Raw genomic sequence first — 1,153,433 nt, 5'->3', positions numbered from 1 at the left:
TTCTCATGTCCTGACTCTGCACTTCTCCCTGGCCACTGGCATTGTTGTTCACTGCTGTTCTGGCCTTGCCTGTGCAGCTTCTCATGTCCTGACTCTGCACTTCTCCCTGGCCACTGGCATTGTTGTTCACTGCTGCTCTCCCCTTGCCTGTGCAGCTTCTCATGTCCTGACTTTGCCCTTTGCCATGCCCACTGGCCTTGTCATTCACTGCTGTTCTGGCTTTGCCTCTGCAGCTTCTCATGTCCTGACTCTGCACGTTGCCATGCCCACTGGCCTTGTCATTCACTGATGTTCTTGCCTTGCCTGTGCAGCTTCTCATGCCCTGACTCTGCACTTCTTCGTGGCCACTTGTCTTGTTGTTCACTGTTGCTCTCCCCTTGCCTGTGCAGCTTCTCATGTCCTGACTCTGCACTTTTGCCATGCCCACTGGCCTTGTCATTCACCGCTGTTCTGGCCTTGCCTGTGTAGCCTCTCATGTACTTGCTGGGCCACCTGCCCTGGACACTGGCCCTGTTGCTCTGCTGTGTTGTACTCTCCACTGTGCCATGGACACTGGCCCTGTTGCTCTGCTGTGTTGTACTCTCACCTGTGCAGCCTCTCATATACTTGCTGGGCCACCTGCCCTGGACACTGGCCCTGTTGCTCTGCTGTGTTGTACTCTCCGCTGTGTCATGGACACTGGTTCTGTTGCTCTGCTGTGTTGTACTCTCACCTGTGCAGCCTCTCATGTACTTGCTGGGCCACCTGCCATGGACACTGGCCCTGTTGCTCTGCTGTGTTGTACTCTCCCCTGTGCCATGGACACTGGCCCTGTTGCTCTGCTGCGTTGTACTCTCCCCTGTGCCATGGACACTGGCCCTGTTGCTCTGCTGTGTTGTACTCTCACCTGTGCCATGGACACTGGCCCTGTTGCTCTGCTGTGTTGTACTCTCACCTGTGCAGCCTCTCATATACTTGCTGGGCCACCTGCCCTGGACACTGGCCCTGTTGCTCTGCTGTGTTGTACTCTCCCCTGTGTCATGGACACTGGCCATGTTGCTCTGCTGTGTTGTACTCTCACCTGTACAGCCTCTCATGTACTTGCCGGGCCACCTGCCCTGGACACTGGCCCTGTTGCTCTGCTGTGTTGTACTCTCCCCTGTGCCATGGACACTGGCCCTGTTGCTCTGCTGTGTTGTACTCTCACCTGTGCCATGGACACTGGCCCTGTTGCTCTGCTGTGTTGTACTCTCACCTGTACAGCCTCTCATGTACTTGCTGGGCCACCTGCCCTGGACACTGGCCCTGTTGCTCTGCTGTGTTGTACTCTCCCCTGTGCCATGGACACTGGCCCTGTTGCTCTGCTGTGTTGTACTCTCACCTGTGCCATGGACACTAGCCCTGTTTCTCTGCTGTGTTGTACTCTCACCTGTGCAGTCTCTCATGTACTTGCTGGGCCACCTGCCATGGACACTGGCCCTGTTGCTCTGCTGTGTTGTACTCTCACCTGTGCAGCCTCTCATGTACTTGCTGGGCCACCTGCCCTGGACACTGGCCCTGTTGCTCTGCTGTGTTGGAGTCTCCCCTGTGCCATGGACACTGACCTTCCTGTTTGTACTTTGCTTGTGCAGGATATCTTGCTTTTGATCAGCATTTTGTACCTTGATCTTGTGTACAGTTGGTATACTTTCACATCTGTGCAATATGTGAATAAAGACAGTTACTCCTGATTAAAGCTCTTTTTGTGTGTGCATTTGGTTGCCTGTGCCCCATGCTTTATGTGTCACTTCAACATTGCCAAGCTCTTTCTTTGCGTCACATTTTTTGACCGGGGTGACAGGGTCTTCAGTCCATTCAGACACTGATACTTGTGTTATCTGTGTTTGCTCTTTTAGCTGTCATGCAGTTATCTTTTGAGTGGTTTTCTGTTGTTGTCTACGTTGTTGCCATGTCAGGTTGGGGTACACTGCCAGCCCAGGGTGTGATGCTGTGCACAGGTTTGCATGCAGGCTGGGCACTGTCACGATGTATGTGTGTTATTCCTGTATATATGCCCAGCTGTGTATGTGTATGGTCATCCTGTGTTGGCCCTTAGTCCTGGTCCCCTGGCATACATGAGATGTGTGCTCTTGGGTGGTGCGGAGGTGTGCAGTGTGAAGGGTGTGGTTTTGTAGTTGGTGTGGATGTGTGTGTGCCCTTGGATTGTGATAGACACACATGTGTCAGCCAGGATTTGTGTGCCTGTTGTTTTGATTGTCCTGCCCTGTGTAAATGATGTAATGCTTTTGTGTGAGTTGTCTGTTGTGCACTGTGCACTGTGCAGTGTGTTGGTGTGTCCATGCAGTTCAGTGTGACTCATCCTTGTTGTTTTGGTCATTTATAAGTGTGCAAAGTGTGTGACTTGCACATCAGTGTTGTGTTTGTTTGATCATCAATGTGTGTTGTGTGTGTTTGTGTAGACAGTGTGGCCCTGCTGCTCCTCACTGGCATTGTGTGTGACTTTCTCTAGCACTGCAGGCACATGGTGACTTTGCTCCTCCTGTAAAGCATCGTGTGCGGTGTGATGCCATCCCCTATGTGTGCCACTTGTGCCTAGCCATTGTGGGTCTGCATTCACTCTATTTGTGTATTGAACACACCTCACATGGCTGATATTGACATGCAAATCAGTTGATTTTGATGTCAGCTGTCCCATGTGTATGTGGCTCCCCATCCCTTCATTTATGAGACTGTACCTTGTGGTGCAGTTTTTGGGACAAGAGTGCTGTTCCACTCTGGACATGGCCCCATTGTTTTATGTGTGATGTGGCATTCATCAGTGTTGATTGCCCTTGTGCAGTTGTGCTGTGTGTGCTGCCCAGTGCTCTGGTGTAGCTGGTTGTGCTGTTGTATCCCAGAGTGGTGCATCCTGTTGTTGTGTTGGGTGTCTGTGTGCTGGCTGTGGTGTAGCTTCACTTCCTGGGTGTGCTGTTGTTTTTGTGCTGTGCTGATTTGTGGTGTGTGCGTTGTGGTTGTGTCAGTCATGTCTGTGTGTAGCTGTTGGGCTTGTTGTGCACACACTGCCTGTTGTGCATACAGTGCTGTGTGTCTGTGGGCTTGGCATTGCCTAATGTGTATCCCTTGATGTCCTGTAGTGTTTGTGTATAGTTTTGTGCAGGCATCTGTTCAGGCTACCCACTGTGTGTGTTATGTTTGTGGATACACTCAGGGTGTGTGTAGGTGCTGGGAAGTATTGTCAGCCTTGAGTGTGTGTGGTACTGTTGTTGTGTGTTCCTTGTCAGCTACTCCTGCAGTGGCTGTCTCCCTGGTTGTCTGTTGTGTGGTGCAGGGTGTGTATGGTGCTTGCTTGTTCCTGTGCTTGTTGCTGTGCATGGGGGTACACAGGATGGGCAGCTGGCCTGTGACTTGCTGGTGTGTGTTGATGTGTGGTTGGGGTGGTATGTCCCTGTGGTCTGTGTGCCCTGCCCATGTCTTGTAGTGGCCCTGCCTTCTGCATTGTGTGCATGTGTTGACCGCGGCGGTGACGTGACCGGGAGCGGGACGGTGCTGCTACGGTGTATGTGTGTCCCGGATGCAGAGGGGTGACTTGTTGGCAGGTGGGTGATATAGGGGTGCCCTTGTGGATGTGTTGTGACCCCCAACAGGGTGCCTGTGGTGGACGTGGACCCTGTGTCGGCCCGTTTGTTGTGTGTTGTATTTGTGTATTGGCGTACCTGCGGCGTCGTCTGCGGTGGCCCTGTTGATGGTAGTGCAGTAGCAGGTACATGACCGGATGCATATGTAGGGCTGGGTCCATGGCGTTCATGACCGGGTGGTGACGACCAGGTCTCTGTCAAAGTCAAAGTCAAATGATCTTCATTCGGATTATCAATACATCCATAAAAGTACATACAGGTAAAAATGCATTAAGACAATTTAAAAACATATATAAATAAGCTAATTTATCAAGATAGTATTTAAGCAGCATATATCATAAAGTGCGGAGAGCATAGTATACAGTACAAAAAAGATAGTAAAGGGAGAAACATTATTCTATAAGCAACTTAGACATAAGATTCAGGTTATGTACTCCCAAAATAATCATTTATATCAAAATAGATATACAACTAAATCAATGGGCAATTAGGATAAAATAATTAAATGCAAAAAGTGCAACAATGCCATAGTGCTGTTAGCAATTATCCAAACTCCATACATGACCTCGATTTCACACATCTTTTTATAAAGCAGCTTACAGTATATATAATTTCATCGGTATGCAGCATTTGGAGAAATTTTAAAGCAAAATTAAAATCTCTGAGGTTATATTTACAAAGGGTCGGCCTTAGATATTGACAGGTATACAGTTTATAAAAGCCACAGAAGAAGAAATAGTGCAATAGACTTTGTTTCCCGCCCTGAGAACAGGGACAGTCCAATTCTTCCAATTTTTTATTGTAGCCTAGGGGGAAGCTGAGCAAATTTACTATGCTTCCATCCCGAAACCTGAACAAAAGGCTCCGATTCCACTTTCCTATGGGTATTGACAAGTATCTATAAAAATTATTCAGATTAATCAAATTATCACAACTTAGGTCAATAATGAGGTGATATCTAATAACACCAGGTTTAATAGACTCAGATCTCAAGCGATCCTCTTTATATAAGTCAAGTAAAGCCCGTTTAATACTGTGCTTATGGGCGGGTACAATAGAATTCGGGGAACTAAACAAGGAGCCCTGACCCACGCTCTGCAGGCTATCCTTGACTGCATTAAACCAAGGTATGTGGTGAAAACTATCACTTAACAAACAGTCAGATATTATACTGCGCGTTAAGGACGCTGCTGGATTTAACCATACCTTGATCCAAAAGAGAGCAGGCCTAGACCTAATGAAGTCAACAATATAAGACAGTCTCAGTTCGTTATGACAAATAAGTGTACAGGCGCAGGGGACTCCCCCCAGCACCCTCCTACAGAATCTATTTTCCTCAGACTGAAGACCCGTGCTTTTGCAGTATCCCCACACTTCTGCTCCATATGTCCCAGTTGGTCGACATTGAGTGCGGTATATGTTAAGTAGGGGTGTTACCACATCTGCCAGTTTCGGTTGTCGGAGGGATAAGATTGAATTAATTGACTTGCCAATTTTATTTCTCGCATAAGCGGCATGCGGCTGCCAAGAACCTGAGTTAGAGAAGAGTAACCCTAAATAGGGAAAAGTGCTAGTGCATTTTAAAATATTGTTACCAGATTTAATTGATGTAATATTGTACTTTTTTGGTCCGCAGTTCATGATAAAGGATTTTTTAAAATTGGTATTTAAACCAAGATCGGACATAAACGCAACAAACCCCGAAATTAAAATGCGTAAAGCATTCGGGGTTCGCCCCATTAGTACTGCGTCATCCGCATAAAGTAGGGTAGTAATGGGGACGCCATTTATGATCGGAACGTCCTTAATAATTTTACTCAAAGTGCTGCTCAACCCATTGATATATAAAATAAAAAGCAGGGGGGCGAGTACGCAGCCCTGTCTGACTCCTCTGCTGATAAGAACATCATTGGACAGATCGCCGTCATTATTTATCCGTACTCTTGCTTTTAAGTCCCTATGTAACTCAGATAAAAAATACACCAGAGAGTCATTCAAACCATAATCAAGCAAAAGAGACCACAACCTAGAACGATTAACAAAATCAAATGCGGAACTCAGGTCCATGAAACCTAAATAAAGAGGGGATTTTTTAACGATAATGTATTTAGCCATAATCAGGTTTAAATTTAGACACTGTTCAACTGTGCCTACGTGGCTTCTAAATCCCAGTTGACTACAATGAAGAACATTGTTGTCCTCAGCCCAGTTCCTTATCCGTTTAAAGATTACCCTACCAAGGACCTTTAACGTGTTATCGATCAGTGAGATCGGACGGTAGCAGGCAGGATCCGACCTGTCACCTTTTTTAAAGATTGGTACGATAACACTGTTCGACCAGAATTCAGGAATTGAGTTTTCACACAGGTTATTAAATAGGTTGCATAGAAGAGGGGCCCAAAAATTAATTTCTGATTTAATCTGGTCGATAGAGAGACCATCGGGGCCAGGTGCTTTGTTACTTGCACTATCAATTATAGCTTCCTCGACCTCCGTTAATGAAAAGGTCAAATGTTCAGCACTATTGGGTAGGGGGGCAATAACTAGAGAGGTAGCTGATATAGCATAAATTTGAGAAAAGTGCTCAACCCAGGCCTCACCGGTTATGTTGCAGTTAATTGGGTTGAAGCTAGAGCCAAAAGATCTTAAGGACTTCACTTCTCTCCAGAAGCCAGCTGTATCCTTTAGCGTGGCAGTGCGTGTAAGAGATTCCCAATGGTTAATCACCAGAGCCTCAGATCTGGTGTGTAGGGCAATTTTATATTTTGATCTTAAATCTCTTACCAATGGGACATCCCTAGGGTTGGTTTTTAGGGCAGCCCTCAGGTCCCTATTGGCCTTGGAGCAGGAAGAGTCAAACCAGCGTGGACCTTGAACTATATTCTGCCTAGCTGGTTTAGAAGATTCTTTTTTAATGGCTCCACATAAATTGCCAAAGGCCTCAACCACAACATCACAGGGGCTCGAGTGTGACAAGCAAGTCTCTACTACCACAGGATGTTTTCTAATTACTCTAGCTAGAATATCTTTATTGTCTACCCCTTTCCACACTAGTCTTAGTCTATCGGTAGATAAAGACAGATTTTTTGGCCCACTCTCTAATTTTGCTGCAACCTTCATGGTCTGCGGATTATGTAAATATATTCTAATTGGATAGTGGTCGCTATAAGCGGAACAGATGACTTCTGCTTTTAAAATGATGTCACTTAATGATGGGCATGTAAATATGTAATCTATTGTGGATGCACAACCTGACCCACAAAGGTAGGGGTTGTTATGCTATCAATACTTGAACCCACGATTTCCATTGCATTTAATAAGTCACGGGAGGCTAAAAGGTTTTTCAACTCTTCACCGTTTTTACATGGTGGGCTGCTGCGATATATATGGGCATTAAAATCCCCTCCGATGCAAATACCATCAAAAGGCCCATACTTATGCCCTTCCATAATGTCATCAATAAATGCGAACAAGGAAATAAAATTATCATTAGGATGAGTTACAAAATCATTATTATAAAAGTTAATAATGCACAATTTCATTCTATTAAAATACTTAATAGCCATAAAACAGTTACCTAAAGTAGGGATCAATTTAGTTTGTACCCCAGGTTTTATTTTGGACCAAATGGATAGACCCCCACTAGGCCTACCCATATGAGAGGGAGTGGCTTTTAAATTGTAACAACAGAAGCCCTCCATTGATGGTGACATTATACACCAAGTTTCTTGCAGCATCAATATATCGCAATTATTGTCAACCCAATTTAGCCATTCTGGAATTTTTAATTTCGATTTTAGACCTGCTATATTCCAACTTACAACTGATAATTCGGAATCCAGGATCTTTCGTTTTGAAATCAAAAATGTTTGACTCGTAACCGGTCGAGGCAAAGGTTGAGGCAAATATTGGGGAACAACCTGAGATTCAGAAGTTGGCGACAGAGATGGTACAACAGAGTTAGGCAAAGATGGTCAATCTTGCAAGTCTAAGTCCGACAAAGGTGCAAATCTATTGAACATATTAAGAGGAAATGGGGCCGGTTGGAATTGCATAGACGGTGGCTGAAAGTACATAGATGAAGGATGAAAGTGCATTGGTTGAGGTAGTGGTTGTGGTAAAAATTGCACAGGAGGAGGCCGTGGGTGTCTTGCCATTTGTCTGTAGAAATAACTCAGAGGTAGCATGGTTACAACAGTAGAAATGGCAGAGCAATTACTGTTTCTATTAAGAAGGTTTCTCACAGTCCCTGGGTTCTGAAAATTAAGAACTATGCAGTCGCCTTCTTTATCTTTAGTTAAGGGGCCAATCCACGACACCCTACGTGCCGATAAAATCTCTCTAGAGATATCATAACCAACGCCTTTATGTTTAGTCAGCCAATCTATGCATTTGTTTCTTAATTGCACCCAAGATTCCCCCTGGCTCTCCCTCAGTTGTGGTACACCTGCAAGAACCAAAACAAAGGGACAAGCATCTGGAGGCAGGTGTAATGCCGGCCCTTGATGCTTAAACGATTTGTTTGTAAGTATCAATGGGGGCTAGCTAGCTTTTGAAGGGAAGGTAAAGGGTGACTCAGGTACGTCAGACAATACAAGGAAAAAAGCAATATTTTCCTTTGAAAGCCCTCACCACGATTTGTTTGACCCTTGTTTACCAATACCCTCAGTATTACTTACAACAGTCGATCTCAACGCTGTCGCCGGTTGGGTAGAACCATTCTTACAATTCGGAACAGTGTTGGTATAATTGGTAATGAGGGAGGTTGTAGTTTTTCTGGGAGCAGGTGTAGGGGTAGGCCTAGTAGTCAAATCTGATTTTGTTAAATGTGGCCCTCCATCAATGGGTCTTAGTGGAACTGTAGGTAACACAGTAGGCAGCGGTAAAGTTCCGGGGTTACTCAGAACCCCGCCCAGGAGAATAGAAGTTTCCTGTTTCTTTGCAGACAGAGTGTTATTTACAGATTCCAGTTCTTTTATAAGACGATCGGCCCTAATTTGGTCCAAAACAACAGACCCCTTCTTTTTTGTTTCTCCGTTTTTGACCAAATTGTCAAGTCTATCAAGTCTTTTAAAAACATTATTAAACTGACTGATCATTTGCTTTTCTATCCGATTAAAAATAGTATCCACTATAGTTTCTATAAGGTTCACATTCTGTCTTGAAAGATTGTAGTTATCTCCCATTAGTGTTGTTTGGGTCCAGACAGTGTTAGAACTCTCACTCGAGTGAATAGTAGATGCGACGATAGTACTGCCCATATCTGCTTGATCTTCATCCTCCATAGGAACAATTTGCGTCCCTGTCTATTTCTGTTTATTCCACAAACTTTGGGGTGTGGGCTGATTCTTATGGGTTGACGGTTGTTTCCTTTTATTGGCACTTTGCTTAGTGGTGCCTCTTTTGCGTTTTTCACCTCCCGGTTTATTGCTACTAAGTTCTAAACTGTCCAAGGTATGAACCTCGTCAGATGAAGCTATTGTGATAGTTGGAACATTTTCATTTAGCGGGGCTACAGTAGGTGTAGATATATGTGCCGGTTTTAAGGCGACAACTGCCGGTGAAGAAGAGGCAGAGTCCTGTGCTATATAAGTGATGGTATCTTCATCATCTAGGACAGTGGGCACATCGACAGGAAGATGTGACGGCTTAACAACAATAACTGCAGGGGTTATATGCGTATTCCCATAAGTACTACTTGTACTGTTTATTGTTACACTCGAATTAAAATTAGTGGAGAACGGACCCATAGAAAACCTCCTCTCAGTCTCCACAATCTCATTGAAGGCTGTATCTATCAATGTCTCAAAAGATGTGATGAGAGAGACGGAGGTATCAACACCCTGGGTGGAAACATCATTGTTATTAACAGCAGGCGTATGGTCGCCCATTTTCTTATCCAAGTACAGTGCTCACCTTAAAAGGGTACAACTTAGGGACGTGGCCCGCCCGGCCACTGCAGACCACTGACGGCCACAGACGGCCCGCCCTCTGCCCGGGCTCAGCCCGGCGACGCCCACGCGCGTCCCGCGACGCGGAGGGAGCGTCCAGTTTAAGTAGCGCCTCCGGGCGTAGAGGGTCAGGCAGCAGGAAGTGAGGAAGGTGGTCGCAAGGCTCCCTGGGAGCTGTAGTCTCTAGCCGCCTGCCGCGCGATGGAAGTATGCGGCGCGGCGAGACCACAGCGTCAGGACCCCAGGAGTGAGCGTGCGGCTGTGCTGCAGGTACGTGCTCCTCTCACGGAATTGAAGAATGCCCCCGCTCCACCGAGGGAGCGTCCAGTTTAAGTAGCGCCTCCGGGCGTAGAGCGTCAGGCAGCAGGAAGTGAGGAAGGTGGTCGCAAGGCTCCCTGGGAGCTGTAGTCTCTAGCCGCCTGCCGCGCGATGGAAGTATGCGGCGCGGCGAGACCACAGCGTCAGGACCCCAGGAGTGAGCGTGCGGCTGTGCTGCAGGTACGTGCTCCTCTCACGGAATTGAAGAATGCCCCCCAGGTCTCTGCTATCACGCTCTGCGATCGCGTTTCCGCCGTGTCTGGTTGAGCGGCGTCTCCACTGCGGTGCGTCTGCCTGTTTGGGCCATCCTAATTTATGAAGTGATGCAGACGTCATTCCGCACGGCGGTGAGTCTCCATTGGCTCCCACCGCGGCGGTAGCGGGCGCACCTTGATGGCGGTGCGCGTCGCTCCGCGGCGGAAGGGAAATGACCTATATTTTGCTATACTAATATGGCGGACGTGAGTTCCGCTGCTCGCGGGCGGAAAAAGGTGTTTTTCCGCCCTGCTAGCACCGCGGTGGTGCCACCGTCTGACATACTAATGGACCCCATGGTTTTGAGAGGGAACCCCCTGCACTTTTTGTCCTGGGATTGACGGCATCTAGGAAAACCTATCAAACCCAGACATTTCTGAAAACTAGACATCCGGGGGAGTCCAGTGAGGTGTGGCTTGCGTGGATCCCCCAACATCTTCTTACCCAGAATCCCCAGCAAACCTCAAATTTCGATAAAAACAAAATTACACATTTCGGTGTGGGAAAGTTGTGTGATCACTGGGCCGACACAAATTTCCTACCACCCACTGTTCCTCCAAGTATCCCGATAAAATGGTACCTCACTTGTATGGGTGGGCCAAGTGCCCTCAACAGGGAGGGGCGCAAAACGTATTGTTGAGACATCAAAATTATCTATCACAAAAAACCTGTTTTTGCAATGGGGCCACCTGAGTTTTTGTTCCTGAGCTCGGCGGCCATCTGGAGAAACAATACCAAACCCAGACATTCCTGAAAACTAGACATTAGAGGAAGTGCATGGAGGTGGGGCTTGCGTGGATTCCCTGATCTTTTCTTACCTCAAACCTCCTGCAAACCTCGAATATTGCTTTAAAAAATCTAATTTTCCTCACAATCCTGTGTTGGAAAGCTGTGGGATCACCAAAGCCCCGCGACAGGAAATAGCCCCATACGGGCATCTGCCCCCATCCACACCCTAGGGGAGGCAGAGAGACTGTGCCAATATTTGAGAGGGGTGGAGGCATTAAAAAGCCCATTTAGGGCAGCCCCAACTCTAAATTTGCACCAGAAAAAACCCTTGTGTCTCATGTGCTTTCTGCCCCCCACCGGTAGGGGGGCAGATTGGGTGCTATTGCCCCCATTTGTGCACCGGGGGGACAGAAAAACTGTGTCAATATTTGGAAGGGGTGGGGGCATCATAGTGCCCATTTAGGGCAGTCCCCACATCTAAATTTGTGCACAAAAAAATCCCTAGTGTCTTGTGTGCTTTTTGCCCCTCCCGGAGGGCAGATTGGGGGCTACTCCCCCATCTGTACCCTGGCAGCAGAAAGACTGTGCCAATATTTGGGAGGGATGGAGGCATTATAATGCCATTTAGGGCAGCCCCCACCCCTAGCTTTACCCACAAAAAAAACCTGGTGTCTAGTGTGCTTTCTGCCCCCCACAGGGTCAGATTGGTGGTTATTGACTCATCTGCGCCCCAGGGGGGCAGAAAGACTGTGGATTGTGCCAGTATTTTGGAGGGGTAATGGCATTATAATGCCCATTTAGGGCAGCCTCCATCCCTAAGTTTGAGCACAAAAAAATTCCCTGGTGTCTTGTGTGCTTCCTCCCATATGTAACCCAGGGGGGCACAAAGACTAATCATTGCCAAATTTTAATAAAGGGAGAAAATGCCCTTGCCGAAGGGCCTGCTCCACCCTCCCTGGTGCCTACTGGGTGGATCCCTGCTTGTTGATGACCCTCCTGCAGTGATCCCCAAGCAGGGATCCACTAGGGCAGCCCCCACCACTAAGTCTGTGCACACAAAAAAAATCCCTGGTGTCTAGTGCGCTTTCTGCCCCCCACAGGGTCAGATTGGTGGTTATTGACTCATCTGCGCCCCAGGGGGGCAGAAAGACTGTGGATTGTGCCAGTATTTTGGAGGGGTAATGACATTATAATGCCCATTTAGGGCAGCCTCCATCCCTAAGTTTGAGCACAAAAAAATTCCCTGGTGTCTTGTGTGCTTCCTCCCATATGTAACCCAGGGGGGCACAAAGACTAATCATTGCCAAATTTTAATAAAGGGAGAAAATGCCCTTGCCGAAGGGCCTGCTCCACCCTCCCTGGTGCCTACTGGGTGGATCCCTGCTTGTTGATGACCCTCCTGCAGTGATCCCCAAGCAGGGATCCACTAGGGCAGCCCCCACCACTAAGTCTGTGCACACAAAAAAAATCCCTGGTGTCTAGTGTGCTTTCTGCCCCGGGGGGGCAAATTGGTGGCTATTTATCCCATGTGTACCCCAGGGGGGTAGAAAGACTGGTCTTTGCCAAATTTTAATCAAGGGAGCAAATGCCCTTGTCCAAGGGGCCACTCCACCCTCCCTGGGGCCTAGTGGGTGGATCCCTGCTTGGAGATAGCCCTCCTGCGGCTTAGATAGCCCCATCAGCACATAGACAGTGAAAATTAAATGAGCTGATCGGCTCATTTCACTTTAATATTCAGTGTAATGACATAGGCGCTCCATGCGTGCTGATAGTCACGAAAAAAAAAATGCCTCAGGCAGCTGGGGAAGCTCTTCCCCAGCTCCTGAAGCTGAAAGAAAAACAGCAGATGGATTTCTGACTGCTGTGCCGAGGACATAATGGTTACGTCCTTGGCACAACAGCACTGCATCCGAGGGCTTAATCATTATGTCCTCGGCATGCAACGGGTTAAAAACATAGTAAACAAAACAGTAAAGCTGGCATTGTGTGTGCAGGACAAGCATGAATTATGTAAACAAATCTTATGCTTGTACTGTTAAGTTAACTTGCATGACACTTATCACAGCAACCTGATTTCAATAAATGTCCTGTATAAAGTTTATGAACTTTCGAATGGGCAGATTCCCAAACAAAGACTCTACTCCTTCATGGAAAGAGTTTACTAAAACTTAGAATGTAGGCTCTGCAACTATAAGCATGAATCCTCTTTGTAAATATCATGCACTAATCCTAACCTAACCAAGGCCATGAAAAGACTCCTCTAACCCTGTTTGTTTTATCTGAATAGTAGAACTTGCAGACCAGGTTTATTTCAATGTCTCAAATGATTGCATCCACAGCTAAATATTCGATATGCAGGATTTATGTTCCTTTTTTTATATGATTAGCTATAAGCTGAATTATTCAGGAATCAATTCAAAGCTTCTTTAAGCATTGAGATCCAGGTGTGCACTGGTCTCTGAACTTTCCAATGTATTTTATTAAGTTAGAGACTGTAAGAAATTGGGATTTTAATTGATGGGGATGAAAACCCTTCTCAAGCAACAACCACAACCCTTGTCATGGGTAAACCACAAAAATCACTAAATTAACCAGTGCTTAACCTTCTGGTAGCTTGGCACAAAAGCAGTCAGGCTTAACTTAGAGGCAATGAGTTAAGTATTTGTACCTCTCACAAACCGTAATAAAGTCAAAACACAGCACAAGAAAATTCTCAAAGCAATATAAGTTAAATAGAGAAAAATGTAATAAATAAAATGAGACCAAAACAACAAACATCCAATCAGGAGAACCACAGATATGCAATTTTAAAGGTATAAGTAAAAATCGTGCCAAGAAGCAGAAAGTGCTAACTATGGGTAGCTGGTACTTTAGACTGGGACAAAGTCACCAGTTCAGGCAGATTGATATTGGAGTGCGGAATGAATACAAGGACCACTGAAAAAGTTACCTTCTTAAAGTCCAGTGTGCAGAGTTCAAAACTTCAGGACTTCAGAGGAGGAGATCATCTGATGCCAGCCAAGGGTCCAGGACCTGGGGAGGCACATTTTGGGAATTAGGCACTCACCCCAGCAGAGGCCAGCAGGCGTAGGCAGGTACAGGTGCAGCAGACCAGCTGGACAGTTGTAGGGATACTTCTGGAGCTTGTTGTGTCCTGTAGCTCAGAAGAGAAAGTCAGACAACAACAGGAGGTCCAAAATATATACCTGGTGACACCTTCTGAAGTAGGGGAAAAATCTAGTCCACCCCCAAATCTGGTTCTGGAAAGTGCCTTCTTTCCCTGTTCTGCCCCCGTGTCATGGTTCTTCCACAGGAGCAGAATGACAAATATATCCCAATACCCTCCTCGCAATCACTCGAGCCTCCACTGTATATTACTAGCGACTCGAAGGTCTCCTAGAGGGGGAAAGGGGATGGAGGATAAAAGAAGTGACTGCTTTACCCTATCTTCTAGGTTCTTCTCAAGCTCATCCTTCTGTACTTTGCTTCTGGTGTTGTGAAATTGTTGAGAATTGTCAAACTGAAAATTAAATATATGAATCAACCGTAATCTATACAACTTTAACGAGTGTCAATAGATGTGAATAAGTATACACATAATATCCTAATTAAACAGTAATATACCCTATAGGACTAAATCCTTAGTGCCTCTTTTATACTTTTTCAACGCTGAGTTTGTTTTACTTAATAGATTTTGGTGAAGATTCTAATTGGTAGCCAGATTTGTACTTCACAGCATTTGCTGTTTTTAAACATCTCTCAATTCCTATTTTCTAAAATGTGTTGACCAGACTGAGGAAGTGGCAGGAACTCTATTCATAGTTAGAGCATAGCAGAGACCCTACTCCACTCAATTCTTGGCAGGTGCATTAGAAGAACTCTATACTACTGAGTGTGTTAATGAAATTAATTCACTGAGACGCTTCCTATTTTAACTTCCTAAAACGCATAACGAGAGACTGAGCCTGCTTGTCTCTGAAACACCTCCCACCTATTCTTGACGTGGAGCAAATGCTATAACACCATCTGAAACGGTTATCTCCTGACTAAATCTAGAATGAATTTACAGTGACGGTGAAAAGCTCTTTACATGGTGAGACTCTCTAGTGAAGTGCGCAGTTCTGAGGCTAGCACACCCTCAAGGTTCTAATCACAGATGTCCTGACCTTTCTAGAGAGATATGGCCCAGCAACTAGTATGTGCGCTTTATGTGCACTTCAGCGGCCATCTTTAAGTTCCTTTTCTAAACTACTAAGGACCAAGTAGATTGTGTTGTGCCAGCAATGTGATGTGCCTTATTAGTGTGCAACCTGGAGGTTCTAACACTCTGCCCAGGCTGCAAGAGGTCTAGGGTGGCAAAAGGCTGGTGTCAAGTTCTCTTGTGAGTGTGCTGGAGGCAGCCCTCTGAAATGAAAGTGGGGCAGGGAACAGCCCTGCCCCTCCTATTCTGGAAGGATGGCCATATACCAGCGACATCCAGTTCATAATGTTCACTGTCTGGGCCCACTACACATTCATGATGGGGGGCAATTAACAGGCCCAGGCAGCTGGAAACTTCTAGAAGGCCTCAGAAAGTTTAGAGCAGGAAAATGCCAAAATTGTAATCTAAATTTGGTCTTTATATTTAAAGTTGATTTAAAATTACAATTCATTTGAGTCCAAACATGACATTTCTACCTGCTCCCAATCAAAATGTAGCACTTATTAAATGTAATATGTAACCCAATATTATCCTTTGTGGTAGGTATGCCTTAAGGTAGTGAAAAATGAATTTTGGAGTTTTTCACTACAAAGACATGTAAAACCTAAAAACACATGTCTGTCTTTTTAAATAAATGTCACCCTTCCCTATTGACTGTTTACGGCCTCTTTATGGGTGGCTTATATGTATTAAAAAGGAAGGTTTAGGTGTGGCAAAATATTTATTTGTTAAAACTGCACTACAGGTTATAATGGCAGGCAGGTGACATGTTTTAAAATGCTACTTTTAGTAGGTGGCACAATGATTGCTGCTGCTAACTAGCAGCATTTAATTTACAGGTCTTGGGTACCCAATGTACCACATATAAGGAACTTACTAGTAAATTAAAGGTACCAATCAGCCGATTGTGCAATGTTTTAGGAGGAGACCACAACCACTTTAGAATAGGTTAGCAGTGGTAAAGTGCACAAAGTCCTAAAAGCTAGCAAAAACGGTTTCAGAAAACAGGTGGGATGAAGGCAAAACATTTGGAGGTAACCTAGCAGAGAGGGCCAAATCAGACAAAGACTAATTAAATTAGTAAGAGAATCAAAATCATGCTTTAATGTACTTTATTTAGTAAAACAACAGTTAATCAAGCAAAATCGATTGTTACCAACCTCTCTGCCGCCCATGTGGAAAATAGATTTGTTTTTATAGTATTATAAAAACATTAATTTTAAGCTAGTTTTGGCATTTTTTATTGAATTTTAATTGCTATTTGTCTAATTTTGTTGTACATGCTTTCTATAATTGAAATGGTTTTTATTAACTTTGCAAAAAAAAACATTTGACATGTGTTGGTTTGATGCAGCTCCTGGATGGTCTCAATGTAATATTTGTAGTTTCACAGTGCCTTCAATAGGCCACTCCTCATTCATTCCTGGGTACACCTCCTATAATACTCATTAGTGCGATAACTGTTCCTCCAGTATGTTATTCCTCTATTGCTTCTGGGTAGACTCCATATAATAAGCCTTGGTGGTTTAACAGTACTTCCAACGGGGTGGCCCTCTGTAGCTCCTGTGTTTATTTCATATATTGTTTCTGGGCCCGTAATACGGATAGAGTGCACTTTCCTTGTTTGAGTCACGACGCACCTTAAAGCTGGTGCGCTGGGTGCAAACATTGAAAGTGCGCCTTATCAGGAAGAATGTGCGGAAATATGGAACAACTGTTTTAAATCTGTTTTGTGTTTCTCTGTGCAGATGGCAACCTGCCTCCACTTTTAAAAGGGATTAGAGATCCCCTTGCAGGCAGGTGCAGTGAGTGACTGAGAGGGGATGTCTGGAGGGTCCATCAGACCCCATTTCATCCCTTTGGAGGGCTGTATTTAGAAGGCACACTGAAATTGTGCCCCCTTTTTGTGACACACTTTTAGTGTGCCTTTTAAAGGCATGTTTTCCCCTGTGCCCACTACAAAAACAATAATTGATGGACATAATGCAGAACAATGGCATACATTCACCCCAGTACAGAGATCTGGGCCTAAAGCCATCATTTTTTTGCTCACCATGCCATTCCATTTTAAACCCAGCCATATGCAAATCAGTCTTGACCCTGTGCCCAATGGGAACAGTCCAGCCCGAACTGCCAGGCCAGGTCTTCCCTGGACTGGAAACAAGCAACCTAAGACCGGTTTCGGGGTTTCACCCCTCTTCATCCGGGATAGTTTGACTCCAGTGGCATGGAGAGCACAGGACCCACGTCTGGGCATACCTGTCCCACTGGGGGTGACAAATGCAAAAACAACAATTGAAGGACAGAATGCAGAACAATGTCATACATTCACCCCAGTACAGAGATCTGAGTGTAAATCCATATTTGTTTTGCTCACCATGCCATTCCAGTTTGAACCCAGCCATATGCAAATCAGTCTTAACCCTGTGCCCAATGGGAACAGTCCAACCCGAACTGCCCGTGCGGACTGCACCATCAAACCTCACGCACCTCATCAACATGCCCCATATAGATCAAATCACAAGCAGCAGCCTTTCAACCATGCACCCTGAGGGCATCCAGGAACGCTGAGTGCTTTACATAACGTTGCTGGCGTTATCCTTTCAATCCACTTTTTGCTGCTGTACTGTCCCTCACATTTTAGCAAATTAAGGTGTTATGTGGGGCTGTTAGGGCAGGACTATGGTAGGTGGTATTGCAAGTTATTTTACCCTTCACCCCCTCTCAACCCATTGTAACCTCCTTCAGCGTTGTGCACCCCTTCACACACTCGCACATAGCTGACCATCGCTGTGTGCTCTCTTCAGAGAGGCCAGGTATTTGATGGGCGTACATCAACTGTGTGATGTGACTACAGGCCAGGTAATTTCCCCCAAGTGACTTGTGTTCCCACTATCTTTCCGCAGCTTGCGCCTGTTTAGTCCCCCCATGCACCCAAATGTGCTGCATTATACCGTATAATTTGGCCTCTTTTTTTACCACATACTATAGCCCAAGCCATCGTTGCTGCTTATTTATCTTATGCAACTAACAACCACTGACAAACTCAATTTGGAACACTTGGAAACACAACTAACATCCAGTACAAATTTGGAAAGCATAAATTCTGTTCGAAATCTGTATGAGTGGCTACATCCTGATACCACTCAAAACCACACAACAGAACAAAAGAAAAAAAGCGCCTTCGAGAAACATAGAAATAAAAGACATAAAACAACAAATTAGAAAGCTGCAACGTACCTGGCTCAAAACAAACGCAAAACAAGACAAACGTCACCTACAGAAAATTAACAGATTTTACAAGTCTGCTATCAAAAAAGCTAAGAAAAGGGGGCGTGGCTTCGAGGGCGAAGATGGTGGACGTGGCTTGCTAGAGCTCCCACCGGCCCGTTACTGATCCGTCGTTTTATCCTGGCCCCCGAGTCCGACTCCCGACCCACACTTGCAGCGGAGGTAGAGACTGGCGAGGGGTACTCTCCGGTGCAGGAACCGGGGCGCTCGCAGCATTGGTGGCAGAGGTAGCGGCGGCGACGGCCTGGGGCCTACACTCTGCGAGTGAAGCCGGGGCCTCGATTTTGGCGGTCTCCAGCCGGGAGCTCCCGGTGTCGGCGGGCGGTGCCTGCGGTGGGCCCGCGACCAGGGGCTTGAATTTGCCACGGAGCAGAGGTGACGGAGGTGGCCATATCCTGCAACTGGGGGGGCGAGTGCAGCCTCCCGGACCCTGAGGGTGGACCGTGGCCGAGGTGGGGCCCGGAGACCGGGGCCTCGATTTTGGCGACTCGCGTGAGGCAGCGCGAGGGAGGCCGGTGCTGCGGCCCCCCCGGAGTGTGACCCTGTCTGCTCCTTGGTCTGTGGGCTTTCGCGTTTGTCTGCCCTTCTGGTTGGCTGGGGGCCCCCTGCCCCGGATTTACCTGGAGGTGGTGCCCGACATCGGGGTTTCTGGCAGTCACTGGTGGAGGCGATGAGGTGGGCATTCGGCCCGGTGGGAGCTGTGACCCTGACTGGACAGAGTCCTGCGTGTGCCCCCCCCCCGGAGGCGGACTGAGGCGGTCTGCTGGTTCAGGACTGTGTGACACCCTTGGTAGTGCCTTGCAGCGCGGACCGCCTAGCTGAGAGGACCGGTGCCCGCCCGGAGAGCCGGGGTACCTGAAGAGAGCCTCACCATGACCAGAGGGGGGGGAGGGGCCGCCAAACAAGGCCCCATCGACAAATTTACCGGCCCGAGTGGGGGTCAGGGGGCGTCTGGTGGCCAGGGATCGGGCCCGGACAACGCGGCGCTCATGGCGGCGATCACCCAGTCTAGGGACATGCTCGATGCCAAGATTGGGGCAGTTGGAGCAGACGTGACCCTGTTGCGCCAAGATCTGCGCAACGCTGTGGCTCGGATTACCGAAACCGAATCGAGGATCTCGGTGGTGGAGGACGATGTTGGGACCCTGAAGCGGAAAATGGCGGCGATGGAAAACATTCAACGGGGCCTGGCGCTTCGAGTCGAGGATGCCGAAGGGCGGGCACGCAGAAACAACCTACGCTTTGTGGGCTTTCCGGAGGGGTGTGAGAAGGGCAATATGGAACAGTTCCTGACTCAGTGGCTGGAGAGTTGGCTCCCCCCGGAGGCCCTGTCCCGCTGTTTCGTGATCGAACGCGCCCACAGAGCCCTGACGCAGAAGCCGCCGGCGGGAGAGAGGCCCAGACCCGTGATTGCCAAGCTCTTGAACTTTCATGACAAAGACACCATTCTGCGGGAAGCGAGGGCCAAAGACTCTCTTCTGCTCGAAAATCAGAAAATTATGATCTTCCCGGACTACACTAGACTTGTGCAACAGCAGCGGCACTCCTTCATAGCCGCCAAGGCGAAACTCCGGGGCTTGAAGATCCAGTACTCATTGCTTTATCCAGCTCGCCTACGGGTGATCCCGTACTCATTTTTTTGATACCCCAGAGGCCGTTTTCAAATGGACTGATGAGACGGTGAGAATCAGGCCGAACGATCAGCCTGGATTGAACCCGGGACGTTCACGAGAGCCGTCGCAGGATCGGGAAGACCAGGCTGCCAGGCCCAGGAGGGAGAGGAAGTCACGATCGCGGAAACGGTCCGCTTCTCGCGGTGGATCTCCTTCTGCTGCGCCTACTGACTCTGATCACTCTGGAAGAGGCCGCTGACAGCCGGTGGGGGCATATGCCGGTCTACGTCTACCATGAACCCCGGCCGGGGAGAGTTGCTCCAAGGTGTTCCACTGTGCTGCTCATTGACTGTTGAGTATACTGCTGAGACTGGATTTTAGTTATGCTATGTGTGGGGTGGTGGGGAAGGGTTCGGGGTGCTCCTGCATAGGGGCTACCTGCCTCCTACGTAAGTGGGGGTTGTTTAGGTGAGGGGGGGGTTTTCTATAGTTCACAGGGGTAGTTGGGATCCATTGGTATGGTTGTCCTTGGGCACTCTGTTTTGGGCCCGAGGTTGCCCATGCCGCGACAGATACTTCTGAGTTCCATGAGGTATAGGGGTGGGGGGCAGGGGGCTGAAAGGGGGTGGGGGGGTGCAGTTGGGGGCACGTTGGACAGTGGTGTTGTTGTTGTTTTGGGGGGGTTTGGGGGAGGACGGGGGGGATTGCACGTGATTTCTGATGTTTTGCCATTGATGGTGCTGTGTACCTGGGGGGGGGTGCCAGGGTCCTGCCGCGTTTGCTACCCTTGACTATGGCTGACGCGCCGCTCCAGGGGCTCCCCAGGGAGTCCATGCGTGTGATTACCTGGAATGTCAGGGGTATGCTTGACAAGATCAAACGGGGGGCGATTTTGAGATGGGGGAAGAGGGAGGTAGCGGATGTGTTATTGTTGCAGGAAACGCACATGCTGGGAACGAAAGTACTGAGCCTGCAGAGGTTTGGTTACCAACAAGTCTATCACGCAGGGTTCTCCAGGGGGTCCAGGGGAGTTGCTGTTTTGGTGCATCGTAGATTGGCCTATGTCCACGATAAACAATGGATAGATCCACAGGGTCGATACGTGTTCATCAAAGGGTTGGTGGGTGCTGAACCTGTGGTTTTTGGGAGTGTCTACGCCCCTCCGCCATTGCAGTGGTCCCTGTCCGAGAAATTGTTTGCGGTATGGGCCGAGATCCCCGAGTCCTTGGCGGTGCTGGGAGGTGATTGGAATGAGGTGATGGATGTTTGTATGGATCGTAGACGAATGCAAGGGGTACTTGCGGCTGCTGCCCCTACCCGGTTGAATGCGATGGCGGAGGGGATGGGATGGGTGGATGTGTGGCGTCATATGCATCCCAAGGCCCGTGAATACACCTATGTGTCGGCTGTACATGGCTCCTTTTCGCGCCTGATTACGTTTTTGTGCCCCATGCGTCCCTGGACAGAGTGCGGGAGGCTGGGATCTTGCCTAGAGGGCTGTCGGACCACTCCCCTGTGGCCGTCAGGATAGAACTGCTTTCGAAGCGTCAGCCATTCCGGTGGAGAATGTCTTCGTGGCACCTTCAGCAGGCCGGCTTCGTCCAACACTTGCGGAGCGCGATTGCACAATATTGGCAGGAAAATGTAGTGGAAGACGTCGACGCTATAGTGGTCTGGGAGGCCATGAAGCCCACGATTAGAGGTATAGATATTGCATGGTGTGCGGCGGCCCGTCGGGAGCGTAGAGGGGCCATCACTGCGGAGGCCACACAGGTGGAAACTCTAGAAGAACGATGCCGGGGAGGGGGTGATGACGTAGCATTGCGATTGCTCCTGCAGGCACAGCGGTCGTATGCCTCGGTGCTGATGGACGAGGCTCGGCAGGCCTGGCTGGCCACGCGCAGTAGAGTCTATCAGTGGGGGGACAAGTCTTGTACCATGCTTCATAGGCTGTGTCAATATGCGGTCCAGCCGCGCTCGCTGCCGGGTCTCACAGATGGGGAAGGCGTAGCGATCATGGACCCGGCGGTGCTGGCGGCAAACTTCGCCCAGTATTATATGGACCTCTATGCCCCGCGGGACTGCCTGTCAGCGGACGCAATTGACAAATTTATTGGAGACCTGCCACCGAAGACGGTCTCCGATGAGACCAGGGCGGCGCTGGACCTCCCCCTGACGGCGGAAGAGCTGGGAGAGGCGTTGGGACAGCTCAATGCAGGGAAGGCGCCGGGGCCAAGTGGGTTCCCGTGTGAATTTTATAAACGTTTCCACCTTCAATTGGGTCCCCATTACATGCGTGCACTGGAGGCGGCGCGATCGCGGTGCAGCCTGCCAGCTGACTGGCGACATGCCGAAGTTGTGGTTTTCCAAAAACCCGGCAGGCCCCCGGACAGGCGGGACTCCTATCGCCCGATATCCTTGCTCAACATTGAGGCTGAGCTGCTGGCTAAGGCCTTGGCGAACCGCCTTCTCCCCTATGTGACTGACTTGGTCCATCCGGATCAGGCCGGTTTCATGCCACATAGGGCGACGCGGCACAATATCAGGCGGGCACAGGCGGCGATTGATGCAGTGAGGGACACGGGGCAGAGGGCAGCACTGCTACTAGCGGATATTGACAGGGCATTTGACTCGGTCAGCTGGACATACCTGTTCGCCCTCCTGCCTCGCCTCAACTTGGGCCCGGTGTTTATTTCCTACGTCAGACTATTATACACGGACATCACGGCTTCGGTGCGGGTCTCCGGTGCGATATCTGAGAAATTTCCCATCGGCAGGGGGACCCGGCAGGGGTGCCCACTCTCCCCGTATTTATTTGCGCTCGCCATGGAGCCTCTGGCTTCCTGGGTGCGTATTGACGCACAGATGTGGGGCTTTGACTGGGGTGATACACTCACTGATAGAATTGCTCTGTATGCAGACGATGTCCTCTTCTTCCTTACAAATTTGGACAGATCGGGCCCTCGAGTCTTAGAGATTATGCGTGTCTTCGGGGAGGTTTCGGGCCTCTATCTCAACCTGCGTAAATCCACCTTGTGGGTGTTGGGTGGCGGCAGTGTGGCGGAATCCTGGGCGTCGGAGCTACAGATGGCAGTAGGGGGCTTGAAGTATCTGGGAGTGTTCCTATCTGACTCCGCGGCTGTTGCTTGGGAACGTAACGTGGTCCCGGTGTGGGAGAGGGTCCAGACGGATGTTAAAACGTGGTCCCGGATGCCCCTCACTATCTTCGGTCGATCCGCCATTTTCAAAATGGTCGCGCTCCCGCGCCTTCTCTACCAACTGCAGAACCATCCACACCCTATTGCTCCTCAGTGGTTTCGGCAGGTTAATTCGGTCTTGGGCCGCTTTCTGTGGGCTGGGGGTGCTGCCAGGGTGGCACTGCGGACTTGCTTCCTGTCCACGTATTGTGGGGGCTTGGCCACGTCGGACCTCTTGTCTTATTATCAGGCCTCACACCTGCTTATACTCAATGAGTGGTGGTATGGGGACAGGGGTGACCCGGCATATGCACTGGAGCGCTCATTGATGGGCGACAGCGCTCTGCACACGATTCTGTACTCGGCCAAACTACGGAAAAAACTTCCGAGCGTTACGCATGTGGTGTTTGTTATATGGCGACAGGCGCTGCGTCGCATGGGCTGGTGGGGTAGACTTACGGCGGAGACTCCACTGTGGCAGAATGGACGTTTTCCTGGACTGGCCTCCTTGACCGGGTTCGGTGGATGGAATGCCATCGGAATCTCGTCGCTGGGACATGTACTGTCCGGGGTCACCCTGAAGTCGTTCCAGGAGCTCCAGACCGAGTTCCATATGCCCACGACCCAATTCTATCGCTATCTTCAATTTCGCCACGCGCTGGCACCTAACATTGCTGGCTTGGAGTCACTGCCGGACTTCAGTCCAGTGGAAGCGAAGGTCTTTATGGGGGACCTCGGCGATAAGAAGGTATCCCGCATCTATCAAACCCTGGTCACTCATTGTTCCTCCTCCTCCCTGCTTCCCCTTAAGGACGCATGGGAGAAAGACATTGGACCCCTGGATGAAGACGATTGGAGGGAGGCTCTGGAGTCCCCGCGAGGGACAGCCATTGCAATGCGTCTGCGTCTCATCCAATTCAAATACCTGCACAGAGCCTACTACACCCGGGAGCGATTGTGGAAGGCGGGTCTGATTGTGTCCCCTGAGTGCCTACGTTGTGGTGTTGAAAGGGGTACGTTGTTGCATACGGTGTGGTCCTGTGCGCGCCTTACCAGCTTTTGGAATGGTGTCTGGGCTTGTTTGTCTGAGGTGTTGGGATGGGATCTGCCCCGCACCCCCCAATTAGGGATTCTTCATATACTGGAGTGTGTAGGGGGGAATATCTATAAGCGTCATCTCCTACTGCTGGGACTGGTGGTGGCCAAGAGGGACCTGGCACGGGCATGGAAGGGAGTGCGAGCCCCCCCGCTGTGTGCATGGAAGGCTGGCTTAGACTACTTTATGGGGCTGGAGCGCCCGGTGTTTGAGGCCAGAGGATGCCCCCGTAAGCATTATAAGATCTGGAAGAGGTGGGCGGAGTATAGGGGACTGCTCCTGGACCCTCCGATAGAACTGGAGGATGAATGGCAGGAGGCGGTTGGCCCACAGACCTAGGGAGATACACGATACCGGGCACGTTAAGTCCAGGTGATGGAGGTTTCATATGATCACGTGCAATGGGTTAGGGCGGGATAAGGGGTGGGTAGTTGGGAAGTTGGGTTGTTGGGGATGGGGGTGGAGGGTAGGGGAGGGAGGGACTTGCTTGATCCGTATCATTGTCTGCGATTTGTGATGATGCAAAACATGTCTTGATATTTGGTGGCACTCTCCTGCTTGTGGGGAGCCACATGTCTGCTTCTCTTTGACCCATCAATAAAATTTTGTTGTGAAAAAAAAAAGCTAAGAAAAGGTACTATTCAGACAGAATTCAAAACGCTAAATGTGCAAATAAAGAATTCTATAAAATACTCAATGAATTTCGCAAACCAAATTGCCTGGAAGGAACTCATCCTGTTACTCAAGATTTCACAGGACAAACTGGCAAATCATTACACGGACAAAGCAGACAAATTGGAATCATTCTTAAAACAGAAACAAAGCATCAGCACTAACAACAATCCAAGAATGCTCTAATCAAGCCTCTCCGTTCCTTCCAACACATCTCACACGATGAATTTATGGACCTGGTCAAAGCAAGCAGGCCTGCCGGCAGCCCTTCTGACCCCTGTCCGCCACAAACTTTCAAGACAATTCTTTTAACAACCTCTGCTGTCACTCCAGTAAGAAGAATCATCAACGATTCCTTAACTACTGGAATATTTCCAGAAGAACTCAAAAAGTCATACATACGGCCTTTACTGAAGAAAACAAACTTGGACCCGCTGAACCCTGACAACTACAGACCCATTACAAATGGACCGTTCCTGGGCAAACTGATAGAAAGAGCAGCGTTTGCCCTGATGTCACAATTCATTGAAGAGAATGACATACTTCCAAACAGGATTCCATCCTGGAAGAGGCACTGAATCTGCCCTCCTTGCCATCTGGGATGACATAAAGAATACAGTTGACCGCAACGGGTTGCTGCGCTACTCCTCTTGGACCTCTCAGCTGCCTTTGACACGGTTGACCATGGCACTCTGAAACAAAGACTCTATGAAGCCGGCATTAAGGGAACTGCTTTAGACTGGATGTCATCCATACCCCGCCTTTCTCGTCCAAACCATACTCCACAAAAGCAGGGGTCTCTCAAGGTTCTATCATCTCGCCCATGCTTTTCAACATCTACATGAAGTCATTACCAGTACTGATCAATACATTTCATCTCACGTGCTATAACTATGCAGATGACATGCAAATACTCCTTCATCTGGAATGCCCCAAAGACATTGGAAAATCACAAGTTTCAACTGTCTCAGAGCCATGGATCAGTGGATGACCTGGAGCCATCTTAAATTGAATGCTTCAAAAACTGAAATACTCACGTGTGGCAATTGGAAACATTACAACCCGCTTGCCGCATGGCCTGATGAACTGGGATCACTGCCTAAAGTATCGAAGGAAGGAAGAAACCTCGGAATGACCATGGACTCCAAGCTGTCGATGAATGCCCAAGTGGATAAACTAGCAAGATCAAGCTTTGCTTCTATAAAAACGCTGCGACGAATTTTCCCTCATTTGGGATTTCCACACAGGGTCCAAGCTACCATCTCCCTTGTTCTGTCCAAACTCAATTACGCCAATCACCTTTAACGACCATGAGAAGACTACAACGGATTCAGAACTCGGCTGCCAGCTTACTCTTGCATATCAAACCGCGAGACCACATCTCCCCTGCCTTGAAAGCCCTGCATTGGTTACCGGTTGCCAGAAGATCCACGTTCAAGCTGCTTTGTATCACCCACAAAGCAATCCATGGAATGGGACTGCTCTCCATCAGGAATAAAATCACCAAACACATTCAACAAAGAAACCTCCGCTCTAAAGGAGCATCTCACCTCAAAATCCCACCATACAAGAACATGAGTGGCACATCCTTCTCTGTTCAAGCAGCCAAGCCACAGAACTCTTTACCCACAACATAAGGTCCACCGACAACCACCTTATCTTCAGAAAACTACTCAAGATTTGGCTCTTCCCCACATAAGCACCATACGCAAACAGAAATTTACAGCATATCCCTCTGTATACAAGCATTTTTTTCACTATAGATAAGTACCTATCTTTGTGTATTACTTTGCATAAACATGTAAGATAATTATGTTGTTGAGAGAAAAAATAATAATAATAAATAAATAAAAATCATCTTTGGTCTACGTGTACATACTTCCATTGTGCATCTATGTACCTTCCATGTACTTGGATCTGTGGGTCTGTTACTTTTCTCCTGAAAAAGCATACCCAATGCACTACCCTATTTCTCATCCTGTGCCTTTATCAATATCTTTAATCTACATATACTTACCTCCTTTATGTATCTATATACTTTCAATGTACTTATGGATCTATATATTTATCACTTTCTTCTAATTTAGCATTTCCAATGCACTACCCTATTTCTCAGCCTATGCTTCGCTCAATATATCTTCTAGCCCAACCTTCTGACTCATCTCAAACTTCTTCTACTACTCCTTCCAATGCACTACCCTATCTCTCATCCTATACATCTATCAATATATCCTCTACATCCACTCTCTCATTTATCCCAAACCCCATACCACTACTATGAATGCCAAAATAACCCTTTCTAGACTTTCTCCTACTTTACCCCTCCTTGCATCATCTGACACCTTTTTTACTATACCGATCCCCTAAAACAAACCTTTCTAAACTCTTTCCTCTGAGTCCTCCCCATCAAAACTCCTTTTTACTCATCCAAAAGCCTCCTCCTGTTGCTAAAAAAAATCTTTCACTCTTATCCCTCCACTATGCTTTTCGATCGAAATTAACAGACTAACATGTTCACTTCTCAAATTCCATATTAAACTATATTAATATACTACCCAAATAACTGAATAACATATTCACTACTCAAATTACTTCATTTTTTTTTACTATACTAAATTTCAACAGTAATCCTTTATGAGTTCCGGAGTGGCGTGCTACTCGCCAGAAAAGCGATTCAACACCCATCAGGGGTAACAAGTGCTATATGAATGCAAATCTTTCTTTCCCTTTTATCCCTCCGCTATCCTTCTCACTCCAAGTAACTGACTAATATCCACCACTGAAACTACTTCATATTTCACCATATTAATTCACCACTAATCCTTTGTAGGCTTCCTGAATAGCGTGCGTCAACAAGCGCTATATAAATACAAACCTTTGTCCTCCTCTATCCTTCTGCTATCATTCCAAATCCAAATAACTGACTAACCTATCCACCACTCAAAATGCACTTGCATGTTTCACTATACTAATTCAACACTAATCCTCTATGGGTCCCGGAGTAGCGTGCTACTCGCCGAAAAAGCGCATTGACGCCTCGTCAGGGGTAGTAAGCGCTATATAAATGCAAATACAATACAATACAATACTCAGGAAAGTTCTTTAGGCCTCTCAAATGCTATGGAAAGCGCTATACTATTACAAATACAATGTAACACAACACATATTTAGGGTCGGAATTGCCTACTAACCCGTGCAGAGAATCAGAACTAGGGCTACAACTAGTGTGTGTCAAGCCACGCCTGAAGATATCAGAGACATGATCTGGTTTCATATTTCAATTAAGCATGCCAGCAGGACGCAGCCGGGCAGATACCATTGCACATTATGACAGCTGTAGGTGAAAAAAATGTATGCCTCATGCACATATCTGTATGATTACTTTCCAATTTAAAACGTTTCCCTGTCTTTGAAGACACATTTTGCGTGTCTGTAAAAGGGCCCTTATCTCAAATTAGCCAAACCTACTGTCCCCTTAAGGCTTCTGAGTTAGGCCAGTATCTCTGTAATCACCTAGGCAAGCTTTGTTTTTTGCCTATGTAAGGGAAATTATTTCATATGTCCTTAGGCTAAAAATTATTGCTATGCTTTGTGAGACTGTTGTTAATATTGGAAAGAAATAGTGTGTTAATGTTAACATTTGCATGTTTCTGTTTTTACAAATAAATACAGATAGAAAACACCCTTTCTCTGTGTATATTGTGCAAAACGGAAAATACATACTTTGATATTCTTTTGAGCGTCTCTCCATGCTGTCTCTCGTGACCTCCAGGCCAATGACAAAAGTAATTGAAAGCTTAAGGAGGTGAAAAACAAATATTCTTATAATCTGGAAATACTTGCAAATAGGCACATATTCTAGTACTACAATGGTAAGTAACATTTTCACATGAATATATTACATTATCGTATATCACTACTTAGCACAATAAACTCCTACGAACATCAAAATGTAACTATACATTTATCGTTAATGTGGAAATATGGTTGGAATGTATTTTTTTTTCCGCAGATCAAAAAATAAATCTGGATAAATACTATTAAAGAGGAAACACATCAAACAAATAGAGACAGGTCGAAATGAAAAAAAAAACGTAAAACAGGGAGGCATATTTATTTGCAAAGCAAATATCAATCTCTACTGAGAGCTTCATTGAAAAGTATAGCTCATGTATTTCGTATCAGTAGACTGATGTCAGTACGGGTAGAGCTTGAAAACTCGTTCAACATCTATATAGCTACTTCCACACTAGGGGCCAGATGTTGGTGTCCAAATACCGGTCGGAAACGGCCGAAAATACCGATTTTCGGCCGTTTCCGACCGGTATTTGGACATTGGTATGTAGGGGTTTGAAAAACCTACAGATTCGGTAATTTTACCGAATCGGTAACATTACAGAATCGGTAAATTAACCAATTCTGTAAATTTTACCGATTCGGTAAAATTACCGATCGGTAAAAATACCGAATCTGTAATTTGCTATGTAGGTAGCACTGTTAACAGTGCTACAGGCCATTCAGGATTCGGTATTTACCATGTAATAATATTACAGGGTGTCAAAGTGACACCCTGTCCCCCTTGTAAAATCAGTAAATTTACAGATTCGGTAATTACCGATTCAGTATTTGCTATGGAATCCTATGGGCTTCAAGGCCCATAGGATTGCATAGCAAATACCGAATTTTTTACCTACATAGCAATTACCGAATAGTAAATACCGAATCGGTAAAATTCGGTATTTACCATTCGGTAATTTGCTATTACCTACATCTGGGCCTAGGTCAGTACAGGATATGGAGACTTATCTCTCCATTTTAACCAGGGCCCATGATAGATTTTTAATTACCCGTTTTAGACTAAATATGTTACATCAACTGTTGTGTTAGAAATGTGATCTCTGGTTGGCTAAGGCTTGCACCAAGGCCAGGCAGAGACCACCACTCTAGTCAGGGCAAGGGAGTTACATGCCTAAGATAACCCCTGCTCATCCCCTTGGTAGTTTGGCACGAGCAGTCAGGCTTATCCCGGAGGCCATGTGTACAGCATTTGCACACGCACACAGCAACAACATCCCAGGCACACTACAAAAGGAACTCCACACAAGGTTATATCAAAAATAGCCTTTGTATTCTCAAAACACATTAGAATAGTAAACACATAATATACATGGTGCCACCTGACACTGGGTCATATCTGTAAGGGAATTATTTACACATGACAGGGCCCACTGGACCACTGTCAGAACCATCACAAAGCAAACTTAGCAAAAGTAAAACATAAACGTACAACCAGTAACCACTGGTAATCACTGTACTTAGCATCAGCCTGTAACATAAATTACATTATGCACAGTATCACATCAGGCGTGAATTACATTCTGCGCCAACCTCACCAGCATAACACATTATGCAATCCTCTCATAAGTCTAAACACATTAGACCCTAACCTCCTAAACATAACTCACATTAGGGGCATAAATCACACAGTGAAGCATAATCTCACTAGCATAAACCATAATATGCAAAACAACCTCTTAATCATAAAACACATTTAGAGGTATAAAACAGAGTGCATAAAACATACTACATACATTACATTTCCTAGCACCACAATCACATTAGGGTATAGCGCCCTATGAATCTAACCGTCCACCTGGCCAACTGGCCATCTAAAAAGGGTCTCAAATGCCCTATGTCCCAAAAGTGAGGGCGCGCTGCCTAGGCAGCGAAATTCAAGGGTGCGCAATCTGCACAGGCCTAAACGTGGCAGCTGCCCACTACTTGCTGGGCAGCTGGGAAAGTATGGAGCAAAGGAGTGCATCTCACTCCTATCTTCACAAGACATGCCCCCCAAGAACTGTGCGCCTAAACAGTGCAGCTGCCCACTACTTGCTGGGTAGCTGTAAATAATGGTGAAGGCCTGGCACCTCTGTGCCACTTCTGTCCCCCTCAGGGACTCTCTCAAATAGCTGCGCAAAAAGCGTTGCAGCGGCCTGTGCTGGTGCGGCATAGATGGGAATAGAACATATGGGCCCCGGCACAACTGTGCCCTCTGGGCCTTGCTGGGGCTCTTAACACAATATTGCCCTGTTGGAGCCACACATGGCTCTAAAATATTTATGCCCAAGCGGTGGAGCCTCGTATGGGCTCTGAAAATAATCATGTCCCATTGTTGCAGCTGACCCCTGCATAGTGGGGCAGCGGGAGAATAATGACCAATATGGGGCAGCACAGGCCCACAGGACCTCGGGACCCCCACGGGGGCCCTCTAAACAAATATCGCCATGTTGGAGAAGCCGGCTGCAATAACGGGGCCCCTCTGACCGGGTGCCTCTGCCAGGCACCATTTAACGCGAGCCCCACTCACCTGGGCTCTTCTATGGCGAGGATCTCCGGCGTCTGGGGAAGGCCTGCGGGACTTCCCTACTCTTTAGGGAGCCCCGCTCAGTCTCTGCTACCTTCCCTCTTCACCCGGGGCTCCCAGCATCTCAAGGGAGCCCAGCTGGGGCCTGAGCTGACCACTTCTCCTCTCGGCAGCTCCGTGGGCACGGGCTTCCGGCGAAAGGCGGAAGTCCCACCCCACGACAGGCATGATGCTGCCGGGCCGCGGCGTTGATTCACAGCAGCCAAACGCCGGGTGGGCACCCGCTCCATCAAACAAAAGGTGCCAGTATGCGGGGTGGGCACCCGCCTCCACAGTAAAAGCATCAGTGGAACACGGGGTCGGCACCCGCAAATCTGCATAGTGACAAGAAAAAGCGGGGTAGGCTCCCGCTATCACAGGCAGCATCATGGGGGAATCCCTATCCCTTCAGGCAGCACGGCGCTGCAAGGGAACAGCAGGGGCACTCCCCCCTCAAAACAAAGTGCTCTTCCAAGCAAAACGCTCCTGGGGTAATGAAAGTAAAGCACTCAGAAGGAGCTACAGCTCCAGTAGTAGGCAAAGATCCAGGAGAGGCTCCAGGGACGGAGCTGGGCCCAGGGGCCAGCACACAGGGCCCTCCAGCAGGGAGGCAGCCCCAATGGCGGTCCCCCCTGGGCCCCAGCAGCAGCAAGCTCCTCCTCCATCAGGATCAGGAACAGAACTGAACAATATCATGGGGACACAGCCCCTATATTTATATTACATTTTCCCTTTGTGACACAGCACAGGGCTGAGAAAAAAACCAGACGCAACTGGTTTGGGGGAGCTTTGGAGCACTTTATTGTGCTCAGCTCCTCTCACAATTGTCAGGTGGGGGCTAGGTGCTCAGACGCACCACAGGGCGCAGAGCCAGCATTGCGGAGGGATTGCACAGCCCTTTTCAGGTCCCAGGTGCAACTCCTCCGTCCCATCTACATGCAGATCTCCCTATTCACCACAGGGCAGACTCATCCTGGCTCCTGCAGCCAACCACACCATTCAGCCCCTGTCGATCACAAGCCAGACATGCAATTCACATCAGGCAGGCAGACACACAGTACACAGAAATGCCAACTTCTAAAAGTGGCATTTCTCCACCAGTCACCATAAATCTGTGCACACCATTGAACAGCATTTATTCTCATGAGTTCGCACATACTAAACTCCCCCCTGCACTCCTCTCATTTCAGGAATTACCATGGACACACATATCCCCCATTCATTCCTATGGGAGGGCAGGCCAATCTCACTACACGCACTCAGAGAGCGCACGCATTTTACACTGGGCCACAGTGCTAAAGTGTGCAGAGGCCAAAATACACTACCATCATGTCAGAGCTCAAGGTAAAAAGTTCAGGGGTGAACCTGCCAAAAGGGCCAAGTCCAACATGTTGGCATCCCCTACAGGTTTTGTTTTGCATATAGAAGATAGAGCACCCTGTGGCTGCGAAAATAGGTCTCTACAGGATACCCTATATTTTGTATTTGTATGCATATATTGTACCTATCCTAGGCGTTTGGAACTCAAATCTTACCTAAAAGAAATAAGAAACAGCCACTACAACACGGCCGTTTATACGCATACACTTAACCACGCATGCTTTACAATGCATACGTGGTTACCACGTATAGCCTTTACCACGCATTCCTTTACTAAGAGATAAGTAGCAAAGGAATGTGAGTTAAAGGTAGAATTAAAAAAGGGGGCTTGGGAGGGGGGCTTGGGGTGGTCTCCCCCCCAAAAAACCCAAAAACAAGTGGGTTTAAAAAAATACGAAAACTCTTACCTAAAAAACGCTCTTCTGTGCTTCTTGTACTTCGTTTGATGAGCCTCCCTAACAACGTAATTACGTCCATGCTTCTACGTACTGCATTTTAAAAAAAATAGAAAAAGGACCACTTAACACAGAGTTAGAAGGAGAAGTCCTTCCATAGAAAGCTAAGAAAAACTGTGAATATATATTTTTTTATTATAGTAATTTTTATGTTAGGCATAATTAAAAATATATTCATAGTTATAATCTAATTATTCAGCCGACTGTAAGGGTGTGGTATAATTGGGGGCTGGGGGGCATTGGGTTGCACAGGGGTACAGGGAAGGGGTATTATACAAAAGGAGGGCGCAAGGGAACATGTAAGGAATTGGGGCAGGGATCGGAGAAAGCATTTACCATGAAAATGCCATTATCATACATAGTTATACAACGAAAATCGCTGTAAATGTATGCGTGGTAAAGGCATTTTCGTGGTAAAGCATATGCATGGTAATGGCATTCGCGTTGTAACACATGCGTGGAAAAGGCATGCGTTGCAACGGAATGCGTTGTAACGTCATACAACCAAAAGTAATGGGGTTTAAACAGGCACGTGTTGCACTTTTACACTTGCAATGAATGTCAAATGTTTGAACTCTTTTTATTATTACAAATTTCTTAGAAGTATTTAAATCAAGGAACTCAAGATATGATTGAGTTTCAAAGGGACTTCTGCATCTTTGCACATTTTATTTTAATGGATTTGTAATAGTTTTTACTTTTTGCATGTGTATTTTTATGGACCCATTTTAACAGAATTGTACTGAGGGCAAAGACAATGTAAGATTCTGTACACCTGGATGACTTGCTGCTAACAAAATGTACTTGAGGCTGTTTTTAACTGTGGTGTCTTTGATGGCTGTGATTACTGCTGAATAAAGATTATTATATATACTTCCACACTAGGTCATTTCACATGCCCTAAACATCTATCCAGGTGTTTCCCATGGGTTCCATCGTATTTATTGGCTCTTTTTTCCATACCATTTGGTAATTCATGGGTCGTTTTGACTATGATGACTTGGATAATCTGTGGGATCATGTTGGGCGTGCCAATGATTTCTAATGCGCTGTCAGAGTGAAGGCCAAGCTCTTCCATTTTGGAGATTAAATAACAGCCATTATCATCTTAAACGCTCTTGGAATTCTCTGAAATTTCAGTCTTTTTTCAGTCGCATGGTACAGTCAAGGAAGACGTGATCAGTTGTATAATCAGGAGCAACTTCCACCATATACAGGAAAGTTTGAAATACATGTAATGCATCCACTTCTGTTTGGAAAACAGCAAAGTAGGCACCAGCAGTGCCTCATGGAAAAATACCCATTTTTTCCTCCTGTTTTTAACACAGTATATTAGGTGATGTCATTTTATCTTCTGCTCCACTCCGCCATGTGATGATATATTAAGACATTTCATAGACCACTGACATGCTATTGATGTGGCTTGTGTACACTACAACCACTGAGAAGGGGTGTAGCTTCGGGGAGGATGTTTGAGGTGTTACATCCCCCTAGTAAATATATTTTCTGATAAATAGTTGGGTAAGGTGCTCTCAGCCGGGTATGGAGAGGTGCCTGTCTTATTTCACCAGAGATCTTTACATGCACACTCTCTCCCTCTTTGTTTTGAAAGTCTTCAAAAACGTGGGTTATTTTTACACCCAGTGCCTCAAAGTACCTCTGCACCCACGCCACACAGCCCAAGTCCAAGGGAGGTAACAGTGCCAATGGGGTCCACAGGCCCACAAGAGCCAAACCTTTCCTTGGGTCTGGCCAGAAAGGGACTCCCGGTCAGTGATTGCCGTCCTGGCCTTAAAACCCCCCTTTTCCCTGTTTTGTTCCCCTTTCAAACAGCGGACACAGAGATCACTTGGCCGATGCCCGGTGGAGTCGCTTGGTTCGGCTAAAGAGGAGGCTGGCCCAGGTTTCTCCCATGGCCGTCTCCTACCCAGCCGGACATCGGGGCAGGGCTTACCTCATCCCGCTGATACTGCTTCTCCTTCTGCCTTTACCGCCTCCCTCTGAACTATTTGTCCTCCGGATGTTCTCCCAGCCTCGGTTCAGTTCCGCATCCTTCGGAGGGCTCTGGATGCGGTCGGACTGCTCGAGGACGTGATTCCAATCGCTCCGGGACTTCGAGGTGATTTAGCCTATGCCCAGTGGATCCACCTGGTTCAGCTTTTGAGGAGTCCGGCCCAGGTTCCCCCATCTCCTACCCAGCTGGACATCGGGGCATGTAATTCCTCATCCCGCCACCACCACTGCTGTTCTTTCCCCCTGCTCCCTTCCTCGGATCAAGTCGCCGCTGATGTTGAGGCCAGCCATGGCGCAGCTCTGCGTTCCTCTGCTGCCTGCCAGCGCTCGCTGCTGCCTCCCCATACTGAAGGCCCGTCAGGATGTGCTCAACTGAACCACAAGACCTCCTCCAGGTATGAAGGTGCCTGAGCCACGACCGGAGGATTGCCGCTACCAATGCCCCAGTGGTCTGGAACCAGCACGCCCGTCTCCATTCCACCCACCTTTGTGACCAGTGAATCCTTTTCTTGATTGTGGGTATGGGTGACAAGACCAGCAGACTGCCTTTGTATTGATGCCCCAGTGGTCCCGAGCCTGCACACCTCTTATACCTTTCACCAGCTTCTGTTTTTGGAACTGCATCCCCCCCCTTTTTGTGGCTTTGACTTTCCTTGTTCTTTCAGCCTGCTCCCTGGCGTCGCATACATGGACTGTTTGACTCTTTGAATTTTGGTCTGCCCGCCATTTTGTTACTGGCCACTGTCGATTCCCAGGACCCTGACCCACCATCTTGTTTTTGACCTTTGTCCTTTCCCCCTTGCCTCCATTCTCCCCCTGACGATCCTCTATCGTTTTTTCTCCCGCCTTCGAGTGACTGAATCGTTTTCTCTTTTCACCCGACTGCCTTTACTCATTCCCCCTTAGATTCCCTTCTCCCCCACCTATTCCTTTACTCCTATTCCTGACCCCTTTCACTCTCTGCCTCTTATGAATTGTCATTTATGTTATATTTTCTGTGAAAAATGTTTATCTGTTTTTCATGTTACTCGCGGTTGCTCTGTTTTCATTGACATCTTTGATGCCTTTTCTTTATGGTTTCCCTCTTTCCTCCCTGTCCTTACCTGCTTCCCTCACCCTTTCCTCTCTGCATTCCTTCTCTTTTTTCCCCTGCCCTCGGGCTGTTTCTTGCCCCTGCTTAAACCTATACTTTACTGTTATTCCTCTTGTTGCCTCTTTATCAGTCATCTTTTTGCCATCCTAGAGTATTCCCAGATCCTTAACACGTTTCTGCTTCTTTTTTATGTAATACTAGCTTACCCGTCGCGCGTTGCTGCGATCTCCGAAGAAAGGAAATTCAAGGAAACATGTTATGATAACATTCAATTTACATTGTGTCATTTTTATTGAAACTTATTCATTTTAATATGGAAAACATTTCAAAGTGTTGTTTTAATTCTATTTATTTATTCGAGTGCTTGTGGATACATGATTTTTTGTTTTTCCGTCTTATGCGTACATCAGTATTCGAAAGATTATGAGGGCCCTGGGGGGCCGATATTTAAAAAAAAATGTATGCCAGAAACCTTCGCGGGAGTGTACTCAACAACTTCCCAAAGTTTCCTGGCGATCAGATGAATGCTGTTTTAATTCTATTTATTTATTCGAGTGCTTGTGGATACATGATTTTTTGTTTTTCCGTCTTGTACGTACATCAGTATTCGAAAGATTATGAGGGCCCTGGGGGGCCAATATTTTAACATTTTATCAGCCAGAAACCTTCGCAGGATTGTACTCAACAACTTCCCAAAGTTTCATGGCGATCGGATGAATGGTGTTTTAATTCTATTTATTTATTCGAGTGCTTGTGGATACTCGATTTGTTGTTTTTCCGTCTGGTGCAAACATTAGTATTGAAAATATTATGAGGGCCCTGGGGGCCGATATTTAAAAAAATGTTATGCCAGAAACCTTCGCGGGAGTGTACTTAACAACTTCCCAAAGTTTCCTGGCGATCGGATGAATGCTCTAGTAATGCATTAAGGACAAACAGACAGACATACATTCGTTTTTATATATATAGATTATGTCGTTGTTTTGTAATTTGTCGTACTGATACTCTGTAAAGCGCTCTGATACCTCTGGGTCTGGCCAACGCTATATAAAACTCTTAATAAATAATAAACAAATAAATAAATGCCCGAATGCAGAACATGTTTTTCCCACACAGAATAACATTATCACTCCCAAACATTGCACTGTCAGCTTTTGAAAACTGTAAAAATTCATAACTTAAAAAGTACTTACCTTCATCCAATGATCTTGATATCGAAATTCATATAAAAGCATGTGTTCTTTTTATAAATTGATTTCTTTATTGAATGTTTCACACTTACTGCCTTTCTGAGTGCAATAAATGCTTAGCACTTCCCTCTGGTATGTCTAATTGATCGACTGTTTGTGCCTCTGCAAGTCCTTTGGGTTTGCCTGGACTCTCTACACAGTGTACCTCTTTTTGATCCACTATATAAAGAGCCAACTTCCTACATTGCTGGTACAGCAGTGGGATAGGTGTGGTTGCATTTACAGTAAGACTCTGTCAGTATTGTGATTCCACAGAGGAATCCACAATTTACTTTAGTCACCAAAAATATTTTTTATATATTTGATTTTTTTTGTGCAAATTTTTTATCTAGTCTGTTGGAGCCTTGGTTAAGTCTCCCAGTCTTTGTTGTTTAGAAATGTAAAAAGTACACTAGACAGTTATGCCTTTAAAAGTAGTCTAGTAGGTTTTTTACCATAACTTTCTAATAAGGTCCCAACTGTTCTAAAACACCATGTCTGATTCAAAGGGAAGTACCCGGGTGCGCACCCTTGCTCCCTACAAGAAACTTAAGTTGGTGCAACTTAAGGGCCTCTGCACAACTTGAAACCTTGCCATGGGGCCTAAACCTAAAAAGTCTCACCTACAGAACCTGCTTGCTGACCACTTTAGGACCATGGCTAGAGAAGAGCATCCAGGTAGTACAGAATAGGGAAATGTCAGTGAGGATGATGAGGAAGTCTCTAATTCACCTACTGACAGTACCTCTACTGGGACTACTTCTGGTAGTGTTCCAGATGAAGTAGATAAAGAAGATGCATTTATTAAAAAATGAGCTAGGAGACTAAATCTAGAGGCCAAACTCTTGGCCATAGAAAAAGAAGGAACTGAGATGGGCCTAGGTCCCATCTCTGATGGTTAAATTGGAAGAGAGAGGAAGCTTTTGACACTAAAGGGATTGTCCCCAAATATGTTGATGGTGATGATATAACAAAGCGGTTCACAGCCTTTAAGAGGGTTTTTAGAATGGGGAGGTTACACTAGAAACACTAGGGCTCTCTACTCTGGGAGCTGCTCTCAGGTAAGAGCACGGCTAGACTCCTGGCACTGAATGAGACAGAGGATGAGTCCTACGACCCCGTGAAGCATACCCTGTTGAGGGCTTTGAACTTTCAACTGTGGAGTACAGGATTAGGTTCAGGGAGACTGACAAAACCTTGAGTCAGACTGCAGTAGATTTTGTGGACTTCTCAGTTAATACATTAGGAGGGTGGCTACAAGGTAACACGGTGTAGGACTATGAATTGCTCTACAATTTGTTTATGAAGTAGCACATATTAGCAAACTATACATCAGAAAAATGATATCAGCATCTAGTAGACACGTCACTTTCTAGTCCCAGTGAGCTGGCTAAGAAAGCTGATGAATGGGTTAGGACTAGGATTCCCAAAAAGCAACAGGGGGAAATTCCAAGAAAGGGGGGGTCAGGCCCACAGAAGGGAAAATGAGGTGGTAAGTCCTCCAAAGAAGTTCCTTCAGAGAGTTAGGCCCCTAAAAAGATGGATAGTACATCCCACCCCACCTCTAGTGGTAAATACAGTAGTGAGGACCCTAAGGTTAAAAAAAGTCATGGACTGCAGGCTATGCTTTCTTAGCTTTTTGGGCTCTACACCAGGGACAAGGCTTGTTCCAAGCAAAAGGTAGGCACTGGGGTTCTCAGTGTAGCCTTTGAGATTTGCTCCTCAGATGATGAATGAATGAATGAATGAAAAGCAATTTATATTGCGCGACTAAAACCCGAAGGCATCAAGGCGCCTACCAAAACAGATCAGGAAAAATAAGGCAAAGCACAACTACAAATATGTCCGCACAAAAAGACGAGTTTTCAGGGCATTTCTAAATAACTGAAGGGTGGGAAGAGACCTTAGTTCCAGTGGGAGGGCATTCCACCACTTAGGTGCCAGGATGGAAAAGGCTTTACCACCCCATTTGATTCTCCGAATGCGAGGGACTGATAGAAGGAGTCTGTTAGAGGAACGAAGGTTCCTAGAGGGACTATAACGGGACAGAATGGATCCAATTCCTGTAGGGCTACTTTTTGCTAAGGCCCTGTAGGTCATGCACATGGTCTTAAAAAGTATGCGGTCCTCTATGGGAAGCCAGTGAAGCAATTTTCTGGCAGAGGTAGCCGAAGTGCGCCTGGGTAGATCCAAAACAAACCTGGCCGCTGCGTTCTGGACCACCTGCAAGCGCTGCAGCAGACTTTTATTCAGTCCCGCATACAGCGCATTGCAGTAGTCCAGACGGGAGCCAATGAGGGCAACGGCAAGTTATTTCCTTGCCTGCTGAGGAAGATAATGCCTAATCTTCCTCAGTATGTGAATAATACCCCAACAGGTAGATACAGTTCTGTTAACCTGTTGACACATACTGAGGGTGGAATCGATCACGACCCCAAGATTTTTGGCAGAAGGGGCAGGAACAGGACAAGCTCCCAATGAGTCCGGCCACCAATCGGCTGACCATACCTCCTCCTTTCCTCCAAACACCATCACCTCCGTCTTCTCCCCATTCAGTTTCAATGAATTATAGATCATCCATTGACCGACTGCCTCCATACAAGATCTGAAATTGGGCGCAGTCGAAGTAACTGACTGGGAGAGAGAGACGAGGATCTGCGTGTCTTCCGCATAGGAGACTACCTCCATCCCAAAAGATCTAATCAGTCTGGCAAGTGGGGTCACATATATGTTAAACAGGGTCGGGCTTAACGCCGACCCCTGAGGGACCCCACATTGCACAGACAGGGATGGAGATAGGAATTTACCCAGCTTCACTCTTTGCTCTCGTTGATCGAGGAAAGAGGTGAGTAGCCCCAGAGCCACCCCGATCTCCCTCAGACGAGATGTTAAAACCGAGGGAGAAAGGGTGTCGAAGGCAGCCGTAAGGTCTAAAAGGATCAGGAGGTCCCCCATCAACTCGCGTGCGGATATTATCCAGCACTATGGTGAGGGCCGACTCGGTGCTATGTTCCCTCCTGAAACCATGCTGGGAGTGGTCCAGACAGCCCGAGCTTTCTACGAAGGCAGCGAGATGTTTATTCAAGTGTGTTTCTAACACCTTCGCAGGAGCCGGGAGCAGTGAGATGGGGCGGAAGTTCTTTAATACCCCAGGGTCAAGAGAGGATTTCTTGAGTAGAGGTTTTACTATTGCATTTTTCCATTGAGGAGAAAAAATACCCTCCCTCATGGCCCTGTTCATGATATCAACAAGGGGGGGCAGGAGGGATTCTCTACACTGCTTAAGGATCTTGAGCGGGCAGGCATCCAGAGGGGAGCCGGATTTGGTCGAGTCAAGGAGAATCTCCAAATCCTGCAAGGAGAGAGGAGGGAAGGACTCCAAACATCCTGGCAAGAATTTCTCCATAAGAACGGGATCCAAATCCACAGGGACTGGGGGCTCACTGGTGAGAGATCTCTGCAACTCCAAGGCGGAATAAATATCCGAGATTTTTGTCTGAAAAAAGGAGTCTATACCATTACAGAGCTCCTGTGAGGCAATGACAGGGTCTGGAGGTTTATAAGGGAATCCACTATCCTGAAAAGCTCTTTTGGAGAGAAGAGTGAGGTGGTGAGGGCCGTGAAATATTCTTGTTTAACCCTTATTACTTCCATCTTATATTTCCTTATCAAGATCTTGTGGGCTTCCTTGTCCCTTAGATCCCAGCTGGTATGCCATAGACGCTCCCGTCTTCAAACTTCCTGTCTAAGGAGTCTTAGATGCTCCGAGAACCACGGGACTGATGGCCTTTTCCTAGCTGAATAGCACGACCGAATGGGAGCCAGTTCTTCCAGTGCCTCGGTAACGGTCTTTTCGTACTGTAAGACCGCCTGCTGGACGCTGTCCTCCTGGGAGATGGACAAGCTAGATGTCCAGGGGACGAAGGAACTTTTCGTGATATTCTTAAAATTCCTACGTAATTCTATGTTACTCAAAATTTTTTCAGTCCTATCAAAGGTCGGAAAGGACACATCGAATGGAACGGCCAAGTGATCTGACCATGAGAGGAAAAAAGGATCTTTTACCAACAGCCTCTCGTCATTAGAAAAGATCCCATCGAGCGTATGACCCGCTCGATGGGTGGCCCCTCTCACCAATTAAGTAAGTCCGCATGCTGACATTACCTCCAGCAAGGAGAGAGTATCATTGGCCTCCAGCAACTCCAGATGATAATTAAAATGATAATGAAATACTCATAGCTTTTAACTGGGAAAAATTGGGCCAGAAGGTAAGTTTGTGATTCCAGAGGGAAGCAGAGACTTCTACCACCTACTGCTGAATGGAATCCCAGCCACTGCCTTGAGAGATACCTGTGCCAGTCACACTACTGTGCATGACAGGATGGTACTCTCAAACCAGTATATCCCAGGTGAGACTAGAAAGTAAGGACTATCCTAGGGGAGGTTAATGATAGGCCTGTGGCTTTAGTACCCCTAGAAATAGCTGGATCCCTTAGTTGGAGAAGGGTGGTTGTCAATAAAGATCTCCCCCTTGATTGTCTCCTTGGAAATGACCTCCCGGAGGTTGGGCGAGACCCAAAAGAGGTACTGTTCCAGTGCCAGCCCTCTCCCAAGGATTCTGTGGGTGCTGAGCATACTGTTAGTACAAGTAGGCCCCAAAGGAAGAGAAAAGGGAAAAGGTGATGGAAAGGGGGCCAACTTTTAGCCAACATTCCAGTGAGCCAAGGAGATCCTGCTCCTGCTGGAAAGGCCTCCACAGTTGGCCCTGTTGAAGCCCTGCCTGTTCCACAAGAAGTCCTGACTAGTCAGGCAGCTGTTGAGCATGAGATGGTGGCTCCTAAGCTAACAGGAGATAGAGTGGAAGGAGGGTGTTTGCTACAGCATGTATTAAATCCCAATATAAAACACCAGTAGGACCCCTGAACACAAAGAAGCATGTGTGTTACCCATCCTCTTGTCAGTGGAGAGCTAAAGGTGTTGCTCTGGGTACAGACAGATGTGTTGTCAGTAGCCTCTGCTGGGTGCTAGTCTTTATAGCTGCACTACCCTTGGCATGGTGGTCTTCCCCCATGTCAAATAGCAAGTTGGGCCCCCTAACCCTAGGGCCATGGAGGAGTTACTGCAGCTGTAGATAACCTCTTTGGGTAAGCTGGGAGTTGCCTTGGCAAAATTAGAGCTGTAAGAGATAGCTACCTCTAACCCCAAGGAAAGGATAAAAGGTGAAACAGATCAAGTGCATTGTTAAATGGGTCCTGTTACTGTTGGGATAGGTCAGCTGCAGAGAGGCAGTGACCTGGACAGGAAAATGTGAGGCAGAGAAGGCCCTGCAATGGTGCAGTCTGTTTCCTAAATCTCTTCCTCACCTGACAGACTAGAAACAGTAGTGTAATGCTTGTTGGTGATTTTGTGCACAAACAATATGATACATTGCAAAACATTACATCCATTTAAAATACTTTAAAAAAGAAAAGCAAACCCACTTACCTTGCGACACGTCCGCACTCCCGTCTGGTGTCCTTCACTCCTCCAGCGCAGGCCCAGGCAACTCCCCGAACCAATCCTGGCGCTGCTCTCAACCAACATGAGAGCAGTGACAGGATTGGATAGAGCAGGCCCTCTCAGCGCTCCAAAGAATACTGGAGGCCTTTGCTCGGTCTCAACCTACAGGTCCAAGACAGCTGTGTTGAGAGGTTTAAAATACGCATGTCTAGCTGGCCGGCGCAAGACTGCCGGCCAAAGCGGCATGCACACTTTAAACCTAAGTACCCTACCCATAACTTCATTCAGCTGCTGCCAGTCAGCAGTTGCCCCTCTCTCATTCTGACGCTCGGCTCCAGATAGGGTTATTGAAAAATAAAATGGTAAAACGTGAACTGTATTACCATTTTATTTTTCATCTCTGGGGGTGAGGGGGGCTTTTCAATAGGTGGGGGCGACGCTCCTCCACCATAATGTAGTAGCCGCCCCAGCCTTTGCTCCTAATGCAAAGTCTGCGCATGACGTTTGGACTCCCCTGAATCCCCTCTTCTGAGCGAGAGCCACTAACAGACAGTAAATAGGGCCCTCTTCAGATTTTGTCCGGGTGCTGTACCTGCAAACTCTGAAGCAAGCGGTTGCATCGACATGGACAGGGGTAGCAAGAGGCAAGTCAGGGGTAGCAACTCAGTAGCCGCTGGTGTCAGGAAAACGTAGTAGTGCAGCCCTGGGGGTCAATAATAAAACAAGCAACAACAAAATAATTTACCTGCTGTTCTTCTGCTGTGCACAGGCTGAGGCTCCCAGACTCCACTATGGCCAATCCAGGGGCTGCTCTCATGCTGGTAATACCCATGAGAGAAGCATCAAGATTGGTCGGAATGGGCTGGTTTTGCTCTCCAACGAGTATTGACAGCCTGTGCCTGCTACTGTTCTCCACCCAGCATCGCAGCTGGGTTGCAGAGATGTCAGTGCACATGTCAGCTTGGCCGTCCTACGACGGCCGGCCAAACCAACATGTGCACTGACAGCAGTGCCCACCACTCGTGCACCATTCTTCGTATGGCTCGCTCTCAAGACTCTGCTCCTGACACAAATAAAATGATAATAAAGCTATTACTATCATTTTATGCAGTCGCGGTTCGCCTGACTCGCGTTTGAAGGGTCACGCGGGTGTTCGCGTGGGAGGAATGTAAAAATAAATGAAAAAAACGTAACTTACCGGGTACCGCGCCGCCTCCACTCCTGGCCGGGTCCCGTGACAGGAAGCAAGTATCCTCCCTCCCCTCCCCTAAGCCAATCACAATGCTGCAATGGCAGCATTGTAATTGGTACAGACAGCGCACATATGGGTGACTGTAGGGATGCCACTTTCTCAATGTAACGATTCAAAAGGGGGTGGTGATGGACAGAGTATCTGAATTAAGCAGAACACTCCTACCCAGTCAAAAGATCAGGGCTTGATCCATGACCGTTTTTTAGCTCACTGCACCATCCCAGTTCAGAACCTGGCTACATGCAAATTAGTCTGACCCTGGCCCAGTGCATCATGGGAACAGGGCAGACCAAACTACCAAGCCAATTCTTTACTGGAAAGGAAACAAGCTTCCGGGGACCGGTTTCTGGCATTACAGCAGTCTTCGGCCGGGCTTGCTTGAATCATGATGGTGCAGTGAGCAAGGGACTCACATCTGAGCATACCCTTCCACACTTGTGGTGGCCAAAACGATTCAAAAGGGGGTGGTGATGGACAGAGTATCTGAATTAAGCAGAACACTCCTACCCAGTCAAAAGATCAGGGCTTGATCAATCACCGTTTTTTAGCTCACTGCACCATCCCAGTTCAGAACCTGGCTACATGCAAATTAGTCTGACCCTGGCCCAGTGCATCATGGGAACAGGGCAGTTTTCCCTGCAGCCTACATAGAGAAAATGCAGAATGCGCATGACTGGTTTAGTTGGCCCCAGAGGGCCGACCAAACAGTCAGGGCCTACAGCTTTGGGCAAGCCACTCCTTCCCAACCCGCCAACCTGCCCGCCCTCAACCAGGCATACCATTCTGCTTTCTCGCAGCACGAGAAGCAGAAACATAAAATGGCATTTAAAATACCATTTTATGTTTCTGCTTCTCACACTGCGAGAAAGCAGTGGGGCAACGCTCCCCCGCCTTAATGGAGGAGCCTCCCCTGATTTTATGTTTTGTTTGCCTTTGCTGTCATATCTGCTGCTACCCAAGTGAGCTTTAAATGAAGTCCATGACTGCCCAACATTACCGCAGCCAATACAAAAGGACATCTCCAGCAAGAGAGGCACACTATCTTATGGTTTCTAGATTTAACTCCAGAAGCAGTAAAGAAAAGGAAATATTTCAAACTTATTTTTTTTTAATGCTTCCCATTTAAGACATAAAGTGGGCCTACATTTGTAAGTAACGTTTTGTGACACATATGATGAGACGGAATGTATTTCTTGGATTGTGGAGAATCTGGACAGCAGTATGAGGAGGTCAAATAAACTGAGAGTGGGGTAGAGATTGTGTTGCATTAAATGGTATGTTATGTGTCTGTTTTTTCTTCGCTAGTGTAATGTAACTAAGGTTTTTTCTGGAGTGCCCTTAAGCAGCGTTTTAATGAAAAGGGTAGTCTACATGGTATGGTGGAGAGCGTAAAATGGAAACCTTATCAATTCTGATCACTGTTACATGAAATCAGGCTCAAAGAGCTGCCTTTGTAACAGTAAACCAATGGTTTTTCTCTGTTCGTATTCGATTTGCACTCACACTACCGAACCTTAATTTAAGAGGGCTTTCGCAGAGGGTGCCTCCACGAAGGGGGGGCTCGAGAGCCGGCGCCATAACGGTCGCCATGCCCTCTCCTCCCCCCCAGGGACAAACAAGGTAGCACGCCAGTTTTTGGCGCGCTACCTGCCAAGGGCGGGAACCTAGCCCGGGAACATCCCCCCCCCCCCTTCTTTTGCATACAGGTCCTGCCGGGGCCAATGGGGGGGGAGGCGTGATACAAACCCCCCAATGAGGGGGGTCCTAGACAAAGGGACAAAGGAGAAGAAGGGGATATAAGGCTTCTCCCCCAGGTGAGCTCCATGTCCACGGTCGGAGCAGGGGGAGCAGCACCAGAAGCGAAATTTCCCACCCACCCACACCGAAGGGACAGCAATGTCGCAGGCTGTATCCTAGGTACAGGCAGGGCGGAGAACTACGCGGATTAGGGTTGGTAATCATGTACATCGGAGGTCGGTGTGCCAGGAAAAGACCACTAACCTTGGGATGCCTCACGGCTGGGAGAGCTGGCTAGAAGGGCAGAGGGTAAGACCACTCCCCTTCAGATGCCTCACGGCTGGGTGAAGTGGCTTACCGGAAAAGGGGGGTAGCAAAACGGAGACGGCGCTCGCAGCCCAGCCCCTGCCGGATGGCAGGGCACAATCGGAACCAGAAGGTAGCGAGTCATGGCCTAACTCCGGGGGACTGACGCTACCCCTCTCCCCCGCAGAAGGGGAGCCCAAATCCAACCGAAGGAAAGGAAAGAAACGACCCGCAAGGGCAAAAGAGACTGAAACAGCAAACACTAACGTTATGTCTATTATCTTTGTATCCCATAATAAAATCTGCGGCCAACAAATAACCACAACAAGAGAAAAAGTGTGCCTTGGTTATTTTATGGTTGACATGAGGGGAGCGCAGTGTGATGTGGTATTTGGTTACAAAGAGGGGTGGTGGGGGCAAGTGCGAGGGTTATGTATGTGAGTTTAGAGCATTGAAGACATTGGCTGGTGTCGGCTTTTCGAGGTTTCGTTTTGGCCAAATAAAGCGATTTAAAAAATAAATAGCCTGACTACATCATGCACACAGTGACCTCAAATTAATGTTCTTTCCCACGCACTGCAGGTACAGCCTTTCCTGTCTCTAATGGACACATTTTTCCTGGAGGAGTTTGGGCGAAGGCAAGGTAGTCCTCCCAGTGACATCCTTTCCTGGAGCAGAGTGCTGTAGGTTTCAAGAGGGCCATATGTTTCACAATAAATCCCATTCTTCAGTTTGTGGATTGCATCAACTCGCCGAGCCACCCCCATGGGCTGACAAAGGTCCTCAGGAACTGACTTCAGCATTGTAGAAGGAGACCCTCTTGAATCAGTCCAACTCACCCCACCTTGGATGGCAGAGACCCGTTTTTGGTCAAAAATATTTTGTTTGTTTGCATCAGATAAAACATTTTCATTCCTTCTCCCCCACGCCCTTACCCCCACCACATCAATTCCCATAAAGAAAGAGAAAGATGATTGTATTTCTGACCACATATATCTCTCTCCCACTACTGCCCCCTGCTGGGTTCTGGCTGGTGAGTTAAGCTGCCTAAGGCCTTGTAGGGCCAGTGGATAATGTGACCATCCAGCAGAAATGGGGGGCAGTGGCGGGAGCCTCTGCAAACTCTACACCAGGCCCAGAGGTGCCCAAGGGGCTAATCTGCCCGTCTTCTTGCTTTTTACCCCTTCCTTTATGAATCTGCAGTAGCTATTGAACCCCGTGCCATGATGGCGTGTGAAAACCATGCACATAATAAACATTGCATCCGTGGACATGCATATTTTGTACCTTCATTAAAGAAATGGCAGCACAAAGTTTACACCCTCGTTGAGACCAGCAGCACCCTGACGTTTTTTTAAAGTATCCCATGATTCCCATCCTGCTTTCTTGGACTTTGTAAATCTCTTTCCACCTCCTTAGATAACTACACTGCAATTTGAAAATATCTTGTGCAGCTGAAAGCTGAGATTTAATGCTCACGGCAGGCTATCAGGAGGCAGGCAACTGATCACTGTAATTAGACTGCAGCACTTCTCAGATCTCCTGTAACCAAGACAGGCCTTCTTCCTTCACTCTCCTTCCACTTGGCACGCCTGCCCGCTCTCTGTGGGTGGTGCTGCTCCTGATGCAGCAATGCGTCCCTGGAGTGCCTGCATTACTTTCGGTATCTCCACTGCACTTTCTTATTATTACATTTTTTGCCGCTTTTAATAGTGCGAACCAAAGGCAAAGAGCCCTTTACAACATAAAAAGATTATGGGCCATATGTATCAATGCCAAATGGGTTTGCAAACGCCGAAATTCACAGAATTTCGGCGTTTGCGAACCCATTTTCGCAAAATGGTATGTATGAAAGAATTTGGGTGCAAAATAAGGAATCGCAAAATTTGCCATTCCTTATTTTGCGATTGCATTTAAGGAATCCCAAATTTTGCGATTCCTTAAATGCAATGTATTAAGCAAAAAAAAAAATCCAAAATGCCCTTAAGGAATCGCAAATTACCACCAACTTGTAGTTGGTGGTATTTTGGGATTTCTTTTACAAATGCACTTTATGCAATTTGTAAAGGTGCTATGTGACGCTCATACATGCCCTTAGGGCATGTATGTGCGCCATATGCGCACACATGTCATTTTCAGGGGTGCAGAAGGGTGTTCTTGAGACACCCCTGCACCCTTGAAAATATTCTCAATTTGCGATTCGCAAATTGCGAATCGCAAATCGAAAATAATTTCGCATTCATTCCTTTGGGCCTCCTGGCCCATAGAAATGAATGGGAAATTATTCCCTAATTTAGATTAGCAATTTGCTAATCGCAATTAAGGAATTTTAAGAGATCGCAAAAAAAAAGCGAATTTCTACATACATACCATTTTGCGATTTCTAAATAGCGATTTCTTAAAAATCGCTATTTAGAAATCGCAAAAGGGAATGTTGATACATATGGCCCCAGGTTACATATATTTTCCCTTTTTTTGGGCACAAGGAGATTAAGGATCATATTTACAAAAAATTCACTCAATTCACGTAGCATTCCGCAGTAGCTACATTTACGTGAAAGGGAGAGAGCAGGAGATAGCAGAAGAGCACTCTATCGGATATATGGCTGAACCACGACTGCCGTACCCATGCATGCCTTTACGAGACTCCTTTACAACAAAAGAGTCTTTAACAGGCATGTCTTTACCACACATTTTTTACAATGCATATGCCTCCACCACGCATGCCTTTACCATGAAAATGTAAGTATTTTACAGGTAGGTACAAACTATATATATTCACTTAAAACACCCAAGGTTACAAGGACGTTATAGTCAGGCTCAGATTTCACTCGTACAAAATTAGTGAAATTCAGCAGTTATAGTTACCTGAGCTAAAAGTAAGTTACGCCCCTGCAATGCACAGCTCATGACCTCACCTATTACATCACTCATGACATGATCAGTGACATCACTGATGACATCTCAAATTATATCACTGATGACATCAATGATAACATCATCAAGTGAGTGTGTTTTTAAGAGTTTATGGGTGTTAAACATATAATTAGCTACTATAATCCTAATAGTGTCTCAAGTTTTATCGGTTACAGTTTGCTTTTGTCATTCTTTGGGTAATGAGAATTTAATAAATCTAATGAACTGACAGATTTTTTTATACTGTAAATTGGTGCTTTTTGATAACTCGTATTGTTTTTAAATATTGGTGAATGTAAGATTGTTAATGCTTTTAAGATACTTGTTATCAAATAAAGCTATTTTGATTGATAATGACCTACAACAAAAGTTTAATTAGTATACTAGGTGCACTACTACTGAGTGATACTACTTCTAACATATTATGTGAGTGGGTGTGTGACTATATGCATCCTTGTGTGTATATGTGTGTGAGTTGTTGTATGGGTGTATAGGTGAGTGTGTGAGTAGCTTTGTGGATGAAGGAGATGGTGTGTGAGTAGCTGTATTGGTGAGTGAGTGGGTGTGTAAGTGACTGTATGGGTGAGTGAGTGGTAGTGTGAATTGCTCTATGGGTGGGTTACTGGGTGTGTAGTGACTCTACGGGTGAGTGAGTGGGTGTCTGAATGGCAGTATGAGTGAGTGACTGGGTGTGTAACTGTATGGGTGAGTGACTGGCTGTTTGAGTGGGTGTTTGGTTAACTGAGTTGGTGTGTGAGTGGCTGCATTGGAGAGTGAGTGTCTGTGTGGTATGTAAGTGAGTGTGTGAGTGCTTGTATGGGTAAGTGAGTGGCTGTGTTGAGAGGCTGTATGGGTGAGTGAGTGGGTATGTGAGCGACTGTGTAGGTAAATACGTGGGTGTGTGTGTAGCTGTATGGCTGTGTGTGTGGCTATATGAGTGGTTGTATGGGTGAGTGACTGGTTGTAGCAATAGCTGTATGAGTGAGTGAATGGTTTTGTGAGTGGCTGTACGGGTGAGTGAGTGAGTGAGTGAGTGTGTGAGTGGCCCTATGGAGGAGTGAGTGGGTTTGTGAGTACTGGTATGGGTCTGTGAATTGGTATGTGAGAGGTTTTGTGGGCGTGTGTGTGTGTGTGAGTAGGTATATAAGAGGTTGTAAGGGGGTATGAGTGGGTGTGTGAGTGGTTCTGTGGATGATATCATCAGTGATGTTACTGACCGAGTCAGGAGTGATGTAACATGCAAGGTCATAAGTAGTGAATTGCAGTGGCATACGTTATAGTTAGCTCAGGTAATTCTAACTGCCGAATTTCACTGGTTTTGTTCAAGTGAAATTTGAACCTAACTATAACGTCCTTGTAACCTTTGGTTTTTTAAGTGAATTTCTAAGGTTTTTCAAATTCTATTTCCTAACTATAATGGTTCTGTACCGTTTGATTTTTTAAGTGAATGTCTATGTTTTTTTTAAATCTAATAGCTGTGTTTGAAGAGTGGTGGAGAAAGGTGGCGGGGCCTCCGACCAACTCTTAGGAATCCTGCTGTGTCAGACTTACTGGAGGTTACAGGAGGGCTTCTGGGCCCCCATGAACCCTCAGCATCTAAGAGGATGTCATCCTTCAACCAGCAGTGCACCAGGAGGTGCGTTTGCAAAGTGATGGAGAAAGGGGGCATGGCCTCCGAAGACCTCTCAGCAAATCTGCAATGTGGGACTTACTGAACATAACATGAAGGCTTGTTGGCCCCCAAGGACACTCTAGAGCAAGGGGACTTTATCTCCCAACCAGCAGTGTGCCAGGAGGTGTGTTTGCAGAGTACTGGAGAAAGTGGGCGCTGCCTACGTAGTCCTTGCAACAATCGCACTCTGTGGGGCTAACTGGAGGTAACAGGAGGGCTTGTTGGCCCCCAAGGAACCTCCGCATCCATGGGTACTTCATCCCCAAACCAGCAGTGATCCAGGAGGCATGTTTGCAGAGTGGTGGGGAAAGGGGGCGTGGCTTTCTAACATCTCTCAGCAATCCCACTGTGTGGAACTTGCTGGAGGCAACAGGAGGGTTTGTTGGCACCCAATGACCAATGTCTGCAGAGTGGTGGAGAAAGAGGGCATGGCCTTTAAAGTCCTTTCAGCAATCTGAAATATACTGTTACATCCGCAGGACCTTTCTGGTTATGAGGATATATGAGGATTGTAGGTTCACCAAGAACGCAAGGTACCCAGTGCCAATAACTGAGTTGCACCTTGCAATGGTTTTTCATTGTGTACCGGGTATACAGCAATTTATTTGGTAAAATATATACAGAGTGAAAAATAAGTATCAAGGAAACCTATGTATTTCTGAAATGGGAACAAGATATGGAGTTTAGAAGCAGTGGTTATTTGTGCATCTCTGAATTTGTGGGTACCCATAATAGCATGTGAATTAGAGGGTATTGTTCAAAATGACTTCTTTTTAACACACTGTATTATGTTTGGAAGGCAGAAATACTTACAAAGACTAAGGGTAATAACACTTGTTCTACTATCATGTGTTCCCCTAAGTCTCCCAATAAAAATTGTATCTCACTTATGTGTGTCCGCGACAGGAAACAGCCCAAAATGTAATGTGGACATTACATTTTTTCAGTAAAAACTGACCCTTTTTTGCAATGTGCCTAGCTGTGGATTTTGGACCCTAGCTCAGCCGACACCTAGGGAAACCTAGCAAAAATGTACATTTTTTCAACCTAGACACCCAGGGAAATCCAATATGGGGTGACCTGTGTGGCTCTCACCAGATTCTATTACCCAGAATCTCTTGAAAACCTCAAAATTTGTCAAAAAACACATTTTCCTAATATTTTTGTGATGAGAAGTTCTGGAATATGTGGGGAGCCACAAACATCCACTCACTCAGCATTTCCCAAGTCTCCTGAAAAAAATTGTACCTCACTTGTGTAGGCAGGCCTGGTGCCTGCAACAGGAAACAGCTCAAAATGACATCAAAATTATTTATCACAAAACAACCTGGTTTTGCAAGGCAGTCAACTGCATTTTTTGTCCTGGGCTCGACGGCCCTCTAGGGACACCTACCAAATCCAGACATTTCTGAAAACTAGACACCCAGGGGAAGCTAGGGAGGTGTAGCTTGCCTGGATAACCCAAAGTTTTCTTAAGCAGAATCCCCTGTAAACTTGAAATTTAGCATACAAGCTCACATTTCCTCACATTACTGTGTGCAAAAGTTGAGGGATCACCGGGCCGACACAAATTTACAACCACCCAGCATTCCCCCCAGGTCTCCCGATAAAAATAGTACCTCACTTGTGTGGGATGGCCAAGTGCCTGCTACAGAGAAGGGCACAAAACGTATTGTGGAGACATCGAAATTATCTATCACAAAACGATCAGGTTTTGCAAGGGGGCACCTGTGTTTTTTTTCCTGGGCTTGACTGCTATCTAGGGATACCTACCAAACCCGGAAATTTCTGAAAACTAGACCTATGGCAATTCCAGGGAGGTGTGGCTTGAATGGATCCCCCCAGGTTTTCTTACCCAGAATCCCCTGCATACCTCAGAGTTTGCACAAAAAACACATTTATCTCACATTTCTGTTTGGAATCACTATTCCAGCACAAATTTCCTACCACCAAGCTATCCCCTTGGTCTCCCGATAAAAAGGACACCTCACTTGTGTCGGTGTCAAATACAGAATCAGCCAAAAATGTATATAAAAACAATATAGCGCTTAGAGCTCACTGTGCTATCCTCTCAATCGCTACGTTTTTCACCTTTTCCAGTCACAGGCCCTTGGCTCACCCACAAAAGTGAGGCATCGTTTTCTGAGTAAGAAAACATTGGGGGATCCACGAAAGCCACACCTCCCTGGACTCTCTCCGGTGTCTAGTTTTCAGATCTGTCTGGGTTTGATAGGTTTCCCCAGATGGCCGATAAAGTCCGGAACAAAAAACGCAGGTGATCCCCTTGCAAAAACAGGTTGTTTTGTGATAGATAGGGGCACCTGCATATTTGGTCCTGGGCTTGGTGGCCATCTAGTGAAGCCTACCGAACCCAGACATTTCTGAAAACGAGATACCTCAGGGAGACCAGGGATGTGTGGCCTGCGTGGATCCCCCCAAGTTTTCTTACCCAGAATCTCTGTCAATCCTCACATTTAACTGAAAAGTAACGTTTTCCTCATATTTCTCTGTGGAAAGGTTGTGAGATAACCACACCAGCAAAAATTTCCCACCCCTTAGTCTCCCGATAAAAATTATCCTCACTTGTGTGGGTGCGCAAGCTAATTTTGAGGGGATTCTGGGTAATAAAACACTAGCAGATCCCCGCAAGCCACACCGCCAACCAGACGCCCTCTATGCACACTACCAGCCAAGCACCATCCATGAAAACCATCAGCACACCATCAGCCAAGCGCCAGTTTATGCACACTGCCAGCCAAGTGCCATCCTTGCATATTGCCATCCAAGTGCCATCCAAGTGTCATCCATGCACACCACCAGTCAAGAAACAGTCCACGCACACTGCCAGCCAAGTGCCATATATGCAGACCGCTAGTCAGGGGCCAGTCCACACACACTGTCAGCCAAGCACTAGTACACACAATACCAGCTTAGAGAAAGTCAACACATACTGCCAGCAAATTGCAGGTTCACACACAGCCAGCCAAATGCCAGTAAACACAGACCATCAGCCGGACTCCAGTTCACACACACACACACACACACACACAGAAACTTCCACTAGTGTCTAGTGGTTTTCTGCCCCTGATCCTAAAAATATGGCTGATCTGCTTTGAAGAAGGGCAGAAAGGGCCAAATTATGTGCACAAAAAAATGAGGAGTGACCCTTGCCTAAGGGGCTGCTCCCTGACATGCCCATATACATATCCCTGATACCTAGTGGGCATTCTGCCCCCCAGATGAGCAGAAAGACTGGCCATTTTTAGGGGGGACATTAGCATGCTCATTCTGGGCAGCCCCCACCACTACCATACATACAAAAAAGGTCCGTGGTGCCTAGTGGGCGTTCTGCCCTCTCAATGTTCAGATCGGGAGGTATTGGGCCCATATGCCCCCCAGGGCCCATATGCCCCCCGGGAGCAGAAAGGCTGGGCAGCCCCTACCCCTACACTGGCTAAAAAATAATTACTCCCTGGTGCTTAGTGGGCTTTCTGCCCCCTTCGCAGACTGGGGCTATTTCTTTTGGGGAGGGCATTGGCATACCCATTCAGGGCAGCCCCCAACCCTGAACTAGTAAAAAAAAAAGTGCCCCTGGCTTCCTAGTGGGCTTTCTGCCTCCCCGAGGCGGCAGACAGGAGGCTATTGACCCCTTCTGCCCCCAGGGGGGCAGAAAGACTGTGCCCATTTTTTAGTGGTGTGGTTGCATTGGCATGTCCATTCTGGACAGCCCCCACCCTACTCTAAGTAAAAACAAATACTCCCTGGTGGTTAGTGGGCTTTATTCCCCCGGGGGACAGATCAAAGGGTTTGCCCCATCTTCTCCCCAGCGGGGCAGGAATACTGGCTATTTCTTTTGGAGGGGTGGGGGCATTGGCATGCCCATTCTGGGCAGCCCCCACTCCTGCTCCACTAAAACAATTGTCCCTGGCGTCCTAGTGGGCTACCTGCCCCCCCCAGGTGGGCAGATTGGGGTCTGTTGCCCCATCTGCCCCCTAAGGGGAGCAGAAAGACTAGCTATTTCTTTTGGAGGGGGTGGGGGCATTAGCATGCCCGTTCTGGGAAGCCCCCACTCCTGCTCTACTAAAACAATTGTCCCTGGCGTCCTAGTGGGCTATGTGCCCAGCCCCCCAGGGGGACAGAAAGACTGGCTCTTTCTTTTGGAGGGTGTGGGGGCATTGGCATGCCCATTCTAGACAACCCCCACCCGGGAGCAGAAGCCCTTGACCAAGAGTCTGCTCCCCCCCTGGTGTCTAGTGATAGATCTATACTTGGGGATCGCCCTCCTGTAAACATCCCCAAGCAAGGATCCACTAGGGAATGATACCACTATTTCAGATGATACCTCTCCCATATGTTTCGGTGCTCGGGGGGCTGAAATAGCCCCACGAGCACCAAAGTAGTGAATCTGAAATAAGCTGATTGGCTCATTTCAGTTTCACTTTCAATGTCATGACGTCAGCGCACCATGCGCGCGATCGACATTACATTGAAAAAAAAAGCCTCTGGAGGTTCGGGAAGCTTTTCCCCGCTTTCTGAGGCAAGCAAAATAAAAAGGAAATACCTTTGCTGTTTACAGCAGAGGGGTTTCGCGATGGTGTGCAGAGGACGTAACGGTTATGTCCTTGGCATACCAGGAAACACAAGGAGATGATGGACGGATTGCTGAAACTTTTGAGACACTCACCCAAGTCCCAAAACTGGGTTGAATCCATCATCGTTCTTTAGCTCACTTCGCCACCCCAGTTCAGACCCAGCTATATGCAAATCAGTCTAGACCCTGTGCCTCATGGTAACAGTCCAACCTGAACTGCCAAGCCAGGTCTTCTCTGGACCGGAAACAAGCGCCATAGCCAAGGACGTAACCATTACATCCTCTGCACAAACATGTTAAATAAATAAGGGGAGGGGAACCACTTGGCCTACTCCCAGGCTGATTTCGCCCTGGGGACCCCAGGGCCCGACTTCTCTTCTGGGTGCCCTCCCAGAGCACTCTGTTACTTTTGTTGGGGACCGCGGGGAGCCTCAAGGCCCCCAGGTCCCTTCCGGCTCCCCGGTAGCCAGCATTGCTTTAACAGAAAGGGAGCTGCTTACATGCAGCTTTCTCTCTGTAGTAATAGCAATTTTTCTCCATGTCTAGCAAGTCAGAGCATTTATTATGCTCTTGCTTGCTAGAAGCTGAGCACAGTTTGCTATGGCTTGGCGGGAGCGGTAAAGCTCCTGCCAAACCATAGTAAACAGCTATGTCCCAGGAGTCAGCATCCCAGGACATAGCAGGAGCTCGCCCTAGGGGTGGTGGTACCCCGGGCCATGTTGGATCCAGGAAAGGGACCGCGTGGCCCCTCTCCAGTCTTACAATTTGCCCCAGGGATGGGGTGGTCCCGGAGACTGCGGGGGACAAGATCCCCCCTCACATTCATATTTACAAAAGCTCCGGAGAGGTGGAGATCCCTGGGACTACGGGGAGGTCCGTGTGACCTCCCACATTCATCACACATAAAGCCCTGGGGAGGTGGCAGTCCAGGGAAGCAGGGAAGGTCCTATGGGCTTCCCCCACTTTTTTTCTTTAACAAGCTCCGGGGAGGTGGTGGTAACCGGGGCATCAATGAGCCCCAGAAGGGTGGCTGTGCTTCCCTCTTCATTAATAAAATGCTCCCAGGACTTGGCCCACCCGGGGGCCGATTAGAAACTAAATATTTGCAGGCATTTAAAACAATTTCATTTTCAATGTTTGTGTATAATGAAATCACGTCCTTTGTGATAAATTTGAAAGTTTCTTGCAATAGGATTTCTTGTAGATGTCTTAGTAGGTCACCAGTATCTTTAAGATAGGAGTTAAGACCTTGAACATAGGGCATGAGGAAAGAGTTGACATAATTTTCAAATGGTTCCAAAAGGGCACCCATAGCTGATATTATCGGTCTCCCCGGTGGTTTGACCCAATTAACAATGGGTATCATAATATACCCACTAGAGGGTTTTAGGGGGAAAGTTCTGAGATTTGACCCATTTAAAAAATGCATCATTATAATGTTTGAGTACATGAATCTATAAATTGGACAATCTGGAATTAGGAAAAAAATGGATGTACTAAAATCAAAAATGAGAAAGTTTCCTTATGAATTTGGTTTTTATTGTCCATTAAGACGTTATAACTTTAACTCAGTAGAGGGCATCAGCTGTAAAGATTTATGATTTGATTTGTTGAAAGGCACATGATAGTGTGTACTAGTACATGAATTAATGTAATTAACAACAACATTGATTCTGCCGCATCGAAGGAGATAAATCAAACCTATGGTTTTTATTCACAGGATCGTTACAAAGAATTGAACATATTTTGTTCATAAATCAAATCAAGGAAGAGTAGAGGTAGTTTTTTGCCCGTTGCCCTCTTCATATTTAGTTCTAGATATATTTTGTTTTTGTCTCACCAATACGATTATGGGATCATATGTGTAGCGGAGTTCAAAACGCGGCTGCGTTTTCCATTCCTTTCCATGTGTTTCCCCGTGTTTTCATACTCCCCCCTGGCCCGGAGATCTCCTAGAATCCAGTGAGATCTAGTAGTTAGTAGATTTTTGTTCCTAATGTGCGTGCACCCATTTAGAGGTTGGGTATTAATGTATCCTTCCCTCTTTAGTTAGTAGAGGTTTTTTTTTGCCGTGTCTTTGGCTTTTTTCCCTGCCCTTCCATATTGGGATCAGAAGAAGGTGTTTTTGTTTGGGACTTTTGTTTTCTTCTATGGACATTGGAATCATAATTCCTCTGGATTTCTGTACAGTTTGGCTCAAGTGAGTGTGCTGAGAACACCGGAATGGGACAGTACCTACAGCTTCATATATAACAGTTGGAACCTGTGTAAGGGGTAAGAGAGTTTTCTCCTGTTGCCCAAGTGCTATGCCTAATCATGTGCGTAGGACTATGAATGTGTGGTGCTAACCTACATTCTGTTGACTCTTGTAGGTTGCCTTGGGGTCCCGGTTTACATAGAGAAAGGGAATACCTTGCCACAGGTGCTGGTCCAAAATACCTGGGGCCACATGTAGGTAGCCAAATACCGGTCGGTAACGGTCGAAAATCGGTACATTTGCCGTTACCGACTGGTATTTAGCTTTTTCCAATGTAGGTGGGTATACATAAGGATTAGAAAATTTACCGATTCGGTGGTCTCGAGGAACATGGCGGCAGGTTGAGCGCCGGTCGCTGAGGCTCCGGGGGACTGTTGGATGACTGCGAAATTCGGTGATAACGGGTCGCTTACAGCAGGACTTATATATGGCAAACGGCACTCCAGTTGCTGTGATTGCAGAGACAGCGGCGGCGGCAGCGGTGCTAGTACCTGTCGGGACCCTGTTCTTTTCTCTCTCATTTTTTCAAAAAACCATGCATGAGCAGCAAAAGGGAGTCGGAGGAGGGACGCCTGGACGAGCGTCGGAGGAGCTTGTGGGTTCAGGCTCGGCTTGTTCTGGCACAGTTGCAGCTTCGGGGACCGGTTTGTAAGGGAGCCTGCCATCCTATATTCCCCTTAAAAAACTAGGGTGGCTGGGTCCGGTGGGAAGGAGGGTAGGCAGGACCACAAAACTGTAAATAACAAATATTTGCCTATGCCTCCAAATTTTTAAATTACACAATGATTCAGGTGAGGATAAACCAAAATTTATTAGTTTACCCAGACATTGATTTCTGTCTTTCAGTTAATTCTTAGTTTACAAAAACATTTCTTATTTTACAAAAACAGACCTAAGACCACTATCGACCTCATGTCTTAGCCATATACAATTTGGGAAAACGATTTGTGCATATGTACAGTGAAAAACAAACAAATGATTAAAGTTTTTACAAAAATGACTTTTACCATAAGTGCACATTCATGACATGGACAAATTGACCATACACATTGTGAGTGATATGTGACTTTTTACAATACAACGATCACAAACATAGGGAGAAAAAAAGAGAAAATATATTTCTAACAAGATCAACTCCCAAGACCTGAACCCGATGGATTCACTTTTGTTCAGGAAAATTGCCCATTTTTACATCAGTATCGATGACCAAAAGGTCAAAAAAAGGGGGGTGACGACGCGTTTCGAATCCTGTTTAGTGGCTTGCAGGATTCTCGTCAGGGCAGTGTGATTCTAGTCCATGGGAACTGTTTGAAAAAGGAAAGGACGATTTGTTTACCAAAAGGAAAGGGTCCTCAAGCCATTTACTCTTACAACAACAAAACGTGTGTAAGAATTGAAGCATACCTTGTGTTATTACTGCCCAAAGTTGCTCCTGTGATAATGAAATATCGTCTGTGCCGCGGGGTTTGGACTGCAACAGAGTAAGGATTAAATCAGGTACGGGGGGAGGGAAATTACTGTTACAAACGCGAAGTGTAATTTAAAAGGGTACCTTAAATGATCCTGACCCCTTGGCAAGTGTGCCGGTGTCTTGAAAATAATCGGATTATTTGCTCGTATTCATCACTGGAGAAAGAAAAACAAGGCATATTTAAATGCCCCGCTCGCTCGGTAGTGCGCCAAATGTCAGAGCCAGTGGGGGAAACTTACTTGTGAATAACTCCGCGATGGCGGGAGGAATTCTTGACCACTATCGGTTGGTCTCCTGTTTGTATTGCCTTTGAAATCTGGGGGGGCAAGGATGGGAATGAAACGTCAATGCGCTAATCCTTTGCTTGCTGCGCAATGTTAGATCGCCGTGAGAGCGAGTCTCTATCTTACCAAGATTGTCTGTTGGAAACTCCGCTTGTGGAACTCACTGCAACCCGGCACGCTATGATTGTAGGTGTCCACCACTTTGCCGGTTCTCGCATTCACATAACATGTGATGTGTTCTCGGCCAATCAGGTTTTCAGGTGGATCATGGGGCATTATGGGATTTGGAGTTTAGAAACGGCAAGGTTTCATGCCCTATTGATTTCACTAAGGCTATTCAAGCCCTTATTTACACTGTCAAACTTAAGAATTAAGTATGCCTCCTTGCGCAATAGCATTGTTTCAACATCAGAAAAGTGTTTGGGATCAATCCATGCCAATGTGGTCCATTTGAAATCATTTTCAGTATGGTTGTTGTTGGCAAAATGTTCCACCATGGGAGCGGACAAAACCTTTTTCTTTATACGTGACCGGTGTTGGGTAATTCGAGCATTAATGGGCTGATTTGTTTTGCCGATATAGACTCTGTTGCACGGACAAACCACCGCGTAGACGACATTTCGAGTCTTACAATTTGTAAATGAATCATGTTTCCACTTAATGCCATTATGTATGAAAGTGTCACCTTCTAGTGTTGTGGAACATGACACACAATTGCCACATTTATGGTGCCCGCATACAGGTTTCAACTTCCACTGGGCTACAAGGTCACTTTTAGGTACAGGAATGTGACTATCAGCTTTTATAAGTTGTTGCCCAATGCTTCTGTTCTTACGCATGGCAAAAATGGGCTTGGAGAGGGGTACTCTAAAGTTTCCAACAAGTGCCAATTTTTTCGGATTATATTTTTAAATTAGTGTGTGTGTTGACCAAATGTTGTTACACAAACCAATTTGTCCAGATCTCTCTTCTCTTTCTTTTTTAGCAATGTTTCACGTGGAGTGAATTTGGCCCTATTCTTCGAATGTTTCAACAATTTTTTAGGGTACCCTCTTTCAACCATCTCACTGCAGAATCTTGTTGCATGAGAGTCAAAGTCACATAAGTTTGTACAATTGCTTCTAATCCTTAGTAGTTGACCATAAGGTAAGTTGTCCTTTAACGATTGAGGATGCGAGCTAGTGTAATGCAGGATAGTATTCCTGTCAGTTTCCTTCTTGTGCAAGGAAGTTGTCAACCTTGATTCGCTGGTGCCTACAGTGACGTCAAGGAAAGTCATTTCTTTCGGACTATAGTTCAGCGTGAATTTAATATCAGGGTGCCTTGAGTTTAACCAAACATAGAACTGATCAAGTTCCGTCTGGCTCCCCTGCCACAGGAGCCAGACGTCATCGATATGTCTCAGCCATTGAACAATATGGCCTGAGAAAGGATTGCCATTCAGAACAAATCTCTCCTCGTATTGTGCATATAAAGCACTGCCAGCTCCGGCGCATAGGGACAACCCATGGCTGTCCCTTTAACTTGGATAAAAAAATTGTTCTCAAACTTGAAGTAATTGCTCCGAAGAGTAATCTCAGCCAATGATACAATAAAACTAGTAGGCACCTGATGGGGTCTTACCCTTTGTTCCAGGTAGAGTTCAATGACCTCAAGTGCTTCATCCTGCGGTATTTGGGTGTAGAGCGAAGCTACATCCAATGTCACCATCAATTCAGTCTGTTCATTGAAAATGTGCCCCTCAATCTGTGTGATGAAGTCTGTAGTGTCCCTGAGATGCGATCGCACTTGTGCTATACACGGTTTTAAAAAGAAATCAATGTATTTTGATACTGGTTCAAGAACCGAGTCGCATCCAGAGACTATCGGTCTCCCGGGTGGTGCCTTTTCATTTTTATGAATCTTAGGTAAGAAATAGAGGATGGGTGTTCTTGGCAATTTTTTGTTCAGAAATTCGTACTCTTTGGACCCTAGAAAGCCCTCGTCCAGACCTGCCCTTGTGATTTTAGATATTTTGTCCTGAATGGCATGTACAGGATCTTCTTTTGATGGTCTGTACCACTCCCGGTTGTTCACGTGTACTTGGCCTTCAGCAAGATACATCGGGCGCGGCCATAGAACCACTGCCCCACCTTTATCGGCCTGTTTTATGACTATTGATGTGTCAGATTTAAGATCACCAATAGCTTTTTGAATTCCTGTACTGATGTTATTTTTGACAAAACTATTTTTCTTCTCAAGTTTCGTGAGAGAGGACAGTACAGCTTGCTCAAAAGCAATGATCTGTTTAGGGATATTTAGTGTAGGAGTGAACCTTGATTTCACTCTGAGTCCGGTAGTTTCTTGTGTTGACGTCACTTCGGATCCAGCGAAGTAAGTTTTCAACCTGACCTTACGGCAGAAGTCAAGTGCTTCCAATTTCAATTTTGTGAAATCGGTTCTTTTGGTAGGGACAAATTTGAGGCCCAGATTAAGAAGCATTTCTTCATCTCTTGATAATTCTTTGTTCGAAAGGTTCACTATGGTGGACATATTTAGTTGTTGTAGTTTTTGTTGCGGGTGCGCATTTGCCATGGTTGTTTGAAACGAGGTCGTGTTTGGCCGCCCCGGGACAAAAAAGGAGCCGCCCCCCCAGTTGCGCCTCGTTTATTCGAATTAGACTGCCTAGAATCTGTGGAAGAGTCAGATGAAGTGGTGTCAGAAAATGTAAGGAACCTGTTTTTAGATCTGCCCTGGAATGTATTTAGGGCCCCTCGTGACTCACCAGAAGTATAAAAATCCTCCTTAAGAAAAGGATAAACCTGTTCTAATCGGAATGATTTGGAGTCTTTATCAAATTGAGCTGATTTAGTATTCAAAGTATAATCTTTAAATGTAGCGATTTCCTTTTCAATTCTATCGAGAAGTGCCTTTGCTTCAGTAGTGGTCTGATTATCATTAATGGTTTTAATCAGATCTTCTATCTCCTTCTCCTCCTGGCTACAAATGCGTTGAGCTGTTTCTTTAGTATGCACCATTACATCTCTGCTGCATTTAGTATTGATTTGGCTGAACCCTTTCTTATACTCGGTGTCCTCTATGAAGATCACCGGAATATTCTTAACCTGAAGGCCCCAGGGAATGGTTCCTGCTTTTAAGTGTCTTAATAAGAAGTGGCCGTGAAGTTCCGTTCTGATGTGCTTCTTTTGAAGCCTAGTTAATTTGTCTGCCTCATTTTGCTGCTTGGCTGAGGCACTGAGAGTAATAGAAGAGAATGGCGAGGACGCAATGAGATTCTGGATATGGCTTTCCGTGAAGGACAGCGTGTCCTTATCTGCCATGCTAAGCAAGAGTGAATACTCCTGCAAGCGATTGGTGCTCACAAGAAGAATCAAGGGACACTTTTTTGTGTCACTCCCAAACCACTCGGGCAATTGCCCGCTCAAACAATCTTAAAAAACTAGGGTGGCTGGGTCCGGTGGGAAGGAGGGTAGGCAGGACCACAAAACTGTAAATAACAAATATTTGCCTATGCCTCCAAATTTTTAAATTACACAATGATTCAGGTGAGGATAAACCAAAATTTATTAGTTTACCCAGACATTGATTTCTGTCTTTCAGTTAATTCTTAGTTTATAAAAACATTTCTTATTTTACAAAAACAGACCTAAGATCACTATCGACCTCATATCTTAGCCATATACAATTTGGGAAAACAATTTGTGCATATGTACAGTGAAAAACAAACAAATGATTAAAGTTTTTACAAAAATGACTTTTACCATAAGTGCACATTCATGACATGGACAAATTGACCATACACATTGTGAGTGATATGTGACTTTTTACAATACAACGATCACAAACATAGGGAGAAAAAAAGAGAAAATATATTTCTAACAAGATCAACTCCCAAGACCTGAACCCGATGGATTCACTTTTGTTCAGGAAAATTGCCCATTTTTACATCAGTATCGATGACCAAAAGGTCAAAAAAAGGGGGGTGCAGACGCGTTTCGAATCCTGTTTAGTGGCTTGCAGGATTCTCGTCAGGGCGGTGTGATTCTAGTCCATGGGAACTGTTTGAAAAAGGAAAGGACGATTTGTTTACCAAAAGGAAAGGGTCCTCAAGCCATTTACTCTTACAACAACAAAACGTGTGTAAGAATTGAAGCATACCTTGTGTTATTACTGCCCAAAGTTGCTCCTGTGATAATGAAATATCGTCTGTGCCGCGGGGTTTGGACTGCAACAGAGTAAGGATTAAATCAGGTACGGGGGGAGGGAAATTACTGTTACAAACGCGAAGTGTAATTTAAAAGGGTACCTTAAATGATCCTGACCCCTTGGCAAGTGTGCCGGTGTCTTGAAAATAATCGGATTATTTGCTCGTATTCATCACTGGAGAAAGAAAAACAAGGCATATTTAAATGCCCCGCTCGCTCGGGATTTCAAAGGCAATACAAACAGGAGACCAACCGATAGTGGTCAAGAATTCCTCCCGCCATCGCGGAGTTATTCACAAGTAAGTTTCCCCCACTGGCTCTGACATTTGGCGCACTACCGAGCGAGCGGGGCATTTAAATATGCCTTGTTTTTCTTTCTCCAGTGATGAATACGAGCAAATAATCCGATTATTTTCAAGACACCGGCACACTTGCCAAGGGGTCAGGATCATTTAAGGTACCCTTTTAAATTACACTTCGCGTTTGTAACAGTAATTTCCCTCCCCCCGTACCTGATTTAATCCTTACTCTGTTGCAGTCCAAACCCCGCGGCACAGACGATATTTCATTATCACAGGAGCAACTTTGGGCAGTAATAACACAAGGTATGCTTCAATTCTTACACACGTTTTGTTGTTGTAAGAGTAAATGGCTTGAGGACCCTTTCCTTTTGGTAAACAAATCGTCCTTTCCTTTTTCAAACAGTTCCCATGGACTAGAATCACACCGCCCTGACAAGAATCCTGCAAGCCACTAAACAGGATTCGAAACGCGTTGGCACCCCCCTTTTTTGACCTTTTGGTCATCGATACTGATGTAAAAATGGGCAATTTTCCTGAACAAAAGTGAATCCATCGGGTTCAGGTCTTGGGAGTTGATCTTGTTAGAAATATATTTTCTCTTTTTTTCTCCCTATGTTTGTGATCGTTGTATTGTAAAAAGTCACATATCACTCACAATGTGTATGGTCAATTTGTCCATGTCATGAATGTGCACTTATGGTAAAAGTCATTTTTGTAAAAACTTTAATCATTTGTTTGTTTTTCACTGTAGATATGCACAAATTGTTTTCCCAAATTGTATATGGCTAAGACATGAGGTCGATAGTGGTCTTAGGTCTGTTTTTGTAAAATAAGAAATGTTTTTGTAAACTAAGAATTAACTGAAAGACAGAAATCAATGTCTGGGTAAACTAATACATTTTGGTTTATCCTCACCTGAATCATTGTGTAATTTAAAAATTTGGAGGCATAGGCAAATATTTGTTATTTACAGTTTTGTGGTCCTGCCTACCCTCCTTCCCACCGGACCCAGCCGCCCTAGTTTTTTAAGATTGTTTGAGCGGGCAATTGCCCGAGTGGTTTGGGAGTGACACAAAAAAGTGTCCCTTGATTCTTCTTGTGAGCACCAATCGCTTGCAGGAGTATTCACTCTTGCTTAGCATGGCAGATAAGGACACGCTGTCCTTTACGGAAAGCCATATCCAGAATCTCATTGCGTCCTCGCCATTCTCTTCTATTACTCTCAGTGCCTCAGCCAAGCAGCAAAATGAGGCAGACAAATTAACTAGGCTTCAAAAGAAGCACATCAGAACGGAACTTCACGGCCACTTCTTATTAAGACACTTAAAAGCAGGAACCATTCCCTGGGGCCTTCAGGTTAAGAATATTCCGGTGATCTTCATAGAGGACACCGAGTATAAGAAAGGGTTCAGCCAAATCAATACTAAATGCAGCAGAGATTTAATGGTGCATACTATAGAAACAGCTCAACGCATTTGTAGCCAGGAGGAGAAGGAGATAGAAGATCTGATTAAAACCATTAATGATAATCAGACCACTACTGAAGCAAAGGCACTTCTCGATAGAATTGAAAAGGAAATCGCTACATTTAAAGATTATACTTTGAATACTAAATCAGCTCAATTTGATAAAGACTCCAAATCATTCCGATTAGAACAGGTTTATCCTTTTCTTAAGGAGGATTTTTATACTTCTGGTGAGTCACGAGGGGCCCTAAATACATTCCAGGGCAGATCTAAAAACAGGTTCCTTACATTTTCTGACACCACTTCATCTGACTCTTCCACAGATTCTAGGCAGTCTAATTCGAATAAACGAGGCGCAACTGGGGGGGCGGCTCCTTTTTTGTCCCGGGGCGGCCAAACACGACCTCGTTTCAAACAACCATGGCAAATGCGCACCCGCAACAAAAACTACAACAACTAAATATGTCCACCATAGTGAACCTTTCGAACAAAGAATTATCAAGAGATGAAGAAATGCTTCTTAATCTGGGCCTCAAATTTGTCCCTACCAAAAGAACCGATTTCACAAAATTGAAATTGGAAGCACTTGACTTCTGCCGTAAGGTCAGGTTGAAAACTTACTTCGCTGGATCCGAAGTGACGTCAACACAAGAAACTACCGGACTCAGAGTGAAATCAAGGTTCACTCCTACACTAAATATCCCTAAACAGATCATTGCTTTTGAGCAAGCTGTACTGTCCTCTCTCACGAAACTTGAGAAGAAAAATAGTTTTGTCAAAAATAACATCAGTACAGGAATTCAAAAAGCTATTGGTGATCTTAAATCTGACACATCAATAGTCATAAAACAGGCCGATAAAGGTGGGGCAGTGGTTCTATGGCCGCGCCCGATGTATCTTGCTGAAGGCCAAGTACACGTGAACAACCGGGAGTGGTACAGACCATCAAAAGAAGATCCTGTACATGCCATTCAGGACAAAATATCTAAAATCACAAAGGCAGGTCTGGACGAGGGCTTTCTAGGGTCCAAAGAGTACGAATTTCTGAACAAAAAATTGCCAAGAACACCCATCCTCTATTTCTTACCTAAGATTCATAAAAATGAAAAGGCACCACCCGGGAGACCGATAGTCTCTGGATGCGACTCGGTTCTTGAACCAGTATCAAAATACATTGATTTCTTTTTAAAACCGTGTATAGCACAAGTGCGATCGCATCTCAGGGACACTACAGACTTCATCACACAGATTGAGGGGCACATTTTCAATGAACAGACTGAATTGATGGTGACATTGGATGTAGCTTCGCTCTACACCGAAATACCGCAGGATGAAGCACTTGAGGTCATTGAACTCTACCTAGAACAAAGGGTAAGAACCCATCAGGTGCCTACCAGTTTTATTGTATCATTGGCTGAGATTACTCTTCGGAGCAATTACTTCAAGTTTGAGAACAATTTTTTTATCCAAGTTAAAGGGACAGCCATGGGTTGTCCCTATGCGCCGGAGCTGGCAGTGCTTTATATGGCACAATACGAGGAGAGATTCGTTCTGAATGGCAATCCTTTCTCAGGCCATATTGTTCAATGGCTGAGATATATCGATGACGTCTGGCTCCTGTGGCAGGGGAGCCAGACGGAACTTGATCAGTTCTATGTTTGGTTAAACTCAAGGCACCCTGATATTAAATTCACGCTGAACTATAGTCCGAAAGAAATGACTTTCCTTGACGTCACTGTAGGCACCAGCGAATCAAGGTTGACAACTTCCTTGCACAAGAAGGAAACTGACAGGAATACTATCCTGCATTACACTAGCTCGCATCCTCAATCGTTAAAGGACAACTTACCTTATGGTCAACTACTAAGGATTAGACACAATTGTACAAACTTATGTGACTTTGACTCTCATGCAACAAGATTCTGCAGTGAGATGGTTGAAAGAGGGTACCCTAAAAAATTGTTGAAACATTCGAAGAATAGGGCCAAATTCACTCCATGTGAAACATTGCTAAAAAAGAAAGAGAAGAGAGATCTGGACAAATTGGTTTGTGTAACAACATTTGGTCAACACACAAACCAATTTAAAAATATAATCCGAAAAAATTGGCACTTGTTGGAAACTTTAGAGTACCCCCTCTCCAAGCCCATTTTTGCCATGCGTAAGAACAGAAGCATTGGGCAACAACTTATAAAAGCTGATAGTCACATTCCTGTACCTAAAAGTGACCTTGTAGCCCAGTGGAAGTTGAAACCTGTATGCGGGCACCATAAATGTGGCAATTGTGTGTCATGTTCCACAACACTAGAAGGTGACACTTTCATACATAATGGCATTAAGTGGAAACATGATTCATTTACAAATTGTAAGACTCGAAATGTCGTCTACGCGGTGGTTTGTCCGTGCAACAGAGTCTATATCGGCAAAACAAATCAGCCCATTAATGCTCGAATTACCCAACACCGGTCACGTATAAAGAAAAAGGTTTTGTCCGCTCCCATGGTGGAACATTTTGCCAACAACAACCATACTGAAAATGATTTCAAATGGACCACATTGGCATGGATTGATCCCAAACACTTTTCTGATGTTGAAACAATGCTATTGCGCAAGGAGGCATACTTAATTCTTAAGTTTGACAGTGTAAATAAGGGCTTGAATAGCCTTAGTGAAATCAATAGGGCATGAAACCTTGCCGTTTCTAAACTCCAAATCCCATAATGCCCCATGATCCACCTGAAAACCTGATTGGCCGAGAACACATCACATGTTATGTGAATGCGAGAACCGGCAAAGCGGTGGACACCTACAATCATAGCGTGCCGGGTTGCAGTGAGTTCCACAAGCGGAGTTTCCAACAGACAATCTTGGTAAGATAGAGACTCGCTCTCACGGCGATCTAACATTGCGCAGCAAGCAAAGGATTAGCGCATTGACGTTTCATTCCCATCCTTGCCCCCCCAGATTTCAAAGGCAATACAAACAGGAGACCAACCGATAGTGGTCAAGAATTCCTCCCGCCATCGCGGAGTTATTCACAAGTAAGTTTCCCCCACTGGCTCTGACATTTGGCGCACTACCGAGCGAGCGGGGCATTTAAATATGCCTTGTTTTTCTTTCTCCAGTGATGAATACGAGCAAATAATCCGATTATTTTCAAGACACCGGCACACTTGCCAAGGGGTCAGGATCATTTAAGGTACCCTTTTAAATTACACTTCGCGTTTGTAACAGTAATTTCCCTCTCCCCGTACCTGATTTAATCCTTACTCTGTTGCAGTCCAAACCCCGCGGCACAGACGATATTTCATTATCACAGGAGCAACTTTGGGCAGTAATAACACAAGGTATGCTTCAATTCTTACACACGTTTTGTTGTTGTAAGAGTAAATGGCTTGAGGACCCTTTCCTTTTGGTAAACAAATCGTCCTTTCCTTTTTCAAACAGTTCCCATGGACTAGAATCACACCGCCCTGACGAGAATCCTGCAAGCCACTAAACAGGATTCGAAACGCGTCGGCACCCCCCTTTTTTTGACCTTTTGGTCATCGATACTGATGTAAAAATGGGCAATTTTCCTGAACAAAAGTGAATCTATCGGGTTCAGGTCTTGGGAGTTGATCTTGTTAGAAATATATTTTCTCTTTTTTTCTCCCTATGTTTGTGATCGTTGTATTGTAAAAAGTCACATATCACTCACAATGTGTATGGTCAATTTGTCCATGTCATGAATGTGCACTTATGGTAAAAGTCATTTTTGTAAAAACTTTAATCATTTGTTTGTTTTTCACTGTACATATGCACAAATTGTTTTCCCAAATTGTATATGGCTAAGACATGAGGTCGATAGTGGTCTTAGGTCTGTTTTTGTAAAATAAGAAATGTTTTTGTAAACTAAGAATTAACTGAAAGACAGAAATCAATGTCTGGGTAAACTAATACATTTTGGTTTATCCTCACCTGAATCATTGTGTAATTTAAAAATTTGGAGGCATAGGCAAATATTTGTTATCCTATATTCCCCGGCAGACTATTAGATTCCTCTTCGACTGTAAGGTGCCGGGAAGTGGGGACTGCGCAGAAGTGCGGTTATATGGAGCTTGAATCAGAGGTTGCTGTTTCAGGGAAAACTTTAGGTGGGGCAAGTCAGAGCAGCGCCGAGAGTTGTTCATACCGAAGCAGAGGGCAGGTGTGAAAACTGATTTATCTTTAGTCACTTCGGAGCTTATTTCCCTGAAGGAAACAGTCCAGTCACATGCTACATCACTTTCCCCTCCCAAGAGACGCCGGAATAGATACCAGCTTAGATCTCAACAGGAGCTTAATACAGCTGGTGTCTCAGATTTACCAGAAAGGGAGCGTCCTACACCATTGACTCCCTGTAAGGGAAGAAAGAAGGCAGGTAGTATAAAAAAAGCTAAGGGTCCTAAAACAGTGTTATTGCCCCCAAAAAATACCCCCTCCCTTAAAACTTACTTTAAACTAATGGCGCAGACTGTCGGCAAAGTACAGCTAGATATGGCCCCCTCTACTTTGGAAACTGGGGATCCGATGCTCCCCGTGGAAAACTGTTATACACCTTTGCTAGGTTTGCCAGACACTGACATTGAGAGTGGAGTACAGCCTGATTTACTCGAGAACAAGATTAGGGATCCAGCTCTAGAGCCCCTAACGGAGCAGCCAGTGTCCGTGGTCCTCGCTCCCCCTCATTCTCCCCACCCGTCTTCTCTTTCCCACTCCCACAATTCTTGCACTTTGGATGTCTCTGATCCACAGGGGTCTCATGCCTCGTTGAAATCAGCCATTCCCTTGCCACATGACATTGTTTTAATCTCAGAAACCGATCTGGATCAGGCACAGGGAGGTCAGAGAGAATTAGAGTGCTCAGATGGAGACAGGTTGGGCTTTCTATTTAAGTGTTTAAGGGGGGAACTGATGACCAAAGTTGAGATTTCAGAGAGCAATCAAAAGGCAATCCACGATAGATTTGATTTATTGGAGTCCAAGTTAGATGAAGTCATTACTCGAACTGGGAACTTGGAAGTGGAAGTCGCTGCTTTATCAGAATCGGTCCAAGTGAACTCGAAGGATATTGCAACTTTAAAACAACAGAATAGATATTTGGCTATGGACCTAGAGAGGTTGGAAACCCAGGCTAGAAGGAACAATTTGAGAATTCTAAAGATACCGGAGGGGGAGGAGCTAGACGACATTAAGGGGTTTGTGTGTAAGCTCCTAAGGGATGGGGTTCTGAAAGACCGTCCTGACATTAACTTGAAGGCAGAAATACAAAGAGTGCACAGGGACCCCTTCAAATTACACGCAGACAGGAAAGCACCTAGGAAGATTCTCGTGAACTTTCAGTCATTTAGTATCAAGGAGCTGATTTTGGGGCGGTGTCTTTCTAAGTCTGTCCTCCACCATCGGGCAATCCCATACCTTATCAGATCGGATATAGGGGGAGAGCAGCCCAGAGGCAGTGGGAGCTCGGCTCTAGAATGCTGGAGCTAAGATCGTTTGGAGCTCAAGTGCAAATGAAGTTCCCCGCTCTACTAAAAATCATGTGGAAGAATAAGATGTACAATTGTAGCCAGCCGGAGGATGTGGACAAACTCCTCGTTCAGATGAGACAGAAATGAAATGACTTGGTGGTGTGCTGAGGGGGGGTGGAGTGAAAAGTTGGGGGTAGAGTAGGTTATTGGCACTTGGGCGGCACAGGATGGTTCTGGGAAAACGAGAAAAAATAAATATAAATAAAAATAAAAATAAAAATAAATAAATAAATAAATAAGTGGGGAGCGAGAGGGTATGTTGTGTAAATATTTATAAATGTGTAGATTCCTTTTCACTTAAGGTATTATTCTTTTATTATTGTATAATTTTCACACACTTCGGAAGCCATGTTAGTATCCCGTTGATCGAATGTTGAAGATGTTAATTCAGTCACAGGCAGTTCTCCTGGGGCCCTAAAAGGCGGGTTTCATCGCCAGGTATGTTGGGAGGGTTCCTCAGGGGTGGGTTGCGGGCGGGGTTTGGGTTGTGGGGGGAAAGGAAAAAATGTCCTCATACGTAGAAAAAAGATATTGTACACTTATGCTCTGGATGGGTGGGGAGTTACAGTTCAAATATGAGTAGGTCAATAAGTATTAAAACCCTCTCCTGGAACGTGAATGGAATGGGTGAAGGGAGAAAACAATCAAGGGTCTGCAAGTATTTAAGAGATTCTGATGCTCATATCATGCTATTACAAGAGACTCACCTGGAGTCGAATGCCTGTAAATCGCTGTTTGGTAGACTAAGATGGGTACAGGAAATAGTGTGTTCTAGACAGAAAGGTGCTACCAGGGGTGTTGCGATAATCATCAGGGCAAACAGGGGGATAAGATTGTTAAGAAGTGACACGGATCAGACAGGCAGGTGGCTTGTGGTAGTCCTCTCGATCTATAGTATGTGCTTTACTTATGCCGTATATTACGGCCCTAACGAGAATAACCCTAGCCCTCTTTTGAAGTTAGCTGCAGTCTACTTGAAACCTCGGCTCCAGTGATCCTGGGGGGTGATTTTAATATGGTTTTTGATTATGAAATTGACAGGACCTCTAAGGCGAAATATAATCCTCCTACTAAATCTATTTCAGCCCTGGGATCTATGATGAAAGATTTTAATCTTTTGGATGTCGGGAGATCTAAATATGCTTCTACAAGAGGCTATTCATTTTACAGCAAAAAGTACAAGAACTATTCGAGAATAGACTACTTTCTGGTGGACCAGCATATGCTCACGGACATCTCGTCTATTTCCCATACACCGGTGGGGATTTCAGACCATTCGGTTGTAGAATTAGTTTTTTTATTAAGCTCCGGACCCTCGGATATTAGATGGACACTAGAAAGGACCTTGCTTTTGGATGAGAGAGTAAAATTTGAGGTGAAAGAAAGAGTCAAAGAATTTTTCCGTATAAACATCGGGTCCTCTACTGTGCAGATGGTGTGGGAATCCTATAAGGCTTTCTTACGCGGGGTGTTGAGTTCCTTAATGATCCATAAGAGGAAATCTATTAAACAAAAAAAAATAGAAGATTCGAAGGCAATAACAGATAAAGACTCTGAACTGCAGCTGGCACTCATCTCAGACAGAGGGAGGATCCCAGAGTTGGAGAAGGAGCTTTTAGATTTACAACTTTCTCTTAAAGTAAGCGAAGAAAAGATTATTAAGGAAAGATGGGACATTAGTAAATTGAAAATTTTTGAGTATGCAGAGAAGTGTGGGGCCCTTTTGGCTTGGAAATCAAGGGAAGAAAGAACTAGGAATAATATTAAAGTATTAATACAGAGGGAGACGGGTACTTTAATTATGGAAGATGGAGCGATTAGGGAGGAAGCCAGGGGCTTCATGCAAGGTTTATATAAGGAGGTTATGAGTTTTGAGCCAGTGGAGGCCCAGATCTGGTTGGCTCAGAAAAATCTACCCCAATTATCAGAATCTGATAGGAAGTATCAGGAGAGTGAGATTACGGAAGGGGAGGTAATGCTACAACTTAAGAAGATGAGCCGGGGTAAGGCTGCCGGCCCAGATGGGTTACCAATTGAGGTTTATATGGATCACTCTGAGTATTTGATACCGTTTCTTACTACATCACTTAACCACCTACTGATTCAGGGCCAAAGGATCCCCCCTACATGGTTTGAAGCCACGATCACTCTTATAGCTAAGCCTAATAAAGATTTAAAAAAATTAGAATCTTATAGGCCTATTTCTCTTCTAAATTCGGACCTAAAGCTGTATTCGGGGATCCTGGCATCTCGACCTGCTAAAATAATAAAATCTATTATCCATCCTAACCAAAGAGGGTTTATCCCTGGAAGGCAGCTGAACGAGTTAACCTTTCAGGCGATTGGAGCAATCGATTTTGCTGAGGCCAGTGGGCTGCCGCTAGCCTTAATTGCGATAGATGCAGCCAAAGCTTTTGACCAGGTAAACTGGCAATACCTGTGGGCCACTATGGCCGGGTTTGGGTTCCCTTTAGTTTTTATTGAGGCCATTAAGTCATTATATCAGAATCCACGGGCAAAAGTGCTGGTCAATGGTGGCTTATCTGACTGGTTTAATATTTCCCGTGGCACTAGGCAGGGTTGTCCCCTGTCTCCCCTATTGTTTGACATTTATATTGAACCTTTTGTTTGTGCTATTAGGGCAGATCACGTAATCCATTCTTTTAATATAGCAGACCTTGAGCTTAAAACCGCGGTGTATGCAGATGACCTTCTCCTCTACACATCCAATCACGTGGAAGCTATACCTAGGCTATTTTATTTAGCCGAGGAATTTGGAAGGCTCTCGGGGTATCAAATAAATAGGGAAAAGACCGAAATAATGGGGTGGAACAACGTTATACCTATTCAGGGTGCTAAACATAGAATGAGGTACTTGGGAATACATTTGACTCAAGACTTAGATGGTATCCCGAAAATTAGTTGGCAGATAGTTGCGAAAGAAATCATTAAAACACTATCAAGATGGGGCAATCTGCCACTAAACATATATGGACATGTTAATCTTATTAAAATGTCAATACTCCCTAAATTAACGTTCCTCTATAATGCTATTCTGTTGACTTTTCCCCCAAAAGAGATCATGAGCCTCCAAGGGAAGATTGGTTCCTTTATCTGGGCTTGTAAATCTCCCAGAATAGCAAGGAAGAAATTAAGAAGAGGGTTAAAAATAGGTGGTTTGGCTCTTCCGGATTTACTCATTTATTGTCATGCCTTTCATTTGAAAAATTTTAGGTTATTGGCCAATAAATTGGACGCTACCTCACAGGGCCGTTTATTTCAGGCACTTTTGCATGACCAACCACTGGGCCTGGAGTATTTTCTATTCAAATTTGGGGACAAGAAATTTTTTAAAAAGGTCCGACTTAAGATCCTGCAGACGGCACTCAAAAACTGGGCATTTGTCAGAAGAACCCTGGGAATTGCATATTATAATTCTCACGCCCCAATTTGGGATTCCCCGGGCACTCCGGAGTGCCTTCAAGACCAATTATCCCTGCCGTTAAAAGCTGCAGGGCTGATGAGATGGGGGGACCTTTGGGTTAATTCTGGTTTTGTGGATTGGGATACGCTTGTATTCTTAACGAATCGATCCTAACAAGATTTAAGTTTTATCAACTCTCTGCCTGGTGGGCTGGGCAAACTTTGGATCTGGGAGGAGACACGGGGGTTCTTGACTCTGTCTGTAGGCAAGGAGGGTGGAAACGGGAGGTCTCGTTTTGGTATGGGGCATTAACCGGGGTAACAGGAGTGTTAAATGGTGAATTGACTGGCTTATGGGGTAATGTGATATCAGATAACCCGGAGGAGACCCATAAGGTTTGGACCGATTCTTTCTCCATGTCCCAGAATTTAATAAAACCTGCTAATCTGAGGAGGAATCATCTATTCACTGCCTATCGGGTGTACTGGACTCCTGCTAAACTATCCAAGGTCAATCAAGCCAATTATTGTTGCCCCCGTTGTAAACTCCCGGAAGCTGATGACAGACATATGTTTCTAGAATGCCCAGAGATTCTTGAGTACTGGAAGGCGATTGTGGATTTCTTGGAAAAGGTTTTATCGATTACTGTTATATGCTCTCCCAGGTTAGTCTTTTTTGGTCTACCAGCTGGATATAAGATTAATAATTTTGTTATCACAATTTATATTTTACGTTGTGGTTATAGCTGGGAGGGAGATATGCAGAGAATGGAAATCTGACGCCCCACCCAGGTTCTCTGATTGTTTACGGAATATCATGGCAGTAAGTAAACTAGATATGACCTGTCAAGAAGAGAGCTCTGACAATGTATGGTCTGCATTGGTGGCCTGGTCGAAGAGGTAACGGTCCAATGATTATGTCAGAGGTTTTGTCGGTCCTGTCCTCCCTGGGCTCGAGGTATTCTATCAGAGGGTATGGGAGTTGGACAAGGAAACAGCCTACCTCTGGGAGACCCCTGTTTGCTGCACATTGAGTCCTGGGCGTCCGCACGATCGGCAATGTGAAAGGCATATGGGGTTCCCATCTAGAGTTTTGTTTACATCTGGTGGCATGTATGAGGACGAAAGAAAAAAAAAGAAAAAAAGAATTTAAGGAATCGGTAAATTACCGAATCCTTAAGATACCAAATCGGTAAATTACCGAATCCTCAATGTAAGGAGCACTCAAGTGATGCATTTGTGATCAGAGGATTCGTTATTTACCACCAACTACAAGTTGGTGGTAAATATTGAAAACCATTCAAAAAGCAAATTTGGGGGGCGTGGCCAAGATGGCGACGGAGTAGGACGCACTTTCAGTCCCTCCGGCGCCTTGCCTTGTACAGCTTTGATTCTAGCCCTGTTTGGTGCCCATCTGCACGCCTACCTGCGGTGCTGAGCAGCGGGGAGCCGTCGGGCATTAGCTGGTGCCCTGCATGTCACGCTGGGTCTGAACTACGAGGGTGCAGCGACGTGAGGCCTGGGGGCCCTGAGTGCCTCGTGACCAGCGGAGCGGGGTGGCTGCGCGGCCCCGGCGAGGAGCGATCGGCTCCGGGGCGCAGCGGAGACAGGTTCGCCGCCATCCCACACATCGGGGTTTGGGCAGCGGTGCCTCAAAGAGTGAGGAGCTGTGTGGAGGCGGGCCTGCCGGCTCCCGACAGAAGCGAAGTTCGAGGGAGCGGGGGCCGGCCCTGCCGAGTGCTGCCAGTGGCATCGGCCGGAAGGCGGCCGCCATCGAGAGGGGGCCGCGCCGTCCGGAGGAGAGCAGGCCCGGAGGAGAGCGAACGAAGGCCAGCGGGAGCAGAGGGACAGTGCGGGCGTCACAGCAGACCGGACACGGAGCTCACCTTTGCAGCGTCTCCCGGAACAGTGTGTGGGAAGGCCTGGGGTCTGCGGTTGGGCCTCAGCCCCGGAACGGCTGCGGAGCTGAGCGGAGGCTTGCGGGGCTCTGGGTGATACACTGCGGCTCATGAGCTACCGCGCCAAGCGCTGACAGTGAAGCGGAGGAGGGGGCGCACCCCTGACGGCGTGCAAGGATGGCAGGCCGCGCTGGTGAGGTAGGCCCGATCGGGGCCTAACAGTGGAGTGGCGGCGGGAGCGGCCTGGAGGGCAGCGCGCTCCGACGCAGAGACCTGGAACCCTGGCGGATTTGCGGCCCAGTATGAACCAGGGGGCCCCATAGAGACAGCAGCGCCAGGAGGACGATTAAGGGGGCCCGACAGTGCTTGAACAATTTGGGATGGCAGGGGTGGGCCCGGTGTTGCGCTAACAGGGGCTGGCGCGAGCTGGACCTCCGGTCTGCCCTAGAGCGGTTTCCACAGAGGAGAGAGCTGTGCTGCGCTGGGCCTGCACACCCATAAGGGGCTAAGGTTGGTGAAGGAAGGATCTGGAGGTGGCACCCGACTGCTCCGCACTGAACCGAGGCAGACTGAGGAAGGCCCAGCATTCCGGCGGAACGTGTGGCCGGGTAGCATAGGCCTGGTCCTGGAAGTTCGCCAAAAGCAGTGCCTATTAAGAATCTGAGAGAAGTACTCCCCGCCGCTAAACAGGAGTGACTGTGGGCCCTACGGGTGTGGCGATGGCGACGCCCAGAACCAGGAAAGATAGGAGGGTGAAGGAGGGGTCCCTGAAGATGGCGGCGCAAACCACCGCGCAGACCTCTGACAAAACCCCGCGGAAGTACGATGCGGAAGCCCCAGCGACGAAGGCTTTCATGATTGAGCTGTTTTCCGCGATTAAGGAGGACATAGCAGATCTGCTCTCCCAGCTTGCATCTGACCTTCGCGAGGTTCGACGCGATGTCGGCGGTGTGGGGGAGCGGGTCGCGACCCTAGAGGAGCACGACCTGAGCACGGCGGAGGACATCCACCACCTCCAGGAGGACGTGATCCGCCTCACTGCACAAACTTTGGACCTACAGGGCCACGCCGAGGACTTGGAGAATAGGTCCCGCCGCAACAATATTCGGATCAGGGCGGTGCCTTGGAAGGGCGAAGGAACGGATCAGCGGGAATATGTAGGGTCCCTCTTCCTGCACATTCTTAACGAAGAGGACGTGAAGGAGATACAAATGGACCGAGTGCATCGGGTGGCGCTCCCGCGGGAAGCTAAGGCCCCTCCTCCGGACATATTGGTATGTGTCCACGACTTCCAGCTCAAAGAACGGATCTTGCGGAAGGCTAGGGACCTGGTCCCTCTTCAGTTCCGGGACCATCGCCCCTTGCTTCTCCAAGGTCTTGCTGCCTCTATGCTGATGAAACGCAGGGAATTAAAACCCGTCACCAACTTTCTCAGAGAGCAGAACGTTCCTTATTCCTGGGGTCACCCATTCCAGCTCATCTTCAAATGGAAGGCCAAGCTCACCCAGGTGCGATCACTGGAAGCGGCCCGGATCATCTTGGGGCTGGAACGACCTGCCTCCCCATCCGAAACCGAGGGTTCTCCTAGCAGACAGCAGAGGCGGTCCGCCGAATGGCAGAAAGTGGGCAAACCTGCCCCTAAGGCGAAGCCCGACTTGACGCAGAGTCTGATGGAACGTGGAGCAGCGGTGGCCTTGGTGGCCCAAGTAACAGACGCTTCATCAGGCACCTGAGGTATAGACACTTTACCAGGCATCAACAGGGCCAGTAGCTGGCGTCGGAGGGGTCGCTCTCCGGGAAGTAATGACTAGTTCCTCTTTGTCACGGTTTCGAACGAGTCCTGTACCAGGAGCTGAACTCGTGACTGGTTGGTGCCATGTTCCCCTGCCCCTAGGGCTCAGTCTACATTCCATATGTGTGTTTCCTTTGTGCTGTTGTGACATGACTGTTGGGGGGTGGGGGTGGTTTGTTTTTGGGGGGCTCGGCTTCAGTCTTGGGGGGGTGCAGGGGTAGGCGGGGGTGGTAGGGTGTCTGGGTTTTTGGTGGGGGAAGGGTGGTGGGGAAGGGGGGTAGTGGTGGTAGCAAGGGATTGATCATTTACGGCAAGGAGCTGGTGGTGGGGTCCTCGCACACATGGTGGGCCGGTGGAGGGGGGGGGTCTGGAGGGGGGTTGGGCCACACAGAAGAGGTTGGATCTGGCTTGTTTGGGTGGCTCCACCACTCAATCGGTAGTGGGGGGGGATAGAGGATGGGAGAGTCAGTTACTTGGTATCTCAGTGTAGATGGTGGGGGTGGTATCCCCTGAGAAGCAGTGTCATTTGTCCTATCGATGATGCTGCTGACTCTAGGGACGTGGAATGTTAAGGGCCTGAATTCTCCCCAGAAGCGCCAAAAGGTTTGGAAATATATCATCGACCACCAGTTAGAGGTAGTTGGCCTACAAGAGACCCATCTGACTATATCAGAAGACTCACGCCTTAAGCATAAACAGTTCCCACTTATTTATAGGTCTTCCCCCTCCACGAAGCAGAGGGGAGTGGCCCTTATGTTCCGCTCGGCCTTGCACTTTCAGCCTATGGGAGTACAGAGTGATAAAGAGGGGCGCTGGGTCATGGTGAAGGGTCTTTGCGGGGCAGACTATGCACCTTTATTGTAATATATGCACCTAACGCTGGCCAGAATGGATTCCTGTAATCCTCTTGGGGAAAGTCTTAGATTTTGCTGAGGGGCCATTGATTATCATGGGGGACTTCAATATGGTGTGGCAGAAAGACCTAGATAGCACTCACTCACAGAAATCCGACATGGGCTCGTTTTCCTCTGATACGCAACAGAAGATTTTAGACATGGGCCTTTTTGATGGGTGGCGGTCCCTATACCCCCAATCTAGAGACTACACTTTCTTCTCCCATGTACATCGCTCTTATTCCCGACTTGACCTCTTCTTCCTGAGCCAGTCCCTCCGAGGCGATCTCATAGTTTGCTTGCAGTGTGACTTCATTGGGGCGTGAAGGGTAAGTCCAGCCCTAGATGGTATTTCCCGGCATCCCTGGTCCGGGACAAAACATCCTGTAACACTCTGAGGGGAGCTATATCTGAGTTTTTCGCACTTAATGACCCAGGGGACACTTCAGTCTTCACCACGTGGGACGCCTTTAAAGTGTGTATTCGGGGGCAGTGCATGGCCCTGAATGCTGCTCTTAATAGACAGAGCGGTCGGGAAAGGGAGCAATTAGAGGAGGAGCTCTCCACTCTAGAAAACGTACACAAGGCGAACCCCTCCAGACAAGGATTGCGGCAGCTAACGGCGGTTAGGGGTAAACTCCGGGCACATTACAACAACAGGGCAGAATATACTCTGCTCAAATTAAGACGTCTTTCCTACTCCCGGGGTAACAAGGTAGGGAAGCACCTCGCCAGGCAGCTCCAGGACAAGAGGGAGCGGGAACACATTGGGGGGATCCAGGACACTCAGGGGGTACTGACCCACCAAGATGAGGCGAAGGCTGCGCTCTTCGGTACCTTCTACAAGAATCTTTATTCGGGAGACCCTCTTGATGCTGCCGCGCAAAACGAGTATTTGCAGACATTAGCGCTGCACCAGGTATCAACGGAGTGGAATGAAACGCTCTCTGCTCCCTCCTCTAGAGAAAAGGTGCTGGCTGCAATTAAGGCCCTGAAACCCCATAAGGCTCCGGGAGCGGATGGGTACAAGGCCATTTTCTACAAGCCCTTTGCCTCTGAACTCAGCCCGTACCTAGTTCGGTTGTTCAACAGCATGGCGGACGAGGGCGAGACCTCGGGCACGATGGCTAAAGCTCTAATATCTATCATACCCAAACCCGGGAAAGACCCTAGTAAGTGTGCCTCCTACAGGCCGATTTCCCTCCTGAATCTAGATGCGAAACTATACTCCTCCATCATTGCTCAATGACTCAATGACCTGATGCCGGACCAATCAGGGTTCATTAAAGGGCGACAGACCCACGACAATACAAGGCGGGTGATGCACCTGATCGAAAAGGCCAATACGTTCAAAATCCCGGCAGTTCTGGTGGGGCTTGATGCCGAGAAGGCGTTTGATAGGGTGGACTGTTTTTTTTTTATTCCAGACGTTGACCGCCTTTGACGTCTCCACTAAATTTTTGACAATGATTCGGGCGAACTACCTCTCCCCCAGATCCAGAGTAGCGGTAAATGGGCACTTGTCTTCCTTCTTTGAGCACTCACGGGGCACTAGGCAGGGATGTCCCCTATCCCCTCTGCTTTTTGCCCTAAGCATAGAACCTTCAGCACTGGCGGTGAGAGCCAATTCCGACATCCACGGCCTACCCTTCACTGGGGAGTCACATAAGATCACTGTTGCAATCAGCTGTTGGTATGTTCTGACCACCCCTACCCAGCCCTACCTACTAATTGGAAAGTTTTAAAAAGTGTACCTGTTCCTCGGTGGTGGGTCATCGTGAATGGCTCAGGAGCGAAGCAGCGGGAGGCATGAGTGTGGCACGGGCGGTCTTGTTGAAGCGGCGGCAGCCTGGTCAGCGTGTGCCTCGTCAGTCAGAGGATTCTAGGAGCGTACGTTCGGCGCCTGGAGCCTGTAATCCCGTCAGCGCCTGTCAGGGAACTCTCGGCGCCTGGGGCTGGGGAATCTTCAATGTCTCTGCCCGTGGCTCCCAGTGCTGAGGTAAACGCACAATAGTTCTTCCGCTTGCTGTGGGGGCTGGCTTCGCCTACGCAGTGTGGCGCATCCGGCAATTGTCAATTTCAGCCGGCGCACCAGGCACTGAGGGCCGTCTTCTTTCCTGTCAGTCGAAATCCAAGTGGTAAGCAGTTTATCGGCAACATTGGGTTTTCCAAGGTTTTTTTTGTAGGAGGCAAAGGTCATATTCCTGGAGGCAGCCTTCCTGGATAGGTGGTGAGCATACTGACTTGCAGCTGGACTCCGCCTTTCTAATTTGGAATATTACAGCATTTTTTTTTCCTTTTCTCCTCACTTGTATAATTGACTGTGGTGCATTCAGCGGTGAATAAAACTATTGGGGGTGGTAGGAAGCCACTGTGGAAAAGAAAAACAAAATTTAAGCTGGGTTAATTGCTTACTGTTGTTATATTGTGTGCTAGGTTCCGGTTTATCAATTTATTCTCTACATACCTCATTTCCCTGGTGTTTTCCACTCTCTTGTAAATATGGCAGCAGCCAGCATGAATCAACCTCCGCCTTTTTTGAATGACATAGGTGAGCCTGAGATAAGTTGGAAGGAATGGGTGAAACTGTTTGAATCATACCTCATAGCTATTGGGGGGTCAAAGGTTTAACTCAGTAAGGAAACAGCACATATTACTCCATAATCTGGGTGTGCAAGGGCGCAAAGTGTATGAATCATTACCTGCACCAGAACAGGAGGGAAATGAAGCGGGAGAGGTAGATGTGTTTGATCAAACCATGGGGAAACTAGAAAAGCATTTTGGAGATAAAATCAATGTAGTTCTTGAACGCCACAAGTTTTTTAAAAGGAGTCAGGGCAAACAGGAGTCAGTGCAGAATTATATTGCATCCTTGTGGGGACTTAGTCAACTATGTGAGTTTGGCAACCTCACTGATTCATTAATAAGAGACCAACTCGTGAGGTGCACTAATAATCCGCGTATCCAGGAAAAATTATTAGCGAAAAATCCAGGGCTAAGAGAAGCTATTGAAATAGCGAAGTCAGTTGAGCACACTGCTAGGTGCGTTAAGGAAATGAAACCTGAAAGTGAGGTTGTGGCTAATATAAATGATATAGAAGACAAGAGTGATGTGTATAAGATGAAATTTAAGGGAAGTGTTAACAATAGAGTAGATAACAGAGAAAGGGGTCCTAAGTGCTACAGGTGTGGCAGTAATAACCATTTTGCTGCTTTTTTCCAGTGCCCTGCCAGATATGTCACTTGTAAAAACTGCAATAGAAGAGGGCATTTTGCGAGGGTGTGTCGTGATGGTGAACTACACACAAGAGAACAGGAAAGAATCAATGAGAAGGTCATTAGTAAAGAAGTGAAATGCGTAGAGCAAAAAATGGGAAAAATTATTTTGCAAGTAAAAGATGTCAGTGACACGGTTAATTCAATTTATCCTAAATGTCAAGTACTCATTGATGATGAATGTGTAGAAATGTATGCTGATTCTTGTTCTCCATTCACTCTAATAAACAAGGATGATTATGTTTCCCTGAGTAATAATAGGATTAGTGAGTTAAAGACACCAGATATTTCTCCAACAGGTTACAATAAGGGAATCATTCCTCTTTTGGGCATGAAAAATGTGCAGCTGCAGTTTAAAGACAGGAAGACTTATGGAACAGTTTATGTAGTAAAATCAGGTTCCAACCTTCTGGATGGGTACATCAGAAAGAGCTAGGTATCATTTTAGACCCTAATAGTGCAGAACAAGTCTTGTGCACAGAAAAGTTCTATAAGGGGGATAACATTTGTGAAGAGTTCAAGCAGCTATTCAGGGAGGATTTAGGGTGTTTGCACAATTTCCAACATAAGATCAAGCTAAAATACAATGCAAAATCTGTTGAACACAGTCTACGTCCTGTGCCCCTCAAATTAAAAGATCCTCTGGAAAATGAGTTGCGCAAGCTGTGTGACTTAGATATAATTCAACCCATAGACTGTTCAGAATGGTTGGCTCCGATTGTCATCGCAGCCAAGTCCAATGGAGAAGGGATTCGCCTCTGTGTTGACTTGCGCAGTCTCAATGACAGTATTTGGGTGGAAAGACACCCCTTACCAATAATCAATGAAATGCTTAGCACTATGGGTCCGGCAAAGTATTTTAGTGTGATAGATTTATGTATGGCATACCACCAGATCGAGTTGCATCCGGATTCAAGACCACTCACGGCGTTCATTACACCTTTCGGGGCATTTATGTTCAAAAGAATGCCTTTTGGCCTTGTGTCTGCTGTGGCTATTTTCCAAAAAGCAATGCAGAAGATCTTGGAAGGCGTAGAACGAACCATGTGTTTCCAAGATGATATTTTGGTCTACGGTCACAATTCAGAAGAACATGACGGTGTTTTACGGCAAGTTTTTAAGATGCTCATGGATGCGGGCCTAACAGTAAAGAAAGAAAAGTGCAAGATAAAAGTACAACAAGTCGAGTACCTGGGACATTCAATCTCAGAAGATGGATTCAGACCTACGAGCAGCTTGATCAGTGCAGTAAAAGAAGCTCCCCATCCAAGGAACAAAGAGGAACTTAAGTCTTTCCGGGGGCTCATGGAATATATGTCCAAGTACGTCGACAATTTTTCCTGCAAAATGCGAACCTTTGAGGGAGTGCTTAAAAAAAAACAAAGAGTTCGAGTGGAATGAAGAGCAAGATGTGGTAGCAAATGCCTTGAAGGACGATCTGATCAACTCTCTGGCATTAGGAACTTTTGACCCGTCAAAGAAAACTATCCTCGCTACTGATGCCTCAAACAATGGGCTGGGCGCTACTCTCTTTCAAAAAACATGGAAGTGATGAGAAGATCATTGCCTTTGCATCGAGGAGTCTCTCAAAACCAGAGAAGAATTACTCAGTAATTGAACGGGAAGCTTTAGCCTGCTTTTGGGCTGTGAGACATTTTAAGTTTTTTCTATGGGGTTTGAGGTTCACAATTTGGACTGACCATAAGCCCCTCACATATATATTTTCAGGGAAAGGTCTTGAAAATTGCACCCCGCGTATCAGTAGATGGATCCTAGGACTTGAACATTACAACTTCAAGATAGAACATGTGCCAGGCAAAGAAAATAAAATCGCAGATTTCCTGTCTAGGTCACCCTTGCCAGAAACAGGTGTACCTGAAGAAGCTCTAGACAGCCCTATATTGATGATGGACTTTCCCGCCATCACTGAAAAAGAGTGGGAGGACGGTATGAAAGCAGACAAGGAGCTAAGTGCCCTGAAAGAATATATGAGACAAGGATGGCCTAATAAGAAGAATGAACTTGGAGCAGGAATCGAAGAGTATTGGGAAGTCAGGAATGAACTGAGTGTCATTGGTGAGAAGGTATACCGCAATAACAGGGCAATACCCCCTAAAGAGCTCAGAAAGAGAGTTATTGACTTGGCACATGAAGGCCAACTTGGGCGGAGTGCTACCAAGGCAAGAGTAAGATTAAGTTTCTGGTTCCTAAAGATGGATGCCATGGCGGAACAAATTGTAAAGGAGTGTGGGGCATGCGCCAGAAGCGACAAGTCAAAGGTGGTACGCAAAGCTCCCTTGTCTCCAGTGAGTGTGCCAACCAAGCCATGGAACAAGTTGGCTATGGACATCATTGGGCCTATGCAGGAACTTGGTGTTCAAAAGAAATTTATGTTGGTCCTGATTGACTATACATCGCACTGGATCAAGCAAACGTTTGTAAGTAGTATCACCACAAAAACGGTGATTCCGTTCTTAAAAGAAGTGTTCTATGAAGAAGGAATACCCTCCATTATAATCACCGATAATGGGGTACAATTCACCTCAGAAGAAATGCAGGGATTTCTGAGAGGTTTGGACATAAGGCACGAAACCACTGCCTTATACTGCCCAAAGGCTAATGGTCTGGTGGAGCGGGCGAACAGGATCATCAAGGAAAATATCCAGTTAGCCGCCATCAATGGACAGGACATAGAGAACTCTCTTAAAGAATGTCTGTGGGCATATCATACGTCACCCAATAAAGTAACTGGGGTTTCACCTTTCGCGTCTTTACGTGGCAGGGAACCCTGTACCAAGTTAAATCCCAGTTGGTTGGGTGGCGGCAGCGTCAGAGGAGTAGATCAGGAGGAGGCAGGAGAAAAGATCAGACAACACCAAGACAAATACAAGCAGTGGTATGACCAAAAACATGGTGTGAAAGCCCACAAGTGGGAGGTAGGCAACATGGTACAAGCTAGAAGGAACAACAAGGTGGGGACCACTCTCAGTAGATATTATTCTCCAAGTAAGATTGTCAAAGTGCTCAAGAATGTGGTCCAGCTTGAAAATGGTCAATGGTGGAGTTTTGACAACATTGTAAATGTTCATATGTGATATCTCTTGTTGTGAAAATTTCTGCTGCTGCCTCTCCGGCAGGTTTGTTTTCTCTAGGCCCCTTGCCATTCCAGGTGACCATTCTATATTCTGTTGGTCTTCTTTATACGGAAGGGAGATGTGTTGCAATCAGCTGTTGGCATGTTCTGACCACCCCTACCCTTCCGTCCCTGTTGGTTTCCCCCACAGTGAAGCTCTCTGTGGAATGTTGGTATGCTCTCCAGTGAGGAGAGTGGATGGTCAATAAACTACAACTGAACTTATTCACAGAGTCCAGTCTTATTTCAGAATCCTAACAATCACGCTCTTCGCCACCGATGTTCTTCTCTCCGTCTCTGATCCGGCCCGCTCCCTTCCCCACGTACAAGCGGAACTGGAGCGATTTGAAGCGATAGCGGGGTTCAAAATCAACTATGATAAATCTTACGTCCTCAACCTCACACTTCCCCAATCTGAAGTCCTCCATCTTAAGGCGCGAACACCCCTTCCATGGGCCAATTCCTCTATTCAGTACCTGGGGATCCACTTGACCCCCAGGCTGGGGAAACTTTACTCTTCCAACTTCCCCCCGCTCTTAGCTAAGATCCAAGCCGACCTGGCCCGATGGAAGCCAATGTTTATTTCATGGCTGGGGAGGATTTATGCAGTTAAAATGTCCCTTCTTCCCAAACTATTGTACTTGTTCCAGGCCCTTCCCATTGAACTCGACGGGGAATTTTTCCGGCGAATGAAATCTATGATGTTGCGCTTTAATTGGCAGGGGGTCACGCACGCTTCTCCTTCGCCATCTTGCGCAGACCGAAGGAGGGAGGTGTAGGGCTACCTGATTTCCATTTGTATTATAAAGCGGCACAACTCCGAATACTAGTAGAGTGGTCGCAACAAGAGTCAGAAAAACACTGGTTACACATGGATCGGAGCGTTGCAGGAAGGACGATCTGGGACCTGGTATGGAAGCCCAAGGGCGACAGGCCCAAAAATGCCTATATTACTACCCCCACTAAATCCACTTTGAAGGTTTGGGATTCAGTCTCCAAGGATGATAGGTGGACTACATTCCCCTCCCCCTTCACGCCCATACACTTTAATCCCGCCTTCCCCACAGCATTGACTGAGGGCCCCTTCGAGGCTTGGAAGGAGGGAGGCTGTCTGGCACTAACACACTTATTCCATAACTTTGACCCACTCACTTTTGACAGCTATAAGAGGGACTACGGGGCTCAGGAGAATGAACGATACCACCACGCTCAATTACTTCACTGGGCGCTGTCCCCTCAGATGAGAGATGCAGCTACACGGCCCCTCACGAAGTTCGAAGCGTTTCTGACCAAGACTTCCTCCATGAACGTGTCATCACTTTTATATATGGGTTCCTACTTTCCACTGCACTTTCCCCTAGACCTCGATACATGTCCATGTGGGAAATCCTAGATATCTCGTTTGGAGAAAAATAGTCCCTGAATATTAATTGTCATAACCACTGTATCTATAGATCCAAATAACGTTCCTATGTCGAATAAAACCAAATTCAGGGATCCAGACAAAATGTTCTTTCAGTTCTTTATTGAGAATCCAAATGTATAAAAACTTCCCAGCTCACACCGCCGACACGTGTTTCGCCTCTTACTGAAACTTTTTCAAGGCTAGAGTAGTATAGAGACATCTGTGAATCGAATGCGAAATGACGGATCTTGCAGAGATGGTACCACCTTCCAGACTGTTAGTTAAACGACAGCCACGCTAGACCGTGCAGTTCTTGTATAGGATATCAATGGGTAGAAGGTGTAATATTCAGAATAGCTCCATTCAGCAGGTTTAAAAAAGAAGGTCTCTGAGAGATCGAAATGTGTTGAAACATCGCAAGGATTTGGTTTTAAACTAACCATGAAGCTAAAATAAAGGAATTATAATCCACCTCTGAGTGCGACCCGATTCCTTACAACTATAAAGTTGGAGGATTGTTACGGAGAGGCTCTGCAGTTTTACTGGGCCGCACCACCACAGAGCGCCGACACATCAAGCACAATCGAGCCAAGCAGAGATATATATATATAGCGGTATTTAACAAGAATCGTGTGGTCCGTGCTCGTTCCGTTCCAGGTGTTGACCAGGGAAGGAGAGTATTCTTGGATATATATATATATATATTACCTACTGGCGATAGCCAGTAGGTATATATAGTTAGGATTTTTTTCCTATGGGATTTTTGAAAATTCTATGTCGAATAACTTTGGCGTTTGAGGACAGAATTGGCTGAAATTTTCAGGAAAATGGAACATTTTGTTTCTGAGCAGCCCCTGAAAATTTGGGGGGGTTTCGTCAAGGGGGGGCCGAGAAAAAAGGGGGGTCCCAAAACGTGTTTTTCCCATGCAATTTTCCATAGGGCGGTTGGCCTCACTTTTAGCCTGAACGGCTGAATGGATTTACACCAAACTTGGCAAAATTGTAGGGACTGGTAGCCCGATGTGCCTTTGCTATGTCTCAAGATATAGGCTCCAGTGGTTTTTACGAAAATTAACTTTGAAAAATATATATTGGGCTACATTGGGCTATATATATGTTGGAGCCCAAATGTAGCCCAATGTAGCCCAATGTAGCCCAATGTAGCCCAAAGATGGCCACCAGAGACAAAAAAAAACAAATGTAGCCCAAATATCAGCCAGATGTAGCCCAACTATAGCCCAATGACAGAATGTCCCAGAGTGTTCTAAAGAACAACTAGAGTGCTAACAGTCCTACTTATTACAAAGGTATGGCACACCTGAAGCCATCTTGATTGGAATAAAGTGGTAACTCTTAAAACATTTAATTTAAAAAGGAACAAAATGAGGGGGTTCATTTTGCCATAGAAAGTATGATTAGCGAATATATGACGAAATCCCGCATACCATCAGTCCGCAAAAAAAATCCCGCATGTACTATTAGGCCGCAAATTAAAATAACGAAAACTTTTAGAACGAATATGCCTTTAGCATACACTAAACAACTAAACTACCCTAAACCTTAAAACACTACCCCCAGCATGACCCTACACTACACAAACAGTACAACACTACCCTAAACCCTAAAACACTACCCCCAGCATGACCCTACACTACACCAACACTACAACACTACCCTAAACCCTAAAACACTGCCCCCACCATGACCCTACACTACGCAAACACTACAACACTACCCTAAACCCTAAAACACTACCCCCAGCATGACCCTACACTACACAAACACTACAACACAACCCTAAACCCTAAAACACTACCCCCAGCATGACCCTACACTACGCAAACACTACAACACAACCCTAAACCCTAAAACACTACCCCCAGCATGACCCTACACTACGCAAACACTACAACACTACCCTAAACCCTAAAACACTACCCCCAGCATGACCCTACACTACGCAAACACTACAACACTACCCAAAACCCTAAAACACTACACCCCGGCATGACCCTACACTACGCAAACACTACAACACTACCCTAAACCCTAAAACACTACCCCAGCATGACCCTACACTACGCAAACACTACAACACTACCCAAAACCCTAAAACACTACACCCCAGCATGACCCTACACTACGCAAACACTACAACACTACCCTAAACCCTAAAACACTACCCCCAGCATGACCCTACACTACGCAAACACTACAACACTACCCTAAACCCTAAAACACTACCCCCAGCATGACCCTACACTACGCAAACACTACAACACTACCCTAAACCCTAAAACACTACCCCCAGCATGACCCTACACTACGCAAACACTACAACACTACCCTAAACCCTAAAACACTACCCCCAGCATGACCCTACACTACGCAAACACTACAACACTACCCTAAACCCTAAAACACTACCCCCAGCATGACCCTACACTACGCAAACACTACAACACTACCCTAAACCCTAAAACACTACCCCCAGCATGACCCTACACTACGCAAACACTACAACACTACCCAAAACCCTAAAACACTACCCCCAGCATGACCCTACACTACGCAAACACTACAACACTACCCAAAACCCTAAAACACTACCCCCCAGCATGACCCTACACTACGCAAACACTACAACACTACCCAAAACCCTAAAACACTACCCCCCAGCATGACCCTACACTACGCAAACACTACAACACTACCCAAAACCCTAAAACACTACCCCCAGCATGACCCTACACTAGGCAAACACTACAACACTACCCAAAACCCTAAAACACTACACCCCAGCATGACCCTACACTACGCAAACACTACAACACTACCCAAAACCCTAAAACACTACACCCCAGCATGACCCTACACTACGCAAACACTACAACACTACCCAAAACCCTAAAACACTACCCCCAGCATGACCCTACACTACGCAAACACTACAACACTACCGAAAACCCTAAAACACAACCCCCAGCATGAGCCTACACTACGCAAACACTACAACACTACCCTAAACCCTAAAATACTACACCCCAGCATGACCCTACACTACGCAAACACTACAACACTACCCAAAACCCTAAAACACTACCCCCAGCATGACCCTACACTACGCAAACACTACAACACTATCCTAAAACCTAAAACACTACGCCCAGCATGACCCTACACTACGCAAACACTACAACACTACCCTAAACCCTAAAACACTAGCCCCAGCATGACCCTACACTACGCAAACACTACAACACAACCCTAAACCCTAAAACACTACCCCCAGCATGACCCTACACTACGCAAACACTACAACACTATCCTAAAACCTAAAACACTACGCCCAGCATGACCCTACACTACGCAAACACTACAACACTACCCTAAACCCTAAAACACTAGCCCCAGCATGACCCTACACTACGCAAACACTACAACACAACCCTAAACCCTAAAACACTACCCCCAGCATGACCCTACACTACGCAAACACTACAACACTACCCTAAACCCTAAAACACTACCCCCAGCATGACCCTACACTACGCAAACACTACAACACAACCCTAAACCCTAAAACACTACCCCCAGCATGACCCTACACTAAACAACCACCACAACTCTACACTACACTAACACAACACTACACTACACAACACTACACTACACTACACAATCACTAACCCACAAAAAAATTAACACAAACCCACTTACCTCTCTCGTCATCGTGGTTTTCACAACGCAAATGCATTTACCATACATGCCTTTAAAACGTAATTCTTTGTAAAGGCATGCGCGATAAATGCACATGCGTTTTGAAAAAATGCGGGATAATGGTATGCGAGGTCAATGACCTTGCGGGATAATGGTATGCGGACAGAAAGTCTGCGGGATAAAAAATGCGGGAAAATGGCTGCAAACCATGATTAGCAGCAGACTTCCCTGGTGAGCACTAGCTTTACTACAGTGATCTAATGAGCAACTAGAGTGCTAACATTCAGAATTTATGGCAAATGTGTGACACATCTGAATGCCTTCTTGATAGAACCAAAGTAAACAAGCATTGAAAATGCAATAGATCTCGCCCTCGTTTAAGTTAAAGCCATTCTGTTTGTAATGAGGTGGCTTTTTAGCTTTGCTTTTATTAGTGTTTTTAAAACTTTCATGTAAATAACATGCATATGTATGCGTATATGTATATGTATGCATGCATTTATATTTATATAGATATGCAGATTATATATGTTTATATATGTATATTACCTACTGGCGATAGCCAGTGGGTATATATAGTTAGGATTTTTTCTCTATGGGATTTCTGAAAATTCCTTGTCTAATAACTTTGGCGTTTGTGGACGGAATTGGCTGAAATTTTCAGGAAAATGGCACATTTTGTTTCTGAGCAGCCCCTGAAAATTTGGGGGGGTTTCGTCAAGGGGGGCCGAGAAAAAAGGGGGGTCCCAAAACGCGTTTTTCCCATTCATTTTTTCATAGGGCGGTTGGACTCACTTTTAGCTCGAACGGCTGAATAGATTTACATGAAACTTGGCAAAATTGTAGATATGGTTTGCCTGACGTGCCTTTGCTATGTCTCAATATATGTGCTCCAGTGGATTTTGAGAAATTAACGTTTAAAAAAATATATATATCTGTGACAGCGCTCCGGTTAGCGCCCCGGTTCGCGTACCTGACGCGTAACGGAACTTCGCGAAGCGAAGCTGATTGGCTCTCCGGTGTCTGTCAACATTCTAAACAGTCCGGAGCGGCCGCCATCTTGTCTCTCGGTACGATCGAGAGACAAGATGTGGTGAAAAAAGAAGGGGGAAATGAAGGAAAGGGGGCAAGGTAAACCCCTCCTGACCCCCTAGGATTGATGAGGGGGATATTAAAGTCCCCCGCGATTTTTCGCGGTAGAGGCGCTTCCCGGTACGCGAACCGGGCAGCTAACCGGCAGCGTAACGGGAGTCCGCCATCTTGTGTTTTTGGAGCGTCCGGTTCGCGTACCAAGAGAAACAGTAAAAAAAAAATTAAGGGAATAGATTTCCAGCAAACTTGGCAAAATTGTAGGGACTGTTTGTTTGATGTGCCTTTGCAAGGCCTCAAGATATGTGCACGTGTGGATTTTGTCTAATTAAGGTTAAAAAAAATATATATATCTGTAAGCGTGCTCCGGCACGCTTGCGTTACGGGTTTTGTTTGCGCTGCAGAGCCGATACGTCACGGTTATGCGACGCGTCATGAGGCGTCTTACGTGGCTACGTGATACGTCACGTAATAAAGAATATATTTTACAGCTATAGATATTAGCTTTTAAAAAACCAATGAAATTCACTGAAAAAACCATAGGTTATAGACCATATATAGTTAGGAATTTGCATCTACAAAACCTTGAAAATTCACTGAAAAAACCATAGGTTAGAGACCATATATAGTTAGCTGGACATTTTATTGACATAAAACCAATGAAATTCCATATATAGTTAGTTGCACTAACTATATATCGCGCACCCGCAATCCACTGCTGATGATGTCACATATTACATCATTCATGACATGGTCAGTGACATCACTGATGACATCACTGATGACATCTCAAATGACATCACTGATGACATCACTGATGACATCTCAAATGACATCACTGATGACATCATGACACACCAATACCAGTTACTACATACGCACTCACTGATTCCTACGTCTACACACACATTCACTCATTCACCCATACAATCACTCATACATACAGTCACTCATTATTACAACACTATCATATGCACTCATACACCTATGCAGACACTCACACACTGCCACTCATCCATGGAGTTACTCACACACCTAGTCAGTCCTGTAAAGAATCAATCACACTTCCATTTCCTCATCTATACAGTTAAACACAGAACACCATACTTCAGTGACATCACTGATGACATCACTGATGACATCTCAAATGACATCACTGATGACATCTCAAATGACATCACTGATGACATCATGACACACCAATACCAGTTACTACATACGCACTCACTGATTCCTACGTCTACACACACGTTCACTCATTCACCCATACAATCACTCATACATACAGTCACTCATTATTACAACACTATCATATGCACTCATACACCTAGTCAGTCCTCTGAAGAATCAATCACACTTCGATTTCCTCATCTATACAGTTAAACACAGAACACCATACTTTTCACACATATACTAACACATACTTACTCTCTTACACAATCACTGATACAAGTACACATTGATATGCACAGAGTCACACACCTCCCAGCCAGCCACACACACACTCAGTCTTCCATACATCCACTCATTCTTCAATATGTAAAACATATTTAAACTTTACAAAAACACACAGACACTAGATGATGTCATCAGTGATGTCATTTGAGATGTCAACCAGAAGGAAAAGAACTGCGGATTGCTCTTTCTCAGGAAATGCCCCCAAAATATGGAACGCCATCCCCCCGCACATCAGAACTCTACCGTCCTATGCAGAATTCAAGAGCCAACTTAAATCCTTGTACCTGATCCGCTCCCTTGGTTATGGATAACTTGGAGCTGCAAACGTCTCAGAATCCATGCGTTATTGTTGAATCCAGTACTGAGAAGCCCTGCTGTCCGAACTTTTCTTCTTTCCAAATTGTCTGTCGCCGATTGCTTTTATTGGGTTTGTTTCATGTTGTTCTCTTTTTCATGCCCACTACTGTGAAGCGCTCTGATACCTTCGGGTCTTGTTAGCGCTATAGAAAACTTCTAAATAATAAATTTGAGATGTCATCAGTGATGTCATCAGTGATGTCACTGACCATGTCATGAATGATGTAATATGTGACATCATCAGCAGTGGATTGCGGGTGCGCGATATATAATTAGTGCAACTAACTATATATGGAATTTCATTGGTTTTATGTCAATAAAATGTCCTGCTAACTTTATATGGTCTCTAACCTATGGTTTTTTCAGTGAATATATATATATATATATATATATATATATATATATATATATATATATATATATATATATATATATATTCACTGAAAAAACCATAGGTTATAGACCATATATAGTTAGGAATTAGCATTTACAAAACCTTGAAAATTCACTGAAAAAACCATAGGTTATAGACCATATATAGTTAGGAATTAGCATTTAAAAAACCTTATTTTACTCACACAAAACCATTGAAATTCCATATATAGTTAGTTGCACTAACTATATATCGCGCACCCGCAATCCACTGCTGATGATGTCACATATTACATCATTCATGACATGGTCAGTGACATCACTGATGACATCACTGATGACATCTCAAATGACATCACTGATGACATCATCCAGTGACTGTGTGTTTCTGTAAAGTTTAAATATGTTTTACATATTGAAGAATGAGTAGATGTATAAGTGTCTGGACGAAGGATTTAGTAGGTGCATGACTGAATGTATGAGTGAGTGATTAAATGTGTCTCACTGAGTGCATGGGTTAGTGACTAAACTGTCTTAATTTGTGCATCATTATGTCTGTTGTTCTGTAAACTGCTGCATGTGTTGATCAGTAGCTATATGATTAACTATATGGGTTATTGATTGATTATCCAAGTATTTGTATGGGAGACTGAGTGTGTGTGTGGCTGGCTGGGAGGTGTGTGACTCTGTGCAGATCAATGTGTACTTGTATCAATGATTGTATAAGAAAGTAAGTATGTGTTAGTATATGTTTGAAAATGTAAGGTGCTCTATGTTTAACTGTATAGACAAGAAAATGGAAGTGTGATTGATTCTTTACAGGACTGACTAGGTGTGTGAGTAACTCCATGGATGAGTGGCAGAGTGTGAGTGTCTGTATAGGTGTATGAGTGCATATGATAGTGTTGTAAAGATGAGTGATTGTATGTATGAATGATTGTATGGGTGAATGAGTGAATGTGTGTGTAGACGTAGGAATCAGTGAGTGCGTATGTAGTAACTAGTATTGGTGTGTCAATGGTTTCAAAAATTATACTCTGTATTTAACACTGCGTGAAACAGAGGTTATATTAAAATGTGAGGAGATGCATTGTATTGTCACATGAATGATATCATCAGTGATGTGGTCATTGATGTCAAATGAGATGTCATCAGTGATGTCATCAGTGATGTCATTTGAGATGTCATCAGTGATGTCATCAGTGATGTCACTGACCATGTCATGAATGATGTAATATGTGACATCAGCAGCAGTGGATTGCGGGTGCGCGATATATAGTTAGTGCAACTAACTATATATGGAACTTCAATGGTTTTGTGTGAGTAAAATAAGGTTTTTTAAATGCTAATTCCTAACTATATATGGTCTATAACCTATGGTTTTTTCAGTGAATTTTCAAGGTTTTGTAAATGCTAATTCCTAACTATATATGGTCTATAACCTATGGTTTTTTCAGTGAATTTCAATGGTTTTTTAATAGCAAATATCATAAGCTGTCGAATGTCAAGTACGTGGTAAGTGAAAACATTTTCGTGTTTATGCACACTGATCTGCTTTGAATGGTGCCCCCCCCCCTCATTTCTATTAGGAGTACTCTCTCTTTGCAGATAGTGAAAGGTAGTTAACGCAGGCCTTTGCCCCCGTTGTAATCCGTCGTGCCTGCTTCTCTCTCCATTTGATTGATTGTTATCCAAGTATTTACTATTTTAGAATTAGTTCTCTTTGGTTCATTCTCTATTTACAAACAAACACAGAGTCGCAATACTCTGTTTAGTCTTTGCAGATAACGAAAAATCGTGTAAAAAAAAAGAAAAAGAATCGAGTAAAATCAGTAGGCCACTAATGGGATCTCTTTTTGACCTCGCTAAAATAGAAACATTAGGAACAACCCCTCATAACAAATACAAAACTAGTGAGATGAACTGAACTCCACACAATGATGGCTGCAAAACAGCTCGGCTCCGCCACCCACCCCGCCCAAAATAACGATAAAGAGCGGCTGCCATGATTGGTTGCGGAATGGCCACAACGGAGCTACGAAATGGTGGTGCTCTCATGCTAACCCCAGCTTCAGTCTGAAACATCCAGAAACACTGTAGACTACCAATTCGATCAGTTCCGGTAGCGCCCCAATGTAACCCGGTAGACAAGAACTAGCCCTCCCCTCTTTGACTGATGGTTCTTGTTGCCTGTCCCTTCTGTTGTCATTTAACAGAACTATTTAGCCTGCTGAAAGGGGTTGTGTTTCGACCGCTGGTTGGTGGAGACATTTTGACTATATTCTGGACCTGCGTTGTCGCGTAATGCGTCATATGACGCGCCGCGTTAGCGCATCCGGAAGTCATCCGGGGCGCGCAGCGCGTAACGTAAGCATAACAAGTCATGTGACTTGTTAATAAAACTTTTCATTGGTTCATTTTACTTTTCTTATTCTAATGATGAAAGCCTTGGTCATATCACCTAAAAATTACGCTTTTAATTACTTCCGAACATTATTTTTTCTTAAATATATGTTATAATGTTCCAGGCTAATGTACTTTCCCGGAAATTTTACAACTGTCCTGCAAGTAAACTATATTCTTTTTTCGAGAAAAAGAGCGTTTCTTCGTCCCATGACGGAGCCGTTGAGCAAAAGAGGGTCGACCTGCTGTCTAATCGCCGATACGCCTGAATATGAGATTCTTATCGATCACTTTATGTTGCAGGAATAGAAAACACAACAACCCTTGACCATTTATCTTTACTGCGTTCCTTCGTATTATACCTTTTACCCTTCATGTAATTGGTCTGCTTTATTTCACTTGCCTTTTAATGATTCTAAAACAGTGACTATTATTAAAAACTTTACCAATGTATATACTACTACCATGTTTTCTTTTAAAAACCTTTATTGTGAAAATTTCATTATACAAATACGAGCCTATAACCACGTGGGCCTGCCACGGAGCAAACTGTAATCTTATATGATGAATAGACATTTACACTGTAGAGGAACGTAACGGGCGGGCCATTAGGTTGCAAGAACTAAGGTGTGTAACAGTTACGGAATCGGTGGACGTACATTTTATAATTAAAATACGACAGGGCCAGTTACAATAAAATTATCTAGATATACATTTGCGGGCAAGTACCATGGGTGACGTTAATTCGAATTTTCAACAGTACAGTAATCAATAACACATCAGAACTTAATATCAATAGGGATGTCGAAATATTCAATCAATTCTCGTCCCCGCCCGCCATGTGCTTCAAAACTGCATACGTATCTCGTGATTTCAAGGTTCTGCAACCAGTACACAACAAGGAGTTACGAGTCCCATTTATTCCGGCGCCATTTTGGGCGAGGACGGGCAGGTCCAGGATATAGTCAAAATGTCTCTACCAACCATCGACTATGATGATGTTCATATGCTGTATTTATTAGAGTAACACTCATCTGTCCACATGAAATTAATTTACCACAATCTAAACATGTCATTTTAATCTTTCCAAAGTTCTTCTAAATATTTGGGACCGTTTCCCTTGCCTCTGAAGCTCTCAGTGCCACTTCTTTGATGAATGTACTAGCAGGTCAGGGGTTCTCCTCCAAATCTCTCTTTTATGCAGCACTATAATTAATTGGTGCCACCTCTCCATATGACGATGCATGGTATAGTTACCACAACTATATTTTTTTTCGGTTCCTCTGGAGAGTTCATCGTGGCAGATGAAGCGTGTAACGTACCGGGCATTTACCTTTTTTTGCATGTACAGGAAAGGAAATAAAATCGAGCGTCCGAGTTCTAAGGTGTCCCAGGGTCATTTTAGTGGACCAGGCCCAAATCCAAAGAACAGGCCGCCATTTTGAGAGTCCTCTTGCAGCCGCCTGTCGCTATAGCATCAAGAGCAGCCGAAACTCAGCTGAATGGCAACTGAAACGGTAAATGGGCGCCCCACTACATTTCAGCATTGTAGGATGACCACACCAGTACAGCAACTTGCTAGACATCACCTCAGTGCCATCCGGATCTCGGCGCCCAACTGCAGATGAAGTGCCTCTCAACTATGAAACCACCACGGTGACATCCGGATCTTGGCGCGTTGTGCTGCCTTCGGCCTATTCGCACATCGGTCTGCTACTGACGCCATCTCACAGGCTAATGGGGTGACCCACGCCGAGTTTCAGCATTGTAGGATGACCACACCAACTTGCTAGACATCACCTCGGTGCCATCCGAATCTTGGCATCTCAACGCCTAGTGGTATCTTCCATACAGAAAATATTGTTACGCTGCCTTTCGCCCCATTCGCACATCAGTCCGCAACTTAGACATCACCTCGGTGCCATCCGGATCTTGGCATCTCAGCGCCTTGTGGTGTCAGTCAGAAAATATTGTTGCGCTGCCTTTGGCCCCATTCGCACATCAGTCCGCTACTGACACCATCTCACAGGCCAATAGGGCGCCCCACGCCGACTTTTACCATTGTACGATGGCCACACCAGTGGCACAACTTGCTAGACATCACCTCGGTGCCATCCGAATCTTGGCATCTCAACGCCTAGTGGTATCTTCCATACAGAAAATCTTGTTACGCTACCTTTGGCCCCATTCGCACATCGGTCCGCAACTTAGACATCACCTCGGTGCCATCCGGATCTTGGCATCTCAGCGCCTTGTGGTGTCTTCTACTCCGAAAATATAGTAGAAAATATTGTTGCGCTGCCTTTGGCCCCATTCACACATCAGTCCGCTACTGACACCATCTCACAGGCCAACAGGGCGCCCCACGCCGACTTTTACCATTGTACGATGGCCACACCAGTGCCACAACTTGCTAGACACCACCTCGGTGCCATCCGGATCTTGGCATCTCAGCGCCTTGTGGTGTCTTCAAATCATAAAATATTGTTGCGCTGCCTTTGGCCCCATTCGCACATCGGTCCGCTACTGACGCCATCTCACAGGCCAACGGGGCGCCCCACGCCGACTTTCAGCATTGTAGGATGGCCACACCAGTGCACCTTACTAGACACCACCTCGGTGCCATCCGGATCTTGGAATCTCAGCGCCTTGTGGTGTCTTCTATTCAGAAAATATTGTTGCGCTGCCTTTGGCCCCATTCGCACATCGGTCCGCTACTGACGCCATCTCACAGGCCAACGGGGCGCCCCACGCCGACTTTCAACATTGTAGGATGGCCACAGAAGTGCGACAACTTACTAGACACCACCTCGGTGCCATCCGGATCTTGGCGCGTTGTGCTGCCTTCGGCCTATTCGCACATCGGTCCGCTACTGACGCAAACTCACAGGCCAACGGGGCGCCCCACGCCGACTTTCAGCATTGTAGGATGGCCACACCAGTGCGGCAACTTGCTACACACCACCTCGGTGCCATCCGGATCTTGGCATCTCAGCGCCTAGTGGTGTCTTCTATTCCGAAAATATTGTTGCGCTGCCTTCGGCCCCATTCACACATCGGTCCGCTACTGACGCCATCTCACAGGCCAACGGGGCGCCCCACGCCGACTTTCAGCATTGTAGGATGGCCACACCAGTGCGGCAACTTACTAGACACCACCTCGGCGCCATCCGGATCTTGGCGCGTTGTGCTGCCTTCGGCCTATTCGCACATCGGTCCGCTACTGACGCAAACTCACAGGCCAACGGGGCGCCCCACGCCGACTTTCAGCATTGTTGGATGGCCACACCAGTGCGGCAACTTACTAGACACCACCTCGGTGCCATCCGGATCTTGGCGCGTTGTGCTGCCTTCGGCCTATTCGCACATCGGTCCGCTACTGACGCAAACTCACAGGCCAACGGGGCGCCCCACGCCGACTTTCAGCATTGTAGGATGGCCACACCAGTGCTGCAATTTGCTGGACACCACCTCGGTGCCATCCGGATCTTGGCGCGTTGTATTGCCTTCGGCCTATTCGCACATCGGTCCGCTACTGACGCCGCCTCACGTGCCAACGTATTTTCTCCGCATTTTACACCCTATGCCGCATAACAGGTCATGTGACTTGTTTATAAAACTTTTCATTGGTTCATTTTACTTTTGGTTTCCTAATGATGGAAGGCTTGATCATGTGACCTAAAAACAACACTTTTCATTGGATGAAAACTTTTTTTTTTCCCAAACGATGAAAGCCGCACCTTGTTTCTGGATGTTTCAGACTGAAGCTGGCGTCAGCATGAGAGCACCACCATCTCGTAGCTCAGTCGTGGTCATTCCGCGAGCAATCATGGCAGCCGCTCCCCACCAGAAGCCTGCAGGAGTCGGAGCCCCCAAAACTTTTGATGAATTCTCAAGGCGGAGGGGACGCTTTCGAGAATGGGGTCCAAGACCTAGCAGACAAGCGTCCGATTTCCAAGGTGTCCCAGGGCCATTTCAGTGGACCAGGCCCAAAAAGGAAACAGCCTGCCGCCATTTTGAGAGTCCTGTGACAGCCGCCTATCGCTGCACCGCAAGAGTGGGCGCAACTCAGCTGAATTGCGGCATTTGACACAGTGGACCAAAAACGGACGGAATGGCAACTGAAACGGTAAAGGGGCACCCCACTACAACAGATGACACTCCACCTGGAGAGGCCCGTTCACGCCGGCTCCCCCGGGGCGCCCCACGCCGTTATTCGGAGCAGCATTGTAGGATACCAAAACCAGTGCGGCAACTTACTGGACATCACCTTGGTGCCATCGTTCTGCTGCCTTGGAACTATTCGCGCAACAGTTTGCTACTGATGACCCACCCCCCGCGACGCCCCATGCCGTTATTTGCTGGGTGGCAACTTACTAGACATCACTTTCGTGTCATCTAGATTTCGGCGCGTTCTGCTGCCTTGGAACTATTCGCACAACAGTTTGCTACTGATGACCCACCCCCCGCGACGCCCCACGCCGGAAATCTGGACGTTGTGCTGCGTTGGGACTATTCGCACAGCCGACCGCTACTTCGTTGTTTTTCCCTATAAATGTTTATATGTTATTAGTATTTTTGTTTTCTTGTATATATTTATAAATTATTAAAGTTTTATAATTTTACTACTTTGTCGGAGTGCTATATATATTTAATGTGACACATAATTGTAAAAACTTTGATGTACAAAGAGTCATCCCTGGAATCTTCCGCTTCAGGCTCGGTCCCCTCCCCAATCACAATACAGGATGGTTTTCAGATAATAGCAACGCTTCTGCTGTGACGGATCTCATCGAGTGTGGGCCTTGATCTACTATAACTCCTTTGAAGAGGGGTGATTCTTTACAGCTGTGGCCATAAACTACATCTGCAGGGCTAGCTGATACCCTAGGACCAGCCTGGACAATCGGACACAGAGGAAAAGGAGTGTCAGAGGGTGCGGTAGTGAATAGGGCGAAAGGGAAGTGTCGGGCGGGCACAGGGTGTGATTCTCAGGGAAGAGCAGCGCAGATGGGGGGAGGTTTATTACCCATGCATAAGACAGAGAGCGGGGATGACCACTGCCTGGGGGAGATGCTTGCGAGGGTGGGGAGCCATGCTAAGGATCGACAGCGTGCACAGAGTGGGTCTGGTCAAGGCATCTAAAATGGCTGCCGTGCACGACAAAAGTGTGGCATTTGAAAAAAGACAAGAAGGCGCAGACAATGTTTTTCAACACTTCCTGATTTCCTTCGAATCGAACGTTAACAGACGTTGGGGCATATTACCAAAGTTAAGCGATATTTATCCCTAACGATGCTTAGCAACGATTTTTTTACCGTCAGAAATTATCGCAGATAAACCTTGCTATTATCAAGGTTTATCGGAAATACGATAAAAAACGACCGCAATGCATTAATATCGCTGAAAACTCAGCGATATTCATGCATTACCGAGCTAATGCTCTTAGCCATGTTATCCACCTCCCATTGGATAACATGGCTAAGAACTGCTCAGGGCAGGTGGTAGCTTTTGGAGATATTCGCGCTTATCTCGAATATTTCCAAAAGTTGATAATAGGAGATAGCGATGTTAGCGACTGTTTCCAGTCGCTAACATCTTGGCATGCCCACTTTGCATGTCATTAGTGATAAATATCACTCACATGCAAAGTGGGGCCCAAGATGGTCGCTATCTTCTACTAGCCGTCGCTAACTGGTGTTAGCAACAGCTAGGTAATACACATATAATTTTATCTCCGCGAAGCGGAGCGCTGTTACAGATATATATCTTGTTTTTGAACGTTAATTTCTCAAAATGCACTGAAGCACATATATTGAGACCTAGCAAAGGCACATCGGGCTACCAGTCCCTACAATTTTGCCAAGTTTCGTGCAAATCCATTCAGCTGTTCGATCCTACCGAGAGACAAGATGGCGGCCGCTACGGACTGTTTGGAATGTTTACAGACACCGGAGAGCCAATCAGCTTCGCTTCGCAAAGCTCCGTAACGCGAAAAGTACGCGAAGCGGTGCGGTGTTACAGATATATATCTTTTTTTGAACGTTAATTTCTCAAAATCCACTGGAGCACATATATTGAGATCTAGCAAAGGCACATCGGGCTACCAGTCCCTACAATTTTGCCAAGTTTCGTGCAAATCCATTAAGCTGTTCGATTATTATTATTTTTTTTTTTTTTTGCCCCGCGGGGCCCTTTTAAAACCTCCACATCAAACCTAGGGGGTCAGCGACAATCTACTATGCCCCCTTATGGTCATTTGCCCCTTCGCTTTGGCCTCCTCTTGTCTCTCGATCCTACCGAGAGACAAGATGGCGGCCGCTACGGACTGTTTGGAATGTTGCCGGAGAACCAATCAGCTTCGCTTCACAAAGCTCCGTTGCGCGAAAAGTACGCGTCCTGGGCCGCTGCCCAGTCCGCTGTTACAGATATATATCTTTTTTTAAACGTTAATTTCTCAAAATCCACTGGAGCACATATATTGAGACCTACAAAAGGCACATCGGGCTACCAGTCCCTACAATTTTGCCAAGTTTCGTGCAAATCCATTCAGCCGTTCGGGCTAAAAGTGAGGCCAACCGCCCTATGGAAATTAACATGGGAAAAACGCGTTTTGGGACCCCCCTTTTTTCTCGGCCCCCCCTTGACGAACCCCCCCAAAATATTCAGGGGCTGCTCAGAAACAAAATGTGCCATTTTCCTGAAAATTTCAGCCAATTCCGTCCACAAACGCCAAAGTTATTAGACATAGAATTTTCAAAAATCCCATAGAGAAAAAATCCTAACTATATATACCTACTGGCGACCGCCAGTAGGTAATATATATATATATTCACTGAAAGAAATATAGGTTTCACATCAGCTATAGTTAGGAATTAGCATTTAAAAAACCTATAAAATTCACTGAAAAAACCATAGGTTTCACATCAGTTATAGTTAGCTGGAAATTTTACTCGCATAAAACCAATGAAGTTCCCACGTTATAGTTAGTTGGACTCACTATAACTTGCGCGTGCAATGCACTGCTGATGACGTCACATATTACATCACTCATGACATGGTCAGTGACATCACTCATGACATCACTGATGACACCATCCAGTGAATGTGTCTTTCTGAAAAATAAATATGTTTTATATATGTATATGTAAAAGTTGATGGAAGAATAAATGTTTAAATAAGTGTCTAAATGGATGTTTTTTTTATAAAAAATTGATTGGTTAACTGGCTTATTAAGTGTATCTTAGTGAATACATATATTAGTGAGTAATGTTTAAATATTTAAATATATGGATTAGTGTTTCACTTTGTGTATAAGTGGCTGCATGGGTTGGTGAGTAGCTACATGTGTAGGTATATGGGTTATTAGATGTTTTTCTTAGTATCAGTATGAGTGTTTGTACATAGATGCATGAGTGACTGACTCTGTTTGTATGTGTTTTGAAGACAGCATATGTGCAGGACTGTATGTGTGTGTTAGTGACTGAATGACTGTCTCAGTAGTGTCTTTATCAGTAACTACATATGTTTTAATCTAATATATGTGAGTATTGATGTATATAAGTGAGTATATGTGAGAGTAAGAAATTGTAAGAGTTCCTGTTTAAATAAGTATGTGTTTCTATAAGTGATTGTTTAAGAGAGTAAGTATGTGTAAGTTTCCTTAGAAGTAAGGTGGTTGTGTGTGTATAGCTGTATATGCAAATAAATGGATGTTCCATAGTTTATTTGCATGTGTGAGTATGTGTGAGAGTATCTTTTGGATGACTGTCGGTGTGTAACAGGATGTATAGGCGTATCACTACATATGATGAGTGAGTATATGTATGAGTGACTATATAGAACTGTTGGTCAATGAGTGGATGTGTATATAGATGGTGGAATTATTGAATTGGTTGTTGTAACTGGTATGGGTATCTCCATTTTTTTGGAAATTTAAGTTTCTATTTTTGAATATGTGTTTCAAGGGTTACATTACAGTGAAAAGAGGTCTGTCACTCTGTCACAAGGATGGTGTCATCAGTGATGTCATGAGTGATGTCACTGACCATTTCATGAGTGATGTAATATGTGACGTCATCAGCAGTGCATTGCACGCGCAAGTTATAGTGAGTCCAACTAACTATAACGTGGGAATTTCATTGGTTTTATGCGAGTAAAATTTCAAGCTAACTATAACTGATGTGAAACCTACGGTTTTTTCAGGGAATTTTATAGGTTTTTTAAATGCTAATTCCTAACTATAACTGATGTGAAACCTATGGTTTTTTCAGTGAATGTCATAGGTTTTTTAAATGCTAATTCCTAACTATAACTGGTGTGAAACCTATGGTTTTTTCAGTGAATTTCATAGGTTTTTTAATAGCAAATCTCTATAGGTATGAAATGTAATATTTTTTATAATGAATTTTACATTTTATAATTATGTAATACTATATTTTTTATGTTTATATATATATATATATTTTTTTTTTTTGCCCCGGAGCGCTCCCGGGGCGCGTACCGATGCGCTCACCGGTGAGCGCATTGTTACGGCGCGCTCCGGGGCGCGTACCGGTGAGCGTCCCGTTAGCGCTATTGCCGCGAACGAAAACAACATTGTGACGTATCGCATAGCCGCGTGATGCGTCATATGACGCACGGCGTAAGCGCACCCGGAAGCACCCGAGCGCATACGATCGCGCAACGTAAGCGCCACCGGGCGCGCCCTGGGGCTCGACGACGGGCGCGCACCATGGCTTGTAGCGTAAGCGCGTCGGGTCATGTGATCTGAAAATAACACTTTTCATTGGTTCAGAACAGTTTTGGTTTCCAAATGATGAAAGCCCGTATCATGTGACTTGAAAATAACACTTTTCATTGTTCAGAACAGTTTTGTTTTCCAAATGATGAAAGCCCCCACCTTTTTTCCTCATTCTCACTTTGTTCTTTGAGTGAGGAAGACCTGCTTTTTTCTTACAGATATGGCTACAGTACTATCAGCAGCTGGAGCATCTGCCCCACCACCACCACCACCACAAGGACCACCAGAAGATCACATTGGTGGTCAAGAAGAAGAGGAGGAGGAGGAGGAAGAGGAGGAAGAGAGAAGGCAGTTCCTGCCTGAAGACAATCCCCCATACAAACCAAGAGAGCACTTCATATGGGAGTTTTACAAAATCCCAAGGGGTTTCAAAAAAGTAAACGCTGCAAAGGTGACTTGTCTCATCTGTGGTGCTGTGCTATCCAGGGGGAACCCTGCAAAAAAATATTCCTTTGGGAATCATACTATGATTCGGCACATGCAGCGTTTACTCCCTAATAACTATTCTGCAGCAGTTGTGAGGGAAATCTGCAGTAACCTACCCCAATCATCATCCAGAACCTCAACAACCAAAGAACCCACTCCATCGGGTCCAGAGGCAAGTGAGGTGATTCCAAATATACAAACAAAGTTTGGGGGATACAAAATTGTTTGTATATATTGTAACCAAACAATTAGTTATGGTCAGCAAAGCATTACACTAATCAATGTTGCTATGGATAACCACAAATGCCCGAGGAAACCATAATTTTTCCTGATTTTTTTTGTGCTCCAGTTGAGCCATTTTCAATTCCCTGTTTTATGTTTCTCCCCATAAAAAATACAAAAGAAATATAAAACTGTTCAGAAAAGCCAAAAAAAGTAAAAAATGTTCAAAAAAACAATAAAAAAATATAAAATAAAAAGAATAAAAAAACAGTTCTTTTTAGAACTACCTCTAATTTATGAAAAAAACTAACATTTTTAAAAAACTCTGTCATTCTTTTTTCTCCAGGGTACGCATACCGGTACGTGCACCGGGGCGCGCACCGGTGCGCGCTCCCAAAAAAAAAAGAAAAAAAAAAGAATGAAGGAGTGAGCATGAGGGAAAGGGACAGAGAGAGTGATGTTGAGAGAAAGAGAGCTAGAGGGAGCAACACAGAGGGACTGTGTATTAGATAGTAAAACAGTGAGGGAGGATTAGAAAAGAGCAGTGACTGTAAGCAAAGAGGGGTGAAAGAGGGTGGATAAAAGTGAATAAAGGTAAGACATGGGGAGTGACAGAGAGAAAGGAAAGAGAAGTAAAGGAAGGAGTGACTGAAAGGTAGTGAGTGAAGCAGCAAAGAAAGGTAAGTGAGGGAGTGTGGGTGAGTTGTAGGGAGTGAGCATGACGAAAGAGTATTGACAGAATGAGGGGAGAGAGACAGCGACGATAAGAGAGACAGAGTGAGGGAACGGAAGTGAGGAAATGTGAGGACAGACGGACTGAGAGAAGGAGTGACAGGAGTGAAGTAAATGATTAAGGGAAACGGAATGAGTGAGGGAGCAAAGGAAGGGAACAGAGGGAAAGGGAAGTAAAGCAGGGGGACTGAAAGAAGTTGAATATGGGAGGGGAGTTAGGGAAAGGGGAGTAAACATGGAGGATAAGAATACGTGAGGGAAGCAGAGTAAGGAAACAGGAGTGAGGTAGGGTGAGAGAATAATAGTGAGGTTAAAGCAAAAGGTGATGACAAACTACATTTTTTTAGTCACACTTACCATATAATTAATGTAACTTTAATTACATTTTTTTACTACACTTTGTATCTGTGAAAGAGAGAAGAAAAAATAAGTTATAATTAGTAAAATATATATTTTAAAATAAAAGATACAAATGAAGAGGTTAAAAATCATAACAGTGTATTAAGAAATAAAGTAAGAGTAAAGGACACAGAAAGGGAAATAAAGTAATGTAGAAGGACAAAAAGAGGGAAAAAGAAATAGAAGGAGAGCAAATTACTAAGAGTAAGGCATATAGATTCACTGACAGAGAGGAAGAGAAGAAGAGAGAAATGAACTGAAGGTAAGAAAGATACTAAAAGAATGTGAGTTAGCAAAACTAAATCAGGAAACAGGAGTAAGTAAAAAGATAATGACTGAGAGGGAAAGGAGTCTAATTAAGGATGCATTTAGAAGAATGAGGAATGGAAGATAACTGAGAGTAAGTGATGGAGAGTCATAGAGTGAAGGGATGAAGGGAGAGAGGATAATATAGAAGGATTGAGGGAAAAGGAGTGAGGAAGTTAGTAGACAAAGAAACTAAGGGAAGGACTGAGTGAAGTGGAGTACAATGAGTGAGGAAAGGAAAATTAGTAAGGAAGCAAAAGAAGGAAAGAGAGGAGAAGAGGACTAAAACAGTGGTACTGAGAGGAAGTGATTCGTTGATGAAAGTAAAGAGAAGAACATTGAAAGATAGGAAATGAGGGGTAGTAATGGAACCGGACTAAAAGAAATGGGGTGAAGAACGATGAGAGAGGAGCAGTGAAGTTGTTGTAAGAGAAATGATGGAAGGTAGATAAACACAAGTGAACATAACACAAGGAGAGTGAGGGACTGAGGACATAGAGGTAGTGAATGGAAAATAGAGAGAAGAGGTAAAAAAAAAGGAGCAAACAAAGATAAGCGAGGGAGAGTGGGTGAGTTATAGTGATAAAGTGCAACAATACTGGTGAGTGAGTAAAGAGGAATTACTAAAATAGCAAAGGAGGAAAAGACGGAAAAGGAAAGTAAAACAGAGAGACTGGAAGCTGAAAAGTGGTGCAAGGGAGAGAGGGGATGCAGACAGTTGAAATGGAAATGAGGGGTTGTGAAAGAAGAGCAGTAAACGAATGGGTGTGAAACAGAGTGAGAGAAAGGCAGTGTGAGTGAGTAAAGAGAACTGAAAGAGAGAGGAAAAAGGAAAGTGAGTGTGAGACAATGGGAATACAATATAAATTACACAATACAAACTATAGAATAATTTATACAACATGTTAGATAGTTTATTTTTGCTGTTCTCAGAACATATTGAATTTCACTAAAAACAGTGAGTTCAAACTATTCATCATATGACAGCGGGAAAAAAAAACACAATCAAAAAGATTGTGTTTAAAAAAAAACATATAAACTTACAAATCACATATGTACACTAATCTTTGATTCACTTACTTTTCCTTTAGGCCAAATAGTACATAATGAAGGTCCTTTACGGTGGAAGGTACTCTGCTGTTCTCTAAAAATTCCATTTCATCGACTCTCTAGAAAAAAAGCTCCAAGAACATCTGAAATATGTTTCAATGTTTTCATATACTCCTTCTGTTCAGTCATGACTGTTTGCTCATTCCTTCACCTTTCCTTAAGGCCAAATAGTGTCAGATGTATCAGTATATTTTCAAATTACTTAAAACAAACTCTAAAATTACCGTCTTCCCGACGTTCTGAAAGAAAGGCTCAAACAACATTTTCACAATATTTATATATTCATAATTCCATCTCTGGCTCTCTCATGTTGAACATTTCCTATAATACTGATATCACTTACTATGCGATCCACTTACCATACCTTTATGAGAACTATAATTTTTATATTATCTTCATCACTTTTACTCACAATATAATTTTAAACAGCAAACTAACTTTTATTAACTGCTCCCGTCTTCATAGGGCAATTAATTTTACTTAAATTTTGGTTCTAAAAACACTAGGTATGAATTTTTTAATTTTTAAGTCAAAAGGCAAACGTTGTTTGAAAGTCAAATGAGTGTCATTACAGTTAGTCCAACCTTTTCGACATTTTAAATAGCATGTGTAATGCCCTGATGTTGTTGAAGGACCTTCATGATAAATAATAGCTACAGTTGCAAAAGTTCTTCCTGATATTGATAACTGAGAAGCCACAACATTTTTCATAGAAGTTGACAATTTACTTCCATCAGGTCTACATCGTTGGAACATTAAAATGACATATTTACCATAAGTTTGTGAAGATAATGTGGACAGCATTGCAGACTTAAATTGGGTACACACCATATTGTGATCAGCTGCTTTAACTAGATTATTAAAAGACACTGATTTGCAGGCTGGTAAAGTCAAATATATAAATCTATCAGTGTCTATTGTAGTACTACTTGATAAACTACAGTTGTCGCAGTCATGCTGCCATTGATAAGAAGGGCTACAAAGATTTTTTATATCTACACCTTCATCTTCCAATACATCAAACATATACATTAAAAATTCCTGACAATCCTGCTGAATATTCTGTGAAAATTGATTTTGACCAGAACATATGTCTAGAAGATTTCGAATTTCTGAAACACTTTCTATTTTTGCTCTATCACTGCTACATTTCTCAAACACAGAATTCAATAAACAGCAGAATGTTTGATCCCGATTTTCAACAATCTGTTCTTGTAAATTTTGAAGAAAAAAAACAACATTAACTACATTAGCATAGCAGTTGACACCAGAACTGTTTTCAAACTGAAATCCAACAACATCTTCAACAGAATCCTTTTTCTTTCTGCTTACAATTACAGTTTCATCTACTTTTTGTCTTTTTGCTACTACCTCACTGCAATTATTCTCATTTCTTCTTTTTCGGCTTACCACACGTTTTTCAAACAGAGGATATTGAGGCAAATGTGGAGCATACTCTCTTCTTAACCTATTGTATTCTTTAACACAATCTAGATCTGCACAAATTTTTGTTTCATCACACTCAATCAAGTACAATCCTGATAAAGTTCTGACTCGTGATAATGCCACATATGCCATACCCTCTTCAAACACAGAACTTCCAATGTTCACCAAAGCGCTATCTACACTTAAACCTTGAGATTTATGGATTGTCACCGCATATGCCAAACAAACAGGAAACTGTTTTCTGCGAACATATAAGTCTTTCACAAGCAAAAATCTAGCTGAACAACGACAGATTTGTTCTATTTCGTCAATGCCATCAAATTTAATTTTTTAAATTTCAATTCCATCTCTATTTTTGTAATTCACAAAATCAACAACATGACCCATTGCTCCATTTACCAGACCTCTTTCAACATTTAAATTCCTTCTCAAAATGATACGACAATTTAAACACACATTCAGAGTCTTTTCAAAACCAGCAGTTTTAGATATAGTCTTCTCTAATGAATCTAATTTTGATTTCAAATTTTCAGACAAAATAATTGTTGCTCCTATATGCTCTATTTTATCTATAGCTTCCAGTTTCACTATCTCTTCATTTTCTAACTTTAACATTTTGTTGTTGAAGATGGAACATTCTTTCAGAGTTGGCATCAAACATATCCCAGATTTCTTCTCGTTAATTTTCTTAAAAATATTCTCTGGAAGAATGTTTTCATTTGGGTACAAATTTGAAATTAATCGTGCATGTAAAGCTTCTTTCCCATGCTGACTTACTTTTCCGATTCTTACATCTTGTAGAATATTTTTATAATCTTCACCCTTTGCCTGTCACATATTTTGGAGTAGTTCTGCATATTTGAAATTTAACCATATATTTACGTTTCCAATGCTTCCTAGGCACTTCCTGGTATCTTCATGCGTGACGATTTTAAACACTGGTTGTCCTTTCACTGGAGTCAACTGCAGTAGATCTCCAAAAACAATAATGTGTTTCCCTCCAAATAACACATCATACTCTGTTCTAAGTATTTCTTGCATTCTCAAATGCACAACAGCAAGCATTAGATTTGAGACCATGCTTACTTCATCAATGATAAGAAGTTTCATTTTCTTCAGGACTCTGGAATCTTCGGAACACGCATCTCCAGATAGCTTGTGGTATTGCAATTTGTTATCATGCTCCACTGGCAGCATCCGTAAACAATGTAAAGTAATCCCTTTAAGGTTATGTGCTGCCAGCCCAGTTGGAGCAGTAACAACACAAGATAGCGGTGATTCAGTCCTTTTCTGCAGATAAGTTGCAATTGCTTTAATCAGAAAACTTTTTCCAGTTCCCGCTTCTCCACTCACGTACAGTCGGACAGGCTTAAATGATGTACATGAGCACTCTTTTTTCTCATGACTGAATCCATGTTCAATCTGTTCTGTGACTTCGTCATATATCTGTTTCTGCTCAAGGTTTAGTTGTTTCACCAAATCTTCTAAGTTAACTACATCATCTTGAGCTTGTTCCATAGCTCTTTCCACCTCATCCATGGCAGTGGCAGCTTCATTTTGGATAATTGGTCCTCCTAGTGGATCCTGACTCAATGAAGTAGAACTCTGACTGTCTTGAGAATTGTCTCTAGCAATCTCTACAGCAATTGTGGCTTCTTGCTCTATCTCTTCGTTCAACATTTGCAGATAATTTGGAAAAACAGGAAATTCTATGGTATCCTTGGTTGCATTAAAAGAATCTTCGTAACAGAGAAAATCTCCAAGTAGTTCCTCTTCTGTACGCCATGGCTTAAAGAGTTGCAAAAGAGCTAAATAGTAAAATTCCCTTTTCTCTCGATTTTCACAACTCAATTTTTGATGATTAATCAAATGGCCTTTTCTCTGCTTCACTAGACATCCTTCACACCCAATGACAGCATATATTCCATTATTGATATCTTCTCTGATGTTCCTCTTATAAATATAGTTTTGCAGAACTTCGTACAAACAACTGTTCTCAAGATGACTACTTCTATTTGGATAGTATGTATCCAACATGTTTGTCTTCAAATTATATCCATACTGTTTGGTTCTTTCTCCGCCAAATACTCAATTTCTTGTACAGATTTCAAAACTCGGTTTCGTGTTGTAGCAAGACCTAGACTTGCCCAAATAATTGTTCTAGACTTGGCGTAGAGACTTGCTGATGATAACCGATCAGAACATTCATATGCTCCAATTTCTCGATGCGACAACATCTTCAGACTGAAACTGTATAATTTTTTACTTATACTCTTTTCATGTGAAATGTCCTCCCACATTTCCTTCAGTTCTGTCTTTTCTTTTTTTGTGATGTAAGACGTCACATTTCGAGCCACAGCAATAGAGTTGTCAGCAACGAACTGAATATCCATGTTAGCATTCCACATGGACAAAATCACTGGGTTGTAGTCGTTGATGTACTTGGACTCTTCGTTTCTTTTTAAATTGTATGTATTTTTTGGTGATTTCCTCGTCACAGTATGTCGCAGAGAAGACATCAAATTATTTACTCTTCCTTTAGAAATCACTGGTCGTGGAAACCCGAAACGACATTTTGTGTAGAACTTGTCCTTGTTTCTGAATTTTCGACGACTGTACTTTCCACAACGATGGGATTGAAAGCGTAAAACTTGTTGCCTTAAACTGTTTTCTTCGGTAGTTTTCGGAACAGCACATGTTGAATACTCTTCAATGAAGCTCATCACTGTCTCATCCGAATCTGTTCCAAATTTGGGTGCATCTTTAATCCACACCAACATATGTATATGAGGAGCACCTCTCGCTTGATACTCCTTTCTCCAAAAGAAATCCAAAACCTCTCCAAGGGGAGGATTTTTTTTGTTGGTAATAAAAGACATCATAGCTTCAAATCTATGATTGAAATATCTGCATACATTCACTGGATCCAAAGAACACAGTTCTCCAGCAGTTTTGAATTCTATATTTTGTATATTTGCATTTGCCTCTCGTAGAAATTGAAGTAAGTCGTCCCATGCATACTCAGCACAGCTAAGAGTGAGGAACTATGTAGGAGTTCCTAAGTTTCTTAGCATACATTTCAATTCCCCATGACGACGGTACCAATACTCATTTGTACCACGCTGACATGCCATGAGATTGATTAGATGAGATTCCAAAATATTATCTTGCAGACTGACTTTCTCCATAAAGTCCCTCGCCGAAACATTTTGCAGATGTGCTCCACTTTTCAGTATATGGTTTACTGCATAAGAAAGCCCAGACAAGTCACTTTCATACAGTAGATGAAACAAATATGGAATGCATTGACGAAACCTTGGATCTTCAGCATATAATCTTAAAGTTCGATATTCAGATGCAGGAATTTGAAGTGGTCGATCATCATATCGTCCACCTCGACCTGTTGGAAATAAATGTGGAAAACAACGAGCTTCCAAACTTTCTTCCCATACACTAATGGGACTTCCTTTTGCTGCTTTCATTTGAAACAAGTCAATTGCATTCCCCATTACTTCTTTGGAATGCAAAGGATGAACAGTATAATGTTCATATATTTCTTCACTTCTAGACACATCAACTTTTTCAATTTGGCCAGCTGAACAATCACTGTCTTCACCTGCAGCTGTTTCCTCTGCTTCAATACATACATGTTTGTAGTACTCATTGTTTTTGACCAAATACAACGTTGCCTTTTTGACTTTCCTAACATCCACTAAATCTTGCCAGATTTTCTTACTCTTTGTCGGAACCCCATTAACTAGAATAACCAGAGGTTCCTCTTCCACTTTCTCTACACCAATTGTATCAATATTTTTCTTGAAATCTAGAGGCAAATAAACAACTCTTCCCTTTGATCCTCTATGTAAATCTGAAGGAGGCAATTTCCCTATCTTAGGCTCCATGCGAACAATTGCCTGAAAAGGATGGACACATTGAATCAAAATAGACCACCATCAGACCCCACATTCCATACACATAATTTTTTATGTGTATGGAATGTGGGGTCTGATGGTGGTAACTTGGTGACAGCATATGTTTTATAGAAATTGGACATAGTGACATTTCTGAACTAATATAATGGTTTAGAAAAGGAAAACATGAAAAGTTGATGTTCCCAGTCATTCACTGCCAGAGTTGTGATGTCCAGTAGGAGGATACTTTTTGTTGTATAAATAGGCAAAATCCTTCCACTCATAATTATTTATCTTTTCACTTTTTACGTATAAATCAACTAATCTAGTTTGATGCTTATAATGAGTTCGTCGACAACACACACAAGTAAAATTAGGCCTTTCACTTGATTTCACCTTAAACCTGGTAATTTCCTGGTCAAATTTTTCTATACTTGAAATCTGTACATTGTCTTCCACATTACCTTGAATTTCTGGGTCAATTTCTACACTGTCCTCTTTTCACCAAAATAACAAATCTCAATTTCTTCACAAATCTTCTTCACATCTAATTCAGTTCCATGCAAAAGAGCACTGTTTAATTGTTTAAGCTTAAGTGCTGGACTTTTTGCATAATACAACCTTCTCACTAATTTCCTCATTTTGTTATGATGCACTGCTAATATCCTAAAATGATGAAAAACACTCTGACAGACTTTTCTAGAAAGACAAGCCAGTGAATGCCCTTGCAAACCTGTGTTTTCTCTCACTCTGCAAGGATCTAAGTCTTGCAACATCTTCATTTTCTGTTTTAGACTTTTCTTACTATATGTACGTAAGAAATTACGAAACAAATCAATTGAATCCTGTCGCACACTAAAAATACTACTACACTTCCAAGTGTACACTGGACCCTTAGTACGTCTCCCTAAAACTTCATCAGTTAACACCTCTTCTGGTTCTCTAGGCACAAGTTTCTCTTTTTCAATCGGACAACCGTCTTTCACCTCATATGCTCGACCACTGGTGTCAACTGCATGCACTAAATCATTCTCCTGGAAGTAACTCTCCTCATTAAAAAATGGCTCACAACTTGAACTGTGCATCCATTCTCCAGAAAAAACTTTACAAAAATTAGTCCGATTAATTACTCTTTTCCATCTTGTTTGATTTGAAAACATCAATTGTCTTGTTAAGTGTCCTAATTCTATTGATTATTAAAATAAATAATGTTTTCTTAAGTTCAAAAGCCTGATCAACAATCTTCTCTCTGTTTACCTTTCCTAATGTTTTTTAACAAATTTAAAACCACCCTATTGCGAAACATTCGTTTACGGATGTCCCTAAATTGATTCTGCCTTCTATTCCTATACATATTATTCTCTCCTGCTCCAGTAGTAACATTTTTGGGGGGCCTCTCCTTCCTTTTCAAATTTGCTCTCTCCTTTTCTTTATCCACATTCTGACCAACATTTTTTTTTGATCTACATATGTTCCGTAAAAAAGACTTAGTTGTCTTACCAGGAGCTTTTTTCCTGTTTTTTGAAGTATTTGTTGTAGAGGAGTGCTGTAATTCCGTTGCTGTTTTTGATTTTTTTCCTCTTGGCATCTTTTCTTCTCCTCTGCCTTGAGGGCATATTTCCTTACTATTGAAATCTTGATTTCAATCTGTGGTAAAGAAAAAAATAACACATTATAGACCACTATTACCAAACAACAAAGCAATGACAATAAGCAAACGATATAAACACTAGTTCACAACATATCTAAGTTTATATCACAGCAACTATGTAACTAGGAGTAAGACACAGAAAAAGAGCTAGAGGAACTAACACAAAAAGACAGAGAGACTCAGACAAAGAAACAGGTTGAGGGAGTAAAACATAGAGAAGGAGTAAGATAGAGAGAGTGTATAATATGTTGTAAGACAGAGAAAGAATGTAACAGGGAGAGAGAGTAAGTCAAAGAAAGGGATAAAGGGAGTAAGTCAGAAAAAGGGTGTAACAGGGTGGAAGACAGAGAGAGGGTGTAAGAGGATGTAAGACAAAGAGAGGGTGTTAGAAGGTGAGAGGATGTAAAAGAGAGTAAAAGAGAGAGAGGCTGTAAAAGGGAGAGAGAGAGCGTAAGTTTGAGAGAGGGTGTAAGAGGAAGTAAATCAGAGAGAGAATGTAACAAGGAGTATGTCAGACAGAGGGTGTAACACAAACAGAGGAAAATAATAAAAAAGTCAGAAAGAGGGAGAGAGGGTATAAAACAGACAAATGATGTAATAGGGAGTAACTCTGGGAGAGAATGTTACAAAGAGAAAGGTTGTAAGGCGGAGTAAATCAGGAAGAGGATGTAAGAGAAAGTATGACTTACAAATTGCTGTAAAAAAGAGAGAGAGGGAATAAATTAGAGACAGGGTGTAAGAGAAAGTAAGTCAAAGAGAGAGTGTAACAGAGTGTAACACAGAGTCAGGATGTAAAAAGGAACAAGTCAGAGAGAGGGTGTTAGAAGGTGACAGTTGTTATTTAAAAAAAGATTTCAGGCACATGAATTGGTTTTACATTATTGACAAGAATTAGATAGTATCTGCATGATTAAAAAAATATATTAGCACATTTAACAATCATGTTACCTGTGTTTCCTCAGATTAGTAAGAAGATTGTGCAGATGAGGTGAGGCCTGTCCAGGGGTGCAAAGGAGGTGAGACCTGTGTCCATGAGTGCAGTGGAGAGGACTGACCTCCTCTGACCCTTGGACAAGCCTTACTTCATCTGTGTCCTCTGGACAGGCCTCAGTGTATTGGGTATAATTGATGGTAACTGGGTGCAGATGAGGTGAGGTATATACAGGGGTGTAGATAAGTTGAGGCCTGTCTATGGATGCAGATGAGTTGAGGTCTATTCAGGATTACAGATCAGGTGAGGATTCTCCAGGGGTGCAGAGGAGGTGAGGTCTGTGTTGAAGAGTGTAGTGGAAGAGAGGTCTGTCCAGGGGTACAGAACAGGTGAGGCCTGTGTCTAAGAGTGCAGTGGGGGATAGGCTTCATGAAGTCTAGTCCACTGCACTCTTAGACACAGGCCTTACCACCTATGCTCCCCAGGAAAGGCCTCTCTCCCACTACAGTCTTGAACACAGGCCTCACCTCCTCTGTACCTCTGGACATGCCTCCCCTCATCTGCACAATCTACTTCCTAATCTGAGGTAACACAGGTGACATCATTGTGAAAGGTTCAAATATATTTTTTTAATCATGCAGACACTATTTATTCCTTCTCAAAAATGTAAAATTCATTCATTTGCCCCAAAATCGTTTTTTAAATAACATTTTAGAAACAGAGCGCTGGTCCTATGTACAAGCATTCTATTTCACTACTGAAACCTCACTATTTCACAGAATACAAATCCTCTACCTTGCAAATGTTGATACCAAGCATTATCAAACAACATGACAGAAACCAACAGCAAACAAGCTCAATGTGCTTCCTAATCTGAGGTAACACAGGTGACATCATTGTGAAAGGTTCAAATATATTTTTTTAATCATGCAGACACTATTTATTCCTTCTCAAAAATGTAAAATTCATTCATTTGCCCCAAAATCGTTTTTTGAATAACATTTTAGGAACAGAGCGCAGGTCCTATGTACAAGCAGTCAATTTCACTACTGAAACCTCACTATTTCACAGAATACAAATCCTCTACCTTGCAAATGTTGATACCAAGCATTATCAAAAAACATGACAGAAACCAACAGCAAACAAGCTCAATGTGCTTCCTAATCTGAAGTAACACAGGTGACATCATTGTGAAAGGTTCAAATATATTTTTTAATCATGCAGACACTATTTATTCCTTCTCAAAAATGTAAAAGCCATTGATTTGCCCTAAAATCGTTTTTTAAATAACATTTTAGAAACAGAGCGCAGGTCCTATGTACAAGCATTCAATTTCACTACTGAAACCTCACTATTTCACAGAATACAAATCCTCTACCTTGCAAATGTTGATACCAAGCATTATCAAAAAACATGACAGAAACCAACAGCAAACAAGCTCAATGTGCTTCCTAATCTGAGGTAACACAGGTGATATCATTGTGAAAGGTTCAAATATATTTTTTTAATCATGCAGACACTATTTATTCCTTCTCAAAAATGTAAAATTCATTCATTTGCCCCAAAATCGTTTATTAAATAACATTTTAGAAACAGAGCGCTGGTCCTATGTACAAGCATTCAATTTCACTACTGAAATGTCACTATTTCACAAAATACTATTCCTCGATCTTGTAAATGTTGATACCAAGCATTATCAAAAAAACATGACACAAATCAACAGCAAAGACGCTCAATGTGCTTCCTAATCTGAGGTAACACAGGTGACATCATTGTGAAAGGTTCAAATATATTTTTTTAATCATGCAGACACTATTTATTCCTTCTCAAAAATGTAAAAGCCATTGATTTGCCCCAAAATCGTTTTTCAAATAACATTTTAGAAACAGAGCGCAGGTCCTATGTACAAGCATTCAATTTCACTACTGAAACCTCACTATTTCACAGAATACAAATCCTCTATCTTGCAAATGTTGATACCAAGCATTATCAAAAAACATGACACAAACCAACAAGTAAGAAGCTCAATCTGCTTCCTACTCTGAGTTAACACAGGTAACATCATTGTGAAAGGGTCAAATTTATTTCTTTAAGCATGCAGACACTATTTATTCCTTCTCAAAAATGTAAAAGCCATTCATTTTCCCCAAAATCGTTTTTCACAACACATTTAAGAAACACAGCACAGGTCCTATGTACAAGCATTCCATGTCACTACTGAAACTTCACAGTTTTACAAAATACAATTCCTCTATGCAGTAAAAACTTTTTACCAAGCATTATCAAAAAACATGACACAAAGCCACATTAAAAAAACACAATTTGCTTCCAAATCTTCTCCATAGAGTATACAAGTCTCTATCTATATTAAATAAATCATTACTCACCTTTACAAATGCTTTGGGAGATTGAGAACAGTGTCAGACACACACACCAATATTTCTTTAGCAGAGCAAAAGGTATGTACTCCAAGCACTGCAACCATGAATGGCTCAGAAAACCTCTAATTCTACACACATATTCCTCATGGTAACCAATCAAAACACTTCCCTCTCTATTTTCAAACCAACACCCTTCCCCCCCTCAGCCCTTTCTACCTGTTACCATAGCAACTCCCTCCTCACTGAGCTCTCAGGTTTAAAAGTTTATTCTACAATGTTGCATATGAATTTAGCAAGGATGTTTGACCTCTCAATACACCACCTTATCCGGGGCAATGTTTCTTTAAATGACTTTTTCTTAACCATTCAAATTACTTCTTTCACAGAACAGAACCATGCACCCTAACTTCCAGTTTTCAACTATCTGAATCCACCAATCATTGCTTGTGATCCAAGAGCACTGAAACTCCACAGTTTTTTTTTTTACAAACTCCTACTGTTCCAACTGCCATTTCATTCCCACACTTCATCTGACTGCACCAGAACCTCCTCTTACCATGTATTCTGTCTGGAGTATTGGACATAGCTACATCCACTGGGCTCAAAGGTATGCAGCTACCAGAAATTTTCACAACCTTGACTTACCAAATGTAGACATCAAATGGATTGGCCACAGAGGATTGAGATGTCATCAATTGATACCATTGGTGAAAACCTTTTTGCATCTGCCACACCCTCACCTCATAATTCTGCACTGTGGTGGAAATGACTTAGGCACTTTGACTGGGGTAGGTCTGGAAATGCTTTTAAAGGACACCTTTGAGCAATTGATGGCACTTTTTCCTCAAACTGCCTTGGTATTTTCCAATATATGCCAAAGACAGAAATGGAAGTGGTCCAACCAATTTTGTCCACAATTTGAGAAAGCTCGGAAACATGTGAATAAATCTGTTTCTGCTTACATGAGAGACTATGGAATGGGTTCAATATATAACAATAACTTGCGTTACAACATACCTCTGATCACTCAAAATGATTATTTTTCTCTAACTTTTTTCACTGTTTTTCACCAAAGCTCCCCGGTACGCTCCCCGGTACGCGTACCAGGGCGCTTCCCCCGCGAATTTTTTTTCAAAAAAAGTGGGTTTTTTTGGGCCTATATGGGCCTCCTAAGCCCCCCTCAGAAAACCTAGGGGGTCAGGGAGTGTCTACCGTGCCCCCTTTTACCCATTCCCAACATTGTTTGTCCTCCATCTTGTGTCTCAAATCTACCGAAACACAAGATGGAGGACTCCCGTAGCGCTGCCGGTACGCGTACTGGGGCGCGCACCGGTAAGCACTCCCAAATTTTTTTAAAAGTTAATTTACATAAAAACCTCTGTAGAGATGTTCACCAAATATAGAATAGGCCATACTACATACCAGTCCCTACCATTTTCCCAAATTTGGTGGAATTCCATTGAGCCATTTGCCCTGTAGCCCTGTCTAAATATCCTGAGGTAAATTACATGACAAAAACACATATGAAGTGTTAGAATTTACAACCAATTAAAATGTTACTTTCATTGTCTACTATTATTTCCTGACATTTGATTGGTTATGTACATGAATATAAATGAAAAAAGAGGGAAACACAGCCATTTTGACTACAACTACCTGAGGTACATCTTGAAAGGATTTTCACATTTTATCTTCATCACCTTTATATAAGGTAAGTTGTTAATTTGTAAGGGGCACTTTCAGTTAATTTGTAAAAACGTTTTCTGATAGTTATGTACTGTCCCTCTGTTATAGTTATAGATTGAGATAGGCTTCTCTGTTATATTTATGGATTGAGTTAGGCTTCTCTGGTATAATTATGAATTTACTTAGGCTTCATCACATGCATTTTTTTATATTTATACTTCCTACCTGATACCATACACTGCCCAAAGATAAATTGAGTATTAAAAAATCAGAACTACCTGTCTGAACTTAAACCCAACAGTGCCCTAACTCTACTGATATAGTTATTTTTTATGCAATTTACAGCAATAAAATGGAAGGAGAACAAGAAAAACATCAATGTTTCTTTCGAAATTACAAATGAGGAGATTCTTCATGAAGATTTTATTGACGAGGATTTTATGGATGAGTCTTTGGACCAACAATTTATTGACTGTTTAGAAGATATTGAATCATGCAATTTTGAGGAGATTCCAGATCATCTAATGCTGGAAGTTTTATTAAACTATGAAAATTCTAACCAATACATTTTTATTTAATAATTAAAAATTGTTTCAGACATTATTCATTTTTATATGTAATTCATGAAGTACTACCAAAATGATTATATTTATATTATAATATAAAGTGAAACTTACAGTATACTGTGCAATTTTAAAACATCATAAGGGAGCAGGGTAGACTACCCATGATCCCCTAGGTCTTCTCAGGGAGTGCTTAAAGGATCTGTTTCTGCTTTCCTGACAGACTATGGTATGGATTCCATATACCACAATAACTTCTGTAACAACATGCAAGATATCTACAGAGGAGACGGTGTACATTGAATTTAAGACTCTGCATTTGTACCTACATGTCGATACTTACATCACCCACACAACACAACAACTCTATTCAGAGCTACCCTACCTCTAAGCACTTTAAATTATTATTTTACTGTTTCACTGGGTTTTACCCATGGTACGCTCCCCGGTAAACTCCCCGGTGCCCTTTTATGGCCCCCACATCAAACCTAGGGGGTCAGGGGGGGTCTACCCTGACCCCTTATGGTCATTTCCCCCTTTGTTTTTGCCACCTCTTGTGTCTCGATTCTACCGAGACACAAGATGGCGGCCGCTCCGGACTGTTTGGAATGTTGACAGACACCCGTGAGCCAATCAGCTTTCCGCGCGCGAACTCGCGTTACGCGCCGGGTACGCTCCCCGGTACGCGTACCGGGGCACGCTTATAGATATATATATTTTTTTTAACCTAAATTACTCAAAACCCACTGGAGCACATATCTTGAGACATAACAAAGGCACATCGGGCTACCAGTCCCTACAATTTTGCCAAGTTTGGTGGCAATCCATTCAGCCGTTCGGGCTAAAAGTGAGTCCAACCACCCTATGGAAATTAACATGGGGAAAACACATTTTGGGACCCCCCTTTTATCTCGGCCCCTGCTTGACTAATCCCCCCGAAACTTTCAGGAAAGGAGCGGAGCGCAGCGAGGCAAATTTAAGGAAAATTACAGGCAGATTCCCAAATCTGCGCCAAAGTTATTCCCAATAGAATGTTGCAGATTTCCTATGGAAAACAATCCTAACTATAACTACCAGTAGGTAATATATATATATATATATATATATATATATATATATATATATATATATATATATATATATATATATATATATATATATAAAATTATATATCAGGCTCCAAACTCCGTTACATTCGTGAACAAAGTGCAGCACTCAAGGGGGTAAGAGCCAGATTTCCTTTAATCCGTTACTTTCAGCAAAACAGACAGATAATTATATATATACATATATTACTTCACTCCGCATTCACCTTATCCAAAGCAACGGGCACGGACCCAAAGTTCCAGTGGATTTACTTGTTTATTTGCTGTGCCGCCATAACGTTTCTGCTCCCAACAGAGCCTTGATCACATGACACATGTTACTTTCTTCTCAACATATTTAAAGTGATAACACTCAGGTGAGTAAATTCAGTCTCCATGCATTGTGGGGTCAGAAGTCCATGATAATTCATCACCATATTCATTTGTCGTCAGAATCCTTACAAAATATTCTTTTGTAAGGACGGCAGTCCGGCTGTGGAAGCGCACCTCCGCCTTCACCTAAAATGGCGGATCTGAGGCTGTATGATTATCGAGCCTGGCAGAGTGTTAGTTTGCAATATTTGGCATGCCAGAGTAACAGATGGATCTTCAAACTTATTATGGTTTAAAAAGAATATTTTGTAAGGATTCTGACGACAAATGAATATGGTGATGAATTATCATGGACTTCTGATCCCACAATGCATGGAGACTGAATTTACTCACCTGAGTGTTATCAATGAAAAAAATATAGGTATTTATTGAGAGTCCCTCAAGACAATGTCTTGTTTCAGATTCCGTCTGCCCGTGAGCAAGGATATTGAATTTGAAACGCGTTGGGCTGATTTATTAAAAGAAGCAACATGCTGGCTCTGGTCTGCTGCACTTAATTTACCTCTTTTACAAGTGGGGTTATGTCCAACAATGTAACTGGGTAGGACAATATTCAAATGTGGAAAGAAGAGAAGGACCCAGTTACTGATTTGACATCTGCTTCTTTTTTATTTAGAGCAGAGTACCACACTAAGGTAGTTAATCCTTAGATGTGTATGTTTGTTTTAAATGGATGAAAGGAATAATTGCATCAATTTACATGTTCATAGCAGTCCGAAGATTTACCCACTGTCCTGCACATGGGCACGTATATTTACAAGTGAATACATATATACATTGTATAGTAATGTATAGCAGATGTCAAATCAGTAACTGGGTCCTTCTCTTCTTTCCGCACTTAATTTACCTGACACGAGTACGCTTCATTACTTGGACACATATAATATATATATATATATATATATATATATATATATATATATATATATTTATGTATATATATATATATATATATATATATATATATATATATATATATATATATATATATATATATATATATATATATATATATATATATGTTCAAACAAGAGTTGTCCCACCTGTGAGGATAAACTTGAAAAAGCAGGCAAACTCTGCACCTTAAGAAGCATTTCTTTATTGTTGAAAAAAACGGACATAACAGCACTTTCTGAAATAACAGCCCTATGCGTTTCAGAGCTCCTGCTCCTTTCTCACGGGCTCACGGTGATGTCTGTAGACTGAAAAGTGTGAAACAAGAGTCAGTTCTTTAGTCCTTTTTAACTTGCCTTCTCGTAGGTTACACCCCCTGGTGGGATAATTAGTAAGAGACTTCTAGGACTCGTAGTTTTATTCCACAACTTCAATAACATCCTCCAGTGGATTCCACCATATAGACACCCTTTTTGCACCGTTTTTTCAACAATAAAGAAACGCTGCTTGAAGGTGCAGAGTTTGCCTGCTTTTTCAAGTTAATCCTCACAGGTGGGCCAACTTTTTTTTGAACATATATATATATTTTGTTAACCCTGAACAGGGACATTTACTGTCCGATACTCGTAGGTGGGGAATACCTAAATGAAATAAAAACGAAAAGAACCTTTGGAGTGGTGTGCGGCGCTCTTCTTTATTGAAGGATTTTTGCTTCGAAATATATATATATATATATATATATATATATATATATATATATATATATATATATATATATATATATACATATATATATATATATATATATATATATATATATATATATATATATATATATATATATATATATACATACATACATATATCCAATTACCACTCCAGCGCTTGAAACCAACAAACGAAGAAAGACACCGTCTCCAAAATTGACTTGCTCGCTGCTGGCTGCAGTGACTTATATTAAAGTTGGTGCGAGATGTTGTCAGACAGGATGACGCGTTTTGGATAACGTGTAGCCTTGCTCACATACATACACATATATATAATTATATATATATATATATATATATATATATATATATATATATATATATATATATATATAGTGCTGCTAGTCTTCGTTCCGCCCCTTCACTCGTGATCGGGTGTTGTGTGCGTGAGAATGTAATCATGCTTACTTTCCAGCTGCAGGGCAAATAAATTACCAGCACTCACGGGAGCAATAAACCCCAAAGTTTATTGGATACGATGTATGCTAAGATGTGCCTTCAGATCCTTGCAGTTTATCTTGTATTCTTAGATGCCGCAATAGATTCCCAAATTTCATCAAATCAAAACACCTATTCTCAAGTCAAATATTACGGGTGAATTGCCATTTCCTCCCCACTATTAAGACTCCATGGTATTTTTGATGGAGTCTCAATATTGTACCTAGACTCTAGTCTACGCAATTAAGGGGAACATGGTCTATGCAAAAAAACTTCAACAGATCCCTGTTGCTTTTGTGATGCATCTCAAAGTGTCTTGCCACAGGGTACGTAGCGTGCCTGTTGGCAATAGCTCTGAGGTGTTCTAAGATGAGCACCTTGGTTTGATGTATGGTGCTGCCAATATACCTCAAGCCACACAAACATATCAAACAGTATATCATGTGGCTGGTATTGCAATTCATGAACTTCATAATTCTCGTAGATGTCTCAAGACCAGGTACACTGTAAGACAGGACTTTGTGACAATTTCTACATGCCTTACATTTCCTGCAGGGAAAGAAGCCAGATATTTTACCAAAGGCGGCTAGCCTGCTGTGAGAGGGACAACGACTCTGCACTAGATGGTCTCTTAAAGTCCTAGTTCTCCTAAATGACAGAAGTGGTGTCCCTAGGTAAATCCTCACCTATTATAGAATCGGATTTCAAAATATGCCAGTTCTTCCTTAGCACACTTCTAATATCGTTGGCATCACTAGAGTAGTCTATGATCATCCTCATGTTATAGTGGGCTGTCTCTTTCTCGCTACTGCCACTAGCTCTTGAGTTCTCATTGACCAACTCCCATCTCGAGTTTGTGTCTACCTATCTTTTTGCTTGGTGTAGTGTGTCTCTATGATACCCCCTCACCGCAAATCTTTTCATGCTATCCTTTGCTACCACCTGGAAATCGGAATCCCTTATGCAATTTCTCTTGATCAAATAGTTCGCCATACGGTATGCTGGTTTTTATATTCTCAAAATGCCAACTGCTCGCATGCAGCAGAGAGTTCCTAGCATTGGTTTCTTATGCAAAGATGTGCACAGTCTCCCATCAGCTGCGAATACTGTCAAGTCCAGAAAATTCACAGATGTTTGACTTATCTCACCTGAGAATCTAAGGTTCAAATCATTATCATTAAGCACTGTCAGATATTCATTAGCTGATTAACCCCTATAAATGATGGAAAGATCGTCAATGTACCTGCTCCAACTAATCACATTGCAGGTCCATTCATCATTGGCCTTTGCCCAGGCCACCTGCTTCTCCCACCAGCCTACGAAAAGGTTCACACAGCTAGGGTCGAAGCAGGTGTCCATGGCCGTACCGCGTGTCTGTCTAAATAATTGCTCCTGGAATAGGAAAATATTATTACTGAGACAAAAGTCAACAAATTTCACCAGCATCTTCGTGTGCTCAATAAATTTCATGGAAGGTTCTCCCAGGAAGTAGTTCACGGCCTCGAGACCTTTCTTATGTTTGATGCTCGTATAGAGACTTGAAATATCTAATGTCATCATTACAAGGTTTGTTTCCCAGACAACATCCTCAATCCGTCTCAAAAAGAGTTTAGTATCCTTGACGTAAGAGACCAGTTGGATCACAAACTCAAACAGGAAATGATCTGTAAACCTGGACATATTTTCTGTTAAACTGCCCAAGGACGTCACAATAGGGTGACCAGAAGGACGTACCTTATCTTTATGGATTTTGGTGAGGTGATAAAAGGTTGGAAGAAGGGGGTGTTTACATTCCAAAAAGGCATATTCCTCCTTCTCCAACATGCCTTTATGACACCATTTGTTGAGAAGTGTACGGTAGGCCCCTACATTGCTCTCATACTCCTTTCTTCCAATCTTCACATAACTCAGAGTATTGTTAAGTTGTTTTAGAGCTTCACTTCTGTAGTATTCTGTTGTTAGCAAAACTACATTGCCCCTCCTTGTCTGAAGGCTTACAAACGATCGTCCGATCTTCATGTAGACTCTTTATTGATTTCCTCTGTTCCTCCATAATGTTGTTTTTAACTCTCCTCCTGTTGGTAACAGTTCGTAGTTTGGTCAGTTCCTTAGTAACTGCCTCCGTGAACACATCAATGGCATCGGTTGGTGTCTGCGGAATACATTTCGATGGCGGTTTAAAAGGACTGCCTGGACTGCTTTGGGTAATGCCCATGTGATCCATTCTATTTCTCCCTGTTGGGATCAGTTCTCTGGGATTTCCTTCATTTTGTAAATCCTCCAAGACAGCCAGTGTCTCTAGATCATTCACTGTTAACAAATCCATATAAGTGTCTGTGATGTTCACTTTTGTCCCCTTGCTTCCTGTGGTTTGTAGTTGAAAATACTTGTACAGCTTGATCTTCCTTGAAAACCGCACCGCCACAGAGCACCAAAGAGCGCAGACACCAAGCGCAATTGAGCCAAGCATATTTATATATATATATATCAGCCCAGAAAATACGCTGCAATCCTTACCTGACCACGCTCATAGCCAGCCTTCCAACTGGATGCACTACAAGCAGCTGACTACCAGGATCACTTACCGCGACACTGCAAACTGAACAAACTGCATTCTGGGAGTTGCAGTCTTTCCACTGTGAACCACCAAAGTGATTCCTGATTGAAACGAGGCTCAGGTGTGCAACATTCTACTTGAGAAGAGCCAGCATAAAAGACACTCAGGATTTCAGCGGCAGTGGTATTGGGGGAGGAAATGCATCTGACGAAGGCGAAAGCCGAAACGCGTTATGCCACATCCTTCCTGCAAATCAAAATTTTAAAATCCCGTTGTACCCCCTGTCTGCCTGTAAGAGGAGGACTATTTTTATATATATATATATATATATATATATATATATATATATATATATATATATTTTTTTTTTTCACGCGTTTGTGAGCTTATTGTTTTCGCAGAGAAATCCGAATAAATTTGGCTGAACCACGAGATACTGGCTCTGTGTGCTCTCGTTAATGGTGTATCCCGAGGATTGAGGGATTCCGGTGTTCGTAATATATATATATATATATATATATATATATTTGCAAAATCTTCAAACCTCCACATGCAGCGGCGAAAGAAGAGACAGACCCCACGTTATCCAGGCAAGATGTTATTTATTCCGAGTGCCTTCCAAAATGCAACGTTTCGAGTACTGGCGTACTCTTGTTCACACACCACATTTCAAAAACTGAAACTTCTTTTATCTGCACAGTGCAGGCCCACCCTATTGGGCCACACCTACCAAACGTGAGTCACATGGTTATACCTGATACTAGATACAAGCAATTTAAAGACACAGTACATATATTCGCTATGTCAATATAACTTTGTTGCATCAAGAAAACGAACCCGAATTTATGCTGCATGCTTGAATACATATTGTTAGCAATCCGGATTGATTACTGTTTACATAGTAGAAAACAGAATTATGCGGATGGCAAAATAACTGCATGAATGCGCTGATGTTGTACATCAATAATTAAGAACAAAATGTATATATATGTAATATGCATGAATGCATAACGCACCTCGCATTGCATCAGAAAAACAAATCTAGATCATTCACTAAACAAAAAGCATGAAGAAAATATTGTAAAGATGCAAATCATAGCTGTATAATAATAAATTGCTACATGACCAGGTATAACTTTATGTAGAGACAAAAAATATATATATCACCAAAAGACAGCACCTTAGTGTAGAAAACACATTTTCAAGTTTGGTCCTGTATGATTATTTTACAATTTATAAATTTTTAAATTTTATATATCATAAATATTTAAGGACTATTTACAAGACAATTGTGTTTGTGAAAAAAGTGCTTAAGTAAATTTACAGTGTAAAAAAAACCACCAAAAGAAAACATTTCCCAAATGATTGTTAAAAGACTGCACTGCTCAGAAACCTGAGCAGCTAACTCTGATTTAAGAAACGGGACTACAGATTTACCTGAAACAGGTGCTTGACTTCAAGATTTCATATAAATATAAACATTGTAAGTACTTCTTTGTAATATGTTGGATAATCTCATGTTGGAACTTGAATTGTGTGATGTATATGATATATACAGAATATATACAATGGATCAATGCTCTTACAGAAAGTTATGCATATCCTCTGTCGCGTTCAACCCGTTGGGTTGTTTACTGTCGAGTTTGATGATATACTGCGTTTCTAAACGGCGTAATAGTTTTTCACGGTCACCGCCACGCCTTAGGGGAGCAACAGCATCAATAACAAAATAATTAAGGCATGACAGAACCCTGTTATGCCTGCTGTTGAAATGGCGTGCCACCGGGTATGCCCCGTCGTGATTGACTATAGCACGAAGGTGCTGCAGTATTCTAACATGCACCTGTGCGCCGGTGCTGCCTACATAACGTAGACCGCAGGTGCAAGTTAGGACGTAAACCGCAAACTCCGTGCGGCAGTTGTAATTGCCGTGAATCAGGAATTCAGTTTCAGAAAAAGGAGTGCGGTAATGGGTGGTATTCCGTCCAAACTTGCATGCTCGACACGAGGAACACTTGTGAAAGCCTTTACCCCCAAACCATTGGATGATAATAGGCAATTCAGGGCTGGATTTTACTAGCTTGCTGCGCATACTATATGCACGCCTGAATGTGATTACTGGTTTGTCAGGGGTCCTATCACGTAAAACTCCATCAGTTTTTAAGACTGCCCAGTGTTTATTAATGATAGATTTTATCTTGCGGTGCTGTCTACTGTACGTAGTTATTAATCTGGTAGTATTGGATGTAGCGTCAGTGTCAGGGGGTTTGGGTGCCAACAAAGAGTCCCTAGATCTTTCTTTGCTCTTTTGCAATGCGGTAGCTAGACAGGTTTTGCTGTACCCCTTGCCTCTAATCTGTCAAGCATTGCCGTTGCCCCCTCCTCAAACTTTTCCTAAGTATTGCATATTCGCTTGAGGCGCAGCAGTTCGCCCAGCGGAATGCTCATGATGACGTGTTTGGGATGACCACTGCTGGCATGTAAAATACTATTACCAGCAGTGGTCTTTCTGTGTAGGGAAGTAATAATCTTGTTGCCCATGATGTTAATAGAGACATCAAGAAAATCAGCCGAGGTATTGCTGATGTTGGAAGTAAAGAACAAATTAAACTGGTTCATATTGAGTGCATTCACAAAAGTTTGAGCACTTGTAATGTCCCCCTCCCATACACAGAAAATATCGTCAATAAAACGCATCCAATGCTTAACACGTTCAAATCCAGAAATGCCCGGTAAGTCCTGCTCCTCCTACAGCCCAACGTGCAAGCACGCGTAGCTGGGGGAGAACCAGGATCCCATGGCTACACCACGTATTTGTTTCCAAATTTCTTTACCAAACAAAAAGTAGTTGTTGTCTAAACACCATTGTACCAAATTGCAAATCATTTTGTTGTGGCTGTAATACATGCAAGACTTGCGCCCCAAAAAATGTCCTATACCTTCAATACCTTTTTTGTGTTCGATACAGGTATATAAGGACTCGATGTCCAGAGTAATAATGCACCAGTTCTTCTGCCATGCTATGGCCTCCAGTTTGGATAAAAAAGTCACCTGTATCCTTGATATAGCTAGGTAAAGATTGGACATGCTCTTGTAGATAAAAGTCAATGTATCGTGAAATGTTTTCACCCATGCTCCTGATCGCGGAAATAATGGGCCTCCCGGGTGTTGGATTCTGCATCTTGTGCACCTTTGGGATTAGATACATATGTGGTATCACTGGATGTTCAATCAATAAAAACGCACATTCGGTGGCTGTAATCAAATTTTCTCTTTTGTAAGACAACAGCAGTTTTTTGATACTCTCCTTTGCATGCTTGTATTGAATGCCATTGCTCCGTGTATAACAATCAGCATTGTCCAATTGACGTGTTGCTTCTGCAATGTACTGTTCTTTTTGCCACAAAACAATGTTGCCTCCTTTGTCAGAAGGACTCACAATGATTTCTTGATTTTTAGACAGTTTGGTCATTAAATTATTGCATTCCTTAGTTTGGAAACTGGACATGTCTTTGTTGGAGTGGATTTGTTTATTAAGTTTTTTTAGATCCTCAATAATGCATTCGTGATAAAGGTCCACCGCATCCTTAGGCATAACGGGGACAAATTTGCTCTTAGGTTTAAAGGGACTTTCACCAGCACCTATCTGCGGAACATCAATCTCACGTAATTCTCTTTGAGTGTTAGAGACATCCATATCCATGTTGGGTGGTGCAGTTGCAAATCAAAATTTTAAAATCCCGTTGTACCCCCTGTCTGCCTGTAAGAGGAGGACTATTTTTATATATATATATATATATATATATATATATATATATATATATATATATATATATATATATATATATATAGATAGATATATAGATAGATATACAGATATGCATTTCCGAAGGTCCCACCTACAACCGCAGAACTCAGGATGGGTGCATTCGTGTTGACAAGGGTAGGGTATTGCTTGTTGCACAACTGTTTAAGGAAACAGTACAGAGCCCTTGTGGCTTTCCCCAAGAGCATTTTGGAGAATGCAAAGAAAAGAGCCAGTGAAAAAACAAGTGAGCAATTATTATATCCACAAGATACCCATATGAGTAAAAAGGAAAACATGGTGAAAACGGCTATTTTTGTAATATAATATGAGGCAATACAGTATTAAAAATATACAACAGAAAATCTGGAATGTGTTGAATAAAGATGAACATCTGAAGAATATTGTACAGACTGGCCCACAGATAACATCCAGAAAGGCTAGGCTATATCACTGTGAGACTTATTGGCATCTAGCCACTTTGACTCTGGGAGAAGACTTCAGAATTGGTTATCTAACAATATTAGAGGCTTCATAAAGTGCAGTTTTTGTAAGGCTTGTCATTATGATATGATTGAAGCCCGCCTTGGTAATCGCGTCTTGCTGCTGCCTGAAGTTTGGGGGAAGAGGAGCCTGGGACTACCTGTCCCAGCCCCCCTTGTGGCCGCTGCCGCCGCCAGCGTCACTCAGCCGGTGTCTGGAGGCACTTAAAAAGGAGAGCGGGCTCCCGTAGCACGGTAATCCTTCCTTGGTGATCGCGTCTTGCTGCTGCCTGAAGTTTGGGGGAATAGGAGCCCAGGACTACCTGTCCCAGCCTCCCTCGCGGCCACTGCCGCCGCCACCGTCACTCAGCCAGCACCTGGAGGCACTTAAAAAGGAGAGCGGGCTCCCGCAGCGCCGGACGCACCCATCTGCAACCGGAGGAGGCAGGGCTGGGCCAGACACCCTGGGCGTTTTAAACCAAAATCTGCAAAGTGTGTCTTGAAGTTTGAGACCCGGTATGGCAGTCAGCTAACGCAGGAAGGTAGCTTCAAATCACTTTGTTTCATTCAAATATTCAAGCACTCTACAAAAGACTTTAAACAGAGACAGGGGGGCCCTTGGTGACCAACGCCGAAAATGGGCAAAAGGAAAACACTCGTTACACAGGGGGGTGCTCAGGGGGGATGCATGGTGGGCAAAATGTATTCTTTTCTGACCAAAGCTGCGCACGCAGGAAATAGCCTTGCCCAAGCGGAGGTTATCTTTAGAGGCTAGTAAATGTCTTCAAAGTCAAACCATTAGGGAGGAGGGAGAACAAGGGAACTCCGCGGCCAATATGGCCCCTCCAGAATGCCTAGCAGCTCTAACAATCTCTGCACCACCAAGTCAAATACTCATTTCTGGCTAGCTAAATATGCCTTCTAAAATCTTAATCGACAAAACACCAGAGGGAATTGAAGTGGCCCCTAACCTACCACCGCCGAAGAGAAAACGAACTGTCTACAATAAGTCTATAAGGAAATCCCCATGGCTACAAACGTGGACACAGCTATCCCCACAACCTGATCTGGGAAAAGGACAGTTATTGGGCCCTTTATTTACAAAGCTTGAATTAATGATAAAGACCCTTTTAGTGCCAATGACACAAAAAATATAAAAAGTAGAGTAATTAGTCCACAATCTAATTACCGATTGTAATAAATGCTCTACGTCCATTGTGCCAAACCCAGTAGGGGTGGGTGCAGAAATTCTACTGCAAAATAAGATTCAAACCCAAACCCAAACTGACCAACTTGGACGAAGCTTAAGTGTTTTTACTGCTTTAGGAAGTAATGGTATATCCACTGGACCAAGTCAGTTAAACATATCTGAAGCAACAGGACCTGTAGCCCCGAACACCGAGGCAGCTCAGGCCAGAGGACCCCTGGATCCTGGTAGGGCACTCTTATCCACACACAATCAGCCTAATTATGGCATACCTAAAGTTGTGAACCAAAGTATCCTTGACTTGCCCCCTGCATCTGCCTCATTAGTAGCAATCTTACTAGAGGTCCCCCTCTCTCCCAAGAAACTAGGGAAACCGCCCAGGATTTAATTCATAAAGTGACCCACTGGTGCACTAAAAACGTAATACATGGCCAGTATATATCATCCGATAATATATTGGCCGGAAGAGTGGGATGGATAGGCCAACAAACCAAAAGGATTGGTGTAGGAAATTGCATAGTTGTCAATTTTAAGGACCCAGAGAAAGCCAAGATGCATACCAGAGTAACTTAAATTCCCAAATAAGTGTAGTTTCATTACAAGACAGCGTGGTGGTTTTATGCAAGGGCAATGGCAAATACCACGAAAATCAGGGAACCCTGTGGCTATAAGGAAGATAGATAACAAGCTGCCAACGTACAATAGATGTCTAGATTTGGCAGATCGCCAAAACTTGGATGAAAATGACTGACTAGAGCAAGGTGACAAACCAGAACAGGGTTCTTCTCCATTTAGCAGGACCTCAAACGCACAAAGACCAGCAGTTGAGGTTCATGCTGAAATACCCACTGCAGTCCCAGAATCACTCCAGATTCAAAATCCCACTGGGGCCAAGTATGAAAAAGTTATTTCATGGAACATAGCAGGAATAAGGGCTAAAAGAGGGAATTCATGCTGGAAAAATTTAATAGCACTGTATCATATCATCGACCTCCAGGAAACCTGGGAAGTCAACGATTGTTTTTATCTAGACGGTTTCACTTCATTTCATAAATGTGCCATTCCGTCAAACATGGGCAGAGCGAGAGGAGGTTTACTGTTAATGTTTTCACTAAAACTCTCTTGCAAGACATGTTTGGTTGATTGTAAATCTCAGAATGTTTTGGCAGTGAAACTGTCTTTTAAGGATCGGCCCACTGTGTTAGTTATAAACTTTTATAATTCCTTTACCAGAGGGCATGAGCTGGAACATCTGCAAGATTTAAAAGACTTCCTGGAATATTATGAGGAGGTTAAGTCAGATTATTTTTAAATAATAATTCTCGGGGATTTTAACATCCACCAATGTCATTTAAATTGTTTTTCAAACCAGGGCCAGGGGAAATGTAATTTTTCATTACACCATTTTGAGCACACATCTTTAGGTAATTTGCTTGAGGTTATTTTAGCAAATCAAAACTTATGTTGTCTCCAACAGTCGGACAATATGGCCCCAGTACCTACTTATGTAGGAAATGGTGGAGCTAGTATTATTGATTACATTTTAATGTCCGCTCCATTAGTTCCTTTTACTGAGGATCTATTGGTCACTTGGTCAAGCTTTAGTGACCATAAATCACTTACTGTTGATATATTATTTCCTGCTACCAAAGTGGGAGAATCAGCTACCTGTTTGACAAATACTAAAATTAGTACTAAAGATCAGGCTCGTAGGCTGAAGTGGGAAAGGATAGCCCCAGATAAAAAAAATGTAACCAATTTATATACAGTTCGTGCCCCTGAAATCGAGTTTTGCTGATACACAGGATAGTTCTATTTTAACAGCCTTCGAGAAATTAACAAAACAGATTCAATCTGACCTGACAATTACTGGTGGGCCTAGACATCCAAAGGCATAAACGCCCGATGCTGGTGCTGGAAACCAGGGTTCGAGCCTCAAGGTCGCGTCCACATCCTGTGATTCTGAGCAAATCACTTAATCTCCCCGTGCCTGAATGTGTAATGTAAATACGGTGCTCATGTAAAGCGCTCCAATACCTTCGGGTCGAGTTCGCGCTATATCATTTTTTTTTATTTAAAACACATACGGAGCTTATATTAGCCCTAAAAAAGACCCCCAGAGATAAAATAGAAATTAGGGATAAAAGAAAAGCTTATAAAATACCAGTTGATAACAGGAAGAAGGAGCTAAAAGAACAAGCCTGGGATGCACTACAACAAGCTAGCATACTAAAAGATAGCACGAACTTCTGGTCAGTAGTTAATAGCCCCTTCCTCTCTGAAACTCCTAATTCTAATATTGACTGTCTAATCCCAGCAGACAAATGGGTATCGCATTTTGAAAATATTTTTAGCAATGTAAATTTGGCAGTAACAGAGGAGCTTAGGGAAGGTGGACAAATTAGCACATTACTTAACATCAGGGTAGAGGAGGTTTATGAAGCAATTGTAACTACAGCCGACGGAAAGGTCCCATGCCCAATGGGGTACCGGCCGATCTATACAAAGCTGATCCAAATGTATGGGCAAGCATCTTAACTAATTTTTTTGATGTCGGGTGCTCACAGGATACCCAATATCCTGGGGGAAAGCAGTTATCGTTCCTATTTTTAAAAAGGGTACAAGGGATGAGCCCATATGTTATAGGCCAATCTCACTTTTAGATTCTGCAGCTAAAATCATGGGAAAAGTCATATTAAATCGTTTAACGACATGGCTGGATGACCAAAATGTAATTTCCAACCTGCAATATGGCTTTAGGCCTGGTAAAGGGACCTTGAACCAATGCCTAAATTTACACTTAGCGGTAGGTAAGTACACCATCGCCAAAAAAGGAACAATCCATTTGGCATTCATGGACTTGACGCAAGCATTTGACTGTGTAAACAGATCAAAGTTGTGGTCTAGCCTAAGCGACATGGGTCTCGAACCAGAGCTTGTGGACTTTTTATATGCTATCCACAAGAACAACATAGCGGCTGTCAGATATAATAGCAATGGGGACCTGCCACCCACCTGTGACGTGAAAAGAGGGGTATGCCCAGGTTGTATCCTGGCACCTCTCTTATTCACATTATACATAAATAATTTGGGAGACTCCTTAATAGCCAGTTGTAAAGATATTCCTAGATTCGGCGATAAGATGATTCCCGCATTATTATATGCGGATGATACAGTCATATTAGCTAGAACGGCAACGGCAATGGGCCTCCAATCACTTTTAAATCTTTTTATAGTTTTTATGAAATCGCATACTATGTCTATTGGCCCTGAAAAGTCCCAAAAAAAGACAAAATTTGATTGCAAAGGGATAGAGTTAACAAAGGTCCCAACTTTCCCTTACCTGGGGGTACTTTTTGACAAAAGTGCATCATGGTGCCACAAATTACACAAAAAAAGAATATCCTTGCAAGGGCTACAGGAGCTACATTAAATTTGGAAAAAACACTAGGGACTAGACCCATTTCGTCCCTGATGCAGATATACAAGGAAAAATGCATCCCGATGGCAACCTATGGCAGTGACATCTGGGGATATAAAGAAGGGAAGGCCATTCAGCAGGAGGAAAACACATTTTTACGTAAGGTTTTGGCAGTACCGCACTCCACCGCCGCTTATATAATACACGAAGAACTAGGGATGGGTTATATAGCAGATCAGATTGCAGTGGCTCCGTTGATGCGTTGGTTGAGAATTTGGGCAAGTCCCACTACAAATTAAATTAAATAATAATTACTGATTACCTAGCCAGAGCCAAACACATTCCCTGGTTTAGGTATTTAAAGGAACTGACAATTTGGTTAGATTGCCCTGACTTATTTCTAAGCCCCAAACCCATGGACAAACTTACAATAAAAAATATAAGATTTCAGTTTTTGTCTAAGCGCCAGGGATAAGGGAACAAGAGGAGCTGCTAAAACCATCCATAAGACGTTACGTTACATTGTCCATGAATAATCAAGTCCAACCTTACTTATTAGGTGTTGGTAAACTCTTCCATCATTTTCTTTTCACAAGATTTTGTCTGCAAATGGCTAATTGGCTTTTATCTGTCCCTCAGGGTTTTTCTAAACCTGGCACTTTAAAACCTTGCCAGTCTGACAATTGTTCTGAACAGGACATTCTTCATTTTATCTTCTTTTGTGATTATTATGTTTCCCTACGTAAGGAATTCATATTACCATTGCTCAGAGATTGTTACTTTGTCCAAGTCAGGCCAGCCCTACTGTACCGCCAGATGTTAGCATCCCCCATGGTTTGTTTTGGGGTGGCAAGTTTTTTAACAGGAGCCATTAGGCGCAGGAAAAAATATATTTTTTAACTGTTATTACGGTTTTTAATATGTTTTTATCCTGAGGTCCAATATGTGTCATAAATGGGGATTATCCTAATACACAAGTTTTTCCCATCGTACCTTGCACTTTATATAATGTTTTGGTACTTTACATATAGCAGGTCCTGGTATTCTGTATGGCTGTCAGGAACGCCATGACTGTGGTCTACTCTGTTTGGAGTATATCCTTTTAGCACCTTGCACTTTACAAAAGTTTTTGCACTTTACGATGGATCATAGGAAAAGATAATCAAAGTTTTGTATTTTAATATGTTTGCCCATTTGCACTCTGAATTTTGCTCAAAATGTTTTTTACTCCGTATGTATTTTTAAGATTTGGCTACTCAGCTGATATTAGGAAGGCTTTTCTTATTAATGAAATGTAGTGTTGTATGTTATGTTTACTGTTATGACATTAAGTTGTCGAATAAAGCAATCCTGACTGACTGCCTGACTAACTCACTTGCAACATGGACCATGTAGTATATATTCTGAAATGTGGATATGACAAGCTTTATGTGGAGATGAAGAATGGAGATAAAAATTATCCCATGGCTTTTCACTTTGATCAATATCATGAACAATCACTGACAACTTTTCGATACTATGGGATCAAGCAGCTTAAGGCCCATGTAAGAGCTGGAGACAGAGAGAAGGATTTGCGGAGACTAAAATCGCAGCTTACAGTGACATTGGCAACCCAAACTCCTTAGGAGCATAGTGTGGATGTCGAATTACATGTTCATCTATAATTGGGCATTGAGCTTAGTCCTTTTCCCTGTTGGACACCTCACTCTTTTTTAGTTTAAATGTAATGGTCTTGATTTAGAACAGCATTGATTGTTCATGATGTACAGGATTACTGCACACAGCACTTCTCTCATCTCCTTCCCTCTCCTCCCTCTTTGTCAGCTTTTTATGCCCTTTAGGACGCCAGATGGGTAATAGATCTTAAATAAAACATGTAGCACTTTCCAGACATGTTTATACTTATGCTTGTATTTATATAATTATATATTTTTTTCACTTTAAATTGTGATGTTCAAATGACCTCTCATACGTATTTATATCTATGGTAGCAAATATGAGATCAAGGCATGAAACAAAGCCCCATGATAATGGAATGTAAGAATCATAACATAGACTCTATAGACTGTAAATAGGAGCGCTGTAAAGGAAAAGGCATTTTTCCTTTTGCAGGAGAAATTTGAAATGTTTGACTTGAGTGTTTACATATACGCACTATGCACTTTAATATGTCATGCACTTTATGATAACCCAAATGCTTTCAATAGAGTACTGTTAAAGAAAAGGCAGTTGCACTTTCAAAGGAGAAACTTGAATTGCCTAATATAACTGTTTACAGCTAAGCATTAAGCGCTTTATCAACTATGCACTTTAGATTACTATATTAAAGGGGTCTTCTTACAGCCTCTTTAAGCATTATGCACTTTAGATCTGTGATAGTATTAATGCAAGGGGTTCCATATGCATATGTTGCATTTTTATTGAGAGGATTGCCAATGGGCATATTATACAGTTGTGCATTGAACAAACTAGAGTGTTACATATGTTTATGGATATGCATCAAATATTTTACCTTTGAGGAGGCTATGAGGTAGACATGTGTCGTTAATGGCCAAAATTGAGTGATGAATTGAAACAGCGTAGTAAGAAAATATAGGGGTCACAATGAAAGTTATTGAAAGTATGAACAAGTATTCATTTGAAAATGGAGAAAAGTATCAAGTTGAAAATATACATATAATATGTGTTTAAGGCATGGTGTAAGAAAATGGAGGATGGATTTTGCTGATAGAGCACTACAGGGTGTGGTTCTAGTGTTCGGGGGCTAACGAAATTGAAAAAGGACTAATTGATAAAATGGTGTTGATTGCAATTTTTTACAAAGCCCAGTTGAAGGCGTGCAGCCGAAACGTGCCTGCCGTATTTCATTTTAATTGTTTTGCACTTTTCTGAATATCAAGCGTTCACACAATAAACGTTAACATTCATCACCAACTGGATTGTGAGGGATTCTGTACCATGCTGCTGTGTCAGTGGTCTGTGAGAAGGTCTCTGTCTCCATTTTGGAAGGTCCCACCTACAACTGCCAAACTCTAGATAGGTGCATCCGTGTTGACGAGGAGAGTGTCTCGCTTGTTACACAACAACTGCTTCAGGAAAAAGTACAAAGCACTCACAGGGTTTCCAGTGACTTTATCAACAGCAAAAGTTCAGTAGACGTGCTTCAACATAATTGCTTTCCTCCATGCTTATAAGTGCTAACCATGTGGTACAAAGGCTTTGGTTGGTTGAAAACGTATGACAGCTATCCTCATTGGTTAATCTCTAGCCAATGAAGGGACTGCAATACTTGTGCTTGTTTGGTTTCAGCCGCCAATCCGTCCTGACATTGTAACCACAACCACAATCTCCACAATCTCATCCCAAATGACACTTCTCTCCCCAATGGGCTTTTGATGTCTCTGTGCCTCTGTATACCCCCCGTCATGGCCACTAGATGTAAAACCAAGAATCACCCACGCACATCAGTCAAATGGCTAGATGACCATGGATTTGAATAATTCACGACGTTCATTGGTCGACAGGAAGATCCATCAGCTGTGATTACTGTCTTTGCCTGTGGTTGTTACAGTTTAAAATTATAGTTTTGACCTGCCTGTGATTGCCTATTTTATCACCTGTTTTGTGTTTTAAACTTGTGGTTTTTCCCTGCCCATGATAGCTCCCATTTAATGTGTTGAATTGTGGGATTTGAAGTCCAACCTCTGTAGTTTATCCCTATCATTCCTTGGTGACAAATCTGTTTTCCCTCCAAATTTCTCCTTTGTTCTGTGCTAAGACCTGTATGTTAAAACAGTGCATCCCCCGGCCACCATTTTGTGTTCACAAGCCAGTGAAACCAGATCCCCTGCCCCTCCCAGGAACAGGGATATTCTACATCAGAGGGGGCTTCTGTGAGCTGTTTAAACTGTGTTTACTAGGGACTGTGCACTTCGTTTTTTGGCCAGCAGAGGAAGTAAAGTGTTATTCAAACAGTATTGTTAGATTTCAAGTTAGTGAGGCCTTTACCTGCAGTAGTCCAAAGTGTGGATTGAGCCTGTCTGTCTCCTAGGAGATTCTAAACAGGAAAAGCAGCTTCCAACTCCCTGGCCAGCAAACCTTGTATGAGGTGTCTGGAACATTATATGGTCTGCTAGTGGTTGGTACATGTGCACACTGATTGGTGGTTATATCTGGTGTTTCTATTGGATTAGGGTTGATGTCCTCATTGGTTGGGTATTTGAGGGTTCTTATTGGTTTCTGGGTCTGTGATTCAATCATTGTAGGGTTGGGACTAGGGCTAGGGTTAGGATTTCTATTGGAAGTAGGGACTAGGGCTTCCTATGTTATTGGTTGTTGGGAGTAGGTTGGGAGTAGGGCTAGGGTTAGACCTTTAATTGGAAGTAGCGACTAGGGCTTCTAGTGTGATTGGTTGCTCGACTAGTTTTGGGACTAAGAGTAGGGTTAGGCTTTCTATTGGAAGAAGGGACTAGGGCTACCTGTGCCATTGGTTGCTTGGACTTGGGTTGGGACTACTGGTAGGGCAAGGGCCTTTATTGGACGTAAAGATCAGGGTTTTTGAACATATTGGGTGCTTGGACTAGGGCTAACATTGGCTGTACGGTCCTGGTTTCCTACTGGTTCTAGATTTTAGGGCTAGTGTTGTGATTGGATAGTGTTAGGGCTAGGGTTCCTATTGGCTGAAGGGGTCACCTGATTGGCCAGGCTTAGGGCGGCTCAGCTCAGGTATCGAGGCTAAGGGTGGAGAGGACAAGGGCAGTTGCCTGTTTGATCCTGTTAAGGGCGGAGAGGACAAGGGCAGTTGCCTGTTTGATCCTGTTAAGGGCGGAGAGGAGAAGGGCAGTTGCCTGTTTGATCCTGTTCGAGACTGGTCGGGACTAGGGCCAGAAATAATGCCCTTTTTCTCATTTAGCAATACCCAGCCCACACCATCCACATCCACAAACAGAGCAACACACTCACACCAGATGTACACCACGCACAACACTATGCACAGAGTAATGTACCAGCGTGCACCACAAATATATCAGTAATTGTTTTCACTATAGATATGTACCTATCTTTGTGTATTACGTTGCATAAACATGTAAAATCATGTTATGTTCAGAGAAAAAATAATAATAAATAAATAAAAATCACATTTGGTTTACATGTACATACTTCCATTGTGCATCTATGTACCTTCCATGTACTTGGATCTGTGTGTCTGTTACTTTTCTCCTGAAAAAGCATATCCAATGCACTACCCTATTTCTCATCCGTGCCTCTATCAATATCTTTAATCTACATATACTTACATCCTTTATGTATCTATATACTTAAAATGTACTTATGGATCTATGTATTGATCACTTTTTTCTAATTTAGCATTTCCAATGCCCTACCCTATTTCTCAGCCTATACTTCGCTCAATATATCTTCTAGCCCAACCTTCTGTCTCATCTCAAACTTCTTTCTACTACTCCTTCCAATTCACTACCCTATCTCTCCTCCTATACATCTATAATACATCCTCTACATCCACTCTCTCATTTATCCCAAACCCCATACCTCTACTATGATCGCCAAAATAACCCTTTCTAAACTCTCTCCTACTCTAACCCTCCTTGCATCATCTGACACCTCTTTTTACTATACCGATCCCCTAAAACAAACCTTTCTAACCTCTTCCCTCTGACTCCTCCCCTCCAGAACTCCTTTTTACTCATCTAAAAGCCTCCTCCTACTGCTAAGACCTAAAAAAAAGAAAAAAAATCCTTCACTTTTTTACCCCTCCACTATCCTTTTCAATCAAAATGAACAGACTAACATGTTCACTTCTCAAATTCCATATTCAACTATACTAATATACTACCCAAATAACTGAATAACATATCCACTACTCAAATTCATTCATATTTATACTATACTACTTTTCAACACTAATCCTTTATGGGTTCTGGAGTGGCGTGCTACTCGCCAGAAAAGCCCTTCAACACCCATCAGGGGAACGAGTGCTATATGAATGCAAATATTTCTTCACCTTTTATCCCTCTGCTATTCTTCTCACTCCAAGTAACTGACTAATATCCACCACTGAAATTACTTCATATTTCACCATATTAATTCACCACTAATCCTTTATAGGCTTCCTGAATAGCGTGTGTCAACAAGCGCTATATAAATACAAACCTTTGTCCTCCTCTATCCTTCTGCTATCATTGCAAATCCAAATAACTGACTAACCTATCCACTACTTAAAATGTACTTGCATGTTAAACTATACTAATTCAACACTAATCCTCTATGGGTCCCGGAGTAGCGCGCTACTCGCCGAAAAAGCGCTTAGACGCCTCGTCAGGGGCAGTAAGCGCTATATAAATGCAATTACAATACAATACAATACAACAGCTGCTTCAGGAAAAAGTACAGAGCACTCAGAGATTTTCAGTGAATTTATTATCAGTAAAAGTTCAGCAGACGCGTTTTGGCATAATTGCATTCCTCCATGCTCATAACTACTAACCATATGGTTAAAAGGCTTTGGCTGGTTTCAAACATACAACAGCTATCCTCATTGATTTGTCCTTAGCCAATGAGAGGACTACAATAGATGTGCTGGTTTCTTTTTGGCCGCCATGCCATCCTGGCATTGTACCGCACCCACAATCACCACAATCGTTGCCCAAATGACACTTCTCTCCCTAATGGGCTTTTGTTGGAAAGTGGGTTACTGGTAAGGGCAAATTTAGGTCGGTCACTGGCAAAAAAGGCCACTAAAACATGGTAGAACTCAGCATAGGTCTTAGAAAATTATTCCTTTGCTCAACCCTGGGTAACGTGGCTGCGAGCAGACAGGCTTAACTTCAAAGACAGGTATGTAAAGCATTTAAAAACACAATTTCAGTAAATAATTACGACACAACACATCATAAAAATCCAACACCCATTTATAAAAATCTGAAATATTTTTATCTTTAAAATGACGCCAAAACAACAAAAATCCAATGTAGGGATCCGGAGATATGAATTTTCAAAGATTTAATAAAATATAGCACTTAGAAGATTATAGCACCATATTGTGATACCTGCTCGTGATAGACCGGGCCAAAGTCAAAGTTTCAGACCGGGTACTATGGGGCCCTGAGTGGCTGCAGCTCGCGGCAGGTCCTGATCTCAGTTTCTACCTCCACACTTAGAAACTTTTGTGGAGCTTTTCCTGCCGAGGCCCCTCGAAGCTCCCAGCCAGTCTGGATTCAGTTAGGGTTCGCCGGCTTGACTTGTGACGAGGTCTCGGTCAACTTCCCTAGAGTGGACTTAGAAAATTTCTCAAGATCGCTTCAACGGGGCAACCCAGGAATCCAGGCCAGCACACCATGGAAGGCAGGCGGCTTGGCTCTTGCGGTTGCTCCCGATCATCTTTTTTACGAGCGGACTTAGAAACTTTTCTGGAGTTTTTTCTCGTGGGGTCTCTTGATGCTCCTCATTTAGCTGGATCCAGTGAGGGTTTTCCAGATTCAGATTTTCTCTAGTCCCGGTCAATCTCTGGAAGTTGTAGCGATTGAGCTTTAAGCAGGACGAATCTGGTTGGCTTGGTCGGCTCGCCATTGAAGGCAGGCGGCCTGCCTGGCCAGGTCGAGCCGGTCCCTCGATGGAGCTTTTTTTCAGAGTTGCTCCAAAGTTCTCCAAACTTCTTGAACCTCTTCCTGAAGTCCCTCAAGTGGTCCCAAAGTGTCTCAAACTCACTCCACGGGTCTGGAAGCTCCAAGATGGTCCTTGAAAGTTGAGGACATCAGTTCCCACTGGTACAAAACCCTTACAAATCCACTGGTGGTTCTCCAAGGTGCAGATTTAGTTGGTGATGTTCCAGATGAGCTTCTTTTAACCTGTAGTTTTCAGGGAGTCCACTCTTTCGTTCTTTTTCAGCAAGATAATCCACATTGCTGTAGTTTTAGATGGTGCAGTCTTCAGAGGTCAGGCGTTAGAAATATTTGCAAAGCAAAACTTCTCAACAGGGCACTTCTTGCTTCAGTAAGTTTCAAGCAGCAGATCTGGAGGGCTCTGCCCCTCTCAGATACGTATTCCAAGTTCTCTGGGTCATACAGGAGGTCACTTCCGACCAGAGTGGGGCATTATTTTGTCCCAGAGTGCATCAAATCTTCCAAATCTATAATGGCTGATTTTCCAGCAAGGTGGTAAGAGCTGGCTAAACACACCCATAGGATGGCTAATTTACTTAGACTCTCCCTCCTGCATCTGCTCATACCTTCCTTAATCCTACCATCTGCCTAAGGTGGGAAGTTCAGAGCTGTAATGACAATGGTCTCTGCTCTCCCCTTGGAAGAGCATAGTTTACGACTCCTCCCGATGCCATGGCATTCCTATGTAACAGCACACTGCCATGCAAGCAGAGCTGGTTAACCCCAGAGGCTGTTTATCACCTCTTCAAGGCAGCCTGGCTGAGCCACTTAACTCTGACCAATCAGGGCAGACCACTGGAAGGCTGAATTTGGACCTACAAACAAAAAAGTCTTATAACTTCTTGTAGGTACACTTTAGGAGAAAATCAACAATATGATATTGTTGGATTTAATAATACCATTCTGGGAAGTCTTTGAATTACATTTCTATCCCTCTCCTCTCAATATTTATTAATCAGTAACTTTCTACCATGTTAACCTATGTAACGGGATTTGCAATGGGAAAAATGACTTGGGCCATTTTCCCAGCACCAGGACTTACAAAAACATATTTTAGAAGTACTTGCCTTATATCTACAGGAACCCCACCCCATGTGCAACTAGGGGAGACTTTAGGGGTTCAGAATCTGTAGAAATATTGCAGATTCTCCCTCTACAGCGCTCCTAGCATCAAAGTCGAATTTTAGCAGCACTTTACCACAATGTGGGGAGTGAAATGTGAAATTTCACTTTACCCAGGCATAAAAAAACTAATTTTATAAGGGTGTACCTTATAAATACCTGACCCACCCCATCCTTTGGGTCCCTAATATGCCAAAACATTGTAGGTTATTCACTTTTAAGTGCCCCAAACACCAAAGTTGAGTTAGGGCACACTTTACATTTTAAAAGCAGTCCTGGCACCCAGGGCTGTTTTAGCCCCTTCGCCGCAGGGCTAATTCCCCGTGGCGCAGGGGGCTGCGCACTGTGCCACGGTGCTCGTGACGAGCTCAGCTCGTCATGCAGCACAGTGGAGCTGTGCTCATGACGAGCTGAGCTCGTCACGACTCCGCCCACTCAATGGAACGCCCCGCACAGGAGGGGAATTATCCCCGCGTGGGCGTTCCGTGGCAGTTATGACGAGCTCAGCTCATCATGAGCACAGCTCCACTGTGCCTCATGACGAGCTGAGCTCGTCATAAGCGCTGAAGGAGCTAAACTGACCTCAGGCTTCAGCAGTGCACACATGCAATTGTAGAAAAAGGCTGCTGGCCTCTAAACTGCCATGCCCAGGGTACTGGGGACTTCTAGGTAGTTTCAATCCCCCTGCCCTATTATATACCAGGGGCCTATAGGGGAGGTCATGCCAATCACAGGAATACCTCACCATACCATTGTGTACCCTAGTGTATGTAGGTGTTTTAACTGTATTCTAATGTGTCTCTTTCAGCATAGCACTGGCCCTGGGCATGGTTAAGCAGAGCCTAGGGTCAGTCTAAATCAGTTACCACCAGTACCAGTCAGCAAAAAGTTGGGGGGTGCCCAGGGCACAGGATGACTTTGCAACAGCTTTGATGTCGGTCACGGTGCATAACGGACATTGTTGGCCATGCTGTTTTTTTACAGTCTCTATGCCTCTGTATACCCCTTGTCACAGATGCTGGATGTAAAACCAAGATGCGCCCGCAGCTGTCAACCGAATGGTTAGATGATCATGAATATGAATAATTCACAACCTTCATTGGTAGATGGGATTATCCATCAGTGGTGGTTCAGCGGCATTGCAATTAAGTCAATTTATGAAGGTCCCACTTATAACTTCCAAATTCAGGACGGGTCCATCCGTGTTGGAGAGGTTAGGGTCTCACTTGTTACACAGCAACTGCTTCAGGAAAAAGTTTGGAACACTCACAGGGTTTTCAGTGAATGTATTAGCAGCAAAAGTATTGTAAATACATTCATGGTAAAGAAACATTCGTTGTAAAGGGAAGTCGTGGTTAAGACATCATTGTAAAAGATGTTTTCCCACTATATCTATTAGGATGTGCTGCTCTCTCCCTCCGCTGATGCACTTTAGTGCAAGGGCATGTGTGTTACTGTGTAAGAAAATGTTTTTGCAATGAAAGGAGACACTTTACAAAACCTATTCTTTTTTTTTTTTTTTTGCAGAGTTTTATATAGCGCGAACTAGAACCGAACCGAATCAGTTATCAGAGCGCTTTACATAGCACCAGTTACGTTACATGAGGACACACTTTCATTCTTTAACTCTTTCTTACCTTTTATGTATGCTGGACAATGCAGCTACATGCAAAGTAGGAAAAACAAGGAGAAATTAAAACACGCCTATTTTAAGGAGGAGCAAACATTTAATGCAAATCCCAGTCTACAAATGTTTGTAGAAAGGGATTTACATTAAAACCCACGGGCAGTTGCATGGGAATGCATATGTACCACCATGAAATGCCCCCATGAAGTAAAGTAATGCTAAACAGCTCAACTTTGTATTACTTTGGGAAACTATTCAATGCAAATCTTAATTTGTGTTGGATTGTAAATCCAAGCATAACACTTTGTATCGGTTTTGTGTTACAAAAGTAACACAAACCAAGAGTCAGTAAACCTGGGTCTAAGTGATTTGCCCATAATAACAGGATGTTGAATAGTGGCCAGGATCGAGCCTGGTTCTCCATGTTTCACAATCAGCTACTGCAGCCACTAAGCCACATCTATTCAGTAAAAGAAATGTCTACTTTGCTATTGAATGGTTGAGTAGTACTGCTACTTTCAGTCAAGTCATGGTAATAGATACTTTCTTGCATTCGCAGACACCATGCCCCATGCTTTTTCTCACTCATGCTCATAAGACCGAGAAGGAAAAAATCCATTCTTTGGTGCAAGCACTGCTGTAAGTGCTGCAGTTGAAAAGATAGCCATAAGTGAGATTACCTTGTGTAGTACGTCATGTAGGATGAAAGATGAAAAGTAGCAGTAAGCCTCTACATACACTTTTGAACAAATTGTATTGTGTGAGTATCCTGAATAAGCTGGATGAGGCTGACCCCTTGTCACTCTATTGAACACCATTCTAAAAAAGATATATGAAGCATTGGTATAGTGAGCAAGATTTGGCAGTGGCGGTGGCACAGATCAGGGTGTGTTTTTGGCAGGATGCAAAATATTTTTTAAAAAAAAGAATAAATAAAACGTATCTTATTGCCGCTGCGTCTCTGAAGTCTCTCCTCCACATCAGGACTCGCCGTGAACAGGAAGCACCCAGTCTCCCCTGACCAAACACAACACGGCATTGCAACGTTGTGATTGGTCTGAGTGCTGTGGTTCGGCTCTCTGCCAGGGATTGGGAACCTGGGCATGTTCTTCACGCAGGCTGTAATGCAACCTGCGTGGAGAACATGCAATGTGTGCAAGACTGTTTGACCAACCCGAGAGGGCCAGTCAAGCATTCATGCAAACTTGGAGTGGGCAAACCACTCCTCCCCTGTCCTATTCTGAGAGCAGAGCAGCCCCACCCCACATTCAGTTATTATCATTTTATTTTTCCTTTAAATACACTGCTTAAAAGCAATGGGGCGAAGCTCCTCCGCCCTAGCAGAGGAGCCACCACTGTGATTGGGACACATGAACTGATTTCTGAAGAAGGTGATGGGCCATGGAGTTTCGACTTTGAATCTAAAGGCGCCACAGGATACGGGCAGAGGCATTGCATGACTTGACATACTATCATATTAACAAATAACCAAAACTTAAAGCCATGCCATTAGAACACTGGTTATACCAATTTAGGTGAAACTAGCAATGTAGGGATTTCTGATGATGACATATGAATGTGACAAATTGAACCTTTTCCCTACAATGAATAAGCATTGCTGAACTGTTTATCATATTTAACATTTTGCAGACAAATAGCGCATAGAAAGTAATCATGTTGTAAAATGAAAACAATTGTGTGTGTCTACTGAATTTAGGGGAGTTAACCATAATGAATTTGTTTTTCCAGCATCGATTACAATCAGAATACTATATGCAACTGCATGAGCTAGAGAAGTGAATTGGAATTGCCTGACAAAACTTTATATCATCTTTAAACCTCACCCACCTATGAGCAAGGCAATATATTATTTTGGTCTGCAGGGACTTTTCAAATAAAACAATAAAAAAAAAATCAGATGATACATTGGTTAATCTGGATGTACTGTGTAACAATGTATCCACAGACAAACTTATCCTCCAACTTTGTCAAACTGCAGGTCAAGGAGTGGTGCCTCCCTAACGTCATTTGCACTTAAAAATGATTTACATCCCCTAAATGTATCCATGCCTTCGCATTCATCTGAACATTACACCTTTCTGATCGGGGGCTTGTCAGTTTGATAGATTACATCTTAATCAACCTAGATTCATGGCAGTTGGTTGATTATCTTGCAATTAAACAAAAAATTGAAAGCAATCATGACCTGCTATTAGGAAGCCTAATTGTGCCATCAAGGTCTAACCTGAAAACTATCTTCATGTCTGTGCTGAGAAAATGTGCACTGCAAATAACAACAAACAGAAAGTCCATTACCTGGCATCAGCACAGTAGTCCAAAAACTGGCCCTGAAAGAGCTCCAAACCTTTAACAAAATATGCTTTGGAAATTCAAGGAAATAAGAGACTGTGATAACCCAGAAATTGTTCTAAGATTTGCAATTGTAATCAATTTGTCTTAACAACATAGTAGTTGGCAATCTGACGCTGGAAGCAGCCATAGCACTAAGTGTAACCCGGAACACAATGAATAGTTTCACCTGGAATGTATGTAGCAAGTTAAAATCTGCACTTTCACTGGCACTGAAAGCCAGGTTTTCCACTCTTAATGGGGTAGAACATCTAAAAGTTCTAAGGCAGCATTATAAACGTCTTGTTGAATACAAAAAAAGTCAGGTGTAAGTAAAGGCCTGGATGGAGCTCTTAGAAGTAAGAACAACCAGGGCACAATTCATGAACTCCCGGTTTGTTTAATCAACCTTCCCCGCAACCGTTCTCCATGGGGTGATTTGAATGTTACTCTTATATTCGAATTAAGGGACCCCCAACGGCAAGAAGAACACCTATTAAGTTATCTGGTATTCCCTGGTCAGAGCAGGAAAGGCCCCAAGGACTATAAAGGCAACATCAGTTCACAGCTACCACAAGCTTAAGTTAAAGCATGGCTACAGCCCATGTGAAGATGCTGTTCTGAGATCAACTGCTTGGCCACCGTGAATGTTAATGGTTCCACGGTGCATGATGCTGTGAAACTACTGAAATCAAACCCATGGTATGGCGAAGAGGCCGGGGGTGGGGGTTCACTGCCCCACTCAACGCCCATAATGGCAGGAGGAAAAACAGTTCAGGGTGACTCATATGAGCCGCATTTCAAGATGGCGGCTGTGCTCCTGCAATAACAAAAGCTAAGACATTTGTCTGCAGCTCAGAGTCCTCTAGCAGCCACCCAAAGAAGGAATAGCGGAGAACAGAAAAGCAGCCACGGATAGCCAGAAGGACTGGTCCAGCAGCAGTACATTGTAGTGGCACACAAATGAAAAGATGCCGCTACAATTGTAACTCGGCCTGGAGGCAAGGTTCGGCGGGGGATGCTCGATCAGTGCTCCGACCTTCAAGTGGCACTACAACGAGTGATGGAAACCGTATGAGCTGAAGCAACTTGAGACCACAAAGCAGGATGAAGTGGTTACTGGGCTGGGCGGAGCAAATATAGTGTACATGTACGAAGTACTACTCCCCCCTTCTTTTCTGCGACCAAGTCAGGGAAGTCATACAAATTTGTAGCCTTAGATAAATACTCGTCATGGACGGGCAGCAGGTGCTGCAGGTCCTGGGGATTGGGAGTTGCGAGAAGTTTAATTACGTTGTTAAACCACAATCCACTGGTCAAACTCAAATAGGAGATCACCTCAGATGGGTGGAGGGCAAGCATTGAACCGGTTAGTTGAGAGACTACTGGGGCGTTGTCCTGGGGTGGAGCAGAAAAGAGACCTACATCCCTATCGTCTACATGACCACACCTAAAAATATATTCCTGACATGAAATGTACTGAGCTTAAGGTCTGCAATTAAATGATATAAATCCACACATATTTTACAAGGTGAGATGTCCATATAATATTTCTTCAGGATACACACTTGTCAGCATCGAATTAATACAATTACAAAGAAGCTAGAAGGGGCAGATATATGCCACAAGTTACTCTTCAAACACAAGGGGGCATTGGTGTGGATAAGGCAGGGGGACTTGGAGGGCAGATTTGTGCTGATATCCAGTCATGACGTATATATCCACTTACACAGGGTTTAGTCTCTAGACATTTGGCCCCGTTAGTTACCCAGGCAAAGTACTTGGGCACCATAGTTTCAGAGCACAACCCTTGGCGGTGCGAGTAGGATATGCCTCAACCCCCAATGCCTAGATGACAATTGCAGGATGTAATGCTGCAAAACAAATCATTTCATGAGGGACTGCAGCAAGTCATAAGTGATTATTTTGCAGAGAACATAGGCACAGCCTATTACCCTGGAGTGGAGTGGGAGGCCTTCAGGGCAGTTGTGAGGGGCCACTGCATAAGGGCTCAGTTGGAGTTCATAAGAGACTAGTACGAGAACTGATTGCCCTAGAGAATAGTCTGAGATAATTGGAGCCGAAGGTATTCTCATACAGCATAAGGCACTGTTGTGTGTCGATTTAGATACCGTATATACGTTTCCCGTTGTATGTCCTTATATAGGCACAATTCACATTGCCCTTATTTAGGCATAGAAATCCTACCCTTATTTAGGCACTATCCATGTTAACCAAATACAGGCATGGTCACCTATATCCGTCCATCCACGTCACAACGAGTTCATGGAAAACCAGACTCTTAAGCCTTTAGGACTTCCCCTTGCTTGGATTATTGATTTCTCCAAGAACTCATTTATTATGCATGAAAATCTATTCCTTAGGGGTTCATTCATGACGTTCCTCTGCCCGACTTTCACGTCAATACTGGCATTCCTAAACACCTTCAAGGTTTAAATATACCTTTACTTGCCATGTCAAACCACTGTACGGCACAGCTCGGCTACATACTTGCAAGACGCGGTTTGCCACGGCAAGTTTGGAAGGAGATCGAGTCCCCGCCTGACGCACTGACCAGACGCTGTCATCCTCCTCGCAGAGAATCAAGCTCCAGTGTCTCTGACTCCCCTTGGCGGTGTTAGAGATCAAGACCCGGAAAGAGATCCCAACCTCTCTCATTCTAAAGGTATGGAGCAGACTAGAACCTGAGGGACTTTTGGCAACTCTTGGCAAAACTAAACAATAGCTAGCTATACTTTAGAAAACAGCACCTACTTTTTACCTCGTACCACACTTAGGTTAGGTACACTGGGGTAGAACAATTTAGAAGCACCAGATGAGTATTCACATTTTAGCCTGTGTTATTTATATATGTATTTTTATGAATATATGTCATACCTACAAACCATGCTATTGCAGTATTATTTTACCTTACTGCTAATGCTGTACGTATTATACTTCGCATTCTGTCTTACGATTGTAGCAGCTCATATTTCTTACACGAGAAATAAGACTTTTCAATAAACCCTTTTTATTGAACGCCGTCTACCTATTTCTGTGTAACTCTGTAGAAATGAAGCATGCACGATTGACTGAGTGAAACTGTTATCTATTGTTTCCACAATTCTGAGACTGTTCCGATTCTAAGGGAAACAAAGTTGTCATGTTTATGCGGTTGTCAGAAACAAATCCCTTCTTGTTCATTCGCCAAGTTTCTAGTGACCTCTGAGTTAGCTGGCACACACAAGTAATTAAGTTTAATGTACTCGATAGAGACATACAGACCTCAGTCCTATGTCAAATATAGTGTATAGTATTCCAATACGCAGAGCCTATCAGGGATATAGGAACTACACTACATGGCACCCACCGGTTTGGTAAGGCACTAATTTAACACTAGATACTGAAGTAAACTCGGTTGTGCTTTTCTCAGAGACCTTCTACTCATAAAACTCCATAAGACGTCTGGAGTGGTTAGGGATAATATCCACCATAAGCTGAGTAGAACGAAAAATCCTATGTATTAGCTGTTTGGTTTGTTCAACGTTGAAGGATACAGTGTTCCAAAATATTGTGCCCCTTATCTTTGTTCCCTTGAAACTTGCTCTGCAATTTTCATTAAACAATGACCGAAAACGGCACAAACACCAAAACCGGTGGAGCTACGGTTGATGCAGTCGAAGCAGCTTTTAACTTCACAGGTTTTAATGCCACCGATGAGAATGCCACAATCATTCCTCTAAATTGAAGGAGAGCCATCACTCTAAAACTTATAAAACATGGCTTAACACCAAGAGGTGGTAGCGCAGTTTCTGTGATAGAGGCACATGAATCTCACCAGACAGAGGTATTCTACTCATGGATAGTATTCTCTGAATCACATCCAGTAACTAAAATGTTTCACTTCTACAAAGAAGATGATCCACAAGAGGAATATATTCCTTTCAAGGATATTGAAGTTCCACTCACAAACCAGGAGCATGATCTCTGGTTTAAAGGCGCACTAAAACATTTAAATCACATTACCAGGCTCGGTCTACTAGGTAGACCAGGAGCAACATGGACGGTTTTAGCCAGCTATACACCTCATCCTGACATTGAAGACATGGCAGATGTAGAATGACTTGCTCAACTCAAAGAGTTATTTAAATTCTACTGACAACTGGTCCAATATGTCATGCGGACTTTCACAGTCCAACCACCATTAGTTATTCCACAACAAACCTCTCACCAGGGGAATACACAAAAAATCACTCCACAGACTTTACACGCAGTCATGGGTAAATTGCCCGCAAAACATGAAGAAATTCCATTCTGGATAGCTCAAACAATTACTCAAATCGAAGCAGTATTTCCTAATACTAGCTCTTATGAGAAACACAGAATCCTAATGATCTGTTTACCAATCGAGATCACACCACATCTGGAAGACTGTACCACCTGGGGCACAGTCTTTGCTGCAATCTACACTAAAACACATGGTGTTCCGTCTATGGCGGTAATACCTGATGTCCTGAAACAGATTAAAAACAAGCATTTACAATGCAATAGGTCTCACATTAATTACGTTTGAGCTATTGGCATTGCTAAATATTGCAACACCAATTGCAATACCAATTGCAACAAAAGTCTATAAATTGTAGGCCAAAGAAAATTGCATTTATTTTTGTAGAAATTATGGCATGCTGGGCTTTAAATGAATATGTTTAAAAGTAAAGTGCGCCATACTGCATTTGTTACAATAGTTAATTGTGGATGCTTTAATTGATGTGTGCACTGATGGCTGGTGGTGTGTGTGTCTGTAGAAATTGTGCACTGATGGCTGGTAGTGTGTGCGCCTGGTGGAAGTATGCACTGCCAGCTGGTGGTGTCTGTGCCTGGTGAAAGCGTGCACTGACGGCTGGTGGTGTGTATCTGATTAATGCGTGCACTGACGGCTGGTGGTGTGTATCTGATTAATGCGTGCACTGACGGCTGGTGGTGTGTGTGTGTGCTTGGTGAAAGCGTGCACTGACGGCTGGTGGTGTGTCTGTGCCTGGTGAAAGCGTGCACTGGTGGCTGGTAGTGTGTGTGTGCCTGGTGAAAGCGTGCACTGATGGCTGGTGGTTTGTGTGTGCCTGGTGAAAGCGTGCACTGACAGCTGGTGGTGTGTGCGTGCCTGCTGAAAGCGTGCACTGATGGCTGGTGGTGTGTGTGTGCCTGGTGAAAATGCGCACTGACATCTGGTGGTGTGTGCCTGGTGGGAGCGTGCACTAACGGCTGGTGGTGTTTGTGTCTGTTAAAAGCGTGCACTGACGGCTGGTGGTGTTTGTGCCCGGTGAAAGCGTGCACTGATGACTGATGGTGTCTGTGCTTGGTGAAAGTGTGCACTGACGGTTGGTTCTGTGTGTGGTTGTGTGCGGTTGTATGTGTGGTTGTATGTGTGGTTTATGTGTGGTTGTATGTGTGGTTAAATGTAAATGTAAATGTAAATGTAAATGTAAATGTAAATGTAAATGTACAGGAATTTATATAGCGCAAATCACCAAGCGGTTTCTAAGCGCTTGCTTAGGGAACCCGTCCTGGTATTCCCCTGTGAGATAACCCCGGCAGGGTATCCGCAAGGTGAAAGCCAGGCATCCCGCCGCGAGGGGCCATTGTGGAGATTAAGCAAGCTATTGCCCAGAGTCGCAGAGTGTGAACCCATGAATCGAGTAGGCACCGGAGCGAGAGAATTGTCGAGTCCATGGACATTTTAGGACTCAAGACCCCGCTGAGCCGGGAATTGAACCCTGGTCCCGGGCTGACCTCTGCTTCCAGGTCTGCCTCCTCTAACCAGTGAGCCACACTTCTCCAGTGTGGTTATGTGTGTGGTTGTGGTTGTGTGTGTGTGTGTGTGTTGTTGTGTGTGTTGTGTTTGTGTGTGTGGTTGCATGTGTCTCCAGACTCGCTGCTCCCCCTTGACGGTCGGTCCGAGTTATACCTTGCACTGCTGTTAAGCCTCAATAAATCCCAGGCACACTTCCGCTTTGCATCTATCACCACTGGGAGGAAGCAGTGTACCAGTACATTGATTAATCAGCCGGCTGATGGAGACACTCCTGTGAAATCTAAAGCATTTAATAAAATAACCCTCATGTTAGCTCTTAAAGTGGCCCTCACATTATATCCTCAAATGACCTTCACGTGCCCCTGCTTATAAGGTCTTTCAGCCCCCCTTCTTCCTCCAATGGTCATGTCATTCACATTTTTCTTCCAACCACTACAGCATGCAGCGAGGGGTCAGCCCTCCTCAGCCATTGGCTAACTCCAAGGTGAGTGATGGAATTTTTCTCTGTCACAAGAAGCACATCTGCACGCAAAGTAGTTCATTTCAGAGCTGCTAATGCAATGTGTGACCCAAAACATTATTTTGCCTCTAAATGTTTCTTATATGCTGGTGAGTGCTGTGTAGCTCCACCGACAATCAATATTTTTTATGAAAAACAGAGAAGAAAGCTATCATTTACAAAGCCAAAAGGTAGACAGCGCCCTACCATTGGCTGTGCCAGTGCTTGTTTATGAACTGCAACTTGCGTTATTTCTTTCCGCAGGTGGGTTTCCTTGAAATCTAGGGCCTGCCCGAACTTTAAAAGCAGACACTCTACTGTCCAATATATTCTCTAACTGTGAATCTTGCTGTGTGTGTGAGAGATTTGTATAGTGCACATCTGGCTACAAAGCCACAGCACTGCACAGAAATTGTGCATAAGTGAGGGGGAGTAGAAGGGGCGGGGCTCGCAAGAGGACAAGTGCCAGAGACTCCAACAATGAGCAGGTCATTACAGGCAGAGGGGTAAGAGCTGGAGGTACAAAGGGGTGCCATGCGGCCACCTAGCCTCCAACGCGTAAACACTGACCTCACAGTTCACTACTGGAATAGACCAAACGTGTTCACTTCCTGAACCGGCGAGGCACCTCAGTGGGTTAATGCACCTTCTAGAAAAATTAGAGCATTTTGCATGTCACGGTTCTCTTCTTCCTGACGTCCGTAAAAGGAGTACAGTCAACAACTCAAAGCGCTACGAAGAAGCAAGACACCAACGCTACATAAAACAGTTACAATTGTTGAGAAAAGAGTGACTTCACGCCAGCAGTGAGGGGGTAACGCAGGGTAAGAGCCGTTGCCCGGGGACACTGCCTCAATTCTTCACAGTGCGGTTTGTTTAATCGGTTCTAGCAGTTTTAAGCAGCTCATACAAACCCCACGTATTGATTTTAACACACGCACTTCATTTACCAAGGAAAGAGTGGCTCTTTTATGGCAGCGTACACTATTCATTTGATTTTATTGGGGTATTGTATAGCATGGGTCTAATGCCAAGAGTAGTTGAAGGGATGTGGCCCAACAACCAGAGCTGCCAACTTTAGAACTAGGAAACAGGTTCGAGTCCCTGAGTCTGCTCTACAACCTGTGATTCTGGGCAAATCGCTTAATCTCTACATGCCTAAAAACATGACTACCCTTATGTAATGTAATCTGGTGGTCCTATAAAGCCCCACAGTGCCCTTGCAGCAACGTTGTGCAATATAAAAACTGCAGGGAAAAAATCACATGTACATAAAGTTGTGTCCGAGCGGTCTGATACAGACTCACCGGTCCAGGCGGCTATTTGCCAGAGAAGCATGCAGACTTACAACAAGGATTTTTCAAGGGTAAGGTTTGGCATGACATAAGGAAATACGCACATTACCCGTACATTTTATAAACATAACACAGTGAGGCTGATAAATGCTGTAAGACAGAGAACAAGCGTTTGAATCGCTTCAAGGCAGTCAGCTTTTCACCCTTCCAAGGTGGCCACATTGATTGCTATAGGTTAAGTAATCGTAACATCTGTTATTTACAGTGCTAAGAAATGGCAGAACTGTGATTTTTGGTACTGTGTAAAAAAATAAATGCTCAATCAATGTTAAATATAAATATATGGTTCTGAACTTGATAATGATGCACAGGCAGATTTAGAAAGCGCTGCGATGCTTTACCAATGGCAGATTGGGCGCCATACAAATGCCACAAACATTATAAAAACTAAGCATCAAGAGACCTCAAGCATATCTCTTCCTGTGTAAGCATCTATGGAATATGAAGCGTTTTAAAGATTAAAACAAAAACAATATGGCATGCTGTACAGACCAAGGAGAAAGACTAATGCAGCATTAAAAATAACATTCAAAGATTGAAAGGAAATTGCACATTTAGGATGGAAAGAGTCTCATATTAGCATTTGTTGCGCTGGAGAACTTTTTCTTTGGCGGTTTCAGCGTTCATCGCACTAAACTGTACATAATTAAGTCTGGAAACATGAAGAATTTAAAAGGCAGTTTACAAAGTCGTGATTTTCAGTAGACAATTCCGCAGCCGCTTTGATTAAAATCCAGGACAGGGCTGGGAGCTGCGCTCCCCTGTTGGGTTTACAGCACAGGCAAAGCAAACAAGCAGGAAGGGGTGGCAAATGGTGAGCATTTCGCAGCCGCTTTGATGTTCTGAGTGGCCACGCGGCTCACTGAGAACATCAAAGCTGCAGGCGGACAAATGGTGCGTGCGCCCGTCACACATGCACTGTGTCCCATCTGCAGACTTTGGGAGCATTTTTAAAAGTCACACTATACTCTTGCATATCAACGCATGCACGTTAGATCAGCGAGACCTAATGAATACGGGGTAGAGCCTGCTCTGACTTTAGGTATGAAACTCCTGAATTTTTTTTACCAGGTCTCAACAATAAAATGATCTAATATTAAAGGAGAGGCAGCATCAGTGGCGATCCACCAGAAATTAAGGGAATTTGATGTAACAAAACAACCACAAGAATTGGCCAGTATAATTGAAAAATCCTATGACGAATTAGGCAAACACAGTTTGGGTGGGAAACCAGTTAAACCACAATTGTCTGAAAGGCCAGAGAAAGACACTATTAAACACAATCCTACCTCTTTTAAAAAGAAGTGGGAAAATAGCAAACAACATTCCAAAGAGAAACGTTCTCATTCCCGAGGTTGTTCTCCTCAAAACGAGCTCTCTGAAAGGAGGTACAACCTCAGCAATAGGGATAATTTGAGAAAACCTGACAGGTATCAAGATACACGTTCCTCTCATACCTGTCAGATATCATCACAGACATCCGAAAGAAGAGGACGGTCACACAACAAGGAAGAACGCATGAAGTCCAAAGACGATCAACACGTTCAGAAAAACAAACCAAAACCTCAATTCACAAAGAAGAAGGTAGTAGGTCTAATGATCAAACATGCCGAGGATTCTGAGAACACAACTCAAGAACGGAGAATGGGCTCAGACAGTTCTGGACAGTGCAGCAGAAGTAAAAATAGCTCGCCAGACCCTGAAGGGACTTCTGGAGACAGTGGACTTGAATGAAGACATTCAAGTTTAAACTGCAGACACCGGGGTTAGCTCTCCACATAGGTTATATGAAATAACACTCCGGATGGAGGGAGACATACCAAGAAAAGTTAAATCACTCTTGAGGGAGCGACTTTCAAAGGGTTATGATATACTTCTAGCATAACGGGACTGGCCACCAGAATTTGTCAGGGAGCGCCCACATAGCGAAAACATAATTATGTCATCCTTCTCCAACCATGTTCCAGTACATTTAAAATATACTTATTCCAGGAAATGGGCAGTTGCCCAGGCCCCAGAATTATACAAAAATCATGTGTGATGGGATGAAGACTCACCTCACCATAAAATCCAGTTAAAAAATTAACCAACTGCACAAAGGCAGTACCCAGTTAAGCAAGAAGCTAAAAAATAGGTCAGGGAGATCTTAGATCAACTTGAATACCAAGGGGTGATTGAAACATGCACCTCATCAATGAACAATCCTTTGTTTCCTGTTTTCAAACCAGACAACACATATCGTCTAGTTTTAGATTACAAACATCTAAACTCTTGTTGTAAAAAATTGCAGTGCAATATGCACAGAGTGCAGCATTAATGAATAACATTGTGCATAAAAAATATAAAACCACTTTAGACATTTCTAGTGGTTTCTTTTGTCAGAACATAGCACCTGAAAGCAGGTATTTGACCTCTTTCTCAATAATGGGGATCCAGGGTCAATTTTGTCGACATCCACAGGGATTCAAAAATAGCCTAAGGTTATTCTCAGCAAGGGTAACAAACTTATGAAGACGAGGCATTGTCATATGCCGATGATATCTATGACCTGGACAGGCACTTGAACAGGGTGAACACCATTATACTGGGATTCGCCTCTGAGGGTTATAAATTCAATTTAAAAAAATCAAGAATTGCCCATCTCAACGTCCTTTTTCTAGCATATGAACTTTCAAGTGAAGGCAAAAGCCTGGCAGCCAACTTTTTAGAAAAGTGTATGCTCCTCCAACCTCCAAAACTGCTGAAAAACTTACAGTTGATTCTAGGTTTTCTGAATTTTGGAAGAACTTACATTCTAAACTACGCAGAAAGGGTTAAACCTCTCTACGAATTAATCAAACCTGATTTCAAAATCATACATTGGACACAAGAACACAGAAATATTGCGTTCACTTCAAGCTGACATATTAGCAACAAAACACTTACAAAGACGTGTAAATGTATGCAACTTAGCGATCCGAATCATTCCGGGTCAATGCGGATTCACCTACTTAACTTTTAACTAAGGTGAAAAAGTAACAATTGCTTACAAATCACATTTGCACACACAAGCAGAAATGAAATTTACATTGACAGAAAAAATTCTGACAGCAGTTCAAACCGCAGTAGCAAAAGAAAGAGCCTTAGCACAGGGGAAACGCATTATGGTCGTAACTCCTGTGCCAGCCTTAGAGCTAGCATTCTGAATGCAAAAGCTTTACATCCGAGATGGATGCAATGGGTTAATTCTCTTGCTGCAAGTGATGTTGAAGATTTTTTGGTCCTTATTTGAAAACACAAGCCTTCCTGCAATACGAACACGAATGTCCTCTGCCTACTGAAATTCTCCCTTTTGACCAGTATGAATTTATAATTTATACTGACGGATCTGCACAACCCGCTATGGGGGTAAACAAGCTTATAGTGCAGCATGCGCGATCGTTAAAGGTCGTATGCGCAATGGCAAATTCAGACCTGTGGTCACAAAACGCAATCTCTAGAGATTGTACAGCTCAGCGAGCTGAACTACAAGCATTCATAATGGCACTTTAAAATACGGATCGCAAATTCCCCACACTCATAGTGTGCGTTACTTTTTACTGTGTTCAATCTTACAATGAATATTTACAGAATTGGCTTCAAAATTATTTCAAAGATGCAAAAAGTGGCACAATCAATCATAAAACGCTTTGGGAACAAGTAGTTCTGTTGCGAGACGGACTACAAAACACTCACGTGATACGCACGCTGAGTAACCAGCGTGATGGCATTCACGTTGAAGGGAATTCATTGGCTGATAAAGCCGCGAAGGGGGCTGTGCAAACGGCCTCCGTAGCTGTTATCACTTGTTCAAAAACGAATATAGACAGTGAAATAATACTGGCTGTCAATGCCTCAAGCAAAGGCAGCGGTGCAATGTTACCTAAAACATTTCCACTCATATACAATTGATACGAACAATGTTCTGTTTGCTCGAATCCCTGGAGTGGGGGATAGGGTAATACCAAACATGGAACATAGATTAGGACTAATCCTAGCAGCACATGAACGGATAGCCTCTGCTCAAGCAGGTGTTTCCGCCACAGTATCGTTATTAAAACAGAGATACTGGTGGTCAGGCATTAGGAAACAGATCAGAAACTATGTTTTGGACTGTGAAATATGCCAAAAGATGAAAGTCTCTACTGTGAAATGTCCTGCGCAGACGCCCTTGTTAATTTCAGATAAACCATTAGCTTGTGTTTACCTGGACCACTGCGGTCCCTAACAAAGGGATGGTAAGTATAAATATATCATAGTCGCAGTGGATTCATGTTCAAGGTTCCTGTGGATGTGGCCTCAGCGCTCAGCTGACGCTCGAACTGTTATAAAAGTTTTGCGAGTCTTTATCAGCACATACGCAATAGGCACACTACACTCTGACCAGGGCCCTGCGTTTAGCTCTCAAGCTTACAAAGAAGCCATGGCCAGTTTGGGCGTAGCATTGCAGTATTCTTTTCCATTCCATCCTGAGGGAAATTCTGTTGTGGAAAGAAAAAAACGGGACATAAAGCAGTCTAGAACAGCTAGGGTATTAGGTTCGAGTGACGGGTGAGTCAAACATATTTATGGGGTCCAACGCGCATTAAATAATTTGCCAAGAAGTTCTCTAGGGGGTGTCACTCCATATGAGGTCCTCTTTGGGACTATAATGTTGGCACCGGACCTTGATTGTCATGGAACAGTGGTGGAAAATAAGCAATTTGATATCAAAGATCGTTTGGCTATTTTACAGGACTTAAATAAACTAAGATCGAAACAAAGAAACGTGTTCCTGAAGCCAACCACGACTGGGGAAAAACCAGCCATCCTAGCAAGGCCTGTCGGGGTCCCAAAGCGTGGGGATCAGGTCAGAGAAAAGATCGCGGACTAGAAGGAATTGGGGCCTTCTTACAGACAACCAGAACCTGTCCTAGCAATCCACGGATCAAGAACAGTACTTCTGCCACCTTTTTGCTGGTAAAAAGGAGAAAAGATTTGTGTCCATCTACCTAATCAAACCACACTATGTGGCCGATACTAAGCAGTAGGCCAAGTGGACTCCACCAATGTAGCAGACTCACTCCTCTAGCTACAATCCAAGAGGCTCAAACTGAGAGACTCATCACCTTTGAAGATTCTACAGTGAGAAATGAAGGATTAAGCAACAAAGCTATGGAACTCATTCCTCTTGAGACCCAAATAACAGTTCATCCTGAGACACCTGTCTACAACGAAGTAACAAGTGATCAAGTGGTACCAGCGATTTCAACAAATCCTGATGCAATTCTAACCATTGACAGAACTGCCTCTGGCTATTTCATTAACTTTGATCCGTAATCTGAGGATCCCAGCGAACCTGACATGACGCCAGCACAAAGAACTTTCAAAGAGCAAGCAACAGACTTTTTTCATCAGCTGAAAAAGACTTATCTGGTTTCACCATGGATTAAACTATAGATGGTTTTGGGAATATTTTTCTTTCTACTTTGGTTAGCTCTGGTAATAACTCTGGGTATGCTGATAAATAGAAAATATATTCAAATGGACACAGCAAGTAAAAGAGTAGACTTACTTCTCCAGCCCCACAAATCATCCCATTGTGAAGCAAAAGACTTGTCGTCAGTGAACATCACAGCTGTTCCTATGCAGGATGGTATAGTTTGGGACAAAACAGAATATGACATTTTCGGAGCTTTTGAAGATTCTACACTTATTTAAAATTTCATTAAGTGACTTTATTACCTCTGGTACCTTTTCTGATGATTGGGATTTCGAGACTATTAATAACATGATGTCTGATCTAGAAATGTCTGCAGTATTAACAAATCATGAATATTTAGAGGGTTCATCAGACTATGAACAAATATATTGTTATAACCATTATGGTCATCATTTCTTGCACAGATTTGCGTCACCGAGAAATGTATTTATGTATAACCAATGGGAACATTGTCCTACACCTCCAAAGGGTAGCTCAAAAACTTTTGCATATAAGTTTCCATATTTTTCAGGGTTCAACTTGTCAAACCCAGAAACGGTTTACTTTAGAAATGTGAACAAGACAGGAACGAAAAATATGTTAACCAATACAAAACAGATTTATTCTGCAGCCTTTATTGCCCAACTGTCTAGACAGGGTTTCGACTTTTGGAAAGACAACATTGAGACAAACAGGCAGATTCATGAAGCCAAAATCGGCTCGCAAAGGGCCAGATTCTGAGAATCTGGCCCTTTGCGAGCGCTTTTTTTGCATTTGGGATTCATGAGTGGATCACCCACGCTCTGGATTCCCTCATCCCGGTGACTATGAGCAAATGTAGCTCTAGGGACCCTAGCCCCTGGTACGATGGCTCCTTACGTACACAAAAAAGTGTGTGCAGACGCGCTGAAAGAGAATGGCGGAAAGCCTATGACACTAGTAAAAAAGTGTCATATCTCGCCACTATCAAATCCTACCACCGCGCGGTTTGCCGAGCTCGTGCGGCATTTTATGCTCTTGAGTTCCGCAATAGTTCTAACCCTTCCAAAACAATTTTTACGGCTCTTAAAGACCTAGTGGCAAAAAAGGCCCCTATCAACGACACTGGTTCGATGGCACAATGTGAGGCCTTGGCGAGCTTCTTTCTTGAGAAGGTCCAAGCCATCCACCGTACCTTTTCTACTTCCACCTTGTATACTGGACCGGCCCTCTGTCCTGAGCAGAATATGGTCCTGCATACCTTTCCTTGCTTAGGGCCTGAGAGTTGTAATCAATTGGCCCAGCACACCAAGCCTGGCTCTCCGGCAGATCCGCTGAGACCGGCTCTGTTCAGAGACCCGTCATCCTTTGACTTTCTTCCAGTGCGCCCCATGATTAATCTTTCGCTTGCTACTGGTATGGTTCCCGCTAAGTGGAAGCATGCAGTGGTTACGCCCATCTTGAAGAAGCCTGGTTTAGATCCTCTTAAACCTGAGAACCACCGTCCGATATCGCTTCTCCCTTGGCCGGCAAAAGTAGCGGAGGCACATGTGAACAGAGCCCTTTCCGACCATCTGTTGCGGGCTAATATCTTAGACCCTACGCAGAATGGTTTCCGTGCCGACCACAGCACGGAGACAGCCCTTCTTTCCATGGTGGAACATCTGCGCTTGGTGTTAGATTCGGGTCAAACGGCGGCGCTCGTTTTATTAGATCTCAGCGCCGCCTTTGACACCGTCTCTCACAAAATCCTTCTCCAGCGCTTGGAAGAAGCTGGGATCATAGGGACTGCCCTTCAGTGGCTCCGTTCTTTTCTTGCCGACCGATCCTTTTGCGTGGCTATTCCTCCCCATCAGTCCAAATTCCATCCGCTGGCCCAGGGGGTTCCTCAGGGGTCCTCGCTGAGCCCCACGTTATTTAATCTGTACGTGAGGCCGTTGGCTGATGTCGTCAAGCAGTGGGGCCTGACTATGGTTTCTTATGCTGACGACACTCAGCTGGCGGTCACGCTCAGCGGGGACTCTGATTTGGATGCCCCTAGGTTCCAGAATGGACTGAGGGCACTGGCCAGCTGGATGAATTCCAACTGCCTCCAGCTGAACGCAAAGAAAACAGAGATAATGATCATTGGCAAGCAATCGGAACTATGGGGCGACATATGGTGGCCTCCGGAACTTGGGCCCACCCCGACTCCGGTAATGGAGACTAAAAATCTTGGGGTGTGGCTAGATCCCACCCTCAGCTTTGTCTCCCATACTAAGAGAACTGCCGCCTGCTGTTTTGGCATCTTGCGAGGACTAAGACCAGCCCTGAAATTTTTCGACGCCTCGACCAGGCAGCTGGTGTTGCAGGCGACGGTGGTCTCTCGGCTTGACTACGCCAGTTCCCTCCTGGTAGGGGTGAACCAGGCTGAAATTGCACGTTTGCAACGTGTTCAGAACGCGGCAGCCAGAGCTTTGGTGGGTCTGCCCAGGTTCTGTTCTGCCGCCAACACGTTGCGTTCCCTCCACTGGCTTCCAGTCAAGCAGAGGATTCAATTTAAAGTGCTCTGCCTGTCCTACAAAATTCTTAAGGGCTCTTCCGCCCCGATTCTTATGAATCTCTTGATGCCGTATGTCCCTGCCCGCCCTCTGAGATCCTTAGGTCAGGATCTAGCAGTGGTCCCTCGGTATAAGCTTAGCCGAGCGGGAGGCCGCTCATTTCGAGTTCGGGCTGCGGCCCTGTGGAACTCCCTTCCTTTAAAGATACGTGCGCTGGATAATCTCTTTCTATTCCGTAGGGCCATCAAGACTTTCTTATTCCCTTGAGCCCGCTTGTTTCCTAGTCTGTTGCCTTTTTAGTTGTGTTGTGTTAGTCACCTTGTCAAGCGCCAGGACGCTCCTTTGCTGGAGCAGCTGTGCGCGTAATAAATTTTCATAACATAACATAACATAACATCATCCCAAATGCAAAAATCGCAAATTTTGAAATCGCTAAATTGCGAGGAATTGCATTTAAGGAATCTCAATTTGAGATTCCTTAAATGCAATTCATGAACCATTTTAGAATTGCGAATACGCAATCTGGGGCCGCTATTTACCGCGAAGTCTGACTTCGTGGTAAATAGCGAAAACTACGAAAAATGCACTTTAGTGCATTTTTCTAAGTTGTATGTTACACACACACATGTCCAAAGGACATGTGTGTGCGCAACACCAGTGTAAATTACCATTTCAGTGGTGCTACAGGGTGTCCTTTGGACACCCTGGCACCCTTGAAATCGCTTCCTTATTTGCGATTCGCAAATTGCTAATCGCAAATAAGGAATGACTCCCCATTCATTCCTATGGGCCTTTGGCATTTGGCCCATAGGAATGAATGGGGAGTCATTCCTTATTTGCGATTAGCAATTTGCAAATCGCAAATAAGGAAGCAGTAGAAATCGCAAAAAATATTGCAATTTCTACATGAATCCTGTTTTGCGAGTCTTTAATAGCGATTCCTTAATAATCACTATTAAGGACTCGCAAAACATGACAATGATGAATCTGGGGGAAAATCTGTCTGGGGTACAAAAGATTGGCAAGTGCAGGGGGTAGAAGCTTTGTTTAGAGCCTGTATCATCCCTGAGCAAATTATGTTTTTGAATGACACTGTCCAACAAACGTCTTGCCTTGGAATAGCCAAGATCAAAGACATAAACACTCCGTCCATACCTGCACCTGCAAGTAATGGCACTACACAGGGAGAGGTCAACGTACATTCTATTTTGCATCACAACAGAACAGATCCATATTGGAAAAAATGGTTGCTCTGGCCCAAAGACACAAACAACTGTCAAGATCGATTCCTAAACAAAACACAAGGGTTTACAATCAATAGGCCAGACCCATGATATGTTCGAAGACAGCATCCAGGGGTAGTAACTACATACAGTGTAGGGAAACTTTGCCTTGATTGGCTACGCACAGCTACACTAGAGGATGTAAAACACTTATCTTTACTTAAAGAAGGCACAGACCTTAGGGAATTCTAGCTAGGACCAAGAAAACCGCGTCAAAAATGTTTCATATATGCCAGTATCTACGCTGCTTATAATGAAATATGGAAAATTACCCAAGCAGAGATTGCAGAACGAATACGAGAAATTGATCATATTAATTTAGAGAAATCTCTCTCTGTAGTAGACAATGGGTTAACAACTCTGTCATCCGGGATATATTCATTCGACAAAATGTTGTCTTCTGCCATAGACATCATGGAACAAGACTTGGTCATGTTGCAACATGGTCCGTCTCAATTATGTTCTATCATGCTATTAGGCTGGACGCTACAAAACTTGCATGCAGGCTATGTGCCCTGGTGTTTAATCAACTCTACGTCACTGTTTTCAGAATTCAATCTCACTGATAAACAGATCAAACTGGCACAAAGGGGAGCAAACTATACGGTGCTGAGCATTGAAAAACTGGAAAAATGACTGTTCCCAGTGGCAGAAAGACTAGCTACTGAGTGGGTCATACATGGTAAAATTACTCTGCCTGTTACAACTTTCCATTTTCAGTATTGCCTAAAACATATACCAGCAGGCAAATATGAAAAGTTGGGTAAAGAATACATCAAGACATCCTGGGATTTACCTTACACACACAGATGTTGGAGTGGGTGGCGTGAAGTGTTTCTTAGCGGTACTAACTGTGAAAACGCACTAAGCAGTTCTCTCCTTTTTCAGGGTATAAACTTACACGGGCCTGTGATGGTTCCACTACAAACTTATCCTGTCACCTGTAAGGCTCACCAGCTGCAGTGATTAATCCAATTTTTGGACAACTTTCAAATGGAAGTTACCTCATGTTGAATGATCACAGCTGCTGTGGCATGTTGCCAGGTATCCCATATCTAGTGGCATCCAGGGTCACTTGCTGTATGCAAGTCTTGTTTCCACAAATAGACACAGTCAGGGAGTCGCCTTTGTGGCCTTCACTGAACATCTCTCCTATTCGAATTGATACTCTAAGCAGAATGAAAGCCATTCTTTTGCAACAAAGAGTGCCACTGACCTCGGCCAGAGAAACCTATGATCTACAATTCGCAAGGACTTCTGCCGAGATACATGCCCTTTTGAATACAAACTGCCCTATACATTTCTCAGAAATGCTGGGACGTACCTTAAACATGTCTGAAACGAGTGGTATTGTACATGTATTTAAGAACATGTGTTCAGGACTGTTAGCACCTTTGCAAGCAGTCCTCGGAATAATTCCCAACTTCGTGCACTCTGTGTTTGGCGGACTGCCGCTCCTTTTAGCACTCGCTGCAGGGATCCTGTTTTTATTCCTACTGCTACGATATCGCAAGCCAAATCACCAGCGACACCCAATTCACCGTGGAGAGACCTCTGCTGGAGATGAAGTGTTGTGAGTGTATCGTCCAAATTTTGGGTTTACCTCGTCTACGAGAATTAAATACCAAATGGTTTCTGTCATTCAGGCCAATCTGGCAAGATTGCATTTTACTTGTTCTACGCTGCCTGCTTTGCGGTGAAGAATGTGTGCTAGACATCTGTCTAACACTCCCATCAGTCATGCCTATGGATGTCGATACTCTGCTGGACCCTGATCTGTGTTGTCCCCAGAGGCTACAAATCCTGATGACGGCATTTATTGAGATCTCGCAGTCACAAAGTGCTACTGCTGAGGTACAAGAGGAAATAACAGGCACGCAGGTAACATCCGATAAGAACATTGCTGATGCTTCCAATGCTGAAGGCGACGGTTCACATCTATGTGCGGTTAATCTTCTTATCGAGGTATTCCAACTTTCACCTACAACGGTAGACAACTTTTTGTCTACAGAAATAAAAGATTTCATGTTTTCTCCAAGCCCTAACACTGACTTTTGATTTAGCACACAGTGTTCTGAGAGACTCTGAATCTGACCTTCATTTTTTCAAAACAAGGACTAAGTTTGGAACCTTTTTCCTATGATAAAAAAATGTTCTCCACATTTGTATTTTTCATTTTGTGTCACAGTAATCTGCTGATAGTAGAACTATTCATAGAGAACAGAATTCTTTGAAAAACTTCCCGAGACAATATGTCACCTTGTCAACAAACGATTGATTTATGTAATCTGACATGAAAAGGTTTCGGCCTTTTATCTTCTGTATTAATGAGCCATTTCATCATATGTATATATTTATGGTTCATTCAAATGTAAACATATGCTTAGAATTAAACATTGCTTTAATATGCACAGCACCATTTCATTTTATGCATAGCAACACGTTTGAATGCATTTTTTAGAAATATGTTTTTAGACATGTTTTAGCAAATCATGCAAAACTCTATTTTGATATGTTTAACATGTTTAGCATTTAGTAATGTCATTCATATGAAACTGGAGTGGGTGTTGTGTGTCGATTTAGATACCGTATATAGGTTTCCCGATTTATGTCCTTATATAGGCAAAATTCACATTGCCCTTATTTAGGCATAGAAATCCTACCCTTATTTAGGCATTACCCATGCTAACCAAATACAGGCATGGTCACCTACATCTGTCCATCCACATCACGAGTTCTTGGAAAACCAGACTCTAAAGCCTTTAGGACTCCCCCTTGCTTGGATTATTGATTCCTCCAAGAACTCATTTCTTATGCATGAACATCTATTCCTTAGGGGTTCATTCATGATGTTGCCTGACCTTTACATCAATACTGGCATTCCTAAACACCTTCAAGGTATAAATATACCTTCACTTGCCATGGCAAACCACGGTATGGAACAGCTTGGCTGCATACTTGTACGACGTGGTTCACCACAGCAAGTTCGGAAGGAGATCGTGTCCCCGCCTGTCGCACTGACCAGACGCTGTCATCCTCCTTGCAGAGAGTCCATCTCCAGTGTTTCTGACTCCCCTTGCGGGGTGTTAGAGATTGAGACCTGGAAAGAGATTCCAACCTCTCTCATTCTAAAGGTATGGAGCAGACTAGAACCTAGAGTGACTCTTGGCAACTCTTGGCAAAACTAAACTCTAGCTAGCTATACTTTATAAAACAGCACCTACTTCTTATCTCGTACTACACTTAGGTTAGGTACACTGGGGTAGAACAATTTAGAAGCACCAGATGAGTATTCACATTTTAGCCTGTGTTATTTATGTATGTATTTTTATGAATATATGTCATAGTTCCAAACAATACTATTGCAGTATTATTTTATCTTACTGCTACGCTATACATATTATACTTTGCATTCTGTCTTACGATTTTAGCAGCTCATATCTCTTGCACGAGAAATACAACTGTTCAATTAACCCTTTTTATTGAAACGCCCATCTCCCTATTTCTGTGCAAAACTTTGTAGAAACGAAGCTTGCACGATTGACTGAGTAAACCGGTTATCTATTGTTTCCACGACTCTGAAGATATTGTTCCGACTCTAAGGGAAACAAAGTTGTCAAGTTTATGTGGTTGTCAGAAACTAATCCCTTCTTGTTCATTCAAGAAGTTTCTAGTGATCTCTGAGTTAGCTGGCACACACAAGTAATTAAGTGTAATGTACACGATAGAGACATACTGACCTCAGTCCTATGTCAAATCTATAGTGTATAGTATTCCAATGCGCCGAGCCTATCAGGGATATAGGAACTACACTACACTGTTGAGTGCTGAGGTGGAGAAATATGCTGTCCAAGCTGAACGGCTGAGATGCCTGAATTACAAAGCACGCCTAACTCTGCAACACGAGGAGGGTGACAAAAAGGGGAAACTTTTAGCATGGCTTGCAATTCCTAATAAACGGGAGGCCCAACCACCCAGCACTTACCAAAACAGGGCAGTATCAAGAACTCACAATGCGACATAAACAGAGCAGACCATAACTACTATACGACCCTATAACAGATATGATAGTAACAATCTGGGAAATTGCAGATGTCTTGGCCCATTCTAGACTAGAGAAACCTATCACGGAAATGGAAGTAAAAAATGCAATAGAGGAGCTGGTCACAGGCGAAACAGCGGCTCTAGAAGTACTACCCGCTAAATTCTACAAAACCTATACGAGGCCCTAGCGCTACATCTCATCAAAGTGTTTGTAACTGCCAAAGAGACATTTATCCTGCCACAGATGATGAGGGAGGCACTGGTGGTATCCTTCTCAAAGCCCTATGGAGACCTGACCAATTTTACCTCATACAGACCTCTGTCCCTACTTAACGTTTATTGTAAAATATTAAGCACCGGCCAATAGACCACTGGCATTAGGCCCTTGGTAGTCCATCCAGACCAGTGTGGGTTCATCCATGGATGAACCATGACCAAAAATACTTTTTTATATTCTGGAGAAAACTTCAGAAGAATGCAGGAAGGCAGAAATGGCCTTGTCTATAGATTTACAGAAAGCTTTCAATACACTGACTTGGCAATACCTACAAGCAGCCCTTAAAAAACTGGGGATGGGAGAACGATGGGTACAATGTACTGCACTGTTGTATACTAAACCAACAGCAGGGCGCACACTGGCCGATCGGTTTCTGAGGTGTACAAAGTCTTTCGGGGCACATGACAGGGCTGCCCGTTATCGACGATGCTCTTCGCCCTGGTGGTGGATTTGTCAGAACGATCTGAAGAAGATACTACCCCTACTAGAGGAAAGGGGAAGGGTATCTGGGCTCCACAAGAACTGGGGGAAACCAGTGAATTTCCACTGGCACCAAAGGATGGAAGTGAGGGATGGCAGTCAGGGATGTTAGCTGGTGCGATGCACTTTCTGATATTGCGGAGTCAAGGTTTATCATATGGATGAGGATTTAGGTGATGATAACCTGGGTCCAACAATGCGAGCTAGAAAGGGTGGCATAGAGTTCTGTGGACCCTACATTATTGGTGATAGGCCCTGTGGCAATGATCAAAATGATCATACTTCCTCAATTGTTATACTACTTTGCAAACCTGCCGATTTGAGTGAGGCCTGACTGATTCCGGGAACTGGATAGGTTTCTCCAAGACTTTATACAGGGAGCAGGGAGACACATGGTGGAAATGGTAGCTCTGAAGGCCCAGACAGAGGATTGAGGACCAGGCATTCCAGATTTTGAAGCTTATTATTTAGCTGCCCAGGTACAATGGTTAGCTCCATAGATGAAGGGCAGTTTGATGGACTTGGTGGCCTTGAGGAGTGGTACACCAGCAAAAGACCTACTGCTTCTACTGCTCAGTAGCAGGAGGGGAGCTGGGACTTACCTCCTCTGGCAGCCATAGCCTTAACATTTTGGAATAGATGTAGATGCAGAACTAAAGGCAAGAACCTCTAAGCCTCCACAATGCCACTTAGGGACCTACTACTGACATGGCCTGAAGATTCAATGACTATTCCGAGGTCATGGGAAGGGCTGGACGGGTTCCCCATAGGAGACTCTTATAAACATAAGAAACTTTTTACTAGTGAGTGATGTCAGAGGAATAGGGATTGCCCATTTCCCACTTTCTACTGTACAGCAAACTTAAGGGCATTGTGCAGGAAATATGGGGATGGGGAAACATGAAGCACTGCAACTTCTCATCACAATGGGCTGGGATCAGACTACACTCCAATAGAGTAGCCATAAAGTTGAAATGCCCCCGCTTTGACCTAAAACTCTGATGGCATCAAGCAAGCGAAACAAGTGAGCCCAACTCATCCTAGAAAATCTCCTGCATCCCTTCCATCCAAGCATCCATCCATTCATTCTTTCACCATTCAACTGACCTGCTAATATACACATGTTCACCTTTACATGCTGTCATCCACTCATTCTTTCATTCATCATTCAATATTTTCCCATTCCAACCATCCATCTGTTCTGCCACCCATCTATCCACTCTTCCATCCATCTGCTCTGCCATTCATCCACGCTGCAATCCATCCACTCTAAATCTTCCCCAAAACAGTATTTGTATGGGTTTGTGAATGGGTATGTGAGTGGCTGTGTGGGTGTGTGAGTGGGTATATGAGAAGTTGCTCATATATGTATAATCTCCTGTGTTTGTGGTTTGCTAGTGTGCTCCCTGCCCGCTGGTGGCACAGAGATGAGGCGCACAGCAAGTGCTCTCTTTAAACACAAAACAGCCTTTCCTCTTTCCAGGAAAAGTCTTCACTCTGGCATGTAAGTTGTAACCGTTTTATTCCAAACAGCGCCCATCTATGGAACGCATTTCGGCTGCATTGTCAGCCTTTGTCAACCATCGGGGGCCATATTACTGATTCCTTTTCAAGGGATACCAATTAGACTGCACTACAAGAAATACTTCGTAAGTTCATCAAATTTAAAGTCACTTATCACTTGTCAATATTGCACATATATCATCCATGCACTTATTTCAGCATGTGCAGTATACAATGTAGTTCCAGTGAAACAGCATAAATTTAAAAGAAGCTTCCGATTTCCATTTCTCCATTCGGATGCCTGTTCCTTTAAATACTACAATGGCAATTGTGCCAAGCGGGGGGACAGTAGGACTGTGCTATTTTATCAACAGCGCTTGACTTAAACTTATTAAGCAGTTTGAGGCAGTGGCTAAATGCATTGTGATATCTGTATGAATTACCAGCAGCCACTCACAAAACCGCTCATATACCCACACAGCTACTCGCGCACCCACTCACAGAACGATACAGCCTCTCACACACACTCACCAACCTATACAGCCACTCATACACCCACTCTCAAAGGTTACAGGTTACAGTTAGGAGATTAAATTAAACAAACCTTTAAAATTCACTGAAAAAAACAAAGATTATAGGAAATGTTATAGTTAGAAAATTGAATTTTAAAAAATGTAGAAATTCATTGAAAAAAAAGAAAGATTACGGGGGACGTTATAATTAGGAATTATAAATAAAAAAACCTTAGAAATTCACTGAAAAAACCAAAGCTTACAGGGATGTTATAGTTAACTCAGAATTCACACGCACAGAACCATAGTAATTCAGCAGTTATAGTTACCTGAGCTAACTATAACTTATGCCCACACAATAGACTACTTATGATCTCACATATTACATCACTCATGAGATGGTCTGTGACATCACTGATGACACTAAAGTGAAAACGATTTTTGCCTTTTGCAGTAATGGTAGGAACAGATTATGGACAAAATTAATGGCCTTCAGCATTTCAAGACATATTTTGACACATGGGTTCAAATCAAGTTGATGGACACATTTAGCCCATTAAAAAGGATTTTTACGGTACGGTGGCTTGTACGCCGGCTGGTGAGGACGGCTTCTCCGTGAGCTCCGCTACGGACCTGAACTGCGGATGCCGTGAGAGCTGTTCTAACTGTTCTCCTTCGTCCTGAGGCGGCTGCACTTGCGGCGGAATACCCAGGGAATATGAGGATGATGTTTCCAGCCGTTTTCAAGCAGCGGAGCTAGCCCTGGATGACGACGGTAATTCTTCTCTTCTGCGACGCGAGCGGCCGCCATTTTGGCCGCTGTGCTTGCGTCTCACTTTTCCTCAGCCTCTGATTAATATGCTGCCATGAGGGATTCGTGCAAATAACTTTACACCATTGCGCTGCCCTGCAATGCTTTTTCAACCTCTTTTTTTCTGACCTAACCGGCGCTGCATATATATTTTTTTTTCTTCTCTTTTTTTGACAGTTTTCCCTCACATTCGGTGGGTGCTTCAGGGGATTGCCTGCCGCCATTTTGGGATAGCCTCCTCTACTGCTTTTTCCAGCTTGCTCATGAATGCTCCTACTCGCAACACAGCTTTCGCTAATGGTTTAGAATCTCGTGAGACATTACTTAAGGAGCTACTAGCTATGTTACACCATATGGAGGCGGTCTCATTCTTTTAATGCACTTTTCTGAATTTTTCTGGAGGTATCTATTCAAGATTCTAATTTAACTGAGCATCTCTTTGGGACTTCCTGCTCTATTATCTGTGGTTTCAGTTGCCTGTCTTGACCGCAATTTCCGTTGCCTTTAGGTGCCCCTGTCCCCTCAGTCGTTCCTTGTGATATCCTGGGTGGTGTCTAGCTTGCATTTCCAGCCTTTTAAGATATCTTGGCTTTACCTATCATCGTCGATATGGCTGCTGACTCTCATTCGTCGAGAATGTCTCAAACGGGTACCAAGCCCAAGCGTCTTAAAAATTATCCTCCTTCGCCCATAAACTCTTCACTAAACCCGGTGTTGGACTCCATCCTTGAGGAAGTTCGTGGTCTCCAACCGTTTATGTCTACTACTAACGACCGTCTTAAGCAAATTGAGGAACGCTGAGTACTTATGGAGACCAAGGTCTTGAATTTGGAACAGAGAGTAAGCGATATCCAGGATGTTTCAGTCAAAATTCCACTCTTAGAACAGGAAATTCACAAACTTAAGATTCACACGGAGGATTTGGAAAATCGTAATCGTAGAAATAACCTACGTGTTTTTGGTGTTCCGGAAAATGTGGAAGGGCCCGACATGGTGGCTTTCATACGTAAGTTTCTACAGGAACTTTTGAACCTCCAACCTGCGTCACACCCTCTCAACATCCAGAGGGCTCACCGTTTGGGCCGCATTAACTCGAACTCTACCAAACCACGTGGCTTCATTTTGCTTTTTTTAGAATTCACAGAGTTGATGTCTGTTTTGAAAGCCGCTAGACTCAAGAGACAACTTCAATGGTCTGGTCATAACATTTTTATTTCTCAAGATCTTTCATCAGCAACGAATGCCCGTCGCAAGGAATTTCTGAATCTTCGCCCTCTCATGAGACAGCTTAACATTCAATATGGCATACTGCATCCATGCTTTTGCATGATTACGCACAATGGTCGCACCTCCTCATATGATGATCCTCAGAAGCTCCATGCATACCTACAGAGTTTCGCGCCTTCGAATATGGACAGTGCCAGCTAATGTTTCTCTTGCTGATTTTCTCTTGTGATGCTCTTTCCGCTGTACTGCAGCTATTCTCTTCTTTTTCCTGTCCTCTTTTGTTACCTTCATATAATCTTTGTTCTCATTCTTGAAGTTTAGCTCTTACACTATGTTATCTATTTTTTATTCGTGTCCGTTATTGGTTGCTCATGGGGACGAGTCCCCTGTCTGGTGTATCCATGTCTCCTTCGTTTTGGTTCTTCTCTCCTCCTCCGATCAGGCTTCTGTGCCTTGATCTGTCTCTTCTTCTCTTGCTTTTATTTCTCATCCTTCTTTCCTATCCCCTTTTTTCTATTTCTCTCCCTTCTTCTTCTTTTCTAGATTGCTTCTTCTTCTTATTACTTGATCTATTTTTCTATATTCCTATGCGCTCATCTCTTTCATTGTTCTCTTTCATGTTATCCTTTTTGACTCATAGTCAATTGTGTTTTTGTACAGAGAGTATTCTGATAATTCCCACCTCATGTATTTTTTGTCTTTGTTATTCCCTTTTCCGTAGTTCTTCCCCTACCACATGTTTCATTCACGTGTCGCCCTACTCCTCCTCCCTCCATGGTGTGTAAATTTGTCTCCTGGAACGTGCGAGGTCTTGGTCATCCTGTCAAACGTCAAAAGGTATTGTCTCATTTATCTAAACTCAATTCGCAAGTTGTTTTTCTTCAGGAAACGCATTGTTCTGATGTAGAATCTCTAAAGCTTAAAAGACAGTGGGTGGGCCAAGTTGTATTTTCTCCTGCTGTTCATAAAAAAGGGGGGTCGCAATTCTATTTCATAAAGCTTTGAAAGTACAGATTATTTCGACTCAAAAGGATGATGAAGGACGTTGGGCCATGGCTAAGGTGAATATCCATAATAAGACACTGGTGTTGTTAAATATTTATGGTCCGGTACGTCCTGACCCTAAATTTTGGAATGACATTAAAACTTTGATTTCCTCCATTGATTCCCCCGACTTTATTATTGCCGGCGATTTCAACCAATGGTTAGACCCTTTCTCAGATAGACTTTCTTCCAGTAAATTTCAACCCGATAAGTCCCATAAGAGTTTTCAATCTGCCATTGCCTCACATCCTTTATTTGATTCATGGAAATTGTGTAATCCTGATGTGTTGGAATATACCTTTTTCTCTAATGTTCATCTCACCCGATCTAGACTTGACTATATTATGGTTAGTAAATCGTTACTCCCCTCCATCCAAAGTTCTGAAATTGGATCCATTTTTATTTCGGATCATGCTCCAGTTTTTACCTCACTTGACCTATCCCTTAGTTCTACCAAATTTAGTCGCTGGAAATTTAACTCCTTTTTGTTATCCGACCCGGTTTTTATGAAGAAAAGTGTAGAGTTTTTTGAAGAATTTTTCTCCTTTAATAATCCCGCTGATACTTCCATTCCTAACAAATGGGATGCATTTAAAGCTGCTTTCAGGGCTTTTACTATTGCATATGTTGCTAACAAAAAGAAACTCAATAGGAGAAAATATGAGGAGCAACTTCACAAAATCAAATCTCTGGAACATATTTATTTTTCTTCTAAATCCCCATCCGCTCTTCAAGATTTAATTTCTGCCAAAACTGACTTGAATAAGATTATTACGAATGAAGCCTGTAACACTCTTCTCAAAATTAAATCTAAATTTCATGGTGGCCAAAACAAAGCGGGTAAAATGCTAGCAAATTATCTGAAAGTAAAGTCAGAACGTAAAACTGTAGGTCCAATTTTTAATGATTCTCTAAACAAACTAGTTTCAACGGATGAAGATATTGCTGATGTTTTTCATAACTATTACCAAGCCTTATATACTGATGATACGCATCCTTCTAATGTTAATTTAACGTCCTTTTTTGCTGGCCTTTCTTCTCCCCCTTCCATTCCAGATGAATTTGCTCTCTTGGAAAAAGAAATTACTAGCCAAGAAGTAACTCAGGCCATTAATTTGCTTATAAAATCTAAGGCACCCGGTCCTGATGGCCTTCCAGTGGAATTTTATTCCGCTTTCCATGCCATTTTTACTCCAAAACTATTACAACTTTTTAACTCTTTTATTTTGGATGCGAAGGCCTCTGGATCCTTTTTGGATGCGTTAATCATTCTCATTCCCAAACCAGACAAGTATCACTCCCAATGTAAAAACTATCGCCCTATATCTCTAATCAATTATGATTGCAAAATTTTTGCAAAAATTTTGGCTCTACGTCTTGATTCCCTTATCCCTCGTTTAATTAACACTGATCAGGTTGGGTTTGTGAAAGGTAGACTTGCTGCGGACAATGCCCGTATGTTCTCCAATATCATTTCACAGAGTAAAAAACTTAAAAGCCCTCTGGCAGCTCTTTCCCTAGACGCGGAAAAGGCGTTTGACCGCATTAACTGGCAATTCTTATTCCATACCTTACATTGGTTTGGCTTTGGTCCCTCGTTCATATCAATGGTCAAACTCCTTTATTCCTCACCACGTGCCAGTATTTTTGTTAACAATCAATTTTCCAAATTTTTTCCCCTTTCTAGAGGTACTAGACAAGGTTGCCCCCTATCCCCCTATTATTCATTTTATGTCTTGAACCTTTCCTACAAAGAATTCGATCTAATCCTATGATTACCGGATTTAAATTATCTTCTGTTGAAATGAAACTGTCAGCCTATGCAGATGATGTACTGGTTTATATGTCCAACCCTGAATCCTCTCTACCTCCTTTTTTGGACGAGGTCCGTTTATATTCCTCTGTATCGGGGTATAAGCTAAATCTCTCCAAAACCGAAGTTTTACCACTCAACGGGTTATGTTATCAATACATGTTTAACAATACGGATTTTGCGTGGTGTCCCACCAAAATTAAATACCTTGGTATTTGGTTTGCACCATTCCTGAAAGAAACCCTCAAGCTTACTTTTGCCTCCCTCATACAGAAAATCCAATCCCTTTTTCAATCTTGGTCTCCCTTATTCCTCTCATGGTGGGGGCGTTTGGACACAATTAAAATGATGATTGCTCCACATGTTTTATATACTGTCTCCATGCTCCCCTTTAAAATCCCACTTTTATATTTCTCCCGTATAAATTCTCTCTGCTCCAAATTCCTTTGGAATAATAAACATCCCCGTACAGCCTTGCATAAGTTGATGCGTCCCAAATCTGAAGGTGGCATTCGTTTCCCCAATTTTAAGACATACCATCTAGCATTCCTGATTAGACAAGCTTTTTCTTTAGCCTATAACTTTAATGATACCCCCGTTCCTGCCTGGATTGTTCTGGAACGCTCTCTGTTGAAGGATTTTTCCTTTCAGCATACTGTCTTTATGTCAAAATGTGCTTTTTTGACAAAATTCCCTATTTTAAAGTACTCCCAAATTGTGCTGTCCAATGTATTTCTATCTCACCTATCCCCATTGCAATGTTTTTTGGCTTCAGCTGTGTGGTTTAACAAATTTCTTCGTTATAAAGGTAAAACATTTTATTTCAAACACTGGAAGGAAAAGAATATTGTCTTTGTTCATCAGTTTTTCGTTGATGGCTCTCTCCTTTCTTTTTTTGAATTGCAAACCCTATATGACTTACAGTCTTCTTATATCAATGAATACAACATTATTACGTCTACTATTCTGTCTCACTTAGATTCTCTCTCTCCACCTACTATTTTTCCTTCTTTTGTCCCTATTTCCCCTCTATATCCTTTATTTTCCAGTCATCAACCCAAAGCTGCGCATGTTTATACAATCTTGACTTCGATTGTTGGCAATCGTCCCAAATCTCCTGTTGAGATTGCATGGGAATGTGACCTGGATACTAATTTCTCTATTTTGTTGTGGGATCGTATCTGGTCTAAACTGTTTAAAACATCTATTGCTGCTCGAATTACTCAATCTCTGTTTTTTATTTATCATAGAGTTGTTATTACACCTGTTACTGTTCATAAGTTTTCCCAAACTTCATCCTCATTATGTTGGTCATGTTCTAGAGAGCCTGGAACGCTTATACACTTATTATATGCATGCCCCCTAGTCCTTTCATTTTGGAAGGAAGTTTGGAAAACTTGTATGCGGATATGTTCTTGTTCTGCTCAGTTATCTTTATTGAACGTTTTTCTAGGCTCTTTATCCGATAACATTGATATTATATCTTCCTCTGCCAAATTGCTAGAGTTGTTGATCTCTATTGCATTCAAAGTCATTTTATCGTGTTGGAAAGATAATTCTAAGATTTCTGTTCATACTTGGTGGAATTTTGTTTGTGATGAACATAGGATTTCTATTGCAGCCTCTTCCTCAATTCCCCAAAAAATTAAATCTGATCTTTTCTGGCTTCCATTCACATCCTATCTTTCCTCTACGTCTCCTTTATGAATGCTTTCTATCTATATCTAATCCCACATACTTTATCCTTTTTCTTTCTCTTCTTCCTTTTCCTTTCTTTTTGTTTTTCTCTTCTTTCTTGTTCTTTTTCTGCTTTTTTAACTCTTTCTTCCTGTTCTCTTCCTCTTTATCCCTCTTATCACTCTACTTAGCTTTTATTGCATATGTTATGTACTCCTTATTTCTTCATATGATCTACCTGCTTTCTGCAAATTCATAACATATGTATTGTTATTATCTTAAAATACTTAATAAAAATTTCTTAAACTAAAAAAAAAAAAAAAAAAAAGGATTTTTACCACTAGAGGTCTAACTCAAGGGTGTGTTTCGGCACCCCATGTTGTACAGATGTATGTTTCAGATACAGATAATGAATACTCTTACATAAAAAAGAGCATGCCCCCAAAACTAGGCAGTATTCCCATATATCCAATCCAGTATGCTGGGTCCTATTAAGACTTCACATCCAATTTATGAAAGTGACAAATTAAAAAAATAATGAATTTGGCATTCAAACCAACTTAATTTCTAAATCAAAGTTCAACCTTAAGTAAAAATGTATACCTCAAATGCCCAAAAATAAGATTGGTTTGTTCTGTGAATTAGCAAACAAAGATCTAATGTAATGTTTCATGAAAATGTGTTTCTGAAGCACAAGGATTAGAGATTCACATTAGACGTGAGAACGCTGGGGGCAGGCTCAGAGTCTGTGTGTCATGCCCACCGCTGGCACTGGTCGTGGAGTTTCTGCACCATGATCATCTCACCTCTGTCACCCTCCGACCACAGTAACACTCCAGACTTTGCAGGTCTTGATCCAGCAACAGATTGCAGAGGGGGAGAGGGAGCAAAGGTTCTGTGGCAGAAAGCATTCCTCTTGCCTCTCGAACATTATCTTAGTAGCAGCTGCTTCGTGGAGCAGTGGATCTGCATGCACCCCATTGTGTCTGAGCTGAGTGGCTGAATGGCATGACTTGTGGGACACCCCCGCGCCGCACGGCCACCAGCTGCTGCGTGTGCCCCTTGCCTGCCTGTGCCTCGCTGCTGCCTCGTTTGCCGGCTGCCGCCGCTGCGGTTGTTTTTGCCCTTGCTTTGACGAGAATTTGTGCCTGCTTGTTTTAATCTGATTTCTCCCTTATTTTTGCGAATACTTGTGCCTGTTTTGTTTTAATCTCTTTTTCCCCGTGTTTTGCCTTTCCTTCCTTGTTGCCCGCCGCCCTCCGCCCTCCCTTCCCGCCAACGCCGCTTTTCCCCGCCCTTTTTCTATTCTGTACCCTCCCCGCTCCCGCCTCCCAGCTGCTCCGCCCACCCGCGCACTTCGCCTTAAATGGCGACCGTGCGAACGCGCAGCGTTGACGCGCAGCGGGCGTGCCGATTGTGCGCCGAAGGCGCGCCAAAGGTAAGCCCGTCTGCGCTCGTCCGCGCCTGGACCGCGCCCAGGGCCAGGACCCCTGGACCTCGACGATCCCGACCGACCCGCAGGACGTACTCAGCCGCCACCCTCAGCGCACTCAACACCGGCCGACGCCCAGAGTGCCACCAAGCCACACCACGACGCACCCAGGGACCCTTCAGCTGCCACGCCTGCAAGTTCTCCTGCACCCGGACCTGCCTCGCACCAACACCCGCCAAGTCGAACTCCAGCAGCACCCACCTCAAGTGCATCCTGATCAACACCCGCTCCGTCCACAGACACGCCATCGAACTCTGGAACCTCCTAGACACCACAGCCCCTGACGTTGCCTTCCTCACGGAGACCTGGATGAACGCCTCTTCAGCTCCCGACATCGCCATCGCCATCCCAGAGGGCTACAAGATCGTCCGGAGGGACCGAAACGCCAACCAGATGGGAGGAGGCATCGCCATCATCCACAGGAACACCATCCGTCTCACGACCAGCACCGACAACACCCTGACCAGCGCCGAACACCTGCATTTCCAGATCCACACCAACCCGAACACCACCCTCAGAGGCACACTGATCTACCGACCCCCTGGACCACGCACACAATTCAGCGAGGACATCGCCGACTTCGTCAGCCCGCATGCCCTCCCCTCCGCTGACTACATCCTCCTGGGAGACCTCAACTTCCATCTGGAGAACAACAACGACCGCAACACCACCACCCTGCTCGACAACCTCGCCAACCTTGGACTCAAGCAACTGGTGTCCACCCCCACCCACCTCGCCGGACACACCCTCGACGCTGTCTTCTCTTCCAGCACAGACATCGAGTTCAGCCACGCCACAGAGCTTCAATGGACGGACCACAGTTGCGTCCACTTCACCTTCAAGAGAACGACGACCCACCAACACCAGCAACAGGCCGCCCGCAGAAGCTGGAACAAGATCACAGCAGACCAGCTCGCCACCTCCCTGAGCCAGCACCCTCCTGCCAGCTCAGCGAACCCCAGCCAGGCCGCCGACAACCTCACGGAGTGGATCAGCAACTGCGCGGACGAACTCGCCCCTCTGAGGACCCCGCCTAGCAGACCCGGCAGCAAGAAGGCCCCATGGTTCACCAACGAACTCAAGAGCTCCAAGAAGAACTGCCGAGCCCTCGAGAAAGTCTGGAAAAGGGAACCGACACCGGACAACAGGACCTCCTACAAACTTGCCACCCGGAAACACCACCAGCTGATCCGCGCCGCCAAGAAAACAGCATTTAAGGACCGGTTGGACAACAACGCACACAACTGCAAGGAACTCTTCAACATCGTGAAAGAGCTTTCCAACCCCAGCGCAGGAAACAACGACGTCACCCCATCGCAAGACCTCTGCAACTCCCTCGCTTCATACTTCCACAACAAGATCACGGACATACACAGCAGCTTCAACAACCAACCAACGCACACCATGACCGAACAACCACCCCCCACCACCATCCTCCACGCCTGGACCCCGATCAGCACCGAAGACACCATCCGCACAATGAACTCCATCCACTCCGGATCACCGACCGACCCCTGCCCTCACCACGTCTTCAACAAGGCCGACGCTGTCATCGCACCCCACCTGCGAGACATCATCAACACATCCTTCGACACCACCATCTTCCCGGAGAGCTGGAAACACGCCGAACTCAGCGCTCTACTCAAGAAACCAACAGCGGACCCCACCGACCTCAAGAATTACCGCCCCATCTCGCTTCTCCCGTTTCCAGCCAAAGTCATCGAGAAGACCGTCAACAAGCAGATGGCCGCCTTCCTCGAGACGAACGGATCCCTCGACCCCTCACAGTCCGGCTTCCGAGCCAACGACAGCACCGAGACCGCCCTCATCGCCGCCACCGATGACATCCGAGCCCTGATGGACAATGGAGAAACAGCGGCCCTCATCCTCCTGGACCTCTCCGCGGCATTCGACACTGTCTGCCACCGCACCCTAGTGCAGCGCCTCAGCAACGTCGGAATTCAGGAGAAGGCTCTGGAATGGATCATCTCCTTCCTCGACGGAAGAACACAGAGAGTCCGCCTACCACCGTACAAGTCAGAGGCCTCCGAAGTCATCTGCGGCGTCCCCCAAGGATCATCTCTGAGCCCCACCCTCTTCAACGTCTACATGAGCCCCCTCGCGGCCATCGTACGCAAACACAACCTCAGCATAATCTCCTACGCCGACGACACCCAGCTGATCCTCTCCCTGACCAACGACCCCGCCGCCGCCAGAGCCAACCTGCACGAAGGGATGAAAGAGGTAGCCGAGTGGATGACGATCAGCCGCCTGAAACTGAACTCGGACAAGACGGAGATCCTCATCCTGGGCTCCTCACCCTCCGCCTGGGACGACTCCTGGTGGCCTCCCGCCCTGGGCACCGCACCCAAACCGACAGACCATGCACGCAACCTGGGCTTCATCCTGGACTCCTCCCTCTCCATGACCAGGCAAGTTAACAACGTCTCCTCGGCGTGCTTCAACATCCTACGCATGCTACGGAAGATCTTCTGGTGGATCCCCACCGAGACCAGGAAGACCGTCACCCAGGCCCTCGTCACCAGCCGTCTGGACTACGGCAACGCCCTATACGCCGGTACCACCGCCAAGCTCCAGAAGAGACTCCAGCGGATCCAGAACGCCTCAGCCAGACTCATCCTCGTCAACAAGCAGATGGCCGCCTTCCTCGAGACGAACGGATCCCTCGACCCCTCACAGTCCGGCTTCCGAGCCAACGACAGCACCGAGACCGCCCTCATCGCCGCCACCGATGACATCCGAGCCCTGATGGACAATGGAGAAACAGCGGCCCTCATCCTCCTGGACCTCTCCGCGGCATTCGACACTGTCTGCCACCGCACCCTAGTGCAGCGCCTCAGCAACGTCGGAATTCAGGAGAAGGCTCTGGAATGGATCATCTCCTTCCTCGACGGAAGAACACAGAGAGTCCGCCTACCACCGTACAAGTCAGAGGCCTCCGAAGTCATCTGCGGCGTCCCCCAAGGATCATCTCTGAGCCCCACCCTCTTCAACGTCTACATGAGCCCCCTCGCGGCCATCGTACGCAAACACAACCTCAGCATAATCTCCTACGCCGACGACACCCAGCTGATCCTCTCCCTGACCAACGACCCCGCCGCCGCCAGAGCCAACCTGCACGAAGGGATGAAAGAGGTAGCCGAGTGGATGACGATCAGCCGCCTGAAACTGAACTCGGACAAGACGGAGATCCTCATCCTGGGCTCCTCACCCTCCGCCTGGGATGACTCCTGGTGGCCTCCCGCCCTGGGCACCGCACCCAAACCGACAGACCATGCACGCAACCTGGGCTTCATCCTGGACTCCTCCCTCTCCATGACCAGGCAAGTTAACAACGTCTCCTCGGCGTGCTTCAACATCCTACGCATGCTACGGAAGATCTTCTGGTGGATCCCCACCGAGACCAGGAAGACCGTCACCCAGGCCCTCGTCACCAGCCGTCTGGACTACGGCAACGCCCTATACACCGGTACCACCGCCAAGCTCCAGAAGAGACTCCAGCGGATCCAGAACGCCTCAGCCAGACTCATCCTCGACATCCCACGAACCAGCCACATCTCCGGACATCTGAGAGACCTTCACTGGCTCCCCGTCAACAAAAGAATCACCTTCCGCCTCCTCACCCACGCACACAAAGCCCTACACGACCGAGGCCCGAGTTACCTCAACAGCCGAGTCAACTTCTACGCTCCCAAACGCCACCTCCGATCAGCCAACCACGCCCTCGCCGCCGTCCCCCGCATCCGAAGAGCGACTACAGGAGGAAGGTCCTTCTCCTACCTGGCCGCCAAGACCTGGAACTCCCTCCCTCCCGACCTGCGCCTGACCCAAGACCACCTCTCCTTCAGGAAGAAGCTGAAGACCTGGCTGTTCGAGCAGTAGCGGCACCCCATCCCCCCCCCCCCCGCCCCAGGGCCTTGAGACCCTACGGGTATGTAGCGCGCTCTACAAGTGTCAATGATTGATTGATTGATTGACCGGATAGCGGTGGGCTAGAGAAGCTTAAATTCACTCTCAGGAAGGGTAAGGCAAGAGTGGAGGCTGTAGTCAGTCTCTGCAAAGAGAAAGCCTTGATCCTGACGGAAGAGGCATAGCCAGGACTTGGTGCAGCTTGTGGCCATTTTTTCCAGTGAGCTCCTGCTTGACCCCGCCCGTCACCCGCAAGGACCTATCCCTGAAGCCAAGGGCTTGACGCCAACTTTAACGCCTCTACACAACAATATTCTAGAGGAAAAAGAGGATATAGGGGGGCTGGTGCCATCTGGCTCTAAACAGGAGGAGGACTTGGAGAAAGGAAGGGGGCACCACACCGCCTTCACACCTCCACCCCTACCAGCTGCCATTGTAGCTGCTGCTTCAGTCTGATGAGCGGATTTCTGTCCAGGCATCGAGCGAGGTGAGTGCTGGGAACTTGGCTACCTGCCACCTGAAGCTTAAGTAAGTGTGCGCTCAAGCACTTGGCAGTGGGCACCAGGGTGGTGGCTTCAGTGTCCACCAAAAGACGGAAAGGGAGCGGGAAGCAGAGCACCCAGGCGGTTCGACACCACTAGTCCTACAAGCTTTACAAACCTCATTATGTCTTTCCAGTAGCCTACAGACCCCACTCTGCAGCCCACTGCAGCCCATGGGTTGACTGTCTGCTGGGCTCAGTGGCCCAACAGTCAGTCAACCCGTCCATCCATCTGTGGCCCACCACAATAGTTGCTGTAACAGTTGCCCTCTACTGCCTTTTATCTTCAAACCTTGCTAATACCACGAATCAGTGCACTGACACCACTGGCAAGTTCAACAAATGCTGATAACACCAAAAATGACCTCCAAGCAAATTTCATAAATTCCACAAATACAACCACCCCAGCAAAGACAAACCATCACTTATTTGGCAAACAAAACAAACAAAAAGGGTTCCAACAACATGAGGTCCGGGAAACTAAGGCGTGGCCGTGGGAAGTACAAGAGGAAAGCAACCAAAAGACACTGAACCCCAGACACGATCACAGAGATCTTACAAACAGGAAATCCAGGTAGATCTCCTCAACACACTCACCATGCATGTAACCGGTATTGATAGAAAACCGCAGTTGCTGAATGATTTAACCCACAGGGCCCAGGATAACTTCTACATAAAATAAGATCCGGGTCATTGCACCACTTTGCTTGACTAGTTATAGGCATTAAACAAACATGTTGTCAGAGATTTTGCAAGAAGCCAAATATCAATTAAAAAGACAGCAAGGGAAATTCTGGGCAACAGAAAATGATCCACCAGGTCTATCACCAACTCCTGCATCTCTAGTGAGTTCAACATTTCCACTCTCGACTTCCTCATCACAAATGACACTAGATATAAATATCGCAAGTCCAGTGCCAGTTAATTTAGAGTCAGGGGATATAAAGGTCGATAACCCCGAACCGCCTATAGCTGAGCAAGAAACTGCAATTTCAGTAACTGCTCAGGAGGATATGAGGACCAAAAGAGACACTCAAACCAAAAGAGAATGGAAAAGACTCAGGAAAATGTGGAAGAAATAAAAAGAACACAAACGTGGCATTTGTCAATTATTCTTTCGTTAAAAAAAAAGGAGACACCTCAACTATAGATTCTAACTACGTGCTAACAGGGCGCTACCACAGGTCAAAGTACAAAGCCAGGACAACCTGCTGGCAACCCAAGATAAACCAGTTGCGGCCAATGTCCGAACATCTACAACTGAAAGCCAGGATGATTTGCAAAATTCAAGGTAACTAGTCAAGCCAACCACGCAGAACTGGAAGCAGATGTTGTGACCCACCCACAACACAACGCAGGTCTGGTTAAAAACGCAGGGGGATAGAAACAGGGAACTGTCCAGAAAACCTCACCCTAAAAATTAACGCTCATCCCCAATTGTACATCAAGAGGTGAATCTGACATTTTAAATTAGAGGTGCGGTGTTGAAACTAATAAAGGAAATCAGCGCACTTGCGCACCGCACCTCATCTCACTTAAAAGTAATAGAATTTCAACCACATCCCTACTTAAGTCAGCGGGAAGCAACCTTAGCTACTTGGGCTACAAGTGACATTGCAAACCGAGTGCTTCATCACTACCAACTCTTCCAAAAATGGGGGATCGAATTAAGGAGGGTAGAGCTATAGGGATCAAATTAAGGAGGGTAGAGCCACCAAGATACCCAGGCTAATTGCTACCTACAAACTTGCCTCCTACTAACTCAAGCTCAAGACAACCCAGTTCAACAAGTCCAACTAATAAACATGACATTCTAAGGGTGCCTTGGGGGCAGAGTTTCCACCTACTAACCTGACAAAGGTAACAATAGTGAAATCAGGAGAGAAAGGGCCTACAAAGCTCTTCACAATTTTCCCTATGAATGAGAAAAGTCAAGAATGGTCCTGGTTGCCACAAGCCTTAGACCCCAGTTGATCCTGATAAACAGCATTTTACACCTGAGCCAGTCCACTTTAAAATATGTTCCTGGAATGTACATGTATTTGGTAAAAGGCCCCTGAATAGAGATATAATGGATGGCCTTCAAAATGTTGATATTATATTATTATAGGAAACATGGATCTTAAAACCAGCGCCAATAAGAGGGTACACAGAACACCACATCCCGCAGTGAGTACCTTATATTATGGGCACATTACGGGGCCTCTCCATCGTCATTTCAACAAAATACAAATGGCCACAGGAAAACATAAACTTTGGGGACGAGTGGCTGCAGGCTACCAAAGTAGAAATTAAAGGTCAACATGAAAATCAGAAGGCCCTCGTCCTTCTAAAATTATACATCTATCCATGCAAAGTAAAGAAGGCAGAGAGGACCTCAACCTTGGTAGAACTAATAAAGACTCTAAAAAAATTACATTCATAGTTGCCATTTTAAAGTCACAGGAGACTTTAACATCAACCTTTTTTCAATCCATTCATTTCAAATTCATTTCTTTCACAGCAAAGTAAGAAACCAAGCAGCAATGCCTCATATTTCAAAGTACATCAAAAGCTAGAAAGCCAAGGCTTAAAAATTCTAAATGGTACAAAAGGGGCTCACTTTGCTACTGGATTCAAGCAAGCCGGGCTGAAGACGGCTGGAATGCCAGAATTCGGTCCTAGGAAACTTGTTTCCGGTCCAGGGAAGGCATGGCACAGGGTCAGACTGATTTGCATATAGCCATGTCTGAACTGGGGTGGCTGAGTGAACTAAAGAATGGTGATGGATTAAACCCAGATCAGTTGACTGGGGGTGAGTGTTTGATTTGTTCAAACGCTCCGTCCATCATCCCCTTTTGTATCGCTTTGTTCGCCCTAAGTGTGGCAGGGTATGCTCAGACGTGAGTCCCTTGTTCACTTGGCCACTGGATTCAAGATAGCCTGGCTGATGAGGATTATGAATCCGAAACCGGTCCCAGGATGCTTGTTTCCGGTCCAGGTAAGACATGGCTTGGCAGTTCGGGCTGTACTGTTCCCATGAGGCACAGGGTCAGACTGATTTGCATATAGCCATGTCTGAACAGGGGTGGCTGAGTGAACTAAAGAATGGTGATGAATTAAACCCAGATCAGTTGACTGGGGGTGAGTGTTTGATTTGTTCAAACGCTCCATCCATCATCCCCTTTTGTATCGCTTTGTTCGCCCTAAGTGTGGCAGGGTATGCTCAGACGTGAGTCCCTTGTTCACTTGGCCACTGGATTCAAGATAGCCTGGCTGATGAGGATTATGAATCCGAAACCGGTCCCAGGATGCTTGTTTCCGGTCCAGGTAAGACATGGCTTGGCAGTTCGGGCTGGACTGTTCCCATGAGGCACAGGGTCAGACTGATTTGCATATGGCCAGTCTGAACTGGGGTGGCAGAGTGGGCTAAAGAACGGTGATGGATTAAACCCAGATCTGTTGACTGGGTGTGAGTGTTTGATTGGTTCAGATGCTCCGTCCATCACCACCCCTTTTGTACCGCTTAAAAATTCTAAATGACAACTTTCATCCTGCGGATCCAAAATATCTCACTGTCCGGTTTTATCACTACCGGACCCAAAGGATGCTGAGATCTTCTAATGCCAATCTTCTAAAACCTCCACATTTCAGACTTAAATCCCGGAGTGGTAAGTCCTTTATGGTTTTAGGTGTTAAAGTGTGGAATCAACTTCCAGTTCCACTTTGCTTTATAGATAATGAATTCATCTTCAAAAGAGTTTGCAGACCAGGCTTTCCTTGCACTGGATATCCTTTGTTTTTCATTTACCTAATTGGGTGAAATCCCCTACCTTCTCTTTTTTGTCATTTTGCTGGGTCTTTGTTTGTTCCGTTGTTGTACTGAGTACAGGTTCCACTGGTGTCCAAGTTAGCATCAGGATGCTTTCTTTTGAGTGACAGTGCGCTCTATAAATGCTGTGATTCATTCATTCATTTATTCATTTAAAGAGTGAAAGCCAGCAGCAAAAATCTTTTTCAATGGTCTGACCTGCTCAATCATTGATTACAGTTTCATAAATAGCGAATCATTTTCTTGGTTAAGTCATTCCAAATGGACCCCCGGTCTGAAAGCAATCCCTTTCTTCAAGTATTCTCAATAGAACTTGCATTTTTTCATCTGATGGGAACGACCAGCTTGAGCTCACTTCATAATTGTTATAACTTTAATGAGACTTAAAAGGCGGGCTTGGATACGGAGCAAATCATGGCCCTGGTTTAGATCCATACAAAAACACCAAAGATGCAGGATATGAAACATGGGAAGACGGAATAAGGAATCTACTCATGGCATTTCCAACTCGCCCAATTGTCAACTTCGACCAGCAAGAAAAATAAGCCTCCCTATGCCCTCAAAGAGAGAATTGTTATACGAAGGAGCTGTGCGAAATAAAAAAAAAATCAATAGAGGAGTAAGAAGGCTCTCTCAGGGCCCGATTCACAGAATGAACTTAAGACTAAATCCTAAACTTACTACTATTTGGTATTCACAGAATGCACTTACTACTTTCGGGATTCACTGAGTGAACTTACTACTTTCGGGATTCACAGAATGAACTTACTACTTTCGGTATTCACAGAATAGATTTAAGACTACTAACTTTACGTCAGCACTCGGGCCGAAAATTCCGGCTCGGAGGTGGGGATTTAGCCATGGCTGAAATCTCCACATCTGGGCCGCAAGCTCCGCCTCCGGGCCGCAAGCTCCGCCCCCAAGCCGGAAGCTCCGCCTCCGGGCTGGAATTTACAGCCCGAGTGCGGACGTAAAGTTAGTAGTCTTAAATCTATTCTGTGAATACCGAAAGTAGTGAGTTCACTCGGTGCATCCCGAAAGTAGTAAGTGCATTCTGTGAATAACAAATAGTAGTAAGTTTGGGATTTAATCTTACGTTAATTAAAAGATAGGCAAAGTGCTCGATAGAACACCACTTTAGCAGCCAAGAAAAACATACAACAAAGAATGTTGGCAAGCAAAAAAGAATCACCAGGAAGGAATATGGAACAAGCTCTTACTGTTTAGCAAGCAACCTGAGATAAACAGGCTGGTCTTGGGTCAAGATTGTCATCATAATTCAGGGATCACCGAGGATGCCTGGGTGTCCCGCGTTTGCGCTATGTATTCTTCCCCAGCCAGAGCGATCACTAGTGGGAATAGTTCAAATAAAATACAAACAGGGATACAAGAGTTGATTGTTGCAGTGGGACAGCTTGACCACCAACTAAGCCCAGTAGCCTTTAGCAATTACTGTCAACACATAGAAGACTCAAACACTGACTCCTTCCATAGATTCCTATCAACTCTACACAACTTCAGCACCCATACTGCCTTCCTAACGCACTCTTTAAGCAAGATGTCCACTTCTGGGCTAGTCATCTAACACCTCTTTCCAATTGCATTTACAGCTCCAACACCATCTGGCCTTCAAGGAGAGGAAGCATACTTAATCTGACATATAAGCATAACTGTCTATCATCCCCTCTGAATGATAGGCTAATAGCCTTAACACCTTCGCTGCGGCGGCAATTCCGCCGCAGCGCTAGGGGGGAGGGGGGGGCCGCGCGGCACTCCCATGCTCATGACGGAACCACTCCGTCACGAGCCTCGGGCGCGCTGTGCTTGTGACGGAGCGGTTCCATCACGGCCCCGCCCGCTCAATAGAACGCGACGCGCAGGCGCAAAATCTGCGCCGCGCAGGCACACCGAGCGGACCGTGACGAAACCGCTCCGTCACCAGCACAGCGCGACCGAGGCTGGTGACGGAGCGGTTCCGTCACCAGCTTGGAAGGGGTTAATAGATGTTGAAGCCAAACTATATGACGCCTGCATACTTCAAGAACTCCAAGCTTGGGGTAAAGCAAAGCATGTAATCCCAAAAATGCAAACTGTACTCAGGTCGGGTATTGAAACAATAACAAACTTGTCAGCACTCACCATCTTGCCAGAAAAGGCAGTAGAACAAAGGAATTTTCTATTTACATACTTCATCGACCTCAAATCTGCTTTCCACAGAGTTGCCCCTGCCTGATTTTGGGTAAAACTGTCAGAATAGGGCCGTCCTGAAAAACTGTTAAATTCAAGCATCACCCTGTACAGTGATTCCTGGGTCGAAATCAAAGTTGACAATGGCATTAGAATCGCATCAAGACCCAAACTAAAAATGGCTGACCTTGATCAACATCTAGCACAAGTTGAGGGTCTTCTACCAAAACTGGCTTCAGATAAAATTGGTCACATGCAATACGCCAACAACATAGTCATCTAACGTCAGACACCTGTTGGATTAGAAAGGTGAATAAATGCACTGGCTGGCTACATTGAACAGCAAGGCCTTGAACTGAACTTAAATAAACAAATGGTTTCTGCCTGGTTGATTCATAGAAAAAGTCTCCCAACTAGTTTGTGAAGGGTGATCGTATAGAAGTAGTGACCTCTTACAAGTGTCTTGGAATTCAGCTGACTTTCAAACGTTTTGCCATGGTACAGGCCAAAGCACACTCACTAACTTTTGCCTTTGATCAGCTGCAAAAGAAGCTTAGCTGCCCATCATACAAGCACCTGCTTACAGTTATAGCTGCACAGCTCTTACCACAAGTAGTATATGGCTTAGAAATCATCCCTTAGAAAAGAGCCAGCCCTGCTAATCTTGTTTCAAACAAACGTTAACAAATCCATCTTTCGCTTGCCCTGCTCGACTTCTCAAACCCAAGTTTGGCTGCAATTTGGCCTAAAGAATCAAGAAATGCAAAGAATGAACACTTTTGTAAAGTTAAGCTGGACCATTCGGACCTCTAAAAGAGGCTCCTTGAACAATTTGTGCTGGCAGGAAATAGATGAGAAAAAATCTAAACAAATCATGGGGAGCATACCTGTTGTCATCAATAGGCACTCTAGGTATAAAGGAAGCCTGGGTTATCCCCATGGAAAGAGCATCCTTCTACCGGGTAAGCAATGCCTCAGCTAAAGACACATTACAACTACAAAACAAGAATATTTTCGCAGTGAAAGGTCACGCTTGGACAGTTATCGCTTCACACCAACATTTTAAGCCTCAAGCATATCTGATAATCCATATCTCATTTGCATTAAAATGTCAGTTTAAGTTGTTTTGCTTTGGGCAATTTGAAACAAAAGACATTCCCTCTTGGAAGAGACGGCCGACAAGATTAAGCTGCCGCCTATGTGGGTACAAACAAGAGACAGTAATCCACATTTTATGCAAATGTTCTGCACTCTTAGAACAAAGAAGGAAGCTACTTGGATCAATCTTCTTGCAACTGCATGTGAGCATTTGTCGGCAAGCTGTAACTTATTGGCTCAGCCGAGACTCAATTCCCATGGTGTGCCATGGAACTCATTTTCTGTGCCTGGTGCACAAATGGCTTGTCCATTCGCTGCACTAGGGGCCACTGCCTAAGCACTTTAAGTAAGAAACAGATACACACACGGTTATGCACAATGTACTTTTACTTTTCTTCCTTAACTAACAAATAGTGGGTGTTTTCATTGTAAAACATGTCAAATCAATTGGTCAATCACTTTAGAGTATGAACTTTTTAATTACATTTTCTATTGTAATGATCTTAATTAATCATCAATAAACCAATAAACACAGAATACAATTGCAATTAAGTATCAGAGGGTGTCACACCAAACATAACCTCACACACAAACGAAAGAAAGCCTTATCCTCAGTACAAAATCACCAAAATAATGCTCAACCACCAGACAAGGGTGGGCACATTCTAATTAAATCTAGATCAGCCAATTTTAAAAGGGTACTCGGGCAGCATAATGATACCCCATATTGTGAAAAAAGCAAGAAACCAGTACAATTTAGATCTCCAAAATAAGTGCTAGGAAATGTTAATCTAATGGAAAAATCAGGGGTAATTACAACGGGATCAACACTTAATCTTAAAAAATGGCACTCTAAATTACACCAATCCTCTATTTGTTACCAAAGATACATAAACTGTACTGAAACCACCAGGCAGACCCAACATTTCATCTGATGATAGTCTGTTCGAAAATACTTCAATATATGTCGATCTTTTCTTGTTTCCTTTTGACCAAATGTTCCCCTCCTACGTAAGAGAACTGAAAGATTTACAGCCTGATTCATCAATCTCCCGTTTTGCGAGCCCCTAATAGCGATTCATAAGGAATCGCTATTAAGGACTTGCAAAACGGGATTCATGTAGGAATAGCAAAAAATATTGCGATTCCTACATGTTCCTTATTTGCGATTAGCAAATTGCTAATCGCAAATAAGGAATAACTCCCCATTCATTCCTATGGGCCTGTAGGCCCATAGGAATGCATGGGGAGTTATTCCTTATTTGCGATTAGCAATTAGCTAATCGCAAATAAGGATGCGATTTCGAGGGTGCAGGGGTGTCCAAAGGACACCCTGTAGCACCCCTGAAATGTAATCTACTTTGGTGTTGCGCACACACATGTCCAAAGGACATGTGTGCGTGTAACATGCAACTTAGAAAATTGCATTTAAATGCATTTTTCTAAGTTTTTGCTATTTACCACGAGGTCTGACCTCTCGGTAAATAGCGGCCCAAAATTGCAATTTCGCAATTTTAAAATGATTCATGAATTGCATTTAAGGAATCTCAAATAGAGATTCCTTAAATGCAAATCTTCGCAAATGTGCGAATTCTTTAATAGCGAATTTTGTATTTGGGATGATGAATCCCAAATGCAAAAATTGCACTCGCAAAAGGCAAGATTCTGAGAATCTTGCCCTTTGTAAGTGCAATTTAGCTTGATGAATCAGGCTGTAAATTTCTAAAACACGACATTTATCTTAGACATTGGACATGGCCATTCTGCCTGTAAACATTTCTTGAGAGCTAGGGGTAGGAATTATCTAGAGCATACACATATATCACTATACATGATCAAACTTTACCTGCAAGAGAATATTTTCATGTTTGAGAATCAATACTATGAACAAATCCCAAGGACTGTGGTGGAGACCTGCTTCGCCTCCAGCTATGCATGTCTCTTTATGGGAAGTTGGGAGAAGTAGGAGGTCTGGATGCAAAACATGGAAAGGAACACCAACAACCTAGTGATCTGGCTAAGGTACACTGACGACCTATTTCTTTTATGGAAGGGATCAGACATAGAGTTGAAACAAAACCACAAGATAACTCGAAATGATTGCAGTCTCACTCTAAAAATACAACTGTACCACCTTAGAGTTCCTATCAGAACCAAGTTAAAACTATCCTACAGAGGAAAACGGCTACATGTCCTATATCCTGTTCGCACAAAGTAGCCATCCACCCAGTTTCAGATGGAGCCCATCCCATAGCGATTTTCTATGAGCCCAACGTAACTGTAGCTCTGATCTGTCTTATATCTCAACACATAATGACATGATACACAGATTTAAATACCTGCAATCCTCCAAGAAACATGACACAGGTATCTGAAAGAATTGACAAGCAAACAAGGGAAAGCAGGGCATATTATCAAGAACAGGGTTAAAATTATCGCCGCTAAAGAGGCAATAATGGGCTTGATAATATGCCCTTGAGAATTCCAATAGAAGCCCATGTTCACACAAGAACATGGGCTTTTATGGGAATTCACAAGGGCATATTATCAAGCCCATTATCGCCGCTTTAGCGGCAGTTTCCTGCCGCTAAAGCGGCGATAATTTTAACTCTGTTTCTTGATAATATTCCCCAGCATTCTCTATAATAAAGAACATGGCTGTATTAGACCTTCAGACACAAGTCCGAATCCTATTTGTTTCATCACAACATACATCACAGACGCAAACTCTGTGCGCAAGATACTTTAAAAACAAATACCTTACAAACTGAAGATATGTTAAGTGAAGTGATAGGAACAAAACCATTGATTACATAGAGAGAAAGTCCATCCGTAAAAGACAAATTGGTCCAAAATCATTTAGGCAGCAAAGCACCCTCATCATGGCTCACACCCAAATCAATTGTCTCCATTTGTATTGTATTGTAGGTATTCTTATATAGCGCAACAGCCACCCTATGGGTATCCTGGCACTCAGATATAGGAACACAACTATCAAGTGGGGGAGTCGGGAAAAATAGATAGCGAGGAATCATACTTTCGGAAAGAGCTATGTTTTTAAGCTCTTTCCGAATTTGATTAAAGAATCAATTTGTCTGATGCTCTGTGGCAACTTGTTCCAGAGGTGAGCAGCAGCAATGCTGAAAGCCCTCCCCCCATCCTAGAACGCTTCAATCTTGGAGTTACCAGCAGGCTGGCGCCAGAGGAGCGAAGCTGCCTCTGAAGAAGATACCAGGCAAACCTTTCCTGTAGTGAAACTGGGCCTAATTCATGTACCGCTCTGTGCACCAAGCAGAGTGATTTAAAATGGACCCTTTCCTTGATAGGCAGCCAATGGAGATCCCACAATGCTTGAGTGGATGATAAGCCGCCTTGCCTGTTCAGCACCAGCTTTGCCGCTGCAGACTGGATTCTCTGCAGCCCCTGAAAGATGTACTGAGGGGCCCCAAGTACTAGGAATTACAGTAATTCAGTCTACTCAACACTGTGCTTCTTACTACAAGGGAACGTGAGTCCTTAGGTAGAATTGGAAGTATCCGACGCAGCATACGTATCAGACCAAAACATACGCTGGCAGTCTTGTTTGCCTGCAATTCCATTTGGAGATTCTTATCATCAGAACCCCCAGATTACGTATCGTGTTAGCAGGGGCCAGCGGGTCCTCCTCGGGGGTGAGCCTAAACTCCACCGGTATATGTGTGAGCATCTTCACCGAGGAGCAGTACAGCACCTCAGTTTTCCCCCCATTGAACTGCAGGGAGTTCTTCCGTAGCCATCCTGCAGTCTGTCGCATGCACTCTTGGAACGTATCCATGGAAACTGCATGTTTCCTTTCCATAGAAAACGCCAGTTGAGTATCGTCCGCATAGTTGACCAAGTCAACCCCGAACGATTTGATAATGGGAAACAGAGGCGGCAGATAAATATTAATGAGAATGGGGCTAATAGCAGAGCCCAGCGGAACCCCATAGACTATTGGAGATTTTCAAGCTGAGAACGGTGCCAAAGTTACCACCTGCTGTCTCCCTGTCAAATAAGACTGCAACCACTGCAAGGCCCATCCCTTCACACCAATTTTATCCAGTCTCTCTAACAAGATTGAATGGCTCACAGTGTCCAATGCGGCCGACATATCGAGAAGCACTAGAACAGTGGCACTCCCGTTGTCGGCCCGCATACGCAAATTATCCAACATGGTGGTCAGAGTTGACTCCGTCCCGTGACCGTGCTGGAACCCAAACTGGTCCTTGTCCAGCAGATGATTTTCTTCCAAAAACCAGATAATATCCTGCTTACAGCCTTTTCCAGGATTTTAATAGGGAAAGGAAGGAGAGAGATTGGTCTGAAACTTGCCGGATTTGTCGGATCCAGAGAGGGCTTCTTAATCAGGGGTGTCACCACTACCTGCTTCCATCCCTCTGGAATGGTACCTTCTTCTAGGGACTGATTGCATATCCGTCGTAACCAGGGGAAGGTCGTTTGACCATAGGTCTTCCACACTTTTTGAGGCAGGGGGTCAGAAGGAGATCCTGAGGATACGCTTTGCGCCAAGATGTTAAAAGTGAGATCTGTGAAGATCTGAAAGCTATCCAGGGTACATGACTGTCCCAAATCTCCTTCCAGGGCGACAGTTTCTTTGTCCAGAAGAGAGCCAACAATCTTGGCTACTTTATCCGTAAAGTGGAGGGCTATCTCATCACACAGTTTCTGAGAGGCCACTACCTTATTACCCAAACAGGTTGAGGCAGAAAGGTCCCTGACTATCTCAAAAAGTGCTTTAGTACCATTAGAGGCTTGTAAAATGTAGTTAGCATAAAAATTAGCTTTGCACTCCAGGATAAGCTACTTATAGTTAATCTGTGCTACTCTCAATTCTTGCTTATCCACCTCTAGGTACCTCCTTCTCCATTTCCTCTCTGCCTTCTTACATAATAAACAAAGCTGTTTCAATTCGTCAGTGTACCACGTGCTGAGATTTTATTTCTGATTCTTAGTTTTTTTCTCGGGATTGATTGATCCAGAGCATCTGTGATATAATTATTACAGGTTTTGTAATTCTCCTTTACTGTAGTGGAGGCGCAAAAGAGATTGACATTGGAGAGAGTTAAAAGTGCACTAGTCCTTCTTAATTTCGCCCACTCCCTACCTTTCCGGTAGACCACTGAAGATTTAGAATGCTTCACCAGACCGGGTAGCGTAATTTTAAAATGGATTAAGTAGTGATCCGTCCAATTTTGAGGTGTTATGTTTAATACTTTAGTTTCCAGAGGATTGGCAAACAGCAGGTCAAGAGTGTATCCTCCCTGATGGGTCGGGGAATTAACCAGTTGTTGAAGGCTAAAATTTGCACAGGTATAGTTCAAATCTCTCAAATGATTTCCCAAGGTGCTGTTCTCCCATAGATTGAAATCTCCCAGAATAATCATTCTGGAGTGTGCTAATGAAAGATTGATGATAATATCTAGAAATGATTGATTATGCATAGCGCTCCCTGGGGGTCTATAGCAAATCATTCCCGTCAACAGGCTACCTCTAGGTTCCTGCAACATAAAGCCCATAAGTTCTATCCCGGCAACCTCATCGACCTTCAGGGGAGAAAAATTCAACTCCTCCTTGAAGATCACTCCAACCCTTCCTCCTCTGCCCTCTGTTCTTGGATTATGCAAAATGTTATAACGAGCAGGACAGGCAAATCCTACTTCTACCGCGGACTCAGCGCTGATCCAAGTTTCTGTTAGGAACAGTGCGTCCAGGTTCATATCTTCAATCAAAACTGATACTTCCACATGATGCTTGACTAGCGACCGGCTATTTATCAGACCGCATATCAAGATTTTATTCACATCAAGCTTGATGGGCCGCCGGTAGGTGGGATCAATATGTGCCTTCTTACCTAGATCCAGTAACTGTTCTCTTGAATAGGTCACACCGCCTTTCCCGCAGCCTGAATGGGCAGCATGGCTGGCATTAGGCACGTCGAGGTGCGGACGGGCACAGACAGGGTTGCCTCTGGCGCGGTTCTAGCGCAATCGGCGCTGCGCTGCGCGAGCGTGCTGCACGCTTGCATTGCCCGAATTAAATAGGCAGCAAGTGTGAACCACCTCAACCCTAGTGCGCTCACCAAAATGGCACCCAAGAATGCCAAGTCCTCACCCAAAATGGCGCTGGAGCAAAAAGGTGAAAATTGTAACCCCGCTCAAGTAGCAGGTAAGAGGAGATTCTTTTTTACTGTGCGAGTATGCGGAGAAAGTGTAGCATAGAAGACTTTATTAAAAACAAGTTTTTTGGGGGGAGGAGCTACGCTAGCAACCAAGATGGCCGCATAAGCTCCCAGATGGCCGCATAAGCTCCGCCGACCTCCGCCGGAGGCTCATGAATCCTGACTCCCATCCTGATTTCCCACCGGACTCCCGTGCAGCTGTAGTGCGCCTGATTCTAAAGGTGCAATCCCGGAATTTCTAGCTGCTCGGACGACGAAGATATGTCGTGCGCCATTCTTGGCCTAACTCAGAGTTGAAGCCGGGGCCTCGAGTTATAACCCGGCCGGGTTGGAGTTGAACAACATCGGCCGTGGGACGTGGGTGGTTCCGGTCTCCCGAAGTGGCATCTTTCTTTTCTGTTTTGGATGGTGACCTGGTGGCAGCTTTCTCTTGCAACTACGGCGGCTTCCTATATCGACTGCTTTGACCGGGGAACCGCTGCCCGGATGCCCCGTTGAGCTCCCGGGGTTGATGGGCTTGGTTCCTCGTTGGCGGCGACAGTACTGCGATCGTGCTTTGGTAGCGCCCAAAGTTGTCATCGACATTGTTTCTGCCTGGTGCCCCGGAGAAGTCGACCTCCGGGTTCCGATACCCGCCCGGTCGCTCACTGAGGGGCGATGGAGCGGGCCGAAACTACACCGTCGCTGCGCAATGTAATGGCCGCCATTGGGGAGCTCCGCAAACGAGTCACCGCCACCTTCCAAGGGATGGTCTTAACGGTTGATCACATCTGCCGGAGACCGGACTCCGACCTTTTGTTGGTCGTGAGCCGAGATGCCTTACCCGCGGAGCAAGCTCCGATTGTTACCGAGGACCCTGTGCTGACGTCGGACTTGAACATTTCTTTCGACCCTAAGATGGCGGCGAGCGAGCCCGAAAGTACTGGCTGTGTGTTCTGCCCTCTGTCGATACCGCCCGAGATGGATGTGACTATTTCTGTACTTCAGTGTGTCTTCTCCACGGACTATCGGATTCATGCCTCGCCTCTGTCAGAGAATGCTCAAAAACGCTTTGCTGATTTATCGTTGGTGGGCAGTGGACCTGGTTTGACTTTTGAACTTCGTTAGCGTCTATCCTGGTATCACTCCTTCTGTGGCGACTTTGAGCCGTTTCTGTCGAATGGTCAGGGCTCGCATGAGGAATCGTAGCGGCCTGGTCGTACTTGAGGGGGTCTGCGTAATGGATCGTCAGGGCCAGGGCTGACTTTGCAATGTTTCTTTTGGCTTTGCCGGGTTGTGTCTGTGGGAGCGAGGGCCAGATGGGATTCTGATTGTCTGGGTATCGTGTAACTGCTATGTTCGAAACGGGATGTGCTGCCTCTGTGGTGCCGGGGGCCGGGCGGGACGGTCCTTTCCCTGTTTGTGGCTCCCCTATTGAATTTTTATTGAACTGCTATAACTTGCTTAACGCTGCGGTAGGGGATGTCTGCTTCTGGTGGGGGAATGGGAATCTGGGAGCCCGTATCGTTTTGTACCATATCTCCTCCTCCAGCTTTTCCCTTCCTTGGGGTGTAGTTTAGTGGGCGACAGGCACGCTGCTAGTGGGGTTAGGTCGTAGCCATCGGCAGGGGTGTAGGGTGGGGGGTTGTGGTTTTTATTTTTATTTTTCCTTTATTATTTGTTTCTATGACCTTTCTATTCCCTTTTCCTTTCTTCACAAGAAATGTGGCATACTCTCCTGATCTTTTGTCCATCATATCTGGGTGTCGCATGTCCAATCCGTATATCCTGTATTCCTGGTGGGCGGGGGCTGTTGCGATGTACTTGTGGTCCTTTGCATCTTATTGTTTTGCTTCAGCTTTAAGCTGGTATTGATCTTTTTACGATGCCTATGATTGTGGTGTATTTCTTCAACTTATTTGCCTGTCCCCAGTTGGAATGTATTTCACCAAATGACACCTGATATGTATATTTTCTTTCTTGTGTTATAATCAATAAAAATATACATTAAAAAAAAAACAAGTTTAAAAAACTCAATACTCGGAAATAGCAGTAGCGTGCTACAGAAGCAATTCACCAGCAGCTGACAGCCTAAAACAGCCCCGATGTCCCTTTCCTCAAATCCGACACCAGAACCAGTCGGTACCTTAATCTTTGTGTCCACTACAAAGCCTGCAGGTACAGTAATAATTTCCCAGAATACGACTTATCAGACAAATCTCACAAACAAACAATCAGAAAACACAAAGTGTAAATCAGAATTTATAGTATATGTCATCATATTCCCCAGTAAGAAACAATACATAGGCAGCAGTATTTTTGCAGTCAAAAAAGAACTTGAGTACATACGGGAGATTACCAATAAAGATTCAAATTACTGTACTGCAAAGCACGTTGTGGGGATTACTGGACAACCATGAGATACTTTGGCATTCATTATGTGAACAAAAACCCAGGAGGTGAAGACGGAATTCTAGCAATTAAGTGAATTGAATCCCACTGTATAATTGATGCAAATTGCCTGTCCCATTTTAGGTATAAATTGTGATGAAGAGCTTTCTATGCATCTCTATTTTTTTTGCTAAAATGTCCTTGAGATATTCCTTTGGTCGGATAACAGTATCATGTGTATTTAACAGTTAAAATAATATGTATTACTTTCTTATATGTCCAGTGTCCAGGGTCCAGCAATCACATAGTCCCATAACATACATCTGGGTGTAACGTCCCTTTCTCCTTCTCTTTCTCCCTGTGAGGATCTCGACCAGAGTTTCTTTTTCCCCGTCATTCTTCTGGTCTGTATCTATGAAACAACATAAAAGCCTTTATCCATTTCTTAAATATTTCATATTAAATACATGATTATTCACCATTAAAAATTAATGCAACATATCCCTTAGAAGTTAAGCCTGTTATACATTCTTCATTCACTTGAAACAATATATTAACATAAATAAATGAATGAAAACATCATTACAGATCAAAGTATGTATCATGAACCAACATTTTTTACATACTCTTAACTAATCCCGACACCGGATTGGTTGAACAATTGCCTCTGCAATCTTCTTGCTTGGGATTATCCTCGCTTCCTTGTCCTTAATAGAATTAAAACTTTCTGTCTCAATTAATTAATTAAATAATTAATTGTGGGTGGGTTTCTAACGCGCTAGAATCGACTCCTGAAGGAGTATCTCTGCGCTATAGACCGCTGGGGAACCCGTCCTGGCTTTCCCTGTGAGATGGTCCCTACTGGGTATCTCAAAGGTGAAACCAGGCAGGCGTATGTGTGGGGCCGTTGTGGAGATGAGGCAAGCTAATGCCCAGAGTTGCCGAGTGTGATCCCTAGTTAGAGTAGGCACCGAGGCAAGAATTATCGAGTCCGCTGACCCTGGTCCAAGACCCTGCCGCGTCAGGAATTGAACCCTGGTCCCGGGCCGTCTTCTGCTTCCGGGTCTGCGGCCTCTAACCAGTGAGCCACACCACTCCACTCCACTCAATAGCTAGGAAATTTTATAGTCTATGTCAGGACTGGAGGCAATGATTATGCATGTTTAAGGACTACTCAAAACCAATGATGCTGCATCTAAATTGGATTTAACATAGAATTTCTTAAAGTTAGAGTCTGATGACCAACCTGCAGCCTTCCAGGCTTCTCCCTACTGAAATCGCTTTGGGAGCCATAGACTCTCTAGTCGAATGGGGGGAAAAGGGGGCACGTCAATTCCAGCCTCCTGCATGGTCCATCTTACCCACCTGACAATAGATGGGGAAGTCACTGCTTTTAAAGGTTTCTTAATAGCTATGAAGATCTGTTTCTCCCTAGGTTGTCTTCACTCTGATTCAAATGTTCATAAATTGTAATGCATCTAATCACACAGAACTTATGTTTATGGGGGAGTGCTGGAGGGCGCACAGCGACATGGCCGCTCTTTAGAGCTGCTCCGCCAGCCGTGCTGTAAATCCGTCAGTTATCCTTATCATCCTGCCCCACATCCTGCTATAACTACTGGGCACGCAGTCCGTTAGAGCTGCGGACCGATCAGATTGGGCACAGAGGACCTCAATTCGCTGCAGCAATGATCCTGCGATGTGAGATTCCGGACCGGCTCCTGGCAGCTTGACCGCTTTGGATGTGCTTGACTCCTGCTTCTAAGGTAGGCCGTGGCTGGCTACTGTAGTGGGCTGCGAGTGCTGGGGGGGGTGTACCTGGCTCCTCAGGTCTGGGGGTTTTTGCAGGCAGTGCGGTGGGGCCTTGTGGGCTGGTGACGGTTCTCCGGTCACTCGGTAGGGTGACTACGGGAGCCAGGCTGACTCCGGGACTCCGCCTGTGGGCCCCGGGCTCGAGCAAAGGGCCGGGCGGCGTCCTGTGGCGTTGCAGCCAGCAGACGCCTGGTGCGAGCCTAAACCTTGGTTGCTGGTGGACGGGCTCCGCTCCTGAGCGCCTCCGTGCTTGCCATTCTCCGAGCGGTTGCTGGCTGACTGGGCCCCTGGGGCATCGGGTGTCCTCACCACGAGAGCGCAGGCCTGTCTGCGGTGCGGCACTCGGCAGACATTCGCGACGCTGTGATCCACATTCCTGGGCCACGGATCTTGCCATAAACGTGTACCCCCCGCCCTCCTGCGGAATTCCGGCAGCCATTATTCTTGCACCCTGCATCTGGAGGCAGTGGGACATCTGTCACTGCTCGTGCCTCACTGTGGGGGGACCAAAACAGATACTAACCTCACTGTGGAGGAACCAACACAGATACTAACCTGCACTCATTGCCCCCTGTGCTCCGGGAGTGCTCCACACAGCGCTCATCATTGTTACAGACCTACTGTACAGCGTTAGGCCTGCTACTCTACTTCGGCCTGCTCTGCCAGACTAGAGGAGAATCTTGATAGTGACTAGCTGACTTGGCCCTCTGCGAACTGGCACTCCATTCATCACTTCACTCTCAAACGTCGGACTGCATCACTTGAACCCACTGAGACGCAGGTGTTGTCTCCCTTGCTGAGGCCTACTCATTTGCTGTGTTGCTGTTACTACAAGCTGGGCCCTGCTTGCATCTCCCCTCTGGTTTGGCTTGGCTGTAGTGGAGTTGGCCAACTTCGGAGACGTGCCTCCCATAGTTGAGGGGTGGATTGTTTTTCCTTTTGGAACCTGCGCCAGCAAGTGGCCCGTGTGGTGTTGTCACCCCTGTCTGCGGGATCACCCTGGTTTGTGCTCCAACCATGGGGAAAAGTGAATGTGGCCAACCGCGCCTCACATTTGAACCCCAAAAAACTGGCAGAACCACGTAACACGCAGCATTGGACTCTGAGACTGATCCGCCTAATGATCATCTTACAAATATTGACAAAACTCTTCTTGCTGTACAGGTCAGTTTGCAATCCATTGATGGAAAAATCGATCACCTCAACCTCCGAATGGACCACATGTTGTCTAAACTAGACAAGCATGCCCAGCTATTGGGGGAGGCGGAAACTCACATTTCAGATACCGAGGATGGGCTGCAACAAGTTACGAACAAGGGATCCACCATGGTAAAAGTTCTGGCTATCATACAGGCCCATATTGAAGATTTAGAAGCTAGGTCGAGGCGCAATAATGCACGCATTACGGGACTTCCAGAATGTACAACACGGACCGCCTTGAGACCTTCATGGAGAAACTCCTGCGTGACATCTTTGGAGCGGAGCATCTATCCCAGGTTCTTATTGTGGAACGGGCACATCGTTCCCTGGCTGCCCGTCCTCCTCCAGGGACCCCACCTCGCCCCATAATTGTTCGCCTTTTAAACTATAGAGACCGGGATACGGTGCTCCGTTTGTAGAGGGTAAAAGGTACCATTGTGCATGAAGGGAATACGCTTGCTTTTTTTCCAGCCTTCACAATGGCGGTGCAAGAGGCTAGAAGGGAACATCAGCCTGCCAAGAAGTTATTGATGGCCGCGCACATACCATATGCCATGTTGTATACAGCGAGGTTGCGTGTGGAAGATAATGGGAAGCACACATTTTTCATTTGCCCAAAAGCAGCACTGGACTTCGCCAAATCTGTTTCCGTGGGAACCGCTCCCCCAGGCATGTGGAAGACGACAAGACTGCTGACCTTGGTGCATCATCAAGCGGCCCGGGTTGACTCTATATTGGAACTGCTTGGGTTGCGAGGGCGCCTGGCTCTCGGCTTGAGCACTATCATTATCTAATGGTTCCTTGACTGTTTGGCTTCATGATTTTATACATTGTATTTTCTGCTTATTAGTGGGAGGATTTCTTGCTTGTGTTTCCAACTTGTCTGAGACTGCGGGGCTAGGGATGGGTACTGCACAATATTACGGCCACCTCCTAATTTCACCGGGAGGGAGTTTGTGCTCTGGCGTCCCCCTACATGGGTGTTCCCCACAAATTATTGTTTCCCTGGTGCTGTACTTGGGAGTCGTTTCTGGGTGTTCGGGGTGGCTTTGGCACGTTGGGGTTGCTAAAGTGGGTGGGGGGAGATGGGGAGGGGGTATTGCATTGGAGTTTGTTCCTGTGGCTACATTTAATTGCTATCTGGCTGGATGTTGCCAATATGTTTTGGAGCACATCTTGGATGCGGGTAGTTTCCTTCTCCCATATAAATTGCTCTGGGTATGCACAGTAATGCTCTGATAGTTTCTTACCTCACTTGGAACGTACAAGGGCTTAACACGCCCAAGAACATTCGTCAAGCAATAGCTCATTTAGAACGTCACAAAACCAATATCGCTCTCCTGCAGGAAACGCACCTGACAAAACACACAGACGCGTTGATTGGGGCTCGTTGAGCTGGTTATCGCCTATTCCTCTTATAGCCGGGGAGTCCTAATATTGGTAAAGAAAGGCCTTCCTTTTACAGCACATCTCACTCATGTTGACTCTGCAGGTCAATACGTCATGGTACACGGGATGCTGGCAGGCAAACTCCTTACCATTGTCAATTTGTATGGTCCCAACATAGATGACCCTGATTTCTTTGAGAGCCTTCTCACAGTCCTGCGTAATTGGCCAGATGCCGTGGTCCTCTAGGGAGGCGACCTCAACATCCACCTTGACCCCAGCAAGGATACATCTAGCGGTAGAGAGGGTCACTCCGCTGGTGTGTCCAAGGTGGTTTGCAGTGGGACAGCGGAATTTGGATTGCTCGACATCTGGCGACACAGGCATATAGATAGGCTTGAGGGCACGCACATTTCTACAACACACAGCAGTTGGTTTCGTCTTGATTACTGGTTGGTGGGCGAAGAAATGGCGGGCTGGGTGGTGGGGGTGGAGCATTTGTCCTGTTCGACTCACTATAGCTATTCCCCAGCAGGTTCCCCGGGCCTTCAATTGGCGTCTCCGGCCAGAGGCACTGCTGGACCCCCTTTATCTAGAAACTATTCGTGAAGCTAGTGTCCAATACATTACTCAGAATAAGGGGTCTGTCGATAGCGCCGGGGTATTGTGGGAGGGGTTTAAAGCCACTATTCAGGGTGCCTGTAACAGTACAACTGCTGGCCTTTTGAAGGAATTAAGGGGCCAGATATCTATGGTGGAGTCTGCTCTGTCCAACCTTGAGCGTGACTCGAACACACTAAACTAGCAGATGAAGAGATACGATATACATAGAAGCGCTTAGTAGCTCGCTCGTATAGAGAGGGTGGAAGACCTGGGCACAACTTGGCCATAAAAATTAAACAGCGCATGCATCACAATGCGGATGCAACTGGGCACGACTACTTCAGCAACACCAACATACTAGAGCAGTTTAGACAAACATACGCAAAACTATACACATCGCATTGTGATACAGCTGATGAGGAACTAGATAACTATTTGTCACAGGTGGCACTTGCTTCGTTGTCTGAAGGACAGAGAGAGTATCTCAGTCAACCTATAACAGTTGAAGATATTCTCATGGCAATAGCCTCTCTCCCTATTAAGAAAGCACCCGGCCCGAATGGATTTCCGCCTGAATTTTACAAGGCATACGCTGAAGAGCTCACCCCTTTCCTGATAGGAATGTATGCGGAGGCATGCGACTCCGGTATACTCCCCCGTTCCCTTTGTGAGGCACTCATCATCACCCTTTTGAAAAAAGACAAAGCACCCGACCATTGTGATTCATACCGCCCTTTGTCGCTCATTAACACAGATGTAAACATTTTAGTAAAGATAATAGCTACCCGCCTTTAACCGCTCATGCAAAATCTGGTGTTACCAGATCAATCTGGAGTCATCCCTACACGCTCCACATCCCACAACCTCCTCACTTTATTTGCTGATTTCCACACTCTCTCTCCTGATTTTCCAGCAGCAGCTGTCATGCTTGACGCTGCCAAAGCATTTGACTCCATTGAATGGGGCTATCTGTTTTTTATACAGATGGGATTTCCCACCATGTTTGTCAACTAGGTGCGCCTTTTATATGCTCATCTTTTTCTTGAGCAGCATGTGTTACAATCGATGTCTGCCTTCCTGGAATCACACAATCTTCTCCAGGGACGCCAAGCAGGTTTTCGGGCACATCACAGCACCGAGTTGGTGATGCTCTCGGTGTTGGATGAGCTCAGGGACATGGCTGACAGTAGGAAACCGTGTACCCTGATACTTTTAGATCTGTCAGCGGCATTCGACACTGTCAGCCATGATCTGCTCCTGGACAGACTGGCGAATTTTGGAATTAAGGACACAGCCTATAAATGGCTAGAGTCCTTTTTGACAGGGAGGCAGCAGAGGATTCAATTGGGAGAGGAGATTTCTGAGTTGGGCAGGATGAATTGTGAGGTTCCGCAGGGATCCGCATTATCACCGTTACTTTTTAATCTTTACCTGCAGCCCCTTATTGAGTCCTTGGTACAGATGGGTTGTCGGGTGTTTAACTACGCAGACGACACCCAATTGCTCTTTAGCATTGAGAACTCCAAAGTAGCACAGCTACATACACAGGAGGTACTTAGGTACACAGTCAGCTGGATGAGTGACAATCTGCTGAAAATCAACCCCGAGAAGACGAAGGTTTTGGTGGTGTCAACCGGCATTTCACCTTGGGGAGATCTGTTTTGGCCAAAAGAACTTGGGCCCACCCCAACGCCAAAGCCCAATGTGAAAAGTCTGGGTATAAAGATTGACAAGGACTTGTCGATGGTTACCCAGATTTCTACTGTTGTGGGTACCTGCACTGGCAACTGCGTAGACTAGTCCCTCTTTTATCCGAATCTATGCTTCGGACAGTGGTTTCGGCCACCATATTATCAAGACTGGACTATGGCAATGTCCTGTATTTAGGTCTACCAAAGAATTTGATCAACAGACTGCAGGTCGTTTTGAACGACGCTGCACGCCTAATCTTTAAACTTCCGAGAAGATCACATGCATCCCCCTTACTGTCTAAGCTCCATTGGCTTCCTATGAAGCAGAGGGTAGAATTCAAGAGCCTGTGTATCGCACACAAGGCAATCCATGGGCAAGCCCCTGTTTATATTAAGGATCGTCTAATGCCCTACAACCCGAAACGAACCTTAAGATCATCTGATGCCTTACTGATGACTTGTTCCCGCTTTAATTTAGCCACAAAAGGTGGAAGGTCCTTTTCCATACTTACCCCACTGTTATGGAACAAGCTACCAGTGTCCTTGCGCAAGGAGTCGAATCTTCTTTGCTTCAGAAAACAGTTGAAAACGATCCTGTTTAGGGAGGCTTTTGGACTCACAGGCTAACCTTCTAATTTCTTTTTAAAGTTCTGTGAGTAACAATAAAGTGTGTTTTCATTGGTCTGGAGCGCCTTGAGACCTGTTGGTGAGCTGGCGCTATATAAACCAAAGTAACATAACATAACATAACATAACATCATCCCAGAGCGCGGGTTCGAGTGGGGGAGCATATTTTGGATCCGCTTATTATTATTACCAGAGGCACCAGGCAGGGGTGTCCCCTATCGCCCCTCCTGTTCGCCTTGATGCTGGAACCGTTGGCCTGCCTCGTCAGGCAATGTCACAGACCCTTGGCTCTTACTATGCATCACTGTCCACTCCTCATTTCCCTGTATGCGTATGACATGTTGCTTTTTATCCGTGAGCCTCATATTAATTTAGGACCTGTGTTACAGGAGTAAATCCGGTTCGCCAGGTTTTCCGGGCTACACATAAATTGGTCTAAATCGGTAATACTACCTCTAATCGTATCCACACGCCCGCACGACCTCGAATTTCCTCTTGTGTGGGCAATGGATTCGGTCAAATATTTATGAATCTGTGTTCATCGCAGTCCCGTTAGGGTCCTTTGGGAGAACTATGGCACTGCTGTCACATTGTTGGAGAAGCAAATTTACAGATGGGTTCGCCTTCCACTCTCACTCGCGATCGTATTGCATTAATAAAAATGGTGGTGCTGCCTACATTTTTATATCTTTTTAATAATATACTGATCCCTCTCTCCCAACATTTTTTTAGGACACTACGCATGCTACTGCTCCGTTTGATTTGGGGCGGTAGGCGGCCTGAGTAAGCTGGCACACACTGACTTTGGATTATAAGGTTGGGGGATTCGGAGTGCCGGTCTTCCATATGTACTATTTATGCGCGCACGCACAATATGCACACTTTTGGTTTACTGATCACAATTTCATCCCACACGTGGCGGTGGAACACTGGGACGCTCACCTCATCCCATCAAACTCCATCTTAACACATGAAAGCAGATCCACACCCACTTGACCTTCAACACTATTAACACGACAATCATAGCTTGGCAGGCACTGGGCAGGCTGGCTGGGAAGCTACCCTTATACTCCCCGCTACTGCCTATTGCCTATCACGAGAACCTATCGATGAAGCATGAGAAGGGGGCTGTGCGCCTACTGGCTCAGGCAGGCATTACCAAAATGCAAAATCCTAATGGCATGTTCTTGACACCCGATGACACGGCCTATATTCAACATCAAACTCTCCTATTCACATTTACGATACACAGACTCTGCATAGATCATTTCGCTGACAACTCCTTCCTCGAGAGAAATTCATTAACCTCCCAAGGAAGAAACATTTTCAGAAACACATTAAGAATCCAGTGGATCAGAAGGATGAATCGCTTTCATCAGTTTACACACTCACAAGAGTTCTCCTACTCTGGTATCATTACTGGAACATGTCTTGCAGAAATAGTGGATCTGAAAGTGTTTATTGTGCTATAAGCTAGCCCTGTGTTGGCTCTTTCCAAGAGGAAGATCAGGATATGGATAATTCCTACCCCCCATTTGGTTCAGATGCTTTCCAACACACAAATGAGACCACTTCCTCCAAGCATTCTATAGCATTTGATGGTATTCTATGCCCTGGCGCATCTCGGTAGCTCTGCAGCATTGTCTGAAAGGTTATTGACTATTCATTGTTGCTTCATATCCTCCAGTCCATCAGATTCAGGTGTCCCCACAGAGTCATGAGTTCACATGGTCGGCACAACCTTGTAGAATGTCCGCGAGAGCCAGAAAAATGATGTGGAAGTCCCTTGACAGTTTCATTAGGTTCAGAATCCAAAGTTTCCACCTCCCCATTAGTGTCAGCAGGATCAGAGTCACCAACTGCTCCCTGGCTTGAGCTGCCATTCTGATGATCATAGTGAAAGGTGGAAATGCATAGTTTTTGTTGTATGACTTGTCCTGGAGAAATGCATCTACCACTGCGGCCCCCACGTCTCGTTCTCAAGTGAAGTATGAGGGTAGTTGGTTATAAAATCTGAAGGCGAAGCACCATATTTGTCGATCAGAGGCTCAAAGATGCTCTGGTTCTGTTTTCAGTCACTGGAATTTACACTGTACTGGAGTTCTAGTCTGCCACCTGGTTATGTAATTCCAGAAGATATTCTGCTGTAACTGAGAACTGCTTCTGCAGGCGGAAATGCCGGATGTCTTTCTCTATGTCATGTATGTGGTGGGCAGATCTCAAATAAAGCTTGGTACAATTGATGCCATTGTTACAGCCAGTTGACGCGACGGCTGCCTATAGCTAGCCCTCAGAGCGGCCACCATTAGTCAGTGGGAGATCAAGAGGTCTCAATGAAGACAAAGGACCTCAAAAGGTACAAAAACTCCAGAAGCAATATACTATGGATGCCATGAGCTGGTGAGAAATAATGAGGGATGCCTGTTATGGGGCCACCATCTGGTCATTCCTAACAGCCTTGTAACTCAGGCTATCCAGCTAGTACATGCCGGACACTAGGGCATAGTGAAAACAAAAAGTTGTCTACGGTCAAAGGTTTGGTACTCCCAGCTCAACGGATTAGTGGACAATACCATAAGGAGCTGCATTCCCTGCCAAGCCATTGGAATTTCTGACCCTCCTACCCCCATTGTCACAGAGAAGGAGCCTCGGCACCCATTTGTGTGTGCTCCTCTGGACTTTGAAAAGTTACCAGATGGCCAATACATGACAGTCTTCATAGATGACTATTCAAAGTATCCTGAAATTGAAAAAGTGTCCACCAGGGCCGCCAGTAAGATCCTCCCCAAATTTGGGAAAATCATAGCTACCTGTTGCATATTAGAAGAGCTAAGAAAAACAACAGACCCCCATTCCAAAGTTAATACAGGCTGAGTATTCAAAATACTGGCATATAACACACCAAAAGATGTTACCCCACTGGCCCCAAGCCAACATGGAAGTTGAACTCTTCATCCGAACCATGAACAAGGTATTCAGGCTCACACACCATGTTCAGCAACCACTAGAGTGGGCCATCTACTATTTCCTGTGGAAGTATCACCAGACTTCCCACAACATGACAGGGCTGGCAACAAATCAGGTCTTCATGGTGCGAGTGGTTCAAGGTGGTCTTCCCTGCCACCCCAGCAGGGTGACTGGGGTCATGGATTACCAATGAGTGTTCCCGCAAAGGCAGGAGTCTAACAACTGATGCAGCACCAAGAGACTGGCACAGCTGTCGGACATACAAGCAGGAGGTATTGTCATGGTCAAAGATCACTACCCATACAGTAAGTTCTGGATGTCGTTTGAGCCCAAATTGTAACGGGTGTCAAAGCGACAAGGCACCATGGTCATGCCCAGGTGAGGGGGCGAAGATGTCATGAGAAATGTTTGTTAAGAGGTATTGAGGCCGGGAGCCCCAGAGAAGTCTGATGGGCTCACATGAAGAACAAGAAGAGTCAGGGAATGTGTCTGTGGATGACGCCTCAATTGTCGTTGCAGGAGGGCTCCATTCCTCAGGTGTGGAAGCATCTTCTAAAGAAACCCAACTTGGATCCTGCTAATTGGTATAATTATAGACCCATTTCCTTTCTCCCTTTTCTGTCCAGAATTCTAGAAAAGCATGTTTGTAGACAACTCTCTGCTTTTGTGAAGTCTTAACATTTTTTACATGACTCCCAATCAGGGTACAGAGCAGGCACAGTCCAGTGTCCTCCCTCCTGGGAGTCACAGAACATCTTCGGCGGCTCCTAGATGAGGGCGAGACAGCAGGGCTGATTCTACTTGATCTCAGTGCCTCCTTCAATACTGTATCCCGTGACATGCTCATAGGGAGACTGAACCAGCTAGAGATCCATGGAAAGGCTTTGGCTTTGCTTTCCTCCTTCCTGAAGGGTCATACCTTCCGGGTTTCCTCTGGCCTGGCCTCATATATGTGTCATGCTTTGGCGCCTGGGGTGCCTAAGGAATTATCTCTAAGCCCAGCCCAGCACCTTTTAATATCTATGTGTGCCCCGGGCCAACCTGGTGGCGCGCTGTGGTCTCACCCTTTTTCTATGCTGACAAAACGCAAATCATCTTTTCGTTATCATCTCCTCAGGACCACAGCTCCATGTCTCTGAACTCCTGTCTGGATCAAGTAGCTTCATGGATGAATACCAACTCACTGAAACTGAATGGTGGAAAACAGAGGTGTTGATCTTTGAAAAGAACCTGAGCCTCTGGGGTCAACAGCATTGGCCAGCGGCACTGGGAGATATCCCTATCCCAGCTCTCAAAGTCAAGAACTTAGGCTTCTTGGTAGACAATAAGCTCTTCATGAAGCCGTAGCTAGCAAAGGAATCCGTAACCTGCTTTGCCACTTTGAAATGGCTACAGAAATGTAACTGGATTCTTACTATATCCGCCCAAATGACTGTCATCTAGGCTCTCATTGTATCTCGCCTGGACTATAGTAACATCCTCTACCTGGGGGCTGACCGAGCCTCCATGAGACGCATGCAGGTGGCGCAGAATGCGGCGCAAGGCTGATTTATCGACTGGCAAAACATGCCTCAGTTACATTTCTTCACCGAAAGCTTCACTGGCCAGGGACTGAAAAACGAGTTCAATTTAAGGCTTTGTGTTATGTCTTCTAAGCAAGGGCAGGGATCGCCCCCCCCCCCCCCCAAATAAATGCTGAGATAAAACCACATTAGCCGACCCACTGTTTGCGCTCTAACAACCTCTCCCTGTGCATTATCCCTAAGATCAAATTTACTCTCATTGGAGGTTGTTTTTTTACGTTCCTCTGACCTAAGCTTTGGAACGCTGTGCCAGCACACCTAAGATCGTACACATCACTGCTCACTTTTTGTAGACAACTAAAGATGTGGCAGTTTTGAAGCCCCAGAGCCGGGAACATCTTAATTTGTTGCTAAAAGGGCTTTGAAATCTCGCTATTTAAGCATCTTACCAGAACATAACCAGGGGCTGAGGTCCCCTAGAGTGATGGCTGCTCCTGATCTGAATGTGAGGAGAGGGGCACCAGAAGCATGTCCACCTGCTAGGACCGAGTCATCCACAAACCTGATAGACAGGGAGGAATCCGCACAAGGTGTACCACGAGATCAGCAATCCTGCTACTTTCAGAAGCAATCCTGAACCTTCAAACTCCCCCAGAGACTTTGGAGTATGAAACAGAGGTGCTGGCCAGGATTCACATTGTGCTGAAGATCATTTTGAGACTTTTAGTTTGTCTGACATTTTGTTGCATTTTGTTGTTTGTAGGGAATTAATGTAATGTTGTGGCACACTCCCAGAGAGAAGAAAGTGGGTCACTGTGAGAGGGGTGGTTAGTTGAACACCCAGGTTCCAGGAGTAACATTGGTAAGTAACAAAAGTGATGTCTGCGACAAAATAAGTAGACTTGTGCTGTTCCGGAACGGGCAGTTGAAATATCTTACCTGTGGTTGACTGAGGTCTTCTTTATCGGCAGGGCTACTGTTCCTGTGCTGCCCTCACCCACCCCATAACACCCTGCTGGGCAAAAAGACTTAGTGGCATATTAGCAAGAACCTCGTTAAAATTATCAACGTTTTAGCGGCAGGAAACTGCTGCTAAAACGGCGATAATGGGCTTGCTAATATGCGTTATAGAATTCCAATAGAAACCCAGGTTAGATGTCTGCACATCTAACATGGGCTTCTATTGGAATTCTATAACGCATATTCGCAAGCCCATTATCGCCGTTTTAGCGGCAGTTTCCTGCCGCTAAAACGTCGATAATTTTAACGAGGTTCTTGCTAATATGCCCCTTCATTTTCCATTGCAATGTGCTGTATAGCCCTTTCTTGAAATTATGACGTGTTGCGTCTCATGGCTCAAATGAGCACACCTGAGTTGAAGTCTTAAACATGTGAGGAAACATCATCTTTACGTCTGTTGTAACACCTTTTATCCCATGGATACACATATTATTAACCAGATAACTAGTCAGAGACTGGCCCCATATGCTTTTCCTGCGGGTTCCTGGGACAGATGCTGCTTTAGACAGATCCTTCCACAGGATGGGTGCAATGAAGATACTTTAAATCTTATGGGTAAGTGAGCGTTGCGATCCCATTTTGCACTGGGTGGATAAAGAAATCCTTGACAAGCCTCAAGACCAAAGATTGTTTAGGTAGAACACTGCCATATTAAGACAGGATTATGGGTGTGGTGGGAAATTATTCTTTCTCCTCTCCTAGGTGTTTCAATATTCCATTTGAATTGAATCTTAAGGGAGTTATTACTTTCTTTAGATATTGATTCATTTGAAGAGGTGCCGTTAAAACTGGATTATCCCTATAACGTCAACCCAAATGCCATCCCAGCCCAATTGAGAAATTGAATGCTTTTTTGTTGTTTTTCTATATTTATTTATTGAGTTTGCAAACAAAAAGAAATAAGACATACAATACAATTGTAATAAAGGGAAAGAAACAATAAAAACAAGTTACAGTCTACATATATCTGTTACAAGGAACACGCTTGCAGTTGGTTGAGAAATTGAATATGTGTTAAGTCCTATATATACATCTCTCAACAAAATTAAAGGCAAGTTAAATTCAGAAATCCTCTAGGAAACATTAACTGTTGACTTCTGTGGTTTTTCGTTTTCAAACACTTGCAGCTATCTCAGCTTGGTATGTCAGCTGTTCTGATTTCTGGGCTAGGATGGATCAGATGATTTGCATTTCTATTGCATGTCTGTTTTTTCAGTAGAAAACTAAAATTGTGATTATTGGCACAGGCTTGCTCTCATGAAGATCACGTTTTTGTTTGAATGTTTATAAATGATTCTTCAAAAATGTTGCATTGTTATTTTGGGAAAACCTAGGTAAATCTAAAAATGGCCATTATTTACAAATGGGGGAGCCCTGTACCCTATGCCTACCCTTAAGCTAACCCTTCTTCATAACATTTTTTTTTTACTAAACTTACCCATTAATCTGTTCCTACATTTTATTGTGGCCCTATACAGAACATTTACTTTACCCTATTCTCAACACTGCTCCTAACCTTTTTCCTAATTCTCATACTTACCTTTATTTTAAACCTATTTCCAACCCTTTTCCTCTCTAGCACTTAAGCATACCCTGCTATATATGTAATATAGCCTTTATCCTAAGCCTCATCTGATTTTTTTCACTTCACTGTTTTTTGGTCTGATTTATTTTGCACACCAGGCTTTTTGATTCCTAAAAAAGACGACAACTGTATTTCATGTTCTGCCATATTTGCGGAACAGTGCAAATGGAAGGTTATTCAGACATGCATATGATTCAGAGGTTGCCTATATGTTTACATACATTCTCAAGTGGATGGAGGTTAGGAGCACACTGCCTCACATCCCAGCACTAAGTTTGCTCCCAATGCATCATGGTAAATGCAGTGCATGACAACACTTACTTCAGTAGGAGTCTTTAATTGTTCACTTTTGTTGGTGCAGCCGGTGCTGTGTAACTCTAGAAACGTGTTTCTGGATTCCTTCCTTCATCAGTAAAGAGCAACAAATAGTTTTGGGGGCGCTGGAAATGCTGCCATAGTTATTCTGGGGTCTCTGATCACTCACTGGGGGCCGGTGCATTAACACAAGCTCACATTCTTAGTAGCTCAAGAGATACATCGGGCTCCGCCAAAGTGGGCATCTGGCTTACAGAAGAAACTCCTAATTTCAGGCACAACTCTATCACTGACCTACATCGTCGATGGGATAACGCTATTATAAAATTGCAAGATCTCTTAACGGGCCCCAAGGCTCAACATAAATCCCACGGGCCACGCTCGAAGCGGACCTATGACCCAGAGCTAACCACCAAAAGGAAAGCCCTAAGGAAGGCCGAGCGCCTGTACAAATTGAACGGCACAGCACACTCCGCCAATAACATGGTTCTACTGCGCAAGGACTTCAGAAAATCAGTATGGGCTGCTAAGAGACTAAAGGATAAGAATGAGTGGATAAAAATATTCGCCCTCTTAAGGGGCAAAAACCTGTCCCAGTTCTGGAACTACATGAATAAGCTCCGCTCGTCGAATAACAACAGAGGGAACGCAGTTTGCGAAGAAGACTGGGTCCAACATGTAACTCATTTATACTGTTGTGACACAAGACGGACCCCGTGGTGATCGAACTTAGAGACCGTGCCGACCCCACCCTGACAGAGATCCATGAGTTGACCTCTGCAGCTGATGTCCCCAAATTTTTGAAGGTCATGAAAAACGATGGGGCTCCCGGGCCCAATGGCCTCCCTACTGGGGTATTCAAATGTGCTCTGGAGGAGTGGGCCACACTTCTTGCCTCATTATACAACAACGTGTTTAAGACTTGTCAGCTTCCAGACTCTTGGCTAGGTTCGATCTTATGCCCCATATTTAAGAAAGGAGACTCCACACTCCCAGCCAACTACCGACTTATTGCCCTATTAGATCTTGAGGCGAAGGCATATGCCCGGTGTCTTCTCAAGCTCTTAGAAGATTGGGTAGCAGAAAACAACACTCTACCTTACTTCCAAACAGGGTTTCGCTCCTCGGCCTCCACCATAGATAACATCATTTATTTGGCTTTTCTGAGACAACAGGCAGCACAAAAAAACCATCTTCCACTATACTGCTGCTTTATAGACTACAGCGCAGCCTTTGACAAAGTGTCTCACGACATTCTATGGAGGAAACTGGACAAATGGGGGATTCCTCAGAGCATGCTAGGAGCCCTAATCTCCCTGCACAAGAACACCTGGGTGCGAATTAAAACTGGCCTATAGACAGTCTCCAGAAAAATTGTCATCGGAGACGGCTTGAAGCAAGGCTGTGTTCTTGCCCCTCTTTTGTTCAATCTTTACACTGCTGACCTGGGAACATACCTGGAAAAGAGCAACCTTCTCCCGCCAAAGCTGGGCCTTGCAAAAAGGAATCTGCATATTGTACAATATGCCGATGATATTGTCATAATGGACCAGACAAAATCGGGGCTCCAACGAGCACTAAGTAAGCTCCACACATATAATACCGCCAACGCACAAAAAATTAATCAAGAAAAAAACAAGGTGATGATATTCGGCAGCTGTAAGAACAAGAGAAGTCTAAGGTGGCACATTGGGCCCACAAAGATCAACCCAACTTCAAAATATAATTATTTGGGAGTATGGTTCTGCGAGACTTCTAGACCAACAGCTCACTTAGCTGTCCTGAAAAAAAGAGCTGGTACAATAGCATACTCCCTGACTCGACTGAACCAGTCTCTGGGCAGCCCTTCCGCAGAACCAATTCTAAAGATGATCAAAGCTACACTTCTCCCTGCCTTAAACTATGGACATCAGGCCTTCCCTGGCGCTTGCTCTGCTAATCTTGACCACGCCCAAGTTTCCATCTATAAAAAAATCTTTCATCTTCCGAAATTTATTCAGAGGGCAAGACTACGTCTGGAGCTGGGTCTACAAAGACAGTCCATCTATTGCGAGGCAGATAATTTGAAATATTTCATAAGGTCACTAAAAGCTGCAGACGCCACCCTAAAATTCCTCCTAAAAGATATCTTTACCAGCCCTGGAAATCCATGGAATCGTCAGATTACAAAGGCCATTAAATCGCTAGAGATTGACAACTCACTGCTAACTTCAGACACTATTCCATACTCAGACTGGAAAAAAGTCATCAACAAGCAGGTGAAACTAATCTCCCATCGGACGAACCTCCAGGCTTTAAATACACCTACTGCCCTGCTTTCCCTGAATGCCTCATACCAGCCTGGGGTACCGCAATTCTGTCTGCTAGAAAACCTGAACCCAGTGGCACGGAAGAATATAATGTTCGTGTGCCTCCTAGGCCTGTGCTCTACGGCCTCTTACAGATGGGCTCCCTCAAAGGAGGGGGGCCTGCAGACTGTGCACATACCACACCGAATCATTGCCGCATCTTCTGTGCTGTTGCCCTGCCATGGATGCCCCCAGAAGATCACTCCTAAAACCCTTATTTTTAAATTGGGGTGTTAGGTCATGCTGGGAGGCGACAGCCCTGTGCTTTACCTCCACAGACATTCAAGCGCTCGCTAGGATTGGAAAATTTGTGAGACTTCTGGTTAATTGTTTTTTACCCTCCCCGGACCCAGCGCTTCCTGTCCCTCCACCCCAAAAACTTATCACAGACTATTTTTGCCCCCTGGTTTAGCAACTTCTGTCTTAATTTTTTATTTTTGGGCGAAAGCACCAGTGTGATAACACTGGTAACGATAAGACTGTTTTTATACGTATGGACCTTTTAAAACTGACAGTGTATCTTTCCAGTTTTGTTTCTTGAAGTGATAACTGTGCTAATGTCGATATTTTATAGCAATGGTTTTAATTAACTGCGCTAACCAAATAAACTTGAAACTAGTAGCTCAAGGGAGCCTCTTCAAACAAAAGTGTGGAATTTTAGTTTGTGTACTGAACATCATCTACGCCATCTTGCAGACTCACATATGAACACACACGACAGCCATTTTAGGTACCATGGTCTCCCTGTTCACGATCACCCGTCAGCGCACTTCCCTGAACCTTGCGAGCCTCCCCCACGCACCCTGGCTGTCCCCGCTCTCACATGCACAAGGCATAAGCTCTCCCCTCCCGCATGACTCTGTCTCTGAGAATCACACCCCGCGCCTGACCAACACCTTCTTTCCGTCCTTGAATACCCCTCCTTTGATGACCCCTTCCTCTGAGCCCGATTGCCTGCACGAACCGCTGGTCACCCCTTAGCCTGAGGATACAGTTTATTGCCCACTACTGTATGCACCCGCCTCTCTTGAAAGGAGCTACTATTGATCATGACCTCCCCACCCTCTGAGATTCGATCAGGCGCACACATTCCAAAGGAATCGGCAGAACACTCAGCTGCGTGATAGCCCCCTCCCATTGTATGAGGGGTAAGGGCCTCTACTGTTGTCATGTGTTGGAGGGGGCCGGAACTGGGGGGGTGCCGTGGATGTCATCCTCATACTTCACAATGTCTTTGTTGTAATAAAGAGCGTTCACATGTCTTGAACCAGTGTATAAAAGACCAGGTCTCAGAGAGGTTGAGAGAGCACCTCGAGACGATACCTTGTTGTCCGATCTGACGTGTTCTGATCCGTCGGAATAAAACTTGTTTCCTGTCTTCCTGTCTCCAGCGCCTGCCTCTTTATTGGATAACTTCGTATGGTATTAGAGGCGTTTAACGCCGGGCAAATTTAACTTAGGAAGCATCAACTAAATCGCCTGACCATTTTGAATTGATCTTTATCAATTGGCGTCCCAAACGCGGGGCCCATCAGCGACACGTGGATCCAGTGGGAGAGGTCCCGACGACAGAGTGAACGACTGCAACGATCGGGAGAGCTCCTGTCCGATAGACCCTCGTCTGACAGCCGATCATCTGAACTTCACTGATTCCGAGCAGACCTCTCCCGAGTGATCTACGGTCCTGACTGGGAACCACCAGGAGTGCCGCGATAGCAACAGAGAGTAGAGGGCGATCGGGCGCTGGAAGCGGAAGACGAGAAACTGTCCATGCGGTCCGGGTAAGGTCGTGACACACGACAAATTGCGAAATTGATTGTTTTGATTGTTTGAAAATACTAGTATTACTCATTTTATTGTCTCTGAGAGATTCTCTATTTGCAAACAAGCACAGAGTCGCCATACTCTGTTTAGTCTTTGCAGATAGTGAAGGGTAGGTAACGCGGACTTTTGTCCCCCATTGTAATCTGCCGTGCCTATTTTTCTCCCCATTGATTGATTGTTTGATCGAGCATTGAATTGTTCGAAGTTGGTTCTCTTAAGGATCTTCTCTGCCTACAAACGGGGAAGAGTAGGAATATTCTCTCTCCCTTTGCAGATAGTGAAGGGTAGGTAACGCAAGCTTTTAACCCGTCGTGCCTATTTCATTCCTCATTGATTGATTGTTTATCCAAACATTGACTGTTTGGAATTGGTTCCTTCTGGAGGTATTCTCTGTTTGCAAACAGCGTAGAATAGAATATTCTGTCCAGTCTTTTGCAAGTAGTGAAAAGATAGGTAGTGCAGGCTTTTGCCCCCCATTGTAATCCGTCATGCCTATCTTCTCCCCATTGGTTAGTAGTTGGGTCAACCCGGACTGCTTATTAGAGATGAACCATCCAGCTCCATTGGAAGGCACCCCTAATAAGGACATGTTTACTAAGCAAGGACTAGTCGCTATAGCTTATAGTAAGTTATGGCATAAATATACAAAAAAGAATCCCGAAAGTCAGCGGCCACTGATAGGTTCTTTTGATGAAAATAAAATAAAAACGTTAGAAGCAGCTGTAAAAATAAATAAGGCAACGCCCACTATGCTCGATAGTATTGGCATGTGGCGCAAAGAAGCAGAACAGCGAAGGAAAAGAGAAGAAGCAAAAATAGTGAAAGAGTTACGAAAAGCAGCCCATCTGGCCGCAAAAGAACTAGATGAAGAAATAAGAAGAAGAGAGGAAGTTAAACAAACACAAGAATCAGGACTGGCAGGCCAATGCCCTGTCAGGACCCCCCCTACGCTCTACCCGGAGATGCCCTCCAAACAGCGGGCAAATGACGAGTTACTGCTCGGTCCTCCAATTATCTACATGCCCCCTCCTTATGCTCCCTGCCAGCCTCTAGCACAACACTCACCAGTTCAGAGTGCAGTCGAGGGTAACCCTAGCGCTAGTGCCCCGACTCTTAAGGCCTTTGCACCAGCCGCATTGGTAACAACACCAGATGAACTCGAGACTCGAGCTAACAGCCAGACCAAATAGGTTGAGCAAAGATGAGCGTGATGGAATCGACAAGATAGCAAAAACACTGGTAGAACGGAAGGAGAGCGAAGAATATACGATGAATATGCACAACTCACATGCCGGTAGTCATAGACGACATTTCATTCTGCGGTTCAGCTACCACACCCTGAACGCATATGAGGATAGGTACCAGAATAAGGGTCCTGAAAAACTGACGACTCTATATAGAAGGGTCGATGTTGGAGATGGGACTGAGAGCGATGTGACGGACCTCTTCATGCAAACGCTTGAGGTCTTCCGCCACCTCGCGGAACAGAAACCAGAGGTCAAGATCACAGTCCCTGAGACGATTGAGCCCTCATTAGAAGCAGCCAACACTATGATGCCTATCAGAGAAGCCGCCCCCTACTGGGTTCCCCCAAGAGGTCAGGGAACAAACGATGATATCAACCACGCAGATGCAAAGGGGAGGGTTGTGTATAATTGGGTTTACCAACCATGGGATCGGCAAGATATTTTAACTTTTAGGCAAACCCTGCCCGATTTAAGAAAGAACCCTACAGCATTTTATACCGAACTAGGCACAGCCTTGGGCTCAACTATAATGACTCTATCGGACATTGATTTGTTTTTCGGGTTGTGTCTGCCGGCCGATGTGTGGAAGCAAATCCGGAAAGCCGACCACACGGATCTGTTCGGACACACCTGGAAACAACTCAATGAACTAGATGGGCAGCGAGAACCCGGAAAGAAACCTGTAAAAGACATACTGGAACTCCCAGACAAAATAGTGCAGAAACTAAAGACATTAATCCCAGAGAAGAAGGTAGACTGGTCGGTAGTCACGGCTTGCCGTCAGAAACCCCAGGAAGACGTATCAGAATATTTCTCCCGATTTGAAACAGTGTTCTCCGACTACAGTGGCCAAGACATGACCACCGCAACCGGACAACACCTCTTCGTGCAAAACTACGTAAAGGGGCTATCGCAAGAGGTCTCCCAAAAGTTACAGATGAGCGAGAGTAGTTGGGGAGCCTCCAAACCTGCAGCTATCCTTCAGATGGCTCAGTATTACGAACACCAAAAGAACGAGAACGAGAGGGCGAATGAGAAAAAGAAAAAGGACTTAAAGGAACGAGTGATGATTGCTCAATTACAGGGAGTGACTACAGGAAGGGAACGGTATAGGGGGAACTACCAGTCGAATGCCCCTAGGAATCCACCCACTAGAGACCGCCACTCCACACCCGGTGCTCCACGAACTGACCTCGATGAGAACCAGTGTGCATTTTGTAAAGAATTTGGACATTGGAAGTCTCAATTCCTGGCCCTTCGAGAAATGATTAAAAATAAAGAGACAAGGGACATGACAAATGGCCCCAAAACTGGAGGGCAGGGGCGAGGGCAGACCCACGACACCACCAATGACCGACCTGGCAGACCAAACATATTTGACCGCCCCCGACAGAATCAGTGCCAACAGTCCGACGGCAACAATACTGAAACATTTGCATAGGACGGCCAGGGGCAAGGGAGGGATCCAGTCGAGCTCTGTGTTGACCAGCAAGGTCCTTACGTCACTGCTAAGGTCCTGGGTACAAAGTCTCCATTTTTGGTAGACACTGGAGCGACACGTAGTGTATTATCAAAGCGACTGATTCCAAGGGCACCCTTGTCTGGCTCACACATTACATCGATAGGTTTCGATGGAACGCCCTCCACCAACCCCCTGTCTGAACCTATCTCCTTTGACCTAGGAAACAATCCCACTGACACAACATTTCTGCTCTCCTCCAACTCCCCTGACGCCATTATGGGTATTGATTTACTGAAACATTTCCGAGCCACTATTAGGTGTTCCCCGGATGGAGTCCGAGTCATCCTGTACGACAATCCAAGCATGTCCAGACCCTACCCCACACGACATATGTACGCCATAACAGATGCTGACCTATCCTCGCTCGATACCCTACCCCTGTACCTATGGGCCAGAAACGACTCGGATGTAGGACGAATGATGATCGATCCTGTACACATAACTGTTCGACCAGATGCAATACTCCCGAAACTCCCACAGTACCGGATATCGCCCGAAGGCGAGAAGGCATTGGTAGCGATTATTCAGTCCTTGGTAGATGCAGGAGTGGTAGAGGAAGTGGTTAGTAATGTCTGCAATAGCCCTATCCTGCCCATTGTTAAAAAGCAAGGTGAGGGAGATGAGAAAGCATACCGCTTCATCATCGACCTGCGAGAAGTCAACAAAGTGGTGGTACCACAGTACCCCGTAGTCTCAGACATCGCCACCATTCTGACTCTCATCCCGTCCACCGCCACCACCTTCACCGTTATTGATCTTAAAAATGCATTTTTCTCTATCCCCATCCATCCAGACAGCCGCTATCTCTTCGGCTTCACTTTAAAAAACCGTTCATACCGATTTTGTAGAGCTCCCCAGGGCTACACTGAAAGTCCCAGCATTTACAGCCAGGCCCTCAAAAGACAGCTGGACGCCGTCCAGCTACCAGATGGAGTGGTGTTGATCCAATATGTCGATGATATCCTTTTGGCGGCCGACACCACTCCGCTTGCAATCACATCCACTATCCAACTCTTGCACTTTCTTGCGGAGAATGGCCACAAAGTCTCCAAAAAGAAACTGCAGTTCTGCCAGCCCCAAGTAACATACCTAGGCCATCTCCTGTCCAAAGAAGGGAGGAAACTTACGCCCGACCGAATCCAAACCATCCTAGACACCCCCATTCCCAAAACACAGAAACAAGTCCGTTCATTAGTGGGCCTTACCTCTTTCTGCCGACAATGGTTACCGAATTTCAGTCTCATCATAAAACCCCTACTTTCCCTGTTGGCCAAAGATGTCCCTTTCCCACTCCCTTGGACCCCCGAATGCCAAACGTCCTTTAAGGAGCTGCGGGATGCCCTTTACTCGGCACCCGTTCTAGGAACACCAGATTACTCCAAGCCCTTCTCCCTCTTCACTCACGAAAGGGAGGGATGCGCATTGTCTGTTCTAACTCAGCCCATCGGCGCCAAACAACGCCCTTGTGCCTATTTCTCTGCCACTCTTGATCCAGTCGCCAGAGCTCTACCTGCCTGCCTTCGAGCAGTAGCCGCTGCTGCTGTCTCTATCCGCCAGAGTGAGGGAATTGTACTTTCGAACTCTCTCACGGTATTAGTACCCCATGCAGTCGACACCCTTTTGAACCAGACCAAGACTCAACACCTGACTAGTGCACGACTGACAGGGTACGAATTGACTCTACTTGCACCCCACATCACCCTGAAGAGATGCACGACATTGAATCCTGCTACACTGCTGCCCTTGCCTGAAAATGACCCCGATGTGCCCCCTATACACGACTGTGTGACCCTCACGGACGAACAGACCAGGAGTAGAATTGACCTCCGAGACGTTGCTTTTACAGACCCTGATGGAGAACTATGGGTAGATGGCTCTTGTATCAAACTCCCAGACGGCACCACTTCTGCTGCCTATGCAGTGACGACAGCTCGACCAGTAGTTGAGACAGCTCGCATCACACAACGATCCGCACAGGCAGCAGAGCTAATTGCCCTCACACGAGCATGTATCATAGCAGCAGGAACCACGGCGAACATTTACACAGACAGCCAGTATGCCTTCGGGGTGGTTCATCATTTTGGGCTCTTGTGGAGGGAAAGGGGATTCCTGACGTCCCACGGCACGCCCATCCTTCATGGAGATCTAGTCTCCGCCCTAATTGAAGCAGTTCTTCTCCCCAAACGATTAGCAGTAATCAAATGCCAGGCACACAAGAAGGTGACGGACTTAGTTGGACAGGGAAACGCACTGGCCGACATCACTGCCCGAACCACAGCTGAGAATAGGGCAATGACACGCATGTATGTGACTAGGGGCCAGATGTAGGTAATTCTATTTTACCGACTCATAAATACCGAATTTTACCGATTCGGTATTTATGAATCGGTAAAATAGAAGTACCGAGATGTAGGTAAATCCAGATGTGGATTTACCGAATCTTTAAAAGTCAGTATTTACCGATTCGGTAAATACCGACCGGTAATGCTCCATTCATTCCTATGGGCTTTGAAGCCCATAGGAATGAATGGGGCATTACCGGTCGGTATTTACCGAATCGGTAAATACCGATTTTGACAAGGGTGCAGGGGGTGTCACTTTGACACCCTCTAGCACCCCCACAAAAGGTACGGGGGCCATTTGGCAGGCATACCTGCCCTAAGGGCAGGTCTGCCTGTCAAATGGCACAGGTGTGCATGCACACATGTGCATGCACACCTCAATCGGTATTTCACCATCAAATTGAATTTGATGGTAAAATACCGATTTCTTAGGCCTTGTGGGACTCATAAGAGTCCCACCTACATATCAATTTTACAGATTCTGTAAAAATACCGGTCGGTAAATTTACCGACCGGTATATTTACAGAATCGGTAAAATTACCGATTTGCCCAGTTACTGTCCTCCTACATCTCGGTAGCCAAATACCGGTCGGTAACGGCCGAATTCGGCCGTTAACGACCGGTATTTGGCTACCTACATCTGGCCCTAGGTCACAAGCAGAAAAATGGACTGACGCTAGGGAAACGATTAAGGACATCCAGTCGGCCAGCACACCTCACGAACTGACTGAGTGGGCACGGGTGGGTCTAAGGGACGATGAAGGCTGCTGGCGGACAAAAGACACAAACAAATGGTTGCTGCCTGATGCATACTTGATCCCCATACTGACAATGGCACACTCCCCTGCACACATAGGTTCTGCCCCCATGATTGAACTCATTTCCAAAGTCTGGCACAACAACAAGATCCCCGACGCGGCCAAACGCCTGGTCCAGCAGTGCCTTATTTGCCTACAACACAACCCCGGGAAAGGAACTGTAGTACCCCGGGGAGGGTTTGGGATCCCCGACCACCCCTTTGAGGTCCTCCAGATGGATTACATCCAGCTAGAAAGGTGCCACGGCTTGAAGTACGTATTAGTCATTGTATGTGCCTTCAGCAAATGGGTGGAGGCCTATCCGACCCGAGATAACACTGCCATGACTACTGCCAAAGTACTACTGAAAGAGTTTTTCCCTCGCTACGGCCTTTGTCGAATTTTATGGAGCGACAATGGTCCCCACTTCATAGCTGAAGTTATCCAACTAATCCTGAAGGGGTTGGGGGTAAAACAGAGGTTCCATGCGGTCTTCCACCCCCAATCCGCTGGCCTGGTTGAGCGACACAACGCTACACTGAAACTGAAACTGTCAAAGATAGTGGCCACCACAGGACTTAAGTGGCCAGATGCCCTCACACTGGCATTACTATCGATGCGCTCCACTCCCACTAAGCACCACTTGACCCCCTACGAGGTTGTGTTTGGGCGACCGATGAACCTCTGGACTGCCCCCAAGCCGACCTCCATTCACGATGTTCCCGACGTCCTGCTGTCAGATTATTTATACAAGTTAACTAAAACGTTGTCTGTCATTCATCAACAGGTGCAGCAGGCCATCCCCGATGCTTCCAGGGGTCCCGGTCACGATATCCAACCGGGAGAGTATGTCCTAGTCCGGAATTTTCAACGGGCAAAGAGTCTGGAACCCCGGTGGACGGGCCCCTGGCAAGTACTGATCACCACTCGGACGGCTCTTCGAGTGGAGGGGAAAAAGCACTGGCTGCACGCACACCACTGCAAGAAGGTCTCCTCGACCCTGGCCACGACAGACAACGTCAGCACCCAGGAAGAGCTCCTGAACAAAGACCGACCATCACTGAACTGCTATCCTGATACTGAGGCACTTGAACTTGCAAAACACTCTGATCCCACTGTGCCATCTCGAGAAGGGTATTTCCTGCGTCGAAAGGAGGGAGCTTCGGCTAAGTAGGCCACTGACTAAGTTAAAAATCTCAGAACGGTGACCCAAAGCAACCAAGGGTTACCCGGAGAGAAGCTAAACAAAGTCTGTGGTTCTGCCCACTACCGAGCACCTTGAAGATGAAGATGATGGAAGCGCCAGATAAGAAGATGATGGAAGCGCCAGATAAGAAGACGTCGGAAGCAACAGGAAATACCCACTACAGGAACCCAAAGACTGATAATTTGCACAAATCAAAGACAATCGCTTTCTTCATTCTCTTCCTCTTTTGCCTCCTCCTCATGACTTCCTTCTGGATTTTGGAGGAAAGCACACCCGCTCACCAGATGTTGCCGACCACTGTACAGCCAACCACCATGAAAGAGCACCACCTGATCACCCTTTCACCTCAGCTCCGAGAAATGCGTAAGGAGTTCTGGAACAATTCCTTCGTGCAACTGTTGCACCAGCACAACCTTGCTGCAAATGCCACGAACTGCTGGATCTGCGGGTTGCTCCCGCATGCTACCGGACACTCCATCCCCTTCATCCCTTCTCCTTTCTCAGTTCACGGCTCCTGCCTCGCCTGGTTGATCCTCTTGCAGGAAAGCCACAAGGACAACGCCGCTTCTGGTCAAACAGTATCGCACTTCTACTATGGGTTCTGGCTGAACAAAACAGGAAAGACGTCTGCCCCCTTTTGTCCTGTGCTTTCAGGTTCAGCCTTCCTTGCGAACATCCCTGCCAAAGAAAGAGTCGAAATGCAAGTACTCCACAATCCAGCCAGACCCACCTTCTCCCACCTACGGAAGCAAACAGCTGCCACCCTGACCGTGGCTCTGTCTGTCATCAATGTCACAGGACTCGTGTGTCTTGAAGGCCAGGGAACACAGCTGGTGGGTCACAGTTCCTGCCGCACCACCAGAACACTGGTCTCAGTTGATCCTCCTTCCTTTGTTGCTTCCCCGAATATGTACTTTGTTTGTGGCACCAAAGCTTACACTTGGCTCCCAAAAGGCTGGAGGGGTACGTGCTACATCGCCTTCATTCTTCCTCCCACATACGTGGCCCCAGCCTACCATCACCGGCAAAAGCGCGCCGGAGACTTTGGACAAGCCGACTCCACCGGAGCACAGTTCCTGGATGCGGCAAAGGGACTTGTTCCTCTGTGGGGCCCAATGGCAAATAGCCGCGCTATCCGACACCTGACACAGGCAGTAGAAACAACCATTAACATCACCGCTGGCATCCTTGCTAACAACACGGCTGAGCTTCAGGCAGTCCGCCTGGTGGCCCTTCAAAATCGCCTTGTTCTAGATGTGGTTCTGGCCGACCGTGGAGGTGCATGCCGCATCATCGGCTCCAGCTGTTGCACCTACGTGCCAGATAACTCGCCTTCAGTCTACAAGGCAATCGAACACCTTCACAGACTGTCCTCAGAGGTTCACCAGGAGCAGGAAGGATGGACGCTTGGAGGCTGGTTCTGGGACACTTTGAAGGACTGGGGATGGAGATTGTTCACGTTTATATTGATACCAATCATGATACTGTGTGGGTGTTGCTTAGGTATTCAATGTTTACCATCTTTGTGTGCACTCATTTCCAACTGTATGTGCCCTAAGACTTTGGACTTTAAAACTGAGCACATGAGTCCCCTATACGAGATAGAGGTACGGGGTCTCATGGGGATCGATCCAAACTGACAAGCTGGCGAGACATGTTAAAAGGGAGGACTGTGGAATTTTAGTTCGTGTACTGAACATCATCTACGCCATCTTGCAGACTCACATATGAACACACACGACAGCCATTTTAGGTACCATGGTCTCCCTGTTCACGATCACCCGTCAGCGCACTTCCCTGAACCTTGCGAGCCTCCCCCACGCACCCTGGCTGTCCCCGCTCTCACATGCACAAGGCATAAGCTCTCCCCTCCCGCATGACTCTGTCTCTGAGAATCACACCCCGCGCCTGACCAACACCTTCTTTCCGTCCATGAATACCCCTCCTTTGATGACCCCTTCCTCTGAGCCCGATTGCCTGCACGAACCGCTGGTCACCCCTTAGCCTGAGGATACAGTTTATTGCCCACTACTGTATGCACCCGCCTCTCTTGAAAAGAGCCACTATTGATCATGACCTCCCCACCCTCTGAGATTCGATCAGGCGCACACATTCCAAAGGAATCGGCAGAACACTCAGCTGCGTGATAGCCCCCTCCCATTGTATGAGGGGTAAGGGCCTCTACTGTTGTCATGTGTTGGAGGGGGCCGGAACTGGGGGGGTGCCGTGGATGTCATCCTCATACTTCACAATGTCTTTGTTGTAATAAAGAGCGTTCACATGTCTTGAACCAGTGTATAAAAGACCAGGTCTCAGAGAGGTTGAGAGAGCACCTCGAGACGATACCTTGTTGTCCGATCTGAAGTGTTCTGATCCGTCGGAATAAAACTTGTTTCCTGTCTTCCTGTCTCCAGCGCCTGCCTCTTTATTGGATAACTTCGTATGGTATTAGAGGCGTTTAACGCCGGGCAAATTTAACTTAGGAAGCATCAACTAAATCGCCTGACCATTTTGAATTGATCTTTATCAAAAGGACATTGGGAGCATACTGCCTCATTTATCCCAGAGCTCAATTTTCCCCAATGCTTCATGGAAACGCAGTGCATGATAACACTTACTTCAGTAGTAGTCTTTAATTTTTCACCCTTGTTGGTGCAGTCCGTGCTGTGTAACTCTAGAGTGCAGCATGTGCTGTGTAACTCTTGTTGGTGCAGCACTGGCTGCACCAACAAGGGTGAAAAATGAAAGACTTCTACTGAAGTGTTATCATGCACTGCGTTTACCATGATGCATTGGGGCAAATTGAGCGCTGGGATATGAGGCAGTATGCTCCCAACGGCCTTCTATTTGAAAGGGCTCCCTTGAGCTACTGAGCAGATGAGCTTGTGTTGATGCACCTGCGCCCAGTGAGTGGTGAAGATACCCCAGAAGACTGTGGGCAGCATTTCTAGCACCCCCGCAAAGACTTGTTGCTCGTCGCTGATGAAGGAATGAAACAAGTTTCAAGTTACACAGCACAGGCTGCCCCAACAAGGGTGAAAAATTAAACACTACGACTGAAGGGCTGTCATGCACTGCATTTACCATGATGCAATGGGGCAAACTGAGTGCTGGCATGTGAGGCAGTGTGCTCCCACCCTCCTCCTATATTCTCAAGTGGTTGAACATGTTTTGTTAAATAAAAAAACCGACCCAAGAAAAGAAAGTATTTAAATAAAGGAGCTATCCAGTGAAAATTAAAAATCTTAAATAGTCAAAAATCACTAAGAACAAGGGCTGCGGGAAGTACCATCGTTTGATCATATCTAGTTTGGTAGTTAAATCAATCGTGATCCGTCAATAGATGGCCCCTTTAATGTGTACAATGAGCAGCACATGACGGTAAATCAAATATAAACCAAAATGTTTCATAACGTGACTCATCATATTAGGCTACTGGTTTGGGAACAGAACCACATACTAATAAATAGATAAAGGTGAGCTGATTTAAACCATTACTCAATTTCAGAATAAATCCGCGTAGATAGTTAGATAAAAACGGAAAAGGATCTTCACTGAGTCTCAAAGTTCCTCCTGTTTTTTTGTGAACGTTTGGCACTCTGGGGCAGGTATTAGGGCAATTTGGGTAAAGACCGGCGTGCTAGGTAGAACATTAGGGACACTTCCTGGCGTGCAGGAAGACGCGTAACTAGCTGCAGCTGCGGTTGTTCCCGCTGTTTTTACCTCAGCGCCGAGGCTGCACACTGCGCGCGCGCTTCGGTTCTCCGCTTTGACAATAATGAGGCTTTGGGGAAGCGTGAGCCGAGTGATTTGCTATTCATCAGCAATAATGAATGAGTTGGAGAAATTGATTCTTCGCACTACTCTAATTACAAACCTCTAAAGTAGCTTATCAGGCTGTGCTTACAAACAGCAAAGAGCCATTAGATTTATTCATGCAACCTCAGAAGGAGACTTCTCTTTCTAGTCCTTTCAAACTCTATTTTATTTACTCTCTGGCTTGTTTTATGCGCCTAATTTTTCCTCCATTCTCTTACTTCGTTTACTCCCTTACTTCATGTCTTCCTTTCTTCCTTCCTTCTATCTCAATCACTAACTCACTCTCTTCTCCTTTTATGCATCCGTCCCTTTCTTCCTTGGTTCCTTCCTTCATGTTCTCATTCTCTATCCATTCTTGCCTTATCGGGTGTTTGTGTGTGTTTGTCCTGTGACAATGGTCAGTTTGGCATATTGTGGACCTTAATGGCTTTAGGAGCCCTACCCTTGTTGGTCTTGGCATATTATGTGCATCTATGGCATGAGGGTACTGACAATTAAGTTAACCAATGATCCTATGAAGAGAGTTCCCTAAATCACCTACTTTGCTCTGATCAGTAAGTTTTCTAAAATTGTTCTGAACTGTAATCCACTCTGCACTAGCTTAGATTCCACAATTCTAACATTTGCTACACCTACATGATTCTTATAAAAACGCCAATCAAGTTAAAGTGTAAAGATATATGGCCCCATTACGATGTAGGGTGGAAGGCCATCCGACAGCTCGTCGGTGGCGTTCCGCCGGACATCTGAGGCATCGGTCCGACTGCCCTATTATCAACCAATTAATCAATCAGGGGATTGTAAAGCCCAATGGGGGGTGCACAGCTACTCGGTGATCACAGTGATTCTCCGAAGAGCCAAGAACTTGCAGAGTGAAGGTGTCTGTCGGAGGCGGAGAGGGAGGGTATTCCATGCATTGGACACGAGGAGGGATAAAGAGCGTCCTCTTGTGGACTTCTTGATGCGTGGTACCGTCGCAAGAGAGAGCTAGGCTGAGCAGAGGGATCTCTGGGGTGCGTGGAACGAGAGGCGGTGGTTCATGTAGGCGGGTCCGGTGTTGCGGAAGGCAGTGGCAGGCGGTGACGTTTGAAAGTGGTGAGGCGTAAAAGTTGCGAATGAGAACCTCATTATCAAAAGGGTGGTTTCAGAGGAGGTTCTCCCCTCGAGAACATTTTGAAAAAAGAGTGAGCACTGTGAAAGTCGAAAAAGAGCACAAGCCCACAACTTTCTTTATCAGTGGCACGTACATCAGTTCCTTGGCACAGCTTGGTAGTTTGGTCTGCCCTGTTCCCATGATGCACTGGGCCAGGGACAGACTAATTTGCATATAGCCAGGTTCTGAGCTGGGATGGGGCAGTGAGATAAATAACGGTGATGGATCAAGCCCTGATCTTTGGACTGGGTAAGAGTGGTCTGCTTAATTCAGACACTCTGTTCATCACCACCCCCTTTTCTGTATCGTTTTTGGCACAGCTTGGGCATGAGCATTCTGGGCACAGTGGGCAGGTTGAACTTCTGAGCCCAGGGAACATGTTCTAAACGCAGAGCACCTTCAAAGCTGGAAACATGATCATGATTGTGGTGTTGGGCCTCAGGCCCACATGATGGCAAGGACTGACACGGACACCAGGAGTTGTGGTATAATAACTGGCCTCGAGCACGTGCAACCAGGCCCTTTTATTAGCGGGGTCATGTCACTCGTGACACCCGTGATGGATGGGTGTGGGGGTGCAGGTTGCCCAGCCCTTGAGGGAGTGGCTGGCATGACAACTTCCTGCGGAACACAAGAACGTGTCTCGCAGGATACTACATTCCTCCCCAACTTTATTGAGGAACAAACAAAAAAGCTAGTCCAACCTGTGGGGATAAAACAAACAGTTAACTAATTACCACAGGGTCCATCAGTGTCTAGAGTCAGGTGGCAGGACGACAGCAGACCTGGATTGGTGACTTGGCTTGCAGCAGAACCTTCTCGGCGGGCACCCGTAGTTTAACCTGAGGGCCCCAGGACACGACCGCTGGCTGGGAGACGTCCTCTGTATGCCGACAGTTCGTTGACGGTGATATGTCTTTCTGCCTTGCCTGGTTTCCACTTTGCTGACGTCCGTGATGGTCCGTGGTGGGTTCTAACAGTTCATTGTAGTGGGCTGCGTCATAAAGATGGATGGAGTCCTACAGGAGAGTTCACAGAGGTGTGGCTGGGCCGACTGTCCTTTTTGAACAGCTGGGCTGTGACCGGAAGCCTGTCGGTGAGGCAGTCTCTACTTGCTCTCCCGCCTGGGGAGGCCCGTGGTTGGGGTTGCTGCGGGACTGTAGGAGGGCTGTGCGGGGGGGCTGCTTGTGTGCCGTCTGGGGGCAGCTGCAGGACAGCTGAGGAGCCGTTACTTAGTCGCATGCCCAAATCCCACAGGTGGATGAGTCTCGGCCAAGACTTGCCTTCGCTGCCGCGGTTTCGGTGTAGGCCAGGTTCATAGGTGGTCTCTGGTTTCTTTTGTCTGCTGGTGTGGCGACGGTGCAGGACTCCAGTCCGCCGATCTTCTGGGAGTGGTGAAGTTTGATGCAGGTGATGATGACTGGCGTGATGGCGGTTGCCAGCCAATTTGTGAGTCGGAATGACAGGTGGTGGTGATGGTGGTGGCTTGCAGGGAGTGTTGGATGTCCGAAGGGGCTTGGCAGCCGGGTGCCTCCGCCTGGCTGAGCTGGAGTGTCTGTGGCGGCTTGACACGTAGAGTGTAGGGGTCCTCTCCTGCCTGGCTTGGCGCCACTTCCGACTCCATCTTGAGGCGGTGTGAGGACAGACACTCTGTGCTGATCTTCACCCGCGGCATCTGCGGACAGGGGCAGGGATGCCGCTTGACTTAAGACAGCCGACGCTCGGGACGGACGGTTGCCTGGAGAAGCGTTAGGATGAGACGCGGTTGGCGCTTGCTGCGACTTACGTTCGGTTCACCCATGAGGCTGTATCCAGGGACGTAGGTCCACCTTGTTGGCTGTCTGGTGTGTCAGGGTATGCACTTGGCTTGCTGCGAGTCCTTGGTCTTCTCCCTTTGTTGGTTTGTTCAGCCCACCTGTGCTCATCCGGTTCTCGGGGTGACAGGGCTGTCACTCTTCTTCTTTTCTTCGAGGGCGTTGCACTTGGACCTCGAGGCGGCGCAGTCATGGCGCCGGCTTCTGCCTTCGCTCCGGCGTGCTTGTCTGGACTGGTCACATTGTGACGTGCTCCTTGCCTGCTGGGCGACGTGACGTCTGGTCTTGTGTCACTGTTTGTTGGAGGGCATGGTGCTGTGGCGGCCTGCCACATGGGATGTGCGACTCCTCTCTTCCCGATCTTGGGTCGCGGCCGACTCCGTCTTGAGGCAGTGTGAGGGAGGACACCGTGGGTGGTCTTCAGCCTACTGCAGGGCTTCGCTGGGGTGGTGGAGACGTGGGTGCTCTCCTACCTGCTTTCAGCAGTGCTTCTCTGCGGAGATGTCTCCTGGGTGCTGTCTGTGCAGTAGGGTTCACTGGTGCGGCTTTCTGCACGATTCTGACGCTGTGTGCTCTGTCCCACTCCTGGACGCTGTCTTCTGGCACTTGGGGTGCCTGTGGTGTAGCTTGCGGTCGTGCCTGTCCTCTGGTGGTGGCGTTAGGTAGCCGCTTGTGGTGCACGCCTTGCACCAGTCTCTTCTCGCGCTGTCAGTGGGGACAGCTCCTTTGAGACGTTACTGTTCTGGCTGACCACCCACTCTTGCTAGTGGGGTTTGCGTCGCAGTGTCTTTGCTTGAGGTAGAATCAAACAGCCCCCGGTGGTGTGCGCTTGACACCAGTTTCACTGGCGGCTCAAGGTATGGTAGCTACCTGGAGACTTTGCTGTCTTTGAAGGTGTACTTGCTGCTCTCACTTTCAGGTTGCAGAGGGCCACTCCGACTGTTCTTCTCTGAGGGCATGTCCTGCTGTGCCTGGAGTAGTCTGTCCCAGCAACTGGGGGTGAGCAGGCAGTCTTCTTTGTGGTGGCGTTGCGCACTCAGGGATCTGTTAGCTGCTGCCGCCGGTTGGTTGGCTGGACGCTGTGCTGTGCTCTAGTACTGCTGATGTTGGTAGCGGTGGGCAGTCAGTGTGTTGGACTGCTCTTTGGATGCGCTGGTGTGGAACCGGTATGGATCCCCCTTGCTGGGATCACTTGGCAAACTCCTGTTGCTTATCTGGCTACTTCCAGCAGGGTAGTGGGGTGTCAGGGCCTCTCTTCCGGTCTCCAGTGTTGTCTGGCTGATGGTCGTGGGGCACAGCTGGCCAGCCGCTCCGGCCCGCCAAAATGTCTGTCCCTCAGTGCGTTGCGCCTGGTGAGCTACCAGGTGGTGCTGTGGTCGTCTTGGTGGCTGCTGGCTTGGTTACTGCTGGCTTAGTCGTGCTGGGAGGTAGTAGGAGAACTGGAGGCACCAGTGCCGGCACGCACCTAGTGGTGCGCTTCAGACCTGTTGGGGTGCAGGAATCTGGCTTGCTCGCTGCCCTGTGGGGTCATCCTGATACGCCTTACATGCGCTGGAGTCTGTCTGGAGTGTCTCTAGTAAAAGAGAGGGACCCACAAACCAAAGGGGTGGGGTACCAAAATACTATAACTCACAGTAAGAAATCCCCGTTGGACAGACTTACACTAGCATTCTAAGCTTATAGACAGCCTAAAAGCATTAATGCTTGTCAGCACAACTTTTAGTACAAACACTGGAGCTAACAGCGAATATGAAAAGATAATAGCAATGAAGGAAAAGATTAAAAAAGTATACAGTTTATTTCAATTTAAAAACATATATTGCTAAGCAAATATTACATTTGATACAGACATCAACAATAATATATTACACACATACGGTGGGAAACAATAATAATAAGGAAAATAATTCCTATGACTTAGAGCTAAATGCACTAGTGTAGAACATAATCACACTACACAATTCATAGAATATCGTAATTGGAGTGGTTATTTCAAAAATTTAGTGCAGAATAGCTCAAGAATAGCATTGACGCGTTTCGGTGGGCATGAAAGTAGAAAGCCAGCACCTTCTTCAGGATAAAATTTAAGAATCCCACACACAAATTTAATATCTGACAGTACGGTAACTTGGAGTGCATAGGTAGACTCAAGGTGCCAACAGTGATTTTCTCAAAAAAGAATAAAAAACGGCACACGTAGTCTGATAGACCCAGGTCCCAAACGGCAGCTCGACCGGCCGCAGTCTGCTGTTTTCGCAAAATGCGAGTATCAGGGACCGGCGTCTCCAACAATGTGGGAGACGCCGGTCCCAGATACTCGACTGAAGCTAGGTCTTTGCCGAGCTGATGACCTTACAGCTTCAGGGCTGTGAGGTTGTCAGCCCGGTAAACCACTTAGGCATCTTTGGGCCAACCCTGGGGAGCAGCAAACATTGCAGAATTAAGTCACGTGACACTGGTGACGTGACAGTGTTCACAACATCAGCTTCATGTTGTCCAGCCATTGTCCATGAGTGGGGCAGACAGAGCCTGTCTAAAATAAAAGGGGGAATTTTTCTTTAAAGCTTTTTAAAACTTTAAAAAATATTTATGAGCAGAATTGTGAATCTAATGGGGTGGAGCCCCGATGCCCTCCGACAGAAACCGCCACTGGTGGATGGCCTTGTGGGCGTTGACGAGGAGCTTGAAGGTGATTCTCTTCTCGACTGGGAGCCAGTGTAGTGACCGTAGGTGTTGGCTGATGTGGCAGTGGCACAGTAGGTTGAGGAATAGTCTGGATGCACTGGAGTTTGTGGGTGAGATTCTTGTTGATCCCGGCGTAGAGTGCATTGCCGTAGTCTAGTCTGCTGCTGATGAGGGCTTGTGTGACTGTTTTTCTGTGTTCAAGGGGAATCCAGTTGAAGGTCTTCTGGAGAAGGCGGAGGGTGTGGTAGCAGGAGGAGGGGACAGCGTTGATCAAGCTGTCCATTTTGAGTTCGGAGTCCAGGATGATTCTGAAGTTACGTGGGTGGTCAATGGGGACGGGAGGGTTTCCAAGGGCCGGGGGCCACCAGGTGTCGTTCCAGGCATTGGGGTGTGGGCCCATGCTGAGTGCTTCTGCTTTGTCCAAGTTGAGTTGTTGGCAGCTGTTCTTCATCCATCAGGCAACTGCTTCCATTCCTTCTTGGAAGTTGTGTTTGGAGACGTTGGGTTTGTTGGATAGGGAGAGGATGAGTTGGGTGTCTTCTGCGTACAATATGATGTTGAGTCCGTGTGATCTGACGATGGACGTGAGTAGGGCCATGTAGATGTTGGACAGGGTGGGGCCGATGAAGGATCCTTGGGGGACTCCGCAGGTGGTCGTTGTGGGTTCCGAGAGGAAAGGAGGGAGTCTGACCCTCTGCGTTCTGCCGGAGAGGAAAGAGCAGATCGAGCCGAGGGACTTGTTCTGGATTCCTTCCTTGTGGAGTCTGCTGGCTAGGGTATGGTGTGAGACTGTGTTGAAGGCAGTGGAGAAGTCCAGGAGGATGAGGGCCACAGTTTCTCCTCTGTCGAGGAGGGAGAAGATGGTGTCTGTCATGGCGAGGAGGGCGGTCTCGGTGCTGTGATTCTATTATACTACGGACAGTTTAACCAATGCGTGCAGGGGGAATCCGCTCTGCCTCCAACAGGCTCAAGGACTCTGGCAGCGCAGAGGGTGGATTGTAATCCCCAGTATGGAGGCGGTGCCTGCCAAGGCACCTCCGTGGGGATTACGATGCTTGTGTCCCACAGCCTTTCTATGACTGTCCGACTGCCATAGAAGGGCTCTTGGAAACGGACTTTGGGGGCCCCTAGCAGTGCCCTTGTCCCCTGCGGCCTCCGCTATGAGGCATGGGCCCCAAACATCCATGCATCGTGTGGCAGGCACTGCATGGTGCCTGCCACGAGGTGCATGGATGTTTAAAAAATGCATATTCCCTATTGCGGCTTGTGTTGCAGCCCGCAGCACAAGCCACAATAGAAAAGATACACTTTCCAACTGCTGTGAATGCGGTCGCACCAAATTAGGGAAGAGGGACCGCCAAATCCATGTGGATGGTCCCGTTTCCAAGACGATGCTGGTCTGACGCTCTACCGACCGGCATCATAATGGGGCCAAGAGTCTAGAGCTCATTAGTTTCTCAGGATAATTCACATTACAACTTCTCTAAACATCCTTCAAACTTAGAGTTACCAGCAACAACACGAGACACAGTGGATCAGCCTGTACTGCAGGTGTACTATTGCAACTAATTAAGACATTCTACAGTTATCACGCAAAAGAAAACAATTCACATGGGAAAGAAAGCAAAGACACATTGGGACATCAGTTTCTCCTAGAAATTAAATGCACACACATCATGAAGGAATATGGCTTACAAACATTAGCCATCTCAAAGCCAGGCCTACATTAGCTATGGGCAATCTAAACATGAATAACAGAGACTTAATAGCATTGATGTGCTGGCATGTTAATGCCAATAGAATGCAAAACATTCTGAGGGGTATTATGATAATCATTGCCAAAATCAGTTAACGCAATGTTTCATATCGCCGTCTATTGCGGGAAAATAACTCAGTGTTAACGTACTAATCACAACACGGCAGTAACATGCAATAGTTTCCCGATAACTCGTCAAATGTCCGCAATAAAGTCACCAGGACTGCGATAAAAATCTAAACCCCAACGTGAAAAAAGTTGCGATGGGCCCACCGCGATAAAAAAAAATCTGCTATAATCTTCGCTAGGCCTGCAATTCACACACGTCAGACGGGAAAAATCACTATAAAAGTAGAAAAATTCAGAATTCAAATGGACCGTTTTGGAGCAACCCTTTATCCCCAAACACACAGCTGATGTAACTAAATACCTGCTGACTAAAGAACAAAGATGGGTACTGAAATTGGGGACTCACAAAGACGGATTAAACGATGATATTCCGTGGTCCGTCCTGTGAACCACTGTCAATTTATTGGGCTAGATCTCAGGGCATCACATTATGTCATCAGGCCGGTGTACTCTCCCATCCGTCCATCTATACTCTGGACAATGATTACACAGTTTTGATAGGGTGTGTTGTGTGCCCTTCCCTTAGGTGTGATTTTCTGTTTTAGTCCTAGCTACTCACTGTCCATCCTTTGTGGAATTCAACTAATAGGGTCGAGTGACGTCATTTAATTGAACCTGTCCATATTGACGCCACTGCATTTGTCCTCCTGAAACACTGTAGGGCCGTTTTTCCTGGTCCCTCCGCCTATTTTCAGGTGCTTTCCTGTTATTCTAAGTGTTTAATAAACCTAGGATATTGCATTGATTGGAACACTCCTGTGAAAGGTCACAACTCGTGATTATTTGAATGAATTGCTTCAGCTCATCTGCATTGCTGTGCACTTTTTTCAAATGTCAAGGTAGTACAGTGTTCGTCTTCAGCTTTAAATCCATACACGTTCACCGCCGCTTCCCTTTTTTTGATATTATTAACTTTCAGATGGTTGCTATACCTAGCGGGAATACTAGAACAAACGCGGTGTGTCTCTTTTCTCTAACTATGTTTTTTAGTCATGATCCCTCGTAAACCCCGCTCTGGTTTGTTTACACACGTCCTGTGTCGTGTGTGTCTGTAACCATGACTTCGCATTACTCATCTGCCAATGATTTGACTTGGCTCACAGTGAAAACAGCCAATTGAGTTATGGGCTTCGTCTACTTCCAGCCAATCTTGGAAGACAGTGGAGGGCCCCACGTGACCGTGCGACCAATGGGAGCACGGCTTTTAAAGAGGCGACTCATGGCTGTTTGGCACCTCTCCAGACGGCCAGGACGCCGGCCCCGAAGTACCGACGGAGAGGTAGGAGGGCTCTTCCCTTCTTTTCCTTTCTCCACTTCGCTTAATCTCTGTAAAGGAGAATACTTGCTCTCATATCGATCCCCGGCCCTGCCATTGTTGGGAACGAATTTTCTTTTGGAAATGATACTCCCTCCAACTTGTTTTTAGCTATTGAGATCTTGAAGTGTTTCGTTCTTGTACTGTGCATACTGTGTGTTGATATGTGTTTCACATGTCTTTTTAGAGCGGTGCTTCATCTTCCCCTGAGCCGCTGCCAGGTGGGGTGAGGCCAGTCTACCTTACAGATTGAGGTAAGGACTGGGAAACGTTTTGATGATGAAATTCCTGACTGAATGTTTCTATATCGGGCCATTTGTGCTTTAAATGCCCGTTTTTTCTCAATTTGCAAATGATTTAATGTTAGATCCACAGTTGTGGACTTTGTTACCAGCCCAGATACTAAACGAAAGTTACACCCAACCTTTTTTTCCCACAGGGATTAACCCAGACTGTAAGGGCACCCGGAGCTTTCAGGTGACAATGTTCACTTTCTTGTTCTCCCGGTGCTTTCTTTCACTTTATTAAATTCACTTGGTGCAGTAGTTTTAATCTCATTGTTGGTCCTGATGAATGCAAAGACACAAAAGTCGCATATTTGCAGAAACTAGTCGACCATTTCTCACCCCAGGCTGTCCACCTAACTTGACAGTCTTGGGTCATATCGATTTTTAACGTTGGTATGTCAGGCACACACCGAATAAACTCTTGCTAAGTGCCTTTGTTCAAACCAATTTTAACGCACTCCCAGTTTGGTTTTTTCACCCTCTCACTCCTTTCTACACTGCACACCCCAGTCCCATGTTTGTGTCCACTCATTAGCATCGAGTGGCATACCTCACTGTCTTTGCCACCATCCACTTAGGAACCCCCTTACCACCGGGTTGACCTTTGTGTGTGGCACCGATTTTCTCAGACGGGTGGTACGGATAAAATCCCAAATGATGAAGGGCGGATCCGTGTGGTGACTGATGGGTATTTCTCGCATTCTGCTGAGAACTTCTGTGGTATATCACTGTGGTCTTATGGTTGTGGTTGACCTTTTGTTAATTTTGGGCACTTTATTTTGAGACCCTCTGTTACTTCTGTTGTTTATAGGTTCTTGGGGATTGTACTCAGAGCTTGGTCTTTAAACTCCCCTAAGGTCCCCCCCTACCGTAGTGTTTTTGATTTGAGTGCAGTTTTTCAACTGCGGACCTTCTTTCCACGAATAGTCAAGTTCGTAGTAATAGTTCGCCACCTAACTATGGTTAGAACTTCTTCTCGCCTCTCTTAAACACTTTTTGCACATTGAACGTCTCACTTCCTTTTATCATGGCTGAAAATCATGGTCTATCATTTTCTGATTCAGATCTCTTAGCAGCGCTTGCAGAACACCCAGACTTGACTGAGTCTCTAACCTCCGTCATTAGCGTGAGTGAGGATGAGTGGGGTAAACTGCTAGGTTTAAAGAAATCACAGACAAGGACAGCACTACATGGTACCATCATGGCACAATACTTACGTAGTGACTGTGCCCCAACGGGACTGATAGTGACAAATACACCGAGGTTGTTTCTAGGCGATAGGGAGTTTTTGAAAAACTGGGCCCTTATCGCTTGGAGATGTACCAGGGATTGGTTGATTTTAATTATTCAAACCTCTAAACGTATAGCAGATACCTTACTTATAGAAATTCAAATTCTTGAGTCTAAAATCAAAACTACCATAAGTTCTAAAGTCTTTACCAAGAACTTAGATGACTCCAACAAAAATAATAGAGATTTTAAGGAACACACTTTGTCAGTTAAGATGGATAAATTTCGAAAAGATCTGGACAAATTTAAATTTGAGAAAGTATATCCCTACTCGAGTGACACTTATGTGCCACCGGCTCAGGGCCCTACCGGTCAGAGGAAGGGGTCGTCCTACAGTACATCGAGCTCAGGTGACAATTCCTCAGGAAGCGACACTGGCAGTGATCACTCCAATACACGAGGACGTGGTCAAGGCAAACGAAATTTTAAGAATAACTGGAGAGGACACCAGCAACAACAATGGTGGCAACCTAATCCGTGGCAGTTTGGTGGAATGCCCCCTTTCTTCCCTCCTCAACAACCGGGTCCTTTTCAGCAACCAATGGGACCGCATATGACTAACTTCCCTGGGAATTTTCCAACAAATAACTTCAATGGGCAGCCTTTTTTAGGGTTTGGCCGGGGCAGATCCCGTGGCAGAAGGAGAGGCAATACACAGCCCCAGGTCCACTTCAGCCCCCCACCAACAACGACAGAGGCGAGGACTCTGAGGAGCAACTCGTCCAAGAACAAAGAGGCGGGACAGAGCAGTGCAGCCCAAGTATAGTCATGAATCTTAGCAAACACACCTTAACTGCGACAGAAGACGAGGCCCTCAATAAGGGATTAGGATTCGTGCCTACCCACCACAATGATGAGTTTGATACCCGTCTGGAAGTGGCAAGATTTCTCAGGAAGATCAGACTACACTTCTTCTTTGCCAATAAAGAACCCTCTATGCAGAATGAGGAAGATGTGAACACGGGACTGAGATGTAAGTCTACTTTTACTCCACCGACTCATCTCATGCCTCCCCAGGTCTTAGCCTATGAACAAGCGCTTGAGAAAGAAATGGATGACCTCTTTAGTACTGAACATAAGACTTTTCACAATTTGTCCAAATCACACCATCTGGCACTTAAATCACTCACTGACAACAAGGAGTTGACAATCAAGCCAGCTGACAAGGGCGGATCGATTGTTATACTGGACACTGAAGTTTATCGAGCCGAGTGCCTCAGACAACTTAACACTGGCACTGCCTACACCCCTCTAGATCATGACCCCACACACGACTTGAAACTGAACATTAAAACGATGGTTGAAGAAGCGTCTGCTGAGGGATGGATTACACCAGCTGAAGCCCTGTATCTCTGCACGGAACATCCCAAGATGCCTTACTTCTATACCTTACCCAAGGTCCATAAAGAGCAACGACCGCCGCCAGGACGCCCCATTATCTCGGGGATAGGATCAGCCCTAGAACCCCTTTCTACTTTTGTAGATCATTTCCTGAGACCGATGGTGCAGGAAATGCCCACTTATCTTCAGGACACTACCGACCTACTTAGGTTACTACCCAACATTGAGTTTGACCCTGGGAGGGACCTCTTAGTCTCATTTGATGTAGAGGCACTCTACACTTCCATCCCCCAGGATGAGACACTGGAGGTTGTACACCGTCTGCTGGAGTCCAGGGAATTACACAGTATCACTCCCGTCCAGTTCATAATGGCCTGTGCCACCGTGGCCATGAAGCAAAATTTTTTTCAGTTCGAAGAACAAGTGTACCTTCAAACGTCGGGTACCAGCATGGGGAGCGTTTACGCCCCCAGTCTGGCTAACCTTTATGTCCACTGGTTCGAGCAAAATCACGTACTGAACAATGGAAACCCGTTTATCGATAACCTGAAAACCTGGAAAAGGTATATCGATGACATTTTTGTAGTGTGGAGAGGGTCACGTGACAGATGCCTGGAATTTCTCGGTTGGTTGAATAGCAGAAACAACTACCTGAAGTTCACCATTGAAGTGGGACACCAACGACTGGCCTTCCTGGACCTGCTTATTGTGTCTTGCCCTGAGGGCCTACAATCTGAACTGTATAGGAAGCCCACCGCGAGGAACTCCCTACTGCTTTTTGACAGCAACCACCCTAAAGCATTGAAAGAGAGTCTACCCTTCAGCCAGTTTTTACGGGTTCAAAGGAATTGCTCCACGAAAACAGCTTTTAAAAAACATTCGAGTGAGCTGAGCAAGCAACTGGTGGCACGAAAATATCCACCCAAACTTGTGAAAAGGTCCATGAAAAGGGCGATGAACAATAATCGCGAAGCATTGTTAGAACCCAGGCCTTCCAAGCCGGACCTGGACCGCCTAACTTTCGTTCACACCTTTGGTAGCCTTTCCAACACTATACAAGGTGTTGTAAAGAAACACTGGCCAATACTCAACTCTGGACGTTTAACACTTCCACGCCCCTTGGTTTCATTCAAGAGGGGCCCTAATCTGAAGGACAAACTAGTACACACTAGGCCACGCGAAGATCCACCAAGGGCGGTTGGAGCACTATGGAATCTCCCTCCTGTTCAGGGGCATCACCCCTGTGGTAATTGCCAGGTCTGTGCACAGACGACGAAATCATTGGAAATCGACATTGGAACTTCTAGACCATGGAAGCAAATTAAATTCACCAATTGCAATAGTGATCACGTGGTCTATCTCATCACCTGCCCCTGCGGTTATAAGTATGTGGGTATGACAACACGCAAGGTCCGCATACGAATATCTGAGCACAAGAGTACCATCAGATGTGCCAGACAAGCCACTAAGTTAACTGCTCACTTTCTGGAGGCGAAACATCTAGCCTCAGAATTCAAATGGACCGTTTTGGAGCAACCCTTTATCCCCAAACACACAGCTGATGTAACTAAATACCTGCTGACTAAAGAACAAAGATGGGTACTGAAATTGGGGACTCACAAAGACGGATTAAACGATGATATTCCGTGGTCCGTCCTGTGAACCACTGTCAATTTATTGGGCTAGATCTCAGGGCATCACATTATGTCATCAGGCCGGTGTACTCTCCCATCCGTCCATCTATACTCTGGACAATGATTACACAGTTTTGATAGGGTGTGTTGTGTGCCCTTCCCTTAGGTGTGATTTTCTGTTTTAGTCCTAGCTACTCACTGTCCATCCTTTGTGGAATTCAACTAATAGGGTCGAGTGACGTCATTTAATTGAACCTGTCCATATTGACGCCACTGCATTTGTCCTCCTGAAACACTGTAGGGCCGTTTTTCCTGGTCCCTCCGCCTATTTTCAGGTGCTTTCCTGTTATTCTAAGTGTTTAATAAACCTAGGATATTGCATTGATTGGAACACTCCTGTGAAAGGTCACAACTCGTGATTATTTGAATGAATTGCTTCAGCTCATCTGCATTGCTGTGCACTTTTTTCAAATGTCAAGGTAGTACAGTGTTCGTCTTCAGCTTTAAATCCATACACGTTCACCGCCGCTTCCCTTTTTTTGATATTATTAACTTTCAGATGGTTGCTATACCTAGCGGGAATACTAGAACAAACGCGGTGTGTCTCTTTTCTCTAACTATGTTTTTTAGTCATGATCCCTCGTAAACCCCGCTCTGGTTTGTTTACACACGTCCTGTGTCGTGTGTGTCTGTAACCATGACTTCGCATTACTCATCTGCCAATGATTTGACTTGGCTCACAGTGAAAACAGCCAATTGAGTTATGGGCTTCGTCTACTTCCAGCCAATCTTGGAAGACAGTGGAGGGCCCCACGTGACCGTGCGACCAATGGGAGCACGGCTTTTAAAGAGGCGACTCATGGCTGTTTGGCACCTCTCCAGACGGCCAGGACGCCGGCCCCGAAGTACCGACGGAGAGGTAGGAGGGCTCTTCCCTTCTTTTCCTTTCTCCACTTCGCTTAATCTCTGTAAAGGAGAATACTTGCTCTCATATCGATCCCCGGCCCTGCCATTGTTGGGAACGAATTTTCTTTTGGAAATGATACTCCCTCCAACTTGTTTTTAGCTATTGAGATCTTGAAGTGTTTCGTTCTTGTACTGTGCATACTGTGTGTTGATATGTGTTTCACATGTCTTTTTAGAGCGGTGCTTCATCTTCCCCTGAGCCGCTGCCAGGTGGGGTGAGGCCAGTCTACCTTACAGATTGAGGTAAGGACTGGGAAACGTTTTGATGATGAAATTCCTGACTGAATGTTTCTATATCGGGCCATTTGTGCTTTAAATGCCCGTTTTTTCTCAATTTGCAAATGATTTAATGTTAGATCCACAGTTGTGGACTTTGTTACCAGCCCAGATACTAAACGAAAGTTACACCCAACCTTTTTTTCCCACAGGGATTAACCCAGACTGTAAGGGCACCCGGAGCTTTCAGGTGACAATGTTCACTTTCTTGTTCTCCCGGTGCTTTCTTTCACTTTATTAAATTCACTTGGTGCAGTAGTTTTAATCTCATTGTTGGTCCTGATGAATGCAAAGACACAAAAGTCGCATATTTGCAGAAACTAGTCGACCATTTCTCACCCCAGGCTGTCCACCTAACTTGACAGTCTTGGGTCATATCGATTTTTAACGTTGGTATGTCAGGCACACACCGAATAAACTCTTGCTAAGTGCCTTTGTTCAAACCAATTTTAACGCACTCCCAGTTTGGTTTTTTCACCCTCTCACTCCTTTCTACACTGCACACCCCAGTCCCATGTTTGTGTCCACTCATTAGCATCGAGTGGCATACCTCACTGTCTTTGCCACCATCCACTTAGGAACCCCCTTACCACCGGGTTGACCTTTGTGTGTGGCACCGATTTTCTCAGACGGGTGGTACGGATAAAATCCCAAATGATGAAGGGCGGATCCGTGTGGTGACTGATGGGTATTTCTCGCATTCTGCTGAGAACTTCTGTGGTATATCACTGTGGTCTTATGGTTGTGGTTGACCTTTTGTTAATTTTGGGCACTTTATTTTGAGACCCTCTGTTACTTCTGTTGTTTATAGAAAAAAAAACACAAACAAAACTAAAACAACTGGGAAACACAATGAAGGTAGCCGGAGCAAGTACAGAGGACAACCAGAACCCCACAAGCCCCACAGAGGACCAGCCTGGGACCTTGTGGTCAGGGAAGGGCAAGGAGAAGAAGAAGAGGAAGACGCGGTTCAGTCTGCAGGAAAACAGGATCCTGATAACGGAGTTGATAGAACACCATCAACTACTGTTCGTCACCTCCACTGTGCCAATGGCAACAAAAAATTGAATATGGCAGTCCATTGTGGACAAGGTGAATGCAGTTGGAGTGCTGAGGAGGACAATGGAAGAGGTTAAGAGGTGCTGGAAAGATGTGAAGCGCAAAACAGAAATTCGGCAACAAGCAGAAGGCAGCAATGCAGACTGGAGGTGGGAGACCAGCGTCACAGGAGGAGCTGGATGAGATGGAGGAAATGGTGTCCACAGTCATCAGTGTGGAGACGGTGGCAGGAGTTGGGGGACTGGACACTACTCAACATGACCTGACACAACAGCAACAGGGTGAGTAATGACCAGGGACTGGGGGCACAGGGGAGATGGGCACAATGCCACACATGCACAATTGAGTATAGCACTGTGCACACCCACAATGACTTTGGATCATGTCCCAGACCCCCTTGGCACACTGCAGCACACCTAAAAACAGCAAGTAGGTCCCCGTCAACTATGTGCTCAGAGGGGGCCCTTCCCACACACCACCAATCTCACAACCAACCCATGCACATGTGCTAAACCCAGCAAAGCGGTGTGTCGGTGAGCAGCACTGACAATGCAAGTGACACTGCAGGACGAATAGCATTGCTAAAGTCAATATATCATGAAATGTTGCACGCCATGACACTGAGGTGGCTGAGTGTGGACCACATTGGTAAAGGAGCAGGTCACACCCTGACACATCCATGAGCACAAACAACCCCTGACGTCAACAACACATCTGCGGACAAACCATGCCCCAGACTCCCAACTCCCACCAAGAGCCCAATGTACACAAGTCTGCAACATCTCAGCACTGTATAAGCACAGAAGTCTAAGGCACAACGCATGAAAGGGATAAGGGGCAGCAAAATCAGAGCTGTAGGGGCGACTCTCCCAAAATGCAGCACACTCAGACCACATCAACATTGTGGTACAAACAGGAACACGTTCACAACAAAACAGAGGACACAACTGGTGCCGCTTGTGTGTAGAAACTGGCCAATCACATTTGGCATAGCAGGGAAATGTGACTTGATAATGTACAAGTACCAACACACATCCATGATGTTGTCGAAATGTCCACTGTCCTGCATCAATTAGGCAGCTCCTCCCAAGCAGTCACAATGTACACTGTTATGCAGCCTGTATGTAAACATGTACAATGAGTCAACATACATGTAAACACAATGTTAAACTGCATCTCCTCTTCACGTTGCAGAGGGAGAATCAACACCCCCTGCAGAGCAAACCCAACAACTCTTCACTGATGATGAAGAGGACCTCGCCACCTTCGGCACCAACACCCTCCAACAGCTCATGGACAAACTCGGTATCCCACCTCCAGGAGCAGGGCAGCCCAGCTGCATCAATGAGACCCCACCCCCTGCACAAACCACACAGCAGGAAGCACCCACCACAACAGCTGCCTCCCAGGTCCCCCATGAACAACACATGGCCTTCCAACGCCGTGTGTTGGGGTGCCAGGAGAAGATGGCTAAACAGGTGCAGGTGGGGTTCGACCTCATGGCATCCAAACTAGATGCCATACGTGGGTGTCTATGTCCCATCAAAGACCACTCACAGTCCCCAACGGACACCCACATTCCGCTCCATGCCCTCCAACGATCTATGGCTGACATCGCTGGAGTCCTGACTCTGAGACAAGAACAACTGTCTGGTCAGAGTGGCTCCAGCGATGTCACCCAGGAGTTGGGACACATGAGAAGGATCATGGAGAACATGGAGCGGACGCAGGTGGAAAAAATGGCTGCCACGGCTTCACACCAGCGAGTGGTAGCAGGGTTCTTCCATGTCATGCAGACCCTCAACATAGCATTGCTGCCACAAGGCCTGTCGCGTATGAATGCTGCTGCTACCACTCCATCCACATCTCCTCCCCTTGAAGTGTAAGTGCCACACAGTGCAGCAGACATTCCACCTCTGGTCCCTGATGTGTCACTGTCACACAGTGCTAGAGACAGAACACCACCACCCATCTGTGAGGCACATGAAACAGCAGCTGAAGAAGATGCGGATCAATCTGCCTTACTGGTAAGAAGGAAGCAGTAGCATTCATCTCCGCCATATGGCCTGTTTCTGCTTGGTTCTGCCCTCTGCATCATCACCTTCCACTGTCCCATGATATACTCTGCGACAATCACCGTGGACCTCAACATGGACTGCCATATTCTGTTTGGTTACCAATGACACCGCTATCAGACTGCTGACTGAACTCTTCCTCTTCCGATGAACTTGTCATTCCCTGAAGGACTCTGGCTGGCCCTCCACGGGGCAACAATGGTTTGCATGGCCCTGTACTGCTCCAGCTACAACACTCCATTGAATGTGCATTAAACATTCAAATTCAATTCAAATTCACACAGATGTGTCATGTCTATGATCATTCAAGTGTGGAAGTATGGATGAATGTAGGGTCAGCCTGTGGGAAATGTGGGAAATGTGGGTCAGGATAAGGAGGATGGCTGTCCTTTTGAGCCTGTAGTGGGCAATTACATTCTCTGGCGTGTAGTTTCTGTGGCTGGTGCGTTTTCGGAAGGTTTGCTGCCTTGTTCTGCACTGCCTCAGTGGTAGTCCGGGTGGGGGTCCTGAGGGTGGGGGTGGTCCTGGGGGTGGTGGCAGTGGGTGTTGTGGCCCTCTTGGGTCTCCAAGCTGCAAGTTCATTGGCTCCATGGCATCTGTTTTTCTTCAGATGTGGCTCTGGGATGGGCTCCCTTTCATACTGCAGGTTGTCGTCCTGCTTAACACCAGTAAAAGGCAGGTGTTAAATCCCTGCTGTTAATGCGCCTTATCGCCTGTTTTTGGATTGCATCGCAGTTCTGACTGGTCGTCGAGAATATTGAGTAGTGGTGTTTTCGTGTGTTTTTGCACGGGAACGCCTACTCTGCATATCATTAGCGTTAGTTGTCGCACTCATCCGTGGCGATGTTTTTTGCGGAAGCTATCATTGGAAAACTGTCGGCATAGGCAGTTTGCACCAGCTTGTGAATGAGGCGATAATTCTTTCGCCACTTTTTCTGAGCTAAAGTGCAGAGAACTCGGCGATAAGTCCTTGAGAATATGCCCCCTAATATATTAAAAAACCTTTCACAGAAGACTCGGATTAATATGTGCATATGTGTGTACGTGTGCTGGCCCTGTAACAGTGGGGGTAATTTAGGACTGTTGCAGATATTTGTGGTCTCAGGAGCCCCACCCTTTGTAAACAGTGGTGTTGTTGGCAGATTGTGTGCATCACTGGCACCAATTGAGTTTATGTTTCGAAACTTAGTGTGTTTTTGATAACAAAATGTGCATATTTTCATGCATTGATAAGGTGATGTTTGGGGACAGAATTACTGTATTTTCAAATGTATATTTACAGCTGAAGATTGAGTGATAACCTCTAGTGCTGCCTAATACTCTGGTAAGGTTGTGTAACCTGCCTACTGATCCAATCTGCACATACTATGCAACATGGAAATTAGCAAAGCTGTGTGAGCCATCCACGAATTTTCTGCCTCTACTATTTACTGCCCGACATTATGAGATGTGTCTAAAATATTACTTTCTACGACACCCCTTCCAAGGAAATTGTCAATCATAACATAATTGAAACTTGGGAAGGGCAAAATGAAAAAAAACTATGGATGTCAGACATAGAAGTGTAGGTAGATGCAATTAAATGATAAACCGTGTGAAATTGCATTTGCATCGCTTGAGGCTTTTAGACATTTGTAAAGAAATACCAGGTTGTGTCTGAATTGGATGGGAAGGGTGAAGAAATCTGTAGAGAGTGATGAGGAGATGCAAAGAATGGTGGAAAAATGCAATGCATAATAAAGGAAAGGCTTTATGCAAGAAGAGTAGCGAGAGATGTCAATATTAATCTCGGCGAATAGGTGAAGATTCAAAATTCCAGGGGAGAGGAAAAGCAGAACATGATTTATTCCGGCTTCACCATATTAATAATGTCATGCTAATAATTTGTAAAGAGCAGCTGCCTCTCAATGGACTATGAACAGGAAAGCAACTCCACTGAATGGAGGAGCCTATTAGTGTTAAAGTAGAATCTTTAGAAATTTCCTGAAGAAGGTTTTAAAATTTTGCTTATACATAATGCTATGTAAATACCAAAACATACATTCATAGAAAAAGTAAGGATGAAGTTCATTCGAGCACCCCAACAACGCAACTGCACACCCTACCCCAAACTCTCTCTCTCTCTATCTCTTTTAAGAGGGAATAAAGTAATTTGGTGAGGCTGTGGTAAGAAATCTGCCTATTCTGCATGGTCAGTCTGTATTTTTTGCCTTTTGCTGCACCCTAAATGTGTGCTGGTGTTAGACAGCTGTGCAATTTAACCATCCTAAGAAGTGGAAAAATGCCTGTGCTTCCCCTTTTAAAAATAGTTGAATTGGTATATTCCAAAGTGTTATATTTAACTTATCTATACGTCCCTAGTATATGCTACAAAATGTACCCAGGGAAGGATTGGACCCAGTCTCTCGTGTACCTAGGACAAAGAAGAGGACTCCAGTGGTCAGAAAGCTGACCTCCTGTTAAAGTGACAGGGGCAGAAGAAGCTACAAAAGTCCTTTTCCTGCAACTACCTAGCTGACCAGTGGCAATCGGACATGGACTGGACCATGCTGTTTGCTTCTGCCTGACACCTTCTGACTTGCTAAGTGCATCCCCCTGAGCTCCTGGGGGCTTTAAAAGTATACTGTTCTGGTGGATTCAGACTTTAAGGACTAAAGTCAGAAGGTAAAATCTTTGACCAAGAAGAACGTGGCTGGTGTATCTGACCCACACTCGGTGGGGTCAGTATCAAAGGTTCCTGTTTATCATTGACTATCGCTATTCCTACTTTAAAAAATATATATTTTTATTGATTTTATGAGAACCAAAGATCAGCGTACAATGAGTCAGCGCAATAACAGCCATGATATGTAAAACAATAACATAAGCCATATGCTGAAGTCCAGTAGTGCACATATATCTTACAACTCACTGACATTGACGTGCATATATAATATCAAAGTAATAGCATTTTCACAACTGTCTAAGAAGAAAATAGGTGGAGAAAAAGGAAATCAAACTTCACATTGAATCATTCAAAAAATAATCAAGCCCGAAATTGCCATCCTCATGCGTCATCCTCCTCTATCCCTCCCTGCCCACTTACACTCAATGTGACACAACAGTGTTAAAGGTGTTTGAAGGGTCACGAAGGCTGTACCGCATATCCCGGGGACTCAATCACTAGGGGACAACTTTGTATTCAAATTGTCAATATATTCTACCAATTGTCCCATCAGGTTGCATTTCCGATCCCATCCCGGGTGTTAGATCTAATGGAAAGTTCTGCTGACGACCAGCGTACCACATAAGTCTGCCATGTAAAAATGACTAGGGTGGATGTCACTTTCCAGGACATGGCAATGCGTTGCTTTGCCAAGATCAGTGGCAGGTTTTGGAAACACCATCATTTTTTAGTTTTATTTGCTTATCAACCCCTATATGAAGGAGCCAGCGGGTGGGATCACACAGCAAAATGGAGCTCGTAACAGCCGAAATACAAGAGTTCACCGTGTGCCAGTAATCCAAGATCACTGGGCACGTTCAGACCATGTGAAAGAAGTCAGCCGTATCATTTTTTTTTTGTCAAATATGTTTTTATTGCAGGAAAGAAATGTAGACATAATATTGGCACCTGACAGAGGAAAAGCCATAAGTATGGTAATAGTATCATCTCTATACACGGCCATTCAGCCCACAACACGGGGGTCGGGCTGCGTGTGCCATCAGGTCACAGGTAACATCTCTTCGTTCCGGTAGAGTTCAACAGGTGGAAAAAGAAAACACGTCTGCTTTTCTAAACAACCCAACGAAAACATCCCTCCTCCCTTCCCCAAACAGCCCTTCCTCCCCAGAGGAGTAAATTGTCAGTCTCAGTGTTGCATCACTCTAGCGTTCACAGAAGTCGATAGTGCTTCCTTCCTCTTTCCCCCTCCCTCCTCCCCTCTCGTCATCGGTAGAGTGTCTTTCGGTCTATCAGTTTGTGATAAGAGACTTAGTTCTTCTTCTGGGGCCTAACCCATTAGTAATCCGTTATCGGGATCCAGGTTGCTCTCCTTCTGTACTATCGGAATCAGTATGTGTGTCGTGGTCGCGCAGGGCCTGCACCAATGTCTCCCAAGCTTGCGCCATCTCCAGTGCTTTCTCATCTCTCCGCCTCCTCGCCTGTTGGTAGCGCAATGTGCTTTCACTCCCCGCCCACTTGAGAAGTTCATTGCGCCATTTACCACCAGTTGGACCAACTCGCGCCTTCCAATGCCTGGTGATTTCTCGTTTGGCCAGAAGCAGCCCTAAATCTATAAACTTATTAGTAATCTTATGTTTGGGGGTATGCGGAAACCAATGTAGGATCCCTACAGCTGCATCCATCTGCAACGATCTACCAGTCACTTCAGCCAGTGTTTCTCCCACAAACAACCAGTAAGAAGTCAACATGGAACAGGACCATAGCATGTGCAGCAGGTCCGCTCCGTCCGTCCTGCATATAGGGCAGGCCGCCGTCTCCAGGCCGAAGTATTTCTGTAATTTCTCCGGCGTCAAATAGGCTCGATGTAATATGTAGAAGTGGACCAGTTGGAATCGGGCATTACGTGTGCTCCTCCAGGCGCGCTGCACCAGCTGGGCCCACGTGGCCTCTGGTATTTCTTTCCCTATGTCCGTTTCCCATCTGGTCTTAATGATCGTCAAGGGGGTCAATCTATCCTCCACCATTCTGGAATATAAGCATGAGACTGCTTTAACCGTTCCCGCAGACATCATGGCTTACTGGCACGCCATCGACACCAGCGGTTCCTCCTGACCCATCCTCCAATGTGCGTGGAGTGCCCTCATGACCGCCGCGTGGAGCAGAAAATCGCCCCTAGGGACATCATATCGCTCCAAGAGCGCCTGGAAGGGCATCAACGTCCCGCTCTCGTAAAGGTCACCCACGGTCTGTATACCCAACTCTTCCCAGTCTCCTAGTCGTGACCAGTCTCCACCATGAGGTAGTGCAGTGAGCACTCCCAGCGGAATCTCCGGTGCGTAGGGTCTCGGTCGTCCTATTTTACGATGCGTTCTGTTCCAGCACGAGCGTATGGTACGCTCCTCCAGAGTGAGGTCCCTCAAACTGAGTTTCTGTTGTAGCGTAATATATGACAAGATATGTCTGGGTATGCCAGTGCCCCGTGTCTCCTCTGGACCACGAAACTCGCGCGCCACCTCCCGGGTGTAGGTCTGCAGCTGTGCGGCTAAATAGTAAGTTTCAAAGTCAGGCGCCGCTAATCCCCCTTCCGCCTTAGGTCTCTGCAAGGTCCTGAGCGCCACTCTGTGGCGGCCCGAGCCCCATAGGAACGCCACTATCAAGGACTCCAGGCCCTGAAAGCTAGATCTAGGGATCCAGATCGGCAGCGTTCTGAAGTAGTACAACAGGCGGGGTAGTGCCACCATCTTCAGTAGTGCAATCCTTCCCGCCACCGATAGGGGTAGGGTGGACCAAAAGGACATGCTACCCCTAAGCGCCCGGATAGCTCTGGAGATGTTACCCTCAAGTATGTCAGCAGGGCGATGGTAAACGTGCACCCCCAAGTACTTAAAACAAACCGGCTCCCATCTGATCTCCCTATGCATGTCCGGTTCGGGGCTATCACTGCGGATCGGGAACAGGCAGGTTTTAGCCCAGTTTACTCGGAGTCCCGACACCGCACCAAAGGTCGTGAGCGCTGAGTCCGCTCCAGCCAGGGCCGGCCCAGCGTCTTCTAGGAAAAGCAACAGGTCATCAGCGTATAAGGAAATATACTGTTGGCCCGCCGGAGACTGCAATCCCCCGTAGTGGGCCCCAGTACGGATCGATATTGCCAGTGGTTCCACCGCCAGGGCAAATAGTAGTGGGGATAGCGAGCAGCCTTGTCTTGTGCCCCTCTCCACAGGGTAACGTTGAGATATCAGCGGGCCCGATTTCACCCTAGCCACCGCCGAGGAATACAATACCTTGGTCCATCTCAGGAACCCCTCGCCCAAGCCAAACCGCTCCAGGACCCTATGGAGATAAACCCATTCCAAGCTGTCAAAGGCTTTCTCCAGGTCTATCGAGAGAACCATAGGGTCATAGGCATAGGCATGATCCCCCTCCAACAGCCGGAACAAGCGCCTGATGTTCATCGTGGTGTTTCGTCCGGGGATGAAGCCCGCCTGGTCCGTGTGTACTAGGGAGCCCATATGTTCCAACAGTCGTGCGGCCAATATGCTGCTCAAGATCTTGTAGTCGACCGTGAGCATCGAGAGCGGTCTGTAAGACGCCAGCTCCACGCCCTCATGGTCAGGCTCAAGAAGAGGTATCACCAGGGCCTCTCGCATCGAGCCCGGCAATTTCCCCAGAATTTTCGCTTCCTTATAAACGTGCAGGAGCTTGGGGGCCAGGAGCTCTATGTATACAGCATAAAACTCGACCGGGAGTCCATCTAGGCCCGGAGTTTTGTTTCGCGCCATTTTCTTTATGGCGTTCCTGATCTCACCGATCTCCACGTCTCGTCCCAGGGCTTTCGCCAATTCCGGTTCCAGAGCGGGGACCGGGAGGTCTCTCAGGAAGGTGTCCGTTGGAGTAATATCCGGGGCTAAGCGACTACTATAGAGCTGTTCATAGTAGTTCCAAAAGCAGTTAAGTATTTCGGGTTGAGTATAAACCGTACTGCCTTCCGCTGTTTGCATGGCCACAACCGGCGAGGTGCGTCGCGTTGGATTGGCAAGCCAAGCCAGCAGCGTACTCGATTTGTCGCCCTCAACCAGTGATCTAGTTAGGTAAGTTTTATAGTCATAGCTTCGTAGGCGCTCAACCTCTACGGCTACAGCTTCTTTACCCGCTAGGACCTGATGTTGGAGCTCCGGACGGCCAGGGCGGGTAACTTCTAAGTCGCGGAGGATTCGATCAGCTTTCTCCAGGTCCTCTAGGAGTACGCGGCGTACTCCAACTTTCTGTGTTATGCAATAGCCTCTAATAACCACCTTAAAGGCGTCCCATTCCGTGGCCCTCTCGGCAGTCGTGCCCTCATTCAGCTCAAAGTATCCCGCTATCTTGTCCTCCAGATCACCCTGGAACACCTGGTCATCCAGGAGTTCTGGTCGTAACTTCCAGGTTGGTACACAAGGGGTTCCCCGGAGCCACCGAAGATCAATCATCAGCGGATTATGGTCTGAAATGGTTCTCGTCAAGTACTCAGAGCTTGTAACCGAAGAGAACACCTCTCTCGATCCCAGCAGACCATCCAGTCGCACATGCAACTCGTGCATACCGGAGAAATGGGAGTAGTCTCGGGTGTGTGGGTGTTGCGCTCGCCAGAGATCCGTCAGACCCCATTTAGTCTGCCAGTCCACCCTGCCTTTGGCCACCCGGTGCGTCGGGGAGTCCGGAAGGGGAGGATGGGACCTATCCAGATTAACGTCGAGCACCGAATTGAAATCGCCCCCCAGTAGGATGGGCCCCGACAAATAGCGGGCCAGTGAGCCCGACAGTTCAGTCAGAAAGGCGAGTTGGTCCGTGTTAGGCGCATAAATGCAGCAAATGCTCACTTCTCATCCCCCTAGTCTCCCTGCGATTGCCACAAACCTCCCCTCTGGATCTATTGTGTGACTATGTACCTGCAAGGGCACTCCCGCCTTTATCCATATCAGCGCCCCCCTTGCATAAGCCGAGTATGTGGTGTTATATACCTGACCTCGCCACCTACGCTGCAGCGCTAGCCCCTCTGATTTGGTGAGGTGTGTCTCCTGGAGGAGTGCAATCTGTATTCCTCTGCGCACTAGATAAGCATGAACTTTATGCCGTCTGGACATGGTGTGCAGGCCCCGTACATTCCAGGTGATGCATTTCAGGTTTGAGAGATCAGCCATTATCCCATGTTTTGGAAGTCAGCCGTATCATGATTACATCTGGGACAGTGTGTACTTACCCCTGGGTATATCTTGGCTATTCTATCTGGGGAATGGTATGTGTGGTGTAGGTAATTAAACTGCATGTATCGGAATCCAGCATTCTGCAATATCAGTCTAAGAGAACCAAGACTTCTCTGCCAAACAGGGTCCATTAACTCCATGGGCAGCCAGTCAGCCCACCATCTCGTTAGGGCAAGGAAGTGTGGGCCAGATAAACCACTGTTCAGGTTGTCATATAGGACTGTTATCGCATGGTGCAAAGTCATGGTAGTCAGCATCAGCTCCAGGGTAGCATCAGTTCAAGTTAGGTCTCTTTCGGTAGTCCATATTTTGCCAGCCACATCCTGAAGGGCTGAGTACACCATGAACTGTCCCGGGTAAAGGCCACTACTCTACACTAAGTCCTCAAATGTGCACACAGTCCCCTCTACCATCAAGTGCCCCATGTCATGTAACCAACTGCCATCCAGTCATCTACACAATAGAGGGTCCGCAAAAATCTACAATATGGTGGTTCCTATAATGGCAAGCTAGGGGCATACGAGATGTCCCTCCAGTCATTATGAATGTATTTCCTCCAGCACAATACAGCTACCTGTGTTAAAACATTAGGGGTCCCCTGTTGAGAAGGGCACATCAATAACCAACCAAGTATGGAACAGCCACTCAAGTCAAGACCCAGTGCGTCCCTTTCAGGGCATGGCCCACCGTATTGGCTATTGTAGCTAAGCAGCAGCGTAGTATAGCTCCTCATTGGGATCACCTAGGCCTCCCATCTCGAATCCCGGGGTCATCGCTTCAATCTTGACTCTATGTCTCTTGGGGCCCTAGATTAGAGAGGCAAGAAGACGTCGGGGCTCCTGAAAAAAGGGTTTCTTTAACATCACCGGGAGTGGAGCAAAAAAGTAAAGAAGGCAGCGGAGTATTAACATTTTAGCAATAGCCCATAGGTGAGAGTGGTAACTGCTACCAGAAGGGCAATGAGTGAAGGATGGACGTAAATGCCTTGCCTAGGTTGCCATCTACCAAGTCTTTTTCCATGTGGTAAACATGTACTCCTAAGTACTTAAATGCATTGGGAGACCACTGTAGAGTGAGCGTGTCCCCATCTCCTGCAAACCTGTGGGAACCCTCAATATGGGAAAGATGCATGACTTCCCCCAGTTGATTCTCAGTCTGGATACCTTTGCTGAAGTTATCCAACGCCGACATGACTGCCGACAGAAGCAATGGGTCGGCCTTCAAGTAAATCAATGTGTTGTTGGCATAAATGGAAATTATGTGGGATAAATTCGCTGTCCGTTATCCCCATTCGATCGCCCGGTCCCTAAGCATACAGGCTAACGGTTCCATAGCCAGAGCGAACAATAAGGGGGAAAAGGGGCATCCCTGCCTGGTCCCGTGCTCAATCGGATTACTGTTCAAAACAATGTCCCCTGTGCATTCCCTGGCCATGGGAGCAATAGAGTATACGGTATGCAGACAAAATATCGATATTTAAATATCGATATACAATAATATCGAAGTTTAAATATCGAAGGGACATAATATAGAAGGTAAGTAATATCGATAGATTTTAATATCGAAATTAGTAATATCGATGTTTTAAATATCGATGTTACTAATATCGATTTTTAAATTCATTTTATGTATATTATTATGTATTCATTATGTTTTAAATTTATTTTTATGTAATTTTATTACATTTTGTATTTTAGTACTGTAGCGGGTTGTGGGTTTATAGGGGAATAGGGTGTGAAGTAATTTAATTATACTAAATTAATTATTAATTAGTAGGAATTATAAATTAATTTTAATTAATTGGTAATAAATAGAAATTAATTGGTAATTAATTTTTATTATTTGAATAATTGATGATTATTTTCTGTAGCGGGTTGTGGGTTTATAGGGGAATAGGGTGGGAAGTAATTTAATTATACTAAATTAATTATTAATTTGTAGGAATTATAAATTAATTTTAATTATTTGGTAATAAATAGTAATTAATTGGTAATTAATTTTTATTAATTGCATAATTGATAATTATGTTTTGTAGCGGGCTGTGGGTTTATAGGGGAATAGGGTGGGAAGTAATTTAATTATACTAAATGAATTATTAATTAGTAGGAATTATAAAATAATTTTAATTAATTGTTAATTAATTTTAATTAATTGGTAATTAATTTTTATTAATTGAATAATTGATAATTATGTTCTGTAGCGGGTTGTGGGTTTATAGGGGAATAGGGTGGGAAGTAATATAATTATACTAAATTAATTATTAATTAGTTGGAATTAAAAATTAAATTTATTTAATTGGTAATTATTTTTAATTAATTGGTAATTAATTTGTATGAATTGAATAATTGATAATTATGTTCTGTAGCGGGTTGTGAGTTTATAGGGGAATAGGGTGGGAAGTAATTTAAATATAATTAAGTAATAACGTTTTTTAATTAATTGTTTTGTTTATTATATAATTGTTAATTAATTAATAATTGGTAAATAAATATTATTAAATGGTATTTTTTTTATAAAAAAAATGTTTTTAATTATTTATTGCTAATCATGTTTTAACAATTATGTATTGGTATTTGTAAATGGTTTATATTTATTTAATAGTTAAGTTTTTTATTATTTAAAAAAATTAATTTCTTTATAAGTATGTTTATTTTTGCCTCTACGCTATCCAACACTTTCCCTACTATTGCACTCTCTGGAGTTGGAATAGTAATTTTTACCCCTACGCTATCCAGCACTTTCCCTACTGTTGCACTCTCTGGAGTGGGAATAGTAATTTTTACACCTACGCTATCCAACACTTTCCCTACTGTTGCACTCTCTGGAGTTGGAATAGTAATTTTTACCCCTACGCTATCCAACACTTTCCCTAGTGTTGAACTCTCAGGAGTTAGAATAGTAATTGTTACCCCTACGCTATCCAACACTTTCCCTACTGTTGCACTCTCTGGAGTTGGAATAGTAATTGTTACCCCTACGCTATCCAACACTTTCCCTACTGTTGAACTCTCTGGAGTTGGAATAGTAATTGTTACCCCTACGCTATCCAACACTTTCCCTACTGTTGCACTCTCTGGAGTGGGAATAGTAATTGTTACCCCTACGCTATCCAACACTTCCCCTACTGTTGCACTCTCTGGAGTTGGAATAGTAATTTTTACCCCTAGCCTATCCAACACTTTCCCTACTGTTGAACTCTCTGGAGTGGGAATAGTAATTGTTACCCCTACGCTATCCAACACTTTCCCTACTGTTGCACTCTCTGGAGTGGGAATAGTAATTTTTACCCATACGCTATCCAACACTTTCCCTACTGTTGCACTCTCTGGAGTGGGAATAGTAATTGTTACCCGTACGCTATCCAACACTTTCTCTACTGTTGCACTCTTTGGAGTTGGAATAGTAATTTTTACACCTACGCTATCCAACACTTTCCCTACTGTTGCCCTGTCTGGAGTGGGAATAGTAATTGTTACCCCTACGCTATCCAACACTTTCCCTACTGTTGCACTCTCTGGAGTTGGAATAGTAATTTTTACACATACGCTATCCAGCACTTTCCCTACTGTTGCACTCTCTGGAGTGGGAATAGTAATTTTTACACCTACGCTATCCAACACTTTCCCTACTGTTGCACTCTCTGGAGTGGGAATAGTAATTTTTACCCATACGCTATCCAACATTTACTTACTTTTTTTATTTTGTTTTACATTTTTATTAATTGTTATTTATATTATTATATGTATATACATTTATTTGTAATTTATTATATTTTCATTTATTTATAAGTTATTAGTATAATTTTTTTGAGTTATTATTAATGAAGTATAAACTATGTATTATATCTTTAATATTATTTGTTTTATTACATTATTTATTAATTTTAAATATTATAATATATTTGTAACTATGTTTATTACATTTATAAGTATTATTTTGTTAATATTACTTTTTTTTTTAATTTTAAAAAACGATATTTAAAAAAAAAACGATATTTTTGACATCTATATTTTTTTCCCGATATTTTTGTACTTACCTTGTTAGAGATAGGATTTCGATATTATTGTCATCGATATTTTTGTTGCGATATTTTTGTATGTAGATATTTTTGTATTCGATATTTTGTCATAGATTCAGAGTATACATATCCATTTACAGAAATCCTGTCCGAAACCTAACTTCTGCAGAACATCCTGAAGGTCGGCATAACTCAGGGTGTTGAATGCCTTCTCTATGTCTAAAGAGGTCACCCACCCCTGCGTGGACATCCTACGCCCCCAATCTATTACATTAATAATCGACGAATATTAGGGAAAGCATTGAGGTCCTGAATTAATCTGTTTTGGTCAGTATGAATCACCGTGTGCACCATTGGGGTCAGCCAGTTTGCTAAAACTTTCCGCAGTACCTTGTAATCTAGGTTGAGAAGAGACAATAGATGATAAGATGTTACCTCCAGAGGGTCTCTCACGGTCTTCGGAAGCACAATAATCAGGGCCATTTGCATACTTTCTGGTAGGCTGCCATTTGTCTTGGCTCGCTTATACATCACTAATAAATGAGGTGCCAAGAGTGCCCGATATGTCGTGTAAAATTCAATAGGTGGTCATCAGTGCCAGGTGTTTTGCCCCTTGTGATGTGTTTGATGGCCAGCGCGATCTCCTCTAGAATTAGCTCATCATCCAGCTCTTGTGCCAGTAAGGGAGCCAGAAGGGGTGGTTCTATAGTTTGTAAATAGGTTAGAATTGCATCGGGGGGACCCAAACACACGCTGACTCTCACCCTACCTGGCAGCCCAGCAGAACCGCGACCACCACGCCAGCACCCTACCGCTCTACCCCGCCGCCGCAGTTGCCATCGCGGCTGCCTGAGAGGGGGGAGCGAGCAAGGGACCACACTTCCCAGCGTTCCTTGCTGGAGGACGGTACGCTCACAGCTGCGCCACTTTCCCGCGCACGGAGGCGCATTTAGAGGCGGTCCTGCTGCAGAGGAGTGGGGGACACAAACACACGCTGACTCTCACCCTACCTGGCAGCCCAGCAGAACCGCGACCACCACGCCAGCACCCTACCACTCTCCCCCGCCACCGCAGTTGCCATCGCGGCCGCCTGAGAGGGGGGAGCGAGCAAGGGACCACACTTCCCAGCGTTCCTTGCTGCAGGACGGGACGCTCACAGCTGCGCCACTTTCCCACGCACGGAGGCGCATTTAGAGGCGGTCCTGCTGCAGAGGAGTGGGGGACCCAAACACACGCTGACTCTCACCCTACCTGACAGCCCAGCAGAACCGCGACCACCACGCCAGCACCCTACCGCTCTCCCCTGCCGCCGCAGTTGCCATCGCGGCCGCCTGAGAGGGGGGAGCGAGCAAGGGGCCACACTTCCCAGCGTTCCTTGCTGGAGGACGGGACGCTCACAGCTGCGCCACTTTCCCGCGCACGGAGGCGCATTTAGAGGCGGTCCTGCTGCAGAGGAGTGGGGGACCCAAACACACGCTGACTCTCACCCTACCTGGCAGCCCAGCAGAACCGCGACCACCACGCCAGCACCCTACCGCTCTCCCCCGCCGCAGCAGTTGCCATCGCGGCCGCCTGAGAGGGGGGAGCGAGCAAGGGACCACACTTCCCAGCGTTCCTTGCTGGAGGACGGGACGCTCACAGCTGCGCCACTTTCCCAAGCACGGAGGCGCATTTAGAGGCGGTCCTTCTCCCGCGTCGCGGGACACGCGCGGGCGGCGCCGGGCTGAGCCGGGCAGAGGGCAGGCCATCTGTGGCCGTCCGGGGCCGAGGGAGGCCGGGCCGGGCTATCCCAATAACATCCGTCATCAAAAATGGGTAAGCGAAATAAGGCTACAACCATGGAGGAGGGTGGGAATAAAGCCAAGGTTCCAAGACAATCTAACTCCATAATGACGTACTTAACATCAGTGGTGGGAGAACTAACCAAGGAAATCGCCAACGCTGAACTTGAATTGGGCATAACAGCTATTCCCCCATCACCCACCGTTGCCCCATCCCCTCCAGCTCTGGGTAATTCACCTGCGGTTTGCATCCCTCCGGCACCACTCTACCCCATTGTGACCATTTCCACTCTCCCACCCACATGCCCTGTAACTGAGGTATCTACCCCAACCCCTCCAGCTAGCCAGCCTGATTTGAGCCAGCAGACCACTACGCTTTTGAGCAAGGGACCACTGGTTAACACGCTGTAAGCGCATGCACACTAATTACACCAAATGATCTGTTGGGCAACAAACTGGAGGATCTTTTTGTTTCCAGGATTGAACCACTACTTGTTGGGATAGCAAAAGACATTGTGGACACTCTGAACACCTGCCTAGAAGGATTACTTAGGAAATGTGCACTAATTGACAGACTTATCAATCATCCCCCACCCAATATGGTCCCTAATGAAAACATGAAGCGCCATGAGGGTGAGGTCCAGAGGATGGAGGTTGGGAGGATGGAGTCGGCACAGGCACCAAGCGCAGTCCCACAAATTGATAATAGTAGTGGAGCTACAAACATGTTACCCTTAGCCTTGGAAGCACTGCCCCCGACTATGGAGGGGCTGCCATGCACGCAGCTCCCACCACGCGCTACCGGCCAACCGAGACCCTGTCATAGTAATTACAAACTTAATTTGCCACCTGAAGCATCCCCTCTGGTAGCTGTTTTTATTGGGGTGCCTCCTCTAAGGGAAGGGGAGGTTGAATCCTCCATGGACCTAATGGTCAAATCTAAAAAATGGTGTGCGGATAAATGTTGTGGTAACAATAATATCGCAGATGAGATCATATTCACAAGAAGGGTGGGTTGGATTGGCAAACATCAGAAATCCACACTAGGAGACTGCGTGGTTGTTAACTTCAGCAGGGCTAACTTAGCGGACAGACTCTTCTGGGATGGTTCTGACATTTCCTTATCGGACAAATTAAGACCAGTCCCGCTGGGCTTTTTCTACCCCCCCACCAGGGTGCGTGTTGCACCGTAGAGGCCCTGGGACGAGCAGGGGAGGAGGACGCGTTCTCCTAGGTGAGGGCAGGCTCCACTCCCATGCACCCCCACAACCCCTGAGGCGTCCAAATACCCCACTGAATGGTCAGCCCGGTGTCTACCAGAACGCTCAGGAGGGTCCTGCGTTGGCTACTGCTAACCGCTTCGCTCCCCTGTCAGGTCTGGAGGATATAGACTGACTATCTGGCGACCTTACCTGTGTGACCAAAGATGCAGGGGGCAGAACGATTGAGGCATGCACGCTATTAAGCTGGAATGTGGCGGGTCTTAACTCAAAACGCAATGACAAGGGGTGGAGGAGCTTCATTTCAGGGTACAATATTATCGCCCTTCAGGAAACTTGGGAAACGTCAGCTAATTTTTGGTTGGATGGGTTCACCAGCTTTGCCAAAGCGGCTATTCCAAGTTGTGCCGGCAGAGCCAGGGGGGCCTTTTATCTTTATTTTCCCTAGGACTGAAGGGTTCCCTAAGGCAGATTAGCACTGCCTCGCCCAACATTCTCATCGTTGAAAGGGAAATTAGTCCCACTAGGAGGACCCTATACATCAACTTTTATAACTCAGGGAACATGGACAATAGCGATAGCAATGTTGCTAGCTTAGATACTGTTTTAACATTAGTCAGTCAGAATACACAATTCGATGCAGAGAACATACTGTTAGGTGACTTTAACATCCACCCCTGCAAGCTAGTGTGCGGTACCAGTAACAAGGAGGGGGACGAAGGCCCAGAAGGTCCCCACTTTGAGCACACCACCCGACGGGAGGAGTTAGAAGACTTTTTGGCAAATTTTAACTTATATGAACCGGAGGGGGGCCAAAGAATAGTCACCTTTACGGGTACCAACCCCGGAACTATAATGGACTATATTTTTGTTACACCTGGCATCCTAAATAGGGTCATCACCTACCGCACAGTGCCCTCTCACTACAGCGACCACAACCCCGTTTTACTCGAGGTAGCCTGGGGAGACTACACGGGGCCAACCCTGGGGCCAGTCAGGTCGGAGGGCACTCCGCGCATCTCCGACCAGGGCAGAAGAGTCAAATGGGCTAAGGTGGTACCGGAGAACTTTTACGCAGAAGTTTTTCCGAAAATTGAGGCACAGGTGGCAGTGTGTCAAAACCCACATGCCAAGGACTGCGAAATCACAGGGGCTTTTGAGACGCTATGTGGGCAGGTTTCGCTGGAGCTTTTGGCTAAACCCAAGAAGGGAGCCCCAAATAAACAGCTTTGGTTTGATGCCTCCTGCTCAACTGCACACAGGTCCCTGATGTCAGCCTTGAAGAAAACACCTAGGATAAGGGACAACATTGTCAGATTGAGGAAAAATTATAAATTAGCTATAAAAACCAGACAAGATAACATCAAACGGGAAGCGTGGGAGAGTCTCCTTTCCGTGTCCGTCCTTAAGGACAGCCGGAAATTCTGGGAAATAATTAAACAGCCACTCTTCTCTGACCAAAAAAAACGAGGCTATGGATTGTGTCATGGTGTATGGGGGATAATGATCTGGCAGGTCAAGTTGGTTCCTTGGTGACCTCGGATGCCACCCCCATCTACTTCCTTAGCACAGAGGTGGAGAAAGCTATTCTGGCCACAACCAAACACAAGGCACCGGGACCGGATGGGGTGCCGGATGATTTTTTCATACACTCTCCTAAGCTATGGGCGGGGGTTTTGGCCAATGTCTTCTCTGCCGTTAATGGCAACCCCACTCCCTCCTCTTGGGCCATTTCTACTATCGTCCCTATCTTTAAAAAGGGTCAGCGGGACGATCCTGGGTGTTATAGGCCCATATCCCTCTTGGACTCTGCAGTTAAGATCTTAGGCAGAGTCCTCTTGACCAAATTGAGGGATAATGTAGAGAGCTGTGGTGAGCTGGCTGAGATCCAGTACGGGTTTAGAGAAAAGAAAGGGACGATCGAGCAGTGTTCTAACCTACACCTGTTGATCTCAAAATATACGGTGGCCAAGGAGGGGTCCTTGTTTCTAGCATTCATGGACCTCTCCTCGGCCTTCGACTTGGTGAACAGGTCTAAGTTATGGACGATCCTGTTAAAGATGGGGATCGATGAGGCACTGGGTAAATTCATGGCGTCTCTACACCAAGAGCTCTTTGCCGCGGTACGGAAAAGGTCAAATCACTCGAAGTAGAGCTTAGAAATGCTGCGGTGAACCTTCCCACCGAACCTCGATTTACCAACGATTCCGACTCTACAACGGATTGCACTAAGGCAAAAAATAAGGCAAGTTGGGAATCATTCGAACTGTACGACCAGCACATGATTGCCAAGATGCTCTCAGAAATCAAACCAAACAACCACTACCAAGATCCCCTGCCTGCAAAATGCGTAAAAGAAATCAACCACATCCTGATTCCAATATGGACCGAAATAATAAATGCTTCACTTTCACAAGGGATCCTCCCCGACTGCCTAAAAACAGGTCAAGTTGTTCCCATAATCAAAAAACCCACAGCGGATACATCAGATCCAAACAATTTTCGCCCAGTAACCAACATCCCTTTACTGGCCAAGCTGACTGAGAAATGTGTGCAGAACCAACTGAGCCAACACATCACCAAATTCTCCTTGCTAGATGAATGCCAATCAGGATTCAGAGCAGGGCACAGCACGGAAACGGCGATCCTCCATATTACTGATGATGCGCTACAGGCCCTTGACCAAAATCAAGCATGCTTATTGGTTCTCCTTGACCTGTCATCGGCATTTGACACGGTAAATCATGAAGCATTACTGACCAGGCTACGGGACAGGATGGGATTGTCGGGAATTGTGCTGAAATGGTTCGAATCCTTTTTACAGAACAGAACGCAGCGCTTCCTGGTTAACCAATCAATCTCACTTCCATGCCCTATCTCAATAGGAGTCCCTCAAGGATCGACACTATCCCCAGATCTTTTTAACCTATACGTCAAACCACTCACAGAAATTCTCCAAAAGTCTCAATTATCCTATCACATGTATGCTGACAACACGCAAATATACTTAAAGATCGCATCCCTAAAAGACTTGGAACTAATGAATGAGACATTAAAAATGGCACTTCAATGGTTAACTACAAACCATCTGAAGCTGAACGCACATAAAACAGAGTTCCTACTAATCTCACCACCAAGGAACAATACAGAAATAAAGGAATGGACGAAAGTCGTGACTGCGCTAAACTGCACCCCAACCCTGGTCAACTCAGCTAAATCACTAGGAATCACCTTAGACGAGAATCTAGACATGAAAGCCCACATTAACTCAATGGCAAAAAGTGCCCGCTTTCACTTGAACTACTTAAGAAAATTGAAACCTTTCATCTCAGAGGCGGACCTCAAACTGGCAATCCAATCCTTAGTTATCTTGAGGATTGAATATGGCTGCACCACCTTAGCTGGCGTACCAATAATGTCTACGGCACCACTAAAAGCCTGCCTTAACGCTGCAGCAAGACTTATCACCGGAACCAGGAAATATGATCATATATCCCCGCACCTGAAAGCATTAAACTGGCTACCTTATGAAGCCAGAATCCAAATGAAGATAGCATGTATCACACACAGAGCGCTACACGACAACACCCCAAGGTATCTAGCCAAGAAAATTCAACTGTCCGGTGGCAACCGACCAGCTAGGAGTGCTAAGGAATTGCTGCTACGGCCAGCCATCTTCCGAAAGAAAAAAACCTATGACAGAGCGTTCTCAGGAGCTGCCCCCAGAATATGGAACTCACTCCCTCCAAATATCAGGAAGATCCAGAATCTGGTAACATTCAAGCGGGAAGTGAAGAGCCTGCTGATGAATAGATACATTACGTAGTGAAGATCACTGTTCACAGTTCTGATATACTACTGCCCTAGCACAGAACTTGTATGGCACGAGTAAGGGAAGCATAATCAATACTATAAGGAACACTTATTCTATGATATGAGAACAACCTAAAGGCCACCACTAATGGATATTTTGACTTAACGTGAGAACAGCAGCACACATGAACATATACCTAGCTACCTCATATTTGTTATATATACCTGTTTGTTATAAGTTTAACCATAGCATATTTTAACGCGAACGTCACATGTGTTACGAATATATAGTTGTTGTACTTTAACTGTTTTTACATATGTTAACCCTCCACCTCTCCTATGTTAAGCGCTCTGATACACACGGGTCTTGTTCGCGCTATACAAAACTTTATAATAAATAAATAAATAAATAAATACGGGTTACCAATGAAGGAAGGTGTACGTCCCAATTTAACTCCATGCGGGGGGTTAGGCAGGGTTGTATATTGGCCCCCTTGCTTTTTACCATCTATATCAACGGACTGGGCGCCCATCTGGAGGAGGTTGAGGGTGACGTTCCGCGTGCAGGAGGAGCCAAGATCCCCGCGCTCCTGTATGCGGATGACGCCGTGCTGATTGCCCGCACTGGCGTCTCCCTTCAACGCCCACTGGATGCTTTTGGCACATTTATGGACCAGCTAGACCTAAAAATAAATACAAATAAATCCCACACTATGGTTGTGGGACGACAAAGCAGTAAGAGGAAAACCAGAACTTTCGAGTGCAAGGGCGAGGTCGTCTCCAGAGTCGCCACTTTCCCCTACCTGGGGGTTCTCTTCGATCAGAAAGGATCTTGGGGGCCCCAGGTGAGGGCAAAGAGGCTGGCGGTGACCAGATCATCGGCAGCCATTATGGGTTTTGCGGGCAGACTAGGTGCTAGGCCCATGGAAGCGCTCCTGAAAATTTATAAAAGTAAATCAGTCGCTTTGGCCTCATATGGTTCACTCCTTTGGGGATGTGTAAATCTCTAATCAATTCAGAAAGCGGAGAACAGATTTATACAAACTCTCCTGTCTGTCCCTCAGTCCACACCGACTTACTCCATACATATGGAGGTGGGCTTAGACTTCCTCACTGACGGGCTGAACATGGCACCATTGATCTTTTGGTTGAAGACTTGGCTTAATGAAGATCTGCCACTCAACCATAAGATCATGGCCGATGTACTGTCTTTAGATCACTTTAAAAGGATCCCATGGTTGGCCTACCTGATGAAAGCGTTCTCAGATCTGGGACGCCCAGAGCTCTTTACTTCCCCTCAGGATATCAAGATCCAGGACATTGACATTGTTAAAAAGCAATTCCTAGGGAGGGCAAGAGCATGTCGTGAGGAAAAGGAAATAACAAAACCAGCAGTGAGGAGACACTATTTACTTATAAACTCATTTGCACTAGCACCTTATCTTGGTTTTGTCACGACTCCATATCACAGGTTCCTCCTAATTAAGTTCAGGTTTAATTTGTTACATTTTTATTTGGGCAATTTTAAATCCTGGGAAAAACCTGAACTAGCCCCCCCCTGTAGTTGTGATTATTTTTCCATCCAAGATACCATGCACTTTGTTATGTTTTGTGGGTTTTATTTAGAGCCAAGGAAAAAACACTTGTTACCGGTTTTAAAAGAGGCTGGTTTCACACAAGTGAGACCAGCCCTGCTCTACTTACAATCATTGACCGACTTACATATTACTTTTTGCATGGCTAACTTTCTGGTGGCGGCAGTTAGAACCAAAAAACATATACATCAGACCAATGGCCCCTCTTAAAACTGTGTTAATTAAGACGCGAGATCCTAGTGTAACACTGAATGAACTAAAAATTTGTCTTCTATCTTCTATCATGCTTACGTATGCTCTGATTGGCTTGTTATTTTAAATATTCTGTAAATAGTGTGTACTGTACATATTTTAAATTGTATGTTTTTATCTCTTTGTATGATTTTTAACTAAATCGAATAAAGATATTTTGACTGACTGACTGCATCAGGGGTCACATCCGGTGGGGCCCCAAATAAGTTCCTGTAATAAAGTTCAAACTCTCTGTTGATGTCTAATTGGGAGTTCACCGTGGGACCAGCGCAAGTGCGAATAGCACTAACTGTGGTGTGGGGGTGGTCAGATTTCAACAACCAGGCCAAGAGGCTGCTGGCTTTATCACCTAGTTCATGTGGTCGCTTGGTGTATTCTTTCAAATCAAAATTGGCAAGTGGTCCGGATAGGGCACTATGCTCATTTCTAAGGTCGGCTAGTGACAGGTATAAGGTCAAATCATTCATCAAGTCCCTTTCCACACACCCTCAGTCTGTCTTTAAGGCTCCATGGAGAGAGCGATTTACTCTGAACTGAGTCAACATACATACCCCCTCATCACCACCTTAAAGTCGTCTTACACCACCCCCTCATCCGAAGTGAAACCTTTGTTTTCTGTGAAATATCTACCAACATGTTCCCCAATCATAGTCCTAAATGCAGGGTGTGTCAATGCCTGTGATTGTAAGCACCAGTTGATAATGGTTGGACGTAGTTTCTCCCATCTGAAGGATACCAACATTGGACAGTGATCTGATGATGTCTGCCCCAAGTATCCTGCCTGTCTACATTTAGTCACAAGTGTCTCAGTGGCAAAAACTCAATCTATTCTGGTGTGGAGATCATGCAGTGCAGAGTAATGGGAATACTCCTGTTTAAGCGTGTTCATTCTGCGCCAGATATCGAACCCCTGTATGTTCTGGGACCAACGCTGTAGATGCTTGGAGGTAGGATGCGATTGTGCCCCCAGAAGCGAAAATGTGGACCTGTCAAAGTCTAAGTCTGGGACACAATTAAAATCCCTGCACCAGAATGTAGGTGATTGTGGTGAATGAACAAGGACTGGAGATAAGGAGGTCAAGAAAAAAGGTAAGAGATTCCCAGTTCAGTGTGCCCTCCACAATGACATATTGGCCTTCAGGGGCGATTACAGTATGTTTAGGCACAAACGGATGTACGTCGTTACAACGCATGCTTTTACAACGCATGCCTTTACGATGCAAGTTTTACAACGCAAGTCGTTACAACGACTTGCGTTGGGGGGCGCTAGATAGTGAATAGTTTAATTTACTATTCCAACTCCAGTCCCCGTGGATAGTAGGGAAGGTGTTGGATAGTAAATTAAAACTATTCCCTATCCTATAGCGCCCCCCAGCGCAAGTCGTTGTAAAGGTTGCGTTGTAATGGTTGCGTCGTAAAGGTACTTCGTTGTAAAAGTTGCATTGTAAACGCTGTTCCCCGGCACAAACAGTACTCCCGGTGCCACCCACAAGAGGACTCCCTGGATTACGCAGAGTAAGAGGTACCCATCACTAGGCCTCGCCAAAGTTTACATAATTTCTGAACTTCCACTTCTGTTAAATTTGTCTTCTGCAAGCAAGTGAACTGTATGTGACGCCTCCTAAGATAGATATGTCTTTTACTATATGTGCCTATACCCCTCATGTTCTATGTGAGTAAGTTATAATCTTTAGTGGTCATGTAATACATACGTAATGAAAGGCATCATTCATAGACTGCAAGAGGGAGGAGTGTCAGGACAACAGACACATCTGGCTGGGCATAAAGTTCAGCAAATAAGGCAGGAAGGAAATGGTTGGATGTCTGAGAGGGTGAGTAGTTGACAACATGGTAATAGAACAGTTATTGGGAGAGTTAGAAAGTCTGATTTTGTTATGTAAAAAATAATGTATAAAGAAGGGGGAGTTACATTTTGTGCAGAAATGTGGAATGTTAATGCTTGGTATTCTATGAGATAGTCGGAGGCCTCTAAACATCTTGGATGAGTGTAGATGATTGGCTGCTGCCAGGAGGAGTCCGACTCTCTCTGTAACCTTTAGCTTTCACAGGATGATTGCAAACAACAGTTCACCGGCACAGTTTGTACACATGCAACAAGGATTCTGCACGTACTGTGTGATGTCACCACATGGATATTACATCTTACAAGTGTATCCTATAATGATATATGCAGCTCTTAGGACTTGGGGCCTTTTGGAGCTTGGAATGTCTCAAGGGACTCCAGGCCTCCAGGTACCAACATGAGTCTGAATAGGTTGAGAATGGTGCAGTCCTTCTATTCCCCAAAACATAGTCTAATCCTGGGGCAGGTTCTGTTTCTCCAACCTCCAGAAGAGTTGTCCTTCTTTAGTGACCACTGCAAGCCAGAAATATCAGCTACCCATCCAAGAGTGGTAGTTTCCACCTTATCTGTGGTATTCAAGTAGTGGTTTGTTGTTCAGAGCACATTTAGAATTAAAGTTAGATCGTTGTTAATAATGGGGTTGTTTCTTTCCCTTAGTTTCATGTGCCAAATAGACAACAAAAGAAACGTTTGAGTCGTTTATAATGCCGTTTAAAACCCTAAGGTGGAAAACGTCATGTTATTGTGAGGTACTCAACAGCTAGTTAATTCAGGGAATACTCACCTTCCCAGAATCATCTTTTCCTTACTCACAGCTGGGCTTGGGTAATGAGTCATGGGTAGCCAAAATGTCCAAACCAACTTCTGCCTCCATACCTGTGATGTACATTAAAAAACACATATACTTATATCCTGCCACTCACAAACATCAACCTCTTGACATCTCCCATCCAAATATTTTAAATATATAGGTCTGTTCCATCCATCACCACCTGCAGAAGTGTCCCCCCTCCCATGGATTAAATAAAAACATATGTGCACCCTGTCAGGGGAAACATCCTTTACAACGCAACTTTTACAACGCACTACCATTACGACGCAACTTTTACAACGCAAGTCATTACAACGAATTGCGCTGGAGGGCGCTCTAGGATAGGGAATAGTTTAATTACTATCCAACACCTTCCCTACTATCCACGGGGACTGGAGTTAGAATAGTAAATTAAACTATTCACTATCCAGCGCCCCCCAACGCAAGTCGTTGTAACGACTTGCGTTGTAAAACCTGCGTCGTAATGTCATGCGTTGTAAAAGCATGCGTTGTAACGTCATACATCCCCCTGTCAGTCTCCCCACCATCCTCAGCAGCGCCCTAAGCGTCCACACTCCCCTGCATCCCCTTTGAGTTACCCCCTCCTCCACTCCACCCATGGCCGTGATACCCCCCTCCAATGCAAGAATGATGAACAGCGCAAACTGGTAGTTGGCATTATCCCGAAGAGAAGGCAGAAGAAGAGACTCTCAAATCTTCCTGAGTCTAGATGGCAAAACATCTTCATGACACGCTTTTCAATAAGTGATTTACTTCATTTAGTTAGATTGTGGTACACTATCTAAAACGGAATGCAGAAAAAACAGTCAATATTATTAGACTTGACCTCTGGAATAGTCCCTGGTCTCTGCAAATGGGTCCACTAACCACTCCCACAGATTGGCCAAAAGGCTAGGATTCATAGTAGACAGCAGTCTCTCAATGAAAGCACAAATCGCTTCTGTGGTCTCGAAATGTCTCTTTTTGCTGAGAGGGTGCCATGTCTGTCTCTAGAAGTCTTTAAAATGGTAGTTGTAGCAATCATTGACTCTTGGTTGGGCCATGCCAACTCCTTATACTTGGTACTTCCTAAACCGCAGCTTTATGGACGTGAAGCCCTTCAGAATGTGGCAGCATATTGAATCTTTGAAGTTCCAAAAAGATCCCATGGGCCACCAGTGTTGAAACAGCTGCATTGGCTTCCAAAGAAGCAAAGAATCCCGTTTAAAACATGGGGGCTCATTTATGAGCTCTTGCGTCACTTTTGCACCACTAGTGCGTCACTTTTTGTGACGCACCAGCAGTGTAAAAAATGCGCCTTGTTGCGCCATATTTACAAAGTGACGCATCTAGGTAGATGTATCACTTTGTAAACCCCTGCACTACATTATACCTGCGCCAGGTATAATGTATGCAGGGGGGGTGTCCCCACGCAAGAAAGGGTCGTAGAAGTGACGCAGTGAAATCTACCAGATTTCACTGCGCCACTTCTAGGACTCAAATGCGTCAAAATCTTACGCCTGCCTCACAGCAGGCGTAAGACTGACGCACGCCCTTTCACATTGGGCTTGCCCCATGTGAAAGGACACATTGCTGGAGTTGCGTCACTTTTGTGACACACTCCAGCAATGCGTCACTTTTGCGCCATACAGATACGTCAGAAATACTGACGTATCTGTAACTCCTTGCGACATGATGAGTCATACAGTAAATATGACGCATCAATCATGTCACAAGAAGGGCGCACTGAGAAGTGACGCATCGCTGCTTTCATGCAGCGATGCGTCACTTCCCATAAATGAGGCCCTTGCTGTTTAACTTTAAAGTCATTGCAAGATATGGCAGCCTCGTTTGTAACTAAGCACACTTTACAATATTAACCACCATCCATGCTTGCGCATCCTCAACTAAAATACTCGATTACGACAATGTATGTAAAAGAAAGAATCGGATGGAGAAGTTTCTCAGTGCAGGCACCTTTGCTGTGGAGCATCCTTCCAGATCAGCTCCATGCTGAAACCAAACTCAAGTCTTTTAGAAGACATCCTAAAACTTGTCTATTTAAACAAGCATATTCATGTTGATTTCAACAGTGTCTCGGTTTGTGCTCTGCATGTTCATGAAAATGTATGGAGATTACTTATTCAGTGCCAAGAAACCATTGGTGAACGTGCGCTGTATCAAGCTTTGTTAACATAAAAGACCAGCCCCCAGATTCATCAAGGACATTTTGCTATTCCTTAATAGCGAAAAATACCGAATCGCTATTAAGGAATAGGAAAATGCTATTCATCAAGAAATCACTCACAAAGTAGCGATTTCTAATATTTCCTTAATTGCGACTCGCAAATTGCGACTCGCAATTAAGGAATATCTCCCCATTCATTCCTATTGGCCTAGAGGCCCATAGGAATGAATGGGAAGACAATCGCAATTAGCGATTCGCAAATTGAGATTGCGATTTCAAGGGTGCAGGGGTGTCCAAAGGACAACCTGTTGCACCCCTGACATTGATGTCTGCACATATGTTGCGCACACACATGCCCTTAGGGCATGTGTGTGCGCAACATGAAACTTTGAAAAATGCACTTTAGTGCATTTTTCAAAGTTTTTGCTATTTACCACGTAGTTAGACTTTGCGATAAATAGCGGCCCCATATTGCGAATTCGCAATTTTAAAATGGTTCATGAATTGCATTTAAGGAATCTCAAATTGAGATTCCTTAAATGCAATTAATCGCAATTTAGCGATTTCTAGAATTGCGATTTTTGCATTTGGGATGATGAATCCCAAATGCAAAAATAGCGCTCGCAAAGGGCCAGATTCTCAGAATCTGGCCCTTTGCAAGCCGATTTTAGTTTGATGAATCTGGCTGCATATGTGCCATATGCTTGTGTCGTTATTGTAGACATTTACCGATCAGGGAAAAGAATTGGGAGTAATGTCAATTAAGTCCATCACGAGAATTGTGCGGTTGTTGATACTACACGACAAAAGCTGGTAATATCAGCTATCTAGGAATGTGAGCCAGCATAAATTAGAAACCAGTTCAGGATAGCAGCTATGGTGGAGGCTAGCAAAAATGTCGTTTGTGAACATTTTCCAACGACCACACAGAAGTCCACATGACCACATAAAGTAATACCTTATAGCATGCTTATGCACCTTATTGTTTTTCTTTGTTTTTTACTGTACTTCCTTAAAAAAATCTTTCCTTTGTGTCTTTCTTACTCACTTATTTCATGTTCCCCTGCTTTTGATCACTGTTTAATCCTCCTAGCACCTGTTGTGTGTTTCATGTTAACACTCTTAGTGACCAAGGGAATGCCCAGACGTGGGTCTTTTGCTCACCCAGCCAAAGAATCCGAGCTATGTCTACTGACAGGGCATAATAAGACTGACAACAGTCGGGGCTGCTTGTGGAGGAGGCCTTGCCTGGTACTTTGGGACAGGCTGTTCCCATGGGGAGCAGGGTCAGTAATGATTTTCATAAGGACGGCATTTGTCATGAGTGGAATAGTGAAATAGTGAGTAAAACATGATGGGTTGGAATCCTAAACAGAGTGACATCCCTTTTTAGGTTGAGGACCGAAGGCTGCGCTTGCGCAGTCTCCGGGAGGAGATTTAATGATTTTGAGTCAGTGTCAGTACAGGGGCTTGAACCCGCCTCTCTCCTCCATTGGCTGGCTTCCTAAACGGAGGCCAGCCATTGGAGGAGACAGGCGTCACTTCAATAAAGCCCCGTCTCTTTCGGATTCAGGGGCGTGTTTTTTGCGTTCTTTGGACTGTGACGTCACCCGTCACTCAGAACGCCAAAACACGCCCCCGAATCCGAAAATGTTCGGACGTTTGCGGGCGCCATTTTGTTTTTGTGAGCACGAGCTTGGGGCGTCTGTTGTTCCCACTGCTTGTTTGATCCTGCTCCTGTTTTGAAGATGCAGCTCCCGCTCCTGTCTTGAAGATGCAGCTCTTGCACCTTTGTGGGAGATGCAGGCCGTGTATTGATGATGCGGCTCCTGTGTTAAAGTTGCGGATGCAAGTCCTACACCTGTGTGTGAGCTGCGGCCCCTGTGTGTGAGCTGCGGCTCCTGTGTTGTTGTTACACTTTCTGCTCGTTTCTGAGTGGCCCAGCGTTCTTGAACTTCGACCCCTGCTCCTGTGCTTCATGAGCTGCAGCTCGGGTTCCCGTGGGAGCGGGGCACCCCCGTGAGTGGCAGGCGCAGTGCTCCCGTGAGAGGCTCTCTCCGGGTCCTTGGTCACGCCCGGCTCCCTCCCGTGTGCTCTCCGTGTCAGGCAGGAAGCTTCCCTCCTTTATAAGCGGCGGGGCTGCCGTGTGTCAGGCTGCGGCCGTGCTCAGCATCCGAGCCCTGGAAAAACCCCAGGCCGGCCCCCGAGGGAGGGTGGGGGGAGCGCGGGAGGGGGGACGATCCTGGTCACACCTGCCTCGGTTGTCGCCTCTCGGTGCCTTCGGGGGTGGGCAGGGGGTCCCCGCCTCAGTTGTCGCCTCTCGGTGCCTTCGGGGGTGGGCAGGGGGTCCCCTGTGCCTCGGGGGGGGTCGTCTGTGTGTGGTAAATAAATTATTACCCTGGCAGAATTTCTAGGCATTAACAAAGTATCATGCATCAAGTGAGAAGCAGAGTCCGTGGTATCTGAGTTAAAATGGGCTTTATTCCAATAACTCGAGTCAAAGGGAGAATATGTTCCATCACCTCTGAGGTTCAGGAAGAGTCTTCTAACATTTAATAACAAAACATTATATTATATACTTTTTACTCCTTGTACATAGGAGCAGGCGCAAGACAGAAAATGAGATAAGAGCATGTGGGCGTGTATGAGGGTGCATGAGGGTGTACACTTGATGAGTCATAGGTAGGTGATAGGTAGGTGTCATAGGTGGGTGGGTACTTAGGAGGAGTTTGCATGACCAGCTGGAACTCTGCCCTACTTGTGTGCAACTTGGACATGACGTGCAATTGACGTGTAACTGGGAGGAAGCTGACTTTCAACCTAGTAGAGAGATCTCTTGTGTCAAGGCGACTTGAGCACGTCTTGTACAATCTGATATGATAGGGGATGTATTATCTGGAGCACAAGTTGTTCATCACTAAAAGACAGAGAGGGCATATTTATTCGTTCATTGCATGAGCTTTCTATGGGTGCAAGCACTGTGATTTACTTAAATGGAGACAGAATGGCTATCGGACGGGTTCTGTTTACTTTTCCTCACCGGGCAGGGATGCCACTCTGTACAGCAAACAGATAACTGTTATTCATAATACTGTCTTGGCAGACTTCTTGCTGACGTGACTGCAGTTTTCAGTGTCAGGAGTCATGAAAACATTAATTCAGAAAGTGGTTTCAGGCTCAACCAGTACGATATTTGTTTAAAAAGAGCACAATGCAAAATGCAAATACATGGGCCTTCATTTTAGCTTAACGTTTGGGAGACTTGATGACTTGACTTGCAGGACATGTTTGCAGAGGCCTAGTGATTCAGGCCACTACGGGAAATATGCATAGCTGACATGCACATGACATGTAACATAGGGTATATGTAGTGGACATATTTGGTCAGGCAAAATATCATTTTCCTCATTCCCTCCTTGTCCCCTACATAACCCTTTAGGATACATCTATATTCATGAGACCGTATAGTTCATCATACAGAATCATTTGTTCATCTTTTATCCTTTGTTTACGTGGATGGGGAACACAGGCAGTGGCACACAGGCCGCAAATCGCCGGACCACACTGCAGACAGAGACAGCAACCAAATACCATAAGTAGGGCCATTCCTAGGAAGGACATAACTTTCCATCCCCAAGCAGATATTACACCCCAGAACCAACTGGACCAAGTCCATGTGCCTGGATCTTGATGTATGGCATGAGCAATCTTGTGGAGCCTTGTTATTGCTTCGTACACAGATGGTGCATTATCTGGGATGAAAATGCAACAACTAGATCGGATGACTCTACAAGCTCCGCCCCTATCCGCCAAGATGACGTCTAGAACGAGGCGGTTTTGAAGAACGACAAGTCTAATAGCAGACTGTTCCTGGGTCAAGTTCGCCAGGGCAGATGCAGTTATATTTACAACTGTTTCAAGAGTCCTTGTTAACCTGCGTATCAGTTTACTGTTTTGGACGGGACCTATGAAGAAAAAGAATCCTCTGTTGAAATCTGTATATTGCTCCCAAGCTGTTTCAGTCTGATCGATCCCTGCGGAATCTGTCTCTCTCTTTTGTCTAACATGTTCTAGTCGTGAATCTCTATGATAATTTGATGGGGCTAGAAAAACGGGTGGCAATAAGAATGCTATATAACAAGTCCCACCCCAGTCTAAGGGCAGATGTACATAGGCTGTCTGACCACAAATGAAATAGGTATGGCGTGATGTTTTGAAAGAAGAAAGTCCTTCATCATTAAACTCTACTACAGTGTTACACTCGCTGTGTCCCATATGTACTGAGCCCTTCTTACTAACACATAATTCACCTTTTGCTGGAAGGACTGAAATAAACGGTGGACCTGTGTTTTGCTTGGGCTGTACATTTAACATTATAAAATTAACAGATGCATTTCCCTGCTCGTACTCTTCATTCTCTAAATCGGATCCCTTTCTTTGGGGGAATTCGTCTTTGTCTGGAAAGCATGCTTCATTCATTACTTTATTCAGGTTTCCGTATATCCAGCCACCTGGATAAGCTATGTACCTTCTATCTATTGAGGTCATTAGAGCAAACCATGCTCTACACGAACCATTGTGTGAGAACGGTAAAGGGTAGAAGGGCAGAACTCCCTTCGTCTCTTGATAAGGTGGCATTTGGCCACATACCCAGCAATCGGTCGTATTGCTGGTCTGATGAGAATGGTGTAATATTCGAATAAAAGTATTGTTACGCAGTGCAAGTCGATATGACAATTCATGGGGAGGCAGGTCACTAAATGTATGCTCTATGGTACTGTTACTGGAAGAGTGTATATGTGAGGAAATGGGAAAGATACATGTAGCAATAAACTAACACCAATTATAACAATGCACAGAATAAAAAGGATGATCAAAGTAACTATACATCTACTGCGTAATACCTTGCAGTACTTTTCCTTCTTATCTCTCTTCTTGCTATTCTCATATGTGATCTTATACATGTCAGAAATCTTGTCTAACCGATTCACCACCGGGTGGGCTTAAACAATTAAACTACGTCTGACTTACTAGTTCTTAATCTAGACCTATACTCTTGCTGGGGGGTATTTTCTAGCAAAGGTCAGTGTTCTTTATAAAAGTTCCAAAGTTCCAAAGTTCCAAAGTTCCAAATAGTGATGAAGGTGAGTTCGGCCTTTACGTCCTTCCACCAACTTCGGCGTCTTCCAACGTGGCTCAAGGGGACTTGAACGATCAAAATTCCGGACACAAGTATAGAATCCTCTGGTGCTATGGCATGTTCCTTGACCTGGGTGTTGTCAGGGAAGGCAGCAGCAACCTGTGAACAACAAGAGAGTAGTGCAGAAATCAAGGAAGCCAGGTAATCTGTCAGCATGTTACTGTCAACATCAGTAATTTTCTTTGGCATAGGCGTACCTCACATATATCACCACATAATTATGTGGTAAATAAAATATAGTTCATAAGGAGATAGGCCTGTTCTGGAATGAGCTACCATACGCAAGTAAAAGAGGGCAACCGGCAAGGCCACCATCCAATCCACGCCTTTTTCTGTACAGATCTCAGCAACTATGTCTTAATTGTCTGATTATGTCTTTCTACAAGGCCTGCTGCTTCTGGGTGTCGTACACAATGGAATTTCCATGTGTAACCTAACAGAAGGGACACTTGTTTCATTAGTTCAGAGGAGAATGGCTGACTGTTATCAGAATAGATGACACGGGGCAATATCTGGGGAAGAACTCGCGCACTAATTGTCTGGCTGTTGTAACAGCAGTATAATCTGGAACTGGATATGCTTCTGTCCATCTAGACAGTGCACACACAACTACTAGGACATACTTGTTAAACCTCTACATCTGTCCATTTGGATATAATCCGTCAGGAGAACTTCAAAAGGGTGGTCAGGAGGATGAAATCCGCCTTGTTCCACCGGGATGCCTTTACCTGGATTGAACTGACAACAGATCATACATGTTTGTACTTTGTTTCGCTGCTGCACGCATGTGCTTGTTAAACCAGATGTTCTGTAAGCTGTCTAGCATTGCCTTCTCTCCTAAGTGTGCGGGACTATGTGCTGAGAAGAAAACAATGTACCTTTTCCCCTAGTCATCTAACCTTGGTTAGTCTGGACCCCTCCTTGTTCAGTCCAATTCTTTATCTCATCTGTTGTGGCATATGTCTGTATGTCGAGTACATCTTGTGTAGGATCCCTGACTGTCATACATGTTGTCAGTAATGGTACCTCTGTCCTTGTCGTGTCTGTTGGTGTCTGGGCTGTCTGAGCTGTTCGGTCTGCCAGGTCATTACCCTGGGAAATGGTGTCTGTAACTTTGGTGTGAGCTTTATATTTCAGGATAGAAATGGCTGTAGGTAAATGTATGGCTTCTAACAGGGCCTGAATAAGTTGGCCGTGCTGAATCTTGGTCCCATGGGAGGTCAAAAAAGAAATGCAGGCTTGTGTCAGAGCAATAAGCTCTGCTGCTTGAGCAGACAGTGTGTCTATTTTCTGTGTCTCTATGACTTCTGTGGTCACGGCATACGCTGCTACTAAGTCTCCTGTACTTCTTCTCATGCATGATCCATCTACATAGAGTGTCAGGTCTGGATCTAGAAGTGCAATATCTGTCAGGTCTTGTCTTGGTTTATTCATTACTTCCACACAGTCATGTGGTGATGCATTTACTGTACTTGAGGGCAAAAGCGTTGCAGGAGTCAGAATATTACAACGTCTGATCTCTATGTGTGGTTGAAATAATGTCAGTTCATATCCTGTCAGTCTCGCTACAGTCAAACGTAAAAAATAAATAAAAATAAAAAAGCATAAAATGTTTACTGTGACATGGAGTCGCTAAAACTGGCGCGTGACATAATGCTCTTTTTAATTCCTCAAATGCCAAGGTGTGTTCTTGTGTCCTAGGGAGAACAGTCAAAATGGCTGCCTTCTGTGTAGTTAACTGTATGAGCGGTTTGCTAGATATGCATACTGGGGAATCCATTGCCTACAGTAAGAAGTGAGGCCAATAAAGGCACGTACTTCCTTTTGTGTCCTGGGCTGTGAAAGGTTAGTAATGAGCTGTATGATTCTTGTGTTAGCTGTCTACCGTGTTAGCTGTATACCTGGTGTACCCTCCTTGGAAAGCAAGTGTTGTACACCACTTGCTTTACACAGAAAGTACAAGACTGTCAGAGATGCAATGTCACAGTCTGGTTCTGATCTTGCTGTAATTAGAATGTCGTTTATGTACTGTATCAGTGCTGTGTTGGTAGGCATGTAAACACTGTCCAGCCGTTCCTTTAGTGTCTGACTGTAAATGCTAGGGCTCACTGTCATCAATCTAGCAAAAATAAATGACATAGAAATAAATAAATAAAGAAAAATGAATTTTCAATTCAAAAGCTCTGCAGTTTACAAAAAAAAAATCCTACTCTAGATCTTGGTAATAGTATGACCATACTAACTACAATATGTTCTCTAAATGTATTTGAATAAAATCAAAGTATTCTTGTCATAGACAGAAGGCCTAGAAGCCTCGATACTCCTCACTCCTTTGAGAAGCAGCCCCTCCCTCTAGAATTATGTTCGCGCTCGGAGTTTTGAATCAACTCCAAGCCGGGCTACACTGAGATCTACAATTGAATGACTGCCAGATGCTGAACTCATTGCAAGAGGAAGACTCCTGCCAATTATTCTGTTTACACTACTGAGGGACAAACTTATACATTTGCAAGCGTGACTTTATCTGAAGTCAATGAAGCTTTTAGTGTTGACCGTTTCAGAGGAGCAACTTGGCCCCCCTTTACATAAACATTGTCTCCGTGGCTCGTCAAGTATTTTTATTCTGTTCGCGAAGGAAGCCTGACTTAGCTGGAGAACAGCCAATAATCGTCCGCGGAAAGGAATTGGAGGATGGCCAATATCAACAAGACAGGCACTCCAAGAGAGAAAAAGCCCTCCCTTTACATAAACATCATTTACTGGGAACCAGGCCATCTCGGACGGACTGTGTCTCAAGGTCAAAAAACACATTCCTTGTACTTCAAAACATATCTGTTCCCAGGCCAGAGCTTTTCTAACTTTAACTGAAGCAAAATTTAAAACGTGGTAAAAAGTAAATTAATAAAGACATATATTTTTCTGTAACTGAGTGACATGCTAGCATTTTAAATATTTCTGTACTGCTACTAGCTGCAAGGGAAACAATAAACAGAACAAAACAATCATGGCATGGAAACACACCATATTTTACTTTTTTGAAAATAACATGTCAAACTCCTTAATTCTGCATTGCATAACCAATATTTTCATAAGCAAGTGTGCAAGCTTTTCTATTCTACCTATTAAAAGGGCCAGATTCATACTTTTTCAAAAGGCCATGTTTTCTAATTTTAGTGGGGACTGTTCTCTGCACATATCAATTGAAGCAGCCTGTCATCACGCCATACCTATTTTCCAAGTCTTGTTTAATGAACACTGCTTTTACCGTGCAATATATCACCATTCTATCAGCAGCCTGTCAAAGTACATAGGTGAGCCTTGAAACTAAATGAATGCAAACTAAACTAATGTAGGGGACTCTTAGCAATGCATTAAGATGGTAGTGTATTATAGCTATCAAAAGGGCCACGTTCATTAATTTACAAAGAGCCATTTTCCTAAGTGAGTGTGCTAACATTCACACGCTATTCTAAAGGGCAGCTTGCATTGGGAAAAATATTCTGTAGAAACATTCCTATTAAAACAAAAAACACTGTTGCATTACACTAATTAAAAGCACATTCTAAGATGGGTCTGTTTCATATTTTCTTGTCAACCCTGAAAACATCTAAGCACCCTCCGTGCAAAACCCTTATCTCAATCCGACTGGTTTATTTACAACTACCCACCTCTGAGTCAAACACATTAAATCAAGTGTCCCAAGGCAAAACCCTTTACAAATACACTCCTTTACTCTCCATGCAAGATTTTACCATTCAATCTGCAAACTGAATACGCCCATTGGATAACATGGCAAATCGCACCTCCACACAAAACATGCTTTTTTCACCACTTCCACAGCTCGGATCCTTTTCAATCACAGTAGTCCAAGCTATTCCCTAAATCCTCACCAAAAGGCAACAAAATCCCTCCACTGGAACGGGTACGAATTTCCGCTCAAAAACACGCCCCCCCCGCAAAAACCAAAAAAACGCTAAAATTCCTCAACACGTTGTTAAACAGCTTGTTAAAACAAATACTGCCTTCTCAGTACAAGATATTAACTCTTTGGCAGCTGAAGCACAATCATTCCCCAATGACTGCAGTACATGGGAAAGTCATGAACTCATCTCTCCACGTTATCACATAACACATACGCACATCTTCAAAACATTTTCTCTAAGCACTGGAAAGAGATCCAGCTCTCTCCTGACTAACGTAACGGCTAGGGACCTGATGATAACATGCTCTGCACAAGCCATAACTACATGGCGCTATTCACAAGCCATATTTACAAGAAACTCAACAAGTCACAAAAATGACACGCTATTCACAAGGCATATTTACAAGGAGCTATACTTAAGAAAATTCAACAAACTACTCACAAGTCTTAAGCACAAAGCGCAATTCACAAATAAACCAACTAGTTACTCACAAGGCACTTGCGCAGTCCAGAAGGGACTTGTCTAGATACAAGGAAATGAACGCTTCAGATGCTGTCGGCTTTAATTCTACATACTCTAAAGGGTACAGGTGGTGGCGTTCTCTACCTACTGGGTCTTTCTGGGGTGGTCACTTTAGCTAGTTTTTCTGACAGAACGGGATAAATACCAGTTAACAACGGCATTTCTTGGCTTGTTTAGTTCTCTCTGCTTTATTGAATTCTTTCTCTGTTCTCCTATGTCACTCTTTGCGCCATAACTCAATGGCATCTTTCTGAGAGGGTCTTGACTTCCCTCTTCTGGTCCCTATCTGACGTAACTTTGAAAACAGTGGCATGTTTGAAATCAATACAATGAAAACACAATACACAGAAATAAACTGTAACAAGTAACAATCATTCACACTAGAACATCATAACATGAAAACACTAAAACAGTACCATTACAGAGAGTTAAACATGTACTTGAAAAACAGTTTTGTGCACTGAAAATACAGTACAACCATACCGGTCCCAAAAAATTGTGACACGTCTTTACCGGGCCCACGTTTAACCGTGGACCCGTCTTGACCGTTCCCACGTTTTACCGTGGGCCCGTCTTGACCGTTCTCATTTAAAATGAGCCCGTCTTGAAACTTGATACATTTCCCATAGTGGTACTCACCGGGAAAGCAGAACTTGAAACTTGAAGGCCTCGGAAACTTGACTTGACTACGCTTGCGCCTTGGAACAGGTGGACCTCTGGAGACCTCGGACCTTGCTCTCTCACGGGCTGGGCCTCTGGTTGAGACGATCCGCGTTCCTCACCGCCTCACATGGATGCCTGGTCGCAGTCCGTCCTCCTCCGTGGGCCTGAGGGAGTGGCAGGAAGTCCTGCTGGTGCGCTTTGAAGTCCGTCACGGCTGTAGAAGGGGGCAAAGACTAGACCGACAACTCCGGCGAGTGGGGAAAGGGATATGTCCCTTTAAGGGCGCCAAATTATGTGGTAAATAAATTATTACCCTGGCAGAATTTCTAGGCATTAACAAAGTATCATGCATCAAGTGAGAAGCAGAGTCCGTGGTATCTGAGTTAAAATGGGCTTTATTCCAATAACTCGAGTCAAAGGGAGAATATGTTCCATCACCTCTGAGGTTCAGGAAGAGTCTTCTAACATTTAATAACAAAACATTATATTATATACTTTTTACTCTTTGTACATAGGAGCAGGCGCAAGACAGAAAATGAGATAAGAGCATGTGGGCGTGTATGAGGGTGCATGAGGGTGTACACTTGATGAGTCATAGTTAGGTGATAGGTAGGTGTCATAGGTGGGTGGGTACTTAGGAGGAGTTTGCATGACCAGCTGGAACTCTGCCCTACTTGTGTGCAACTTGGACATGACGTGCAATTGACGTGTAACTGGGAGGAAGCTGACTTTCAACCTAGTAGAGAGATCTCTTGTGTCAAGGCGACTTGAGCACGTCTTGTACAATCTGATATGATAGGGGATGTATTATCTGGAGCACAAGTTGTTCATCACTAAAAGACAGAGAGGACATATTTATTCGTTCATTGCATGAGCTTTCTATGGGTGCAAGCACTGTGATTTACTTAAATGGAGACAGAATGGCTATCGGACGGGTTCTGTTTACTTTTCCTCACCGGGCAGGGATGCCACTCTGTACAGCAAACAGATAACTGTTATTCATAATACTGTCTTGGCAGACTTCTTGCTGACGTGACTGCAGTTTTCAGTGTCAGGAGTCATGAAAACATTAATTCAGAAAGTGGTTTCAGGCTCAACCAGTACGATATTTGTTTAAAAAGAGCACAATGCAAAATGCAAATACATGGGCCTTCATTTTAGCTTAACGTTTGGGAGACTTGATGACTTGACTTGCAGGACATGTTTGCAGAGGCCTAGTGATTCAGGCCACTACGGGAAATATGCATGGGTGACATGCACATGACATGTAACATAGGGTATATGTAGTGGACATATTTGGTCAGGCAAAATATAGTTTTCCTCATGTGCCTTCGGGGGGTGGGCTGCTAGGGGGTTCTCTGTGCCTCGGGTGGGTGGAAGGGGGGCAGACAAGTGGTCCACTGTGCCTTCTGGGGTGGGCAGGGGGTCCTCTGTGCCTTCTGCTCTGTGCCTTCTGGGGTGGGCAGGGGGTCCTCTGTGCCTTCTGGGGTGTGCAGGCAGGGGGTCATCGGTGCCTTTTGGGGATGGGCAGGGGGTCTTCTGTGCATTATGTGAGTGGGCTGGGGGTCTTCTGTGGCTTCTGTGGGTGGGCAGGCAGGCAGGGGATCATGTGTGCCTTCTTGGGGTGGGTAAGGGGTTCTCTGTGCCTTCTGGGTGTGGGCAGGGCCGGGGGTCCTATGTGCCCTCTGGGGAGGGCAGAGGGGCAACCCTGACAGTCTAAGCTGCCTCCACGCTATCTCCTCAGCGTGTAACCTCCATTCGGAGCAGTACACGTGCGCTATTGGTACTAGGGGAGACTGCAGCCCAAAACTGCAATGAGATTCTGGAATCCACATACGAATTAATGCACTTATGTGTTTTTCTATTTATGATATACAGTGTCATTTTTTATCCAAAGGGGCTTCCAAATATTAAGAAATTTGGAAACGGATAGCTGCCGATTGGAATACATGGTAACATTATTCATTTGCATGTACTCTACATAGCGCCACATACCGCTCTTCTGTCTCTTCTAGGCGCCGCAAATAACAGGCGTTATTGTTCGTCAGTTTCTAGGACTCATTTCATCGACCCTATGTAAGGACTGAATGCCGGGACTGAGCTGCCAAGAGTCAACCCTGTGGCCTCCAGCAACCCTTAGCATTTATACCCAGCTCTGACAGCTCAGTTGACTAATGAATGCATTGCAGGGATCTTTTTCTGACTCCACTTCACAGGTCCGAATCCTGGCAGGACCGCTCAGCTTTTCATCTTTCCGAGGTAGACAAAATGTATACTATTTATGTGGATAACAATATACACCCACCCACCCCATTATCAGTCAATCATGCCACATAGTCCGATCAGAAGAAAGACATGTAGAAGTTACTGAAGGTGTTAGCCACATAAACGACGGGTTGCGTTTCCCGAAACAACACATATTTGCCAAGTACATGTTGTAGGAGAGTGGGGTCTGCAATCCCATGGCCACCCCAGATTTTTGCTTTTTGCTTCACTGATTTACGACTTTCCCTGGCTGTGGGCCTGCTAATCAGACCCACAGCCTAGCTGTTCTCTCTCTAAATTACAACCATGTACCTTAGGTGCATTTTACCAATTGGTACTGGGCCACCTTATCAGTCCCTGTACAGCATACCTTAGGTATCCAGGGCATAGGTGTACCCAGGGCCTACCAGGGGCTGAAGCATGTATTATGCCACCCCTGGCTGGCCATCCAAAACTGACACAACTGGCTGCAAGACAGCTGGGGCAAGGTGGTGTAATCACCCTTTGCTTTAGATATAGTATACCTATATCTAAAACCTAAAATGGACACATGTATTCCTGTCAGTCACTCCTATGGAAGGCCTTAACAGTCCTAGAGGCAGAGTGCTTGGAATTATGTGAGATGGTGCTCTGGCATGAGCTGAGCCCGTTTGCAGCTTGCGGAACCAAGTCCAAATAGCTGTTCCATGATAACGCTATACCATATACTCTTAAGTGCATTATAATCCTCGCGGTTAAATGCTAACTTTGGTATAGCATTATCAAAACATGTCGAGTAAGGTGTCATACGAATTGGAATACTAACCCCTCGCCAATTCTGGTGACGGGGTTAGCATTCCACCCTTCTAGAGGGACACGACATGTATGTAACTGTGAACCCCGGTTAAAGTCAGACACAGCCTCAGCTCCACAAAATGGATGCTGCCACCGAGACACAAGTCTGCCCTCCTGTTGCTGGGAGTCCTTCCAGCAACGGAGGCCTGGACAAAGGGTTTCCTGTCAGGGGCGGTGCTAGCACCATCCCAGACAGGATTTTGTGTATCCCAGGTAGGCAGGGCTGAAAGGAAGGTGACTGCAAGTGGCACCCCGGTGCTCACTGTGCATATGCCGGCTCAAACCAGTTCCTGGGGCACCCCAGCCCCTGAGCTGGGGAGAGACCGGACAAAGGAGAGGGGTGTAACCACCCCCCTCCTGGTCCCACCCATAGGGCAGGACCTAGTCGCGTGCCAGCCCCTTTTCTTAGGATAAAGGTAGGAGCAGGCCCCCTTCCCAAATTAGATAATCTTGAATCTTGAACTACTTTCCACGAAAGGAACTCTTGACTTTCTCTGAAGACTCTCCCTTGTGGCTAAGGAGTAGCCACCCTGCACCAGCAGGCACCATCGAAGCTCTTGCGGGTTGTTGCACGTCCATCCTCCGGATCAAGACTGCCCAGCTCGACGAGACCCGGATTCCCTGCCATCTCCGACCTCTACCTACATCATCCAGCCCAGCTGAGATTCGTGGGTGTGACGAGACCCATGGGACCGGCCATCTTCAAGACCTGCACGACGCTTCACCAGCACGACCCCCGAGAGACCCTCGAGTAAGTGCATTGGGGTTTGAGAAGCCCTAACCCTAAGCAGCTCCAGCACCGAAGTCCAGCCCCCCAGCATCCACGAGGTCTGCGTGGGGCCCTTCTGCTTCTTTGCTGCGTGCCACGTTGTCCGGTCACTTGCCCGTTGGCTAGTGACCCTCCTGACGACGTACCACGACGTTTTCACCGCTGGTCTAGGTCCCCTAGACTGGCCCTTGCTTCTTGTCCAACAAGAAGTGCCCTGGACCCTCCTGGTCCACTCCAGACGCCATCTTGACTCCACCGCTTGGGCCTGCCTTTGCCAAGGTTTGTTGCTCAAATCCTGAGTCCAGCATCGCCGACAGCCGACAGCCTCGTGGGACAGCTCGCACCTCCAGCCTGGACGTCGACAACGCCTCCTGGCCCGTGTGACTGCAGAGTCCAGCGTCACCCACTCACCTGGTCGAGGTGACTTCATCCGGTGCCATCCTGGTGCCCACATAATCACTGGCTAGTGATTAAGAACTAAGTCCCCTCTGCTTTCAGGTCGTCTCCTTCACTGATCCAGCCTTGGATCACACCGAACTTCTTCACTGGTCGCCTGCCAGCAACATCTTCTTTCAGGCTCCATATACTACAACGAGGATTCCCGACGTCACTTGAACCCTATGCAGCCGCAGCCCCTGGGCTAGGTAACTCGAGCATTTTGGTGCTCCAGCACAGGTCCACTCTCCTAGTGTCCAGATCCTTTTTCGTTCTTAGTCTACCTAGTCGGATTCGTCCGGAAACAGTAACTTTAGAAACGCTAGCATCCATAGACTTCTTTCCGCATCCCGCGTGAGAGTGCACACTCTGCACCCGATCTCCCTAGGCCTCCTGCTCCTAACCTTAGGGTTCAGTAGTGTAGTCCTAGCGATCCTGAAGCCTCTGGATCTTGTTACTTACCTGCTAGTATTTCGCATTCCACTTTTTGTGTATATGGTTTTTCGTGCCCCCCGGGCATTTGTGTAAATTGTGCAACTTGAAGTATTTTCCTAAGAGTTTTGTATTGTGCTTAGCTCCCTGACTCATAAAGAGTTCAGGGTAGACTTGTTATTAATAAATATCCTATATTTTTATAACAACTTGTGTGGTGTCCTTTCACTTGGTGTTCAAGGGGTATATGTGATGGTAAAACAGCTGGCTTAACACGCCCTCTAGAGTTTAGCCTAAAGACTGCTCTTGTCCACGCTACTAGGATAGCTGGTCAATTCAATTCAATTCAATTCAAAAGTGCTTTATTCGAGTAATTACTCATAAAAGCAGACAAACAAACACATAATAAAATACAATTAAATTACAAAGTCAGCATGACTTTAAGCACAGACACGTTAAAAAGGAGATTTTTCCTTATTTTTAAAACAAATTTCATCAAGTTATAACCATCAAGGTGCAAAGTTCATATTATAAAAACATACATGATTAAAAATTAATTTAAATAAGTTTTCGTCAGATAGACTCCAGGCAAGGGAACAGAGAATAGATAAACTAGCAGTCTCTGAACAACTAGGCAGAGAGTAGTCACCCTACTAGCAATCTCTGCCTAATTACCCACGCCCACCCCAAATACTTTGCAGTTGCTATGATAATCCAGTTTAAGGGGGTAGTTTTAATAATGCGTAAGGCTACCATGGAGCTTTTAGTACCCAAATTTCTGCACATGGGGGCCAACCAGACACGTCTCGGAACAGAATATGCTTGACAAACAAACAAAAAATGCCCCAGAGTCTCTTTCCCTTCCCCACAAGCTAAACAAGTTGCTGGACCTCTGTTTCTCCATTTAGATGTTAAGTTACCAAGAGGTAGAGAGCCAGCCCTCAATTGGAAAAACAGTTTCCTATCCAGGGATTTAGATATAATATCCCAGTATATCTCAAACATTGGAAACAGTTTAGCTTCGAGGAAGGCAGTCGTCATAGACCCATTACTATTACTTAGAAGGCTCTTGTTTGCAACATGTTCCCAGTAAAGGTTTTTTATAAACAACTTTGGTGGAAAAGGTGACCCGGTTGGATCCGACCACAATTCACTCAACCCTAATTCACTTAATGCAGTTCTCAGAGATCTAAACCATTTAATTTCATGAAATCGATCTGCCTTGATTACATCAGCAAATCCTTCTGCATATTGTGACAACTCAGGGGTGGTCCAGATTCTGCGCCAATATAATATCGGTCGAAGTTTACACATTGCCGAAATTTCCTTTCTACCGAGATCATATCTGAGTGGCAAAAGGGGAGTACTCTGTGGGGTGCCAGTAAGTTTACGGAGGAAACTATTCTCTGACCTCTGTAACTCCTGGAGGTTCTCTTGCCCCCACAGTTCTGCCCCGTATAGTGCAGACCCTATTGCTTTAGCCTCATATATGATCAATGGCGGATTAATTGGCTTGGTTAAGGATTTCGCGTGCTCCTTAATGATGGTACCAGCAAGCTGTTTATGCCTTAATATAGCTAAATCTAGGTGGTGGTTCCATCTGTTATTATTTGAGATATGTATCCCCAAATAAGTAAAGGAGTTCACGACTTCAAGGCAGCGCCCGCTCATGGTAATTTTGGGTTTGAATTTCCTACTGGGATTGAAAACCATGAGTTTTGTTTTCGCTGCATTTACCTCCAGACCATGATCACAACAAAATTTGTCAAAGATTATCAATGCCTTTTGCAGACCACTCGGGGATTTTGATAAAATTAGGGTGTCGTCTGCGAACATTAAAATTGGAACTTTTGCACCAGCAAGAGAGGGAGCATCTACAGGCTCAATTTGCATAAGGGGAACAATTCCGTTTATAAAAAGAGTAAACAGTGTTGGAGCCATTGAACAGCCCTGCCTAACCCCCCGCTCGACAGGGAAGTCAATAGTGTCGTTACCATAGCCACCCCATTGAATCTTTGCATAGGTGCCCTCATGGAGTCTCATAATCAAAGTTAGGGTAATCATCGGGACCCCTAGGGCAGCCAGAACTTCCCACAATTTTGCCCTCGGCACCAGGTCGAATGCAGCCCGCAAGTCAACAAAGGCTGCATACAGGCTGCATCCTCCCAGTACCACTGTCCGCCATTGTATAAGTTGAAAACGAAAAACCTGGTCTACAGTGCTTGTTGCTTTGCGAAAGCCCGCCTGAAAAGGGGATAAAATGTTCTGCTCCTCAGCCCAATCAAGCAAATTGTTGATAATAACACGTCCTACCACCTTTTGGACCGTGTCTATTAGGCTGATTGGGCGATAGTTACAGGGTTGTGCACGATCCCCCTTTTTATATACAGGTATAATGACGGCACCCCTCCAAGAAACCGGAATTTCAGCACCTCTGGCTAAATGGTTTAATAAAAGGCAGATGTACTTACTCCACCTGTCGGTGTCATCTAAGAAGACATCCGCCGGAACACCATCATTACCTGGGGCTCTGCCCCTATGGACGGATTTCAAAGCAGACAGGATTTCGCCTAGCATAAAAACATCTTCGTCTGCGAACAGATAAGTAGGGTTAATATTGCTCGTAGGCTGACCCCTAGAGGAGTACTGCTCTTTAAAAAACGTAACCCAGGCATCGTGAGGGACATTATTATTAGGAGGCTCTGGAGGTCTATCATGACCCCATTTGACGATGTGCCAGAATTGTCTAGAATTTTTACTTTCGCTAGCACATCTCAATTTCTGCCAATGATCTTCGTCCCATTCTTTTTTTGCCCTGGCGATACAATTTTTATAGTGCTTTCTAGCAGACCGAGTCTCAGTCAGATTATTATTTTTAATTGCAGCTCCTAGTTTCGATCTTGCTTTCCTGCAATCTTGGTTATACCACTTGGCTGGTTTAAATGGACAAGCCTTGATATTTCGTGCGGGTTTTAAAAAGATTTTTTTAACTTCGTCAAAAAGAGACGTATGAACATTTTTAACCTCATCTTGTCCATTTGCTAGATCAGTGATATTTTCCAGTGCCAGAATGGCCTTGTCTGCAGCTGCACCTATCTTTTCTAGGGCCTGCTGGTCCGTCTTAACACCAGACCATCTTAGCCTACGCATATTATTGGATTGCGTAATCGTTGGCGGCACAAATGAATGACAATTAGTTGAGGGGTTTACATTAGATGTCCACCAATTATGCGAGACACATAGCGGGTCATGGTCACTTTCTATTCTAGCAGTAACTACCATGTCAATAAGGGATGGCCATAGCGATGTACTACAAATAACGTAGTCAATACGACTTTTACTTCGCCCATTATTAAATGTCATGGCGGGTACACGGTCTGATTGGGTTCGGCCATTCAGGGCGCGTAACCCATGCTCCAAGCACATGGCATTTAGACCTAAGATGTCAGCTGTCCATCTGGCTATCGGGGGGGACTCAAGTGTGGGAATGTCCCAAAGTTTGTCTTCCTCTAATCCCAGAGGAGAATCACCAGTGATTAGAGGTTCAAATGTCCGATTCAGATCACCTGCAATTAAGATGTTTTTTCCTGCAGATTCGGTCTCAAGAATAGTAGAAAGGCTCATTAGAACCTCGGATCTACCTTTACTACCACCTCTAGCATAGATATTATATACATCCATGGAGAGGGGTAGATCACTGGTCAATCGTATCAGCTGGATATCTTTTTGGTCAAGTTCCACACTTTGTACAGCAATCTTTAAAGACTGCCTGATCCATATGGTAAGGCCCCCCATAGGCCGTCCTTTGGGACCCTTAATGGCAGGAACATGAAAGTTTAGATACCCTAAAGCAAAGGTAGGCTCACACGCCCAAGTCTCTTGGAAAATACAGAGGTCATACCTATTTATAAATTCTAACCAGTCTGCGCTTTCCATTTTAGAGGATATACCAGCTACATTCCATGATAGGATATTCCCTGAAATTGGTGTCGTAGGATAGCTGGTCTAATAAGGTTGACTTACAACCAATCATCAATAAGGGTTGTTCGGTATGATACAAAGTGATCACTAGAATAGTGAGCACTATATATCAGGCCAACTTCTCACATTGGTGTGCAGAGGTTGGGATTTGAGCTTGCTGTTGTTTTACCTCGCACGTATCCTAAGAATATCATTTGAAAGATCACATAAGTACCCAGGTACATATAACTTAACTTAGAATACTCTGAGTTCTACTGAACCAGCTGTTGTAGAGTAACAGGGCTTAGCACACCCTGACTACAACTCTTAGCAAGGGACCAGTAGGTAAACCCATAGTGTAGGTAGGTGCATCACTTACACCACACTAGAAGCATGTCTACCCATGGAGAGTCTTCAGAGACTCCCCTTGTGGTTGTTGACCCTCCACAGGTCACTTCCAGATATGCAGCCCTTAGCTTCCAGGAGATGAGACAATTGTGTACCTCCAGGAAACTAAAACAGGGTTCTAACCCTACCACTCCTTTTCTGTTAGGTCTCTTAGAGACTTATGATGCTAGAAAGGCTTCTCATACAGATGGGAACATGCCCCCCTTAGAAGGTACCCTTGGTGATCCTGACCTCCTTGAAACTGAGGAAGTAGAGGAGGAAGAGGATGAAGAGGTTATTTCTGGGGATGAGGCAGACAATGGTCCTGAGCTAGTCAGCAGACTTACTAGGGCCAACTTAGACCTACATAGGGAAGGATCTGGGGGACCCCCAGTACTGACCCTAAGCAGGCCTAACTTTGGAGTTAGAAGAGATAGGTCTCATTCTAGGGACTCCAATAGATCTGTGCACTCTCATGCCTCTGCTCAGAGGAGAATGACTTCTCCCCAGAGGAGAATGACTGCCCCTCAGAGAAGAGAACATGAAGCAAGGATGAAACAGGCTAATCTGAGGATTCAGAGGGAAGAACTTGCCCTTGCCAAAGAAAAGCTTGCCTTTGCTAGAGAGCAACAGTTAAGTGGGGTAGTCTCCACTGGTGGCAGCAATATCCCTAAGGATAAAGACAGGAGTTTTGATACTAGACACCTGAGTAAAATAGTGCCCCCCTTTAAACAAGGGGATGACATCCACAAATGGATGACTGCTTTGGAGAGGGCCTGCACTGTCCAGTGCATCCCCCAGAGTCAGTAGGCAGCTATTTTGTGGCTCTCCTTTGAAGGTAAAGGTAGAGATAAGCTCCTCACTACTAGAGCTGAGGATGCTAACAATTACCAAGTCTTGAAAAATACACTGGTTGATGGCTTTGGCTTAACCACTGAACAGTACAGGTTGCTGTTCAGAGACACCCAGAAAATTCAGTCTCAAGATTGGGCTGACTTTGTAGATTGTGCCACTAAGGCTTTTGAAGGCTGGTTACTGGGAAGTAAAGTTACTGATTACACAGGATTGTATAATCTAATTATGAGAGAACAAATCTTAAGTAATTGTCAGAATCAGTTGTTGTATCAGCACCTTATTGACTCAGATCTGACCTCTCCCCAAGAATTGGGAAAGAAGGCAGACAGATGGGTCAGGACAAGGGTCAAGCAGCAGAACCATAACCAGGGTGGTGGCCAGAAGAAAGCAGATCCCAAGGGTAATGAGAATAAGCAAAATGACCAGAAGTCTTCAACAGGGCCCCAACAATCTAAAGAGGGTAGGTCCCAGAATTCCCAGAATTCCCAAAAGAAGAAGAATGGTCAGAAGAAACCATGGTGCCAATACTGGAAAAGTAATACTCACTGGTTTAGTGAGTGCACCAAGAAAGGCCCAACTCCTACCACTACTGCCCCTAAGGCACCTGCACCCCCTAGTACAGTTAGTAGTGGTAGTAATCCTTCTAAGGCTATAGTAGGGTTAACCCTTGGAACTGAGGCGGGCTCTGACTTAGTCAGAACACCTACTCAGGCTGTTCTTGTTTGTACTGGGGACATGAATATGACCCCCTATAATAAGTCCCAGTACTCTGGGCAAGTACAGGCAGACGCCTTTGATTAATGGAAAAATGGCTCAGGCCTACAGGGACACTTGTGCCAGTGTCACTATGGTGACACCCAACTTTGTGGACCCTGACCAGGTAATACTGGGAGCAGACTACCTGGTGACCAATTCTAGCAATGCCACTACCTCCCATAGTATGGCACTTGTTAACTTCTCCTGGGGAGGGGTAAATGGCCTCAAAAGGGTTGTTGTTAGTTCAGACCTCCCTGTGGACTGTCTTTTGGGCAATGATTTGGAATCCTCCTTATGGTCAGATGTGGAGTATAGGACTCATGTGGAAATGTTAGGTTTGTCAGCACATGTCCTTGCTGTGACTAGGTCACAGTCCAAGAAATGCCCAGCTGAACTAGTGCTGGATCCTAGAACAATGGACCAGACACTAACCAAGAGAAAGAGCAGTAGGGATAAGATTGACTCTTCCCCCTGCCTCAGGTGATGGATCAGCTCTCTCAGGAGACTGACCCCAAGACCCCAGAAGGAACTGTCCTAGAAGAGCTTGAGCCTGAACAGGTTGAGTTTCTTGGGACAGGGGGGCCCTTCCAGGGCAGACTTGAGGCAGGCACAGTTAGACTGTTCCTCTCTTGAACCCCTCAGACAGCAGGCTGCTGCTGAGGCTGCAGGGAATGCCACAGGTGCCCATAAAGTGTACTGGGACGATGGACTCCTTTACTCTTAGGCAAGAGACCCCAAGCCTGGTGCTACCAGGAGGCTGGTCATCCCCTTGTCTCTGAGAGGTTTCCTTCTCACCTTGGCCCATGAAAATCCCCTTGCAGGTCACTTAGGCCAGAATAAGACTTGGGACAGGCTTGCCCCACACTTTCACTGGCCCCATATGTCTGAGGACACTAAGAACTTTTGTCGTTCATGTGTCACCGGCCAAGCCAGTGGCAAATCAGGTGGCACAACAAAGGCCCCCCTTATACCTCTACCTGTGGTGGGGGTTCCCTTTGAAAGAGTGGGGATTGACATTGTTGGACCAATGGACCCCCCAACAGCATCTGGGCACAGATTTATACTGGTGGTAGTGGATCATGCCACCAGGTATCCAGAAGCTATTCCCCTTAGAACCACTACAGCTCCTGTTGTGGCAAGGGCCCTGGTTGGAGTTTTCTCCAGAGTGGGGTTCCCTAAGGAGGTGATCTCTGACAGAGGTGCAAACTTCATGTCAGGATACTTGACTGCTATGTGGAAGGAATGTGGTGTCAATTACAAATTCACCACACCCTATCACCCACAATGCAATGGGCTTGTTGAGAGATTCAACAAGACCCTCAAAGGGATGATAAAAGGGTTACCAGAAAAGCTTAGGCGAAGATGGGACATCCTTTTACCCTGCCTTCTGTTTGCTTACAGAGAGGTCCCACAGAAGGGGGTTGGTTACAGCCCTTTTGAAATTTTGTTTGGACATCCTGTAAGAGGACCCCTATGTCTTGTGAAGGAAGCATGGGAGTTACCTCTCAAAAAGCCTAAGCTTGACATAGTGGACTATGTACTTGGTCTCCGCTCCAGGATGGCAGAGTACATGGAGAAGGCATCTAAAAACCTTGAGGCCAGCCAGGAACTGCAAAAAGCTTGGCATGACCAAAAGGCTGTCCTAACTGTATACCATGCAGGACAGAAGGTGTGGGTGTTGGAGCCAGTGGCCCCAGCAGCTCTCCAAGACAAATGGTCTGGACCCCACATCATCATTGAACAAAAGGGAGAAGTCACCTACTTGGTAGACATGGGAACTCCCAGGAGCCCTCACAGAGTACTTCATGTGAATAGGCTCAAAGCATTTGTTGACAGGGAGGACATGGGCTTGCTCATGGCCACAGATGAGGGACAGGAGGAAGAGAGTGACCCTCTCCCAGACCTGCTCACTCAGAACCCTGATGATGGGTCAGTAGATGGTGTAGTCTTTTCTGACAGCCTCTCTGAGCCTCATCAACAGGATTGTAGGCAAGTCCTTCAATCCTTCAAACAAATGTTTTCTCTGACCCCCAGTCAGACAAACTGGTGCACACATGAGGTGGACACTGGAGACAGTCTGCCTATAAAGAGTAAAATCTACAGGCAACCTGACCACGTCAGGGACTGCATAAAAACTGAAGTACAAAAGATGTTGGAATTGGGAGTCATTGAACCCTCAGAGAGCTCTTGGGCTAGTCCTGTAGTTCTAGTGCCTAAACCTCACACCCAGGATGGTAAGAGAGAGATGAGGTTTTGCGTAGACTACAGGGGTCTCAATGCTGTCACTAAGACAGATGCCCATCCAATACCCAGGGCAGATGAACTGATAGATAAGTTGGCTTCTGCAACTTTCTTAAGTACATTTGACCTAACAGCTGGTTATTGGCAAATCAGGTTAGCTGAGGATGCCAAGGCCAAGACAGCATTTTCTACCCCAGGAGGTCATTACCAATTTGTGGTGATGCCCTTTGGTTTGAAAAATGCACCTGCCACTTTTCAAAGGTTGGTGAACCAAGTTCTCACTGGGTTGGATGACTTTTGTGCAGCATATCTAGATGATATTGCTGTCTTTAGCTCTACCTGGGAGGATCACCTGATCCACCTGAGGAAAGTTTTAGAGGCCCTGCAAAAGGCAGGCCTCACTATCAAGGCTACTAAGTGCCAGATAGGGCAGAGTCAAGTTGTATACTTGGGCCACCTTGTAGGTGGAGGCCAAGTTCAACCTCTGGAGAGCAAGATACAGGCCATCAAGGACTGGGCTCCTCCAACCACCCAGACACAGGTCAGAGCTTTCTTGGGCCTGTCTGGTTATTACAGGAAATTTGTCAGAAATTATGGGTCCATTGTGACACCACTTAATGACCTGACAAGTAAGAAAATGCCAAAGAAAGTTCAGTGGACAGTCAGCTGTCAGAAGGCATTCGATGACCTAAAGCAGGCCATGTGCACTGCACCTATTCTCAAGAGTCCAGACTACTCCAAACCATTCATTGTCCAAACAGATGCTTCTGAGTTGGGTGTGGGAGCTGTTCTATCGCAGTTGAATATTGATGGTCATGACCAGCCCATTGCTTTTATAAGCAGAAGGCTGACCCCTAGAGAGAAACGTTGGTCAGCTATTGAGAGGGAGGCCTTTGCTGTGGTTTGGGCCCTGAAGAAGTTGAGGCCATACTTGTTTGGTACTCACTTCAAAGTTCAGACCGACCATAAGCCCCTCTTATGGCTAAATCAAATGAAGGGTGAAAACCCCAAACTTCTTAGGTGGTCCATTTCCTTACAGGGGATGGACTTTACAGTGGAGCACCGCCCAGGGACTGACCATGGTAATGCAGATGGTCTCTCCAGGTACTTCCACTTAGAGCAAGAAGACTCACCTGGTCAAGGTTTGTTTAATGTCCCTAAGTTTGGGGGGGGTTATGTAGTCGAGTGGGGTCTGCAATCCCATGGCCACCCCAGATTTTTGCTTTTTGCTTCACTGACTTACGACTTTCCCTGGCTGTGGGCCTGCTAATCAGACCCACAGCCTAGCTGTTCTCTCTCTAAATTACAACCATGTACCTTAGGTGCATTTTACCAATTGGTACTGGGCCACCTTATCAGTCCCTGTACAGCATACCTTAGGTATCCAGGGCATAGGTGTACCCAGGGCCTACCAGGGGCTGAAGCATGTATTATGCCACCCCTGGCTGGCCATCCAAAACTGACACAACTGGCTGCAAGACAGCTGGGGCAAGGTGGTGTAATCACCCTTTGCTTTAGATATAGTATACCTATATCTAAAACCTAAAATGGACACATGTATTCCTATCAGTCACTCCTATGGAAGGCCTTAACAGTCCTGAAGGCAGAGTGCTTGGAATTATGTGAGATGGTGCTCTGGCATGAGCTGAGCCCGTTTGCAGCTTGCGGAACCAAGTCCAAATAGCTGTTCCATGATAACGCTATACCATATACTCTTAAGTGCATTATAATCCTCGCGGTTAAATGCTAACTTTGGTATAGCATTATCAAAACATGTCGAGTAAGGTGTCATACGAATTGGAATACTAACCCCTCGCCAATTCTGGCGACAGGGTTAGCATTCCACCCTTCTAGAGGGACACGACATGTATGTAACTGTGAACCCCGGTTAAAGTCAGACACAGCCTCAGCTCCACAAAATGGATGCTGCCACCGAGACACAAGTCTGCCCTCCTGCTGCTGGGAGTCCTTCCAGCAACGGAGGCCTGGACAAAGGGTTTCCTGTCAGGGGCGGTGCTAGCACCATCCCAGACAGGATTTTGTGTATCCCAGGTAGGCAGGGCTGAAAGGAAGGGGACTGCAAGTGGCACCCCGGTGCTCACTGTGCATATGCCGGCTCAAACCAGTTCCTGGGGCACCCCAGGGGAGAGACCGGACAAAGGAGAGGGGTGTAACCACCCCCCTCCTGGTCCCACCCATAGGGCAGGACCTAGTCGCGTGCCAGCCCCTTTTCATAGGATAAAGGTAGGAGCAGGCCCCCTTCCCAAATTAGATAATCTTGAATCTTGAACCACTTTCCACGAAAGGAACTCTTGACTTTCTCTGAAGACTCTCCCTTGTGGCTAAGGAGTAGCCACCCTGCACCAGCAGGCACCATCGAAGCTCTTGCGGTTTGCTGCACGTGCATCCTCCGGATCAAGACTGCCCAGCTCGACGAGACCCGGATTCCCTGCCATCTCCGACCTCTACCTACATCATCCAGCCCAGCTGAGATTCGTGGGTGTGACGAGACCCGTGGGACCGGCCATCTTCAAGACCTGCACGACGCTTCACCAGCACGACCCCCGAGAGACCCTCGAGTAAGTGCATTGGGGTTTGAGAAGCCCTAACCCTAAGCAGCTCCAGCACCGAAGTCCAGCCCCCCAGCATCCACGAGGTCTGCGTGGGGCCCTTCTGCTTCTTTGCTGCTTGCCACGTTGTCCGGTCACTTGCCCGTTGGCTAGTGACCCTCCTGACGACGTACCACAACGTTTTCACCGCTGGTCTAGGTCCCCTAGGCTGGCCCTGGCTTCTTGTCCAACAAGAAGTGCCCTGGACCCTCCTGGTCCACTCCAGACGTCATCTTGACTCCACCGCGTGGGCTTGCCTTTGCCAAGGTTTGTTGCTCAAATCCTGAGTCCAGCATCGCCGACAGCCGACAGCCTCGTGGGACAGCTCGCACCTCCAGCCTGGACGCCGACAACGCCTCCTGGCCTGTGTGACTGCAGAGTCCAGCGTCGCCCACTCACCTGGTCGAGGTGACTTCATCCGGTGCCATCCTGGTGCCCACATAATCACTGGCTAGTGATTAAGAACTAAGTCCCCTCTGCTTTCAGGTCGTCTCCTTCACTGATCCAGCCTTGGATCACACCGAACTTCTTCACTGGTCGCCTGCCAGCAACATCTTCTTTCAGGCTCCATAGACTACAACGAGGATTCCCGACGTCACTTGAACCCTATGCAGCCGCAGCCCCTGGGCTAGGTAACTCGAGCATTTCGGTGCTCCAGCACAGGTTCACTCTCCTAGTGTCCACATCCTTTTTCGTTCTTAGTCTACCTAGTCGGATTCGTCCGGAAACAGTAACTTTAGAAACGCTAGCATCCATAGACTTCTTTCCGCATCCCGCGTGAGAGTGCACACTCTGCACCCGATCTCCCTAGGCCTCCTGCTCCTAACCTTAGGGTTCAGTAGTGTAGTCCTAGCGATCCTGAAGCCTCTGGATCTTGTTACTTACCTGCTAGTATTTCGCATTCCACTTTTTGTGTATATGGTTTTTCGTGCCCCCCGGGCATTTGTGTAAATTGTGCAACTTGAAGTATTTTCCTAAGAGTTTTGTATTGTGCTTAGCTCCCTGACTCATAAAGAGTTCAGGGTAGACTTGTTATTAATAAATATCCTATATTTTTATAACAACTTGTGTGGTGTCCTTTCACTTGGTGTTCAAGGGGTATATGTGATGGTAAAACAGCTGGCTTAACACGCCCTCTAGAGTTTAGCCTAAAGACTGCTCTTGTCCACGCTACTAGGATAGCTGGTCTAATAAGGTTGACTAGAATAGTGAGCACTATATATCAGGCCAACTTCTCACACATGTTTCACATTTATTAATTCTTCAGGCACGGGGCGACACAGTTATTATTCACACAGCTCTGATGATGCACCTCACGCACGGGCTGACGCAGTTATTATTCACACAGCTCTGATGATGTACCTCAGGCACGGGGCTGACGCAGTTATTATTCACACAGCTCTGATGATGCACCTCAGGCACGGTCTGACGCAGTTATTATTCACACAGCTCTGATGATGCACCTCAGGCACGGGGCTGACGCAGTTATTATTCACACAGCTCTGATGATGCACCTCAGGCACGGGGCTGACACAGTTATTATTCACACAGCTCAGATGATGCACCTCAGGCACGGGGCTGACAGTTATTATTCACACAGCTCTGATGATGCACCTCAGGCACGGGGCTGACAGTTATTATTCACACAGCTCTGATGATGCACCTGAGGCACGGGGCTGACACAGTTATTATTCACACAGCTCTGATGATGCACCTCAGGCACGGGCTGATGCAGTTATTATTCACACAGCTCTGATGATGCACCTCAGGCAGGGGCTCACAGCTGTTATTATTCACACAGCTCTGATGCGCTCTCTAATACTCTTTACTAATAACTCTCTCCTACTCACTATCAACTTCTCACTCTACTTCTTACTCTGTGTGTGGGTGCTAATGCAATAGGTCTCGCATATGCAAGCGATGAAGCTATTGGCAATGTAAATGACAATGCCATTTATTTATGATTTTAAAAAAAAAATCATGAGCAATGCCAATAGCTCTACCTTTAATGCTGCCGAGAACATTGCATTGTAAATGCTTGTGTCTGTTTGATGTAAAGACCTGAGCCGTAAGTGTATGCCCAGAGGTGGGTCACACATTTTTCTGTGGCAAAGGATCTAAGCTATATCTCGCTGAAAGGCCCAATAAAGCTGGGGCTGCTTGCGTTCCCTTCCAGAGGCGGACTTACCTGGCAGCAGTGGCAGCTGGTAACTACAATTTAGAGGGGGCAGAGGTGCACACAAACACACACACTTACACCCATGCCTTTACATGCGGACACACACCCATTTACAACATTCACTCACAAATACACATGCATTCATACATACACGCACATATGCAGCAAAAAGTCGATAAAAATACTGGGGCAGATTTACAAGCCCCTTGCCACACTTTTACGTCGCTGTTGCGTCATTTTGTGATGCAGCCGCGTCGTAAACAATGTGACGCATCTAGGGAGATGTGTCACGTTGTAAAGCCCTGCGCTACATTATACCTGCGTCAGGTATAATGTATGCAGGGTGGGCGTTCCAATGGAAGAAAGCCTCGTAAAAGTGACACGTCACTTCTACAACGCCACTGCGTCAAAACCTTAAGCCTGCTTCAAGCAGGCGTAAGGAGTGACGCAGCATAAAAGAAATAGGCATTCCGAAGCACTGCTGGAGTTGTGTCGTGCACGACTCCAGCAATGCGTTGCCTTTACACCAACAGATGCGCCACGCATCTGTCAATCCTTGCGCCGCAGTGCACCGCACTGTAAATGCGACGCATCCAAGGTGGCACATGTTTTTTTTTGCATGACGCAAATTAACTGATGCATCTCAGCTAATATGCAGAGATGCGTCAGTTCTTGTAAATCTACCTCACAGGAGAGGTAAGCCTCAGGAGTACCAGAGTGTTGGGACAGCTTCCTCCCCTTAGGTCAGCCAATGAGCGGAGGCAGCAGTCCCTACCTAATCACAGAGTAGGATGGGGTCAGAGAGACTGCTGACCTCATCCCACTTAGTGATGATGTGTCAGTGATAGACACTCAGCCCTGGGCATTTCAGCGCTTAAAACTGAAGTGCCCAGGTAAGAGGCTATCACTGATGCGCCCCCTCATCATGAAGTGGGGGGGGGGCCTTGAGGACCTTTGCCGAGCTGAGGAGGTCATGCCCACAGGAGCTGTGCTATTCTCAACCCAGAAAAGTTCAGCTCAGGCTGCCAGGAGCCTGCTTATTTAGGGCCTCATTTACAATATGTTGAACCACAGCAACACAGTAAGCCTTCCTGCTGCGCTACCATGAGTCAAAATAAAAGGACAGGAATGCGCTGTATCTACAAAATACATACATTCCTATACTTCTACCCTATGCAGGTGCACAAAAAGCAGCCGCGCGTCAGCGCAGACACCCTTGTGTCATTTTGAAAGGGTGCCTGCACTGAGGGGATAATTATCTTTGTACAAGAAGGGACACATTCCTGCACAAAAAGAGTCATTAAAGCCATTTTCCTCTTTCTGTGTGTGCTGGTGCCACACACAATTAAAGAGGAAAAATCAAGAAGAAATAAAAGTATTTCTCCTCTTTGAGCCACCCGTTGGATTCTGATGCATTCCCAGGTTTACAGAATGTTGTAAATCTGGAAATTCCTCAAGTTCCATAAATGTTGCATGGGAACACCCACAGCAACACCCATGGAACGCCCCTTTCACGCAGTTATGCGTGAAAGGGAAACATATTTATGAGGCCATGAAAAATCACAAAGGGTGACTTTACATGGCCTTGTAAATATGGGGAAGCCCATTGGGCTGCCGGTGCGCCAATAAAAGTGACGCACAAACAGCGCAATGGGCTGTAAATAAGCTTTAGTGCATGTCGAGCTCTTTGGCTGCCAGACTGAAAATAAAAATTGTCTGTCAGGCTGAAGTTTGCTCAGCCTGACAGACACTCTTTACGTACAAAGGTGCCGGGCGTGGCCCCGCGTCCTTAAGGACAGCAGTTGCTGCCTGGTCGATTAGGATGGTACAAAAGGGGGTGGTGATGGACGGAGCATCTGAACCAATCAAACACTCACACCCAGTCAAAAGATCTGGGTTTAATCCATCACCGTTCTTTAGCCCACTCTGCCACCCCAGTTCAGACATGGCCATATGCAAATCAGTCTGACCCTGTGCCTCATGGGAACAGTCCAGCCCGAACTGTCAAGCCATGCCTTCCCTGGACCGGAAACAAGCTTCCGAGGACAGGTTTCTGGCATGACAGCCGTCTTCAGCCCAGCTTGCTTGAATCCAGTAGCAAAGGATTGCTTTTCCCATGAGGAGCAAGGTCAGTACTGCTTCTTGTGGTGTAAGTCCCACTACCTCGCTACATAAACCAATCTCTGGGCCTCTCACTTAGTTCACCTGTCTCTTCTGTCTCATGCAACCATCTCGTCCCCTGCTTTTTACGTCTTCTTTTTCACTCTTTCTCACCCCCCTTCAGATCTCGACATTCCTTATATTTCTGACCCTCTCTCTCTCTCTTCTCCACTGCAGTTTTTCTTCCTTCCTCAACCCTTTCTCCCATTCTTCATTATTACTTTCAATTTCCCGTTCACTCTCTCCCCTCTCCTTCTCCGCCCTCCCTCTGTCTGTCATCCTCCCTCCCTCTCTCTCTTCCTCAGAGGGCTCCTATCGGTGCTCTCGCAGCACCCTCCTTCCTGGGTGCACTTACACACGGGGGGTACGCTCTTTGCTGGGTGAGTGCTGCCAAGTAAACACTCTGCAGGAGCCGGCCATGCTCCGCCACCGATGCGCCAATTACCTTAGCCGCGCGCGCTGGAATAATTACAGGGAGGCCTGCGCCGCCGGGAGTTAAAACAAGATGTATTAAGCCCCTGGCGCAAGGAGCTGGGATTTCCGCCACATTAAACACTAATGGAAAATGCATCAGCCCATGGAGCCAGCCCAGGAGCTAAGGCCGACCCCGCCAACGAGGGGTTAAAGAAGCGGCAGAGAGACAGGACTTCCTGGGAAGGAGGCCAGCAGCATAGCACTGATATCCAATAACCAATGCAGTCACCCCAAACTCATCCACGCAACTCCGTAAAACATTAAACATAGCTAATGAAGGTCAAATAAAGGGACGTATGACGTTACAACGCATACTTTTACAACGCCTACCTTTACATCGCAAGTTTTACAACGCATACCATTACAACGCATAGTGCTTTGGGGCGCTGGATAGTGAATAGTTTAATTTACTATTCCAACTCCAGTCCCCGTGTATAGTAGGGAAGGTGTTGGATAGTACATTAAACCTATTTCCTATCCTAGAGCGCCCCCCAGCGCAATGCGTTGTAATGATTTGCATTGTAAAAGTTGCATCGTAAGGCACTGCGTGGTAAAAGTTGCGTTGTAAAGGATATTTCCCCAAATAAAGTAACATACAGGACACAATTTGCAGGAGAATTTTATGTTGCAGCTTTATTAAACGAGAAAGTAGGTTAATTTAGAGAAGACAGGATGATACGATCTAAGATGACTGCGAGCCTGATCAAGCAACAAGCACCAGGGAAGTGTAACATCTGAACGCAGTACTCCCAGGGCTTCAAAGGTGTGGACACCGTAGCCCAGTGGTACATGGCTTCTACCCCAGGTGGATCCATCACAAGCCAACCACCTACCGCTTAGGCTTTGAACCGTCAAAGGGAATACAGGGGAACCATGTTCAACCCAGGCCCCAGCGGATGCTTCCACGGGTAACGTCACAAAGACCCCTCTTTTGGAGACTTTTCCTTGTACAAAACTGTATACTCTGTAACTCTGCAACTCATAAAACTGTATACTCAATATCAGAACCTGAAAACATCAGAAAAAGCATGCACATTAGCCAAGAACTAACTAAATGTGAGGGGTGGGTTTTCACTGTGGTCTGAAAAATAGGTGGTTGGAGGTCTAAAGTTGGATTAATTGCCATGGTCTCCACCCCAGAAGTGACCTCATCAGAAGTAGGTGGTAAGGGAAAACAATAGACACAAAACCAATTCATGTAACCTCCCGTTGGACTCCACTGCTATGAAAAAAGGGAGGGGTGGGGGCTTACTTGTATGGAAATGTATCGCGGGGTAGACACAGAGTATCACTGCAGGAGACGTAGCAACATTGTATATGGGCTGCACAGGGGCGTAGCTTGGTCAGTAAGATTGGTGGGATGTGAGCTTCAGATTTTCCAACTATCATGCTAGCATAAAATTTTAAAATACATCATACGACAAACAGGGTGCATGAGAGGGGCCAAGGGGGCAGTGGAAAGGAAGACGAATGCAGGTTGGTAGGGGTATTGAGTGAGAGAAAACACAATATTTTGTAAAAATAACCAACCTTTTTTGACTTTCAAAACCGAGGAGAGAGTGTGGGCTTTTTTTGTCTCTGTGTGTGTGTGTGTAACAATTCCAGGTGAAATCCAACAGACACCATACCCGACTGAAAGCACCAGTACCCAACTATTTAACAGAAAATACATTTATTAAAGGGGGTGTAACACCTCAAATACCCTCACTGAAGCAACTCCCCTGAGGCTGCATGTAGGGGAGGCATAGAGGCTCGAAGCCAAGTGAGAAGTGGGCATTCAGGCATTAAACGCAGGTGGACGTCTTGGCAGGGCTTTAAGTGAGTTTAAAAAAAGTAGGATTCTCTAAAGGGCATGGCTTCAATCAATCAAAGGGTCTTGTATAAAACGAAGGAGGGAAATGATGAGTTATTGATCGCACTTCTACTTGGCATGTGCTGTTCTTTGTAAAGAAAGTCGCAAAAGGTTATTCTAAGTTTGGTGCTGCATGGTACCAATGCATCATACCACCCTATATGCACATAGCACATTGGTTTAAAACTCTGCACTTATATGAGAAATTCATGTACCCCAGCACTCAATCAACAGTCAACTTATGGTGTTTCCACCTCAGAAATCAAAAGTCAGGAGCCAAATGTTGCAACGCAGCTTGTATTGAATACGAAGAGCAGCCGACATGTGTTTCGTCACACAAGTGACTTCTTCAAGGCTGCAATTACATATATGCAAAGAATATAAATCAACCGGTACCAAATATGAGGATATGCACATTTTATATACATCTGTTTATGCTTATAGCATTGTGTAAAAATCAAGTGCCGGGAAGGAAAAAGAGACCTTTCTGTGCCCCTTGCAATATAATTGTGGTATATCTGCTAAGTACAGAAAAATAGAGAAAGCATTCCAAAGATGAGTTGCTACCGTGCACCACCTCTGAAATGTGACAAGGGAAGAAACGTGGTTAAGCGGGCGTAAGAGAAAAGATAAGTCCCTATCATGTACTCTCCTATAGTGTGAAAAACAAGTTACCACAAGAAGTGGTGTAGCATAGAACCTACACCCAAGAAGAAAGTAGGATCAGTACATTTTAAACATCCATTGTCATTAGACTAACCTAATCGTTTGGTCAAGTAGTCCCAATCTTATGAAGCAATAAGTAATAAGCAAGAAGTATCGATAACTGGTGACAAGAAAAAACTTAGTTATTTATTCAATCCAGCACAAGGAATTAAGTTTGTCATTCATACATATCCCTAAGATCACACTTACTCTTGAATAACAGTCAGGTTAGGTGTCCGAATGTCCCATGAAATATCCAGTTGTCCCAAAGGTTGTCTGTTTACTATCAGGAGTCGTGTTCCAAGTGGTCAAAAACCACTGGGATCTTTATCCTAAGACGATATGATAATAAACGACATCCTTTAATAGTTTTGTGATCTGTCAAAAACAGTATATTGGAAAATCATCTAGAAATACATGTGCAACTCATACCTGCAACTTACAATAATGGATGATGTCCAAATGTATACTTAAATAGTGTATAACTTCCCACTTTCCATAAACTGATTCCTATGTAACCAAAGGTAAAGTGCCGGATGGTCCATCAACCAAGAGAAACAACTTCCTAAGTAGAAATATCACTATTAATTTTCTAAAAGCTCCATTAAATGTCACTAGCCGAACTTCCAAAAATAAATTGCGTATCAGTATAACAGTAGCCCATCTGGGGAAGCCAAGTTTTGTCTTTCCGTCATCAGATATAGCTCAGACAATGTAGTAGGGGAGAGCCTTGATAAGCCCACTACAAACAGAGAAAATCATGTATCAGGAAGAGGGAGTGCGTAATAGACATAGAAGAGCCAACCCTCTATTCATAGGAGTGGGCATCCAGGCATTAAACGCAGGTGGCCGTCCTGGCAGGGCTTTAAGTGAGATGAGAAAAAGTGGGATTCTCTAAAGGGACATGCCTTACGTAATAGAGGGCATGGCTTCAATCAATCAATCAATCAATCAAAGAGTCTTGTATAGCACGGCTTGTGACGCCTAGGGCCTCCAGGTGCTGGGTGGAAGTGTGGACCTCGTTCAGTTGGGTGGTGGTCGAAAAGCCAGGTCCTGAGCTGTTTTCTGAAGTCCTTCAAGGATGGGGAGGTGCAGAGGTGGAGGTCATTCTAGAACTTTGTGGCGTGGTAGAAAAAGGAGAGACCTCCACATTGGCTGCGAGGATGCAGGAAATATGGGCCAAGGCGAGGGTGGAGGAGCAGAGCTCTCTGGTCGGTCGGTGGAAATTCAGGCGGCTGTTGATGTAGGAGGGTCCAGTTCTGAGGATGGCTTTGTAGGTGTGCATGAGGAGCTTAAAGAGACATCTCTTTTTGGGGTGGTTGAGGATGAGTCTGGCTTCCGAGTTCTGGATGGTTCGAAGGCGGTTCAGGAGTTGTTTGGTGGTTTTGGCATAGAGAGCTTTGCTGTAGCTCAGTCGGCTGGAGATGAAGGCTGGGGTGACTATCTTCCTGGTTGATACGGGGAACCATTGGAAGATCTTGCAGAGCATGCAGATGTTGTGGAAGCAGACAGGGGAAACCATGTTGATCTCTTGTTTCATGGTGAGATGGAAGTCTAGGATGATTCCCAGGTTGCGGTGTGGTCAGTAGAGGTGGGGCCGAGTGTGGAGGGCCACCAGGTGTTGTCCCAGCGGAAGAGGTTGTTTACGAAGGTGATGACCTCTGCTTTGTCTGAGCTGAGCTTCAGACAGATGATCTTCATCCAGGAGGTGACGTCGGTCATGGTGGTTTAGAGGCTGTTTCTTGTAGTGTCTGAGTGTTCTGTGAGGGATAGGAATAGTTGGGTGCTGTTGGCGTAGGAGATGATATTGAGTCCGTGAGTGCAGGCGATGTTTACCAGAGGTGTCATGTATGTGTTGAAGAGGGTGGGGCTGAGTAAGGAGTCCTGATAGATGCTGCATATGATGTAAAAAAACTGCACATGTCCATTGGGTGCATCGTAGAAAGGAATAACCTCTGAGCTCGGCCGGAGAGGAAGGATTAGATACATTCCAGGGCTTTGCCCTGGATGCTTATATGGTGGAGTCTGGTGATGAGGGTGTGGTGAGAGTCGGGGATGTATGTCACTACAACGCACACTTTTACAACGCATACCTTTAAAACGCATTTTTTACAACGCAACATCCATTACAACACATTCCATTACAACGCATGCCATTACAACGAAAATTAAAAAACTACATTTACAACACATTCCATTTCAACGCATAATACCTTTACGACGCATACCATTACAACGCATAACATTACATTGCATGTTTTGGTAAGTATTGGATAGTGTAGGGGTAAAATTTACTATTCTAACTCCAGGAGGTGCAACAGTAGGGTAAGTGTTGGATAGTGTAGGGGTGAAAATTACTATTCTAACTCCAGGGGGTGCAACATTAGGGTAAGTGTTGGATAGTGTAGGGGTAAAAATTACTATTCTAACTCCAGGGGGTGCAACAGTAGGGTAAGTGTTGGATGGTAATGTTATGCGTTGTAATGGTATGCGTTGTAATGGCTTTGTTGTGAAGACATGCGTTGTAGTGGTGTGCATTGTAGTGTCATGCGTTGTAATGGCATGCGTTGTAATGGATGTTGCGTTGTAAAAGTTTTGTTGTAATGGTAGTGCGTTGTAAAAGTTGCGTTGTAAAGGTTGTTTCCCGAGAGTCGGTGATAAAGTCTTTCAAGAGGTTGAGGATGATGAGGGCGGCCGATCCACCTACATTGAGGAGGCATCTGATGTCGCCTGTTGCTGCGATTAGGGCAGACTCAGTGCTGTGGTTTGACTGAAAGCCTGATTGAGGAAGTCTGTGAGCTGGCGGTTGATGGCTTTCTCCAGGACTTTGGCTTTGAAGAGGAGGAGTGAGATAGGTTTGTAGTTCTTTGGGGTTGGCTGATGGTTTCTTCAGGAGAGGTTTGACCTCGGCGTGCTTCCAGGCATCAGGGACGGTGGCTGTGGTGCTGGAGGTGTTGAGGAGTACTGTGGAGGGGCCTCTGATTGCTTCTCTTCCTAGGTTGTGGATGACATGTGGGCAGTGGTCCGAGGGAGATCCGGAGTGAATGGAGTCCATGATGGAGGTGCTGTCTTCGGTTGAGAGCTGCTTCCAGTCAGTGATACATGGGGGGGGGGGGTTGGCGTTTGTTAGGATGCAGAGGTGATTGAAGGTGGTGGGTTTGGGGCGAAGTTGTAGATGTCGGAGATCTTGCGGTGAAAGTAGTCTGTTAGAGTGTCGCAGAGGGCTTGGAAAGGACAGATCGTGTTCTCGGTGGCAGCAGGGCAGGAGAATTCTCGTACAATGCTGACAAGTTCCTTGGTTTGGTTGGCGCTTGCTTCGAGGCAAGTGTTGATGGCTTCTTTCTTGGTTTCTCTCATCCGATGGTGTTAGCTAGTGAGGGCAGATCTGAAGGTTAAAGGTTGGCTGAGTCTTGTTGGAGCGCTAGTGTCTCTTCAGTTTCTTACAGTGGCGCTTGAGGGCCAGATGTTCTGGTGTGTTTACGTTGTGTACTGCACTGTGTGTGGGGCAGGTGGCCAGTTGGGAGAGGGCGATGATGCTCATGTTTTCGAGAATAGTGCTTGAGTTGGTGTTGTTGGGGTCCTCGAGGTGGAAGTTCTGGTCTCCCACGAAGATGTAGTGGGTGGAGTTAACAGCCAGGAGGGCAATGAAGTCTGGTATGGTGCTGCAGAAGCTGTGATGGGGGCCTGGTGGTCTGTAGGCAAGGGTATCTTTAATGGTTCTTTTGATGTTGGGTTTGATCTGGAAGTTTAGGTGTTCCATGAATGGAGTTGTGTCATCATCCAGGGTGCTGCAGTTGAGGGAGTCCTTGTGGGTGATGGCAATGTTGGGGCAGTCACGAGGATCCACGTGATCTTGTATCTGGGGCCGTACAGGTGGTTATGTCAGGTGTGGATACAGGGATGATCCAGGTTTTAGTTATGAATATCTTGTCGGTGGCGAGGATGGTTATGGTGTCCCAGATTTCCATGGCATGCTTGTCGAGAGATCTGATGAGTAATGTGCCTTGGAGCTGTGGTCTCTGGTGGAGTGCGTGTTGCTGTTTGGAGGTTTTGGGGGTTCTTACATCGCAGGAGAAGCAGCAGTGGAGGTAGGTGACGTGTCCTTCGATGGAGGGTGGAGAGGCCTGCAGCAGTTGTTATTTCAAGTCTTGGGCTTGAGGTTTCGGATTTTATTTACATTTCTTTGTTTACCTTAGTGTGCCACCCAACCAGTATTTTGGTTCTTCTGAGCTTTTTAATATTGCATCCAGATATATGACACAACTGAAATACACCTACAACCAGAGCCAGGTCTATCAGCTTTGTCAATTGGTGTTAGCTGTTTAAGACAAATAAGTTACAAAAAGTATTTTATTGTTTCAGTTCTGAAATTGTGAAACTATCACTTATACATTACATCTCAATCATTCCTGTTATGTTCACTTATTGTTAGACATGTATGCCCTTTTTCTCTCCATATCCCATCCCTCTGCATGTCTTACACCACATCTCTTTCCTCTTGAACACCCTCTTTTTGCTCTCTCCTGTTTCTTATTCTAATTTCCTTCACTTCACCACCACCCAAACACACAAGACCCCCACTCACCTGTAAGAATTGCATATTAATTTAGTTCCACCTTGTCAATATTTTGACACCTCTCGCCTCTTTCACACACATTTGCACAGACTCCCAACTGCAACTGGCATACATGACCATGTGCTCTTCAGAGAGTTCAAAGATTGCATGACCATGTCTTCAGAACAATTTGTTTTGTGTCACTGACAGGCACAGTGAGAAATTAACACTTCCTTCAGCCTGAACTCCAGACCACTCATTCGTGGCCCTTTATAAACATCTGGAAGTGACTGAGTTCATAGTATGCACAAAACAAGAGTAATATGCCGGATGAAAAAAATATACAAAAACACAATCTCCTGGAAACAGCAAACACTTAGTGAATATAAGAGTAAGTGTAACAAGGGAAATATAAACAGGAACTAAATCTTTGACATGCATTATCTCAAAGTTTTCTACGTTCATTGTTCAGAGATCCATTAACGTTTTTGCCTGTGGTGCAGCACAAAGACTGCTCACCCTTTATGCATCACAGGCACTTAAGAAACACACGGTATGAAAGCACACTTGGCACATGATTTATGTATGATTTAACAAATTAATGTAAGTGTTGCACTTGACATTATTAAAGAGTGCCTTTACTGTAGGATTAGAGAACTTCCATAAATGTCTTACCATAACTAAGTGTGATAAATAAAGAATCATCTTTACTTACTAGATAATGTGCTCACCATAGAGATGAAATGAGACTTTTCTAATATGTGTGCTTCTTCACGTGAATAACACTAAATGAATTGTAATTAAGAACAAAACCATCCTCATATATGTAGAATGTAATCATGGATGTCAGTTCCCCAAAAAGGTAGGGATAGCAGAAGTGACATCATATATCCTTTGACCATAACGATATCACAGTAAGTTATATGACCTTTGACCTTGAACCTTCCTAGGCAGTGATGTCACATGGCCTTAATATAGATGCCATCACAATAATTAACATTGGTGAAGTTCCTTATAATTGCATGATTAATATAACACAAACAAATGTCTATTTTGGGATATCATCTATGTAGAGATGCAGACATAATATGTTAATGGATCAGTTACCTGAATTGTAGTAAGAAAGCAAAGTGAGTCTGATGTCTTCTAGTGGGGAATGGAAGGTGGAGGTTTCTTTCCCCAGGGAAAATGTTAAAAACACGGATATGCTCTAAAAGTGCATTTCAAGTCCTTTCATGGTGTGCCAAGCTATTGAAATCTGACGGTCACAACGAGTTGATCCAATTATGTTTTTAAAATGTTCTATCTGTGCCCACAATGTCACCTCCATTGCTAGGGCCAGCATTTTGCTATGTGCACCTCTTTTGCCAAATTATTGCATACAATATGCCAGTGCCAGAATTTTGCTAATACTGCTCTCCATGGACTATGGGGGGCCCCTATGAAAAGAGCTACTTCTAGTATGTTGTGGTCAACATTTTGTCATGTATGGTCCCCTGACATATGCCACATTGTATTTCCATATGGCAAGAATTTTCTCCAGTTCCAATTTTCTGCTGGCGTTAGCAATTTGCCACAGGTGTCACCCATACCAATACTTTCTCCAGTATGCCAGCGATGACATTTTTCTGCAGGTGCCCGATACCAAAATTGACCTGTAGTGTGGACAACGCTATCATTTTGCCAGGGGTATCCCATATGCAAGTATTGCCTCCAGTATGCCAGTGCAAGAATGTTTCCAATGGTGTTTCTATAAGCCAAGAAGCATGCCCGGTCTAACAAAATACTTGCAAGCATAAGACATTCTCAATCATGCTCGCTTATATTCATTGCACTCAGTTTCTCACACTCAGTCTTGCTCACTCTGTAGTGCTCACTTGCACTTGTTCATTTTCACTCAGTCTCTTGTACTCACACTTACCCCAACTCACTCATTCGCATTCTCTCATTCTAACTTATATTTACTCACCCACACACAATCCCACATACAAACATAAATGTTCACACATATGCACTGTCTCAGTCAAATTCACTCTCACCCATATGCACACGCAAAACATACATTCAAAGCCATTTGATATTTCTTATCTTAAATGCCAGTGAAGGTCCATTCCAGATCCTGCTGCTTCACTTTTTACTACACTAATAGTGAATAATATATTATTATTCACTATTAGTATAATATAAATGAGATGAGAAAAAGATTGGAGGCAGACGCTGGGAATGCAAGATACCCCTGTGCTCTTGACACTGATTTTGCCACCTCTGAGGACTGGGGTCTCAAAGGTAGTGTCAGGGGCAGTAGCAACTCCTGGTGACCCCAAAATGACATCCATGAATGTAATCCTACTAGAAATTACATTGAATGTATGTAATGTGTGCATTCATACTTCATATATTTGATGTAAATATAGTTTTCAGTCATACTTACAACTGAATATTTTAATAACTTATTGACTATCACATGTAGTATGAAACCTAATGCATTCAAAACGTATATTAATTTGTGTTTAAATGTGCACACGCATATTACATGTGCACCATTGAAATTAATGTTTAAACTTGTCATGAGTAGGCCTGTATTTCAGAAGGCTGCATAAAGCTGATTTCATTTTTAGGTCTGGTGGCGTGGACTGCGCACATGCGCAGTCGAGCTTGCGAGATTTTATGTTCTTGAGTGGCTTTGACTAGCGGGCTTTAAGCTCCGCCCCTCTTTCCCATTGGCCGGCGTCACCGTTTAGGCTAAACGGTGGCCGGCCATTGAGAAAGAGTACTTCGTGACGTACTCTTTTCTCTTTGTAGTCCGTCCCATTCGGACTGCCTGCCCCGACTTACTGCTGACGTAAAAGGTTTCTTATCTTCTTTATAGGTCCAAACAGAAGGCCCCATAAAGAAGATAATAAACCTTTTACGCCAGCAGGAATTCAGTCTGACTTTCCGTTCGTTCTCCAGAGACCGGCGGGTAGGGATTACTGCTCCGCGGGCAGGGTGTGCAATTACAGGTAAGGAGTAGGCGGGAGGGCATTTCGGTGGGCTTTAACAGGGATATTGCTTAATTTTCACACACAGTTTCATTTTGTAAACAGACAGCAAGAATGTGTGTTTATAGACAGGCTCATGTGCTCCCACTCTCATGCCAGAAGCTTGACAAGTTAGGGAAATCTTCTGTGTTAGATTCGAACAGTCGGGAGTCATTCAAGGAGGATTAGGTAATCTAGTGGAACATGCAAACTACAATGTGTGATTGAAAGGGGGCATTGCGGTGGCCTATTTGTTTATTATGTAATAATTGAGGAATTATGTATAGTGTTACATAAGCGCCTTGCATTTCTGTGGAGCAATTAGATGACGGCAGAAATTTCAAGAGATGGTTCTGAGTACTCAGAATCGAACCGATTGTGAGACTAATCATTTAACCTATTTTCTTTCTTCTGATGGTTGTCTCTTTGAGGTAAGCTTTTAGTCACAGAAAAACGTGATCATTTACTTTTTCAGGATTTTTCTGTGCTTGAAAGCTACTGCGCCTTTATCTCTTAATTAAAACAGTCCATGAGCAGCAATTAAAGCCGGCTTGTCAATCACCCCTTAAAACATCATTCAAAGCCTTTCTCGGGAGCCTCTGTTTGCCATTTAGCAGCTTCCACAAAGACGATGTGTGCGCTAAACCTGCAGTACCCGGTTATTTGATCCAGGCCGCCCTGCGAACCTGCGTCACCAACGCCGCTCGCGACCCCTTTTTGTGTTCCCTGCCTTAACCCTTGAAGTTTCAGGCCTTTTTGGCTTCCCTTATCATAGTCCGTGTTGGGATGCAACCCCGAACAATCCCTCCTCCTTACATGCGTTTGTGTTATATCCAGGGCGACGCTAATTTTCAATCAGATACAACTCGTGTGGTATTACATATCTTAAGGATACTCCATTTCCTTTCTGTGAACCAATGCTTTTTTGACTGCAAAATTCAACGTTCGGTTTGACTTCGAAGCAAGAATAAGAACAAGGATGATGCTGGTGCGATTTAGAATAGCTCAACACTGTTTATTCTTGCTGTATCTATTAATCAGTGTTCCCCAGTAATTTAACCAAGGGCGGTGCTGAGGGGACAAAACGCACACATGCACACACACATCCATTAACAACACACACACACACAACCACACGCACATCCACAACTACACACACAACCACACACACACAACCACACACACAACCAAACACACAACCACACACACAACCAAACACACAACCACACACAGAACCAAACACACAACCACACAACCACACACACAACCACACGCACAACCACACACACAACAACACAAACAACCACACACACAGAACCACACACACACAACCACACACACACAACCACACAACCACACACACAACCACACGCACAACCACACACACAACAACACAAACAACCACACACACAGAACCACACACACACAACCACACATACAACCACACACACACACAACCACAACCACACACCCATCCACACACACACAACCAAACACAAAAAACCACACACACAACCACGCACACAACCACACACTCAACCACAAAAACAACAACACACACACAACCAGACACACAACCAGACACACAACCACACACACAACCCTACACACAACCCAACACACACAACTACACACATACAACCACACACACAACCCAACACACACAACCCCACACACACCACACACAACAACACGCACAACCACACACAAAAACACAACCACACGCACAACCACACACACATATAACCACACCCAACCACCCAACCACACACACTCTACTACACACTCTCTACTACACACTCTCTATTGCACACTCAATACTCTCTACTACACACTCTACACTACTCGCTACTATTCTCTACTACTCACTCTATATTACACACTCTCTACTACACACTCTACTACACTTTCTACTACACATTTTTTACTACACAATCTACTAAACTCTCTACAACACACTCTACTACACACTCTCTACTACTCTACTACACACTCTACTATACACACTCTACTACTCTCTACTATTCTCTACTACTCATTCTATATTACACCCTCTCTACTACACACTCTACTACTCACTCTCTACTATGCACTCTCTACTACACTCTACTACTCATTCTACTACACACTCACTAATCTCTACTATTCTCTACTACTCACTCTCTACTACGCTCTCTACTACACACTCACTACTCTCTACTATACACATTCTACTACTCACTCTCTACTACTCACTCTTCTACACACTCTCTACTACACTCTACTACACACTCTACTACACACTCACTACTCTATACTATTCTCTACTACTCACTCTCTACTACAATCTACTACACACTCTACTACACACTCACTACTCTCTACTATTCTCTACTACACACTCTCTACTACACTCACTATTCTCTACTACTCACTCTCCACTACACTGTCTACTACTACACTCTCTACTACACACTCACTACTCTCTACTATACACTCTCTACTATACACTCTCTACTACATACTCTCTACTACTCACTCTCTACTTCACACTCTCTACTACACACTCTCTACTACACACTCTACTACACACTCTACTACACACACCACTACACTCTCTACTGCAAACTCTACTACCCACTCTACTACTCACTCTCTACTACTCACTCTCTACTAATTACTCTACTACAGACTTCTACACACTCTACTACTCACTCCACTACTCACTCTCTACTACACACTCTCTACTACTCACTCTACTACACACTCTACTACACACACTCTACTACACACTCTCTACTACTCACTCTACTACACTCTCTGCTACACTCTACTACACACTATACTACATACTACTACACTCTCTACTGCACTCTCTACTTCACATTCTACTACTACTGTTCACTCTCTACTACTCACTCTCTACTACACACTCTCTACTACTCACTCTACTACACACTTTCTACTACACACTACTACTCACTCTCTACTACACACTCTCTACTACTCACTCTACTACACACTCTACTATACTCTCTACTACACACTCTCTACTACACACTAAACTACACATTCACTACTCTCTACTATACACTCTCTACTACACACACTCTACTACTCACTCTACTACTCACTCTCTACTACTCACTCTACTACACACTCTACTACACTCTCCACTACACACTGTACTACACACTCACTACTCTCTACTATACACTCTCTACTACACACTCTCTACTGCTAACTCTCTACTACTCACTCTCTACTACTCACTCTCTACTACACACTCTCTACTACACACTCTTCTAGTCACTCTCTACTGCTAACTCTCTACTACACACTCTCTACTACACACTCTCTACTACACTCCACTACACTCTACTATACTACTCTCAACTACACACTCTCTAATACACAACCTCTAGTACACACTCACTACTACACACTTACTACTCTCTACTATTCTCTACTACTCACTCTATACTACACACTCCCTACTACACACTCACTATTCTCTACTACACACTCCCTACTGCACACTCTCTACTACTCACTCTCTACTACTCTCTCTACTACTCTCTACTACACACTCTCTACTACTCACTTTCTACTACACACTCTCTACTACTCACTCCACTACACACTCTCTACTGCACAATCTCTACTACTCACTCCACTGCACACTCTCTACTACTACTCTCTACTATACACTCTCTACTACACACACTCTACTACTCACTCTACTACTCACTCTCTACTACTCACTCTACTACACACTCTACTACACACTCCACTACACACTGTACTACACACTCACTACTCTCTACTATACACTCTCTACTACACACTCTCTACTGCTAACTCTCTACTACTCACTCTCTACTACTCACTCTCTACTACACACTCTCTAATACACACTCTACTAGTCACTCTCTACTGCTAACTCTCTACTACACACTCTCTACTACACACTCTCTACTACACTCCACTACATTCTACTATACTACTCTCAACTACACACTCTCTAATACACAACCTCTAGTACACACTCACTACTACACACTTACTACTCTCTACTATTCTCTACTACTCACTCTATACTACACACTCCCTACTACACACTCACTATTCTCTACTACACACTCCCTACTGCACACTCTCTACTACTCACTCTCTACTACTCTCTCTACTACTCTCTACTACACACTCTCTACTACTCACTTTCTACTACACACTCTCTACTACTCACTCCCCTACACACTCTCTACTGCACAATCTCTACTACTCACTCCACTGCACACTCTCTACTACTCACTCTATATTACACACTCTCTACTACACAACTACACATTCTGTACTACACTCTCACTACTCTCTACTACACACTCTACTACGCATGCTCTACTACTCACTCTAATACTCTCTACTACACACTCACTACTACACACTCACTACTCTTTACTATTCTTTACTACACACTCTCTACTACACCCTCTACTACTCACTCTACTACTCTACTACACACTCAATACTCTACTACACTCTCTACTACACTCTCTCTATTTTCTACTACTCACTCTATATTACACACTCTCTACTACACACTCTCCTACACACTATCTACTACTCACTATACTACTCTACTACACACTCAACAGTCTCTACTACACACTCTCTACTATTCTCTACATTACACACTCTACTACACACTCACTACTCTACTACACACTCTCTACTCACTAATATTGTGCCGCGTCGCTCTGTGGGGCATAAATCCGGCCTGGTCTGGGTGGACTTAGGGCCCGATGTAGGTAATCTCGATTTACCTACTCTTAAATACCGAATCATACCGATTCGGTATTTAAGAGTAGGTAAATGGGATGTAGGTAATTTCACTTTTGAAATTACTGAATCGGAATGATTCGGTAATTACTGAATCGGTATTTACCGATTCGGTAATTGCCATTGATTCCTATGGGCCTTGAGGCCCATAGGAATCAATGCCAATTACCGAATCGGTAAATAACGATTCGGTAAAATTACCGAATTTGCAAGGGGGACAGGGTGTCACTTTGACACCCTGTTGCACCTCTCAATTGTACATGGGTGCACATGTTGCTGACATACATGCCCTTAGGGCATGTATGTCTGCAACATGGCACATTTTTTAAAGCAAAAAAAATGCTTTTTGAAGGGTTTTCATTATTTACCACCAACTTCTAGTTGGTGGTAAATAACGAATTCTTAAACCCTTGTAGCACTGATTACAGTGCTACCTACATGTTAAATTACAGAATCGGAAAAATTACAGATTCGGTAAAATTACCGATTCTGTAATTTAACATGCCCCTACATCTCAATATCCAAATACCGGTCGGAAACGGCCGAAAATCTGTATTTTCGGCCGTTTCCGACCAGTATTTGCCTACCTACATCGGGCCCTAGGTCTGTTATATACGGGAGTAGGCGGTTCGCAAGCGCTTTGGCTAGTATTTTGGACTCGATGTTTAAAAGGGAAATTGGCCGATAGGACTCATGGCGGTCCGGGGGCCGACCGGGTTTACAAAACACTACTATTTCTGCATGCCTCCAGTCTGCCGGCAGGAGGCCCTCCTTTCTCGCTGCCTCCAGGGCAGCTTTATAATGCGGCCCCAGTTGGAGATGATAGCGCTTGAAAAACTCACTCGGAAAACCGTTGGGTCCTGGGGCCTTACCAGTGTTGAGCTCCCCCAGAGCTGTACCCAGTTCCTCGGCCGACAGCGGGGCCTCAAGGCGTTCACGCACGTCGTCCGGGAGCGCACGGGGCGGAAGATCAGTTATAAACTTGTCAATGTCAAGTGCCGAGAGGGAGTCCCGTGGGGCATACTGGGCCGCAAGGTATCGGGCGAAACTGTCCGCCAGCTCCCTCGGGGCTGAAATGGAGGTTCCGGTATCGTCCCTGAGGCCCGGTGGTTCCTGTGCCTGAAACACTTTTTGACAGAGCCTATGGAGCATCGTGCTGGATTTGTCGCCCCATTGATATATTCTACTTCTCGTCGCCAGCCAGACCTGCAGAGCCTCGTCTAACAGAAGAGATGCATATGTTTGTTGTGCCAGTAGCAGCTGCCCTACATCTTCCTGGTGACTCACTACCCCACACTGAGTCTCCAGATGTTCCACTGTCGCTGCGGCCCGCACCAACTCTTCCTGTCGTTTGCAGCGCGCTGCTGCGCACCAGGCTATATCTACCCCACGAAGCGTGGGCCAGAGCTTCCCAGGCCGTCCGTATGTCGGACACAGTGCCCAGATTCTCCTCCCAGTATCGGGCGATGGCTACTTCCAAATGTTGCTGATATGCTTCCTGTTGCAGGGTCCAAGTGGAGAGGCGCCACCTGAATGGCTGTCTCCCCTTATCTAGGGTAACTTCAACTACCACCGGGGAATGACCCGACAATCCAAGCGGCAGGATGGATGCCGAAACTACCCTGTTCACAACCGTGGTAGGGACAAAAACATAGTCCAGTCTCGAAAACGAGTTGTGGACCGCCGAGACGTAAGAGTATTCTCGTTCATGTGTGTGGAGGTGTCGCCATGTGTCCACCCAATCCATGCCTCGCACCATGTCATTCAATTTAGTGGGGGTATCTGCTATGGGGTCGCCCCTAAGTCTGAGGCAGTCGAGCCGACAAACCATGACATCATTCCAGTCCCCCCGATCACAGCCAGGCCCTCAGGGATTTCAGCCCATATTGTGAACAGTTTTTCAATCAGTGCCCATTGTAGAGGGGGCGGGGCGTATACACTTCCGAAGATTATTGGCTCTGTACCCACCATCCCCTGTACAAAGACATAACGGCCCTCGGTGTCTGTCCGTTGTTTCATATGAGTGTAAGACAGTCTGCGATGCAGCAGTATCGCAACCCCCGAGTTCCTCTCCCAAAGCCGGCGTGATAGACCAGGTCGTAGCCATATCTCTGTAGGCTCAGTGCTTTATTACCTAGTAGGTGTGTTTCTTGTAACATTAAGACATGCACTTTCTCTCTCTGCCCCTGTCTCAGCACAGCACTTCTCTTAATTTTATCAAGCATACCCCGTACATTCCAACTCATCACTTTCATCAAGGCTCTAACAGGTGTCTGCTCAGCGTTTTCAGCCCCCATCTAAGCGTGGACGCAATTGTATATCAAGCAGTGGGCACATTGGACTTGGGCACCTCAACAGCATCTTTCGAGACAACCATGTGCAAAACAACCCCCTCCCCCAGTTCCCAAACACACCTCCAGCCCCCATCCCTCACCCCCAACCCCAAATTCAACCAACAGTCCCACAGATCATCCCCACCTCCCCCATACCTCAGCAACGTTGAAGTACCTGTCGCGGTATAAAGCATCTCCAGCCCCCAACGGGAGACTCGAGACCGCCTATGCCAATGGATCCCCACCAATAAACCCAGAACGTCTCAACTATCCCCTTAGAAAAGCAAACTACCCCAACTCTGAGGCGCGTGTCTGCCTATTAGATCATCCCACCCCAACTCGACCCACATCCTGTGTCCGTAGGTCTACATTTGTCTGCCAGTGGCCAGGCTACTGAAAGCATACATCTTCCCTAGTCAGGTCGTCAGTATCTACCACCCAGCTCATATTGAGATATAGCAATCAAGCCAATAAGCTATGTCCCTTCATCCTTCACGGATCTACTTTCGGAGAGTCTGGAGGGTTAGTGTCTTCCGTGGTTCCCTTTTTAGCCGGGGAGCCTTTCGACGAGCGAGATATCCAGTTACTTCTGCTGCGCGAGCGCCGGGGCGTCCGCGGCGGCACTGCCGAGGAGGATGAGTCTGAGTCTCGGGCCGGCGGAGTATGTGGTCAGACTCGCACCGTCTCGTCTGTCCAGGTGAACACCTCTTCAGGGGAGTTGAAGAATAGAGTGCGGGACTGATAGACCACTCGTAGACGCGCTGGATAAAGCAGGGCATATTGAATCTTGAGAGTGCGCAGGTGGGCTTTAGCCGCCGTGAAGGATTGCCGCTGTTGCTGCACCTGTTTCGTATAGTCTGGGAAGATCAAGATCTGCTGGTTATCCCACATGAGAGGCTCTTTCAATCGGGCTTGCTTCAGGATCGTATCCCGGTCGTGATAATTGAGCAGCCTGGCTATGACCGGCCGCGGGCGCTCACCAACCGGTGGCTTTTGAGTTAGTGCTCTGTGGGCCCGTTCGATAACAAAGCAGCGGGATAGAGACTCTGGTGGGAGCCAGCCCTCTAGCCACTCAGTGAGAAAGGCTTCCATGTTGCCCTTTTTGCAGTCCTCCGGAAGGCCGACAAAGCGTAGATTGTTGCGCCGAGCCCATCCTTCGGCGTCCTCGGCCCGGAGTGCCAGACCCTTCTGTATACCTTCCATGTGGGTCACCTTCCTCTTTAAATTCACCATATCGTCTTCCACTCCGGTGATCCGGGCTTCCGCTTCAGTAATGCGGGCCACCGCATTTCGCAGGTCTTGGCGAAGCAGGGTAACATCGGCTCCAACGGCCCCTATTTTGGCATCCAGCGTGTCCCTGGATTGGGTGATTGCCTCCAGGAGAGCCTCATTGTCCGGCCCCTGGGCTTGGCCGGCACTCGAAGCCCCAGAGTGTCCACTTGGGCCAGTAAATTTGTCTATAGTCCCCTGTTTCGAGGTTCCGCCGCCACTCCCACCTCTGGTCATGGTCTGAGCTGGATAGAGCAGTTGGAGCACCGGGCCCTGCACGCCGGTCGTGACTCGCAGTATCTGCCCCTTGCGTCTTTCCTCCGAGGTCACCTCAGCGCACTGTACGCAGTGCTCCGCTGTGGGGTCTTCAACCTCAGTCAATTGGGGCCCGGGTTTATTTGTGTATGGCGGTGGGGGCAGGTAGGCTGATTTTGCCATATAGTGGTATCTGGTATGCCCGCCGCCCCCTGGCTGCTGCAACCCCAAGATGGCCGTTGCAGGAGCCCGACCCAGGGCGCTCGTCGCCGTCCCTCGCCACCAGAAGAGGCTTACTTGTCGATACGGGGGTCCGCTGCTTGTAGTCCGATGCGACTGCCAGGATACTAGTGGCCGCTCGTTTGCCCCGGGTACCGCATTCGGTCTTCTCTGTGCGCCTCTCTGTCCGTAGTCAGCGTGGCGGACGCTCCCGGGCTCCGGCGACCCCTCCGGTCGTCCGCCAGCATCCCCAGTCGACGTGCCACCAATGCGCTAGCCTGCGGCAGCGCCGCACCCACTCGGATCACAGTGGCAAGGGATCCGCCGACACCAGCGGGTCAGAGCCAGCGCCGCCGCCACCAGCCGTCCACCCCTCCGGGCGTCGCCAAACTCGAGGTCCCCGGCTCCGCTGCTCGCTGTAGGCCGCGCCGGTCTCGGGCGCCGCGCAGCGTCTCTGGATTCCCTGATTCGGCCCAAAGTTGCCCCACGGCTGCCGATCACCTTCTGCTGCACCACACCACACCGGGATATCGTCAGGTGCGGGGGGAGGAAGGATAAATTGGCGGATGTTGTAGCGGCGGGACGGAGCTCTGTTAAGCTGCGTCCGCCATGATAGCCTCCTTAGCCACGCCCCCGAAAGAGCATCTTTTAAGTAATTGTTACAATGAGAAGTTACATCAGCATCAGTGGTCTGCTTCCTCCTCTAAAGTTGGGGAAGATGGCAGACCAATGGGTCAAAATAAGGGCACCAACACCTTCTGCAACCTGCTCCCGGCCGAATTCGGGGCGCTCCCGATCTTTTACTGCTGAAACTTTGGACCTGGTCCTGCTATCGTCCTGAAACGAGAAGGTGAACTTCGTGAAAACACTTTCTGATTTTATGTGTATTTTTCTGCATTTCTTCAATGGTGTCAATGGTGCGTAATTGCTCACAAAAGTGATATATTTTCAGAACTTTTAAAAATTGTAACTCCTACAGTACTTACTGTAGATCGAAGTTCTTGGTCTTACAAAATAGATAGAAATCAATATTATTTTTATAAATTGGTCTCGTATTTATTTTTGAGTGTGTGCCTCAATTATTGTCTCTGGGAGTACAAAACATTCTTAGAACTACCCTCTGATAAGCCTAAATGCTTGCCCACACTACCACAAATGGCGCATCAGCATTACCTACTTCAACCTCTGTGTACCAGTAAGGGATCCACTGGGCACTCTGCACAGTGTACTTCGTTTTGGTACACTATACAGATAGCCACCTTCCTACATTCACCCTATATAGACATGCAAACCTAGGGTTTTTTCAAGGCTAGATAGAAAAATGTAGGCAAATATACCAACTGTAATGCATATTTAGAAATAGTAAATCTTAATGGTGCTGGAACCCCATTCATACAGAACACCACCTTACATGAGTTTGTGGTTAATTTAAAGCTACATTGAGGTGCAGTAGAAGAAAAATGCTTGATACAAGACAAGAAAAGAGAAGGAAGGAGCCCAAATGTGTTAAGCTAATGTTAGAAAGGGGTAAAACTGGGTATACAGAAACTGTGAAAATAATTCCTGGTAAACACATATTGATTGGATGGTCTGGCACTGGCAAAGACTATAACTATGTTATAAGGTAAGTAGGCTAGTTTGTGTAGGTAAAGGATTCAAATATACCTGTATATCTCTGGTCACGTAATGAAATTAATCATGTATAACAATTCTACAAAATATGAAAAGCCCCCCAATAAGAGGATATAATTGGGAAAGTTATATATTAAATACATGAGTAATCTGTCATTTATATAAATGTAAATGCCACAACAATGGGTAATCCTGAATTCAGCAGCAGGCTAATGAGTTAAATTAAATTAAATGGGTTTAAAATTGGGTTGCCCGGGTATCCCTGTAAAAGGACCAGGTCCGAAAAACAATCAAATTAAGACATACAACATTTGATTCCATGAAACTGAATAAGGTTGTCAAGTGTGTGCTGTTCCAAGCATTGTAATTAAATGTACACAGAAGTCACTCCATTGCTGGGTGCTCCTCAATAGAAGTTTAAAGGGGGGGGATGGCCCTGTATTCTTAATATTTTGCGTGTCCGTAACGCAAGTAGTGAGCGCTGCTTGAAGATATAGAGTATGTAGCAAATTAACAGTATCAACAGCATGCGGTGTTAGATGGAAGTTACAAGAGACTAGGGGACATATTTAACAAATAATCGCGCAGCAAGTCACCTTACTGGGCTGCACGATAGGGAAATGGCAGGAATGCACCAAACTCAACAATATACTGCACAGTCCTGTCATTTACTAGTGCTGGCGACCAATATGCTGCCTAGCGTCAATGCAGGCACCCTTGCACTATAGTGCAAGGGTGCCTATGTTGGAAGCAGGATTGTTTTTGTGCAGGAAGGCACACCTTCCTGAACACAAACAATCCCTTGAGGCATATTCCTCTTTCTATGTGTGCTGCAAATTGCAGCACACAAAGTTAAAGAAAGTAACAAGGAGAAAAAAAGATATTGCCTCTCCTTCCACCTCACCTGGGGAGGCGTAGCATTTTGACACATTTCCAGGTCTACCAGTAATGGTAAATCTGAATGTGCTAAAATCCATGGATGGATGCATGGGAACACCCATGCTACACTCATGGATTGCCTCCATGGAGCAGAGTAACGCAATGCAGCAAATTCTAAAAATGAAAGTACCACTACTACTAATTACACAATGCCACTATTGCAAGTCTAAAGAAATATAGTGAACTGATGGTAGTCACACTCGCTGAAGAGGACACTCTTTGGGTACCACGTTGTACCACAAAGGGTGCTAAGGGCCTCAATGTCCCAATTAGAATGGATCCTCAGAACAAGTGCATGATTGTTTGTGCTGAGACCAAAGAATACCAAAAATACAACAGAGAATAGCCTTGAGGTAACTGAGGGGCAGGTTGCTCACTTGAAAATCATCAAGGAGACCATTCAATCCCAACACCATGTTTCTGTTAAATCAGAACAATAGAGAAAAAAGTTTTGGATAAACAGGAGTAATTTGCATGGCTCCTCTTGCGAACCTACCTGTTTCCTCCTACCTCCTAAACAGCTATTAAAGTTCTATATTTTCCAAAACAAATGGTATCTGTCCTGCCAGGTCAGATCTTCCTCCAACACTTCTTCAACAGTGGGCTCACAGTGAAATGTAACTATTTGTAGGAGTCTCATGAGAGGCTGGACTTTAAATATTGTGGAGCAGCAGGACAGTTTCCTGCCTGTGGATCTCTATATGGCCTACCTTAGTGTCTCTGTAAGGTTTACTAAGCTCTGTCATACCTTAGTGTCTCTGTAAGGTTTACTAAGCTCTGTCATACCTTAGTGTCTCTGTAAGATTTACTAAGCTGTCAGAATCTGAATATTCTAGCCGTTACCCCAACAACATCCTTAACTGATCCCTCTTGCCACTCATTGTTTTTAATGTAATTTCTGTTCCCCTCTATGTAGGTTTTCACCCAAGAGACGTTCCTCGTGTCTATGTTAAATACAGGATATATTGTTAACGTCTCTTCTTTTGCATATTATTCACAGGACATGGTTCACATATTTCTCCATCCCTGTGAAGAGTAGAATTAGGTCTTTCTGGTCCTGATGAAATGCCATGATCCATTATGGAGTGTAATAGGCATGAAACATGTTGACCTTGCTATTCACTACCTCTGTAGCTAAATAGATCATTACATCTATTTTAGGGTCACATCACACTTTTAACCTTGACAAAGGGACCAGAGTATTACAACTTTATATTTCCTGTCCTGATCCCTTTAGCCAACTTTAACACACTTTTCTTTCACCCATTCTACTCACATTCCATCACTCCTCCATGCAACATACATCGTCAAAAAAGAAAAGATCTCTGCTCCGTGGGTCATTGCAGCACCGGCCCAACGAGGAGCTGCCCGATGTAGAAGCATGACACCCCCGAAGCTGCTAGACCTACCTTTCCACTTAGGAACAGCACAATCTATATTTTTCATCACTGGCGGGGCTCATGTGCTGGACCTCATAAAAGCCCCAGCCCCTCATTCCTTGTTTTCGTTTGGAAGTAGGACCAGGTGACTGACTACAATATTGGAAATAAAATATTGTGTGACCAAAATATTGTGCTGTGCACAAGAATATCGTGAGGTAAGTTTCAATTAATAAGCACATTTTTACTATTCTTGACTCCATTTATATATACATCATATAGCAGAAGAAAGCGGGCACACCAGGTAGCGTGTGATCACTCTTATTTCTTTATTTACAACGGATCCAGACACACACATATATATATATATATATATATATATATATATATATATATATATATATATATATATATATATATAAATCTGGTGTGTAAATGAGGAGTTAAGAATAGTAAATCTATACTTACCTATTTGCACTTACCTTCTCAATATTCTTATCCTCAATATTTTTGCCATGATATTTTAGGCACACAACATTCCTGTCCTCGATATTCTGTCAGGCAACTATAAAACCCTCTTAGGTTACCTCACATTAATAAAACCCATTTCACTTTTACAATTATGCAATAATTACTTAGCCAAAAATACTACATTGTACTCCTTGCTCTGTGTAAGTGGTGCAGCTAAAAAAAGCTCTTTAGGAACTGTGGTTTGCCAATAAATACCCCAAAACAATGGGTTGTGCATGTCACAGCCTTTCCTTAATATCTTTCAGTTGAATTCTCAACACACCCACACTCCCATTAAGTACATTGCCTCTGCCCTGAATTGTTATTTTAGCTGGTGGAGTAGTTTGTGGCCTTTCTCTTGTCTGCTGCTATTATTATTATTATTATTATTATTGTGTCTTTTGTAAAGCGCGCAGCTACCCCAACGGGGCGTCCCTGTACTGATTGATTAACAGCTGGTCCCTTCGGGCAGAGAGTTATAGGCAAAAGAGGTAAGTTTTCAAAGCACGACGGAATTCAGGTTCAGATTTGATCGAGTGCAAACCCAGAGGCAGCTTATTCCATCGTTGGGCGGCTCCTAGCTCGAATGTTTTGCCTCCAGAACGGGACTTTTTAAATCTAGGGATGGCCAATAAAAGTTTAGAGTTAGAGCGAAGAGCTCTTGAGTTACAGTAAGGGCGAAGGATGGTTCTAAGATGGGCAGACCCATTGCCCTGAGTGGAGCGATAGGCTAGTGTCATGGCTTTAAACTCAATTCGTTTACTCATGGGCAGCCAATGCAATTCGCGGAGGTAAGGAGAAATGTGCTGCCTACGTGATAGACCTCCAATCAGGCGAGCCGCTGCATTTTGGACCGTTTGAAGTTTATGGCAGAGGCCAGAGGATAGATCCAAATAGAGTCCATTCGCATAATCCAGATGCGAGATAATTAGTGCATGAACAATCGTCTTTCTGTTAGCGCTAGGCAAGTAATTTATGAGTATTTTTAGCGTTTTTATCTTAACAAAACATGCCACTGAGACTGATTGGACCTGACACCCTAGTGACAGCTGTTGATCCCAACGGACTCCCAGATTCCTAACCGAGTCCTTCAGGATCGGGGCTTGGCTGAGGTCTTCCGTCCACCAGATATTAGAGTCTAGTGGGGATGGCTGATTGAAGAAGAGCACATCAGTTTTTGCTGCGTTCAGTCTCAAAAAGTTAAGATCCATCCATTTAGCGATGTCTCTGATGCAAGATTTAAGGGGATCAAAAATGGAAGGAGATGGCTTCTCAAAAGTAAAAAGTAACTGGATGTCGTCGGCATACGACGTTGTTTTGATGCCAGACTTGGAGATCATGTCAGCTAGCAGGGAGAAATAGACATTAAAAAGGAGAGGACTTAATGAAGTGCCCTGGGGGACGCCCCATTTCAGCGGCCTAGGTGTTGAGGTGAAGGGGGGGGGTTGTGAACGTGTTGCGTTCGATTTAGCAGGAAGGAACCTATCCACTTGAGGACCTTGCCCAGTATTCCTATAGTCCTCAATCTGTCCAGTAGTATGGGGTGAGAGACGGTGTTGAATGCTGCTGATAAATCCAGCAGCACCAACACCGCCCTCGAGCCCCGATCCAATGTCCATCGGACGGAGTCCGCCATCTCAATAAGGGCCGACTCCGTGCTATAGCCTTTGCGAAAGCCATGCTGGGAATCATGGAAAAGACCATGACTCTCGATGAAGCCAGCGATTTGTTGGTGGGCTAGTCGCTCCAGAATCTTAGCTGGAGCGGGGAGAAGCGATATCGGCCTATAATTAGCCAGATTTTCTGGATCTGCGTTGCCCTTTTTTAGGATAGAAACTAGAGAAGCATGCTTCCAGGCTTCCGGGTAAATGCCTGAGCTCAAAGAAGATTTCCATATAGGGTTAAAAAAAGGGTTAAGGAAGGAAGCTAATGCTTTGTATTGTTTTACCGGCCAAGGGTCCCCCGGGGCGCCTGACCTACATCTGAGTAGTTCCCTTAGAGAAGACTCCTCAGATATTTCAGTAACTCGGAGAGGACAGGACCTTGGTTATGCATGTCAATCTGTACCACAGGGGATCCCATGCTGTCTCCAATGGGAAAAGAAGCATAGATCTGAGCTATCTTGTCCTCAAAAAATTCAGAGAGCTGGGAACAGAGTTCTTGAGAAAGAGGCTGTTGTCGAGTCAGCGCCTGTGGATCAGTGAATGATCTAACAATAGAGAAAATTTCTCGCTGGTCATTACTAGCTTTATCAATCTTCTCAGCTAGGAAATCTCTTTTGTGTTTGACAATCAGCTTCCGATACTCTTTGAGGGCTCTGCGGTACTCTTGTTTACTCTCTGTTGAGTACCCTGATCTCCAGCGCCTTTCCAATGCTTTACATGCTGATTTCTGTAGACGTAGTTCGTCCGAATACCAGAGGGCAGCTGGTGAAGCCCTGAAAGTTTTATCAACCTGAGGGGAGCCAGAGAGTTGATTGCCTCACAGATCCACTCATTGAGATTGGAGATGCGGGAATCCAAGTTCTCCGCCGGGGAAGGACGACTATCTTTAAGATACTCCCCGAGAGAGCTGTGCGAGATCCGACTCCAATTTCTTCCCAACAACCGCGGAGTAGACGTAGGTCTGTCTGCGCGGGTCAGAAGAACAGAAAAAGGGATAATAAAGTGATCTGATCATATTACTAGAATAGGGTCCTCAATTAAGATCTCCGGAAGGTTGGAGCAGATTAAATCAAGTATATGCCCAGCTTTGTGGGTAGTATGGACAACTAACTGAAACAGTCCACAAGCTGCCAAGGAAGATAGAAAGTTTGTGCTTATTGGGCAGGAGAGGTCATCAACATGCAAGTTACAGTCCCCAAGGACCGTAAAATTGGCATAACGGGTACATGATTGGGTGATATAATCCAGTAAGGCCGGGAGGTGAGAGGGGCTGGAATTGGGGGGCCTATATACTAAAAGACCCGTAAAAGAAACAGATTCTGAGAGTTTTATGCAGAAAGGTAACCCCTCGATATTGTCAATGGGGTCAAATTGTGGGGAGGCAATTGACCATTTATTTTTGTAAACAATAGCCTCTCCACCCCCCCTTCTTACCGCCCTGTCGGTTGACGCAAATAATACTAAAACCCTCAGGAATGGCCAGGGCAATGGCAGGGTTGGTTTCCTCGTTAAGCCAGGTCTCGGTCAGAAACAAAAAATCCCAATCGTTGTTAGAGAGGGATTGCTGGATGTCAAAAGAGTGCTTGACCAAAGACCGGCAATTTATCAGTGCAATCTTAATGGGTATGGTCAGTGTAGGGCCCTGTGAGGGCAGCCGAAAGACGCTTTTACTAGATTCAACAAGAACATTCGAGGAAAAGCCACAATGCCCACAAAATAAATCCTCACTCCTTGGGTCCGAAGGATTGACCCGACCAAGGAAACAGCTCCTTGGTCGCAATGTGTGTAATTCACTGCGGGTATAACAAACCCTTGTCAGGCCAGTGCCTCGGGCAGAACCTCCGGACCCGGCCGCAATCGGGTCGCGGACGGGCGCAGACGGGCTTGCCTTTGGCGCGCCATCGGTGCGCCCGCTGCGCGGACGGGGGAAGCCTTCCATAAATAATGGAGGAGGGTGGGCGGGAAAAGCAACTGGTCCGCGACCCAGCCCCTCACCAAAGATGGCGGCTTAACCTAACAGTGTCCCTCGTCAGCACCTAATCGGCTGCGGGAACTGCTGAGAAGATGAAGTAGGTAAAAACAACCAACACAATGTGCAGAGCTGATTAAAAATATTAAAATGTGCCAAGAAAGTTATATGCAAAATCGCAAGTTTTTAGCAGCATTAAATCAGAGATATGAACGGACCTAGTTTCCCCGGCTTTCCGCCTCAGGGATGTAGTGTATATAACATCCTAATGCCTGTGCAGTGTACTGGGAGGTTCGGTACACCTGCTCTATCTGCTACACCTCCTACTCATTTTAGTTTTTGGGTAGTGGTTTTCATGGCTTTGCGTGATCCACCAACATCATAGATGAACCCAAAAATATGTGGGAAGGTCGTCCAGAAAAAGAAGGGCATTACCAACTTGGATAATTTAAAGAACCCAATGGTCTCACAGGGTAGAATGCTAATAAGTGAGGCAATGGTTGTGGATTATGCCACTATTTTGGCAAAAGAAGTGATTAGGGGGCATATTATCAACAAACGGCGTTAACATTATCGCCGCTTTAGCGGCAGAAAACTGCCGCTAATGCGGCGATAATGAGCTTGATAATACGCCCTTGTGAATTCCCATAGAAGCCAATGTTCTGGTGTGAACATAGGCTTCTATGGGAATTCTCTACGGTGTATTATCAAGCCCATTATCGCAACTTTAGCTGCAGTTTTCGGCCGCTAAAGCGGCGATAATGTTAACGCCGTGCTTGATAACATGCCCCATGTTACTTGGCAAAATGGCAATCAAACTGGTATCAGAGGAGAGATGAATGGAATATTCATTCTGGCATTTCCTGGTTCTCAAGGAGGACAGGACACTTAGACCTCAGGCTCTTGAACTACGGGGCATATTAGCAAGAACCTTGTTAAAATTATCGCTGTTTTAGCGGCAGGAAACTGCCGCTAAAACGGCGGTAATGGGCTTGCTAATATGTGTTATAGAATTCCAACAGAAGCCCAGGTTAGATGTGCAGGACATCTAACCTGGCTTTTATTGGAATTCTATAACGCATATTAGCAAGCCCATTATCGCCATTTTAGCAGCAGTTTCCTGCCGCTAAAACGGCGATAATATTAACAAGGTTCTTGCTAATATGCTCCCACTTCCTCAAAAAGGAAAGTTCAGAATGATGACACTTGCTCATGTTCTGTAGGCCTTTGATCTAGTAGGCTGAATGTTGTACTGGTCCGAAAGTGAGGTTGAAGGGTGAATTAACGAATGTTTTGTCGTGATGCTAAGTGAAGAGAAAGGAATCGTGCTATTTACCTCAAACTTTGGAACCAGCCTAGCCAACATGAAAGATCCACCTGGGTTGCTTTTTAGGCTGAGAGGTCTCTTGCTGGTGATATGCGAGACACCTTGAGTATCCTCTGAAGTACTTGTATTGCAGATGGAATTGGCAAGTAGGGAGAAGAAAGTAACCCAGAAAGTGGGTCATAGATCTGCTGTCTTTAAATTACTCCACGTCTGCATCAGCCGTCTTTCCAAATAACAGAGGTCCATCAAAGAGCACATTCGTTAACATGGTCTGGCTGTGCCTTAAAAATTCAGTGCAATGCACAAAGGAATACTGTCTGATAATGATGCTACTACCATATACCATGGAGGACAGTGATCACAGTATCCAGTCCGGAATGTAAAACCTACTTTGCAGCATCCGGCCTATCATATACTGTCTCGGAATAGGCGATGCTCATGTCTGCGGGCAAGGATGGCAACATCTTGTGTGCATTTCACAAGTGCCAAGAGTGTAATAGTCCAGAAAGTCAACTGCTTTTAGAGAGCATAATGCCAAACAGGCAGAAGAAAACACTTTTTGGCTATAGTGTTGATTAGTTTTGACTCGGTCAGCAGGAAAAAATTTGAGTTCACTTTACTTAATGAAAACTGCAATATGAGCCTTTCTGGAGTTGGATGTTGCATAAACAAATAAGAATTACCTGGAGCCGGTCTGTAATGCCTAGCAATGTGGTGACCCTAAACAAAGCTGAAAACGACTTTGACCAGGTTGCCAGGGCTAAGTTAGTCAGGGCATAATTGAAAGACAACAACGTGATTGTCCATGTTACAAAACATATATGAGGAGTTTGACTTCCATTTCTTTCTTGTGAAGTGGTTAATCCAGCACTTCCAGACGGCTGTAATCCACCACCATAAAAGGAGGCACCCTCCTCCATTGGAGGGCCTAAAGGCTAATCCAGGTCTCCAAGCAAATCCTTTAAAAGTTGAGGTTAATTCCAGGTAATGCTAGACAACCTGAGTTGGAAGTAAACTATCTGCCTCCTCATCGCCAACTTCATAATGTTCATTGCGTCCGAATGTGACCCCAAAAGGTCTTCCAGTCTCCTTCAATATTGTTGTCCCGGCAAAGAGAGTACTCATTTGCCTTGGTAAACCTGTGTTTAAATAGAGGGCGTGCTCTGGCTGCAGAAGGCTGCCAAACAGGGGACAAAGCCAGTGATATACCCCTAGCCGGCACCACCATAATCGTAGTCTTTACTGATAGAGGGCCGGGAGGCAGGGGTGGTGGCATATTCTGGTACCGTTGGCACGACAGGAAGACGTAGAGGCATATTTATGTAGGTTTTGCGTTGCCCTTGTACCACAAAAAGGGGTGCAAGGACAACGCAAAACCTGAGTAGGATTTATCAAGCCATGCAAGGCCACCTTGCGTGGCCCTGAGTGGCTTGATTAATCAAGAGTAAGGCAACAAGGCGCAAATCGCTGCATTGTGTTACTCTGCACCAGGGAGGGGTGGAGAGTGGGTGTTCCCACGCATCCACCCATGGATTTTGGTGCATTCCCAGATTTAACGTTAGTGGTAGACCTGGTAATACGTCAACAGGTTATGTCTTCTCAGGTGAGGCGTAACAAGGAGAAATATCTTTATTTCTCCTCGTTATTTCCTCTTTCTATGTGGGCTGCATTCTGCAGGCCACTAAGAAAGAGTAAACAGGCGTGGCTGGAGGCTTCAAGATGGCGGTCGCACTCTAAGAGTGCTCCGGACCCCCTCCGTCATCCGCCTTGCATCGGCCCACTATTACTGTTCATAGACGTCCCAAAGTCTCAGGGACGACTCCAGCATCCTGCCTGCTTCGCCCTGACCCCCTCGAGGGATCTGACTGGTGCCCGGGCTGCCCGTGCCGTCCACTGCTCTGGTGGGCTTCCTTCAACAAGATGGCGGCCCCCGCGCGGCCCGTTCCGGAGGCCTGATTTCTGGACCAGACGCCCCGGCTGCCCCCTTGCCGCCCTGCTGACCTGTGCTCCTTTGCTGGCGGCTGATGATGCCTGAGGCGGAGGACTGAGCTGCGGCCCGAGCCTGTGAGGTGGCCTCCCGCTCCAGTGCCCGCGGTATTGGAGGGCGAACTCCGAGGCGCATTGTGGGAGCGAGAGGAGTGGAGCGGCGCCTGAGGTTCCCCCGGCGGAGGCGGTGACCGGAGGAGATTGCTGTTGGAGGCGCCGGGTGCGGCGCTTCCCCTCACTGTGCCGCCTTTGTTCCTGCTGGCGGCCCGGGGGGCGAGTCCGGACCTGGACGCCTGTTGGAGTGGTGGGGCTGTCGGGCCCTGGGTGCCGTGCCTGCCGGGGTGGCTGAAGTGATGCCTGGAGCGGATGGCGCTTACGCCGAGTTCCGGACGAGATGAGGAGGCGGGGGGTTTGCTGCATGGACCCCACCCTTCAGCGGACGAGTCGGGACGCGGAGAGGACAAGCTTGTGATTGGGGAGGCCACGGGCCTGTGCGCTGTGGTGCCGATCGGGCCGGTCCTGACACCCGGACTTGCCCTGATACCTGGTGGGCCCCACTAAACTTCCATATGCGTCCCCTGCTGGGGCACCCCCCCTTCTAACCAGCTGTGGATGTTGCACCCTCCGCCAGTTCGGGTGCAGGGTGTGCGGGAAGCGCTGGGGGACCCGCATCAGCGACAGGGGAGCTGCCAATCTCAACTTGGACTGTCTCCTGGTGCGGGGGAGGCGGGTAACTGCGGATGGCAGGCCCTGCTGGGAAGTGAACTGCCCCCCTTTACCCATCGGGTTACCGGAGGGGGGAGTGCCCAACTTTGGAGGCCCGTCGAGTCTCCTGGCCTACCTTAACCTGCGGACTGGAGGGTCCCCCTCTTCCCCCCCATTGACTGCGGGCAGTGGAGACGCTGTGACTAAGCGTGGGGCAGATCGGCTGCCGGGTCGGGTGGCGCACGTGTTTGCCTGCCTCCTCTTCCAGCCAGGAGGCCCAGGACCTTGAGGTTGGGGTCTGTGGAGGGGCCCTGGAGTCTTGGGTCCCACGCAGGTCGCCTTGAGGACCACCATTGTCTTGCGGGGAGTGCTACCCTGGTGAACGGACGCCTCCCTCCATCGTGGGGACTGGGAGAGGGATCGGCCGCCATACCGGGTGGCGGGGCGGCGGCATAGGCGCTGCTGCATGCCCCCTCCCCCCCAGACGAGCACCTCCACCTGCCTCTTGGGACCATTGGCAAGAACGCGCTTCTCAGGCCACTGCCCCCTCAACTCAAACGAAAATGGACCAATTCCCCAAGCCTGATCGCAATCCAGCGGCTGGGGCTGTAGCGGCATCTGGGGCGATCGGAGGGAACCTCTCCACTATCCTGCAGGCGATCAGTGCGTCGCAGATCTCGGTGGAAACCAAGATTGGTGAAGTGCGGGTTGATGTGGCACTGATCCGACAAGACCTCTGTAATGCCACGGCCTGTATTAGAGAGGCGGAGTCCCGTCTTTCCACGGTGGAGGACGATGTGGGCACTCTTAAATCCCAGGTGGCCCGCCTGCAGGCACAGACCGCGGAGTTACATGGCAGAGCCGAGGACGCTGAAAATAGGGCCCAGAGAAACAACCTACGCCTCCTAGGTATTCCGGAGGAAGTGGAGAAGGGATGCACTGACACCTTCATAGAGGCATGGATACGGTCCTGGATCCCCAAAGAAAAGCTCTCCCCCTGGTTTGCGGTGGAGCGAGCTCACCGCTCCCTTGCTCCTAAACCCCCTTCTGGGGCTCCCGCTCGCCCCATTATCCTTTGAGTCTTCAATTTTCGGGACAGGGACGCGATTCTGGAGGCCGCCAGGATGCAGGGCCCAGTGCACTTCCAAAATTCCAAAATCATGGTCTTCCCGGACTATTTTAGGGTGGTGCAGACACAACGCCGGTCTTACGACGAGGTCAAGCAGAAGCTCAGGGCTATGGGCCTCCGCTATGGGCTTCTCTTCCCGGTCCGCCTTAAGGTGTTTTTTTCAAGACAAAACCTATTTCTTCGACACTCCACAGGCAGCATGGACCTGGCTTACGGAGGAGCAGCCCCTTCTACCTGGTGCGCCCCCCCCTGCCCCGAAAGCGACGAACCGACCCGGCCAGGAGGTACCAAGGTGCAGCGGCGCCACACTGGGTCCAGACGGCGGGGCAACCGCCGGGGGGAGCTCTCGGTTGCCGGGGGCACGGTCCCGGCGCTCCCCGATTCAGACCTTGAGCCAGAGGGCCTCCTCCCCCACCCTGGTGTCTCCCTTATCGACATGGGTAGCGCCCCACGATCAGATGTTATCCGGCAGAGGGCCATGTTGGACTCAGACCTGTAGGGCAGTCCTATGATCCGTGGCTCTGGTGGGGAGGAGGGGGTGTGATCAGGGTTACACGTTGTATGCCTGCATTCTACCCTTCAGGACCTGAAATGATGCACCTATCTCTGGTCCCGCGTTGGGGGCTCTCCCTTGGCTCCGCTGGAAGCTCCGGCCAAGGTTTACCTCTTTCCTGCCATCCTGGATTCGCACCATCTTGTGACTTTTGGTTATCCACTCCATGCTTATTCATTGTGGGCATGCATCCGTATATATGGAGGGGGGTCTGACTCAGCCATGCTCCTGACTGATTGTTTGCTAACCGTTTTAGAGTAGCGAATCACCTTTGTGGTGTAGTTAGTAGTTGGGGTCTTGGGCGACAGATGCTTCCACTTCAGAAGTGTAGGGTGGGGGGGGTTGGGGGGATTGGGAGGGACGGGGGACCATTGTTCCTCGACAGTTTGTTTTGTTGAGCCACCTACGAGCCACTGGTTGCAGTTCTTCTTGGTACCCATGTTTCTCTGACCGATCCACAGTTGACACGCAGATCGCATCTTCCGTCAGTTTGTTATTTTTTGCCGCCCACGGGCCGCCATCGGGGGCTCCCTTCGGTAGTTAAGTTCCCTCCTTCCTTGATTTCCACAGTTAACGAGCAGATCATCACCTTCCATGGCCCCGCTTCTGGGCTTGGGTGGGTGTTCCCCTCCGGGTGGGTAGGGTCCCAAGTAGCTATCCGCCCCTCCACAGTCTGTTCCCTAGATGACTTACACCCTCACTAGACCTATCCACATCCTCTCATGGAACGTCAATGGCCTCTTGGACCGAATTAAGTGCACGGCTGTCCTCCGCGCGGCTCACCGCCACGCGCCGGACATTCTCTTTCTCCAAGAAACGCACCTCCTGGGTACACAATGCAACTTCCTAGCTCGCTATGGATTTGACAGGGTCTGGCACTCTGGTTTTACACAGGGATCCCGAGGGGTGGCTATTTTACTTAGGAAGGGGCTTCCCTTTACCCTGACTAAAGCCGAGACTGACGCGCAGGACCACTATGTAGCCGTCTCGGGAACCATCGAGGGGCGCCCCTTGAGCCTCCTGTGTCTTTACATTCCCCCCACTCCTGCCTTCAACAATTCGCCACCTAACTCAAGTGATCTCCTCCCTTCCGCAGGGTCTTATGGTGGTAGGGGGGTCTTTAACACCGTTCTGCAGCCCTTGCACAATACGATGGGGACCCCGTTGTCGCCTCCGCAAAACTCCTCTCCAGCTGGTCCTCGGCCCTTAGTCTCTGTGACGTTTGGCGGGTCTGGAACCCCCGTGGAGAACAGTACACCCACACATCGGCAGCCCATCATACTCACTCCCGAATCGACCTTCTCCTGATGCCGGCCACAGACTGCCAGCTAGTTTCTGGGGCTGTGATACTGCCCAGGGGTATTTCGGACCACTCTCCCCTCTCCCTCCGTCTTGGATTCCCTCCGGCGGGCCCCCGGGAGATTTGGCGGCTGAATGCCTGGTTCTTGCAGGACTCTGCGATGGTGGAGTCCCTTGGTCAGGAACTGCGTTCCTTTTTTTTCCACCAATACAGGCTCGGTTTCCTCGCCGGGGACGCCTTGGGAGGCGAGCAAGGTCAACCTCGTGTCTTATCCCAAAGCCAACCGTATTATTCCGGAGGTCGGCTCGAACACCGGGACACTCCAGGTGACGTCCTCAGCCATCGCACACACCTTTGCTGCTTACTACGCGACCCTTTACACCGCTCGCTCCTCGGAGGCTTCACTGGCTGACTTGTTGGACAGGGCTGGCATCCGATTGCCGTGTCTCTCTCCAGAGACTGCGGAAGGCTTGGACCGCCCCTTCACCCTGTCCAGGACGCCGTCTCGCTCTTACACCCCATTTTGTGTCTAAGACCGCTATGCGTTATCCAGCAACACTCGCAATATCTTGTCTCTTTGTCTTCTTCCCCCCGACCAGCTTTGACTCGCGGCTACAGGGTAAGTGGAAGCCCTTTATAACCACACACACTTTTCTTGCACTTTGGTGATGGGTGTATGACACGTTCCTGAATAACAAGAATGTGTGATTTACATAAACTATAATGTTGATCCCAACGCGCATCATTTGAAGTGTTTTCTTTTTTTCATTGTTTTTCACGAAATACCCATGATGAAGGGACCAAGTGTCCCAAAATGCACTGGGTTCCGCAATCTATTGCATAAAAAAGTTTTTCTTTTGAACTGCTAATTCGGTAGAATATTGTTTGTTTTGATGGTACATATCTTACGATTGATTGTATATTAAATTGAATTGAATTGATGGTAAATTGTATTAAATATTCAGGGTAAATGCACACAGTTTAATCAGTAGTGCGTGTTGATGCCCTAGTTGCCTTTTGGGACTAGGCCACTTTTTCTGTGTGATAGATTTTCACATGTTTGATGGAGTTGTGCACTCACTATCATGTGAGTTTCCGGATTAATACCAGATTCAAGTAGGTATAAAGAGTAAAGTACTCTGTTGAGGTGGTTTTTGTTTTTGTTTATTTGCAAAGTAATTGTAATAGAAAAGAACAGCCGACACATGTTTCGCCCACAAGGCCAACAGGCCAGGGTTTTCTCAAGGCAAGTTACCTATTCATTAAATGCCTGTCCTGTGTATGATCAAATGGAGATAACCCGATGGGCTGGAAAAGTCAGTTGCAGTGCTCGGACAGCAGTAATTTTGCCTCGCGCACCGCATCTGACTTTTCCAGGCCATCGGCTTATCTCCATTTGATAATACACCGGACAGGCATTTATGAATGGATAACTTGCCTTGAGAAAACCATGGCCTGTTGGCCTTGTGGGTGAAACACGTGTCGGCTGTTCTTTTCTTCTACAATTACTTTGCAAATAAACAAAAACCACCTCAACAGAGTACTTTACTCTTTGTACCTACCTGAATCTGGTATTAACCGAGAAACTCACATGATAGTAAGGGCACAACTCCATCAAATACGTGAAAATCTTAATAAATATGCCCTTTAGTTTGGGGTCAGTTGATGCTGGTGGAATCCCAAATGGTGGAATGGACTTTGTCATGGAGCTGGAAGGTGCACCAAAGAAGCTGAACATGTTTAAAAATCTAGAACATGGTCTCACTGAAGGCTGCCACCTGTTTCAGAGTAGATGCCAGGGACCTCAAGGTGTAGTTGGTGAATGTATGACGTTACAACGCATACATTTACAATGCATGCCTTTTCAACGCAGTTTTTACATCGCAAAATCCTTTACAACGCATTCTTTTACATTGCATTTTCAGAAATTACCTTTACAACGCATTCCATTACATCGCATTATATCTTTAAAACGCATACCATTACAATGCATACCATTACATCGCATTTAAGGTAAGTGTTGGATAGTATAGGGGTAATAATTCCTATTTTAACTCCAGTGAGTGCAACAGTAGGGTAAGTTTTGGATAGTGCAGGGGTAAAATTTACTATTCCAACTACAGTGAGTGCAACAGTAGGGTAAGTGTTGGATAGTGTAAGGGTACTATGCGTTGTAATGGTATGCATTGTAATGACTTGCGATGTAATGCCTGCGTTGTAGTGACATGTGTTGTAATGACATGCGTTGTAGTGACATGCAATGTAATGGCTGCATTGTAATGACATGTTATGTAAAGGATGTTGCGATGTAATGACTGCTATATAAAGGTAGTGCGATGTAATGACTGCGTTGTTAAGGTTATTTCCTTATTTAGCATCAGGTCTGAGTTGGACACATAAGTCAGAGTCAGGTGACACAACAGCTCCCTGCTGACTGCATGACCTTCCCCGGGAATGGGAGTCAGGAAGCCAAGGAACTAAGGATGTGCTTCTTGTATTCTTTCCTTTATTTACCTTTTAACTTTACCTTGGAACACCTGAGAAGGGCCAACGAGTAGAATCCTGCTTTGTGTGTTCCTCAATGTAATGCTTTGGTCTCCCTTTCTCAGATGGCCTTCGAATACATCAAGGACCACTTGACTTAGAATAATGTTTGATCTGGGGGGGAAACAGAAGTCGTGCAAGTCTGCCGCTTACATCTGCTTTTGACGTGTAGACAGCTTGAAACCTGTCATCTTCAGGAGCAACATCTCTGCATACTGACAGTTTGTAAAAAAATTGTAACTTTGTTAAACACCAGAGTTGGTGGGAGCTCTGGAACCTCCTCTGCAGATCTCATATGGATTTGACCTCAAAGCGCATAGGTGACCTGTATATAGTTCTGCATCATGTCAGGAGGCAGGATAGAGCCATGGAGGACGTTGATGGCATTGCCAGCCGATGTGTGCGAGCTATTGCAAGTGTTTCTAGCTCCTGTCCGGCACTTGGAGAGATTCATGAGGCAGGCAATCTAAGGATAGAATCACCCAGCAGGATTCAAGCAGGCAGAGAAAAGGTGTGGATTGTTATGACTGGAAGCTTGTGGTATGGCTTGATGAATGAGCCTGGCCTGTAATAGTGAGTAGGATGGCCGTTAAGAATGGTTCTATATTCACCATTTCTTGACTGAACACTTTCATGCACAGTGCGGTCAAAATTTGCTTCTAATATTTCCATTTTGTTTGGACTTGATAGCTGGTCTATTCCAGAAGTACACTCAGAATGATTTTAAACACTTTCTGACATGTCTTTCCCAATTGATCATATTTCTAGCAGCCAGGCCTTGACAGCTGGGTCTAAGAAACATGACTGAGCTGATTTGAAAAAGAGGTCTTGTGCAAACTGCACACAATGTTGTTGATTGTGCTCTACAAATATCCTGTGAAGAGCTTTCAGACAAAATGTTGAAGGGTCCTGAGGTTGAATCACAACTTTCTGATATGTCCTAGTATCATCTGGTGTTTCAGGACCTGCATCAGGAAGGGCACTGCCTAGGTAATGTTGCAGTAGCTGCGTCATGGGAGGATCAGGTCACGGCACAGGTTGACATGCTGGTCCTGCGTGAGTAGATAGTCACTCTTTTAGATGGGCAAGGCTCTCAAGGCAAGTATAAGCAACCAGGCCACATGAGTAGCAGTGAGGTATTTAACTCCCAAGCCTGAAATTACCGGAGTTCCAAGAAAGATGTCTGCTTCATTCTCTTATTCCTTCTGAAGTTAGTAGTGTAACCAATTCTTATCCGCACACATTTTAAGATGAATTGGTGTAGATCCTCAGCCTAAGCCAAGTATGGCATGTAGGAACATCAGTGACAAAGGATACTTGTAGGATGCTGCATGCAAATGTTGCCCTGATATTTGGACTCCCTGAACAGTCTTTGGAGAAGAATTTGATCCTTTTCAGGGATTTTCTACTGATTCCAATCCATTTGTAATTCATAGTATTCAGCGATACACTGGGTTTCATGCAGCTGACTAATTCAACAGCTTTCGGAATGCCTGTGAATTATTTTATCAGGGAGGTCAGTCACTCTTCTCTGAATACATTAAGACTGATTTATTCTGAAGCAAACCATTGGTCTTGGAAGTCCTGAAGATGGCCTCCGCATATAAGGGAGATTATAGGTAAGTTGGTGGCTGAAACATGTTCTTGGAGCCATATGAGGTCAGCAGGATGAAAGGAGTCACAAAAGCATTATTTTGTGGCCTGGGAACAATGCTCTGTGTTGTCCAAGATTTCCAATATATCCATCAGTACTATTTAAAAACATTCCTTGATCTCTGCAACAGTATAGGATAGATGTGTTAATCCTACTGACTACTTTTAACACCGTGCACCAGCTAATTGACTTATGCTAGACATTTGCTGAATCCATTTTAGCGAGCTCACACGTTCCCTCACATAATTCTGATCTAAACAAGTCTCCTGCAGTGTATTTGATCAATATTCCCAAGTTGCCTATTGGTAGAGATCATGAAACACCCGAAGCTCTGACCAACAAAGCTATACACTGGATCAGACATGTAAGAGGATGTAGGTCTGCTATTAGGGAGGACATTTCCCGTGCAGTAAGGCTTTTTTCCCCAGCTGAGCCTGATGATTGTATCAAACTTAATTTAAAAAACCCCATGATAGCAGGAGAGCTACTAAACTTAGAATTCAGATCATGCTCTCCGGACTACTCTAGGATACAGATGAGATCAACCCCCCCTCCAACTGGCCAAATGATATTAGAAAACTCGATAGGGGCTCCTGCATGGCAAATTCCAATTTAGATTGTAATGATTGACTGCGCCTACAAGCCTCCCCAGGAGCACCCAGTGAGCAACCTAATCATGATATGAATGGGCAGGATCCGAATAGTGTACCTAATGACGTTTCTGACACTCCTCCCAATAGGGCCTATACACCATCCCTGTTTAGCATCCCATGCACCCCAGTGAGTGAAACCCGTAATGACGGTATTGTTTCCACTTGTGGTAAAGCTGGGTCGATCCTTTCCTGGAACGTAGCAGGCCTAAAATCTAAAGTAGAACTACCAGAGTGGACGTCCTTTATAAGCCAGTATGAAATATGCTTATTTCAGGAAACCTGGTAACTGGAATCCCTGCACTTTCCCGGATACCTGAATTATAGCATCATAGCTGAAAAGGGAGGGAAAGGCCGTCCATCAGGAGGCCTAACAATATGGGTTAGACAGGATCTTGCCAATAAAATCAAAGTTATAATTACTAATCATATCGATTTGCAGGCACTAAAACTTGAGTTTTCTAATAAGGAGCCTATCTACATCTTTAATATTTATGCTCGCAGTACTGGAGGGAAGAAATCTGTAGTTATGGCACATTTGGAAGACATGTTAGAATCCCAACCTGCTCATTCTAACTTCATTGTGGGGGGAGATTTTAATGTAACTTTTGAACCCCTGTTAAACGATAATTGGACCATATCGGACGATCAAGATAGAGAGTGGGGGGTACCCAAACTTGACCTTGAACCAATTAAAAGATCGTCCGAAGTATCGCTTCAAATCAATTCACTCTGTCTTAACAAAGGATTAAGATCAACAAACGGGAGAACCGTTGGTGACAAGGTTGGGAAACACACCTTTAAGAACGGCCTCCGAACGAGTGGAATTGATTACATTTTGGTCAGTCTGTGCTTATGGAGATTCCTTCAAGACATGTTAATCATGGAAAGGGTTGAGAGCGATCACAATCCTTTTTGCTTGTCTCTCTCATACTGGATTTCCCCAGACCAACCCGGAGAGGAGATGGAAGTCACCACTCTCATTGACACTGTTGTATCAAACGACATGCGCCATGTCCGATGTTCCAAGGTTTTAACTAACCAGCAGAGCATTGACTCTATATCTATTAAGTTAGCTCAAGGAACAAGCGACTTAGAGGTTTTATTCAAAAAGGACACATCAACCGTAAGGAATATGGAGGCAACCAGGATTCCCGAGGCCTTTTTTGGCCTCTTTGTTAGGCCTAGTACGCCAAATGGTCCTCGAGCACCTCCACCCCCCAGATGGTACTCAGGGGAATGTAGACAGGCCCGCATGGATCTGGGTAGAGCGATCAAAACTGGGCCATGTCCGAAAATCCGACTTGCTAGGGCCGCCTATAAAAATGCCGTCTCTAAAGCTAAACGCAACTGGGACGAGCAAAGGTGGAACGATTTAAAAGAGGCGGGACACCATAAAGACGTGCGAAAGTTCTGGAATGTTTACAAGTGGGGTGTGGATGGCAACCCCGAGAAACCCCAGAATTGGGTCCCACGTGACAAATGGGTATCTTACTTTGAGCCGCAATATGCGAAGGGTGATGTTTTAAATCTTTCCCCTGAGATTCCTTTCTTGCCATTTTCGGATGATCCATTTACATTGAAAGACGTGGAGCGTGCCCTAGATCTAGTGATCCCTGGTAGAGCGCCAGGTATCGATGGCATTCCCGCGGATCTATTTTTGCAGGACAGGGTCTCTTGGGGCTCATATATACTCCTCTTGTCAAATATGATTGCTAAGGGTGCACCCGTACCGAAATCATGGCTTGGGGCTGAAATCATTCCCGTCTTTAAAAAGGGTGTCAAATCCTTGCCTGGAAATTATCGGCCGATCATCCTGATCGACACCTCACAAAAAATCTTTGGCAGGCTGATCCTGGATAGAATACTGGCATGGGAACGGGACCACAATATCTTGACCAACTTACAAGCAGGTTTTAGAACATCCATTAGCAAGGTCAGCCAGGTATTGCATTTCACAATGCTGTACTGGAAGACTGTGATATTGGGCCGCGGAAGTCTATACGCCGCCTTTGTAGACTTGAGAGCGGCTTTTGATCTGGTTCCCCGCTCAACCTTGTGGAACATCCTTAAAGACATGGGCTTACCTGGGCCCTTACTCTCACTGGTCAAAAAACTCCATGACCTAAATTATGCCCAGATCAGATGGGGTAGCCCTGGCAATGTCACAACTCAGTTCCCTGTCGAATCTGGAGTCCGGCAGGGCTGTGTACTGGCCCCAACCTTATTTTCCCTTTATATTAATGATGTTGCTAGAATATTAGTCAACTCCAATGTTGATGCCCCAATCCTTGCAGGAGCTAAAATTCCTATTTTATATTTCGCAGACGATTGTCTCATAGTAGCAAAAACCCCACGTGGGTTACAAAAGGCGTTGAAGCTTTTTGATGAATTTTGCACCACACGGGGTTTAGAAGTTAATGTACTCAAATCCAAGTTTATGACTTTTAACGCTCCAAAAGCTTTTAGAGGTTCTGTCACCATGAATGACCGCCCCTTGGAGAGGGTCCAGGCCTTTAGCTATCTAGGTGTGTGTATCCAGAATGATTTACACTGGAAGCAGCAGATTGAGCTGGCCACTTTGAAACACCGACAGCTCACTGGTGCTTTGTGTCTGGAACACTCGAGGTCCCTCACTAAACCAATAGCCCCTGTACTAGCGGTTTACAAGGGTAAAGTGGTTAGCTCCGCTTTATACGGAGTTGAAATGTGGGGGCATGAGAACCTCAGGGAAATGACAGTGTCTGAAAACTCTTTTCTAAGGAATCTAATTAAACTACCTCAGAGCACCCCCCTGACTCCTCTCTTTTATGACTTAGGGCTGTCTCCAATAGTTATCATTGCATCCTTACGCCCAGTTCTATACTGGAGGCGGATCTGGACAACGCCAGAACTGGCCACCTACACTCGGGGATTGCTGGATATAATTACTAGTGGCGACTCCCACAAAATTAAGTGGCTGGTCCACATACGGGGTGTGCTATGTGAACTAGGCCTCAAAGAAATATGGGAGGATCCAGTGAACGCAAACTTTCCCCCTAAGAAGGTACTTAAGGACCTCTATTGGAAGTCCCTGGTCATTAAGCTCTTCAGGAAAACAGACCCCTGTTCCCTGACTGGTATGTTTCTGGATATTAAAGAGGGCCCGAACTTGGAAGCATTCTGGGACACTATCACGAATCCCTTGGACCGCAAACTCTACTTCCAACTGAGAGTTGGGAGTTTGCCTGTAAGGGCTTTTACTAGCAGATGGTCCATAGGAGACAAGGCTTCGTGTTCAGGATGCCCGGCGCTCTCTGAAACTATCAGTCACTTCTTGTTCGAATGTCCAGCATACGTGGCCCCTCACTGGTTTTGGCTGCCCCCAATGTGCAGGTTACTAGGCACCAATAGTGGACTGGTTGCTCTTAGAATTATCTGCACCTGCACTAACATGACTGTATATGTAGCCAGGGCAAAATTTCTGGGGTGGGCATGGCCCATGAGAACCAAATTTCTTGCAAACTAATTTCGTCCATGGATGCAAAACCGCTATATTTATCCCTTGTGTAATATGTACAGTTCTAAGAGTATTTTATCTGTTTTAATTTTACCCAATTTTTTAATTGTATTTATTATCTTAAAAACAAATGTGTATGTACTGTATGCTTTTATGACAATTCGTCGAATAAAGCTTGCTTGACTGACTACCTTTAACACCGTGCACCAGCTAATTGACTTATGCTAGACATTTGCTGATAATTTGTTGAATCTTTGTGACTGAAAGGAAGGGCTAGTGATATGGTAAAGAACAACCAAAAAATTAGGGTTTATGCTATGGATTGGGTCATAGGGTAGATGGGGAAAGTGTTTGAGAAAGTGTTACTGTATAAGGTAAGTGCTTAGATTGAAAGTTAGGGTTAGGCATATGAATAGCGTGAAAGTAAGAGTACATGTAGGGTCATGTTCAAATTATTTTCAGAAATTTACTGACATTAAACTTTCAGGTAAATTTACACCAAATGGTGGAACAGAGTTTTGGCTCTTCATTTTCAGACTGAAAAGCCAAGGGAAATGCTTGTTATGCATTGATGCACATGCTTTAATCAAATTAATTTTAGAAATAATGCTGGCTTTGACTTTTACATACTCTGTATCAATCTCAAAAAGATAGCAGAAAGGTGACAGACTGTAAGGAATAGTGCCCTTAATGCCACCTTCCAGCCAAGTCCACAGCATAGGACTTTGTCATATGTTCTCTATGTGAAGTCCCAGGAATCAACTTGAAGTAGAACCCTCTGGATAGAGTTGTCGTCTGCTAAGTAAAGCTCCTGCAGAAAATAATCACTATTTGAAATGCACACTTTTAATCAGTGAAAAACCTTGACTAATAGCATGGCTTATCATGACAGATACTGCAAACTACATCCAAACAGGGAATCATTTATTTTAGATCAACTGGAAACTTTGCACATGTTAAGTAAACATCTAATTATCAGTCGACAGCTCATAAAGGCAACAGTGAGGAATCAGACAGTACATAAATGAACAGCTAGGCAGGAACACGACCCACAAATAGGACTGTTACCCGTCACACATTGTCTATTGATATTGAAGGCCTGAAGGCAAAGGCTCCCTGAGACACAAAGGTTAGGGCAGCCATAGAGTTCCAGGTCAGGAAGACATCAACCTATAAACTTCCACCTCATAACACATTCTAATCAGAGACCTTTATACCCTATGTAACCATCACAAATTAATGTTTCTAAGACTAAGAATACCCTTCGATGAAAGCCTAGGAATTAATCCACTGAAGTTCTTGAACTCTGTGGCCTTGAGCGAAAAGGCAAGTGGCTGTTAAGAGTTTACGACAAGGCCTGGCTGATAGTATAATGAAATACAAACAGGAATTTTGCCACCAATTGGTTCAAGATATTATGACTATTGCACAGACAGTACATTAAAAAAATCTTATAGAAATTCTGAAGCAAATATTTCGGCAAGCATGTTTGCATTTCTAAGCTCAGTTTCATTCATGCGTGATCCCCTCTGTACACATGCTCGACTTCTGTCATCTTAAAGCAATGCTGTGGAATTAGATGTATTCACTTTGGTACTGTAAAGGTGGATACAATGGCAAGGAGCTGAGTGCACAATGTGGTACACACAGCACGAACAGCACTTAAATACACTGTTGACACAAATGGATAACTTAATTTCAAACTTGTTATTAGGAAATTCAAATACATCTCAAAACAACTTTAATTGTGGGTCTGCCCTTTGCCTCTTACTCCAGGTGAAAATATCTGAAACCATTTATCCATTTTCTTAAGTTTAAAGTACAACTTCCTGTTTTTCATCCAAAGATTGAAACCAATCCTTTTCTGCCACCCCGCCGCCTTCTTTAATGTTACGTGGCAAACCTAGAATATGAGATAAAGCCTTTGCTTCACTAACCACTAAGGCATACAGTCCTATAACCTAACATAGAATGACATATCATACTAAAACATAACATACTAAAAGTGGCTATAAGCTAAATTGTGTACCAAACACTCTGTCTGGTTGGAAGCTGGGAGCTAATAATATCTTCGGTGAAAAGGAACCTAAACACCAACTTTGCAACTGCAATTTCTCTTTTCTCAATGCCTTGGTGACAGAAGACCTTGAAGAGAGTGTTCTGAGAAATATATGTTGGAATGTGCAGCAGAAGAACAGGCACTAAGAACAGAGGCTGCAAAACACCACTCAAGTAACCTGTGGATAAATATACAAATGGCTAATCAGAAAAGATGGCGAAGATAAAATGTATGGGAATGTGTCTTAAGGATTATTGCACACACTTCTTTACCACTTCCAGAAAAAGCCTTCATATTCTGAAGACAAACAACTCTTAATTTAGCTTCTAGTCAGGGCACACAGACAACATTCTGTTCTACTGTTTGCCATACTGTCTATAAAACAAGCACTGCTTGTACATGTCAGATGTGTAGCTTCTTCTGAATAATGAGTCATGGGTAATAAAGTGTAGGGGAACATGCCTTGATGTCTGAGCCAAGATTGCTTATACTAAACACTTCATTTGAGGACTAACTGTCAAAGGTGAACTGTTTTAAAGGCTACATTTTAAATACTAATGTATGCATGTAATTAGGAGCACCCGTCACAAAGTGTAGTAATAAAGTCTTTGCAGAGCAGGTTCATCGATTACTAAGAGAGAATTCAGATAAAGAATTTAGCAACAACCAGGAAATACAGATATTCTGAGAGTACTCAGTAAGTATTTGGGAGCCATATATAACTTCAGAAAGCTGACATTGGTTTTCATTCTTACCACAGTTGTCAGTTAAAAGATCAAATTCCAAGTAGGTTCTCTTTAGGGTGTAGAAATTCTTATCCAAAAACTAATGTGGCAAATGGACATTTTAAAAATAAAAATTGGGCTTTGCATTTCTGAACTGTACGGAAGAATAAGAGTGGAACAGGGCAGAACACATTAAGCCTTAAAGGCACATACTAGTTGAAAAGCAGTCCATTGAAGAAGCATAGCACAGTTTTTGTGCTAAAATGATTTTTTTCATCTCAGCAACCACTGTGTAAAACCTAGAGAACAGAAAAACAGAAGAGTCACTATTTATTGATGATACTTTGTTTTAAACAGCTAATCAAAGAGTTATATTTTAATATATATTTTGTATTTTCCTATAGGGTTTGCTGGCATCCAAAATAGACACATATGTATTTTTTTCTATGTCTGGCAGAGAGCTTTTACCATGTGGTCCCTGTTTAGGCCCATTAATAGCAATTTGGATTTTCTCTAACGATACGTGGGGTCATTTGCTGTATGGCACGTGGTCTGCTGTGCTGTCAGCTTAGAAGAGGACATACTGTCTAACTTCCTGGCAAAGGCCCATCTGTGATACTTAGAAGTACACCGAAAGACAGACATGGCTCTCTTCCTTAAGTGAAGCCACAGTAAAGCTTTGCAGAGTGGGTGTCATAATTGATGCAACTACTAGACAAAGGTTTTGTTCTCCAAGAATAAACTTCCTGAGCTAAAGTCAATTTTTGTAAAGCACAAGTTACTTACCTTTGGTAACAATATATCTGTAAGAAACATTAGTTAGTGTTAGATTCCTTACCTTAGAATATCCCCTGGCGTCAGCCTGGATACGGAAAGTTTTCGTCAGCAGAACCCCTGCGCGTTGGTAGGCGTCGTCTGCGGCTCTGCATCTGTCGTCGGCATCGTATTTGCTGGAATGACGTTGCTGGAGTACTTAGACGCCGCCCTTACGTGCTGACGTCAGTTCTGTACATAGCTTTCCACGCCAGGAGCGTAGAGCCATGCAAGAAACCGACACTGGTACCATGAAACTAGGGCCCTGACAGGGAAATTCCTTAACCCTAAATATTGGTTCGCAGAACGGGGAGGATGGGTGGGGCGGTAAGGAATCTAACACTAATGTTTCTTACAGATATATCGTTATCGAAGGTAAGTAACTTGTGCATCTGAAAGAAACACGTTAGTGTTAGATGCCTTACCTTAGAATAGGTAATGTAGCCTCCAAAGGAGTTTGTTGTAAACAGTAAATTAGTAAGTTTTAGCTTAGTTACAGGTAACTTAGTCAGCCTGAATAAAATTAATTCGTTAATAATTATATGGACAAATACAGACCAACTAAACAAAACAAGATGCAACAATGACACAATACACTCTTGAACAAACACTATTAAGCATGTGTATAGGCAAAAAAATAGACTTTATCAAATTTAGTCATCAAGGGAAAAATACAATACAGAGAAAATATGTACAACAGGAATACAGGATGAAAATCTGAAATCAATCAAAGTCACTGTAAAGCCTGTGGAACACCTATCCAAAAGGATGTAGTCAATTTTCTTTGGATAAGGTTGGGAGTCGACGTTTCGGTCTTTATGGGTAACTCTCTAAGACCATCATCAGGACGGAGGTAAATTAATATTGTAACTCCCTATTAAAATAGAATAAAACAATTTCACTAAACATGAAAATTAAATTCGACATTTCAGTTTAGCACTATATACATGATTGCACCTACACTGTGCCTCAAGAGACACTTCAAATCCTACATTAAACTAAATACATGAAACAACAACATTAACACAAAATTTACTGTGGACAGACAGCTTCGTGCTATACAATTATATACATAAAGTGGTTAGTTACAATTAGTGATTACTTCCAATTATTTGGGTCATTTTGAATTTCCTGTAGTAGCAGTAAGTTAATGCTAATATTCAATTTGTTTGGTTATATCTGTATGGCCTCCTAACGCACGGAAAGGATTTGGTTATTATCAACGGAGAGCCCACACTGTTGAGTAATACATAAAATGTTTCAGATACCTTTAAGCGGAGAGAGGCCTCTCTGCCTAGGTTAGGAAAGTATGGTGCTTTTTGCCCAAAAGAGTGTTTCTGTAAATTAAAATAAGAGACAATTACGATCTGCGTTTCTGTGATTCATAAAGTGAATCAAGAAATGATGCTGGTATTACCTCTATTACTTCAAGAGCTCTTATGAATGAAGGGGTTATTGATCTTGTGGACCGCCCAGCTTTTGGGAAATATTTGGAAAGTCCCACAGTCGTTATCAATCGACGATCTAATGGGGTCAAAAATGGCATTTTTAGGAACCCTGTCTAGAAATGGGTTTTGTGAGACAGGTGTTACCATGTTGCTACGGAACATTTACCTGTTCTCTTGTCGAACGCTTGCCTCTTGGCTGAATTCAATGGAGTGCTCGGGAGGGAATAATCTGGGAATTAACAATGAGCCAAAAGTTACAACCCGGCCTTAGCTATATTGCTCAAAGTCAAGGGATTATCAGAATGGGCAGGGAACTCGTACCTGTCTGAGTCTTGATCATTCACTGAACGCGGGAAGTATCAGCCGTCACTCTGCGCGCAGTTCCGCCGTGAAACCCGGTCGAATTTAAGAGCGGGTGGATTGTTAGCGTGCGGGTTGTTTGGAGATCAAAAGAGGACTAGATTGTGTGTTATTGGGCGCCATATTAGACTAGTGAAAAACGCGTGTATATAAAACTTCATGCCGGTGCAGTTATTGTAGTGAACTAATCAAATTGTCGTGCATTGCAACCTAAAATATTTACAACATTATTATACATAATTACCTCAGAAGGGGTAAAGGAACTTTAAAACCGATATTGTGTACAGATATGACATTTCAAAATCTCTCATTTCAGACATGACATTTCATAAGCTATAATCATATACATACAAAACTGACAGATTATAGATGTTTCAAAAAATGTATTAAATGAATTTTGAAGCTCATGTACAGGAACAATACATTTTGTCTTATGAGCTCACATTTTATAAGATCTAATTCAGTAAACATCACTGCCAAAGGCATCTACATACTGAAAAGGTTGCACATCGCTTAAAAGTTGTTGTCTAAACCTGTGCTTTCCAATGGTACTCCAGATATATATTCTGTGTTATGTTAAACATGCCAACGCATGCCACTCGGTAGAGGAGTTCAGTCCCTTATTTACAGTATCTGTAATGCAAATCAGTTTCCCCTCTCTCAAGGAGAGTATTCTTTCAGCATTGTTATGTCTTTTATTTGTTTTGATAACCTCTAAGACCCACCAGGTCATATCGGTCTCTTTGTGACCAAACCGCAGGTAGTGCTCTACCAGTGGTGCATTTTCTTTCTTGCACCTAATGCGAGATTGGTGCTGCAAAATCCTCTTTTTGACTGGTTGAATTGTTTTACCTATGTAGTAAAATTGACATGGGCACCGAATACAGTATATTACAGTAGTTGTATTACAATTGGAGAAACTTTTTGCTATGAATTTAATGCCATTAATTTCACATGACTTCACCGTAAGGGTTGTCTCACAGGCTCTACAATTATTACATTTATAGTGACCTAATACAGGTGTCGTCTGTAGCATGGTGGTCAATGCATTTTGAATAACAGGTTCTTCATAGGCATGGACCAATCTATCTCTAATGTTGGTCCCTCTTTTGAAAGCAAATAAGGGTTTATTTGTTAATTCTGGAATTGATGACAATAGAGTCCAATGTCTTGTAATTATTTTCTTGATGGCGTTTGTATGTGTACCGAAGGTAGACACACAGACAATCTCATTTTTTCGTTGTCGTTCACGGGTACTCAGAAGAGCTTCCCGGTTATAATACCAGGCTCGTTTCATAGATTTACGCAAAAGTCGAGATGGGTAACCACGTGCCATCAATTTCAGTTTCAATTTATTAGCTTCAGAAAAATAGTCATTTTTAAAGGTACAATTTCTCCGAAGGCGGAGAAACTGACCGAAAGGTAGTCCATCTTTAAGAGCTTGCGGATGATGACTCTTATAACTGAGAAGGGTGTTTCTGGCGGTCTTTTTAGTAAACAAAGTTGTATATAGACAGTTATTTTCATCAATTTTTATGGTAATGTCCAGAAAGGGCATTTCTATCGTACTGTGTTCTAAGGTGAATTTCAAATTGACATTTCTATCATTAAGCCACTGATGGAATGATTTAAGTTCATGAATACTACCGTGCCAAATCATTAGGACATCGTCAATGTAACGAATCCACTTGCGTATATTATCAACAAATGGGTTCGCTACATCAAAGACATGCTCATCTTCAAATGCGGAGACGTAAATGTTTGCTATGTCCGGAGCGTAGACTGCTCCCATCGCCACCCCCTTAAGTTGCTGGAAGTAGCAATTCTGAAAAAGGAAAAAGTTTTCACAAAGTGATATTCTGATGCATTCCATAATGAATGCTGTTGGTACTGAATGCGGTCTGGGTCTGGACTCGAGAAGTTTGTTTAACAGATCTAGTACGTCTAGTTGCGGAATATTAGTGTATAAACTCTCTATATCCATAGAGACTAGGATATCACTAATAGGATCAAATTTTAGATTCTCGATTGCATTAATGACTGACATGGTGTCTCTAATGTACTTCGGGTTGTCTACTGCAAATGGTCTAACAAAGAAATCCGCATATTGTGCCAGGGGCTTTAGAATTGAATTGCACCCTGAGACAATTGGGCGTCCAGGCGGGTCCACCGGATCTTTATGTATTTTGGGCAGTAGATAAATTACTGGAATCGTAGCAGTCTTATTCACGAGGAATGCGGCTTCTTTATCGTTGAGCCATCCTCCATCTAAACCCTGTTTACTAAGGGTTTCGATCTCTTTTATTAATCGTGTAGAGGGATTCATGCTCAGTTTTTTATAGTGCGATGGAACTGATAACTGTTTGAGCATCTCATTTTCATATTTTGTTTTGTCCCAAATCACAATCCCACCTCCCTTATCCGCAGGTTTAAGTAGGGCTGAGGGAAGATTTTGCAAAGTTTGTAAAGCCAATTGTTGTGGTTTGGTTAGATTTGGTTTATACCCAATGGGTTTCTTAAATAGATTTTCTATTTCTATTAAGATCGCATTCTCAAAAGTTGGAATTTCTTTGCGTATCATGGCATTAGTTGGATAGAAAGTGGATGGATTTCTCAAGCCTGTGATTCCTTTTTTGGGATCACTTGTATTGGTGGAGAAATAATTGCGTAGACGTATGGTCCGAAAGAACCGATATAATTCTAGTTTTGTGTTAAATAGATCGTTCCTATAAGTAGGTACATAGCTAAGTCCCTGTGAAAGAACAGATACTTCATGTTCAGATAGTAGGTGCGAGGAAAGATTAAAAATTGGAATCGTTTGGTTTGTATCTACCACTCGTAGTATTGATTCCGGGTTTGCCGGAATCCCGGGGTGTACTGGTTGCGGTACCATCCCCGTTTGGGCGGTTGGGGTCTCCGAGGAGGTCTGGTTGACCTCTGGTCCTGGGGTAAAAAACTCTTGTTGGATGTGGATGGTTGTTGATCGTATCGGTGATAGTTAGGATCATATGATTTGTCACTACCTGTTTCAGACCCTGAGTCAGAGAAATTGACTCTTTTCGGTTGCTGCTGATTGGTCCCTTGGTTGGTATAAAAATCTTTTCTAAGATAAGGGTATGTACGCTCTTTATTATATCTTTTAATGTCGTTTTGTAATTTCTCCGTTTTCTTGTGGGAATTGAATTCTTCAAATTCTTTGACTGTTTGTGTGACTTTTTCTAATAGGGCTTTACTGTTAGTAATGGTGCTGTCTCCTGTGATTTTACTTTCAAGGGTTTCAATTTCTCTGGTGAGAATTTTAATTTGTCTAAAGGCTGTTTCGATGCTCAGGACCATCCACGTTCTAGAGCATCGGTTCGCAGAAAAACTGAAGCCTATTTTAAACTCCTCATCATCTACAAAGATGATGGGGATATTGCGGATCTGGAGTCCCGCCGGTATAATGTTAGAGTTTAAACAGTCTGTTAAGAACTTAGCATGAAGCTCAGTTCTCACCAATTTCTTTTTCAGGCGTTCGAGTTGATTGATATCAGATTCATATGGTAATTGTGTCACTGGGCCTTTATTACCCAGCAAGGAAGGGCCAGATGCAACTTTTAAGATATATTCATCTGTATAAGCTAAAGTTTCTGCCTCAGACATAGATGTTTAAAGCAGAAAAGAGGGACCACTTAGTTAAGCGGCTCACAACAGACGGCTGTCTGCGCAAGATTATCGGAAATATTAGTGAGCAACCCAGTAAACCTTTGGGGGCTTGGGTAAAGTATAGTAAGAATGGGTAATGTAGCCTCCAAAGGAGTTTGTTGTAAACAGTAAATTAGTAAGTTTTAGCTTAGTTACAGGTAACTTAGTCAGCCTGAATAAAATTAATTCGTTAATAATTATATGGACAAATACAGACCAACTAAACAAAACAAGATGCAACAATGACACAATACACTCTTGAACAAACACTATTAAGCATGTGTATAGGCAAAAAAATAGACTTTATCAAATTTAGTCATCAAGGGAAAAATACAATACAGAGAAAATATGTACAACAGGAATACAGGATGAAAATCTGAAATCAATCAAAGTCACTGTAAAGCCTGTGGAACACCTATCCAAAAGGATGTAGTCAATTTTCTTTGGATAAGGTTGGGAGTCGACGTTTCGGTCTTTATGGGTAACTCTCTAAGACCATCATCAGGACGGAGGTAAATTAATATTGTAACTCCCTATTAAAATAGAATAAAACAATTTCACTAAACATGAAAATTAAATTCGACATTTCAGTTTAGCACTATATACATGATTGCACCTACACTGTGCCTCAAGAGACACTTCAAATCCTACATTAAACTAAATACATGAAACAACAACATTAACACAAAATTTACTGTGGACAGACAGCTTCGTGCTATACAATTATATACATAAAGTGGTTAGTTACAATTAGTGATTACTTCCAATTATTTGGGTCATTTTGAATTTCCTGTAGTAGCAGTAAGTTAATGCTAATATTCAATTTGTTTGGTTATATCTGTATGGCCTCCTAACGCACGGAAAGGATTTGGTTATTATCAACGGAGAGCCCACACTGTTGAGTAATACATAAAATGTTTCAGATACCTTTAAGCGGAGAGAGGCCTCTCTGCCTAGGTTAGGAAAGTATGGTGCTTTTTGCCCAAAAGAGTGTTTCTGTAAATTAAAATAAGAGACAATTACGATCTGCGTTTCTGTGATTCATAAAGTGAATCAAGAAATGATGCTGGTATTACCTCTATTACTTCAAGAGCTCTTATGAATGAAGGGGTTATTGATCTTGTGGACCGCCCAGCTTTTGGGAAATATTTGGAAAGTCCCACAGTCGTTATCAATCGACGATCTAATGGGGTCAAAAATGGCATTTTTAGGAACCCTGTCTAGAAATGGGTTTTGTGAGACAGGTGTTACCATGTTGCTACGGAACATTTACCTGTTCTCTTGTCGAACGCTTGCCTCTTGGCTGAATTCAATGGAGTGCTCGGGAGGGAATAATCTGGGAATTAACAATGAGCCAAAAGTTACAACCCGGCCTTAGCTATATTGCTCAAAGTCAAGGGATTATCAGAATGGGCAGGGAACTCGTACCTGTCTGAGTCTTGATCATTCACTGAACGCGGGAAGTATCAGCCGTCACTCTGCGCGCAGTTCCGCCGTGAAACCCGGTCGAATTTAAGAGCGGGTGGATTGTTAGCGTGCGGGTTGTTTGGAGATCAAAAGAGGACTAGATTGTGTGTTATTGGGCGCCATATTAGACTAGTGAAAAACGCGTGTATATAAAACTTCATGCCGGTGCAGTTATTGTAGTGAACTAATCAAATTGTCGTGCATTGCAACCTAAAATATTTACAACATTATTATACATAATTACCTCAGAAGGGGTAAAGGAACTTTAAAACCGATATTGTGTACAGATATGACATTTCAAAATCTCTCATTTCAGACATGACATTTCATAAGCTATAATCATATACATACAAAACTGACAGATTATAGATGTTTCAAAAAATGTATTAAATGAATTTTGAAGCTCATGTACAGGAACAATACATTTTGTCTTATGAGCTCACATTTTATAAGATCTAATTCAGTAAACATCACTGCCAAAGGCATCTACATACTGAAAAGGTTGCACATCGCTTAAAAGTTGTTGTCTAAACCTGTGCTTTCCAATGGTACTCCAGATATATATTCTGTGTTATGTTAAACATGCCAACGCATGCCACTCGGTAGAGGAGTTCAGTCCCTTATTTACAGTATCTGTAATGCAAATCAGTTTCCCCTCTCTCAAGGAGAGTATTCTTTCAGCATTGTTATGTCTTTTATTTGTTTTGATAACCTCTAAGACCCACCAGGTCATATCGGTCTCTTTGTGACCAAACCGCAGGTAGTGCTCTACCAGTGGTGCATTTTCTTTCTTGCACCTAATGCGAGATTGGTGCTGCAAAATCCTCTTTTTGACTGGTTGAATTGTTTTACCTATGTAGTAAAATTGACATGGGCACCGAATACAGTATATTACAGTAGTTGTATTACAATTGGAGAAACTTTTTGCTATGAATTTAATGCCATTAATTTCACATGACTTCACCGTAAGGGTTGTCTCACAGGCTCTACAATTATTACATTTATAGTGACCTAATACAGGTGTCGTCTGTAGCATGGTGGTCAATGCATTTTGAATAACAGGTTCTTCATAGGCATGGACCAATCTATCTCTAATGTTGGTCCCTCTTTTGAAAGCAAATAAGGGTTTATTTGTTAATTCTGGAATTGATGACAATAGAGTCCAATGTCTTGTAATTATTTTCTTGATGGCGTTTGTATGTGTACCGAAGGTAGACACACAGACAATCTCATTTTTTCGTTGTCGTTCACGGGTACTCAGAAGAGCTTCCCGGTTATAATACCAGGCTCGTTTCATAGATTTACGCAAAAGTCGAGATGGGTAACCACGTGCCATCAATTTCAGTTTCAATTTATTAGCTTCAGAAAAATAGTCATTTTTAAAGGTACAATTTCTCCGAAGGCGGAGAAACTGACCGAAAGGTAGTCCATCTTTAAGAGCTTGCGGATGATGACTCTTATAACTGAGAAGGGTGTTTCTGGCGGTCTTTTTAGTAAACAAAGTTGTATATAGACAGTCTAAGAGTCATCATCCGCAAGCTCTTCGGAGAAATTGTACCTTTAAAAATGACTATTTTTCTGAAGCTAATAAATTGAAACTGAAATTGATGGCACGTGGTTACCCATCTCGACTTTTGCGTAAATCTATGAAACGAGCCTGGTATTATAACCGGGAAGCTCTTCTGAGTACCCGTGAACGACAACGAAAAAATGAGATTGTCTGTGTGTCTACCTTCGGTACACATACAAACGCCATCAAGAAAATAATTACAAGACATTGGACTCTATTGTCATCAATTCCAGAATTAACAAATAAACCCTTATTTGCTTTCAAAAGAGGGACCAACATTAGAGATAGATTGGTCCATGCCTATGAAGAACCTGTTATTCAAAATGCATTGACCACCATGCTACAGACGACACCTGTATTAGGTCACTATAAATGTAATAATTGTAGAGCCTGTGAGACAACCCTTACGGTGAAGTCATGTGAAATTAATGGCATTAAATTCATAGCAAAAAGTTTCTCCAATTGTAATACAACTACTGTAATATACTGTATTCGGTGCCCATGTCAATTTTACTACATAGGTAAAACAATTCAACCAGTCAAAAAGAGGATTTTGCAGCACCAATCTCGCATTAGGTGCAAGAAAGAAAATGCACCACTGGTAGAGCACTACCTGCGGTTTGGTCACAAAGAGACCGATATGACCTGGTGGGTCTTAGAGGTTATCAAAACAAATAAAAGACATAACAATGCTGAAAGAATACTCTCCTTGAGAGAGGGGAAACTGATTTGCATTACAGATACTGTAAATAAGGGACTGAACTCCTCTACCGAGTGGCATGCGTTGGCATGTTTAACATAACACAGAATATATATCTGGAGTACCATTGGAAAGCACAGGTTTAGACAACAACTTTTAAGCGATGTGCAACCTTTTCAGTATGTAGATGCCTTTGGCAGTGATGTTTACTGAATTAGATCTTATAAAATGTGAGCTCATAAGACAAAATGTATTGTTCCTGTACATGAGCTTCAAAATTCATTTAATACATTTTTTGAAACATCTATAATCTGTCAGTTTTGTATGTATATGATTATAGCTTATGAAATGTCATGTCTGAAATGAGAGATTTTGAAATGTCATATCTGTACACAATATCGGTTTTAAAGTTCCTTTACCCCTTCTGAGGTAATTATGTATAATAATGTTGTAAATATTTTAGGTTGCAATGCACGACAATTTGATTAGTTCACTACAATAACTGCACCGGCATGAAGTTTTATATACACGCGTTTTTCACTAGTCTAATATGGCGCCCAATAACACACAATCTAGTCCTCTTTTGATCTCCAAACAACCCGCACGCTAACAATCCACCCGCTCTTAAATTCGACCGGGTTTCACGGCGGAACTGCGCGCAGAGTGACGGCTGATACTTCCCGCGTTCAGTGAATGATCAAGACTCAGACAGGTACGAGTTCCCTGCCCATTCTGATAATCCCTTGACTTTGAGCAATATAGCTAAGGCCGGGTTGTAACTTTTGGCTCATTGTTAATTCCCAGATTATTCCCTCCCGAGCACTCCATTGAATTCAGCCAAGAGGCAAGCGTTCGACAAGAGAACAGGTAAATGTTCCGTAGCAACATGGTAACACCTGTCTCACAAAACCCATTTCTAGACAGGGTTCCTAAAAATGCCATTTTTGACCCCATTAGATCGTCGATTGATAACGACTGTGGGACTTTCCAAATATTTCCCAAAAGCTGGGCGGTCCACAAGATCAATAACCCCTTCATTCATAAGAGCTCTTGAAGTAATAGAGGTAATACCAGCATCATTTCTTGATTCACTTTATGAATCACAGAAACGCAGATCGTAATTGTCTCTTATTTTAATTTACAGAAACACTCTTTTGGGCAAAAAGCACCATACTTTCCTAACCTAGGCAGAGAGGCCTCTCTCCGCTTAAAGGTATCTGAAACATTTTATGTATTACTCAACAGTGTGGGCTCTCCGTTGATAATAACCAAATCCTTTCCGTGCGTTAGGAGGCCATACAGATATAACCAAACAAATTGAATATTAGCATTAACTTACTGCTACTACAGGAAATTCAAAATGACCCAAATAATTGGAAGTAATCACTAATTGTAACTAACCACTTTATGTATATAATTGTATAGCACGAAGCTGTCTGTCCACAGTAAATTTTGTGTTAATGTTGTTGTTTCATGTATTTAGTTTAATGTAGGATTTGAAGTGTCTCTTGAGGCACAGTGTAGGTGCAATCATGTATATAGTGCTAAACTGAAATGTCGAATTTAATTTTCATGTTTAGTGAAATTGTTTTATTCTATTTTAATAGGGAGTTACAATATTAATTTACCTCCGTCCTGATGATGGTCTTAGAGAGTTACCCATAAAGACCGAAACGTCGACTCCCAACCTTATCCAAAGAAAATTGACTACATCCTTTTGGATAGGTGTTCCACAGGCTTTACAGTGACTTTGATTGATTTCAGATTTTCATCCTGTATTCCTGTTGTACATATTTTCTCTGTATTGTATTTTTCCCTTGATGACTAAATTTGATAAAGTCTATTTTTTTGCCTATACACATGCTTAATAGTGTTTGTTCAAGAGTGTATTGTGTCATTGTTGCATCTTGTTTTGTTTAGTTGGTCTGTATTTGTCCATATAATTATTAACGAATTAATTTTATTCAGGCTGACTAAGTTACCTGTAACTAAGCTAAAACTTACTAATTTACTGTTTACAACAAACTCCTTTGGAGGCTACATTACCCATTCTTACTATACTTTACCCAAGCCCCCAAAGGTTTACTGGGTTGCTCACTAATATTTCCGATAATCTTGCGCAGACAGCCGTCTGTTGTGAGCCGCTTAACTAAGTGGTCCCTCTTTTCTGCTTTAAACATCTATGTCTGAGGCAGAAACTTTAGCTTATACAGATGAATATATCTTAAAAGTTGCATCTGGCCCTTCCTTGCTGGGTAATAAAGGCCCAGTGACACAATTACCATATGAATCTGATATCAATCAACTCGAACGCCTGAAAAAGAAATTGGTGAGAACTGAGCTTCATGCTAAGTTCTTAACAGACTGTTTAAACTCTAACATTATACCGGCGGGACTCCAGATCCGCAATATCCCCATCATCTTTGTAGATGATGAGGAGTTTAAAATAGGCTTCAGTTTTTCTGCGAACCGATGCTCTAGAACGTGGATGGTCCTGAGCATCGAAACAGCCTTTAGACAAATTAAAATTCTCACCAGAGAAATTGAAACCCTTGAAAGTAAAATCACAGGAGACAGCACCATTACTAACAGTAAAGCCTTATTAGAAAAAGTCACACAAACAGTCAAAGAATTTGAAGAATTCAATTCCCACAAGAAAACGGAGAAATTACAAAACGACATTAAAAGATATAATAAAGAGCGTACATACCCTTATCTTAGAAAAGATTTTTATACCAACCAAGGGACCAATCAGCAGCAACCGAAAAGAGTCAATTTCTCTGACTCAGGGTCTGAAACAGGTAGTGACAAATCATATGATCCTAACTATCACCGATACGATCAACAACCATCCACATCCAACAAGAGTTTTTTACCCCAGGACCAGAGGTCAACCAGACCTCCTCGGAGACCCCAACCGCCCAAACGGGGATGGTACCGCAACCAGTACACCCCGGGATTCCGGCAAACCCGGAATCAATACTACGAGTGGTAGATACAAACCAAACGATTCCAATTTTTAATCTTTCCTCGCACCTACTATCTGAACATGAAGTATCTGTTCTTTCACAGGGACTTAGCTATGTACCTACTTATAGGAACGATCTATTTAACACAAAACTAGAATTATATCGGTTCTTTCGGACCATACGTCTACGCAATTATTTCTCCACCAATACAAGTGATCCCAAAAAAGGAATCACAGGCTTGAGAAATCCATCCACTTTCTATCCAACTAATGCCATGATACGCAAAGAAATTCCAACTTTTGAGAATGCGATCTTAATAGAAATAGAAAATCTATTTAAGAAACCCATTGGGTATAAACCAAATCTAACCAAACCACAACAATTGGCTTTACAAACTTTGCAAAATCTTCCCTCAGCCCTACTTAAACCTGCGGATAAGGGAGGTGGGATTGTGATTTGGGACAAAACAAAATATGAAAATGAGATGCTCAAACAGTTATCAGTTCCATCGCACTATAAAAAACTGAGCATGAATCCCTCTACACGATTAATAAAAGAGATCGAAACCCTTAGTAAACAGGGTTTAGATGGAGGATGGCTCAACGATAAAGAAGCCGCATTCCTCGTGAATAAGACTGCTACGATTCCAGTAATTTATCTACTGCCCAAAATACATAAAGATCCGGTGGACCCGCCTGGACGCCCAATTGTCTCAGGGTGCAATTCAATTCTAAAGCCCCTGGCACAATATGCGGATTTCTTTGTTAGACCATTTGCAGTAGACAACCCGAAGTACATTAGAGACACCATGTCAGTCATTAATGCAATCGAGAATCTAAAATTTGATCCTATTAGTGATATCCTAGTCTCTATGGATATAGAGAGTTTATACACTAATATTCCGCAACTAGACGTACTAGATCTGTTAAACAAACTTCTCGAGTCCAGACCCAGACCGCATTCAGTACCAACAGCATTCATTATGGAATGCATCAGAATATCACTTTGTGAAAACTTTTTCCTTTTTCAGAATTGCTACTTCCAGCAACTTAAGGGGGTGGCGATGGGAGCAGTCTACGCTCCGGACATAGCAAACATTTACGTCTCCGCATTTGAAGATGAGCATGTCTTTGATGTAGCGAACCCATTTGTTGATAATATACGCAAGTGGATTCGTTACATTGACGATGTCCTAATGATTTGGCACGGTAGTATTCATGAACTTAAATCATTCCATCAGTGGCTTAATGATAGAAATGTCAATTTGAAATTCACCTTAGAACACAGTACGATAGAAATGCCCTTTCTGGACATTACCATAAAAATTGATGAAAATAACTGTCTATATACAACTTTGTTTACTAAAAAGACCGCCAGAAACACCCTTCTCAGTTATAAGAGTCATCATCCGCAAGCTCTTAAAGATGGACTACCTTTCGGTCAGTTTCTCCGCCTTCGGAGAAATTGTACCTTTAAAAATGACTATTTTTCTGAAGCTAATAAATTGAAACTGAAATTGATGGCACGTGGTTACCCATCTCGACTTTTGCGTAAATCTATGAAACGAGCCTGGTATTATAACCGGGAAGCTCTTCTGAGTACCCGTGAACGACAACGAAAAAATGAGATTGTCTGTGTGTCTACCTTCGGTACACATACAAACGCCATCAAGAAAATAATTACAAGACATTGGACTCTATTGTCATCAATTCCAGAATTAACAAATAAACCCTTATTTGCTTTCAAAAGAGGGACCAACATTAGAGATAGATTGGTCCATGCCTATGAAGAACCTGTTATTCAAAATGCATTGACCACCATGCTACAGACGACACCTGTATTAGGTCACTATAAATGTAATAATTGTAGAGCCTGTGAGACAACCCTTACGGTGAAGTCATGTGAAATTAATGGCATTAAATTCATAGCAAAAAGTTTCTCCAATTGTAATACAACTACTGTAATATACTGTATTCGGTGCCCATGTCAATTTTACTACATAGGTAAAACAATTCAACCAGTCAAAAAGAGGATTTTGCAGCACCAATCTCGCATTAGGTGCAAGAAAGAAAATGCACCACTGGTAGAGCACTACCTGCGGTTTGGTCACAAAGAGACCGATATGACCTGGTGGGTCTTAGAGGTTATCAAAACAAATAAAAGACATAACAATGCTGAAAGAATACTCTCCTTGAGAGAGGGGAAACTGATTTGCATTACAGATACTGTAAATAAGGGACTGAACTCCTCTACCGAGTGGCATGCGTTGGCATGTTTAACATAACACAGAATATATATCTGGAGTACCATTGGAAAGCACAGGTTTAGACAACAACTTTTAAGCGATGTGCAACCTTTTCAGTATGTAGATGCCTTTGGCAGTGATGTTTACTGAATTAGATCTTATAAAATGTGAGCTCATAAGACAAAATGTATTGTTCCTGTACATGAGCTTCAAAATTCATTTAATACATTTTTTGAAACATCTATAATCTGTCAGTTTTGTATGTATATGATTATAGCTTATGAAATGTCATGTCTGAAATGAGAGATTTTGAAATGTCATATCTGTACACAATATCGGTTTTAAAGTTCCTTTACCCCTTCTGAGGTAATTATGTATAATAATGTTGTAAATATTTTAGGTTGCAATGCACGACAATTTGATTAGTTCACTACAATAACTGCACCGGCATGAAGTTTTATATACACGCGTTTTTCACTAGTCTAATATGGCGCCCAATAACACACAATCTAGTCCTCTTTTGATCTCCAAACAACCCGCACGCTAACAATCCACCCGCTCTTAAATTCGACCGGGTTTCACGGCGGAACTGCGCGCAGAGTGACGGCTGATACTTCCCGCGTTCAGTGAATGATCAAGACTCAGACAGGTACGAGTTCCCTGCCCATTCTGATAATCCCTTGACTTTGAGCAATATAGCTAAGGCCGGGTTGTAACTTTTGGCTCATTGTTAATTCCCAGATTATTCCCTCCCGAGCACTCCATTGAATTCAGCCAAGAGGCAAGCGTTCGACAAGAGAACAGGTAAATGTTCCGTAGCAACATGGTAACACCTGTCTCACAAAACCCATTTCTAGACAGGGTTCCTAAAAATGACATTTTTGACCCCATTAGATCGTCGATTGATAACGACTGTGGGACTTTCCAAATATTTCCCAAAAGCTGGGCGGTCCACAAGATCAATAACCCCTTCATTCATAAGAGCTCTTGAAGTAATAGAGGTAATACCAGCATCATTTCTTGATTCACTTTATGAATCACAGAAACGCAGATCGTAATTGTCTCTTATTTTAATTTACAGAAACACTCTTTTGGGCAAAAAGCACCATACTTTCCTAACCTAGGCAGAGAGGCCTCTCTCCGCTTAAAGGTATCTGAAACATTTTATGTATTACTCAACAGTGTGGGCTCTCCGTTGATAATAACCAAATCCTTTCCGTGCGTTAGGAGGCCATACAGATATAACCAAACAAATTGAATATTAGCATTAACTTACTGCTACTACAGGAAATTCAAAATGACCCAAATAATTGGAAGTAATCACTAATTGTAACTAACCACTTTATGTATATAATTGTATAGCACGAAGCTGTCTGTCCACAGTAAATTTTGTGTTAATGTTGTTGTTTCATGTATTTAGTTTAATGTAGGATTTGAAGTGTCTCTTGAGGCACAGTGTAGGTGCAATCATGTATATAGTGCTAAACTGAAATGTCGAATTTAATTTTCATGTTTAGTGAAATTGTTTTATTCTATTTTAATAGGGAGTTACAATATTAATTTACCTCCGTCCTGATGATGGTCTTAGAGAGTTACCCATAAAGACCGAAACGTCGACTCCCAACCTTATCCAAAGAAAATTGACTACATCCTTTTGGATAGGTGTTCCACAGGCTTTACAGTGACTTTGATTGATTTCAGATTTTCATCCTGTATTCCTGTTGTACATATTTTCTCTGTATTGTATTTTTCCCTTGATGACTAAATTTGATAAAGTCTATTTTTTGCCTATACACATGCCTAATAGTGTTTGTTCAAGAGTGTATTGTGTCATTGTTGCATCTTGTTTTGTTTAGTTGGTCTGTATTTGTCCATATAATTATTAACGAATTAATTTTATTCAGGCTGACTAAGTTACCTGTAACTAAGCTAAAACTTACTAATTTACTGTTTACAACAAACTCCTTTGGAGGCTACATTACCCATTCTTACTATACTTTACCCAAGCCCCCAAAGGTTTACTGGGTTGCTCACTAATATTTCCGATTACCTTAGAATAGATCACCAGTTCAATTGTCAGGTGCTGCTATGTACCCCACGCAGAACCTGTTTAATTTTTGAAGGGTTATTTTTTTGTTAATATTTGCTAATAGTGCAATAGTTGGAGAGTTTGAAGCAGATTCATGTTTACTTTTAAAAAGCGGCTATGCAATTACTTGTATATTTTCGATTTCCCTAGCCTTAGTCCACTGTGGAGCTGCAGCCGACTTTTAAGAGTTGTCCCCAACCTTTATTCAGTTAAAGTGCACACAAATCTTCTGAACGTTAGTGTTCAGGGATCTGAGTTATTTAAAGTGTTCTATTGTAAAGCGCTCTGATATCCCTCGGGATCAAGTTCGTGCTATATAAAACTTTATAAATAAATAAAAATAAAAATTAAATAAATATCAACCCCGGTGGTGGGTCTGTGAACCAAAATCACACCAGGAAGTCCTGGAGAATGGAACGGTCAAAGAAGCAGTCTCTCCGGACTTGGCTGTCTAGGCAGTAATGCTTGGCAAGCGTGTGCAGGGAGGCCCATGTAGCTGCCTGACAAATGTCCTGCAAAGGGACTCCTCGTCCCAAGGCAGTAGTAGCCGCTGTGGCCCGAGTGGAATGGGCACGCAGCCCCACAGGAGGTTCCTTTTTAGCCAAGGAATAACAGATCTTGATGCACAAAACGACCCACCGAAAAATGGTCCGCTTGTGTACTGCCCGTCCCTTCTTAGCGCCCACGTAGCCAACAAAGAGTTGGTCGTCCACCCGGAACCGGTGTGTGTGGTTCAGGTAAAAAGAGAGCACACGTTTTGGGTCCAGACAGTGGAGCCTCTCTTCCTCTTTCGAGGGATGCGGAGGCGGAAAGAAATTGGGCAAGGTAATGGTCTGTCCGATGGGAAAGGCAGTAACCACCTTGGGTAGAAAAGAAGGACGAGTCCTCAGAACAACTTTGTCCGGATGGACAGAGAGGAAAGGAGGTTTAGAGGAAAGAGCCTGGAGCTCACTCACTCTTCTGGCAGAGGTGATGGCAACCAGGAAAGCAGTCTTTAGAGTCAGAAGACGTAAAGGGCAGTTATGGAGCGGCTCAAAAGGAGCACACATCAGATAGGTTAACACCAGATTCGAGTCCCACTGAGGCATTACAAAGGGAACAGGAGGAAACATGTGAGCAATGCCTTTCAAGAATCTATTTACAACAGGGGACTTGAAAAGAGAAGGCTGATCAGGAAGCCTTAAGAAGGCTGAAATGGCCGAAAGATAGCCCTTGATAGTGCCCAGAGCAGAGCCCTGCTGGGCCAGGGAAAGAAGAAAGAGGAGAACCTCCGAAAGAGGGGCAGAGAGAGGATCCACAGCCTTTGTTGTGCACCATGCCACAAACTTGTTCCACCTGCAGGCGTATACCGTTTTTGTAGAGGGACGCCTGGCTGCCAGAATGACATCACAGACTTCAGGAGGCAAGTCAAATGGCATCAACTGTCGCCGCTCAATCTCCATGCATGTAGGTGGAGGCTGGACAGGTTCAGGTGGAGGACCGTCCCCTGTTGCTGCGACAGAAGGTCCTCCTGAAGAGGCAGACAAATCGGGGGATCGATTGACATACTGAGTAGCTCGGGATACCAGTATCTTCATGCCCAATCCGGAGCCACAAGGACGACTTGGGCCCGGTCACGCCGGATCTTTTTCAGCACTCTGGGCAGAAGTGGTATAGGCGGAAAGGCGTACAACAGACCGCAGTTCCACTCGCGTCGAAAAGCGTCTCCGAGCAAGTGCCGCCTTGGAAATTCCAATGCGCAGAACTGATGACATTGTGGGTTCTCTTCAGTGGTGAATAGATCAAACCAAGGCTCTCCCCACTGTCGAAAGAGACCTTGCCAAGTCTGAGTTCAGACGTCACTCGTGATCCGTCATGCACCGACGGCTGACTTTGTCCGCCCTGGCGTTCAGGGAACCTGCCAGGTGTTGAACCATCAGGGTGATGCCCTGATGTTCCAGCCATGTCCAGAGGCGCAGAGCCTCCTGACAAAGGGTCCACAACCCCACCCTGCCCTGTTTGTTGCAATACCACATGGCAGTGGTGTTGTCCGTGAACACCTGCACTACACTTCCCCGGACAGAGGGAATGAATGCCTTTAGTGCAAGTTGGATCGCCCGCAGTTCCAGAAGGTTGATATGGAGCTGGGACTCGCCCGGAGACCCGAGGCCTCTGATCTCCGCCTCTCCCATGTGGCCACCCCATCCTAGGAGGAACGCATCCGTCACCACAGTATGCTCCGGTTGGGGAAGGGAGAGGGCTCTGCCACTGACCCAATCGCGGTCCGTGAGCCACCAATGCAACTGTCTCACAGTGCCCTCTGAGATCAGGACATGGTCGGACAGGTTTCCTTGATGTTGTGCCCACTGGAACTTCAGATCCCACTGCAGAGTCTGCATCCGCCACCTGGCGCGATGCACCAGCAGGATGCAGGAGGCCATCAGTCCCAGAAGTCGTAGGGTCGTCCTGACAGAAACTCGGGATAAAGGCTAAAAGATCGGAATTAGAGCCTGAATATCCCGAACCCGCTGCTCGGGAGGATAAGCCCGAAACTGCGCAGAGTCCAGTACCGCTCCGATGAAGAGGAGCTTCTGAGAGGGAATCAGGTGTGACTTCGACTCGTTGATGGAGAACCCAAGTAAATGCAGGAGGTCGGCCGTAGTCTGGAGGTGGGAGATGACTGTCTGGGGCGAGTCCGCCTTCACCAACCAGTCGTCGAGATAGGGGAAGACTGGAACCCTTGATCTGCGCAGATGAGCTGCGACCACCGCCATCACTTTCGTGAACACCCGAGGGGCACTGGTGAGGCTGTAAGAGAGCACGGTAAACTGAAAGTGCTCATGGTCGTCCGTGAACCGCAGGTAGCGCTGGTGGGCCGGCAGGACGGGAATATTGAAATATGCGTCCTGCAAGTCCAAGATAGGGCGCAGGCCCCCTTTGCCCTACTTGGGAACCAGAAAGTAGTGGGAATAACAACCATGTCCTAATTCTGGCCCAGGAACGCGCTCAATGGCCCCCTTGGCCAAGAGGGCCGTAACTTCCTCCTGCAGAAGTTGCAAGTGATCCCCCAACATGCAGTGGTACTGCGGCGGCATGGCTGGAGGGGTTGTCTCGAAGGGGAGGGAGTAGCCCCTTCAGATGATTTGCAGCACCCACCTGTCCGAAGTGATGGTACGCCAGTGGAGCAGGTGAAAGCGAACTCTGCCTCCGACTGGCGTGGAATGGGCCTGAAAGCTCGGACTAGGAAGGCTTTGCGGGAGCGGATGTGGACTGACCGGCTCTGACTCCCTGCTCCGCCACGGCGGAATGCACGTCTGCGACTGCGTCGGGGTTGGTTCTGCGGCCTATGGCAGGACGAACGTGCGGGGGTGCCCCTTCCGTGGCCACGAAAGGAGCGAAAGGCAGAAGGTTGCTGGCGCTGGGCCGACAGGCCCAAGGACTTGGCCGTAGCCCTGGTGTCCTTAAAGCGCTCCAGCGCGCTATCTGCCTTGTCGCCAAAGAGTTGACGGCCATCAAAAGGCATGTCCATGAGAGTGCTCTTGACATCCCCCGAAATGTTTGGGGACCTCAGCCAGGCGTGATGACGAATCGCCAGTGTTGTTGTAATCGCTCTACCCAGCGAGTCCGTGGTGTCAAGTCCACATCGAATGGAGTACCGTGCTGCATCCCGCCCCTCAGCAAGAACTTGGGCGAGCTGTGTCTTGGCCTCCTCCGAACACTGGAGCAGCACATCCGCCACCGTATCCCACAGAGAGTGGGTGGAACAGCCCAAAAGGCATGCAGTATTAATGGACCGCAGTCCCAGACAGACCGAGGAAAACAGTTTCTTGCCAAACTGTTCCATCTTTTTGGATTCCCTGTCCAGGGGTGAGGTAGGGAATGCGGTTTGGGACATGGAGGCCTGGATAACCAGGCTCTCAGGGGTGGGATGTATGGACAGAAAGCAGGGGTCGCCCGGAGCTGGGCAGTGGTGCCGGGCCACGTTCTGATCCACAGGAGGGACTGTGGTGGGCTAGGACCAAGTGCCCATCAGAACGTCAGTGAGGGCCTCATTAAACTGCAGCAGAGGCTCCGAAGAGCTTACTGGCAGTTGAAGCACCTCGGTGAGGAGGTTAGTCCTCACGGCCGCTGCAGGACGCTCAAGGCCCAAGGCCGTGGCCGCCCTGCGCCGCACCACAGCATAAGTTGCTCCCTCCTCCATAGTCACGTAAGGAAGAGAGAGAAAACCAGTGTCAGGCAAAGTGTCTAGACCACTGGCCTCCCCTAGCTCATCTGCCCAGTCCTGACTTAACTGGCACTGCTGTCCTCAGACCCCTCCCAGTCCTCCCCTTCATCCGTGTCCTGGTAAACAGGCAAAAATGACGGAGCCGGGCATAGGTGAAAAGCTCAACAGTCGGCGTCGGAGACGGTGCCGAGTGATGCTGCTCTGACGCAAGGCCCGGGCCTGAAACCGGGGACGGCGTCGTCCGAGGACGGCACCGGAGGTGGCACTACGGGGGTCGGCGCCAGCGGAAATCGTAAGGTCACCTGGCGTCGACCGGGATCCAGGCCTGGATCTCACGGGCTCCTGCAACGCCGGGACCGAAGTTGCTGGTGGCGCCGAGGCCAAAGCCGCAAGAAACACAGGGCTAGAACCCCCAGTCGGACCCGCGGGGCCTGAAGGCGCGCCGGCGAGTCTTGACGGCGGAAAGAGAGTCCTCATGGCCACGAGGAAGTCTCTGATCTGCTCCGGAGTCTCATTGAGTCCAGGGACCGGAAGGTGTAGGACCGGATGCGACTGCGTGGGCTCCGCCGAAGCCGCGTGGGCGGCGCCACCTGAACCCTCGGCCGAATCGCGCGACCGGCGAGGGGAAGTCGAAGAGCGATGCTTCTTAAACTCCTTTTTGCGGTGCCTCGACTTACCCGAGCGCAAGGACTTGGATCCAGACGATCGATGACGACTGCGGCTTCGCGACCGGTCCCTCGACCTCCTACTCGACCGAGACCTCGAGCGGCACGACTGCCGGAGCTCGAGTAGCTTACGGGAACGCTCCCGCCTAGCCTTCGACGTCAAGGCCCGGCTGTCGGGGCACGACTTGTCATCGTGGTCGGCCCCCAAGCAGTAGAGACACCGGGTGTGGGGGTCGGTAACCGACATCAGTCGGTGACAGGCGTCACATGGCTTGAAACCGGGCATTCCTACTGGCACCAGGAGTCGAGTCGCCTCGAAAAAGATAGAAAAAAAGGCCAAAAAGTTAGTAAAAAAATTACTAAGGGTACGTGCTCTTCCCGGATCTGCACTTGTTGGCGCGGAAAAACAACTGACGTCAGCGCGCTAGGGCGGCGCCTAAGTACTCCAGCGACGTCATTCCAGCGATATTGACGCCGACGACAGACACGGAGCCGCAGACGACGCCTACCGACGCGCAGGGGTACTGCTGTCAAAAACTTTCCGGATCCAGTCTGACACCTGGGGATATTCTAAGGTAAGGAATCTAACACTAACGTGTTTCTTTAAGATACAAAAAATTAATGATGCTGACGTGCCTGGAGCTTTGTTTGATAATATATTTATATATATATATATATATATATATATATATGACAGCTCAAGTGATATATATATCCATATGCAAACGCTCCCAAGAGTGAAGGCCCCACACACGGAATGTTATTTTCCATTCTTTATTGCAAGACAGCGGGGCAACTTTTGTGGCATCCACTAAGGAATCAACTTTGATTTTATGAACTTCAGAAACGACAATGCACTTGATGTATACACCCAATGGGGCAGGACATATAAGAACCATTGTGAGTGCGATGCAAACTATTGCTGACTTACCTCCTCATTGCCGATCCAGAGACCAAGGGCGAGGAAAGCCCGAGACACGTTTGGAAATATTGGCACATCACCAAGCTGTAACTGCAATGACTGTTTGCCCTAGTCTTGCAATAAAGAATGGACAATAACACGCCGTGTGTGGCGCATTCACTCTTGTGGGGGGGTAAATATATATATATATATATATATATATATATATATATATATGTAAATATATATATATATATATATATGGGCCACTGTCACTATGACCTGACAGCCCTCTGCCAAAACAGGTCAGATTTACCCTACAGCAGAGCTAGCGATGCTCCACAGTGTAAAAACTAGCATTCTCCAATCTCTAAATAGATCGGGTGAACTGCAGATTTGGAGGGGCAGGAGTACCACTCATTGCCAGTGGTCCCCCAGTCCTTCCAACTCTAAATTACCCCCTTAGGCCAAGGAAGCTTCCTCCTATGACCAATCTCATCAGTAAAAAACTGAAATAAACATACCCTGTTTGTAATGATTTTCAGCTTTGTCTGGCTTCACATATAACCCAGAAGGGGACAATGATTCATTTGGCACTCCACAATGTATGTAAAGACTTACAGTGCACCGGCTTTGTGCATTTTTGCTGAAGGATATTGTTTTCATGAATAGTTCTCTAAAGGTCAAACATTTTTCAAGTCTAAACAGCAGCAACTTATTATCCAAGTTGCCACATTCTGCAAACATTTCAAACAGTAAATCTATAATAACCCTGCCATTGTCGACTGCTAAATCCATTGATTAGCAGGAAACAATTGCCAACCTAGAGGCTGAACTGAATTCCTCTGGCATGACTAGATAGTTTGCTATGATTTGATGAAGTTAAAAATGGAACAAAACTGCACACGATCCGACTCCTCACCTATTTAACTATGATGCAGTACTGAGTCTTTTAGGTCAGACTGGCTAATGCTTAACTGGAGGAATGCTTATACAAGTCCTGGGTTTACAATGTAAATTCACGGTTCATTTTATGCCCTACCTTTTTAAAATGACTCCCTGAAAATGTAGTTTTATGCTGTGTTGTAGATGTGGTGTGTCTCAGAGTTGCTATGGGGTTCAAAAAAGGTTTGATAAAAGTGTGATACATCTGATGGGGAAACTGCACTAATGCAATCCCCTCAACAGGCGCTGTATAAGGACTGGGTCTTGATGATTTCGAGCAATGACATTCAATTATGTTTTTAATTATATTAAACAATCCCCTTGACTATTTCCATGCATCCTCTGAGTGGTTACCATATGGTGTTTTTCTCTTTTCTTTGCTTGAGGCAAAACAATTCAAGTTCTACCTTTCCATGGTAGAATTTCAACTGTCTCTATTTTTCTTTCTGGGTCTTAGCATATTTTTCCATTTCTAGTACTTTGTAAGATGAGTGCGAATTATAAACAGTTGTAAGCACTGTATATATTTCTAAAGATGCCACTCTGCGAACATTTTATGCAAGATTGTTGTTCCCATTTACCACTGGAACTGAGATTGCAGCCCCAAAAGGCTCTGTGACGTGGGATATACACTTCAAAAATTGTGCATTTTAACAAGAATAATACATTTTGTTTCAGCCAGGCTGCCCCCGCTCACCGCTCTCCTCCAGGGTAGCTAACGCTGCCTCAGATCCCCACCAGTGCTCCTCAACATGGCGTGCTCGCACAAACTCGACCTGCCATACCCCCAGCTCCGACTCTGACATCCTGGGATCCACAAATCAAGTTTTCAAGTTGGATGTACGACGGTACGACGCATGGCTTTACCACGCGTACCGTTACAACGCGTTTTTTACAACGCAAGTCGTTACCACGACTTGCGTTGTAGGGGTGCGGACTTAGGAATTTTTTTATTTACTATTCCAACACCAGCCTACGTACAGTAGGGAAGGTGTTGGATAGTAAATTAAATTATTCCTTGTCCTGTAGCGCCCTCCAGCGCAAGTCGTGGTTACGACTTGCGTTGTAAAAGACGCGTTGAAAGGGTACTGCGGAGTAAAATCCGCGTGGTAAAGGATGTTCCCCTTTCAAGCTAGTTTGTAGGCGGAATGAGCTTCTGCCTGTTTCATTAAAAGGTAGGTATATTTACTTTTGAGCAACTGTGTTTGCACAACACCGCACTACAGTGCTCGCAGCAAAGTGTTTCCTTTTGTTGCTTTAAAGTAACTGGTTTTTTTTTTAACTAAATGGACTCATATCAGAAAGCAAGTGGGGGCTTGTGTTATTTTATTATTTGCACTGGCTGAGTTTTGGGTGCTTTGCTCGACAATTCTAGTTATTTTTTTCCCCTCTTTTTCAGTTATCAATGAAGGGTTCATTAAGAGAATATCGACCCCCAAAATATTATAAATATCGATGTAAAAAATATCGACAACCTATATTTATAATGGTAAGTACAAAAATATTGAGAGAAACAATATTGATGTAAAAAACATAGTTGTACGAAATATCGATTTTAATATATGTATACAAATTATACTAATATATTAAATAATAAAATTGATGTTAAAAAAATTAATTAGATTTAATATACATTTTAACAAATATAACAAATAAATGTAATTGCATTTTTTTAACATACGTATATAAAATGTAATATACATATATATACTTTAAAACAATTATTAAACTATTTATTTTAATTTAGTTTATAATTGTATATATGAAAATTTACAAATAAATAAATATATATATATATGTATATATACATACATCAATAACATAAAATCTAATTAAAAAACATTATATTATCAATTAAAACATTAAACTATTTAAAAGTCTTTAAACTTAAATTTTCCACTTCAGAGGGGTGAAAATTACTATTCCCACTCCAGTGACTGCAACAGCAGGGAAAGTGTTGGATAGCGGAGGGGTAAAAGGTAAAATACTACTTACCAGTATGCATCTGTTCTTGGCATGTAGAGCTGTAGATTCTTATACTCGTGCATGGATCGCCATCTGGTGTTGGGCTCGGATGTTTGCAATTTGTTTTTGTCTTGGAAGAAGTCTTTTGTAGTCACGAGGTAGGTGACTCCTCCTTTGGACAATAGTGCGCATGGGCATCGACTCCATCTCCAGATTGTTTTGCCATGGAGGGTTATGATGGAGTTAGTAAGATATAGAAAAAGGTTGTCCATGTGTAATGTATCTACGTAAGGTAGTACTGGAACAGATAGAGGTATCCGGGGAGGCGGGTGGGCGTATACGAATCTACAGCTCTACATGCCAAGAACAGATGCATACTGGTAAGTAGCATTTTCCGTTCGAGGCGTATGAGTTGTAGATCGTATACTTAGCGGTGGCAACCTGTATTTGTTGCAGTGGTTAGAAAAAGTGTTCTTAATACAGCCTGGCCCAAACTAGCTTGTTGTTTTGCTTGCACGTCTACACAATAGTGTTTTGTGAACGTGTGTGGTGTAGACCAAGTTGCTGCTTTGCAGATGTCATCTTCGGGAATGTTCCATAAGAATGCCATGGATGCCCTTAGTTTATGTGTAGAGTGAGCTCTAGGGGGAATGGCTAAGGTGTGTTTAGCTTTAGCACAGCATATTTGGATGCGTTTAACAATCCACCTTGCAATCCCTGATTTAGAGATTGTATTGCCTTTCTGAGGTGCAAAGAAAACCACAAAAAGTTTTTCTAAAGGATTTTGTTCTTTCTATGTAGTAAAGTATTGCTATTTTGACGTCCAGTGTGTGAAGAGCCCGCTCTGCTACTGAGTCTAGTAGAGGGAAAAACACTGGGAGTTCTACAGATTGGTTAATGTGGAAAGCAGAGACGACTTTAGGTAGAAATTTTGGGTTGGTCCTAAGAACCACTTTATGATGGATTTGGAGAAATTGTTCTTGTATGGTTAATGCCTGGCGATCACTGACTCTTCTGAGAGAGGTGATGGCAACCAGGAAAGCTACTTTCCAAGTGAGAAATTTTAATTCACATTTATGCATAGGTTCAAATGGGGGACCCATGAGCCTGGTAAGTACCACATTTAGGTTCCATACTGGAGAGGGTGGAACTCTAGGTGGAATTATTTTTTTAAGTCCTTCCATAAATGCTTTGATAGGTGCTACCCTAAACAAAGAAATGTCTGTTTTGGAGATAGGCTGCTATTGCTGCAAGATGTAGTCTAATGGATGTATACGCTAGGTTGCATTGTTGTAAATGCAAAAGGTAACACATGATGTTTTGAATGGAAGCATCTAGTGGGTTGATTTTGTTATTTGTACAGTAAATTACGAATCTTTTCCACTTTGCGGCATAGCACGTTCTAGTGGTAGGATGTCTAGCCTCTTTAATGATGTTCATGCAGTCTGGCGGGTCGATTAAGGTAGCCAAATTCTAAGATTTCAGGTGCCAGATCGCAAGGTTGAGTTGATTGGGATCTGGATGCCTTATCTCTCCATGGTTCTGCGTGAGAAGCTTGGGTGGGAGGCGTAGATTTCGATGAGGAACTACTGACAGTTCCAAGAAGGTTGTGAACCATGGTTGGCGGGCCCCTGTTGGAGCAATTAGGATCATTGTGAGGGAATGTTGTTTGAGTTTCTGAACCACTAGCGGAATGAGTGGGAGAGGCGGAAAAGCGTAGGCAAATTTGCCTGACCAGTTCATCCATAGTGCACTGCCCTTGGATAATGGGTGTGGATACCTGGTTGCGAAGTTTGGGTATTTTGAGTTTTGGTGTGTGGCGTACAGGTCTATTTCTGGGTGGCCCCACGTTTGAAAGAATGGAAGCAGAACTTGAGGGTGAAGTTCCCATTCGTGGATCTGCTGTTTTTGGCGACTGAGTAGATCCGCAATTTGATTGTGTCCTCCTGCAAGGAGATATATGTTTTGATGAATGGCCCATCTCCATATGCTTTGAGCTAGGTGTAAAAGCTGGAGAGAGTGTGTCCCCCTTTTTTTGTATATAATACATTGCTGTCATGTTGTCTGTACGGACTAGGACAGCTTTGCTTACGTGGAGTTGAAAAGATTTTAACGCTAGGAAGATTGCCAACAATTCCAGGTAATTTATGTGAAATTGTTTTTGTTGAGGGGTCCATATGCCCTGAATAGTATGGCTTTGAAGATGAGTTGCCCAGCCGGTGAGTGATGCGTCTGCTGTTAGCACTATCTGTGGAACCGGGTCGAGAAACGGCCGCCCTTTGGAAAGGTTTTGTGTGTTCCACCATTGCAGAGAGCAATGGGTGCGGTCGTCTACCAACACCAGATCTGTTAGCTGACCTTGAGCCTGGTTCCACTGATGTGCCAAACACTCCTGTAAGGGAAGCATTTGGAGTCTTGCATGAGGGACGATAAGAATGCAAGAGGCCATCATCCCGATTAATTGCATGAACACTTGCGCTGGTAGTGAGTGTTGGGGTTGAAATTTTGCTAGTAGAGCTTGTATGGTGCTTATCCTGACTGGGTTGGAGTATGCTAGAGCTTTTGATGCGTCTATTGTAGCCCGTAGATACTGTTGTATGTTGGATGGAGGGATTTGGTAGGGTTTACCATGAGTCCCAAGTATGAAGTATTTGGATTGTTCTGTATGTGTGTTGCACACAGCTGCTGTGTGACTTGGCTTTTATGAGCTAGTCGTCCAGATAAGGGAAGACATGAATGTGCTATCTTCTTAAGTGGGCTGCAACTACTGCAAGGCATTTGGTGAAGACTCTAGGCACTGTAGTCACCCCGAATGGGAGGTCTTTGAATTGGTAGAGTTGACCATGTACCACAAACCTGATATATTTCCTGTGAACGGAGTGAATGGGAATGTGGAAGTAGGCGTCCCTTACATCTAGAGTGGATAGAAAGTCGCCATGTTGGAGTAGTGGAAGTACCTGTTGGAGAGTGACCATATGAAAATGGTCTGACTGAATGTATAGATTGAGTGGCCTGAGATCCAGTATTGGTCTGAGAGACCCATTCTTTTTTGGTATTAGAAAGTATAGTGAACACACCCCTGTGCCTTGCTGAGGCAAAGGGACTGGTTCTATTGTGTGTTTTTGTAACAGGGAGAGAATCTCTTGTTTGAGAAGAGTGAAATCTTCTCAGGACATTGGGCTTTCTCTGGGAGGAATGTTTGCTGGAGTACCAGTGAGTTCCAGGCATAACTATACTGGATTACCCACTTGTCTGTTGTAATGGAATCCCAGACATGTAGGAACTTTGATAGACGTCTCCCGACAGGAGTGTAATGGTCGGGGGAAGCGGAAGGAAGTCACTGTTTGTTTCCAGAGGAAGAGCGGGTGGAATTATTTGTGCCTCTTTCCCTAGTGTTGTTTCCTCTATACCCTCTTCGATAGTACACCCGGGAGGAGGAAGGTTGATTATGGTTTCTGTAATTAGAGGAGGTATTCTCTGAAGAAATTGTTTTGGAGCCGCCCCTATAAAAGGAGCGACGAAAGGAGCCTCTGTTGGAGGGTAGTTGTAGGGCTCCCATAGATTTGGCAGTTACGGTATCTATCTTCATTTTTTCTAATGAAGAGTCTACATTTGGTCCAAAAAGATGTTGTTGGTCAAAGGGTTGGTTTAGTATCGCTGACTGTACTTCTTGTTTGAATGCTGAGATTCGGAGGCAAGCATGTCGTTGTAGCAAGATGCTGGTGTTAATGCCACGAGATGCTGTGTCAGTGGCATCAAGTGCACATTTTATAGAGGTATTTGTAATTAATTTACCCTCTTGAATGAGGTCGTTGGCTTCATCTTTGTATTGATCTGGTGAATGCTGCATTAGATTTTCCAGTTCATCATAATGCGTCTGTCATAGCGTGCCAGGAGGGCTTGTGTATTGGCAATACGCCAACTGTTAGCGGCTTGTGATGCAATTTGTTTGCCTGACGCGTCTATGAGCTTTGACTCCTTATCAGGAGGAGGTGTGTCGCCTGTGGCTTGGGAATTGGCTCGCTTGCGGGCATTAGATACAACAAGAGAGTCTAGGGGGACTTGACCTTTAATATAAACTAGGTCCGTAGGAGCAGCTTTATATGTTTTATCAACCCTTGGGGTGAGTATTCGTGCTCTAACTGGGTCCTTGAATACCTCATCAGTATGCTTTAGCATGCCTTTTAACATTGGCAATGTATTAGTTGATTTTTGGGATGGGTGAAAGTTTCCATGAGGAAATCCTCTTCTAATGGGTCAGTGTGTAATTCTACCCCATGATATAAAGCAGCCCTATTGATAAGCTGTGTGAATCCTATATTATAATCGGGTGGTGATGGTCTGGAGGGATATAGATCCGGATCATTAGTATTGTCTGGGTCTTTATCATAGTCGTCCCATGGCTCTGTGTCTTGCGGTATGGTGTGATGGTCATCATCCCAATGCCCTTCTGTGTTAGTATCAGTGTCTGTGTCATTATCCCCCTGTGGTTCAGGGGAGAAATGAGGTGGTGGTGAGTTAGATGGAGATATTAGTAAGTTAGGATCAATAGTTTGAGGAGAGGGAGGTATGTAAGGGGGAGAGGGGTTAGTACCCATGTCCTTCCTCTTTTTGGAAGGTATATGGTGTTCCTCTGAAATGTCCTGTTTGCGATTCTTAGGAAGTGTTGCTATAAGATGTCCAGTAGTTGGATCAATATGCAGTTTATTTTGCTTGGGATCCATTGGTTCTTGTAAAGGAAGTTCTTTGGGTGTTAATTCCTTCTCTTTGGTTGTTTCAGAAGGTATTTTCTGGGCAGTTTTTTTTTTCGGTTCTGAATCCTTTGGTGTATGTTGTTTATGCACCGAAGGTTTCTATTTTGGAAGTTTGGGTTCCGAAGGTTTGTCTTTAACTTTTGGATCTGAAGGCTTATCTTTGGGTTCTGGCTCCCAAGATTTGGGCTTAGTTATTGCCAGTTCCGAAATCTTGGGCTTATGATGCTTCGGGTGGAGTCCTTTAGTGCCGAAGATGACTTTTTTGCCGGTATCGGGGCACCGGTTCCAAGCTTCGGTGCCGGAGATGGAGTTTCGGTACCGTGGGGACAGCTCGATCCCGAGCCGAAGGCTTTGTCTTTTGGTGCGGGAGATGGAGTTTCGTTACCGTGGGGACGGCTGAAACCCGAGCCGGAGGCTTTGTCTTTTTGTTTCATAACCGGACCGGAGGGCGGGGCATCTGAACCATATTTCTGGTGTTTCCCTAGGTCCGAGGGCGAAGGTAGTACCGGAGCCTTTATGGGTTTTTCGGTGACTCAGTGCTTGTTATTCACAGTTTGTTGACCTGGTGTGTTGGGAGAGTCTTCCTCCATGTTGGAGTCGTCAGCTTCAGACACAGAGATTTCTTCCTCTTGTTCGGCGCTGTGCTGATGCGACTCACTCTTCTCCGAAGATGTCCGGTACTGGGGTAGTGCCTCTTCTCATCCATTGACGTTGAGCCCGACAGTCACAAATCATTTTCTTCGATCGGAATGATCGACAGGCCTCGCAGCTGGTTTCTTCATGCTCCGGGGAAAGACATAGATTACAAATCTCGTGTAGGTCTGTGTGTGGAAATTTAGCTCCACACCGGGGCATTTTTTAAATGGAGTCCGTTCCATCGACTGCTGCGTGGTCGGCACGGGTAGGCCTTGCCCTCGATCAAAGTGGCTGGATTTCAACAATACACGTCGAAGGGGAAAACCGTGATCGAAACAATACCGTCGAGGGGAATTATTGCGCGTCGAAAGGTTCGAAGACAATCCTGAACCAGAGTGCAGCAATACACATCTAAACCCAATGGCGGAAAAAAATATCTGTAGATGGAGTTGATGCCCATGCACACTATTGTCCAAAGGAGGAGTCACCTACCTCGTGACTACAAAGGCTTGTTCCAAGACAAAAACAAAGAGCAAACATCCGAGCCCAACACCAGATCGCGATCTATGCACAAGTATACGATCTACAGCTCATATGCATCGAACATACTATTCCCACTCCAGTGAGTGCAACAGTAGTGAAAAATGTTCGATAGCAGAGGTGTAAAAAATACTATTCCCACTCCAGTGATTGCAGCATAGCGAAAGTGTTGGATAGCGGAGTGGTAAAAATTACTATTCCCATTCCAGTGAGTACAACAGTAGCGAAAGTGTTGGACAGCGGATGGGTAAAAATGACTTTTCCCACTCCAGTGAGTGCAAAAGTACGGAAAGTGTTGGATAGAGGAGAGGTAAAAATTACTATTCCCACTCCAGTGTGTGCAACAGTAGGAAAAGTGTTGGATAGCGGAGAGGTAAAAATTACTATTCCCACTCCAGTGAGTGCAACAGTAGGGAATGTGTTGGATAGCGGAGGGGTAAAAATTACTATTCCCACTCCAGTGAGTGCAACAGTAGGGAAAATGTTGGATAGCGGAGGGGTACAAATTACTATTCCCACTCCAGTGAGTGCAACAGTAGGGAAAATGTTGGATAGCGAAGGGATAAAAAGGACTATTCCCACTCCAGTGATTGCAACAGTAGGGAAAGTGTTGGATAGTGGAGGGGTAAACATAATATTCCTACTCCAGTCAGTTCAAAATTAAAACCAAACAAAATATCACCAACACAAAATATATATTTAAAAAAATGAAAAATATATAAACATATTAAAAAAATCTAAAGATTAGAAACATATTATAATATTAAATAGATATGACAAATACCTCGAAATATTATATTAAATAAATGTAAAAATATTTTACAAACAAATAACTATTTTTAATTAGAAATTATTTATAAACAAAAACATTAATTAATTAAATGTAATCTTTTTTATTTCCTACCCTACAACACCACACAATTCACAACACACATCTAAAATTAAAAAAACATGCACCTACATAATTAACTATCTATTAAAGAAATATTGTTCATTCAAAAACAAATTAAACAAATAAAAATTAATTTACGCTCCAAACGTTACACCTATAAAACCAAAACTCACACACAAAACAAAATAAACAATTACCCTAATTAATTATCAATTGATGAATTAATATTAATGATCAACTAATTATTAATTAAACATAAATTACTTTACACCCTCTACCCTTATAAATCCCACACCTAAAAATCATTACACAATTCCCATAATTAATTTTAAAATAATAAAATAATTTAAAAATAATATATTCATATCAATTAACAACAGCTTAATAATTAATTAAAAATATATTTTTGCCACAAAATTATTGCGGTCGATATTTCTGTGTCACAATATTTCCTAGTCGATATTTGTGTAAGTCGGCATTTCCAACTCGATATTCTGTCTGCATAATATCATTGCAGATCAGCAGTTCATGCCAAAGGAACTATTTGTATAAAATAAAACAAGCGTAGGCATGTCGCACCCAGAATTTCCCAGCCATGGCAACTACTACTACACTAGCAGTTATTGCCCACAATCCGCTGTGTTATATGAGTTTGAAGTGTCTTATTTGTGTGCCTAATTCCGGTTTTTAGATTACACTATTTACTTTTCTTTTGAGGATGGTTATGAAACATGTTTATCTTATAATGTCTAAAACAGCAGGTATTCATTTTTTACCTCTGTGGACACCCACTGATTCATTATAAACTTGTAGCATACGTAATAAAAGAAATTCCACGAAGCAAGGAAAGGGTGCTGTGCAAAAGGCTGTTACTAGATGTCCCTATGGAGTTGTAAAGGAACATGTATTAGCCACAAAAGATGCAGCCCTCCTAATGCAGTTATAAAGAGAAAGATTGCAGATGAGAATACGATGAGCATACGTTTCCATTTGTTTTTATTAGAAGTGAGATTTTTGTTAGCTTGCGTCCCAAAAATGCACCATTGTTGTTTATTTAGCATTGTTTATAAAAATAAAGCTAAATAAACAGCGGTGCTTCTGGTTGATATTCTTATTATTAAGAACTTGTTAACCAGATTTCCATTTCCATTTGTCTTAGAGGTACAGATGATAAAATACATTATATGAATCAGAAGATCGCCCTCCTTGATACAACGGAGTCCGAAAGTAAACGCTGTCTAATTTATCCCATTCCATGCCCGTCCAACGTCACGGAGGGCGTGTGCGTCGGACAGCCGGGGGCCATCCGAATCTCGCATACGAGGAATTCACCCGCACTGCGGGGGAATTCTTCGCACGCTCAAGGGGTTAAACTTGCCACCAAAATAAACGTAATCAGGGTGCCAAGTGTCTAGGTCCAGCTCACGATACGTATGCAATCCTCATATTGTTCCTGAGAATACTTATAAGGTTTCCTACTAGAAACCAAAGTGGTAACCAAAAGAGAAATGAGACTCTGGCTGTAATGTTTCCATGGGCAAATATTTCTTGTACTACATGGTCTACATTTTGACTTTGAGTGGTTCAGCACCTAAAAATTGTGATACTTTCCCTGAGGATACTGTTGAGAAAATCAACCAGAAGGCTCAGAAGGAAGGCACAAGGGATTTCTCATTGCAAGTTATGCAGCATTTTATTAGCTGACCAAAAACAAAATGACTAAAAAAAGGCTAGGCTCTGAAAAACTATGGAAAAATAAAAGAGTGTTGTATTGCAACCAAACATCTGAATTAATGCAAAAAGAGTTGTCAACAAAAAATTTGACACTGTACCAAAACAACAGCTGTGATCAAGCAAAAGTCTAGAAAAACAACCTAGAACCAAATTTAGACAACTAGAGCACCTCAAGAAATAATCAAGACCCAGTGTGAGAAAAAATTGTCATGGGATCCTTCTATAGTTGTAAAAATACTCAGAAGATCACAACAGCTGCCCACGGCTGGAACATTTGCACATTATAATGCTAAGGGATGGATTTACTAACATTTTGCACTGGGTTTACATCCTAAAAGAGATGCAACTTGGTGCAAGATGTTTATTTGAGATTTACTTTCCGAAAGTTGCATGAAATGAACACAATGCGGAGCTTTTTGCTGCTTTGCATTATTTTGAGTCATGCTGTTCTATGGGTGGCACATGAGCTTTCCCATTGAACCACCAATGTTTATGACACCAAGACCTATTTACTATCAATGGTAGTGAGGACTTTGCTCCCCGAAAAAATAACACCTCTTTGAGGCAGATGTTAAAAAGAAGATATGATTTTATCCATCTAAACTTTTTTTAACTTTGTATGGGTCCTGCACTGTACAGTGGGCATCCAAAGTTTTAAAGTTTGTCTAATCATACTATTTCGTACTGGAAGGGTACCGTTCCAGTACAAAACATTGACAAACACCTTTGCATTATGATGCAAAGGTATCTGAGTGTGTGCCAGTGCTAGGCACGAGAGCAGACATTTCGAGGGAGTTACGGAGCCTTTGTGGGCTGCACCTTCCTTGCTTCAGAAGGTGCCCAACTAGAGACAATGCTCTGCTGTGTGTGTGTGTGTGTGTGTGTGTATATATTTTTTTTTTCCAGGGAGTTCTTCCCTAAACAAAGATTTCTTTGTCTTAGAAGCAACAATTACATTTGTGTTTTCTGGTACAATACTCCTTCAGGACAGCACTAAGCATTTTGTAGGCTCGACGAATGAGCTTCTCTAGCAATTGATACCCTAAACTAAAAAGGTTTCAGAGATGTGATGGTCCTCTCTATTACTAGGAACTGCAATCATGCAGTTCCATGATAGGGATTCAGCATATTGTAGCTGGTGATACCACTTATTAGAGCAAACAAATGCATATAAAGGATCCAGATCACATGACTTTTCAATATCGGATATACCCTAAGAAGGAACCCTTGGTCTCAAAATCCCAATCAATATTCTATTTTTAACACATGTTGTCTGCTGAATAAAAGGTAACACCACACACAGCATAGTAAGCCCTAACAGGTGAGTTCATCACTATATAGTAAAACCTGTCAGAGAGCACAAGGCGCTTTACTCCTTGATGCCAAATGTCATTCCATAATACGTTTGACGTCAACACAGTAGTTCCGGAAAACGGAACGATTAGACTGAATCCCTCCTAAAGTCATGTACAATGACACAGCTAGATACCACTGCCATGGTCTGCATTTCATGGTGCAGCAAGACTTGAAGAAATCCTACAGCGGAGAGTGTCACTTCAAAAACAAATTTAAAAAATGAGATATTATCCTGTAAAGGAAGGTTTTGATTACTAAAGAAGATGATCTACTAAGAGCTGCCTCTTTATTCACTGTGAAGGTGAGATTGCCTTGCCAGCTTTCATCATCTTGTTTTGCAACTTCTTTGAATTCCCTTTTACTTTTGCTCACCTTTTGCCCCACCTTTTAAAGGCATAAGTTAATGCTGAGTTTGGCTGTGTCCATGTTTGGTGCTGCTCTCCATGACTTTTGTTGTTTCATGGCTTTCAGCACATTTCAGTCATCTAATGACTGGAGGCCTCTATTCTCTTTCCTTAGAACTCAATATACGTCCACCTCTAATAGATACTGCATGTTTCCCAGTGTGCACGGGTAGACAAGTCCCAGGCAGTGGCAGAAGTCAAGAGCAGAGACACAGAACAACAAGAGAATCTTGCAAAACATTAGCTTCTCCACTCACCACAATGGCTGCCAGACATTGGAACACAGGCCAGTGGTTAACTATACGGATAAATACATACTGACTTGAATTTCCTCAATTACTAGATACTTCAACTGAGATTTCCTTTTTAAATTCTATTAGAATACTTTGCTATTAAGTTCTCCAGGTATGGAGTTGATCTTCATCTAGTAAAGCTCCATATATGTCTTCTTTAAATGCAGCACCTCTGGAGGTTCGGTTGGCGACTTCCCAGAAGCTTCACTTTCATATTGTGCTACTTAAGTTCAATGGGAACTGGTGAAGAACAGACCAGTGAGGGTTTCTGCTGCTTCACTGGCACGTAGTAATTGAGATACACTGCAAATGTAAGACATGAGCGCATGGACCCCGTTCTTCATCCCACCAAAATGCTGAAGCCGCAGTGAAACTTGTTCTTCCAGTAGTTCATGAATGCCCCCAAAGCCAGGGTGACGGGTAATGGGGGGAGCTTCTTCTCCAGCACTCCGCCCACACAACAGTTACTGTCCACTGAACCTAAAGGGAGTAATGAAAAACAAGACAATGTTATTGAGTGACCTCCGCTTACAGGGGGTTCAATAAGAAGTAAGACGTATACACCAGCATGTCTAATAACAAATCTGTCGTAAAATTGTAGTAGGACCTGATTTAAATGTTGGGTGGGGCGGCCCTTTCTCCACTAGGGTGTCCGAGTAAATCACTTCGTCACCCTGACGGAGATACTGCCTGCCAAATTTAGAAATGTGCGCTTGCCCAACAGACATTTATAGCATCAGCAGGAACCGCCTTCATGGTGGCTCCTGTCAATCGACTGGAAGTTTGACAGACGACTCTGTCAACAGGATGGAGTTGTACAGCAAACTTACTATGTTTTCTTTTCAAAAAGAAACTTCCAAAGTGGGATTTTCTTTTTGAAAAAAACAAAAACCAATGCCCCCTTGCCATGTGAGCTTCCCTCCCACGGCGATGGGGACATTGAGCTCTTTTCAGTGCATCTAACGGCCAGGGCTTTCCTGGCAGTAATGGCATTGAAAATCAGCTGTATGTCGGCCCATTTATAATAGTGGGTAGACATACAGCCAAACCTATGACGGGCTTTACTCTGTCAGGCCATCGGACGGGTTTGACCACAGAGGAGACAAAGTAGTTTCCGCATCATCAAAGCTGTGGTCTGCCAAATTCTACATCAGGCGAATGGGCCATTACTTTGGCGGACATGATACTCTGTTGCCATTGAAATGGAGTTCCTTCTCCATCATTTAAATCAGGACCTAATTTGTTACCAAAACCCCTATTTTGCACACATTTGATCCATTTTAATACAAATGTGTTTAATCCTGGGAAATTTTCGATTTCACCATCAAAATACATTTTTCATTACATTCAATTTATCAAAATGACATATTAAGCCAAGAACTGAGGTCGAAATTGCATCAGCAGAGCAGTGTTGTTGCTGCAAAGAAACGATATGGAATGCAGCCGGCTAGCATCAGTTTACTAGCTGAGCTGCACCACTGTGACTGGCAGAGATAAATGTGGCTCCTGCATGAGATCAGCATGGATGCAGTTGGCTCGCAACAGCATTTACTGGAACAACTGACTGTGGAGGCGACCCTGCCATGGGCTGCCAAAGGTTGGCATGGTATTTATTAGCAGAACCATGCATGGATATTGCATGGGATCGACAAAGGCTGCAGTGGACCAGGGAAGGCATGGCTTGGCAGTTCGGGCTGGACTGTTCCCATGAGGCCCAGGGTCCGACTGATTTGCATATGGCCATGTCTGAACTGGGGTGGCAGAGTGAGCTAAAGAACGGTGATGGATTAAACCCAGATCAGTTGACTGGTGGTGAGTCCTTGTATTGTCAACGCTCTGTCCATCATCCCCTTTGGCTTTGCAGTGGACTCACTTCAGCAGATACTGGAGATATGGTGTGGTGTGTGCACAAGATCAACATCGGCTGCTGATGGCCAGCATCACGGTTACTGGCATCGCTGGTTGTGGTGGTGACGTTGACAGGGCTGCCACAGTCTGGCATAGGACGTATTGTCAGAACCATATATGGATGCTGCATTTGATCAACAGGGGTTGCAGCAGAATGGCTTCAGCATGCACAAGCACATCTGGTTGTGCGTTCAGCAAGAGAATCACACGGGCTGCAGTTTGCGGTCATCGGCGTTTATTGTGGGAGTTCAATGTGACATTTGTGTGGGATCAACACTGGCTGCAGTGGCTGATATCAGTGTTTACTGGAAGAGCTGAGTGGGAATTGTGCATGGTATTACCATGAGCTTCCTAGCGGGCGCTGTATTTATTAATAGAGCTGGGTATGGGTGATGCATGGGATCACCTTGGACTGAAATATGTTGACAACAATGTTTTTTTTACTGACTGCAGAACTGGTTATGGGTTCTATATGGGGTTATGCTGAATTGACTCACTCTGTGGTTGACGCATACTGACAAAATGGTGTGCAGATCCTGCACTATGTGATTGTAGTGGGCACCATAGGCTGGCACTTACTTTGTGTCAGAAGTGTATATTTGGGGGATGAATAACAAAGGATGGAGAAGGACCAGACTGAGATTCATAAACTGTTTAGCAGTACTTTACTTTATTTTATATATGGTTTTTATAAGCAGTACTAAACACTTGTCTGTGCCCTCGGATCATTTTGGCATGTGGAACATGTAAAGAAGGGCATTTAGCAGCATTATGCTCAGCAAAACCTGGTGATATAAACCCTGTAGTCCACCTAGTGAAGATGGTGTGTGCCAGGGATGCCTGCCATCAAATATATCCCACAGACAGAGCCCTAAAGAGCATAGTAAAACAAAAGAAATGAGAGGCAACCCATGAAGAGAAGAATAAGAAAACATAAGGTCGATTCCAAAATTCGTTAAAGAAGTATGTGATGAGTCTGTTAGTACTTGAATGTTCTTTTATTGCTTTCTTTCAACTTGAGAACATACAGACGCAACCAACGTGTTTCGCCCCAACATGGGCAAAAAAGAGCATAGTGCTGCAAGCCGAGAGTAAAAGAGGTATGAGGGCCAGCCAGTACATGGCACAATGTTAGAGTGAAGGGTTGGCACAGATGCTGTACTAGCTCAGTTTGGTAGGTGACAATGGGTGGCATGCACATTCAGAAACCACTCTTCATACACTAGGAGAGCTGTTGATGAAGAAAGAGTGTACCAGATTCACAATGACATTCACAAGTAAAGTTGCCTATGCCTTTGATGGGCTCCTTCTAGGTAGGAGTGGCACTGCTATGCCTCCAAGCAATGGATAAGCAAGGAGGTAGCAGGTAAGGAGTATGCTAGGATTAAGAAACATACATGACTCCTACGTATGGCATAATTAGTCGGTCCAGGCCTGCACATTGCCACGGGTTTGCCAATGCTTAGAATTGGAAAGGCACGAATACCTCTCAGAAGCTAATTAGATGTGAGCTGGTGATAAGGCAGAGTAATATTGTACATGGTATTACAAATACAAGGCGTTATTCCCAATTCTTAACTAGGCGACTGGATCTATAACATCTGGAATGTGAAATAACACAAGGAAAGTGGTTATTACCATACCATTTCAGTAAGTTTTTGTCCCGCCTTGCGGTTTATTTCCAGACATATTACCAAGTTTTTGTCCCGCATTGCGGTTTATTTCCAGACATATTACCATGTGCTTTGTGCAGGTGGGTGGGAGTTTTGAATACCTGACACTAGAAATGTCGTATCACTATTAATGCTGTTAGCAACCCCAGTTAGTTATGTTGGGCGCTGCCCCAGCTATAAATGTCTGCTCTCAGGCAGCAATATTGTAATACTGAAAGGCACCCCAGCTAAAATCTTTTCTTCTAACCCAAGGAGTAATGTTGGCAGCAGTCCCAATGATAAAGGATGTGAGCATTCCCAGGGAGTAATGCTGGCAGCAGTCCCAGTTATAAAGGATGTCAGCACTTCCAGGGAGTAATGTTGGCGGCAGTCCCAGTTATAAAGAATGTCAGCACTTCCAGAGAGTAATGTTGGCGGCAGTCCCTGTTATAAAGGATGTGAGCATTCCCAGGGAGTACTGTTGGCAGCACTCCCAGGGAGTAATGTTAGCGGCAGTCCCAGTTATAAAGGATGTAAGCATTCCCAGGGAGTAATGTTGGCAGCAGTCCCAGTTATAAAGGATGTCAGCACTCCTAGGAAGTAATGTTGACGGTAGTCCCAGTTATAAAGGATGTCAGCAGTCCCAGGGAGTAATGCTGGCAGAAGTCCCAGGGAGTAATGTTGTCAGCAGTCCCAGTTATAAAGGATGTGAGCATTCCCAGGGAGTAATGTTAGCAGCAGTCCCAGTTATAAAGGATGTGAGCATTCCCAAGGAGTAATGTTGGCGGCAGTCCCATGTTAAAAGGATGTCAGCACTCCCAGGGAGTAATGTTGGCAGCAGTCCCAGTTATAAAGGATGTCAGCACTCCCAGGGAGTAATGTTGGCAGCAGTCCCAGTTATAAAGGATGTGAGCATTCTAAGGGAGTAATGTTGGCAGCACTCCCAGGGAGTAATGTTGGCAGCAGTCCCAGTTATAAAGGATGTGAGCACTCCCAGGGAGTAATGTAGGCAGCAGTCCCAGTTATAAAGGATGCAAGCATTCCCAGGGAGTAATGTTGGCAGCAGTTCCAGTTATAAAGGATGTGAACATTCTCAGGGAGTAATGTTGGCAGCACTCCCAGGGAGTAATGTTGTCAGCAGTCCCAGTTATAAAGGATGTGAGCATTCCCAGGGAGTAATGTTAGCAGCAGTCCCAGTTATAAAGGATGTGAGCATTCCCAAGGAGTAATGTTGGAAGCAGTCCCAGTTATAAAGGATGTGAGCATTCCCAGGGAGTAATGTTGGCAGCAGTCCCAGTTAAAAAGGATGTCAGCACTCCCAGGGAGTAATGTTGGCAGCAGTCCCAGTTATAACGGATGTGAGCATTCCCAGGGAGTAATGTTGGCAGTTGTCCCAGTTAAAAGGATGCCAGCACTCCCAGGGAGTAATGTTGGCAGGAGTCCCAGTTATAAAGGATGTCAGCATTCCCAGGGAGTAAAGTTGGCAGCAGTCCCAGTTATAAAGGATGTCAGCGGTCCCAGGGAGTCATATTGGCAGCAGTCTCAGTTATAAAGGATGTAACCACTCCCAGGGAGTAATGTTGGCAGCAGTCCCAGTTATAAAGGATGTCAGCATTCCCAGGGAGTAATGCTGGCAGCAGTCCCAGTTATAAAGGATGTCAGCATTCCCAAGGAGTAATGTTGGCAGCAGTCCCAGTTATAAAGGATGTCAGCAATACCAGGGAGTAATGTTGGCAGCAGTCCCAGTTATAAAGGATGTCAGCACTCCCAGGGAGTAATGTTGACAGCAGTCCCAGTTATAAATGATGTCAGCACTTCCAGAGAGTAATGTTGGTGGTAGTCCCTATTATAAAGGATGTGAGCATTCCTAGGGAGTACTGTTGGCAGCAGTCCCAGTTATAAAGGATGTCAGCACTCTCAGGGAGTAATGTTGGCAGCAGTCCCAGTTATAAAGGATGTCAGCACTCCCAGGGAGTAATGTTGGCATCAGTCCCAGTTATAAATGATGTCAGCACTCCCAGGGATTATGTTGGCAGCAGTCCCAGTTATAAAGGATGTCAGCACTCCCAGTGAGTAATGTTGTCAGCAGTCCCAGTTATAAAGGATGTCAGCACTCCTAAGGAATAATGTTGGTAGTAATCCCAGTTATAAAGGATGTGAGCATTCCCAGGGAGTAATGTCGGCAGCAGTCTCAGTTATAAAGGATGTCAGCACTTCCAGGGAGTAATGTTGGCAGCCCGGCCAGCTGTACATTTTGGCAGCACTTCCAGGCAGGAGTGATGAAAGCCTCCCAGCGGTAAGTGTTGACAATTCTCCTTGGCAGCAATGCCAACAGCCTACCAGCTATAAATGTTGAAGGCACCCACAAGCACAAATACTGGCTGACTCCCTGGTAGTAATATCTGCGCCACTCCAAGGCACATGCACTGGAAACACTCTATGACCACAGATGTTGGCATCACTCTTGCGTGTAAGCATTGACGACACTCCCGGTACCAATGCTGGCACACCACTCTCTGACATATGCCTTTCAGTCATACATGCCACCAGAAGTCTGAGGTATACATGCTAGCAATAGATCCCAGCATATTAAATAAGATCGGTCCAATTCACAAACATCAGCAGCACTCTCAGGCATAATTCTATGTGTACTCCTCCAGGCCTCTTCATGGCCCATCTCCATCTCACTATCAATGACCTGTGTTATTCTCTGCATACCCTTTATAAAGTACTTATTTCTTATTGTAGGAAACTCAGCTTGTTTCTAAAAGTTCTTCAGTTTTTTCTCCTGGCCTGGCCTTGATGTTTTTCACGTATGGCCCACACACCTGTGTTATCCTCTGCAAAATGTTAATAATCTTAGTTATACCTTATAGGTAGGACTCAGCTTGATTCTTCAAGTCATACTATTTCATAGAATGCCTAATTGTCGTAGTTTCTTTTATATTGTAAGGTGCTGGCATACTTTACAGTGCATGAGCACTACATAAAACTGTTGCATAAATAAAGGAGTTTTGCGGGATCAGAATTTATTTAAAAGACGGGGTCATGAGTGTTCTAAGTAGATTGTTGTACAGAAGCAAAGGCTGTGCAAAGTGACGGGTGGGGTGGGCCGCAGGCCAGGCCCTGAGGCTAACACCCTGCTTAGAACGTCATAAGGCACTACACGGAGGGGTTTTGGTTGCCCGCTGGTGGTTGGGCACAGCAAATCCCACACTACGCTCGGCCGTAGGGCTGTGTACAGCGAAGTTTGGTCGGCTTCGGGAGGATTGCCTTATGTATTATTATATTACTTTAAAAAAAACTAGAAATTCAAAGTTAAAGTGGCATTATGGTTAGACATGATAATAATATCTTACTTTACGTTAATCTATCTATCTATCTATCTATCTATCTATCTATCTATCTATCTATCTATCTATCTACCTATCTATCTATCTATCTATTCTATCTATCTATTCTATCTTTATATCAATCTATATATTGAATCTAACGATATATAAAACAAGTTACTTACCTTTACACTGTGGTTCGCCAGTATTGATATCTTTTATAGATTCACATGCTTGAATCTTCCCCGTCGTCATGAAGGGAGTCCCACAGTGACAGTAAAATAGCAGTATTAAAAAGTAACATTCAATTGCCATAGGAAATCACTAGTCTTTAGAACCTATTACTATTGTTTTAAAACATACAAACTCCAGCCAATCAGAGCGTGGACCATAGAGTCTCCATTCCCTGCAGAGCCACCATACCTCAGATTTCGAGCACAATTACACATAGAGGAACAAGAGAGGTATGGAAGGTGAACCTGAAAGGGGAGGAGGGAGGGCCGCATGTGAATCTGTAAAAGATATCAATACTGGAGAACCGCAGAGCACAGGTAAGTGACTTGTTTTTCCTCCAGTATTGTACCTTTCATAGATTCACATGCTTGAATCAGAATAGCAAGCAGTTAACAAAATGGTCGGCAGCGGCGGGTAAGGTGAACCATCCCGCCATGCAATACAAAACAGAAAATACAAACAATAGTCAAAAAGAGAATGGATTATCAACTCACTATATATATATATATATATATATATATATATATATATATATATATATATATATATATTACCTACTGGCGGTCGCCAGTAGGTATATATAGTTAGGATTTTTTCTCTATGGGATTTTTGAAAATTCTATGTCTAATAACTTTGCCGTTTGTGGACGGAATTGCCTGAAATTTTCAGGAAAATGGCACATTTTGTTTCTGAGCAGCCTTTGAAAATTTGGGGGGGGTTCGTCAAGGGGGGGCCGAGAAAAAAGGGGGGTCCCAAAACGCGTTTTTCCCATGTTAATTTCCATAGGGCGGTTGGCCTCACTTTTAGACCGAACGGCTGAATGGATTTGCACGAAACTTGGCAAAATTGTAGGGACTGGTAGCCCGATGTGCCTTTTGTAGGTCTCAATATATGTGCTCCAGTGGATTTTGAGAAATTAACGTTTAAAAAAAGATATATATCTGTAAGCGCGGACCGGGCAGCGGCCTAGGACGCGTACTTTTCGCGCAACGGAGCTTTGTGAAGCGAAGCTGATTGGTTCTCCGGCGTCTGTCAACATTCCAAACAGTCCGTAGTGGCCGCAAACAGTCCGTAGTGGCCGCCATCTTGTCTCTCGGTAGGATCGAGAGACAAGAGGAGGCCAAAGCGAAGGGGTAAATGACCATAAGGGGGAATAGTAGATCCTCGCTGACCCCCTAGGTTTGATGTGGAGGTTTTAAAAGGGCCCCGCGGGGCAAAAAAAAAAAATTATAATAATAATCTTACGGCTGAATGGATTTGCACGAAACTTGGCAAAATTGTAGGGACTGGTAGCCCGATGTGCCTTTGCTAGGTCTCAATATATGTGCTTCAGTGGATTTTGAGAAATTAACGTTCAAAAAAAGATATATATCTGTAACAGCGCACCGCTTCGCGTACTTTTCGCGTTACGGAGCTTTGCGAAGCGAAGCTGATTGGCTCTCCGGTGTCTGTAAACATTCCAAACAGTCCGTAGCGGCCGCCATCTTGTCTCTCGGTAGGATCGAGAGACAAGAGGAGGCCAAAGCGAAGGGGCAAATGACCATAAGGGGGCATAGTAGATCCTCGCTGATCCCCTAGGTTTGATGTGGAGGTTTTAAAAGGGCCCCGCGGGGCAAAAAAAATAAATAATAATAATAATCGAACGGCTGAATGGATTTGCACGAAACTTGGTAAAATATTAGGGACTGGTAGCCCGATGTGCCTTTGCTAGGTCTCAATATATGTGCTTCAGTGCATTTTGAGAAATTAACGTTCAAAAACAAGATATATATCTGTAACAGCGCTCCGCTTCGCGGAGATAAAATTATATCTGTATTACCTAGCTGTTGCTAACACCAGTTAGCGACGGCTAGTAGGAGATAGCGACCATCTTGGGCCCCACTTTGCATGTGAGTGATATTTATCACTAATGACATGCAAAGTGGGCATGCCAAGATGTTAGCGACTGGAAACAGTCGCTAACATCGCTATCTCCTATTATCAACTTTTGGAAATATTCGAGATAAGCGCGAATATCTCCAAAAAGTAACAGCTGCCCTGAGCAGTTCTTAGCCATGTTATCCTATGGGAGGTGGATAACATGGCTAAGAGGATTAGCTCGGTAATGCATGAATATCGCTGAGTTTTCAGCGATATTAATGCATTGCGGTCGGTTTTTATCGTATTTGCGATAAACTTTGATAATAGCAAGGTTTATCTGCGATAATTTCTGACGGTAAAAAAATCTTTGCAATGCATCGTTAGGGATAAATATCGCTTAACTTTGGTAATATGCCCCAACGTCTGTTAACGTTCGATTCGAAGGAAATCAGGAAGTGTTGAAAAACATTGTCTGCGCCATCTTGTCTTTTTTCAAATGCCACACTTTTGTCGTGCACGGCAGCCATTTTAGATGCCTTGACCAGACCCACTCTGTGCACGCTGTCGATCCTTAGCATGGCTCCCCACCCTCGCAAGCATCTCCCCCAGGCAGTGGTCACCCCCGCTCTCTGTCTTATGCATGGGTAATAAACCTCCCCCCATCTGCGCTGCTCTTTCCTGAGAATCACACCCTGTGCCCGCCCGACACCTCCCTTTCGCCCTATTCACTACTGCACCCTCTGACACTCCTTTTCCTCTGTGTCCGATTGTCCAGGCTGGTCCTAGGGTATCAGCTAGCCCTGCAGATGTAGTTTATGGCCACAGCTGTAAAGATTCACCCCTCTTCAAAGGAGTTATAGTAGATCAAGGCCCACACTCGATGAGATCCGTCACAGCAGAAGCGTTGCTATTATCTGAAAACCATCCTGTATTGTGATTGGGGAGGGGACCGAGCGTGAAGCGGAAGATTCCAGGGATGACTCTTTGTACATCAAAGTTTTTACAATTATGTGTCACATTAAAAATATATAGCACTCCGACAAAGTAGTAAGATTATAAAACTTTAATAATTTATAAATATATACAAGAAAACAAAAATAGTAATAACATATAAACATTTTTAGGGAAAAACAACGAAGTAGCGGTCGGCTGTGCGAATAGTCCCAACGCAGCACAACGTCCAGATTTCCGGCGTGGGGCGGGTCATCAGTAGCAAACTGTTGTGCGAATAGTTCCAAGGCAGCAGAACGCGCTGAAATCTAGATGACACGAAAGTGATGTCTAGTAAGTTGCCACCCAGCAAATAACGGCGTGGGGCGTCGCGGGGGGTGGGTCTTCAGTAGCAAACTGTTGTGCGAATAGTTCCAAGGCAGCAGAACGATGGCACCAAGGTGATGTCCAGTAAGTTGCCGCACTGGTTTTGGTATCCTACAATGCTGCTCCGAATAACGGCGTGGGGCGCCCCGGGGGAGGCGGCGTGAACGGGCCTCTCCAGGTGGAGTGTCATCTGTTGTAGTGGGGCGCCCCTTTACCGTTTCAGTTGCCATTCCGTCCGTTTTTGGTCCACTGTGTCAAAAGCCGCAATTCAGCTGAGTTGCGCCCACTCTTGCGGTGCAGCGATAGGCGGCTGTCACAGGACTCTCAAAATGGCGGCAGGCTCTTTCCTTTTTGGGCCTGGTCCACTGAAATGGCCCTGGGACACCTTGGAAATCGGACGCTTGTCTGCTAGGTCTTGGACCCCATTCTCGAAAGCGTCCCCTCCGCCTTGAGAATTCATCAAAAGTTTTGGGGGCCCCGACTCCTGCAGGCTTCTGGTGGGGAGCGGCTGCCATGATTGCTCGCGGAATGACTACGACGGAGCTACGAGATGGTGGTGCTCTCATGCTGACGCCAGCTTCAGTCTGAAACATCCAGAAACAAGGTGGGGCTTTCATCGTTTGGAAAAAAAAAAAGTTTTCATCCAATGAAAAGTGTTGTTTTTAGGTCATATGATCAAGCCTTCCATCATTAGGAAACCAAAAGTAAAATGAACCAATGAAAAGTTTTATAAACAAGTCACATGACCTGTTATGCGGCATAGGGTATAAAATGCGGAGAAAATACGTTGGCACGTGAGGCGGCGTCAGTAGCGGACCGATGTGCGAATAGGCCGAAGGCAGCACAACGCGCCAAGATCCGGATGGCACCGAGGTGGTGTCCAGCAAGTTGCAGCACTGGTGTGGCCATCCTACAATGTTGAAAGTCGGCGTGGGGCGCCCCGTTGGCCTGTGAGTTTGCGTCAGTAGCGGACCGATGTGCGAATAGGCCGAAGGCAGCACAACGCGCCAAGATCCGGATGGCACCGAGGTGGTGTCTAGTAAGTTGCCGCACTGGTGTGGCCATCCTACAATGCTGAAAGTCGGCGTGGGGCGCCCTGTTGGCCTGTGAGATGGTGTCAGTAGCGGACTGATGTGCGAATGGGGCCAAAGGCAGCGCAACAATATTTTCTGACGAGAAGACACCACAAGGCGCTGAGATGCCAAGATCCGGATGGCACCGAGGTGATGTCTAAGTTGCGGACTGATGTGCGAATGGGGCCAAAGGTAGCGTAACAATATTTTCTGTATGGAAGATACCACTAGGCGTTGAGATGCCAAGATTCGGATGGCACCGAGGTGATGTCTAGCAAGTTGGTGTGGTCATCCTACAATGCTGAAACTCGGCGTGGGTCGCCCCATTAGCCTGTGAGATGGCGTCAGTAGCGGACCGATGTGCGAATAGGCCGAAGGCAGCACAACGCGCCAAGATCCGGATGTCACAGTGGTGGTTTCATAGTTGAGAGGCACTTCATCTGCAGTGGGGCGCCGAGATCCGGATGGCACCGAGGTGATGTCTAGCAAGTTGCTGTACTGGTGTGGTCATCCTACAATGCTGAAAGTCGGCGTGGGGCGCCCCATTAGCCTGTGAGATGGCGTCAGTAGCGGACTGATGTGCGAATGGGGCCAAAGGCAGCACAACGCGCCAAGATCCGGATGGCACCGAGGTGGTGTCCAGCAACTTGCCGCACTGGTGTGGCCATCCTACAATGCTGCGCCGAAAGTCGGCGTGGGGCGCCCCGTTGGCCTGTGAGTTCGCGTCAGTCAGTGGGGGCTGTTTGAGGATCTGACTGCATTGGAAAGCAATGTGATGCTGTGCGTCGCCCCCAAGATGGAGGTTCCTCGGCTGCAGTGGGGCGCCCCTTGGTGTTTCACTCGCTATGCAGCTGAGTTGCGTGCGCACTTGTGGCGAATAGGCCGAAGGCAGCACAACGCGCCGAGATCTGGATGGCACCGAGGTGGTGTCCAGCAATTTGCCGCACTGGTGTGGCCATCCTACAATGCTGCGCCGAAAGTCGGCGTGGGGTGCCCCGTTGGCCTGTGAGGTGGCGTCAGTAGCGGACCGATGTGTGAATAGGCCGGAACCAGCACAAGGCGCCAAGATCTGGATGGCACCGAGGTGGTGTCATAGTTGAGAGTTCTGAGCAGCGCTTGTAACACTGTCTGAAGCTTATTTGCACCTGCTGCAGCTTCACTATTGCCCTGGTGTGGCCTAAGATCGCCCATGACATAGGCGGCCACCTCCCGGGGTCCGGCGGAACTTTTTTCCTTTTCCTTTCTGCATCTTGTCCCAAATTCGTTTGACCTGAAGACACGACCAGGTCCCTGAATGTGTGCAGGGGGACGCTATTGATTGAATCAAAATGGCGGCTTCACACAAAGCTGACTCAAGCGTTTTCTGGTGGTTTCATAGTTGAGAGGCACTTCATCTGCAGTGGGGCGCCGAGATCCGGATGGCACCGAGGTGATGTCTAGCAAGTTGCTGTACTTGTGTGGTCATCCTACAATGCTGAAACTCGGCGTGGGTCGCCCCATTAGCCTGTGAGATAGCTGTTCTTTGGATTTGGGCCTGGTCCACTAAAATGGCCCTGGGACACCTAAGAACTCGAACGCTCGATTTTTTTTTCCTTTCCTGTACATGCAAAAAAAGGTAAATGCCCGGTATGTTACACGCTTCATCTGCCACGATGAACTCTCCAGAGGAAACGAAAAAATATATAGTTGTGGTAACTATACCATGCATCGTCATATGGAGAGGTGGCACCAATTAATTATAGTGCTGCATAAAAGAGAGATTTGGAGGAGAACCCCTGACCTGCTAGTACATTCATCAAAGAAGTGGCACTGAGAGCTTCAGAGGCAAGGGAAACGGTCCCAAATATTTAGAAGAACTTTGGAAAGATTAAAATGACATGTTTAGATTGTGGTAAATTAATTTCATGTGGGCAGATGAGTGTTACTCTAATAAATACAGCATATGAACATCATCATAGTCGATGGTTGGTAGAGACATTTTGACTATATCCTGGACCTGCCCGTCCTCGCCCAAAATGGCGCCGGAATAAATGGGACTCGTAACTCCTTGTTGTGTACTGGTTGCAGAACCTTGAAATCACGAGATACGTATGCAGTTTTGAAGCACATGGCGGGCGGGGACGAGAATTGATTGAATATTTCGACATCCCTATTGATATTAAGTTCTGATGTGTTATTGATTACTGTACTGTTGAAAGTTCGAATTAACGTCACCCATGGTACTTGCCCGCAAATGTATATCTAGATAATTTTATTGTAACTGGCCCTGTCGTATTTTAATTATAAAATGTACGTCCACCGATTCCATAACTGTTAGACACCTTAGTTCTTGCAACCTAATGGCCCGCCCGTTACGTTCCTCTACAGTGTAAATGTCTACTCATCACATACGATTACAGTTTGCTCCGTGGCCGGCCCACGTGGTTATAGGCTCGTATTTGTATAATGAAATTTTCACAATAAAGGTTTTTAAAAGAAAACATGGTAGTAGTATATACATTGGTAAAGTTTGTAATAATAGTCACTGTTTTAGAATCATTAAAAGGCAAGTGAAATAAAGCAGACCAATTACATGAAGGGTAAAAGGTATAATACGAAGGAACGCAGTAAAGATAAATGGTCAAGGGCTGTTGTGTTTTCTATTCCTGCAACATAAAGTGATCGATAAGAATCTCATATTCAGGCGTATCGGCGACTAAGACAGCAGGTCGACCCTCTTTTGCTCAACGGCTCCATCATGGGACGAAGAAACGCTCTTTTTCTCGAAAAAAGAATATATTTTACTTGCAGGACAGTTGTAAAATTTCCGGGAAAGTACATTAGCCTGGAACATTATAACATATATTTAAGAAAAAATAATGTTCGGAAGTAATGAAAAGCGTAATTTTTAGGTCATATGAGCAAGCCTTTCATCATTACAATAAGAAAAGTAAAATGAACCAATGAAAAGTTTTATTAACAAGTCACATGACTTGTTATGCTTACGTTACGCGCTGCGCGCCCCGGATGACTTCCGGATGCGCTAACGCGGCGCGTCATATGACGCATTACGCGACAACGCAGGTCCAGAATATAGTCAAAATGTCTCCACCAACCAGCGGTCGGAACACAACCCCTTTCAGCAGGCTAAATAGTTCTGTTAAATGAGAACAGAAGGGACAGGCAACAAGAACCATCAGTGAAAGAGGGGAGGGCTAGTTCTTCTCTACCGGGTTACATTGGGGCGCTACCGGAACTGATCGAATTGGTAGTCTACAGTGTTTCTGGATGTTTCAGACTGAAGCTGGGGTTAGCATGAGAGCAGCATCATTTCGTAGCTCCGTCGTGGCCATTCCGCAACCAATCATGGCAGCCGCTCTTTATCGTTATTTTGGGCGGGGTGGGTGGCGGAGCCGAGCTGTTTTGCAGCCATCATTGTGTGGAGTTCAGTTCATCTCACTAGTTTTGTATTTGTCATGAGGGGTTGTTCCTAATGTTTCTATTTTAGCGAGGTCAAAAAGAGATCCCATTAGTGGCCTACTGATTTTGCTCGATTCCTTTTCTTTTTTTTTACACGATTTTTCGTTATCTGCAAAGACTAAACAGAGTATTGCGACTCTGTGTTTGTTTGTAAATAGAGAATGAACCAAAGAGAACTAATTCTAAAACAGTAAATACTTGGATAACAATCAATCAAATGGAGAGAGAAGCAGGCACGACGGATTACAACGGGGGCAAAGGCCTGCGTTAACTACCTTTCACTATCTGCAAAGAGAGAGTACTCCTAATAGAAATGAGGGGGGGGGGGCACCATTCAAAGCAGATCAGTGTGCATAAACACGAAAATGTTTTCACTTACCACGTACTTGACATTCGACAGCTTATGATATTTGCTATTAAAAAACCATTGAAATTCACTGAAAAAACCATAGGTTATAGACCATATATAGTTAGGAATTAGCATTTACAAAACCTTGAAAATTCACTGAAAAAACCATAGGTTATAGACCATATATAGTTAGGAATTAGCATTTAAAAAACCTTATTTTACTCACACAAAACCATTGAAATTACATATATAGTTAGTTGCACTAACTATATATCGCGCACCTGCAATCCACTGCTGATGATGTCACATATTACATCATTCATGACATGGTCAGTGACATCACTGATGACATCACTGATGACATCTCAAATGACATCACTGATGACATCACTGATGACAACATCCAGTGACTGTATGTTTCTGTAAAGTTAAAATGTGTCTTACATATTGAAGAATGAGTGGAAGTATAAGTGTCTGGACAAAGGATTTAGTAGGTGCATGACTGAATGCATGAGTGAGTGATTAAATGTGTCTCACTGAGTGCATGGGTTAGTGACTAAAGTGTCTTAATTTGTGCATCATTATGTCTGTTGTTCTGTAAACTGCTGCATGTTTTGATCAGTAGCTATATAATTAACTATATGGGTTACTGATTGATTGTCCAAGTATTTGTATGGGAGACTGAGTGTGTGTGTGGCTGGCTGGGAGGTGTGTGACTCTGTGCAGATCAATGTGTACTTGTATCAATGATTGTATAACAAGGTAAGTATGTGTTAGTATATGTTTGAAAATGTAAGGTGCTCTATGTTTAACTGTATAGACAAGAAAATGGAAGTGTCATTGATTCTTTACAGGACTGACTAGGTGTGTGAGTAACTCCATGGATGAGTGGCAGACTGTGAGTGTCTGTATAGGTGTATGAGTGCATATGATAGTGTTGTAAAGATGAGTGATTGTATGTATGAATGATAGTATGGGTGAATGAGTGAAGGTGTGTGTAGACGTAGGAATCAGTGAGTGCGTATGTAGTAACTAGTATTGGTGTGTCAATGGTTTCAAAAATTATATTCTGTATTTAACACTGGGTGAAACAGAGGTTATATTAAAATGTGAGGAGATGCATTGTATTGTCATATGAATGATATCATCAGTGATGTGGTCATTGATGTCAAATGAGATGTCATCAGTGATGTCATCAGTGATGTCATTTGAGATGTCATCAGTGATGTCATCAGTGATGTCACTGACCATGTCATGAATGATGTAATATGTGACATCATCAGCAGTGGATTGCAGGTGCGCGATATATAGTTAGTGCAACTAACTATATATGTAATTTCAATGGTTTTGTGTGAGTAAAATAAGGTTTTTTAAATGCTAATTCCTAACTATATATGGTCTATAACCTATGGTTTTTTCAGTGAATATATATATATATATATATATATATATATATATATATATATATATATATATATATATATATATATATATATATATATTTTCACTGAAAAAACCATAGGTTTCACACCAGTTATAGTTAGGTGGAAATGTTGCTCGCATAAAACCATTGAAATTCCCACGTTATAGTTAGTTGGACTCACTATAACTTGCGCGTGCAATGCACTGCTGATGACGTCACATATTACATCACTCATGACATGGTCAGTGACATCACTCATGACATCACTGATGACATCTCAAGGCCCTTTACGATTCCTACCGTAAGGAGAGGCTAAGGCGTGACTCGGCTAAGCCGACCACAGTTAGATATACTTCCCTCATGGAGCCAAGTGATAAACCATTTGCTCTGCCCCAGGGCTACCTCCGCTTAAAGCTTGGCAGGTGGAACAGGAGCTTGCTATTCCGGTTCAGGGATGGAAGCATTATAAATCTACTCAGCTTCCCGTTAGGATTTAATAAAAATGTGGAAAATCTAAGCTGTCCCTGTAATATAGGCGGCAAACAAAGTTTGCGTCATTTTATTTTCTTTTGTGGTTTTTACAGAATGCACACTTTGCACTTTCTAATGCCGTACTGTAGAAAAAAAGCTCTGATGGATTTTAAATTAGCTTTTAAAGATTTGTTATTGTTAAAAACGGACGAGGCCATTTTTAGAGTGAGCTGCTTTCTTAAAGCAGCTGTACGGTCCCGTGCTTCTATGTTAATTGACTGAAATACTGGCACTATGCATATTTTGCACTTTGCTTATTGCACATTGTATATTTTGCACTAACGATTGCATTTTTGCACATGGAAAAAGTTGCATCGCTATGAATTTGTAATCAAATGGGACGTAATTTGTGTTTTTATTTCTGCTGGATTTTATGTGTACTTTTATGGATGTTTTACAATCCGAATAAAGATCATTTGACTTGACTTGACTAGATACACCATGAGCAAAGTCTTTTCCATTTGACCAAGTAGCATTTGATCGCAGAAGGATTTGGATCTTTCTGTAGTATTGCTTGACAATTCTGCAGAAATTGCTAGCTCTCCGAATTCTGTGTGATGTGGAGCAAAGCTGACAAGTGAAGTGTGTGAATTTGTGGATGAACCACTTGGCCCTGGTTAATGAAGAGGAGATTCTCCTTTGGTTGGAACAGGATCGGAGAGGACCCTGATAGGCGATACAGCTCTGTGAACCAGTACTGCCATGCCACCGCTGGTGCAATTAGAATGATGCGGCAAGGCTCCTGTTTGATCTTCTGCAGAACCTTTGGAACAAGAGGATACAGAGGGAATTCATAAGGAAACATTCCCTCCCAAGAGAAATGGAAGGTGTTCCCTAGATAGTCTGGCTGAGGAATTTTGCTGGTGTAGAGCCTGCATTTTCTGTTGAGAGATGTAGCTAAAAGATCTAGGGTTGGAAACCCCCAACGCTGAAAAACTCTTTGCAGCTGATCCTCTTTTAGCTCCCTCTCATAATGTTGTTTGGTGTCTCTGCTGAGGGAATCGGCTCACTTGTTCAGGACTCCTGGTACATGTTGAACTTGTATCGATATCTCGTGGGCTATCAGCCATTATTAGATCTGCTAAGCCAGGACTGAGGGCATGAGATCTTGTCCCACCTTGTTTCAGCAGCTAGAACATGGTGGTGGTGTTGTCTGTGCGAAACGAGGATTGACGACTTTCTGATCCTTGGCAAGAAGGCCAGGAGGCCCAGAAAAACAGCTTTTTAATTCTAACAGATTCATGTGACACTGTGCTTCCTGAGTTACCACTTTCTGTGAATCTGTAAGTCTTGTAGGTGTGCTCCCCACTCGTCCATGGAAGCGTCCGATGTCTATCACCAATTTCGTTTTTGTAGTAAGTATAGACCTTGAGAAAGGATGTCTCTGACTGTCTACCAGGACATCGTTGAGATCATATCTGGTGTGATTGAAATGATGTCTTCGAATGAGCCCCAAGATTGACTCCATTGAGCATCGAGCTGCTCCTGAAGCGGTCTTATCAGTAGGTGACAATGTGGGATGAGCAGGATGCAGGACAACATCATTTCAGCCTTGATCTGAATGTCAGTACTGAAACACACTTTTTTGCAGATAGGGATTGCACTTTTTTTTTTTGGAAGGCGTGAAATTCTTTATTCCGTGGAGAAGGCCTTTGAAAGTGCGGTAACCAGAGTTGCTCCTACGAACACTAATGACCTGGAAGGGATGAGAGAGGATGTTTCCTCACTGAGCTTGAGACCCCGAGAGCGAAAGAGCTGAACGCAGGCGTCAATAGATATTCAGGTGGCCTGGAAAGATGGAGCCTTGACCAACCAGTCGTTCAGGTAAGGAGTACCTGGTTACGGAATCGCCGGAGAAAGCCTGCCACTGGCACCAAGCACTTTGTGAAGACAAAAGGGTAGCACCTTGAACTGGTAATGGCACCCTGCCACCTCGAACCTGAGAAAGTGTTGATGCTTTGGATGTATGGGAATATTGAAGTACGCTTCAAGAAGATCAAGGGAGGACATATAATCCCCCGCATCCATGAGAAGCAAATACTCCTGGAGCGACAACATCCTGAAGGGTTGACCTTTGATGAACTTGTTCAGCAACCTGAAGTCCATTATTCGTCCCAATTTTTCTGTCTTTTTCTTTATTAAAAAGAAATGAGAGTAGAACCCTAGATTGTGTTGAATGTGTGGCACTACTTCGATTGTCTGCTTGGAGAGAAGCAATCCGATTTCTCTCTTGAGAACTGCCAAATGATCATGAGAAGTTCTTCGCAGACGTAAATCTGGAGGCTGTTGAACAAATTTCAGGGTGTGATGATGGTGGAATACGTCTAACAACAATTTGTTGGAAGATATAAGCTTCCATTGATTGAAGAATTTGGAGCAAGTGGGCCGAACTGAAGTAGGACTATAGTAGCAGGGACCTGTGAATCCTCTTTGTCTCTTGCTGGCGTTATGAGCTCTTCCTCCTGACGCGAGGCGATGACGCGCCGATGCTCTAGGGTAGGCTGGTGTGGAGGCTTGACGAAAGGGCTGTGTAAAGTACTACGATCTAAACACCAGCTGGCAGTAGGGTTGATAACGCTGCTGGAGTTGAGGCCGAGAGAGATATTGACCTCTACCTCTTCCCGAAAAGAAGAAAACTTCTTTTGCTGCAGATTTGTCAGCGTTTTGTCTGTGCCTGACTTTATCGACTGCAGCGAGTCATCCATGTGTTTGCAGAACAGGAACTCACTGTCAAATGGCATATCCAACACCTTGGCCTGAACACCAGGACGAAATTTTGTAGTCTTTAACTACCCCTGTCCCTTTAACACCGTCGCTTGTCTGAAGGCGGTCGATGAGATGTCTTGAGCCACATTATTAATCTCTGAAGAGATTCTCTCCCCCTCTGATAGACCATCCTTTGTCTCCTTCTTCTTGTTCTCTGAAGATACTCCAACAGGGAAGAGATGTCCGACCACATCTGTTGGTCATATTTCCTGAGGATAGCCAAGGCTTTGGAGGCTCTGATGGCAGTGGCTGACAAAGTGGAGAACCGTTTGCCGATGTCATCCAGACAAAAAGGCTTTATTGTCTAGTGGAACTGCACTTGGAGAAGTAGGATTTTTAGATCTTCTTTGAGCAGCCTGCATAATAACTGAATCAGGTCGAGGATGACCAATAAGGCACGCAGGAGAGTCTTCCGGTGCCCTGTACTTCTTATCGAGTTTTTTTTTTTTTAAACAAATTTTATTTTGTCAAGTTGCACATATATTGCAGGGCTCTGCACTCCAGAGACACCTGCACAATCCAGCTATACAGTTATGGTGACTTTGACTTTTACACTTAACTTCCAAACACATATCAACAACTCCACCCACCCACCCCCACCCCCCTGATCGCATCAGATCCACATAATCCTGTCCACCACATAGAGATACAGCGGGAAGGACAAGCCCCTCTGGCCCCCCCCATAGCATGCCCCCACAGTCTAAAAGAGTGCATTCGTATTATCCCATCAGATGGACCTCTGTAGCCGGTGGTGGGTCCAACAATAGCCCCCGATAATCTGCCCACCGCTTCCAAATCTTGTAATGTTTGCGTGGGCACCCCCTAGTAACAAAAATAGGTTGTTCAAGCCCCATACAGAAGTCAAGCCCATTCTTCCATGCGGCCACCGTTGGGGCCCTTGGTGCCTTCCATGCCTTGGCAATATCTCTTTTCGCCAGTGTAAAACCCAATTGCATGAGACGTCGCTTATAGATATTGCCTCCTATTCCCTCCATGAGATGAAGTAAGGCCAGCTGCGGCATACGCGGTAGCTCCCACCCCAGAACCTCCGAAAGGCAGGAATATACCCCTCTCCAAAAGCGATCAAGAGACGGACAGCTCCAAACAGTGTGAATGAATGTACTCTCCTCCCGGCTACAGCAAAGGCACACAGGGGGGCGATCAGCCCTGCCCTCCACAAGCGCACTCAGGTAAAATAGACCCTGTGTAAATACTTGAACTGAACCAGGAGAAGTAGCATCGCTATGGCTGCCTTTTGCGGGGCTGCCAAGGCCTCAGTCCAGTCCTCCTCCCCCAGTGTGCCCACATCCCCCTCCCAAGCCCTGCGAAGCCTCTGAAGTGTAGGGATTGATAAATCTGAGAAATGTTCCGGTCAGTTAGGTCTCCCATGAAAACCTTCGCTTCTAACAGGCTGAATTCCGGTAGCGACTCTAAGCCCTCTAAGCTAGGGGACAGGGCATGCCTAAATTGAAGGTAGCGATAAAACTGAGATCGTGGCATAAGGAAGTCTTTCTGCAGGGCTTGAAAAGATTTGAGCGTCTGGCCCCTCATAGCATCACCAAGGACCGAGATACCTATTGCGTCCCAGCCCCGGAAACCCTGTAAGGCCGCCAGCTGAGACAAGCGCCTGTTGCCCCAGAGGGGGGTTTCACGAGTCAAAGTGTTCCACCACCCCATTCGGCGCAGAGCCTGCCTCCAGATCATAAACACCACCCGTGTAACCAATGGCAGCGACCCCCGCAGAGGCGCAGAGTATAGTATTGTATGTAGGGAATGGTGTCCCATGAGCTGCGCTCAACTGCATATGCTGGGTCTCCTCTGTCACCGGACCACCACTCGTTAAGGACCAGCAAGTGTGCGGCTTGATAATACGAGAGAACAGCAGAGGACGCCAGCCCCCCGCAGTAGGTGGACAGGAAGCATGTGTGCACAGCCATCCACACTTTCCCCCCTCCCACAGGAACTGTCCCAGTGCTGCATTCACCTGTTTGAACGATCGGGGCGAGATCTGGTATGGATGATTCTGTAGTTGGTAAAGGAGCCGGGGAAGCGCCACCATCTTAAATATCACCGATCTGTATATAAAGACAGAGGCATAGGGGACCAGGACTTAAGATCTTCACAAGTCCGTTCCCACACTGGGATCAGTTTGCGTTCCCAGGAGATTGCAGGTGTATCCGATAAAAACACGCCCAGATATTTCAGCCCCCCACTGCCAGCTGAACAGGACGCCCACACTCCTACCCCCGTCCGATCCCCTAGAACCCATAGTGTTGACTTTCAGGGGTTCATATAGAGTCTCGAAGTTTCCCCAAAAATGTGCATAATACGCAACAGCTGTGGCCCCGTCCTGTCTATAGCCGTAAGAAGGAAGAGAACATCGTCCGCATGCAATACAATCCTATCAGACAGATCCGACGCCCATTCAAATCCCTGTATCTGTGCGTCAAAGCGCACCCATGCAGCCAGGGGCTCCATAGCTAGCGCAAATAAATATGGGGGCAGGGGGCAGCCCTGCCACGTACCCCGCCTGATAGAAAAGGACGATGAAAGTGCAACCGCCACCTGCACTGACACCGTTAGATCTGTGTATAGTAGCGTTAGGTAGGAGAGAAAGCGCGGCCAAAGTTGAGCCTTCGCAGCAGGGAAAAGAGGTACACCCAGCTCAGGGAGTCAAACGCCCTGTCCATATAAGCCAATAACAGTGCAACTGGTTCCCCCAATTGTCTGATGGCCACCATTCCCGTGAGCGCCCGTCTAATATGGTGTCTGGTCGCCCTCTGGGGCATGAACCCAGCCTGGTCGGGCTGCACCAGGGTGGAGATGTGGGACAGGAGGCGATTGGCCAATGCCTTGGCCAGAACCTTCGCCTCCACATTTAAAAGGGAAATAGGACGATATGAAGCATGTTGCTCCGGGGGCCTGCCTGGTTTGGGGAATACCACCACCTCTGCATGCCTCCAGTCCGGGGAAAGCGAGCCCCGCTCCCGAGCCTCTTCCATCACCGGTCGAAAGTGAGGGGCCAATTGTATAAAAAAAGTCTAAAAAATTCACTGGGGAAACTGTTGGGTCCTGGCGCCTTCCCGGGGTTGCGTTCTCCCAGAGCCGTGCCCAACTCCTCATCTGTCAGTGGTAACTCCAACTGTTCCCGCACCTCGTCTGACACGTGTTTGGGTGGTAGGTCAGCTATGAATTTATCCATGATGGCAGCCGACTCATGTGCTCCTTATAATCATCATTCTGCAGATGCCGCACAGACAGACGCCATTTGAAAGGTTGTCTCCCTCAACCTATCTGAAGCGTAAGGGCCACCGGGGAGTGATCTGACAGGCCCCGGGGCAGAATTTCCGCTGATACCACCCTGCCCACTGCCACCCTGGAGACAAAGAGATAGTCAATTCTGGCGAATGAATCATGAACTGCGGATAAGTAAGTAAATTCCCGACTATCCCCTTGGTGGCACCGCCATACAACAACCCAATCAAGCCCTGTCACTAGGGAATGCAATTTCGTGGGATGACCACTCTCCAGACCGCCCCCACCCCGCCATCTATCCCGGCCCAACTCCATGACATTCTTCCAGTCCCCGCCGACCACAGAATGCGCGTCTGGCATGTCCGCCCAGAGAGTCCTAATCCGCTCCACCAGATTCCATTGCAGGGGATTGGGAGCATAGACACTGCCCAATACCAGGAGGTCTTCCCCAATCTTGCCCCGAAGAAACATACATCGCCCCTGTGTGTCTGAGCACTGTTTTTCATGTACATAAGGGACCCTGCGGTGTATCAATATCACCACCCCCTGTGAAACCCTCATAAAGCCAGAGTGGAAGACCTGCTGAAAACATTGGGCCTTTGTGCCCATTAGATGTGTTTTCTGTAGCAGGAGCACATCGGCCCTGCCCGTTTGGCCCGTTGAAGTATGCCCCCACGTTTAATCTTGTCTAAGGCCCCGCGAATATTCGAGCTAACAATGCGGAGGGTGCCAGGGGTCACCCGCATCCTATACGGTGTATTGGCCATCCGGTCGGGCACCTATCACTATAACAAGCATGGGAACTCCTTGGTGCATGTGTGGAAAGGTGCAAACCCACAGCGGACGCGGGATATGTAAACATCAACAAACCCCCCACCCTATACCTCAAAAACACTGAAGTATCTGTTGTGGCCGGGCGGGATCCTGATCCCCAACAGGGGGATGGGAGCCGCTCCGACCAATGGATCCCAAACTCACAGTCCCTGCCCCTCGGGCACATCGCCGGCCAGCAATGGCCTGGCAGAGAAACCAGCCTATGACCAAGTCTCTCTGATAGTCAATCCTCAGTCTGGAGCCCTGCAGCACCCCACGGACCCAAGGATCAATCGCTGAAATCTGCCACCCAGAGATGAAGCCTACACGAGAACAGGCGTTGCAGGACTGGGAGCGACACCTGGACCGCGAACGTCTGTTGCCCTTCAGCTGGCCCCAGGGACCTCTCCGGGCCATCTCGCTCGATGATGAATCAAATTCTCTACCAGGTTGCGTGTGGAATCTCACCCACACTGTCTTATCAGTCCATTTGAAGACCTCTTCCGGGGTATCAAAGAAGTGTGTGCGGGAGCGGTACACAACCCGCAGGTGGGCAGGAAACAAGAGGGCATAAGGGAGCTTGAGATCCCGCAAGCGGGCCTTCTCAGCTATAAACGATTGTCGCTGCTGCACCAGCCGCATATAGTCAGGGAAGATAAGGATGCGTGCATTGTTATATATAAGAGGTTCCTTGGCTCTGGCCTGCTTCAAGATGGCGTCAGGATCAAGATAATTCAAGAGTTTCACTATGACTGGGCGTGGACGAGCCCCCGGCGGAGGCTTCTGCATAAGCGCCCTGTGGGCCCGTTCCACAACAAAGCAAAGGGACAGAGTCTCCGGGGAAGCCAGCCTTCCAACTACTGTGTAAGGAAGCGTTCCATGTTGTCTCCCTCACAGCCCTCCAGAAACCCAACGAAGGGGAGGTTGTTGCGTCTGGCCCGCCCTTCAGCATCTTCCACTCGCAACGCTAATGCCTTCTGAACTGTCTCCATGGTAGCTACTTTTTTCTTTAGCGAGGTGACGTCGTCCTTCACTCCAGAGATACAGGTTTGTGCCTCCGTGATGCGCGACACTGCGTTGCACAAGTCTTGTCTCAGCAGCATGACATCTGAGCCAACCGCACCAATCTTTGCATTGAGCATGTCTCTGGACTAGGTGATGGCGGCTATAAGTGCCGCATTATCAGATACCGCCCCCTATTGTCCTCCTGGTGTCCCAGCAGCAGCCCCAGCTCCGGTATATTTATTGATGGGGCCTTGCTTGGTCTGGCCTCCACCACCCTTATCTCGCGTCATGGCCGCTTCCGGGACTCCCCACACGAGCCCAAGAAGGATAATGGAAGGAGCACAAATCGGGAACACCACCAGTAGGCACCAGCGGTCTGGTCTGACCGCCGAACGGGGACCCACCAGGAACTGCCCCCAAGCTGTGGCCAAGGTGATGCGGTTCACTCGGAGAATCCCCCCACCCCCACGGCCCGATACGACCACAGAATCCCCAGCCGGCACTGGCTCAAAAGAAGGAGAGGGGGGGGGGGAAGAAGATGGTGGGCAGGCACTCACAGGGCCCCAGTCGGCTCCCAGTCCCAGCAGTGCCCTCGGTGCCAAGGAGAGCCCCTCTCACCAAATAGTCCAGTGAGGTCGCCTCCAGAATAAAATGAGTGCTCCAAAAGGGCTTTCAGCACCCCCAGCAACACCCCACCTCCAAGACCTCTGGCTGCTCGCAGATCAGGGCTGCTCAAAGGGAGATGCGGGACAAGAATATAGCACCACAGCAAGCCCCGATCACAGTGGCGTCCCCGCCGGTCAGCTCCTGAGATCTTTACCCTTCTACTGCAGGCTCCCCGCAGCCCGACACGATCGCCGAATCCCCAGTATGCGCAGTCTCAATTAGGAGGAGGGGGAGGAGAGACAGTGGCGATGAGGCACTCCCCAATACTCCAATGGACCCCAGGGAAGCCCCGGTGTCACAGAGGGCCCCCCCTGACCCCCGAGATCCAGCACAGCCACCTCCAGGAGAAACTCAGTGTCCCAAGATGGCGGCCAGCCAGCCGCGCCGCTCACCCCAGCAGCACCTTACCTCCGTGGCCCGAACAGGCCATCGAGCTGCACCGCCACTCAGCCGGTCCTCGCCGAGTCAGGGAACACCAGGCATCTGCATGCGAGCTCCTCTCCAGCAGCACTCGTCCGGGCTCACGGGAGACCAACAACTAGCCTGCCGTCCGCACCGCTGCTACATCGGCACCTCAGCCCGGCCAGAGATCTGGCAACTCCACGGCTTCTCACAGGGCACGCCTCCCATAGGCCACGGCACCTCCCAGCGGCCGCAGCACCGTCTTCGAGTCTCCCGCGGCGTCTAGACTGGTCTGGGTGTATGCCGCCGCCACTCACCCCAGCAGCACCTTACCTCCGTGGCCCGAACAGTCCATCGAGCTGCACCGCCACTCTCCCGGTCCTCGCCGAGTCAGGGAACACCAAGCATCTGCATGCGAGCTCCTCTCCAGCAGCACTCATCCGGGCTCGCGGGAGACCAACAACCAGCCTGCCGTCCGCACCGCTGCTACATCGGCACCTCAGCCCGGCCAGAGATCAGGCAACTCCACGGCTTCTCACAGGGCACGCCTCCCGCAGGCCACGGCACCTCCCAGCGGCCGCAGCACCGTCTTCGAGCCTCCCGCGGCATCTAGACTGGTCTGGGTGTGTGCCGCCGTGCTCCGACTGCAGCAGAGCAGCTTAGGGACCGACACAGGATCGGAGAAACAGGATAATTGGACAGGATGTTACGGGGTTGGACGGAGCGTGCTCAGAACACGACCGCCATCATGGCTCTCCAAGCCACGCCCCCCCTCTTATCCAATTTTGCAACCACAGCAGGAATACAGGCTGGCGTTTTCATTAAGTCTAGGTCCTTCTGCCATAAGTAGTCCAAGATGGGAATGGCCCTAGTGGAGCATTGTGTTGGAGGTTTAAAATCATACAAGAAACACTATGTCTGCTTAGCAGGCATAGATAGATTTAAGAGCCTTGAATCGTGTTCCAAGAGATCGTGGAAGCTGCCGACATCTGCAGGGAAAGAGTCACCTATAGGCAGAGTAGACGAGGGTAGAGTCAGAGCTACATAATAGTCCCATTCATCATGAACATCCAGATCCAACTGCAGCTCTACTTCTTCTGGCTGCTGATCATCACTATCCTGTACCTCAACAGGGATTTCCAAATGTGGCAGAACACTTTTGGTTCTTGGAAGTAGAGGCGGATGCGCAGCCAGCGGCGCAGGAACAACAACAGAAACCTCCTGTGTTGGTGGTGGTTGCGGAGCAGAGTTCGCCTCGGAAAATCGTTTGTAGTAGTCATGGAGCATCATACGAAGATCAGTGACCAATGAAATGGGAATATTAATGGAAGGCTCTTGTGCATGATCCTCCTGTTCTTCATATGGATAATGCTCTTGAAATGCATCTGTGCGTTGAGCGCTGTGATGCCTTGCATAATAGAAGGAATATTCATCCTCCAAATAAGTACCTGGATCATCAAGCACCTTGTCCACCTCTGAGTACCGGCATCTGACTCTGAGTGTGAGGGGCTGTATGCAGGGCCATAGGGACCATCATCCTCAGATTCCTGAAAATCCAAGAGGAAAGTAAGAGGCAATGGGGATATCTTTGAAAAGTACTGTAGGAGAGATGGTATCGCTTTTGAAGGCACAACGTCTTTTCCTCATCGACGGCGACGCTGTCGTCGTCTGTAGAATCGTCAGCAGCAGTTGAAGAGAGAGACTCGCCGACGGTGAGGTGACGAGGTGGACCGTCGGTGGAGAAACCCTCGTCGATGGAGACAGTCTTACGACAGTCGATGACGGTGACAGCAGCACTTCCGTCTTTGATGACGAAGCCGCTGTCGGAATCTTGACTGTCGACATAGTTGAAGTCAGTGACGAGACCAACGACAGAGCTCCTGATTTTGTGGGAACAGAGACTGTAGACTGTGATTTCTTCATTGACAAGCAGATTTTTACAGATGAAGAATCCCTGGAGGGAGTATGGCGCTGACGGTGGAGCAGAACCAGCTCTTTGATGAGAGGAAGAGGAACCAGGCTTATCTTTTGAACCCTCTTTTCCTCAGGCCTCTCCTTACTTTGAGATCTAGATTTTTTTAGGTTCTCTCAGTGAAGAGGAAGACCCTTCCTTTCCTTGGAGGAGGTTTGGGGCCTACCTTCACCTTCAGAGTCGGAGTCCTTAGCAGCCTTTTTCTTTGCAGCCAGAGAAGAAGCCTACCCTAACAATCTTTGAAGGTTTTTGTGGAAAAAGTACCACAGTACTTGCATTCTCTCGGCTTGTGGTCAGGATAAAAGCAATGAAAGCACTCATTATGCGGGTCCTCAGAATACAGTCTGAACTTCTCACAAGTCTTGCAGGGCCTGCACAACCCTTTTTTTAGACTCAGACATAATGAAGAAAAAATAGGTACTCACACTCCTGGACTGTACCTCAGAAGAAGAGATGAAGCAAGAAATGAACTGTAAGCTGGAAGTTAAAAAGGGCAACAGTAGAAACACTGTGACTGAGCAGAGCTCAGGGCGACTCGCAAACACATGACGTACAGTAAAAAATCTGAGGTATGGTGGCCCTGCAAGGCTTGGAGACTGTATGGTCTACGCTCTGATTGGCTGGAGTTTGGACGTTTTGAAACAATGGTAATAGGTTGCTAAAGGCTAGTAATTTCCTATGGCAATTGAATGTTAATTTTACTGTTACTGTGGGACTCCCACGATGACAACGGGGAAGATACAAGCATGTGAATCTGTGAAAGATACAGTACTGGAGAAATATATTTATTTATTTATTCCATACTGCATTTTGTCAGGCTTACCTCTAAAAACCAAGTTGGCTCTCGGGATGTCCAACTGGTAACCAAATGCAAAGGACGTCTCCCGTATCCTGGTATTGGCTTCAAACTCCACACCGACCTGGATCTTTTTTTGGAAAGTAATGTGTGGTCATTAACTTGAAGTGATAGCACACAAAATATGTCTTTTTTATAACAGAATTTATGTAATGCAGTAACAGGAAAGGATACAGAACAATAAGGGAAAAAAAGAGGTTTAGTAGGATTGTACCTGGTCATTGGCTTTGTGGTAATAGCTGGCATGAGCGCCTCCATAGCCAATGTTCAGTGTTGCCACCCAGTTCTGAGCTGGAAGATAAAACAAACGAATAGAGAACAGATATGGGTGGGTCTGATAGTGCAAAGCTTCAAAGTCAGAAACAAGAATACAAAAAAAGAAGCAGAGACAGATGTCAACAAAAACGGCAAGCAGCAGAGAGACGTCGATCAAACCAAAAGCACACAAAACTCTATTAGCTGGACAAGAAAAGCAAGAAGAATTAGTTACTTACCTGTAATCCTAGTTCTCTTCCAGGGGTATACTCATTAAAGTCATAAGCACTGAATTATCTCCGCCCATGAGCGGGAACCCGGAACACATAATAATATACATATATATGTGTAAATATATCAAAAAGTACGTAGTACTAAACTAATTATACACATATACATGTATAATAACCATAATATGCAGCCTAACATATATACATAGGCTAATAAAGCCAACATTACACACGTTCTGAAGCATGAAAATATGCTGTCTATAAATGCAATAAACAGGCATGAGCCCAAAATGCATTTCATAACCATGAAAAACTTTTATTTTCATCAAAGAACCTGTTGTAAACAGTTATTAGCCTAAAAGGCTGCATATGAAAAATTGTCTGTGTACAGAAAATCAGACTGGCACCCTGCCTTTAAGGCCCCAGAGAATCTGCACACTTTGCCTTTAAGGCCTCTAGGAGAACTCTGTTCCCATCATGCACCACAGGTGACAGTTAGGTCAGTTCTTTTGTACGGTACAGTAAACTTTTAGCAGGAATCTGCACATAAAAACTTCATAATACATATTGAAAAACTTCAATGCCACTGCTCGCCCGGGGAGGCGGGAGGGTGCTTATGACTTTAATGAGTATACCCCTGGAAGAGAACTAGGATTACAGGTAAGTAACTAATCCTTCTCTTCCAGGGGATACTCATTAATAGTCATAAGCACTGAATAGAGTAGCAAGCTCATACCCACTAGAAGCGGGCGAACAGATAAATGCATAGCTGCACTTTTAAAAATACAGTGTTTAACTAGAAACAGCAAACAAATTTCTGAGTGATGCTTGTCCCACTTGTGCATCAGTCTGCGCATCAGAATCCAAGCAGTAATGGCGTGTAAACGTATGCACTGAACGCCAAGTAGCTGCTTTACATATCTCTGACATAGCCACATTCCTAAGGAGAGCTGTGGTAGCAGCTTTCCCTCTCGTAGAATGAGCCCTAGGTCTACCTGATAAAGACTTGTGGGCTAGCTGATAAGCCAGTAAGATACATGACACTATCCATCTAGAGATGGATCTCTTGGATGCTGCCAAACCAGTATTCGTAGGACCATAGTTCACAAACAAACGGTCCGTGTGTCTCAACGACTTCGTTTTATCTAAGTAAAATTTCAAAACCCTCTTTAGATCTAATGAATGCAAAGTCCGCTCAGCCGGACTCGAAGGGTTTGGAAAGAAAGTAGGCAATGTTATGGATTGGTTAACATGAAACTCCGACACCACCTTAGGCAGAAAAGCAGGATGAGTCCTGAGCACCACTTTGTTTCCATGAAAAACTGTGTACGGTTCCTTGCAACACAGAGCCTGAATTTCGCTCACTCTACGAGCAGAAGTGATGGCCACCAGGAATGCTACTTTCCAAGATAAGTGTTGCAAAGACGCTTTATGTATGGGCTCAAATGGTGGACCCATCAACTTAGTCAACACCACATTAAGCTCCCAAGGTGGAGAAGGAGACCTGACTGGAGGAAACACCTTCCTTAACCCCTCTTGAAAATCCTTCACCACAGGCATCCGAAAAAACGATATCTGTGTTGGCGATTTTCTATAAGCAGTTATAGCAGCAAGATGGACTTTAATAGAACTAAACTGCAAACCAGACTCAGCAAGGTAAAGAAGATAAGGCAAGATCACCTGTTCTTGACCATGAATAGGGTCAAGACCTTTACTCTGACACCAAAGGTAAAAGCGTTTCCACTTAAATCCGTAGGATTGTCTTGTAGAAGGCCGCTTTGCCTCCTTAAGAATGTTCATCCACTCCGGATTCAGCTGTAAATGCCCGTACTGGATGACTTCAGGAGCAATGCTGCCAAGCGCAGGGAGGGCAGATTGGGGTGAAACACTCGCCCCTCCTGTTTGGAGAGAAGATCCGGGCGACAAGGCAATCCCTGTGTGCCCTGATTGACAACTGAAGGAGATCTGGGAACCATCACTGGCGTGGCCACTCCGGGCAAATCAGTATCATTCTGGAGTTGGTCTTGTACATCCGGTTGATCACTGCTGGTATCAACGGTGTCGGTGGAAAGGCGTACAGCAAATTTTGACACCAGTCTATCAAAAGGGCATTCCCTTGAGACCCTTTCTGGGAGAACCTGGACGCGAAGACGGGGCATTTTGTGTTTGCCGCGTCTGCGAACAGATCGATGTCTGGTGTTCCCCAAGCCTGGAAAATGCTGTGCGTGACGTCTTCGTTGAGAACCCAGTCGTGCGCTTCGACGAAGTCTCTGCTGAGGCCGTCCGCCTGTGAGTTGAGACTCCCTGGTAGGTGAACTGCTGTTATGGACAGGTCTCGTGCAAGTAACCAATGCCAGATGGTCTGGGCTTCTATGGACAGAGTCCTGGATCTGGTACCCCCCTGCTTGTTTAAGTAATACATGGTAGTTGTATTGTCTGTTTGCACCAGGAGGGACCGAGTCTGTAGAGATGGAGCCAGGGACTTGAGAGCAAGATGGACCGCTCTGAGTTTGAGTAGATTGATGTGATATCCTTTCTCGAAGTCTGACCATAGCCCTTGTACCTGTAGAGGGCCCATATGTGCCCCCCAACCTAGGAGAGAGGCATCTGTGATTAGAGTCTGCGTTGGTGGGTCCTGATGAAAAGGAACTCCCTTCATTAAGTGTGCCTTCTTCATCCACCACCGAATGGAATCTCTTGCCGACTGTTGGAGATGAATTCGATCCTCCCATCATCCCGTCCTCTGTTTCCACTGATCTTCCAGACACTGCTGCAGAGGACGCATCTGCAAACGTGCGTTTGGCACGATGAATATGCACGATGCCATGGACCCCAGGAGAGAGGATACTTGCCGAACTGTCGGACGTGCATACTGGAGGAGAAACACGCACTTCGCCTTGATAGATGACCATCTCTCCTCCGAAGGACACACGTTTTCTTTTTCTGTGTTCAGTTGTGCACCCAGGTAGTGGATCTTCTGAGTGGGATTCATTATGGACTTCTTGTAGTTGACTTGCAGACCCAACTTGCACATGAGTTGGAGGCATATCGATAGATGCTCTTCTAGTAGCGATGGGGATGACTCTTCAGAAGCCAGTCGTCTAAGTACGGATATATGAAAATCCGTCTCTTTCGAAAACAAGCCGCAACTACCGCCATACATTTTGAAAATGTTCTGGGAGCTGATCTCAGGCCAAAAGGGAGTACTGAGTACTGGTAATGATGAGCCCCTACTTGGAACCTGAGGAACTTGCGATGTTTTCTGGATACCGGAATATGAAAGTAAGCATCTTTCAGATCGATGGAGCACATCCAATCCCCTTGGTGTAATTGAGGGAAGATCTGATGAAGAACAAGCATTCGAAATTTCTCCTTCCGAATGAATTTGTTCAATCGTCTCAGATCCAGAATGGGTCTGAACTCCGTAGCTGGACCTTTTTTCTTTACGAGAAAAAATCGAGAGTACAGGCCTTGACATCTCTGTTGAGATGGTACTGGTTCTATGGCGTTCTTCTTCAGAAGGACGTTCGCTTCCTGTTGCAAGCGCTTTATATTCCACTGAACCATCTTTAGAGGACGTATGACAGGCGGTGGCTTCTTGAATCTCAAAAGGTACCCGCTCTGAATGATACTCAGCACCCATCTGTCCTTTGTGATTTGCTTCCACTCGTCCAGATACCACACAATACTTCCTCCAACCGGAGTGGCACACGGTTGTGGAGGAAGCATCCGTTCATTGTTTTTGAGGCTGCTTGGTAGCAGAGGATTGCTGCCTGTTTCCATTGCCTCTGCCTCGTCCAGGTCGTCGCTGTTGGAATTGCGACCTCTGTTGATTCTGGCCTTGATTTTGCGAGGACCAATTCGTCTGTTGGCCCCTCTGCTGAAAAGATCTTTTGTCAAAGGGACGAAAATTACCCCGACGTCTAAACTCTTTTTTCTTTTCAAGACCGATGGCCTTCAGAGTGTCCAACTCCACTTTCATTTTAGACATTTCGTCGTCAGCGTGAGATCCAAACAGAGTCGAACCATTAAAAGGTAAATTTACCATTTTCCTCTGAGCCTCTGGCTTTAGCCCCGTAAGGCAAAGCCAAGCCGTACGTTGGCACAAACACCAGGTGCATAACCATGAGCTGACAGATCCGCCGCATCAGCAGCCGCACTTATACTCTGGTTAGCCACCAATCCTCCTTCTTCCACTATTTCCAGGAAGTCTTTCTGATCCTCCTTAGGAAGTTTATCTGCATAACGAGCCACTGAGTCCCAGAGCAGACGATCATAGCGGCCCAATAAGGCTGACGCACTGGCCACTCTCATGACCGAACCTGAGGTGTTGCACATTCTTCTCCCCAAGGAATCCATACTCTTACTATCCTTTTCAGGTGGAGCAGAAGAGGTAGATGCTGCAGAATGTGCTTTTCTGACTGCCGCTACAATACGTGAATCTGGAGGAGGGTCAGAACGCAAAAATAAAGGATCTTCTGCTGGAGCCCTGTACTTCTTAGCAATCCTAGAAGGACCAGAACCCACCGTGGCCGGAGTTAAGAATGTTCTCATTGCTGGTTCTATCAACCCGGGCACTAACGGCAGAAGAGGCCTACCAGTCGTCTTGTGATGCAGGGTTTCAAAGATGACTGACGTTGCTATCTGAGGAACTGCCATCTTGATCTTGAACTTATTCGCCCCACGACACAACACATCATTAAATGTGCCCAAATCATCCACTGGAGAGTAGATGAAATTGTGGGAGAATAGTCTCTATATGAAGATCTTAAAGAAGACTTAGATGACGTAGAAGATGGTGAAGGAGTTCTACTCCGCCACTGAGGAGTTGCCGATCGCTGCCTCCTTCGTTCCCTTGAACGTGATTTCTCTCTCACTAAGGACCTCGAGCGTGATCTTCTATGCAGCTCCGTCTGAGGGACCGGAGCCCTCATCCCCATCAGTCCTGCATCTGGACGCATCTTCCAATGTCTCAGGCTTTCTAGCCACCTCGGTGACAAGTTAATAGGCCGCCCTACACGCTCAGGTGAAGCCTCAGGTGACACGTGCACAATATTCAGTCCAGTTGAAGACTTGGAGGCTCTGGAAACTACACTGTGCTCAGAAACCAATGAGCCAGATGGAGTCCGTTGTCTGGGCACCAATTGTCTGTCATCCGACACCTGCCCTGAGGTTGAGCACGAATGAGCCACCACAGACGATTCCTGGTGTACTATCTCTTGCCCCGCCGCAGACCTGTCGTCTTGCTAGTCTCGCGGAGAAGACATATGTTCTGGACTGATGTCTGACCTCGACAAAGACCTAATTGAGGTCCGAGAGGCCGGTCTTGATAGTCTCGACGCCGACCCGTGTTCAGGTGGGGGAGACCTAGACACTCCATGCTTCGAGCCCGAAGCAAACTTCGACATCGACTTATGTCGCGATGGAGACCTTGATCTTCTCTTTTTAGGTCTCGACGTCGAATCCTTCGACGCCGTCCTTTCTCTCGACGTCGACCCCTTCTTCGACGACGTCGTAAGTCTCTCTCTCGACCTCGGTCTATCCTTCGATGTCGACACTTTCCTCGACGTCGACACACCATCCTTCGAGGTCGGACGCCTCTCTTCCCTCGACGTCGACTTCTCACGAGTCTTCGACGTCGAACGTAGCGCCCCCGACGTCGTCTTTACAGCAATCGACACCAGATGTCTCGACGTCGAGAAGGATTTCGACGGCGACTGTCGAGACGCTGAACCTTGCCTCACCGGCGAAGTTCTCGACGTCGATGGAGCCCTCTTCGACGTCGACAATGCTGACGGCGATCTGGATCTCGACGTCGACCGCACCTTTTTTGACGGCGACACTCCCTGGAGTCGATTTTTCTTAGTTCTACCTTCTGGAGACGCTGATCTTCGACGTTTAGGATAAGAAGATGGCTTAGCAGATGATAATAAGCCCTTGGAACTCTTCTCACCACGGTTTTCTCTCTCCAGAAGGCCCAGCAACCTCATTTTCCCCCTTTCTCTTAAAGTTCTACTAGAAAGGTTGAGGCAGTGATAACAATCTTCCACCTTATGAGAAGCTGGAAGACACACCACACAAACAGAGTGTGGATCCGTTTTTGACATCTTCTTTCCACAGGAAGGACATTTGTAAAATAAAGGTGGCATTCTGACTAAAAAATCACCAACAGTTAGTCAGAACAAGATATAAAACACCACCAAAATAATCTTTTGTCAAAAAAAGGTAAGAAAAAACCAACTTCTGACAGAAAAATACTACAAATGAGCAGAGCTCAAGTTCCAGGTTCCTCACAGAACAAGCCGGAAAAAAGAACTGACCTAACTGTCACCTGTGGTGCATGATGGGAACAGAGTTCTCCTAGAGGCCTTAAAGGCAAAGTGTGCAGATTCTCTGGGGCCCTAAAGGCAGGGTGCCAGTCTGATTTTCTGTACACAGACAATTTTTCATATGCAGCCTTTTAGGCTAATAACTGTTTACAACAGGTTCTTTGATGAAAATAAAAGTTTTTCATGGTTATGAAATGAATTTTGGGCTCATGCCTGTTTATTGCATTTATAGACAGCATATTTTCATGCTTCAGAACGTGTGTAATGTTGGCTTTATTAGCCTATGTATATATATGTTAGGCTGCATATTATGGTTATTATACATGTATATGTGTATAATTAGTTTAGTACTATGTACTTTTTGATATATTTACACATATATATGTATATTGTTATGTGTTCCGGGTTCCCGCTCATGGGCGGAGATAATTCAGTGCTTATGACTATTAATGAGTATCCCCTGGAAGAGAACGCTGAATTCCAACATGCAGGACAAAGAAAAGTGAAAACCAGAGAACCAGTGAATGAGGAAGGTAAAGTAGGCAGGAAAGTGTAAGGATTAAAGGATTAAAGGACAAATGGAAGCGATACATGGACATGGCAAAAAAGGAATAATAGAAGATTTTGATTTGAAGAATAAGAAATACGGAGGAGAGTTGTACGTCAGAATATAAGAGTCAGCAAAGTTCTGTGACAAAAACATCTTGTGTTTATATATATAAATTTCGTTGAGAAAATAGTCCCATTGGGTTTAGACTTTCTTTCATCACTTCCACAGAGTAATATTTATGTAAACTATATTTAGGACACAATTTATCGGCAGATAATATTCTGACAACAATATTTCCAGAGAAAAGAATACTAGAAAGGTAGGACGGGTTAGGTAATGAAGGACGAAATATAAAATAACTAGCAGCCCGTCCCAACGTTGTCCGGGTATGAATTGCTGCCGGACAGTAGTATATTGTTTTGTAGGATTTCGTTTTGATAGCATTTCTTATCTGTGACAGGCCTGTGAAACACTCCGATTCACAGTGCACTGCTGATGCACTTAAGAGTACGCGTTCAGTAGTGTGTGAACTCGAGTTTCCCTACTTTATTTTACCTTGCAATATTATATAGCGCGAACTCGACAACATGACATGAGCACAATTTACATTACAGAAGAACACATTCGTTTGTGGTAGGCATGGGGAGACAAAGCGATTTGCCTGGAATCACAGGATGTTGAGCTGATGCCGAGATTTGAACGTAGCGCCCCAGCTCTAAAGTTCGCAATTCTAGAACTTGTGGCGGGAGGTGTGTCTAAAAGTGTATGTCGGTGCTGGCCATCAATGAACGAGACCTGTGCATTTTTCAAAACGGTGGTGAAAAAATATGAGTATGTTGCTGGAGATGTGGGCCGCCGTGCCACCAATGTACTTACCGGGGGAGGGTAAACATCCATTATTCCGCAACTTTTTTTCCGCATACCATCACTCCGCATACTTTCATTACGAAAGTACCATGACTCTCCAGTGCCATTATAATGCATGGCATTACATTTTATATGCTTTTACAACGCATACATTTACAACGAAATTCGTTATAAATGCATGAATGGTAAAAGCATGGTTTTTTCAATGTTTGGATATGGTAAGTATGGGTATAGGGGTATATGTTTTGGGGTACTGAGGTATATGTTTTGGGGTGTTTGGGTATTTTAAGGGTTCAGATATAGTTTTGGGTTATGGAGTACAGGGGTAGTTTTAGGATTTAGGGATAGGTATGGATTTTGGGGTACAGGGGTATTTTAGGGTTCAAGGCTAGGTTTGGGTTTGGGGTATAGGGGTATTTTTAGGGTTCAGGGGTAGGTTTGGGTTTTGGGGTACAGGGGTATTTTAAGAGTTCAGGGTTAGGTTTGGGTTTTGGGGTACAGGGGTATTTTTAGGGTTCAGGGCTAGGTTTGGATTTTGGGGTACAGGGGTATTTTAGGGTTCAGGGGTAGGTTTGGGTTTTGGGGTACAGGGTTATTTTTATTGTTCAGGCCTAGGTTTGGGTTTTGGGGTACAGGGGTATTTTTAGGGTTCAGGGGTAGGTTTGGGTTTTGAGGTACAGGGGTATTTTAAGGGTTCAGGGCTAGGTTTGGGTTTTGGGGTACAGGGGTATTTTAGGGTTCAGGGGTAGGTTTGGTTTGGGGGTACATGCGTATTTTTAGGGTTCAGGGCTAAGTTTGGGTTTTGGGGTACAGGGGTATTTTTAGGGTTCAGGGGTAGGTTTGGGTTTTGAGGTACAGGGGTATTTATAGGGTTCAGGGCTAGGTTTGGGTTTTGGGGTACAGGGGTATTTTTAGAGTTTAGGGATAGGTTTGGGTTTTGGGGTACAGGGTATATTTATAGGGTTAAGATGGGTTAGTGTTTAAGGGTGTTGGGGTATTTTAAGGAGTAAGGGTGGTTATGATTATGGGGTGCAGGGGTATTTAAAGGGAGCAGAGGGGACACCCGGAGCTGGAATGTACAGGACCTGGGAAGAAAAAACAATGACATTTTGGGCACAATGCTCACTTTTTTTTTACGTAATCCCACACCCCGCACACGCCCACGCCCCCCGCACACGATATGAGACATGGCATGAAGGGCGGAACGTACCACACGCACCCAGCGTTTGTCACGCCACCAGCACACGCCCACAGCACAACGCAGACACGCCCACAAGGGACTACTTTGCTGGCACGGTTCTTTTACCTTTCAAATGTATATGGTGGGCGTCTGCATAGCCTATGTCCTTCTGCTGCAACTGCCCTTTCCAACGCTGTATTGGGTGTTGTGATTGGTGCTGTGGTTCCTGAGATTACCCGCCTCAAAGGTTTGGGCTCTCTCTTTATTATATTAGTATAGATGAGAGTGCAGAGAATACTTGAAATGATGGACAAGAACAGAAAAGAATCGTGTGTGAGAAAATATAGAGCAAAAAAAAAGGAAAAGACGAAGCAAAGCAATATAGACAAGTTGGATAAGAGCAAAGAAGGGTGAAGTCATGGAAGACTGGAAGAGATAGACAAAAGAGGTAAGAAAGTAATTTACAACAAATAAAAAGGAAATAGCATTGGATAATAAAAGCAAACACAGAGCTAAGGTGAGTGAGTGAGCACATGGAAAAATGCACTGGAACTCAAGGAAGTCTGTAGTACATGTTAATGGACACAATGACACAACAAATCAAGATAAATTGGGGTAATTAGCCATGCAGAACACTGAAAAGTGGAAGAGGGAATGTAAGCAAGATCAGCACAATGACAACGAGAGAGAAAGGGTGAGAGAGTAAGCAAGAGTGCATGATGAACTAGCAAAAGTATAATACAGAATGAAAAAGGTAAAACAGATAAAGAAGGAGAAGAGGGAGATTTAAGGTAGACAAAACCCGGACGAGGGAAAGCAATGAAGATTTCAAGAATGACAGACAAAGGGATCTGAGGAAGAGAGAGAGAGAGAGAGAGAAAGAAACAGCTGGAGAAGAATAAGACTGGGAAATATAAATGAACGCCAAGGAAAACCCAAATGGAAAACACAAATGTAATGGATGAGACGGGCATGCTGTAAAATTAAATAAAAGAGAAAGAGCAGGGGGCGTGGCTTGCGCGCCGGACGGTGAAGACGCACTCTCCGTAAGCTCCGCGACGGACTTTCTTCACGGATGCCGTGTGAGCGCTATTTCCTGCTTTTTGGACGTCTGAGGCGGCTCCATTATCGGCGGAAGGCTCCGCGACCCTGATGTTGCCGTCAGAACTGGACTTCATGCTGTGAGGAGTCTGCATGCAAAGCGGTAACTTTTCCCTCTGACGCGACGCGGTCGGCCGCCATTTTGGCCGCTGAGCCCGTGTCGTTGTTCACCTAACCGCTTCGACTCCCAGCCGCTCATTTGGCAATATCCCTCTGCTCGGTCCATCTTCTTCACCACTATGGCGTTTTTTTTGCTGTTGCTTGCCATTGTTTTGCCCCTTATTTGTTTTTGACGACTGACTCAGTGTTCTCTGGCAGAAAAGGGTGCCACCATTTTACTAATGCCGCATTTGGCCTGACTACTCTTTTCTCTTCTCCATTATGCCACAAGTATTGTTTTTTTGACCATATCACTTCACTTACCTCTTGCCCTACTCATTATCAATGCACTTTATGAGGATGGATATTTGTTTTTTCAAGTTTTAACGCTACACCTCGCTATAATATCTCCTCATACCTCAGTGCCATCTTTTTTATGCGACCTGCGATTATCATTCAACTGGCTCAGTGTCTCTATTACTATTCATAGCTAATATCTACTGTGCAGTATCTGTCTTGCTGTTTATTCTTTGCCACGCCTTTTGGCCCCTGCTCACATTTTTACCATGGCCAATGACTCCAAGTTGTCTCAGACTGGTACCAAACCTAAGCGGCCTAAGAATGACCCGCCCTCTCCCATTAAGTCTTCCTCTAATCCTGTTCTGGACTCCATCCTTGAGGAGGTTCGCGGCCTCCAACCATTTATGAGTGCGACTAATGACAGGCTCAAACAGATTGAAGACCGTTGGGTACTTATGGAGGGCAAAGTCTTACATTTGGAGCAAAGGGTTAGTGACATTTAAGATGTCTCGACTAAAATCCCTCTCCTAGAGCAAGAAATCCACAAACTTAAGCTGCACACGGAGGATTTGGAAAATCGTAATCGAAGAAACAACCTACGCGTTTATGGTATTCCGGAAAATTTGGAAGGTCCTGACATGGTGTCTTTTTTACAAAAATTTCTACAAGAACTTTTGGATCTCCAACCTGCGTCACACCCTCTGAACATTCAAAGAGCTCACCGCCTTGGCCGTATGAACTCTGCCTCTAACAAACCTTGTGGCATTATCATGCTCTTTCTAGAATTCACGGAGCTGATGACTGTTTTTAAAGCTGCCAGGCTGAAACGTCGTCTCCAGTGGTCTGGTCACAACATATTTATCTCACAAGACCTCTCGACTGCGACTAATGCCAGACGTAAAGAATTCTTGAATCTACGTCTCTTATGCGACAACTTCACATTCAATATGGCATTCTTCATCCATGTTTCTGCAAGATCACTCATAATGGTCGAACCCGCTCATTTGATGATCCTCAAAAGCTCCATGCTTATCTCCAGAGTGTTTCTTCTTCGACGATGGATACTGTTGCTTAATCTTATTTCTTGTTACCTTTCTTGATGTTCTGACATGTTGTTTTCTTTTTCCTTCTCGCTATTAATCTGTACTTCTCTCCTCTGTCTCTATTTGACTCTTCTCTTTCGTCTTTTATTCATATTCTCCTGTTTTTCGCTCTTGCAATCTTCTCTTTACCCTTTTTTGATGTCCTTTTTCTCGGATGCTCATGGGGATGTCTCCCCTACCCGGCGTATCCTTGCCCCTGATGTTTTTGTTCTTCGCTATCTCTCCGATCAGGCGTCTGTGCCTTGATCTGTTTACTTTCCTCTATCTTTTATCTGTTCTCTTTTTTACCTCTCCTCTTATCTCTTTTTTCTCTTCTCTTCTTACTGCATTCCTTTTCTTCTTCTTCACTGTTCCATATCTTTCGTTTCCTCTGCCATCACTTTCTCGATTATTCTCCTTCATGGTGTATTTCGTTCTTTTGACCAGATTTTACATTTGTGTTATGAGTATTTTAAGAGCTCTCTTTACACGTATTGTATGTCTTTGTTATTTCCTTTTCTGTAGTGCTTCCCTTGCCATGTGTTCTCTCCACGTGTTGTCCATCACCCCCCTCCTCAATGGTGTGTAATTTTGTCTCATGGAATGTGCGAGGTCTTGGTCACCCAGTCAAGCGTCAAAAGGTATTGTCTCATTTATCCAAAATTGGTTCAAGTTGTTTTTCTTCAAGAAACGCATTGTTCTGATGTCGAATCACTCAAGTTAAAGAGACAGTGGGTGGGTCAGGTTGTATTTTCTCCGGCTCTTCTTAAAAAAGGGGGGGTTGCTATTTTATTTCAGAAAGCTTTGAATGTACAGATTATTTCCTCTCAACATGATGACGAAGGACGTTGGGCAATGGCTAAGGTTGTTATCCATAATAAGACAATGGTTCTGCTGAATATTTATGGCCCGGTACGTCCTGATCCTAAGTTTTGGATTGCTATTAGAGCCCTGATTTTGTGATTGCAGGTGATTTTAACCAATGGTTAGACCCTTTCTCTGATAGATTATCTTCCAGTAAATTTCAACCTGACAAATCTCATAAGAGCTTCCAATCTGCCATTGCATCGCGTCCTTTGTATGATTCTTGGAAGTTATGTAACCCTGATGTGTTGGAGTATACCTTTTTCTCTCCTGTGCATCACACCCGTTCTAGAATCGATTACATTTTGGTTAGTAAATCCTTACTCCCCTCCATTCAAAAATCTGCAATAGGCTCCATTTTTATTTCTGACCATGCCCCTGTTTCTACCTCACTTGATCTTTCCCTTATGTCCTCTAATTTTAGCCGTTGGAAATTTAACGCCTTTCTTTTATCTGACGCAGTTTTTTTGAAGGAAAGTGCGGAATTTTTCAATGAATTTTTTACTTTTAATGATCCCTCCGATACCTCCATTCCTAACAATTGGGATGCTTTTAAAGCTGCGTTCCGAGCATTTACCATATCCTATGTTGCTAAAAAGAAGAAACTCAATAGGGAAAAGTACGATGACCAACTTCGTAAAATTAAACACCTTGAGCATTTGTATTTCTCTTCTAAATCCCCCTCCTCCCTTCACGATTTGATCTTAGCTAAAACAGACCTCAATAAGATTATTACCAATGAGGCTTGTAACACCCTCCTTAAAATTAAATCCAAATTCCATGGTGGCCAAAATAAAGCGGGGAAAATGTTGGCAAACTATTTGAAAATTAAATCTGAACGTAAAAATGTAGGCCCCATTTTCAATGACTCTCTAAACAAATTGATTACAGCAGATGAGGACATCGCTGACATATTCCATTCCTATTATCATTCCTTATATACTGATGACACCCATCCCTCTGATGTAAACTTATCTTCCTTTTTTGAGTGTCTTCCCTCTCCCCCTTCCCTCCCAGATGAGTTTGCTCTCCTGGAAGAAGAAATTACACTACAAGAGGTAACTCGAGCCATTCACTCACTCAAACGATCAAAGGCTCCTGGTCCGGACGGCCTTCCTGTAGAATTGTATTCTTCGTTTCATACCTTTTTTGCTCCTAAACTCCTTCAACTCTTCAACTCCTTTATTATTAGTGCGAAGGCTTCTGGGTCCTTTTTGGATGCATTAATTATCATCATTCCGAAACCTGATAAAGACCACACCCAATGCAAAAATAATCGCCTATATCCCTAATTAATTATGATTGCAAAATTTTTGCTAAAATTCTTGCTTCTCGCCTTAATTCCCTTATCCCCCGTCTAATAAAGACGGACCAGGTGGGTTTTGTGAAGGGTAGGCTTGCTACAGACAATGCTCGTTTATTCTCTAATGTCATTGCCCACAGCAAACATCTTAAAGTCCCTTTAGCAGCACTATCCTTAGATGCTGAGAAAGCTTTTGATCGTATCAACTGGCAATTCCTGCTTCGTACCCTACACTGGTTTGGTTTTGGTCCCTCTTTTATTTCTATGGTTAAACTTCTCTATTCCTCTCCTCGTGCCAGTATTTTTGTTAACAACCAATTTTCCAAGTCATTCTCCTTGTCTAGAGGCACTCGTCAAGGATGTCCCCTCTCTCCCCTATTATTTATTCTTTGTCTCGAGCCCTTCTTAAAAAGAATTCGTTCTAATCCTAACATCACTGGTTTTAAATGGGCTTCTACTGAAACTAAATTGTCCGCATATGCAGATGATGTGCTGGTTTACATGTCCAATCCTGAAACCTCCCTTCCACCATTTATGGATGAGGTCCGGTTATATTCCTCTGTTTCGGGATATAAATTGAACCTGTCCAAAACGGAAGTCCTCCCATTTAATTCGCTTTGCTACCAATTCATGTTTAAAAATACTGATTTTGCTTGGTGTCCCTCTAAAATTAAGTACCTCGGTATTTGGTTCGCACCCTCCTTGAGAGATACCCTTAAATTTACTTTTGATTCTCTTATAAAGAAAATCAACTCCCTTCTTCAAATCTGGTCCCCATTATTTCTTTCCTGGTGGGGTAGACTAGACACAATTAAAATGATGATTACCCCACATGTTCTTTATACTGTAACTATGCTCCCTTTCAAAATTACCCTTCCCTATTTCTCCCGCATAAACACTATTTGTTCTAAATTTTTATGGAATGACAAGCATCCCCGAATAGCGCTGCAAAAGCTGATTCGCCCTAAATCTGAAGGTGGAGTTCGATTTCCCAACTTTAAAATGTATCACTCTGCTTTCCTGATTAAACAATCCTTTTCTTTGGCCTATGACTTTGATGACACTCCTATACCTACCTGGGTTCTTCTAGAACGCTCCCTGCTGAAAGACCTTTCCTTTCAACATATTGTTTTTATGTCAAATTGTTCTTTTTTGACTAAATACCCTATCTTAAAATACTCCCAAACGGTATTACACAATGTCTTCTCCTCTGATCTTTCCTCATTGCAATGTTTTTTATTATCTGTTGTATGGTATAACAAATTTCTACGATATAAAGGTAAATCATTTTATTTCAAGCACTGGAAAGAAAAGAATATTATATTTGTTCATCAATTTTTTGATAATGATTCTCTCATTACTTTTCCGAAATTACAACATTTATTTAACTTACCTTCGTCGTATCTTTCTGAATATACCATTATCACGTCTGCCATTCAGTCACACTTAGCTTCCTTTTCAATACCTGATGCCTTCCCCTCTTTTGTTCCTACCTCTTCACTTTATCCCTTATTTTCCACTCAACAACCTAAGGCTGCCCTTGTTTATACACTATTATTGTCACCTGGTTCAGATCGTCCTAAATCAGCTGTTGAGATTGCATGGGAAACTGACCTTAATATTTCTCTCTCTGTTCTGCTGTGGGATCGTATATGGTCCAAATTGTTTAAAGTATCTCCTGCTGCTCGTATTACCCAATCGTTACTGTTCATTTATCACAGAGTCCTTATCACCCCTGTAAGTGTTCATAAGTTTTCCCCAACATCTTCTTTACTATGTTGGTCCTGTGCTAAAGAAACTGGGTCACTTAAACATCTACTATTTGAATGTTTCCCTGTTTTATCATTTTGGAAGGAAGTTTGGAAGACATGTATGCGAGTTTTTAATTGTTCTGCCCAGTTATCTTTACAGACTATTTTCCTAGGATCATTGTCATCTGATGTTGATATTATCTCTTCTTTTGCGAGATTTTTGGACTTGTTTATTTCTCTTGCATTTAAAGTTATTTTATTATGTTGAAAAGATAATTCTAAAATTTCTATTCACACCTGGTGGAATTTTGTTTGCGATGAACATAGGATTGCTATCGCTTCGTCTTATTCTGTCCCCCTGAAAATTAAATCTGATCTCCTTTGGCTCCTTTCTACCACTTATCCTTCCTCCAACTCTCTTCCTTGAATGACTCTCAGTTTTCCCACTTATTCTTCCCTTCCCCTCTCTCTCTTTTCCCTTCCCCTCTTTTGCCCCTTCTTTCTTTTCGTTCTTTCTTCTTTCCTCTTTTCTATTCTACTTGTATCTCCCTTTTTCCTTTTCCTTCTCTCTATGACCATTTTCTTCTTCGTTTTATTGCTCATTGCATATGTTTTAGTATTCCTTCTTGATATTCTTATTGTTCCAATTTTTAATGACATATGTATTGTATTTACTCCAAAATGCTAATAAAAATCTATTATACAAAACAAAAAAAGAGAAAGAGCACATTCAATGAATACTTCAATAGATTTAGACGAATAAGGAACAATTTGCACAAAAATTAGAATATGGTGGGCCAGAAAATATGAGCATAAGAACAGAAATATAATGTAAGGATTATATCGAAAGCAAGCAATGAATAGAGACACAGAAATAGTGGAATAGCCCAAAAAGTGTGGGAATAAGTGAGGCAGAGGGGGAGAAAAAGCAAAAAGCAAGAAATAATGACTTTCGGAAAAGATGTGTCTCAATAAACAAATAGATGTTTAAGATACACAAAAGAGCAGTCTTCACATGTATTTGGGTTAGGAAGCCCTACGAACAGATTGAATAGTATCATAAAATGGAAAGCTTTGCTCAAGTTCCTGTTGAGAGGGGACGTTGCCTGGTAGTTTGGCTAGACTGTTCCTACAGTAGCAGCACTAAGACTGACTTTGCAAAACGTGGTACAATACAAAAAAGCAATGTACTGGAATCCAGCACCAAGAAATAACCAGTGGCCCAGAATAATTCAAGCATAATACAATGCAGCACATTAAGTCTGATGTTATGTCAAGATGTGGGCCAGATGCTCACTGTGCCATAGGATTCAATCTGCACCATAATCACAAGCCCCCAATAGGCTTAAATCAGTCAGGCGTTCCTTGTGTTCATTCAGAGAGAGCCTGGTATGGCAGTTTCAGCTAATTTGCATTAACTCTGCTCCAACGGCGGAGTTTGCTAAGTTGTGCCCACTTCGCGTTACACTTGTAATGCGGACATCTGGCAAAACTCGGCCAACCATTGTGTGGCACAGTTTTTTCTCACGCACGGCTCGCCAACGTTAAGTGAAGATTAATGTCCTCTAGTGCACTTTTCGGAAGTTAGACCTTCACCTGGCAAGATTTTTTCAGTGCGGGCGGTCATGGCAGGTTGCGACTGTTCACGGTGAGAAAACTGCAGCTCGAGTAGAAAATCAACTTGAGCAGCAAAAGAAGCAGTGCCCTCTGGCGCACAGCATGGTGCAGTTCGTGCTGAGTTTACACCACGGAACAAGCTCCCGGTGCTCAACATCAGCGTGAGCAGCGCAACGTGCCAAATTGTGCCTGATCGCAGAACACCGCACAATCTTGCAGATTTTTTGTGTAACTCCGCGAGTTCCACCCACCCCTAATTTACATGACAGGTCCCTGTCTGAGGAGGTTTGTGGCCAAAAAAGTGAAAGACTGTAATGCAGCCCTGAGTTAATTACCAGAGGCAGGATTAATTCAGTCAACGTACTCATCACTTTTTTGTTTTCCTCAAAGGTTACAGGTCAGAGGGGATGGAGCTTTGAAGTTGTAGGCAGAGTTAGGTCAGTGTTCATCATAATTCTTTATAGACGTTTGTGATCTTGCCTAGAAGAGAAGATTGAGAGAGGAATGTTTACTGCTTGATGTGCGGTCATGCTCTTGAGTGTCCGACTGCATGTATTTGGTATCCTGGTTTTCGAATTTGGCCCTAGCGTCAGCCTAATCTATGTACAGAAGCGAGGCCTGTCCAATGATATGAGTAAGGTCCTATGCTTGTCCTGTGATCTGGAGGGGGCACCAAGCATAACCTCATTAAATGACAGTGCACTTCTATCCCTTTTTAGGGTATAGAATATAGGGGGAACAACCTTTACAACAAAGGTTTTACAACGCGGTACTGTTACCACGCAACTTTTACAACGCAAGTTGTTACAACAACTTGCACTGGGGGGCGCTCCAGGATAGTAAATAGTTTAATTTACTATCCAACTCCTTCCCTACTATCCACTGGGACTGGAGTTGGAATAGTAAATTAAAATATTTACTATCCAGCGCCCCCCAACACAAGCCGTTGTAACGACTTGCATTGTAAAAGTTGCGTAGTAACGGCACGCGTTGTAAAAGTACGTGTTGTAACGTCGTACATCCAGAATATAGAGTTGTGGTGAAAGCGTATTGTGTTTTGTGCACCCAAAGTTGTGACCAGACCTTTTTTATCAGTGTCACTGTAGTGGGGGCCTACAAGCCCACTCCTGTAAAGTTCATCCTCTATGTGCTTTCCCAGCTCCTAGTGCTGACAACCTGTATGGATGTTATACATGTGTGTGTAGCCAGCATGGTACATGCATAGTGTATGTGTAAGTGAGCCAGAGTAATGGAGACCCATAGGATATGGTTTATTCATCTGCTCAAAGTAATTGGCCCATGCAGGGCTACATCTATCCACCCTGTGAACAGCTAGACTAGACTACCGAGACCCCTGTGGCATTTATCAGTAGTCCGATCGGGATCCTGACAACCCAGGACTACTGACTAAATGGTTGCCAGGAGAACGGGCAAAGTGCGGGCAGACAAGATGTAGGAAGATACAAGAATAAATCTGCAAGCTGGTGCGGCACCTCTCAGGAGAGAGAATGCAAGTGCGCGGGAGAGAAAGCTGGACAGCTGCACCTGTTCAAAGAGGATGTGATCCACCAAGTGTTGCAGGAATAAAAACTGATACTGAGTAGTAAAGACAAAGCGCAATAACTTCCGAAGTGATAACTACACATGAGCTGTAATCACACTAGTACTCTTATTCTAAAGCGGGTGCTCTCCTCAATGGGGTAAGGTGGCTGAACCTTTCTCAAGGGAGAAGAGTGGGGGTGATAGCATATAGTGGCGCAGCGCTGGCTGATAGTGTACAAGGATACTAAAGGACAAGCTACTTACCTTTTGTAATGCCTTATCTGGTAGAGACATGATCTATCTGCAGATTTCTTACCTTTGAATTTCCTAGGCGTCAAGATTTTTCTTGCAGCAATATCCTTGCGCGCCGGTAGGTGGCATCAGTCAATCCGCATGACGTCATTGGCGTCGTCTCCGCCGTTGTGATGTTCATGTCACCTATATAGGGCCACCTCGGCGTACAGACGTCATTTACTTTCATAACTTGCCAAGCCAGCAGTGCAACGCTATGAAGTTCACTGACATTGGTGTGTTTTGAACTAGGGCCAAGAAAAGGAACACCCCTGCCCCTAAAATTCCTGCCCGGTGTGCCGGGAGGATGGGTGGGTCGGTAAGGAATCTGCAGCTAGATCATGTCTCTACCAGATAAGGCGTTACTGAAAGTAAGTAACTTATCCGTCTTATAGAGACATCTAGCCGCAGATTCCTTACCTCTGAATAGAGACCCAAGCAATACCATCCCCAGAGGAGGGACTGTGGAAGTCCTGCAGGACAGAGCGGACTAAAAGGCCATCTCTGCAGACTTGACCGTCCAGACAGTAGTGCTTGGCGAACGTGAGCTGTGATGCCCACATTGCTTCCTGACAAATGTCGATGACTGGAGCTCCACATTGCAATGCCGTGATAGCAGCCTTAGCTCTGATAGAATGAGCCTTAAGCATTCAGGAGGCTGGCTGCTTTTTGGCCAAAGCGTAACAGATTTTAATGCAAAGGATGACCCAACAAAAGAGAGTCCTTTTCTGTACTGTACAACGCTTTTTCAGTCCCAAATACCCCACGAAGAGTTGGTCGTCCAACCGGAACTCTTTTGTGCGGTCAAGGTAGAATGACAAAGCTTTTTTGGGGTCCAGATGGTGGAGTCTCTCCTATTCTTTAGAGGGGTGTGGAGGAGCGTAGAAAGTGGACAAGGTGACAGATTTCCCCACGTGGAATGGTGTAACCACTTTTGGTAAGAAAGAGGCCATATTGCAAAGCACCAACTTATCAGAGAATATGGTCAGGTAAGGAGTCGTAGATGACAGAGCCTGCAATTTGCTCACTCTCCAGACAGATGTTATTGACCCAAAAAAGTTGTTTTAATGGTAAAAAGCCAGAGGGGGCAGTGGTGCAGAGGTTCGAATGGAGCACACATCAGGAGGCAGGTTGAAACATATGTACAAGCCCCTTAGGAAATCTATTTCAATATGATATTTAAATAAATAGGGTTGGTCTGGTAGCCTCTAAAAGGCAGACAGGGCCGAAAGGTACCCTTTGAGAGTGCTCAGAGCAGAGCCCTGCAGGGCCAGGGTCAAAATAAAAATAAGGACTTGAGAGAGGTAAGAATCCAAGAGGATCAAGAGATCTTTCTGTACAATATTTTACAAATGTTGGCCTCCGGTGCGCATACAGCTTGGTAGAGGTACTCCTTGCTATCAAAATAACATTACAGACTACGGGAGGAAGGATGAATGCTTTCAACTGACGCCGCTCAATCTCCACGCCAGAAGGTGTAGAGTTGACAGGTTCGGCGGAGGACCCTCCTCTGCTGCTGCGATGGAAGATCCTCCCGAAGGGGCAGCCTGATCGGAGGATTGATGGTCAGCTGGAGAAACTCGGTATACCAGACTGTCCATACCCAGTCCAGAGCAACAAGAATGACTTCGGCCTGGTCACTCCTGATCTTCTTGAGCACTCTGGACAGGGGTGGTATTAGTGGAAAGGCGTATATGAATCCTGAGCTCCACTTGAGATGAAAAGCGTTGCTGAGCGAGTGTCACCTTGGAAACTACAGCATGCAAATCTGCTGTCATTGCACGTTCTCAGCGGAGGCAAACAGATCTAACCAAGGCTCTCCCCACTGCTGAAAGAGAACTTGCACCACCTCCGGATGGAGACGCCGTTCGTGATCCGCTAGGCATCGACAGCTGCGTTTGTTTGTTCTGGCATTGAGAGAACCTGCCAGGTGTTAAACCACCAGGGAAATGCCTAGCTGTTCCAACCACGTTCGAAGAAGCAGGGCTTCTTGACAAATGGTCTACGACCCCACCCCACCCTATTTGTTGCAGTACCACATGGCGGTGGTGTTGTCCATGAATATTTGAACCAGCTTTCCCTAGATTGGAGGAAGAAAGGCTTTCAATGTCAATTGAACGATCGGGCTCCAGCAAGTTGATGTGGAGTCCAGATTCTGCCGGAGACCAAAGTCCTTTGATCTCCACCTCTCCCAGATAGCCGCTCCATCCCAGGAGTGACACATCGGTTACTATTGTGTAGTCTGGTTGGGGAAGGGAGAGGTGTCTGCAACTGACCCAATCGCGATTTGTAACCTACCACTGCAGGTCCTATGCAGTTCTCTCCAAGATCTGGACCATGTTGGAGAGATTCTTCTGATGCTGCGCCCACTAGAACTTCACGTCCCACTGCAGAGCCCGTATATGCCATCTGGCATGTGTCACTAGCAGGATGCAGGAGGCCCATCAGCCTCAGAATCATTCTCACCGAAATCCAGGATAAAGGCTAAAACATCGGGCCTGAATATCATGGACTCGACGTTCGAGAGGACACTGCACTGTATCCAGAAGAGCTCCAATAAAAAGGAGCGCCTGAGAGGGTGTCAGGTGTAACTTCGGCACGTTGATAGAGAACCCCAGCACGAGCAGAAGGTTAGCCGTAGTCTGGAGGTCGAGCACGATAGCATGGGGTGAACTCGCCTTCAAAAATTAGTCATCAGGATAGGAGAAGACTAGTATCCTTGATCTGCGCAGATGAGCTGCAACCACTGCCATCACCTTGGTGAACACCCGAAGGGCAGTGGTAAGGCCAAAGGGAAGCACAGTGAACTGAAAGTCTGTGGATTATCGTAAACCGCAGGTAGCGCCAATGGGCAGGCAGAACGGGAATGTGAAAATAGGCGTTCTCCAAGTCCAAAGCTACCATACAGTCTCCTGGGTCCAGGGCAGGCAAGACCTGAGTAGGAGTGAGCATCTTGCATCTCTTCTTTTTGAGGAAGTAGTTGAGGGCACGCAGATCTAGGTGAGGGCTCAGGCCCTTTTCCTTCTTCGGGACAAGAAGGTAGCGGGAATAGCAACTACAGCCTTTGGGTGTCGGAACCCTCTCTATGGCTCCCTTGGCAAAGAGAGTCATGACTTCCTCCTGAAGCAGTCTGGTTGCAAGCTGGAGGCATTGAGGGAGGGGTAGTCTTCAAGGGAAGGTAGTAGCCCCTCCGGACCATCTGAAGAACCCACCTATCCGATGTGATAATTTCCCAAAGGTGGAGGTGATCCTGCCACCAACTGGCCGCCGGTGATCTAGAAGGGCTGGACTAGGAAGGTTTGGAGGCTGAGGGGCGGTGGTGTGGTGGACTGACCCGAACTCTGGCTGCCCAACCCACGAGGTCAGAACGAGCTACGCCCATGGCCGGGCAGAGGTTACTGAACTTGCACGGCTGTGTGGCTGGGGTATGGCTGGCGTGCCTGAAAGACCCTTCTGTACCCACGAAAGAGGCAAAAAGCAGACAGAGGTGTGTGGCCACTGAGAGGCCCAAGAACTCAGCCATAGCGTGTAGGTCTTTAAAGAGCTCTAGGGCCATGTCTGCTTTGTCTTCGAAGAGATGGGTCCATCAAAGGGCATTTCCATGAGGGAAGCTTGGACATCCCTGGAAAATCCAGAAGTTCTCAGCCAGGCGTGGTGTCGAGCAGCCACCATCAATTACCTTGTTCTGCCCAGTGAGTCGGTCGTGTCAAGCCCACATCGAACGGCGAACTTTGCCGCATCTCTCCCGTCTGATACGGCTTAGGAGAGGATGGCCAGGCCTCCCATGAGACCTTTAGCAGCACTTGTGCAACCGTTTCCCACAAGGAGCGGGAATAATGGACTAGGCATGCGATGTTCACCGACCGCAATGAAAGGCTGGTGGAAGAAAAAATCTTCTTACATCAACTATCCGGCCTCTTGGATTCCCTGTCCGAGGGTGTGGTAGGGAACGCGCCTTGTGAGGTAGAGGCTTGGACCACCAAGCTCTCAGGGGTAAGGTGGTTGTTGCAGAAATTTGGGTCATCCGGTGCAAGGCGATGAGGGCAGGCGATTGTCCTAATCACAGGAGTCCCTGTGCTGGGTTTGGCGAGATCCCAGACGTACATTAGTCAAGGCCTCGTTGAATGGTAGGAGGGGTTCTGAGGAGGAGACACATGGCAGTAAGACCTGGGTTAAGAAGTTCGTCTTGACTTCCACCGAAGGGAGCTGAAGTTCCAGGACCTCAGCTGCCCTTCTCACCACCATTGCATATGAAGCTCCCTCCTCCGTAGTCACAGTAAGGAGAGGAAGCAGACCAGAATCTGGAGAGATATCCTGTCCACTGGCCTCACCCAATTCCTCATAACAATCCATTTCGATTGAGGCTGGTCTTGTAAAGGGTTCAGCGACCCCTCTGAATCTTCCTCCATTCCTAGTCCTTCAAAATAAGGCTGATGAAGCAATCTAAGACCCAAGGGTGCTATTGGTACTGAAATCGGCTTCAGTAGGTGCTGATCTGGCTCCAGGTTGTCAGGGATAAGAATGTTGCAGGCCCCGCTGGGGGTGGGGGGTGCTGGCAGTGTCAGGTGTCTCTGCGCAGGGGAAGGTCTCAGTGGCACAACCAGCATTGGTCCGTATCCATCACCAGATCCAAGGGGGGTGGGGGGGGGGGGTTTGGGTAGTGGTCACAGGGGCCAGAGCTGCCTGCACTGAACCCAATCGAGTCACCTATGAGCCTCTGGGGCCTGATGGCGTACCAGGAGGGTCAGGCCACCCAAATATGAGGCACATGGCATCATCAAATTATCTGAGCTGGGCAGGGGTCAATCGGTTCCTGGGAAGGAAGGGAAGCATGTTGCCGACCCCGGCACAGGATCTGCAGAGCGAGGCCTAGAGGATCGAGGCTCCTCCATCAAGTCGAAGCATGCTTTGACATCTTGTGTTTCTTATGCCTCTTACCTGACCTTCACGATGGCTTTGAAATGGAGGGCGAGGACTTAGGACGCCCGGAGCGGTGGCTGGACCTTCTTCTTGACCGGGACTGATAACAATATCTCTGGGGCGAATGACACAGTGCTGAGCACCGGGCTACAAGCAGCTTTACACACCGCTCCCTCAAAGTTTTTGGAAACATTGCCCAGCAGTGAGAGCATGACTTTGAGTCGTGGTTGCGCTCCAGGCACCAAAGGCAAATCAGGTGTGGGTCCGTCATCGACATGGCGCAGTGGCAGGCACCGCATAGTTTGAATCTAGAAGTCTTCTTTGATGTGTCGGAAAAACCGACATACCAAAAAATATTCGACAAAATGTCGAAAAAAGCCTGTCGAAAAATTACCGAGGGTAGCTCTCTCCACAAATTATGCGCTGGCTGATGCGGAAAGAAAAGAAATTATGTCAGCATGCAGAGATGGTGCCTATATAGGTGACGCGGACATCACAAAGGTGGACACGACGCATACAATGCAATGCGGAGCCGACCGACGCCACTTACCGGCATGCAAGGGTAATGCTTGAAGAAAAATCTGCGGCTAGATGTCCTTATCAGGTGTGCACTTTGTCGTAATAGGGTGCAGTATTTAGTTATAGTGAACTCAAAAGAAAGAATGCCACAGGGAAAATATCGTAGAAAAATGAGTAATTGAACAGATGAGGACAGGGCGTAGATGATTTCAGTTTTTGAAAATTCAATGTCTAATTGCAGGCAGGGAAGGAAGATATGTGTGGCTCTAAGGAATAAAGGAAGTCAAAGGAGGAGACAATAACAACAGAAACTGTCATATAGTAGAAGACAACGACAGCGGGAGAGGTGTTGGTAGGGTAGATGAGGGAAGGAGAACAATAATTTGGGCAGGGGTGAGAAGTGCATATTAACCTCCTAGTTAACGAAAAGGCTTGGCATGGACCTGGGGATTAGGCTTGGCTGGTATTGGAGCCAAAACTTTAAGCAATTTTCCAGACTGGAATTTCCAGTTAGTAAAATCTGGTCTAGTGTTCCCACACCTGGCATAACCGGGAGCAGAACTGGGTTAAACCACATGTGGAGAGACTGGGTCATTTGTGATCAGGTGGAACGGTATGCCACCTAGGGATACAGCTCCACTGTACTCGTAATCAGTAGAATAAAGGGATGTGTGATACGAGTTCGTATCAAATATCTCAAGGAAATAAGGGTGATGCAACCAGTAATAGAGAATGTGCATACCATTAGGAATTTTGACAGTCATAAAAGAACAAAGACTTGAGTCCACTATGTTTTTATCAACTTTTGCATGCTCACCTGAATATTTGCCAGCCAGGGTCACTATGGTCCCCTCTTCACATGGCCGTCGGTGGTATACCAACTCGCCTCCTAGCACCAGCTTTGACGTTATACTCTGAAGGAAATGAGCCACCACGATAACTGCATGGGAGGAATGCAAGAGCGAGAGCACAGCCATGACAAATGGAGAAATAGTCAACTCAGCAGTCAGATGTTCACACAACCATAGAAGGAACCAGTTAAAGTGGTTACTAACCGAGCAGTGATAAAGAGCTTATGAACAAAGTGAGATTATCTCAGGGGCAGTCTGCAATGTGCATGCTAAGAAGAAAGACCTGGGCCACATTGGCTGATAGGTTAATTTTATTTACATCACTGTCCGTATACACCAACCCATCCCAGGCAGCAGTTAAAAAAGTAATAAACTCATATATGAGTTGGAAGTTGCACTGTAAATATATGTAATTAGGACATTCTACCCTAATTTTACATATGACTAAATTCAAACTTGAGCAGTAAACTGCCAACAAGAGATCCATCAAAGTGTGAAGTAGGCTGAACCTTCCTTATAAATTAGCTCTGTTTTTGCTGTGGTCATCTTCTGCCTAGATTTCTACTAATTATGATCACCACAGGATTACATATAAAGAATCCCGCTAAAGGCCACAGGATCACAAGTGAAGTAGACTGGCTCTATAGACAACCTGTGACATTGCGATCATATGCTCATTACTGGTGAACACTACCATGGCTACCTGTCAAAGAAAGTTCATTGTACACAAAAGGATCTCTCTCCAGCATTGTTCAGCCATTGAGTCCTGTAGGAGCCTGAGATATGCAAACCCCAAACTCCCATCATAGGGTTGCAAAGGATTTAGTTACAGATCATATCACTTCACTATGAAAAAGCATGCCTAAAAACCTAAGGCTTTCAATGATTTCCTGAAGTAATGTCGAAGTCTGAAAGCCCACCTCTTCTTCTCATGGGATTCTACCCTCAAGACTATCTCACACACACCTCAGTCTGGTCATAGACCAGACTCATCCATCAGTCAATCAATGACTGGGCAATGTCCATTTTGGGCCACTGCAGAGTTTTTTTCAATTGTAACCAGTGTTGCTGCTTAGGATATTGCAGTCATTCTGGAGTACAGCAACCTCCCTGTTTCTCATCAATGGCTACTCATCAGGCTGCAATCCTGTTAGCTCCACAATCCATAACTCACACAACAGCCATCATGCAAACCATAACTCGCACACCAAATGCACTGCTCATGAACTTCCGTTTTGAGGTGATAAAAGCACTTACACATATAAATGATCGTGTAGATCAGATTACATATCAGTTCCCTCGTCCGAACACATTTCTTTAGATTTTTTTTATATGGGCCTATGGTTGGTCTGTAAACTATCCATAGATTAACAGTTCAGCCATCCGTACCTCGTTAAGCCTATCAAGCCCAACTGTCGCACTTTTGTAACATTAGTTTCTCGAAACTACTGAATGGATTTATACCCTAATCAAAGGCACTTCCTTGATTATAGTTCTACTCTCATGGCAAGTTTAGTGCAATTCTGTTCAGCTGTTTTTCTGTAGCAGACGGAAAAGATTCCTATGGGAGCTAAAATGGCAAAACTCACTTTCTGGTCCCCTTAAACCTCCTCTGAACCATCTTCACAGATCTGCACAATATTTGCCATGGTGAATCCATAGTAGATTACATTTTTGGGGAAAGGTATGTGTAGAATGGTCAGATGGTGCCAATGTTTTAAAGAAAAGATAACAATGGCTTGCCAATGGAAACTCTAACTACACACTATTGCACATGTGTGTGCTTGTGTGTGTGTTCCCAAATGCTCACAGACGTATAAACTGAGACAAAATGTGTTAAATCAATTTTCCCAGGGTTGTTTTAGCTCTGGCTAAGAATTGGTCTGGCATAGTGCAGGGCTGGGTAGGACTCCAGGCAAAGCCAGTTAGAGCTCTCGGCTGCTATTCCTGCAAGCTTTGAACATCAGCAACATTTCGAGAAGGGCTTATGTTTGGTGAATATAAATGTCCCTATGTTAAGTGGTCAACCAACCCTAAGCCATTATTTTAATGCAGCAAAAAATGTTATTGCTCATACTGAGACTACTGCACCGAAACTGTTGTCGGCATTTGCATTTGATTATAACCGGAAGCACCTACAAATTGATGCCCCAAAATAATGCCCTGTCCCTAGTAGTGGAAAGCCACCCATACAAAGCCACAATGTTTGATAGGGAGTCCTGGGAGCATGTTTCATGTTTAGGTCTCGGCTACACAGCGCAAGACAAGTAGTGTTTAATCTGTGGGCTTCCCATTTGCTTGCTCCATCATGTGTCTCATATTCTTTGTCACCATTTGTTCCTGGCATGCATGGCCAATCCTCTTCTTGTGTTTAGCCCTCCCCCAGAGCATGGACCAAATACTTGTAAACATCCCCTGCTCCTGTTCTTACCACCATTTTAGGACCTACTCTTTTTCAGCACTTTACACTGTGCATTTGTGTGTAGACGCTGCTCATGGGTGTTATTTAGGGAGTTCAGCTTCATGCAGATGGTATCAATTATTTTTTTCGTTTTATATACTGCAAACTAGACCTGAAGGTATCAGAGTGCTTTACATGTGCAACAATTGTGTTACAGACAGACACATTCATAGGAAGGTTAATCACTGCAGTGAAGGCAGACTTCTAAGCATTGAAAGAAAAGCCAACGTTGTGGGCGTGAGTCATCCATTCGCTCCTCAAACAGCGCTGGGGGCTCTGCTTCCACTGGCCAGTCATCTAAGTAGGAAAATTAAAAGTCCTGGCTTCCTTTGAAGATGCCAAACCTGCCAGCATAAGCATGGCAACACAAGGTGCGTCATTAGCCTGAAAAGCAAGCCCATGGACTGATAGTGCTAGGATCACACAATGGCGGGTAACATAAAAGGAGCAGGAGTACTTGCAACTGAAAATAGGTGTCATGCAGATCCAGAGAGGCTGGCAATTCCCCATATTCATGAACAGTAAGACTTGGCACAGGAACAGCATCCTGTACTTGTCCCATCGAATGAACACATTCAGAAGGTGGTGATCCAGGATGGGTCTCAGACCTCTGTCCTTCTTAGAGACCAAGATGTACTCTCATGCCTTTTCTTTCAGAAGCACTACCTGTATGTCCCTTTTGTTCAGCAGACAAGGACTTCCTTCTCCAAAATTGTGGCCTCTAGCAGAGTGCATGTTCTGATTGATTATGGTTTGGTAGGAGAAAATAGAAGGGTAGGTCTTATGTCTTGTTGCAAGACCCACTGATCCAGCATGATTGCATCTAAATTAGTGGAAAAGTGGAAGACCTTTCACCTACCCCACATAGGGATATGGCGATATCAGTGGGGAGGAGTCAAGGAGGTTTTCAGTCAGCAGTGCCAGCACTGGATTGTAAAGACTGGATAAGTTGCCCATTGGGGCAGTATTGTACAAAGTGCCCCGGGGGCAAAACGGGCATTTGATCCCACTTTGCACACCACTGGGGCACTTTGGTATTATGGAAGGGCCAGCAGATGCTTGTGTGGCCCCTTTTGTAATACAGATAGTGCTGGTGCACATATAGCGCCAGCGCTATCATCAGAGAGTGTTATCTCATTTGAATAGGGGCGTGGCCCTATGCAAATAAGAGAATCTTTTTGCCTCTGTGCCATTATCATATTCTAGACGAGGGCGCAAAGGCAAAGATGCCATCAGGAGGCGCACAAAAAGATGGTGCACTGTCAGGTGCCTCGGATGGCAGTCTTTTGGAGGGGGCTAAGTGAGTCCTATGGCCCCTCAGACATCCCCTTGCAGGCGAATGTAGTCACTCACTGCACCCGCTTGCCAGGGGATCTCTCACCCCTCTTAACCTTGCAGAAGGGTTGCCACCGGCATAGTAAAACATGAAGCAACTTCTTCAAAGCCGCTCCGTATTTCACTCGAATGCATTGCCCCCAGAGTAACGCAAGTTCGAGCCTGCCCTGGGGGAAGCACATTCAGTGTGATATGGTGCATTCTCCTTGTTTGCGCAGGCCACACATTTTTTAAGGTGCGCCCAGCAAAAACAAGGAAATTGTGCTGCATTGTACGATATGACCCCAGTTCCACCACTACACCGAAAGGAGAAATATATTTGTTGAGGTATTAGGATAAGTTGATAAGCTTAAATTTCCTGTACTGTTAATGAAACTGTTTCCCAGGGGGGATAGGCCAAGTGAATGAGCCTCTCCAGAAAGCAAGCCAAGTGTTCAAGAAGAGTTCCTGGTAAGAAGTGACCTTCTCTCGGGAAAGCCAATTGCCATCCAAGGGCATGTCCATGAGGGTTACTTGGACAACTCCTGAGAAGACAGTGGACTACATTCAAGCATGGCAGCAAAGTGTAACAACTGTGCCCATGGATCGAGCAACAGTGTCCAAAGAGCTTAGACACAGGAAGTGGAATTATCAGTCAAGCAGACAGGTGGTAGTTGCTATATGGAGGGCATAAGGTGCTCTTGGGAAGGCTTTCAGGCTTAGCTTTGAGAAAAAAACTTGAACTACCAGACTTTCCAGTAAAGAGTGAGAGGACAGAAAATTTGAGTCACACGGGGCAGGCATTTCTGTGGACTTTTGGGCCCCAGAAGGGTTTCTGCCATGCAGGTGAGACACAATCCCAAAAAGATTCTCATTAAATAAAATCAACTGCTCTGCCATAGAGGAGGAGGGTTGTAAGAAGTCCATCAAAATGTTAGATTTTGCCTCTTCAGAGGGCAAGGTCAACTCCAAGACTTCAGTTGGACTACAGTGGAGAATGACGATACTTCCTCTGAGGTGAAGCCAAAGCAGTAAGGGATGTCAAGGCCACAGAAATTTTGTAAGTCAGGATACAAGTCAGCATCAATGTTATATGAGGTAAGGAGGTTGTCCAAACATCTAAATCATCATCTTCCGTGAGGCCATTTTTCGTATCTGGCATAGTGCAGACATCTGAGTCTGAGGTAAACAATTCTTCCAGCAGGGTACACCTCTGAGCCATAAGAAGGTGTTTCCGGCAAGTGATCATCATTAAAGCTTACCTTCACTGTCTTCTCCAATTTAAGGATAATCTCAGCTGACTTCAAAGGCGACAATGGAGGTGTTTGCGCTGAGGAAGAGTTTGTTTGAACAGGGGGCGGCTATTTGGCAGGCTCTGACTTTTCATTAGGGCATGAAAAACTTAGTGATGGATGGAATGCTTGAAATAATCTCAACCACTGGCAATTGCGAAGGGCCACATCCCATTCCATTATTTTTCGCCGACCATGCCACTTCAGAGTGGACCCAGCCATATGCAAATCAGTCGTGACCCTGCTCCAATGGGAAAAGTCTGGCCTGAACCACCAGGACAGGTTCTCCCTAAACCAGAACATAAGCAACAGTTTCATCCTTGTTAGGGCTCGTCAGCCAGGTATTACCTGGTTCCAGTGGCACAATAAGCACAGGGCCTACGTCTTGGCATACCTGTCACACTTAACCCCTTCGACGCTCATGACGAGCTCAGCTCGTCATGAGGTACACCTCTCGTACGCTCATGACGAGCTGAGCTTGTCATGAACCGCGGGTTTTTAAAAACTTCAACGCACAGTGGGAAAATGCGCCGCACGCATGGCGTTAAGGTATCAAAAACAAAGTAATAAATTGAATGCTTGAATTAATCTCAGCCACTGGCAATCGCTCGGGCCACATCCCTATCCATCATATATCACCCACCATGCCACCTCAGTTTGGAAGCAGCTATATGCAAATCATTCTTGAACCTTATCCAATGGGAACAGTCAAGCCTAAACTGCTATGCTAGGTCCTACCTGAACCGGAAAACAAGCGACCCAAGACCGATTTCACATTTGCTAGGGCTCATCAGCCTGGTTGAGGTTGCTCCAGTCACACAGTGAGCACACAGGACCTACCTCTGGGCGTTTTATATACTTCAGTGTTAACTTTTTATAAAGTACTGGGGACAGAACCCCAAGATGCACAACCTCAGGAGGTGCCAGGGTCAGAGCCACCAGAGTTATTAGTTCTGCATGATTATGCTCTCCTTCAGGCAGTAGCCCTGTGGAAAGTGGAAACGTCCAGCACAAGTGCGCATTACTGGCTAGAAGGCGTTGACCTTCACAGGTTTAGCCTATGGAGCCAGGAACTATTTCACCTTCAGAATGTTGTCCGATACAAAGAAGAGTCTGGCATCGTGGAACTGCATTGGAACTCAGAAAGCGATTCATTCCTAGATGAAGAAAAATACTTTTCCTTCCTATGACACTTTTTGCCCTTTTTTGTGGGAAGATCTTTTGGGAAATCAATTCCTGGCCAGGGACTTACTTGCACATGAGGAGGTGAAGGTGATCGCTTTGACGTAACCCTGCAGACCTTGGCAAAAAACAACTTCATGTTTTGATCTCTGATTCCTTTCATGGAGTACCCTCCTATATTCCAAGCCTAAAAACCACTTGCAGAAGTCATGTCGGTCTGACGATGACATCTTCTTCTGTGACAGTTTTGCAAAAGAATTTACTGTAGTCGCTGTTAATATGTGAAGGAAGTTCAGTGATGAAGCACTGTGAGAGCTCTGGACATTTATCAATGAGGCACAGAAAAAGCTGGAACTGACACCAGCATTCCAGCTGGCACCTAATATACTCCATGCATCATGTCTGACCGGTGGGGTCAGGTTGACCTCTCAGGGCGCCACCTGGCTGTGTTGGAGAGCCAATGCTGGGAAAAAGTTTTGAACCTAGTGGAATGCTTAAAAGAGTATACTTAAAATGAGGAATCTAAGGAAAGCTGCACCATCAAAATCCGCTCATCTTCAACATATTTTAAAGTCAACACCATCTATCTCACTCTTCCCTGTGCTTCCTTTAGCCCGCTTATTCCTTCCTTCCATAGTAAAAAACACTCTGCTACTCCAAGGCCGAAGTAATCCGTAACACATTACACGCTCAGTCTAAACCATGAAACTCTAATGAAAAATCTGCAAGCTCTACCCACTATAATGACTTCCTTCTTTAATGTCAAACGATCTGTTTGTAAGTTGTGCCTGTAATTGCAGTTAGTGGGGGCCAGCACTCACTTCTGTGGGCCAGGACATATCTTTTATCATTAGACTTTGACCCAAAGCAATAGGGCGAAAGAGAGAACAAGGTGAAAGAAAGAGTAAATAAAGGACAGGAAAATGTAGAAACTTGCAAGATTGAGCTAAAGGGACTGAAAATGTTAAGTGGCAGGGGAAACAGGTATGTGAAGGAGTCAAGACTAGGCAACATATAAAATCAGAAAACATAATAAACGGAAATCAGCCACATAGCATATTAAGGGCCAGATGTAGGAGACATTTACCGACCGGTAACAGCCGATTTCGGCCGTTACCGACCGGTAAATGGGTTTTCAGTATGTAGGGGCACTTTTTTACAGAATCGGTAAATTTACCGAATCGGTAAATTTACCGATTCTGTAAAATACCGAATCGGTATTTTACCGATTCGGGAAATCTCAGATGTAGGTGGGACTCTTCAGAGTCCCAAAGGCCCTACAAATTCGGTATTTTACCACCCAATCCAATTGGGTGTTAAAATACCGAATTCAGGTGTGCATGCACATGTGTGCATGCACACCTATGCCATGTGACAGACAGACATGCCCTTAGGGCATGTCTGTGTGCCACATGGCGCACATGTACATTTTTGGGGTGCCACAGGGTGTCAAAGTGACACCCCCTTGCCAGAGGGTGTCAAAGTGACACCCCCTGCACCCTTGCTAAAATCGGTATTTACCGATTCTGTAATGACAGAATCGGTATTTCCCATTGATTCCGATGGGCTTCACAGCCCATAGGAATCAATAGGAAATACCGATTCGGTATTTACCGAATCGGTAAATACCTATTTTTAACGATTCGGTATTTCCACATCTGGAAATACCTACATCTCCCCCTTCATATTTACCGACTCTTAAATACCGAATCGGTAAAATTCGGTATTTAAGAGTCGGTAAATATGAATTACCTACATCTGGCCCTAAGACACTTAAACATGGATATCACTTTAGGCTGTAGGAAGACAATCTTTATTTGCCCCATTCTTTCTTAAATCATCTTGTCCCTCCCATGTTTGTTGCTGTTTTCATGAAACATTTATCACATTGTCTCTTTAAATTGCACTGCCCACGGTAGGCACTGACCCCTACAACTCTACACTATAGACACTGAGACCCAATATTTACTTAAAGAAGGAAAAGTATGCACTCTGTCTGCTCCTCCTTGTTCCCACCTAGGACATCATAGGTTTAGTATCATCTTACATGGGCTTCCTCAGTAACCTATATATTGTAGAAATAGTCAATGCTGCACCACTAAAAAAAATAAAGTAAGATTAGAGTAGATCCATGCAGGATTAAACACAGACATGAAGTAATGATGAATCTGTAGGTACTCAAAGAATTCCGGACACGGATTCCATACTGAACTAGAAGATCCAGAAATATTTTAAACCCATACATAAGATCTTGTCCAAAAACATCTTGACCAAATTCCCATCCTTTCAAGGTGGTCTTCCAGCCTTTCCAAAACACTTTATAGTTATTTCTATATATTGTTTTACAATCATTACCAGGAATTCTGCCCAGATATTTTCCTTTCGCTGTAGATCTAGGACGCCACACCCCAGCTGGGTCACAGGGCGGAGAGGAAGGAGCACTTGAGCCGCTGGGGCCCACGGCCACCACACCTGGCATATTTATGTAAGCAATAGTGCAAGTGCACATCCCCCCTGATCTGGACTATACCGGCTGGATGATAGTCTGGGATACTCCTGCATAAAGGGTCACTGTCATGTCGTGAGCCTGGATAAAGTAAGTTCAGTCTCTCCGGGACATGCTGCTTAAACCTGTAGGGGGCCTTCAGGAGATAGGATGTCTACGGCTGGATCAGATCATCCAGAGAGACTGACAATGCGGAGGGGCCAGTGACCCACTTTCCTGGAGGCCTTATTTGCGTCTCTACGGGATGACCTATAGGCGGTAAAAAAGGACCTCTCATCGGATCTGTAACTGGTATGCCGAGATCTGGAGGAGATAGGCGACCGGGTCTCTGCTCTTGAGGACCAGTAGTCCAGTCGAGTTGAAGAGGTCGAGTGGCTGCAGCAGGAGGTGCTCCGCCTCCAGGACTAACAGATCAACCTACAGGCTCATGACGAGGACTTAGAAAACCGATCGAGGCGTAATAATGTATGCATCAAAAGGCCCTGAACTGCCGCAGATGGAGCCAACCTGGGAGAATATGTTGGAGCTCTCTTTCGCCACATTCTGGGGGCACCGGCGGACAAGGAGATAAAGCTGGACCGGGTGCACCGGGTAGGATCACTGAAATCAGAGAAAACCCCACCTGTGACCATTCAGGTGTTCATCCACAATTTCCAGCTAAAAGAGAGCATACTGCGCATGGCCCATGATTTCCACCTGCTTCAGTTGTGAGGCCACACACCTTTGCTGTATCAGGACCATGCAACCTTTACTCTACAAAAGGGTTGTGACTTTCGCCCAGTCACTGCTCATCTGAGAGATGCTGGTATTTCATACTCATGGGACCATCATACCGGATCAACTTCTGTTACGAAGGCAAACTCCACCAAATCAGATCCCTTACAGAGGCCTGCTGAGTACTTGGCATCAAGGATCCTTCCACAGGGGGATGACAGGCCAGCACACAGGGCTGGACAGTGCGCAGGCGCCCATGTTGTCAACAGTCAATAAATGAACCTGTCAGACTGTCGCCTGATTCGGAGACTATGGTGTGAGAACGCAATTTGGTGCTGGAAACGATGACAGGTGATGCTGGCAAGAATGACGCACCTTGAGACCATGGGGACTTTGGTCACGGCAAATCTTCTCCAGATAGGTGGAAATGTGGGTGGCGGGGACAGGGGACCAGGAGGCCTTGAGCCTCATTACGGACCAGTGGATCCTTCTACGATGGAACATTTCACGCCTTTGAAACTTTCAACTGATTATGGCCTTGATCACCAGATCCACACTCTACTTTCTGCTCCAATGATTGAGGGACTTACAGTTTCCAGTTTTATGTTTGTATAGATGGTTTGTAGGTGTTGTTTTCTGTAGGGTTTTATTCTTTCTCCATGCTTAGTCTACCTTTAGCTCAGCAGAATGCACTATAGTGGTCCATCCTGGGTGAAGATGCCCTATTGCTCCATGTCCTACCAGTCTATCGTGGGAAGCCCTCCAGCCCTTTGCCTTCCCGCCCTGTCCCTCCAGCACTTTGCCTTTCCGCCCTGTCTTCCAGGAATCTAAGGTTACTAGCCTCACTGTAAGAGGCCTTAATAATCCCACTAAATGGTCAGCAGTCCTCTCACTTCTAGAGCAATCAGGTAGTGATGTATGCCTCCAGCAGAAAACTCACCTAGTCTCTAAGGATCACCCTAGAATGCAGTCCAGCTGTGTCCTCAGTCAGCTCTGATCCTCATGCCCCTCCAAAAAAGGCGGGGTGGCCATTCTCTTCTCCCAGAAGTTCAAGGGGAAATCCTATCCACAATAACGGAAGTCAAGAGACGCCTCTTAGCAGTTAGGCTTTCAATGGGCACCTTCCACTTCACGAAGGTAAATGTCTATGCCCCTAACAAAACAAAACCAAAGGGTAAGATGGACAGAGTGTTGAATATTGCAAGCACTCACCCCTAACAAACACCCGGAATCCTTTCTTACTAGACCCATCGCCCCTGTACTCCCGACTCGCAATGTAGCTATCCTGTAGAGGGGACCATGAATTTGGTTATGGACACAGGCATGAAGCACTCAGGTCACAGCTCCGCCCAAACTGGGGCCTTCTCAGCTGCAGGGCTACGGTCGCTCACAGACTGTGGACTGCAGGACACATGACACTGACTGCACCTCTCTACTAAAGATTAAACATACCATTTGGCAATGAACAAAACATGCACACGTACTGATCACTTTCTGGCAACTCAGGTCCTGTTAGCTCTTACATCAGATGTGGTAATTGCCCCGCGATCGTTCTCTGATCATGCCCCCCTTTCCTTTTCTCTCAGTCTGAATGCCACCCAACCCAGGAGTTTGCGGACTCCCGGTTTCAGTTATAAGCTGCGGTCAACTTACTCTGGAAAGTAACTGCAGACTATCTCCATGCTAACGCTACCAGGGAGACATCACTGGCCTCAATGCTAAGAAAACTGAGTTCCTTCTAATCTCCCCGCCCAAGAACAACCCTGATATCTAGACATGGATTAAAGCCATCACAGCCTTAAACTGTTCCCCGACCATTGTGAATTCAGCCAAATCGCTGGGAATTACCTTGGACTATAACCTAAATATGTGAGACCACATCAACACAATGGCGAAATCGGCCAGATTCCACCTGAGCTACCTATGGAAATTGAAACCCTTTCTAGACGCTCCGGACCTAAAACTCGCAGTCCAATCATTAGTCATCTCTCGACTGGAATATGGTTGCTCCACCCTCTCTGGCTTACCTAAGATCTCGCTGGCATCCTTAAAAGCCTGCCTCAACGCAGCCGCCAGACTACTTACAGGCTCAAAAAAATTCGACCACATCACTCCTCACTTGAAAGCGTTAAACTGGCTCCCCTTCGAGGCTAGGATTCACCTCAAGCTGGCATGCATCTCGCACAAAGCCCTACACTCGAACTCCCCTGCGTATCTTGCACAGAAGCTTGTGTTATCCGGAGGAAACAGAAACTCAAGATCGACCAAGGCCCTCCTACTCCGGCCTGCACGCTTTAGGAAAATAAAAACCTACAATCGGGCTTTCACCGGGACTGCACCGAGAATATGGAACTCCCTCCCTCCCGACATCAGAAAAATCCCTTCCTTTGCACGCTTCAAAAAAGAGGCCAAGGCCTTTCTCATGGGTAAATTCCTTGGCTAAACTCGTTCCCACAGGCACCTGAGAGACTATTGCCTTATCCTGCGTCCTTGTACATTACTCTTTTGTTTATTGTAATATTTTTGTCCTGCTGTTATAGCTTATCCTATCCCTCAATGTACAGTACTTGTATGCTACCCCGTCCCACCTACAACCCCCCTGATTCTGTAAGCTCTCCGACGTACTAATTTTTCCTGTTTTGTTTGTTATGTCCTGCCGTAACCTTGTATTACTCTATTGAATCTGTAAAGCGCTCTGATACCCTCACGGGTCAAGTTCGCGCTCTATAAAACCTTAAAATAAAATAAATAAATAAATAAAAATAAATAAATCTGGGAAGCCTTGAAGCTGTCAGTGAGGGGGGACGCATCAGAGAATCATTGTCATCGATACAAGCAACGGAGTCTAGAGAGGACTGTCTTGGTACTCGAGGCTATTCATAAGCGAACAGGGCCCCTATGGTTTAGAGGGAACTTGAGAAAGTGTGGCTCCATCTCAAACACCTAGACGTGGATAAGGCAGAATATATGATGCCCCTCAAACATACATTTTATTTGGGGAGTACCACTGTGAGCGCATGTGGGCACACTGCCTCTGCAGCAAAATCCATTTGGGATAGGTGAAGACAATCTGTACTGGACCATCAACGGAGCTCTGTTCAGATACAGATAGCATCGGCCTTTTAGGCCTGTTGACTCTCTTTACACAACCTCTGATGGCCCCAGTGGATATTCCTTGGGATATCTCCACAATTATGCCCTCACTTCAGGGCCAGTCAAAGAAGCAGAGGCCTTGAAACAACCCATTCGAATAGAGGAGGTGATCTCGCTTGTTTAAAAAACAATGAAGTCCCAGGGGCCTGTTGTCTTTAACTGACAATTTTACAAAGTATTCTGCCAGGATTTAGCCCCCCTGCTTACTCAGCTATAGAACCCCTTTGCTGAGCCGGCCTCCCTCACTAACTCCATGTTAGAGGCCGATAGCTCGGTAATTCTGAAACCAGGCAAGGATCTTTGGGTCATACAGACTTATCTCTCTCTTGAATATAGACGCAAAGTTATTCACCAGTATATTGGCGTTCCGCCTTACCCGCTAATTGACAAGCCTGATTTACCCAGCCAAAGCGGGATTCATACCAATGCGCCAATAACACCAAACGCCTTCTGCACCTCCTAGTTAGGACTCATAGCTTGCAGAGAGCGGCACTGCTTCTCTCCATCAACACGAGAAAGCATTCAATCGTGTCCACTGGCCCTACCTATTAGAAACGCTACAGAAAATTGATATTGGTGAGAGGTTCTGCAAATGGGTCTGAAGTATCTATAGCACCCCTGAGCTTCAGTGGTATAGCGTCCCTCCCTTCTCTATACAACGGGGCACACACGAAGGATGCCACCTGTTCGCTCTTCTTCTTGCTTTATGTATGGAGCCTTTGGTACAATGGCTGAGGGACAATCCGGCCATTACTTGGATACCCGTTGGAGGCAACAATCATCTAATCAGCCTTTTATGCTGACATTGTCATTTTATCCATCACAGAGCTGTCCTCGCTTCCTGTATTGGTAACAGAGCTCTAGACTTTTGGTGAGGTTTCGGGATTTAAAATAAATATGCAGACATCCCAGACCTTGAACCTCTCTGTCACTCCCCCTCACGAAAATAACCTATGGCCTTGTTTCCCTTAAAGAGGGCAGCATATTTCATACTCTACCTTGGTACTAAGCTGGCCTAGAATCTCCCAAAGTCATTCGCTGCCAATTATGAAAATACAGGGAAATCTGTTAGTACGGAGCTGCCTCCACCTCTCTTGGAGGGGTAGAATAGCGGCAGTCAAAATGACCATCCTACTGTGAATTCTATACTTATTCCTGACCTTATATCTGACCCCCACCGGTATTATGCCATCCATTCCCTCCAATTGAAAATCAACATATTTCTGTGGGATGGTCAATAAAACCTGCCTTCACAAACATTTACTTTATCACTTAACATAAGAAGGTGGTTTGGCAGTACCTCTGCTGCTACGATCCTTTCAAGGCGCTCAACTTGGATTTTTGGTGCAATGGTACCACCCGCTATCTGAAAAGCATTGGTCCTTTATGGATCAAGCGGTTGCTGGTTTCAACATATGGAAATAAGTCTGGCTTCCCAGTAAGCAAGGGGCCTGGGGCTTCTACTCCTCACTGGTGACAAGCTCCACACTGAAAGTGTGGGACTCTGTTTCGATTAATGCGGGCCTAGCGATCTTTCGTTCACTCATGACCCCGTTTCTAACTAACCCAGACTTCATCCCAGGGAAACAACCAGAAACGTTCTGGCACTGGCAGAAAGGAGGATGAAAGCGATTGGGTTGCGTCTTTAACTCCCCGGGCTCATCCCCTTTGACCAGCTAAAAGCTAATTATTCATTAGCAGACTCTGATTGCAAACAACACTTACAATTGGAACATTGGGCGACAAGACCAGAGAACAGGCAGGGGGCAGAACGGCCTTTGACCCCTTTTGGGAAATGGATAATCCTTAAATCTGATCACAAATCCTTAAATCTGATCACACACGCCTCATTACTGAACTCTATGCCCTGCTAGGAAAGGAGTTTTCCCAGACTTAAAACCAAAGGGCAATTGAGATGGGAGACTGAGTTAGGTAGGGCTTTTTCTGCCAAGGAGAGGAAGGATATATTTTACAAAGCACACCACACAGCACATAACATGGGCAGTACTGGGACTGCATATAAAATTGTCTCTTACTGGTTTTTGACCCCAGCGAGACTTAAAAAAATGGAATGCAGAGCGCTTGAAAGAATGCTGCCAGCGGTGCGGGGACACTGGAACATTACTTCACTTACTATTGCATTGCCCGAAACTCCAAAACAATAAGGGAAGTGCAGAGGTGTTGATAGAATCACCCTCCAAACTGATATACATAAACAAAAAGATTCTATCAATGTGTGGACATATATTTTATTTGTTGGTTTTACAGTGGTGAAAATATAGTGAAAATACTCTCTCTTAGGGTGGTAAAGATGAGAGCGCTATGTGCTTTTTAAAATACCCCTCACACACTAAAAAAATCCAGTAGTGTCATGCTTCATCATTGGGGTCTTCCCGTCCCTCTACGGGGCGGGGCGTGCTACGACCTGACCGACTACGCGGGAGCACTGAAGTGGTGACAGGACTATGTGATGGTGCAAGGTGGGTGGTGTCAGTGAAAGTGTAGGGACCTAACAATGGGGCCGATTAGGATGGCGGTTTTTCCGCATCCTCCGGGCCGGCGGAAGTGTCCGCCGGCCTGGAGGATGCGGAAAAACCGCGGCGGAGACTCCAAAGACCCACCGCCAAATTAGGATGGCTGGTGGGTCTGGAATTCCGTCCGCCGCTTTTCCGCCGCGGTCGGAGCCGACCGCGGCGGAAAAGCCATAACATGGCAGGCGGTGTCTATGAGACACCGTCCGCCATATTATGATGTGTGTGTAAATATGCTTTTCCACGGCGGCATTGCCGCCATGGAAAAGCATACGGACCTTCACTTCGGGGGCCCGTTGCGGGCCCCCTGGGTGAAGGGGTGGTGGTGAGTGCACATGGGGGGTACCTATGGTACCCCCCTGCATTTGCGTGCACAATGCAGCAGGCACCGCGCGGTGCCTGCCGCTTTGTGCACGGAAATGCTGTGCATGCATTTTTTACATTGGGGCGGTTGCAGCTTGAAGCTGCACCCGCCGCAATGTTAGAGATAGAGGATGTGACCGCCACCCTGGCGGTCACATCCTAATCAGATCGGAGGGAACGCCGCAGCCCATGCGGACGTTCCCTCCTCCTCAGGGGTCGCGGACGGACTCAAGTCCGTCCGCGATCCTAATCGACCCCAATGTGTGTGAATACAAAAATTAAAAATCCTCTGGCTAGTAGAAAAAAACAATTTATTCACTTCTCTAGCTGGGGACGTTAAGAAGGGGGTTTTGGGGTTGAGCCGATCGCTACAACCTGGTCTACATGTTTCGTAGGCAGTCCCCTACTGCCTACTCATCAGGACCTTCTACTGGTCCCTACTAGAATAAGCTCAGTTGCTAAGTGTTGTCAGCCTGTCCTCCTAAAAACTAACAGTAAAAATCCACTGTCAGTTTATGCTTCAGGGCATGAGCTGGCCCCTGGGAAGCAAAAATTATCAAAAATAGTGACCTAAATGTGGTCTCTGTAAAGAAAAGGGGAAAAAAAAAAGGGAAACACAGATATTTACATTTGTAGCTGTGGATTTTGCGCTTTCATTATTGTTTGCGCCACAATTTCACTCGTCATATCCATTCACCCATTACACAAAGAATAAACTTTAGACTTTATGGACAGAGTGATGGTTCAATCTGCCATCCCCTGGCTGTCCGTAAGTAATGCCGAACAGTGGAGGAAAAACACACAGATGTTCATAGTAGTAACTGTGGTTTGTCACTGCGCTTTCATAGTTGTCTGCGCCACAATTCTTCTTGTCAAATTTCATTTGCCCATTGCCTAAAGCCCTAATGCAAGACTTTATGGACAGAGTGATGGTTCAATCTGCCATCCCCTGCCTGTCCTAGAAAATCCCCGAACTTTGTCGTGCCCTTTGTAATTAGGGCTGTTTCAATCTCCACACACACACACTCTCGCGACTCAATACATGCAGCGACATCTCACAGGGTTAAAAAGAGGAGCCCGATCTCTCATACTAGTCTTAAGGTTTTAGTCACTGATTCAATAAAAGCCCCCATAAATAGGGACGCACCCCTACATTTGAATGGTTAACCATACATACTGTTGTGGCAAGCGCGTTGTGCCCCATGAGCTGACAATCGGTAGGAATTCACCGCGGCGCTCTGCAAGAAAGAGAGCCACGCCCTTAGCGTTTTTGAACACACTGTGCGAGTAGTAAAAAACATATCTCAAAACCCACTTGTTTTGAGACCTGGGGTAAAGGTCTGTAACTTACATTGTCCGCATAGTCCCTAAATCTTACTTCTACCAGTGTTGCCGCTCTGCTGAATGCTCGCGTGTGGGGAGCGGTAAATCATTTAAGCTTCACTGCGCGCTGCTGACGGGTCTGCCAAAACACTAGCGCGCTAACTCAAAATGGCCGCCCGTAATGGGACGCTGGAGGGCATATTAGCGGAAGTCTTCCTTCTATTTCCATTGATACTTGGATTTTGGCCTGCACAATGCAAATCTTTATGCAATATAGATAGGTTGGATCGCTATTAACCAATTATGACCGTGGAGATTTTACAACAATTAATTAGTGCAAATGTCATAATAGTATGAACTGGTCGATTATAGAGGACCTAGATTGAGAGGTATGTGCGCTTAGCCAAAATGCGGGAAACATGTATAATAAGTGGGTAGACTTCGGCTTTGAATATTTACGCAGGTTTCTGCCCAGAGTTGGAGAAAGACATGATTGGGTGTACAGGTTAAACAGCGAAATTCGCTGTGGGATATGCTATGGAAGACGTAGTTATTATGTGGTTTTGAGACTTGACCCCTGTGCTAAGGTTGGGCACAGTAGTCATACCACAGTTGCGCTGTGTTCCAAAGGGGTTGGTCTCCACATGCCAGTAGTATTGGTAACTTTGTGGGACCCTTGTTATTATCTTGGCCACGGTTAGGGGTGGTGCCTCAGAGAGTGGGGGTTCTTTAGGGGTACGGGGGTTCTATAACTGACCCCACGGAATTTCATCGTTCAACCCATTTTTGTTGGACTGGACACGAAAAACCCATCTCTGTTCCTTTTCAAGGAGATGTCTTTCGTTGTCGATCTGTTCAATTACAGTCCACAGTATGTCTTCAGGTTTGTGACCACTTTCCAGGAAGTGGTTTGTTAATTTGGTGCTGGACTTTTTGCACTTGATTGTGCTTTTGTGTTCACCTATTCTTAACTTCACTGCCCTGCTCGTCATGCCAATGTATTCGAGTTTGCAGGGACATGTGATGAGATACACAACATTGGAACTATTGCAGTTGCTGAATGTTCTTTGTTCCCATGTTGTCCCGTTGTTGAAGGTCAATTTCTTGCTTTTCCTGGTCAAACAGCATACCTTGCATCCGCCACAAGGGTAGTGCCCTTGTACAAAGTTTGGATTACCAATGTTGTTCACCCTGTTGGCCTTGGGTCTGGTATGTACCAATATGTCCCTGACACTCTGTGCTCTTTTGTGCGAGAACATGGGTTTTGGAATTTCCAGGCCCCCACTATTGAGGATCTTCCAGTTCTTGTTAATAATTTTGCTCACCTGGTCAGAGTTGGTGTTGTACGTGGTCACACATATTGGTCTCTGCTCTTCCACTTTTTTGACTTTGTCCTCCAGGAGACTTTCTCTGCAATTGTTTCTTGCTCTCTTGTAGGCTTGATCAATGATCCTAGGGGGGTAGTTCCTCATTTTCAACTTTTTCCGCAGGTCTTCTGACTGAGTTTTGAAATTGGCAACTTCCGTACAGTTCCTACGAAGTCGCAAGAACTGGCCGTAGGGGAGGTTATCCCTCAAGTGTCTCGGATGAAAGCTCTGATACATCAAGAGACAGTTTTTGGAAGTACTCTTGAAATGGGTTGTTGTCATCAATCTGCCATTTTTGGGGAAGATGTTCAGATCCAGGAATACCAGATTGGTTTTTGTTGTGACGCTGGTGAATTTGAGGAATTCATCCTGATAGTTGAGCCATGTCAGGAACTGTTGGGCGCTCTTATCATCACCATCCCAGATGATAAGGATGTCGTCAATATACCTCTTCCAGGTCAGGATCTTTTGCCGGAATGGGTTACTGATGTTTAGTATCTTTGTTGCCTCCAGGTGGTGAACATAGAGACCAGCTATGCTTGGAGCAAATGTGCTTCCCATGCTGGTCCCATGCTTTTGGAGGTACAAAGTGCCGTTGTACTCAAAGAAATTCTCCTTGAGGGCCAGGGCACAGCATTCCATCACCACGTTTCGTGGTGTTTGGTACTCCCAGTCATCTGCGAAGAGGACATCCTCAATTATCGCCAGTGTTTCGTTGTGAGGCAAGCTCGTATATAGGCTTTCTACATCACAGCTAATTAATAGCTGTGTGTTGGGGTCAAATGACACCTCCTCGAGCAGATTGAGCACATCTTTCGTGTCTCTGAGGTATGTTGATGTGCTTTGTACCATTGGACGTAGGAATGCGTCAGCAAACCTAGAGACAGGTTCGAGGACCGACCCGATCCCCGATACAATCGGTCTTCCTGGTGGATTTACAAGGTCCTTGTGGATCTTGGGTAAGATGTACAGGTAGGGGGTCCTTGGGTTTTTTTGACACAGAAATTCCCCTTCTTTAGTGGTAATCCAGTCGTGCGACAGTGCCTCCTCTACCATTCTCTTTATCTTGATTGAAATTCTCTCAGTTGGATCTGATGAGAGAATTTCGTAGTTTCTTTTGTCCTGTAACAGCCTGGTACATTGCCCGAAACTCACCTGATACTGGGAACAAATTCTGAATGATGTCGAATCTGCCTTCAACACTTCCGTCCTGATGTTCCCAGCCTACACTATTCTGGGACTCCCGAATCCCTTGACTCACCCTTTATGCTCTAACCGGGTGAGGCAAATGGCTCTAGCCCTGGGGGCAGCTCACCAGGTAATACTATCACTCTGGGACACTGGTGCCAGATCACACCTCCTGGCTGCACACACTATGGTTTATATTGGGGATGGAGAAATTGTCCTTACTCTGAATTCCAGGAAGTGACATGCCCAGCCTATTTGGGGCTACTCTGTTTGATCCCCGACACGAACCGCACAGAAAACTAGGTGATATCTGAGGTCCTAACATATTTGAGGTCCTAACACCTTTCACCATCCACATCACGCCGCCAACATTACTGATCGTATAGCTGCTGTAATGACGGAGAATTAGAGAGTGGAAGGGTTTGTTTTGACTGGTTATTTCTCGTTTACACTTAAAAGCCTAAACTACACTGTTGGTCCTAGGGTTGTAGGCGGAAAGCTGTGCTAAGTAACCATTACATTTTACTGAACACTGTCGGCCCTCTGGATTGTAGGCGACTAGCTGTGTATTTTCTTGAATTGGCTGGAATAACAGAATTATGGTGGCAGGGAGAAACTAAGCTCTCAATTGTTGTGGCAAGTTGGTGTGTTTAAATACTTTCATCTCACCTTGACTGGACCCTGATATGTTAGGCTTTGTTAGGCAAAAACAGGCTTGTGACAACAAAAAGAAAATAATTATTCTACTCTTCAAAGGACAGCTCTTCGGGAAGGCTCAACGTGTTGGCCTCTTTAACCAATGAAAGGCATCGTATCTCATTGTGTGGTCCTGCCTGAGGAAAGTCTTGATCAAAGGAAAAATAATCTTTGGCTGATGAAGTCCCACTACCTTGCCTACAGATGCTTTGAAATGCCTCGGAATTAAATTTTAGTTATATTGCTGACCAAGGCAGAGCCAATTATACCTTGCTTTTCAAAGACATAAATGCAGACTAAATGGGGAAGGGCAATATTTGTCATAATTAGGTAGAATATCTACCATGAAGATGGTAATCCTCCACCCAAATAGTATAAATGCCTTAGGATTCATCAACGAAGTTTAGGAATATGATAAACTTCATTGGGGACATTAAGTAGGCAGCAGTGTTCAGGAAGAGAAAGGGCAGCAGGGCTGTCCTCATGCGGAACACGTAAACATAGATGTGCACTTTAGAATTCTTAAAGACTTGTTCTCCATTGAATATGAAAGCACTGGCTCTCTATAGAACAAGCCATTGTAGTCCAACCACTGCAGGGAAATCTATGGCTGCAAGAGAGAAAAAGCCCTAAATTCTAACTTAATCACAAACATGTTTTTCAAAGTCCTTCAGTAGGTTAGTATGCACTACGTACTGGAGAGGATTTTGGTTGAATCTAAGGACCTTATATTGAATACATGGCCAAGGAAAATCATGAGACACTGTGCTCAATATGCATCAGATCTCTACTACTGTTTATATGATGAACCTACATACCCACAATCTCTCCACTAAAACCACATGCCCAGCACCAAAAGGTGTAAGCACTCTACAGATATCTAGCAGTTGGAGAGAAGTGTTACAGCTTGTAAAGTTAAAAAGAGAAACAATGGAATATGTCTTCAGATGAGGCCTTTTCAGCCCTACCTCTCAAATCGTTGGTTCACTAAAAGGATCCCTGCACGTACTTTGATACTTCACCTTTCTGTTTGAGCGCAGCTTGGTGGAAACTTAGTTTGCATGCTTTTGGAGAGAGCAATCGAAAAACAGCACATGTTTTGCTTGTAAGGGCTCGATGCCTCAGGTTATACACTGGACAACAAATTGTTTACAGTGCCCCGCTGTCGTGTAGTTCCTATGAATCTAAATAGGATCTGTGCGTTTCAACAACATAAACTGTGGGATTGGTGTCAAGACTGATTCCAGACACCCCCACTGGGTATGTTTATCTGTATACCAGCTAGCTCACAGTGCCACGATCAACGCCTCTTATCAAGGAGAGAATAGTTCCTGGCAACTATTGAGCATGACAACCCTGTCCTACCCAGGATCATGGAAACAGTACAGTATTTTTTGTTCAGTCACTCATTCTCACATTGTCTCAGAGAGATACACAGAATAAATGGTGGAGACGTTTTCAATAAGCATTTATTGAACCAGCATCATTCTACTGTAAACTAGGTGTGCTGAAACAACAATAAGACAGAAACAGATATAAATGATTATAAGCACTAACAGAGTAAATGGATGGTATATTTCTGCCATAGTGCTACAGCAATAAATATAGGCAGGTATGTAAATACATGACAATAATAATGTGTACTCCTACGATGTAACCCTAACTAGATGTACCTAATTGTATCTAGAAAGTATGTAGTTGTAGAGCAAAGAATCCCCCTAGGATGAATCTGACCCCATTACCTGGTGTGAGAGAATGCGGACCATATCTTGGTCTCGAGATGGACACCCTATGAGGGAAGTCAGACCACTGAGTGCTGGAGTGTCTGTGTGAAGGAACCTCAGCGTCTAGCGTCAATGTGTCAGCATGGAAGTCTTTTTCCTCTGCCCACCCCAGCAAAGATTTGGGGCCAGATGTAGGTGGCCAATTACCGGTCGGTAACGGCCGAATTCGGCCGTTACCGACCGGTAATTGGATTTTGAGATGTAGGGCATGCATTTACAGAATCGGTATTTTACCGATTCTGTATTTACCGATTCGGTAAAATTACCGAATCGGTAAATACAGACTCAGTAAAATACCGATTCTGTAAATGCAGATGTAGCTGGCACATGTCAGAGTGCCACAGGGCTTTAAGAATCGGTATTTTACCACCGAATCCAATTGGGTGGTAAAATACCAAATCCAGGTGTGCATGCACATGTGTGCATGCACACCTGTGCCATGTGACACACGGGCATGTCTGTGTGCCACATGGCGCACATGCCTATTTTTGGGGTGCCAGAGGGTGTCAAAGTGACACCCCCTGCACCCTTGCTAAAATCGGTATTTACCGATTCTGTAATTACAGAATCGGTATTGCCCATTGATTCCTATGGGCTGCAAGCCCCATAGGAATCAATGGGCAATACCGAATCGGTATTTACAGAATCGGTAAATACCGAATCTTAACGATTCGGTATTTACTGAATCTGAAATACCTACATCTCCCCCCCCCCTATTTTACCACCTCTTAAATACCGATTCGGTATGAATCGGTATTTAAGAGGTGGTAAATTAAAATTATCTACATCTGGCCAATAGTGTTTATAAGTCCAAAAGGTACCCTCAGGGGATCTACCTTGCTGTGCCATGTCGGCCGAGGATGACGAAAGGGATGACCCTTATACATAGTTATTATACAGAAGATGGTAATACTGCTGTGATTCTGAGTATCCTCATAAATAATAAATGAGGCTAGTTTTCTGGGAAAAACACACAACATTTATGCAGCACCTAACTAGGCAAATGGTCAGAACCAAAAATAGTTATGTAGTACAATGGCGGGGAAAATGTAGGTGAGAGGTTAGGTGACTACCCAGGCCTATAGTTGGGTACATTACAAAACATAACACAGCATAGGTGGACATTGTAGAAAGGCATCTCCAGCAAGGATAATATCTTTCACCTTGGTCGGAACTTCAATCACATTTAACTGCTGTCGTTCAATCTCTACACATAGACATGTAAATTTGGTCATTCAAATGCAAGACCCTACCTACTGCTGAGAAAGGATGTCTTCCTGAAGCGGAAACCTGTTTGGAGGGCAAATGCTCAAGAAAAGGCCCTGAACGTTACTATTTGCAGAAGTGTTCCACTCAATGGAAGTCTCTTGGTGGGGCTCACATGGCACTCTGGCTCAATGATCGTAAAACCTAATGATGTCATGAGTTTGTCTGTTGTCCGAAGTGGTCCACAGCTGGCTGCAGCAAGCCCACCTTTCACAGCTTGTGTCGATATACAGGAATACATGCACTTCTGACCTCCGAAGAATGGCAACAACTACTGCCATCACTTTTGTGAACACCCGAGGTCTGAAGTAACGCAAAAGGGGAGCTTGGCAAATTGAATATGTTCTAGGCCTACCTTGAAAAATAATAATTTGAGAGGAGCACTCCTTTTAACTATATTGGTTCACTTATACTTTACTTTGACCCAGTGTGCTGCTGAGGCATGCACACTGTCCCTGTGTGCCAATGACTAAGCTAATTGAATTTCAAGTGTTTCCACTTGGCCTCTGCGCACTGTTGCCTAACCAGAAAATGGTTAAGATCACAAACTCAAAATATTTACATCAATCTTTTTGTTGAAATTGAAATAAATGTAATTTCCACAATACTGTATTCATGTCATCAAAACAAACGTTTTCTTTTAATTATATATGCATCCAAAATCCATTATTTCAGTACATCAATTACATATGCATTACAATCCAAAAATTATTTGTAGAACTGCCCAATGCATTTCGGGCCCCATCGGCCCTTCTTCCGGGGCTTGATCTGTAAACAAACATGAATAGAACATACTCTCATTTCCATAGAGCCCATTTTTAGGTTTCGTAACCTGGCGAGGGGCGAAGCCACTCCCAGATCGAAATCTGTTGTTTCTAATAGTGAGGTTAGGACAGCCTCTGTTTCCAATTGGCTAGCTCCATAAATGGAGGCTAGCCATTGGGAGGCAGAGGCTGTCAATCTCGCTTTCTCTCGAAAACGCGATTCGGGGGCGTTTCTGGTGCTTTTTTTAAGCCCCGCCCCTTTGTCCCGGGCCGCGCTGCGATTGGCTGCCGGCCCGGGACACCCCCGTGACGTCATTCCCGGGCCGCGCTGTGATTGGCTGCCGGCCCGGGACACCCCCGTGACGTCAGCCAATCACAGCGCGGCCCGGGACCTGACTTGTTACTTTCTTGCTGTCTCCACTCCCACTCCCACCCTTCCTCTTTGTCCCTCCTCGCTTTATTCGCCTCTTTTGTTATTCTTCCCCCAATCCACAGGTTCAGTACCTCTTCATTTCATCTTTTTACCGTTCGCTTTATTTCGTTGTGTTCTTTAAAAAAAAAAATCATGCCACTCTCATACACACTTTCTTGCATCACTGGCAGTGCTTAATTTGTGCCGGTGCTCAGCACCGGCACTTAAATGTCAGGGCCGGGTCTACTGCGGGCACACCCACATAGAAGAAAGTTTTGTGAAAATAAATATATGTTATCGGTATTAACCTTTTTATTCTCTTGTACTTTACTATCTGCAGCCCCAGGCGTGCCTGCGGCCGCAGCGTGTTTTTTCAGGTCATCATAGCAGTGTGTGTGTGTGAGTCTGTCATCACCGGCGTCACGTCACTCTCTCACGGTGTTTATTACTTTCGGTTTTGCGAGTCGAGTGAGTGCCCCCCCCCCCCCCAAACTCACATTTCTTCTGCACGTGAGCCGTGAGGCAGGTGGTGCCGGTGGTAGTACTAATATAACTGGCCCCTCCCTGCTGCCCAGACTAAGAGAGTCGAATAATAGTAGTATTTATTATTCAGTTAGGTGACATATAAAATATGTGCAGCAAGTTTCGTTTCATCATGGGGACCTATTGACAGTTTCTGTTTGAGTTCAGTTTGCCAGTGGGTGGGCGGGCGCGGAACTTTCGAACGTGCACAAATGTATTTGGGCGGGCTGGAGGTTCTGATGGGGCCCGGCCGGGGGTAGGCAGGGCCCAGCCAGGCTGTGCGCGCGGTAGCGCGCAGATTTTTTTTCACTTTGGCTCAGACAGGCAGGCACCAGGTGCCACGCCCCAGCATAAACTGCGCACTGGCAGTTACATTCGGCAAACCGCCGGCAGCTTCCCACGTCACGGACAGACGGCCCATGCCACGAGTCATCCATCCACTGCAGTGCTGTGCACATTAAGTTAGCCCGGTGACTGACGCCCCGGCCGGACGCTACCAACAACGACGACGAGAGCAGCCTGGGCTGTCCTGGCTGTGGGTGTCTGGTGGTCACTGCCGGTGCAGTGGTGGCGCACTAGAGACTGCAGTGCGGCGGTGGCCTGTTAGTGGTAGCAACCGTAGCAGGCTGCTGGCAGCACAACTCCGACACGCAGACCACTGAGCGTGAGCAGCGCAGCAGTCAGTGTGCAGTGCACTGCAGTGAGACAGTGCAGCAGCGCTAGCTAGGCTAGCAGCAGTGTGTGTCCTGCCGATCGACCCACCGAGAATATAACGGTAAGAAAGAAGAACGAAGTGAAGATAGAAATTGAGTTAAGCAATGCACGGTCGTAAGCACCTAAAGTTTAGTTAAGCTCTACAGCAGCAGTAATTGAAATAATTGTTGTAATTTGTAGCATGTAAATTAACTAACTAGGTAAGCTAAGCGAAGCCAGCTGAGCTAACTAGGGATGCCACTACACAGCCCACAGCCAATTTATGCCGAAATAATGCGGCGTCACCATCCAGACACTGAACCGAGAGCATACCGTCTCACAACCCGCTACTGACAGAACAACACTTTAAACTTATTTCATTTATACAATGACCAGTCACACTGACTTATTTCCTATATTGTGGGTTGGCATATCCAGTCATTCTCCATCTGGCTGACATGATGATATAGGCCTGAGCCTGAATTTTCCAAACTTTCACTGCAGGCAGTCACTCTTTCTAGCCCAGGTCGGCCCTGCACTTTCTGTGTAGCACAAGCCATGCATCCTCACCAGGCAGTCACCGGCGGCACTACCTTCTGCGTGGCGCCCCCGCACGCGCGTCTCTTTGCTTTGCTGCTGTGTAATTTCGAACGCATTCCCATCGTTTTACAGTACCGTTGAATGAATGAAACAATTAGGGATAAAAACCAGGGGCTTCAAGGCTGCAGTGGGAGTTTTAAATCTTGTACACAGCAGCGAATCAGCTCCATACTGTGAGCCTGATGAGATGTTAACTTGAGATGGAATTAAAGCACTGTAAATGTACCCTGCTTTACTTTTTTGTCTGAGTGACTCACTGACTCAACATTAACGTAAAGGCACTGGCAGATGGATTTGCGACTAAGAGGCTTCCAAATGATGATAATTTCTCCCCATTTAAAATGCATCCGAATAAATGGATGCAAACGCCGGGACGCGAAGATGCGCTCAATGCTAATGAGCAGCCACGCAATGGGAAAATCAGACAGCAACGCGCTTTGTCTATGGCGGCCTTAAATTGTAATCAATTTAAGGTTAACCAGAAAAATAACGTCTACAAAGTCATTAACATTTTTCAGTTGATTTCACTGCTGTAACTGGTTTCTGTAGAGGTCACGGTGCGGCCGGGGAGTGAGAGTCAAGAGTGATTTTCCTAATGAGGAAGAAATAATACACACACACGTGGCGTTTATGGATCAATACACTATCAAAAAATACCCGGGCCAGCAGTAGCACAGACCGTGGCACTGAGGTGCCAGCGCCGCCCACAACGGAGAAGGGCGCTGTGTCATGTCATGTGTGATATCAGAGTCACACATGAAACTTTCGGCAGGAAAGCAGGGCACCGCACTGGCGGATGTCACTTAGAGGTTTAGCTCGGGCCCCTCGCCTCGGGCCTAATTAATCCCACAATAGTGGCTCGGGCTCGTTTCAGTTTCATGTCAGGGGGCTCTCTCTGTAATTCTAGGGCTTCGTGTCTGCTTCACACAGGCATTGTGGCACCCTAGTTTCTCATTTAACAGCCATCTGGATTTATCAAAGCGCACCAGTGTGGCGCAGCAGCCTGTCTTTCTTTGGCAAATCATGGCATCGCCTCGTACCTCCTGTGTTTTAGGGAATACGACCATGATTGTCAGCAATGTGCCTCTCACAAACCACCATCACCACAAGCACCATGGCACCCCTCATTTCAGCATGACACGCATTGTATCAATTCATATGTATCATTATCAATATCATTGCAATATTCTGAACAACAGAATTACGTTGATGTCAGTCAGTATATTTTCCGATCTTACTCCTGGAGTTTAGCTTGTCTCTCTGGCTCTGCACTCCAGCACCAGCAGCTTTTGGTTACAACTTAAAAGCAGAGAGAGGTGAAGTGACTTGCCAAGGATGATAAGGATCACTGGCTGTCACCTCCGTTCGGCGCTAAGATTGATTGCATGCAACTTATGCAAGCAAGGTTTAAAGGGGCACAGCCCCCATGTTGTCTTCAGCACATCTTGCGCGCTCATGTATGTGTTTACTCTGTCTTTGCCCTGATGTTGTCACCCGGGCGGACCACGTCACTTCGTTTATCTGCCATTTTGTGAACAGTCTTCCGTCCCCCCCAGTCCCTCTCCGTTTTTAATGCTCTCCCTGACCTGACCATGGACGAGTGAAATCCGAAGTATGCACAGTTCAAAGCAAAAGGTGACAACCCTGAAGGAAAATCCCACAGACCATTTTCAAATGTTGTATATTGCATCCCAATCCAATATTAGATTTTTGAACATCTTGTGTACAGAACAGGGACGTTGACAAGGCCAGTTCTATCATGGAACTTGACTTTTTTTTGCAGGTTTATATAACGTGAACTTGACCCAGAGGAGGTATTACAGGAGCACCAGTTACGTGACATGAGGATACATTCATTTTTGGGTAGGCACAGGCCAGGACATAAATTAATTAGCGGCTTGCCTCTGTCTACTCAAAAGCTGTAAAGTAAAATCAGAAAATAACATTAATTTATAGGGTTAAACGAGACGCTTGGCTAAAAGTTACCGAAGGAAACACACTGCAGCAACAAACGTTATGATTTTGAAGTTTATTAATATATGCTATAGCTATATTCTTGTAATCACATTCACAATTTGTCTCTGTCTAAAATATGTGTTAACATCTTTGTATACGATCTAGACTAGAAACAGTTATCGCTGTAACATCAGCAGCCTCAGTCAGCCAGCCTCCTGTATTAAAAAAAGGTATACTTAACAAATACATATACACAGAGACCTCTTCTCTTATCATCTGTTCCATTCTCATTCCCAAGTTGCTTCAGACCCCTTCAGTTATTGGCTCTTTCAGTGTGAGTGACGCCTTGGTCCTGATCGTATGTGCACATCCACCTCAAAAGTAGTGCACTTCAGTGCCAAGACTGGTGGGACAGTCACAATCCCTTACTTTGCCATTGATGTGTTTAATTTATTTTTTATGCTGTTAGTCATTCTTGTTCAGGTGAACAAAGAACCCTCCTTTCCAGTAATAAGAATTATATTTTCCTGTGACCTACTTTAAAGCTAAAAATGAATTCTATCATAGCGGATAGAGCAGGAAGTTGAGGCACTTGGGGTTGGTGGTGAGTTAAGGATTGTGGAAAGATTTGGGGGCATATTATCAAGGAACAGCGTTATAATTATCGCCGCTTAAGCAGCAGAAAACTGCCGCAAAAGCGGCGATAATGGGCTTGATAATATGCCCTTGTGAATTCCCATAGAAGCCCATGTTCTGGTGTGAACATGGGATTCTATGGGAATTCTCTAGGGCATATTATCAAGCCCATTATCACTGCTTTAGTGGCAGTTTTCAAAACCTTACGAAGGCTCCCTTTCTGAAATTCAGATCAGGTATTATATTTGACTTATAGCAGTGCCACTTGAAGATGTGGGTGGAGCTAATAGAGGAAGTGGGTGGATCCAGTGGAGGGAGTGGGTGGAGCCAGAAAAAAGTGGGTGTGGCCTCCGACAAACATTTCAGCACCTGCACTTCATATTTTACAAATTAAGCTTTAGGTCTCAGACTCGAAGGTGGAAGCATCATTCATCTTGTCGCATTAATTTGGGCATTTTTACTGTTTGGGTTCTGCGCATGTGTTGGGAATTAGCCCCCCCCCAGCCCCTTAAGGATATTGCAGTGTGCCTAGGTTTCGAGACTACGATCGATTTACCTTAATGTTCACTCCCTTTTCCTCCTCCTTCTCCTGGGTAGGTTCTGCGGGGTTTTCGTAGATATAAGGCACTGAGTTCTTGCAGCCAGCGCTTGGTTTCTCTCCCAGTCCTGTGACATGGAAGCAGGTAATTTCCTATTGTGGTTCAGCCGGAGGTCTCAGGTCTTCCTGTCGTGCATTGCCTGACTTCCGGTTTTCGAAGTCTTGGCGTTTTCTTGGATGAAGACATCGTTCGTCAGGATCAAGCATCTGCTGGACAATCCCTGTCTGGACTTGTTTTTGGGATATTTCCTCGCGTGGCAGGACAGTACAGGTAGTTGTTTCCCAGTTTTTCAGTTCATTCATTGTCCCGCTTTTTCGAGTGATTTTTTACTATCGGTTACCTCGGTAGGGGCTCCTACTGGAGGGTGGTATATCAGGCTACGCGGCTGCGTGCCTGTGGAAACCATAGTTATGTTCCCTGTATAAAGGTTTCCTTTGGCCACAGTAAAAATGATGGCTTTGAAATAAGTGCACTTATATAGTTTGAGAGCTGTATTCTGCTCTATTAGTTAGTGGGTTTTTTTCTTTACCGCTTGTAGTGTTTTTTTCCCCTTCCGGTGCCCGTTACTTCTTATTTCTTATTGCTCTTGTGATATCGGGTAAAAAAGGATTTGTTCCCAGGATATTACAATTAATGAAAGGATTACTGGACATTGTCACAGCTCCTGCAGTATTTGGGTATTGAGACTTGGAAACAGGACAGAATGCGCTCTTTATATGCCAAACTATGAGGACTGCTTGTGGGGGCATGGCATCACTCCTGCACATCTTCCTTCCCCCGTCCCTTGCTCCCCCATCTCTAGTTTCGCCCCAGGCCGTGTCTATCCCGTGGGGCCTAGCAACAGGCCGGGACCCCTTGGCCATGATTAATCACACTGCAAGGCGGACACCGGAAGCCCCTTCCTGAAGCAATAAACGCCAGCATTTTATGGGGCCCTTCCCCTACTCGAGCCCAAACCCAGCATCATCCACTTATCTTTAGTGTAACCATGTTTCAAGCACTGCCATGCAGCAAGATGTTAAATACATGGGGGAGCTATTTACAACCTAACTGAACTTCAGTAAAATATTCTAATGGAGAACCCTGCAACATTTACCCACCCATAATGCCATACTCCCATCTTGCTATCATCAGTGCTGCCCTCCGGCTCACCACAGACCACAATTTGCGGCCCCTTCGAAAAAGTTTGAGAGTATCTATGGTCTAAAGGGTCAGATATACGCATGGTGTCGGGAGATGTTCCTCAAACACACAGAAGGTGATGGAAGTGTAAACAGTGGCTATAGCTTGGTTCCACTGATGTACCGCCCTCAGAGGCAAGGTACACCCAACTGACAAGCCCCAATCAGGTCGAAACTGCCCAAGGGTTGCTTGTGTTCCGGTTCAAGGAGGATGTGGTCGGTCGGTCGGTCAGACAGACAGACCGACAGACACACGCACACACACACACCCACACACACCCCACCCCGCATGATGCCACATAATTAACTTTTTCCTGCTGCATAATTCAGAGAGCCATGCTGCATAAATGTGTTAGATCACTGCCGTCTAATACTAGTGTCATTGATAATGGTAACGCGCTAAAGAGGGTTTAGGGGCTGTCAGTTTGGTGATGCAACCTATATTTCACAGGGATCTGTGAAAGATTGCCCATATTTCCCGAGCCACGTGGCAATACAACACATCCAACAAAGGGCCAGTTGGGGCTCGGGGAGGAATGTTTGCGCAGTTGCAGTGCCTGCGTGCATTCCATGTATATGGGACCTGTTGCTATTGCAATGCGCAGCGCACTGTATGCACATACATACATACAATTTCTCAGGTGATTTAACTATGTATAAATGAAAAATGAATTCACACATGTCGTGCTCTGTCACGCGTTTTTCATCGACTTCGTGTTTTCAGAAACAAACAAAGCTTTCCATACAGCTGCTGTGATGGCCGAGTGGTTAAGGCGATGGACTCGAAATCCAATGGGGTTCGAATCCTGCTTACAGCGTGTAATTTTATATAAAAATATTTCGGGTGACAGGGATTAGACACAGGGCAAACTGTATACAGTCCATCTCTATGCGTGTATATGAGAACTGCAATGGTTAATACATCACTCATGCATGTACTTATCCACCAATCCGTACGCTTCAAGGCATAGAATGTGACACCGAAGGGTTAATGCTGAAAGTATATATGTACACAAGCCCTTGGAGGCACGTACCATAGAAGTGCGTCTGGGCTGCTGGGCTTACCCATGTGCTGCGAGCACACATCGGAGTGGCAGGGGAGTACCTATCAATAGTGCGGCGTGTGGACACACAGCCACACACACAACCACACACACACCAACACATACACAACCACACACACACACACAAAACCACACATACAACCACACCGTCAGTGCACACTCACCAGGCACAGACACCATCAGTCGTCAGTGCACACTTTCATCGGGCACAAACACCACCAACCGTCAGTGCACGCTTTCACCGGGCACAAATACCACCAACCGTCAGTGCATGCTTCCACCAGGCACACACCACCAGACATCTGTCCACGTTTTCACCAGGCATACACACACCACTAGCCGTCAGTGCACGCTTTCATCAGGCACACACACACACCACCAGTTGTCAGTGCACAGTTTCATCAGACACACACACCACCAGCCATCAGTGCACAATTTCTACAGGCACACACACCACCAGCCATCAGTGCACACATCAATTGTTAACGCATCCACAATTAACTATTGTAGCAATCGCAGTATGGCGCATTTTATTTGTAAACATATTCATCTGAAGCACAGCATGCCACCATTGCTACAAAAACATTTTTTGGGGCCTACAATTTATAGTCTTTTGTTGCAATTGGTGTTGCAATATTTAGCAATGCAAATAGCTCAAACTTAATTAATGCGAAACCTATTGCATTGTAAATGCTTGTTCAATAAAGCAGTCATTGCTTATGCGTTTATAACAACATCAAAAACAGTCAACAAGTTGTTCCACATGGTTGTTTGATCTAGTACAGAGGGAAATCCATGTTAGGTTAGTGCAAAGAGTGAAGACAGTAAGAACAAGAACCACTTGAATAAAGCGCTGAACGCCAAAACAAACACCACATAACACCAGTCTATCCTCGCTAATCGCAATTCAGGAATAATTTCCCATTCATTTCTATGGGCCAGGAGGCCCATAGGAATGAATGTGAAATGATTCTCAATTTGCGATTCACTCTTTGCACTAACCTAACATGGATTTCCCTCTGTACTAGATCAAACAACCATGTGGAACAACTTGTTGACTGTTTTTGATGTTGTTATAAACGCATAAGCAATGACTGCTTTATTGAAACATGGGCTCTATGGAAATGAGAGTATGTTCTCATCATGTCTGTTTACAGATCAAGCCCCGGAAGAAGGGCCGATGGGGCCGAAATGCATTGGGCAGTTCTACAAATAATTTTTGGATTGTAATGCATATGTAATTGATGTACTGAAATAATGGATTTTGGATGCATATATAATTAAAAGAAAACGTTTGTTTTGATGATATGAATGCAGTATTGTGGAAATTACATTTATTTCAATTTCAACAAAATGATTGATGTAAATATTTTGAGTTTGTGATTTTAACCATTTTCTGGTTAGGCAACAGTGCGCAGAGGCCAAGTGGAAACACTTGAAATTCAATTAGCTAGGCCTACCTTGAACCATGGCATGCAGGGCTGCAGGACAGGTGTATGGAACTATGTCTCCTGCAAGTCCAGTTACCTGGGTCCAGTGAGGATCGGAACTAGTCAGAATGAGAATTTTGAGTTTTACCTTCTGTGGACAGGAATTAAACGGGTAAAAGTCAGGATAGGCCTAAGCCCCCTGTCCTCTACTGAGACAAGAAAGTAATGAGAACAGCATCCCACACCTTCCTCCAAGTATGGTACCCATTTCTTGCCTCCCTTGTTGAGTAAAATATGTACCTCCTGCATTAGGGCTGTTCTGGCATGGGGGGACTGGGCAGAGAGGAGACAACGAGTAGAACATAGCCTCTTTGAATGATCTGTAAGCCCCATTTGTCCGATGTAATGGATACCATTCTTCAAACAAGAGGAACCAGGAGTTTTTTTATCCTAGTCCTGCACACGTACTCCCAGACGTAAACTGCTATAACCGACTAGTGTGTAGTTCCTAAGTGTGGGTGGGAGAGTTCAGGTCTGTGATAAAGTGCCCTCACACACCCTGAGGAATGTAATGCTTCATCATTGGGCCTGCTCCTCGTCGGGTCGGCGATGCAATGCCCGACGGGCACCCGCGAAGGGGGTCTTTAGCGGTGATCTTTTATTGATGAAGCCCTAAGGTGCATGAGGGTGTGTGGAATAGGTAGTGCAGTGAGTGCGAGGTGGTGTTAAAAATAGGTCTAGGGCAGCCCTATAGTCTAAATTTTATTCCAGGGTTGCACTAACCTAGTCCACACACCCTCATGCACCTTACGGCTTCATCAATATAAGATCTCCGCTAAAGAGCCCCTTCTCGGGTGCCCGTCGGGCATTGCAGTGCTGGCCCGACAAGGAGCAGGCGCTGTAATGCGCGTTAAGCTGCTCCAATTATAAAGTCATTGAGGAGACAATCCTAGAGTCACAGTGAGTGAAAAAACTCAGAATATTCATCCGTTGAGTAGCCAGACAAAAATACACAATACATGACTGACAAACACAAATAGTGGGTGAAAGCAACTAATTTGTTGCGGTATATGTTCGAACTTGCCCAAGTGCAAAAACGGGGTTAGCTGCCTAACCCGTAGTTCCTGCAGTGAGCAAGTACACACATATTTACACGTGGTTTCAGACATTGGCATGGGTTTATCAGGCAAAATATCTTGTGGTAGTGGGCACAGGAGGGTCAAGAAAATAACAAGAGCTCGTACTAAGCGGTGTCCGGAATAGACTGTTGGTTAGTCACTCACCCCTTAATTAGTAGTTCTAGGCTTATGGGAGCTTTTCAACAGAGCATCTCGTTGCTCAAAACCTAAGACAGAAAGAGTGTATATGGAGAGCCTGCAGTCAATAGCAATACAGTGTATATGTCTTACTGGGGGCTCTTGATAATGTCCAGCAGCGTTTATTTAGAGATGCATACTCACGGAAAGGGGGGCGCAGCAACTAGCCGTGTTCCTACCCCTGCACTGGTTCCCTTAAGATGTGGTACCTGGGATGGAGTATTTAAAATGGCATGTACGCGTGATAGTGCTAGTGTGCAGGAGGTGGCGGCCATCTTGGGAGTGAAATTTATTGATGAATCTTGGGTGACAGGCAGAATGCTCAAGTTTGTGACTTTTTAAAGGGTGCTGAATTATCGGCCCTTAGAATTACATAATAAAGGAAACCCTGATGGAACTAAAGGTGTTATGGTTAAATGGGAGTTTGAGGCAAAGGGCCTCTTTATATACAGTAATAGAAGAGCGATCCCTGCTAGGGATTGCTAGCATGAGAGGACGCGAAAGGTTCAGGCAGAGTGCTCTTTAAGCAGGTTGCCTCTTTGCATAGTTAAAATAAGAAAAAGGTATAGGCAGCCCCTCTTAGTGCAAGGAAGAATCCCACTGTTGGAGATCGCTAGCATGGGTGTCTTCATCTGGTGCCTAAACATATTGGTGGAGGTGGTGGTAGACAAAGGCAAGCACCTTAGTTATTCCTTACCGGTAATGTGTCCAGTTGCTCGGTAGGGTCTGTGCAGTGAACAGAAGATGTTGTAAGTGTGTTGTTTATGCTGGTGCTTGATCAGTGCTAAGGGTCCCCTCTATAAAGGTCTGGATGACGTGACAAAAGTTGTCTGCAACTTTCCTCAGGTAACTACAGTGGTCGGTTCAGGTAGCCCCAGGGGATATCGTCATTTAACCCTTTAATGTGGAAAGAGAGTCTGAAGACCCAAAAACGCTCCTCTCTGAACAGGGCTTCTTTTCGTATTTGGGGATGCGATTCCAAAATTGTCCAGTGTAGGTCGTTGGTGGTGTGGTTCATTTCTGTGAAATGGGCACACATTTTGGTATTTGTTTTTTTAAACCTAATGTTGCTCGTGTGTTCAATAATCCTTGTTTTCACAGAGCGAGTTGTAATCCCCACGTATTTGAGCTGGTATGGGCAGTTGATGAGATATACACAATTGTGTGTATTACAATTTGTGTGTTTTTTCTGTGTCTGTACCAAAGTGTCAGTCAATGTAACCGTCTCGGTGACACTTGTGAGGGAGTAGGCTATGCATTGTCCACATGGGTAGTGTCCGACCACAGGAGGTAGGTCCCATAGTAGGTTTTGTTGTGACTCCTTCTTTTTGGGTCTTGTGTTGATCAGCATGTCTTTTAGGTTTGCTGTTCTCTTGAATGCTAATCTCGAAGGGCTGGGTGCAAGGCCACCAATCTGGAGGATCCTCCAGTGTTTCCTTATGACCCATCTGATCATGTTTGATTCAGGTGCATAAGTGGTCACGCCGGTCATATTCTTCTCTTCAGCCTTAGGTTGTGTTTCAAGGAGGGCTTCTCTATAGGTGTTACAGGCTCTCTTCTGGGCAGTTCTTATTTTTCTCACTGGGTGTTCTTCTTTTGCTAAGTGGGTGGTGAGCTCTGACGATTGGTTGGTAAAGTCTTCCAGATTACTACAGTTCCGTCTGATACGAAGAAACTACCCGTAGGTGAGATTCTCCTGAGGGTGGAAACTGCTGAATAGCAGAGGACTGTGGCTGCTGTAGGTTTCTTATAAGTCCTTGTTTCCAATTTGTCTGGCTTTAGGCTGATCATTAGGTCCAGGAAAGGTAATTCCTGATCAGAGGTGTTGCCCGTAACTTTTAAGTATGGATTAAGGCCATTGACCCAGGTTACAAAGGCTGGGATGATATTTGGTCGCCTTCCAAAAAAACAGGATGACCTCAATGTAGCGGCGCCACAGAGAAATATTACTTCTGTAAGGGTTAGTGTCTGTGAGGATATGTTTTGCCTCGAAGTCTGACATGTAAAGACATGCCAGGCTCGAGGCAAATGTGCTGCCCATGAAGTCCCTTGAGTTAAGTGATAGAGACGGTCCTCAAACTGAAAAAAGTTTTCAGTCAGGGCTATGTTTGCACATTCCATGATGAAGCTTATGAGTGTTGTGACTGTCCAATGTTATGATCTCAGGATCTCCTCTACAACCTCAAGTGTTGCTTGTTGAGGGATGTTTGTGTAGAGGGCCTCCACATCTAAGGTGATGATGACATCCAATTGGATGCCCTCCAAGTTCTTGGCTTCAATCAAATTCAAGAAATCCCTTGTGTTTTGGATGAACGAGGGAGTTTCCTTGACACAAGAAGGCACATGCACAGGGGATAGAAATGAGCTCCCCACCTGGGCAATAAGGATCTCATCACTGCCTGACCCACATTGGGTTCACCCTGTTGACACAGTTAGTACTGCGGGGATTCTGCTTCAGAATTTTAAAGCTTGCTTTATTATCACTTTCTTTCTGGTCACACAACACTAGGTCAATCGTACCTGGCGTTCACATGCAAAGCTGGTAACCTACTCCATTGCGTCACTACCAGAACCAGCTTTGCGGTAGTGTCAGAGTTGAGAATAATTCTCTATTTACGCTTGGTCCTGATGAATTGCCACTAGACCCATTAGGGGCTACCTTAGGCAAGGAACATGTCGATCTGCCACACCACACATGCCCATTAGGACCATTGCATTCAGATAGGGCTGCCTGCTTTTAGTTAGGTTAATGCACACCTGGAATGAAATGTAGACTATAGGGCTGCCCTAGACCTATTTAAACACCAACTCGCACCCACTGCACTACCTAGTCCACACACCATCATGCACCTTATGGCTTCATCAACAAAAGATCTACGCTAAAGAGCCCCTCCGCAGGTGCCTGTCGAGCATTGCAGCGCCGGCCCGACAGGGAGCTGGCCCAATGATGAAGCATGACATCCCTCGGGGTGTGTGAGGGCACTTTATCACAGACCTGAACACTCCCACCCACACTTAGGAACTACACACTAGTCTGTTATATCAGTAATGGATATCCAGCCAGGAAGGAAATCTGGCACCTTACCACCCACCAGCCTGACATGAGGTGCCAAGGATATACTAAATACTTGGCTTTAGATGAAGCAGAATAGGTGGAGCTGAAGAAATGTTGACACTGCTGCCTCTTGCTGTGTTTGCCAGTACCAGGTCCATGGTCTGTCTGCTGTACCACCGGTTGTGAAGACTGACATTGCCCATATGCTAGCCCCAGGACAAATGATTTCCTAAATTGATGGGAGAGTTGTTTCCCTCGCCTTAGCAGCCCCAAAAGGTGTGCAATGCCTTACTGTGTTTAAATGTTCCCAAGCAACGCATCTGCCACTTCCTCATAGAGTTTGGACCCATATAAGAGCCTATCCATTAGGGAGGCTTGCACAGTGCCCGAAAATCCAGTCGATTTCATCCATGCGCGCCTCCAAAGCAAGACACTGGTGGAAACATTTTTGCCAAGGGAATCAGTAGTATGCACGCTCACCTTGAACATGTACTTCGCTGCATTCTGTTCATCAAGTCCTGTGTGAGATAGAGAAACTCTGGGGTCCTCCGGGACTGCCAGCAAGATTTTGATGGCCATGTCCCACAGAGCATGCAGGTGCCTGCCCAATAAACAAACTCCATTTATGGACCCAAGGGCCAAGGTTGCAGACAAAAACATTTTCTTACCAAAAGTTTCAATGATTTTGGATTCCCTATCTGGAGGAGTTAGTGGAAGGAATTAGCATTGATCTTACTCGTTGAGGCCTGCACAACAGACCTCTCAGGAATATAGTGCTTAGCTAGGACGATCAGATAATGAGGCACAGGCCTGTGTCGCGGTACTACTGGCCAAATGATAAGGGGGAAAGAACATGGCGGTGAACGTGTAACCATCCAGTCATCAGTGAGGCGATCAAGGGCTGCCATTAAGAATGTCAGTTAGAATATGTATTTTATCTCAATGGAGGGCAACTGAAAATGTTGCACCTCAGCTGCCCTCTGGACCATCGCTGCCAATGAGGCACTTTCTTCGGTTGGTGGACCGTGTGGCGAGTCATGCTCCCTTTCAGTAGAGGTGTTTAGCCGACTGGCATTTTGTAAATCAGGATCTAACATAGGCATCATCACCTGAAGCCGAGTCGGTATTAGCAGAGGTGCGATGGGAATCGTCACGGATATGTGGCCCAGTGTGGAAATCTGTAACAGAGTCAGTGAGGGCCTGGTGATGGGGAAAAAGAGGACAGATGGCATCAGAAAAGGATCTGCTGTGAGTAATCAGGATGTAGTTCAAGCAATTCCATGGAGCCTGAAGATACACCGGAGGGAGTTGCAAATACATTACATATACGCAGCGTTGCCACCTTGAAGGCATAACTGCCCAGCGAACTCAGGGTGTTGGGAAACAGCCATTACAACGCAACTAAAGCAACGCACTACCATTACAACAAAACTTTTACAACGCAGGATCCATTACAACGCATACCATTACAATGCAGCTGCTATTACAACGCATGGCATTACAACATAAGTATGGGTAAGTATTCAATTAGATTGTAACCCCTACACCATCCAACACTTACCCTACTATTACGCCCCCCTGGAGTTAGAATAGTAATTTTAACCCCTACACTATCCAACACTTACCCTACTATTACACCCCCCTGGATTTAGAATAGTAATTTTAACCCCTACACTATCCAACACTTACACTACTATTACATTCCCATTAATTAAAAAAAAAAATACTTACCCATACTTACGTTGTAATGGCATGCGTTGTAATAGCAGCTGCGTTGCAATGGATCCTGCGTTGTAATGGATCCTGCGTTGTAATAGTTTCGTTGTAATGGTATGCGTTGTGATTGTATGCGTTTTAACGTCATACATCCAGGGTGTTGGGATCAGCTGAGGAATCCGTTTTAAAACCGGGATCTTCAAAGGAGTGCAATGTTAATGTTGACTCGTTTGAGGTAGAGTGGCAGGAACGGGTGGAGTCTCGCTTCGTCTCTTTGTGTTTTTGTTAAGACATCCAAGTGTAAAGTGGGTCATTCGCGAGAACAGCCCTGTAGCCATTACCAAGGCTGGACTTGCAATTTGCAGAGGAATCGAGACCTGTGCTTTGAAAGCAACCTGTTCTTGCATTTGATTAAGTGAAGTTCTGCTTTCTGTTGCCGATCACCTTAAAGCAGCATGAATTACAGCTATGACCGAAACCAGGCTCCAATGACACACTTTGTGCCGATTTGTGACTGGCATCTACTGCATGCAGTCTCTGCATGGTTTGAAGCCATTGGAGAGGACATGATTCCCTAGCGTGACGTCTAATAGCTTCGGAATAGTAGGAAGAAAGACAAATGCTGAAAGCAGAGCTGTAGATCTGCGTCGGAAGACATGGGAAGAAGGGAGCAGATGTCAGTGCCAAGATATGGCGCTTATACGAGAATCTGCTGTCACTTTTGGATGGAACGGAGCCAATGTGGAGCCGCACAATGCCACCTGCTGGCACATAGGAGCACTACAACTGTACTTCTCCAGATCCAGTCTTTCACATGCAAATATTCTAAAGGTGAGGTAGGTATACATCAGAAATCATTGTCTAGGGGAAAGGTTCCATTCCACCAACGAAAAAAAGACCCAACAAAGGCAAAACAAGTTCCAGTTCTTGCGATGCAAAGAAGGTTATGATTCTCGAGATACAACCACGAAGACTGATCATCCACAGTACATGTGTAAAAAGCCAGTTCTTTGTAGCTTCTGCTACACCAGGCAGTTTCTGCAAGGCTAAACAGGTTCAAAGGAGAGCGAGTAGAGGCAATAAACAGAGAGGGGCCTTCTTCTTGTCTCAAAAAGGGAGATCCCCTAAAATGGGGGCTTGGGAATTGGCAGGAGACCTCCTTACAAAACTGTAAAATAATGCACACAACGGACTACAGCTGAGGAGCAAAGAATTAAGAGTTTGGCCATGTTTTCACAAACATTCAACTCCAAAATATTAAAATCAAGATTAGGAGGGAGAGTGTAAAGTCTATTATATTACCTTTTATGATAGGCAATATCCTGTAATCCCTAACTTCTTTTATCTCCCCAATGCTCCGCCCCTTTGACTGTTTTATAATCTCAGTAAGAGAATTAGATTCCCTGACTTGAATCTTTGTTGTGAATGTGGCACACATTCAGACCTCTGTCACAAGCACACTATTTAAATGTTTTTTTGTTGTTTTCCTTGTTATGCATCTCCTGATATTGCAGCCCAGTCTGATTTCATGTCTTTGCACTAAGCTAGCACTTGCAAGTGTAAAGGGTGTGGCAAGTAAAAACTGTATCTGAGTGAGAAGACATGAGGGTGTGAACTGGGGGCCCTTCTTTCTGGCACTCTGCCAACTTAGAAGGACAGTACTGGCACACCCAAAAATGGAATGTCAGGAAGAAAGAGAGATCCCATTACTATTGATATATTACGCCTGTTATACATAAATATGGAAAAGAGAGCTTTAGTAACTGCAAAGACTTGGATGGCAGCAGAGAGACAGAGAGACCCTCCTACCGGCTATTGGTGTTTTCCTTGTGGCGTTCCTCTTCTGGCCATAGCGCTACCTCTCGCGACACCCGCTTCGCGGGTGCCGCTCGCCGGATCCAAAACTCTGCTGGCTTGACCCCTGAGGAATCTGGGAGACTTTGCCTGGAACTACCGAGGGACAAGAGGCGGGACTGCGAGGACCAGACTGCCTAGCGCCGCTAATCGGCCGCAGCTGGTCCTCTTCCCGCCCCCTCCTCTACAAAGACTGAGCTGTGTCCGAGGTCAGTGGGACCCTCCTACCGGCTGTTGGTGTTTTCCTTGTGGCGTTCCTCTTCTGGCCATAGCGCTACCTCTCGCGACACCCGCTTCGCGGGTGCCGCTCTCCGGATCCAAAACTCTGCTGGCCTGACCCCTGAGGAATCTGGGAGACTTTGCCTGGAACTACCGAGGGACAAGAGGCGGGACTGCGAGGACCAGACTGCCAGCGCCGCTGATCGGCCGCAGCTGGTCCTCTTCCCGCCCCCTCCTGAGTCTCCTCGTATATTAAGGACTACCAGTAACGCGCACGTGGGACGCGCGCGGGTCTCAGCCCGGGCAAAGGGCGGGCCCTCTGAGGCCCTCGTAGGACATAGTAGGCTGGGCTGGGCCCACACTCTTTCTCCCGCATTGTATTGTTTTCTTGGTCCTTGATACAGGTACCGGACATGCCATCACCGGCTAGGGAGGGAACATCTGTGAAGGCGGGGGGAGTCAGAAATGGGACCTTGGACAATTATTTTTCACGGGCCCTGGGTGATGGGGATAAGGAAACCTCTCTGGCGGAGCGCAGGGCGGAGCGCCGCCGCTCTATCGAGAATTTGAAATACAGGCCCCTCGCCGACATCATTCCACATTCCACCTCCCAAGAGGGAGGCTCTCTCAACATTAGCGAGGAGCTATTATCTCAGGATGGCGTCCCTCTTTTACTGCGGGATTGCATTCCTTTATCTACTGAGCAGGTTCCTAGTGTCATCCCTCCCCCTAATCCTAGCTGTATGGCAGTTGACTTAACTACTCAGACCCCCCCTGTAGTTAAACCAAGAAAAATAAAGCCGAAGCATGTAGCTGTGGCAGTGCTGCATGGCCCACCTCCAAATAAGCGAAGAAGGAAGTTGAGGGGAGGGCAGGGTAAAACCAAAACCCTCCACTCGGATTTCGGGAAAGCCATTAAGCTCCCTTCCATCTCAGATAGGATAATAGTGGATGTGCATAAAGCTCCCCCTGTTAAGGATACTAATATTACCGATCTTGTTAATTCCCCCGGGGATAATCCATCTAATGCATCATCCCCTGTTATCTCTACAGGGAACCTGGAATTTCTACTTAGGTCACTGCTCCTGCCCATTAGTGAGAGCCTAAAAAAGGTAGAGATTAGACTCACTATCTTGGAGACAACCATAAGTAGTATGAAAACCTCGGCCATCATCCAAGGTAGACCCTCTGAGTCTAATCCCCCTTCTAATCCCCCCCATAACCCCCAAACCCTTTCAGTTAATTTGGGAATCCCCCTGGTGACTACTGCTGCCCCCCTTCCGCAACCTCTTATGGCTAACATAACCCCGACTCAACCTAGTAAATCTAATATTCCATCTTTACAACCAGTAGGCCCAGTCCCCCCTGTGACAATCTCCAATGGGGCTATATCCAATGTTAATATTGTTCCCTCACCCCTGAGAAGCCTGCCCCCAGACCACGGAGACCCGACTTGCCCCCTGAGGCTAATAGTTTTATGGTAGTGATGGCTGGTGTTCCCCACCTTGAAGCAGGTGAAGGTGAGAACTTTCACTCACTTAAAAGTAAAATTATCAAATGGTTGAATTGGAACAGACCCCTCCCAGCCCAGTTTAATAATGAAATCATCATGGTGAGAAGGGTACCCTGGTTGGGTAAAACTAGAAAATCTATAACTGGGGATTGTATTATGGTGAGCTTTCGAGATCCCAGGACTGTTCTACATATATGTCACGGGTTTAATAGATCACCCGACTCAACCATTCAGACCCTGTCAGTGTCTTTTTTCTTCCCCCCCTACCCACATGCACCATGACCTAGTCCAAAGTAATTGGACGAGGGTCGAACGGAGGGGCAGATCTTGTGGGTATGCAGTACGACCGGTTTTCCGACCCCCAGAGACACCCTTCTATGATTACAACCGATTTGATTGTCTTAACGGACTGGATGGTGTTGACTGACTACCCCCAGCCTTAGATTCCACCCTACTCATTCCTTGCAATGGTTTTGTTGTAACATCTGGCATCAGTTCTTCCCTCATTCCGATCCCTGTAACGCCCCCTATTATTGTTCCGGTGTACTCACCTTCTCCTGGAATAGGAACCACCAATAATAATCCAGTTGCAGATATGGGCCAATGCTCAGTAGTTGTATCACCTTCCACTTCTACACTGATGCACATACCCCCACAGGGAGTCAAACTAACTGCCCCTGTCGTTTTTTCTGCTCCGATGGTTCCTCTAGTTGCCAACAAACCCTCAACCATCTATGTACCCGTGACCATTAAACCTTCCCCTGGTCTTCCTGGTTTTAAACTTGCTAGTTGGAATGTTGCAGGGTGGAGTCGGCAAACGTCGTCTTTAGGTTGGAGTGAAATCCTTTCTGATTTTGACATTTTATGTTTACAAGAGACTTGGGTAACTACTGATATTAACCTTGATGGATTTGTGTCATATAACAACTCGGCACAAAGGTCTGGTATGGGTAGGGCCAAAGGGGGGTTAGTAATTTTACTTTCTGTAAACTTCCCAGTTTGTATGAAATCCTACCAGTCAGTGGGTTATCATTCCCAAATTTTAATCTTAGAACATGTAAAGGGCCATGTAATTATGCTGATTAATCACTATAACAACCCGTTTGATGCATCTAATACTACTGTGGTGGAGGAGTTGGGTTTAGCAGTGAGTAACATCCGAAAGGGCATTCACAAACCATTGGATATCATCTGGGGAGGGGATTTTAATATTCGTACCTGCCCTCATTCATTCACTAGAATTTGTGGATATGATGGGGATAATGGGGAAAATCGGGCACATTTCATTCATTCACCTTATGGTGATTCCCTTAATTCTCTTATGTTAAGTATGGACCTTATGATCCACCCCCTGGCTGCAGATGTCGATGGCAACCCTGTCCCAACCTTTGTTGGATTGAATTCGGCCTCTGTTATTGACCACTTATTGGTTTCTACACATCTTGTTCCCTTCTGTACGGTACCCATTGTTGCCGACCTTGGAAGTAGCGATCATAATGCTATTACCATGTCGATTTCTGTTTGGGGGTTACCAGTTAACAGCCACCGTTTGATAATCGAAGACGTTACCCCCTGTAGACAGAATGGTATCCGTATTAAATGGTATTTGGATAATTCTGAGAAGCTGCAGGTTAAAATCATAGAAGCAGGGTTTGCCGCTATATATAAATGTTTAGATCCAGAGGCTCTTCGTGAGTGCATTATAGCTGATTTTGTGGAGCTAGGCACAGTTATAAAAAGATGCCTTACTATCACCAAAGTCCAAATTAAGAAGGAAAATGTGGGTTGGTTTGATAGCATGTGCACTAAATCTCTGCGGGAACTTAGGCAGGCACTAACTAAACAACCCAGAGATAGGGTGGCTATTAAATCCCTTAGAATGACATATAAAAATAATCTCTTACGTAGGAAACTAGAGCTTAGGGAAGAAGCTTGGGATGCCCTCAACCAAGCATCTATATTGCGTGACAGTAGGCTCTTTTGGTCTACGGTTAACAGTCCATTTCTTGCAAAAGAAGACTTCCCCATACTGTCAGCCCAGGTTAGCGAAGCAAACTGGGTTGCACACTTTTCTGGAATCTTTAACCCGTCTAGGGAGGACTGTGCGAGTTTTCCTACCCTAATGCCTGAAAAGAAGTTACCATTGGATATCACATTACAAGAGGTTGTTATTGCTATTAGCCGGAGTAAAGGGGGAAAGGCACCGGGACCCGATGGGGTCCCGGTTGACCTGTATAAATCCAACCCGACACTCTGGAGCCCACTCCTAACACAGGTGTTTAACGCCTCAGTCCTGGAGAGTACACCACCTACCTGGTGCGAATCCATAATTCTACCCATCTATAAGAAGGGAGATAGAGGAGAGGCCAAGAATTACTGCCCTATCTCCCTTCTGGATTCCTCCCTTAAGATCATGAGTAGGGTCCTCCTGATGCGGTTGGAGGAATGGGCGGAGGAAAACAATATTCTGGCTGAGTCCCAATACGGTTTCCGCAAAGGTCTGGGGACAACAGAGCAGTGCATTAATCTTGACCTCCTCATTGGAAAGTACACGAAAGCGAAACAGGGTTCTTTATTTCTCTGTTTCACTGATATTTCGAGTGCCTTTGACCTAGTGGACCACAATCTGTTATGGTCCATTTTATTGGGCATGGGAGCTCCCTCAGCAATTATATACTTCCTGGCCAGACTTTATAATAAGTTATCAGCTCAGATTCGTTATGGCCGGGCAGGTGAATGTACAGGGAAAATCAAGGTTAAGTCAGGCATAAGACAGGGCTGTGTGCTGGCCCCCCTGCTCTTTTCCCTCTTTATAAATTCTATCGAGTCCGAACTGAAGAGGGTACAGGCTGATTCTCCGCAGGTTGGCGGCCATTCTGTGCCAGTCCTGCTTTATGCCGACGACACGGTTTTACTTTCGCGTACTCCAAATGGGCTCCAAAAATTAATGAATTATTTTTACGATTTCATTAAGGAGAGAAAATTGAAAATCAACAACTCAAAGACTTACATTATGGCCTGTGGTAAACGGATGAAACTTTTAAAGCAGTTTCATTTTAATAATCATAAAATCGAGGTGATGGACAGATTCTGTTACCTTGGAGTAACTTTTAATAACAAAGGGACTTGGGCACCTGAGATTCTAAACGTGAATGCTAGGATGGCCAAAGGCTCCTCCGGGGTTTTTCGCTTTGCATCTAAGCTAGGTAGCCGCCGCCTACCAGACATGTTAAACATCTATAGGCACAGGTGCGTATCCATTGCCCTATATGGTTCTGGTTTATGGGGCTATTGTCCGCACAGGGAATTACAAGTTACTGAGAATCGGTTCCTTAAAAACTCCTTTGTTTACCCACCTCGGCATCTAATGAATTGTGCCATAGTGAGGTGGGCATGCACCATCTAACAGACCTGATGGGAATGAGACCTTTAATGGTCTGGAGGTCAATATGGATTAAAGATGAGACTGATTTCACCAGGCAGATTATTATCGACTGCCTTAAAATGGATAATGCCTGTAAGATTCCATGGCTAAACTACGTTTCATCTTCCTATAGTGATATTTTTAACCTAGACGTTGTTAATGACCCCCATAGTGCTGTTACTGTACCAAAAAAGGAACTCAAAAATGTCTTTTTTGGGACCAAATCTAACTTACGCAGGGCGAATGGTAGCTCTATGTCAACTCATGTATTTTATTATTCTAATATGATGGAAGACAGGGGCATGCCTATGTACCTTAAATCTATTACCAAGCAATCGCATCAGTTTGTTCTTACTAGGCTGAGACTTGGTATTGTACATAATCTAGTGGCCTTTCCAGTGATGAAAACGCATAGCCAATCCTCCTGCCCCTGTGATGGCCTATCCAGGCAAAGCACCTTGCACTTTATGCTTATTTGCCCTCTTTATATGCATCTTCGTCGCTATTATCTAAGACCTGTTTTTAGAAAATACTCAGTGTATACTACAGCCCAAGCTTTGAAATTGTTATTTGCACTTGACTCCATAGATATACGCTTTTTTACCGCTACCTTTTTACTTAAAGCTGTTTCACATAGGAGAAGTCCGGTGTTTTAATATTTTTTTAAATCCCAATATTGACCAGTTGTTGTCTCCACTGAAATGTTTGTACTCTGTTTTATATATTGTACGCTTTTGTGATTGTTTTTAATAATCGAATAAAGCTTTGAAATTGAATTGAATTGGACAGATCTGGGTCCTGAGGCATTTGGCCTACGTCCTTTTATTTTTAGAACTTAATTGTGGCCTGCTCTTTAGATCCAACTGAGACCTGAAAGGAAACATCGTTTGTTTCTGTCATAGGCCTGCCTCCTACACCAACAGTGTAGTTAAACACATTCCAATCATGGCTACCGAGCATGAAAGAACTCGCAGGTGAGAGCCAGAGGCTTGACATTGGAGCTTGAGCATTAACTGGGCATGGGGGAAACACACCTGTAATACAGAGAAAGAAGCCTCCACTGCACTGTGGAGAGAACACTCGCAGGGGCAGTGATGCAAAGACAATGTTACAATAATTTCACCCACAATGTATTCAATTAGAATCAATGATTCTGTATAGCTTGTCCTGTCGTGCGTGGCAGGGCTTTCCTGGTAATACAACCATGTTACATACAAGTAAGCCTGATTGTATGATAACATGGGCATATTAATGAACACGTTACTTATCTTCAGTAAAACTCTTTCTGGTAGATACTCTTCCTAACCCCAGATTCTTCAACTTTTGAATATTCCCTAGGCGTCAGTACCTCTGCGCACCAGTAGATGTTGCATTGCGGCTTTGCACTGATACAATTGCAGAAATGATGTGGGGGTTCATAGGGACACCACTCTGGCACGGTGATGTCAGTTGCTCTTATGCTCCCAAACGCAGAGCTGCAACAGCAAATTGGATTTGACTAATGTGCAGATTCCTAAACTTGGCAACTTATTAACACATAGAGTCCTGCTAACAGCATGGGGAGGATGGGAGAGTCACTGAGTAATCTGCAGTTAAGTTAGATGGAGTGTCTACCGGAAAGAGCACTGCTGAAGGTAAGTAACTTGTTCTTCTGATAGAGACTTCGAACAACAGATTCCACACCTTTTGAACAGATGCTAGAGCAGTAACCATTAGGAGGTGGGTTTGTAAATTAGTTCAAACCAAAAAGTCCTGTAGGACCAAGTGGCTGTAATAATCCTTTAGACGAACCTGACTGTCCAAGCAGTAGTGCTTCGTAAAGTATGGCGTGATACTCAGTCGTTGTCTGACAGACACCCAGAACAGGAACTCTGCAGGCCAACACAGCTATAACAGCATTAGCTCTGGTGGAAGGAGCTTGTAGTCCTGCCTGACTTTTGGCCAATTAGTAGAAGGTGATGTACGGCAGATTGGTGTGGAGAGGCTGCAGCTCACTCGCCACGTCAATAATATGGTGATGAGGAACACTGTCTTGAGGGTAAGAAGCCACAAAGGACAGCTGTGAAGCAGCTCAAAAGAAGTGCATATCAAAATGTGATGATTCGGGTAAGGTCCCACTGTAGAATGACAAAGGGAAAGGGAGGAAACAAGTGATGAAGGCCATCACAATCAGCAACCAGAGAAAGGTCGAAAAAGCCAAAAGTATCCTTTAACTGAGCCCACAGCAAAGTCTTGCTGGGCAAGAGACAGACAAAAGAACAGAACGCCAGACACCTTGACCTGGCGCGGGTCAATCTGGCGTGTGCAACAGGGACGCCTGGCTGCAAAGATGACATCAATTACCTCTGGAGGAAGGTTAAAGGTGTTTAGCTATCGCTGCTCAATATCCATGCATGAAGGTGGCCATTGAGAAGTCCTGGGTGCAGAACCCTTCTCTGTTCCTGCGACAGCAAATCCTCCTGGACGACAGCTTGATTGGTGGACATATGCTCAAGCCTTGGAGCTCTGGACACCATTCTCTCCATGCCCAATCCTGGGTCCAGTGATTTTTTTTCAGGACTTAAGACATAGAGGTATCAACGGGAAGGCACACAGGATTCCTGAGTTCCAAGTGGAACATGTTTCCCAGTGAGAGACGCCTTGGAAACTCCAACATGCAGAATTGCTGACATTATGTGTTCCCTGCGATGGTGAACAGATGAAGCCAACATTTTCCCCTTTCACAGAAGCAACCTAGTGCCACCTCCAGATGTAACTGCCAATCGTGGCCCACTAGGTGTCCCCAGCAGAGCTTGTCTACCCTGGCATTCAAAGACCCTGCCAGGTGGCTCACCAGCAGGAATATTCCTTGGCGGTTGAGCCATTTCCAGAGATTTAGCGCACAAGGCCCAAGAACCCACCCTGCCCTTCTTGTTGCAATACCACATGGCGGTGGTGTTGTCAACAAGCACCTTTACTAACCTCCCTTTGATGGAAGGAAGGAAAGCTTTCAACACCAAGTGGATGGCCCACAGCTCCAGGAGGCTGATATGGAGCCGGACCTCCCATGGAGACCGGAGTCCTCTGATCTCCACCTTTCTTAGGTAGTTGTCCCAACCTAAAAGTGGCACATCGGTCACCATTGTCAGCCTTTGGTGGGGTAGGGAGAAGTGTGTGACGCTGACCCATTCGCAATCCAGTAACCTCCACTGCACATCTTTCGCAGTCTCCTTCTAAATTTGGCTGTAATCGGAAAGGTCCCCTTGATGTTGGGCCTACTGAGACTTTAGATCCCACTGCAGCGCTCGCATATGCCATCTAGCATGGTTGACCAGCAGGATTCAGGAGGCCATCAGTCTTAGCATCCTCAAAGTCGACCTTACAGAAAGCCAAATCAAAGGCTAAAACATCGGGATAATAGACCGAATGTCCTGGATTCATCCTTTTCGGAGGAAAGGCAAGAAAACGAATTGTGCCCAGATTTGGCTCTGATGAAGGGAGCATCTGGCAAGGAGTCAGGTGTGGCTTTGGCACATTGATAGTGATCCTCAAAGATGGCAGGAGGTTCACTGTAGTCTAGAAGCAGTTAACAACTACATCAGTTACTTTTCAAGATCCTTCCATTCCAGAAGCGCAGAGCCACAAAGGTTACTAATGCACCGGTGTGCGGACACTAAGGATCTCATAAGGGTTACCCTATATGGAGAAATCTGTTTACAGAGCGGGGAGGATGAGATGGTCGGTAAGGAATCTGTGGCTAGTTAGAGTCTCTACCAAATAAGGGTGAGATTTACAACTGTCGCCATTCAATGTCCATGCATGAGAGGGGAGCGAGCACAGGTTCAGGTCCAGAACCCTGTCCTAATACTGCGACATGAGATCCTCCCTAAGGGGCAGACTGACGGGAGGGCCAATGCTCATGCTCATGAGTTCTGGATACCATACTCTCCATGCCCATTCCACTGCCAAAAGAATAGCTTGGGCTGCTTAGTTTCTAATCTCCTTAAGAACTCTGGGCAGGAGTGGTATCAGTGGAAAGGCATAGAAGAGGCCCGAGCTCCACTCGAGATGAAAAGCTTTTCGAGCAAAAGTCACCTTAGAAACTCTAGCGCACAGAAGTGCTGACATTGTGCGTTCTCGGCAGTGGCAAATTGATCCAACCAAGTTTCTCTCAAATCTCTGAAGAGACCTTGCACCATATTCCGATGGAGCCACCATTTGTGATCCACAAGGCACCGAGACCTGAGTTTGAACACTCTGGTGTTCAGAGAATCGGCCATATGTTAAAACACCAGGGAAATGCCCTGACATTTCAGCCATATCCAGAGATGTAGGGCTTCTCAACATAGGGTCCAAGAACCACACACTCCTTACTTGTTGCAGTACCAAATGGCAGCGGTGTTGTCCTTGAACACCTGAACTAGCCTCGCCCTGATGGAAGGATAAAAGCTTTTTATGCAGGCCATGTCACTCCCAACTCAGGCAAGTTGATGTGGAGCTGAAGTTCAGCTGGAGACCAGAGTCCTCTGATCTCCACGTCTCCTAGACAGCCGCCCCCTCCCAGGAATGACACAACTGTCTTTAGTAAGCTCTGGGTGGGGAAGTAAGAGGGGTCTGCTGCTGACCCAATAGTAGTCCATCAGTCACCACTGCAGGTCTTTTGTAGTTCCCTCCAATATCTGGACCAGGTCAGAGAGATTCCCTTGATGCTGCGCCCATTGGGCCTTCCGGTCCCACTGCAGATCCCGCTTATGCCAGCAGGTATGTGTAACAAAGAAAGATGTAAGTGGCCTCTCATCTCTTTGAGACTGTTTTTTTACCTAAATTGTTTCTGAGTTAGTCTCACTGTTATACAGGATAGAGGTAAAAACATCAGAATCACAGCCGGAATAGCCTCGACTTGCTGTTCCGGAGGATAGGCCCAACACTGCACTGTATCCAGAAAAGCTCTGATAAAAGGGAGCACCTGAGAGGGAGTCGGTTGTGACTTTGGCATGTTTATAGGTAACCCTAACAAATGCAGGAGGTCCAGTGTAGTCTGAAGGTGGGAAACGACTGCCTGGGGCAAGTCAGCCTTCAGTAGCGAGCAGTCGCGGTCGGGGAAGACCGGAACCTCTGATCCCCGCAGGTGTGCTGCAACCACAGCTATCACCCAAGGGGCGCTGATAAGGCCAAAAGGAAGCACAGTGAACTGATGATGCTCATGGCCCACTGTGAACTGCAGGTAACGCCTATGGGCCAGCAGGATAGGGACATGGAAATATGCATCCTGCAAGCTAAGTGCTATTATCCAGTATCTGGGTGGCCAGAACCTGAGCTAACACGAGCATCCTGAATTTTTCCTTTTACAGGAAGAAATTGAGAGACTGCAGGTCTAAAATAGGGTGGAGGCCTCCTTCCTTCCATGACCTACTTCTGTTGTCGGCACCCTATCCATGGAGAAGGGAGGGGCGGTCCTTCCTCAGTAAGTCTGAAGATGGTGGCATGGGTGGTGGGGTTTCTAAAAATGGGATGGAGTAACCCTGCTGAACTATTTGAATTTCTCACTTGTCTGATGCTATGGACTGCCACTGGAGCAGGTGATGGCGAATCCTGCCACCTACTGGGTGCTTCTTATGGTACGAGGGCAAACTAAAGGGGTTTGGAGGCTGCGGAGGCCTGGCAGACGTTGTCGCGCTCTGGCTGGTTGTCCCACAAGGCTTGTGGGAACCGTAACTGCAGCCGCAAAAGGACTGGGGAGTTTATTGACTCTGGTGGCTGGGCGCGAATGGATGCAGTTGGTAGCCCCTACCATAGCCACGGAAGAGGTGAAAGGCAGAATGGGGTTAGCGTGGGGCTACATTGAAGCCCAAGTACCTGGCAGTGGCTTGGCTGTCCTTAAAGCGCTGAATCTGCCCAGTCTCCAAAGAGACGGTGCCATTGAAGGGCATGCCCATAAGGGATGCCTGGACATCCACCGAAAAGCCAGCCAATCTCAACCAGGATTCTGTTGCCAAAGGTGTCCTGCCCCTTGAATTCCCTGTCCAATGGTATTGTTGGGAATCAGCCAGAGTTGACTCTGGAGGTGGAGGCCTGGATGACCAGGTTCTCCAGGGTGTGGTGCTGGGTGAGGAAAGCTGGGTCCCCCGATGGCAGCAAGCAGTTGTCTTCTGCACAGGCGCCGCTGTGCATGGCTTGGTTCAAGCCTGAGCAGGACATCAGTGAGGGTTTCATTAAAAGAGAGAAGAGGTTCTGAAGGAGAGACTCTCAGCTGACAAAGGTGTAAGACCTCAGCTGCCACCACCATTACAAATGAGGCCCTTCACTCCATAACCACACAAGCAGGAGAGACCAGGCTAATGTCTGGTGAGGTGTCCAGTACACTGGCATCAGCCAGTTCCTCATACCAGCGGTCATTGGCCTCTTCAAGGGGGTTGCAACTGTAAGGATCCTCAGATCCTCTCCGATCATACTCTTTTTCATGCCTGTTGAAAAAAAGGAGGCACTGGTTCCAACTTGGAAGGTAGACTCTGGCTGGCAGCGATGTCAGGCTTGCCGATCCAGCTCCATATCAGAGTGGGGTATTATGATAGGGACGGCGGCACCGTAGGGCATCTGCCGCAAGAACGATGCTGCTGGAACAGGCTTTAGGGAAGGTTGAGGTCTAGCGATTGGATCCGTTCTGAATCCAGCACCCGATCCAGGGGTGCAGACTGGAAGGGAGGGCAGATCCGCCAGCGGAAATCCATTGTGGGTAATAGCTGAACCCATGGGGGTCAAAAGCGCTCCTGAGGGATCTGTGCGTCCGAAAAACTATTGCACTGGTCGAACATTCTCAGTGAAGATAGAGTTTCTGCAGGTTGTGGAGAGGGATTGTGGGGTTCCAGATTTTGGGTCACGCATTTATCGGTTCTTTAGCAAACATTGTTAATTAATTAATTTATTTATATATTTATATAGCGCACTACTACCCTAGGGCATGTAGGCACTTGGCAGCTAAACACACAAAAGCATTGAAGATTTGGTTGAAGGCTCTAGTACTGGGAGTAAAGTAATAAAGTATATAGCCAGGTTTTTAGGACTTTTCTGAAGGAGAGCAGGTCAGGTGCCAATACTGCTTTATTTGCTCCAACCAGTAGCCCATTACAATAATCGAGCTTCGACAGAACCACAGCTGCCACCACTGTTTTCTTTAATTCTGCTGGTATAAATGGAAAGATTTTCTTCAAAAATTTCAGAGTAAAACAGGATGATGAGGTGGGCATCTTTACATGATGAGAGAAAGAAAGAGTGGTGTCAATGACCCCAAGATTGTTGGCCTTGGTGGCTGGAGTGAGAAGAGTCCCCAGCTCTGCCGGCCACCACTCTGTGGACCAGAAGGATGTATCTCTACCAAAAAGTAGGACTTCTGTTTTGTTTGGATTTAGTTTAAGGCAATTCTCCACCATCCATCTACTCACATGTCTCATACTTTCATTAAAGTTGTGGGCCATGTTGCAGTTTTTGCTCGAGATAGATACAATGATCTGAGTATCATCTGCATATGATACTAACTCAAAGCCATGGGTTTTAATCAGATGGGCCAGAGGTGTGACATATATATTAAATAGGGGAGGGCTCAGGGATGAGACCCGTGGCATCCCACATAGGAGTCGGAAGCCCTGTGATTTAAGACCCTCCCCTTCAACAAATTGTTCACAATTTGACAGAAAGGACCCGAGGAGTGCAAGGGCTGTGCCTGCTATCCCTATTTTTTAAGTCAATTTATTAAGATACCGTGGTCCACCGTATCGAAGGCAGCTGACAAATCTAACAATATCAGAGCTGCCGAGCCACGTTTATCAACCACACATCTGATTTCTTCTTTTGGAGTAATCAAGGCCAGTTCAGTACTGTGCTTGCTTCTGAAGCCATACTGGATTGAGTCCAAAATGTGATGATCATCAATAAAATTAGCTAATTCTTGTTTATTGTGTTTCTCACTGATTTTAGCTGGAAGAGGCAGACGAGAGCTAGGGCGATCGTTTCCCGGGTCTGTTTTGTCTAAGTTTGACTTCTTTAATAGAGGTAAAATAGATGTTTTTTTCCACATCTTAGGATATATCCCTGTTTTAATGACAGTGTTGAGTACCTCCATGAGTGGACGGGCAACTGTCTCCACTATCATATGGATTATCTTGGGAGGCCAAGGATCCAAGTGTGATCTGATTTAGTGGCCAAGAGAAGTTTTGTAATGTGTTCATGGTATACCGTTGTAACATCTAAGAATTGGGGCAGATCAGGTTCTAGGTTTAAGTTGGAAACTGTTGGAAGTGTGTTTACAACATCACACATTGAGGCCTGTGAACTCTGACTGTTTGCAGAGTGTGAGGCAAAAGTATTATAGATAGTAGAAACTCTAATGCCAAAAGAGGATGCTAAACTGTTGCAGAAGACTTGATTATTGTATTATGTTGAGTCTCCTGTGAATGGCTAAGTTTCAGCTCCGTCGCAAATAGTTCTTTAGAATTATTCTTCGCAAAATAAATGATTTTAGTTTTCTGGATCAGTTCTTTATATTGTTCCAATTTTGTCTTATATATTTGTTTCTCCCTGGGATCATATTGTTGACGCCAGCACCTTTCTTGTCTGTGACGGTGCCTCCTCAATAGCTTTAGTTCCTCTGAGAACCAGGGTTCACTGGGTGCTCTCCTGCTTATTTTCCTTGCTCTCTGGGGAATTGTGGCTTGTACCACTTCAGCAATCCAATTATGATATTCTAGTGAAGCTGCCTCTGGGTCTTAAGGGAGACAGAGTTTGTTCTGACCCAAGTGAGTGATGACATTTGTTCTATCCATGTGATGCCACAAATATCTTTTATGGCTTCTAGCTAGACAGTGCTTGGAGCCAGTTGAAGAAGGCAGAGTTAGAGTTAGCATCACTGCTAGGTGGTCAGACCAGTGGAGTTGCAAGTTGTTATTATATTTCAGAAAAGGACAGCCTGTAAAGACGACGTCCAGGAGGTGTCCAGCTATGTGAATGTGCCCTTCCCTGATCTATTCTAGGCCTACACTTGTCACCAGGTCCATGAGGGCAGAGGAATTTTTATCTGAAAGGTTATCCAGGTGAAAGTTAAAATCCCCTGTGTTGGACTTGGCCTTTTTTGCAGGGTCATCCCTGAACGTTTTGCCTTCCTCCTCTATTTTTTTGACCTGTTATTGGCTGTTTTATGACTCTGGGCACTTTACCACTGCTGATCAGTGCTAAAGTGCATATGCTCTCCCTATTGTAAATTGATGTATGAATTAGTGATTCCATGATTGGCTGGTTTGGTTTACTTGTCAGACCCTAGTGCAGTGCACTGAGTGTGCCCAGGGCTTGTCAACCAAATGCTGCTAGTGGGCTTGCAGCACTGGTTGTACCACCCACAGAAGCAGCCTTATAAAATGTGTCTCAGGTCTGCCATTGCAGAGCCTGTGTGCATTCTGGTACTGCCATGCTGACTGGGCAAGTGCACCCACTTGCCAGTCCCAGAACCTTCCCTTTTATTCATATCAGACACCCATATGGTAGGCCCAAGGGCAGGGTGCATTGTAAGTATAAGGTAGGACATGCCCTGGTGTGTGTGGCATGTCCTAATAGTGAATGACAGCCATTTTCGTTTTTAACTATTGCAAGCCTACCTGTTCTCCATAGGCCAGAATGGGCAGTTAGATTAATACATCTTATAATCCTAACGGACTCAAGGAACATGGTAGAGATTCAAGTTTAGTATGCCTGAACTCCGAATTAAAAAAAATTGTTTAGTGAAGTTGGTTTTAACATTCTGTGTTTGAAAATACCACTTTTAGAAAGTAGGTTTTTTCTTCTCTGACTCTCAAAGCCTGCCTCTGCTACGTTGTGTATTCCTTGTCTGGCGTTTGAGTGACAGGGCTGGGGGATTCCAGGAGACAGGGTGAGTCCGCCCAGTGGTAAATAGAGAGATCTGCATCTAGATGGGAGGCAGGAGTTGCTCCTGGGACCTGAATATGACTGTGCCTGCCCCCCCCCCCCCCCACAGTGCTGGCTTCACCCCCTGTGGTGCGTCTGATGTCTCTGCCCTGCACTGAGAAAGGAGAGAAGGAATCATGTCAACAGAGTGCTCCAGAACTGGTTTGGACTGGGCAAAGGCCCCTCTGCCCTCAGAGGACAAATGATTTTGGGGTATAAATATTGGGACCCTGATCCCAACAAATTAGATAATTTTTGGACAAAGAAGAAGAAACCTTTGCTGAGGAGAGGAACCTGAAGAAACTGAGGAGAGACTATCCCTAAGCTGAAGTGCTGCTTGGGGGATTGGCCTGCAATGGTTGCCTGACTGCCAAAGAAAGGAGAAAAGAACTTTGTCTACTTTCATCAACTTGTAAGGATCTCCAAGGGCTTGGAACAGAGCTTGCCTCCTGCTGAGGTGTCAGGGACAACAGACTTCAACCCCCAGCTCCTCAGAGTTCCTTGGGAAGTGCCTGCTGCTGTTTTGGGCCTTCTGAGGGACTGTGTGTTGCAAGGAGCTGGAAGCGCGACTCAAGAGAAAGAAGCGTGTCGCCGTCGCAGCTACTGCCGTCGCATCTTGGATGTCGCCGCTGCAGCTGTCATATTGCACCGCATCGAGAGAAGCTTCAGCATCGAAGAGGAATCCTGTCGCGATCGCTGCTGCTGCTGTCGCATCTGGAATATCGCCGCTGTAGCTGTCGTATTGCACTGCATTGAGAAAAGCGCCTCGCATCCACGGAGAAGCGTACCGCCGTCGGATCTACAGTCGTCACATCTTGGATGTGGCCGCTGTCGTTGTCGCATTGTGCGGAAACGTCTCGCAACGTCGGAGAAGAGTGTCGCAGCTGAAGCTGTTGTCGTCGCATCGCGGAACAAGGGTGTCGCCACTGCAGCTGACGCATCGTAACGAGACTTCTCGCATCATCTGAGAAGCGTGCCGCATCTGGAAGATCTTTACGTCTTTATTTCTTTGCACCAGAACTTTTCTGCATTTCCATCGCTGCAACACTTTTGTTGTGGAAGCGTAAGGTACATTGACTCAAAGTGTTGCATTTTAAGAACTAAACAGAACTAAGCTCAAACTACCATTTTAAGTACAGTATTGTGGATTTTATGTCAAAGGCCCGGAGGCCAATATTATGCATCACATTCCTTTATTGCTCCTCACACAGCAGCAACAAGAACTTAGAATCAGAACATCAAAAACAATCCAGAACACTGAACATGCATATTGTCTAAACACCAGCAGCCATCTTCCTCTTTTGTTGTTGCTCACACTGAAGATAAGTACTCTTTAAGGATAAACTTAAATTTAAGAATTGGAATACGAAATGTATTGAGTAAGCATATTTAAAGCAATTGTTTTTAATTGAATGAACCTGTTAGTTAAAGAAGATTGTTTATATAATATTAAAAAATAATATATGTGAAAAGATCGTAATTAAAAAAAAAAGAGAAATAATATTTGTAGGAATAATTTTGGAATTAGGAGTTTTTGGTTAAGGAGGAATGATAAAGGAGAGAATGAGCGTTTAAGAGGGGTTTATAGAAATGTTGAAAACGATAATAAAAGACATACGGTTACATGCGCGAGCCTTTTGAAGGGGGGCGCGAGGAAGGTGGAATTGTTGAGTGCAGCCTCGAGCAGCCTTTTAAGACCGGTTTGTTCATGAGGGGTTGTTCAAATGAAAACAGATTGGATTAGTAGCGTATCGTGACATCGCTGAGATGTGCGAGTGTTGATGGTTGCGCAGGAAGACTTATTTGGTGTTTATTTGGAGAAATGTTTAGACGGTCTCTGCTCACGTAATCAGGAAGATGTTAGAAATAAGATTACAGGAAAGGAGGTTTGGCATGTGTGGGCTCGCGTACATTTTACGTTACGTCGGGCGGCCATTTTAGATGATTGGGGATGAATAGGAGTTTAGACAGGGATGGAGTTCCACCATTTTTTGGGAATCTAACTTGACAGAATAATAAAAAAACAATCGTGTTAGTAGTCGATCGGTAGAAGAGAGAGAAATTGATGCATGATAGGAAAGCTGTGAGGATTAAGGTTGTTTGAGGGGTAGAAAGAGTGTATTTTTTGTTTTAAAAGGAAAATAATTAAGTCAAATTACTTGTTTACCAAAATAAGAATGAGGAGTCAGGTTTTGAGGATAAATTCAAACAGTACATGGATAAGATGTTTGGGGAATTGACAGCAAATATTGATAACAAAATTGAGAGTTCAGTAGAAAAGAGTTTGAAAGAAAAGGAAAAAAGGGAAAAACCAACGGTGAGGAGGTTTTTTGGTCCACGGAGGAAGTAGAGGCAGTTGCTAGTGGATCTAGACAGGATGGTGTTAAGAGATAGGAAACGAGAAAGAATATTGAAAAACAAAAAAGTTCAAAAGGGTTTGAATGTTAGGTTCAAGAGAGTGAAATGGCTATGAAGGCCAACAGATCAGCTATAAAGGCAAAAAAAAGGCACCACAGTATAGTGGTGTGTGATTCATCATCAACTGGTGGGGATGTTGAAATCACGTGTTCGTCAAGTTTTGAGGACACAGATGATGAAGTAATTGAAGTAAAAAGGAGGAAGGTTGAGGATGGAAAGATTAAACAGGAGAAGGACATTTTAGACCCGCAAGGGGAAGATATGCTTGATCCGTTACTAATTCAGCACCCGTTATCTCCGCAGTGGGTGCCTGCGGAACAAGTGGCAAAGTATATATCTTATTGGATCCGTAGAGAGATTCCAAAAGAAGTAAGAACGCGTTTAAGGTCAGAGTGTCCTAGACCGAGTTTGGAGAATAAAGTAGTTTATACTCCGGAATTAGATTTAAAAATGATGGCGTTCTTAAATAAATCTGGAAGGGACCCAAGACGTGGTCTTGACAAGGGACTCAAGGGATGTCAGGACAGGTTACTTGATATTTTGGGTCCTTTGACTAGGATTTTTGAAATGTGTGAAGAGGCACATTCAAGCAATAAATGTGCAGATATGGAAGAAATGCGCCAGTGGGTGCAAAGGGCTGTTTGCCTTTTGGGCAATGCGAACGCAGCTTTATGCATGGAACGAAGAAAGAGTATTTTAATGAAAATTTATCCCAAATTAGATGACTTGGCTACCAAAGAGTTCGGAGAAAAGGGTCAGGCAATGTTATTTGGGGAAGAATTTGCGAGAGATATGGGAAAATATGTAGGAACATTTAATTCAATTCAGAAAGCTCACAGAGTTATTAGGAAGGTTTTTGGCTCGGCCGGGTGGATGCGGGGTCAATTCCCCGACCGAGGACAAGGAATATCTTGTGGTTCTTTCACAAGACGATTCAGACCCTACAATTATGGATATGGGTACAGTTCAAGAGGTGAACATGGAAATTTCTTCCCTCAAAGACAGAGGTCAAGAGGAAGGGGAATGCGTTCAGATCGGAGAGGAAGAAGTTCCTCAGGTAAGGATAAACAGAGACCATATTTGTACCCTAGTAACACATTGGGCGGCAGACTAGCCCATTTTGTTATGAGGTGGAAAGAGATTACTCAAGATCCACGGGTTTTGCAAACTGTGGCAGGTTATCAAATAGATTTTGTGGAACAACCAAAACAGGAAAGGATTCCAAATATGTTAAGATTTTCAAAGGATTTAGAAGAGTGTCTGGAGGTAATTGCATTGGAAGAGAAAGGTGCGATAGAGTCAGCAATAGCAGTACAAGGATGTTTTGTGAGCAACATCTTTCTAGTAGAGAAAAAAGACAAGAAAATGAGACCAGTAATAAACTTGAGAGTTGAACGATTGGGTTTGTTACAACCATTTCAAAATGGAGGGGATCCATCTCATTAGAGATGTGTTAAGGAAAGGATATTGGATGACAAGGCTAGATCTGAAAGATGCTTACCTTACGATTCCAGTTTGTGTCAAGCAAAGGGATTTACTCCAATTCAGGTGGAGGGGGAGATGTTGGAGATTCAAGAGTCTTCCGTTTGGTCTCACGTCAGCCCCTTGGTGTTTTACGAAGGTAATGAGGCCGGTGGTAGGATGGTTGAGATCAAGGGGAATTCGACTAATAGTGTGTTTGGACGACATTCTGATTATGGCGGAGGAAAGGGAATTGGCTCAGGAACAGACGGAATTCACAATAAAGGTGTTGGAAGATTTGGGATTTGTAGTGAACAGAGAGAAATCTTGTGTGGTACCTGCAGAGGAGATTCAGTTTTTAGGTTTTCAGATTTTGACGTTGGATTGTATGTTGAAGTTGCCAATGGAGAGAAGTGAAGAAAGTGAAGGTAGCAGAATGGATAACGTTGAGACAATTCGCAAGACAATTAGGTCTGTTGTCAGCATCAATACAAGCAATATTTCCAGCGCCTCTTCATTACTGAGCTTTGCAGAGGTTAAAAGGGTATCATTTGAGACAAGGACAAGGACAAGGAGTATTCACAGATGGTGTGAATGAATTTAGAGGCAAAGGAAGAGTTGGATTGGTGGTTATTGAACCTGGAAGCGTGGAATGGGAGTGCAATTTTCGAGAGAGAGTCCAGAGATGATTATAGAGTCGGATGCAAGCCTCACAGGTTGGGGAGCAAGATGTGGTGTTGTGACAACAGGAGGGTGTTGTACAATGGAAGAGATGAAGATGCATATAAATTGCCTAGAGCTTTTAGCCGGATCATTTGCGGTCAGGAGCTTTGTGAAAGGACAAGTGAAATGTTGTGTTTTGTTGAAAATGGACAACATTTCAGCGGTTCGTTATGTGAACAAGATGGGCGGTCCACGGTCAAAGGGCTTAGCGGAAAGGGCAAAGGAATTTTGGGGTTTCTGCATGGAGAATCAGATTATGGTGCAAGCTCAGTATATTCCAGGGAAGAGCAATGAGCAAAGAGTTCAAGGTATTTGGTGGATGCGAGCAATTGGAGATTGAACAGGGAGGTGTTTTAAGGATACAGGAAAGATGGGGCCCATTTCAGGTGGATTTGTTTACGGACAGGTTGAATACACAGTTGGCGAAGTTTTACAGTTGGAAACCGGATCCGGATACCAAGGGGATAGATGCATCTTCCAGGTTTGGGGGACGAAAGGTCTGTATGCTTTTCCTCCATTCTCGATGATTCCGAGGGTTTTGTTGAAAGCAAGTAAGGAAAGGTCGCTGTTAGTGGTGATAGTACCTTTTTGACAGGCTCAAGTTCGGTTTCCAGACTTGATGAGCATGTTAGTGGAAGATCCAGTGTAGATTCCAAATTTTCAAGATATATTGTTGGATCCACAGGGGAGGGTCCACAATCTAGTGATTTCAGGACAGTTGAGGCTTTTGGGGTGCCTGATTTCAGGAGAGTTTGGAAGGTGTTGGGACTATTGTCAGAGGCTTCAGAGCTCATCAATGCATCTTGGGCAAAGGGTACTTCAAAAGCATATAGATCAGCTTGGAGGAAGTGGTGTGATTGTTTTTTTTAAAGGGATTTGGATCCCGTATCGGTTAATGTAGTACAGGTGGTAAATTATTTATCTTTGCTTTTTGGGAAAGGTCTTGCATACAATACAGTTAATTTGAACAGATGGACTATTTCGGCCGGGCATGAATTGGTTGACGGGGTGCCAGTTGGTCAACATGTTTTGGTGAAAAGAGTGCTTAAGAGTGTTCGTTTGGAAGTGCCACCAAGAGCGAAATATGTGTTTCTTTGGGACGTATCTTTGGTATTGAAGGAATTGGATAGCTGGAAACCTAATTGTGAGTTGAGTCTGAAGAGTTTATCATGGAAATTGGCAGTCCTTTTGTGTTTGGTTTCTTTTAGAAGAGTTTCGGATATTAGGGCCTTAGAAGTTTCTTCTCGGTGTTATCAGCCTGAAGGGGTGTGTTTTGAGATAAGGAAAAGAACTAAGACAATGTCAAAGACAATTTTTTATCCGAATATAGAGGGTCATGATAATTTGTGTGTTGTACGTTGTTTAACAGAATATGAGAAAAGAACTTTGAGTTTATGTGCAGTACATTGTTCTCAATTACTTATTTCATACAGAATGCCTTATAAAGGAGTTTCAGCACCCACTTTAATGGGTGAAAGAAGTTATGAAGATGTCAGGGATTGACATTGAAAATTTTGGAGCGCATTCAAGCAGGGGGGCTATGACACGTTATGAAAGGGGCTAGTTTGAGTGCAATTTTAAAAGCAGCAGATTGGTCTTCTAATTCGACTTTTAAGAAGTTCTACTTTAAGCCTCTGGAAAATATTGTGCAGAATGTTTTAGATGAACTTTGAACATGCATAATATTGGCCTCCGGCCCTTTGAAATAAAATGCAGATTTTCCACAGTTTTAATGGGTAGAAAATCATGATTTTATTAAAGGCACGGAGGCTAATATTATCCCTCCCGTGCATTTGTATACCCTACCCATGTTATTCTTGATATTTTATTTTTATTTTTATTCAGGTCAGAATTAAAGAAAGAACAGTTTGTTGGAAAAGAAAATGTGGAGAGTTTTGGATCGTATCTTGGAAGTTATAAGAAGTTTCTTAAGTTATTTTGCTGCAGACAAAAGAGGAAGATGGCTGCCGGTGTTTGGACAACATGCATGTTCAGTGTTCAGGAGCAATAAAGGAATGTGATGCACAATATTAGCCACCATGCCTTTAATAAAATCATGATTTTCTACCATTAAAACTGTGGAAAATCAGCATTTTTGTCGTTTATGGTCTTGTGGTAAATCTATATAAAGAATACTTATTTTTGATTTTAAACTTGTGTGGGGTCCATCTATAATGTTGTCACTTGATTACTGTATGTGGTCACAAATGCTTTACACACTGCTGTTGAGATAAGCCTGTCTGCTCGTGCCAAGCTACCAAGGGGGTGAGCAGGAGTTATTTTAGGAGTGTGCCCCTTACCCTGACTAGAGGCAAAGTTCCCTATTTGTCACAAGTACCTACTTGTGCCAACTAGAGACCCCAAAATCCAACACCCTAGGATAGTGTAGTCTTGTGAATTAACTTTGTGTTCAAGAAGCTGACCCATGGTTTGCATAAAATTGGTTCTTGGTCCTGGTGGGTGGACACTAATAGCCCGCTAAACAAGTACACATTATTGACCGCTAGCTTAAAGGAGGGTGTAGGAAAGTAGGATCTGCTTCTTAAGGTTACCCCCACGTTTTGCTTGATGTCTCACTTTTTTTGGCTATCTGGTTGGGATCCTGCGTACCAGGACCCCAGTCTATCTGCTTTTGCCCTTAAATTGACATACATGTACTTTGGTACACTCCAGATTGGATACTGGGGTACCCTTATAAGTCCCTAGTATATGGTACACCATGTACCCAGGCCATAGTTTCCCCAGAGGCCTCCCATGGGCTCAAGCAAGTATGATGCCACCCATGAAAGGCCATGCAAAATGGAACTCTAGGTCAGCTACGGCAGCCTGTGTAAGATGGTGCTTGCACCACTTACCTTAGATATAGGTTTACTATAACGAATGGTCACTACACTTAAAGCTTATAAGTCACCCCTATAGCAGGCCTTAACAATCCTGAAGGCAGGGTGCTGGATTTTATGTGAGAGGGTGTCCCTGCATGAGCAGAACCCATCTGCAGCCTTCGGAGACAATTCTCCTGGGTTGTCTGTGACTCTGCCAGACATCTAGGTAGAGGTGCATTATAACCTCGCGGTAAATACTATCTTGAAAACGGCTGCATAGAAACATATCGAGTTTTGTTATCAAACACCTTGGAATCAGACCTCCACACCAGTAACTGGTGTGGGAGGTATGATTCCACCCTTCAGAAGCACGCTTTGTGGGGTCACCGGTCTATCCGGTACCAACCTTCTTGATCCGAACTGCACAAAATATATGCTGCCAGCCAGAGACACATTTCTGCCCTCCTGCTGCTGAGCCAAGCTTGAGCAGGGGAAGGCAGCACAATAGACATCCTGTCACAGGGAGGTGTGACTACCTCCCACACAGGGTTTAGTGTATTGGGGCTGGGTGGGTGAACTCAGAGTGCCTGAAAGTCTGCACTGGGGGCAAATCTGGTGTTCCTGTGCATAGTCCAGCTCAAACCAGTTCTGGGAGCCATTGGCTCCTGCTCTGGCACCAAACTGGACAAAGTGCATGGGTGCAGCCATCCCTCTGTCCTGCCCCTCCCCTAGCAGGGTCCCCTGGACAGTATCCCTCATGGGGGCTGCATAACCCGAACCCCTGTGCATTGCAATCATTTGCAAGGGCATATGCTTGTTGGCAATTCCTGCCCTTGTGCATTGGACTCCGTGTCGTCCTGACCCTGAGCAGTATTTGTACCAAAGAACTCTGGCCTCCTCGCACCGAGTGCTCCGTGGGCTGGTACTTTTGAATCTTGCTCGAGGTCCCCTCGCGACTCCTGGCAATTCGGCCTGTGAGTCCTCCTGAGGGTCATCTTGATTGTTTGTGGGCTTTCCTGGTTACTCCAGACGTGCCCTGACTCTCCATTCCTTGTGGAGTCCCCTGAACCTTGCTGGTCCACACTGTAACCTGTTTGTCCTTCCTGCGTAGGTTGCTGTTGACAAAGGCTTGTTTGTGCTCCTGCCGGAAACCGTCCCCTCAGCACTCGACATCCTTCGTGTGACAGCTCACCTCCGGCTCCTGGTCGTTGTCGCCGCCTCCGGGACCTCGTGGCTGCAGAGTCAAGCATCCCTTCTTAGTATCTGAAGCACCCAACATCAGTGGGCATTCATCAACCGAGCCCCTGGTCACTCTGAAGTGACCCAGAATCTGTCCCCACTGCTTTCAGGTTCCTTCCATACAGAATCCAGGCTTGGATTCCACCAGACCCTTTTCACCTCCACGGCAGCAGTACTTCTTCACCAGCTTCCATAGAGAACAACTGAGGTTTCCGACACCACTTCAGACCTATGCACCCAGCTCCCCTGGGATAGGTAACTCTGGTACTACGGTATCCATGGGTATGGTGGCTCTCCAACCTCTTAAGTTCAAAAGGGTTTGCTCAAAGTCCTCGTAGAAGGGTCCTTAAACTTTGACTTTGCAACCGACGACTTTCCCATAGAGTTGTACGGAGCACGCAGTCGTGTTTCCTCACTGCACCTGTCCTCGGTGGGTCTCCTGTTTCATCACCTTGGGTGGTTCCTCGGGTCCCAGCAATTCTAAGTGCACTAGGCACTGTGTCTAGTCAAGTTGTGATTGTTATACCAGTATTTTAGTATATGGTTCGGTCTCCCCCTGGAGCCTGCTGTGTATTGTGCTACTTACAACTGTTCTATTGATATTGTTTTGTGTGCTTTGTATTCTATCCTCGTGTAGAGGATAGTAAAGAGTGTTATATTAATAAATACATATTTTTATATAACTACTGTGTGGTTCTCCCTCATTTAGTCATTTAGGGGGTGATATTCTGGTAAAACAAGCTGCTTTACATTCCTTCAAGATTAAGCCTGAAGGCTGCTCCCCATAGCTACCACTAGGATAGCTTTCAATAAGGTTATCTTTGACTTCATACATCATGAGGGTCGTGTGGATTGGTACAAGGTGCCCACTTCAATTAGTGGACAGCATATACCAAGCCACCTTCTCACAGAGAGCACCTCATTTCCGAATATGTGGGAATGCCTTTGAATGATGCTTTCAGGTAATCACTATAAATAATGGCCCGCCCCCTTCCTTTTTTCCCCAATCGGTCTTTTCTGGCTATTAAAAACCCAGGTGGAACGGCTATCACTAAGTCAGGCCCTGAGGTCTCATCGGGCCAGGTTTCCACAACGAAAATGCTTTATGTAGCCATTCCCTCATGGAGTCTGTCGACTAGAATGCTAACCGCTCAAGCTGGCTGCCGTCAAGATCTCTAATCCGCCCAGACTAAATGCCTGACTCTCTCCACTCAATCGGCTCTGTAAAATGCTGTGGTGGACAGGAGAGCAGCGTGCCGGCTGGAGGGGGTCAGCGTATGAAATGTAGACCACCCAGCAACCAAGGTAATTAAAAAGGTGAAAAATGTTAGGAATTTAGTTAATCGCAATAAGTGAAATAGCGTTTGTGAAAAATAGCTATAACAAAGTTAAAATACATAGAATGAAGCAAATAAACCTCAGAGCGTTCTGTATGTGTCGCTGCCATGTGGCTACGCGTCCTCATCAGGGTTGCTTTATGGAGCCCTTCCCTCATGGAGTCTGTCGACTAGAATGCTAACCACTCAAGATGGCGGCCCTCAAACGCTCTAATCCGCCCAGACTAATTGCCTGACTCTCTTCACTCAATCGGCTCAGTAAAACGCCGTAGTGGAACGGAGAGCGGCATGCCGGCTGACGGGGGTCAGCATATCAAACGCAGACCACCAAACAAGCTAATTAAAAAAGTAAAAAATGTCAGGCGTTTAGGAAATCGCAATAAGTGCAATAACGTTTGTGCAAAACAGCTATAACAAAGTTAAAATGCAGACTAAAGCAAAGAAAAGTCAAGAGCGTTCTGTATGTATCGCTGCCTTGTGAATTGAGAATGAAAAAAGAGTCATGAAAGAGGATTAGAAATTCCTGTGTGATACAGTAAATCTGAAGATTTTATTTTTTTATCAATGTTTTATGCTTTTGAAGATTTGGTGTTTAATATATTGTTTACTGGTTAAAAGTTTTGTTGTCTAATGTATAAGTGAGTATTAAAACCAAAATAACTTTAAATTAATCATTCAGAATTTAAAAACAAGTAATCTGTATGGAACAGGATTAAAATAACTCTCACTTATTAGCACTTTTTCCACTACTGTTGTCAGTAGTAAACTCTGTAGCTAGCTGGAATTTCTTGGAGCAACTTGGGGCTAGCAAGAATACTCATTCCTTTAAACAAAAAAACATAGCGTTATGCAGAGTCCTTGAAAAACGAAATCTTGCTTTTTTTGGATCTTACCTGATTCATTGATGGTGTCAGGATTACCAAGAGTCAATGTGGCCGTGCAGTCATCCCCTCGATATTCACCATCAAACTGCCACGTCAGATACTTCGACTGTTGAGTCTAATTGAAGAAATGGGTATGTTAAAATGCTTCTTTATTGCGGACTGCTACCATAAATAAACATCAACATCTGGATAAAGTTATAACTCTACATGAATCTCTAAGTGACATGAATGCTTGCTCCTGAGATAAATTTGTAACATGCATGTCATACGTTCCCACTTGAATCAGCCCTTTGTCCAGAGGTTCATAACATGAGAATTTTTGTGATGGCAATGTAACAATGAGAGGTTATGAGTGATGCTAAAAAAAAAAAAAAAGAAAGACCCCAGGGCAGATTTACAGTTCGAAGTACGGATTGGACTCTCCCAGCGCGGCAGAGTAAAATACTCTGTCGCCCAGAGTACCTATACTCTGAATATAGAGATGTCTGTCAGCCCAGCAAACATCTCCAGTCGTTGAGAGGAGCAGCTATATTGTCATTTTCAGGAACCGCTGTCACATTGTTTTCTGTCAATGAGTTAAAGTTTGGCGGACGGTATCGTCAAAATGACGGATCATCTGTCAAACTTTGAATTTCAAGCAGGATTTTATTTTTGAATGAATAAAAACTGAGGACCCCCACACCTTCGTGGTTTTCTCCTTTGGTGTGCGGGATCATTTAAACATTTTTACTGTCCCTTACTGCCACACTTTTCAGAACATTAAGATAGAGTTAAAACAGGTCATTTAATCTCGCACTCCTACTCAGAGGGGAGGTGGAATGGCCAAACCTCAACGGCCCTTACTCTGTCGGGCTGTTGGAAGAAGAAAGCGAACCACTGAACATTGCACTCTATGAATGTATAGGGGCTATATATTTGTGAAAATAACTGGAAATTGGTCGCCTTCTTAAAACAAATGTCTTAGAAACCATGTAAAAATTACTTCACAATGTCACACATTTTTTAGGTTCATATTTCACTTGGGACACTTTACACAACTATGAAAATTTCGTTGTTTCTTTTGTATATATTTGAGTAATTGTTTACTTAATATATTTACTGAACTAAATAATAAGTGTTTGTGCACCTTCTTTCTGACATCACCGCTAACCCCTGGTTATTGCGATTTCGCCATTTTCCTTTTTTTAAATCAATATTAAGTATACATTCCCACTGGAACTATTGTTTTTCTTAAAATACTTAATTACCCTGGTTCCATAGTGAGTAGGGTTCCCTTGTCCTTCCTTTTCAGCTGAATTCCGTAGCAGCTGAAGGCCATTCAACAGCGTGTTTGTTACACCAAGGTAGAAGCATTGCAGTGATCTAGTTAAAATTATCAGATGATTCCGGGTTGAAAGGTATTAAGTGGCAAAGAGAATTCCAATAGAAGCCCATGTTCACACCAGAACATGAACTTCTATTGGAATTCTCAAGGGCATATCATCAAGCCCATTATCGCCGCTTTAGCGGCATTTTTCTGCCGCTAAACCGGTGATAATTTTAATGCTGTTCTCGATAATATGCCCCATAGTTCGCAAAGTCCATAGAACAAATACCTTGGGAAACAAGCTCTAAAGTGGAATCTCAGCAGGACACTGCAAAGTTATGGTTCATCCAAGGAGTCCAAGGAAAGTTTGGTAGACAAACGGTTCCTCCAACAGGCAAGGCCAGGGGAGGAAATCTGCAAAGTTCTCTCAGCATGAGCAGGCGCGCGCAACACCCATTGGTCTCAAAGGGCTTCAACCCCCCCCCCCCCCCTCCCCCCCGTGGTGTGTGGCAGCCCGGGATGAGACACTTCCCGGGCCCGCTCACAGCCGCTCCCGAGCACTTCACAGGTCTTTAAAAGACATTGTGCATGTTAATGGGACTTTGTAGTTGTTACACCCCTTCTAAGAGCCCCCGCAGTTCGACTCTGCCGATTGCCTAAAGATTTAGCCCCCCAAATTTTTTTCTTAGGCCCCCCCCCCCGGAATTTTACTCTAGTTGCGCCTCTGAGAGTGTGCTGCAGAATGCACCCAAAAAGGAGTTTGCTAGAGAATGCTCTCCATGATTGTGTGCACCCTATCTTCTGGGAAAATCAGTATAATAGTTCAAGAAGTCCAGAGATGACATCCACTGTCACACTGTGGTAAATAAATAAATAATACCCTATTTTTGAATGCATAAATGAATAACAGATAGCTCAATAAATAAGAGTCAAAATTCGAGGTAGTAGGAGTTTTGCAGGTTTTAATACAGCATAAGGACAGGAACAGGACAACCTGCACGGGAATAGGATGGCAGCGCTGCCGGGGGCAGGATCTGGACAAGGGATAACCTTTTAATAACAGTACATGAGCATATATACATAGCGCAAACACATAGCATTACATTGCAATAGGCGTAGCAGTGGGTGGAGCAAGAGGCGTGACGCGTAGCAGTCGCGAAAGATAAGGGTGAAAGTAGGTGTAACTGGGTGTAACAGGGCGTATACATAGACATGTGATGCAAACGTAACAGAATATGTCATGAATGGGCGGAAACATTGGAGGGGGCTACCTAAGGAGCCGGGACCTCTAACCTGGTGGTGCGCGCAAACTGGCAATGACGTGTTACAAGGAGAAGCTGGGGCTATGAACTCTGTGCTAGGAGCAGAGACTGAAGTCTGGAGGGTCGGAGCGACATGTACCTAAGCAGTATCTAGTATCTGATGTTTAGAGAACATGTTGATATAAACTAGAAGTCAGGAGGGGAAAGGCTAACAGACTCTAAGACTGAAACATGCATTATTCTACATGTAGTGCGTGATGAGGAATATGAAATGACCATTAAATACAGTATTTCTCTTACATGGAGACGTGAAGGCTAGACAATGACGGAAACGATTGATGCAGTTCAGTAGCTTAGGAATGCAGAGAAGGAGGACTGAACTGATAACTGTAACCATAACATAGTCTTGGCAGACTCAGAGGCAGAGCCAGGCTGGACCGGGCACTGCAAGGCAGGAAGTAAGTGAAGGGTCGAGGATACAGGTGGGGGCTGGATGGCTCCTCAGCGAGGGCTCAGGAGACAGGAGCTGAATCTGATGTCCAGGCCCTTTTGAGGCCTAGAAACGGGGACTTTATAATGAAATAACGTGCACACTGGGAAACGTGGCAACGTAGCTTTACACAGGCCTGATATTCGTAGTATTCACGAGGACTGGAAACTGGCATACTAGAGGTGGACACAACTATAATTGCGTCTTTAATCAAACATGGGGAATACATATGCATATTAATCATGCACACATAACATATGATGGAGGAGGCGTAGGGACACAGAACATGGCAAAATTTACTTTTCCACATTCCCTCCTTGTCACTACGTTTCCATCAGGAAACATCAATATTCATGATACCATCTATCATTTCATACAGTATCATTTGTTCGTCTCGAATTATCCTGGAACGGGATTTAGAACGGGGTTTGGGACTAGGAATACAAGAGGTAGCACAAATGCCGCAAATCGCAGGGCCACATTGTATACAGAGGCAGCAGCTGAATATAATCGCTACTGCAATACCTAGAAAGGACAAGACTTTCCATCCCCAGGCGGAAATTATATTCCAGAACCAACCGGACCATGTCCAGGTGCCTGGATCTTGGTGTAACAGATGGGCAATTTTATGAAGTCTGGGTATAGCTGAATAAACAGACGGCGCGTTATTTGGAATGAAAATGCAGCAACTAGATCCGATGACTCTACAGGCCCCGCCCCTATCGGCCAGTATGACGTCAAGGACGAGACGATTTTGCAAAACGACAAATCTCATAGCAGATTGTTCTTCGGTTAAGTTACCTAGAGCAGAGGCAGTCTCATTTACTACAGCTTCAAGGGTTCTTGTTAACCTACGGATCAGTTTACTATTCTGGATAGGTCCTATAAAGAAGAAGAAACCTCTATTGAAATCTGTATACTGTTCTAGAGCAGTTTCAGTATAATCGACAATTGGGGACTCCCTTCTATGTCTAATGTGTACTAGATGTGTGTTTCTGTGATAATCAGATGGGGCTAGGAAAGCAGGTGGCAGTAGGAAGGCAATGTAACAGGTTCCCTCCCAATCGAGGGGCAGACGGACATATGCAGTTTGACCACAAATAAAATAGGAATGACGTGAAGCTTTGAAAATAGATTTCCCACTGTCACTATACTTGACAATAGTAGTACAATCACTATGTCCTACATGTACAGAACCATAATTTCGGACACATAATTCACCTTTGACTGGCAATACTGAAATAGCAGGTAAGTCTGGAGTGGTATCAGACTGAACATTCAGGACCATAAAATTCGACGAATAGTTACCTAAATTATACACTTCGTTTTCTAGATCTAAACCTGTTCGGTGAGGGAGACCTTGCTTGTCTGGGAAACATGTACTGTTAAGAAAAGACATATCTGTTGAGGATGACGTTAACGTGGACCATGCTCCACACGAACCATTATGTGAAAATGGATAAGGAAAGAGTGGCAGAACTCCCTTCGGTGTCTGGAAAGGGGGGAGTCGACCACACACCCAACAATTAGTGACATTGCTGGTCTGGTGTGAGTAATGTAACATACGGATAAAAGTATTATTTCGCATAGCGAGGCGGTAAGAGAGTTCATGAGGAGGCAGATCACTAAACATGTGCTCTATAGTAGCATTAGAAGACATATTTACATGAGGAACTGGAAGATACAGGTAGAATGCATAACTGGTGCAGGAAATCATAATGCTGAGAAATAATATGAAACTTAGAAAAACGACACATCGGATTGAGTTTTGACTAACTCTCTCACTATGGGGTTCTATTTTATACATGTCAGAAACAGTCTAACCGTTTCACCTAGGGGAGGACTTAGACAATCAAACGGACTGACTTATTTTACTAGACCGAAGTTTCGACTTATACTCCTGTTGCGGAGTTTTCTCTAACAGGGGGGGTGTAGTAACATTGTCATTTGCGGGACAGTCCTTGAGAACAATGCTTTGGCAATCTTTCAAATCCTGGGAAATGTTCTTTAAGACGGGTTTCAGTCCATTAAACTGTTTTATATGAGAAAGGTGCACCCAGCCTTTGCGACCTTCCAACTTCACGGCTGTACGGGTGGTGAGGAGGACTTGTCGGGGCTCTTTCCAGCGAGGCTCCAGCGGACTTGATCTGTCAAAATTCCTCACCATCACCATGGATCCTGGAACGATTTCATGCGGTGCCACCTCGGTATTGTCTGGAAATGCGGCGGCAACCTGTGAACGACATGAGTTGAGGGCAGACATCAAGGAAGCTAGGTAATCTGTCAGCATATTACTTGAAACATCGGTAATACTTCGGGGTCTAGGTGTACCCCACATGTTAGGGGGGCGGCCGAATACGACCTCGTACGGGGACAGACCTGATCTGGAATGTGCGACCATGCGCATATAAAATAAAGCGACTGGCAGAGCTACTAGCCAGTCCACACCTTTCTCTTGACAAACTTTTGCGATACGAATTTTCAGGGTCTGATTATGTCTCTCTACGAGACCAGCTGCTTCAGGATGGCGTACACAATGAAACTTCCACTGGTACCCTAACAACAGGGAAACGTGCTTCATCAACTCAGATGAGAATGGCTGGCCGTTATCAGAATATACGACTCTAGGGAGTCCATAACGAGGGAAGAACTCACGAACCAACTGCTTGGCAGTGGTCGCGGCTGTGTAATCTGGGACTGGATATGCTTCTGTCCACCTGGACAAAGCGCATACAACTACAAGGACATACTTGAAACCTCGACATCGCTCCATCTGAATATAATCCATCTGGAGGACTTCAAAAGGGTGGTCAGGGGGCTGGAATCCACCTTGTTCCACCGGGACACTTTTACCTGGATTAAACTGACAACATATCATACAGGTACGGACTTTCTGCTTGGCTGCAGCTCGTAAATGTTTATTGAACCAAATGTTCTGGATACTGTCTAACATAGCTTTTTCTCCTAAATGTGCTGGACTATGTGCGGTATTAATAATGACTTGAACCATAGAGTCGGGGAGAAACCATGTGGCTCTACCCTTCGTTAACCATCCTTGATCTGTCTGGACCCCTCCTTGTTCGGACCATTTCTTAATTTCTTCAGGAGTAGCATGTAACTGTATGTCTATGACATCTTGTGTAGGGTCCTTAACTGTCATACATGTAGTCGGATCTGGAGTATGTGTCTGTGTCGGATTAACTTGAATGTCTGGAGTCTGTGCTGTAAGCTTGGCTGTGCGATCTGCTAGATCATTACCTTGGGAAATAATGTCAGTAACTTTCGTATGTGCTTTGCATTTCATGATAGCAATGGATGTCGGTAAATGTATTGCATCTAACAGAGCTTGAATAAGGAGACCATGCTGAATCTTGGTTCCATGAGAAGTCATGAAACCTCTCTCCTGCCAGAGCACTCCGAAGTCGTGGACGACTCCAAATGCGTAGCGTGAATCTGTGTAAACATTAACTTTCTGGTTCTTGGCGTATATGCAGGCTTGTGTCAGAGCAACCAGCTCTGCTGCTTGAGCGGACAGAGTGTCAATGCGGTGTGTCTCTATAACTTCAGTGTCAGTAGTCACTGCATACGCGGCGACTAGTTCTCCTGTACTAGTTCTCATGCATGAACCATCCACATAAAGTGTCAGGTCGGGATCTGGTAACGGAATATCTGTCAGATCTTGTCTTGGTTTAGTCGTAATGTTAACTACTTCCACACAGTCGTGTGCGGTAGAATTTGAATTAACTGATGGTAACAGTGTAGCAGGATTAAGGACGTTGCAGCGTCTGATTTCTATGTGTGGCTGAAACAGTGTCAATTCATAACCAGTTAAACGTGCAATTGTCAAGTGCTGAGTTTGTGTTCGGTTTAAAAGAACTTCCACAGAGTGTGGAACTTGTACTGTCAGGGAGTGTCCTAAGACTATGGAATCACTTTGTCTGATAGCTAGTGCTGTGGCTGCAACTGACTTGAGGCACGCAGGCAAAGCCTGGGCGACTGGATCTAATGTGCTCGAAAAATAAGCACATGGCTTGTATTGTCCTGCTTGATCTTGTGTAAGAACAGATAATGCTGTACCTTCGCGTTCAGTAACGAAAAGTGTAAAAGGCTTACTGTAGTTCGGTGTAGCTAGAACTGGAGCTTGGCATAGGGCTTTCTTTAACTCATTGAAACTAAATGTATGTTCAGATGTCCAAGGGAGAACAGTCAATACGGCTGCCTCCTGTGTCGTTAACTGTATCAGTGGTTTGGCTAGAAATGCATACTGCGGAATCCATTGTCTGCAATAAGAAGTAAGGCCGATAAAAGCACGTACCTCCTTCTGGGTCTTGGGCTGAGGAAGACTCGCTATTAACTGGATACGGTCAGGTGTCAACTGCCTACCCCTCTTGGACAGTAAGTGTCCTAAGTATACCACTTGCTGGACACAGAATTGAAGCTTAGAAGGGGACACCTTGTGCCCCATCTCGGCTAGGAAATACAAGACTGTAAGGGATGCTTGCTCGCAAGCACGTTCAGAACGGGCTGTGATCAGTAGATCATCGACATACTGGAGCAGGGCAGTGTCAGTTGGCATGTGAATGTTGTCTAGTTGTCTCTTAAGTGCTTGACTGTAAATACTAGGACTTTCTGTGAAACCTTGAGGAGCTCGTGTGAACATATAGCTCCTTCCATTTAAACAAAATCCGAAAAGGAACTGGCTGTCTGGATGAATGGGAACACTAAAAAATGCATTCTTAAGGTCGATTACAGTAAAGAATGTGGCTTCGGAATCAATAGCTGTTAATAGGGACGAGATATCTGGGACAACTGGATACTGAGGAATAATACATTTATTAAGTTCTCGTAGGTCAATCACTAATCGATATACCGGGGGTGCATTTGGATCAGTACGTTTCATGACTGGAATGATCGGAGAATTGCATACATTGGAGTCAGTTTCTACAACTACTCCTTGAGCCATGAGCTCGTCAATGATTTTGGATAAGGCTGCTACAGCCTCCGGTGGCAATCTATACTGTCTGATTCGTGGTAACACTACACCTGGCTTGAGAGTCACACGATGGGGTGTGATTTGCATGTATCCTACATCAGTTGGACCTTGCGCCCATAAATGCTGTGGAACATTAGACAGTCTTGAATCAAAATCTCGTAATACATAGTGACCCTTAAAGTCACGTAGGAACAATCGTATTCCCTCTGGGGAACAGCATATAACTGCACCTAACTCTTTCAGTGTCTTAATGCCTAATAGATTTTCTGGACATGACTTAGTAAGTAATAGATCAGTAGTACGAGACAATGGACCTACTTCTAGAGTAACTGGCTTAGAAATCTCATTTACGATAGGTTTTCCTGAAAATCCAAGGGAAACATTGCTTGAGCCTGAGAGCGGAGCCCCTGGAACTTCGCCGTGACTAATTGTGGTCCTACTTGCCCCTGTATCAATCAAAAACTTTCTGTCTTTCCCTAATACTTGACTATGAACATAGGGACCTTCTTGATCTACAGGTATCTCGATGAGAGGCAAGCCTACCTCCCTCTCTAGGCTGTTTCATGAATACTGCTGGTACTCTGGATACTCAGACTGTGCATACTGGTACATCTGCGATGTAACATGCTGTGTTGCAGCAATAGGCTGCGGTGCTGTACCTGTCTGTGGTGCATTCTGTGGCTGAGGAGTCTGTGAAACTTGTTCCTGTCTAGGCGGACGTGGTCTTTCTTTAGTCTTACCGGTAGCTATGTTGTGTTTCAGAACTGCACACTCGTTTATAAAATGACCTGGCTGTTTACAATAATTGCAGTTCCCTTTAACGGGAGCTGCAGGATGACTGGCTTGATTCGGACCCCTCTTCTGACTGTCTTGAGGAACAGATTGTGCAACTAGTACTTTCATTTTCGTATCTTTCATACGTTTTCTCTCGTGTTCCTGTTCTTCCCTGATTCTATTCTGGTGGTATTGGAGCATCTGCAACATCTGGGACGGGGTATTAGCTTGCCAGGTACTTTCGACTTTCAGAACTCGATTTTTAATTGGTGGACTTGAATTCTCGACTAATTTAGTGACAAAAAGGTGAGGGTATGACTCACTACTCGTCTTGAGACCACTGTTAATGCTAAAACACTTCTCAAATCTAGAATCTCAAATCTAGAATAAAAATCACTAATATCTTCGTCTTGTTTCTGTTTACAGGCTGAGATTGCATCCCAGTCTTCCTTTTTAGTTGTTAATAATCTGGGTAAAACTTGAATCAATAATTCAGGTAATTCTTTACATTTATCTCCGAGACCGGTACCTGGTACTCGTATCTTATCTTCAGCTTCTAGGACTGCCCAATCGATCTTTTTCTCTCCCACCTCCCAGTCTTTTTCCTTGAGCTTTTCATACACCCCTGCGGGCAACAGAACTTTTAACATTTTAATTATATCTGGGTACGTGTATTCTCCCATACGGAGCATGTCTTTTAATTCTCTATGGAACCCTGCTGGATCTTTGTCATGACAGGGAATTAATTTCTTCATCTCTAGAAGTTCCATCTTTGTGATCGGAGTGTATACAAACACTCGTTGCATTTCGCCACCCGTTCCTCTAACCGGGTGGACTTCTCGTAACGGATTCTGTCTGTCTATGTAAAATGGTTTACTTTCTGGGGGTGAGACATGAACAAAATGCGGGTTCAGAAACGTTCTATATTTGTGGCGTTGTTCTAGAATGACACTAATTAAATCGGTACCTAGACCTCTCCATCTATACTGGAGTAACTCGTTCAGGATATCATGTAGCGGACCTGGATCGGAGTGCTGACCCTCATACAGAGTAATGAGGTGCTGGATCATATACATACCCACCAGTCGCTGCTCGGCTGGGGGCAATTTCAGGAACATCTGTGCCACTATTTCGTCTGGAAAAGTGGTAGAATCAGTAACCCATCGGACTGCCGATCGGGCTAGTTCTTGTTCATGCATAGTACTTAACTCGCTGTAACCGATTCGTGATTTCAGAATGTGATCGGTAGCTTGAAACACTTGTTCTAGAGAACCTTGTTCTGGTGCTGGATGATGGAAAGTAGACTTGGGTTCTAGACGTGAATGGCGATTTGGAAATCTAGATTTTCCTACATACGCTATTCTGGCGGAATTCTCGTCCTCTACCTCTTCAGGATCAGAGTTACTTTCTTTCTCGCTTACTTGTGCTGCTTTACGTTGTTCGTGTATCTTCATTATTTCTCTATGGATTTTCTTGTACATACTCTCCATAGCACTGATAGTCTTATGCTTACCCTCGGCTATACTATTACTCCACTTCATCAGGGCTTTCATTTCGGCCGGATTTTTGGACGGGTAATCTTGTTCTCTTATTAGGCAATTGATCAGGAACTTTAATACCATGAGCTGGGTCTCAGCTTTCCTGTGGGACATGACGTCACTAATACTTTCTGGATCTTCCCCTGTACGGATGAAACAATATATTCTGTCTAGATCTTCCTTCATATCTGGTAGGGTGACTAGATACTCGGCCACATTTCTTACGCGTAATGAATATAGAACCATATCATCTTCGCCTGGGACTGGGTCATAACAGCATTCGGCAAGGGATTTTCTTATTTCTGCAACAGACAGTCTAGGCGTACGTTGTGACGCTTGCATATGTAATGCGGCTGCATCTAAACGCTTATGTGGCGGCGGGGTTCGAGGAGGACCTCCTCCTGCGGCCCCTAGACTAGAATCATCAACTGATGCTTTTCGTCCTGGCAGGGTGGGAAATTGGAATGCGGGCTGGACTTGTATGGCGGGCTGAACCAGGGGGACTGCAAAGGGTACCCCGGTGTCTGGAGGAGCAGGAATTACCTGATTTACAGGGACTGGCGGAGCAGGAACAGGATTTGCATATTCCGGGACTGTGTCGTCCAAATAGGACGAGATGAAAATATCAGCTGCGGTCTGTTTGTGACGTAACTTGATCGGAACTAATGGTGGCGGAAAGTTGCTAGATGCCTCCGGGGGCGCTTTTGGCAGGCCCTCGGCAAGAAGAGGGTACATACCCTTAATGAGGGCATTCCTCTGTCTGTCTGATTGCTCAGTTCTAACTTGTTCACCTATCTCGATTAATTCTTTTTCTTGTGCTCGTTCTGAAGATTCTCTACTTAATTCTGACTTTCTGATTTCTTTTTCGGTTCTTTTATGAGCTTCTTTACGCCATAGCTCGATGGCATCTTTCTGTGATTGTCTGGCTTTCTTTTTCCATAATGCCTCTTCTACTCTCATGATGCACTCGGCATCCCACGTACCTGATACGGGCCATCTATACTTTTCTTCTAGCTCCTTGGTATACTCTACCCATAAATCTAGATATAATATGGCGCTTATGCCATGCTTCTGATACATAAAGTGACCTGGACTGTCCCTAGGCGGGACAGGAACTGCTGCTTCCAGCAGACCTTTTCTGGTTTTTAACTGACGTAATTTCGAAAAGAGCGGCATGACTGAACTATAATCTAGACACAATACAATACACAATAAACACGAGAATCACTTCTCACTCATACCACAACATCAAGATACATGAAGAACATTATAAATAACAGTTCGAACAGAATACCACCTGGAATACGGACTACAGGAAAACAGAATGCATGAATTTTTCTCGAGAACTGAACTGACTAGAACAGAAACTAGATGCACTGCTGAAACAGTACGAAACTTACCGGTCTCATAAAGAGACACGTCAGGACCCGTATCCACCGAAGTGGACACTTCGTTTGTGTGTCTGGGTACCACCAACCCACGGACCAGAGTCAATTAGATTGACCCTGTCTAGATACTACCCCAGTAATGGTACTCACCGGGCAGCAAGAACGGAAGGCCTCGGACTGGACTGGACTGCTTCGACGACGACGGACTTCGGACTTCAGTTACGGGTGGACCTCCGGATACCTCGGACCTTGGACTCTTGGCTTGGGCTCTGGTCGGGACTCGCCGCATTCCTCCACCGCCTCGTCTGGATGCTGGACCGCCTCCTCCGTTTCCTCCGTGGGCCTGAGGGATACTTGAAGCAGAAATATCTGCATGTGCACGGTATGGTTCCGTCACGGCTGCAGAGGGTCAGGGGGCCGGCGTGGCTTCACCGGCGCGTGGGGAAAGGGCAAGTCCCTATTCGGGCGCCATTATGTGGTAAATAAATAAATAATACCCTATTTTTGAATGCATAAATGAATAACAGATAGCTCAATAAATAAGAGTCAAAATTCGAGGTAGTAGGAGTTTTGCAGGTTTTAATACAGCATAAGGACAGGAACAGGACAACCTGCACGGGAATAGGATGGCAGCGCTGCCGGGGGCAGGATCTGGACAAGGGATAACCTTTTAATAACAGTACATGAGCATATATACATAGCGCAAACACATAGCATTACATTGCAATAGGCGTAGCAGTGGGTGGAGCAAGAGGCGTGACGCGTAGCAGTCGCGAAAGATAAGGGTGAAAGTAGGTGTAACTGGGTGTAACAGGGCGTATACATAGACATGTGATGCAAACGTAACAGAATATGTCATGAATGGGCGGAAACATTGGAGGGGGCTACCTAAGGAGCCGGGACCTCTAACCTGGTGGTGCGCGCAAACTGGCAATGACGTGTTACAAGGAGAAGCTGGGGCTATGAACTCTGTGCTAGGAGCAGAGACTGAAGTCTGGAGGGTCGGAGCGACATGTACCTAAGCAGTATCTAGTATCTGATGTTTAGAGAACATGTTGATATAAACTAGAAGTCAGGAGGGGAAAGGCTAACAGACTCTAAGACTGAAACATGCATTATTCTACATGTAGTGCGTGATGAGGAATATGAAATGACCATTAAATACAGTATTTCTCTTACATGGAGACGTGAAGGCTAGACAATGACGGAAACGATTGATGCAGTTCAGTAGCTTAGGAATGCAGAGAAGGAGGACTGAACTGATAACTGATAACTGTAACCATAACATAGTCTTGGCAGACTCAGAGGCAGAGCCAGGCTGGACCGGGCACTGCAAGGCAGGAAGTAAGTGAAGGGTCGAGGATACAGGTGGGGGCTGGATGGCTCCTCAGCGAGGGCTCAGGAGACAGGAGCTGAATCTGATGTCCAGGCCCTTTTGAGGCCTAGAAACGGGGACTTTATAATGAAATAACGTGCACACTGGGAAACGTGGCAACGTAGCTTTACACAGGCCTGATATTCGTAGTATTCACGAGGACTGGAAACTGGCATACTAGAGGTGGACACAACTATAATTGCGTCTTTAATCAAACATGGGGAATACATATGCATATTAATCATGCACACATAACATATGATGGAGGAGGCGTAGGGACACAGAACATGGCAAAATTTACTTTTCCACATCGTCAGGCATCCATGAGGTAATTATCCACTCACAAGGTGCGAAAGTGACAACAACAACATATTTTCTCACAACAAGCATGGGAAATGTTTGTACGTCCTGGGCACAAAGGTTAATTTACAAAAAACAGTTCATTTCTGGAGCTTCCCGTGCACTAGTAGAAAAATGTTTGTTTTCACATGGAAGTATAGATATTCTAAACTAATATGTATCAACTTCTAGCGTGCCATGGGAAAGTATAAGAAAGTTAGATGAGTAAGAGCTGAAATAAAAATATTTCTCACAAACATCATGAGAAACGTACAGGCTTAACAACTAGAGTCAAGTTAACGCATTAAAACAAAGCACGACATAATTAATATATAAGAGCGGAATTTAGACATAAGCATAGGTGATTTCATTAGTTCATTTGACAGGGTACTCTAGTGTCATAGTTTGTCTTATGAAATGGTTCAACAGCGAGAATAGCCTATTACTACATTTGGAAAGCATATACCTACAATGTGTGCGTACATTGATATCTTTTTTCTTTTAAAGAAAACGAAGACTCTATTCATATAAAGATTCTTTTTGCGAAGTTTCAGCTTCCTAACTCATTGCATGACAGTTTTGTACCAACTTTTCAAAGTCAATGGTTCATTGAAACCGAGTGTAACAGAATGATTTTCTTCAGTGATTATACATTCGTATTTAGCATGTAAATCCACACAACTGCAAATAAAGCTCAAAAAGCTCAAAAATGCATCAATTTTCAGTTGTCATATTAATTGTGTAATAGCAGAAAGTAAATTTTTATGAATTTCTTCAGAGTGTTTAGCAAGGTTTAGAACTTTATATGAAAATAATCTGTTAAACAAACATTATATAATATTTCCACTATTTCTACAATGTAAGCACTCTTAACGGTGCTTGTACTATACATTTTCTGAAAATCATGGTCATTTTCTGAAATGTGTGCAAGATTCTCATGCCTGCACTTTGAGCTGCACATTTTTTGTGTCATCAGAAGTGTTGCCATTCCAGTGCAAGGCGCACGTAGTTAAAGGTATGCTGCAGCACAGATTGGGGCAATGCGCCCAAACTGTAACTAAGCCGCAACTGTAGAAAGCCACCATTGGCCAGTGAGTCGACTTCTCTTTTGCGCCCCCAACATTTTTTGCTGACAAGGTTGAGAGTAGCTTTGGCAAATAGATTTTTTTTTTAACTGATGGCCTACCTGCCCGGCATTCAAAGGCGACATGGCATGGCTGACTGGTTGGTATTATTTAAGTTTTATAAAGATAAACCTCCTTAACAGACTTGAGGATCTTCTAACTATCAATGACTCTGGTCCAGTAATTTTCCTCGAGCATAAGGGGCATTTCCATTTCTTCGAGCCCACCATGCATGGCAGTCTTAGGCAGGAACAAAATATGGCTGACATCAGTCGGCAGTCCAGCATCTGAGCAGGAATGTCCAATCGAAGACCTTTTAGTATAGAACATTTCTATTCTCCATGACTATGGAAGTGCCTTCCCAGTGTGTTCTTGTGGTTTGAGAGTCTGCCATTTATTGCAGTACTACCCTTTTACCTGTGTTTGGTACTCTTTTGTAACATGCACACGTCACTTTTCTCTTTAACACACTGTTTGATACCTCTTACATTTTGTTTGCTTTCGATGCTTGCACAAGTGCCACCATTGCCTACGTAACGTTTGTTCTTGTGTTTGAGTGTTCTCCATTTATTGCAGTGTTATACCTCTACTTGTACTTTGTACGCTTTTGTAACCTGCACACATGTCACTTTTTCTTCCTGTAATGCACCGTTTGCTACCTCTTGTATTTTGTTTGCTCACGATTGTCACTTTTGCCTCATGTGATGTAACGTTTGCTTTTGTAATGTGTTCACTTGTAATGTTCTCATGCATCAGTTCTGTTCCTATTGTGAAGCGCTCTGCCACCTTCGGGTAAAGTCCACACTATATAAAAACGCAAAAATAAATGATAGAGCTGGTTGTGGCTTCACTGTTGCAAACACACCTCTTTCTGAGCCCCTACATCATTGGTCTTCAAACTTGTTAATGCTCTGCCCCCAGTGTAAAAATAAAAAAGATCTCCCCCCCCCAGAATTTTTTACAATTATTCTACTAAATGAACACTGTTTAAATATGTCCAGACTTATTTAAACATTATAGTAAAGTTCTGTTGACCCTTAAATATGCAATCAAAAACATGATTGCTAAACATACTATTCTGGTTAGCTAGGCTTATTAATGTATATAAGTATTCTCAGTGTGATTCTCAGAAATGGAGGCGGGGAATATTCGGAATCCGTTCCCCTTTGACACACACTCCCAGCCAGACATGAATGATAAACAATGTTAGTGATGGCCCATTACAGAGCCTTTGTTTCAGCTTAAAACAAAGCACTGTTATCAGCATGATGCCTCTTTTAGCCAGAGCCTGCCCCCCCCCCCCCCATCAGTTAAGGCCCCCTAAGGGGGCCGCCTCCCAGTTTGAAGACCTCTGCCCTACATGATTTAGGTTAACTGAGAGCTGGGCGGACATGGCATTCAACAATTTTGGCAGATGCCCCGCTACCTCTCTGCTCTAAATAGACCTCCGAGTCTGGCTACGGTGGCCCGAAATATCCAGCGGGTGAATTCTGAAAGTGTTGTTGCTCAGACTTACATGCCGGCAGAAGTGATGGGACTATGTCTGGCCGACAGTCATTCTCACAAGCTGCTTCAATACGTTGTTGATTTGTTTTTCTTGAATATCTCTATCCAAATATTCAGCGTTTGGAAAACAACATATGTTAAGGAATAAATCTGGAATCAACATTGAGGAAGCATTTCTTCCTCATATTGTCATTCAGCATAATCGCAATAAACCAAGCCTTTATTAAGATACAAAGTGAAGTGCCACATAACCTAGAAATAGACCAGGGACTGTAGAAACTAAATGGGGGGCACTACCAACCAGAATATAAGATCCTTAAGTATTGCCCGGCGGTGTCGCCTCTTGAACCCACAAAGAAGTTAAACTATTGAAGAGGCAGGCGCTGGAGACTGGAAGGCAGGAAACAAGGTTTTTATTCTCTCCGGAGGAGAACACAACGAAACGGACAGAAGGTATCGTTCTGAGGTGCTCTAACTGCATCCCTGAGGCCTGGCCTCTTATACACACGTTTATCTGTTTATTGCATGTAACACATTTTCGTCGATACTTTGATGTACGGAAAGACATCCTTAGAATCCCCCCCTTCCCAGCCCGTTCCCACGCAAGATTACAGTGGAAGTCCCCGCCCCGTTCACAACAGGTGATGATCATCGCGCAGCTGGATATTCCGCCGATCCACGGAGTGTGTGGGTTTCGATCGGATCTCGTGGGATGGGGGGGGGCTTTGATCATCTCGGGGGTCCTTTGAGGAGGGAAGCTTTCTATTGTACGGGGAGGGGCAAGGGATTGGTATCGGCAGAGCTGGGTGTCGGCCTGGGAACGGGGAAGACAAACGGGCACACGGGGAAATGGGGTTTGCATCAAAGGGCCGGGGATCATAAATGGGAAGAGGGGAGGTGTCGCGCTGGGAACAGGACGAGGGTCTGGGGCAGAGCAGCGCTGAAGAGGGGTTTTATGATTCGCGGCAGGTGCAGGCAGGGGGGTTGTCAGTATGCGGGGGATGCCGGCGAAGTTAGGAGTGGGAGAGAGGCGCGCTGGCTCTCGGCGGGAGCAGGGAAGCCATGGTGTTCAAGATGGCGGCTGTTTTACGCGCACAAAAAGGTTAAGGAGAGCAAGAGGGCGCCGATAATGTTGACGGTTTCAGCCTACTTTCAACAGTCCTCCCTTTTCAACATATCTAGCCAACTTGCTTACTCAATGTCAATTTTCATCAAATTCCTAACTTCGGTATCATACAATGCTCTCATATGTTCGCTTCCAATGTCCACAGTTTTGGGAAAAATACAACTCGCACATAAAGAACACATAGGTGGCAAACATTGAATTCCTAAGCATAGGCCACATATTACAACTACGGGAATCAGGATAATGGTGAGCAGTCTCCAGCCCCAGCTTTTGACGGTGTCCCAGAACCAACCACCAAGCGACCATTCTTCTTGCTCTTGGTGAACTTCCGAAGAGAGTCTGTGAAGATGTTCGATGGCTTTGTACACTGAGGGTGAGTTGTCCGGTATGTATGTACAACAGCTGGACCCAATAATGCGGCATGCTCCTCCACGGTCCGCCAGAACCACATCTAGAACGAGGCGGTTCTGCAGAGCCACCAAACGGACCGCTTGGAGCTCGGCAGTGTTGTTGGCAAAGATGCCCGCTGTGATGTTCATGGTTGTCTCGACTGCCTGAGTCAAATGTCGGATGGCACGGCTGTTTGCCATCGGGCCCCAGAGGGGGACGAGTCCTTTCATAGCATCGAGGAACTGCGCCCCTGTTGAGTCGGCTTGTTCAATGTCTTTGGCTCGTTTTTGCCGGTGGTGATTCGCTGGGGCTACATAAGTCGGAGGAAGGACGAAGGAGATGTAGCAAGTGCCCCCCCAGCCTTTGGGGAGCCAGGTGTAGGCCTTTGTGCCGCAGATGAAGTACATGTTTGGGGATGACACAAAGGAAGGTGGATCCGTGGAATCCAGAGTGCTGGTAAAGCGGCAAGCGCTGCGACCCACCAGCTGTGTCCCAAGTCCTTCTACACACATGTGGCCTGTGACGTTGATGACCGTCAGGGCCACAGTCAGAGTGGCAGCCGTTCGTTTCCGCAGATAGGAGAAGGTGGGTCTGGTTGGATTGTTGAACACCTGCATTTCGATTCGCTCTTTGGCCGGGATGTCCATTTGGATCGAGTCGCTGGGAGTCAGCGGGCAGAAGTGTGTCTTTGTCTTGTTTCGCCCGGCCCCATGAGAAGAATGTGCTGCAGTTCTGCTGGAGGTGGCATTGCCCGTATAGCTCTCTTGCAGGAGGATCAGCCAGGCAAGGCAGGAGCCGTGGACAGAGAAGGGTGAAGGGATGAATGGTATTGAATGTCCAGTGGCATGGGGTAGCAACCCACAGATCCAGCAGTTGGTGGTATTGGTGGCAAGATTGTGCTGGTGAAGTAGCTGCACGAAAGAGTTGTTCCAAAACTCCTTTCGCCTCTCTCTTAGTTGAGGAGAGAGCGAAATTAGATAATGTTCCTTCATGGTGGTAGGCTGAGCAGTGGTTAGGAATGTTTCGTGAGCAGGTGCGTGTTCTTCCATAATCCAGAGCGTAGTCATGAGGAGAAAACAGAGGAGGATTACGATGAAGAGTGCAATTGTCTTTGAGCTATGGAGTCTGTCTATTCTCGGGTTTCTGTAGTGGGTATTTCCTGCTGTCTCCGTCGGCTTCTTATTTGGCGCTTCCATCATCTTCTTATCTGGCGCTTCCATCATCTTCGTCTTCAAGGTGCTCGGTAGTGGGCAGGACCACAGACTTAGTTTTAGCTTCTCTCCAGGTAACCCTTGGTAGTTTGGGTCACCGTTCTGAGATCCTTTAACCTAGTCCGTGGCCTACTTAGCCGAAGCTCCCTCCTTTCGACGCAGGAAATACCCTTCTCGAGATGGCACAGTGGGATCAGGATGTTTTGAAAGTTCAAGTGTCTCAGTATCAGGGTAGCAGTTCAACGATGGTCGGTCCTGGTTCAGGAGCTCTTCTTGGGTGCTGACGGTGTCTGTCGTGGCCAGGGCTGGAGAGACCCTTTTGCAGTGATGAGCGTGCAGCCAGTGTTTCTTCCCCTCCACTCGAAGTGCGGTCCGAGTGGTGATCAGCACTTGCCAGGGGCCCGTCCACCGGGGTTCCAAACTCTTTGATCGCTGAAAATTTCGGATCAGCACGAAGTCCCCCGGCTGGATGGCGTGACCCGGACCCCTGGAAGCATCGGGGATGGCCTGCTGCACCTGCTGATGAAGGACAGACAAAGTTTCAGTCAATTTGTACAGATAATCAGACATTAGGACATCCGGAACGTCATGAATGGAAGTTGGTTTCGGGGCAGACCAGACGCTCATGGGTCGACCGAAGACAACTTCATAAGGGGTTAAGTGATGTCGGGTGGGGGTAGAGCGCATCGATAGCAATGCCAATGGGAGGGCGTCTGGCCATTTCAGGCCCGTCGTAGCCACTATTTTGGCCAGTTTAAGCTTTAGTGTGGCATTGTGTCGTTCGACAAGCCCAGCAGATTGAGGGTGGAAGACTGCGTGGAATTTCTGTTTAATACCCAGCCCATTTAGGATGAGCTGGATAACGTTGGCTACAAAGTGGGGGCCATTATCACTCCATAAAACACGGCAGAGGCCATAACGGGGGAAAAACTCCTTTAACAGAACCTTTGCAGTGGCCATAGCGGTGTTGTCACGGGTTGGATATGCTTCCACCCACTTGCTAAATGCGCACACCACGACTAGTACATATTTCAGGCCTTGGCATCTGTCTAGCTGGATGTAGTCCATCTGCAGGACTTCAAATGGGTGGTTTGGGACCCCAAATCCCCCCCGGGGTACTACAGTTCCTTTCCCGGGGTTGTGTTGCAGGCATATTAAGCATTGTTGGACCAGGCGTTTGGCGGAATCTGGGATCTTGTCATTGTGCCAAACCCTGGAGACAAGTTCGATCATGGGGGCTGATCCTATGTGGGCAGGGGAGTGTGCCATGGTTAATATGGGAATCAAGTACGAATCAGGTAGCAACCATCTGTTCGTGTCTTTTGTCCGCCAGCAGCCTTCATCGTCTTTCAATCCCACCCGTGTCCATTCAGTCAATTCGTGTTGTGTGCTAGTCGTTTGTATGTCTCTAATTGTGTCCTTGGCGTCAGTCCAGTTTTCTGCTTGTGACCTGGTCACGTACATATGTGTTGTCGTTCTATTTTCAGCTGTCGTTCGGGCGGTGATGTCGGCTAGTGCATTTCCCTGTCCAATAATGTCTGTTACTTTCTTGTGTGCCTGGCATTTGATAACGGCAAGTTTGTTGGGGAGGAGGACAGCTTCGATTAAGGCGGAGACTAAATCCCCGTGCAAAATGGGTGTGCCGTGTGAGGTCAAGTATCCTCTCTCCCTCCAGAGGAGCCCAAAATGGTGAACCACCCCGAAGGCATACTGGCTGTCGGTGTAAATGTTCGCTGTGGTTCCTGTTGCCAGGATGCAAGCTCGCGTCAAAGCAATCAGTTCCGCTGCCTGGGCAGATCGCTGGGCGATGCGGGCTGTTTCTACTACAGTTCGAGCCGTGGTGACTGCATAGGCAGCGGAAGTGGTACCATCGGGGAGTTTGATGCAAGAACCGTCCACCCACAGCTCCCCGTCGGGGTCAGGGAAAGCCGTGTCTCTGAGATCGACCCTACTCCTGGTCTGTTCGTCCGTAAGAGTCACGCAGTCATGTACGGGGTGCACATTGGGATCGTTCTCTGGCAAGGGTAACAGAGTTGCTGGGTTCAATGTGGTGCATCTTTTCAGGGTGATATGGGGGGCAAGCAAGGTCAGTTCGTATCCAGTCAGTCGTGCACTCGTCAGATGTTGCGTCTTGGTTTGGTTCAGGAGGGTGTCGACTGCATGGGGTACCAGTACCGTGAGGGAATTCGAGAGTACAATCCCCTCACTCTGTCGGATAGAGACTGCAGCAGCAGCTACAGCTCGAAGGCAGGCAGGCAAGGCTCTGGCGACAGGGTCAAGAGTGGCAGAGAAGTAAGCGCACGGTCGTTGCTTAGGGCCGATGGCCTGGGTCAGGACAGATAAAGCGCACCCCTCCCTTTCGTGAGTGTAAAGGGAGAAGGGCTTTCTGTAATCAGGGGTACCCAGGACAGGGGCTGAGCAAAGAGCATCTCGCAGTTCTGTGAAGGAAGTTTGACACTCAGGAGTCCAAGGGAGTGGGAAAGGGACGTCTTTGTTTAGCAGAGAAAGCAGTGGTTTTACAACGAGGCTGAAGTTTGGTAACCATTGTCGGCAGAAGGAGGTGAGGCCTAATAGGGAGCGAACCTGCTTCTGGGTTTTAGGGACAGGGGTATCTAGAATGGTTTGGATTCGATCAGGGGTGAGTTTTCTTCCATCTTTGGACAAAAGGTGGCCTAGGTAAGTGACCTGGGGTAGGCAGAATTGCAACTTCTTCTTGGAGACCTTGTGGCCATTTTCCGCAAGGAAGTGCAAGAGTTGAATGGTGGCGGTAACCGCTAGAGGGGTGGTGTCGGCTGCCAAAAGGATGTCATCGACATATTGTACCAACACCACCCCGTCGGGTAACTGGACTTGGTCTAGTTGTCTTTTGAGGGCCTGGCTGTAGATGCTAGGGCTTTCCGTGTAGCCTTGAGGAGCTCGGCAAAACCTATATGAGCGGGCTTTTAGGGTAAAGCCGAAGAGATATCGGCTGTCCGGGTGGATGGGGATGGAGAAGAATGCGTTCTTGAGGTCGATGACGGAAAAGGTGGTGGCAGTGGATGGAATCAAGGTCAGGATGGTGGTGATGTCTGAGACCACAGGGTACTGGGGTACCACCACTTTGTTGATCTCTCGGAGGTCGATGATGAAACGGTATGCTTTCTCATCTCCCTCTCCCTGCTTCTTGATAATGGGCAAGATAGGGCTGTTGCAAACGTTGCTAACCACTTCCTCTACCACTCCTGCGTCTATCAGTGACTGGATAATCATTACCAATGCCTTCTCGCCCTCTGGCGATATCCGATATTGTGGGAGTTTTGGGAGTGTTGCGTCTGGTCGGACAGTAATGTGCACTGGGTCAATTAACATACGCCCTACGTCCGAATCCGCTTTGGCCCACAGATACGGAGGTAGAGTGTCAAGCAGGGACGCGTCAACGTCGGTGATGGAAAACATGTGTCGGGGGGAACAATGTCTAAGCAGAACGGGGTTGTCGTAAAGAAACACTCGAACTCCATCTTGAGAACACCTAATCGTCGCTCGGAAGTGTTTCAGTAAGTCAAGTCCCATAATGGCGTCAGGGCTATTGGAGGAAAGCAAGAACGTGGTGTCGGTGGTGTTGTTTTCTACGTCAAAGAGAATCGGGGCAGACAAAGGGTTGGTGGAGGGCGTTCCATCGAAACCTGTCGATGTTATGAGTGAGCCAGACAAGGGTGCCCTTGGAATCAGTCGTTTAGATAACGCACTACGTGTTGCGCCAGTGTCTACCAGAAATGGAGACTTGGTACCCAGGACCTTAGCAGTGACATAAGGGCCCTGCTGGTCAACATAGAGCTCGACTGGATCCCTCCCTCGCCCTTGGCTGTCCTATGCGAAGGTGTGAGTGTCGTCATAGTCAGATTGTTGATATTGGTTCTGCCTGGGTCGATCGAACGTATTTGGTCTGCTTGATCTGTCATTAGTCGCGTCATTTGGGGGCCCTCGTTGTTGTCCCCTAGGTCTCGGTCCGTTTGTTACATCCCTGGGGTCTTTGCTTCTGATCATTTCCAGAAGAACTGGGCACTGGGATTTCCAATGGCCAGTCCCTTTGCAGAAAGCGCACTGGTCTTCTCTAAGGTCTGTGCGTCCACTGTAGGAAGTCAGAGTGCGGTCCTGGGGAAATGTAGTCTTAGGGACGTTTGTCTGGTAGTTTCCTCGGTATTGGTCTCGTCCTATAGTCACCCCCTGCAGTTTGGCAATCATCACCCTCTCTTTTAAGTCTTTCTTCTTTTTCTCTGTCGCCCTATCGTTTTCATTTTTCTGATGCTCATAATATTGGGCCATTTGGAGAATCGCTGTAGGTTTGGAGGCTGCCCAACTACTCTCGCTGGCCTGTAGTTTCTGGGAGATTTCCGATGATAGGCCCTTAACATAATTCTGGACAAACAGATGGTGTCCGGTTGCAGTGGTCATGTCCTGGCCGCTGTAATCGGAGAACACCGTTTCAAACCGGGAGAAGTATTCCGATACATCCTCCTGGGGTTTTTGGCGACAGGCTGTTACTATCGACCAGTCCACTTTCTTTTCTGGGATTAGGGTTTTTAATTTCTCTACGATTTTATCTGGGAGGTCTAGAATGGATTTCAACGGCTTTTGTCCTGGTCCCCGTTGTTTGTCCAGGTCATCGAGTTGTGACCAGGTATGTCCAAACAGCTCAAGGTGGTCGACTTTCCGGATTTGCTTCCACACATCAGCTGGTAGACATAACCCGAAGAACAAGTCGATGTCAGCCAGGGTCATGATCGTTGAACCCAGGGCTGTACCCAATTCAGTATAGAAGGCAGTGGGGTTTTTACGTAGGTCGGGTAGAGATTTCCGGAATGTCAGTATCTCTTGCCGGTCCCACGGCTGGTAGACCCAATTGTACACTACCCTTCCCTTCGCATCTTGGTTGTTTGCATCATCGTGAGTCCCTGTACCCCTAGGAGGAACCCAGTAAGGGGCAGCCTCACGTATTGGCATCATGGTGTTAGATTGCTCGGTTGGTGGTTCGGTCACTACAGAGGTTGCGGATTTTGCTCCCGGCTTTCGTTCAGTGAGGTGGCGGAAAACCTCAAGCGTACGCGTAAGGAGGTCCGACACATCACACTCGCCCTCATCCCCGATATCGACCTTCCGGTACAGAGTCCTTAGGCTCTCGGGACCTTTGTCTCGATATCGGTCCTCGTATGCATTCAAGACATGATAACACAGTCGTACGGTAAAATGTCGTCTGTGACTCCCTGTATACGAGCTGAACATATCTGTGATGTACTCTTCATCATCCTTCCTTTCTACCAGTGTCCTTGCTATTTTGTCGATCCCCGCTCGCTCATCTTTGTCTAGTCTGTTTGTTCTTGCAGGGCCAGCCCCTCGAGTCTCATGGTCGTCTAACGTTGTTGTTGATGCGGGTTTTAATACAAGGGGTTCGGCTGGCACAGAGGCCATTGGGGCCGACGCTGTGGCGGTACCTTCGTTTGTACCTGGGGGTGGCGCGTGCTGCGCCACGGGTTGAGAAGGGGCATATGGAGGGGGCATGTAGATGATAGGAGGACCTAACAGCAGGTCCTCATTGGCTTGTCGTTTCGAGGGTAAATCAGGGTAGAGCATGGAGGGGGTTCTAACCGGACACTGGCTTGGTGTTTCCATTTCTAGTTTCTGTTTAGCTTTCTCTCTTTCCTTTATCTCTTTTTCTAGTTTCTGAGCAGCTAGGTGGGCTGCTTTTCGCAGCTCTTTTTCCAACCTACTCTCAGTTTTCTTTTTACGTTGTTCAGTTTCTTTTCGCCACATGCCGAAGCTGTCAAGCATAGTAGGTGTTGTCTTGTTTTTACCCAGGGCAGTTTCTAGCGTTTTTATTTTATCATCATCGAAGGATCCTATCAGGGGCCATTGACTTTCTTGACCCTTTTTTGTATATTTATGCCATAGTTTACTATAGGCTATAGCGGTCAATCCATGCTTCATGAACATGTCCTTATTAGGGGTGCCTTCCAGTGGGGCTGGATGGTCCATCTCTAATAAGCGGTCCGGGCTAAACAGGCTACTAATCAGTGGGGAGAAGACAGACATGACGGCTCGTAACGAGGGACTAAAAAGTCAGCACTGCCTATCTTATCACTAGGTGCAAAGACGGGACAGAATATTTCTATTCTACGTTGTTTGCAGGCAGTGAATACCTCATGGATCGAAATAACAAAAGACCAATAAATAACAATGGGGAGAATGAGTAGGTCCGCAAAGATCTGCGTTACCTACCCTTTTCACTATCTGCAAAAAGGGTGGTCTCTTCCCTGTTTGCAGACAGGGAATCTCCAGGAAACAATAGTTTGCGAACAACAGTTCAGTTTCAAGTGATTATTGAGTGGGGGAGAAAAAATAAGCACGGCTGCTGCCCTACCTATCCTCCACTGTTTGCAAAGAGAGAGCCCGTTGTTTCTCCGTTTGCAGACAGTGAATCTCCAAATAAATAAAAAGAGCAATACTAGTATTTTTTAAACAAACAAGCAATCAAGCAATTATTTCGCGACTTGTCGTGGTTACACGACCTTACCCGGACCGCATGGACAGTTTCCTGTCTTCCGAATCCAGCGCCCGATCGTCCTCTCTTCTTCGTTATCCTCGCGGCACTCCTGATGGTTCCCAGTCAGGACCGTAGATCACTCGAGAGAGGTCTGTTCGGAACCAGTGAAGTTCGGATGATCGGCTGTCAGACGAGGGTCTATCGGACAGACGCGTTCCCGATCGTTGCAGTCGTTCACTTTGTCGTCAGGACCTCTCCCACTGGATCCATGGGTCGCTGATGGGCCCCACGCTTGGGACGCCAATTGTAGAAACTAAATGGGGGGCACTACCAACCAGAATATAAGATCCTTAAGTATTGCCCGGCGGTGTCGCCTCTTGAACCCACAAAGAAGTTAAACTATTGAAGAGGCAGGCGCTGGAGACTGGAAGGCAGGAAACAAGGTTTTTATTCTCTCCGGAGGAGAACACAACGAAACGGACAGAAGGTATCGTTCTGAGGTGCTCTAACTGCATCCCTGAGGCCTGGCCTCTTATACACACGTTTATCTGTTTATTGCATGTAACACATTTTCGTCGATACTTTGATGTACGGAAAGACATCCTTAGAATCCCCCCCTTCCCAGCCCGTTCCCACGCAAGATTACAGTGGAAGTCCCCGCCCCGTTCACAACAGGTGATGATCATCGCGCAGCTGGATATTCCGCCGATCCACGGAGTGTGTGGGTTTCGATCGCATCTCGTGGGATGGGGGGGGGGCTTTGATCATCTCGGGGGTCCTTTGAGGAGGGAAGCTTTCTATTGTACGGGGAGGGGCAAGGGATTGGTATCGGCAGAGCTGGGTGTCGGCCTGGGAACGGGGAAGACAAACGGGCACACGGGGAAATGGGGTTTGCATCAAAGGGCCGGGGATCATAAATGGGAAGAGGGGAGGTGTCGCGCTGGGAACAGGACGAGGGTCTGGGGCAGAGCAGCGCTGAAGAGGGGTTTTATGATTCGCGGCAGGTGCAGGCAGGGGGGTTGTCAGTATGCGGGGGATGCCGGCGAAGTTAGGAGTGGGAGAGAGGCGCGCTGGCTCTCGGCGGGAGCAGGGAAGCCATGGTGTTCAAGATGGCGGCTGTTTTACGCGCACAAAAAGGTTAAGGAGAGCAAGAGGGCGCCGATAATGTTGACGGTTTCAGCCTACTTTCAACAGGACAGGATATACTCAGTTTGATGGTGGATAACTGCTACTTCTGTTGACAGAATGGGTAGAGAAATTGAGTAAAATGGTGAATTCACTTCTGATCTAACCAGTGAGCAGAAATGACTACCAGTAGGAAAACCCGCACCTTAGGAACTTTGATAAAATGTAGGTGCAGAGGTTTGGAGTCGTCTATCCCCCTGAATGAGGATGACTGTATTATCCCAGTGCAGAACAAGGACCACCAAAGTATTCCGAGAAATATATACCTATGCACATACATACACACACCCGTGCACAGATTCTCATCAAGGGGCTTATTTACAAAGGCATTTTGGAATACATACATTAGTACTCAGACAGTACTCCAACAGTACTCTTTTACACACTCTTACCTGTCTTTGTGGCATGAAACCATTACTTCTAAAACGGGATTAAAATGTGGATATTCAAGGAATGCTCATGTACACTTACTGCCAGTAGAAAGGAATATGTCCTCTGCAGTTTAACTAACAAGGGACTTGGACTTTTCGGGACTAATTCAATAAAGCATGTAACAGTACCCAAAGGAGTACTCCTGCAGTACTACTTTCTGTACTTAGAAATACTGTGTCAATCAACCTCACAACCTGTAAATCTGCTCTTGCATGTTTACGTCTTTGGAATTTATGTCATTTTTAATAAATCAAACCTCTGAAGAATGGAAACTGTTTTCAAGAGAGTATACTCCTGGTCACCTATAACAGTGGCAGTTTTCCAGGAAAATACCTGAAATATTTAGTGAATTCTTTTTTCTGAGCTTGCTCTGTGAGCTCTTAGGTGCTGTACCATCAAGTACTGTGCATACTACATGGCTGAAGTACATTCCCTTTGAAGTACCGGGGCAGGTCTGCAGGTTACGCCCAATGAATAAGTTGCGTAGTATTTATAGCGTGCAGCACCAGCACATGGTATGTGGCCATAAGTCAAACTCCATGTTTTCAATCTGTAGGAATTACTGAAAAATCATTTTTTGTGCTAAAATATAGATTTTTTAAATATTAATCTGCATCTACAGCAACACCGCAATATCACTTATTAACGTATCAAAAAAGTAGATGTGGTATTATCAGTAAATGTCAATGTAAACATACAAACAGGACAATAGTTCCAATGTATGCTTACACTGACTATATGTACAGCTGAAGTGCAGATCACTATCAGTGACACTGATACTTTGACATTCAACCATTCTGTAGGCAGCATCCCAAGGGCAAATCCCATGCCAAGCCCCGCTAGTCCTATGCTCAGGTAAGTATATTTGTTAAAAAGGTGCTGAAAGATCATTTGTTCTAACACTTCATGGTTCTCTGCTAAGGTAACACTTACCTGCCTGTCCATGCTGCAAATTCCCTTGAGTGTTTAACAAATCGGACATTATAGGTATGTTTGAGATCATGCACAAGTGCAGAGATGGGGCTGTGCTGCATATGACACACAATGAAAAGCTCTGTATTAACAGCAACCGCAACAATTTCCAACCCCATCTCAAGGTGCAGGATACCCACTGGCTCTAATAAGGAGCACCTCCAAAGGCAAAGTGTTCCCTCATTTGCATGGGGACAGGTGCCCATGCAAATGAGGGAACACCCCTTTATGATTATTTGTGCTAAAGGGCAAGACTCATTTTTTTAAAAACAGTTTTATATAGCGCAAACTCAACCAGAAGGTATTGGAGCGCTTTACCTGAGCACCAGTCACACTGCACAAGGAATCCTTACAGAAGGGGCCGCACAAGGATCTGAGACTCCGCACAAGGATCTGAGTCTCCGCACATGGATCTGAGACTCCGCACATGGATCTGAGTCTCCGCACAAGAATCTGAGTCTCCGCACAAGGATCTGAGTCTCCGCACAAGGATCTGAGTCACTGCACATGGATCTGAGTCTCCACACAAGGATCTGAGTCTCCGCACAAGGATCTGAGTCTCCGCACAAGGATCCGAGTCTCCTAACAAGGATCCGAGTCTCCTAACAAGGATCTGAGTCGCCTAACAAGGATCTGAGTCGCCTAACAGGGATCTGAGTCGCCTAACAGGGATCTGAGTCGCCTAACAAGGATCTGAGTCGCCTAACAGAGATCTGAGTCGCCTAACGGGGATCTGAGTCGCCTAACAGGGAGCTGAGTCTCAGCAGAAGAATATGAATCTCCGCACAAGGATCTGAGTCCCACAAGGATCTGAGTCTCCTAACAGGGATCTGAGTCTCCGTACAAGGTTCTAAGTCTCCGCACAAGGATCAGAGTCTCCGCACAAGGATCAGAGTCTCTGCACAAGGATCCGAGTCTCCGCAGAAGGATCGGAGTCTCCGCACAAGGATCCGAGTCTCCGCACAAGGATCTGAGTCTCCTAACAAGGATCTGGGTCTCCGCACAAGGATCTGAGTCTCCGCACAAATATCCGAGTCTTCGCACAAGGACCTGAGTCTCCTTATAGTATATAAAAGCGCCCCAAGGGCGTTAAAGCAGAAGCAAATACCTATTGCGCCCCTGAGAACTTTCTGTGATATGCCACGGCCCAGTGGAAGGTTATTCTCCACGCAAGTGAGCGATACATGACACTATCAGTCTGGCAATGGACAGTCTTGGCAGTCCCTCTGTCTGCATCGTTGAGTGCAAAGGTCAAGAATAGCTGGTATGACACACACAGGTACAGAGTCAGTCAAGACACCGGCACAAGCCCCGCCTAATGTCCTAAATCTCCAACTTGACTTGGGATCCTTAGACATTACCTTGCCCAAAACTTTCTGGCAGGCGAGTGCCTAGAGCCTCAAATCCAGGAAAAATGTTGGTGTGCTTTTCACATCTGAATTCTGAAGCCTTTTGAAAGCCTACGAAAGGGCCCGTATTTGGAACGACGGTCTCTGAGCATGAATCTGCAGTGTCTTCAAAACCTTTTTCAGTAAAATCTGATCTTGGCTTGTTACTGTTCTGTTACTACATGTAATAGGTTTGTGGCCCCGGCTCTCGTTTTTTGGGGTGGAGGAAATGTGTTCTATCAGGACTGCTGTGTGGCTCACCCACAACCAAAGACAACTGGTGTGCACTGTATGAGAAGTTAAAAGAATTGAATATGTGCCACATAGGAAGTGGCACTTAATCACTGCATCCAACAGAAACCTTTGGTAGGGGAGAACTTAGTTCCAAGGATCCTCCAGGACTTCCCCAAAAAGGAAGGTGCAATTAAACACTGCACACAGTTAAACACTTTACCCACAGGTATCCACAACGGATGTACCTGTCAATACTGGAGCTGGTACGGTGGCACCAGAAACCAAAGGTCTTACAGGCCCACTAAACTCCAATTATGACTTTATTTTACTACACGTCCAACGCAAGGGTACCCATTTTCCTTGCCTGCACCAGGGCCCATGGCACTTTTGCTTTGTTGCTGGTTTCCAGCTCTCTGCACATTTTAATCCCTGTTTAGGTACACTCCCTTTCTCTTTGCAGGGTGCACAAAATTGAGGGTTTTTGGAAATGGGGTCTCTAGTTGGCAGAGGTATACACCCTGTCCACGGATGGACCACACCTCTAGTCAGGGTATGTCTGATACACACCATAAATGAACGTGTGTTCAGCCTCTGGTAGCTTGGCACAGAGCAGTCAGGCTTAACTTAAGAGGCAATATGTAAAGCATTTGTGCAACACTTAATATAAAAAAAACTGTAAAACACACTACTCAATAAGTAGAGCCGAAGATATGAATTTTTTAAAGACTATCTTGAATTGTAGTGCTTAGAGTCATAAAGCGCTGACCGGGCAATCTGGTCACGTTGGGCCACGTCAAATCAGAAAAGTCAAGTCGCCCGCAATGTAGCATGGGTCGGCTACAGGAGCCATGCAGGTCCAGCTGAAAACAGTGCCTTTCCGGAGTATACGTCGATGGTGAAAGCAAGATGCGTCGGTTCTGAGTCACACAGTACGGTAGATGCTTCGTCGTTTGGCCTCACAGACAGGACCCACGTTGTCGTCGAACCCCCTTGTGATGATGACGATGTGACGTTGAGCGTCGCAGCTGGGTCATACATTGTCGTCGAACCCCTTATGGTGAAGACGATGTGTTGTACTCAGCCTTGCATCTGGGTCCAGTGTTTTCATCGGGCAGCGCAGAGATGTACTTGAAGCAGTGCTGCGTCGACGTCAAAGGAGATGTGTCAGTTCCGATTGGTGCAAAGTTGACAATGCGTGGGATTTGTAAAGAAAAAAAAGAATCAGAACCCCTTTTCAAGGCCAAAGACTGGATTGGCACCTCTTGGCAGGGCAGGACTCACAGTTAGCAAAGTCCAGCAGCTGAAGCAGAGTTAAAGGTAGTTCTTGATGTCTCTGTTGAGACTTCAGACCACGAGGCAAGCCCTTGGAGTAAACTGGTTCTGGGGATGTAGAGATTCAGGTCCTGTCCTTCTTACCACCAGGCAAGGGGCATCAGACAGCACGGCAGGCACAGCAGAGCAGGAGCACAGCAAATCCAGCAGAGTTTCAGTCTGTTCAACAGCACAGCAGTCCTTCTTCCTGGCAGAGTGTCCTCTGGTCCAGTGTGTACTGAGTTGGTGATGTCAGGGGTCCAGTACTTTTACCCAGTTATGCATTTGAAGTGGCGGAGAGTGCAAAGAGAGGCCTTTAAAGTACACAAAGTTCCTGTCCTGGCTCCAGACTCACTACAAGGGGGTATGAAGCTCATTGTGTGGTTACAGACTCAGCCCTATTCAGGTGCAAGTGTCAGCTCCTACTGCCCATCTAACTCAGGAAGGCCCATACGCCTGGTGATGGGTCTTCAGGATGTGAATATCCCACCTCAGCTCCCTTTGAGTGTGACTGTCTAGAGGAAATGCACAAAGCCCAGCTGTCACCAGCCACAGATGTGTATTCACAGACAGTGAGAAGCACAGAATGGTTAAGAAAGAAAATCCCAACTTTCTAAAAGTGATATTTACAGACTTACAATTTAAAATACGACTTTACCACAAGTAGTGATTTTATATTTGTAATATCAGAAACACAAAACTTGAAATTCCTATATTGTCCCCAGTTGAAGTTACATTTATGGAGATGTAATAATGCCAGCCCAGGGTTAAACTACTGGCAAGATAATCCTTGCAGTAAGGAAAAACTAATGCAAACGTTTTACCCTACCTGGATAAGTAAAACTTAAAAGTATATGTCCAACTTGTTAAATACACAGCACCCTGCCCCTGGGGCTGTTCAGGGCCCACCTTAAGGGTGACTTATATGTATTAAAAAAGGATGGGTTGGGCCTGGCAAGTGAGTTACCGCGCCAGGTCGACATGGAAGTTTGTAACTGCACACACAGGCTCTACAATGGCAGGCCTGAGACATGGTTAAAGGGCTGCTAAAGTGGGTGGCACAATCTGTGCTGCAGGCCCACTAGTAGCATTTAATTGACAGGTCCTGGGCACATGTAGTGATTTTTACTAGGGACTTAAAAGTAAATTAAACATGCCAATTGTGGATAACTCAAATGTCACCACATTTTAGGGAGTGAGCATGTGCATTTTAGCACTGATTAGCAGTGGTAAAGTGCCCCGAGTCCTAAAGCCAACAAAAACGAATTAGGCAAAAAAAGGGAGGAGGAAGGCAATACGTTTGGGGATGACCCTGCAGAAAGGGCCACGTCCACCAAGAGTGCACATGGTCGCAGGCAGGAAAAGTGTGCAAGATCCACAAACAACTGTGCTTGACTGACACACATGCTGAGATATCCACACAAACATCGACGTACACATCAACAAGCACTTGCATGCCGCACACACGTACAAATATTGTTTTCTATTGCTGCATGCACCAGACCGGACATCAGGCGAGGTCACTGTAATCACAACAAAGCCCTAGGTACAGTCGACAAATGTACTAGTCGCTCTTGAAGTGGACCCTCAGCCTCTTCTTTCATCTGCTAGTCCCAGTGACTGTGCTGCTGTACCAAGAACAAAACGTTAGAAGATGCCCAAATGGATGGTCTTATTGAAACTGGGCTGTGATCGCACATGTGAATGATTGCAGAGTGAATAGAGTAACATAAAAATATATGGGATCGAAACAATTGTATGAATTACTGTCTGACTGTGAGAGGACACCAACTAACTCTGCATGTCCTCATTTTATTATTTTTTAAACATATTTTTATTGGCATTTTTAGTTTACCATGACAATTTGGAATACAAGACATAGATTCAAGTAATACACTCCATCTGTTATTGCCAATTATGCCGTTAGTTATATGTGAAGCTGATTGGTAGGCCTTGTGTCAACGGTGATATTTGGAGCAGTGTGAATGCCGTATAGAACAAGGGTGTAAGAACTGGGAAAAGGTGCATGGAGTCACGACACGAAGGAGAGTGGTGGACCGCGTGACTGGCTGCCTCACCGCCTGGTGCTTTCTTTTGTGTGCACTGCACTGTCTGCTGCGTCGCGGTCGTCGGAAGATATCGAGGGCGGAGCTACTACTAACGCGTGAGAAGTGAAAGGATATCGCGGAGATTAGAGGACGCTCTGAAAACCTTTCTGGGTGCATTACTGACGGCGGAGGGCTGATCCTGTGCCTTCATCTGTGCTGTTCCTGGGCCGGAGACTGTGCTGCTTAAAAAGACGGGACTGCGAGGACCAGCGTGCCTAGCGGCCCCTCACCTGCCGCAGCTGGTCCTCTTCCCGGCTCCACCTCCTCCTATTTAGCACGGGATGTGCGTGGGACGTGCCCGGGCGGAGCCCGGGCCAAGGGCGGGCCCGTTGTACCCCGTCGAGCCCGGTGGAGACCGGACCGGGCCACCCCTCTTTGCTCTTCGGCTTTTATTGGAATTACTGCAGTCCGCTACTTGTAAGTCTTTGTGGAGAAAACCAGGACTGCTATTCCCAAAGTGCATTGTGTATTATGGCTGCACGGGAGCCCAATAGCAAAGGGCATAACAACAAACTTACAGGAACACTGGATGACTTCATAACAAGAACCAACCTAGCAATTGACCAGGGGATCAAGCAATTGGAACGAAGGGTCTCGCAGGACCTACTTATGGCCAAAAGATCCTCGCTGGGACCCTTTGCGAACGCTCGAACACCAGAGGTTCCCAGGGTTCCAAATGTGGACAACGTACACTTGGGCAACGTTTTAATCACTGCCCAAATTCACTCACCGAGACAGGATCTGGCTCAAACTCCCCCTCCCATCCAAATGACGCAACATGATACCTCTGTGCGATCGGACACACCTACCCCTGGAAACACTCCAGAGAGACCAATTACACGGCAGTTCCACAGTAACCGCACGGGTGCAATTCCCAAGAAAAAGCAGCTTATCGGAAGAAAGAATGGAGCAAAATCTGCTTAAAATCGCAGAAAACAGGTAATCTCTCCAACCCCTAAGGGTGCGGAGACGCAAGGTCCAGCTCCTGCACCCGACGCATCTAGGAAATTATGACGGCAACAATGTGCTAGGTCCAAGCTCTTCCAGGATCGATCCATTGGCATGGGAGGCCAGCCTATGTAAGACAATTACTGCCCATCTGAGTGCCCTATTACGGCCATTGGAAGAGAAACTTGCTAGTATTGAAAGCCAACTATTTAAATTTGAACAAGTAACAGTGGCCACTTTAAATAGTCTGGTTAACAATGCATTAGTTCAGGGCAACCCTCATATTTCAACTGAAGTGGGAGGGGCTACGAGGCACGCAAACCCTTCAACCCCCGTGACACAACAAAATGCCGTTAATTCTATAGAATCCACAGGGGCAGTAAAAGCTTTCCCAAATATAGCGGGTGGAGGGAGCAGGACTGAACAGCAGACAGTGCCCAGTAGTGTAGGAGAAGCTCAGATTGATACTACTTCCCAAAATGGACGGGCTACTGCGAATGCAGGAACAAGTAGGAGAACTCGAACAGAACCCCGAGTGGACTTACCACCTGAAGTCAGTCCCTATTTAATCATTCTTACAGGGGTCCCAGAAATCAGCACGCCGAATGTTGAATCATATTCAACCCTAAAAAACAAAGTTATTTGCTGGCTTAATGCGCATAGACCTCTCCCTCCACACATGAGTACTGAAATAACTATGGTCAGAAGGGTAGGATGGGTAGGGCGCACCCCAAAAACTTCAACCGGCGACTGTGTATTGGTCAATTTTAGGAATCCACTCATTACAGATTACATATGCAACTGGAACTTAGCCAATGTTGGAACAAAGATAGAAGTTAGACCCCTCTCCCATTTTTACCCCAGCAATCAGCTGAGAAATTCAGACGAGGGCTGGTCTCTCGTACCACATCAGCGAGCGGCGAAAGGTGGGAAGTTTTGGGATGGCCACCAACTATCTGTTCACAATCAGATCCCATGTTATAATAGGTTTAGCGGCTTGGACCAGGTCGACTGACTCATTAGGGTCGACCAGGATACACAGGATGATGTCCAGTCGCTCTCAGTGGGCACTGGGGCTGCCCGAACTTTGGTGGAGAGAGACGAGGCATACGAGCTGTCTGGAGCACAAAACTCCCCAATAGGGAATTTGAGGAATGGTCAATTGTATGTTTTGAACAGGGCAGTTGAAGACCACTCACTTGTATTGCCCCTATCTTCTAACGGTGCTGAAAATTTAACGGGGAGAGCCAATACCACGCTGGATTGCATATTGTCCAGCACAGGGAACACAAACTCTATGTCAATCCTATCATGGAATGTGGCAGGTCTACAAAATAAGTTGGCCTGCCCAGAGTGGGGTACCTTTGCGGACAGTAGTGATATTTGTGTCTTTCAAGAAACCTGGGCTAGGGAGGACCAACATAGAGTTGGGTTTGCAGCATATAATATTGCTGCATGATGGGGAGGTAAGGGACGTCCATCGGGGGGCCTCACAACCTGGGTGGGTCTAAACTTGGGGTGCTCGGGCGAGTCTATCCCAACGTACTCTGATGATATCCAGTGTGTTCTCCTGTCCTGGCCCAATCATTACAAACTTGCTATTATAAATGTTTACTCACGGCCGACAAACGTGGCAAATGAGTCCAAAACGATCGAAGATTTATCAACTTTTCTTGGCTCCCTTAGTAGGTATATCCACTACTTGGTCGCGGGGGACCTGAACTGCCACTATGAGCCACTCAATGGTCTAAACGAGGGAGTACTGACAGGCGAGGATGAACACTGGGGAGTCCCGCCCTGCCAGTCCCCACACCCAAAGTCATGGTCCCCTCTAGCCATTCAGATTACGACCCTAACCCTGAATTACTCTATCAGGGCTTGTAACGGTCGCATGCCCTCTGACATTCCGTCCAAGTGCACATTTAACAAAAGGGGACAGGAATCAAGATTGGACTACATTATGGTGGAGGTATGTCTATGGCCAAAGGTCATCGACTTTGAGGTACTGCCCAGGGTGGACAGCGATCATAACGCACTGAGTATGAGGATAGAGTGCCCGTGGGCTAGGGCAAATGAAAAGGAATCTGGCCTGGAAGCAGTAGATGGGATGGTTATAACTAACAACAGGCGCAGAGTCAAGTGGGACAAACTGGTTGTATCACGGAATGCATTACCTAAACTATACAGTGCAGCTGTACCCATTCTTGAGGAAGTGGGCTCTTTAATTTTGCAGCCCTTGGTACCAGATTTTAATGACAATATGCAGCGCGCCCATAAGGATCTAGTTGCCTGTCTAGCAGAATATCTTAACCCGCCGGGCCCCAATAGGTGGCGGATGGTGCCTGTATCTACATGGTACAACGCCTTGTGTAGGAAGGCAAAATCAGAGCTTATAGGGGCCCTTAAAGATGGGAGAGATAAAAATAATATTCGCCCCCTAAGATCGCAATATAAAGATATTATGCACCATGCTAGGAAGGAGTGGGATATGGAAAAATGGTCTAATCTTTCCTCCTCACTGGATTCCAGAGACGCACGCAGATTCTGGGCAATAGTTAATTCAGGGTCAGGAGAGCCCAGATCGGCAATCGAACCCAATATAGAGGCAGGGGTCTGGGAGCTGCACTTTAAGACCTTATACGCAGCAGTCGCAGGTGTAGAATGTTCGCTAATAAACAAAAAACTTAGGGGTCTAATTAGAAATCCAAATGTGATTCTATGCTTTTGTAATCATGTCAAATGTACATGTACATGAGGACAAACACAGCAAATCCAACAAACCATACCACCAAAAGTGAAGCACCAGTAAACGTGAGTCACCCCTAGTTAAGGATTCCCATCAAAAAGTCTTGTATGGATCAATATTCTCATTTGGTAGTCCTTATCGGGTATCGTGTCTCTTGATCATTGAGACCAGCATACCCAGATAGCCAGTTCGGGGTAGCGACCCACAATCACTCGGTACTACCACATGATGTTGATACGATGGGAAGTGCAGTGCAAAAGCAAAAAAGTGGTGGGGCCCTGACTCAGTCTCACATCCTGAGACAACGACGGACAGAGCGGGGTCTCACATATCCTGAGCCAGGTCCAGGAAGAGGTGAGGTCCACTCCCCGGACACCCTGGTACTAAGTCGACCAGGTGCCGAAGAGAGGAGTTGATACAGCTGAAGGAAAAATATATCCTTTACTGGCTTTCACTTGTGTGTTTTTTGTATAGTTTTTTCACACCTTATTCACTCATAAGCAGTAGCATAGATTTAGAACAGAGACCCTGACGAAAGCCTGGGGAACTATCCCATTGGGGCTGAAACATGTTGGTCTCCTCGCAGCTATTTGTGTGGACTGCGTTGATGATGTTATACTGTTCTTGTTTTTAAAGGGGAAGGGGCTAACGCTTATTAAAACTGGTTTGTGTTAAGTTCCCTATCCTTTTTTAAATCACCACTTTTTTGCTTTTGCACTGCACTTCCCATCGTATCAACATCATGTGGTAGTACCGAGTGATTGTGGGTCGCTACCCCGAACTGGCTATCTGGGTATGCTGGTCTCAATGATCAAGAGACACGATACCCGATAAGGACTACCAAATGAGAATATTGATCCATACAAGACTTTTTGATGGGAATCCTTAACTAGGGGTGACTCACGTTTACTGGTGCTTCACTTTTGGTGGTATGGTTTGTTGGATTTGCTGTGTTTGTCCTCATGTACATTTGACATGATTACAAAAGCATAGAATCACATTTGGATTTCTAATTAGACCCCTAAGTTTTTTGTTTATTAGCTTGTTCCTTTGGGGGATAATACTTAGGCTTGGTCTCTAAACATCCCTCTAGCCCTGCAATACTGTGTGGTTTTTCCGTAGAATGTTCGCTGGCAAATATATCCAGCCTAGGGGAAGGTACTGAGTAAGAATTCTTGGTTGAAGAAGTCTATACTGCAATAAGTAAGTTGGCCAAGGGCAAGGCCCCTGGCCCTGACAGGCTTCCCGGTGATCTATTTGGAGATCAACCATTAATTTGGGCCCCATACTTTTGTGCCCTCTTCAATGCGATCTTGGGAGGCATGGAGATACCAGGTACTTGGTTGGGAGTGGAGATTGTTCCAATCTTTAAGAAGGGTTCTCCTCTGCTCCCAACCAATTACAGGCCCAATAGCCTCATAGATGTCCCTCAGAAATTTTTTTTCAGACTAATTCTGGATCGCTTACAAGATTGGATTGACGATCACGACATCCTCAGCCCCTACCAGGCGGGTTTTAGGAAAAAAAGATCTACCGTGGATCAGATTTCCGTCTCCTAATGTTATTCTGGAAGCTGGCAACGTTGGGGGGCGGTAGCCTCTATATGGTCTTCGTGGACCTCCGGTCCGCGTTTGACCTAGTACCTAGGGGCAAACTGTGGGCGGTGCTCCAGGACATGGGAGTCCCAAATGCAATCTTGGCCGTCCTGATGAGGCTGCACACACAAAATTACGCCCAGGTTAGATGTGGTAGGGAAGGAGTGCTGTCGTCCCGGTTTCCGGTCGCTAGGGGGGTCAGGCAGGGGTGCGTCCTGGCACCAACCCTATTCTGTCTTTATGTGAACGGTGTTGTATCGCACCTGGATGCGGTCCCCAACAATGACGCACCGAGATTGGCAGGCAGAAGGGTGCCAGCGATAATATTTGCCGATGACACCCTCCTGCTTTCCAAGTCCCCCATGGGGATCCAGCGAGTGTTGGATGGCTTTATCGACTTCTGTCGATGCCGGGGACTGGAAGTCAATACTGATAAGACCAAATTAATGATTTTCAGTCCCCCGGCACACACTCGCCCAACACCGCTCCTTGGTAGGGTCAGACTGGAGAGGGTACAGACCTTTCAATACCTGGGGGTGACGATCAATGAAAATCTCTCTTGGGGTCCCCAACAGGTGAAAGCCCAACTTAAACTCTCCCAGTTAGCGGGTGGCATCCTTAAAATGGCAAATACATCGACTTTTAAACCAGTGAGCCCCGCAGTGGAGATCTACAAAGTTAAGGCAAGAGCAGCGGCACTCTACGGTGGGGAACTCTGGGGGCATTCCTGTAACTCTGACATTGTCAAAGTGGAGAACAAGTTCATGAGGCAGTTACTTGCACTTCCTCTAAGCACTCCTCTCCTTCCACTGAGATTGGACTTAGGACTGAGTTTTATCCAGGATGAGCTAGCTCTGAAACCTTTAAGGTTTTGGCGCAGGCTATGGATAACACCAGAATTGTCCAATTATAGGCATGAACTGAAGGATGTGTTAAGTTATGGTAGTGCAGTTAAAATCCCCTGGCTTGTATTCGTGAAAAACGAACTAGGAAAGATGGGACTATTGGACCTCTGGTACGATCCGGAACGGGCATGCAGGGGGGTTTCCGGAAAAATGCTTGCGAAAGCCTTTATGGATTACAAACAGAATATATGGTTGCAAGATTCCAAAGTTGGCTCCCTGACAATAGCTTTTTTAACACTCAAACACTCTTTTGCTTTTGAGGAGTTTTTGAATGTTATCTACCCAGTAGGAGCAAGGAAGTTATACATCCAATGGAGGCATGGATCACTACCGTTAGGGGCATTTGTAGGCAAGTGGTTGTCTTCCTTGTGTATATCTTGCCCTGGGTGTGGTGCGTCTAAGGAGGATGAAACGCACATGCTTTTCTTCTGCCCTGCCTACAGGAAATCTAGATGGTACTGGCTTGTACCCCTATGTAAGAACATGGGTTTTTACAAATGCTCTGTTGCAATGAGAGTTTTCAATACAGATTCATTATCACATATAGTTTTTGCACTCTCAAAATTCCTTTTAGCAACGTGGTCCAAAAGATCCTTCCTTATTACAGCGGTACCCAGTGGTGGTTTTATATAGTGACTCTGTATATTTCATGTATTTAATTAATTTTATGCTTTTTATGTACACTGCTTTTACTGTAATCTTTTATGACTGAAAATGTCGAAATAAAGATTTAATGAATGAATGAATGAATGCATGGAATTACAAGGTATTAGTATCAAATGCGGGTCTGGGTGTTGTGAGTCTCATCAATCAGCGCAGCGGTGTACTGTTGCATTGTGGGGCTGGTTACTGTTGATCCGATATCAGAGCGCCTAGTGTGATGGGGTGCGTGGTGTGACTGACAGCATTACGAACGCGCCGACGGTGAGAGTCCAATGTTTGCAGTTGTGATTTGCGTCGGTGGTTGAGGGTCTGTTGGTATGGGCGTGCTGGCACCCGGCTCGTCGCTGTGTGATGATAGCTTGAAGCGGTGTAACAGTAGGGCCCACTCCATGGAGATGGGGTGTTTACGTATCCCCTTGACCTCTTCCTCGCGCAATGCCTCCTCCTCTGCGGCCGCCCATTTGTGTACAGCTCCCACCCATGCCGCAAGTGGGGGGCCCGTGGGGGATCGCCAGTGCATGGCTATGCTCCTCTTGGCTAATAAAACAGCTAGCGAGGTGAAGCGAAGGTGCACTTTATGATGTTTCTGCATTCTGAATATGCTTAGCGCACTAGCCTCCCAAGTGTTTAGAAGTGTGAGCCCCATGAGGTCTCTCAGGGTATCATGAATATTTTGCCAGAAGGACCGAATTGTAGGGCAACTCCAGAACATATGCTGAAAGTCTGCTTCCGGAGAATGGCATCTGGGGCAAAGGAACTGTGTGTCAGGGTAGAATTTTTGCAAGCGCGCAGGTGTGAGATACGCTCTGTGGAGTATATAAAATTGTATGTTTTTAAGGCGTGCATTTCTGGACACCTTTTTCGGGTATTCAAGGGCTCTGACCCATTCTCATGTGGTGGACGCCCAATTTCATCCTCCCAGGTGGTGCGCAAAGTCGTTAAGGGTGTGTTTGTGAGTTCTCCGAGTGCTTTATAAAGCCATGTGACTAAGTGTCGCCCTACTCCCATGTGCAAGACCGTATGTATGACCGGATGTGTGTTCGGCTCCCCAGCTAGGAGATTGTGATGTGGGCGATAGCTCTCGAGGAGTTGGCGATACAGTAGGAACTGGCCCAGGGGGAGACCGTACTCATCCATAAGACGTTGGAATGATTTGAACGGTCCGTCCTCGAATAAGGATTCCATGTCAGTAATCCCGCATTCCGTCCATGCTGTTAGCATGTTAGCCGTGTAATAGTTTTCGCATCTAGGCCAGCCGACTAGCGGGAGCATTGGGGAGTATGGGGATGTCCCTGGCGAAATGCGATGCACTCTTAGCATACATTGGCGTGCCACTGCTACTTGTAGGGGGTAGGTACGCTGTGGCTTGGTACCGGGTAGTAGAAGGCGTGTGAGTTCTGGGACAGAAATACGACCAGTCGTGGTGTACGTCTCGTTGGTGCGTCTGCCTGCCGTCCAATAGGATAGCCATTGAAGTTGTGCCGCTAGAAAATAGGATTCAAACGAAGGAGCACCCATTCCTCCCTGGGTAGTAGGTAACTGCAGTGTCTTCAGTGCTATTCTATGCCTGCCACTCCCCCAAATTAATGTGCTAAGAAGGGAGTTTAGGTCACGGAAGAAGGTTCTGGGTGGGATCACTGGTAAGTGTGTGAAGTGGTATAACAGCCGGGGGACCATTATCATTTTAGCCAAGGCCACTCGGCTGATTGGGGTCAACGGGAGTCTGCTCCAGAATCCGATTGTTGATCTGATGCCAGCGAGTGCCTTACAGTGATTGCCTTTAAAGATGTCAGTCGGTGGGTGGTATAGGCGGATCCCAAGGTATGGGGGGCTTCCGCACTCCAGGACACCTTTTGAGTGCCCATCCATATGTCTCAGGGGGGAGGGGGGGGGCAGATTCGGATGGAAGGGGTATACCGTGGATTTGTCCAAGTTTACCTTTAGCCCGAAGGTTTTGCAAATTCCGTGAGTGTCGCCCAAATAGGTGTCAGATCGTCCCGTATGTATATTAAAAGATCGTCGGCATACATGGAGACGCTATGTACGGTGTTCGCAATAGGGATGCCCCAGTGTGTGCCTTCTTGTCGTAGTCGTATGGCTAGTGGTTCGACCGCAATGGCGAAAAGGAGAGGCGAGAGGGGACAGCCTTGCCTCGTGCCCTTTTGTACCGCGAATTCCGTAGAAATGCGTCTCCCTATACGGACACGAGTGGTGAGTTTGGTACATAGAAGTCGTGTATACGCTAAGAGGATGGGGCCGACATTTGTTCGTTGTAGGACTGAGAATAAATACTGCCAATTGAGGGTTTCGAAGGCCTTCTCAAGGTCTAGGATGAGACAGGCTGATCGGGGATATGTGTCCCTCACCTGATCCTGAACATGAAAAATGCGACGTATATTCTGGGACGTGTTTCTACCGGGGATGAACCCGCATTGATCCGGATGGATCAGCGGGCGTATAATTTGTGTGTATCTGTCCACTAATACCTTCCCGAGGATTTTTACAGTCGGTGGAGAGGAGCGTGATGGAACGATAGGATGCCATGAGTTGCGGGTCTCGATGTGGTTTCAGGAAGGTAACGATTACCGATTCCCTGAGAGATTTTGGCAGCTCCCCCTGTTCGAGCGTGGTTGCGAACATCTGTACTAACCGAGGGACTAACAGGGGGGAAAAAGTCTTGTAATATTCCAGCCCGTCCAGTCCCGGTGCCTTGTTACAAGCTAGGGCATGTAAAGCCTGGGTAATGTCACTGGATGTTATCTCCGTGTCTAGTGCCATCCTATCTATCTTCGTAACTGTGGGGATCGTTAGGGGATCTAGGAAATGATCGATTATGGCCTGTGTCCTGTTTGGCCAGCCATGCTAGCAGCGTGCCTGTTTTATCTCTCTCTTTATGCATCCGGATGGCATATGCTCTGAAATTTTACCGGCGGAGATCAGCACAGGCCACTTGGTAGTCTGTTTTGGCCTTGGCCGTGAGAGCTACCCTTTCCTCGGACAAATTGTCTTGTTTAGTGGCCGTGACGAGGTGCTGTTCAGTTTTAGCGAGTGCCTGCTCTAGCGTCCGTCGGACCCTTATTATTTGCTTAATACACTCTCCCCGGGCCACTACTTTAAATGTGTCCCATTCCACTAATACAGAAGAAGCCGTGCCTGCATTGTGGGTGAAGAAGTCTTGGATGCTTTGCCCTTGGTCAAGTTTAAAGACCTGATCTGTTAGACAGTCTCGGGGTAGGCACCAGGTGGGGACTGGGGGGTCTCCAGCTTAACCGCAGTATATGGGCATCTTGGTCCGATACGATCCTACCCATATAGTCTGTGTATAACATTTTGGGGAGAATCGCCGCGGAGCAGAGGAATCTGTCCAAACGTACCCGTAAGTTATGTGGGATGGAGTGAAATGAATATAGTCGGGTTTGTGGGTGGTTCAGTCGCCATGCATCTGTGAGTGCCCATTGTGTGACCCAGGCCCTAAATCTGTGTTTGTTTGTGGGCGGGGGGGATCGGTCCAGGGTAAGGTCCAACGTGCAATTGCAATCTCCACCTAGAATCCATGGAATGGCAGTGAATTGTGCTAGGATCCCAGTGAGACGGTCTCAGAATTTGTCCTGGTCTACGTTGGGGGCATAAATGCTACCTAAGAGAACTGCTTGGCTATCTAGAATCCCTTCTAGTAGGGCGTATCTGCCATCCTTGTCCACCACCCGTCTGAGATCCTGGAATGGAGTCCCCGGCCTAACCCAGATCAGGGCACCATGTGCATAGGCGGAGTAAGTCGTGGCACAGATGGTGCCACGCCATTTAGCTTGAAGTTTGCCCACCTCGGTGCCTGTGAGGTGCGACTCCTGGAGGAATGCGATCCTTGCGTTATGACGTTTTATGTATGAATATACAGCATAGCGCTTCCTCGGTGTGTGAAGACCCCTGACATTGAGCGTGTGGATACTAATGTCAGTATGTTGTGCTGCCATTGTCATGCATCAGCATCAAGGCACGCGAAGGGGATATGTATCTACCGGAACCTCTGAACCAGCAACCCTCCAGCCGGGGGAGACGCCCAAGTGACCCATAATGTTGCTCTCTGAAGTGTACCGAGTACCCTGACTTATACCATTCCATGAGGGGAGTGGGACGGAACTGAACCGGGGTGTTAACCTGTGTAACTGGGGTCGGGAAACAGTCCCAATACCAAGGACCCATAGTTGGAAATAATACGTCCAAACTAAATCCCCATGAGGGGGAGGGTGTGACAGAATACTGCAGGGTGGCAGTGTGTGTGCGCGCGAGGCGGCGCGCTGACCGGGCCTTTGCAGGATCAGTGAATGTCATACTAGAGCTGTCATGATATGGCTGTGTTACATATGTAGCGCAAGGGAGTCCAGTTTGTGTCGGTGCTCATGATGACGTCCGTGAGATCTTCTCATGTCGAGGAGGTGCTCATTTGTCCATCTAGGATAGCATCAGCCGTCTGTGGGGTAAGATGGAGTACCCGCCAGACAATGTTCCATCGCTGTCGTTTTCTCCCTCCGATGTGAATATGTGTGGGGGTCGATCTATGTCCTGCGTTAGGGGGGATGTCCGTAGGTCGATCACTGCCTGTAGTGCCTCCGGCGTTCTTTCACAATTTGCGTCGAGTCTGGAGAATCCTGGAATAAGGACCCGGTCACTCTATTGGCCCCACCGCGGGGGTGCTTCGGGCCCCGTCTTCTGGATCACGGTGGTTTGGGGCTGGGGTTGCATATGGTCTCAGCTCTGGATTGTAGTGGGCAGTGTTGATCCGCCCAGTCATGTGCTTCTTCGGTGGTGGTAAAGAAGATGGCGGAGCCCTTGTGTAGAACTTTGAGGTGAGCCGGGTAGAGCAAGGAATATTGGATATTGTTCGCTCATAGTCGTCGTTTCACATCCAAGAAGGAGGACCTTTGTTGTTGTACTGCGCGTGCGTAGTTGGGAAAAATCATTATTTGCTTGTTTTCTACGTGCAAGGGGCTAGCCAGTCGGGCCGCCCGCAACACCGCGTCCCTGTCGCAAAAATGCAGAAACTTTGCCAGCAGCGGTCTCAGGGCAGACCCCGGTGGCGGTTTGCGGGCAGGGCCTCTGTGAGCGCGTTCAATGGAAAAAAATGCAGTCCGGTCTGTGGTCGGGGTAAACTACTATTTCACCCACGTTTCCATGTAATCCAGGGGGTTCGAGCCTTCAATTCCCTCTGGCAGACCCAGCACGCGGATGTTATAGCGTCTCGACCGCCCCTCCAAATCATCCGCACGCTCCTCCATGATAGTTAGGCGATGGACGACATCCTGTAGCGTTTTTGGTGTGTCTTGACAGCGGGTTGTAGGTCGGCAAGTGTCTTCTCTCCGTCTTTCACTTTGTCTGCCAGCTTACGATGGTCGTCGCGGATTAGGCTGATGTCAGTCGCCAGGGTGCCCAGCCGCTCCTCCATAGACAGCCTGGAGAGTTCGATGGCTGCCAACACTTGGTCCAGTTTAGCTGATACTGATGGGTCAGCCTGTGACGCGTAGGCGTGTGTCCATGCCCGAGTATTCGGCATGTTCTCCGGGGCAGTCTCCGGCACTGAAGTTTGCTGCGTCGTCTTCGGTTTCCCCATGGTGATGATCGCGGAACCGCCTCGAAGTGCAGGGCTCAGTAAGGAGTGTGTCGTTGGGTAGACTCCTCTCCGGGCAAACGGATCGCGTAGCGGGTCGGCTCTCACCAGAGACGGAGTCGTATCAGTCCTGTGGGCACCCAGTCAGAAGCGTGGGATGGCTGCGCTCTGACCGAGGTATGTCCGTAGTCCGGTGTCGCCCTGCCAAAGCACCGTGCATCAAACAGGGAGGTAAATAGTGTGGAAAGTGCAGGCAGTTCAGGGGGCCGGGTCTTGTGCCCCTAAGATGGAGCTGGACATGGTCTGGTGCAGGAATAGGTTATGCGGTTGCGCCTCCACGTTAAGGTCAGGCGGTCCCTGTCCTATATAAGTCCGGAGTCACAGCAGCTGTAAAGTGCATGGGGCACTCAATTGAGGGAACTCGCCATGGAAGGGTGGGAGAACGCTGCTCACCTCCATTTTCGCGCTGGTATGCACTTCCCGGGGGTTCTCAGTGTTAGTCTCGTCACTCACGATGATCTCCGGGCACCATCTTAGGGTCAGGCGGTCCAATCAGGAGGGGCTCCTCCAGGGAGGCACGTTCGGCCCGGTGGTCGCAGGCACGCCCCAGCTCTCAGGTACCGGTGGAAGGGGGGGGGTCTGCCACCCTGGATCACTGTGGTGCGGGCCGCCGGAGCGAGATGGCGTCCTTGCATGTGAAGGTCCGTTCTGGGCATAATGGCGGGTCTGCCCGTCCGATGTCACCTTTCGCAGCAATGTGGGGGCTGCAGTGGGAGCGCGTCTCGACATATGGTCCCTTCGGTCCCACCTGCTCTCTGGGTAGTGGTTGCTGTCGGGCGCCGAGCGCTCAGCGTCAGCCTGGCTCCCGTAATCGTGCTATCGGGGGAGTGCGGGCGCCATCTTACTGCTCAGCGTCAGCATCCGGTGCATTTAGGATTCCCTCAGGATGGGTGCTAATTTCCTAGGACATGAGGGCTGCCGCAGATAGAGGGCGAATTCCGATTGCTGAATTCTGCTTCTATGGCTCTAGGCGACCGCAGGAACCGGGCAGTATGTAGGCCCGATCGCGGAGCCTCTGCTAGACACAGCCGCCATCGTGGCTTGATTGGCCACGCCCCCCAACTCTGCATGTCCTCATATCTGCCTGGCGTACAGTGATGTGCACCAATTCCCATTAGCGTCAGGTAAATGCATGGAAATTGATAAAGACGGAAGTGACGTTTTCAACTTAAATTCGACTACAGGAAAGAAACATTCCTATTTGTTTAGAGAGTGCACAAAGCAGGAAGACGCCAAGACCAGGGACTGGAGCGGCATCAAGGAGACTGAGCTCTGGCTAAATAGATGACTGAGTTCCAACGTCCACCTCAGGAATCATGCTGTAATACGCATTCCGGACCAGGGTTTGATGTAAGCACAGAGTTAATATTTGCCACAATTTAAGTCTAGAACCCTCACAGAGTTCTCATCACTGGGTAATAAGATAGATGCATTGCTGCAGATCTAAAAGTTGGGAATTGAGCAAAACTACTTTTGGCTAATGGCAGCTCAAGGGATCTTAAAAGGGCATTGGGCGTTATATATCTTAGCATACAATAATGGTGTGCACTGAAGTACGAACATGTTTCAGAATATTCCATACTTCACTCTGACTATGAGGGGAGGCTATAAAAGCGCTTTTTTTTCACAAGGACATATACTCGCCATGTCCTTTTTTGTTTCCTAAGAGACCACCATGGGCTACCTTCTGGTCCGTACTTAATTCATTCCTCCCAGGAAGGTGACCACATTTAGATTACAATCTTGCCTATTGGAAATTGCCTATATTGTCTATTTTATTACATCAGCCCTAAAGTAAGTGTTAACAGTTTGACTTACATGTGCCCGCCCTTTCCTGCTCAGCGAAACTGATTTTCATTCCTGCTTCCCTAGACATTCACCTTACGCAACAATAAATAAAAAAATTAAAGGTTGGTAAAAACGTCTGTGCAAAACACAGACGAGTGGCGATGGGAAATTGGACTAGGTCACTGCTTAGGAAATTACAGTTCGAACCACAGTCGAATGACCAGTGGTGGCTATGTCAGCATGTTACCAGAGAGCCTGGAGTTTAAATTTCAAACATCTTTCAGAAACAGCTGCTGGTGTGACCTACTTCTTAATCTCATGCCTTCTCTCCCTTCAACTCTTAAAAGATTTAGCAGCTATGCAATGCTCAGAAACTGCTAACTATAGCTAAAGGGGAAAATATTCTATTCCTATTGGTTGCTGATTCGGAATTTGAAAAAAAAAAAGGTTGTTTCCGCATAATGAGTAAAGGATCCTTGCAAAGACATTTGACTCTGCCACATCTATCAAATGTCTCTGCAGCTGCGTGATAGGGTTTAGGAAACAAGACTCCAGCTAATTCGGCTTTCCACCTAACAACGAAAATGCTACCAATCTTACACCACCCAGAGGAACCCACATTCTATGTCAAAACCTTGTGCCAAAACAATGGTCTTGAGGTTGTCTTATCTGCAAAGCAGGATTAAGGTTTAGGAGAGGCTGTGGCGTAACAGCCAGAGCTGCTGACTTTGGAACTGGGGAACCACGTTCTAGTATCTGTATTGGCTCTACATCCTGTGATTTTGGGCAAATCACTTAATCTCCCCGTGCTTACAAACAAAAGAATGTATCCTTGTGTAAAGTAAAAGCACTCTAATACTTTCGGGTTGCGTTTGCGCTACATAAAACTGCAAAAAAAAAACCAATAAAAAACCTTGCCCGTCTTTTTGATATCCTGAAGGATTCCACTACATGTATACATCAAGATGTTCACCTGATAAGGCACGATCTTCGCTACTGGGATCAGGGCCATGCATGGTTACACAGTAAGCCCTACATGTGGCAGGCCTTGGCTGAAGCCCAAATATCAACATTATTTTATTTTTATTTATTTGAAGAGTTTTATATAGCGCGCACATTACCCTCACGGGTATCAGAGCGCTTTATAATTGTTAAAGAGGATATAGTTATGTAATGGAACATGCAGAAAAATTAGAATAACTAGAGCATTACAAGATACAGCAACACCCCCAATAAGAGGGTTGTGACCTTTCCATGTTATGACCGATAGAATAAACAAGACAATACTATAATATGCACGTACTAAAATGGTGTCATAATCTAGAACAGTACAGTTTCAGACAACACCCTGGCTGCGGGTGATATCATCTCAGTGATAGGACAATTAGATCAGGCAGGACAAGAACACAAAAGCAAGCAGTGATCGTAATATCATAAATTACCTTTATGGAAGACATTTAGCAGGGAGGATTTTAAAGACTCGTGCCTAAGGCACAAACTTCTCAGTGAAAGATGTAATTGCCAGCCTACAAATGCACACTAGCCGTGCCAGGCTGGTTCTTCAATCCACATGGCGATTCAACCATTACACTTCTTATCGAGACTATGCAGGTACTAAATGCTGCTGAGCTAGATTGCTTTTTAGGTGGAGCCTAGAAGACAACTCAAGCTGTCTGGTTGTTTAAGAGGGAACAAGGCAAAGGGACTCAGCAGAGACCAGGAAACAATGTTTGGAGTAATCAGAATAAAAAGAGGTGAAAAAGATGAAAAGAGGTGGCAGCAGGACCTCCAGAACTCGATATGTTTAGGCCTCAACTTGAGAAAGAATCTTTTAAAAAGAGTTAAATCCGAATTCTAAAAAAGTGGAATCAGAACAGGAAGGCAAACAGGAAGGGATCCAGAAAGAAAACAAGTCATGCCACGTTTGGCTGGAGGCAGGGCTTTAAGTGGGGAAAAAAACTGGGGGTGCTCTAAATAGGGTGTGGCAAATTTCTTAAAGGGGTGTGGCCTATCAGAGTAGGGGCGTGGTCTAAATCGTAATATAGTCACAATATTTTCTAATTCTGGGGAACCAGTGGCGCTCAATATTTGCCTTGATTTCCCTTCGGAGGGCTGTTCAATCTTTTCTACGCATACGCAGTGCTTTCTATGAGGGTGCTTTACCACTGCATATATAAATAAATAAACAGAACAAGTCAGCATTGGCAGTGAGAGTGTTTTAAAAAAGATGAATGGCGCTTTGCGGCGGAATGAGAAAGCTGCGAGAAAGGGGAATAAAAAACGGCCATTAAAATACTCACGTTGGGGGCTTGCAGGCTGGGAGGGCAAGCCTTGTGTGGCGTCAGAAGGATCCTGGCTGAGGCAGCTCTGATGAGGAGGCAGGGTCCCGACGGTGCTGATAAGGCTGGGGAGGCGTCACAAAGGTAAGTTTCCTTTTCACTGCTGCTGGATTCTGTTGTAGACCCTCATCCCTCGTTTGCTTTAAGGCAGAGCAGGGTCACACTGGTTGCTGGAGAAATCTTGCTGCAGGCCGTAAAAGCAGGGTTGTGCCGGTTCTAACCAACTGTTGTTGTGCCGATGGCTGGCACGATGGGCGCTTCATGTTCAAAGAGAAGGGAAATCCAGATAGAAAGTGTCTCTCTTCAAAGGATTTCCCTTCCTGCTACAATGACGTCACGCTTTAAGCAGTGCGCGCGCATGCTCACCCGAAACACCAGCAAAAACCGGGACGTCTGGAGACCCTACCTTTGAGGCCCGAAAATAGAGCCCGCTTTCGAGGCCCCCCCAAAAAAACTGGGGGTGCTCAGACCCCCACAGCACCCCCCCCCCCCCCACACTTAAAGCCCTGGCTGGAGGTAGACCCATGCCTAAAGATGGATCATTCAATTCACCCTCCTTACAGGTGAAATGTCTGCCATCAACTTCAATGGGATCCCCCACCCTGAAAAACGTCCTCACCCTCAACACGTAAATATCTCCAGTGGTTTCAATTGGAGCCACAAACAGACAAGAAGCGTGTTGAAGATGGTGGCGGTGCCCTGGTTTAAGCCAATATGTCCGTCTCATTTCTGTAATTAACTTTCAAACGTGGGCTGCCCTCGTAGCAAAGGCTGTCTGGAGACAAGGGCACTGCCGCTGGCATTACTTACTCTGTGTGAAAGTGAAACCGGCACACGGCTACCGAGTCATAAAACGCTTGGCCGTGTCTGAGGCCCCATCTGTCTAAATAGGCTAATCCGAGGAAGCATTTGGCTGCAATGAATTAAAGTGACAGTTATATCCCAGCGTATGTCTGCTCTGCCTCCACGCAGCAGAGCGATGTGCAGTGCTGCACCAAATAACCAAGTAGAATTCCAACACTGCAGTATAGCACGACGGCGCCCGGGAAAGGTGCTCCTTGACACCTCTTTTAGCAGCACACGCACACACACACTCTCCAACTCAAAAGAGAACATACATTAACTGGTAACTGTGTAATATGGGCCTATATCAGCATCCAGTTCCATGTCACCTGTATAAAGGACGAAGCTGAAAGCGGAGAGTTTTGAGTGCACAATGTGTATTTTTCCACACTAGGGAGGATCCGTTGGTGCATGCGTGGAGAAGTGTGGCTCAATGGTTAGAGCGGCAGACCCTGATGCAGAGGTCTAGCCCGGGACCAGGGCTTAATTCCCCGCCTCGGCGGGTCTTGGGCTCAATTTCCCCGGACCTGATAATTCTCGCCTCAGTGCCTATTCCAATCATGGAGTCCCACTCTGCAACTCTGGGCAATAGCGATTCTTAATCTCCACAAGGGCCCCCACAACGCTAAGGATGCCTGGCCTCCACCTTGGGGGTCCCCAGGAGTGGACACCTCACAGGGAAAGCCAGGATGGGTTCCACAGCGGTATTCGTACAAGCGCCTTGAGACCCTTGCGGGTGAATAGTGCGCTATACAAGTATCAATTTACATTTTACATTTGCATGCTGCTTCAAGGAGGGGCCTACAAGGGTGAGCTTGTCAGGTGTGCTGATTAAAGCTTTGAGAGCACCACGGTCATGAGGAAAGGATTTCTTACCAGCGTTGCAAGAAAGAAGTGGTGAGTTAACCATCCATTGAACATTTTTATTTTGGTAGGAGATCTAAATATCATGCAGACGAATTAAGCCCAGTGAATGACAAACTAATACACAGCCAAGACCTTTTTTTGTAGGTAACGCGAGCTCAATCCACTGGCAGGCAACCCACCATTCGTTAAGAAGGCTTATCCCAGTAAGATATATATATATATATATATATATATATACATGTGTAACCACAAACGCCCAGAAGCTTGCGGCCGCACAGCATTGCAGGTGAGTAACAACTCAATTTAAACCAAGCAGGCAGCTTAACATCCCTTTGAAGTCCATGGCCTGACGCGTTTCGATGCCGCTGTTTGCATCTCCTCATATTATATGTATATCATGTGATCACGGCCGGCAAAGGCCGAAACGCAGTATGGCGGACTGGGATAAAGCATTTTATACCTGCACAGAACTGTGGGCACATATCCTTACACACTGCTGAAGTGCTGTAATCAGAGCATGACGCAAGCCCAGCAGTGGTACTTTGCTTGCCTAGTGTTTTTCCCCCCACTATTTATTTGCCTTGGTCATGCTAGCTTTTTCCTTTTCTACTGAAACGAACGTTGGCACACCCTGCAGTCCTGCCTTTTTGTTAGGGTAAGTTGTTGGCAATAGTTGGATGGCTTTGCATGTTTTGCCCCCAGTTCTACTAAAATGAAAACCACATAACGAAGCAACATCTGGGGCTACACAAAATAGAAGATAAGAGTAGGATACCTTTGCTGAATATACTGCATCAGCAGAGATAACTCAAAGTAGAGAATTGTAACACGGAGTCAGAATATGAGGCTAGTGTTGTAACAGGTGAACTTAAAAGGTCTACAAAGCTAAATATTGCAAAGCAGATACCTTTGACAAACAGCCAGTATTTATGTTGCAGCTTTAATAAAGCCTAAATGTGTGTACGTCATTACTTGGCAAAAAAAATAAATCATAAAAAGCTCTAAATCCAACATGCTTTCAAGAAAGAGAAAGTAAACAAATGAATGCATAAGGATGATTAGTGAATTGCACTGTGATATACTGATAGGATAAGGTGACTAGTGAACAGCACTGTGCCTTAATGAGAGGCTAAGGCACTCACACAACAAGCACATCCTAAACAAAAAACGCCATAAACCAGCAATCAAAACATCAGAATAGTAAACACATCAAGAACGCAAAATGGGACTTGAGCTACATCGCATCTGCAGTCTAACACAATGAATACTTGATGCCCCATCCCAAAATCTATTGAGAATAAACATGGGGTAATGTAGCCAACTTCAAATTGCCAATGCCTTGTTGAATAGCCCATGAAAGAATGACGAACCAGAAAAACAGGTGAAAGCTTATGGTGGAAGAGGGCAAACCAAAGCCCACTGTCTCTCTGAACTTCTAATGGTTGTACATTTTTAGGCTGCCATTAATAGAGCAAGCTGTGTGGTTGATAAACACCTATTGTGTGATTACGAAAAATGTACATGGGATTATAGCCCACCCATTGCTTATTATTGGTTGGCTTTATTTTCACTCTCTCCTGCATCTTATTTGGTAGCTTTTCTTGGCCCCGCTTGTCCTTCTTGTCTTTGTCCCTACTCTAGAGCACAGCTTCTTTACTGTATCTCTGACTGGCTAATTTCTATTCTTCCACTGCTCACTTTTAGGGATCTATTTTTTTCTTTTTACTTCATAAGAGTGCATGTGTTTTCCAGCTCTCTACTTCATGTGCTTCTCCCCACCGCCACCAAACACCCACTCTCCACACTCTGTGTGGCTGTCTCCCTTGTGTTACAAGCTCTCATGCTTGCCCAATGCTCCGTGCTGCTTTCACACTTGTGTGCAGGGTTCTCCACCGGCTGATGTGTTGCTCTACCTCATGTGCGGCTTTTTCCCTCCCACCTGCTCTTTTGTTGCCCCTGCACCCACCATATTTTTGTTATTGACATTTTTTGGGGTGTGCGGGGAGGGGGGGTGAAAAATGCCCTTTTTTCCTTTTTTTATAGTTTGTTTTATTTACTGATTCATCCCGGATAGGTAAATAAAAAAAATACCATCAGTGTCATGTTGTCGGCGCGCATGCTTCATAAAACAGGTGTGTACCAACAAAAAGATGCAGCCATGTCACTGCGCTTTTCCCCCACTTTTGGTCACACTGCCACTATCTGGTCGATGCTACACATCAGTACTAAAAGGTAGTGGCAAAGCCAATAAGTCCCAACGACAATACCTATTGGATTTGTAAATACTAGTTGAGAAAATAATAATAAGAGGTCCTGAATAGTTAAAACTGTCTGCATTAAGGCCTAATGAAGAACTGATAACATAGAATTATGAAAAAAAACTAAAGATGCCACTATTCAGATCTAAAAAGGGGCTACTGCTTACCTGAAGACAAGACAAATTAGTTTACCTCTCAGGGAAAGGGCTCTGAAGCTCTGAGCTCTATGACAGTTTTAGCCACATGCTGAACTGTGTGATCTCAGGCACGTAAATATACATCTATTTTTTATTTACCCAGAAGTTTACTTGGGCTTCCATTATGTGCTCCATACATGTGTTGCTTGTGCTTCTGATGCTGGATGTGCCACACAGGGGGACTGTGACGTCCAGATTTCACTAGAGTAGTGGGATGTGCCCTTCTCCAATGTTACCCGACACCAGTGGACACCCCCTTCCTTCTTCTCAGTTTGATCTACAGTACCTACCTACCCCAGAAGCAAGGGCTTGAACAGAAGCAGCACTTGCTCTAGTAGGGCATTTGCAGGGGTGCAGTACCCTGTCTTGCACGATTCATGTGGCGTGTATTGGGGTCACGGGGACTCTGATCATACAGTTGCCCACAGAACTGATTTACTAAATGAAATAACTGCTGCTCTTCCCCACTCCACTATTGTCACAGCACAGGAGTACCAGAGGTGGCGAGTATATGGGTAAATAATGAGGGTCGCAGAGATGACCAGACAACCACTCCCCATGTGTATTGAAGAGGCAGGCGGGAGCAGTACAAAAGTAAAAAGATGACACTTCACTGGACTACTACTTATGCATGGTGTGAGATTCAAAAAAGACTGCATTTTAAACTTCATAAATTCCTTTGACTTCAAACAACTTGAACTGTCCACGTTGTGTGCGACCTTACACCGGTTTCTGTAGGTAAAACTCCCACACACCGCCCCCTCATTCTGAGCAGAAACCGAGAATGGTATGTGTGCAGTCCAGTACAGCTCTGGCATTCTCACAGTCCCCACTCCTGCCTTTCAGCACCCCATGCTCTTAGGGCGGGAGCAGGGCTTGGCTGCCTGCTTTGCGGTTGGCCCAATGGGGAGGGTCGACGGGCCGCTGCAGGGTGCAGTGCTTGACAGCAGAGCCGCAGTCCCATAATGAGCTGAACTTCCATCTGAAGTCTGAAGGCCAAAGCATGAAGAGAACATGGCTGCTAAGATTCCGGAGGATTGCGATGGCGAGGGAGAGCTAAATATTGTTCAATCAACAGTGAGTGCAGTCGCAGCGCGTGAGCCTGCTGTCACTTCGCATCTCTGTCCTCGCGACACGCCTCACAGGCCGCCATACTTACAGAGCCGCACAGCGCGGTCTCCTGACGTCCGCTGACGTGGGCCACTCCAGGAGCGCGAGATGGAGGAGTCTGACCGCGCGGCCGCTTCTTAATAATGTTTGTTATGTTATGGCTCACGGCTTCCAGCCCATTAAAACAAATCCTGCTTGATTTAATGGCCCCTGTTCTTTCCCCTTCACTGGTTCCGAGAAACTGCAACTTTGCAGGTTTCGCTAAGAATCTGTCGTTGACAGTGCTGGGAAATGAAAAGATTGATTCACAGGCTGCCCTGCCAGTGTGCATCTCTTCTACTCCATGGGCAAGGGGGAGAGGTATCGACAGCGTGCAGGGAAAGCTGCCATGCTGAGGAGAGCGGGCCCTGGCGGTGTCGACAGGGAACAGTGCAGGGGGCGTCCAACGGCGAGAGCCCCCCCCCCTTGACGTTATGCACTGAGCATGGAGTAAGCGAGAAGGCCTGGAAAGTGATGACGAGGCAAATGATGCGTGACGAGGGCAAATCAGCACTGCCCTTGAGTGGGCACTGCTTTTAGGGAGATAATGGCGGTACCACTCAGTGAGAGGCGGGTTGTATGTGTATCCATGCCTGCCTCTGAACAAGTCACAGTTCTCACGGAGAAAGAAAGTAAGAAGTGCATTATTATTCCCTACACCATTGGGGAAAACATTCAGGTGAGGCAGATTAGCATGTGCCTTGATGTCTCTCCTAAACATTGAAAGGCGCTCGGAATAGTGAGACAGATTAGCGTATTCTTTACATTTTCATGCTGTTCATTCTGGGATACTTTAAATTGTAATGTAAGGTTTCACTCTAAAATGACCACGGGTCAAGTTCAGAGTAAGGTAGCTGCAAGACAGTGTCCCCAGAAGCCCAATCCATCTTTACGTTTCAATCAATCAATCAATCAAGAGATTTATAAGCGCACTGCTCACCGGTGAGTGTTCCGAGGCGCTGGTGCGGGTGTCAGCAGATCCGTAGCAATTGAAGAGTCAGGTCTTCAGAGCCTTCCTGAAGGTGTTCAGGGAGGGAGTGCGTCTAATGTCAGTGGGTAGCTCTTTCCAGGTCTTGGCCGCGATGTAGGAGAAGGATCTTCCCCCTCTGCCTCTGTGGATGTGTGGGGTTTCGGTGAGGAGGTTGGTGGAGCGGAGGTTTCGTTTGGGTACGTGAAGGTTGATTCTATTGTTGAGGTATTGGGGTCCGGTGTTGTGTAGGCATTTGTAGGCGTATGTGAGTATCTTGAAGGTGACTCTTTTCTCTACGGGGAGCCAGTGGAGCTTGTGTAGGTGTTGGCTGATGTCTTTGTGTCGGTGGACCCCAAGGACGAGCCTGGCAGCGGTGTTCTGTATTGTCTGGAGTTTGTGGAGTAGAGACTAGTTGATGCCGGCGTAGAGGGCGGTACCGTATCATGTTCTAGTTAAGCAACGGTACATCTTCGTAAACCCATAGGCTAGCATATGAGTAAAAGCTATTCTGGCGCAAATTAAATAGGATGGCAACTCATCTGGAGGGGTTGAACTCATTTTTTTATTTGTTAGATAACGCCCAAAAAAATGTAAATCTACATAAAAGTTACTCACCTTCAGTAACGCTTTCTGCTGGATACTCATGGGATTCAGAGGGTTTTTATAGAAACTTCCTCGCACATCAGTAGGTGGCACAGTGCAGTCACAGTCGGGTCCGTCTCACCCCGGGTGCCCCTAAATAGCCACCACCTCCGTGCACTGACATCAGCTTATTTCAATCTCTGTCCGCCCCGTCAAACACAGAGCCATTAGAAATCAGATTATGCCAGTGTGCAGATCTCTATATTGGAATCTTACTAAAATGGACCAATGAGGCCATTCCGCAGAACGGGAAGGAGGGTGGACCGGTGAAGACTCTGTGGTTAGACAGAATATCCAGCAGAAAGAGCATCATCGAAGTAAAGTAACTTTGTCTTCTGATGAATACTTCTAACTGCAAATTCCATGGCTTGTGAATAGATACCAAATCCAAATCAGTCCTTCCTCAGGTGGTGGGTCTGAGAAATGACTCACACAAGTAAATCCTGCAGGACAGAATGGGCAAAGTGCCCATTGCACCGGATCTGACTATCCAGGCAATTGTACTTTATGTTACTGCGTAACCGCTGGTCAGATATCCAAGACTGGCAAACCACGCACCAGAGCAGTGGTAGCACCCTTTGCTCTAGTGGAAGCACCCTTTGCTCTAGTGGAATGTGCATGTAGTCCTTCTGGAGACTGTTTTTAGCCAAGCCATAACAGATCTTGATGCAAAATACCATTCCTTTAGATGGGTCTCTTCTTTACAACTTTCCACTTTTTTGCCCCAGAGAAACCCGCAATCAGCTAATCATTCACCCAATTCTTTGAAGAAATTGATGTAGAAGCTAAGAGATCTTTTGATATCAAGGCAACAAAGTATTTCTTCCCCTTTAGATGGATGAGGTGGGCAGAAGCTGACAGGTTGTTAGACTACTCTGTGTGGAAGGGCGTGATAACTTTTGTAAGGAATGCTGCTTTTGTCCTGTGTACAGGTTTGCCTGGAAAGAACATGGTGTACGGCAGCGTAAGAGACAGAGCTTGTAACTCACTATCGCTAAGAGGAAATCTGTCTTTAACTTGAGAAGGTGAGAAATGGTGTGCATTGGTTCAAAAGAGGACACATAATGTAAGTAACAACCAAATTAAGAACTCACCGTGCCATCACGAAAGGTGTTGGCGGGAATATATGAATCAGCTCTTTCAAAAACCGCATCACAACAGGTGATTTGAATAACAATGTTTAATTGTGTAGATGTAAGAAGGGCGAAAGGGGTGTAAGAAGGGCGAAAGGGATGCTAAGTGATTTTTAACTCTTGCCACTGCAAGGCCTTGCTGGGCTAAAGAAAAACAAATAACAGTATGTCAGCTAACTGCTTGTAGAGTCTGAATGTTGCCAGAGGAACACCATAATAAAAACTTCTCCCAGCGTCCCACATAAACAGTTTAACAGTTTTGGTGGATGGACATCTGGCTGCTAAGATGACCCCAACTATTTCAGGAGGAAGATGGAAATGCATAGGCTGTTGCAGCTCAATCGCCACAAATGGAAGCGTAGGTTGCGAAGACTCGGTGCAGGACCCTGCCCTGCTGCTGCAATAGGAGGTCCTCCTGAAAGGGCAGCTGGATCATAGGAAAGATGCTCATTGCCAATAGTTGCAGGTACAACACTCTCCTCACCCAGTATAGAGTGACTAGTATAATTTGGGCCTGTTTTTTCTTGATCTTTTTCAGAACTCTGGACAGGAGAGACAGAGGTGGGAAGGCGTACCTGATTTTTAGCTTGAATTGAAGTTAAAGGAGTCTATGAGCGAGATCTGCCTTTGGAACTTCATTGCACAAAAGCTAGAACACTGCACGTTCTCTGCGGTGGTGAAAAGATCAAGCCAGGATTCTCTTCATTGCTGAAAGACGCCCTGGGCCACATCTGAGTTCAGCCACCATTCGTGATCTTCTAGACAACATCATCTGAGTTCATCTACCCTCGCGTTTAAAGATTCTGCCAGGTGCTGTAAGATAACAGAGATGCTCTGACAATTTAGCCACTTCCAGAGGCGCAGGGCCTCCTGGCACAGAACCCACTACCCCACTCTGTCCTGTTTATTACAGTACCACATGGTGGTAGTATTGTTTATGCAAACCTGTACCCATTCTCCCTTGATGGATGGATGGATGAAAGACGTTTGTCTCAAGTAATCGCTCCCAGCTCCAAAAATGTGAGGTGAAGACAAGCTTTATTGGAAACCAATCCTCTGATCTCAGCCTCTCCCTGATGACGTCCTGAAACCAAGCAACGATCTATTTGTCACTACCATTAGCGTTGAATGAGGCAGAGAGAGGGGTTTGCAGTTGGTTTAATTACAGTCTAGCAGTTACCACTTCAGATATTTCGCAGTCTCCTCTGACACCTGGATAGAATCCACAAAGATCCCTCTGTGCTGAGCCCACTGACACTTTATATCCCACTGCAGAACCCATCAGGTGTGGTCCACTAGCAGGATGCAACGTGACAAATAGCCTCAGAGCAGTTCCCACTGAGACTCAGGTCAAAGGTCAAAACATTGGGATCATATCTCAAATGTCCGGGATTTATTAAGGCAGAAGGAAGGTTCAGAAGAGCACCGTATCCTGGAGAGCTCCAATGAAGGGAAGCCATTGTGAAATAGTTAGGTGTGACTTTGGCATGTTGATGGAAAAAACATAGGGATGTCACCATGTCAGGATGCTGTCATCTGGAGATGGCTTATGACTTCTGGAGGCAAATTTGCCTTCAGTAGCCAGTCGCTGAGGTATGGGAAGACTGGTTTTCCCAACCCGTCAGATGGGCAGTAACCACCACCGTTTTGAGTGTGAAGAGTGTCCAGTTTAGAGATGCTGCACCTTGATGAAAGTGTTACTACAGGGCGATGTCCCCACTCTGCCCCCGGGTTTGCAGAATCAACATTGAGACTCAGGTACACCTCGGAGTGTGTCTACCAAGGGCGAGTATTGCCATATAACTATCCTTACGGTATAGTTATTAACTAGGAGGGACTTTGGTATAAGGGATCTGTATCCTGAGGAACGCCATTGACCCGGTTGGGCAGTCGGTATAGGCTGAAACATGTTGGTACAGAGAGGAATGGAGACATAGTTTCTCTACTATACCCGATCATATAGTTGTTTTTTAATCCTGCCAACTGGGGCCATAATAAAGATGTGAGGGCACCCACCTAGACAGTTGTTATTATTTATCTTTTTGCAATAGGGATTACTCACGAAAAGAAAATCTGAAAATATGGGCTCCACCCTGAGCGTGTGTCTGCGCCAGGGTGTGTCCGCGGCCCTATGATTAAGCATTCCATTTCTAGTGGGTGAGGACAATTTTAACAACCCTATAGGTTGTCCGTTAGGATCTTCTTCCCTCTTTTCTTTATTGCCTCATTTGCAGGGGGTCGCAGTAGTCCTTCCCTTTTAGTGAGGTCTACATTAACCACAAGCATAACCTTTGAAAACCTCCAAAGTGCACTGGTGAGACACAGAGAACTGAAAATGCTCTTGGCCAACCTGAGCCACAGGTAGCGTCATTGGCAGTGCACTACGGTATTGTGGAAATACACTTCCTGCAGATCTAACACCACCATCCAATCTCATGGATCCAGTCCAGGGCAGACAAGTCTTTGGTCAAGGTGGGATTTTGAACTTGTCCTGCTGGAGGAAGAGGTTTAGAGGGTGAAGATCGAGGCTATGGCGAAGGCCTCCATCCTTTTTCAGCACCAAAAAGTTACAGTATTAACAAACAGTTCCAATCCTTGATGCCAGCACCCTCTCTGTGGCTCCCTTGGTCAAGAAAGCTGGAACGTCCCCTTGAAAAATGGATAAGTGGTCATCTATGAGGAGTTGTGGTGTTGGAGGCATGCCAGGAGGGGGTAGCAAGTAGTGATGGGAGTAACCATTATGCTGAACCTGGAGCACATATTGGTTGGACGTGATGCTCTTACAATAGAGGAGGTAAAATGTGATATTCGCCACCATGTGAGTATCCCCACAGGAAGCAGTTGGTGTGCACTGACCTGAGAGCAAGGCTGGCTGAGGAGACCATTTTGTTTATCGAATACCTCAAAGCATTTTGTTTCTCAGTCTGGGTGAGTGGCCGGAAACTCATTTAGATTAAGGCTAATGGTGGAGGCCTGCACCATCATGCTCTCTAGGGTGGGGTCCTGAAGGAAGAAGGCAATTTGCCAGTTTAGTGGAGAACAGGATTCTGGTTTTGTCAAGGTGTCCAGCAGTGTGTCAGTGAGGGCCTCATCTAAATAGAGAAGAGGCTCCTGTGTGGTCTGTCCTGGAACGAGCACTACTGCGAGGACATTTTTCTGTCCTCGGTGATAGGCAATGCAAGGACTTGCCCCTCTGCTACTCTCCTAATGACAGTGGCACAGGAAGCAGATTCCTCAGTAGCCACCGTCAGTAAAGGGAGGTGAAGGTCAGTATCATGAAAAGTATCCAATCCACGAGTGTCCTGTAAGTCACAAAACTAGGCTTTCCTCTTCTTACAAGTTGCTGTTGTCATCATCAGGGTCATAATTATGATACTGCGCCTGTAGTGGCATTTGGCTCTGTCTCTGCATCAGTGCCACCCCAAGTATGACATCATCGTAACCATAGAGGCACAACATCCCCTTGACGGCAATTCCTCATCCATTGTTTCGGACTCCCTAGAGGTAGAGTTTAAACAGTAGCTATGCAATCTGAATTGAAACCTTATTAACGTGATGACTATAATATCACCATTTCCTCAAAATAGGAGGGATCAGTGAGGAATCTGAAGGCCAATATCCACTAGATAGATCATTACCAAAGGTAAGTAACTTGTTTTTCTGCTCGATACTTATACGTACAGCTTCCTCACCTTTGAGATAGATACCCTAGCTATATTTCTCTATGGTGGTGGGTCTGAGAAAAGGATCACACCAAAAAGTCCTAGAGTATTAAGCAACCAAAATGGTGATCTTTTTAGACTTCTGAGTGCAAGAAGTAATATTGAGTGAATGAGTGATTTGATGCCCAAGTTGCTGAATGACATATGTCCGGGATAGGCACCCCTTAAAAAAGCTGAAGAAGTCACTTTGACTCTGGTGGAATTGGCTCTGATACCTTATAGCAAATATTAATGCAAAAGCACGCTTCATCTTAGCCATACCTTTCTTAAAATCCACATAGCTAGTCCTGTTAGTAAAATCTGTCTGTCTGAAGATGGCCCAACCTATGCTGCCTTTCCTCCTGCTTGGTAGGATGAGGTAGAGGATTAAACATAGGATGCGTGATGAACTGTCCAACACGGAAAGGAGTTACCACCTTAGGAAGAAATTATGCTTTTGTTCTCAGGACCAGCTTGACTGGGAAAAATGATGTGAGAGAAGTACTTGCAGCTAAGTGACACATCAATGCAATCTGATAGCCAACAAAACTCTATCTTTGGTATCAAAAGCCATGACTGGCAGCTATGCAAGGGCTTCAATGTAGCTCCGGTTAGAAACATGAGAACCAGGTTAAGGTCCAACTGAGGCATAATGAACAAGGAAGGGGAAAACATGCTTGGACAGTCCCATCAGATTCCTCATGACCTTTTGCGACTTAAACAGAGTAGGCTGGTCTGATAAACAAATGAAATCTGGCAAAGCTGAAATTTAACCTTTAACCATGCCCACACCACAACCTCGCTGGGGTTACACAAACACAAAAAAACTCATCACATATTACCCTCTGATCAATGCTCTTCCCAGCGCAGCAGGAAGGAAACCGGTTCCAATAATGCCTGCCACTTCTGGTGGAGGTGAATAGAACTCAAATGCCACACCTCAATCTTCAGGCATGAAGATGGAGGCTCTTAAGGTTGTGGAGCAGAATCTGCCCCTCTTACTGCTAGAGGAGGTCCATCCTAGGTGGAATAGGAAGGGTGAAACAAAGGGATTAAGGAAGCAGGTCTACATACCAACTTTTCCTCAGACAGTCCCGGTGCAATCAGAAACACCTATGTTTGGTCCTGGCCCAACTTCTTCAGGACGCAGTATGGGCGGGAATGTATAGTGCAGGGAAAATTACCCAAGTCTGACAAAACAAATCCCACAAAACTCCTAGCAGAGGGAGCTGCAGGGCACAGAATAGCAGACAATGCTCATTTACATGAGCAGCAACAAGGCCCACTGGAGGAATGCCTAAAAGGGAAAGATGGACTGGATGATCTCTAGATGTAGATGCTACCAGAGGTCAGCAAAATAATGCCTCCTCAGGCTGAGAGCTCCCGTTTTCAAAGACCTGCCAGATGGTTGACAACCTGACAGATTCCGTGAGCCCAGGCCCACATTCTCAGTCCTTCCCAGCACCGAGGATGAAAGCCTACCCCACACTGTTTGTTCACATACCACATCGCTGTCATGTTGTCTGTAAGAACTTGGACAAAACAACTGCAAAAGGAGGCTAAGAAGGCTGTCAGCAACACAAGAATCACCTGCAGTTCAAGCAGGTTGCTGAGGAAACCTTGCTCCCTGGAAATTAAAGGTCTTTGATCTCCAGCTTCTCAAGGGAGGCACACACCCGAGGATAGAGTCACCCACCAGCACTGTGGCTACTGCTGGTGGTGGGCAGTAGGATTTCTTACAGGTGAGTTTCTCCTCCATCAGCCACCCATGAAGATCCACTGTAGTGTCTGGTGTGATGTGGATGGCATTCGACAGACTGAGACTTTGTTGGAGCCATTGAAGACCAAGACACCAATGCAGGGCCCGCTTTGCTAGCGCACATGAGTGGCCAGCAGGAACCCATATCTATGATTTGTAGGACCCACTAGTCAGTTGTAATGACCTGTCAAGCCTTAAAATAGTGTGTAAAACTTCCCTCATCGACCATATGTGATCCCTTAGGGGAAGCTAAAGAGGTTTTTCAGGGGGGTCCAAGACAGGAAGAGGACGAGGAGTACAAAGATGGCTACTGGGCCTTTCTGCATTCATTTTCACCACAGCCCCTGTACTGTCGTAGGACCTGGTCTGGCTGCTGACTGAAAAGGCATAGTGCTTGAGTATCACGAAAACTGCAGTACAACCTATGAAACTGACAAGCAAGTAAAGTCAACTCTTTCGAATGAGAAGTGGTTCGACAATGTTTAAACCACTTCAGGGAGGAATCTCCCTTTTTGCCAAAGATGCAAAACCCACCAAAGACATGTCCATTAAGTTTGCCTGAACATTTCTTGAGTATCCAGTCAAGTGGAGCCAGCTATGATGCTTAATGTTTACTGAAGACAACATGGTCCTTGCAACAGAGTCCATAGTGTCAAGAACCATCCTCAAGATCTGTTTCGCAGGATTCTGCCCTTCTCTTACCACTTCAGCAAAATTGTCCCTCAGATCATCTGGGAAGCTGGTCACCACCATTTGTACCATCTCCTACAGCATAGGGGTGAATGTGGCTAATAGACAAGGGGTGCTGGTTGATCCTAGTGCTAGATTTTCTGAGAAGAAAATCTGCTTCCCCATAGCATCTAATTTCTTTGACTACTGATATGGAGATGCGCTGGGGAGGGCACGTGGGCTCTTCTTTGCGTAGGAGGACACCTGCACCAGCAGGCTTTCAAGTGATGGGTGGGCTAACAGGAAAGTTGGATTCCAAGGGCCAGCTGATGGTGATGGACAATCTGTCTTCTCGCCACCAGTGCAGACGAGTGCAGCAACATATAGTTAAAGAATTTTCATCAGGATATTGGCTATGTTTTCTTCCATCACAATAGGCAGTCCCAGCAACTCCACAACTTTCTTAGCAACTGTGGTAAAATGTGACACTTCCACAGAAGGTTATTTCTAAAGACAGTGGTCCCTAGACAAGGATTAATGAGAGCAAACAATAAATATAGATCTAATCAGTACTATATTTTACAGCTGTCCAGCCGGACAGGCATTTTCTAATATATAGTTGCCTAAATATACACAAAATTCAGCAAGAAACAAATAAAGTGGTACACAAGCCTGTATCCAACTTAGTGGGAGGGACGTACAACATGAAACAAAAAGGCTCAGGCAGAGTAAATTGTTTGTATGAGACACATTTTGGAAGGACAAATAAATGATAGTGGAGACACTATTATACATATTAAGTATTAAATAAAGAGGTGTATATGGCGTACAACAAGTCGACGGCTTTTCAATCCTTACAAAAGATACAGGATCATCATCAGGACTTTAACAATGGTATGCATGTATACATTTTGCCTAGCAGGGAATAAAGGATAAAAAAAGAAAAAGAGACTCATGAAAGTTAGCTCGGGCGGAAAACAATTTGAAAACTTGGGTGCTGGTGAGGGCAGTGTATGTCAGACCAACGTAAGAGGATCGCACATAAGTACAATGATACCGGAGAAGTGAGCAGAGCGTATAAAATTGCTAAGCACGAGTAAAAGAATTACGCAATAACGAGCAATATTTGCTAAATGTCATAGTCATACGCATGCAGTGATAAAACGCGCAATACGGTAGAGAGCTTGGTGAGTGGTGAAAAACCCACGAAACTAGCGAAGTGCCAGTAAAGTGCCGGTGTTAAATGCAAAATGGGCGTGGGATTTCGTAAGAGAAACAAGGAATTATTTAAAAAGTGACAAATGCATGCACTGGTGAAGCGCGTGTGAAAAGAAGTGCCAGTGGGTAGAGTGCTTGACGGCAGCAAGCGAAAGATAGCGATCTACCTCGATCGTTTGTTTTAGGTCTGCACATTATGTACACGTATATTTGTATTTTGTACTGTTTTTGTTTAACTCTTTTTCACCATTGCCTGTAAAGCGCTCTGATATCCGCAAAAATCTGGTTCGCGCTCTATAAAACTTTCAAAATAAATAAAGTAATACCTAGATCCAGGTAAGAGTGACTTGGAGGAGGTTTGTTTCAGGCGAAGGCCGAGTAGAAGTCCAGGCCAAGTACAAGGATAGGAAAGGATGCAGACAGCCGCGGCCGCGGTCTGTGCAGTTGGATGCTGGTTCAGAGTCGGCCTACATTAAAAATGACAAGTGATGTGGCTTTAAGAGAAGATCATAGAGGTTGGTGGGGCGCCGAAGGAGGAAAGAGGAAAGGAGCTTACCTAATAAAGGCTGTAACAGCTTAAAGGAGGTGTTTGAAATGTTCGCGCCGCGGAGCAATCTCGAAATCAGAGTGGCCTAAATGAAGGAGAGTGGCCAATTAAGAAGGGTGAGATCAAGGTGGGCGGGACAGTACCAATTGCAGGCGCAACAAGGCTTCCCTATTGCAAAGGGCTGCTGTATATCAGGGACGGCAAGCCAGTAACCTGTGAGCAACGTCCGCGGTCTCCAGTGACAAGGAATGGGGTTGAGGCCAATCTAAACAAAAGTTTGTCGAGATTTAGTATTTAGGTAGTAAGGAGATGAAGCAAAGGGAATTGGGTGCAGGGCGCACTTACCTGTGAACAACCTCTGTCACAGCATGGTTTGCCTGTCGGGATTGGAGATATGAAGGAACGAGTTGCCGGTGGGGAGGCAGTTTAAATGGGCAGGGAGCTAATTGGATGATGAGGTCATGTGACAGAATCAAGAAAATTAAGGACAGACAAGGTTATGTAAAGGAGGCAGCCATTTTGTAGTGATGAATGAGAGAAGGAACTAATTGGATGATGAGGTCATGTGACATAATCAAGAAAATAAGGGAAATAAAGGACAGACAAGGTTACGTAAAGGAGGCAACCATTTTGTAGTGGTGAATGAGAGAAGGAACTAGTATAGCGTGTTAAGGAAGTGATAATTACGCTTAGATACGGGCCACACAGATTCCATCTTCAGAGAGGTATCTAGGCCATTTGCATTTTTCAGGGTGAGATAATCATCTCCATCAGTGCTGGTGGGGGGGGACAATAATTGTCCTGTTGCTATCATCACTATCATTGGCGAACATGTTGGTGTCCATGCTGAAGATAGTGGCCATATGCAGCAAGTATTTATCTGTTGCAAAGTCTGGTACTGGGACTCTTTCCTGTATTAGGACTCCTCCATCACCACTGTACTTGCCTCCAGAGGACATGAGAAACACCTTATAGGCACATGCCTTTAAACCTGTATGAGCACCTGAGTCAACATGGGCACCAGTGAAGGAGTTATCGTTGCAGCCTGGGCTCTGGTGAGGCACCAGTGAGTGCCAGAGGGATTCAAAGAACATGACATCATTGGTGACTGCTGCCAGTGGTATTCCATTAGGAGGCCCCAAAGGTTTCATGGGGCCTGAAGGTATGCCTGACAGAACTGGGGCTTTTTAAACAGGTCTTAAAAAAGAGCATCAGCATAACCTGTGTGAATGCCACGACCTGCAACATGTCAGCACTGGTCATCAGAAACTCTAGCTTCTGATGAGGAGATGAGTAAGCACTAGTGTTGATGCTGATTAGCAGCAAGGAAGATCTCAACAACTACAGATCAGAGAAAGACTCAGTTGGGGGTGGCAAAGGAGTGGAGATCTGCTCCAGGAACAGGTAACGGGGTCTAGGCATGGAACTGTCTTGCTCCACCACCTTTTGTGATTCTGTTCTTCTCCTTCCATGACTTAACTGAGCTTCTTACTGTACCTGAAGTGTGACCAATGTCAAGTCTGGCACTTGACGTGCCCTCACCTCATAAAGAGGTTTGCTTCCACTCCTTTATGACCTTGGAGTGCATGAGACAGCATTGGCTGCACAGCTTCAAATCCTGCTTAGTCTTCAAGCAGTAGAAACATTACTCATGAGGGTCCAAAATGGAAATATGTCCATGGCAGGAATGACAGGGGTTAAACCTGACTTTTGTATGGTGACACCTTGATTAGCACTGCAAATTCTAACCTGGGCTGCGACAGGGCCATACAACACCTACCAGCGCAGAAGAGCTATTGCAAAATGTCCAGATATAGTCCGACTCGTGAGGAAATTCAAAAGATGAGTAATCTGCAGGTAGCAGTGGCCATCAGAAAGTGACACTAACTTATGGGAAATACTCAAGGCCTGGTGTACTAATATCCATTTGTAAATTAGGATGAGCAATTTGCACACCAAATGGTTTGCCAATGGTTATGCAATTAGCAATGAAGCCATTGTACTAACAGCGGGGTGTCGCAAAACGACCTGCCTAATGATTATTAATTAGGCAGGGAGCAATTTGCGACTCTTGAGAATAGATGCTAATGAAGAGATGGTGGCCTTCAGCAGACAGCAGACACTCCATCACAGAAAACATTTATTAAAGTAGCCCATGTCCAACAAAAGAACGGGTGCTACTTTAAAAATAATGTTGCAGTGTGGGAAATCATCAGGGCGAAGACTGCCCATTATTGTCCCGGACAGCTTTGTAAATCAGTTAACATTCACTTTTAGACACCATTGATACATTCCATTGCAAAGCAATATTAGGAGAAAAACCTCTATAAGGAAATGCCTCTTTTTGCATGATCACCCTCCAAAGTTTTGGACTGATGCTGCTGGTTTTCCAGCTTTGAGGGTGCTAACCAGACCTTAGTGCCTGTGTCATCACCCATTACAAAAGGTATGTTGAATTGGCTACTCCCAAATGGAATAAACTGGCTTACTTATTAGTCCTAGTATATGGTACCAAGGTTACCCAGGGCAAGAAAGACAGAGAGTCCCCTAAAGGCTGCAGTATTAGTTGTGCACCCTGTGTGTGACAAGTATGACCTGCCACTGCAGCCTGCAAGAGCAGTTTTAAAACTGCTAGCTTGATTTTGCCTTTTAAACTAATGGCAAAGCCCCCACTTCCCTTAAAAATATATGTAAGTCAAAGAAGGCAAATGGAGTCCTAAGGCAACGAGCTGCATATTATTAAATAAGATATGTGCTATTAATATGTCAAATAGCAAAACAAGTTGTCATTTTTGGTGTGGAAAAAGTTAGTGGCCCAACTGGCTAATGTAGAGTTACCGGCTGACCTCTCAGTCCAGCTAACTTCTGAATAGGATTACTAAAATGGGTAATTCAAGGTATCAAATTAATCTTGGCATTAAACCCAACTTGATGCCCAAGTCAAATTTAATGTCACTTTTTAAAATCTCTTTTTATTGAACATACAGCAATGTGTACAGCAGCAAGTATATATGAGGAGCCATGCAGACATACATTTTTAAAACAACAGAGCAGTTTATTTGCCCCACTCTAAATCTCACTTAATCTTTTAGGTCTCATTGTCAAGTTCTTCAAAATCAGCCAGCCTTGGGGCAACACCACCCAGAAGGGTGGAGGGGGGGATGCATATATTTCCCATGTAAGCCTTCCATTTTCCCTAGATGTGCTCCCATTTCTTAGCCTCTGCCTTCATACACAACTTTCCCAGCCACTATACACCAGTCCATGTCTTTCTTCCATTCTACTAGAGTTGGTGCTCTCGATGCCCGGGCAATGTTACATTTAGCAATCGTCGTCCCCATAGTTGCCCAGATTTGCTCTTTGCGACTGACATCAGTAGTGTCCCATATATTGAGAAGGCACCACTTAGGTGAGGGCTGAAAGTCCATCCTTCACACTTCTCACAAGCACTGTACAATGGCCTTCCAGTAGGTTTTGATCTCCGGACAGTCCTATAACATATGGTGAAAGATTCCCACCTGCCCACACCTTCGTGACACTTTGAGTCTAATTGCCTTCCCAACTTTACTAAGGTGTTACAGGAAAGGTAGGATCTATGGAATATTCTAAGTCAAATTAATCTGAGTTTTGACAACATAGCTGATTCTTTCGGAGAAGCCAAAGCCTCCACCCAATCTTCGTCCTCCAATTCCCCATAGTCAGTGTGTCAGTGTTCTCAAAGTCGTTGGAGGGGGTTGGTGGAGTAATTTATCCGATTTTGGTAAATCAGAGAGATTTCTCTACAGTCCATGTAGTTAGTTAGTAGCCTTTCTTCCAATGGGGATTCCTCTGGGAGTTCTCTTTCCCTCAGAATGCCAGCTGTTAGGGTGTGTCTAATTTGTAGGTATCGGAAAGTTTCTGTGGCCACCAGGTCGTATTCTTGCTTCAGGTCTACAAATGGGATGACATCTCCCTTAAACTATAGGTCTCCCACTTTAGAGATTCCTATGAGGTCCTATCTGTCGAAACCTGGACAACTACGTAGCATCCCTAGTCAGTCAGTCAGTCAGTCAAAATACTTTATTTCGATAAATCAATATCATAAAAAGACAATAGCACTATACATATATTCACAACAAAAGAGTACATAGTTAATGATTAAAAATACAAGATAAAAATCATGATTCAGTAACACATCCAATATATTTACAAATAGAATACAAAAATATTTTCTATTATAAAAACATGTTAAAATAGGTTAAAATGCCGTAAAAAGAGGTCATTAAAATCAGTCATCCTAATCTCATGGTATTTACAAAATCTCATTGTGTTTACAAAAACATGAAAACAGATCATGAAGTGGACTTTTCCTCTGATATAGTTAATACAATTTAACATTCATTACAGTACCATGACGGAAGAGTTATTAATCATATTCCTCTTCTTTATCCTAACAGCCCCCACTAGGAAATTGGCAACATGGAACATAGTCCTTGGGGTCTGCAATAACTGTAGGAACATAAGAGCTGGTCTGACCTGAATAAACCCTACCTCCTTTAAAATAGGGATCAGGTATTTTGTTCTTACTGTCGTGTAGTGATCACAGAACATCAAGAAGTGTAATGTGTTCTGGGTCGAAAAATTATCACAAGTACACGGCGCCGCATTTTCTGGGGTACTCCAAATTGGAAAGTGTCCGAGGAGCAAATGGATTACATTAAAACGAAAACGAGTTAAAAGAAAACGGTGATAAGGTTTATTTACAGTCGTTAAATACAATTCTGGGCCAGCCTGAGTACTCAAAATAATACTAGCCCTCACCGTTGGTTTCTCTAATTCCATTCGTTCCCTCTCCAATCTTAGCAGATCGCCCATCATACCTTTAAATAAAAGCAATATCCCTAGTTGTTATAGAATCCGGGGAAAAGAAGAGCTCTGGTCTCCCTATCTTAACAAGACTGTCTTTTATATAGGCTAACCAAGGAATTTTATTAACTCTGTCTAGCTGCATACAGTCTTTTAATATACTATGGTTGAGGGGGATTTCTTGGTTCAACCAAGTCTTTAACCATGTTAAAACAGGAGCCACTTTAATCTGGTCTGTAATATATCCTACTCCTAATTCATTATGGATTGTATATGTTGGAGTGGACTGAGGAACTGAAAGAACAGCTCTTAAGAATTTGTTCTCAGTAATCTGGATGTTATCAGTGGAACAATATCCCCAAATTGCACTCCCATAAGTGGCCACAGCAAGACATTTTGCATTGTAAATTTTTAACAATGTTGCTATAGGCCTAGCTCCCAGTTTTTTCGCAAATCCCTGTAAAGCGGAGGCTGATCTAGCGAGGGAAATATTTCTATTTTTTAGCTGAGGACCCCAAGTACCTCTCTCGTCAAAAGTTATCCCCAGATATGGGAAAGTGGCTACTCTACATAGCTCTTGCTTACCACAAGTAAATGTTTTTGAAATTTTGTTTTTATTTCCCTTTCCCATTATCATAATTTGGGACTTCCTTACATTTATTTTTAGGTCCAACAATCCCATGAAGACTTCAAAGGAATCCAGGAGGCGTTGGAGTCCAACACCAGTCCGTGAAAGCAAAACGGCGTCATCCGCGTATAGAAGGACTGGTATTCCAAGTTCTCCTACACGAGGGACGTCAAGAGTTGCCTCCTTTAGGGCTGGTTCTAGGCCATTTATGTAGATGGTGAAAAGGAGGGGAGCCAATATGCACCCCTGCCTCACCCCCTTTCAGATTTAAAATGGCTCGTGCATCGTCCCTCCGAGGTAACTCTGACGGATGCTATAAGGTCAGTATGTAAGTCCGCTAAAAGATTAACCAGTGCCCTATCTAGACCCATCTTTATTAGAATTTGCCACAATTTCGTGCGATTTACTAGGTCAAAAGCAGACGAGAGGTCCATGAACCCCAGGTACATGGACCCCTCCTTGGCCCTAGTATATTTATCTATCAATAGGTGTAGATTAAGTCCTTGGTCTATCGTGCTCCTTTTTGGTCTAAAACCATACTGAACGTTTGATAAAACCCCCTTTTCATTTAGCCAATCATTCAGTTTAAATAAAATAACCCGGCCCAATATTTTCACTGAAGAGTCAATCAGGGAAATCGGTCTATAACAGGAGGGGTCTTGCCTGTTACTTTTTTAAAGACCCGTATGATGATAGATTTTTTCCAGGTGGCCGGGATATTATCCTGTTTCAGAGCATTAAAAACATTACATAAAACTTTAGACCAAAATTTCGGGGCATATCTAAAGACATCTCCAGGTACCCCATCAGGGCCCGGTGCCTTGTTTTTCATGGTCATCTCTATTGCCCTCTCCACCTCTACTGCCTCAAAATTAATGGCAAGAGCCTCTTCAGTTTGTAGTTCCCCCTCTCCTACTTCATAGGTGACTATTGGGACATCAGCACTGCTAATTTCAGCGTAGATCTGTTCAAAATGATTAATCCAGCCCTCATCTGGGATATTAGCGTCAAGGGGAGTGTTCTCATCCTCGGAAAAAAGTGGCTGGTTTATAATTTTCCAAAATAAGCCACTGTTTTTTAGTGTTCCAGGGTCAAGAAGTTGATCCCATGCTGTATTTTTCAAATCCCTTTTTCTTTCAGAGATAGCTTTTTTGTATACAGTCCTTGCATCAATTATATTAACACGATTTTTAGGCGTAGCCTTCAGTGCTTTAAGTAAATCCACATGCGCCTTCGTGCATCTTTTGTCGAACCATCTTTTACCCATATGTGGCCTCAGCCTGGAGTCACTCTGTAAACTATGATTTATTTCTGAACAGATGTTATCAAATGCCACTATAACCTCTTTCTTCTGAGTTCGGTTTACTAAGCAGATGGCAACTTCATCCTCCACTCTAGACAGGACCTCTGGAAGAAATGTTTCAGGGATTATTTTTGTCCATTTCAACCTACGCTTTTGGTCTCTAGTGGCAACATTTACCCCCCCCCCCCCCCATGGGTCACCGTTATAAGTGAAAGTAGGTCTGTATGCTTCACTTCAAGTAAAACAGGATTGTGATCACTGAACACTGAAACCTCTGTATAATAAATGATCACAATATTCAACAACAAAAAAAGACATTAAAATATAATCTATGATGGTGCCATCATCATTTCCTTTAAAAGTAGGGGACCTTGTTGTACCCTTCCCACAGCCTGTCTCGTATAGGTTCCATCTTGCAAGGAAAATTTCAAGTAACTCTCCTCGCCTAGTGTGTTCCATGTGAGTTGGTAAGGAGAGGGGAGGACCTTCAACATCCTGACTCATACATGGCTGGATACAAGGGTGAAGAAAACAAGTTACTTACCTGTAACTTTGGTTCCCCAGTATTGGTAACTTTCATAGATTCCCATGCTTTGTATCATTCCCCGTCGTCGGACTGGGAGTCTCGGTAATAAAAAATATCATAGTAGTAGGTACAAAAGAGAAAGAAAGGCCTAGGCCTCATTCCCTTTTGTAACATATCAGCCTCTTTTTGTAAAAGAGACCAAACTCTAGGCGTCAGCCAATCAGAAGAGCCTCACCCTTAGAACCTTCCTGAAGGAACCTCAGAGCCTCAGATTTTCGTAGCCGTAATGTGCTAGACACCATAGTTGCTGAAGGCTGAGCTTTCCCCGGGGAGGTGGGTGGGCGCATGGGAATCTATGAAAGTTACCAATACTGGGGAACCAAAGTTACAGGTAAGTAACTTGTTTTCTTGCCCCAGTATTGGAACTTTCATAGATTCCCATGCTTTGTATCAGAATAGCAAGCAGTAAGCATCATAAACACATTTTGTAAAGCAGTACATCATAACATTAGCCAGAAAATTACAAAATGTGTCACCCATGGAAGGTGGGATAGAAAGGAAAGCTCACCCATCACTTGAAGAGGTTTCTCAGGACAGCCTGGCCCACAGCCGCATCATCCTGCTGCAATGACTCTAAGCAATAATGCTTAGTGAACGTGTGCACGCTGCTCCAGGTAGCAGCTCTGCAGATGTCCTTGATATGTACCCCCGCAAAGAGGGCCGTAGAAGAAGCCACTGATCTCGTCGAGTGAGCACGGATCTTGCCCACTAGAGGTTTTCCTGCTAACTTGTGGCAATGCAGAATGGCACTTGAAATCCATCTCGAGATCCCCTGTTTAGACAGAGGGAGACCTTTGTTTGGACCGCCGAAAGCAATGAACAATTGTGAAGATTTTCTAAAGTCTTTGGTGCGGTCCATGTAGAACTTCAGACAGCGTTGCAAATCCAGAGTATGCAATGTCTTTTCTGCTGGAGTGACTGGGTTCGGAAAAAATGTCTTTAGAATGACCGGCTCATTTAGGTGAAAGTCAGTGGGGACCTTGGGAATGAACCTTGGGTTCGTCCTTAAGATGGTAGTGTTCTTTTTGAACTGCAAAAACGGTTCTTGGATAGTTAAGGCTTGCAACTCCCCCACTCGCCTCGCTGATGTGAGGGCCAAGAGTAAAGCTAACTTCCATGATAAGAATTTTAAGTCTGAGCGGTGAATCGGCTCAAAAGGTCCCTTCATTAGTTGAGCCAGGACTAAGTTCAGATGCCATGCTGGAGGAGGAGATCGCACTGGCGGATAGACCCTGAACAGGCCTTTGAGGAATTGTTTGACAATTCTTGCAGACCACAACGAAGGACCAGAATCAGATCTTCTGAATCTCGAAATCGCCGCTAAATGAACCTTGATAGTAGAATGGGACAGATTAGACTTAGCTAGCGAGAGTAGGTAAGGTAGGAGCTGATGAGGTTTTGACGTGAAAGGATTAATCTTTTCCTTCTTGCACCAGATACAGAACCTTTTCCACTTTAGTCTGTATGTTTTGTTTGTGGACGGAGCCCTTGCCTGAGAGAGGATGTGTTTGACCTCATTGGAAAGAGGAACATTCATGTATTCTCGCTGGTCAGGAGCCATGCAGTCAGGTGCAACGATCTCGGGTCTGGATGCCAAACTTGTCCTTCGGACATTGCAAGGAGATCCGGAACGTCCTGCAGCTTTATCGGAGGTACTAGCGATAGCAGATGGAGCTCGGTGTACCAGAATTGTCTTGGCCATGCCGGGGCTATAAGGATGAGCTTGCATGGTTCCGTCCTCATCTTCCTGAGGAGACGAGGAAGCAGGGGAATCGGTGGAAATGCATAGAGAAACCTCCCCGTCCAGGCTATCGACAGGGCATTGCCTAATGAGCCTTGGTGATGGAACCTGCTGGCGTAGGCTAGGCACTTTTTGTTGGCCGGCGTGGCAAAAAGGTCCACCTCTGGTGTGCCCCATTTTTGAAAGAGTAGATCTATCACTTGTTGTTTCAGCTCCCACTCGTGACTGACTGAGGCGAGCCTGCTCAGCCTGTCTGCGCCCTTGTTGAGCACTCCTGGTAAGTGCTCTGCCTTTAGAGAAATTCCGTGAAGAATAGTCCATTCCAGAATCTGTTGAGCCTCTCGCGACAAGGGGAGTGACCTCGTCCCTCCTTCCTTGTTCACATAATGCATAGCCGTGGTGTTGTCCGTCCTGACTAGCACCTGTGAACCCTGGAGACGCGGAAGAAAGGCTTGAAGGGCTAGCCTGATCGCTCTCAGCTCCAACAGGTTGATGTGTAGCTTTTGGTCGCTTGGAGACCAATGGCCGCTGACTTGCAGGTCCTGCATCACTGCTCCCCATCCCTCCAATGACGCATCCGTCGTCAGTATGTGAGGTGATGGAACGCTTGCGAAGGATAGACCTTGGCATAAGTTCTGTGGATTCGACCACCAAAGCACTGCCTCCTTCATCTCTCGAGTGACCATTACTTTGTCGTCGAACGATCCCTGCACTTGCTGCCACTGGAGGTCCAGTTGCTCCTGCAGGGGGCGCATCCGTAGCCTGCAGTGCGGGATCAGGGGTATACAAGATGACATCACCCCCAACAGCGACTTGTAGCTGCGTACAGAAAGACACTTTTTTCTTTGAAGGCTTCCTGCTAATCTTTGCAGTTTCTGTACCCTTTCTCGAGTAGGAAATGCCTTTGAGAGCCGCAAATCCAACAGCGCTCCCAAGAACCGCGCTGTCCGTGACGGCAGCAGCGTGGATTTCTCCATGTTCAAGGTGAGACCCAGATTTTGGAACAGAGTGGTGCAAGCCTGCACCGCGTCCTGCGCTAATGCTCTGGTCGGGGCCTTTAGTAACCAATCGTCCAGGTAAGGGAAGACCTGGAAGTGGTGTTTGCGCAGAAATGCTGCTACAGGTGCCAGCACCTTCGTAAAAATCCTTGGAGCAGAGCGAAGGCCGAACGGCAAGACTCTGAACTGAAAATGGCTCTTGGCTACTGTGAAGCGTAGGAACCTTCTGTGCGCTGGGTGAATCGGGATATGGAAGTACGCATCCTCCAGATCGAGTGTGGCCATATAATCCCCCGGGTTGACCATTTTCAAAACGTCCTGTAGGGATACCATCCTGAAGGATAAGGAGATGAGATAGGCATTTAGCTCCCTGAGGTCCAGGATGGGACGCCACTTCTCCTGCGTTTTCCTCACCAGGAAGAACCTGGAATAGAAACCGTGGCCCTGTTGATTGGAGGGGACCGGCTCTATCGCTCCTTTGCGGAGCATTTGTTGTACTTCTTGTCGCAGGAGATGCAGATGTTTGGAAGGGATGGCTGATGGGGGTCTGGGTGGAGGGACTTCCGTAAACTCCAAAGTATGTCCCCGTCTGATGATATTGAGCACCCAACGGTCCGATGTAATTTGGGACCAGTTCAGAAGGAATTTTGACACCCTGCCTCCAACTGATGATCTCTCGGAGGAGGGAGCTGTAGGCAGAGCCAGCAGGCCGCTATTGGCGTTTGGACGAGTCTCGTCCACGGGCAGTTTGCTTGCCTTTGTTGTAAGGCCGTGAATAACCAGAGGACTGGCCCTGTCTTTGTTGGTATGACTGGCGATTCGGCTGGTACCCAGAGCTGTTGGAAGAATAGCGCTGTTGCTGGTATGCGCCTCTATAGGTGCCACCTCTGCCTCTTGTGCCCCTAAAAGGAGTTTTGCGGGACTGGAGTGTTCCCAGCGATCTAGCTGTTTCCGTGTCCTTCTTGATGTCTTGCAGCGTTTCGTCGATCAATTTGCCGAAGAGTGCCTCGCCATCAAAAGGTAGATCAAGAACCTTGGTTTGGATTTCTGGCCGAAACCAATTCGCTTTTAGCCACCCTTGGCGTCTTAGTACTGCTGCTCCTGCCAAAGCCCTAAAGGACGTTGTGGCAATGTCCATGGCACAATCTATTATCTCCATGGAGACCGCTTCACCTTCTTGCAAGGTTTTCTTGGCTTCCAGCCCGCTTTCCGGTGGAAGCTGATCCAAGTAAAGAGCTATATCGCACCATAACTGGCGATCATATCGCCCCAATATTGCCAAAGCATTGGCGGCGCGAACCAGAAGGCTAGCAATGGATGAAAATCTCTTGCCTGTGTTATCCATCCGTCGTCCATCCTTGTCAGGAGGTGCTGTCAAGGGAGCAGAAGGGTTCCGTGACTTCCTTTGCGCCGCTTGGGAGATGACAGAGTCCGGTTTGGGATGACCTGTCAGGGCAGCCGGTGCATCATCCGGCGCTTTATACTTTTTATCAAGGCGCGGTAGCACAGGGACCACCGTCGCTGGGTTTTTCATGGATTTCGAACCCTCCTTCCATAGATGTTCCACAATCGGAATGGACCTCGTAGTCTTGCGGAGAGTGTCTTTAAAATCATACAAGAAACAGTCTGTGGTTTCCGCAGGCAATACCAACTTAAATCGGCTGGCTGCACGTTCCATCAGTTGATGAAAACTGCCAATGTCAACAGGAGGAGAGTCACCTAGGTCCTGGTGGGGCGACGCTGGATCCGGGATGATGTGGTCATTGTATTCATCCCCTTCCTGATCCGAGTCCTGATTATCACCGGATGACGCATCCGTATCATTATCATGATCCTCATCCGGATCCTCCGCTGTTCCAGACGCAGTCTGGGGCACTGGCCGCTGTGGTCGAGGAGGAGTCTGCACTGGGTGTGCCTGAGGGACACTTGAAGAGTGGTCCTTCACTGGTGTTGACGGAGTAGACCTCCTCGGCGCTGGACGCTCGGCCTTGGACTTATAGTCTTGCAACATCTTGTGCAGGTCATGCAGGAAGGACGTCGGTACTGAAACCATGCCTTGTGATTCACAGTCCATTAAGTGGTCTGTTTGTGGGTAGTCACCTCCACCTTGTTCATATGCCCCCTCTGAGTCCGTGTCTTGACTTTTAATGAGAAGCTGAGATGGGCTATTTGCATACTCAAAGCTATCCTGACCGTCTCCCTCAGAGTAGTCCTGGTCTAGCAACGTCGTTGGGGGTAATGAGGTCACCCTCCTTGGGGACGTCATTTCAGGCGTGATCCTTGTGAGAGAGATTGTTACCCTCCTCTCTGCAGCCAATATCGTTGGTTGGGCCGTCGACGCTGGTGAAATCCTCGTCGACGAGATAGGAATAGTAGATGTCGTCGTCGACGCCACCGACGACGAGCCCGCCGTCGATGTAGAAATTGTTGTCGTCGTCGAAGCACTCGTCGACGACATGACCGTCGTCGAAATCGTCGACGACGTCGTCGTCGGTACTGCCGTCGTCGACACTGTCGTCGACGACGATGGTTTCTTCGTCGACGATGTCTTCGCCGTCGTCGACGATGTCGTCGGCATACTTCCCGTTGACGCCGCCGTCGTCGAGGTCTTCTTAACCGACGACGAAGCCTTCGTCGTCGACGTTCCCGTCGACGAGCCCGTCGACGGGACCAATTGGATCTTGGTTTTCATTTTTGTCGTCGACGGAGCCACCGTCGACGAAGTCTTCGTCGTAGAGGACTTGGAACTCCTCTCTGAAGAGTGTGAAGAGGGTCTTTTGAAGGCTGGGTCTGTCTTCTCACCCTTAGGAGGCGAAACCAGTTCTGCCTTGCCCGACCCACTGCGGTGGGGGGAACCTCCTGAACCCCGGCCATCAGACTCCCTGGGGGTCTTCTTTGAAGCCTTAGAGGGGCGCCCAACAGAGGAAGATGGGGAACCTCTACCCCTTTTCACTGACCTTTTAGAGGAAGCACAAGACGCAGATTCCTCCTCATCACTGGAAACTCCATGTTTCCTTTCCTTCTGCCTCTGCAACCATGTAAGTAGCCTTCCAGCACGATCTCTCATGGTCTTGGTGGAGAGAGTGCGACAAATCTTACATTCCTCTGCCCTGTGATCTGGATACAGGCAGTAGATGCAATCCTTGTGTTTGTGTTCCACAAACAGCCTTTTCTTCCCACAGGTGGAACAGGGCTTGAAAAGGGCTTTTTTCTTCTCAACCTCAGACATTTTGAAGAAGAAGAGTGTCCTGAAGAAAAACTGAAGAAAATCCTGAAGAAATAGCTGTAGAAATGGGTTTAAAAGAGTAGAAATAGAGCAGAGCTCAATGGAGACTCCCTAGCACAACGTGCGGTAGAAAATCTGAGGCTCTGAGGTTCCTTCAGGAAGGTTCTAAGGGTGAGGCTCTTCTGATTGGCTGACGCCTAGAGTTTGGTCTCTTTTACAAAAAGAGGCTGATATGTTACAAAAGGGAATGAGGCCTAGGCCTTTCTTTCTCTTTTGTACCTACTACTATGATATTTTTTATTACCGAGACTCCCAGTCCGACGACGGGGAATGATACAAAGCATGGGAATCTATGAAAGTTCCAATACTGGGGCAATATTGAAGTCCCCTAATAATATTAATTCAAAAGTATTTCCATTTACACTGTAGACTGACAAAAATGTATCCAGTGCTTCCAAATTGTGACTGGTACATTCATTTGCGTTAGCATTATAAAAGTTAACAAAAAGAATCTTGGCCTTGTCTTGAGTGGAAAGTTCGACAATCAAGCAATTTTCACAACCCGAAGGACAGTCCACTAATTTGCCTTTAACATCCAGTTTGAAAAGGGTTAATAATCCTCCCTTGGCTCTTCCTGCAATACTGGCAGTTGCAGGGATACAAAAGTGTCTATAGCCATCCAAAGAGAAACTGTTATGTTGGTCCCATGTCTCTTGTAGGGCAATAATATCAAAAGATTTCATAGTCTTTATCCAATCAGCATTTCCAATTTTATTCTTAATACCCGCAACATTCCATGTAGCAATTCTTAATGATGGTAACGGTATTTGGTCATTACTCTCCATGACAGTTGGTAGTCAATCGTTTTCCTCTAAGGAGGATAATGCTGTGTAACGATTATATAATGGTAGAGTATGATCAAATTGCCTATTTGCTAACTGGTAACAGTACCTATCCCCAGTGTTATGACAGTGTTGAACATTTGAAGCATTTAAAACATTTGGAACATTTGGAACACGACCTGCCATCTCCCCTCTATGCCCATTTACAGGATACCTATGTTGGGGTGGTGTTGTACATTTCGTACTATCCAAATGATTATAAAAGAAGCCCAAGGGTCAAGCACAAACAGAATTTTCCTCAGTTGGTAGAGATGCTGCTCTGAGGAGAACTGTAGCCACGTGTTGGGGATGCTTAAAATTTACAATGATACAGTCCCCTTTTGATCCCTTTCTTCTGTTACCTATCCAACTGACTCTACGAGTAGATATTATGTCGTTAGAAAAAGCAAAAGGAAACCCACAATTCCTGTTTAACCATGCAAGTGATTTGTTTTTTAAGGCTGCATGGGTTTCTAGCCTAGAGTCAGTCAAACAGGAGTCAACCTCTGGAACATTTGTTAGTACCACTGTGTAAGGAACACACTCCGGTGGCAAATTTACTAGGTTATTCCTCCTCGGCCTACTACTCTCACCCATTTCTCCTCTTTGTACAGGCTTCCGACTAGCAATGTGTGATGTAGCAGGCTGTACTGGTAATTGTACTAATCGTTGTACTATAGGGGTTTCCCCCGCAGGTTTAGTGGAGGGTGGGATTTTCTTTGAACGAGAGGCTGGAGGGTTCACTGGAGGGTTCTGTACAATGACCGCTAACCCTGAATCCCTGGTGCCATTGGATGCTCCAGGCGTAGCCTCCGTTGCATTTACGGCGGCCCCTGCTAAGGTGTTTCCAGTAAAGATAAAGGGGCCGGGAAGGGAGCTCATAGTTGTGTGGGGCCGAGCCATATGAGATTCCAACAGGCCCCCCAACCTAGAGACCTCTTTTACAACCTGCTCTAGTTTAGCCACCAGTGGTCTGACCATTATTTCTAGTTTTGACTCAAAAATGGATGCCAGTAACTCTAACTGGTCAGGATGTAAGATATTTTCCTCATCATTATTAGTGGGTTTTGATATACTTACACCGCTGTATGATGCAATAGGGGAAGTACCTGTCTTTTTTGGTTTCCGCCCCACCGCTTTTTTAGCACTGACCTTCCTACATGCCCGTACCATTCTCCGAACCGGCGAATGGGTCGGTGATTTTACTGGTGATTGTACTGGGGAGGGTGTTGGGCTCAAAGTAAGGGTAGGGTCGGTTGTGATTTCCCGATCTTCTGGTGTCGACGTGATGGATACATCACTAATGGCAATCACATTTGGGTTGCTTACACTGATATCTGGGTGAGGCAATGGGGAAATTGGTGCAGTCAGCCCTATCTCTTCTAGACTGGTCTTGTTTAGTGATAGTCGCCTTTCTTTATTTATTTTGTTGACTACTTTAACAAGGTAGTTATCTAAAGTCCTTGTATCATTGTCAGCTACCAGTTTTGCTACTCTAGGCTTAGACATGCTGTAACCAGGGATTTGAAACACTAATTAGGAAGAGTAGCAGTGTCTTTATTGGAGGGAATAAAGCTTAATTAATAGTTAAGGCCAAGAAACAAAAAACAAAACATCAGTTATGGACCATGCAATACTATCGAATCTTACAGTTAGTCCTGATCCTGGAACTAAAGCCAAAAACCGTCGCCCGGCCCGGCCTCCTCTGGCCCCTGACGGCCACAGACGGCCCGCCCTTGTCCCGGGCTTCTCCCGGGCGCGCCCGCGCGCGTCCCGCGGGACGAGGAGGTGAGGGGACCTTTATGCGCCTCCAGGCGCTTCCTGATTACAGATGCGGCGTCCTTGCCGCAATGAGGCTGCTGGGAGTTGTAGTCAACGGCCCCCGGCGGAGCCAAGCCCGGCCAGGAGCACCGCAGCGAAAAGCAGGGGTCGCGGAGCCAAGCCCGGCCGGGAGCACCACAGAGAGGGTCAGGAGTCGGCGGAGCCAAGCCCGGCCAGGAACACCACAGCGGAGCCGATCCCGGCCGTGTGCAGCAAACCGTCGGTAAAAGACACCTCCCCCAGGACTCAGTGGCGAGGGGACCTTTATGCACCTCCAGGCGCTTCCTGATTACAGATGCGGCGTCCTTGCCGCAATGAGGCTGCTGGGAGTTGTAGTCAACCGCCCCCGGCGGAGCCAAGCCCGGCCAGGAGCACCGCAGCGAAAAGCAGGGGTCGGCGGTGCCAAGCCCGGCCAGGAGCACCACAGAGAGGGTCAGGGGTCGGCGGAGCCAAGCCCGACCAGGAACACCACAGCGGAGCCGAGCCCGGCCGTGTGCAGCAAAGCGTCGGTAAAAGACACCTCCCCCAGGACTCAGTGGCGAGGGGACCTTTATGCGCCTCCAGGCGCTTCCTGATTACAGATGCGGCGTCCTTGCCGCAATGAGGCTGCTGGGAGTTGTAGTCAACGGCCCCCGGCGGAGCCAAGCCCGGCCAGGAGCACCGCAGCGAAAAGCAGGGGTCGGCAGAGCCAAGCCCGGCCGGGAGCACCACAGAGAGGGTCAGGGGTCGGCGGAGCCAAGCCCGGCCAGGAACACCACAGCGGAGCCGAGCCCGGCCGTGTGCAGCAAAGCGTCGGTAAAAGACACCTCCCCCAGGACTCAGTGGCGAGGGGACCTTTATGCGCCTCCAGGCGCTTCCTGATTACAGATGCGGCGTCCTTGCCGCAATGAGGCTGCTGGGAGTTGTAGTCAACGGCCCCCGGCGGAGCCAAGCCCGGCCCGGAGCACCGCAGCGAAAAGCAGGGGTCGGCGGTGCCAAGCTCGGCCAGGAGCACCACAGAGAGGGTCAGGGGTCGGCGGAGCCAAGCCCGACCAGGAACACCACAGCGGAGCCGAGCCCGGCCGTGTGCCGAAAAGCGTCGGTAAAAGACACCTCCCCCAGGACTCAGTGGCGAGGGGACCTTTATGCGCCTCCAGGCGCTTCCTGATTACAGATGCGGCATCCTTGCCGCAATGAGGCTGCTGGGAGTTGTAGTCAACGGCCCCCGGCGGAGCCAAGCCCGGCCAGGAGCACCGCAGCGAAAAGCAGGGGTCGGCGGAGCCAAGCCCGGCCGGGAGCACCACAGAGAGGGTCAGGGGTCGGCGGAGCCAAGCCCGGCCAGGAACACCACAGCGGAGCCGAGCCCGGCCGTGTGCAGCAAAGCGTCGGTAAAAGACACCTCCCCCAGGACTCAGTGGCGAGGGGACCTTTATGCGCCTCCAGGCGCTTCCTGATTACAGATGCGGCGTCCTTGCCGCAATGAGGCTGCTGGGAGTTGTAGTCAACCGCCCCCGGCGGAGCCAAGCCCGGCCAGGAGCACCGCAGCGAAAAGCAGGGGTCGGCAGAGCCAAGCCCGGCCAGGAGCACCACAGAGAGGGTATGGGGTCGGCGGAGCCAAGCCCGGCCAGGAACACCACAGCGGAGCCGAGCCCGGCCGTGTGCAGCAAAGCATCGGTAAAAGACACCTCCCCCAGGACTCAGTGGCGAGGGGACCTTTATGCGCCTCCAGGCGCTTCCTGATTACAGATGCGGCGTCCTTGCCGCAATGAGGCTGCTGGGAGTTGTAGTCAACGGCCCCCGGCGGAGCCAAGCCCGGCCAGGAGCACCGCAACGAAAAGCAGGGGTCGGCGGAGCCAAGCCCCAAGCCCGGCCATGAGCACCTCAGAGAGGGTCAGGGGTCGGCGGAGCCAAGCCCGGCCAGGAACACCACAGCGGAGCCGAGCCCTGCCGTGTGCAGCAAAGCGTCGGTAAAAGACACCTCCCCCAGGACTCAGTGGCGAGGGGACCTTTATGCGCCTCCAGGCGCTTCCTGATTACAGATGCGGCGTCCTTGCCGCAATGAGGCTGCTGGGAGTTGTAGTCAACGGCCCCCGGCGGAGCCAAGCCCGGCCAGGAGCACCGCAGCGAAAAGCAGGGGTCGGCGGAGCCAAGCCCGGCCAGGAGCACCACAGAGAGGGTCAGGGGTCGGCGGAGCCAAGCCCGGCCAGGAACACCACAGCGGAGCCGAGCCCGGCCGTGTGCAGCAAAGCGTCGGTAAAAGACACCTCATTCTGCTACCCAGAGTGGCGTGGCTTGGGTTATTCTAACATGCCACCCCAATTTCTTGTGTAACTCGTTGTCAGCATATAGAGATATTCTGTCCTCCCAGTCAGTGGTCCAACGGAATCCCAGAGTCAATGAGTCTCCTCTCACCCACATCGCCAGCTGTTTGAGGATTAATGCGAAGGTTAATGGCGACAGGGGGCAGCCCTGCTTGTAACCCATCTGAGAAGGAATGATTGTGAATCTCGTCCATGCATTACAACTTGCACTAATGCGTCTGCATGAAGCAGTCAAAGCCACACCAGAAATTTAGAACCAAATCCCATTTGTTCTAGTTCCACAAATAGATATGGCCATTCGACGGTATCAAAGGCCATAAGGGTGTCTAGAGACAGTACTGCAGCCTTCTTCTGTATCATGTCTACCCTGCCAAGCACTCCGGGAAGTCAGCGCAAGTTGTGCGCTGTATTTCGCCCCAGCATAAAGCCAGACTGGTCCAGGTGAACTAGTTTGGATATAATTTGGACTAGTCGAGACACTAGTAGTTTAGCCAGGATTCTGCCCTCAGCATTCAGCAGTCAAATGGGGCGGTAGGAGGTGCATTTCTCCGCCGGCTTTCCTTCTTTGCAGATCACTGCTATGGAGGTGAGTCTCTGGTCTTTGGGTAGTATACCCTTCTGTCTGCTCTCTAAATACATTTTAAGGAGGCAGGGTGCTATGCCGGAAGCGGTTAGTTTATATATATATATATATATATATATATATATATATATATATATATATATATATATATATATATATATATATATATATATATATATATATATATATATATATATATATATATATATATATATATATACTATTGGAAGGCCGTTTGGCCTCATAGGCTTTCCCGACTGGATACTATGGATTGCATTAAATGTCACTTTTAAGGAAAGGCAACTTTTAGAAATTGCTCATCTTGATCTCGAAAGATTCACAAAAATATAACCTCTTTTTTATAAATTAGTGTTGGATTTCTTTCCTGTTGTGAGACTTGCTTATTTCATGGTTTGGAACTTCTGAGTGCTTTACACTAGTTCTTTTATTTAAGCCTTGCTGCTCGAAGCCAGAGCTAGCCAGGGTTGAGCTATGGGTTTTGTAAATGTGCCTGAATAAACCCAAGACCGTATTGTGAGTGCATTAAACTGTAAGGTCGCACAACCATACAATTAATACATCACAATCCTCACCCCCCATTTCAGGGCCCCTCTTAACCGCTATTTGTAATGATTTGCCAAATGTTTTTTACAAAACAGGTTTAGTACATGGCACACCATAACTCAGCACTCGATTTTGCGGATTGCATGCTTTGGGAACGCAACATGATTTTGTGCATCAGCATAGAATGGATCGTACCTGTATAATGGTGAAAGTTTTTAGTCAGAATGTCATACTCTGTAAGGCCATGTGCCTCTTTTTGACAATAACCACAAGTTCAATCAAGTAATCAGTACTCCGAGAAGTGGAAGAAAAGCAGCATTTCAAATGAATCCGTAAACGTACAAAGGTACTCTGATTTATTGAGAGAACTAGAACTCATATTGCCCTTTAAGGAGAAGGAAAGAGGATTCAAGATTGTAACTTCTATGTTTGTTCTCAAAGACTTCATGTGGTCGCAACATATGGCACTTCATAAAGGAACGTCATCTTAAAGAATATAAATGACCCAATTACGGTGCCTGATGTAATGAAGCGCTGCAGCCTCCGTGCTGATGATGTTAATAGGAATTTGATTGAATGTTAACAGCTAAGTTAAGTTATGAATATAAAGAATACAAATGTCAGTAAGTGCCTCACCAGCGTTAATGTGTTTCAGAGTAAAAAATACTCATCTGTGCTGGAACTGGCGGACTACTAGTCCTCATAATGCACTGTTTCCATGGGAAAACGACTTAAAAAAATGGTTTGTCTTTTATGTAGCACGAACTAACCTGAATAAGAGACAGAGCACTTTAGGTCTGACCAGTTCCTACTGGGGGACTTAAAAGTCATTATGTTACAGTATATTGAGGGTGAATGAAATAAAGGGAGACACAGTCAGAAAGAAAGGAAGTTTGTGTTTTCATTCATTGACCAACAACCTAGCCAAAAATGTAAGTCAGGAGCATCCACACAAACAGAATGCCCTCTGCCCAGGCGATACTTACCCGTCGCGATGAAGCCACCGTCAGTCCTGTACAAATTCATCTGCTATCCATATTGCCAGGCATGAAGGAAAACCCAGAAAGGCTTGACCGGAGTCATGGCCCCATCGTTTCAGAATCAAGCCGGCTCATTTGTAAATATCGTTTGTGAGTTTTAAGATTTTCATTACTAGTAGATTTGAGGTGTATGCACCTATAGGCCTTTAATAGCTGTTGTACGTCATAATAAATGAACACAAAGGGAACATAATGTTACTGTATGATTGGTCGCACTTCAATAGTCAAGTCATATTAATCTCCTGCAGTAATGATTGAGACAACAAATAAACCCCCTCCAGGTGGTGAGTCACCCCCCCCTTCCTGCCGCTTCCAACCAAACTGCATTCCCTTTTAAACCTTAAATCACCACTGACAACGTGCTTTTGGTGCCTTAAAAGGTCGCAGTTTATTCAACGTCACATATTTACACATTTTGTAACATTCATAGACATATCAACTGTTCATTCAATGTCCATGCTATACATTTACATTTCTCTTTGCTTGCAGTGTGGACCCAGCCTCATCAATTTCCCAGCAGGGGAGGGACCTCTTGCCTGGGCCTCTGATTCACGGGTCTAGGCTTCAACTTGCTACCGATTGGGATGGTGTCCGTCTGGTCCTGCCCGGGCTGCAAGTGCCGTCCCGCTCGCCCTGTACCCTTTCGTGGCCCTCCCTGCTCCAGGGCATCCAAGGACCTATCTCTCCTGAGGGAGACTCTTCATCCTTCTCCCTCAGTACCCCTGCCGTGAGGCATCCCAAGGGTCCTGCGGGAGCATCACATCCACTCTTTCTATGGCTGCACGCCGCCCCTTGGCTCCCTCTGTGCCCCTGCCGTGAGGCATCCCAAGGACACTGTGAGAGCCTTCCATCTGCCTTTTAGTAAGTTCTCTCTTTTACTACTTTCCTTGTGTTTGTTCCGCCACGCTACCTACGGTTTCCCGACCGGAGGGAGCTCCCTCCTACCCCAGCCTCCCCTTTCGCTCTCAGTAGAACCCCATCTGTTCCAGTACCCCTACAATGTTCAGCAGAAACATATCCATTCCTACCCCAGTAAGGTGTACTCTGCCCTCCAGGTGATAACCTGGGGATCTCAGATTTATGAAACCCTGTCTAACGATACCCCACCCATTGGCCCTGAAAACCTTTGCCATGGTGATATTAAGTTTCCGTCTGGATTTCTCCACCGCCCCCAAGTCCACCGCCCCACGCCAGGCCTTCTGCACTATTATTTCGGAGAAAATTACTTCTGCTGGGCGTATCAGGCGTGCCAGGGCCATGAGGATTTCCTGCATGCTTTCTAGGAGGCTCCGCCTGCAAACGCCGCTAAGTCATTTCCCCCAGGTGGACCACCACCACGTCCAGTCTGCCACCATTCTTTAATGATTCCCGCGCCGTGGGTAGCAATGGGTCCCATTTCATTCCTGAGTGCACCCACCAGTGTACTTCGGTCTCCCGCTGCTATATCCCGCCGAATTTGCGTCTGGCCGTCGCCCACTGTTGGGCCAACGTCACGTAGGAGTGCCCCATGATCCACACCTTCTTCCGTGGATTGTTTGGACCTAGAAGGGTGAGGCGGGGAGAGGAGAAACGGGGCTCAGTACACTGTGGGGTAAACATAACACTTAAATGCGCTGGAAGCCCAGCGCCCTATGCCCTTGATTCGCTCACTATCCAAACTCAATTCCGCGGTTCTAGTCGCCGCCCGTATTCTGAATGGGAACCAAACTCCCTCCCGGGAGACCCATCGCCTCCAGGGTCTTCCTCATCACTGCTATGAATTGAAAGCGGCGGAGGAATGACCCATCCTTGTGCTGGAAGAGTGGCCCATTGCTGCCTTCCCCCGGTTCCAAGTATTCCTGCAGTAAGCACACCGGGCAGCAGGCTGTGTCCCTAATGCAATGTATTCTGGCCCAACTTCCCCTGGCTGTCTGGTCCGTTTTAGACCGCCGCAGCAGTATGTCATGCACCCTTTGCCTATTTGTACATCCCTTCTGCTGATGCATACTGATCCTGGGTTACTGACTGATGGGGCTACCAGCTCGCTGACCCTGTAAGCCCCAAAGAATGCCAGTGCGAATGCTGCTCCAAAGAGCATTGTCCCCTCTCTTGAGGTGCATACTCCTGCCAGGGCCTCCAGCATCCCTCGCAGCATGCTAAAGTGGATGGGACGCCTTGCATCTTTTTCTGCTTGCTGTAGCCTACCCAGCCTCTCATTGCCAACCCACATTGGAAAGTCCTAGTTGGGTCCTCCATAGCTGCCATCTTTGTGTAATATGCCACTGGGTTCAAGTGCACCTGGGCCAAGGTTTTTGTCTTGCCTGACGTGAAAGCTCACTCAATGAAACCTAGGACTTCCTCCTGTCCAGCCCCCAGCCCCTTTCTAAACCTGTCCAGGCCCTGAATGTCTCCCAACACTTACGGTAACAGGTGTCTGTCTTAGGGGTCAGTGCACTGCTCAGCAATGTTTTCAACCCAGGTCCAACCATGCCCACGCTTCCTCTGGCATTGGGGTCATCCCCTTATCTGCGACTGGGGCCAGCTCTCAGAATTTCGCCCACTGAAAACAAGAAATGGCTTCCGCAACTGAGTTGTCTATCCCAGGGATGTGTCTCGCCCTAAGAACGATGTTGCCCCTAAGCTGGCAGCCGACCAGTCTTCGCAGCAGGGTTGCTACTGCTGGACATTGTGCTGATCCTGTGTTAATGGCCTGCACCACTGTGTGGTTGTCAGACCATAGCATTATCTGCCTATTAGCTAGCCCCTGAGTCCAAATGTGAAAAGCCATCACTATTGGGAAGAACTCCAATATGGCTATGTTTTTTGTAGGCCCAGCCCTCTGCCAGGCCGCTGGCCAAGTCCCTGCTGAATATGTGGTCCCTAAAATTGCCCCAAAACCGAACCCCCCGGCCGAGTGTGTGTAGAGCTCCAGTTCATCTGCTTGCACCCAGGGATCTCGCCATATTAGGGTGCCATTGATATCTGACAAGAAATTCTCCCATTGCCCGAGGACTCCCCTCACCCCTTGTGTGATGCGGACCATGTGGTGCTTTTGTGTCATGCTGGGATCATCCATGTGGCAAAATTCAACGTCCCTAGCAGCTGCTGTACTTCACCCAGCGTCACCTTTTTCGTGTCCCTCAGTCTCCCTATGGTCTCCCAGAGCTCGGCTACCTTTTCTGGCGGCAATTGGCAAGTCCCAGCCACGGAGTCCGGCTCTATCCCAAGGAATTTCAGCTTTGGGGTTGGCCCCTCTCTTTTGTCTTGCGCTAGTGGGATGCCTAACCCTGGGCCAAGCTTATGAAATTTGAGGTTGTCGCATTCCCCTGAGCCTGCCTTCCCAATGGAAAGGAAATCGTCTAGGTAGTGGACTCCCTTCTGGGTGCGAACTCCTAGTTCCCACTCCAGAACACTACTGAACGCCTCGAAGATCGCACAAATCGAGCACCCCATTGGTAAGCATTTGTCATAGTAGTATAGCCCTTCTAGTTTGAAGCCCAACAGGTGGTAGCTGTCTGGGTGTACTGGCAATAGACTGAAGGCTGATTCTATGTTTGATTTCGCCATCAGGGCGCCCTTCCCCGCCTGCCTAATAAGCTCCACTGTATCGTTCACCGATGCGTCTGCCACCGTGCATGCCCCCTGTTCTAACCAGTCATTAATGGACTCTCTTTCGGGGTGGGACAGGTGATGGATCAGCCAGAATTTTCCAGGCTCCTTTTTGGGCACCGCTCCGAGCCGTGATACCACCATATCCTTTATTGGGAGGGGAGGTGAAAGGGTCAGCCACCCGCCCCAATTGTACTTCCTTCTCTACTTTCTGTTTAGCCACCCCAGGGGTGTCTCTCTCTGATTTCAGGTTCAGGCTCTCACGGGCACACCTGGGTCCTTTGTAAGGGATTGGAAAACCCTGCATGAAGCTTTCAGCTAGCAGCTGTCTGTCCCCGGCTTTGTGATAGTCTTTAAATAAATGTAACAGCCTGCTTGTCTTGACAGGTGTCGGTAACGTCTGTCCCCAGACCCTGTCCCCGTTGCCCCTGCCCAGGGTGTACTGTACCTCACTTCTTTGTGCCTGTCTTGTCCTTGGGGCCCCTGGCCTTGTGGCCGGCCACAGCGTATTGTGGGATGGTTACTCCCGCATGTTCCACAAGCGTGTTTAAACCGGCATGATGCCCCCCCCCCACTTACACTCGTCTTTCTCGAACTTCCAACATGGCTTATTTGATTTGTTCCCTGCCTGGTTCTTCCCTTTAAACTCTTTTCCTTGCCCCTCATATCGGAAATTGCTGTCTTTCGCGCCAACGCCTTCCCTTGCTGCCACCATGTGTTTGGTGAAACCCTCCATGTCCTGACAGTCCCACCCCATAATTGGCTATACTTGCATTTTCTCCCTAAAACCCTCGTCGTATATTAGCCATGCTTCGCCCTGATACTCCTGCTGCACCTCGTGTACTCTCGTACACGATCAGTGCCGGTGCGCTTTGAGGGAATTTCTCAATGAAGACGCATGCCAATGTTCTGAATGCTTTTAGCCAATTTTCTATTGATCTTTCTACTCTGGGTTTCCGGCTGACCCTCCTGTCGTCATCCTTCTTGTCTTGCGTTGCTAGGTCTAATTCTGCCTGCCGCACCTCCAGTAGTGAAAAAATGTCTATGAACTCCTTTCTCCAAATCCTCTCCTCAACTGTTAGTGGGATGGGGTTGGCCAGCCCTAAGAGCTTCGTGGTCGTGGGAGGGTCGCTCGGGGAGGGACGCAAGTATTCACTGGCTGGCTTACCGTAAATGTCTTGGCTGTACTTTAGCTATCCACCCCGAGGCCCCTGTACCCCCTTGTGTGGTTGCCTCGGTTCCTGTCTCTTCCACCTGCTGCGCCTGGTTTGCTAACCCCGTTTTCTTGTTTGGAGCCCTTTTGGTGTGGCTTCTCTTGCCCACCCTTTGGTCTGGTGTTGTGCTGCCCCCTTGCACCCCCGCGCCCCACTGGGTGTTACCAGGGAAAGGGGCACCTACTCCTGGCCACTGCCACCATGGCATCCATGCTGGTGGATGTGCTGTCCCCCATTCCAGGCCTCCCCTTTGAAATCCTGTCGCCCCTGGCGTAACACTGTCTACCACGGGGGTGCATGGGCCATGGCCTTTGCATTGCTACATTGTTCACACCCAGCTGAGTATCCATATTTACGTTTTGGCTTGGGTTCGATTCTGCTCTTTGCCCTCTCCCGCACCCTCGCTTGCCGCTCAGTGCGCCATGCTACCACTCTCTCTGTTGTCCTTGCCGTCTTGTCTCCTGTGTCTTTCCTGAGGGGACGCTGTGCTGGATACAGACCCCTAGTCCTCGCTGCTCCCTTCCGCCTCTGAGCTCTCCACCATGCAACCCTCTTGTTCTTGGCTTGTGGGCGGTTTCAACCCCGTTTCTCAGCTCCCTTTCTTCCCTTTGTAGGGGCCGCCGTCCTGGCCCCATGCCCTCGTCTTCTTGGGGGTGGTCATGCTGGAGAAGCCGACCGTGGCCTCTTCTCCTTCACCTGGGCACCTTCCTATATCTGCCGGGGTGCACAGTCTAAATATCGAGTTTTTAATATCGAATGGACAGAATATCGAGTCAGAAATATCGAGAAGTAAGTAATATCGAGGTTAGTAATATCGATGTAATTTATATAGATTTATATAAAAAAATATCGAAGTAAAAAATATCGAGCTCTTAATATCGAATGTTTAAAATATCATATTGTTTGAGGTAAAAAATATCGAGAAATAAAATATCGAGTGTTAGAATATCAATGTATTAAATATAGACTGTTAATAACGAAAAATTTTGTTTTTTGTTAAAAAAAATGTAAGTAAATAGAAATTAAATTATAATGAAATTTGTGATTTTTTTAAATTAATTTTATATTTTTAAAAAATATATATTTGAAATTTTAGGAGCGGGATGTGGTTTTCTAGGGGAATAGGGTGGGGAGTGTTTTAAAATATATATATATACAATTTAAATTGTAATAAAATATTCGAAATTTCATAATTTTTTTAAAATATATTTAGAAAATGTATTATACATTTTAGGAGCAGGATGTGGGTTTATAGGGGAATAGGGTGGGGAGTGTTTTAAAATATATATATAATTTAAATTTAAAATTTTTGTAAATTTGTAAAAAAAAAATTAACATATTTAGAAAATGTATATTAAATTTTAGGAGTGGGATGTTGGTTTTTAGGGGAATAGGGTGAGGAGTGTTTTAAGGATATAAAATTTGAATTAAAATGTTTAAAATAATGTATAAACTATTTTAAAATGTTGAAATATTTTTTAAAAATTGTATAATAATTTTGTACAATGGGATGTGAGTTTTTATGGGAATGGGGTGTGTTTATTTTAAAATAATTAAAAATCTTTTAAAATTTTTGGTTATATTTTCAAAATGTAAATTTTTTAAAATGGATTTGAAATGTATTTAAAAATCATGATTGGTATGTTGGATTTAAGGTGAATAGTATTGTGAGAATGTTAACATTTTGATGTCTAAATTTTTTTAAAATAATTAGTAAAACGTTTTTTTCAAATTTGAAATTTGAATTTATAATTTTTTTAAAATATGTTATTTAGATGTGCTATTTTTTATAATTTGGGGGTGATTTTTAAAAAAATTAAATACATTTTAGTCATTTGTAAATTATAATTTTTTTTATTTATTTGTTTGTAGTTTTGTTTTGTTATGTATATTTATGGGTGTATAGGGTGTGTATTAATTTAAATTTTTTTTAATTTAAATTTAAACTTGTATTTGAATGTTTGGAATGTGAAATTTAAAATTTAAAATTTTGTTTTGTAATTAAATATAAATTATGTTTAAGTATATTTGGTTATGCAAAGTTTAAATAATAGATAATGTAATTAATTTACATGTATTTTTCTTTGGTTGTGTTATATTTTAATTTGAAATCAAATAAAAAAATATTTTAATTTTAAAATTATTTGTACAAATTTTAATATTATAAAATGTAAACAATATTCATAATATTTATTTTTGGGAGTGGAATTATTAATAGTTTGTGTTTAGTATGTTTAACTTTTACAGTTTTTATAATTGTTTGAGTGATGATAGTAAATTAAATAGGTTTACTGTGCAGCACCTTCTCTGAGTTTATATTTGGTGGAGTGGGAATAGTAAATTATATGGGTTTACTGTGCAGCACCTTCTCTGAGTTGATATTTGGTGGAGTGGGAATAGTAAATTATATGGGTTTAGTGTCCAGCACCTTCCCTTAGTTGATACTTGGTGGAGTGGGAATAGAAAATTATATGGTTTTAGTGTCCAGTACCTTCCCTTACTTGATACTTGGTGGAGTGGGAATAGTAAATTATAAGGTTTTAGTGTCCAGTACCTTCCCTTACTTGATACTTGTTGGAGTGGGAATAGTAAATTATATGGTTTTAGTGTCCAGCACCTTCTCTGAGTTAATACTTGTTGGAGTGGGAATAGTTAATTAAATGGTTTTAGTGTCCAGCACCTTCCCTGAGTTAATACTTGGTGGAGTGGGAATAGTAAATTAAATGGTTTTAGTGTCCAGCACCTTCCCTGAGTTAATACTTGGTGGAGTGGGAATAGTAAATTAAATGGTTTTAGTGTCCAGCACCTTCCCTGACTTTATACTTGGTGGAGTGGGAATAGTAAATTACATGGGTTTAGTGTCCAGCACCTTCCCTGACTTTATACTTGGTGGAGTGGGAATAGTAAATTGTATGGGTTTAGTGTCCAGCACCTTCCCTGACTTTATACTTGGTGGAGTGGGAATAGTAAATTGTGTGGGTTTAGTGTCCAGCACCTTCCCTGAGTTAACCCCTTGCCCGCGGCTGGAATTCCGCTCCTGTGCTGGACATTCCGATCGCGGGCGTGGTCATGACGGCCCCCAGCCGTCATCAGCACACGAGCACTGTGTGCCATGACGGCTGGGGGCCGTCATCAGCATGGAAGGGGTTAATACTTGGTGGAGTGGGAATAGTAAATTAAATGGGTTTAGTGTCCAGCACCTTCCCTGACTTTATACTTGGTGGTGTGGGAATAGTAAATTAAATGGGTTTAGTGTCCAGCACCTTCCCTGACTTTATACTTGGTGGAGTGGGAATAGTAAATTGTATGGGTTAAGTGTTGTGGTATATAAATAAATAATACCGGATCTATTTTTGAATGAATGAATGAATAACAGATAGCTCAATAAATAAGAGTCAAAATTCGAGGTAGTAGGAGTTTTGCAGGTTTATTACAGCATAAGGACAGGAACAGGTCAACCTGCATAGGAATAGGATGACAGGGCCCAGCAGCTGCTGGGGCTGGATCTGGGATGAGCGCGCTGCCCTTTAATAACAATACATGAGCATATATACATAACGCAAACACATAGCATTACATTGCAGTAGGCGTAGCAGTGGGTGGAGCAGAAGGCGTGACGCGTAGCAGTCGCGAAAGATAAAGAAAAAGTAGGTGTAACTGGGCGTATACATAGACATGTGATGCAAACGTAACGGAATATGTCATGAATGGGGCGGAAACCATGGAGGGGGCTACCTAAGGAGCCGGGACCTCTAATCTGATGGTGCGCGCAAACTGGCAATGACGTATTACTAGGAGAAGCTGGGGGCTATGAACTCTGTGCTAGGAGCAGAGACTAAAGTCTGGAGGGTCGGAGCGACATGTACCTAAACCCTATCTGGTATCTAATGTTTAGGGAACATGTTGATATAAACTAGAAGTCATGAGGGGAAAAGCTAACAGACTCTAAGGCTAGAGCATGCATTTATTCTACATGTAGTGCGTGATGAAGAATATTAAATGACCATTAAATACAGTATTCTCTTAACATGGGGCCGAATAGGCTAGACAATGACGGAAACTATTGATGCAGTTCAGTAGCTTGGGAATGCAGAGAAGGAGGACTAAACTGATAGCTGGAATCATAACATAGTCTTGGCAGACTCAGAGGCAGAGCCAAGCTGCACCGGGCACTGCGAGGCAGGAAGTAAGTGAAGGGTCGAGGATACAGGTGGGGGCTGTATCGCTCCTCAGCGAGGCTTCAGGAGACAGGAGCTGAATCTGGTGTCCGGGCCCTGTTGAGGCCTAGAAACGGGGACTTTCAATGAATTAACGTGCACACTGAGAAACGTGGCAACATAACTTTACATAGGCCTGACACTCATATTACTCATGAGGACTGGGAAATGACATACCAGAGGTGGACACAACTATAATTGCGTCTTGAATCGGACATGGGGAATACATATGCATATTTAATCATGCACACATAACATATGATGGATGACACGTAGGGACACAGAACATGACAAAATTTACTTTTCCACATTGTCCAGCACCTTCCCTGACTTTATACTCGGTGGAGTGGGAATAGTAAATTGTGTGGGTTTAGTGTCCAGCACCTTCCCTGAGTTAATACTTGGTGGAGTGGGAATAGTAAATTAAATGGGTTTAGTGTCCAGCACCTTCCCTGACTTTTATACTTTGTGGTGTGGGAATACTAAATTTTATGGATTGACAGTATAGTATTTTTTAAGATTATATGTAATGATATTAAGCTTATTTAAATATAAAATATATAGTAAAAATTCAAAAAATATATAAATAAATATTATAATTGATAGTAAGACAAATTCTAATAATTAGACTGCAACAGTTTTTAATGATTTTATTATGTTCAAAAGAGTGTTATAAAATCGGAAAATAAATGTATTAATATTTTTCAATGGTAAGTACACATTTGTATTTGGATGATATATAGTTTAACAACATATTTATATTATTTTCATAGTTCTTTATTGGTGAAAAATATTTTTTTTGCAAAATACACATTTCTAATACATTCATTTTAAACAAATACATTTTTTATTCAGTGTACATTTTTTACTTTTTTTCACAATTTTTATTGGAAACAAAAATATTTTTTTCAAATACATATAGAACTAAAATATGTAATATTTTTTAATACAGTGTTTGTATATTGACACATTTTTTAAAGAAAACATATTAATATATATCATCACAAATAAGTAGGTATTGTTCACATTGAGATATGATTGACAATTGAATTTTTATAAATAAAGATTATTGATATATAAAATATTAATAATATTAATTTTTACAGAGGTAATATTTTATTCCATAGGTAATGTTTTTAATTTATTATTTGTACAAATAAACAGTAAATTATAGTAAAATGTATTAAATTGTTCCATATTTATACAATAAAATAACTATTTTTTTTAAGTAAATGCTACATTAATAAGTAACTGAAAATAACATTTAGGACATTGTTAGTAATTTTCATACCATTGGTATATTTTTTGATAATTTAAAAAAATACAATAGTTTGATAATATTGATTTAAACATGTATTAAATGTATTTAGAATGTTATTTAATGTTAATACAAATGGGACTATTTGTTTGTTAGGGACTATTTTGTAACCGCGTAATGTTATTTTGTGTTATATCGGCGTGGAAGAGCTCACGGTTGGACGCTGTTTCGCGTGTGGAAGGGTAAGTTTCATTTTAAGTATATTTTAGTTAGATATATTTTTTGAGTGTTTGTGGAGTGTGTATGGGTTTTCTAGTGTTGTGTAGTTGTAGAATGTGTGTGTTTTAGGCGGTAGTTACGTTTTTTGTCTTGGTTCCGGTTTCTCGTTTTGGGCTTACTATGTTGAGGTAGGAATAGGATTAGAAATGTTGATAAAATGATATGTGTAATGTTTAATAATGTTTATAAATGTACGTTTGGGTGTATTGTGTGTGGGTGGGTATGTTTATTTTCTCTTTTTTAGGTGCTTCGCGTGGATCTCGTTTTTGGGAGAAGATTGCGGTTTTTTATAGTAAAAAGTGTGTAGATTATTAATTAATCATTTTTAAACACACTTTCTTAATTTTTTGCGTTTTCAAGGAGCGTTTCTTTTCTTTTTTACATTTTTCGGGTTTTTTATGGTTTATCGTTGCATCGGATTTGGAGAATAATCGTCATGGATGTGTTTTTTTGGGTCTTTTTCTATTTTGTTTCCTTGGAGTGTTTTTTTACTTTTTGATAACTTTATTCGGGTTTTTATGGGTTTTCTAGTGGATCGTTTTGGAGAAGATATTTTTTGCATTTGTTGCTATTTTTATGGGTTCCTTTGGATAGTTTGGATCGTTTTCTCCAATGGAAGGATTTCTTTCATTCCAAAGGTTTGTCTTCAGCAACAAAGTGAGTAAGTTTTCTTAATTTATTTTTTGGGTGGGATTGTTCATGTAATTATTAAAGATTTTTAGGTTATATGTTAGAAATTGTAAGAAAACTGTTCAGATATATTTCTATAAAATCATATAAAATATATTTGACAATTTTGTTACAGTTTCTAGCATGTATTTTAGGCATATATTTGATGTGTATTATTTGTTATGTATAGGTATTTTTAGATGTGTTTAAAGAATTGTTTTTGCGATCATAGAAAGATATGGTAGGCCTCTGGTTGTTGGGTATAGGGTAACTTGTTCTTGTAAGGTGTTGTACATTTTTTTTGTTTGTTTACTTAGCTTAGGGCCAATTAGTGTAACAGATTGTTCCATTCGGAGTTGTTGGTAACTTTGCTCCTTTTGTAATGATTGGAGTAGTTTATGGAGTGTGGGGGTAGTTCTGCCTGTACTTGCTAGGAAAGCATTGTGCCATCCTTCGACTGCATTGTTACTTTTAGCCTGTTTATTTAGTGTACTTAGGTAGACGTTCCACCAGGGAATTTGGAATTTGGGTTGCCTTCTGTGTCCTGATCTGTGTAGTCTTCCTACCCATGTGTCTTCGCAGTAATCTAAGAGAGGGATTAGTTTAGTTTCATTTTTTTTATAGTAGGGGCTGTCTATTAATAGGTTGCAATGTTCTTCTACGTCTGTAACAGGAACGTAGGCTATTGCAATTATTTTTTTTATCTGGTAGGCAAAAGTACTGTCATTGCAGTATTGGGAGCTTAGGTTAGTTTTTTGTATATGTTTCCATATACATTGGTTAAAATGGTAGTAGAATGGTTCTCCTTTGTTGATGTCTGTTGCTTACTGGCTTGGCCACCCTGCTTCCCTGCAGGTGTGTATGCTGGGTCCTGCCATGCCCCCACGGGATGATTCCCAGTTCCACTCTTTTGTCTTCCTCTCCTGGTTGTGGGTCCCCGGGGTGGGGTGGGTGGTATGCTCAGCCTGATTGGAGGGTTGGTGTGGGTGGGGGGTGGTCTGAGGGTTTGTCTCTGGGTTTTAGCTCTGGTTTCATTGGGGGGGGAAGGGGGCATTTCCTGCCTGATTGGTAGGCGGTGGTGGGTGGGGACGGGTGGGGAACTGAGGGATGTTCTGCTTCTTGTGTTCTGTGTGCGACTTGCCGAGAGGGTTTTGGGGGGTGGGTGGGAGGGGTTGCTTCTCCAGGGTAATGGTGGTTTGTTTTCTTTGTTGTCGATTTACTGCTTCTTTTTACCAACACAGGTTCTAGTGCAGATAGGGCCCATTCTTTATGGTCCTTGTTTTTGGCATCTAATGTGAGACACTGTGTAATTTGTTATATCTTTGGTCCATTACCTTTGCTGTCTCTACGCTTCCACGTGCTGTCTCTGATGTGCTGGTCTCCCCCCGGCCTTATTGGCTCTCCTCCCTCCCTTCATCGGAGCAGGCGTTCTCCCTGCAATGGCCCCCTTCCCTTCTTTGATCTTATAGCGTCCGTGCTCTTCTGCTGGCCCTTCCGCCCCACTATGGCTCCACTGGGCTGCAGGTGGCTTGGCCTCCCGTCCTACGTCTTGTGTCTGATCGTCCTATATCTCCTGTCCTATGGCTGATTTAAGTTGCTGGTCCTGGAATGTCCGTGGCCTAAATTACCATCGCAAGGCCCGTTTGACACATGCTGGCCTACAGCGCCATAATGTAGACATTTGCCTCCTACAGGAGACCCACCTGGTCCCCGATTTGACCTCCAGGCTTGGCACAAGATACTGGGGGGAGTCCCACTCCTCCACGTACTCTTCCTACGCTAGGGGTGTCTCCATCCTGCTGCGCCGCGGTCTCCCCTGGCAGACCACTCGGGTCATAGTCGACCCTGAAGGTCGGTATGTAATTCTCCATGGGATGCTGCTCACTCAAACTGTCACCATTGCTTTGGTGTATGGCCCCAACACGGATGACCCTGAGTTCTTCTATACGGTTTGGCATCTGATCTCCTCCTGTGGCCCTGCGGCGGTTATATGGGGTGGCGATTTCAACGTCACTCTATCCGCAGATTTGGACAGGTCGGGCTCTTACCGGTCTCACCCGCGCGCGGCCGCTGCTTTGTCTTCCATCTCGTCGGACAATTTGCTAGTCGATGTTTGGCGTCACAATGGCCTGAGGCCCGGGAGGGCACGTGCATCTCGGGTGCTAGGGGCTGCTGGTGGCGCATTGACCTCTGGCTGGTTTCGCCGGATGTCCTCTCCTGGACTGTGGATGCCACTCACATGGCGCGCACACTTTCCGACCACGCTCCGGTCCGTCTACTTCTGCGCCCGCCGGACTATCAGCTTTCACCTGGCGCCTTCCTTCCAACGCCCTCCGGGATACTGTCTTCTGTGACGAGCTTCAAACCGCCACAGTTAATTATTTTGAGCTTAATGTCGGCTCTGTAGATTCGGCCTCCACGCTGTGGGAGAGATTCAAGGTATTCATTCGGGGTGAGTGTATATCCAAGCAGGCCAGTGTTCTCCGGGCCATCCGTTCCACGCTTACCAGGCTTGAGGGGGAGATCTGGGACCTTGACGCCTCCATCGCGAACGGCGCTGGCCCAGACGCGTTGGCGCTTCTGCGTCAGAAACTCTCTGAATTCTCCGAGGAGTCCGGCCGCGAGCTATCCTTTCTGGGTAGGGAGGGTCACGCTCGCCGCTTCGGGGAGGGGGACCCCCCGGGACGCACCCTCGCCAACTTGCTGCGCCCACCGCGTGCCTCCTCTTACATCACTGCCCTCGCTGACGGTGGACCGGATCACACCACCTCTTCCGAAGAGATAAAGTCCTGTTTCCTTGCCTTTTATTCCCGGCTGTATTCAGCCGGCACCCCCCCCCCCTCCCCGGGGGACTTTGATAAATACTTTGAGTCCATTGCGTTGGTCTGGTTGGCGGACTACCACCGCAAATTTCTAGATGAACCCTTTTCGAAAGAGGAAATACTGGCGGCGATTAATGGTCTGCCGTGTGACAAAGCGCCCGGCCTGGACGGCCTCACCGCCGCCTTCTATAAGCAGTTTGCCCCATCCTGGTTCCACATCTTGCTGCCATGTATAACGAGTCCTTTGATACTGGCACGCTCCCACCGTCACTTCGCGAAGCCTCGCTAACATTGCTCCTCAAACCGGACAAACCTGCAGACTGATGTGATTCCTACCGCCCCCTCTCCCTCATTAATATAGACAATGACATTTTCGCTAAACTCATCGCCTCCCGCCTACTTCTTTTAATGCCAACCATCGCCCTCCCCGACCAATCTGGCTTCATCCCGGGCAGGGCAACCTCCCATAACCTTCGTACTATCTTCTCGGTTCTGCATCAAATTAACTCCGGCCTTCCGGCGGTGGCCGCGCTGCTCGATTCCACGAAGGCGTTTGACACGCTGGAGTGGCCGTTCCTCTTTTATGTCCTCTCACGTATGGGCTTTAGTGCTCACTGTTTGAGGAATATCAAACTGCTTTACACAGACCCACTCACTCGGTTACGCATTAATGGCCAAATTACTGACCCTATCCCCATTTTGCGTGGCACGCGGCAGGGCTGCCCTCTGTCGCCCATGCTTTTTGCCATCGCTATGGAGCCCCTGGCCGCTCGCCTCCGACAGCACCACACCCACAGGGGCATCGGCTTCTCGTCCCGCTCCCTCTTTGTTTCCATGTATGCGGACGATGTCACCCTCTATGTCCGACACCCCCAGGAGAATCTCAGTCCCCTGGTAAGTGAGGTTATCTGGTTCGGAGGGCTTTCGGGGGTCCAGATTAATTGGAATACGTCCGTACTTTTCCCCCTGACGGATGCCACTTCTCCGTTTGTGCCTGACTATCCCTTTGAGTGGGCTACAGGTCCCACCCGCTATCTCGGCATCTGGCTGAGCAGGGACCCGGACGACCTCTGGAGGTCCAATTTTGGCCGTACTGTGGACTGGCTGGAGTCTAAGATTCCCCAATGGTCTCGGCTGCCCCTATCCCTCGCTGGCCGCGTCGCCGTCGCAAAGATGGTAGTCCTCCCCAAATTCCTTTATCTATTCTCTAACATACCCATCCCTCTGACTGCTTATTTTTTCCGCAGGCTGCGCTCTCCTATGGTGTCCTTAATCTGGGTGGGGCGACAGCCCAGGGTCGCTTATGAAATTCTGACCCTGCCGCTGGTGGTCTTGGTGCGCCCGATCTCCGGCTATAAGCCCTCTGCGCGCAGGCCAGCTTCCTGCATTTCTGGCTGCATCCCACCCCCTACCAGCCTCACGTCGCGGTGGAGTCTGATGTCGCCGCCCCCTGGCCCCTCGCTACTGCGTTGTTCGCCCCTGCAGTGCGTCCTCGCTCGGAGGTCAACACGGTGGAGACGCTGCGCTGGGCATAGTCCTATCTGCGCAGACTGGCTGGACTCACTCTTCTATCAGAGGGCACCGTGCCCATTACTAACCACCGGACTTTCCCCCAGTCCAGTCTTCCTGTATGTCCTGGCACGCAGCGGCGGGAGGCCTCGAGACTGTAGCTGACCTATATCCCGATGATTCTTTCGATCCACTCCCGGAATCGCCCTCCTTGATGAACACGATGCTGTATTATCAGCTGCGCGCCACCTGCCGGAAATTGCACCCGTCCTTTCCGCAGCCTCCGCCCACTTTTCGCACTCTGGATTTGTTATACACTTCCACCTCTCCGCGTAAGCTCGTTACCAGATTGTATGCCTCTGCCCTGTTGTCCTCCCCGGCCTCCACGGCGCCGGCGCGGGAGGCGTGGCGCGCTGACCTGGGTCTGGATATTTCAGACGCCGATTGGCTCTACTGTTGTAATCAAACTATTAAACTTTCCCCAAATTACCGGCTCCGCTTAATTAATTTCAAGTTCTTACATAGGTTCTATCGCACTCCGCGACATCTTCACCTGATGATTCCTGCGTTCGGTGCTCTGCCCCTTCCGTGGATTTCGCTCACTTGGCATGGCTCTGCCCCCGGGTGCAGGTGTTCTGGCTGGGGGTCTGTTCCGCGATCTCCGAGATTGCGGGCGCTGTCGTCTCTCCGGACCCCCTTCTCTGTCTCCTCGGTTTTGTCAAGCCCTGTCCAGATGTGTCGCGCCGGCTGATTTCCATGCTCCTGGTGCTGGCTAGACGCCGGGTGGCCATGTGTTGGGGCCGTCGGCCTGCCACCTTTGGTGTCGGCCTGGCTGGAGGATGCGTCCCGCTGCAAAACATTGCTATCGGAATTTTGGGATCTATTGCCGACCAGGTCGCGCCCGGTCGATATCTGGGGTCCCTTGGTCGCTTACCTTCAATCCCGCTCTTCCCTTGGCGAGCCTGCGTCCCCTGTCCTTCCTGTTGCCCCTGCGCCCGCGGTTGCAGCCACTTTGGTGGATGTGTAGGTGTTAATGGTCATGGCATTACGCCCAGGTCCGTTTTCATCCCGTCCTATTAGGAGTCGAGTGGGCTCCAGTTGCTGCCCTGTTCCCCCGCCTGGTCCTGCCGCGGCCTCTCCCGCGCTCCCCGCCGGCCTCAGGCCCGCGGCGGCCGCCGGTGCTGACTGTTGGTGATCCACTGTTTGGCATTCCCCCCCCTGCCTCACTGAGCCTACAAGCCTTTTCTTCTCCATATGCACCTCTGGAAGAGACTGTATTAACTATGTCGCCTCCTTGACAAAGGTTTATTGTTCTATGCTACTGGCACTGTATTGCTAAAGACTGACCTTTATGCACTGGTATTGATCTGTATTTTGCCACTCTGCACTGAACCCTTCATGACGCTTTCCTATTTGATTTTCTTGTTGTTCTGCACATACATCAATAAAAAAGTTTATAAAGAAAAAAAAAGAAGAAGAGACTAGGAGGTTCTAGATTTTCTGTATCGACCCCTCGGTTCTGGAATTCTCTTCCACTTAACATCAAAATGACTGTTGATTACTTTAGATTCAGACAACTTTTGCAGAAATTACTTTTTACACAAGCGTACGAATACCATTTCTTGCTGTAGCTCTGCTCCTATACTCAATGCCAAGAAACCGATCGGTGAACGAGCGCTATATAAATAATTTTAACATAACACACAGCACACAGCAACAATGACATGGTTTCACCTCGCAGAGGTGACCCAGAGGAACTGTTCCATGTACCTGACACTCTCCCAGCCTTGCTCACGCCCAGGTTCCCCCCAATACCACTATGCTCCTCACTTTAAAAATGCGAGGCATGCATACGACAAGAAAGACATATTCGGTATACTCATATATCAAGCTCCAACAAGCACACATAATCTTCCTCCAGGAGACACACATCATCAAGGGGGAACTACAGCGGCTGCGAAAACAGTGGAGGAAAACGATGCACGCCACCACCTACTCAGCATATGCAAGAGGGGTGATGGTCTGAATCAACACCGAAGTTCCTTTTCAAGTATTTGATACAGTTATAGACAGGGAGGGGAGATACATACTTCTTGAGGGCCAATTAGACAGCAGGCTCGTCCTTTTTGGGAGTATATATGCCCCAAACATTGATAAGGAGGCCTTCTGGCCTGCGCTCACCAGCGTGCTAGCTCACCAGACACAAATGTCATGGGTATAGGGCGGAGACTAGAATTGTGTGTTTGATCCTACCTAGACAGGTCCCATCCACCACTCTCACGCTCCCCACCCCATATACAATTGGAACGTTTCACAAGTTGGATTCACTCAACACTTTACTCCTTTTATTCGGCACCCTACCACTTACACTTGCGTTTAGACCACATCCTTTGCTCCTATCTCTTACTCCCCTTGGTTGAACATGCTGATTACCTAGGTTGGATTCTATCAGATCACGATGCACTATTGTGGACCTGCAATGGAATACCCCACCTCCCCCAACGTCAACTTGCCGGCTCCTTAGGGACTGTCTGGAGGATCTAGTCTTCCGTGACACTCAGGCAACATTGCCTCCAATATGGCCAATCGAATATGATGCTTTTAAAGCAGTCACGAGGGGGGTTTGCTTGCAGGAGATAGTGGGAATTGCAGAACACTAGACAGGTAGATCACAGAGACGAAACGGCTGCTGACACGGTTGGAAAGATTAGCCAATCTTGATGCTACAAAAGTCCTTGTGCTCCTGGTGGCAAAAACACAGCGGTCCTCCTAGAGCACTTGTGATGCTTCAACTTTGCCATATATGCTGCCAAAACACATAGAGAGGGAGATAAATTGTGACAACTTCTTGCCTGGCTGACACAGTAAGGCACCCATACAAACCATATCTTGGAGATTGGCGTAGCTTCAGTCCCTACCATCCACATGCAGAGTAACATCCTTCATGCGTTCTTCAGTTATTATTTGACCATATACAAGGCATCACCAAACGCATCTGCCAATGAAACAGACACCTTCCTGTCGGGCCTCATCCTTCCATATATCCCCATTGCAACCAGAAATGCCTTCGACGCCGTGATTTCCGCGGCTGATGTCAAGCAAGCCATCCAGGATATTGCAGGAACAAAACCCCAGGCCTGGACGGGCTGTCAATAGAATGTTATCATACCTTCTCAGACAGCCCTGCACCCACCTGGCGGATATGTTTAATGCTGCACTGAATACCAGGGAATTGCCACAGTTGCTCCAGGAATCCCTCTTAGTCTCCATTGTCAAGCCTGACAGGGCCACCACCACTCTAGCATCATACAGACATATCGCTATTCTCTGGACAGATTATAAAATCTTGTGAAATATTCTCTTGAGTGGGTATGGTCAGATCCTGCCTGAGGTCATCCATCCAGATCATAATAGCTGTGTGCTGGGATACAGCACTGCTCAAAACATTAGGCACCTATTTCACATTGAGGACCAGGTGCAGGCATGTTTTCTGCATGCGGCCTGTCTCATACTTGATCTCAAGAAGGCATTTGAATCTTTAACATAGGACTACCTCTTCCACGCCATTGCCCGAATAGGAATAGATACGCACTTACTAGCATATACTAAGCTGCTGTACACCAACCCTACCTCCCATGTCTGCCTAAGCAGGCTTATATATGCCCCCTTTCCCGTGGGTCAGAACCAGGCAGGGATGCCCCTTATCCCAGCTGCTCTTTGCAATGGCCAGGGAACCCCTTGCCATCAGAGTGCAGAGAGAGGGTAGGAACTGGGGCATTCCCCTAGCAGACAGAACACGTGTTATCCCTTTACATGGACAATTTACTCTTATATCTCCGCAACTTGGATGCAGATCTATCCCTATTACAATAAATTCTCACCGACTTTGCCCAAATAGCTGGGTTCTGGGTTAACTGGACAAAATTGTCAGTCTGTTCTCTAACCCTCCCTGCCTTGGCACCACAAGAGATCTGCCTAGACAATGTCCCCCTTAGATGGGAAGTGGTTTCAGTATGCTAGCTAGATATTTGCCTCTATCACAATCCCATTGATCTGTATGACTGTAGTCTCTGAACCACCTTAATCGCCATAAAATCCCATGTGTTATTTTGGAAGACCGGTCCCCTTTTGGAAAAATACAACTGGCTAAGATTGTGATCCTTCCCCGACTTCTTTATTATTTTGCAATCCTCCCTATCATCCCACCTCAAACCTTTTTCAGCGTGCTTGATATGCTACTAGGTGACCTCATTAGAGAAACAAGTGCCAACAAATTTCTCTAAACAAACTACAGCTGCCGGTCGGTCAGGGTGGCTTGACCCCCCCCCCCTCTTCAATGCTTACTACTTAGTGCCGCAATTACAATGGGTAGCATGCTGGTTTGCCAGACACAACCTAGAAGAAACATGTCAAGACCCACTATCCCCAGCCTTGATCCAGAGACTTATTCTCCCCAAGGTTGCACCTCATCCCCCTGGTCTCTACAGGTATCAGTGGTTCGCAGATGCCCGATTCGAGTCCACTGCCTCACCCGTAGAGCCCCCTCATATGCCCTAGCACTCCACTTAGCTGACCTCCCTCGCTTCTCTGGCTTCTGCTCAACTCGGGAGCTACAGACTTGGCAGGAACCGTCACTAACCTAAATCAGGGATTTATTAATCGACGGACAACTACTTCTATTTGACTAGCTCAACGCATACTATTGTCTTCCACCGGGACAATTTCTAACTTATGAGCAATTGCGCTCAACTTTCCAGACCCTCTGGAACACATGCTAGGTAGAACCCACCACATGCTATGGCCCTGCCCATCCCTTCAAAACGACTGTCAGTCAGTGAATGACACACTGTTGGAGATCACAGCACTTCCAGATATCTACACATGGGAGGCATGCACTTCAGGCATCTTTAACCTTTACTAATGGCTCCTCGAAAAAATGCAAAGACAAACTTTATGGCTGACCGCGATGGAACGTGGTTCGGATAGAAGTGAATTGGACTCGGTCTAGGCTTATTTTGGACTGAGAAGAAATTTTGGAAAAAAATGCCTGACAAGGGAAAGTTTAGCTGAACTTTCCCTTCTCAAGCTCAGCTCTCCCTCCTCGATCCAGACAAAATCATCGGCTTGCTGTATGGGGACCGTGGCCACTGAACCCTCCCAGCGGTCTCTGGAGTGGAGACGACTTTGGGGCAGGAAACGAACGTCACAGGCCCCTCTATGGAAGGGACTATATTTACAGCACACAACACAGCTCAAAGTTTTCCATAAATGAAACAACAATGGGGTCACTACAATGGGAGACTTGAGTCAGGGAGGCATCCTTCACACATTTTAGGACTTGCAGACCTATTACCAATTATCACAGATTCAATTTCATAACTATCTTCAATTGAGTCACGCCATTTCTGAACACAAAGGAGACATGATCGACCTACCTGATTTTAAACCCCTCAAGGCTAAACTCCTAATAGGACACTAGGGAAGGGGTGGGGTATCTCTCAGATCTACCGCGCTCTAGTTATCAATGTCCAGCAATGCTTCTTTGCCTTTGCCAGAGTAGGAGACATGGGTCGGCCTGCGTAACGATGATGACTGGCGAGAGGCCTGTATGACCTGTTGAGAACTGGCTGTATCCTCCGCCTTCAACTAATACAACTGAATTATCTCCCTGCTGCATATAGTTCACCTCGTCTCCTGTGGCAAGAATCCTACCCGACCTGTTTTCACTGCACCTGCCCAGATGCAGACCTCTATCATATTGTTTGGCTTTGCTCTTCTATTGCCGAGTATTGGTGCCACATTGGCCGAACCATGAACAGAGCACTGGGTGTATCAAATAGATCTGATAGCTAAAGCAGCCCTCTTGGGCACTATGGGAGGCTGCGGTGGGACACAAAGTAATTGCACTCTAGTAGGCATGGATCTTGCCAACACCTCCCTCGTTTGCAATTTGGTGCAAAGTTATGGGCTGGTGCACACAGCAGGAAGACCCGATCTACCTTAACAGGGGGTGCCCTAACAAATAAACCAGAATGTGGGGTTCAAGTGGACTCATAGAGGATTACGATTTGTACTAAGTTAACTCCATCCTATTTGGCTTTGTATCACCTTGAGCCGATGATATAATATCACCATGTACAAGTATGGCTGTTCATTGTTCTAAACTAAAATAAAATTGGTTATAACAAAACCATATATATGAATGAAAAATGCTAGGGCAACTGTGGAGAAGGGGAGATGAATTACATATTTCGTGATCCTGCTCAATTATCCAAGTGTTTTGGAAGGAGTTCTGAGCCACATCAGGGCCGTCCTGGGATATCCTGTTCCAGAGGATTGAGAAGCGGAGATTTGGGGTATAAATCTATTGGCACTAAAGTTTACGACAAGAAAGGATTGGACATTACCTAGTAATATAGCAGCAACACTGTTAATTGGAATGCAAATGGAAAAGTGCAAGGAGACCATCTAGCCAAGAGTGGGCCATCATGAACTGGTCAATAATTACGATGGAAACATTAACCTTCAACTTACTTGTAAAGGATGGGTCAAGAGTTTGAAAACAAATGTGGATGCCGGCTCTTAAAAATTGGAATGAGGGCTCATTGTTAAAATTCCCACAATCATGGCGTGCCTCGAGGTTGGAAGTGGATTTATACTCCTAGGAAGCCCTAGTGAGAAGCACCTCTTGATAATTTTGTATGACGGGGTGAGCTATGTTGATTAGCTGTTAAGGGAGTTGGAGGGGCCTGTAAATTGACACTGTTTGTTATGTAGCTGATATTATTTAAGAGATGTTGGCTGCTGTTGTTACCTGTTAAAACTAAGTAAAATACAAATGAAAACAACAATTCACAAAATTAAAACTTGACAATATTTCAGTAGCTTCCTCCAAAAGCAAAGTATTTTTTATGGGATGCAGACATGAGAGACATTTGTCCTGACTCAGGCTCATGTTCTTGGTGGCTTCACATTCCCTTATGACTGCCCCCTTTCAGAAGTCTCGCCTAGATGGACAAGAACTGTCTGCTAACATCGAGGCAACCACCACTCAATGCAGCACCAAATCATCAGAAAGTACTGGGTTCTCTGGGGAGCTCTGGCTCCTGAAGAAACAGGGAAGGGTATGAAAAAGATCAGTCTATGAGCAATCATAATGTCTAACTCATTATTTATTTATTTAAGAGTTTTATATAGCGCTAGCTAGACCCGAAGGTATCAGAACGCGTTACAACAATAAATGTTCACATCAAATTAATAAAGATATAACTTTGTTTTGCTCTGAGAAAACCAAGTTTAGTTTTAAAGAAGCCTTTCTGAAGCCAATAACTAGAGTCAAGAAATCTTAAGGACATACCACAAACTTACTACAATGCCCCTGCCCCGCCTAAGATGACCATAACCAAAGAAGTTTGTATTGCACCTCCGAATCAAAACTGACATTAGATCCTGCCAACTCCTCTGATAATGATACCGTGCAGTAACTGACCATAACTGATATGATTCCCTACCATGCCATGCACTATTAACTGATTACTATGAAAAAGGGAGCGCTTTCTAGAATCACCAGCTGTTCCCTGCCATCGAGCCTTGGATCAAACAACATAACGTGCATCGCCACTTGCTGCTTTGGAACTTTTTTATTTCACAGTCCAAATGCCAGGTTATTCATCCTCAGGAAAATGCTAATAATTTGGCTACCGCCAACAAATGCGTATGCGGCTTAACCTTCCGCAAGTCTAATTGAGGCAATCTCTAATTATTCAGGCTTGTACCCTTACTGTCCTGATGATGATCCTACTTTTTTTTTTAATAGGATCGAAACATCATCGACTAATGTAAACAGTTTGCACATTAATCGAATCTGATAAAAAAAAGTGTATTTACTGTTTCCTCAAGCTTGTTAGAAATTATGTTCAATATTCCACAAGCTACCCTTTCTTGCCTGATATGTTCCTGACCTAAAGTGTACTTGTCATGTGTTTAGGTAGGATGCAGGATTGTGTCCCCCTGTATTGATGTGTTTCTACTTTTGGTTTTGAAATTTTTGAATGATTAAATTGACTGTCCGGCTGGACACTCTTAATATAGCACTGATTGGAGTCTATATTTACCTGTTGACCATGCTGTTCTTTTTAAGGACCACTGTTCTAATACTAATCTAGAATCACCAGGCACCACCCTCAGAATCTGCAGTGGTGGCAGCAAGCCCTCGCGCCCACTGCCACAAAGTGTTACAGAGCTCCTTGAGAACAAGGAGTGGTGCTCCTGCAGCTCAAGCATGCGAGGAGAACTGTTGTTGACAACGTCAAGTACCAACAATGATCACTTGGAAAACTCCAGAGCAGTATCTGGCATCAACTGCCAAGTCATTGACCCCAGCTTGGCAGTAAATGCCTAAAGGTTAACTGCGGGATGATAACCACCTCCATGAACATAAAAGGCGAGCTGATCAGCACGCTGCACGTAGGCTGGGTCTGTGTGATGATCTTTCTCACTATGCATTATTCGTTCTCGGCCATCACAACAAGCTTCGAAAGCGCCTTCAACATCTTGATGTGTCAGACAAACAGCCCTCCACTGGTTCATCCCCTCCCTGTTCGGCTTGTCTCACCAGGTGCGACTGGCCGACTTCCTGTCCCTGTGTACAAACAACACCTGCAGAGTCCCATTTGGGGATTGCTGTGTCAACAAACCCTCCTCTATGAGGATTATATGATCCCGCTGTCCAATATCCTTGGCAAAGGACTTGGGATCCCATATAATAGAATGTGCCATCCAGATACACATCAGTGTTACCAACAAACCTAGAAGGGCCAAATCCCTATGGATTGTATATCACACAACTAAAGTTGGATGCACAATAACTAACCGTGACCACGCGCCTCCAGGAACCATGCCCTTCTAGTGGGGAACAGAGATCGAGCCCCCCTCATGCTCCACTGTCCATCCCCTTTGGGCATCCAACACCTCCTTCCTGAAAACATTCACTGGGTGGCTGTCATCGTGGACTCAAGCCTGTCGCTGCTGGCTCAGGTCTACTTCCCAGCTGCTCTTATGTCCTCAGTCCACCGGCCTCAAACGGCTGCCCTTCTCCCAGCCCTTTCCGGAAGTGATTACTATAAAATGATCTGGAGAGGCTCCAGGCAAGCTGGCAGCTAAGCTACAGAGTGTACAACCAGCCACGTCCTTGGCCTCAATAGAGGTGGGCGATTTTCTTTCGCCATGCATTTCTCAACTGGCTGAAAACAAAACAAAATGTTGCACTCTCGCTACCACTCCAGCCTGATGACCTCCCTACCTACCAGGTGGCGTGAGGCAACCAATCACAGGCTCAGATACTCATGTTTGGGAACACAACACTCCGGGGCTTATTTACAAGCCCCTTGCGCCACTTTTGCGTCATTTTTAACATGGGAAAAGTGACGTACGGGTGGCGCAAGGGGTTTGTAAATAAGCCCCTCCATGCTTAAGGCTCCTACACATGAATGCAAAACTCCCACCCCTCCATCCACTTGGAATCAAACTTACTTTCCCAGATTACGGACATTTCTGAAGACCCATCTGTCTTGACTGGCTTTTTAATACATCAAAGCTGACTGTTCCCTGAATGAATGCTATACATATATAATGGCTTCGAGATCTCGACAGCCCCCCGAGCCTTTTCGTTCCCAAGTGCTTCGCAGCTGCTCCCGGCCAGTGTGCGTTCTATACAAATACAATAAATCTGTTTTTCCTCTAGCGCACTGTTTTCTGTACCACATGCTGCACACAATGTAAAGCGGGTGACGACTTATTTCCATGGAGCTAGAGAGCCCCCTCCTGGATGCTGCTTGCCAATGCTGGGTATTTGTTGTACCTTAACATCCACTGCTCTTTTACCATAAAAAGGCAAATTAGAATTCCGAAAATTAAGTCTATTATTATTTTAAATTAATCGTTGAACTATCTCATCCAGAAATCAAATTAAAACGATGTGATCTGCGCTTTTTACAACGGTTCGATGTGTAAATATTGTTGAAAAAAGACCCATAAACCTCGAGAAACGCTGCTAATTATATTTAATGTTTAGTTGCTTGCCTCTTTTTTTCTTTTTCATTACGTACATTGCGGCCAGTTTATCTCCGCACCACCTTTTCAACCCCGGCTTCAGCGCCGCTCCCACTCCGCCTATTTGGAAGCAGCAAACACGCCATGTGCCTTCTCTACCGTCCAAGTCAAACTATTTTGTATGAAGGAAACGCACTGGCAGCTGGCTGGTACTTGGGTGTTTTGGGTCAATGCTCATCGGTTTAATTCTTATACTTTCAATAGACACTAACAGTGTGCATTCCTTGAAATGTAAGAAGCGTTTGGAAGGATGGCGTAAACATAAAGGAAGGACATGGTATCTGACACGGACACCTCAAGAGTAGAGCGCTAAAAGCGCTCATTCATGAATACTGGACTGCCGACCGCCGCAGAGCCCAAACACAAGCGGAGCCCGCAAATAAATGCCATACGAATCCTGATTATTTTTAAGTCACATAAACAAATCAAGGTGTGCTAAAAAGACGTACAAACAAGCCAAATAGTCAGTTACCTAGCATAATATAGAGAGCAGCAAACTAACATAAACCAGCCATAACATAACGGGCAACATGTCTTATGTAATATAACTTAGACCGCAGCTAAATATGATATCACATATCATAACATAATATAGAAATCGACTACATCACAGGAGCTGCATATTACATAGCTTGCTCGACATGGCACAAAGCAGCTATGTACCATGCACAACAATATAACCCATAGACGGCAAAATAACATAACCTAGAGAGCAGCTACATATCATAAAATAAACATTCATCCCAAAGCCCATACCACAACTATGATCCCCAAGTAGCCCTTACTAGACTCTCCCCTACTCTACCCCTCCTTGCATCATCTGACACCTCTTTAAATAAACTGACCCCCCAAAACAAGCCTTTCTAAACACTTCCCTCTGACTCTTCCCCTCCACATCCATTTTTACTCATCCCTAACCTCCCACTACTGCTATGACCTCCCAAAAAAAGTCTAAATCCTTCACTCTTCTATCCCTCCACTATAATTTTCAATCAAAATAACAAACAAGTCCACTTCTCAAATTTCATATTTCACTATACTAATTCAACACTAATCCTTTAATAGGTTCAGGAGTAGCGTGCTACTTGTCAAGAAAGTGCTTCAACACCCAATTAGGGGTAACCAGCGCTATATAAATGCAAACCTCTTTTCCCTCTTCTATCCCTCAACTATCCTTCTCAATCCAAATAACAGACAAATATCCACCACTCAAATTACTTTTATATTTCACTATACTAATTCACCACTAATCCGTATGGGTTCCGGAGTAGCGTGCTAATCACCGACAAAGCGCTTTGACGCCTCGTCATGGGTAATAAGCGCTATATAAATGCAATTACAATACAATACAATACTACATGCATAACATGAAATATAACAGGCAGCTGATACATAACCTAAAATAATTAACAGCTATAGTTTACATACATAACATGAAATATAACAGACAGCTGCTACATAACCTAAAATAAATAGCAGCGATATATTACATAATAACAACATTAACAGACAGCTGCTCCATAATATCAAATGAATAGCAACTACCTCGTCGGTCTGTAGAGACTGATGGACAGATTTGCTGAAATTCATGGAGGTTAGAAAATTGAAGATTAATAATACCAAAACATTCATGGTGGCAAGTGGAAAAAACACCTTCTATATTAAATGCACCCCAATCAGGAGGGTTAATTAATTTTGCTACTTGGGTATTCTTTTTACTTACAATGGCTCATGGTCCCAAGACATATAAAATGTTAGATCAAAAAATGGGCAGAGCGTGCGAGTTTTAGGTTCTTCCACAATCTTGGTAGCTACCCTGTTAAAGAAATGGCAACATCTATACAGTCAAAAGATTGTCAGATGCTATGTATGGAGAGGATCTGAGGGGCCATACACCTTGTGGTCCTCTTCAGGTTGAGAACACCTTTCTTAGATGCCTACTGGGTACCCCTGGCTCCCTACCATCTTTTATCCATATCCATACTAATATTATAAAGAGAGAGCCCAAACCTTTGAGGCGGGTAATCTCAGTAACCACAGCACCAATCACAACACCCAATACAGCGTTGGAAAGGGCAGTTGCAGCAGAAGGACATAGGCTATGCAGACGGCCACCATATACATTTAAAAGGTAAAAGAACCGTGCCAGCAAAGTAGTCCCTTGTGGGCGTGTCTGCGTTCTGCTGTGGGCGTGATAAACGCTGGGGCGGAGTGGTACGTTCCGCCCTTCATGCCATGTGAGTCATAATTGCGCCGCATCAAGGGGCACGCTGGGGGCGTGACACGCTGGGGCCGTGACAAACGCTGTGGGCGTGTGTCCGCGCTGTGGGCGTGTGTCCGCTGTTCATGCCATGTGAAGCGCCAATTACGCAATTGCGCCACATCAAGGGGCACAAAGCTACGTTCCGCACTTCATGCCATCTGGGTCGTACATTAATCAGATCGTCTGCTGTGGCCGTGTGCTGGGGGCGTCACAAAGACGTTCACCTCGAAGCGTGGTAAGTAACCATTCGCAAGACTCCCTTGGGGGACTGCCCGTTGTCTCACACATACTGGGGGTGCCGAATGCAGTGTGTGCCTTGACCTGGGTGCGTCTGAAAGGGCCTAACGCAGTGTGTGGCTTGGCCTGGGTGCGTCTAAAAAGCACTAGGGCCGAAGAGCGTCGGTGTGGGTCATAAAAAAATAAGAACAGCGGGAAACAATCATTCAAGACTCACGCAATTCTAATTGTTAGACGGTTGCTGCTGGCCCTCAAGCGGGGGCACACGCGACTGAGCGTGTCTGCGGTGACAATTACTGCAGCCTCTCATGCGCGCTGTTACTGAACTATCACATTAAACCAAATTACAGGCGCCTGCTAACATCAGCCAGGGCTGTAGCCGGGCTCAGGCGGCGAATCACTACACTAATTACATGCGCCTGCTAACATGAACCAGGGCTGCAGCTGGGCCTCAAGCGGGGGAACACGCGAATGACAGTATCTGAATACACACATTACACACATTCTATTTCATACCCAGACAACGTCGGGACGCGCTGCTAGTTGTTCATAAAGAGGTTGGGCTAACTCACCTGGAGGACCTACTTTTTGCTCAGGCCTATTTTACTCTGGCATTCAATTTGGGCAAAATCTGAAACGTCCTTTGCAAAATCCACTTTTGCCAAACATCGCAGCGACATTGCTATGAAAGCCATGGCTCTTCAAGTGAACCTTTCAAAACTTTCTAAAAAATTGACAAGACCGAGTTCAGCTCCAATGTTGGACGTCATGAAAGCCAAAATAGGCCCCACGTTGTGGTACGGCTTCAAAATTTCTCTGGGCAAACTCAGTACTACACTAAAACAACATGTGACCAAGATTTATAAAAGGGCCCTTCAGCTGCCAAAATCTGCATCTGCTACACAGATTGGATTAGAACTGGGTCTCCTAAACTACGAAATGCTAAGCGCAGGTGCTTATTTAAAAATGTACCTCAAGCTAAGGCAGGCTGGAGCTAGTTCCCTAGAGTCATTATTATGGTCAGATATCAGCTCTAGTAATCCTGGTGGGTCATACAGTCGTTTTTTTCACGAATGTGTACAGCAACTATCAGCAAGCGACCTCTGGAACCTCAACCCAAGCAATACAGTTTTTAAAATAAGTATCAAGAAGCACATCCGCATGTGCTCCTATTCTTTTGATAAAGTGTCCCTCGCCAAACGCAAGTATGCATGGGCAGTAATCAACTCTTATCAGTTGGTCTTCTTCCATCATATCTGCCCTGCACATACCCTCTGTATCTAAAACTGTGGTTTATGACACTCAGATTGGGGGAGTGGCACTTCCTGAAACATTTACCACTCTGGCGTCGCCCATCAGATGAGCTTCTGTGTAGGGGCTGCGGGGAATCGGTTGAGTCTCTGGAGCATGTTGTATGCCTCTGCCCAGCATTACTGTCTTTGCGAAGACTAAAACTGAGGCCAGAGTGGAACAGATTGGGAGTACGGTCGTATAGGCAGGCTATCATCGCGGCATTGAATCCGGAGAACATTGCTTTAAATATTAGCTTCACACTCTTTATCCATCTTGCATATTGCAAGCTCGACCAGTAAGTACCAGGCCCTGTGTACAAACCAAGGAACGAGCATAGGTGGTTATAATAATGGTAAATCTTTGAAGCTGCTCCCTAGCAAAACCACTGTATTCTGCCCCAGCCACAATACGGAACTCGACTTCAACGACCTGTCATTGACCATTGACTTTTGTCACTTTGAACTGTACATTAATTTGGTATGCTCTTTTAGAAGTTGGCGTTTTATCTGCAGCTTTTGGAAGTACCCTCTATCTTTTATTAATCGTTTTTAATTGATACTATACCGCTAAGGTGGTTTCACTTAAGCGATGGTTACCTTGTACTAGAAGAAATCTTATATTAACAATTTTATTGTTTTATTTCCATTGAGAATGATGGGTGGAGCACAGTGAAAAAGTCCTTTTTAATGTTTTTCTAAGTTTCGATTTTCTATATGTGGAGTGTAATGATTTAATTAATCAAACAATAAAATATATATAAAATCCATTATTTTGGGTTGTCCAGCACTAGATCAGGGGCTTAACACCCCCTGGCTTTTTTATATTGTTGGGACTCTTAAATCACTACTTGCTTTCCCCATGCTCTAAGGCCGCCATAGATTGTTGGCTTTTCATAAGAGTGAGGTTAAGGCCCACTTTTTAGGTGTCAGGTCTGAAAATAGGGCCCTCGCCGAGCCCAAGAAACTTACTGTTGTTTCCTAGGTGTCGAACACTTCCCAGGAGGAGTTTCAACTGTATCTGTCCCTTGTGTCCAATACCCAACACCACTTCGTTCTGACCAGGTTGCGGCTGGATATAGTACATATATATTTTTGTTGCTTTTCCCGTGTTGAAGCTGAGAGCCCAGGGATACGGTACCATGCCCATGTAACAGCATTTCGAAACAGAGCACTCAGCCCTTTATCTTATGTTGTAGCTTTAATGATGGCCCAAGGAAATATTAACTGAAAACGATTTTTCTTGCACATATTGTTATGGATTGTAATGCTGTTTAAGGTTTCTGTGTGCACTGAAGCACCCCACTTTATGTTCCAGTATTGGCTTCACATATCTGGGGAGCGATCCGAATTAGAAAAATAATGTCATTCTAATTGTAGTATCTAGGTTGGTGCTGGGATTTTTAATTGTTTTGTTTTTTAACACTGTATAGGTGTATTTTTATGTGTATCTGCTTTTTATATTATTTGCTGCTGTGTTTTATCTCTTGTTCTTTTCTAGCCCATTTCGAAAGTGCTGAATAAAGATTTGTAATCGAATTAAATAGCAACTACATATTACATACATAACAACATGAACTATAACAGACAACAGCTACACAACATTAGATAGACAGAGATAACTGCTAGGTACAGACTGAGGTCTACTAAACGCGTTGGTGTGTGATGCTGCAGTGTTCTCCAGGGATAGATGCATTAATAGTTCAGCAGGTACACTGGCACCAGGGTCAGGATTTTGTTTTTAAGAGGCCATCTTCTCCCATTTGTGGAAGCCTTTACTTCTCAGCAAGGTATTACCAGAATCCTTGCCCGTGCTTGCATTGAGGGCTGTGGGCACCCTTGCTATGTCACTGGCGCTCTCCAACCCCTGGGTAACAAAGAACAAGCAGGGGTGCCGGCTTAAACTCACCTTTAACTCAAGCCTCCACCCCACCTCAATTCCGGCCCGTCTACTCCGGATGGACTGTCGGGGGTTAAATGCAAGGAGCCAGCTGCAGTGAATGTGCTTGTGACGTGGAGGGTGGGACAGGCATGGAATAGGTGGCTTGTTACACCCTTCTGAAGTTTGGTGCTGTGCTGCCTGTCAGTACCTTTAGGTAAAACTGAACTTCCCTGCCGAGGCCCTCACTGAGCGGAATGGCCTGCTTGCCTTGGGGTACTTGAGGGGATCCCTGACTACCACAAAGCACAGAAAAAGAAAACATGTTCGAGCATCTTTTCTCCTTTCCTTGTGCGCCCAGCCTGATTAATGTTGTTCAAATCATAATAGTAGACAATTAATGTTAGGATCCGGTTGAAAGATGTATAAACTGTACTGGCCAACGTGTGTCAAAGGGAACCAACTCAGCCTAACAAAATCACAATCCTTGGAGTAGAAAACTGTGGATAATAACCTTAATGGGTGGCTATACAATCCTTAGCTGTGGGCTGCGGTGCGATGCCAAGGATGTGGCATAGCCCCACAACCCAACCCTAACGCGTCAAGCTCTTCTGCCGGTCAAAGTCTTAGCTCACATGCAACAATTTTAGCCCAAACCGTTGACACTTTCAGGAAAACATACAACGCGGGGCAGTTTTATCCTCAAGTCAAAGTGGCGTTAGCTGAACAAAAGCCAGCATTGGGCGCATCATGCAGAAGCCTTAACCGCTGCCACGGTCACACTTCTGCACTTGACATCAAGGGTGGCTCTAGGCTCATGGCGGCCCTGGGCAGGGAGCGTAGGTAGGGGGCCCCCCCGGAGGAACAGGTCGGGGGCCCCCAGAGGAACGCAGGCGCGGAGGCCAGTGAAGAGGGGGGGTCACGGTGTTTGGAAGTGGAACAGAGGCGGAGGCTGCCAAATCCCTGCCAGAGGCCGCCATGCAAATATGTATCCATACTCAGAGGATTATTATATTAAGGATATATATTGGCATGATGGGCCCTGGGGTTTGGTGGGTCTGTGCAGGTGCACAGCTTGCATATAGCTAAGGCCGCCCCTGTTGACATGCTTCTGAGGACACTAGTATGTTGTGTTTTACAAGTCTGAAGGCGCGCGAGGGACAGCTGGAGACCACGCTTAAGCCACACCCCAGGAAGAGGCCCGGATTGCAAAGACAGGCTGAGTTCTGTCGGGGAACATCCTTTACGACGCAACTATTACCCCGCACTACCATTACAACGGGGGGATTACAACGAAAGTCGTTACAACGGAGGGCGCTGTTGGATAGGGAATAGTTTAATTTTCTATCCGACACCTTCCCTACTATCCACGGGGACTGGAGTTGGAATAGAAAATTTTACTATTCCACTATCCAGCACCCCCCAACGCAAGTCCTTGTAACGACTTGCGTTGTAATCCCCGCGTTGTAATGGCATGCGGGGTAAAAGCATGCGTTGTACTGACATACAACCGTTCTGTCAGGGACTGGCCGGGATCGGCTCATTTGGGCTCGAGGGTTAAGAGGTCCTCGAGCTGAGCGGGAGCCAGAGCCAGGCGTCGGGCTCGAGTTTTTAGCGGCTCGCCCACCTCTGTTTGGAAGCTTCCCATTTCCAAGGATTTGAGTTATTGGTTAATTCATTTACTGCCTTGAGTCAGGACTGGAGACATCACTGGTGATTGACTAGTCAAGTTGGGGAAGAAAAGACTAGAAACACGTGCACGAAACATGTCACTGACACCACCTCTTGTTCCTACCAGATCCCAAAGAACCATCTATGGTCTGGAGAGAGTCCTTTCTAAACTACATACAAATGTTCGTGGGAGTTAATTTTCTGCAGAAAAGAAGATGTACATTTTATTACACCCTTAAGGGCCTTAAGAGTATACAGACACATTAATTCCCGAAAGTTGAAAGTGGGCTGGAAAGAGCAATTCGTACATAAATGCTATACCAGATCCAGATGCATCTTGTGCACCCAAAGTGTGTGCTACTATAAATACTTTTGAAAGCTTTCACGGAAAACGAGGCACAAAGGACACAATTGTATTATGTTTCGTGCCTGGGGTAAATGTCGTTTACAACGCGGTGTTTACACTGCACGACCTTTACCACGCTGCCATTACAACGCAAGTCGTTACTATGACTTGCGCTGGATGGCGCTGTTGGTTTAGGAATATTGTAATTTTATATTCCAACACCTTCCCTACTGTTACGTGGGCTGGTGTTGGAATAGAAAATTATAATAATCCTCAATCCGCGCCCTCCAACGCAAGTCGTTAAAACGACTTGCGTTGTAAAATCCGCAATGTAAAGTACCGCGATCAAAATGATCGTGTTGTACTATCATACATCCGTGCCTGGGATAATAAGCATAACATTTCACATTTTGAAGCCTAAAAGAGGAACTGATTTGTGATCAAGTAGTGATGCAGGCAAGGAATTAATCCAGAGAAACAAAACAGAAGCTGAATTAGGCGAGAAGCGTCTTTTTATCGTGTCTATTGTACAAGGGCAGCAGGACTTTAACTGGGGGGGGGAGGCTTGATAGTGAAATACTGCCAATTTCGTTTTTTACTATTGAAAGGCTATCTTGCCCATAGGATAACATGGGGAATGCTGTGTGACATGTTTGCCTGCATATCTTCCCATAACGGCAAGATAGACATATGGAATTTGGTATCCCTGAACTCAGAATTTAATAACACATCCTTTAGTGAAGATGGTTTTTAAATTCTAAGTTTGGAAATAGCACTTTTAGAAAGTGGCTATTTTCCTGTTCAAACTTTCTGTGTGCCTCTGCCTGGTTGTGTATTGACTGTCTGGTTTGTGAGTGACAGGGGCTGGGGGCTGCTCCAAGAGGCAAGGCTGAATAGACCCATCTGCATGTAGAGTGGTGGGAGGAGTAGCACCTGGGTCTCAATAGGGCTGTGCCGTCCTGCCACAATGCTGGATCCACCTCCTGCGGTGGGTCTGATGGCCCTGGCCCACACTCACAAAGGAAGAAGAGGTGCACTGGCAGAGTGCACCCAGAACTGGTTTAGATTGGGTCCTGGACCCCTCACACAAGTAGAACAAAGACTTTTGGGGTATAAAAGTAGGACTGGAGCCCCAGTAAAAATAGATTAGGAAACTTTGTGATCATGAAGGAATCCGTGCTGAGTGTCTGGGAGTTGACTTACAGTTGCTGTGATTGCTCGGGAAGGGACTGTGTGCTGTGTCATCCTAACTTGAAGAGGAGCTGTGCTGTGTGCTTTGCCCCTCTGAAGCCTGCCTGTCTCCAAGGGCCTAAGAAGAGCTGGGAACTCAGGGATACAAAAGTTCTCCAGCACCCACTCTTCCAGCTGCTGTGTGGGTCTCTGCGCTGTTCCTTTGTGAAGCTGCCCCCCTGTGAAATCTGTCTCTGTGTGCTCATCGGCACACAGCTGGGGTGTAAGGTCACGAGGCCTGCTCTGCCTCAAACGTGATCTGCCCCAGGATCGAGTCCCTGGCGCTCTGATTAACGCACCGCTGAGTAACTTTGGAGCGCTTGCTTTGCCCCCGAGCGCTGTGAGCGCATTGACTCCAACGCCGCCCCTCGAGCTGTGTTGTGTGCCCGAGGCTCGGTTTGTCCCTCTGAGAAGGAGCCTTGAAAACACCCTGCCAGTATTCACCACCACCGGCCCGAGATCGTCATCTCCGAGCCGCACTCGGATTGGTCACAGCAACGAGGATTTCCCCCAGCAACGCGGAGGTTTGTCAGGCAGAGCTACGTTGCATCTGGAGAGGCGCAAGGCGTACCCTAGCAACCGGGGTTCCCTCGTGCTCGTCATCGAGGAAAGGAGCTGCCTAAACCTGAGGCCGAGGCGCATCCCACCGGCGAAAGCGGGTGGGGAACATCACTTACAACGCAACTTTTACCACGCAGTGCTTTTACATCGCAGCTTTTACAACGCAAACCATTACAACGCATTGCGCTGGGGAGCGCTCTAGGATAGGGAATATATTTAATTTACTATCCAACACCTTGCCTACTATCCACGGGGACTGGAGTTGGAATAGTAAATTAAATAATTCACTATCCAGCGCCCCACAGCACTATGCGTTGTAATGGTATGCGTTGTAAAACTCGCTTTGTAAAAGCATGCGATGTAAAAGCATGCGTTGTAATGTCGTACATCCAAAGCGGCTTCACCGGAGATCAGCGCGGACCGCAGAGCCCCTTCACATCCTAAGGTAACCAGAGTTTGCACAGGGGGGGAGATTATGATCACACGTGCGACTGGCGGACCTGCCTTATCTTTACAAGCCGCCCTGTTGCTACTTACGTGTCAGTGGCGTAACAAAACTTGAGGGGGCCCCCCTGCAAAGTACCTGGAGGGGGCCCCCTCTGACCACACTCAGGAGCTTGGGGAGCTCTGCATCGTGGGGGCTGCGGGGGGCCTTTGTTACACCACTGGGGGGAGATCCATATTCAAGACTTCTTCTGGACTTTAGCCCAATAGCTGCCTTCGCTTTCCAGTTTATAATTCAGTTCACATCTGGTTGGCAGCCCTTGCAGTTGCTCATTGTCGCCCTCTCTATTTCTTGGGTCACCCTTAGCACCTCTCCTGCCATGCCCCTTTGTAGTGCTGCTTCTTGCCTACTTTGTTTGGTGGGTCTTACAAGTGTGTTTGCAGCAGTGCGCCGGGTCCTTCAGTCAGATTCCTGGCACGCCCCCGGGTCAATGTTGCACCACAAACTGCTGAAACCAGTACGGCTTGTTTCATAAGGAATCGATTCCTTGTTATATGCCCAGTATTATCTGTACAGCACATGCCCTTAGTCCTACAGCCAGTCAGCTTTCCTCCCATTGTAACACCAAGACAGGGGATGCTGTCTCTTGAAACAGAGCTGGGCAATGGAGGTGGGCTCCAGTTCGCCATTGCTCTTCTGCTCCCATTCCCTGGTTCTCTAAAGACAGAGGGATTCTCTTTCTCACCTGATTTCTGGGCCTGTTGGCACTTTCCATCCTGTGCACCTGTTGGCACTTTCCATCCTGTGCATTAGTGCAGAGATTGAGGGATGGCACAGGCTTTCAGTGGATTCATGAGTCCGAAACTTGACAGCAATTCATGTTAGAATTATTTCCATCACCTTGTTGGTTGTTGCGGCTGACTCCCTAAATGCAGCGGCTACGCCCAGTTGTGGGTATCACGCTCAATTGTCATAGGAACCAAGCTATACCTGTCTGATGAGACCTAAGTACGTTCTGCTGACCACATCTCTAGTTACACATTAGTTGTCCCAACTAATCCATTGTAGTGTAATAAGATGGTGTTTTACAGTTGTGATATATGAGAAAACGCTACTTTGGGTGATTCTGTGACTCCACGAGTGCAGCTGGGGCATTTTTGAAAAACATCTCAGTCACATTAGTTTTGAAATAACGTTCCACACGTGTTCAGAGTTTCAGCTGCCAGCAAGAGATACTATCCAAGCTTTTAGGCTTTTCAAAGATTTTGGTTGAAAGAAAACCCCATAAGCATTAAAAAAAGTTGGTAGTTTGCATGGAAACCCTTCCAGCAAGTTATGCGGATTGCAAGAGAGGTTTCAGCGCAAGGAACTTAATTGCTAGTCCAACAAGGGCCTCTCTTCTTATAGAGACCATTTCTTTATGCTTATGGGTAAAACTCAATGGTCCTCCGTTGAAACAATTGACGCAAAGCTGTATGTAAAGAGTTGGCTGGCAAAAGGTAGAAGGTCTGCTGAAGAAGATTGTTGTGAGAAACCCCAGCAAAATAGACACAGTGAATATCTTCAAGGGTTTTGGGAAATCCTGCAATAGTTTTCTAAGTAATGTAAATAATTGAAACATGTTTTTTTAAAGTGTTTGGTATTTTATGGCTTATACTTAATAAATATACTTTTTTGCCTATTTTATTATTCTTTGCTGGATGCAACTTCATAATTTTCTTAAGCACACAATGCTAGTTATCTTGATTTAGACCACACCCCTACTCGGATAGGCCACACCCCTTTAATAAATGTGCCACGCCCCTTTTAGAGCACCCCCAGTTTTTTTTCCCACTTAAAGCCCTGCAGGGCAGTGTTGTCAGAGCAACGTGCTAAAGGCTGTAAAAAGTGAGGCTAATGGGGGGAGAATGAGGGTGCAGGCAAAGTCAATTCATCTATGTATAGGAAAAAGTATGGAGATGCCAGCAGGGAAAGGATGAAATGCTTGCAAAAGGATGATGACATCTGTAGTAAATGTTATAAACGAGTGAGCAATAACCATTTACCTGAAGATAAGTGTTACTTGCTTTACAGCAAACATTTATGAATGTGGGATACCGGAGCGTTTTGCTAATATTTGCAAGAAAAGGTTTAAGCGTATTGCTATTCTGATGAGGTGAACTCCACCAAAGGTGATAGGGACAATGGCAGTGCACTCTTAAATGTTATAGAAAACACTGCATAACAAAGCTATGTGGTAACAAACCATTGCATTTTACAATGACAGAGGTGTGGGTTACAGGGCGCAGCTGATCCAGGGTCACTATACACTAGGGGGCCCAAGAATGTATGAAGTGGAAAGTTCATTGCGAAATTTGATAGTTTTCTAAATACTTCCTATATTAAACCAGAGTTACTGTGGTGATGAGATTGATAGTTGGTTTACTGGTCCCTGATATTCAAGTTTAAGAATAGGGTAAATGGTGCAGGAGCCGCGTGCTGGACGAAGATGGCCGCGTGAGACCTCGGCTCCGCCGTCGTTGCCCCCTACACCTACCATCCTGCCATTAATCCTGCCCTTGAAGCCTCTGGATCGAGAGAGGACGGAAAGCGGAGCGGCCGGCTGAAGTGGGGGGAGAGTGACTGCCGAACTTTGATTCCCCCCGCTCCTCATAACACCCGGAGGTGGGGCATCTATAAACAGAGTCTCAGGTGCGACTGCTGCTTCCGCGAGGCGGTAGGAGGCCGGCCGGCTGACAGTCTACCTGCTCATGAGAAGAAGTACACTGCTGGGGTGAACAGGTAGCAGTGCCTGGGACCCCAGAGAGCGATCCCGGGCCGCAGAGGGCCGAAGCTGCATTAAGTGAGCCGGAAGGCCGGGGAGCCGGGCAGAGACGCAGACAACAAGGGAGAGAGCGCATAGAGGAGGGGGGCTGCTCTAACCGGGCAGTGCCGACCTTGCCCATGTCCAGTGGCCTTTGTTTCGGCACCGAAAACGGCTGTGAGCCGGACTGAGGACAACATTGGTTCTTTTGCAGACACTGGGGGACACATTGGCGGAGCCGGGGTGCCCCGGCCCTGCAGTGGCACTGTCGCTTGATAGATACCCCCTGGGTAGGTGGTCGAGTGGCTGCCCTGTACCGTGGAAGTGGACTGGTGCGCTCGGGGAGGTGTTTCCCAAGATAGATATCGTCACTGGACTACCCTGTGAGCGGCACAAAATGGCTACCAAGCTAGATTCTGAGAAACACCAACCCAGGACATCTAAGGGGTCAAGGCAAATCCAGACGAATAAACTGGACAGGTACACTCTCCCTAGGGGTTCACCAGCAGATCCAAAGATCACCAGCTTTGGGGGAGGAGACACCACGGGGCCGGTTTCGGACTTGACCCTGCACGATGTTATGACGGCCATTGATGGAATCAGATCTTCCCTAGGGCAAAAAATGGAGTCGCTGGACCATAAGTTGGATATAGTTTCTATAGAGGTGAATCTCATACGCGCGGACCTTACCAAAGTCAACTAAAAGGTCACGTCCCTTGATATAAAGACTGTCAGTCTAACGGATGACGTAGCTCAGCTTCAGCAGGAAGCACGCGATCTTAAATCGTCCCACGAAATGGCTGAGCGTAAGCTGGACGATTATGAAGGGATGGCGAGGCGCAATAATGTTAGCATTTTGGGAATCCCCGAGAAATCAGAAGGACCGGCCCCTCACCTGCTCGTCGAGGATCTGATTTTAACCCACCTGAAACCCAAGGGGCTTAGCAATTACTTCACCATCAAACGGGCACATAGGGTCCCAGGCGGGCGGCCAAGCCCGGAGCACCCCCACAGCCGATGATCGCGAGGGTCCTGAACTTTAGAGACAGAGAAACTATCCTGCAGGCTGCCCGTACGGGATCCCCCTTGCGGTACAAGAATGCCACCCCTTCTTTCTTTCCCGACTTTACGCAATTGGTACAGAAACAGCGGAGGAACTTCCTGGCGGTTAAGAAAAAGCTCAGAGACAAAGAAATAAGATATGCCATGATGTTCCCGACGCCTCTGAGGGTGGAGGTTGAGGGAAGAGCATGGTTCTTCAACAAACCTGATGTGGTGGCTGACTGTCTCGACAGCCAGCCTCCCGGTGGCTCTGGACCAAGGAACGGAGACAGAGACCCAGCAACGCAGGAACAAGACTGAGGGCCGACATTTCTAACCCCGGACTAAATAATCATGGTCAGGTACAGGGGTATTGGCGCTGCGATAAGGCATCAGACTCTATCCAAGGCTAAACTGTATTTTGTACTAAGCAACAGACGCTTCAAAGGACAAATTGTTTGAGACAATTCCGGGCTTGGGGGGGAGGGGGGGGGATGGCTGGCTTCCTTTCCCATTTACTACCTTTAGTTATCTAGTAGTGTTTGTGTATAGGGCGACAGGCACTCTGCCAGTTGGGGATGAGCGTAAGCGAGGAGCAGTGGTGCAGGGAGGGGGAAGTGGGGAGGGGACAGTTTGGTTTTTCAATGTTGGAATTTTATTATTTGCAGTTTCGAATTTATCGACACCATCAAAAAGCAGAGCAGGACTACCACAACTACTTCTGAGGCTAGATGTCGGGTGATGGATGCAGATCGGGGATCAAAGTGCTTAGCTGGAATGTCAATGGGCTAGGGGACAAAATAAAGCGGGGGATGGTCAACCAATTCATTAGACGGCATTCACCGTATGTGATCCTTTTACAGGAAACTCATCTGATAGGAAACAAATGTATGGCCTTGCACGGGAGGGTATAAACTGGTGGCACATGCGGGATTTACCTCAGGGTCGCAGGGGTAGGTATACTGCTTAAAAATGTGTTTCCTTTCACTTACGGGCCACGTGGACAGATAAACGGGGCAGATATGTAGGGGTATCGGGCCAATGGGAAGGGAAGACAGCCACTTTTGTCTCAATCTATTTCCCTCTTGGCCTGCAGTCGGAAAACGTTTAAAGACCTAAGTGCAATCTTTCTCACTCTCCCACTGGGTGTCTTGGTGTTGGGAGGAGACTTGAAACCCTGTGATATCCGGGGACCTAGACCGGCATCCCCCTCGCGCAATCAGACCTGCTCAGAATTGGCTCCCTGAGTTTGCAGACACAGTGGGACTCGTAGATGGATGGAGGGCGCACAACCCGGAGAGGAAGCACTTTACACATATATCAGGGGCACACCACAGTTTGTCAAGAATAGACTATGTACTTATCCCGGCATTACAAGTCCATACTATCTGAAAAATACGTCACTTGGGGCTGGGCATTTCAGATCACTTTACTGTGTGGCTGCGACTGGAGTGGGAGGGTGTGAGTGCAGGTAGAGTGGCTCCCATTAATCCACGGCACCTAAAAGATCCACACACATCCGGAGCAGTATTGTTAACGTTGCGGATCACTTCTTCCAGGAAAACATAGCCTCAGTGGACGTATAAAAGAGTAATCCAGGGTGAAACACTCTCCCTGATAGCAGGGAAAAAGAAGGAGAGGCAGGCTGACTTCAACAGAACGGAAAAGGATGTGGTAAAGTCAGAAGAGGAACTTGCACTGGGGTCTCCCCTGAGGGCCTTCATCTGCTCCGGTTGAGACAAGATGAGTTTCATGGCATTGCCAGGGACAGAGCCAAGGCACAGGGTAGAGAGGTACAAGGCAGGGTCTATGAGCTCGGGGATAAAGCTGGGCAAATAATAGCAGGGTTATATAGATAAGAGTGGGCTTCGAGACTAGTGCCTGAGGTGTTAGGGCAGGACTCCAGTCCTATAACGGAGGCGCAGGCTATAGCGGACACTTTTGTCGACCACTACCATGCAATATATAGTACGGACGGCAGATTTACTGAAGAAGAAAACGCTGATATGATAAGAAACATAATACTCCCCATGCTCTCAGATGACAATAAGGAATATCTGGACTCCCCTCTGACTGATGACGAAGTGGCACAGGCTATTCGGGGTGTGAATTCGGGTAAAGCGACAGGGCCCAATGGTATTCCCATTGAATTGTATAAATCGAATTCCAATAAAATTGGCCCCCATTTCGGAGCTATGTTGACAGAGAGTAGTGAAAAGGGCATGCTTCCATATGACCAACAAGTGGCCAGCATTGTGGTCATACACAAAGAAGGCAAGGCCAGAACGAACTGCGTCTCCTATCGGCCAATTTCACTTTTGAATGTGGAACCTAAGATCCTTGCCAAATTACTGGCGACTCGACTGATTAAAGTTATTACCACACTGGTCCACCCGGATCAGTCTGGTTTCATGTTGCATCGGAACATCACTTTTGAATGTGGAACCTAAGATCCTTGCCAAATTACTGGCGACTCGACTGATTAAAGTTATTACCACACTGGTCCACCCGGATCAGTCTGGTTTCATGTTGCATCGGAACACCACCCTTAACCTACGGCGATTGCATGGAGTTTGAGTCGAGCGCCTACTATACAGGAGCCAGCAGTGATAGTATCGTTAGACGCCCCTATGGCAGTCGATATAGTGGAGTGGCCTTATCTGTTTGCAGTATTAAGCAAATTAGGCTTCGGACAGGAATACATACAGGGCCGGACTGGCCGTTGCGGGCACCGGGCAATCCCCCAGTGCGCCGCAAGGGTGGAGGCCGGTTTTGGGCTCCTGGGGGCCGTTTTTGTTACAGGGCCGTTTATGCAGCATAGCTGCAAAATCGGCCCTGCAACAAAATCGGCCGAAAACCGGCCCTGGCAAAGAGCTCGGCGGCACCCGCAACCCCCCCCATGAGGGGAGGGGGGGCCGGTCGAGCACTTTGCCGGGGCCGGTTTTGGTTCCCAGTCCGGCCCTGAATACATAGGCTGGATTCGCCTCCTATACTCCGGCCCGATGGCCCAGGTAGTGGTGAATAATCGTAAATCGTTAGACTTCCAGCTTGGCAGGAGTACTAGACAGGGTTTTTCACTGTCTCCGCTCCTTTTTGCGTTGGCGGTGGAGTCACTGGCGGCTTGGATTAGGCAGGACTGGTCCATCCGTGGGATGAGGTGGTCCCTGGACTGGGAGGACAAGATATAATTGTACGCAGATGGCGTCCTCCTATACCTCACTAACCCCAGAGGTTCAATGAGCTGCCTCCCAGACGGGCTGGAAATATTTGGCAGGTACTCCGGATTCACAGTGAATTGGCTCAAATCAGTGGTCTGTGTCCTTAAGGGGGAACCGCCAATTATACCGCGGGGTTGCCCAATCCAGATCGTATCTAACGGGTTCCGATATCTTGGAATTTTTGTTACACTAGACCCGAAACTCTGCTACGCCCGAAATCTGGACCCACTTACACAGACACTTAAGAAAGATGTAGCGTACTGGTAAGCTCTTCCTCTTTCCCTGCTGGGCCGGGCGGCCCTTTTTAAAATGATGACCCTGCATTGTTTTCTTCACGCGCTCCAAATACGATGAATCCAGTCCCGGCGTCCTATTTTAAGGAAATAGAGGGTCCCCAGAGACAGTTACTTTGGTAGGGGAGACCTCGCATAGCGTTTTCCAAATTGACCCTTAACTGGTATGATGGTGGAATTAGTCTGCCAGACTGAAGAAGTACTACTGGGCGCCACAACTGGCGGTTGTTAATCACAGAATCTACGGGCATCCAAGTGATCCCGGATATGCAATGGACAGATGGTAGCTTCCTGGGGGGGACTATACCAGAGCGCTATACGCTAAACCCTGTCGAAACCCACTAGCGGGCCCTACTGCAAATTCTGTCCACGTTTGGCACACAGTCACTAAGCACATCAAATGGGAGGGTAAACTCACCCTAGCCACACCACTGTGGAGCTCGGAGAAACCGGGCTAACCTCTGGAAATCTAAGGGTTTTGATAAGTGGGACCTTATAGGGATCACCCAAATTAAAGACATCTGGGGGAGTGGAACGGTACAATCATTTGTGTCGCTTAAAGATCAGTATAACCTGAAGGACACTGAGTACTTCCGTTACCTACAAATCCGCCATGCCATACTCACTCATGTCCCCAGTGGCGCGGTACTCCCGGAGGCCTCTCCCCTAGAGGACAGAGTGCTAGACGGGCATCTCCCAGAAAAGACCATATCTCTAATATATAGGAAGTTGATAAACAACATGGAAGACCCGTTGCAGGCCCTCAGGGGACAATGGATCGGGGATGGTATAGAACTGGACGATGAAGACTGGCGGGGGGGCGGTCTCCTCCCCACGCATAGTGGCAATCCAAGCCAGGCTGAGATTAGTACAGCTTAAAATATTGAATAGGATTCATGTAACGGGTCCTAGTTTAGTTCGAATGGGAAGGGCGGATAGTGGGGAGTGCAGAAGAGGATGTGGGGAGCTGGGAACATTCATTCATACACTATGGAACTGATAGCTGATACAACACTATTGGAGGAACATACATCACACACTCCACTCGGAATAGGGGGTGGATTTGCAGCCAGAGGCTCGAAGATGCATATTAAATGTCTGGGAACCTATAGATCTAAATACCTACAATACACAATGTGCCACATTATCGTATATGATTGCGAAACGTAACATCGCGCAGAAGTGGGGGGGGCTGCTCAACCGCCCCATGTGCGAAAGTGGAAGGAGGATCTAGACTGGTGCATGTTTAGGGAGAAGTCAATCTTTATAGCTGGGGGATTCCCCAGGAAGTGGACAAAGGTATGGGGAGCCTGGAACCGTTACAGAGGAGACATTTGTCACCCGCCAAGTCGCCAGTCTGATGCAGACGCTGCTGGATCCCCCTGATCTGTTTAATGTAATGACTGCAATATAATTTGTATACTATATAATGTAACTGTTTTAAAGGTGGTAACTTGCTTGTAATTGCTTGATGAGATTTTGTCGAATTGTTTACTAAAAAGAAATATACAAAATAAAAAAATAGGGTAAATGAAATGTGGAAATTAAACTCCACAGGTACTAGGATGTAGGAACCATGGAACACTGTACATACTAACATTAAAGACCAAGTTTTAAATGGGGGAGGGTGGCTCTATGAGAAGTTCAATGTCAAAAGAAATCCCAATGTTTTTACTGATAAGACTGGAAAGCCTAGTGGCTTTGTGTATACGACTGTGATAAAGGAAGATTCCATGGCCACAATACATACAATAAGGAGAATTCCCATCATAGCAACAGAAGAAAGAACACACGAACTGGGGAAATTAGAAAAATCTGGTGTAATTGAGAGTTCAGACTCATCATTGTTTGCATGTACTTACTACGGCAACAGGTCAATGGTAGCGGAAGGCTGGCTATAGACCATAGGGACTTGAACACCAGCATTCAAGTCAACGTTTCTATTGCCAGAAATACGTTTACCAATGACGGTGATTAAGGATGCTGAGTGGTTGTCTGGGATTCATTTATCTTCCACATATCATCAGTTTGTATTGGACCATGAACGCAAGAAATTGATTGCATTCCTAAACCCTAGGTTGTTTCCAATTTCTCTGGGTGCTATTTGGGTTAGCACCAGATGTTGACATTTTCTAAAGGTTGATACATAACCTTCTCAAATGAATCAACGGCATAAAGTATTTGCAGGATGATATTGTGGCCATGGGGTCTATGAAAAAATATCGAGTCCACATTAGGAAAACGTATTAAGTATTTTAGAAAACAATGTAATAAACTTGGAATTTTCAAAGTGCAAATGTGCACAAAATAGGTCAGGAGTGAATCAGGCCCAAGGAGAAACAGGGGAAGGCTATTAAAGAAGCTCTGACTCCACAAGGCAAGGATGATCTACAGCCACTCCTCAGTTTGGCTGAATTTAACTTCACGTATATGAACCTACTGGCTGAAAAAACACATTCAATGAGGAAATACATGAAATGCAAAGTCAATTTTGACTACTCCATTCAGTGCCAACGAACGTTTGAAGATATACAAAGGCAATAACCTATACAAGGTTTGGATCTGAAAGAAGAGAGCATTGTTACCACTGAATCCAGCTGTAGAGAAATAGGAGTGTTTTTGCTCTGTGCAGAAAAGAGGGTCAATGCGGCCCCACTGGCGACTGGATACTCTCAGAGGTTTTAGGTTTGTGCTTTACAAATGTGGACCACTTCTTTTCCTTTGCCTCTCTGCCACTGACTCCCATGGAAGAGAGGAATTCAGTGATCGAGAGAGAAGCCCTTGTTTGTGTGGGCACTGGAACATTTAACACTTTGTATTGGGTTAAGAGTTTTTAATAAGGAGTAATCCTAAATCACTGAGTACATTAAAAGGTATTTTATTTTTTATTTTAAGAGTTTTATATAGCGCTGGCTAGACCCGGAGGTATCAGAGCGCTTTACATAAGGTTCCACAGAAATTACAAAATTACATCAGTTACACGTTACATCAGTTACTAGAAAAACATTAAAAGAGAGTAGAAGACGAAATAAATGGAGCTTAGAAGGGTAAGGGGGTGGGGTAAAGGAGTAGGAGGTAGATAGGATGGAGAGACAAAGGAGAGTCTGCCCAAAGTCCAGCTGGGTAGGCGACGGCCGAGGGGGAAGTCCACAGCCCATCTCCTCTTTAGCTATTGGGTAGCTCCACCAGGCATCAGCCAAACAGCTTGGTCTCAATGGGAAAAAACTTTAAAGAGCAAGGAGAGGGATAAATGGAGTGTAAAGGAGAAAGGGGGTGGAGTAAAGGGGTAGGAGGGAGAAAACAACGGAGGGAGAAGTTCGTTTTGTCCAAAGACCGGCTAGGTATGTGACGGCTGAAGGGGTAGTCCACTGCTGCCCATCTCCTCTTTAGCTATCAAGTAGCTCCACCGGGCATCGGTCAAAAAGCTAGGTCTCCACGGTCAGAGGTAGGTTAACAGACTTCGTATCCTGATGAGATGGGATCAGGGGCAGCCATTTTGGGGTCATGCGCAGAGTGATATTCATGCCCCTTGTTGTTGGAGAGAAGTCAGTTCCCAGGATTGGGTTTATGAGCAATCATGAAATTAAATTATCTATGTGTCCACAAGAATATATGAATATGCAGACAGTGAAATATGTGCTAGAAGCAAATAAAATAGGGACTGATTTCCTACCCAAGATGCCAGCTCTCATGCGGATTGTATGGCTGATGACTGGAGTCACTACCAGGTTACATAGAAGCAAGTGTTTAAAAAAGCAGCTATTTCTAAGTCTCAACGGGCTAAGAGGTACAGTAAGGATGAATTATTCTAGATGATCAGGAAGATTATCAAATAATGGTCAAGGAAGGAAAACCCCTTCTGGCAATCAGACCTGAAATAACTGATGAAGAAGTGTTGTTATGAGGCTAGCTTAAATAATTCCCTCATAGATGTTGACATTGAGAGTAATAAAGATGTGTCACAAGGGACATATGGTCATGGAGCGCACCTAGAAAGGATGTAGGATCAGGTTTTTTCTGGCCAGGTGATGACCTAAAAATGGAAAGGACAGTGATGAGTTGTCAGATGTGAATGTGAAGGTAAGGTACAGAAGTCAAGTCATTTAGAATGCAATTATGCCCTATCAGATGCCCTTTAATAATTGCTACTGATAAAATTTGCCATATTATAACAACTAGAGGCGATGCTAAATACATCATTGTGTTGGCAGTAGTGTTTGCAAAGTTTTGTGAAGAAGGCTGATAGACCCGCTGTGCTGAAATTCCCAGAAGAGCTTTATGCAATGAGTTGCATACATTTTGGTAAGCGACACTGGTTTACAATTTAAATTGGGCATTATGAATGACTTTGTTCATAAATTGGGAATTGAAGAAATAACTGCTTGTTTATATCATCTAAATGGTAGTGTAGCAGAAAATAGGTTTATTATCAAAGGAGTGATACAATTAGATGTGAAAGGGTGGAATAATTGGGAGGAAGAATTTAAGAGAATGCTATGAGTGTACAGGATTACCAGAAATTAGACTTTTGGGTTATAGGCCACCTAGAGTTATGAGAGCAACAGTACCCAACCTGAAAATAGTTCCGGATTTGATGCAGCGGTCGGAATGTTTAGATTTTCATTGGTGCAAAGGTTCGTGTTTGCCTTTAAATATTAAGTACTTTTGATTTTGGAGCACGCCCTAGTTTAAACAATGTATTTAGGAGTTTGTTGTATGTAATTCCAGTTGGTTCTTGTACATGCATAAATTATGTATCCAGGACTTCTGCTATTGAAGTATCTACTTATTCTACCTTCTTAGCTTGTGTTTTGCATCCAATCCATTAGACCCAGAAAGAAAATGCTAAATGTCAGATAAAAGCAAAGTGTTTTTCCCCTAAAGGGGATCGAATTGGTGGTTCTTCAGCAACCAAATCAGCGCTTGCTTACGATGCTGAAAAACGCTGATGAGTATACATCATTTTTCGCTTGGGCTGCTCACATGCAGAGAGATGGAGGGGGGCCTTTTCCACCTTTGTTGCAGAAGAAACGGTGTGCATAAGGACTCCTCTCGGATCAGGTTCGAGAGAAAAGATGCCACTTCTCATAATATAGGATTTTCCATCAAGATCCTATGGGAAAACAACAAAGTCTCTCACCTGAGGTTTACCATGGTATTTGAGTAGCAAAGGTGTTATCCAATGACATTCCACTCTCTAAATATTTATTAAAAGAAGAGGTTTATAATATTTATGTGTGCTGGTACTTTTACTTTGATGATGCAAACCTGTCTGCACCTGGACTGTGCCCAGTGCAATGGACCCTTGTCTTCGGACTATCAACCGCGACGTCTCCAGCACCCCCCACATCACATCACTGAATAAAGTCAAAGTCAAAAAGTTTTTATTTGCTTTGGTACTCAACTGAGGACCACAAATTTAAAAACAATTTACAGAAAATAAGCATAAACATTAATATAACACTAATAAGGATTTTAAAAATTTATAGAGATTATAGCAAACCCATTCAACAGTCGGCTGTTTACATAATAATAGTAAATTGTTAACTGTAGTAATGTTGCATTTCTGATATATCGGTTTAAGATATCTTATCCGCGCTTTAACTACACTTGCGTGAGGACAGACGAATAAAATGTGCACAATATCTTGATCACCACCTAAACAGAGATTACAGATAGGGGAATCCCCTGGTGACCATTTGGAAGTATAAGCGGAAACAGGTAAAATGCCTAAACGCAACATAGTTATACACCTTCTTGCTCCGTGTGTTAGGCAAAGCCCCAAATATGGCCGTAATTGCTTATATTCCAACGACTCTATGTATGTTTTATAAGTAGATAACTTACTGCAGTGCATAAAATCTAAATCGTAACTTAGTCGTGGAGTAAAGCATTTCAGAAAGAGTTTTAACTGGGATTTTGTCCAGGATAAACGAATATCTTTAGTTAGGTTCGCTATTTTAAATGCTTCAGACATATTTTTGGAAAAATTTAGTTGTCGAGAATCTGTTTTAAATATCTCAATCTTTAACAAGAATCTCAATGTTCCTTCCTTTGCGTGTAAAATGCTGTAGGCCCATCGAATGACATTCGCCACAGCTGTGGCATATGAGCTTGTCAATGCAAATTCCAGTCTGAGGGCCTGTACAGGTGTTGATGCAGAAACCTTTAGTATTCTTTTCAAGATCTTTCCTTCAGTATTGTCCATGAAAGACCATTGTTTTGTTGGCAGGTGTTCAGTTGCGTAAGACAAAACCGAGGGTATTTTTACTTTGTACACTTTGAGCAATGTGGAGAAGTGCCTATTTCCTGTGGCAGTATAAATTCTGGAGAGTGCCCCGGCATGAATCTCGGATTTTTTCTTCAAATTGCTTATTTGTTTGGAATTATGTAAGTTCTTCGTAAAAATCCTGCCGAGGAAGGTATATTCGTCTACTTCCTCTACTCTTATCCCATCAAGGTTCCAGCGATATTTGGCACTTTTTTCCGGCCAGAGAACGCTACTACTTTTGTTTTCGTTAAGTTCGGGATTAGAAAATGATCCTTCGAGTAAACATTTAAAGAATCCAGTAAGTTTTGGAGACCAAAGGGTGTGAGGTCTAACATAACTATATCATCTGCGTATAGTAACGCGTGTATGCTCTGTAAAGCTACCTTTGGAGGCAGACTAGAGCATTGTTGCAAGTGAGATGGGAGGTCGCTTAGATATAGTGAGAATAGAATTGGTGCAAGAAGGCATCCTTGCTTAAGACCATTCAAGGTATTAATTGGATTCGTCAGACCTTTTTCACTTCCCATTTGTACCTGGGACCAGGTGTTCGTATGTAATTTAATTATAATTTGCAATAAATTTTCAGAGATCCCCAGTCTTCTCAATTTTCTCCATAATGTTGGTCTATCCACGCGATCAAACGCGGTGGAATAGTCTATAAATGCAGTGTACACTGGTTGTGATTTGCGCCCAATGTATTTTTCAAGTATAGTCTGGAGAATTGAGATGTTGTCTGTTACTGAATGGTTAGAACGAAAACCGGCTTGATACATTGGAATTATTCCCTGCGAGAAGCACCAGTCTTTTAATCTATCCAGTACCTCCGCAGCGAAGATTTTGCCTGTAGCATCCATTAATGCAATTTGGCGGTAATTGCTAGCAACATTTTGTTTCCCTTTTTTGTATATGGGTATTATAGTACTTCCCTGCCATGATTTTGGTATTCTCTTGGTACAGAAGATAAAATTAAAAAGTGGTGTTAACATTTGGCTCCATTCCTTTGGGTTTGACTGCAAGACTTTGATCGGAATCAGATCAGGACCTGACGCAGAAGTGTTCCTAGCGTATCTAATGTGTTTTTCGATAGAAAATACTGTACTTTTTTCTATTGGTGTTAAATTGTTTTCCAAGCGGATATCAACAGCATTACTATCGGTTTCAATTGGATTTGCTTTATATAGGTCAATTAGATATGTTTCCCATTCCTGAGGTGGTACTGGTATGGCATATAATCTCTTTTTAGATCCCGTAATTTTGGCTATCAAAGACCCGTATTTTCTTTGATTGTATTGTTTTGCTGCCTCGTGAATGTCCACCCAATTTTTGTCGTGTAGCCTTCTTTTTTTACTATTCTTGTTTCTTCTTAGTTGGTTTTTTAATTTATTTATCTCTTGCTGTGTAGCAAGTGAGTAATTTAAAAATTGCCCTCGTATAAGTTTGTTAAGGTTCCTCCTGTTTGTTTTTTCGTTGAAGGTCTTGTAAATTTTATTTTTACGTGGTTTTTCCCTGTCGAGGAGAGATCTTTTGAGATTTGTCATAATACATTCAAAATTTATTATTAAATCTTCCGAATATATTTTTGTTAAAATTTTATTTTGTAAAATCTTTCCATTTATATGGTCTATGGTCCCAGAATTCCAGAAGATTCGCCTCTGCTTGTTATTGATTTCAATATTCCCATTAAGGTGCATAGTTGGGTTTAATGAGGAGGACTTTAGCGACCATCCAGTGTTTAGACATAAAAGCGCGTGGTCGCTGTCTTCTGTAAAAATAGATTTCAAATGATGGAATGTATCCACTATCTCTATATTACATATTAGATAGTCAATAATTGAGGGGGATCCGTTTCCACGCCTTGTAAAAGATGCTGGTCTATCACCCTCTACACAACCATTCAAAATTGCCCCATTTATGCTTGGGAGTGAAGCTAATAGCATCTTCCCTCTTTTGTCGGAAACTTTTCCTTTTGGAAATATTGGAATAGGTAAATCTATTCTTTCATCTTCATATGTTTTTGCCCATTTACCAATTTCAACATTAGAAATTTTCCCATTCACATCACCCATGATTAGATACGGGGTGTTTGCTCGCTCTTCAATTATCTTAGACATTGAGTCTATGGTCTCTACGAAGATGGCATCCTGGGAGGTGCCTGGAGGAATATACATGTTGAAAAACAAAAGGGCCTTTTTTCGGTCAGTGGTATTTGTTATTAGTGTGACCTTGATGCACTGAAAATTGTCAGATTTAGAATCAACTATTTCTTGAGTCCATTGATGTTCCTCACTTAAGAGAATAGCCAGACCACCCTTTGCATGACCTCTGTTTGTTGCTATAGCCGGAATATTGTACACATAGTAACCCTTCTGTTTGAATGATTTTATCGCCCAAGTTTCTTGTATGGCTAAAATATCAGGGTTGTCTTTTAATGCTATGTTCATTTTATTGATGGTTTTTCCGGCTATATTCCACGAGGTGATCTTTAAACTGCTGTTAAACATTGCATTGTGGTCGATGTACTTGTTTATTGCTGTTTAAGGCCTCAGATACCCAAGCCCAAGATTCTGTTGTTTTCCTGACTTTTCCTGCTCCATACATTCCTTTGTCCATTATTGAGCTGGATTTTCAAGGTGTCCTTCCTAGAACTGATTCGCCCCAGATCAGTATGGTCAGAGATGTTTATAGACCAATTATTTGTTGGGGTATTCATGATAATATTTTGGGGACCAGTCGATTTATTTGTATAGGACTTTGGTGGAGATATATCTATGACATCATAGCCATATTTGTGCAATATTTCTTTGTCCCTTATGATGATACCAGGAACAACAGATGACCAAAAGGTTACTTCCGCAATTTTTCGATTATCTTTTATAGGAAATGTTACAAGATCGATTTCTTTGCTGGTGATGGATTGGAGCGTATAGATTTGCTGCAATAAATTGATTATTCTCCCTCGGTTTAGCGGTAGATCATCAGTTGGAAAAAGTTCTTCAAACTGTAGATGTTTGGTCATAGTTTGGTCGCCGCCAAGGGATAACATCTTATTGGACCCACTATCCTTATTTATTCGATCAGTACTATTTTTAGTTCTGGAAGGTATATATTCAGGAGCTTTATGATTTAATTGTTTCATGGGTGATTTGTTTATTATTTCGTTTCGTTCCTTTACCGGAGATTGTTTGGTTTCTGCTTTGACCACAAGACCATCCTCATTATTGTGATTAATAATTTCATTTTTGAATCTGATCTTTCTGGGTCTCTTTTTATTGATTCTTCTTAGCGATTTCCTATTTCTGATTTTTCCTTTTGATCCTTTATTACATTTCGTTTGAGAGGACTTTTCATCTCCAGCTTCTTCTAATACCGGTACGGAGGTAGTTTTTTCGTCTCCTTCATCCGTATCTTTTGTCATATTGTTCTTCTTTAGTACTGAGAATATCGGATATTCTTTCGTTATCAATGAAGGCTCCTCTTTAAATAATTTCTTTAAGGAATATGTTCGGACCTCCTTGGGTTTTTTCTTGATCCTGCTTTTAAACTGATATGCTGATTCTTGATCGGATGTTGTTTGAGTACTGTTGTCACATTTATTTAGGCATTGAGGAGTTAAAATTTTGGTTAAGAGGGGGATTTAGGAAGCTCCTTTCTTTCTTCTGGAGTCTGTATACTGACTATCGATTCAGTATGATCTTTTTTCCTCTTTTCTTCTACCAATAATTTCAGTATACCAATTTGAACGTCCAGTGTTTGATCAGAATTTTCTAAAATGTTACCCAAAAAAGAGAGGACAGATTCAAGTATTTCCTGTAAAGTATAAAGAGCCTTTGAAATCGGTGTCACTGTATTAGTAGTAATCGTATTATTTGGAAGAAATGTATCCAGTGAAGTATCCAGATCATTTTTAAAATCAAAGAGTTGTTCATGAGAATCAATTTGTAAATTATCTGAGTTTAGTTGTATGTCCGAGGTATTTTCCATCGGTTTTATACCGTTTGGACAGAGGTCCTCGATGTCCGAGAGGTGGTTCATTTGTTTTATCGGCGTAATAGTATTTAGATGTGAAGAATCAAGAGTCGATGTTTGAGACTCCTGTGTTGAACGTAAAATCAGAGGTTGGGAATAAGAACCTAAATCACTTAAGTTTAAATTTGAGGTAGTCTGTGTATCCAAAAGAGGTAACTCAGAAGTCTCTTTGGGTGGTGTTTTTTCCAATGTTGCAGACAATTCATGAGCAAGTCGACAAGATTGTGTTTTAGGAGATAGGGCTAAGAAGTAATTACTAATAGCAGGGGTACCAACTAACTTACCCTGTTTTACAGCTTTGACGGAGCTTTTTCTTACGGCTTCCTCAGTACCCATTCTCTTCATAAAAATGGTACGAGATCGTAGTTTTTTGTATGCCATAAAAAGTATCAATTAAATAAAGAGAATTTTTAATGATAGTTGCCGTTTTAATGTAAGATGAAATATTAAGCAGTATAAGTGGTCAGCAGGCAGATGGTTAAGGTATACCTTTTCACCTTTTTGCTGGTTTCTCTTGAAAGCTGAGAGTATGGCAATGAAAAGAACGGTTTTATCCAGGTATATGATGCAGAATAATATTGAACGAAAATAAAAGTGGGGTGGCCCGTCCCGTCCTTGTTCGACCTTGGACGGCCTAAGACGGCCCGCCCTTTGCCCGGGCTTAGCCCCGAGCTATGTCCCGCGCGCGTCCCGCTTAGCGCGTAATTAGACTACCCTAAATAGTATTATTGCGTCCTATTGGGTGGGGGTGTGGCTCTGGGAGGGGGCGCGGCTCACGCGGGAAGAGGACCAGCTGGGAGGTGTTGAATGCTGGTCCTCGCAGTCCCGGGGCCGGCGCCTCTCTCTCCACTGCGGCCACTAGTAGGTTTAAAAGGTCTCCAACGACGGGGTGTTTAAAAGCTGCTTCTCAGGCTCCAGTGAGTAGCGCAGGGAAAGCACAGCGCACAAGACTTCACAACTGCAACTTCAGCAACACGAGCGGCACCCCTCACTGAATAACAACCAGGGCACTTTCTCCTGCTGCTACTGCAACCACACCTTCACCTGCCACCAAACCCACCTGTAAAAACCAGACCCAACCGCCTCAGCTGTATACTGCTCAATACACACTCCCTCCATAAACATGCAGAGGAGAGCAGGATCCTGCTCGACTCCAACTCATCGACTTCCTCACAGAAACTTGGGAAAACTCAACCTCAGCCCAGGACATCGCCACCGCCACTCCCAACAGCTACTAAATCATGCACAAGGACTGCACCACCTGACCAGGAGGAGGCATCGCCATCGTACACTGAAACACCCTACGTGTCACAACCAGCTCGTATACAACTCAACCATCAGGGAGCACCTCCACTTCCAGATCCAGACCATCCCTAACACCACCCTCCGCGGCACCCTCATCTACGGCCTCTCGGACCCCGTGCCCCTTTCAGCGAATTCCTAGTTGACTTCTTTGCACATCATGCCCTCGCCTCCACAGATTACACCCTCCTTGGTGACCTCAATTTCCACCTGGACAAGCTCGACGACCAGAGCACATCATCCCTGCTGGAGAACTTCGTCACCATCTGACTCAAGCAACTGGTCACTTCGCCAACCCACTCAGCCGGACACATGCTCGACCCCATCGTCTCCGCAAGCAGCAATATTCCCGTTAGCCACACCTCCGAACTAGAGTGGACTGATCACCACTGCGTCCATTTTTCCTTCACCAGTGCCACCGTACACCAGCATGCCCACTGCTACCGATGCAGAAGCTAGAACAAGGTCATCGAAGACCAGCTCACCATCTCCCTCCGCAAAACCCCCACCAAAGACATCCATGGGCGCCAACACCTCAGCAAGCAGCCTCCAAGTATGCCATATCCAACTGCGCCATCACACTAGCCAACCTCAGGAAACCCTCAGGCAATCAAACCACCAAGAAAGCCTGCTGGTTCTCTCCCGCCATCCAATAGTCCAAGCGCACCTGCAGACAGCTCGAGAAAAGATGGAGAAGTAGCAAGGCCCCGGCAGACCACGCTGCCTTTGAAACCGCAGTCACAGAACACCACCACCTCATCAAAACAACTAAGAAAACCGCCTTGCAGAAACGCAGCAATGCTAACGCACACAACAGCAAACAACTCTTTACCATGGTCACAGAATTCCCCAAACCCAGGACGGAGGCAGGAGACACTCACCCCCAAGACCTCGCCATTTTCTTCCACCGCAAGATCAAGGCAATCTATGACAGCTTCACAAACCAAGACCCACCAACCTCACACACAACCACTGCATTCAGTTGCCCCAGACCCTGCTCAACTGGTCCTGCCTCACCACGGACAAGACCCTCATGGTAATAAAGAGCATCCACTCCGGAGCCCCCTTGGATTCCTGCCCTCAACCCATCGCACCAGAGCTCTGCTGCCCAATCAACTGCTCCATCAAATCTGCCACCTTCCCTGAAGACTGGAAACACGCAGAGATCAACCCCCTGCTGATGAAACCCTCTGCTGACGGACCTCAAGAGCTACAGACCCATCTGCCTGCTCCCCTTCAAAGCCAAAGTCATCAAGAAGGCCATCAATGGCCAACTCTCCGAGTTCCTCTAAACGAACAGCATGGTTCTGAATCTGGATTCAGAAGCAACTACAATACAGAGACATCTCTCCTCACCACCACAGACGACATCTGCATCCTCCTCGACATCTACATGGCCCCACTTGCAACCAGCATCAGAAACCACAGACTCGACATCGTCTCCTACGCTGACGACACCCAGCTGATTCTCTCCTTCACTGATGAACCCACAGTCACCACAAACAGTTTTCACAGTGGAATGAAGGCAGTAGCCACCTGGATGAAGAACAACTGTCTCAAGCTCAAATCAGACAAGATTGAAGTCCTCATTTTGGGCCCCACCCCGTATGCCTGGGACGACTCCTAGTGGCTTGCAGCGCTCGGAAACCCCGCACTCCCACGGACCACGCACAAAACTTTGGCATCATCCTGGACCCCTCGCTCTCAATGAACGTTCAAATCAAAGCTGTCTCGTCCTCCTGCTTCCACATGCTCTGCCTGCTCTGGAAAAAAACTTCAAGCGGATCCCCATCAAGTCCAGGAAAATAGTTACGCATGAACTTGTCAACAGCAGACTACGGCAACGCACTTAACCCTTTCGCTGCGGCGGCAATTCCGCCGCAGCGCTAAGGGGCGGGCGCACGGCGCTCCGACGCTGGTGACGTGGTCGCAGCGCGTTCTATTGAGCGGGCGGGGCCTTGACAGAACCGCTCCGTCACAAGCACAGCCCACCGGAGGGGCGTGACGGAGCGGTTCTGTCACGGCCCCGCCCGCTCAATAGAACGTGCCGCGCAGGCGCGGCGAGCGGGCCGTGACGGAACCGCTCCGTCACCAGCACAGCCCACCCGAGGGGCGTGACGGAGCGGTTCCGTCACCAGCGTGGGAGGGGTTAATGCTGCCAAAAGAAGCTGCAAAACATCCGAAACGCCTCCACTGGCTCCCGGTCAACAAAAGGATCACCTACAAACTCCTTACATATGCCTACAAAACTCTCCAAAACGCCATACCTGCATACCTCAACCACCGCCTCTCCTTCAACACTCTCACCAGACATATTCACTCCACCCATCAGGCCCTGGCCACCATCCCACGGATCCACAGGACCACTGCTGAAGGAAGATCATCCTGCACCTCGCTGCAAAGCCATGGATCTCCCTACCTTTGCATCTCAGGCAATCTCCATCTCTGCCTCAATTCAAGACCTGACTCTTCGACTAAACAGCAGACCCCCCTCCCCTCCCCCCCAAGCTCCTTGAGACTCTTACAGGTGAGTAGTGGCGCTTTACAAGAACATTGATTGATTGATTGATTGATGAAGCAAATTAAGCACTCACGGCTACTATCTGTGTGACCTTAAAAACACAAGCTTGAATCTCAACGGGGCTAACTCAACCTTTAAATCATAAGAGTTGGTAAACCAAGCACAGATAAGTCAGTAAAAGTAACAACTGTTGTTTACAGGTCACTAATGACAAAAACAGCGTGTTTTTGCTTTAAATAACTAACATATTTTTGCAATTATTTTGTTGGGTGTCCTTGGCGGGCAATTTTCCATTATTTCATTGATGATAGCAAGTTGAGGGCAAACAGAGAATGTTAGAGTTTTGTGTCATTATTTTTATGTTTCTTTGACATGCATAAGGCTTTATACATGTTCACTCGCCTTTTAGCAAAACTATATACTTCTAACAAAAAAAAATACAAAATCATACATGGAGGCCTCTTTCTCTCTCTCTCTCTCTATGGTAGGGATGGTCTGATGTTCCCTCCCCGTACACAGCTTAGCACTAACAGTAATTCATTTTACTACACCGTGTGTGCAGGTACAGCAAGACCCCATAGAAACCAGAAGATCAGGAGGGGAACAGGGCTACAAAAAAGTAGAGACTACTGCTGTGATCGCTTGGAAGTACTGGGGTATTATGATGGCTACTGTGTTTGTCCCATGTCTTGTGTACCTGTGCTGTGATGTCACTGCCTCGCCTTGTGAAAACGTGTAAGATATATGTGGTCTGGAAATTGAGGATTTTACCCGCAGAATCTTCGCTGTCTATGGAAGAGGCGGGGTAAGCTCTGGACCTAATATAGTTAACGAGCTGGTTACATGTGTCTGACAGAGTGCAGACAATGATCCCTTCTGTGCCCGAGGGAGACATTTACAGACAATCTCTATTTTTGTTTGTGCCCCAGAACTACTTTTACACAATTACTGCTAGAGTAACGACACAATATGGCACCAACGCTTTCATGCAGTATGTGCCAAGCAGGGCCTTTCCTCCTGGTTGCAGAAGGCAGTGCCGAAAAATGCATAGAGTTCTAAAGTGTGGTAATGGATCCATGTGAAACTCAGGGTGTAAAAAAAGAGGCCCTTGGGCAGCACCAAGGGTTCAGCACACTTGCAGGTAGATGCTTCAAGCATTTTTGCGAGCGCAAACGGTGCGAATCGCAAAATTCGGCCGTTTGCGCCCGCAAAAATGGCATTTGAGATGAATCAAGGGTTAGTTCACTCGCAATTTAAGAATTCGCAAATAATTGCGAGTTCTCAAATTGCGATTGCATTTAAGGAATCGCAATTTGCGATTCTTTAAATGCAATGCATGAACCATTCTAAGATTGCGAATTCGCAATCTGGGGCCGCTATTTACCGCGAAGTCAAACTACGTGGTAAATAGCAAAAACTTAGAAATATGCACTTTTGTGCATTTTTCTAAGTTGTATATTACGCACACACATGTCCTTGGGACATGTGTGTGCGCAACACCAGTGAACATTGCCATTTCAGGGGTGCAAAAGGGTGTCCTTTGGACACCCTGGCACCCTTGAAATTGCGGCACATTTGCGATTCGCTAATTGCTAATCGCAAATAAGGAATGACTCCCCATTCATAAGCCATTCCTTATTTGCGATCAGCAAATAAGGAATCAGTAGGAATCGCAAATAACATTGCGATTCCTACATGCATCCCGTTTTGCGAGTCTTTAATAGCGAATCCTTAAAATTCGCTATTTAGGACTCGCAAAACATAACTTTGATGAATCTGGGGGTTGATTTCCAAAATGCTTTAATTCCTCTGTGAAAATCTGTTGACTTCAAAGACTTCAAAATCCAGGCACACACGACACATCCAAAGAAGACGTCAACAACAACGCAGGATAAATCATCTATCTCTGTAGAACTGTCACTGTTCATGAAAAAAGATCCAAAATTGGTGCCGTTAACAGCAAACAATTATATTTCATCAACTCGCATCTGGCAGCTTATTTTTCATGTTCCCGTTACTGTCGGTTACACCCTTTAATTATGGGATGCCATCATACATTTTCAGATTCCCTTGTCGCGCAGCTGTCATTGTAGGTTATGATTTGCGTCAATCTAATAGCTGAAGCTACTTATCACCACTACTGACCTCTCGAGGCTCGCCTGCAACAACGAATACACCGCATGCAGAATTAATTCAGGAAAAGGTGATTTTTTAACATTTTTTCAACAAGTGAAGATCTAATACAGAATATACACCCGTCTTCATTATTATAGAGTTTACGTTTCGAGGAGGATGAATCACGTCGTGGACACTGAGAACCGTCATAGGCCAGTAGCGTATGAGGCCTTAAATATCTAACCCTTGAGCAGTATAAGATGTATACCTCTCAAACTAATATTCTGGCCAAAGTTTGACTCTACAAAAGCCTGATTACTCTTTCAATAATCAAAAATTTGTACAGCACTTTCAAAGAAAAAATATAATTTTTGAAAGATGTACATACATATTTGATCTTTGCCGTGTTTTCAATCCTTTCTGCGTATGACCGTAATGAGTTGAGGCATCTTGGTCAGACTAAACCACATTGTAGAAGCTTACTTTTCGGTCTATGCCACTGTTCCTAATTTAAATACCTGTGACGAAAATATCTTCTGCTTCCGTAGACAGATTCTTCAAGGCCCTAATGTAACATGAACCTTGCTCCTTCTGGGCTTAGGAGATAAGTGCACTTAACCTCCACTCAAGACTTATAACTTTACATTGTTTCTGTTCTCTGGGATAAGTGTTAATTTCATAAGGCATGTTGGGGCATTGTAAACGGCCATTTTTAAGGGAGGCCGAAGAGTCCTCCATGGAAATCGCTGTTCCAGGGTTGGAGTGGGCATTGTTTTTTGGGGCTGTTTATGCAGCTGGCCCCCGGGAGGAAGGGAACACAAGGTACATCCTCACACAGGTTCAAAGGGTGATTTTCAGCCCAAATACCACCCGAGTCTTGATAAAGTGTCGGAGGCCATTAGATCAAGTCCTAGCTGCAAAGCCCCTGGCCCTGACAAGGCCTCCTTGGACCTTTTTAGCCTGAACTTTGGGCCCCATTGGCAACAAATGTCATGTGAGCGGCAAGCCTCTCTAGCAAACTACCCAGATGGTCGCAATCAATCATTGTCCCCATATTTAAAAGGGGGGACTGAAGGAATGCGAGTTGTTACCCCCCCCCCCGATCTCTCTCCTGGACTCCACGGTGAAAGCCCTGGGCTGTGTCCTTTGTCGCATCTCAAGGCATGGGCTGAGGAGACTTTTAGATATCCAGTATGGTTTCAGGAGGCAGCCCGGGATGGAAGGCCAGTGTCTTAAACCTCTCCCTCTGCTGGGCAAGAATACTATAGCTAACAAGCATTGGCATAGCCAATAGGTCTCGCCTTTGGGACCTTATAAGTGTTTAGCCATGCAACAGTTGATGTTGTTGCACAAGGGATATTGTGCTAGATAACTAAACACTTATAAGGTTCCAAAGGTGAGACGTATTGGCTATGCCAATGCTTGTTTAATAAAGACTTTCAGCCAGACCTCTTGATTCATCAGTATATTGTTGTGCCAATCACATTTCTCTCCAGCCCACAACAGCATGCTTCATGGGGCTCAGATCAGCCTACTACAGCCATTGGCTAAGTTCCTGGTGAGTTAGAGCATTCCTCAATTTCACACAAGCACATCCACACACGAAGATCTCTTCAGTGGCAGTCTACTACGGTAAGCTGCAATTTTTGGGACCAATAAAATATTTGCCTTTAGCCAACTTTTTCAAAAATATTGGTGATGGCCCAGCAGCTCCACAACAATGTAAAATAAACCATGAAACAATATAGGCATTGACAAAGCCAAAAGGCTGGAGCCAATTCCTGAACTATTAGCTTTGCCAAAGCTTGTTTAATGCAGTTTTGTGAAGGTTCTTTTCTTGTTTTGTATATGCAGCCCACCGTAGACGGCGGCATGTCAACTTCCATCGAAGGGTTCATAGGCAAGGGTTCGGGCACATTGTTAACACCCAAGACAATGTGATGTTGGCGGCAAAGGTGGGCACAGCCCGATGTAATAAAGCCAGAGCCACCTCTCGCGAGAACCGATAGTTAGTCAATTGCAAGCACTCGCGTGGGGTGTCTGATTACTAGCCTCGGCCCGCTCTCGTCCAAGCGCAGTCTATCATCTGCTCTCCCACCGACCATTTAAGTTATTGCGGATGGTGCGTTCCTGCCCGCAGATCCACCACCCTCTGCATCTAAATGCCTTCATTAGGGGCCAAGCCAAAACGTCTTAAAATAGGATTACAAGTCAACCAGATTGAAAGCCTCTTTTTGTGGCCATTCCGCGCCTCGAGTGGGGCCGTGTCTGCAAAGGAGTTGGCGGGAAGTGGAACCCAAATATTAACCGAAACTAAGTAGAGGACCTAAGAATCTCTGGGTGGTAAATGGAACTGCATACTAAAAATCGTATATATTTATTTAGGAGCTTTGTAAAGCGCTGCGTGTACCTTTTAGGTTACTTTACAACGCTAACATCTGCTTTAAAAGAACATAAAAGAAAGTAGGTTGATGGCCTAGGCAGGGTGTCCTGAAGTGCTGCCAGGAAGTAAGTAGTCAGTCTAGGCGCTACAAACGTGAAGGTAATGGGCTGCAGTCCGATTGGCTTGAATTGTCTTCCCCTGCCCATCAATCATCGAAAAGCGCCAGCCCACCCTGTAGCACAGCACATAAGTGCACCCAGCCATGATGCATGGTTCTCAGGCGATTTACTGCCCTATTTGCATTATATAATGTAAGACATTTCTTTTCTGCAGCTCCGTCAGCTTGCGGAGTCTGAAGCCCTCTGGAGAGGTCAAAGGGCAGCGCGCCCGAAGCCATAACAACTAAATAAACCAACATACAAATCTGCTTAAACACAACGGCGCCGCCACTGCTTCACTTACAAAGATTTAAAAAAGATTGAGTTCACAGTCCTAATGCAACCTGCATACCCAAAGGGGTGTTAATGGGAGATGCATTTACAGAGGAATTAGAAGGAAACAAAAAAATAACAAGCCCAAGAGTTGAATGCGCGCGTGCGCCGCGAAAGCGAAAGTGCATCGCGATTGCGATGCACTTAATGACCCGTGACAGGAGGAAAGACAGATGGTGCACGCAAGCTTGAGTCCACCAAAATGCCTGTGGTAGCACTTTGAAAACCCGCTTTCTAAATATCTCACATATCAGCGCATGCGCTGGCTCATGCGAGACCTAAAAAGGACTCTCTATTTTTGGGGTCCAGCACCTGCGACTGCATGTCCCATAGCAATTTGTGGAGCATAATGGAAGATCTCGGCGTGGACAGGTCCACCTCTAACCCCATCAGGAAAATATATTACGACTCCAGAGCCTCGGATAGGTTCAGTCTGCAGTATGAACGTTTTGAGTCCTTTGTGGTTCGCAGAGGAGAAAGGCAAGGCTGTGTACTTGCACCCTTCCTCTTCCCCCTTTACATCAATCAGTTGGAGAGGGAGTTGCTTTCAACGTGCAGGGATATGCCACAGATTGGACAACACCCTATTTCAGCTCTGTTGCACACGGATGATGCTTTTCTCATGGGCCGTACTCCCTTGGCGTTACAGCACTTATTGGATTGATTCTCTCACTTTATGGGAGAGCTGGACCTGAAGGTTAACATAAGCAACATTGTTGTCATGTCCTGCAGCCCCAAACACATTGATAAATTAAAGTATTTTTTGCATTCCAAACTTATTCAAACTGCGAATGACTTTAGTTATCTTGGTGTGATCTTTAACAACAATAGGTCTTGGCATCCATAGCAGGAGATCAGAAATACTTTGCGAGGAGTATTATTGCCCTCTTCTGCTTTGCTGCTAAATTAGGCAAGAGATCTGTTCGCCATATCCTGTAATTTATCAGGCAAAATGCCTATGTGTGGTAATTTGTGGGGATAGGGTCTGAGGTATCAACAAAGCAACCTGTTTACAGATCACCAAAAATAGGTTTGCCCGCTATCTGCTCTCCCTAAGCCAAAGCATTGTCACTTTTATCCTGTTTTAAGGAGCTAGGGTTACTTCCTCTGGAGAATAAAATACAGACCCGCACATTTATGTTGTAGCATCGAGTCTGGACCAAGAAATTACCGGCACTAAAAAGAGCAATAATTGAAAACTGCCTGTCCTTTGATCGTGGCCTAGAAATCTCTAGGTTGAGGAAAGTTACAGACACAGCCCTGTCTCTGTCCAGACCAGAACTGTTTGACAACCCTACATCTCTTTTCTCCCTGAATAAAAGGATATGTTAGATAATGTACGGGGCTGGAGGGTAGGATAAAGTCATGCCACTGGTCATCTTTTATATCTTGTTGGCACCTTTTGATGGCCCTCAGTCATTCCTGCAACTTAATGCTCTGCACCACAAGAATGTCCTCCTATTGAGGTTTAGACTCAGCTTATTTCACAGGTTAGTTGCTTTTCGCCGCTGTAACAACTGGGAGCATAACCAAGACTGTAAGTATGAGTAAAAAAATGGGTGGTCTCTCAAAGGGGCGTGGCCAATGTAATTAAGGGTGGGGCTTAAAAACACGTAAGCTAAAATATGTGCTTAGCAAAGTGTGTCACCCGACTTGTATTTTGCTGTTTCTGTCATTGCATCCAGATATATGATACAAGTAACAACATACCAACAAGACGTCAGGACTATTGGCTTTGTCAATGGAAGAGATAAATAAGCAGCATCTATGGCTTGTATATAATATTGAAAAAGCTTCCACTTAAAGCCCTGGTGACACCACGACAATGTTGCTGCTCCTGAGTTTCAAAAAGAGAAGGGAAACCCAGAGTGGAAATGACTCTCTTTAAAGGATTTCCCTTCCCCTACAACGCTCACCTGGCATGACGTCATGCCGTAACTTCTCCACTAGTGAGAAGTGAGCAGTGTGAGCAGCGCACATCGATGTGCCTGCTGTCACTGCAGTCCAGAAAAAAAAACGGACCGCCTGTGCCAGGGCACAAAACAGAGCCCGATAGAGACCCGTTTCGAGGCCCCCTTTAAAAAACTGCCGGTGCTCGGCACCGGTGGGACCCGGCCCACATAGTCTTGTCCCATGTCCCTGTGATTTGGTCTCTCCACAAAGCTCTTAACATGAATTCACACATGGGAGTACACAGTGGATCTCCTTACTGCTGGTCATGTTCTTTACATTCGGAACTTGCAGGTAGGCGCTGTATTTGGTGCAGATTTTGAATTTGCAGTTTTACATTTTTTTAGTTACTCTTTAAATCTGAAGATTGACGACATTTGGAACTGTAAAATCTTTACCCTGTTCCTTTTTCAATAGCACTACTGGCACTTTTACCTATTTTACCTATTTGATGCCTCAGTCTTATCTTTCTTCACAGGATAGTTGCCCTTTCCTTTTGAGGTTGTTAGGATGGCAATCAACCGTGTCAATCAATCATAACACCGTGTGCCTCTGCGACTGGGCCCCGACGCTATGTTCTTCACGCAGGCCGATTTCAGCTATTGTTTTGTTTTCAGCTATTGATTACGCCCTATCCACAGCTTCCCTGAATAAAAACCAGCGTCGGATTGGGAACGCGGGCATTTGGGCAATGCCCGAGGGGTCGGTGTCCGAGTTCAGCTGTGGGCTGCTTTTTTGAGCAGTCTGGGGGGCCATTTGGGCACTGTCTCTATTGATCGAATACTGCCAGCTGCCCAGTGGGTGTCTGAGTGGCCTTTCTGGGTGCAAATGGGCGCTCATTACCTCCGTTTAGCAACAGGCAGAGGTATCACTTCCTTTGTCTCAATGGCAGGCCCATTAACGTGTGCACATATTGAGCGCGGCAGGGGGCCTGAGTAGAAGTGGCCTCACTTGTTTCACCAGTTTAAACTAACCCGTGCATTTTTTTTGTTTAAAACCCTCTCCTAAAGTTTTTTTATAAGATTAAGCCAAAGCAGTGATTTGAGGAGTGATTATGCAAATGTGGGCCGATTTTCAATCCCAATCCAACCCTGATAAAAACCCTGTAGGATTTTGCACTTAGCATATAACATATAGCAGCACCCAATAACATTTTTGTGACAGCCCATATTTCTTCTTGTTTGCTATCACATTTAGAAAGCTACGACACGTTACAGCGTGTCTTCGATTCGAGGTGTTACGCTGAGGCACCAACTCTTGCACTTGCTGAAGCATATAGCAGAACCTTATTTGAGATTTTAGTTCTCCTTTCTTTCAGCTTCGGTTGTTTGATCAATGTGTATGTCGGTGACGGGGCTCCAAATTTGAACATGAATTGTATTTTCGAATGTCTCCAAAACATTCACAAATTTCAACAATTGTCGAACTGTGGAGCTGTTCAAGCATGCTAAAGTTTTTATTTGAACCATTTTCAACTATTTGTACTGTTTTAAATTAGCCTTGACATATTGGTATTGCAAGGTTTTTTATTGTACTTTCATGGTCTATTTTCGATTAGACAGAATAATGGTTTTAGGTCCAGCTTGGGCAGCGCATGCCCTGCTGCCAGGCATACAGTAGTGGAGTATGGCTTTGAAGCCCCGCCCACTCTACGCCCATATTTTTCATTTGCTTGTGTCATTGTCCTTCGTCAACGCTGGCTTCTGAGTCGTTATTAAGCTTGTTTGTCCCTCCTTGGTACCACCTTGTCTGCCTTGGTTACTTCCCATAACGGCTGGACCTTTTATTGGTTTTGTTACATGGTCTGTTTTATAAGTTGGTAAGCACTATTTTCTTTAATACTCTTCCCCTATTCCACCCACGACATCGCAGCACCCACCGGCTTTTAATAGTAATGTATGTATTCTAATAACTGCACGGTCCGCTTTAACTATAGTGGCGGCGCTTATTTAATTATTTAATATACGGCGCGGCCCCCTTACACTTTAGCGGCAGCGCTTATTTAATTATTTAATATACAGCGCGTCAACTTTCCCTTTAGCGGCCGAGCTTATTTATTTAATTACCATCACGGGCCGCTTTCACGTTAGCGGCCGCGCTACAGAAGGTTTTGATTGTAATTTTTTTTTCACTTTGGGTGAAAGCGGCATATGCGCTTTCACTTTAAATGGGACTCTTACTTTTATCTCCAAAACGAAACATTTGTAGGTCTCTTATTTTGGAATTTGTAAGTCTGCTTTCCTGAAAGAGATGTTAGGGCCAATATTATATTGGTGAGAACAGTTTTTTTTATATTCATCCCAAGGATTACTAGTTGATAATCCTTTTAGGCTAGAGTCATTCATTATCTCGATTTTGTTCTCGCTAATAAATATCCTAGTCCACTGCTCTCTCTCTTTTTCAGCCACATTCCTTCTGTCTCCTTCACCTCCATTCCTCTTGTTCCTGGAGAAGTAATCTCAACTTCGCCCTTTCAAGATCTCTGGCTTTCTCATCTTCTTCAGTTTTAGCTGTGGTGTGTCTGAGAAATACCCGTGCTAAAGGGCGAAGACAGCCCAACAACACAGCACTCCCCCTCTGAGTTCCTATCATGGTAGTTTTCCCAGAGTCCACCACAATTTCTCCCCTACTGTCCAGTTTCTCCAACTGATCCTTAACAACGCTCATAAGCACCTCTCGATCTTTATTCCTGAGAGCCCTCTACCCTCTCTCCAAACACAGATCCCTATATTGATCTATGGATAGGATGTCAAGATCTACTAGAACAAACCTAGTACCTGCTATTCCAATGGCCAAGTAATGGTGTTTTCAAGCCGACTTTTTGTTCTGCTCAAGCTAGCAAGCACTGGAATCTAAAGGTTCAACATTGCTTGCCATCAACTGTCAGGTCTTGTGCGCGGTGACATAAGGTAGGGAGGGGCTACTGTGGTGGATGGGGTTATTTGTCTCTGGGGTTCAATTACACCCTTTCTGTACTTGACTCTTACAGAGTCAAAGGCTTCTAAGAGAGATAGCATGGGGGGTAGTGGCTCAGAACTCAAGCAGTAAAACAACAGACATAAGAATTCACTGCCTGTCCCAGTGCTTGACTTAGTGTACAGGGAGGTAATTTAATTTTACAGCACAATAGAATAATTCTTGCAGAAATGGGGGTTCAGTTATATGGTTCTACAAAGTGCAGGTATGAGGGTTATACACCACAGAGTTATAGCATCAATGAAAAGATCATAGACAGCAATCCGGCACTGAAGTGAGCTCCCAATTAGGCTGTGCAAGCAACTATTCTGTTCAGTATACTGTAGGTCAGTTCTTATTGTACCTTGAGTTAAAATAGTTCACACTGGCCATCAATAATCTCTTTACATGTATGAATATGTTTATGAGGCCAAGACTTTGTCTGGCAATCTATCATTTAGGATTGAGTGCTATCTATTAGTTTGGATACGGTTCAGAGTGGGGCTTGGTGGCGTGCTCTTCACCATCGAACAGGCATTATCTCAGACCGCGAGCAAGGGATCATGGGTGTGGTGGCCCTGCCTCTTGGTGTTGGCTGAAGAATAGCACAGTAGGCTTATACAGCAGCAATTCGCCTTCAGCAGTTGCATCATCCAGCGGTGGGGGACTCCACAACAGCACTGTTGTCAGTCTTCACAGGACTTGCAGCACGATGAGGCAGCAGCATAACAGGTCCAACTGGTCATGTCAAACAGCACACTGTCACTTCTGGTTTGATGATTCTTTGCAGAGTTGACCATATGAACCATGCATGGAGGCCAGGTGACCCCTGATAGCTTGGGTCAGCACCAGTTACAGTACTGATAGCAAATCTATTCTTCTGAGTGTTCTTCCTTCTGGGAACACATCTCGATTTCTCCTGGACAGTCTCTTCTCTTGCAGGGCCAGAGAAAGTTGTTCCTTTTCTGAGCAGACATGAAATTCCATAGCTGTTTAGCAAGTTGTGCAGAATTCAGGTGATATCCCATCATGTGCCATGTCAAATTGGGGGGAGCAACCAAAAATTGATCTTGCAGGTCCCAGTAACCATCCTCTCACAACAGCACAGAGCCCTCCTACCATTCATACATCACACACACTGGATGTCAGTACAAAGGTTGGTTGTCACATATAGGCGGAACCTTGCATGAGTGGAGCAAGAAGAACTTATAGAGAGACAAAGGTCTGCTCAGTACTGAAATCCACAAAATCAGTACGCTGCTACCACCGCTTTCTGTAAACAATCTAGAATATAGACAGTAGTCATAGGTCAAAATAGAGGACATGTTTGCTGCGTCTTTCCATGACAGAGAGCAGGTTCTAAACCTTAGAATCATCATGAACAGGCCTTGGCCTCAGTATGCCTTCAAGATCAATGTGACAGCTGGCCCAAAGAAAAGGCAAGTTACTTTTTTCACATGCAGATTGGTCACACAGGGCAGGGATAAATGCTTGTTTACCATATAGGGGCATTCTGGTTCTAACAGCACCACAAGTGGTATTGAAGGTATCACTGAAAAATGATTTTCAGACGTACTAAAGGGGGCTTGTCTGCCCTGGTTTCAACCATGGGTTTGGTGACTGTTAAAAAGACCTTTGTTAATTCTCCTTTCTTTCAAATGGTTTAACTCAAGGCAAATTTGAGATATTCCATTGTTTTAATTAATTTTTATAATAATGTGTTTAATACTAAGAGTTGGGAGGTGGTAAGGTCACTTGAGAAAAAATTAGATACATTTATAAAAGATATTGTTGGAGATTGGACCCTTATTTGGGTAGGTGATTTTAATATTTATCTCTGTGAACATTAACTAACCAATATCTGCGAGCATATATATCCTAATAGCAATGACTTGAGACACTTTATCCATAATGATTATGGGGACAGTTTAAATATGATGTTATATAAATACAATATGGAACTAATGAACCAGAATGGGGGAACCCCGCTACCAACTTTCTGCAGGAATAGAGGCTTCTCAAACAGTGATCATTCTTATGTCTTGCAACAGTGAGGCTCTATTTAGTACATTAACCGTCGGTACAGTTTACCATATTGATCATTTTCCACTTAATCTTACAATGGATTTTCAAACTCAGCAACAAGAGGTGTATGAGATGTCCACCTCAGTTGCTATTGCAAAAAAGAATGGTATCAGCCTGAAATGGTCAGGAGTTAATGCCTCAGTCAGGGATGTGGAATTCCTATAGCCCGACTCCCAGGACATATTGTTTGGGGTCAAGGGCAACAAGTTTTAATGTGCATTTTGTCCTTGGGACAAGCATGCCCAACCCCCTGCAGCATTAACCCTTTGGCTGCCAGTTTGCAGTACCACATTAAGGATCAGGGAAGGGCACTGCCTGCAGTTAAGTTAATATTTGTGTGCATATGTTAATGCTGTTCAAACTTGTATTCATGGTTCAATAATTGAGAGCCTTTATTATTAGGCTGAGTGCTCTCAGTAAATGTAAGTTCTGACAGCACTACTGACAGTGGTTCCAGTATAAAAATGTGGACACGTGGTTTCAAAGTTTAGCAATATGAGGTTATGCATAATGCTCCCAGAAGCTCTCTGATTAGATGCAAATATTTGCAGAAGCTTGAAAGCAAGATTAATGATTCTTTGCTTTCACTATAAAATGTTCCTAAAAAAATGAAAGTAGAAAAACATTTCTTTTGCTAAACTACTGTAAAGTTTCAGGTACCTTTTTCTTTGCAGCATCATTTAGTAAAATTTGTTGATGCCTGCTATTATATATTAGAAAATAAGTGTAACCAGTTTCAATACGATATTGGGAAACATAAAAATTAACAATCATTGGCGAAGCCAGTAGGTCTGAAATGGTGGTCAGCTTTTTAGTTTTGGCAATGCGTGACTTGTTTTGGCATGGTTTTTGTAAAACCTTATTGATGTGAGAGCTGCCAGATCCTCCTCATTATAACAAACATTGGCAAAAGCAAAAATTGTTTTTGGTCTCAAAAAAGCACACACTGCCACATTAGTTACGGACATTGAACAAAACCACTTTGTGTGCCGATATGCTCCTTGTGAAAGAGCAGAATGCTGTCACTCACCCTGAAGCCAGCCGATAGATACACAGAGAGAATTTTAATAAACACAAAAGGTCATGCTTAACGCCTGACCAAATTAGGGGGCAAATTATTAAAGGAAGTCTCAAAATTGCACCCTTGGTATATGTCCTTGCATTAAGGGCAGCTGTATGGCTTTCGTGTAATTAACAAGAATTTACAGCAGTAGGGTAAGAAATAGTACTCCTAGAAAGTATTTGTGAACTAAATTTTAGCATGAGCAAATATGCATGTGTAGATTTGCTCATGCGAAAACCTGAGTGTTTGCAAGTTTATTTTCCCTCCAGCCACTTTATTCCCAACTCTGGAAGAAGGTTTACGTCTGCCATTGTCAGGAGTAAATTTCCAACATTTCTCAGCACAGTATTGGAAAAGATTAGAGAAGAGTTTTTGAAAACCCTTAAACCATGCAAAAGAGTAGTTTGCATAGATTCAAAAGGAAATTCCAACCCTGGAACTATTGTTTAGCACTACCTTCAGTCCCAGTTTGTAGATCTGCGGAAACGTAGCAACATAAAGGGATTGCTAGTATTCAAACACTACTATGGTATGAGCCCTGGCATAATCAGAGAGGCTATATAAGAGCTCATATATAATGAGATTGCTGCCATAATTTGTCGCCGCACAACATGGCACCAAAGGGACAAGTGGATTTTGTTACAGGACAAGTAGATTTATGAAGCAACCTGCCCCATGGACAAGTAGATATTTTAATAAATTCCACATCCCTGCTCAGTATTTCTGGAGAAGCTGGTAAAAAGTAATGTATACGATTTTAATGTATGCACTGAACCTGAACCAGATACATTTATTTCAGCCTTCAGTAGGATCACCACAGCCACAGCAAATTCCAGCAAGAAAGTGTGTTGTACAGGGTGGTTATATCAACATTGTATTCAGGCAAATCACAAATTAAGAAGGGCTTTGCAAAAAGTACCAAAAGACAGAGAGGAAGTAGGGTTACTAAGGGTAGAATACAAACATGCTATAGTTCAATGCAAAAATGAGCTGAGGGGACATATGTGGGCAAGCTTAGGACAGGCAGCATATACCAAAGATAGTAAGCTCTTCTGGAAAATCATACATTCACCTTTTTTATCAGATGGAGCTGATCAAAATGTCGAAGTTCTTGTTGCCCCACTTACTTCGGTGGAGCATTATGAAGGAATTTTCTCCTGTACGGATAATCAGGTAGTATCTCAGAGCAATATAAATAGCATGATCTCAACTCCTTTACAATCCATCTCTGTGGATCAGGTTATTGTAGCCATTGGGCAATCTACAGCCTTGAAAGCACGGGCCCTGACAGGGTCCCAGTTGACGTGTTCAAGCATCTAATAGAATTATGAGCACCAGTTTTTACAAATGTTGTTAATGCCGTGGGCAGAGGGTTTATTCCCGAAACCTGGACCAATTCCATTATTGTTCCTATTTTTAAAAATAGAGACAGGGGGGGCCCTAGGTGTTACCGCCCAATATCCTTCTTGGACTCCTCTGCTAAAATTTTAGGGAGGGTAATTTTGGATAGACTTGACAAATGGATAAGTGAGAATTGTATCTTAACTGATGCACAAAATGGCTTCAGGAAGGACATCGGGACTACGGAGCAATGTATAAATCTGCATCTTATTGTTAGAAAATATACATTAGCAAAGCAGGGATCTATCTATCTCCGCTTCGCTGATCTTTCTAGCGCCTTTGACTTGGTGTACCACACAACATTATGGACATCTTTGATTGATATGGGTGCTGCAATGGACATAGTGGTCCACCTATCAAAATTGTATTCATCAATGGCCTCACGTGTTATAATTGGGCTGGGGGGAGAATACACAACCAGGTTTAGCATTAAAAGAGGGATTAGACATGGATGTGTGATGTCCCCAACTCTGTTTTTCTTATATGTAAACAAGATCTAAAATGAGCTTCAAGCTTTAGATGCAGATGCACTTAGAATTAGATCTCATGTCACCCCGGTACTCGTATATGCTGACGATGCGGTGTTAAAGTCTAGAACCACAAACGGTCACCATAAACTGATCGATGGATTTGTTGCATTCATGGAGCGGAAAGACTTAAAACTGAATCTATTTAAGTCTTATACTATGGTATGTGGAAGTGGCAGGCCTAAAAAGAAAATACACACAGTCAGGGGTCATAAATTACTAGAAGACGATAAATTCTCCTATTTGGGTATTCTCTTTTCAAATTCTGGTTCATGGAACCCTTACTTGGAATTAGTGAAATTGAAGTTTGTAAAATCAATTGAGGCCTTGTTCAGGTTTGCAAGAAAAGTCGGAAACAAGCCTATCCGAGAAAGTCTTCAACTTTATAAGAGCAAATGCAATTTTCTAGAGCAATCATTACCAACTGTCTTACCCTTGAGCATTATTATAAAATACCCTAGTTGGCTCAGGTTGATAGGCTAAACCAGGAAATTGATGCAGATCTAAAAATTAAGAACCTTGCAAATATTTTTGGGAAATAATGAAATCAAAGCCATTAGTACAAATAAAAGAGTAGCCATGAAAATAATCAAGGAAAGACAAAAAGTCTCAGTAACGACATTCCTTGCTGGACCTATGCAACCTGGGCTGCAGGGATATCTTGTAAGGGTTTTGAATGTCCCAAACATTTTTTATCTTACAAGGCTCCGACTAGGCATCACACACCGTCTTGTAGGTATCCTGAAAAGAGATGTGTTGTCTAATCGACTTCCTAGGTGCCTGTGTGACGGAATCTCTGCCCAAATAACAATGCACTTTATCTTATTCTGTCAATTTTATTGCACTCTCAGGAAATGCTTACTGCGCTCAGTATTATAATCTAAGATTTTCTTTAGTTCATCAAGAAGCTTACAAGTTTTTATGTAGCCTTGAGTCTGATCTTATCTGTTCTGCTGTCTCCTTGTTTATTAGGGGTCCTATAGGAGAAAGGAAAACTCTTTCTCTGTACGATAAGTGGTATATGAATATGAATAATGTATCCGAAAACACCATTCTATCTTTTCAAAATTTGTATAATCTCTTTCATTACATGTTTTTTACTGCTGGATGTTATACATTTTAGTAGAAATTTATGGATGTATTTAATTGTGTTTGCTTCTATGATTGTCAAACTTGAAATAGAATATAGCTCTTTTGATTTCCAGTGTAATGATTTTTCTGATGGACATAGATCATGAAGGAATGCTATACCACTTGAGTTTATCACAAAATCTTGTTTGTGTCTGTACAAGTAACTAATGCACTTGAGGACTGTAACATTTGCATTCCAGACTGAGCTACAATGGTCTCTCCGAATAAGCAGCAAAAAGATAGTCAGATAAAGGTAGCCTGTAGCTAAAGCTAGAATATCACTCAATAGCCATAAACAAACATATGCATGGGAAAAGAATTCTAAATGGTGAAAACTGACTAAAATAAATTACTTAAACATAGGCCTGGTGGACCGTAAATAGAGGGCACATATTATAGCAAATTATATGGTAATAGTTTGGCACTTGTGTCTGTAGTATTTGATTTTTACAGCGAGGTAGCCCAAAAGGTATATAAATAAGATTTGCAAAAAATTATGCTGTTTTTAAACGACAATTTAACCCTACATGTACATGACACTACTTTGGGAATTATAAATTAGCTTCAAATGTATACATACGTTTTCCATTTTGACTGATTTTATAGGTGTTTATGGGGGAAATCATCAATTGTTTGTCTACATTAATTTTTACATATGGGAACACTAGAAAATATTTATTTTGAGTGGTTTTCAATGCTGTCATGACTCCAATCAAAAAGTTATAGTACCAGAATACGTTTGAAAAAATAATATCTGGAAAAAAGTGTTCACAAATATATTGCCCAATTAGAGTTAATAATAGACCATCTAAATCCTAGAGGGGTGAACAATATTTAGGAAATTATATTTATGTCAGATAATGCTTCTGCATACGATATTCTAACAAACAACCAGTCAGTGGATTCACAAACTGAAAAGACAGGTATGTTTAAAAAAGGATACAAGGTTTCCCAATTAAGCGTTAAACATCTACAGATGTATGTGTGGTTATACTAAAATACAAATGTTTTCATATGACTGAGCTTCATATAAGTGGTGCATTATATAAGGTTTCTTATAGCACTAAAACCGATCAGACAATCAAATAGGTGTGCTTATGTTAAAAAACATGTGGATGTATATTGTTTGCAGATTTATTTTTTACAAAACACAAACTAGATATAAGCACAGATAAAATGAACAAAAATAAACACAGAAATGTATAAGATTAGAAGCCCTAATAACCACCAATGGAACTACAGTTATTACACATTCAAATTAATCGAAAACGTTCTTCACATCCAACACAAACATTAATGATACCAAACTATCAAATAATCTCTTACTATCTACTGTAACTGAACTAGCTAACTCTGTTTTTCAGCCTCCAGTTTTACGCCAACCCAACTCACACTTCTGTCACAAATGCCTCATTCCAATACGAACTTGTTCATACTATACTTAATCATCTCACGGTCAATCCAATTCACCAATCCGAACCACACCATCAAACCAAAACCAACGATTCGGGTACATCTGCTTGGCTGGTACCAAAAGTATTCCATTCAAGACAGTTTGCAATGTCTATTCCAACAATCTCGAACCAACCACATAAGGTATTCCAACTGCATGGACCATGCACATCCATATATAGTATCACTGCTGACTGCCTTACATTCCAACCAAACTATCTACCAGTCACCCAAACCAAATCACACTCTATTGAAAATGCCATGCACCCAACCCAAAGTCACAGTATCACATACCTGCACCACAAGCAAGTCAACATAAACTGTCAGCCAAGTATCTTGAATCCAACGTAATACTTTCTAGCTAAAATCACCTTCCAGCTGAAGCAGAGTAGAGCTTTACTATGACAAAGTTGACATGGGAGAAGCTCTGTCCTAAGGTGATCAAACATCAACCAAAAACAAGGAATAACTCCGCTGCAGTGCTGAGAAAACCAACACTGAAGTCTTACATGACATGGAACAGTACTGAGAACAAAGATTAGTAAGGTGCCATGCTACAAAGAACAGGAATAAAACAGTATGTCAATCCTGATAAAATGTTTTGTACGAAAGTATAGGTAAGACAGAAACAGGATTTAGGTTTATCGTGCATCCTAAGAACACATTTTACATGTACTACTACTTGAATCTTGTACAGAGCTCACAGTTTTCTGAGCTTTTCTACTTTCACTGCGAAGCAATATTTGTCTACTGCACATACGTTCAACTAAACTGCCCGGTGAATTTAACACTCGGAAAAGGTTACTGTAATGGCAGCTCACAAACTAAAGTCCTGCTCAGCAGTTAAAGATTTTTTTTAAAGATCATCAGGGCATATCCAACCATCTCAAGTTTGTATGAGAGGTACTTCACATTCAGCCTTCGGCCAACTGGGAAAAGGACAGATAGGCTCCCTGAGGAACCATCAGAGGACAATGCATTCTGATCACTACAGACGAGCAAAGGATCAGGCGTCTGAGTCCATGAGTCAAATCAACAGTCTCCCTAGTCCTTAAATTTCTTGTTGAAATTATGGTTTTATTGTGCGATTTAAGGAATTTATGTAAGTCCTGCATACTATTTGTTTTGCATTTTTGTGCACATATTGGTATGAAAATTACAAATATAAAAGATGCCATACTTGCAAGTGCTTTATCATGCTTACCTGGAACACACTTTTTGTTCGGATGCGATCAGTCAGGAGATACAAGATCTGAGCATGGAGACTGCCTGTATTGTCAATGTCCCCAATCAGTGTTGGAAAAATCTTAATACACCAAAAGAGAGAGAGAGAGTTCAGACTGGTTCACAGATAAGCAATCAGTGAAAAAGCAAATAATGCACAGACAAGCATTTGCAGGGAGGAGTACACACGCACCAACATAGATATAAGAAGACCTATACAGAAAACAACTTAACAGAGGTTCCCAAGCACATAAAGTAACATATATAAAGGCACCCATGCACATACACCCACTAAGATAACTATGTACCTAGACAAATAGATGGATTAAATAATTGTGGTGCTTATGATGTTGACAATTTGGCTTGATTACATTTTGCTGCTTTCTAGCTATTTAATGTGTCGCTTATTTTGACATTTTGCTCGATTTGATGTGCACCAACATGTATGAGGTTTAAGTAATCCATTTTCTACACTTGTCTGAAAACTGTGTGATGAATAATCAACAACGTTTAAGATTTCAAATGTGCATCATGTTGTACAATACAAATGTGCATCATGTTGTACAATACAAATATTCAATGTGAAGGGAGGCAGTAAACATCTGGTGTGAAAAAATAATGATGCGGTGGTCTAAAAGCCAGATCAGTCTTGGATGCACCATGCTCTGTAATCAACATGGATAACTAGAGTACACACCTGTCCAACAATAAGGAGCCTGTCGACCATGCCCATGTTGATTTGATTTTATAGTTTGTATAGCACTCGAATGCCCATGGGCGTCTTGGAGCTACTTCAAGCAATTCTTCACCTTTGTCACAGGAGAGGGAAGAGTACCCAGGCATGTTGGCCACCAGTTGGATGACCAAAATGAGGTGTTGTTACCCAGGAGGAGAACGTCTGTTTTCCCAGACTTAAGTTTTAATCAGTTAATCTTTATCCACTCATTGATCTGGGCAATGCAGATGTTAAAGCGTTCTCCTCTTTCTACAGAGTTACTGGATACCGAAACTATTAACTGGGTATTGTCAGCGTAAGATACAACTGAGAAACCACAAGATTTAATGAGCCTAGCCAGTGGGGTAACATATAGGTTGAAAAGGGTGGGGCCTTGCAGTGGCCCACAAGGCAGACTGAATTGTTCAGAGGAAAAGGGCCCCATCACTACGTGTTGTACCCTATCTGACAGGAAGGATTTAAGTAACTTGAAAGCAGTGCCCTTTATTCCTAGGAAGAGTCGTTCAGTTAGAATGTCATGGTTGACCGTGTTGAAGGCTGCCAATAGGATCAGGGCACCCCTCCCACCTTCGTCTAAGATTAATCATAGTTCTTCAGAGGCCACAACCAGAGTAGTCTCAGTGCTGAGTGCTACTCGAAATCCAAATTAGGTTGGATCCAAAGGTTTGTTGTCATTTATGGAGGATTTTAGTTCTATATTCAGTGCCCTTTCTAATACTTTTGGGGGAAATGGCAGTCTGGAAACAAGTCCATACAGATCTGTTTTTTTTATTAGAGCGAAAATGGAAACCATTTTCCAGTCACCTGGAAAGAGTCCTGTTATGACTTCATTAAGAATGCTGGTGAGTTGGTCGCTTCTCATTTGTGACACTAAATGAACAATCCGTGGAGGACGAGGATCTGATGGTGACCCTGATCTAGTTGATTTTATTTGTTTTTAAATCTCCTCTGTATTCAGCGGGGAGAAAATCTCCAATGTTTTAGATTAAAAGGGAGTTTCATTAGCTGTAAAAGCTGGCCGATTTAGATTATTAATTATAACGGTGTTAAAAACGTCTACTTTAACCTGGAAAAATTTGGCTAAAGAGTTTAAAAAAAAAGTCCTGACTGCAGTTGTTCTTATTGAATTCTGGTAACTGAGCTAAGCTTTTTACTATAGGAAAAAGCTCTTAATATGAATTCTAGACTGTGATATTTTTAAAGAGAAGTATTTGCTTTTTTCTTCCATGAATATTTTTTTATAGACTAATATAGATTGGGCATAATTCTTTTTATCTAGAGGATCATAGTTAGATCGCTACTGTGGTTCTTTTCTTTGACAAATCTGTTTTTGTAGCCAAACCTTTTCTGTGAACCACAGCTCTGAAGGGGTTTTATGCCGATTTGGATAAGCTTTTAAAGGTGCTAGTGGTTCTGCTGCTCTAATCAAGGAGGAACACGTGTGAGTTACTTGATTAACCTTCGAGTTGATAACGGGTTTTGTGTTGGAAAGAAATACTTGAAATTCGAGAGAATCCATTTTGTTCCAGGTGCGACTACTGGCAGCAGGGGAAAAATTGTTGTTTGATTGTGGGAGTGGAGTACTAACCTTAAACATAACCGCTTTGTGGTCTGACCAAAATACTGGAATGGCCTCTGTAACTTCCAGTAGAGAATTATTTGTAAAAATGCCATCGAGTGGGTGACCCGCTGCATGATTTGTTTTAACTCAAAATTAACCATTGTATTAATTAGAAAAGCAGTACCACAATCATAAACTTGAGATCAATAGGTCTTTAAATGTGAAGCATTTGCTGAGTTCGAGCTGAAAAGAAAGCGTTTCGCGTTCCATGGCTCCGCCTGCTAGAGAGCCTAAAACTGGCATGTTGTCTCTTTAAACAATCACCAGCTCCCCCCGCCAGCTCAATCACCAGCTCCCCCCGCCTTTCTAACCTATCGGCTCTGAGAATGGCATAGCCGGCTGAAAGTGCTTCGAACAGCTCCAGTCCGGATGATGGATCCACCCAAGTCTCAGCAACGAAAATAATATCCAGATTATACGAGCCTACTAGCTCCACAAACTCAAGTTTATGCTTCACCAATGAGCGCATGTTGATAATCGCACAGCTAAAGGAGTCATAGGGGCTTGATTGCGAAGGTCAAAGGATTATACAATGGTGCAGTTACTATTCTCACCTACTGTATTGCAGGCCATGAGTTCCTCTCTTGAATATTTCTGTATGGGTAACAATCCTGATGAGAAAAGGGCACGGGTTGTGGCGCTAGGCGTGTTCCGGACGAGCGCAGTCGGCTTGCCTTAGGCACGCCTTTAGCGGGCCTTTGGCGCTTCCGCTGTGCGCATCCATGTGATGGAAATCGCCCGCTGAGTGAGGGGTCTTGGCCCAACAGGGCATGGCTGAGCTCCGAGGAACGAGATCGAGAAAATAGGTGTGTGAAACAAAATAGTCAAACCGGTGTCCAACAACCCCATAACCCTTTAGCAGGCTCCCTACTGAAGGATCATTCTGGCAAATTAAAATGGGCTAAAAAAACAAATGAAAAAACGAATGCATAAAATCATTAAAATAGGGTACAAACCATCTACAAGATGGTGCCCAAACCTAGAAGGAGCAAGGCAACTCCAAAAAATGGCACAAATGTGCCTACAAGGAACGAAAATATGAGCTGTATCCGTCAAAGATTCATAGAGTATTAAGCTTTGCTATGAAAGCGGTGCGGACGTGCTAGCATCTGATTTAAATAGCCCGCTGAGAGTGGGGGCGTGACTGTGCTCCGAGGAGGTGGGTGATACAAAAAAGTCAAACTGGAGTCCAGCAACCCCATAATAACCCATTAGCAGGCTTCGCTGCTGAAGGATCATTCTGGCAAATTAAAATGAGCTCAAACAGCTGCGAGAAAGCAGCGCATAAAATCAATGAAAAAGGTTATAACCCCTCTACAAGATGGCGCCCAAACATACCAGGAGCCAGGCAACTCCAAAAATGGCAACATGTGCCTACAAGGAACTAAATTTGGGCTGCATCCATCAAAGAGCCATAGAGCATTAAGCTGTGCTATGAAAGTCACAAGGACACAAGAAGCCTCAATACACCCGCTCCACATATCACATTCCTTTTCCCCCTAAATACCGATATCAAGCATTTAATTGTCAATTTAAAAAAGACTCTCTTTGTCTTGAATACAGAATGGATTTACCATCCCGTTTATAGGAAAAATGCGGAATATGTATCTCATCATTTAGAAGGATCACCCTGCAACTTGAGGAATCAGTGGGATGTTTACATCTATAATCACAGTTAGATTCCTCACTTGGTGTGATGGGTTATGGGGTTAGCCTAGCTCTTTTGAGTAAATGGAATATCATCATTTGCTATAGGTTTATTACTCATGTTTGTATGTGTTTAGCTTAAAGTGATTGGTTAGCATTCAGTGGTCAACAGACAGCAAGCAATGGTGAATTGCACAGGTGTTAGGAGCAGATGACCTTAGGTTTTAGTACAATTTATGTGTCATATTAAAACGAAGACATACAGACTTCCTATAGTGTGCTTTAATAAACGAAAAGTACATTCACCAGAATCCAGAATAAATGTAATACATTTTACTACGCGATAATAGGTATAAATACAGAAAAGTAATTAGCTGTTGCAAATAAAACACAGTCATTCATCTTTCTTATCAGTAGTGGAGTGACCCATCCTCAAACAAGTGATTTCAGATAACTATTATTCTACATGCTACTAAAACTTAGGGTAACCAGTTCTCACAAGCGGATAGTATGTCAATCAGCATCAGCCCCTAAGTAAACAGCAGATTATTTTTCTGTGTCAAACATTTTTCATTGGTATCTGCACCAACAGAATAGGCCAATGTTTTCAATACCAAGGAAAACTTCAAAGTCACCGTGGGTACTTCTAACAACGTATTGCTATAAGTGCCATACCTCTGCTGAGCTCAGCTGTTGGTCTCCTACGTACGAAGCCTTCATGTGATAGTTTGAATGACTAATAGTACTCATATGGATTGTGTGGCTCACCTGTAGAGACACAAGGAAAACAGCATCTTTACATACATGCATTATTAATTAACAAATTAATGAATTATTGAACAGAATTATTAATGTGCTTGATCACCCAGGGCATCATGATGCTGATATTGAGAAGCTGGGTTTGCACCGCAGGTAGAAAAGTAAGACTCTGAGCTGACTGCTAGATTAGGAGAATCTGGGTACATTATATGGTATGGCTGCTCAGCCTTCTCATGGAATACTCTCACAAAAAGTATCATGGGGACAGTCAGGAGTTTACACAACCTTAAGCTCAACTCTGGGTAGCTATGGATTCGAGTAGCAAGGCTTGAACAAAGGAACAGTACCAAAAAAAGAAATAAGGAAGCCAGGCAACACAAAAGAAATATGACACCAATTCATAAAAATCAATAAATATTTTTATTAATTTTTAGAGTCCAAGATGAGCAAAATCCACCAGAAGGCTCCAGAGATAAAGATTTTAAAAGTCTTAACATCTACATTTTTTAATCCAACTGCAAAGAAGCGCAGGCAAACGTAAAGTTTGAAAACTTTTGAAGTTTGTAAAAGTTAGTTTGGCTACTCCAGCCTGCATTGGGCAACTCAATTTGACAGGGAGAAGGTCTGGGGGCCAATGGGGTAGATCTGGACTGCTGCCTGGTCACCAGAGCATTTTGTAGTCCAGTTCCACAGTTTACAGCACAACCGCCATAGACATCAATGGAGTGGTCCTGATGCTGTGAAGCTGTAGATGCGCAGGGATGCTCCGGGTACTGTGCGGTCGATAGGGGTGCCTTTGCGGTTATTCCTCGGTTCAATGGTCAGGTGGGACGACTTTGGCCACAGAGCTCGGGTCCTTCAAAGTCCCAGCGAAATCCAGTTGTGGGGGAAGGTGTCCCTCTTGGGTGCCAAGTCTGGAATCTCAGTTCTGGCTGACTCAGGTGCAGCTTTGGACATCATGGATCGCTCTCTTGGGGTGCCCAACGGCAGCTAGCAGCAAATCTTCTGACACGGATAGCAACTTGAAGGTGTGGGATTCTTCAGCTGTGCTGACACCGGAGCAGGTTACACATGGTCAGTCCTCTGTTACTTTGAGTCACTTCTCTGATCTGAAACAGGGACACAACTTTTCCCCAACCCAGGAGCAACAGGCACAGTCCTCTCTTCGCTAGTCCAAAGTGCAACAGGTGCAGTCCTGCAGATGGTGCAGTCTCTCTTTGTGCAGTCAAAAGGGCAGCAGGACAGTCCTTCTTCGGTCCTTGTTCCCTTTCCGTCATGATCTGAGATGGAGGGGTCAGGTGTGGCATAATCATCCCCAGAAATGGCCCTAGGGGGATGACGCAGTCACTGGCCAATGGTTTAACAGGTCATCTCCCTATTGGTGACGACTTTCTAGCTATTTGTGGCATCTCGTAATCCCAGAATGCACTTTTCAGTCCCCTCTTAAGATCTCGGGACCGTTCCTCAGATGTCAGAAGGTTGGTAGACCACCCTAGAGGTGTGGCTACCTGAGGGTGACGCACCCACAGGAAAACCGGTTTGGGCACTGGGATTTCTTCTCTGTCCCTGTCCTCAGTCTATCTTCCTCAACAAAGGGCAGACCCTCAAGCGTGTAAACACCATCTGACCACGAAAGGCCGCTTCGCCGTTGAAGCTCGCATTTTTTGCTAACACCCTGAGTGGCTTCCTGGGAAAGGGAGGTAACACCTTGCCCTGTATGTAGTAGGCTGCTATTGTTCCTAAGCCTGGGAGTCATTCACATGACTCCCCAGGCGGGCAGAATGCTGTCTGTTGGTCCATGCCCGTGTGAAGCTACTGGACCGCAAGTCATAGAGAGCCAGCGTTCTAAAAGTTGTTTTTCTTCATTGTGACATTAAATTTGTCGTGGGCATCAGGTGCGGTTTAACACGAGGAATTTTGGGAACACAGTGAAATCCCTGACACTTTGAACTCGAGTGTGCGTACTTATCACGGTACGAACGCCAACCAATAAAACCAGGTTTGAATACATGGCTAGCATGGAATCATGCACAATTGATTGAAAGTGATGTACGAAGTACCACATTGTTTATTATGGCTGGGTGAGCCTTCATTTTTTCGTGATTGAAAGAGATCCAAGTTGGCAAACCTACTACTACAGTAGAGAAGTCTCTTTTACGATTGGAATTTCGATTCAGGCACATTGGAATGCATTGTTCGGCATAACTTTGAGAAAAGCTTTGAGAAAGTCCAGGAGAACGAAACTCGTGTCGGCTGCCGTTCTTTGTATATAATGGAATAAAATACAAATGACTAGACACATCTACTGCTGAGGATTACTCACTGAAAGATTGTAAATGGAACTGGTGTAATGGAACTTCATTGATTGGAGCTGTTTTTCTTTTGTGTCACACACCTGTATGAGGATAAAAGTAACAGTGCTTGGGTGTGCTTCGGTGCATTTGTTGGGACCAGGTCCGGTTTATTGCCGCGATTAATTTGATACCTTACAGCACCCATCTAGGCTGTCCCATTCATAAGTTAGCCAGGCTGAGGGGGGGCAGCGAGTAACCCTGTGTTACTCAATGGGGCTACTAGCCTTTCCACAGCAAAACCACAATTTAGAAATGCTGATGGTAAGACATTTATAAAATACATATGCTACTTATTAATGTAGAGTTCCCTGCTCACGGGCAGCCATGCGCTTTACAAATCTTATTTCATTTCATTTAATTTCATTTCATAGGTCTTCTGTAGGGGAGACTTACGATTATTATAAAGTAAAGGGAAGTGGCAGCTTTGCCAATAGTTTAAATAGCAATGTTAAACTGGAAGTGTTGCCACTGCGCTTCCAGTACGAAGTGGCAGGCTGAAAGCTAATTTGTACATTGTCACACAAAGGGTGGCACAATCAGTGGTGCAGCATGGGCGGACCTAACCTGGGTACCATATATTAGGGACTTGTAAGTCAGTCCTTGCAAACTGGGAATAGCCAATTCAGCATATACTTTGTAATACAGTGGTTCCCAATCTGCGCACAGCAGCACCCCAGTGTGCCATCAGGGCTAGCCAGGGTCGCCCCACACCAAGCACTGGGCTTGGTAGTCACTGTAGTAAGCTTGGATATAGTTTGTTAAGTGCATTTTAAAACTGTACCGCTAGATGGCAATGTTACCTAAAGAACTGTGTTTTTTTCTGTTTATATGCACCTTCAACACCTTTTTCAAAGCTTGCATAGGCGAAATACTGTTAGGTGTGGCATTTGCAGTTAAAGTGCCCGCTTTCCCGTCCTGGGGCATCTTTGAGTTAATATTGGGCGGTAGGAACGTGGGCAAACTGATATGGCTGTGGAAAATGAAGTTAATATTTTTGTCAAGAGGGATGGAAGAGAAAAAGCCCACTTCGAAGGTAAAATGTTGCACCTTTGAGATGGCGGTACAGGTTGCATTGATACTGTGCTTTCCGTACTGCGAGGTAAAGAAAACGCCTTTTTTTTATTATTATTTTTATTGAGCAGATAAAACAGACAGATCATAAAAAAAATCATAAATGATCAACATAGTGGTACAAGATTTAAAACAAACATTTACAATGCAATGGTCTCGGCATTATTAAAGGTAGAGCTATTGGCATTGCTCATGATTTTTTTTTTTTAAATCATAAATAAATGGCATTGTCATTTACATTGCCAATAGCTTAATCGATTGCATATGCGAGACCTATTGCATTAGCACCCACACGCAGAGTAAGTAGTAGAGTGAGTAGTTGATAGTGAGTAGGAGAGAGTTATTAGTAAAGAGAGTATTAGAGAGCAAGTAGTAAAAAGTGAAAGAGTGAGTATTATATAGTGAGAGAGTGAGTAGTAAAGAGTCCTAGAGACACACACATTTACATGCACAGCCACACCTTTACATATAAATAGTGTATTTTTATTTTTAGTAGTAAAGAGTGAGTAGTATAGTGACTAATTATGAGTGAGTAATGTTGAGTAGTAGAGAGTGTAGCAGAGTGTGTAGTACAGTATTACAGTAAGTACTATACATTAGATGCTATTTAGTACAGTGAGTAGTAGCGAGTAGTTGATATTGAGTAGTACAGTGAGTCGAGAGTGTTATTGAGTCGTATAGTAAGTATTCGAGTGAGTATTGATAATATTTGATAGTGAGTATTATAGAGTGACTATTTGAGTGAGTATTTGTGAGTAGTAGAGAGCGTAGTAAAGGGTGTGTAGTAGAGTGTGTAATAGAGCGTTATAGTGAGCACTGTAGAGTATTTATTTGGGTACTAAAGTGAGTAGGGAGTATTAGAGAGTTGTTGAGTAAGTACTTTAGTAGTAGAGTGAGTAGTTGATATTGAGTAGTACTGTGAGTATACAGTATTAGATATTTTTCATGTAACAAGTACAGTGAGGAGTGAGAATATGAAAGAGTGAGTAGTAAAGAGAGAGTAGTAGTGTGAAGTAAGTTGTGTGTAGTAGACAGTTTTTTGTAGAGTATTAGAGTGAGTACCTTACAGCATTTGTTCTCATTAGTAAATCTATTAGGCAGTATTAGAGAGTTGTAGAGTAAGTAGTACAGTATTATAGTGAGTAGTAGAGAGTTATTAGTAGAGAGTATTTGAAAGCGAGTAGTCTAGAGTGTAATATTTATTATTAAGGAGTGTAGGAGTGAGTAGTAAAGAGTCTTAGAGTTACACACATTTACATGCACAGCCATACTCTTACATATACAAGTTGTGTTTTTTCTTTTAGTACTAAAGAGTGAGTAGTATATAGTGACTAATTATGAGTGAGTAATGTTCAGTAGTAGAGAGTGTAGCAGAGTGTGTAGTACAGTCTTATAGTAAGTACTATACATTAGATGCTATTTAGTAGAGTGCGTAGTAGCGAGTAGTTGATTTTGAGTATTACAGTGAGTAGAGAGTGTTATGGAGTTGTATAGTAAGTATTCGAGTTAGTAGCAATAATATTTGAGAGTGAGTAGTATTGAGTTAGTATTTGAGTGAGTATTGTGAATTGTAGAGAGACAGAGCCACACACACACACAGCCCCCCACACACACAGCCCCACACACACACAGCCCCACACACACACAGCCCCCCACACACACACACAGCCCCACACACACACACAGCCCCATACACGGAGAGAACCACACACACACAGAGAGCCACACACACACAGAGAGCCACACACACAGAGAGCCCCCCCCACACACAGCCCCACACACACACACAGCCCACCCACACACACAGACCCACACACACACAGCCCCACACACACACACACACAGCCTCACACATACACACACAGCCCCCCACACACACACACACAGCCCCACACACACAGCCCCACACACACACATAGCCCCACACACACACACAGCCCCACACACGGAGAGAACCAGACACACACACAGAGCCACACACACAGAGAGCCACACACACACACAGAGCCACACTCACACACACAGAGTGCCACACACACAAAGAGCCACGTGAGATAGAGTCAGAAAGTGCGGAGTGGTGGAAGAAAGAGTATGCAGAGGGAATCAAGACTAAACTAGACAGATAGGATGCTAAGAAAAAATTTGGGGCACTGCACTTACTTTTTCCACAAATTAAAGGCTGGTTTTTAACATTTACTAGTTGCTTTGTTACCCCACTAAAACACTTTGGTACTCTTATGGAACTCTGTGTATTGCAAGAAGTAAATAAAGTGCTTTCTCTTATACTTTTAAATATGGCAGGTTTTCACTCGTTCAGCTGCCGCACGGATGTGCTGCTGAACTCGTTCAAAAACACAGTTCACCTTTATAAATACTAGCAAGGAGCAGTATCCTGAAATAGATCCTCAACTAGACGGGCACCAATTTTAAACCATCAGGTAAATGCCCCGGAGCAGTATTAGCCAGTCTATTCTTTTTTGCTTAGTCTCTTCTGTTTCAGTCTGCCTATATCCCCCTGCCTCTCGCCCCACCACCACCACTCGAGTCTGCCCTTGTTTTTGCACACTCCCATCATGAAGGCTACTGCATTCTTCTAAACTTCAATTACTTAGAAATGGACTCATGAAATGACCTCTCCGCGACTTTGCCTGGTTTCTTAACACGTACCCACTGACTAACAGCTGTAATACTACATTTAGTATCATGCTTCTGGTCACACAGACTTATTCTCAAGCTGAGCAGACCCGATCCTCTCATACACTCCCTCCACAGGTCAATGCTGCACATTGCCTTCAAACAGCCAACCAGGATTCTATTTCGTTCCAGGATTTCTACTCCTCATTAACGCAAGGGGTGAAAGCCCTGCGGCTTCATTCTTAGATGCACATTAGCCCCACAGAGCCTGCTCCAGTTAGATTTCCTAACTGTGAGTTTCACACACAGCTAGTTGGATGATATTCTAGTGGACACGGTTAAAGCGTTCAACTGCACCGTTCGCATTGGGATTGTATAAGGAAGTGGTCTTGTGAATAATACCCAATCTGTCAAAATAACCCATGGCCTTCTTTTTACGTATGTGTTGTAATAAAGAGGGAGTGGCAGCGCGGCACATCTAGTCCTCCGCTATGGCGCCCACCTTCTACTGTCTGCCACCTCACCAGGTAACGAATGAGATACTGCAACATCAGCTGAGCTCCAGAACCAAGCAACACAACACTCGCTCTTAAAACCACGCCTGAATCCACTATCAACGCTACTAACTCCAGACCACATAGAGGAAGGCACAAATCCGCATGGCACAGAGATACAGATGCCCTGGGTAGATATCCCGACAGGATGGCACAGCAGAACAGGGGACGGGGTGCAACGACCCTGCCAGCCTTTCAGGAGGTTTTCCAATTTTCCAGCGAGCCTGGTCTCACACCTGTCCAGCTGCCCGAGGGAGAGGAATCCGTAAGCAAGGCGCAGACGGAAAAGAAACACACACAAACACCTTTTATTCACAAATTAAGAGGTGATCCTGGACAAAATCAAGAGCAAAGAAGAAAACGGGAAAGAAAGATACGAAATCCATTTCATTTCTGAATCATTGAAGGCGGTGTGTAATGAGCAAACAAGGGCTTGTGCAATAGCAGAACATGACTCTTCCAGAAATCTCAAACTTTCTTATGTTATGTTTTAAAAGCTCCTCCAGTTTTGCATTTTCACGCTTGCTCCTGCAAGTCTTGGTACATGATTGGGTTGCAAAACAGTATTTGGATGCAAAAAAGGCCACCTCAACAAATAATCAGCTGAGATGTAAAACCGCGGCTCGCGCCTCAGTTGATCACGTTTCCAACTTCCCTCGATTCAGCGCCTTAGAAAGGGCTAAGTCGGTGGGCAGCGCTAGACAAACATATCAAAGTTGTGGGTACTAAAAACGACAAAAAAAGCCACACGCACGCGCTATTCCTAGATTGTGCCTTCTTCGTGTGGTCGACGCTAGGTGCTTCACTGAGGAGGACAGACCGGAGAGGTGCAGTGCATAGGAGACTTCCAAAGGCAACCAATAGCAGGCCGCATAGCTCAAGACACTGCTACATCACAGGTTCTCTCTCCAGCAACGTAAAAGTTAGCTTCACCCCTATGTAAACGAGTACCACTATTTGCATGAAAACGTATGTCTTGTACATATGGCATAGCTCTGCTGCTGGAAGACCACGGTTGGGCACCAGTGCTTTAGATGAAACCCCCTCAATATTAAACTGACATAATATATTCTCGTATAGGCCCCATGATGACAATTCTCCGCCGTGAATGCTTAAGAGCGAGTCCAGCCAAACTTCAAACATCCACACAGTTCCCAGAAGGCGCATCCGGACTCCGAGCAGACACTGGGATTCGGTTCTAGGCCTCAGACTGGGCCCAGCCTCTGGAAAGGGGGGAGGAACGCGCTGCCAAGTGGAGGTTTCGCTGGACAGGAGTTGGCAGGTTCTCCGCGGCATGCGAGTCAAATCTGGCTATTGTTCCAGGAATGCAGCCACATTGTGTGGTGAGCCGCTGAAATGAGAAAATAACACTCTCTGCTATTCTGGGCCGAATCCTAAATCATTTCCAGGCTCCGCCGCTAGCACGTGGAATGCTGGGCCCGAAGCCACTGAGTTCCTGCAGTCTGTGTGGATGTTTGTTCAAAAACAGGTATCATCTCTGGACTGGCCTCTTGACTTAAGGCTGGTAGCCTACCTCGTGCGATGTGCGACACTTTCAGCAAGCTCTGGATTTCAATTCCATTTCCACCGCTCTTTGCATGCTGGGAATTGTAGGCAGGTACATACAACGTGGACACCAGAAAACTACAATCCCCAAGACAAAAGAAAAGTTGCTTACAAAGCCAGGACTGGTTGAAAGTGACTAGTGACCTAGAGCTACTCACCACCAGCACTGTAAAGCTGCTTTACTTGTTTACTGCCACTCGTGAATCAGCTGGGAGATACCAGCCCCAGATCTGGGGCGCTTCTTGGTTCCTGTTCATTTGTTTTTTCTTGCCCCTTGAAATCACTTCCCTCCTGTGATGCAAGGGAAACACGGGATACAGGTGCACATTATCCCAGAGAACCTGTGTGTTACTGAGCCAGCAGGGCCGGCCCTAAATCGGATTGACCGGGACAGCGTCCTGGGTGAAGGAAACATTGGCGTTTGTTGTGGAAGCTGGTGGGGGCCGTTGGGGTGTGACGGCAGGAGGTGTGAGGAAGATGGGAGGAGGGCAGGGGGTTGATGGGGAGCGAACAATTACGAGGAAATACCTTAAGGGCTGATTACAAAGTGTTTAAAGGCACCCAGTCGAGACCATTGGACGAGCTGCTGTTTGCATAACATTAGGTCAGGAGGCTTCCTGCTGCGCCCGACGAATATCTGCGCCCCGGGCCAGGGCCTAGCTCCCCATGCTCCAGGCCAGCCATGTGAGCCAGTACTCTCCTGCTAAAACTTTTAGTTGCATATTGAATACTGCTGAAAAGGGCTCTACTGTACAGGTGTGCAGGACTAAGTTCCTGCATTTTAAGCTGCACACCAGGCGAGGAAGAGGTGTGTACGTGGCGCCCCTCACCCGAGCCGGCACCCCAACAAGTCCAAGAGCAGTAACCTGCCGACGGCCTAATTAATTAAACGTACAAACATCTGCAGGGATTGTGCACAGCTACTGCGCGTCCTCCAGGTCATGTGTGACCTCCTGCAGCTGTGACCTCAGGCTGTGTATTCAGCAAAACTTTGCATATAAATGGAAAACTGCGAGCCCCGAGCCCTTGTCTGCAGGATGGATGCCAGATTCCAGTCCGGGACTTGCATTGAACAGATCAGTATATTCTCCGATGGATCCAATTATATCGATTGCCTTATCGCACCTGAGAACAATGACTACATGACCTGGAAGCCTGTCTGAGCATCTTATAGAACTTTGTATTCTGGTACTTGTAGTCCCCCCCCCACCCTTGTAAACGTAGAAACTTAATAAATGTCCTTGCAAACCCCATCCCCTTCCTCACCTGCCCAGCTCCCGGCCCACCAGGGTGTAGTTGTTTGAGAAGGTGTCCGTCCGTATCCTGGTCTGAGTACTGGACACCATGGTGCTCCTGTTCATCATGGCAGCCAACAGCGGTGGTGACTTCTCCAGTCGGTAAGTGAATAAATAAAAATACAAAGCTCTGCTCCAGCTGAGGTCCGCCGTGCACGGGGCTTGCTTCTGCAGCCCGGGGAAGATCGCGCAACTCGTGCTGCAGAAAAAAGCACGGCAGTGGAATGCTTTAGTTGCTTCAGACGGGAGCGAGGGCTAGGACGGGATTCTGCTGGGGAATGAAGCAGAGAGAGACTGGTGAGTGGCATCTGCAACATCCAATAAGGATGCGACTCCTCAGGTTGGGCCACTTGCTGCCGCGTACACAAACTGTAGTCACATGGAAGGCTAAACTGCCTGACCTCGAAACAACTTGCACTGAAAAAGAAACTGAGAAAACTTAAAATAAGTTCTGTTTATGTGTTAGGAAGCTGTTTATCGACCGAGAAACGAAACTAGGAAGATGATAATATTAATCACTTGCACAGTAGTAACACAACGTGCGCCGGAGAAACGCAGCCTCATTTTCGCATTCGGCGGCGTGTTTTCTTTTTCTCCTCTTCCCATTGGCTGGAAGGTAAAATTCCAGCCAATGGGAAGAGGAGAGAACGAAAAAAAGAAAGAAGAGAAAAAACACGCCCCCGAATCTGGAAAAGACGGGGCTTAAAGGGAGTGACGCCCCTCTCCTCCAATGGCTGGCCAGCATTTACGAGGCCAGCCAATGGAGAAGAGGGGCGGGTTAATGCCCCGTACTAAGAAACATTAAATCTTCGGACCGAACTGCGCAAGCGCAGCCTACGGTCCTCGACCTAAAAACACTCCATAATAAGGATGCCTTATCCTACATCATACTATAAATAGCATGAATAGCATACATTCATAATATATAACCAGTGTCGTACAATTAAAAAAAAAAACATTTTATATCCCAATAATAAATAGGGACATAAAATATTGATGAAACCCTTAAAGCGATGATACCATCCTCTCTTTTTATAAAGTTACTTGAGTTATCTTCGTATTTGAAATAAATAAAGTTACTTGAGTGATCGAAGCATAATCCTCCCATGTAGCCCTAAATCTATGGAGTGCCCCTACCCTCTTTGTATACGCCCCTTCAAATTGATAGGTCTGGTCCAGCTTAGACAGTCACTGGGCAATTGTTGGTACCTTCAACGATCTCCAATTCTGCAACACCAGGGATATAGCTACCGCTATTGCTATAAAAGACAAAGTATTGCCGATATGTTGGCAGCTGTAGGCCTGCATGGGAAAACCCAAATAATGCAAGATATGTTGAAGGTAGAATGACCATAGGCATGCAGTGACTAATAAACCTAAAAACCAACACCTAAAAGTGCTGCAGTCTAGCACATGTAAAAAATATATGAACCCATCTCATCTCTATTACATCTAGAACATTGATTAGGAGTTAATGGGAACAGTTTGTGCAGTCTAGGGGAGTGTAATACGCCAGCCATCTAGACAAAAGAGATATTCTTTTGAAGTTCCGCAATGTCTCCAAACACACAGAAATTCCAGCTGACTTCGTGGCTTGGGAAGTTTTTTATTCGAACATCTTAGACATGCCCTGAGGCATAAGGGTATGTCTAAGATGATTGAATAAAAAACTTCTGAAACCACAAACTCAGCTTGGAATTTCTGTGTGCTTGGAGACATTGTGATTCTCATTTCTGCAATCTATCCTTCTGAGAAGGAATGGATGGCTCCTTCTCCTCCTGAAGCACCAGAAGATATATGGCCTTTGAATAACTATATACCTCTAACTGTTCTAAAAACCAATGTGTGTTGAACCTAGCCATTTCATTTCCTCTTTTTGTTTTTTATTCTTTTGAAGTCGGCTGCCCTCAAAGCCTTATTAACAAACTCACACACCGACTGCCACTATTTGGTACCAAAACTGCAATTTGTTTCCTGGGCAATTTTTGGGAGCATCTCCTCAATAAGATTATTGTTTATACCCAGGCATGGAACCCGATACCAGTTACAGTTACAGCTCAAACTGTTTTCAAAGAGTGCTTTTAGGATTATTTTTTTCGCCTCATCAATCATTGTATAGTTATTCTTAAGGAAGCCTATGATTTGTCTGAAGCTTAGCCACAAGCCTCTACTTTGGGGTTCACATTGCAGTACGAATCATTCCCATGTTATCAAAGGAGTATAGTTTTTTTTTAAGCCTTTCTTAAAACTTTATTTGTATCATTTTGCAAAAGTACATAAAGGTACATTTTCGTGTGGTCCATAATATACAACATCAGATATCAGAAATAGAGGCATGCAATGATAATAGTTTGTGCATGGCATTGCTAGGAATAACAATGTACAGTCTCAGGAGGACATTTCGAACAAGGGCAGAGCAAATCAGGTCAGATGTCACAGTGCTAGCTGAATATATATATACATTCTGTCAGGGAAAAAAGTTATTCCATAGCAGTATAGAGCATTGTATCAAGGGTCCCGAAACAGTCACTTTCCTTGACACCGATACAATATACCCCACAACTCTCCGTGAAGCACATCCACAATAACATAACATAGGCCAATAAGTACAAGCTATGACACTGCGGCCACCTCCTCCCTTTATCCATTATCTGGAGTATTACCATGTAGCGACCCCTCCGAATCCGATCCCGCAGTGCTCACAAGATAAGTTTTTAGTGGCTCCCAAATATCTCTAGGCCTACTTGCCAGTGGTTGTGTTTCAGCATAAATGGAAGTTTGCTCTTGACAATAGATGACATCATTGAGCCAGTCCTTAAACTTCGGGGCCCTCCCCCGTCCCCAGCGGCATCCCACTCGCCGTTTAGCTAATAGTAGGGTAATGTCTAGGAACTTTCTGCAGTGCTTGGGTGTTTGCATAGTATAACCTAACAGCATTAGCAATGGATCCCTTTCCAATGTGACCCCCACCATGGCCTCCAAAGCCTCGTGCACCTGCGACCAGTATCCCCACACAGCACAACACCCCCACGCCAGATGCAAAAATCCAGCCCCTGCCCCATTACATCGTTCGCATCTATCATTGTCAGATAATTGAAATCTATATTTCTTAGCCGGTGTATAATACAGTCTCTGCAAGAACCTATAATGAATAATCTTGAGTCTGCAGCTAGCTGATATATTGGCTGTGATCCCACAACAATAGCTCCACTGTGCATCAGTAGCCTCCCCGCCCAGATCTTCGCCCCATCGTAAACGAGCTGACCCCTCAAACCCCTGTCTCTGCGCCCTAATGCTACCATAAATACTAGATACCAAGTGCGTCCCGTTTGTGGAACCCAACATACAGTGCAGGAGAGATATGCTCTCTGGCTCCCGAGGAAAATCTGGTAAGATATCCCTCATTCCCTGGCACAGCCGAACATAATAAACAAGCATTTACAATGCAACGGTTTCGCCTTTGCAAAAGTTAGAGCTATTGGCATTGTAAATTACATAATTTTTATTTATGTGTTGATTTTGAAAACAGATAAATAAATGGTATTGTCATTTACAATGCCAATAGCTTAATCTCTCGCAAATGCCACACACACACACCCACAGAGAGCCCCCCACAGAGCCCCCCACACACACACACAGAGCCCCCCCACACACACACACACAGAGCCCCCCACACACACACCCACACAGAGCCCCCCCACACAGAACCCCCCCACACACCCACACAGAGCCCCCTCACACAACCACACAGAGCCCCCCCACACACTGCGAGCCCCCCCCACTCACTGCGAGCCCCCCCACACAGAGCCCCCCCACACACTGCGAGCCCCACACACTGGAGGCAGATGTCTTCTTGTCGCCTCGCAGATAATCCAAGCACAGATCATGCAGGGCCCCCCTCGCTTCCCAGGGATGGGAATGCAGCTTCTTGTCTCACAAGTAAGGCAATGCCTGGCTGGAACCCAGCAACCCATTCCTAACCAGCCGGAAGAGCACCGCCAGCTGATAAGCTCCGTGGGCTGAGGGAAGCCGTCATTGTCATGGGTCAAAGCACACTCGTCACCAGACAGGGTCACTGGTCTATGCAGGGGCGTAACAAAGGCCCCTGCAGGCAGTGGAGTGCAGGGGATCGCCCACGCAACTAGTGGCCCCCGTTCTGCCCACGAATTGTCATATATATAAGGCACAGGAGTTTCGGAGACCCCGCACCACATTCTGTGTGTGGGTGGTGGGGTTTTTGCGTTACACCACTGGTTCTGCAGCGTGCCTGCGGTGCACATTCACAGACCAGCAATGCTCGTGCAACACACTGCCATACGTTTGGCGCGCAAGCATGCTTCCCTATGCTCTGAAACAGCTCATGACTGTGTAAAAAAGTATAACGTGTTGTCCTATGGTCTCGCGCTATCCAGGACTGCACATCAACACTTTGCCTATCCAGGACTGCACATCAGCACTTTGCCCCATGCATCGTCGAGTTCCAGGCAAGTGCAAGACCCAAGTGTGCTACCTTTTACCACAATGCAGGATTGTGCATGAACATTCGGCCCCACACACACACCGAATTCGTTGTAGGACATCAAGCATGGCCCCAGACGCAAACTCCAGTACTGTGCATGACCACACTGTCCCGTGTTCTGCCACAATCCAGGACTGTGAATCAACATGTCCCCCCTTCCCTATTATGCGCAGTCTAGGGCAGAAACAACAACATGGGATATGAACGACTAAGGGCCACTGAGATGGGGGCCTATCACTGGTTCATTTGTAAACAACAACAAACAAGCAATGAGGGGTGGGGGAGGCTGAGTAGCTCACGCAAACAAGCAACAAGGGGCGAGGGGGACGAGCCACGAAAAGACGGCAAACGGACGACAGCCACGAGTTTACACCAATTCTGTGAGAGGCCATACACGGAAACGACAAGACGGAGAGAAGCCACAACAATACACAGAGACGACAAAAACGGAAAGACGTACAAAGTTACAATAAAATTATAAGAAAATGCTGCTTACCTGCTCGCAAATCGAGAAACACATCCCGGCAACAGAAATCGCGCAGCCCCCACACAAAAACACAGAGCCCCCCACACACTGCGAGCCCCCCACACACTGCGAGCCCCCCCCACACACTGCGAGCCCCACACACTGGAGGCAGATGTCTCTTCTTGTCGCCTCGCAGATAATCCAAGCACAGATCATGCAGGGCCCCCCTCGCTTCCCAGGGATGGGAATGCAGCTTCTTGTCTCACAAGTAAGGCAATGCCTGGCTGGCACCCAGCAACCCATTCCTAACCTTGTCACCAGACAGGGTCACTGGTCTATGCAGGGGCGTAACAAAGGCCCCTGTAGGCAGTGGAGTGCAGGGGATCGCCCACGCAACTGGTGGCCCCCGTTCTGCCCACGAATTATCATATATATATGGCACAGGAGTTTCGGAGACACCGCACCACATTCTGTGTGTGGGTGGTGGGGTTTTTCCGTTACACCACTGGTTCTGCAGCGTGCCTGCGGTGCACATTCACAGACCAGCAATGCTCGTGCAACACACTGCCATACGTTTGGCGCGCAAGCATGCTTCCCTATGCTCTGAAACAGCTCATGACTGTGTAAAAAAGTATAAAGGGGCGGAGAGGGAAAAAATCGCCGGAACGCCCACGAATCGCCTCGCACAATGACAGACGTATCTCTGTTCCAATGGCTAGCCTCCATTTATGGAGCTAGCCAATGGAACAAAAAGGCTGGACAAAGCCCCATACTGGTAAACAAAAGTTTTCGCCTGCGCGAACACTGCTGCGCAGCGGATCGCCAGCCGAAACCTAAAAATCTCAAGTGGTGTGGGACGTGTATCCCCAAAAAACAGAGTCATGGACCGAAATTGTCCCTCCAGGAACAGATCGCCCCATGTAACGACCTTGAGGCGCCGACAGAGCACTTGGAACCCCTTTTCCTGCAACAACACCAGTTTGGGATGGTAGGTTAGTGGCAGTCGCGCCGAATATAGCAATGTAGTTTGTAACAGTGTCGCTATTCGCCTCCAAGCATCAATCGTGCATGTCACTGTCGTGAGTTGTGTCTCTAAGGCCTCAACTGGGCCATGTATAAGGCCACTCAGGGGTAGGGGATGCGCCACCCAGTCCTCCGCTGCTATTTGGGGCATAAAAGGCGTAGGCGCCATCCAGTGATAGGCGTAATGGGCCTGCGCACTCATATATTACATTTCAAAATCTGGGATATCAAAGCCTCCTTTATCATAAGGCTACGCCAGATCCGACCATTTGAGCCGCGGCTGTTTTTCACCCCAGAACAGTCGAATCAGCTCCATTCGCAATGTCTTAAAGAAAAAGGCACCCGGATAGTAAGGGACATTTAAAAAGAGATATAAAAAACGTGGCAATACCACCATTTTAATGAGCGAGGCTCTACCAGCCATGGATAAGGGAAGGGAGATCCACCGTGTAACGTTGGAGGTCAAATTAGTAATCGCAGTGCCATAGTTAAGTCGAAGCGTCTCCTCCCTGTCTCTAGACACCTGGATCCCCAAGTAACGAAGGTCAGAATGGCACCATTCTAGGGGGAAGTCCAGGGGGAATACGGGAACTGCAGGAGTGAGTGGGAAGAATTGAGATTTGCCCCAAATGATTTGCACCCCTGATATTCTACAGAATACCACAAATTCACGCAGTAGAGGATTTAAATTTTGTTGTGGGTCTGTGACGTATAGTGTTAAATCATCGGCATAGAGGGAGATAAAAATTTGGCGCTGAAGCATTTAAACGCGCTATCGCGATGGAGCTGACATAGCCGGCATGCTAGGGGTTCTATTGCCATGGCAAAAAGAAGAGGGGAGAGCGGGCACCCCTGCCTAGTACCCCGCGTTATAGTAAGTGAGATGGAGAGATGCCCATTAATAAGGACTCGAGCTGTAGGTTGTGTGTATAGTAGTTGCATCCAAGATATAAATAGTTTGGGGAAACCCATTCTCTGCAAAACGGCAAATAAATATTTCCACTCAACCGAAGCGAATGCCTTTGAGGCATCTAAAAAAATCGCAGGAACAGGGAAGTCAGGCGCCACAGTTTGTAGCAGGGAGAACAGAGTGCGCTAGTTGTGGGTAGTAGATCTGCCGGGGACGAATCCAGCCTGATCCGGAAGTATGATTTGTGTCATCAGGAGGGACAGACGAGTGACCAACACTTTAGCTAAGATCTTTGCGTCGCAGTTAATCAATGATACGGACGATAGGAGTCACAGACAATGGGATTTTTCCCGGGCTTCAAGAGGGAAGTAATCACCACTTCCCGCATCGAGCGGGGCAGGATCCCCACCTCTAGCGACTCTTCAAACACCTCCCGGAGCACCGGAGCCATAATGTCGATGTAGCATTTATAGAATTCAGCGGGGAGACCGTCCAGCCCCGGTGCCTTCCCGTTTTTGAGTGACATTATCGCCTCCCTTTTCTCATCCAGCTCTAATGGGGCACTGAGGAATGTCCTGTGTACGTCACTTAACCAACAAAGGGCAATATCCCCCAGAAAGTCCTCAAACTCCACCTCTCCCACAGACTGCGTGGTGTACAATTGACCATAATGCGACGCAAATATTTCCAAGATTCCCGCAGGATCTTGGCATGTCCCTCCCTCTGGCTCGTTAATTTCCAATATGGTGTTACTAAAACATGGGTTCCTAGTGATCTCCGCCAATGCCTTCCCTGGTCTTTCTCCTTCACAGTATCTACGTGCTATCCAGTGCCGTCCCCCAAACTTAGCCTCCCTCGCGGCCTCTTCCTCATACTCTGACAGCTTGGTCCTAAATTCCATGTGTGCCTGTCCCGCCTCCCCATGCGCCATGAGGGCCTCTAGCCCCCTCAGCTCTCGGTCCAAGGCACGTATCTTCCTTTGTATATCTCGCAAGACACCAATGCTCTTGGAAATACAGTACCCTCGGACCGTGACCTTAAAGGCCTCCCACACAAGCTCGACGCTGTCAACCGATCCCTTGTTGCGGGGAAAAAACGCCGCAATTTCCTCCCCAAGTTCCACCTTGAATACCTCATCCAACAATGCGTTAGGCTGAAGACGCCACTGTGGCCTAGGTCTGTCACATCCAGACATGCGCAACTGTACGAATACAGTTCTATGATCAGAATATGTTCTGGCTAGATGTTCAGCCCCCATAAGACCCATACTCAGCCCCCTAGAAATTAGACAATAATCAAGGCGTGCCCATGTGCCAGTGTAAGACGTGAAGTGTGTCCCCTCCGTCCACAGTGGATAAAAAAATCTCCAGCTATCTAGTAATCCTCCCTCTTCCATAATACCCTCCAGGGCTTCTCTAGACCGGCTCTTGTAGTGTGCGACTCCATCCGCCCTATCCTGAGCTGGTATCATGGCAACATTAAAATCCCCCCCCAAATAATGTGCATAGATCCAATATTTACAATCCGACCCCACAGTGCCGTATAAAAATCCGGCGTATTGACATTGGGGGCATAACAATTCACTATAGTCACAGTGTTAGTCCCCATTCTTCCCCCTACAATAACATATCTCCCAGAGGGATCAAGTACCTTTCCCAAAACCAGAAACTGTATTGATTTTTGAATCAGTATGGCAGTGCCTCTAGCATAAGCCGAGTATGATGAAAATAACCGGACACTCGCCCATCTGCTAGCAAACGTGTTGTGAGCCTGTGGATGGAGATGTGTCTCTTGGAACAGTGCAATGTGCACCTGGTGTCTTTCCAAATATGCCATAATTTTCCTGCCTTTCCTTGCATCATTCAGCCCTCGTATATTCCATGTCATGATCTTTAAGGACGAGTCACTCCCTGTCCCTGCCATCCTGTTTCTTGCATGCTATAAATTTGCCCTGTAGCACAATCAGGCACATTTCTGCCTCTCCACATCATTATTTGTAACCGGACCACACTCATGACCTGCCTCCCCTGCACGGGAAAAACTTTCCCAACCCCGCCACCCCCACTGAAGCATCCCAATCATGCCAGCCATGTACCGTCCCACCCTCCTCCCCCCCAACAAACCCAAACCATGATGCAATAGGGGTATTCCCATTGGGGTGTACCTCCAGATGACGCACTTAAACCTTGCTTCCAGTCAGGGAACCTCCAGCTCTCATTAGTCCCCATTACCAGCAAGGGCGTCCGGTTAAGGTCACGAAACATGCTACTTCCCCCATAACAAACTTAGCATATGAATCCTCAACAACAGGCACTGAAACCCAAGTTAGCAAACTCTGTTATACATTACAGTCTTCCAGTGGTAGTCAGTCCTACAGCTATTCCACATGAATGATCGCACATCCACAACCCCACAGGGTACATCCCTTCGATAATGCATGTGCTCACTCAACATCCGACAGTGGTGACTCTTCCAGTCCTTCTTGTTCATCCGGGACATTCTTACGGCGTTTTAGCATCTTCAAGAATTTTTCCACCGACTGTGGCGTAGTATGGATAGTTTGCGATCCCTGGTGGGTGATGCGTAGACGCGCAGTATACAATAGAGCATATTCCACCTGCTCCTGCCGCAGCTTCTGCTTTACTCCATTGAACTTCCGTCTCTCTTCTTGCACCCGTACCATGAAGTCCGGGAATATGGTGAATGGGACTCCGCCGTAATTAAGTTGTTTCTACTCTCTTGCCACCTTCAGGACCGCATCGCGATCTCGATAATCAAGATGGCGCGCTATAATGGAGCGAAGAGCGGAGCCAGGAGGCGGCCGCGGGCCAAGCGATCTATGCGCCCTCTCCACTATGAATTGGGCCGAGAGGGCCCCTTCATCGGTGACTGCCGTCAGCATTTCTTCGACATATTGTTCTAGGCACCCCGTGTTGGTACTTTCGGGCACACCTAAAATTCTGACATTGTTAAGGCGGCTGCAAGCTTCAATGTACTCGTTCTTGGCGTCTATGATTCGCATGAGCTTGTCCATTTGAGTCACAGCCTTTTTCAATTATTCTGTTATATCTTCAGAGTCAGAGATCCGCTGCTCTGCCTCCTTGAGCCGGGTGTCATGGTTGTCCAGCTTGCATGTGATATTATCCATGCGAGTCGTGAGCGTATCTACCTTATTCGCTATTGTTGCAAAGCCCTGCCGCATTTCGGTAAGTATAGTGTGCAACTCGCTGTCTGTACCAGTGTTTTTATCAGATGACGCCTCCATCGACCTAGTCTCTTCCTACTCACACGTCTTTTTTTGATTTCTTTTAGCCTCGAATGTGATGCGCGGTTGGCGAGAATCCAGTCTGCTCATGGTGCACCACTCCAGCCACCTCAGCACAGAGCCGGCTAACTGTATCCTCACGAGAGGCCCGTCCAGGCAGCAGAGCAGCAAACCACGCAATCCGTGCCAAAATGTCCGCAGCATCACTCCCGTCAGCTCCCACACTCCAGCAATGTTAGGCAAACACCATTCGAATGAATTCAGGAATCCAAACTGCTCACAGTGTAAAATATCCGCTCGTACTTTCAGCTTTGCACATGTCAGCCCCAGAGGCAGACGCCGCACTCGGGACGATCGCCAGGCAGCTTGAAGTGAATGAGCTACCTGCAGGGTGGTCAGCTCAAGCACCCACTGTGGTCGCCGCCATTTTATAAGTCTCTCGGGAGCGTTAGGCCCAGAACCATCCGCCAACAGCATCCAGCAGTCTCCCGTTATAGTATTTCTGAGCTCCCTCCAGCCAGTATCGGGCAACAACCTCTTCTGCCCCTGACACCTCTCAGGTATGTTCCAGGTCGAGTGGTCTGGTGAACGCACTCACACTTCCCACACCCTGTAATGGAGTCGTATTGCCCGCGTACTGTCTTCCACCCGCTCCAGTCACTCGTCAGGCACAAAGAACAGGATAAATTGCCCCCTCGTCCTCACCGTCAGATCTGCATCATTAGGGCCGAGGAGCACTGGTCCAAGCAGCCAGCGTCAGGCGCGACCCCCGCGGGCCTCCATGATGGCCGCCGCCATGTTAGAACTGCGGCCGATGCCCCGCTGCGTCTGCACTCCTCCACCCGTCGGCACCGACCGACTGCAGGCACACGATGTGCAGAGACCGCAATGCAGCCCGCCGGGGTCCAGCGATGCGTTTTCCTACTCCCACAGCCGTTCACAGTCAGCCGCGCACAGGCGTCCGAGCACTCACCCCGTGCGGCCTGCTCACCACATGGCGACCCCGGTGCTCCCTCAACAACCGCTCCCCGCTCTGAGGTCCACAGCGCACCAGGTCACCTCGCAGGCGTATCGACGGCAGCAATATCACCTCCAGTTGCCGCAGGACAGTTGATGCAAGCAGTCTATAGCACCACTGGCCCTAAGTCGAACAGAGTCAACAGTCCGGGGACACAGACCAGGATAATTTTAGGATAAAAAGCCGGACAGCGGGAGCCCCACGGAATCGCAGCCATTCCGCTCGTGCGCCACCTAGTGCCCCATCAAATGAGTATAGTTATAGAAATCACATAGATTCCAGAACCCTATATTGCTGTAGGACTGTAACACCCCCTGAGAAAGCTGAAGACCCCTTAGCTCATAATCTTGGAAAGGTGTATACGTGGCATATTGGGAACTTATACGTTTTATAGAAATACTGAGCATGGGTTGCTATTAAAATTATGACTATATTTTGTTTTCTTTGGAAATGTTGTTGTACGAAGAAACCCTGGTAACTTAATTAAGCTTTCTATTAACATATGATTTAACATTAAATTATCAAACTTTGAAGAAGAAGGGGCTGCTAGATGTGTTAGCAAACTAGCTAAAGAATATACTTAACAGGTAAAGCTTGTCATGTAATGGACACTAAAGTCATTCAGGACACGTAGGATGCAGCCTGTCCACTCTACGTCCGCCCCACTGCAAAGAAATGGACACGGGGAGAGCCAAATACTTTTAAACTATTTGATCTTCAGAATTAGTTGTTTTTTTTTGTCAAACATATCAACGCTAAGATAATTTTAGGAATGCAGATTTCTGTCTTAAACGCTTTGTAGAAACATGGTACAATGTCCAAAGAATTCCAGTTATTACCAGCAGGGTTACGCTTTGTAGTACGGAGAGAGACAACACCTGGAGTCTCATTCGGTCATTTGTAAGACCACGGTGCACACACAGCGGCCTTTATTTCCAAGTGACTGGAGGCGACAGCTGCGTTTTTACCTGCTCTGAATCAATGGTCTATAAGGGATAAATCACTGAAATCCGAAACTAGAGAGTAGGCACCAACCTGGAGTAACCTTGCTCCGGATTTCCTATAACATCGTTTCCAAATTAAATACATTGTTTTTTTCTAATATATCTATTTAATGTTTGTCAGAGATGCTACCCTTGTACTTTACCATTCACCCCGAGCTTCAGAATGTTTATGTGCAGTGTTGTCTGTGCTTCGCCTAACAGTCTGTGTGGTGTCAAGGAACAATGATGGGCTATCCAGTTGATCACCAATGTTTTTGTCATCAAACAGTTACATGTTGTTACTCATTTGGCTGGTGCTGTTGACAGGGATTGGCAGTGCCAATGGGTCTGGCTTGTTTTGAGCATGTGTTCATTTTTTGTGATGTCTGGATATGATGTTGGAGGGTTCATAGTGCCCAGGTGCTGCTTGCTGCTTTGATTTACTTGCAGGAGGGTGTCACTTATTTTGCAGAGGAGTGTCACGCCTACTGGGGACACTGAAGTGTTACACATGACAGTCTGGAGACTTGGCAGCTATGCACCCATATGGCATCACTGGGCATATTTTGCGTTTCCTGGAGGACAGGTGAGAAGTGTACACACACACGCATTGAATCAATCCTGCTGGGGCTTTTCTCCTCCGCTTAAAGAGCTTCTTTTTTTTGAAGGGGTGGTTCAGCAGCGATGAAGGACACCACAGGGGAGAGGAAACACTAGGAAAATATAATCAACTTGTTTCAGGGGGAAAAGGTGGGCAGTTGAGCACGTCTGGTTGGGTAGAGTTGAGACAAGGATGGAGACTGCAGTTTTGCCAAGGTACGCCTTGGCAGGCCACAATGTTTAGCGATTCTTCATACGTGGGAGGGGGGGAGCAGACGACCGGGCTGCCTCGCTGATGCTGCTCTGCATATGGACTGTAGTACTTTCATCGGCTTTGTTAGACCTGTCAGCCTTAGGGTGGTCTCCCCTACATTTTTGCCCTTTTTGCCTCCTATTTTTACCTTACATTTTGTTGGACTTAGGACTCTGGGCGCCTCACCACTGCTAAACAGTGCTGAGGTGCAGGTGCTCTTCCCTAAAACCTTGTGAGGCTGGCATATCTGCCACAAGCCACTGCTACCGCAGTAAGGTTTAATCCTCCATAGGCTAACATTGGGAACCTCCCCTTGTGGAATAACTTTTGACAGGGACCTAATAAGTCTATCATGTTTGGTCTTGTTGGACTCGGGGCGGGGAACCCTTTCCAATGATATATAGGGTTTGGGCATTACTACGCTAGGGATCCCACTTTTATAAAGGGGACTTTTTCCTGCCTACACTTAGATTAGGCTGCAGACTCCACCCTCCCCTCTGCATACTGATAGCCTGCCTGGGTTGGGTGGTGGGAGTGGTGATTCACACCTTCTTCCCTGGGATGAGCTGTGATGGGCTGCCCACTGTAGCCTTAACGGCCTGTCTCTCGTCACTGTGACAGCTAGGTCAGGGAAGGCAGGGAACATACCAGAACTCCCTGGACTCTTCCAGAAGCCCCTGCCCCCAGACCCTTCCAGAGACTTCCACCACTTTCTAGCCCTTAGACTAAAAAGATATATAAGGGAGGGTCCTGGCCTCACATTCTTGTTACACCCTGGACTTAAGAAGAAACTCTGCTGGAGTACAGACTGCTGCGCTAGGAGGATTGCCACTCTGCTGGAGCTGACTGTTCCTAGGAACTGCTGCCCTGTGGTGCTTGAGCTGCCCTACTGCCTGCTGATCTGGCCCTGCCAAGAGGAGACTGAAGAAACATCCCAGGAGTGTCTCCACAACATCCAGAAGGACTCCCTCTGCGCTTCTGAACAACCTCTGCACCCTGCAGCACTGGGTGTGGGAGCCAACTTCTTATATCCCTAAATCATTGCAGCTGTGGGAGGACTCTGACTGTGTTGCATAGCGCTGTGGGGGACTCAAAGCGCTATGCCCCTGTGATTATCATTGCAGCGCTGGGTTTGTGGGGATACTTGATTCCTCCCCAAATCATCACGGCTGCCCAGGATCTGCCTGCACGTGTAGCGCTGAGAAGGGACTGAAGCGCTGAAGCCCTGTTAACCTCGGATGCCCTCAGGAGCCCATAAGGCATGATATAGCGCTGTGCAGCGAGAGCGCTGAGCCCTGGACTTCGCCGCCACTGTTTCTGTTTAGGAGATCCTTAAAACTGCCTCCCAATCGTCATCACCGCAGCCCGGGTGGAAAGTACGCCTAGATCGCTTGGAAAACATCCTTCTTTGCCCCGTATGCATCACCGCGGCCCGGGAACTTCGGAAGCCCTGGGCGCGTCCCATCCAGCACCAGGAAAAGCCGCGCTGGGATTGGGTACTCCCGGGGCGTTGCCCAGCAACGAGGGAGCGTCCCCAGCGAGAGCCGCGCTGTGATTGGTTCCCGCGGTCCAGGAGTCCCGCGGCGTCACCGGCATACCGCGCACCTATTGGTCCTGCTCCAAGGGCTTCCCCACGCAGCGGCCGGGGCAGGAAGAAGGAGCCTTCCTCGCTCCTCACCCAGGAGCAGCCGGCGGAGATCGAGTGAGAAGGGACTGTGCCGCGACCGCCCTCGCAGGTAACCCTTCAGGGCTTTTCAGGGCACTGCGAGTGAGCGGGTTGTGGGAGGCTGGTTACCCTCAATTGCGGGAAATCTCTCTAGGCAGGACTGGGAACACTACGTGAGGACGCAGCACTGCCGTGTTTAAAACCGGCCTGCCAGGAACAGCACGCATGTAACTATTCACGTGCCATAAGTGCACCCTCACACTGGGGTTGGTATTTCTGTGAGAGGCCCCCTCATTACGCTGAAAGGGACTTTTACCATAAGGAGGTTCCTACAGTGAAGGTGGAGTATAAGAGCCTACCTAAAGTGAACTTTGATCATAAGGGCATTCCTAGAGTGAACTCCTTGCCACACGAGTATCCCTAAAAAGCCAACCTGGTACTATAAGAGAACACTTTTGGGACAGTACAGAGAAGAGCATGCAATGTACCATTTGGATTAATTTTACTAGTGACCTTGCCTGAAACCTGGATTTATTTTTCTATTGAACTTGCCTAGGAACTGGGTTTAGGTTGGTCCTACCTGGACTGGATTGACTGGATTATTGATCTTACCAATTGTGGACCTTGCATAAATTTGAGATAAAGCTATTTTATATTCTTATACAAAACTGGTGTGGTGTTCCTTTTGTGAGTGTTTTTACTGTGTCATCGCCGTTGTGTGTTGCACAAATACTTTACACATTGCCTCTGAAGTTACGCCTTTGCTGCTCTGCGCCAAGCTACCAGATCGGAAGCGGTGGTCCCTACTTGGACTAGGGTACATACCCCTGCCAACTAGAGACTCCGGTTCTAACATTGGTGATCGAGCGGTGGGATAGGACTTGTGCTTGTGTAACACCACGCAACGACGCAGTGTAAACCGCAACTCTACACCTGACTCTACTGAATTTTTGTCTACCCTCTCCAATTGGCATTTTTGATTTTTTTTTTTTTTTTTTTTTAATTCTCCCTGACTGGCTGCTATTTTTAAAAGTCCTTTTGCCGAAGTCCCATTTGGTTTTCTCTACAAACGTCTGAGGCCCTACCTAGCAAGATGGAATTCGAGCTGGCCAATCTGGAAGTTTACACAGCGGCACAACTCAAGGAATTCTGCGAGGAGAAAGGGGTGCCCTTTAAGCGAGGCGCTAAGAAGACAGAGCTTCAGAAAGCCTTGAGGGCATGGGTAACGGCCCACCCAGAAGGAGATGGAGAAGGGGACGGGCAGGGAGCGGAGCAAGGGGCCACAGGAGAACTTGACCTACTGCCCTTGGTGGAAAATGGCAACTTGTTACCAGGTACAAGGGTACCTTCCAGGGCAGGCAGTAGTGTGTCAGTAAGGACCCTGTCCTCAGAGGAATTGGAGGACAGGAGAGAGGAGAGACAGTTTAAATTGGAACTCGCCAAATTGGAAAGGGAGCGTGAGAAAGAAAGGTGGGCCATGGAGGAGAGGAAACTTACCCATGAGCTCAACCTGAAGGAACTGGAAATTCGAGCCCTACAAGCAGGGACGAACAGCATCAAGAATGGTGGCAGCATACCTACGGAAGCTTCACGTGAGTCCAGGGTCTTTATGCCTAAAGATGTGATGGCCAGTTTTAAGGTGGGGGATAATATTGATAAGTGGTTAGCTGCCTATGAGGTGTCACTAAGAGCCCATGGGGTCCCAGAGAGTCACTGGGGGGGTGGTCTGTACAAGTACATACCTCCGGAAGTTAGGGACACACTCCTTAGCCTAGAAAAGGAAGACCAGACCAACTATTCTGTTATGAAAGAAGCATTGCTTAAGAGGTTCGGTCTTACCCCTGAGAGGTATAGGCAGAGGTTTAGGAATAGCCACAAACTTCCCACACAGAACTGGGTAGATTTCCTGGACTACGCTAGTAAAGCTTTAGAGGGCTGGGTGCGGGGCAGCAATGTGCATGACTATGAAGGATTGTATAACTTGTTTTTAAGAGAGCACCTTCTAGAGAAATGTTTTCCAGAGCTGCGCCAACACCTGGTTGACCGCAAGTTGACCAATCCTAGGAAGCTTGCGGAGGAGGCGGACACCTGGGTCAGTACCAGGGTGTCCAACAAGAGTTCTGGGGGGGACTCCCAAAGGGGTGGTCAGGGTTCCCACCAGAAGAAAGAGGGGGGAGATAAAAAGAAAGATTTCTCCAAAGGCCCCCAAAATAATTCACAAGGGAAAGGGTCTGGGTCCCAGCCCCAATCTGGCCACCAGAAGCCCACTTATCCTGACAAAAGTCAGCAGCCCAGAATTGTCTGGTGCTATGAGTGTGGTGAACTTGGACACTACAAGGGGGATCCCAAGTGTCGCAAGAGAGCACCACAGGCCTCTGGAGGTAAAACCCCCGGGGTGGCTAGTGTAGCGCTTGGGGAGGAGCTGTCCCTAGATGATGGGAGTGAGGGGGCCGGGCTTGTCCTAGTGTCTCTGGGAGACAGTGAGATGGTTCCTAAGGTCCACGTGCCCTCCAATACTACTAAGTATAGGCAGTGGGTCACCCTCAATGGTCGGGGGGTGGAGGCTCTGAGGGACACAGGTGCCAGCATGACTATGGTAAGGAGTCAGCTGGTGTCCCCAGAGCAAATAATTCCCGATGCATTCCATCCGGTTGTGATGGCTGACAACCGGGGGGGGTCACTATCCCATAGCACAGGTTCCATTTGAGTGGGGAGGGGTTTCAGGCCTTTTAAGAGTTGCTGTGAGCCCTGCCATGCCAGTGGACTGTCTGTTAGGGAATGACCTAGAGCATACTGCCTGGAAGGAGGTAGAGCTCAAAGCGCATGTGGAGATGCTGGGGTTACCGGAGTGGATTTGTGCTACCACACGGTCTATGGCTGCCCGGAAAGGGAGTCAGCCAGGGCTGGAGCCTGGAAAAATGGCCCAGCCAGCTGCTAAGAAGGGAGGAGCCCGAGGGCGTGGGAAGCTCTCCCCGGGGCAGTCACCCCGTGAGATGGATGGGGCACCTGAGGAGGTTGCACCGGAGTCCACAGAGGGGGACGTTGCTCCCTTGGGGACCTACCTACCCCTGCAGAGTGGCAGGTGGAAGGAGGGCCCACCAGGGAGGAGTTTTGCCAGGCACAGAAGGAGTGTCCTACCCTTGAGGGCATGAGGCGACAGGCCGAAGCCCAAGCAGCAGGCAATGCCTCCGCGAAGTATCATATTTACTGGGAGGATGGGCTCCTTTACAGTGAGCCCAAGGCTCCTGTGCATGGGTCATCAAGGGCCTTAGTGGTCCCCCAGTGCTACAGGGCCTTTCTTTTGGAACTGGCCCATGAGATCCCTTTGGCAGGACACTTGGGCCAAGACAAGACCTTTGCTAGGCTTGTCCCACATTTTTATTGGCCACAGATGAGGGTCTCCTCAGATACCTTCTGCAGGACCTGTCTGACCTGCCAAGCCAGTGGGAAAACAGGGGCTAAGCTGAAGGCTCCCCTGGAACCACTACCTGTCGTTAGCACCCCCTTTGAGAGGGTGGGCATCGACATTGTGGGGCCTATGGATCCACCGACTTCTTCTGGTCACAGGTTTATCCTGGTTCTGGTGGACCACGCCACCCGGTACCCAGAGGCTATTCCTCTGAGAACCATCACTGCACCTGCAGTGGCACGGGCCCTGATGGGGATTTTTACCAGAGTGGGTTTTCCCAAAGAGGTGGTGTCGGACAGGGGTACCAATTTTATGTCTGCCTACATGCAAGCCATGTGGAAGGAGTGTGGGGTTACTTATAAGTTCTCCACCCCTTACCACCCACAGACCAATGGTCTCGTGGAGAGATTTAACAAGACCCTAAAGGGCATGATCAGGAGTCTGCCTGAGGGCCTGAGGAAAAAGTGGGACATACTCTTGCCCTGTTTGCTGTTTTCCTACAGGGAGGTACCGCAGAAGGGGGTGGGTTTCAGCCCCTTCGAGCTCTTGTACGGTCACCCTGTTAGGGGACCTCTCAGTTTAGTGAAGGATGGGTGGGAGAAGACTCCAAGGAGGCTTCCCCAGGATGTAGTAAGCTACATGCTGGCCTTCCGTAGCCAAATGGCTAAGTTGTGGAAACAAGCTTCCGACAACTTAGAGGCCAGCCAGGCGGTAATGAAGGAATGGTACGACCAGAACTCTCACCCTGTGGAGCTAGAACCTGGACAGAAGGTGTGGGTCATGGAGCCCGGGGAGCTTAGTGCCCTCCAGGATCGCTGGACTGGCCCTTATGAGATATTGGAAAAGAAGGGTAAGGCCACTTACCTAGTGGACCTTAAGACCCCCAGGCAGCCCCACAGAGTACTACACGCCAACCGCCTCAAACCCCACCATGAGAGGTCTGAGCTCACCTTACTGATGGTGACTGATGGGGCCGAGGAAGAGGAAAGTGAACCTCTCCCAGACCTCTTTGCTTCCAAAGAGAAGGATGGATCGGTGGAGGGAGTGGTCCTCTCCCCATCCTTGACTCCTGAGCAACAGAGGGACTGCCGCCAGGTCCTGGGGCAGTTCTCCTCAGTGTTCTCCCTTATCCCTGGGGTTACCCACCTGTGTACCCATGATGTGGACACAGGAGACAGCCCCCCTGTCAAGTCCAAATCTTACAGGCTGTCAGATAAGGTGAAGGCCAGCATCCAGAGTGAGGTCACTAAGATGCTGGAGTTGGGGGTGATAGAGCCCTCCAACAGCCCTTGGTCCAGTCCGGTGGTTCTGGTACCAAAAGCTGCCCCACCGGGCACCACACCAGAACTTAGGTTCTGTGTGGATTACAGAGGACTGAACTCTGTGACCAAGACTGATGCTCATCCTATCCCTAGGGCGGATGAGCTCATTGACCGACTAGGGGCTGCCCGATACCTGAGTACCTTTGACCTCACGTCGGGGTACTGGCAGATCGCCCTAACAGATGGAGCTAAAGAGAGGTCCGCCTTTTCCACCCCAGAGGGCCACTACCAGTTCAGAGTGATGCCCTTTGGATTGAAAAATGCTCCTGCCACCTTCCAGCGGCTGGTGAACCGGGTCCTCTCCGGTTTAGAGGCCTTCTCTGCTGCCTACCTGGACGACATAGCTGTCTTCAGTAGCAGCTGGGAGGACCATCTGGGTCACCTCCAGGAAGTGCTTCAGGCTCTGCAGCAGGCAGGCCTGACTATCAAAGCTAGCAAATGCCAGATAGGGCAGGGGTCGGTAGTCTACCTAGGACACTTGGTAGGCGGGGGCCAGGTGCAGCCCCTACAGGCCAAGATAGAAACCATCCTGGCCTGGGAGCCTCCCAAAACACAGACTGAGGTCAGGGCATTCCTGGGCCTCACAGGTTACTACCGCAGATTTGTCAAGGGCTATGGCACCATTGTGGCCCCCTTGACTGAGCTAACCTCTAAGAAATACCCTAGGAAAGTGATCTGGACAGAGGCTTGCCAAAAAGCCTTTGACTCTCTAAAGCAGGCCATGTGCACCGCTCCTGTGCTCAGGGCCCCTGACTTCTCCAAAGAGTTCATTGTCCAAACAGACGCCACAGAGCATGGCATAGGCGCGGTACTTTCGCAACTCAATGAGGAGGGAAGGGACCAACCAGTAGCCTTCATCTCCCGGAGGCTGCTCCCCCGAGAACAGCGGTGGAGTGCGATAGAGAGAGAAGCCTTTGCGGTGGTCTGGGCTGTGAAGAAGCTGAGGCCATACTTGTTTGGTTCCCACTTCCTGATTCAGACTGACCACCGGCCCCTCAGGTGGCTCATGCAAATGAGGGGCGAGAATCCCAAATTGTTGAGGTGGTCCATTTCTCTACAGGGATGGACTTCAGGGTGGAACACAGACCCGGAGTAGACCACGCCAATGCTGACGGTCGCTCTCGGTTTTTCCGCCTTAGTGATGAGAACTCCCTGGAGGTCGGGTAGTTCTCCCCACTTTCAGCTGGGGGGGACACGTGTTAGACCTGTCAGCCCTAGGGTGGTCTCCCCTACATTTTTGCCCTTTTTGCCTCCTATTTTTACCTTACATTTTGTTGGACTTAGGACTCTGGGCGCCTCACCACTGCTAAACAGTGCTGAGGTGCAGGTGCTCTTCCCTAAAACCTTGTGAGGCTGGCATATCTGCCACAAGCCACTGCTACCGCAGTAAGGTTTAATCCTCCATAGGCTAACATTGGGAACCTCCCCTTGTGGAATAACTTTTGACAGGGACCTAATAAGTCTATCATGTTTGGTCTTGTTGGACTCGGGGCGGGGAACCCTTTCCAATGATATATAGGGTTTGGGCATTACTACGCTAGGGATCCCACTTTTATAAAGGGGACTTTTTCCTGCCTACACTTAGATTAGGCTGCAGACTCCCCCCTCCCCTCTGCATACTGATAGCCTGCCTGGGTTGGGAGGTGGGAGTGGTGATTCACACCTTCTTCCCTGGGATGAGCTGTGATGGGCTGCCCACTGTAGCCTTAACGGCCTGTCTCTCGTCACTGTGACAGCTAGGTCAGGGAAGGCAGGGAACATACCAGAACTCCCTGGACTCTTCCAGAAGCCCCTGCCCCCAGACCCTTCCAGAGACTTCCACCACTTTCTAGCCCTTAGACTAAAAAGATATATAAGGGAGGGTCCTGGCCTCACATTCTTGTTACACCCTGGACTTAAGAAGAAACTCTGCTGGAGTACAGACTGCTGCGCTAGGAGGATTGCCACTCTGCTGGAGCTGACTGTTCCTAGGAACTGCTGCCCTGTGGTGCTTGAGCTGCCCTACTGCCTGCTGATCTGGCCCTGCCAAGAGGAGACTGAAGAAACATCCCAGGAGTGTCTCCACAACATCCAGAAGGACTCCCTCTGCGCTTCTGAACAACCTCTGCACCCTGCAGCACTGGGTGTGGGAGCCAACTTCTTATATCCCTAAATCATTGCAGCTGTGGGAGGACTCTGACTGTGTTGCATAGCGCTGGGGGGGACTCGAAGCGCTATGCCCCTGTGATTATCATTGCAGCGCTGGGTTTGTGGGGATACTTGATTCCTCCCCAAATCATCACGGCTGCCCAGGATCTGCCTGCACGTGTAGCGCTGAGAAGGGACTGAAGCGCTGAAGCCCTGTTAACCTCGGATGCCCTCAGGAGCCCATAAGGCATGATATAGCGCTGTGCAGCGAGAGCGCTGAGCCCTGGACTTCGCCGCCACTGTTTCTGTTTAGGAGATCCTTAAAACTGCCTCCCAATCGTCATCACCGCAGCCCGGGTGGAAAGTACGCCTAGATCGCTTGGAAAACATCCTTCTTTGCCCCGTATGCATCACCGCGGCCCGGGAACTTCGGAAGCCCTGGGCGCGTCCCATCCAGCACCAGGAAAAGCCGCGCTGGGATTGGGTACTCCCGGGGCGTTGCCCAGCAACGAGGGAGCGTCCCCAGCGAAAGCCGCGCTGTGATTGGTTCCCGCGGTCCAGGAGTCCCGCGGCGTCACCGGCATTCCGCGCACCTATTGGTCCTTGTTAGACGGGGACCTGGAGGGTCGGCCGAGCACAAGGGGAGAGGCCTCCGGTGAGGGCCGTCTCCAGCGATCGTACAGACAAGTAACTTCCCCCCCACAGATGGACACCACACGAAGGTCAGCTTAACACCTTTTATAGGCAATTCTTTGAGTAAGGTGGTACGATACAAGGAGATCAGGACACGATGATCCTCTCAATTCTAGTCTCTATTAGGGGAAGGGGGTAGCGGGACAGTCTTGGTACCTACAGGTACTGAGGTGAAACGGTGGTAGCTCACAATCCTCGAGCTCGGCGTTCGGACGGGTCAGACCGCGGCTGCGCCAGCAGGTCCCGAAGAGGTCGTAGGTGGCAACGGGCCGCGGCAGCGCCAGCAGGTCCCAGCGAGGATGACGGTTACAACGGGCCGCGGCAGCGCCAGCAGGTCCCACGAGGATGAACGGTGCAGAAGGCCGCGGCAGCGCCAGCAGGCAGGACAATAGTTCACAAGGCAGGGCCGCGGCAGCGCCAGCAGGCAGGACGATAGTTCACAAGGCAGGGCTGAGGCAGCGCCAGCAGTCCGTCAAGGATGAGTTCTTCTCGGTGTCTCTCGACTCCAGGATACAACTGCCTTCCTGCTCTGGGGCTGCCTCAGTTATAGGTCTGGCGCCCTTTGATGTCCGGACCCTCGCACTGGGAGGTCGGGAGGTCCGGGATGAGGGAGTCCAGACACCCAGCAGGGGGGTGGAGCCAGCACCCGGGGAGGCAGGGGGCGATCGGCACCTGGCGAGGGAGAGCCATCGACACTTCTTTCTCCCATTAACCTGCCAAGTGGTCCGTTCACCTCCTGGATGGATGGTGGTGCCGGGATGTCTGGGCCCGGCCAGGCCCAGGGTTGGGGGTCGAGCCGAGGCCACGCGGCCGCGTGGTGCAGTGTCCAAGATGTCGGCTGGGCCGGGCAATGGGGTTGACGGGGGCCTGGGCCCGTGGCACAGAGAGATCCGGGAGCCGGCGTCCCGGAGGGGGACGGGTTGCGGGTTGCTTCTGCGGGTAGCACCCGGAGAGCCGATGTCTGGGCCCTGTCATGCGGGGAAGGAGCGAGCCCTTCGTGGGGCCTGTCCAACATGCGTCCCCCCCAGCTGAAGGCGGGGAGAGTCACCCATCCTCTTGGGGACTCTCCTCGTCGAGGCGGAAAAAGCGGGACAGGCCGTCCGCGTTGGCGTGGTCTTGGCCAGGGCGATGCTCCACAGTGAAGTCCATCCCCTGCAGGGAGATGGACCATCGCAATAGTTTGGGGTTCTCTCCCCGCATTTGCATTAGCCATTGCAGGGGCCGATGATCTGTTTGTACCCGGAAGTGGGTTCCGAATAGGTAAGGCCGGAGCTTCTTGAGGGCCCATACTACTGCGAAGGCCTCTCGCTCAATGGTGCTCCAGCGCTGTTCTCGGGGCAGGAGGCGTCTGCTGAGGAAGGCCACTGGTTGGTCGACTCCCTCTGGGTTCAGTTGGGAGAGGACGGCCCCGATGCCATGGTCTGAGGCATCCGTCTGGACGATGAACTCACGGCTGTAGTCGGGGGCCTGGAGCACAGGAGCGGTGCACATGGCGGCTTTCAGCCTCTCGAAGGCCGCTTGACAGTCGGGAGTCCAGTTGATGGTTTTTGGGTTGGTCTTGGATGTGAGTTCCGTGAGGGGCCGAACAATGCTGCCATAGTCCTTCACGAACCGCCGATAGTATCCGGTGAGCCCCAAGAAGGCTCGGACCTCGGTTTGAGTTACGGGGGGCCGCCAGGACTGGATGGCAGCGATCTTGAGCTGGAGGGGGGCCACCAGACCGCTCCCCACTTGGTGTCCGAGGTAGGTCACGGACCCCTGGCCTATTTGGCACTTGCTGGCCTTGATTGTGAGGCCGGCCTGTTGGAGGGCCTGCAGGACCCCTCGGAGGTGGCGGAGGTGGTCTGACCAGTGGCGGCTATACACCGCGATGTCGTCCAGGTAGGCGGCGCTGAACTCCTCGAGGCCCGCCAATACCTGGTTCACAAGTCGTTGAAACGTGGCTGGAGCGTTTTTCATGCCGAAGGGCATCACTCTGAAATGGTAGTGTCCATCCGGGGTGGAGAAAGCGGATCGTTCTTGTGCCCTGGGGGTGAGGCCGATCTGCCAGTAGCCCGCCGTCAGGTCGAAGATGCTTAGGTAGCGGGCCGCCCCCATGCGGTCAACTAACTCGTCGGCTCGGGGGATGGGGTGAGCGTCGGTTCGGGTGACAGCGTTCAGACCCCGATAGTCGACGCAGAACCGGAGCTCGGGTGTGGTGCCCGGGGCCGCAGCTTTGGGGACCAGTACAACCGGGCTGGCCCAGGGGCTGTCCGAGGGTTCGATGACTCCGAGGGCGAGCATCTTGGAGACTTCTTCTTGGATGCAGGTGCGTACCCGCTCTGGTACTCGGTACGGCCGGTGTCGGATAGGGGGACTGTCGCCGGTGTCCACGTCGTGCAGGCACCAGGGGGTGACCCCGGGTGTGAGGGAGAATAGGCGTGCAAATTGCAGCAGGAGGGCCCGACAGTCTTGGCGCTGCTCCGGGGTCAGGGCCTCAGAGAGGTGGACCCCGTCCACTGAACCATCTTTTTCCCCGGTCCCCAGCAGGTCAGGGAGGGGCTCGGAGTCCTCTTCAGCTCCACTGTCTGTGGCCATCAGCAGGCTGAGCTCCGAGCGCACGAAGTGGGGTTTGAGTCTGTTGGCGTGGAGGACCCGGAGGGGGTTCCGGGGGGATTCCATGTCGATGAGGTAGGTGACGGGGCTCTTATGCTCGATCACCTTGAAGGGCCCCGTCCACTTGTCCTGTAAGGCACAGGGTTCGATGGGGGACATCACCCACACCTGCTGGCCAGGCTCGAATTCGATGGAGGAGGCATGTTGATCGTACCACTTCTTCATGTCCTCCTGACTGGCCTCAAGATTGGCTTTGGCGAGCTCTCTGAATCGCCGGGTCTGATTACGGAGGGTCAGGAGGTACTTGTAAACGTCTGGAGGGGTCTTCAGGGGGGCCATTTCCCACTCCTCCTTAACTAGGCTGAGAGGCCCACGAACAGGGTGTCCGTACAGGAGTTCGAAGGGGCTGAAGCCGAGGGACTTCTGGGGGACTTCTCGGTAGGCGAAGAGGAGGCACGGTAGTAGCACGTCCCACTGGCGGTGTAGGGGTTCTTCCAGCCCCATGATCATCCCCTTGAGAGTGCGGTTGAACCGCTCGACCAGTCCGTTTCCTTGCGGGTGATAGGGGGTTGTGAATCGGTAGGTGACTCCGCACTGTTGCCATAGGGATTTCATATATTTTGAAATAAAGTTCGTGCCCCTGTCACTGACGACCTCCCTGGGGAAGCCCACACGAGAGAAGATCCCCATTAAGGCTCGCCCTACCACTGGTGCTGTTACAGTTCGAAGGGGAACCGCCTCAGGATAGCGGGTGGCGTGGTCCACCAGGACCAGGATGAAGCGATGCCCTTGTGCTGTTCGGGGGTCCAGGGGCCCCACAATGTCTATTCCCACCCTTTCGAACGGGGTGGTCACAACGGGGAATGGTTGCAGAGGTGCCTTGAGTTTGCGGCCGCTCTTCCCGCTGGCCTGGCAGGTCGGGCAGGACCGGCAGTGGTTGGAGACGTCATTTCGCATCCTAGGCCAGTAAAAGTGAGTCACCAGGCGGTTGTATGTTTTGTCTTGCCCCAAGTGTCCAGCCAGGGGGACATCATGGGCCAGGTTCAAAAGGAAGTCTCTGAGCGGAGAGGCACCACCAGCACCCGACTGGTCCCCAGCTCCGCTACTCTTTTTTCGCTGTACAGCAGGTCATTGTCCCAATAGATCCAGTGGGCCCCTGCGGTGTCTCCCGCGCTCTGGGCGAGCGCTTGCTGTCGCAGTCCCTCGAGGGAGGGACAGGTCTTTTGCTCTTGCCGGAATTGTTCTTGGGTGGGCCCCCCTTCCTGACGCCACTGAGCCAGGTCCGGAAGGTCTTGGGGCTGAGCGGGCTCTTCTTGGGTCTGTTCCGGGGTGTCGGTAGGGATGGAGTCTTCCTCCGGAGCGATCGGGGGAGGAGGTGCTGGCCATGCGGGTTCTTCCGATCTAGGGATGGTGTCGGCGGCCATGGACCGGGTTGTTACGCACGCCCAGCCCGGGAGGCCTAACATCCCCAGGTGCTCTCTTCTTTCAACGGCTGCCCACGGGGAGCTCTCGAGATTGTTCCCCAGGAGGCAGTCCACGGGGGCATCGTCGCGGACAGTCACTTTTAGCATCCCGGACACTCCTCCCCATTCGAAGGGGACGCAGGCCATCCGACACAGGCTCTCCGAATTGTCGGCCGATCGGACGGGGCAAAGAACATTTGGCAGGATTTGTTCTGGGGTCACCAGGTGACAACGGACGGCCGTCACACTGGCCCCTGTGTCACGCAGGGCTTCGGCCTTACGCCCATTTATGTTCACCCACTGGCTGTACTTCCTGGTGTTGGCTGGTAGGGGAGCCCGCGGGATCAGGTCTCTCCCCCCTAGGCAGGCCAGGGTCATGGCGGCAGGTTCCCACTCGGGCTGCTCCTGCTCGTAATCTTCAGGCTCCTCGGAGACTTGCTCTTCTCCTAGGGCGGCGGCAGCCACCTGGCGGGGCCCGGGGGTCTGGTTCTTTGGGCAGGTCGGGTCACTGGCATAGCGGCCGACTCGCTGGCATCGATGACACGTAATGTTGGCTCGGAACCCCGGGCGCATCGGGGGGTTGCCCCGGCTGGCCGGGGGCGGGGTGTAGTTCGCGGGAGCGGCCGGGACGGCGTATCTGCCCCGGCCCGGGCCTCCTCCTCCTCCTCGGGGACGATGATGACCTTGGTTGGGTCTGTTCTGCTCATTGGGCCCACTTCGGGCCACTCGGGTGCTCTCCCATCGGTCAGCCTCGGCGGCGAGCTGCCGTGGGTCAGTCAATTTACTGTCGAGGAGGTGCTGCCTGAGCTCGACGAAGCAGTTGTTGGAGATGTGCTCCCACACAATGAGGTTGAAGAGCTGTTCGTAGGTGGTTACGTTGCTACCCTTGATCCATCCCTCGAAAGCTCGGCTGAAATAGTTCACATATTCTATCCAGGTTGTACCCGGGATGCGGGTGCAGTTGCGGAACCTCTGGCGGTACATCTCGGACGTCAGCCCATATCGACTGAGGAGGGCGGCCTTCATGTGGTCATAGGACGTCATTTGATGGTCCGGAAGCTGCAGCAGGGCATCACGGCCTTCATTGACGAATCTCCCCCATAGACCGGCTCCCCAGTCACTTCGAGCGATCCGGTGGGCAGTCATGGCGATCTCGTAGGCCTTGAACCACTGCTGTATGTCGTCGTTCCGGACATATTCCCGGACCACATCTTTGGGGATGTGGACCTTCTGTTCGGTAGTACCTGGGGGGCGCGGTTGCTCGGGCACCCCTAGGTCTTTGTTCTGTTTGCGCATCTCTATCTCCGCTAGCTTGCACTCGTGTTCATATGTCAGTCTTTTTTCTTCGAGTTCTCTCTGTCTCTGCTTCTCCTCTCGCTCTTCTTGGAGCCGTAAGTGTTCTAAGTTCATCTTTTGTTCTGCCAGTTTCAATTCTCCGTCTAATTTGAGCCGTGCCAGCTCTAACTCGTGAAGTCTATTTTTCTCTCGTTCTCGGATCTCTTCCCGGGAGAGATCCGTTCTCCTTTCTTCTGTCAGGGTGGTGTTTGTTTCCGGGGCTTCGAGGTCCCGGGGTCCGGCGGTATTTGTCTCTGCCCAGGATTCTAGGGCGTGTTTGAAGTCCTCTTTCGTGCTCAGACCGGTGGTAGCAATGCCTAGTTCTATGCAAAATTGTTTTAGCTCTCGGTGGTTGTACTCTTCCAGTTTTTCCATCTGGAATTTCTCTGCAGATCCGCTCTCTCTGGTCGTCATTGTGGATTAGTCGTAGGGTGAGTTACTCTCTGTACGGTACGCGTTGGTTCGGATCGCGCCGCTGGCCACCAATGTTAGACGGGGACCTGGAGGGTCGGCCGAGCACAAGGGGAGAGGCCTCCGGTGAGGGCCGTCTCCAGCGATCGTACAGACAAGTAACTTCCCCCCCACAGATGGACACCACACGAAGGTCAGCTTAACACCTTTTATAGGCAATTCTTTGAGTAAGGTGGTACGATACAAGGAGATCAGGACACGATGATCCTCTCAATTCTAGTCTCTATTAGGGGAAGGGGGTAGCGGGACAGTCTTGGTACCTACAGGTACTGAGGTGAAACGGTGGTAGCTCACAATCCTCGAGCTCGGCGTTCGGACGGGTCAGACCGCGGCTGCGCCAGCAGGTCCTGAAGAGGTCGTAGGTGGCAACGGGCCGCGGCAGCGCCAGCAGGTCCCAGCGAGGATGACGGTTACAACGGGCCGCGGCAGCGCCAGCAGGTCCCACGAGGATGAACGGTGCAGAAGGCCGCGGCAGCGCCAGCAGGCAGGACAATAGTTCACAAGGCAGGGCCGCGGCAGCGCCAGCAGGCAGGACGATAGTTCACAAGGCAGGGCTGCAGCAGCGCCAGCAGTCCGTCAAGGATGAGTTCTTCTCGGTGTCTCTCGACTCCAGGATACAACTGCCTTCCTGCTCTGGGGCTGCCTCAGTTATAGGTCTGGCGCCCTTTGATGTCCGGACCCTCGCACTGGGAGGTCGGGAGGTCCGGGATGAGGGAGTCCAGACACCCAGCAGGGGGGTGGAGCCAGCACCCGGGGAGGCAGGGGGCGATCGGCACCTGGCGGGGGAGAGCCATCGACACTTCTTTCTCCCATTAACCTGCCAAGTGGTCCGTTCACCTCCTGGATGGATGGTGGTGCCGGGATGTCTGGGCCCGGCCAGGCCCAGGGTTGGGGGTCGAGCCGAGGCCACGCGGCCGCGTGGTGCAGTGTCCAAGATGTCGGCTGGGCCGGGCAATGGGGTTGACGGGGGCCTGGGCCCGTGGCACAGAGAGATCCGGGAGCCGGCGTCCCGGAGGGGGACGGGTTGCGGGTTGCTTCTGCGGGTAGCACCCGGAGAGCCGATGTCTGGGCCCTGTCATGCGGGGAGGGAGCGAGCCCTTCGTGGGGCCTGTCCAACAGTCCTGCTCCAAGGGCTTCCCCACGCAGCGGCCGGGGCAGGAAGAAGGAGCCTTCCTCGCTCCTCACCCAAGAGCAGCCGGCGGAGATCGAGTGAGAAGGGACTGTGCCGCGACCGCCCTCGCAGGTAACCCTTCAGGGCTTTTCAGGGCACTGCGAGTGAGCGGGTTGTGGGAGGCTGGTTACCCTCAATTGCGGGAAATCTCTCTAGGCAGGACTGGGAACACTACGTGAGGACGCAGCACTGCCGTGTTTAAAACCGGCCTGCCAGGAACAGCACGCATGTAACTATTCACGTGCCATAAGTGCACCCTCACACTGGGGTTGGTATTTCTGTGAGAGGCCCCCTCATTACGCTGAAAGGGACTTTTACCATAAGGAGGTTCCTACAGTGAAGGTGGAGTATAAGAGCCTACCTAAAGTGAACTTTGATCATAAGGGCATTCCTAGAGTGAACTCCTTGCCACACGAGTATCCCTAAAAAACCAACCTGGTACTATAAGAGAACACTTTTGGGACAGTACAGAGAAGAGCATGCAATGTACCATTTGGATTAATTTTACTAGTGACCTTGCCTGAAACCTGGATTTATTTTTCTATTGAACTTGCCTAGGAACTGGGTTTAGGTTGGTCCTACCTGGACTGGATTGACTGGATTATCCAATTGTGGACCTTGCATAAATTTGAGATAAAGCTATTTTATATTCTTATACAAAACTGGTGTGGTGTTCCTTTTGTGAGTGTTTTTACTGTGTCATCGCCGTTGTGTGTTGCACAAATACTTTACACATTGCCTCTGAAGTTACGCCTTTGCTGCTCTGCGCCAAGCTACCAGGTCGGAAGCGGTGGTCCCTACTTGGACTAGGGTACATACCCCTGCCAACTAGAGACTCCGGTTCTAACAGGCTTCATCCCTGTTGGGCACTGAGGTCCGATTAGCAGGCCTCAGAGCACTCTCAGAGCCGAAAAAACAGAAGCTAGTAGTCTAAATGGGGGCAAAAAGTGGGGGAAAGCCTGCAAAAAGTCTGTTTCCTTACAGATGTTACTAATATCCTCTATAAATGTGGACGTTTGTACTTTCCACCACTTGACATTTTGGAGTGATCTTTCTTGATTTATCATTGCACCAAGACTGTGTGCTCCCATTTACAGGAAAATTATAAATGTCTGGATGTGCAAGTGTACACTTTGCATTCTGGAGATGTAGGCCTGTTTAACTGAAAACAACATTAGTCAGGATATTTTACCCAAGAGAAATAAACAACATGTATAAGTCACCAAATTGCCATCCAAAAGCACCTCATCTGAGATACGTAAGTGGAAATATGGACAATTGTTTCACACAATTCACAAAATACGTCTTCAAACACCACGAAAACTAGACCCTCAATAGGAGTTCTTTTGCCAAAAAATAGCTCAATTACATATCGAAATAATTAACAAATTGTGAAATATGGGCCATGCTCAATATGTGAGACACAACACTAAACCCATGAATCATGCTATTAACCCCATACGAGCCATGAAATACCCTACATGTGCCATACCACTATTCTCAAGTTAGTTAAGACATTACCCACAAATATAACAAACACTGTTCCTTTAAAATCTAGTACACTGACACCATCTACCTGACGCCAGCCTAATGGTCCCTCTTAACTATCGTCTAGTTTATAATGTTCCAGTCCTCCACAAGCTGACGGAGCTGTATTCACTGAAGACAGTGGTCTTCTCTCCGACATCCAAACATTCCCTGGTTGGAGCACTGAACCTTCAGAGACTGCGAAATGGGACGAAATCAAGACTACAGAGAACTGAAATTATTGCATGACAGGGTCAACCCTGACCACATTCAGCAGATTTCGCTTGGCTTTCCGGAAGGACATGTACATCAACTTACCATTCAGAGCAGGAACAACAGATAGGTTATGCCCCACAAATCTCCCAATGAGCTTTCATGTTAGGAATGGCAACAAAGCCTGTCAGAGACACAGGTATTTACATGGGTTCACTACACCCTTTCTCCAAGACAGCAGACAAGAAAGCTACACTAACCTTTGTCGCTTTATTTAAAGCCGAATCTAGTGCCTAGCAAATGCAAACAAAAATAAAACAGATATCAAAAGTGTGGCTATTATGAATGAACAAACAGTGAATAATCTAAAGGATGATGAGTGATTACATTATATGAGTTCCCTTTTGTATTAAGCAATAACAATCAGCACTGAACGATGTACTATGATGAGGGGTGGAGTTAATTTTTCGCATTCCTGAATACCACAGAGGGTCAGTCCGAAAGCCACAAAGTCACGCTCTGTTTATGAAAATCCACTGTACTCTTAGTCAGCAACCTTGATGGAGAAAAATGTTTCTTCTAAGTCAAAAAATACTCCTCTCTCCCCGAGAGAACCAAATACACTGTTTTCATAGTGATTCTCAGAGATATCATGAGAAAGGATCCTCATGATTAGTGAAATAGTGTGAGAATAAATGTATGGGAATTATCTTATAATATTACATGGACAATTCAACTAGCCTTACAACCATATACGTTACATGAATATATAAACTTAAAGTACGCAATCAGAACTCAAAGTGCATTCACTGAATGTTTTCATACAATAAAAGGCATGAATTCAGGAAATTAAGCAGCATTTGCAAATAAGAAACAACATAATGGAGTTTAGGAGAAGTGGGGGTATCTGGTAAATCAATACTAATGAGAAAATGCAGAAGTAATACTCCTGATATTAGACCATTCTGCGGGCTCCATTTTTAGGTCTCACCTGCACAGTGCTTATGAAATCTATTGTTTTTAATATAAACTTAAAAGGGGCTTATATCCCGCCACCTCTTTTTCCTGACCTTCTATTGGTTCCTGTGCTTGCCACATACTTTTCCTCAATTTCTATTAGCTGTAGCATAGTTTCCTCCATTTACCAATGCGTGTTCCTCATTTGTTTCTCTTATCAGTTTCCCATAGCTGAAATACTGTTAACATCCGCTTTGGTGGAACTATTTTTGTAATAAAGTTTTGCCTCTTTCTGCTTTTTCATCGTGCAGCAGATTTATATAGCGTGACTTGGGAGCGATTAAGTGATTTGCCCAGAATTGTGCCGGCGAAAATCAAACCAGGATTCCCAGCTCTCAACATAGTGAGTTTGTTGGCTCTCCTCTGCAAGTCTGCTCAGAAAGAGCAGCAGTGCAAGGTTGGGTAACAGCGCTGGGGGATGGCGAGCTGAAATTATTATTATTTAATCCACATTTGTAAAGCGCACAATCACCCGTAAGGGTCTCTAGACGCTGGGGGCCGTCGGGAAGATTAAGCAAGCTATTGCCCAGAGTCACATGGTGCTGGGCTAATCTGCCGCCGGTGCCAGGGATCCCCAGATTCCGGAGTCAGTCGCCCTAGCCGCGGTGCCACACCTCATCCTGAAAGCGAGACAGGAGGTGACATTTTAGCTTCTCTTTATTTTGAAACTGCAGGTTTATGCTTCTTAACCCTCTTAGTTGTGGACAAAAATAGGAACTTGTCTTTAACCTGTATTATGGCTTTCCACGCCCTCAGCGTTTGCGGGAACTGGGCCGCATAATGCCCTATGCACACCTCAGGATACAGTTATCTTTTCTGTATTTTCTTTCTCACAGAGGGCAGATTGCTGGGAGCCGTCTCACTATGTCAGTGACCCATGACTTTAGCAAAGGCCATAAATACACCAATACTCATTAACTATCCCTGAACTACCATTTTTTAAAGCAGACTTCCATTGTAAATGTAAACGTACATGTATTTATCACCAACACGGTATCTAAGCGCTTGCTTAGGGAACCCATCCTGGTATTCCCCTGTGAGATACCCTGGCAGGGTATCCACAAGGTGAAAGCCAGGCATCCCGCCGCGAGGGGCCGTAGTGGAGATTAAGCAAGCTATTGTCCAGAGTCGCAGAGTGTGACCCCGTGAGTCGAGTAGGCACCAGAGCGAGAATTATCAAGTCCGTGGAATTTTAGAGCCCGAGACCCGCAGAGGCGGGGAATCGAACCCTGGTCCACGGCCGATCTCAGCTTCCGGGTCAGCCGCCTCTAACCACTGAGCCACACTTCTCCACATTGCTGGTTGCCAATTATTATTAAGATGCATTTAAATGCCTATCTGAATCATTTCCAGTGTTTATCCATGTGTTACTTGTCCAAACAAATAATTCATTTGAGTCGAGTAATTTTTTGTGTCCTCGTTTTTAATTTTTTGGGTGCAAATCAATATCTACAGACATTTGGTATTGGTAAAAAGCCGTGTGTTTTGTTTCATTGAATATTAGCTTATTTTGATTTCAAGTTTAGTCTATCACCTTTCCTATTTCCTGCCACTAGATGGCGGTATCACGTTCGTTTTCGAATACTGAACAGCTCCGTCATCTCACTACTTTTCTTATGGTTGTAGAGGGCCCGCTGGGTACGTATTTCGGCACTCGTTTTTCAGCAGCGGACCCGGCCCAACTAAAGCCCGGTGCTTGGAAACGTCTAGGAAAGGGAAGGACCGCATCGGCCTCCTCGCACGTATGGCGGGGTGATGGAGCGGGATAGAAAACAGAATTCTGTTTAAACCCGTGAAGTCACACTTCCATAAATAAATTATTAATGCTAACAACTTGTGATGTGTGTATAATAATTCAACCTAGTTTAAAGTTGCATTTTCACAGAACACGCGGGAAACTAACATGTGTGCTCATAAATGTGCATTATGTTGCATTCTTATGTATGTGGAAAATAATAAATTAATCTTGTCTATTGTCATGTCATAACTAATAGCAGCTGTTTTTAAAATAATGGCATGTGCTTATTTTGCTTCCCTTGTCTATGTGATGTCATTTCTACTGTTCTAGGTGCACATAAGGCTTTATGGATTATGAAGACTGGTAGATATAAAATGCTGCTTTATTTGTGCTTTACTGCTAGGTAATTTAGACTAATGGGTTAATTATTAGCAATGATGGGAGGCAACAGAACAAACTGTATTTCTTTCATTAATTATTCTTTGTGTTTGTTTATATAATAGTTTTACAAAGGAAGCTTAGAGATGGCTGCAGGAAAATTAGTACCCTTTTAAAAGTGGCGCAGGGACAGTGGCGCAGAAAATTGACGCTTTCTGAAAGAGGCCTAATGATGAAAATGGCTCAAGTGAAAATAATTCCAAGAAGGATGGAAAAGGCCTCTGAGCTTTTATTTTGAAAGGTTTTGGATTGAACTGCTAAAAAGATGACTTTTTGGAGAAATTTGCTAACGTTTGCTAACGTGCCACGGGAGTTCAGAGCTGACTAGCTCAAGGTTAAAAAGGAAGCTGTTGCTACAAAATGTAGCAGCCTAAGGAGAAACTGCCAAGACTTCTAAATGAACAATGGACTAGTGAATTTGCCCGGGCATGTAAGAAGGAGGTGTCACAGTTTACTGTGGTACGAGGTGGCTCAGCCAATGGAGAACTAGAATTCGTCTGCTGGAATGTGAAAAATAGTTAGCTCAGCTAAAATTAGGGTATAAGAATAGGTTCAGAGAACACATAGTTGGCTTACGCTCGAGAATTCTGGAGGACGATGTTATGCTGATGGACTTTACACGTGAGGACAGGAGTTTTTATTAATTACTTTATTACTAGGTGATGAGGGTAGAGACTGAGATATAGTTAGGATTTTGGAAAATGCTTAATTTTACTTATTCCTGCTAATGAATAATAATTCTTGATTTATGCTCTTTTTATTAATACTGAATAAATCTTTCTTTATGACATTTTCTAATGCTTGTTTAATAAATTACCAAAACCTAAGTTTTTCTAGATGTGTTAAAATAAACTTTCTAAAATGACAAGCTGGTCTTGATTATTGCAGATGGTTTAAACAACTATATTTAGATCTTATCGCCTCATGATTCAAGCGCTCTATTGTTGTTATGGGCCTAGTGTTGTAGTGTAAGTTTTGTGGTAGTAAATAGTGTCATTTGTGAAATATTTTGGTGAGAGCGCTGGATCAATTTCTGGTAGCCATCGGACGGTTTATATATGTTGTTTTTGACATACATGTTACATGCATGATACATATATGTTGGTAAATTCATAGGATTAATTTTTAACACATGTTGAGTTTGTTTATTTTGTGCTATGTGTGTACCGGTACAAAAACTGTGTGATGAGAAGGTAGTCATGCAGAATATCTGATCTGTTTCTGTGATATCGCCGAGTATCACTGTTGGTATCGCCGTGTACCAGAAGTATTGTCGCCGTGCAATACAGTGTTGTCGCCGTGCAACACAGTTTTAGGGCTAGGTGTGAATCTTGTATAGTGAGGGTTTTCTAAGAAATTAGAGCAGCATGAGAATAGGGACAAAGCGCCTTCCATAAAACTCACTGTGATAAGAGTATTAGTTATATTCGAGCTTGAGTGAAGGGCAGGGTAATGTCGGTGCATGATTATCTATAAACAGGTTAGAGTCCTGTACGGGTACATGTTTTATATCTATAAACAGGTGAGAGTCCTGTACGGATAACGGTGTTATTTTGCTAACGGTGCATGATTTCTATAAACAGGTGAGAGTCCTGTACGGATTTCATGTGTGACTGAAGTTAGGGAATTTTCAGTGTGAAAGTGCGTGATTGTTTTGTAAGGTATGTTCAAGTGGAACTCTTAGAACTTTCACTTCGCGGTGGGTTCAGAGGAAAATGAGTTCATATTCTTACGTGTTAGAAGGGTAGGGTAAGAGTTGCTCTACTGACAAATGGAAATTATCCTTAGTGTGAATAGCGCCGTCTATTCCGAAGTGTGGATACTTGAATGTATGTAAACTATCCTAATTAGAGAAGCAGACAGATGTGTTTCGTTTTATATATTCACTAAAATGTACCAAAAGTAATTCTAAGGTACTTAGGAAAGTTCAGGATAAAGTCTGTACCATTCTAAGACTTTTATGATATTGTGCAGTGTTTAAATACATTTAAAGGCTCTGCACACTAATAAAATTCAATTCAAAAGTGTTCAGCATAGTTGAAAAGTATAAAAAGGTGAACTGTGCTATTTTAAAACATTCAGGAGCATTTTAGAATGTTCTGTGTTAATTAGGCTATAATTAGGGTATTCCACGTTGTTAAACATTTTTAAGTAAATAAAAAGTGATTAGTATTCATTTTATAAACATTCCTCGCTTTAAATATAGTATTATACTGTTCTCCGTAGTTTAAAACCATTAAATTGTGCCCCGATCGAAAATTGTAAGGGAGGGGCTGGTTTTAGGAGTGAGAACGTGTGAGGAGAGAGCCTGCAGCTGCAGCAGCTGCCTACGTCAGAGCTTGCCGCGCTCTGGTTGGTAGAACTGTCTGGAGCGTCATCATTGTCTAGTGCTCTGATTGGTTCAGGTTTCCCGGAGTGTCAGAGCAATACAGCGCTTTTATTGGCTGAAGCGTGATTAATGCTCGAAATATTGTTTATTTTACAAGTGTTCCCTTTTTTTTATTTCTATCCTCCTCTTGTAGATCGCGCTATTGATTGATTTGTGGGCTCATTGGGTTATAACTGTAAATATCCCCGTCTTTCAAATTGGGTTGCTAGATGCGCGCAAAAGTCTAAAAACAAAGCTAATGATATGCCACAAGCGTAACACGCTCTATTGCGAATATATTTGGTGAAGGAGGGGCTGTTGAGGAGCGAGTGGGAGCGAAGAGGGAGAGCCTGCAGCCGCAGCTTCTGCATACGTCAGAGTCTGCCGCGCTCTGATTAGTTAATGTGTTCGGAGCGTCACAGCAAAGGTGCGCTCTGATTGGTTAAGGAGTTGTGTGAGGCAGCGCGGTGATTGGGTAATAGTGTTATATTGTTTAAAAGGAATTGCCCGTGATATTTTATTTCAGACATTCGAATATAAAAATAAAATCCCACTTTGATTTCCCTCGTTATAATTGTGATGTTGCCTGAAAGAGAAGCGTGTGAATACTGATTGATGTGGTGATTGTTTAAACGTTTGCGTGATATATTAAGAGCGCATGTAAATAAAGGGTTGCTTGGAGTGTAAAGGGCAGAGAAGGATTACGTGCGCATTGTATTGTTGATTTAGAATTGTCCTTGATCGACACGAAGGGGCCGCGCTGTGATTCGTTAAAGTTCCGGCGCGTCATAGAAAAGGCCGCGCACCCATTGGCTATTGACGCGCAGCGTCATACAAGGGCCGCGACCTTATTGGTTAAGGCTCCGTGAGCTGCGCCTTGATTGGGCAAAGCTCTATGAACTGTGTGTAGGTGTTTGGAAAAATAGAAATAAGAACACCGTTTTAGCATCTTTCCTTAGACGCTTTAATAATTTAAAAGGAGAAGCGTGTAATAATTGATATATTGAGCGAGTGTACACAAAGATAAAAATTAAATAAATAAAGATTTAATAAGTGTCCCCAAGTTTTCAAGAAAATACTTGAATTAATAAATAAATCCCCGTTTCATGTTTTCTCCTTATCGCGCTATTTTGTTTTGTTAGAAGCGCGAAGGGAGAAGGTTTGGAGCTGCAGCAGTTGGGTGTGTTAAGGTTGCCGCGCTCCCATTGGACCAGAGGCCGACGTGTCATAATAGAGCCCCGCTCTGATTGGGCGAGGCTCTCCCATTAGCTGTTACATGATTTGCAGTGTCTTGGGGCTGCCTCGCTCGCTCTGATTAAGCTGTAAGGGAAAAGCGTGTCACAGCTAATGAGGACCAGAGACTGCGCGCTGTATAAAATTATTTACCAAAAGCGAGGCGCGAGAGGGAGAGAGACTACAGCAGCAGTATAACGTTATAGCCACAATTGTACTGTGATTGGTTATGTTTGCAAAGGCAGCATTCTGATTGGATAGAGCATTTTGCAGCAACAGTGCTTTGATTAGTTGAGGGATTTGTGAGGCTATGATTGGTTTAGACATCGCCACAAGCACAGTGATCGGACGGAGCTGTTGAAGAGGACATTGCTTGACGAGTGGTTTCCATTAAATGAGTTTTCCTTTTTTTTTTTGTGGCGACGGTCGGGGATCTTTATATGATATGTTTTGGGTTCTATTTGTGAATGAGGGGCTGAGCTAAGGAAGAGAGAAAGTACAGCAACCATATAAGTGACTGCAGCTGTGCTATAATTGGTTGAGGCAATTTATGGTCACTGTGTGATTGAGTGAAGCGCTACAGTAAACATTTTATTATGAGAGTCACCGTTTTTTATTGCTGTTGTCACTACAATCACACTGTTAATTAAAGGGAAGTGTGAGACAAACATTACACGCATTTCATAAGGGAAATAGCTAAAAAATTAGAGGAGAAAGACTTCTATAACAGTAATAAAAGAAAGAACAAGATTGGGCAATATTAGTAACATTGTATCACATTTGGTGTTTTGAGATTTTTAAAATAAAAATTAAGTTATTAGTTTAAAGAAATTAATAAAAGGAGTCTCAAGGTTTTTTGCAGTTAAACATTTTATTTAAATTAAGGCAAAACAGATTAGGTTTTCTTTTTCCACAGGTATATGTTGCAAAAGGTGTGTAAGTGAAAAATAAGTACATTTAAAACACATGTGATTATATGTTGATATTTACTGTTATAAATAAATATTTTATAGTGTGTTTTTGCAAATTCATGTTTTTCTTTACAGGTAAATTATAATTAGTGATACAGGTAAATTAGGAGAAATATTAGATTGACCAAATTATAAGGTTTTTCTACACCTGATAGTGTTAAAATAATTAATTAATTGATCAGCAAGCGAGAAATAAAATGTCTTCCTTGTATAAGAAAATGAAAAAGGTAGTAGCCAAATGCGAGAGTAAATTAAAAATTCCCAAATTAGTGAAAATAAATAATAAAGGTGTCAGAGTAGAAAATATAGATCAGTGTACAATTGAAGTTGTTAATATTGATCAGAACAGGAAATCAAGAATACGAAAAACCCTAGAGCAGATTGATGTAATGCCAAAAGTGTCAGATCAGATTGATAAAGTGCCAGCTCTGACTTCTACTAAAAACGATGCGACAGAAAAGCATGGTGAAATGTTTAGTACATCTGGAATTAATATTCCTGATCATGTGAATCCAACAAATAATTTAAAGGAGTCCATGAAAATTATGGAAACAGAGATAGTCCCTCTGCTGGGAAAGGATGAAATTAATTACACAAATTTAAAGGTCCCATTAACTGAAAAGGTTTATTCTATTGTACTTGAGATTGAATTAGTAGGGATTGCAACTCAGCAAGAAATAGAGATGACTTCAGTTCTGGTAAGTGAGAAGTCTGATACTGATCTGATTAAATTGACACAGTCAGACGAGTCAAAATTATGTTCAAAGGAAAAGGAGTTTGAAATAAATGAGCTGAATGAACAGCTACAAATACAGCGACAGGTAATGGTTCAGCAGAATGACATGGCTTCATTGCCATTACAAATTTTTGTAAATGAACAAACAGAGAAAACAGATACAGGATTAAATAAAGAACAGGAAAACAGTCCAAAAGGATTAAATGTACTTCCAGAATGTTGGAATAAAAATAATGTTCTTTTGAGTGAAGACATCAAAGTAAAGGATGCAATTGATCAACAGATTGAAACATTGACTTCTGCAGGTTCACTTTTCAGAAATGCAAATTTAATTAAAAAGTTGATTGATGATATTCAATTGGCAGAAAGGTTTGCTGTCATGATATGTGCAGCATACAAAATGAATGATGAACATGCTTTGAGTTCACTAATACTAACATCTGTAGTTGAAACATGGCAGGTAATCAAAGACTTACGAGATGATGCAACTCATGAGGAGAAAAACACATGGTTGAGAAACACATGGTTAAGAGCAAATTTTAGACAGCGAGATGAGGATGAGATTTGGATACACAAAGATGACAGAGTAGTTTTACCAAATAGCATGATTACTGACATGGACAGAATGTACCATAAAATTGCAGAATTTCTTTACCAGAGGTGTCTGATATATCAGCAAGTGAACACAATTAAGAGAACAATTGTGAGAATGGGAACAGAATTACAGGAGAGTGGTTCATTGACCAGATTACAAACGGATTTCCGTGAGATGTCACTGAATGACAAACTGTGCTACATTTTTGTGATTTACTGTTTGATTACAAAATGGTTTGAAACATTTCAGATGCGACATGATGATAAAATTACTGTTGCAAATTTAGCAGATGGCAAAAGACATATTGAAAACAGACTGTTTCATTGTGCAGATAGACTAGAAATTTCAGATGTTGAGGAGCATGAGAATGTTATTATAAAAGACAGAGATGCAAAAATGTGCCTAGCTGCAGGTACAAAGTGGACAGATATTCTTCCACTTGTTTTGATGTTTCTGAGAAACACTACTGATAAAAAGACAGATTTAAGTCCACGTGATATTATGATGGACAAAATCATGAGACAGACATTCATACCAGAGAAGAGAATAATGACTATCAATGATAGCATAAATTTGGAGAACTGCAGGAATTTATCAGATGAAATGATTTCTGTGTTTGATGAAGATGAAACTGAAGTACAAACAAGAGAAAAAGAGCAAGTACTTGAATTGTTACCAGGTAAAAGGATCAGGAAAAAGGTTCGTCTAAAAGGAAATTCTCTAGTGCCAAGGTGGCAGAAAAGGAGGTCAGTCAGTCTTGTCACAACAAATGCAGAGAAGTGCAAAAGACTGAAGAGGTGGATTGACACTGGCCATACTTTTCGTGTAATTACACCTGAAAATCCTGATGAGGATAGTGTCACAATTGATGATTCAGATTCTGAAAAAGAGCCTGAAGAGAATCCAGATCTTGAAGATCGACAAGTTGGTCGACATCTGGAAAACATAAAAAGAAAACAAGCCTTGATTGAAGAAGACTTGAAAGTTGTGACTGAAGACTCAGAAAATGATGGAAATCTGCCAGAAAAAGAAGCAGAAGAAGAATGTGATCAGATTGTGATTCAAGACCAGGAGAGTATTGAAAAGCAGGAAAGTAGCTCTGAAAGCAGGAACACGAATTCTGAAACTGGGAAGTTGAAGGTAATTGAAGAAAAAGAAAATGAATTGCCAAGTACCAGCTACAAAGATGACGTTCCTAACGGAGTGAAGCTGCCGAGTAAAGAAGTACCTGAGTCTGAAGTTGAAATTTCTGACACTCAAACTGATGAGAATGATGAAGATTCTCAAATAAGAAAATTCAGAAAAGGAGCTTGGAGAACAGAATGTAATGTGACCAAGCAAAAGAAGAAATTACTAAGAAAAAGTGATAACTGGCCAGAAGAAAATGAAGGCCTAAAATTCAAATTAAGATACAGATCAAAGAAACAGATTGATGAAAAATCAAGTCAAAAAGATTCTGAAAAGAAAAGTGAGGCAGGAAAGAAAATAGAAGTGATACCTGTAGTGGAGGTAAATGATGAGAGTCAAAAAGAGATTGAAAACAAAAGTGACAATGATTGAAGTACATACCTGTTAAAATTTTTAGGTTTCTGTTTTTGGCATAAGGCTGAAGAAATCTTGTTAGATGACACAAGGTCGAAGAAATTCTGTTAGCTGAAAAAATTAATTTGTGACATTAGGTCGAAGAAAAACTGTTAGAAGGTTTAAAGAGTATAAAAAAAAAAAATAAAAAAAAAAAATTTTTGAAAAAGGGGGGTGTTAGAAATTTTTTGAAAATTTAGGTAAAATTTTTAAAATTTTTGTTTTATTTTTCTTTGCAAGCTTAATGAAAATATAATTCTGCTTTGGTTAATTTAGGTTGTTATTGTTCTTTGAGAAATTAATAAGGAGAAGTTTAAGGTCAATATGACAAGCAAGATACTGACATTTTATTAGTTATAGATTTTGCAACACTTTTATTGAAGCTTAGTTGTATGTTACACAAGAGAAAGAAATAGAACTAGAGGGGTTTCTTAAAACTCAATATGAGAATTGTAGATAAACTGATGAGATAAGTCTTTAGAATTACTAACACAGGTGAAATTGAATCATGTTCATCTTAGATAAAATCTTTGCTAAAATATTGGGTGGTGGTGTGGTGATTTGTTAATCACCAGATGAGGGAGTTGATGGAGCGGGATAGAAAACAGAATTCTGTTTAAACCCGTGAAGTCACACTTCCATAAATAAATTAATAATGCTAACAACTTGTGATGTGTGTATAATAATTCAACCTAGTTTAAAGTTGCATTTTCACAGAACACGCGGGAAACTAACATGTGTGCTCATAAATGTGCATTATGTTGCATTCTTATGTATGTGGAAAATAATAAATTAATCTTGTCTATTGTCATGTCATAACTAATAGCAGCTGTTTTTAAAATAATGGCATGTGCTTATTTTGCTTCCCTTGTCTATGTGATGTCATTTCTACTGTTCTAGGTGCACATAAGGCTTTATGGATTATGAAGACTGGTAGATATAAAATGCTGCTTTATTTGTGCTTTACTGCTAGGTAATTTAGACTAATGGGTTAATTATTAGCAATGATGGGAGGCAACAGAACAAACTGTATTTCTTTCATTAATTATTCTTTGTGTTTGTTTATATAATAGTTTTACAAAGGAAGCTCAGAGATGGCTGCAGGAAAATTAGTACCCTTTTAAAAGTGGCGCAGGGACAGTGGCGCAGAAAATTGACGCTTTCTGAAAGAGGCCTAATGATGAAAATGGCTCAAGTGAAAATAATTCCAAGAAGGATGGAAAAGGCCTCTGAGCTTTTATTTTGAAAGGTTTTGGATTGAACTGCTAAAAAGATGACTTTTTGGAGAAATTTGCTAACGTTTGCTAACGTGCCACGGGAGTTCAGAGCTGACTAGCTCAAGGTTAAAAAGGAAGCTGTTGCTACAAAATGTAGCAGCCTAAGGAGAAACTGCCAAGACTTCTAAATGAACAATGGACTAGTGAATTTGCCCGGGCATGTAAGAAGGAGGTGTCACAGTTTACTGTGGTACGAGGTGGCTCAGCCAATGGAGAACTAGAATTCGTCTGCTGGAATGTGAAAAATAGTTAGCTCAGCTAAAATTAGGGTATAAGAATAGGTTCAGAGAACACATAGTTGGCTTACGCTCGAGAATTCTGGAGGACGATGTTATGCTGATGGACTTTACACGTGAGGACAGGAGTTTTTATTAATTACTTTATTACTAGGTGATGAGGGTAGAGACTGAGATATAGTTAGGATTTTGGAAAATGCTTAATTTTACTTATTCCTGCTAATGAATAATAATTCTTGATTTATGCTCTTTTTATTAATACTGAATAAATCTTTCTTTATGACATTTTCTAATGCTTGTTTAATAAATTACCAAAACCTAAGTTTTTCTAGATGTGTTAAAATAAACTTTCTAAAATGACAAGCTGGTCTTGATTATTGCAGATGGTTTAAACAACTATATTTAGATCTTATCGCCTCATGATTCAAGCGCTCTATTGTTGTTATGGGCCTAGTGTTGTAGTGTAAGTTTTGTGGTAGTAAATAGTGTCATTTGTGAAATATTTTGGTGAGAGCGCTGGATCAGGGGCATCGCCCTCCCCCTCCCCTTGCTAAACAACCCCGCGCCCCCACCGCGTCAGATTACCTCACTGGTGTGACAGACGTGCACGTTTGAGGTCGGAATAAATGTATATTATCATGCCAGTGCAAGGTGAAAGTAAAAAAAGAGTGGCATTGTAAGAGCTCTCTTTATGTCTCAGTAGTGGAAGAGTGATGAATGGTGCACCCTGATCACATGAAGAATACACAGAGACGAGAAGGAGACAGCGCGTCATTGCATTGTCTGTCTGACCACATCATGAGCAGGCTTAAGGGCTAGAGATCAGATGGTGCCCTTCAGTTTGAGGCGAGAAAATGCATTTTGAAACTGAAATATAATAACAACTCGTTTTAATTTATAAAACTTGCTTCTGCTGTTTGTATCATTGTAAATCAATGTTTATCTACTGGGAGGATAATCAATTAGACTCGAAACAGACCGGTATCAAGTTGCATAAGGATGTGAGTGAAAAAGATTGACATTTTTTCTGGGTGGTGATAGTGCCTGAGAGATATGGCATGAATATATCCACGGTGCCTCTACTCAGGGATTCTATCGAGCACACATATGTGGGCTGTTATGAGAGAGCAGTAATGCTCCTCTGCCTTATCTGCATCTTCTCTCTACCTCAGCTGCCTCCTCACTCTCCATTATCTCTCCATTCCCGCCATTTTCCTCTTCTCACTCTTGCTTACCCAGAACGCTTTCTGCCTTTCTTTCCATTTCTCGGTTATGTGAGTTAAACTCCCAGTTAGTCGTGTGAGTGTCTTCAAATCTGTGGTGAGTAATCAGAGGGATGATGGAGGAATGAAGTGAGATGGAATACCGTGCCTTTAAGAAAACTTTCTAGAACTTTCTCAGTATCCCAGAATGCCCTCTATCTATGTCTCTAGTTATCTGAGTTAAACTCCCAGTTAGTCATGTGAGTGTCTTCAAATATGTGAGGGATACCGTGCCTTTAAGAAAACTTTCTAGAACTTTCTCAGTATCCCAGAATGCCCTCTATCTATGTCTCTAGTTATCTGAGTTAAACTCCCAGTTAGTCGTGTGAGTGTCTTCAAATCTGTGGTGAGTAATCAGAGGGATGATGGAGGAATGAAGTGAGATGGAATACCATGCCTTTAAGAAAACTTTCTAGAACTTTCTCAGTATCCCAGAATGCCCTCTATATATGTCTCTAGTTATCTGAGTTAAACTCCCAGTTAGTCGTGTGAGTGTCTTCAAATCTGTGGTGAGTAATCAGAGGGATGATGGAGGAATGAAGTGAGATGGAATACCATGCCTTTAAGAAAACTTTCTAGAACTTTCTCAGTATCCCAGAATGCCCTCTATCTATGTCTCTAGTTATCTGAGTTAAACTCCCAGTTAGTCGTGTGAGTGTCTTCAAATCTGTGGTGAGTAATCAGAGGGATGATGGAGGAATGAAGTGAGATGGAACCCTTGACCAGGCCTAGAGAAAAGGTTCTAATCCAGACTGTAATGCACCCTACACAGCACATTGAAAGTAAAAGAAAGTTCCAATCAAAGCAGCCAAAATATCCCACTCCTTGCGACATATTAGACGGGTTTACATTGCTACTAAATCACTATTAAAGTCCCTGTACTGTGGGAGAGTATGCAGACCACCCATTAGTTTGTTACTCCTTAACCAGAGCACTGTACCTACTTATACCGTGTTTTTCTTGGAGAAGGTTACAAAAAGTAAGACAGGGTATTGCTCAGGAGTCAATTGATCCTCCTTTTTATGTTTTGCCTGCACAGCCCTTGCGTTGTTGTTAATATAAACTTAAAAGGAGCAGCTTACATCCAGCTCCCTCTCTTTCCTGGCTTTTCTTTGGTTCCTGTGCTTGCCTTGTACTTTCCCTCCATTTCTATTGGCTGTAGCATATTTTCCTGCATTTGCCAATGCTTGTTCCTCGTTTGCTTCTCTTTCAGTTTCCTCTAGCTGAAATAACTTTAAAATCCGCTGTGGTAGAAGGAGTAGTTTCTGTCCTGTAACTACAGTTCTGTAGTAGGGGTATCTCTGTTATAGTCATAATCTAGTGAATAGTTCCGCTCATGAGCGTGGACCCCGGAGCAATCAAAAATAATCTCTTAAACTGTCAAAAAATGTAGTCCTGCAAAGACACTTAAGAGAGAATTTAAAGACATATAATGCAGCCTATATGCCCAGGCTACACTGACTGTTACTTCAGCTAGACATTCCACATTCCACCAAAAACCACAACCAGCACAGCTTGCCAAGTTTTCTTCACAGAGAAAAACTTCCCCTTTTACCAGAAAAGCCTCAGGAATGATAGAGAGGAAGGGGAGGACAGACAAGCCCCATAGGCTGCTATTATGTGGCTCAAAAAGGGATACTGTGCCTTTAAGAAAACTTTCTAGAACTTTCTCAGTATCCCAGAATGCCCTGCAGGTCCCATTTACTTTCAGTTCTTTTTGAAGGCATATAATGCCAGACCTGTAGCATTCCGAACATGAATATTTGTCTCCACCGGGGAGGAGGGCGGGCGCTTATGACTATAACAGAGATACCCCTACTACAGAACTGGAGTTACAGGACAGAAACTACTCCTTCTGTAGTAGGGGATCTCTGTGTATAGTCATAATCTAGTGAATAGAATGGCAAGCCCATCCCCACACAAAAGCGGCGGTGGAGAGAAAGAATACAACACCATTACTGTGCGAACAGATTTCGCAGCGAAGCCTGCCCAACCTGAGCATCTGCCCTGGCATCAGAGTCCAGACAGTAATGCTTAGCAAAGGTATGGAACGACTTCCACGTGGCTGCCCTGCAGATTTCTGCAATGGGAACATTACGTAGCAAAGCAGTCGTGGCAGCTTTGCCCCTGGTGGAATGAGCCTTAGGTTTACCCCCTAAGGTCTTATTAGCCTTTAGATAACACAATTGAATACAGGACACAATCCACCTCGAAATGGACTGTTAGAGGTAGCAAGACCTGTCCTGACTGACCCATAGTTGATAAACAATTGGTCCGACCTACGAATATCCTTGGTTTTATCCAGATAAAATTTCAACACACTCCTGACATCCAGGGAATGTAGAGACCTTTCCGCTGGAGAAGAAGGATTCTGAAAAAACTTAGGCAAAGTTATGGTCTGGTTAACATGGAAATCAGAAATAACCTTGGGAAGAAATTTAGGGTGAGTACGCATAACAACCTTAGCAGCATGAAATACAGTATAAGGTTCTTGGCAACACAACGCCTGAATTTCACTCACCCTGCGGGCCGATGTAATGGCCACGAGGAACGCCGTCTTCCAGGACAGGTGCTGCAGCGAAGCCTTATGAATAGGTTCAAAAGGTTCCTTCATCAATCTGGACAGCACCACATTCAATTCCCATGAAGACGAAGGACGCCGGACAGGAGGAAACACTTTCTTCAAGCCTTCCAAAAAATCTTTGATCACAGGGATCTGGAAGAAGGAGGTCTGTGAAGGGCATTTCCTGTAGGCAGTAAGCGTGGCGAGATGAACCTTAATGGAATGACAGTTAAGGCCAGCCTGCGCCAAATGTAAAAGGTATGGAAGGATGACATCTTCCTTACATGTCGTCGGATCATAGTTCTTGGACTTGCACCAGATGCAAAATACCTTCCACTTGTATGCATAGGAGGTCCTAGTGGAAGGTCTCTTCCGTATGTCCATACAATCTGCAGGGAGATTCAAATGGCCATATTGCACTATCTCAGGAGCCATGCCGCCAAACTCAAAGAAGAGAGGTTGGGGTGCACCATCTGCCCCCTGAACTTCGTGAGAACGTCCTGCCGGCACGGCAGCCGAATGTGGGGAAGGAGAGACCGGTGAAGCAGGTCCGTGAACCACCACTGACTGGGCCATTCTGGGGCAATCAAGATCATCTGCGCCCTGGACTGGGCTAGTTTGATGAGTACCGCCGGAATCAGGGGAATGGGTGGAAAAGCGTACAGAAAGCTGTTCGACCAGTCGATCCATAGCGCATTCCCCAGCGTTCCCTGCTGGAAGTACCTGGATGCGAAGTTTCGGCATTTGCTGTTTTCGGCGGGGGCGAACAGATCCACGTTTGGAGTGCCCCACCTGTCGAAGACGTCTCCGAGTACTTCGTCGTTTATGACCCATTCGTGGTTTTCCTGGATCAGCCTGCTCAGTGCGTCCGCCTGAACATTCTGCACACCTGGCAGATGAGTAGCCGTTATCGTCAGTCCTCTGGCAAGAAGCCAGTGCCAGATCGCCTGTGCCTCCTGCGACAGGGTGCGCGATCTCGAGCCCCCCTGCTTGTTGAGGTAATACATCGTGGTCGTATTGTCCGTCAGTACAAGCAGAGAGTTGGTCTGGAAGGATGGATGAAAGGTCTTTAGTGCCAAGTGAACCGCTCTGAGTTCCAGGAAATTGATATGATACGTGGACTCCGTCGGGGACCATGTCCCTTGTATCTGTAACTCTCCGAAATGCGCTCCCCAGCCGTGGAGAGAGGCATCCGTCACGATGGTCTGAGTGGGAATGTCCTTGTGGAAGGGAACCCCTTTTAGGAGGTTCTCCGCTGAACACCACCATTTCAGAGACTGTAGAGCATGCAGCGACAGTCGTATCTTGTCGTCCCAGTTTCCTCTCCTCTGGTCCCACTGATCCTCCAGACACTCCTGCAGCAGTCTCATGTGTAGCCGCGCGTGTGGTGTGAGGAAGATACAGGAGGCCATCGACCCCAGTAGAGAAGACACCGTCGTAGATGGAGCGGTCATAAGATCCTGAGCCTTCCGAAGGAGTGATAAACGTCTTTCCTCCGAAGGAGACACGCTTGCAGACAGCATATTGATGGATGCTCCCAAGTACTGTAGGCACTGGACCGGAGTCGGGACAGACTTGGACATGTTGATGTGCAAACCCAGCTTGTTCAAGAGAACGGACGTCTTCTGGAAGCGCGCTTGCGCTTCCTCGAAGGAGGATGCCTTGATCAGCCAATCGTCCAGGTACGGGTAGACAAACACCTTGTTCTTTCTCAGGTGTGCCGCTACCACTGCCATGCATTTGGAAAAGGTCCTGGGTGCTGACTTCAGCCCGAACGGCAACACTGTGTATTGATAATGATTGGCGCCAACTTGGAATCGCAGGAACTTCCGGTGTTTCTCTGCGATGGGCACGTGGAAGTATGCATCTTGCAGGTCTATCGCGCACAGCCATTCTCCCCTTTGCAGTTGAGGGTAAATCTGGTGTAAGGACAGCATGCAAAACTTTTCTCTGCGAATCCACTTGTTTGCTTGTCTCAAATCCAGAATAGGCCTGAACTCGTTCTTGTCCTTTTTGCGGACTAGAAAGAACCGCGAGTACAGACCTCTTCCCCTTTGGGACAGAGGGACGTCTTCTATCGCCCTTTTCCTTAACAGGGTATCGGCCTCGGCCTGGAGCTCGTGCAGCTGATACTGCGAGCAAACCGGTGGAATCGCTGGAGGCGGGCTGATGAACCGAAGACTGTATCCATTGCAAACAATGTTCAGCACCCACTTGTCCTGAGTAATTTTTCTCCACTCTGCCAGAAAATATTGAACACTTCCCCCCACCGGAGCGGGTAACGGATGACGGGGAAGTAATCGCTCAGGGCCTAGACCCAGCCGGGCCTTTGGTCGCGGCGGCAGACTGCTGTCCAACCCTGCCCCTCTGACGTTTCTGGAAGGGCTTCCTCTGGAACTGATGCTGCTGTTGCTGCTGTCCAGACTGTTGACCTCGCCCTCTGCCCTGTGCCCTGTGCCCCGTACCGTCTCTGGAACGGGCGGTAGTTCTTCTTCTGGTCCTTGGGCTTCTCCAAGCCCACAGCCGTGAGAGTCTCGGCCTCCGCATTCACGCGGGCCATCTCATCGTCGGCGTGCTTACCGAATAGGGTCTCACCCGAGAAGGGCAGGTTGGCCACCCTCTGCTGGGCCTCAGGCTTTAGTGACGTCAATCTGAGCCAAGCATGGCACCTCTGATTAACTCCATGGCAGTACCCGTGGGCTGCCAGGAGGGACGAGTCCGCAGCTGCGCTGATCAGCTGGTTGGACACCAGCAATCCCTCATTCAGGATTTCCATGAAATCCTCCTTCTTTTCCCGTGGGAGGAGGTCGACGAACTGTTGGAGGGACTCCCACAGTGCCCGATCATAGCGCCCCAAAAGCGCCGATGCGCTGGCAGCCTTCATAGAGGGAGCGGCCGTCCCGCAAACCTTCCTGCACGCCGAGTCCAACCAGCGACTCTCCTTGTCCGGAGGCACATTGGAGGACGGGGTGGTGGCGTGTTGTTTCCTTGCCGCCGTCACAATGACGGAATCTGGAGTTGGATCCATTCGGAGGAAAGCCGGGTCCGCATCAGGCGCCTTATACTTCTTTTGCAGCCTGGAGGGAGCTGCCTTCGTCACCGCGGGAGTGAGGAAGAGCTCTAAAGTGGGTTCCACTAACCCAGGCACCAAAGGCAACAGAGGTCTTGATAGGTGCTTCTTGTGGAGAGTCTCAAAGATTACAGAAGTCGTAGGTGTGGGCACTGTCAGTTGGATGCCCAGCTTGGCCGCACCTCTCAACAGGACCTCTTGAAAAGAGACACCACGTCGTCCACCAGGGACACCCTCGTCCAAGGGGATCCTGACAGGTTCGGTGAGTAATGCTTGCACTGGACGACTCCGTGCTGTACCGAGAACGACCCCTCCTATGGCTTCTTCTTGATCTCGTCGATGAACAACGGCGACTCCAGGATCTCCCTCTCGTCCGGAGCGAGATCTGGGTCTCCTAGGCCGTGGACGTTCAGCGGATGCTTGTAGCGGCACCTGCGGTTTTGCGGGTGCCTGCGGGGGCGGCCTGACCGGGGACCTCGGCCGAGGTGCCCCCTTAGGCGGCGTAGGGAAGTGCGTCAGTGAGACCGACCTTGGAGGCCGTGGAGGTGCATGTGGAGGCACAGGAGGAGGAGGTGGCGGAGGAGTGCGCGGAGGCAGCTCCTTCGGCAGAGGAGGAGGAGGAGTAGCTGACTTTGGCTTGGGAGGAGAGTACACCACAGAGTACACCGAGCCCGGTGACTCTCTCATCTTCTTCCTCGGCGTAGGGGACCGAGAAGTAGTGCCCCCTGTCGGTGACGGACGTCGCCGTAGTGCCCCTGAAGACCTGGAAGGACTCCTGGCTCCAGAACACCTCCTGGAGGGTGATCTCTTCCTCTTCGACGTCAAAGACCTATGCCTCGACGGCGGGCTTCGCCGCCTCGACGATGAAGATCTGCGCCTCAACGTCGAACGCCTCCTCCTCGACGCTGATCGCCGAGTCGACGTCGAGGGCGAGCGGCGGTGTTGCCTCGACGGCGATCGCCGAGTCGACGCCGACGGCGAACGGCGGTGCCGCCTCGACAGCGAGCGCCGACGCCGTCTAGAATCCTCATGACGTCGACGTGTCGACAACGACATCAAAGATGACGACGTCGATGATGATGACGTCTTCGGCGGTGACCTCGACGGCGGTCTCGCCAATCCCCTCGACGCCGAACGTCGACATCGCCTCGACCCAGAGCCCTGGGGAGAAGGGGAGCAGACCGCCGTCATGCCTCTCGACGCCGTCGTCGATGGTATCGACGTCAACGGAGAATGTTGACATTTTCGGGCCTTCTTGATGCTGGGGAGCCCCCCAAAGGCCTCAGCATGGGCAGAGGAAGCAGCTCCAGCCTGCCCAGACCCACCTTGACTCTTCAGCCTTCTTTCTTCCAGTCCTTGGAGCCTGATCTTCTTTCTGTCCCTCAGGGTCCTGGAGGAGAAGGTCTGGCAAATCTCACATTCCTCAGGGAGATGAGTAGAAGGAAGGCACAGGATACACACAGAGTGTTGGTCCGACTTGGCCTTGTTCCTCGAGCACTCTGGACATTTATCAAATAATGCAGGCATTTTTGATAAAAGGAACTGCCCAGAACACTAGAAGAGGAAGAGGGCACCAAAATATGTCGAGTGTAAACACTCACACACTTTAAAAGTGCAAAATATTCCATAATAAACCCAACAAGCATTTACAATGCAACGGTTTCGCCTTTGGAGAAGTTAGAGCTATTGGCATTGTAAATGACAAAATTTGTATTTATGTGTTGGTTTTGAAAACAGATAAATAAATGGCATTGTCATTTACATTGCCAATAGCTTATTCTCTCGCAAATGTGAGAACTATTGTACCCTACGGACGAGCCCAGCAGACAGCAATTACTACCACCCACACACACACCCAGAGCCACACACACACACCCAGAGCCAGCCACACACACCCAGAGCCAGCCACACACACCCAGAGCCAGCCACACACACCCAGAGCCAGCCACACACACCCAGAGCCCCCCACACACACACAACCAGAGCAGTCACATACACACACCCACTGGAGCAGTCACACACACACACACTGGAGCAGTCACACACACACACACACACTTGAGCAGTCACATACACACACACACACACTCTGGAGCAGTCACATACACACACACACACTCTGGAGCAGTCACATACACACACACCCTGGAGCAGTCACACACACACACACACATACACACCCAGGAGCAGTCACACACACACACACACACTCTGGAGCAGTCACACACACACACACACACACTCTGGAGCAGTCACATGCACGCACACACTGGAGCAGTCACATACGCACACACACACACTGGAGCAGTCACATACACACACACACACTCTGGAGCAGTCACATACAAACACTCTGGAGCAGTCACATACACACACTCTGGAGCAGTCACATACACACACACACACACTCTGGAGCAGTCACATACACACACACACACACACTCTGGAGCAGTCACATACACACACACCCTGGAGCAGTCACACACACACACACCCAGGAGCAGTCACACACACACACACACTCTGGAGCAGTCACATGCACGCACACACTGGAGCAGTCACACACGCACACACTGGAGCAGTCACACACGCACACACTCGGGATCCCTCATGTGTAGACAGCGGGTGAGATCGTTGGTGTTTTCAAATATAGAAGAACAGGCAAAATGGAAGACTTTACTAAATGTGAATCTTTCCTAGTACTGATAAGATCCGTGAAATGTGTTTCCCTTCACTTATAATTTCCTGCTCATTTCTTTTGCGATACATAATATCCTCAAACAACGGAGCCTTCAAGGAAGCCTTAATTAATTTCATCCCAGAACCAACAATAAGCAACATCTGTCTCTGTCTTAGGCAACGAACATTTGGTATGACCATTCTGACGTGGCAAGAAAATTTCTATGTGGCTTGACCCACACGTAATCTTTGGCATGCCGGGATTAATCAAAACAAGAAGAAACATGAACTTAATCTGGTGTGACCATCACATCTTCTCTTTACATAACAACTTTGCAACTTGAAAAGCCCCAGCAGAAGTGACACGAAACTATGTCACCTACAGGCACCTTAAGAAATTAAACCTTTCAGCCCTTGAACATATCTCACTGAGACCTCATCTAACAAGCAATTAACACAGATAGCTAATGTCTACAACTAGCCTTCTAATGGCTCCAGCAAATACCAAAGAGGGCGTTCACTGACACAAAACACAGAATAAGGACTCCTAAGATAAATGAAATGATAAAGAAGCAAAATAAAAAAGGTACAACCTAGCGGGAGGCACACGGACAGCGGGAGGCACACGGACAGCGGGAGGGTGGCGGGCAGGCACACGGACAGCGGGAGGGGGGCGGGCAGGCACACGGACAGCGGGAGAGGGGCGGGAACGGGGACACGAACAGCGGGGGGGCAGGAACACACACACACTCTGGAGCAGTCACATACACATACACTCTGGAGCAGTCACACACACACTCTGGAGCAGTCACATACACACACCCTAGAGCAGTCACACACACACACACACACCCAGGAGCAGTCACACACACACACACACACACACTCTGGAGCAGTCACATACACACACACCCTGGAGCAGTCACACACACACACACACACCCAGGAGCAGTCACACACACACACACACACTCTGGAGCAGTCACATGCACGCACACACTGGAGCAGTCACACACGCACACACTCGGTATCCCTCATGTGTAGACAGCGGGTGAGATCGTTGGTGTTTTCAAATATAGAAGAACGGGCAAAATGGAAGACTTTACTAAATGTGAATCTTTCCTAGTACTGATAAGATCCGTGAAATGTGTTTCCCTTCACTTATAATTTCCTGCTCATTTCTTTTGCGATATGAGCAACTGAATCGAGAATACTATTCTGCTAATGGTGTGTGCCAAGGTCCGCTTCCAGGTTGTGAAGTGAAGTTGTGATACCAAATTTGGCCTCGATGTGGGTTAGACCTCAGCCTCCGGGACTACGAGTCTCAGAATGCAAAGAAAAATCCTACACTGGAGCAGCGAGTCATACGTGGACTTTGGAAGCCAGGCCAGCAGCTGTAAAGTTAATGGGGTGAGATTTAATGTTACCTTTTCGATGTGGGGGTAAAAGTCCTAGCATTTTGGAATGGGGAATGAAAATGCAATAGCGCCGACAGAAGCGCCCTCAAGAAGTGGGATCTTTTGATGGCAATATGCGCTAGTTCATGTTACTTACCAGAGGCGGATCCAATGATCTGCACGCTTCTGTGAACCGCCTACCCTCCCCCACCCCATGTGTCCACTGAAGGTACCAGTCTGATCGAAGATCTGCAATGCAGTCTAGACTTTAACTCACACACTATAGCAGTTGTGATGTGACCCGCTAGTGGAACCAAAGCAGCCCGACGATCACACCAGTCCCCAATGGCCACAACTCTCACCACAACATTCAGGTTTCAACCCATTTCTCTTGCTCGCTCTTCAAACACAAACATCCCAAGCAATAACTATAGCATGCAATTGTTCGACCAGTAAAATACATGCAACATCGGGACAAAAAAAATCTAGCGGGAGGCACACGGACAGCGGGAGGGGGCGGGCAGGCACACGGACAGCGGGAGGGGGGCGGGCAGGCACACGGACAGCGGGAGGGGGCGGGAACGGGGACACGAACAGCGGGGGGGCAGGAACGGGAAGACGGACAGCGGGAGGGGGGTGCGGGAACACACTGAAAGCACTCACCTGGACCTGGACTTCCTCCGGCGGCGGTCGGCCGCGGAATGACGAAAATAAACCTCGACGAACAGAAAAATAAACCCCGCCCACCGCCGCACTGACGCGTCCAAAGGGGCAGGATGAGTAAAAATGGCCGGAACGCCCCCGAATCTGCTCCGCAATTGACGGACAGATCTCTGTTCCAATGGCTAGCCTCCATTTATGGAGCTAGCCAATGGGAAACAGAGGCGGGACGAACATCCATACTGTTAACAAAAGTTTTCGCCTGGGCGGAGCACTGCGTGCTACAGCCAGGTCGAAACCTAAAAATGGAGAGCTCAATGCTCCAGGGTCCTGCTAGCAGGAGCCGTAATAAGGAGCTGAAAGTAAATGGGACCTGCAGGGCATTCTGGGATACTGAGAAAGTTCTAGAAAGTTTTCTTAAAGGCACGGTATCCCTTTTTGAGCCACATAACAGCAGCCTATGGGGCTTGTCTGTCCTCCCCTTCCTCTCTATCATCCCTGAGGCTTTTCTGGTAAAAGAGGAAGTTTTTCTCTGTGAAGAAAACTTGGCAAGCTGTGCTGGTTGTGGTTTTTGGTGGAATGTGGAATATCTAGCTGAAGTACTGGACAGTGTAGCCTGTGGATATAGGCTGCATTATATGTCTTTAAATTCTCTCTTAAGTGTCTTTGCAGGACTGCATTTTTAGACAGTTTAAGAGATTATTTTTGATTGCTGTGGAGTCCACGCTCATGAGCGGGACTATTCCCTAGATTATGACTATACACAGAGATCCCCTACTACAGAACTATTGTTCAATAAAATGTTGCCTCTTCCTGCTTTTTTCATCGTGCAGCTCATTTATATATAGCACAATTTATCACCCAGAGAGATTAAGAGATTTTTCCAGAATCACAGGATGTTGCGCCATGGAGACTTAAACCTGGGATCCCCAGTTCTTGTCACCGCAGCTCTGGCCGCTGCTCCACATCCTCTCCACTTCTGTGATGCTTGTCAGGGAGTCCGTCCCTTCGTCCCCGACAATGATTGATAAAAACAATTTATTAGTCATTGCATAGGCGAAACCAATGCATTACCAAGGCTTGTTCTACTTTGCTCTAGAAACTAGACCGCATTGGGATGCAAGGCACTCTTCCTGATTAATTGCCTCCTTCCTCACTCTTAGACCTTTTGCAGTACTCCATTTCCAGTGACACCTATACTTGATAGAGGGCCCACTCTCAACCCACTCCTCAGTAACGTCTGCTTTAGCCCAACACCAGCAGTCTCCCATCCGTCAACCACATCTGCTACAATTAGTTGGAAGACACATAAAAGTACTTAAACACTGGAGTCCATCTGATGTCGACTCCTGTGAAACTGGCCAAAGCATTCTAGTTATTGACCATTGAATGCTAAAGAATCACATTAAGCTAAATACATTTAAAAAATGAGTTACAAGCCTAAGGCAGCATTGCACTCGCCCACTGGCTATCCAAAAAAGATAGATCCACGTCCTAGCCCATCACACCGGAAATCTTGATGTGATTATAGATATAACCGTCTATGATTCCTGGGGTGAATCACGTTGCATGGAGATCCTCTCCATGATATCTACATCACATTTTCCAGTGTCTATGCTTCCCTCAAAGAATGCAAGCAGCTATCTAGTACTCACCCATTTAGACTTAGTTAACAGCATATACCTTGGAGTCCAAGTGAATCTGAAACTCCAGAGAATCCAAGTTACTGCTGTAGGACAGCTACATAACCTCAATATCTGGACTCTCATTTGAGCAGTCCTTCAGTTTTTACAATGGATACCAGTGCCAAGATGCATTACTTAAAGAGCAATGCCTTGCTCATTGGACAAGTCACAGATCTTCCTCTTCAGCAAAAACTCCAGGACTACTCTAAAAGCGCTCTATAAATATTGCAATACCATACACCTAGAAGTTACACCAAAGATTATGACAATTCCTCCATAAAAGTAATGAAAGTGTCTCTCGGTTGACTATGACACTGCCCAAAGAGGAAAACGATATATCAACACAAAGGGATGAACTGCCCACCATGATACCTAAAACTCTTTCACATGGGATAAGACACCAATATAGAAACCAGGTCCAGTTAGAAGAATAAACAAACATATATAATTAATATCTATCAGCTGATAATCATTACATAAACTTGCATTTTCAGACATATTCCCTTGGAATATCCAGATAATACGAATGAGTTATAATGTTCAAAAGTTGATGATCTGAGCTTTATTTGTTAGGGAGCCCAACTGTACTCAATTCAACATCTACCCACTCTCAATTCTGAACTTTAAGCAAGAGGTGGAAGAAGCAGCATTCCAGCAACATCCCAAATTTTCATCACAGTCCATAATTATTCAGGTGCTCCACAACTGGAGATGGTCACCTTTTATGTATCCTAGCAAGATTAGTTAAATTAAGATAGGAGGAGCACTATAAAGACAAAACTTTAATTTTTACAGTCTGGTAATTAGAGACAGGTCACTTGTAGTGTGAATTCGCCTGCTTTATGAGTACCATAAGAAGCAAAGCAATCAAGCTGGGGCTTGGACCTTTTCGATGACCTCCCAGTGTAATGTTTATTCTACCCTCAGTCAAAGTGGCACACTTTTAAAGGTTCATTTGTTCATAGAAGAGTGGGTTTCTTCCTAATACTAATGGTGCATTATCATCTCTTCCTACATTTTTACAGCACATCAAGCCACATTGGTGGCCCTGCAGTGTAGTCAGTTTGGCCCTCACAAGTCAACTGAAAGTGAGCAGATATGTCAGGAATACACCTCATTGAGGGCATCAAGAAATATGACATCACACCCGTGATTATGGAACTACATTAGCTTCCCCTGCCCTATCCACCATCTTCAAAACCAGCGGCATCATTTACTAAGCCACCATGACTGACACTCCTGCTTATCTTGTAGACAAGCTCACCATCTTTGGTGGTTCTTGGTATGCCAGCAGCCAAGACACCATCGAACTGCAGACTCAGAAGTGTAAAAAAAGAAAAAATTGGTAGCAGGCTTCTTCCATTTATGGACCCAGGATCTGGAACAGCATCTCCGTATCCATGAGGACTGCCCAAACGCTGATCAAATTTAGAAAAGAGTTGAAAACACACCTCTTTAGAGAACACAACTTCACAATGCATCAAAAGTACGCAAACCAGCTAACTCTCCCAATAATTGTTGACTTTATGCTTGCCTTTGAACCTGTACTTTAGTCCATTCCCTTTTGACTAGGTTTGCGCAATAGAAATACCAGATACATACATACATAAGACATATAGTGCAGCTCAAGGTGGACTGTGTCATGCATACTGTAAACCAACAAAGGTTGCAAGAACTCACACTGCATCCATCTTGGAATGGATGTGACGAATCTGACTCCGCAGTCTTTAACCAAAGACTACTACAGGGAGAGTACAGATGTGTGTTACATCAAGACATCTAGGGGCATATTCACAAGGAACTATCGTCGAATTTATGGCACTTTTGCCCCGCCAAAGTCGTGATAAAATTACCCCACCATTCACAAGCTGGTGTACACAGCAGACATCATCAGTTTTCCCGCGATAACTGCCCCAAAACCTAACACCACGGCAGACACCACCAACTAACCCTAATGAGATGCAGAATAGGCGTTCCTGTGCAAAAACACACGGAAAAACAACAACACCACGTTCACAACGAACTGACAGATCCGCGAAGCGAACCAAAAACAGGCGATAAGCCGCAGGTATTTAACACCTGCCTCAAGCAGGTGTAAAGAGGGACGACCAACTGCAGTAGGCAACGGAGCCGCGCACACAGCCACACCCGAAGAACAAACAACGCCATGGAGCTACTCATCATGCAGCTCGGAGCCCCAACGGGGCCACAACACCCACCGCCACCTCCACCAGGACCAGGACCCGCCCCCCCGGACCACCATAGTGGCAGCGCAGAGTAAGACAGCGGACCTACCGAAAACGCACCACTCTCACAGACCTAACGCCCGAGGAAGTCATTGCCCACTACAGGCTCAAGAGGACAACCATCATCCGCATCATGACCCACATCGGCCACAGGCTGACGGTCCCAACACAGCGGAGAACCAAAATCCCTCTGCAGACAAAGCTGCTGGCTGTGCTGCACCTCTTGACCTCTGGAACCTTCCAACCAACAACTGCCAGAGTCGGAGGGGTCTCACAGCCAACCCTATCAAAGTTCCTCACACCTGTCCTGGATGCCATCCTCAGCTTCATACCCCAGTACCTTCACTTCCCCAACACTGCGCAGGAACAGCTGGAGACCAAGGAAGGCTTCTACACCATAGCCGGATTCCCTGCTGTGTTGGGGGCAATCGACTGCACACATGTCCCACTTGTGCCCCCTGCGGATACTGCACACCACTACCACAACAGAAAGCACACACATTCCATCAATGTGCAGGCAATTGTGGACCACCGGGGACTAATCATCAATGTCGTCGCCAACTACGCAGGCAGTGTGCATGATTCATTCATCTTCCGACAGTCCATCATCAACCAGCGCTTCCAGGATGGCACATATGGAACGGGACTGCTCGTTGGTATGTACCAAATCAACGCACCATACATCCCAAAGCCAACAACGCCCAAAGCACAACTGTGGGGATGCACATGTGACTAAACCACATTCAACATGTCAAATTACATGACCACCTAACTAACACGACCACACCACTCCATGGTCATCCTGGCCTACACCTGCACCCAATACAGACATTTCATGGCACCACAGCCACACAGCAGCTGAACGTGTGGAGATGCGGAACACAGCCATAACACATTTGAGGCACTGCTCTGCCCTCCTGACCATACCCCAGTCTACCGCAGGTCAGCGTCCCGTGGCGGTGGGGCAGTGTCGGCCGCTGTGCGTCCGGGGCCACTAGCCCTGTGCGAGGCGAGTCATCCCCCCTTGTGGTACTGACAATGCATTTTTGAGTGCCTGATGACTGTTGGTGTAGTTGCCAGCACCAGCTACTTCCTGAGGGCATGGCTCACACTCACCACACACACAGGCAGCAGAGGCGTCACTGGATTGGTGGACCAGCCTTCACATTCTGCCGAACCAAGTATTGACTCTTTTCTCCCTGCACTGTCACAGGTGATCAAGGATATGCACTCTGCCCTTTGATGATGACACCCCTCCGAGACCCAAACACACCCACCCAGAGGCAGTACAATGCAGCCCACATATGCACCAGGGGCATAGTTGAATGCATATTTGGCGTGTTGAAGTCAGGTTTCCGGTGCCTTTATGGCACAGGTGGGAAGCTCCTGTACAGCCCGGACATCCTGTGCAAGATAATCATTGCATGTTGTGTGTTGCACAACATCTGTGTTCGCACCAGGGCCCCATGGATCCCAGTTCCAGATGTACTGGCTGATGATGGTGGTGATGGGGCAGGTGGCCCACATCCCACTGCAGCTGTTGCAGGAATGGCCCTTAAGAATGCCATCATTGACACTTACTTCTCATGAGCCCGTCTAAGTGTGACTGGCCATGGCAATCATACAACAGTAGAAGATGTCCAACTGCACGGCATGTGTGATTAAAACATATTTGTGTTCATAATTTGTACTTGTACATTGTCATGTTACATTTCCATGCGGTTTCACATGTGATTTGCCAGGTTGTGCACTATTGCGGAACATGTTGTGTCCTGTGTCAAATTGTGGAGGGGTTGCTGTTCGTACCGGGATGTTGTCAATGTCGAGGTGCACTTCTGTTTACGTGTATGCTGCACGTTGGGTGTGTCGCTCCAGCGGCTCAGAATTGTCTCCCACTTGTCTCTTTAATGCGGTGTCCCTGTCGGTTCGGTTCTTCCACAGTGCTTGGATGTTGTGGTGTAAATGTTGTCCTCTGCTGTTGGCCAGGGTGTATCTGTGGTACTCCGCTGTTGATGGATTTTGTCCTGTGCCATTTCCCGTATGCTGCCCTTGTGCTTTCTCCCGCATTGCGCGTGAGTATTGCTGCCCTCTCACTGCTTATCGCTGTTTGCTCATCACGCTTTGGCCCACAACAGGATTTTTCGCATTGGGGTATGTGTTTTTATCTCCGTCAAGGTGGTTGTATCGCAAACATTGGCCGCGGTGTCGGCATACTATCGCATGCTACCGCTGTGTTGGGAATTCCACGTTGTCACTGAGTTGTTTTCCCGCGATGGGCTGCGATGTTGAAAGTTACGTTACGCTACTCTTGCAATAGTTATCACACGTTCTTGTGAATATAACCCCTACCATAGCCACCTGGTGTGTTTTTAAGATATGGTTGAATACTATAAGTAGTTAACATCAGCTGATTCGCCTGTACAGTTGGTTTCAGAATTTCCGCTGAAAGTCTGTGTGATCGTGGGGTGAGGGCGGGCCGGAATAACAGGCGTGGAGGCCGAATAATGGTGAGCTATGGTTTAGCTTAGTTTATTGAAGATACAGAGTAGTTGCCGGATAATGAGGAAACCAAAGGATGGAGTAGAAGGATAAGGGTCCTTGGTGCTGGTTTGTCGAGATGTCGGAAGGGAGGTTGCTCTTGTTCTCTTTGCCTTCGTCTCGGGGACGGGTCTCGCTCGTAGGCCGATCCGGCTGGTGTCCTCGGAGGTATGGTGATTGAGAGAGAAAAAGTGGGCGGTTAGTCCTCGAGATCTGGGCTAAATGAGTCCTGTTGCCAACACCAGGGTGTGGAGGGTAAAAGCGAGTGAGAGGGGGGAGAGTATGGTAGGGGAGAGGCAGAGACACGAAGAGGGGGAAGGAAGAGGGGTGTAGTGGTAAGGGTTAGGTGTGGGAATTTCTATACAACAGTGCCCGTGTGACGTGATATTGCTATACAAGTTATATACAGTGACAACAGTGGTTGCAAGGTGCGGAGCTTTACTATATATGACTATATACACGTCTGCCAAGGGACAAAGAGAGAGAGGGTACTCACATGCCCCGCCGCAACTCTTCCGCGAATTGCGGCCGCTCTCCAGCCACCTCCTGGGGACTCCACCAGTCCTCGGTTCAGACGTCTTCTTCTTCTCCTCTGATCTTCCGCTCGACTTCTCCTTCCTTCTCGTCTTCTTCGGTCGCCTTCCCGGGTTATCCGCACGCTGTCTCCTGCCACGAGTCCACCGCATCGAACGCTCCTCCGTCTCTGCTGTCGGCTTTTCCGGGTTCCGGATCCAGGTTGTGGGAGGGACTTCCGGGCCCAGGAGAGTGCTTCCGGTTTTCCGCTTGTCTCCATTGGTGGTTCCTGTAAGGGAGGACAGAGGGGTGGAGCCTGGGTTGTCAGGGACGCTGTAGAAACGGGTTTGGAGGTCGGAGATCTTGCTACATGGCGCCGCGTCAACGAGGTAGGGGATGATTCTGTTTCACATCCCCTTCCCCTAGCTATCCTTCCCGTAGGGGATGGAGGGGGAGGGTATCGGGAGAGATAATCTGTGTTTCCCTTGTCTACCCCTTTTCGGTGTAAAGTCCTGAACTTCTAGGGCTGTAGAGACAGAAACCAGCGGATGACCTGATCATTGTGTCCCTTGTTTCGGGCCATCCATTCCAACGGGGCGTGGTCTGTATAGAGGACAAACTCTCGGCCTTCGAGGTAATAACGGAGGCTATCCACAGCCCATTTGATGGCAAGGGCCTCCTTTTCGACAACCGCATAGTTAATTTCCCTAGGGAATAGTTTCCTGCTGAGATAGAGGATAGGTTTTTCCTCCCCGTTCTGGTCCTTCTGGGACAGGACGGCCCCAAACCCTGATCTGATGCGTCGGTCTGGAGGATGAAGGGCTGTGAATAGTCAGGACTAATGAGCACCTGTTCGGATACCAGGGACCTTTTGAGTTTGTTGAAAGCTTGTAACAACATGGGGGTTGGATGTTGCAGTGTTTCTTCTGTTTTGGAGGTTTTCTTTAGTAGATCAGTTAGGGGGACAGCGACTTGGGAAAAGTTGGGGATGAACCTCTGATAATACCCCAAAAGGCCTAAGAAGGCAAGGAGTTCTTTCCGAGTCTGGGGAAAAGGGATGGACTGGATAGCAGCGATTTTGTTATTTTGGGGTCGGATAACTCCCTCGCCTAAAAGGTAGCCTAGGTATTTCACTGTCTGTGCGGCCAGGGTGGTCTTGGAGGGATTTATGGGGAACCCAAAAGATCCAAGGGAAGAGATGACTTCCTGCAAGTGTTGTAAGTGTTGGTTCCAATTATCGCTGTAGATGACAATGTCATCCAAATAGGCCCCGGCATCCCGGGAGTGAGGTAGCAGGCCCTGGTTCATCGCTCTTTGAAAAGTGGCGGGGGCACCATGAAGCCCAAAAGGCAGCACGGTGAACTGAAACAGCCCGTCGGGCGTTGAGAACGCTGTTTTCTTTTTATCCTCTTTTCTCAGGGGGCTCGGCCAATAACCTTTGCATAGGTCAAGGGTACTAATGTACTTGGCTTTACCTATGCGCTCCACCATCTTGTCGACGCGGGGCAAAGGGTAAGTGTCGAAACTAGAGATTTTGTTTACCTCGCGGAAATCGATACAAAATCTTATCGATCCGTCAGGCTTAGGTACCAAAACCACGGAGGAGTTCCAGCTGCTGATGGACGGCTCTATGATGCCCATCCGCAACATTTGATCCGTTTCTTCCTTGATAACGGCTCTGCGAGCCTCAGGGACCCGGTATGGTCGTTGTCTCACTATTTTACCGGGTTCGGTTTGGATGGAGTGTTCTATGACAGTGGTATGACCCGGTTGGGACGAGAAGACCTGCTGTATTGAAAATAGGGCAATTCGAAGGTCTTGTTTCTGCCTTTCTCTCAGGTCTGGATCCATACAGACCTCATAAGAGAGAGGAGTATGGGTTTATTCAGTGGACAGAACAGGTCGGGGTCCCTCCCATTTTTTAAAGAGATTTATATGGTATATTTGGGTGACTCCCCTAACAGGGTCCATTTCCACTTCGTAGGTGACTGGTGTTACCTGCCGTAGGACTGGATACGGACCCTGCCATTGACCCAACAGTTTGTGGTCGGAGGATGGCAGTAGAAGGAGCACCAGTTCACCGGGGGCAAAGGTCTGGGGTTTTGTTCCTTTGTCGTACTGGCGTTTCTGGGTGGTTTGTGCGGCCATCATGTTCTGTCTAACGATTTCTCGTATCTGTCCCAGGTGGGTTCGGAGGTTGTCCATGTATTCGGGGAGGGGTCTGGATCTATCCGGCTCGGCCTCCCAGGCCTCCCGGGCCATGTCTATGAGGGTTCGGGGGGCCCGCCCATATAAGAGCTCATAGGGAGAATAGCCCGTGCTGCTTTGTACTGTGCACCGGATAGCAAACAATGCCAGGGGTAACATCTCCTCCCACCTTTTACTCTCTAGTGCTAACAGTTTCTTTAGGGTAACTTTTAAGGTGGCATTGTAGCGCTCGACCAACCCGTCGGTCTGGGGGTGGTAAGCAGAGGTTCTTATTTGTTTAATACCAAGTTGTGAACACACCTGTCGCATAAGGGCGGAGACAAAAGGGGTTCCCTGATCCGTTAGGATCTCCCTAGGGAATCCTACCCTTGAGAAGATTGAGATTAGGGCCTTGGCGATATTCTGGGTGGTGGGTTGTCGCAGGGGAATGGCTTCGGGGAAACGGGTCAGCGCACTGATGCTGCCAGGACACGGAGAGAGACCACCGAGTCTCGCCGTCATCCCGACCCAACTCACGAGGCAATAACAGCCCACCGGTGGTTGAAACAAAACTCGCCCTAATTAGGACGCAAGTCACCGCCTCGCTTGATATTCAAAAGCTCGCTCTACTCTGAGGCTTATCTCCCAGCCTCCCAACCAGGTACCGACAAAACCTTCGGTATTCTGATTACCCTAGTGCCTGACCAGGTTATCTCTAATTGCCCGGCAGGCATTCCTAGAAACAGGCAAATGTTTTAACAGTCCTGATGATGATCCCGGTTCATTAGGAGCCTGGAGATCGAAACGTTGACGGTTTAAACAGTATTACAGAAAATTCAATTGTATGCCATTCTGTAAATGCTGCATGTCGAAACTTGTATTTGCATTGTTCATTAATTCACAAGCGACATTTTGGCTCCAAACCTCTTGCCTGTAAACCCTTCCTTTTACTTTTGTAGTACCTCTGCTACATTCCTTTCTCTGATGGATAGGTACAGGACTGTGCCCCATCTGAATTGTTCATAACTGACCACCTTCAGGTCAACCACACTTCCTTTTATCTTCAAATTAAACAATTCCTCACCCGGCTGGGTTTGGAAATTTAGTTATAGTACCGATTGTGGTCTGTAAAAATTATTCTTTCTGTTTATTATTATTCCCTGAGGACCCTTGTTGTCTTTGTAAAATTCGGGGAAACGGGTGGCATAGTCGACCAGGACCTAGCGCATACCTACATCCACTTCTGGAGGGTAACATGGGGCCTATGATGTCCATCCCTACTCTGCTGAAGGGTATGTCGATGAGGGGTAGCGGTTGAAGAGGCACTCTGGGAGGTCGGTATCGGCTATTTGTTTGGCAGACAGGGCATTCGCGGTAGTACTGTTTTATCTGCTGATAAACACCCGGCCAATAGAACTTCTGTAGGATGGCCTGTCCTGTTTTTTTCATCGCCGAAGTGGCCTCCTAATAAGTGGCTATGGGCTAGAAACAGCACCTTGTCACGAAAGGGTCCGGGAACTATCAACTGAGGGGATTGCTGAGCGCTGCCCTTTCTGTATAAGAGTCCACTCTATTTATAGAAATAAGGACCTACTTGTAGTGGGTCTTCATGGTCCAGGGCGCGACCCCAGGCGTCCTGCAGGACGGGATCTTCTTGCTGGGCGGCACAGAATTCCCTATCCGTTTCCCATGGATGTTCGTCCAGTCGCACGGGATATGCAGTTGTGTAGGTCCTCTTCTCCTTTTTCTTTTGGCTTTTTGTTTTATGGGGTTTGGTGATTGTCTCCGAAGAGGGATGGTTTTGTGGAAACGGGGCGTCAGACCACCATTTCTCCAAGGAGTCAGTTGTTTTATGGAGAAGGTGGGGGAGACCACAATAGTCGCTACCCAGGATCACTAGTTCCGGTAGATTGGGTATCAGACCCACAGTCAGCTTGCTTCCTTGGTCTGTAGGGTGCTGCACCCGCACCCTGGCGGTAGGATAACATTTGGTGTCGCCGTGTACACACTTTATTGCTACGGTACCAGTCACAGGTCCTACTGGTGTTGGCAACTCCTGGGGCCGGAGGACACTCTGTCTGCATCCCGTGGCGGTGAGAGCTAGCACTGGGTGTCCATCGATCTGTACTGGACAGTGGAACCGAGGAGGAGTCGCTTCTGATGTGACACAAACAAAGTGTCTGGCGAGGCATACCTCCATTGGGTCTTCCTTCTGGGGGCACACGCGAGCAATGTGACCATACCCTCCACAGTGGTAGCATTGCTGTCCGGGAGGGGGTGGTCTGGGCATAACGGGGTAGGGTAGAAGAGGAACGGGGTCTGGTTTCCTGGGTAGGGATGTTCTTTGGGGCCGTATGTGGCCGTTGTGTTGTGAACGAGGGAGGTGGTCTTCTTTCACCTTCTGGAACTCCTGGGCACGACTGTAGGCGCTGGCGATTTGTACTGCGCTTTCCAATGTGAGCCGGGCATGTTGCCGAACCCATTTTTGGGTGGAGGGGTGTAGGGAAGCCAAGAACTGTTCCAAGTAGATTTTAGAAAGGATGTCATCCTTAGAGGACGTGGCAGGCTTCAGCCACAGATTAGCCAGGTCATTGATGCGGAAGGACAAAGCCCGAGGTGTCTCCTGTGATCCTTCTTTGGCTTGTCTAAGCCTTATCCTGTAAGTCTCGTCATCTATGCCCAGACGGTCCAAGATGCAGGTTTTGATGTCCCTGTACATTGGCCTGTTGATAGGCCGCCTGTAGTTCGCCGGTCAACAGGGGACCCAGATAGTGGCTCCAGCGGTCAGGGGGCCAGGAAGCGGCTTGTGCCAGTCTCTCAAAGTTTGTGAAGAAGTAGTCCGGGTCTTCTCCCGGGACGTAGTTCTGTAGGACAACCAAGGGAAGGGAGGCACCTGGTCTTTGTTGTCCCAAAACATCTGTGAGCCTCCCCAGCGCCTGATCTTGTGCCGTGCCCTGGCCCTTCAGGATGTCATGCAACTGTCCTCTGTCGTCCTCAGCCGTCTTAAGGAATTGTTCCATCAGCTTTCCCAGCTGTTCCTGGGTCTCCGCCAGCTTCTTTACCGCGGCCTCCATACTTCCGGGATATCCCACTTCTGACACCAACTGTGATCGTGGGGTGAGGGCGGACCGGAATAACAGGCGTGGAGGCCGAATATGGTTTAGCTTAGTTTATTGATGATACAGAGTAGTTGCCGGATAATGAGGAAATCAAAGGATGGAGTAGGATGTTTGTCGGGATGTCGGAAGGGAGGTTGCTCTTGTTCTCTTTGCCTTCGTCTCGGGGACGGGTCTCGCTCGTAGGCCGATCCGGCTGGTGTCCTCGGAGGTATGGTGAATGAGAGAGAAAAAGTGGGCGGTTAGTCCTCGAGATCTGGGCTAAATGAGTCCTGTTGCCAACACCAGGGTGTGGAGGGTAAAAGCGAGTGTGAGGGGGGAGGGTATGGTAGGGGAGAGGCAGAGAGACGAAGAGGGGGAAGGAAGAGGGGTGTAGGGGTAAGGGTTAGGTGTGGGAATTTCTATACAACAGTGCCCGTGTGACGTGATATTGCTGTACAAGTTATATACAGTGACAACAGTGGTTGCAAGGTGCGGTGCTTTACTATATACGACTATATACACGTCTGCCAAGGGACAAAGAGAGAGAGGGTACTCACATGCCCCGCCGCAACTCTTCCGCGAGTTGCGGCCGCTCTCCAGCCACCTCCTGGGGACTCCACCAGTCCTCGGTCCAGACGTCTTCTTCTTCTCCTCCGATCTTCCGCTCGACTTCTCCTTCCTTCCCGTCTTCTTCGGTCGCCTTCCCGGGTTCTCCGCACGCTGTCTCCTGCCACGAGTCCGCCGCATCGAACGCTCCTCTGTCTCTGCTGTCGGCTTTTCCGGGTTCCGGATCCAGGTTGAGGGAGGGACTTCCGGGGTCGCGGGAGGGTGCTTCCGGTTTTCCGCTTGTCTCCATTGATGGTTCCTGTAAGGGAGGACAGAGGGGTGGAGCCTGGGTTGTCAGGGACGCTGTAGGAACGGGTTTGGAGGTCGGAGATCTTGCTACATGGCGCCGCGTCAACGAGGTAGGGGATGATTCTGTTTCACAGTCTGGTTGTCTCCAGGAGCACCAAACAGCTTCTTTTAAAATGTTTTCTCATGACTGAAGTCATGGTACTAGGATTGTTGTAATATTTAGGATGCTCAAGATCGTTCATAAAATCATGAACATATTTTAGCCATGGTATGTTAAAGACCAGCTGTAGCTTAAGACTATCATTTAAAATCTCCTGATTAATACTAGTTTTTAGGTCGAGCTGGAGAAAGCATGCGAAGCATGCGTCCAGCTCGACAACTATAGTCGCCCGTCTCCTGGGAATCTGAGACAGGGGTCGGGCACGCACGTCGACTTCACCTCGTGGGCGCACACGCCCAGCCCGGCGCCGTGCACATCCCCTGCCTCAGATTCCCTGAACACACACATACACACATGCACACGCAGGCAGGCACACACGCAGGCACACACACGCACACACACAACACACACACAGACAGACGCACGCACACACACAACACACAGACAGACCACGCACACACACACACAGACGGACACACACACACGCACACATCCCCCCCCCACTCACCGGGCTCTTTCAGCGTGTTCCATGTCCCTGTTTCTCTCGTCAGCCAGTGGGTCAGTCTCGAGCTCCCTCCGCAGCGCTGGTCTTCACCCGGGCCCCCTCCTGGCACCGGGACTTCAGCTGCCAGACTTCGTTCTCCGGAACAAAGAGCGCGCATGCGCGGGCAGCCCCCGCCCTCTCACTCTCAGCCCAGGCTGCTTTCTGTTTCGCTGTCTTCCGTGTTGCTGGTTTGTGTTTGTATTCATTCTATTTAGGCGGCGTTTATTATTTATGATTATCGTGCTACCATGTGGGAGCATGCAGCTTTGTTGTTCCTCCCTGAATTGCTTTAATCACCATATTGCTGCACAATGTGCTCGGTAAAAACCATTACATGGATGAATGACCAACATATGATTAAAACGCAGCATTTAAATCACGAAGGTGTTGAAATACCATTCACGCGCACTTGAATGTGATGGACACTTAACATAGGGAGCAACTCAAATGTTTGTGACGTACTGAAAACGTACAAAAGTTCAATTTTCATGAAATTGTTAATAACATCGCGTGGTGAGTGCCAGCGGCAGTATCTGCACCAGTAAAAAGAAACACGAGGGATGAGCAGGGATGGTTATACTTTTGAGTGAAATGTTAACGCGAGTTGAGCGAACATTTGCAACCATTTCAGAATAGGGTGTTGTGTTTTAGCACCGTCCTGATGCCAGGCCCTTCATTCGATCATGTGTGCTCTGGATCGTTTTAGTTAAATAATGGGCACGCCGGACTTCCGGTTACCACATATTTCTTTCTTTCTAACAATAAGCTCTGGTAAGACCAACGTGGGTCCAAAAGCATTACACGGGCCGAGGTGGTTTCACTGGGGTCGCATCTTTCTGCAGTGCTCAATGAAGCAGGCCCTCAGTTCTCTTCACCAATCCTGGACGAGCCGGGAGGGGGTCCCCAGTCGGCCCTTTGAAGCCTATCATTTGTTGAAAGGTGTGCTGAGTAAGTGGCGCTGATCAGTTAAGAGGGCCCTTGAGTAGTTTATTATTTCTATCGATCACATGCCAAGGACTTGGGAAAGAATACCCGTTACTTTTGGTGTATGGCAGAGGCATGCCGGCTCCCAGGCCTGATTGGTGTCTGTCAACAAGAGTCCGTCGCGCTCCCCCGGTAAACCCCCTCACTGGAATCATCTCAATACACTACAGTATGGTTGAGCATACAAACATTAAGAGGACTTCGGGCCCCTGCCGGCTCCAGGTGTGCAGTGCAGCAGTTTCTTCAGTGCAAATGAAGAGATTTGTGACACCCACGTGAGACCGAGAGCAGTAACTGTCTGTGGTGCCTTGAGGACGCCTTTTGGCCCTAACGACTCCGACTGGAGTGAGCCCAGCTCGGCTGCTATGCATCAATGGGTGTGTGCCGGCGCTTCTCGGGAGCAAACAGGGGCGCTTCGAAATGTCCATTTATAGGACTGGCTGGGACACTTGACCCACGTGCATTGTGTTTTTTTTCTCGCCCATGCAATGTGCTCATCTATAAAAAACAAGCATTTGCAATGCAATAGGTCTCGCAGTTACCCAAGTTTAAGCTATTGGCATTGTAAATGACAATGCCTTTTATTTATGTTTTTAAAACAAAAACAAAAATATAAGGCCTTGTTATTTGCAATGTCAATAGCTCAAACTCGCGTAAATGCGAGACCTATTGAATTGCAAAAGCTTGTTTCAGTAGTCGATATCCTGCGCCACAATAAAACAGGTTGTATTTTTATAAGGACAGATATGTGCGGCATCTCTAGTTCAGAGTGGTATATATAAGTATATGTACTCCTTGGGACTGCCAGCAGGAATCTAAAAAATGCATTCTCAACTAGCTGTAGGGGCTGAGGGTCTACATAGCCCCAGATGCCTACACCTTACATAGCCGTGGAGACACATGTTACCTGGTAGATGTGTCTAACCAGTTTTCTAGAAAAGATGGCTAATGCAGCAGTAGCTTTCATAAACAGTAGTATCCTGGCTTGAAATGCCTAAGTCCATGTCCCCTTCTGATCAAAAAGAATTCCTGAATAAGAAAAACTTTTAGTAAATTCGACCTTTTTGTTATCGATATAAATAGGCCTACATTTATTACTACCTCCCCCACATTTCATGATAAAGGTTTTTGAGGTATTCACTCTAAGGCATGAACATGGAAAAACTTGTCATTACCCTTTGGAGCCCCAATTGCGTTCATGACATCAATACTGCATCGTCCGCATACAGTAGGCTAGGTATGGGACGTTTATCAATTTGTGGCAAATCCTGACACTGATTCGCCAGGACTTGACCTAGTTCATTAATATTAAGTGTAAATAAAAAGGGTGCCTTGTCTCACCCCTCTCTGTATTTTGAACTTGGCCTTGCACTCCCTGCTAGCCCCATAAGAGACCCTTGCCTTAGTGTCACTATAGAGCTGCTTCAAGAAATGTATAAGTGATATAGATATACTATGAGAGCTGCAATATTGTTAAAATCCACAGCTCATTAAAAATTCGAATCTCAATTTGTGTTTTCAATCTAGAACACTTCTCTCAATCCCATGCCTCATTTCCTTCACTCTCTAAACAACTGTAGCACCTATATTAGGACAGAGACAAAAATAGCTTATTGCCAGCAAGTGACAGCATACCCTTCTCACTGCATTTGGTTTAGGTTATAGTACACCAGCAGCAATTGAATCAGCTGATAAGTTTTGAGAGGAATTTTTATTCTACAGTAAGTAGGACTAATGAAAATTCTGAATAACACATTTTTAACATTGGAATTTTAGCCAATTCCTAGTAGTTAACCAAGAGTAAAGTCAATACTATGATCAACCGCATGTTCATTCAAATGTAGGTGTCTCAAATAATGCTCTAATTTCTTTCATCTTCCCATCCTAGTCTTCAGTTGTGCATCCAGTCTACCCTGCTTCCCAATTCAATACCAAGATAAATATATCCAATTGCTTGCTAGTCAATTGATTGGCCCTCATGTCAGTAGACATCCTGCTCTAGCTTTATGATGTCAGTGCACCTCTGGACCAATTGTCCTGGGTGAAGATGACTCAGAGGACAATGAGAAGTCCGCAATTATGCACTAGAAAACTGTCTGCAATTATGACTGCAAGGCAAGTAGGAGGTGGATCAGGCGGTGGGTTATTATACAAATTTAACAATGCAGTTTCTCAATGTGAATTATAACAAGTTGGTAATAGGTTTCTGATTTCTTCAGTTCAATCTTATTTACATTCACATAATTGGATACATATGTGCAAAGCCCGCTTTTAGATTTCCCATGTACCGATGGTACTGCAGCGGTATGGAAGGTTTTATAACCATTAATGTGCATAGTATCCTCTACCCAGGTTTCCTGAAGGCACAATATATTCAAATTCCTTACATAGTGGATTTGTACGCTTTGTTCGTATGCCTGCAACATTCCAAAATAATAGATGACAGAGATCATGCCTGCTATTGCCTGTGTTGATCACTTCCCTTGATTTATCAGGTGGATCTCTAGCTGTGGAAGATGTCTCTGGGATTCAACACTTAACTTGGGTAGCCATTGTACCATGGGTAGGGGACGAGATATCAACATCTAAACAGGTTGGGGGTCGAAACCTTTTTGAAATATCTAAATTAACACCTGAATCAGAGATTGTTTCTGGTTCGAGAGTATGTGCTTGTATTTCTGATGTTATGTATAGACTATCTCCCGTTATTTTTGTAACCTATGGATCTATCATATTAAGTCAGTCTATATCCTCTAGAGTTGGGAAGCTATCAAATTGATTGAGAACAGGGACATTATACATATATATCTATATATGGTGAAGGTTATCATTAAAGTCCCTCCTAGTAGATCTTATATATGAGTCCTTTGGTGGTTGACAAATGTAACCCAAAGGCACTAAGTTAATGCCTGATATAGATATTTGCTGTGTCAAGGCCAGCTCAGGGTCAGCTCTTGTAGCTCCCAGGACTACCATTCTTGTTATACCACCCTTAAAGGATGTTGAAACCCCAGAAGATATTTTGTGGATTACTATGAATTTGAATTTAAAATATTTATTGAGCGCAGCATTCACCAGCGGTTTCTTGGCGCTATGGAGGGTAGGGTACCAGTGGGGGAGAGTGACCACCACACCTAAAAACTGATAGGCCTAAGGAGAAGTGAGAGCATATCACAAGGGAAAGGCCTGTTTAAAAAAGAAAGGTTTTAAGGTCCTTCCGAAAGGGAAGGTAGTGTGTTGCCAGTCTTAGGTGATCCGGTAGAGAGTTCCAAAAAGTGGGTGCCAGAGTAGAAAAGTTCGACCCACCCCACTTCTTGCGCTTAAAGCGGGGGACCACCAACAAGGACTGGGAAGAAGAGCGAAGCTCTCGAGTGGGGATATACTCCCTGATCATGGAAGAAATAAAGGCGGGAGCAGAGCCCCGCCGTGAATGAAAAACCATGCAACCCAACTTAAACAAGGCCCTCTCTTTAACCGGCAACCAATGAAGTGCCTTCAGAAGAGGAGTGCAATGATGCGAGCGAGAAAGGCCATGAATAAGCCGGGCTGCCTGGTTTTGAACCAACTGGAGTTTCCGTAGGCTGTACGCTGGAATGCCATTGTACAGGGCATTTGCGTAGTCCAACCGGGAGACAACAAGAGCGGACATAATCAGCTTGAGTGCCAGAGGAGAAAAAAAGCGAGAAACAGTGCGAATAGTGCGGAGAGTGAGAAAACAAGAGGAAACAACATGACTAACTTGTGAGTGAAGAGTGAGTTGATTATTGAGTTTGACACCTAATGTCTTGACTGAGGCAGAAGGAGAAGGAGGGGGCCCAAAAGAAGAAGGCCAAAATAAAGAATTCCAGGGACTGGAGCAACCACCCGTAAGAACCAGCTCGGTCTATGAAAGGTAAATTAAGAGGGGGATCCAAGAGGAGGAAATAATTCACATCTGAACCAATTTGGTATTCAAGGAATATATTCTTTCTTCTACTTTTATAGTGAACCCATGTTAGAAAGACAGATAACCGATACCAACCATTATTATTGCCTGGTCTCCTCCTTCATCAGGCGATAGGTAAAATAATAGACAGGAATGTAAAGATGCTGTATTTGCCTTCGTTCCTAGACACTGATTTACCCTTTTCATGATTTTGATTTTAGATGCCCTGAGATTTTGAAGGAAGGCACTCTTTTTCCTAGCAAGACAGGGCACATGACTGTAATTTAGTAAGCCACAGCACCTATGGATTCTGTCAACAAGGTCAAGATCGCCAAGATATAGATCGATACTGCTGTTACAGCAATCTTCAGTGAAAAAGCTATGCAGTCCACACTGCCCTTCCCATTCAGGGGCGGTATCAGACACGGCAACTTTGAAGCAGGAATCAGGCACTACTTCTATGCAATATATTATCAATACACAATTCTGGTTTGTTTCTGACATTACCCTGAATCGCTTGTAAGCAAAGTTAATGCAGTCTTTTACTGCAGTGGCTGCAAGACAGAAATTCTGTATTCACGCCTGAAAGGTGGATTCATCTCAAAGGCCCATTTTGTTGATATTGCCCTTCCTCAGAGAAATATTGAAATTTTGTGTTCAGGCCAAGGTCTCAAGAATTCTTAGTAGGTATCCTTCATCCAGCTAACTGATTCTAAAATGTACTTTTCCTTGGCCCTCCTTCATGCAAAGAGGAACATAGCTTGATCATGCAGCCACTGACCCTTAATTTGGTAATTTGTCCTCATCACCCCGCGAATGATTGCTCCTGACACTCCAAGACAATCCTCCTTTTCAGGCTGGACTCCTTCTAATGGTAGAATAGTCTGGCTACAGTTGTTCATTTGCATCTGAGAGAAAGATATGTCAAACAAGTAAGTGTTGGTATTAATTAAGAGGACACTCCTAGGTTTCCTAGTCTGACTTCAATAGCTATGTCTCCACTGATAATGCAGTTCAATAATCAGTTGAAGTTTCAGGCTCTCCACCATATCATATAGGATTTAGAGACCAAGGGGGGCATTGCCCTTGTCCTAACTCACAATGTGGGGCAGGTGAAAGGAGAGAGAGACACTCTGAGTAAAGCACATTCCCAATGCTCTTACACTACCAGCTCTGACTGAGAAACAAAAAGAGCTCCTCACTCTTTCTAACTCCTGATTTAGGAAGAAAGCAGGACTAGAAAGAGACTCCTTGTACGACTAGTCTACCTAGCCAACTGTCTTCTGGATCAAAGAGAAGCAGGTGGTGCCAGGAAGGTAGGAAACCATGCCAAGAAGGGGCCCCTCTTTGCGTTGCTACTGCTACCTCATTCCTTCCTGGGTGGTGCTTAGGTGAGTCCAGAAACTGTCTATGACACAACAATGCAGAGGTTCTTTAATGTGATAACCATGGCTGGGAGGATATACCATGGCTTTAATTTTTTTAACATGGTCTAGATGGCTATATGAGTCTGTACATATTTTATAGAATGTAAGCATGTACCTGTCTGACTGGGCATGACAAGCTACACCTGAGCATGACAACCGGCATCAAGTCTTTAGCTAGATTATGATGGCAATAACTGGGCACATGAGGCTCTATACCAGCATGATAGCCATCACGAGGCATATTATGGAGGTACACATTATATGACGATGGCTCTGTATTTATCTACAAGAATCCTAGCATGTGAAGCTGCACATGGTCCTGCTCAGCTGTATTTTGGCATCGGAGTCTTACAAAATTTGGTACACAGCAAATATCGAGGGCAAAGCATATGCGGATCGTAGCTGTGACCGAGTATGCCAGGTGGGGCAGCCGTGGTATGGACTACTGTGCGGTGATGGCCGGCGCCTTGGTAAGTCATGCGCTGCAACTCCATATGCCAGGAGAGGCTGCCAGTGCCAAGATTGGTGTGAGGATCAGACCTTCATCCAAGAACAGCAAAGTCATGTGACCCGTAGATCACAAGGAAGAATCAAGCATTGTCCCATTATGCATCCAGCAGTTACATCATTAATCAACCCTGAACTTTTCCACAACTTGCCGCACATGCAGGCAATGTTCTATTGTATGTACCTTTTGTCTTGCATTCTCTTATTTCAGGACGTATTAAAATTGGCTAAAATCCCATTAAAGAATTGTACGATCTATGCTGTGGTGTTCTTCAATTTTAGAAAGTAAGAAATAACTTACAGTTTGCTATGACAGCTTCAGTGAGCCTTCCTGAAGCTCACTGGGGTGGAGGCCACAGGGTAAGATGTCGACCCCCTGCGGGGCTGCTTGTCACCAAAACATGTAGTAATTTACACATATGCAAATGTGAATTCAACCTTCTTTATTCAGGAAAAATACTGCAACCCCCAGCCAGCTCACAGCTAGTTCAACTGACAGCCGACCACAAATTTCACCACTCTTATATTCTGCATTACATCATAAGCAGGAGACATTCCTGCACATGCAAGTTAGTAGGTTTGCACAGACAAAAAAGTGCATTCCAGCCCAGGAACTATTGCTTAACGCTACCTCCAGCCCCAATATGTAGAGCTGTGGAATATGGCAACATTTGTGAATTGCTAGAATTCAACCCTCCTATAGTATGGCCCTTGGCACAATCAGAGAGGCTATTATCTGAGCTCTGATATAATGAGATCACTGCCATAATTTATCGCCGCTCTACGTGGTACCAAAGTGACAAGTGAATTTTCTACAGGACAAGTTGATTGATAAAACAATCAGTTTCAAGGACAAGTAGATATTTTCACTAAGGAAAAATATTCATGTGTATTAACCCACAACCAGAGGGCAAGACCATTGGTATCCAACCAACCAAGGAGCATATTAAGAGGCATAATACAATCTGCCCCACCCAAATGTGAGGATAGCATAAAAGTGTATCTGCCAAATGGAAAGAGTGGTAATACACACAGGAAACCCAGGATAAATCATACAGCATGGGACAATGGTGATAGTTGGAGTTGGGTATCGACCACTTAGAACTCAGTGCCTGGACACTTAACGTGAGGCAAAATAATACACCCGAGGCTGAACAATTCAGCTAATGAATGCTTTGAAATGTCACTAGGCTGGCCTCAATCCTACAAAACAAAGAAGCCCACGAGTTCTTAACCAGCGGGGACCTCGTCAGTTTACAGGACACTTGGGAAACGAAGCCATCTACAATCACTGGGTATTATGCAGTTCATAATGCTGCACATAGAAAAAAACATCTTTAGAAGAGCGTCCAGTGGCCTCTCAATCTTTTTAAAGCTTAATTTACAACTCAGAATAAAGGAGATGAAAACTGTGTTTAACAACATGTAGGCAACTGATATTTTTGGATTACCCGTAAGAGGCCTGTGTACCTCCATAACCTTCTTTAACACATACATTAACCCATGTAATGCAGGCACAAGAAGACTGTGGATGATTTCTGTGAGCATGCTCGAACCCTCCTGTATCAGTACACCAATCACAAGTCATCCTGGCAGGGGACCTTAACAAGAGACACCTGAGCCAGTCCAAGGGGCCCCAGAAGGCCTTAGAAGCCGACTTTAACAAATTAAATCTCCATACATGCACCCAACAGAGCAAACTAGACGGGAGAAGGCCACCCAAGTGTAGAAATATTTTCACCTTGGACTACCTCGTTATGAGTAAACATCTACATGGAAGATCAATGAATTTTCAAGTACTAAGTTGTTCTGAGAGCGACCATCATTCTCCGACCATCAAAATCAATTTAAATTTCACCACACATCTGGCAATAGAAGCAGCTGGCTTTAACCTGAGTGTAGGAACCAACCTATTAGTGAAAAGGATAAAATAGGGCTTGAAAAGGGAATCATAATATCAGAAATGGAAGGAACAACGAAACTTGGAGTCACTTGAACAACAATCCACAGGAGTAGGAGCATGGGACAGCACAATGGGCTACTTATTCTTGGCTTAAACTAATTATAAATCCACAACTACCACAAAGCATCCACATAAAGTTCACAACCTCTGAACCTCCAAAAAGCAGCAACACAAAGCCCACATAGACCATAAAGAACTTCATCAAAGCAAAAAGGTCTGCCTGAAGGCAAAACTCGGGTACAGGAGGCACAAAGGAGCCCTCTCCAAAAAGGCGGTAAATGAGGCAAGGATAAAACATAAAAAATTACTTTGGGCTCTCAAACAAAAATATCAAGAGAAGGAATGGGAGCATGACATTTCCTCTGTTAGCACCTGCCATCTCACGGAAATTCTGGGAATACATCAACCACCTTGGCAACAAAACAATCAGCACATAAAACGCCTTCTCAGAGGAACAATGGCCAAATCATGTAAAATCATTGTACACAGGTCTGAACCATCTCCCACCCCCTGCGATGCGAAAACAGGACAAGAACTGGGTACACAAGCTGAGGATCCGATCCATCTATTTGTGAAGGGAACAAAGACCATACTTTAAACAATAAGCAAAGACAGCACCCCAGGACTTATTGGTCTACCCGGGATCATCTTCAGCGACGATGCAAACTTTTGGGCCCAACGAATACATGACCTCTTTCGAGCCTGTATCTTGTCCTCTAATATTCCAGCATCATGGACGGGCTCCCTTTTACATTCAATTTATAAAAAGGGCGACAGCTCAAAGCCAGATAATTATAGGCTAATAGCCTTATTGGATGTTGAGGGGGAAGCTTTCGCAAAGGTTCTACAACCTGAGCTGGAGGATTGGGTAACAGAAAATAAGATCATTTCATACTATCAGGCAGGGTCAAAGCATCCACCATGGACAAAGTCACACCTATGGCCTTCTTGGTAAATAAAGCTGCAAGAACGGATCATGTCCACTACATGCATGCTTTGTAGATTTATGTGCGACATTGACGCAATAAACCGAAACATCTTATGGGCAAAGTTAGCTGAGTGGGGGATACAAAACAACCTGCTCAAATCAGTAATTGTCCTACACAAGGACAACTGGGTCTAAATCAAACTGACCCAAACCCACGCTTCACCAAAAATAAATACAAATGAAGGCCTAAAACAAGATTGTGTAATAGCACCCATGCATTTTAATTTCTACACTGCCCATTTAGGGGCGGCATTATCTAAAGGGAACTTGTTCTCTCCAAAAATTGGATAGTTAAAACTTCCAATCATACAATATGGAGACAAACTTGTCATTCTGGATCAGACTCACATTGGGATGCAGAGGGCCTTAAGTATACTCTACTCCTATAACAGCAAGAACTGCTTAACAGCTAACGCCGAAAACAGCATGGTTATGATCTTTGGGCAGCGCAAAAAAATATAAATAGGGAAGGTTTATTACAATGAGCAATACAGTGACCATTGACTCCATTTTGTGTGCACAACTTAATTTTGTGCTTTCTTGCAGCTACATAATGGGAATGTTTTCATTTTTCATAGCACTTCACAGCACAGAGTAAAACAGTGTGTGACACAAGTAGTGTGGGATGTGCAGTCGATAGCGTGAGAGAGGAATGTACTGCCATGCTTCGGGGAAAACACTGGAGCCTGGCCAACTCTTGTGGATGACCTCCTCGACACAGACTAGCGTAGCCAGATTTGATTTCGCAACCAAAGGAAGGGGGGTGAGGTTTTGGAAATCTCTTCTCGAGTTGAGTCAAGGTATTAAAGATGCGGACTCTTGGCTCTCGGACTGGAGCTCACCCGTGTAACGGACGCGTTGCCCAAGGACTTTTTGTGATCCTGATCGAGACTTCGTGTGTGTGTGTATGTGTGTGTGTATATATTTGGTTATTTTTCATTTGACATATGGAAAAGTGCAGTAATAAGTATATTTCGTCTTCCTCTTAAAAGTGCTGCATTAATGCAGTAATAAAGGTATTTGCCTCATTTTGAGAGTGCTGAGTTCCTTTTTCGAAGTGAGTGCTGTTGTTTCAAGTCTAAAGCAACACAAATGGAAACTTGGGTCGCGCAACATAATAACACGCATACATAACTACCTTGGTGTTTGGCTGTCTGACACTAACAAACCATTCTTACAGTCCAGGGTAATAAAGCAAAAGGCAGCCAAAACAGCATTTGCATTAGGAAAACTCCATTGAAATCTATACAGTACTACTGCAGCAGAAGGAATTTCCATAGCCCTTCAGGCCAAATTTCTACCAGCCATACGTTATGGGTACCTTGCCTTCCCTGGGATGCTATCAACTGTCCTCGAGTATTGCCAATCAGCAGTATAGAAACTTTTTGGTCTACCGAAGCACATACAACGCACCTTGCTGCGACTGGAATTTGGCCTGGTACGCCAAGAAATTGAGTGCAAAACGTTAATTGGATAATATTACTACCAGGTCGCAGGAGCGGCCCATGCAGGTAAGAGCGGTGGGGTGGGGTGGGGGTGGTGCTCGACAGACAACAACAAGAGAAAATTAATTAATTATTTAATTTTCCCTCAACCATTGTCGAGCCCCCTTACCACTCTTACCTACACGGCCCGCTCCTGCCAGGTTGCCTCCACCCTGATGAAACAATGAAAAGCATAGAACAGACAATTTTTTTAAAAGAAAGAAGTTCCTGGTAAAGTTATCTAGAGAGGGGCGTGGCGAAGCAGCATGGCCGACAGGACGTGAGCTCCGCCAGCTCCCGTCCTGAGGACCCAGATATCCTAAATATATATCCTTCCTGGGCTGTTTTTTTTCCCGGATTTAAGGACCCGAATCTTCCCTCGCACTGAGGGGAACCTCGCTCTGGATAGACCGCTGGAGGAAATACGTAAACTGCTCCGGTGGTAGTGCGGGCGCTCTAAGGGCTGCGGCGCGGACTACGCAAGGCCGAGGTCTGGGCCTGTGCTGGAGCGCCATTGCAGAGCTGATCCGTCCCTGCGGAGCTCCCGGGTAACCCAGAGTCGGACCGGAAATCGGCGGAGCCCGCTGTCATCTGGAGCTCCGCCTTGAAGGCAATGGTGTGCGGGGGACGAACCACCGGGCGGCCTCTGCGACCTGGCCTGCCTTGATCCCGGGAGGGAGAACTGCGGTGTCCGCCCCTCCCCCAGACGCTGCCTCGGAGTGGAGCCTCCCGCCGGGTGAGCGCCCCTACGGAGGGCTCATTTCTGCCTTCTGGGACCCCGGGGGGCTAACCGGCAGCCTGAGACAGCTGGAGGGTGCAGGACATTGGGAAATAGGCGCGATCGGATCGGCGCCCCTCCCCCACTGGGCCGCCATCTTGCCCCTGCACCGGGGCGCTTGTTCCCCCCCCCGCCGCATGGACATATCGCCTGGAGGCCCCCCGGCCCGTGCTGGACTACCATCAGGCGCTCATTATTGGAGGGCGCCTCTGGAGCTTGATGGGTCGCACCAGGAGATGTGGGTGTGAGTGACAGAGTTCTAGGCACCCCACTCGCCCCGAGGGCCCTGCCTCCTACACCGGCCTAATTACCCGAGCTCCCACCGCCTGTTTCGGTGGGTAGCCTGTGTGCTATTGAACGTTCCTTCCTTGGGCGCTTCCTGGAGAGACGGACTCCTGCGTCTGCGGACACGGCTGAACTGGGGGGAGTGAACGGCCCTCCGCCCTTGTTTGACCCACACTGGTCTGCCCGGACACCTCCCGAATTGCCGCAGCCTGGAGCTACCCGGAGGTGCACTATAGCCTCTGATATTGCGATTTGCAGAGCGACCTAGCAGCGAGTGCCTGACCGGTGGTGGCTGGGGGGAACCCTTTGCGTCCATTGAAAGGGTTTCGCGACTTTTTCTTCCTGATGGCGACCCGCAAGGATAGGACCTCGAGGTCTTCCCAGCCCAACACCATTGTACAGTATACCACCCTGCGGCTGCCGTCGCAGAGGATCACGCGCCAGACCGGTCAGGAAGAAGGTGTGGATGGGCCAGTGGAGCCTTCTCGAGCAGAGATATTAAAGGCTATACAGGGCTCCCACTCGGCATTGGAGAGGCAGATAGAGACTGTATCAATAGATGTCAATCTGCTGCGAACGGATCTCCGGAAAGTGGCGGATAAGGTCTCGGATGCTGAGGGTAATATCACCCAACTACAGGGGGAGGTGGCCTCGTTGCAGAAGACGGTCACACACCTTACGGCCACTACACGTGCATTGGAGAGGAGAGCTGAAGACGCGGAAGGTAGGGCCCGTCGCAGCAACATCAGGGTCCTGGGGGTGCCGGAACGATTGGAGGCGGGGAATGCTGAGCGCTTCCTAGAGACCTGGTTCCGCACCCAGTTGTGCCCACACGGCCTGTCCAGTGTTTTCGTCATCGAACAGGCGCATAGGGCCCTGGTCCCCCCTCCGCGCCCAGGCGATCCTCCTAGGGCTTTGATTGCAAAGATCCTGAACTATAAAGACCGAGACTGCATCTTGAAAGCAGCAAGGGAGGCGGAGTCTCTCACTATAGAGAATAGTCGAGTATCCATCTATCCCGATTATACTCAACAGGTACAGGAGCAGCGGAAATCCTACCTGGGAGTTAAGCAAAAGCTCCGTGAGATGAAGCTCCAATATATGCTGTTATACCCGGCCAAGCTCAAGGTGCTCTCACAAGGCCGTGCGCACTTCTTTGAATCCCCAGCGGAGGTGTGGGAGTGGCTGGAGATAAGGGGTGACGACCTGCCCCCCGGGGAGCGTGGTGGGCCCCGTGAGTCATGGGGGACCCGTCCTCAACGACGACGTCGAGGGAGAGGGAGACGCCGATCTCGATCACGGGGTTCCGAGGAGCCTCGAGTTACAGTGGGAGCTGATGGTGCTCTGCTTATGAGATCTCCATTGGTGGAGGTTGCTCCGGAGTCCCCCGGAGCGTCCGCCCCTAGGGAAATTTTGGTCCCGGATACCCTGCAAGACACTCTGCCGGATACGGACTCTACGGCTCCGGTGATCCCGGAAACTGGCCTTCCCGAGCCACAGCTGGAGGAGGCTCCAGCTTGAGGTACTGTCTTGTTTGTAGATTGTTGTCCTCCGCTTTGATGGGCCTTTTCTTAGACCAGGGATTTCTGGAAGATGCTCCTAACTTGTACTTGATGTCCTTGGAAGCCTGGGTGGAACGAAGGACTTGCATCCCATAGGAAAGAGGTATGCAGGATGGGGTCCACTTATCCTGGATCAGTGAACGACCCGACCTGGGGCTGATACCCGCCGACATGCCTTGGGACTGTCCTGGAAATCTGGGTCCCATGGGGATCTGGGAGGGGGGGTGGGTGGTATTGGTTTGGTTGTGTGTGGGTGTGTGTTGAGTGGGTTGAATGGGGTGGCTGTGTACGTCCTGGCACTGGCGGGGGAAGGGCGGGGTAGCATTTTTTGTTGTTGCTGTCGCTGTCATCTTGCTCGTGGGTGGGGTTGGGGGGAGTGTTTTTGAGGGGGTTCTGAGTTTGAAGGTTTCCAGAGGGTGGGATGGGATGAGTGCGGAAAATGTTATTGGCATTAAATGTACTATGATTCAGGTTTCTATGCGGCTGGTCGGGTGGGCTGGTTCTTCCGGTCTCGCTAGTACCTGGGCCCGGAGGTGGCAGGTCGCAATGTATGTATCAAACGGCCCAGCTGGGCATAATCATCGACCATGGGTTTTAAATTCTTAACTTGGAACGTGCGCGGCTTGGGTACTTGCACCAAGAGACACAGGGTCCTTTCCTTCCTCAAGCGGCATGGGGTCTCCGTTGCGTGCCTCCAAGAGACTCATCTAGATGAGAAGGGTGCTCAGCGGCTGTCCAAGAAATGGAGGGGCCAGATATTCCATTCCTCCTTCTCCACGTATGCCAGGGGGGTCATGATTTGGGTGGCACCTGGGATCCCCTGTGCTGTTCAATATGTGGAAGCAGACATTGAAGGCAGGTACCTGCTCTTGCGGATTAGGCTGGATGATAGGGAATTCTTACTCTTGAACTCCTATGCACCAAATATCGATGACCCAAGTTTTTTCTACCGCCTTCAGGAACTCATTGTTTCGGACTTAGATGCTCCCTTCCTATGGCTTGGGGATTTTAATTGCGTGTTGGACCCTGAGCTGGACCGACATCCCCCTCGCTCTGGCACAAAGCCCCGTATGACAGCGCGCCTCAGGGAAGTAATGCATAATCTGGGGGCTGTGGATGTGTGGCGATTGAGCCACCCCACTCAGAGGCTATATACTTGTTACACCCCAACGCACGAAACCCATAGTAGATTGGACCGCATCCTTGCGGCCAATGTTGCTCCGTCTCTCACGTTGACGGTTACACACCAGGCCCGCTTTCTATCGGATCATGCTCCGGTAACATGCATGGCACAGTGGGCTGATCAGGCTGCCCGCCCCCGTACTTGGCGGATGCCGATGGACATTCTACAGGACTAGGTGGGGAGGGACCATGTAGCGACTGCCCTATCGGATTATATGATTCAAAAAGGGGGGTGGTGATGGACAGAGTATCTGAATTAAGCAGAACACTCCTACCCAGTCAAAAGATCAGGGCTTGATCCATCACCGTTTTTTAGCTCACTGCACCATCCCAGTTCAGAACCTGGCTACATGCAAATTAGTCTGACCCTGGCCCAGTGCATCATGGGAACAGGGCAGACCAAACTACCAAGCCAATTCTTTACTGGAAAGGAAACAAGCTTCCGGGGACCGGTTTCTGGCATTACAGCCGTCTTCGGCCCGGCTTGCTTGAATCCTGATGGTGCAGTGAGCAAGGGACTCACATCTGAGCATACCCTTCCACACTTGTGGTGGCCAAAACGATTCAAAAAGGGGGGTGGTGATGGACAGAGTATCTGAATTAAGCAGAACACTCCTACCCAGTCAAAAGATCAGGGCTTGATCCATCACCGTTTTTTAGCTCACTGCACCATCCCAGTTCAGAACCTGGCTACATGCAAATTAGTCTGACCCTGGCCCAGTGCATCATGGGAACAGGGCAGACCAAACTACCAAGCCAATTCTTTACTGGAAAGGAAACAAGCTTCCGGGGACCGGTTTCTGGCATTACAGCCGTCTTCGGCCCGGCTTGCTTGAATCCTGATGGTGCAGTGAGCAAGGGACTCACATCTGAGCATACCCTTCAACACTTGTGGTGGCCAAAACGATTCAAAAAGGGGGTGGTGATGGACAGAGTATCTGAATTAAGCAGAACACTCCTACCCAGTCAAAAGATCAGGGCTTGATCCATCACCGTTTTTTAGCTCACTGCACCATCCCAGTTCAGAACCTGGCTACATGCAAATTAGTCTGACCCTGGCCCAGTGCATCATGGGAACAGGGCAGACCAAACTACCAAGCCAATTCTTTACTGGAAAGGAAACAAGCTTCCGGGGACCGGTTTCTGGCATTACAGCCGTCTTCAGCCCGGCTTGCTTGAATCCTGATGGTGCAGTGAGCAAGGGACTCACATCTGAGCATACCCTTCCACACTTGTGGTGGCCAAAACGATTCAAAAAGGGGGGTGGTGATGGACAGAGTATCTGAATTAAGCAGAACACTCCTACTCAGTCAAAAGATGAGGGCTTGATCCATCACCGTTTTTTAGCTCACTGCACCATCCCAGTTCAGAACCTGGCTACATGCAAATTAGTCTGACCCTGGCCCAGTGCATCATGGGAACAGGGCAGACCAAACTACCAAGCCAATTCTTTACTGGAAAGGAAACAAGCTTCCGGGGACCGGTTTCTGGCATTACAGCCGTCTTCGGCCCGGCTTGCTTGAATCCTGATGGTGCAGTGAGCAAGGGACTCACATCTGAGCATACCCTTCCACACTTGTGGTGGCCAAAACGATTCAAAAAGGGGGGGTGGTGATGGACAGAGTATCTGAATTAAGCAGAACACTCCTACCCAGTCAAAAGATCAGGGCTTGATCCATCACCGTTTTTTAGCTCACTGCACCATCCCAGTTCAGAACCTGGCTACATGCAAATTAGTCTGACCCTGGCCCAGTGCATCATGGGAACAGGGCAGACCAAACTACCAAGCCAATTCTTTACTGGAAAGGAAACAAGCTTCCGGGGACCGGTTTCTGGCATTACAGCCGTCTTCGGCCCGGCTTGCTTGAATCCTGATGGTGCAGTGAGCAAGGGACTCACATCTGAGCATACCCTTCCACACTTGTGGTGGCCAAAACGATTCAAAAAGGGGGGTGGTGATGGACAGAGTATCTGAATTAAGCAGAACACTCCTACCCAGTCAAAAGATCAGGGCTTGATCCATCACCGTTTTTTAGCTCACTGCACCATCCCGGTTCAGAACCTGGCTACATGCAAATTAGTCTGACAGTGGCCCAGTGCATCATGGGAACAGGGCAGACCAAACTACCAAGCCAATTCTTTACTGGAAAGGAAACAAGCTTCCGGGGACCGGTTTCTGGCATTACAGCCGTCTTCGGCCCGGCTTGCTTGAATCCTGATGGTGCAGTGAGCAAGGGACTCACATCTGAGCATACCCTTCCACACTTGTGGTGGCCAAAACGATTCAAAAAGGGGGGTGGTGATGGACAGAGTATCTGAATTAAGCAGAACACTCCTACCCAGTCAAAAGATCAGGGCTTGATCCATCACCGTTTTTTAGCTCACTGCACCATCCCAGTTCAGAACCTGGCTACATGCAAATTAGTCTGACCCTGGCCCAGTGCATCATGGGAACAGGGCAGACCAAACTACCAAGCCAATTCTTTACTGGAAAGGAAACAAGCTTCCGGGGACCGGTTTCTGGCATTACAGCCGTCTTCGGCCCGGCTTGCTTGAATCCTGATGGTGCAGTGAGCAAGGGACTCACATCTGAGCATACCCTTCCACACTTGTGGTGGCCAAAACGATTCAAAAAGGGGGGTGGTGATGGACAGAGTATCTGAATTAAGCAGAACACTCCTACCCAGTCAAAAGATCAGGGCTTGATCCATCACCGTTTTTTAGCTCACTGCACCATCCCAGTTCAGAACCTGGCTACATGCAAATTAGTCTGACCCTGGCCCAGTGCATCATGGGAACAGGGCAGACCAAACTACCAAGCCAATTCTTTACTGGAAAGGAAACAAGCTTCCGGGGACCGGTTTCTGGCATTACAGCCGTCTTCGGCCCGGCTTGCTTGAATCCTGATGGTGCAGTGAGCAAGGGACTCACATCTGAGCATACCCTTCCACACTTGTGGTGGCCAAAACGATTCAAAAAGGGGGGTGGTGATGGACAGAGTATCTGAATTAAGCAGAACACTCCTACCCAGTCAAAAGATATGGGCTTGATCCATCACCGTTTTTTAGCTCACTGCACCATCCCAGTTCAGAACCTGGCTACATGCAAATTAGTCTGACCCTGGCCCAGTGCATCATGGGAACAGGGCAGACCAAACTACCAAGCCAATTCTTTACTGGAAAGGAAACAAGCTTCCGGGGACCGGTTTCTGGCATTACAGCCGTCTTCGGCCCGGCTTGCTTGAATCCTGATGGTGCAGTGAGCAAGGGACTCACATCTGAGCATACCCTTCCACACTTGTGGTGGCCAAAACGATTCAAAAAGGGGGGTGGTGATGGACAGAGTATCTGAATTAAGCAGAACACTCCTACCCAGTCAAAAGATCAGGGCTTGATCCATCACCGTTTTTTAGCTCACTGCACCATCCCAGTTCAGAACCTGGCTACATGCAAATTAGTCTGACCCTGGCCCAGTGCATCATGGGAACAGTGCAGACCAAACTACCAAGCCAATTCTTTACTGGAAAGGAAACAAGCTTCCGGGGACCGGTTTCTGGCATTACAGCCGTCTTCGGCCCGGCTTGCTTGAATCCTGATGGTGCAGTGAGCAAGGGACTCACATCTGAGCATACCCTTCCACACTTGTGGTGGCCAAAACGATTCAAAAAGGGGGGTGGTGATGGACAGAGTATCTGAATTAAGCAGAACACTCCTACCCAGTCAAAAGATCAGGGCTTGATCCATCACCGTTTTTTAGCTCACTGCACCATCCCAGTTCAGAACCTGGCTACATGCAAATTAGTCTGACCCTGGCCCAGTGCATCATGGGAACAGGGCAGACCAAACTACCAACCCAATTCTTTACTGGAAAGAAAACAAGCTTCCGGGGACCGGTTTCTGGCATTACAGCCGTCTTCGGCCCGGCTTGCTTGAATCCTGATGGTGCAGTGAGCAAGGGACTCACATCTGAGCATACCCTTCCACACTTGTGGTGGCCAAAACGATTCAAAAAGGGGGGTGGTGATGGACAGAGTATCTGAATTAAGCAGAACACTCCTACCCAGTCAAAAGATCAGGGCTTGATCCATCACCGTTTTTTAGCTCACTGCACCATCCCAGTTCAGAACCTGGCTACATGCAAATTAGTCTGACCCTGGCCCAGTGCATCATGGGAACAGGGCAGACCAAACTACCAAGCCAATTCTTTACTGGAAAGGAAACAAGCTTCCGGGGACCGGTTTCTGGCATTACAGCCGTCTTCGGCCCGGCTTGCTTGAATCCTGATGGTGCAGTGAGCATATCGGATTATATAGCTTTGAACTGGGAGGGTGGTGAATTGCCGTACTCCACCAAATGGGAGGCCCTGAAGGCGGTGGTACGCGGTGCCTGTATGGGCCTCACATATGGGGTCCGGAAGCAACTTCTCTCTGACTTACGAGATGCAGAGGATGTGCTCCGGAACTGTCAGACCCTGCCGGATCCCGGCATCTCGGACCAGGAGGCGGAAAGGGCAGCCCAGGTGTCCGTCCATGACATCCTCACCCGCCTCGATAAATATACTTTGGGCCAATACAGGCGTCTCCACCGCGAGGGGGACAAATCTGGTCGACTGCTGGCCTGGATTCTTCGGCGGGTATTCGCACCTGAGAGGATAGTTGCCCTACGGGCCCCAGCTGGTAGTATGGTACACTCGGAGTCTGCTATTCTTGAGGTCCTCCGTTCCCACCTGCAGACCGTGTATGCAGCTGACCCCTCGATCACAGAGGCCTCCTATCGGCCCTACTTCCAGGGATTGGCTCTCCAGACCCTTTCGAGGAAAGCGGCGGAGGAACTGGATGCACGGTTGACGCTTCGGGAGATCAATGTAGCGTTGGCCGCTCTACCGCGGGCTAAGACGCCAGGAGGGGACGGATTCCCGCCTGAATTTTATCATTCGTTTGGAGACGTCCTGGCCCCCCTCTTGTTACAGGTTTATAATGAAGCCCTGGAGTCTGTATGATCTTGAAACCAGGTGGGGACAGTTGTGACCCCGCGGCGTTCCGGCCGATCACCCTGATCAATACGGACGTAAAGATCCTCACTAAATTGTTGGCCACTCGTCTAGCCCCGCATATGGCCCACTTGATCCACCCGGACAAGTGTGGGTTTATCCCTAGCCGCAACACGGCAATGAACTTGCGGCGCCTGAATCATTTCCTCCACGAGGTACGTGGGAGGGAAGATCCCCATGTACTAGTGTCAATTGACCTGGCTAAGGCTTTTGACACGGTTAACTGGGGGTATCTACTGGAGATGCTTCAGATGACGGGGCTAGGGCCGGTGTTCTGTAATTGGATCCGAATGCTCTATGGGGCACCCCGAGCTAGAGTTCGGCTTGGGTCGGCCCGCTCTGAGGAGTGGTCCTTGGGGAGGGGCACTCGTCAGGGGTGCCCCCTGTCCCCGCTTCTATTTGCCCTAGCAATAAAACCCTTGGCGGTTTCCGTTCGAACTGAGTTGGAGCAATGGGGCATTAAGGTGGGCGATACCGTGAACGTGATCTCCCTCTATGCAGATGACGCTCTGTTCTATCTGACCTCCCCCAGCGACTCGCTTCCCGTTTTGATGCGGATACTGGACCGATTCGGCGCAGCCTCCGGGCTGCGCATCAACCCTGGAAAATTCTTGATTTTCCCGCTGGCGGGTTGTGCTGCTGACCCGGGCGTGAACCTTTCGTGCCTGGGGCTGAGGTGGGAGCGAGAGGCATTCCGCTATCTGGGCATTCAGGTGGCCTCGACGGACGAACACCTGCTGGCCCGCAACGCTGACCGGGTGCTCCAGACCCTGCACCAGTCTGTGTCCTTTTGGAACACGCTTCCTCTCTCCCTTATGGGGCGGTTGGCGGTTGCCAAGATGGTGATGCTCCCTAGAATGTTATATCTCCTGCAAAATACTATATGCCCGCTTCCCCCGCGAATATTTTGCACGCTCAACTCGCTGCTCACGTCCCTACTCTGGGCGGGCGGGCGAAGCAGAGGTGCTCTGCGCACGGTGGTCCGGAGTTGGGAGGAGGGAGGCCTGGAGGCCCCGAGGTTTGACCTCTACTACTATGCGGCACAGCTCCTGCCGGCCGCAAGGTGGTTCGCTGATGCGGATAACTGGGAGCTGCAACTACTAATGGGCAGTGCAACCGAGAAGGCTCTACGAGAGGCTTTGATGCAGGGAAGGGGAGCAGACGAGGCCTTGCCCTATGTGGTGCGACACACAGCGGGAGTCTGGCAGCGATTTGTGGAGAAGGTATTGAGGCAAGCCCCCTTCCATAGGGAGCTGCCGGTGTGGATCTTGGCCCCGGTGCTCCGGATAGAGGAGAACGTGTCCTACCGGGAATGGCGGGACGGCGGATGTGAGACTCTAGCAGACCTCTAATCGGATGACTCCTTTGTGACTTTTGAGCGTGCCACGGAGTCCTTTGGATTGAGCAGGGGACAATACCTGCACTACAGGGGACTCCAGGAGGTAGCTAAAGCGACGTGGCCTCAGTTCCTGGAGGCGCCTCCGCTGACTCACACCCTCGACATCCTCCTATCGTGTGGTAGAGGAAAGAGGCTGATATCCCTATTGTACTCGCCATGCGACGGGATTCGGCCCCACCGACCGCGCCGTCCTGGGCAGCCTGGGAGGCAGACTTGGGGATGGCTCTGGAACCGGGACAACGCAAGCGTATTGGGCTCCTGACCCGGAAAGTCTCGTGTAATGCACGGTTCAAGTTGATCCACTTTAATTTCGTCCACCGCACCTATATGACCCCGGTCTCCCTGAATCGCATTTCTGCGGATAGACGGCACACCTGCCCTAGGTGTGGGGTGGAGATAGCTGGGTTCTTCCATCTAACCTGGGAGTGCCCACAGGTCGGTGGCTTTTGGAGGGAGGTGGTGGACCATATTGGCCGTGCTACAAAACTCCGGATTCATCTAGATCCGCTCCATTGTCTCTTGGCCCTGGTACCCAAGCCGAAGAAGAGGAACTTGTCCTACAAGTTTCTACAACTATTATTAGTTTTGGCAAGGCGGCGCGTGGCTATAACTTGGATGGGGCAGAGAGCTCCCGAGGTATCCCTCTGGTCCTTAGCTGAGGAGACGCACATGCAGCGCACGCGCCATAATGGGAAACTTCAGGATGACTTACTTGCTTGGAGGATGATGTGTGCAGAGGGGTTGTCGGATGATGACTCAGATGCCGCTAGCGCCGAATTGTTCACCCCTGGGGGGTCTGGTTCGAAGAGGACGGGGAAGGAGACGGGTTGGAGGGCCCTGGCCCGGGGTAATGCCCTACTGAGCGCGCACTAATGTTCCCTGCCCTATATATCTGTGATTTGTTTTGATTCCCAAATGATTACTTCCGAATGTGATGTCTGCACCTCTTCGGGCCACACATGGATAGCCTGACTTTTACACAAACCTTATTATTGATGCCACGCACGGGGGGTTTGTTTGTTGTTCTATATTGGACTGTGTTCTATTGAAAAGTATATCTATCCGGAGGGATAGGAGCAGGATTCCATGGAGGACATAGGAGAGAGCATATATGAAAATCAGCGGTTACAATGATGCATGCATACTGTTTACGAATGGCTATGACTAATTGTGGCATGTACTGACTCTACGCCGCCCAACCTCCGGGATGTGGGCCCATATGGCTGTGTCTTATCCTGAATGTTACATGTGGCTAATCTTTGCTCTCGGTCTGTCTGAGAGGTTCTGTTGAACTATGCCTTCTATGTTTTCCGCAATAAATATATATATATATTTTTTTAAAGTTATCTAGAGAAGCTCCCTGAACCTGAACTACGGTCTCTCCATTCTCACAGTGGTAACTTACCAACAGCTAAAGTGCATCTTAAAAACTCAAGCAAGGCCATTGTCTAAAAAGCTTGACCTGCTTCAATCATTTTAGAGGCCCCATGCTTGCTCCAATTACACGACGATGAAGCACATCAGCCCTACTTAGAGGCCCCCTGGGCAAGTATGCTTTAAAAAATATACTCAAAATGAGATTGCATGCCCTACAAATATGGGAATTCCAAGTGCATTGCAAGCCCAAAGGTGGGGGGTAGCAAAGTCATTGTTTGTGTATGTATGAAACTGAGTTTCTGTGCCACCTATTAAGCTGCTGCCCAGCGTTGATAACCAACAGACACATTCTGCTGAAGCCGTGATTTTTAATGCATGAGCTAAGGACCTAAAGAGGAGCAGTAATCTACACTTACACATGTGACGCCCCAATGGAACTAACAAGAATGGCAACATATGACTCCATTTTAGGGGAACGGCTAAGGGCATGCAACACTTGAACTCTGCCAGTCACTGTAACACCTATTACCAGAACATTCTGGTTGAAACCAGCTACACCAACCCACTGTACACCCTAGATTGAACGTGAAATGTTATCTCATCTACAGCCAGGAATTTGGGACAATTTTTGTTGATTGTCCACATTGGTCTGAATTGAAACACCGTGACATCACTTGCACTATATATTTAATCTTGCACTTTATTCCCTTCCTATGACACATAGGTTGATATGAAACTGGAGGCGGAAATTAACATGTAGCTATAATACTCTCACCTCAGAACTAACCTTGCACTATTCCTAAGTGGCACTGATTAGGTGGTTTTAGAAAAGACGCTGGTTGAGCCTTCGAACTTTTGGCATGCTGCACCTTGGTTGGTGAGCTTTTACACCCTAGGTATGTTGCACTTCGGCTTGAATTTGACACGTTGTCACAATATATGAGCTCGATCAGGCGGTTAAACTTGACATGCTGCTTTAACACCGATACGTTAGAGCTAACTTTGTACTTTATCTCTTCTCCATCTTTTTACACCATGTGAAAGCGAAAGCATAATTTTTTAACCACAATGCAGTTTTAAGCTATTTATTATACTGTATATTGTAATGTCTTTTTTAATTATTATTATTATTGGTAATATTTTAATATTGATCAAACAATAAATCATTATCAGTTCATGCATTCAAAAGTAGATATTTTATTAAATTCCACGCACACACCAGACCACTTTAGTAACTGGTTACAACAGTACCCATGTGGTGCCAGTGTCAACGAGAACAGAGAACAAGCAAAAAACGTCCCCCATGACAGAGTACAACGGAGAGCTTTTTCTCCCCGTCAGCATCCCATTTTCTCCTCTTCAGTTAAGTGGCTGTAAAACATGTGCTTCATCTAATTTAGGAAGCAGTTTTAGACAACCCCCTGGTCCATTCAGGGTTTTTTTCTCCCTTGTTTCCAGGGTTTCTCAAAGGCCAATTCATTTATGTTATAAGATGGGAAACCAAGATGGGAATCCTTGGGCAAGAACTTGATCCCATATGAACCACCATAGGATAACGGGCACCAGAACGGGGGTATACCCCGAAGAACACAGTGGTGAGGGAAAATCCAGCACAGTTAAACGGAACTGTAATGACTGAAGAAACTATGTACAAATAGACTATATGCAACCTGCATCATGTCTGTTAGGTAATGTCTGATTTGCTTCTGTCCTATCCTTCATCTACACTTATTCATACTCTCCTCTCCTCCTCTCTCTATCCTTATCCTACCACCAATGTATAACCAACAAAGGGGAAACTAGCCAAGATGTTTGCCATGAACCCCATACCTTGTATTCTCAGAGGGTGGTAGCCCATATAACAATTCCCGTCTGTATTGTATGTATACAAATACCATAAATAAATAATACAAAAATAAAAATTAAAAAAAGAATTATAGCTCTTATAGAATATAGGAAAGCTTCTTTTCAAGGGAGCCACAAAAAGAAAGTCAACTCCATTCTAATGGTTTATGTGACCAAATGTGATTAAAAATTGGAGCAAACAAGAACAATCACTTCAAAATGGAGGTCTTTTTTCATCTTAGTGAAGTTTTGTTTCCATGAGAATGAATGGTGAAGCTACACCGTAAGAACTCTCACATCTCTGTTCAATTTGTCGAAACAGGATGATCTTTTAATTTCATTCGAACACCAGGGCTTGCCAATGTGTCTCACCCCTTTGATAATGTCTTCTGCTCTGTGTTTCACCAAGTTTCTCATTAGAATCCAAATAGGTCATTTTTTATTTATCTTCAGGAGTCCACAATAACTCTTATAATAAGAAGGATGTCACACTCTCACATATCTCCCAGAGAATTGTCCAGAATCATAGGTCTTTTGGCTTTTTTCTATTTACACCTTATTTCCATGACCCCTTCATTATTATGCACGCTTATGCACCAAAATCAGACATTTACAGAGGGCTTCTCTAAAGTGATAAAGTACCCTTAGACAAAGATGCTCGAGAAGAGATGGCATGGTGGCAAGACCATTTAGTTGCTTGGTCTGGACGTACCATTTTCGCCAGATATAGTTTTAGTAACATGTCAGTGTGTTCAGTACTCAACTGGGGGTACATCATCTGTTAAGGAATTGTCAACACATATCAATTGATCAGAACTTTTGCAGGCTCCATCACCACTCAATTTCACAAAGGCCAAGGCACATTTTCACTGCACTTTTAGAGATGGACAACATTTTGGCAGTCCAGTACATAAACCAACCAGGAGTTACATAGTCTAAAATGCAACCGCATTTTGAGAGTTCTGACGTCATCAAAAAAATTCAGTTTGGGCAGAATTTCTTTTTATCATTCACATTGTGGCAGGTTGGAACTTCATGTAACTTCATGACAGAAGCCATCATCCAGTATTTTTCCAAATATTGAATCATTACTGGGGTTGGCAATGGATCTTTGGATTGTGGTTGAACAATTACCCAACTTTTAGAGTATCCACTTGCCAGACATGTTCTTTCAAGATTAGTCACATTTCGGCTTTTCTTCCTTTAGTCATGATTTTAAGTTCCTGGCTCAGATTCTTAGACAAAAGGCCTCGCTGCTTCTAAATTCCCCACTCTGGATGGTTCAAGCCTAGTTGTGATCTCTCCTCAAAATGCCAGTAGATATTTCTTTTATTGCTACCATTTCACCCTCGTCTCCTCTAAGATTCCCAGAGCACGAGTCAGATTCTGGTCCTATCAGCTACTCTACAGCTGATGGCTTTGAAACTTTTAGGTATTCTTGGTCACTAACAAACCTTTTAATTTAGCTGCTAGCTTCTTAAAATCTTACTTTTTTTTTTTTTCAGTTTCACAGCAGCAAAAATAACACAAATCAAATTACAACATACATTAAATGTCAATGAGGAAGAAAGCAAAACAACTTAAACTTATCAGTATAAATGATTCATTCATCCCTCGAAATAATCATGAAAGGCACCCCAAATACTTATACCAATTTGACGTTTTTTACGCCCCTTAACAGAAAATAGGCCCCATTCTAATTTATATAAATTATACATTTTTGCACACCAGATTTCGAATGGCGGAGGATCTTTCTGCAGCCATTCACCAGCAATACAGAAACGAGCAACAGTCATAGAAAAAAAAATCACCAATCGATATCGATGTGTTAAGTTCACTAGACTGTTAGCAGGCAATTTCCCTAATAACATCATTGTGGGAGTAATAGTCGAATGAACATTCATTACCAAAGACAACATTTTTTCTATATCAGTAATAAATCTAAACAATTTATCACAACTAAAAAAAATATGTACACTGTCAGCGTTATCGTCCCCACATCGAAAACACTTCACTTCAAACCCAGCCCCCCATTTAGCCATCCGTGCAGGGGTATAATATAAATGAAATACTTTCAAATTCACTGACATTAACGTTTCCCTAGACATTGCAATAAGTTTCGCAACCGAAATATCAGATTCTCCCAGCTCTCTGAACCATTTCATATTATATTTGTCCAGATCATCTGGTCTATCTGATAGAAATAACTGATATAAAACCCCAATTTTTGGCTGTCATCTAACCATCTCTATATTGGAAAGGGGAACCATATTAACATTAGTCCGAAATAAAAAATCCCTAATCTGCAAAAATTTAGAAAACAGAACTTTGGGCAAACCATATTGAGAAACTAACTCATCAAAAGATTTACAAGCCCCATCCGAAGAATAAAAATCCCCTAAATTCTTAATGCCTTTCCTTCTCCAATCTAGAGTAATTTTATCCCCAAATATAGAAGGTAAAATCTTAACTGCATTCAAAGGCGTATAATATGACATTTTCCTCATTGAGTTCCGCATACGTAGCCGTTTCCAGACTTTAAATGCGCTGTTCAAGATTTTAAATCGAGTTCGTTTGTAATAGCTTCCATCCACCTCTGTAAATAAGCATTGTCTAACAATTGGGCCCATAAGCATTTCAAAAATTGTGGGTGCCTTAGCGCTATTCAAAGCTCCTTCCCCTGTGATTAAAACCCGCATCTTTAACAAAAAACAAGTGAAAAAATATAAAGCAAAATCAGGTACTGCTAAACCCCCTCTCTCCAGCGGTAGCGTCATGAAACGCATCGCGCGTCTAGGCCTACCAGGGCTCCAAATGAATTTACCACAAATCGATTGAAGGTGTTGTAACCTGGTATTTGTGACTTCCAAAGGTAATGAGAGGAAAATATAAAGAGCTCTAGGTAAAATATTCATTTTAATAATATTACAACACCCTATCAAGGTGAAATGCAAGCGCCCCCACCTATCCAAAGAGTCTTTAACTTTCCGTATCAATAAATTCCAGTTAACATCCATCAACTCAGACATGGATGATCGAATTTGAATGCCCAAATTTGTCACCTCTTTCACTATCCGCTCATCTCTCCAACCCATACTATCAGAGCACAAAATTTGCGTTTTGGACAAATTGAGCTTATACCCAGAAATTAATCCAAATTCTGTAGATAGACGCTCAATCTTCTCAATCGCAAGAGAAGGGTTCACAGTAGTTACAACTATTTGGTCCGCATAAGCAAATACGGAAAAATGATAATCATGAGGCATAAATGGAGGAATACGAATATTGTGAGATAACTGTTCTATAAAGGGGTTAATATAAAGGGCAAATAAAAGGGGGGAACAGGGGCAACCTTGCCGGGTGCCCCGAGTTATAGAAACCGTGTCCGATAAAATTCCATTTGCAGAAATTTTAGCAGTAGGGTCATTATACAAGGCTTGCAACACAACTATAAAATTATTACCAAAGCCACTTTGATCCATCAATTGCCACATATAATCCCATTCTACGTGATCGAACGCTTTCTCCGTGTCAAGTAAAATCAAAGCTAAATCCCTCTTTTCTGTACTAGCGATATCGAATAGTGTAACCACTTTATTAATATGTGAAACAGTTCCACGTTGTGAAATAAATCTGTGTTGATTTAAAGAAACCAAAGACGTAATAACTTTTGATAGTCGGTTAGCCAAAATTTTAGAGTAGATTTTACTATCACAGTTTAATAAGGAGATTGGGCGATAGGATCCCACCAGCTCCGGTGGTTTACCCTTCTTGCAGAACACGGCGATTGTTAGCTTCCGACCAAGATTTAGGGGGTTGCCCTAGTTGTGCCATCTGGAAAGCCTTCAACATCTCATCCTTAAATAAGTGAAAAAACAGCCTATAAACCTCTGCAGGAATCCTGTCCGGTCCTGCCGCTTTCCCTACGGCCAAACTATTTACTGCACTTTCTAGCTCAGTCATAGAGATCGGGGTATCCAATTGCTCCGCAAGAAGAGGATCTAGTTGTTCCACTCGCTCCTGTAAAAATACACTATGACCACCAGCCGATCCTCCCTGCTGAGTATAAAGAGTAGTGTAAAACTGATGAAAGATAGAGAGTATTTGCTGGGGGTCAGAGTGCAGTACATCACTCTGATCCTTCAATACCTGTATAGTTCGCGCAGATTCCTTCAAACGAAGTCGCAAAGCCAGCCGTCTTCCAACAGCCGCCCCATATTCGTGGGTCTGCTGTTTGTAAGCTAAATATTTTCTGGCATTCTCGAAGTCCCAAAACATTTTCCCTGTATTTAGCCACATTATTCACTAATTCAGAGATATCATTCTTACCTAAAGCAATCCCTGTAGTTAAGGCACATTCTGCCTTTTTTAAAGCCTCATAGTGACGGGTAAGGTCCAACTTAAATTTCTTCTGTTGGTACAAGCTAAAGCTAAGGACTTCCCCCCGAAAATCAGCCTTAACAGTATCCCAAATAATAATAACAGATGCTGATAAATTATTATTTAAAAAAAAACCTTAATCCAATGACTCATGTGTTCCTTAAATTCCTCATTTAAGCAGAGTTTCCGGTCAAATGAGAAGGACCTGTATGAGGGCCTACTCCTAGTTAAAGCTAAATCAAGCACAATAGGGGCATGATCCGATGAGATCCTAGGATATAACAGAATAGACGCATCCTTTAAAATAGGTGCAAAAAAAAAATCAAATCTGACTAATTTTTTATGTGGATGAGAATAGAAAGTAAAACCCATATCGTGTTCCTTTAATTTACCCCAAACATCGACTAAACCATGATCACAAATTAAATTATAAAGTGCTTTGAAGACTTTTGGTTTTCGTCCATGATATTTTAGGGGACCCTCCTGTAAAGCCTGATTAGTTAAATTAATATTAATATCACCACAAATTACCAATGAATGCTCCCACGTAGCTAATTCCACATTTACGTCAACTAAAATCTCAGGATCGTCAATATTAGACCCGTATATAGTGCAGAGCGTACTCTTATGCCCCTCAATCCTACATTCGGCTATGGCTCACCGACCATCTTTATCTGCCAGAGTCCGTCCGACAGCAACCAAATCCAATCTAGCTAAAATGGCTACACCCCGAGTCATACCTAATTGTCCAGAGGCAGATATTAATACAAATCCCAAATCTGTCTTTATAGCTTGCTTACCCCATGGTATATGGGTCTCTTGTATACAGAGTAAATCTGGCTGTATATGTCGTAATTCCGCAGCTACTTTCTGCCGCTTTGCCCAATTATTAAGACCAGACACATTTAATTAACAGATTTTTAATCCTTTATATGGCATTATCCTGGTTTAATGATCCACCATATGTCAAACAGTACAACCCCAAAAAAACTAGGCTACAACATGCACATTTATGCTGCTTCAAACACTCCTCCGCGTTTAGGCACCAAAGATTTATCTTTTTCTGTTCCTTGACATTTGAAAGGCTACTTGCTGCTGTAAAAATCTTTCCCCTTTTTCCCCACCTAAGTAAACCCCTGCCCCCCTTATTCCCCCCACCCCGACCTACCCAAGTGCTTCCCCCCAACCTTGATGTCAACCCCCCCTTTAACAAGGCTTTAGGACACATAGTCCTGTATATGCGAGCTCGCCAAAGCCCCTTTGCCTTCCCCTAGAGAGTCCTTTTACCACCCTAAGACCATTACATAAATCACACAAACCAAAGTGAAGTGGAAAAAGAGAAGAAGCAATAAGAGAGAAGAAATAAGATATAAACTCCCTTTCGTCAGTAAAGGATGGCCAATCTGATATTTCTGCTCTAAATAGAGTTTAAAAATTCTTTGGCAGGGGTAATACTAGTAAAGAAACGAATACGCTCCTTGTGAACACCTTTCAGCTTAGCAGACCGGATATAGATTTAAACAAGAAAATTCAGAGAGTCCATAGGGACCCTTTTAAATTGAATCCAGCAAGGAATGCACCCAGGAAAGTATTGATAAACTTTCTCTCATATTGAGTTAAAGAGTTGATATTGGGAAGAGCTTTGAAGGAACCCGCACAAGTCTTCGGACTTATTACGTACCAAATCAGGTCGGATCCGGGGAAAAGAACTGCACAGAGGCAGTGGGTTTTAGGTACAAGAATGCCATAGCTGAGAAGCTGGGGGGCGCAAGTTCAGATGAGATATCCAGCCATGTTAAAAATAATGTGGAAAAACAAAATGTATAATTTCAGCTCTACCGAGGAAGTGGATTCCTTTCTGAAGTCAATGGATTAGCGGCTCAGCTGGATCCTAGGTTCCTAGCTATTATAGAAGGGTAGAAATAATTAGTGCTTGAAGTGTTTAAAAAGATGGGCTGTGTGAAGGTTGAAACTAACTGGTCATAAAGGATAAAAAGGCAACAAAAAAAACATGAAAGAAAATACAAAAGAAGAGAATATGTGCGGAAAAAAAATGTATATACATATATCTGTTAACACTGGGGGGTGATTATTTGATTTAGTATGTAAGGATGTGCCGTGTTTTTTTACAGCTTGTGGTCTCGGCTGCGATGGGTAGGTCCCGAAGGCGGTTGGTAAACCGCAAAGGGGATAGTAGGTGGGTTCCTTATGGGAGGGGAGGGTGGGGTGTGGACAGGGAGGGGGGAAGCAAAAAAAAAAATCCTCAAATGTGCTCAAAGAATAAAAAGAAGAAAGGATAAGGTTTTTGTTTTAAGTTTGAAAGTAGGTTAAATGGATAGGCAACACAAAATTAAACTAATAACATGGAAGGATAACAGTCTGAGAGGTAAGAGAAAACTATTTAGGGTAAGGGAGTTTTTGAGGAATAGTGAGGCGGACCGTCTCCGTTTAGAAGAGACTCATTTAGAATCTCCAGACTTACAGGCTAGGGTTTGAAAAAGAGAGGTGGGTACAGGAGGTTCTTTGCTCTGAACAACGAGGGAGCACTAGGGGAGTCGCCCTGATTATTAGAAAAAATGCAGGCATCAGGGTTATGTAGAAAGAGACCGATCATTCAGGGAGGTGGTTGGTTGTGACCTTAACAGTTAAAGATCTACCCTTAGTATGTGCGGTTTACCATGGCCCGAATGATGATAATCCAGGAGCTCTTGGCAGATTGGAGGCTTGTCTGATGAACTCCACTGGGCCTATAATAATAGGGGGGGACTTTAATTTAGTTTTAAATAAAGAAAAAGACCGCACCTCCAGAGTGAAGTATAATTATCCACCTAAAACTTTTTCAATGCTGAATAATATAATGAAAAATTTTAATCTATTAGACATATGGAGAAGACGGAATGACGCTTCTAAAGATTATACCTTCTATAGTAAAAAATATAAGCATCACTCCAGGATCGACTTCTTCTTGGTAGATCAAGCATTGTGTTCTGATGTAATAGACATAAAACATGCCCCAGCCATATTATCGGATCATTCTGCAGTCGAGCTATTTTCGGAAATTAAGCATAGAGATGTACAAAGGAGATGGACCTTAGATAGAACCATTTTATTAGATGAAAAGATTAGGGTGGAGGTGATTAATAAAACAGATGAGTATCTTAAATTTAATACTGATTCAGCTAAAATCCAGATAGTATGGGAGGCTTATAAAGCTTATATAAGAGGGCTATTTAGTTCAATATCAGTTGGCAGAATAAGAGCTATGAGAAATGAAGAGAAGGAGAAAATAACAAGGATCAAAAATAAAGAAACAGGAGGGCGTGGCTAGCAGCCAACGATGGCGGCCGCAGCTTAGAGAGGCTCCCGTGGGAAGGCGGCATCCCGCATTAATCCGCTATCTTCATCCGAATAATATTGGTGTCTGAAGGGGCGGACTGTGTCTAGAGCCCTTGCGGCGCACACCGGAGCGTTCCAGAGACGGAGGGGACAGGCGATCGCCTTGAGCCGGCTCGCGGAGCAGAGGAGAGGAGGGGCCTGCTGTCCTCCAGAAAGCTGCGGTGTGGAGTGCGGCTGGAGCCCGGGCGGAAGTTGACCATCGGCGGCTGAGACGGGGCGGAAGTGCCGGACCCGCGGTCGTTCTGCCTGTCGACGACCGGACCTACAATACAATCCCCAGGACTTGGTGAGGCGACTTGCGGAGCCCGGCGGAGGTGGACTCGCCCACGGCCCCGGCGCGGCAGGTCCAGAGCGACGGGGCGGACGCCCGGGGAACGGCAGCCACCATATTGAGGGTCGGGCCCCCTTGGTACTGCAGGCCCCACCATCCACATAACGGTCGGAGGCACCGCACCGGCTAACGAAGGGAGAAGGGTGGCCTCATCCCAGTGAGCGGCGGCCGGCGGCGGAGCCGTCGGTGAGTCCTACGCAGCCCTCCCCCCTCCCCCATCGCTCCACAGCGCACAACTGACCACGGGCGCACCTGGGGAGTCGGGGGTACAGCGGAGAAAAGCGCCAGACAGCAGCCTTTGCTACCGCACGTGGCGGTGGGAAGCGTGGCCCCTCGTTCGACCTGGCATTGATGACACTATAGCGGGGGGACTCACCTTGCCTTCCCGGCAGCCATCTCATCGGGCGCAAACGTGGTAGACCGCACGACTGCCTGCACTCAGGTTGGCCTTCCATTAGCGAGCTACACTGCATGCCCTCCGATTGCCACCTGGGACGGCCACATTTGTAGAGACCAGAACGAGGGACACTGGGACCGGGTGTTGGTCGCGGACCCATCGCTGCAGGACTCATCTCTTAACCGGCCCTGCCCTACCATATCGGTGGGGGAACGCACCGCCCACGGAGGAAAGGCCATGTCCAACAGAGGACCCAAACTCACGGTAGCGCAAGCAAAATTGAACAGATTCGCATACGAACAACAGACACCTCCTCAGGAACAGCGCAAATCCACAGGGAAGACGATGGACACAGAGAGCGCCAAAAAAGTCACACTTGAAGATGTAATGGCAGCGCTGGCCCAGGTTCAAGTCACGGTGGGGGCCACGGCCACGGATGTCACATTGATAAGGGCGGACCTTCAGAAAATCAACGAAAGGGTCAAGCAAGTGGAGGTAGTCACTAAATCCTTAGTGGAAGACGTGTCCGAACTGCAAACAGTGGTAGAAAGGCTACAAACAGACAACAAATTCCTCAGAGACAAACTGGATGATCAAGAAGGGCGCTCACGACGCAACAACGTCCGAATCCTAGGCGTGCCGGAATCGGAAGACACGGGCGCTCTCGACCTCTATGTGGAGGACCTGATCAACACCAGACTCCAACCGAAGGGTCTCTCCAACTTCTTTTCGGTGGAAAGGGCACATAGGGTCCCGGGAGGAAAGCCTAAACCTGGGGGTCCGCCGAGACCGATCCTTGCAAGGCTGTTCAACTTCAGAGACCGCGACGCCATCCTGCAGGCGGCGAGAGTGGCACCTGCAATTCAGATCCAGAACTCACGGATTGCCTTCTTTCCAGACTATACGGCCGAAGTGTCCAGAAAGAGAAGAACGTTCCTTGAGGTTAAAAAGACGCTGAGAGAAAAGGAGCTGCCCTACTCGATGCTCTTCCCGGCCCGACTGCGAGTAGTGGCAGACAAGAAAGTGTGGTTTTTTGATTCCCCGGAGGCGGCTCGCGACTGGCTTGAGGGTTGGCGCACGGACGACCGCTCGAAGAGACGACAACGGTCCAACAACAGCCAAGGAGACGACAATGGAACTGGTTCCCAAACATCGGGCCGGGGGGGTGCGGGAGGCTCCCCGCCCCGCGGCCGTACCGGCAAAGGCGGAATAGAATGACTTGCTCTCATGGTCCTGGAATTGCATTACTTGCTGAACAATGGTTGATCTATGCGATAGCCGCGAGCAGACTCTGACACGGGTGGACCCCGGAAGCACGCGGGGATGCCGCCTGATCGGGGAGACACTCTCCCCCCACACGCAAGTACACTGGTTAAGGGGAGGTTTAAGCACTCTGCTCAGTTGGGGGGGCGGGCAGTTGTAAGTCCGTTAGGCAGGGGTGCAGGGAGGGGGGAACAGGGGTGGGGATGTTTTGTTACAGTTAGGAATTCACATGTATGGTCAACACAAAAGCGCTGCTTTCACCTTAATTTTCAGATGCTTGGTGGGATGAACGAAGACTGGCCCCCTTGGCCGAACCCCTCCTACGTCCTACTGCAGGTACACGTACCACACGCTCGAGACTCCCACTCCCTCTGTCACGCATTAGAACTCACACCCCCAAATGGCTGGGAGCCAGATCCCTGAGGCAGAGGGCGTAGCCTCGGAGTCTCAGCACTCATCCCTGAGGTTACTGTCTTGGAACGTGCGGGGGCTGGGGGACAAGGTGAAGAGGGGTCTGGTGTTAACCGCAATTAAACGACAGAGACCCACCATAGCGCTGCTGCAGGAAACACACCTGACGGGGGGGGCTACCAAAGCGATGGATAGGAAAGGATACAAAATGGTGGTGCATTCGAGTTTTACGTCTGGGTCGAGGGGTACTGGCATTTTGATACGGAGGGCCTCGCAATTCATCACTTTACAAACCAGGAAAGACGATCAGGGCTGCTTTGCCGCGCTACAGGGACAATGGGAAGGTAGGCTTCTTAATATAGTATCCGTCTATGTCCCACCGGCACTACACTCGGTGCAGCTTCCAAGGCTGGGTGATTTTCTGCTATCCCTGCCCGAGGGTGAGGTTATCCTAGGGGGGGACTTTAATGCCATAGTGGACGCACACCTTGACAGGTTCCCGGCATCATCTCACACGACAGGGACCCCCCGCCTACAGCGTTTCATTACGGCTATGGGCCTAACAGACGTGTGGAGATTCCTTCACCCTTCTCTACAACAGTACACGTTTCACTCCGCCGTTCACGGCAGTATGACGAGAATAGATCACTTTTTCACCCTGGGTGATGCGCTCCGACTTGTGGACGCAATAGAGATCCACCCCCGGGGTATTTCAGACCACTCACCAATCTCTCTCACACTCTCCTCCCAGGAAAGGTCCCGTAAACGCATTTACCCCATACACGCCACCTACCTAAAGATTCCCCAGGTCCGCAAGGCCCTTAAGAGAGCGACAACACATTACTTTACTGAGAATGAGGGTTCAGTGCGCTCACCGGGGGTGCTTTGGGAAGCCTACAAGGCGGTCTTGAGGGGTCAAGCCATAAGCTCCATCACGAGACATAAACGGGAACAGGCACAAGAGTTGGATAAATTGGAACTGACACTGCAAACCTTGCAGACAGCACACGAACGTCACCCGTCCCCAGCCTCCTCGCATGCACTTGACATACAGCAGCGGCTATACAGCGATCATTTGCGCATTCAGGTACGGAAACAGATTACTGACACTCAGGATCGGGTTTATGAGGTAGGGGACAAGGCTGGGAGAATGTTAGCTTGGCTAGACAAAAGGGAAGGGAACTCCAAGGGAATCCCACGATTACAGGATGGTCAGGGACAGGTGTACACGAACCCACGGCATATAGTGGATCAGCTCGCAAGTTACTTTGAAGGGGTCTACACGCCAGCGACCGTGATCTCCCCTGAGACGGCTAGGGAAGCATTGGCGCAGATTGAGATCCGAACTCTATCGCCGGAAATGTCCGACGAATTGGAGGCGGACATTACCGCTGACGAAATCCAAATGGCGATAGCGGCTCTGAAATCAGGCAAGGCACTAGGTCCCAACGGCATACCTATAGAATGGTATCAAGCGGCACCGGAAACTCTTAGCGTGCACTTACTAAGAATGTATAAGGACTGTCAGAAAAGGGCACGCTTCCTCCGGATCAGAGGTTGGCGACGATTGTGGCCATCCCCAAGCCAGGGAAACCACCTGAGGACTGTTCATCCTATCGTCCCATATCACTGCTTAATGCAGAGGCTAAAATCCTCGCCAAACTCCTAGCGACTAGGCTCTTACCGCATCTTGCGTCCCTTGTCCACCCGGACCAGTCCGGATTCATGCCCCACAGGAACACGGCGCTGAACTTGCGTCGGCTGCATGGGGTACTGGCCAGGGCAGATTCCATTCCGTCCCCGGCAGTGGTGTTGGCTCTTGATGCCAGGATGGCATTTGACCTAGTGGAATGGAACTACTTGTTTGAGGTACTGTCGCGATTGGGGTTTGGTCCCAGCTTCATAGCATGGGTTAGACTGCTATACACGGAACCAGTTGCTCAGGTGGTGGCGAACGGGCACATTTCGAGAACATTTTCCTTGGGGAGAGGTACGAGACAGGGATGCCCCCTCTCGCCATTGCTGTTTGCGTTATCCTTGGAACCGCTTGCCACTCTCATTAGGACCTCGCCCTTACTGAAGGGAATAAGTTGGAAGGAGGGTCAGGAGGATCGTTTGTCGCTTTATGCCGACGATATGTTGGTATATCTCATGGATCCGGATGCTGGGGTGCCGGCCCTGCTACGCCTCTGCGATGATCATGGGAGGGTCTCCGGGTACACGATAAACTGGAACAAGTCGGAACTGTATGTCGTGAAGGGACAGCTCCCCGTGCTAGCGGCGGACTGCCCTTTGAAGGTGGCAGGCTCCTCCTTTAAATACCTGGGTATTCACGTGACTAGAGACCCCACTGAATTTCTGGACAAAAACTTGTATCCCCATTTGGATAGATTCAAACAGGATGTCAAATTCTGGGCGGGACTCCCACTAACGCTTTTGGGCAGGGCCGCATTATATAAAATGATGTCCTTACCCAGATTTTTGTATGTTCTTGATAACACGCCCTACCAAGTACCTCCCAGATTCTTTCAAAGAGTGGCAGCACTGGTCTCCAATCTCTTATGGGGTAATTTGCCGGCTCGTATTGCACAGCCCAAGTTACACAGGGGATGGTACGATGGGGGCATCGCATTGCCCAACCTGAAACTGTACTATTGGGCAGCGCACCTTAAACCCATCAACCATTGGCTCCACGCCCCCCAAACTGACCCAGCCTTTCAGGCCGACAGGGAACAACTGGGTACTGATACCATGCTGGCCCCGTTATATGACCAACGCCGAGTCCGTAAATTAGTGGGCCCCACCAAACTAACAGTGACGCTCTGGCATGCCTCGACAGCGGCTTTGGGCTGGAAGGGGAAAATAACGAAACTCACTCCGTTATGGGATTCCCGAGCGTTGGGCAATATGAGAAATAGCCGGGGCTTTTCCCAATGGGATGCTATAGGGATCTCCACGGTGGGGGACCTTTGGGAGAGAGGGGGGGTGATACCTTTTACAAGATTGAGAGAACTGTACACCCTGAACGAACGGGAGCTTTATAGGTACATGCAGATAAAACATGCACTGCTCACTGTCCTACCCCCTCACACAGAACTACCGGAATCTTCCCCGCTGGAAGACCGCTTGCTTACAGAATTCATGCCCGAACGGGCGACGTCCCTCACATATCGTAAATTACTCAACAACCTGCCAGACCCACTGATGTCTCTGAAGGAGAAATGGGAGGGGGACACTTGTGAAATGGACGAACATGAGTGGAATGCAGCCGTAGCGTCGCCTAAAGAGGTGGGGATCTCGGCCCGGATGCGACTTGTACAGCTGAAGATATTGCACAGGGTCTACTACACCAGAACTATGCTACACCGCATACACAGATCACAACACCCTTATTGTCTTCGCGGTTGTGGGGAGGAGGGCACATTTTTTCATACCTTGTGGGAATGCCCCCGGATCAGGGAATATTGGGCACGGATCCTACGCACCATATCACAGACACTGGAGATATCGTTGTTGCCCGAGCCACGGCGGTGTTTACTTAATGTATGGGAACCTAACGATCTATCCAGACACGGCCAAATCTGGGCAACGGTGGGTCTAATGGTAGCCAAGCGAGATATTGCACAGCGATGGGGGGCTGCTGAGGTACCGACTAAGAACCATTGGTGCTTGAATATGGACAGGGTGATGATAACGGAGAGGGCAGTTTACTCAAGTAGGGCCTGCCCGGGGAAGTGGAACAAAATCTGGACTAAGTGGAATGCCTACAGAGGGGATATTTGTGAACCCTTAGCAGAGGAGGAACAGGAAGACTCTGAAGGGGAGGAGGACGATAGCTAGTACTCCCGCGGAACAGCATTAAGGGGTGCATACTAGTCGCCAGGGACTCACTGGACAGCGTACTGCCACAGGGGAATGACAGGGGGGTGGTGTGAGGTCACGGGCCAGTTGAGAACGCATTCCTAGGGCCGCTCACACCGGATGGGACAGCGGGCGTGGGGGGAGGTACCAAGGGACTACATTCCATGGGGAAGCTGTTAACGCTTAACACTACTCACCATCTGATCGCATTGTGATTCCGATGTTTTGGTTTTATCTGTTTAATTGTTGTCTTCGTGAGAGGAAAAAACCCAAAAACCTGTATATTCTTTGATTTCACTTGCATAACGATGTACCTTTCATTGTGGCATAGCCACCTTTATCCTCCAATGCCAACTGTGACTATGCGACAAGTTGCATGCTACATACTGCCTATTGAACTGTTATAGCGGCCAGCCCGTTGGGTTGTTGGCATTCCGCTGTGTAACTTGGACGGTACAATAAAGGTTTTTGAAAAAAAAAAAAAAAAAAAAAAAAAAAAAAAAAAAAAATAAAGAAACAGAATTAAAGAAAGCTTCATGGGAAGCAAGGGAGACCCCAGAACTTGTCATATGCCTAGAAAAAGATCTAGATAAGTTACGAGCAGAGTATCAAGCCGAGGCGGATAAGAAGCTACTAGATAAGTGGAGAGTCAGTAAGCTCCAGCATTTTTCGTATGGAGAACAATGTGGCTCTCTGTTAGCTTGGAAGGCAAGAACAGAGAAGGCCAGGAACTCCATAAAGAGTTCAAATCTGCGGGGTTCCGGTAGATCAACTTGCAGCGAGGATGAGATATTGGAGGAAGCAAGATGTTTTATGCAAGATCTATACACAGGAGATACAAATCACGAACAGGCAGAAGTGGAGAGATGGTTAGATATGGTTATGCTGCCCAAGCTGTCAGATGAATTTAAGGTTCTTTTACAATCTGAAATCACAGAAGAAGAAATTTGGGCCCAATCCAGAAAAATGTCTAATGGGAAAGCTGCAGGACCGGATGGGCTACCGAATGAGTTTTATCTGTTAGTTATGGAGAGCATAGTGCCGATGTTGAAACTCCTGTTCAATAAAATCTTTATTTGTGGCGAAAACACTCCAGTCTCATGGGCAGAAGCTACAGTCACACTAATTTTAAAATCCAATTAGGATCCCCAATCAATTGAATCTTTTAGACCTATATCATTATTAAATTCAGATTATAAATTGTTTACTGGTATTTTGGTGGCGCGGGTGACAAAGGTTATTAAGACAGTAGTTCACTCAGATCAACGTGGTTTCATACCCGGGAGGCAACTTAACGAGTTAACCTTCCAGGTAATGGGAGCCATTGACATGGCTGTAGTAAATAAAGCTCCACTGACTATAGTCGCCATAGACGCTGCCAAAGCGTTTGATCAGGTTAGGTGGCCATACCTCTGGCAAACTCTAAAAAGATTTGGATTTTTCGATAACTTCATTCAAGCTCTCAAACATGTTTATCTTGGTCATAAAGCTAAGGTATTGGTAAATGGAGTGTTGTCAGACTGGTTTAATGTAGGGAGAGGCACAAGATAGGGGTGTCCCCTGTCATCATTATTATTTAACCTTTATATTGAACCCTTTGTTTGTAAGTTAAGGCAGGACAACGCCATTTGTTCTTATCGGTTGGGAGACTTGGAACTTAAAATCACTCTTTATGCAGATGACTTGCTGTTATACACATCTAACCCCACAGAAACTATACCACGGTTGTTTGAGATGGCGGAAGAATTCGGAATAGTTTCAGGATACGCAATCAATAAAGATAAAACTGAAATAATGGAGTGGAACCAAGTCAATAGGTATCCAGGGGCAAAGTCTAGAATGAGGTATTTAGGGGTACATTTAGTGCAGAACCTAGAGGACATCCCAAAAGTAAACTGGAAGAAGGCCTTGAAGGAAGTCGCTGGCTTACTAACTAAGTGGGCAAATCTCCCCTTAAACATCTATGGGAGAGTGAATCTCGTCAAAATGATCATTCTGCCGAAAATAACGTTTCTATATAACACAATACCTTTAACCTTTAAGAGAGAAGATATTGCCAAATTGCAAGGTAAAATTAGCACTTTTATATGGGCAACAAAGGGTTCCAGGATAGCTTCGAAAAAAATCGAAGAGGTCTCAAAGTGGGGGGGTTAGCCTTACCAGATTTATTATTTTACTGTTATGCTTTTCATTTTAAAAACTTCAGGATCCTGATAAATAACCCAGATTCTTCACCATTAGGTCTTTTGTTTAAAGCCATGTTACGTGATATGTCTCAGGACCAGGTCTCTTCCCTTTTCAAGTATGGCGATCCAAAGTTCTACAAAAAAGTAAGATTAAAAATATTAAGGGTCGCCTTGAAAACATGGATGTTTATAAGGAAAAAAATGGATATTCCATACTATGCGACACAGGCTCCAGTCTGGGATTCCCCCGGCACTCCTGAGTGCCTACAAGATCAATTGAGTATACCTCTCAAAAGAGGTGGAATAAAGAAGTGGGGAGACCTACAAGATGGCTGTGATTTAATGAGCTGGGAGGCACTGAGTAGGTTAACCCTAGGATCATTGACCAGGTTTAAATATTATCAGATTGCATCCTGGTGGTCAACACAAATTTGGCAGGCTGAGAAAGCTAATCCAGAGGTATTAAATCAAATCGTTAGAGTTGGTATCTGGAAGAAGGAAGTTGCATATTGGTATGGAACATTGCTGAACACGGAAGACCAGGGAAAGATGGATGTAACCAGACTGTGGGGCGAGGAATATGGAGAGAACGGGGAGAATAGTAGAGATGTATATAGAGTTTGGTCTGATTCTTTTGCAATGTTACAGGTACTAGTAAAACCTGCTGCACTAAGGAGAAATCATCTTCATACAGCTTATAGAGTATACTGGTCTCCAGAAAAGCTAACCAAGATAACAGGGATAGTATACAGCTGTCCAAGGTGTAAAATCCCCGGTGCGGACGATGTCCATATATTCAAGGACTGCACAGAAATTAAACCCTATTGGAATGAGGTATGTGCTTTTTTGGAATCTGTTTTGGAAAGACCAATCGATATAAGTACATGTCTGATTTTCTTCGGCCTACCAAATGATTATTGTTTGAACACACCTATGTATAATTTTATATTTGTTGTAATTATCTTGGCCAGGAGAGAGATTTGTAGACTTTGGAAATCAGAAGATCCTCCAGTATTCTCAGAACTGTTAAGAAATGTGATATACACCAGTGAGAGTGACATGGCTTGTGATTCAAGAAGCAAGGTGAAGATATGGGCTAATCTGTTAAATTGGAGGGAAAAAGATACTGGGTCCAATGATTAAGCCAAAACACTGTTGGCCTAAATCTCCCAAGTAACTAGGGCAGATAAAACGGATAAAGTGAACGGGAGTGGAGAAGGTATCGGTGATATCAAGAACGGAACGCCCTATCTTTTTCTCCATGGCCTATCCGGATGGTTGGCAAAGTATGGCATGGAGCTGGTGGAGGTAATCCATTTAGAGTTTTCTTTTTGGCACTATGGGGCCAAAAAAAAAAACTTTCAGCTTAGCAGGGAACATTAAGTAGACTAATACCCTTTTAGCCTGTAATTCAGGTATCAGTTGGCGAAATTGCCAGCGAAGCTCAACAGAACGTTGATACAAATCTGGCCTCACAAAAAACTCTACTTCGTTTCTTATCAGGTCTAGCAAGTGTAAATACTTCTTCCCGTGCCAAGAAGCTATTAAATGATACCAAAAGAGCCCTCGGTTTGGAATCCTGGCCAGGTCTCAGCCGAATGTTGAAAGGAAACCTATGCACCCGTTCTATTTCACGGTCCCAATCCCACCGGGTCAGTTAGGGCAAGGCATTTTTAAACAGATCAACCATAAAGCCCCTTGGATCCTGCCCCTCCTTCCCCTCGGGAATCTGAAGGACCCTCAAATTGTTACAACGGCCCTGATTCTCAATGTCAGTTAATTTCTTAAAATCTTCCTGGGCTCTGGGTATCATCAAGACTTATAAGTAAGCTTGTCAGGTTTGGAATTGGTTGTTGGGTGGAAATGAGTCATTATCTCATTTTAGCAAATGGTTCTTCAGTTCTTAATTTCCGTGCCTCTTTGGCATCTCAAGGCAAGTCTTCCAGGACTATTAATGGCTATAGATCGGCTATTCTCCTGTCCTTGAATTTTTGAGGACAAACTCTTAGGGGCACATCCTGTAGTCTGCAAATTGCTGTTGAATGTCAGACATTTCACCCACTAAAAGCTGATATATCTCAACATGGGACGTTTAACTAATTTGTTAATTGCTTGAAATGATCTCACAGTGACTCCATCTTTTGCCTTGTTACAGCCTCTTGCATGGGTTAGATATGGTCTTCACTTTAATGAAAGCTTTAATGTCTTTTTTCCATTTGCTCTCCATTAGACCATGTTTGTGAACACCATAGAAGTTTGGTGGAGAAAATATGACTGCTCATCTTTTTGTTTCACAGCAGCCCATTTTAAACCACTGGGGAGATATACAGTGTTCTTGCACCGCTCTTACATTCTCTCTAGCAGTCTTGGCTTAGAGGCTGCTGCTGACTATAAGACAGCGTCTACCACTTTGTCTATCAAACCCTTGAGGGAGGTTGCTTCACTGGGGCAGAAGGCCTATGGTAACCGAAGAGTAAGCCCTTGAGAGTGTGGGCACTAGAATTATGCTCTCTGAAAGTATGCACACTGAAAATGAGCACCTGAATGTATAAGAAGGAGTATGGAACTTGCCTATTAGCATAGGATCTCATCTCCCTGCTCCCCTACCCTGCCAAAGTACTTGAGAAAGCCATCAACCAGAAGTTCACCAAATTCCTGGAACAAAACTACAAATTGGATGCCTCACAATCAGAATTTCATGCTAACCACAGCACTGAGATAGCACTCAATGCTGCCACAGACGACATCAGAACACTCCTTGACTGCGGGGAAACTGTGGCCCTGATCACACTCTACCTCTCTACGAAGTTCGACACCATTTCCCACAACAGACTCTACAATATAGGTATACAGCAAGAAGCCCTCATCTGGAGCGCCTCCTTCCTTACAGGATGCACACAGAGCATCCGATTGCCTCCCTTCACCTGGGCTCCCAAAGACATCATATGCAGGGTACCACTAGGATCATCCTTTAGCCCCATCCTGTTCAAAATCTACATGACCCCCATCGCAGATGTTGTCAGATCTATCAGACTCACCATAATCTCCTATGCAAACAACACCCAACTGATTCTCTCACTCACCGAAGACCCCTCCAATGCCACAATTAACTTCTGCAACACTATGGCCAACGTAGCCAAATGGATGAGCGACAACTGCCTCCAACCAACTCAAGCCCAACAAAACTGAAGTATAGTGATCTTCGGGAAGAACACCTCCACATGGGACCACAGTTGGCCCTCCAGAACTTGGACCGACACCAACCGACCAGGCACCCAACCTCAGCATCATTCTCAACAGCCAACTGACCATTAGTCAACGCAGTCACCGTCTCCAGCTTACATACACTTTGCATGCTCCGCAGAATCTTTAGATGGATCCCAACCAGCCCTCATCACCAGCTGGCTCGTAAACGGCAACGCTCTCTATGCTAGCAACTCCACCCAGCTCCTCAGAAGACTCCAAACCACACAGAACGCTACAGCCAGACTCACCCTGGACCTCCTCAAACGAACCCACATCACCCCCACCTGTGCGACCTCCACTGGCTCCCCATCCAGAAGAGATGCCAGATCAAGATCCTCACGCATGCCTACAAAGACCTCCACGACCTAGGACCTGCCTACATCAACCTTTGACTGAACTTCCACCAACCCACTAGACACCACTCACCCCGCACACACCCTCCTGCGTCCATTACAGCTGAAACAGTGGCATCTCCATCTCCTATATCACTGCCGAGACATGGAACGACCTTACCCTCCAGCTCCGTACATCCTCCTCGCTGACAGACTTCAGAAAGAGACTCAAGACCTGGCTCTGTGACAGAGACACAGCACCTAGATACCCCTAGGGGTGACAGTTTTGAACTTTACAAATTCTATTTGATTGATTTATTGATTGAAGATATTGTTGCTGTTACAGAAGTTCTAATATTCTGTTTCGTCCAGTTCTAAACTGAGCCTGAAGTTGTATTGTAAGGAAAACATAGACAATGTTGATTTGCTATAATTTTGCTGGCACAAGATGTTCTTTTATTTGTAAAAAAAAAAAGCTAATTAAAAATATATAGGAAAAAGTGTAAGACTAGGACAAAAAAGACCCAGGCACCAAATAAAGGTGGCCCTTTCTGGAAAAAAATTATAAAAGTTCTCCATACGGAAAAAAAAAAGTATTTACAGCAGCTCGAAATTCTGTGACATATCTAATGTAGTGTTCCTATTAGCAGATAGTTTTTATAGAAGATTGTGATGGTTGGTGGAGGCGAACCAATATTTATTGGGGCCTTGCGGTGCTTGTACGAGGTTAAAGGATGTTCGGGGATGTTGAGTTACTACGGATGGTGATGCGGTGATTGCAAGGGTAAGAAGTGATAAGAAGCTGAGACTGGACAGCATGTTAAATCACAGCCTGCACAGACATCATTTGCAAACACAAGAACTACAAAACTCGACATTACACAAAATCTCCCGACAAAAAGGTTTAACCAGCGTACAATCTTACTATAAAGCACTTTTCCCCAGGGTCGTGGCTACGCTGGCTAAAATGGCGGGCGTGTTTTGGTAGAGCTCCGCCATCCATCCCTCTTAATCCTAAATTTATGCAGGCAAAAGTAGAACCGGAGGCTGCGACACAGCCAGGCGTCTTGGGTACAGGCTGCCACATAGTGCATTGGCTCACAGCACTATTATTGCACACTTTCAAACCTCTAGAGTCACTACGTACAACCTAGGAGGAAGACAGTGGGAGGCCGTGGGAGGATAAGGAATGGGACACGATATCAGCAAGTGCTACGCAAATCCCGCAAAATGCAAAATTCCGCATCATTCAGTTTTTTATCATCCACAGAGCATATTTATTACAGGATGAGATTAAAAAAAAATACTTTCAATTAACATTGGCAGCATGGGGGGAGGAGCTACGCACCTGACAAAGATGGCCGCGTAGACCCTCGGCTCCACCGAGTCCGTTTGCCGGCCCCACTATCCTTCGATCCATCCTGTCCCCCGAACCCCGCAGTCGAGACCGGAGGTCACGCGGAGCACTCGGAGCCCACTCCGGGGGCCCGGGGACGCTGTGAGCCGGAGTTGCGCCCGCTTTGAGTTTGGGCCTGCGGAGGAGCTGGAGCCGGGGGCTGGAGTAGACAACCCAGCCGACCCCGAGTAGAATAACAACGGCGGCCTGAACCGGAAGTCGCCGGCCGGGTCCGCCCAAGGGGGAGCTTTGGAGGCGGTGGTGGCAGTACAAGGCACCGCAGTGACTGCTGGACCCCTTCCCCCCCATCCGTGGTGCAAATTGAGTGACTGGAGGGCCCCGGATCTGGTGGGGCTCCGGAGATTGTTGGAGGCGGGCAGACATTATCCTGGCTGCAACAGGGGGGGAGTGAAGATCGGGGGTACATCGTGCCCCCCCCTGGACTTCTCATCGGTGCCTTGGTGCCACTGGCAACAGGGAGAGGCCCGGCATACTAAGGGGAGGTCCTGGTGAATTCGGAGATTCCGGTCCCCCCGCCCATGAGTTGGAGCAGACTCCGCTGTCAATGGGCAAGTAAGTGGAGAAGGTGGCCTGGCTGGGGGGTGGCAGGAGGAGCAGTGGCATATCCAGGGCTGTGACATAACAGACCCTGAGGAGCGCTGACGGTGGGGGGTGTATCGGTGCTGGTGGCAACTGACTGCAACTGGGCAGTGGAGTGTGCGGAGGGGCCCCCTCCCCTGGTGAGAGACTTACTTGAAATATCCTTCTGAGGTGAGGATTATGCCTAAGACCCTGGAGTATAGTGCTTTCTGGTGCGGAGAGATCAGACTGAATACCAGACTGTCCAGTGCATATCATACGCAATGGCGTCCAAGCAGGATGGGGAGAAGCACTCCTCCAGGGGAGTGAGGGCACCAAAGCCGGTACAATCTAACAAGCTGGACGGTTATACTTTGCCGAAGGGTTCGCCAACCGGCCCGGGGTCTTCCACTGTCACAGCCGGGGGGTCCATGGATCCAGGGAGGGGGGGAGTCTCGCTGCATGACATCATGGCTGCCATAGACGGTGTCAAATCCTCCCTGGGACAGCAAATGGTGACATTGGACGCCAAGCTGGACATAGTTTCCATGGAAGTTAACCTCATAAGAGCAGACCTTACTGAAGTCAATGAGAAGGTTAAATCAGTTGATGTTAAGACTTCCAGCCTGGTAGATGATGGATGATGTGGCCCAGCTGCAATAGGACGTATGTGTGCTTAAATCCTCCCATGAGCTGGCAGAACGCAAGCTGGACGATTACGAAAGTAGGGCCCGGCGAAACAACGTTCGTATTTTGGGGGTGCCCGAGATGTCGGAGGGCCCCGCCCAGAATTTATTTGTGGAGGACCTTGTCCTCAAACATCTCCACCCTAAAGACCTAAGCAAATTTTTCACCATTGAGCGTGCCCACAGGGTTCCGGGGGGGAGGCCGAGACCTGGAGCCCAGCCGTGTCCTGAACTTCAGGGATAGAGATGCTATCCTGCAAGCGGCAAGGTCCGGGGACCCCATCCGGTATGAGAATGCTGCCCTTTCCGTTTTTCCAGATTTTACACAGGCAGTCCAGAAGCAGTGACATCACTTTTTGGCTGTCAAGAAGAAGCTGAGTGATAAGGGGTTGAAATACGCCATGATGTTTCCAGCACGCCTAAGGGTGGAGGTCAATGGTAGGGTTTGTTTTTTTGATAACCCAGATACTGCGGCAGACTGGGTAGACACTCTCCCTCGGGACGGAACTGGAACACCAGACCGATCAGAAGAGCAAGAGACAGTGGAACGGGAATAATACTGTCTTTTATTTCACTGTTTGACTTGAATCTGTCAGGTATCAGTGACCGTATGGTCTGGAATTGCCGCGTGACTCTCTGGGAGCTTGGTTTGTTGTTGGCATTCGGGGAATTGGGGGGGACTTACTAGTTCAGAAGGGGTCTGGGGCGGGACGGTGAGGCTGAACCCTCCCCCTTTTTTCTTTCTTTGAATCGTTAGGGGCGACAGGCACTCTGCATTTTTCAATGGGCAGTTTGAAGCCCAGCGGGCAGGGCAGCGGGTGAGGGGATTTTGGGGGGGGGGGGGTTGGTTTTTATGTTGGTTGGTTTGTTTGTCGCATCAGCACAGAATTCTGTTTCAATAGGCGAAATGCGGGGGCGCACTGGCAGTACCGGGTAGACGATGGGGGGTAGAGAAATAAAAGTATTGAGCTTGAACGTTAACGGGTTGGGGGATACAATTAAACGAAGTGTAGTTCTTCAATTCCTTAAAAGGCAGGCACCGGATGTGGTCCTGCTTTAAGAGACACATCTCATTGGAAACTCATGCAATGCTCTGCACAGAATGGGGTACAAAAAAAAGAAAAAATACATTGGCAGCATGACCCCGCTTTGACTAGGTTGGAGTGGATCTTCTGCATATGGTGTGGTCCTGCCCTTTACTACACAAATACCAGCAGGAGGTTGGGTCTTGTTTGCCGGAATGCACAGACCACCCACGTTTACAAACATGAGAGGAGTGCATACTAGGTGTATTTTCCAGGTCCAAAAAGTACAAGCCACATCTAGATCTATAGATCTAGGCCTAATAGGAGCTAAAAAAATGGTCACCTGGAGATGGTAGCACAAACATCCTCCCTCACTAGAGTACTGGAAACGGTCGCCTTTGGTATGGGCTCAGCGGAAAGTGCAGCTCTACAGAGAGAAGACGTAGTCGGCCTGCGCAAATATCCAATTGCGCAGAACTGGCACACTATAATGGTGGCACAACAACACTTGGGGCTGAAGCAGGACGGGAAAATATCGCAAGATGGAGACTCCAGGGGTGACAGGAACTAACTGAGAACTGCTCACATCATAGAAGACATCCAGCACAAGGTCAACATAAACAAGTGAATAAATCTGGAAGGGTCTGACGCATAGGCGAATTCCAATTACTGACATGGCGATACGATAAGAGGAGCGATCGACGGGAGGCGAAGAGATTAACACAATGGGAGTCGCCTGATAAGCAAAAAGAACAAGGTACTTACCTTTGGTAATGCTTGTTCTGGTGGATACAGTATCTGCCTGTGGATTCCTCACCTTATGATTCCTCACCTTATGAATACCCCCCTGTGCCAGCTTTCAGCAGAAATTCGTTCCTAGCTCTCCCACGTCGACGAGGACATCACAATCATCTGAGCCATAAGAGAACCTCGTCGGCGTGCTGACGTCAGTTCCACCCAATTTTTCCGTGCCACCGAGGCAAACGGGCGGACCGACACATTTTCAAATGTATACATAATATACCAAATATATACACATATATAAAACCACAAATGCATAACAAATAAAGGCATAACGAAATAGCAACAGAATAAGCATTTCTCATTATGAAAACATAAGCATGATTAAGACATATTAAAAAGCAACATGTCAAACAAATAAAACATTATGTGGTAGAAACAGGTGGACAACGGGGAGGCGGGAGGGACAGTGAGGAATCCACAGCAGATACTGTTTCCATCAGAAAAAGCGTTACCGAAGGTAAGTAACTTGTTCTTTTGATGATACTTCTGCCAGTGGATTCCTCACCTTATGAATAGATTCCCAAAGAAGTACCTCTCCTGGAGGAGGGTGTCCACCTGACTAGACTAAAAAATCTTGCAAAACAGAACGAGCAAATGGCCATCCCTCCTAACCTCAGAGTCCAAGAAGTAATTCTTTTCAAAGGTGTGGAGGGAGGCCCAAGTTGCTGCTTTACAAATATCAAGAACAGGAAGTAGACTTAGCTCTGGTGGAATGAGCTCTGATACCTTCAGGCGGTTCCTTCTTGGCCAAGGCGTAGCAAATCTTAATTGACAAGATGATCCATCTAGAAAGCGTCTGCTTGTGCACAGCTCTACCCTTCATTCGTCCAATGTAGCACATAAAGAGCTGATTGTCCAACCTCAAATCTCTTGTCCGATCCAAATAAAAGCTGACAGCTCTCTTAGGGACCAAACGATGCAGTCTCTCCTCCTCCTTGGAAGGGTGAGGGGGAGGATAGAAGGTAGGTAAAGTAATGGACTGTCCCATATGAAAAGGGGTAACCACTTTGGGAAGGAAAGCAGCCCTGGAACCAACTAATCCGCATGAATGGTCAAGAAAGGAGGTTTCGAACTAAGAGCCTGAAGCTCACTTACCCTCCTAGCGGTGGTAATGGCAATCAAGAAAACTGTTTTAAAAGAAAAAAGCCTCAACAGGCAAGTATGAAGAGGTTCAAATGGAGAACCCATTAAAAAGGTAAGAACGAGATTCAAATCCCACTGAGGCATAATGAAAGGCGTGGGAGGGAACTTATTTGTAAGACCCTCAATGAAACTCATGACAAAGGGAGACTTAAATAAAGACGGCTGATCCGGCAAACATAGAAACGCCAACAAAGCAGACAAATAGCCCTTAACAGTGGCCACAGCACAACCTTGCTGTGCCAAAAGAAAATGAAAACTCCAGAATATTAGACAAACGGGCCTTCAAAGGGTCAATGTCTCTCTCTCCGTACCACTTAACAAATCTGGACCATCTGGAAGAGTAAACAGACTTAGTGGAGTGTCGCATGGACGATAAAATAACATCCACTATATCCAGCGGGAGAGAAAAGGAACTCAGGTTGTCCCATTCAATCTCCAGGCATGAAGGTGCAGGCTCTGGAGGTAGGGGTGTAGAACCTGCCCCTGCAACTACGAGAGGAGATCTTCCCTGAGAAGAAGACGGAGCGGAGGGTGCGACGAGAGGAGAAGTAGATCTGTGTACCACACCCTTCTTGGCCAATCCGGGGCTATCAATATAACTTGGGCCCGGTCTTGGCGAATCTTCCTCAGAACCCGAGGAATCAAGAGTATGGGAGGAAACGCGTAAAGGAGTTGCGAGCTCCAATCCAATTGAAACGCATCCCCCCAGTGCTCCCTGCATCGAAACCTGGAGACTGCAGAACAACGGGCAGTGCGCGTTCTCATGAGTGGCAAACAGGTCCAACCGAGGAGACCCCCACATCTGAAAGATGCGATGGACCACCTCTGGATGAAGCTGCCACTAGTGATCGGCCAAGTAACGCCGACTGAGGCTGTCTGAACGTACATTCAGCACACCAGCCAGATGATTTGCAAACACACAAATCCGATGGCCCTGAGCCCAGGACCAGAGTTGCAGAGCCTCTCGGCATAGACGATACGACCCTACACCTCCCTGTTTGTTGATATACCACATTGCAGAAGTGTTGTCCGTTAGGACCTGAAATAACTGACCATGAAGGGAAGAAGGAAAGTCTTTAGTTCTAAACAAATCACCCGCAATTCCAGCAGGTTGAATGAAGCAACCTTTCCGCTGGAGACCAAAGACCTTTGACCTCCAGATCCCCCAGATGAGCACCCCACCCTAAAGTGGAGGCATCCCTGATCACTGTGGCCACCGGCGGAGGAGGCTGAAAGGGCTTTCCTTGAGATAGGTTGCCCTGCACCCTCCACCAAGTCAGCTCCGCTGCACCTTCTCTGGAGACACTGATCTTCTCCCCGTGATCTTCGTTGTGCTGATACCACTGCCTGCTGAGGCACCACTGATGTGCCCTCATGTGCCAGCGTGCATGACTGACCAACGGTATGCAGGAAGCGAACAGAACAAGCAGGCGAAGGACCTTCAGGACTCGAACAACCGCTCCATCGTGAAATAAAGGAATAATTTCCTGAATGTCGAGAATCCCCTGCGGAGGAGCGTATGCTCGACACACAGAAGTGTCCGGTATTGCCCCTATGAACAGGCTGCGTAGAGAAGGCACCAGGTGAGATTTGGGTACATTTATCGAGAAACCCAATTTCAACAACAGATGAGTTGTCACCTGCAAGTGGCACAAAACCAACTCTGGAGACTATGCTTTCAACAGCCAGTCGTCCAGGTAGGGGAAAACAGGAACCCTTGACCTTCTGAGATAAGCCGCTACCACAGCCATCACCTTTGTAAAGACTAGAGGCGCGGAAGTGAGACGAACGGAAGAACCGCAAACTGATAATGTTGTGATCCTACCGTGAACCAGAGATACTTCTGATTCGACCTCAGGATGGGAAGATGAAAATACGCATCATGTAGATCGATGGACACCATCCAGTCTTCCTGTTGCAGCACAAGAAGAACCAGAGCCAAGGTCAACATTTTGAACTACTCCTGTCTGAGGTAAAGGTTCAAAATCCTGAGGTCCAGGATTGGCCTTAAACGACCGTCCTTTTTGGAGATCAGGAAATAACGGGAGTAGCAACCCTGACCCCTTTTCTGCTCTGGAACCACCTCTATCGCACCTTTCTGTAGCAAGGTAAGAACCTCCTGCTGTAAAAGCAGTAAGTGGTCCTCTGAGCACCAACCCTGGCGAGGAGGGTAAGGAGGAGGAAACTCCAAAAAGAGAAGGGCGTACCCATTCTCTACAAGATTCAAGACCCAACCATCTGACGTGATCAGTCGCCAGTCTTGTAGAAAGAGGGACACCCGAACTCCAACCGGACCAACATGTTCTAAGATGGGGGCTCTAGAACTGCTTTCTTGTTGTACCAACGGTGGTGGGATGGGAAGTAGAGGAGAAGGAGGAGGATTGCTGTTGAGCTGCTTCCCTGAGGCCTCTTTTATTCTTCCCTCTGTACGACTCGTACAAGGGCTTCCGCTTTTGCTGGCTCTGTCGAGACTGCTGGTGGCCACAAAAGGAAGCAGATCCCCCAAAACCACGATACCGCTTGTAGCCATATCCTCTGGACTGCACCTGGATGCCCAGAGACCTTGCAGTATCCCTGCTGTCCTTAAAATGCTGCAAGGCTGAGTCCGCCTTTGAACCAAACAGTTTTGACCAAAAGGGCAAATCCAGCAGACTTGCCTGAACATCAGGTGAGAAACCAGACGACCGCAGCCAAGCCTGTCTCCTTGCCGCCACAGAATACCCCATCACACGAGCCACAGAGTCAGCAGTGTCCAGACCCGATTGAATCACCTGACGGGCCGCAGCCTGAGAATCAGAAAGGGCCTCCAAGAAATGATTCCGATCCTCCTCAGGCAACTTCGGAGCTAGCTGCATGACTGAGTCCATTAAAGCATGGATATACCGTCCAAGAAGACAGGTTGCATTAGTGGATTTAAGAGTCATACTTGCAGAAGAGAATAGCTTCTTTGCCGCCTGTTCCATTTTTTTAGAATCCCTATCACCAAGAACGGTAGGGAAAGAACCAGAAGATTGCTTTGAACATGGACAACCAAACTTTCCGGTGTAGGATGAGGAGACAAAAAGGCCGGATCCCTAGGAGCAGGCCTGTACCTTCTGGAGATGGAACGAGAAACCGCAGCGGCAGACAAAGGCTTCTGCGACACCTCCATTATTGGTTCCGTCAAAGCCTCAGTAAAGGGAAGCAACGGTTCAGACGCTGAAGAAGCTGTATGAAGAACCTCCGTAAGGATATTAGATTTCACATCAGCTGAGGGAAGCTACAGACCAAGTAAATCATCCGCCTTCCTTATGACCACATGATAAAGAGCAATGTCTTGCCCAACTCCAGCCTTCGCAGATAGGAGATCATACTCAGGAGAAGTATCCAAGCCACTGGCCTCATTTAGGCCCTCAAACTCATCCATAGACGCAACAATCGCTCCTTCCTCCTGATCCTGTGCATATTCCTCCTCTTCAAGGAGCCTCTGCGCCTCTCTCCTAGAGCGTTGTTCAGGAATCGGTCGGCGTTGGCAGCGCCACACGCGGCGCCGGTGAAGACATCAACGGCGTCGACGGAGGAGCCTCAGCTTCAAACCTCGCTGTCGACATCGGCACCGGGAAATGCCAAGCCGGAGTCAACGGCAAGAATGGCATAAAGGGTGCCTGAGGATAGAGGTGAGGAACACCCAAGTTAAAGGCCAAAGGACCCACGGGGCCCTAAGGCGCAGTGGATGGAGAAGAGGCCCTGGCAAACATGGCAAACATTGCATTAAGAAAATGCGAAGATTCTGACCCAGGAGCAGGAGCAGGAAAAGCAGGATATGGATCAGGACCTTCCGGAAGTGGAACCACCTGAGGTCGAACTGGAGGCTGCGGAGCCAGGGACGGTGCCCGCACAGGTGAAGCCACCCGGCCTGGTGACGACTCCCTAGGCATCGGAGACATAGCAGGAGCCAGAGAGCCTTTATGCAGCGAAGAGCCTTTCGAAACCGGCTGCAGGATTCATTTTCCTGCAGCTTCGGCATTCTTCGACGTCGTGATCTGACGATAAGCACCAGAGGCAATCTTCATGCGGGTCCACAATCGACATATGCCCGCCACACTCTCTGCAGGGTTTAAACTCAGTCTTCCTTGAAGTAGCCATCAGAAATCAACAAGGATACAAAGTTTTCTTCAAAGAAAATGGAGAGCCCCTAGAAAAACCGTTACGCGTCGATGGCGCGGAAAAAAGGGAACTGACGTCAGCACGGCGACTAGGTCCTCTTATGGCTCCGATGGCGTCATACGGTGTCGCGAGCGGAGCCGTGCTATTGTGACGTCCTTGTCGACCTGGGAGAGATAGGAAAGAATTACCGCAGAATGCTGGCGCAGGGGGTATTCATAAGGTGAGGAATCATAGGGTGAAGAATCCACAGGCAGAAGTATCCATCAGAAGCTGTTTTACTGTGTCGAAATGCATTTCCAATATCCTAGCAATAAAACTACATGTATACATGAGATGCACTAATACAGCAACCACAAGTCAGCAATAGTCTGTCAGCAATTCTATATATGTGTTATGTTTTTGACATGCTCTTCATATCCGGTAGCCACTGAGAAAAGTAGTGCATTTGGTGTAACGACATAAATGATACCTGCCATATGTTGATACTGTTACAAGTAAATTACCTTGTATTCAATGTATCTCAAAAGTAAAAAATAAAATGCAAATAAATAAATGTTAAAAAAAAAATCAAGTACATTTCCCCAAATATGTTAGAGCTGGAGTTACAATAGAAGATCTGAGTGGGCCCCGGAGAAAAACAACTAGCCCACTAGGGCCAAAATTCTAGCCCAAAAGAATGGCCCTGGTACCAGAGTGCCAAACAGGCTTGTGTGACCCTGATGTACACAGTGCGCCCACATATACTACCATGACAAAAAGATGGAAAAACACTGACAAATAGAGAATGCAGGGATGAAATACAACCTGTAAAGTGGGATAAAGAGGTAGGGAGTGTTTGGTGGTAGATTAAAGAGCCATGAGGTAGAATCCAGTCTATTCTGCAGCTTTGGTTTTGGGCATCCTCATCTTCGATAGTGCAGGCCTCGGGTTTCTGAACAAAACTTTCAGACTCGGCACTTATTTGGTTACAAGCTAAGCACCATCTAGCAGACTGCAGGCCTGATTACAAATTAAGTTTCCTGAGCAACTACTTGTTTGCACAGGGATCACAAGCTGAAATGAAATTAAATAAAAATGTAATTTATACAGCGCACTGTACCCGGAATTGTCTAGCCACCATGCTCTGACTAAGAGAGAGAAAGAGAGAGATAAAATGGGGTATTAATTATTGATCAACAAGGTTTTTAAAGATTTGCGGAAAGAGAAAAGATCAGATTTTTTTCTTAAGGGTAATTGGCAGGCAATTCCAAGGCCTGGCTATACCAACGACACAACATCTTCTATAGTTCCCCCCCACCCCTCCACAAAGGAGGCTGTTTTGACTTTGGGAATTACAAGATTGAAGTGGTGAAAAGAATTTGGAATCCTCTGTTAACTTTTAGCAGGTCAAACCTGCTGAAATTTAACAGGGGGAAAAGGTCAGTATTTACCAAGACATCCGGATCATGGTCCAGTAAGCAACAAAATCTGCATGCTATTCCCTAAAAGGCTAGAATAAGTGCAATTTATCGCACCTGATAAATTCAAACCCTGGAGTGTTCGATTTTTTTCAGGAGGGATAAATTCAGACTATCCGTCCAGGGCACTCGTAATCAGGACCTAAATCCTAATAGTCTGCTCTATTAGACAGGATCCCTGAAAAATGCAGGACCCAAGAGCCTGCAATGTACGACTGACCAAGGTTTCGAGCAATGGGAACAGTGGAGATCCCAAGTTTTCCGGACAAAGAATGTTTCACACAATAGCATTGCTTGAGGCGTAAACAAGATCTGGTATTGGAAGGTTGAAGCCAAGAAGGAAATTGGAAGACACCACCCACAAGAGGGTAGCCAGACAGCACCTCTGATACTTACAGAGCTACTTCCTGCTCATGCTGGCTGGTTTACCGCTCATTTCCCACCCCTAGTTATGGAAGTCATCTCTCACAATATGGAGATAGAAGTAAAACACAAAAGAATTCACCTGGAAGTGGCTGCTCAGTATCTTGTTGACGATCATTTTCACACCTTCCATCTGCTGCGGGAACACTTCTACAATAAATAAGATGAAAGTAACGTCAGCACCAGCAAACGACTGCTCACTGTCATCTTCTGTCACAGGCTATAATGTAAATACACTGTCTGCTTTAGCGGATTATTAACTACTGGTGAGAAATGTGTAGAACTGAGAGCGAAACTTAGAATTTGAGATTGAATAGTACTAAATGGGATGTAGAAAGCATGGTTGTTGGGTAGAAATGTTATTACTTCAGTTCAGACGACGCCTGGCTGTGTGATCTGAGTCACATAAGTGTGAATCGCTGCTTGTGAATTAAACTATTAAACTTTACCTGCATGAGCTCGCCATCACAAAAAGTTACTTTGGCATTTGTTTAATAACTCTGTGAGATTTCTTTCCCCAATAACTATTAATATTAGGTCAGCAAACCATGACGTTGACCTTACTGGTGACTGGGCCCCCAAGCTTGAGCAGCAAAATTTATTTAAAGATTTTGATGCAAGCTCTAACTGTTTAGTCATGGCAGCTAAAATGGCTAAGACCATGAAAAGGTGACAGATAGTGTGCCTGCCATGCTTCTGGTTTTCTCTTAGGACATTTTTAGGTCTAGCCTAGGCAGCGCAAGCACTGTCTCTTTGAGACATGTGGTATTCAGACTATAGACGTTAAACACACCCATCACTTTCCATTGGTTATTTTGTCTGCCTTAAAAAGTCTTTTGTTTTCATTGTCCAAGAGCATGCATTTATCCCACCTTTAGGCTGTTTTGTTCCGCCCTGGAGACTGTCCTTGCTAGATGGATCCTTTCTCTATGGGCCATATGTTTTGCTTCAGTGCACAACTTGATCTATCCCTCTCTCCTCGGCACTGCTCTTCTGCGACTCCTCACGTTGCTCCCAGTTAACTCATCTGCGTGTCTCCCTTATCGCGGAGGGGGTCTTGTGTGGTGTGAGCAGGAATATAGGGACATCCTGCGGCTGCCTTTTTATTTCTTCAGCAGTACGGGCCTGTTTCTTCATTCTCTATGCCGGTAGCTTACATTCTTGTTTTAAGTGCGTGCTGGGTGCATTTCCCTGTTGTGTTTCCTACTTGTGGTACACTGTAGGTGTGTTCAGGGCGTGAATTTAATTAGAGAAAGAGAAGAAGCCGGTATATAAATGGTGAGTTTTGTTAATATTTGTAGCTTAGTGTTAGATTATATTAATAAATTACCTAGCCTTTTACTAAATTGTCATTTTCCATCTCTATTATAGCATGCAAATATACTTTACTTAATAACAGCAGCCTAGTAGTTCACTAAATCAAATCAAATCAAATCAAAAATAGCTTTATTCGATTTTGTTTTTTAAAAAACATAAAAGAACAACAAATAGAATAAAATATGACAGACATATACACATAAACATTAACAGTTTTCTTCATAATCCTTTTTAAGCCAAGGTCATTGATTAAATTAAAAAACGGGTATATTATTTACACAAGAATATTGAACTCATTCAGTAAGGCCCAGAAAGTTAGTGCATTGCGTTCCTATGTCTCATAACAGCTTTTAAAAAGTACGACATAGCAAATGTAATAAATTCATTGTCTAACATTTGAAGCTTCAAAAATGCCGTTCTGCCTTGTCTAAGTTCCCACTTCTTTAAAATAGGTATTACAAATCTTCTCCTAAGGAAATCATAGAATTTACAGAAAAATATGCAATGTAACATAGATTGGATGGAAACATCGTCACACAGGCACAGTAGTAGGTTTTTAGACCAAGAATTTACCTCTGGGAAAGTGATCATTCTAAAAAAGGACCCACCACGAAAACGTGTTCGCAGCATACGTGGGTAGCATCCTTGAACCTGTACCAAATAAGACTGAATACCATTACACTGCGACATCAGGAGATTCTCCATAACGGAAGGCTTTTATTTTCAGTAAGCCAGCGCTTGTTCTCTAGATAATTCAGACAAGTTAATTTCAAGTTCTTTCTCGATATACTTTCTAAACAATTTGGAGAATCAAAGTATTCAGGATGGCCAATGTGGCATGATAGTTTTTTTACATATTTGATCCATAATATCCTAGATACCCCCTCCAATTTGAGAGAATCCTTAATCACATCTCTATTAAAACTGGGCTCAACAGAAGACCACACCTTGTGCCACAAAAGAAGGGGATTAACTTTAATAATATCGGATATGTAAAGCAGGCCCAGTTCCTTATGACATGCAAATGTAGCAGTGGAACCCGGGACAGCTAAAAGGTAACGCACAAATTCATTCTTGCAACAGTGAATTTTTTGATCATTAGCTATTCCCCAAAGCCCCGCCCTATATGTCGCAGTAGATACACATTTGGACTTATAGATAACCACCAGCACCGGGATTGGTCGGCCGCCCAATTTGTTTGAAAAGTTGCGAACTGCGCCTATCGCTCTAGAGAAACACAGTTTTCTTACATTTACAGCTGATGACCACGAGCCCGACTTATTAAAGTTGATACCTAAATAAGAGAATCTGTCTGTGGTGTCTATTTTGGTGTTATCAATAAAGATTTTACATGTATTGCCTTTTTTTATCCTACAGCACATAGTAAAAGTTTTACTTTTGTTTATTTTCAATCCTCTATCCTTCATATAGGTTGCAAAATTAGTGAAAGCTCTTTGGAGACCTATCTGTGTCCGCGCCATTATAACTGCGTCATCCGCATATAGTAAAATGGGAACTGGGTCATTCTCTATCATAGAATAATCCTGCCTGTCCTGAGCCAAATAAGAGCCTGCACTATTTATGTATAGGTTAAACAGGAACGGGGCGAGTATACAACCTTGTCTCACTCCCTTGTTTATGCTAAATTTGGTTGTACACTCTCCCCGTTTCCCATACCGGACCCTTGCCCCCGCTCTCTTATATATCTCTTTAATAAATAGTAGCAAGTTTGGATCAACACCCATCTCTCTCAGGGTGCTCCAAAGTTTGTCATGACTTATGCAGTCGAACGCTGAACTTATATCGACAAACGTTAAAAAGAGTTTTTTCCCTTTTTGCTAATACATATTTACCTATGATTAGAGCTAAATTTAATCCCTGTTCAGTGGTTCCTAGTCCTGTCCTGAACCCGTATAGGAACTTTTAAAGTAAACCTGTCTCTTCCACCCAGGATTGCAATTATTTAAAATAACCTCCCCGCAACTTTCATTAACGAATCCAATAAGGAAATGGGACGGTAACAATTGGGCTCATTTCTGTCACCCTTTTTAAAGGTGGGAATCACAACAGCGTTTGACCAAGTGGGAATAAACCTATGTCTATTGCAGCTATTCAAGACATTAGTTAGGAGCGGGGCCCATAGCTCAGTATTAGACTTGTATACATCTACTGGCACACCATCAGGGCCTGGGGCTTTCCCTGGGACACTCTCGTTAACCGCTGTTAAAACTTCTTCATAGGAGATTTCAATGTTCAAGGGGAATGGTGTAAAACGAGCATTTTCGTCTCTCTCCATAGTGGTAGTTCCCTTCACTCTGGGGTAAAACATCAGCCTTATAAAGGTCCTCGAAGTAGCTGACCCATTTGTCTTCCGTAATTGCCACATCAATAATATCAGTGTGCCTATCTGTAAAAAAGGGTGCATTAACAGCCCTCCAGAAGCCTGTGTTGTCCTTTATTATACAGGCCTGATGTACACCTGCCATGCTTCCGTTTTTAATGAGCCGTACGCTTTTTAATTGTTTGTTGATAGTCAATTCTGGCCAGCCTCAATTCTTCCTTGCTTCTATTTTCTTGTTTTAAAACCTTCATTAAATGAGCATGGGCCTTGCTACAGTCCCTGTCGAACCAGCCCTGTGCCTTATTCATAGCCTGTTTCTGCCTCCTAGTAAGAAGATTTCGCGTTTCCGCTGTAATTCTAAGGAAGGCCTCAAACACTAGTACATTATCATCAGTCTGTGAGAGACAGATCTCAAAATCCCCAAGTTTATTTTTTACTAGAGTTTCAAGAAAAACCGTAGGTTCCACTCTGGCCCAGTTTATAGCGTAACCATTTGTCCTGGCAAGATTTATGTTGTAGTTATACATTGCTTGTATTTCCTTGGTGGTGCATTTACCCCCTGCAAGAAAGAAGGATAGGCAAATACGGTGGTGATCACTCATTGCTACTTCAGAAGTTTTACAAGTATAAACATTACAAGAATACCGTTTTGACATAAGGACAAAATCAATTACTGAGTTGCAACCCCTTCCTATAAAGGTTGGCTTAAAGGGTACAGGCGGCATGCATAGATCATTAGGAAAGCCCAAATCAAATTGAAAAATTATTTCATTTAACATGTCTCCCAGAATAGTGTGGGCGAAATGTATTAAAGGATCTTCTTTGTCTTTGCCCATACTACAAATGCCCAAATGGTTATATGAGCATAGGGAGCAGTTCTTAATCGCCAGCCCATATTAAGCACATATCACCCGCCAGATGTTCTATGTTTTTCAGGGTTCGACATAGTTCTGCTAATACCTTATTAATTTCAGTTTTCGGAATATTGTTATAGAAATGTATTTAAAAAGTTCCCTTCTTGGCCCCAAGACTTATTGACAATATCTGGTAGAATTCTGATCCATGCTCATTGCTACTTCAGAAGTTTTACAAGTATAAACATTGCAAGAATACCGTTTTGACATAAGGACAAAATCAATTACTGAGTTGCAACCCCTTCCTATAAAGGTTGGCTTAAAGGGTACAGGCGGCATGCATAGATCATTAGGAAAGCCCAAATCAAATTGAAAAATTATTTCATTTAACATGTCTCCCACAATAGTGTGGGCGAAATGTATTAAAGGATCTTCTTTGTCTTTGCCCATACTACAAATGCCCAAATGGTTATATGAGCATAGGGAGCAGTTCTTAATCGCCAGCCCATATTAAGCACATATCACCCGCCAGATGTTCTATGTTTTTCAGGGTTCGACATAGTTCTGCTAATACCTTATTAATTTCAGTTTTCGGAATATTGTTATAGAAATGTATTTAAAAAGTTCCCTTCTTGGCCCCAAGACTTATTGACAATATCTGGTAGAATTCTGATCCATGCTCAAGTTTTACTACAAGATCACCCATGAGGTTAGACACATAAGTACATAATCCCCCTTTATCTATAGCCGTAGGGGACACGAGGTAGATATATCCGGTATAAGATCCCCCGGCTAGATATAGGACTATTTGATTTGGCAACAGCTATAGAATGCCCCACCTCCTCACTGCCACCATCTAAGTTCCCTGACACATCACTTCGAGCTGACTGTGGTTTCATACTCTTAGCCCTCACATCCAGAGTGGTGTCACTCTGCTGGTTAGTCCTGTATGTACTCAGTCAGTCCACCATATCAAGCATGCTGAATCTATTGCTAAGAGGGATATTCGACACAAATCCCAACTCATCAGGGCCTGTTCTATTACTGGCATTGCCATAGCGAGATCCCCTATCACTTGTCTTTCCCTGAAAGCCAGAATTCTCCTTGTACAATAAGGGGCAGTAGTTCACTAAAACATAAAGCCTCATAAATATGTACATAAAGGGGAAGGCTCACGCATGTGCCTTAAAAAAGAAGACACCGTGGCCATCTTGGCATGGAAGCTGGTGCACAAAAGTTGTTACCCGTGCAAATATGATACTCATTGTGCATGAGAATCACAGAAAGATGACCGTTGGGAGTTGTTTATTTAGTTTTCAGCATGCACTCAGTGTGCATGCCTCTGCAGTCTGTCTCTTGCGGACCACGTCCTCCCACTGTCCTTGGTGTCAAACTCTCCCCTCCACTCTCCGTGGTATCAACCACCCATCCCACATGTGTTTGCCACCCTCCTCTCTCATGTTTCTGACCCTCCACGTAGTGTCTGCATTAGCCCACTGAGCTGATAGTGGTATTAGGTTGCGCACAGATAATTGCTACACTGATACATCTTGGGTAATCTCCCAACCCTGTGCTAGCGCAAACCACAGGCACACATACAAGTATGCTCTGAATCAATGCCATAGATACTTCTTTCAAGAACACCTATTTCTCCTTGTCAAGTTCCAACTCAAGTTTCCGCAGGAACAGCATGCCATAATGAAAGGTCCAAATCTCTCTTGATCACGTATTGCACCCAACTAAGTCAAAGTACTAAGAGTAACCAGGGGAAGAAGGGAAAAACAAGGAAGGAAAAAATGTCCCACAACGTACACCACTCTAGGACAGACCAGACAACCAGGAGAAAACTCTGTCGAACAAAAGACAGAAAGTGTAAGTATACAAGGAAATACTAATCCTATAAGTCTGAACAAGTAAATATGTGTGATTCTAAACTACCTGGATACCTCCCTGCTTCCATTAATACTGACAAGTTGTTCGAGTAGGTTGTGTGTCTTTGTCTGCAAAAGTAAAAAGAAGAGGATAAACGAGGAGTAGAAATGAGAAAAAGAAATAAAAGGAGAGCACAATGAAATCTACTTAAGGGCCACTAAAGAGGATGCACGATGACTGGGCTCGTAACTCCAAAACTAATATCCTAATATAAATCCATTGTAGTGTAGATGTGGTAAAAAATATAAAATATCTGCAATGACATATATGACCTCCTCATATCCTATGCGGAACTATCTGACAATAACATAAATAACCTCCTCAAATCCTACGCTAGTCCTACAGACAACAGTAAGCCTCTATGTGGCATTATCCAAACCAACCCTGACAGAGAACCTACTCATATCTACAGATCTATAAATAGAGAAAGCCTCACAAATATCAACGTAATGCAGCCGGCCCTCACCCATTCGACCAGCAAGCTGAAGTGTGCACTCATCAACTGTAGATCAGCTAGCAAACATGCTCCTGACATTTACGATCTCATCCTCTCGAATGATATGGATATTATCGTCCTTACCGAAACGTGGCTAAATAGTTCCTCCTCTCCCAACCTAGATCTACTGGTCCCTCCTAGATATAATCCGCCTAGACAGACCGTGAAGCCTTGTGGCGGGCTAGCCTGCATTTATAGAAACACACTCTCAGTCACTCAAGCAGATTCCATCTCTTTATCCTCCTGCGAATACCTTTGTATCAACATATCAGATGTCCAGTGCCTAACCAGCAAACTTCACATAATAGACCACCCCCGGGGTGATAATATGTCGTTTATCGATGAGTTAATGGAAGTCATTGCATCCAACGACAATTCACAAGTGCCGCAGATTTTTCTGGGAGACTTCAATCTCCATTGGAATAACACAGGAGATCATGGTGTAAGCTGCCTTAAATCCTTTCTGTCAGTTCAGGACCTGTCCCAATTCTGTGACAGTCCAACCCACAACAAGCGAGAGACATTAGACCTCATCATAGCGAAAAAGAACATTGTATTACTAGAATCCATTATCCCATGTGACTGGACTGACCATTACAGCATCTTCTTCTCCATCAATGTCGAGGTAACTCTAAAAATATGCCAACCTACAAAAACAAAACAACGGAAAAGAAATATCAAAAATATTAACCCCATCACCGTGGTAAACCAATGCAACGCCGCCCTGATCCCCACAACTGGCATGGTTGATGTCCATGACCTCACATACTTTTACAATGCCACTATGCTTGAAATTATTGACAGTACAGCGTCCCGCCAAGTAAAAAACATTTCCTCCAAAATCTCCAAACCATGGTTCAATAAGAACCTGAACTCTGAACGGCACAAGCTAAGATCAGCTAAGCGATTATGGAAGAAATCAGCACCCTCCATTGAGCACCTATATCACCTCAGAGCGCTGAGGAATACATACAACAGGAAAATCCTAAAGGCTAAGGCAGACCTCTTCAAAACCCAGCTGAGCCAAGCCATTAACCGTCCCAAAAAAACATTCAAAATCATCAAACAACAATCGCGTGGCACACCAAATGCTACAGAACTAAGTAATTTGGCTACCCCTATAGCGATGAGCTGGACAATTTATTCCTAGAAAAGACAAAAACCATTTAATACAACATTCAATCTAAGAATTCACTTCCACAAACTATTGCTCCTGAGCCTAGATTGCACTCATAGATCAAGAACCATTTTACTATGCCTCTTGGCACATCTTTTCGCCCATCCCGGATTGCGAAATCTATAACACTCTTCTAGCGATTAACCCCTCCAATCACTTCTCTGATCCCTTACCCCCTTCTCTATTCAAAATGATAAAAACCTCTATTCTACCCTTATAGTTAAAGATTGTAAACGCCTCTCTGAGGCAAGGCTCCATACCCAACTGCCTTAAAATAGGACAGGTCACACCTATACTAAAGAAAGCCAACTCCCTCTCTGCAGATCTCAACAACTACCACCCTATATCCAACATCCTCACTCTGGCAAAACAACTGGAAAAATATGTAGAAATTCAATTATGCAACAACATCGAGAACTCCAACCTCCTAGACAAACACCAATCGGGCTTCCGTCAAGATCACAGCACGGAATCAGCACATCATAATGGATGACATACTAAAAATGTTAAACCATAATGAATCATGTCTTTTGATACTTCTTGATTTATCCTCCGCTTTCGATACGGTTAAGCATGACAACCTACTGTCCCTACTCAAACTAAAGATAGGCCTAACTGGCCCAGTGTTACAATGGTTCACCTCCTTCCTAAATAACAGAACCAAAAGAATCAAGATGAAGCAATCACTTTCTCAACCCTCCATGGTCACCCTAGGGGTTCAACAGGGCTCAGAACTATCACCCATTCTTTTTAATCTACTCATGGAACCCCTGGCAAACGTGCTGAACTCTGCGAACATTCTACATCACATGTATGAGGACGACACACAACTGTACAGTACATGAGAATCACCTCTACAGATGACTTCATCTCCCTCAATACTATACTACATAACACTTAAAATTGGCTCACTGGCAATCACCTCATGCTGAACACAAAAAAACTGAATTCCTTCTCATCTCACCCCCCAATCACACACCCAAGATAGACGTATGGCTGAAGCATCTAACTGCCTTCGACTGCGCTCCCCTCATCATTGACTCCGCAAAATCCTTGGGAGTCACCCTAGACAAACACTTAAATATGCAGGCGCAAATCAATAATGTCACCTAGGGAGCTAACCATCAGATGAGTATTTTAAGGAAACTTAACCGCATGCGTGCGGGCGGAATTCCGCCCGTACGCTGAGTTTTTTTAAATCGCATGTTACGTGACGAGCTGGGCTCGTCATGAGCGTGCGAGGAGGCTACCTCATGACGAGCCCAGCTCGTCATGAGCGTGGAAGGGGTTAAACCTTTCCTCCCACAGACCGACTTAAAAATGGCAGTACAAGCCCTAGTGTTACCAAGAGGAAGCACCACTCTATGCGGTCTTCCTGAATACAAGCTAGCCCCCTTGAGGGCATCACTTAACGCTGTGGCCAGACTGGTCTTGAGAACTAAAACAAATAACCACATTTCTCCGACCTTAAAAGCTCTGAACTGGCTATCATACGAGACTAGAATACAAATAAAGATCGCTACATGACCCATAAAGCCTTGCATAGCAATACCCCCAGTTACTTAGGACAAAAGTTAGAGCGGTCGGGAGTATGCAGACAATCGAGAAGTGCGAGTTCACTATTACTAAAACCACAATCCTTCCACAAAAAGAGAACTGGTTGCAAAGCATTTTCAGGTGTGGCTCCGAAGATTTGGAACTCCTTACCCCCGGATGTACGCAGGATCTCTTCCTTTACCTACTTCAAAAAAGACGTAAAAATGCTTCTAATGAACGAATTCACATCCTAAGACTTTAATTCCTTGATGACTATTAGCCACCTATGCTATCCATATACCACTGTCTACCTCCTTTGTATTGAAAGTAGATTTGCGAATGTATCTATATATTATCCCAATCATCTATTGTCTATATACTGTGTATTGTAAAGCGCTCTGATACCCTCGTGGGTCATGTTCGTGCTATATAAAACTATAAATAAAGCTATTTAACAGTCCACCTTAAGGTCAGGTAGAGCTAACAGGAATTCTTATACATTCAGGTATGATCTTAGAATGAACAAAAGCGGGGAAAAAACAGATCTCCAAGGACATGGGTCCGACATCAGATAAGTATCAAAGTAAATTATAAAAGTGGTTTGCATGTCCAGCGCTGTTACGGCAAAGAATTATTGCAGCTTTCTTGTTTTTGCTGTTCCATGAGATTCATCTAATATGCGGTCACACGGGAGCCGGGGGCAATCAAGGGAGCAACGCGAGGAGTGATCCAGGAGGCGGCAGGAGAACAAGATATGGGACCAGGACGCCGCGAGTAGGAGACGTGGTGAAGAAGGGAGCAGGACGCCAGAAACCCGACGAAGGCTCAGAAGAATGCTGGGAACAAGAGACCCGGAAAGAAATACACTGACCCCGAAGCTGGAACACGAGGCGTCTCAGTTCGGGGTCAGAGAGGCTTTAGGCTCTTTTGCATGCACGGTAGCAGGACCGGCAATTATGGAAGTTCGACGGTCCCCCACAGCAATATGCACGCGGGAGCGAGACTGGCAGGCATGACACTCCTTTGGCTTTGATGGGTTTATTCTTCCCTAGTCCCATCCAAAATGGTGCTGTTTTTAATAAAGCTGACAACCAAATATATAAGTTGGTGTAGGGAGCATTTATTGCATATAAAATAACACGTTTTTTTTCTTTCTCTTTTTTATTAAAATACATAATGTACGTTTCGTCTGGCTGATACGTTATTATTCCTACTTTATTCAGATCCAGAGCAGACCCAGGCATAAGTCATGCTCGCTTTATTGAATAGTTTGTCGTCTTCTTTGTAAGGTGGGAAGTACAAGGGATTTAAAAAACAAGACAACCAACCACCTACATGAATACAACACGATGCAGCTGCAGTGTTATGGTGGCTGGGAGCAATATGGAATTAAACTAGGCATGTAAATACTGCTAAAGATTTATGAAAGTAACTGCACCTTTAGGACATTTAAACACATAGAATTACACCTTGTGAAAGAATCCTAAATATAAGTGCTTGCGCTTAGTGCCTGAGAGGCATCTGAGCAGCATTCCTTCGCCAAGCAATGTTGATTCCACATAATTCCACTCAATATAATTTCACTCAACACCACACTGTTCCATGCCGCACTATTCAATTCCAAACAAATACATTTCACATCACATAATTCAACACCAAACCACATAATTCCACTCCACCACACAATTCTATTACACACCATACATATCCAATTCACAACTTTTAATTCAACATCATACTACAGAATTCAGAAGCACACCACATATTTTAGTTATTTTTATTTTAAAAGGTTTCTGTAGCGCGAACATTACCACCGAGGTTATCAGAGGGCTTTACAGTTTATACATCAAGAAGGATACAAGAGGTAAAAACAGAACAACCAAACGAAAAAAAAAGTTAACAGTCTTGTAGAGCTGGGCACCCTAAGTAGCCTTGGAAGGTAGGAATCGAAGGCAGAAGTTTCTTCATCCATATCGTTTGCTTCCTTGAGAAGGCAATGGAGGTATTCAAACTATGTAGCGAACAAGGCCATATGGGTGTCATGGCACAGTACAGTATAACATTTGCAAACGAAGGAAGCAGAGGTTACAAAGGACCACCAGATCCACAAAACAGAGCTCACAGACTCAAAGCAGCAAGGGTGTCCTCTAGCTCCTTGGAAGCTCCCTTTCTATGGCAAAAATGTCTTCATCAGTAACAATTTAACTTCCTTTTTGAAGAGGACAGTAGAGGGATTCAACCTGACTTCACCATTAAACTCCACAATATAACACTCCATAACTCAAAATACCATTCCACATAATTACACTCCATAACACACAATCCCACTCCACATAATTCTAACACACTCAGAAACACATATTTACTATCCACAAACTACAACTGCACACCATGCCACATAATTCCACCACACAAATCCACATCACACACTTCCACAACTAACAATTCCAATCCAACACACATAATTCCACTACACATCACATACATCCGCTCCAATCCACAACACATAGGTGAGAGACATTTACATTTGCAATGCCAATAGCTTTTTTTTTTTTTAAATACTCAAACACACACATAGGGAGCTGGCCTCCTACCTATTTGTTCTATTTCGTCACCAAAAAGGCAAAGCTATCCACACTGTTCCACGCCTTACAATTCCACTCCAGACATTTACAATCCACACCAGATAATTCAACACAACAACACTATTACACTACACACCACATACATCCAATCTTCTAAGAGGCACCAGTCTAGGAAGGTGTAAGAGATGTCTCTATAGACCAACCAGCCCCAGTACTCTAATCACAAGTATGGATAGTAAAATATTGCAGACAAAAACTCACAAGCCTAAATCCGGTACACCTTAATTAGTAAAACCAAATCCTTTAAATCATAAGCAAGGCTCTTTGAAAAGATTTATGTTATTCATGTGTATAACAGCAGTCCCTATGGAAACAATCACGCAACTGTGCATGCGTGAATCTAATGAAGCTCACCTTCCAGCCTTGCTTTAAAGTTCCAATCTTCCCTTTTTTTTTTTTGCAGAGTTTTATATAGCGCGAACTAGACCCGAACCGAATCAGGTATCAGAGCGCTTTACATAGCACCAGTTACGTTACATGAGGACACACTTTCATTTTATAAACAACAAAAAACTAATGCCTATACTGATGTTGATTTGAAAAAAGTTTGGCCACCAGAACAAAGAAAGTTTATCCAAGCTGGGGTATGCTTATAAATTGCTATTTATTTTAATATCTCAATCAAATAAAGAGGGGTATATTTGTATTAATTATATACAGTTGAACAAGAACAACATTTTTTATGCACACAGAAAAAAATATATGGACAACAAAACATGTACAGAAAAACCAGTGAATTATTAAAATTCAACATGCATACCAAGTTCAGTCATATCACAATCATACCTTACCATTCATACGCAAAACGCATACAAATACACATCACGACTAAATATGAATATATAATCGTGTGGTGTATTAGGTCTGCTACAATCTATACAGTTATATGCACAATCTATCCAATTATATTTACAAGTATAATTCAAAATGAATCAGCAGAGTCAAATGTAAAATCAAAAACAATATATACAACAATTTTTTACCAGTAGTGTGCCACTATGTTCACACTACAGGAGAAACCATAAAGGGGGAGCAGACACTGGACATGAAAGGGCCTACGCGTTTCAAATCCCCAAGAGTTGGCAGGGATTTTCATCAGGGCCAGGTAGCTCTAAAGAAAAAAAGAAAAAAATCTATTGTGTACATCTGAAAACTTTTTAAAAAAAATATATCAAGACACTCGAGTGCATAACCACCCAAGGTTCCTTCTGCTTACCACTATGGAGAGTATCCGAGAAAGGGATAGTGCCTGTGTGATAACAAAAAACAACAAACAAAAAACTACATCAGTATGGAGAAGGAATTAGAGTGGACTTAACGTGGCCAACGTCCAGGATAATGTTTACCTTAAATGTATATGGTGGCTACTTTGTTGCAAGTTCAAGTAGAGAAGGAGAGCCTGTAAAAGAACAACGTCCATTTAGTATAGTGACGGGACCAGATGCGGTGCTCATGGACGAGCATTAGGTGATGGGGTTCTTACCGGGGGAACGTGAAAGATTACGTCCCTGAACGGGATCATGGATTGAAGAAATCAAAACTTTCTTGATTTGACAGCCTCTATAGAAAACGAAAAGTAAAGGCTTTTTAGGTCCGTGCTCCGGTAGTCTGTACGCAAGTTTCTGGAATATACAGATCGCGCTCAAGCTTACCGGTCTTGAACACTGGATGTCTCGAAAAATCGGCGTCCCCGATGGCGCTAGTCTCCCGCGCATGCGTGGAGTGTGGTTCGACTAACAGGACTTCTCAATATATGCTACTTGAATGCACATGCGTGGAGCAATGTCCAGCTTGCGGGGCTTCTCAACATGTAGTGTTGGTTGCGCAGGCGCAGTGCCTTGTAAAGACAACAGCTTCTGTGTAACCTTGTTGAAGGGTATAAACAGACAACGGTCCCTTATTAGAGTTTATAAATCTCTGATAACTCGTTCAGTCCTCTCACTGCTGTGTCGAATTTTACAATTAAGTATGCTTCTCTTTTAGACAGTTTCTGATCCATATCTCCTCCTCGTGGATCCTTTTTGACACGGGAGATCACAGTCCATTTGATATCACTCAGCAGATGTTTACAACGTTTCCAGTGATTAACCAATGGGGCAGTGTCGATCCCATTCTTTATTCTGGATTTATGTTGAGTGATTCGAGTCCGAATTTCCTGATTAGTCTTCCCAATGTAGAGTAGCCCACACGGGCAGGTAATGCCGTAGACTACATATTTGGTTCTACAATTGCTGAAACTATCATGTTTCCATGATATCCCATGATGTTGAAAAAGGGATCCCTCGATGGTCAATTCGCAACAAAGGCAAGTCCCGCATTTGTGATGGCCTGTGATGGGTGATAATCCCATCATCTGTCTCAACGATGGTTGTTTGTCTTTTTTTGTTCCAGCTCTTATAACATAGTTAGCCACGCTGCTCTCTTTTTTGAAAGCGAACAGCGGGGGAACTTGCAGGCTATTGTCCAAGTTTTTCACTAGATGCCAGTTTTGAATGATGATTTTTTTAAGGTTGTTGGCATTGGGGCAATAAGTAGTTACACAGACTTGCCTGTTGGAAGTGGATTTGTTTTTCCTTTCGAGGAGACTCTCTCTCGGGGTCCATCTGGCCCTCTTCATGGAATTTCGAACAAGTTTTTTAGGGTATCCCCTGTCACATAATTTGGACACCAGATTCTCGGCATGAAATTTGTAGTCCTCGTGTAGTGAGCAATTCCTACGAATTCGCAGAAATTGCCCATAGGGCAGATTTTCCTTTAAACTTCGCGGATGATTACTTGAGAAGAGTAATGCTTTATTCCTGTCAGTGGGTTTAGTGAAAAGAGATGTTGCTAATGTACCTTCTAACGGAAAAACTTCAACATCCAGGAAGGAGATTTTTTCAGCTGAGTGTGATATGCTAAATTGTATGTCCGGTGTTCTAGCGTTAAGCCAATTGTAAAATGACATTAGACTTTCTTCTCCCCCAGTCCAAACCATGAAGACATCGTCTATGAAACGCCACCAAGTGGCGATATGTTCTTTAAAAGGGTTGTTATTGTGGATGTACTTGTCCTCATAGAGTGACATGAATAATACTGCCAACTCCGGCGCAAAGGGACACCCCATGGCAACCCCCTTTATTTGGAGGTAGAATTCGTTTCCGAAACTGAAGTAGTTCTTTTTTAAGGCAAAAGATGCCAAATCCACTAGGAATTTTGTGGGTACCTGGACAGGTCTAGATCGCAGGTCCAAGAAGTATTCCAAAACTGCCACAGCCTCATCCTGAGGTATTTGTGTGTAGAGCTGTGTAACGTCCAGTGTTACAAGTAGATCTTTTTTCTTTTCAAATTTGATGCCTTCCAGCTTAGTAATAAAATCTGTTGTGTCTTTTAAATAAGAAACAACTAAGTCCATGAATTGTTTCAAAAAACAGTCGACGTATTTAGCCACCGGTTCCAACAGGGAATCACACCCCGCCACAATTGGTCTGCCCGGTGGCTTTGTTAGATGTTTATGGAACTTTGGGAGGACATAAAAAAGGGGTACTTTAGGATGTTTATTTCGTAAGTATTCCAGCTCTTTAGGGCCTAAAAAGCCTGCCTCAAAGCCTTCTTGTAAGATGGGAAATAGGAGGTTTTGGAATTCCAATGTGGGATCTTTACCGATCTTGCGGTAACACATCTGGTCATTTAGTTGCCTCAATACTTCAGTTGTATAATCATTGGTGTCCCAAATGACAATTGATCCGCCCTTGTCGGCTTGTTTGATGGTAATTGTATTGTCATTTCTTAACATAGAGAGGGCATTTGTTTCATCCTTAGAGATATTGAATTTGATGAACTTTTTTTGTTTCTCCATGTCCGTAATGGCAGAAAGGACAGTTCTTTCAAAGGTTACTACTTCCTTTGGTACTTTGTTCCCGGGAGGACAGAACGTGGATTTTTTTCGTAATCCTGTGACTTCTGAAGGTGTAGAAGAGGGATTGTCCGCAAAAAATGTAGTGAGACGCAATTTACGGCAGAATTCAATGAACTCAGTCTTCATTTTGACAAAATCCGTTTTTTTTGATGGCACAAACGATAATCCTTTAGATAAAATGCTTTCTTCAGCTGTTGTTAATTTCCTATTTGACAGGTTAAAAATCGGGGAGACTGCTAGTTTTTGTATTGTTTTTGGCGGGTGGTCATTTCCCAAGGTTGATTGTAACGTTGCCTCCCTCTGGAGCTCGTTTGGCCCCGTCCTAAAAAAGAAGAATTTGATGACTGTCCTTGAGGCTGTTGCATTTGGTTCCATTTGCGATTTTTATTATTAATAGGTCTGCTGTTATTTATATCGCTATCGTCCCCCGATGAAGAGGTGTCCGAGAATGTAATGAACTTGTTACGGGATCTGCCTCGATTATCAGACAAGTATCTCCTGGAATCTACCTTGGTGTAGAAAACAGGTTGAAGGAACGGATATACGTTCTCAATTCTAAAATTCTTTTTATCTTTCTCAAATTGATTGTTTTTTTGAGTTATGGTGAAATCCTTGAATTCCTGAATCTCTTTGTTAACTTTCTCCAGTAGCCCTTTGGAGTCCGTAATAGTTTGGTTATTACTGATTTCTTCCTCTAATTTTGCGATTTCCTCGAGTTCAGCCTTTGAAATCCTAACCGCTGTTTCAATAGTGAGGACCATAAGGTCCCTACTACATTTGGTTTCTATAAAGCTGAACCCTTTCTTAAACAAGGGTTCAGCTTTATAGAAACCAAATGTAGTAGGGACCTTATGGTCCTCACTATTGAAACAGCGGTTAGGATTTCAAAGGCTGAACTCGAGGAAACCGCAAAATTAGAGGAAGAAATCAGCAATAACCAAACTATTACGGACTCCAAAGGGCTACTGGAGAAAGTTAACAAAGAGATTCAGGAATTCAAGGATTTCACCATAACTCAAAAAAACAATCAATTTGAGAAAGATAAAAAGAATTTTAGAATTGAGAACGTATATCCGTTCCTTCAACCTGTTTTCTACACCAAGGTAGATTCCAGGAGATACTTGTCTGATAATCGAGGCAGATCCCGTAACAAGTTCATTACATTCTCGGACACCTCTTCATCGGGGGACGATAGCGATATAAATAACAGCAGACCTATTAATAATAAAAATCGCAAATGGAAACAAATGCAACAGCCTCAAGGACAGTCATCAAATTCTTCTTTTTTAGGACGGGGCCAAACGAGCTCCAGAGGGAGGCAACGTTACAATCAACCTTGGGAAATGACCACCCGCCAAAAACAATACAAAAACTAGCAGTCTCCCCGATTTTTAACCTGTCAAATAGGAAATTAACAACAGCTGAAGAAAGCATTTTATCTAAAGGATTATCGTTTGTGCCATCAAAAAAAACGGATTTTGTCAAAATGAAGACTGAGTTCATTGAATTCTGCCGTAAATTGCGTCTCACTACATTTTTTGCGGACAATCCCTCTTCTACACCTTCAGAAGTCACAGGATTACGAAAAAAATCCACGTTCTGTCCTCCCGGGAACAAAGTACCAAAGGAAGTAGTAACCTTTGAAAGAACTGTCCTTTCTGCCATTACGGACATGGAGAAACAAAAAAAGTTCATCAAATTCAATATCTCTAAGGATGAAACAAATGCCCTCTCTATGTTAAGAAATGACAATACAATTACCATCAAACAAGCCGACAAGGGCGGATCAATTGTCATTTGGGACACCAATGATTATACAACTGAAGTATTGAGGCAACTAAATGACCAGATGTGTTACCGCAAGATCGGTAAAGATCCCACATTGGAATTCCAAAACCTCCTATTTCCCATCTTACAAGAAGGCTTTGAGGCAGGCTTTTTAGGCCCTAAAGAGCTGGAATACTTACGAAATAAACATCCTAAAGTACCCCTTTTTTATGTCCTCCCAAAGGTCCATAAACATCTAACAAAGCCACCGGGCAGACCAATTGTGGCGGGGTGTGATTCCCTGTTGGAACCGGTGGCTAAATACGTCGACTGTTTTTTGAAACAATTCATGGACTTAGTTGTTTCTTATTTAAAAGACACAACAGATTTTATTACTAAGCTGGAAGGCATCAAATTTGAAAAGAAAAAAGATCTACTTGTAACACTGGACGTTACACAGCTCTACACACAAATACCTCAGGATGAGGCTGTGGCAGTTTTGGAATACTTCTTGGACCTGCGATCTAGACCTGTCCAGGTACCCACAAAATTCCTAGTGGATTTGGCATCTTTTGCCTTAAAAAAGAACTACTTCAGTTTCGGAAACGAATTCTACCTCCAAATAAAGGGGGTTGCCATGGGGTGTCCCTTTGCGCCGGAGTTGGCAGTATTATTCATGTCACTCTATGAGGACAAGTACATCCACAATAACAACCCTTTTAAAGAACATATCGCCACTTGGTGGCGTTTCATAGACGATGTCTTCATGGTTTGGACTGGGGGAGAAGAAAGTCTAATGTCATTTTACAATTGGCTTAACGCTAGAACACCGGACATACAATTTAGCATATCACACTCAGCTGAAAAAATCTCCTTCCTGGATGTTGAAGTTTTTCCGTTAGAAGGTACATTAGCAACATCTCTTTTCACTAAACCCACTGACAGGAATAAAGCATTACTCTTCTCAAGTAATCATCCGCGAAGTTTAAAGGAAAATCTGCCCTATGGGCAATTTCTGCGAATTCGTAGGAATTGCTCACTACACGAGGACTACAAATTTCATGCCGAGAATCTGGTGTCCAAATTATGTGACAGGGGATACCCTAAAAAACTTGTTCGAAATTCCATGAAGAGGGCCAGATGGACCCCGAGAGAGAGTCTCCTCGAAAGGAAAAACAAATCCACTTCCAACAGGCAAGTCTGTGTAACTACTTATTGCCCCAATGCCAACAACCTTAAAAAAATCATCATTCAAAACTGGCATCTAGTGAAAAACTTGGACAATAGCCTGCAAGTTCCCCCGCTGTTCGCTTTCAAAAAAGAGAGCAGCGTGGCTAACTATGTTATAAGAGCTGGAACAAAAAAAGACAAACAACCATCGTTGAAACAGATGATGGGATTATCACCCATCACAGGCCATCACAAACGCGGTACTTGCTTTTGTTGCGAATTGACCATCGAGGGATCCCTTTTTCAACATCATGGGATATCATGGAAACATGATAGTTTCAGCAATTGTAGAACCAAATATGTAGTCTACGGCATTACCTGCCCGTGTGGGCTACTCTACATTGGGAAGACTAATCAGGAAATTCGGACTCGAATCACTCAACATAAATCCAGAATAAAGAATGGGATCGACACTGCCCCATTGGTTAATCACTGGAAACGTTGTTAACATCTGCTGAGTGATATCAAATGGACTGTGATCTCCCGTGTCGAAAAGGATCCACGAGGAGGAGATATGGATCAGAAACTGTCTAAAAGAGAAGCATACTTAATTGTAAAATTCGACACAGCAGTGAGAGGACTGAACGAGTTATCAGAGATTTATAAACTCTAATAAGGGACCGTTGTCTGTTTATACCCTTCAACAAGGTTACACAGAAGCTGTTGTCTTTACAAGGCACTGCGCCTGCGCAACCAACACTACATGTTGAGAAGCCCCGCAAGCTGGACATTGCTCCACGCATGCGCATTCAAGTAGCATATATTGAGAAGTCCTGTTAGTCGAACCACACTCCACGCATGCGCGGGAGACTAGCGCCATCGGGGACGCCGATTTTTCGAGACATCCAGTGTTCAAGACCGGTAAGCTTGAGCGCGATCTGTATATTCCAGAAACTTGCGTACAGACTACCGGAGCACGGACCTAAAAAGCCTTTACTTTTCGTTTTCTATAGAGGCTGTCAAATCAAGAAAGTTTTGATTTCTTCAATCCATGATCCCGTTCAAGGACGTAATCTTTCACGTTCCCCCGGTAAGAACCCCATCACCTAATGCTCGTCCATGAGCACCGCATCTGGTCCCGTCACTATACTAAATGGACGTTGTTCTTTTACAGGCTCTCCTTCTCTACTTGAACTTGCAACAACCTAGCCACCATATACATTTAAGGTAAACATTATCCTGGACGTTGGCCACGTTAAGTCCACTCTAATTCCTTCTCCATACTGATGTAGTTTTTTGTTTGTTGTTTTTTGTTATCACACAGGCACTATCCCTTTCTCGGATACTCTCCATAGTGGTAAGCAGAAGGAACCTTGGGTGGTTATGCACTCGAGTGTCTTGATATATTTTTTTAAAAAGTTTTCAGATGTACACAATAGATTTTTTTCTTTTTTTCTTTAGAGCTACCTGGCCCTGATGAAAATCCCTGCCAACTCTTGGGGATTTGAAACGCGTAGGCCCTTTCATGTCCAGTGTCTGCTCCCCCTTTATGGTTTCTCCTGTAGTGTGAACATAGTGGCACACTACTGGTTAAAAATTGTTGTATATATTGTTTTTGATTTTACATTTGACTCTGCTGATTCATTTTGATTTATACTTGTAAATATAATTGGATAGATTGCGCATATAACTGTATAGATTGTAGCAGACCTAATACACCACACGATTATATATTCATATTTAGTCGTGATGTGTATTTGTATGCGTTTTGCGTATGAATGGTAAGGTATGATTGTGATATGACTTAACTTGGTATGCATGTTGAATTTTAATAATTCACTGGTTTTTCTGTACATGTTTTGTTGTCCATATATTTTTTTCTGTGTGCATAAAAAATGTTGTTCTTGTTCAACTGTATATGACTAATACAAATATACCCCTCTTTATTTGATTGAGATATTAAAATAAATAGCAATTTATAAGCATACCCCAGCTTGGATAAACTTTCTTTGTTCTGGTGGCCAAACTTTTTTCAAATCAACATCAGTATAGGCATTAGTTTTTTGTTGTTTATAGATTTGTGGCTCAGCCTTGCTGATTAGGAGCCAACCCTAGTTGTTTACACTTTCATTTTAGGCATTCCTTTACTGGGGACACTGACATGCCCCTGCGCCCAACTTCACAGGAGGCAGGTTGCCTTCTCTTAAGTTGGGCGCAGAGGCATGGCAACCTCAGCATCCTCACTCCTTACATTACCACCTGGTTCACCTACTTTGTCTGCTCAATTATCTCCCTGGTTGTGTTGCCCCTTCCTCTGCTGGTTTGAGCCACTGCTCTTCGTAGGAGTGAACACCGTGATGCCCTGCCCCCCTAAGTGTTGACCTACTCCTGTCGTCTTAAGTTATTCTTTATCTTTCACTAATTTGCCTGACCGACCTAGCAATTTGAAGTGGACAGTGTTTTTTTGTTTTGCGGGCCTAAGTGCAACTTCTGGGAATAAATGCAAGCTGCAATTGAGAGGAAAACGCTACAAACTACCACTCATTAAATTAATCTGGAAGGCAGCGCTCAACATTTGGGAGGGAGGGGGGCAAGCCAAACCGAGACCGAATTTGTGTGTGTAAAAGACCGCTTTATGGAAGCAGGTGCATATCACAATTAAAAACACTGGCAACCACCTTACAAAACTAAAATCTCACTATACATCAAAAAACTGACCCCCTTGTCCCTCCCCACTCTGTGGTATATAAATAAATAATACCGGATCTATTTTTGAGTGAATGAATGAATAACAGATAGCTCAATAAATAAGAGTCAAGATTCGAGGTAGTAGGAGTTTTGCAGGTTTAATACAGCATAAGGACAGGAACAGGACAACCTGCATAGGAATAGGATGACAGGGCCCAGCAGCTGCTGGGGCTGGGGTGAGCGCGCTGACTTTTAATAACAATACATGAGCATATATACATAGCGCAAACACATAGCATTACATTGCAGTAGGCGTAGCAGTGGGTGGAACAGAAGGCGTGACGCGTAGCAGTCGCGAAAGATAAGAGTAAAAAGAAGGTGTAACTCAGACATGTGATGCAAACGTAACAGAATATGTCATGAATGGGCGGAAACATAGGAGGGGGCTACCTAAGGAGCCGGGACCTCTAACCTGGTGGTGCGCGCAAACTGCTGGAATGACGTGTTACTAGGAGAAGCTGGGGGCTATGAACTCTGTGCTAGGAGCAGAGACTAAAGTCTGGAGGGTCGGAGCGACATGTACCTAAACCCTATCTAGTATCTGATGTTTAGGGAACATGTTGATATAAACTAGAAGTCATGAGGGGAAAAGCTAATTGACTCTAAGACTGGAGCATGCATTTATTCTACATATAGTGCGTGATGAAGAATATTAAATGACCATTAAATACAGTATTTCTCTTAATATGGAGCCGCATAGGCTAGACAATGACGGAAACTATTGATGCAGTTCAGTAGCTTAGGAATGCAGAGAAGGAGGACTGAACTGATAACTGAAATCATAACATAGTCTTGGCAGACTCAGAGACTGAGCCAAGCTGCACCGGGCACTGCGAGGCAGGAAGTAAGTGAAAGGTCGAGGATACAGGTGGGGGCTGTATCGCTCCTCAGCGAGGCTTCAGGAGACAGGAGCTGAATCTGATGTCCGGGCCCTGTTGAGGCCTGGAAACGGGGACTTTATAATAGAATAACGTGCACACTGAGAAACGTGGCAACATTACTTTACATAGGCCTGATACTCATATTACTCACGAGGACTGGAAACTGGCATACTAGAGGAGGACACAACTGTAATTGCGTCATTAATCGGACATGGGGAATAACATATGCATATTGGTCATGCACACATAACATATGATGGATGACACGTAGTGACACAGAACATGGCAAAATTTACTTTTCCACATTCCCTCCTTGTCACTACGTTTCCATCAGGAAACATCAATATTCATGATACCATCTATCATTTCATACAGTACCATTTGTTCATCTCGAATTGTCTTGGAACGAGATTTAGAACGGGGCTTGGGACTAGGAATACAAGAGATAGCACACATGCCGCAAATCGCAGGGCCACATTGTATACAGAGGCAGCAGCTGAATATGATCGCTACTGCAATACCTAGAAAGGACAGGATTTTCCATCCCCAGGCGGAAATTATGTTCCAGAACCAACCGGACCATGTCCAGGTGCCTGGATCTTGGTGTAACAGATGGGCAATTTTATGAAGTCTGGTTATAGCTGAATAAACAGACGGCGCGTTATTTGGAATAAAAATGCAACAACTGGATCCGATGACTCTACAGGCCCCGCCCCTATCGGCCAGTATGACGTCAAGGACGAGACGATTCTGGAGCACAACAATTCTCATAAAGGATTGCTCTTCGGTTAAGTTACTTAGAGCGGAGGCAGTCTCATCTACTACTGCTTCAAGGGTTCTTGTTAACCTACGGATTAGCTTACTGTTTACAACTGTACCTAAATAAGGGAACACACCTTTATCAATATCAATGAATTGCTCTGCAGCAGTTTCAGTATAATCGACAATCGGGAGGTTTCTCTTGTGTCTAGTATGTACTAGGAAGGAATTCCTATGGTAGTCAGGTGGGGCTAGAAAAACAGGTGGCAGTAGGAAGGCAATGTAACAGGTTCCCTCCCAATCGAGGGGCAGACGAACATATGCGGTCTGACCACAAACAAAATAAGAATGACGTGAAGCTTTGAAAATAGATTTCCCACTGTCACTATACTTGATAATAGTAGTACAATCACTATGTCCTACGTGTACAGAACCATAATTACGGACACATAATTCGCCTTTGACTGGTAATACTGAAATAGCAGGTGAGTCTGGAGTAGTATCAGACTGAACATTCAGGACCATGAAATTCGAAGAATAGTTACCTAAATTGTACACTTCATTTTCTAGATCTAAACCTGTTCTGTGGGGGAAACCTTGCTTGTCTGGGAAACATGTACTGTTAAGAAAAGACATATCTGTTGAGGATGACGTTAACGTGGACCATGCTCCACATGAACCATTATGTGAAAAAGGATAAGGAAAGAGTGGCAGAACTCCCTTTGACGTCTGAAAAGGGGGGAGTCGACCACACACCCAACAATTAGTGGCATTGCTGGTCTGGTGTGAGTAATGTAACATGCGGATAAATGAGTTATTGCGCATAGCGAGGCGGTAGAACAGTTCATGAGGGGGCAGATCACTAAACGTGTGCTCTGCTGTAACATTAGAATGCTTATTTACATGAGGAACTGGGAAACACAGGAAAAATGCGTAACTAGTGCAGGAAATCATTATGCTAATGAATAATATGAAACTTAGAAAAACGATACATCGGTTTGAGTTTTGACTAACTCTCTCACTATGGGGGTCTATTTTATACATGTCAGAAACAGTCTAACCGTTTCACCTAGGGGAGGACTTAGACAATCAAACTGACTGACTTATTTTACTAGACCGGAGCTTTTGCTTATACTCCTGCTGCGGAGTTTTCTCTAACAGGGGAGGGGTTGTGTCAATGTCATTTGCGGGACAGTCCTTAGGAACAATGTTTTGACAAGTCTTGATATCCTGGGAAATGTTCTTAGAGACCGGTTTCAATCCGTAGAATTTCTTGACGTGCGAAAGGTGCACCCAGCCTTTGCGTCCTTCCAATTTCACAGCTGTACGGGTGGTGAGGAGGACCTGACGGGGCTCCTTCCAACGTGGCTCCAGCGGACTTGATCTGTCAAAGTTCCGGACGAGCACCATCGAACCTGGAACGATCTCATGCGGTGCCACCTCGGTATTGTCTGGAAATGCGGCGGCAACCTGTGAACGACATGAGTTGAGGGCAGACATCAAGGAAGCTAGGTAATCTGTCAGCATATTACTTGAAACATCAGTAATACTTCGGGGTCTAGGAGTACCCCACATGTTAGGGGGGCGGCCGAAAACGACCTCATACGGGGACAGACCTGATCTGGAATGTGCGACCATGCGCATATAAAACAAAGCAACTGGCAGAGCTACTAGCCAGTCCACACCCTTATCTTTACATATTTTGGCAATTCGAATTTTCAGAGTCTGATTATGTCTCTCGACTAGACCGGCTGCTTCAGGATGGCGTACACAATGAAACTTCCACTGGTACCCTAACAACAGGGAAACGTGCTTCATCAGTTCAGATGAGAATGGCTGACCGTTATCAGAATATACGACTCTAGGGAGTCCATATCGAGGGAAGAATTCACGAACCAACTGTTTGGCAGTGGTCGCGGCTGTGTAATCTGGGACTGGATATGCTTCTGTCCATCTGGACAAAGCGCATACAACTACAAGAACATACTTGAAACCTCGACATCGCTCCATCTGAATATAATCCATCTGGAGGACCTCAAAAGGGTGGTCAGGAGGCTGGAATCCCCCTTGTTCCACCGGGACACTTTTACCTGGATTAAACTGACAACATATCATACAGGTACGGACTTTCTGCTTGGCTGCAGCTCGTAAATGCTTGTTGAACCAAATGTTCTGGATACTGTCTAACATTGCTTTTTCTCCTAAATGTGCTGGACTATGTGCGGTATTAATGAGGACTTGAACCATAGAGTCGGGGAGAAACCATGTGGTCCTACCCTTCGTTAACCATCCTTGATCTGTCTGGACCCCTCCTTGTTCAGACCATTTCTTGATTTCATCGGGAGTAGCATGTAACTGGATATCTATAACATCTTGTGTAGGGTCCTTAACTGTCATACATGTAGTCAGATCTGGAGTGTGTGTCATGTTAACTGGACTGTCTAGAGTCTGTGCTGTAAGCTTGGCTGTGCGATCTGCTAGATCATTACCTTGAGAAATAATGTCAGTGACTTTCGTATGTGCTTTGCATTTCATGATAGCAATAGATGTCGGTAAGTGTATGGCATCTAACAGAGCTTGAATAAGGAGACCATGCTGAATCTTGGTTCCATGAGAAGTCATGAAACCTCTCTCCTGCCAGAGCACTCCAAAGTCGTGTACAACTCCAAATGCGTAACGTGAATCTGTGTAAATATTAACTTTCAGGTTCTTGGCGTGTATACAGGCTTGTGTCAGAGCAACTAGCTCTGCTGCTTGAGCGGACAGGGTATCAATGCGGTGTGTCTTAATAACTTCGGTGTCAGTAGTCACTGCATACGCGGCGACTAGTTCTCCTGTACTAGTTCTCATACATGAACCATCCACATAAAGTGTCAGGTCAGGATCTGGTAACGGAATGTCTGTCAGGTCTTGTCTTGGCTTTGTCGTAATGTTGACTACTTCCACACAGTCGTGTGCGGCAGGATTTGAACTAGCTGATGGTAACAGTGTAGCAGGATTCAGGATGTTGCAGCGTCTAATTTCTATGTGTGGCTGAAACAGTGTCAATTCATAACCTGTTAAACGTGCAATTGTCAAGTGCTGAGTTTGTGTTCGGTTTAAAAGAACTTCCACGGAGTGTGGGACTTGTACTGTCAAGGTATGTCCTAAGACTATGGAATCACTTTGTCTGATAGCTAGTGCTGTGGCTGCAACTGACTTGAGGCACGCAGGCAGAGCCTGGGCGACTGGATCTAGTGTGCTAGAAAAATAAGCACAGGGCTTGTATTGTCCTGCTTGGTCTTGTGTGAGAACAGATAATGCTGTACCTTCACGTTCTGTGACGAAAAGTGTAAAAGGCTTACTGTAGTTCGGTGTGGCTAGAACTGGAGCTTGACATAAAGCTTTCTTTAACTCGTTGAAACTAAGTGTATGTTCAGATGTCCAAGGGAGGACAGTCGATACGGCTGCCTCCTGTGTCGTTAACTGTATCAGTGGCTTGGCTAGGAATGCATACTGAGGAATCCATTGTCTGCAATAAGAAGTAAGGCCAATAAAGGCACGTACCTCCTTCTGGGTTCTGGGCTGGGGAAGACTCGCTATCAACTGGATACGGTCTGGTGTCAACTGCCTACCCCTCTTGGACAGTAAGTGTCCTAAGTAGACCACTTGCTGGACACAGAATTGAAGCTTCGAAGGGGACACCTTGTGCCCCATCTCGGCTAGGAAATACAGAACCGTCAGTGACGCTCGCTCGCAGTCACGTTCAGAACGGGCTGTGATCAGTAGATCATCGACATACTGGAGCAGGGCAGTGTCAGTTGGCATGTGAACATTGTCTAGTTGTCTCTTGAGTGCTTGACTGTAAATACTAGGGCTTTCTGTGAAACCTTGAGGAGCGCGTGTGAACATATAGCTCCTTCCATTTAAACAAAATCCGAAAAGAAACTGGCTGTCTGGATGAATAGGAACACTAAAAAATGCGTTCTTAAGGTCTATGACAGTGAAGAACGTGGCTTCGGAATCAATAGCAGTTAACAGGGAAGAGATATCTGGGACAACTGGGTACTGAGGAATAATACATTTATTAAGCTCTCGTAGGTCGATCACTAATCGATATACTGGGGGTGCATTTGGATCAGTACGTTTCATGACTGGAATGATCGGAGAGTTACATACGTTGGAGTCAGTTTCTACAACTACTCCTTGAGCCATGAGCTCGTCAATAATTTTGGATAAGGCTGCTACAGCCTCAGGTGGCAATCTGTACTGCCTGATTCGTGGTAACACTACACCTGGTTTGAGAGTCACACGATGGGGTGTGATTTGCATGTAACCTACATCAGTTGGACCTTGCGCCCATAAATGCTGCGGAACTTTAGACAGTCTGGGATCAAAATCTCGTAATACATAGTGACCCTTAAAGTCACGTAGGAACAGACGTATTCCCTCCGGGGAACAACATATAACTGCACCTAACTCTTTCAGTGTTTTAATGCCTAATAGATTTTCTGGGCATGACTTAGTAAGTAACAGATCAGTAGTGCGGGACAATGGACCTACTTCTAGAGTGACTGGCTTTGAAATCTCATTAACGATAGGCTTTCCTGAAAATCCAAGGGAAACATTTCTTGAGCCTGAGAGCGGAGCCCCTGGAACTTCGGCGTGACTAATTGTGGTCCTACTTGCCCCTGTATCAATCAAAAACTTTCTGTCTTTCCCTAATACTTGACTGTGAACATAGGGACCTTCTTGATCTACAGGTATCTCGATGAGAGGCAAGCCTACCTCCCTCTCTAGGCTGTTTCATGAATATGGCTGGTACTCTGGATACTCAGACTGTGCATACTGGTACATCTGCGATGTAACATGCTGTGTTGCAGCGATAGGCTGCGGTGCTGGAACTGTCTGTTGTGCATTCTGTGGCTGAGGAATCTGTGAAACTTGTTCCTGTCTAGGCGGACGTGGTCTTTCTTTAGTCTTACCAGTAGCTATGTTATGTTTCAGAACTGCACACTCATTTATGAAATGACCTGGTTGTTTACAATAATTGCAGTTCCCTTTAACGGGTGCTGCAGGATGACTGGCTTGATTCGGACCCCTCTTCTGACTGTCTTGAGGAACAGATTGTGCAACTAGCACTTTCATTTTCGTGTCTTTCATACGTTTTCTCTCGTGTTCTTGCTCTTCCCTGATTCTATTCTGGTGGTACTGAAGCATTTGCAACATCTGGGACGGGGTATTTGCTTGCCAGGTACTTTCGACTTTCAAAACTCGATTTTTAATTGGTGGACTTGAATTCTCGACTAATTTGGTAACGAACAGGTGAGGGTATGACTCACTACTTGTCTTGAGACCACTGTTGATACTAAAGCACTTTTCAAACCTAGAATAAAAATCACTAATATCTTCATCTTGTTTCTGTTTACAGGCTGAGATTGCATCCCAGTCTTCTTTTCTCGTTGTTAATAATCTGGGTAAAACTTGAATGAATAATTCTGGTAATTCTTTACATTTCTCTCCTAGACCAGTACCTGGTACACGTATCTTATCTTCTGCTTCTAGGACTGCCCAATCTATCTTTTTCTCTCCCACCTCCCATTCTTTTTCCTTTAGCTTTTCATACACCCCTGCGGGTAGCAGAACCTTTAACATTTTAATGATATCTGGGTATGTGTATTCTCCCATACGGAGCATGTCTTTTAATTCTCTATGGAACCCTGCTGGATCTTTGTCATGACAGGGAATTAATTTCTTCATTTCGAGAAGTTCCATCTTTGTGATCGGGGTGTAAACAAACACTCGTTGCATTTCGCCACCCGCTCCTCTGACTGGGTGGACTTCTCGTAACGGATTCTGTCTGTCTATGTAGAATGATTTACTTTCTGGGGGTGAGACATGAACAAAATGCGGGTTCAAGAATGTTCTATATTTGTGGCGCTGTTCTAGAATTACACTAATTAAATCGGTACCTAGACCTCTCCATTTGTACTGGAGTAACTCGTTCAGGATATCATGTAACGGGCCTGGATCAGAATGCTGACCCTCATACAGAGTAATGAGGTGCTGGATCATATACATACCCACCAGTCGTTGCTCGGCTGGGGGCAATTTCAGAAACATTTGTGCCACTATTTCGTCTGGAAAAGTGGTAGAATCAGTAATCCATCGGACTGCTGACCGAACTAGTTCCTGTTCATGCATAGTACTTAATTCACTATAACCGATTCGTGATTTCAGAATATGATCGGTAGCTTGAAATACTTGTTCTAGGGAACCTTGTTCTGGTGCTGAATGATGGAAAGTAGACTTGGGTTCTAGACGTAAATGGCGATCTGGAAATCTAGGTTTTCCTACATACGCTATTCTGGCAGTATTCTCGTCGTCTTCCTCTTCAGGATCAGAGGTACTTTCTTTCTCGCTTACTTGTGCTGCTTTACGCTGTTCGTGTATCTTTATTATCTCTCTACGGATTTTCTTGTACATACTTTCCATGGCACCAATGGTATTGTGCTTTCCTTCGGCTATATTATCACTCCACTTTGTTAGAGTTTTCATTTCTTCCGGGTCTTTAGACGGATGATCTTGTTCTCTTATTAGACAGTTAATTAAGAACTTTAATATCATGCGCTGAATCTCGGCTTTCCTTTGAGACATGGCATCACTAATACTTTGTGGGTCATCCCCTGTACGGATGAAACGATATATCCTGTCTAGGTCTTCTTTCATATTCGGCAGGGTGACTAGATACTCGGTCACTCTCCTTACGCGTACGGAATATAAAACCATATTAAACTCGCCTGGAACTGGGTCATAGACACATTCGCCAAGGGTTTGCCTGATCTCTGCAACAGACTTATTACTCTTGGGAGTACGCTGTGATGCTTGAGCATGTAATTCGAGTGCTGATAAACGCTTGTATGGCGGCGGGGTTTGAGGAAGACCTCCTCCTGCGGCCCCTAAACTAGAATCATCAACTGATGCTTTTCGTCCTGGCAGGGTCGGTAATTGTAACGTGGGCTGGACTTGTATGGCGGGCTGACCTGGGGGAGCTGTTAAGGGCACCCCGGTGTCTGGAGGAGCAGGAATTACCTGGTTTACAGGGACTGGCGGAGTGCGAACAGGATTTGCATATTCTGGGACTGTGTCGTCCAGATAGGACGAAATAAAAATATCAGCTGCGGTCGGTTTGTGGCGTAGTTTGGTCGGAACTAGTGGTGGCGGAAAGTTACTGGATGCCTCCGGGGTCGCCTTTGGCAAGCCTTCGGCAAGAAGAGGATACATACCCTTAATAAGGGCATGCCTCTGTCTGTCTGATTGCTCAGTTCTAACTCGTTCACCTATCTCGATTAATTCTCTTTCTTGGGCTCGTTCTTGGGATTCTCTACTTAATTCTGATTTTCTGATTTCTTTTTCGGTTCTTTTATGAGCTTCTTTGCGCCATAACTCGATGGCGTCTTTCTGTGATTGTCTGGCTTTCTTTTTCCATAATGCCTCTTCTACTCGCATGATGCATTCGGCATCCCATGTACCCGATACGGGCCATCTATACTTTTCTTCTAACTGTTTGGTATACTCTACCCATAAATCTAGATACAATATGGCGCTTATGCCATGCTTCTGATACATAAAGTGACCTGGACTGTCCCTGGGCGGGACGGGAACTGCTGCTTCCAGCAGACCCTTTCTAGTTTTTAACTGACGTAACTTGGAAAATATGGGCATGACTGAACTGTAATCTAGACACAATACAATACACAATAAACACGATACTTATTTCCCATTCATACCACGACATTAGAATACATGAAAAACATTATGAATAACAGTTCGGACAGAATACTACCTGGAAATACTGAGAACAGAACACGTGAATTTTCTCGAGAACAGAAACTGACTAGAACAGAAACTAGATGCACTGCTGAAACAGTACGAAACTTACCGGTCTCTTAAAGAGACACGTCAGGACCCGTATCCACCGAAGTGAACACTTCGTTTGTGGGACTGTGTACCACCAACCCACAGACCAGAGTCAATGAAATTGACCCTGTCTAGATACCACCCCAGTAACGGTACTCACCGGGCAGCAAGAACGGAAGGCCTCGGACTGGACTGGACTGCTACGACGATGACGACGAACTTCGGACTTCGGACTTCAGTTACGGGTGGACCTCCGGATACCTCGGACCTTGGACTCTTGGCTTGGGCTCTGGTCGGGACTCGCCGCGTTCCTCCACCGTCTCGTCTGGATGCTGGACCGCCTCCTCCGTCTCCTCCGTGGGCCTGAGGGATACTTGAGCAGAAATATCTGCCACTGCGCAGAAGAGTTCCGTCACGACTGCAGAGGGTCAGGGGGTCGGCGTGGCTTCACCGACGCGTGGGGAAAGGGCAAGTCCCTATTCGGGCGCCATTATGTGGTATATAAATAAATAATACCGGATCTATTTTTGAGTGAATGAATGAATAACAGATAGCTCAATAAATAAGAGTCAAGATTCGAGGTAGTAGGAGTTTTGCAGGTTTAATACAGCATAAGGACAGGAACAGGACAACCTGCATAGGAATAGGATGACAGGGCCCAGCAGCTGCTGGGGCTGGGGTGAGCGCGCTGACTTTTAATAACAATACATGAGCATATATACATAGCGCAAACACATAGCATTACATTGCAGTAGGCGTAGCAGTGGGTGGAACAGAAGGCGTGACGCGTAGCAGTCGCGAAAGATAAGAGTAAAAAGAAGGTGTAACTCAGACATGTGATGCAAACGTAACAGAATATGTCATGAATGGGCGGAAACATAGGAGGGGGCTACCTAAGGAGCCGGGACCTCTAACCTGGTGGTGCGCGCAAACTGCTGGGATGACGTGTTACTAGGAGAAGCTGGGGGCTATGAACTCTGTGCTAGGAGCAGAGACTAAAGTCTGGAGGGTCGGAGCGACATGTACCTAAACCCTATCTAGTATCTGATGTTTAGGGAACATGTTGATATAAACTAGAAGTCATGAGGGGAAAAGCTAATTGACTCTAAGACTGGAGCATGCATTTATTCTACATATAGTGCGTGATGAAGAATATTAAATGACCATTAAATACAGTATTTCTCTTAATATGGAGCCGCATAGGCTAGACAATGACGGAAACTATTGATGCAGTTCAGTAGCTTAGGAATGCAGAGAAGGAGGACTGAACTGATAACTGAAATCATAACATAGTCTTGGCAGACTCAGAGACTGAGCCAAGCTGCACCGGGCACTGCGAGGCAGGAAGTAAGTGAAAGGTCGAGGATACAGGTGGGGGCTGTATCGCTCCTCAGCGAGGCTTCAGGAGACAGGAGCTGAATCTGATGTCCGGGCCCTGTTGAGGCCTGGAAACGGGGACTTTATAATAGAATAACGTGCACACTGAGAAACGTGGCAACATTACTTTACATAGGCCTGATACTCATATTACTCACGAGGACTGGAAACTGGCATACTAGAGGAGGACACAACTGTAATTGCGTCATTAATCGGACATGGGGAATAACATATGCATATTGGTCATGCACACATAACATATGATGGATGACACGTAGTGACACAGAACATGGCAAAATTTACTTTTCCACAACTCCCCCACCACTATGATCTCTCAGCAGTTCCCCCACCCCGCCGTTTACATAGCAACAACCTTACACAGTATTGCATATAAAATTCATACCCTCCAATGAAACCCAAATCTGCTACCTGCCTTTCTGCAACAGTAACTAACCAATGTATACCCTAAAACGTAGCTTACCTGCCTATCCTTTCCCTACCCCTGCTCACAAACTTCCAACACTTTCCCAAAAACATCAGCCAACCCTGGCCAACTTTTAAAAGACCCCACCAGCACCTGTTTCAAGCGATGGATTGAAGAAACCACTTCCCCTATGCACCTGAAATCAACAAACCCAGTCAAAGATATAATAATATAATTCCCATCAGACAAGACCTCAGAAAACCCCTCATGAAGAGGGATGGGAGAGTGGGCAAAAACTGCACTACGCTGCGCTAGTCCCAGCCACTAGGTCACCAAACCTAAAATGGTGGCTGGGAATGGCGAAAGCCCCCTTTTATCTAACTGGCTACATTTGGGCTATATCTCAAAACAGCACAAATGCACACAACATGGCTGCTAATCGGCCAGCCCCACCCCCTCTCAATCTGCCATGGGGACAGACCTCGCAGGCTTCGGCTGCCCTCCAAACCCCCCCTTCTAAGCAGTCTTCAGTGCCCCAACCTACCCTGCCGGTATCTGTCAACCACTCACGGCTTGGCGTTCTGTTATTTCCCATCCTGTGCTCCCGCTTCCGTCAATATTTAGTACCTATAACAGAAACACAATTGGGGTCCTTTCTCTCCGTGTGAATGAATCTGCTTCTGATGTTTACTAAGAATAACTTTTTCCGTGAACACTTGTATATCTCCGTGCTGGATGTAGGCTGATTATGTAATCCCCTAAATCACAAGCTGCTGCTAATTCTAAAAAACATTCAAGAGAGCAAATGTAAATTTAAAGCAGTTATTCATATAACAAATCAGTGGTAACCTGGCCCAGAGGGAGATAGAGAAAACTCCTCCCAGATCTGTGCCTGCCTTACCCATGCCCCAACCTTGTGTGGGTACGGCCTGCCAGGAATACTCCTGCATAGAAAACACTGGCAGTTAGTGCTTCTTTAGACATTAGATTCAATAAATAATGCATACATATTACATTAACATTAAACAGTTATAAAGCCTTCTGCTTGCATAATGTTTCATTAATGTTTTGCACTGCTGTTTGCATGATTGCACAAAGATACAGTGTGTACAGTTGGCAAATTTTATTCCAGTCACACAAATTAAACAAAATGTCTTTTTGCAATGTTTCTAAAACAAGCATTGGCACATCCAGTAGGTCTTTCCTTTGAAACGTATTGGCTTTGTCAATCCTTCTTAGAAATTTAGTACAGAATTTCCGATGCTGTGCTGCATGGATAAATAAGGAAACAAAAGTCTATGTCATGGCCATCTGCGCCATTTTGCAGGAGCATGCACCACATAGCCTCCGTTAGAAACTGGGTTTCTGGTTGGCAGAGGTTATGCACCCTGTCTAAGCAGGAACCACAATCCTAGTCAGGGTAAGTCACAAACACACCCTAAATTAACCTGTGTTCACCCTCTGGTAGCTTGGCACAGAGCAGGCGGGCTTAACTTAAGAGGATAATGTGTAAAGTATTCATACAACACTTCAAACACTAACACAGTGAACGCACCAAAAAATGACTTCACACCAGGTTAGAAAAATAGAGCAACATTTTATAAATACAACAAGATCAAAATGACAAAATTCCAATAGGTAGGAACTTGAAATAGAAATAAACAGCAAATTAGAGCTTAGAAGCATTAAGTGCGTATTTGGGATTTATGGTCACACCAGGTCAGATACAGGGACCCAGTGAGGCCCGCTGAACAGAAGTACATTAATCCTGGTTGCGTTGACGAAAACGAGGGTGCAGTTGAGCGATGGATTGATGCCGATCCCACAGCAGAGGTGATGCGTCGATTTTCCCCATGCATTAGGGGTGATGCTTCGATTTTCTCCATGCAACAGTGGTGATGTGTCGGTTCTGAAAACGATGTGCCAATTCTAAAGACTATGAGCCGGGTTTCTCCACGCGATAAAGCTGAAGCATTAACCTTCTCCATGCAATGGTAGCGATGGTTTAGTTCTGAAGCAGCGGGTCCGAAAACAATGCACTGATTTTGAGGCATATGCACCGGTTCTGTTTTTGCAACAGTGGTGATGCATCCGTTCCGCTGGAGCAAACACCTTAGGCCCATTTCAAAGTGGCCAGGACTGGGCAGGCAACACTTGGCTGGGCAGACTCACAGATTGCAGAGTCAAAGTATAGGAGCAGGATGGTTGGAAGTTTTTTATGTGCCTGAGCCGTTTGTGTGGGAACAGTATAAAGCCTATTTAGGTGTAAGTGTGAGGCTGTGTCCAGCTCCTCCCTCCCATCCTCCAAAGATGGCCTATCAAGTCACACCTAAGCTCCCACTGTGTGTGGTTGTCTAGGGGGAATACACAAAGTCCAGCTGTCACCCTGCCCAGGCATGTATCAGAGAAAGGCAGCAGGCACCAAATGGCTAAAGTAAGAAAATGCCAACTTTTTAAAAGTAGAAGGATCAAATGATGGACGGAATGCTGAACAATGCAAACATTCACCTCCAGTCACAAAGATCTAGGTTTAATCTATTGTTCTTCTGCTCACCACGCCACCCCAGTTTGGACCTAGCCATATATCATTCTTGACCCTGCTCCTTTTGGGAACATTCCAGACCGAACTGCCAAGCCAGGTCCTCCTTGGACTGGAAACAAGCATCCTGGGACCGGTTTCGGGCATCATCCCTCATGAGCCAGGCTAGTTTGAATCCTGTGGCTAAGTGAGCATGGGACCCACATCTGGGCATACCTTTCCCACTTAGGGCAACAAAAGCAAAAGAAACAAGAATTTGCAATGCAATAGGTCTCGCATTTGCGAGAGTTTAAGCTATTGGCATTGTAAATGACAATGCCTTTCATTTATGTTTTAAACACTAACATGTAAATAAAAGGCATTTCCATTTACAATGCCAATAGCTCAAACTCTTACAACTGTAAGACCTATTGCATTGCAAATGCTTGTTTTTAATGTAGCCTCTTTGTGGCCAATTTAGTTATAACACATTTACTGTCACATATGTCCTTGTTCTCAAATTATTGGCAGCAGATTTTTTGTTAATAAATATATAAATTGACAATCAAATTGACGTAGGTTTTAAAGCTATGGCCCTCGTAGCACCACTCCTCTTCCACGCCTTGAGCCCCAATTTAAGTGGGTCACTCGAGTATTTCTTTTCCCCAATTTTAGCACTGTTTTGGGACATTTTCAAAATGGTAAAGTTTATGTTGGTTCTTCGATTTACATACGTACACCTTTTTACTTATTTTACCAGGTACTATTTGTGAAACTAAACAGAATAATCCAAATTAAAATAAAACAAGACTATAAATCATTTATCTGGTAGTCTAGCTTATCTTTCTGATCTTTTTCTTTTGGCCTATTTAGACCCGGCTTTAAAGAACGATCATAATTTTAACATAAACCTTTACATCAGAGAAAATTCGTGCTTTCATCCTCTATATCCTGATATTCAATATAGACATCCATTCACGGTAATTATCTGTGCAAAGTTTGTTTCACTTTTTTTGACTGTATATGAAAAAGTGATTATCCTTATGAAGAGGAACTCCATAATTACTAGTTTTTATTTGTCTTCTTACATCTCCAGTGTCTACTTAGTTGCCCTTGTGAATACCGTTGACCATATGAACGAAATATTTTAAAAAATGGCAATCATTTGAGGCAGCCCAACTTTCACCTTATATATATCGTTCTGTAAGTATATGAATGAAATGATTTTATATTAACTAGAAACAGAAGCTCAAAAGTAAATACAAATACTTTTTGATAAATAGTCCGCCTCTAGTTAAAATATAAATGTGGACAGATGTTACTAGGGGATCTGATTACTTATCATTTTAATATCTATCGACAGAAAATGTAACGCTCTTCAATTTCTACACAAAAAACGTCAGGTCATTTTGTTTCGCCATGGGTCATTGTTGTCAACCGAGATATACAGGAAAATGAAATAGTATATTCCCGTTAAATTAGTTAAATGAAGCTGCCAATTTGAGAACGTTTTATTATATTGATGTTGTCCTTTTGATTTAGAACTTATTGTAACCATTTGTCTCATATGTCTTAATTTTTTGTATCTAGATAACATTTTTGGCTTCTCCAGAAGAAGGCGCGGGTCGCCGAAACGCACGTCGAGAACCATTAGGCCATTTCAATTGTTTTAAATGAATTGTGTATAAAAGATTTGTGTATTATTTATGATGTTCACAAACTTTTCATTATGCTTTACTGCTTTTTTGTCTATTTCATGTATATATAATTTTGTGTTAATTTTTTAAACGTATGTGTAAATAAATATCATAATTTGAATTTATTGGTAGCCCATTTTTTCCTTTTAATTTTTAAAAAGAATTTTTTAAATGTGTATCATGATTGCCTAGGTTGTTACTTATTGATTAATGGTTCTTCGATTTACCACATATCGAGAAGTGATTATTTCACCTTGAAGGTCATCACTGACTGGAGGAACACAGCCACAGGCAAAGTAATATATTCATGACAATCACACAGGTGTCACTCTTTCGAAAAGGTGTTGAATGCAGGCTCTGTAATATCCCAGCCTAGGTGGTGCACCTGTTCAGAATGTTGATTGTCATACAGCATTAAGTCAAGGCCATCAAACAACTCCCAAACAGGTCCAGGCGATATCAAATATACAAGGCTAAACACGCATTTCAACGAAATTACTGATATGTGCAAACCAAATCATAACTAATTAAATGGCATATGAACAAATCAAGCAGAAGTGAACAGGTATGAATCGAAAGCAGGCGCAGCTCCACATCCGGGTGGGGAGGAGACCTGGGAGGGCGGGGGCTGGCCGCGCATGCGCTGTAAATGTTACATTTCTCGTGCCCTGTGGCTCGCGCGTGTGAATGTTGTATGCAGCGCCTGTCCCCTTCCGGGGCTCCCGTGATGAAAAGGGAGACCCGGCACCAAAGAGGAAGAGAAGTGCAGGAGCTGAAGTCCCAGGAGAGCAGCAGATAGCAGTGCGGGGCTCCTATGCCGAAGGAGGAAGCCCCGCATCGTGCTGCCAGAAATTTGGAGGAGCTGGAGTGCTCCAGTACCGCGCCGCAGCCAGCAGCACACCGGGTGAGTTTGCATATTTCCTCTTGGCGGGGGGAGCCGGGGGGGGGGGGCTGGCTTGGTCGGACCAGGGAGATGAGACCTTCTTTCAATAAGGAACGTTAATAGCTTTTTATTTCACAATGTAAGCTTTTTTTAAGTTGCTAAATAATTTGCAACATGTGTACAAGTAGTCATGCTTGCTGTATGAAAATTATTTCGTAGTTATGTTTAGGTTACAAAACTTAGAATTTAGAAATAATCGTCTTTGCATGTTTCCTCTTGGCGGGGCGGAGGTGTGGGGGACGGGGGGCTTGGTCGGGCCAGGGAACCGGTCTTAGTGGCGTGAGGAAAATGCAATTCTGCTGGTGTGCTGGGATAGCGGAAAGGAGCACTTCGGGCGCCTTGACGGGCCGTGGAGCCGACGGCGAGGGGGGAGGGAAAGTGAAAGTAACTGCAGGAGGCTTGCAAGGGAGACAGGAGATGGGCACAGCGCGTAAGTGTACGTGGTGAACGCGCGCGTTCACATATCCAGTCCAACCTGCAGCCTGCGCGTGCCCATCTCCTGTCTCCCTTGCAAGCCCTTGAAAGCATAGTCGACGACTATAGGTCTCGCTTGCGACAGCGCTTCGCGCTGCATCGCCAGGTGCGAGACCTAAAAAATGCTGAACGGGGTCAAAACTGATTTGCATATGGTTGGGTCCAAACTGGATTGGCATGGTGAGCAAAAGAACGATGGATTAAACCCAGATTTTTGTGACTGGGGTGAATATTTGCATTGTTCAGTATTCTGTCCATCATTTGTTCCTTTTGCATTTGTCGCCCTTAATGGGAAGGGTATGCCCAGACGTAGGTTTCTTGCTCACTGCACTACTTGATTCAAGCTAGCCTCACTGATGAGGGGTTATGCCCTGAAGCTGGTCTCAGGATGCTTGTTTCCGGTCCAGGGAGGACCTTGCTTGATAGGGCGGGCTCAACTGTTCCAGTGAGGAACAGGGTCAAGACTGATTTGCATATGGCTGGGTCCCAGATCTTTGTCACTGGGGTTGAATGTTTTCATTGTTTAGCATTCCGTCCATCACTTGTTCCTTAAATCTTCTAAAAGTGGCATTTTCAGAATTGCAATTTAAAATCTGACTTTCCCATAAGTTGTGATTTTAGATTGTGAGCCAGAGACACCAAACTTAAAAAAACAATCCCTTTGCGATTGGGAATTACACTTATAAACTGTAATATTTCATCAAATTAAAAGCACATTTCCTATCTTTAAAATACATTCCCCCCTGCCCTCTGGGTTGCCAGGGCCTACCTTAGGGGTGACTTATCTGTATAGAAAGGAAAGGTTTGAATGGGCTGGGAGACAAAATAAAGCGAGGAGTGGTGCTACAATATCTTTAGAGACAAGCCCCAGATTTGTTTTTGGTGCAGGAAACACACTTAGTGGGCAATAACTGCACGGTCCTCAATCGATGGAGATATAAACTCCTAGTCCATGCGGGGTTTACCTCAGTTTCGAGGGGCACCGGCTTCCTCGTTCGAAGAAGTCTTTCACTCTCCCCCATCCGTACATGGGCAGATCCCCAGGGGCGATTTGCAGTTTTGGAAGCCAGCTGGGAGGGGAAGCCGCTTAAGTGGTCTCAGTGTATCTTCCCCCTGCGCTGGGCAGGGAGTCGCTTGGTGACCTGGGGAAAATTCCAATAGGCACCCTAATTCTGGGAGGGGATTTTAATATGACCATGGACGACCAAAGAGATAAGACATCCAAGGCGACCCCCAACACGCCCCAATACTCAGATGGAGGAATTCACACGGGCCATGGGACTGATAGATGTGTGGCGACATAACATACTATACCTACTACTCCAATGCACACAAGAGCATGTCCCGCATAGACTATTTCCTTGCACATCTAGCAGATATCAGACGTTTTAGACATCCATGTGGTCCACCCAGAGGCATTTCAGATCATTCCCCAGTGTAGATCAAGCTTACCTATCATAGCAGAAGGCCACGCAACACCATTGTCCTCAATCCCTGGTTGCCTAAAGTTCCGGACATAAAAGAGAACTTGCTTACGCAAACAGACCACTACTTAACTGACAATGTTGGATCAGTGAACAGCACAAATAGTCTGGAAGACATACAAGGCGGTGTTGAAAAGACAAGCTTTAGCGTTGAAAGTGGGATATATAAGAAAACAAAACCAACAGCTGTCACAACTAGAGAGCGAACTCCAGCAACTGGAGCCGCAAAATACCTTCACGCCCAGTTAGGCCACCACACACCAATTAACTATCAAGCAGCTAGAGTATAAAACGATGGCGCGGGAGAGGACTCGGGCTCGACAATTACAAGCACAACATAAAGTGTAAGAACTGGGAGATACAGTCTGGAAAATGCTTGTTTGGCTGGTGAAGAGGGAACAAGGGGAACGCTGGGTACCCAGACTGTCCATTAAGGGGCGGAGCAGATCTCAGATCCGCAAGACATTGCGAGGCATTCGCTGACCATCTGGAGGTGCTCTATACCTCCTCAACTACGTATACGGCTGAGGACTCTCTGCAGTTGTTAGCTGACATACGCCTCTCGACTTTATCGGAGGAAGATAGGAATGTACTGGAAACAGATCTCACAGACGAAGAGAGTTGCAAAGCAATATTTAGTATCCAATAAGGGAAGGCGATGGGACCTAATGGAGTCTCTATTGAATTCCTTAAGTCCATGGCCCTATGGGTTGTGCCACACCTCAAAACATGTATAATGTAAACTTTGAGATAAGAATCCTGAGGAGGACCAACGTCAGGCTTCAATTGTAGTCATCCGAAAGCCAGGAAAACCCGCTGATAGTTGTGGTTCCTATTGACCGATTTCTTTAATTAATGTTGAGACTAAAGTCTGTTAAAGCTCCTGGCTTCTCGCTTGGTGTCAATAATCCCCTCCTTGGTCCATGCTGATCAATCAGGCTTTATGCCGGGCGGAACACGGCACTGAATATCCGCAGCATTCACAATCTTTTGGGGTGTCAACAATATATAGACGAAGATGCAGTGGTGCTCTCCCTTGATGCCTCCAGGACATTCGACTAGATAGAATGGCCTTATCTTTTCCAAGTGCTGGGACTCCTGGGGTTCGACCCGCGATTCCTGGGGTGGGTTAGGCTACTTTACACAGAGCTTCGGGATCAAGTAAAGGTATATAACCGCACGTACCGAATATTTACATTAGGCAGAGGCACTAGACAAGGCTCCCCCTATCTCCTACTTTTCTCCTTGATGCTGGAACCACTAGCAACCTGGGTGAGAGGGGACATAGTACTCAGAGGGTTGAAACGGGAGGCAGGAAATGAAGATAGGATATCACTTTATGCGGACGACATTCTGATATATCTAGCGTCCCCCTATACTTCAATACACAGACTTTTGAATATTTTTACAAATTTCAGCGAATACACCGGCTATGCCATCAACTGGGCTAAATCGGTGCTGTTTATCCTTCGGGCCCAATTCCCAAGCTTCCTCCGGGATGCAAGATTGAAATAACCCTCGACGGATTTCGCTACCTTGGAGTTTTTATTACCCTAGACCCCCAACTTTTCTATGAGAAAAATCTAGCCGTCCCTTTAGATCGACTCCGTAATGACGTCAAACATTGGAAAGCGCTGCTGCTTTTGTTGCTAGGCCGAGCTGCCCTGTTTAAGATGCTTGCTCTCACGTGATTTTTGTATATTCTCCAAAACTGCCCCATACGATTCCCGACTCTTATTTTAAAAGCATTGAAAGCAAGGTCCGATCGTCACTGTGGAATGGAGGCGCGCCTCGCATAGCATTGCACAAACAGACTAAAGGGTGGTACGACGGGGGGATGCACTTCCGGATATACGACTCTATTACTGGGCCTCGCAATTAGTGGCAATAAATCACTGGCTGTACCGTTCTCCTACAGACCCAGCCTACATGTTAGACAAATATCAGGTGGGAAGAGAGGGGTGCTTAGGAGCCCTATACACAAAGCCCCGTAAAGGGAGATATCTGGGTCCTATGACTTGGACAGTGGCAATTTGGCATCAGGCGACTAAACGTCTGGTTGGACTGGTGTGCGGACTCAGGCCACACCCCTGTGGTCCTCTCAAAAATTGGGGCTCCTGTGTTATCAATCAGGATTTGATAAGTGGGACATAATCGGAATCTCTAACATAGGCCAGTTAGTAAAAAGAGTAAAATCCTTACATTTAGTGAACTACAGCAAAAATATGAAATCACTCAGGGAGAGATTTTTCGCTATTTGCAGATCTGCCATGCACTCACAGTAGCACTTCTAAACGTGGGCAATTTGCCAGAACCCTCCTCCTTGGAGGACCAGCTGCTTTCTGAGCCCATCCCAGACAAAGCCATTTCACTAACATATCGTGAATTATGTAACAACCTGCCAGGTCCCTTTCGAACTCTTCGAGATAGGTGTCAAGCCGACATCAGACACATCGAAGACGAGGACTGGCAAACAGCACTGATGTCTATAGGAGAGTAGGATCTGTTTCTTATCATTACCCCCACTTTTTGATGATGTTTCACTGTTTTCGACTTAGACTGACTGGGATCCTGCTATCCAGGACCCCAGTCAAGCTGCTTTCTCCTCTAAATTGATTGCATGTACTTTAGGTACACTGAGGATTGAATTCTGGGGTACCCTTATAAGTCCCTAGTATATGGTATATTATGTACCCAGGGCATGCCTACCCATAAGTGTGGCAGGGTATGCTCAGACGTGAGTCCCTTGCTCACTTTGCCACTGGATTCAAGCAAGCTGGGCTGAAGACGGCTGTAATGCCAGAAACCGGTCCTCGGAAGCTTGTTTCCGGTCCAGGGAAGGCATGGCTTGGCAGTTCGGGCTGGACTGTTCCCATGAGGCACAGGGTCAGACTGATTTGCATATAGCCATGTCTGAACTGGGGTGGCAGAGTGGGCTAAAGAACGGTGATGGATCAAACCCAGATCAGTTGACTGGGTTTGAGTGTTTGATTGGTTCAGATGCTCCGTCCATCACCACCCCCTTTTGTACCGCTTTGGCCGCCATAAGTGTGGCAGGGTATGCTCAGACGTAAGTCCCTTGCTCACTTTGCCACTGGATTCAAGCAAGCCGGGCTGAAGACGGCTGTAATGCCAGAAACCGGTCCTCGGAAGCTTGTTTCCGGTCCAGGGAAGGCATGGCTTGGCAGTTCGGGCTGGACTGTTCCCATGAGGCACAGGGTCAGACTGATTTGCATATAGCCATGTCTGAACTGGGGTGGCAGAGTGGGCTAAAGAACGGTGATGGATCAAACCCAGATCTTTTGACTGGGTGTGAGTGTTTGATTGGTTCAGATGCTCCGTCCATCACCACCCCCTTTTGTACTGTCAGGTCTAACAGCCTGTTATTTTCCTTTAACTTGCCGAGCAGATTTGTATCTGCAAACTAAAAAAGAAAAAACTGATTGAAAGTGTTTTTTGAAGCATAGGTTCTGGGAAGCAACACAGTGCAGGGCATGGATGGGGCAATGCAGAGGGCACAGGTGGGGTAGCAAGGTAGGGGTGGAGAGGAGAACCAATGGGTGAAAGAGGAGGACTTGGGTGAGGGAAGCAACAAAGAGGGCGTTGGGATGGAAGCAACACTGAAGGGATGGTAGGGAGAAGCAAAGGGTGACAGAGAAGGAGGACACGGTGGGGAAAGCAACAAGGAGGGCGGGGATGGAGGCAATATAGAGAACAGGGTGGGGGATAAGTAGTAAAGGATGGGGGAGCAACGTGGAGCAGGTGGGGAGAAGCACGCAGTCAAGAAAGTAAATGGGTAGTACACAAGATCAAGCACAACACGGAGATGGATGGAGGAGGCACACAGGTGACAGAGATCAACAGAGTACAGAAGGAGATAGGTACATGAGGGAGACAATTAAAAAATACATCTACGCTTATGTAGTGCTTAACCCAGAAGAAAGAAAAAGTAGTACATGTAAAGCAAACTGTGGAAGCGTAAAAGCCGGCAATTCAAAAGAGATGGAAAAGAGGCTAAACACCATGGGAGAGACAAACACAAGATTGACAAGCTGGGACACGAATAAGCAGACAAGAGTGATAAAAAAGCAAACCAACTGTAAGTCATGGATGGGCTCAATGCCCACTGTATGTTCTTAGCAAGCCCACAGTATGCATTTTGCAACCAGACAGCTACACTGTCTGGTAAGTTTGACCTAAAATAATCAAATTGCCTTTTTTCAAACTCCGTCACAAAACTGCTCCCGGGTAGATAGGGTATTAGCTGACTCAGGGATAGAACCTAAAAGAATTTCTGTTAAGACAATACAGGATAGTAGAGAAAACGAATAATATATCTAGTATACACATAGATACATTTTAGATCACTGGCCAATGCACATTAAATAAATAAGTGACAGGTTCGTCAAACGTAACCTATGGCACATGTTACATCTATGTAAGAAACATTGAGAGAAAAAAGTAAACAAATTATAAAGAAAAATAGCAACAGAAGAAAACTCTGTAATGCTGAAAATGACACTTGCAGTATCAAATGTGGGGAAGGGCAAAGGAAAATCATTAGACTTCACCAGAAAACAGCTCCTTTGGGAATCAATAACAATTCTGTCTCCATCTGGGGTGTCAATGGGAATTCCAACTTCTGAAGGCTTCTTAGAGAACCCAGCCTAGCGTCTAATCTAAATTTCCATATAAATTATTACAATTCACTACAATAAAATGCAATTGTTAAGAACGGAGAGATTAATCAGCTTGTATAGCTGCAGTATACACTAACATCCAGGCAACATCTAAAACTCGCATTTGCAATGCAATAGGTCTCGCATTACTGAAAGATTGAGCTATTGGCGTTGCAAATGATGATATTTTGATTTTTCATCAATAAATATCCCAGCAGTAATATAAGTAATAAAAGAAAATTCACTGTGGAGTTTTAAAAGGACCTCTATTAGCCATATAAGGTACTGCACCCTTAATGCAATTACAAAGAGAAAGATTGCAGCCGAGCATACGTTTCCATTTGATTTTATTGAAAGTGAGAATTGTGTTAGCTTGCGTTTAAAAAATGTACTTTTAAAAAATAACAACAATGGTGCATTTTTAAAACTCAGGCTCACAAAAGTCTCACTTCTAATAAAAACAAATGGAAACATATGCTCAAGTGTTCTCTTTATAATTGCAATATATTGCAATTTGGAATTCAGTACCTTATGTGACTAATAGAGGACCCTTTACAACTCCCCGGGGACACCTAGTAACAGCCTGTGGTGCTGCAATTTTTTCTTGCTTCTTCAATTTGATTTGATTATGCTACCTACTGCTGGGATATTTCGTGACAATAAAACGGTATCAAGCATTATCATTTGCAACACAAATAGCTCAAACGTTTAGAAATGGTGTTTGGGCGGGCCCCACTTACTCTGCCCCATACCTGTTCCTATCCAGTGACATGTTGGCTGTGCTCAGAGATGAAGGCGGGACAGAGCTGGAAGCAACCCGATAGGATATAAAGCTGAAAACAACCTGGCCTGTCTTCAGTTCCTGTGGGACGAGGACTCTGCAATCAAATGATGTAACTAAGACTTGGAGGAGCCAAAGCCCCTTTCGCTGAAGTACTTTCTAAATCTCTTTTTCTGTCAGTCACATCAGATCTGTCTCCATTTGTGCCGTGAAGCCAGAGCTACGTGGAGTTATATAAAACGTGTCAATTAAATGTATTTCAGAACCTAAGGAGTCAGTACACAGCAGTACAATTGCTTTAAATGTCTGCTTCATTGGAAATACTATTATTGCAAATAGTTGCCACTGGAAGAAATCTATTTACAAATTACATGCATTAGGGGTCGGAAACCGGAATGCCCAGAATGACTCCCACCACCTAGCAGACAGGTCTCTCGGCCTAAGCGTCCCGGCCCCCATCCTGGTCCTCGCCTCCCCAAGGCGCATCCAGCTTCGACTCCCCCCTCCTCCGGGGGTACAACTTCCTTTGCTTGTCTATCCTTTTTCTATCTGTTTCTTTACTCCTTCTGACTTCTTTTTCTCTCTTTCCTCTGTTGTCTGTTTTTATTCTTTATTAATATGGCAGCAGATGTTTAATACTATTGCATTGTGTGGTATCTTCTCTCCGTGTGGTGAGCGTTTCATAGTAGCTTGGGCACTGCCCAATAGGATCCTTCAGTATCCATAGCTGTGGTATTACCCCACTCTTCCCCTGGAACTCTGGACTCTGGACTGGCTTTGATACCAGTGTTCCTACCCTATGCCTTGGCCCTTCGCTCCGGCTGTGTAAGATTTGGGAGGGTCTCCCACTTTCTATCGCATTTGTTTACCATAATTTGGGGGTGGGGGGCTTTGCCTTGATGAGTCGCTTATAGACTGGTGTCTTACTGTATCAACCCACCTTATGATGCCTAATCATCGTTGTTCTTACTGCGCCATGTGTCTTTTATATGCTTGATCTCAATAAACAGATGTTAAACAAAGAAACTATTACAGGCATAAAAAACACTGGCTGGAATTAAAGCAAAACTGTAAGAAATGATGAACTCTTAATAATGTTTGGTGCATGCAATGCTATTGGAAGCCATGTGATCACAGGCAATATGACAAGTGGGTAAGTATGTTCAGAAAAAGAGACTGCATCACCAGTCAGATAACACCTTTACTGGCTTCCAATGAAAGAATCTACTTCAAAATCTTTAAATGTATCAATAACTTTGAATCCAAGTGTCTTAATCAGCCAATCCACAATTCCTATAAAAGACATAAGAGGCAAAGATCTCAGATTACTCGGCGTTCATTGTGCCAGTCTTATCTCCAAAAGTGGAAGAGCTCTTTCCTATCTGGGTCATACCTTCTGGAACTTCTTGTCCCTAGAGCTTCATGAGCGATAGATCATGACAACTTTTGTGAAGACTCTGAAGACCCACCTGTACTAAAAAAATCTGTGATTAAATCTACACTAAACTTTTCTGGGCCACTGAGAAGGAGCTACAGTAAGGTGTAGCGGACCTAGGTGCACCTCCATGGCAATGTCACAACTGGACACTGAGATATTACAAAGACGATGCAAAGAAACCAGTTATGTGAGTCCATTTTTAGGGCAGCGGTAACCAAGATGTTCAAGTAGTCTGATTTTCGATGTCCCTGAATTCCGGGTGAACGTCAGCGGTGGCCTGTGGGATGATGTGGGTTGGGGTGCATACTTGTTCAGAAATTGAGTTCTTCCAGGGCCTAAAAAGGTGTAATTGGTCATGAAAGGTAGGTCTCCATCAGCGAGTTTGAATGTCTACGTAGACATTGGGGCAGCAATCCCGTAGGACAGTGGTTCCGAAACTTTTTCGACCCACGGTTCCCTTGACCCATTGGCTATAGCTCTTGGCTCCCCACTGTTACTTTTTTCGGAGGGGGGTGTAAGCTCGGCCTCAGGAGTACTTGCATTTTCTCCCTGAAAATAATTGGGATGAAGATGATGAAGGTATTACAATAAAATGCACAGGGTGTTTCGTATTACTAAGGTGGCGCTTCCAATAAAATATTCCTAGTTACACTTCTTTGCCCATGCCTTTTTTAGAGTTTTCTCTCAAACATTTTTATCCCACTACAGTGCTACATAGCACCCCTATGCATATAGGCCCTATTGCCAAAGTGTTTCTTTGCTTTAAAAATATTTGCATGCACTTCCATTCCACCCATGTCATAAGTGCCAACACATCTGTCTCAGCAGGGTGACTCATGAGTTTTTAAACCACATACAATTATTTTTTGTGCTCCTCCCTAAAATTGCCTCCAAATCCATGCAAGTAAAATAAATTCCTCCGATTTATTTTTTTAAACGTCCTACTTTCTTACTTCTAAATGTTGGCATTATGCTGTATACGGCGTTTTACGTCCCTGTGCTCAAAGAGAGAGCAGGCCTGTCTGGAAGTGTGTGTATACTGAAAGAAATAAGTACCCAAAGTACCTATGATTCAAAAACAAATGTCAATTCTTAATAATACTTAGTGTGTTTAATAGACAGGACAACTGTACCTTCCTACTAACTTGCATAGTGTAAAATACGTTTGGAAAAAAAAGAAACTAACAAAATAAATCCGGCATCTTCTGCTTACTTTGGGAGTGTTGGAATGTGGGAATCCAGTGAAATATGGAGGTCATCTCCCTCGACATGCCATCAGTTAAGCACTACATTCACAGCTTCAGGTATGTCACTTACAAATTATCATATAAAGGAGACTGTGGAGCCCCACAGTCTAGACACGGTGCACAGCTTAAAAGACAATAAACATCGCCTCAAAAAGATTAACTCATTAAATTTTCAACCAATTATTCAAAAAGCTCTAATAAGGCCTCAGGTTTAAACATGTTCTTTATCATGAGTAAATTCTTGAAATACATATCAAGATCATCTTTTTTGTTACATATCACATTTCTTTTGACTTTTACAAAATACATGTGTAAAAAGTAATAACATTTGCATTCAATGTTACATTTATGAAATGACACAAGAAATTTTTTCAAAGAAAATCAAAAGTATAAGAAGAATCCCAATGCATTTCGGGTTAATTGAACCTTTCTTCAGGGGATATCACAATTATGCATCAATGTCAATACGAAATCAGAAATCCAAATCTTGCATCCATAGGAAACCTACAACACAATTGGTTGCATATTAGCATTAAAAATAACAAATGGTACTCAGAAAAATAGCATTTGTGCCACAGCATGCTGAATTGAAACACCCGTGCAGCTTAGAAAAGGCACTCTCCAGAGTTATATTGGAAAAGATCTGTGTCATGTAAAAGAAAGATATGAGAGATGTGTGCAACAACAGAGAAAGGTGAAAAAATAAATCTTTTAATTGTGCCTCGTAAATTGCGTAGTTAAGGAGTCTGTGTTACCACCATAGCTCTGCCATCACCTCAACGGTGAGTAAAACAACTGTGTTCCCGCTTATTACTGAAAGTGTTATAACATTTGGCTCTTACCGCTCCACGCGGCTGAATGCTCTAACTGTCTGAAAAATCGGCCCGAAGGTCACACAAAATGCTGCCAAACCTGTCGATATAACAAACCCTCAATGAAGTATTCCAAACATCTTAAATTGGTCAATGCGTTAAAAAATGCGATCTTACTGACCTCCCGTAATGAGTGGAGGTTCACATTCACGACTGTTCGTGTAATCTTCTGTGCCGAGTATGAAAACGTGTCTGTCTGCATGGGAATACAAACGCCAATTAGGCGTGCCGCTCAATGTATTTTGGAATGTTATTACTTGAATGTGGAATCGGTGAATGGGACATAAACATACACGCTGAGCCCAACTTACCAAAGTGTAAAAAGTTCCCGCCAATAAGCTCTATCCTGCTCAACGTCCCGCTTTGAAAAACGACTGCAAGCTATCCCTGCATGCTTTGCCGTTTTAAAGACACAGTCTACTTTGAGAACGTAATTTCCACTTGTTTTTAACACTCGAGAAAACACATATGTAGGCGCTAAAGTACAAACTGCCCCAAAGTGTCATACCAATACTACTAAAGCCTTAACCAAAACTAGGAAGAAATGATGGAAATGGAATCTATGATTATATTCCAATCTCAACAACCTGCCGTTACAGACACTGTCTGCGAGAATCACAGGAAAACTTTATTGTTCCAAATGTGGATATGACTCACTAGTGAAATAGCGCCCAATAATGGGTACAATCCTCGAAGCGTACTCAATTTAAATAGTGACTATTCACAACTTAATGTAAAGGTCCAAGACAATGCTAACCCTTATATCCTATGTGATAAAAGACTTTTCAAAATGAAAATGTTACGAATGTTAACAGTGCTGAACGCCTGAAGGTGGCGAAATAAAGAGTGATAGGTGAAGGTGCAGATGATCACAATATAAATGTGTCGATATGGAGTATGGGAGGAAAAGTGACAGCTAATGATCACAGGAGAGTGCCTGTGCTAAACGTGCACAATATACATTCACATTACGGTTTTTACATTAATTCATAGAAAACAAAACATCCCATAAGAAGCAGATCATCTCATAATGGTCATTAAGACCCCCCGGTGCCACTGTGCCTAGCAATTTTATCCAGTATGTTTCTCTGCGCGCCAAAGCAGTGTGAATGTCTGTCCCTGGCGATGGGGTGATGTGCTCAAGAATAGTAAAGCGCAGTTGTGGTATGGAATGTGATGCCTGTAGCCAATGGACTGCTAAGGGTGACGTGGTATTCTGGTTGCGGATTTTACTCATGTGTTCAACCATTCTGGTTTTCACCTTTCTGCTGGTTCGGCCAACGTACACCAGGCCACAAGGACATTTGATTGCATATATAACATGTTCTGTGTTGCAATCTGAAGTGTGCCTCAACTTTAACTGTTTGCCTGTTTGAGGATGTGTGAAAATGTCTCCCACCATAACATTGCCACATTGCCCACAATTGTGACATTTGCGCATGCCTTTGTGGTTGCCTGAAAGCGTTACTGTAGGTTTTAGCAACTCACGTAAGTTTCTCGGTCTCGTGTGAGCAAATAGTGGAGGTCCCTGAAATAAACCTCTAAAATCTGATTTTTAGTCTATAATGTCCCATCTGTTTTTAACAATCCTTTTGATCTGTGCTGCTTCACTGGAGTGCTTAAGTACAAACACTTCCCTTTTCTGGACTGTTTTTTTGCGGTATCTCAACAGATCCTCTCTTGATTCAGAGGTAATCCGAGCCTTAGCTTGCTCTAAAATTACAGGGGGGTAACCCCTCTCTTTAAATCTTTGGCATTGTGCTTGAATCTCCTCATCATATGTGAAGTTGTCCGATGTAATTCTTTTGATTCTCATAAACTGTGATAGGGGAAGATTTTGTTTCAAAGTCATAGGGTGCGCACTGGAAAAGTGAAGAGCATTGTTTACATCTGTTGGTTTGCGGTATACTGAGGTAACTAACCCCTTATCAGTTTTGGAAATTTCAATATCCAGAAAATGGATTCTCTCTCTCTGTATGTTGTGCGTAAATTGGATTCTGGGGTTTTGCAAGTTAAGAGTAGCAATGCATTTTTCCAAATCGGGTTGGGAACCTTTCCAAATGACTAAAATGTCATCTATGTACCTGTAAAACGCAGCTGTGTGTGTTTGCCAAGTTGGGTTTGTCAAAATGTGTTTCTGTTCGAACAAGGCCATGTATGTGTTAGTATAGGACGGGGCCCCGGGAAAGCCTATGGATGTCCCTGTGCGTTGTAAATAAAAACGGTCCTTCCAAATGAAATAACTGTGGAATAAAGAAAAGTGTAGTAATTCCAAAAGAAAAACCGAATGATCCATATTTAAGTTTGAATTCAAAAGTCTCCATTCGACCGCCTCAATGCCCTCATTGTGGGCTATGGAAGTGTACAATGCTGTTACATCTATTGTACATAGTAACACATCTTCAAGAAACACGGTACGTATACTGTCCAATTTCAATAAGCAGTCAGTGGTATCTTTCACATAAGTTGTCCACTCCTGAACCAATGGTTGTAAAAAGTGATCTAGGTAGTATCCTACTGCCTCATGTATCGAATTGCACCCCGCCACTATGAGTCTAAAAGGTGGTTTGTGACTTTCTTTGTGCATCTTTGGGATCATGTATATCTTTGGAATTTTCGGTGTCTCATTGAGTAAAAACTTGCCGTTTTTTTCATCAATAACTCCATTCTCCACTGCTTTGGAAATTATGTTAGTGAGTACACCAATCAATTCCTTTGTCTGATCAATGTCCAAAGGAATGTAAGTGTCAATGTCAGATACATGTTGTTCTACATTCTGTTCATAAATTTTTTTATCTAGGACTACCAAGGCTCCTCCCTTGTCCGCCGGTTGAAATATGATAGAATCATCTTGTCTAAGTGAGTTCAAGATATGTAGTTCCTTACTGGTCAGGGTAGAGTGAATTTTTTTGTTCTATTTGATTCGTTGTAAATCTTTTTTAACAAGGTGTTCAAAAGTGTCCAGAGATTTATGCGAGATCGGTGACATAAACCGGCTTTTTGGGCGAAATTTGCTAGGTGCTTCAGTTGTTGCTTCACTCGATGGTAAAGTGGAAAAGAACCATTTGAGGCGTAGTTTCCGTGTGAATTTAAATAAAGAAACCTCAGTTTCTAAAGCATTAGATGAATATGTTGGCACAAAAGATGTGCCTTTATTAACCACTTGGATGCTAAGGTACACCCACCTCTTCCCATTGACTTTCCATTGAAATCAATGGAAACTCCATGACGAGTTACCCTTGTCATTAGCACTGAAGGGGTTAAGTACTCGTATTTCTTCTGCACTCAATGATCTTTCAGAAATGTTCATAACCAATGATCCTATTTTTTGTTCCGGGCCGGTCTGCCTTCGGGTTTTTTTTGCTGCTTTTCCCCTTCTAGTGCGACTTCTTGGGTGGAGGTGTTTTTGTCTGGTGGTACTTTTAAAGCTGGGCCCTCGGCTAAAAAAGACTGGGGTGTTGATGTGGTGGCCATGCTTTCTGTTGTAATTACTCTTTGTGTTGGAACTGATGTCGGTTTGGGGCGATGTAAAGTGAGATCCTGATCAGTTACCAAACTTTCTTCAGAGGAATTAGGATTGGTAGTTGGCTTTGTGAAAAATCGTTTGTGGGCGTAATTCTCTGGCCATGAGTATACCTCGTCTAACTTTTAATCGATGGTATCTCTTCGAAATTTACGGATTTTTCTTTCATGTACCTCTTTTGCATGTTTATCTAGGCGGTTGTTTATGTCTTCCAGTACTTTATCCCACTCTCCTGCCTCCGTTTTCTGGGATATTTCATCCTTAAGTTTGTTTATGTCTGTGGTCAGCTCAACAAGTATAGATGAAATCTCTTCTATAATAAGAAGTATCAAGTCGAGCGAACACTTGTTAAGAATCGCGTACCATATTGACATGAAGGCCTTGTTGAATTTAAACAACATCGGTTTGAGGGCTATTCTTAAGCCTCTAGGGATCCTTTTAACTTTGTGATACTCAATGAGTGTGGTCGCGTGGAGACGTTGGTTAATTTCTTTCCTGAGTAAGTATTCAAGTTGTCTCAATTGTTGTGTTGTGTTGCCTGTGGATGCCCCACTAATTGCGTACTTCTTTGACTAATGTGTATATGGATTCTGCCTCATCAGAAGTGTATGCCTTAGTGTCGGGCCGATTTTTCTTACAGTTAGAGCATTCAGCCGCGTGGAGCGGTAAGAGCCAAACGTTATAACACTTTCAGTAATAAGAGGGAACACAGTTGTTTTACTCACCGTTGAGGTGATGGCAGAGCAATGGTGGTAACACAGACTCCTTAACTACGCAATTTGCGAGGCACAATTAAAAGATTTCTTTTTTCACATTTCTCTGTTGTTGCACACATCTCTCATATCTTTCTTTTACATGACACAGATCTTTTCCAATATAACTCTGGAGAGTGCCTTTTCTAAGCTGCACGGGTGTTTCAATTCAGCATGCTGTGGCACAAATGCTATTTTTCTGAGTACCATTTGTTATTTTTAATGCTAATATGCAACCAATTGTGTTGTAGGTTTCCTATGGATGCAAGATTTGGATTTCTGATTTCTTATTGACATTGATGCATAATTGTGATATCCCCTGAAGAAAGGTTCAATTAACCCGAAATGCATTGGGATTCTTCTTATACTTTTGATTTCCTTTGAAAAAATTCTTTTGTGTCATTTCATAAATGTAACATTGAATGCAAATGATATTACCTTTTTACACATGTATTTTGTAAAAGTCAAAAGAAATGTGATATGTAACAAAAAAGCTGATCTTGATATGTATTTCAAGAATTTACTCATGATAAAGAACATGTTTAAACCTGAGGCCTAATTAGAGCTTTTTGAATAATTGGTTGAAAATTTAATGAGTTAATCTTTTTGAGACGATTTTTATTGTCTTTTAAGCTGTGCACCCTGTCTAGACTGTGGGGCTCCACAGTCTCCTTTATATTATAGTATGTAGGGAGGAACAGGGTCTGTACTCTCTTTACAGAACGGTGGCACGCGCACGCACACAACCACAAGAATACAAAGAAATTTGTTAGATTTGGGCAAATGTTTTTCAAGTAAGGTGTGCATACACACCCTTTCTTTTTTGTATTGATTTGATCGGACCCTAACAGTGTTTTGCACCCATAGATTAAAATGTCTTGGAAAGACATTGCAGATTTGACCACTAACCAAGCCGACACTAAGGCATACACTTCTGATGAGGCAGAATCCATATACACATTAGTCAAAGAAGTACGCAATTATGGGGCATCCGCAGGCAACACAACACAACACAACAATTGAGACAACTTGAATACTTACTCAGGAAAGAAATTAACCAACATCTCCACGCGACCACACTCATTGAGTATCACAAAGTTAAAAGGATCCCTAGAGGCTTAAGAATAGCCCTCAAACCGATGTTGTTTAAATTGAACAAGGCCTTCATGTCAAGATGGTACGCGATTCTTAACAAGTGTTCGCTCGACTTGATGCTTCTTATTATAGAAGAGATTTCATCTATACTTGTTGAGCTGACCACAGACATAAACAAACTTAAGGATGAAATATCCCAGAAAACGGAGGCAGGAGAGTGGGATAAAGTACTGGAAGACATAAACAACCGCCTAGATAAACATGCAAAAGAGGTACAAGGAAGAAAAATCTGTAAATTTCGAAGAGATACCATCAATTACAAGTTAGACGAGGTATACTCATGGGCAGAGAATTACGCCCACAAACGATTTTTCACAAAGCCAACTACCAATCCTAATTCCTCTGAAGAAAGTTTGGTAACTGATCAGGATCTCAGTCACTTTACATCGCCCCAAACCGACATCAGTTCCAACACAAAGAGTAATTACAACAGAAAGCATGGCCACCACATCGACACCCCAGTCTTTTTTAGCCGAGGGCCCAGCTCCAAAAGTACCACCAGACAAAAACACCTCCACCCAAGAAGTCGCACTAGAAAGGGAAAAGCAGCAAAAAAAAAACGAAGGCAGACCGGCCCGGAACAAAAAATAGGATCATTGGTTATGAACATTTCTGAAAGATCATTGAGTGCAGAAGAAATACGAGTACTTAATAAAGGCACATCTTTTGTGCCAACATATTCATCTAATGCTTTAGAAATAGGAGGTTTCTTTATTTAAATTCACACGGAAACTACGCCTCAAATGGTTCTTTTCCACTTTACCATCGAGTGAAGCAACAACTGAAGCACCTAGCAAATTTCACCCAAAAAGCCGGTTTATGTCACCAATCTCGCATAAATCTCTGGACACTTTTGAACACCTTGTTAAAAAAGATTTACAACGAATCAAATACAACAACAAAAATTCACTCTAACCTGACCAGTAAGGAACTACATATCTTGAACTCACTTAGACAAGATGATTCTATCATATTTCAACCGGCGGACAAGGGAGGAGCCTTGGTAGTCCTAGATAAAAAAATGTATGAACAGAATGTAGAACAACATGTATCTGATATTGACAATTACATTCCTTTGGACATTGATCCGACAAAGGAATTGATTGGTGTACTCACTAACATAATTTCCAAAGCAGTGGAGAATGGAGTTATTGATGAAAAAACCGGCAAGTTTTTACTCAATGAGACACCGAAAATTCCAAAGATATACATGATCCCAAAGATGCACAAAGACAGTCACAAACCACCTTTTAGACCCATAGTGGCGGGGTGCAATTCGATACATGAGGCAGTAGGATACTACCTAGATCACTTTTTACAACCATTGGTTCAGGAGTGGACAACTTCTGTGAAAGATACCACTGACTGCTTATTGAAATTGGACAGTATACGTACCGTGTTTCTTGAAGATGTGTTACTATGTACATTAGATGTAACAACATTGTACACTTCCATAGCCCACAATGAGGGCATTGAGGCGGTCGAATGGAGACTTTTGAATTCAAACTTAAATACGGATCATTCGGTTTTTCTATTGGAATTACTACACTTTTCTTTATTCCACAGTTATTTCATTTGGAAGGACCGTTTTTATTTACAACGCACAGGGACATCCATGGGCTTTCCCGGGGCCCCGTCCTATGCTAACACATACATGGCCTTGTTCGAATAGAAACACATTTTGACAAAACCAACTTGGCAAACACACACAGCTGCGTTTTACAGGTACATGGATGACATTTTAGTCATTTGGAAAGGTTCCCAACCCGAATTGGAAAAATGCATTGCTACTCTTAACTTACAAAACCCCAGAATCCAATTTACGCACAACATACAGAGAGAGAGAATCCATTTTCTGGATATTGAAATTTCCAAAACTGATAAGGGGTTAGTTACCTCAGTATACCGCAAACCAACAGATGTAAACAATGCTCTTCACTTTTCCAGTGCGCACCCTATGACTTTGAAACGACATCTTCCCCTATCACAGTTTATGAGAATCAAAAGAATTACATCGGGCAACTTCACATGTGATGAGGAGATTCAAGCACAATGCCAAAGATTTAAAGAGAGGGGTTACCCCCCTGTAATTTTAGAGCAAGCTATAACTCGGATTACCTCTGAATCAAGAGAGGATCTGTTGAGATCCCGCAAAAAAACAGTCCAGAAAAGGGAAGTGTTTGTACTTAAGCACTCCAGTGAAGCAGCACAGATCAAAAGGATTGTTAAAAACAGATGGGACATTATAGACCAAGAATCAGATTTTAGAGGTTTATTTCAGGGACCTCCACTATTTGCTCACACGAGACCGAGAAACTTACGTGAGTTGCTAAAACCTACAGTAACGCTTTCAGGCAACCACAAAGGCATGCGCAAATGTCACAATTGTGGGCAATGTGGCAATGTTATGGTGGGAGACATTTTCACACATCCTCAAACAGGCAAACAGTTAAAGTTGAGGCACACTTCACATTGCAACACAGAACATGTTATATATGCAATCAAATGTCCTTGTGGCCTGGTGTACGTTGGCCGAACCAGCAGAAAGGTGAAAACCAGAATGGTTGAACACATGAGTAAAATCCGCAACCAGAATACCACGTCACCCTTAGCAGTCCATTGGCTACAGGCATCACATTCCATACCACAACTGCGCTTTACTATTCTTGAGCACATCACCCCATCACCAGGGACAGACATTCACACTGCTTTGGCGCGCAGAGAAACATACTGGATAAAATTGCTAGGCACAGTGGCACCGGGGGGGCTTAATGACCATTATGAGATGATCTGCTTCTTATGAATTATTATGGGATGTTTTGTTTTCTATGAATTAATGTAAAAACCGTAATGTGAATGTATATTGTGCACGTTTAGCACAGGCACTCTCCTGTGATCATTAGCTGTCACTTTTCCTCTCATACTCCATATCGACACATTTATATTGTGATCATCTGCACCTTCACCTATCACTCTTTATTTCGCCACCTTCAGGCGTTCAGCACTGTTAACATTCGTAACATTTTCATTTTGAAAAGTCTTTTATCACATAGGATATAAGGGTTAGCATTGTCTTGGACCTTTACATTAAGTTGTGAATAGTCACTATTTAAATTGAGTACGCTTCGAGGGTTGTACGCAGTATTGGGCGCTACTTCACTAGTGAGTCATATCCACATTCAGAACAATAAAGTTTTCCTGTGATTCTCGCAGACAGTGTCTGTAACGGCAAGTTGTTGAGATTGGAATATGATCATAGATTCCATTTCCATCATTTCTTCCTAGTTTTGGTTTAGGCTTTAGTAGTATTGGTATGACACTTTGGGGCAGTTTGTACTTTAGCGCCTACATATGTGTTTTTCTCGAGTGTTAAAAACAAGTGGAAATTACGTTCTCAAAGTAGACTGTGTCTTTAAAACGGCAAAGCATGCAGGGATAGCTTGCAGTCGTTTTTCAAAGCGGGACGTTGAGCAGGATAGAGCTTATCGGCCGGAACTTTTTACACTTTGGTAAGTTGGGCTCAGCGTGTATGTTTATGTCCCATTCACCGATTCCACATTCAAGTAATAACATTCCAAAATACATTGAGCAGCACACCTAATTGGCGCTTGTATTCCCATGCAGAACGACACGTTTTCATACTCGGCACAGAAGATTACACGAACAGTCGTGAACCTCCACTCATCACGGGAGGTCAGTAAGATCGCATTTTTTAACGCATTGACCAATTTAAGATGTTTGGAACACTTCATTGAGGGTTTGTTATATCGACAGGTTTGGCAGCATTTTGTGTGACCTTCGGGCCGATTTTTCTGACAGTTAGAGCATTCAGCCGCGTGGAGCGGTAAGAGCCAAACGTTATAACACTTTCAGTAATAAGAGGGAACACAGTTGTTTTACTCACCGTTGAGGTGATGGCAGCGCTATGGTGGTAACACAGACTCCTTAACTACGCAATTTGCGAGGCACAATTAAAAGATTTCTTTTTTCACCTTACTCTGTTGTTGCACACATCTCTCATATCTTTCTTTTACATGACACAGATCTTTTCCAATATAACTCTGGAAAGTGCCTTTTCTAAGCTGCACTGGTGTTTCAATTCAGCATGCTGTGGCACAAATGCTATTTTTCTGAGTACCATTTGTTATTTTTAATGCTAATATGCAACCAATTGTGTTGTAGGTTTCCTATGGATGCAAGATTTGGATTTCTGATTTCTTATTGACATTGATGCATAATTGTGATATCCCCTGAAGAAGGGTTCAATTAACCCGAAATGCATTGGGATTCTTCTTAAACTTTTGATTTCCTTTGAAAAAATGTCTTTTGTGTCATTTCATAAATGTAACATTGAATGCAAATGTTATTACCTTTTTACACATGTATTTTGTAAAAGTCAAAAGAAATGTGATATGTAACAAAAAAGCTGATCTTGATATGTATTTCAAGAATTTACTTATGATAAAGAACATGTTTAAACCTGAGGCCTAATTAGAACTTTTTGAATAATTGGTTAAAAATGTAATGAGTTAATCTTTTTGAGACGATTTTTATTGTCTTTTAAGCTGTGCACCGTGTCTAGACTGTGGGGCTCCACAGTCTCCTTTATATTATAGTATGTAGGGAGGAACAGGGTCAGTACTCTCTTTACAGAACGGTGGCACGCACACAACCACAAGAATACAAAGAAATTTGTTAGCTTTGGGCAAATGTTTTTCAAGTAAGGTGTGCATACACACCCTTTCTTTTTTCTCTTTTTTGTACTTACAAATTATCGACATCATGCGCTTAAGTCTAATTTGTTTAACTGGTGCCAAGAACCCCTTCAACATTAAATGCATTAAAGTGCTTGGTGCGCGGCTCCCCTGGCTTGGTTTGACGGCTCCCCAGGGAGCCTCGGCGCACAGTTTGGGAACCACTGCCGTAGGCACAGAGGACCATAGGCAAGAGGAAAGCGATTTATAATCCCAGGACAGTCTCTCAAAATACTCCCTGGATGCTCCAGCACGATATACATTTTTGGGTTGCACCAGGTGTGCTTCATTGTGTCTGTGTACAGTTCATTAATGATGTTGGTTCACATGGAGAGTTTCGGTTGGATGTTCCTGGATTTTTCTTGTGCAGGTTAAGGGAGTATGCATCTGGGTGCATCTTTGAGCATGCTCTACAAGAATACCAAATTAAAAAGCAATTACATTAAATGCAGCCCTCTTACACAGGATGCCGGAAATAAGGGGCTCAACTACAAATAATTGAGGAAACACCAGAGGATACAAGGCCCCTATTTGAAGGATGTGCTTTTACAAGAAGGGATGCACAGGCATTACATAAGTGGTTGGCTCTTGATATGTAGTTAGCCATCCTGTTGTGGATGTTTTAAAGGGGCCATCCAATAACCTTCGTAATAATCCAAAACTCAAGCAGATATATTGAATAGAGCCCCATTCTAGAACAGCTATGAGGATTGTTGGAGATTCTGGTGTAGGAGACCTGTTTAAACCTGGTATCGACCTTTGGGGCCCCCTGCTCACCCGTGTTTTTAGATCCTACCAGAGTGTGGGGTTCCCTTCGTCATGGGCAGAGTCTCAGATTGTACCTATATTTAAGAAAGGTGACCGCAATTACCCAGCACATTATAGACCATGGGTACTCACAAACTTTCTCTTGGGGGCCAAATTTACAGTTTGGTTTGTGTCCGAGGGCCACATCGGTGGGGGCGGGGTCAGTGGGAGAGGGGGCGGGGCTAGAGCAACAACATAAAACTGACCATGAGGTTGATCACAGGTCCCTGCAGCGGACGCCTTCGTCCACTGAGCCGTCCCAGCATACACACATCTCTCTCTCTCTTTCTCTCACGGTCTCTCTCCCTCTCTCTAGCTCTCTCTCCCTCTCTCCCTCCCTCTCTCCTGTCTTCCTCTGTCTCACTCTGACTGTCTCACTCCCTCTCTCTCACTCCCTCCCTCCCTCTCTCTCTCCCTCCCCGTCTCCCTCCCTTTCCCTCCCTCTCGCTCCCTTTCACTACCTTTCCCTCCCTCTCCCTCCATTTCCCTTCCTTTCCCTCCCTCTCACTCCCTATCAGTCTCCCTCCCTTTCCCTCCCTCTCACTCCCTCTCACTCCCTCTCAGTCTCCCTCCCTTTCCCTCCTTCTCCCTCCCTCTCACTCCTTCTCCGTCTCCCTCCCTTTCACTCCCTCTCCGTCTCCCTCCCTTTCCCTCCGTCTCACTCCCTCTCCGTCTCCCTCCCTTTCCCTCCCTCTCCCTCCATTTCCCTCCCTTTCCCTCCCTCTCCCTCCATTTCCCTCCCTTTCCCTCCATCTCACTCCATCTCACTCCCCATCAGTCTCCCTCCCTTTCCGTCCATCTCACTCCCCATCAGTTTCTCTTCCTTTCCCTCCATGTCATTCCCCATCAGTCTCCCTCCCTTTCCCTCCATCTCACTCCCTATCAGTCTCCCTCCCTTTCCCTCCCTCTCACTCCCTCTCCGTCTCACTCCCTCTCCGTCTCCCTCCCTTTCCCTCCCTCTCCTTCCCTTTCCCTCCCTATCCCTCCCTTTCCCTCCCTCTTTGTCTCCGTCTCCCTCCCTATCCGTCTCACTCCCTCTCCGTCTCACTCACTCCCTCTCCCTCCCTCTCCCACTCACTCCCTCCCTCTCCCACTCCCTCTCACTCACTCCCTCCCTCTCCCACTCCCTCTCACTCACTCACTCCCTCTTACTCACTCACTCCCTCTCACTCCCTCACTCACTCCCTCTCACTCACTCCCTCTCCCTCCTTCTCACTCACTCCCTCTCCCTCTCTCCCACTCCCTCTCTCACTCCCTCTCTCTCACTCCCTCTCTCTCACTCCCTCCCTCTCACTCCCTCTCTCTCACTCCCTCTCTCTCACTCCCTCCCTCTCTCTCACTCCCTCTCTCTCACTCCCTCTCTCACTCCCTCCCTCTCTCTCACTCCCTCTCTCTCACTCCCTCTCTCTCACTCCCTCTCTCTCACTCTCTCCCTCTCACTCACTCCCTCCCTCTCAGTCATTCCCTCTCACTCACTCCCCCTCTCTCCCTCCCTCTCACTCACTCCATCCCTCTCACTCACTCCATTCCTCTCACTCACTCCATCCCTCACTCACTCCATCCCTCTCACTCACTCCCTCTCACTCACTCCTTCTCACTCACTCCCTCTCACTCCCTCCCTCTCACTCACTCCCTCTCACTCACTCACTCCCTCCCTCTCACTCCCTCCCACTCACTCACTCTCACTCACTCACTCCCTCCCTCTCACTCTCTCTCACTCCCTCTCTGCCCCCCTACCACTCCCTTTCCCTCCCACTCCCTCTGTCACCCTCTGTCATCTCACCCTGCCTGTGTGCCAGCCGGGGCACACACACACTCACAGCCGCACCCGAGCATTTCACAGGTCTTCAAAAGACCATTTGCATGTTAATGAGGCCTTTGTATTTCACCTCTTCTTAGGCCCCTGCAGCTTTACTCTGGCCATTGCTATGATCGCCCGTCCGGCAGCCCCCACAGAGCAGCAGAGTCTTTCGTGCTGCTGCAGACACTTAAAACAAAAAACCCTTAAAACACAGGTATGATGTCTCAGGGGTCCGCGGGCCGCCAGGGAAGGCTTACCGGGCCGTACTATGAGTACCCCTGTTATAGACTAATCTCCATACTAGATTCGTTGGTCAAGGTGGTGGGCCGTATTCTTTTAGGTAGACTACAAAGCTGGGTGGATAGTAACAATAAGATCTCTGACTTACAGTATGGATTCCATCAGGGAATTGGGACCCCGGAGCAAGCTTGAATTTGCTACTGGATAAATATGTGCATATCAAAAGTGGCTACCTGTATATGGTTTTTGTTGATTTATCATCAGATTTCGACTGTGTAATCCACGAAAAGCTTTGGTTTGTAATGAGTTCAATGAGTATTGATTGTACTATTATTAATTTTTTAAGACACTTATACTCAAACAGTTACGCAAGGGTACATTTTTTGTATAAAGGGTGAGTGTACACGCCCCTTTAGTATTGAAAAAGGGATTCACCGAGGGTGCGTACTAGCCCCTTTTTTTATTTAACTTGTATATTAATAATGTGGGAAACACACTCGCTAGTACATGCTCGGATTTGCCACAAGTTAAGCACTGGCCAATACAAGTTCTGCTTTATGTGGTTGATGCTGTACTTATGGCGCGCACCCCTTTGGCTTTGCAGCGTCTTCTTTTTAGGGAAAATCTGGGGTTACAAATTAATGTAAGCAAGACATTAGTTGTAAGGTGGACCGTAATTCAACTGTCGTAACATTTTTATAGGAAAATATATTTTACCTTTAACACTGACTTTCTCCTATTTGGGAGTTTTATTTGGCTGCGGAGGGAATTGGAAAAGTGCTATTAATTCAAGAAGATTGCAATTTGTTAGATCTATCGTGGCGCTTCGATATTTTGCAAGGAAACTGGGGAGTATTCAGCCGAAAGAAGTGTTAACCATATACAATGCAAAATGCAAGAACTATTGCAATGTACGGTTCTGAAATATGGGGACACGCAAATGTTGAATCACTGCAGGTGGTGGAAAATGCCTTTTTAAAAAAAATCTTTTAGCACTCCCTTCTAGCTCTTCAAACTATGTATGTCACTCTGAACTCGGAGCGAATAATTTAATAGACTTGATCAAGATTCAGCATGTTTTGCTTTGCCACAAAATATGGACCTCAGACTACATGGATTTGAACCGTGCCATAGTAAAGAACTGTTGTGACTCAGAGCTTACTTTAAAAATCCCCTGGCTATAGTTTATTAAGAATTTTATGTCAGATATTGATCGCCCGGAATTTTATGATCAACCTGAATCTTTAGAAAACATCCGTAGGAAAGCACTAAAGACAGAGGGCCATATGTAGGTAGCCAAATACCGGTCGGTAACGGCCGAATTCGGCCGTTACCGACCGGTATTTGGCATTTGAGATGTAGGGGCAAGGAAACAGGGCAAATCGGTAATTTTACCGATTCAGTAAATATACCGGTCGGTAAATTTACCGACCGGTATTTTTACAGAATCGGTAAAATTGAGATGTAGGTGGGACTCTTCTGAGTCCCACAAGCCCTACAAATTCGGTATTTTACCATCAAATTCAATTTCATGGTAAAATACCGATTCAGGTGTGCATGCACATGTGTGCATGCACACCTGTGCCATATGACAGGCAGGTATGCCTGCCACATGGCCCCCGAACCTTTTTTGGGGGTGCTAGAGGGTGTCAAAGTGACACCCCCTGCACCCTTGTCAAAATCGGTATTTACCGATTCGGTAAATACCGACCGGTAATGCCCCATTCATTCCTATGGGCTTCAAAGCCCATAGGAATGAATGGAGCATTACCGGTCGGTATTTACCGAATCGGTAAATACAGATATTACCGATTCGGTAAATGGAACATCTGGATGTTCCTACATACCCCCCCTTCTTATTTACCGATTCTTAATTACCGAATCGGTAAAATTCGGTAATTAAGAGTCGGTAAATAAGTTCTACCTACATATGGCCCAGAGTGTTTAAATTTACTAGAGGATTTGAGATTTCATTACAAGTCAGGAGGCTACATTATGCATTAATCTTTTAAAACAGTCACAAGCGGCCGCACTTACATCATAAATAAAAAAGTTCTGGAATGCAGTGACAACATATGTTCAATAAAAGGCATGAGCAACAACAGAGCTGCCTCTTTTAAATGCGTCTCGCAAGCAGATAAGTTACTCTTCCTTGCTCTCTACTTATTCTCTGTTTATTGTGCTTGATGCCTTTTTATCGTATTTGATGCCTTTTATATGTCCTCTCTGTATTGATTGCCATTGCCTTTTGTGCTTATTTGTGCTTATTGTTATTGTTATTTGCGGCGCTTTCATAGCGCCTTTTCTTTTATTATCCCTCGGCTTGCCGACACCACTTCTTTCCCCCCTCGACTTCCAATTTTCGGTCGTCAAGTGCGTTCCCACCACCCCCCCCCCCCCTCCCCCCGCACCCCCCTCCTTCCTCACCGAGTTTGAGTTTTCCGGTGGGCCCGCACTCGCTCTTCAGCCTTGGAGAGCACACACTCGCTCTTCGCCGATGTGCTTTGGGAGAGCCTCCTCTCCGCCTTTTGTTTAACCTTTCCCTCCAAGTAAGTCTTCCTCTCTCTTCTTCCCCTCCCAAGGTCGGGGAAGGACTCAGACACTTTTACCACGTTTGGAAATCTTTAACTCAAGATCCGTGGGTTCTCGAGACTGTTCAGGGTTTCAAAATATATTTTATAGATCTTCCCTCCCAAACACACACGCCCAAACCCTTGATTCTTTCAGTAGAACATCAAGAGATTGTCAAGGAGGAATTCTCCTCTATGCTTCAAAAAGGTGCTATTATAGAAGTGCCATGGTCTCTAAAGAAATTTGTCAGCGCTCTCTTCCTGGTTCAAAAAAAGGAAAAAGGTTGGAGACCGGTTATAAACCTACGAGAAGTAAATAAGTATCTGGTCTACAGACACTTCAAGATGGAGGGCATCCACCTCCTCAGAGACCTCCTCCTTCAAGGAGACTGGCTGGTCAAGTTAGATCTAAAAGACGCCTATTATACCATCCCTATGGCCGAAGAACACCAGCCCTTCCTTCAATTCATCTGGGACAATCATCTTTTAAATTTCAGGCCCTCCCATTCGGGCTCTCATCCGCCCCTTGGTGCTTCACCAAGATCATGAGAACTATTGTCTCTCTCCTGAGAGAAAGAGGCATTCGTTTAATTATCTATCTAGACGATATCCTTATCATGTCCCAACTTCACTCTCAACTTTTGGAAGACCTCAAGACCACCATGAATCTCATAGAGAGTCTCGGATTCATTATAAATCGGGAAAAATCTATTCTTACTCCCTCAAAATCTCTAGAATTCCTCGGGTTCACCGTAGATACCTCAAAATGCCTCTTTCTTCTTCCCAACAAGAAGATCGCCAAAATTCGCAAAGAGATCAGATTTGTTCTAAAACAACAATCTCTTACTCTTTGGGAAGTAGCCAGGCTTCTGGGCTTACTTTCTTCCTCTATTCAAGCCATCTTTCTGGGACCACTGAATTACCGTGCCCTCCAGAGTTAAAGCACAAGCCCTCAGGTCTGGTCTTTGGTACGGAGACCTTGTAACCCTAGATCAGCAGGCCAAGTCAGAACTCTCCTGGTGGCTGGACAATTTGGATGCATGGAAAGGGAGAACAATCTTCTGCTCATCTCTGGATTTTGTCCTGGAGTCAGACGCCAGCCTTCATGGTTGGGGCGCCCGCCTTCTCGACCAAAACACGGGTGGTGTTTGGTCTCAGGCGGAGTCCTCCCACCATAAAAACTTTTTGGAACTTACGGCCGGTCTATACACCCTAATGAGCTTCAAACACTCACTTCAGGGCAGATCTGTTGTCCTGAAAATGGACAACATCTCCGCAGTCTCCTATTTCAACCGCCTTGGGGGGGAACAGATCAGCAGACCTCTCCGGTTTAGCCAAGAAACTCTGGATGTTTTGTTTGGAACACAAAATTTCCTTGAAGGCAGAATATCTCCAGGGAAAGTCAAATCTTTCAGCAGATTGGAACTCGAGATTCCTTTTAGACTTCAGTGATTGGAAACTCTATGTGAACGTTTTCAACACCCTGTTTCATTTCTGGGGCCCTTTCGATGGAGACCTATTTGCGAGCAGATTGCCCTTCCAACTGCCGAAGTACTTCAGCTGGATGCCGGACCCAGGCGCTCTTGCGGTGAACGCCTTTCTCCAGCCCTGGTCTCACCTTCAGCCTTACGCCTTTCCTCCCTTTGCCATGATTCAGAGGGTTCTACAGAAAGTGAGACAAGACCAGTGCTCTCTGGTCCTGATAACTCCCTTTTGGTCTTCTCAAGCGTGGTTCCCGACAACCTTGGAACTGTCTTGCGACATCCCCTTCCTAATTCCTGCAACGAAAGGACTGGTTTCAAACGTAAACGGAGAAGATCACACCTAATCCTTTCAGGGAATTTGAACCTTCTTGCTCGGAAAGTGTCAGGTAATCTAACGAGTTGCCTGGACTTTCATCATCAGCTGTCACTCTCCTCGGAGAGTTCTGGGCACCAGGGACACATTACAGGTAAAATAACATTTGGAGAAAATGGTTTCGTTGGTACGTGGAGAGGAACTTGGATCCCATGGAGGCTCCTATCGTCAACATAGTTAATTTCCTCGTCAAATTATTCGACAATGGCCTCTCCTATAGATCCATTAATTGTTACAGAGCAGCAATCTCTGCTGGACATTCTCTCGTCAACGGTAAGACGGTAGGTAAGAATGTTATTATTTGTAGAGTATTGAAAAGTATTAGACTAAGAAGACCTCCTAGACCCAAATACCAATCCTTGTGGGATGTTAAACTTATCCTAGACCTTTTTTCTTCATGGCCTGATAATGTCTTTCCATTAAACGTGCTACTCTCTTATGTTTGATTTCTTGTCGTAGGGTATCTGATGTTAAATCTCTTGATATTTCTAATAGATGTTATGACATGTATGGTATTAAGTTTGAAATCCTATGGGGAACTAAAACCATGTCAGATTCTATCTTTTACCCTTGTTTTGATTACTGCAAAAAACGTAGTGTTGTTGATTGTATGAAAGAATACGATTCCAGAATGAGAGACCTTCGCCCTCAGGATGCTAATCAACTTCTTATTTCATTTGTTAAACCTTTTAAGCCGGTCTCTTCATTCCATCGCTAGATGGGTCAAACTAGCTATGAACCTCGCTGGCATTGACCTTTCTAAATTTCAAGCCCATTTCTCTGAGGTGCTATGGCTAGCAAGTCCTTCTGGTCTGGGGGTAAGTTAGATGATATCCTTAAACCTGCTGATTGGTCCAATGTCTCCACTTCTGCTCGTCATTATTGTAAACCTATTGAACACATGTCCGATGTTTTTCTTCATGGCTACCAACATGCATAATGTAGCCTCCTGTCTTGTAATGACATTGTGATTCTCCTATTAACATGACCAGAGAATCTGGATTTCATTAAAGACACGAAGGCAAACATTATCCCACCCGTCCCTCCCTTGGACGGAGTATCTATTTATATGTTCTTGATTATTTGCTTTTATATGCTGTTGATTATTGAACTTGTTCCTTTACTGTTTACCGTATGCATTTTTTCTGCCTTTAATGCTTTAGGTTTTCAACATTTTTTAATGTTTCATTCTTCTTTTCAGATAACTCAACCTAATGGATTGTCCTCATCTCCTCGACTCCTCTTCTCTTCGTTTCCTTCCTTGGAATTCCGTATTTTCTTCGCTCTCTAGACAAAGTGGCATCTCAACCTTACAAACTCTCTTTTTGTTTCGTTCCATTTAAAAGAAGCAGCTCTGTTGTTGCTCATGCCTTTTATTGAACATATGTTGTCACTGCATTCTAGAACTTTTTATTAAGATTAATGCATAATGTTAGCCTCCGTGTCTTTAACCCCTTCGTTGCAGGGGGGAGGGGGGCCGCGCGCGGCGCCGCCATGCTGGGGACGAGCTCAGCTCGTCATGAAGCGCAGCAGAGCTGCCCTCATGACGAGCTCAGCTCGTCACGGCCGCACCCGTTTTTAGAACGTTCAGCACAGCGGGTAAATTAGCCCCGCGTGCGAACGTTCCAACGGCCGTGACGAGCTGAGCTCGTCAGCAGTACCCATGAGGTTAATGAAATCCAGATTCTCTGGTCATGGAATTGGCCAAACCAACTGTTCAACATAACCAAATGGTTTTGACCACCTTTTCAATGCAACCATATCTTTTTAATGTTCTTAATGCCCAGCACAGATTTGTTTTAACGCACTTTAGGCTAAATATATTCCACCGCCTGATAAGTTTCCCAAAATGTCAACAGTTGGTCAAATGATCTTCTGTTCTGCCCTTGTGATAATATGTCTTAACAATCAACCATACATATAATGTTCTTCAGTAAATTTAAGATAGAATTGAGAAGATCTCATATTAAACCTTTATTGAAATCTTTAAATTTTAAACAATGCAGGCCGGCATTTTTATTTTTGCAACTTCTTCCAAATCTTTTCACATGCGTGGAACTTGCAAGGTTTCTTAGGGCAACTCAAATGAGAAGAAAGTCTCTACCTGCAGTACGCTAAAGTGTGACTTGTATCGTACTGTGTCTGTTTTTATTGTTTTATATTTGTCTTTAAACGAATTGTAGTTTTTTATGTATTATTTTATGATACAGGTAAATTACAAATTCTGGTATACTCCCGTGCACTCAACTATTTCATACACTCAACACACTTATATCCAAGGTATTGAGTTTTTTGGCAGACACTTAACAAGGAAAAAACCACATAGTATAAAATAATGTACATTTATTTATAGTTAAATTTAAAAACATGTTTTACACATACATAAAAATCAATAAAAACCCAAAAAGACACTTGATTTAAAAAATGGAGAAAGAAAAAATGAGACAGTACACTTTGTCTTATGGTATGGTCAATTCAAATAATACATTGGCAACACTGGGGAGGCTTTCCCTTCCTATACCCAATACTTTGTTGGCAACTCAGAATTTTGACCCCTCTGCAATGCGTCGACGCGTTTCGGAAGCTTTAGATGATTATGGCTTCCTTCTTCAGGACAATAACAATATATCTCCACAGCCAAGTATTCACCTAGTGTATAAATAAAACATTCTTTACTACTTGCGGTTTTTTCCCCGTATACAAATGCATTACACATTTTCTACCATAAAAGTCAAATTCAAATACATCAAGGCCTATTCGTTGAGGGGCATAATGTACCACGTACTTTATAGTGAACTACGTTTTCACTTTTTTTTCAAATAGGAATACATCAACACTCCTACTTGTGTTAACACTGTTTTTTCAAAACATGGTAAGTGTTCTGCCAACACACTTCTAATCTTCACAACCATTCATCTTACATTCATACATCTGCGTCACTCACCGGTGTGATAGCACCTTGGTGAATGGGTTTCAGAGTAAACCTATTGACCTTAAGGTGAGACGATCTCCCCCACAACTGTAACGCATAAGTAGATACAGTTCTTTAACCAGTCATAATTTTAGTTAAATATAGCTAGATTTCAATTGTAAATAGGGGATTACCTTCAGGGCTATTATCTATATTTCGCTCCCGATTGGTTATGTAGACTAAACAGATATAATGTCTGCAAGACATAAATATAATACGGTTTGATGGGTATTATTAACATTCTTAAACCTATTAGAATTGGTCAAAACTTCTTCTCACTTTTATGTTATTGGGTGCCGCTCACCTCTTTAAAGTTTCGCTTATCTTTATCTTCTCACAGTCTGATGGTTTTATATGTTTTTCACTTCTCGTTTCTGAAAGGCATAATTAGGCTACTAAATATTTTTTCCTTTTCAAGTCCCTATTATGTGTTTTTATCATTGCTGTATTTTATGGCTGCTCACCTCATTAAAAATCAGCTTTTCAGTCCGATATCTATCTTCATCAACCAGGGTACTTCACATTTGTGGCTGCATTTTAAGATACAGAAAAAGGATATAAGATGTAATTAACTCTTCTGTATTTTACATCGACTCTGGTGCTTGCTGTTACGTTATCGCTAAATGCACCATATCTATTACGTTTATCTCCGTTTGATTTTTGTTGCCTACATATAGCGTTTCTAAACCTGGAGCTGGACTCTTTCTTTATATGTGTTAAAAAAGGGTTACATTATTTAACGATTAATTTAAATGTTTGTTCTAAACTAAACTAAACCCTTTCCAGCGTTGAGTTAAGCATACCTTATTTAATGCGCCAGCTTGTTTCCCCCGGGATATTCTCACCGCGTCCTCCTGATCACGGATATTGTTGTCAAACGACGCGTGGGTTTACGCGGCGGTTTTTAAGATACGTCCCACTGACGTCACTGTGTTCTGGGTCCGTTCTTTTTTCAGAGAACAAAACTTTATTCAATGATACTTTGTTACAGGTACGGCTTTGCTACAAGTGCAGCTTTATTAAAAATGCGGCTTCCTCGATTAATACTGCCTTTACGGGATTACTCGTTTTTTTTAAAAACCATTTCAAAGAGATGTTTCCAACCTCTGTTAAAGCACGAGTTCTGATTGATAGGAAAGCAAATCGCCCCACTGTACCATTGCACGGGCGCGTAATGATCAACAAGGTTGGAAACATCTCTTTGAAATGGTTTTTAAAAAAAACGAGTAATCCCGTAAAGGCAGTATTAATCGAGGAAGCCGCATTTTTAATAAAGCTGCACTTGTAGCAAAGCCGTACCTGTAACAAAGTATCATTGAATAAAGTTTTGTTCTCTGAAAAAAGAACGGACGCAGAACACAGTGACGTCAGTGGGACGTATTTAAAAACCGCCGCGTAAACCCACGCGTCGTTTGACAACAATATCCGTGATCAGGAGGACGCGGTGAGAATATCCCGGGGGAAACAAGCTGGCGCATTAAATAAGGTATGCTTAACTCAACGCTGGAAAGGGTTTAGTTTAGTTTAGAACAAACATTTAAATTAATCGTTAAATAATGTAACCCTTTTTTAACACATATAAAGAAAGAGTCCAGCTCCAGGTTTAGAAACGCTATATGTAGGCAACAAAAATCAAACGGAGATAAACGTAATAGATATGGTGCATTTAGCGATAACGTAACAGCAAGCACCAGAGTTGATGTAAAATACAGAAGAGTTAATTACATCTTATATCCTTTTTCTGTATCTTAAAATGCAGCCACAAATGTGAAGTACCCTGGTTGATGAAGATAGATATCGGACTGAAAAGCTGATTTTTAATGAGGTGAGCAGCCATAAAATACAGCAATGATAAAAATGCATAATAGGGACTTGAAAAGGAAAAAATATTTAGTAGCCTAATTATGCCTTTCAGAAACGAGAAGTGAAAAACATATAAAACCATCAGACTGTGAGAAGATAAAGATAAGCGAAACTTTAAAGAGGTGAGCGGCACCCAATAACATAAAAGTGAGAAGAAGTTTTGACCAATTCTAATAGGTTTAAGAATGTTAATAATACCCATCAAACCGTATTATATTTATGTCTTGCAGACATTATATCTGTTTAGTCTACATAACCAATCGGGAGCGAAATATAGATAATAGCCCTGAAGGTAATCCCCTATTTACAATTGAAATCTAGCTATATTTAACTAAAATTATGACTGGTTAAAGAACTGTATCTACTTATGCGTTACAGTTGTGGGGGAGATCGTCTCACCTTAAGGTCAACAGGTTTACTCTGAAACCCATTCACCAAGATGCTATCACACCGGTGAGTGACGCAGATGTATGAATGTAAGATGAATGGTTGTGAAGATTAGAAGTGTGTTGGCAGAACACTTACCATGTTTTGAAAAAACAGTGTTAACACAAGTAGCAGTGTTGATGTATTCCTATTTGAAAAAAAGTGAAAACGTAGATCACTATAAAGTATGTGGTACATTATGTCCCTCAACGAATAGGCCTTGATGTATTTGAATTTGACTTTTATGGTAGAAAATGTGTAATGCATTTGTATACGGGGGAAAACACGCAAGTAGTAAAGAATGTTTTATTTATACACTAGGTGAATACTTGGCTGTGGAGATATATTGTTATTGTCCTGAAGAAGGAAGCCATAATCATCTAAAGCTTCCGAAACGCGTTGACGCATTGCAGAGGGGTCACAATTCTGAGTTGCCAACAAAGTATTGGGTATAGGAAGGGAAAGCCTCCCCAGTGTTGCCAATGTATTATTTGAATTGACCATACCATAAGACAAAGTGAACTGTCTCATTTTTTCTTTCTCCATTTTTTAAATCAAGTGTCTTTTTGGGGTTTTATTGATTTTTATGTATGTGTAAAACATGTTTTTAAATTTAACTATAAATAAATGTACATTATTTTATACTATGTGGTTTTTTCCTTGTTAAGTGTCTGCCAAAAAACTCAATACCTTGGATATAAGTGTGTTGAGTGTATGAAATAGTTGAGTGCACGGGAGTATACCAGAATTTGTAATTTACCTGTATTCCCACGGAAAAAAAACTTTTTTACTTAACAGTATATTGGAGCTCCATTTTCCCTTGGGTCATATAGAGCCCCTCTCTTTTTGTTAAAGATTATTTTATGATACACTTTGTGTGAATCGAATAAAGATGAAATTGAACTGAACTGAGTCTAAGAGACCTGTTTTCTCTACACTGGTGAGCAGCAGGCATGCTATAATACCATGTGCATTTTTGTATTGTAAGGGCGGGTGGACATCACACCTGGGAACAACGAGTACTGCAGTAACTAAACCACGAAGAATGGCTGCATTCGGGAATGGTAGCAAGTTGAAATCAACCCCAAATGGGACCATGCAAAGTGTGGGATGCAAGTCTTAGCCTCTAATGGGCTTATAATAATAATAAATAATAATAATAAACTTTATTCGGATTTTTTGCGATCCATAAAAGCAGTACATAGTAAAAAAAATCTACTGTACGATGTATTTACAAGTAACATACAATTTAAAAAGGGAATTGGGTAGTTTATACAGTACTGTTACATTAGAGATTTTTTCTGTGTCTGTGTATACATTTCAGAAAGTTAAGAACGTGGTAGCATGTGGCTTCAGTGTCCAAAAGCTGCAAACTCAGCATGGCTGCTCGACATTGTCTGAGACCCCAAGATTTTAAAAGAGTCAATAACCAAACTTTGCGGTGTTCCTGATAAAATTTACAGAACAAGACGGTATGAAGGGTGGTTTGTGTTGATTCCCCATCACAAGGACAAAGAGGTGGATTTGAGTCCCAGACGTTTGGGGTTGGAAAGGCTACCAATTTGTGGAATATGTTCAGTCTGAATCTTATCAGGAGGTATCGGTCGAAATTGCCAATGTTGAGAGTTAAGTAGGGCTGTATTAGAAAGGTGGATTGGACCGTTATTGCGTGCTGAACGGATCCTTTCCCTGCTTCTGACTGTAATCTCAGGTTTCCCAGGTGGTCCAAGGCTCGTGTTTTTAAGTTGTTTTTTGTAAGTTCTCCAATTTTTTCGGGGTTTAAATAATATTGTTCAATTCCGAGATCAATGAGGAAATTCCGAATATAGGCTAGCCACTTGATTTTTAGGGCGTGGTCCAGGGACATTGCATCTGCTAATATTGTTTTTGTAAGGTCATTTTTTTCTGAAGTCCAGATGCGACGCCATAAAAGTAGCGGTTTTATTTTCGCGAGGTCTTCGATATATGGAACGCCCAATTCTGTGTGGCAGGCGTAGGTCGAAGCTCGCTTAGGGGCTGATAAGAGAAATCTAAAAAAGTTGTTTTCTGCGATTTGTAGAGAAGTAACATCCGTGTGACCCCATAATCCTGCTCCATATAGAGCTGTAGATTGACATTTGGCTTTATATATAGTCATCAGTTCCATGGGTGGGCGTTTTCCTAGTTTCTGTGTGAACGACACCAGTGCGGCCAGTGCTCTTTTAAAGCAGTGTTTCCTGGCTTCTATTGCTGCTTTCCAAGAGAGCTTGTTATCTATCGTCACTCCTAGATAGCAGTATTCGTTTGTGGAGTCTATTTTTTGGGTATCAAGATAGATGGTTTTTTGGTGTTTTATCCCAACCCCGGCCTTCATTACGAAAGTCTTTTTCACGTTTATGTGAAGGTCTAGGGTTCTCATGAACTGAGAGTATCTGTTGAGGGATTTTTGGAGTTCACAGGGGGTTCGTGCCAGGAGGACAGCGTCATCCGCGTAGAGCAGAGCGGGGATCGGGCGATGTTTAGCCTGCGGGAGATCTCGGGCACCCTTCAAAAGCTCCACCTCCAAGTTGTTAGTGTAGAGGGAGAAGAGAAAGGGTGCCAGGACACATCCTTGTCTGACCCCACGCTCCACTCTAAATGACGCTGTCAGTTCCCCCTTTGTGCCGAATCGGACTCTTGAGGATGGGTTAGAATAAAGTTCCCTTAAAAAGTTCAGGAGTGGCGGATCCACCCCCATTTGTGCTAAAAGGGACCATAATTTGGTATGGGAGACGCAGTCGAAAGCCGCGGACAAGTCCACGTAGGTCATGTAGAGTTTTTCTTTTTTGGCTTGCACGTATTTTCCAAAAATGACCGAAAGGTTTAGGGCTTGTTCCACGGTTCCTAGACCTTCTCTGAATCCGAATTGAAGGTCAGATAGTATGCCTCTCTCTTCCACCCAGTCCTGAAGTCTCTCTAGGATCACTCTGCCTGCCATTTTCCCCAGTGAGTCCAACAATGAAATTGGGCGGTAGCAAGCAGGGTCCTGGCGGTTTCCTTTCTTGAATATTGGGACCATGATGGACCTTGTCCATGACTCCAAAATTCCTTTTTTTGCCGTTGCGGTGCACACCCTTGTTATAATTGGTGCCCAAAGTTCTGTTTTATATTTAAAAAAGTCCGCTGGGACTCCATCTGGGCCTAGAGCTTTTCCTTTTTTGGTTGAGTTCAGTGCCAAAAGGATCTCGGAGATTTCGAAGTTTATATCTATAGGGTATGGTAGATATGTTTCTTTCTCCTCTTCCGTCTCTTGATCAGAGGTTGGTTTTTGAAAGATTCGAGTGAAATGTGATACCCATTCTGCGGCGCCTATTGCGACTTCGATTTTTGGGCGCATGTCATCAACCAAGAAGGGGGTTCTTATAATTCGCCAAAAAGCTTGGGAGTTTTTTTCTTGTGCACTGGTATGGAGTTCGTTCCAGAGTGCTTGCTTAAGTTCCTCTTTTCTCTCTTTCCTAATTTTGTGATATTCGCTTCTGAGAGTGGCTATAGAGCGTTGATCCCTTTCGTCTTTGTTTAGGGCTAGCTTCAGCTTTGTGTGAGCCTTTGTGCACTCTTGATTGAACCAACCTTTAGGTCGTGGTAGTCCAGTTTTTTGTTTTGCTGTAAGTAAAACCTTTAACTTATCCATGATCTGGGCAAAGTTGTTGAGAAGCTCCTCGTCTTCTGTTAATGTGTCCAAACAAATTTTAATTTGGGGGTAGACTGACTTTATCAGCTCTTTAGTCAGTTCTTCTGGATTTATCCTTCCCCACTTTATTGAGTACCCGTTTAATTTGTCCATGCTTATGTTTTCCTGAATCAATGCGTTGGCTATTGTCATTGGGGGGCATTGTTGATGGTTTATTATCACTTCCAGTTTTAATATTGCATGATCGCTTTGGAGATTCGGTTTGACTTCGAAGTTTTTTACTCTTGGTTGCAAGGATGCTGATATTATTATGAAATCAACCGTGGTGCTATAACCTCTTCCTAGGTAGGTCGGTGCTAGTGAATTAGTTCCATGGACCAAGGTGTTCACTACTTGGAGGTCCAAATCTGATAAAAGATTGTTCATTTGTCTGCCCATGTTGGTATGCGAGAAGTGAGTAAGGGAAAGGCCTTCCTCTGTCACCATGCCAGAACACTTTTGTTTTGGTTGGGTACAGGCGTGAAGATTAAAATCGCCTGCCCATATTATGGTTGTCGGACCTCTTTCTCCTTGTTTCGTTCTGAGGGAGGTTAATTTTTCATGGAGATGGATCAGGACTCCCTGAAACTCTGGTTCATCCAGGTTATTATAAAAGTTGATGATAACTATTGACTCTTTTTTCTGCAGGAAAAGACCAAGGATCTGTAAATTAGAGTCCAGTTCAATGACCTTTATTTTTATATTTTGAATGGTATTGGCTAGATAGATGCATAATCCTCCCTTTGGTCTACCCATCTGACCCGACTTCGCCAGAGAGGAGTATGTCTTGTACCCCTGTAGGTGGTATTCTTGTTGTGCCCACGTCTCCTGTATGCATATTATTTGGTGACTGTGCGCATGGTACATAATTGTCCCATCCTCCACTTTTGTCCTTAATCCTGCGATATTCCAGGAGATCAGGCTTAGGGTTGTGGGATTGTCCCTAGAGATTTTAGCTATTTTTGGTTCATTAGGAATCTCTGGGTCTGAAGGGACTGGTGGGGAATCCGGGGGTCCCGGTAGATCGGTGCTATTTGGGGAGTATTCTTCTAGCTGTGGTAGTCAGTCAACGCACTCTAGGGCACTAATGGGCTTATGGGAATGCTACAGTCAAACATTTATAGAAAAAAATGTACCTTAACAGTGTATGTTATATAGTACAATTTTTCAAACAGGTTGATTAATCCCTTTCACGCCTGGATAGTGGACACCATTTCAGCCCAAACCAGCCAGCTAGCTCACAGCCTACCAGGAATGTGCCAGAATACACTTATGGTCCATGCGGCTCTAAGAAATAGGGGCAAAAGTGGGCGGGAAATGTGCAAGATCGTTCACTATTTATGATGTTATACATGTGTATGTTAACCTCCGCTTAAATATTTAAGAGATTTTCTTCACAAAGCTTTAGGATTAGCCATAGTAATATTGTGCATGTTTGGGCTCAGACCCCAGAGGCAGTCGTGGACGTGGCAAGACACCGCCAGCTGGTGCAAGACACATAGATAAAATGCTGGAATTTGATTACAAAGCACATTCTTGGTGGTGGGTTCTTGAAGGCGAGACTCACTTCCTGTCCCCAAACCCCCAAACACTGCCGAGGTGACCTGCCCTGCAAATTACTCTTGTTCATGTGATGGAATGTGGGGTTGGAATGAAAACATTTTCTAGAACTGCTAAAGACAAACCGACACAACCCACACACCGAGAAATGGGGACTCAATGCACGTAACAGACACACTGATGTAGTAGCTATCACTAGTGCGGGAGGAGCAGTGGCACCGAGACCCACCCACTGCAGCCTAATCTAAATAACCATGGAACAGGAGGGCCCATTCTCATCCTGTAAGGCCCCTCTGCGCCATTCGATGCATGGTAGTCCAGAGAGAAGCAGGCCTTGATGCCACCACAGTGACAGTAGTTTCTGAATGGTATAGCAAACGCCTTAGTGTCTTGTGAAGTGATAATGAAAAGCCATCACCTTATCCGCTCCTGATATCGATCACTAAACAGCAGGGAAAAAGATGGTCGAGCCATTTCCACTCACTTATGGTTTCCGTGTCCTTGTCGAAGAGGCTTACAAGTAATGTTTTTTTCTGTAAGTTGCGTTTTAGGAAATATGCACTGCAGGCTAGAACGCAACTTACAGAAAATAATAACAACATGCAATTTTGCCTACGGGGGTATCTCCCGGTATAGCAACAGTATAGAAGTTGTACACCCAGGCGGGTGGGAGCTTTAGTTCAAATAAAATGTCCAATTTACATGAAAATGCAGCAATATAGTAAGGGTGTTGGAGGCGGGCAAGTAGTGTTGTGGGAGGGATAGGGGGGTGGGGAGACAGGCCACAACCAATCAGTGATCCCTTTGCCACTGTAACCTGCCTGCAAGCTGCCGACTCGGGAGCTGGGGATCTGTGTTTGAGCCTCGGTGTTGGCTCAATATTTTGTAAATATTTGTAGATTTTTGCAAATCACTTATTGTCCTCCTGCCCGCGCTATATTAATGAGCATATGTAAAAGAAAAAAAACAGTGATCACAGCTAATGGAGATGTACATGTGCAGGGCCGGCACTAGGCATGAGCAGCATGGGCGGCTGCCCAAGGCCCCGAGCTCAGCCCATCAACAGGGGGCCTCGCAAAAGTGTTTCCCCACCACATCTTACCCAGGTCAAACAGGATTACTTTAGAAGCCATCCCAGAGTTGTTGAATGATCATTCAACTACTCTAGAAGTCATTTTCATGTTGTCAGACGTCATCAAGCTCTTAAAGTCATCAGCAGAGTTTAGAAACTTGAGCCTGATGATTTGAAGATGACTTGAAAATGAGTATCTGATGACTTCACAAGATGTGATTAACCCTGATGATTTCAAGATCACTTGAAAATGATTATCCAATGACTTCACAAGATGTGACTGTTACTGATAATTTGAGGATGACTTGAAGCTGAGTGATGGATTACTTCACAAGATGCATTGCTACTGGTGGTTTTAAGATTGTTTGAAAATGACTGTTGAATTACTTGACTAGCACCACAGTCTTCTAATTAAAAAGACTGGTTCTTAATAATTCTAGGATGATTTGTTTATTGCTTCAGGGACACGTCCAACATTTTAGTTTATTTCTTTCTTTTTAGATACATTCAACCCTTTGGAAGATTTCAGAATCTCCTTTTTACTGCATAATGAACACCATTTACATACTACTGCATTTTAATTCTGCAATTACACCGATAGTGCATGCATAAGCGGAGACTTCAATGCTAGAAGGACTGGGTGCTATGCCAATAACTCTAACACAAACAAATGCGAGACCGATTGCATTTTCAGTATAGCGCTTCTCATCTCAATGCAGAGTGTTAGAGCGCTTAACATAACTTACACATTATCCATGCAAAAGAAATCAAGTAATTGTACAAATCAACGTAATATACATATCAGAGCACTATTGCATAATTAAGTGGTACATTAATGCTCACAATATTGTATAAAATGCACACCTTGTGTGTTATGATATCATGAATAGCAAACCTGAAGAAGGTAGCAACAAAATAGAGGTTCAACAATCCCACCCCCGAGAACAGTGGGTGAGTTAAAAAAAATGTATTAGTTGAGGATTCGGGGTTAGGGTTGTGCCAAAAAAGTGGCGGCAGAATTAAATGTACTCATGATACACCTGATAAATATATGTGTGTGATCTTAGTAACTGATATCACTTCCAGTGAGGTCACTTACTGTGATGCCATGTGGAATGTCACGCATTGTGGCGTCATGTGGCACTCGTCATTATGTCACTTGCATACTATACTGCCTAACTTGGTCAGTCCCCCCACTTCTGTTTATAGGACTTGTGCCCTTCATACACCATCGCTAGTGCACAGCGTTCACGTTTAACAGGTCCACATATGAGGTACTCATCTAGTTCTGGTCTTAGCTTTACATTTTGGACTCGTAGGCCCGATTTTATAGAGGCACAAACAGGGCTACAGATCTTGTGATGAAAACTGCTGGTCTCTTTGAGTTTCTCGCGAAACTTGAGAGCTCTGGAACTGGCTTTTCTGTCTCTTTTATCAGAGAAGCCTTTAGTGGAGAGGCCAAACTCTGTAAGGGAAGGAAGTCATAGGGCTACTTTAAGCAGTTCAGTCAAGTGTCATTTACATCACTGCATTTGGTCCGTTTTTAGCACTATATAATGATTAGACGGCTCACTGTTTGTTTATGGCCATTGCATATGTTTCCTTATCCAAAGTTACATTTGTTTCATTTTTGTACAAATTGCAAACCTAAAAGCTTCTTTCATTAAAATAAGCACGATAACGCTGTTGGTTCCTTTGACACTATATCGCTGTGAAATACAGATATAAATCACGAAAGGCACATTTATTGTTGAAACGGATACATTAGTGATTTGCTCAGAATGACTGGATGTTGAGGGAGACTCTAACTCGGTTTCCAAGCTGCGAAGCAGTTGCTGTAGCTGTTAGGCCACATCCTCTCTCTGTTGCTTAAAAAAATATAAAGTAGCTGTTGTCCGTTTGTAAATAAATGAAGTTAGAGTAAGTATAGGTGCAGTAACACGGTTAAACGAATAAAAATGCAGCACACGCTGCCATGCAACCAGATATTACAGAAATACCTGTAAAATGTTGACACCGGTCTGCCGTTATAACCAAACATGAATTAATCTAAATGCAAGTAGTAATAAAACATTAAAAAAAACTGACACATGGTGACAGAAAACAATAAAGATGTCTCATCCGATTACACTTTCGAAACACAGTCCGACCGGAGTTGGCAAGGTGAAAAGGGGCGGGGTGGATTGGTGAAGAGCCACTTGCGTTGTTTTAAGCCTTTGGGCGTCCTCGCACCTTACATGACTTTAAAGCGCTCACAGATTTGCTGCAGGGATCTGTTAAGGAGATGCAGTTTGGAGCCTTATAGACAGAATTACGAGTAACAGTGGATTAGACAAACACATTGCTTTCTACATTTAGTTATGGTGAAATTAAATGATTTGCACAGAATTATAGGATGTTGCGCCTCCTGTGGAGACTCAGACTGTCCCCCAGCTTCAAAGTCGCCGCTGTCTCCATCGTCTTTCTTTCCTTGCTTGCATTAATTACCCCAGCCCCTCCAGCCTCGGAGCAGCACTACAGGCTGCTTTGGGCTCTTTTTGGTAGGATCCAGGCCTACCATGCCGCAGCCGTCCCCGGCTGGACCGGAAGCGGAAGCAGAGCTGCACTAATCTGAGATGAGTGAGGAGTTTAAACGTGGTGCTGCACCGGAGTGTGGGCACAATGATCGGGCTGAGAAGGAAACAAGAAAAGTGCTTAATTTCTTTGGTATTTTTTTTTCGGTGGGCTAAGGGTGCAGGTGAGACGTGGAAGTGAGGTGGGTGTGATTTCCCGCCTCTCCTCCACTTCGGAGTACTCTGCTGCGCCTTTGTTTAAAAGGCGGGAGCCCGCCATTCTTTAAGATGCGGCGCTGTAAGGTCTCGGGCAAGATAAATGTGCAAAATCCGTATGGGACGAAGGAATCTGTGTTTTTGGCAGAAAAACCTTGCTGCATACCTAGATTATAGTTATATGCATAGTGTGGGTTCACTCGGCCGCCAGTTTCCCTTTAGCTTTTTAGCTGTACCAATGTAATGATGACCCGTGATTCCGTTCACGGTGATTGCCGCGGGAGGAGGGAGGGAGAGGGTGGACTGCGGGCCAGTCGAAGCCTGCCTGGCACCCGGCTGCTGGGAGTCCAGACACCAGTCACGCTGCCTCACGTGCGTTCCTTTAGGTTCACTTGAGTACAGTAGCCTTGTATAGCATGCCCTTCAACTGTTAACAAGTCATAAGGAACCTGAATTAAGATTTAGGACCACGGTGCTGTGGACAATGTATGACTTTGTATGATTGCCAAAATTAGAATTGGAATTCTGCTTCAAATCGATAATCTGCGCATAGCATTTGCCTCCGGCTTGAGAGGGGTGTAGGATACTTTCCTAGTGCCAAGAGCGTACTCCGGTGACATACGCTATACATTGAGCGTTGGCATAATGTGTCCAACTGAGCACGAAATATGCAGCTCCGTAAAATATACAGCTAAAGCTGTGACCTGTTTCAAAAGGAGACAAATTCATTCAAGAATCCTTTTTTTCCTTGAGTAAAGTTAACACACAATAGTGGAATTAGTCTGGACCCCGGTAAGTTAGCTCAGTAAGTTGTGTATTTACGGTGACTATTGGTGGTTATCTGGCAGGTCACTTATGTGAATCCAGGCAATATGGACTCCAATTTTCACCTTTCTTATGTTGATAACCAATATATCAGCAAACTGAACAACAGTAACACCGTCATTTAGCCGGGAAATCGTGTTTGATGTGAAGTACATCAGGTCTTCTTTGTGCAGCATTAACCAGGTCCAAAATTCAACGTGTGGTGATGAGCTCTGATTTGCAGAACCTCGTGGGGGTGAAGGTGCAGGTGGACTCTGTGATGGCTCCATTCATCATTTATACTTTTATTTCTGTAATTCCCCATAGTGCGAATTCAAAGTATACATTTTAATTCCTCCTGTTTAAGAGGGGCGCCCTTTTTTCACCAAAAAGTTAATATTTTCCAGCTTTTTAAGGAAAGCTTTATCCATCCTAAAATATCTTTCAATGAAAGGCAAACCAGTAAGTAAGTAGAATTAGAAGCGACCGCAGGAGCCGATATCTACAGGTAAAGAATAACTAAAGAACTACAGCCAAAAAGTTCCCACAATCTGAGTGAGAAGGAAAAGTGGTAACCAGTTATGGTGAGGATGAATGTATGCACCAAACGCAATGACACCAAACCACCACTTAAAATCCCAAAACCGTTACGACTTCCTAAGACTATCTATTAGATGCTCACCACTTGATTCAATGCCTATTAGACGTCCCATTTGACTCATCTTTAGATTATTTGGTATTGGTTATTATTCCTGTATATGATTTTCACTTACTCCCCTTATATCACTGCTCCATCATATAGCCCACTCCGGTTTTATAAATGAGCTGTTATGTGGGCACTATTTGATTCAATGCCTATTATATTCTCCATGTTAGACTCATGTTTTAATTTGTTATCTTTCCCTCTAATTGTAAATCGCCTCCTAGGTGAGATTTATTTGTTTTGTAATTTGTAAGTATGGGGTGGGAATCCGAATACTCGCTGCCCTTTTAGCACGCCTTCTTTCTTTCCGATTCAAATATTTTTTCTTTTGTTGCAAAGCAATATTTTCCAGCGTGTTAGATTTCTATCCATTTTCAACACCTACAAACACCCTATTCTTCCTCGTGCATTTGACCTTGTAGGTCCACTCTCCATTACTGCTCTCTGTACTGCATTTACCCTGCGTCCACCTGTCCAAATCGGCACTCTATACATCCACGGTCTGCATCCTTTAACAGCCGCATACACTCGCTACAGCTACTCTCAGCCCTCCATGTACACCACTTGTTTTCTATACTTTGGATAGATGCTTTTCTTTGTAAAATTTGCTGTGCAAACTATACATCTGCTGTCCACCATGTTAACCATACCCCCACCCTCTACTCACATATATTCTTAATCTCTCCACTTGCGCTTTATTCTCTGAACATTCTGTTCACCACTGTATAAATATACTTTACATACTGCACATCTGCTCTCAATCCTCCATATTCTCTCAACATCAACTCTCCAAAATCCACATTCTCGTTCTACTGCTCTCTAACGTGCACATCTCTCCACCCCAGACATCTTGTCTATGCTCCCCATTTTATCTAAATCCTCTATACAATCGCCACCCTATTCATCCTTTCTTTGCACATTTTCTCTCCTCCCTGCTCTGCTGCTTTCCACCCTCACCATCCTCTCTACAACTCTATCCACTCTGCATATTACCCCCACATGTGCTTCCACCAACCCCGCCCACACGCGCTCCCCTCACCCCCACACGCGCTCCCCTCACCCCCACACGCGCTCCCCTCACCCCCACACGCGCTCCCCTCACCCCCCACACGCGCTCCCCTCACCCCCCCACACGCGCTCCCCTCACCCCCCCACACGCGCCCCCCTCACCCCCCACATGCGCCCCCTCACCCCCCACACGCACCCCCTCACCCCCACACGCACCCCCTCACCCCCACACATGCGCCCCCCTTCTTGCACCCCCCACTTGCCCCCACACTCACCCCCCTCACCCCCACACATGCGCCCCCCTTCTTGCACCCCCCACTTGCACCCCCTCAGCCCCCACATGCGCCCCCCACATGCACCCCCTCACCCCCCACATGCGCCCCCTCACTCCCCACATGTGCCCCCCTCACCCGCCAATCCTCTCAACAACTCTTATCACTTGCCTGGCTCACTCTCACTGACTCACTCTTTCTCTCACTGACTCGCTCTTTCACTCACTGACTCGCTCTTTCACTCACTGACTCGCTCTTTCACTCACTGACTCGTTCTTTCACTCACTGACTCGCTCTTTCACTCACTGACTCGCTCTTTCACTCACTGACTCGCTCTTTCACTGACTCGCTCTCTCTGACTCGCTCTCTCTGACTCGCTCGCTGACTCTCTCTGACTCGCGCTCTCTCTCTCTGACTCGCGCTCTCTCTCTCTGACTCGCGCTCTCTCTCTCTGACTCGCGCTCTCTCTCTCTGACTCGCGCTCTCTCTCTCTGACTCGCGCTCTCTCTCTCTGACTCGCGCGCTCTCTCTCTCTGACTCGCGCGCTCTCTCTCTCTGACTCGCGCGCTCTCTCTCTCTGACTCGCGCTCTCTCTGACTCGCGCTCTCTCTCTCTCTGACTCGCGCTCTCTCTCTCTGACTTGCGCTCTCTCCCTGACTCGCGCTCTCTCTCTCTCTCTGACTCGCGCTCTCTCTCTCTCTCTGACTCGCGCTCTCTCTCTCTCTCTGACTCGTGCTCTCTCTCTCTCTCTGACTCGTGCTCTCTCTCTCTCTCTGACTCTAGCTCTCTCTCTCTCTGACTCGCGCTCTCTCTCTCTCTGACTCGCGCTCTCTCTCTCTCTGGCTCGCGCTCTCTCTCTCTCTGGCTCGCGCTCTCTCTCTGGCTCGCGCTCTCTCTCTGACGCGCGCGCTCTCTCTCTCTCTGACTCGCGCTCTCTCTCTCTGACTCGCGCGCGCTCTCTCTCTCTCTCTCTGACTCGCGCGCTCTCTCTCTGACTCGCGCGCTCTCTCTCTGACTCGCGGGCTCTCTCTCTGACTCGCGGGCTCTCTCTCTGACTCGCGCGCTCTCTCTCTGACTCGCGCGCTCTCTCTCTGACTCGCGCGCTCTCTCTCTCTGACTCGCGCGCTCTCTCTCTCTGACTCGCGCTCTCTCTCTCTGACTCGCGCTCTCTCTCTCTCTCTGACTCGCGCTCTCTCTCTCTCTCTGACTCACGCTCTCTCTCTCTCTCTGACTCACGCTCTCTCTCTCTCTCTGACTCGCGCTCTCTCTCTCTCTGACTCGCGCTCTCTCTCTCTCTGACTCGCGCTCTCTCTCTCTCTGGATCGCGCTCTCTCTCTCTGGATCGCGCTCTCTCTCTCTGGCTCGCGCGCTCTCTCTCTCTCTGGCTCACGCTCTCTCTCTCTCTGACTCGCGCTCTCTCTCTCTCTGACTCGCGCTCTCTCTCTCTCTGACTCGCGCTCTCTCTGTCTCTGACTCGCGCTCTCTCTCTCTCTGACTCGCGCTCTCTCTCTCTCTGACTCGCGCTCTCTCTCTCTCTGACTCGCGCTCTCTCTCTCTCTCTGACTCGCGCTCTCTCTCTCTGACTCGCGCTCTCTCTCTCTCTCTCTCTGACTCGCGCTCTCTCTCTCTCTGACTCGCGCTCTCTCTCTCTGGCTCGCGCTCTCTCTCTCTCTGGCTCGCGCTCTCTCTCTCTCTGGCTCGCGCTCTCTCTCTCTCTGGCTCGCGCTCTCTCTCTCTCTGACTCGCTCTCTCTCTCTCTGACTCGCGCTCTCTCTCTCTGACTCGCGCTCTCTCTCTCTCTCTCTGACTCGCGCTCTCTCTCTCTGACTCGCGCTCTCTCTCTCTCTCTGACTCGCGCTCTCTCTCTCTCTGACTCGCACTCTCTCTCTCTCTCTGACTCGCGCTCGCTCTCTCTCTCTGACTCGCGCGCGCTCTCTCTCTCTGACTCGCGCGCGCTCTCTCTCTCTGACGCGCGCGCTCTCTCTCTCTGACGCGCGCGCTCTCTCTCTCTGACGCGCGCGCTCTCTCTCTCTCTGACTCGCGCGCGCTCTCTCTCTCTGACTCGCGCGCGCTCTCTCTCTCTGACTCGCGCGCGCTCTCTCTCTCTGACTCGCGCGCGCTCTCTCTCTCTCTGACTCGCGCGCGCTCTCTCTCTCTGACTCGCGCGCGCTCTCTCTCTCTGACTCGCGCGCGCTCTCTCTCTCTGACTCGCGCGCGCTCTCTCTCTCTGACTCGCGCGCGCTCTCTCTCTCTGACTCGCGCGCGCTCTCTCTCTCTGACTCGCGCGCTCTCTCTCTCTCTCTCTGACTCGTGCTCTCTCTCTCTCTCTGACTCGCGCTCTCTCTCTCTCTCTGACTCGCGCTCTCTCTCTCTCTCTCTCTCTCTCTCTCTCTCTCTCTCTCTCTCTCTGACTCGCGCTCTCTCTCTCTCTCTCTCTCTCTCTCTCTCTCACTCGCGCTCTCTCTCTCATACTCACTCACTGACTTACCTTCACCCTCCTGTTATTTATGCCCCCTCCATAAAGAAAAAAACCCACAACAAGCAACCATTGGGACAGGCAGATACAAGTTGTCAGTATTGAAAGGCCAAAAAAAACTCCAGACGTTATTTTTGATACTTTTTTAATACGGTCATTCAGTTGTACATAATGGTATTTTGGTCATATCTAAGGTAACAAAAATGCTTCTGCCACTTCTTTATTATAACTTTTCAGCATGCAGCAGAATCTGTACCGCACAGCTTAAAGACATTGGTAAAGTCAATATACTTGCTAAACACTTAAAAGTTTCCAAAGGCGAGACCTATTGGCTATGCCAATGCTTGATATTATTTAGTTGTGTAAACCAGATGCTTCATCCTTAGAACGTTTGTGGCATTTCCTATTCATGCCCCCAGTGCTTTTCTTTGCACTTTGTAGGCATTATGTGATTGATTTTTTTTCTACTTAACCTATTTGATCATTATGATCATATTCTAAATAATGTAATAAACACTGGATGTTAAAAATAAAGTTAATACATAAGAACTATGCTATATTTTACTACTAAAAAAACAGCCACAATTGCAGTTAAAGGCACTTGATTTGAATGGTGCAGCAGGTGCAGTGGCACCGGTGCCAAAAGCTCCAGGGACTCCACTAAATCCAGAGTATTTCTAACATTTAAAACTAAATAGGCAGTCACAATTGCAGTTACCTTGCATGTGAAAGGGGTTTGATTTAAATAGTGCAGCAGGTGCAGTGGCACCGGAGCCAAAAGTTGTCATAACTCCACTAAACACCAAATATTGCTATATTTTATTACTAAACAGGCAGTCACACATGCAGTTAACTAGCAAGCACTAGGGCCACGATTTCAATAGTGCAGCAGGTGCAATGTCATCAGGACCAAAAGCTCCAGGCACCCTACTAAACACCAAGTATTGCTATATGTTATTCCTAAACAGGCAGCCACAAGTGCAGTTAGCTTGCAGGCAACAGGGTCATCATTTCAATGGTGCAGCAGGTGCAGTGACACCGGGTTCCAAAGCTCTAGGAACCCCTCCAAACACCAAATATTGCAATATTTTACTACTAAACGGGCAGTTACAAGTGCAGCTACCTTACCAGCAATAGGGTCATGATTTAAATGGTGCAGCAGGTCCAGTGGCACCGGGCCTAAAAGTTGTCAGAACTCCTAACATCAAATATTGCTATGTTTAACTACTAAATAAGCAGTCACAAGTGATGTTACCTTTCAGGCATTAGGGGAATGATTTGAATGGTGCAGCAGGTTTAGTTGCACCGGGCCAAAAGTTGTCAGAACTTTACTAAACACATAGTATTGCTATTACATCAATTAATGCTGTTATTTCCCTCTTTCAAAAGTTTGCTATTGCTTACCAGCACTAAACCACTAGTAACAGCACAGTATTTTGCCTTTTTGTACATAAATGAGTCATAACACTTTAACAGTTTCTGTAACTTATATTGTACAACTACTCAGCAACCTATAACTCACAACAAAATACCAGCCTATTATTGATCACATAGGTGAAAAAAAACTACTGATTTCCTAACTTCTTGTGTATGGCAAAGGTTTACACATTACTCTTCCAGATATATTAACAATACGGTTCTGCAACACTTTACTCCACTCTCCTACACGACTCCACTTAATGCCACTCCACAGCAATCTAGCCTACGCAACACTTAACGGCACTCTGTTCTACACCACTCCATGACACACTGTCGCTAGAATCTATGCTACTTCATCACATTGCACTTTTCAACATGCAACTCTTCTTTACCCCACTAACTTTTAGCCGTACTGAACAGCCACGCTCGTGTACAATATGGCTAAAACATATTGGCAAAGACAATAGCTCTTGCAAAGGCCAGCCCATTTGGCTTTGCCAATGCTTTTTCATTTTAACCGATACTACAGACCATCGACAAAAGACATTGGCAAGTCACATGGTGAAAAGGCAAAACCTATTGGCTTTGCCAATGCTTGTTTTTGTAACCATTATTTACTCTGCTATCAAAGTAATAAAACCGTATTTCTTAACATCTTGTGAATGGAAACAAGTATTACTACTGGAGGTCATCCTAGAATAATACTTCTGCATATTGACACCGCCATGCAGTAATACAGCCAGAACCCATCCTGCAGTAATACATACCCATTATTAATTAATCAACTAGTACGGTTCCAGTCACGTTCTAAAGTTATCCTTGGATCATCCATGAGTAATGCAGCCTTATTCTGAAGTCATCACAAAATGATTCTGTAATAATACAGCCCCATCCTGAAATACTCAAAGGATCATCCTGGAGTAATCGAGCCTAATCTGAAATCATCATGGGATCATTCTGGAGTAGTACAAGGTCATCACATGTTTTCCACTGAAGTAATCTGGGACCCATCCTGGAGTAATCCACCCTAATCCTGTAATCAGCATGGGATCATCTGGCAGTAGTTCAAGCTCATCACATCTTTTCCACTGAAGTAATCAGCCCCTAATCCTGGAGTAGTTTCTCTGATGACTCTAGATAAAGTCATCCCATTTAAATTTTCGGCCCTGTGGGCAGACTTCAGGATGGCTTCGGATGACATCTCCAGTTAATTGCAGGAATCGCCTGGCTGAAGTCATCGAATGACTTCAGAATCACTCCAGGATGATCTTCCTTTTTGACTTGGGTAGGCCTCGCACCTGTGGTGAGCACTGCGTGGCACAGGGAAGGGCTGCATCTCCCCTGGGATTCGCAAGCATGTGTAGGAATAGGGGAAAAGGCCCCCCTCCCCTATGCCTCGCAGCACTGGGCAATGGCTGTTAACCCCCAGGGAGGGGGGGCCCTTTTTCACCTGGGCCGTGCAGCCCACATGTAGCACGAGGCCTGTCTGCATTTGCAGGTTTGACCTGTAATTGGGGATGCCCTCCACTTCCCACTCCACTGCCAAATAGCACGCATTTTGGGGCCTGACAGTTGTAACAATTCATAAAGACAAGCAACTCTCACTCTTTCAGATGCTGATGAGCTGAGAAAGAGATGCTGGTTAGTGGAAGAAAGGAAGGCATTCTAGCACACGAGGGGGGCATGCACCATGAAGGGTCAGGAGCATCTTCCGTAATTTAGATGCAAGCAGCTTTCAATCTCTGCATTCCAAAGAGCTCTCTCAGTCCAGGGGCTGTGTGTCAGGTCAGTTAAAAATGTTAAGTGTTTTGCAAATGTTTGACAGGCTACACTGGTGGAGAGTTCATAGTGTTCTACTCCTCATTTCATTCGTGCATGAATGTTACGCGTCCCCAAAGCTTTGAGGGGAAAAAAAGTTACCTTTTAATTAGTAGTTACGAAAAACTTGATTGTGAAAAATGATGTTTATTTGGGCTGTACGGTTTCTAGTATTTTAAGCCATAGGCTACGTTTTACAACTTTTTTTTTAAACAAATCTATGGAGAGAAAAACACTTTAAACATTGAATGCAAATATATAAAATACAAATGTTGCCTAGCCCAAGTTATGCCCTTGAGTACATGCCCATTTTTAATTGGCCTATTTGAAATGTATACAAAGGGAAGATTTTACGAAACATTTGTAGCCTAAGCTCTGCTATCCCAGTACAAATTCTTAGGCTGGAGCTTGGACTCCATCACCCATGTTCAAGCACTGGCTAATGTGATTTGTTGGGGGGTACAAGGACCTTAACTCCCTTTGCTGCTAGGCCTTTCCCCCGTGCTAAGCCTTGTTTTGGCCATTTGTTGTAGTTTGCGTTTAGGCCTGTAACTTTGTGCATGCAAGGGGATGCAACCACCCTCCCCTGGGCCTTACAGCCCAGGGGGGGGTAGACATCTTGAAGCCACGCTGTAGCACTGAAAGGCCTGGCAGAGGGGCCCTCTCCCCTGGGCCTCATAGCCCTCTCTTTCGTGGGCCTCACAGCCATTTTACAGAGCTGTGAGGGCTGCGAGAGGCCCTCTCTCACATGGGTATCACAGCCATGGTTCGACACTCACAAGAGGAGGCACCCTCCTATGAGATAAGCAGCACTGGAACATGGCTATGAAGCCCATGGGTACTCTCACAGGGGGTGTAGTTAACAATAGTGCAGCAGTTGCAGTGGCACCAGGACTCTTTTTTGCATCACGGTCCATGGCAACATTACTATGGCACTGGTTCCTTCACCCTTGCACCGCACAGCCATGATCCAGTACTGCTGTGCAGCTCACGGAAGGCCCACCCTCCACTAGGCCTCACTGCCATCGTCCAATGCTGAGAGGCAGCACAGAATCATGAATTCCATGCTTAGGGCAAGAGGCGACATCTGAAGGACATAGCTATCAATACAAAAAAGTGCAATGGGACCATGGTCTTGTGGGGTTATGTGTCCAATGCACCCAAATTATGGCTGTATTTTACTGCTCAGTCAGAGACCAGAGGGTAGTGGGGAGTCACAATTTGCCTTGCTTGCACGACGGCTGGCCTGCTCTCCTACACCTTGCAGCCATGATCCTGTTCTGTGATGTCCAAATGTCATTCTCTCCCTTGAGCCTTTTGTTTTTTTACTATATGTGCTGTGTTTTACACTTAACATAATTCTGGCGAGTAAAGAGCCTACACACAAAAAAGATTGTCCTATGTCATTTAGCATGTGCGTGTGGGATACTGGTGAGAGAGAGGATTTATGTTAAAACAAATGACGAAGTATTAATGTCATCCTAAGGTAGCACAATAATGGCACAGAAAGATAAGGGAGCCTTTTGAAATGTGCAATTATATCCATGGTGTGAGAGGTTTTCTCTTGTGTCATTTTATATTTTGAATGATCCCGCCCCTCATTACCTCACAGGATCTCCCCCTTTATGAGGCAGAACTGGAAATTGTATCATGCACTCATCTGGAAACAATCAGTTAACGAGGATTAAATAATATACATCTTTGTGAGACCTGCACCTAACTTTTCCATCCAATGTGACAAATGTAATCCATTTAATACAGTTTTAAAATATATGGACTTATTTCACGTGTATATTTATTTTTTTGTCCATTTTACTGATATCCATGTTAGGTCTCTTCAGGGATGCCAAATAAGATCAATAGTCCTTCGGTGTCACTTTCTGTGATGTCACTTCTTGTGATGTTACCAAGGGCGGCTCCTCCACTAGGGAGGAGGAGCGTTGCCCCACTGCTTTCTCGTAGTGCGAGAAGCAGAAACACAAAATGCTAAAACTACCATTTTATGTTTCTGCTACTCCCACTGCGAGAAAGCAGAAGTGTTTGGTTGGGGGCAGGCGGGTCTGCTTTAGGGCAGGGGAGGAGTGCCTTGCCCCCTGCTAAGGGCCCTGACTGCTTGGTCGGCCCTCGGGGACCGACCTAACCAGTCATGCACACTCTGGCCTTTCTCCATGCAGGCACCAATACACCCTACATGGAGAAAATGGCCGCCCCATAGACGCCTGGCTGGTCGGCGTCCCAACCAATCACAATGCTGCCATAGCAGCGTTGTGATTGGCTTAGGGGAGGGAGGCTGCCTGCTTCCTGTTCCTGCCAGAGGCAGGAAAGAAAGAGAGCAGGTCAGGAGCAGAGATGACGCGAGACCTGGGAAGGTAAGTTTATTTTATTTTTAAATTACCCCCCCCCCCTCGCGAACCCCTGCAAGACCTCCCACCTGCGAGTCATGCTGGCCGCGACTGGATTTTACATACATCTTCCCTTTCGCCCGGGGCCCCAGAAGTTCTAGGACCGGCCCTGTACATGTGTAATAAATAAAGTTAGAAAAGCAGGGCTCTTGTAGGGGTGGTCGGGGCGCACCTACTATTGCGGGAGGTATGAGAGGGCGGGGAGAGAGGGCACAGGTAGATAAAGCATAATGATTATGATTTCAATTAAACCAAAAAAAGCACCAATCTTGGAGGAGTTGTGGGGGCAGACAAGCAGTGTTGTGGGAGGCATGGCATGGGGAGATTACTTGAAAATGGGGCAAATAAAGCTGCTGAAGCTAAGTAAACAAAACACTTAATAGCAGCGGCAGGCCAAAAAAGGAAAAGGAGTGCTCTTGACGCTCTCTATGTAGCAGCATGAGTTAGAACACACGTAATAGGGGCTGTCCTCATGGAAGGATACAATAGAAGACAGGGAGGTACTAAAGAGGGACTAGTAAGCCTATGAACGAATCAAAAGCAACCATTTAGAAAGGACAGTAATCAAAGCCAATTGAAAAGATGGGTGGAAAATGGGGGAAACTTCAAGTCCATACCGGAATACAGCATGTCTCGAAGAGACATCGCAAGCGCTGCCTATGTGAGACCTAAAAATACCATCTATCTCTACCTGGAAAAAGACAGATGCCTCTCTCCTTCATCCTCTTTCTTTAATCATTATCCTTGAAGTTACCATGTTTGCCCAATGTCATTAATGTTTGTTGCGATGTAATATCTTGTCTATTAAGTTCCAGGTAAAACACGCCAATATTCAATGTGGTGCACGTGTAATGTAAATTAATAAAGCTGGACTCACGCACTCCTTTTTAGGTCTCGCCTACGCAGCGCGCATGCACTGCATAGGCAAGAGACCTTTAGAAATCGGTCCGGTTTTGCAGGCAAAAATGTGCACGTGTTCCATTGCCTTCAATAGCAACACGTGAATGTTTGGCGATTCCCTTGCGGGAACATGCAGCACCATGTGTTAGCAATTATCGCGCTCGCTCCCGTAACGGAAACGCTACCTGCTCTCAGCTGCACTCCCCTCCCACTCCCTACTTGCGCGAGGCGTGTGCGCTTGTTTTTTCTTGCCTGCCTAAAGCCTTTCCCTTACGGTCAGGCAACCTTCACTCGTAAAACGGATGAAGAAAGAAAGGCAGGCACAGGAGATTTGGAAATAAAATGCATGGGAGAAGTTAAATGCTTTTTCAGCAGACAGCCTAGAACAATCATTCATTACATCTGATGGCACAGTGATCGTCAGTGCACATCGCCCACAAAATGCGGAGACAGCACTGTACGATTGGCGCTAGCCGTTCACGGACACAGCGGTCATTCTCGTGACCTCCCTCCGTCTCATTCTGATGAAAGGGCACCTTCTGCGCGGTTATTCATAGGCCGCGCCTGCAGTAAGTATCCTGCCGGAATGAAAAAACTGCAGATGTGCCGGATGTACAGAAACATCTTGCAATTTATTCTCACTTGACAGTGCATTTGTCATCGGGAGAATTTTTGTGAGAAGGCAAAAAAATAACCAAAGGGTACGAAAGAAAGAGAGAAATTAAGACCAATGTGTAAACAGGAAAGTACAGCACAGAATGTACTGAACACTTCCCAGGGATAACCGCCTCACCACTCCTATCTGAGACAGACTGCAACAAAAAATAAGTGTAACAGACTGCAACAAAAAATAAGTGTATGTTGCATGTCATACATCCGCACGCCTTACTGATTGACTGGGGTCAGTCTCCACAGACTGAGCTGCTCCACCTAGTATCTCCATCCTGTAATTGTCATCAGAGCGACATTCAATCACAGGTAAGGAAAGCCCCATGCGGTAGTGGGTTGCACAGAAAAGCACAGGTTTTAAAGAACAGAATGTTTGGGCCATTAATCTTAATCTAAGGGTCCATAATCGCTGTATTCTGTTCTGTGGCTAGCAAAGAGGAAACACGCCGTGCAGAGAGGCACTTTGGTAGTTAATCTGTTTGTTCATAAAACTTGGAGAAACATTTACAATTTTAATAAATAACCAATTCTGCCTTCACCGTTGGGACGCAACGGTGAGTAATTCATGCAGTTTTACTTCCCCCAACACTATGCAGAGAGCTCGCAGCCCCAAAATTAGGGTCAGGATACAGAGGAGGAAAGCCACTGCTGGTGTTTAATTAAATGCAGCGATGATTTAATATGGATTGGCCAGGCTGTAGAGTATCACTTAATTATATTCCAAGTCAGGAATAGTCTTCACAAAGGGCACTGCAATAGCAAGGATTCTGCCAGGGTTAAAATCCAGAGCCTTGCACAAGGCATGTCCAGTTTCTTTCCTAAATTCTTTGCAGTCGCCTTTATTGGATTCCTGTTTAAGAAAGCATGTCTAGGGGTGAGTCCTAGGGCCCGCTAGCGTCACAGGCGGGGACCGTGGCCCACACATTCGTTAGTTGTGCTTCACTTTTAGGCTCAATACTGAATACATGACTGGCTTTCCTGTGCTTCCTATTCATTGAAAATAGTTCAACCTCTCTTTTTAGGTCAAGTCTACCAGAGTGCACAAAGACCTAATACAAACAAACCTATGGTGAGCTTACTGAGAACTTACAGGGGTTTGCATCCCACCCACTACTTACTATTGGTCGGCATTATTGCCACTCTTATTTGATTGCTTCTTATTCAATGTCTTTAATTGTCTATGCTTATTCAACTTATGTTTGTCCCACCCCCTCAAGCACAACTTATTTACCATCTCTCTTGACTTGCTGGCTTCTATGCTTCCAGTGGTCACCTTTAGGCAACTACCTTTTTACAGTTTGGTTAAGCACTCTATGAAAGTGCAAATGTTTTCCAGCTTTCTCCCTTAAGTGCTTTTCCCACCCAGCCACTGTGCTAGATGTTGCTGTCTCCCTTGTGCTGCAAGCTCCTTCTCGTGTGCTTCTTCACCTGCCAAACTCCTTCTTTCTCACTCGCTCCGTGATCCTGTGTCACTCATGTGCTTCTCCCCCTTGTGTTGCTCTCCCTCGTATTATGTTTGCCCCTCACCTGCCAACTCCCCGCCACCCATTTCTCTATTGACCCTCCCACGTCCACCAACTTTGTTTTTCTGGTAAATATTGTATTTTTGGGGGAGGAAAAAGAATCAATTTGGTGCCAACCCCACCACCTTAAAAAAGGCACTTTTGCACAATTTTTATTTATTTAGCAATTCATGTCAGATAAGTAAATAAAAATACAAGCATTGGCAAAGCCAATAGGTCTCGCCCGAAGCACGCCCCTTCTCTGCCCCGAACTCTAAAGTTAGTACTTAAAAAAAAACTGCAGCAGCGGCAACCTATCGGCAGTACCAGTTTCTCACGGAGGATTTAAATGTCCAGATGCTATTTTTTTTGCTCGGAGTTCTACATATATAGCGCGAACTCGACCTATAGGTATCAAAGCGATATACATGAGAACCACTTGCGTTACAGACGGACACCTTCTTTTGGTTAGGCACAGGGTCGGGTAACATTATGTGATTTACCCAGAATCACAGGATATTGAGCGTCCCTGCTGAGACTCGAACCCGGTGTAGGGTCGGCCGCTCTTGTTTTTTGTCAATCAGAATCACGTCATTTATTACCACAAATCACTTTTTTACGCAGCTAAATAGAACTCAGGGGCACAAAAACAGTTAGTGAACCTGACCCCAAATCAGTTGCATAAATGTATCGAATTATTCCATGTCTGACTTGGCACTACATTTCAGCCCTGGGATCTTTTATAAACAAAGTGGGAATTGAGGTCTTGAGACGAAGTGATCACGGATGGAGGAATTCTTTCACATAAAACTTTTTAATCTTGTCTTCAAACAATTGGCCTGGCCAACAGGTGTTAAGTGACATTAGGGCCATACAGTTACCTTTTCTATTAATGATAAACAATTTCAAGACAATACTGATAGTTCATTTTTCTGTTTAATTTCACAGGAATACATAAAAAGATAGCAAATGCTAAATAATATTGTTAAATAATATTCTTAACGTGTTCTGGAATAAATATAATTTTCATCGAGACTCTCTCTCTTCTTAAATATCACAGAAGCTTGAACAAGATGAGGAGCTCTCGGGCCGGTGTTATCAAGCTAGCTGTGATATTTAACAAGAGAGACCGTCTCAATGAATTATTTCTATGTTTTTGAAGCTGCAAAGACTAAGCTGAGGGACCCATTGTCCCAAGTGACAAAGAGTGAACCGAGAAGCTTGCATTCAATTCATTCTTAGCAGCTATATAAACTGGATGCATCTTTTATCGCTATTGGAAAGCTCACAGAAACATTTCTTTATGAAAGATGCTTAACCGACACAGGTATTAGGGGGCTCATTAGGATCGCGGACGGACTTGAGTCCGTCCGCGACCCCAGAGTAGGAGGGAACGTCCTCATGGGCAGCGGCGTTCCCTCCGTGAAGATTAGGATGTGACCGCCAGGGTGGCGGTCACATCCTCTATCTTTAACATTGCGGCGGGTGCAGCTTCAAGCTGCACCCGCCGCAATGTTAAAAGTGCATACATTGCATTTGTATGCAGAAAGCGGCAGGCACCGCGCGGTGCCTGCCGATTTCTGCATACAAATGCAGGGGGGTACCATGGGTACCCCCCATGTGCACCCCCCACTCCCCCTTCACCCAGGGGGCCCGCAACGGGCCCCCGAAGTCAAAGTCCACATGCTTTTCCACGGCGGAAAAAAGCCGCCGTGGAAAAGCATCTCTTTTACACTATCCTAATATGGCTGGCGGTGTCTGATAGACACCGCCAGCCATGTTACAGCTTTTCCGCCGCGGTTGTAAGTCAACCGCGGCGGAAAAGCGGCGGACTGAAACCAGGACCCACCTGTCGTAATTTAGCAGCGATTAGATTAAGCATTAGCAGAAGACATCCTGTATTTAGAGACTATCTTGTCTTTTTATGGAATCCATTTTGTATTTGGCAGCCATTTTAGATGGCCATGTGCTCACCATGTACTCAGTCCTATCTTGCTGTTCTCTGCTCGGTATATTTAGCCTCTTCCTCCTACTTTGCACATGCTCAGTTGTGCTTGCAGCTGCTAATATTCTGTAACTGTCAGGATGTGCTTGCTAGCATTGGCAAAACTGTTAGCTCCTCCTACTTGTCGACTGTGCATTTTCTGTATGACCATCTATGTGTGTAACTCTTCTTATGTGTACTTGTACTGCCCCTTTTTAGCCACTGTGAGGGTATATAAGAGATACTGTGGCCTTCAGTCCTCAGACCATCTCATACAGAGTGCTGCGGCTTCTGTGTGACATGGCCTCACTTGTTGTAATTTAATAAATATGTTTCTCTTGATTACAGATTCTGTGCCAACTTTTTTCATGCTGCTTTAAAGGATCAGGTGTTAGTGCAAACCCCTGAGATGGGATTTTTGATTTCCTTCATTTGGCGCGCCAACTTGGGGCTCATCAGAGCGGTGACTATCTGAAGGAGCGGTCAGGAGACAGAAGTTTACTGAGGAAGACAAGGCAGGATTCTACTAAAGGAGGTACCAATTCTGGGGGTTCTTAGTCTCTGTAGCCCAGTCTACTTCTGATCTTACTGATTTTTGATCCTCCAGATGGCACCCCTGACTGAGAACATTTCTGGCGTGAATATTTTAAAAGAAAAGACTGTTAGGTCATTCAAAACTTGGCAGATAGAACCTGGACGCTCGTGCTTGGTAAGAACCAATGTATGGTAATTACTGTGAGCTTATGGTAGCCAGTGACTCGCAAGGCAGTTTTAGGATACGCTTGCTGTGGCTTATGGATATGGATATGGATATGTATGGATGATCGATCATATTTATGATATGGATTATGTGATATATGCGTTGCAACACATGTAGGCAGGTAATGTGGAGATGTTTCTCCATTTATGGTTATGAGCGGCGCAATGATTAAGTGCCATTTTAGATTATGATAATGCATATTTTGCATTATGTTTGTTTGCATGCCTGTTCCAAACTCACATGTAAAATGTGTAGTTTTCTGAGAGGTACCATAGTGAGATATGAATTGAATTAGCCGGCTTCCCCTAGAGGGAAAACTTAAAATAGGTTTTAGGTATGAAAACATATTTCTTCCTTGGTGAAATTTTTCCCCAGGGAATTTAAATATGCCCATAATACACATGAGGATCCTTTGTTCTGTGCAATTTTATGTATGAAGATATGCAGAGCGGTTTTTGGTGTTCTGCCAGCCTGAATTAGTGAATTGAGAGTATTTCTACTTCAGTTTTTAGAATACTGTTGAGAATAGGGTTTCTCCTTGTAAATATGACTTACAACTGGAATTTACATAGGTGGTTTGGATGCAATCTGCGGGCTGTCTTTTGTTTCTGGCTTTGTGTTTAAATGTCTAGCTGGTTTGTGGGTTTTTTCCATTCATGTTACTTTTGCTTGTACATTGCGTCGTCGCTATTTACGAAACATGGCTAAAGCGCGCTGTATTGTGTGTCTTTTGTGTTTTACCCCTTTCTGTTTATGTCTGTACTGAGCTCAAATGCATTTTTGTGGTTATTTTTGATGATTTCAGTCTGTTAAACATACTGTTAGATTAATTAATATTGGATAAAAATTCGATAGAAATTCAGGAGTGACCTATGTGATGTGCTAACATAACTATATGTTGCTCTTTAAAGTTATAGGGTAAGGAATAGCGCATATGTACAACTGTTAAATGTTTAAGGGATGAAACTAAAAATTCTTATTCACTAGGAATATTAAAGGCCTATAGCAGAAAAATGAAATTGTGTGTTTTTGTAGACAACACACTCATAGCGTGTTTACTTAATATACATTGCATTAAGATGCTTACAGACAAAACAGTTTAGCTGGAGTGAATTTTTCTGAACTCGAAATGTGTATTCTTGCACACGCATTTCAAAGCTTGGAATGTCTGTTTTTAGTAAGGCTGCCACCAGGAAATTCAACACTGGGTAGGGCCTGCCGTCAAGGACACAGCTGTTGTTTTCGCAGGCCATGTTTATTTAGCCAGGACTTCTTCCTTAAGTTAAACGTGCAACTTTGCATTTCAGAGTGTTATTTTGAAAGCAAGGTTTACAAAAATAAGGTTAATTATTTGAATCAGAGACATACATTTTAATTTCGGTTTTCCTTCTCTTTTAGCATTTTTCTCGTCAGCACATGTCTGGCTCTGTTGCTAAAATCATTGTCCTTTTCAAACAAAAGTGGCGCGAAGTTGACGTGTATTTAAAATTGCGATTATATGCTTAGGCGAATGACTGCTCTAAAAAGATAAGCAAGGGGCAGATTTATAATAGGGATGCAGCTTGGTTTTAAGATATAGGATTATTACAAAAACGAAATATGGAGAGTAATTTTTTTAATTATGACATAAAAAAATTTATTTTTGAAAAAAAATAAGTGCTTTTTAAAATCGTTTTTTGATATTCATAAAGCTTAATACTCATACTGTGACCTCCTAGCATTATAATTTAATTTAAATTGTGCAGTACTGCATAATGAGGACATTTATGTATGGGACCTTCACTTGGTGCAGGCGTAAGAACTTATTTTTTAAAGATCTATATGAGATATGTCTAAGTCTGATTTCTGCAATCTGTAAAGAACAATCTGAGGATGATTAATATGTAACACAAGTATAGGTTATTTATTTCTAAGTGCCTCAAATTGCAAAGTCGATATTGTGTTAAATAGACCATTTTAAAAGGCTTTCTTGCCATTTAAACTAGTTTTATAATGCCTTAGGATTCAGTGAATGCATACATTCAAGTATAATACAAATGTGCACGTTTGCTTTTTCATAGCTTAGTGAGTTAATGTGCCCAGCGCAGAGGTTTATGTTTAATATCAGGGTTGAAAGTTTTGACTTCAGCGGGCCTACTGAGCCATTTATTTATTTAAGGTTGATACAATATTGCATGGGATAGTGACACACATTTATTATGAAGCTGGTATGGTGTGTTGTTATGTTCCATAAATTATTCACAGGCTCTGAGAATAAATAAATTGTAGTTCTCTAAAAGAAGTAATATATTTAAAATGTCTTTTTTTAAATAGGGTTGATTATTGCACAGACTTGCAGAGACTTATTGTCTTTGTCAGTTTCACAGTGAGGTTACAAGAAAGCTTGGTGCTCCAGCCAGATTTTGACATTTAAGTCAGTGTGGTGGGGGCTTAGGAGTATGTGACAACAAATGGTGAAATGATTGCTTGGAAAAGCGTCACGCAAAGGAGCCATTCACGTCGACATTTGAAGAGTGCATTCCTGACACGGCTTTTTATGAACAGCAGGGCCTAAACTGGGGGGTTGGTGTAAGGGACACGCAGAGGCTGTGAAAGAGTTATTGCTTAAGATATTTTGTACATTTACAAAAGTTGGGTGGTTCCACTTGAGATTTTGCGTGTTATGTGAAGTGTTGGCTGTATGATGAAACAAAGATGTGTTTTTATGACTTCTTTGAAATGAATTATCTGTGCATTTTCATGTTTTTTGCATTTCTTCTATGAATTTTCCCTGCTTTTCCTGTGTGTCTGACGCGACACAGTAAGTTATATTTGACAGCTGATCTTCACTGACTGCTTGATCTGCTGTCAAAAGGGTGAGGATGTATTAAAAGAAGGTGTTATTTAGGTATAAGTCTGACAAAATTAAAATGGGCCCGAATGGTTTTTTTTAAATGTTATTGGAGTATTTATTGTGCAGAAAGTGCATGAAATGGTGTTGCATGCTATTGTGTTTTTCTGTGCTTAGGTATACAGCAAAGTATATCTGATGGCTTGGCATGACATGTCCTATATTATGTATGTTTGTGATCCATGTTGGTGCTTTTGTAAGTTTTGCTGTGTTGTGAAGGGATGACATGACTATGTATGTATATCCTTTGAGCAACAGTGGTTAAAACTTGTTAAGTGGTAAAACTTGCTGATACTAAATTATGATATATGATATTGTTATATTGTGAGCAAGAACAGACAGCACTTCACCAAGTGCATGCCTGTGTGGTTATAATATATACAGCAAAGTGTGTCACCTTTACTCACGTTACTGCTCTTTTCCCTTAAGGAAAAGGCAGCCTCACATTTATATTTCCTTGATTGGACCTAAGGAAGCAATTATAGATCTGTGACTCTTATGCAAGGTGACCTAATTTCTATATAGTATTAGTTAAATGATGTTCTGTCTTAAAAGGAAACCAGGTTTCATTTTCCCCGAGAAAGGAAGGAATGGGATCACTAGCTGAGATTACCGTAGATGGTGTAGTGGCCAGCGGTAGAGTTATAATATGTGTACTATTTTTGACTTTTTTGTATCACCCATGCTCTTGGCATTATGTCCCAAACTTGATTGTCACCCAAGTCATTTTTTGTCCTTCCTATGGATTTTTCTTTTGCTGCTTCTCCCCTGATTGATGTCACATTGTGCCTAGTTTTTGGGGATTTTAGCTGTGTTCTAGTCCTATTTTCTTTTTCGTTTTTCTTTCACCATTTAGAGGTTTACATTTCCAGACTACAGTGATGTATCAGGTTCCTCTATAATATGTGTAATTCCCTTTTGTATGACCAAACTGGTTTTCAAAATTTCTTCAGGCCTACTCTGATGTTTTCTAGTCTGACTGTTAGGGTAGTGATAGATTATAGTAAGATCAGTTGTCCACCTCAATAGGAGATACTTTCACGTGTATTTAGTATGACAAATTTAAATGCCTATTCTAATTTGGTTTTTAGTTATTTTTCCCTGCTGCTTTAATTTTTGGTGGGATCAGATGTGTCCTAATCATAGAAATACCAGGACTCTAGTTCTTGTCTGTTGTTTCTACATTGCTATTAGCTTTTGTATTGTATAGTCCACCTGACGCACAATTAGTCTACATGTCCCTGATAATCTGTATTATGTGATTTCTCTTTTTGAGGTGTTCTAGATAAGGAATTTAGGAACACCTAGACTTAATCATTGAGGAAAGTGTGTTTACCCCTTAGACAATGGCACTATGTGTGAAAACATCCACTCAAACAGAATTTGTATGTAGCTGTTTTCCTTTAGATGGTAGAGGGTATGCTCTCATATGGAACCCCAATTGAAGAGGCTAGAGGTGCTGTTTTACCTACTACCTTTTGTCTTTGTACTCTATGACAATTACAGTATATTGTTTTCGATCACTATAGTCCCATGGTGTATGGCCACTCCTTTGAATATTGCAGGCCACCTGCTTGCAAATCCCCTGCAATGAATTGTTTTTTGTATACTTGCCAATAGGTCCAGCCTGTGTTTTTCTTTACTCTCACATAGATAGATGGAAGTGGTTCTTGGGTGCCTTGCTAATATATGGGGCATCCCAAGACTAGGAAGTATTTTCTAACACTCTGTTGATAGACTGTTTCTGTTCCTTGTCTAAAGACAATTTGTTCTGTCCACCAATAGATATTTGCTGCTGTACAAACCACTACCAGAGGGGCCCGGACATCAGATTCAGCCTGGGGAGTCAGCGTCAGCACCAGTGCAGCTTGAAGCCAAAGTGAAGGTAACCAGCACAGGCATTGCTGGCAACTAGGACCTCAGTGAAGGCGGAAGCCCTGTGATTAAGTGTGTCCCCTGCCACTGTTTTGAGCGAAAGACGGGGTCACAGATCAGAAAGGAGAAATCGTGGATCATGCCCAGCTGAGAGTCACAGACCGACCAGAATGGCAAGGAGGTTTTGCTTGAGGTGACCCCTTCTGAAACAAGGGTTGCTTCAGAGATCCTAGAATCAGGCCTCTGATTTCTGGTCCTAAAGTGAATACAAGTTTGCACCTTTGTTTGTTGGTTAAGAGATACCTGGGTACACTGGATGCAAATGTGTAGCCCCAACGAATGAGCAGTGCGCCAGCAGAGCAATATAGGAGATAGGGAAGGACTTGAGATTAGGGTTCAAGTGCTGTGTCTCTGGTGCCTGTTAGATTGAAGTGAAGAAAAGTGGTACACTGCTTGAGACACTGGACAGGATCGCAAAGAGCATTTGCCTGTTGGGTGACTGCCCTATCCTGAAAGAAGAGATTTTTTTCCTTGAAACAGGACTGTGATTCTTGAGTTGCGAGTTGTGCAGCTCCACCGTGGAAACAACAAAGAGCCTGCCTGTGAGGCTCAAACGGACACAGGGAGAAGACTCCCCCTCTGGTTGGTTGTACAGCGGCTTCAATTTCCCCAAGGACTTCCTCTTTTTTGTCAATAATGTATCCCTTTTAGTTGTCCCATTTTTGAAGAGCAGCCCTTTGCAGCTCTTGGTCCTAATTCCTATGGCCCTGTGTGGCCCTCCTGGTCCCAGATATGCTTGATGTTCTAGCCATCATAAAAGGAAAATGTAACAGTCAATTGGAAAATGTTTTTATTAGATATGAGCTGTTAGCTATTCTGAAATTTAAAATGAATAGTCACTGAAATGCATAGGAGCCCTGAAAATGTCTACTAGATGATTTTAGGATTTGCTTTAGCTTAGGCCAAGAAAAATGATAATTCTGTTTATAATAGTGGCCATTGCTTTCTCCTACTGTCTGTATGTTTATTATGATCCAATGCCCGTTTTTCTTGGATTCCTGCTGATACCCTTAGTGAAATGTTTAGACTGGAAAATGCTCCTCTAGCAATGAATTAAGATATTGAAAATTGTGAAAATGAATGTACAAATATTTTCTATGTTCTTACTGGATCATGGGAATGTCTTCAGCTAATGCTGAAAGGGTCGTCTGTCGTAATTTAGCAGCGATTAGATTAAGCATTAGCAGAAGACATCCTGTATTTAGAGACTATCTTGTCTTTTTATGGAATCCATTTTGTATTTGGCAGCCATTTTAGATGGCCATGTGCTCACCATGTACTCAGTCCTATCTTGCTGTTCTCTGCTCGGTATATTTAGCCTCTTCCTCCTACTTTGCACATGCTCAGTTGTGCTTGCAGCTGCTAATATTCTGTAACTGTCAGGATGTGCTTGCTAGCATTGGCAAAACTGTTAGCTCCTCCTACTTGTCGACTGTGCATTTTCTGTATGACCATCTATGTGTGTAACTCTTCTTATGTGTACTTGTACTGCCCCTTTTTAGCCACTGTGAGGGTATATAAGAGATACTGTGGCCTTCAGTCCTCAGACCATCTCATACAGAGTGCTGCGGCTTCTGTGTGACATGGCCTCACTTGTTGTAATTTAATAAATATGTTTCTCTTGATTACAGATTCTGTGCCAACTTTTTTCATGCTGCTTTAAAGGATCAGGTGTTAGTGCAAACCCCTGAGATGGGATTTTTGATTTCCTTCACACCAGCCATCCTAATGTGGCGGTGGGTCTTTGGTGGGTCTGCAGAGGATTTTCCGCATCCTCCATCCTAATGAGCCCCTAGATGCGCAGAGGCGAACACACGTTTAGCTGTATAGGGTGGCGAACTGGTGGTTGGTGGGTCGCACAAGTCAAAGCAATAAATAAAGTTGTCTTTAAATTTTGAATTTATCTTGTAACATTTACTGCACTTCAAAGACAGAGTGCGCGTGTACAGCAGGCAACACTGCCGACGAAAACATTATGTGACACATGGCCTCCCAGCGCCATGCTGGGCTTTAACTTTTACTATGGCGGCCACGTGCTTTGGGGCCTGATTACAGTTTGCTAGAGAGACCTCTGGTGTGTGAAGGTGTCTCAAATGCTTATCAGGTCTGTTGGGTGCTGCCGAATTCGCCCGCCCTTATCTTGGTGACTCTGAAGTGTGCCTTTCAGCATCACGTGGTTCTACACAGTGCAGTTATCCCGGTGGGCTCGTCACACCTTCCTCCCGGACATGGCATCCCTGCTGCTCTCGCCATGATCCTGCTGTCCCTCACACAACAGATCGGTGCTCCCTCTTCCTGCAGTGAGGCTCCACCGAATGTGTTCGTTCATCCATCATTTTAAATTGTGAGAAAAATCAATGCTAGTTAGGTAAGTTCGTAGACCTGCTCAAGAGGAGTGAGGTTCAACCTAAAATATTCTTGACACTATGGTGCGCTTGAACTTTTACTATGGCGGCCGCGTACCTCGCATCTGCAGACTGCTCTCACATGTGACCTCCCCTCCCAGCGTGCCACTCATTAGGCTGATTTTTGCTTTAAAGTTTGTATTATCAGCCGTCTCTAAGGTTTGATTTGATTTGATTTGTGGTTTTGTAAAGCGGCCTTATGCCCGTGGGCGTCTTGGCGCTAGAGAAACGTATGACTAGTGCGGTGAAGGGAGGCCTAATTTAGCAGGACTCAAACAACCAGGTTTTTACAGATTTCCTAAAGGACAACAGGGAGGTACTGTTTTTGAGGGTAATTACGAGTGGGTGGCTATTCGCACCAGACACTTGGGGGCAGATTTACAACAAAGTAATGCAGCACGGTGCAGCAAGTCATTTTGCTGCGCCGTGCTGCGTTAGTTTGGAAAGCACAGAGATGCGATATATTTACAAGAATATGTCGCATCTCTGTGCTTCCCCTGCGCTGGTGCACAAACTGCAGCCATGCGCTAGAGCAGGCACCCTTGCACCATGGTTCAAGGATGCCTGCGCCATGGGGAGAATGTTTTTGTGCAGGAAGGGGCACCTTGCGATAGAGCAGAATGCCATCATTGTGAAGTTAACCAATCGCTGAAGTGAGCTGACCCCTTGCCTCATGCTGTATGCTGTAGTGGGTGGAAGAAAATTGCGAATGGCACAACAACCTATCAATGTTTGAAGAATGCAGTAAAACCCTTATGAGTATGCATATCATATATACTATTTTATTTAAACCTCAAAATGTCTTGGCTAACACACATAAACAAGCGCTGTTGCGCCTCAAAGACATTTCAGCTTTGCAAATGACTGTTTGCAGTACTGTACAGTATCGAAGAGAGGAGCAAAATGCTTTTTTCCAATGCTGTGCAATATTGATTTTAAGAAAACCACTTGTCATTCCATAGGCTTGTGCATGTATCACAGGCTTGCGTGTGCCATCAAAATGAAGTGGGTGTCATTTTCTTTTTTTTAACTGATTCACGATGGCTGGCGCCCCTTGCATCAGTAAATAAAAGAATGAAGATATTTTTGTGGGACAGCGCAAAATGAAACAAGCATTGGCATAGCCAATATGTCTTGCCTTTGGGACCTTATAAGTGTTTAGCCATGCAACAGTTGATGTTGTTGCACCAAGGATATCGTGCTGGATAACGAAACACTTATAAGGTCCCAAAGGCGAGACCTATTGGCTATGCCAATGCTTGTTTTTATTATGATTGTTACGCTGATTTTTATCTGGTTGTGGTAAGTAGTTGGTGTGCAGGAAGGTATCGCCTTCTGATCATAGGCATGTCTGAATAAATTAATGTTGAGCTTTCCCCACGGGGGAGCGTTCCTTACGTGCACTGCCGGAATTCCCAATTAAAGACAGTATTCACTTTCAATTTTTGGTAGATGTCAATTTTATTCGGGTTCAAATTTTCAAAATTAGTTCCACTTTGTTAAAATTACTACTCCAAATATGGCATTTGATATATGTCCAATAGCAAATACTTTTTGTAGATGCATCATTTTAAATGTGTCCATAATAGGACCGGTCATCACTTGTTTTTATGAATCCCCAACGCATTTTGGACTCATGTCTGCCCTTCATCGGGGGGCAACTTCCTGGAAAAACAAGATATAAACCGGAAAAAAAATGATTGAAAAGGAATAAAAATGATGGTGTTCACGTCTTCGTATTAATGTGGTGGTAAAACAGACACTCATGCGGTTATATTGTAAAAGGCCCCCAGTGATACAACTATATGTTATTTGTGAGAAAGTGCCATCTTTCTTCCATGGGTATGCCCCCACTTTTTGCTGAATTGCTGATGTGCTTTGACAGAGTGTGCCCTGGGCTCCTGCCAATCAGGTAACCAGGGCCTATGTTCCTTCCCTAAAACTGTATTGAAGCTGAAACCCAATTGGCATCTCTGGCCACCTGTCAGCCCCTGGTAAATTGTACCCTAGGCACCCAGGACATTGTGACCAGAGAAGACCCCTTAAGGGCTGCAGCACTTATTGTGCCACCCTTAGGGGCCCTGCACCCTGACACCCACACACTGCCTTTGCAGAATGAATGAATGGGTGCAGAACTAACCAAGGTCTCGACATGGCACACACCCCTGTGTGCCATGCCCACACACCCACTGCCCTGGCATACCTCAGTCACCCCTCTAGCTGGGTGCCCTATGCCAGTGGGGTGGGCACAGGTGCAGGAGCCCTGTGCCCCTACAGTACCCAGGGCCATTCCTGGGCACTGTAAGTGCAGTGATGCCATTAACAGTATATGGTGCTGGGAGGTTGTCATTACGAACTGCACAGCACCATAATGGCTACACTGAAGACTGAAATTTGATATCAAACATCTCAGCACATTAAACCCACATTGATGCCAGTGTGGGATTTAATGTAAAATGCACTACAACTACAGAGGGCATCTTAGAGATGCCCCCTGAAACCTAACCTACAATCCACGTCTGGTCTGAGAGGCTGCCTAGGCTGCCACACAGCAGACATGTTGCTGGACCCCTGGGTGGAGAGCCCCCGCTCTCCTGGGCCTGCAACAATGCACATCCTGGGCGAGGTGCTAGGCCTCATCCCCCCAGGATGGGCAAGGGGAAGCTTCAAAGGCATACCGCATTTGTGAGCTTCTCCAGACCACTTGCTGTACTCAGAAACTGGCCCCCACCGGTGATGGGCAAGGGAAAGCTTCAAAGGCATACAGCCTTTGTGAGCTTCTCCAGACCACTTGCTGTACTCAGCAACTGGCCACCACCGGTTCTGACCCCCACATTGTAACAATGAACTGTGATGACCTAGGCATTTGCAAAAAGACAAACTAATTGGGATCATTACCATGGTAATCAATGCACTTTTGCTTGTAAATATATCATAGGGACTGTGTTTTAACGGGTTTTAAATGTACAAGCTGCTATTTGCCCTTTTTAAGTCTTTTTACAATGTAATTGATCATAATTATGAACTGTGATGTTTTTATACCTTGATCAAATAAAAAGTTACTTTTTTTTTGTCATTTTTTTTTTATTATTATTTTATTTTGAGTATTTTGAAAAGGTAACAAACAGTGACCTAGAGTGTAAATACCAAAGCCCCCCTCCCATACCACAAATTGTCAGTGCATCCCCATGAAATCAATCGCGCGTCCTCTTACACTCAAGCGAATACACAGCCATTTAGCCAACAACCCATTAAGCAGGGCAGGCGGTGCTTACAGTACATAACACGGCAAACATATGCAATCCAGACAGTGTCAGTCAGCAACAACACTGATACCCATGGCGCTAGTCCTCTAGGTCAGAAGTTTGCTCAGTGTCCCAGTTATGTCACCCCTAACACCAGTCGGTCTCAGACTCCCTGCGACTCTGTGTCAGCAGCATTGTCTCCTTTATCCGCAAGATAAGATTGGTGAAGCCCCCAGAAGTTCTTGGGTCTACTGGTGGGGGGGAGGAGTTCGCTATAGTTCTCGGATTGCGTACAGCAATATATCATCTCGTGTGCCCATCTTTTAGGTGTCGGTGCAGGGCCTCTCATCCAGCAGCATGCTACTACTCTGCGCGCTATTAATAGCCCCATGTCTACTAGTCTACGCGCAGCTCTCTGCAGCTGTTTGGTGTATCCTAGCAGAGCCATCATAGGGTCTGGTGCAATGTCAATTTCTGCAACAGCGCTAATTTCAGCAACGATCTTATCCCAGAAGTCCCATATACTAGGGCATTGCCACGCTAGGTGTAGGAAGCCCGCATCAGGAGTGTGACATCTCTCACAGTCCGCTGTGGCTCTAAGGCCATACCTGCAGAGTCTGTCTGGCGTATAATATATTCTATTTAGGAATTTGAAGTGAATCAGCCTATGTCGGCCATTTAATGAAAGCTTCCTAGTGTTGGTGCAGCAGTATCTCCACATGTCATCATCCAATACCGTTTGTAAATCTGACTGCCATGCCAGTCGTGCTTAGGTGTACGTGTTTTCTCTATGTGTTTGTGACAGTGCGTATAAGTGAGACAGTAGTTTCTGTGGAGAAGTGGCCTTAATAACGTACGTGAGTTCTCTCACCTCTGGTGGCTCTGCCATGTCCCCTCCCAAAAGCTCGGAAAGCGCGTGGCGGACTCTGTAAAACTGGAACCTCATTAGAAGTGATGGCGATTCCAGGCCAACCACTGCCTGCTCCCAAGTCTTGACAACTCCATCATTGAACAGGTCTCCCACGACCTTAATGTTCAGTTTCTGCATTTCAGTTACCACCCCTTTCTCCCGGAGAGGAGGCAGCCACCGGGCCCAATCGATAGGCATAATAGGGGAATGCAGCAGTGCACCATTTTGTACCTGCAAAAGACTAGACCATGCGTGATTCGTAGTCGAAATTGAATCTAGTATTCCGGTCCTACGATCTGTCGGTTCGAAAATCGTATGAGGGAGTGAGAGAGGCCGGGCAAATAGAGTCTCCATTTTCACGTGTGGTATGTCTCGGTTCCCGTGTATCCAAGTGTGTAAGTGAGCAGCCTGCGCTACCCTGTAATATAATTCGAGGTCAGGCGCACCAAGCCCTCCCATGGAGTAAGGTAGTGTGAGGAGCGACCATTTCACCCGGGGCTGACCGCCAGGCCAGGCAAGTTTTGTCAACAATTGTTGCAGCCGCTGGAAGAATGACTTAGGAAGAACCATCGGGATGGTCGTGAATAAAATTTTACTTACTTACAGCCTTTGTGAGCTTCTCCAGACCACTTGCTGTACTCAGCAACTGGCCGCCACCGGTTCTGACCCCCACTCTGGCGGGAAGACTGGCGGGAAAACCTACGATAGGGAAGGGGGTGTGCCAGCCTGTGCCAACTCCACCCCTCAGGTGGGAGAGGCGAGGTGAAGCACAACTCCGGGCTCCGGCCATCTTGAAGATGGGGAGCCCTGCCCAATTAGAGATAGGCTCCTGCCCCCCTCCCACAGGAGAGGAGCAGGATAGGGGGTGTACTCGCCCCAGGACAGGGACCTATTGGTCCCTGCCCTTCCCCTACCTGTAACGCCCCTAAATGTAGTATTTAGGGGCACCCTGAACCTTCCTTCCTCAGATCCCGATTTCGAAACAAGAAAAAAGACCAAGCAGAAGAAGACCTGCAGCACAGCTGCTAACAAGAGTACGACACCAACTGACTTGTCCCCAGCCCTACAGGCCTGTTGATCCTTGAACCTGCTCCTGCTAAATTCCCGGCGTCTCCTGCGGACAGCAACCTCGAGAACCCCGAAGGACCTGCCTGCCTTGACCCTCTTAGAGACTGGGACTCCCATGAGCAGTGGCTCTGCTCAAACAGCAATACACCTGGTGCCAGCCAGGAACCACAAATCCAGCCCACTCTGCACACGCCGGGCCCGGCCTGTACCCAAGTGGACAAAGACCCTGAGGACGTCCCCCCGGCGATTCTGACCTGGAATCCAGTGCCCAAGGACCCTCCTCGCCAACCCAGACGACGCCTGCAGACTCAGAAACAGGGACCCCTCCTACCACGACCAGCAGAGGGGAAGATTTCCCAACGTCCAAAGACACCCCTGCACCCGGTGCCCCCGGCCTCCTGTGCCCAACTCTGGGGTGCCTACCTACCCTCCAAGATCCCAACTTACCCCTCGAAGTGTTGGTCACTCCAGAAGATACAACGTCCCCAGGCCTGCAGCCTTTGTTCTCTTTTCAAGATCTCCATTGAATAACATTGAGCGCCCAACGGCTCAAAAGCACCCTGCACCCAGCTGCCCGAGTGCCCCTGGCAGTGCAACTTGTGTCCTATCCCACTTCCCCATTTGCCCTGAGCAAGTGACCAGGAGCCAAGCTCCCACAGCCACGTGCCCTGCTAGCCAGCAGCCACCAACCAAAGGCCCCCTACCTCTTATTGGATAACATTGGGCCTAACTACCTCTGCACCCGGCTGCTCCTGTGCCGCTGAGGGTGTACCAACTGTACCTACCTGACACTGGGAGGCCCCTGAGTCTATGCCCAGAACCTTAACTCTGCCAGTCGAGTACTTACCTAAAAGCCGATAACTCACTTTTCTTCCATAGGCTAATGGAAGAAAAGTGACTGGTTGACTGGTTTCACTTGGCAAGTGTGCAGTTTTGGAACTTTACAATTTTCACCTAAAATCAGCCGAACAAAGAATTCCGATTTACTCACCTGTTATCAGGAGAGACCTCAGTGCTGCACCTTGTGGCCCGGCACAAACCCTGAAAACTAATTTTAACTGTATTTACCAGTACCTTGAATTTCCTTCCATAGGAAACCATTGACTGTTTTTCCTGTGAAATTTCTTCTAAGTGTCGATTTTTGCAAACTACAAATATTCCTTAAAAATCGTACCAACTATCAAAATGTAATTACTTACCTGTTTTAGATAGAGGTCCCAGTGCTGAACCTAGGACTCCAGTACTGGATTACAAAAGTAATAAGAACCTACCTTACCTGCTAATTGGATTTCCTTCCATAGGATAACATTGGTAATTTCAGCTGAAAACATTTCTGTCAACTTTTAAAAATACAATAATATTCCTTAAAAATCACTACTGTAACCAAAACGCTTTTACTTAACTGTTTACAGCTCATGTCCCGGGACTGAATTCAGGATCAATTCCTGTGGTTAGAAAAGTAATCTACCAAGTAACTAATTGCATTGAACTAGAAATTCCCATTGAGCTCAATGTTGCATTGTGTTTGAAATTGTGTTGCCTATTGCAACAAACTGTAACTATTGCATTAAAAAGTCTATTGCCTATTTGAAAAGTATTTAACTAAAGCAACTCATCCTGAGAAAGTATATTTTGATACCTTGTTGGTTCTAAAATAAAAACAACTATATCTTTTGATACAAAACCATTGGCCTAGGGTTCAGTTCTTGAGTGTATGAGACCATTTGCTGACTGGGTGTGAACAACAAATGCTTTACACTGTCCTCTGATACTGCCTTACTGCTCGACCAAGCTACCACTTTAGAGAGTAAGGTTAGAGTAAGGTTATATCTAACTTTAGCCTCTGCCAAACCTCTGGGGACTCTATACACACTGCACCTTACTTTGGTCCAGTATATATAGAGCCACTTTCCTACATTATTGTTATATAAAAACGAATCAATGTGAGTGTATAAACCGGTAGTGGGAATAGATTACGCAAGACATGTTCTTCTATTAAACAAAATTGTGTGTCTTTACCTGAATAACTCTTTTGCCCTGCTTTCCATCCAGCATCGTTATTGGCCATCTGGTAACGTGCAGGTTATGCCGGCCAAATAGTGTCAAACAAACAACATTGTGTGAATAAATTAACCAGAATGATATCATGTGGTCTCTATCTGCCATACCCTCATGCTCATGAGTAAGTTTAACTAACCCAGTGAGGGTCCTAGACATAGTAAGGAAGTACGACTTACGGGAAACTTGGTTGCTCGAGACCTCGCATCCTGTTCACTAACCGTTTGCCATGCATGTGTTTATTCTGAAGTTAATGTTATCGACATGGAGGACGGACTACGGGAACCCAATGTGTAGCCGCCATCTTAGAACAATAAAATATTCAATTTGCAAGTTAAACTTAATAGTTAAACTTAATAATAGCACCAGGGGTATCATAACATTTAACTACTGTTAAAAAGCATAATAGGAAGGATGTAATAATATAATGTAACCAGAGTGTGTCTGTCATCTCAAAATTATAGTGTTCACTGCTGGTAAAGTAAAGCAGAATAGAACAGCTAAAATTGATTCATGATGCCTATGGTCTTATAACAGCAAAACACACAAGATGATGGACGGAATGTTGCACAATGGCAAAACATTCACCCCCAGTCATAGGTCTGGGTTTAATCCATGGTTATTTTGCTCACCAAGCCACCCCAGTTCAGACATGGCCATATGCAAATCAGTCTTGACCCTGTGCCTCATGGGAACATTCCAGCCCAAACTGCCAAGCCATGTCCTACCTGGACCGGAATCAAGCATCCTAGGACCGGTTTCTGGTTATCAGCCGTCTTCAGCCAGGATAGCTTGACTCCAGTAGCTTATTGAGCACGGGACCCACGTCTAACACTGGTACTATTATTAAGTTTAACTATTAACTGAAACTTGCAAGTTGACCATTTTATAGTTCTAAGACGGTGGCTTCACATTGGGTTTACACACGCAGTCAGTCTTACATGTCGATAATATTACTTTCGAGTAAACACATGCATGGCGAACGGTTATTGAACAGGACGCAAGGTCTCGAGCAACTGAGTTTCCCGTAAGTCTCACTTCCTTACTATGTGTAGGACCCTCACAGGTTACTCCTGAGCATCAGGGTATAGCAGCTAGAGACTGCATGATATCAGAATGGTTCATTTATTCACACAATATTTGTTTGTTTGACACTATTTGGCCGGCATAACCCGCACTTTGCCAGATGGCCAGGAACCATGCTGGATGGAAAACGGGGCGAAGCGGTTATTCATGTAAAGACACACACATCGTTTAATAGAAGAACATGTCTTGCATTATCTATTCTCACTACCGGTTTATACAGTCACATTGATTTGTTTTCATATAACAATAACATATAGTGATATCACTGGGGGCCTTTTACAATGTAACAGTATGAGTGTCTGTTCTACCACCACATTACTATTGGAGACGCCAGCACAATCAATGTTTGTTTAAACATGCTGTATCTGCTAAGAAACACGACGGTCGTCACGTGAGGTTACAGTGCACCGAGGACATGGTGATGGTTTAGTTCTACAGCAAGGCCATCATTTTTATTTCAGTTTACATCTTCTGGTTTTCTAGGAAGTTGGCCCCCGATGAAGGGCAGACATGAGCCCGAAATGCATTGGGGATGCATAAAAACAAGTGATGACTTGGGAGCGACCCTTGACCTTGCTCCCAGGCAGGTCGCTCCCCAAGCCGCGCAGCTCCACCTAACTGCGCCCGTGTCCCAAGCTCTGCTGCTGCCAGGTTCGCAGCCCGCCGTAGGTCCCGCTCGCTTTTTCCATTTTTATTGTGCACTGTGATTGTCTCGCATATTGTATCATGTGTACTGTGCTGCTGTTGGTTTTTGTCTTTTCCGTTTTTTTCTTGCCCCTGTACCCATTGTGCCCCCCACCTTTTTTGCCTTCTGTTTCCCTGCCTTTTCCCCAGCCCCGATTCCCGCCGCCCCCTGCAGCCCCGCCCCCCTCGCCATCCACTCGCCTCCCGCCTCCCAGTTGCTCCTCCCTCCCACCTCCCCTTATATGGCGGCCACTGCACGGCAGTGAGAGCGACCCTTGACCCTGCTCCCAGGCAGGTCGCTCCCCACGCCGCGCAGCTCCTCCTGACTGCGCCCGTGTCCCAAGCTCTGCTGCTACCAGGTTCGCAGCCCGCCGTAGGTCCCGCTCACTTTTTCCATTTTTTATTGTGCACTGTGATTGTCTCGCATATTGTATAATTTGTACTTTGCTGCTGTTGGTTTTTGTCCTCTCCGTTTTTTTCTTGCCCCTATACCCATTGTGCCCCCCAACTTTTTTGCCTTCTGTTTCCCTGCCTTTTCCACAGCCCCGATTCCCGCCGCCCCCTGCGGCCCGCCCCGTCACCATCCACTCGCCTCCCACCTCCCAGCTGCTCCTCCCTCCCACCTCCCCTTATGTAGCGGCCGTTGCACGGTTGTGTTGCAGGGTCGCGTTGCTGGCGTGCCTAAGGCAAGCCCATCTGCGCCTGGACCGCGCCCAGCGCCAGGACCCCTGGCCCCTCCGAACGCCACGACGCCCGCCTCTGCTACTACTCCAGCACCCTCCTAGCACTCAACGCCGGACGATCAAGCACCTGCTGCCTGGCCGCCCCGAAGCGCACCAAAGGACCCTTCTCCTGCCGGAACTGCAGCTTCACCAGCATCCGGCTCACCAACCCGACCAACAAGGAACCCAACTCCCTCAGATGCATCCTGCTCAACACCCGCTCTGCCCGCAAACACGCTGTTGAACTCTGGGACCTACTCGACACCAACGCCCCAGACGTCGCCTTCCTGACAGAGACCTGGCTGACCCCCTCCTCTGCACCTGACATCGCGATAGCCAACCCGGAAGGCTACAAGATCACCCGCAAGGACCGCGCAACGGAATAGGAGGCGGGATTGCCATCGTCCACAGAAACACTCTCAAAAGCTCGACACATGCCGACGACACCCTCAGCACCGCCGAACACCTGCACTTCCAGATCCACACAGACCCCAACACCACCCTCAGAGGCACCCTCCTCTACAGACCCCCCCGGACCCCGAGCACGGTTCAGCGACTCCATCACCGACTTCATCAGCACACATGCCCTCGCCTCTACGGACTACATCCTCCTCGGGGACTTGAACTTCGACCTCGAGAACAACAACGACACCAACTCCTCCACACTGATCGACAACCTCGGACTCAGACAACTCGTCACATCTACCCACTCAGCGGGCCACACGCTTGATCCCATCTTCTCAGCAAGCACCCACGTCCTCTTCGACCGCACCACCGAACTCCACTGGACCGACCACCGCTGCATCTACTTTACCTTCCAGAAACCCACCACACACCAGCACACCAAGCAGATGCTGCGCCGCAGCTGGGGCAAGATCACAGAGGACAGGCTAACCGGCGCCCTTGCCCAGAGCCCATCTGCGGACCCGACCAACCCCGAAGCCGCAGCTTCAGACAATGGATCAACGACCGCGCCAACACCCTCGCCCCACTCAAGAAGCCACCCAACACCCACACCAGCAAGAGAGCCAGCTGGTTCACCGAAGGTCTCCAGGCCTCCAAGCGAACCTGATGAAAACTAGAAAAAAACTAGACCCGCGAAAGAACACCGGAAAGCTACACAACCCACAGGAACACCACACGCCGACACCACCTACTCATCAGATCCGCCAAAAGGACCGCATTCAGAGACCGCATAGACAACAACGCACACAACAGCAAAGAACTCTTCAGCATCATGAAACAACTCTCCAACCCCAGCTCCAACACCAAGGACATCCCATCGTCACAAGACCTGTGCGACTTACTGGCCACCTTCTGCCATCGCAAGATAGCAGACATCCACGACAGCTTCGATGCCGCCACTACCCAGTCAACCGCCGACACCCCCGCTCCCACGACCACCGCCCGCATCACCCGCCTGCTCGCCTGGACCAACATCAACGACGACGACACCATCAAGATCATGAACACCGTCCACTCCAGATCCCCGGAAGACCCCTGCTCACACAATATCTTCAACAAAGCCAGCAGCACCATTGCACCCCACCTCTGGAAAACTATCAACATCCCCTTTGAGACAGCGAACTTCCCGGAGAGCTGGAAGCATGCAGAGATCAACGCCCTACTAAAGATACCCAAAGCGGACCCCAAGGACCTCAAGAACTTCCGACCCATCTCCCTGCTCCCGTACCCGGTGAAGGTCATCGAAAAGGCCTTCAACAAACAACTAACCAGCTTCCTCGAAGAGAAAGTAAAACATCCTGGACCCGTCCCAGTCCGCGTTTCGCAGCAACCACAGCACCGAAACTGCCCTCATCGCCGCCACCGACGACATCAGGATCCTGGTCGACAATGGAGAAAACGCGGCCTTCATCCTCCTGGACCTGTCCGCCGCTTTCGACACAGTCTGCCACCGCACACTAAGAGCACGCCTCCACGACGCCGGAATCCAAGAGAAGGCCCTGGACTGGACCACCTCCTTCCTCACCGGGAGAACCCAGAGCGTCCGCCTCCCCCCTTCAACTCCAAAGCCACCAAGATGATCTGCGTTACACAAAAGGGGGTTAAACCCATATAGTCACGGGGACCTGGGTGCTATGTGATACATGTAGAGGAGAGGATCCCCGTAAAAGTAGTGTATGCCAGCGGGCCACACTCGAGGTGATTAATTACAATTTAGAAAAAATATATGCAACCAAGTTTCCATTGGTAAATTGGTTTTATTACCAAAGGATAGAAGATAACAAAATATCTGTTTCGATACAAGGTTTCATATATTAACAAAGCCCCAACGGGGAGGGGAAAGGGGAAAGAAAAGGAAGCTGAAGAAGAAAAGTTAGAGAAGCAAATAGACACAGTATAGATAGTAACCTGATTATTACAAGATTAATGACAATATACAAAAAATTGACAATACAGAGACCAAAATACGGCCAAAATCAGACAAATAATAAATAGTCCAAAACATCCAGCACATTAGATAATTCAAATTAATAAGGGTTGTGCCTGGTGTAGCAACAAAAAACAAACAGTCGACGTTTCGACCCCTAATAACAGGCTGGGTGAAGTCCTTTTACGGGGTCTTCATCAGGACGTCATGCGGGGAAAGGGGAAGGGGCCACACTGTGGGGAAAAACATTTTGACTTTAATACATGGTAAAGACGGCAGTTTGTCCAATAGTCTAAACCAAGTGATTAATTTGAAGCTATTACAAAGTTGAATTACCATGGGGTACGGCCTTCGGGGGCTCTGTACACAGGGTAGGCGCCACGCAATTAAGTCGCGGTCGATCACTAATAGTAGAAAAATCAACAGGAGAGGAGAAAGTTACCAGTTAACTCAGTACACGCGCTGTGTCAAATTACATCTATTTATTATTTGTCTGATTTTGGCCGTATTTTGGTCTCTGTATTGTCAATTTTTTGTATATTGTCATTAATCTTGTAATAATCAGGTTACTATCTATACTGTGTCTATTTGCTTCTCTAACTTTTCTTCTTCAGCTTCCTTTTCTCTCCCCTTTCCCATCCCCGTTGGGGCTTTGTTAATATATGAAACCTTGTATTGAAACAGATATTTTGTTATCTTCTATCCTTTGGTAATAAAACCAATTTACCAATGGAAACTTGGTTGCATATATTTTTTCTAAATTGTAATTAATCACCTCGAGTGTGGCCCGCTGGCATACACTACTTTTACGGGGATCCTCTCCTCTACATGTATCACATAGAACCCAGGTCCCCGTGACTATATGGGTTTAACCCCCTTTTGTGTAACACTATCTGAGCAGGTTTGACCTGCGAGGTTCCATTTCCCTAAATTAAATTTAGTCATACCATGGTCGAATCCGAGTTACTTTCCTACACAGAGGAGTATATCAACCAGCTAACCAAAGACCTATCGTCCACTTTCTTATCTACCTCGGTCCCGGTCATTGACATCACCCTTAATGATAAGGTGGCCCGTTTGGAAAGATTAGAGAAAAAACTTATTCGAACAAGACTTCATGGACACCTTTTCACGAGATACTTGCAAGAGAATATAATCCCGGTGGGATTGCAAATCAAAATCGAGCCTGTGATATTTGTCGACGTACCTAAATTCAAAGAGGGATTTAGCTACGTGGGAAATAATTGCTCCCGGCACTGGATGGTGCTGGGAGTCGAGACAGCTGCAGAACAGGTAGTCTCCTTAAGCAAAGAGATCGCAGATCTGAAGGCCGAAATCTTGGGTGATAGCACACTCACTAAAGCCAAGGAGGCCATAGATCATTTGGAAGCAACCATAAAAGACTTCGATACTACGGCACAAACAAAGAAATTGGAGAAACTGGCACGCGATCTCAGAGTTTTTGATAAAAAACTAGTGTACCCTTACTTACAGCCAGAGTATTACAAACAGGACAACCAAGGCCGATTTACCAATCGCGGCCGCGGGGGGTACAGAGGATGACAAAACTATACCACCTTTTCAGACTCCTCCTACAGTTCTGGTAGTGAAGCTGAGGCAGGACCCAGCACCTCATACTCCTACCCCCCCTATCCCATTCAAGACCCTACTTACCAGCAGTATCCCCCCCAGTTCCCACCTCATTTTTTAGATCAGGGTCGGGGACAGTGGCGCCCACCACGAGGCCGTGGCAACAACTGGCCCCGGGGACAAACAAGAGGCCAACAATAGAATCAGGCAGGATGGGAAGGGGGTTGAGGCAAGCAACAGAAGCGGGTCACGTTTCGCCCCGAGACACACGGGGAGATATCCACGCGCAGGAACACCTACAGATGGTAACCATGCCTACTCCATCAGCTCCTGTGATTTCTAGCGTCACTAGTCCAGTGATTAATATCTCAAAACATCAATTCCAGGAGGCTGAACTCAAGGTCCTCGGCCGAGGACTTTCTTATGTCCCCACTGCTTCGGTCAACAAATTCCTGTTGAAAACCGAACTATATAGTTTTTTTAGAAGGATAAGGTTACGCTATTTCTTTCGAAATCAGACCACCAGACTAAACAATTCGGTTACCGGCCTGAGGGTCCCCTCAACCTTTTTTCCACCCACATATGCCATGAATAGCCGGATCCTTGCCTTTGAGGATATTGTAACCTCCTCCATAGATCGTTCCCTCAAAGAGCCCAAATTCACGAGGTTGAATTTACCAAAAACAGAGAAGAAGGCTTTGGCGGATTTAAGTAACAACAAAGAGGTTGTTATAAAACCCGCGGATAAAGGCGGTGCAAGTGTGGTTCAAGATCTCTCTGATTACAAAGCCGAGATCTACAGACAACTATCAGATGGCATCAGTTACCGTCTTCTACCCAGTGACCCTTCAAGTGATTTGGCTAACACCATCCTAAGGGTGACCCAAAAGGGTTTAGATACCGGTTTTCTGAGCAAACAGGAATTTGAGTTCCTTAATCAAAAATTTCCCAGACTGGCTACTATTTATACCTTACCTAAGGTACACAAAAACCTTACCCAACCTCCTGGTCGCCCAATAGTTTCTGGGTGTGGGTCTCTTTTAGAACCCCTTTGTCAATATGTTGACTTTTTTCTGAAGCCTATCGCACTTCATACAAAAGCCTATTTACGAGATACCACACAAGTCATTAATTTGATAGATGGTCGACCCTTTAATCCAGAAAGTTCTCTCCTAGTTACATGTGACATCATATCACTCTACACGAGCATCCCCCAACAAGAAGCATTGGATATAATGAGAATGGCTTTAGATACTCGAACTGCTCCCCTCCAGGTCCCTACTGAGTTCATTATCCAATTATTGGAAATTGCTATGATGCAAAAAATTTTTATTTTTCAAGATCATTTCTATTTGCAGACCAGGGGCGTAGCGATGGGGGCCACTTTCGCTCCAAACCTGGCTATAATCTTCATGGATTATTTTGAACACCAGCACATTTTTCCAGTTACCAATCCGTTTAAGGCACATCTGCCCCTTTGGGTCAGATACATAGACGACGTCCTGTGTATCTGGGACGGAGATGGTGACCAACTCCAAGTATTTCATAATTGGCTCAACTCCCGAAATCCGGCGATCCAGTTCACGATGGAATCAAGCAATAAAATTATACCTTTCCTAGACATTTCTATTTATGCAGAATCAGATCATCTGCACACCACCCTGTTCAGGAAGCCTACTGAGCGTAATTCACTCTTACAATACCAGAGTCATCACCCTAGGGGTTTAAAAGATAACCTGCCAGTCGGCCAATTTTTCAGGATTAGGAGGAATTGCTCCACAAGAGCCGATTACTTTAAAGAATCGGAGGTCCTGAGTGAACGCCTGACAGCACGAGGGTACCCAAGTAGGTTGGTCAAGAGAGCAAGAAAGCGTGCTTGGTATAATCCCCGCGATTCCCTACTTAATCCAAGTGACGTTTCACGTGCTACAACTGATCGCGTGATTTGCGTTACGACTTTTTCAACTCGCAGTAACGACATCAAGAAGATCATCAACCATAACTGGCCATTGGTGGCTGATGTCATCAACCAAACAGAGTTGCCCCTTCACTCTTTTAAGAGAGCCAAAAATATAAGGGACATGGTGGTTCACTCTTTTCTTGAAGGCGAGAGCCAACCCACTCTAACATCTCTTTGGAATTTGCCCCCTGTGATCGGCCACTATAGATGTGGTGGATGTACTGCCTGCGATACCACAATCCAGACCAAAACATTTGACCACCGCGGACGCACGTATACTCTCAAACACTACACCAATTGTAATTCTACTGGTGTGATATACATCATCCGTTGCCCATGCAGTCATTTGTATGTAGGTCAGACGCAACAAAAAATCAAGGCTAGAATTTCTTCGCACTGCAGTAGACTGAGATGCAAAGTGGCAGGTGCCCCTCTTGTAGACCACTGGCTCACAGCTGGCCATTTGGTCACTGACCTGCGGTGGTTTGCTGTTGAAAAGGTGACCCTCGGGAGAAGGGGTGGTAACCTCCCATCTATCCTGAACATACGGGAGTCCAAATGGATGTCACTTTTGGACTCCATCAAAAACGGACTGAATGAACAGGATAGCAGTCTTTCACAACTGGCAGCGCTAGGTTGAACTATCTAACATGTCCCTTTTTGGAACACCCTGACCCCAATACAGAAATTCTGAAGCTTACCCTTTGAATGCTCGGGCACACACTTTTTTGAATTATGGTCAATTGGGTTTTCATCCTCCTGCGTGTGAGATGCACCCATGGTTCAGGATCTGGTTTAAATTATGTGTTGTCCTTCGAAATATTGGTTCAGGATCTGTCTTAAAATATGTGTTGTCTCTCGAAATTTTGGCTGAACGGGTTTTCATCCTCCTGTGTGAGAGATGCACCCATTTTTCATAATACTTCCCTTAAAATATGTGATGTCCCTCAATTTTGTAGTTAGGTATTCAATTAAGGAACGGGTCTACTTCCTCCTGTGTGAGAGAAGCACCTTTTGTAATAAACGACAATCTAGGTTCTGCAAACTGTTTTTGTGGTTGACATCCTCATAGATGAGAGCTGCACCAATTTATCCTTTATCCTGTGTTAATATATATTTTGTATGCGGGTTCGGACACTCCCCACGAATTGAATATCACTGCCTGAAATTATCACTCCCTACCGCGGTAGCCTTGAGTATTTCTTCCATTTTCATGGAACCAACATTAGCTGGCCCCGCCCCAAACTCCGCATTGCTGCTTTGCGGAGTTGCTGTCCGGATTCGTGCTGACACCCTTCAGGCCTGACCTTTGCAGACGCCCTTCCAGCCATTTAAATGTAAGTGAATTTCTGGCGGGCGTCGCATATCGGCTCCTTAGAGTCCTGAAACTAATCGCTATCCCGATTTTTTCAGGAACCAAGGGACTACGAGCCCCGTGAATTAATCCCTTTCCTCTGTGGAGCCGTGCAGTAAAAACATCGGCTTTTGCACCCAGACGAACTACAATTTCTTGTGAGTAAGAGCGCCAGTACGATAGCGTACGGTTGGGTCTGACGCCATTCCTAAATCTACACTCCAGCTCTTTTCTTTAATTATTTCTCCGATGGCAGGTTGGATGTGATAAACAAAAACCCACCGGCTTTCGAGTTAGCAGTCCTTCCAAAACAGACGGCTCCGCAAGCTATCACGGTGACGGAGCCCTCTTTTTACCTTGTCCAAAATAGTCTCTTGTAAGTTCGCCAATATTGGCCCTGAATTAATTCGTGTTTTTACTGGGTCATCATTTTCTGTATTATGTAACACGAGTGTTTTCACTTACTCAATTCCAGCGTGCGTGAATGGTCACATTCCACTAAGAGTGTCCCACTCTTCGTTTTCCTGGTGTAATAATTTCGCCAGTTTTTCGAGGTATTTAAGCATTTAATTATTATCTTACGATTATGAGAGTGGCAACAAGATTTGTTGTTCTGCTCTTGTATCCGTCCTAAATGCTAAATAGAAGGCCTTCAAGGCTTTCCCTTACCTACTATAAGATGTAATTTGACACAGCGCGTGTACTGAGTTAACTGGTAACTTTCTCCTCTCCTGTTGATTTTTCTACTATTAGTGATCGACCGCGACTTAATTGCGTGGCGCCTACCCTGTGCACAGAGCCCCTGAAGGCCGTACCCCATGGTAATTCAACTTTGTAATAGCTTCAAATTAATCACTTGGTTTAGACTATTGGACAAACTGCCGTCTTTACCATGTATTAAAGTCAAAATGTTTTTCCCCACAGTGTGGCCCCTTCCCCTTTCCCCGCATGACGTCCTGATGAAGACCCCGTAAAAGGACTTCACCCAGCCTGTTATTAGGGGTCGAAACGTCGACTGTTTGTTTTTTGTTGATACACCAGGCACAACCCTTATTAATTTGAATTATCTAATGTGCTGGATGTTTTGGACTATTTATTATTTGTCTGATTTTGGCCGTATTTTGGTCTCTGTATTGTCAATTTTTTGTATATTGTCATTAATCTTGTAATAATCAGGTTACTATCTATACTGTGTCTATTTGCTTCTCTAACTTTTCTTCTTCAGCTTCCTTTTCTCTCCCCTTTCCCCTCCCCGTTGGGGCTTTGTTAATATATGAAACCTTGTATTGAAACAGATATTTTGTTATCTTCTATCCTTTGGTAATAAAACCAATTTACCAATGGAAACTTGGTTGCATATATTTTTTCTAAATTGTAATTAATCACCTCGAGTGTGGCCCGCTGGCATACACTACTTTTACGGGGATCCTCTCCTCTACATGTATCACCAAGATGATCTGCGGCGTACCCCAAGGCTCATCCCTCAGCCCAACGTTGTTCAACGTCTATTTGGCACCGCTCGCCCACGTCGCCCGACAGCATGACCTAAACATCATCTCCTACGTCGACGACACCCAGCTGATCCTATCGCTCACCAACGACCCCCACACCGCCAAAACCAACCTCCACGAAGGACTGAAGGCAGTCGCCGACTGGATGAGGAACAGCCGACTGAAGCTCAACTCGGACAAGACGGAGGTCCTCATGCTCGGTCCCTCCCCCTCGGCCTGGGACAACTCCTGGTGGCTGACGGCACTAGGAGCACCCCCCACACCCACCAACCACGCACGAAACCTAGGGGTCATCCTGGACTCCACACTCTCGATGACAAAGCAGGTCAACGCCGTCTCCTCCTCCTGCTTCAACACCCTTCGCATGCTTCGCAGGATCTTCAAGTGGATCCCCACCGAAGGACGGTCACCCAGGCCCTCATCAGCAGTAGACTGGACTGGACGGACTCTACGCAGGAGCCCTGACCAAACTCCTGAAACGACTCCAACGCATCCAGACGCCTCCGCACGCCTGATCCTCGACATCCCCCAGCCCCACAGCCACATCACACCCCACCTGAAGGACCTGCACTGGCTCCCCATCAACAAGAGAATAACCTTTAAGCTCCTCACCCACGCACACAAGGCACTCCACGACACCGGACCAGCGTACCTCAACAGCCGACTCAGCTGCTACACCCCCGCCCGCCAGCTCCGCTCCGCAGACCGCGCCCTCTCCACCGCCCCCCGCATTCCGGCAGCACACGTAAGCATCGTTCCCCCATCCATGGGGGAAGCGCAACCTTCATTTATTCAGACATGTGTAATGTATACATCTGCTACAATAACATATACTTAGTCATCCTTTCCATCCCACATGGGGTATCTACAATACATTGGGAATCTGCTTACACTGATTTTCAAACACCCACCTTTACATTTCTTGTGAAGCTCGTCGAAGCTGCCTGGGTTACTGAGTTGGTCCTTGCTCTTACGTTTCCAGGAGTGTGTTGAAGTCTTGGCTTCCAAACAGGCCAGGGCCAGTACGCTCCCCATCACGGAAAACCTCACGTAGCTCCTTCTGAGTTTCTTTTCAAAGACTGTGGTCAAAGACTGTCTTAGGAAAAACAACTAGTGTTCTGCTTTTAATTGCCAATAGGATGGCTAAGTGATGCTTCCCGCACTGACTGCCAATACGGCAGACTGAGACATTGCGGCTCGGGGGGCAGATGTAGACTGAACTGGAAAAATACATCTTACGTTGAAGAACTGAACATCTCAAGCAAATCAAAGTAGCAGCGTTTGAGTAAATCAAATCACGCGCGCCAGCGTTTGGGGATTCCAATAATTGAAGTGTGATAATCTCCCAAAGAAAACAAACACCTCAGAAATTGGAATTTCATAATGAAGAGCTGGTAATTAATCAGAACTTTTCAAAAATAAAAACAAAATAGGAGTTCTTTGGTAAGTGTCAATCCACCAGACCAATCTACATATATCCAATCCTATCACTGAGACGTGTGGAAGGCGCTTCTCTACACAGCCTCACATCATAAAAGAAGAGGGCGTTTTTTTCCAGAAAGATGATCAAACGCAAAATTGCGGGAAAGAGAAGACCGGATTATGAGCAAAACGGTCACATAAAAAATAACTGTCAGTCGTCCCCTCAGGGAAAATTATAGAGCTTTGAAAACAAACGTATAGAAACAAAACTCGCGTGCAGTACATCCGTTATCAAAAGAAAGTCGCGGTTGTCGAACTGTTTATCTGGACACCGCCATCCGTAAAACGATCACCCAAAAATGTATATTCTTAAAAATAAGTGAATAATCAAAACGTTCCGATTTTTCCAAAATAAGAACTGATATTCTCCCAGATTCAATGGTTTAAGCAGAAAGAACGAAATTGTGTCTATATTGTAAAAATGTAACGGCTGTTTATTCTAAGGGTTATTCTGGGCTCGCATTTAATAACCCGGGAGGAAGGGCTGCTGTTCAGGGAAAGACCCCGCCCCACAGGAAACTACGAAGCTCGGAAACGTCAATAATAAGAAAGTAGAAAGAGGATCGCGCATGCGCGTTAGAAAAGCTCGATCTTAACCTATTCTTGTGACAAGGTGTTCAGCGCATTTGTGGCACTTGTACGTTGCATCTCCCCCTACGTCACATTGATGCTTAGCGTTGCGCATGCGCCTCCCTTACTATGAAGGATGCCTAGTTGTTTCCGTACTGTACAGTCCTGGCAAGAGTGCGTTGTTTCCGTTAGTAGTGCTGGCCGCGTTTGCTCGGTGCAAAATTGGGGAAGTCGGGAATAGGTGGAAAGCTAGAGTTTACTAAGTATATCAGTATTATACGTTTTTGAAGAACATAAATGACAACATTTTAAATCTGCTTAGAAGGTGATTTACATAAAATAATCGAGGGAGTGTATTTTCTACGTTGATTTCTGTTGAAGCAGAGGCAATTGCGGGAGACAGATACAGTAAAGCCATTTTGGGCTTTATAAAACGGAAGGCTCTCACCTGCATCGGTTCTGTTGGCATGTGTGAATTAATGCTGATAGTCAACCATGCCACTAATTATTGGGGTGGGGGCAAATACAGGAAAGAACATGCAGATGTTGGCATGGTGAACACCAAAATCCATATGCTTCACAAAAACTAGGCCATAATGATTGCACCGAGTAAATACTTAGCACCGTGGTGTTGTTTTTCAGTGGGTGCCATAATTATCGCATCACATACTGACTGATTCAGAATAAGGACCTAAAATAGCGTACTTAGGGCTTTCTTACGGTTCTATTGCAAAAACCGTATAGTATTGTATGAAGCGGTATGAACACGTACATATGGGGGAGTCCTGTCAAAAGCCAAAAATTGCTTTCCTTTGGCTTTCTCCTGTTTGTAACTGTCTCTACTTTAATACACGTCAATGAAGAGAAGATATCCCGTTAATTATATTTTTTTTAATCTCCCACTTTGTGCTTTGCAAATGTGGGCATGTATGCAAAGAAGCACTGTTCTAGTTTTAAGTTTTTATTTCACAACCTAATCGAGCTGTTGTTCTGGTTCACTTCAATTAATCCACAATGAGCTAACACATTACCTCTACGTCCCTCGTCCTCGACCCAGTCATCACTAATGAGGTATCACACAAGACAGGAAACAAAACAGGAAACGCTTTTAGGCTCCACCCCCCCTCCTGCCAGGTGCTATATTACACCCAACCACTAGAGGCACATCCTGTTTTGTTTCCTGTCGGTGGTTTACTTGATGGGAGACGCTTGGGTGAGTGCCGGGCACTTACCTGCTTCGCTTGTCCTGTGGCTTCCTCCTCTGCTGGGCTTTGGGGGCTCCCGTGGACCGTCGTGGGATGCTGTGGAGTTGGGCTGCTGGGCTTCCCTGTCTCCTCCTGGGCTTGGGAGGCCTGTGTTGCGGGGCTCCACGGGTCTCCCTGTTCTTGCTGCCCTGTTTTCCTGCTGCGAGATGTCCGGGTCGGTGTGGATGTTGCAGACCTCCGTTTTCGCTGGTTCCCGGTCCTTCTGTGCCTCCCGATACGATTTGGACTCCTGCTGCGGCTGGCGGTGATGGTTGGTGGTTGTTCCCTTAGCGCTTAGCCGTGTTTTGGGCGCGCTTTGGTTACGTTCCTCCCCCCCTCGGGGGCGTTCCTATCCTCTGGCCTGCTTGTGCTTGTGCTGGCTCTGCCACCGTGGGAGCGGGCTCGTACTGCCGGGCTTCGTCTCTCCGATTCCCGGGATCACTCTCCTTGCTTCGGGTCCGGGGCTGTCCGTGTTCGTGCCCCGGCCACCGCGTTGGCTGCATGCCGCCGCCTGTGTTCCTGAGGCTGCGGAGGTGAGGGCGGTCCTCTTCCAGGCTGCTGCCGGGCTGTTTGCCTTCTACTGTCCCGTCACGGGAAGCATCCTGTGGTTTCGGCACAGGCCCGCCTTTCCTTCGGACGCCTGGGTGTGCTTCGGCTCGCCTGTTCCGCTGGACGTTCTTCCTGCGAGGGTTTCCTTGCAGGCCCGCGTTTGCTGTTGGCCGCGGGTTTCCTTTTGGGTGATGCCCCTTTCCACAACTGGAGCCTCGGCGGATGCACAAGGATTGCAGCCAGGAAGACGGGCGCCACCTGTCTGCCCCAGCCGCGGGGCCCGTTGCCCTTGGCCAGGCTTTGCATTTCGACCACGGAGCTGTGGCCCAAGGGTGAGTCTTGTACCTTTTGTTGTGCCCGCCCTCACAGGCCGGGGTTTGGATCATGCCGATATTGTGCTTGTATCTCCATGTGGTGCATTTCTATGTTTCTGACCCCCCCCCCCTGGGTCCGGTGTTTGGTCGTTTTCAATGCCTTCCTTTGTGGGGAGATGTGGCTGGGATGCTTGTTCCTCGTCAAGGCTTGTGTGCGCGCTGTTGCCGGGTCACGTGGTCCCTTGCCTTCGTATGGGCTGCTTGGTTCGTTTGCTGGCAGGCTGCTTTCGCTCTGTTTGGTGAGCGTTGGTCTGCTGCTCTGGGGGTCCCTGGTTCGCTCCCGGATTGTGTCGCACTTTTGACTTGTTGCCCTGGCTGGAGGCTGTGCGGCAGCGACGAGGGCTCCTGGAGCTGCAGGGGAGAGTACTGGCCTGTGTCAGTGGTACGTTTGTTGCCGAAGCTCCACTGCAGGGGTCGGCTTTTCGGGAATGCATCTTCGCGAGGGGATGTCCTCTTCTCCTGTGCCGTGGGGACTCGGCTTCTCCTGTGGTGCTGGCCAGTGTGGATGTTGGTTGGATTTCTCTCCTTATCCTGGTGGCGCTGTCTGGTTTGATGGCAGGCGTGATGGCTGTTGGTGGTCCCTCTGGTGCTGCTGACTTCTTCCTCTGACTTTCCTTCCGGTCTGGTCCGTTTCCAGGGTTGTCTTGCCTTGGTTTGGGAGGCCTGTTGCCTCTTCTCTGCCGGTACGCCCTTCTGTGTTAGGTGTCCTGCTGAGGGGGGGGGGGGCTGACCCGGGATCGCTTCCCCATGCCCTGGTTCTGTCCGTGCTTTCTCCTTTGCGGGTTCTGGCGGTCTCCTTGCCTGTTTCTGTCCCGGTGGGCTCCGTTCTGGCCTTTCTTGTGGGGCGTCCTTCCATGGCGGTTGTTGGCATCCTGAGGGGAGGCATGGATGTGATGGTCTGTCAGCTTTGGTGGGTGCTGGTTCTCACCTTGCTATTTGCTCTGCCCTTTCTGGGGCCTCTGTTGCCCTGTCTTTCTGTCTGCTTTCTGGTCCTTTTTCCTCGTTGCATGAGGGTGGCAGCTGTCCGGACTTGCTGGGGTCCATGGAGCGCCTCCCTGGATTCCTGTCGGACATCGCTATTGATTCTGTGCGAGCTTCTGCTGTGTCCTTGGGTTCCTCTGTTGCGGGAAACATCCTTTACAATTGAACTTTTACAACGCAGTGCTTTTACAACGCAGGTTTTACAACGAAAACCATTACAACGCATTGCACTGGGGGGCGCTCTAGGATAGGGAATAGTTTTAATTTACTATCCAACACCTTCCGTACTATCCACGGGGACTGGAGTTGGAATAGCAAATTAAACTATTCACTATCCAGCACCCCAAAGCGCTATGCGTTGTAACAGCATGCGTTGTAAAAACTGCGTTGTAACAGCATGCGTGGTAAAAGCATGCGTTGTAATGTCATACATCCCTCTGTTGCTGCCCGTCGGACCCTGTTGCTGCGGGATTTGAAGACGGACGCGGCTCCTCTTTCCATGGCTTTGGGTTGCCTTTTTACTGGTGCCCGTCTGTTTGGTGGCTCTCTTGAGGTTGTGCTACTTTGGGTCTGCTTATGCATTCCTTGTCTTTCGTCTTTTCCGTCCCGTGGGGATGCCTCCTTCTCCAGTGCTGGGTCGTTGCGCCGACCTTCCAGGTTTCGGCTGTCTTCCTTCGGGAGTCGACGTGGCCTTGGCCGGTCTTTTCCCCGGCAGTTTCGGGAGGCTTCCCTGCGGGGTGCTGGGTCTGGCCCGTATTGGTGGAGGACTTCGCCTGGTTTTTCCTGCTTGGCGTTTGACGTCTTCCGTCATATGGGTGCTGGATGTTTTGTCTCGGGGTTCCAGATCGGGTTCCTGTCCCCCCCCCCCCCTCCGGGGTGGTGGTGTCTCCGACTCCTCTGGACACCTCCCGCCGTCTGGCCGTGCTGGAGAGTCGGCGCGCTTGCGGTTGTCCCTGTGCCTCGGGGGGTTCTGGGGATAGGTGTCTGCTCCGTCATCTGCCTTCGGGATCTGGGCTCGTTTGTGTCGCGGGTCCCGTTCGTGCTGGGGACACTCCTGTGTGTGTTTCCACGGATCCAGTCCGGGTGGGTGTTCTCCACTCTCGTTCTCCAGTACGCTTTCTTCACGTTCGCTTGGCTGTGGGGTTCAGGGTTTCCTGCGCCTCTGCCTGGGGGGTCGGCTCTGGCACTTCTGCATTTTTCCTTTTGGTCTGCGGTCCGCCCCCCCCCACGGGTGTTCGCCGCGGTGATGGCTCCCTTGGGGGCGCATCTCCATCTCCTGGGAGTGTCCATGTTCCCCTGTCTGGACGACTGGATGGTCCGGGCCCCGGCTCTGGTGGTCTTGTCCGGCCACTTTTCTCTTGGGCATGTCTATGCTCGGGGTTCATGGGTTCTTGCTTCCCTTGCCGTAGTGTCTTCTTGTGCCTGCCGCCCGGTGGTCCTTCATCGGACAGTGTTCGTCTCTGTGCTGGTCACGGTGTTTTTTGCCGGACTCCCGGATTCTTCGTTTCCAGTCGTTGTTGCTGATGTGGTTGTCCCTTGCTACGGCTGCCCTCCTTCAGTGGCTGGAGGTTCGGGGTCGTGTGGATACTTCTGTCTTCCCCGTCCCCTGGGCCGGGGTTCATCTGCGTTCTCTGCTGTTGCATGTTCAGCGGTGGGTCCCCCTTTTCCTGTCTTGGCCTATGCTGTTCCTGTGCCTGTGTCGCTGGCCATTGTTGCTGCTCTCCTGTGGTGGCTGTTTTTTTCCCGCCTTGCTGAGGTGATGTGTGTCCATTTGCCTCCCCCTCTGGTTTGTCCACGGATGCCTGTGCTTCCGGCTGGGGTGTGGCTTTGGTTCGTTGGCCGGTGTGGGCCCGTTGGCTTCCGTCGGAGTCCCGCAGGTCATCCGGTGGCGGGGGCTCTCTGCCTTGGAGGGGGCGCTTCGCTTCTTCCGTCTTCGTCTGTGGGGTTGCCGTGTTCTGGTGAGTTCCATCGACTGGGTGGGGGTGACCTTCGTCTTTCTGCTGGGCGGGTCCTGCAGTTCCTCCCAGTGTCTTGCGGCCTGCTCCTATCGGATTGGGCAGGGCTGCTTCTTCTGGCCCTCTCTGCTCAGCACCTTCGGGGTGTGGACGCCATGGTGGCGGTCTTCTTGTGTCAGTGGCTTCCTTAGTCTCTGCCCCTGTGTCTGGCTCCCCGGACCTTTCGGATGCTTTGCATGAGGTTCGTGGCTCCAGATCTGGCCCTGTTTGCCTCCCGGTCCCCTGCCCTGGTTCCCCTGTTCTGCTCCAGGTCCCCGGAGCGGGGCGCCTGGGGGGGGTGTTTGCCTTGTTTCTCCGGTGGCCTCCTTGTCTTCTTTCTGCCTTTCCTCCCTTTCCTCTGTTTCCCGCCTTCTTGCTGCGGGTTTGGCGGGGGGGGGGCTCTGGTGGTGGCTGTTCTCCCGCGCTGTCCGGGGAGGTCTTGGCTTCCTCTGTTGCTGGGTCTGCCTGTGGGTCCTCCTTGGATTCTACCCCACTGCCCTTTTCCTCTGGGGTCCCCGTCTTCCGCCCTTCTGGTTCCTATCTCCTTGGCGGTCTGGTGGTTGTGCGGTTATCTCTTGGGGTCCGTGGTCTGCCCGACCGCGTTTTGTCCGTGTTGCGGGCCTCTCGTGGGAGTCCGCTTCGGCTTCTTGTTCCTTGCGCTGGCCTTCTTTTCTGGGGTGTGTTCCTCTCTTGTTCTGTCTCCTGCTTCTTGGGGTGCTTACGGCCTTGCGTTGTTCTTCCCCGTTTTTGCTTCTTTGGATCTGCAACGTGCCTTGTCTGTTTCAGTTTCTGGGTTTGCGGAGTTTCGGTCCTCTGACTCCCTCTTTGTGCCCTTCGGTTTGGCTGGTCGGGGTGAGGCTGACTCCCGTCTTCCTTTGGGTCGCTGGATTGCGGCCGTCTTCGCTCGGGCTTCTCTCGGTGCTGGTTTGCCTTGTCCTGCTGGGGTTCGGGCGCGTTCCACTCGGGGCGTGTCTGCCTCGTGGGCTGTTTTTTCCTGTTTTCTCTTGGTGTTGTCTGTCGGGCTGTCTCTTGGGCCTCTTACTCCGCTTTGTGGGTCTCTGCCGGTTGCGTTGTGCCTTTTCTGACCGGACCGTTTTTGGTCGTGGGGAGTTGCTGGCTGTGGAGGTTGCCTCCTCGCTTTGTGTCTGTGTGTTTTACGCTTTCACTTGCTGCACTCCTCTGTGTCTGGTCTGTGTTTGCTGCGTTGGGTGTGCCAAAGGCCTTCTTGGGCGTTGCTTTGGTATGCCTCATTAGTGATGACTGGGTGGAGGACGAGGGACATAGAGGTAATGCTATGGTTACTTTGGGTAATCACCATTACTCTTAGTCCTACTTGTCCTCGACCCAGTCATACTTCCCACCCTCCCTCCCTGTCCAGGCCTTTGTTGCTTGGTGTGTCAGGATGTGCTTTTAGTGGTTGGGTGTAATATAGCACCTGGCAGGAGGGGGGGTGGAGCCTAAAAGCGTTTCCTGTTTTGTTTCCTGTCTTGTGGGATACCTCATTAGTATGACTGGGTCGAGGACGAGTAGGACTAAGAGTAATGGGGATTACCCAAAGTAATCATAGCATTAAAAACAAATCTTTGTACAACGAAATGCCAGGACAGGTCCATTGTGTCGTTGGAGACACACAATGGCATTTGTTTACACACTGTTGGTCTTTCACTGACTCAGTGGTACCTGGCATTTATTATTATTTTTTAAGGTTTATCAACAACATTAAGGGGTACCCCTGGCATTGCAAGTTTACTGGCACAGTATTTTCCTGCTTTGCAGCCCTAATAAATTCATTTATTAACGCTTGCATGAATGCCAATTTCCCTTAATCTAAAGGTATGGTATGTTTTGGATGGTCAGTAAATATTTTAATATATATTTCAATAAATGCCTTGTCCGCTCATTCTCATCACTATCCTGATGGATTATGTTTATACAATTGTGCACAGTTGTCGACCTCTGCCTCTATTGATGAGGCTCTAGTGATATTGTTGCGGGGATTCTGCACCTACACAGAACTATGTGCTGGAAAACAGGACCTCGGTGTATAGGGGTTTACCAACCTATCACCTTAGTACCCAAAACCGACTAGCTATAGTGTCTCATTCGTTCTCCTCCAAAAATCACGAAGCTACAAATGATTAGACAACCCAGAACACAACACTCCCAACTCTCTCAGGAATCGCAGTAGCAAGACATACTCTTTCGCACACTAACTTGTACTTGTCCACAATGAGAATAGGCAGAGTCACTAACAGTTCAAAAAGTTCACTTTAACTATCATGCTCTACAATACAGTATATGAGCTACTACCAGCAAAAAAATGCATAAACTAAGAATGATTAGCATTGTTACAATTCCATAGAATACAAAGGGGGGAGTCATTTTATAAAGACAGTGGAATAAGGACTATAAGGCCTAACCACCATCCCCTTGGATGGAAGAAGTTTATTTATGTAAAGGAAGCCTGGATATAAGGTTTACACCATAGGAACAGCATAGCTCTTCTCCACGGAATGGCTTTCTCCAAGTGTGTGTTAAAACAACATGCATTCCCGTAATATCAAAGCACGAGTCTCCAGCATTTCAGCTCTGTTTAGCATGTTATGTTTAGGTGCTAGGGACTGACCAGAACAGAATAACAAGGGGCATTGTTTATCGACCTTGTACAACGTGTTCAGACTAAATTCCAAGAACGCAGCAGAGAACGTGAAAAGCAGACGGTTCTCATGTGAAAGGCATAAACAGACTCTTGCAAAAATAAAGTCATGTAGTAACGTGCGCAAAAGCAGCATCATGGCAGCAAAGCTCATGCTAACTTAGCAATGTCGACAATGTCCCTTAGGGCCATATAACACCCTCCCCCTGGTAAGGTCATAGGACATAGACAAAGGACTAAAACAGAGTTCAAAAGCCAAGCACTGTTCAAAACGCGGTTAAAAAAAAGAACGAATTGGGAAAAATATGTATATAAAAAAAATGTCAATATGTTCGGTGAGACTATTGGTAAAGCGTGGTTTCCGGGATAATGTTATTATGGAGGAGGTGGTTAATCCGTCAAAGTATGTGAACTCAAGAACCGAAATTCCCTTCAAAAGATCATCTCTGTAGTTAGTAGAAAAAAGGGATGCCATCCAATCAAGTAGGTCGAAGGAATAAACGTGCTCCTCGTAATCTGATGTTTCCAAAAGCATTACTGGACAACTTGCGTGATTTTTGATGAAACTCTGATGCAGGAAGTCCTGTGCAGCCGCACAGATATTCCATTCAGCCAATACTCCAAGTGCTGTAGCACGCGCCATACGGCAATCCTCAGAACAAGCCTGGTGATGAGCCTCTAAGTCTAAGGGACCCATCAACTGGTTAAAATCCGGGACTGGACATGACGTATTGGAGAGGCATACATCCATAGCGCAATAGAAGGGGCATTGCTGACAGTAGAACACTGGTTGCACGCAAATAAAGTAGGCAAAGCGAAAAGTTAATCCATAACTCATGCTAAGCGTTGCTAATGGCAAGCATCCAAAAACTTGTTGCACTCGCTCACGGTACAGCTGCAAATGGCCTGGTTTGTGCAGTACTACAAGATGAGCAGCCTTTGCGCAGCAGGAACAGAAGAAGCAGGGTTCCACCAGCTAACACCAGTATTAAAGGGAACCTGCAGAAGACACTAGAAAAAATAGAATAAATAAAAGCCGCTATTACTCCAAATATCGTCTGAAAGGAAGTCACTAGGCCTGATTCCAAATGTTTAAAATAATGTGCAAGGCCTTTAGTGTCAGACGCATTAAATATTTGATGTATGAGCTCCCCAAAATGAAGTGGGAGGTTAGTGTTCAGAAGATTCTATATCTTGCTAGATGTCCTAGCCACCTGTAACTCGAAGGTCTCTCGAGCCGAAGTGAGGGTCACCTCTTGTTGGAATAATAGCGCTTTGAGCCTGCTCAATTTGTTGATATTGGTTTTCAAAGTGAGAATCGAAGGCTAAATGGAACTATCTACACTCCCATACGGGGGCGGAAAAAGCACATTGCTACAACAAGTTACGTGCTGTGAAACTGTTACTAAATATGTGATTCCTGCCCATAAACCACAGCAGTCTTGGTTGTTAAAAATAAGATAACTGTCGTTAGTAAGCAAAGTAAACGCGGGAATTATTGATGGCACTGGCGTTCCTTTAAAAAATAAAAACAAGCTAGATTAGGCGCCGATATGTTACAAGCGCCGTGCAATTTAACGTGTTTACAAACCAGGGAACGTCCTACTGTGAAATCGCAGTCTTCCCCTGTTAGAAAAACGTCCTTATCCTCTCGCTGACATCTGTTAGTGAAAGGTAGGGACCAAAAGTCTGTGGAAAAATGCACTACCCAGTGGTTCAAAACGGCCTATAGGAAAATGTTGCATGCATGATTTACATTGAAACAGCGAAAAAGGGAGAGAGATAACCCCATGAATTAACCAAACAGCAGAGTCCGTTTCTGCTACAGAGAACGGCAAAGGCTCCAATTGTTCAATATGCAAAAATATGTATGCAGCATCTTTCATGGACATGAACCCTGTTTATCAGTCAGATTAAACGGTAGAAACAAAGCAGAAGCATTCAAATAATCCCAAGGAACTTTTCCCATTTTGAGAGTTTGCAACGTCCATGGAAACTGCATTACAGATCTTAATTGTTTCTGACTGATACACCACAGATGCATCACTCTGAACAATATCAATAACAGAAGAAACAACATTATCGAATGTATAAATGCGTGATGAAAGTGTATTGATGCTATTGTCGACCACAGCAAGGACTTTTTCTAAATTGGCTTGATCAATTTGGAGCAGACAAAGAGCTACCTCAATCTGCGAAAGTTTCCAAATTTCGTTGTATGTGGCATAAATAAATCTCTTAGATCTAGGACTCCCAGGCCCTAAGATGAAATCAGACAAATTGATGTCATTCGACAAGAGTTTTAGGTGTTGTTTCACCGATGCTAAGGTGGAATGTTCCAACCACTGTTGGCATAATTTACCCACTGAGTATGTGGTGACTGAATGTGTAAGTGGATAACGAAGATCCGGTCTAGTCTGTGTTTAACCATGTGTTACATTATAAAAACGCAATTGGCACGTATTAGAATGTGTTTGCCACACCAACCACCCAGATGAATCAATTTCAAAAACATTGAAAGTGTCATTTCTAAACAATGCCGGTAAAGCATCAATAGTATAGTTCGTCTTAGCACGCCAGTTGTCGTATTCCACTAAAGACGGAATGGAAGGGATATTTAAATTCTTTACAGTGGCCAAGCCAAAACAAGTAGTTTGGCACACTGTATCTTTTAAAAATACAATTTGAGTTGGGATCAGGCAGGCACGATGTAATGCTTCAGTTCTCTGAACCTGCCAATGTTTAGTGCCCCAAATTGACTTTAACTCTATGGTCTCTTTCCAGTGATCATAACCCTGTGTTGCCAATTTAGTCCTAAAAGAGTTAGAATAAATTAATTTAGCGTGGGTCAATATAAATTTAGATTGAGAAGACAATGGTAGTTTAAAAAAATAGGATTCCGGATTAGACGTGTCATAATCGGTAAAATATGTTAACTTATCTCTAAGAGTTTTAGAACTCCCTTGTACGGTAGTAGGACAATGTTCCCATTGAATGTAGATAAGAACAGGTCTTAATGTGTTTGTTTTGTGTAAAAAAGGATACCCATAATGTTGAAAACAGAATAGATCAGCATAATTGGCAGAATTTAAATACAAATCTTCAGCATCAAAAGCAGCATAATATTTTAAATCGTAGAGCAATTTATGTACTGCTTGCACATCCCAATCGTCAGAATGTATGTCTCGTGTTTCCACATCTCTTAATTAAACGCAAAATACGTATGGCACCCTGAGCACCTCGGTCGGATCGAGGATTTCGAAAGCTACATTGTCCCAAACTATGCCATCTGCAACCGGGAATGCTGAAATGTTCACAAGGGTCTGATAACATTTCATTATATGGGACGATGTGTGAGGGTCTAGAATTCCATCGACCAAGTTCACAGCAGAGCGTTCTAGCAAATAATGACCATTGATGAGTAAAAAGAACACTGTTACAAATCCAATTGACATGAAAAGGAAAATCAGGATAAGCACCAGCCAAAAGTAGGTCCATGGAGGGACCAGGTAAGTCCTTTTGAACCAAGAGAAGAACATACTTTAATTTTTTCTGTGGGACAGCCAAACTGGATGTCGAGGAGGAAGAGAAGCTGGCATGATCTTCAATGTAACCACTTGTCGTTCTATTAATTAGAGGTGGTAGTGACTGGTCCGCCTGAGGTTGTCGAGGACTCGTCGGCACTTCAATAGTGGACTCTTTTGTAGGATATGTGTACTCGACATTTATTTATTTTATTTATTTAAGAGTTTTATGTAGCGCTAGCTAGACCCGAGGGTATCAGAGCGCTTTACAGCATTATCACACGTAAGACAAATTTATACAGTAATATGTACAGTGAGTCAGGACGTATCGCAGAGTATCTTCGAAAAAGAGGCCATTGTCCTTTATAAGCTATGTTAGCATACTAGGGTGTCCAGTGTCTTGTGACGTTTCCCAGCGATGTCATAGAAGAAAGCACTGTAGGTCTAGGTGAGATTAATGAGGATAGGTCTTAGTGTCAAAGTGTCGGAGCGCTGTTATGGGCAGGCTTCGATTAGTTAGGATTTAGCTATCCATTCATGAGATCGATTAAGGAAGAGGTCTTTGAGCTGCCTTTTGAAAATTAGGAAGGAGCGATTGGTCCTGATATGGATTGGAATGGAGTTCTAGATTTTTGGCGCATTTCCTGCGAAGGAACGAGATGCGGTTTTCTGTTTGCAAGTTTTTGGAGGGATAAGGAGTAGGGTGTTGGTGCTCCTTAGGCTTTTTGTCTGACCGACCTTCTGGAGTTTTGAGGCCAGGTAGGCGGGATTCCCTGTGTGTAGCGCTTTGTGTGTGAGGCAGGCAGTTTTGAAGTTGGCACACATTTCGATTCGGAGCCATTTTAGTTCACTAAGTGCAGGCGAGATGTGTTCATATTTCTTGACTCCGGTGACCAATCTAGCTGCTGCGTTCAGAGTTGATCTGAGGGTGGCTAGGTGAGAATTTGCTGATCCTGTGAGGGTTGCATTTCCGTAGTCCAGTCTTGACAGCACCAGGGATTGAGTGGCTTGTTTGAGGTCATTGGGAGGGATGAAGGGTTTTATTTTGTTGAGTAGTTTGTGGTTGAGGAAGGCGCTCTTTACAGTGTTCTTGATGTGTTTACTCATGTCTAACTTAGGGTCCAGAGTGATTTCCAGCGATTTTACAGAATCTGTGTTGGAAGATGGAGGAAGGATGGGTGAAAGGTCAATTACAGTGTCCATCCCTTCCTTAGCCACACGAGCACCAGTGGAAGAGGATGAAGTCAGCGGAACCAATGAAATTGCAGTGCACGATACAGCCGCCGTGACACTATTTAGAATCGTTACAAAAAGGGGGTGGTGATGGACAGAGTATCTGAGTTAATCAGAACACTCCTACCCAGTCAACAGATCAGGGCTTGATCCATCACCGTTTTTTAGCTCACTGCACCATCCCAGTTCAGAACCTGGCTATATGCAAATTAGTCTGTCCCTGGCCCAGTGCATCATGGGAACAGGGCAGACCAAACTACCAAGCCAATTCTTCACTGGAAAGGAAACAAGCTTCCGGGGACCGGTTTCTGGCATTACAGCCGTCTTCGGCACGGCTTGCTTGAATCCTGATGGTGCAATGAGCAAGGGACTCATGTCTGAGCATACCCTTCCACACTCATGGTGGCCAAAATAATTACAAAAAGGGGGTGGTGATGGACAGAGTATCTGAGTTAATCAGAACACTCCTACCCAGTCAACAGATCAGGGCTTGATCCATCACCGTTTTTTAGCTCACTGCACCATCCCAGTTCAGAACCTGGCTATATGCAAATTAGTCTGTCCCTGGCCCAGTGCATCATGGGAACAGGGCAGACCAAACTACCAAGCCAATTCTTCACTGGAAAGGAAACAAGCTTCCGGGGACCGGTTTCTGGCATTACAGCCGTCTTCGGCCCGGCTTGCTTGAATCCTGATGGTGCAATGAGTAAGGGACTCATGTCTGAGCATACCCTTCCACACTCATGGTGGCCAAAATAATTACAAAAAGGGGGTGGTGATGGACAGAGTATCTGAGTTAATCAGAACACTCCTACCCAGTCAACAGATCAGGGCTTGATCCATCACCGTTTTTTAGCTCACTGCACCATCCCAGTTCAGAACCTGGCTATATGCAAATTAGTCTGTCCCTGGCCCAGTGCATCATGGGAACAGGGCAGACCAAACTACCAAGCCAATTCTTCACTGGAAAGGAAACAAGCTTCCGGGGGCCGGTTTCTGGCATTACAGCCGTCTTCGGCCCGGCTTGCTTGAATCCTGATGGTGCAATGAGCAAGGGACTCATGTCTGAGCATACCCTTCCACACTCATGGTGGCCAAAATAATTACAAAAAGGGGGTGGTGATGGACAGAGTATCTGAGTTAATCAGAACACTTCTACCCAGTCAACAGATCAGGGCTTGATCCATCACCGTTTTTTAGCTCACTGCACCATCCCAGTTCAGAACCTGGCTATATGCAAATTAGTCTGTCCCTGGCCCAGTGCATCATGGGAACAGGGCAGACCAAACTACCAAGCCAATTCTTCACTGGAAAGGAAACAAGCTTCCGGGGACCGGTTTCTGGCATTACAGCCGTCTTCGGCCCGGCTTGCTTGAATCCTAATGGTGCAATGAGCAAGGGACTCATGTCTGAGCATACGCTTCTACACTCATGGTGGCCAAAATAATTACAAAAAGGGGGTGGTGATGGACAGAGTATCTGAGTTAATCAGAACACTCCTACCCAGTCAACAGATCAGGGCTTGATCCATCACCGTTTTTTAGCTCACTGCACCATCCCAGTTCAGAACCTGGCTATATGCAAATTAGTCTGTCCCTGGCCCAGTGCATCATGGGAACAGGGCAGACCAAACTACCAAGCCAATTCTTCACTGGAAAGGAAACAAGCTTCCGGGGACCGGTTTCTGGCATTACAGCCGTCTTCGGCCCGGCTTGCTTGAATCCTGATGGTGCAATGAGCAAGGGACTCATGTCTGAGCATGCACTGGGCCAGGGTCAGACTAATTTGCATGTAGCCGGGTTCTGAGCTGGGATGGTGCAGTGAGCTAAAAAACGGTGATGGATCAAGCCCTGATCTTTTGACTGGGTAGGAGTATTCTGCTTAATTCAGATACTCTGTCCATCACCACCCCCTTTATGAATCGTTTTGGCCACCACAAGTGTGAAAGGGTATGCTCAGATGTGAGTCCCTTGCTCACTGCACCATCAGGATTCAAGCAAGCCGGGCCGAAGACGGCTGTAATGCCAGAAACCGGTCCCTGGAAGCTTGTTTCCTTTCCAGTAAAGAATTGGCTTGGTAGTTTGGTCTGCCCTGCTCCCATGATGCACTGGGCCAGGGTCAGACTAATTTGCATGTAGCCGGGTTCTGAGCTGGGATGGTGCAGTGAGCTAAAAAACGGTGATGGATCAAGCCCTGATCTTTTGACTGGGTAGGAGTGTTCTGCTTAATTCAGATACTCTGTCCATATCCACCCCCTTTATGAATCGTTTTGGCCACCACAAGTGTGGAAGGGTATGCTCAGATGTGAGTCCCTTGCTCACTGCACCATCAGGATTCAAGCAAGCCGGGCCGAAGACGGCTGTAATGCCAGAAACCGGTCCCCGAAAGCTTGTTTTCTTTCCAGTAAAGAATTGGCTTGGTAGTTTGGTCTGCCCTGCTCCCATGATGCACTGGGCCAGGGTCAGAGTAATTTGCATGTAGCCGGGTTCTGAGCTGGGATGGTGCAGTGAGCTGAAAAAACGATGATGGATCAAGCCCTGATCTTTTGACTGGGTAGGAGTGTTCTGCTTAATTCAGATACTCTGTCCATCACCACCCCCTTTATGAATCGTTTTGGCCACCACAAGTGTGGAAGGGTATGCTCAGATGTGAGTCCCTTGCTCACTGCACCATCAGGATTCAAGCAAGCCGGGCCGAAGACGGCTGTAATGCCAGAAACCGCTCCCCGGAAGCTTGTTTCCTTTCCAGTAAAGAATTGGCTTGGTAGTTCGGTCTGCCCTGTTCCCATGATGCACTGGGCCAGGGTCAGACTAATTTGCATGTAGCCGGGTTCTGAGCTGGGATGGTGCAGTGAGCTAAAAAACGGTGATGGATGAAGCACTGATCTTTTGACTGGGTAGGAGTGTTCTGCTTAATTCAGATACTCTGTCCATCACCACCCCCTTTATGAATCGGTTTGGCCACCACAAGTGTGGAAGGGTATGCTCAGATGTGAGTCCCTTGCTCACTGCACCATCAGGATTCAAGCAAGCCGGGCCGAAGACGGCTGTAATGCCAGAAACCGGTCCCCGGAAGCTTGTTTCCTTTCCAGTAAAGAATTGGCTTGGTAGTTTGGTCTGCCCTGCTCCCATGATGCACTGGACCAGGGTCAGACTAATTTGCATGTAGCCGGGTTCTGAGCTGGGATGGTGCAGTGAGCTAAAAAACGGTGATGGATCAAGCCCTGATCTTTTGACTGGGTAGGAGTGTTCTGCTTAATTCAGATACTCTGTCCATCACCACCCCCTTTATGAATCGTTTTGGCCACCACAAGTGTGGAAGGGTATGCTCAGATGTGAGTCCCTTGCTCACTGCACCATCAGGATTCAAGCAAGCCGGGCCGAAGACGGCTGTAATGCCAGAAACCGGACCCTGGAAGCTTGTTTCCTTTCCAGTAAAGATTTGGCTTGGTAGTTTGGTCTGCCCTGCTCCCATGATGCACTGGGCCAGGGTCAGACTAATTTGCATGTAGCCGGGTTCTGAGCTGGGATGGTGCAGTGAGCTAAAAAACGGTGATGGATCAAGCCCTGATCTTTTGACTGGGTAGGAGTGTTCTGCTTAATTCAGATACTCTGTCCATCACCACCCCCTTTATGAATCGTTTTGGCCACCACAAGTGTGGAAGGGTATGCTCAGATGTGAGTCCCTTGCTCACTGCACCATCAGGATTCAAGCAAGCCTGGCCGAAGACTGCTGTAATGCCAGAAACCGGTCCCCGGAAGCTTGTTTCCTTTCCAGTAAAGAATTGGCTTGGTAGTTTGGTCTGCCCTGCTCCCATGATGCACTGGGCCAGGGTCAGACTAATTTGGATGTAGCCGGGTTCTGAGCTGGGATGGTGCAGTGAGCTAAAAAACGGTGATGGATCAAGCCCTGATCTTTTGACTGGGTAGGAGTGTTCTGCTTAATTCAGATACTCTGTCCATCACCACCCCCTTTATGAATCGTTTTGGCCACCACAAGTGTGGAAGGGTATGCTCAGATGTGAGTCCCTTGCTCACTGCACCATCAGGATTCAAGCAAGCCGGGCCGAAGACGGCTGTAATGCCAGAAACCGGTCCCCGGAAGCTTGTTTCCTTTCCAGTAAAGAATTGGATTGGTAGTTTGGTCTGCCCTGCTCCCATGATGCACTGGGCCAGGGTCAGACTAATTTGCATGTAGCCGGGTTCTGAGCTGGGATGGTGCAGTGAGCTAAAAAACGGTGATGGATCAAGCCCTGATCTTTTGACTGGGTAGGAGTGTTCTGCTTAATTCAGATACTCTGTCCATCACCACCCCCTTTATGAATCGTTTTGGCCACCACAAGTGTGGAAGGGTATGCTCAGATGTGAGTCCCTTGCTCACTGCACCATCAGGATTCAAGCAAGCCGGTCCGAAGACGGCTGTAATGCCAGAAACCGGTCCCCGGAAGCTTGTTTCCTTTCCAGTAAAGAATTGGCTAGGTAGTTTGGTCTGCCCTGCTCCCATGATGCACTGGGCCAGGGTCAGACTAATTTGCATGTAGCCGGGTTCTGAGCTGGGATGGTGCAGTGAGCTAAAAAACGGTGATGGATCAAGCCCTGATCTTTTGACTGGGTAGGAGTGTTCTGCTTAATTCAGATACTCTGTCCATCACCACCCCCTTTATGAATCGTTTTGGCCACCACAAGTGTGGAAGGGTATGCTCAGATGTGAGTCCCTTGCTCACTGCACCATCAGGATTCAAGCAAGCCGGGCCGAAGATGGCTGTAATGCCAGAAACCGGTCCCCGGAAGCTTGTTTCCTTTCCAGTAAAGAATTGGCTTGGTAGTTTGGTCTGCCCTGCTCCCATGACGCACTGGGCCAGGGTCAGACTAATTTGCATGTAGCCGGGTTCTGAGCTGGGATGGTGCAGTGAGCTAATAAACGGTGATGGATCAAGCCCTGATCTTTTGACTGGGTAGGAGTGTTCTGCTTAATTCAGATACTCTGTCCATCACCACCCCCTTTATGAATCGTTTTGGCCACCACAAGTGTGGAAGGGTATGCTCAGAGGTGAGTCCCTTGCTCACTGCACCATCAGGATTCAAGCAAGCCTGGCCGAAGACTGCTGTAATGCCAGAAACCGGTCCCCGGAAGCTTGTTTCCTTTCCAGTAAAGAATTGGCTTGGTAGTTTGGTCTGCCCTGCTCCCATGATGCACTGGGCCAGGGTCAGACTAATTTGCATGTAGCCGGGTTCTGAGCTGGGATGGTGCAGTGAGCTAAAAAACGGTGATGGATCAAGCCCTGATCTTTTGACTGGGTAGGAGTGTTCTGCTTAATTCAGATACTTTGTCCATCACCACCCCCTTTATGAATCGTTTTGGCCACCACAAGTGTGGAAGGGTATGCTCAGATGTGAGTCCCTTGCTCACTGCACCATCAGGATTCAAGCAAGCCGGGCCGAAGACGGCTGTAATGCCAGAAACCGGTCCCCGGAAGCTTGTTTCCTTTCCAGTAAAGAATTGGCTTGGTAGTTTGGTCTGCCCTGCTCCCATGATGCACTGGGCCAGGGTCAGACTAATTTGCATGTAGCCGGGTTCTGAGCTGGGATGGTGCAGTGAGCTAAAAAACGGTGATGGATCAAGCCCTGATCTTTTGACTGGGTAGGAGTGTTCTGCTTAATTCAGATACTCTGTCCATCACCACCCCCTTTATGAATCGTTTTGGCCACCACAAGTGTGGAAGGGTATGCTCAGATGTGAGTCCCTTGCTCACTGCAGCATCAGGATTCAAGCAAGCCGGGCCGAAGACGGCTGTAATGCCAGAAACTGGTCCCCGGAAGCTTGTTTCCTTTCCAGTAAAGAATTGGCTTGGTAGTTTGGTCTGCCCTGCTCCCATGATGCACTGGGCCAGGGTCAGACTAATTTGCATGTAGCCGGGTTCTGAGCTGGGATGGTGCAGTGAGCTAAAAAACGGTGATGGATCAAGCCCTTATCTTTTGACTGGGTAGGAGTGTTCTGCTTAATTCAGATACTCTGTCCATCACCACCCCCTTTATGAATCGTTTTGGCCACCACAAGTGTGGAAGGGTATGCTCAGATGTGAGTCCCTTGCTCACTGCACCATCAGGATTCAAGCAAGCCGGGCCGAAGACGGCTGTAATGCCAGAAACCGGTCCCCGGAAGCTTGTTTCCTTTCCAGTAAAGAATTGGCTTTGTAGTTTGGTCTGCCCTGCTCCCATGATGCACTGGGCCAGGGTCAGACTAATTTGCATGTAGCCGGGTTCTGAGCTGGGATGGTGCAGTGAGCTAAAAAACGGTGATGGATCAAGCCCTGATCTTTTCACTGGGTAGGAGTGTTCTGCTTAATTCAGATACTCTGTCCATCACCACCCCCTTTATGAATCGTTTTGGCCACCACAAGTGTGGAAGGGTATGCTCAGATGTGAGTCCCTTGCTCACTGCAGCATCAGGATTCAAGCAAGCCGGGCCGAAGACGGCTGTAATGCCAGAAACCGGTCCCCGGAAGCTTGTTTCCTTTCCAGTAAAGAATTGGCTTGGTAGTTTGGTCTGCCCTGCTCCCATGATGCACTGGGCCAGGGTCAGACTAATTTGCATGTAGCCGGGTTCTGAGCTGGGATGGTGCAGTGAGCTAAAAAACGGTGATGGATCAAGCCCTGATCTTTTGACTGGGTAGGAGTGTTCTGCTTAATTCAGATACTCTGTCCATCACCACCCCCTTTATGAATCGTTTTGGCCACCACAAGTGTGGAAGGGTATGCTCAGATGTGAGTCCCTTGCTCACTGCACCATCAGGATTCAAGCAAGCCGGTCCGAAGACGGCTGTAATGCCAGAAACCGGTCCCCGGAAGCTTGTTTCCTTTCCAGTAAAGAATTGGCTAGGTAGTTTGGTCTGCCCTGCTCCCATGATGCACTGGGCCAGGGTCAGACTAATTTGCATGTAGCCGGGTTCTGAGCTGGGATGGTGCAGTGAGCTAAAAAACGGTGATGGATCAAGCCCTGATCTTTTGACTGGGTAGGAGTGTTCTGCTTAATTCAGATACTCTGTCCATCACCACCCCCTTTATGAATCGTTTTGGCCACCACAAGTGTGGAAGGGTATGCTCAGATGTGAGTCCCTTGCTCACTGCACCATCAGGATTCAAGCAAGCCGGGCCGAAGATGGCTGTAATGCCAGAAACCGGTCCCCGGAAGCTTGTTTCCTTTCCAGTAAAGAATTGGCTTGGTAGTTTGGTCTGCCCTGCTCCCATGACGCACTGGGCCAGGGTCAGACTAATTTGCATGTAGCCGGGTTCTGAGCTGGGATGGTGCAGTGAGCTAATAAACGGTGATGGATCAAGCCCTGATCTTTTGACTGGGTAGGAGTGTTCTGCTTAATTCAGATACTCTGTCCATCACCACCCCCTTTATGAATCGTTTTGGCCACCACAAGTGTGGAAGGGTATGCTCAGAGGTGAGTCCCTTGCTCACTGCACCATCAGGATTCAAGCAAGCCTGGCCGAAGACTGCTGTAATGCCAGAAACCGGTCCCCGGAAGCTTGTTTTCTTTCCAGTAAAGAATTGGCTTGGTAGTTTGGTCTGCCCTGCTCCCATGATGCACTGGGCCAGGGTCAGACTAATTTGCATGTAGCCGGGTTCTGAGCTGGGATGGTGCAGTGAGCTAATAAACGGTGATGGATCAAGCCCTGATCTTTTGACTGGGTAGGAGTGTTCTGCTTAATTCAGATACTCTGTCCATCACCACCCCCTTTATGAATCGTTTTGGCCACCACAAGTGTGGAAGGGTATGCTCAGATGTGAGTCCCTTGCTCACTGCACCATCAGGATTCAAGCAAGCCGGGCCGAAGACGGCTGTAATGCCAGAAACCGGTCCCCGGAAGCTTGTTTCCTTTCCAGTAAAGAATTGGCTTGGTAGTTTGGTCTGCCCTGCTCCCATGATGCACTGGGCCAGGGTCAGACTAATTTGCATGTAGCCGGGTTCTGAGCTGGGATGGTGCAGTGAGCTAAAAAACGGTGATGGATCAAGCCCTGATCTTTTGACTGGGTAGGAGTGTTCTGCTTAATTCAGATACTCTGTCCATCATCACCCCCTTTATGAATCGTTTTGGCCACCACAAGTGTGGAAGGGTATGCTCAGATGTGAGTCCCTTGCTCACTGCAGCATCAGGATTCAAGCAAGCCGGGCCGAAGACGGCTGTAATGCCAGAAACCGGTCCCCGGAAGCTTGTTTCCTTTCCAGTAAAGAATTGGCTTGGTAGTTTGGTCTGCCCTGCTCCCATGATGCACTGGGCCAGGGTCAGATTAATTTGCATGTAGCCGGGTTCTGAGCTGGGATGGTGCAGTGAGCTAAAAAACGGTGATGGATCAAGCCCTTATCTTTTGACTGGGTAGGAGTGTTCTGCTTAATTCAGATACTCTGTCCATCACCACCCCCTTTATGAATCGTTTTGGCCACCACAAGTGTGGAAGGGTATGCTCTGATGTGAGTCCCTTGCTCACTGCACCATCAGGAATTAAGCAAGCCGGGCCGAAGACGGCTGTAATGCCAGAAACCGGTCCCCGGAAGCTTGTTTCCTTTCCAGTAAAGAATTGGCTTGGTAGTTTGGTCTGCCCTGCTCCCATGTTGCACTGGGCCAGGGTCAGACTAATTTGCATGTAGCCGGGTTCTGAGCTGGGATGGTGCAGTGAGCTAAAAAACGGTGATGGATCAAGCCCTGATCTTTTCACTGGGTAGGAGTGTTCTGCTTAATTCAGATACTCTGTCCATCACCACCCCCTTTATGAATCGTTTTGGCCACCACAAGTGTGGAAGGGTATGCTCAGATGTGAGTCCCTTGCTCACTGCAGCATCAGGATTCAAGCAAGCCGGGCCGAAGACGGCTGTAATGCCAGAAACCGGTCCCCGGAAGCTTGTTTCCTTTCCAGTAAAGAATTGGCTTGGTAGTTTGGTCTGCCCTGCTCCCATGATGCACTGGGCCAGGGTCAGACTAATTTGCATGTAGCCGGGTTCTGAGCTGGGATGGTGCAGTGAGCTAAAAAACGGTGATGGATCAAGCCCTGATCTTTTGACTGGGTAGGAGTGTTCTGCTTAATTCAGATACTCTGTCCATCACCACCCCCTTTATGAATCGTTTTGGCCACCACAAGTGTGGAAGGGTATGCTCAGATGTGAGTCCCTTGCTCACTGCACCATCAGGATTCAAGCAAGCCGGGTCGAAGACGGCTGTAATGCCAGAAACCGGTCCCCGGAAGCTTGTTTCCTTTCCAGTAATGAATTGGCTTGGTAGTTTGGTCTGCCCTGCTCCCATGATGCACTGGGCCAGGGTCAGACTAATTTGCATGTAGCCGGGTTCTGAGCTGGGATGGTGCAGTGAGCTAATAAACGGTGATGGATCAAGCCCTGATCTTTTGACTGGGTAGGAGTGTTCTGCTTAATTCAGATACTCTGTCCATCACCACCCCCTTTATAAATCGTTTTGGCCACCACAAGTGTGGAAGGGTATGCTCAGATGTGAGTCCCTTGCTCACTGCACCATCAGGATTCAAGCAAGCCGGGCCGAAGACGGCTGTAATGCCAGAAACCGGTCCCCGGAAGCTTGTTTCCTTTCCAGTAAAGAATTGGCTTGGTAGTTTGGTCTGCCCTGCTCCCATGATGCACTGGGCCAGGGTCAGACTAATTTGCATGTAGCCGGGTTCTGAGCTGGGATGGTGCAGTGAGCTAAAAAACGGTGATGGATCAAGCCCTGATCTTTTGACTGGGTAGCAGTGTTCTGCTTAATTCAGATACTCTGTCCATCATCACCCCCTTTATGAATCGTTTTGGCCACCACAAGTGTGGAAGGGTATGCTCAGATGTGAGTCCCTTGCTCACTGCAGCATTAGGATTCAAGCAAGCCGGGCCGAAGACGGCTGTAATGCCAGAAACCGGTCCCCGGAAGCTTGTTTCCTTTCCAGTAAAGAATTTGCTTGGTAGTTTGGTCTGCCCTGCTCCCATGATGCACTGGGCCAGGGTCAGACTAATTTGCATGTAGCCGGGTTCTGAGCTGGGATGGTGCAGTGAGCTAAAAAACGGTGATGGATCAAGCCCTTATCTTTTGACTGGGTAGGAGTGTTCTGCTTAATTCAGATACTCTGTCCATCACCACCCCCTTTATGAATCGTTTTGGCCACCACAAGTGTGGAAGGGTATGCTCAGATGTGAGTCCCTTGCTCACTGCACCATCAGGATTCAAGCAAGCCGGGTCGAAGACGGCTGTAATGCCAGAAACCGGTCCCCGGAAGCTTGTTTCCTTTCCAGTAATGAATTGGCTTGGTAGTTTGGTCTGCCCTGCTCCCATGATGCACTGGGCCAGGGTCAGACTAATTTGCATGTAGCCGGGTTCTGAGCTGGGATGGTGCAGTGAGCTAATAAACGGTGATGGATCAAGCCCTGATCTTTTGACTGGGTAGGAGTGTTCTGCTTAATTCAGATACTCTGTCCATCACCACCCCCTTTATGAATCGTTTTGGCCACCACAAGTGTGGAAGGGTATGCTCAGATGTGAGTCCCTTGCTCACTGCACCATCAGGATTCAAGCAAGCCGGGCCGAAGACGGCTGTAATGCCAGAAACCGGTCCCCGGAAGCTTGTTTCCTTTCCAGTAAAGAATTGGCTTGGTAGTTTGGTCTGCCCTGCTCCCATGATGCACTGGGCCAGGGTCAGACTAATTTGCATGTAGCCGGGTTCTGAGCTGGGATGGTGCAGTGAGCTAAAAAACGGTGATGGATCAAGCCCTGATCTTTTGACTGGGTAGCAGTGTTCTGCTTAATTCAGATACTCTGTCCATCATCACCCCCTTTATGAATCGTTTTGGCCACCACAAGTGTGGAAGGGTATGCTCAGATGTGAGTCCCTTGCTCACTGCAGCATTAGGATTCAAGCAAGCCGGGCCGAAGACGGCTGTAATGCCAGAAACCGGTCCCCGGAAGCTTGTTTCCTTTCCAGTAAAGAATTTGCTTGGTAGTTTGGTCTGCCCTGCTCCCATGATGCACTGGGCCAGGGTCAGACTAATTTGCATGTAGCCGGGTTCTGAGCTGGGATGGTGCAGTGAGCTAAAAAACGGTGATGGATCAAGCCCTTATCTTTTGACTGGGTAGGAGTGTTCTGCTTAATTCAGATACTCTGTCCATCACCACCCCCTTTATGTATCGTTTTGGCCACCACAAGTGTGGAAGGGTATGCTCAGATGTGAGTCCCTTGCTCACTGCACCATCAGGATTCAAGCAAGCCGGGCCGAAGACGGCTGTAATGCCAGAAACCGGTCCCCGGAAGCTTGTTTCTTTTCCAGTAAAGAATTGGCTTGGTAGTTTGGTCTGCCCTGCTCCCATGATGCACTGGGCCAGGGTCAGACTAATTTGCATGTAGCCGGGTTCTGAGCTGGGATGGTGCAGTGAGCTAAAAAACGGTGATGGATCAAGCCCTGATCTTTTGACTGGGTAGGAGTGTTCTGCTTAATTCAAATACTCTGTCCATCACCACCCCCTTTATGAATCGTTTTGGCCACCACAAGTGTGGAAGGGTATGCTCAGATGTGAGTCCCTTGCTCACTGCACCATCAGGATTCAAGCAAGTCGGGCCGAAGACAGCTGTAATGCCAGAAACCGGTCCCCGGAAGCTTGTTTCCTTTCCAGTAAAGAATTGGCTTGGTAGTTTGGTCTGTCCTGCTCCCATGATGCACTGGGCCAGGGTAAGACTAATTTGCATGTAGCCGGGTTCTGAGCTGGGATGGTGCAGTGAGCTAAAAAACGGTGATGGATCAAGCACCGATCTTTTGACTGGGTAGGAGTGTTCTGCTTAATTCAGATACTCTGTCCATCACCACCCCCTTTATGAATCGTTTTGGCCACCACAAGTGTGGAAGGGTATGCTCAGATGTGAGTCCCTTGCTCACTGCACCATCAGGATTCAAGCAAGCCGGGCCGAAGATGGCTGTAATGCCAGAAACCGGTCCCCGGAAGCTTGTTTCCTTTCCAGTAAAGAATTGGCTTGGTAGTTTGGTCTGCCCTGCTCCCATGATGCACTGGGCCAGGGTCAGACTAATTTGCATGTAGCCGGGTTCTGAGCTGGGATGGTGCAGTGAGCTAAAAAACGGTAATGGATCAAGCCCTGATCTTTTGACTGGGTAGGAGTGTTCTGCTTAATTCAGATACTCTGTCCATCACCACCCCCTTTATGAATCGTTTTGGCCACCACAAGTGTGGAAGGGTATGCTCAGATGTGAGTCCGTTTCTCACTGCACCATCAGGATTCAAGCAAGCCGGGCCGAAGACGGCTGTAATGCCAGAAACCGGTCCCCGGAAGCTTGTTTCCTTTCCAGTAAAGAATTGGCTTGGTAGTTTGGTCTGCCCTGCTCCCATGATGCACTGGGCCAGGGTCAGACTAATTTGCATGTAGCCGGGTTCTGAGCTGGGATGGTGCAGTGAGCTAATAAACGGTGATGGATCAAGACCTGATCTTTTGACTGGGTAGGAGTGTTCTGCTTAATTCAGATACTCTGTCCATCACCACCCCCTTTATGAATCGTTTTGGCCACCACAAGTGTGGAAGGGTATGCTCTGATGTGAGTCCCTTGCTCACTGCACCATCAGGATTCAAGCAAGCCGGGCCGAAGACGGCTGTAATGCCAGAAACCGGTCCCCGGAAGCTTGTTTCCTTTCCAGTAAAGAATTGGCTTGGTAGTTTGGTCTGCCCTGCTCCCATGATGCACTGGGCCAGGGTCAGACTAATTTGCATGTAGCCGGGTTCTGAGCTGGGATGGTGCAGTGAGCTAAAAAACGGTGATGGATCAAGCCCTGATCTTTTGACTGGGTAGGAGTGTTCTGCTTAATTCAGATACTCTGTCCATCACCACCCCCTTTATGAATCGTTTTGGCCACCACAAGTGTGGAAGGGTATGCTCAGATGTGAGTCCCTTGCTCACTGCAGCATCAGGATTCAAGCAAGCCGGGCCGAAGACGGCTGTAATGCCAGAAACTGGTCCCCGGAAGCTTGTTTCCTTTCCAGTAAAGAATTGGCTTGGTAGTTTGGTCTGCCCTGCTCCCATGATGCACTGGGCCAGGGTCAGACTAATTTGCATGTAGCCGGGTTCTGAGCTGGGATGGTGCAGTGAGCTAAAAACGGTGATGGATCAAGCCCTTATCTTTTGACTGGGTAGGAGTGTTCTGCTTAATTCAGATACTCTGTCCATCACCACCCCCTTTATGAATCGTTTTGGCCACCACAAGTGTGGAAGGGTATGCTCAGATGTGAGTCCCTTGCTCACTGCACCATCAGGATTCAAGCAAGCCGGGCCGAAGACGGCTGTAATGCCAGAAACCGGTCCCCGGAAGCTTGTTTCCTTTCCAGTAAAGAATTGGCTTTGTAGTTTGGTCTACCCTGCTCCCATGATGCACTGGGCCAGGGTCACACTAATTTGCATGTAGCCGGGTTCTGAGCTGGGATGGTGCAGTGAGCTAAAAAACGGTGATGGATCAAGCCCTGATCTTTTCACTGGGTAGGAGTGTTCTGCTTAATTCAGATACTCTGTCCATCACCACCCCCTTTATGAATCGTTTTGGCCACCACAAGTGTGGAAGGGTATGCTCAGATGTGAGTCCCTTGCTCACTGCAGCATCAGGATTCAAGCAAGCCGGGCCGAAGACGGCTGTAATGCCAGAAACCGGTCCCCGGAAGCTTGTTTCCTTTCCAGTAAAGAATTGGCTTGGTAGTTTGGTCTGCCCTGCTCCCATGATGCACTGGGCCAGGGTCAGACTAATTTGCATGTAGCCGGGTTCTGAGCTGGGATGGTGCAGTGAGCTAAAAAACGGTGATGGATCAAGCCCTGATCTTTTTTTTTATAAAAGTTTTATTTTTTTTTTGTTATTCGTACAAGAGTGAAAGAGAAAGCAAGAAGACAAGAAGGAACAAAAGAAGGAGAAGAACCATAGAACAGGCGACATACCGCCACATTTCCCCACACAGGGGGTGCCAACAATCTTGCCATAGAGCCTCCAGACAGATACTATACATTGCCGCCCCCATCCATAGGCGTCTCCGATAGCTGGCTCCGATGCAGTGAGTGCGGCAAGTCCGTAGTGATTGTCCTGTAAGCACGAGAAAGCATCTCCAATCCAAAGCCTGTCTCAGGCAGGAGTGCCACTCAGGTCTCCTCTATATTGAAGGCATGCCGCAACAAGAAAAACAACAACCCCCCCCAACCCCCCCAATCCCCCCCCCCCCCACACCCACTCCCTGGTGGTGGCGACCATCATTCACACAGCACAACTCTCACACGGGAATGGTTAAACTTGAAATAGGTGTAACGCACGAAGTGCTGGGGGACAAACTGCAGAAGGCAGACCTCGGGACAAGAATCTCACCAAGGGTCCCCAGGTAAACATAAAGTTCTTGAAGTTCCCTAGGAAAATATCAGACAATCTCTCCATACTTAAGAGTCGCCACAATCGCGCGTGCCACAACGAAAAGGCCGGTGCAGATGGTTGTTTCCAGGCGGCTGCCAATGTCAGTTTGGCCGCTCCCAGACACAGCCACACCATGCGCTTATCAGCCCTAGTTTGATGTTCCAATCGGGGATCTCTAAGCCCCAGCAGGACATAATCCATTGAATCCGGGATCGGATAGCCCAGTATATCTTTAATATGGGACAGGATCTCGGACCAAAAGGGGCGAATGACGGGACAGTCCCACCATATGTGGCGAAAGTCCCCCAACATACCACAGCCCTGCCAACATCTATCTGAGGTAGCCGGAAAGATCCGATGCAGCTTAGAGGGGTATAAGTACCAATCAAACATTAATTTGAAGTGAGCTTCTCGGAGATCCGTGGAGTGGTTATGTGTCGTCACATCCCGCCAGAGGGTCTTCCATTCTCCATCAGAAATGTCCCTACCTAGGGTAGCCTCCCAGTGGTCCATATAACGAGGACGGGGGGAAACCGCCGTTTCGAGTAACATTCCATATAAGAAGGAAATTGCCCCTTTCATCGTAGATGTGCGGAGAAGAAAAGTTTCAAATTTCGTCAGTGGTCTAGTTGCGGCGTCCCCGACCGCCGTCGACGTTGCCCAGTGTAAAAGCTGGAGGTGACGGAAGCGTTCAGTGGGTGGCACCCCATAATCTCGCATACAGTTATGAAAGGTAAGAGGCGCCGTCCCATGAAACAGGTGGGTAAGAGCTCGGCAACCGCCCTCCCTCCAGACCTCAAAGGGTCCGCCGGACAACGCCGGGGGGAAAGCCGGGTTAAAATGAATAGGGGTAAAGGGGGAAGGGAAGGTGGTCCATCTATCGTCCCCTCTAAGGGTATCCCATACCTTCAACACCGTGCCGGTAGGAGTGCTGATGTACGCATTCCTGGGACGGTCGGCCTTTGGTTTCCAGGCCAGATCCCAAATGGATCTGCCGGCCACACAGCGATCCATATGGAGCCAATGCTTCTCCGAAAGCTGTTGTGACCATTCAACTAGGACTCTCAACTGCGCCGCTTTGTAGTACAAGTGCATATCCGGGAACCCCACACCCCCTTCCGTACGTGGACGGCGAAGCACCGCGTACGAGAGTCGTGCCCTACCTCCCTGCCATACAAATTTCAACATCAGAGTCTTTAGCCGACGAAAATAGTCCAATTCCACTGGAATGGGGAGCGCCTGGAAGAGGTACAGGAGCTTCGGGAGTAGGACCATCTTGAGGGCATGAATCCTACCCAGCCAGGAAATGAATTTCGGCTTCCACCTCTCAAGTTCAGCGCGGATCACAGTCAACATGGGCAAAAAGTTAGCCGAGAATAAGGCGCCCAAAGTGGGCGTCAGGCGCACTCCCAAATACAACAGCGAGGAGGACGACCATGGCAAGGGGGTAAGCGCCTGTAATCGACGCACCCCTTCAGGTGGGAGAGTCAAGTTCAGAATATACGATTTGGAAAGGTTGACTCTGAAACCGGCCACCTTTTCAAAGTCAGAGAGCACCGTATGAACATAGGGTAGCGACACTTCCGGATCCTGAAGTGAGAGCAGCACGTCGTCTGCAAATAGTGATATCTTGTGCTGTTCCCCGGCGAAGGGGATGCCCAGGATACGTTCGTGTTCCCTGATCGCAAGCGCCAAGGGTTCAATACTGAGAGCGAAGAGGAGTGGGGAGAGAGGGCATCCCTGACGCGTTCCACACGAGTGATGAAATCGCCCAGATCGGTGGCCATTAACCAACACTCTCGACATAGGGTTGCTATAATTAGCCTCAAGCATTTGCAGAAAGCGGGATGAAAACCCAAATGCCGCCAGGGTACGATGTAAGAAGCCCCAGTCGACGCGGTCAAAGGCTTTCTCCGCGTCAAGGCCTATTAAAACTGCAGGGATACGAAATCTAGTAGCCTTTTCAATCAGGTGGACCACCCGTCTCAAATTGTCATGAGTTTGCCGTCCTTTGATAAAGCCGGACTGGTCCGGCTGTACCAAAGCCGGCATCAAGTCCTGCAACCTCCCAGCGAGTATAGAAGAATACAGTTTAGCGTCCAGATTGAGGAGCGCTATCGGCCGGTAAGAGGCGCAATCCGCAAGATCCTTTCCCGGTTTGGGAAGAACCGTGATCAACGCTTCGGCCATAGAGTCAGATGTTTTGCCCTCCGACGCCATGGCATTAAAGAGGGAGACCAGGTAATCACAAAGTTCCGACGCAAACGTCTTATAAAACAGGGCAGTGTAACCGTCTGGGCCCGGGGACTTGTGCAGCTTCAGCGCTTTAATGGCGGCCAGGACCTCTTCCCTAGTGATTGGGGAGCCCAACAAGTCGTTCCATTCCGGGGAAACCTGCGGTATCGGGAGGTCATTCAGGAACGTAGATTGAGCTTCCGGGTCAAGGGCATCACTGGCATAAAGATCAGCATAAAAGCGGCCAAACAGATCCGCCTTGGTAGCATCTCCATGTTGTATAGAGCCCGCGTGATCCCGGATACCCCCAATGTAGTCCCTCTCGCGCTTATCGTGGAGTTGCCGTGCCAAGTGCCGTCCCACCTTGTTCCCCTGGGAGTAGGAGACGCGGCGCAAGCGGAGGAGAGTGAACTCAGCCCTGTTATTATAATGGGCCCTCAACTTCCCCCTCACTGCCGTCAGCGGTCGGAGAGTCACCCTGGATGGATTGGCTTTGTGTGCTTGTTCCAAGAGGGCCAGCTCCGCCTCCAGTGCCTCCCTCTCCGCCCTCCGTAGTTTGTTGAGGTTGGCGTTAAGGGCGAGGCAGGTGCCCCTCAAGGAGGCCTTGCAAGCGTCCCAGGTTACATATACCGAGGTGTCAGAGGGCGGATTAAGCGCCATGAAGTCCCCAATAGCCTTCCGCAGTGCTTTACAGGACACCTCGTCCCTGGTAAGTGCCGCCGGGAAGTACCACTTCCGCCAACCGTCCCCGCCAACATGCCATTGTAGGCCAAGCACCACCAAGCTATGATCGGATAAAGAGATGGAGAAGTTATCAGAGAAGCGGGCATCCCCCCTAAGCGCCTGGCTAACAAAGATGTGATCTATACGGGAGTAAGACTGGTGTACAGAGGAAAAGAACGTATAATCCCTAGATTGCGGGTGTAGGAAGCGCCAGCCGTCCACCAGGCCCAAAGTCTCTAATTGTCTCCGTGATTCAGCCGAGAACACCCCTGAATCCGCCCGACGCGCACCCGAGCTGTCCATGCCCTTGTCCCAAACCATGTTAAAATCCCCCAAGATGAACAAACGCCCCTCCACAAATCCCCCCACTCTGTCCAACAGCTCCTGCAAAAAACCATTTTGTCCAGCATTAGGGGCATACACAACCACAAAAGTACATTGTCGACCATACAAGGATCCCTTCACCATGAGCCATCGGCCCTCCTTATCCCCACTCACCCCCAGAGGCTGAAAGTGAAGGGACGCTCTGAACATTAGGGACACTCCTCTATGTTTAGTGGATGCAGACGCTTTATAAATGAGGGGAAACTGTCGGTGCTTAAGCCTATGTTCATCTCTCCTAGCCAGATGGGTCTCCTGGAGGGCCACTACATCCAGATGGTGATCCGACAGGTACTTCCAGAGCTTTAGACTTTTTTGCGGGGAGTTGAGGCCCTTCACATTCCAGGTGCCTACACTAACTGGCATAACTACGGTGGGACTCTTTGCTCTGAAAGCCAGGCAACAAGGATCCCGCCCCCACCTCGACCAGTGTCACCCCAGCACCACACACATCCAGGCTAGGCCCAACTCCAATCGTTGCCCGCCAGTCCTCCCCCCATCCCCTCCACATCATTGGAGCAGCATTATCGGATCTCCCACATTTAGGCACACCAGGCGACCCGTCATCCAACCTACACAGATGATGAGCAACAAGACATCCCACTATCAGCAACCAGGCCCGCATCCAGCCCCGGGAGACAGCATCCCACCCATCCAAGAACACCAGAATGCCCCACCTCAAACAGTCAGTAACGATGAGGGAATACCTAAGTACACATGCGGCAGAAAGTGCTCCAGGGAGAGGCCCCCCGCGATAAATATCAGCGGAAGACACCGGAAATGCAGACCACACCACGCATACACAACTGTCAGACGCCACCACCACCCCAACCCCCCCCCTCCCAAACCCCAACAGCCCCCCCTCAGTCCTCACCCTTCGGAGCCCCCCTCCCCCACCCCCCCATAGAAAACAGAACAACAATAGAAAAAAACAGAAGGCACTGAACCTGAACAATGTCTCCATCAGTTCCAGAAGATGACAGAGTCCCTCCGGATTGGAGTAGGGAGAGGGTACTAGCTCGAGAACCCCCAGGGCCATGGTCTGGGGTGTCTTCTCCAAAAGTACAAACGCACCCCTAAGACCTTAAGGCCAGATCCCCTCCGACGCCGATCCGCTACAGGTCATGTTCACGCTGCCCTCGAGCTTAGTTGAGAATCAGTCAGCGTGGCGGAGGCCACCGAAGCCACCGCATCTCCACGCTCCAGTAAGCTAGTAGCACTGTCCGGTCGCCGCCGATTCGGCGATGCTCCTACTCTGTGCCAGGAGGACGACCGACGCCGCCTCCGCGAGGAAGGGTCGTTGGCCTCTTGCGTGGAAGGGACGTCATCCAGACCCAACAAGTCCTTAGCTGCCTGAAGAGAGCGGATTTGTTCCAGTCGATTCTGCCATCGGAATATGATGCGGAAGGGGTGCCCCCATGAATATGAGATGTTGTGGTCCCGAAGATAGGTAGTCACTGGGCGGAAGTCCCTCCGTTTCTGCAACGTCGATGCCGCAAGATCTTGGTAAAGCTGTGGGCTGTGGCCCCTGAATTGCAAGGAGGAGATGGCTCTCGCTTTCCGCAGGATGCGTTCCTTCACCTGGAAGTCGTGCACACATACTAGGATGTCCGGAGGCGGCCCCCCTCCTCTCCTGGGTAAACCCACTCTATGGACCCTGTCCATTTTAATTTCCAGCACATCGTCTTCGGCCAAAATTTGTAGGAACAGGGCCTGCACGTAGCCGCGTAGATCCCCAGCTTCACCGTCCCAAGGGACCGCACGAATCCGGATATTGTTCCTCCTGGACCGGTTTTCCAAATCCTCCGTATGGGCCTGCAGATCCATATTCTGCTCAGTGAGGCGGATGATATCTTGCTGAAGTTGGTGCACATCATTGGAAACAGTCAGATCATGATCTTCCAGCGTCGCCACTCGTTCGCCAATCCCGTCCACATCTCTCCGCACCTCACGGAGGTCCGACGCCAATTGGACTCGGAGGTCCGAGATCTCCTCCTTGATGGCGGCGAACAACTCAGTCATAAATGCCTTGGTGGCAGGCGCCTCGTCGTCAGAATGCCGAGATGACCCACTCGCTCCAGGAGAGGCCGGCTGTTGTGAAGATTTAGAGGTGCCATCCTTCCCATCCTTCCCCAGCTTCCCCTTGCGCAGCGCAGAGGTCATCTTCAGGTCTCCTAGGCAGGCGTGGGCCAAAGCAAAGCCCCTCACCCCGGGAATCAGAGGCTGGCACCACTATGGGATCTCTAGGGCAGCACGGGGCCCGTTCAGCCCGTCCGCTCTCGCTCGGGCGCGATGCAGGTAGCAGCCACCCCTTCAAAATGGCGCCGAAGCAGCCTCCCTCCAGACGGCGCCTCGTGATCAGCAAGGGAAGAGCCCACGGGCCCCGCAGATCAGGAATGCGTAGCGCCACCCACCGCCACCGCGAAGTCAAGGCAAGTGGCCCGGCGTCGTCCGTCGCCAATCAGTGCACCCCAGTGGCTTGGTGCCGACCCCCCCGCAGCCAGCTTCCACCTGGCCCACTCTCGACGTGCAGGTCCCAGGGCGATCGGTGCCCTTCCTAAGCCCCATGATGCAGGGCGAGACCAGCCGCTCCGAGCAGGGAAGGCAGTAGATGGGCAATCGCCAGTCGCCAAGTGGCTACACCCCCACCGCACCAGAAGCACCGCTTCAGTCCACAGAGGAGGCCCGGAGCATGTACCACTTTAGCCACAGTCACTAGAGCGCTATTGCAGCAGGAGTCGGCAGCGCGCCCAACACGTCCCCTTGTCGGGCCTTGTCAGCAGGCCGGGCTCCACTCTGCTCTTCTCTCGCCCAGGGTGGGGGCTCACTCACCAGGGCTCGGCCTCCCAGAACCCTCGCAGTGCTCGGTCCGCGCCGCTCTGCAGGCGCTCCTCCGACCTCCCGGCTGGCACAGTGGCGCAGTGGTGCCACCCCTCACTAAGGACTCCGGGCCTCTCGGCTTCACGGGTCTGCACTCGTCGGCACCCCCTGGGCTCACCGGAGGTTGCGGCCGCTCTCAACTGCCTCCGGCAACACACCGCAGCTCCGGAGGCCGCCGCAAGATGAATCAGGGCGGGGCTGGGCTCCGCGACACGCCGAGTCGGCCTCCGCTAATCCAGGCCGGGGATCCACAGGCCGCAGATCTCCGCCGGTCCTGCAGCCACTCTGGGTGCCCCCTCTCCTCACCGACGGCACCGTGCTCTTCCGCGGTGTATCGGCGACCCCCGCCACCGACTAGGGGCCAAGCTGGACACTGGGCGCCGTGCTATTAGTAGCCTTGTGGGATCGGCGCCGGAGAGGTAGGAAAAAGCGTCCTACTCCGACGCCATCTTGGCCACGCCCCCAAGCCCTGATCTTTTGACTGGGTAGGAGTGTTCTGCTTAATTCAGATACTCTGTCCATCACCACCCCCTTTATGAATCGTTTTGGCCACCACAAGTGTGGAAGGGTATGCTCAGATGTGAGTCCCTTGCTCACTGCACCATCAGGATTCAAGCAAGCCGGGCCGAAGACGGCTGTAATGCCAGAAACCGGTCCCCGGAAGCTTGTTTCCTTTCCAGTAATGAATTGGCTTGGTAGTTTGGTCTGCCCTGCTCCCATGATGCACTGGGCCAGGGTCAGACTAATTTGCATGTAGCCGGGTTCTGAGCTGGGATGGTGCAGTGAGCTAATAAACGGTGATGGATCAAGCCCTGATCTTTTGACTGGGTAGGAGTGTTCTGCTTAATTCAGATACTCTGTCCATCACCACCCCCTTTATGAATCGTTTTGGCCACCACAAGTGTGGAAGGGTATGCTCAGATGTGAGTCCCTTGCTCACTGCACCATCAGGATTCAAGCAAGCCGGGCCGAAGACGGCTGTAATGCCAGAAACCGGTCCCCGGAAGCTTGTTTCCTTTCCAGTAAAGAATTGGCTTGGTAGTTTGGTCTGCCCTGCTCCCATGATGCACTGGGCCAGGGTCAGACTAATTTGCATGTAGCCGGGTTCTGAGCTGGGATGGTGCAGTGAGCTAAAAAACGGTGATGGATCAAGCCCTGATCTTTTGACTGGGTAGGAGTGTTCTGCTTAATTCAGATATTCTGTCCATCATCACCCCCTTTATGAATCGTTTTGGCCACCACAAGTGTGGAAGGGTATGCTCAGATGTGAGTCCCTTGCTCACTGCAGCATCAGGATTCAAGCAAGCCGGGCCGAAGACGGCTGTAATGCCAGAAACCGGTCCCCGGAAGCTTGTTTCCTTTCCAGTAAAGAATTGGCTTGGTAGTTTGGTCTGCCCTGCTGCCATGATGCACTGGGCCAGGGTCAGACTAATTTGCATGTAGCCGGGTTCTGAGCTGGGATGGTGCAGTGAGCTAAAAAACGGTGATGGATCAAGCCCTTATCTTTTGACTGGGTAGGAGTGTTCTGCTTAATTCAGATACTCTGTCCATCACCACCCCCTTTATGAATCGTTTTGGCCACCACAAGTGTGGAAGGGTATGCTCAGATGTGAGTCCCTTGCTCACTGCACCATCAGGATTCAAGCAAGCCGGGCCGAAGACGGCTGTAATGCCAGAAACCGGTCCCCGGAAGCTTGTTTCTTTTCCAGTAAAGAATTGGCTTGGTAGTTTGGTCTGCCCTGCTCCCATGATGCACTGGGCCAGGGTCAGACTAATTTGCATGTAGCCGGGTTCTGAGCTGGGATGGTGCAGTGAGCTAAAAAACGGTGAAGGATCAAGCCCTGATCTTTTGACTGGGTAGGAGTGTTCTGCTTAATTCAAATACTCTGTCCATCACCACCCCCTTTATGAATCGTTTTGGCCACCACAAGTGTGGAAGGGTATGCTCAGATGTGAGTCCCTTGCTCACTGCACCATCAGGATTCAAGCAAGCCGGGCCGAAGACAGCTGTAATGCCAGAAACCGGTCCCCGGAATCTTGTTTCCTTTCCAGTAAAGAATTGGCTTGGTAGTTTGGTCTGCCCTGCTCCCATGATGCACTGGGCCAGGGTAAGACTAATTTGCATGTAGCCGGGTTCTGAGCTGGGATGGTGCAGTGAGCTAAAAAACGGTGATGGATCAAGCACCGATCTTTTGACTGGGTAGGAGTGTTCTGCTTAATTCAGATACTCTGTCCATCACCACCCCCTTTATGAATCGTTTTGGCCACCACAAGTGTGGAAGGGTATGCTCAGATGTGAGTCCCTTGCTCACTGCACCATCAGGATTCAAGCAAGCCGGGCCGAAGACGGCTGTAATGCCAGAAACCGGTCCCCGGAAGCTTGTTTCCTTTCCAGTAAAGAATTGGCTTGGTAGTTTGGTCTGCCCTGCTCCCATGATGCACTGGGCCAGGGTCAGACTAATTTGCATGTAGCCGGGTTCTGAGCTGGGATGGTGCAGTGAGCTAAAAAACGGTAATGGATCAAGCCCTGATCTTTTGACTGGGTAGGAGTGTTCTGCTTAATTCAGATACTCTGTCCATCACCACCCCCTTTATGAATCGTTTTGGCCACCACAAGTGTGGAAGGGTATGCTCAGATGTGAGTCCGTTTCTCACTGCACCATCAGGATTCAAGCAAGCCGGGCCGAAGACGGCTGTAATGCCAGAAACCGGTCCCCGGAAGCTTGTTTCCTTTCCAGTAAAGAATTGGCTTGGTAGTTTGGTCTGCCCTGCTCCCATGATGCACTGGGCCAGGGTCAGACTAATTTGCATGTAACCGGGTTCTGAGCTGGGATGGTGCAGTGAGCTAAAAAACGGTGATGGATCAAGCCCTGATCTTTTGACTGGGTAGAAGTGTTCTGCTTAATTCAGATACTCTGTCCATCACCACCCCCTTTATGAATCGTTTTGGCCACCACAAGTGTGGAAGGGTATGCTCAGATGTGAGTCCCTTGCTCACTGCACCATCAGGAATTTAGCAAGCCGGGCCGAAGACGGCTGTAATGCCAGAAACCGGTCCCCGGAAGCTTGTTTCCTTTCCAGTAAAGAATTGGCTTGGTAGTTTGGTCTGCCCTGCTCCCATGATGCACTGGGCCAGGGTCAGACTAATTTGCATGTAGCCGGGTTCTGAGCTGGGATGGTGCAGTGAGCTAAAAAACGGTGATGGATCAAGCCCTTATCTTTTGACTGGGTAGGAGTGTTCTGCTTAATTCAGATACTCTGTCCATCACCACCCCCTTTATGAATCGTTTTGGCCACCACAAGTGTGGAAGGGTATGCTCAGATGTGAGTCCCTTGCTCACTGCACCATCAGGATTCAAGCAAGCCGGGCCGAAGACGGCTGTAATGCCAGAAACCGGTCCCCGGAAGCTTGTTTCCTTTCCAGTAAAGAATTGGCTTGGTAGTTTGGTCTGCCCTGCTCCCATGATGCACTGGGCCAGGGTCAGACTAATTTGCATGTAGCCGGGTTCTGAGCTGGGATGGTGCAGTGAGCTAAAAAAACGGTGATGGATCAAGCCCTGATCTTTTGACTGGGTAGGAGTGTTCTGCTTAATTCAGATACTCTGTCCATCACCACCCCCTTTATGAATCGTTTTGGCCACCACAAGTGTGGAAGGGTATGCTCAGATGTGAGTCCCTTGCTCACTGCAGCATCAGGATTCAAGCAAGCCGGGCTAAAGACGGCTGTAATGCCAGAAACCGGTCCCTGGAAGCTTGTTTCCTTTCCAGTAAAGAATTGGCTTGGTAGTTTGGTCTGCCCTGCTCCCATGATGCACTGGGCCATGGTCAGACTAATTTGCATGTAGCCGGGTTCTGAGCTGGGATGGTGCAGTGAGCTAAAAAACGGTGATGGATCAAGCCCTTATCTTTTGACTGGGTAGGAGTATTCTGCTTAATTCAGATACTCTGTCCATCACCACCCCTTTTATGAATCGTTTTGGCCACCACAAGTGTGGAAGGGTATGCTCAGATGTGAGTCCCTTGCTCACTGCACCATCAGGATTCAAGCAAGCCGGGCCGAAGACGGCTGTAATGCCAGAAACTGGTCCCCGGAAGCTTGTTTCCTTTCCAGTAAAGAATTGGCTTGGTAGTTTGGTCTGCCCTGCTCCCATGATGCACTGGGCCAGGGTCAGACTAATTTGCATGTAGCCGGGTTCTGAGCTGGGATGGTGCAGTGAGCTAAAAAACGGTGATGGATCAAGCCCTGATCTTTTGACTGGGTAGGAGTGTTCTGCTTAATTCAAATACTCTGTCCATCACCACCCCATTTATGAATCGTTTTGGCCACCACAAGTGTGGAAGGGTATGCTCAGATGTGAGTCCCTTGCTCACTGCACCATCAGGATTCAAGCAAGCCGGGCCGAAGACGGCTGTAATGCCAGAAACCGGTCCCCGGAAGCTTGTTTCCTTTCCAGTAAAGAATTGGCTTGGTAGTTTGGTCTGCCCTGCTCCCATGATGCACTGGGCCAGGGTCAGACTAATTTGCATGTAGCCGGGTTCTGAGCTGGGATGGTGCAGTGAGCTAAAAAACGGTGATGGATCAAGCACCGATCTTTTGACTGGGTAGGAGTGTTCTGCTTAATTCAGATACTCTGTCCATCACCACCCCCTTTATGAATCGTTTTGGCCACCACAAGTGTGGAAGGGTATGCTCAGATGTGAGTCCCTTGCTCACTGCACCATCAGGATTCAAGCAAGCCGGGCCGAAGACGGCTGTAATGCCAGAAACCGGTCCCCGGAAGCTTGTTTCCTTTCCAGTAAAGAATTGGCTTGGTAGTTTGGTCTGCCCTGCTCCCATGATGCACTGGGCCAGGGTCAGACTAATTTGCATGTAGCCGGGTTCTGAGCTGGGATGGTGCAGTGAGCTAAAAAACGGTAATGGATCAAGCCCTGATCTTTTGACTGGGTAGGAGTGTTCTGCTTAATTCAGATACTCTGTCCATCACCACCCCCTTTATGAATCGTTTTGGCCACCACAAGTGTGGAAGGGTATGCTCAGATGTGAGTCCGTTTCTCACTGCACCATCAGGATTCAAGCAAGCCGGGCCGAAGACGGCTGTAATGCCAGAAACCGGTCCCCGGAAGCTTGTTTCCTTTCCAGTAAAGAATTGGCTTGGTAGTTTGGTCTGCCCTGCTCCCATGATGCACTGGGCCAGGGTCAGACTAATTTGCATGTAGCCGGGTTCTGAGCTGGGATGGTGCAGTGAGCTAAAAAACGTGATGGATCAAGCCCTGATCTTTTGACTGGGTAGAAGTGTTCTGCTTAATTCAGATACTCTGTCCATCACCACCCCCTTTATGAATCGTTTTGGCCACCACAAGTGTGGAAGGGTATGCTCAGATGTGAGTCCCTTGCTCACTGCACCATCAGGAATCAAGCAAGCCGGGCCGAAGACGGCTGTAATGCCAGAAACCGGTCCCCGGAAGCTTGTTTCCTTTCCAGTAAAGAATTGGCTTGGTAGTTTGGTCTGCCCTGCTCCCATGATGCACTGGGCCAGGGTCAGACTAATTTGCATGTAGCCGGGTTCTGAGCTGGGATGGTGCAGTGAGCTAAAAAACGGTGATGTATCAAGCCCTTATCTTTTGACTGGGTAGGAGTGTTCTGCTTAATTCAGATACTCTGTCCATCACCACCCCCTTTATGAATCGTTTTGGCCACCACAAGTGTGGAAGGGTATGCTCAGATGTGAGTCCCTTGCTCACTGCACCATCAGGATTCAAGCAAGCCGGGCCGAAGACGGCTGTAATGCCAGAAACCGGTCCCCGGAAGCTTGTTTCCTTTCCAGTAAAGAATTGGCTTGGTAGTTTGGTCTGCCCTGCTCCCATGATGCACTGGGCCAGGGTCAGACTAATTTGCATGTAGCCGGGTTCTGAGCTGGGATGGTGCAGTGAGCTAAAAAACGGTGATGGATCAAGCCCTGATCTTTTGACTGGGTAGGAGTGTTCTGCTTAATTCAGATACTCTGTCCATCACCACCCCCTTTATGAATCGTTTTGGCCACCACAAGTGTGGAAGGGTATGCTCAGATGTGAGTCCCTTGCTCACTGCAGCATCAGGATTCAAGCAAGCCGGGCCGAAGACGGCTGTAATGCCAGAAACCGGTCCCCGGAAGCTTGTTTCCTTTCCAGTAAAGAATTGGCTTGGTAGTTTGGTCTGCCCTGCTCCCATGATGCACTGGGCCAGGGTCAGACTAATTTGCATGTAGCCGGGTTCTGAGCTGGGATGGTGCAGTGAGCTAAAAAACGGTGATGGATCAAGCCCTGATCTTTTGACTGGGTAGGAGTGTTCTGCTTAATTCAGATACTCTGTCCATCACCACCCCCTTTATGAATCGTTTTGGCCACCACAAGTGTGGAAGGGTATGCTCAGATGTGAGTCCCTTGCTCACTGCACCATCAGGATTCAAGCAAGCCGGGCCGAAGATGGCTGTAATGCCAGAAACCGGTCCCCGGAAGCTTGTTTCCTTTCCAGTAAAGAATTGGCTTGGTAGTTTGGTCTGCCCTGCTCCCATGATGCACTGGGCCAGGGTCAGACTAATTTGCATGTAGCCGGGTTCTGAGCTGGGATGGTGCAGTGAGCTAAAAAACGGTGATGGATCAAGCCCTGATCTTTTGACTGGGTAGGAGTGTTCTGCTTAATTCAGATACTCTGTCCATCACCACCCCCTTTATGAATCGTTTTGGCCACCACAAGTGTGGAAGGGTATGCTCAGATGTGAGTCCCTTGCTCACTGCACCATCAGGATTCAAGCAAGCCGGGCCGAAGACGGCTGTAATGCCAGAAACCGGTCCCCGGAAGCTTGTTTCCTTTCCAGTAAAGAATTGGCTTGGTAGTTTGGTCTGCCCTGCTCCCATGATGCACTGGGCCAGGGTCAGACTAATTTGCATGTAGCCGGGTTCTGAGCTGGGATGGTGCAGTGAGCTAAAAAACGGTGATGGATCAAGCCCTGATCTTTTGACTGGGTAGGAGTGTTCTGCTTAATTCAGATACTCTGTCCATCACCACCCCCTTTATGAATCGTTTTGGCCACCACAAGTGTGGACGGGTATGCTCAGATGTGAGTCCCTTGCTCACTGCACCATCAGGAATCAAGCACGCCGGGCCGAAGACGGCTGTAATGCCAGAAACCGGTCCCCGGAAGCTTGTTTCCTTTCCAGTAAAGAATTGGCTTGGTAGTTTGGTCTGCCCTGCTCCCATGATGCACTGGGCCAGGGTCAGACTAATTTGCATGTAGCCGGGTTCTGAGCTGGGATGGTGCAGTGAGCTAAAAAACGGTGATGGATCAAGCCCTTATCTTTTGACTGGGTAGGAGTGTTCTGCTTAATTCAGATACTCTGTCCATCACCACCCCCTTTATGAATCGTTTTGGCCACCACAAGTGTGGAAGGGTATGCTCAGATGTGAGTCCCTTGCTCACTGCACCATCAGGATTCAAGCAAGCCGGGCCGAAGACGGCTGTAATGCCAAAAACCGGTCCCCGGAAGCTTGTTTCCTTTCCAGTAAAGAATTGGCTTGGTAGTTTGGTCTGCCCTGCTCCCATGATGCACTGGGCCAGGGTCAGACTAATTTGCATGTAGCCGGGTTCTGAGCTGGGATGGTGCAGTGAGCTAAAAAACGGTGATGGATCAAGCCCTGATCTTTTGACTGGGTAGGAGTGTTCTGCTTAATTCAGATACTCTGTCCATCATCACCCCCTTTATGAATCGTTTTGGCCACCACAAGTGTGGAAGGGTATGCTCAGATGTGAGTCCCTTGCTCACTGCAGCATCAGGATTCAAGCAAGCCGGGCCGAAGACGGCTGTAATGCCAGAAACCGGTCCCCGGAAGCTTGTTTCCTTTCCAGTAAAGAATTGGCTTGGTAGTTTGGTCTGCCCTGCTCCCATGATGCACTGGGCCAGGGTCAGACTAATTTGCATGTAGCCGGGTTCTGAGGTGGGATGGTGCAGTGAGCTAAAAAACGGTGATGGATCAAGCCCTGATCTTTTGACTGGGTAGGAGTGTTCTGCTTAATTCAGATACTCTTTCCATCACCACCCCCTTTATGAATCGTTTTGGCCACCATAAGTGTGGAAGGGTATGCTCAGATGTGAGTCCCTTGCTCACTGCACCATCAGGATTCAAGCAAGCCGGGCCGAAGACGGCTGTAATGCCAGAAACCGGTCCCCTGAAGCTTGTTTCCTTTCCAGTAAAGAATTGGCTTGGTAGTTTGGTCTGCCCTGCTCCCATGATGCACTGGGCCAGGGTCAGACTAATTTGCATGTAGCCGGGTTCTGAGCTGGGATGGTGTAGTGAGCTAAAAAACGGTGATGGATCAAGCCCTGATCTTTTGACTGGGTAGGAGTGTTCTGCTTAATTCAGATACTCTGTCCATCACCACCCCCTTTATGAATCGTTTTGGCCACCACAAGTGTGGAAGGGTATGCTCAGATGTGAGTCCCTTGCTCACTGCACCATCAGGATTCAAGCAAGCCGGGCCGAAGACGGCTGTAATGCCAGAAACCGGTCCCCGGAAGCTTGTTTCCTTTCCAGTAAAGAATTGGCTTGGTAGTTTGGTCTGCCCTGCTCCCATGATGCACTGGGCCAGGGTCAGACTAATTTGCATGTAGCCGGGTTCTGAGCTGGGATGGTGCAGTGAGCTAAAAAACGGTGATGGATCAAGCCCTGATCTTTTGACTGGGTAGGAGTGTTCTGCTTAATTCAGATACTCTGTCCATCACCACCCCCTTTATGAATCACTATTCAGAATCGGCCACACAGTGTAACTTGACATTGTCCACTGAGATGTATCTGTTGTCTTTGCAACCAGGTAAAGGGGGTATAATGACTTTACGAGTACCCTTCAGTCCAACACTGGAACCGGTTCACCATAAGAGGGACCAAATTCTTTTTTGTTCACCAGCTTTTCTCGTACCAGATCTCCGATTTTGGGAAGCCAGCCAGCAAATGGAATCAGCAGTGCTGCATCAGTGGAAGAGGTTAAATGTTCAGTTGCATAACTGTCACGGGTCGTTTGTAGATCCTGTAACACCGTAGAATAATTATCTACGTCGAAGGTTGCGGCAGCCGCCACAATATCTGGACCATGGGTACTCACAAACTTTCTCTCAGGGGCCAAATTTACAGTGTGGTTTGTGGCCGAGGGCTACACCGGTGGGGGTGGGGGAGGGGGGCAGGGCTAGAGCACAAAAAAAACTGTTACCATGAGGCGGACGCCTTCGTATACTGAACCACTAGACCCGGCATACATCTCTCTCTCTCTCTCTCTCGCTCTCTCTCTCTCTCTCTCTCTCTCTCTCTCTCTCTGTCTCCTTCCCTCTCTCTATCTCTCCCTCCCTCTCATTGTCACCCTCCCTCTCTCTCTGTCTCCCTCCCTCTCACTATGTCTCTTCCTCCCTCTCTCCCTCTCTCTTTCTCTGTCTCCCCTGTCTCACTCACTCTGTCTGTCTCCCTCTCTATGTCTCCCTCCCTCTGTCTCCCTCCTTCTATCTCCCTCCCTCTGTCTCCCTCCGTCTGTCTCCCTCTGTCTCTCTCTACCTCCTCTGTCTCCCTCTATCTGTCTCACTTCCTCTGTCACCCTCCTCCCTCTGTCTGTCTCCCCCTGACTCCCTCCCTCTGTCTCCCTCCCTCTGTCTCCCTCCCTCTGTCTCCCTCCCTCTGTCTCCCTCTCTCTGTCTCCCTCTGTCTCCCCTTGACTCCCTCCCTCTGTCTCCTCCTGATTCCCTCCCTCTGTCTCCCTCTTCTTCCCCCTGTCTCCCTCTGCATCCCTCTATCTCCCCTTGACTCCCTCCCTCTGTCTCCCCCTGATTCCCTCCCTCTGTCTCCCTCTCCTTCCCTCTGTCTCCCTCTGCATCCCTCTATCTCCCCCTGACTCCCTCCCTCTGTCTCCCCCTGACTCCCTCGCTCTGTCTCTCTCTGCCTCCCTCTGCCTCTCTCTGTCTCCCCCTGACTCCCTCTCTCTGTCTCCCCCTGACTCCCTCCCTCTGTCTCTCTCGCCCTCCCTCTGTCTCCCTCCCTCTGGCTCACTCTCTCTGTATCCCTCTCCCTGTATCCCTCTCCCTCCCTCTGTCTCCCCCTGACTCCCTCCCTCTGTCTCCCCCTCCCTCCCTCGGTCCCCCTCTCTCTGTATCCCTCTGTCTTCCTCTCTGTGTATCCCTCTAGTCCCTCTCTCTGTATCCCTTTATCTCCCTCTCTCTGTCTCCCTCTGTCTTCCTCTCTCTCTGTATCCCTCCCCCTGTCCCCCTCTGTCTCCCTGCCTTTCCCTCTCTCCCTCTCCGTCTCTCTCTCCCTCTCTCCCTCTGCCTCTATCTGTCTATCCCTTTCTCTGCCTCTATCTGTCTGTCTGTCCCCGTCTCTGTCTGTCCCTGTCTCTGTCTCCCGCTCCGTCTCTGTCTGTCTCTGCCTCTATCTGTCTGCCCCTGTCCCTGCCTCTGCCTCTATCTGTCTCTGTCTGTCCCTGTCTCTCTCTCTCTCTCTCTCTCTCTCTCTCTCTCTCTCTCTCTCTCTCTCTCTCTCTTCTCTCTCTCTCTCTCTCTGTCTCCCTCCCCCTCTCTCTCTCTCTGTCTCCCTCTTTCTCTCTCTGTCTCCCTCCCTCTCTCTGCCTCCCTCTGTCTCACTCACTGTCTGTCTCCCTCTCTCTCTCTCTGTCTCCCTCCCTCTGTCTCCCTCTGTCTATCTCCCTCCGTCTGTCTCCCTCTATTTGTCTTCCTCCCTCTGTATGTCTCCCTCTGTCTGTCACTCTCTGTCTCACTCTCTTTCTCCCTCTGCCTCCGTCCTACTGTCTCTCTCTGTCTCCCCCTCTCTCTCTCTCTGTCTGTCTCCTGCTGTCCGTGTCCCTCTGTCTCCCTCTCTCTCTCTGTCTCCCTCTCGCTGTCTCTGTCTCCTTCCCTCTGTCTCTGTCTCCCTCCCTCTGTCTTCCCTCCCTCTATCTCCCTCTGTCTGTCTCCCTCTCTCTCTGTCTCCCTCTTCCTCCCTCTGTCTCCCCTTGACCTCTCCCTCTGTCTCCCTCCCTCTGTCTCCCTCTCACCCTGTCTCCCTCTGTCTCCCTCCCTCTGTCTGTCTCCCTCTGTCACCCTCCCTTCGTCTGTCACCCTCTGTCTCTGTCCCTCTGTCTCTGTCCCTCTGTGTCCGTCCCTCTGTCTCTCCCTCTTTCTCTCTCGGTCTGTCTCCCTCCCTCTGTCTCCCTCTCTCTGTCTCCCTCTCCCTCCCTCTGTCTCCCACTGACTCCTTCCCTCTGTCTCCCACTGACTCCCTCCCTCTGTCTCCCTCTCCTTCCCTCTGCCTCCCTCTGCCTCCCCCTGACTCCCTACTTCTGTCTCAATCTGCCTCCCTCTGTCTCACCCTGACTCCCTCCCTCTGTCTCCCTCTCCCTCCCTCTGTCTCCCTCTGCCTCTCCCTGACTCCCTCTCTCTGGCTCCCTCTGCCTCCCCCTGACTCCCTCCCTCTGTCTGTCTCCCTCTCTCTCTGTCTCCCTCTCCCTCCCTCTGTCTCCCCTTGACCTCTCCCTCTGTCTCCCTCTCACCCTGTCTCCCTCTCCCTCCCTCTGTCTCCCTCTCACCCTGTCTCCCTCTCCCTCCCTCTGTCTCCCTCCCTCTGTCTGTCTCCCTCTGTCACCCTCCCTTCGTCTGTTGCCCTCTGTCTCTGTCCCTCTGTCTCCGTCCCTCTGTCTCCGTCCCTCTGTGCCCGTCCCTCTGTCTCTCCCTCTTGCTCTCTCGGTCTGTCTCCCTCCCTCTGTCTCCCTCTCTCTGTCTCCCTCTCCTTCCCTCTGTCTCCCCCTGACTCCTACCCTCTGTCTCCCACTGACTCCCTCCCTCTGTCTCCCTCTCCCTCCCTCTGTCTCCCTCTCCCTCCCTCTGTCTCCCTCTGCCTCCCTATTTCTGTCTCAATCTGCCTCCCTCTGTGTCACCCTGACTCCCTACTTCTGTCTCAATCTGCCTCCCTCTGTCTCACCCTGACTCCCTCCCTCTTTCTCCCTCTCCCTCCCTCTTTCTCCCTCTGCCTCCCTCTGTCTCCCCCTGACTCCCTCTCTCTGTCTCCCTCTGCCTCCCCCTGACTCCCTCCCTCTGTCTGTCTCCCTCTCTCTCTGTCTCCCTCTCCTTCCCTCTGTCCACCCTTGACTCCTTCCCTCTTTCTTCCTCTCTCTCTGTCTCTCTCCCTCTGCCTGTCGCCCTCCTCCCTCTGTCGCCCACCCTCTCTCTGTTGCCCTCTGTCTCCGTCCCTCTGTCTCCGCCCCTCTGTCTCCGTCCCTCTCTCTCCGTCCCTCTCTCTCCGTCCCTCTCTCTCTCCCTCTGTCTCCTTCCCTCTGTCTCCCTCCTTATGTCTCCCTCTCTCTGTGTCTCCCTCTCTCTGTCTCCCTCTCCCTCTCTCTCTCTGTCTTGTCTCCCTCCCTCTCTGTCTCCCTCTGTCTGTCTTGTCACCTCCCTCTGTCTCCCTCTCCTTCCCTCCGTCTCCCTCCCTCTGTCCCCCTCCCTGTCTCCCTCCCTCTGCCTCCATCTGTCTCCCTCCCTCTGTCTCCCTCTGTCACCTCACCCCGCATGTGTGGCAGTTCGGGCTGAGACAGCTTCCTGGGCACACATACAGCCGCACCCCAGTACTTCACAGGTCTTTAAAAGACCATTTACTTGTTAATGAGGCTTTGTTGTATTTCACCTCTCCTTAGCGCCTCTGCATCTCCACTGTGGCTATCGCTAGAATCACCGACTCCCATAGAGCAGAGTCTCTCGGAGTCCGTGCTGCTGCGGCAGTGTTTGTTGACACTCTTAAAACAAAAACAACAACAAAAAAACACAGGTACAATGTCTGCAAGGTCCGCGGGCCACCAAGGAAGCCCGCGGGCCTTACTATAAGTACCCGTGGTCTAGACCATCAAGGTCTGGCACAAACATTTTAATATAATCAACACTAGAGGAAGTTATTCCAACTGATGTAAAACGTAGGGCATTGGATGAAAGGAAGAAAAGAAATGAAAAATGTATTTAAAAAGAACCCAGTAGAAGAGCGTGGTCAAGAAGGAGCTCACTGCATTGAACAATTTCTTTGTATGCGCTTTTTATTAGTAGTACAGGAAATCACAATGATTGGTTTGTCTCGTTCTTGTGTTCTTCTTTCCTCCAGGATCTTCTACTTCAGTCCCTCAGGTGGGACCCGGCCGCCGTCGTCCCTCGGACAGAAGGAAAATGCTCAGTCTTTTTTTTGTGATTCAATCAAGGGAGGATGTGAGGGATAAATAATAGCTACGCGAAAATGTGAAGGGAGGGGGTGGAGGTTGGAGTAACCCAAAAGAAACAAAAGAATAGGTTAAGATTGCTCCCCTTGTATGCCATAAACTGGCACAAGTCGATCCTATACGACCCCAAAGGGAGCGACCGGGAGACGACGTTGCCAGACCAACTGATTATCACTACGGAGGGCTTCCAATATCTTGCCGTCTACATCACCCTAGACAGGAAACTCTCGCTGGCAAAAAACTTAGAGAGGATAATGCTAAACTCCACTGCGGACATGGATCGCTGGCGACAGCTACCCCTGACGCTCTTGGGTAGAGCCGCCATGTACAAAATGATCATACTCCCCAAATACCTATATGCTCTACAAAACGAATATTATTTACTCCCAGACGCACTACTGAAAAAAATCCACTCAGACCTCAGGACCTTTCTTTGGCTGGGTAAACAGTCGAGAATAGCACTAACCACGCTCCAACGCCACCAATACAGCGGAGGGATCTCGCTCCCTAACCTCGAAGCCTACTACTGGGCGGAGCACTTGGCCCCAATCAATGAATGGCTGCATACACAGGCAGACCATCCCACATATGCCCTGGAGCGCTGTAAACTATCCCCGCACAACCTGCTGTCCTACCTATACGGCGTCACCGCTAGACAACCACTGCTTCCGGCGACCGCCGTTACACTATGGGCCTGGAATAAGGCTACGAAGCGAACAGGCTGGGAAAAGACACCCACTCGGCAAACACCATTATGGCACTGTAAGTAGTTACATGAGCTTCATAAACTTACAGGCTTCAAACGGTGGGATGATATTGGAATCTCCACTATTGGGGACGTGATCGCTAGAGGGGAGCTAAAGACCTTTCAGACACTGAGAACAGAATTTGGGCTCTAGCACTCGCAGCTCTTCAAATACACCCAGCTACGACATGCGTGGAGGGCGCAGAACATACACTTAGAGGGCCTACCAGAATACGCGCCACTTGAGGGTAGACTCCTGCAGGAACAGATACAGTGTAAGGCAGTCTCACTTATCTACAAAACACTAACCAATAATATGCTGGGGGACCTGGCGAAGCTTAGGGAAACCTGGGAAGGGGAGGTCGGTGCACTTGAGGATGTAGACTGGGACGCAGTGCTAATGCACCCGCGTGAGGTGGCGATTAAGTCTAGACTCCGCCTCATTCAATACAACGTGCCACACAGGACCTACTACGATAGGGTGAGACTGCACAGAATGGGGAAAGCAGTAGACACTAAATGCCTCCAATGCCAAGGAGAGGGTGGGGATTTCTACCACATAATATGGGCATGTGAAGTGATACAAACCTACTGGACACACGTCTTTACGGAGCTCAGTGAGGTATTGGCGGCGCCGATTTCTCAAGAGCCCAAGCTGGCCCTACTAGGGATGACCAATGATGTGGACCTACCACGCCCACTGCTGATATTCCTGGTTCTGGCCCTAGTAGTGGCAAAGAGAGACATTCCAAAGCACTGGGGCTCCTCTACCCCCCCCCCCCGAATGTAGAGGAGTGGAGAAGAGGCCTGGACCTCTATATGGCGGCGGAGAGAGTAACCTATAAGGCACGGGGCTGTCCTAAGAAGTTTAAAAAGGTCTGGGCCAAGTGGAGGCTCTATCATGGTCTTGATGGGGGGCTGGGGGGAGGTGGTACAGAATGATGTTTTACGATTTGACTTGGGCAAGGAGGGAGGGGTAGGGAGGGACTACTGAGAATTGTATGTCTCGGGGATGATTAGACGGTGCACTTGTGCAATCTGAAAACGTAAAAGCTGAGTACCATTGGGAAGGGCGGGAAGGGGCTAGAGGGATTTCATGTTGCCAAATGCATGACTGTATTGTTGAGTTATTAACAAAAAACGAATAAACAATTAAAAAAAAAAAAAAAAGATTGCTCCCCTTGGCTTTCTTTTCCATCTCATTTATTTTCTTTTTCCTGGGTCCCTTTCACCCCTCTGCCTCCCCTCCTGTCCCTCTCTGTCTCAGCCCCTTTCCAAATGCCCCGTAAACGCCCACGCACCTGGAAGAGCCACATCCCTCTGGGGCCATGGCGTGGTGACTCCGCATCTTTCGGTGAGATCTGGTCTCTCTCAGCTTCGGCTTTTCCACCTCCTTTTCTGGGTTTAGGCGTTCTGCTCGCCGACAGGCTGTGACAGTCCCTGGTCTCCGATTCTCTCTCTCGGAAGGCTGTTGGGTCTTCTCCATCTTTCCAGTCTTCTCCGCTGGTTTCTCCGCCTCCCATTCCCGTGCTGCGTGGAGCTGGACCAACTGCTAACCAACCCCCTGCGCTCTCCGCTCCGCCTTCTTGAAGCATTTCATCACTGAGGTCCGTCCTCAGCTCCGTCTTAAAGGGGCCACCTGCCGTTTACCCTCTCTCCACTTCTTGCTGACAGAAAGCGACCAGCTGGTAAAAGGGGACTGTGAATATAGGAGGGGAGAAATGGATGAAGGGATGGCATCACACTCCTCCTCCTCCATCTCACTGTCTAATACAGGGGCTTCCTGACACACCCCACCCCCAGACGTTTCCCGTTCAGGGAAATGAGAGATGCATGAAAGAAAGTCGGCATTGCCGTTATCAGACCCTTTTCTATGACGGACCGCAAATGAGTAGGGTTGTAAGGCCAAAAAGCATCTGAGGACACGGGTTATTCCCTTTTTTGCTGCTCATCCACAAGAGGGGGGCGTGATCAGTATACAGGATAAAAGGAGATCCCTCCAGATAATAGTGTAACTTCTCTACAACCCATTTTATAGCTAAACACTCTTTCTCAACCGTAGAATATCTCTTCACCCTTATGGCTGATAAAGAGGACCGGGCGCTCAAGGCCTTCTTTTGTTTGTTGGGAAAGAACGGCCCCCAGACCTATGTCTGAGGCATCTGTTTGTAGGATAAAGGGTTCCCTGAAGTTGGGTGAAATAAGGATAGGGCTGGAAGTTAAGGCTCGCTTGAGCTTGTGGAATGCCTTTTTGGCGGCTTGGAGGGATTTACCAGGTCTTTGTTCCTTTTCTCTTTCTTCAGTAGGTCGGGTAGTGGGGCTGCTATTTCAGAATAATTGGGTATAAACCAGCTGTAGTAACCTGGTAAGCCCAAAAAGGATTTAATGCCTTTTTTGGTGGTAGGGAAGGGGGTGTCTAAGACTGCTCTCACTTTCTCCTGTTGGGGAGCGATAACCCCATCCCCCAACAGATAACCCAAATATTTGACTTTGGTGAAGCCTGTTCTGGACTCTTTGGAGTTCACGTGGAGCCCTGCGGTCTTAAGAGATGTTGTTCCCAGTTAGGGCTAAATATTATGATATTGTCTATGTAGGCTGAGGAGTACTCTTGATGTTGGGAGAGAACTTTGTTCATAAGCCTTTGGAACATTGCTGGTGCTCCATGTAACCCAAAAGGCAATACAGTAAACTCGTATAACCCATTAGCAATGCTAAAGGAGTTTTTTTCTTGGTCTTCCTGTTTAAGTGGTACCTGCCAATAGCCTTTCGTAAGATCGAGTGTGGTTATGTATTGGGCTTCGCCTAATTTCTCGATTAGCTCATCGACTCTTGGTAATGGGTATGAGTCAAATTTCGAGATGGCAATGACCTCTCGGAAGTCTGTACAAAAACGAATGGACCATCCGGTTTCGGAACTACGACAATGGGGGAGGACCAGCTACTGCTAGAGGGTTTTATGACTCCTAGTTGTAACATGCTCTCTATTTCAGCAGCAACTGCATCTCACCTAGTGGCTGGTATCCTGCAGGGGAGTTGTATTATTACTCTGTTTGGTGGGGTAACAATGGCATGCTCGACCATTGATGTTTTTCCCGGAAGATCGGAAAATATGGGGAGAAGGACTCTAAGAGGGCCTGAAGAGACGCTTTTTGTTCCTCTGTTAGATGTTCGTTTAGGGGCAATTGAGTCACCGTAGAAGGAACTGGTTTTGAGTCAGACAAAACGTAATAGGTGTCTTTGGGGAGGGGTCCCAACCATTTCTTTAGTAGGTTGACATGGTATATCTGGGTTTTGGCTGCGGAAAGGCATGCCCGCTAAGTAATGAGGCCTATCCTTTCAACAACCTCATATGGTCCCTTCCATTCTGCCCGTTTATGGGGCATAGAGGAAGGTAGGAGTAGGAGCACCTAATCATGGACCTGTAATTGTTGCCACCTCTTCCCTTTATTGTAAGACAGCTGCTGGCTTCTTTGAGCCTTTTTTAGGTTGCTGTGAGCAAAATCTCGCAGTTTCTGTATGCAGTTTCTTAGGCTTTGGGTATATTCTAGAAGGTTTTGTGTGTCTTCTTGTTTCTCTTGTTCCCACGCTTCTCTTGTCATTTCTAGCATGGTTTGTGGCTGTCTCCCATAAAGAAGTTTAAAGGGAGAACAACTCAAGCTTCTTTGAACCTGACTTCTAATAACAAAGAGGGCGAGGGGCAACAACATGTCCCATTCTTTCCCTTCTGTGGTTAGCTTTTCTTCAGGGTTAACTTGAAGGTGGTGTTATATTGCCCGCACAGACCATCTGTTTGAGGGTGATAGGCCGAGCTTCCTATTTGGGTAATATTCAAGGGTTTACAGACCTGTTTCATTAAACGAGAAACTAAGGGGGTTCCCTGATCTGTCAAAATCTCTCCGGGAAATCCTACCCACAAACAGTTCTAGCAACTTTTCGCTGATATTTTTCGTGTTTGGTGTTCGTAGGGGAAAGGCTTCTGGGTATCAGGTTGCGTAGTCGACAATAACCAGTATATAGATATATCCACACCCTGCACTCGTAGCATTGGGGCCCCCTGAATGGAACGGCATCACCTCTAGAGGGCTTGCCTTTCAGAGGCTCCTGGGGTGCCCTGACGGTTTTCTTCTCATTCCACAAAAGTCCTGTGGCATATCGTGAGGACCTATCAGGTTCAAAAGCTAGTGTCTTTGGTTGGCCCAAGCAAAGGACGTTGCCATCTCTACGGCTCGATCCACAGAGAGATGTGGCTGATGACGGGTAGGTGTTGGCAAGGCCTCAAGAACCTACTCCAGATAAATAAGGCAAAACCAAAGGAGATGAAGGAAGGAGTGTTGAACATTGCAAGCACTCACCCCCAGTCAACTGATCTGGGTTTAATCCATCATCATTCTATAGCTCACTTCGCCACCCCAGTTTAGACATGGCCATATGCAAATCAGTCTGACCCTTTGCCTCATGGGAAAAGTCCAGCCCGAACTGACAAACCATGTCTTCCATGGACCGGAAACAAGCACCCTGGGACCGGTTTCTGGCTAATCAGCCGTCATCAGCCAGGCTAGCTTGAATCAAGTGGCAAAGTGAGCAAGGGACCCATGTCTGGGCATACCCTGCCAACTTAGGGCGAACAAAGCAAAACCAAAGAGGATGATGGACGGAGAGTTGAACATTGCAAGCACTCACCCCCAGTCAACTGATCTGGGTTTAATCCTTCATCATTCTTTAGCTCACTCCACCACCCCAGTTCAGACATGGCCATATGCAAATCAGTCTGTCCCTGTGCCTCATGGGAAAAGTCCATCCCTAACTGCCAAGCCATGTCTATTCTGGACCGGAAACAAGCATCCTGGGACCATTTATCCGCAGCCGCCTTCAACTTGAAAAATAATGTCTTTGGGGTATCTCCAGGGTTACCTCGTTCCTTTCTGAATCTTGCCTGATATGCTTAGGGATCCATTCCCAAATGGTCCAATATGATGGTCTTAATGTCCTTGTAAGGAGTGTTTCCTGTGGAGTTAGCCACTTGGTACGCAGCCTGGGCCTCCCCGATCAGCAGCGGTGCTAAAAAGAAAGGCTACTTCCCCTCCGGCCATTGACAGGCTTGGGCATCCCTTTCGAATTTTGTAAGGAAGGTATCCGGGCCCTCACCCGGTTGATACTTCTGGAGGGATATGTGAGGGTGCCTTTCATGTGGCCCTTGGTGGCTCTGTTGACTCGTGTTTGAGTGCATTTGACCTTCAGCAACCTTATGTATACATTCAACCTGCTGGGTGAGCGAAGCCTTAAACATCTCCCTGTCTGCTTGGGCCATCGTCATCTGTCTCTCTATGGCCTATTCTAGTTTTTCTTGACCACAAATTAGTTGTTGTATTAGGCTTTCCATTATCTCGGACTAATGGAATTTATGCCTGCATTCTCCACCAAGTATGTAGAAGAGCGTGGTCAAGAACGAGCTCACTGCATTGAATAATTTCTTAGTATGCACTTTTTATTAGTAGTACAGGAAATCACAATGATTGGTTTGTCTCTTTCTTGTGTTCTTCTTTCCCACAGGGTCTTCCACTTCAGTCCCTCAGGTGGACCCCGGCCACCGTCGTCCCTCGGACAGAAGGAAAAGGCTCAGGTAAGTGTCTTTGTTTTGGGATTCAATCAAGGGAGAATATGGGATAAATAAAATCTACACGTAAATGTGAAGGGAGGGGTTGGAGGTTGGAGTAACCCAAAAGAAAAAAAAATAATAGACAAAAATTCCTCCTCTCTTATTTAGGGATAGCGACTAATGACGTTTTTTTGGAGATTGTGCATAGTAATTGAAACACTACAAATGTGGTGTTTCGATCAGGACAAACAAAGAGGAGAGAAGGAACTGTAAGTTCCCGGCTTACATGGGACAAAGGTATGTCCTGCCCCATTGATCCCATCTGGAGGTAGGTAAAGGGGAGAGACAAAGAAGCAAATGAAATGACTGGTGTGTGGATTTAGAGAAAGAACAAGTCATTGCTCCAAGCCGGTGCTTCTACTTACTTCGTCAAGCTTAATCGCCCTCCCTACGCACCTATTCCGTGCCCTGCCTGGGATCCCAACGATGCATGTGTGCGGGAACAGGGCATCTTTGAAGGCTGCAGAAACTTTGACGTACAAACGCGGTGGCGCTACCGTGTCAGCGCGTAACGTGATGACGTGTAATTTGGGTTTCCCAGGGTTTGTAGAAAGTTAACCCTATAGGTCCCCTGTGTTCAAATGTCTCTAACTTTAATCTTGCTGTGTGGGAACAACCCAGGACTTACAAAACATGTCAAGGATAATTATTTGATGTCAGTACTGGTCGCAAGCATAGGCGAGTGTTATTAAGTTTACAAATAAGTTAGCGGTTGCTAAGGTTGTCAGGGATAGTCACTTGATATCAGTATTGGTCACATGCAGGGGTGAGTGTGATTAAGGTTGCATCCAATTTAGCGACTGCTAAGGTTGTCAAACTAAAACCATAGGGCAAGTGTGAGAAACTTGGAGTACCCGCGGCCATTGCCTAATCTATAGGGTGTAATGTACCCAATACTCCAATGTTTATTGGCGGACTATAAAGTGTAATGAGCCCTACTAACCTCACAGGGCTTAGGGAGTCAGGTAAAGGTGTACCCTTTAAAAATCTGATGTCGCTCCAGAGTGTTGGTGGGAGGTTCGAGTAGTTCCATTGTACCCTTTCTTTCTTTGTGTTTGATTACAAACTTGTTAATGCAAAGAGCATTTCGTATGGGGTCTGCCCACCCAGAGATCTTCTAAGGAGATTATTGAGTGCACGTTGAACACCATACAAGTAGGCCAACCAGTTCCTGCCAGTACCTAAGACTCTAGCAGTCATGGATTGGTTTAAGTCACGGTTCATTCCCTCCACAATTGAATTGCCCTCAGGCCTGTATGGAGACAAAAACTGCACAGTACCCCCATAGACTTCACCGCGTCCTTGTTCGCCTTAGAGGCGAACGCTGGACCTTGGTCCGAAAGGAAGGTACCACAGGCAAACATCCTGACAAAGACACGGAAATCCCTGATGACATTTCGAGAGTTTGCACTGCATTGTGGGAAAACCCAAAGGAATCTAGTGCACGAATCAACTGAAACAAATATATATTTATACGCAGTATCAGAAGAGAATGGACTGCAGTGATCAAGCTATACGCAGCCAAATGGTTGATTAGAAATACACAACTGTGTTTGAGGTGGGCAAGTGACCGGAGACGGTTTGATTTGTTGACAAATGTCACAAGAAAGTACATAATTACGAGTCTGTTTATATAAACCACGCCACCAGTAATGTTGCTGTAAAATAGAGACTGTCGCTGACACCCCAGAATGTGCAGAAGCCATGCCCTCATGTGCAGATCTGATCAAAGTATGTCTGCAGTCCAAGTTGGGAATCTGCTGATCACCAACCGAAGGAATCTTAGCATAAGGAACCTGTTTGGGAGTTATATGATAGGAGTATTTAGAGGGGAAACCATGAGGATAATCAGTTCTCTTCCTCCTTGCAGCTACTTCTGCCAAAATATCATTATCTATTTTAGTCATGGATCTTGTAACTGCTGCTATGGAACATTTGGCTACTGCAGACTTGGCCTCTTCATCAGTCAAAGAATTACCAAGAGCATGTGCTCCCACACACTGATGGCCAAGAGTATGGATAACCTGTGTGAGGGGCAGACATTGTTTAAGGTCTACCACTCCAACCTTAAAGCGTCTTATGCTTAATTGCACTGCCTTTATAATCTCCATAGTCATTTTGAGACCAAAAGAATACGTTGTCATTGTAAGATTGAACACAGTAATAAGAAATGCATACAATAAGAGTATTCACATTAGGACCAGCAAACTCGAGAGCAAGAACAAGAGCGCGCAGCTCCGCCAATTGTGCTGTACAATCTCCAAGTGCCTGAGTATGCACTATGGAAGACTTAAACTCTCCATTTACAATTGAGCCAGCAGCAATTGCGTAATCCGCTGAATAAGCATGTTTGGAGCCGGTGGCCGGTTGAGCCAAACCATTGGTATAAATGATACATTCGTACTCATATAAAGGACGCAACGACAACAGAGAAGGATGAACATGTTCATACTGTAAAAACCCCTGTGTCTGAAGTGCAGGGTCAAAGATGAATGTGACATCAGAGGATGTAAAAAATGTAGCCCATTGTATCCAACGTGGATGTAGTGCCTTCGAGTAAGGTACACCGGCCTCCAAAGCAGGGAAGGGCGTGACCATAAGAATCGGTTTACCTTGCGCCAGTAAGCTTTCTTTTAGAACTGCCATCTGTACCGCCATCAACACATTTTCAACAGTGGAAAACGCATTTCAGCTGCAGTGTATAAATGTGATTTATATGCAATAGGTACAGAGTCTCCCTCATTCAACGTCAAGTAAGTGAAACCCACTGTCCCCGGAACTATACGTATCATCAGGTTTGTGGTGTTATCACTCGTCAACAAGTAGTTAGTTGCAAACATGTCAGATTGCAAAGAATGTAAGACAGTAGTATGTTCCGTAATCCAGCTGGCAGAAGAATATGTAGGTTGTATCAACGCATAAATCAGTTTGATACGTTAGGCATAATCAGGAATGTATGTCCTCCCGAAATTAATAAATCCCAGCAAGGAATGAAGTTTCTTCAGTGTAGAAGGGGGTTGTAATTGTGCACATTTCTCCAAGAAGTGAGCTGCGAGCCCCTTTCCTTCATTATTGAGCTCATAGCCCAAAAAGAGTCCGGCCAAATGGACGATGTGCGATTTTACTAAATTAAACTTGTATCCACATTCGGCAAAGGACATAATAATATTGTCGACTCGGACTAGATGCAGCATAAGTTAATCGTCCGTCAGATAAATATCATCAACGTACGAGAACGCATCTGGATCTATGTCGTGCAACAAAGACACGACACGTGCCTCAAATGCCCCGGGGCTATTCTTATATGCCATAGGCAAACGCATACATTTTATCTGATTTCCGACAGCGGTATATGCTGTCAAGTCACGACTCTCAGGTGCAAGATTATGACTGTAGAAACTATTGGAAATGTCCAGTGTAGTTTTTATTTTTTTACGTGCAAGATTGTTCACCAGCGTAGAGCTGGGAGTGTTTTGCACTGAAAATGTGCGACAATGTCTATTCAAATTTCAGTAATCCAATACAATCCGATATGAACTGTCAGGTATTGATACCATAAAGAGAGGATCGGTGATGTACATGGTTCAATCACTCCTTGATACTCTAACTGTGTTAGAATGTCACAAACGTGAGCCTTGGCCTCACGCTTGATTGGGTACTGAGGTTGTGGCTGCGGCATTGATATTAAAGGTATCTCATGAGCCTGTGAATCGACATCCCAGCCCACCTGATTTTGATACACCACCGGGGCAAGGGCCACAGCACACCCTGCTGGGAAAGCCTTGGCATCCTTCTCAGGGACGTAACACGAAAAACTTGGAAGTGTCACGTCCTCCCCTCTAGAAGCGGCCAACACAAAGGGTGGAGGCCTGTCTGCCGCTGCTAACAAAATGTCATATGACGAGGTTAAATCCTCCGAGAAAACCACCTTGATTGGACGCGGTATATCACCTTCAATTTGGAGAATAATGTCATAGAGTCTATCCGGGGTTAACCCGGGTATCTGCTGTTTCCACTGTAATGAATGTATCAGTTGCTGTCGCCTCTAGACAGGGGCACAGTGCCTCCCATACTATGGTAACCTCCGCTGCGCTGTCGAGCAGAGTCACTGCTCATGTCCAATCCAGGAGTTGCATTCTCACTGTCTGAGGCATATTTCCGTGTTAAAGCTGCAACTTTTTTCTTCTGATATGGTGGTCGAAAATGAGGCAGTTCCTCTTGTTTGGCTTCAACGTCAAACTGTTGAGGTGGATCTCGTCCCTGTTGTGTCGTTGGACCTTTGCCACAATCCTGGCGCTCCCTTCCACCGACTTAAGAGTCCGATGTCTCCTGTAAAGGACAAGAAGAGGGCTGATCAGGGACCTGAAATCTATCAGGAGTCTTAATTTTCATGCGGTCACGCAAGTCATAGGTACGCTCAGAACGCAAACCTGGCTTCTGCTGTTACTATCCCTGTTTTTTTATTTTTCCAGTTCTTTTTTGGAAATAACGGGCGCCCATCTTTATCAGTCTGGTCATTTTCTTGTGTTTGAGATTGTGTTTGCGTTTGAGTAAAAGGCTTAACTCCCAGACTATTGTGGCCAATGGTTTTATAAGCCTTTGCAATAATCTTTGGTAATCTGCGTGGCTTGTCTGCATCTGTGACAGCCTCCAAGCGGTTTGCCACTTGAAAACTTACTGCATCACCTTTGACATTAGCAAGGATCATATCAGAAACCGCGTCGAACACCCCCACCAGTCTCATTCCCAACTTTACAGCCGTGTTCATCTTGAATGCATTTTATCACGGAAAGGAGTACGGTCATGGAAGGAGTGCCAAAAACTTCGAATATAAAGCCGCAAACACCTTGCCCCAGGGGTTACAATCAGCCAATTTGGGAATTAAGTCTTTAGGCAAACTTATAGTTAAAATGCTGTGTTTCGCCACAGGAGTGGTATTTGGACAAACAGCCTTTAGTTGTCCAAATTTCTCAGCAAGCCAATAAGGTAACTCATCCTTATTCTGTGGATGCTTGCCCATCACTGAATTAACCATAAGCGGGCTGATGGGCACAGCACCAGGACCCGCAGGTTGCGTAGCAATGTCAGGTGGTCCCACCTGAAAGTTACGCATTATGAACTGTATAACAGCTCTATGCACGCATATCAAAGAGGGATGAAACATGCGGAGATTTGCAATTGCAGCAGTCAAATAAAGTGGGTGTAGGGTATACCCAGCCAAAACGGGCCAAGTGGCCCCATCGATTGATAAAGGGCCTAAACGGACTTGGCCTTATTGGGTGAGGAAGGGAGCCATTAAACCATATTTGGTGTTGCCAAGCCGTTAGCGGAACTTCAAGAGCCCTATAAGGCTGATAGACTTGAGGAAGGGCCATGGCAGTATATTCATGAAACAAATTATCTGTTCCATCCACCGCCGGAAAGGTGACCCAAGAATAAAACACTTCAAGGCAGTAAGCTGCATCTGCTTCTACAACAAAAATTAGAGCAACACCAGCATTGGGTACTCCATTTTGAGTCAAATAAGCTGTGACTGCCGCTCGATGAGGTGGCGTAATATTTACCGCCATAATGAATAAGAAAGAACAACAAGCTAAAGGGTGGCAGCGCAATAACGTGTTAAGAATAAAGAGAAGAAACCTTTTAAAACTTCGAGCTTGAAAGAACCTATAAAATATGAATATAGGAGATTACACCATCACAGCTGTCTCCGGAAACAGAAGTGAGGGATAGTGGACAAGCACAAGCACTACTTAAGAGTCTCGCAGATAAGACCCAGACCAAACGTTGGCAGCGCCATGTTGGGGGGATTCTGCACCTACACAGAACTACGCGCAGGAAAACAGGATCTCGGTGTATAGGGGTGTACCAACCTGTCTCCTTAGTACCCAAAATCCCAAATCTGACTAGCTATAGTGTCTCATTCGTACTCCTCCAAAAATCACGAAGCTACGAATGATTAGACAACCCAGAACACAACACTCCCGACTCTCTCAGGAATCGCGGTAGCAAGACATACTCTTTCGCTCACTCACTCGTACTTGTCCACAATGTGAATAGGCAGAGTCACTGTAATAGTTCAGAAGGATTAGCATTGTTACAATTCCATAGAATGCAAAGGGGGAAGTCATTTTTATAAAGACAGTGGAATAAGGACAATAAGGCCTAACCACTCTCCCCTTGGCTGGAAGATGTTTCTTTATATAAAGGAAGATCTCTGGGCTTTGACAGCAGACCTCATACCTCAAAGCCTGGATGTAAGGTTTACATCATAGGAACAGCGTAGCTTTTTTCAATGGAACTGCTTACTCCAAGTGTGTGTTAAAACAACATGCATCCCCGTAATATCAAAGCACTAGTCTCCAGCATTGCAGCTGTGTTTAGAATGTTATGTCTAGGTGTTAGGTACTGACCTGAACAGAATAACAAGGGGCATTGTTTATCGACCTGGTACAACGTGTTTAGACTAAACTCCAAGAACCCAGCGGGGAACGTGAAAAGCAGACAGTTCTCATGTGAAAGGCATAAACAGAGTCTTGCAAAAATAAAGTCATGTAGTAACATGCGCAAAAGCAGCCTCATGGCAGCAAAGCTCATGCTAACTTAGCAATGTTGACAATGTCCCTAAGGGCCATATTGTTCCACCACCATGCACCGGCAACCCCAACACTGCAGGAGCAAAGACTGTCCCAGACCGCTACCCGTGCCCTAATCCCCACTGCCCACAGTATATCAGTACGGGCAATAAAAGAGTAAGGCACAAGAGAAGGTGGGGGATAACAAGGAAAAAGAAGAAACACTATACGGTCCCTTATTGCTACACTTCCCCTTGTGACCGGTTCATCTCACAGGTCAAGGCTGGCAACTCACTGGTAAGAAAGAGAAGAAATTAACATACAACTGGTACTGAAGATACAACAGTTATTTAGCAACTGAGGACTCAAAAAAAGGTATTGCCTCTTACCACTGATAGTAAGCGCCTTTATCCAGTGAGAGGAGAGATCAGCAAAGTTCTCACTTCAATACTCAAAAACATAATGAATCCTGAAGAACATGAAGTCCACCTTCTTTTTTTCCAGGATAAAAAACCATCAAAAGGAAAGAAATGTTTGTCCTCACTACATATCTAAAAAAACAAGGGATCCCTTAATCCTTCCTTACAGTCTCTGTGCACCGAATAGAATGCGCCCAAAAACCCTATAACGAGAGGAGGAGGTTGCAAAAATAATGGCAATGTGATCGTAACTTGCCTTAAGCCTGAAAATCCAGCAAAACAGTCCTTTCACGCAATGACAAGAGAGCAAGAGGAAAAGCGAAACAAGCATTCCAAGCTGCTCGAAGAATGGAGGTCGAGGAGCACGAAATCCATGGTGCCATTCCAGAACGAATCCAACAGCAGACACAAAAGCAGCATGTCCTCCTCCAACGCTGCGGACAAAGTCCTTCGGGTGACACGAACCAGAAACAAAACCAAGCGGGAAAAAGAGGATTTACGATGTTTAAATACCTGCTTGTAATACTGGAACCACAGTAACAACAAAACACTGTCCCACAGTACCAAGAAGAAGAAGGTAAGTAAAAAGAAAACAGAGACAGAATCTAGCCCCACTAAGCACCCCCTATCTCCGAGACCTAACACATATAACAGTATTGAGACAGGTTCTCGTAAACTGAAATATTGTGTAAAGAATATTGAGGACACAAATATCTTGAATGTCCGTTTCTACAGGTAATTAAAGTTTTAATATCCATAACTCCACATATCGTGGGTCGTGGTGTAGGTTCCGTTACTCTGCGCAGAAGGCTAATAGGATTCCAACGTCTGAGGTGTATCATGATCGCGTGGGCATAAAATGATGTGCCCCCTGTAAAGACATCCTGAATGGTGGGGACCTTTGTATCTTTATTGTTCCTTCTGTCGAATTGACGGCCTGAATCATTTCCTGACGCCAGGAAATGATTCAGGCCGACTAACCCGGTATCCTGGCAAGCCGACGGACTTTAATTTTCTCCGCGGCCGCCGCCACCCGATTCTGGGTGATCGCGTGTGATTCTTATGCCCGAGGAGCCAGCCCTTATCTAACGAGGCGACCCGGCATTTAGAGGCTTAATTAACCTAAGGCTTTTCATTGAATTTGTCCTGATGATGGTCCCTGATATTTTATAGGGGTCCGAAACGCCGTCGACCTTTAATGCACGTGAACCTAACTGTGATTACTACTGAAATGTCCAGTGCATGACTGTTATACTCTGTACAATTGTACTGTTTATAGAGTAACGTTGTTCCGCCTTACAAAGCCCTTCTCTGCTGTCTACATCACCTCTTGTACTTGCTCTGTTAGTACTGGACACAGGCTTGTGGTCCACTTTGGTTGATTGTTGGATGGTATCTTTATGTGATTTCAATACATAAATCTTGAGTAAAATCTCTGAAAGACCTCTGTCCGGCTGGACATGTCTTTTTTGAAAATATAGATTGACTCTGTCCACAGAGAACATAGCTCCATGTTCTCTATAAATTGCAAGTTTGCCTGTCCATTTATTAGGTCTCGCCTAGTGTTGGAGCGCGCATGCGTCTTGTAATCAATAAGATTTCTGAAGGGGACTTTGCAAGGCGTCTTGTAATCAATAAGATTTCTGAAGGGGACTTTAAGCACCACCCATCATTTTGATTTGCTGGCGTCATCATTTATGCTAAACGCTGGCCTCAGATTGGTAATGAGGCTTGTTGGTTACCGCCATGTCTCTTTCTGCGATGGCCTATCTGGACTCTATCTTTTACGTGCAACGTTACACAGTGGGCTTTATCTGGTGGGCGAGCACTCTTTTTCACGCTTCAGGGACACCACGCTTGGTTTATGTATTTATTTATTTTTAATGTACGGCTGAGCGCGATGCATGTTTCTAGGACACCGCGCTCAGTTTATGTATTTTTTTTTTTTACTGTGACTGAGCGCCGCGCCCGCTTCTGGGACACCGCACTCATTGCTACAAACTCTACAATGCTCTACGGTGAAGGACAGACTGGTCTCAGTCTGTCAGTGCTTAGTGGAGGGTGGAGTTTGAGCATGCAGTGCGGACAGGACATTTTTAGGAATATGTACCATGGCGCCAGTGTGTGCCAGGTGCACCATTTCACAGTAAAACAGCCCAAGAGACTCATACAGTAATCCAGACAGAGGAAACAAATGAAGAGAAAGCTTAAAAAATTGAGGTTTGAGCTCTGATCACCTGTGTTAAAGGAGCACAAGCCTCCCGTTACCCACACCAGGAGAGTGCCACCATGCTACACCCGCAGCAGCGCCAACCACAGTCACTGCGCACCGCATCACCCACCTCGGCGAGTCACTGCATGTCACACTGCTTCATCTCAACTCCATCTTTTAAACTTCGACTTTGATGCTTTCAAAATGTCAAGTATTGGAAATATTTCTTATGCGCATTCTCCACATATGTTCCAAGAAGCGAACACGTCGGGCAGCGTTCTGGTTTCACAACAGATCCCCGAAGTGCCTCCAAACCCAGGCATTTCTGGAGCTGCAAATCATTCTCAGACAGTTTTGGACATCTTCAGGCTTATCACACAAATCTCCTTCTCTGCAGAATGTCTCCATTGATGGCCCACCCCAGCCCCCATAACACACTTACATCCCACGAGGCACCGGGTGCAGCAGATACATCAGCTTTGCCTTTGCCAATAACATGCAGCTTTTAAAAAACGTTTTGTTTAGTAATAGACTTTATCTAATATGATACTCGGGAGGCAGGAGACTTAGCGAATTGCCTACTGAAAGATACTATGTTTCTCCCCTTGATACAGCTACCTGATCTCTGGAGGACAGGAGCGGTGGAGAACTGAGACTACCGTTTCAAGAATTTGCCTGCCAATAAATAATAGAGAAAAGGAGTCGACTATAATAAAACGACTACATTGAACGGTGTATTTAGATGGACTATTGAATCACCCTTACTAAAAATAAAGATCCGGTCTTGACTGAGTACGAGGCATACGCAGTGTAGCCTTACACCTTTGGGTCATCTCTAACCCTTGGTTGCCCAACTATTGAATGTCCTGATGAAGACTCGCATGGTCCAGGTTTAACTCACCGGTTGACCTTAAGACGAGTCGAAACGTCGACGATACTATTCTCACCTTGGACCCAGTTTCTGCAAAAAAGTGCACACACTTGACAAACTTGTGTTTGTATGATTTAGAGATTAGTTGATATTAACCTTCATATGGGCCAGGTTGTTGTATTACGGAAATCGCAAGACCGTAATCATAGAAAATTAATGTGAATATCCTGTTTATTTCTTTGATTTTCCATTCTTTCCTTGATTCACTGCACTTTTCTTTGATCACTTCTTTTTGTGCACGCTCCCCTTGGGCAACCTTTTACTCTAAAGTATTGACAAAACTGTAAAAAATATCAATTTTGTGACCAAAGACAATGAATTAAACATTGTTTTCCCTCTCTACTGATATATTGGTGCGGTAGTGATATTCTTCTTTTTTATTCTAAGTAACTAAGTTCATTTAGGGTTTGGTGTGGATATATAATGAACGCCCAGGAACTTATAAATGTTTGAATATGTGCTGATTGAATCGGCTTCCTTAAAGAAATAGGTTCTGGACCATTGTTTATTCTTACCGCATTACACCCAGGTCCGTATCCTTTGGGTTACCCCGTTTTCATTAATGCTTTTAAAAAACAAGCATTTGCAATGCAATAGGTCTCGCATTTATGCAAGTTTAAGCTATTGGCATTGTAAATGCATTTTATTTATGTTTTAAAAACCAAAACATAAATAAAAGGCATTGTCATTTACAATGCCAATAGCTCAAACTCGCGTAAATGCGAGACCTATTGCATTGCAAATGCTTGTCTGAGTGAGTAGCCAGATGAGTGTGACCCCATGACCTTCCACCAACCTCGCAGAAAGCTGTGCTCCGCACACCGCGCCGTTGTTCAAACGCCACAGATCCACCGCGGTCGCACCGGAGGTGGCTCGTTTTCATGTTATGCATGATGCGTGACTTACGCAAGATCGGAAATCGTGTCTGTCCTGTGTATTCAGATGCATGGGTGCTAGGCTATTCACTTGCACTATTCTGTGAATCGGACCTGCTCAGTGTCAGGCCTTTGTTTCCTGTCAGGAGTTTCCTTTTCTCAGTGATGGTTCTGCTGATGTATAGAGTGAGGTTTGCTAGTTACGCGCTCTTCGATAACTTCTTTTGAAAGGGAAGTCTGGTTCTATATACTTTTTTGAATATTGTAAACAATGGTTCTCCTAATTGCTTGACTTCCAGTCAACGAGGTGCTGAACATGGAGAAAAGTTGGTTGGGGTGGTCCTGATGGTCCATATTTCCTCTGGGACAACAATTGATGCAGGACAGTCCCAGCAGGCAAAACAATGCCACAGGCGCCGGGAGAAAACACCCTGTGCTTAGGGCTATTGTTTTTTGCTTTTCAGAAATAACGGCCTTGAATGTAATTATTTTTTTTCTGAAAGTAAACATGAATGCTGAGAGGGCCACACCAATGTTTTTTATTTTATTTAATGCGATTTTCTATAGCGCGAACTTTACCCGAAGGTGTCAAAGCGCTTTACATAAGAACCAGTTGATAATCATGAGGATTTAGGATTACATGCGTTACATAAAAGATGCAAACAGAAAACATTGAATTGTACAAGATGTAAATTCACACATGGAAGAGATACAAACAGAAAGAAAAATTGCAAATGTACAAGTAGTAAAGTCACTCAAGGAAGAGATACAAATAGATAAACTCTAAGAATCACATAGGAATGGTAGAGAGTACAAAGGTCTACTGTATATATTAGTGATTAGAGTTATCTCTATATACATATGTATACACATAGTAGATTTTCTCAGGTCAAGACCCAAAAACCCCCCAAAAAAACAACAAAAACAGGAGAGCAGAGTTCTAATTAAGTGGGGTCTGAGGGGGGACGCAGTCACAGCACCAAGGGAGGGTGGGAGGGATACAAGGGTATGGAGAAAAGGCAAAACAGAAAAGGGAAGAAACATTTGAGGATCTTCAAGGGGGAAACATGGGAAAAGGGTAAAGGACGAGGGAATGGACAAGATGGCGGGTCAGGGTCCAGAGAAAAGCGGGTGAGAACAGCAGCAAAATGGTGGCCAAGACAAAAGAAAAAGTAAAGAGGTCCATGAGAGTCCGTGGCGGGACAGGCCGCTCCGATGAAGAGTGTTCTTTGGGGGCCTGGGGTGGGTATGTTCCGGAAGGGGCTGCGGTGTGCCAAGCAATATAGGTCGGGACTGGAGGGTAGACATGTCCAGGGTTAAATCGCTGGACCCAGTATGCACGTTGTGCCATCTTCTGGTGGCAGGTTAGTGTCCGAGCATGCTGTACCTCTAGACTGCGCATCAGTGCGGCGCCCTCCTTACCCTTGCCGATGAGGTTGTTGATGTCCGGATCGACGCCGGTGCGGTAGCACTTCCTCCAGAGCCCCGCGTGCGTGGAGAAGAGCGGAAAGAATCTCAAGTTTTATCAGGTAATTCTATGTCAGGACCGAATGCTCCATTATGCTTAATTCATTTATTTACTGCAACCACAGCAGCCATACAACAAGTAATAAACAAAAAACTATATTTTTGATAAGCAAGCTGACATTTTATTACAAGACCAGAGGCTCATAAAATATATTCTTTTCTTGCTGTACTATTATTAGCAGTGAAAAAGAAACAAGCATGTACAATTCAATAGGTCTTGCATTTGCGAGCAATAGAGCCATTGGCTTTGTAAATGACAATGGGCTATATGTAGGTAGCTAAATACCGGTCGGTAATGGCCGAAATTCGGTAAATTTCCCATTACCGACCTGTATTTAGGCAATTGAGATGTAGGAGTCCAAAAATAAGGATTCGGTAAATATGAATCAGTAAATACCGATTCATCATTACTGAATCCAAAATTACCGAATCAGGATTACCGATTCCTTATTTACCAAATCGGTAAATAGGAAACTGTAAAAACTAGAAAAGAGATGTAGGTAAATTCGGTAATACCGAATTTCAAGAAATTCGCTATTTTAGAGTCGGTAATTAACACTGACTGAAAGCAGGTGGTAATCAGCCACATGGTATATACGCAATCCCAAAATGCAACAGTGTGATCACTATGGCGGCTTTCTATGTGATTGCAAGGCGACTACATCTACAAGCAGCAGGAGTGAGGATCTGGAGACGGAAGGAGTGCATTTACAGACAGACATTAGGCAGCTGAAAACACATTTGAAAGTGTTTTTGTCTTACATTAACTGTAAAGTTATGTATTAATAAGGAAACAAAACACCAGCCAGGACATTAAATGCTAGTCATTGCAAGTGATTTCCCAATGTTTTTATTAAAGGATCTGGCTTGAACCCCAGAGTTCTGGTTTCCCTTGGGCATGCTTTGAATAAGTTGTCATGCAAAAGTTAAAAGCAAAATGCTATAGATATAGTTTAAAATAGTTGACACCAACAAAAGCACAACCCCCTCAAAAAAGTGACCAGCTTTACCTAAATATTTCTAAGCACATTGTGTATTATTTTAAAGCCAAAGTAATCTACAAAGCAGACTGCCTCTGATTTACATAAAAAGATTGAGTGAATTCAATATTTAAATAACCATTTTAAGCTGCAGTATTGAAAAGCAGAGATCACAATCTCTCACTCGTCAGGTGTATGTTTTTTTTGCAACAGGGCACTTGGTATTTTGCTTTCCTCATTATAGACAGTATTTCAAGTACAAGAATGCAATTCTTTAACTATTCACATCTGAAATGGAAAAATGTGAGGTCTAATGGTTGTGAGGTTTCTGGTCTAATGGATGATTACTTCTACATATATAGAGCTTGGAAGCCTTTTCCTTCATTGTTTCCACAAAGTACGTTTGTGGTTCAAACCATTTGTGAATCGCGGGGACTGGGAATCCAATTATTTTTGTTTTTAAAGTTGTGTTAGCTAGAATTAATTCATATTCAATTAATATGTTGCAGTTAAAGATGTAATACGTTTTAAATTGGACTGTTTTTTAATAAAATATTTACTTTTCTGTTTTTGTACCTGAAAACAAAATTCAGATATAAGAAATAGATGTTAGGTCTGCTGGTTTCATTATGGGTATTTTCTTTTCTACACTATAATTCATCACACAAATATATATTTACTGGATTTATTGGAGTAGGGAGACAGGTGAGGGTCGATCAGCAAATCTGACCCCCCCCCAAGTTATGTTACACCACTATGATGCATTGGGGCAAATTGAGTGCTGGGATGTGAAGCAGTGTGCTCCCACCCTCTCTTGAGCTACTGAGCTGACAAGCTTGTGTTGAAGCACCTGCGCCCAGTGAGTGGTACAGAGACCTGAGAAGAATGTATGCTGCATTTCCAGCACCCCAAAGCAACATGCTGCTCTTTAGTGATGAAGGAATGAATCCAGAAACACTTGTCTAGAGTTACACAGCACAGGCTGCACCAACAAGGGTGAAAACTTCAAAGACTGAGGTAAGTGTTATTTACAATGTTCCATTGGGGCAAATAGGGCTCATATATATGGAGAGCCACTATTTATTTTAGTCCAGGAAGACCTGAGCTACAATAGAATAAAGGGCTCTCATTGGTTGAGGAAGCTTTATGTTCCCAACAACCCCTTCGAGTCTGTGTACATACATTTTAAGGCAGTGGACCAAACATTTAACTCAGAGTTGTTATTCAGTGCGCCAAGTTCACAGCCTTTCTGTCAATTGTATACTTTCTGCGACGTCTGTGGATGTCCATGGACTTATTTTACATTTCAAAAACCATTCTGATATGTTCTTTGATTGCCAAGTCAGGAAACCTTGCTTAAGAATAAAAAAGTGCCACGTCCACAACAACACATGGCAAAAACACTGTTTACTGTTCTTCACCACAACACTGCAGCCAGGAGAGGGAGAACTTCCAGGATCATCAAATGCACAGGCACATGAGGCAGGAGGAAGATGTGCACTGCCCTGGTGATTCTGGGGAAAAGCAGAATGACATGTGGGAATATTTATTCACCCAGAGGGAAAAAATGATGCAAGCAGGCATCCCTGTATACTCTGTGATGTTAACCTGAGCTGCTGAGAGGATGCCATTAGAACATACATGATGCAAAGACACTAAAACCGAAGGATGAGAAAACGAACACCAGGTTGGGGAGGGATAGAAGTTGAGCAGAGGTATAGAAGATTATAACATTACAAAATAATGACAGAAGAGGTGCTTCAAAAACAACAGGGGGAGATCAACCCCCAATTTAGAGTGTTCAAACTCCATTGTTGGAGTGTAAGGTGCAAATCTGGTGAGGAGTGGAACTAGTAAATTTGGGGGCAGGTGTAGAAACACTACTGCAAGTTCCACTAGTAAAGAATACATCAAAAAGCAGCAGTTTACACAAAGTGAAAAAACACAAATAAATGTTCCCAATGCTCCAATCAGCTTGCAGTGGGTTGGGAGCAGAGCGAGCTCTCTTGGCCATTAAGAACGTTGTTTTCATGTATAAAGCAGCTGCAAGATGCAATCTGTAAGGTAATAAATAGTATTTTCCTCGAATCGGTTTCACTGCACTCTGGTAATAATATGGATGTTGATATTTGCACTGTATTCATACGCAGTGGCAGCTCCTCCAGTAAGGCGGAGCAGCGTCGCCCCTGCTTTTCAGCAGTGCAAAGAAGGAAAAATAAAATGATAACACAGAATGTTGTTATCATTTTATTGTGTGCTGTAGCAGGTTTTGGGGTGGGGCGTGGCTTGGCTTGGCTGTCGTCACAGCCAGCAGGTGGAAGAGGAAATATGCGTACTTAAGTGCGCATGATGGTTTGGCCGACCGTCTTGGACCGGCCAAACAGTCATGCACAGTTAACATGTTCTCCCTTGGGCTGTGTTGCACAGCCTGGGTGGAGAACATGCACAGGCTCCCACTGCCTGTCTGAGTGCCAAACTACGGCGCTCAGGCCAATCATGGCGCCGCCGTCATGGTGACAGCAGCATTGTGATTGGCTTAGGGGAGCCTATGTGCTTCCTGTCTCTGGAAGAGAGGCGGAAGAAGTGACGACAGAGGAGAGTCGGTGGCCTTACAAAGGAAATTGTTCTTTATTTTTAGCCCCCGTCCCCCGCTCCACTACCACTGTTCAGTACCAGTCGCCACTGTTAATGCGTGAATGTATCCATTTGCTCTAAATAAGGATTGTTGTACCACATTTATTTTCATGTATGTCTATTGGTGGCTGTAACAATAATCTTATGGAGAACTGTTGCAACCATTATCTATAAATAAATTACATCCATTAACCTGAGCACACAAATAATAAAAGACTGTCTTCAAACAAGCACACACTCTCTGCCCAACCTCACACTACGTACACATGAGCACACGTGTATGATGAAAGCAACTTGTTCTTTTTGTATTCAAAGGCCTAGCTGGAATTTCCATTCCTAGAAAAAAAGAGGTGGGTCAATATTTACAGGACATCTTGTTGTGTCCCGCGTGTGTGAGACGAATGCTGGCGGATCACTCTGCTGACCACTGGTAAACATTGCAGTAATCACAATTGGGTCACTGCAGGGTAAACAGCTTGACAAGGTAGCATTTCACAAGCAATTTATTATTAGGAAAACCTATGTACGCCTAGCCAAAGTAGAGCCTGCAATGTAGCATTACAATGCATGACATACAACAAAACTTTTATTTAGCAAGATTTAGAAAAACACATTTTTGTTAAACACATAGTTAAGGAATACTGAGTTGTAGGACTCTAGCTCTCTATATAGTGCACTAAAATGAAGTACACTTTGCAGGGAGTCAAGTGACAGCCAGATTCGTATACAAAGGCCAAAGTAGATAATACTAACGCTCTATTTGTGGTAGTGTGTGAGAGCAATTTGGCTTATCAGAGGGTAGTGCTAAGCATGTGTTGTACTCACAGTGGCAATAAATGAGACCAATTTATAAAAATAACACACATTTTTATGTAATTTTTTAGACCAAAAATTTCGTTCTACAGTAAGCACTTTTTAGGATATGAATTTTCAAAGTTCGCAAAATAAAGCAAATTTGTGCGCAATTACACCCCATTGAAGTCAACGGGAAGAATCAATAAAATGCATATAAAATCATACAGTTGGATTTCAAGGTTCACCTTCGGGATTTAAATAAGTGGCAAGGCCAGGCCCAATGTTCCACCAGTGGATTCTCTGGAGCGTTCCAGATTCGGACGGGAGTAGGGTGCTGAGGTTGTTGGTAGCTGGTACACTATGAAGAAGGGGACCTCCTGAAAACATACCTCACAAGGGGACTTAAAGGTAAGTCTGAGGGGTCCCACTTGAGGCAGAAGGTCACAAGGGCCTCAGCAGCACAGCTGGTTTGTCAGTACCCAGGCCGGACGGGCTGGGTGCAGAGTAGGTAGGTCAGTTGGGGGAGCATGTCAAGGTGTTCTCGCGGCTAGGAGCAGGCAGCTTGGAGACGCAATTATTGGACAGCTGGACCACTCACACAGTAGATCTAAAGGGTCTCGATGTCCCTCCACAGGTACTTGCTTCCTGGACAGTTGGAGTCCGCAATGGACTCCTCATCTCGGTGAATGCTGCAGAGCATCTGGTTCCCCCAGGTAATGGTGTGGCACGGCTCCAGTAGTTCCTAGTGTCTCCAATCTTAACAGGGAGACAGATCTGACCTCTCAGAGTTGGTGTACCAATTTTGGTTTAGGTACTGCGTTGGAATCACTGGAAGCAGAAAGGCGGTATAATTGGATTCTGCTGTTCAGTGCCTGAGGGCAACATAGAAGCGGTGCCTCCACTTCAAGGGAGTGGGTTTCTTCAAAAGCCTCACAGTTGCTGGACAGCACACCATGGTTGTCGAGTTCATAACGCAGCAGGCAGGGTTTGGCGTCAATTTTCTGCATCAGGGTTTTTATTCCTCGGGTCAGCAACTCTTCTTTGTCCCTTTCTTCTTTGTGCCCATCGAATCTAAGTTCAGGGTCCAGGGATGACACCTAAATATTGAATTTAGGGGTGTTAAAGGGGCTGACAGGTAGCAGCCAATGGGCTATCTACCCTTAGGGTGTCTACCCCCTCTATGGGGCCACTTCCTCTGGGGAGGGGCACTACCCTGACCCTCATTTGCTGATTTCCCCTCAAACCACTATGAGTGTATGAATATCTTTTCAATTTATGTAATATTGTGAATTTGTTATTGTATAATGTATATTAGGGTTTTAAAGAGATGTTGAGATAATAAAACATATAAAGAATATTTTAGTCTCAGTCTGTTGGCCCATATACATATATATAGTATCATGTACTATGTATATATACAAAATTGCTCTTGGGCGTTGTTTATACATTAGTATTTTCTCTGCCATGAGGACTGTCATTGTTTACAGGGAGCCCCTGTTAACGCTTTGAAAAAGTCGGGGCTACCATGTCAAAAGAGGCACTTTCCTACGTGAGGTTTGAATCTAATCATGGGAAATTACATATGTTTCACAGATCAAAACGAAATATTTAGGAGTTGTCTTCTAGACATCCAGATTAGGTTTGCGAGGAGGGGATGTGGATCCATGTTTGAGTTTAAGGATAAGCACAGACTGTATAGCAGATTTTTAGATCAGATTTACATACATTTATCCTTAACATGTGGCATCAAACACTGGAGTCCCCTGTTCCAATCCTAACATTATACTATAGTATTGATTGCATATGTGGTGCTCACTTGGCTCACTCTTGGCAACAACTCTTGCGGCTGTATTCATTCTGGTCAGATTGAAATGCTCTTCCAGACCTTAGGACCCACTGTAATACCATAAAAATATTAGAATTTAGAGAAATCTACAATTTGACACTACAACCATTTCTCTTCTGCCACTTTGGTATGCCCTACCTGAAATACAAGTGAGGAATAGTACAAACTAAGTTAACACGCATTGCCCTAGCACGCATTCCTCAAGAATAAGCGTAATCATACAACTCTAAATTCCTTATGTCTTGACTATGACTTAAGTATAACATAATTATCAAGGTCCTGCCAGCTCAGCTGGTAGTCAACAGATGAGCAACACTCAGCCAACGATACCCATCACACAGACTGGGAAGTCATCACAATCCTGCTTCTCCTACTGGTGCACCAAGTACACACAGCAACTACACAATGAATATCGAAACTCAGCTGACCATTAAAACAGAATATTGGCCTTGTTGAACATGTTACTTAACTTAACACTTTTTCTTGTAAGGACTCTATCTAATCACAGATTCCTTACCTTGGAATATTCCCCAGGCCTCAGACTGGATCCAGAAAAACTTGAGTAGTACCTCTGTGCCCCAGTAAGTGATGTCGAACAGCTCCGCATTAGCGTCTTCCACATCAGAAGTGTCATGTGCGGTTGCATATAGGTGTGACGTGCTGACATTTTCTTTTGTGTATATTTCTGCACCAAAACAGCAGAGCCAAGACTGAACAATGTATGACTGGCGCACTGAAATCAATTTCTTTTGTGACTATTTCAGTGTCAAAAACGCAGAGCCACTGCTGAACGATATATGAACAATGTGCAGAACCTAACAAGGGCTTTTTTTGGGTGAGCAGCCCAATTGGCAGAACAGGGAGGATGGGAGGGACAGTGAGGAATCTAAGGTTAGATAGAGTCTATACCAGTAAAAGCATTACCAAAGGTAAGTAAATTGTCCTTCTGATAGAGACTTCTGACTGCTCAGTTCTCATTAAAGAATGGGGGCCAGATGTACGACCATTTTGCATGTGCAAAATCGGTCGCAAACTGATTGGCGCATGCTAAAATGGCTGTTTACTATGTACAAAAGCCACTCGCAATCGCCACAAACAATTTGCAAGTAAATCTCGACACGCAAAAATAGCTCATGCAACTTGCGACTACCAATCTTAAATTGCGAAAAATCGCAAAAAGGGCATTATGCGCATGCAAGTTACCACTAAACACCAACAGGTGGTAATCAAGTCCAACCCATAAAAAGACACCCAGAATGCAAAACAAGCCTTTCCTCAATGGCTGTCCTGTATTAGTTAGCAAGAAGGAAGCGGATAATGGCGGCATGGCAGAGGAGAAGAAAACAGGAGAGGATATTCAGAGTCAGGCTGACATTGTTGGATAAGACTGAAGAGGAGATTTATGTTCAGTACAGGCCAAGTAGCAGGGTCATACTACATCTCATTGACATCTTAAAGCCACAACTTGAGAGTAGTACCATGCACAACAATGCTATTCCCACACATGTGCAGGTTTTGTGCTCCCTCCACCTCTTGGCCACTGGCAGTTACCAGGATGTCATTGCAGTGGCTGGTGGTGTACCTCAAAGTGCGCTTTCGCGTTTTTTCCATTACTTCCTAGACACAATAGTACACCACATACATCAACACATGTACATGCCCCGTGACAATCAGGAATTAGACCAGACAAAAATGGATTTCTACAGTAAGCAAGGTTCCCACAGGTAATAGGGTGCATAGATGGCACACATGTGCCCATATGTCCACCATCAAGCATTGAATATATTTTTCGTAATAGAAAAAGTACACATTCCCTCAGCATACAAGTAGTGTGTAACGCAAAGAACATCATAACAGATATTGTAGCCAAATACCCAGGAAGCACCCATGATACATTCATTTTCCGGCACAGTGGCCTACATCAAAGGTTAGAAAGAGGTGGCTTTGATGATGGATACCTCCTAGGTAATGTCATCACCTGTTCCCAAACTTATGTTAATGTCATTGAAAGCCTGTAAGCATTCAACATACACATCATATGTCTCACAACAGGTGACAGTGTGTATGCTCTGCGTCCGTGGATCCTCACACCACCATCCATGAAAGGTGGTACAAAACTGCACACAGGTACACACGGACAGTGATTGAGTGAACTTTCGGTATACTGCAATCACGCTTTCGATGCCTACATAAGAGTGGTGGAGCCCTGCAGTATGCGCCAGAGACAGTCTGTAAAATTGTGGCAACATGTGCCATGCTGCACAACATGGCCTGCAGGTGTGGACTGCCCATGGATGTGTTTGACACAGACTCTGAGGATCATGGCCTGGGGCCACCTGCCCAACAACTAAGGGATGGCAGCGCTGCAGCAGAGGGGAGAAGGCGCAGGGATCAGATTGCAAACAACTATTTCTGAAAGGTACGTACACACCAGCTGTACAAAATACATGAGTAATTGTGAATGCCAATGGGTTGTTCAAAGAGACCGATGCGGCGGACCAAGGTCCAGCACTTCTATTCCAAAGTAAAGATAAAGTCCTTTTTTCGTGCACACCCGTCCAGAGCTTGCCGCACTTTCGCTCCACTGAGAATCATACAAAAGGTGAGGATAAGGACGGTGCACCAAAGATGGAGTCAAAGAGAACTGTAAATGTATTCAAAGTATCCTTTATCCCATAAGTTAGATTCTTTAAAATTTGCACCACAGCCAACGCGTTTCGTTCATTTGAACTTCGTCAGGGCCCTGTATTAGATGTGGAAAAGATGAGTAAATTCCAGCATATGTGCTAACAGTTGTTGAATATAAATATTCAATCCCCCTTCTCCAGAGGTATAATCATAGGGGTAACAATTGCACCAATGTGTAGATTACAATAGTGTGTGCCAAAATGATAGCCAACCGTCCTCCAGAGGTATATTCATAGGGGTAACAATTGCCCCAATGTGTAGATTGCAATAGTGTGTGCCGCAATGATAACCCACCGTCCTGTGTAACACGGACGCGATCAAAAAGCCAGTCACATTGGGCCAATTATTACCCCTATGATTATACCTCTGGAGAAAGGGAATTGAATATTTATATTCAACGACTTTTTGCACATATGCTGGGATTTATTGATCTTTACCACGTTTAATACAGAGCCCTGACGAAGTTCAAACGAACTAAACACGTTGGCTGTGGTGCACATTTTAAAGAATCTAACTTATGGAATAAAGGATACTCTGAATACATTTACAGATCTCTTTGACTCCATCTTTGGTGCACCGTCCTTATCCTCACCTGAATGCCAATGGGTGTTTAATTTTCACACATCCATTTGTTTAGTAGGACAACATGTCCATCAGTAACCTTCGTATAATGACAGCAATGCAAACATAAATTGGTTCCGTCACCAATAGAAAAAAAAATGTAAGTTGTTTGAGAAACAGTGAAATGTAATTTCCTGCCCCTGCGTGTGGCCTGGCCAGCGGTGCCACTAGCCACCCTGAGGTTGTGGCTGCTGCTTCTGCGCAACATAGGTGCATCTGTGGCTGACATACTGCTCCTGCTAGATAACTCCCTATCAGTCAAACATCCCTGAGTAACTGGTTTGTCTGCAGTGTCTCAACTGCAGCTGTGATTTTCTCCAAACCACGAGCCACATCGTCGCTGTAGGGGCCCATTTCCACTTGTAGGCCAAGTGTGCGCTGACTCTGTCTATTGGTGGCATGAGCCAGCCTGTTGATAGCTCTGGTGAGACTGTCCATATTTTGGCCCCTGCTGCGCTCAATGCGACTCTGGTTCTCTCTGTCCACTGCAAACTCCTTGGCCAGGTCTGCCACAGTGCTGTTGAGGGCATCCAGTTTTGCCTCTATTCTGGACTGGTTTTGGGCCAGTTTTGTTTACACCATACAAAAGACCTGGGTCATTCTCAGATTTCTTTGTTTTTGTATCTGGTTATGCAGGCGCTGTATCTGCAGCATTTCTCTGTCAATGGGAGCTGACATTTCCTGAATGAATGAACCATCTGAGGACATGCGTTGGGACCGCTGCTGGGACTGTTGGGGTCTCTGTACATGACGCACACAGGTGGACTGAGGGCCTGATGGTGTGATGTTGTGCTGTGCTTCTGAGGTGGCATTTGGTGTTGGCAAGGGAGTGGTTGCAGCCGCAGTGGAAGTGTTGTCACCAGGCTTATCCCCACTCGTATCCCCAGCATCCTGCCCTTCCTCAACTTCCTCTGGCTCGTGGCTGCTCGATGTGTCCCCATCGGTGTCCTCTGCTTCAAGTAGTGTGTCTATGTGACAAAAGAGATGACAGATGATAACAAAAGATGTGCTTCACTGTATCAGTGTTATGTCTACATTAATCAGCTCAAGTGATTCCCTCACTACACTTGTTTTGACACAGACTACATCTCCCATGATGCAACACTTCGGTTGTTTGTTGTTAGTGCATGGTTGTATGCTTGTGTTTGATTAGTATGCATCCACAGTACAGGTGTTAGTGGGTATGCACATGTCACATGCACAGTTTTCACTTACCATGAGTTATGGATGTCTGGGATGTATCCAGGGTACCAAAGCCTGCTACAGCTGCCCTCTCCAAGGTTGCTTCCACCATTGCCTCTGCTGGTGTCGGGTCTGCTGATGTGGATGCTCCACCTCCTGTCTTTTTTGCAGCTGCAAGGCACTCTGCCACCCTCTCTTTTGCCCTGGAGCGTAGGTCATAGATACACCCCTCCTGAGGCACTGCCGGGAGATAGATCGCTGCCATATTTAGTTTTAAACTTGTGTAAATACTTTGTTTTTTACCTTTGATTTCGCTCTTTAAGCACCCTTTAGCAAAGCGACTGAAACTAAAACTTCCCGCGTAGCGGACCTATCGCTACAGCAGGCTTTCCTCCTGTTGCTGACGACATCATCGGGGAAACCCAAGGCCACGCCCACTACCGTCGGCCACGCCCCCCCACCCACGCCGAATAAAAGCGCTGATTGCTAGCGCGACTCTTATAGATACACCCCTCCTGAGGCACAGCCGGGAGATAGATCGCTGCCATATTTAGTTTTAAACTTGTGTAAATACTTTGTTTTTTACCTTTGATTTCGCTCTTTAAGCACCCTTTAGCAAAGCGACTGAAACTAAAACTTCCCGCGTAGCGGACCTATCGCTACAGCAGGCTTTCCTCCTGTTGCTGACGACATCATCGGGGAAACCCAAGGCACGGCCACTACGGTCGGCCACGCCCCCCACCCATGCCTCGCTTCTCCCATAAAGCATGTGCAAATACAGGACGTGCAGCGGACGAGCGCAGCGGGCGCGCCCTTTGCGCGCCGAAGGCGCGCCTAAGGCAAGCCCGTCTGCGCCCGTCCGCGCCAGATCCGCGCCAAGGGCAGGAAATTCTGCCCCTTCATCCAATCTACAATACTCTAAACAAGATTTATGTAAATTGGACCAACACCGCTGTGACTTTCCCACCAAAACTGATTTGTACAACACTGATACTATCTTTAGGTGTCCTTCCTGCGGCTTTCTTCCACCAATCATCCCATTGCCTATCACTCCCAACCCTCTGGACAACAGGTCTCGCATAAGGCCACACAGGAATAGATCTCTTAAATGCATCTTACTCAACGTTAGGTCTATGCCTAAACATAAATACGAGATAGAAGCTCTCCTTATCGATCACAGCGCTGATCTCATGTTTCTTACGGAAACTTGGGCATCTCAGGCCTCTGCCCCTGATTGGAACACCGCCACGCCTACAGGCTACTCTGTTGAATGCCTGAATCGAACAGGATCGGTAGGTGGAGGAACCGCGATAATATATAGATCACACCTTAAAATTATAGCCTGCCCTATACTAGACTTAGAGGCCGAAGCTATGACCTTTAAAATCAAAGAAAGTAACTATCTGATCTTTGAAGGACTGCCAGTGTATCGCCCCCCCGGCCCCAGAGATCCTTTTACTAAAGCTCTACACACTTTCTTAGAAACCACATTTGATACAGTCACCTATACGATCCTAGGTGATTTCAATTACCACCTAGAGCTAAATAACGACTCTGATACAGCCACTCTTCTTGATATTCTCCTCAGCTTCGATATGAAACAACTGATCGACAAATCCACCCACTCAGCAGGGCATACCCTCGATGGGATCTTTTCCAACAGCTATTCCATTAACATCGGATCCATTAATCCTGTACCTTGGACGGATCATAACGCCATCTTTTTTAACCTACAAAATAAAAATCCTTCAACACAACGTCGAAGCTACCAACCTCCTGAACAATTCCGTCCCTGGAAAAAACTTGATCCCAACCTTCTCGCTGAGACACTGGATAGAAATCCCCCCGAATTTGAAAGTGGTAACAGCGATGACTGGGCTTCCAACTTCACCAGTTGGATCACTGAGGCTACTAATCAGCTGGCCCCAGTCGAATTAAAAAAACCTACTAAACGACTCGTTACCGCTCAATGGTATACGGCTGAGGTAAAAACAATCAAGACTAAGTGCAGACGGGCCGAGAGATCTTGGCGCACTGACTATAGCCACGAGAAAAAACTGGAATATCTTAAAACCCTACATGAGTATAAACTCACTATAGTTCAAGCTAAATCCGCCTACTTTACAGAGAAAATACTAAACTCCGCAAATTCCTCTAGAGAACTCTTCAAAACTGTGTCCCACCTCACTAAAACACCTCGCGACACAGTATTTACCCCCGATCAGTGTTTCGTAGATGGTATGGCCACCTTCTTTCAGAGGAAAGTACAGACAGTATATGACGATCTCAGGACCATGGTATCCGCCACACCCTTCAATGTAGCTGAATCTACTGACCATCCCCCTTTCTCGAGATTCTCTGCACTTGACAATCAGCAAGTCTTAGATCTACTTACCCAGATGAAATCAGGCTCCCCATTCGACCCTTGTCCCCCTTACGTGTTACACCAGATCCCTGATACCATCGTAAACACCCTAACCCCTCTGCTCAACAAAGTCATTTCTCATGGAGAATTTCCAAAAAACTGGAAAATGGCCTGTATCAGACCCATTCTCAAAAAAGAATCCCTTGACCCCTCGGAGCCCAAACACTATCGTCCCATCTCCTGTCTGCCTCTACCCGCAAAAATTCTTGAAAAAGCTATGAACCAAGAACTAATGCAACACACAGAGGAAATGAAGCTACTCGATCCTTCACAACATGGCTTTAGATCCCTTCACTCTACAGAATCAGCCCTTATCATGGCCACCGAAACAATCCGCAAAACCATGGACGAAGGTGGCCGGTCGGCCCTGATCTTATTAGACCTCACAGCGGCCTTCGACACCGTAAATCACTCGGTCCTATTAAAAAGACTTGCGTCCCTAGGCTTCACTGGCCTTGCTCTGGCCCTCATTACCTCCTTCCTAACCTCCCGCACTAACCAACTGATCTGGAACGGACTTCAATCCGCTGAATTCTCTCTTCCGGGTGGAGTCCCTCAAGGCTCGGCCCTCTCACCGACGCTCTTCAATTTTTATGTCACCCCCCTTGCGGCTCTGATCAGATCCCATGGCCTTCAATTGGTGTCGTACGCCGACGACACACAAATTGTTGTGTCTATTTCACATTCCATTGATGGAACGGCGGAACGGTTTAGGCAATGCCTCACTCAGGTAAAAAAATGGATGAGCAACAATTTTTTACGATTAAACACAGACAAGACTGAAATTATTGAGTTCGGCCATAAACCCTCCATTTGGAACGACTTATGGTGGCCCACTGAAGCAGGAGCTTGCCCTCTCCCTGTTGACAAAGTCAAAAACCTTGGCTTTTTATTCAACAAAGAACTCTCTTGTAAAGCCCAGGTGAATCAGGTGACGTCCACCTACTTCCACAGCATCAAATTGCTCAGGAAAATCCTGCCCTACATCCCGGCCACCCTAAGGAAAACGTGTTGGGAGCTCTGGTAATGTCCCGGATAGACTACTGCAACTCCCTCTATCTGGGAGCAGGGGAAAAACAGTTGTCCAAACTCCAGGCAATCCAAAATGCGGCGGCCAGAGCATTATTGAACCTCCCCAGACGTCACCCTACGTCTATTGCCATCCGGGAGCTGCACTGGCTCCCGGTCAGACGTCGCATCCAATTTAAAGCCCTCTGTCTGGTTCACAGATCTCTACATGGCAAGGGACCTGACGACTTCAACAACCTCCTCGTCCGCTATGTACCCTCGCGTACATTGAGGTCTGCTACCCTTGACCTAGTATGCCAACCCAGAATAAAAAGAGCCCGTTGGGGTGGAAAGTCCTTTTCCTTCCAGGTGGCTAAAATCTGGAATTCGTTACCCCAACACTCCGTGCCCAAAAATCTAAGGATAACTTTAGAAAGGACCTAAAGACCTGGCTCTTTAATTAAACTGATCTGTCCCCCTGCCCTCCCCGCTCCATGTATCTTAGCACCAAGACGCCGCGGCATTCGTGCGCTCTACAAATATTTCAGTCAGTCAGTCAGTCAGTCAGTCATGCCATCTTTTCTTGAGGTCATTGATGGTGCGGTGTGCTACTCCCAGGGCATTGATCCTCCGCTGCATGCTGCGCCAGATCTTCTTCTTTTCATTTTTAGCCAGATGGTGGGATGTTTGGACAAATAATTCCTTGTCATGATTACAGCATCCTTCTGTAATTATATCGAGTTCCTGTTATGCAAACTTCAACTTGCACAGCCTCTGCTTGGTTCCCTTGTTGGTATCCTTGCTGATCATCCTTGCTGATCATCTTTGCTCTCTCAGCAGTGTCTGATTATGCTGCTGCACCAGTACCTGTGCTTGTTTGTGATCAGGAGTTGATTTGGGCACCACTTCCTGTTCGGGGGGTCCAACCCAACCAGGAAGTTTAACTTTTTTTTAATTCAATTTTATTGGTATGCGAGTGCATTATTGCAATTTTCACGCACACTCGCAAATTGCACATGCAAAAACGGTGTTTATATGGGTATCGCTATTTGCGATCCGATTGCGACGCGCTATTAGCGATTGTCCCAAACAGCGTTGCGAGTCAATAGCGACTCACAATTTAGTTGGCGGAGGTGTTGGTAGGTAGTGAACAGCGACTCACTAATAGCGACTTGCCATTTTTTGCTAGTAGCAAGTCACTAGTTTTGGTGGTCGTACATCCAGCCCTAGATACCCAAATAAAATCTCCCGGGTTGAGGGTCTGCGGTCTGGCTCAAATCTTGGAGTACCCAACTTTAGTAGACCATCTTAAGAGTCAGAAGTCTCAGATGACAGCTGCAAAGGGGCTCAAATAAAGATCCCATAAGTTTCAAGTTTCAAGTTTCAGTTTATTTGATTTAGTTCTCTACTGAGAACAACAAATTTCATATAAAATGATTACTATTACTATACACATAAAACAATCAATACAGATTTTAAAAGGATATTCAAAATTTAAACAAATTATGACATACAAATTCATCTGGGGAGAGTTTAAAAGCGTGATCAAATTTTGCACAGGTGCGTTATTATATCTAAACTGTATTGGTTTTAAATAGCGCCTTCTCGCCTTAACTATTATCGGGTTTGGGCATGCCGACAATACATGCTTAAAAGTTTGCACACAACCATTGCACAATTGCTGGTAACCTGTTTTTTATGGGACCATTTAGAAGTCAGTGATTTAATATCCCATAAGAAATGTCAGGGCCAAATTAAGATTTTATTGGGGCATGACAAAAGGGGTAGACAAGAACAAATGTTAAAAGCCGTCAAGGAAATGTGCCACAATATAAGACTTAAACACAGAGGACTGATCCGGCAACCACAAAAAGCAGAGAGGGCAGAAGATAGATTTTACCCAAGGCAAGGCCTTGCTGGGCTAACAACAGCACAAACAAAAGCACTTCCGACAAAGACGCAGAAAGTTAATCAAATGATTTGAAGAGCACCAAACCACTCATTTGTCCCAACGGCAGGCATATACAGTTTTTGTTGAGGGGTACCTGGCTGCCAAGATGAGATCAGAAATCTTGTGAAAAAGATCAGAGGCATTCAACTGTTGCTGATCAATCTCAAGGCATGATGGTTGAGTGTGTGCAGGTTTGAATGCAGGACCCTGCCCTGCTGCTGGTCCCTCCGAAGGGGTAGACTGATAGGAGGACAGATGAACATGCTCAGGAGTTTGGGACACCAAACTCTCCTTACCCAGTCTGGAGCCACTAAGATTACAAGGCAAATGAATCAGTGGTGAATAGACTGAGTCAGTGTTCTAACCATTTTTAGAAGAGACCTTGTGCTACCTCTGGATTGAGACACCATTTGTGATCAGCAAGGCAGAGCGGGCTGAATTAGCCTGACCCCGAGTTCAGAGATCCCACCAGGTGTTGCACGACCACGAAGATGTCCTGGCACTCCAGCCAAGTCCAGAGGCTAAAGGCCTCTTAGCCCACACCCCATTACTCCATCCAGCCCTGTTTGTTCCAATGGTGGTGGTGTTGACAATTATCTGAACCAGCCTTCCATTGAGGTATGGGAAGGAGGCTTTCAATGCCAAGCAGATCACCCTCAGCTCCAGAAGATTGATATGGAGCTTAAATTCCGCCAGAGACCAGTGTCCTCTGATCTGTACCCCTTCCAGGTGGCCGCCCCAACCAAGAAGTGATGCATCTGTCACCACTTTCAGCTCCAGGTGGGGCAGAGAGAGGGGTCTGCCAATGATCCAATCGCTGGTCATTAGCCACCACTGCAAGTCTGTTGTAATCATCTCTAAAATTCCTTGTTGCTGTGCCCACTGGGACTTCAGATCCCACTGCAGACCCCGCATATGCCATCAAGCGTATCATCAGCAGGATACAGGTGGCCATCAGGTCCAGCAGTCTCAGATTTAGTCTCAATGAAATCCAGGACTGAGGTTGAAACAATGGAACATTGCCCGAAATGCCCGGGACTCTCTGCTCTGGAGCGTTGGAGTGGCAATGCACTGTGTCCAGAATGGCTCCAATGAATGGAGAGCATCTGAGTAGGAGTGTGGTGTGACTTTGGCATGTTGATAGTAAACCCCAGCAAGTGCAGAAGGTTTGCCATAGTCTATAGGTGGAAGACAACTGACTGGGACGAACCCACCTTCAACAACGAGTCATCGAGACAGGGGGAGACTGGAACCACTGACTTCTAAAAGTGTGCTGCAACCACCGCCATTACAGGTGTGAATAATCAAGGGACACTGGTGAGGCCAAAGGGGAGCACAGCAAACTGGAAATGCTCCTGACCTGCTGTGAGATACAGGTAATGCCTGTGGGCCTGCAGGACAGGAATGTGGAGCTGTGTGTCCTGGAGGTCCAACACCACCATCCAGCTAACATGGCAGACAGAACATAAGCCAAGATGAGCATCTGGAATTTCTCTTTAATTAGGAAGGTATTTAGAGGGTGAAGTTCCAGGATAAGAGTGATGCCTCTGGCCTTTTTAGCACCAGAAAGTAGCGGGAATAACAACCACACCCTACTTCTGATGCTGGCACCCTCCTGATGGCTCCTTTGGCTATCAGAGTCTGCACTTCCTGACGGAGCGGGGACAGATGGTCCTCTAGCAGTCGTTCTGAGGACGGTGACAAAGTAGGCGGAAATTACAGAAACAGAATGGCATAACCGCACTGTATGAAACATACCATGGAATGTTGCTCCCAAATAATGTTAAGTATACAGTCTTTTGTGTCTTTATAATATCCTTTATTGAAATTGGATGTTTTTCATAAAAACACCCAAGACAACAGCCAACACATTTCGTTCAAAAGAATTGAACTTCATCAGGGCATTGTTATATACGTAAAGTGGATACAAGGAAACAAAGGATTGTGGATTTCCAATTGTTTGGATGCACCATTTCAAGTCAAGTATTTTCCTGTCTCTGGTTAGCAGCAGTATCATGCAACGGCTGATAATGTGAATGAAGTGCACCAATTTCTAATTGAAAGGAATTGTGTGGTAGGTGCGGTTCCAGTGGTCCGCCATTGCTCTTTGGGTTTACACTATAACCCCACTGTGTGTTTGGAGCACCTACTTGTCGGCGATTATTGTTTGCCATTGGGGCAGACGGTGCAGGATCCTGCTGCCAACTGGTTGGGTATGCTGTGTTGAGGACCCATTAAAGATGTTTTAAGGTTGCAGCCATGGAGGGACAAGGTACTGGACAGTACACTGGGTGTGGGTTCCACATCCTCTGTGGGTACCGTGGCCCTGGCTATGAAAGGACTGAGAAGCCTGAAGTAGGGTTGGAATTGCAGAGGCACATAGGGGCCCCATACATAATGGGCAATAGGAAGATTGTTGTTGTTAGGAGAAACCTAAGCAGAGGTCCAGGGATATGGGGGGGGGTGACACAACTCTCCTTTAAACTCATGAGCACTGTGTCAGCCCTAGGTGGGAGCTGTCAAAGGGCATGTCTATCAGGGAAGATTGGACATTCCCTGAAACACCAGTCAACCTCAGTCAGGTGTGGTGGTGGAGTGCCTACGTTAAGGCCATGGCCCTGCCTGGTGAGTCAATGATGTTCAGTCCGTACTGAATGGTGAACTTCATGGTGTTCCGGCCATCGATCAGTACCTGTTTCAAGATGGCCCAGCCTTCTGTAGGAAGCATGGACAGCAGTTGCACAACCAAATTCTGCAAGGCGTGGGTGTATCAGCACAAGAGACCACAGAGCCAGACTTGTGGAAGAAAAGATTGTTTTCCCAAAGGATTCCTGTCTCTTTGATTTCTTATCCAGTGGAGTGCTAGAGAATACGCTTGGGTTAAGTTCGGCTATCGAGATCTGCACTGTTAGACTATTGGGAGAGGACTACTGGGTGAGGAAGGCTGGGTCTCTGTGGGCTGCGAGGTAGTGATGGGCAATCATCCTGTGTATGGGATTTCCCAGGCAGGGTTTGGCCCAGGCCAACAGGAGAACATTTTTGAGGACCTCAGGAAAGGGGTGCAGGGGCACTGCAGACCTTACCCAGGGTTGAAGCACCTCTGTCAAGGCGCTGAGCAGGACCTCCACAGAGGGTAATTGTTGACACGGACATCCACTTCCCATTGCATAACTACAGTGAAAGATGCTCTTCCCTCCATGGCAGGGCCTGGACGAGCAACCAGGCAAGAATCAGTGGAAGGGTCCAGACCACTGGTACATTTTTGTAAACTAGACATGTGGGGATTCCAGGATAGGGTGACTTGCGTAGCTCTCACCAGTAGTTTTTTACCCAGAATCCCTTGCAAACCTCAAACTTTGACTATATATAAATTTCTTTATTCAGCTTTTCACAGAGGAAAACCATAAAAGGAACATTAAAAAGTACAATTTACATATTTGCACAGAAATACAAATTACAAAAATAGGTTCCAAAGAAATTCATACGAAGACAATTTTATAAGTTTAAGCAAAAAATATCAAAACATTTCAGTTCGTCGAGATAAAATTCCAAGGTGCTTTTTACAGGTTTTTCCTATGCTTCATAATACATTTTAGGAAATTAAGGACAATGTAACAGACGGATTCAGATTCCAGCATTTGGAGGCGAAGAAATGCAGGCCGACATTGTCTAAGGCCCCAACGCCTCAGTATTGGAATTATCCAGATTTTCCTGTGTGAGTGATGGAATTTACAAAACATGATAACATGTATATTAGACTGGTTAGATTCCCCATCACAGGGACATGAGGGAAGACTTGAGTCCCAGCTGTTATTCGCGGGGAAAGCAACCAGTCTAAAAAAAGTATCCAATCTGAATCTTATCATCAACATTCTCTAATGTGTTGTGACCTGGAGGGTTAGATACGGCTGAATGCCGTAAGTTGTCTGAACCAGGTTCGCATGGAGAACCGAAGGTTTTGACGACTCGGAGATCAATCTCAATGTCTCTAAATGACAGAGGGCTTGTTGCTTTAGAGCTCTCTTCCGGAGGTCAATTATGGACTCTGGATGGAAATAATATTTCTCAAGGCCAAGGTCTTTAAAGAAATGTCTAATGGAGCAGAGCCACTTTACTTTTGAGGACTGGTCAAGAGCCATTGTATCAGCTACAATTGACTGTGTCAGTGCATTTCTGACAGAAGTCCAAATGCGCCGCCACAGCATCAATGGTTGAATCTTGAGCAAATCCTCTAGGTAGGGAATTCCTAGTACCACATGAGAGGCGTAGGTTGAAGTGCCTCTCGGGGTGGCTAAAAGAAATCTTAGGAAAGAGTTTTCTGCTACCTGGAGGGCACTGGTATCCGTGTGTCCCCAGACTCCCGCTCCGTACAGGGCGATGGCCTGGCACTTGGCACTATAGATTTTCAATAGCTCCACTGGTGCCCTCCTCCCCAATCTCTGGGAGAAGCTCATCAGTCCCGCGATGGATCTTCTGAACAAATGGCATCTTGTCTCTACTGCTGGCTTCCATGTCAGTCTTTCGTCTATCATGATTCCAAGGTATGGGTACTGGGCAGTTACCTCGAGTTTTTGGTTGTCGAGATAGATATCTTTTACTCCTTTTTTCCTAGTACCTGAAATCATGACAAACGTTTTTTGACGTTCACTTGTAGATCCAGACCGCCCATAAAAGTCGTATACCTGTTCAGAGAATTCTGAAGTTCGCGCGGTGTGCGCGCGAGGATGACTGCATCATCCGCATAGAGCAGAGCGGGAATCAAGCGCTGTTTTACACGTGGGAGGTCCTTGGCCCCCCTCAACATCTCTGGCTCCAAGCCATTGGTGTACAATGAGAAAAGAAAGGGGGCCAGGACACACCCTTGCCTGACTCCACGCTCTACTCCAAAAGATGCCGTCAGCTCTCCGTTCAGGCCAAAGCGCACTCTTGCCGAGGCTCTAGAGTAGAGTTCCCTCAGAAAATCTAAAAGGGGGGAATCCACTCCCATTTGCCTTAAGACCGTCCACAGTTTTGAATGCGAAACGCAATCAAAAGCTGCGGACAGGTCTACGTAGACCATATAGACCATATTCTTCTTTGCCTGTATACATTTACCCATAATCAAACTGAGGTTGAGGGCCTGCTCTACCGTTCCGAACCCCTCTCGAAAACCAAACTGGAGATCGGAGATAATGCCTCTCTCCTCACCCCATTGCTGAAGTCGCTCAAGGATTACTCTCCCGACAACCTTGCCGAGCGAGTCCAGCAATGATATGGGGCGATAGCATTTCACATCCTGGCGATCCCCTTTTTTGAAAATGGGGACCATTATAGACTTAGTCCAGGAATTTAGCACTCCCACGTTTGCGGCAGCTGTACACACTCTGGTAAGAATAGGGGCCCAGAGGTCCAAGTTGTGTTTAAACAGGTCCACTGGGAGCCCATCTGGGCCTGGGGCTTTCCCAGTTTTGCTTTTTTCCAGGGCCACTAATAAATCGGGTATGTCAAAAAGCAGCGGAATTGGGTATTGTACTTTTGGAAGTATGCTAGCAGACCCACCTATGGTTGAATTGTTTATAAAAATATTAGTGAAGTGGGCCACCCATGTTTCCTCGTCTATGGCCACTTCGATCTTAGGACTATTATTATCAGTAAGATAGGGGGATCTAACAGTTCGCCAAAAGGCCTCGCTATTTTTTGAGATGGCGCTTGTATGCAGGTCTTCCCAGAGTTTCTGTTTCAGTTCTTGGGTTCTTAGCTTGCGTTCCCTAGTGTATTGGCGCCTGAGGAGTTGGATCTGCCCCGCATCTCTGGGTTTATTATGTAGGGCGAATTTTAATTTGGAAAGGGCTATGGTGCAGCTGTGATTGAACCACCCTTTTTTAGTAGGATTCTTGGGCATTGGTTTTGCAGTGAGTAGTCTCTTGATTTTCTCTAAAATTTGTCTAAAATTATTTAGGACTTCTTCGTGGTTTACCGAAGGATCCAAGCATTTAATTATATTGGGATAAGCCGCGTCAACCAGTTTTTTTGTGATTTCATTTGGATTGGTTTTTCCCCATTTTATTGTGTAGCCATTCTGTTTTCCTAGCTATAGCTTATTCTGGGTGAGAGTTTTTGCTATTGCTATATTTTGGGGCTTATACTCGGTTAGATAGAGATCCATCCTTAGCGCAGAATGGTCACTCAGTGAGTTGACAATGACCTGGAAAGCTTTAGCTATATCTAGCAATCCGGGAGACAGGAAGATGTAATCGACTGTCGTTTGGTGACCTCTGCCCACATAGGTCGGATGGAGGGAGTTTTGATCCAGACTTGGACGGTTAGCTATTACAAGGTCCAAATCAGAGAGCAGATTGTTCATGGCATTCCCCACCTTGGTGTGTACAAAGTGCACTAATGGGGCCTCGAATTCATCCACTATCCCGCAGCAGTGTGATTTCGCCTGTGGGCATGGATGCAGGTTGAAATCCCCTCCCCATAAAAGATGGGTTGCCCCGTGTCCGTCCTTCAACTGATAGAGTTGAGTTAATCTCTCCTGGACGTTACGCAAAAGAATCAGAAATTGATCTTCCTCTAAGTTGTTATAAGAGTTGACCAAAAGAATAGACTCCTTATTCGCAAAGAAGAGAGAGAGAATTTGACAATTTGAGTCGGAGTAGACAATGGACACTTTTAGATGGTTCAATGTATTTGCAATGTACGTTATTAGCCCTCCTTTAGGCCTACCTATTGAGCTACGCACAGCTGGGATAAAATAAGTTTTATAGCCCAAGAGGTGGAGCTCTACTGTGGACCATGTCTCTTGGAGACAGATTATTTTACATGGTTCCAAAAAATTCAGGGCCGTCCCGTCCTCGATCTTTGGGCGTAAGCCCGCCACATTCCAAAAGAGGGTGGGTATGGGCAATGTATCAGCTTTTGATGCTGCAGCTTCAATAGTTGCCGGGGGAGTTCTTATTTTAGGGGTCAACTGGGGTGAATCAGAGTTAATAGGTTCAGTTTCCATTGATGGTCAATCGACCATTTCAAGTCCGCTAAATCTATTACTCAACGGGATGTTATACCAAGAGTCCCAGCGGGGCGGTTCTCTGTGTACCGTCCTCTGCGTATGTGGGCCCCATTCTTCCCAACCTCCTCCCTGGTAACGTGATCCCACTAAATGCCAAGAATTATGGTACTCACGATAACGGGGGCCCCCATATTGTCTGGTGTTGGAAAAATTGACCTGACGGGGGGGTGGTGCAGCCCAGGAAGAGTCATAATCATGAAAAAGGCCATTACGTTGTCCTAAGGGGTAAAAAAAAGAGAGTGGTTTTGTACCTATACCTCAATTTGCATTCGTGTGGTCCCAGGAGCAGATATAATCTGCTACACGGGGGTCTTCAAACGTAATCACGATGCAATCCCCTGGAATCGTTTTTCTACCTTTGCCCACCCATGGTGTCCTACGTACTGTCAAAATCCTTCCATGCCAAGTTGGAGGCATGGGACAGTTAGTATGTAGCAAGTGTTGTGCCTTGTTTTTCAGGGACCACATAGGTTCCGCATTGTGGTCCGCTAGCTCAGAGACACCAGTCATTACCACTACGTAAGGTGATGCGTCCGGTGGCAAATCAATAGGGAATCTAGCCTCCCCGGGTCCTCTAGAAACATTTCTATTAGCTATTGGAACCGGAGGATTAGGGGCCAAAGTTTGGATCACCGGGGTTTTAGATGTTGCTTTCTTTGTTGCCACTGTCTTCAATGCAGGTGTTGTTGTTGACAGGGCATTTCCCTGTAACAAGGTCGTGGCTACATTACTAGTTGGATTCAATGTGCTCTTAGTGTTTGTTGATATAGGTGTTACAGCCCGGGATGCATTCTTATGAGTGATTGCTGGTTTCGGAAGGGTGTTTACAGGCTTCAGGGAAGGTTGCTTGTTATGATTGTTTCCTCCCATTTTTTGGGCCCCTGCCGGTTGGTTATGGTGTGGGAGGTTAACAAGCTTGGATATCTGAGTCTCCAGCTGCGCTAACTTTTGTTCTACTGGTTGCAGAAATAGTTTTAGAAGGTCAGCGATCTTGTTTAACAGCTGTGAATTATTACTATCTATTGATCCCTTACTAGTAGATAGAAAAGTAGGCGATTCCAAATTAATGGGGGTAGGAATTTCATGAACAGCATGATGGATCAACGCAGGAACTACTAGCTGTTCTACTCTAGGGGGTGGGTTCTGTGGGATACTAGAAGTATGATCTGTCACATCAGGGGTAGGGTTTTTCAGATCATTCTTTCTTTTACTTATTGCACCCTCCCTCCTCCCCCTTGCTTGGATTCTTTCCTGTGATGTCGTTTGTGGGAGACTTTGGGGTAATAGCTCGGGTGTTCTTTCAAGATCTGAGCTTATCTGTGAGTCTGAAGGCTGGGAAGCCGACAAATCCACATTATTGGGGAGACTACGTCTGCCCTCACAGAGCACCCTCGGCCCTTCATTATTGTTACCAGGTGCGGGTGTTCTAGCGTCTGCCAAATTACCCATGAAGGATCTTTTGGCAAATGCTAAGTCCAAAGAAACCCTTTCCTCCATCAGTGATATACTTTGGTCTATGAATGTATTAGCCTTTGTAATAAAATCATCCATAGGACCTAGCAATTTACCCACGCTACCCGGGGCCTTAGTTTTATTTCCTCTAGTCAACACCATGTTACCTAAAAGGTGACAAAAAGGGAAATAAAATGAAGATCAAAGGGGGTGGCCCAGTCCAGTCTCTTCAGTCCTCGAACGGCCTCAAACGGCCCGCCCTTTGCCCGGGCTTAGCCCGGCGCAGTCCCGCGCGCGTCTCACAGGTGCGGCAGACAACCAAGGCGCTGGCGTTCCTGGGACTCGCTGTCCCGCTCTTCCTGCCGCCGTCCACACAAATTGCTTCAGCTCCCAGGGACAGAGGTAAAACAGCACTCCAGTGTCAATGTCCGACCACGCAGCCTCGAGCGGCACCCTAATTGTTGGTCACGGACATCCACTTCCCATTGCATAACTACAGTGAAAGATGCTCTTCCCTCCATGGCAGGGCCTGGACGAGCAACCAGGCAAGAATCAGAGGAAGGGTCCAGACCACTGGTACATTTTTGTAAACTAGACATGTGGGGATTCCAGGATAGGGTGACTAGCGTAGCTCTCACCAGTAGTTTTTTACCCAGAATCCCTTGCAAACCTCAAACTTTGACTAAAAAATACATGTTCCTCATAATTCTGTGATGGATAGTTCTGGCATCTGTGAGGAGCCACAAACCTGGGGAGGGAGAGAGAAGCCAGACATCACAGTCTGTTGGGCCTCCGATATGCCAGCCAGTTTGTCCCACCACTTTAATGGATACGAGACTTACGATAAATTCCAGCACTACTGCAGGGATTATGCACTCGCCCAACAATAAGACCCGGTCAGCTAGTAACGCTAAAGCGGGGTTGTCTCAACAATCACAGGGTTTGACAACTAAAAGGAAGCACACTGGGGCACAAGCACAAGAAACTGGGAGGAAAGCAAAAATTAGGAAAGAGACCTTGTCTAATGAACCCCTGACGCCAACCCCTACTCATAATTCTGCTACAACACAACTAGTAAACGAAGGGGATAATCCTCCATCACGTGACGGGGATGAAGTACCGATTGAGATGGGATCGTCGTTCTGGGCAATGTTGGAATGTATCTTTAAGGGGGCATGCCTCCCATTATGTGACAGACTGGACGCCATTGAAACTAGACTTGTGTGCCTTGAACTTTCACTTGCCTCAGCACAGGCGAGGGTGGGAAATCGTGCTACTGGGTTAAATAGTAAGCAGATAAGTGTTCCAGGGCCAAGTACAGTAGTTATTGACTCTAATACATCTCATAAAGGGAGAGATAAAGGGAGTGATAATGTTATCCTGATTGATCCCCTAGTGCCCTGTCCTGCACTTGCCCCTACCAATTCGATAGTGGCAGAACGATCAGTACAAAAGGAAAGGACAGAGCAAATAGAGTCCAGTAGATCTATAACTCAACAGCAAGTTTTGTATAAAAACGCCCCTGCCCAAATTGTAGCTAGCATACCGACTATAGAGCTCCCTCCAGAATCATCTCCTTAGGTGGTAGTTCTGGCGGGGGTCCCTCCACTAAACCAGGTCAAAAGGGAAACGTACATGGAGCTAAAGAACAAGTGTATTTTTTGGCTTAGTAATAACCGACCAATGCCATCCCATGTATGTGCAGAAATCCTCTTTGCTAGAAGAGTGGGCTGGGTGGGGAAACAACTAAAGTCTGTGGTAGGGGACTGCATAATTATTAATTTTAGGGACAGGAGGGTTGTTGAATATATTTGTGACTGGCCCCAAAGGGATTTATCATTGCTAATTCAATCATTACCCTTGACTTACTTTTATGTGTCAGCGCATTCTCTGTACAGGGAAAAATTCACAAATGCGGGTTAAAGGAATGGCGCGCCCCAGGGAACATAATGCTATCCAATAGGTACGATGTCCTATCTGGGTTGGAAGACTGTGATTGACAGCAATTATATGATTGCGGTTTGAGGGCTAGTACAGTAGTCTTTAATGAGGAAGATGAAGTTAAGAGCATAAACCAACTGGCTGATAATGTCAGTTCTGTGGGTGAGGTACTGTGTTTTAACCCAATTGAAACCAGTTCAAATGAAAGGAGTGTAGCTCTTATTGAGTTGGATAATGAAGTGCTACCCCCCCAGGCACAGAGAATGGAAAACCCGCAACCACTTTCTGAATTGAATGTATTGCCCCGTCTAGATCTTTCTACTGAGGGGCAGAGTATGCTGTCAGTCCTTCCCATGAAACATGTTTGACATCATTAATGTCATGGAATCTGGCTGGTATGGGGTCGAAAGTAGGCTCGCCAGACTTGTCAGATTTTGTTGACAACTTTGATGTCTGTCTCTTCCAAGAGACCTGGACCGTTGAGCCAGTATTTAAGTTGGGCTACATTCATTTTTATGTCCCTGCTGTGAGAAAGCCAAAGGGTCGCCCAGTAGGAGGACTGGTGATTTGGGTTAAACAAAATTTAAGTTGCAACATCCAGCTTTTCCCCGTTTCAAACTGTGATATTCTTGCAGTGTGTCTTACCTTTTCTTCTACCCAAAACATTGTTATATTTAACGTCTATGCTAGGGGATTACCTGGTGGGAAAAAGTCAGAAGTAGTAACAGCCTTAGAAGTCCTAATTGAGGCCCTACCAAGTAACATGCTGCCCCTGGTAGCGGGAGATTTCAATACAACATTTGAGCCATTAGGGCACGATGACCTGAGCCTAACGGAGGAGGAAGACTCCAGATGGGGGGTCCCCGAACTTGAGCTGAAACCCATAAATAGATGGACAGAGGCCGCAATGCAATTGAAAGGGCTATGTCTGGGGAACCAGCTAAGGGCAGCTAACGGCCAAACATCGTTAGATAGGAAGGGTGTTAGAACCTACGATAACGGCTTAAGGTCTAGTCGCATAGATTATTTGCTTGTCCACTTAAAAATGTGGCATTCTCTTGTGGACATGGAGGTAAAAACCCGCATAGAGAGTGATCATAACCCCTTGACCTCACTGTTTAGACTGGGACTAGATGGAGGGAGAGTAGCAACCCAGGGTACATTGGGCACAGAAATCGCCCTGGAGAATGATAAACGCCACCTTAAGTGGTGTAATGTCATCAAGAACCCTGATGCCTTGATTGCTATTAAGAACAAAGTGGACAGGGCATTGGAAATCTTGGGGACAGTCGCGACTAATGGGTCAACGAATCCCTCCTTTTCGGAAACCCACTCTAACCTATTTGTCAAGCTCCGAAAATATTTTTGTAAATCTGGCTCAGGTAGGGAAAAACAAAGGAAAAAACCTGAGAGCTGGTATAATGCTGCCTGTAGGCAAGCACGTGCCGGGTTGGGCCTAGCATTAAAAACAAGGGATTCTAAAAAAGTATGTGCGGCACGAGGATGTTATAGGAAAACGCAGGCATGGGAAGAGGGCAAATGGCAGGAACTTAAGGAGGCGTGTGGGACCAAAAATTCGAAATCCTTCTGGGACATCTTTAAGTGGGACTGGGGTGGGTGCCCGGACTGCCCACAGAATAATGTTGCACAGAATTCGTGGGTTAATTACTTTGGGCCGCAATATGCTTGTAGTGGTAATGATGAAAGTGAAGGCATACCTTCTTTTATATTCTATAAAGATGCCGCTTTTAGCCTAGGAGACGTAGATAGGGCGCTAGATTCGGTAACTGAGGGACGAGCCCCGGGTATGGACTGTGTTCCCGCCGACGTGTTCTTAAATGATAAGCAACGCTGGCAACAATATATTGCTTTCTTAGCAAATGCCATAGCAAAAGGGATGACTGTCCCCCATTCCTGGAAGGGTGCAGAAATTGTGCCTGTGTATAAAAAAGGGGACAAGTCTTTAGCAGGCAACTACAGGCCTATTAGTCTTATAGACTCTATCCAGAAAATTATGGGCCGTCTTGTGTTGGGAAAAATACAGACCTGGATGGAGGACAATAACATCTTGAGCCCACTCCAGGCCGTTTTTCGTCCCAAAACAAGCACGATTGACCAAGTCTTTCGGTTTGTTATCCTCTATTGGAGGACGGTGGTCCTGGGGGAAGGGACACTGTATGCAGTGTTCGGCGATCTGAGGGCAGCCTTTGATCTAGTGCCGCGTCGAAAACTTTGGCGAGTGCTGGAGGGGTTGGGGATGGCCCCAGAGTTGTTGACTTTGGTTGTGCGCCTACATGAGGACAATTTCGCTCGGGTCCGGTGGGGGCTACGGGGAGAGGTTACCGAAACCTTCCCAGTCGAGCGGGGAGTGCGGCAGGGATGCGCCATGGCGCCTACCCTGTTCTCACTCTTCGAGAATGGGGTGGCGGACTACCTCTCCTTGACCCCCACTGATGCCCCTGTGATGGCAGGTAATTGCGTCTCAATCCTAATGTTTGCGGATGACACTTTGATAGTCTCCAAGACACCGAGTGGCCTCCAGTGGGCACTCTGGCGGTTTGGAGATTTCTGTTGGTCGCACGGATTAGAAATAAACACTGCCAAAACAAAGTTCATGTCCCTCAATGATCGAAAACCTTTCAAGTCTTTTAAACCATTTAGAGGAAGCATATATATGGATAACTGCCCATTAGAGCAGGTAGACGCCTTCACTTATCTGGGGGTGATCCTGCAGAGGGATATGCGCGGGAACAACCAACTTGATTTGGCTGTATTAAAGCACCAGCAGCAGTCAGGACTTCTCCTAAAAAATGTTTAAGAATTCAACAACTAAAGCTATAAGTCCTCTTCTCGAGATATATGGGACAAAGGTATTAAGTTCGTCCCTTTACGGATCTGAATTATGGGGATTTGAAAACCTAAAAAACCTGACACTGGCAGAAAATGAGTTCTTGCGAAAAGCTATAGGCGTCCCGCAAAGTACCCCACTAATACCACTGTTGTGGGACCTTGGGAGGAAAGCAGTTAAAGATCTAGCTACTCTACGTCCATTACTGTATTGGCGCAGAATATGGACTACCGAGGAACTCCTGCATTATGCTCTGGGTCTAAAAGACATTATGATAAGGATTCCTTCCAAAAAATAGCTTGGCTGGAGGAAATTAGATCCCTGTTAGTGAGACTGGGAATGAGAGAACTGTGGGATGATCCCTCAAATGCAGTATTTCCCTCCAAAAAACCTTGAAAGCCAGATATTGGGAGATGATTAACTCAACATCATGGACAAAAGGCCTCTCTTCTCACCTCACAGTTAGATTTCTTGAATTTAAGGCTCGAGCGATGATGGAATTGTATTGGGACGCCATTGAGAACCTGATTGATCGTAAGCTCTATTTTCAATTCAGGGTAGGCACCCTCCCGATAAAGGTGTTTATAGCAAAATGGGTAGGAACAACTGATGACGATAAATGCCCGTGGTGCCGGGATCAGCAAGAATCTGAAAGCCATATCTTGTTTCTCTGTCCCCTTTATGCTGTACCGCGTCAAAAGTGGGTGAAACCTATATGCCAACTAATCGGAACCCGCAGACATAGGGAGGCATTGAGAATCTTATGTACAGATCCAAGTCCCCCCATTGCTATAGCCGTAGCAAGGTTTTTGAAATGGGCCTGGGTTATTCGTTCAAAGCAGTAATTACTGTAAAGGTAATAGCGCTCTTTCGTGACCTCCCCAGACTAGTAAAGCTGAATGTGAGGACATCTTTATAATGAATTACTGATTATTAAGGTAGAGATTGTTTGATTTTAAAATTACAGTACTGTGATTTTATGGTTTTATGCAAATATGCATACTCGACGGTAGTCATGTGAAGGTTTAATTATATTTTAAACTATTTATATAAATGTATTCTGTCATGTCATCTTATGCTATTTTATTTGTAAATATTGAATGTTTTATGAAATGCTTTTATGACTTAACTGTCGAATAAAGTTTATGATTGAATGAGAAAACTAGACAAACAGGGTAGTCCAGGGAGGCGTGACGTGTGTGGCTCTCACCAGGTAATTTTATCCAGAAGCTTTTGCAAACATCAAACTTTGGTAAGAAACATACATTTTCCTCACTTTTCTGTGTTGGAAAATTCTTTAACCTTTGGGGAGGAACACATTTCCTAACACCCTGAGTTCCAAAATGTCTCCCGATAAGAACCCCAATTGTGTGGGTGCGCCAAGAGACCACGACACAAAGACCTTAATGCGCTACTTTGTGAGATAAGGAATAGGAGTAGCTGCTCTATTTGGGGCTGTGCTGTGGTGCCACCCATGCAAACCTACAAATCACAGACATTTATGTAAGCTAGATAAGCAGGGGACTCCAGGGTGGTGTGCCGTACATGGATCCCATATGGTTTTCTTATTCACAATGCTCTGCAAACCTAAAACATTGCGTGACATTAAGCATTTTCCTTATATTTCCATGATGTAAAGCTTTGGAATCTTCGGGAATCTGTACAATTCCTACAACCTGCATTACCCTACTTATGCCAATAAATAAGCTGCCACACTTTTATGGATGTGCCTAGTGCCTGTGACAGAAACGGATCAAACCAAGATCAATGGTAGTCCCCTGGCCCCTGACTAATCCTGTATACTTGTCAAGTGAACCTATACTATTGCCTTCCTTCACTAGCTACTTGAAGCTCAAAACAACGTGTTTTTCATGCACCACAGCGCTCTCACTGTGCTAAATCCAGCTCCTTCCAGTTTGCAGATGCAAGTTGGTGTTGTCTGAGACTGTCTCCTAGGCCTACGTTCCTTGAACTAAGTGAGCATATCTACCTTTGAAACTAAGGCAAACATACTGGGGAATACTGCCTAAGTTCCCTAAAGTATTAAGCCAAATAAATGTCCTGTAGGACTCTTCCATCATTGGCCATTGTCCGACACCCCCACTTACGGGATTAATGATAAGATGTTACCCCAATGCAACTATTACTTATTCCTTCCTCTTAATACACAGACCACCTAGCAGCAATGCCAACTATAAAGATGTCCAACTTAATATTTTAACCAGCACCAATCTGGACCACCCAAACCTATACTTTATAGGAGACCTCAACATACGGTTTGACAAGAAGATTCTAATTGCAACCACTGATATCACAACCAACCTTGAAGCCTTCAGTTTACAACAGATCGTTTCTGGTTCAACTCACTGCCCAGCAAATACTCCAGAGGTCATATTTGCACCCTCAGAATGAGCTGCAGTTACAGATATTACACCTGTAAGCTGGAGCAACCGCAACATCATCACTTTCAGGATCTACACACATATCAGTAACAACACTTTCAAGACAACAAAAACCAACAACAAACACTTGTAGAGACAATGGAAACAAGCATTTGCAATGCAATAGGTCTCGCATTAGGAAAGTTTGAGCTATTGGTATTGTAAATGACAAATGTTTTATTTATGTTTTGTTTTTGAAAATAGCAAAATTAATAGCTTTGTCATTTACAATGCCAATAGTTATAACTTTCGTAAATGTGACACCTATAGTATTTGTAATGCAATATGTGTTGTATTTACGTGACTTACATGTATTGATAATACAAAATAACAATGGCTTTTAATTTTTTTAAATAATTAATACTTAAATAAAAGTTATTGTAATTTATAATGGCAATAGTTTAAACTTTTGTAAATAACTTTTGTGAAGATTATGTTATGTGTATTTTATTGTGACGAAAATCCAAGAACAGAAGTGAAATATTAACATCTTTTTGTTACATTTGTAATGAAGCTTGAAACATTGAGAGAACATATTTGAACCAGATGTTGCTGAATGGTTGCACAGATTGATGCTGTGGTGGCGCTGAGTGATGTTGTGATGGCGAACGAGTGATGCTGTGGCGTTCAGTGATGCTGTGGTAGCGCATAGTGATGTTGTGGTGCCCCTGAGTGATGCTGTGATGGTGCTGAGTGATGATGTATGCTATGCTATGTTTTGTTTTGCTATCCTATGTTTTGTTTTATTATGCTATGCTATGTTTTGCTATCCTTGTTTTTTTTAAAAATTTTATTTGGCAAGCAAGTCAAAAAAGGAAAAAGAAACAATATACAATACAAATTCTTAAACGTACACTTTTGAGTGATAACAAGGATATATCATGTATTCAGAATGTACATCAAATAATAAAGCATTGGCCCAAATCATGAGATGAAAGAAAGAAAAAAAAAGAACAATCAATCTTTGATCCTCGAGAGTTATAAATATAAAGAAGGCAGGAGGTACAGCTTAAATCCTTTAGAAGTTATACAAAGTTAATCCATATCTTTTCCATTTTAGCTACAGACTTTGGGCTTCTGCCCTTTGCAAGGGCCTCTTCCATGGTAAATATTTCATGTAATAGATTCACCCACTCTATCGTGCAAGGTGGATTTCGTGAAATCCAAGCTCTAGCTACCACCAATCTTGCACAGGACAGACTATGTTTAGCCAGGTTGTATTGTTATTCCCCGTCATATGTAAAGAAAGTAATACCATGGATGCAGTGAGTGAAGTATCGATCAGTTGTTTTTGAAGTAAAGTATTTTCTATTTCTTGCCAGTACTTTGCATGCATAGGGCATGAATAGATCATATGAATGAGATCTGCTGCCACCAGATCGCATTTAGGACATTTAGGTATGCTATGCTATGCTTTGTTTTGCTATCCTATGTTTTGTTTTGTTATGCTATGCTATGTTTTGCTATCCTATGCTTTGATTTGTTATGCTATGCTATACTGTGTTTTGTTATGCTATGCTATGTTTTGTTATGCTATGCTATATTTTGCTATGCTATGCTTTGTTATGCTATGCTATGCTATGTTTTGTTGTGTTTCATTATGCTATGGTCTGTTTTGCTATGCTATGTTTTGTTATGCTGTTTTGTTGTGTGTGGTATGCTATGTTTTGCTATGCTATGCTATGTTTTGTTTTGCTATGCTATGTTTTGTTAAGCTATGCAATGTTTTGTTGTGTTTTGCTATGTTTTGTTATGCTATGTGTTGTGTTTTGTTATGCTATGTTTTGCTATATTTTGTTATGCTATGCTATGTTTTGTTTTGCTATCCTATGCTTTGTTTTGTTATGCTATGCTATGCTATGCTTAGTTTTGCTATCCTACGCTTTGTTTTGTTATGCTATGCTATGTTTTGTTGTGTTTTGCTATGCTATGCTTTATTATGCTATGCTATGTTTTGTTATGCTACGCTATGTTTTGTTGTGTTTTATTATGCTTTGCTTTGTTTTGCTATGCTATGTTTTATTATACTATGTTTTGTTATGCTATGCTATGCTTTGTTATGCTATGTTTTGTTATGCTATGCTATGTTGCGTTTTGTTATGCTATGCTTTGTTGTGTTTTGTTATGCTATGCTATGTTTGCTATGCTATGTTTTGTTATGTATGCTATGTTTTGTTGTGTTTTGTTATGCTATGCTATGTTTTGTTGTGTTTTGTCATGTTTTGTTATGCTATGTTTTGTTATGCTATGCTTTGTTTTGTTATGTTCTGCTATGTTTTGTTATGTTATGCTATTTTTTGTTCTGCTATGTTTTGTTGGGTTTTGTTATGCTATGCTATGTTTTGTTATACTATGCTATGTTTTGTTTTGCTATGCTGTGTTATGTTATGCTATGCTTTGCTTTGTTATGCTATGTTTTGTTATGCTATGCTATGTTTTTTTGTGTTTTGTTATGCTATGCTATGCTTTGTTGTGTTTTGCTATGCTATGTTTTGTTTTGTTATGCTATGTTTTGTTTTGCTATCCTATGCTTTGTTTTGTTATGCTATGCTATGTTTTGCTATCCTATGCTTTTTTTGCTGTGTTTTGTTATGCTATGCTATGCTATGCTGGTGAGGGTGTGTGAGGGTGAGTGAGGGTGAAGGGGGTGTGAGGGTGAGGGTGTGTGAGGGTGAGGGTGTGTGAGGGTGAGGGTATATGAGGGTGAGGGTGTGTGAGGGTGACGGTGTGTGAGGGTGAGGGTGAGGGTGAGGATGTGTGAGGGTGAGGGGGTGTGAGGGTGAGGGGGTGTGAGGGTGTGAGGGTGAGGGTGCGTGAGGGTGGGGGTGTGAGGGTGAGAAGGTGTGTGAGGGTGTGTGAGGGTCAGTGGGGGGTGAGGGTGAGAGAGTTGTGAGGGTGAGGGGGTGTGAGGGTGAGGGGGTGAGGGTGAGTGAGGGTGTGTGAGGGTGAGGGTTTGTGAGGGTGAGGGTGTGTGAGGGTGTGTGTACATGAGGGTGTGTGAGGATGAGGGTGAGAGGGTGCGAGGGTGTGAGGGTGAGGGGGTGTGAGGGTGAGGGGGAGTGAGGGTGTGTGAGGGTGAGGGGGTGTGTGAGAGGGTGTGGGGGTGTGAGGGTGAGGGGGTGTGAGGGTGAAGGGGTGAGGGTGAAGGGGTGTGAGGGGGAGGGTGTGTGAGGGGGAGGGTGTGGGGTGGTGAGGGTAAGGGTGTGGGGTTGTGAGGGTGTGGGGGTGTGAGGGTGTGGGGATGTGAGTGTGAGGGGGTGTGAGGGTGAGGGTGTGTGAGGGTGAGGGAGGGAGTGAGTGATGGGGTGAGGGTGACGGGGTAAAGGTGAGGGTGTGTGAGGGTGAGGGTGTGAGGGTGAGGGAGTGTGAGGGTGAGGGGGTGTGAGTGGTAGAGTGAGGGCGGTAGAGTGGTAGAGTGAGGGTGGTAGAGTGGTAGAGTGAGGGCGGTAGAGTGAGGGCAGTAGAGTGGTAGAGTGAGGGCGGTAGAGTGGTAGAGTGAGGGTGGTAGAGTGAGGGCGGTAGAGTGAGGGTGGTAGAGTGGTAGAGTGAGGACAGTAGAGTGAGGGCGGTAGAGTGAGGGTGGTAGAGTGAGGGCGGTAGAGTGGTAGAGTGAGGGTGGTAGAGTGAGGGCGGTAGAGTGAAGGTGGTAGAGTGGTAGAGTGAGGGCAGTAGAGTGGTAGAGTGAGGGCGGTAAAGTGAGGGCAGTAGAGTGGTAGAGTGAGGGCGGTAGAGTGAGGTCGTGATGGCGGAAGAGTGGTAGAGTGAGGACTTGAGGGCGTGAGAGTGGTAAAGAGAGGGCGGTAGAGTGAGGGCGTGAGGGCGGTAGAGTGGTAGAGTGAGGGCGGTAGAGTGAGGGCGGTAGAGTGGTAGAGTGGTAGAGTGAAGGCGTGAGGGTGGTAGAGTGGTAGAATGAGGGCAGTAGAGTGAGGGCGGTAGAGTTGTAGAGTGAGGGCGGTAGAGTGAGGGCGGTAGAGTGGTTGAGTGAGAGCGGTAGAGTGAGGGCGGTAGAGTGGTAGAGTGAGGGCGGTAGAGTGAGGGAGGTAGAGTGGAGGCGGTAGAGTGGTAGAGTGAGGGCGGTAGAGTGGTAGAGTGAGGGCAGTAGAGTGGTAGTGAGAGGGCGGTAGAGTGAGGGTGGTAGAGTGGTAGAGTGAGGGAGGTAGAGTGAGGGCGGTAGAGGGAAGGCGGTAGAGTGGTACAGTGAGGGCAGTAGAGTGGTAGAGTGAGGGCGGATGAGTGAGGGCGGTAGAGCGGTAGAGTGAGGACGGTAGAGTGGTAGAGTGAGGTTGGTAGAGCGGTAGAGTGAGGGCGGTAGAGTGAGGGCAGTAGAGCGGTAGAGTGAGGGCGGTAGAGTGGTAGACTAAGGGCAGTAGAGTGGTAGAGTGAGGGCAGTAGAGTGGTAGAGTGAGGTTTTTTAAATAGTAAAAAGTTATTTGGGCTAATAATACCTATAGACCCTTAACTCATGACATTATCACCATGGGTAAATAGTGCACTCTGAATTCTGAATATACTTGCCTATTGTCACTTGTCCTATCGGGGAACAGCACGCGCAGTTCTGGGTCGTAGGGAGGGTGCTGCGTGAGGCAGTACTGGGCATGTACAACATCCACAGAAACACCATGTCCGAATCCAAACGTCTGCCAGGGGTGACGTCATGAGAGCAGGGGGCGAGGATAGATTGCATCCCTGCAGGCTGGGCTCGGTTACCTCCCAGGGTAGTGTGCGAGGGTGACATCTGTTTCCTGACCCCCACTCGGCCCTCCTGGAATCCCCGCCCCACTGCTGCCACAGTTTATTTGGAAAGAGTATGTTTGTTTAGCGAGGTGATGTGTGTTTGTGTGTGTGTATGTGTATTACACGAGGGTGGCGCGCAGCATGTGATGTAGAAGAGGGGCGTCGACAGATGGAAGAGGGTGGAGGGCGGAGAACAACAAAGATAAAAGAAAGAGGCTGTGGGGGCAGACACGACAAGAAAAACGAAAGAGAGAGCGAAGGGGTCACAGAGGAGGTATACTGAGGGAAAGAAAGAAAACTGTGAAAACTGAGTGAAAGGAAAGAATAGGTAAGGCAGAACTAAGGCAAACGAGAAAGGGAGCACGGGGACAAAACAACAGTGAGTTACAATTGAGAACTGAGGAGAGAGCGAGAGAGGGAACACCGGTGATGGAAACTGCTGACACAGTTTATTTGGAAAGAGTATGTTTGTTTAGCGAGGTGATGTCATGTGTTTGTGTGAGTGTATGTGTATAACACGAGGGTGGCGCGCGGCATGTGATGTATAAGAGGGGCGTCGACAGATGGAAGAGGGTGGAAGGCGGAGAACAACAAAGATAAAAGAAAGAGGCTGTGAGGGCAGATACGACGATAAAACGAAAGAAAGAGCAAAGGGGTCACAGAGGAGGTATACCTGAGGGAAAGAAAGAAAGAAAGAAAACTGTGAAAACTGAGTGAAAGGAAAGAATAGGTAAGCAGAACTAAGACAACCGAGAAAGGGAGCACGGGGACAGTGAGTTACAATGGAGAACTAAGAAGAGAGCGAGAGAGGGAACACCGGTGATGGAAACTGAGGGAAACAAAGAAACAGGTGGAGAGAATGGAGAAGTTAGGGACACAAGGGAATATAACCCGATGATGGAGGAAGAAGATGCAATAGAGAATGGACAGGCAAAGGAGGAGAGGTACATAAGCTAGGGGGGCATAACTGGGGGAGAGAAATGATATGAAAACAGAAATAAACAAAAGAGCGCAAGAAAAACATGCTCTCGGTATTGCGTGCTGTGGAAGCGGCTTCCTTTGAAGTCTGATGGGGGGGCGGGGGAGCGGGGTTGTGGCTTCCTTTGAAGTCTGATGCAGAGGCTGAGACAAATGGTGTGGGATGTGGCTGGCAATGGTGTGGGTGTGCGATGTATGTGCACGCGCCTGGCTCACATGAACTGTACGCGATCCGCAGCTAGGTGGACTTTTCGGACTCTTACTATAACCTCGCCTATCCATCCCTACGGGATAGAATAGGCGAGACCTAAAAACTAGACATCCAGTAATTTAACCCCATCTTGAAAGAACTCTAACAGACGTGTCCAAAAGAGAGTGGCGGCTCCTCCACTATGGCCGAGGAGTGACACCTCACTGCTTTTAAACAGTGCAAAGAAGAAGCATAAAATGATAATACTTTAAGTTATTATCAATTTATGCTTCCTGCTGCTTTGCGGGTGGGCACGTTGGCAAGGGTGCTCTGCTCTCGGAGTAGGGCAGGAGAGGAGTGGTTAGCCCACTCCTAAGTGCACAGTAACTGTTTGGTCGGCCCTCTCGGGCCGCCCAAACCAGTCATGCAAACTTTCCCAGTTCTCCATGCAGACTGCACTACAGCCTGCATGGAGACCATGCCCAAGATACCATTCCTGGTTGAGCATCCAACCAGGAAGCTCAAAACCAATCAAAATGCTGCATTGCAGCATTGTGATTGGTCAGGGGAGCCTGTGTGCCTACCAATCACAATGCTGTATTGCAGCATTGTGATTGGCCAGTGGTGCCTGGCTGTGCTTCGGTCCAAGACTGAGAAGAACAGGAGCGGAGAGGCGGGACCAAGCGCAACAGTAAGTTTCTTTTTTTTTCTTTTTTTTTAATATGCATGATGCCTGCGCGACCCCCTCCTCATGCGACCCCCCCATCAAGCGACCCACCCACCCCGCCACCCGCGAGTCATGCCGGCCACCGCTGCCAAAAGATATACACACATTTTACGACTGGATCTCCACTGCCCTGAACAAACAGATATCAACAAAAACTATATCCAGGGATGACCTCAAAAAGAACACAACATGGGTTGATTACATCAAAACAAAACTCAACATACTACAAAACAAATCATGAAAATCAGGAGATGAAACAGGCAAAGGAATGTTACAGCAGTAACATAGAGCCTACAAAAGAGCCATCAGAACAACAAAAAGACACCACTACTCTACACTCAACCAAAGCAGACTGCTCTTCCAGATAACTCCATAAAATTCTAACAGTATTCTGCAATCCACAGTGCCTAAACACAGAATCACCGCGATCACAAGACTTCTGTGAGAAAACCTCCAGTAAATTGATCTCAAACTAAAAAGATTTAAAAATACCTGAAAGAGAATGCAGACAACACCGCAGCAACGCATGACTTCACCACCACAGAAAGAGACACAAATAATTATTCATCAATGCATACTTTCAATATCTTGTCATAAAATGATTTCCTCAATATTATCATTGCAGCCAAACCATCAGGTAACCTCTAAACATCTTTAAAATACCATTCACTCAGCCTGTGCAGGTGAGGAAGCCGAATGCCTATTCAGCAAATCCCTAGGAATAGGTTCATTCCCCCTGGGCTTAACCACTTGGGAGCTAGTAAACAAACCTCCCCAGTGCTGCGCTGTCCATTATCCGGTGCTGAACTGGACGTCCAGCGGTCGCACGCAGCACTGGGGAGGTAGTGCCCGTGACGACCGTTGGCCGACGGCAGCACCTGAAAAGGATAAACATCAACACCACCAAACAACAGGTCCATATCAAAAGGACATTATTGGAAAATGCTTTGACAGAGCAGTGTTTACTCAACTTGGTAACTTAACCGAATAATATAATGTACTGTCAGACCAACAGTCTGGCTTCAGACCAAACAGAGGCAAAGAGTTAACAATCAAATCCATCTGGGATGATCTAAAACTCACAGTGGACAGAAACGGACGAGCTGCAATTTTACTACTGGATTCATCATTTGCATTTTACACTGCCCACCACCACATGCTACAGCAAAGACTCCACAACCTCGGAATCCATGAAAATGCTCTAAAATGGATTGCTTCTTATCTCACAGTCAGAAAAAGTGTAGTCTACCTATTCCTTTGCACATCACCTCCTCACTCACAATAATGTGGCGTTTATTAGGGGTCCATCATATCCCCTTGATTATTCAACATCTACCTACCCCCCTTACCGGATATAATTCAATCATACAACCTTGCCTGTTACAACTATGCAGATGACTCCCAAATTAATGGAAAGCCCCAAAGACTTCTACAATGACTGCCTTTGTGCCATAAATGCATGGGTGATGACTAACCATCTAAAGCTCGATAACACAATACAAACATATGACCTGTGAACAATGAAAAAAGTACCAGCCTACCACCATACGGCCTAAGAAATTTCAAGCACCTCCAACAACATCCAGAGAAGTCAGAAACCTAGGAGTAACCATAGATTCCAATTTGTCCTTGATACTGCATGCTAGCAACATCACAGAGAGTTCCTTTTGCATAAAGAAAACACCATGTTGCATCTTCCCATACCTTGCACACCAACATAAACTTGCAAGCCATCCTCACACTCATAATTTCAAAGAATGCTATGCCAACAGCCTGCACCTTGGTGTACCACATTCATCATACCCAAAATACAACTAATCCAAAATGCTGCTGCAAGGCTTCCTCTCTGCCTTCACCCAAGAGAACACATGACTTCAGTCCTGCAATCACTCCACTTCTTACCTATAGCCAGAAGCGCAATGTTCAAGCCACTCTGCATTGTCCATCGAGCCTCCCAAGGAAAAGCAGTACAAAAGGGGGTGGTGATGGACTGCTATCCCTCCAAGTTAAATACAAGCAATACAAACTAAACAAAACACTGCACTCCAGGCTTTCACCATTTTTCATCATATGAACTTACCATAGGAAATCTGTAAAAGGCTCTGTTTTCTCAGTACAAGCCGCCAAGCTATGGAACTCACTACTAGCCAATGTTAGAAGCACCCAGGAGCATATTCACTTCTGACCAGAAAACGGTTTGCACCCTCAAGCACAATCCTCACCTTACACTCTACGAATTGCAAACAAATCAACTAGCAAACTTCTTTCGATATGCAGGTAAGTTGGCATTATATAGTTATGTACTTGCATATTAACAGTTATGGCCCACAATAACACAAAACCATATGACACAGCATTTAACAACAAATTCTAAATTATACCTTTTAAATTGACATCAGACAATCCTGTTATGAGGGTTGTCCACCACTAGCACTGAACAGCCAAAAAACAAGTCATCACCAAATGAACAGGCATGGAATGGCTGAAGAGATCAGTCACACATTGCTGGGCGATTCAGAGGACTTTAATATAACCCACCACTGCAGATCCCAAATACCTATGCACTTTGACCGCTTATTTATATCTCACAAAGACACTCAAGTATGGGTTGATAATAGTAATGCCCACCCTAACAGGTCCCTCCACTTCTCTCTCTCCCTCCAACCATGCCAGCTCAGGACCACACCTATATAAAGAATCTCAGATTGGACAACCCAGTGCAGAAACCAGCTAAGCAGACTATATCATATGAAATAGAACTAAGGGACCTGCAGAGCTGTTGAAAGCTTCCAGCATGCTGAAAGCCATAAAACTGTGCAGCTGTCTCTCACACATCATCTTCCAAGATCCTGCTACGTGCTGCATCCCTTAACACAATCACCGCCCCGGGGTGGTCATCACTAAATGGAAATACCTCCCACATAGGTTCAAAACGAAGCCATCCTTCCAACCAAACACCCTACATGGTGTAGCATGCTACTCGTGAAGGCAAGCGCCTCTGCACACCACATAGAGATAGTAAGCGCTATATAAATATTGCAATGCACTACAATACAATATGCAAGTGTCTATTGAACTGTTCTTAACCATGACAGTATATACTGTGTCATTATAAATGTAAATGTATGTATACTTGTAAAGCGCACTGTTACCCCATCTCGGGGCGTCCTGGCGCTGTATACCGCGGGGGAACCCATCCTGGCTTTCCCTGTGAGATGGTCCCTCCTGGGCACCCCCAAGGTGAAGCCAGACATCCCCGGCGCTGATAGGGCGTTGTGGAGATTAAGCAAGCTATTGCCCAGAGTTGCAGAGTGGGACCCATGGTTAGCGTAGGCACCTAGGCGAGATTTATCAATTCCGCGGACATTGAGCCCAAGACCCTGCCGCGTCGGGAATTGAACCCTGGTCCCGGGCTGACCTCTGCTTCAGGGTCTGCCGCTTCTAACCAGTGAGCCACACTTCTCCACAAAGCAGACATTTCTCTTTATCCAATTCATCAAAATGCTTTCATCCGACACTTTATTGGTTAATATAACATCATTTATTGGCTGAGAGACCAGTCCTTCTTTCCAGCAACTTGTATCTTCTTTGGCTGAAACTGCGGAGATTTGCGAGTGACGACCAGCGATCATTAGACATCATTTGAAAACTAAAACCTTCAGTGGCAGCGAGGATGTGTTTATGCTCTAGAGCGGACGGGAAACATCATTTACGACGCAACTTTTACCACGCAGTGCCTTTACAAAGCAGGATTTACAACGCAAGTCATTACAACGAATTGCGCTGGGGGGCGCTCTATGATAGGTAATAGTTTAATTTACTATCCAACACCTTCCCTACTATCCACGGAGACTGGAGATGGAATAGTAAATTAAACTATTCACCAGCACCCCCCAACGCAAGTCGTTGTAACAACTTGCGTTGTAAATCCTGCGTTGTAAAGGCATGCGCAGTAAAAGCATGCGTTGTAACAACGTACATCCGAGCCGGACTGGCCATGAATGGGTGCATTTCAGTGGTATGAAATCAGCCATACATGCAGCGATACAAGGAGTATGTACAGAATGAGTAAAGTGTGAGAGCAACTAACTAATACATTCAGAAAGAATGAACAGAGCTCCAAGCTGAGTCAGTTAGCAGTACCACAACCTCACAGCAACCCCTTCGTGAACTGGCCCTCCATATTTACTCGAAAAGTCGCGGTCAGGATGGATGGCTGTTGCTTTGGCACTGCTGAATGAAATGGCTGGCTGTTATACTGCGCACATGGGGTCACTGTGGTGGGTTGAGTGTTTATTTGCCTCGCATGTTGCAACAGGACAAGGGCAGTGGCCAGCCCGTGGGGGAGTCTGGCAGCCGAGAGTCACCTGATGTGTGCTGACTTCACTGTGTTGTTTCACTAGGGACGCTTCCTTGTCCTGATCTGACGATGAGGCTGCTGCTGTTGGATTGGTTACAACAAGAAGGCCATGGCCCCTGTTTGCTTTCCAGCCCCCTCCCTCTTGTGTTGATTTACCTCGAGTTTATCATGTTCCACTTTATCCCACGGTGGTTTCTGCTCCAATATAATCAATGTTACTCTGCTGAGGTCGAGGTCAGTTACGCTGAGGCAAATCATGTGCCGGCTGGTCCAGTCCCATCTCACTGACGTCATCCAATAGGCACATGGGGATGTAGCTGCGCTTTATTTTATTATTGCAAGAGGGAGATAAAGATACAGGAAGTGTAAAGTGGAATCAAGACTGGGCAGCCTCTGCATTTGACAACCCTGACATCTGGCCGCGAGCTCGTAAGGAAATCTTTGGACCCCTGCACTACATGTTTTTTTATTTACAAATTAAGCACTAGTATCCTGTCAGAAGGAGGAAGTGCTATAAGTAGATGTCTCCAAAATAAAAGTAAATGTTCAGCGGCCTTGCTGAAAATAGCTTTCAGGTGTATTCCAGGTCAGTCTACTTGGATCGCCCCTGTGTCTTGTGGAGACTTTTAAGAATCGGGGTGCTCTTCTGGCAGAGATGGCTCGTGATCATCTGAACGACCCGCAGAAGAGCTCTTTGTTTATCACGTTTATTTTGAACATTTTATATTTATTGGAGGTATTGCCTAGACCAAATTTGTGGCAGTGGAGAACTGCTGCAATGGATTCATTCCATAATAACTTTATTTCGGCCAATATGGCCATAAAAGTACAAAAAAACATAAAAAGAGGAATACAATTTTCACATCCAAATGAGAGAAAACACCAGACAAACTAATTCGGGGACGCAGGGACATACGTACACTAAATAAATACTGTTATTTCATTTAGGGAGTTCGACCATTAGTAAGAGGCAGTATGGGAAGTCTAAAACATATATTTTAAGAATATAATTTAACATCTGAATATTAAAATACAGTTAAAAATCATATAAAAACATCAATGGATTCAATATCAACACAGCAACCAAGACATTTTGTTCTTGCGTGGGTATGAGCAAAGATGTACCCCAACCCACCCCCAAAATGGTGACTCCCATTGGTTGTAGCTGATAGAGCGCGATTTTGCTCCTTCATTTGTGGGGGTGCATTACAATCATGGGTAGTTTGCACCCAAATATAATCCTTTGTTGTTTTAACATTTGGTTATTAGATCGAGTACTGTAATAATGTGCAAAGTGAAGTGTTAGGCATCTTTTCATGTAAAATGAAGAATTAACTCTGTAGTGGTTCATGCTAGATGAAATCTAACGTGTAAAAGTGTATTCTAAGCTAATGAACGTTTTCAATATTAATGTGTTTATGTAACATGTTGATTTTAATGATTCATATATGCATGTGCCTTTCAAAGAACGAGCTCTGTAGCTTTATGCTACTTGACCCATTCAACGTGAGTGCACTTCTTAGGAAGCCTTCACAGGCTGACAACTTTTCTGAACTTGTCTGGGAAATGTTATGTAGGGATGTAACGTTAGTGATAGTGTAGGGACAGACTAATGCTTTTCACTTTCGAACCACCAATGAAGGGGGCGGTTGATGTTGGTGCAATCATATTCTGCGTACTGATCCTGGAATTGGTTATTTTGTGCATGTTGCACCGTCTAAATTTCACCCGTAGATTTGATTGTGTACTAGTGCCAATGTACTTCTACACTCTCGTCTTGAGGTGTTTGTATGTTCAACTTTTCATGGCTCTGTAAATAAATTACTAACATTTGGATCTGGAGTCTGTGTTCCTTTGGCGACATGGGCTATTGTAATGGTAACGTATAATTGGCTAATGATTTTCTTTACCCTCCACACCAGGCTCGGTTCTAACGGGTGGGCCAGGTGGGCCAGGCCCACCCAAACATGAACCTGGCCCACCCAACATGAACCTTGGCCCTCGCCCCCCTCCGCCTCGTGTTTCTCAGCGCGGCTGAGACAGCTTCTTGGTCACACACACAGCCGCACCAAGTACTTCACAGGTCTTTAAAAGACCGTTTATGTGCTAATGAGGCTTTGTTTGTTTTTTCACCCCTTCTTACAGCATATTGCTGGAAGAAGCCGTCCCACTCTGAAATTGTTGGTAGCAGCCCCCCTCCGAAATGTGTCTCTGGTTGCGCACCAGGCTGGGGGGAGGCCTGGGGGGGGGGATTATTTGGCATGTTTTGTCCTTCGTCAGCCAGGATCCATTCCTATCTTCCACTTAAAACTCCTACGGAATGCCCCCCCCCCCCTTTTTTCTTTTTTTTTCTTCTCTCTCTTCTTTTCTCTCTTTTCTTCTTTCCACTCATGTATAAGCCTCTTCCATGTATGTAAAATTATATTTTTCTATATACAATAAAGAATTTCGGAATTAAAAAAAAAAAAAAACTCCGAAACTCTCCAAGTGACAGGAAGTCGTGCATGTGCAATGCCTGGTCTCCCAACGATTTATGTCAGGCTTTGCTAAAGTGAGGTATTCTACCATTTTAGATTTAATGCCATATTGATGTTATCAGGCACATTCAGCGCTCATCCAGGCAAACTGGATGAAGCCGAGATTCCTCTGCTGTTTAAAATGCGGGAGGCAGTTCTTTACCCACATTCGGTGAGGAAATTTTCCTCAAGGTGGGAAGTGGCATATTTTCAGAAGATGCTTAAGATCTTCACGAGGATTTTCTTTAAATTAAGAACCGTGGTTTGTGCCCACTCTGCTGTAGCAAATGCTCAGCTCTTAATGACGTTTAAACAGACTTGCTTTATTTAATTACAGCCAATCACTCGGTGAAAAGTGAATGTGTTCTCCTTGTGTAATGTAACTGGTGCTCAGGCAAAGCTCTCCAATAATATGGCACATTAAACGTGAAATGTGGCAGACAGCGCCTTATAAATCAGATCACTCAAGATTCCAGGCACCTGTCCTTTGGATCGAGTCGCACCAGCAACGCTATGTGTTTATGCCACAATTGAGAGCTCTGGAGCAGAGACTGAGGGCACTGCACATTTCTCATAGTTCCTGCAGTCAGTCAAAAACGTGTTCAGAATACAGGGCCATCCATCCATGGCCTCTCGGCAGAGAGCACAAAGTGGTCACACACTCCTGTTGTAATTGTGATTCCATTGAAATGGGTGTGATGGGACCCTTTTGATGGGGCTACACAGTCTTCAAAATAATAAGGCTAAAGTAGAGTTAAAGAAAATGCAGTGCTTGCTTGCTACTTAAGTCATCCCTAACTTTACACCTTACCACTTTCAAATGTCAATAGCCGCCACCGGTAGAGACATTAAGAAGGCCAACAGAAACTGGCCACTGAAATTTAAAACGTTCCTCTGAACGTTATTTTTTTTCTTCTAGGAGGTGCGTGATTAGGCCTAGGCTCTTTCTCACAGCCCCCCCCCCCAATCAGGCATCTCGTTTTAGAAAGGTGGTCTGTGCCCCCGTATACTCGTGAAGGTACAATAGGGGCATGGCGAAGGGGACAAATCCTTTCTTCGACACAAATGCAGGACAACAGTACAAATGTCCAGATAACTCTGGTGATTAATGATCCTGCTGGAGAGCAATCCTTTGTCTGTTGGTAGTTTTGAAATGCAGGTAAACTGTAGTTTATGTGGCAGCTCAGTGGGTTACTTCCTTGCTTACAGAGATCCTTTTGTTACTTGCAGTTCAGAAGTTACAATCCTAACAGGACAGTGACCTATGAACTGTCATCAAAGAGCAACATACAAACCTGAAAGGTATAATTAGAACTTCTTTTTTTGTGTAGTTAATATTTCCGCAGTCTTTCATTATTCTAATGTTGCTATAAAGATTTTGTTAGGGCAGATATACATTTTAATCAGTAAATGCCCCCATCCCCCCACACCACCACTGGGGTATGCTTTAAAACCTGTGTTTGTGCTTCTCCAGACCAAACTCTCTTAAAACATACTGCCCACCAGTATGGATGACATGTGATTCCTACTCCTGGTAAGCCCCATTGGCTTATGCGACATTCCCTATAGGCTGATTTACATACTTGTATGATTCATTGTCTCTGCATAATGGGGGCATGAAGTTAAGTACTGTAAAACCCTACACGATGAGTAGCGCTATACAACCAATGAGGTGCGTATGAGAGAGGGCCTATGGAGATATGAGGGGCACTGGTGGAGGGTGGTAGTAAGGGAGTCTGAGGAGGAGGTCATGACAAGGAGATGCTATGGAGAGATGAGGGGCACTAGTGGAGCATGGCAGTGAGGGAATCCGAGGAGGGGGTAATGGGGAAGGGAGGGGCTATGGAGCAATAAGGAGCACTGGTGGAGGGTGGCAATGACGGAATCCAAGGAGGTGGTCATGGGGTGTAGGGGGCTACAGAGAGATATGGGGCACTGGTGGAGGGTGGTAATGAGGAAGTCTGAGGAGGAGGACATGAGGGGAAGGGGCTATGGAGAGATGAAGGGCGCTATTAGAGGGTGGTAGTAAAGGTATCTACGGAAAAAGAGGTCAGTGGTGGGGCACCAATAAAGACTTTTGCACCAGCGCTAAAGCCGGTCCTGTCATGGCCTTTCTGTTTTTGTTTATTTAATTAGCAGTCGGGTCATTAGGACCACTGTGGAATATATTTTAAAGTGTGTGCTAATTTATTTTACATTTATATTCAATGATTTAAGTTGGGGGGTGATTTTCCAATTTTTATTATCAGGAAAAATGAAAATGGAGTCAGATGGTGGCTGAGATGGGCGGGGGCCTAAGGTCAGCTACGAGGTAGGGTGCACAGGAGATACATGGTAGAAAATGGATAATCTGGCTGAGAAGGGAGTGTGCTGCAGAGTACGGGGTCTCTGCAGGTAGTAATGAAGAGAGACTCTCTCTGCAGACTGGCAATGAGGGAGGCTGAGTTGTGTTACTTGCATTATACTCCCATCTCAGAAATCACCTCTTCCCATCAAAGGACCGTACAGGGGATACATTTCAAAATTTGTTTCATTTTTTAAGAGCAGGCACTGGTCTGTGGGATCACTGCCTGCTCTTAAAAAATATTTTGCATCCATTCACAAAGAGGCAGGGATCCCCTGGTCACTCCTTCCTCTTTCCGAGTGGGTTACTGCCTACTTGAAGTAGGTGGCAAACTGCGAGTGTTTTGCAACTGCAATTGCGGTTGCAAAACCATGATGCATACAAATGCGGCTCACTATTAGGGAGGGACGCCCTTGGAACGCCCCTTCCTAATACAGTCTTGCACAATAGAGTTTCTACATGCCAACACCCTTTTTTGCAGTCGCAAATGGGCCAATTGCCTGTTTGCGACTGCAAAAAATGGTTGTACCTCTGGCTCTTAGTATGCTAAAAGGCAGGTCTGTTGTTATGTGTGCCTTACTTGTGGCTTAGATTCGTAGTGCAGATGAAGCACTATTATAGTAGACTAAATCAAACAGAAAATATGTTTTTAAATACACTGTTTTGGGTGATAGGGCCCTGTGTGGTGTTGGTGCTCACTCTTAGCGGTATTATCCTAATTCATAGATAGATGCTATGGTGCTCAAGGGAGGGGGAAATCACCCACACCCCCATATGTGACCCCTAGGGATCTAGCTTACAAGTGAGAACAAGTCAGAGCACTCACACATCAAATGATGTATGAGTGCACAGGCTTGTTCTCACAAATTGTGTTTTGTATAGTGCACATCTAGAACACATGTGTTTGAAGGGGCCCTCTTATGTGATGATAAATAAAGGGGGCTCAGGGAAATAAAGGTTTGTCTAGGATCACACAATTTGGTCAAGAATGGAAACCAGGATTGATCCCAGGATTTCTAGTTTCACATTGTGCAATTAGATGGGTGTCTCATTCTCCTGCATTGCATTACAAATTAATGCTTTATCTTTCGTAATTTGACTGTTTTAGCACACGCGAAAGGAGCTCATGGAAACCTATGTACGGATGAGTTTATAAGGAAGTTTCCAAAGAATAATAGAAGGTTACCTCTATGACTGGACTGCTAGTTTTGAAATGCTTGGTGTGAAAACTGCTGGCAGTTCTCAAAAATACTCCTTTCTCTTTTGTCAAATGTGTTACTATTTTTCAAGAATTTGTATCTTTGAAAGTACATCGCAAAAGAATGACAAGAAAGTAAAATGTATCAAGTTACATTTGTGCAGATAAATAAGTGTTGGACAAATTGCAACAAGTAAATAGCCAGCCTTTCTATTACAAGGATGTCAAGGCTTTTGTGTGGTAATATGGACGTCCTTAATTTTGAACTATTATAATATGCTTGGTATTCAAGTACCTGAATTGAAGCCTGGCCTGCTGGAATTCGAGGGTTTGCAGTTAGGTCCAGACATTGCTCATACTTTCAAATACCTCTCCACATGCTTTGTATACACTCAGAGGAAATCCGTTGTATCATGGTGACCGTTTGCAAATAGATATGATGTAATCTAGGGCTTGAAGGCTACCTCCAGAAGCAACAAATTGGGCCCGCAGTGCAGGGGCGGCTCCTACACTATGGTGGAGGAGCGTCGCCCCACTGCTTCTCGCAGTGCCAGAAGCAGAAACATAAAATGGTGATAACTTTCAGTTATTACCATTTTAAGTTTGGTTGCTGGTGGGCGGGGCTGCTCTGCGAACAGGGCAGAGAAGGAATGGTGTGCCCACTCCTGAATGCATGAAGACTGTTTAGTCGGCCCTCTGGAGTCGCCCAAACCAGTCATGCACACTCTGTCCTTCTCCATGCTGAATAATTAAAATGAATATTATTAAATTAAATCCCAGCGCGACCTCCCACTAGCCCCCCCCCCCCAGCCCCCCTGCCCCCCCAGTCATGCCGGCCGTGACTGCTGCAGTGGCCCACCTGAAAGGACCCTTGGCCCACCCAAATAAAAATTCCTGGAGCCGGACCTGCTCCACACTTTCAAGCAGACAACAAACAGCCATCGGCCAGGGGTTCCAGAGTAAGTCTAGAACATGGAATCTGGCTCCTTCATAGCCATAAGAGCAATAACACCCGTACCTATTTAAAGGGAGGCTTATTGCTCGATAACTAAGTTGATTAATTTATTTGTTAATGCATAGGTATTAAAAACCATTGCATACTTGCACAATTAAAACTTTTTTTTTTTGCACACATCATTCACAGCAGCAGCAATGGGCATTGCGCGCCTGGGTGACATGGCCTTGTAACGAGGCGAGCATGGGACCACTTTGCTAGTGCGTTCTTATCATCATTAAGGAATAGTCTTTACATAGTGTTATTAACCACAACTTTAAAGGTAGCAAAAGCATCAGTGTTTGACCAAATATCCCTGAGTTGTAAAGTTGTAATCTCCTTATTGAGGTGTGCACTACCGTAGATGGTGAACTTTGGTGAGTACTTTCCAACCGTAGAAGGTGGTTTAGAGTATCAGGCTTGGAACTAGGAGAAGTTTGCGTATGAGCCCTAGAGCAATATAGTTTGTCTGATGAGCCCATATTCCAGCATTGGATGTAATCTGAACACCTTCCCATATGCGCTGGAGACCAGGCTGTCCAGGAGAAGGGAGTCCCTGCCTTGCATGGTTTCAGATCCATAAGAAATAGTCAGTATTAGTTTAGCCTTTATTAATTCCAGCATCAGGTTCAATGAGGGCCCAGACAAGTGAGTTGCGAGTATACTAAAAGTGTTCTGGTGCGCTCCTGCCCTGTTCCTGATATATTGATTTTGGTTCCACGACCGTCATTCAAAACTCCCAGGCACTAAATTGTTTTTCTTTAGAGATTTTGTTTTCATTTAGGAACCCTTCACTATCTTTTTTATTTTATTCTCCTTGGTCGTATTTTCTTTTTTTGTAGATTCACCTCCATGGTTCCTAGCAATGTAGGATTGTAAAATGTTTTTAGGTGTTGGAGGCCTATTCTTATCTGGCTTAGTAAAAGGGCATCGTCTGTATAAAACAGGCTCCCCAAGTGTTCTTCGCCAATTTTTGGGGGGTTCTGATGTTGTTTAGGGAGGCTATCAGATCTGCCAGAAAAAGGTTGAATAGGAGCGAGGCCAGTACTTGCTCTTCTCCATTGGGCAATACAACTCAATGTAGCCGATTAATGGGGCTGAATCAAGCACCCAGATTTCCTGGAGGGAGAGAATATCTCATTTCTGTAGGGGGGGAGGGACCATGCTGTCATTTAGGGTAGATTACCACCGCACCTTGAAATTCAGTCTCCCCTCATTGGTAACAAGATTGGTGGTAACAGCGACCAGGATGAGCCACAAGGGTCAGAAAATCCTTGATCTGGCTCAAGGGACACTATGCTAGCTCCCTCTGTTGCGGGACCTACGCCCTCCAATTAATGGGGCTTGGTGATATTTATGCCTGTTTCTCCACATTGATTATACTGATTTTCAGTGGCAGGGTTGTGGTAGCAGGGTGAGGTGCTTTAGAACATTGACCTTTTGTGCTCTTCAGGATGGAATAAAGGTATTTTTTCAAGTTGGCCAATAGCCTGTCATTGCTATTTCAATGCAGCGTTTTGAGTCAGGAGAACAGTGTAGACGTTGTTCAAATATTCCGTCACCTTGATTCCCCATTCTCTAAAGTGGTACTTTCTCTCTAAGACTAGCTGAGCGATTGTTGAGAAGCCCATGTTATCAGTGTGGGTCCTTTGTCCTGCTTTCCACGTCGTGGTAGGAATTGAACTGGCACTATTTCCAACAATCCAGAGTGCTCCAGGTCAGGAATGGAATGCAGTAGTGTCACCATATTACCTTGATTCAGGAGGTCTTGGAGGGGGGGAGGGGGCTTTTGTTTCATATTCTTGGTAGAATATCACTATACCTGCCTTATTGATCCCAGCAGTCTGCATCCTCCTATGGATACCAGTTAGGGGTCGTCAGATGTCGCAGATGGGCCCCTGGCACCGCTTCTGTGACTCCTTATCTCATAGGTGGCAAAATCAATGCCAAGAACATAATGATGTCTCTGCGTCCCTTATTTTCTGCTTGTTTTTCTTATACAAATAGTGAATAATATTCTATTAGTCTCTATTAATGTAATAAAGCATGGAGCACACTTAACTTGAATGGACTTTTCTTTTTATTGTTAACAGAGACAAGGTACATCAACAGCTTTTCAATACATTCATTATGGCAGGGCATCCTATGAAGAGATCGAGAAATAGACAGTACAATAATCTTCAGTATGGTCTTAAATCTTTAACTCTCCACTCTTGCCTACTCAATTAGTGACATGAGCTTGAGAATTAGGTAGTAGTGGCGTACATCTATTTCCCCTGGAGGAGTTCCATTCACCACAATTATGTATCCACTTCTTCGGGCAGCCCCTACTTTCATAGATTGTTTTTTCAGATACCATACACCAGTCCATGTCATCTGTTCATGCTTTGAGTGTTGGCATCTCTAGGGCCCCCCATAGTTTCACAATGTTACGTTAGGCTATCTTCATTCCCAAAGTAACCCAGATCTTACTTTGTTTTTCAGGTCAGTGGTCCCCATATATTTAAGAGGCAGTGCTTGGATTCTGGTTCTAGTCTAGTGTCTAATATTTCTCCCATGCAGCATATTACCAATCCCCAACATTTCACAATGTATGCACACTCCCAGAACATGTGGTAGAAAATACCTTCCTGTCCACAAAGTCTCCTACAGGCCGGATCAACCTGGGACCAATTTTGGCTAGTGTGCGACACGGGTAGTACATACTATGTACTGTTTTAAGCTGTATCAGTTTAAATCTGGCAGAAATGGACACCTCTCTCGTTGAGGACAGTGCTTCCTGCCATTCTTCGTCTTCTAATTCCTAAACATATTGTGTCCAGTGTTCTCTGAGTTGAAGGAGCGGGTCTGGGGAGCTGTTAGTTAACTTTTTGTGAGTCAGGGAGATCGTCCCTCGATCTATGTAGTCAGTAAGAAATCTGTCTTTGAGTGGTGAGGACTTGGGGAGTTCCCCAACTCCGGGCATGGCCATCTGGAGAGCGTGTCTGATTTGTATGTATTTAAACCTTTCAGTGTCAGTGTCGTTTAGGCCATATTCTCTTTGAAGTGCATCAAAGGGGATCACTCCATCCCTGCCCCACAAATCGCCTACACAGGAGATTTCAATGCGGTCCCATTTGTTAAATCCCTTGGTGTTTCTCAGGGTTCCCAATTGTCCTGAATCGCATAGAGGGGTGGCAAGTGTGATCTTGTTATCCCAGCCAAGACTTTTATTTGTTGCATGCCAGTTTTGCAGTGTGTGTTTGGTAGGGCCTGTCAATTGGAATCGTTTTGGTGAGGCGTAAAGTGCCCTCTCATATCAGCCACCCGGCAGGACAAACTTGTCTATCCTAAATGCTAGTTCATTATGGGGTCTGTGTAGGCATTGGTTAATAATCATGAGTTGTGATGCCCAGTAGTATTTCCGCATGTCAGGGAGGCCAATACCCCTATTGTACCATCCCCGTACCAGTTTCTGTTTGGCCACTCGAGGGGGCCTGCCATCCCATAGGAGCATTCTCTGCTCATTCTTTAAGGCCTTGAAGTAGGGCGCTGGGACCAAATATGGTGTATTTTGTAATATATATATATAGGAATCTGGGGAGTGCCATCATCTTGAATAGTGCCGCTCGGCCCAACAGGGAGAGTGGGAGGAACCTCAAATGACGCACGTCTCCTTTTAGTCTTTGTAATGGCAGTAGGAGATTTCAGATGTTGAATTGAGCCAGGTCGGCAGTTATATATACCTAAGTATCGAAACCCCTCTGTGGTCACTTTGGCCTCAGAGCCCTTTGGTAAGGGAGGGGTGTACCACTCAATATGTAAATAATAGACTTTGTCAATTGATTGTATAACCCGAATATTCCCAAAAGTTTGACAATATATTCAGGACTCTACTCAGCGAAGTCTTGGGCGATGTCAGGTACAGAAGCACATCATCAGCATAGAGGGAGATCCAGTCCTCCACTCCTCCATCCAGTGCAGGCCTCTTATCAATGGATCACCATGGATCCAGGTGGCCATGTGTTCGAGCACAAATGCGTAAATCAAGGGTGATAAAGGGCAATACTGTCTCATTTACTACAACCTGCGATATTGGGTAGCTATAAAGGAGTTTTAGCCAGGCCATAAAGTTGGGCCCAAATCCCATCATTTCCAATACTGCAAATAGATAATGCCATTCAATGGTGTCAAAAGCCATTTTGGAATCCAGTGACACCAAAATTGCATCCTCTCTAAAGGGTATCAATGCTCCCCAGCACTCCATGTAATCTGTGTAGGTTTAATGCAGTATTTCTTCCGGGTATGCAGCCTGATTGGTCTGGATGTACTAATTTCGGAATAATCTGTACAAGACGCAAGGCTAACAATTTTGCTACAATTTTGACTTCTGTGTTAAACAGAGAGATGGGGGGGCGATAAAAAAAGTAACAGTCTCTTCGTTTGTCCTCTTTGTGCATGACAACAATTGTAGCTAATCGTTGATCTAGGGAAAGTTTAGTTTTCATTCGGCTTTCAATGTACATATTTTTTAGATAGGGGCAATTCTATTTGCTCCCATCTTATAGAGCTCAATTGGGAGGCCATTAGGCCCTATCACTTTCCTTGCCTGTGCTATTTCGTCGTCAGTTATGTCGGACTTTAGAAGTTCTAGGTCCTGTGAGCTGAGAATGTGCAGGGGCATGTCCACTAACAAATCCGCTGATGTTTTCCCATTAGAAGCACCATTTGGGGAGTAGATCAGGTCGTAAAAAGCTGCAAGCTCGTCTGCTATTGATTGTGGGTCGTGGAGCTTCTCTCCCCAATCCGTTGAGAGTTTGATCACTAGCCTACTTGCTCATTCAGGTGAATCGAGCCAAGCAAGTAATTTCCCTACCTTATCTACCGCTTCATAAATGTTATGGTGCGTCGCTCTTCCTTTGGCTTTAGTCGCTGCACTGACCAGATCTTTATATTCTTTCAGTTTGATATTCAATGCATGCTTGATTCTCCTGCTATCTCCAGACAATTCCCCCTCCAATTGCACGATTTCATTTTCTAATTTCTCTATTAAAGCAAGCTTTTCTTTCTTGACCCCAGCTATCAAGGCTTCAAGGCTTGTCCCCTGGCTACTGTCTTGAAGGACTCCCAAAGAGTTGATGCAGAGTCCACCGACCCTTGTTTTCGCAGAAGTAATAGACTGTCTCTTTTACCGTCTCGTTCATTACCTGAGGTAGCTTGAGATACCATGGATTAACCTTTGCCAATTTCTCATTTTGCCACACTGCTGATGAGTAGCAAGCCCACAGGGGAAGTGGTCAGAGAAACCCCTTCGCCAAGTGACGTATATCTTTAGATTGTGCTACTTGATCTGCTACCATGAAAATATAGTAAACACTGGAGATACTATTGTGGGCCCCTGAGTGGAATGTAAATTGTTGCCTATCTGGGTTATGTGTTCGCCAGACGTCTAGCAGACCCACAGCTTTTAGGAATTCAGAGAGGCGTGATAATTTACTTTCAGGCCGTGGGGGGATGGGGCAATGATCAAGGGATCCTGACAGGGTTGCGTTAAAATCCCCTGCCTGTGAACAGCCTCCCCACCGGGAATTTTAGAAATAAGTCTCCCAAGTTCTGAAAGGCTATAATATGGAGCGCAGGGGGAATATAGATTGCGGCAATAGTGATGGGATGGCCCTCCCAGATCCTGGCCACTGCGGCGTATCTTCCCTGTGTGTCTGTCCAGGTATGGTGTATTGCCAGGGGAAAGGTGCCACGCACAAGTATTCCCTCCCCTCTAGCTCGGTGGTGAACCCTAAACAAGCCACTAATTGTTACCCCCAATGAGTTAGAGCTTTGCATGTGTTACCCACTAGATGTGTCTCCTGTAGTAGGAAGATGTATGGGGAGAGTCGTTTTATGTAACGTAGAATAATTCCTTGTTAAGTTTTTCCCCCAGTCCATTCACATTCCAGGACAGGAGTTACAGCCCCCTATCTTTCATAGTGCCTATTTTACCATGTGTTGGATTTGTGCAATGGTTCCATCGTTATGTCCCTAGATTGTGCTGTGGTGGGTATACTCTTCAATATTCTAACTAGCAACTCCAAGATTTCCCTACCCCTCTAAGTATTTTCAGGAGGTTGCATGCAAAGCATATTTCATCTGTTTGATAAAGTGAGTAACGATTCTTGCACTTCGTGCCTAAATTACCCTAAGTGTCACCAAACTTAGAAATTATACTAACTACAAACAAACAACCCTCCGCCCTACTTCCCTGCAACTACCTGTCGCCCCAACTATGCAGAGAGCCTGTCACCCCATTCCCAACTAGTCTACAAGAAGAGAAAGAATAGGAGGGGCATTGCCTATGCAGTTACATCACAGGCCCCCGCCCTCCCTCTTTTCCATCACAGTGTTGTTACATTGCTCTATTAAGAAAAAAGACTATTGTCCAAAAGCTGTCGCTTTGGCTCAGTCATCCAGGATATTTTTGGTCTGACTCTATTCGGCCTCCTGGGGGCATAGATCTGGCATCTGATTGTTCCATATTGGAGAGTCAGTGTCCTGTATCTTCAAAATGCACTGTTTCAGCGTTGGTTGCTCCACGACCGCCGTGTTCAAATGTCTGTTTGTAGGGCTTATCTCTGCGTGTTCTGGGGCTGTGTCCCCCAACCATTCTTCAGCCATCGTGACACTCTTGTGCCAACTCAGGAGTCTCAAAGAACCAAGTCTTTCCTTCCGCCTCAACCCTGAGTCTTGCTGGAAATAGCATGGAGTACTTCACTCCTTTATCTCACAGTATTTTCTTAACCTCCAAAAAGGATCATCACTGCTTTTGAACCTTGACCGTGAAGTCTGAAAATAAAGTAATCGTGCTGTTTTCATATCAAACCGGAGGGGGGGGCACTCCAAGCCATTTGTAGTATAGCATCTCGATCCCTGAAGTTAAACAGTCTAGTCATAAGGGCCTCGGAGGAGCCCCTGGCTTTGCATTGCCTCCCGGGACCGTATGGGCCCTCTCAATAAAGAAAAAGCTAGACAGGCCCCCTGGCTGTAAGTGACGTGTCACAAGTTCCTCTACAAAGTGATCATCCGCTGGTCCCTCTACCCTTTCAGGGACACCCAGGATTCTTATATTATTGCGGCACGATCTCCCCGCATAGTCGTCAAGCTTCATCTCCAAAGCGTGACTGGTGGCCTGTAATACTGTAACTTGCTGTTTCAGCATGGGGGGAGCTAAAGGGCGCACAGCGGAATGGCTGCCTTGTGAGACAGCTCTGCCGGTCGGGAACAAAATATGAAGATTTCGAGCAACGAGCAGATGAATAATTAACCACAAACGCTAGTGCTGTGGATCGGAAGGTGTCCAGCGTAGGGAGAGGGCAGCAACGGCCTTAAAAACCAGAGTGACAGACCGAAATTTGGAAAAGAGAGCTGAATATGTGAGGAGCCCTGTGCTGGCTAAGATGGCGGCGCCCTGAAATGTCAGTGCATCGGAACGAGTGCGGTGCAAGAATCACAGGTGTGGTACATAAAAGTAAGGATACGCTGTGCCTGGCATGCATAAGTGATAACAGGAATAACGGATTGTCGCATCGAAGCACAAGCAATATTGCTGGGAGGCAATGCGCAACAGCGGCAAAGTTCACTAGACCTCAGCGCAAAATGGCGGGCAGCTCCCGAGCGGACGGCCGATGAAATAAGATACAGGTACGACAGGGCTGGCAATGGCATAATCCCATGATGCGCCAGAGTGACTCTACATTACATTGCGCCTGACTCTGTGTAGCACACGCGGTATAACGCATCTATCATCGCGGCTGTCATGAATCCTACCAATTGAATATATGACCTGGCTGCCTTTCATGTTCTTTGCCCGGCACTGCGAAATGCCCATACATCGGAGGCGGAGGAGCTGCTGAGCCCAGAATGGATACCGCGACAACAGGGTAGCGGCTGAGGAGCATGGCTGACAAGCTACACGATACAAATACATAGATGTTTTCCCCTTTGCCTACAGATCAGGAAACATGATTGTTGGGGTGCTCTATGCTGCCATTCGTGCCAAATGCTGGGAGAGGTGAAAATAAACCCACGAAGCAGTTGAGTCTCTAACACTATTACTTATTAATCCGGCTCAATGTAAAGGAAAGCAGGCTCCAGGAAGGCGCTGTGACTACCATTGATTGCAGTGCCTGCGCCTAAGTGTCGGTGGAATTCCCTGCGCAGAGGAGATTATTGGACACTAGTAGGGCCACACAGAGCCTGTCTGTTGAGGAGTGAGAGGCGTGAGAGGAGTGCCCCCTAGCACCCATACCAGGTATAGCCACAGTGCTTTACTTTTAAGATTACTTTTAAGATTGAGTTGTGTGACCAAAGCGATAATGGGAAAACCAGACAAACAGCAATCTAAGTTGCTGTTCGAAGCCAAAAAAAGCAACAGGGGTGCAACGGCGCACTCTGATACTGAACTCGACCCCGACCATACCCCTGGTGCAAGCATGGAAGGGGTATTGCAGGCAATTCAGCTGGGTCTACAGGATATAAATGGGAAATTAGACACCATCACTTTACGAGTAGACAACATGGAGGCTAAGCTGGACAAGCACGGTGAGAGATTGTTAGATGCGGAAACACGTCTATCGGCACTGGAAGATGAATCGCAAAAATGCACAGCAATGGAGAAGCTACTAGACACCATTAAGAACAAAGCGGAGGATTTCGCCGCAGCAACATCAGTATCATGGGAGTTCCGGAATCCACGAATACAGGAAGGATGGAAACATAGGTAGAGGAAATGATCCAAAGAGTATTTGGTGCAGAGCATCTCTCAGGGGTCTTCCTGGTGGAACGGGCACATCGTTCTCTGGCGCCACTCCCCATATCATAATAGCCAGAGTCCTCAATTATAGAGATTGTGATGTGATTTTGCGACTGGCTCGAGAACGGCAACAGATCACTTACCAGGGAAATGCGTTGCAGTTCTATCCAGACTTCACAATGTCGGTTCAACTTGCGCGCAAGGAATTTAATCCGGCGAAGAAGAAACTACGGGAACTAGGGATAGAATATGCCATGCTGTACCCAGCCTGGCTAAGGATTACGCACGAGGGCTGAGCTACAGTTCTTCAAACGCCGACAGCAGCGCAAGATTTTCTAAAGAAACTCAATCGCAGGCGGAAAGAGCAGCAAAGACAGGAGCAGGAACCAGGACTTGGAATAGCTAATTGCAGAGACGACAGATATTGTTGGCTTTCAATAGTGTAAATTGGTAAAGTATATGGCCACACAATAGAGGCAAACAGTATGGAAACATGTAATGTGGGATAGCGAGGTCAGTAGGCCCGAACAATTTGTGGTGTTAATGGGGGGTGGATTGAAACAGCTACATATATGACCAGACCTGCTATCATAAAGGGAATGCATACGGTTAAAATGGCCAATGGTTGACTATCATACTTATGAACATGAATGGAGAAGATATCTCATGTGAGAGGACTGTGGTTGCATAATATATATTGGTTTCCCCTTACAATGGGTAGTTATTTTGTGTGAAAATTGACATATGACTTTCCCAGGTACTTTGGTAACTATCATAGCCATGCACTAAACTGTATCTAAGATATGGACTTAAAGGAGATGTATGTGGGATATGATACTGTGATGTCGAGATACGCACTACCAAGCGTGTTATAGGTTCAGTACATTTCCAAATCTTCCATTTGAGTTCCTACGTCATTTATGCAGTATTTGCGATGGGAGGATAACCAAATTATTGGGAATCACCAGCCGAGACAGGAATACTAGATCAATATGCAACATATTCATAATGGATATTGTTGAGTCTGCATTACTAAAGTATACCTGACCACATCCATTTAGTTGGATGGTTGTGTGCATCTGGTGGACCCCCCAAGTGGGTGTTCCCCAATCAAAAGTTGGGATATGATGTTTGTTGAAATAGGGGATTGTCTTTGGCATAGTTGGGATGCTGAAGTGGGAGGGGGGGAGGGGTGTTATGAACAGTTAAGCGGACCAATGTACTTAAGAGACATCGCTGAAATCCAGGAAAATGTTGTGGCATACTACACGTATAATTTCTTTTGCGAAATGTCTATGCTATATGTTGTGAGCTATACATGACACTGATTCCGACTTTGAAAGATAGAGATGTCAAGTGGGAAACTACAATCTAAACACTTGAATTTGTTAACTTGGAATTTAAGGGGGTTGAATAACACAAAGAAGATTAGGCAAGTTTTTGCTTATTTAGACTGGTTGCGGGTTGACATCGCTATCCTACAAGAGACGCATATTGCTCCACACTCTACCATACACATTGGTCGACGATGGGCGGAGTCAATACATGATTCATCTTACTCCTCATACTCTAGGGGTGTTATTATATTAATTAGGAAGGGTTTGCACTTCAGTTTAGACACCGCTATATCTGATGAACTGGGACGCTACGTTGTACTAACAGGCACACTGAGGGGGCAAAAGCTGGCCATAATAAATACATACAGACCGAATGTAGATGACCCTGAATTCTACCATAACATATGGCGCAAACTTCATGAGCTACCAGACATTCCCTTAATTTGGGGTGGAGATTTTCATATCGCACTACATGATGGTCTGGACAGATCTGGAGCGTCAACAGAACCACACAAACGGGCGCGGGGTAAATTACAAGATATTATGACTGACATGCATCTTACTGACGTTTGGAGATCCCGACATCCTGCACATCTAGAAGCAACGCAGGTATCAGCAGCACACAATAGCTGGTCTCGTATAGAATACCTGTTAGGGTCAGATGACATATTGCTTTGGACGCGATCAGTAAGACATCCGTCCAGAACACTGTCCGACCACAACCCGGTGTTCAGTTCCATGATCATGCCAAACTATATACCGCCGCCTTATAATTGGAGGTTCAATGCAAGAGCATCATTGGATACAGTGTATTCTGATACTATTAATCACGCTATCACAGATTACTTTGATTTCAACCAACCCACTACTGACGATCCAAACCTCCCCTGGGAAGCCTTTAAGGCTACTATTCGAGGGATCTGTATAAGTACCACGGCGGGTATTCTTAAGGACATTAAAAACCAGCTTTCTAAGCGTGAGAATCAATTACACACACTGGAGCAGGAATATGAACGCACACAGAGTACACAGATATTAGGTGAAATCAGAACTGTAATGTCGGAATACCAAAACTATGCAGATGATGAACTCAAATATGTTGCAAAGCAACAGAGAGCGAGATCCTATGGTGAAGGTGGTAGACCGGGGAGGTCACTAGCCGCTAAAATATGTTCAGGGCATGCACCACAGACTATACGAGCAGTCAGAGATGTCACTGGGGTACTACACCATGACACACAGGGAATACTAAAGGAATTCATGGCCACATATGGGGAACTATATGCTTCAAAATGTACAATTTATTCAGAAACAATAATGAAATACCTGGAAGACGTAGAAATAGCCTGGTTATGGAACGCGCAACAAAACTACCTGTCCTTACCGATCACAGTAGAGGAGGTAAACAAAGTTATTAAATCATTGCCAAACGGTAAAGCGCCAGGCCCTGATGGGTTAACGTGCGAGTTTTATAAGGCATTTATGGATAAGCTAGCGCCCCACTTGGTGGAATTGTATGGGGATGCTTATGATAAGAACATACTACCGCTGACGATGCGGGAGGCAATGCTAATTGCTCTCCTGAAGCCTAAAAAAGACCCAGAATATTGCGATTCATATAGACCACTGTCTCTGATTAATGTGGATACTAAAATATTGGCAAAGCTGCTTGCTGTTAGGCTAAAGCCACTAATGACAAATTTAATACTACCGGACCAATCAGGGTTCATTCCCTCAAGGTCAACAACACACAACACTAGAACACTCTTTGCACATTCACACTACCTAGTCCCTAGTACAAAAGCTGCAGCGATCCTTCTAGATGCTGCTAAAGCATTTGATTCCCTTGAATGGACGTATTTACATACTGTGCCAACGCGGATGGGATTCCCACCTATTTTCTTTCAATTGATCCACTTGCTCTACACAGCCCCAACGGTATGCATAAGAGTTAACAAATACATATCGGAGGCCATCCCAATTACAAGTGGGACGAGACAAGGCTGTCCACTGTCCCCATTACTATTTGCGATAGTGCTGGAACCCCTGGCATATGAGATTAGACTGGGGCATCATTACTCAGCGCTTCAATTCCCACAATGGCCTCTACATATCTTGTTGTATGCAGATGATATGATGTTATATGTATGTGACCCTGAACAACATCTAAAGCCCCTGCTTAGAGAATATATTACATTTGGACAATAGTCTGGAGTAACAATCAATTGTTCCAAATCAATAATTGTACCATTAACAGACACCACATGCCCTTACCCCACAGAGTATCCACTAGAATGGCAATCAGAGCCAGTAAGATACTTGGGTGTTTGGTTCCACCGAGACCCAGAAGTGGTAATCCGCACCAATTATGGCAGAGCAATTAGTGTCATGGAAGACAAAATAGGGAGGTGGATTCAATTACCATTATCATTGGCAGATAGGCTGACCATTGTGAAGATGGTTATACTTCCAACATTTCTGTATCTATTCAACAATGTCCCCATTCAACCCCTAGCAGTGGTATTTCGTAGGATCTCCACTATGGTGCTTCACTTGATATGGATGGTTAAACAGGCCCATATACAATAGCGCGCTCTTACTCTGCCCTACTCGAAGGGCGGCTTTACGGTTCCGGACTTTTTACTATATTATTTATGTCCCCAAGCACAATATGCAAATTTTTGGTATCACAGAATCCCTTATTTAACTCATGTGGCAATTGAAGAAAGAGACGCCTTGCCGATTCCATTAGATGCTATCCTAACACACAGAAGACCCCCGCTACACAATCGAGACATAAATACCATAGATACGACAAACAATGCCTGGCGGACAATGGGTCGCAAAGCCAACAAACTGCCACTTTATGCGCCTGCACTACCACTACATTATCATCCTGAAATATCAGTTACAGGAGGAGGTGGGAATGGGTCTGCTGCGTCAAGTGGGCACGGACACTATAGGAGATCTGTATTGCAATGGTGTTTTTAAACCACTTACTGAGCTTTCATTCATAAGTAACCAGACGTTGTTGTTCCGATTCACATATCATCGATTGCAAGGGGCAATAAAGAAACTATTCGCGTCCTACCCTGCGGAGCCACCACAGCTATCCACACTACAGCTCTTCCTTAAAGCTCCTACGGCTAAAAACATGGTGTCTAGACTTTATTTTAAATTACAGGAAGCTATAGGGGGCACGACACGCGAAGCATTGGGGAGATGGAATGATAGCCTAGATGAACCACTAACAGAGGAAGAATGGACTACAACTTGTTCATTAACAGAGTTATTAATAACGCCAAATGGAAACTTACGCATGTTGCACTATAAATATTTGCACCAGACCTTACTATACCCCAGAAAGGCTATGTAGATACGGCTTACGTATCGATTCTAAACGCCAAAGATGCAGTGTAGAAAGAGCGGATTTCTTACACCTTGCATGGTCTTGTGTGGCAGTGGCAAAATATTGGGAAGAGGTTACATAGGTACATAGGTGGTGGGCGATATGTTGGGCATTACTGTTGCCTGCTCGATACGTACAGGCTTACTGGGACTTGAGCCTGAGCTGCGGCCACTAAGCGCAAATTCTGTGTGGTTGCATTACAGATGGCAAAGCGTAGAATATCATTATACTGGGGGAGTAGAAAGATCCCAAAAGTTAAACAATGGCTTAAATGCGACCATCTAGCAATGTATTTAAATGAGAAAATTGATCAAATCTACTCCGAACTTAATTTAAATGGAGAACAGCATCTTAAGCCTAATCAATTGTTAGCAAAGCCCACCCCTCATAGTGGGTTATCAGAATCTTTGGAGAGCACCCTTAATAGATGGCTACCTTTAGATATGTCTTCTTTTTTGGACATACTGAATAGCATTAAGTCAGGCTCCCCGAAGGATCCTTTCCCAGTTCATGTTTTAAAAAAACTAGACGCTCTGATTCTGAAAGAGATTATGGAACTTCTTAATGCCTCAATTGAGGAAGCAGCAGTGCCTGCCATTTGGAAACATGGAATGATTCTTTCGTTGCTGAAGAAGGGTAACACTGATCCGGAAGTCTTCCCCAACTTCCGGCCCGTCTCCCTGCTTCCCACATTTTCCAAAATATTGGAAAAACACGGCAATAACCAACTGAAGCAATTCATGAACTCCCAGAACATTTTGCATCCGTCTCAATCCGGTTTCAGAACAGGTTTCTCAACCGAGTCAACACTCCTGAGAGTTACGGAAACCATCCGTCAGTGGTTAGACAAGGGCAACACAGTGGCACTCATCCTGTTGGATTTGAGTGCTGATTTTGATACCATAACCCATGAAACCCTTGTTCAAATACTTAAATCTAAGGGTGTCGGTGGCAGTGCCCTGAAATGTTTGGAGAGCTTTCTATTCAATAGCACATTCCAGGTTTTCTCACAGACCAATAACTCCAGTTCTCATGTCTCCTTTCATGGAGTTCCGCAGGGCTCTATTTTGAGCCCTTTGCTTTTTAATGTCTACATTAGTCAACTGGCAGCCATAGCAGAAGATGCTGGGCTTACAATATATTCCTACGCAGACGACACTCAGCTTATCTTTTCTTTATCCACAGAAGTTAAGCTTAAGGTGTCATCTCTTCAAATAGGCCTACAAAACATAGCCAAATGGATGCATTCTAAAAAAATTGAAGTTGAATGGAGGAAAAACGGAGCTCCTCATCCTTGGTGGTAGTAAAGAACTTTGGGGCCCACAGCATTGGCTGCTCCAAATGGGTCCCCCTCCCCAGCCATCACAATCTGTCCGCAACTTGGGCATCATTATTGATGACCAACTATCGATGCGCCAACAAGCAGTTAAGACCACTTCTACATGCTTTGCCATTTTGAAATAGCTGCGAAAGATTCTATGGATGCTGCCGGAGGGGGCCCAAAAGACGGTGGTCCAGGCCTTGATTGTGTCAAGATTGGACTATGGGAATGTCTTATACCTAGGGGCCAATAAGGATGTCATTCGCAGGCTGCAAGTGGTCCAAAATGCGGCAGCCAGACTCCTACTTCAGCTCCCCAGAATGACCCCTATCACCGGGTCCCTTCGTGACCTACCCTGGTTAAAGATCGAAAATCGATCTAAGTTCAGAGCATTATGCTTTATGCACAGAATCGACGCCGGGACGGCGCCCAGCTACCTTAGTGCTTTGGTTAAACAATACATCCCCACTCGTCATCTACGTTCGTCCAAGCTGGCCAAATTCGTGACTCCTAGGTTCAGGCTGGCTCGGATGAGTGGTCGCTCTTTTGCTCAATTGACCCCCGCATTGTGGAATTCTTTACCACTCTGACTCCGTCATGAGCATAACTATGTCAGATTTCGGAAAGGCATCAAGACATGGTTATTCAATCAGTGAGCTCCAGTGGTGATTCCTCTTCTTGGCATGTGTCCGTAGGTGCCGGGAAACCTCCGGGTAGCCGTTGCACCATATAAGTTTAAATATAATACTAATAATAATATTGACCTATTATAAAGAATCCTTTCAAACGTATGAAGAGGAACTGCCCACAGGTTCGAAGCCTAGAGACTATTGGAAAAATTTGGTTGAATATCTGGAACTACACCAAGTTGACTAAACATGTGATGTATAGCTGTAATGTAATTCTATCATAATGGACAATAATGTAATGATGCAATTACTGGATGATGGATGTTGTTGTACAATGGTCTGTAAGTTATTTAAATGTTGGACATTGTATGTCTTTTAAAAATGCTAATAAAATACATTTTAAAAACTTGCTGTTTCAGCATTTCTGAGGCTGACTGGAGCTCTGCAGTGGTTGTTTCTATATTTTTATCTTTGACGCTCATGTTCCGAAGGTCAGCCCTAATTAGCGTTACCTTGATCGTGATGGAGTCCATTCGATGTTCAAGAGATTTACGTACCCCACCCATCTCCTCCATTATGTCTTAAGTGGGTTCCCCTTTTCGGTGGATTGTTCCTCTGAGGTGGCTGCACCAGCCGCGGCCTCAGCCTCCATATCCGGATTCTTTGGGGTGGTGTATTTGTCTAGTTTGGTTTGGTGAGTGTTGCTATCTCCCTTAGCACCAAGCATCTTGATTGCCATATGTTGGATTTCTGACTCAAGTACTACGATCTCACGGGTAATGACTGCTGCCTGACCTTGAGGCAAGCATACCTCACTCGCCCTGTCGGGTTTCCCCGGGGTATCAAGAGTAACCCTTCAAGGGTAGGACAGGTCCTCACTCCACTGCGGGTGATTTAGTACTGAACACCACAGGGTCTTTGCTATGGTAGAAAGTTCAGCAGTATTCAGTGCGATCTGGCGGTCCTTAGTGTATATATTCTGACCCTTAGAAGGGTCATCGGGCTGTACGACGCTAATTGGGTAGGATGACCAGAGGTGCCTCCAAAGGATCTAGTGGTGTAGATTTCAGTCTATATATTCCCTGTGTGAGTCATCAAGGAGGAGGATCGTCAACATGCAGCTATTCACTTCTTCCCGGCACCAGGAGCATCATGCCCTTTTAGGGCCCTGGTCTGTAGTTAGTCACAAGCTGTAGCTGGAAATTCAGGCTCCCCTCAAGGGGGCTCTCAAAATACGGGCCCACTTTGTTGTGATACCATTCCCTCCCCTGTGTCCAGCACTCCGTATCTAGGGTGACCAACTGGCATTGGTGCAAATTCAGGACGGTGATTGTAAAAATTCAGGACAAAGGGTCAAAATTCAGGACACAAATTCAGGACAGGAGGTCAAAATTCAGGACAAAACTACAGGACAATTGGATACGTTTTACAGACACGTCAGAGGTCGCGCAATAGTATAGAAGTAAGCCCAGCCATATCCAAACATATTCAACAATTTGCAAACCTATCCATCATGTATCCTACCATCTATTATTTCACTCACTCATCCCCTCATCCATCCTTTCACTCATCCATCCATTATCCATCCATCCACCCTTTCACCCTATCCATCTGTACACTCATCCATCCACTCTTCTACCCATCCATTCACTCATCCATCCAGCCATTTATCCTTTCACCCATCCAGCCATCCTTTCACTTACTCATCCATCCACCCAGTCACTTACTCATCCATCCACTCTATCAGTCATCCATCCATCCTCCCTTTCTCTCTCCATCGACCCTTTCACTTAGCAATCCTTCCTTCCATCCATCCACCCACCCATCCATCTACTAATCCAATCATGAATACATCCATTGACCCTATCACTCATCCATCCTTTCTCTCATCCATTTATCCTTTCACTCCTTCACTCATCTATTCATCATTTTGTCCATCTACCCTCCCTTTCACTCACTCATCCATCCTTACATCCACCGTTTCACTCATTTGTCCATCCATTCACCCTTGCATTTATCAATTCATCAATCCATCTATCATTTCACTTATCCATCCACCCACTCACTCATCATCCACCTTTTCACTCATCTATCCTTTCACTCATCCATCCACCCTTTTACCCATCCAGCTACCCTTCCACCCATACATGCAGCCATTTACCTTTTCTCTCTTCCATCCTTCCACTCACTCATCAATCCATCCATCCTCTCTCATTATCCATCTATTCAATCTTCATTCATTCATTCACCCTTTCTCTAATTCATCCAGCCATCCACTCATATAAATTTTGAGCTGAGCCTTTTGGACAAGAGGCCCATCAAGAACTTCACCCTCGCTGCATGAGCCTCTCCAGGACTGGGACAGAAGCCACTCAGGGCAGAGACAGGATCCACCACAGGAGGGGGACAGGAACCATCACAGGTCGGGGGGGGAGGTGGGGGGGACAGGAGCCATCACTGGGGCGGGGCAGGAGCCATCACAGGAGGGGGAACGGGATCCATCAGAGTGGGCACAGGGGTGGGTATGCAGTATTCTAGTATAATCTTGGCCTCTTCCAGGGTGGGGTAGGGCTCCTCACCCCTTCCTGGACAAGACAAGGAGAAGACAGGCCCTGTTTCCAAAATGTTAGTTACACCCCCCCCCCCCCCCCCCCCTCTCCCCCACTGTGATGTACAGTACTTACAGGAGATACTCCAAGAGCACTGCTTGGACTGATTGTCCTCCATACTTTGTTAATCAGTGTGGGTGCGATTGTGCCATTTCTTAATTGTATTACATTAAGACTGCATGTTAGAAGAACCCAGGTTTGTTTACAATTTAGTGACAGTATTTAAGCTCTGTGAAGCGAACCAGTGCTGCGCAGTGTAATCAGGGACGGTTCTAGTATTTTTGGGGCCCTGCGCAGAAATGGAATGTGTGAAGCCCGCCTTAATCGCAGAGACATGACGCATTCAGGGCTGTTTGTATCTGAATAGATGCCCCTGCTCCTGAAGCTGCCGCCCCTCCCTCTCCGTCCCCTTCAAGCACCTCTTAACAGCTCATCAAGGGCTGAAGGTGTGAGGGTTGCCATCCCGCTGCGCCTCTCCAATGCTGCTGGGTGTCTGAGCTTTGCATCGGAGTGAAGAAGGGAGGTGGGTGGAAGCTGCCGGCTTAAGGGAGGTGCGACAGGTGCCCGGGGTTAAAATGACGGACAAATGGCGTCCGTTAAAATATTCTTCACGGACAACGGACAGACGGCCGATATTACGGACTGTCCGTGAAATTTACGGACGGTTGGTCACCCTATCCGTATCCCAGCTGGTCTGGTGACAGTCTTTAACTTTTATTCAGATCAAAGAGAGAGAGAGGACTAGATATGCTAGCCCGTATCCCCTGGGTTTATATGTAAGTATCAATGGGGGCTAGCTAACTTTAAGGGGAAGAAAAAGAGTGACTCAGGTACGTCAGACAATACAAGGAAAGCGCGATGTCTTCCTTTGAAAGCCCTCACCCACCGACCTAGTCGGTGGCATGCTTCATCATCGGGCCCACCACAGTGGCACCGAATGTGCCCCGGGTGTGCTGCAACGCCAGGAGACTGCGGAGCTGGTATATTGCTGCGTGTGCAGTGAAGGGGTGAGAAGTGAAAGTTTAAAAAGCTATACAAGCGGTCCCAGCACCCGAGGGTTAACAAGTGTTTAATGAACTGGGCCTCCGTTAGCTGTTTAAAAAGGCGAAAGGACAAAGTGGAGTGATTAATGATCTCCCTTGTCCTGTGTGGTCTACATGTTTCTGCCAGTGCCTTTTCTATTATAAGCTGGCTTTCCTCAGGACCAAAAGAGTTAAGTGAAAAAGTGCAATTAAATAATAAACTAATAAACTATATTAAGTGATTGTGTTTTTGTTGGCTATGTGTTGCGCTCGCTAAGGCGCTGTAGCTGTTAGAGGGGGATTCCCTCAGGCTTGTCTACATAAAACACATAGGACAAAGACAAGACGTACAGGGGAGAGTCATGTTAGGTTGGCAGTTTTTAGAACTCATGGTGGCCGGCTCATAGGGTGGTGTTCGACATAAAACCGGCTAGGGTGAGCTCATAGCGATTGTATGAGGCTAGTGAGACTGTAAAAACAACCGTAAGTGGGTAGTGGTGGGCTAAAAAACGAAATCACAAGTTGAGGTACAGGAAAGTAATAGTTCTAGGTCCTCACTCTGTTATTTCTCTGTAAAAAGCCTCATGGGTCGCCTGGCAGAGAAAGAGACCCTGTGGAGATAAATGAGGTTCACAAGGCTGTCTAACCTGTAGGAAAGAAGAGTTTTGGCTTACCCCATGGTGTTGGACAAGCGGTTTTACTCACGAGTAGTTCGGTCTGGTTCCTCCTTGGACCTAATTGTATATGTAACAAGGACCCCCTGAAAAAATGAAATCGTAATTCCTAGGTCAGGGAAACAGAGATATTTGAAAAGTAACACCCTAGGCAATTGAGCACAATAGTTTTCCACAGGATCAAGAGATATATAGCAATAGACTAAAGCTGCTTAAAAAACATGTTTTTATTAATTAATTAACATAAGTTAAAAATGAGAACTTATAATATCACATTAAAATAACAATACAAATGTAAAAATTCCATAGGGTACAATTGACAGACATAAATTAACATTTTCTAGACATTAAAAAACTTAATTAAAGCAGGTGGCATGAAAATTCGATCTCATTAAAAAACTTAATTAAAGCAGGTGGCATGAAAATTCGATCTCTACGCGCGTTTCGGCGGCCAGCGCCTTCTTCCTGGAGCAGCCACACAATATCTAAAGGTGAAGATATATATAGTTATATCGTTTCTTGCTTATGGAACTTGTAATTGCATGTAGTTCGACAAAACATAAAAATTAAGAGAAAACAATTTAAGCAGCAGCTATAGGTTGATAGAAATTCCTTTTTAAGTTGCATATAGTATTGTCATTTCCTTACGGGAGTTCAATTCAGTTATTTCAAATGAGAGGTAGGGAATTTATCAAACAAGTTTTTTAATGCCGACTATTTAACTGCACTATGATGTACAGCAAATAATCTATTTGTCAAAAGAATAAGTCAGGGAAACTTGATTGTGAGGATAACTTTGACTCAGTCTAAGTAAGGAGTCTTCTTAAATGGAAGTATGATATTTTAATCTGGCACAATAAAAAACATTCATTTTTATAGCGTAAGTCTGATACTTACTAAGTAGTAATCTTAGCAGATGGTTAGTAGAAGACAGTTTTTTATAGAAATGATATTCAGATTCTGTCTTTTTTTGAAAGCCTTTTCAATTTCAAATCGGATATGGCTAGTGGTGAAAGATAATGAGCACAATAAAAAATGTTTATTAGTGTACAGGAATAGATGTGTATTTCTATAAGTAAAAATATCAGTTGTCACTGTTGTTACCTGATAAAATAGACTTATTTGGATTTAACGCCCGCCAACCGGAACCCTTTAGGATAGATAGGTGCTTGGTAAGGTTTGTCCTTGGTGGTCTAGTTTAGGGACCTTTATTCTGGCGAAGAGGAGAGATGCAAAGGGAAGTTTAACGTCTATTTATTACTACTTCACCTAGTTCAACGCTTTAAAAATACTACTTATACACATAACGCTCTGGGATCTGTGTTATTAATGGCAACTGTGCTCCTCTTACCTATACTAGGTTTAACCTGGTTTCTCGGTCTGTTGTTTCTTTTGTGACGCCGGTATGAACCCTTTAAAGGAGACATATCAGAAATATATTCAAGCTACCGCTATATCTTAGTTATTTTATACAAGTATGGTTTTTATTTGTATCCCTGCTGATCTTACTTGCAAAGTTGGTGCTTCTCTTTACTGGTTTCTAAGGAAAGGATTTCTTGATTCCCAATGGCGCTGAGTTCGGGTGATTAAAAGATCTCCCTGCCTGTGATAGGAGAAACGGTATAGGTAAGCAGCGCATAGTAAAGTTTCCTTTCCTGCTTCTTACTGTTAAGTTTTACCAAGTTTTCAGGGGTAGAGTCTTACCAAAGAATGATTAGCAGGGCTCCCTATGTCCGGTGGCGGGCGGTACGTCTCGTCAGATGCTGAGCGCGGCGAATACTGGTGAACGACTGCTCGTTGGTGGGGTTTATATTGGAGTTCACAACGTCATCTAATTGTTTGTGATTCCTTACACCTGTACTTTAACTATTTTTTTCCCCCTTTCTATTCGGCTCTTTGGCGCGAAGTTAGCGGAGTGTTCAGATTGAGTCAGGCGAGGTTTTGTAAGTCGACCCCTGGTTGGATGTGTGTTTAACATGGCCTTCCTATTGGCTCATTAGATATCTACTCAAGTCGGTATTGGTGGTAAACTTATACAAAGCGACCCAGTTATTGGTTCCTTTGATGTATACAAACGGCGGCATTGGTCGAGACCACGTAACATTAGGATGTGTTTTCTTCTTTGCCCGGAATACATAAGATGATATATAGGTAGTTGTATTTATAAGTTGTAGACTATTTATTTGACATATTTGCTATTTAGATCTAATATTGGTCAGATACTTTTTCCTTATCTTTCACGCTCAAAATATTAAGGTCCAAATTAATAGACACGGATTTCTATTTATAATAGCTTTCGCTAAATGTATTATATCAGATAGAGCAATGCTCTGAATTAGTTTTCATGTGTAAGTTATAAACGGGACAATCGGTAGATTATATTAGCCTCGTATAATTTAATGCGAAATATCAGATAGACAGACGCATGTATGTATACATTGGATAGCGATGAATCATTTATTGGCTGTTATTATAAATGGTATTTCAGATGGAGCATAGCTCTTTGTTGGTTATAATATCATATTTTGGGAGAGGCAATAAGAAGATTTGTAATAGTCTCGTGTAATCTATTACAGACTAAAAAACGTATATAGAGAAGGAATCTCTATGGTTTATTCATTAACATTTTGTTTATTGGGGGAAAGAAAGGAGAAATGTTAAACGTTCTCTATGCATATCGTTTTATAATTAAAACGTGAGATAGATCTATACTGACCTCCTAATTATATTTCAGGGCTTTAATTATATGGTGACTCTATATCTATTTAGTTCCTTAGAGCCACTAGATGTATAGTGACTTTAACTTGTGGGGACATGATCATATATGGCAAATGACTTCTGAGGGTATTGGATATTAAACTATTGCATGTTCCCACGGAATTTCGCTATTAAGGCCCTGTCTGAATGAGTTAAAAACAAAAATCCAAAAGACTTCTCTTTTCTTTCGAATGGACATGCCTCCTTTTGAATCTGGAACGTGGATTTTCTCTAAAATCCTCCATTTGAAGTCCTCAGCTTGGTGTCCTTTATCCAAAAAATGTTTGACCATTGGACATACGGTTTTTTTGGGTTTTTATTGCTGAACGGTGTTCGTTCAAGCGTGTTTGAATTGCTCTAGAGGTCTCACCTACATATCCTTGAGAACATGGACATTGAATAAAGTAGATTACATTATTAGTTTTACAATTCCACATCTCTTGTGCTTTCGTTTTGTGGCCATTATATTCGAAATCCTCACCTAGCAAAATGTTACTACATGATTTACATGAAGAGCAAGGGAAAGTACCTCTTAGGGGATGATTGGTCGAGATTGAACGTTGACTCAGCGTGTCATTTGTAGCATTCTTGGCAAATCGGGAGTGAACAATAAACTCTTTTATGTTCTTGTTTCTCCTGTGTGCATAAATCGGTTTCAACAGTTTTTCATCGTTTGCACAATTGCTATTTAGGATGTGCCAGTTCGAATTAATGACATGTCTTATTTTTTCATTTATTGTTGAGTGTCGCGTAATGCAAACAAGTTGATCGTTCGGTTTAGTTGGTTTGGTTTTTAAAAGACAGTCTCTGTCGTAGTATCGGGCTCGTTTGTAAGATTCTCTTATTAATCGATGAGGGTAACCTCTCTCGATGAATTTAGTTCTCATTACTGCCGCTTGTTTATCGAAATCTTTTATATTTGTACAATTGCGCCTCACACGTAAAAACTGTGAGAATGGGATACTATCTTTCTGAGTACGCGGGTGAAAGCTTTGATAATGAAGTAAGGTGTTTCTTGCTGTGGGCTTTATGTGGAGGTCAACTTCCAGGGTCCCTGCATTGTCTAAAATTTCTATGTCTAGAAATTCAACTTTCTTGTTGTTAACATGAGAGGTGAATTTAAGGTTGGGATTAGCTCCATTTATCCATTCAAGGAATTCCAGTAGAGTTTCTCTCCCATCAGTCCAGATAAAAAAGATGTCATCAATGTATCTGGACCAATGGGAGATTGACTCGTAGAAAGGCGCAACTTCATTGTGTACAAATTCTTTTTCAAATGATGCCATGAAAATGTTAGCCACGGACGGAGCCACTGAAGCACCCATGCTTACGCCTTTTAATTGGCGGAATAAATGGTTGCCGAATTCGAATACGTTCTCTGTGAGTACAATTTCAAGACATGCAAGCAGGAACCTTTTTGGACAGGGAATTTGATGTAGGTCTATGAACCAACTAGTGGTCTCTAGTGCGTCTATCAAAGGGATGTTGCTATATAGCGACTCTACGTCCATTGTGACCAGTAGGTCATTGTTGGAGTTGAAGGCAATTCCTTCGATCTTCTGTATTATATGACCTGTGTCGCGAATGTATGATTCTATTCTGGGGACAAAGGGACGTAGGTAATTGTCCACGTATTTAGAAAGTGGCTCAGTGGCTGTTCCTATTGTGGAGACTATCGGTCTATAGGGGGGGTTTATGGCATCCTTATGTATCTTCGGTAAGCCATAAATGCAGGCAATTTTACCCTGGTTGTGGTTCAGAAAATCGAACTCTTTAGGGTTGATCAAACCATCTTCTAGAGCAGATTTAGTTAGGCACAAGATTCTTTTGGATAGATTAATTGCGGAATGTTGTTTGAGTGGAACATAGAAGGTAGGGTCATTCAACATTTTGAGCATATTTGTTTCATATTCTACAGTATCAACGATTACGATTCCACCACCTTTATCGCATCCTTTGATGGTAAGATCTTTATTTTTGGAGAGGGATGTTAAGGCCTTATGTTCTTCCCTCTCTAAGTTGTAGATGGGTTTGGGAATGTATCTGAGAGTTTGATCTAATTTTTTCAGTACCACTAATTCAAAAGTGGCTACCTCCGGTCCTAGTTGTTCAAGGCCTGGGCAGAAGGTAGATGGGAGACAAAGTGGTTTAATAGAAGGATTATCAGTTTCAATGGCTATGTTTTGAGAGAAAAATTTCTTTAAACGGATTTTGCGAAAAAATGAAATGACATCACAGTATAATTCAAACAGATTTATGGTAGAGTGTGGAACATATGATAGTCCTTTGGAGAGCAGGTTAGTACTATGATTGTCTAACTCTATTTTGGTTAGATTGAAAATTGGAATTATGTTCCCTGCTTCCAATATTGTCTGCTTCGTGTTTCTCGTACAAATTGCGGTTCTTCTTGATGGTGGTGGTGTTGAGGTTGGTAATTGCCCCTTGGTTGACCCTGGAAATGGACTCTGGGGCGCCCCCGTCCTCCCCTGCGGTTCCCTAAAAAAGGCTGTCTACGAGTGCCTCTATTGGGGGTCTGGTTATAAAGTGGTTCAGAGTCATAATACCCCTCATTGTTTTCATTTTCAGAATCAGAGGTTTCTGAAAAGGTATTTACTCGTTGGTTCTGTTGTTGGTTTTCTCTAGTGTCAGTGATGTAATGGTTCTGTTGGTAAAAATCTGGTCTTAAGTAGGGATATGTGTTTTCAATGGTAGCATATCTCTTGTCTTTCATTAGTTTGTCGTTTTTCCTTTTTTCTAAATAGCATGTGAAGGATTCTATTTCTTTATTGCATTCCTCTATTTTCTTTATGGCTTCATCTATGTTGCCCATTCTTTTTAATTTAGTTTCTAATTCCTCTACTTCGGACCTGACTTCTATAGCTAATTCTTTCGCGGTCTCAACAATGAGCATCATCAGGTCTCTGGAGCATCGGCTAGCTATTCTGCTCCATTTATCTAAAAACGCCCGATGGTGAACGAATAAGCCGGGGATGTTTCTTACTCTTAGGCCCATAGGAATAATACCTAGCCTGAGGTAGGCCAGCATGAATTCACCATGCGCCTCAATTCTTTTTAATTTCTTCTTTAGGTCTAGAAGTTTTTTGGTGTCATCGTTGTGTAGACTGGAATTCGAAGTGGTGGCACTAAATGAGGATGATATACCTACGAGTGTTTCAAAGTCCTCGTCTGAGAAGCCGAACGTTTTTTGGAGTGCCATATTAATAATAATGTGAATTTAATCTCAAGATGGGTATAAATGGAAGATTTTCTGTAAGGAAATGACAGTGAGGAACAGGATATTGTAATAGACAACCAATGGAGTAATAATAATAGCCCTACACAGTCAAGCTGTGGGTAAACAATTGTATATGTAACAAGGACCCCCTGAAAAAATGAAATCGTAATTCCTAGGTCAGGGAAACAGAGATATTTGAAAAGTAACACCCTAGGCAATTGAGCACAATAGTTTTCCACAGGATCAAGAGATATATAGCAATAGACTAAAGCTGCTTAAAAAACATGTTTTTATTAATTAATTAACATAAGTTAAAAATGAGAACTTATAATATCACATTAAAATAACAATACAAATGTAAAAATTCCATAGGGTACAATTGACAGACATAAATTAACATTTTCTAGACATTAAAAAACTTAATTAAAGCAGGTGGCATGAAAATTCGATCTCATTAAAAAACTTAATTAAATTGTGCCAGATTAAAATATCATACTTCCATTTAAGAAGACTCCTTACTTAGACTGAGTCAAAGTTATCCTCACAATCAAGTTTCCCTGACTTATTCTTTTGACAAATAGATTATTTGCTGTACATCATAGTGCAGTTAAATAGTCGGCATTAAAAAACTTGTTTGATAAATTCCCTACCTCTCATTTGAAATAACTGAATTGAACTCCCGTAAGGAAATGACAATACTATATGCAACTTAAAAAGGAATTTCTATCAACCTATAGCTGCTGCTTAAATTGTTTTCTCTTAATTTTTATGTTTTGTCGAACTACATGCAATTACAAGTTCCATAAGCAAGAAACGATATAACTATATATATCTTCACCTTTAGATATTGTGTGGCTGCTCCAGGAAGAAGGCGCTGGCCGCCGAAACGCGCGTAGAGATCGAATTTTCATGCCACCTGCTTTAATTAAGTTTTTTAATGAGATCGAATTTTCATGCCACCTGCTTTAATTAAGTTTTTTAATGTCTAGAAAATGTTAATTTATGTCTGTCAATTGTACCCTATGGAATTTTTACATTTGTATTGTTATTTTAATGTGATATTATAAGTTCTCATTTTTAACTTATGTTAATTAATTAATAAAAACATGTTTTTTAAGCAGCTTTAGTCTATTGCTATATATCTCTTGATCCTGTGGAAAACTATTGTGCTCAATTGCCTAGGGTGTTACTTTTCAAATATTCCTCCTTGGACCTATTCGTCCTTCCGCGGCGCCCGGTGTGAGCTGAGTGGGCTGCCTCGTTTTCTATTTATATGGTTTAGTAAACTCGGTACACCTGTTCAGGTTAGAAAGAGGGAGGGGTGCGCGGTAAACGCTGTCTCATGCCGAGACTGGCTGCGCATGTGCGGAGGAGTAGTGCGCGTTGGCAGCGCATGCGCGATAGACTGTTTTAGCGCATGCGCGGTGAATTGTTATAGCGCATGCGCAGTAGACTGCTGTAGCGGTATTGTGCTTGCGCATGCGTGATAGCGAGTAGTTCAATAGAACTGAGTCTGAGAAATGGCAAAATTAACTATATTAGTTACATTCATGTGGCTCAGTCAGCAAAGGTATGCTGCTGTCGATTGAGACAGGCATTAGAGGAGAAGAATGGGCTAGGGAGGGGGACGTTCATGTAGGAACATGGTGGCACTGGTACATCACGAGTTTTGCAGGAGTGTCTATGTGGCCAGACTGTTCCACGGGATGGAATCATTAAGGCCTTTGGTATGGGTGGAAAGACGGTAAATCCAGCGTTGTTCCTTATGTAGTAAGAGTTTCTCATCCCTGAGGTTGTCAAATTTCTCAATGACAGTCCATGTGAAGTCATTTGGTGTGTGGTTGTGGGTCAGAAAGTGGTCTGTAAGCTTACTGATGTTTTTCCCACATCTTATGGTGCTTCTGTGTTCAGTCATTCTAGTGCGCACTTTCCTGGTCGTCATGCCAACGTACCGGAGGCCACATCTGCAGGTGATGAGGTAAACTAGGTTTGAAGAGTTACAGTTCGTAAACTGTCGTTGTGTCCAGGTCTTGCCTGGTTCCAAGGTCAGTGTTTTGGAAGGGGATGTCAGGTGGCATACACTGCAGTTGTTGCAGGGTTGGTGGCCAGTGATCTTGGGCAGGCCCCATGCATTAGTGATGGTGTTGTCTTTTTCTTGAAGTTTGGGGCGCGGTCTTGTGCTCACAAGCTGGTCTCTCAAGTTGGTTGCTCTTTTATAAGCAAAGCGAGGCTTTTCCCACTGCCTAGTGCCAGAGTTTATGATTTTCCAATTGCGGTGGATGATGTTAGACACTTGGTTAGATGCTGTGTTGTACGTTGTTACACAGGTAAGCACAGGATCTTCTTCGGGTTTTTGGACTGTTTCTAGGAGAGCGTCCCTGTTTTGATTTCTTGCTCTTTTGCAAGTTTTGTTGATTATCCTAGAGGGATAGCCGCGGTCCCTTAGTTTGTGCACTAGGTCACTGGATTGTTGCTTGTAGTCAGTTATGTTGCTGCAGTTGCGCCTGATGCGCAAAAATTGCCCATAGGGCAGGTTTTCCCTCAGGTGTCGGGGGTGAAAACTATCAAACCTGAGCAGGGAGTTTCTTGCTGTGGGCTTGTAGAAGGTGGTGGTGGAGAGTCCTCCATTCTCTGGTCTGATATTGAGGTCTAGGAAGGGTAACTCCAGGGGGCTACTGGTGCATGTGAAGCGTAGGTACGGGTCTAGTTGGTTGACCCATAGCATGAATCTATCAAGCGACTCCTGGTTGCCCTTCCATACTATGAGAATGTCGTCAATGTAGCGACGCCATACTCTAATATTGGTGGAAAAGGGGTTGGTTGGGTGTTGTATGTGTGTCTCCTCGAAGTGGGCCACATACAGACCGGCCACACTGGGAGCAAAGACACTGCCCATCGATGTACCATTCGTTTGGAGGTAGAAAGTGCCCTCATATTCAAAATAGTTCTCTTTGAGAGCTAGTGCTGCGCAGTCTAGGATGAAGCTGCGGGGCGTGTTGTAAGTCCAGGTAGTGTTCATGAGGACATCGTGCAGGACCTTGAGCGTTTCGTCTTGTGGGAGGCTGGTATATAGGGATTCTATATCTAGTCCCACGAGCAGTTCAGTGCTGGGATCAAAGCTGATTTCGTTAATTACATTTAGTAAATGTTTAGTATCCTTAAGGTAGGCAGGGGTCTTTTGGACTAGGGGGTTAAGGAAGAAATCACAGAAGCGTGATAGCGGTTCTAGCAAAGACTTGATTCCAGACACAATGGGTCTCCCTGGTGGTGGTAAGGTGCCTTTGTGCACTTTGGGGACCGTGTAGAAGTACGGAGTTTTAATTTCTTTCGGGCATAAGTAGTCCGACTCTTGCTGTGATATGTGATCATGGTCTTTAGCATGTTTCACCATTTGCGTAATCGTGGCCTGTAGTTGCTCAGTGGGGTCTCTTTGGAGACGCTTGTAATTCCTGGTATCGCTGAGGAGCCTCTTGCACTCCAGGTCATAGTCTGTCTTGTTCATCAGGACTATCCCTCCACCTTTGTCCGCTGGTTTTATGACAAGGTTGGGGTCATGCTGGAGGCGTTGAATCGTGCTTCTGTCTTTGTTGGACAGATTGTTGAAGGTGTCCCTCTGTTGGAGATGTTCTACTTCTGTGTAGACTGCCTGTTCGAAGGTTAGGATTTCTACCGGGATGCTACCTGGTGGGGGGGTGAAGGTAGATTTAGTCCTCATACCCGTCTCATTGGGTGTGCCTTCCGCTTGTGTGGTTGTGTTGTCCTTTTTCTCAAAGAAGGCCTTTAGCTTGAGCTTTCTAAAGAATTCAGCCAATTCTACATGTAATTTAAACATGTCCAGTCTTGGCGTGGGGACAAATGAGAGGCCCTTATTCAGTACCTCCGCTTCATCTGGTGTGAGTTGTATGTCGGACAGGTTGAACACGAGGGGGGTTGGTGGTGTCACCTGCTGGTTCCCGCTTGCTCCTTGGTTTTGTTTCTTGTGTTGGAGCTCACTGGTTCTGCTTCGGGTTGCCATTGCACTTGGCCTGGGTTCCGTCTCTTGCCCCTGCCTCTCCTGCCCCGGGATAAAAAAGGGTATTGTTGCTGTTGATTGCCTTGAAAGAAGGGCATGTTGCCCTGAGGGTACATCTGTGGGTATCCGAAGTATGGGGGTGGTAGATGTCCGAAAAGAGGCGGTGGTTGGCCAAAGTTGTGGTTCTGGGGACCTTGCCATGGTTGTTGCCAGTGTTGTCCACGTCTACCTCTCCCTCTCGGGGTATTTTGTCCTGAGCTTGAGTTGCTTGAGGCGCTTGAAATGGAGCTGTTATCTGAGTTGTCAGATGATTTTTTGGCGGGGGTGTAGTCATCTTCTGAGTACGGGTAGGTTTTAGAGTAACTGAATCTTTTCAGATCCTTTTCAAATTTTTTAATTTTTGTCTGGGTGAGGTAGTCTTTGTATTCAGCTATCTCGCGGTTCTGGTCGTCAAGTTTCTTTTTGATCCCTGTCACCGTGGTTTTAAAGTGTGACTCCGTTGCCTGGATTTCAATCATGATTGCGTCTGATAGACGTTTTGCAGTTTTGATGATGAGGACTAGCCAGTCCCTGGTGCAATGCCAGGCGATCTGGGCCCAGTCCTTCCAGAATGCTACATCATCTAAGAAGATCCTGGGGGCGTTGGTGACCAGGAGGCCAGTGGGGGCTGTGTTGGTTCGTAGGTACTGTGCCAGGATGACTCCATGCAGAACAGTCCGAATCCTGTTCCTCTTCTTCTCCGTGAGTGTGTCCCAGTCAGTCGATTGGGCTACAGTTGCTGAAATGTTAAAATCTGCCAGGAGTGAGGGATCAGCTAGGATTTCGCTGATGTCCTCAGCAGTGTAGGTTAGGCCTATATTCTCGGCCATGTTGGGGGTAGTGGGAACTCTCACAGCTGCGCGCTGCTTAGTATTATTCAGATCAAAGAGAGAGAGAGGACTAGATATGCTAGCCCGTATCCCCTGGGTTTATATGTAAGTATCAATGGGGGCTAGCTAACTTTAAGGGGAAGAAAAAGAGTGACTCAGGTACGTCAGACAATACAAGGAAAGCGCGATGTCTTCCTTTGAAAGCCCTCACCCACCGACCTAGTCGGTGGCATGCTTCATCATCGGGCCCACCACAGTGGCACCGAATGTGCCCCGGGTGTGCTGCAACGCCAGGAGACTGCGGAGCTGGTATATTGCTGCGTGTGCAGTGAAGGGGTGAGAAGTGAAAGTTTAAAAAGCTATACAAGCGGTCCCAGCACCCGAGGGTTAACAAGTGTTTAATGAACTGGGCCTCCGTTAGCTGTTTAAAAAGGCGAAAGGACAAAGTGGAGTGATTAATGATCTCCCTTGTCCTGTGTGGTCTACATGTTTCTGCCAGTGCCTTTTCTATTATAAGCTGGCTTTCCTCAGGACCAAAAGAGTTAAGTGAAAAAGTGCAATTAAATAATAAACTAATAAACTATATTAAGTGATTGTGTTTTTGTTGGCTATGTGTTGCGCTCGCTAAGGCGCTGTAGCTGTTAGAGGGGGATTCCCTCAGGCTTGTCTACATAAAACACATAGGACAAAGACAAGACGTACAGCAAGAAACTCCCTGCTCAGGTTTGATAGTTTTCACCCCCGACACCTGAGGGAAAACCTGCCCTATGGGCAATTTTTGCGCATCAGGCGCAACTGCAGCAACATAACTGACTACAAGCAACAATCCAGTGACCTAGTGCACAAACTAAGGGACCGCGGCTATCCCTCTAGGATAATCAACAAAACTTGCAAAAGAGCAAGAAATCAAAACAGGGACGCTCTCCTAGAAACAGTCCAAAAACCCGAAGAAGATCCTGTGCTTACCTGTGTAACAACGTACAACACAGCATCTAACCAAGTGTCTAACATCATCCACCGCAATTGGAAAATCATAAACTCTGGCACTAGGCAGTGGGAAAAGCCTCGCTTTGCTTATAAAAGAGCAACCAACTTGAGAGACCAGCTTGTGAGCTTGGTCCTGAGGAAAGCCAGCTTATAATAGAAAAGGCACTGGCAGAAACATGTAGACCACACAGGACAAGGGAGATCATTAATCACTCCACTTTGTCCTTTCGCCTTTTTAAACAGCTAACGGAGGCCCAGTTCATTAAACACTTGTTAACCCTCGGGTGCTGGGACCGCTTGTATAGCTTTTTAAACTTTCACTTCTCACCCCTTCACTGCACACGCAGCAATATACCAGCTCCGCAGTCTCCTGGCGTTGCAGCACACCCGGGGCACATTCGGTGCCACTGTGGTGGGCCCGATGATGAAGCATGCCACCGACTAGGTCGGTGGGTGAGGGCTTTCAAAGGAAGACATCGCGCTTTCCTTGTATTGTCTGACGTACCTGAGTCAGTCTTTAACTTTTGACACAACATGGTGCTGCCTGCCTACGATCTGGGTCCACGGCCTCACCTTGTTCCCACAGCTTAGGCCTGTAGACGCAGCCGCCAGACCCTGCTGTGAGTCATTCGCTCCTCTCACGCATCCAGATTTCCACTCGGGTCTCCGCCTCCTCTTCACTGCTCCAGTGTTACCACAGAGGAGGTCGGCCGTTTCTTGAGAGCCACAGGAGTGCCTGTTAGGCCAGGGGATGTCCGCATCTCGGCTGCGCCATGGGCCACCTACACACGCAGCCGCGCTTCGCCCCTATCATGGAGTTCTGGCCCGGCGCTTCAAGCAACACCGCTGCTGAGGGCCGCTCACAGGCCGCAGGCAGGTTGTGTCTGATCCACCTCCCCAGGGGCAGGCTGATTCATCTCAGGAATTATGCAGTCTGGTAAGGAGGTGGTGGCTTGCAGCAAACCCTGCTCATTTCAGATTATGGACAGATATTTAGAGCGTAGAAGGTCGCGGGTTGCCGAGCCTCTCCAGCTCGCAGCCATCTTCCATCTTGAATGGACCTTTGAAGGCAGCTATGGTAAGTAAAAGTAGTTTAAAATGTGTGTTGTGTACGTTCTTGCAGGTGAGTGTGTTTATGTGAGAGAGAGAGTGTGTGTATGTTTAAGCATTAGTTGGCGAGTGAAAGTGAGTGAGCATCATTGACAGGCAGTGAGTGCAATTGTGTGAGATTGAGGCCCAGATTTATCATTCTTTGACGCAAGGTAACACTGCACCAAAGTTGCTGCACTGCCTTGCATCAAAAAGAGAGACAAAAATGCATCATATCTATTAAGGTATGGTGCCTTATTTCTCTCCCTGTGCTCTGGTGAATTTTTGATAAGGTGCGCTAACGCACACACATTTGCACAATAAAGGTTTGTGCATTCTCTGATGAATAGATTTTGTACTGGTAAGGATTACTAGCAGTACTGTTGTGTAGTTCCTGTATATTCCTATACAGAATCTGCGCGTTCGGATACTATAAACTGTTGGTTTGGTGGCAGACTGGTTCCGAGCACCCCCACAGAGAATGTTAACCTGTTTGCATTAGCTAGCTCACAGTGCCATTAGTCTCTCCTCTCATCAGGGAGAGAATAGTTTCTGGCAGCCTTAGAACATGACAACCCTTATCCCTCAGAATCGTGGAAACAATGTACTATCTTTCGCTCAGTCACTCGTGCTCACTTATTCGGTCTCAGAGAGTTACACGGAATAAACTGTCGGGCGTGTTACAATAAGATTTTATTGCACAGTTGTTCTTTTAGTATAAAATAGATGTGCTGCAGCAACCGTTAGACAGTAGCAGATATATATGATTAGCAGTACAGTGAATATAAAAGGATAGTACAGTTCTACCATCTTGCAATAATCATGAATACATACATGAATATAAAATGCATGATGAAAAGAAAGCTTGTACTCCTACGATGTACCTAAGTGTACCTAGCATGTGAGTAGGTGTGGAGCCAAGAATCCCTCTAAGATTTAGTCTAACCCCATTACCTGAAGTGAGAGAGTGTGGGATCCCGTCCTGGTCATGAGTTGGACACCCCGCAAGGGATGTGTTAGACCACTGTCCGCTGGAGCATCTTCATGCATGCATGCAGGAGCCTCAGAGTCTCTGGTCAGTGCGTCGGCCTGGAGTCTCGGTTCTCTCTCTCTAACCCTAGTAAGATGTGCTGTATTTATACAGAAAGTATCTAGGGTTCCTTTGTCCCTTGTTTCTTGTATTAGCCATTGTTGGATTTGAGATGAGGTATGGGATGAACCTTGTACGTAGATATTATGCAGGTGGTGTAGCCCCTGCCTGGTTTCCAAGAACCCTTATGAATAATCATTCATACTGTGTGAGTCTATTGAAGTTATAGGACACTATTGTTCAGGGGAAACCCTCCTTCTGCGCCCAGGACTAGAACTAGGTAAAGGTTCAATCCTAAAATGCTTGTTACTGTGTAGTGTAGGGGAGGTAATGTAGGTGAAGGGGTATAATATTACCCGAGCCTGTATTAGGGTGTCTATATGGAACATAACACCCACTCCTCTTCTGAATAGGCAACAGTATTAAAATGCTAGCGAACTACTCTTTATACTAGGTAGCGGCGCATAGAATTATCCGTGAGCCATGTAAAACATTTTTAAAACATTAAAATCTTCTAAAAATAGTCCAAGAGGGGATTTTTTTTTCTGGAAAAGTCCTAGGTGAGTTTGTTTATATAAGTTGAACCAATAAAAGCGTCAGAAGACCATGCTTTTCTTAGCAAAAGTGTCAATTTTAGGAAATGTTCCAAATTTAGTTAATTTTTTAAATGAAAAGGAAAAATCTGAATTCTTTCCCAGCACACGATGAGCCAATTATAGATTAAGTGTCCTGGCTGGGAAACGCAACATCGTCGTTGCCTGCTACTGCAGAGGACGGTCCCTGTAACACCTCGCAGAGTACGTCAATGAAGCACAGATGATACTCATAACTGCTAATAGCTGGTGCAGAGGCAGCTGGTACTGTAGTCGATACCTGGGTGCTAGTGGAAGAGCTGATGCTTAACCCAGTTGTAGCAAAAGGCACCTGCGGGTTCTCGAGGAATGCAGCCATCAATATAGGAATACGCTGGGGACATTGCTGAGCATAGGAACCAAGAGGCGCTCAGGTCCCGTAGGCGAGGTGTGCCCAGGTGTACCATGCGCTCACTTTATTTGAGCTCCAGGAGTGCTTTTGCCATCTCGTTGGAAATTGGGCCGTTCATTATGTAGCAGAAAAATAAAAATCAGGATTCAATCAATCAATCAATCAACCATTCATTTGTAAAGCGCACTACATACCTGCGAGGGTCTCAAGGCGCGGGGGGGCGCTACTGATCGAACAGCCAGGTCTTGAGTATCCTCCTGAAGGTCAGCAGGTCTTGGGTCTGTCGTAGGCTCAGTGGGAGGGTGTTCCATGTCTTGGCAGCGAGGTGGCAGAAGGATCTCCCGCCGCTGGTTGTTCTTCGGATGCCCAAGACGGTGGCGAGTGAGAGGTCGGTGTAGCACAGCTGGCGGTTGGGGATGTAAAAGGAGAGCCGTCTGTTGAGGTAGGCTGGGCCGGTCTTGTGGAGTGCCTTGTGTGCATGGGTGAGGAGCTTGAAGGATATCCTCTTGTTAGCGGGGGGCCAGTGCAGGTTTCTCAGGTGGGGGGTGATGTGGCCGTGGCGTGGTACATCGAGGATCAGTCGTGCCGAGGTGTTTTGGATGTGTTGTTGTCTTTTGATGAGCTTGGTCGGGGCTCCCGCGTAGAGGGCGTTTCTGTAGTCGAGTCTGCTGCTAACAAGGGCCTGGGTGATTGTCTTTCTTCTATCTGTCGGGATCCATCTGTAGATCTTGCGGAACATGCGGAGGGTGTTGAAGCAGGATTCCTGCTATTGAGAGCAGAATCAGCGGAAGACCTCCAAAAATGCTTCCCAATACAGAGTGTATAAAATTTGGAATAACTCCAAGGACTGTGTGAAAGGTGCTTAGAAATCCTGACCCTATGGTCTTAAATAGGTGTACAATACCACTCGTATCAGACATATTAAAGAAACGACCCACCATTTCTGCGAAATGAAAGGGGCAGTTTGTACGTATAAGTGCCTGTATCTCAGTCGAGGTCCTTGCGATTTGAAGATCAAAGGTCTCTTGGGCGGATGTTAAGGGTCCAGTTTGCTGTAAAAGCATGGCTTTCAGTCTGCTCAAAGTATCAAACTGTATAAAGGAAACATTCAATGAAGGCCATAACGGTGCCTCCCTGACTGTATCCATTGGGGGAAACAATTCTTGCATACAGCAAGTAACCCTAGAGTTCACAGTGACCAGATAGGCAATGCCCAGAAGTATCCCTCAGCAACCTTGATCGTTCAGCATCAAGTAACTCCCATTCGAGAGCAGCTTGAATACCAGAATAATCACGGCTGCTGGAGTCCCTTTCATGTGACAGGACAAGTTCACTACTGAACCATTACAAGCTCCGTGCAATGAAATATCCTTGCACATGAGAGAACCTCTGAAAGCATTCTTGTAGTTTGTACCGCTTAAAAATTCTTCTCAATCCCCACTCCGGCATCAAAATCTGTGTGGTAATTCCCAAGATTCCTTAATGTATTCTTCACCCATTTTTGTATATATGCCTGCCAGCTTTTCCTCAAAGCAATATTGAAATTGAAAAGTAGTAACCAGTAGAGTTATGTGGCCATGGATTAGCCATTCCGTTGATGGTGATTCTGCTACTGTAAATGGTAATCTATCCAGTTTTTCAATACGCGGCATTGTATACTTTGCTACCCTTTGTGCCATTTCTACCTGTTTATCTGTTAGATTGTATTCAGAAAACAGAGACGTACTGTTGAATAACCCCCAATGCACATAGTCTGCACACAAAGATTGCAGCGTCCAGCTTAATAACATAATAGAACGTAACTGAGATTGCCTGTGTTGTAATATGGCCAAATCTTGTTCCAGTATGTCTATCGCAGAAGATACAATGTTGCCTAAAGAATACATCCTGGAGGTTAACCCATTGTACACTACAGCTAACGCCTTTTCTAAGTCAATACGGTCTATTTCCCTTATTCTCTCTGCGGCCTCTTGTTGGGATATTTTTCAAATTTCATTTTAGGCAGCATAAATACTAGCATATATGAAACGTTTCTGACGGTGTTTCCTGGGACCTAGTAAAAAATCCCTAAGATCCATGTTTTGTGTGAGTAAGGATAAGTGTTATTTCACTTCTCTGAGTGTTGAGGGTTCTAGCCAATCAAGACACACCTTCCCAACACTGTAGGGTGTCACTACCCCTGGGTGTTCTCTTTGTACATAGTGTGGGTCTGGCCAATGGATACTCAACCCTTTGCTGATGTCCCAGAATCTTTTCTGAAATCTGTTTGTGTCTAAGGGCCAAACCAACCATTCTTTCCAATTAGGGTCTGATCTATGGTACTGTAAAATGTCATCTACTGTTGCCCCTTCCTGCGAAATTAAATTTTTCCACTCCTCCATCTGTGATGGTGTTGGAAACGGAGGTGTGTTAAGGTCCTTCTTCTTGGCTCGTCCGTGACAGGATGTCTGTTGCACGGTGTCATTTAGAAATATCATCTGCTGTGGAATGAAGCATGCTCTAAATAGTGCTTCTGTTCTCTGGACTTGCCAGTCCCTAGCACCCCAGACTGATTTTAAGTCTATTGTGTCCTTCCATAGGTCGAACCTCTGTTCAGACTATTGGGCAATAAAGGAAGCAGAGTAAATCTGTTTGGTGTTTGTCAACATCATTTTCAGTGCCAATGTCGGTGTAACTTTATAATAAAATGACGTCGGGTCAGAAGTGTTAAACCCTGAAAAATATGAATATTTCTGTGCAAATGTTTGTGAACTTCTTTTTGGTGGTGTAGGGCAATGTTCCCACTGAGGGTACTCAAAAACATTTCTAGGTATTATAGATTTGTGCAAGAAATGATGACCATAATGTTGGTAACAGTACAAAGCATCATAGTCTGAAGTATCTTCTAGCATTTCAGTGTTCGGAAATGCGGCAGTTTTCTCTAAATCAGATAACATATTATTAACAGTTTCAGAGTCCCAATCATCAGAAAATGTACTGGAGGTAATGATATCACTTAATGAAATTTTAAATACATGAGAAATTTTTAAAAGTAAGTTCGGTCAGGCCGAATATATCGAAATCAACCTTGTCCCAAACTATACGGTCCGGTATAGGAGCTGCTGTAATATTCACTGATGACAAGTCTCCTTGTTATGATGTGACAACTGATGAGGCTTCAGAATGAAAAATAACTTTTTTGGTTGTAGAGCTTTATTGAAGGTATCATCCATTAATAAGCATGCTAAAAGTTATAACTAAGCCTAGCTAGAAAAGAAAGAACAGTATCCCAGTAATTACCCAGAGTTCTACCCAAGGCAATACTAGGTACGTCTTTTTGAGAAAGTTCAGAAAGTTCTTGACTTGTTGCTTGCGTGTTTGTTGGGCTGGCGTCGTTTCTGGTTCATTTGGATTCAAGGAAAATGTATCAAAGTTCATGAAATAGCCAGAAGCAGTTCGATCAATTGTTAGAATAGCATCAGGATTTATTGAAATTGCATTTTGCTCTCACCGAGGCTTGTTGACTTAGATGTCTGTGTTAGGTCTAATTGCAACTTGGTTGTTATTTTGAGTTTTGATTTTGAAGTTGAACTTCGGGTTAAAGGGGAACGAGTTCCATAGCATAGTTGCATAGTCCTTCATTCCAGTTTGAGAAAGGTCTATAGTCAAGTGAAATAACAGAAAATGTAGAACACTATATATGGATACCACCATTACAATTAATGGTAGTAATTTGTCATGAGTTAGAGAACTCACCACCCAAAGGCACAATATTGGATTATGTATTTTATTTATTCAAAAAAACATATATATTTATTTTCTTTTTTTCCTCATGGAGGTATTTCATCCTTATGTGATAATAGTAGTATATACATATACACTCATTTTTTGCTTATTTTATCAATTCTTTTTTCATATGACCAATTTATAGTTCATGAGCATTTAAAATCATTTACAGACACACATTAAACATGGAACATAACAGGTGGTATAGGCAATACGGCAAGGTAGTTCACAACGCGCGTTTCGGCCAGTTAGCCTTCCTCAGGTGGCCGTGTATTGCACTAGTGTAGACTGGAATATCCCATGGTGATCCATGCCACACTTAGGTGATCTATTATTGATAATATCGTAAAAGATTAATTTTCGTGTGGCGTGTTAATATTACTATTGTTATCATACGGCGACTTGATATGGCAATTTCTACGTTTTTAAGCTCGACTCGGGTCCTGAAGATATGGATAAAAATATCTTCCGGGTATGTTGAAAAGGTTTAATTCAATTTACGAGACGTTCGGGAAGTGGCAGCTCCTGCATTCTAGTCCTGAAAGTATATTTGTACAGACGCCGAGAGTCAGGATTGCATGGTTTTCTAATCTCTCCTTGTTCGTAACGTGAGACACTGGTTTCCGGGTATGACTCTCGATTTTATTTTTTCACCATGACGGATTTTCAGATGGTGGCTGGCTGGATTCAAAAAGTCCTTCATTCCATACAGGGGGTCTTCAAATGTGATGAGTCTCTCTGTTTGAACTTCTTGGATTGTAGCGAGAGGAGGGCGTCTGCTACTTTGAAGTCCATGTGGCTTACTGCTTAGTATCGGCCACATAGTGTGGTTTAATTAAGTTGATTGAGGCAAATCTTTTCTCCTTTTGTCCGGGACAAAGGTGGCAAAAGTACAGTTCTTGTTCCTAGAATTGCTAGGACAGGTACAGGCTTTCTGTATGATGGTCCAAATTCTTTTTTGTCCGCTATTTTCTCTCTGACCAGATCCCCGATTTTTGGGGTCCAGACAGGTCTTGCCCTGATGGCCTTGACTTCCCCAGTGGTGGTATGTTTCATGTGGACATTACTTTGTTGTGTCCTGGATTCATTTTGATCCAGTAACACAGCCAAACGATCATGGATATCAAATGGTTTCCCATCCGCCACTGCACCTTAACTATCAAGATCAGGTACGCACATTCACATCCCAAATAGGACCTCGTAAGGAGTGACACCCCCTAGTGAACTTCTTGGCTGGTTGTTGAGGGCTCTCTGTACCCCATATAGATGATTAACCCACCTACCACCCTTGCCTAATACCCTAGCTGTTAAAGATTGCTTTAGGTCCCAGTTTTTCCTCTTCACAACTGAATTTTCCTCAGGATGGTACGGAGAGGAGTACCGCAATGCCACGCCTATACTTTTCATGGCCTCTTTGTAAGCCCGAGAGCTAAATGTCGGGCCAAGGTCAGAATGTAACGTGCCAACTACGTATGTCCCTAGAAAGACTCACAAATCTTTGATAACAGTTTGAGCGTCAGCCGAGCGCTAAGGCCAAACCCATAGGAATCTTGAGCATGAATCCACTGCCACCAAGATATACTTGCAAATCCCATCAGATTATAAGGGGCCGCAGTGGTCCAGATACACACAAGCGAGAGGTTTGTCTGATTTTAATAACAGGGTCTGTGCCAGGCGTGTTATGGTGGAGCCTTTTATCTGCTGGCAGATGTAACATTTCAAGACCTAGTCTTTAGTTTGTTTTGTTAGACCTGGCCACCAATAGAGTTGTTTCAATAATGAAATAGTTGCTGTAACGCCTGTGTGCGCAGAGCCCATACCCTTGTGTGCTGCAACAATCAAACCTTGTCTACTATCCATATTTGGTATTACTCTATCCCCCACTCTAGGAATCTGAGCATATGGAATGTTGTTTGCATCTAACTTGTAGGAATACTTCAATGGTAATTTCTTTGGTCTCGCTGAGCTGCCCTTGCGTGAAGCAATTACAGCAATCATAATATCAGTCTATCCTCATTTTTGAATGAGTGATTGCAGCTATGGAAGCTGTGCGTACAGCACCCCTTCGTGGCTTCATCAGCCAATGAATTCCTTTCAACCTGAAAGTCATCATGTTGATGACTCAGTGTATGACTCATGTGAGCCCTTGGTAGTTCACTTTTAAAGTCAACTACCTGTTCCCATAGCATTTTATGCTTAATTGTGCCCCCTTTCGCATTTTTGAACCCGTTTTGTTCCCAATGATGTAAATATTCATTGTATGATTGCTCACAGTAAAAGGAATCACACACTATCAGCGTGGGGAATTCGTGATCCGTATTCCCCAGTGCCAGTATTTATGCTTTTAACTCTGCCAACGGTGCCGTGCAGTCTCCTAGAGATTGCTTCTTGGTGCAACTTGGATGGAACTTCCCATCCCGCATGCAAACTTTATTGATAGCACATGCTGCGCTGTATTGTTGCTTACTCCCTATGGCCAGTTGAGCGGCTCCCTCAGTGTAAATTATGTATGCATACTGATCGAGAGGCAAGATTTCATTTGGTAGAGGATATTCTTGTTCGTATTGCAGAAATGCTTGTGTTTTTGACTTGGATCAAATCTGTATTCAACGTCTGTTGCAGTAAGAGAATTAGCCCATTGTATCCATCTTGGATGTAAGGCTTTTACATTTGGAATGCTAGCCTTTGTAACAGCTTCTAAAGCTGGTACCAGGGTTACGACAATTATGCGTTTCCCCTGAGCCAGTGCTCTTTCTCTTGCTACAGCGGTCTGAACTGCTGTCAGGATGTTCTCTGCTGAAGTGAAACACTTTCTGCGTTTGTGTACAGGTGTGATTTGTAAGCGATTGGTACTGTTTTGCCTTCATTGAAGTAAGTGTACCTGCATTGATCCGCTATTACATGGATCACTAAGTTGCGTACGTTTACTCGCGTCTGTAAGTGTTTTGATGCTATCATGACTTCTTGAAGTAAACGTAGGATATTTGTGTACTCCTGTGTCCATTGTCTAACTGAAAAGTCAGGTTTTATTAAGTCGTAGAAAGGTTTTACTCTTTCTGCGTAATCCAAAATGTATGTTCTGCCGAAATGTAGGAATTCCAGTATTGATTGTAGATTTTTTTAATGATATTGGAGGTTGGAGCAGCGCACACTTTTCTAAAAAGTTAGCTGCCAGACTTTTTCATTCACTTGAAAGCTCATATCCTAGACACAGGACATTGAGGTGGGCAATTTTTGATTTTTTCAAATCAAATTTGTAGCCCTCAGAGGCGAATCCCATAATTAGAGTGTTTACCCTGGTCAAGTGCCTTTCTAATTCATCATCCGACAATGCTTCTTCATCAAAATTTTGCTAAAAATACGCCTGGGCTGTTATACCCCTGGGGGAGACATCAAAATTGTCTCTGGGACCCTAACACTGAGTATGCGGTCAAATTCCTGCTTTCAGGCACTATATTTTGGCAGAAAAATCAATTTGAGATATCAAGTGTTGTTTTGTATTTTTTCCGCACAATGTTATTCATTAATGCGTCACGGTGTGCATTTTGGACAAAGAATGTCTTTGTGCATGTGTTTAAATGTCTGTAATCTAAAACTAGACTAAATGAGTTCTCCATTTTTGATATGGGAAACAAAGGATTGTTCATTGGTGAGGTGCATGTTTAAATGACCCCTTGATATTCAAGTTGATCTAAGATCTCCCTGACCTGTTTTTAGGTCTCGCGACCTATCAATGCGCGCAAGCGCATTGAGCGGAGCGAGAATTCATGTCCTCAAAATCCTCGTCAAACCAAGGGCTTCTTGCTGCGGTTTTGTTTGAGTTCATGTGAATCACGTGACCAAACAAGCACGCGCATCAGCCTCCCTCCCTCACGGCCGCACAGCACATCAAAGACTTCGCCCAGCGTGCGCTCTGCGGCTTCTCCTCCCCCCTAATTATTCATGCCTCTCCCCGTCGGCTCCAGAACATCTTGGAAGCTCCCGGGGACTCTGTACGGCGTCAGCAGTCTCGGATTCAGATCGCCGTTCTTTGATTGTGGCCAAGTTGTTGTAATATGAAGATCGTAAATTCAACTACTCTCTGCATGCAGTACAGCACACACAAGTTGTACCGCAAACGTTATATTGCTCAGCCCCCTTATTGTAGTGAGCACACACAAGTTGTACCTCAAACGTTATATTGCTCAGCCCCCTTATTGTAGTGAAGCTCCAGTTGCAAAGCAGACATTACAGAAAATCACCCATTTTGTACGGCACTTTCATAACCACAGTACTCGCTAAGCACAGCACTCATGTACAGTACAGCCCCCACATATAGTACAGCACCATTTCACAACGTTAAGTGTCTTCTTTTATTATACAGTGTCTGCTTGTTGACAAGCACCTATCATACAATACCGCCTGCATATTAAACAGCTCTCCACCTCCATATTGCACAACACTCCCATACAATACATCACCACTCAGTACCCTTAAACTGAACAAAACCCATAGAATGTACTGCACACAAGTGACCACACTGTACCTCAGCGCTGTACACCACCTCCATTATGCACTGCAAACTTCACCACTATGCAGCAACCCCATATTTTCAAGGATCAATTTTGTGGCACGCATGCAATACCACAGAGCACGCCAAATATTTTACTGTTTTACATTGTATGTCATTATTCACACAGCAGAGGGCACCTTTCGTAAACCCCTAAAATCCACTTTCAACATCAAAACACTTAGGAAGGTAATGAGTGTCCCTTCAACAGACTTCCTTTCCTTAGGTTTCATATTAGTTTTAGTTTCCCAAACTAGGGGCCACCCCCAGCAGCAAGAATTCCAGTGATACAACTCTGTGCGCCTTTGTCTGAGAGGATGCAGGAGTGTGTCTGGAAGCAGTTAGTTGTCAAAAGTAGTTTATTTCACTTAAAAGCGCCAAAGGGCTTCGCCCAGCGTGCGCTCTGCGGCTTCTCCTCCCCCCTAATTATTCATGGCTGGCCATACGCCTCTCGCGCGCATATGGCTCGTGTTGTTTCAGCACAGCATGCACCTCTCCCCGTCGGCTCCAGAACATCTTGGAAGCTCCCGGGGACTCTGCACGGCGTCAGCAGTCTCGGATTCGGATCGCCGTTCTTTGATTGTGGCCAAGTTGTTGTAATATGAAGCTCGTAAATTCAACTACTCTCTGCATGCAGTACAGCACACACAAGTTGTACCGCAAACGTTATATTGCTCAGCCCCCTTATTGTAGTGAAGCTCCAGTTGCAAAGCAGACATTACAGAGAATCACCCATTTTGTACGGCACTTTCATAACCACAGTACTCGCTAAGCACAGCACTCATGTACAGTACAGCCCCCACATATAGTACAGCACCATTTCACAACGTTAAGTGTCTTCTTTTATTATACAGTGTCTGCTTGTTGACAAGCACCTATTTTAAATGCACGGAAAATGCTATTACTTTGTAGTCGTCAAGATAAATAAAAATGTCATCTTTGCCTATATTTTACAAAGAGAACAGACCCAGGAAACTCTGTCAAAAGCCGTAAAATACATCACCAAGAAAAGATGTAAATTAAAACATTGGACCCAGGAAACTCTGTCAAAAGCCGTAAAAACATCACCAAGAAAAGATGTAAATTAAAACATTAGCTTTACTTAAAATACTGTTGGACAGGCCCCTTGCCCCTATGCGTCTTAGTGTCACTGCGCCTGCAGCACCACTAATGCATACATGTAAATCGTCAGTGTGAACTATGCCCATGCTGTTAATAGGATCTCTGCTAATATTACAAGGAACAATTTAATAACAGCCCCAGCAACACTAACAATACATATTAAGTCCAGTAAACTCAGCTGTCAAACCGCAAGTATTAAATCGTAATTAAAGCACTAGTCCGGGCCATTACTACAGTTTCTGTGTTAAATATTAAGGGACACCACCACACCACTCAGGGACACCATCACACCACTCAGCAACACCACCACACCACTCAGGGACATCACCACACCACTCAGGGACACCACTACATCACTCAGGGACACCACCACATCATCACTCAGGGACACCACCACATCATCACTCAGGGATACCCCCACACTACTCAGGGACACCACCACACCACTCAGGGACACCACCACACCACTCATGGACACCACCACACCACTCAGGGACACCACCACACTACTCAGGGACACCACCACACCACTCAGGGACACCACCACACCACTCAGGGACACCACCACAGCCCTCATGGACACCAACACGGCACTCAGGGACACCACCACAGCCCTTAGGGAAACCAACACAGCACTCAGGGACACCACCACATCACTGATGTACACCACAAAATCAATCAGGGACACCACCACATCATCACTCAGGGATACCACCACACTACTCAGGGACACCACCACACCACTCAGGGACACCACCACACCACTCATGGACACCACCACACCACTCAGGGACACCACCACACTACTCAGGGACACCACCACACCACTCAGGGACACCACCACACCACTCAGGGACACCACCACAGCCCTCATGGACACCAACACGGCACTCAGGGACACCACCACAGCCCTTAGGGAAACCAACACAGCACTCAGGGACACCACCACATCACTGATGTACACCAAAAAATCAATCAGGGACACCACCACATCACTCAGGGACACCACCACACCACCACACCACTCAGGGACACCACCACACCACTCAGGGACACCACCACACCACTCAGGGACACCACCACACCACTCAGGGACACCAACACACCACTCAGGGACACCACCACATCACTCTGGGACACCACCACATCACTCACGGACACCACCACATCACTCTGGGACACCACCACATCACTCTGGGACACCACCACGTCACTCTGGGACTCCACCACATCACTCTAATACACCACCACATCACTCAGCACCATAACAGCATCACTTAGCACCACAGCAGCACTGTCCTTGCTGGCTAACAACAAGCATTCCCATAGTCAATAGGACTCGCATTAGGAAAGTGTAAGCTATTGGATTTGTAAATAACAATGCTATCAATTTATATATTTTCAATGCCAACACATATTAAAAAAATAATTGTCATTTACAATACCAATAGCTCACACTTTCCTAATGCGAGACCTATTGGAAACGCCAGTGCTTGTTTAGCTTCTTGCTTTATTGGATATTACCTTTGTGCATTTGATGAAACTTTCAACGGGATCACATGGTGGGTTGAATTCTCATCTCATCCGGCATACATTTTTTTTTTAAACATGTTTTTATTTAAAACAGTTGCATAATACAACATTTGCATCTATGACAGTAAGCATACAATCACACTACAGTAGATCAATAGAAATTGCGTCATCAACTATGTCACATTAGAGCTTGTGCAGTGGAACATAAAAGAATTAGGCATTGCATTCGGAATTAAGTTAACAATTATCTCCCCTGATTTACGTCGATTTAGCCTGTATCCTGAGTGTATCACCTCTCTAAATCCGTCATAATTTTTGTATAATGCTGGAGCTAGGGCAACTGCCCACTCCCGTGCATATGTGTGTTTAATATGTATGGGAACGAGGTTGGAGAGTGCTGGAAAAATTACATCTTCTCCTCTAGGGCATTCCATAATGAATGCTGGCAGCCAATCTTGTTCAGCTAATAGGATGTCATACCCAGATGACAGGTTCTCCCAAAAGAGACCTTTAACTTTCCTGGACTTGTACCCCTCCATTTGGAGTGTTATTTCATGTAACTTATGCATGACGCTCACCCTCGTATCTGGTGTTTCCACCGTGATGTAAGCATTCAAGTCTGTTATCACCAGAAATTATATCAGGTTCTGGCGATCTATTGTTACCTCTGCCTAGCATCGTCTGAGCCTATTTCCCATTCAGAAGTTATGTCCTCAGAATTCTGGGTATGTCTGATCTTCAGGCCTGCAACTTTCTTCTTTTTAAACTGAGGTTTTGATTTTGGTTTTCTTCTCTTTTTTGGAAGTATAGTCTTGAGCGTGCTGCTTGTCTCTGGACTTTGGACCCTATTCTTTGTGTTCTGACCGTCCTTCTCTCTCTGACTTTTTCATCGAGCCCAGTAAGGAACAAGAGGAACGTGTATCAGTAGCCTGATACCTGTCAGGTTTCCTAATATTACCCCTATTCCTGAGGTTGTACCACCTTTCGGAAGGCTCCTGTGGAGGAGATCCACCTCTGGATTGAGATCTCTTTTCTCTGTTATTTAGTTATTTATTATTATTATCCCACTTCTTTTTAGGAGAAGCAGGTGTCTGCTTGGAATGTCCTTTTCAGGACTGCCCACTAATTGTGGATTTAGAGCTTTCCCACCCAAACTGTCTCTTCCCAATTCTGCATATGCAGTTTCTATAATTTTGGATAATTCATATTCCTGTTGTAAAGGACCGAGGATGCTCCCTCTCCTTTAATATTTACTAATACTATTGCTGATACCTGGGCGTAATTGCCTAGTAAGTTCATCCCTAAATTCAGAGCAGGTTCTGCCCCGTACTCATTTAGTATTTGTCTTAATACAGCTGGTATTACAGCTAAGGATAGAATACCATGAGTTCTGGTATAGATGGCTACGAAGATTGTATCCCAAGAGGCACAGTCCTCTAATTGTGGTGTAATCCCCATGGGCAGGCTTATTGTCAGCATTCTGTATTTTTCATACTAGCTAGTATTCAGGAATATTGCTTCTAACTGTGTTATTTTCTGAGCTATCCAGAATGATAAATGTTCGCGTTTTGTGGGCCTTTTGCCCATTACTGCGTGTAATGTTCGTGGAGTAATTTTAGTTGCTGTACTTTATGTAGGCGCTGTATTAGTTGTAGCTACTGCTAGTTAGACTGTAAGTGTCCTCATGACCAAAAGAGTCATGTTTCTGTAAAGGTTTATCAACTCTTTGAGTTGTTTGAGTAATTCATCTTGTGGCATTGTGACAATGTCAGGATGTGGTGTGTAGGCTGCTAATATTGGTCATGTTGCTCCTGGTCTTCCTAACGGACAAGCCTTACTCTTCTTCTTGTATGGGGGAGGGTGCCTTTAAACCAGTATTCATGTTCCTGGTATGTTAGTGGAACTTCAATGTCCTCTTACGGAATGTATTCCACTAGTATGTCATCATGTATGTAATACTGAAACATTTTTGTTTTTGCATTTGCTGCTGGCAATGTAACCCATGAATATAATAACTCTGTTTGGAAATCTTTGTGCGCCTATATCACGAATACTACTATGCCACCTCTGGCTGTTAAACCGGGTTTAAGTAGTTTAAGGGTGAGTGCATGTCTAATATTTGGATGAAACTTTATTCCATTAGGATCTTCCTACTCGTCTGAGTGGGGAAGTGCTTGTGTCAGCAGGTCTAACTCTCCTTCTTGGTTAGTCATTGTGTTTAGAACACAAAGTAACTTTCCAAGGAAACTAAGATAAAGTTTTTACACAATTTAGGAACAACTTGTCCTTCAAGCTTGATTATTCAGTAGCTAATAAATAGTATATTTCGCCTACTCTGCTGTGGCGAGTTTGTGCCCACCCACTCCAGATGTCTCTGGCGTTTTGTGAGTAGGGGTCTCTGAGAATAGCACGACTGAACTACTCAGATTCTACTGTTAAATAAGTACCCAACCAACGCTGGTGGCGCCATGTGTGTAGTTCCAATATATTCCTATACCGAATCTGCGAGTTCGGATAACATAAATTTTGGGTTTGGTGGCAGACTGGTTCCGAGCACGCCCACCGAGAATGTTAACCTGTTTGCATTAGCTAGCTCACAGTGCCACTAGAATCTCCTCTTATCCAGGAGAGAATAGGTTCTGGCAACCTTAGAACATGACAATTCTGATCCCTCAGAATCGTGGAAACAATGTACTACCTTTCGCTCAGTCACTCATGCTCACTTATTCGGTCTCAGAGAGTTACACAGAAGAAACAGTCGGGCGTGCTACAATAATTTATTGCACAGTTGCTGTTCTAGTGTAAAATAGATGTGCTGCAACAACCGTTAGAAAGTAGCAGATATATATGATTAGCTGTCCAGTGAATATAAAAGGATAGTACAATTCTACCATCTTGCAATAATCATCAATATATACATGAATATAAAATGCATGATAAAAAGAAAGCACATACTCCTACGATGCCTGTCTAGATGTACCTAAGTGTACCTAGCATGTGAGTAGGTGTGGAGCCAAGAATCCCTCTAGGATTTAATCTAACCCCATTACCTGAAGTGAGAGAGTGTGGAACCCCGTCCTGGTCTCGAGTTAGACACCCCGCAAGGGATGTGTTATACCACTGTCAGCTGGAGCATCTGCATGCAGTAGCCTCAGAGTCTCTGGTCAGTGTGTTGGCCTGGAAGTCTTGGTTCCCTCTCTCTAACCCTAGTAAGATGTGCTGTAGTTATACAGAAAGTATCTAGGGATCCTTTGTCCCTTGTTTCTTGTATTAACCATTGTTGGATTTGAGGATGACGTATGGGATGAACCGTGCACGTAGATATTATGCAGGTGGTGTAGCCCCTGCCTGGTTTCCAACAACCCTTATGAATATTTATTCATTCTGTGTGAGTCTATTGATGAAGTTATAGGACACTATTGTTCAGGGAAAACCCTCCTTCTGCGCCCAGGACTAGAACTAGGTAAAGGTTCAAACCTAAAAGGCTTGTTACTGTGTAGTGTAGGGGAGGTAATGTAGGTGAAGGGGTATGATATTACCCGGGACTGTATTGAGGAATATATGGATACCTATATGGAACATAACAGTACGAAAACTATGCTTTAATGCTTTTCTCACGTTGTAGAGGTCCCGTACATGAAGCACACATACAAATTTGAGAAATGAAAATATTCCACCCACGGAGCACCCCTATGATGCAAAATAATGTAAAGCAGTGCATAGCACAATTTTGCGTCAGTTTGGGATATTATTGATATACATTGGATAGTAAATCCCAGCCAAACATTTTGCCCTGAGTTTGTGTCACATTAGTGACACAAACACTGGACCTGTCAATGAGTATGAGTGAATATGAGTGACATCAAAAGCAAATGCAAGTGAGTGAATGAGAATGAATAAGAAAGAGTGTAAGGAGGTGCAAGGGAGTGTGCTAGTTGGGTCATGTGACATGCCTTCCTGGAAAAAATCAGGTTCATTGGTCATAGAATGTCACTTTCGGTGATGTCATTAAGGTCAAAGAGTGTCTGACGTCACTTCCACTCCCCCTGACATTTTGGTAAATTGACTCCCATGCACCCTCCATAGTTCTACCTGTCACACATCTCACCTTTGATGTTTGCTGACATCATTTCGAGGCACCAGTTACAAAGCCCTTGTCAAACATGAGATTTGAAGAGAGATAGAGTGCCCTGCCTTTGATCTCATTCCACCGAGGCAGTCTTGTTGACTCCAATAGAACTTATCCCCAATATCTTGTTCCAATCGCTATAGTGGGTTGGAAAATGTTGATTGACTCCCGGGTTCTTTACCAGGGAAGGCAATACCAATAGAAGAGTTAGACACTTTAAGCTCTGCTATAGGAGAGTCTCAAGTATGTCCAATAATCTGCAACTCTAGGTGCAGTGACAAGATGGATAGATTATGCCCTCCAACTTCACTGGACAAATAAGAACTGAGGAACAAGGTAGACACGTTGGAGAATGCAGTAGATAATGATAAGAAGGGTGAGACACGCCTGGAATTTTGTGGACCTAGTCCCTTAGTAAAGGAACCTGGTCAAACTCACCTCCTTACTGCACCAAATGCAGATGGCACCCCTATTAACGTTCTTTCTTGGAACATAGCTGGGCTCAAGAAAAATCTTGTAAACCCAGAATGGAACGAGTTTATCGAACCTTTCCACATATGTATGTTCCAGGAAACTTGGTGTCTATCGCCGCAATATAAAAATGGGTATTCCACTTACCATGTTCCTGCAGTTACCTCTGGGAAAGGTCGCCCGTCTGGTGGCCTACATATATGGGTAAAAGTAAATCTAAACTATGTTGTTACCATGCATAGTATTCCCTCCAATGATATTTTATATATTTCCCTGAAAAGCCAAAATGGGGGCAAAATACATCTTTTTTGTATTTATGCAAGAGGGTCACAGGGTTGTCAAGCCTCAGAAACAATTGAGTTGTTGGATTCCAAGCTATTGGAATTGGCCTCTTGTAGGAAATGGGACCCCCGGCCAGCCAGGGCTTGCGCCCCAGCCAGTCAGAGACCGCCACTCTTATATAAAGTCGACCCATGCTCGCCCTCTAGGTAACGCGGCGCGGGCAGTCAGGCCTATCTCGGAGGACATGTGTGAAGCATTTGCGCACGCACCCACCAACAGCAACATCCCCGGCCTCCCACAAAAGGAACTCCACACGAAGTATATATGAAAATAGTCTTTGTATTAGACAGGACACATAGGGATATACACTTTACAAGGGGTTCAAGGCACGGCAGGGGTTACCAGGGAAAAGGTACAGGGCAGGGCCAAGGGACCACTGCCAGTGGTACGCATCTGATGGAACTGGCATTAGAACACATATATCCTGGGAGCTTCCTAGAACTAGCAGTAGAACTCACTCTGACCAGGGATCACATACATGAGACATTGGGTACTCAGGCGGGAAGGGACAAGGTACATAACACAGCAGAGGCCCCCATCAGCAGGGCAACACCTAGTAAATCAGCAGGGCAACACATAGTAATCCTCAGCATCACATTGCTATTAGTCAGTAGCACCCCCTAGGCCAGATGACCGTCCTGGGGCAGGGGCGCCTTAGAGTCTCGGTGTCCAAAGTGGCCTGAAAGGGCTCGGGCAAACCTAAACGTGGCAGCGGCCCACGAAGTGCTGGGCCGCTGAGGGACTTGGGTGGAGCCTTGCAGGCTCAGGGGGACAGGAGGGCGATGGTGGAGCCTCTCGGGGCTCAGGGAAACATGGTGGGGCCTCTCAGGGCCCAGGCAGGGCCAGGGACACGTGGTGGGGCCTCTCGGGGCCCAGGCAGGGCCGGGGCACGTTGGAGCCTCCTCGGGGCTCAGGGGCAAATGGTCACGGTGGAGCCTCTCGGGCTCAGGCATTGGAGGAGCCTCGCTGGGCTCGGGGAATAGTGGGAGCCCCACGGGCTCGGGACAAGGCTGCGGGCAGGCGGGGCCCCCCCCCTCGGGGGACCCGGCATCATTGGCGGCCCCACGGGCCATGAGGGAGCGTCTCGAGGCTCAGGGTCGTTATTGGGGGCAGGCGGGGCCCCCCCTCGGGGGACCCGGCATCATTGGCGGCCCCGGGGGCCTCCGCGCACACTCGGGCTCGTGCTGGAGGGGAGGGGCGGCCACCGACAATGTGGCCCGACGCCCCTCCTCCCCCTCTCTCCGCACTTACCGGGTGTGTGCTCGGCGGCGGCTCTTCTTTCTCTCCCTCCAGGGCTCTCCCCTCACGTGGGAGCCCCGGTAGCCGCAGCGGATCTCCGGCGGGACGAACAGAGTCTCCCAGGGCTTCCGGGGGGCGCGCGGGGAAGCCCTACGGCTGGCCAATCCCTGCGCGGCCCCGGGATGATGCAATAGGAGTCCCGGAGGTCGGGACCAATGGAATTGAGGCAAGGCTTCTCCGGGGCCGCCAATGGCAGCGCGGCCCTGGATAGGGAGGCGGGCGCAGCGCCTCTCCAGCCGACTCCGGGCTGTGGCGGTGAGGGGGGAAATTGACGAGGAGTAGGCTCCCTCGTTCTGGAGAGCGGTCACGGGGGCAATTAGCGAGGAAGGCACCCGCCAGGGAAATGAAGCGGCCCTTCCCTAGAACGGGGACAGCGCCGGGTAGGCCCCGGCTTGTAGGGTATGGCGCTCCAAGTACTAGAGGCAGGAGCCAGCGCTCAGAAGGGAAAAAGGGACCCCCGTAGTCCAGGAGCAGGGCAGGGCCCAGGGAGGCACGCCCTTCCCTGAGCCCCCGCAGCAGCACGACCCTGGCAGGGTCCCAAGCAGGAAGAAGAAGAAGAGAGAGAGAAAAGGGCCCACCCCCCTTTTATACAGGAGCGCCCTTTGTCTCCAAAAAGGGGCAGGCAGGGAGAGAACCAGCTGGAACTGGTTACAAGGAATTTCTTGGTGCTGGCCAGGCCAGGGACACTGGACGCACCCCCGGGGGGTGGGGCCAGCCTGGTGGGGGAAGGCCCAGCCGGCTTCAGCCAATCAGGCGCCAGCACATCTACTGCACACACACACCAAGGTCTAGAAGGGGCCCTTCCCTTCTAGCCACACGCATGCCGCAGACATCATCTTGTAGCATTCAACCTCACGAGCGCACACATACCAAACACGGCCCGGCACGCCCCACGCATCAGGAACTACCAGAGCCACATACATCCCCCATGCATTCCTATGGGCGGCAGGTCTCTCTCACCACGCACACACTCAGGAGGGGACTCACCATCCCCCGGTCACATATACTAAGCACAAACTTCAGGGATGGACCTGCCAGACGGGCCAAGTCCAACACATGCCCCCCCCAGCCCAAACGCAGGGGAGACCAATCACTACCGGGATGGACTTCCCTGCTGCAGGGCGGTAGGACGTGGACGCGGCCCGCAGTGCCGGACCAATAAACATATCCATATTAAAAATAATAAAAGTTAAAACAAAAACAAACAAAAAAAATAAGAAATGAAGACATAGGTCCAACCAGGCTACCCACCTGGTACTCCTTAGTTGCCCATGACTAGGACCAGGCCCTAAGCCATCCAGATACCACTGGTCCCTGCTAATCCGAAGTGGGGGGGCGGTACCCCTGGCCCCCAACAGCCATTCTCCACTCCCTTTCTCAGTGTAGCCACGACTACCACGGTTCCTTCCACCTAGGGTCCGCACCCTCAGGTTTACCAGAGGTCACGGGCAAGAATGCCCCACCCTACCTCTACTTCTGAGGTTCCGCGTTCTCCCAGGAGAAACACCCTCAGAACACACCTTCCTACCAGTCTTGGAACTTCCTCCCTCCACTGGTCTTCCACCTGGGAACTAAGCGTTCAGCTCTCCCCAAGGCAAGCCGCGGCCGAGCCAGCAGGTCTTCCTTGTCCGGGATACAACTTAACATGAATTCCGCCAGGGCGACACCTGACACCTAAAACACCACAAGATGAGCCGCGGCAGCGCCAGCAGGTCTCAGTACAACACAACATAAATTCAGCCAGGGCGACACCTGACACCTAGAACACAACAAGATGAGCCGCGGCAGCGCCAGCAGGTCTCAGTACAATGAACACAACAAAATGAGCCGCGGCAGCGCCAGCAGGTCTCAGTACAACGCAACCTAAATTCAGCCAGGGCGACACCTGACACCTAGAACACAACACGATGAGCCGCGGCAGCGCCAGCAGGTCTCAGTACAACGAACACAACAAGATGAGCCGCGGCAGCGCCAGCAGGTCTCAGTACAACGCAACCTAAATTCAGCCAGGGCGACACCTGACACCTAGAACACAACAAGATGAGCCGCGGCAGCGCCAGCAGGTCTCAGTACAACGCAACCTAAATTCAGCCAGGGCGACACCTGACACCTAGAACACAACACGATGAGCCGCGGCAGCGCCAGCAGGTCTCAGTACAACGCAACCTAAATTCAGCCAGGGCGACACCTGACACCTAGAACACAACAAGATGAGCCGCGGCAGCGCCAGCAGGTCTCAGTGCAACGAACACAACAAGATGAGCCGCGGCAGCGCCAGCAGGTCTCAGTACAACGCAACCTAAATTCAGCCAGGGCGACACCTGACACCTAGAACACAACACGATGAGCCGCGGCAGCGCCAGCAGGTCTCAGTACAACGCAACATAAATTCAGCCAGGGCGACACCTGACATCTAGAGCACTACAAGATGAGCCGCGGCAGCGCCAGCAGGTCTCAGTACAACTCAACATAAATTCCGCCAGGGCGACACCTGACGCCTAAAACACAACCAGCGGGGTAAGGGGACTTGATGCATCCAACACATTCAGCGGGGTAAGGAAGGACATTATTATCGTTGATTCAGCAAGCTCCCCCTCCCAGGGAACTTACACCCCATTACTCAGCACACCTCAACATTCATCCACACATCGTCCCTTAGACTGGTAAGACAGTTTTCTACCGCCCAGATTCCTCCACCTGACCCTGGTGGCACAGGTACCATTACTCTAGGGGAGGGACAAGGATCATACACATTTGAACACAGCTACGCAGACACCACTGGATCCCACCCTTCTGGGGAATCCAGAAAACCATATTGTACTAGGGAGAGGATTTACCCTCCCAAGCTAGGGGCAACTAACTAACAGGGTACGCAGACACTTTTTCCACAGAACCGACATTTCCATTGATCATTAAACATTTCCATAGGGCAGACATTTTTAGCAACCTGACCTGACCCCATGTGGGGCAGGTATCATTACTCCAGGGAAGGAACAGGGACCATCCACATTGAACACAATTACGCTGCCACCACTGGATCCCACCCTTCTGGTGAATCCAGAAAACACATCGCACTAGGGGGTTGATCTACCCTCCCGGGCTAGGGTCACCTAACCAGAACACATTTTTCACAGAACGGACATTTAAGTAACCTCCTAAAAACAATAATCTCCTTTCTTTGCGACCAGTTACAATACAGAGTTTTTGTAGGGAGGCCAGTTATCGTTGTGGTACTGCGCAAACACAAGTCCGGATCCCACCGCTAGCCGCCAGTGTAGGAAATGGGACCCCCGGCCAGCCAGGGCTTGCGCCCCAGCCAGTCAGAGACCGCCACTCTTATATAAAGTCGACCCCTGCTCGCCCTCTAGGTAACGCGGCGCGGGCAGTCAGGCCTATCTCGGAGGACATGTGTGAAGCATTTGCGCACGCACCCACCAACAGCAACATCCCCGGCCTCCCACAAAAGGAACTCCACACGAAGTATATATGAAAATAGTCTTTGTATTAGACAGGACACATAGGGATATACACTTTACAAGGGGTTCAAGGCACGGCAGGGGTTACCAGGGAAAAGGTACAGGGCAGGGCCAAGGGACCACTGCCAGTGGTACGCATCTGATGGAACTGGCATTAGAACACATATATCCTGGGAGCTTCCTAGAACTAGCAGTAGAACTCACTCTGACCAGGGATCACATACATGAGACATCGGGTACTCAGGCGGGAAGGGACAAGGTACATAACACAGCAGAGGCCCCCATCAGCAGGGCAACACCTAGTAAATCAGCAGGGCAACACATAGTAATCCTCAGCATCACATTGCTATTAGTCAGTAGCACCCCCTAGGCCAGATGACCGTCCTGGGGCAGGGGCGCCTTAGAGTCTCAGTGTCCAAAGTGGCCTGAAAGGGCTCGGGCAAACCTAAACGTGGCAGCGGCCCACGAAGTGCTGGGCCGCTGAGGGACTTGGGTGGAGCCTTGCAGGCTCAGGGGGACAGGAGGGCGATGGTGGAGCCTCTCGGGGCTCAGGGAAACATGGTGGGGCCTCTCAGGGCCCAGGCAGGGCCAGGGACACGTGGTGGGGCCTCTCGGGGCCCAGGCAGGGCCGGGGCACGTTGGAGCCTCCTCGGGGCTCAGGGGCAAATGGTCACGGTGGAGCCTCTCGGGCTCAGGCATTGGAGGAGCCTCGCTGGGCTCGGGGAATAGTGGGAGCCCCACGGGCTCGGGACAAGGCTGCGGGCAGGCGGGGCCCCCCCCCCCTCGGGGGACCCGGCATCATTGGCGGCCCCACGGGCCATGAGGGAGCGTCTCGAGGCTCAGGGTCGTTATTGGGGGCAGGCGGGGCCCCCCCTCGGGGGACCCGGCATCATTGGCGGCCCCGGGGGCCTCCGCGCACACTCGGGCTCGTGCTGGAGGGGAGGGGCGGCCACCGACAATGTGGCCCGAAGCCCCTCCTCCCCCTCTCTCCGCACTTACCGGGTGTGTGCTCGGCGGCGGCTCTTCTTTCTCTCCCTCCAGGGCTCTCCCCTCACGTGGGAGCCCCGGTAGCCGCAGCGGATCTCCGGCGGGACGAACAGAGTCTCCCAGGGCTTCCGGGGGGCGCGCGGGGAAGCCCTACGGCTGGCCAATCCCTGCGCGGCCCCGGGATGATGCAATAGGAGTCCCGGAGGTCGGGACCAATGGAATTGAGGCAAGGCTTCTCCGGGGCCGCCAATGGCAGCGCGGCCCTGGATAGGGAGGCGGGCGCAGCGCCTCTCCAGCCGACTCCGGGCTGTGGCGGTGAGGGGGGAAATTGACGAGGAGTAGGCTCCCTCGTTCTGGAGAGCGGTCACGGGGGCAATTAGCGAGGAAGGCACCCGCCAGGGAAATGAAGCGGCCCTTCCCTAGAACGGGGACAGCGCCGGGTAGGCCCCGGCTTGTAGGGTATGGCGCTCCAAGTACTAGAGGCAGGAGCCAGCGCTCAGAAGGGAAAAAGGGACCCCCGTAGTCCAGGAGCAGGGCAGGGCCCAGGGAGGCACGCCCTTCCCTGAGCCCCCGCAGCAGCACGACCCTGGCAGGGTCCCAAGCAGGAAGAAGAAGAAGAGAGAGAGAAAAGGGCCCACCCCCCTTTTATACAGGAGCGCCCTTTGTCTCCAAAAAGGGGCAGGCAGGGAGAGAACCAGCTGGAACTGGTTACAAGGAATTTCTTGGTGCTGGCCAGGCCAGGGACACTGGACGCACCCCCGGGGGGGTGGGGCCAGCCTGGTGGGGGAAGGCCCAGCCGGCTTCAGCCAATCAGGCGCCAGCACATCTACTGCACACACACACCAAGGTCTAGAAGGGGCCCTTCCCTTCTAGCCACACGCATGCCGCAGACATCATCTTGTAGCATTCAACCTCACGAGCGCACACATACCAAACACGGCCCGGCACGCCCCACGCATCAGGAACTACCAGAGCCACATACATCCCCCATGCATTCCTATGGGCGGCAGGTCTCTCTCACCACGCACACACTCAGGAGGGGACTCACCATCCCCCGGTCACATATACTAAGCACAAACTTCAGGGATGGACCTGCCAGACGGGCCAAGTCCAACACCTCTGGATCTAAAATTCTGGTGAGGGGCGATCTTAATTGCACATTCGAACCCCTAGAGGATGAGGACATATTGGGCTTGAACTCGGAGGACTGGAAACATTCCATACCCCTCCTGGATTTGGCCCCTATTAAGAAATGGCACCCTAGAGCAATACAGTTGAACGCCCTGGCTTTGGCCCATAATCTACGAGCTCTAAATGGGCGGACCATCTCTGATCGCAACGGGGCGATGACCTATAATAGGTTAGGTTCCCCGTCACGAATTGATTACATCCTTCTAGATGTTCAATCTTGGTCCTACCTTATAGATATGGAGATCAAGAGGACCACAGACAGCGACCATAACCCATTATGCATGGCAATTAATTGGCCATATGGGCCAAGCGAGAATATAGGTCAAAAGTTAATCACTAAGGAGGTCTTCCCCTCCAATTGCAATAGAAAACTAAGATGGGAGGTGTTTAAATGTGAAGAGGAGAAGCTAAATGATATCAAGGAACTAGTGATTAAAGCAACTTCATTTATGTCATCGATGGTTCTGGACCCAACAAATTTAAGTCCCTCTGGGCTAAATCTATTGGCTCATTATCAGAATTTTGTTGGTGAAATAGGAAAGTATTTCATTAAAACATCAAAGGGAAAAGCCCTCCGTCAAGCAGCAACCCCCAAAAACCAATCTTTGGTATACAGCTGACTGTAGGGATAAGAGGAAGGCTATTGCCTCAGCGGTAAAGTCAAAAGACCCCAGAGCAGTGAGATTGGCCAGGGGGAACTATCGTAAAAGCATGATTAAAGCTAAAAAGAACTGGGAGGAGGACCACTGGCAGCAACTCAAAGCAGCGGCATGGGAAAAGAACTCAGTGACCTTTTGGAAACTGATTAATATTCTTGATCGTAGAGGAGCTGATCCCATCCTAAACCACATAAATGAACAGCAATGGTATACCCATTTTTTTAAATTGTACTGTGATGATGAGGCTCAAACACACCCACCAACAGTAGCAACGCCCTTTTTTGGATCAGACTCACTCGCTGAGGCTACTCCTTTCAATAAGAGAGAGGTCCAAGATGCTATTTCTAAAATTCTACCAGGTAAAGCAGCTGGTCCAGACAGCCTGCCCGGAGATTTGTTATCCCATGATCCCATAATATGGGCAGACTTTATAGTAAGTATAATGAATTTAATCAAGCTAGGTCTTCCAGTCCCAGATTCATGGAAAGGGGCGGAAGTGATTACGATCTATAAAAAAGGAGACAGAGAAGACCCTGCCAACTATAGACCAATTAGTCTAATTGATACAATACAAAAGGTAGTTGGCAGGGTTATCGTAAATAGAATCGAAACATGGTTAATGGAAGTAGAGGTATTAACACACTTCCAGGCTGGGTTCAGACAAAATGTTGGAGCAATGGACCAGGTGTTCCGGTTTTGTGCGGTCTATTGGAAGTCGGTATCTATTAATAAGGGCAGCTTGTACCTGGCCTTCATAGACCTCAAAACCGCATTTGATGTAATCCCACGTGCTAAGCTGTGGGAGGTTTTACTGGCCATGGGGCTCCCAAGCTATCTGCTGGAATTTATTATTAAGCTCCATGAGGAGAATTTTGCTAGGATACGGTGGGGGACTCAAGGGCAACTCACAAGGAGGGTACCAGTCAACAGAGGGGTGCGGCAGGGATGCGTGATGGCACCAACGTTGTTCTCCCTTTTTATAAATGGGGTGGTGGACCATTTGAGGGAGGACCCGGTGGATGCCCCCGTCCTTGCAGGAGAAAAGACACCTACACTCCTCTTTGCGGACGATACCCTATTGATATCCAAGACACCGATGGGGCTCCAGAAACTGCTTGACCGCTTCTCCCTTTTTTGCAATAAGCGCGGTTTATCAATCAATACCATGAAAACCAAACTTATGGTTCTATCAGCAAAAGGGAAGTCTAGGAAAGCTGATATCTCATTATTCGGGTCACCCTTGGAGGTTGTCAGTGAATTTGACTATCTGGGGGTCAGGTTATCCAATAATATGTCTTGGAGCCCGCACATATCTAAAATGGTACTTAACCTCAAAAGGGTATCTGGAGCTATATTAAAAAACCAGCGCCTCTCCATCAGTAGACCAATTGCTCCAACCCTCTCGGTATACGAGGGGAAGGCTGTCGCTTCGGCAGTCTACGGCTCTGAACTTTGGGGCGCTGAAAACACTAGAGCTCTGATGGTCGCAGAGAATAAGTTTATTAGAGACCTGGTATCACTACCTATGTCAACCCCCCTGTTACCTCTATTCTTTGATATGGGTAAGAAACCTATTGTCGATAAAATCCATCTTAGACCCTTGTTATTCTGGGTGCGCCTTAGAAGGACTCCAGAATTAAAAGAATACGCCCGAGTGCTGGACGAATTAATTATGCTCAACGTAAATAATAAGATAAGGTGGCTTAACAACCTTAAGTCGCTGGTATTCTTGTTTGGTTTGGGGGAGTCCTGGGTTTCACAATGCCCACCCACTAAACAACATGTTAAAAAGTTGTATTGGGAGTGGGTAGAATCTAAGGTACATACTAATTCCAAAATAGGATCATTATCGACCAATTTTCTTGAACACAAACTAACACGTAAATTTGAACCCTTTCTGGACTTTATCCAACTACCCAGGGATAGGACCTTGTTTTTAAAATTCAGGTACAGCACCTTGCCACTCAAAGAAATTACGAGAGGATGGAATGGCATTGGGGGGCATGATTCTAACTGCCCAGGTTGTAGCTGTCCGAAAGAAAATTTGGGTCACTTTTTATTTGCATGCCCAGCCTATAAGCATGCTAGGCATAGATGGCTTAAACCAGTGTGTAAAACCCTGGGCGTGAAAGACCATAGCTCAGCCATGCGTATTATGTCAACCAATACTGCCTCATTGTACATTGTCTGTGGGGTGGCAAAATACCTTGCAGGGGCTTGGATAATACGATCTAGATTGTTAGGCAATATGACAAGCTTATGAGAAGCAATTGTATAGTTTTTAATTTAGAAAATTTCTGATGTCATTTTATGAGAAATGTAGTACTTTAGGGCTGATTGTTTTATCATTTTGTATATACGTCTGTCTGTACTTTTATGATAAATTTTTTATCGAATAAAGTATTCCAACACAGATATTATTGATATACATTGGATAGTAAATCCCAGCCAAACATTTTGCCCTGAGTTTGTGTCACATTAGTGACACAAACACTGGACCTGTCAATGAGTATGAGTGAATATGAGTGACATCAAAAGCAAATGCAAGTGAGTGAATGAGAATGAATAAGAAAGAGTGTAAGGAGGTGCAAGCGAGTGTGCTAGTTGGGTCATGTGACATGCCTTCCTGGAAAAAATCAGGTTCATTGGTCATAGAATGTCACTTTCGGTGATGTCATTAAGGTCAAAGAGTGTCTGATGTCACTTCCGCTACCCCTGTCATTTTGGTAAATTGACTCCCAAGCACCCTCCATAGTTCTACCTGTCACACATCTCACCTTTGATGTTTGCTGACATCATTTCGAGGCACCAGTTACAAAGCCCTTGTCAAACATGAGATTTGAAGAGAGATAGAGTGCCCTGCCTTCGATTTCATTCCACCGAGGCAGTCTTGTTGACTCCAATAGAACTTATGGACAAAGGAATCACAGTCTTTGAGTATGCCAGCGAACTGCATTGTTGCAACAGCATCCACCTTTGCACTGCCACCTACACATACAAAACAGCTTTGGAAACTAATGGGTCTCGCCCTGACCTTCAGCTGTGCTCTATCACATGGTCAATTCTGGAGGTTTTTCCTATTTGATATTAGCTAGGGATCATTTCTAAATGACCATTAGAAGATTGGAAAGTTGGGAGTTCTACAGAAAAGAAGAGAGTGGCAGAAGACTAATAATTGCGGCCATGGATCGCCTGCTCCAGCATTCCAATATTTATATTTCTTTTCTTCTGTTTAATTTACAGCATTCCACCTCTTGAGAGTAGAATGTTCTAATAGCTTATACAGCTCTTTTGCTACAGGCTATCCTGGTTAGTAAACACCCTCATCCTTGTTATAACACCGTAAGAGGACCATTAATGACAGGAATTGTCCTTTAATGAAAATTAAAGGACACACTGCATTAAGAAAAGCCAGGACAGGTGTGAGCCCGTTAACATCAAGCACAGAATCTAGAACCACCACTGTATACATTATTGGTGTCACCTCAGCTAGAGTCTTGAAAGTCACCTCTCCAAATAGCAGAGATACATGTGACAAGGGCTGGAAGAGAACTCAAAGATGTTGCATGGCCTGCTGGAGAAATAAGGGGGTTGGCTGGTTATAGGTAAGAGCAGAAGGAAACTGACGCTTTCAGTATGGTGGGGGCCCACCAAGGTAGCCAGGTTGGTGGAGACCCTGGCCTCTGCCCTCCCACAGAGGACCTCCTTCCATATTTATGTTTCACCGCCTGCCTTTGTGTGATCTCTGTGCCTACAGTGCATTTGCCAGTGTGTCAGATTGGATGCCCTTGGGGCATAGCAAAATGCTAAGGAGCGAGTATCAGGCACCATGTGGATGCAACCTGCTTGGCGTTCATTTTTTCAGAAAGAAACCTCCAACGCCAGGGTTTTAATCATGCAGAATACAGTAAAAATATTCCTGATGTATTCTCTGCCAGCTTTTTACATGTATATCTTGTATTAATATAATTATCTACAGTGCTATTTATATGTGGGTATATGGTTGCTGCTCTACACATCATGTTTTTTTTTTCTCTCCCAGATTTGATTTCCTTTCTCCTTAATCCTCCTTTCTTGGTACATTGTGTAACATGTCGTAAAAACATTGACAAAGCCCATGCTGCTGTGCAATATATTGAAACAAGCATTTACAATGCAATGGTCTCGGCAATATTATAGGTAGAGCTATTGGCATTGCTCATAATTTTTGTATTTTTTTATCCCTAAATAAATGGCATTGTCATTTCTATTGGCAATAGCTGAATTGTTTGCATATGTGAGACCTATTGCATTAGCAGAGAGAGAGTGAGGTAGTGAGATAGAGAGAGAGAGTGAGGTATTGAAATTGAGAGAGAGTGAGGTAGTGAGAGAGAGTGAGGTAGTGAGAGAGAGAGTGAGGTAGATAGAGAGTGAGGTAGTGAGATAGAGAGAGTGAGGTAGTGAAAGAGTGAGGTAGTGAGGGAGAGGGATGTTGTGAGGTAGTGAGATATAAACAGAGAATTTTTTTATCATAAATAAATGGTATTGTCATTTACAATGCCAATAGCTTAATCGCTCGCATATGCATGACCTATTGCATTTACACCCACACCACACAGAGCCACACACACAAAGCCACCCACACACACATACAGAGCCACCCACACAGAGTCATTCACATAGAGCCACCTACACAGAGCCACCCTCACACAGACAGAGCCACCCACACATAGAGCCACCTACCAAAAAAGCTATCCACACACAGCCACATGCACACACACACACACACAGGGAGAGCGCCACACACAGGCAGAGCGCCACACACAGGCAGAGCGCCACACACAGACAGAGCGCCACACACAGACAGAGCGCCACACACAGACAGAGCGCCACACACAGACAGAGCCAGTCTCCTGCGGCAAACAGACAGCCCAAGGCTGTGAATCAAATAGGTTACTGTGAAGGACTTGTATGCAGCCAACAGTTAGGAACCTTACCTGAACATGTGTTTTCCAAACCTAAATCTGGCCCACCCAGTGTTCTCTGTCCTAGAGTTAAATTATTTAAATCAAAGGCAAGTGTCTATCCTAATTAGTTAAGTGGTGGGGGTGGAGGTATGCACACCAGTTTCCCTCTTCCGAGTCGTGAGTAGTTAAGAGGAAGTGTCCCCAAATATTACAGAATTTGCACACAGCTCTCACAGCCCACACAGCTCTTACAGCCCACACAGCTCTCACAGCCCACACAGCCCTCACAGCCCTCACAGCCCTCACAGCCCACACAGCCCACACAGCTCTCACAGCCCACACAGCTCTCACAGCCCACACAGCTCTCACAGCCATCACAGCCCTCAGAGCCCTCACAGCCCTCACAGCCCTCAGAGCCCTCACAGCCCTCACAGCCCTCACAGCCCACACAGCCCTCACAGCCCACACAGCTCTCACAGCCCACACAGCCCTCACAGCTCTCACAGCCCACACATCTCTCACAGCCCACACAGCTCTCACAGCCCACACAGCTCTCACAGCCCACACAGCTCTCACAGCCCACACAGCTCTCACAGCCCACACAGCTCACACAGCCCTCACAGCCCACACAGCCCACACAGCCCTCACAGCCCTCACAGCCCACACAGCTCTCACAGCCCTCACACCTCTCACAGCCCACACACCTCTCACAGCCCACACCTCTCACAGCCCACACACCTCTCACAGCCCACACAACAGTGGGCAGGAATGCAAGCACACCGCCCTCACAGCTCTCACAGCCCACACAGCTCTCACAGCCCACACACCTCTCACAGCCCACACACCTCTCACAGCTCACACACCTCTCACAGCCCACACAACAGTGGGCAGGAATGCAAGCACACCGGAACAGGGGGCAGGAATGCAAGCACACCGGAACAGGGGGCAGGAATGCAAGCACACCGGAACAACGCATCTGACTGGATGAGGCGATGAACAAAATACAAATAATAGTGGAGGGTCAAAAACTATGAATTTCACAAGAAACGACTATGTGAGGGAACTAGTGGCAATAGTCCACTAGACAGGGTACATCATTCGTGGTTTTTGAAAAATACCCATCAGTAGCTCTTCCTTGGCGCCCTTTTCATCATATGGGTTCCTTCTAACCATGAAGGATGGTATTTTAGTTTGGTCAAAACTGACAGCATAAGGACCAGTGATGGTATGGCTGGGTCGCAGGGGGCTACTGAAAAGCAGTGCGAGGGGATATGTGATAAAGTGCAAAAAGTGCAGGGTAGTGGTATATAAAATTAGATAGCTCTGGGGAAAATTATTTATTGCAGACCTCAGAGTTTCTAAGAGTTAAAAAGAGCGAAATTGGTAGTTTCAGCTAATAGCTACCAACAGGTTGGTCGACATGTTTCAGCAGGATTTCGGACCACAGAGGTATCCACTGCATTCCTCAGGACCTGTGTCGCTACTGCTAGTGTTGTGTAAGAAATATAAAAAGGGAAAGGTATCACCTGGGTATTAGTGAAGAATCATTCTCCCAGCTGAGAAGTCCGGTGGAGAGCACACATAGTCGAAAACAAAGGAAAAACATACAATTAGTATACCTACGGTATCCAAAACACTTTCATGGTATACCATATCTATAAAGAGAATTTATAATGCAATCCTCTTGGTAGTACTTTTATTCCTACATATAACCACAATACCTTCATATGATATGTAGTAGGACTCTCACTTACCATGTTGTGCAGGAGAGTACTGCCTCGCCTCACCTGGCAAACAGCTCAGGTAATTGAAGCACCGCTCTAGTGAAAAAAGAAAGACATACAAAGACACGTCAGCAACAGCTGACTTCACACTTAATCACAACTTTTTCTGGTGTTTCTTGCAGGTCAAAAAAGCCAAATAGCCCTGACTTAGGCTATGGCAACAGTTAATCGTATGGCACTGGCCAGACCTTCGGTGGCCGGAAAGTGTGTATATTGTCAGTTGTTCTTATGAGAAGAACAATTATATCTGATCACAAAGGGGAGCATAAGGGTCGTCTATGCATTGCCTTGTAATTGCTCATGTGTGTAAGGTGTCTCCCTGAGTAATTAAAAAATGCCACTGCGAGAAACCAAGAAGGAATCCCCGCTTGTAGGACTATGTCTCAGTCAATATGTATAGACTGACAAGCGATTAATCAGGAAATAAACAATAAATCAATAAAAGGACTGGATTAGTCACAGAGAGATTCTCCGCGTTCAAGTCGCATGTCTTCATTCATGTCTAATGGCGTTTGCACTTGAACGCGATTGATCAATATCCAGCTCATCAGCACGAGCGATTCAAACAATCTTAAATCAAAGCGAGGGTAAGTGCCGACAGTAATACCGCTTTGTCATGACCGCTCGCGTTTGAGCTCACAAACTATTAATCAATGCCCCAGAGCTTAAGTACGAGTGGTAATAGCAGATATCTGTCGCGCCGTGATGGATTGACAGTAAAATATATATTACCGCTTAGCGAGGCTACTCTGCAAGGGGGCAGCAACGCTCTGTGGAAAAGTAAATTTTGCCATGTTCTGTGTCCCTACGTGTTCCCCATCTTATGTTATGTGTGCATGATTAATATGCATATGTATCCCCCATGTTCGATTAAAGACGCAATTACAGTTGTGTCCATCTCTAGTATGCCAGTTTCCAGTTCTCGTGAAAGCTACGAGTATCAGGCCTATGTAAAGCTACGTTGCCACGTTTCACAGTGTGCACGTTATTTCATTGAAAAGTCCCCGTTTCTAGGCCTCAAAAGGGCCCGGACACCAGATTCACCTCCTGTCTCCTGAACCCTCGCTGAGGAGCGATACAGCCCCCACCTGTATCCTCGACCCTTCACTTACTTCCTGCCTCGCAGTGCCCGGCTCGGCCTGGCTCTGCCTACGAGTCTGCCAAGAGTATGTTATGATTCTAGTTATCAGTCCAGCCCTCCTTCTCTGCATTCCTAAGCTACTGAATCGCATCAATAATTTCCGTCATTGTCTAGCCTTTACATCTCCATGTAGGAGAAATACTGTACTAATGGTCATTTAATATTCCTCAACACGCACTACATGTAGAATAATGCATGCTCCAGTCTTAGAGTCTGTTAGCCTCTCCCCTCCTGACTCTTAGTTTATATCAACATGTCCTCTAAACATTAGATACTAGATAGGGTTTAGGTACATGTCGCCCTGACTCTCCAGACTTCAGTCTTTACTCCTAGCGCAGAGTTCATAGCCCCCAGCTTCTCCTAGTAACACGTCATTGTCAGTTTGCGCGCACCATTAGGTTAAAGGTCCCGGCTCCTTAGGTAGCCCCTCCATGTTTCCGCCCCATTTATGACATATTCTGTTACGTTTACATCACATGTCCATGTATACGCCTCTTGTTACACCCACTTTCACCCTTATCTTTCGCGACTGATATTGACCACACCCACTGCTCCGCCTACTGTATTCACTGTAATGCAATTGTTTTAGTATATATATGTTGTACATTGTTATTAAAGTTGGCGCGCTCATTCCCTGTCCCCCCTGCAGGGCCCTGCCATCCTGTTCCCGTGCAGGCTGTCCTGTTCCGGTCCTTTATGCTGTATTAAACCTGCAAACTCCTACTACCTCGAATCTTGACTCTTATTTATTGAGCTATCTGATATTACTATGTCCAGTCAAACCTAGATCCGGTATTATTTATTTATATACCACAGAATGGCGCCCGAACAGGGACTTGCCCTTTCCCCACGTGCCGGTGAAGCCACGCCGGCCCCCTGACCCTCTGCAGCCGTGACGGAACCATACCGTGCACCGGCAGATATTTCTGCTTCAAGTATCTCTCAGGCCCACGGAGGAGACGGAGGTTGCGGTCCAGCATCCAGACGAGGCGGTGGAGGAACGCGGCGAGTCCCGACCAGAGCCCAAGCCGAGAGTCCAAGGTCCGAGGTATCCGGAGGCCCACCCGTAACAGAAGTCCGAAGTCCGTCCGTCCGGCGTCAAAGCAGTCCAGTCCAGTCCGAGGCCTTCCGTTCTTGCTGCCCGGTGAGTACCGTTGCTGGGGTAGTATCTAGACAGGGTCAATCTAATTGACTCTGGTCCGTGGGTTTTGGTGGTACACAGACCCAAACGAAGTGTCCACTTCGGTGGATGCGGGTCCTGACGTGTCTCTTTATGAGACCGGTAAGTTTCGTACTGTTTTAGCAGTGCATCTAGTTTCTGTTCTAGTCAGTTCTGTTCTCGAGAAGATTCATGTATTCTGTTTTCAGTATTCCAGGTAGTATTCTGTTCGAACTGTTATTTTAAATGTTCTTCATGTATTTTTAATGTCGTGGTATGAAAGTGGTGTAATTATCGTGTTCATTGTGTATTGTATTGTGTCTAGATTACAGTTCCGTCATGCCGTTGTTCTCCAAACTACGTCAGTTGAAAACTAGAAAAGGTCTGTTAGAAGCAGCAGTTCCTGTCCCGCCTAGGGACAGTCCAGGTCATTTTATGTATCAGAAGCATGGCATAAGTGCCATATTATATCTAGATTTATGGGTGGAGTACACCAAAGAGTTAGAAGAAAAGTATAGATGGCCCGTATCAGGTACGTGGGATGCCGAGTGCATCATGCGAGTAGAAGAAGCATTATGGAAAAAGAAAGCCAGACAGTCACAGAAAGATGCCATCGAGTTATGGCGCAAAGAATCTCATAAAAGAACCGAAAAAGAAATCAGAAAGTCAGAACTAAGTAGAGAATCCTTAGAACGAGCCCAAGAAAGGGAACTAATCGAGATAGGTGAACGAGTCAAAACCGAACAATCAGACAGACAGAGGCATGCCCTCATTAAGGGTATGTATCCTCTTCTTGCCGAGGGCTTGCCAAAAGCGACCCCGGAGGCATCCAGTAATTTTCCGCCACCATTAGTTCCAATCAAGCTACGTCACAAACCGACCGCAGCTGATATTTTTATTTCGTCCTATTTGGACGACACAGTCCCAGAATATACAAATCCTGTTCCGCCAGCTCCTGTAAATAATGTAAATCCTGCTCCTCCAGTCACCGGAGTACCTGTTACGGTACCCCCGGTCCAGCCCGTAGTACAACTTCCCGCCATATCAGTCACTCTGCCAGCACGAAGAGTATCAGTCGACGATTCCAGTTTAGGGGCCGCAGGAGGAGGTCCTCCTGGTACCCCGCCACCACACCAACGTGTAACGTTAGTCGAGTTACATGAACGTGCGTTACAGCATACGCCCAAATATAAGTCCGTTGCAGAAATCCGACGAGCCCTTACTGAATGCCGCTATGATCCAGTTGCAGGTGATGATAGTACAGTTATATATTCCATCCGTGTAAGACGGGTGACCGGGTATTTGGACACCCTACCGAATATGAAAGAAGATCTAGACAGAATTTATCGTTTCATCCGTACAGGGGATGATCCAGAAAGTATTGGCGAAGCCATGTCTCAAAGGAAAGCTGAGATCCAGCTCATGTTATTAAAGTTTCTGATTAATTGTTTAATAAGAGAACAAGATTATCCGACCAAAGATCCGGCCGAAATGAGAATCCTGACAAGGTGGAGTGATAATATAGCCGAGGGTAAGCACAGAACCATCAGTAGTATAGAGAGTATGTACAAGAGAATTCGTAAGGAAATAATAAGGTTACACGAACAACGTAAAGCAGCACAAGGAAGCGAGAAAGAGAATGACTCTTCTACTGAAGAGGTAGACGACAAGAATCCCACTAGAATAGCGTATGTAGGTAGAACTAGACTTTCCGACCGACATTCACGTCTAGACTACAAGAAAACTGTTCCTCATCCAGCACCAGAGCAAGGTTCTCTAGAACAAGTATTTCAAGTTACCGATCATATTCTGAAATCACGAATCGGTTACAGTGAGTTAAGTACTATGCATGAACAAGAACTAGCCCGATCAGCAGTCCGATGGATTACTGATTCTACCACTTTTCCAGACGAAATAGTGGCTCAAATGTTTCTGAAACTGCCCCCAGCCGAGCAACGACTGGTGGGTATGTATATGATCCAGCACCTCATTACTCTGTATGAGGGTCAACACTCTGATCCAGGTCCGTTACATGATATCCTGAATGAATTACTCCAGTATAGATGGAAAGGTCTAGGTACCGATTTAATTAGTGTTATTCTAGAACAGCGCCACAAATATAGAACGTTTTTGAACCCGCATTTTGTTCATGTCTCACCCCCAGAAAGTAAACCCTCTTACATAGACAGACAGAATCCGTTACGAGAAGTACACCCAGTCAGGACAGCAGATGGTGAAATGCAACGAGTATTTGTTTACACCCCAATTACAAAGATGGAACTCTTAGAAATGAAGAAATTAATTCCCTGTCATGACAAAGATCCAGCAGGGTTCCACCGAGAATTAAAAGACATGCTCCGTATGGGAGAATACACGTATCCAGATATAATTAAAATGTTAAAAGTCCTGTTGCCCGCAGGGGTATATGAAAAACTCAAGGAAAAGGAATGGGAGGTGGGAGAGAAAAAGATCGATTGGGCAGTTCTAGAAGCTGAAGATAAGATACGAGTACCAGGTACCGGTCTTGGAGAGAAATGTAAAGAATTACCAGAACTGTTAATACAAGTTTTGCCGAGGTTATTAGCAACTAAAAAGGAAGACTGGGATGCAATCTCAGCCTGTAAACAGAAACAAGACGAAGACACTAGTGATTTTTATTCTAGATTTGAGAAATGCTTTAGTATAAACAGTGGCCTCAAGACAAGTAGCGAGTCATACCCTCATCTCTTTGTTACTAAATTAGTCGAGAATTCAAGTCCACAAGTTAAGAATCGAGTTTTGAAAGTCGAAAGTACCTGGCAAGCTAATACCCCGTCCCAAATGTTACAGATGCTTCAGTATCACCAGAATAGAATCAGGGAAGAGCAAGATCATGAAAGAAAACGTATGAAAGACACGAAAATGAAAGTACTAGTTGCACAATCTGTTCCTCAAGACAGTCAGAAGAAGGGTACGAATCAAGCCAGTCATCCTGCAGTTCCCGTTAAAGGGACCTGCAATTATTGTAAACAGCCAGGTCACTATATAAACGAGTGTGCAGTTCTGAAACACAACATAGCTACCGGTAAGACTAAAGAAAGACCACGTCCGCCTAGACAAGAACAAGTTCCACAGACTTCTCAGCCACAGAATGCACAACAGACAGTTCCAGCACCGCAGCCTATTGCTGCAACACAGCATGTTACACAGCAGATGTACCAGTATGCACAGTCCGAGTATCCAGAGTATCAGCCATATTCATGAAACAGCCTAGAGAGGGAGGTAGGCTTGCCTCTCATCGAGATACCTGTAGATCAAGAGGGTCCCTATGTTCACAGTCAAGTATTAGGGAAAGACAGAAAGTTTCTGATTGATACAGGGGCAAGTAGGACGACCATCAGTCACGCCGAAGTTCCAGGGGCTCCGCTCTCAGGCTCTAGAAATGTTTCCCTTGGATTTTCAGGAAAGCCTATTGTAAACGAGATATCTAAGCCAGTCACTCTAGAAGTAGGTCCATTGTCCCGCACTACTGATCTGTTACTTACGAAGTCATGTCCAGAAAATCTGTTAGGTATTAAAACACTGAAAGAACTAGGTGCAGTCATATGTTGCTCCCCAGAGGGAATACGACTGTTTCTACGTGACTTCAAGGGTCACTATGTATTACGAGATTTTGATCCGAGATTGTCCAATGTTCCACAGCATTTATGGGCGCAAGGTCCAACTGATGTAGGTTATATGCAAATCACACCTCATCGTGTGACTCTCAAGCCAGGTGTAGTGTTACCACGAATCAGACAGTACAGATTGCCACCTGAGGCTGTAACAGCCTTATCCAAAATTATTGACGAGCTCATCGCTCAAGGAGTAGTTGTAGAAACTAACTCCAATGTATGTAATTCTCCGATCATTCCAGTCATGAAACGTACTGATCCAAATGCACCCCCAGTATATCGATTAGTGATTGACCTTCGAGAACTCAATAAATGTATTATTCCCCAGTACCCAGTTGTCCCAGATATCTCTTCCCTATTGACAGCCATTGATTCCGAAGCCTCATTTTTTACAGTCATAGACCTCAAGAACGCGTTTTTCAGTGTCCCCATTCATCCAGACAGCCAGTTTCTTTTTGGATTTTGTTTAAATGGAAGGAGCTACCAATTTACACGAGCTCCTCAAGGTTTCACAGAAAGTCCTAGTATTTACAGTCAAGCACTTAAGAGACAACTAGACAACATTCACATGCCAACTGACACTGCCCTGCTCCAGTATGTCGATGATCTACTGATCACAGCCCGTTCTGAACGTGCTTGCGAGCGAGCATCCCTTACAGTCTTGTATTTCTTAGCAGAGATGGGGCACAAGGTGTCCCCTTCGAAGCTTCAATTCTGTGTCCAGCAAGTGATCTATTTAGGCCACTTACTGTCCAAGAGGGGTAGGCAGTTGACACCTGACCGTATCCAGTTAATAGCGAGTCTTCCTCAGCCCAAGACCCAGAAGGAGGTACGTGCTTTTATCGGCCTTACTTCCTATTGCAGACAATGGATTCCTCAGTATGCATTTCTAGCTAAGCCACTGATACAGTTAACGACACAGGGGGCAGCCGTATCGACTGTCCTCCCTTGGACATCTGAACATACACTTAGTTTCAATGAGTTAAAGAAAGCTTTATGCCAAGCTCCAGTTCTAGCTACACCGAACTACAGTAAGCCTTTTACACTTTTCGTCACAGAACGTGAAGGTACAGCATTATCTGTTCTCACACAAGATCAAGCAGGACAGTACAAGCCCTGTGCTTATTTTTCGAGCACACTAGATCCTGTAGCCCAGGCGCTGCCTGCTTGCCTCAAGTCAGTTGCAGCCACAGCACTAGCTATCAGACAAAGTGATTCCATAGTATTAGGACATTCCTTGACAGTACAAGTTCCACACTCCGTGGAAGTTCTTTTAAACCGAACACAGACTCAGCACTTGACAGTTGCACGTTTAACAGGTTATGAACTGACACTGTTCCAGCCACACATAGAAATCAGACGCTGCAACGTTCTAAATCCTGCTACACTGTTGCCGTCAGTTAATTCGAATCCTGCCACACACGACTGTGTGGAAGTAGTTAACACTATGACTAAGCCAAGACAAGATCTGACGGATATTCCATTACCAGATCCCGACCTGACACTTTATGTGGATGGTTCATGTATGAGAACAAGTACAGGAGAACTAGTAGCCGCGTATGCAGTGACTACTGACACTGAAGTTATAGAGACACATCGTATTGACACCCTGTCTGCTCAAGCAGCAGAGCTTGTTGCTCTGACCCAAGCCTGCATATATGCTAAGAACCTGAAAGTCAATGTTTACACAGATTCACGTTACGCATTTGGAGTCGTCCACGACTTTGGAGTGCTCTGGCAGGCGAGAGGTTTCATGACTTCTCATGGAACCAAGATTCAGCATGGTCTCCTTATTCAAGCTCTGTTAGATGCCATACACTTACCGACATCTATTGCTATCATGAAATGCAAAGCACATACGAAAGTTACAGACATTGTTTCTCAAGGTAATGATCTAGCAGATCGCACAGCCAAGCTTACAGCACAGACTCCAGACATGTCAGTTAATCCGACACAGACACATACTTCAGATCTGACTACCTGTATGACAGTTAAGGACCCCACTCAAGATGTCATAGATATCCAGTTACATGCTACTCCCGATGAAATCAAGAAATGGTCCGAACAAGGAGGGGTCCAGACAGATCAGGGATGGGTAACGAAGGGAAAAGCCACATGGTTTCTCCCCGACTCTATGGTTCAAGTCATTATCAATACCGCACATAGTCCAGCACATTTAGGAGAAAAAGCTATGATAGATAGTATCCAGAACATTTGGTTCAACAAGCATTTACGAGCTGCAGCCAAGCAGAAGGTCCGTACCTGTATGATATGTTGCCAGTTTAATCCAGGTAAAAGTGTCCCGGTGGAACAAGGTGGATTCCAGCCCCCTGACCACCCTTTTGAAGTCCTCCAGATGGATTATATTCAGATGGAGCGATGTCGAGGTTTCAAGTATGTCCTTGTAGTTGTATGCGCTTTGTCCAGGTGGACAGAAGCATATCCAGTCCCAGATTACACAGCCACGACCACTGCCAAGCAGTTGGTTCGTGAATTCTTCCCCCGCTATGGACTCCCTAGGGTCGTATATTCTGACAACGGCCAGCCATTCTCATCTGAGCTCATGAAACATATCTCCCTTTTGTTAGGGTACCAGTGGAAGTTCCATTGTGTACGCCATCCTGAAGCAGCCGGTCTAGTAGAGAGACATAACCAGACCCTGAAAATCCGTATTGCTAAAATATGTAAAGAGAAAGGTGTAGACTGGCTAGTAGCTCTGCCAGTCGCTTTGTTTTATATGCGCATGGTCGCACATTCCAGATCAGGTCTGTCCCCGTACGAGGTCGTATTCGGCCGCCCCCCTAACATGTGGGGTACACCTAGACCCCGAAGTATTACCGATGTTTCAAGTAATATGCTGACAGATTACCTAGCTTCCTTGATGTCTGCCCTACACTCTTGTCGTTCACAGGTTGCCGCCGCATTTCCAGACAATACCGAGGTGGCACCTCATGAAATCGTTCCTGGAAGTTTGGTTCTTGTAAGGAACTTTGATCGTTCAAGTCCGCTGGAGCCCCGCTGGAAGGAGCCCAAGCAGGTCCTCCTGGCCACCCGTACTGCCGTCAAGCTGGAAGGCAGGAAGGGCTGGGTCCACCTGTCTCATGTGAAAAAGTTTTACGGACTAAAGACTGTTTCCAAGAACATTTCCGAGGATTTTAAGGATTGCCAAAGTACTATTCTTAAGGACTGTCCCGCAAAAGACAATGATACAGATTCCATTCCTCCCTGTTAGAGAAAACTCCGCAGCAGGAGTACAAGCTAAAATTAAGGTCTAGTAAAATAAGTCAGCCAGTTTGATTGTCTAAGTCCTCCCCTAGGTGAAACGGTTAGACCGGTTTCTGACATGTATATAATAGACCCCCACAGAGAGAGAGTTAGTGAGAACTCTAAAAGTTGCACTATTATTTTATGTTTTCTGCTATATCTCAGCCTTATGATTACCTGCACAAGTTATGCATTTTATTTGTGTTTTCCAGTTTCTAATGTAAATAAGTCTCCTAATACTACAGTAGAGCATACGTTTAGTGATCTACCTCCTCATGAACTCTCATATCGTCTTGCTATGCGTAATAATTCCTTTATCCGCATGTTACATTATTCACACCAGACCAGCAATGCCACTAATTGTTGGGTGTGTGGTCGACTTCCCCCTTTCCAGACATCGAAGGGAGTTCTGCCACTGTTTCCTTATCCATTTTCACATAACGGTTCGTGTGGAGCATGGTCCACGTTAACGTCATCCTCAACAGATATGTCCTTTCTGAACAGTACATGTTTTCCAGACAAGCAAGGTCTTCCCCACAGAACAGGGTTAGATCTAGAAAATGAAGTTTATAATTTGGGTAATTATTCTTCGAATTTTATGGTATTGAATGTTCAGTCTGATACTACTCCAGACTTACCTGCTATGTCAGTACTACCAGTAAAAGGTGAATTATGTGTCCGAAAGAATGGTTCCGTACATGTAGGCCATAGTGATTGTACTACTATTGTCAAGTATAGTGACAGCAGGAAATCTATTTTCAAAGCTTCACGTCATTCTTATTTTGTTTGTGGTCAGACCGCATATGTTCGTCTGCCCCTCGATTGGGAGGGAACCTGTTACATTGCATTCCTACTGCCACCAGTTTTTCTAGCCCCACCTGACTATCATAGGAACTCCCACCTAGTACATACTAGACACAAGAGAGACCTCCCGATTGTAGATTATACTGAAACTGCTCTAGAACAATACATAGATATCAATAAAGGTGTCTTCCCCTATTTAGGTACTGTCGTGAATAGTAAACTGATACGTAGATTAACGAGAACCCTTGAAGCAGTAGTGATTGAGACTACTTCTGCTCTAGGTAACTTAACCGAAGAGCAATCCTTTATGAGAATTGTCGTGCTCCAGAATCGTCTCGTCCTTGACGTCATACTGGCCGATAGGGGCGGGGCATGTAGAGTCATCGGATCTAGTTGCTGTATTTTCATTCCTAATAACGCACTGTCTGTTTATTCAGCTATAACCAGACTTCATAAAATTGCCCATCAGTTACACCAGGATCCAGGCACCTGGACATGGTCCGGTTGGTTTTGGAGTGTAATTTCCGCCTGGGGATGGAAAGTATTGTCCTTTCTAGGTATTGCAGTAGCGATCATATTCAGTTGCTGCCTCTGTTTACAATGTGGCCCTGCGATTTGCGGCATTTGTGCTACCTCTTGTATTCCTAGCCCCAAGTCCGGTTCTAAATCCAGTTCCAAGACAATTCGAGACGAGCAAATGATACTGTATGAAATGATAGATGGTATCATGAATATTGATGTTTCCTGATAGAAACGTAGTGACAAGGAGGGAATGTGGAAAAGTAAATTTTGCCATGTTCTGTGTCCCTACGTGTTCCCCATCTTATGTTATGTGTGCATGATTAATATGCATATGTATCCCCCATGTTCGATTAAAGACGCAATTACAGTTGTGTCCATCTCTAGTATGCCAGTTTCCAGTTCTCGTGAAAGCTACGAGTATCAGGCCTATGTAAAGCTACGTTGCCACGTTTCACAGTGTGCACGTTATTTCATTGAAAAGTCCCTGTTTCTAGGCCTCAAAAGGGCCCGGACACCAGATTCACCTCCTGTCTCCTGAACCCTCGCTGAGGAGCGATACAGCCCCCACCTGTATCCTCGACCCTTCACTTACTTCCTGCCTCGCAGTGCCCGGCTCGGCCTGGCTCTGCCTACGAGTCTGCCAAGAGTATGTTATGATTCTAGTTATCAGTCCAGCCCTCCTTCTCTGCATTCCTAAGCTACTGAATCGCATCAATAATTTCCATCATTGTCTAGCCTTTACGTCTCCATGTAGGAGAAATACTGTACTAATGGTCATTTAATATTCCTCAACACGCACTACATGTAGAATAATGCATGCTCCAGTCTTAGAGTCTGTTAGCCTCTCCCCTCCTGACTCTTAGTTTATATCAACATGTCCTCTAAACATTAGATACTAGATAGGGTTTAGGTACATGTCGCCCTGACTCTCCAGACTTCAGTCTTTACTCCTAGCGCAGAGTTCATAGCCCCCAGCTTCTCCTAGTAACACGTCATTGTCAGTTTGCGCGCACCATTAGGTTAAAGGTCCCGGCTCCTTAGGTAGCCCCTCCATGTTTCCGCCCCATTTATGACATATTCTGTTACGTTTACATCACATGTCCATGTATACGCCTCTTGTTACACCCACTTTCACCCTTATCTTTCGCGACTGATATTGACCACACCCACTGCTCCGCCTACTGTATTCACTGTAATGCAATTGTTTTAGTATATATATGTTGTACATTGTTATTAAAGTTGGCGCGCTCATTCCCTGTCCCCCCTGCAGGGCCCTGCCATCCTGTTCCCGTGCAGGCTGTCCTGTTCCGGTCCTTTATGCTGTATTAAACCTGCAAACTCCTACTACCTCGAATCTTGACTCTTATTTATTGAGCTATCTGATATTACTATGTCCAGTCAAACCTAGATCCGGTATTATTTATTTATATACCACAGCTCGATCAAAACAATCGCGCTCTGCAGAAACAATCGCACGCAGCACTCCCTGTTCAGTGCGCATACTGGTGGAGAGCGCACACAATGGCAGCCTGCTTCTCTGATTACTGACAGACAGGCAAGAAGAGCGTATCTCTTACCTGTCCGTCGGTACTTCCAGCGTCCCTCTGGCTGTAAGGGGAGGTAACGCGCGGAACTGGCAACAGCAATTTCACTTCCTCAACTGGGCGTGTCGCATTACATCACGTGCCCCAAGAGGATTGTGGGACATGTAGTCCTGAGGATAGAACAACCGCTCCCAGACATATTAACATGTGTGAACACTTACGTTTATATTAATGGTACAATGCCAGAATCGTAGGCATATATACAGTGGTGTCATCCAGTATGATTGGACTCTGAATGAACTTTTAGTTAAAGTAGAGCCAGCACTGCAACGCCGGCAAGATGATCTGCACACTTGCGATGTAGTGGGATATTAAATCTAGTGCGCACTTGTTGGTTAAAAAGGGGGCTCCAGTTCAATTCGACTATGAGGAGTTCCTTTAGATGTCATGACGCCGGCAGGCAGGTAAATGTACCCATCTGCGGTGTAAGGTGTCATAATAAATAGCGTGTGGGACTACACACTAAAATGGAGTGGAGGATTATAATTAATCTAGGGGTAAACTTATCATGATGTTAGTATGTGTGGGGAAGGGCAAACGTAGCCTAATGACTGGTCAGAACTAATGCCAAGCCCCCTGTTCATGTTTGGTTGACTTGAGGTGACACACATGTGCTAAAGGAATACATATCAAAGTGACATCCACGGGATGTCATCGTTCAACCCGTCCTTGTCTGAGTTGAGGGTGTACACCCATTTTTGTTCTTTCTTAAACAGAAACTTATTAATGTCTGTCACGTGATTGGGTATCAGTGGTTGTTCTAGAATAGTCCATAGGAAATCATCAGGGCCATGTCCCACCTCCAAAAAATGGTTAGTCATTTTGGTGGACTGTTTCCGACACCTGATGGTGCTCCTGTGTTCGGAAATGCGTGTCTTGACTTTCCTAGTCGTCATACCCACGTATTTGTATTCACAAGGGCAGACTATCAGGTAAATGACATTAAGACTGTTACAATTGGTGAAGCGCCTTTGTTCCCACTGTCGCCCACCTCCAATGTCAATGGTTCTAGATTTGGCAGTCTGCGGACATGCAGCGCAATTCCCACAGGGATGGTGACCTGTCACGGCTGGCATGTCCCAAAGTGTACCTACTGCTCTCGGGGTCACTGCTCTAGGTCTAGTGTGAACCAATTGGTCCTTCAGGTTTCTACCCCTTTTGAAGGCAAACAAAGGGGGGGGCAAATTATCATTACCCGTGTTCAGGATACCCCAATGTTTCTTAATGATCCTCTGGATCTGATTGGAACGAGTGCCAAACGTGTTGACACAGGTGATCCGATGTTCTTGTGCTTTAGGGACTGGAGGCTCCAGAAGGCTTTCACGGTTGTTGTTAAACGCCCTCTTTTTCGACCTTCGTATTAGTTGCTTAGGATACTTTTTCTCAAGCAAGTTGTTCTCCAACATTTTGGCATGGTGAAAAAAACCCTCCCTAGTGGAGCAATTCCTCTGGATTCTCAGGAATTGCCCGTAGGGCAGGTTGTCCCTCAGAGCTTTCGGATGGCAACTATCGTAGCTCAACAGGGAGTTCCTTGCCATGGGTTTCCGAAAGAGTTCAGATTGAAGACCAGTTGGGGTTACATTGATCTTAAGGTCCAGAAAAGCCAAATGTGTTTTGCTGTGTTCGACGGTAAAGCGGAGGAATGCATTCCTGCTGTTCAGCCAAACGTGGAAAGTTTTTAGCTCATCCACAGTCCCACGCCAAACCACGAGGACGTCATCAATGTAACGTTTCCATAAGCGTAGCGAGGCTAGAAAAGGATTCGTATCGGTGAGGATGGTTTCTTCTTCAAACCGATGGACGTAGAGATTCGCCAGACTTGGGGCAAAAACGCTGCCCATGCTGGTCCCAGAGACCTGTAGATACATGGAATCCTCGAATTGAAAGTAATTCTCGGTCATCGCTAGATTGGCCAAAGTCATGATGAAAGAAACCGGAGTGATTGAGTCTAAATCACGCGCTCTTAGTAAGGTCTCGATCACATCAAGAGTCTCTCTTTGGGGGATTGACGTGTAGAGAGATTCTACATCGAAGGATACCAGTAGATCCATATTGGCATCAAACTCGACGTCTGGTAAAATCTTCAAAACATCCTTAGTGTCTTGTAGGTATGTAGGCATATTGTGGACCATAGGTCTCAAAAAATGGTCTACGAATGTGGAGAGGGGTTCGAGAAGAGACCCAATGCCCGATAATATTGGGCGTCCGGGTGGTGGCCGCTGAGGTTTGTGCACTTTGGGAAGCACGTAGAAGTAAGGAACAATGGGGTGTGCCAATTGCAGATATGATGCCTCCTTCGATGTTATCCATCCCTCGGAGAGTGCCTCTTCAACGTGTTGTTTGATGGCCAGTGACAGTCTCTCTGTTGGGTCCTCAGTGAGTTTCCGATATGATTTCACGTCGTTGAGTTGTCGAATGCATTCCTCACGGTATGTAGTTGTATCAAGGACAACTATAGCACCGCCCTTATCGGCAGGTTTGATCACCACCGAAGAGTCCTCTGCTAGATTTTTCAGAGCTAATTGTTCTCTCTTGGGGAAATTGATGAAGGGTTTGCTGTTCTGTTGCAATAAATTCTTTATGTCGCTACCCACCGCCTCCTCAAAGGCCATGACCTTCGCTGGCAGTCCGGTAGTTGGTGGATTGAAGGTAGAGGGTCTTTTCAGACCTGTATTCTGGTCCATCAGTGCTTGATCACTTCCACCTTCATTGTCCTTTGCGAAAAGGAAGTGCAAGCGGATTTTCCTGAAGAATTTCCCATCTCAATTTGGGTCTGGAACGGGTCACCCATATTCGTGGCCACAAACCCCAAACCTCTGTTGAGCATTTTCAATTCCGTCTCTGAAAGTGTTCTTGAACTGAGGTTAATCACGAGGTCGTCCCTGATGTTGACGCTGTAGTTTGATCCTGAGGTATCTGTTTCCCACTCCGTAGGCCCATCATCTGGGGCGCCAGGTTCCACTGTACTTGGTTCTGCTGTTGACCTCTCCTCCTCCCCCTCTGTCTCCCCCTGCCCTGTCCTAAAAAAGCCGGGGAGTTGAAGTCAGGGAAGAATTGCTGAGGACCGAAAGGCATCATCTGTTGTGGGAAAGGGGCTCCCTGAGACCACGGGTTGGGTTGCCACCATGGTGGGAACTGAGGTTGGATATAGTTCTGACCAGGGCCTCTCCAGTTTCTTCGGTTGCCTCTCCCTCTGCCCTTGTTGTTAGTATTACTACCTAGGCTAGATGAGTCTGAATCACTAGACCCATCGCCAGAGCTGGAAGTACCGTAAGTTGACCCTCCCTTGTGACCCTTGGTATTGTAAGTTGGAGGGACAAAGGTGTCACTTGTGTAGGGATAAATCTTCTCAGTTGCAAATTTTTCAATGTCTTTTTTGCATTTTTCTAATTTCTTGAATAGAATCGAATCTCTGAATTCTTTGTTGGCCTTATTATTTTCATCCAGATTTTTCGTGAACATTTTACTCGAGAGTGTGGTTCTAATCTGACCCTCAAGTAATTGAATCTCGACCAAGATTTTATCAGCCGCCTTTTTAGCTGTTTTTATTATAAGCACCAACCAATCGCGGGTGCACTTCCACGCGATTAGGTACCAATTATTCAGGAATTCTTTATCGTCCAAGAAAAGTCTAGGAACATTAGTTACAATTAGTCCACTAGGAGCGCAATTGCCACGTAGGTACTCAGCCATTACCAAACCATGGACGCAAATCCGTGATTGGCTCTTTTTAATAGTAAGAATTTTAGCCCAACCTTCATCGGTGCTCACTGGAGGAACAGGTATGTTGTCCAGAATACTAGGATTTTCGTCCAGGATGGACTGAATCTCTGCTTCATCGAAGAAAAGGCCAAGGTTAGTTGCCATGTTGATTTAATGACCATACAAATAAAACACACAGAACAAAGAAGTGAAGGTACGTATAGTCCCTGTCTATCAAGCTTCCACAAGGGGGATGAAAAAGCAATAGACCCGCGGCCCTAGCCGCACAAAAGCATTAATTAAATAAGAGTAGTTTTGGGTCTCAGGGATTATTTTTAAAGACCACTCAACACTATACTCCCCGGAGGTAACTGAACAAAATACAAATAATAGTGGAGGGTCAAAAACTATGAATTTCACAAGAAACGACTATGCGAGGGAACTAGTGGCAATAGTCCACTAGACAGGGTACATCATTCGTGTTTTTTGAAAAATACCCATCAGTAGCTCTTCCTTGGCGCCCTTTTCATCATATGGGTTCCTTCTAACCATGAAGGATGGTATTTTAGTTTGGTCAAAACTGACAGCATAAGGACCAGTGATGGTATGGCTGGGTCGCAGGGGGCTACTGAAAAGCAGTGCGAGGGGATATGTGATAAAGTGCAAAAAGTGCAGGGTAGTGGTATATAAAATTAGATAGCTCTGGGGAAAATTATTTATTGCAGACCTCAGAGTTTCTAAGAGTTAAAAAGAGCGAAATTGGTAGTTTCAGCTAATAGCTACCAACAGGTTGGTCGACATGTTTCAGCAGGATTTCGGACCACCACTGCATTCCTCAGGACCTGTGTCGCTACTGCTAGTGTTGTGTAAGAAATATAAAAAGGGAAAGGTATCACCTGGGTATTAGTGAAGAATCATTCTCCCAGCTGAGAAGTCCGGTGGAGAGCAAACATAGTCGAAAGGCGATGACCTACACAAACCAGAGAGGCTCTAAACTGCAGGATTCCTCGCAGTGAACGCTCACGCCCCATCACTCGCACAATAAGGGAGCGTCTATAAACTGCACAAAGGTCCCAAGCGAGTGACACACCCCCTCTCTATCACCACACAGCAGGGAGAGTCTCAAACTGCACAGAGGACCCCGGAGTGTGTCACAGCACCCCTCATCCCCAATACAGCAGGGAGAAAACCCTGCGGACTATATGCGTGTTTACCTGGTGCCCGATGTCTACCACTAATACAAACACATGACGTTTATCCCACGCTGGGTTAAAGCTGCATGAGCAGAATAAAGGAGCAGTGGACAGAGCGGCCGCCCCAGAACCACCCAGAGGAAGTGCCCCTCCCTTGACAGCGGCTCTAGGGGTCGGAGCGTCAGTAACTGGGCGAGCTGTGGAGGTGTGACATACATACAGATGCCAGGATGACCCCAGGCCCCAGTCCCACAGCTCCAGTTGGACTGCCCATTCTCCACCACTAATGAGGCGGCTCCCAAGGCATGTTCTCCTCTGCGCACCACCTACGTCGGATAACCTGATATCCCGGCGCATCCTATTCACGGTGCGCACAGTTGTCCTGGGCAGTCCACACGGTGACAAAAAAACCACAACACCAAACGAAATAGTTTCCGACAACCTTTAAAATTGCCGTTGTCCAGATTGAGCCGGCCTTGGTTGGGGTTGTGTGTGTGGGGGGGGCTCGAAGGAGTGGGGCACCCACCAAGTGGCTGTCACTAAAGTCCCAATCTGGGGAAGGTGCCAATGGGTTTCTTCCTATTGGCCATGTTCAGCCCAGTAACACCAAAGACACGTAAGGGGTGCAGGGAGCTCGCCACTGACAGGGGCACGGTGTACCCACGGCCTCGCCACACACCAGGCCCTTCCCCCCGCATAGCACGACGCACGCATCACCCCAAGGCGTCAGCCGGGCTTTTAATAAACTACCTTTGGCTTGGAAATAGACAGGCCGGAGACACGGCCCACCCGTGAAGGGAACCCGGCCCTCCCCCAGCACGAGGGGTGCCCCAAAATACCCCCTGCGGAGCAAATGTCACACCATCACCTCGCCGGACACAGGACCTACCGGGCACGACCTTCATGGCGGCAGCTGGCCCCTGCCCCCCCGGGCACGGAGGGCTGCGGAGCGTCGGCGAAGGGCGAGAGCCGGCCTCGGTGGTCGGGAGGAAGAGGAACGAAGCACTGAGGTCCCCCGGCTTTCGGAGGGTGGATACACTGGCCGTGCTAAATGTAAGTCTGCTCCCCCGTGCCCAGCGGCGGGGTGGGGGTGGGGGGGTGAGCTTTAGCAGGATAAAAATATCAAGCGGGAGAAGGTGTCATCCTGCCCGAGATAGAACATTACTGGCCACAATGAAGAGAGTTAACACCGCGCTGGGCAGGGTACCAGCGCGAGGAGGAAGGGGCAACCGGGCACAGAGTGTACCAGCCACGGGGGTGCAGAAACAGAGAGTCAGAGGCAAGAAACACCGGCAGAAACGGGGGCAGGGGCACGAAGAACGGCACAAACAGGGGGGCAGAGGCTTACCTCATGTCCAAGCCTACGCTGCTCGAACAGCAAAATGGCCGCATCAAGCTTCCGAATTTTTCGGAATCGGGGGCGTGGTTTTGTGTTTCTGAGTGACAGACAACGTCACTGTCTAAAGAACAGCAAAACTTACGCCCCTGAATCCGAAAGAGACGGGGCTTGTTTGGAGTGACTCCCTTCTCTCCCAATGGCTGGCCTCCGTTTAGGAAGCCAGCCAATGGAAGCGAACGGAGCAGAGAGGCGGGTTTAAACTGCCCTACTCCAAAACATAAGATCTCCGGACCGGAAGATGCGCTTTGCGCAGCTTATAGGTCCCTCGACCTAAAAAGGGAGATGGGGAAGCAACACGAGGGAGTAGGGAGAGGGAGCAGCAATAACAGGCAGCGTGGGGAGGAGGTATGAGGAAAACAAAACGAGGGAGGTGTGGAGGAGGATACACATGGGAGTGGAAGGGGGAAAGACGAAATAGTACCTCATCACAGCATGAGCAGCAGATAGGTACTCATTAACTTGAATCAATCTGTGTTTGGTCCATGCTCCACAGAAAGGAGCAGAAGTGACACATGGCCTGTGGTGGCCAATGAGGTAGCTGCAAAGAAGAGTGACAGCAAAGCCAACAAATGGTAAGAAATGGACCGACTAAAAACCCTTTATTGTAAACAATAGTGTCTCGAAAGCGATCAGTAAAACCCTTCTCTAAATAGGGCGGCCTAGTGTGACCCAGCAGCCCTGTGATTCACAGGACACTTAGACAAGAGTTTCTAATGCGGGAGCCAGCTCATGCTCTGGTATAATAAACCTAGGAATTAGGCTACCTTTAAATGAGGCAAAATAACTGTGTCTTCAGCTGGACGGGAGCTCTGCCGTTTTGTAGCTCCCCCTCCACCAGACTCTAAATGGCCCTATCAGTTGGAATTTAAATAATAATTGATGTTATTGGCCAAATCACTAGTGTTTCTTTTAAGCATCATTGCATTCAGACTGATAAAAATAGAACAATTGTGGCAGAGAATAAATACAAATATTTAATTATTAATGATAGACCCTGATGGATGAAATATTAGGAATATCAGACATTACAACACTGCTCTTAACCCTATATGCCTTTACTCCTCGGGTATTATAATGCGTTTTTTGTTGTGACCAGTCAACCCCACTCTTTTTTCTCTTTGGGGGGGGGGGAGGGTTACCCCACAAAACCTCTTTACTATATAAACCCTCTTTACCTCCCTTTACCTCTTTCCACTCTTAAATCCTAAACTTTCCCCCATCTCCATTTACTTATACCCACTTATAAACCCTAAAATCACCCTTACCACCATTTACCTCTACCTACCCTTAAACCCTAAAATCACCTTTAACTTCCTTTACTCCTTTTCTTCTAATCAACTTAAACTCTAAAATCACCCTTACCTCCTTTTACTTCTACCCACCGCTGAACCTTGAAGATCACCCTTACCTCCCTTTACCCCACCCACCCCTAAACCCTAAAATCACTCTTACCCTTTACCTCCAACAACCCCTAAACCCTAAAATAACCCATTCATCCCTTTACCTCTAACCACCCCTAAACCCTAAAGTCACCCTTACCTTCCTTTACCTCTACCCACCCTTAAACCCTACAATCACTTTTACCTTTACCAACCCCAAACCCTAAAAGCACCTTTACCTCCTTTACCTCTACCCATCCCTATATTCTATAATCAGCCTTATCTCCCTTTATCCCTAACCACCCCTAAACCCTAAAACCACTCTTACCAGCCTTTCCTTTACCTATCCCTAAACTATAAATTCACCCTCACCTCCCTTTACCTCTAACAACCATTAAACTCTAGAATCACCCTTACCTTCCTTGACCTCTACCCTCCCATAAACCCTAACATCGTTATTTCACTTTACTTCTACCCTTCACTAAACCCTAATATCACCCTTACATCCTTTTACCTCTACAGCCCCTACACCCTAAATTCACCCTTACCTCCCTTCACCTCTACCCACCGCTAAAACCTAAAATCACCCTTACCTCCCTTTAGCTGTGCCCAGCCCTAAACTCTAAAATCACCTTACCTACTTTACCTCCACCCACCCCAAAACCCTAAAATCCCCCTTCCCCCTTTAGATCTACCCATCCCTAAAATGTAAAATCCATCTTACATTCCTTTACCTCTACCCACACCTAAACACTAAAATTACCCTTACCTCTTTTTACCTCTACCCACCAGCAAATCCTAAAATCACACCAATCTTCCTTTGTCTCAACACACAATTTTCCATATTTTTTAAATTGCATTAAAATAATGTTATTCAAAAGGATGTTCTTACCTGCGGAGTACAGTACTGGATGTCAGGTTCAATCAGGCAGTGTTCTCTTTTTAGATTTGTATATTAAAGATACTTTGAACAACTTCAACATTTTGCCCCATCAGCTATTCCATAGGATTTCTTTTTCAGGCCCCAGGCGGATGGATGTCTTCTTTGTCTCCACTGTGAGAGAAATTGGCTTAAAAGCTATAGGGTTTAGAGCAATTTATGAAAAGAAAGTCATGAAATATTCCAGTGTTTAGTGCTTAGCCTCAGTTCTCAAGCACAAATGTAAAACGCATCAGCTCCTATATGGACCTTCTGCAAACTGCACCCAACAGAACCATTGGGTGCAAGCAGCTGACTGGAAAGAACTTGATGAATACTGGTGTGCCTGCTCCTGTGATGGTGATCAGCCCAGCAAACATTATGTTGTGCTCACACATGCATACTTGGTGACAGAGGTCTCACTGCGCACGTCACTTCCTGGTCGTGCACGGCGCTGGCCTTTCTTACCGCACGCATTCATTCAGCCTCACCTACAAGTGAACTAAGCTCAGAGCGCTGGACAAGATCAAGAATGTAAGACCATGTCAAAACCAAACAAGATGGATTCTGACTCCTGTCACACTGTATGTAGTGCTTTATAAAAAACGAATACATACTGTGTCAAACAGATAAAAGACCAACGAAAGAGCAAGCACTGTGTACTACCAATATTTATTAATTTCATTATTTATTAATCTCATTATTTATGTAAAAGATCCGTATGGGTCCTGAGCACTGAGAGCTATAGATCGCTTTACATAATAATAACAACAGGAACACGAAAGGAGTCATAGAGGAAAGAATAGAGTGACGGGGAGAAGACTAACTGGGAAGGAAGTAGAAATGTGGAGAAGAGGAGGCTGGTGAGACATGTGAGGGAGGGAGAGGGTAAAGGAGAGAGAGCCCACAGAGGAGAGAAAATGGAAGAGGAGACGGAGGAGGTGGAATCAGAATGTGGAGAAGAGAAGGACAGGAAAACAAAATAGAGTGGTAAAAGGAATAGGAGAGGAGGATGGAGCATGGGTAGGGAGAGCACACAACCACATATCCACACACAACCACACCCACACAACCACACACACAACCACACACAAACACACACACAACCACATACACAACCACACACACAACCACACACACAACCACACACACACAACCACACACACACAACCACACACGCACAACTACACACACAAAAATAACCAAACACACAACTACAACCACACACAACCACACACACACACCACCACACACACACACAACCACACACACACAACCGCACACACACACCACACTCACACAACCACACACACACAACCACACACCACACCCACAATCACACACACACAACCACACACAACTACACACACAACCAAACACACAACAACGCACACAACCCCAACCATACACACACAAACACACACACACATAACCACACACACAACCACACACACAACCACACCCACAACCACACCCACACCCACACACACAACCACACCCAAACCCACAACCACACACACACAACCACACACACATACAACTACACACACACACACACACACACACAACCACACACACACACACAACCACACACAAAAAACCACACACACATAACTACAACCACACACACAACCACAGCCACACCCAACCACACCCACAACCACACATACACCCACAACCACACACACACACACAACCACACACACAACCACACACACAACCACACACACACAACCACACACACAACCACAACCACACACAAAATCACACACACAACCACACACACAACCACACACGCACAACCACGCACACACACAACCACACACAACCACACACACAAACACCCACACACACAACCACACACACATACACACAACCACACACACACAACCACAAACATACAACCACACACAACCACACACACATAACCACAAACACACACAACCACACCAACCACACCCTCACAACCACAACCTCGCACAACCCCACGCAGGCTCAACCACACACAGACAACTACACACACAACCACACACACAACCACACAGACACACAACCACACCTACACACACAGCCACACACACAACCACACGAACAACCACACACACAACAAAAACACACACACAACCACACAACCACAACTACACAGACACAACCACACACACACAATCACACACACACAACACACACACAAAACCACACACACACACAACCACACACACACAACCACATACGCAACCACACACAGACCACACACACAACCACATCCACACAACCACACACACAACCACACACACACAACCACACATACACACACACAACCACAACCACACACACAACCACACAACCACACACACACAACCACACACACACACACAACCTCACACACACTTAACCACACACAACCACGCACACACACAACCACAAATTTCAACCACACACACAATCACAACCACACACACAACCACACATACAACCACACCCACAACCACACACCTACACACAACCACACACACACACCCACCCCCACACCCACAACCACCCACAAACACACACAACCACAACCACACACACAACCGCAACAAAAAATGTATGAAAAATTGACTCTTTTAAAAACCCTGATTCCACCAGAATCAGAGTCCTCCACAACACCCTGTTTTTTTGGCTGTCAGCTGTGAAAAGGAGCCCAATATTGCCCCCATTTTTATTATTCTGTATCCTCGGTTCAATTCTGGGGTGCTTTTTTAACTTGTGTCTAGTTCATTGTCAATCTTACCGTTACTAATTCAAATTGTGTTAGCTTTGGCTTATTTGCAATGCAAACTTTATCTCTATAAGTTGCTGTAACAAGCTGCAAATCCGCTACAGAAGCCCATTCATTTGCTAAATATTTTCCACATAAGGTTGCAAGACCATAAAGTGGAGTATTCAGGATTTTGAATAGTTTCTTGTTTTAAGATGTTACTCTCTCCTGCGCACCCAACTCCTGTACTAAGGTGACGAGTGAACTGGCATCCGCCTTTCAGAGGTTCTTGTATCCACCCAAGTCTGGCCTGGCACTGGTGCGTCCCAGTCTGGCACAAACCGGGTGATGATCTCCGCACCTCCTTCTAGACCCCAGCTCACTACTGTTTGCAGTCTGTCACTCAGCCCTCACCTCCCTGGCACTCACCCTTCACCCCTCAAGCCTGGCAGTCACTCCTCGCACCTGGCACTCACCCTTCTCCCTCTCTCGCACTCAGCATTGACTCTGCGTGACACTCAACTGTCAACTCCCTGACACTCACCCGTGTCCCTTCTGGCATTTACTACTCCCCCCCTTGGCACTCACCCTTCACCTCCATGGCACGAGCCCTTCATCCCCCTGGCCTGGCAGCTACCTTTCACCCCTTGCACTCACCCTTCCCCTCCCTGGCACTCACCCTTGACCCTCCTGACTCTTACTTCTCCCCTCCATGGCACTCACCCTTCATCTCCCTGGCACTCACCCTTCATCCCCCTGACCTGGCACTCAACCTTCACCTGTGTGGCACTAGCCTTCACCCCCCTGGCCTGGCAGCTTCCCCTCACCCCTGACACCCATACTTCCCCCTTCTCTGCACTCACCCTTCCCCTCCCTGGCACTCACCCTTGATCCTCCTGACTTACGTCTCATCTCCCTGGCACTCACTCCTCACCTCTCTGGCACTCACCCTTCACCCCCATGGTCCGACAGTCACACTTGTCCCTCTAGGCATTCACTCCTCACCTCCCTGCCACTCACCCTTGACCCTCCTGGCACTAGCCCGGTTTCCCCCAAGAACAAAAAATAACAAACTTTGGCATAGCCAATAGGTCTCGCCTTTGGGACCTTATAAGTGTTTAGCCACGCAACAGTTGATGTTGTTGCACCAAGGATATTGTGCCGCATAACTAAATACTTAGAAGGTCCCAAAAGCGAGACCTATTGGCTATGCCAATGCTTGTTTGATAGATGACATCTGCCCGTACTAAAATTATTGACCATCAAGGTCACCTATCATCTTGATATGCTTTCGGGAGAACATACCATGGCCTGCTTTTGTAAAGCGCACGTTGACCTGTGGCTTTCTAAGCGCTGAGAGACATATGCCTACATGTTACCCCACTCTATGATATTCACTTGATCAACCTCAGGAGGATAAAAGGCGGAGCGGGCAGCGCCATGATTCCAATTCCAACCAGTGAACATGGAGCCAAACACAGATTTCCACAGTGAACTCATGTGCCCGTTCTGCTGTTTGGTTTCTGACAGTGCCTAGAGCTTATTTGCCAAATTCTCAGTAAGGCCCTTGGTGGGCTTCTCGGCCTGTTGCAACAGCCTGCTTCGGTTGAAAAGCTGAGCACACTCATTTCTCAGTATCTGTGTGCATGAAGTCTCTGGACGATAGCTGGAGGACTTCAGCCTTACCTTTATCTCACTGCCAACAGCACAAACCGTTATCTCAGCTGAAGATAAGGCTGCGTGTGGATCGTTTAGTGGCGCTCCTCGGTGCCCTAAAACGACGGTCCTAGGAATTGCATGTGTTTGCTCCGAGTTTGTTGACAGTAGTTCTAAATGTGGTCATTAAAGTGAGTTAGAGTAGCTAGGAGTTTCAGCTGCTGCAGTGCGTTGCCCTTGGGCACCCCTCGTCCTGGTCATGCTACCCCTTGTCGGGGGAGTCCAGAAGGCAGAGTCAGGAACAGAAATGAAATAGTGTTCTGAAAGCTCTGTTTAGTGGACAGGACACGGGGTGTTGTACGTGACGTGGACCACATGACGTTATGAGCGTGAGTGTTCATGCCCTGGCAGTTGGAGTTTCAGCCTGAGCTGATTACGTCATAGCTCCTGCTCTGGTTCCCAGACGTGTAATAGGTTCCTGAATAAAGTGGCTGCACCTGTACCTCCATGCCTCGTAACTTGCGTGCAGCCTCTAAATGCAGCAATGCGCCTCCACACAGGGTAAGCGCAGGCTGATACAATCACCTTCTTCCCCTGAGGGTGGGGTTGACTCTAGCTAGTTGGCTGCGCGCTTGCCAAAGGGTATCTTAATGCTGGTTTGGTCTTTGCAGTTACCACAATACCAGCCCTGGAACTGAGACAGGCAGGAATGTCTCAAAAAACATTCTGTACCTCTCTTCCCAGGAAACTTCACTCACGGCTGAGGCACCAAAGCTAAGGTGCGTTTGAACGAAAAGACCAATGTAATGGCAACCGTGGGGTGGAGGGCATGAACTCCAATTTTAAATGTTGAATTCTAGAAAAAAGAATTGCGCGCCATTCAGTTGCTGAGTGAGTCGTGTCCTGAATGAGAGGGCGGGATGCATCTTTAATTGAATGCAAGGTTTTATTTACGTCCATATAGATTCTGATTTGGTCTCCCAGTTTTGTGGGCCCCTAGGAACAGAGAGACTAGTAGATGTGTGGTCAATGTTATTGTGGCCGCATTTTCCATCTTTCCCCCTCTGCCTTGGTCGCCCTAGAAAAATAGTTATTCAAAGTGATCTCCCAAGAGAATGCATTTGTTTGAGGGACCATTGCGTGTGCACGGTTGATAAACGCCTAGTTCAATTATGTCCTTTTGCCACTTTTACCTGCTACAGGATAGAATAAAATGGCGACACCTCACGGCGTCAACTTTGTGCAGCTTAATTTGGAGTTTCCTAACTTAGGGAAGAGCAAGTCTAACATTTTGTTAAAGACAATTAGGCGTATGTAATATGCAAGGCCCTTAATTACTACCCCAGCAGCAGTGATGCAGAGATGATGAGAGAAAAACACATTTGATGTCACTGGAGGTATATAAGGAGAAGCTATATGCAGAGGAAGGGACAAGGAGCGCATAAAGGTCCAGCATACCTGCTCCAATGAGTAAATAAGTAACAACAAGGGGTATGCCGTCCCTAAAGAAATTATGAAAAAGAACAAGAAAAGGTAGTTGCTTGAGCGCTGAGGACCCATATGGTGGGCATCCGAATGCTCACGAGCAAGAGCACTGGCACACCAAGATGGGTGTCATGCTTCATCAAAGTCCTGGGAAGCTTGATTCCGGTCCAGGGAAGACATGGCTTGGCAGTTCGGGATGGACTGTCCCCATGAGGCACAGGGTCAGACTGATTTGCATATGCCATGTCTGAACTGGGGTGGCAGAGTGGGCTAAAGAACGGTGATGGATCAAACCCAGATCAGTTGACTGGGAGTGAGTGTTTGTATTGTCAAAGCTCCGTCCATCACCACCTTTGGTTTTTCATGCTTCATCAAAGAGCATGCTCCTCATCGGGCGGGCACTGCAATGCCCGACAGCCACCCACAAGGCAGCACTTTGCAAGAGATCTTTTGTTTTTTGCTGTATGTGAAGCAAGGGTGTACGTGTAGGCGCTTTCTGGTGTAGATTGGTGTAGAAGTAAGTTGAAATAGTCTAAGGAGTACCCTAATAATATTTGCATTTAGTGGGTCCCCTTGCCGAGGTGAAAATCAAAAGTAATGGCTGTAAGCAGAAGTGATTATCTGTATCCGCTCATAAAATAGTACATAGGTTGGTCGACATGTTTCTTGCCATAGTAGTTGAAATCTATCAATGGCAATTCATCAGGACCTGAATTCCTTATCTACCCAGTGATTGGGAGCATTATCTTGATATACGTGTGTATTTATCCAATCACTACCATCAAATTGTAGCAAAAATATTATACCTTCAGCAGTGGTAAAACAACAACCCAATTAGGGAAAACTGAGTGCCCCCTTGAGTGGATGCAGAAACCAAACTAACTTTTAGCTGACTGGAAACACAACTTGTGTCCTGACACAAAGATAGGATGAGAACCAACCCCGTCTCTGCCACCTCAGAGGTCAGAGATGAGGTATGTTCTCATCCTATCTTCGTGCCAGGGCACAAGTTGCACCGGCCCGATGAGGAGCATGCCCTATGATGAAGCATGGCACCCATCTGGGTGTGTGAGGGCTCTTGCTCCTGAGCATTCAGATGCCCCAGAGCTTGGTCCTCAGCTCTCAAGCACCACCTGTTCTTGTTCTTTTTCTTCATTTCTTTAGGAACTGCATGCCCCTTGTTGCTGTATAATGAGGAGCCCCAAGGTAAATGTCCTCTTTTATTGCCTAACAGCAACAGGAACAAAAAGGAACGTCTGTTTAAAGGAGGGCATTTGGATGATGGAGGAAATAACTGGATACCCCTCAGCAACCGGGCAAACAGGAGAACAAGACTTAGAGATGGCCATCAGGAAACAAAGACAAATGGGAGTTGAGGGTAGCCTGGAATCAGATGTTTAAAACTCAGCAAGGCAATGGAGGAAGCAGAGAGGAGAAGGCCCTGGGCTTCTGAACAACGGGTCCTGGTTATGAAAATCCTGGAAGAAAAATGAATATTAGGTTATGGCAATGTCTCAAGGAATACATAACACAAAAATGGGGAGGGAGGGTCCAAGGTAAATCGTTTAAAGACCAGCAAGGAAAAATTTCCCCTATAAAGTACAATCTCACCACAAACAAATCCTTGGGTCTATACTAGCGCACACAAATGCCTGTGAGGTGACGACTGGTGTCTCACACAATCTCCACTTGGGAGAGATCCCTATCAGGACGATTACCCTCACCCACAATAGGTGGCATGCTTCATCATATGGGTATCTCCTCTTAGTGGGGACATTGAGAGGAGACCCGGAATTTTGATTGAATCTTTGCTTCGAGAGAATAAACACCCCATATGCAACCACAGCTGCAGAATTTTCAGGAACAACTTGAGAGCCCACGAGGAATCGTACGCTGCCCGTCCTTCCCTTTCAAAGTGCTCTACCTTACCCTGTCCTGACGAAGACCCCGACGTGAGGAACTAATCACCCTCCATTATCTTGGGGTCGAAACGTAGACAATCTACTACATGTCCACAAGCTCATAGAATGGAACTACTTATAAATATATATCTATGAGTTATGTGTTGATGGGAACAACTGACCTATAATTGGCTGGAAAGGTTTTCTTGTATATAAATGCGTTCATGTCACCATACCTTTACCCTGTCCCTCACTCACCAACCCACTACCATTTACCCTACCCTTCTTTCTCTTCACACTAAGAGTACTGTAAATATTGAAATCACTACCAATGTTTGGAGCAACTATATTGCAAACCATTAATGCTTTGATTTAATATTGCATTTAATGCCTGCATAATCCATGGAAATTAAATTTCTGTTTTTTGAATCAGATTCAAGTTTTAAGTGGTGAATTGTTTTTTCATTATATGTTTTTGCATTATATGTGATTTAGGAGAAGCACTACCACGACCATCTCTATAACATGCTGTATCACTGACCCAGGTCGGGTAGTTTTCTATGGGTTTACCCCGTTAAAACTCAACAGTATCGATGGCGGCAGCAGCTAAGGTCTTTTTTACTCCGTGGGATGGGCAGTGCAAGAGGCTTGCATGTAAGACTTCTTAAAAATGAATAGGGCCTGAAGAAGAAGAACCAAGAGAGGTAATGCAAGAGATGTATTCTTGAAAAAAGTGACAACACAGAGGCAGGGAGAGACCAGAAAATAAGGATAGAGGATGGATGGAGATGCTCTCATTGTGCGATCTGAAGTGGAAAACATTACAGCATCAGAGGAAAATCGCAGGCCAGAGAGAGAGAGCTCTAAATTCTGAAGCCTTTCTAAATTAAATAATACTCAACAGGGGTGAGAGATCTTTGATGTTTCTGAAAACAAGCATCTGCTTCTCCTGAACATATGGTCCTAGTGTTATTCCTGCGGCAACAAATGATGGGCATAATGTTGAATAAATCAAACATTCACCCCCAGTCAAGAGATCTGGGTTAAATCCAGCATGCTTTTGCTCACTACGCCACCCAGTAATTAAGCATGCACCAGTGCTCTTTCTGAATGGGGGCCGGGTGGGATGCAAGCTAGCTGGCTGTCCTACTGAGCTTATCAGGTGAGTGGTGTTCCCAGGCTGGAGTTGCAGGCAGTGGATGTCTGGGCTATAGGTCAGGGTAGGGTCAACTGGAGTATAAGCCTATGTGAAGGGGAAGTTAACCTTTTTGCTGCTTCAGCTTCACACGTGATAGGGACCAAATGTAGTTGTTGATGTCTCTGGCAAAGAAGCAGAGACGATTAGCAGAATAGTGGCCAGGAGCCTGGGAGGGGTTATGGCGGCCCTGGTGGTTCTGTGGGGTGAGTTTATGGGGAATTTGTTGCTACTAGGCTCTTGCAGCAAACATGGGTGCACTCTGGGTCCATTACAGCGCTGCTAGGAAGAGGGAGCGGTGACGGCTTCTATGAGCTACTCGCTCCACTATAGCTGGGGGTAGGGCTGGGTGTACACATCATTGTAAATAAGGCCCAAGCCGAATTAGTGAGGGAGGTGGTAAAGGGGCCTCTGGAGATTAAAGCTGCTGTAGGGCTAAGGAGGCTGAAGGGCATGGATGAGGCATGAAGTGGCCAGTGGTGGCTGCCTGTCCTTCAGCTCTCCTATAACTTCAGTTTCAGGAAAATTCTCATGATAACACAGTCTGCATATGCTTCAATGCTCACAATGAGCCTGAAACATGCCCATTGACACGTTATCTGAAGCTTCACTGGCACCCTATATTAGGCAATGCTTCAATGACACAAATGCCAAATTCACCACAGTATCTTTCATGTGGCAGCAAAGTGCAAAATTAGCCATGCATTGAAGCAGTTGTTGTGCATGGAAGTCTGGAGGACCATATGTGATAGAGAAGGAGAAAGAGAATGAGGACTCTAGCAAATCCCAGGAGGGTCATTCCCACTAAGAGATGTGCTTCCCATGTGTGCTAAAGGGGAAGGGGCATACCCTTAACCCAGTACTATATGTACCCATTGTGGCTGTAACTATTTGGCTCCTTGCAAACTAGAGTCATCCTAGCCCAGACTTCGAACTGGTCTGAAATAAGGTAGAAGAAACAGAAACAAAAAAACTCCCTTTTCAGAATGATCGATAGTGAGTGGACTAAATATATAAGCAAATTCTATAAACCCACCTGCAATTCGGATCATGTGCTATAGGTACCTTGTAGAGGACAGCATAACAATAAACATTCTACCCACGACTTATTCCTTTTTGAACAAAAGCACTTTTCACTTATCAATTGCTGCAATGTGTGACAAAGAACTTCAAGAATTTAAGCTGTATGAAACTATATATTGTTTTTATTTAAAAAAAATGTTTTTATTAACAAGACCCTGTTGGTGTTATGTTCTTGAAGTACAGAAATTAGAGACTATCAAAAACATTGATTTCATTGGTACATAAACATCATATTCCTTCTCTACATGAACACCAATAACAAGTACACATTTTAACCCCTTCGACGCTGATGACGGAGCGGTTCCGTCATCAGCGTCGGTTGGGCTGTGCTGATGACGGAACCGCTCCATCATCAGTACAGCCCTGGGGGAGAGCGCTGGCGCTCCCCCCCTGGGGCATCGATCTTGGTGCTTTTCCCTGGGGTGGCAGAACCTGGTGGTAGGCAGTCGAGTCACCCCATCCTGAATTTCCCTGGGTGTCTAGTTTTCAAAAATGTATAGGTTTGCTAGGTTTACCTAGGTGTCGACAGAGCTAGGGTTCAAAAACGAAAGGAAGGCTCTTTTGCCAAAAAAGGGCACATTTTCACTGCGAAATTGCGGTGCGACCACGTTGCGTTTTGCGCTGTTTCCTGTCACAGGCACTAGGCAGACCCAGGCAAGTGAGGTACCATTTTTTTCGGGAGACCCGGGGAAACGCTAGGTGGGTGGAAATTTGTTGATCCACGCAGATTCCAGAACTTTCCACCACAGAAATGTGAGGAAATGCGTTTTTGTTTGTCAATTTCTTAGCTTTGCAAGGGATTCTGGGTAACAGAACCTGGTGGTAGGCAGTCGAGTCACCCCATCCTGAATTCCCCTGGGTGTCTAGTTTTCAAAAATGTATAGGTTTGCTAGGTTTCCCTAGGTGCCGGCAGAGCTAGGGTTCAAAAACAAAAGGTAGGCTCTTTGCCAAAAAAGGGCACGATTTCACTGCAAAATTGAGGTGCAAACATGTTACGTTTTGCGCTGTTTCCTGTCGCAGGCACTAGGCAGACCCAGGCAAGTGAGGTACCATTTTTTTCAGGAGACCTGGGGGAACGCTGGGTAGGTGGAAATTTGTTGATCCACGCAGATTCCAGAACTTTCCACCACAGAAATGTCAGGAAAATGCGTTTTTTTTGGTCAATTTCTTAGCTTTGCAAGGGATTCTGGGTAACAGAACCTGGTGGTAGGCAGTCGAGTCACCCCATCCTGAATTTCCCTGGGTGTCTACTTTTCAAAAATGTATAGGTTTGCTAGGTTTCCCTAGGTGCCGGCAGAGCTAGGGTTCAAAAACAAAAGGTAGGCTCTTTGCCAAAAAAGAGCACGTTTTCACTGCAAAATTGCGGTGCGACCACGTTGCGTTTTGCGCTGTTTCCTGTCGCAGGCACTAGGCAGACCCAGGCAAGTGAGGTACCATTTTTTTTCAGAAACCCGGGGGAACGCTGGGTGGGTGGAAATTTGTTGATCCGCGCAGATTCCAGAACTTTCCACCACAGAAATGTGAGGAAAATGCGTTTTTTTGTCAATTTCTTAGCTTTGCAAGGGATTCTGGGTAACAGAACCTGGTGGTAGGCAGTCGAGTCACCCCATCCTGAATTCCCCTGGGTGTCTAGTTTTCAAAAATGTATAGGTTTGCTAGGTTTCCCTAGGTGCCGGCAGAGCTAGGGTTCAAAAACAAAAGGTAGGCTCTTTGCCAAAAAAGGGCACGATTTCACTGCAAAATTGAGGTGCAAACATGTTACGTTTTGCGCTGTTTCCTGTCGCAGGCACTAGGCAGACCCAGGCAAGTGAGGTACCATTTTTTCCAGGAGACCTGGGGGAACGCTGGGTGGGTGGAAATTTGTTGATCCACGCAGATTCCAGAACTTTCCACCACAGAAATGTCAGGAAAATGCGTTTTTTTTGGTCAATTTCTTAGCTTTGCAAGGGATTCTGGGTAACAGAACCTGGTGGTAGGCAGTCGAGTCACCCCATCCTGAATTTCCCTGGGTGTCTACTTTTCAAAAATGTATAGGTTTGCTAGGTTTCCCTAGGTGCCGGCAGAGCTAGGGTTCAAAAACAAAAGGTAGGCTCTTTGCCAAAAAAGAGCACGTTTTCACTGCAAAATTGCGGTGCGACCACGTTGCGTTTTGCGCTGTTTCCTGTCGCAGGCACTAGGCAGACCCAGGCAAGTGAGGTACCAGTTTTTTCGGGAGACCTGAGGGAACGCTGGGTGGTTGGAAATTTGTTGATCCGCGCAGATTCCAGAACTTTCCACCACAGAAATGTGAGGAAAATGCGTTTTTTTGTCAATTTCTTAGCTTTGCAAGGGATTCTGGGTAACAGAACCTGGTGGTAGGCAGTCGAGTCACCCCATCCTGAATTCCCCAGGGTGTCTATTTTTTAAAAATGTATAGGTTTGCTAGGTTTCCCTAGGTGCCGGCAGAGCTAGGGTTCAAAAACGAAAGGTAGGCTCTTTGCCAAAAAGGGCACATTTTCACTGCGAAATTGCGGTGCGACCATGTTGCGTTTTGCGCTGTTTCCTGTCGCAGGCACTAGGCAGACCCAGGCAAGTGAGGTACCATTTTTTTCGGGAGACCTGAGGGAACGCTGGGTGGTTGGAAATTTGTTGATCCACGCAGATTCCAGAACTTTCCACCACAGAAATGTGAGGAAAATGCGTTTTTTTGTCAATTTCCTAGATTTGCAAGGGATTCTGGGTAACAGAATCTGGTGGTAGGCAGTCGAGTCACCCCATCCTGAATTTCCCTGGGTGTCTAGTTGTTAAAAATGTATAGGTTTGCTAGGTTTCCCTAGGTGCCGACAGAGCTAGGGTTCAAAAACGAAAGGAAGTGTCTTTGCCAAAAAAGGGCACATTTTCACTGCGAAATTGCGGTGCGACCACGTTGCGTTTTGCGCTGTTTCCTGTCACAGGCACTAGGCAGACCCAGGCAAGTGAGGTACCATTTTTTTCGGGAGACCCGGGGAAACGCTAGGTGGGTGAAAATGTGTTGATCCACGCATATTCCAGAACTTTCCACCACAGAAATGTGAGGAAAATGCGTTTTGTTTGTCAATTTCTTAGCTTTGCAAGGGATTCTGGGTAACAGAACCTGGTGGTAGGCAGTCGAGTCACCCCATCCTGAATTCCTCTGGGTGTCTAGTTTTCAAAAAGGTATAGGTCTGCTAGGTTTCCCTAGGTGCCGGCAGAGCTAGGGTTCAAAAACAAAAGGTAGGCTCTTTGCCAAAAAAGGGCACGATTTCACTGCGAAATTGCGGTGCGACCACGTTGCGTTTTGCGCTGTTTCCTGTCACAGGCACTAGGCAGACCCAGGCAAGTGAGGTACCATTTTTTTCGGGAGACCCGGGGAAACGCTAGGTGGGTGGAAATTTGTTGATCCACGCAGATTCCAGAACTTTCCACCACAGAAATGTCAGGAAAATGCGTCTTTTTGGTCAATTTCTCAGCTTTGCAAGGGATTCTGGGTAACAGAACCTGGTGGTAGGCAGTCGAGTCACCCCATCCTGAATTTCCCTGGGTGTCTACTTTTCAAAAATGTATAGGTTTGCTAGGTTTCCCTAGGTGCCGGCAGAGCTAGGGTTCAAAAACAAAAGGTAGGCTCTTGCCAAAACAGAGCACGTTTTCACTGCAAAATTGCGGTGCGACCACGTTGCGTTTTGCGCTGTTTCCTGTCGCAGGCACTAGGCAGACCCAGGCAAGTGAGGTACCAGTTTTTTCGGGAGACCTGAGGGAACGCTGGGTGGTTGGAAATTTGTTGATCCACGCAGATTCCAGAACTTTGCACCACAGAAATGTGAGGAAAATGCGTTTTTTTTGTCAATTTATTAAATTTGCAAGGAATTCTGGGTGACAGAACCTGATGGGAGGCAGTCGAGTCACCCCATCCTGAATTCCCCTGGGTGTCTAGTTTGCAAAAATGTATAGGTTTGCTAGGTTTTCCTAGGTGCCGGCAGAGCTAGGGTACAAAAACAAAAGGTAGGCTCTTCGCCAAAAAGAGCACGTTTTCACTGCAAAATTGCGGTGCGACCACGTTGCGTTTTGCGCTGTTTCCTGTCGCAGGCACTAGGCAGACCCAGGCAAGTGAGGTACCATTTTTTTTCAGAAACCCGGGGGAACGCTGGGTGGGTGGAAATTTGTTGATCCACGCAGATTCCAGAACTTTCCACCACAGAAATGTGAGGAAAATGCGTTTTTTTGTCAATTTCTTAGCTTTGCAAGGGATTCTGGGTAACAGAACCTGGTGGTAGGCAGTCGAGTCACCCCAACCTGAATTCCCCAGGGTGTCTACTTTTTAAAAATGTATAGGTTTGCTAGGTTTCCCTAGGTGCCGGCAGAGCTAGGGTTCAAAAACGAAAGGTAGGCTCTTTGCCAAAAAAGGGCACATTTTCACTGCGAAATTGCGGTGCGACCATGTAGCGTTTTGCGCTGTTTCCTGTCGCAGGCACTAGGCAGACCCAGGCAAGTGAGGTACCATTTTTTTCGGGAGACCTGAGGGAACGCTGGGTGGTTGGAAATTTGTTGATCCACGCAGATTCCAGAACTTTGCACCACAGAAATGTGAGGAAAATGTGTTTTTTTTGTCAATTTTTTAAATTTGCAAGGAATTCTGGGTAACAGAACCTGGTGGGAGGCAGTCGAGTCACCCCATCCTGAATTCCCCTGGGTGTGTAGTTTTCAAAAATGTATAGGTTTGCTAGGTTTCCCTAGGTGCCGGCAGAGCTAGGGTTCAAAAACGAAAGGTAGGCTCTTTGCCAAAAAAGGGCACATTTTCACTGCGAAATTGCGGTGCGACCACGTTGCGTCTGGGAATTAGTGGCTAAGGGGAACAAATGTGAGAAAGGCTCTAGAGAGGTCTTTTTAGACGAAGCGACGTGGGTAAAACATTTTACAAATTTGTATGCAGCTAAAATTAGCGAGGTTTCTTCCTTGGAAGAACCGACATTTATTCAGCCAGCGAACCCACACCCACTGGTAGTATTTGACTTACACGAAACTGAGCGGGCAATTGCTTCAGTTAAACAAGGGAAGGCACCTGGACTCAATAAAATTCCGGGCAACCTTTATTTGCATAATTCTGATGTTTGGGCACCATATTTAAACCATTTATTCAATACTATTGCGGCTGGTGACCAAATCCCAGACACTTGGGATGGTGCAGAAATTATCACTATTTTTAAAAAGGGGGATAGAGGCGACCAAGCCAATTATCGCCCTATTAGTCTTTTAGATGCAACTCAAAAAATATATGCCAGGCATATATTAAATCGTATAAACATGTGGTTAGATGAAGAACTAGTTTTATCAAAGTATCAGGCGGGGTTCAGGGAAAAAACTGGGACCATAGATCAGGTACTAAGGTTATGCTGCTTGTACTGGAAATATGTCATCATCCGCAAGGGCAACTTGTATGTGACCTTTGTAGATTTACGAGCAGCATTTGACCTAATACCTCGTGACTTGCTTTGGAAGTCCTTGGAAAGGCAGGGACTTCCCGGGGAACTATTAAAACTAGTGATGGGCCTGCACCAGGAGAATTATGCTAAGGTTAGGTGGGGCCCAAATGGGGAACTTACAGACCCAATCCCTATAAAAAGGGGAGTACGACAGGGATGCGTACTGGCTCCCACACTTTTTTCCCTTTTTGTTAATGATATTGCGGCTTATATGGAGGGTTGTGATAATGATTCGCCTCGTTTGGGAGGGGAACGCGTACCGTCCCTTCTTTTCGCGGACGATACGATCCTCATCTCACAAACTCCTAGGGGCCTTCAGATATTATTGGATAGGTTCCAGCAATATTGTACCTTAAAAGGGTTAGAAATTAATATAAAAAAAACAAAATATATGGCACTAAACCCGCACAAAAGTGAAAAAAAATTTGTAATGTTAAACGGTCATAAGCTTGACTATGAACAGAGTTTTACATACTTAGGGGTATTATTAGATTCGTCAATGGGATGGAGACCTCAGCTAGAAAAATCAAAAATAGCGTTTAAACAAAATTCCCTTCCAATATTAAAAAGACATAACAAATGTGTGAACAAGGCAGTAACCCCAGCAATAGAGATTTTTAGGTATAAGGTTCAATCGGCTGTTTTGTACGGGGCTGAACTATGGGGACCAGTATGTAGGAAGACTTTCGAAACACTGGAGAATAAGTTTATTAGGGGTTTATTAAAAGTTCCCATTAATACCCCACTGGTACCATTATTCCTAGATCTAAATATCAAGCATACTGATCATCATGCAATGCTGAGACCACTATTATTATGGGTTAGATTATGGACAACCCCCGAATTGATTGACTACAAAAGCGGGTTGAAAGAAGTACTGGACCTAGATAGTGGTAACCAAATCTATTGGTTTAAGCATGTAAGAGCGTGGTTATCAAACCTAGGTCTAACCCACTTTTGGAGTGAGCCAGAGTCCTTAACTATGGCCTCTAAGAAAATCGTTAAACTGTCCTTTTGGTCCTATGTGAGCCATGACTCTGCGTATGTTAGGACACACGGCCCTTTAACCGAAACATTTTTAATGGTTAAAAATGTGGCTTGTTTCGAACCATTTCTTGATGAGGTTCAGCCGCCGTTGGCCAAAACTCTGTACCTAAAATTCAGATACGGTACACTGAGAATTAAGGTAACAGAGAAAAGCTGGGGGAAGACAAATAGTGATTACTGCACATTATGCTCTAATAACATAAGGGAAGACGTTTTACATATACTGTTTTTTTGCCCTAGTTATGGTAAAGCAAGGAAAAAATGGATAATGCCATTATGTTACATTATTGGCTCTAGATCCCATAAGGAAGCTGGCAGAATTCTAAAAACGGACACTAGCCAAGTAATTGTGTTTGGAGTTAGTAGATTTCTTCTGGCTGTAAATTTCATTAGATTAAAAATGTCCCTACCCTTTTAAGTTGCACACCATGTGGACCTGTTCAAACCACGGATCATGTTTCCTTGTTTTATTTATCTTGTAATCTAAAAACCTATGCCTTGGTTGTTATCAATTTTGACTTGATTTAATGATTTCTTAACATTGTATAATGTATTTTAACTATTTATGGAACTTCATGATAATTCTAAACCATGGTAGATTGTCCCAAAATGATGATACGTAGCATTGAATACTGGTTTTTTGTTATTGTATAATGTATTTTTATTATGTTTTCATTGTATATCTTTTATGTTGCAAAGCAACAAAATAAAGATTTTTTTTAAAAAACAACAACAAAAACGTTGCGTTTTGCGCTGTTTCCTGTCGCAGGCACTAGGCAGACCCAGGCAAGTGAGGTACCATTTGTTTTGGGATACCTGGGGGAATGCTGGGTGGGTGGAAATTTGTTGATCCACGCAGATTCCATAACTTTCCACCACAGAAATGTGAGGAAAATGCGTTTTTTTTGTCAATTCTTTAGCTTTCCAAGGGATTCTGGGTAACAGAACCTGGTGGGAGGCAGTCGAGTCACCCCATCCTGAATTCCCCTGGGTGTCTAGTTTTCAAAAATGTATAGGTTTGCTAGGTTTCCCTAGCTGCCGACAGAGCTAGGGTTTAAAAACAAAAGGAAGGCTCTTTGCCAAAAAAGGGCACATTTTCACTGCGAAATTGCGGTGCGACCACGTTGCGTTTTGCGCTGTTTCCTGTCACAGGCACTAGGCAGACCCAGGCAAGTGAGGTACCATTTTTTTCGGGAGACCCGGGGAAACGCTAGGTGGGTGGAAATTTGTTGATCCACGCAGATTCCAGAACTTTCCACCACAGAAATGTGAGGAACATGCATTTTTTTT

General features: G+C 45.7%; 1 protein-coding gene across 2 annotated transcripts; it reads right to left on the bottom strand.

Moving 5' to 3' along the window:
- Window positions 1-347,639: 347,639 nt before the first annotated feature.
- Window positions 347,640-934,413, bottom strand: TOMM40L (translocase of outer mitochondrial membrane 40 like). 2 transcript variants are annotated; one of them, XM_078669218.1, is made up of 10 exons: window positions 933,309-934,413; window positions 808,792-808,859; window positions 674,259-674,351; window positions 669,560-669,661; window positions 507,666-507,771; window positions 440,718-440,840; window positions 415,315-415,391; window positions 415,068-415,170; window positions 385,903-386,707; window positions 347,640-349,892 (listed from the first exon to the last, which is right to left on the bottom strand). In XM_078669218.1, exons 1-9 carry the CDS (start codon window positions 933,430-933,432, stop codon window positions 386,568-386,570), a joined length of 936 nt encoding a protein of 311 aa, XP_078525344.1. In that variant the 5' UTR covers window positions 933,433-934,413; the 3' UTR covers window positions 347,640-349,892; window positions 385,903-386,567. The 2 variants fall into 2 exon arrangements, with proteins under 2 accessions (XP_078525344.1, XP_078525345.1); XM_078669219.1 differs by having other exon boundaries at window positions 386,192-386,707.
- Window positions 934,414-1,153,433: the final 219,020 nt, after the last annotated feature.

This window comes from Lissotriton helveticus, chromosome 12 (genome assembly GCF_964261635.1).
Source record: "Lissotriton helveticus chromosome 12, aLisHel1.1, whole genome shotgun sequence".
In the NCBI taxonomy this organism is placed as follows: Eukaryota; Metazoa; Chordata; class Amphibia; order Caudata; family Salamandridae; genus Lissotriton; species Lissotriton helveticus.
This window is presented reverse-complemented; position numbering and strand designations above follow the sequence as displayed.

Coding starts and splice junctions, on each gene's coding strand:
- TOMM40L (XM_078669218.1), bottom strand. CDS start 933,432: ATGGGGAGCGTACTGGCCCTGGCCTGTTTGGAAGCCAAGACTTCAACA. Junction 415,392..440,717: donor CCTGGCTGGCAAATATTCAG/GTGAGCATGCAA, acceptor TTTATCTTCCAG/CTCAGAACTGGGTGGCAACA. Junction 386,708..415,067: donor AGCCAACTTGGTTTTTAGAG/GTAAGCCTGACA, acceptor TACTCCCTTTAG/GTTCAGTGGACAGTAACTGT.